We start from the raw sequence: 1,116,106 nt of genomic DNA on the forward strand, positions 1-1,116,106 counted from the left end.
AAGTATCTTGAAATATCAACACTCTCGCGAATACTATCCTTAACGTGGCAATACAGGTCAATGTTGTTTGAAATATTCCGCTAATTATTCTATTACAGGTTAAAACCTTTTTATGAGTGTCAAGACTAAATTTTCAGATTGTTCATTTGTGTGATATTTATTCAGATATGATTAATAAGTTAATAAAGGTTTAGGGGACTACGTCTTCTCGACAAATTTAATATAGGATTCGTCATTTGAACTAGATTAATTTTTATTCGATATACTCGAATTATTGAAAAATTTTCAGTAAATTCTTTGAACATTTCCATATGTCGACCTCAAATTCTTTTCAAACTCTTCTGTGTGTGTGCTTTATTCTCCTGTATATTATTTATTTTTCAGCGCTCTTTTCATGGTTAAAGGGGACGGAGCTATTGCAAGTTTTGTCTCTTCAGATTTCTCGCAGTAGAGTAGAAGGTACTCTTAACTAGTTAGAGAGTTTGACGCTACTCATGAGAGTAAGACTGAAACATGTGCTTTGCGTACTTCCCGCGCAATTCGCGACTCTATCGCAAAGACAACCAACTTGACAGGCTACAAACTTCAATGAGCTCATTACAAAACATGTCTGATGTAGAAATTTATTGTCAGCTTTGATTCTATATGATCCTGAACACGAGTTAAATTCTCTCTGCGAACTTCATACATCATAAATAAGCCTTAACGAAAATAAGCCGACAGTTTCTGAGAATTCTATCAAGGTTCGTTTTAGAAGAGGTTATAGAATCAATAAAGCTATGTTCAGAAACTAGGCAGAGAAAGTTCGAGATTTAAATTTAGTTATTGTTTACGAGTGAAAAATAAAATTGGTATATCAACAATGTATTAGCACGTATAATCGTAGAGAGATGTTAAAGTTGACTATTTTACTTGAGAATGGAAATTAGTCGAAGATGATGCAGGTATTTGTCGATGGACGTTTGTACGAATTGCACGTAAACCTGTGCAAAGCTAGTACTGCCTTCCAAAAGTATATACCATCCCTTACCTCCTTCTGCACCCATCGACTCTCTCTATCCCCCTACCACTTTCTACCATATTGATCACTGTGCTCACTGTGCTCAGTCCCAAAACCACAGCATCCAACTAAACTTATATAGGCTGTCAAACGTTTCTATAAATCTTTCGTGAAATACCTTTTCTAAAGAAACAACAACTGCCTCGAAAATCTCTTTGCTAAATAATAAAGATTTTCTTCTATTTTTTATACCAGACAAACAAGAAATTACAAAATAAAAGCACAGGTGTCTTATGACACGATTAAATTTTTAATTGAAAATCTATTTTGATCATTGCACAGTGTAATTTTTAGATGCAAGCCGTTAACATAAAATCCGTTTAGTTGATAATCCTGGAAAATTAATATAGTCGTTAAACTGTTGTTCAACAGGTTACTTGCTCTTTAAATATTTCATGAGATATTACTCAACGGTAAAGACGTTTTAGCCCATTAGGTAGGGCAAAATATTTGTTTATGAAAAAATACGTGCATGTTTCAAAAAGTATATTAAAAATTTAAATGAAAATAGCACTTTAGTGGCGAGGATTGTGGTGAGAGGAGGAGTGTGCTAAAGATGAAGCATGAAAGCAAAAGGGGAGAGTGAAATGGTTTGCGAATAGAGGAGAGGAAAAAAGGAGAATTTGAGACTACTCGAGGAACTGGAAACTCGGTAAAAGGGGCGCGCCCTTTCATACCGAAGGACCGCTCTGCCAGCGAATAACCGTTGTTTCAACCCCATGCTGCTCCCTTTCTGCATTGTTATCTCGTAAAGCGCTGATACAAAGTCTCTAAACGCTGGGGAATACAATGAAAGGTGAGGAAACTTTGACCTATGAAAAGCATACTGACTAAGAAAATTATTCCAGAGTAGTTTATTTTTTTTATTACACACATATATACATATATATATATATATATATTGTAACGTTGCGTTCCCGCAGAGTTACAATAGCTGCCATCTAGCGCTTTGCTAATCTCAAGCGCTAGATAGGCGGGTCGCGTGCGAATTAGGGAGTTATCAACCGATAAATATTGATCTAGGATCGATAACTTGTCGGCTCCCTGGTATCGGGCGATGGGTGTAGCGGGGCAGCGGCGAGACAGGCGCAGGGCCTTACCTGCTCCCGCGAACTGCCCCGACACAAGTAGTTTGGAGGTCCTAAGTGACGTTAGTGCCTGGAACCTTACCCGCCGCCGACAGTAATCCGCAGCAGAGCAGCAGCCGCCGCATATGAGCAATAAAAAGTGACAAAGTGAGGTGCGACGACTGCCACCCTGCCGCGAACCCATACCGGACAGCAGAGTATACCAGCCCTTTGGGCCTGCATCCAGGGCGAAAGGAAACAGAGAGAGAGAGAGAGAGAGAAGAAAGCCAGCCCTACATCAGATGAAGTAAGGTTGAATATTCGTTTCGTGGAAAAGTCCTGTGACGTGCCGGGGTGTTAGGGCTTTAGGGCTCGTAGCACCGATCGGTTTTATAGGGAACCGCTGGCCCTGCTCACCTGTCACGGGTAAGCGGGCAATCTAGCGGAGTGGTCATTCCATCGGACACCTATAACGAAAATCATAGTGTGTAAAGGCGCAAATTAAAAATAGTGTTCGCGATTACATAATTTCGTTGTGAGTTTGACAGTTGACGGGAACGTTCCCTTGAGTCGGTTCAAGGCTGCGGACTTAGTACAATTTTCGTGAGGACTCGCGACCTTAGACTCCAAACCGAAATAATTCGGGCCATTGTTGTGGTTGAGTACGCGGGAAATAACCGTCGAGTAATGCGCACGCGCAGGAATAGGGACCTATCCGCGTAGCGTCGCGTAGTAGTTGGCTCAGGAATCCACTGGTGGCGCGCGGAGTACCGCGCGACTCAATGGAAACCGTCGCGAACGCCGACTAGTGAGTGACTCAAGAGAGTCGAGAGCGAGGCTAGTTACTACGTCATCGGAGCTTCAACCGCGTTCGCACGACTTAGGCCGCGCCCACATTCAGGACTTCTCGTTAGTAAAAGGTACGATTTCACTTGTCGCTCGTCGCTAGCGACAAATGGTCACGTGGGACTGTCGCTAGCGACATTGAAATAAAGTTGGATTTATCCAACTTTTCAGCGACATCGCTAGTATCGCCCGTAACGCCTGTATCGCTGCTCGTATGTATTCAACGGAACGGAACAGGCGGATCGTGTGAATTTTAAATTTGAAAAATGGATGGAAATTCAAATTGAAAATACATTTGTCACATTTATAGCAAGCCGATACATATGAAGCTAAAAAATAATATAATGAATAATTATTGTAATTAATATATAAAAAAACGTTGAATATAATTAACCCAAAAAACAGGCTTTGCTTGTAAAATAATACGGCATATATACAGAGTGAGGCTGTTATACCGCCCTAGAATATAGATGCAGAAAGACGAGTATCTCTTTAATTATAAAAGATATTCAATTTGTGCATAGAACCTTCTTGAATTCTCTTGTTATTTGCTTTCGCAAAGGTCATATAAAAATTGAATATCTCTTATATAGTTAAAAAGATATGCATCTTTTTCTACTAATGTTTTGGGGCGGTTTAAGTTCCTCACCCTGTATAGATTTCATACTTAAAACAGAATCTTAAATTGTAACATTTTTATTACAAAATAAATTCAATTAAGTTTTATTATGAGTAACATGTAGCAACAATTAATTTTACTAATAAAATTATCAAACTAGGGATAATCATAACTTTACTAATGTAAATTATTATTTTCTGATATATGAACTATATAATTTTCATCCTCTCATGCTATATAGGAAAATGAAGGAAATATTTTCATAACAAGGATTTAAGAAAACATTCATTTCAAATATATATGAAACCTTTATTAACTCCTCATTCAATATATGTGCATACCTCATAACTTTTGATTATTATTTTAATATTCACAATTTTTTTATACATATGCAAATTAAATTCAAATGTCATACACCATAACACGACACCACAGTCACTACACCTAAGAAACCGATTGCTGCTAGCGATTACCCGTTTCCTTCGTTCCTACATTCAGAACCCGCCTCAGAATATGTCGCTGCTAGCGACGAGCGACAAGCGACAAGTGAAAACATAGGAGAGATAAACTGCATATTCTGTCGCTAGTGTCCATCTTGGATTGCATATATACTATATCATCTTATATTTATCGCTAGCGACGAGCGACAAGTGAAATCGTACATTAACGAAACCGTGTAAAGAGAATAGTGTATTGTCACTGATTAGAGAGTTATAATAAACAGAGTTGAACTGGAATCAAATACTTATCTTTATTAGCACCTCTTCCCCTAACTTCGCGTACGAGGGTTAGAACCCCCTCTGTACAAATAAATATTCGGGTGTAATTAATATTACATTGAAGGCGCCCGGGTCTTATAGGAAGTCGCCTATTGGGACGCGAACGCGATCGGTGAGGGATCACTCCTCCCTCCCCTTCTACTCTATCTTCCGGGATAGACAGTAGCGTTGCAATATATATTTTTATACATCTCCATGCAGGAAATCAAATAATCTTCGTTGGAAAGTGTTTGATTCAAATGTACTTGAATCACAATGGACTATATAGAAAATATTGTGCTTGTGTGTCAATATGTAAATATAAGCTTTTCACGGTGGTATTTAAATATAATTTGACTAATCACTCATGGTCCTTTTTATATAAGATTGTTAATATTTATTTATCTAAGCTTCCTCCTACACACTGTACGTATAAAAAATAATAGTAGAGAGAGAGAGAGAGAGAGAGATATTATTAGCGTCGTCCATTTATCAATTCATTCATTTTGGCGCTACCATGCTTTCAGAATCCACCTGGTTTGCCGCCCTCTATGAACGCATCTGTACAAGCAACAAGTCGTCTGCAATATTCGACGTACCAGTAGGTAAACCGGAAAGACTTAGCAGCCTGTTACCACCCAGGAGTCACCTGCTGTGTTACCCTAATTATACTGAAATTTCCTGTTACGCAGCGGGGTGCACTATAATGTAGCTATATAATATGTAGTACCTGATTTTGCAAATGATTCTTCGATATTAATCCAAATGATAGGTCAATGAGGTTTCCTCCATGTTTTTATTAGATGTTCTTGATAAAAAAAAACATAAAGGTGAGTATCATTGCATTGCACGATTTAACATTTGAATGTGAATGTGCTGAGGAATTCCTCATACTACACTGCTTTTATTCCACTTATTTCTTTAATCAACATTATTTTAATTTCGGTAGGGATGACTTTAATAATTACCTTGCGGACATAGCACTATAGGCATACTAGTTTATTTATGGTTTATTTATATTTATGTATTGCAATAAATGTAAAATAAATGAAATAAATATTTCTTGATAAGAATGCTATTGAGAACCATCAGATTAACATGGCTGACTGCATGGAAACACTACGTATAGAGCTGACTTCAAGTCTAGTCCTTTTCATTACTAGCTATAGTATATCATACTTCGATATGGTTACACTGACTTCTGTTATATAAAAACCATACAAAACACGATGAAATTAAAAGGTAAAGATCATGAAGCATAAAAATAAGAATGATAAATTACGTGAAGATAATATATTAGATAGAACTGGTAAGAGAAATAATATTCGTGATGATCCAAAATTTAGGGGAGAGTCCAAGTTTTTTCCCTTGTTAAAATAGTGTAAAATGCTGGATAGAATCTATCTTTTTTTGGTAGGACGAGATAGAAATCATATCATTTTCAATGTCAATGTTGCATTCGAATGTAAAATCGACATTGAAAAAGGTAAGCTTTCTATCTGGTCCTATCCAAAACAGATAGATTCTATCCAGCATTTTACACTATTTTAACAAGGGCTACCAAAGAAATAGGTTATGTGAGATGTATCTATATGGGATCACAAATGATGGAAAAAGGCACTTGAGAAGTCCAGCCTAAGGAACAAGTATCTTTTGGCACTGACCAAGAGATTAATAAACAAACAAACAAGTAAAATAGAAACCATTCCTAACGCTTGAGGAAAATGGAAATGGACAGGATAAAGAGGAGCTATTTGCTCATCTATATGAGATTGTATACATAGCATAGATTTAGAGAAAACGTATTAGTCGTAGGAAATTTTTTTCAAAAATAAAGTTAGTTAAGTATATTAATAATTAATACGTGAAAAATAAAACTAAAGTAATAAAAACCTTACCTTCTCTCATAGAAATCAAATAATGCATTATACAGATAGCCCCGTTAAAAAGTATTGATCGAAACAATGCTCAAAATATAGTCATACAAATTTAAATAAACAAGATACTATTGTTCTGCTATATATACGACTGCTAAAATTCTAGATAGCTGGTACAGTAATATATAGGAGTACCAGTTAGCATGAAATGTTAAAAAAAATATCACTGAGTAATATAAGGAAGTATTTCTACTTTATTTGATGATCGGTAAATAAAAGTACCACGCAGGATACTATATACACTTGAGGTATCATGAAATTTACCTTCTAAGCTAACGTTTACTCGTTTCACCCTCCTCGCAATAAGTTAGTACTTATAAGCCATTTTATTAGTCGTCGGTAAAAGCAAACACTGCTAGGATCAAAGCTTTCAGTAATTTTAATGTTTGAAAGTAAAAATATGGAAAAAGAGATACAATCAGAAGAGGATCAAGTTTCACAAAAGAGACTTATATATATAATAAAAATATTAATATATTCATAAACTAATAAATCTCACTTATTTTTTTTTTTAACAAAAATAACGTAAATGAAAAAGCATGGAGAATAATTTGTCTAAGCTCTACTGACATGCTGAAGAGATTCAATTTGAAAACAATTGAGTTTATAATTATAATATTTTAATAAAAAATATAAGATCATTAATAAGAAATTTACTTTTAGTGATTATATAGTTTGTCGATTATTATTAATGTCTCTGCCATATACTTAATTTACTAAATGATTTAACATTTAGAGAAAGAAACTGATTTATTAAAATGATTGAAAGGGTATTGCAAATACATTATTTATAGATTAGTTTGCTAATGGCACGAATTTATCAAAAAAGGTAACCACATAAAGAGGAATATATGTGGTATAACTGACTTTTTTTCAGTCTCTGAAAGAAACAAGTCTCAGTAGGTGGCAGAGTGGTACGAGGAAAACCTTTACAGGCAATTTTGAGATGCCATTATCTCACTCCACGCTACATCTACCTACTGATTGACTTCCAATGTTACGCAATCGACTACGATGTGACTACTTCGAAAATACTCGCTTCTGAAAATCGGCCCAGCATATGATATGTTATCAATCTCATTTCTTTAATAAACTCTCTATATTTTTCTCTACATTGCTATCCCCCAAATAATGTAAATAGCATGTTTCTCAAATTTTTCATCTAATTCCACATGTGCAAAAATTACCAAGTATAGCCTGTTTTTATAAGAATTTGTTAAATTTTTATAGTACTCTATAATCATGTCTAATTATGTTAGATAAAAGGAGGGAAAGAAAAACAGACAAATTTACGGTAAAGGAGCGATATTAGTTTCTTTATTTTATTATTGTTTTTTCAAATTTTACGGCTGCTCTTTAATAAATATCATTTTCGTTATCATTAGTTAGATAGTGTAAAATTGTTGTAAGAGGTTTTTTTTTGTTAAATAAATACATTTATAAATAACGATTAAACTTCTAACTATAATATCATATACTAAGACACACATGTCTCATGTTTTTAACACACGTATACAAATGTATAAATGTGCATTTATAATAAACGAAACATTTTTAATTGAAAATGGTTCTGACTCTAATCAACTGCGGAAACATGTAGCGACACCTACAATGCTCTTCCTACCTCTTGAATACACTTTTCAGAATTGGTAGTAGATCTAAACTAAACTAGAACTTGTTGCTTTATCTGACAAGAATATATATATATATTACACGTATTCATTCCACCGTTACACGAATCGTTCGAGACAATGCTGGAAATAGAGAGAAATAGGGGAAAAGGAGTACGAGATGGCACAGAGTCGTATAGCGAAACCATATGAACTCGACGATATAAATATCCGGTTATGACAGAACCCGGAAGCTTTTGGCTTCAATTGTGAGACGTTGCCATAACGGAGAGATCGCTATATAATATCGTATAAGACTGGAATCTCGATATAATTGTTTGCTACTCCAATACCTATTGCGAATTTTCTATACCCACGCACATCTCTGGCTTGAAATAAAATTCATTGCAGATACATTATTCCTTTCCTGATATTTTAACGATTGCAACCATAAATGATTCAAGAGTTTTACGAGGTGCACGCGTTTCGATATAGTCAATATTTTAATTATAAAGATTTCTTGAATATAATAATAATGTAATAATAATAAGTAAAAAACACTACAATTCTCTCCTCCTTCCTATAATGTTTATTCCGTTTGTCTCGTCGTTTGCCTCGTTCACTAGAAAGTAGTATATATTTTAAAAAGGTTGAGCAAAGGGGAAAAAATAGTTATATATAAACTTTTTTATTCATTAATTAATATTACATGAATTTAATATTAATATAATATTGACTATCGAAACGCAAACAGCTCGTATTAATTATATGTCCGATAAAGATACAGGATAGATTTATATAGTTACAAACTCTCTCTCTCTCTTTAGTATCTGTATAGTACTTTCAAGGTTTATCTCAAAATGTAGCTCTGTTTAACGAAGCGCTGTATAACTTTCTTTAGGCGTTCCTATATTGTCTCACAAGTTGCAACAAATAGCTGGTGAAAAATCTTACTCATATTGGATTCGAGTCCCGCAACAGTTCTAATTACTACAGCAACAACTAATTATAATCAGTCAACGCCGGGTCTTTTTCTATATGCCTTCCTTCCGACAAGAGGATCTTAGACCCGCGACTTGAAACATTCGAGGCGTCGGTTAGTTTACATCACTTTTTTAATTCTGGTCCTGTTGCCTTCTGCCAACGTCAGAATCAATGAATAATGCTATTGCGCGCAAAAAGTATATATCTTTATACATACATCAACTCGATGTAAATTTTTCGTGTACACACACACACACATTAAGGTAGATAATAGTTTTATTCACAGATAAATCACACATTGAATAGTCTAATTGGAAAATTCTATTGGATATTAATGAATTTTAATTTAAACGGATTAAACTTGGTATGAATTAATTAATTTTTCTTTTAATTTGGTCAGCTATTTATTTAAATGAAGAAATTTATTTTACTGGAAATATTCATGCAAAATTTATTTGAATCGAGTAATTTCTTTACCTGCCTAATCGCACTAAGAGATTGTTTATTATCAACTTGCAGTTAAACATGCATTTTTTGCATGATTAATCATATGTTTGTATCTATGTAGATTCGTAAATTATTATATATTAAAATGTAGGTAAGAGAGTATTTATACGGGTGAATGCGTTGATAATTAGATAATATCATAATGTGTGTACTCATGTGCATATATGTATATATTTTATGTGCAGAAACAGTGCCATACACACATACCCACGTAGGGGAACAGAAGGTAAATAATTAAATTCTACCTTTTTAAAGATATTGTGTGTGTGTGTGTGTGTGTGTGTGTGTTCAAAATTGATACGTATTAGTGGAAAAGGATATTTCATTGCATCATAAATATATTTTATTAATTCATAAACATTTAAATTAATTCGTAAATCAATGCCTGATTTACTTCAACTAAACAATTGAATTGCTGTTTTAAGCTAATGTAGATATCAGCAAATTAAAGATGTTTTATTAATTTCAGTAATTTTCTCGTTATAAGGTCTCGTACAAAGCACCCTTAAAATCAATACCCAATTTACTGCAACCAGTCAATCGAATTGATTTATAAGTAAATATATCATCGAGTTACACAAATATTTAATTACTTAAGTAATTGTCGTCTTATGAGACCGACTAAGAATACTCTGAAATCAGTATTCGGTTAATTTTAATTGAACAATTGAAATCTTTTAAGCTATTCGAGTTGAGCAAAAATTTTCTTTATCATCTCAACTCTTATATATTAATTTAAAACTGTACAGATCTTTTAAATGGTTAAAAGAATTCCTTGTTTTAAGTATTATATATAGGTACCTACTTGAATCTTTAAAGAAAATGTATTCAAGTTGAGTAATATTTCATTGTTTCAACTAATCTTTTGTTCTGTGTGTGTGTGTGTGTGTGTGTGTATGTGATAAAAAATACTCTTTGTCGTAATTAATGATTGGCCACTCCGGCCAGCCGTAATACGAAACACTGATCCTCTTATGTAATTTCATCTTGAATTTTACACGCGTCCAGATTAAGCTAATTAACTAATAAATAATGCTAATTAAGAGTAATTACGTCACCCTGCGTGAATCTTTTATCACAACTTTTTCTAGCGATTATCCATTGTTTCTTAAAATTTCGCTGGGTATAAATTTAGCCTTGTGACTAGTCTTGCCGAAAATCATAATCAAAAGAAAATAAAGCGTATGAAGAGATAATAGTCCGACGAAATAATTCGTCGCTTGTATCTTTAAATTAATTTTCACGATTGGAATTCCGCGTGCTACCTCGTAGAGAACTTACACAAATTACGCTAACCCGTGTGTATATATACAAAAGAGGTCGTCAGCTAGTAAAAAGATACGTTTAATTTGTGCTCGCAGGCCCTCTATTTTTATGTTTACAGATATTATGCTAAAGTTAAAATGAACATTTCAACTGTTGAACGGAGCAGAGTAATTATTCGATCAATGAAGCTCATTTTATTCAAGTGAATTCTTTCTATTTTTCTTCAATATTCCAGTAGTCTTTAAATCTTAAAGTTTGCACAAGACTTTTAAGGTGTATATATACTCTATTTTCTTAAGCAGCGAGAGAAAGAGAGTGTAACCTTAGCTACGACTAATTCAGACTTGATGAACCAAGATAATTCGTTCAAGCTGCTAATTAATTCCTAAAATTTTCCAGTCCCTCGATCCCCCTGTTCATATAAAACTGTCTTAAAGCAAGAGTCAATTGATATTTTCTGTCAGACTTCTGAATTTACGTAAGAATTACCCGATAAGCATGTTTGTAAACCGCGTCTATTATGTTTCAACCAACTAATTTCTTTCTCTCATCCTTAACATTAACGACTCTTATTAAATATTCTTATAATTATTGTTAAAATTATTTTTTATTTATATTTTAAATACTAATTTCACCGCGTCTCTTTTATATACACATAAAATCATGTAGACAAACCGTTATATATATATATCTATATGTATCTATCAACGTTCTAGCATCATCCATATACTATACATGTTTTCAAAGCTTAAAACGTTCTCGTCTAGTTTGATAAGAATAAACGTGCTAAAGCAAACATTGAAAAAAAAAAAAAAAAAAAAAAAAAATAGAACAAAGTCAAAATTGCATTGAGTCCAGCTGTATATGATATCCAGGATTCAGGACGACAAGGTGTCACCGACTGCTCGTCATCGATAAGCTTACTCGTTGAAAAATTATTGCGCGTGTAATACCCACACATGTAACTGATTATTATTAAATTATTCAACGGATTGCATGCTTCTTTGAAAATACGGCAATACAAAAATTCAAATTGGATCGTAGCCTGACATAAACAAACTGACGCATGTTAATATACAGAGAAAACGTGACGTAAGGGAGCTACGACCAATAGCGTGCGTTAATGTTCAGTATAAAAAAAGAAGGTATAAATATTTAAAAGATATGGAAAAGGATTTTAGAGAGCGCGTTACGGTAAAGACACGGGATGAAATAATCGAGAGAGAAAAAAGTGATGAATTTTCAGAAGAAAGAGAAGAAAATGACGAGGGTAGTTTCTTAATGATTAAGATTTAAGATTGATTGGAGTCGGGATGAATGTTTTCAGTGGCGAACGGTGCGACGTGTATTATCGGCGCTTGCGTCGGATTGGCATGCGTACGCGGTACACAGTGCTAAGTACCAGTATATAGGAAGGCAGCCAGGCTACCGGTCCGTCACATCTCGCGCCTTTCCGATCCTGCAGACTGCGTTCTTCCTTGCTCCCTCACGAAACGAACATCATTCTTTCGGTGTGTGCTCCGCAAGCTGTCCAACCCTCTCAACATCTTTAACTGCATATAGCTTTCAGTAAGAGACTCGTCGAATCATTTCCATGCACGACCAACGAAAATACCTACTTTCTAATGCGTATAATCTCCTTAGAAATAATTTGTGTACTATATATATACATATATATATATATATATATGTATGTTGTCGATTGTTCCTCAGGGAGCAGCAGTGAACATTTTCATTGGATCGGCCGTCTGCGAAAATTGTTTGAAATTAAAGAAGAATGGTCATCAGGATGGGCAGTCCTCTACTACTCGTGGCTATGTTGGTTTTGCTCCCGGTAATCCTAGCTAACCCCGTCTTGCATAATATCGCCAAGAGAAATGCACTGGATAACGACGCCGATTACATCAACAGGAATGACGAGGATCAGGCAAGTGGAATTTTCTATGTTATTTCGATCTATCGTTTATTTCCTTTGGTATTTTCTCCCTATATACATGCATATATGTCCTGCAGCTTTGCTCAATCACGTAATTAATTTATTATCGCAAATATAAAGAGACAATTTTCATTGTGCGTTATATGTTTGCTTTCAATAATAATGTAATACAATTATTTCTTGGAACGAACGGTCGTTGTGTACACATTTAAAAAAACCAAGCACATATGTATCAGTATTTTTTTAAAATATGCCATTGTTATTACGGGCGTAGATATACATATATCCATTCGCGAAACACTCTTCTGAAATAGAGTAAACCATTTTCTCGTACCTGCTTTAATTGCAAAGAGTGAAATAAAAATAGTATGGCTGAATACAAGTTGAGAGTCCGTAATTACACATTTCAAGACTATATAGTCTCTTGATATAGCGAGCATTCCGAAATCGTTAAATGTCCGATAAAAGTTGTTAATTAAATTAGATGATTCTACGAACGATTCGTTTAGCAGAGAAAATCTTTAATTACACGCTCAATCGCCGAGCTGATTCAAGGACATATTAAACTTATTTCAAGCAGAAAAAATCAATCGAGTTATTTAGTATTAGGAGATAATAAAATTAATATTCCATCGAGCACAGTAGCTCGGTCGAACGATTAATCGACACTACCTTATGATTATCAGTATACAAATTACTCGAGCAAAGCATGGCTCTTATCATTGTTCGTGAATCTGTTGCGAAACTTTGAAAATTTAACTTGACTAATCTAAGATGTAAGATGTGGGGGTGAGAGAGAGAGAGAGAGAGAGCATGGATCCAGTAGAGTTCTAGATACACGTATATAACAAGCAAATACAGAAGTGTCAGCTCTCTGCTGACACTTTCTATTTCAATAACGTTATCTCAATTCTGTTGGTTGGTGCGACAAGCGTTGAAATCTCTAAAAGGAAACGTCACTGGAAACGGCGTACTTCACCAAACCCAGCAAATTCTATAAAGCAACAGTTTTGCCAACGAAAAGCTCGAAGAAGCGCTCATAAAGACGCAATATCCGCTCCTTCTTATACGCTTAAATTTCCTGAACTAGCCAAAAAAAAAAAGAAACATTTACCATCACATTATAGATATAGCAAATAAGAATAATAGATCTCGATTGAATGAGGATTAAATGGATCGATCGAACATGGGGCTAAGAAGATTTGAAGCATTTTATCGAGGCAGTCGCGCGATTACCCTTCCGTAACTTTGATGGAACGCGTCTATTGTTATAATCGAATAGAATGGAAATTTGAAAATGCGCGTGTGTCGTCGAAGGGTCGTGGAAGCCAGCGTTACGGCCTGGGCTATTTGTCGGTCGTTCAATAATTGGAGAAGAAATAAACGATGGAATAGTTTCACCTTCTCTCCTGATTGGTATCGGTAGTCTCGTTTGTTTCTTTTCTTTCCGTCCCCTCGTCGTTCTATTTCCATCGAGACCACTGAAATCGCTTTTGCGGATGATTGTACGTCGCGACAAAGTAATAGTTTAGTAACGCGTCGTTGGCGTCCGACTCTCGCTCGACCGTGACTACTACTTGTTGCGCGTATATATCCAGGTTTCTCTTCCTTGATCATAGCCAGGGCAGCAGTATTAATAATTGTCGCAGCAACAGCAATAACAATGCGTATCAAGCACAATTGCCATGACAACGCGTTATGCAGTGTATGTGTATACAATGCATACATACTCCAGCCATTTATTCAGTTTACACAGGACGATTAACACGCACGCACCCTCTTGCCCATTCGCTCCTACTTTCCCTCGAAACTTTCATTTCAGCCATAATTTGATAGACCCCCCTGTCATCCAGGGTACGTGACTCGATCGTGTCACGAGCATTGGTCGAATATATATAGTATTCCGAAAAGAGGCATGCAGCCACGTTTGCTCGCTCGCTATATATTTATTCGAATTTTTAAGGAGGATCCAGCATCGCACGTGCAATGGAAAAATTCCAATTTCACTCGATCGCTTCCTCTCCTCGGGACTATAGCTGTGTGTGCCCACTAACAATTTACAGCTCGGCTAATCGAGTGTCTCGTTGCTGAAGAAAAAATAGAGATGGAATATCGCGGGCGCGTTGTTGATAAGAATTGGCTTTTCCGTGCTCTAGATCGTTGATTGTAGTTTGTTACTGCAGGTTACTACGCAACGTTTCAGTGAAACTGGCGTTGATCGAACAAATTGATGTAATGGCCGGGAGGAGAAGAGATGAACCGTGTGCTAAAACGATACAAACGAACGTGCTCGCGTAAATGTGAGTGAAATAATAAAGAATATGCCAAGTAGGCTAGCTCCGTCTCTTCCAATGAACCCCATGACGCCTTCTTTTCTGTAATTGGAACGGTTCTCTCATGAATTTCACGCGCACGCTTCATCATCCCTTCGACGAAAGATATCTTCGTATATACAAAATAGACATTTATATACCTTGATATTTTATCGTCGCGTTAATATATATGCCCATATAGCTTTTCTATACAGATTTTGTTACACACACACGCACATTTGTGTGAATATTTGCACGAATTCAAATGGACCGCTGAAAAAAAAAATTATATCAAGGGAAGAGAGGGAGGGAGAGAGAGAGAGAGAGAGGGGGGAGGGTGATAAATGTTGGGAGTCACGTAGGTGCGTTCGTAGGCAGATGAGATTTGCGTATAAATCCACATACTAATATAAATGGATTATTCGTCAACACGTAAATCCTTGGGCCGACCCATTATAAATATATATGTCTATATATATGTATATATACCCATCGCGTTTAACGCTCATCCTACACGATTTAATTTTGACGCGTTCTATTGGCTTCTTCGTGCCTATAGACGCAGAAAAAACGTCAATCTATCCATTGCAGACATAAATTAAAAAAAGGTTCATTGTAAAAATATGAATAATGAGGAGTTTGGATTATCCCGGACGCGTTCGAAGAATCTACGAAGATGCGTACTGCTGTCGATGATGATCAATTTATGTGTTGATGACACTAATGACAATGACAGACCTGCAGGGGGCTGAATCGTTTAATTAGGTTACTGCTGTGTGATATACAAAGCACGGTAATTAACGACGGTTGCGTTAAACGCAGTGCCTCCAAGTCATCCCCATACGTATATGTAGATATATATATATATATATATATATATATTTACAATGCTCTTTCAATTATAACTCGACTCTTTGGACTTTTCGTCGATCGCATCTTCGGTAATTGATATTATCGAAGAGAAATAATATTTTATCGTAACGCATGCACACATTTGAAGGATTCGTACCTGTATTATTATGCGGTATCTCATCTATAATTCTGCCAGGAAATTCTTGTCACCGTCAGATCTCTGAATTTTAATGAATTTCTTGAAAATAGTTGCTTTAATTTGAAGATAGTAAATGAGCTTGGATGCGATTAATTGACACGCATTTCTCCCGCTCGCTATAATTAAGCGGGGGCGGGGACTCTCTTTGCGAACAGGAAGCAAAGTAGAAAACGAGCTTGACGTAGAATAAAGTGTCTTTGGAAACTAGAAACTATCGAAGCAATTGGTACGAGCCGTCCTTCCTTCTGGTATTAGCTTACGCGCTATTACTGCGTCAAGCTGGATGCTTAATCAGACTAATCGAAAAAGGACAAGAAATAAACGTGCAAATTTCGCAGTTTTCCATTGCACACTGGACGCGCGCGCGGACTTTTGGAAAATCGCTCGAGGGCAATTTGCTCGAGCACGCCGGTGCAAACACTCTGCAAGTTTTTCCTTCGGTATACCGAAAACCTGTTATGGCGAATCCAGTTGAAAGCGATTACTTTGGAAAGTGGAAAATGAAGTATTTGATAGGCTTTCGGCTGAGTAATCATGACCAGCGCGTGCTGGTGTGTTGATGGTGTGCTGCGCCAACCCAACCATACAATTCCGCAATTCGCGAGAGTAATTTATTTTGCCCCTTGATAAATACTCGGTTCTCGACCTCCTACAATATATATATATATATATATATATACAACTTTTAAAACCTCGTTAAATATACGCTCGCTTAAACGAAAGCTCTAGCCAAGTTTAAGAGCACCGCGCGAGACTCGATCGACGATCCGCAACGTCTAACAATAAACACAGTTATATATTATATACCTCAAGTGGCAACCTTGTCCCAGCAATATCTCAAGACTTGCGAGAAAATTCATTTCGTCAGCTGCTTGGCTTCATAATCGACAGGAAGCTCTCTCTCTCTCTCTCTCTCTCTCTCTACGCAATAGTAAAACGGAAACCAAGCAGTAATTACATCCTAATGTACCGAAATAACTAGCAATATTTCACGAACGTTATAACGATCGAACACAGAACGCAGAGGGAAAACAGTTTTCCGGAATATTGTGTTAATTCTAGCGTGAAAATCGTAAGAAAGAATTTATCGAAACACGAGTGAATTGACCTCGTTTCAAAGCGCTCCATTAATATATACAAGCTGCTTCCGGAATGCTTCTTTCCTTCCACACATATGTATATTATCATTTATTCAGCAGCAGTGTTAAGCAATTTGAGCAATTAGTGCGTAGATTAGACCGAGAAGAAGGGGATTTTTTGTTGCCAATAAGAGTGTCTGCACGCTCTATATATATATATAGGAATAAATGCGAAATCGTGCTTCGAAATTAACGAGCTGCCTCTTATATTTATCTTCTTTTCAACTTTGCATTTAAACTTGACGCTAGTGTTCTTCTACGAGAGATGGGGGACTATCTCTAAGGATACTTCCCACGCACCCAGTTGAAAAATTCACAAGCTCCTGCGAGAAAGAAGCGTGCAATAAACGCGTCCAGCTACGCCAAAGCTCTTTTGTGTCAAAGCTCTATTAACCGAGCTGTAAGACTGGTTTTGTCTTTATACATATATATAGACTCGTGTTTTTCTCGTTTCTGCCCTCAGCTATGTATATATATATATATATATATATAGCCACGCATATTCGCTTATAATGCTCTCGATATTACAATTTCAACTGCTGCTATGCACGCTACGTATTTTCATCCTAATTTTCTCAATTCTTTATTCCTTCCTGCATGCCAGCAATCTTGCCTCTCCAATCATCGGTCAATTCTCCTTTCTTCCCTTTATCTTTCAACTCGACGTAATTCTTTTGAGATTGGAAGAAAAGGCTCTGCTATAGATTCCAAATGCATGGTTATTCCTTAAATTATTAACCATGATATATTAGCGATTTTCACAAATATTTAACAATCATAATATTACACCGTTATTATTATTGTTTATTCAAATAAATTTGGTATACAATTGATACTGAAGAGATGACTCATGGGTTACTCGATGAAATTGCACAAGAGTTTTCTCAACCATTGATTTTCTCTGGAAATGAATATATATATATATATATATATATATATATATATATATAAGAGAAAAGGTGTAGTTATATATATACTTGTGGAATATAAAGGTGGAATAATAGTTGTTGTTTCGCGTTAAAGCGGACGCCCTGGCGAAACATTGTGAATCGAGCGAAATATCGAGGGAAAATTGAGCGTCAGTTTTAAAACAATGAGGGTAATTCGTGAGAAACGTTGAATATCGCAATTAAACCGGAGCTCGGCACTGTCGTTTGAAATTTCGCGCCAACGCTTTCTGTACGTCCTCTCTACCCGGCTCTCCCCCACCCCCTACACCAACGCACTTTTCTACTCCTCTAGAAATATGTATGTACATGTCTACGTGTCAGAAATTTCTCAAATCCCACTGGGGAAAAAGCTCTGCGCGCTTTAATCCAGCCCCGATAGTGGCGTTCAAACATTCGTCCGTCCAGAGAATCAATTCATTCTTCAATAGCGTTTTTAAATGTTTATTCCCAATACGCCACCTTTATAAGCTTTGAAATTTTAAACGGTCTCCAATAGCAAACACTCGCATACCGCACTTTTATTACTCGCGTACTGATGCATTTACGAAAAATCACTTTTCTTTTATTTATTGCGTAATAAATTTTCGCTTTTTCATGACAGATTAAAAACGACTCGATTTATATATATATATATATATATATATATATATAGGATTTCGTCTTGCGGGACGTGAAATGTGATTTACTCTCGAGAAGGAGCACTGCAGCATTTTTGTCGGATTTATGCTCGAGCGTTACCACATAACGGGAAATTGATTCGTGTGCGGTCCGGCCCCAACTCGCCTCTCTATACTTTCTCTACAGCTAAATGTATATGTATATATACGCTCGCGTTGTAGCCAAACTACACTAAACACGAATCAAATTCCCGCAGTTTACCATTGGAAGCTGATGCAGGACGCGCTTAAAAAACCTATATTAAAATAAATATTAAACGTCAGAGAGTTGGAAGAATAAGGCGAAAATAAAAGTGGCGAAAAAGGCTGCTTCGCTTATTCGTCAAGAACTCAATAATAAGGGAAGCCTGCATGCTTTTCCTCTACTTTTCGTCCATCCGATTTGACTAAATGGACCATTTAGAAGTGCATGCATCTCTCTCGCGTCAGGAAAGATTTACTCGCGATAAGTCGATCAAAGCGAAAGAGAATAAAATTGCAGGATTAATTAAGGCGCGATTCAAAATTCTATAGAATATATGTATATAGGTTTTGAGCTATATATTTCCCTGTGAATCCTATATACGCGTTCGGTATATGCGATAAGAGAAGAGAATATCTGCACAAGCAAGGGATTTGGCGGTCTATAATACTTATACGCGTCCATTTCTGCACCGAGATATAACGTTACATTGATTTCTCGCTTCTCTTTGAACGGAGCTTAATTAAATTTGGATTTCGGCTAAAAGGGCCAATCCCCCACGCGCGGGCCGACGTGCTTTCGCCGCCATTAGAAATCGCGCTGCCTCACTCGTCTTTCGTTCTCGCATGGTATACATCACCGTCACTTAAATCCCTACAGCTCCTGGATCAATCAGACATTTCACCTTTCTCCAACCGAAAAATCGCGACCGAAGCAATTTATCGTGCACGCTCTCTGCAGATTCATAGGATTTTGCGCGCGGCGGGCGGCGGGCGGCCAAAGTTTATTTAGCTTCGTTCGCTCGTCATTTCTTTTTCACGATTTTTCAATTATCTCGGCCAGCTATAGAGTCAACAGCAAAGTCCATGTTTATTATGTGCCTTTACGCACAGCCGAGCAGTAATTGCAACGGTATATATACTATAAAAATTATTCTTCCTTCCGTTGGGAAATTTCTCTCGGTTTTTTTTTTTTTTTTTTCGTTCTTTCCAAACAAGCACTTGGACATTGATGGATATTCATGAATTTTTCATCCTGAGACAACGAGTATAACATTGTTGCAAAAAAGCCAATGCTGGGGGCATGCGTGTATGTATTATATATATATTTATAGAGACAGAGGGTCTCTCGAAAACGTTTCGAGTTGGAAAGATTTGCTTGGAAAGTAGACTCTCTCTTCTGCTAGCTCCTTCCTCTTTGAAACACCAATACAAGGAAACTGTCTTATTACCCAGCGAAGATGTTGTAAAATCGCTAAACTTATGCTCCAAGGGAAGCTATATATACCTCTGCCAATTTACTCGCGAGGTTTGATCGACTGGCTAAATTGGTTTATAGCGCGAACAATTTATCATCTTCCTCTATTCATTATTTATAAGACTATACACACACACGCACACACAAATATATATATAAAGGTAATTTGAAAAAGTGACCGATTCATTTCGTCAGAGTCATCGAACTCGATCAATTTGGAAATACGTCGACGGAAAACTCCCTTATCAGCCGCTTTAGCCTCTGTAATAAACGATGCTTCCCCAAACACGGATACGACAGAATCCTCATCGAATCCCCAATCTTATCAGGCTAAAAGTAAGATCGTTGAGGAAGAAAAACGTGGTAGATTCTATCTCTCTCTCTCTCTCTCTCTCGAGAGAGAGAGAGAGAGAGAGAGATATACAGGGTGTATAACCGAAGACGCAACAGAAATCGAAAATAAAAATTCATTTATCTCTGTAAATATAAGAGGGATTAATTTTTTGTATATAACATGTTTAGAGTTCCTTTACATTTACTATAAAAACTGTTCTATACAAAAAATTAATACCTCTTATATTTACAGAGATAAATGAATTTTTATGTTGGACCTCGGGTGCACCTTCGGTGATACACCCTGTATATAGCATAAATCTTACTATTGCAGCGCTTGGAACAAGACGCGATAAGCCTCGCGGACTAATCGATTCCGATCTTAATTACAGCTGTTAATTATAAAATCAATTTAAAATTATTGAAAAGCTGTCATTATTCTTCTCTGCATGCAATTGTTTCGCGCTGTTTTCAATATTTCCCAAATTGTACCTATACCTCGATTTATCTGTTAATTAAATCTCGGGGAATGGCACCTGTGGTTACCACTTGAGCTTCGTTCAATGTTTAAATAGCTCTTTAATACGATTATTCCGCTTTTAGCTCGCATTAATTCAACCTGATAAAACCTATATTATTGTTTTTATCTCACAATATGCGCGCATTTTTCAGAAATTCCCGCGTTATTGTTGCACATTTGCCAGTTACTATATATATAGTTACACGGTGCCCTCGTTTTGCTAAGGAGAAACGCGGGCAACGCGACGGAATAATAAAAGGCACGTATCTATACTATATCGCTACAATAAGATGGTAAAATGAGATTTTCTCCCGACTTGTCATTATTTTTATCGCTGGCATATCGCACCTTGTGCTATCGCATGCAGCAAAGATGCTTTATATCCTATATATACATATAGCACATTCTCGCGAAATTATTCCAATGAGTTTATCGTTAAATACAAAGAGGCTTTTATCCGTGTATTTCTTGCAGCAGGGCGAATCATCAACGCACAATCTTCTCTGCACCACATTATTCTCTCTTAAACTCTGTGCAGACTATTTTTAAATATCAAGTATTTACTCTAACACGCTGTAAGCTCGATATTTCAAAAGTTTTATTAATGAAACGAGAGAGGCGAGTAAACATTGGAATGACAATCCTCCGTAAAGTTGATCTCATTTCAACAACGAGATATATATATATATATATATATAGTTTGCTGCATACTAGATGTATTCTACGTTTTGCTTCATCATTCGTTTATCTCTGCTTCGAACAGTTTACTCGAAATTAATACTGTTTCTGCAACATAGTCGAGATATAACTTTTCCGCGTTAGAGAAACTGCTCTTGTTATAATTAAAAATATATATGTATAATAATTGAAGATTTTCAGGTCGCGCGCTGTCATCAAGTATATATATATATATATGCATGGGAATAAAATGAAAATTTGCCTCTTCAGATTTTCATGGAAAACTCCCAGACTAGCAAGGACAAGAGGGCAGCTTTGTTGTTGGACAGACTGATGGTGGAGCTTCAGAAAGCCGTGGATGGAAACGACAAAAATCTTAATAGCAGAAGACCAAGTACGCTATCGCTGGGATCGAACGAAGCATCGTTCGTAAGTGAATGTTTTCATTACTTTTATTCAATCTTACAATTAGTTCCGATCAATGGTTATACAAATTTAAATACCATATACATATATAGGTATAGCTCTCTGATCGAATCAGTTTGTGTGTTCCATTGATTAAAATTCAACTACTCGTTCGTTATGACGCAGGAAGATTGTAGATTTTGTTGGATTAAATTAGATTACGTACTCCACTTATAGTTGGAGCTGCGTAAAGGGAAAGGGAAACTTTTAGTACATGTGAACTTTTTAATTAGCTTATGTTGATGATAGGAGAGGATAAAATTCATCGGAGGTCAAATGTCATTTTTCAGCCAAAGGATCTTCAACGACGTGGCCAACCAAAGAACAAAAATTACTGGCGTTGCTACTTCAACGCTGTCTCGTGCTTCAAAAGGAAGTGATAACGATTCTGGACACTCTCACCCCTTCCCATTTCGCACAGTTATAATATCACACACTATATATAATTATATCGGCAATAGTGAATTCATCACACACACATCCCTAATTCGATCTTGAGAAAACCTCCTATAAAAAAGAATCAAATACCGATCTACTGGCACTTTCCAGCGACAACTCTATTTCAGGCATTGACACCCCGAGTCTTCTCGCAAACATCTTCTCCTTTATCTGGATTATTATAAATTTTAAACCCAATACCTGATCAATTTGTTTCTCTCTTCTTGTGTTTTCTGTTTCTTTTCTTTTAATAAGACAAAAATCACTTATTAAGGCAATATAACTTATTATTACTAAATAAGTCGGTACATGAATAATCCATCATTTTTTACTACTATGTATCATATATTTCTGTATTTTATGCAATGGGAATGGCCATTATTTGAAAAAGAAAAAAAATTATCAATATATGCATTAAAAATGCGTTTATATTAAATTCAGTATTATTATCCCCTGCATGTAATTAAATAAAATTATTCTTCCCCGGAGCATTGTACGATCAAAACATAACAGGACAAAATCATAATGCTACAAGAAAATATATATATATTTCATATTTCTCAAAATTTAACTTTTCAATCGTAGACGACATTCGTCAAAATTTCTATTATTTTACATCTCGTTTACTAAAAAACCATTGTTAAGTATCGTTGCATATAAAAAAAAGCATTTTTTTTTAACACGCTCTAATATCACCTATTTTTGTATTTCGGTATTCCAACAATTACGTATATAGCTTCTGTTTTGACTAGCATTCCTGAAGAAAAGGTTAAAACGGTTTAAAAAGCTTTGTTTGCTATTCCAATTGCAAGTATTTACAACGCTACAATCCGCGCTGCAACCATTTCAACCATTAAATTAACTGATTACAACGCAAGCTCGTTGATGAATATCTCTTGTAGATCGGTTCTGTAGTTTCTTTGGTTTCTTTAATAAACTTTACCATTGAATAAATCAAGTAAAATAATAACGTTTAGTAAAAATGGATAATGAGGATATTACTCCAGGTGATGAGCAATTTAGTGTTTTATTGGAAAGCTGCTTGCTAGCAGAAATTCAACGCATGGAAGAGGAGAAAGCAGGTGATATTCATAACAACATTAATAATTTTAGTTGTATTTAATTGAATATTTAACTGTTTTAATAAATTGTCAGAGGAAAATCGGGAACTAGCAGAACTGAGGGAAAAATCACAGGAAGAATTAAACGAACGAAAGAAATTAAGAGAAATGAAACACGATGAAATTAATTCATTACAAGTTTTAACGACTACTCTTTCACGGTAATTACGGAAAATCATGTATTGTGAGAAATATTAATTTAATTATCGCTATTATTGTTACAATTAAAGACTACACAGAGATATTAACCGAATTAACCATCAGATAGAATTAGTGAGGAATAAAACCGACCCTGAAACTCAACTGGAAATGCTAAGAATAACTAGGTTTCATGAAATGGGTGACAAATTTGACAAAGTGTGGGAGAGTTACAAGGTAGGTGCCATAATAGCAAAGATCTTAAATCATTTTTAATTTGAATACTTTATCTCTTATGTTTATTATCCTTTGTTAACTGGGTAGAAAAGATATGAGGAAATACCAGAATTTGTAATGATGAAAGAATCTGAAATAGAGTTGACAAAAATTCGTATTCAATATCAAATTCTAAAGTATAAATGGGAGGAAGAACAGAAAAGAAAAAGACTGAAGAATCAAATCGATTGGAAGAGAACTTGTATAGCGATTGTAGAGTTTGCTCAATCAATGTTAAAGCGAGAACATGATCAAAAAGAGTACGAAGAAGTAAAGAAGCAATACTATGAGGCTGAAATCGAACTACAACAGATTATTAAAAAAGTTTGTTGCATTCTTGTTTGTTTTCTGTATTATAAATATAATAAGAATTTTTATTAAATAATTTACATTTATATGTGTATATGAAATTATAAAGAAACACTTTGCGCTTCCAGGCTGAATCCATGAAAAAATTGCTTATACAAGAGGAAGAAGCAAAAAATGAAGAAGCCATATTTAAGAAACCATTACCATCAGTGAGCTTGAGCCAATTTAAGAAACGACGCGTTAGTGTTGATCAAGCCACTAAATTTGAAGGTATTTAATAATAAATATACTATGAACCAAAATGTTTTTACTATTAATAATTCTTTCACTTTAGACGTGATATCATTAAACTCCACGCTCCTTCAACAAATGTGCTCGAAAGAGACAGATTCAGTAATATCATCCTCTACGATAGAAAAGATTAAAGAGTCTGAGATGGCTATAGATGTTGAAGGCTCTAGTAGCCCACAGTCTACTATTGTGCTAGAAAAGACTGTTGCTACAACTGAAACCATCAATAACGTTGAAACAAATGTAGATGCGAATATTGGTGTCAAGAATAATGATGAAAGGGAAAAAACTGTCCCACTGATTAAAAGCAATTTTGCAGTTGAAGATAATAATTTAATTACTAATATAATACTTAATCAAAGTGATACAAATATAGCAAAGATTAATAATAAGACTGCTTATGTTTCAAATTTTGCTGATAGATCTGTCAGTGAAAATATCACATTTATTAGTCAAGAAGCACTTGGCACAAAGAATAGTGATTCTGTAATAATAAATGAAAGAAATGACTTTCACGATAGTTGCAGCGAGAGCTCAGAATTTTCTTTGAATATGAATGTAAAAGCTAAGAAACAGCAATCCAGCAGTCAAGAGCAACTATCGCAAACTTACAGCAACAAAGAAAATGAAAATACTGTAGAAGTTTTGCATTTACCTAAAGTTAAAGAAATTAAAAGTGTTAAAATCAATGTGTTCCCTGTACAGTGTAACTTCGATAATAGTAGTCTCTTCAGTGGCTGCTTTTCAAGTAACTATGAATTTTGTGAAAGCGAAATTTCCATGGATTTAGAAGATAATCAATTAATGTTAAAAGGTAAAAATTACATTTTCAATTTCTATCAAGTTCTATAAATTTCTGTTTTATTATATATTACATAATTGCATCAATGCAAAAATAACGATTACTGTAGATGAAGAAACATCAAAGTGCCCATCAAATATATCCTCCATTGATGATATCTCTGATAATGTTCAACACAATTTTAAGAATATTAGCAAAGCTATGGACACAAATAACAGTGATATAAGTGTTTCAAATTTGTCAGGTAATTCTTAGTTTTCAAATTTATTTTACACTCTCACCAAAAAGTTATTCAATAATATTTTTACTGTTACCATTTTCAGAAAAGTTTAACAAACATAATTTGTTTTAAGTTACAAAAGAAATAATTTTTGTTTATATGTATTTACTACTCAATAGTTGTTTCTTAAACAATATTTTATAATACAGTATATGGTTTTAACAATATAAAATATAATTCAATATAGTTACAAAGATGTTTCTTTTATTCTATCAATAAAAACTCTAGTCGCCATTAGTAGAATCGTTTAACGGTTCCATGGCTTTGGAACACCTGTCAAGGCATATTATCAGCTCGCAATGATTCGTGTGTGGAAACATATCAATTGCTACTGCTTTTACAGGTACAAAAGGTTCTCCAATGTATTGTTTTGAGGCTGGCCTTGCAAAGTCTACCAAATTTCTCATCGCCGCACGAGGGTTACAAGAAATATAGACAATTCTGTTTACTTTTTTCATATTTCGTAGTGTTGATAAAGCTTTTTGATCTACAATTGAGAACATGTTCTCTAATTAAAAAATAATAAGAAATTTAAAAACTAAAGGAATTTTCAACATACGCAAGCCAGCTCTCGGAGGATCTACGACTGCAATAATAGAAGACTTGGTAGCTCTGTGAATAACTGCTGATAAAATATCTTCTGCTTTACCAAGAAGGAATTCGCAATTTTCTATCTGATTTTCAATCGCATTTTGTCTGGCATCTTGGATAGCATCTGATACCACTTCGAGACCCAGAACTTCTCCACAGTACTAACAAAAATTATTCCAGGGTCACTATATAACATCTATAATCAATAAATCTTACAGTTTATTAGCGAACAAACTTTTGAAAAGCTGAGGCCAATTGTTCCTGTGCCACAGCAAATATCCAAGACTGTTGTGTCCATGGTTGGTTCTGCTAACTCAATGGCTGCTTTATACAAAACTTCAGCACCTAATGTATTGATTTGAAAAAATGCCAGGGGAGATATACGAAATTTCATTCCTAAAAGCACCTCTTCAATAAATTTTGCTCCACTTATATGTTCTATATTACTTTCACTTGACCCATTAGTACTTCTGTATTGAAAAGAAAAAATATATTGAATTGTGCATAATACATTCTCAACTGTGCATTGTAAGAAGTTTTTAACAGAATTACTTTTTATCTAAAGTATGAAGATACAGAGAAGTAACTTTTGCTTCAATACCCTTTCCATTTTCAAAAAAATGTTGAAGGTCAAATTTTAGCTTGTTCAAAACCTCGCTATTTAAATTTTGAGCGGATATACCTAATATTAACATTAGATGACCTCCACGTGTAGACCTTGCAGTAATCTGGCGCCAATGTCCGCTATGGTCTACTGGATTATAAGCTTTTAATTCATAATTTTGTACAAATCCTTCAAAAATCTATTAAAAAACATCTGATTTCAATTATCATAAAAAAATTTTAAATGAAATGTTACTCATATGGCAAAAAACTTTACTTTTACTGCTTCCTTCATACATTTTGGAATATGACAAAGATGATCTATTGGACCCACAGCTGTACATCCAGCTGCGTAACTAGATAAACGAAAACCAATTATAATTTTATCACCTTTCACATTATACCCTGCATTGAAAATATATCCATGATAAAATTGATTAAAAATAATTAATATAAGACATTTAAAATTCAAAATTACCAATTGTAAATTCACATTTATTTCTGTATTCTTGTGTGGCATCTGAGTGAAGTATAGGTTTTAACTCGCAAGGTAGGCCGTCATATTCCTTTGTTTGAGTTTCTAACCATTTTGATAAATCTTTATTTTCATTAAAAATTTGTAGACCAATCTTTCTTAGAATTAACTTCATTTCATTTTGTTTTTGCTCTAACTGTAATTCAGGAAATATTTATTCAAGTAATTAAAATAGTGTTTTAATAATAAACAATCTTACTTGATTTATATATGATACATTGCACAAAGGAATAGTAGAAATTTGAACTCTTTCTGATGGAGACAATCCTTCCTCATTTGTATCAGTCTTTTGACGCTTATTTGCAGTCTCTTCCTCTATTTTTCTTTTTAGGAATGGATCAGCTGCTGGCTTAGCTGGCTATAAAATTTGGATTATCAAAAACAAGTTATATAAATATTAATAAAAAAAAACCCAGTAATAAGACACTGGCAAGTACAGAAAAAAAACTTAAACCATTCCAAAGATAATACTGCATATACTGGAAACAACCTAAATTAAAAAAGATACAAAAGAATTAAGATTTACCTGCGCTCTAAGTGTTTTACTTTTCCATTGAATTCCATTAAGTACGGATATCGCTCGCAGTTTATTTTCTTCATTTCGAAAACACAAGTACAAAATATTGCAACCTTTCTTTAGAGGTTTTATTTTACAAGATTTCAGATCTAATTTTTCATTTATAAACCTCTTTAATTCTCCAACTCCATAATACTTAGGTAGACCTCTTACTTCTATTTTATACTTTTCTGATGTAAAGTCATCTCTATCCAGATATGCATAAGGATCATCATTCTTTTTAACTGTTTCATCACTTGACACTGGTTCGGGCTCTACCTTATTCATTTTTATTAAATACAATAAGGATAAGTATTCGGATGTTTAAAAACTTTTCTAGTACGTCCGGTACTGAGTATAAAACCACACGTTAACCTGTAACTCTTGTTCCTACCTCCTACTTCCCAGACTTCCCACTTCCCAGCAGTGATGCCAGAACTCAGAAGGTAGACCGTCGGTCTGGCATCACTGCTTCCCAGAGTTCCCAGTTCCCACACTTCCCACTGCTTCCCACCCACGTGTGCGCTGCGTTTTTTATCATTCAGATTACTTCAGATTCGCGATCTCAAGTAAATTCAGATGGCAGCACAGCGATGTAATACTAACATGGCGGAATCAATAGGGATAATAAAAAATTTAAAAAGATCTTTCATAGAAAGACAAGCAATATTAAATGCTAAGCATATTATTTCTTGTGGATTATTATCATATTGTGAAAAATGTGTTATAATACAAGCACAAATACGAAAACTGTCCATATGTCACTATACAATCTATAGAAGTATATGTATATCAGTAGAGGGAGAATTTTCTCGGAAAAATCCCTAGGCCAAAATTTGCTCGTTTGACATTTCTGTTTGAATAAACGTATATGTCAGTTAATTCGTAATTTGTATGCAAATAGCAAACATTAGTAAAGATATTGCCGAATAAGATTGTAGTCTGCATTCTGGTTTTAAAATTTTCTATGTATCACAAAGTAAAGAATTTAAATTGTTTTTTGCTTGTTGTGTATGATTAATTACCCAAGAGCATCATATAGTATATTCAATCCATCTAAAAATAAGTTTTTTTTTATTTTGTAGTTTTAAATGGTACATTTTGAACAAATTGAATTTTTGTTTTGGGTATTTCCTACCTGTTTATATCTAATTAAGGGGATCTACCACTGACGAAAAATTTAATTCAAGTTTATCTCCGAAAATAGTAAAAATATGAAATTTTTAGTATAGGTTGCATTTACTCGTTTAACAGTACTTAAGAGCGCTACAGGCTCAGAAACTCATTAAAAGCATTTTTTTTATGAAAATTATAAACAATAATATTTTGGAAAATATTAATAATATTGAAAAAAGGGCGCTGTAGCGCCCTCAAGAAGAGTTCTATGAGTAATTTAAAACCAAACAGAAGTAAATACGTCCAAAAATGTCAAAGGCTCTTTTGAAAAACTAATGCAGCTATTCGAATATAAAAATTGCCTGTTTTACCGACCGAGAAGAGTCGTCACGCGTTAGACAAAGACACGTATTATAAGTTCTCCCGCTTTAGTAGGGCTATAATTGCTCTGAAGTACTGTTAAACGAGTAAATGCAACCTATACTAAAAATTTCATATTTTTATTATTTTCGGAGATAAAGTTGAATTAAATTTTTCGTCGGTCGTGGATCCCCTTAAGTTTAAATGTGTCCTTTGTACTATCTACAGATCCCTTGTGAACAATTTTGTACGCGGCTTGTTTCCTATAAGAACGAGGTTTTTTTATGCCAAGTAGGTAATCCGAGTTCGTTAAATACTGTGTTTTATTTGTAAATTGCCCTCGCCAATACATGTTTCATATTAATTTCTGTCCAACCGATCCATACTTTCCTTATACAATTCTATGTACACAGTAGGAAATTTAATCGTGTGTGTGGTTCGGCTAGCACCACTCCACACTTTAACGTATAAACTGATATACTACACTATAGCTGAACTACACCCGAAACAATTTCTTGTTGGGTACTATGAATTTATTGCTGAAGGGAAGAAGAATAAATGCACGAAATATTTTCATTTAAACAATGTCCATTATATTATATATATATTTAATCCCACATACACACGGCACGTTGTGAACCTTCTCTTAAATATTAATGTAGCAATTAATAGCTAATAATAATAGTAGTAGTAATAATAATAATAATAATAATAATAATGGTAATGGTAATAATAATCATGATAGCTGTTTGGCTTTCATCGTAATAATTTTAATTAATTATCACGATGTTTATGATAATGATGATGATGGAGATGATAATAATAATAATAATAGTAATAATATTAGTAAAAGTAGTAGCAGTAATAGTAGTAGTAGTAGCAGTAATATAAAATAATAATCATATATATATATATATATATATGATAATAAGTAAACAATAATAAACATAATAACGTGAACTTATAAATTATATGTATATTTATGTATATATATATACTCATTATAATTATATGTAATATATGAATATGATATATATATATATATATATATATATGTATATATATAATAAATCATATAGTAATAATCATTGTTTTATAATATATATTTTATATGTACAGAGGGGTACAATATTATTATTTTTTATCAGCGTAATATTTATAATCGCAATGTTATATTTATTTTTGTCTGTATACATTCACAGTTAATTATAGATTACCGGCTCTTACTTGCACCAATTACAGTTAATAATTTCTCGTATCCCAAATTTCTGTAAGAACTAAACAGAGATTATCCCTTTTACATGATAAAACATCCCCGTTATCGTGCTCAGTTTTCGTACAGAAAAGAGCCAAGCTGATCGATTATTCGAGAAAAGCGTCGTTAAAACAATTCGAACTAATTGGAATAATCGACTGCAGTTTTTCTCGAAAATCACCCTAATACTCTGGTAGTCGTTTTGCTTTATTTTACAAAACATCCATTATAGTCTGGCCTCATTTGGAAAGAGAGTCGTGCGTTCTCCAAAAATTTCAATAAGCTTTCCATTTTTAGTTTGAATTAACCAATCTCAATTTGAAAATTATTTCTTCTCGTTCTTCTCCGGTAATATTGTAAGATTCTCAGCTTCAGACTCGCACGGCTCTTTCACCAGCAGTAAGCGTATCATAAATATTCTGTACAACATTATAATTACTTTAAATCATTATGCATCTTAAATATCCTTATCGTTACTGTTATTATCGGTAGTGTAAAATTGAAACTTTTACGTACTCTTATGTAGATTAGATTATTGCCTGCCCACTTGCGCGCATGCAGACCTTTTTATATTTATTTATCATTTTTTTTTGTTCCTTTAATCGATACATGTTCGTATAATTTAGTATGTCGCTATACGTATTCAGTTATGATTAGTAAGAATATGTAAAATTGGTATTTCATCTTATTTTTCTGTTTGCTTGTTTAATTCAATTAATCTCATTAAGCATCCACATAATTATTTAATATACATGGAATTGAAAGTGACTTATTTATTGCTTGTTATATTGCAAATTTTTTATCGCAAGCTGCGCCAAACCGTTGAATGTTCAGCTACTCCCTCGCGCGTCCCATTTTCTCGTATGTATCCCAATACTTCCATACGTTAAATTATAGAAATTTCGTATTTTTCGCTTTCCTGACTTTAGGTAGTTTATTATTTTCGTTTATATGTACGTGTGTGTGTGTGTGTGTGTGTGTGCCAATGCAAATGTCAAGTCATAAACTCCTATACGCTATTATAGAGTAATGGGTTCTTCAAGTATTTGGCGGATTTATGACGCGTTATTCGAACTGTAGTGTGTGTGTGTGTGTAGCGGACAACAAAACTGCTTTATTTCTACTAACGATGTCTCTTGTAAATGACGCGTATCATAAAATAGAAAGTCATATTAACGACAAAATTTAATACAGATTTCTGCGCTAATAATAATTGTCTGCATCTCTCTCGAGCTAAATTACTATCTCTATTATTTTTTTTTTTTCTTTATTTCTAGCATCACTCAGAACTCTTACTTATAACAATTTTAAATTGACTCGTGTATTATCACCTTTCATTGAATGATATCTTTTCTCGTTTTAAATCGTAAGAAAAGAAGATTAGTTGCTTCTACAAAAATAAGCTCATTATTATTGCAGCTTATATCTTTTAACATAAATTACAAGTATATTAATGTGTACTATACCAAAGAAAGTATAATAGTTTTTGAGCCGCCAAGTAAAATCCATTTTCAATCAGCGTATTAAGAAACTAAGATCTTATATAGATCAAGCTGATATGTCAATTTAAAAATCTATGATAATTGAGTAATTTAGCTCTCGAGAAACTGCACAAGGAAAGCTTTTAAACGAGTCAAAGAATCCTAAGAGATTTGTACACACAGTCTTATTAAAATATGTATCTAGATTCTTCTCTACATCGACGGTATAAGATTATTAGAGCCGTGATCGTGGCTTAAAGCTTATAAGCGAGTTAAAGAAAAATCTCAAGTTTTATTTGTATTTATACGAAAAGAGAACATTTTACACGTTAGCATTCTGATGCGACTCAGCTTTTGATTGATTTAGTAATACTTGTAATATGCAATTTTTAAATATTTGCTGCAGCATGGACCTTTTAAATAGAGTAACTTTTTTCTTTTTAATTAGCGTAATCGTTATCTAATAACTTATGTTATATAAAAACTTACTGAAGAGTAGGGACATGAATTTTACTAAATTATTATAATATAATAGAATGTGTAGTAATCCTTTGGTTTAAAAGAACGACCGCTGAACAGTTGATTTCATAGTCGTGAGATGTTGTATAGGTAACAGAAAAATAACATATGTAAACTGTTGAATAGAAATTCCTTAAACCATCAGTATTTTATCGCTTTTATAAAATAAATGTAACACACATTAAAGGAGTGACACCTTGAGAGGCGATATTTTCACTATCAATTATACTTTTATAAAACGCGGGGAGTTTCTCTCCTACAAAATATGTACAAAATCGAATTAATGATAAAATTTGAGTGAAAATATAGAAAGAAAATATTTGAATTGCTGGAAAGAAATTTAGTAGTGTCACTTGATATAAGCTTGCAGGACGTGATTAGTTAACAAAATGCTATTAGATACTTTATGCATTATTTGTTCCTCTCGGGAAGAATTAACAATTGTTAATTATACGTGTACCTGCGTATCTGAACGTGTGCATGTGTGTAAATTACATTATTATATAGCTACAATAGTTATACATATTCATTTTGTGTGTGTGTGTGTGTGTGTGTGTGTGTGAGAGAGCGCATCTGCGATCGCGCGCCTGCCTGTAAATGTCTGCATGTGCATATAATATAGATCTATATGTACATCCATATCGCACGGAGTAAGTTTTTCCTTATACGCATATCTAATCCCCGTAAAATCGTTAGGTTCTGCCTATGGTTTCGATTAGAAGATTGTGATTATGTTTCGCTACATCTGCTGTTCTTTTAGAGAAACACTTTGTTTCTCCGAAATAAATGATTGAAAAATTGTCCAATTTAGCAAGACCTCTCCTAATATTGGCAGTTAATTTTATAAGTAAACACTGGCATTAACGAAACGAGCCTAACGACTTTGTCGGGTCTCTTCACGATCAAAAAACTTAATAATATATATACCGAGATTATCTATTATCCTTCTTAAATCAGATCGATCAAACAATAACATACGCTTTTTCTTTTAGACCGTGTAATGAACGACTGCGATTAGTATCAATATGAATAATATGTATAATTAGCATGAATAACTGATATTGAATTGATGAAAAATTAAAGACTTTTACATGTCGTTTTCAATTTTACATTCTTGCATGCGTACAAAGCACGTTTCTATATCTTTGCTCATTGTTTGCTTTCCTTTGTACAATAGTTTAAGGAAGCCTGCAATTCAATTGGTTTTACATCCTACGATGTAATAAAGATGCCAATTAAATAAATATGACTAATGCATTCATTTGTATAACCGTCGGATTTTAACAACATTCCGAATTTGTTGTTTGTAACGTGCGGTTTAAAATGAAATTTTAATAATTGTGTCTATCTAACCAGCAATTACTCTTGCTCGCGCGCATCATACCATTTATATATCGCGAAGAAGCAACGGGGGCTTCGTGTCTCTTTAAACATTTTACTTATTCATTTCAATCGTCATTTTATCCATATAAACTCGTAGGATGAACAGAATTATGCCTTTTCTTATCAGAAGCGGTACAATATTGAAATTAAAGAAACTAGTTTTACGTGAAATGTCTGTGTGTATATAGCAGTTAGGTCAATGCTTTCCCGAGTAAGTTTCATGGATATTTACGTTTATTTCGTTACTCGTAAAATTATAATAAAGACTATTGTTTTGAAAAAATGTTCTCGCGTGTATAACAATATTCATTTGTGCGTACGTAACTCCATTTTTAATCGTGTAAATAGCGAGTAAGTATGACCGTAAAATAATTTTATTCGTCGAAACAATGGAAAAGCTTTTTGCGAAAAGTAATGCTTGCTTTATGACAATAGATACGAATCGCAAACAACTTTAACAATATTTTATCCCGTACAGAGGGAGGCACCCGAAAGATTTATATTAAATGCCTCGTTAAAAGCAGTTTTTCTTCTTTTTTTTTCACAAGAATGACTAAACGCATCCGAAGCTTGGTAATGTCAATAAATTTGCAGACGTTCGAACAATCGTTCAAACTCCAATTGCATAAGCTGTTTCTTCAATCTTCTCTAGTCCAGGGAAATTGCATTTTTAATTCGGCATTACATATACTCGTATAGTGCTGTTAGATTTGCGTAGTGAGGTATTTAATGAGAGATTTATTAGATATCAATAATATACTTAATTTTAGTTAAGTAGAAGCTGCTGCTGCATAACTGACTGACTGACTGGCATACGTTCAATTTAGTAATAACGCTTCGTCTTAGACTAATATTCGATATTGCTTGCTTTTTTTTAATGTTATGTCAAATGATTGAACGATGTAGGAATTTTCAACATTATATCGCGGTGAAAATGTGGAAGTACATGATCAGAGTTGCAAAATCCCGTTATAGTATAATAACTCGAATAAGTATTATCGGACCCTTTCGCATACTGATTTATTTATACGTCTACTAATTATATGTATATGAGAGAAAAGTACACGTGTATACATATTCCGTCAAGTCTTACTCAATTGCCTTTAATATTGCCAATGCACTTAATTTTATTGAATTTTAATAAGGTGTAATTACATTATTATTATGAGACAATTGATTCGTGTTTTTAAAAAATGGACATGGTGAGATAAAATATTAGGCATAATCGTTCGAATTTATCCATGTGTATGTGCGATGCTGTTGTTACGTCTGAAAATTTCTATATTTCTTAGTAAATTCTGATCGTCGTATAACGCTTCCATGTGTGGAATAATAATGTAAAATAATTAATATCCCCCGTAGACTCTTTATAACACGAAATATCTCTCATTTTACTACTCTCTCTCTCTCTCTCTCTCTCTCTCTCTCTCTCTCTCTCTAATCCTTCCCTTCTTCGACAAACAAGCACACACACGCACAAATACGCATGCAGCACGCACACACGAGCACGCACACACATATCTTTCTTTCTCCCTTATCTGTGTTATACGTTTCAATTTCAAATATTGTATTTATTATTTATTTATACGTGTGTGTTTAGTATATTTATATATTTATAATAGCGCGTGAAGCGGTCGAACTCGACAATGAGCGATCGTTTCGTACCTCCTTTTGCTTTTCTCTTATTGAAATAATTAACTCATTCTTCTCCGCGTGAATTCATATTTCACGTTTAATGTTTTTTTTCTTGAGTTTTGTAAAAAAAGTAGAGTAAACGCAGAGAGCTTGAAAGCTCCATTCATGGCAAGCTCGTTCCAACCACGCCTCGCGCATCCTGCTTCTCTCACGATCGGTCTTGATCCAAAAATTACAATACAATAGTAGTATATTAGCTTTAAAACATCAATCATTATATATATATACAAATGCATAAAACAATGTCTTAATATCTCTGTTATCTCTTCATAATCCTTGTATTTCGTCTTAATTGCTATGTATAGCCATAATATATTTCTTGTTTTCTTACTCATTCAATATGTATATTTATATATATATATAATTTATATATATATATATATATATTTTTTTTATATGCTAGTTGTAGATATAGACGTAATATTTCAATTTTTATTTATTTTTTATATTTATAAATATAAACGCGTGGACTGTACTCATATATTTTTGTTTCCTTCCGTTTTCTCTCTCTCCCTCCCTCCCTCCCTCTCTCTCTCTGTCTGTCTGTCTCCTTCTCTTCCTCTCTTCACTCGCTCTACCTCTATACGTCTCTTGCATCTTACGTCGGCGTTTTCCTAAACTTTAATCTTCATCTCACTTTATTATTATTCTGCCAATATTTAACTATGGTTTCTTTGTATTTAATAATAATTGATCGAATTACTTCCTCAATATATATGTACATTTACATATAGCTAATCTCATCGGAGGATGTGTGTGTGTGTGTGTGTATATATTCCGGAGAACCATTGGCAAGATGGTAAAAGTCAAATGGTTTTCCAGTGCTCGTTACAATTCACGCAGTATCAAACGTAAGCTAACTACTACTGAACGGCAATGTTTTGCATCTCGCTGGCCTGAGAATCGTCTGATTCGACAAGGAGCAACGCTCCGTCTCGGATCGAGCGTATTGCCTTTCCAAAAGATTGTTCTCTTTTTTACGCGAGGAAATGTTTATAACATAGGTAATCCCGTTGGAGTGCGCGGGAGGGATTGCCTAAGGATCGAGTATGGAGCGATGAATGTCGATTATGGAGAGGGACAAGCATGTCCCGTTCTTGTAGCGCCCGCGAGTTTGCTTCCCGATCATCCGCATCCACGGTGGGCCGAAAAATTTCCTCGGATCGCGCTTCTTTTCCCCCATAGATGTATACGTTGGAGCCACACCGAGCGTTATTATCATGCTAAGAGCGCGTGATCGCCTCTCTCTTACTTTTCCTCCATTGCCCCATACCTTGCCTTTTCCAGTCTTAACTTAAATCTATATGATGAATCGCGTTATATTTTACATTCTTTTGAGCTGGTGTTATATCCTTAGTGTAATGTTCACTTTTGTAAAGATCATCACCGGTGCGCGTTATTCGATCCATCTCTTTTCTTTCCTCTTATTTATTATATGTACCGCGATTGATACGTGTCGCTCCTTAATTTCGTGCTGTAACTGGTTACTTTAATTCAGCTGGTGCAGGCTATTTAGCTTTCTCAGCTATGTTGATGCACCGATCGTGTGTAATTCTTATCGAAATATAACGAAATAAAAGCGAGAACATCAGGATGGTGAAAACTTTTGAAACGGTATACAGAACTATAATTGCCAATTTTTTTCTTGTTGCTATATAATTAATGTACTCGCGCGCGAGTACTCTTTCACAAGACTGCTCTACCTAGCAAATGTCACGCGACATTTTCTTTCTTTTGCAATTGCCAGGGTTTTCTGGTAACCACGATTGGTCCGGTGCAGGGAATTTTTGTCTTGTCTTTCAAAGTGGAGCGAAACAGTTGCTACTTGTTCAGTTCCAAAGAAGGGAGAGAGAGAGAGAGAGAGAGAGAGATTGCATAAACACAAGCCTATATGTATACCTTTTACCCAGCTCTTATATCTCATCTCCAAGATTTTCTTCTTTCCCTCCCTCTCTCTCTCTCTCTTTCACGTATATATTATATTGTAGAATAAAATAATCTCGCATCCTTTATACGCACCAACCTAAGGAGACAAGGTGTATCGATTAGCTACGCTGTTTTACGTGCTTGTAATTTTTCTTATTACTCGCCGTTACATTTTTGTGGTCGTGTTAAAATATTGCTAACCTTCGTAAGAATTGACTCATTTTCCAACGTGCACGTCCACGCACGCATTAAAAAACAAAACGGCCGCTGTTCGACACAACACGCGTCCCAAATTTAAACACATCTTTTTTATTTACCCTGTGTTGTTGAATACAATAATAACCGTACTATAATTGTCGTACATATATCCGTTCTTTATAGTAATAATTTATCGCACGATGATATTCATTAGCAAATTTAATATTAATAATAGTTTAATAACGAACAGTTTAATTAGCGTAATAACAAAAGGCGAATATCTGGTCGAACGAGTCGTGTAGATTAACAAATGGATTTGCTTTTCTTGTGGAAGCAGATACGGCGAAGAACAGTTAGACACAGATTGCGAAGCACTGCGTAAGATTAGTACCTCTCGTGACCGGTATTACACGGAAAATTATTGAAAATTCAGCAAGAAGACATCTGTACTTTAATCGGATTGCTCGATTATGCGTAGGAGTGATTAACTTGACCCTTCCAATAAAATGTTTCCGATGAAAATATAATGTTATACTACACGAGGTCGATTTTCTCTTTATCGCTCCATCTGCCGTTTTTATCTCGGCACGAACTTATCCTAAAACAATTGGAGAAATCATCGCGTTAGAAGAGTATGTATCTATACGCGTCCCATTCTTTTTCTTCCTTTGATTCTCAAACTTGACATTTTTTCTTGAAGAAAACAAGGTAATTATATATACTGTACTGTACTGTACCGACTTCCTCCTCCTCCTCCTCCTCCTCTGTAAAAATTACATTTAACAGTTGGTTCTCACGTTTGCGTCTTTCCTTTCTGGGTCTTGTGAGATTTTAAAAAGAGTGTACAATGCTAACGTAGCCGTGTGCGTATGGCTAAGAAGTGTAACTCTTCCCTATTTACTTATCCCTCTCGACACGAATTGTATTCCTCTCCCTCATTCGTATATATAGCATTCACACACGCAGGCACTCGCACAGGCAAATTCACATCCCCTTCGATCCTACTCAAGAAAAATTCTTTCCGCACATCCAAACCTCTCCGCCACTTCCTCATGACACATCCAATTATATACCATGTCATTATACGAGTTTCCAGTTTTCTTCAAATATCGGCGCAAAACCAGCATTTCACTGGTCACCCACCAATCAACTCTGTCATTGACTAATGCTCCTAGTGTAAACTGCGGACGAACGATGTATATATATATATATATATTTATTTCTTTATATATATATTTATTTATGCACGTACGTTTCTTGTATGTATAATTAATTAATAGTTTAGTGTGTACATTATTTCTCCGTGTATGATTTCGAATCACGTGGTTCATCTGCGGTGTTTATTACACACACAAACACACACACGCACGCACAAATATATATATATATAAATATGTATAAATGTGCGTGTGCGTGAGCGTATGTATGTATACATATACGTACGAATTTCGCTCGATGCAATATGTGTGTCGATGTGTTTGTTTGCGTGTGGCTTTAAAGAATCAATACACGTACAACGTACGTGAACCTTGTCAAGATTTTTTCATTGGTTCTATATACGCATTGTAATAATTGAATCGATAATTTATTAGCGTGTAAGATGTATGGTATGGTGGGTTAATGTAAATAGTTGATCGAGAAGCTATAGGTTGCCGACTATTCGACGGACATCTTTCGGCGTAAGTCGGGCCATAATTTCAACGGTATTTTCGATCAGACGCGAAAACGAGCAAATCGGCTTATTAGATCGGAGACTGTTTCAGCCACACACACAAGGAAGAATTTACACGCGCTCCACTAGCGCTGCGACCTCCCACTCGATGATCTCCACTGATTTGAAAAAGCTCCTTCTTCTCCTTGCTATTTCGCACACATTCTCTTCTATCTACTGTTTAAGGCCAGCCCTTCGGCTCTATCCCCCCCCCTCCCTCCCCCCAACCAACCTTCTTTACCCTCGGCCACTCGTATAGCTTCTATCAAAACTCTTACTTATGCGGATTTAGCAAAGTTTGCGTGGCTGACTCTCCTTTCCTCGCTTCGCTATCTTTCTTGTAGGCTCGCAAACATCGCGCAGTGCAAAAGAAGAATAGAAATGGTGTTCTTTTTGGGCCCGCTATGTACGGCGCAGCGGTGGAACAAGAGGAAAGGTACTTTGCCAGTTTCTAGCTTAACTTATTGCCATTCAAACCCGAGGAGCACTGTGTCCTTCCGCATACGTTGTAGCCTTCGCGAAACAAAGAAAAGCCGAATCCTTTCAGCTAACGCCTAAACTGCCTCTAAACTCTCTTCTCGAGCGATCCCTTCAATCTCCCGCTCTTTTTTTTCTTGTTTTTTTTTGTTTTTAATCAACCGCTCCTTTGTTTTCCCCTTCCCCCGACTAAATTATATTGCTTTTTTGCTAGTCTATCCTCATAAAAATCTCTCCGCCATCTTTTCTCTTCTCTTCTCGCGCCTGATCTCGAAAGCCGAGGAAAAAAGGCTCTACCCTAATATAAGTGCATTATGCGCTTGTATCGGTGAACAATGCACCGTCATTGAATTAGTTAATTATAATTGCCATAATAATCGTATAATAATAATATTCGTATCTGAATTGGTATCTTTCCTGCTTCCATTTTTATCTTAGATCCTATGGTCATACATTATTGTTTGTTCAGTGTTTGTGTGTGACTATGTTTGTGTGTGAGCGCGCGGTCGCGCGTATGTAAATATCTGTTATAATTGTTCGATTTTTGTCTGTGTTTTTATATATTTATATACATGTATATATTCATACACGTACATATATTTATCTTTTCTATATGGAATATATAATACGTACCTATGTATTTATTCATATATGTACGCATGTATCATATATATATATATATATATATATATATATATATAAATAAATAAATAAATAAATATATATATATATATATATATATATATACGTGAGAGCGCGCGTGTGTGTGTGTGTGTGTGTTCATATATACATGTATATTTATATATATATTATATCTAGATATATTTATGCTCATTTATTTATTTATTCTTTTATTATTTGTATAGCCTAGACTTAACCGCTTAATTATTTAGCAAATCATAATATTAAGTTAATTCATTATTATATTATTATTCTTTTATTAATATCGGAGAACGGGCTGGCGTCAATACGCAGTTTCGGTCGCAGCTAGTCTAAAGTGCGCAGCTTGTATATTTTATTCATCTTTTTTCTTCTATCTAGCCTTCTTCTCCATGCATTTTCAACTTTTTACGAACTTTGTCTCGTATGCAGCTCTTTTCTAAGACCAGGCATACTCCGTTAAAGCTGGCTTCCTGCGCCCCCACTTCCAACTCCCCACCTTCTCTAACCGTATATCGCATCAGTGTTACCTTTATCGAGCCTCTATTTACTTATATTCTATCATTCGTGTCATTTCGTCGTTTGAACGCTCCGCTGATTCTGCCTGGTACTCGAAAAATCGATCAACCTTTCTCCAGCATTTCACCCCTAACTCTTATTAGCCCGTTCTCTTGCGCCTTTAGAATTCTCTCGTGCCCACAACTTTAGTACGGAGAGTATCCTACGTGATCGGTTCCTGCAAGGCTGCCACAATGCTCGTTGTAACGTCAGTTGACCGTGCTGCGCTCTGCCCTCTCGTCCATCCTACATATAGACAGAAAACGGAAGAGATATACTATATGCGCACACGTGACCATTCCATCTGGATAAATCGTTCGTCTCGCTCTTGGCGTATTATATGTGAAAGAGACGCGTGTGACTAACATGAAATAATATTTATAAAAAAGACTCACCTGTTATTAGGTCTTAACAAGGCTCAATGGTAGCCGTTGGTGAACGCCGCTGGTATCAGAGGACCCTGCGAACAGTCGATACCAGTTATTAAAATGAATTTGTCAATTAATATTTAACAATGTCCATATTAAAGAAAAATAATACACGTACGCGTATCGATTGAACGACGATTAACATTCGATCATATGGCGTATAGTAGATCATAAATCAACATATATGATTAATAATGCAAAAGAGAATACCGCAATAGCAATGGACCAGTTGTTACACATGCACCTTTATGTGATACGCCATGTTCGATAATTAAATTCAATGTGTCGAGTAAAACTCTTACAAAGGTTATATGTATAGGTATATGTGAAAGGTTCTCGTAGGACGATGGGATAGACTTACGGGACTATAGTTGAGCGGGGCGCGAGAAACGGCGATTGCGGGGAAAGGAGTGGTTGGGGGTTGTGGGCTGGCTGCAGCCTGGACGTAGCTAGCGACTGCTGACGATTCCGCGGCGGCGGCTGCTGCTGCGGCTGCTGCACTCGAACTGTACATATCGATAGGCCCTGGCGAATTGGCAGCGGGGAAAGAACGACCCTGCGGCCCACCGTGACCTCCTGCTGCATGCGGCGACGCTGGTGGAAATCCGGCCTGGGCTGCTTGATAGTTGTTCATCACTGCAAACAAGTCCACTCTGAGCGTCGACCTTCTCAATCTCCATGCATTAATCAATTTTCACACAAACAGTCCAAAAATATCTCCAATCCAAATCAATTAAATATTTCTGCATCCTGTCGCAACAAATATTCCGTAGAATATTAAACGCAACATTTATTGCTTCAATTATACATTTCTGAGAGTGAGAAATGTATAATCGAGCCGACAAATTTTCCGTGCAATATATTCTACGGAATATTTGTTTGCGACGGAATAGAGAAATACTCGATTTATTCCAAGATAGTTTTTTCTCAATGTCCTATATATGCATGTGTACGTTACTCTAAATGAGATATCGATAAACTGCGCACAATAATATATACATTTTTCGAGTACGTAAAATGAATGAAAATTTTGCTTCTGCTTTACCTCTACTTGTACCAAATATCGTATAAATATCGATCTCTGGAGCCGCACCGTAATAATTATGCGGGACTACGAGTCTCATGACGATCCCTCCCGATTTCAAAGAATTTCTACATCGATGCTACGATTATTCCATGTATATATAAATATAATCGCTTAAGAGCGCCGCAGCAGATAGGTGCGATTTACCGATGACTAAATGCAGTATAGGTATATAATACTTTTATCTGACAAAGCACGAAAAGAAAGGGGTATTGTTGTATTTGAAGGAAGTACATTTTTGACGTGTTATATTACATTTGAAAGAAAGTCAGCGCTCGGATTTATGGTTAGCACGATAGGGGTAGAATAAGAAGAGAGTGGGGTATAAGAGCTAGCGAGCGAGGGCAGTGAGAGAAGACGAAGGAGTAGTTGCGGGGTGCTATAGCTATAGGATAGGGTCGGAGGTAGGGCCTTCCGTGCACGGGAGGAGGAAGCGAGGTACGCTAAGAATTCGAAACTCGCTCGGCGAAGAGAAGAAAAGGAGGCGAGGAAGTATGACAAACCGAAAGTGCTCGGCGCACAATCTAAAAACCCATTCAGCTTTTAAACTCTTGACAATGGCGGCCGGCTACAAAGTTTTCTGCCGTTCCTGCAGGAGGAGGAGAGTGAAGGTCGTATAGGTGGGGATGGGGTAGGTGGATGTTGGATGGTTCAGAGGGGGCGGCACGATTCAAAAGTTTGATTTATTTGAGAGGAGATTGCGAACGGCACGGGGCGCGTTGTGTGCGCCAAGAGGATCCGAGCAGATTGTGGATGGGGAAAGGGAGTAAAAAATAAAAGAGAAGAGTTGCCCGTCTCTCCACCACCACCAGTGCCGCCGCCACCCCCCGTCGTATTTCGCTGCCGGCATCTCGGCGCCCCACATGTGTGACACTTTCCAGTCCCCCCTCCTCCTTTTTCCTACCTTCCATACCGAACCCCCGTCTCCTTTCTTCCTTCGCTACCCCCCTCCCTCCCCCACTTCCCGCACACACTATCTCGATCACCAAGCTTCATATAGGGTTGCAGCATGGTTCCTCTCTTCCCGCTCGAGCGATGCATCTCGATCTCGACTCTCAAGCTTCTCAACGTGTCTTCCAGAAATTAGACGACGCGCGTTCTGGCTCGAAGCTATGCAAGAAGCTGCGCGGCGACCGACGTCGCGACGATATATCGACGAAAGTTCGAGAGAGAGAGTTTCCTCGTCCAAAGCTGCGTACCCCAAACCGAAATTCTCGAGGAGAGAAGGAAATAAGAAAAGCGGTACTCGCGCGCGCGTCTTATCGGAGGAGAGAAAATAAATGAGCGCGAGTCCGACAACTTAATTGTGCTTTTTCAAACTTTCAGCGCCGTGGCATCTATTGTACCTTCGAACCTAACTTAAATATATTAATTATTAGGAGAAATGTACCAAGAAACACAGTATTTATAAACCCACACGATTCTCTCTACTCCGAAGAACCTGTATAATATGATTGAAGAGAGAATGGGGGAGAGTTTATGCAACGAGTATTATTATAGTTCAGAAGGCGTGAAAGTTGAAGAGACATACCAGAGAGGGCTTGCGTAAGCAAGGGCGTGTTGTTGTTAGGCGTAAGCTGTCCGTTGGTAAGGTCCACTGAAACATAAAAATCTCATCACAACTAATTCGCACTGAGACAAACGAGCAAGATTACTTTTCATCGTTAAATTCTTGTTATTCGTTATTATTCTCGCTGTTAATGAAAATGATAACGGAAATATTCAAAAGCAACATAAATATAAACTTATGATAACCCGTGACTTTTCCAATGTGTTGCTCCAAGCTTTATCGACAGATTTGACCATTTTTAGCTGCTCGCTATCGAAAGCTTCTAAGATTTAGCCGAGGCAGCTAAAGTGGTTTACCGGAAATGGGGCTGATTGCCAATATCGACCTGTCCAAATCTGAATAAATATTAATAACAATATACTTGCCGATCATTCGGACAGGATCGTTTCGTTGGTAAATTATATCAATTGCTCGCGCAGTTTTCCGACCTTTTTATTGCATTATCTCGACGAAGCGTCTATATTGGCTATTTTTATCGGTAACTCGAAAATGACGTTAGACTTTAAGGATATATAATATGTGTGTCGGCTATTCGAGCATGGAACAAACGATCGATGACTGCTGGAGTGGTAGTCGAGAGCGTAGCACTTGTAGCATCGAAATGCAATTCGCCCTAATATCCATTTCCAAACGTGGGGACCAGCAAAGCAGGAACGTATATGAATCGAGGTAAATTATGAGGAATGAGCACGTATGGGTAAAGGACAAATAAAGTGTGTGTTGTCAAGTGCATATATATATATATATATAGAGAGAGAGAGAGAGAGAGAGAGATAAAAGAGCCCTGAATAGATGATGGAAAGTGGAAAAAGACAGAGAGAAAGTGAGAATGCCATACTTGGACGATTATCCAGTTAATATATATAATTATCGACCTTTTACGTTTTTCTTGTAAAGCAGTTTGCTGGATTTGTTGGACTGGAGTGTCGGTATTCTCACGCCCGGAGCCACGATATAGTTTACCAGCGGGATCCCTGGCATCAATAATAAATAGGAGCAGAGCTTAAAACTGCATTATAGAGCAAGGGGAGACTGATTTCGAGTCGCGATCGAGGCTTAACGTTTATTCGAAATAATGCAATGCACTATTGAAAATATATGCGATCCAGCGGATATATGCAGCTGCGCTAATACTTGTTGTTGTAAATGCTCTAATTTCCAATGAACACAAAACTCGGCACCAAGTTTTTATACCCTGTGCGTATATACTTGAAGAAATTGTGTAAACCAGTTCCAAAAGCATATGAGATATTTCTTACTCAGGGTAATGTGAAATCATTGATTTTTCCATTAATTCAATTACATGAAAAAAGCTATTGGTTTAAATAAAAAGACATTGATACTTGTTTGATTGCTCATCAAAAATATAAATAGAAGGAAGGTGTATGCGTGTGTATATAAATGGAATAGATTTATTAGTGCTTATAAGCGATGAGAAATAAATAAACGATTCGGAAAATTCGTTTATTCCAGGAGTGGAGTTTTAGCAGTGGCAACGAAGCTAACGATAGCGGTGCTTGAACGAAAATGAAAGGTAGCTAGATGAAGATCTCATAAAAAGTTTAACGCTGCCCGCCAGCCTTTTCGCATGACAGTCTCTCATTCTGCGGGAAATTCTCACGTGGGGAACATCATACAAAAGGTTTTCAAAGGAAGGGCGAAGAGGGGGATGTACACGGGGATACTGCAGCCGTCAGGAGTAAAAGCGGATTATACTCGGTAACTTTTACTGCAGGACCGACAAAGCCGCTGCACAATGCGCGTCAAATGGCAAAATTGCTTTCGTTTCGTAAAATCGTAAAGGAATGCTCGCGCCCGAAACCGAATGGATGGAGGAATCTCCGTGATCTGGAAATGTAAACTCGCGCAGGGAGACAAACCAAGGGCAACTATATAAATTATATCCAAGGATCTTGCTTGAGAATTATGTGCAGGATTATCGGAATGAGTTGAACCAATAAAATTGGAGAAAAGTCGCAAATGGACCCGTATATATGTATGTGCATGTATAATTAATAAATTTAGGATAATATTTTGGCCAAGAGAGCTGCTTTACTGTAAAAGAAGCAAGAGAGTGAGAGTGAGAGAGAGAGAGAGAGAGAGAGAGAGAGAGAGAGAGAGAATATAAAGCCTATTTTCTATACATATACTGCATATATAGTTTGGAGGGATTTTATTTTAAAGCAAAGTTCCTATTTCACAGATATTTCGGAGATTAAACGAATAGAGGTAGGTTATACATGTGAAACGGATTATCCAGGAGATTTATCTTTAGAAATTCGCGTATATATGACGGACAACCAGTTGGGGAAATGGAACGTGTTTCTGATATGTCGTTAACGCGAGTGCGAAGGATAAAGCATCGACTCAGTTGAAACGGATTCGATGCGTTTTCACGTAGGAATCTCGTTTCGGCTGCATAACCACGCCGCTGATAACACGGATACTGCGTGGATAGGGAAGAGGCTTCGATGAACCATAAATCTTCTATCTACGTGATTTGTATGGGGCATCACGGCGTTTAATGGTGTGGTTTGTCTCTACCGTCCTTCGATCATACCGGAACTTCGGACCAACGACTGCGTTCGGCTACAATGCTTTTGCGCGACTGCTGCTCGACTTTTACAACTTTCTCCTTAAAAACGACAAACATGGATACTACGTCTCCTTTATATCCGAAAAAGGGCCAAGATATAAAACTAATCGTACAAACAGCTTTACCACCCATAAAATCATATCGAAAAGCTTCGATCCCTGTGCGATCTTCTCGTTAATTGTCATTTCTATTAGATAAATCCATGCATTCGGCAAATTATTGCACGTTGAGATGTGCTCGTAAACGGCGATCACTTCCGGCTTGTGGGTGTGTGTGTGTGTGTGTACACCGCATTGGTACACTGCACTGATAGTCCTTCAACTTGTATACCCCTTGTACGATTTGCGCATTTCCATGTGCATGGATAATAGATAAGCGTTCTCACATATATGCATGTATATATATATATATATAATACTCATATTGGGGTTTATATACAAGTACAGACACACACTCGCACGCACACACATGATAGAAGAGAAAGATCCTTGCTACTAAGATTCGCCCTCTACCGAAACAGCGGACGCATAGGGATCTAGGCCAAGAGTTCATCTATTTTGAGTGTATCGCAAGCTGACGTAAACGCGATCGAAACCTGGGATAAAGGATTCTGAAGTACAGTTGTAGATTCAAACGCGAACGAGTCAAAATAACGCAAGATAGAGAGAGGTTTTGCCTCCTATCATATCCATAATATGTAATTTGCTTTTCACGAATATCACCCCCGATATAGTCGTATTGCCACTTTGAATTATAGCGATCGTTAGTATAAAAAAGAGAATTAGATCGAGGATCGCCTGAAAATCAAAAAATAGTAGCATTCTGCATCCGCAAAATTGATCAAAATTTATCGCTATTACCGATGCTAGTAAAACCGTTTTATTGCTTCTTGAAACATTAGTATATTCAACTGCTATATCTAGAAATACCTATATTGATCCTGAGTTTACATTATTAACGGATTCTAGAAAATATACTGTTTAAATAAAATGTCTAAAATATACCAAGCGTAGGATATACTTCTTATTTTTAAACTATCTCCAAACTAGATACAGGGCTTTAACGAGGTTTAAGGAAAAAGTTTTATAAGCCTTATTATTTCAAACCTATTATTAGGTTTTCAAATCATACCAATTCCCTCGAAAAATTAGGGATACGCGATTGAAAATTAGAAAGTTTTGCAAAACTTATGCTGTTTTGTCATCGTTAAAATAATTGTGTGAAAAATTGAAGCAACACATTGGACGAATCACGCTACAGAATGGTAAAGATGGTGGTTCTATGGTGAACTGTTCAATAGTTAATAAATTAATGTAGCTTTGGATATTAGAAATAGTTATAAAAAGCTATTAGTGATCACACATGTCCTAGACTACCAACATGATATTAAATATACAATATGTATAATATACAGGTACATATATATATATATATATAGGAATTTTTGGAAATTATAGGTAGATCCGAGCGTATCAGTACTTGTATAATCGATACCATCTATTCTACGTACGCGAAAATCTCTTAATTTGCTATTCTAAACAGCGCTCTAATACTATACGTAGCTTCACTGGCACACATGTACGTGTTGTAATTGAGATAATTAGATTAGAAGTAAGTTCGATAAAATTTAAAGTGCTAATCGCAGGTACAATAGATATTCATCAACGTGAAACAAACATTGGCAGAAAATCAGATAATAAATCTGCATTAAACACACAAACGGGCGGGCGCAACGCCCAAAAAAGGGTACCACTCTCATACTAACTACGATACTAAACTACTGTTCTATTCTCTGTACATACTATTACCTATGCTTGCTACGTTGAAGTTACGAATGACAGACCACGTCTGGTCGCAACTTCTACGAGCGTTTTCGTACACTACAGATTTCTATGACCATGAAAATTAACTAAAACAGTATTTAAACAATGTTAATTGTATATACCTAAAATAAATACTCTCTTTACGTTTCCTCGAAAATTTCTATTTCAATTTCAACAGCCAATCAAGACTGTCATCTCTCATTAAGAACTTTGGGTCATTGGGTTAATCACAACGTTAATAAAACGGAGAAGTGTGATTGTGCAATAATTATACTAATTGAACATTCTCTCAATCTTGATAGCTGTTAAATCAATTTCTAAAAACATTAAATATTACGGTTATTTCAATAACTTATCTTTCACTACTCATTTTTTTAATCACATATACGTACTATTCTCATATTTTTAGTACGACTTGACTAAACTAACTAAATTCTTTACCAAAATGAAACGATAACTTACACAGTTTTAACTTTAAACAACAATTTCAATGTTTTTACTTTGTCTTTTTTTTTTCTTCAATCTTTACTATAGATATGCTTAATACTTGCAAACAATCGTTTAATCATGCAACTGATCAATTGCCTGGATCGTTTCATCACGGAAAACTACGCAGTAACTATGGCTAATTTAACGATAAAACCATTTTATGACGATGTTCTAAAAAACAGTAGGTTAGGTAGATGGTAGATTACTCGCCCCTATGTAACTGCATCTTCGGCTCTTCGTCATTGGTCTCGCCAATAGTCTCGTTCTGGATGTTTCTCTTCCTCATGTGTAATACTCGATTCGAACAATATATTTGTAACTAAAGACCCATAACCGTATGCAGCATACATGTAAATCTACTAATATTCAATTATGAGTGTATCAGATTTTTTTCAAAAAATTAATATTAATGATGTAAACATGTGCGTGTGTGTTTGGGTGACAGGCTTAATCTATTCAATGATAAATAAATTGATTATTTTCATAAGTAATAATATTATTATATGGAAGAGAGTTTACCTGTATGTAAGCAGGCTATAGGTCAATCGCGATTAAAGATGTTTATACGAAATCAGAATAAATTTTCACTAGAATACAGCACAACCATTAAGCTTTTATCATTAGTATCTATACTACTTTTAAACACGTTGATGAACTCGGTAAAGTTATAGGAATATTTCCGAGCAGAATTAATCCAAGTTAATTCTAGTGAAAATTAATGTTAGGTTCGAGTACTCACACGAATAATAAAGTGGAAGTTTTGGATATTGCTATTTACTATGAGCTAGGCAGTCATTCAACACCAGTACGAGATACGGGGAATAGATATGTAGTATTTATAAAGTGTATACAGCGTTTAGTCTCTTGTTAAATTACTTGTAAACTATTCTAATAACTATGAAGGAAATACATATGAGATATAAATAGAGTATGAAAAACTAAACGAAATATCTGCATTACCATATGAGAGACACAAAATTTAATAATTAAATGTTTAGAAAACATGATGAAACGGTATAATAGAGAATACTTGTCTCTATTGCGTACTCTTTAGAGCAGTGTGCCTGCAATAACAAGTTTTCTACTACTTTCATTTCCTCAAAAACCTAGCACGACGATGAAGATGCTGCAAATTTAACATATCCGCGATGATTCGCTCAGTAACACAATTATTAAAAGCAAATACCTAGCTGCGACGCAATAATATGCCAGAGGTTAGGGGCCGGGTATATAGTGCGTTAATGAACTAACGTTTAGAGCAAGATTTACAAATGGAGGAAAACATTAAACACAGTAGTCTGCACTTAAGAGAAGAAATTGCAAAATTTTTATTTTAATATAAATATATTTATCAAATTGAATTAGGTAAATACATGTTTCACTTGTTTTATATCCATGTCTTATGAAGTTTGCATTACTGAGTTTATACGCTGTTATATTTAAATTTATGCGTGTAGTCCCAGTTGAAAAAATTTTATTTACGTATGAATTATTAAACATGCATATAAGCTTTCAATTGTTTATTCGCTAATGAATTTAATGGATAAAAGCGTATTGGATGGTGGTATTCTTCTGTAACGAATAACTATATTGCCCAATAATTGATCAAATATGATAAACGAATGCCAAAACTTTACAAATAATAATCTGATTAACTGATGAACGATTTTGTTGCGAAAGAACAATGAGGGCGCCTAGCTAATAATTTAATATTCGTAGAAAATCGTACCCCTAAGCATTCCATAAGAATATAATGTGTCTGTTTTAAATATTAAACAAACCAATAAATATATAATATATATATATATATACTATTTTAACATTAACAATTGCACTATATAAGTATAGGTATATATGGCTAAACGTCTAATTTCAAACAATTGCAAAGTGATTGATTTGAATGACAGGATCGAAATGAGAGTGTATCGTTATTTGTTGAAAGTTAAAAGGGAGAAGCGTTATGTTATTTGGAAAAACATGTAATGAAAAGTAAATTAAAAAAGAAAGCTACAGGGCACGTTGTAAGTTATTGCTGCAGCAGTTGGATCAACGTGTGCGAGACTAATGTTTGTTTGTCAAGGTAAAATTGAATGAAAAGGAAAAAAAGTGAATTTAATAATAAGCTAGACTTTAGTTTAATTTGAATCGAAAAGAAATATCCACGCGAATGTTCTGTAGTTTGCGTGATACGTATGCGCGCACGTGTGAGTGATGGCAGGCAATCTCGATGCGGTTAGGAATTCACGTGACTGTATGTATGGAGCTGGGTATGTACTACGTACTACGGATTACGGTTACCATCAACACGAGCGAGAACACGAGAACTTGGTGGAACAACCTGGCACTTTGGGGTTGAAGCTTACCGGTGCAACCCCCGCTGGGGCTCACAGACACTCGGCCCACCCTTGGCCCCATTGCGCGGTACACGACCGCTCCTACCCAACAAGAGACATCACCGATCTTATTGTATATAGGCTGAATTTCCAATAATCTTAACAAAGTATTATTATTTGCTTATTTATGCATCTATATTCTCGGTGCTAAATTAATTAAACTTGATCAACGTTGCACGAAAGCTTGGCAACAAAATTTTAACGAATATTCGTTGAAATTTAACGCGGTATACAAAAGTTTGAATTAACCGAGCACTGTAATATCACTTGTGATTATATATATATATATATATATATTTATAGAATATTTATCGTGTACTGATTGTGTTGAGCGACATCCAGCTCATAGTATCCATTTGTCTCTCCCTTTTTCATGATTATTTATTAATTGTTAAGTGACGGTTAACGCGAAGCCTCGAAGGAGTTGAGCAAATGCAGACCTAGCCATAAGTATAGGCTGGTCTTTTTTAGATGCATACATTGATATAGCCATTATCAGCCACTCTTAAACTCAGCACGATATATATATTTGAAGAAAATTGCAGCTCCTTTTAAACGAATCTTTTGAGTGGTATCATTTATTTATTACAGACATTTATATTATTTATAATTCTTATTCATTATAATAATAGAACTTCAGCAAATTGTTACATTATATCAGTAAATATGTACGCACGTGTAAATAAACTTTTTCTGTCATTTTGTTCGAGAGTGATCTCTAATGGACATTAAGTATCATTACATTTTCGAGTAGCCATGAAATCGTTTACACAACTCTCATGCCTGCAGCATTTCTTTATTCACTTTTTATCTCATCGTCTCTCGTTGACATCCTAATTATCGGTCCAGACCCTTTACCGATCGCTCTGCACTTTCAAATAGCCTTTGTATAATTATTTATAAGAGGCATAAAGCAGATATACAAGTTTAGGAGTAAAACAAATCAATGAAGCTTTCGAATATAATTATTACACTTATTGACTTATTTCACTAAAAACATCTGCGTGTAGCGCACCCCTTTAATAGAAAAACTTAATGGGTATTATTTTTTATCCTCTTAAACCGTTTTGAATTATCAATAAAATTGACATATTCCACGTGGATTCTTAATAATCACGTAAATTGAGAGTGAAGCACAAAAAACTGTCCTCCATTCCGCGCAATGTTACATCATGGACGGTATAATTGCTATTTTTATAGTTTTATCCAAATCTTTTTGTTGCTCAATTTTTTCCCGACAATAATAATCATTTCACTCGTTTTCAATAATGCTTGCAAATTGTAACTTTTTAATAGCAAAAGTATATAGTCTGCAGCGTATGCATATAAATGCAGAGCCGATCAGTAAACCTCTATTTCGTGTCGGGCAACATATATTATTTAAACATACGTGCAATCACAGCGATGTAACAACAATCTTACCAATAGTAACATTACAACTATAGTTCGATAACGTTAGCTTTACCGTTAACACGTTGCAAATTAATTTGGCATTGAAAAGTTTTTATTCCTATCTGTTATATTTGATAAAGTCTCAACGGTGAAAATACTAAAATGCTCAAAGGCGTGCAGCTTGTGCTTTTCTCGAAAATGCCTGCATCGCGTATTTATTATGGAACCCGGTAATACTAACGTGAACGAACTGTAATCAGGCATCAAATTATTATTAATATCATTCAAGCACTGTTTCGCATCGGCTTTCGCTTCCCGCGGTTTAATAGTTCAATCCGCATTTCGGTATTCGTGAAACTTACTTATTATACGAGCTCGTAATTGTTTCTCTAACAAATTAATATATTATGCAAACGAGTAACCCATGATTTGTTCTCGTGTGTATGTGTGTGTGTGTGTGTGTCGTGAATCTTTCTCTCTTCGCACAACTATATACCATAGATGAAAGACTATTCAACATTTGCTGTTCGTTTATTCGTAAATTATCTCATGGCCTGTTAATCGACAGGGGTTACATTGCATTGCCTAACTATTTTTTTCTCTCCTTTTTTTTTTCTTCCAAGAGCAGCAATGTCATCAGCGTTTAGAGAGAGCGTACACAATAACAATTGATAACGTTAGCGCAGCCACGTACATACTATCTATAAGTACTTGGGCAAATTGGGGAAAAGCAAGGATAATCTTTCGTGTATGAATCGTATTAGTTATATAGAAAAAAACAGACGAAGAAACAAAAGGGAACAAGTTTTCTTATTTGAGAATTAGCTATTAATCACTGGAGAAGGAAAACCGTGATTTAGATTTAATTGACGAGAAAAAGGCTTAAACATTTCGAAATAAGAGGCATGGTAGTGTAGCTGGGAGTTATGGAAGATTAAAAATAAGAAAGGTTTTAATTACCTTTGCTTTTTACAGGCTGATATTTTGTCGACGATGAAAAAATTGTGAGTATGGGTATATATGGATGGGGGCTAGGTAATAGGGATAGTGGGTAAGGATAGGTGGATAATGTAGAGGTGTGACGGGTAGAACGAGACAAAAAGCACAATTTTTTCGAATAGCCTCCAGGCGCTTTGTTTCAATGTGGTAATCTCAAGCTCTACAAGGATCGGTACTCTCTTATTCTTGTTTTAGTTTCGCCTAAACTGGCATATGCCTTACTCTCTACGCTTAGCAGTATTTAATTTGCTCTGGATAAGAGACAATGGAGCGATGACGTCAGCAACCTGCCTATACCTTTTTTGGCTGGCTTGTGTCTCGATATTAAACTGACCTTTTTTTGATTAACGTACATTTATGGAAAGGCAGAGAATAGTAGTAGGAAGAAGACGAAGGAATTCATTTTTAGCAGAAAATTCTCTCGGCTTCCTTAAATGATCTTTAATGAAACAGCAGTCGCCAAACTATGCACTTTATGACTTTATTACGTTTGCTTGTCAGTTTATAATCTACCGACCTGTCTTTTTCACAGTGATAAACGACAGAATACGACGTAAAGTCTCAAAATTCTTTCTCAGAATAATTTCAAGTGAGTTTATCTACGTGATATCAAGTAACTTTTAAATTTGCTCATTATTTCATACTTTTCAATTTAGTATGCTACATATAGGTATAGTATTCCTTCGTCTCTCTTGTAGCAAGAAAAATATTTCCAACGTCCCAGTTTTCACTGATGCTGCTCTATCGTATAATGAAACGTTAAATACATTTCTTTAATTATGAGGTAATGGCAGGATGCTTTAGTTCGAACACCCAGAAACGCCTATCGTTATGTCTATACGATCTACACTAAGTGTTTTCGATTAAGGTGTTTAGCTTAGAGTTTACATAGAACATGACTACAGTTTAAACACTACAAAGAACAATTTCTACTTGAGAGAGAGAGAGAGAGAGAGGGAGAGAGATAGGGCGGGCGGTTTGAGGGTGGGAAGATAAGGAAAGACAGAAATAGAAAATAAAGGAAAGAGAATAAAGAGAGGATAGCTTATGGTAAATCATTAGGAAGATAAAAGATTCGAGGAGTTTTAATGTTTCTTATAAAGAAGGTAACGCGCGAAGTAGTTTACGACTAGAATCAAATAATTGATATTCGCTTCTCTTTACATAAATCCATCCTTGAATTACTTCCATGTAATGAATGCTCTTGAATTACTTTTGACTTTAAATTTTATATACCCTATATATATATTTTTTATTAACTATACATATAGTCACTTGCTCTTTACCTATTTCCTTGCTTCCCAATATATTTGCATTGAAGTAGTAATACGAACAATCTAGCAATTGCTTTTTCTTACTTCACTACTATGGAAGAAACACATACCATTGCTTGTTGACAAAGGCTTCCGTTGATTCATCAAGAAAGTCTTATTCGGTGCATTTTTTGAAAACCAATTCCAAACTTTTGAAATTTCATAAAGGGCATTGTTTTATATAAATTTTTTGCACACTGACATTTTTTAATTGAACAAAAGGTACGAAAAACTGTTTGCTTTATTAATCATAAAAATTTCTTGATAAGTTCTTCTCTAACTTGTACTTGGGCATCCTAGACTTGGACACGCATTTCCCTCTAATTCTATCTGATGTCTTTGAAAAATAATTGTGCAGCCACATAAACTGTAGCGCGCGCGTAGGTTTTTCGATAAGAAAAGATGAAGGACAAAATTGGAAGAAGAGAAAAAGATAGAATCTTACATGGAAGTTATTCGCGAGTTTTTTCGAGTATGCTTTGCGCGTGAAAAAAAAGTCAATATGTGATATATGTACCTATTTCGCTAATTTCTCTCTTCTTCAAGAATTTTCCTCTATGCATTTTACAGCTATTTTAAATTATCCTTTATATTCACTTATTTTCACAAAATTTGAAATGACTTAGATGGCTTATCATCGTATGCATAATGTCTTTTTTTCTGCGGTTTTTTGTTAGTGCATTGTGTGGTTGTGTGGAAGATTCTTGCCTTCGCGTTCAATTGTATTTTTCTGGTATTTGGCAGTATCTAATGGAAGGGGGGTAGAGGCAGGCGGCGCTTTGCTTGACGAAGAACCACAGAGTTTGCCAGCCATGCGTCTGTGAACATTTTTGCAACTTCCGATAAGGAGGTTCACGTGAAAAATAAAAGCAATTATTTTCATCAGAGCGCTCTCCTATATCATGTTTGCGAAAACAATGAATTTCATTTGCATTCGTTTCATCATTGTTGAAATAAGAGTGATATCTCCCGCTCTTTTAATGGAAAAGAAAGGTTAAACAGTAATAATAAGAATTTTAAATAAATATGTATGTATATATAATTCATAATGTTAATATATTAGAAAGAATAAGTAATTTAATTGTTTCAGTTCTGGATTCCTAATATCGTATACGTTACATGGTGAGAAAAAAACCATTTAAATCTAAGGATAATAATAATAATGAAAATAAATTTTACTTTTAAAAATATGGTAGATCTTAATAAGGAATATACAGAACTCAAGCTTGTGTTCACTGCCTTAATTAATATTTGGTGTTTTCTTTGACTTGCTTTTCCTCCTAATTATACGAAGGATATGCACATATGTACGTACTATAACGTCTTTACCAATGTCTCTATTTTTTGTGGTTATATCCTTTAACATACAACATCAGCTTTAAAAATATGTTGCGTGATAAAGTATCGTTTTATGAATTTTATTATTTTAATAAAAGTATTTGTGTGTATGTATATCACATGTATAATAGTTATTTGTATATATTTCTTTGATGATTACAGGATGACATGCTTTTATTTATTCACAAAAACGATAAACCCTCGGAAAATTTGTTGTGATTATCGTTGAGACACATAATACACACAATACATACGCTCCTAGTAGTAATAAAAACAGATTCACTGATAGATTTATACTGGAAGAATGTAAAATTGAATTTTTGTTGTTGTTTAAATCTGACAGTAGTTCTGCTCCATTGGCTTCTAGGGTCGTAAAAAGTCACTTTAGGTACAAACGCGCATATGTACAAGATGTTTCGAATGTACATTTTCATTTAGATAAATTGCAGGATGTAGTGTATTGAGCTTGACATGCAAATATTTTCAGAACTTCTGCTTCAATCAATTCCGACTATATTTTAAAGAAACTCCGTGAGTGAATGAGTTTATATTTTCTCTAAAAAATTAACAGGCGCAACCGTCGTATGTTGTACTTTTTTGTTATAAAACGAAGGGCCGACGCCCCATATATTTAGCCCTTTCATAAAAGACATATGTATATTGAAACAAGTGTTGAGAAAAAAAGAATTGCGCAAAATAGTACGAAAAATATAAGTATAAATAATATATACATATATATATATATATATATATATGTATATATTACAAGTACAAAATTACAAAATGAAAATTTAAATTATTTCCAATGAAAATTGAATCGATACATTTCATGCCTTCATAATTAATAAGTATTAATGCAAGCGTTGTAGGCTACGTGTAATTAGTTAATTTTGTAGCAGAGATCTCATTGGTCGAACATTAATGTAGAAATGAAAAATCTGTCACGTTTCAAATTGATGTAGTATGATAGAATTTATAGAATTAATCCGATGCTCGCTAAAGAATTGCTCTTGTGGAAAAATGGTTCATCGTAATTTCAGAACTACGTTCCGGAATAAATGAAATTCAAATTGTTTCCTCGTTGCGCTTTATTTCGAACGACATTTGTGCTGCGCCAGGGGGAATGCGGGAGAGGAACAAAGAGAAAGAGAATGAAAAAAAAGAAGGTCGTGAGGAGTGGGGGAGATGGACTAGGCGGAGGAATCGAATGCGACGCGTGAAACAAAAGCTAAATAAAAAAAAAAAAAAAAAAAAAAGAGAGAGTCAACAGCGAGCCGAACCCCATGGTCAAATGCGTCGACAGGTAATGATGCATGTGCATCGGGAGAGCGTGCTGAGGTCCCTGGAAAAAGCGAATGGATTGAGTGGAACGTCAAATGGTCACATCTTTCCAATGCTAAAAGAATAATGTCAGTGCTTACACGGATCCGAGCTTCGCTAAAAAGATTAGGCACCATTTTCATCAGCGCCGCTGAATCTAATAATAAATTTATCGAGGTATGTGGCAGGAAGGGGAGAAGGGGTGGGGGAAGAAAGGATAGAACTGAAATCTGATATCGGAATAAGGATCGTTCGAGTCTAATTACGTTTGTACTTAAGGATAATAAGCGTACTAATGGAATCGTTTGTGAAATGGATTTTCTATGCAGAGCCGGATTAAACCAAATTGGTGCTTACGCGTCTCTCAAAGCGCGTAAGAAAATTCGAGTTGCCTGGAAAAAATATAGAGGGGGGTGTGCTCGCGCGCGCGCTCTTGTGTATATGTGTACGAGTGTGTGTGAGAGAGAGAAAGAGAGAGAGAGAGAGAGAATTTGAGTAGAGAAGCCGCGGTGTACAGTTGGCTTGGCTGGTGAACTAGCGGCGGCTGGATTGGGGTGGAGGAAGCTCTACAATAAAGCCACCGCGCGCTCCTTCCATGGTAACAGTAACCGACGATTTATTGCATGGAGCAACGAGCGCGCACGGTAACACGTTACGGTAATGACTGTGAAATACGACGGTGCCTGCCGTGCAACTGCCTCCCCCCCCCCCCCCCTCTCACCCCGTCTCTTCCATCAACCCCCCTTCGAACGCGCGTATCCCGCTCTGTAAAATAATCCTCCACGGAAAGATGCTACTTCCATTCACTGCTTACACGTTAATTAGCTCTACGCAATCCCGTTAATCGCCTCAGCATTTCTTACAGGAACGCTGCGCACATTTTTTTAATATATATCTTACATTACGTTATTTTAGGCATATCCCAAAATTGGGTTACGCTGTGAGAATAAAAGAACCCTGGATCCCTGATGAGATCTCGGCCAGACTGCATACTTACATGAGAAAGCAAATTTTCCGCAAACATGATAATGAGAGAAGTGGAAATTTTGCAGAATAGTTCCATCAGGACAAGATCAAATCCGTATGCTCGTTTTCCAGGACAATCACTCGTGGAGGGTAAAATAAATCAAAAGAGACGAACGTTTGAAAGAACAATTGTGTATTCGTAATATTCACGTAAAACAGACAATAAATAGATAACAAAAGTTTATATTTAAATGTACAATTTCTGTTCTTGTTTCATTCCAGCAATCTGGAACGTTCATGCCGGTCCACCCACTCGTAACTTACCACAGAGCCAAGAATCATATTGCACGGTGTGACATATCATGATAACTTAATTAACAAGTACGGTTCTTTGAAATTTTGCACGCGGTCGCACGCTTTTTAATCCCTTCGCGAACACTCGAGCCCGATTTAACGTTTCGTCAAGACAGCTAGAATAGCGAAACGGACCTTTCATTTCAGATAACGATGAAATTTCGCGCCAATAACGTTACAGTAGCAATCGAAATTTGTCAATCTTCTCAATTACGATTGTGTTGCTCGCTATTATATATTTTTGTCAATGGATATATAGGAGGTTTGATTCGAGTGTGGTGTAATCACGGGAGGAAGAGAGTAAATGTGAGGGGGTGGGGGGCTGTAAGAAATACACTGCCAATAAAATTGATTGTCAATTAATATAAGCAAAGGTAGAGGATCTAGTGAAAATTAGGACGGATCGATATGATAGAAGAAAAAGAAAAAAAAAAGAGGGGGGCGGGAAAGGGGAGGGTGTAGCGTGGACAGTCGTCTCGAAATTCTCACCGAATTCAATAATGAAGCTAGAGGCAAAAAATAACCTATCTTACTTGTATACTTTAAAAGAACGAGGACTCGTTATCACGATTATTATTGTTCAACGAGTTTTCGTCGTTACGTAGTCTACTCAAGCGATATTATACTGATATAAGGGGTATATAGTATATTTTATAGATGTAGGTAAAAACGGCGCTTCTCGTTATTTGTCGCAAAAAGACGCAAACGAAAAGGATATGACCAGGAGTGCACTACGCAATTGCAATTTCTTTTCTCGCGAATGAATTTATTTAAGCAGTTTGATTTTCCCTCGCATTACGAATAACGAGAACCGCGAAGCACGAGAGATACGTGCCAAGTCTCATTGGCGATTCGATTCTGTAGTAAAATCCTGCTAGAAATAAACTGATTATCCGAAAAGATAACGCACTTTTGATTTCCGCTCTTCAAGATTAGCGCACAGTATAGCGAAATATTTGGAATCGTGCCCCGTCGACGACTATTTATACCGAGAGTCTACTTGAATATAATCTCTATTAGTCGCTATATGCCAGGTAATTTGTTAGATTCGCGATTACCGATAGGAAGAAGAAGAAGAAGAAGGACTCGCGGTGACTCGGCTGTATACCATCGCATCTTTTCGACACACCCGATCTTTCTTTTTTGCCTTAATGACGTACATATAGTATATATCCGCACGATTCTTTTTCGGATTCTTTTGGCTTTTCTGGGGCTCATTGCTCGGGAATGATTCTGTACTCTGTGGAGTAGCTGTGTAGCGATGAATCTCCGGCAGATAAGGGCGGTAGTCCCAAGGCACCTGAAAGTACCACCAACCCCCTAAGTCCCTAGTCTTAATATATACTCTCTCGTTGTTGTTTCTTTCTCATCGAGCGTAATTGTGTTAAATGATTTAACACAATTATACGATTCGAGAAAAGTCTTGTCAAAAGTTACACTCGAGCACTACGTGTCATGTCATCACACTACTATGCCAAACTATAGTCAACTAGTGCAAGGTGAAGCCGGTGTTTTATACCAAACAAACTGCATGCCCGGTGCCCCGTTTGCCCAGCCTTCATTCTCTTATGCCGTTTCGCCAATAGTGCTTTATTAGTCTTTAAAATAATATTAAATAAATAACGGTGCCAACAGAAGCGCTTCAAGGATATTTTCGTTTTGCACCTGAGAAAATATCGTAGTATAGAAATAATTGATAGGAAAAGTAATTATCGTTCCTATATAGTGCGAGATATTTAATTACCGCGAATGTGCAATTTAATAAGTAAGTAGTAGAGAATTTGGAAATAATAAATTTAACTTTGGACGCTGCTCTAGATGTATTGTCAATAATCCGCAGTACCGTTGAAAGGAGAAAAAATATTTTTATTCGATAAGCGATACGTTAAATCGCGCATAAATATGGTATACCCTCTTATGATATCGAGGGTATTGCCAAGAAATGTTTTTCGGACATTGGGAATATGGACGTTTCGCAGGGTTTCGTCTACGGCTATCCATCATTATGGCGGTGCCTTCCTTTTCTTACGACCATGCCTCGTGAACCATTTGTAATAAGAGACGCAGTAAAGCGGAGTATAATTGCTAATATAATGAATGGGTTTAATTCAAACACGTTAAGTAGCAGGTCACAGGAGGGTATGGGGGAGTGATTTGGGATGTGTCACTTTACGTTTCTCCAAATCGTCGTAGGAAAGCTGCACACAAGCGATCGATGCAGGAATAAGATAAAAGCAATATTTTCAGGAATAAATCAACGTCCGAAAAACATTATTCATTGTTCATATAAGCATACCCCACCCCAAATAATCGAACGTTCTTCCAAGTGGCAAATGGTTCGCGAAAAAACACTGCGTAATAGTTCACGGAAAACAAACTCTTCTTCTTAAATTTATTCGCTCATCTACATTCCTATTGCTGGGCTTTTAGGGCACCGGGTGTATAGTTTGTGCGGTGTTAAGTTGGTATTAGAAGATTTGTTAAAAATATAAATGACATGCTTGGAGGAGTTTTTGTCACATTTCTACCGTTGATGTTATTGCTCGTGCAAGCTTACGAGGTAAAGAAATATTTTAAAAAAAGGTATATTAGCAGAGCAGCAATGGCAAAAGAACAGTAAACTCATAATCTAATGTTACTTTCTGTACGATATGGAAGTAAAGACAAATGGAAAACTAACAGCAAGAGCGCCAAAGCAACTATACGTGTAAGGTTATTATCGTTCGGGAATTTTTAATAAATGAAGATAATGTAAATTTTCTTTAATGTCGATTCTTAACGATCTCATAATTGCATTTCATCTATCGTCAACAGTTATTTCGTGCTTGAAATGTACCAAACATAAATACGAAATGAGGAAGGTAAAAAAACTGAGATTATACAAAAATAAAGTACAGACGTGAATGTTATTCAGTTGGGATCTAGGGCACGCCATTTTCTCCAAGTGCTTTATGTGTATGTATTATTTTTTCTTATATATATATATATATGTGTGTGTGTGTAGGAAGACTGACGGAACGGTCCATCGTAAAATTCGGTTGGAGGCTTGCCAAATAAGAGCTTTCAGACTTTTGCTCGTAGCCACTTGTGGCCTATCGATGATTTGCGATTTTCATTTCGAGTTGAAATCGAATATGAAGAACGCTTGAATCGGCCAAAAGAAAGAAAATAAAAACGGACCTGCCTATGGGTAATTAGCCGTTTCTACCATGATTTTGCAGTAGTGCCCTCCCGAGCTTGCGTGATTGTAAACATTTTGTATTAACGGTTTAATAGCGACCCGGACAATGAGCTTCTCTCACATTGCTGCCAATCAATATTTCCCTCCGTTATCCCTACCTCGTACGAGCACTCTGATAATTATTTATCCTACTCCGCATCCACGCAATGGCACAAGGCCCTTTAAATTGCACGGTCCCGATCTTCGCGTTAACTAAATTTTATTTTACTAGTCCTCCCCCTCCCTCTCCCTACCAAACTTCAACCCCACTTATTATCATTCTAATAGTATTCGAAACTTGGTTAATGCATTTTATTAATGAATATGTATATATAATCGAATAAAAGTATGTAGAAAAATGATATAGAATTTTTCATAACAATAAGTGTTTGTTTTGTTACGAAACCATTATTGCCTGTTTGTCGTATGGATAAGGAGTGGGTTAAGGCGTTAAATTGCACAAAAACATTATAGTTCTTTTTCTGTACTTAAACCTTAAATTGAGAGACGAGATTAAAACTTGGTTTCTTTACATACGCTCTAAAATTTGTTTGCATTTCCATAGGTACTGATGCGAACGACTCCCGAATTTACAGCAATACAAATCTTTAACCTTTCCCTACTCCACAAGGCAACGATGCTTTTATAAAACTCGCTGTTCAGTAGAATCTCATTATGAATGACTCTTATTATATCGCTATTATTTTTTTTTTTTATCATTTTAAGTAATGCTTCCGCATAGGGTTAAACGTGATCAGTTTAAATAGTTGGCTAGACGAGACTCTCGTAAATACGTTTGGGAACAGAGCATCGAATGATAATAACTATACAAGTGTAGTTTTCTCGAGGTGCGCATTTCAATCCCTCCCCCCCCCCCCTCTCTCTCTTTCTCTCTCACTATCTCTCTCGGTTGGTATATATTTAGGCGAGAAAAACATTCTCGCGCAAATATCGAACCGAAAAGTTGGAGGGAGGAAGATTTTGAAGAGAATCGGTAGACATAGGGGGCAGGTGCATGGGTATAGAGACGAAGATCAACCCGAAGCGTAAGAGCGGAACGTGTATAATTGGCCACCGATAGGAGAGGAGGAGAGTGTTTCACGCTCGTTTCTTTATGCAGAAAAAGTGTTTCTAGCAGGTATTCGATATTGGCTTTTGCGCCAGGATCGATTCTGTGAGGTTTCGGGTTTTTAAACGCACCATATATACTATATATAGAATTTTCATTAGACCGTATATATACTATATAGCGTTGCGCACACGAAAAGTATCCCCGTGTCTCCTGCATGGTGGCATCGGAGTTTCGTCATGATTAGAGACGGATGCGACAGCAGAGCAGCAGCACGGTTAGTGAGCAGCGATGGGTTAAAGTGTGCGCACAATTCGAATGATCATCAATCGAGTTAGTTCACAGAGGCATGGCGTTGTAAAGGTCTAAATTGGGATGGTAAAAGAGAGGCGTCGGAGTGGGCGGATTGTGATGGGGCGTGTGCTGCGCCTGTATTAGGTTTAAGTTCAGGTTCAAGGGCGCGATGTGGGCCGCATTATGGTGGTTAAGGTGGTTAAGGCTAAGGTGGTTACCTGTCGGATAGGGTAGTCCAAAACTAGGATACCCAGAATAGCCGCGGTTTGCCGCGTAAGCTGCGTACGCTGCTGGGAAACCTGCGAACAAATCATTCACGCAACATTAATCAAACGTTACTTCCCTCTAGGAGCAATACGCTGCCTAAACCATTCTAGGCTCTAGACCAATCTTAATTTATTTTATACATCTATCTATTATACTTGATAAGTAATAGTTGTCTGCTTTTCTTACATTGTATACAGCTATTAGGTGTCAGCGTGCAGTTTTTGTACTCACCATCTGGTAATGCTCCCAGTGACCACATAAAATCTACAAGGAAAAATAAATTCGTTAATTACTTCTCTCCGCTTATCAGCGAGGTCTTAATTATTCATTAACTATGACGTTGATTCTTCTCCCATTTCTCAATTTCAAGAGTATATTGGTTTTCATCGAAATCTCTGCAACTACGTAAGCACGAAGAAAAGTATTGGTCGCGCGTGAGACATTATATCGGTTTGGACTTGAAGTTTCCTCCAAAAACCAATAGCCTTTTAATCTTCGCTTATTTCACTCGTCTATTTATGCTCTAAATAAAGCTATTGTTTCCAATATCTTTCCTCGGGCAGGCAAAGGATTGCATAGACATTGAATATATTTACATGGAGGTAAGTTAAAAATGAAGCGAAGCGTTGCAGAAATTCGATGGATTGTGCGAGTTGATCATATCGGACGACTAGGTTCAAACGATAAATGGGATAAATTAAGAGGAATAGAAGCTTCCTAGGTTAGACAGAAATAGACAGAAAGATAGAGAGTGAGATAGAGAGAAAAATGAAGATTGAAGAAGAAAGAAAGTAATTAACAAATAAAAGAGGCATCCATGAAATTTCATAATTCGTTACTAATTCAAAAGACCACACAACTAAGACTCTGACTATGTATGTGTTTATACCGTATCGACTATATAGCGCACCGACTAAACTGTGTAATAAAGATACTAGTAACTACGCGCTGCCGAGGTGTTTTCAATCTACGACAAAATAAACCCTCCTATGATCTATGGTTATTGTAGCCTTAAAGGTACTGGTTAATTAGAGTTACAATTCAATAGTATTTGCTAGGCTGGCTATGTAGCTTATTATAAGTGACTAAATACCAGCAATGTGCCAACCAAATATATATATATATATATATATATATACTATACTATGGCGTATAGTGAATAACTTTTTCTCAAAGCTCTATCGGAGCTTGCCCGAGGAATCACCTAGGGGACTCGACATATTTTCCAGAATCGACAATCTTTCCAGTCGACTCTTTATCTCAAGCTTATAGTATATTGGAAATTACGTACACAAGGCATTCACTACAATGAATGGCACAGAGCTGATACTACTACCACATTTAAATCGACGATACAATATTTAAAGAAAACACTGACCACAATACTACACTACTGTCTGACTATTCTAGAGTCCATATCGACGTTGCTCTCACAATATACGCAGATGGAAAAAGTATGAGCATTTATTCTAGCCATTAATATACACTGATACATAATATGGATTAATATTTTTGATTTTCGTACCTAATGTCTCTCTACACAGGGCTGGTTATTGCTAAGTAAATTCAGAGAACTTTCGATCTTGTTGTTCTCTCTTTCTCTCACACTTTCTCTATTATTCGCTCTCAATTTAAAGATAGATTAAGAAGAGCATGGTTCTTCGAACATTACATGCAATTTATTGAATCATCGTTAAAACCAATTAATTAATATTTCACTGATAAGTGTATCGATGCGCATTAACTTTGAACAATCAATTATAGTATACATTTGCAAATCTATAGATTTGCATGTGTGTAGATATACGTTTGGAAATGGGTGCGTTTTTTTGGCACTGTAGCTTCATTCGTTATAATAGATAGACATTGTGTGTGTGTGTGTGTGTACATTATTGTTGTGTCTATTAATATATGCTATAAATGTGCATGTACTTTCTCAGATGCAACAAATCGATTTCATGTAGTAGAGCAGACATTTACGTACGACATTAACATTAATTGTCTTTTACAGCTCGAGGCGAACGTGATGTTCACCTCGGTCGAGTTTACGATCGCTGTCGGTCGATTAACATTTACGTCTCATCAAGAACTTGTCAGCATAGTGTGGAGAAAATATTTCTTTTTAAAATGCTTAATATGTGCTTGCTTTCTCTACTTTCTCATTTGATATTTAAGAAATTAAAAAAACACAGGAAGAAAAATCACGAGGATTTGTGTGATCGGTTAGAGACTTTGGAATTGGCGGAAGAGAGCAATCGACTAAAATGATTTGCTAGGAATAAATGCTTTTTTGTCAAGGCTAATTATACATTTTGCTCATCGACGCCTAATCAAACTCTGGTCTAAAAAAGCATTAAGGCATCGACAAAAGGAAACCTCGTGTGTTAAGATCTGGTCTACTTACGAAACTGACAGTGTTGAGCCTCTCGGGCACAGTACGTACTTTCTAGGACACACGTCTCACGCATTAATATTAAGGTATATAACCACTATGTAGCTTAAAAGTGTTGAATACTATGTACCGAATATAAGTAAGGTACAGAATTGGTATAAGGTATAGGTAAAGATAGGTATGCGCATATAGAGTTAGTATACATATACCCTATAGATATAATAATTATATACGGGACTATTTAGTAATGTAACATAACTATATATAACGTAGCTTGTTAAAAAGTAGGTACAATGTAATAGGTTTCAGATTAAAAGCCGTTGAAAATGCGACTACTTCGTGAAATATGCTTTTTAAAGTTGTGTATCTAATGTTCATTTGGAAAATACATTTGAAAAATACGAGCACGGTAAACTAATGGAGATTTAATAGAAAATACGCGATGGACGCAAGAACATTTGAGCCTTATCATTTTTATAGATACTAGAGGCTCCGATCATTTTCCACGAAGCAGCGCCTAGAGTATATTCTAAGCTAACGTTATTATATAATAACTTCTCCAAAAATTCTAAAATCCACTAGAGATATCAGCATTAGGAACGTACCTATATGGTAATATAAGTTTGTCAAAATTAGTCACTCTAACTAATCGAACCTAGATCTCCTAAATCTTAATAGTTTCTAAGGTCTTTAACAACACAAATATTTACCTAATAGTTACCTAGATATAAATAGATATAAATATAATATGTAAATATAAATATATGTTTCGATATGTATATAATTTATAAGTCTATCACAAAAAACTATAAGGTGTAATAATGCGGCTTTCATAAAATAACAATTTCAACATATATATCAAATACTATGGAGTTACCAAATACGCAGATCAATTTACTGGTGATACGTATAAACCAAAAGATGATTCACGTATACTATTTTCATATATATATATATATAGACATATATGTATATACGAATAGTAACCCTTCAGGGATTAAGTAAATTGAAACTATGATGTATTATAGTTGTATTTCTTGACAATGCTTACGAATATCATTATTTTCTAAGAGTGATTATTAACGTCATTGTTATCAACGTTGCTGTGGAGATGGACACTCTTCCGTTATTATTCTTTACGAATTTTATCAACGTAATTGTTGTCACTTTGATTATTATGAAATTTCATGAAGTTATGTGCGAAAAATATGTTGAAAGGCGCGACGTATGAGAGAGGTAGCAGTATGTACCAGGCAAATAATACCAATTTGCTGCAAAACTCTCGACGCGCTCCCTAAATTACCACACCACCGCTTGCTGCTCTTCGCCTGTACCTACACCTACGCCTTCGTCCGGCGTATCAATTTCTCATTGGAAACACAAAACGTGCCGCTACCTTGGAAGCGATTTTCACTCAATTTTCCTACTCCCATTGAAAAAGGAGAGAGCGATCCATTTGGGTTTGCCAAAGGAAATAGTGATGTTTGCGATGACCTTCCGAGGGAAACTATGGGAGCATGTATGCATATAACTCCCCTGGGATTATAAAGTTTGGTCGGTCGTCGTGTATCGTTATAGCCCGATGAATGTGCAATTTCGTTGAGAGCGTTCACTACTACTTTTCTATCTAAAATCATCGCTAAGATCTACCAAGAATTGACAGAGTTCTCACCCGCACGAGAGGCTACAACTACAAAGAGGAATTATCCTTTTCTTTCGGCCGTGAAAGACTCGTGACGGCATGACCGACCATCGGCCTCTGGCTTGACAGGCAAGCCCTGGCACTCTCTTGCCGGAAGCCTCACGGTATTAAGTTCCATAGGATTTTAATTGAAGTGCTTTTAGCGGTAATTGTGATAGACGCTGCGTTTAATTATCGGATATATTAGTCGGTCGACTGACATCGTAAAACTGAATTAGACCTTTACTTTCCGAATTGGCATCTCTTTTCTCAAGTCCTTTCTTCCATTTGTCTTCTCTTTCTTTCTTTCTTTCTTTATTTATTTATTTATTTTTTTTCGGCCGTCTTGTTTTGCCCTGATTTACGCGATAATTCCTCGTTACAAAAACCTATATTATTCTCGTGCAAGACGTAACTTTCCGATGAGCATTTTCGGTTCGATTCCTCTGAGAAATTTGAACACATCATTATTGTCCTAGACAGATTTGCAAAACTACTACCCAGTCTTTATAGCAATAATTGTCCAATTTATCACTACGTGAATTTTCGCTAGAGAAATATGAGGTCCCGTTGGGTCTAGTAAATTTCTTTCGAAATCGCTAATATTTCCATGAATTCTACAATACTTTCCGTTGTAACTATAATCACAGTTGTTCCGAACCGCCCTAACAATGCAACGGGTCAATCGATAATTGCTATCCGCGAGTTGACATTTCTTTTTACAATGCTCCTCGCGATATTTGCATCACAATCTCGAATACCAATGTTTTTGCTTCGGCTTTTCTCGCAATTAAAACACTTGGATAGAATATAAATGAAGGGAACGAATGCTGGAATGTAACGAATTAATTTAGCGATATGCGCGATTATAATGAAATTGGAGATAATTGCTCGCGCAATGAACGGAATTTTATAACGAAGAGATAATATCTTGCCTATACACATTTGTATTAGAATAGTATATAAGGATTTTCCTTTTAGTAACGCTACCATTGGTAAAAAGATAAATATATCTATATGTGTGTTGGAGAGAAAATCGTAAACATCTCCGTGTATATATATATATATATATAAGAGGAACTCTGCAGGTCAGACTGATAGGGAGTATAGCAGTGCTATAGTTGTGAAAATCGATAAAACGAGTACATTCCCAAAAGAATATTTCAGCCATGGTAAGTATGTAGCTTCGAAGAGGGATGGGTTCCGAGAGTTCTCTTATCGATATAGATATCTAATAGAAATTGGTAGAAATAAAAGAGAGAAGAGAATAGAGAAACGGATAGAGAGAGATATGCTACGACTTGACGATGACGATGACGATGACGATGATGAGGAAAAGGAGAAGGAGGATGATTTTACTGGGGCCTTGAGAGAGGAGCGAGTATCGTTGGTCATAGACCGATGGCAGGTATGGGGTGATAAACGGTGCTCATGTCCAATCCTTGAACACCGAGGAGATCGCTCATGGAGTAGGTGAGGCTAGCGGCACGGGAGGCAGCCGCAGCGGCGATCGGATGGGGCCTGTAGGAGGCAGCAGCTGCGGCCGCGGCTGCGGCTGCTATGGCCCGCTTCACGTCGTAGACGGCCGCTGTGGTGGCGGCCGCAGCGGCGGCCGGTGCAGCCGCACCCGCGGCAGCGGCGAACTGATAGCTGGCGGCCGCGCCTGGAGCTCCGCTCGCGGTGGCCACTATCGGCGCGAGCAAGTGGTGGTGGTGGTGGTGGTGGTGAGGGTTCCCGGCGTTTACCGCTGCGGCTGCATGTGCTGCCGCAGCTGCGGCCGAGGGGAGGGGGTATGGCGCGTAACGGTACGTAGTGGGGCTAGGTGTCGCGACCATCACCAACTCACCATATGCGCCTCTGTTGGCCGCTCGCGTCTTTGCCAAGTTCGCTGGGAGCATCACTTCCTTTGGCTGTGCCTTCTTGCACTCCACCTTGAACACCCAACAAATCACATGTGTCAAAAATATCATTCCTTCATCTGCTTGGCTTCTGCATGCAAATCCCGCTTCGTTTATCTCCTAATATCTACAACTCATGTGTAACCTTATAAATTTTATTTTATATAATTGGAGAAACGGGAATTTTCCAGAGAGTGCTTCCCAATTGAAATGCATAACTTACTGCATCTGTGCAAGTGATTTTTTATGGATCATACAGCATTACGTGACTTAAAGCGACTTCTTTTGGACGTACTTTAGTCAATTGGATGACTAAAAGATGTCTACGAGACAACTTTCAGTGGAGTGTGTTGTATGGGTAGCAAATAGGTATCGAGGTTTGGCAAGGTGGCATCTTAAGCATTTATCGATCAAAATCTAGCTGTAATGATGGAATTATCGAGGCCTGGTGCAGAATGACGAGCTGCGGTTGCACAAGAGAGGCATATTTCTAATATAGTACCTGCCTTTTTCTACAGGAGCGAGCATCATTCGTCTCTGGCTGTGTGTTCACGTGCTCTAGCGCGTGCGTGTCAAATGCAAATAACGGTAGCAGCCCTTCTCAATTATCCGGAAAATTAATTCCGCTCGACGCCGTGTTCACGACGAAAAGCGGAAAGCAAATACAGTTTGATGCCACCTTTGCGGGTACGTAGGTAAGGGGGTACACACTTTACTTAGGAACGGCCGCTTTGTTGGCCAACCAACAACTCACCATTTTGTTGTTGATCTCGTGGAAATGAATCTCGCAGACTTTGTCCACCACGTCCTCGCTCTGAAACGTGACAAAGCCAAAGCCTGAAACAGAAAGGAAAATCGTTGCTTAAAGATCGGATTCTGCAAATTAGATAGTACCTAGTACGTGACTATTACTCGTAAAATTTCCTTCGAATCTACCATCTAGCGGGATTTAATTTCAATCGTTAATTAAGCCGATCGAGGGAGCATTCCTCTTCGCCTTTATTAAATTAATCAATGTAAAGTGTATTGTTAAGCTATCGGGTATATACCATTAAAAAGTTTTCATTTGGCTAGCCGATTGTAATCTCTCTCTCGTTTCTCTCTTTCCTTCTTTCCTGTTTTTTTTTTTTTTTTTTTTTTTTTTACATTGTTCAGCTTGAATGCGTGGCCTAAGAGCATCGCTTAATAAAATCAATTTCTATCGCAGATGGAAAAAGCACGGAGGAAAAACGGCGGAGAGATGAAGAAAGAGAGGAGCCGTAACTTAATCAAGCATCAAGAGTTATTAAAAACTTTGCATTGTTCTCCAAGCGATTTTAATCTCGTCCTCTGCTCGCTGGGTTTCTCCGACGCCACTAATTCAAGCTCGAATTATCCAGCGAGCGGGAGTTATGCGACGAATCCGCGTGCGATGTCGTTTAAGATAACGAGGAGTAAGTGCTTCCGTGCTAAAGCAGCTTCACTCTAAAACTGCGATAGGTGGCTCATAATTAAGCTCGTATAATGGTAACTGGGATATCGCAGGGTAAGCGCAATTCTTTTTGCTACACCTGCCTCTTCTGCCACCCGTCATCTTCTTCTACTTGATTCGTCAAAATTATTACTTTGTATATATTACAAGCTTAGCTTTTGAATTTAATAGATATAAGTGTTTTGTTTCTCTTCCACGGTTAGTATATATATATATATATATAATCTTTAAGCTTCTTAATAGTTGGACGGCTCTTGCAGTTGCAGGTTTCACCAGTAGGATTCTTTGCATTCATTGCACTTGTCTCGACCCTGCCATAAAAAGTTTTCTCTCTACATAGTCTCTTGGTGGCATTCTTTTATTTTATTATTAAACTTGACCAACTTTATACTATAGAAAGCGTGTTTTATTTGCAATTTTACAGATAAGTAAAAAAGAAGCAAACACCTATATATTTCCTTGGTGATAGCGAAATGCTTCATTGGCCATGCGGGGTTAAGGGATTTAGTCTTTTTATCATTTTTTTATGGTGTCAAAAGCGAGAAAGAATGGCCTAGAGATATGGCCAGTATAGGTGGCGTGGTCAGCATTCTTCTGAGATATCGATAAATTTCAAAAGACCAAGTGACCAAGCTAGCTCGCATTTTCATAAGGAAATTTATTCCCCTTGTGGGATCATGGGGAGCTGAAAAGCCCTATTTTCGCGCAGTGGCCAGAGTAAAAGTGGATAAATGCCCTGTTATCGCGGCTGCGTGGGTCAACCAAGGAGGAAGCAGGGAAAAAGTGCGTCATCAGCTGTCCCTTGAACACCGGATGCGCTTCTTTCTAGAAAAATCGCATCGAAATTTTCCATTTTCTTTCTTCCCTAAAAATTCTTTCCTTTTCCCCAAAAAATCCGAGTCGAGTTGTTTGAAAGTGCGATAAAGCCCAACTGCGTATATGACGCACACAGTATATATATATATATATATATATATACAGATGTGTACCTGAATTTTAGGGAAACTCTATGCAGATATCTGCATGAATTCCGTTTACAATAATAATAACATAGGATTATGATGTTATATAGTTCTGAAATGTAGAAAGAACCGCGAGAGGGCAGCTTCGCTGGAATTATTGTTTTTATTTAGTTGAACGTGATAAGCAGCTGCTTCTTCTTATACTGTTTTATATATATATATATATATTATCATCCAGCTACCCGCCCCCGTTCCCTACAAAGCTCACACTTGCACGCTCTCTCCTCGGTGCTCGAGAGTATAATGCGACCCCGCCATTGTACCAGCGAGCATGTTAACGTTTAAAAGCCACGCTGCTCGTAAGCGCGTTTCAGAATTTTCCTCTGCATAGAGAGTGGTAAAAGGTTTCTTTCAAAAGGCATGCCAGCAGAACGATTTGAAACTTGTAAATGGATACGGCTTAGACCTCTGCACCCCTCTTGTCTTCCTTTTTCATTTCTGCTCATTTTTCTTAAAATGCGCCGCCGCCGCCGGCTCGGCTTGGCTCGGCTCGGCTTGACTCGACTCGGTTGGGCTAAAATATGCTGTATCTATATATGGTTCCTCAACTTCTCCAACTATATATATGTATATAGGGATGAATGAGGGAGACTGTAAAAAAGACTGTATGGAATTATAATAATTGCAGTACTAATCGAGACGAATGGCCTGGATATTATTATATTAGGCTGGGCTATTTCGATTAATTGGAGAGGAAAACAAGCATCGATTACAGTCCCCAGTATCAGCATCACGATCAGCTACACGCAAGCCAGTTTGTACCCCATTTCTCTCCTCGCCTTACTATCACTCGAAACTACCTAAGCCCTGAGAAACGCAAATGATGCTCCAAGTTTCCCCATCAGCGATTCAAGCGTCTCGATAACAATACTTGCTGCCGACCCTGCACGCACTTTACTCGGAGCCGTGAAGCGAGACACGCCCGTGATTCTCTACTCTGATTATATTAGATATCAATGTAGGTTACGCTGATAGAAGACGAGCCTGCCGAGTATCTGATTCATAATTAGTTTAACCTTTTATATTTTATTAACGCGTCCATAGGAATCCATTTATCACCCTATAATATTATGTAATATTTGACACACTTGTTATTTCTCGATACGATATGTATATATTCATTTCAAATGTATATAATATAAATTTTTGAATTTCATCTTTAATATTGTGTATATAAATATATATGTATATATATCGGGAGTTTCGTATTTTAGTCTCTAGTCTTTGGCTTGATCTAGCGGATTGCGTGTCCACGTAGATTATTCCATGTTGCATATCTTTTAAGTTGGTATTCATTGCTAAATTATTATGTGCATAAACTTTCTGATTTTAAAGCCTGTAAAATTATGAAACTTTGAGATACCGAGGCTGAGATTTCGTTGAAACGAGTATATTTAAATTTATATGTTTAAAGGATTATATTTTGCAATTATTGCAATAAAGTATTTGTAATTCAAGCTGCGAGCATCCTACGAAGACGGTTAATCGATTGTCGCCTGTGTTAGTGATATTAGCCTCGGCGGTCGTTAATAGCCTAATCGCATGATCACCAAGTTCTGGCACATTCTCTCCTTCTCTCTCTCTCTCTCTCTCTCTCTCTCTCTGCCTTTCCTCGCCATACTCTCGCTACTTCGCTAGTCGCACCGGATTGCCGGAACGGATGGTCTAACTCCAGTTCTGCTTCCACGGAGATTAATGTTAAGAAACTTTACGATAATTTCCCATTAAACATCCCAGGAAAGCAATATTCCAAATACTCTCTACCAGCAAATAATATTTTCCTCTATTGTTCGAGTTGTTCAACGTTAATTACCAAAGGATAGCGTATTTCATTGCAGTTTCCCTGGAATTATTAATGATTCGACTGTAACCTATAGCTTTTTTGCGTACCAAGGTATTTCAATATAAACATCGTAATCGATTGATCGCGCGGAACAATTGTAATAATGTTGACTCGGAGTGTTATATAGGGTTTATTGATATACACACACGCCGACAAAGTTATTCCCTGACAATGTTACTCGATTGCACTTGCCCCGGAGTTTTCGTACAAGTTCAAATGACATGTTATTGGTGTAAGACTCCTTTAAAAAAAATACGTATTATCTGTGGGAAAGAAAGAAATTTTGCAGAGAGGAGGAGGAGGCGGCACGCTAAGCTCGGTGCTTCGTTCATACGTCAGTTTGATGATACAAGCATCGCTGATTAAATGCACTGATCGCACTATCAGGTACTTTCGGTACACTCACTTCCTTGCCAACGGTTCAGCCAGGATTACCGGAACGAGCAAACAGACTATGCTACTGCGCTAAATTTCCACGATGATTAATGCGAAGAAGGCTGGCGTTAACTTCTCATTAAGCAGCAGTGTGCAAGTACCTTGGTATCAATTTCGTAAACGACCTATTAAAGTATTTGGATCGATACAGGGGGATAAAGCCCATGACGAAAGTCTTCCCGTCAATATTCTAATGCACCAAATTCATCCAATTTATCTTCATGGCACACTTTGTTTAAGCCACACCTTGAAATTTACGTGCAATTCATGGCACTGAACCGTCGAGTAAGCTCATAGGTTTACTGCAGGCTACGAACAATAAAAGCGACACGCGTTATACTTGTGCGGATTAGGCCACATATACATAAATGTACATATATTTTCCCCAATTACTTTTAGCCTTAACTGTAACAAGGAAAAGCAGAATGGTTTTTCATTCTTTCGAAATGTTAATCCTGTTATATAAGCGCGCGCGTTGAAAACTGTTAATGTAAACTTAATAAAGTTACGCCTAATAACATTGGATGGAATCAATTTGCTATTATCGCAATATGTAATGCTGATGCATTTTCCATTATTTCATTGGAATTTCATTAAGTCTGATCAAGCGATATTTGACAAAATAAAAGTGATTTTCTTTAATACAATTACCGTAATGCAGAACAGATCTATCAAATGTATTTACATTTATTACTGGAATTATAGTGACAGAGCCCAGTGCAAAGATCGTCGAGACACTTTTGGCTTTTAGCTGCTCGCAATTCGACCTTTCAGCATGACATCGATCAGCGAATTCGGAATACTAGGAATAAAACCTCTAAGGACTCTCCGTGCCACCGCGATACCTGAATAATTTATCCGCAAGAACCATCAGAGACGTACCCACTCGACCTTCTATATCTACATACTGAAATGTAACGTCGTCAGCTGATATTTCTATACTGTCGCGGGTTGACAGAGCTTCTGCCTGCTTTTATTGATCACTTTCCTCGGCTTTAACTCTTAAATTATATTTTCCCTCGACTCCACCCATATCTATATACTCTATGCTACACATACCGAAATAACATCGCGATGAATCTAAAAGTTATTGGCAAACTTTACAATCTTCCTTTTATTTTATTCCATTAAGTATCACTCGATAAGAAAATTATATTTCCACTTTTGTAACAGAATTTACCCTCATCGAGATTTTAATACTTCAGTTTCCTTATCGCAATGCAGCGGAGGTATATGAGTATGATTACTATCGACATTGAATAAAAATCCTTCCATCTTGATAAAGACTGTATAAGTGTATAGAGAGTATGTAAGTATAACTTTGGTGGTTAGAACGAATTAGATTAGATAGAACTGCTGCAGCTGTATAAGCTTCTTCGCTTTATGAATCCATCCAAGTGACACTGAAAATCCAATCTTCCCCTCTAACGATCGTGCGAAGCATGAAAAAGAATTCGCGAGTAGGTTGTAATCTCCATCGTTAAAACTGACTTTCGTTAACATCTTGAAATCTTCGAGAATTTATTGAATAAATTAAAATAGATTTTCTCATCTCTACACTCCCTTTACCATACTTAAAATACATCAGATTAAAAATTGCAACAATTGCTCTGACAAATTTATTATATGAAGTAAATTGATAGCTTAAGGGTTTAATTAACTTTTTTTATCCTCTCGATTCCTTCCTCTCGTTTTTTTTTCGGTAGAATGAGTTATTAGCGTCGTAAATCAAATGATTTGTCAAGCGAATCGGCTTTACACTGCTGGATAATATCTTTTAAAACTGATATCTGCGAAGCGCTCATAATTAACTTTTCTGCCCGAATAGCCACTCGGTGAGCCACGTTGGTAGAGACGATTAATTATAAGTTCCCGACGGCTGACACTTCGAAGAGTCGAGCTTTCTTCGAAGCGTTATAAAGGATGCCACACCTATCTATAACAGAGGCCTCCAACTTTCTTGAAAATATGATTTCCTTATTACAGTTTTGCTTGTTATTTGCTTTAAAGTTACTTGATTAATGGCCCATAAAATTCATTCTGATACTAACTTTCCTATTAGATATTTAACGTCAAAGTTTAAAATCACAATATGATTTCTTATTTGCTCAAGTATTAAATTAATTGTTCCGATATGAAAGATCGAAATACAGTGATTTCTCCGGAAGAAGCGAGCAGTCTAGCCTTAAACAGCGAGCTCGTTCGAGTTCAGATTTTGAGTAAATAACATAGTAGGGGTATATGTGTCGATAGTACAATAAATACCGGAGAATCACCGTGACAATTTTTGTATAAAGACAGCTTGTGTAAATCTCTCTTTTACCAGAAATGCAGGGAAATAATAATCGGGAAGCTTGAAGGAAGAGAGATAAGCGCGATAGGAGGATTTTGAAAATGATGGTGAAAAAATGAGAAGAAAGAGAGATCGCAAGGAAGGGAAAAAGTAGGTAGCAGAGCGGAAATAAATTTTCATTTCTGTACTTTGAAGCATTGGTCGTTTGGCCTTAGCGCGGGCGCGTTGAAGGCTCGAAAAGCTTGGCAGACCGATGGCGTTTTTTCGTTGAAAATCGCAAGTGGGATACAACGGACGAACTATTACTGGGCATAACGGCGCCATAAGATATAATTGAACGGATCCCCTCTCTATCACACACAGGTATATAGTCACCATTTGGAGAGGAGTACGGGCCAAAGCGTTCAACTCTCATTTCGGGGGATGAAGCTACCATTCCTAGTCTGATAGATCATGCTCGACAACCGTAGGCTCACTCTCTCTCTCTCTCTCTCTCTCTCTCTCTCTCTCTACTAGCTACTATCCAGCCTGGATCGCCAACATCCAAAAATGCTACGGTGTATCGCATTTGTCAGATGGAGTCTGCTGGGAAGGGCTCCATTTCGTATGTAAGCCGTGCCTCTACTCGCTTCTGCCCAAGAAAATGTGGCAATTTATTATCGCCCCAAAAAACTGGCTTTGCTCTTCAGGAAAGCTTAAGCACCATGCCAAGAGCTTGAAAAAAATCTCTCAGTTTCTTTCTCTGAAATATTTGAGGCTCGCGAATAGATTTTTCCTGGAGTACATAAATATTGGCATAAACGGTTTGGCCTTCTCAAAGTCAACCGTTTTATCTCTGACCCATTTTCTTATATTATATTATAGGGCGCGGAGAAGAATAAGACGATTAATCATACTAGTACTATACGCGCGCGTAACGTGTATACCATCGTATATATACATATTATATATTCGGAACAATTAAGAAATCCGAAAGAAAAAGAAAGCAGTATGAAAAACAAGTGAAAATATATTCAGTTTTGATTACGCTATTAATCTCCCCTCGTTTAAACAGGAGGTTTCGAAAACAATGGAATTCATCTAGCCAAACTAATTTAAAAAGTGCGTTTTCGTGTTCGTTGGAATTGATTATCTTTCGCGCTTTGAAAATAGTTGGTTTTGCTGAAAAGCTCTACCTCGCGAGAGAGGAAGCGGTGGTAAAGTGAAAGAAGCGGAGAGAGGAGGAAGAGGAGGTACGGGAGAGCTAGGGTGGGGGTGTTGAGAGGCGAGCTTGAAAATTTGGAAGGAGCTTCGGGGAGCATGCAAAAGAGGTCGGAGACGTCTCTAGGGTCGAGGGAATTTTCAGGAATGCTTCCTTGTTCGTTGTCCTTTTCCATTGTAGCTCCTTGATTATGAGCAATAATGAGAGAGCCTCCCTTAATCAAGGCAGAGGACACCGACGATTTCGACTCTTGAGCGCGCGCGGCTTCTCAATTCGCAGGCTTGCCGAAATAATGAGTCTCGCAATCAGCGTCTGGGGAAATGTTTACGCTGCAATTACTACCGCCCAGTTCCCTCTCCCTCTCCCTCTCTTGCCAATGAATGAGCTCTGCCTCTTGTTCAAAACACTCGATAAGTACTCTCTTACTTACACAACATGCGGTACCTTATTGCACAATTTGAACATTCTTTCGATTAGTCCAACGCAAACGCTTACTTTAATTAATGCTCTCGTACGTCTTATATTACCACAGCGGTTTATAAAGTGCAAAAACTCGAATAATACCCTTGATGAGACTCTGAGGACGAAACTATTATCATTATCATTTAAACATTGCGAAATTTTATATCCAATTAAATCAAAACACGGTATAGTCTAAAAGTAAATTTTCACAACTGCACTTTTAGACCATTATGTTTACCTAAAATAAGTGGTTTAATCGTATTATGAACGGTGCCAGCACTCAAAAGTTTCTATAAATTAACGTACTGTATTAATAGTTTTAACAATGAAGCTTCGATCGAAAGACGAGAAGCAGTTTGTTATAGGTCACCATAACCAGTATTAGAATACAAATGGTCGTTCAAACTTATCTATAAAGAACAAAAGAAATAGAAATAGACCTTTAAGTCCTTGTTGGAAAACTTTTAAAAGGGTCACAGGGTGATTTATTCAACGTCAGGTATGAGATATTTCATCACTAGCTCCTGGACTATTTTGCTTGCGAGAAATATATCGGCCCCCCTTACGTTATGCGCACATTACGTATGACCTTTGTAAAGAAAGCTTTCTAGCCTTCGCACGATAATTTATTTAAATATGTACACTATCATTTTGCCACTGTTAGCCAATATTTTCCGTGACTTATGTTGCGTGGATAAAAGTGTAAGAATGCGAAAACTCTCAAATATTTTCCTTCTATCCCTATATTGCTCGGTATAGTACTACTTGTACAGATCAGATTTGTGTCCCATTTGCAGGATATCTTGGTACTGTGTGCAATATGCACGTTCTTGTGGCATCTCAAGATTGGTGTTTCGGCTCGCCAACCCCTTCATCTCTCACCCTTTACCACCTCGCTCTGCTCTTAGTTTCATTTTGCCTTTCGCTCGAGCTACAGGGGTTTTATCACCAAAGCATATTACACGAATCTCATGAAGTAAAAAACTTGGGAGTTTTCACGAACGAATCGCTAGTCGAACGTTGTACCGCATAACTCGATTACAACCGTAAGGGAAGGGGTGTAGATATGTGGTACAGGATGTGAACAAGTGTGCGCGTGCCTAGATATAAAAGTTCCGTTTGTGCAAAAGCTGAAGGCAGGAGAGAAATAAACGAAATAAGAGACGAAACGAGGGAAAAGAGAGATGGGCACTCGGTTCAATTATCGGTTTGCGGTACAGAGGATTTCCTTTGCCCTCATCCCCCCTCTTGCCTTCTTACTTTCTCTCATCCTTCGTTGATTTGACAAGAAATAAAGTGGACCTCGTATAACTTTACGAAAAATACCTTTTACACTATTTTGTGTAATCGGTTCGATAAAAGATCAGACGGGATGTAGGCATATATACTATACACTTTACAACAGGTATTTCAACTAGCTGTAAAAAAGTTGCATCGCACAGAAATATAAAATTTAAGTCGAAAACTACCGTAGATTCGAAAGACAATGTAAAAGGATGAATTAAACCGAAATGGAGGATTAATAAGAAAATGAAAGTTGGAGGCTGTCATTTGGCAGCGATGTAGGACGCGAAACGTCAATTATTTCAAACTGGAATGCGCAAAGAGTTAGGTATATATATATATATATATATAGATAAGCTCTGTGAGTTATTCGGGGAACAAAGAGTCGGTTGGAAGATTGGAAGATAGGTGGTGTGAGATAAGAGGAAAAATTGGTAATGACTTTGAGAAAGGAGACGGGAAAGATACGTCATACGCGCGAGAAATCACAAGGAGAGGCGATTGCTACGTCTATGGAAGGATTTCGAACGTAATAGAGGCGGATACTCCAGCGGTACCCATTACTCTCGTTACGGGGCTGAGGCTGAGGTTTATGGTGCAGATGGTTATAGTCCGTGATAACGGTTTATGCCCCACATTGTTGCTCGCAGAGCTTTCCTGAACCGACTGGTGTTGCAAGATCAATCCCCTCCTCCCACTAGCATGCTTTTAAACCTCCGCACCTTGACGTCTCACCCAGGCCCTGGCTGCTTCACCCCCCCCCCCCCCCCCCTTTCTCGACACTCTCATTTCTCACTGAACAGCGAAGCCCCCACCCCACATCTGGATACTCATCGTCATTTTTCTACGGTCGAGGTCTTGCTTCAGCTACGATACTTCTGCGAGCGTCCTGTTTTTATTGGTTACAATAAAACTGAAAGTTACCACCGTTGTTTGCTATAAGCCAAGTATCATGCGTTCTCTACCTCTCATGCAATTACACAGATACCATTTCCTTAGTTTATTACTTGCAGACCATCTGCAAGTTATTGTCAAGGAGTTGGGATGTATGTGCGTGAATGAAATAGTAGCTAGCTACGTATCTCGTTATTTTTATAAATACTGCAGCTCTGCCTCTCAAAAGTTACAAACAGCTCTTCCTACACATATATAGCGGTGCGAAGAAGAGTCATGCATCTGTGTACCTACGAGGAATAAATCAATATTTCCCTTTAATTATCGCTCAATAGAATTCCACAATAGGGATCTATAGCATATATATTACTAGGTAATATAATGTTATATGCTATAGTACAGCGGCACATATCGTACATGGTAAATAGAACAAAGAGCAGGGGTTGGGGATATTTGTGGAAACAACGTTTCGGGCGCCACTGATTATTAATTACGCCGCGGTAATCCCACAGAACAGATTAGAGCGCATAAATCGTAGTTGACGCGACACTCCCGTGCCCGTACCGTGCTGCTCCTTTTTTGTCCCCCATGAAGGGATTAGAAAGACTGTACTACCGTTTGCCCAAATAAACTGGTCACGTACCTTAGGCGCTTGTCGAGATTTCTTAGTTCGATAATACTCCATCGTAAAGATTTCAATTAACGAAGAGATCTTCTCGCTTATCGACCTTTAAATCCGACGTTTTAAGAACGTCAAACACGTTCGCAATTAAGCAGATACAGGGGATTCATCAAAGTGTTTTATTACCAAGTACTTAGCAATGTTTATTCTATGAAAAAAAAATTTCAAACTATTTCTTAAATAGTCTCGCAGAGCATTAACGATAAATCGATCATCATAGCAAAATCATATATTCACACATGTCACAAATGTCAATTGATGAACTTCATCCCCGATTGAATTGAATAAAGTTTGCCAAAGAGAAACCTTATAATGTTGCTACTCCGTAACTGCAGTATTATAAAGCATGACAAGTTATACATAAATTTTCATAAATTTTGCTATTATAGACCAATAGCGCTTCTTGGGAACATCTTCATAGTGACATTGCGGTACGGGGGTGTAAGGCGACATTACATTAGGCTATAGTAGCCACAGTAATCTCAGCTATGTGTATCCATTTAGCCGCGGGCATATAGTACGGCCTATCCAGAGTAATCCAAGCTTAATTGCCAGCCGAATCAATGCCGTACCCCTCTGTAGCAGTACCACCTATTCACTACCCTTAGGGCTCGTACTTATTACGCATTGTACGTCCGCGTTGTACATATCGATTAAATCCACGACTGACCGATTTGAACCGGGATTTAACCATCTGCCACATAACCATTATACCAGGAGCACCTGCAGCAGCAGCTATACCCACACCCCATACTATTGCCTTCACCACTATCACCGGACACCGCTATCACCTCTCGATATATTCGCATAATACTTTTTTTCCTTACCGCAATTAACATGTACTCTACTTTTTTCTTTCAACTTGCATCATTTTCGAATCATACGATCAGCAGCTTGTAACACGCTCTCTTTTTATTCAGGGGGAAATAGACAAATTTAATTAGCCAACTTATTCGTTTACACTATTTCCATATATATTTACAAATTTATCTACAATACAGTTAAACTTCGCCTTTCCCCTTCTACCCGCCTACTTAGGGACACAAAAGGCTAGATTTCGAGAGCTGCTACTTAAAACTCAATTTTCTTTTACCTTACCACGACAGGTAATGCTCGCATTAAAAATCTTTACTGGCCAGGGGGAATTTCTATCTATACACGCCCCTGGAGCGTGTTAGGCGCCAGGCCCCACTAGGGCCGCCCCTGACTGGACTTAATCGTTCGAAATACAATAACTAGGTTACTATTTTTCCGTGTTACCTGTCCATCGTTCTCAACCCGGCGAGAATCTTCAGGCTCAGGATCGTCTGAGCTGACAAATTTGGCAGTACAATATCAACTCTGAGACTTAATTTACGTATTTCTCTTTTGCCTACTAAGTTACGAGATGCTACAATACGTCATGCTCCCGAGTAGGCTAATCCTTTTCTTTATATTTTTCGGCCTCGTTTACTTACTCGCAACAAAGAAACGTTGACCCGACCGCGCACTGCTTATTTTCTACGACTCCCCCGGCCGGTTACACATGGCTGGGTGGAGTATACGCGCGCGAAAAATAACCTAAACAGATACCTGTAGTGTGACGCTCAAATCCGCAGCTAATTCCAATCCGCAATGTTACCGTCGGCTTGCCGGGTAGGCTTCCAGGCGTCCCTTTTGCCTTCCTTTTCGTTCTCTTACCGTATTCCCTGGCAATCACTTTCTTTGCCTTGCTCTACGTCTTTTTTGGTATGCACTCGTCAAGCCGTTTTCTAGGAGTGTCTCCCGCTATACGAGCTTTACGAGGAATCCGCAGGCGGCGTTACTAGGCTATCGCCGCGGCGCTGCTCGCCTCTCAACACGGCGGGTTATTTAAATACAACTTATTAACGTGTGGACTCCCGTAGAATCCACAAGGTTACAAGCTATAAACTGCAATCCCCGTCACTCTTCTTAACATAATTTATACGTCAGACTAGCATCAATTGTAACATACCTATTAACTGTAACATTCAAATTTGTAACTCGGTCCGTTAATGAAATTTAAAACCGTTAGTAACTTTCTTTAATACAACGAGACGCTGTAGTTGCAATAGTTTAAAGCTGCCAATGCTATGTTACTGTTTGCAGAAATGGGAAAATAAGTTTTCTTCACTCATTTATAAATATCTTGCTTGTTCTTTAATCTCGAATTACTCGCTTACTATAGTGTAAACGTCAAAATTCGAAACATGACTGAAATGGTCATTTATTTGAGTAAATTTTGCAATATCGATCGATTTTTAAATAAAAAATTAAACTGGCGAAATTTTACTACGTATAGTATTGTCAAATTTTTAGGCTCAAATAGAAACTTGTTCGAAAGCATTTTAAGAAATGCTTTACCTAAATTGTGGGAATGAATCATTTGCAGAGATAAATCGGTTTGAAAATTGGGACGGCCAAACTTGCCGCAAAAAAGAATAGGGCCTCGACGGCTGTATAGACATGTCTTTATCTACTTTTATATGTGTACTTGCCGTTGAGACATTACCGTGTTTCTTGATAGGTTATTTCATTTGTAACAAGTAAATTGGTATCGTTTGTAACGTGTTGGTTGATCAGGAAAATGGTAAATGCTTCTATTACTCCAAAAATAACTCGTTGTATATTGCAAAAAGTACTGTTCTGAGAAATTAAATATTCAAATATTACAAGAAATAAGAATATTTTGCATAAAAAGAGTACTATTTTTATAAAGAAGTTAATCGATGTTATTTTGTAAATTTACAAATAAATTTCATTTCATAATATATGGTATACGCCTTTACATAACATACTCGGTTTACCGAAGCACCTTTCACCTATTTTTGTATCCATATACTTTAGGAATTACGGGTACGTTACAATTGCGCAAATCGGTGTAGTGTCACAATTGAAACCTACTTGGTTTCGAATGTAACAAATTACACATGGTACTATATTGGTCATTTGCGTATTTCGAGTCTTTAAAATATAATTTAAATAAAAATGACTTGCGTTGTAGATATATGTCGTAAGTATCACCATCTTATTTTTGAGATTTTTAACATGAGTAGGATTCACTGAGAAAGATAAACCTTTATTCCGTTGTAATTGATTCCGGTCTTTTCTACATGTAAGCTAAAGAATTTACATTGTGTTCGTATTTGAGTCGCTAATATGTTCAAAATTACTCTCAATTAATTGGTTTGAATTATTGCATTCCTGCAATATATCGTATTTAACGAAAACGAGCATAATTGTTGAGTGAATATTTGTGACTTTGCCACTAAATATCGAAAAATATTTTATTTCTTCAAAGAACATTTTAACGATTTCGAGTTGGGATAATAAAGTTGACAGTTATTCATTATAATACTGAAGGCAGCAAAGACTGTCGTGCAGCAAATATGTATAATAAAGAACTGATGAAAAAAAGGACGGACGAGTGAAAAGAAAGAAAGGGTCAGGCTTTTAGAATTTAATCTTAGATGCTACGTCTTTCACAGCAAGTCGACAATGTTCGCACGCTATGGGATACGCGGTTTTACCGCTCGTAAAGCGCGAAGAATGAATGAAGAAAAGTGTTGGTACAGTGAAACTCTGTGCATTTATGGGCTTCACGTATCCAGCTCTTTATCGTTCCAGCTTTGTCGCTTTTCGTGGCTACTAATTTACGGTAAAACTTGCGGAATGAAGAACTGCCTATAAAAGCAAACCAAGCATCGTTTCATTTACTAAATTAAAGAAGTAAAAAGAAATAAACTGCAAACTTTGCATATTTTTCTAGTGCTTCGTATATAAAGCCAAAAGCGTTTGTACGTAAATAGTTTTATCACTAAGGATCTTATATATATATATATATTATAGGAACGCGTTGAATAGAGAATAAATCGAAGGTGAAGAATTGACCGTATCGCGATTGAAAATAAGTTTGAATTGCGATGGAGGTGAGAGAGGAGGGGGTGTATATTTTTACTGGCGGTCTCTGCACTGTGCAGGGAGTTTGGTGGGGATGAAGTCTATTGGCGTCAATCGATCTGGCATTGGTAGCGCAAAAGGTGGGTGTAGCAGGGCTCGGAGTCATTGGGAGGCACTTTCAATTAACCCTCTACGGCTAGTGACGAACGAAACGAAATTCCACCCGTTTCTTGCCGCACCTTGACAAATGGCTCTCCACTAATCAGCGGGATGGGGTAAAACGCTGCTGCGTTCGTTACGAATACCACGCAATATTGCCCGCATAGCTCGCATTCGGAATCAGTTCGATTTCCAGTGCGCTCCATCGCTATCGCATCACGCTTGAATTACATCGATATGGTGACGATATCCTGTACCTACTATCAGTAGTGCACCCAACACTTTTACACGAATTACCAACAGTACTCCATTGATAATTAGCGACATTTCTCCCGTGCAACGCGTCGCGTCAAGTGATTGAGTGTTTGTTGTTTACGAAGCATCAAAACTAAAATGAATATACCTATGTATAAATATACATATATTTACTTTAGTAAATAATACCTTTTCCCAAATCAAACCTATGGTAAATTACTTGGCGCTAATCCGGTGATTACATGCAGTGTTTCTCTTTCTCGGATTTTAAATGGATCATCAAAATGTGATTGGATTGTACGAGTTACGGGATCTTTTCTTCTTCCCTTTTTTATATAATTCTGTATTCACCAGAGAGAGAGAGAGAGTTTTATTGTATACCTATATGTATATATACAAATAATCTCTTACAACATAATGTTTATCGTCAAATCTTTGACTCTTTGGCTCACGTATACGTAACTAAAAAGAAATGTCAATTCACACTAAACCAGTCATAACAATCATCAATTTGACTGATTTTCTGCGGTTTATATTCCAATTACCGTTCTTCATAAAAGTTTCGTTATTAAATGTTATTAAATTATTGTATAATTACATTTTAGCGGCTGTTCGACAATATTTCCCGAATGCAGGAAGAACGAAAATCGGTAAATGTCAGTTTTAATCAATTGTGAGCTTTTTTAAATACTACTAAATAACAAAGTTATTTTTTTAAAAAGAATGATTTAATCTTTATCAGAGATAACTCTGTTCATTTATAAGTCAATGATTGCATTTATAACCAAAAATTGGGCTTTTGTTTTGCTTGAATATTTATTTTTAGTGTCATTTCATAAAGGTGATAAGTAGGTCGAGTCGGTTATATAGTTTCATACTTCGGTGCTCTAGAAATGGGAAGTATATGTAATGTAAACGTGTATAGTGTATATTGTATCACGGTAGATTGTGTCGAGATTCTCATTTAGCGCACAACGAAATGTCAGAGATTAAATGTCAGCCACGTCTATTGCGGCTAAGCTATTCCTCGCTTTGGGAATATTTGTCTCTTTGGACCGGAACCAGGTTCAGGAATGGATGAGCTGAAAACCTGAAGAGTCCTCTCTCTCTCTCTCTCTCTCTCTCTCTCTACTCCTATATATACCCTTAAAATAAGTATTAACGGTAACACGAACCAAATTTATATTACACATTTCTCATATAAGAAAGAGCCTCTACTTCCCCTTATAAACCAAGTTTAAACATTCTTTATTTAGACAGTGGAAATAAGATTACATTTTAAAGTGCAAAAATCATTTTACATCAAGCCTTTTATATAATTCAAAAGAAAGATATTTTGATCATATAAACCTTTGTGGTTAAGTAATTGACAGAAATACACCTTCCACTATATTATCTTTGAAAAAGACAATATATTATATAAAATGCAAATGTATAATTAATTAGGAAGCAGCAAGAGGTTTGAGCAGCGAGCTGTCATGTCTCGGATATATGCAGGAAAGTGAATAAAAGTTTAAGCAGCACGTCAGCATAAAGAGGAATGAGTATGTATATAGATGTAAGTATATCTGAACGAACACGAGAATCAGAATGTAGTTGAAGATAGAAATTAGGTGATATTTGGACTTGAGTCTGATGGTATTTCTGTTTTAGCGCAGTAGAATGGACGATGAAGGTGGTAGTATAAGGTCCGATCGTGTTTCCTGACCATGGCATCTCCAGATCCTGGGATTATGCGGGGCTGACACGAGAAATGACTATAGCTAGGACTCGCCGGAACGTGAACCGACACGAGAGACACTTAAACCAATGGTACACGGCACTAAATCCTACGGGATCCCAGCTCTACTCCCAAAAACCCCAAAATCCTTGCCGAGGACTATGGAAGTTTCCTATATACGTAACGTACCAAACTGTTGTTTAAGTGGCTTAAAATAAGTACTGTCGAAAGTCCAGTCCAGCTCTGAGTTAATTACACTGTTTGTTCTCCTCCATTGGGGTATAAAATCCTTGAGTGCACCCTGAATAGTAACGGTCCATGTTGAGATAACTAACAAGAGAGCGCAATGCTTTAAATCAAATGTTTTACATAAATGAAGAAACGTTTATGATGGTAAACATTTTACAGTTTCGCGTGAATAACCGATAGGAAACAATTGTAATATAGATCGTAAAAAATACGATTGCTAGTATAAAAATAAATGTAGGGCCCTCTATGAATCCAATCAAATTATTAAGATATAAATATAATAGTTGGATAAAAAATGTAGATTCCCCAGGTTGTAAATAAATCAACGAGTTATTATAACTTTAGAATTTATCTTGGGGAAAAATTCGGAATATTTTAGAGGGAATTGATGGAGGAGTGAATTCTTTTGTTTGAAGTTGGATTTCAGGAAGAGTAGCAACTGTTGCAGAGCGAGGAAAGAACATAAACTCTCTGCGTTATTCGATGAATGCAGCAGTATATGGGCGTCTAAAGTCTAATAGAAACTCGGTGTATCCTTCGGTAGCCACAGAGAAGTTCACAGCGCATCTGGTACTCTCTATCAGGAAAGCAGGAAAGCAGGAAAGCATAGTTGTACACTCTTACTCGAGCGATGTAGCCCCTCGCACCAACAAGTACGACTGTGCTATACTATGGACGAGCTACATTTCTGACGCGTTCCAACCTATCGCCTCCGAACTATCGCAACTCTGCAGCGCGAGTTTTGAATTCCCCGCAGACGCCTCTACCTTTCACGAAAATCTCAGATCCGCTTCAGCGTAAATCCCAGCCTGGGAAGAAGAACGGGTGACACTTGAAATTTCTGAAGGATTCGTTGCCGAGGCACGAGGAAAATGGGTTAAGGGCGCTTCACCGAGTCGCCACGAGATAGTTCTTGTTACGTCACCAGCCCAGCACTAACGATATATCTATATAGCGTCATAGGTGCTGCCTCCTTCAGCTTTCCAATTATACAAACTATATTGCTTTCAAAACCCACAAGTTTTATTATTTTCCCAAAAATTAACTAAACCCACGATTCGTGCTCTCGTCGAGCCTCATAATCTAGCAAACTTATGCGCTACCGTTTTCGGACTTGACACTTCAACAAAATACCAGGGATTAAAATATATTTGTTTTAATTCTACGTTTCAATGTTTTCACAAGCCTTGTACAACATTTATTTTCACAATTAGCCATCGTTAAGGCGTGCAACTAGCATTGACTGGAATTTACTCAAGCCCTCGATGCGTGAGCGTGAGTGCCTTTATGCAAATCACTCGATGTGTTGTGATATACACAGGGCGATACTGTCGGGGATTCGTGCAACATGTACGTATGTATCTGTTGTTCCTTTGCGCTCCCTAACTCACGTGACCATGAACACACGTCGCACCGCAAATTCCTCTCTTTATCGAGACAGACCGGCTGCAATTCTCTAATCGTAAACTCTTACTCGCGCTTTCCATGCTAAAATTATTTTCCATTACATTATAGTATTCTTATAGATTAGGATTGAAATATTACACCAATTCTCCCGCAGCTTTCTTCACCCAGGATAGATAAACATTTCCTACATACATACATATATATATCACTGAAAAGGCATTTCCAATCATCGTTTAAGCATTTGCAAAGCCCCCTCCCCCCTCCCCCAGTTTTATCGAACATCGGTCAATTTGCAAAATTGATTCTCGTCGATTCTTCATTATTTTCAGTTTGATAAAGTATTTTAGAACTCATATATATATGCTATATGGCTAGTTTACTTTTAATTAATAGACAGTTTGACAGCTCAGTGCGTTGCTCGGCTAGGAAGCGAAGTGGGTTAAGCAAGTTATTACTAGATGATTGTGGAGCTGGATGAATTAACACCCCGCTGCCAAGGAATGACGTGCACTAATCAGAAACGTTCTCTCAAATTGTACAATGGAGTGGCACAGATTCGCCTATTTAGTGTCCCTAAAGTCCGTCAAATGAAACGATGTCTGCATCGTGCGAGAGAGGGTTGGTAATCAGAGCTTGTATCAAAGGCCAATCTCGCGCCATTTAATATGTTTGCGGCGCGAAGGATAAACGCGAGCAACTTACAGCCATGTTTAATACATAAATTAGAAGCGAGGAATATACCACGTACATGCAGTCATCCGTTGTAGTACGTCAAGCACATTCTTAGTTTATGTCACGCTGGAGGAAATCAAGAAAATGCTGAAATGGATGAACGACGATTAAGCGACATTACTGATACAAGTCGGTCGAGACTCGAGGCTGAAAAATGGTGAAAATTGAAAAAGTTGTTTTTTACACTTTACTATAGACATTATACACGTGAGATTGACGGAGCATACCATTTGAGCGAGACGCGTATAAATGTATATCTAACGCGTGAGAAATTGCCATTGTGTGTCAGGCGTGTGATCGCTAATCCGGACATATACGAGGATAAGACGGTACTGTTAGTAGTTGCTGTAATCCCTGAAATACTCCGTCGCGCCTGCCAAAAAGGATGAAGGACCAATAAAATAGGAGACCATGCAGTAACGTGTCTGTAACTTCACCAAATCTGTACTACGCGTATATAATATATATATATAACGTATGACTGTCGTAAATCTCCACATAGATTTATACATATATCTAGCCAATAGCCAGAAGGCTGATAATAAATCGAAATCTTGACACGATCGATTCCGGTATGGTATATGTCAAGGTCTTGAAGATGGTAGTGACAAGCCATGATGCCGGAGGTTTCGTTAGAGAGATAGATATTTTTCCGAAGGATAAACAGGGATGGAGGTCACTTCCGTATCACGTCAAGAATGAAAGAAAAAAGTGTGAAAATGGAGGGTGAGCTGGGAGAAGCCGAGGAAGCCCGAGGGGGTGGAGGCGGTAGAAAAGCTTTGGTCGACTCTCTCGCATCAACGAGCGAAAAAAAAAAAAAGAACGGCTAGAAAGGGAAACTGCTGAGCTGAGAATTCTCCCAAGCGAAACGCGCGAGATAACCATGTAACACTGCCGTGGCTGCCTCCTTTTTTCTTCTTCGGCAGGAAGTGACGAGGGTAAAGAGGAAGAGCGAGACCTTCGGGGAACACCAACACCTTGTGCGTAGCTCCTTTCCTCACTGTTTTCGGAAATTGGACCAGTCTTGAGGAAAAACGTCCCCCCCCCCCCCCTCCTCTCCTCGCGCACCGCTATCATCTCTCTGCGAGAGTCGGCTGCCATTCGCTAACGACAAGAAATGGAAGATTTTCCACGAGGCTTTTTCTAAATCTCTAGAGCTTCTTATCGGATCAAAGGTGATTTTCTTAAATATACAAAAAAAAACTAGGTGAAATATATCACGCGAGCTATAGGCCATGTATACGTTCGAAAGAAATCTTACTCTATTAACGAATTTCTCCTCCTCGTTATAGGAGGCGAAAAAAACTATCTAAAAAATTACGCGTAATCTATTACCTTATTTTTTCGCATAAGGCTGCTATTACAGTATGACTGATGGTTTCACCATGGAGCGTAACGAGTAAATATATATATATATATATATATTATTAGCTTAATTAGAATTCTTAGGACATTCATCGGAATGTTGTTTATGTTAATCGATAAGTTCCTATATAAGAAGCAACGTGTTATGAATATTACAAAAGGCGTTGCCTTAAGATTTTACCAGGGAAGAGTAGATTCTAAAACCTTAAATACGCTTGCAATCTCGGTGCATCTTTGAGCCACCGCGTCTCGTAACAAAGTTTATGTCGCTATGCTCCAACGTGATATCATATTTAGCCTCGACGTATAGCAGATGGTCACAAATCATGTAGCCAGTGTAAAACTTACGAGCTGCTGCAGGGAGACTTTCAGCGTGATGTGATACGACTCGCACATCCATCCTACTAGCTAGAAGCAATTTTCCTTTTGCTTGAATAATGCATCATTTATCATTGCTTTAATTTCCCTCTCAGAAAGGCTTCTCCTCTAAGGAAATACCTTTACAAATGAGCATTTCTGCGAAATCATCGAATCGATAGTTATAAATTTTTTAAACCTGACTGGGACATTTGCTTTCTGACGTTCAGCACGAAACGGAATAACAAATAAATCCTACAGTAGCACAATTCTTCTTGGCCGCGCCTTTACCTATCAAGATATACCTCTATACATAGCACGCAACTGAGCACCGGTGATATGCTATATCAGTGTAAAGGAACAACGCGCGAAGGCGTGCTGCCCAAGATTAAAAACGATTTTACGATAGTAGACTATCAACTATCAATGTAGCCAATGAATAAGAACATTTCTACAAAATTAATTCATCTATCTAAGAAATTTTTTCTATTTAAACGGATGTCGTAACTTACAGTACTATGGATTCGAATGACTCTCGGAGCATTGATAAAATATTTACCTGCAAATAAAAATGGAATTAGTTTGTTAATTTTCGATAGCAATACGTACTTAGCAATTATTTAACAATATTTAAAAGAAAATGACGAAAGGAAACTATATATATCTTTAATCTAGCGATTATTTTCAACTTTGAAAAGTATCAATCAAAGAAGAATATAATAAATTAAGCAAGTTGTATAAGAATGATCAAACAGCTGTGTTTGTACAGTTTCTGCGTGCATTAAAACTGCAAAACTATATGTTCAATTATTTATTTTATACTATATTGACTGGCAATCGGATCTTCAACTTTTCACTCAATAATAATTAAGTTCTAACAAAGCACAGTAGATTTTTAAAAATAATCTTATCACATCAGTATGCGTTTCAGCTTTGAAGGAGATGATCATAATCCGATAACGCTAAAGGGCTATCTCCGTCATTTAGTATGATTAAACTCGACAGATTAGTCTGGATACGCCATCTATATGGCTCTCCCGTTTGCTTTGCGACCCGTTTCTGTTCTTCAATGAGATTTCAGCCGCACCTGCTTTCCTGCTTTTTGTTTATTGTCCTCAAATGATCATCCTTATAACCTTAAAAATATCCCCCCCCCCCTTAAAGCCTACTGCTATCTATCAGCCCTTATAAATTTGTTTCATCGATATAAAGCTTGGAGACGAATGACATTTAATCTTCTAAAACTCTGTTGATAACGCATTAAAAAGAAACTCGACGTACTTTGTGAGAAAGGATGAATTTGACGAAATGGAATATATGTTACGAGAATCCAGCCTCGATATTCGGAGACAGACTCTAGATTCATCAAAACTCCTAAGCTATGCTGGTAGTCTCGATTAACCTACCTTTACGCGTGAGTAAAGTTCGAGGGCTAAGCATTAACTCGAGAAAAAACGAAACTGTTGCATTTTTTATATGGTAAACTTTTAAAATATTACATTAATCCTGTGATATTTGATCATTGTTGTTATTCAAGCAGATAAAGGTATACGTGAAGTAAAAGAAAGAAGCTCGCGCTCCAACAGCAGAATTAATTTAATAGCACACATTTTCAAATTAAATTCTAATTACGCGAGGAAAGTAATCAATCGAGATTTGATTAAAAACTAACAAACGGGATTTTTATTTATTTGCAGTCTTATTTACGTGCATAAAATATGTATAGAGAAAATCTGCATCTATGTGAGATTACGCCTCCAGCTATATGAGCTTCGGGCGACAATTTAAAGCTTTAATCGAGAATGAAGACGGATGAGCCGTAACGATTACTGTGCCACTGGAGAATTAGAGATAACGAAACTGCCGTGGTGTTTGATATATCTATTATATCCTTCAACTATTGTCTCCGTAATAATTTTGTCCCTACGTTATTATAATTGATCAATTATAGCGTTATAGAATACGCGAAAACTAAACTTTAGCAGGTACTGTTACAGCATGCAAAAAAAGGGCGTTGTTTGCGAAGGATTACGTTGAGTCTGAAAATATATAATAGATCTCATTGTGGAAATAATTCATATGTTAGCTGAAACGATTTAAACTTTTAACATACACGTAAGTTCGTATATTGTGCCAAGAAATAAGGGGGCCTAAAAGTATTTTGGATTAATATTTGACTATTACAGTACCTTCGAGCTAGTCTCGGTGTGTGAATTTTAAGTATTGTGCGAGGACGAGATACACAATGAGTAGGGCACGAATTAAGATATCTGTTGGTAATTGTATCTAAGCATTATGCAATATTAGCTTAGCCGGCTTAGAGAAGGAACTCTATGGGCTAACTCCATTATTGGCGTTACGTCGTCTTTAATCTTTACCACCGAAGCACTGTGTAGGAATTTCGAGAAATTCTGAACGAGCAGGGAAGCCTCGTGGACGTCTCAATCCTTTTGGCCCATAGTATCGGCAAGAGAATTTTTAAGGAACCGTGGATCAATCGAAAGGAAATTATTTTTCTCTCAGAAGATTGCCTCGATCAAATAAGTTAATTGAAAATTTCCCAGAATCAAGGAATTCGTGAATCTTTCCTCATCACTGTTTAATTCCCAATTTGCTTTATTTATTCACAAGAAAATTGTAACCCACTGCTCAAATAGAACGATACCGTTACATCCTATAATTCAGGACTTGCAATTACCGTGGAAATTAATCGAGAAATAATCGCTAATTGATTAAGCTTTAAGCCGTGGCTCTCTATTGTGGACGACCAAATGCTCTTTTCGTGTAACTGTAATTTTCATCATTGATTTTAATTCTAACTCGCCAATCCACGGTCTATAGATTCGGACCCGTTGATAATATTGATTTCCATAGAAGTCTTTCAATGCATCACCGTAATAAATCTTTAATAGCCTTTGTAGAGCTACTGGGGCTGGAATTTTCGAATACCTCCTAAACTTTTATTTCTCTCGATTTAAACCCTGTTTTATGACTTTAATGCAAAGTCAAGAAATGATTTGCAGTGAGGAGCTACTGAAATTCAGCCCGTGTGAACCTATCGTGGAGATATATATATATATATATATATATATATTGTTTTAGAATAAGGGGGGCCTACTGGTTTTTCTAACAGTCACACAATGTTATATAAACACCGAAATAATAAATTACGCGAATTATGTAACGCACGGTGAGAGCAGAAACTTTATTCGGAATACCAGAAAAGTCATCGTTTTCAATTCGTATAGGCATTTTATTGATATGCGGTGATTTTACAGAATCGATAGAAATATTTTTTGTTTAAAATCGGCAAGATTAATAAGACATGCAGTGATGATAAAAAAAAGGAAGGATCCGAATGGATTTTTTAAAAAAATCACCCTTTTTTGTTACTTCCGTTGATTCCTGAAGATATTAGCGGCAATTTATAATGATTAGGCAGTGTAAGGCTAATGAATGATGACGCTTGGCACAAGAATTGATACAGTGCCGCCAGGGTATTACGGATGTGTATGAGTATGGCCACAGAATGGCGAGGATGATTAAACTTGACTAATGCGCTATTGATAATAAAGATAACCTAGATAAGCATCTGAGAGCATCATCGTATTAATCGCCAGGTGGCACGTGATGGATGCGATAGCGCTCCAGAAGGTTCAAGTACATAGCCAGCATACGGGCACTAATTACAATGCCGATAGGGTACGTCTTACATATACCTATATCAGGAAACGTGTTATTAATCGCCAATTACTCATCCTGGCCCAATCTAATCCAACGATGAAACTCGAAAGTCATTGGCGAAAGTTTGGGCGTGGTGATAGGATAACGGCCATGCGCGATAACTTTAGACTTCCATTAGGAGGTCGGCCAGTTAGAAATTGAATCGCATTCAATTCCTCGAAATACAGGAAGCTCTATGAGCCATCAGACCTGATTACATGCAAGAACCTTCATAAACCTTTCTACTTTCTACACACATATATGTAATTGCATAATTTATCACTTGTATCCCATAAGCTGATTATTTCATTAGATATAAATCATACGCGAATTTTTTAATTCCATATATTAACCTAACGGGTTATTATCTTGATAATTTTAATGAAACTGCAGTACGGTGGAATGATATTGGAGGTTCTCTCCTGTTCTATATATATATATATATACGTTCATTTGTCGATAGCCAATTTTGTATGCTGAAAAAATCAATTGCGTGTATATTTGGACGTTCGGTGAATGCGAGTAATAGAGTAACTGGGTGTAGGTGTATGAGAGGGGGAGGGGCTTCGTTGATTGGTAGTGGTAATTAACGTCCTTAGTTGATCCACTGGTTCGATGCGTTGCACCAACACGGCTATCGTCGAGCAACATAGATCACTGCTGAAAGCTACACCGTAGATGCAGAGCAGTCCGACAGAAACAGCGAGCACAAGGAAACTGTGATGTGATCTGACGACCAAGTAGAGGACAAGATTAGCATACTGTTGTGGCCCTGATCATACGGGAAACTAGGCTGTATTTTCGATACATCTTGCGCGTACACTAGGAATCTATCGAATCTTATGTTTAAATGAAGAAAAGACTTGCTTGCGTAACCTGCAGCACATTGATCAGGATATTTCTTTTCCGTTCGACTCAGACGCTGCTATAATTTTTTCAAAACCGAAGCACTTGATATAACAGTTTATAGCACGCAGAAACTGGTGTTTGTTTTTGTTAATGACTTTGTTATAAATGATACTGAGCAATCTGGTTTAATGCCAGCTTTCTGGCATATTAATGATGTACCTAAGAGTCGATACGAGCTATTTCGAAGGCCGTAAAAGGGATACAGAAGCCTCGTAATGTCCATGGTAGTTACGAGCATAGCTTAAGCTAGTAACCATATATGGGCGAATCAGCGATACTTTAACGAGCGTCCCTACGAAAGTAGCTAAGCTTAAGATAACCCAAACTGTGACTGATAAAAACGACGGAAGTGTGATTTTCAAGTTATTCCAACAGTCGAGTCCCTTGTATAAAATTTTCATACACTACATATATACAGTTAATCGAATCTCTATCTCGTATCATTTTTCACGAGGAAATATTGGAGAAGAAGTATTTGCATGTAGTTTATATTGTTTAAAAATAAATATAAAAATTGCAATATAGAATCTTCGATAGAACTTCCCATTGATGCATTGTTGATTTCGCAGCACGCTTTATACAAGATTCCAGCGTTATTCCTGCAATGCTTCGGCTTTTCTTGCATCGATAAGAATTTTAAATTGTGCTGTATAAATCCCTCGTTAAACGCCGTTATTTGAATTCTGCGGCTTGAGTAAAAAAATTACAGCAGACAGAAAGGTTATCATTGTTCGTTGCTTCTACAGATTGTTCGTTCAATACACATGATGAATTCTGAATAACAAACAGTTGTTGTTATAGGGCATACTTCATACATTCCGCACAGCGAACAAGATATTTCTTAAAAATCAGCTATGAGAAGTACAGAAAGTATTGACTTCTTCCACCAAATTACTGCAATTTAGAAAACTTTTACTGTATTCGTAATATGCTTGTTTTCTCTTTACTTCTCACAGCATAATAGTTTCTTGACGGATGAATAAGTAAAATGTATTTGGACAGCAGAATCCGTCATCGTTATGGGCAAGTGATTAAGGTCAATGTTTTCTGAACCCAAGCGAAGAAACAGGAGCTAACAAATTTTTAAATATATATGTGTGCGTGCACGTGTACTGTGTAAACTGTACCATATTTAAAACTATAAATTAAAAGTTATTAAGACAGTTGTCGCGCTAAAATCTCTCGTCGTTAATATTCCAGGTGTAAAACTTTTTTCCAGAGCCCGTGGCCTGCTGATAACGCAAGAAACTTTGATCACATGCACGTAACCATTAAAAGAGGCTCGTGTAAATATTATTTTCACCCAGAAATACAAATTAATGTTTTTAAAATAATGAATGATGCAAACTATTAACCTGTAAAAAGTTGAAAGATTTGTGCAGTATTTCGATGGGGAAGGATTGGGTTTTGCATGAAAATCTATGGATATGAACCGAATACTGTGTGCACATATACAAGGGGAAAGATGAATCGCACGTTTATGACGACATTGGTGTAATCCTTGGACCGGTGGCTCGCTGATGATCTGAACGAGGTCTATGGTGCGCTTGTGTAGAGCTTGTAAACAAGTGAAACAGCAACCACATTGTTGCATCTATACATCAGCAACAATTGCGTATGGGCATTGGCATCAGCACCGTTCGTCACAATGAATGTAATAGCACGGACAAATACTGTTCGACGCAGCAGCAACAAAACCCTTGTAATTTTTACACCTGCATCACACAGTTAGGTTACAATAATCCCCGCATTGAGATCATCCCTGGCAAAGGTAGATACGCTAGTTCATCCTTTGGGGTAGGACTCACCCTAACCAGTATTTAACCAGCAACGTTAAATCGTGCGAAAAGATAGGGACTATATCGACCTAGCCCCAAGACAGTAACGCCTTTACTCCCCATTAACTAATAATTTCCCATTAAGCTGTCAATTTTAGTTTCCTGATTTATCATGCGTTATATTTCTGCCTCGAGCCTTTGGCACAATATCGCTTTTCTTTGGATTCGTCAATATTTTATATCGCCAGTTTTTTATAAGATAAAATTTGAAAGTTAATCAGATATATCCGTAGGGGAGAAACGCATTAACGGTGCCCTCGTCAAATCTGCTATCAGCTTGTACGATGAAGCACGAAATTCTGAAGTTGTCCAATGTGTCGGCATGCCTAATGTTACGTTCCAGCCGTATACGAGTCAATGACGCCAGATCGATCGATCACGTTTAACTGACCGGCAAAGTAGCTGAATTCACTGGCCAAATCCCTTCGGGATTGAGCAGCCATCGTCACATCGACTCCCTGACATCCGTTATACATTACATACGCACATCGACTACTTTACCCTTTAACAATTTCTCTTTCCTTCTTGCAAGAGCTTATTTATTCTTCGTTTATTACTTTTGCTGCTGGAAAAAAAGTTTTCTCTTTCCTATCGAATAACCCTAATAGTAATTTAATTAGAATTTCGATATTTTGAGGGAATGCTAAATTTAATTGCTATAAATAGTGATAATACACGCTAAGAGGTGATAAACGTATTATTTTAATCAATATAAATCTCTCTGGCATTAATAAATAATTGATTTAAACTTGACTACGGATCAAAGCTGCAATTAGGTTTATTAACAATTATTGCTATTGAATATCTGTAATTACGAAATGCATATGATTAGTCGCTCGCAATCTGCGTTATTTCTGTAGTGATTACTATTCGCCACAATCGATACACCACTTTATTATTCTCTACGCTTCCTACTTAAATTCTCTATCAATCACTCAATCTATGCATATGCTTGTTCATTTCATTTTCACCTAATATTGGTATAACGATAAGCTTCGATCGTATTAAAAATTAATAAAAATGTTTCATCTTGAATGAAGTGGACAAGTAAAGAAAACCAATGCCAAGAGCCCGCAAGGACTTTTAGTTTAAGCGATTCATGCATAATGCACTCTGCATATCAATGGTCACATATAGATACAGAGAGGAGCATATTATATCGATAATTTTATGATGCGACAGTCTTTTCCGATTAATATATATATACAGTTGGAACGCTTCTTTATTTAGCGGAGTTTGAGATATAAATTTAAATATAGTTTCTGGCAATTTAATAGCGTCGATTAACAGGAAGTAATTTTGGCGGATGAACGTAACATATACTGGTACTAGCTACGTACATGCAAGCAGAAAAGGCGTATGAGATATCAAGACGCGCGAGGCGAAGAGAGACGCAGTTTAAGTTTAACGTTATTTACGAACGTGCGTGCGATAACAGGTGCATGTAATTTGAAGCTGCATGTGCAACACGTTGCTAACGCAACACGTACACGCTCCGCAATTGACTGCGCTAGATGCAAGAAATATAAGCGGCAGATGTGCTATATAGTAAACATCCACTGCTAATAAGAAAATCTATGCAGAAAATAAGACGAAGCTTTCGCCGGAACATGAAAAATTTAATGAATCAACATTATTGTATGGATTTTATTGCAGAGTCTTAAGCACCGAGCATTTAGACTTTATTGTATCGCTGTAATTATCTTCCCATAAATTAAGTAAGAAGATTAAAAACGTCTTTTAAATGACTATCATGTATTTTGCGCAAACTTTTACGTAGTTTGCGTAGCTGACGGGAGTTTTGGAACGATGTAATCTATTATGTTGTAATTTAAGCCGTTCCAACCTTTGATTAAGAAATTCTTTCCATTCCCCTAATGAGTTCGGCTAGCCACGCAACGAGAAGAAAACTAAACGTTCACATTAATTGTACCAAAGAGAAGAGCATCCCTCTACCGTTCCCCATTATTCTTTGCTCCTTTTCTTGTCTTCTAGCGCTGTTATGATTTTCCAAAGCTGCGCAAATTATATAAATATGCATAAAAGATGCTAGGTTTCAACGTTGACGTGAAAAATGACTAAAATATCGTGGTTCAAGAATAATGTGCGAGTAACGCGGAGAGGGAGGGGGTCCGTGAAATAAAAGGATAAAACCGATTCTACTATTGGTAGCACGTAAGTCGATAAGTCTTCCCTCTTTCGGAAGAGAATGTATATAGATAAGCTTAAAGGCAGAACTATCAATTATTGAAGAATTTCCTATTGAAATATTAATTACGAAGGTAAGATTGAAAGCATACGAGCCGATTCCGTAAGGAATTTACGATAGCTGCGCAATAAGCCTTCTTGGTATCGTCAATACTACCTATTATCATGCGAGCGTCTAATTCAATTTGGCCAAACATTAAATCATCGATTACTTTTCCTGAATTCTACTTCTTTGCCTATTCGAATAATATATAAAATGCTGTTTGAAGAATCCTCGTCCATATCGCGGCTTCCAACGTGATCGCCTTATGATTCGGCAAGGGCGTATGTACGGGACTCGAGAGGTATATACTATATACATATGCTGCATGCGCGTATATGTGTACAGGCGCAATGGTAATAAGAAAACACGAAAAGGAAAAGCTAAATGAAGGAGTTTCGCTTCATGGAGAATCCATGCTCGAGCTTGGTTGGTGGGTTGGGTGGGGTCGGTGGGGATCGGCGAATTGTTTTAATAATGCGGCTGTGGAGCGAAGAACGGTGGCTGAATCCGGTAATTGACTTGGAAACTCGCGCTGGTACAGTAGACTGAAAAAGAAGAGGGGACAGGACGAAGGAAGGGGAGTGGGAGGGTAAAAGGAGCGGAAGAGATGAGGGGAGTGGGAAGAAAAGGTTGAGGGAAAGAAAAAGGAAAAGGAGTTGTTAGCTGAGCGACGATCGAGGAAGAAGCGGGGGGGGGGGGGGAGGGGGAGGGGGGGGGGGGTGGAGGCCGATACAGCGTTGGTGTTAGGGCGAGAGAAATATTTAAATTCCTTCATTATTCGTCCAAAGAATCGCTAATGCTAGATGGAGCTCCGGTCAGAGCATTATTATTATTATTATTTTACTATTTCAGCGAGAGAGAGAGAGAGAGAGAACCCGCGCGCGCGTTCAGCCCTTGAGAAGCACATAATCTGGCGAGATGACTACGTTCAGGGAGAATAGATTGGAATCAGCGAAGCGTTTTCCGTAGCGGGGAAAATGGCGTGGGTCCTCCTCTGGTTCCACTATAGCGCTTGCATTAGGCTACATCTGTCTAGCTCGGTGCTCGAGAAAACCAGGTTACGACAAGAGTAGTTGGCTCACTCTGCGCAAAGGCATGGCAAATTGTTGCCGTTAATTGAACGAATCTTGGCTCCTTATCTCTCAGACACATCTGTTGCAGCCTCTTCTCCCATTTTCAACGCTTCTGTCCTACCGCGATCCGAGCGCAGGTATATATTTATATACGCAGATATATCGCCATAAGTATAGCACAATAACATTCTAATGCGTCATTTAATAGCGTTATTAGATCCTTAAATGAGTGACATTTGTAGTGGCCGAGCGAGCTTTGTAGACAATTTCTGCTTGCGTTACTTACCGGATGGTTGAATCGCTGCTGGACGTTAGTAAACGAGCTTTGTCACATTAGCACGGATGTGCTTCCGTTTCAGATACTCCCGCCATTACTACCTATATATACCGCCCCTTTGGTGTAAAGCCTCGTGTAAATTGATAGCGCAAAAGTCAAAGCGTGGATAAGCTGCATGGCGGTTCGATTTTCACACATATCCACTGTGGATTCCTATACATCGTCTTACGCTTTATGGATGTTACATACATCGATCCTCTTATTTATTATTACAGAGATGGCAAACTTTGAAATTATTTCAGAGTAACTAACTCATCGTCGGACAAATATAAGCACGAGACATAATGCACCCCATAAATATATTTTTGGAAATTTTTTAATCAATAAGCGTTTGGTTCGTTGGACACTGTTTTAAAAATCAGTCGAAAAGTAGTAGTAAGATTGGTAAAAACGTGGAAGAAATCTGTACTTGAACTTTTGGTTAAGTAGAGGGAAAAATTGGATTACAATTCTCAGCGTTGAAATTATAGCAATTACTGGAGTTTCGAGTTTAGAAAGGAGGAAGTTTTTGATTTTACATTATACCTAACTTTGGAACATTAAGTTGGCAAAGTGATGCGGGTAGTACAAAGTAACGGGAGCATCAAGCATTTGCGAACAGGTCTACATATTAGAGAAAACAATCGGTATATAGAGGCAGACAAAGATATTCAACGTGTAACACCGCATACGGGTAATCAGAGACTATCGCGGGTAGTTCGGGGACGTCAGGAGTTGTTGGCGGGGAGGGGGGGGGGGTTGATTGAAAAATAATAGTAGCAGCTACTACCTACATACTAACCGAATAGAATTAGAAGGGAAAGAAGAGAAGAGTATATATATATATATGTCTTGATTGCGATCGATGAAAACCTATTACCGACGAAATCCAACGTGAACGCGACAAATTAAAGAATTAATTGTATAAATCCGTTGACCCACGTGTGGTGGAGGCTAAAAGGGTGAGGGGAGAGCAGCTCCATAGAGAAGCGATAGTCGTGAGCATCCAGAGGCCGGATCTAGGGGAAGTAATCCCTTTTCGAATTTCCACGGACGCTCTGGTCCGCAAATTGCCGTACAAACCGTCGGAAATCGTTCACGAAGCGTTAATAATGCAATTTAATTTTAATAACGGGAGCGACAGTGAAGCATCGTCCTGAATAGGTTGGAAGATGGGCCACGAACACGTTTCGAATATGGCTAAAAAAATAATCTACTGGAAATATGACGAGCCACGAAGAGGAATCCGGTGAGAACGCTCATTGGAGGAAACGATATATCGATAATCGATCCAATCATGTTCATGCAATGTATTATATTTCCAAAACTATGTTATGTACGAAATATATCGCTGATGTAATTGCCATAATATATTTATCCAATGGAATTATTTTTGTACAAGCACGATATTTCTTTGTCGAGATATACTTGTGTAGCTCCATCGACTTCTCGTCAACGATGCTATATATATATGTATATATTTGCTTCGTGTCGAGATTGATACTCTTCCAAGGACAATAAAAATTATAATAAAGAAATACATGATTGCGGCAAATTGAATTTGAGTATAAGGATTGTGTTGGTCGGTGGAAGATGGAGCTTCGCCATCTGGCACGAGTATTAATTAATTTAAACGCGAATGTGACGCGGCAGTGCCGCGCCGTCCGAAGGACTATATATATATATATATATATATATATATGTTTAGGAGGGTTCGCGCGCGACAAGAGCGAAAATTAATGTGAGCCAAGCTCAAAGCTAGGCTTTCCGAATGGTTTGTGGCGAAGTATATGAGAGAAGGAGTGAGAGCCGCGGATGAGCATGCATGCAGAGTCGAGCACTAAGCAGTATTGTGCCGTGTGCGAGCTAAAAGCATAGGCAGGCAGGGTGGCAGGAGGAGTCCGCCGATCGTCGGTAATCAAACAGCATGATGCGGGAGTTACGAGGGGGCTCGGAAGATGCGCGCAGGTCAAACGGCTAAGGGGTTAATTTGAGTTAATTTGCCTAATTAGTCGGGATAATTAAGGCCGTGAATTTCAATGGAGAAAAGCCAGTCCTCTTGTGGCAGACTTTCGGGAATATAGCCGCAACCTTCTATACGTCAACGTGTAAACGTGGTTTCCGTGGCTGTATTTGAAATACGAATGGAAACCGCTGTACTTGGAGTAGCAATGCTTCAGAATGTTAATTTGCTCAACGTTTAATTTAGATTCTACAAAATGTTCAATGCTTATTGTCTTAATGAAGCTTTATTTTCTTTGTAAGCGGTTCTCCACTGTAGGGGCAAAATATCTTCTTGACCTCATTCGAGACGTTTCCTTGGCTGCAATATTGTATCAGGGATTGCTGGACGAACCGATGTTGAAGAGAGGGAATAATTATCAAAAGAATCGTTACGCGTTCCCTCGTCCACCCGTTCAATTTTCCTTTCAACTTGAATGATAAATATTAAAAATGTAGAACAAACGGAGTAAATTTATGCTATTGGCAAAACACCCGTTTACAGAAATATTGGATTTTTGGGGAAATTTTGAATGCGCGTGTATGTTTAACGATGAGCCTAGTAGGAGGAAGGCAGAATATGTATTTAATATGCAAATTGGAGAAATGGGATTGTACCGCGTGGAACGTGGCGTGTGATATTTTGAAGCCGACCACTATGAGGATTATATCCTTGCAGCTTACCTATATCAGTTTTATGCAAATCAACGTACGTGCGTGAGGGCATCGAGTGTGTTTAATGTCCTTTGTTTTTGACAATTCGATATAGGTGACATTACCATTATTCTCTTTACACTGTGTATGTATAGGTATATGGGTATACCTTCTATTTTTGCATTGGCAAATTGCTTGATTTTTGCGATTAAGCATTCATTGTCGATTCGTTAATACGTACGATTGGCAGATCTGCATGAAAGGCCAGTTAGACAGTCGGTGATTAATTTGGTGAATTGGCAAACGTAAGCCGAGGATCTCGAGGGATAAGATTTAGCTGGGGCAACATCTCTCGTGTGCGCACCATGTCGTTACGAAGCTCAATGTGATTTTCTTAGTAATAAAAGGTTTTTATTTAGCAGTATGAGAAATCCTATAACGTTCGTTAAAGATCGTAAAGCCGATATGCGTGGAGCTCGTTCACTCGTTGAATTATGCACTTGGAATTTACGACCCCAGTAACCGTAGCGAAAGTTCTTTCTGGAGTAGTCAAGTTTTACTCTTAACCGACGCGACCATGCTTCATTCGCTTAGCAAGAATAGTTCCCTTTGCGCAAACAATGTCGCTTTTTACGGGAGAGAGAGAGAGAGAGAGAGAGAGAATGTATGAAATTCAGCTTCCTGAATTCAAACTCATTGCGTGTCATTGACTCTCGTACTACCCACTCCATCCCTTCTTTTCTCCTTCGATAAAACAATTTTTTCATTGGCCCCCAAAGACAAAGATCTATTGACGTACCAAAGTGCTTCAATGATACTCGCAAAGCAAATTATTATGCACGAGTCAAAGACTATAAATATTTTTCTTTTTGTAAAACAACGTTAACGTATAATTATCCTAAAATACAAAAAAGAATTACAAAGTTTTGTATTAACACATAATTGTAATTCGATTTATTATTAGATTTATATTTATACTATTTTTTATAGAAGAAACTCATTTCATCTCATTTCCTCTGCTATATTATCCGGTTGTCTTTAAAAGCATATCTTCAAGTAGTATAAACTGAAATTCGTAGAGAAACACTTTTTCAACATATCCCAAGTTTATTTTCGACGCTTCGTACAAATTTGAGTTCGTGTAAAGGATGTGGAAGATGTTATAATAAATCTTGCAAATATTTATTGACAAGTTCCCTGTGCTACGAATATAGCTTCTGCATTAATTTATCGAAACAACAAACAATTATGCAAAGCTTTATGCATGTTTTCTCGGTACTTCGAAACTATCAAATCTATTCGTATTTCTCATGGCAACACGAGATTTAAGAGCAAAGAAAAACAATGATCACGGACTAGTCTGAAACTTCAAGTGCGATAAAAGAAAAGTTAGAAGCAAAAGGGCAAGCTCGTATGCATAAAATATACCGTATGCACAAGATAAATAAACTTGTTTATACTCTGCTTTCGTTTAAATATGTATGGTTGAAAACTTTTTGCGAAAATCTACATTTATTTATAAATCATAAACGTTATCTAAATGTTTCCTTAAAGTGGGCAACACGTATTGCCATGCAAAAATACCATGGTAATTATTTCTTTAACAATGGGTATATATCGGTATAATCCCATTATAATATTACAAATTCATGCCCTGATATCATTGACTTATGTCGGAAAGTATAGGAACCAAATCGTATGAAAGATCAAGTTGTGTGAAAATGTCGAATCTTCGCCGAGAAACAGGATATTTGTTTAAGAAGGATCATTCATCTATGTCGTGAAATGGACAATTTATTTCGGAATACACGCAATAGCCTATTGTACCAGTCACGCACACACAAAAACGACATCAACGACCCTTTTCAGTGTGAATGGTAATAATCGACAGACGCGCCGCTGTATACCGATTAAAGAATTTCATGTCGACCAACCCAGGCTAAAACGAATAATTATGTCTCGACAAAAGGGAAATGTGTAATTATAATGACGTGAAGATGTACTCTGTATATCAATATAATTTATGATAAACTAATGTAGCTAGAAAGATTAAATAATAATAAATCATTCTCTCATGGATTACAGAGTCTAAATGGTTAATTTTCCATTGATTCTAAAGAGATAGATAGAGCAAAAGTAAAGGTATTTTCATGTGGAAGTATGCAAGAATAAAATTTGTTATGAAATCTTATTGTCATTAAACTCTAACATGGACAAGCAGAGTGAAAAGAAAGATGCTAATACATTGGCATTGGTTAGGGAATAGCAAGGGAACGCTGTTGGATTTTAGAGCTGTTCCTGTGGGACCTAGGTTGAAATTAACTTCATTTGCCAGGTGCACGCACGTACTTCTATGGATTTAATATCTGGCCCTTCGAGACCAATTCGTTCGAATCTCGTAGGCTTCTGGTATTTAATGAGTGCAGTGAAACGTCGACAAATTACCTATTTTCACAGATGTTACGTTCATCCAGCGACGCTCGTAATTCCAGAACGTCTACTCCCGTCCGTCTGTTCCTTGTATTATGCTTCCAGCAAGACCCATAAAGTAGAATCGAGTGTAATTAAAGTGTTTCGTTAATTTCAAGAACCGCACAATTGGCTGTACTTAAAATGCGTGTCAATTAATTGTATAGGGCTACATAACTTTTGCTTAAAATAAAATTAAGTTTTACGTGCCTAAAGCTTTTTTCTTTCTTTCCTTACTTTCCTCAAATATCAATTACCTTAACTGATCTCTGCATATCCTTTAAAGTTATATCTCTTTCATTAAATTTTTCATAAAACATCGGAAAATAGTATATACGACAATTTGCATGCTAAAATTTTCATCTTGTATACCTACATATTCTACTTATACGTAAATTAATTGTACAGAGTAAACAAAGATTTTAGCCTAGAAGCAGCTGAGAGTTGGATTTTTCCAATAAGAGACGCTGCTCTTACGTTGACTACATGCACTAAATTGTATTTTTTCTTGTCCCCATTGTTGCTTCCTCCACCCTGTTATTGCGCATCAGTCTAGTAATCCAGGAATAATGAACAGTCAGCTGTCACTCCCAATACCCTCTTTTATACAGCAAATATTATTCCAAACGAGTTTGCCCGACTTCTGTTTCATCTTACTAAAGATGAATGAAAATTAAAATGTAGCTGATAAAAATCATTATACGAGGTACTACAGCTAACAGTACTTTAATAAAGTTCATCTTAATAAATCGTAGAAAGGAGAAAGTTCTTCCTATTACAGATTAAATGGTTTTCTTCGCTAGCTCTTTGATTACATTGAAAAATTTAACGTCTACCCCATTTGTAATAAAAACCACCGGCTATTAAATTATATTATAGGTATACATACATTGTATATACATATATTTATAATATTGAAATTTTTGAAGCGGCTTTAAACAACCTGGGCGTACAATGTACAAGTTTACTGATAATAAGCTTCAAACGATTTTCAGTACGGTTTTGAAAATAACAGTTCGACAGTAACAAAGAGGATTAACTTCATTAAATAGCTTAAATTCACCTGTAATACACGAGGTGAATTCCGTTTGAAAATAGCAGAGAGCGGCTATAAATATAAAAACTATGGTAAAGTCCGGATCGAGTGCAGGCATAGCACAATTACACCATAAAGCAGGGAGTATTGGAAAATCCGCTTCCGCAGGATGGAGTATTCTAAGCGAGGAATGATTGAACAGCTATCGCATATTGCTCTCGTCGATCGAGGCGAAGCCTCGTCAGAACCTGTTAGGCACTACTCGAGACTACTCAGGAGGTTGTCATCGCGCTGAAACGAGGTGAACGAGTGATCGATCTACTTCCTGTCTCGGGAATGCATCCCATCTTCGAGCAGCGGTGCTGCTTTAGCAGCTATTTTCTAAGCTAGCAGTTCCGCAATCGAAAATCTAATCCAAGCCGCCTTCGATTAATGGGATAAGCGTGCAACTTTTAATGAAGCTATCTTCTTGCTTTAATCACTCTTAAAAAGTTTATCCAATAAGAGCACATATATTATACATATATATATCTCTTATAGAAAGCGAGCATTTGTTACATTTTTTAATGCGGTAAGCTGATCGTCTAAATAAATGCAGTACTATATATATATTCGTTGATATTGTATAGAAATTGAAAAATCGTCATATAAATGAATTATAAAGTAATATGTAGCTATGTCTGAGGTTTTTAATTGTTACTTTATGCAGAGATCTACAGGTTGGACATTTCGCGAATCATGCAGAGTAGAGATTTAGCAGGGATATCGTATATATATAGTGGATGGATGTGGTTTCTGCTAATAATTCCTCTCGCTAACTCGTATGGTCGGGTTAAAAATCGGGATACCGATAGGGATGCGAATACGAATGCGAAAAGAATAACGTTGGAAGGAAAGATGAGTGCGCGGGTGAGTATCGCGTGTTGCTCTCTTTCTATTCGCTGCGGTATAGCCTCGGTCTCAACAAATGGCAACCTGTCCCTCTTGTTACTTGACACAAATATGAATTCAGCACACTTTTTAATTCTGTTTTAATCTCCGAGTTATTGCTACTACAGATCCCGTGCTGCACTTTCCCCCATTCATTTCGCATTACAAATTCTCCATCTACATGACCTGGTAGCTCGAGTCAATGTGAATAATATGGCTCCTCCGTAGTTCCGTACTGCAGGCCATGAGGTCAACGAATAATAATACAGTTTTTTTTCCACAAATACAACTGGGCTACCGTATATACATATATGTATAAAAACCCGCATCATGCTATATCCATGTTTATTGCGCTATTGAATTTAAAGAATGTATAGAGCGAAACCTCTAATCTTACTTGATACTTTCTTCAAAACTTTAACTGGAATCATTCGATTTTTAAGATATCTCCTATATTTTCTTGACCTATTTCTCATTAAATTTGAAACAGTTCTCTTCCGAGTAATGTCTTATAAACTCTCTATCTCATAAAGGGGATATAACGTGCGTAAAGAGACACGATAAGGAGGTATCAGTGGAAAATGACGGTTTCGCGACAGACAATTCATAATTGGAAGATTTGGCATCAGCTGGTGAATACATCGGATAGATAAGATTGATTAATTATCTTAATCGTCAGAAGAATATTTCACAAGTCTAACAAAGTTTATTTTTATGCCGAGAAACTACGTAAATTATAGTGATAAACCAAATATAAGATCATTTCTAAAGTCGTTAAGGAGTTATGGTGAGACTTTACGCGCGTAGCCAACCAATCAATGCTTTATCTAATGAACCTTGGAATAGGTGAAAATTTTGAGTTTCTTGTCGCATTTCCGACTTTTGCTAGTGAACACAAAAGCTATTTTAACATAACATAATATTTAGAGTTTTTCCTAAAGCAGTGTCATCCCTTTGAGGTTACGCTTATGCAGTTTGTCGTGCTTTAGAAGAACAAACTGAAATTCTGACTCATGTCTTTTGATTGATTATCCGTCATCGATGTGAGATGTTTACATCTTTAAAGTTTCAGCCTTATCATGAATAATGCACATGCCATATCCCCTCAAAAATCGTATTTTTAACGGAATTATTTAGCAACTGTTTATTTTTAAACGTAAGTTTTATCAATAGAGAATTTAGAAACCTACTGTTTATGATTTATTTTCTTAAACAATAATATGTATATTATTAATCTTTGGTTTTTAGCCAAATCTCATCAAGTTTGCTTCATATCCAATTTATTTATCCTAATAATTGACATACTCGGATGAGATATTTGGGCTTTGCAAAGTGGATTTTAGGAAAACGATCTGGTACGTGAACTTAATGATAGCACTTATGTTTATTATAAGTGCTTAGCTGTTAAGTTTACGTTTGCCCATCATGGTGTAGTATATGCTGGCGAAATATTTGTCGGTCAATATTTTAGTATCTTCGCCGTGAATGATGTGCACCATTTGCTTCGCGGTTATACCTCGTGGTCGATTCAGCGAATTGCTTCAGGTGAAGCAAAGAAGCTCGATAGAGAACTGCCGTAGGACCTTCTTCCGGTGGATCGATTCATTGGATATCTGGAAAGCTCGATTCAAAGCTTGCAAGTGCAGACTATTGAAGATTGTAGAGGGTTGAATGGTAGACTAAAATGTCTAGAGTCAAGGTTGCCAATTCTGTTCAACTGTACCTTTCACTAATGAAAGCCTCAGTGATTCTGGTCTATATTTATACACGTATAGAAAGGAACCACCAGAGAGATTCGTATTGTAACTAAATTTTGAAATTTCTCCTTTTCTTTGAACAATTCTTTATGGTCTAATAATTGAAATAAAATTTCTTGGCAAAGCTATAGCTTTTAATCAATATTACTATAACAATTACTATACGAATTGCTAAAGAGTTGCAAATATTTTTCTCAAGGATTCTTATAAATAATTTATATAAATATCTAGTAATACTTTGATATAAATATTTTGTTATCTAAATAACTTGCAAGCAGTTTTTTACCTTTGTACGAATTTTTGCTCAGAGTTTTTATACGCGGCACGTATAATGGGGTGGCGATGTCGATCCCCCCTCTCGCAGGGTGAAAGGGTTTTTCCCCTTGGCCGTTACTCGCCAAAGTCCAGGCATGAACGAAAGGTTATCGCCTAGCACATAGCGATAAATCGAACACGGGGCGACATAATTTAAAAAAAACGATATTTGTATAACCGTATACAAATGGAAAAGTGTGTTTCTGGGATGACCGTGCCTGGGAGGTTATACACAGTATAATAAAGCGTACTTGTACAACAGAGAAAAGTGTAAGAAGGAAAGGAAATACGTCGAAAGGCGCAAGCACGAAGGGTGCAACGGAAGTAAAGAAGTTAGTGATAGAAGAGTGTATAAAAGGCTTGTGCAGAGGGAGATGGAGAGAAAGAAAGAAGCTCACACACACACTAAAGAGCTGTGACGTCTAAAGTCGACGTCGATGACAGTCGAAGAGGAGCACTTGGCAAATGACGGTAGAGCGAGAAGGACATCCCGACGAGGAATTAAGCCCGTTGCAGCACCAGCATTAAAAAGATAAGGTTACATTTACTAAAATAACATTAACCAGTGTATGGATGAGTCATTGCAAATAGCCAGTGTGCTATAAAGAAAATTACGGTAATAGCAGTAACGACGCATACAGACACCTAGAAGAATAAACCAATCACTTAAATATATTTAAATAAAGTTGAAAACGCTAAACTAAGCTATATACACATATACAAATATGTCGTCGTCTAACTTTTCTGCATTCTTTTTCGCATTATCTCGTGCAACCCCCTTTTTCTCTTTCATCATTCTCTCGTCGAAATTCATTCGTCGCACCAAATCTCTTTTTTCTTCGAGTTCTGCAGCTTTGATAAGGGAAGCTGCACTGCACGCAGTTATACTATAAAAAAGATTCGTGAGACAGGTTCGCCATTGGGTTGTAGCATATAGGCAACCGAATTCAATCGCGCGAAAAACTTTCTTCCTCTTCCTCCTCTTTTCTTTCCTCTCCGACGATGAAACCTACTCAGGCTGGCAAGAGGCCTGGAATTACGGGAAACTCGTTTACGTCTACGAAATCGTGGATTATTCGATAAACGGAACAGATTCCAGAATAAAATTGCGATACAGCAATTATGTGTACGTGTGTGCGCGGTCGTCACGGAAGGATCGAGAGCGTGGTGAGTGTACGGAAAGCTTGGGGGAGAAAGCCCGCGCGCGCGCGGGAGAGACAGAGAGAGAGAGAGAGAGGGAGCTGAGAAGGGGAGGAGTAAAGGGCGGAAAAGTGGAAGAGATTATATTGCTACATTCGTGTACGACGAGGCGGAACAAAGCAAAGCCGCAGTAGAAAAACACTAGTCCGGAAACGTCTAGAAAGAGGATTGGGTAGATTTTTAGGGAAGCATGTCTTTCAAGAAGATTAAAAGATTCTGACAAATAGATATTGTAGCCTCGAAAATCTCCTCCTTTCACCGATTATCTTGCTTACATTTACTCATTTTTCTTTAAAAGTACCAGCCGAAAGAAATTTAATTTATGCCCGGTTATTATTAGTACGAGCACTCAGGGAGAAGAGAAGGCGCGCGCACACACACACGTATACAGAGGCTTCTTAAAAATGTAGGATGTATTAAAAGAAAAAGGAGAGAATTTTCATCGAGCGCAATGAAGGAGAATCGTGAAAATCTTGAAAGTACGTGGAGGTGCTGTACTGGAGAGATTCAATCGAGCGCCAAATGTAGGTAGGTACGTTGCAGTTTGTAAAATAGTCAGTGGAATGATTCCAAGTATATATATATATATATATACGTATATATAGGTGTAGCGTTGAGAGAGTATAATAAGAGAGAGGGGGTTGAAGGGACGAGGCGTGACGTTCGCGTTTCAATATTTCAAAATCTCTGCATGGCTCTTATTCGAGGAGGAAAACCGAGAGCGCGGCGAGCTTCTCATAGTTTGGAGTATCCAGTGCAGAGACGGCTCGTCAAGCACATGTGACAATTGGAGCGTGTCGATGCCCCATAATGGTATGGAAAGAACGTATTTCCTTATACAACTTATACTCGTGTCAGCATTCCTTTTTACCGAGACCAACAACAGCGACAACAATGACAAGGACGTCGAGATTACATTTTGCATGGGAGGATTCGTAAAAGTTTTGCTAGTGGTAGCGGTGCATCGCGCTTTATCAATGATAAAGGCTCCATGATTCACCGGTAGATCCGGATTTAAAGGAAATTGCAGATACGAGTAGCTATATATATACCTCCACTGAGAATCGTAGATATTGGATCGGCAAAACTTAACTCCTTCTCCATTGGATACGCCATGGACAAGTTTACCATAGCGTGTGGGGAAATTAGAATAAGGTTAGAATATTTTAGCAGTTACATTAGAATATCTTGCGTTTGGAAACAAGCATGGGATAGCGCGGGGGCAAAACTTATGGGAGGGCCGGACTGTAATTTAAATATATAGGTTCACGCGAGTCGAATATGCGCGCTATTTCGAATACCTTCTCGTTCTCGCTCTCGCATCCAAGCGCAAATTGAAACGTCGTTTTTGCGGCTATAGTAAAATAACATTCATATATATACAAAAGTTTTAGCGCGCCTCTGGATATGAGAGTAGGATCGAGTTAGAAGGTAAATTGAACGTTTTATGGGTCTAGATGTACATAATAATAATATACGATTGGTCGTGTCCGTTTGAAATTTCGATGGGAGAGGGTTAAAATGTCCGAAGGGTGCTTCGACCGAAGGATAAAATCTATGGAATATAAAGAGTATAACGCGCGCGCGATTACGGGAGAAAAGATGGAACGGAAAGTTTTTGGAGGAGGGGAGGGTCGCGCGCGCTTGTGTGTGTGTGTGTGTGTGTAGGTGGATGAAGCATCGCAAGGGTCCACTGCGATTGGAAGAATAAATCGAGCAATTCCGGTAATCCTGGATGAGAGAGTCCAAGGGTAGAGAAGCGACTTGCGAGTTGAATCCGCGACTGATGGCACACGTTCGGTAAAATTCGATGGAGGTTTCGCTCCTGCGAGTACGTACAGTTGTGCATGTGATCCCTTACGTAACATCCTTTACCCGGAAGCATTTATCGTTGAGAAGTTTCCAGGCCATACCTCGACGAGTTCCTCGAAGGAGTTTACAAAAGTTGCAGTAACGGGCGAAAGGCGCGGCGCGGCGCGGCACGGTGGCCACCCCCCGCTTCCTCCTTGCCCAACTCTCCCCATACCCATATACACAGGATACTCGTACGCGCGCGCTTACCGCCCTTACCGGCTGCAGCTCCTCTCCTCGCTTGGCATTGCTACACCCTTCCCGAAAAAAGCGAAGCTTCGAGTTTTCCTGCTCGACTAGAGCCCGTCCGAGAGGAAACAACTTCCCTCCTATAAAGAATTTTTCATAAAAGACACGATATTTTTACGAGGGCTCCTATCCAGATCGCGCGCACGCTACGCGCCTAACTTTTTCATACGTTACTACCGACTGAAAAATTTAACGTTACACCGAAACGCCCTGTCGGTCGAGACAGGTGCTTCGCAAACTTTCTAATACTAACTTTATACCCTACATATACTACCTTCTAAGTAAACTCTCTATCGACTATGGTATATGCCTTTGGAAAATCCTACAAACAGCTAGCAGCAGAACCATTTCATATACGAGCCTCTGAAATTTATGCATGCGCGCCTAAACTATAAATGTTAATGTTATTGGCAGTTTCAATGCTAACCTCAACATTTTCCATTTGAGAGATAAGAACTCTTCGTATATCAAAGATTCAATCGACTCGAGCGTGTATCGTCGTGAATCAAGGTAGAAAAATTTTTAACTTTTGAATGTAAGAGTTATGGCCAGGGAGAGAGAGAGAGAGAGAGAGAGAGAGAGAGAGGAGAGAGAGGACCAAGAAAGTTTTGGCCTGAAGGTATAATTGTATGGGGGGGTCCGAGAGGTGGAGTGAGACACAAGGCATATGAGAGAGAAGCGATTGGTATGGGGTCGTTAGAAATAAAAGAGGATCAATCTGGAGCTTTCACTCGACTGCTGTGCCCATTGACTCGCGGAGCGTAGCGGTAAGGCAGCATGATCTTGGAAGTTGGCTTATGTAGAGGCGTATGGCGCACGTAGAAAGGAAACGGAGCAGCAGACAGAGTGCGCCAACTATTTGGGTTTCAGTCCTGAAACTTTATAGGCGGGAACTATTCTCAAGCCGCATCGCGCAATGGCCCGAGCCCTCTGCATACGTACCGAAGTTGAACATTACGGTTTACCGACCGGCAGCGACTTGTCCAGGCAGCAAAGGCCGCGAAGACGATCCCATCGGGATTACGTCAAACTAGCATAACACTTCCGTCCCCAGGGACCAAACTTTCCCTCGGGACTTTGTCAACTTCTCTTCTCTCCCCCGGCTGGAGGAAAACTACCTTACCAAGTAATTATATCTTACCTACAAAGGGTAGAATTCGACCGTTTTACATCATCGCCCCACGCTGCAGATATTTTCCAAGAACCTGCATTTACATTAATTATACATAACACGTACTATACAATAGTCTCGCGTCGTCCTTTTTCTGATAGAAATACGTTATAAAAGTAACACAATGAGCGTATCGATAGATATATAAATATATATATATATATATATATATATGTATATTAAATTTATATGGACGGGTAAAAAGTATCGAAACGAGTGGTGATATATTTTTACCGTTGTCAGTTTCCAGGCAGCGTAATCCGTTGTGAAAGCAGGCGAGCGCGTACAGGATTCAATAACTGATCGAAATCAGTCTCTTTGACGCGTGTCCGTATACGCTCCATCATGGAATTTGTCTTTATTGAAAAATCAGCAGGTTGACGAATATCAAGTTCTCTTTTCACTCTCTTCGGTAAAGGTAAAATGTATACGGATATATAAATGTTCGTGTATATTGCGTATATGTAGAGGTGTAATAAGGAACGATTGAAGAAATAAGTCTTATAGCATGTACGCTATCTATATATCGTATAAGTATTATAGGTACATAATATTAAATGTCTGGTACTAGTACGATGGTATATTTGATTCGGAAGATGTGCTTAAGCGCTTAGAATGCGGGTGGTGCACGTGTGGGTGTGGACGAGAGGAGAATCCACCAAGCGTTTCTTACTTCCGTTGTACATGGTCTCCATCCCTGCCTTACGGGGTCTCACGAAAGGGAAAATCCTTTGGGCAGCGAAGCTTGGATAATCGCACTGCAAGCTATATTCGCGCGCTTCCACTACCACATAGAGCCTAGACTCGCTTTGCTGCAGCTGCAGTTGCCCATCCACGTGGAAATCATAGCTCGCTACGGGAGCCATCGAGACTCGAAATTGTCCGGAAATGCCAAGCGTAGTGTCCTCCACGGACTCTTTTTTCCTCCACTGCACCATCAAGCTCCCCCAGGAATTTTAAACTACCAAAAACTCTTTCAATGATCGATTGAATTCTCTCTCTCTCTCTCTCTCTCTCTCTCTCTCTCTCTAATTCGCTATCCGCACTTGTTCTCGCGTCTTTTAACCGCTCTGCAGATTCAACCTAATTTCGTGCCACTTTCTAAGAAAAACACAGACAGAAGATAATTTACTGCTTTTTTAGAAAAGATACAACAAAATTATGCAGGAAACTCGTTGAAATTTATATATATATATATTGTTTCGCTTTCTCTCTGCTTTTTTTACTATAATAATCTCAATTAACACGTATCGTTAAACGAAGGGTCTGATGTTTCGACGATAACATAAGTACGTTTGCTGAAAGTCTAGCTACACGTATAACCTTACGAAGTCGGATACTGTAAGAGAAGTTCCATGTTGTGGAGTCTGATGGGGAGAGAGGAGAATTCAAGTTTTGAACTCCGTTGACTAGTTGGCTAGAGATTGTATTGAATGTCAGTGTGTGAGAGATTACGCGCGGCTTAGAAATTTCTCCTCCTTCCCCATCCACCGTTTCGTTAAACTACATCCTTCCGAATCAATAATTGAGAGTTTCTTTCCCTTTCCCTCTTTATTATATCCTTTTTTGTATATATATATATATATATATATATATATATGTATTGTAGCACTCTTTAAAATTACTTTTAATGTAATTTAAAGGGTTATAAGTATGATTTAAAAAATGATTGACTTGTGTTTCGTTAAAAAGATTCTTTTATTTTACTTAAATCGTAAAATGTTATATTTTCAATCAAACATAAGAATGAATCAAATTTCAGACTTAGTCTATTCTTTTACATTCAATGTCTATACTTATCTAACTTTTCCACTCTGGTCTGTTCTGAAATAGCTTTTTTACGTTGCAACATATACATATAGTGTATATATATATATATATAAAATTTGATAAATATATAGGCACAACATTTGCATATTGCAATTAGCCTTTGCTATCTGTGCGTTTTAGTTGCGCACTAGCGTCATCTTCTCTTCCATTCTGTCAGATGGCCGAAACGAGAATCCGAGGGGATAGGTAAACCTCTATGGCATTGAAGAGAGCCAGCTTTCATATCCCATTTGGCCCTATTTTTCATAAGCGATATTAGAATCTATCACCGAGACCTGGCAGTCATCGCGAAGGGACGAGATAGGAGGTTTGAGGGAGACGTTAGAAAGAGATGTCGAATGCCGATAAAAAAGATAGAAAGACTTCCGATTATCGGTCGGGCAGGGACCCGGATCGCGAACGATTATCGACCCTATTCAAGCACTGACGTGAATGGATACGGGCTTGAACAGTCCCCTTGCCCCTCACCGTCTCGCGTCCTTGTCATCCTCTTGCCGAGCGAGATACTAAGAGGATGAGTGGCGAGGGGGAAGAGGGAGAGCCGCGAGGGAGAGAAAATCGACTTGCTCCATATATTACGCGGTCGAGCTGATATTTCATTCATCGCGTATCTCCATCTACCTTCTTGTTTGTCTCTAATCCCGCTCACCCTTTTTCCAGATACCTATCAAGAAATAGTGTCTGATTACTTCGATATACCATGCACGTACGTCTAGTCTATAAAATTTCTATAAAAAAAAAATCCTTCTTTACGCTCAGTGAGTTTCCCTACAATAAGTAACGTTCAACATAAACATTGTTTCGCAGAAAGGAAAAATAAATAAGAGGAAAATAACATTATTTTCATAATTATCAGTGTGTGCATTTAAATCTGCGATGGTCCATTATATTTTCTCAGAAAATAAATTCGGCTTTAATCAAAGTATCGGATGTAATTAGATAGAATATTTATGTAAGACGGACTGGAAGATAACTTAATTATTAAGATTTAATGTGTGCATGTGAGTAATTACGGCTTCAAGATCGAGTACGACTTTTCTTTATTTTCATATTTGTGAAAAAAAGAATACGTCATATTGTGACGCTATAAAGCATTGTTATGCGTGGGGCATGATTGACTAAAGCCCAAAGATGTTACAAATTTATGGGTAACCACAGGCAGAATCATCGTCTGATAAGAAGAGTACTAAAATTCTCGTTTCGCATAGGGTGTATTTTATATCTACTCCCAAAATGACTCGGCTGACCGAATACGCGTTCTCAGTTTTTTTACCGTCAATGTGTATTTTTCTGTCATACTCGATTGATGTTTTTCAACAGTCACTGAGAGCATATAGCTTTCAAACAGAAATCCTACTACTTGTGCTTAATTAATCGGAGGGCGCCTGTTGGAATATTCTTCAACCCTTTAAAAAACTATAAATCAGTATAAAGTAATGAGAATTCATTATATATCCCTGACAGCACGCGATATTCAAGGGTCTTCTTCGGCATGTTTATTGAACTTGTGGATATCCTCGGAGCGTTCTAAGGATGTCCCGAGGATATTTGTGCTATTGGGGATACCGTTCTTCTAATATTCTACATATTACTCCTTTCGAGTAAATGCTTTTCATAGCAATGTGTAGTGTTCTTCCGTACCCTGACAGTTCAATAGTTATACCCTTGCTATAAGGTAAACAAATAACTTAAATCGTAAAGAGATAACTCTTGTTCACGAAATGTAGCTATAATATTTAGTACAATTTAAGCCGGTACAATTCAAATGAATTTCTTTATTAATTTTTGGCATGTTTCCAGTTTCGTTTGCCTTATTGAAATTAATTAGGGTATGGATTTCTAGAAATATTTCACTATGACGTCATCCATGACACAAATTACCGTAATTACTAATTACAGTTTCAACTAGCTCGTCAATTACCTCGGCTACGTACAATCAGGAAAATGTGTCTATTATTGACTCGTCAAACACGGTACAGTATCGTCTATATTTTCAACTGTATTGCCAATATGGGTTAATTGCGCAAAGTTATAATGTTCAAAATACGTCCTGCATTATGATTTATACGTATGATACAGTTCCGCGCTGATTTCTACTATTTAGAATTAATTGTACGCGTTGCAAGTAATAGTTCTATTTAGCACATATAAAGAAAATTATAAAATGATAATAAGACTTACCTCTGTGCCTGTTGGTCTGTTTGTCAAACATCAGCATTGCATCCTCAATCTGAAATAAAATAGAATCTCATTTTAGATTAAATAATGATAAATGATCTGATAAACTTTTCAAATATATTTACTGCTCTTACTAAATTTATTCTATCAGATTTATACCAAGACCTATATAAAATACCGTGAAGAAATTTAAATGAGATCTTGCGTTTGGTTAAAGTCGTATATTAAAGTATTCTGTTGCAATGCTGAATGGAATATTACGGGAACTGCTACGAATTCAAAATAATCTACTCTATTTCGTGATATTAAAAAAAAAAGGTAAAAAGTGACGGAATACAATAATATGATCAAAATTATATTATAACGATAAGCTTTACTAGGGTACAACAAAATTTTTCCATAAAAAAACACACGATACGTATAATGATAAATCATTACATTTCAAGTTGTATCTGACGATGAGTATTGTATCCACTATGATAGATACATTTAAATTTGACGTGTATTGGGAAAACTCCTGTTTATATATAATTATAGTATTAAATTTTGCGTAAAAACTATATATGAATATACATCTTAATTAAATAGGAATTTAAACGAGAAAAATAATATATTGTTGCAAAAATCTGTTCGAAGCTTTATAATTAACTGCGCCGTGCAAAAAACTTGGATCGGCATTTAATAAACTACAAACATAACGAATAGGGTGAAAGATAGATTATTGTAACTTAATCTAAAATTTAACGAGAGTAATTTAAAATAAAACAGAATGTCATTACGTATAAGGTAATTAGAGAAAGCATCGAGTGATTTGCTTAATTTTACCTTCGATTATAAGTTTCATCATTTAATCTTATAAATCGACGGTTTATCCCTTGAATAAGCGTTTTTATCAAATATTATAGCAGTACTGTCGGCCTCTATTTATATTGTTGTAAAATTTTATTTCGTGGGGGGTGGTGGATCATAACAAATTCACTTATTTGCTGATAAATTTTATTTTACTCCGCTATGCTTTCCTTACAAAAAGATCCGCTTAAAACTAAACTGCTACCTACAAATTTGGATTGATTCGCATAGTCTATCCAAAACTTGTTAACATTTTCTTCTAGTGTACACTGCAATCATAATAATTCATATTATTGTCTACTGACTAAGACACCTCCGTGCTTAGGATTTGTGGTGCCCTGCGCCTTCAACCAATACGGCCACAAATGTGTAACAGAATTGTGCTCGAGATTACCACTCAGGTCATTACCTGTCTCTCCATATAACCACTACCTTCAATTACCAAGGTATATACAGTGCAGCCTCAGGAAGAATCCCTAGCCGTAAGTTGTCAATGTTCGGCTCTCAGTCACCATTGATTGGCTTATGGCACACCATAAACCTAACACGAACCTTCAAATAACCAAATCTTAACGTAACGCAATGATTTATTTCCTTCTTAACATGTTCTCACACATTCGCAAGCCGCCTTTGCATTATAAACTTAAATCTTTTCTAAACTTAAATTAATTTTAACTTAATTAACGATTTTTAACGTACAATTGTCTTTCTTAAGAAAGTAAAATCGATCGTGGTAAGCTCGTTTATAAGAATAAGGGCGGTGGTGCGATAATGGTTTTCAAAGGTCGAGGCTAGAGTCGTCAGCGGGAAAAGTCAGTAGTTGACTTTTGCAGGAGCATGAATCGGGCGAAATGACGAAGAGATTCGGGCGTGTATCCTTGCGGATACTACGTATGTGTCGTAAAGCACAGCTGGCCTCCGAGATTTACGCGAAGCATGCTGCCGCGGAAGGCGATGCTTTGTCGGAATTGTAGGGCGTTGCGAGGGTAGTCGGAAGGCCAAAGTGCGACCGAGATTGTGAAAGAGGAGCACAGAGCCGTCAGCAAGAGAAAGCTGGATGGGCAAACGGGATTTATAGGACATTGGAAACAATAGGGATTTACCTTTACCCCTTTGCTTTTTGAATCTCATATAGCGACATTAAAGTATACCGCGAGTTTTCAACGATAAACCTATATTAATTCCTCCATCTCGATAATTTCCCATATGTCAAATTTTCCTCCCACTCTTTAACCATAAAAGAACCGAGTCCGTTACGTCGTTACCTACATTCAGGGTGTATTAATATTATTGAAAAGTTTGAACACGTTATTGACATTGCATAGACACCATTGGCGCTCTGATAATTTATAGTAACTGAAAGCTATTGAAGAATATATGCACTCTATGCGAGACATCAATTATTTAATACAAGTCGCGAGATTGTGCAGCATCTATATAACGTATCCTTTTCATTGAGAAGTAGATGAAGATCGATAAGTAGGACGTATAAAGAGGGAAACGACGCTCTGCCAAGTAGCAAAAGGCACTGCAATCTCAACGATAATAATAGGTATCAGCTGCAATAAAAGAAACGGTTTGGAGTTATTGCTGGTTGGGGGTGCGGTGAACGATATTTGAGAGGGGTGTGCGTCAATCTAGGATCGTTTAACGCTTTCATACCCCATGGACAATGCATTATCCAATGCGGGGATCACTTTACGATACAGCGTCAAATCTGTTCTGGTCACGGTGATAACCAAACTTTCGTCCTCTGGCCGGACTATGGATGGAAATGGCCCAAAATATAATATCAATAACCCCCCAAGCACCTTGGGCTCAGCTATTTTACTCACTCGCCTCTACAGCTATATTTACGACACTGCCATTATATGCATGTAAACGTAATCCGAGATAACAATTAAACCTTCCCCTTGAAAATTAAATCGATTGAATTTAAAGGAAAAAATCGTTTCATTTTATACCTATAACTATTGCTCCTTACTTGCCTCTTTGCGCGTACCAGCTTGCAAAGGCTTGTTTGAATTTCGTTATACGACGCTGAATGGAAGCTCCAATTATAAATTTAAAAGCTTTTGTACTACTTAACTTTTAATCATTCGAAATGAAAAATTGTCTGTTTTTATAACTACAAAATTTCCTGTTATCTAACTAGGGTATCGGGCATAGGTTTTGGAGAAACTATTTAATTGCATACATGAATGAGTCGTGAAAAATTAAAGTTAACAAAGTTTTCCTCAGTTATGGTAAATCCAATTTATTCCTCTTCTTAACGGACTGTTTCCTATACGTTGACTCTCTTTATATCCTATTGGGCTTTTATACTTGGTTAAAGGCCTATTACTGCAGTGATTCCATTGGAGTAGCCCCAGGCGATCATCCGTCTGTTTATCCTCTTTATGTTCTGCAATATCGTATTCTCGCCCAAAACACGATAAATATTTGGGTCAAAACTTTTGTAATAAAGGCTATTTATCCGATTATGTCCAATACTTTGAAACTATACGAATGGGGACTCATAATTGGTAAAAAAGATGTTTTGTTTGATCGAATGATTTTACCAAAAGTACAACGATGATTTTTACGTTGTGAGGCCAATCCATGTAGGTATATACACAGCTTATGGAGGGATAGATTGCACATTGGATATCCGCGTGACGCGAAATGCGTTAATCCACATTTTCTGGTTGGACAATTTTAACGCTTCCGGTGATGAAAGTTTTTAAAAGTACGAGAGGGCCGAGTGGCTGAGGATTTAAAGTTTGCGAGAGAGAGAGAGAGAGATAAGGATTGAGAGCGGTCAAATGCGAGAAAGAGCTTTTATAGAAGCGAGTAGAAGGGGTAGGTTGTAATTTTTGATTTTTTTGTAGTACAAGAGAGAGTTGTTGGTGGAAGACTCCCCCGTGAGAAGATTCTCTCGGGGCGAAGGTAGGAGTGACAATCCCTGCGGAGCAATCGGGTACCGGTGAGTGGGCGAGATGTACCTTATATTACAAGTTCGATTCCAGTTGCGTTACAGCTCTCGGTGGACCCGACTAAAGTAGATTGCTGTCTTGTCTCTCTTGCTTTTATACGCGGTGACAATTTTCTTTCTGAAGAACTACCGGGTCCTCATTTATCCCCTATACAAGGCTTTAGCCTTATCCATAGACAGCTAAGGGTACCGTTGTCCCTGCTATCTCGCCTCGCTCGCTCACTTTATTCGCTGAACTAATTTAAAAAGGCAGTCGAATCTGGGTCAACCGGCCAATTTCCCGCTAGGGAAGTATTTTCCTCTCCCCACTAAGCTTTCGTGGTGAAATTTTCTCGAAGGATTTGAATGAGTCTAACGCAATCAACGAATTCATGGTACTTGACACTTGGAACGAGGAAAACACACTCGCTAAAAACTTTACAAATGAAAGATATTTTCTAAACTTAATCAATTACTAGGGGATAATTAAACTTCAAGATTGTCTCTGGGATAGAGAGCAAGGATTACCGCGTTAATAAAACAAAAACTGAGAGATAATAGGGACTGCATTTTATTCCATCGCTTATATTAATTGTTAAATTAATACAACGCTGCTCGCATAGCTCTATTTTAATTAAAAATTGCAAGTTAAAATCGGTGGGATTGCAAATGTATATGTACATATATATATATAGACTGAGGTAAAATTTGTATATAAATGCCACCGCACGTAGAGTTAAAATAGCTATTCGCATCTTTGCAATTAAAACGCACAGCACGAAGTGCTTTTGGATTTAAGTAAGATTCTCCTGGGTAAAAGGCGGCGGCGAAAAATATGGCCATGAGATAACCTAATGCGATAATCGATTCCCGCAGGAAGCCCGTAATTGCATTTAGAGGCAAAAGAATTATCCTGAAATAAACACTTCTACCATTGGAATCGGATCCGCGCTTGAATCCTTAGCAAGTTTGGCCGTTTTTGCCTTAACGCCAGCTCGTAAAACGACGCGGGTTTAGCAGAAGCTGGATTTTCCATTCTCCCTATCCCTCTCGCACGCCCTCCGACTCTTCCACCATCCCTTTCCTGCCAGCATCAACAGAAGGACGACTGTTTCAGAATTTTCAAAGAACAGGGCATCCTCCTTTTTCCGCTTATCTTGCCCGTTTTTCCACTCGCACTTACCGCAGATTCCTCTCCAACAATCCTCCTCCTCCCATTCCTTTTTCCTCCCCATCTCCATACTACGTTTCCTCCTTCAGCTCGACTCTGTGTCACACACCCTTATGCTACCCTATATACCCTCCCACGACGTATACGTACTCTTCGATATCTCTATATCCTCCACCTATACGCTTTGATTTTTATTCTCTCCTCTACTTTGCTTTCGGTTATAAAAGCGCGGGGCGTGGCCTTGCGATTTTTTCCCTTGGCCCCATCCGTATCGCACGCTGTGCACTAAAGCCCTTGTATCACGCGAATTTAGTATGCAGCGGAGTGTATTAAATCTTCAACGTTCCCCGAATTCCAACTCCCTGTTTAGTTTAGCTTCTGATTCCAGTGTGCTCTTGCTGCACTCGTTACTATCCCTTCCATGCACCGGCCACCCTTTTCTTCTCGCGGCTATACCGTTTAGCTGGCGAATCACTTTAAACGTTTCAATGCTATATCGCAACTATTAGCTACACTCGATCAAATAATATATTTAACTTTGACATATTGGCTAAAATATACTTTTCCATTGAAGAGCGCGCTATTTTCTGTATTTATTTCCCGCTAATAAATGATTTGACATAATATTTGCTCTCATTGATAATCGGATATAATTTTATTAGATAAAGTAACCCAGCTTATTGGCTGAAATATGGCATAATACAAGTTCCCTGCGACTGTCACTCTGAAATATCTCGTGCCCAATTACTAGCAATAAAACACCAATCGAGATACAGCAGCAAATACATTTTACCAGTATCGCTCTGCTCCTCTCTATGCGGCATTGATGATAATTAGAAAAACAATAATTATCGCTGGATCGATGTTGTTGTCTCACGGGGGACAGCTGGAAAATACTTTTTACGATCTATATACCATGGCCTATGCTAATTTAATTGATGCGACTGCAATATTGTAATATAAAACAGAAAAGTTGTTTTTGTTGTGTAATAATTAATCAAGCAAAGTGTACACGTCATAAGATATATAATTTGACCGACGCAGCAAATTTGAAAAAAGTTTAAAAGTTTTGTGGTAAACATTTTATTGATAATTAAAAAAGTGAAACGAGCGCAAACAAATATTTGTGGAAAGAGTTGTTTATAAATGTTACTTGACTCATTTTTTGTGTACAGAGAGATGGATAGAATTTTTTTCATCCTCTTCCTTGTCCTGCTTTTAACATGTCTTTTTGCTTTGGCCGTTTCAACCCTAAAATTGGCTCATGCGCACGTTTGGGCTAACATTCGCAAAAATGTCTGCGCGCACACACACACACACGCGCGCGCGCGCGCGCGCTTTATAGAGCTGTACGCGTCGGAACACTGATTCTCCTTTACTTGGCTTCAATTCAAGCTTGGAAAACAGGTCTCTCTTCCCTATCGCAACAAAACTGTATTGAAATTCAGGATCAGTTGCCATAGCTCGGGAATAATAATGGAAATTAAACTGGCACGCTGATTGCAAAACTACACACCCTTTCTTTGCCCGGCCTTCATTTTATAGTATCAACTGTGTTTTAAGGGCGGTGAATTTTTAACAACTATAGTCCGTCGTTATAGCCGTACTCTCGTGAAAAACTATTCAATTACCTGTTCCGTCGATTCTGAAATTCAGTAAACATAAATCTAACGCTGTAAAATGTTATGGAAAGCTTTCGCTCATCGATTCGAGGGATAGGGCCGTTATATTTGTGCGTGCAACTTTTTTTAGCGTGACTCGAGCAATTTAGTTGCTTGAATATTGGGGGTGAATAATGATACGGAAAGATTAGAGAGAAGGAGAAACGGGAAAAGAGAAGAAGAATTGAAGTTGTTGGCGAAGAGATAGGCGGTGAGTTGATCCGTTTATTCAGCGACACGTAAGCCACCCACATCTTTCCGGCAATTCCAGCGGGAAGGGCATGCAGTAAACTTTATGGGAAATTCGGTGTTTCGAGCAAACAAGCACATGCCGCCAGTACGACTATCAATACACGTCGGATGTTCGATGTGGATCGATACCATTCCCGTTGCTAGTAAAGGACGCTACTGGAGATTGGGTTTGCTCTTGCAGAACGCCAACGGTTTTACCGCGTACTCCACTCTTGCGTTGAAAAAATTACTCCAAAACTTTTTCTCCTTTTCCCCTTTTGCATCCCTTTCTCTCTCGCTTCTTTTTCCCTCTTCCAATGCTATTCATTTGCCTCTGCATCATGGTAGTTACGTACCTACCTATTTCTTGTTCTTTATAAATACGTCGAATAACCATTCTCTTTTCTCTTTTGAATCATCCCACTGGTCTTTAAATAATTCTTCAAACGTATAATACGCCATTCTCTTTTAAATGCTGAAAGTTTACTTAAGCTCGACTATCGAAATAAGTTCAACAAAGAAAGAGAGAAAGAGACCCAGTTGTACCTAAGTTCTTCCAAGCACAATATGAACTTAATGCAACTTCTATCTCTATTTTCGACAGTCTTCGCGAGCTCAAATAGCTGCAATCGGATTTGTAAAGAAGTATACTCGAGAAGTATTACTATTTTTAGTTTGGCATCGCGATTAGCAATTTGCTTAATTTCAAGAGATGCCCCAGTATTTTTAATTAAGCTTTGAATAATGACGAAGAAGCAAGTGTTTTGGTAGAGCTAGGAGAGACTTTTCAGATTGATCGATTAGCTGTTTAAAGTGCATTAAAAGTTTACACGGATAATAGAGGAGAAGGATTAGGTAACTAAAGTGCTCTCTCTCTCTCTCTCGCTTTGTTTGTTACCACCGATCGGCCATCCATTTGTCGAGCACGTAATATCCTCGCCTCATCGTTTTCCCAAACTGTTCTGCCCGAGTTAGTGCCATATAATGTACCAGGTACGATTGGATCCATCGCCAATACGAAAATCACTGCTCATCTCTTCTTACTTATTTATCATATATCGACTGCGAAATATAATACTCCAGTGGAATACGTATATAATCAATAAATCATACGACTATTACCTTCTAATTCCATTTCATTATTGAAATATTATCGATTACATGCACGATAGGCTTCTAATAGTATCTTTGTGTTGCTTCGTAAATCCATTATTGAATATTTAAGCCGCCAATCGAATATGCAATATAAATGAAGCGAGTGCTCAGTAAACAGGAATGCGCAAGCTGCGCAATAACCTAAAGGGACAAAAAAATCTTATCCAATCTATATGGAAAGTTTTATCTTGGAAAACATTTCTCTCCCCTTTTCCTCCCGCAGTGGACTAATGAGCAGTATAGTAACGATTCTCCGGTGATTTTTCATTTATACATGGTCCAGACTCGTATAATTGAAGGCTGCGAGAGTAAATTTGCGTGTGTTTCCCAAAGAGTGTCAGGACAAATAAATTAAGGCGCCTACACGTGGCACCAAAGCGAAAATTTAAGATATCGAATATCGTTTTTCGATTGGCACTCGGCTAAACTCCAAATGCAAAGGTAATGGGAGTTTGTCAGGTGGACGTGTCATGATCGGCCAATCATTTTCGATCTTACCATCCCTCTCATTAGTTTTTCGTGCCTCATTCGCCAAATTATACCGTATTTTGCGGACCATCTATATCACTTAGCTGCACCAACGGAACATACACTTGCAGCGCAGCTTCGCTAGAAATTTACATTACGTTACATTGCTTATATAAAGCTCTGCCGTTTAATTGCATACATTCAAATGTTACTTAATTTATCATTTCCACTACGCTAATTTGTAACGTGCAGATTTGCTACAAAAGGTGAGTTTTATTCATGGATTTAATTGAATTATGGCTGCCATTGCTAACAGTATGAATATGGAATTAAATAATGCATCGGTTGATTTTCCACTTTAGCTGTGCGAGCAGAGAGAAGCAGGTGGAAAATACTATACGGGATACTATTGTGTCAAATAGGTTATATTAAACGTTAAGCAACATGACGAATAATTTGTTAGTCGAATGGTCTCGCACGCTTGGATTAGTTATGGGTTTCGTAAAGTGGACTGGTCAGCTGGCGGTTCAACACGTCTCTGCTTCCAAACTTTGGTAAACAGTTTAGCCAATGTATATTAAGACGCTAACTTTACCACCAATTTACACAAAGTGGTCGTAAACCGAACCGGTGGTCTACGTTGTGCTACACCCTTGCGGATCGAAACTACCGCGGTTGATTTCATCTTAGAGTTCTGACATACAACGCCGGCATTGAACCGAACAAATTTTAGACCAGACTTTGTCGTTGTAGGGTTCCAGTCTCTGCAACACGCATACGCAAAGATCTCTCTCTCTCTCCCTCTCTCTCTCTCTCTCTCTTATCTTTGGTGGTTCCCTGTGTTTCACAGCAACTTCTTCTCATAAACACAGATACTTTAGTTACATCATCCTGCTACTATACCTCCGTGTTAAAAATAAAAGTCGTAAATGACACAGTTGTGATAATTCCAGATAATTAAACGTTTAAAAATGAAAATACTTCTCTATGCATGATTCGAAAACATTCTTTAGGATCATATATGAATTAATGAAATATACCAGATGCAATGTAGGAATTTCATGACGTAAAAATTGCATGTATCATCACTGAGCTCGATAACACACGAAATACTGAAGAGTTTTGTGAAAAATGATGATGGAATCATGCGAGCTGAAGCATTTTACAGTCGGAAAGTCAGATCTGGTTATAGCAAAGCCTACAATGGCTGACAGCAACCCGTTACCGTTCCTGACGTCGCGTCGTCGGGTTGGTTTACTGATCGTTGCTTTTCTAGGGTCGAGAAAAAAAAAAAAAAAAAAAAAAAAAGAAAGAGGTAACAGTTAGGGGGCTGCAGTCTCCGTTCTCCAGGGGCTTCTTAATGCCATTACTTCTGGTTTTACTCGAGTACACCCTTTCTGCTTTAGACTCGCAACGTCAATTACTAGAATCTGACGTCTTATATAGTTGTCGCGATTCTTGGCTCGTCTTTCAAAAGAACATGTATTGCAATTTTTTCAAGATAATCCTACCAATTTCTATGCATCAGCGTGGTCGTGAAACTAACGATTCTCTTTTTTATATAAAAAGAAAAAACAAAGAAATAAAAGTAGCGATTACGTGTCCCATCGACGGTATAACCTAGCAGGAGAAATAGTCAGCAATGTGGAACTGTATGTGGTGAATCGATCAATCCGAAAGTCAAGAAGACTATGCTTGCCCGTTCTTTCCGCGATTTCATTTCCTTTCCTTCTGTTTGAAATGGTTTATTCAGCATACGTCAACCTCGTTTCCTGTTGCAGTAAAAGGATAATCGTGTCCTTCCAGACTATGCCGGGCACGCGCACCGGTTTCTGGGAGTAGGCACCATAAAGTATTCAACGTGCGACAGTACCGTATGTCGATTGGAGTATCGGTTAAGTCAAGAGTATTACGAGCACGAAGATTCAACCCCTTTCGCGAACTCCCTCTCCCTCTCCTGTCTGTTGAGAAGTATATATACGTTCTCTACTACGATCTTCTGTACACTGCTGCTATCAGTTCGATTGTCACATCAATAAAAGCGCTAACTTTAGTCCGCTTTAATCGTTTGTAAAGCTGGAAACTGCAGTCATCATGGATCGATCATTAATCTGCCGATTCGGTGGGTGGACATGCCGAAACAAACTGTCGCCCTAATCTAGTGACGTATCGTGCGTTATTACGACTTTCGAATGAATAATGGTACAAATAAGTGGTCACTGCAAATGTAGCTATACGTTGTCTTCCTATATTATCTTTTGGTACGAAGCATCATCGTATATATTATAAATTCTCTGGAAAACATGCACTTAAAATATGTGCTATAGAATATACTAAATTTAGGATTGATTCAAGAGTTTTCATTATGGATAGTTTTAATTCAAATCATATTTGGTCAAGCTCAATAGTCATATTTTGGTATTACAGCAGCCAATTTTTATGCTCGTTTGCATCAACCATGTAAATTCAATAGCATTCCTTTTCAGTGTGTATAAATAATAACATTGTACATGTTGAAAATCGGTAAAATAGAATCGAAGCAAAGTAATTTAAAGAAAAATCTGCTAATTTCACTCACCGAGCTTAACGAGTATTGCAAGTTGGAAGGTTTCGATTCATGCAAGCTACGGTAAATCGCTGGTAGGAGGGTGTATACTTAACTCTTACGCTTAGACACGCGCGTGTGCATTCCGTGACTTTGCATTGAACGTTATAACCTCGAACCAGCCGAACGAAAGCCAAGCCATGCTAATAGCAAAAACCCGAATATTAGCTGCAGTTATGTTATATAGATACCACATGAATATACCTGCAGTAATTGGTAAAACTTTCCTTTTCAATCACGTGAACGCAGACCTACATACTTTTTAACCCTCCATTGACAGCAGCCAAGCTAGGTGTATGTAATGACCTAACCAATTAAATTTATTCCCTTGCGGAATATTTTCGAGAACTTGTGTGAAATAAACGAATTTCTCGCTCTAACAAGTTATCTATAATAAAACCGTTAGTGTTGTTGCTAGGTTAACTAAAAACATATAAATATACGAGAAAAAGTGATAAGCCCGAACAGAGAGACTTTCTGTGTTAGAATACGAAGAGGCGCATAGTGTGTACACGCATACGCGCCCTTATTTGTATAGCTGTGATTGCACCCACAAGTTAAGATAGTAGTATGCGGAGACTCGTTGAAAAGCTGAGTGTATCGGATATACATATATAAAGTTATACCGGAGATCGCAGTTAACGAATTCGTTTCATAGCTATGCTTTACTTTCAATTTATGATAAGAATATGCTGATATATGCTTTGGCGTAAAGGGAATTAGTTATAAGACGTGCATTACTGTTGAATGTCCTCGGTAAATTTCGAAAGTAAAAATTCGTTTTTCTTGCGCTTCAAACGGATTCTATTATAAGATATTAAGATTGCCGCACTTTGTACATAGTTTTGTTTAATTTAAAAAATATTAGCAGGATTTTTGTTTAGCGTTATATTCCTAAAAGAGAGTCAATTTTATTATTATCGAAGTATTCGATCAGAATAAGCGTTTATCTGTGCACTATTGCGGTCGTAGCTAGGGAAGCGAATTGTTCGCGAATACGACGAAGCGTAAGTGGACTCCTGGGGGATAATACAACCGGGAATTTGGCCAGGCTCTGCACTTCGTAAATTTGAGTTATTTGCCGATCCTTCCTTTTCCCTCGCGCACCCTCTTTTGCTCTTATTCGCTTGCTTCCTTAAGGATTCTCCAGGAAGTGAGTTATGGTCGTAGACCCAAGCTCTTTTACCCTCCAAAGCTTGGAAACGAGTGAGACTTTTCGAGACAAAAATATTAGCAATGATATGCTCGATATTTTATTCCACACTATCCTTTAAAGAGACGTGAATTTAAACTTATAACCGTATATATAATGCATACAAAGTAAGAAAAAAATCTTTACAAGAATTTTTCGACGAACGTCTTCATTGATTATCCAAGTTTTTCAGCGAAGAATCGATATTTCAGCTGTGCAACGCACCGACAGCGTTGTTAATAGAACTGACAGATCTAAAAATTATTAGAATAATTATAATATAGACTAAAATGAAGAAATCGAAATAGAAGAAATTCGGATCTCTTGTACTTTTAGGAGCCAGCTGCTATAATTGGCTTGGATTACACGAAGAATTATTTAAAGTATTTTCAGGGGTCGATGAGGCAGTAGAAAGTTAAGAAGATGCCTTTGATGAATTATTATTCGTTGGCGAAAGTTTTAATATACTGTGAAAGAAAGAAAAAAATGCTGGAGCGTCATCGCGCGCACACCTTCGAATATATACGGACACAAGTTTTATGGAAGGGGAGCTGCTTTAGGGAAGTGAGATTCGGTAACATCACTGTGAAATAAGTCACACGAGAGCGAATAAGCAAGAGTCTTATGTACATTAAGTCGCAGTTTCATTCTGAAATATGTCGCGACTGCCAAGTGTTACGGGTTCGAGGAGGACTGGAGGCGTGAATTTAAATATGAAAAAGTACCTCTTCAAAATTTAGAGGCCATTCCCAGGAGCCGTGTGGCGCGAGCGTAGCTGGCAAAAATATATTGACCAAGCCGGCAACGCTTGGCGCGTTAGCACCGATGGACAATATTTTCCACTGTCTTACAATCAGCCACTTCGAGTCTACTAACTGGAACGCTCGTCACTTTAGCGACGTAAATAAGTTGTTGCGTATTGGGAATGTCGCTCTCATACGGGGGGAATACTTTGAAAAAGCAATCTTTCCTCCAGAGACGTTATAAAGAAGCTCTTTGACAAATAAATCTGAAACGTTTATCGACATTCGCGATCGCGCTACCTACTTTCCCGCAATCTTCGTAGATTTAGATATTCTCCGATAGAGCGAGGCTCGTTATTAATATTGTGTTATCAGAGGCAAAAAATTAATTATAATTGACGAAATTCAATTTCTTCATAATCAGCTTCTGCTACTTTGTGAAATAGTGTGGAAAATGGAATGATACATAAATAAAATTATTTTTAAGTAGAAGAAAATGGAATTTGGGTTTGAGTTAAGAATAAAAATTTAATCAGGCTTTTGGTGCGAGTAATGAAAGGACCAGCGTGCAAAGTTTTCTCTGGGTCTGACTCGGTCAACTCGAAGCGGATTACAAGGCTACGAGCATTAGGAGACACTTGGCAGAAAAGTCCTCTTGGTCCGCGAGAATTCACGCGTCTTGTTCACCGATTGGAAGGCAAACAGTATCTTGCAATAAGGTGGGTAGACTACGTCGCGTGGTGCAGCTAACTTGACGCGAATAAAACCAGCGAACCGCTGCTCGTACTCTCTCCTTTCGGAGGGTTGTATCCACCTCGTCCCCTTCGACTCTCTTCGGCCTCCACAACTCCTTCAACCTCTTCAACCACCCCTCACTGAGCAAACTTTCGCAATCTTTTTAATTGTATTGCCCTGAAAGCTGGTGATAGAAAAGTTCTTCTTCCATTCCTTCGTTTTCTAGAACACTCGCTTCATCGTACCTCTTCGTCTTCTTCTTCATCATCATCTACTTCTTCTTCTTCTTTCTTAAGTTCACTGATGTAGTACCAAGCTCTTTTCTCCACACTTCCATCTTTACTCAGTTCGGGCAAATACAGATACAGAAAAATGCTCTGCTAATTTTCTGAGTGCAAACAGCCATTTTCGATTTACGCGACTGGTTATACAGCTTAAAAAATATGGCCTTCGGCTCTCTCCCTTCTTCTTAATAAACTTAAAACATATGTTAGTTTGTAAACTAAATCATTCTCTTTCTTTTATTATAATTGAACGAACCATCTTTTTCTCTTAATTATATACAAGCTACGGTCTCTACATATTTCGCACTTTAGCAAACTCTGCTATCGCCACTGATATTCTGTTGCGCATAATAGAAAACTAAGCGAAAGCAAATGTACAAAGTTGTTAAAAAACGTTTGAAAATACTGCAAGCGATACATCACAAAACAATTACAGCTTTATCTCCGCGGAACACTTTTGTTTCGCATTCCTTACGGCGCTAAATCCAGCTTCTTTGTCAGTCTCCTTGCCTAATTCGCTTATTTCAAGAGACTCTCCCCTCTCTCATCCTCCCCGTCCCTTTTCCTTTCAACGCTCACTTATCCCTCTGCTTCCATACAAGTTTTTCGAAACTTATTCCTTTTCACAAATTTACTGCAAATAACTCGTGTTAACGTTTATTTTTATGCATGTATTTTGTATTGAAAAAAACATGTCTCACTTATTTCCATGTATTTGTATAAAGTATATAGTTCAATTTACTTAACACGTTGGTGAGTGAAACTTTGTTGTTAAATTAAATTTGGATTTTACCAATTACGGCTATACGCTACTGACTTTAATAAAGAGATCCGAGTAATCAATAGTTTAAAGCAAAGCCGTTCCGTTTCAATCTCGCATTACCATCGGCAGCCCTTAACTATTCTCTAAGCCATGCAAACTTTGAAAGTTTCAATCGTGTGTTTTGGGATTCGACCCTGTAGCGCCGGAGTTAGGAAAACTGTTTGGGATATACTATAGAAAGGGCGAGAGAGCTGAGAATGGATACAAGAGAGATGGTAGAGGCATATCTTATTTGCTCCAGCATCCCTCTGGCAACGCCTGTATCCCGTAAACACCTGTAGCATCCTGATGCTTCCTTCCTTGCCGCTAGAAATACGCAGGAGCGATAAAAGAATAGTAGGAAACGGAAGAACAAACGTTGCTCTTATACGAAAATGCTAAAGGCTAACCGACAACGAGGGAAACATATCGAGAGGAGAAAAGATGAAGCGAACAATCGAGATACTCTGTATAAGTGTGTGTTGGTGTGAGATACAGGGAAATACGGAGAGAGAGAGAGAGACAGAGAGAGAGAAACATGAGGTTTTATATGGCAAACCTAGTAAATAGTGACCATATACAGAGAGAAACAATAACAGAATAATGGTTCAATCGGATGATTACATATATATGTATATATATATATATATATATATATATCCCGATGAAGTACACCATAGTCATATTTTCGTAGCTTTTTCGATATCATATTATGTATAGAAACTATAGAATCGATCCGTTTCTGCCTGTCTGCCAGGAAAACACCTGTATCATTCTGCTAGAGTCTACCCTGTTACGCGCGAGTCTCGAGTCCCCGCTCTCGGAATATTATTATCTTTGTTTAAGCTTCGACTAGTCACGTAGAACAGCGCGCATGGTGCGAGCATCAAAATGCCTACTGGCGATGGATCAGACTCTGCATTATTTATGTTAATCGTAATATCAGCGTAAAACTGCAATATCCTGAATTTCCGGTTTCATCCTATTTTCAATATAACCTAGCTAATAATATCCTTGCATTGTAGTTTACATGTAAATTTCAACTAAGGCAGCACACAGGCTATCATAAATTTCCATTATGTCATTAGGCTTATCGAACTGTGAATTAATTGATATCGACACGTGAACCTATTTTGCTCTGACAGCTATTGCAAGATTAAAATACTTTAATATTAATTTATCTTTCAAATATAAATTCCAAGTCAACCGTGAGTTGTCGAGTTGTATACTTTTAAGATTTATCGACACAATATTTACGTGTAACTAAAACTGTGTAATATATAAACCCTGCACATGTGAATGCTACATTTAATCGAAATAAAATTATTCAACACCGATGGCGATCAATGAAATTAATATAAATATTACTAAAGCATCCTGATAAGGCAAATGCGAGTTGCCTCTAAAGGTGTATTGTGGTCGTGCTATGGAAAAGGCTAAACTATATTATTGGCAGCGATCAGCGAAGAATAACTCAAATATGGAGGATGGATTTTGACAGAATGGTTGTGGAGTTTGTGAGTTGAAAATATAGGGGATGTGCGTACGCGAGTGGCAGAGAAGAGGATGAGGAAGGGGCGGAGGGGAGGGGGTGGAGTTTATAGAGAGAGAGAGAGAGAAAGAGTAAAGGGGGTCTATCCGTGGTTGCAACATATGTCGAAAACAGGGCAACAAATCATAGCCGCTATACACCGGTGCCAGTGACCATTGGCCGCAACGAATAATGGAGGGTAGCGATGCCCAGTATCGATACATCGAACAATCGAAGCGAAGCGTAGCGCGAACCGTGAAACCGAACGAATTTCGTGGTAGTCAACGAATGGACAGTGGTGGTAGCAGGCCAGAACTGCCCAGAACTTGCCGTCCCGTGCACCGCGCCAGCAGACCTGCTCCCTAACAACGCGTACGGACAACGATTCGATTATAAAACGGCGCTCGCTTGGCAGTCTTCGTCATCGTCACGCATTACGCTCTGTCTCTCTTTAATTTTCTATATCCCTTTCCTACTCTCTCCCTCTCCCTCTTCATTTCCCTCATCCTCTTGTACCCTTATACTCCACCATTTGGTTCTACCTCGCCTTTTTATCAGCGTTCCAGTCTCTCCTTTGTCTCATTTTCGGTTCCAAACCGCCTTTGCTCTTTAATCTAGCTGCGTTTGTCGTTAGAATCGACGCGTCGTTATCTATGATTTCACATCCCGACCGAGTATCACCAATTTTCTCCATCCGACTGGTCCCGTTGCTTTGTGTCATTTCGATCAGCTCGATGATGGTGCTTTTCACGAATTTCCAAGGAAATCGATAGCGTGTAAGAGTCTTTTGTTACTTTGCCATCACTATTTACATGAAACGTATTCTTACTTACGTATCGAAAAAGTCGAGTGTTTAAAATTGTCTCAATTAGAATAAAGTGCTTACCTGTAACAGAGAAAAAGATTTCTTTCATTAGAATAATAATGATACACTATAATCGAGTGTAATATTAAAATCACTAGTATTCACCTATACAGTACACTTGACTGAACGTTGTCTTATAGACATGTTTCGGTCATTCAATTGATTGAAAGATTTCCTAAATATGTCTTTAAGTCACTGTATGCTGTATAGGATGCAGTGAGATCAGGGAAACAAGAGTACATCGATTGATCGTAATATCTTTAAGATGTAACGCTCGCTTTATCGGATTCCACACGTAATTTGTAAATTAGTTATCGAGCCGGAGCAGATTGCACGAGCAATTCAAGTTATGGGTGGTTTTTACACTTGATAAAAAATGACTAGGCAATGGCTGCTGGCAGGAGGTCTTGCACATGCAGAATTTCAACCAAATGTGCATACGCTAAATGCATCAAGCGCAGGTCTGACATCAACGCATATAACCCCGGTGGTGGCTGGAGGCCCCTGGCCTGACGGGAGCGATTCTCCTGAACCGACTAGATACGTGTCATTCGTTGCATGATTAATCGTTTAATTAGCGGCAGTGTTATGGTAGGATGGTTTCAGTTTCACGAGCTCTCCCATTCCCCTCTACACCTCCTACCTTCTATCTCTCCTTTGAGCCTGCAGTCTAGCAAACTACCGCAACGTATCGCTCCCTCGACTCTCCCTTCCTATACCTTTTTCAATACTTTCCAAAAACCGTGCGACAGATTTAACAATTTCGACACTCTCTTCGATGCTTCAATATAAATATATGTTTATATCGAAATTATTATATTTCGTCTTGTTTGATAGATCCATCTTGTTCACCGCGAATATTGTATAACTCTACTCGAAGGTTGTATGTATATATATATATGTTTAAATTCAAGTAATAGGTTGTAGCAGATTTATTTAAGATTTTTGAAATTACTCAAGTTTGTATAGTTTGGATAAAACAACAAGAACAACAACAAAGAAGGGCAGACTCGCTAGATTCTTGATCCACGCTGTAGCTAATCGCAACATTGCCATAGTCACCTCCAAAGAGGAAGTTTCTCGAGAGAGCGTAAGCTCGCGCGCCTAAAGTTCGGGGGAAGGAAAGCTCTGCGGAAGAGGATAGGAAGTAAGAGCTAGTGCAATCCGGCGAAGGTCGCGGAATTTCTACGAAAACTGCTCGGTGTATCGTGATGAAACTCCAGCGATATACCTTGAAATTGCTGGCAGTTTGGTGCAGGAGTGTGTTGCATTGCGAGAAGATGCGAAGCTCCGAGCAGATGCTAGTGCGATTAAATTCAAACTTCGGACGAGTCAACATCTTGCGGCGAAGAATCATTCTCGAAGTATAATAATGAACTGGTGAGAATGCTTGGAAGATTTGTAGAAAAGCTATGTAAGATGATTCGTGCAATTGCGAGGATCGTAACTCCGAAACGAGTGACCTAGGTGAGTGGATTGTCCGAGCAGACTTTAAGACATGGGATCTGAGGTGGTGTCAGCTATAGGGTATGTATGTCCCGCGTTAAAAAAGAAAAGTCTCATACCGCATGCACGTACACATCATCAACCTCACGCTCCCTCGGGCCTACTGCTTGGACAATCTACTCAGGTGAACATTTTCATACTCGCTTTATCAATCCGAACATTAAAATATTAACAGTTTCTGAAGTTTCTTACACTAGAATTGAATCCCAATTTCGTCCTTTTTTCTTATGAAATATCCGTGGAATGGGTGTAACAGGAATATGCGGATTGAAATATCTCACGCCATTCGCATTCAGGGAAAACGCTGTGAAAATTGTCCAAATTGTTTATATCATTTTGAAAGGATAAGTAAGTTTACCAATAACCAGTATATGAATAATATCTCTGTGACAAGAGAGAATAATTTAAATTTTTAACTTTGTTACCTAAAGCCACCAAATTGTTTGGTTTATTTATCGGTATTGACTGGCTTATAGGTATATACATATACGCTGCTGATTGACATTTCGTTAACTGTTATCCCATATTGCGGCTTCCCACAGCATTCGCCGTTTCGACTTTCTCTAATTGTCCGCGCTTTAATTAATATGTATCAATTCGTGCTGTGTGTATATCTGACTTTAGTTGGCAGAGTGATGAATTTACACTTTTTATTGGCCGAATTGGCAGCCGACGCGTCGACTGCTTCGAAGGCCGTTTTGCTTTAATTTATCGCCACTTTCAGAGTTACGAAACAAATCGATAGCATATTTTTCCCACTTGCTAAACCGGCATGGAGGATAGTCACGTAGATACCCAGAATGTATGTATATATATATATATATGAAAACTCTGGAATTTTTTAATTAATATATTTTTTGTCAAACCCACGTGTAACTACAGTATAAGCAAATACAGTTTTAATAGCGCGTGATTAAATCGTTTGATCGTCGACTCTCTTTAAAATCTAATTTGATGGAAAATTTTTTCTCCCCTATCCCGTCATCCCTCAAACCATAAATCACGTTAAATTTCTGTAATATGAAAATTTTTGAATACCTCTAGTTATACTTTATTGAGTTTAGAAGATGCTTTTAGGAATTCGTTAAAATAATTGCTGAAGGATATTTAATATAGCTTGAAAGTGTAACGTATAAACTTTGAAGATTGGCAAATGTAATCCTTGAAATTTATTCATGAGATGATGTTAATTATCCAAGCTTATAAAAAAAGAAGAGGGAATAATAAAAACTGTTGGTATAGCGAGAAGAAAGCTCTTCGTGAAATGGAAAGGCAGGAGGTTCCCTACGACCGTGCATGCTTGCGTGGAATGGATCGGTGTGGACACTGGAAAAATGCGTGCACCACTTTCCAAAGTACAGCGATTATTCGTTAACAATGAAAGGACCAAAGATAATGGTACAATAGTGATTACGGCTACATTATCCATTGTGCCTTGCCTTTTGCACTCTCATGCCACATTCTCCATTTTGCGTTTTTTGCATATATCATTGAATATTAAATATTAAGCAACAATCGTTCTGTGAAGCAGTAATTTATTTGAAATGAGACTAAACCTGGCATTATGTGTAGCAACATATTTACTCGATAGGTTTTTCATTGAAAAATCGATGGGAACGATTAAAAGACGAGTAAGTAGCTTATGGCTTTATTGGAATAAGCCCTGCTGATAAGTTCACTCGCGATACATAAGTAATTGGTCAACTGACGGTAGATTGAGTAATTTAACAATTATAATGGGGATAATTAGAGACTCTTGAGTTGGAAATTCAAAGCTGAGACTAATCTTTTGTACCCGTGATGATCGGCTTAATGGAAGTACGGTATCGTCGTTAAAGACGAATTGCGAATGAACTTATAATAGTATAGACAAGACGACGAAAATGCGGATCAAAGGAAATAAAAAGTAGGAATAAGCACTTGACGCGCTCGGCCCGTGTATGTTTGAGTAAAATTTGTGAATTAGACTTTGTTCGTGCATGCATATACGCAGCAGCATGTGTATAGGTTTGCGTGTGTGCAGAGACAAATTCGTGCATCGATAGGGGGATAATCATAGATGGGCAAATAGAATTGCGCAGCTCCGCTGGTTCTCTCTGTCGCGTATGGACTCGTATGCAGCTGCGAGCGTTACCGCCAATTTATGTCAGCAGTACAAGCCGAACTAATTTCGGTAACAACCACGGGGAAACGAATCGAATGAACGGGCGTCGCCCATTGGGACCTCTGACAACGTCCTCCCCCGTTGCAACCGGAAGCAAAACGCTTCCAGCCATCTCCCTCTTTTTAACCGTTCCAGCCACAACCGCGTCCAGACGAACATGCACCTACGAACACACGTTTCCAATTTTCATGTTTTATTCGATTTTATCGCTTGTAACATCTACCTTTAATTATTCGTCATCCTCCAAGGACAGCCGAACGAGAAAACTTGAAATTATAGCGTATTTTATGCAAAATGTCCGATAGCCAGTTGCGTTAATGGTCTGTACTGTAGTTAATACGTTGTGCATTTTTGTTTTACTTGCGAATTTCTAACAATAAAAATTCCATGACTGTGCAAATTTTGTCGTAAAAAGAACTTTCAATTACGCGTGGAAATTTAATTTCAACTACGGAGTTTAGTAAAGAGAGCCACGGATGTCTCCGAAATGATTAATGCAGAAGTATCTAAGATAACTTAACGAAGGATTTTATACGTACATCATTCCTTTTATAATGCACAGTTTCATTCGTGCATTTTAATAATACACTGGTAAAGAGTGCCTTGCTTTAAATTTAATTACAAGGTTCCAGAGACAAGCGAGTTGTAATGGTAAAAACAGTTAATAAGAACACATGCATATATGAAAGCTGTTGGTAGCATGCTAATGCAGGGCAGCCTCTCGCAAAAAGGAACGATGACGAATAAATAAAAACACATACAGCGAATATCATTCGCTAGAAAATAAATTAGTGAGTATACCTCCTCCAATAGAAAGAAATTAATGTACATTTATACATAAGCAGCTCGGCTAAACTTTTTACATTCAAATTAAGAAATATCCCAGACAAAGTTCATTCCTGCCAACTTTATCTTCCCTCGAGTACTATATTCCCCTGTTCTTTTATCAATGGCTTTATTCCTCCATTTTTCAACTGGTTTCACTAAAATTATATCAAAGCTTCTTACAACTATGAGTTTTACGGAACGTCTGTTTAATATAAACAGATTGTTGGCAAAATTCTCACCAGGCAAGAAGAAACATTCGCGTTTGTCCCTGCCAACAATGTTCGGCCTATTCACATGTACAGGAAACAACAGCGAATAGTATTCGTTTCGTGCATTTTAACACAAACACAATAAAGTATGTGAATATGCAATTGTATACGTACGCGAAAAGGTCCAGCCAAAATGACGAAATATAAAGTTATGCGTATAGATATAGTTTATGCAGATTTGCCACTATACATTCTCACTTGATTGTACTTTCATTGAAACGCATATACGGAGCGAATAGATATATGGTATAGTTTAATATAATAAAAGAAATGAAAATGCCTGTTAACCGATTATCCAAGAATTTGTCGCATACTTTGTTTCGAAGGACTCGAAGGTACCTACTCCAAAGTGTTATAAAATATTTCGGCCAAGGCACTTGGGGAGAGCGAATAGGCAGAGGTCGAGAATTAATAGCAGGCGACATAAATTGGACGGGGGGCCTCCAGCACCGCGGAACGACTACGTGATTACGGGTTAATCAGAATTAATTAAGTACCATAGCATGCGCGTCACTACTTCGTTACTGTGACGTGTCAAGTACTGCGTTGCACGGCTAAGCCCTGGGGGCATCTCTGTTGGCCAAGTGTGTGTGATCCTAATGAATGATATGCGCGTACATGTTTCCCCCAATGCATGGTATCATGTAGGAAAAACTACAATTTTCCTGGTAAAAAAATACGAGAGTTCACGCCCTTCGGCAAACATATTTCGAGTGGCAAATATCAGCAAAGGCTGTACCTACTTTCGTCAAATTGTTTATCATTTATTACGTAGTTAAGCAACTATAATTAGAAAGGGTTTGTTTTTACTATGCATAATATAATGTACACTTTTTCATATTAATGTTTGCTTTGGTATACCTATAGAGGAGTTAAAAAACTGCTACGCTTGGCAGTCCTGTGCAGGATATAACATATGAGTTTTAAAAGTGACACGCTAACGCACGTATATTTTCCTGTGCACGAACCACTTTTGTCTTAGGGGTTGATTCCCGACGGGACTTTTGCGTGGGGGGTATTAGCCACGTGGGATCTATAATCAACTCTAACAAGTGGATGGCTCATGGGACGGGCCGTGTGGCTTGTTTTAACCACCACTACTCTCTCTCTCTCTCTCTCTCTCTCTCTCACTATCTCATCGCACTTCCCTTGCCTTCAATTCCGCACTTGTCATTGCTCCCTTTCTTTCACTTCCATTTACTGCGCGCCTAAACTGTCATTATATCAGAGCACCCTACTAATATATATCACACGTCATACGACAATCATTCAAAAACCATAAATATGGCGCGATTGCCTTTCAAAAACGTCGTTAATTTATCATTACGCAAAAGATATTGATGATCGTAAGCATAGTTCCAAAGTCTTCGAGACATTTCCACCAATAATAATTATATTTAATATCGCAAACGTGTCCTTATCTCTATTTTCATTTATTTTCCAAGATGCTTGAGAATAAACGACAGTAATTAGATTGGACAACAGTCTCTCCTTTTATAAAACGAGCGTTTTATTCTTTTACATCTATGCTTCGGAGGCAAGTGTTTCCTGGACGTTGCAAAATTGTATTACACTGACAGGGAAGGTGACTTTTACTCGAAGAGAGTAAGCGGTGTGATGTAACAAGTGAGAGACTCGTTATTTAAAACTGTGTAAAAGAATTATATAAATATATATATAGTGTATAATAGAAAAGGGTCTGCGAGAGATAAGTAGGTGGTAGTGAGGAATAAAATAGCGCCTGGCAGATCGGTGGAAAAAGGAGAAATATATAATTGGAGGAAAAGGGGGATAGGGAAAGGACGGGAAAAATAAGAGGGGCGAAAAACGCAATGAAGGAGAAGTGGAAGAGAAAGGGAAGAAAAAAGTTTGAGAAAGAAGCGTAATTTGAAGTTTCTCATTGGCCGAAGGCCAACTTAAACACGTAGAAGCATTGCAGCTATGGTAGGAGAGGTAGAGGCGGGGGGTGTGGAGAGCACCCTGGCCGGAATGAGGACCGAACGAGTTGGCTCGGCAGTGCCTAACAATGCCGTCAAAAGACGCTTAATTAAATAAGACGTACGGGGGACACGCGTATCTCACGGGGTAGCGACTAACAAGCCGTCGTCGGAGCCTAGGGTCTACGCGGTTTTCTTCACCGTTGCTCCTCTCGTCTCCACCGTCATTGTCAGTCTCGTCGCGACTCGCGCTTCTGTCGTCGAGTCAACTAAGCAGAGGCTCCTACAGAGGCGGAGAGCCATCAGCCATCCACTATGGCCGCTCTAGCTGGCAACCTCGTGCCTTTAATTGCAGTGTCATGCCTACGGCCCGCAGACCTTCCTCAACCCTCAAGAACCTATCACGCGTTTTATCACTGCCTTTCGAGCCTTCCTTCCCCTTCCGCTTCTCAACTTGAAACCATGAATATCGTACAATATTTTTCAGCAACATGACTTTTCTACAGAAACTTTTTCTTCCCTGCACCACTGAATGGACCTTCATCCTAGATATTTGAGAAATATTTTATTAGCTATTGATAAACATGATTTTTCATCGATCGTTTCTACGAAATTGACATGATTTATTGTTGACAGATATGTATGTTTATAGAGTGGTAAATTCAGATCGATAGATCGTTAATTTTATATAGCTTTAAACACACAGGTACTGTAATAGAAAAGACCACGGCTAAAAGTAATAGGGGTCGGTTATTCTAACAGTGCTTATAACTTAAAATGGAAATAAATTTGGAAGACGTTACACAAGTCTTAATTTACTCACAGAGACATGTATATACGCGCGAATCGAACGCTTACTTGATATTAATATTACTTGAACAGATGCGTGGAGCGGCCGTTCGATTCGAGAAACGAAACTATTTCATAAGTTATTCAAAAAATTACGATTTTTACTTTTTAGTATATTTTTAAACAGATCGAAATTTCTAACAGTTTCAAACTTTATTCTAATTATAAGTAATTAGTCTTTCATACAGATAATGAATTAAAATTATATGAAAGCACAGTGCCTTTTTTTTATTTTGTAATGAATATTAAAATGTCAAAAAGGAACAGAAATAACACTTTCAAAGGGTAAGTTGTAACATTGATATTCACCAGATAGAAATACCTCAGCGTTTCAACAACAGCAGCGAGTCTTTAGTAGTGAAATTAAGAGGACAAAGATAAATAAAAAAGAAAATAAACTTTTAAAGCAAACAAATGGAGGGATGAAGATGCTTATCAAGAAGAAATCAAAAAGACTAATATTGCAGAAAAAATGAAGGCAACGATACTACTGTAAACCATTCTCCTAACATGAACCCGACGAGATATGAGCATAGTGTCCAAGTTGAAATAAAAATCACATGGAAACTATACTAAAAACAATACGATCAAATTTATATATAAGAATTAGTATTTTCAATCATCAGCTGATTATTTAAATACGATTTATAACGTTTAAAGCTAATAAAATATTTGACTTATTTCTTATACCATGTTATCAATATGTAAGATTAATTTCTTATATAATATGCTCCTTTGTGTAATTTTTCATGTTATCTTTTAAAAAGACATCTTTAATTATGGTGGTATATAATGAAAAAGAGAAGACGGAAGGAAGAAACAACGATTTTCCTCTCATATTTAAATTGTTTTGGCATGTGACTCGTTTTGCTCCAATCCTAATACTTATTTCCCCCATACAGGGTGAAAGGTAACAATTGCACATTTTTTGGATAAACATTTCCAAACTCTTCACAATGAACGACTCTTCCTCAATGCTTTCACTCGTTGCTCATAATACAATAATTACTTGTTCAAATTCAATGGTAATATTATGGAAATTGTCTCATTCTCTCTCTCTCTATGTATATATATATATATATATATAGTATATACTTTTTATATTAAACATTTTATGTTTAAAATAGCCTCAGTGTTTCCACTGAATATATTTTAATAATATTTGCTACGCTTGATTGTATTTGTATTTTCATTGGTGCGAGTTTGAATATATATTCAAAGGCCCCCTAGCCATTTGTAATTTTGGCAACATTTCTTTCCATTTTGAAACTTCAAAGTCCATATAACTTTGTGGTATAACCTTTGAATTTGACTTGGAAATGTAGAGCAAATGATATTTAGGCAAGTGGAAAAAGATTTATCTGGATCTTGATAAAGTAAAGGAGTGCTAATGCGAATTTCAAAGTGCTATACTACACAAGTTTGGAAAAGCGGCGAAGCTCTAACTCTAAAACCTGGCAGGACTGCTGAAAGGAAAGGAATAGTACGGGCACTTCGGAGTATCTAATTCCGCAAAGTGACGCCTAAGCCTGCTATATGCAGGACGAAAGCCGTAACTCGATACCAGCTGAGTAACGTGGTTAAAATAGACGCGAGGATGAAAAAGTTGAAAAAGCCATCGAAGAAAAGCAGCAGCCAGTCATTCAGTCCCTTTAAATAGTCGATCGACTGAAATCGATCGGAAGCTATAGCTGCCACTATATCCTTTTGAAAGAAGACTCGAATTAGCGAGAAGTCTCTGAAAAGAAGGAGCATGCATTCTTATAGAAATTCCTTGATCGATCGCGGCTCCAAGCTAGCTATCCTATCGTTGTTTTAAGAGCGAGCGAAGGAAGGAGCTCCGAGAAGCGAGCGAAGTTTGTTATCGCAACGTCAACAAGCGTACAGGGACAAATTATGGTAATGTGTCTAAAGCGTCGCGCGCTGATGGAATCGGAAAGTGACGATGGCCGGTATCAAGGAAATCAGGTAAACAAGCGAGCAAAGCGTCGCGTAGCGTCTCGCTCGGCGTGTAGACATCGAGGCACACAGGGGTTATATACACCTATACTATACACTATATATGTGTGTGTGTGTGTGTGTGTGTAAGAGGTGGGAAGGTACGCGCGGGATGCGGAAGGAAATGGAGGAGCTATAGGGTTCTATAGGTGTGTAGCAGTCGAGTCTCGACATGGCCTTGCTTCGATTAATCAATGGAAATGGCATTTCAGAGAGGTGCTAGTCAGAGGTGATGGCGGAGAAGGCAGGTTGTGCGTTGGGGGATGCCAGGAGAGCGACTATACCACTGTTAGACGAATCGAGTCGCATAGATGAAAGGAGGGGGGGGGGGAGGGGGGGGTGGACACGTTTGATGAATGATGCCTACGATGGACCCCGTAGGCTTCCGGTCTTGCTAACTCTCTTCCCTGTATTCATAGCCAAGTGGCGAAACCGCTGAGACATCGAGGAGCTAAGAAGCCACGACGTGAATTATCGTCGTGTCCGTACAAGCTGCCAGCTGCTATATTCGAGAAACGTACACGCTTCGAACCTTGGAAGAAGAAAGCTCGCCGACAGACGCAAGGATTCCTCCTCCTCCATCCTTCTTTTGTTTATATATCTCTGGCAAACCAATTTTACATTTTTATAATACGAGTCCTCGCGTTTTTTTCCTTCTTCTTCTTCTTTTTTTTTTTGCTTTTTTTTCGTGCAAAGAGAAAATAAAGAGCTTCATGAATAATAATAAAATTCGAGATCACGTCGCGCTAGGAACATATAGCAGGTTTTATTAACTCGGCGAGAATTAAGGAAAATGCATAAAGTTGAGGAAGCGCGTTTAGAATTTAGGGACGTGCGTTGCTCAACACGTAGCCGCGTTACATAGTCAGAAGCGGAATGTGAGTTACAGCACCCTCCTACCTCGGTTACATGTAGTATTACGAAGAGCTTTAATTTTAGACTTCTCATATCGCGCGCCTCGTGTCCAACTCAGTTCAAATGTAAAATAGCGCTACGTGACTTTATTGTCTCATTAAAACGATAAAACCTTACCTTTCGCTAAATTCCACCGGTAGCTTTTTATCACTTTTACGGTATTTCGCAAACTCATCCCATTATTCGAAATAATTCAAAGTTGGGTGTGTATAGAGTATATATATTCCAATTAAAGTGGATAGCTGCCGATCGTACGATGCGGCGTATGGTGGAAAACTTTCACTCGTGCTAGACAGTGCGGGCAGCACGGCCCGGCGTAGCGATTTCTTTTTCTCATTTTATTGCTTTAGCGAAGAACGGAAACGACTCTAATTCTTCGTTAATTAATGGAACGACATCAGATGCCAGCGTCCAAAAGCAAGCAAGAAAGGAGAAGGGCACTCCGCTTCGAGAGTTCGCTGAGAGGTGGCCTTCATTTATCACTGTCCAAGACAGAAGTAGACGGCAGGAAAATCGATCCCTTACGTGTCATCCTGTTCTCCTTCTTCCTTCGCGAACTCTCACGTTCAAACTACCAGACCAATCAATGCATCACTCCTATATTCTTCTATATATATTCTCCCCAACTTTATTTTTCATCATTTATAATAATAGCACTCGAAAGGTACATTAAAATTATATCAGTATCAATACACTTATATTCCACTACCACAAGAACAATGGTAAGAGAGATGATAGGTGCCTTTGGAACATTGATATAAGATGAGAATGATAGGGGAATATATAATTGTATGTAGTACGGAAGAGACATTCGATAAAGACACGAAAGTAACTTTTTCACCAAAGCCTGCATGCACGTAGACATCTGAACTTTTAGATACACACAGAGATCTCACTCGCACTGGGCAACGCTCTCTTCTTGCGCATTTCTATACTATATATATACCTATGTCATTCTAACCTTGTCCCTCTGCTTCTTTATAAATACGGGAGAAACTTTGAGGAAGCGAGCGAATCAGTGAGTTAGGTAGCGAACGAACCAAGTCCCGAAGCCCATTTACCCTCGAATACAACTTGCGGTTAGGAACTCTCTGGCGGTTAGCTGACTCGAAGCCTGCCAAAAGGAATAGAGGAAACTGATAAAGTGATGGAGAAAGAGTGCAAACTGATACGAAGAATCGAAGAGAGATAATAGAGGAAAAGAGGTGGGTGAAGTGGAGGGGAAGAAGTGTGTGTGTGTGTGTGTGTGTGTATATATATAGTATATATCGAGTCTGAGGCACCGAGGGCAAGATACAGTGACTATTCAGTGCTATCATGAGTTTTCCGAGTTTTCCAAGAGATAGTCGAGTGGGGGTGTTAATTACCAGACCGTTCTTAGTGGGAGAGAGTGAGAGATACCTTTCAACCAAAGGGTATACGAGAGGATGGGATAAAGTTAGGTATAGGAAAGGATGGATGTACTCGGGTGCGAGATAACGTTTTCAATTACCTACAGGATGTGACGTAGTTATGAGTTAGCTACCTAGAGAGTGGAGCGTTGAAGAACCATCACCACTACCACCACCATCCACTACCCATCCAACCTCTTCTAGAAAATGATGAGTCAAGATGGTCCGAGCGAGCGAGCCAGAGAGAGAGAGAGAGAGAGGGGGGGAGAATGATAAAGTGAAGCTAAATAGGAGGATTGAAAGATAGGAAGGAAAAGAGATGGAATTACCTACCTGTGTTGCGCGTGTCTCCACGAGATAAACTAAGCCCGATTAGAGTTCCACAGTGAAAGACTGTAGAAACCTCCCTCTCTCCTCATAGACAATCGCGCTCTTCATCATTCTTTCTCTCTATTCGCATCTCGCATCCCTTAGATTTTCCGGATCTATTCTTCCCCCCCCCCCCCCGTCCCATTACCTCCTTATCCGTATTACTCTTTCTTCCCTCCGCGAACACACTTATACATGGATCAAACTTATATCCTCTCCATTTATCGACTTGAACTGAAAAAATAGTTGTAAAAAAGAGATGCTCTTTAAGCTGTGTCGATGGAAATGTCTATATATGTATATGTGTGTGTGTGTGTGTGTGTGTGTGTGTGGAGGGGAGAGTAAGGGAGAAAAGAAATGCGAACCGATCCAATTAGTGTGCGACTTTAATGTAGGTAGGACGAAAAGAGGAAAGCAGCCATGATAATCCTCTGAGCTTTCTCTTAAAGCTTCAGCCGGTCGACTATACGCGGATCTTTCAAGTTTTCAGAAGGTTACGAGTACATCAAGAGCATCTCCACGAACAGCAATTTCGCAGCGTCTATCTCAGAAATTTTTCACTTCAAAAGAAATACACGATAAAAATAATCGCTTATCGTTCATTGATAAACTATACATTTCAGTCCAGTGATGAAAAATATTTTTTGTCGAACGGGAGATAATATTTCTGGAAAATTAGAAAAGAAATCCTGATAATAGGAGGAGAGAAAGGAGAGAAGAAAGCTTTGAGGTAAAATGGTTCGCAGCGTAAAATGAAAGTGGTATTTTAAAATACTTTGAATTTTCTTTCATCCGTATTCGACATTGGGAGGTTGTTAATGGAGTTCCAGAAGGCTGGCTAAGGGAAAAGAGACACTTTTTCTTAACGTGGACCACATCGTTGGCTTCTGCTGTTGACGTCGTATTTATCTCCCTAACTGCACGATTATAGCGTAAAAACTGGCAGGAGAAGAATGCCAAATGTCCCTGCAGCTTTTACGCGTATATAATGTATTATAATCTATGCGATGGGAAGTTAAAACCATTTATAATAACAACCATGACGTAAAGACAATAATACTTTTTTAATATCTCGCGATCAATTTAATTACATATTTATAGAATTTACGTAAATATTTATGAGTCGGCTTGCTTAAATATCGTACTTGAGGGCGTATCAACGATTAATCGAAGCTTGTTGAGTTGTTTGAATAATAAGGAAAGCGAGAGGCGAATGCGGAATGGTCGGATTACGTGAGGTTGATCGTTATGGTGTTAGGGTGTTGGCTAGAGAGAGAGAGAGAGAGAGAGAGAGAGACAGAGGTTTGTATTATAAGAATGATGCAGGTTTAGAAAAGTATGTTGAGATGAAGCGGCTATACTCTATACATGTACATACACGTCTATATATGTGTATAGCGTTAGAATATAAAAGTCACGACGTGACTTTTTGGTAGGTAAACGCGGCTACTTCATTGAGTTCCGGGTAAAGGAAAGTTTTGCAAGGGAATCGAGGTCGACGTGGCGGTGCTTGGCGCGTTTCGTGCATCACCTTAATCAGGGAAAAAGCGATGGAGGAAGGACGGACAGCGCGCACTGATGGCGCGGTGGTGGATGGTTTTAAAGGGAAGGGTAAGGGCGCAGGCTGATGTACGAGGGTGCTCTTTTCCGTTTTCCGGCTGCACGAGTTTCGAGTTACGTGAGCATCACCAGCAGAAAACTTTTTCTCGTCTTTGCCCGAGGGACTTGGACTCGCGGGCTTTTGCAATTTATAACCCCTCTAACAGAATCCAACGTCGCACAGTCCCTTCTTCATTCCACCTTTTCCATTGGTACTTTTAATGGATTCCAGCCTATAAGTGTCTATTAATATATCGCGAGAGCACGTAATTAGATTTCCTATCGCACTTACGCTATCGAAACACCTTAAACCAATTTTCCTATCATCAGCCTTCGATCGTTATTTCAAGGGCTCCACGAATATAGTATTAATATATATATATATATATATATGTACATGTACACTCTGCATAAATCTTTTGTGGGCATGCAAAGAGTTTGATGAGAGCGAGGGATATGGACCGAGATTCAAATCTAACAAGTATATACAGGATATGGTTGTGATAAAGGGAAGATCGAGTTGAATTAATCAAGGTAAATATGAACGAATTAGTGTTGAAAGGTTTTTGGCCAAGTGATTGATCGATGAGATAGAGAGAACGAAGAGGAGCAAGTGGAACAATAAGGCAGAGGCTTCGGAGAGAATTTTCAGGTTTCGTCGGGAGTCACCTTTGTTCGATGGTACAAATTACAATGACCCTCTTGGTTACGCCCAGCACCACCCTTATGTAGGGTTCTGCCAATGAAATGGAACCGTCCGTCCGTCGCGTCTTGTCGCCGCGACCACCAGCACCAAATCGACCCTCGCTCTCGAGACTTCCGCTCGTTCCCTCGTGTCGTATTTCCTCAACACTATTTTACAGAAGCCGCTTGCGTTCCACGTAAATGCACTTCCGGCCTGGGTTGATGCGGATGGGCGGACGAGCGGGCGGCCGTGCATTGAGACGATATAGAGTAACGAGGGAAGAAGGACCTCGCGAAAAACTGATACTAACGAAAGAAAGAAAAAAAAAAAAAGAAAAATCACCCCTTGCGGACGAGAAGAGAGGAATATATATATATATATAAGGTATATAATATAAAGGAGCTAGGGCTTTTGCGAGGTAGTAGCTATACGTATATATAGGTAGCGCAGCGCGTGCTGGTGCGAAAGAGGGAGAAAGCTGAAAGGAGAGGCATATATATATATATATATAGGTTGAGCGAAAGGAGGATTCGCGGACTCCGAATCTGCATATTTGGCTAAGGGCCGCTACCGCGCCAATTGGAATTGCAAAATCGCAAATTGGACTTGTTCGCGGGCAGCCATCCCTTCAGCCCCACCATCTAGTCCACGACACGAATGCACGTCAAAGTTTTCGAATTAACTCGGTGCCGAGCTCTCTGCAGCCCGATGTACATCATATATACTATATCTATTTACATATATCTATATGTACCATATATACGCGGTGCCATACATAGTCCAGTTGTTCTCCCTTTTCAAACCTGGCAGAGAGCTGTTATTATTTTATAATTCAAGCATGACCGCGTAATTGAATCCCGCCTCGAGAGAAAAGGGAAAGATTTATATTTCTAAAAGTGGCCTCGCTTTAACACTGTCTACAAAATCAATGACTACTGTCATCCCTTATTCCACTTTTTAGTTTAGCCTCTCTGCGGACTATTTTATTGGAGAGGAAAGGAAAGCAGCGGCAGTCGGGACTCGTGTAAAAGTAACCGTGGAACATTTAAGCTATTGATTTTATCATGGGGGCAAAAGTAGCATCATTTTTCCTTGAACGGCCAGAGGGATGGGGTCGAGGGTGGAGAGTTTTACGCTGTTGGTTTCTTCGACTGGCCTGGCAGTGACGTGAATGGAAAGAAGAAGCGAGCTCGAGCGAGACGAATGACAGGCTGCGTCAATTTGCACCCGGAAAGAAATAGCGGAGATCATTTATAGGAAGGAAGGGATCTTTGTCGTGTGGCGGATGGTTGGCTGGCTGGCTGGTGGAAAAGGAAACGGTAGAAGGGAGCACGCCGATTTGTCAGGCTGACGGATGCACTGATTATCCCGTTAATGCGCCTTACAAAAACCACCCTACGCCGAATCCTCCGTCGGCAACCAACTTATCATCGGTGTGTATCGCCGCGGCGACTCGAATCAGCCACTGCGCGCTTATCACTCATCGCTCGATCGTCGCATCAGCCTATCGCCGGCCGGCCGCGCCTCCTTTCGCCGAGAGCCTCCATTAATTATTATATCGGCATGTATTACAATTTGGGCGCGCGTGCAACGAGATACGGCCTTCGGTGCACTGGCGCTCTCAAACTTTCCAATAATATAATATTACGCAGCTTGGAGTTATCGGCCATGAAGATATAACCCGAACAGCATTAATATGCCTGACATTATCGTTCCAGTATAATATTTTACTTGGAAAGTTTTAGCTCTTAAATTACTATTTGATACGTGCAGCGTAGCTGTGTGCCACACGTGTTACCTATCCCAGCGCCAAGTTTTCGACTTATTACGTAATTCGTCTCTTAACGAATAGCTAATGCTTCCTGTCGACATTTAGGGATAAAGTTGTGCTACAATTTATTGAGAACTTTCTACTTTAAATCGCGCGCGCGCTGACGTCTGTATATATAGTGAACTCATGGCCAAGATTTCGTACTCGGTAAAGGCGAAGTACGCGAGCTTCTGAAGGAAGCTGAAATTATGGTCCCACTTGGACAAAAAGTTCCGTGTCCTACCAACTTAGCCCCTGTATAATATCCTACGTGCTTCTTTCATCCTGTCTTTTCACTCTTTTCTTGCATTTTCTCGCCCCTTTCCTCCCCCTTTTCCTCGCTTTTTCTCACTGTCACGCACACACCTTCCCAAAGTAGATAACGCCGAGCTATTTCTCAATTTTCACACACACATATGTATATACCTACAAGAGAATTTCCGCCAAACGCTGTGATTAATCGTACAAAGTTTCTTTAATATCGAAAAGGTATTAGACTACTCCGGCACCGATGAAATTTAGTCTTCTTGGATGTGTCAGTTGATACGCGCTCGCAACAATATCTCGGAATATTCGAGATTAAGGAGCCAGTATAATATATATATATATAGAGAGAGAGAGAGAGAGAGGGAGAGGGAGGAGGTATAGCGCATCTCGAAGGAAGAATGAAGATATTTCAATATCATACGGCGCTTGTGTTGACATCCTAGCAAGCTTAAAAAGCCAGAACCGAGGCTGCTTATAGGAATAGGGAGTTGGATCGGGGGGGATGCTATGATCGAACGAAAGATGGAAAATGGTGAAGCTGGAAGAAATGAGGAAGGGCATCCGAGGGAAAAGAACAGAGTGGGGAGAATGCAAATGGAAAGTTATGCCGCAGAAAAACGAATATTGAATCAGCAGCCGGTTCGGTGGGATAAGGTAGGTCGATGCTTGCTTTTCAACCCTGGTACGATGTCGATGCAAGGAACGGATCGTCCCGTCGAATATACGCGCGGATACTTTCGTGGTTACACTCCTCGCTCCCTTGTACACCCTCTCTCTCTCTCTCTCTCGAACTGTTCTAGCCTCCATTCGCTGCAGGCATAATCTATACAGAAAGTCGAAGCACTCGTGTCCCACTCTGCTCCTTATTCCAGATATAAATAAGAAGGCGACGGCCTCTCACGAGGAAAACCCTCTTGTTGTCCCTATATAATAGATATATGTATATATATCCAATACTCGATCAAACGATGCAGCAAAATCCTTTGAAATTAAAACCTATTATACTGGCAACAAATAAAATCATTTGATCTGCTAATGAATCTTTTCTTGCAAAAGAGATTCGGTAGTAAATATTGAAATAGAGATATATAGCTACAGGTTTGCGGTAGGTATATACATTGCGATTAATCCGAGATAATATTCCAGTTGAAGGTATTATATGGTGCAACGTCCAAGGAATCTTTTAACAATCGTCCGATCGTTCGATTTGCATATTTCAGTTGAGATTCTGGAGTAATGGGATGAGTTTCAGCCTTGGGGAAAGTAGTTTCTTTTGAAGAGTACGTTCGAGCAGAGTGGGGAGCAATAAGGTATGAGAGAAAAATGTAGGAGCAAGCTACGGAGTAGCGGTACGTAGCGTGGAAAGTGAGTGAGTGAACGAGGAGAAATTCGCGATAAAAAGGAGTGAGAGAGCACAGGGGTCTAGTTATTCTTTGAAAAACAATAGAAATGGCACGATCGGCGCAGAGCCGAGCTTGATCGATCGATGGGGAGCACGAGCCAACGGACAGATAGCCATTGTAAAGCGGAGGGAGTTTCACAAACGCGTGAATAATGGACACCCGTTTGATAAGAGAGGGGCTCGCGTGAGCTCGCTCGATTCGCCTATATAAGAGCTACACACAGAGCTAACGTTGCCGCGTGGAAGAACCTGCTAGTTCGTAGTGGAGGAACTGTACGAAGGAAGAAGAGCCGCGGCTCTCGCTCTCTTGTTGCGAGGAGTGGGGGGAGAATAACGAAAGAGATACAGAGCAACGAATTATTTATCGACGAAAAGGTCGAAGCTAAATAAACGTCGGGATACCGGCGCCGATTTCCACGGAGCTTATCCATGGCAGAACCGATGCACTTGCACCATCCTCCGATCTATAAATCACCATTATCGCTCTTACGACGGCTTCTTCAAGACATTATGGCTCCAAGTGGTTTTCTCCGATGCAGGGAATCGACGCTGGCAAAGCGCTAGCCCCCCTCCCCCCTCCTCCTCTTTATATTTTACTCCATTCGATAGATTTCACGGCACTTACCCTCCGGAAGAAAAGCAGATATTATTTATTTAAGCAAACGAAGCTACATAATACAAATAAAGAGAGAGAGAGAGAGAGACAAAAAGAAACGCATGGATATTTCGACATAGTAGTTGGTTTTAAAGATTGAGGAAGGAACGCGCGGGCAAACACATATCGAAGGGACATCTTTTTGCGGAATAAAGAAAACGTTCAAATATTAAAAACCAGTTGGCTAGGAAATATTCCGAGAGAGTTGAAATTGAAAAGTGATGGAACGTGAACTGAACGGGAACGTACAATGGATTAAATGATGAAATATATCTCCCAATTGTGGTGCTATATATATATGCGTATAGCGTCAAGGTTTTATATGGTTTATGAAGTGCATGCGTGTTTTTCTATTGTGCTGCTTTTATGTTAATTACGAAACGACTCGTATATATATATATATATACATAGAAGAACCGCGCGTGCTCCATTTGTTCTTGTTCAACCAACTGTATATATAGGTGTATACATATATATATATTATAGCGATATTTCGGCCATATAGGCGTTCTCACGTACGTCTGCCTCGCGGTAGATAAAAATTGCATCGTTTTCTCCCGTATGTTCCGTTGGGTAAAATAAGAGTCAACGACACAAATATACAGTTCCGGAATGTCCGAATGTGGCCGCTGATATCTTTGCAAGCAGCACGAGGAATAGTCACAGTAAGACTGCAAAGTGTATCACGCGTAGGTTGGAAGATTTTCCAGAATTTCCCGAGGGCCCTCTGCTTCCCCGCCTTTTCCGCTAATATTTCAACGCAACCCACATTGGCGTAGCGCTGACGGCCATCTTGCTTCCGGCACGGACGCACCGGAAGCGGCCGGATGCGTCACGACAAAGCGTCGTTGCGGAAAAATCACGTGACTATGAAGCATGGATAAAGAAAAAAGAAATAGTCCAGTTGGCGCGATTCGTGCACGAGCGAAAATAAACAACGGTTTATCCAAGGAATCGATTTTTAGGTATATATAAAAAAAGAATCGTGTGAAAAAGTGTTCGACTATACATATAGTGTAACTATTTTGCAAAATGTATCAATAAAAATGCGAATAATACGTTTGTGGTAGGGGAACAAACGTTGAGTTGGCCTACGAAAGGATTATTAATTTTGAAATAGTCTAATTTGATGCATCGTGTGATTCTATAATACAATGCACATGAATGTACGTAGATATACATATACGGTGGATGCTTTGCACGGTAGATGAAATATAATTCAGGCAGCACAAATACACGAGTTGCAGTTATTACTGCCAACAACTCAAGCATTTGTAGCACTGATGGGTACGCGAGTTGCTTTGTCTGTTGGCAGAAACTTAACCCGTGAGGCAACTAATCTTAAGAATATCCAGCCACAGGTTGCCTTCTCTCAAAGGAATCCGTAATCAGAAGCCGCAAGATGCTCCGGGACAAAATTGCATGATATATTATGATTTAAATTTTAGTCATTTTGATATCTCATTATCCTCGGTCTATACTTTTTCCCGCAACCATAAAATGTACTACGCGAATTTCTCGCATGCCAGCCTCACACCACGCGCTACATGCTTATAATGTATTATGGTATTTATATACGTATTTTTCATCAAGAATCGCGGGAGCTTCGTTTCTCGAGCGAAGGGAACATTTTAAATTAAATAAAAGAACGAATGAAAGAGGCGGAGGGTCGCAATTCGAGCAAGAAAATCAAAATTTTGTCATCTCTTCGAGTTGCAGGCGGGGAATAAGGGTAGGGGAGAGAATCACACCCTCGTTAACCTCCAGGGCTATTGGATTTTAACCTTCCTACACACGTTTATAAAGATATGTATATGTATGTACTGCGTAAGCTGTCATCGTTGATTTCCGAGCGTTGCAGAATTCGACCGATTCCTCATGTAATATATGATGTATATACATACGTATGAAAAGAAAGTGAAAGTGCTTGTAAGAATAACGGAGGAAAAACTTGTGAAATTTCGAGATTGGTTTTTATCTGATTCCGCCGATCTGTTCGATTCGGAAGAAATAATAAAGGTGTGTCTCGAGTGAGAATGAAGGTATTAGAGTAAAAAGTCTTTTTCGAATGGCATGCATATATAAAGTATATCGTATAGGTTCTTCTGATTGCGAGTGGAAAGCGGATTGCCGCGGGGCGAAGCGTAGAGACGTATAGATGAGGGCCGAGAGAGGGTGAGACGGAATCTCTTCTAGCTCCAAGCTTTATCCCGGGGACACAATTTTCCCTGTCATGAAACCATAAACATCTCGGAGGATCTCGCGCACCCTCCGATGGCACACTGCTCTGGCGCTGCGGCGCACCCCATAATCTGGCCGCCACTCTAGCGCAACTCCCGCGCGCGCCTTTCTAGTCCCATTTAGATAAACTCGTAATCTAGGCGCCGTTTCCTACGGTGAAATATTCCCCGTGGGCGCTACGCTTCGGTCCTGCTTCCCCCCCCCCCCCCTTCTACCCCCTACCACGCTATTTTCTCCGCAAGCGTCGACGAGGGCTGCGAGCTTTTCTCCCGTGACCTTGCCGCGTCGAGTTTAAAATCGATCTTAACCAAGCGACGATAAACTTCGGAAATATACGTATATATATATATATATGTATATATAGCCCACCTCCGAGAAGAAGACTCATCGAGAGACGAACGCGCGCAGCTTAAAGCTAAATGCATTTTATGCTTATATTCTCGCAGGCCCTCGGAAATTTTTATCCAAAACTCGTTAAGCTGCAAAATTGCTTGGCTATGATTTCGCTTAAAACCTGAGGAGCGACGTTTTAAATGAAATTAATGTATTCTCGATTATGGCGCATTCTCTAACGTCAAACGATGACGAGATGTGGATATATAAAAATGAAATGCAAATGGATTAATTCTTTTGGCATAATTTCACGATTTTAATTAAACTAAAAATGTATATACGCCCTAGTTGTTCATGCATATTTTTCGACGGAATGCAAAGTCTAAAACGTCAACGCTGATGCAATAATAAGCTCTACTCTCTTGATGGCTCGAGAGATATCCTAATTTCGTAAACGCGACATGAAAAGCATGTAAGAGATGAAGTAGAGAGAATGATTATGGAATAACGGAATATTTGAATTACGAGAGGGTGCGACGCGGCAGATACGAAAGAGAAGATGGGGTAGTTCAGCTAGAGCCACCTATCATCTCGCTAAATTATTTGCATAAACAAATTTCTCTCGTAGCGCACAAGCCCTACCTTCTACGAGTGTCTCCTCTCCCAAATATGCATAGCAGTATCATTCAACCCTTTTGCGGCTAACCTGCACCATAATTTTACACAGAGTTCCATAAGAAACTCTAACTACTATGCTCCCCCTCCCCCCACCCGCACTCCCTGTGAAATATATATTTATTTCTATTAATTCAAACAAACTTGACTCTCTATCGCAGATACAACTCACGACTGCACAGTGCACGCGCTGCTTACCCCGTCTATTCCAGACATGCAACTATACCATGCTGCGCCTTGCGTTATTCTCACTCGAAAAAATTAAATCATCAAAATGTAAGTTTCAAACCACCACCTTTAATAAAAATGCAGAAATTTATGAAATGTTTGGTCATCATGCATTTATATATGAAAGTTGATTAAAGTGGAAAAAAGTTTTTTATACGCTAGGTAAGGTTTTTCTAAGCTGCGGGCAGCATCAAGCACCGTAATTGAATCTGTTTGGATAATTTGTTTTACGTGCTATGGAGAAAGAAAGGATGAGATAATGCAAGGTCGTAAAATAATAATTTCACCGCGGTATAAATGAAATGACTTACACACATATATCTCACATTAATGTATAGATATAGGAAAGGAATTATTTACGAATAGGTCAGGCGTAATGAATATTTGGAGCAGACATCCGAATGGGCAATCAACGTTCGAATGCCTTATGCGAATGGACTATTATTCGCGCCGCGTCCAATCGACATTGCAACGTGAAACGCCGGCGATTGCCCGATACATTCATTATAAGCCTCATTACTTGTCAGTTAAAATCGCTCGTTGTCTCTGTTTTCATTTGCAGTCGAACGAACTGATTGCAATTCCATTGTCATTATTACGTTTTTTTTTCATTCATTACCTAAAATTAACATATTTTGATACGAAGAGGTAACCGAACGAATCACGTATACAAAATGCAAAGGGAAATGAGAAAAACTATATATTCTATTAAAATGTTAAAGTTGAAATTGATGAACCATTGGGCAATAACGATGGGTTTTATGAGAATAGACTATTAATTACGTGTAAAATCCCTGTGAATTGTGTGCAGCTGCGCGCGCGCGCGCGCATGAGGAACAGTTGTCGAATATAATGGGGCCAAATAGTTAAAGCAATCGGCAGAATAGATTTTCATCGGATGCTGATTGGCAGCTGAGAGAATGTAGAAATTTGGACCTAACGATAAAGCAAAGGCCGTGATGATGGTCGTCGAGACGATAGCTGGAGGTGTTTTGAGAGTCGATAAAGCGCGGGTTAATTGCCAAATGAAATTAAACAGCAGTTAAACCCTTGAGTCTTGAGTAATTATAAGAAGTTATAAGGTGCCTCTTGTAGTTTGGCTTCACTTTTCATTCGCTTCTCCTCCGATCTTCTGCCTCACCTTCTCAGCTACGCGACTCTCTACCTCCTTCATCAACCTACTCTACCCGTCTGATCCCACCGCTCCTCCCCTTTTAAAGGCAGTATACCCAGGGGCCGTTAGCTGCAATCAAAGTTAACTCGGAGTTATGGAGGAAAACTGCAGAGCGGCAGTTAATGTTTAACGGGACTGTTAAATGCAGACCCTCACCCCTTCTTTCGGTCTGGCCTTTAAGGCCATTTCCACTCGAGCTTCGAGAGCCAGTCCACAACTTCCTAATGTATCGCTGCTTTCGATTTGCCTACCCCAAATCCCACTCTTTCCCCCATTCAACTGCAATCCTTCAATTCGACCAATTGCCACCGTACGTTATTTCATTCGCAAATTCTATTTGTTATTAAAAAGGAACCTTTTTCATTGCTCCTTTTATAGCCTGTACGTGTATGTATTGTCATTTATTCATATTTATGTGACAAATGACTCTGAAGATACAAGGGATGGTGTGTTCCTTCTGGAAGATTGAATTGTTTTTCGAGCAATACGTACATCTATATTTCACACGTGCTTCTCCCAAAAACCACCAGATTTTTTGCACTTTACAGAAAACTGCTCTGCATACATTTACATGCGCAAGTTTCGTATATATTTGTAGCATCCTTTCTTGGTAGCTGTTCCTCGCTCTCCACCCCTCGCTATATCCATGACTTTCTTTCCTAAAGTTGCGTCGTCGAGGCTTTTCCAGCCAGCAGTTATTTTTCTGGTGCTCCAGCGGAGGACATGGTCCTTTGGTGATTAGTGCGCTCATTATACGTGCGACGCTTATGATGTTTGCACCGAGAGACAAAAGCTGCGAACAGGAAAGCATGTGAGCAAACGCTACAAACGTGTACCTAACTCGCGAAAATATAGCCTCTGCGCATACTCGTGCTAAGATTTATTCGGAATGAGAAACACAATTCTTGCGAAGCTTGAAGACTCGGTATAAATGTAGGTATGTACCTATACGGACAGGTGATAGTGACCCACCCGAGGCTCTAGGTTAAGTTATACTTGACCCTTGGCGCCTCGAAGCTTTTTATAGCTCGGATTGTGGTCGGACCGTGAGAATTTACAGATTTTGCAAGAGAGAAAATAGTGGGTGAGCCAAGAGAGATGTTTTTTAAGGAGTGTTACATACGTATTCGCGCATGTACATATCGACGATGCCAATGGTGTCATCAGCGGTGAGTAAATATATAGTATACACACCGTTGGAGAGCGCGAGTGGATAGGATACGTTAAATCTGTAGGATTGAGAATTTAAATGAGAAGGACGGAGGAAAGGAGAGGGGTGAGTTGGGAGGGGAGAGGAGAAGAGAAGAAGAGGAAAATGGGGCTAGTCCCGATCTTTTTCCTCCGTGGATGGAACAAGGCGCGTCGCCACGGCCGAGCCGAAACACGAGGAAATTAATAAATTGCTCAAACTTAAGTCAGCCCCTAAGTGCTGGAATAAAGGACCCTCATAAATTTCATTCCACGCGCCGAGCACCCTTGCTCGAGCGGTTCCCTTCATCCTCGAAGAAGGAATGCTCTCGTTGCCGTTGAGCTGCTGCCTTCCACCCCTCGTGCTATTCGAGCTTGAGAAATTTCAAAAAAGGAAAGGCGTAATGTGTCTCAAGCCTCGTCAGAGGTAAATACTGAGAAAAACGATTCACGACGCTGAGTCGAGGCATAATCGCGTAACACCGAGCCATATCTTGGATGAAAAATCCTTAAAAGCTCCCTACGAGCATTTAACTATTACCCTTTTTGCAAATTTTATGCAACGAATTCTTATAAATTATCCCTTATTTAACACTGACGTTGTGGAAAAGACAAGATCTAGTTTCGTGCTATAAAGGTGCAATTTTACAAGAACTGGCACAAATATATATGCAGTAGGAGAAACCATGAATGTGCGTGTATCCTTTCTGTATGAAAGGATGCATGAGAGAAAAAAGAAAAGGATGAGCGATTGTGTCAAGGGTTGCGAACGAAACGTCTAGTTTTAGGAAGCGAAGGCTATTGCGCAGAATGTTCCAATTGTTTCCAGCTGGCCGTTGAATTGTAGATACGAGGCTTGAAGAGGCGTACAATGGGTAGCATGCATCGTTTTCGCCTTATCAAAGAGGCCTAATTGCATTTGGGCAGGTGGATGGATGGTGGGGGTATAAAAAATGAAGCATGAATTGGACAAGGGCTGTCAGGATCGTCGATGGTGTTGGTTGTTGGGCCGCAGCAGAGAGCTAGGGTCGCAGATTTGTTGGACGATGCTGATGGTTGCGAATAGGTGGCGGTATAGGTAGAGAGAACTGCGCTGCTGGTGCTGATGGTATTAGTAGGCGAGGAGGGGTGTCGGAATGAATAGCAACGTGAAACAAAAGCGCAGGGTTACAAATGGCGTGTATTCGCGACGGCATTGTTTTAAATGGCTGTCAGGCGCCCGGAATTTATCCCGTTTTCCTACGTGACAAGCGCCATTAAATTTATTCATTCACCTACACCGCTACATTTTGAATTACAAGAATCCTGCAAGATTTAGTAATATACACCCTATCGACACCACTGATCCAACGAATTTTTCACCGAAGAAAAGGTAAAAACCTGTTGTAGCTCGGCTTTTTTTATCCTGGAATGAAGAAGTATATGGGAGGAGCTGGATGAAGATGGAGAATATCGGGAGCTGGTACGATGAAAGGGGAGCTATAGGGCCGAGGGGAAAGAGATAGCTGCTGGGAGAAAGGGCCGAGTTTGAAAAGGAGCCGCGACCGGTTTCGAGTCGCGTTAATTCTTAATTCCTTAATTTCAAGTCGACCGTTTAGTGCTGCAGCAAAGAGTTGTTAGCTTCCCACTGCTCTAGCCACCTCGACACTTACCTTTACCATCGTTTCAGGCTCCAACAGTTATCAAAGAAGGAGACGCGGGGGGGGGGGGGGGAGGGGAGTGCGGTGATTGTGAAACAGGAGGTTGAAAGGGAGCGTAATTAAGCTCTCGTTCCTCGGGGATCCATTCATTTTTCACAAGCCATGTTGTCGGATATCTTCGTCTAAAATGTAAATCGCCTACGCTTTCAAATTACGGCCTACGCTCGTGTCCGGTCTAAGATGTTCCAGATGCTTATTGACCGCGCCCCGGGCTGTATAATATCTATCATCCTCTCTCTCTTTAAACTTATATCATATCCCATTTTGCACATAGTCATTTCCCAAAAACACATTTCCCTCCGTACAGCTTCGATCGAGAGATAAGCGCATTATTTCAATAATATACAAGCAGAAGACTCGGATCAGCATGATTGCAAATAACCCTTCGTTTATTATCGGTTATCGAGAAATGATCGCTGCAAACGCAATTAATTAAAATCAGAAAACTGTGTCAATACGATTGGTGGTTTTTTAATCATCTCTGATTATTTCAGCGTTACTCGCCCAACTCTATATCGGGGACTAGTGATTAACCTGTAATATTTAATCGCTCTTTTGAATTTTCTTCAAGTACGCGCCTCGCGCGTGTTGCACAAAATTACGTACAAGTTGCGATGGACAAACTTTCTTCCCATGCATGCATATAGATACGAAGCCGAAACGATGCTCTTTCGCATGCTGGATTGGTTGCAAAATGGCTGAAACGATAATAGTATACAAATGCAGTTATCCAATCAGCAGTCATCATTCCAAATTCACCGAGGAATATTGAGAAAGTGAGAAAGCACCGTCCAGATTCCGGTTTAAGAGAAGACATATATAGCAGACGTAATCTTTCTATCATTATTCCCTAGGTAGTTGGCTTGGAGACACTATCTCTAGATACGAAGGCATGCGCAGTTAGCTATATAGTTATGTGAAATACTTGTTTACTCCACGAGAAAATGGGTGGATTTGTAAGGGAAGGTAATGCATGATCTAGGAAATGAAATGAAATCTGTTGGAGAGGTTGAGCGCGCGCGTGAGTATCCGTTGCGATATTATCGGTGTAAGTAGGTCAGATAGAGGACGCATGTAGTTCAAAGGAGCTACAACATAGGAGGGAGGGAGCGAGCGGTTCAGCGAAGCCCTGCACCACGAAACTCTGTACTCTGGCCAAGCGATATACTTTCTGGTCGGCTTAAGAAGGCTCGCCGCTCGGCTCGATGGGTAAGGCTAGTAGTGGATCAGGCGAGCTCCTGGCTCCTGGCCCCTGCAGCTAGTACGCTCCGATATCTAAAATACGTTTCTGAATGGCGCGCCATGATCCGCGAACAAACGTCCTTCGCTCCCAGTTGGCTCGATTCCTGCTTCAACGAATCACCTCCTGTTTCCTCAGAATCGACACGAACACCGAAAATCCGGCTTCCCCCATTTTCCCTGGTAAATTCCCCGATCCCGTCTACTTATGTTTCTCGAGAAAAACGAGGATCTCTTCCGAAACATCGGCAAAAACTCCGGAGCCTCCTCACCGACACTCTCCCTACCTGTTTTCTTATTTCATCTCGAAGAGCCTCTTTTATCAAAGATAAGAGGAAGCGAAGATGCTTCCCAGGATCCATCTGCTCGACTAAACTATATTTCGATTGATCCACGGACCCCATAAGAATTTATGACTAATACAGATTTTTCCTCGAAACGAGTATTAGCGAGGTACATGCACGATATATATGTTTATTTCGTAGAAGGGTCAATGCGCAACTCAGCTCATGTTCCAAGCGCAGTTTAAGCTCGAATGAAATATTTTGCTTATCCGCAATTTACATTTCGTACAAACGTTAATTTACTGTAATTTTAGCTGCTGCGTAAAATCAATAATGAGTCCAATTATAGCTGTAATCGTATTGCAATAGCAGCTCGGGGGCAATTCGAACAAACTAATGTCGTGCGAAGTAATGAGTGTGTCAGGGAAGTACTAGCTATAATCCCAGGCTGTCAATTAATACACCAATAGAATCTCAAAAGTCTGACACAATAGCACTTTTAACACATGGAACGTTTCCCACTTATTAGCAACGTCGCTTATCTCCGTTTCTTTATCAGCATATAGATAGACCATCTAATCGCAATGATCAATTGTTTCGGCAGAAACATACTGCAAATTGAAAGAATATAATTTCCATTGTACTTACCGGTCCGAATTGTTCGAAATAATTTTTCACATCTTCCAGCGTCGTCGGCGCTGATAACCCACCGACGAATATTTTCTTTGTCCTCGTCACCATCTGTAAAATAAAGAGAAATTTCTTTTTCAGTAGATGGACAAAATTGTAAGGGGTGCGTCTTATACAATGATATTCTCTTTATTTATTTAATTCTTGAAAACTTCCTTTTACCTAATATTCAAATTATGATTTATATATATATATATATATATATATATATAGAGAGAGAGAGAGAGAGAGAGAGGGAGATAAGGGAATGGGAATAATTTTTCAACAGCTTTATACACCTTATCTTTCATCCAATCCACTCTTCAGTTCTACAGAAATGTACGGCTGCGAGGATACTACGGATAAATGAGCAAAGGAACTTACTCAGTGATCAACGTAATTAATAAGATCTTCAGGGTATTGGTGTAAGATAGCGCGGCAATTACAGGGATGTTTCCGCAAAGCGAAAAGGATCTCCGGTTTCTGTAAGAAAGTGAAGTGAAGCAGACTCGATTTACCTTTCCTTGTTGTATCGACTAACGGTAAATGAAGTTGTGGAAAAATTTATAATGAAGCTCTGAGATATATTGAGGCTAAGGTTTAACAAAAGGAATTCAGTCTAGATTTGATTAATTCTGTAGAGTTCGTGTCTTACGTTATAAAAACTTTTTTTACCCTGCTCATTAGCATTAACGAATGCATTTATTTTGCACGAACTTTAGAAATTTATAAGATTAACGCAATCATCGTGGTCGCAATCGACGGCGCTTTGCGGTAAAAACAAATAACAGATTAAAAGTCACTCGAGGATATCTTTGGTAAATGCAAAATGTGATACGCTTAAAAAGAAGGTTTCTTTCCCGACAGATGGTATTACGTTCAACCAAAGGTTAAAGGTTGAGCGTAAAAGGAATCAGAAGAATATCTCGATTCTAAATGGAAAACGCTACGAGTTTTGTGCTACGGCTTTTCATTGTATTTCTGTGTGATACTATTTTAGCATAAGCGTCTATCATCGATCGACCGATTGTTTTAAACCGAGGAGCAAGAATTTTTCAATTTATAAGATTTATAGCCAGATAGTCGTTGGCAATTGATAGATATAGACATTGATAGTCTAATATCTAAAAGCTTATTGCGCAATCCTTTCTTACAAATTAATAAATCCATTAAGAATCAGAGTTTCATTTTAATATAGGCAAAGGTTATCAAATTCAAGATGAGAGTAAAAGTTTTCTCTGAAAAGATGAGAAAAGTATGGTTGGGAAGTTTTCGAATACCGTAAACTCTGACAATTTTAGTGATGACTGGATTTAAAACTCTCTCTGCATTCAGCTAGTATGAGGCAAACCGTGATACAAGTCGTTCCACCTAGCGCTGCCAAATTCAACTCTGCAGCTGCATCTTCCTTCAATCGGTCTCTCTTTCTCTCTCTCGCTCGGCATTTATGGATTGGAGGTTAGTCGTGAACTCGCCCGCCGAAAGACCGACTAATCAGCGAAGTGTATAAGCCTTGAGTATAAAAAGAAAATGGCACAGGATTTTGAAAATTAAATAAATCACTCATCGTGATTTTCCTTTGGAGAGAGAGAGAGAGAGAGAGAGAGGGGGGGGGGGAAGAAGAGCAAAGGCAGTGGAAGGTTGAAAAAGGGAAGAAAAGAAAATTACAAAATACCGTGGAACCGAGTGGAAGGGAGTAGCAATGGAGGTGGTGAGAGTGAGGTGGAGGAGGAGGGGAGTGGGGGGGGGGGGGGATGATAGCAAAAGAGGTGAAAGTAGGGGTAGGAAAGGACGATGTGACGAAGATTGGCCTGAAAGATGAAAAGAAGAAAGAGAAGCTAGGTAAAAGAGGCCACTTATACGAATGAAACTACTGCAGCTATTTTCGCTCTGCTTCGCGTCCGGAAGTGCCGAAGGAGGGAATTAAAGTTTCCTGATATTTTCCATGCTCCAGGACGATTTCTGCCTAAGACCCGGGAACAGTTGAGCTGTTGAAATTTTATTACGTTCCGTTTCTTCGGGCTCGTCTGGTAATGAGCGCATTGTCGTGCAAATGAGATACTCGAGATACTTCAGCGATGTGTCTCGAGGAGGACGTTGTCGTGGACTCTGGTCTCTAGCCAGCCTTCGCGTTATTGTTCCGTTGGAAAGCGATATCCTTTCATCTCCGATGATTATTTAAAGCTACGAATTTCGACTACTGCAGCAATATAGGATCGTACGTTTTAACTATTTCTATCGGTATATATTTTCCTCGTGTCATTTTCCAATTTCAATCTTCATTCTCAACTTATTAAACTTTGCAATATTTCAGATGCGTGACATAAATGGCGCAATTTACGTTGGCGTATAATAGCAGTAAAGAGTTATTAATTCCATTGATAATTATTGAAAGATCTTGTGGAAAACTTTGGCTTGTGTGTGCTCCGGACTGCCACTGCGCTATAAACGTCACACCGTGTGTAAGAGCATGACGTCATACTAATCATTTTACGTCACACATCTGGTAATGAAAAAACAATAGAAATGTCACGGAATACAACCTTGTACTCAAAACGTACAAAATTTGTATAATACTCTCTCTCTCTCTCTCTTTCTCTTTCTCCCTCTATTGTAGTCATTTACCAATCACTGATTGTCATTTTGAAAACTTCTCCAACATATGACGGTGACCTAAAAAATGATCGCTTTCCTGTACGCGAGAAACTTTAAAAGCACGCTCTTATGCGAAACTTATAGGGTCCATATATGTTATGAATTTATGCAGGTTGTGAAATATTATACCTTAAAACCTACAAAACTTTATGATGTAATTACATTTTTAAATATGATACTAGGCTATAAATGTAAATTGTCTTCGTATGCTATACATATATGACTGTGAAACCCGGGTCCATGTTTAATTGTCGAGTACCTAACCTCTTTGAAATAATTTTACAAAGTGCAATGAGAGAAAGTATCGTAAGGGCATTGATACCATGGTGCCTTGACGTACAAGTTTATTTCAGAAGCAAATATAATTAATCCCTATTTCGACATCTTAAAGTCTCTCTTTGTATGGGGGAGCCGTCAAATTTTCTGATAACATGCACAGTTCGCGCAAGACATTACAAAGCGCCATTGCTAGTTTACGATAGTTTTATGTTTTATATACATCCGTGTATGCACGGCTTTTTGACATGGTTATAAGTCTGAATTGTTGCGCTTGCTTTCTCGTAACTGCGGTGGATAAAATTCGGATGATCCGCGAGCGCCAATCGATTAAAAAGATACACGGCATGATTTTAATCCGATCCTACTTCATTATCACTCATTGTGAGAAATGTATGTAAAATTTTTCTAAGATTAAACGTGAGCGACGGATGTACCGTCTAGCTATGGCTATTGCGAGGAAAAATGTGGAAAAATATAAGTAATAGCGGGGGGTCTCCGGTCGTTAACAGAGATAAGAGCGGATAGCTGTGGAATGGTAATGGAAACTCAGGGAGTTCCACTTATTATGCTGTAGCATTATGTAAATACCGGAAGGCTATTACAATTTTACAACTTACTAGTAGTAGCTTTATAGTTTCATCGCTTGGGGTCACATTCACCTTTATCCGCATACCCCTCTTTTTACCTTTTCGTTTTCCACAACCCCACCTACCACATCCTCCGCCAAACTTTTTTCACCCTACCCCCCTCGTCGTTCCCTGCCTCACCCTCGACTTCTCTCATATCCTGTAATCATTGACACTGCTTATTATAATCTCGATTCCCCTCTGTCGTTTATTCTCACTGTTTTAAATAATATTTGCACATAAAGAATTACGTCGCAAGAGATTTATTATCAAGTCTGTATATATTTCTAAAGCTGCGTAAACACAGCCTTTTCGAAATTGATTTTTAGAAAGGGGTTATATATTACTCGGCATCCAATTCATATTGCATCTCAGCGAAGGAGAAATGTTAAGCTAATTTAAAGGGAACTTTTATAGGTGTGTGTTGTATGAAAGAAAAAAGTACATCATTTTGCGGTAAAATAAGTAATTCGGGGTTAATGGAATAGCTCAACTATTACTTTACGTTTGGAGGAGGTACTGCTTTTAAAGTAGGAATAAAATTCATTGAGTTTTTCTTTCTATTCATTAAAAGCTATCTTTTATTAAAAAGGAAAACGAGAAATGGCAAGTTTAAAAGCGTAGAAAGAAAAAATAGCAGTGCAGGAGTATAGCGAACTCTTCTTGGGTGGTTTGGCAAAGTTTTAATATCCATTGATTTTAAATGATTATCGGCCGCTTCGATATGGTGGGCGATGAGGGGAATAAATATTGCATTAAACGTTGGTAGTTCGCCAAGCTCACGCTTTAACATTTAGAGCCGTTAAATCCAACCCTCAAGCGCGGATATTGTCGCCCAGAATGACAAGAAGGTCGCACCGCTCGTTTGCAATTATTGTGAAAGTTTAATTGAGCGTTTCTGCGCACGCGCTTATTAAATTGCCAGTTAGCTCATTATTTCACCAAAGTTTAATCTCTTCGTCATTTCTATTCATGTTACATGCTAGAAGAATATTCATGCTATTGAATTAAAACGCTAAATACTGTAACCCTTAAACCATTGCGTGGTCTGTCAATCAAATTAAGCGATGTTTGTGCATAAATCTAATATTCAACATACACGTTTGAAACGAGAGAATCGTCAGTTGTAAATTTTATTATTGGATGTCGTAGATGTAGCAAGCAAAATGGAACACGCGCATTTTATTTAAAATTTACTCGACAAGAGGGTTAACTCGAAGGTAACATTATTCCAGAAATAGCAGATGGATTGAAGATAACTGAGAAGGAAAATGCGGTAAAAAAATCAGGAAGAATTGCGAAGGGCGGATATTATCGCAGAGTGGGATAACAGGAAAGAGCAATTTCGTCCTGAATTGTATACATTCCTTCGCGCACAGTCCCTATATACCTCGCAGAACTTTTTATGATAACGCAAGCAACGCATAAAAAGTAAATGGAATAAGAAACATATGATTGGAAAGTTTTGCCGTATCAGCTACCGATCAAAGCCACATTTTATCATCGACTATGAATATTTTCTGACATTTTGCATCGTACCGCTGATGATTTAGGTCCGTGATCAGCTTTGTTAGCAAATTTCTATATTGGATTATATATAAATTGAAAGTGAATGGATAACGAGAGAGAGAGATAAGGGGGGGGGGGGGAGCAATGTATACGCATCTGCGAGGATTGACATAACTTTGGCTAGGGATATCAGATTAAGTGAGCAACAGATAATTATATTCAGCACTTGACGCAATTAAGCTTTCCCGATGGCTGAGCCAAGTGCGCGCGCTGGATCATCCGAGCTTTGAGGGAAACGTTCCACCAGCGATGAGAGCTGAATCACGAAGAACTCGGAGAGAAAATAGTAGTGCAGAGGGGTGAAACGCAAGGGCGACTAAAACGGTTATAATCAAGAGGGTTACGAATTTCCTCCTGGATGTACGCGTACCCTCCCTGGCCGCCTCATCTACCCACCCTCTACTTTTTTTTTCTCCACTCTTATACTCCCACCGTCCTTGATCCTTCCACGAATTCATTCGACCTCCATTTGTGACGGTGCAAAGTTACTGTTCCCCCCCCCCCCCCCCCCCCCCGATAGGAATAATATATTAATTATAACCGAGTGCAACTCTTCGTTGGAGAAAGGTGTGTTCGCGCGAGGAAGCCATGCAGGATTAAGCTGCATTATGCATATAGCATATATGGACAGTCTGGCCCATTTCGATCTCGCTCCTCGTTCTATACTGCAATGTGACTCGGTAGTCATAAATAACTGAGGATATTCGTAAAGTTTACCGGGGAAGGTACGAGTTATCAGCAATCGAACGCTAAGGCGCTCAACGTTGATCAGTGGCTGCGGTCGTCCCGCTATCGCACTGTCCAGTCCTAACCCTCTCTCGTACTACTTGCTTTTCCGCGACCTAGCCCTCTCAATACTTCTCTCTCACCTCTTGCTCTTTTCCGCTCGCCACCACTGTTCTTACGTCCTATATATATTACACGCTACATTTTTTCTACCCTGTGCGCTTAAACACACACATAGAGATTATTTACGTCGGTATTCCAGAAATAGTCAACATTTTCATTTCCAAAGAGAAACCGATTCCTGCGCTTATCCTAAATTATTATTATCGTTTAAAACATTTGAAACGTTAATGTTCAAGAGCAATATAAAATTATACAGATTTAATTAAAACGTAGCTTCTGATTTTGACTGAAACGCGGAGTAAATAAATCAAATATGAACTTTGCAATATAGATTCGCAATTTTGGTTTCTTATAAACGAAATGCTGCGATGATCTTGATTAAAATTTGCTCGTACAACTTGCATATTAATTAGTCCTAGAAGAAACGTTTCGTGTTCCACGTAAACATAAATATTGTGATATAAAGAATATTTAATTCTTTGGTACAGTAGAGAGCACAACCGAGTATAACTTAAGGAATAGAAATTTACTTTCTTCTTTCACAGTCTCTAAATATTATACTATGGAACTTTCGGATAAAGGAATCAATAATCAAAAGTTTCATTGACCATTATCCACAGTCCTATAAATCTGTCTGTCGTATTAAACCCTCCGAGTGGCCACAAGCAGCACCCCTAACCACTATCTTGACTTAAACTGTTTGAGTTGCGACTTTACCCGGATTATCAGAGAATCCGCCCACTCGCTAGAAAAGCTCCTGCGTTTCAACCACTGTGCGATTATTTTAGGATTATAGATACCTTATTATGTGCTCGGATTGTAAATGGAAATTTAAAATCAAACTTCTCCTAGTATTATGGATACAATATGTCATCATACACAAGTATGAATATAGGTATTGTGGAGGGAGCTCGCTTGACAAGATTAAAGTTCTTAAAGTTATTACTTTCACTGTTCAGGTAAATTATATTATGTATCAATTTTACATATCGTTCAAGTAAATAATAAACATGTCTTCAAATTCCTCTGTAATCGGCTCGTCTATTAAGATACTTCTTATAAATGAAGAAAGAAACATTATCCCTAAAACTTTTAATTAATTCCTTCATTTTGCATTAGAATCAATGTTGATGCGAGTTGGCTTTCAACTTGAACGTGATTCATTTATCGACCCTCATATATCAAGCGTTTACGTGTCGCTCTTTGAGCACGAAGATGAAAGCATCGGCGGCCAACAAGTGCACGCGTGGCTTAAGCTCGATTCTCTATTTTTATACCTTGCCTCTTTGATGAATATTATCTGGATTATATACAAAGACTGAAACAACAAAACATATTTCACTGCTTTTACCATGTATCATGTCAAGACAAGAGTAATTATAACGGAAGGTTTTTCATCTTCCTCCAAAGTCATGGCAAAATGTGAGAAATCATTTGAAATCGATTAAACCTCGTCTGGTATGAAGAAAATCACGGGAGAGTGCTCGCGCTCGGTTTAAAGTTCGTCGTGGAAAGGTGTCGCTTTACATGGACGGATGATGGAAAGTTGATTGCACGGAAGATATAGCATAAAGGCAGCTAACCAAATAATAAGCTAGTGACTGGAATGGGCCAAAGTTGCGGTATTATTCGGAGCAATCGGAAAGAGAATAGAAGCATCATAAGCCATAAATCACGTATTATATTCGCGCAATTCGATGGTCAAATGAGGTTAGCTCTCTTAGTCGGGATCTTGGGTGTACCGCATGCGCGGTAACGAGGGATTAATTAACGAATCGTGTACCGAACGCTCGGTGCGTGCCGAGTAATGCCTGTGTTCGACGAGGTAGAAACCTCAATTCTCCGCTGGCCTCGTGTTCAACGACCCTATATATACCTGCTCGCCTCTGCTCGCCCGAGAAATCTCCCGATCTCGAGCCGAGGCGAGGGTGAAATATTCTCTTCGCGTATGTTTCCCCCCTCTGCGAAGCTCGCATTAATGCGTACAATCATTATTGCGCGAGCGAGCGAGCCAGCCGACTCTCTTAATCTCTCGTCCCCACGAATGATAAGAATTAACGCGGTGTACCTCTTTTTTCAGACAAACCATACACGCATACGACACGTAACTTATTAATCCCAATAATACTTCTTCGGCTACTTTTTAGACCACTTCCCATGATTATTCTCTCATGATAATCCTTGATAAATATCACGCCGAGTGAATTCAATACTCATGCCAGAGCGGAATAGGTCATATACAATGAACGCTGTTAATTAATTTGATAATTTAACAATTTGACTTTATAAAGACACTAATATAATTGCAACGTTATAGTGAATGTCACGTTCCACATAAGTTGATAATAAATTAATGATGGATTCAAGCGTCATTATTATTTTGCATTTCAGATGCTTATCAATTCTATTTGATATGTTTCTGCATATTTGTTGATTTCTAATACTCGATTAAGTCAAAAAATGAGTAAGGTGATCATTGTCATCGTAGCAACATTCGTTTTTAACAAACGGTAGGGGATATAACGATCCAATTCAACCAGCAGTAAATTTATTGATAAATGTCGCAAATTTTATAGGGAATAGCTATATCGCGCTATCAATAATTTTACAGTGAGCAATAGAGAGTATAGAGCATAATAGGATTGATGCCAGGTAAAATCTTCATCCGTATGTGATATGCAGTTCTTTTTTTTTTCAACTATATAGGACTCTTCGTCATTTGAGAATCAACAGGCGAACAATGTTTGCTAAATGGCTATAAGCAGTGGTTACTTGGGATTTTGCTTACTTATCAATCTTAGGAAGTGGCTCGACGCCGTTTTACCACGAATTCTCATCCGAACACTCTCTCACTATTCTAAAGCTCCAAAAATAGAATAGGCCGATTGTCAGGATTTAAAAGCATTTCGATGTAAACCGTCGTGTCTCTCTCGTGGAGTCAGCTGTCTGATTCCTTCAATCGACAACGCGTGTTTCCTCGATTTTATATTCTCCGCAATATTCCACCTTCAAACTTCTTTTCCCAAACTCCATTTTGACCAAATATCCTACTTCGATGATTCCTCATTTCGATCCAACATAAATCTTTTATACTAAAAGTTCTCATTTTACAAAATGTTTATCCAAAGCTCCATTTTATATTTCCCATTAAACAGAAATTGAAATAAATTTTCGAATTGAACGAAATGAAACTATTTTACAGTTCAAGCAAACATTAGAGCTTTAAAGAATTCGAAACGTTTTGGCACTAATAAGAATGAAGTATCGTAGAGACCTATAGGTATTGCTCTTTTGCCTACACTTTCCCGCCCCCTTTCTCTTTTTCACACCTCCTTCTTTAATATTGATCCATTACAAGTGGTGTCTGCTCGAGGAACGTTAGGTTTGAATATTGCGGCGGATAGATTAGGTATACATGCATAATATTTCGACGGACACATGAATAATATAGCGTACGCTTGAGAATCACTAATTTAATTTTATTCTACTATTGCAGTGTAATAAATTGAATTGCATAATGATACACGCGCGTATTATTAGCAAAATCTATTGGATATTTTAGAGCTACTGCATTCAATTAACGGGGAAGGGAGATTGGCGTTATTTCGAAATGTTTTACGAGACTTATACGAGTGAGCGAAACAAATCAATGTCGAAGAATCTTGAAGGTCTCTTTGTTGTCGCGAGGCTAAAAAAATGATTCCCACGTAGCAACTCGTAAATTTCAGTTTCCATATGGCTGCCAGACATTCCAGCTTTTATCTTTGTGTAATATACGAGCACATCCAACTTTTCTTCCAAGCTGGCAAAACGAAATGATCGCGCAGGCGTAGAGGGAGAAATGTTTAAGAGAGGTAGGTCAATGGGTACATTGCCGCGCAGGTGTTGCATGAATTATCTTGCCGAATGTCGAATTTTAATACATATATAGTTATTATGGAGAGATATATGGCAGAGAAAATCTTTTCAAGAAGTATTTACGAGAATGACAAAAAGGAGGGCGTATTACGCATCGCTTGAATGGCGGTAATCGTGTCAAATGGGAAACCGGTCTTGGCTTAAAAGCTAAACTGCTACGACACTTGAAATTAGCTTGGAACGAGTTTGAAAGAATGGCACTTTTTGAAAATAGATTGGACCATTCTTAAAATTGTAGAAAAAATTTCACCGTTTATGTGAAATATTTTCGAGCAATCTTAAATCTGTTGGAATAAACTGCTATTTTTTATTGCTATACTTGCTGTTGGTGGTAGATAAAGTATATACGTGAGAAGAAATACCGAAAGTCTAGTAAACACAGCAAGAACGACAGATAAGAGTTAAAGAGAAAGAGAGAGAGAGAGAGAGAGAGAGAGAGAGAGAGAGAGAGAGAGTATAGGTGTTCTGGGAGTGCAGAATGCGTCGCTGACCTTTTATGAGAGTGTTCTCATAACTTTTAAGGACTTGGCAAAGTCGTAAAAACTCTAATCTACCCACCTATCCGGCTGACCCAATGAAAAGGGAAAATAATAATTATCAAACGGCCTCTTCGCAAACGAGCTCTTCGAAAAGAACTATCTTGTTACTGCTCCGTGCGCCAGGAGGTGGGCAGCCGAAGATAATAAGTTTGCAAGGAAGTCTATCGCCGGAGATCGTAACGGGAAACTCGAAGGAACGTTTCCTGGGGAGAAAATCGTGCTTTTTCTCCTTGCCTCATACTCTCGAGCGAAGCACTCAACTTATGAATGTTCTCAATAATACATTCTTTCAATCAAACGTTACTACTTTCCTAACGGTCACATTTATGGCCGAGCATAAAAGTTACGTACTACTAGCAACCTACAATAATCACTATAGGTTACAAGAGATTTCAACGAGTCTGGATTGCGCTTCGCAATCGATTCATTCATCTTTGATTATTTCTCGGGTAAAGGACGAAGCTTTAAATGTTTATCCACTGGAATTAAATTTTAATGACACGCGAATGCTCGAAAGAGGAAGGAACCACATCGACGAGTATATAACGTTAGCTGACACTCTTCGGTCAAGGCACAAATTGCGTTGCTAGAGAGAAAAAGGCGTTAAAGATTTTGATAGAAGGATAAACCGAAGCACTGTTTCGGAACTCTTATGTGGAAGAAGAGAAATGTTTCCTATATGAACGAAGAACGTAGGACCGTAATCACGGTTTAGTGCACACACCCACTCGCGCAAAGACACACGCGTTCACTAGCTGGCAGGACAAAGGAAGGAACGTGTAAGGAAGCGCACAGTTTGGCAAACATGTTGACTGGAGGATATGCACGAGGAGAGGAGGGTAGAGAGGAGGTGGTTTACCTTCTCGGGGGTGATGAGCGGCGTGATGTACGTAGTGACCGCCGTGGTGCACACTTTTCGATAACTGATGGGGCCGGCAGGTCACTTAGGACCGCCGTTAGTAATCTGTGCCGTGTAAACAGCACGTGCCTTCCTGCCCTCGACGGATATTTGACCGTCGACTGATAGCGGCCTTCGGTAAGGCCGCTCTCTTACGGGCCGTCACAATTCACACGCGTAAGGTAAGAAACTCGAGGCTTCGAAGCTGAGACAGAACCGAGACTCGGCGAGATAACTCTCGGCTCTATCCCTTTGCACACTCTGCTCCGATATATATATATATGCTTCCTCTCGTTTTTTTTAACGGTTCGCACACTGAACCAAAAACGCCTGCTCGAGCAGACGCGCGCACACCTTGATATATATATATATATTAGATCTCACGTTCACAGAAAAAAACACCAGGCCCTCTAAAGAAGGAGGAGCATGCTCGTAATCCACGCGTAGAACGTAACTGAGGAGAGTTTGGTTGGCAGGCCACCTCGGAATCCTTATTGTCGCGTGTTTCTTTCACTCGCACCCTCCGCGCAGACCACCTCCCAGGCTACTGGGTGCTGGGAGCGAGCCGCGAGACAGCGGGGCGACACGACGAGCGCGAAAAAATAGTCGCGCGCGCGAGCTCGCTCTACACGGTGCAAAGTGCCAGTGAATGAAGCGACCAGTCAGCGACAGACAGGTATACGGAGTACGAGAATCACTAACGGAGACAAACTAAGGATAGAAAGAGAAAGGATAATTAAAGTCTCATGTGTGTTTGTTTTTATAAAAGTGAGAAGAGGGAGGAGAAGTTGAGGAGGATGAGAGAGCGAGACCCCATAGAGTTTGCGCGTGTTATGTATTTGTATTATGAGGGGAGTGAGAGAGAGAGAGAGAGAGAGGGGGGGTAAGGTGGGGGCGAGATAGTGAATGAGAAAGAAAGAGGGGGAGGGTATGAGTAGGGAGAGACGCGTCCGTGTGTCTGTGTGTATCTGTGTTTTGTGCGTTTCTGTGCGCGCACGCGTGTGTGGAAGAGAGACAGAGAGAGAGAGAGAGAGAGAGAGAGAGAGAGAAGGGGGGAGGGGAAGAGAGGTAGAAAGACAAGCGGACTGGTGGCAGAGAGGCAGGTGGTCGTCGTCGCGCTGCTCGTCGTTGTCGTCGGTTTAATGCTGCACGTTGTGTTGCCGAGAACGGAATGGGGCAACCGTGGAAGCCCGGGCAGTGGAGCCGTAGCGAAGGGAGGCAGAGGGAGGAAGAGTGAGTGAGAGAGAGAGAGAGAGAGAGAGAGTGGTGGGATCTCGGTTTGCGTGGGGGTTCCTAGGGCTTCCCCGCTTCACCGAGAGATCGAGTGCTTGCTCTATTCCCACCCTGTGGCGCAGGCGCTTTTCGCTAGAAAGCTCGAGCCGCCGCCAATACCGCCAGCGCCACCAGTGCCTCACTCCGGAGGGGTAGCTCTGTGCTGCTTGCTGCTGGCGCTTGGCTAGGCGCGCATTCGCAGGAGAAACGAAGACTCGTCGTTCTCCCCGGAGAGAAAGATGGACCAGAGGGTGAGGGAGGGGAGTGCAAAGCGAATAGTGGATAGCACTCTCTCGGTGGAGGAGAGAAAGTTTTGGGAGTGGGAAGGGCGTGGGAGGGGTGAGAGAGGAGCCCCCCCCCCCTCATCCCTCACTCACTGGTAGCAGTGCTCTGTTGCCGCCGACGCCGCCGCGACGCCGTCGCCGTCGCCTCCGCGCGAGCGCCCGCTCTCTGTGCTTCCTTCCTTCCTTCCTTCCTTCCTTCCTTCCTTCGCCAACTTCTACCATCGACCGACGCGACGCTAGTACGCTACGCGTCGAGCCAATCCAACGGGAATACTTAATGCCAGAAGAGCCGACTGCTTCGCTGCTTCTTCTGCCTCTCCTCTCTACCTGTGTGCCGAACCACGCTCGCTTGACGCCGGAGGCTCTGCACTCTCCCTCTTGCTTTCAACTTCTATCTAAATCTTAGTCCCTCTCCTACATCCTCTTCCTTTATTATTCGACGATCCTTCCACCAACCCTTCCATCTATGTACTTCCTATGTGTATATATATATATATAGCAGTGCTCGATGCTCATCCAACTTGAATTTTTCCTCCATGCCTACTTGTTACGTATCCGTTGGCCCAACCTCTCTGACGTCGGCAAGATCCGACTGGAGGATTTTCTCTCAATCCTCTCGTTCTTTGAGCCGAAAACGTTATGTATATCCCCATCCAACCTATTTTCCATTCCTTCCTGCATGTGGCTTGAATGGAGGTCGCAAATCAAGCGTCAATTCCTATCACGAATTTGAAATTGAATTTTTCCAATGTGGTAAACCTAATTGAATTTGTTATACTTGATTTCTAGCTAAGGAAATTTCTATGCATTTAAAATGTACATTTTAAATGCATAGGCTGAATATTCTTAATGTATTGGAATTATTGTCGGAACTTTGCTCGAGCAGAAGAACCGATGACAGTTAAAAACTGCTCTACCCCGATTCATAAACTATCATGCACAAGGTCGCCATTGATAACTCTGAACACATTATATATATTGAAAGAAAGGCTAATATTATTGAAAATAATAGTTCGATAGAAATAATGTAATTTATTATATATTTAATAAAATTGTAAGCCCGACCTATGAAATTTCATCAGAATTCGCATGAATGAAGGTGTCATCCGGGAAAGGAAGGGCGGGATGGCAAGCTCATATAACCTATCATAATTTGATATGTAACTTTTGAAATTTTTTTGTTTCCACTGTTACGACCAGTAGTAGATATATGAATACTCAAAGATAGCGAACGGTGTGCGTAATATCGCCCTGGCGCGTCCAATATTGACCAACGCTACTTCGTACGGATCCCAAAATCAGCTGTTTTATCGAGTTCTCTTTGGCCAAAGGCCAGGTTCATCTCGTCTAGCGGATCGGTGTGAATGTATTCTACGTTTAGCAGGAAAGGAAGGACCCAACCTAACCTAGAAAAATTTCATTGAGCTGCAGCTTGAGTTGGCCTGTGGCCAGTAATGTAGACTTCTTTATATCAGAATCTGCTGCGTATATGTATGTGCAGGTTTTTTCTAGCCAAGCCTCTGAAAAAATAAAATATAGTCTACTCTTGGAGCTAAATGAATTTGTCAGCGAAGGATGGATCGGTGTTTTCTTCGAAATAAATTTTATGCCCGAATAAGCGTAGAAAAGAGCGTTATAATAACCTATTGCCTTGTCCTTCGCAAAGCTATTGTTGTTTCGTCGGATACGGATGATTTGCGTTTTCCCCGTTCTCTGTTCCGTTACTGTGAAAAAGTTTTGCATCGATATTAGCACCGTTTCATTCGCGAGAAATGTGGCAGAAAAGCGAGAGGAAATTCACTACGAATAATGTGGTTAATAACTCCTGGCGGATTTAGCCTGTCACATTTATTTCCGCTAACGTCACGCACAATTGGCCGAGAAATATTGCCAAGTGGAAAGACGACGATGCCTTATTAGAGGGGGAGAGAGAGAGAGAGAGAGAGAGAGAGAGAGAGAGAGGGGGGGGGGGCACGTATTATCTTTTCTCGAAAAAAGTTCCAATAGAAATCCTGGCAATGTGTACATCAACTGGCGAATGACGCTTGCTGAAAGTGAAAATGAGCAAGAAGACTGTCAATGTATTCTCTTGGTGAGTTTTTGGCCTGCATCCAGGAAACAAGAGACTGAATGAAGTTGGCGGGAAAACTGCAATGCCACGTCTTTATTTTTCTCTCACAGTGTAAACACAGAACTTGCTACGGAATAACACTATCGCCTTGATCGCCAAAGCAGATTGTTCTACCAACAATATTATCCTTCCTACACACATTTTGCAACTACTTCTTCCATCGTTCACCGAAACATCTCGCGAGATACATCAAACTTTCCAAAAAGAAATATTGATTTATGCGTAAATTTTCAACAAACGTCCTCCTGTCGAAGCTCCATCTTAGACTCGAAATTCTGTTTATCGCAATTTTTTATCACAGGACATGGGAAAGTATACTGCACGTGAATTATGTTAAGCTACACAGTGGAATTTGCCTCGAGACACGCACGGCTATTCAATTTCAAACTTGTGTGGCATTATTACAGTATACACTGTCCATGTAAACTTTCGTGAATAATTATTGCAAAGAAGAAATTGGTGATAGAGGGGGGAAAGGGAGATACAGTAGAAGTGGTCATAAAAACAATTGTTGAAAATGACGAGAATCCTATAAGTGATTCAAGTGGGTATAACGCGATGGGTGGGGGTGATGGATGACAGATCAGAGTCTGGCTTGAGAATTTGAATGGTCAATAGAATCGCGTAACCGCCGAACGATATCCTGCGATAGTCATTACTCTAGGGGTTGTCGAGTGCCAAGGATGACATGTAATCATGATATTGGCACGTAACTAAATTATCGCATTGCTGAGGGGCTGCCCTTTCCTCCAGGGTCCCTGCCTGTCAGTGTACGTTCTTGCCCAATACACTATAGCACGCTTAACGCAGTTTCACTTCCTCTTCCATATTTCCTCCTCCTCCTACTCCTCCTCCTTCTCCTTCTCCTCATCCTCCCTCGGGATGACATTAAACAGTATAATATGATCGGGAATCAACTATCCGCCTCGAAGTTATGCGAGAAATAGCAACAAACAACAGCTGCTCGTGATATTGCAATTTGCGTCAAGTCAAAGCCAGCATTGAAATTCATAGTTTGATAAACTTTAAGTACTATAATGATATGAATTTTTAAGATTCTAATAAGCTATTCATTGTTCCTATAGTGCATTCGGAGATGTACATTGAAATAACTGATAGCTCTTATCGATAGGAAAGATATAAAGCGTTAGATAAGTTTTACATTATTTAACGATGCTGCTCGCAATTATAGAGGTATACTACTAGGAAAAATGTAAAAGTGAAAATTGAGCAGATTAAGGGAGTGATTTGGCGCGTTGAAAGTATCATTGGTTATAGAGAGTGATTGCTTTGAAAATATTTCGTTATCGTTGGCAGTCTCGCTCAAGTTTGTAAAGCGAGTGACAGTGGGAAAAATCTAGGAACCACCGTCGTTATAAATGTAGAATAGGAAACAGAGTCGGAGGCCAAAATGTTTGGTAAAAGAAGGCGGAAAAAGATCGTTTGACGAAGTATTGAAAAACAGGGAATGGGTCTCTGGAGACATGGGAAACTCTCTCTCTCTCTCTCTCTCTTGAATGTTGCGAAGGAAGGTTGGAAAGCTCTCGATCGCTCTTATTCTTCCTGGCTATGGCTTGCGTGGTGTTTGTTTCGTCAATGCGAAAACGGTGCAAGGGCAACGTGTTTTCGCTGAGACGGACAAAACATTCACGACGAGTCTTGTATTCCGCATATATATAGAAACGAGATTGAAGGAGTTCAGGGTTGAAGAGGAGAGTTTGATCGTTTTTTTTCGCCCAGCCCCACCCAATTCTTGGATTCCGAAAACTTTGACTGTGTTCCAGTTTTTCACATTTCCCCTCTGCTCTCAGCCCCCTTTTCCATCCAGCCTATTTCTTATTCTTTTCTCATTATGCATAAGATGTTGCTAATGTAACAAAATGCAGAATTATTATAATAATATTTACCACATAACAATATTAAAAATTTGTTTGCACATGTATTGGCCAAATTTAATCTGAATATAGTTGAAGAAGATATGCAGTCATTCGTTTTAATTAATGAAGTTTATACTTTTACTTTCTCGATTAACGAAAATTTCTAGTTTTCCTTTTTCTTTCAAAAATAAGTTACGTTCAAAGTGGTAAATGCATAAATATAGTTCGAACCAAACTCGTAAACACAACTAACAACAAAATTACTTTGAAATTCGTTAGAAAATAGGAGTGTAATCAATATTTAGTTCGATGTTGAAGCTGCAACTATATGATATACCTTTTGGTAAGAAGCTGTGAGAAAAAGTATTCTTCGATGGTATCCTATAAGCTTTGGAGAAACTGTCAAATAAGATTTAATGAGAAATAGGCGATAGTGTAGAGTCTTTAATTCTATGGACATAGTTCAAACAACGTCGGCAAAATGTTGCTTTAACTGGGTCATCCTCGATAAAGAGAACTCGATTGAAATGCGGGGAAACTGATACAGTCTAGATAAAAGTTTTGACAAACGGTTGGGCAGAAAAATAATTGATTTTTCGCACCACTAGAAGCTCTTATATTTTATTTACATTATCGATAACAAATACCTGCACACTATCGTATAATACTTTTTGTCGAAATTCACGTAAAAATGCATGGGCTCGAAGAGAATGCAACGAATTAATAGATTTTGTATTCTAAAACGATGTAATCAATTATTAAAAGATATAGTACCACTTTCAAGAACGTAGCACGCTGCATTCGTACGAAATCTCATATTATTGCGCATACACATGTATACACAATACATAAAGTATCCTCTCTAAGAGCAGCGAGCTAAAAAATCTAGATAGAAGGAAGGATTAATATTAATAAAAAAACTTTTATAAAATTTTTAGATTCAATCTCTTCCTATTAAAAAGAGTTATTAAGAATGAAAAATTCATTAATTCGAGACTTTAAATGAATGGAACAATCTGGTAAATCTGCTCTATTTGCCAGGTATCGGCTAGGGTTATTAAAGAATGGCGTAAAAATGTTATAAGGAGTTTTTTCTGAAAATTGCATCCCTTATCTAGATTTTTCGGGTTGGTACCCTAGTAGACCGGAAAGATTGTACAGTATACACGAAAAGGTCACGATTAAGGTGAAAATTTAGTGGCTATAGCTTTAAGTGCTGGAGCAATTGTGAAAATTCTGGGTTTCAGGAAAGCTTATTGCAAAATTACTCGTTCATCACAGTCGTTCTTCGAAGGAATTTATATCCGGTCGTAAGTACGGGGCGCAGTTTCGCAGCGGCTCTCTGGTCGCCTCATGGGAAGACTAAGTAAAGCGGCAAAGAGAGAGAGAGACCAAAAAGAACGGAGCTGCCCGTGCGCTTGGAGTAAATCAAAGGAAGGAAATGAATTTTTATCGAGTAAAGGGGCGCCCATTTCTCGGAGCCGGAGCCGGAGCCACCGAGTCAGGTTTTACCGACTGAGAAAACTAAATGAAATCTATGAAAAGCTACGTGAAAAACAATACGTCGAGCTCTTCCTATTTTTTGCTTCTTTCGACCTCGCCGCGGAGCCCGCATGCTCTCTTGAAAATTATCCCTAAGAGTGTGCAGGTGGATTTTTCTTAAATCCTCTCCGCAGCTCTCATTTTAAGACTCTTTGTGTCGGCTCTACCACTCAACTTCAGCATCGATTCGCTTCGCCCGGTGATTAATGACGTTAATAGAAGGAGTTTGACGTAGCCATATATATATATATATATATATATATAAACATATATAAGTACTTTCTTAACCCGACCGAGAACCCCTGGAAAATATGTTTTTTTCAATTAAACTAGTTATAATAGTTTTTCATACCGTTATTTCCACCTCGTGGGTTATCCCTTATATATTTTCTCACGACGAGAGAGAATAATTTAATGTACGCGATAAAAGAGTATTTTCTATATATATATATATATATATATATATATATAGATTTCCATAACACTTGCACGTATTATAAATGCAATAATTTTATAGCTGAGCAGTGAAGATATCTACTCGTATATCATTCGTTGACAATTCGCGTTAAAGTTATTTCGTGATATCATCAGTGGATAAATCCTAGTTCGAAAAGTGTATACTGGTACCGGTTTTCAGATATCCGTCGTAAGAGGATCACAGTCGGATTTATGGTGCCTCCGGGAAAAAGCCAAGAAATGAAATTGCCGTTACTAAGACAGGAATAAAATCTCCGCGCGAAATCTAATTTTGATTATCATTCTTCCACCCTGCACCCCCGGCCCTCCTCCATGCACCCTCGCTCTTCTTTCCTCTATTTTTCATCAACCTTGCAGCTCTCGTACAAAAGTAAGAAAGGAATTTCTACGAGCGATATTCGATCGTCCGAAAGAATACTTTTAAGAATACGTAAAAAGTTGACAAATATCCCGTTTGATCTATCATCGCTGCGGCGTATCGAAGGAAGAAAGCTAGACGTTATTGAAGGAAGGACAATCGTTTGTATATAGAAATAGATGTATAAATGATGCAGGTTCACTCTTGTCGCGGAAAAAAGTGTTACCCTCGTCAAGTCCTATTGAATTCCTTCCATCGTACCATTCTTATATATATAGAGGGGGGGGGGGGGGGAAGAGAGAGCTATACAGGTTGGATGAAACAAAGTCTTTGGCAAAGCTGGAAAGAAAGGTAGTAGTTGATGTTGGTTGCTTTCTTGGGAATGGTTTTGGCCGGGGTTATGACGAGACCCGTTAACCCAACCTCCATAAAAGCTTGCAGAGCGGGACACAAAGGGAAAAGGAAAGGTGAGAATGAGTTGTGGGAGGGGGAGAAAGTGGGGAGCGGAAAGGATGAGCAAAGAAGAGTGAGAGATGAGAAACAGTGTGGTTTTCCGCGAGCATAATGAAACTGCCCCTGGTAATCTTAGAAGGCGTCTGTATAACCGTCTCACCTAGTCGCAACAGGCAGTCGAGTTAAATGTCTTGAAATGGATATTCCTGCAAGCAGCCAGTGGTAGATGGTAGGCGGTAGATTCGAGCCTGCACCGACGACATGTAGGAGTTACCGCTTCAGATATTACCAGAACTCGTATCCAAACCTGCCGGCTGCCACGAATTTCAACCTCGCCAGAAGCCGACCACACTCTGACTGAGGTACGAGCCGCTATTTTGCTACAAAACCCCTAATACTCGGGGAGCCAGTATTACCTCCCTCCCCCGCCCCGCGAGTCAGAAGAAACTCTTCGCTCGCACATTTCCTACTACGAGTTAATCTAGTCCATGTTAATGCTCATTTTATACCAGCTCCAAGCCATCCTTGTCATAAGAACCAAATTTTATTATACCTATACATATAGCTCCACATGCAGATTTTCAAACGAAACCTGAAAAAACGCACAACCGGTTGGTCTCATTCCATTTCCATTTGCTTTTATGCCAAGCGTTCTACTTCTTCGATTAATCCCCGTGGAATAAAAATCACTATAAAAAAAAAAGAGTGAAATTGGAAAGTACACAGATTTTATTTTTACGGGTGGCAATAAAGTGCAATTGAAGACGATAGTTTGCGACCGCTGCTTTACGCATGCATGCATATATATACCTATATAGTAGTAGGAGACTATACGTGTGTAATATTTGAAGAGATAACCATGAGAATAAAGCGTAGGCCATCTACGTCGACGGAAATATATATGTGTATGTGTAAGCGCGCCTCCTATTTCCCTTATTAAGAATTTGACTGACGTTAGTACATACGTATATATATAGTATATTTGTGCCGCGGCGCGTCCGAGTTTATCGGGAATGTGGCAGTGGGCGCAAAGATGGGGCTGGGCACAAGGGTAGAGAAGAGGAATGCGGAGGAGGAATCGAGAGGCAAAAGAAAGTGGAAAGTAGAGATCGAAGCAAAGAGGGAGGAAGAAAGAAAGAAAAAAGAGCGGATAAAAGTTGCCGAGCGAAATTCACGAAATATTATTTCTAGATTCAACGTCACGTGGCTTGTCGGCGTTAGATCGATAAAAAGAAACGTCGGCTCTTCCGTTTGCTACGTCGGGCTGCCGTCATGCAGAGCTAGAATTTAAATATAGAAAATGTCTGGCCCAGTGACATTTGGCAGCTTGTATCAACCCCTTCCACCGAAGGTCGAGGAGTCCTACTTCAACGTTGTCGAAAGCGATATCTATCGAGAAATCTTGCCTGCCGGTCTCCGTCCGACTATCTTGCGGACTCTTTTTGCTTCCTCTTCGATAAATTTCTCCCTCCCTCCATCCTACCCAACTTCGAAAGATAGATAGATAGAGAGAGAGAGAGAGAGAGCAATCGCGATGGCCTATCCTAAGAATCGCATAATTAAGATTCTGTCGCCTTTTATACCGATGAAAACAGACTTGTGACGCAGCCACTTGCCAGATAAATACGCCAAAGGTATATATATATATACACTTTAATTTATAGTTTCATCCAAAGACTTACCCCGACCCGCTAATAGCATTTGTATATTCATTATCTGCTTACCTGCAACAGCGAATGAAAGAATTGATTTAAATTAGCTGTCAGGAGGAACAAGTCTTAAAAATAAAGCATTGAATGAAATATAAAGAGCGACTGCGCTCTATATAGAAATATATCGGTATACAGGGAAACAGTTATTGTTATCTATAATTTAATCAACGGCTGCTCCTAATGTTTGACTCGATAAAAAATGAAGAGGGTATCGCTAAATAATTGACTATATTAATTAATTTCAATAATCGAATTGATTTAGTAAAATCATAACAAAGTTGAAAGCTGATCGAGGCACGCTGCACACGGCTTTCGATCGATTTATTAATTTGAAATTGCAATCGGCAAAGTAGCCCTCGCCTAATTAAACATGCATAAATGTAGGGGAGTGTACTATTTGCTCTTTACAGCACTGACGAATAATCAGGATTTAATCACCAATGTAAGAGATAAATTTACCAACGAGATATGCCGAAGAACTTATTTAAAGTCTATATATGTCGTTTAAGAACTGTGTGTGTCAGTCTTGTCTAGATATATATATATGTAACAGCACGTGGACGACTTTATCCTGGGAGAGAGAGAATACGTGATTAAATCTGCGTACATTGCTAATTCTCATGAGAGCATTAGCGCTTAGAGGAAGATAAAACTATATCTATAGAGCAACAGCTTTGATGCTTATGCAGCGCAATGACAAATGGGCGCAGACAGATGAAGGTGTCTGAATTTCTCCATAGAGTTCCGATCGACTAATAAATCTGGGAGTCTGTCTAAGAGAAGGAACACGCGTAGTCCTTAGACAGTGGTAAGGAGAGTCTACTTTGTCGTTGAATAATCCCAGCTGCATTATCTTGATGAGCTTCGAACTCAAGCTCTTCTCCAAGCTGGAGCAGGTATCTGCCTTCATTTCCCGGTGTACCAGTAGTTGCGGTTTGCCAGCTCGAGATTGCACGAGTATGTGTTGCGAAGCCTATACATATATATACATATACACATATAGATCATATGTACATAGCCCTGAACGCACTGTACTATATATGTATATGTACTCCGCTACATAAAGGAAGACATAAGATACTGTGGAGTGAGGACGGAGGTTACGATGTATAGTGAGTCAGGTAGCAGAGTATCCCATGAGATTTTACCAGACTGCCAGGGGTAGAGCAGAAGACAATGGTGAAGGAGAGGAGAACACCGAGTACAAGAGGAACAAAAGAGAAGGTGAGAGAGATGGGCAAGGTCGGCCTCTAAGCTCTGACGGAACTAATTTATCCTATATCGCTACTTAGCTAACCTCACCAGATTCCAGTACTTGATTCAAGAGACGAAATCGACCGATTCACGGTGAAACTAAGACTCCTGAGGATAACCCTCCCGATTGCTCTTATGCTACGAGATAACACACGGTTAATCCATTTTATAAACTCATAGTTTCTCTTCCCAAAGTTATCGTAAAAAGTCCCCCTCCTATTTATATTTCTATACATGTGTAGCGACTAGTTTAATTGTTTTAAACTTTGCAACACGATTAGTGGTCATTATACAATGTAAATTTATAGGATTGCCCGTATAATTAATCGTCCGGCTGCTATATGATTCCTATGGGATGCCTATTTCTTCGGTAATCTCTTTTATAAAGGCCAATTTCAACCTTATGTTCTGTCTTCATTCTTACATTTACCAGCAGGTAACGACAATTTCTAACAACTATTATCCAAGCGGCATTCATATCATTTAGCACGAATTAGCAGCAAACCTCATAAACCAGGTCCAGGGACCGTGTTAACGAGTTATATTGCTCAATGTGTTCTTGGCAACAAGAATCGCCACGCTAATTTACAGGAAATGATACAGTTTAGCAATAGCTACATCGTTAATCAATAGCGCTCATTAAATTAGAATTAGCGGACAGTCGTGGCACGTGAAAGATAACACATGACTTGATATTTAACTCCAAGGAGATAATCGTTGGATATTACCGTGCTTGTGCTGCTCGCGAATAACTTTATTATGACCTACGAGTAAATAACATAATAAAAATTATTTTAATGCGTTATAAATTACGTTGGCAGATAAAATATCAAAAGGTTGCTAATAAGATATCATAGTGACTGCAGCATTCCAACGGCACACAGTACACACAAGACACGTCCATGATGACATATTATGTTATTATCCGAGTCAACGAGCGTAAAGTGTTCAAAAGCGGTCAGAGAGCGCTTCGAGAGCTCACCCTCGAATCCCAGCTACTGACCAAGAGAGTTGGAACCTCGTTAACGAATAAGTAGGATGCGGAACTCCAGGAGCAAACTGACTAAGTTAAACGAATAATGTCAAACGACTTTTCACGCATTCGACGTCATTTCATCAGCTACGCCCCTTGACAATATCCATCTTCTCTGCAGACCACTTTTATACTTGTTATTTCTTTATATACCTGTAAATGATCCATGAAAAGCAATTTCTCTTTTTAGATCAATTCAGGGTGTATCCATACCTCGTTGATATTAAAACTTTAATTGCGGCATCGTTGATAACGTGCGTAGTTATAATTAAGTTTCTTTTCTTTCCCCCCAGTCCTAAGAACTTTAAGATTATCACGTTTCGTAAGAAAAGTGTGATTGTACATGGATATAAATTGCAATTCTTAGCAGGCTTTTGTTGTCATTTCTTGGCTGACGCAGTCTCCTTCGGTTCTTCCTCCTCTTAACAATCTATGCCTACTACCCTGCTCGCATCCTCTAACCACACAAAAGCAACCCCTTCGCCAATTCTCGGAGGAATAGCGAGTAATGCCAAGATTATGTAAACGTCATTTCAGTGAGACGCACATCTGTTGGACTTGGCTCGAATTGTTCGCCTGACGAGATTTCCAGTTGAGCCGCTTTTGGCTTTAGTAAATCATACGATTTTACTCATATTTACATATAATACATACCACTTGCTTTCGGAAGAGAGCAAGTAGTATAAATCGACGATTTCACTGTCCAACGATACATTTTCCTTCGAATATATGTAAACGCTCTTACACCGATGAATAGAAATTTATCGAAGAATGACATTCGATTATCAAAATAGAAATACATTCGCTTTTGCAGTCCTAATTGTACAAAAAAAAAATGACTGTGCGTTGTCAGATAACACTTATTGTTCATTTGTCAGAAATAAAGATTATTGGAAGTTACATAGGCTGACATTATAATAATTGTCTGTCTTCCTGAATATAGACAGAGATATGTGTAGGAAGCCAAAATTCACATGTACATATAATACACATTTCGTAATGTGTATGTAACTTTTGCGGTAATATCATCAGGACCCTAGGATCAATATGAATTCATAGAAGAACAGACCGTACGTTCCCTATCTCTGGTAAGTATATAGGAAACAGGAGGAGAGAAGGCAAAGTCTCTACCCAAGTCCTTGTAATTGGTTGACGTCTTCTCAAGGTTGTACAGTTGGTGATTCAATTTCATATAACTTATGCATATTCAATAGTGCCTCATCTTTGGTATCGAAGCCGGTGACGTATCAGATACGACGCACGGTTGAGCCATATCCGAAGGACAGAAGGTTTTCTCCAACTTCTCTATATTCTTTAGTATAAAATATCTATACTGCTGTGCTATGAAATGAGAAGGTGTTACAAATATAGCTTTAACGACATGTTTAAATTTCATTATTCTTTTAGAGTTAGAAGATGAAAGGAAATAGTGGCTTGACTCGTCAAGTGTCAACTAAGCTAAAGTCGACAATGAATGGGTGTCAAGTACGCAACAATTAATTCAGCCCCAGGAGGAACAAGAGCGTAAGAATTTTGTCGGCCAGCTTGTACTCGGTAGAAGTTTTACCTCGAGAGACAGCCGATGTAGCCAGATGGAAGCGAGAAAAGCAGTAAGGATGGATGAGATAACTGGCAGTGAGGTAACAGCGAACGGGAAGGTACAATACTCGGATCACCCAACTTTACTTTGCTTATTGTAATTCAATTTCACGGGGGTGTCTGACAGTTTCCCAGTCTGCACGTGTCTTCCTCCCCTATACCTTCTTCCGCGAGGAGATCTCTCTCCAACTCCTACCGCGAAACATTTCTCAAGCCAAAAACCCAAAGGGATGGACTTGACAACTGTTTAACATGTTCGCTTACAATTCCGATTTTGTGGCGGAGGGAAGCCCAAAGTCGCGAGGATCCAAGTGGCTCCTTTCGAAATGCTGAAATTGCTCAAACTTGACGCATTCAGCGTTTTTTAATATCCATCGGACGTGGACTGTGCGGGTTAAGGTGGTGGGGAGACACGTTTGAAGTTTAGCAAAGAGAAATATGCGTTTCGGCATGGCTGGAATCAAATGGATTATCTCGAGACGCCCTCTGAGCTTGGTCCATCCAGTTATTTATGGATATTGCAAGAAATGAGAAGCTATCTATCACCTATGACCTATTAAATATAAATCGAATCGACGACATCTTCATATTATCCCTTCCCCGTCGCGCCGCGCCGGTAATACTAGAAATAATTGACATACGATCCGTTGAACGTGTTCATTCGCTGGCCATTACACCAGGAGATATGTATTTGTACTATAATAAATACCGATAATTCCGTTGATATTAGAGGAGCTGTAGTTGAAAATGGGAGCGTAGACAGTTGAGGGTATGATTGAGCGTGCATGGCAAACATCGGTAAGTGGCGGGGTGGCGAAGAGGAAGGGTATGATGCATTCCCAAGCAATATCTTGCTGGAAATTGTACGCAGTGCGAGGCAAACCTCTGTCGGTTCGTCGGTTGGGCCTGCTCGGATGACTTCGTAGCAATGCCACGGCAAATAAGCGAATGTTGACTCAGTCAGCTATCAGACTCTGTACCGGTGCACCTTATCCGAGCTGACTAAACATGCCAACTTAGATTGCCATAACACTGCACGAAAGCGTTCCTCTTTCCTGCAGTTAAGCTGCTCTCTCTATGTTTCCCTCTACTAATTCTAATACATTTTTATGAGCAAATCGTCCACACCCCAAAACCGAATATATCCTGCACATATCTACCTTTACCTCACTTTCTCAGAATGCGAAAAACAATGCACTTTCGGCACATATGTTCTACATTATCCGAGACATTGATAAGTTGATTTTTTAACTACCCAAAAACGTAAGATCAATGAGTGTTTTGGATGAAATTAGTTAAAGTGGCGAAGCGCTGCAGAGTCAAGCAATAATCTCCTTAGATAGATTGACAGAGTTCACGAGTAACTCTCGTCAACAGAGCGTGCTGATCCTTTTTGAATTTCCACAGCTATGCTCTATCGCCTGCTAATCCATCTGTCCGAGCAAGTGCACTTGGCTACCCATGTCTCCAGTTATCTTTGTCACACTTCAATCAACACTGAGACCATCCTGTGCATTTAAGCACGAGCCGTTCCGTTGATGAGATATATTAGCTTTACCATCCTTATTAAACAATGCAACCTTCCATTGAGCTTATTTCCTCTCGGCACGAATGCGCTACTTTCGGGAGAATACCGAGAAACAAATATCCCACTGTTCTCGATACTCTACCTTTATCAAAATCCTATCAGCCACATTTCAATTTAACATATTGTACTGCAAATAGTTGAAAGTATTATCTAACCTTTTCGGTTATTTCATAATATATATAGGTACTATATATTTACAAACGAGTTATAGAAATAGCAGAAAATTACGCTCGAAAGAAATAAGGGAAAATTAGAGTATTAATCAAATTTGTTTCAGATAAATCAATGTCATTTGTGCAGAGATATTCGGATTCTCACAGTTTTTAACACGTTGGAAAACGTATATTCATTTATCGTCGTCGTCAGGTGTTACCGACGCGGTTCTGTATTCAGCGATACCCTGCCGTATTTAAACATACGTATTTTCGCATCGTGCCACCATATTCAGAAAAAATACACGCATTTACTCCTTCAATTTTTCCCTGCACATTCGCTATTTTTATGTCGGTATCAATTATATCCCATTATACGTATATTCTTCTCTTCTAAAAGTTGTGCGAGGCATTTCAAGAAAGTTCCGAACCAATTTTAAAAGTAATAACCCGACAATTCTCGATATGATATATATACACATGGTGATTTTGTTGAATGGATGGTAACCTTTTGAAAACTTTCCATATATTTGCAATAAATCTTTGCTTACCTCTGTTAGGCTTACTCCCACATGAGTCTTTAGAACGGCTGCTGACATCATAATCCTCGCTCTTCCCGTTTTCGAATTGCCTCTACATCGCTGGTTCCCCTTTCTTTACAAGCGTAATTCGACCTTCCCTTCAGACAACGCGCGATAACCGCTTCAACATATATATTCCCAACTTTCCATTCTCAGATATATACGTATATAAGTGTTACGTTCTTCATTTCCATTAAATAACGTACTTGAATTAAATTTTCTTCACAAATGTAGGTGAGTTTCAAAAGCTTGATTCGATAAGAGGCAGTAAACGAGTATTAAACTTGATGCACCATTAACACCATTATGAGTTATTTCTAATGGGTTTTGAGCCCAAAACCAATGTGAATCTGTTTACATATATTAGTTTGAGAGATCATTTCACAAAGTAACATTTCTTCTATCATCTTTACATCATTATAATTATTTTGCGTATATATACTCCAATGTCCCTTACCCTTTCCATGCCTACAAAATTACTCTATGAACAAAAAACAGTATTTTTTATCGACTGTTACATTCGCATTTAATTATACACTTTCTCATCCCTTAATTATAACGTTTATTCGTATAGGTATAGATGTTATTCTATGGAGCATATAGAGATCCCTTTCTGCAAATCTTTTCATTTATATACAGTGCTACTTTCTATCCTCCTATGAACTCTAACAAATTAAGCTTTTATACAATTTGGACAGTTATATAACTCCGTTTATTGCACGAGGGAATTCACAAACCAGGTCAATTAAGGCATCTATCATGAATTGTGTTTTTTTATTGCATGAACTGAAAAATGGAACATTGATCAAACGTTTACATTTATCCGCGCGCAAATGTTTCCCGTCTCGTGTTTAGAAAGAATAGTGAAACTCAACCGTGGTACACATATGTTGTGGACAGTGGCACCACATCCGGTATTACGTGAGTAAAGTATACATCATTGTAAGTACAATATTTGCAATACGTTAGACATCTGTTTAAGCCCTTTACTTCCTTAAACATCACCACTGATTCTCGTTTTGCATTTACTGTCTCTTTTAGAAACAACGAAGCTTCCGCTCATATATTTGCTGTTTTCCGTTTCCATATACTGCCTGCTTAACCATAATAAAACCTTTTTCTCTCTCCCTCTCCCTCTCTCTCTCTCTCTTCTGAATTCTTTTACATTTTTATACAGCAAGAGTTTAATTCGCCAACGGGTGAAATGATTCTTCATTCGGTAAAGGAGCTGAGCTATAAGCACTGTGCACGAAACCCTATATGAATTAGAAATAAAAGGCTAACCAGCTCTCTCTTCTACACTGCTGAAAAAGTATGCACGCGCGTACAATATTCTCTAATATACATGCACGCATGAAGAGAATCGATCGCTCGCAGACGCATAGCAAAACCGCAAGAGACATGCACTTATTTTGCAAAAAGAATTAAGATAAATTTTTCATGAGCCGAGAAAAGAGTCCGATTTATAATTTAAATATAATTAGAAGGAGATTATTTATTAAATTTTACAATTGATATTAATTAAGGGCCATAATTTTCTGTTAAATTTTTAATCTTTAAAAAAAAGCTGGTGAATTTTTGGTGAACCATTATTCATTTGGTCAATTTGCTAGAGTATAAAAGATTATCAAAAATTACTGGAGTAGAGAGCAGAGATGATTTTAGGATCCAGTCCTACATCCGTGGTTGGAGGTCTGTGAAATGCTGTAATGTTGCAGGAAGAGGAGGGGGAGGGAGAGAACGGAGAGCGGAAGGCAAGCGCGCAACGGGGTGGCATTCAGCGAGCAAAGCGCGCGAATGTAGGAATGATAAATCGCGGCCAGTTAGGTACGTTAGCTACATACGGTGGTGCGAGGAGAGAATTATTATTAGAGAATTTATTTCTCAGCGAAGAAATTATTGCTGCCATTATGCCGGCGAGCGAACACGTGTTTTAACTGGCCTCTCGTAGCTTAGGCGTTCGTCCACGCGACCTGCCAAGCAGAAAGAGCCGCATGGATAATGGTCATTCCACGGAAGCCACTGCCCTTCGTGAACTACTAATGAATAGTAGTTTCACCTCGATGTTTTCGAGTATCCCACCACCGGAAAAATAATTCTGCAAGCTCATTCTGTTAAATTATATGCTATGCTGTGCTACTGTTGGAATATCCTTCCTCTCAGCGCGTCTAATCTCTCGACGCTCTTAACGGATTTTTATTACAGTAAAAATCTACTGATATTGCATAAGAAGCCGGAGCAAAGTTGCAGATTACTCAATTTAAGAGAGGGAAATGTGGAATAAAGAGGAAACTTTACCAATACAATCCTACAACGTGTGTGATCCCGATTAACAAAGCAAACTAATTTTAGCGACATCCACTGACACTATAAACCTTATTTTTATTATGAAACATTTGAAAGATACCCTCTCATACCGTACTAAACGCTTATACAATTAATATATTCTAATGAAATTGAATAATAAAAGAATAATAAAGTAGGTGGCTGATATGAATTGTTGACGATATGTAAAATAAGTGCAGGAGAAGAGGAAGAGGCCATGGCATACGATTACTGCGGGTGCTGCATGGCTACCTATATATGGAATCGTTGTTGCTGGAGGGCCGAACGAAGTGAATGCGAAGAGTGCGGAAAAGCGAGTGAGCGGGCCGCCGAGCGGACGGCATCTTTGTGCATCATCGGATGAGATACAAAGCATCGCGAACTGCGTATATTTTCAGCTTAACTGAATTCACATACGCCAAAGTGTATTCGACGCGGCTTTAAAGGGCTTTCTGGCACATCGGTAACGGCGGAGGGCTCTGTTCTTGGGAGTTGGTTTGGTTCGGCAGTGGTGGTTTTTGAAAGCCCTGGCACAAAACAGACGCGAGCGTCGAGGCTGCACGAGGCTGTGGGGTATCCGCAACCGACAGCGTAGTAGAGACTGCGGTTACCAGACCGCAAGCTACTACCACCTACGCGAGGGATCCGGGGGCTTCGGCGATGCTCTAAACCCTCTAACGAGCTTACTTCCCCCTAATATCTGAGCGTTTTAGTTTAACCTGGAGCGTCGGGGATAAATTCGTTTGCGATTAATTCGCTCTAGCCGCGACACGAGGAATTTTCCTGGCCTTCCATGCACAGGAGGACCATTACGAGCCAGCAAAGGCGTCGCGCTTCGCCATTCCATTTTAAACACCAAAAAAATCAACATCCTTCCTCAAAATATTCCCAATATTCATCCCCAGCCTCTACTCGCCATGCACTCCAATGTAATTCTACTTTTCTTGCACTCGCACTTATACCTATAATAATTCGCTATAAGGATTTCATTGAAAAGTATTTCTTCGGCAAATTCAATATCAGCGGTGTGGCAGGATGCGAGAGAAAAGAAGATACTGTTCCGCCTTGAAAGTGGAAAATGTTTCGGCTCGACTATGGTATATGGATTTTCGTGGCTTTCGATTCGTCTGAGACGCGTGGCTTTATTCACGAACAATGGGAAATTGGCCGTAGAATATTTACGAGGTGGTCGCATCGATGACTGTGGAGAGTATGAAGCGCAGCGGAAGCAGAGAGAGAGAGAGAGAGAGAGCCTTCAGCCTGGCGAGGCTGGAGCCCGAGTCACAGCGTAGCCATCAGCACACCATGCGCGATCGCGAGAGCATGCGTGCGCGCCTCTCTCGTACACAAACACACACACGCGCGGACTTTCAATCCTGCACAAATACGCCATCCCCGTTTATTCGCTATGGATGCCGCCCGAACAAAAGAAAGCCTCTTCTCTTTTATACACACAATCACTCCCTGCTCCATATACAGGAGACTCCTATATATATGTATATACACCTGGCTGCATCAACAGACGTACACTATACTCGAATGCTTATCCAGTGTTGCATGCGAGAGGCGACGTACACCCCAGCAACGCATGCAGAGCTTTCTCCTTCTCATGCATCGTTACTTGGATAAGAGGGAAAATGTGTCTAGCGCGGGAGAGCAGGGATAAAGTACAAGATGGCAAATGGCCGAAGTTACTGGGTAAGGAAGGCAATCGAGTGGGATTAAACCTTCTCCATCGGTTCCAACTTCACACGACTTTCACCCCTCATCCCTTCCCCTCTTTCCGTCTCTCTCTCTCTCTCTCTCTCTCTCTCTCTCTCTTTCATTTCTACCCGGTTGCTGCTCCTTTTTTTTTCTTTTTTTTATACCTTTTCAAGCCCTGGGCTGGGACGCGGAGAGACGCGCCTTGAAATGGTACGGACTCGAGTCGATTTCACTCGATTCGATCCAAGAAGAAGCACCCCGGGGTTAATTGGACATTTTTTATTGTCAATTTGTGATTGAGATCGCCAGACCCTTTGTCGCGGAAGCCAGGGACAAAGAAAAAGCCGAAACGACGGGGTTCGCATTAGGCCACCCTTTGTCCTTTATCGGTTAACTCGGTCCCTCCTTCTCTCTTTCTTTTTCTCTCTTTTCACGTATAGGAAAGCCATTTTACTTTCGATCGCTACGTACCGTGTGTACGTACATACGACGGAATACAGGAGTTTGGTTGTACTCGTGAATGCCATCTTCGGAACATGCATTTGTGCAGTTCAACTACTGCAATGCGAGTATAATTATTTTTAACGACGAAGAAACATTGATAGAGCTTTCGTCTAACGTGGAGAGGCTGGAAATGATGTTTACCGATCTATGAATTTCACCGAAAGTGCATGGTCGTTGAAGAGAATATATATCTCAAGGACCTTGGATCGGTGAGCAAGGTCATTATTGAGGATAACGGATACAGCAGCATTGAAGCTCGAGAGAAAAGTAGCGTAGGGTGGTCGGACAAGGTAGCCAGTTGGGATGAGAAGAGGGATGAGTACTCACTTTGCTACTTTCGTCAGCGCGCGTTGCAGAAAGGGCGGACACAGAAGAAAAGGTGAGACGGGGTAAAGCGGCAGAGAGTTTCTCTCTTCAGAAGGCTAAATCGTGGACTTTTTACAAGCATACATGGAAAAAGCTCTGAAATATTAAACGTGCAATTACCAGACCCATTCACCGTGATGCACCGCTGAGACACGCGTTAGGGATTGCACGGGGAGAAAGAAAGAAAGAAGGAAAGAGAGAATGGTGGGATTGGAGCGGTGGAAGTGAGAGATGAAGAGTGCGGGAGAGGAGGAGGGGGAGGGGGGAGGGAAAAGGGAAAAATAAAAGAGAAGGGGGCGGAGGGAACGAGAGGGAATGAAGTCACGTGTATGCAGCAGCGCGTGCATTCTCTCTATCTCTCCCACTTTCCATTTCTATCCCTTGTCGATGCACCGTGTGTACCATCTCTCTCTCTCTCTCTCTCTCTCGTACTCGTGCTCGTGCTCGTTCCGCGCGTCGATTGAATGCGATGATAAAAAGCACCCTAAGCAAAAAGTGAAAAGCTTTTGAGAGGTGACGTCGCGTCACGGCTAAGAGGAAAGCAAGACGGAACATAAACCTCTATGCCGTCACATTGTTATTTTCAACTCTGTTTCACTATGCATTACCGTCCATCACGTGCACTACAGCGCGCACAGAGTTATTATTAAAATTAAAGCCTTTAAATGTATTAGCCTACACCATCAGCCGTTCTAGGTACTCTTAGCCTTTTGCGAAAAATCAATCCTTACTGCGATATTTCAAAGTCGCTCGGCCATCCTAATCTATATAGGTATGTATTATATAAAGCTACGAGTGATTTAGCACAGTAGTATTAGGGGAGAGGGGTTGAGCCGTGCTATGTAACGAATAATTGCTGTTTGATACTTTGGTCGAAAATTCGGTAAACATTGCAAAGCTAGAAAATCTGACGACCATGCGACGTGTCTGGCATTATTCTCCATACGCGCAGTAATGGATTCTGGGAGAAAACGTGATTCTGAGAATAGCCTGTGGAGCCTTTTTTAGCAAAGCAAAAAAAAAGTGAATAGCTCGCATGCAGGCGAAGATTGTTAGGGGATGAAGTTGCAGGAGGGGTAGAAGTATGGGAGAGGGGATAGTGCGTGGGTGCAGCGGCATATACATGAGTGAAAGGGTGTGTGTGTGATGTCGACAGGGAGATTCCAGCTGCGTATATATATACATGTGTATTATATCTAGGAGCCATTTTGGTAGTATGATGGTATGGCTGGCGAGTTTACGGGGCTGCTCCATCATACGAGAGCTTAGCTTATCTCAATGAGACGCAACATATCCGAGGCTTCCGTTTCTCAGTTGCCGAGAAACTACTGTCAGCTGCGACAGGTGGCATTGCCAGACTAATTCGCGGTCAAGCTAAGTGCTCCGTCCAACCCATTGCCCAGTTTAGAAAGTCCTGTCGAAGATTAAGCTACGATTTATCGTGCTTAAGAGGGACAATAAATTCACCGCTGGCGATACAACTACAGTGGCACAACTACTGACCTTCCCCGGCGTTGCCGTTCCACTGGAAATATCGAGGCCAACGGTTAATCGAGTGAGTCAGAGATAACGTTAATGGTAAATGTGAATTAGATGCGATTTTTTAACAGTAAGTGTTTACTGCAAATCGATAATTGGATTATTATCAGAAAATCACTAAGAAATCTGGGGATCCGGGAGACTGTATCCAGGCCAAAGACGCTCTGGCCAATCTATATATATATATATATATATACATGTTGGAACGCGGTGACTATCTTGATATCAAGAATAGCCGATAAAACCCATTGGTTTTATTCGAACGGAAAAATCGCGTACGAGTAAAGTACAGTGGATTGGTAATATTTTAGAGCATGTATTTTTTATTGACTCGCGGACTGAGGCGAGCTGTGCAGTAATGTGTATATATATATATATAGATACCGAAGGGAAATTCTGGACTTAAATCGCGAAGGCACTGGCGTTATACGAGTTTGAAATTCAAAACAAGTTCTTCAGGGTTGCAGAGTCTAACTCTGCGTTGTCCACTTTCCGGCAATCATAGGACTAGTCGAGCAAGCGATTTCGAAAAAATTCATCCGACATTGGCCGGCTGCTCTCCAAGAGCACGGAGAGAAAGAGAGTAGAGAGACGATATCCGATCTAGCCGTGGCGGGTTTGAAACGAAAGATTTCCGTAGATCCCTAGGGAATGCCAAGCATACTGTAACGATAAGGGACACGATCTCTGTGCTGTCGGTGAGCAAACACTGCTCGGACGCCCTTCTCCTCTCGCTCCCCCCACCCCTCCTAACCACTACTACGGCTGCTTGCGAGGAGGACCCTGATATTTTTACGCTCTCTGGCCTTGCGCAGGCATTATATCTCGAAACGCTAGAGAGTCGCCTTTCCGCCAAGCACCCTGACCATAAAATGCTCCAGAACTTTCGGCTTCTGTTTCCGAATGGTGTGTATGATCCCCGACTCTATCCGCTCGAGTCTTTATGAGCAAGGGTCGATATTGTACAGAAGACACTGGACACACCACTTACGTCGAGCAAACATATTCCCCACCCTTTGGGGCTGCCCAACTTCTCAACTATATATGGCAAGAAGGCTTGCGACTGAAGACTGAAAAGTGAGTAGTTTCCCGGGAGGGGGAGAGAGGAAAGGCCAGAGAGAGAGAGAGAGAGAGGGAAAGAGAATCGTTGTGGAAAAGGTGGATCTTGCATCGGCCTTAGCTAGGGTTTTCAAGGACCAACATGGGGCTGCGGAACCGCGGAATGTAGTAATGTACATAGCAAGTCCGTACTGGCAACTAAGCAGCGCAACGCCTTCAATGACCACGGCACGTATATAAAATGCATAGAATTTCCCTGTAACACCGAACAGGGAGTTTACCCGCGTCAGCGTATTTAACCTCGAAATATGAATGTAACGGGTCTTTTGACACGCCCACCACCTTTCAGCGAAATAGGGCTGCAGGAGTATAACGGTGAGCAACGCGAGCAATGAGCAATCTTAGTTTTAAGCTGCGAAATGATGCAAAGGCGAACATTCGAGAGAGACAAGTGCAAATTATATCTGATATTTCTATTATATTCCTATCATTGTTCCACTAATTAATTGCTGAGCCTCCAATTTTTGAGTCCGCTGGAAATTTATCGAGGACGGAGAAACGTTTTTTTTTTAAGTCATATATATGGTGCTCCAGCGAAAGCCGAGGTCAACTTTTATGCAATAAAAGGTGGTGGTGCATAAAGACAAATATGCGATAAAAAATTTAAACTTTTCCGAGTCAGAAGAAATTATGTTAGAAATATTACTCGCATATCAATTATACATACCGACTGTTATAAAAGTGGTATGCTTGCAGTATCTTAGTAATTTAATTAATTCGTCGATTAGGTAGCTTTATTGTTTCGCTGCGCAATGTAAAATATACTAGATTTTTACGACGGTTTAGCTGCTTGGGAAAGTTTTGTAAAATAAGAGTGTAAATGCATGTGCAGCTCGAATATTAAATTTTTAGTTCTGCCAGCATGTTGGAAAGCGATACGAAGAATATAGCTACTAACTGTGACTGGACGAGTGAGAGGATTTGCCTGAAGCGCGGAAAGAAACCAAAGAGTTGTGTGAGTGGGACTACAGTTTTACAGCAAGGTCTGGTAGTCTGCTGGCTGGTAAGAGGGAAGAGTAACATAGGTAGGTGGGTAGGTAGCTGCAAGGAGAAGCACAGAGCATAAGAAGATGGAGAGAAAAAGAGCTGTATATATACTCAAGGGAGCCAGCAGCTCGTTATCTGAAACGTGGTTCCACTCTTCTCCTTTGCTTCATCTCACATCTATTCATATCTCTCTCTCTCTCTCTCTCTCTCTCTCTCCTTTTTTCAACCTTCTACTTCTTTACATCGTTGCAGCTTATACATCTCCACCTTGCATTTCGATTATTATTCTACATAGGGAACAGAACAGAGTCATCGATATATAAATGTAATTCCATGCTCTTACATTAGTAGTCATTTCACGAGAGTATTTCGTTCCTGTATGGATTGTAAAAAAGAAAAAAAAAGAAAATTTTGAATTAAATGAAATTTGCACTCTTGCCAAATTATTTTTAATAAAAATTTGGTTCCACAAAACAATTAGGGTTTGCCTCATTAAGAGTGTGTACTGAAAAAGTACTTTGCAATTGAAAGGGAGAAAGGAGGGATGAGGGAAAGGTGTGTTAAGGAGAGAGAGAGAGAGAGAGAAGGGGGGGGGGCACTAGAATGGGGAAGATGAGCGATGTGCTCGTGAAGGACTCGGTAATGACTGCCGCTACTTTTCCGTCGCGTCGGAAGCGCATTGCACAGTTTCCGCCAGAACGGAAGTGCGGTAACAAAGCAGTTCCGGAATGCGGGCCCGTGGAGATTGTTGGAACGGACGCAGCACAGGGACACGCCGTGACATTTCAATGAACTTTGCGGTGGAGCCATTTTGCTCCAAAGTTCACCGGATCTAATGCGTGTTTCGGGACTTGATGATTTTACTTGGCACATTTGCTTTTATAGGCTCGACGACAATGCTTCGATATAACGTCCAACTTGAGGTCAAACAAGAGTGACGTATAAGAAATCTATTCCAAGACGAATGTAGTTAAAAAGATGATTTATCAAACTATTTTGAACGTTTTTTTATAAACTATATTTTAAAATAAAAAGACTGGCGAAAAATAGTATACGAGTGAGTAATTCATCATATGCCCAATGTTTATTTATTGTATATATATTTATATATTCTAGCCGATTTCCGAAAAAGGTTTTTGGCAGAACACTGGACCAGCTCTTTCCGTGCGTTCACATTACTTTTTCGAACGAGTCTGCATTCCGGGGCGGTAGCACTAATATAAGAGAGCTACCGGTAGCAGCGATGCCACATTATGATAATTGCAGCACTCGTTCCAGCTGTCCGAAGCGCTCGGACGAAATATGTTAGCCACATTTCGCAATTAATGGTCGTTACTTTATTTTTAGCATTTGCTGTTGCATGTATTTGTTAACCTCCACCCCCCTCCCCACCCACCAACCAACCCCCCTCTCTTCGCGTCTCTTTCTTCTTATTTAACTCTTTACATTCGTCATGCATTCTATACATCTCTCTTTCGAGAACAGCTAACAGATGCTCTGTCGCAAAGATCCCTCAACGATGTACGGAATTCTCAAGTTTCCCTGACACGAGCTCCTTTCTTTCACAAAGGACACATGTATCTACCAGCTACTCAGACTCAGACAGCTACGATTTAAATTCGCATGTTCCTATAATGGAACAAGCTCGGCAAATGCCCATTCAAAAAGATCTGTTTACCATAGTCGATGAAACGAAAAACGTTGAGAATATATACGGAAAGGATATCACACACACATTTTTAAACTTGGGTCTTTGGGATTTTATCGCTACAATCGAATTTCAAGAGTTCGAGCTCTTTTAAAGACGCAAACAATTATTAGCTCTATAAACATAAAGATGAGTTTACGATAGTGAATTTAAATAAATAAAAAGCATGAAATTATAGGAAGAAAGATGCTGGTTCATGGAAAGGCCCCCTTAATGAATCAAATAATGGAATTCTAACCCTCTGTAATTTAAAAACTTTTATAGGGTGAAACCCATAGCTCCAACTATTTTTCATTTCCCTAGCGATTCAACTTATCAAAGTTTGACTGTAAGGTACAAAAAAAGCTGTGCATTGGAGTGAAATCAGTGATTTTACAATATAAAAAGTTTATACTCCCTGCAAAGTTTATAGTCACAGCAAATTCTATAAGATGCGTCATGAGTCTAAAATGAGAGCCAGGGGTGGAGATGGGAAAAAGAAAAATGTGTGAGTTTGAGTGTGTGTGTTATATAATGAAAATTATCCTATGGAAAGCTTTAACGCTCTCTTTCAATTTCTCGTCTCATTGTTATTCAAGTTTTCGGGCTATAGCGTGCGCACCAATCTGCAGTCACACGCCCGTCACGACTTTAACAATTTTTTGTACAGCTAGATTTCCACGTCATATGGATAGCGGCAGAAATGACATAAAACGCTCGGCTACGTTCGTTTTTATTAGAGTCTATGAATAATATATCAGTAAAAATTAATGGCTAAAAATTGATAGTGAGATTTATCTTACCTTTGGGTGTGTTCTCCTAGGAAATGCTACCTTTGGGTCTATCTGAAACAGAAAGAAGAAAAATTGTTTTATAGAGAAAAATTAACAATGCAAAAAGACCCTCCTTATTAATTTAAAAATTACACCCTGGAATACTTGACGAAGGCTTCTGTAAATAGGTAAATATTACGTGTAATCGTAAACAACGTAGGAGAAAGAAGTAAAAATAAAAAGCAGAAAGGAGGGGCGAGCGGGCGAGCGAGCGAAATATAAAATGGCAACGGAAGAAGAATGCAACAAAATGTAGCGCTGTGTTTTTTCCAAATGAAACCTCAATTACAATTCATTACGAAGTAATAAAAAGTCGGTGCTTGAATACTTTTAAATGTGGAAGCGCGTAGGAGCTTGGAACATTATAATAGTGTGGTATTGCAATGGTACAGGTTGGCTAACCAAAACACTTCTCTCTCTCTTGCTCTCATTCCCCTCTCACACACGCGCACAAATACAGGTCTTTTGTACCAACTCCCCCACTCTTTCTCTCTCTCTCTCTCTCTCTCTCTCTCTCTCTGGCTCTCGAGGCCCTTGAGGGACGAACAACCAGCCAGGTTTCTAGATGTAACCGCACCTTACGTTCTACGTGGCTAAAAAGCAAAAACTATCCCCGGAAGCAGCACCGCGAAGCCGTGGAAATTCCCAACGCAGCCGCGACGTAAATTTTCGGCGCGATGTCGACCTCCCTGGCTCATTCCCATCCCCAGTGACTTTACTTCGAGCTTACGTCCAATAGTATTAAATTTATCTCTTTTATATGAAAATTACGTTTATCTTAAATATCGTCGGAATTCTCTCAACTACCTCCGTTTATCCATCATTTATTCTTTTTGACAAATCAATGATCAGCTGATTGCTATATATATATAGAGAACAGCAACTTTAATTAACATATCTGTTCGTAAAGACACGTCTGTTTTCAACATATCCAGCACCGTTAAATCATCAATGTCCAATATCAATATTCGATTTGGTTCCGTAATCCGAGCTCCCCTATTGCTCCGCTGCTTCCCCTCCTCGTAGCAAACCGTTTACTTATTCCAGCTCCCCTCCCTTAAATTTCTCTGTCTCCCTATCAACACAGTTTGCCTCAGCTTTATATAGCTACCCTCGTGACTATGCTCACATACCTCGAGATCCACTCATTTTTCCAAAGATTAATCTCGTGTATAACAGAGGAGACAAAATACGTTATTGTACGGTCGAATCCTTATAACAACGTGCAAACAAGAAGTTTGGTTTAGCATATCATCTTTCTTCGATGAATCGGAGAAAGTTTGCGGTATAAGCAATAATAATAAGGTGGTCCCAAGGGGATACAATAATGTTTTTCGAAAAATTCGTTTCATCGCGTGTCATATACATAGACACGTGTGTGCGAGGTGTAGGAGAGGCGTGAGAAGCGCGCGAGAGATTGAAATTAGTTTGCCGGATTCTTGCAGGAGGTTGAGACGACGCGTAGCAGGGTAGCTGGATGTTGAGAGTGGAGGCCACGAACGTGGTAATGACAAGCAAAAAGAGAAGACTAGTCCTGCTTTCCGACGCTTCCCGACGCCCGCGCCAGTGGCGTCCCTGCTCTTCTGGCTCATGCGAGCCTGCACCTCTGTTTGCATAATCCCCTACGGCAAAATTCACACTGGTCGCCCAAGCTCCGGACACGCCAAGCTCCAGGAAAAAGCACGTTCAAGCTTCGCAGGAGAAACAAGACTGTCAGCTGAATCCGCTCCCTTATCTCTTCTCCGCAACGTAAACCCGCCGTTGCTTTCCTTTCTCAACCTTCCGCCCTCCGCGAAAAAGAGGAAAAATGTTTTTCCAACTTAGTTACCACCCCCTCGGGACAACAACCTACCATCGAACTACTTTACCAAAATACCCTGCACATCTCAGATTGCATCTGGGTTTTAATGTAAATTGCACCCCAAGTTTTTTACACATATTATACTATATATATAGTATTCACGAAACATATGCACCTACGGTATAGTATGCTTACTTCTATCCCCTACCCCCCACCCCTGTCCGAGAGGTATACCATTCATTAATATAATGGCAGGATATCAAAACAATAATTTATCTTACGACGTTATATATCAACGTAAAGCGTTGGTCTGCTCGTTTTTTAAGGACATAAAATATTACGTAGTAATGGGCTTTCTAATAATAAAGATAGTGCGCAACGAGGGTGATAGAATGGAGAGAAAGCGTCGATAAGGGATTCATTAAAGCGAAAAAAGGAAAGAAAAAGGGAGACATTATAGAGAAAAATCGAGAGACTCCAGAACCATTTTCGCAAACATAACCCAGTTAGTTATATCTAGCGGAATCATCGGCCACCAAGATCGACGTTGAAGAAGAGAAGGACGATAGAAATTCAATCTGGTTGGCACGCCTGGAAATTGGACGAGCCGAGCCAAGCCGAGCCGAGCCATCTACCCCTAGGGTGATTCGAGAAGAGGGCGCAGAAAGGAGAAAGAACCGTGACTTCAATCGAAAGCATTTGAGAAAGTAATTCACATTGCCATTCTTCGCATCTCGATCCTGCAGGTGCTTTTAGAAGTAAGCGCGGTTTCGTCTTAAAACCAGCTCGGAGAAGTGCATCCACGAATAATGCCGAGGAGAATTTCACACGCGAGCTCCTGCTAACTCCCTTGGAATTCAAATGCGATGGCTGCTTTTGCTTCGTCTACTACACCGAGCGAGCACGCTGCACGCTTTCTCGCACGAGAACCTCCAGATATACAAGCAAGCTGGGATGTAAAAGCGAATTCAACCTGTTTTAACGTTAATCATTGCCAAGATACGCTTAAATTAAACGTAATATGCCGCCACCAATATAACCCTGCAACCTCATTAAAATACTTGTTTAAACCTAATTTATTAAGCAGACTTGTCTCATCGTTCTCTCCCCTAGCCTCTGTATACCTTGGCTATATTAAATCTTAACCTATGCACACATACACATGTATCGCTATATACGTACCTATATACATATATACGCTGGTTCGTCAATGAAATTAAAATATAAAAGACTGTATACACTATATATATATAACTAATCGAACGATATAATAATCCTTGGAAACATTAATAAATACTTGGCTAAGAGTCAAAAGACTGATATCCGTCCGATATAAGGGAAATCCAGCTCCACTTTAAGGATAATCCTCATAAATATGAATCGTGCGACACTTTTCCCTGACTTTTTCACTTTGCGAGTATTTTGCGGATTTGATCGGAGCAAACGAATTCTAGTCCATTTCCTGTCCTGCATTGTTGGCAGAGAAAGTCTAAGCGAGAAGAAACTTTATTTTATTCTTCAACGTCTCTCTCTCTCTCTCCCTCTCTCTTCTCCGACTCTTAAAGATCTGTATGATAAACTTTCTACTTGCACTAAAAATAAGAGCGAGCTGAATTTCTGGTCAGAGAGGTGTGCATTTAAAAGCACGATCTGAAGAATTTATTACAAGTTCCAAGTGGCTTTGTTCTTTTTTGAAAAGATAAAGCTTACCGTACCCTCATCCCCCCCCCCCCCCACCCCTCTCTCCCTTCCCCCACAAATGGAATTATCAAAGCTTATAGCATTTTCAAAGACCGTTCACTTATTTTCACCAAACAAATAATTTAAGGGAGGAAGTTTAATTATTTTTGTCAGTTTTTCAATCTTCCTTTCTGATCGGGTAAAAGTTGAATTTGATCAAGCGTCGAATCTGCTGGTTGAAATATCCAACGATGTGGAGTTTCCGCATCGAATTTCTTTCAATATTTTGTGCTGGAGGGAAGCAAGTTCTGAAAAACGTGACTGGAAGGGGTATATGCGTCACTCAAGATTTAACTCTGGACTCGATAAGATCGGAGTAAATATCTCTGTGAGCTACAAGTGGGAGATTTTCCCACTCTCGGCAAACCTCAAACCCTCCTCTCAACCCCTTCGCTCGAAGCCCTCCGTTACTACTGCTGCTTATCTTCCTCCTTTTCTCTCCTCCCCTCGCCACCTCCCTCTAATTCTCTCTCTCTCTCTCTCTGTCCCCTTTGCGCGCACATGGCTTGCGAGCTCGGAAAATATCGAATAGCGTTACCGCCTGCACAATGGAAGCTGAAAGGTTTTCAGTGGCGAAGAAACTTTTGATTGACATATCTTCAGCCTCGTCTGTTCCCTTCGATTCCTTTGCTTTCGATCCATATTTTCTTACGTCATTTTTGCTCTTCCTGTCCCACCTTTGCCTCTCTAACCGTATCGTTTCTTGATAAACACCAACGTCTGCATGTCGAAACTGAAAATCATTCGACTTTTCCTCGCAAATATACATTTTCCCTGATTTTTGTTTCCTCGAACCCAGTGCAAATTTAAATATATATAGGAATGCTGTAGATATGTACATGTGTATATGTTAAGAGATATCGCGTAAGGGGGTAATCTTCTCTAGGGTAGAATTCTCTTATGCACATTGCTATAGGCTCAACTATTAAAATCTAATTTTGAATATTGCCGGTGATATAGCGTCGTAGTAGATCTTTTCGTGTTTTGTGTATACCTTCGCCGAAGAAAATAAAACGGTGAAATTAGACTTTGGCCGGTTGGAGTTGAATGCAAGTGTCGCGTGCTACTCAAATCGAATATTTTATCGTTCCTAACATAGAGCAGAATTTACGTCAACTATGCAGACCTGTCGTTTCAAGCAACTGACAAAAACAAGTCGAGTCTTTTTCTCGGCCGATTCCATTATATATCAAGGGAAAAGAGACTGGGTAGAAATTTGAACCGCTGGCTCGCCATTAACGATCCACGGGCCAGTAATCTGTCATTAGTAGCACTTGAAGCAAAAGTCAGAAACATCGCGTTCCAATTTCGCAAATTGCAAAACCACAATGGAAATTGCTATTTTCAACGCATTCAAACGGAATTCGAAAGGACTAGTTTCAACAATCATGTTATAATTATTCCGAGAGCGAAAGCAAACAGTTATTCGAATTTGTATTCCGACCAAATCACCGCTTCGCGACCAGGTATTGGAAGATGGCGGACAATACTGAAATTCTGCTGATTTAGCTGTTCTCCCGTTTCTATTTTCCGTTGGCTGTCACTCGTTAGCTATTTAAACAGAGCGCTTATCATTTATTTCCATTTCAGCCAACCCTTTTGGTCATCGCGCTTGGTTGCGACGCTCGCTCGAACAAAGAGGAGGGGGATGAGGGGGAGGAGGGGGGGGGGTGAAAAAGGATGGAAGGAAGCTAGGTGGCAGGTGGTACGCGAGGGAACCCGATGAAGAATGGACACGGACGGAAATAGAAAGTGCGGTCGTACCAATGTAAAAGATAGCGAGGAATGGGGGGGGGGGGGGGGGGAGCTCATAAGTCCTCCCCCCACTCTCTCTCTCTCTCTCTCTCTCTCGATATTCTCACATTTGGAACCGTTCACCGTCCATGTATATGTATATATATATATATATATATATATACGTAAAACTACCGCGCAGAATTATTATTAAATTTTAGAGACGGTTAATTCGTTTTCCGAGTAGCTGCAGCGATGACGACTGTGCATGGTAACGTTGCCATTTGCCTCTTTCTATTCCCTGGCACATCTCCCCCTCTTTCAACTGTCTAGCACCCGCCGTCAAATAACCTGTTAATTCGTTCGGCAAATTAAACGCAAATACGGGACGGTGATTCGGCAAGTGATAATTTCCTCTTTGCTGTGTAACATCGCTCCCTCCTCTCATCTTGCTTTTTATCATTTTTCCTTCAGTGTTCGTTGCACGCGCCCGCGCAGCTTTCGACGATGCTGAAGAACCGCCGCTGTCCGGTGTTATTACCGAGTACTATACCACTAGTGACGTCACCAAACCGGTACTGCCACTGTCCGTCACTACTTGCCAAGTTGGCACCGCCGTCGAGTCCCACTACTGCAGCCTTCCACTGAATCAGACGTAGGTAGGGGAGACCGGGGACAATTGTAACACGGGACAATTGTAACATTTAAGTTTGTGGCTCCATCTTTAGATGGAAATTAAAGCTATTTAGTACCTTTTTCCGCCACTACAAGGCGCTTTAGTTGCAAATATTTAAACCTGCCGTTACTAAGTAAACCTTCGTAAATTTAAGAAATTACGTTTTTCGCACACATTTGTAAGTTTTTTACTTATTTTTAAATCGATAACTATTCAATTACCATTGTTTAAATCTTACAATTGAAAACAGGGTTGAAATCAGCGTTTATTTGAACAAATTTCATGATGTCAACCGATTTTTAAATATGTTGTTACACTGATGAAATTTTACTATGCAGTATTTTGGAGCTAAATGGGTCAATTGTAACATATTATGCTGGGTCAATTGTAACATGTTACAATCGATACCTACTTATCGAACTGAACCAAAACAATTAAACAAAAAATTCTATTATTTTGCAGTTGCAATAATGGTTAGACAACGGCAAAGGAAAACGAAAAGAGGTACAATACCTCGATCTATAATTGAAGCAGCTGCCAAAGAAGTAATCGAAGATAAAAAATCCATAAGGGGAACTGCAAAAAAATATGAAATATGTCATTTGACCCTATACAGATTTGTAGGATCTTTAAAACGAAAAGAATCGCCTAAATTTGGTTACAATTCATACAATAAAGTATTTAATAATGAACAAGAAATACAACTTTGCGAATATTGTGAAGATTCTGCAAAACTTTATTTTGGTTTGTCACCCAAAGAATTACGAAAGTTGGCATTTCAGTTCGCAAATCATTTGAAGATTAAATATCCAGAAGGATGGAAAAAAACAAATATGGCTACCGCAGACTGGCTAAGTGGTTTTCTACATCGAAATTCAAATTTATCTATTCGAAAAGCTGAACCTACAAGTCTTGCTCGCTCGATGAACTTTAATCAAGAAACGGTTAATCAATTTTTTAATAACCTGTCTATTTTGATGGACAGACATAAATTTACTCCAAATAATATTTATAACCTTGATGAAACTGGATGTACAACTGTACAGAGTGCTACTAAAGTTCTTGCAACGAAAGGAGTAAAACAGGTTGGAGGAATAGTCTCTCAAGAACGAGGATTGTTAGTAACAGTTTGTATAGCGATAAATGCTATAGGACAATATATTCCTCCTATGTTTATATTCCCTTTAAAAAGATTTAAAGATCTTTTTATTCGTGAAGGCCCTACAGGTAGCATTGGGGGCGGAAACAAATCTGGATGGATGCATGAAGAGAATTTTCTAACATTTATCAAACATTTCGCCAAATATGCTAAACCTAGTGAACAAAATAAAGTTTTGTTAATTTTAGATAACCACTCTTCCCATCTATTTATACCTGTGATAGAATATTGTAGGTCAAATCATATAAGCCTTTTATCATTTCCACCCCACACATCGCACAAATTACAACCATTGGATAGAACAGTTTTTGGCCCATTCAAAAAATTTTATAACTGTGGATGTGATCAATGGATACGCAATAATCCTGGAAAAAGGCTAACAATATATAACATTCCTTTGCTAGTAAAAGAAGCAGTATTGAATGCCATAACTCCAAAGAATATAACTGCAGGTTTTCAATGCACAGGAATTTGGCCGTTTAATAGAAATATATTCACAGACGATGAGTTTCTACCATCTAGTGTTACAGACAGACCTCTTCTTAACACAGAAAGTACACAAAATGATAACACCGAAGCTGAGTTGGATTTTTCATCAGTAAATGATCCTCAACCTAGTACTTCTAGATTAACACTCCCTTTAACAAATAAGCTGCCTCAAGAAACTCTTTGCACTCCAGCCATGATTCGACCGCTACCCAAAGCTAATTTTGATATTAAATCAAGTTCAAAACGGAGACGAAAAGGTAAAACAGCAATATTAACGGATTCCCCTGAGATGGCATTATTAGCAGCAAAAAAGAAGACAAATTCAGTGTGTTGCGCTAAGATGCAGAAATGTGTAAATAAAAGAAAACAGGAATCTATCGATACTGTTTCCAAAAGAACAAGACGACATACAAACAAGAATGCCATGACTAATAGTAATACAGTTTTCGAGGAACAGTCAATATGTCTGATGTGCAGTGGCTCTTATAAAAAAAGTAAAGAAGATTGGCTTCAGTGCCGAAAATGTCTCAAATGGGCACATGCTTCTTGTGCTAACAATGATCCACTTTACATTTGTAACAAGTGTCATTCTAATTAATTCAAATGAACTCAAATTTTACAAAACTTAACAATATTTTGCCAAAAGAAAATTATTTTGTTTGTATTTTTATAAAATGTTTATATAAATACTGTTATTTTTTCTATCCACAAATAAATTTCATTTCGTGACATCTACTTAATTATAAAGAACATATTCTATTTACCAAAAAATATTGAAATGCTTCTGTATTCATCAAATATAGCAATAGCCGGTATGTTACAATTGACACCACTAGTGTTACAATTGACACCTATATGGGGTCGAAAGTAACAAATTGCACGTGCTCCTACTTTTATTTTTGGCGCATTGAGTAATTAAAATATCATATTAATAAAAATATATTTGTATTCTAGATATATGTAGTAAGTATTACAATTTTTTTTAGATTTTTAACACTACTAGAATCTTCGGAAAAAAATGAGATTCACTTTTTGTTACAATTGTCCCCGGTCTCCCCTATATGTACATATACGTTCGTACTATAGTGCATGCCACATGCATATATATATATATATATATACGCATACATCATATCTGCTGCCACTCTCGACACTCCACTCTTTGTAACGCGAATGGCTTTGTTGTCAAGGCGTTTTTTCTGTCTGCATGCAGTCGGAGTTGTAATATACTTCCACTTCTTTTCCCTTTCCAACTTTTCACAATTCCTTCACTTTGCTCGTAGATTCTGCTCCCTTTTTATTCAAATTTTACATATATCGCTCTGTTTTTCCAACGCGCACTCTACTACACCAAAACCACGCTTCTCCTCGCAGTTGTTAATGCACAGTATAGAGGTGTTTCCCTCGGTATTTCTACAATATTCAAAAATGAACAATAGAAGGAAGAAACTACAACTTGTTGCTATTTAGTGGTGATGTCTCCAGTAGCTATATACGTCTAAATATATATAAACGAAGCTGCGAGCTAATGGAAAATCAAATGTTTCCCTCGTACAAAAGTCTTAATGGTTTTTCGAGGAAATTATTTAACAGCAGTGTAGAAGTAGGTAGATATACTTTACAAGTATCTCGATCCAGTCTTCAGCTATTCCAATATTGCATAGTCGACTTATTGGACTTGTCGATAACCAGGTTAACCCTGTATATCTCCGGGCAGAGGGAAACTATAGATTTTGCAAACTAACCACGAGAAAGCTGAGTTGGATGTTCTTGTTCAGCTATAAACTTGGCTATTTCAGAAATTCAGCGTAATGGACGTCGCAGCTGTCATTTCGTTAGGCACGACCACTACAAATGCTGATAGTATTTTAAACTTTCTCGAGCGATCAAGGCGATCATGCATCAACTTGCTGGATAAGTTGATAATCCCAGCTGTGCAGCGTATACCTCGACCACTACTTATTTATTGAATCGTCGTGCATTCATTCACTGCTGCGCGGGCTAGCCACACCAATACCGTTTCATGCGTGACACGCTTCTGTGGAATTTTTCTATATGGATAATAACGATATCTTTTACCGTCCCTTGGATTCTTAGAGGCAGCCACTTACGGCCAAACACATCGATCGATAACTGGCTTATGAAACGATATACACCTGTTACCTACGCGAACCACAAATAAGGTCGTAGATTACAAAAGAAGGAAAATACAGATTTATTATATCCACAGGCAGATCGGTTGGTCAGTTATTACGCGAGACTGAGCGATTGCTTTTAATATTAGCACCAGATGTGCTCTTATCGACTCCTTCTTCTTCTTCTTCTTCTTCTTCTTCTTCCCTTCCCTTCCCTTCCCTTCCTCTATTCACTTTCACATTCGATTCACTTTTCATTCTCCTTTCTCATGCACGACCGCTCGAAAATATACAAGCTGATCAAAATCAACTCTACATAGCTTCTCTGTCTAACCTATAAACCTATTATTTGGTAAAGCTTCTCATTATGTGCGAAAACTTGTAAAATCTCATACCGACTGCTCGCAATAAAACCACTTTGCTTGAGAGGATCGGCGAAAAATTTGCTGTTTAATCTTCTTCGAGCACGCATCAAACTAACCCAACTTTCTCCTCTTAGACGCATAAGCAGGCTACGACTTTTAATAAAAAGTTTTATCTCGTCAAAAATTAATTTTTTTTCACGTACGAATTTGTTCTACCTATAGAGATAATTAATTTGCTGCAATCAGAGATGAATGCTCTGATCGGATAAATTAATATAATTGTCAAATTTTACTTGTTTCATTTCTAAATATATTTCCATGTCACTAAAGTATAGGTTGGAAGAATAATACTGATGTGAACAGAAGATTTACTGTATTAAATAATTAAATGTGTCGAAAAGTCGTTTTTCCGAGTAAATTGATTTTATTAGTGGTCGGTGATGTTTGTTTATGTCTGAAAATATAGACGACAGTACGTATTCTTTAATAATAACGCACGTCAAGATTCTTTTCGACAACGTCACCAGCATTCGGTGCCAGCCAATATCGCAGTAGCATGGACGCTTTAGCAGCTGGCAACTGCTGGCACTGTGAACTCTTTTACGAAGAGAGTGAGTCAAACGAGAGAGAAGCGGAGATCTAAAAAGGAAGTATAAAAAACGGGAATCTAGCTAATTCGATTTTATTAAAGCTTCTCGATTTTATTAAAGCTTCCCGATTTTATTTCCAAGAAACGAATAAGCGTGCGCTATATATACTTTACTCCTTTTTTATTAATTCTCTTCAAGTACCTCTTTTAATTATTCAAATTTACATATGTTAAAAAGCTTTGATCTAATTTGTTCTATTATATCCTTGATATATGCGCCTGCAGAATCATTTTTTCAGACAAATTATAATGAATAAAGGAGGGATTTTGTGTTTCTTCAACATTACTAGAAAGTGATTTTTTTAAATGATGAGAACTTTTATAGAATCTTGCATATTCCAATAATATTTTCTCTCTCTCTCTCTCTCATTTCTCTCCATTTCTAATCGTGGTGCAAAGCATTTAACTATACACGAAGGATGTCGTACAACTATAAAGCTATTGGTACCAAAACAAGCAGCATAAATTATTAATTAATGTTATGCTCGTTTTTCTTTCACAAGCTTGCACCTTCTTATTCCATTTTTCTTTCAGCATCGTAAAACGCTGCGTCAATACTGTAGGAACGAAATAGAGCGACGACGAAATGCATTAAATATAAACTTTATATTATAATAAAAAATACACTTTTATTTCCTTTGTCAGTTTTTACGCTTCGACAAAATCGCGCAATGCAATAAACATAGTGAAATAATCGAGTCGCTTGTTCAATTTATTTTAAACATCTGATTTCCACGAGATAATGCCGGTATAATTGAACGAATTATTTTTGTACACGAGAGAATTTCTAGTTTAACTGAAAATTCTCAATAAAGCTTTGCCTCTGCTGCAGCTGTATAGCGAGCGTACGTATTTCTCTTGGAATATCGTGTAATGCATTCATACATATTGGAAACTTGGAGGCAACGTCAATCGGGGAAGTAATTTAAGGTAGGACTGTACCTAATCTTTCATCGAGTTTCTTTGTGCGGGAACAATGGAGCGAAGTATCGATTTTACTAGCGCTTGACTATTGCAGATAATCTGTCAAGGGGTCCACCGTACTACTCCGGAAACGATTTCGATTATTCGAGCGACTCCGTAGGTCAACTGCGAAAACGTAACAACTGCGAACACTGGTGGCGACTCTGGCAATGCGCGACGGTTAGGAGAACAATTAAGCAACTCATAACTGCCTGGCACAGCAAAGCTCTGGACACCGTTCTCGGCGTCCCCTTCGAGATGCGTCCAAGTGTCACCGCCAACCAGCCCAACCAGCCCAACCAGCTTCACCAGACCGAAGCCAACTCAAATTACAACTCATAGCTCGTGCACCAGGCATAATGTTCCCTCTAATTCTGCTATGGATATTGCTCTACTCCACAAGAAAAAAAAAAAAAAAAAAACAACAACAAAAAAGGTCATTTTCTCCAAACTCCAACACTTTATGAACGGCTTCCTAATGATTCTTTCGACCAACGGACGATAAATAATAATTTTGTAAATTCAGAGGGATGAAAAACTGGTGCAGTGAATAATTGAATAACCCTATATGTACGTTTATGGAGGAAAAAGTGTCAGGATTTGAGATTCCAGTATCGAAGTGGCTGGGAAAAAAGGTAAAGCTGGTGGAGGAGAGGGAGGGGGGGAGGGGGGGGGGGCGCGTTGGGGAGTCTCGAAGAGATTACGAAAAGCGTTTCACGCTAGCTCTCTCATGCACCACGTCGTTTCCCCAGCACGTCGACGCTTTCAGGCGATAAAGCGCTTTTCTTTACGAAGCTACCATCCGTCGCACAAGCGTGGCCAATCAGACGACAATGGCTCGTAAATTCAAGCCAATCAGGAAGGACGCGGAGACGTGACCACGGCTCCAGGACGATATTGCTTATGAATTATTTAAACGGCCGGAATAACAACGTCATAGCTATCTGCCTGTTTTTGATTCTACCCCTACACCCTGCCCTCCTCTCCCTTTCTCTCTCATCGCGTTACACTTACTTGGCGCGTGTTTCATCTCAACTCGCAATTCTATTCTCCAATTATTCACTTTTCAAAACTAAGAAAACAACTTTTCATCGAATATCTCGTACAGTCCTTTAAAATTCCTTTTTTCCCCAATTGGATTATATGTGCAATTACAATTAATATACAGGGAGTGGAAAACATTCCTATACTCTTTCTGATTTTTCTACGCTTTAGGTCCTCATGCAAATAAGTATAGTCCAATTTTCGCAATAATAAGTCGCAACTAATTATTAATTATATATTTGGAAATTCTACCAGTCCTTTAAAGATTTGGATTGCACGAACCTTTTATTAATTAAAATAATCTTAATCGCAAAAATATAAAAATCCTTTTAAAAAACAAATATATACTAATTTTTATGATTTTATAAGTTAAAAAGATGTAATCAAAAGGGTTAAAAGAAAATCTCCTATATATTTCTATTCAATATTCTCTTAGCTTATTCCAAAAGCTTTCCAAAATACTGGACGAATTAATTGAGACATTTAAAAGGTATACTGACATGAAATTATTAATAGGTGAATGGACTCGAACGTGTAGGTATGTATATCGATCACGCACAGGTACCATTTCAATCAAATCTATACATCTATGTACAATTTCAGATTTGAATATCTCGTGTAAACGCCTGAATGAAATGATACATTAATTATTATAGCGTTATGATTTAAATGCCCTCGATGTCGACATAAAACAAAATGAAATGAAGCATAGGGTCCCTTTAACCTTAAAAAAATAAGGTTTCCTTTTTAATGCAATATAATGTCCAACTGATGGGAGTATCAGGTGTTTTTATTTTTAATTTTAGTGGTCCAAGATGAACGTTAAAATATATTTTAAAGAATTGATGCTATATTGAGGAATTAATTATAACGCTTCGACGATAATATAGCTAAATTCATTAATTCATTAACGTTAAAGGAGAGATTATGCGAAGTATGCAAAGTGTAACGCTGTAGGAAGTTTTGAGCGTTACGGGAAAGAAGAGTGAGCGATGTCTGATGCGAATACCTTGGTCTAATCGATTGGTGGGTTTCCAATAATTTAGACATTTATAGGTAGATCCACGAACTATGCAATTAGCTGACGAGCTTCGACTTGGATAATCGGCAACACCCTTCTAGGTTCCCAGTATGGTACCAGCGCGCGCTCCGTCTGATGCCAAAGTCTCTAACCACTTCTTTCGTGGGAAAATATACACGCTGTTCAGTTCCTGCTGCTATTATTCTATTCCGCTTATACTGTAAAGCCGTTTGAAAGTACATAGGTGCGTTAAATTTATCGGAAAACCATTCTTAATAAGAGAGAATTAATTAACCAATTCTCCATCCCGCCAGTTTCTAAAAATGATTAACGCTGTTTTAAATACATTGAACAATAAATCAAACGGAGGAAAATTGAGAACATTTTTTAATTAGCTTAATTATTAGGTAAAATTGCGATAAAAGAAGTTTGGCAAATCTGTATCAAAGAGATATAGGCATATACATACATACATATATATTCTACATTTAACAATAAAGAATCATACGTCGATGTCCCTCGAAAAGTTTGCTAGGAAGAGCTGTCAGAATAAGTTTGAAAATTGCCAAAATAGCTGGCGAGTCTGAAAGTTTTTCGCTGTAAATTTTTTAAATGAAATAAGCTGCTCCCATAACTTTTCTTACAAAGGTCTTCCGTACAACTTTTCAGCCGAGATGAAAGAAAACACGATTACGTACAATCACCCCGGTGATTAGTATCACAGTTATGACGTGTACTAATATATATTCTGCGCATCAGCCCTCTCTTAATATTATTCAATCTCTATCCTTCAGCTTATATTCTGCCCTCGTATACATCTCAAGCTTTTAGCTCGGATAACATTCGCCTTATTTCTCTGTTTAGCTCATATAAATCATCGAGAGAAACACGTTGAACTTTCTTGCTTCATATCGACACATTTCTCATGTATATTTCTCAAAGGCACCGCATATCGATAATATATAATTATAATTTAAAAAGGGAGCCTCGCTCTCGAATTAATTTCATTCTAATGTAAATGCACGAAATTATACACTTTATGCCATATTAATATGGTGCAATAACACACATCTGTGCGTGGGATCGTGATAAACCTTGGAAGGTAATATCTCTGAGAAATACACGCGAGTCGCAGATGCTTATTTCAACGGGACGCTAACATTCTGACGCGCCTTACTTTTATAAAGATTAAAACGGCGATTCGCTTTCCTATAGTCGCAGCAACTGTTTCCACATTTCTTGCGATATAATAGTTTGCTCTCCTATCTATTCCGGAGATAATTGACGGCCTCTGCATGGTACTATTTTAATATGTCTTGTGGCGTTTGGTCGAACTGACTGGATCAATAATAAAAATATCTTAATGCACATTTTATCGAACTGCTGATAAGTGGGTTACCTTATGGGATATATGAATATAAAATCTCTCAGAGTGTGTAAAATTAGGCATGGAAATAAAATTCGTTTCAACGCTCCATAATATATGCACTGCACCTGTATAGTGCAAATAATTTTCTACTTAAATAAAATCTATGTGGTTTAAATTTACTTCGCCTCTACTTATCATTCGAAATATCTTTTACATAGGAAAGTTAAGCTTCAATGCAGCAAACTGTGATTACTATTTTTGTTTCTTTTACGGCTTTAAAGAAAGAGATCTTGGGTAACAGATTTACCTCAAAGAGTTTTCGAAACAAGTCGTAAAAGCCTGAAAACAGTCTTTGTCATCCCTTGACACTCATACGCAAAACACAAGATGAGCTTCTATATATATATATATATATATATGTGGCAAATAAGGAGAGTGAAATGAGCGAGAGATATATAGGAAGAAAGGAAGTGTGAGAGGTTGGCTGGGGGGAGAGGGAGATAGGAGGGTAAGAACTGCGAATCAAAAAGGAGGATGAAAAACTAGCGAGTGAGGAAACTGGAGAGACAAGGAGCGTTTTTCTATGTAACGTACGAAAGTGGAGTTTTACGCGTGTTTAATCTAGAAATGGATCGGCAGAGAATGTACTTTCATATGAGGTGAGCCGAAGGGCGAATGGGATGTTGGATGCATAGCTGCTTTGCAAAAAAGGTCTCGCTATCTCGATTCCGTGCTGAAAACCAACCACCAAATTTCCGTGATTATTATCAAACTGTTGCTATAAACACACGGTGTATATGTATAGAAATACGTTTGATAAATGTATCAAGAACAGTACCTACTGTGCACGAACGCAACAAATATATAATACACCAACATTATTGTATATATACACATTTCAATTAATCATGGTACAATATGACCGATTGCAATTACAATATCTCAAGAATAAATGATAAATATATATATAGTTATCAGCAGCTGCATGCGTGTCGAAAAGAAAATGAATTAAGTTATCGAGTGCCCCGTAAGTAATTTGTTGAATAATTGATTTCTTTGGCAAATATATTCTATACATAGTTGAATGATTGAATAATAGCTAGAACATGATACGTATAAATTTAAATAAGTCGGCCGAAGAAAACGTGTTAATGGTTGGAAAAACTTGTAGGAACTTTCCTATTTCAAAAGTAGATCAGACTGAAGATGCTTTCAGGGTACGTTTATGCTGAAACGTGACACTCTTTTCAGAGCTGTAGCGCGGACTGAATTCTTTCTTTCTCGCGCTGGTAAAGTTGGGCTTTTCCCGTAAACCTAGCGGCCCTGCCATGAGTATTACACTCGTATGCATTTAATGCACATACAAGAAGTGAACTATTGCTTCGGGTTGTCAAAAGAACACTCGCTTTTCGTAGTGCGCGCGCGTGCGCGTACGCGTGCGATATTTCAAGGTCTCTTCCTCTTGAGATACTGAACAAAATTCATAAGTTGAAAGTGGAGAAATGGAGGTAAAAGCTGCAGAGGTAACAATCGATACGAGCCGATATTTTTCACACTGTTGCAAACTGATCTATTTGGGTAGCAATTTTCTCCAATCGGATGATATAAATCGCAAACGAGAAAGTTAATTTAGTGGGTAAAATGTGGCTACTACCGAAATAAAGCTGTGGGTCACGTCGATATATCGCGCATTGGCCATAGCCAGCAACCAGAGGCCGCTTATAATACATCGTACTAATTATTTATATTTCATGTGCCAGAGTAAAGCTGTATCTACCCTACACAGCATGTTATACATGGTATTTTGTACTCGTGATTTGCCACTGTGTAATTCTACGGTAAGCCTGCCGTTGCTTTGCTTCGCTCGCCCCGACCGAAATACCATGCAAAACCTCAGAATGAATACACTCTACCTGCCATTCATTTTTATAAATAGTTTTTAATTTATCTGAAACGTTTTCCTTCCTTCCGCGCGCTGCGCGGTAAAAACTTGTTTCTTTTATTCCCTACTCCGTAACCTTTAAATAGCACACTCTTAAATCAGTATCTGGGGGAATACAGCGGAACAATTGCTGCCTTCAATCGTACAACGTCCATGTATTAATTCTATCGAGACTTTTTCAAAAATAGAGTTTATTCATTTTCCGATGGCGCGCGAGTTGAAAGTAGCGTGTTGAATGCACGGGTCGGGCCCCTTCACCTCTCCCCTATATATCCCTACTACATTATCCTAAAATCTATACAGACTCCTCATTGATACGTATAATGAAAGCAGCAATAAGTACCCTGCAAAATAATATATTTTCTCTACGCAGTTACCAACCCATATCGTGCCAAGTGTTTTGCTCCCGTGTCACGTTACACGTTTGGCAAGATTGATTTACGACTCTGCACTCTCTACCAACATTTGCACTTTAGCATCAGTATTCGATTATCGGAAATTGTATTTCGCTGCATGATCTGTTTCGTCCAAAGTATAATAGATCAAACTGTACGTTATCGGATAAAATTGATTAATATCAACAAATTTCAGATTTTTAAATTTTTATACAGTTCGTAACAAGAAAGTTCGTCCTAGTTTTGAGATAACGATATTTTCCTCCTTACTTGAATTATATAAAACGAGATTAATTTTCTAAATTACTACAGCCACCTTTTTATATTCATCTAAACGTTTAATTTTATAAATTGCACATCTTATTATTCTTTATATACAAATTTAGACATTTTTCACCGTATTAATAATATTTGTGATTATTAATAATATTTTTTGTTTAGCTTTGTGAAATTTCAATAACGCTTAATCGTTCTACAACAGGCGCATGAGTTTGACTGATGTGTAATAATTACAGCAACATGATTCAGAATGATATTGCATTTTTTCACGAAATTCATCTAGTAAACGAATACACGGAATAACTTTGAAATAAATGAGGGATGATAGATAACAAATTGTGTTATGCACCATTAACGGTGACCTTAAAGGTTTTTTTTTCTAAAAGTCAGATATCGAGATACAAAATATAAAGGTACGAAAGAGAGTTGTGCTTTCAAAATAACTATAAAACATGGAAAAAATTACATTCAAATTTATTCCCACTTCCCTCTTTATGATAGGCAACAATAGCATATTGTAACAATAAAAAGAACAGAGGGATACATATTTTCTGGAGAGTATCAAACATTGAAATTTGCTGGCGAATAAATTATTTTAAAAGACTATATACGTTCCATATTATCAATATTGCTGACTAAATTGTTGCGAGGCTTCAACTGTCACATATATGATTTAAATAATTTCAATATAGTAAACGTATAGAAAAAAGACACAAAGGAAACACTGGAATATCATAAAGATCCATGTATTCATCCTACGATACATGATAATTAGTGATCCGTAGCGTATGCTCTAATTTGGTAAAACGTAATTAGCATTCACTTAATATGCTTATGACGCTTTATGTAAGAGGTAAGCGTATATAGTTTAGCGCAATTACCACAACTCTTTTTTTGATGTGTATAAGGCTTTATAAAACAATATTTCACGTCTTATAATTGCATGAAAAATGTAAATAATTTACAGAATTTTAATTAAAATTCTACATTATTATATAGTATAGATTCTGCGATCGTTATTATTAAGCTTATATACATACGAAATGATTGAAACGCGCGTGAAGTGGTGAAAAAGTAAAAAATAAATTTAATTGGAATGCGATGGCAGGGAAAATTGTACGAAAGAGCTAATGCGAAGTAAGGAAATAGATGGGTAATGCAAATTTTCAATGGTCTACGTGTCGATTCTCGTAGCCATAAAATCATGTTTTCTTTTCTAGGTATAGCGAGAATACGCTGATATATGTATACCACAGGCCTGGAAAAGTCGAGGAAATTGAAAAGCACACCTGTTCCGCAGGCAGGCAAAACGAATCAACAACATTTGTACATTTACGCATGGCGTGGCTTGGTGGAGCTTTGGGTTACTGCTGATAGGAAAAAAATGCATGATTGCAAAGAGGAAGCCCAGGGAAAGAGACGGATAGACAGACGGAGGATGAGGGAGGAGGGTATAGAAGAGGAAAAAAATTGAAGACATAAAGATTGATACAGAGCGCAACGGTATATAGGTATACATATATGTATATGTATGTTGGAGAGAGAAAAACTAAGAAGGAAAAAAAATGATAAATGAAATAATATAGACAGGATATGTTATATATATTAGCTCGGCTAATGCGCATCATCAGGCGCGTATATTCATTGTAATTTTCAATTGTGAGTTGTACAACAGCTGCAGGCAAATATAATTCTTTCGTTTATGGCTAAAATACGTCCTTGCGAAGCGTGCTGGCAAGGCATAGCAGGATATTTGCGATTTACATAATATTTCTAGCTTTTCTATTTGCGAGAAAATATTTCCACGATATTTTGTTCATATTCAGCGATAAAAGTACGGAAACGGATCGGAACGAATTGAATTCAATTTTCGTGTGCAGTTTCGCCTACGTGAAAAGAAACAAAAATCGCTGGAAGAATTGATAACTGGGAAATACAAATCAGTCTCTTGGATATTTAGTTCACGGATCGGAAAGAAAATCATCGCAAGAGCGGATTAGATTTTCGCTGTCAGCATTTTGAAAAACTGAACAAGTCACTTTCCAAGATTTCCGACACACTTCATCCTTAAGCATTTATTCACGTTTCAGTTTTTCTAAGCGATTCAACAGTACAACTTTTCTTATCAAAGATCAACGTGACTCGAATGTATAAACGCTTGAAAAGGAGAGGAGTCGCGAGAAATCGCTCTCTCGGTGAAGCGCAAACCTACCGAAAAACTGATTTTACACATTATCATACCGGAAATCTCCTTCTCTCATCGTTACCATCTTATAATTTCTGATAAGTCCAGCAAGCTGTCTCCCTCGCTCTAACCCTCTGGAGGAAATCGATATTGCAACTTATCAAAGTGTCCTTCTTCGCGCAATGCTTTATTTTTGAATTTCAAACGTGAAGAATGAGATGGATCAAGTCTACCAGAAGGACATAATTTCCTATAGGTATATAGTATATACCCACCAGTTGATTTTACGTCGCTTATTATACACGAGCTTATGCAGTATTTAATTTTTTTCAGGTGTTCGAAAACTCTTCCAAAGTATTCAGACGATGCGAGCTATATAAGACACAGCAATAATTAGCGTGCGCTAATTAAGCAAGAAAATTAATATCGCTAATGAGTGCGAGAGATAAAATTAATCTGAAGATTTTTACCTATATTTACCTGTTCCGTATACCTATAGGTAATTCCTGAACTATGGTTGCTCGCTTGCTTTTATCTGACTTCAGTTATAGACAATCATTGTTAAATTTGTCAATAGTTTTTGCTGACTTGAAAAGGATACGATTTCAACTTATTCTCAAAATAACTCGATGCCAAACCCAACTCGTACTTAAAGTAGCAAACTTCGCAGAAAATGACTTTTATCTTGAAATTTCTTTGTTGCTAAACTTTTGAATTTTATCCAGCTCTATGCTTTTTTACTCATCCTACACTTTAATATAGTTTCTTAAATGACGCAAAGTATATTTAAAGTCATAAAACTTGCAAAGTAAAATATTTAAATGGATTAGAGTTATTAAAAGAGTGCTTTGATTGGAATAAGTGGGTTAATAATTTGATATTATAAAGTAAATCGATGAATTTATAAGCGATTAAATTTAGAATTCACGGTATAAAATTTTTTTTTGAGATATTTAATGATTTTATCCATATAGAGCATAATTGGATGCTTCAGTCGGATAAAAATATTACTCTTAAATTTGATGCGTAGATTTTACTATGCTATTTTTATACGCGAAATATATGCCCAACTTCTCGCGATTTAGTCATTTTCGGTAAAATTGTAGAGATTAAACGGGAACGAAATGAGGGTGCAGAGGCATGGCACGTGCGAGCCGTGCATTTTTTAATCAGGACTGAGCCCGATTAAGCGCAATCTGACGGCCATTCTGACCGCCCATCAGCATTGCACTGCTGTGCGCGCTTACGTGCTTACGTTGCACGTTGCAAAATCATTGTTCCGACTAAATAGAGAGAAACCTGTTACGTCGATTCTCAAAATCACTCTATTGCACGCTGCACTGCTGATTTTCCCAAATCCAACACCTTTTTACCGTAACACCTCTAATCTATTAACCTTCGTCGTTTATTCATTTCAAATAAGTTCATTTATATGTATATAGGTATAATCAGTGAAAGAGTCAGATCGCTCCAGAGTCAAATGTCATTTAATATTTATACATTTTTTTTCTTTTTTTTTTTTTTTTACTTATAATACTCGTGCAATTTCCATCGATAATACGACTATAGAAAGAACAAATTTAGACACTCAATATCTTGATGAAATATACGTTTAATTATCTCTGATCTCGACTACTGGATTTTGAAATTCATCGATATTAACGTTAGAGTGCACGAGTCTAATAGTAAAGGGAATATTTTTGCATTGCTTTAAACAGTACTTTCGAAGTTCGTTTATAAGCCGAGTTTTTTGCTAGAAAGGTTGTAGCTTGACCACAAACGGTTTCCCTCCTCTTTTGTTTGTCGCACAACACGGACCACTGAAGACCACTTCAGAATCGTGTACGAGAGTGTTCATTAACGCGAGTAGAACAAGCGATCCACTAATTAATGCGATGAAACTTGCAAGTAGAAGAGACTGGTTCACACTGCTCGCAGTATAAAACTTTGCCTGGATTTCTCTTAAAGAGATGCATAGGAAATGGTTGATACATTCACCGACCTTTCCGCGTCCATTCATTACCTTCATTTCTAATGCTACAAAATAGTAATAATATCTCGTTAAATAAATCTAATCCGAAATAGTGTGAACACCAGCTTGTAAAAAAAAAAAGAAAAAGAAACATAATGAAGAAGCATAATACGTTACCGATTATTATTACGTATTTATATAAAATAAAAGGACTAATTATAGCGACGTAGAAAAATATGCTTTAAAATAAGTAACCGCAGGGTATAAATGATTTTTCTAAAAATGTGATATGAGAAAATTGAGGAGAAGACATTTTTTTCAGCTTATGTGCAATCTACGCTGGAGCTTTCGGTGTTTTTGGCGACAGAAAAGCCAAGAAAATGGAGAAAAGGGTATAGGTGGTGAGAGGAAGAAAAAGAGAATAAGAGAAACTGTGTGGAGGAAAAGCTTAATAGGACACACGATATTCGGCTATGCACGCTATTCTCGTACTATCGGAGTCGTTCAGCTCGGTAGCAAGCTCGCAATTTGCATTAGGCGAGCGAATTATGGGAAATTTATGTGGGCTTGGATATACCGGGAGTCTCGTAGCCCGGGACCCTTGGTTAATACGTATTCGGGGTACCTGCAGAAGCTCTAGACTCGGTACTTATGGAACTGTGGACAGCTAATGTCCGTAGCTATCTCTCTCGGCTCTCAACGCCCATCCTACTTTCCTCCGCTTTCCTCCGCTTTCTCTCCTCTCTCCACTCTTCCCCCTCTCTCCTATCCTATCCTATCCTATCTAATATGTCCTGCCTGTCCGCCTGCCTCCACTGCCTAGCTTTCCACACTGCCATACGGTATTATTCCTCGGTATTGTCTTCCCGTTACGAGAAGAACGTTTACGCCAAATGATGTCATGCTCTCTCCAAAGTAATTAATCGCCGTCCCAAAGATCGTCCAAGCTTAATACGAATAATATCACGTTGAATTATCATATTACCATTCATCCTCATTGTGTCTGGAATTCTGCACTGCCCACTGACTATGGTAATCGGTCAAAACCGAAATCTGTCAGTTTCTGGGATTCATTATTTACCGAGGAATGACTGCAACGATTGATGACGAAGGATATCAGTCAAGCATCTGTTCAAATTGTTTTGCAATGTCCGAACGTAATACTACACGTTGTATACTGATACTTTGACAATGGAACATTTCCGATCATTATTTGCTAATTACAATTAAATCAGTTCTTCATCTGTCAAAGTAGGAGAGATCGGGTATAATTGTAACGCGGAACAATTGTAGCATGACTAATAAATATCTACATAGAAATATGGCAACTTAGCTTACATGTGCTTAAATATGCCCTTCGCAATCTGTGGAAAGCTGACGATTAGAATTCAAGTCTAACTATAGGTTTATGGTTGTCTTTGTGTTTTTCAAGCCTGTAAGTATATTTTCTTCTTTTCGTATTCAGTTTTCTATAATATTCGCACGCGTTGATTTAGATTAATCAGTTGTGTACTTAATGCGTAGCTTGAATAGTTTTCTCTGACTATCGTTAAGCGGTTTGAGGTTGAAACGTGTTGTATTATGCAGAAAATTGCAAGCGCTAAGTGGGAGACCATGGGTGCAAATGTAACAAAACGAAGAAGGACGATTGTAACATGTTATAGAATTGTCTCTTCTTTTCCATTCAAAGAGTTGTACCAATTATTCCTATTCCTACAGAAAGATATTCCAATATTGCTACGCTACAGAGTACGAAGAACAATTAACAGAGGACCTTCGTAGAAAATATTTTGAAAAGGGCTGCGCAGTTAGTTTTAGAAATGATACTGTCCCAGAGAGAGAGAGAGAGATAGCTCGCGTGATCTCAAGATTTGTAATGCAACTGTAAATTGTTATGTAGAAAAAAAAAAAAAAAAATGAAATCCGGCGAAAGACCGGTGGTTGAATACAAACCACATCCTTCTTTCCTATTACAACTGTACCGATGATGAGTACGATTGTAACAAGTTACAGCTACAATTGGGGATCTTATATTATTAGTCTTTATAGCGGCGTTCGCTGCGATTGAGTAACATACTATTCTTGCCAAAATTTTGATTTATCCCTAGCCTTTTTTTCGTACAAATATTGCATATCATAATTCAGCAAAATATATCTCGATTGAAAATAGTTACAATTGTACCCGATCCCCCCTACATTATTGGCACAGCTATTGTACATCTATATCATACTTTTGGCAGAACTCGAATATTCCACAATTTTTGTCTATATTAAGTTAATTTTTTTTTTCATTATTATATAGTTGTTCTGCAGCAAGAAGGGATTCGATTTGGATACGTGAAGCATAAGACAATATGCAGCGAAACTTGCGAGGAGGTTTGCAAGCTCCTTTGAAAACGAATGCGGCAAATGGTCGTTAGCTGCAGCAAGCTAATGATTCTCTAATTAGTGCGTAAAGAGAATGCGAGAGTGGGTGGTGGTTGGGAGAATAGTGTTTTTCATCGGCCTAACGACCTCTCGGTGTTTTCGATAGTTATCTTTGTGTTTCCGCAGCCATTGGTACGCCTGTACTCCGGTTATTACAGCGCCTTGCTGAAAGAAGCCTCGACTTTCCAGCGTTCTAGCCCATAAAACCTCAGTAGATAAAGAAAGATATGCCTATACCGCCGGAAGCTTTCTGACGGAGGTACACCATCTCCCAGAGCTATGAGGACGTACTTCTCCGTTTAGTAACCCCGATATTTCATCGGAGCGTCCTACATTATTAAACTCTTTGCCCCTGTGCTGCTGCCTGCTTCTTTTCTGCCCTCTCTCTCTCTCTCTCTCTCTCTCTCTCTCTTTCTCTCCCCAACACTATACCAGTTTCACATTGATTATTCTTTCAGCATTCCGACATGTACTACTTGCCTCATAAAACTTGCATAAAATCTAAAGTTTGCATTAAAAATCTTACGTAAATAAATAAACCGATGCACTTTGGTCTTCCAACTATTTCTATGTGCCTATACATATACACAAGCGTACCTTTAAACTAATAACTAAATCACGCACTGCGTTATACATTTGGTTGCCCTCGTTGGATCTTCCAAAATAATGACAACTTTTAGTAGTTTTGACCTATTAGTATTTGGGGTATATATATTACACTTTCCTCTCAAATAAAATTACTGATATGGATTCGCGAATATAATGTTGTTTGTATCTAGCTACAAGGATCATCTAAGTTTTTACAAAGATCGATAAGTCTTTGTAGGACATTTATAGGCCAGGTTAGCCCTGGAATTCTTAGTTTAATTAGAAATTTTAAGGTGTACTTACTTTCTTGCCGTCTAACTCGTGGTTTCCCTGTGCCAGTACTTTATCTACACTCGCGGGATCTGCGAAAGTGATGAATCCAAAGCCCCTGTAACATAGAGAACATAACGTTTACGCGAAGCCATTTTGGTTGATTCCACTTTACGTATAGCGAGTGGAACGATTTGCATAACTCTAGGCATCGTAAGGTCTCGAGTGGACCGTAACTTAAGATTTAGTCTAACGTCAAGCTATACCAGCGGTCAGTGAAAACAGTTGTCGGCTACGTCAATCGTAACTCCTCATCAACTTTATTTTAATTTATTTTTTTTTATTTTTCTCTTCTTTTCAGCAAAGATAAGTTTAGATTTATACGCTCGAGAAATTCTCATTCACTTCCTTATTATATTTTATAACACGATCTACCTTCATTTAATTAAACAATTCGTGCAGTTTTATGCAAGAACTTGGCTCGTTCAATTAGAAAATAATATCTAGGAAATTTGTAACGCGTTTCCATAAGAGAGTAAGGACTAAAATTTTAGTTGGACGAAATCGAGTTAAAGCCTCGGGGGGTGGAGTTGAGTTGCACCAAGGAAGATGGGAAGGAGGGAAGGAGGAGGGGGGGGGGGAGGGTAGGGAGGAAAGTGGAAAGGAGAGAAGGAAGGAGGGTAGAGTGAGAGAGGGAAAGCTGGCAGCGAAGGTCGTATATGCTACGGACCAGCTAGGTATGTTTCTGCGGTAAGCGAGCTGAAGTCAGGCGCTTAAGTGAAACAAATATCAGTCGGCGAGCGTGCTATAAATTTAACGTGAGACACCGTGTATTCAGATATATTAAAAGGCAGTTTGGCACGGGTGGGCTCGATGCAGGCTAGTGGTGCGGCGCTCGTTGGCTGATTCGCAGAATCCAAAGGGCTCTGGCTGGGTCGAGGGGGTGAGTGGATGGGGTGGAGGGGGTGTACAGGGTGAACCAGCGGCGATACACTGGCGGTATGGCGAGGACCGGACGTAAAGCGGTTTGCATTTTTCATGCCGAGGCTGCCTCGGCAGTTATTGAAAATATTTACATGTTATTTATGGGGCACACATGCTTCTAGAACCAAATGTGCCAATCCTATGTTACTCGCTTTTAGTCGTCTTCCCTCTTCCTATACTTCCGTGTAAAACCCTTCGATCTACTAAACCCCTTCCACCCCATCCTCCCTTGCCCTTCGTTTTCTCCACCCTTTTATTTATTTCTCCGTATATGGAATTTTTATTGCGTTGGCCGATATGTGCATTTCTCGCGTCTAAGAACCGTCGCAGCACATTCTTACTCTCGTTATTATTTTGGATCTCTAACTCTTCGACAATATAATCAAGTGTCTTTAACTTGCTCTCACAGCTTTATATAATCACCCATAGTTATTTTAATCTAGTACATACTATATTATGCCTTTATTTAAATGTGCAATCTGTATAAATCTAAAGTCATGCAAATTGAATTCAGCTATATAAAGTAATAACTTTTTAACAAATGCGTTGGAAATACAAGAAATTGGAGTAAATTTTAATTTCTAAAATTGATTATCGCTAAAATACGTGTGTTAGAGAATGAGAAGTAACAGATTTGTGTAGGTATATGCATGTTAAGGTTCGAACAAAGCTACCACATTCTACGGGACTTCTAATTTGCAGGATGCTTTCGTTAATTGCATAAGCCTCTGACATTATCACGCTTAAACAGTTGATCTACGAGAAGTTTTGCTTCAGAAATTATTAATTACGAACACAAATAGTCTGCATATTCCGTGTAGATAAATCTTGACCTCTTCCTTCGCGTCGAGACTCAATTGCATTTATGTAAAATTAAATCTTACGATTCCAGAAAATCTCAGCATTCGCATTTAGCATAACGTACCTTATATAACTCGTGTTACCACGACAGATTTTGCTTCATTTTACAAATTATTTTTATTTTAATGAACGGAGTGTCCCGATAGCAAATCTGGTTTCAATAGAGAATGATTTACCGTTACGAATATCCTACACGCAGCAATTTCGCATGCACTGCAAGGTTTGCATTCGCGCGTTATTTACCTATACTCCTGGATGCCGGGAGCTTTAAGAATTATTTAAACGCCTATCAGGTACTGTCTAGTTAATTCTAAGCTACAGGCATCGATTTTAAAAAATCACTGATTATCAAGGGTATTTCTGTCAGAGATTCAACTTGAAGAATTTTACTTAAAAATAATATTAATTAGTGAGAGAAGAAGTATCTTTCGATAGGAAGATCGTTGGTGATGCTATCATATTAAAAAGTTTCTTGTACTTGGACCAAGCCTCATTTTCCGTCGTGTAAAACATATTTTGCCTTTGTTAATGTTTAGAGCTTCTTGTGACACTCGTTCTTACGGATGACCAGAATTCACCGTTATTAACCGATAGATAGGACACCAACGCTCTTACCCATCTTATAATATAAGGATGATAATGCGTCGTTCACGTACCTTGGCGTGAACATGCGGCCAGCACCGTCAACCACATACGAAGTGGGCTCACCGCTGCTGAAATTAACACACAGCTATGTTCACTTTCACACTATATCGCCACGGAATGCCACCCCTGCACCACCTCACTGTCACTATATGTATGTGTACGTAGTCTCTATCGCATAACAAGTTCGTACTCTATCCTCTTCATACAGCTTTAGAGCATGCACATGTATACTTTCAACCACGCGCACGCGCTCCCACACACACATACACACGCGCTCATACATACATCTACGCGATATCAGTACATCAGATCTATTCGTGGTAACAGGGTAAGGGCGGTTTTGGACAACGGCCGATTCGATGAAATTTTGTCATTGTCTTTGCTTCCATCGAGAGCCACGACTGCAATTAGATATGCTGGAGAGATATGGGTCATCCTGCAATTTCCAAAATTACACCCCAATCCAAGCCCTAAAAAGTCAAATTTATTCGCGTTAATCTCGAACCGTTCAATTTCTTTTCTCATGGCGACCGGCAGAATGTACAAAGGTTTTCTTCAAACTCTTATTGCGAGTAATAATAATTTTGCAGCAAAGTTTATATTCGAGTTTTATATTCATTGCCAGATATTAGCGAAGCTTCTTTTTAAATTTTGTTGTTACGCTAATTAGCATTATTGCAGCTACGTAAACGGAGGAATGAAAATATATCAGGTTTTTGTTATTTTAAAATTGCAATTTTTCGCTAATTTACTATTTCAGCTATTTTCAGCTGATGTAAAACCGTCGGCCAATCTCCAACGAACGAATTTTCTTTTTTTTGCTATTTTATAACGCGTTGCTTCATAAATTCTTACGTGCTTTAGACGTTTCTTTTAAACGAGAAACGTACGTTTTAATTAGCGGGCCCTATTTTTCAATCTTTTTTATACCGTGCATGAGAAGGAAATAATTATAATTCTATAATTTTATATATGTTTATGCTCTTTACAGGAGAAGCAATAGCGGAACTCTCTCGTGATTTATGACCGTACGTTTTTACGTCGATGTAGTTGGAAGTCGAAAAATTAAAAAAAAATTCGCTGAACTGCACTCGGGCTGAAATAACAATTAAGGCAAACGAACACCCGCTGAATCGGCAGTCGTCCAATCAACATTAAAACACCAAACACTAGAACGACATCAAACACTCGCAAAAATACAGCAATCTCGCTCACAATACACCTTTACATAAGGCAAACGATAACTAGGCAAGCTTTCTCATGCATTTTTTACAGCCATGCGCATACATTAAAATTATATCGAACTAACGTACGATCGGCTTAAAATTGCCTGTATATTACTGATAATACTTAAATAATACTACGTAACGATTGTCATACAGTTTAACTAAACTCGGACTAACTGTCAAACTGTTGGAAGAAGCAAAAACTGTACACCCATAATTAACCTCTCAAAAAGGTTTTAATGCTTTTGGATAACGTAAAACTTGAAATAGCATTAAAATGAAGTTTGCTCGTTACCAAGTTTCCATCGTATTCCAATAACAGTTTCAATAAACGTGATATAATGCTATCTGTAACGACGACGTAAGTATTAATCACAGGTTTCACTCCCAGTAGTTAGTCTTCAAGTTGTATAGAAAAAGAATACACTTTCAAAGCTAGCCTAATCAAGCTCTTTTCCCAAACTCGTTAATCATGATATTTTTTAAGATTATCCTTATAGCTGCTGTGCTGCGTTTCAATTAAAAGTAGACATTTGGACAAACATAGAAGCTTTTCTCGGAGGGAGAGAGAGAGAGAGAGAGAGAGAGTTCGACAAATAAGCGATATCATTCAATAAAGAGATTGTGACAACCTTTGGAATTTTTAGGGCAGGAGAGGGGGGGGGGGGGGAGGATGGAGAAAACCAGGTTTATTGAAATGGATTATAATGGCCTTATGGAAAAGAAACATTGAGATTTCTTGAGTGGTTTTCTTTGGATAAAAAGGAAAATGAGAAGAGGAGGGAGAGACGTAGGAGGTTGGAGGGGGTGAATGTGGGTGAGGAGGAGGAGGAGGAGAAGTGGAAGAAGCCACCGTTCTATCAAGTTTTGTACCGCACCACTTGTCACCCGGCCATTGTACGTGAATAATCTATAAAAGGCTGAGTAGAAGGATGGCGGCTGACGTGTCCCTTGTCTACTTGAGCACGGCTTCTACGATCCTCTACTTTTCATCCCCGGTCCGCCCCTTAACCACCCTCCGCAACTTTCATCCCTTGCACCAAGCCGTCCCAGTCACGAAAGGGTGTCACACCGGGCTGACGCGTGCATTTGTTTGTCACGACCTCTTCACTACGAAGAAAAAAGTCCTTTCGGTACACACGAGCATCCAACTTTGCGGCCGAAGAAGAATCTATTCTAGTGCTAATAAAGACACCTATAACATATCTCAGTTCTTCACTGCGCATCTATATTCACCTTGGCCGATTCTGAAAAAATTCCAACTCTATACGCTTAATTACCATATATACTATATATATCTTTCTCCTCTACATGCGGAATACATTTACGCGATATTCGAATGAACGAAGCGCATCGAATCACGAAGAAGCACACTGCTTTCTATTTTCTTTAAAATATACACCACACGTGGCAACTTTAATTTTCATATAGTTTTGGATGATTCGGAAGAGAGTTTCGCGAGATTTTAGGAGGGGAAATGGATGGGAGGGGTATGAAGGTTCGAAGAGAAATAAAGAAATTAAGGTTTTAGCGCGAATAGCCGTTTAATGGCGTATCGCTATCGTTGCTATAAAGGTGATTCACCGCAAGAAGGAATATAGCTGGTACAGGATGGTGGTAGACATTGGTAACGTAGACTACTTTGTATGGGCTGGGGCAAAGGGTAAAGGGAATGAGAGGAGTTAAAGGAGACGCGTAAAGGAGTGTATTAGGTGTATTTATGTAGGCGGTCTCATTGCGCGCCAACTTACTGTAAATACCGGCAGTTACTTAACTCGACAGTTTCTGCTATTGCAGCAGCAGCAGTAGCAACATTGCTGGCGCCAACTTGGAATCCAGCACAGCGTCTCTCTCTCTCTCTCTCTCTCTCTCTCGTTCTCTGGGTTTCCTTGAAACTCAACTGGCTAGTTATGAGCTACGCGGAGGGGGTGGAAGAAAAGGGGTAAAGAGGACTGGCTCTCTCATACCGTAGCTTTTACATTCTATCCCAATCCTTCATCCCTTTCGCGAGGTGGCTTGGAAAAGCTTTTGTTATAACATCCTCTCCTCTTTTATCCCCCATTAATCGCCCTCGATTTCTCGTTCTTCGGTTTCCCTCTTTCAACCACATCCTCTCCTTCCTACCTCCCCCCCCCCCCCTCCTCCCCTAATTTCTTCAATGTACCTGTCTCAAACTTTCATCCACTTCCGCGTCTAGCTACATTGCCAAATTATATGGTAACTACTCTTTAAGCAACCGCTTTAATCCGCTTTTAGCTCCAAGGTGAAGACAATTGTGCTGGTTGCAAAACCTTGGTAGGGAGTTTTCGATTTTCCAATGCTCAACGCGCTTCTCCATTCTTCCTCGAAACTTTCATAATATATATAGCGGATAACGAATAGCTTAACTCTTGGTTATTTATCTTCACAGTTTAACATATTCATTGCTCCTTTATTGTTTTCTTAATTTTCATCAGACTTATGTATAATCCTTGGCTGTATCTATATCGATTCTTTTATATAGGTTGAAGTAGAATAGAAGAAACTAAATGTATATTTGGTTATGTTTTAAATTGACTTACTGCTTTATAGCCTGTTTTATTGATGAGTGAAACTTATCTCGGTAGAAGTACCATCAGAAAGCTATTATTTAAAAGCAAGGAATAAGTCAGAAGATTTCGTCTCTCATTTATCTTATCCAAATTAAGCGTCCTTTTCATTCGTTTGATAGGACGCGAGCTTAGCAAACGCGATGGCGGGGGAAGACTAGGTGACTTAGAGAGATTGCGATTTGCATAATGAAATTCGGCTGGATCCCGTTTCAAGGAAAAGTCAAGAAGAACAGGGCAATTACAATGAAATTCCATGACTCGCACGTTGGCTTTCACGGTCTTCCTATTGGCCACCAAGACGATGTCTGCTTTATAAATATTCAACTGAACATTATAGGGTGAGAGAATAGGGAGAGTAAAAAGTAGATGAAAGAGGGAGAGGGAGAGGGAGAGGGGGGGGGGAGGCAGATGAAGGTACGAGAAGTCAACTTGTAAAAGTCGAGCAATTGCACGTGAAGTAACCATAGTTATGGCCTCTCGCGAGCTTTTGTAATTCGATTTGGAATACTGGACTGAATAGTGCCAGGACAATCTTACCCGTAGCAGTCTCGCTACTTCCATAAGGCTACGGTACCACGTGTACAGAATTGTATTGTTCAGACTATTCTACGGGAATTTGCTGCTTGCAGGTCATAACAGCTCTTCTAAAAATTGCACTTTCAAATGAAACTCTCTACGGACGTATGCATGACGTTTAATTGTGCAAAGCAATTCCTTATAAGGTAAATAATACATGCAACTGATCCCATTCCCAATTTAATCTAAGAAAATGTCTGTGTCTAGTTATTAAAAACCTTATGCTCGGAATAGACATATGTATAGACATGATACTTAGTTCCTGCCACCTCTTTATATACTTTTTAGTAAAACAATGATAGGAGCGTTTTTTTTTCTTTCTTTTTTACTATTTCTATTTTTTTCACCAGACTATAAAGATATAGATATATAATCTGTTAGATGTTTTTGCCAACTTTATAAATTAACGGTATTCCCATAGACGCTTAATGGATACGGTCAGTGCAAAACGATAACTCGTTTGTTGCATTTACGCGCTAGGGGGAATGATTGATGAACTTCGCACGTACATCCTGCAACTGTTAGATCGAGTTGTGTGCATTAAATGGAAAGCTTCGGTACATGAGAAGCTTGTTACGCGAACGTACACCACATTTCGTACAAGAAACTACTGGGAGAAATGCGAATAGATAAGCATGCAAAACTTGCATTCATCGGGAGTACTTTCATAAATGTTAATTTATCAAAAAGATGATACGAGATAAGTAAAAGACTAACTTTTTATAAAAGCTTTTTAAGAAAAATTTCCAATTCATGAGAGTCATAAGGGAAAAGTCAAAGTTAACAATCGGGAAAAAAGAGAAGATGTTCGATAATTCGCATCGTATTCCGTGAATGTGATGAGAGAGCGTAATCTTATAATTTTATTAGGTTTTTAACTCGCGACAACTTTTTCATCCCGACGAAAACGATGGAGGGTGCAGGCGCCAGGATATGAATATTCATTGAGCATTTAGGCTGCGACGTAACTCAATTAGCGATGGAATAATTATCCGCTGTCCGAAGCAAGGAGAGGGACAAGCGACAACGGGACGCGCGTTCCCGGTTCATTCTATTGAATTTCCAGACAAACTTCTTGAGGCAGAGAAACTACGAATAAGCGATTTGCCAAAATACAACTAAAGAGAATTCCCATCGTGTTTTCCATTTCAAATCACATATGATCTTTTCTTTTTATATACCAACAATTATTTATTTATGAAATAAGATTGTATTGTTCCATGGCAACTCTTCCAACCTGTATACCGTGAGATATTCGATTCTTAATTGGTCAAACAGTAAGTCTACAATATACAAAAGTGAATAAATAATCTATTACTGCAATGATTTTATAATTTATCTATTACTTGATGCTTATATAGAGCTACTCGTTTTATACTATACGTATACAGTGATCGAAAATTAATTTCACTCTCGAATTGCGACGTACACGCTGCAGACCAATCGAAGCTTTTACAGTTCTTAACCGTTTTACCACGCTAGAATCGTTAATATTCATGGCTCTGCTGGATGGCTGGCCAGGATAACGCTTATCTCGCCACTGAAATAACTCGATAGTCGCGCAAACCTGACTAGACGCTTTCTCACATTTACCACCATGATATTTACCTCTCGGAAATATACGCTATAGAGTAAAGATCACTTAGCCTCTACGTAATTTGCTCACATTTATTTTATATTGTTTATCGGAAAACAAAAAAAGTTCCTCGTATTTGTTATAACGTTAAAAATAAAAGTGTTTTATTATGTAATTTAATTAGATAAGACAACAAATAAATATTTGAAAATATCCAGGTTTCTTGAAACTGTTGTAATATTATAGAAAGTTATTATAAATTATTGATAAAAAATAATTTTTTCGATTAATGAAAATAATCGTGTGAAAGCTCTCAAGTACAGGAAGATCGTGTGTGACCAAAGAGATTTCAAAGATTCTCTCCGGCTAATGGAATTCCAAAGGACGCCGAAAGAGAGGTTAAAAAGATAGGTGACCACCTGTTGATACACCCCTGGATATTCACTGTAAGTCCGACAGAGAGATAATTAGACAGTTTTGGCTAGCCTCTTTTACAAGAGGTCAAGGTATTTTTTAAATTATCTCTTTAATAAACTTAATTAAGCCGAAAGCAAAATATATAATAATGCTATCTGATAAAATATGACCTAATACTAACGTTCGATACGCGTCCAGCTTTCTAATAAATTAATTTAGCCTTTATATTTTTTTATTTGATAACTAAAACTAAATTTTCATTTCATTTTTCTGCGTTGTTAAAATTGGATGCAAAGGAGATAAAAAAACGAGAGCTCTGAAATTAGCCGTATTCACTGTGAAAATAAGCGAAATTATGAGGAAATTAAGACTGTGAAATATGAGCAAATAATTCAAAGAGAAGATAAATAATGCAAATTATAAGAAAAACTTGTTCGTTAAGAAGAAAGAATTATTTAAAATAAGAAGAGAGTGAATCATCGCTCGAAGATGAAAGATTTGCTTCTTGCTTTTCAATCTCAGTAATATCCGGAGTCGAGCTTTCTCCTTATTCCGGTATAATTGCAAAAAGTTGCACCACGAATTTTCCTATCGAATTCAATTTCATTCCGATTTGCGAATTCTATTACAAAAGGAGTTAAAATGCTTTATATTCTTTATTCTTGGAAAATACAGGTAAGAACTATAATGAAACATTATGCTTGTTTTCTCGATTGCAGCTTCGTTCTTCGAGTATATGGAGAGGAGGAGAATGGCACGGAGAAGGATGAAACGTGTGCAATGCGTGAATGTACGCAGGTACACGTGATACTAAAGATATTGGATGAAAGAGTTGGGTGAAGATGAAACGTTGAGGATGACGACGATGATGATGAGAGAGAGAGGGAGGGGAGAAGGAAGAAAATATTGGAGAAGGGTACAAGAGAAACACTTGATGCAAGAGAGCGAGACATCGGGTGCTTGCATCCGGTAGAATGGAAGGGTAGGATCTGGCTTCCGCCTGTCTGTTGCCATAGCGACCTACCATGACGTCCTTTGCCGAAGCAAAGGGCTACAGGCGGTAAATCTCTTGTACGCACAATAATCTTGCGTCCCACGGGTTGCCATTTAGCAATCCGATTTTAAATCGACTTTTTCTATTTTGATATTATAACGCGATCGCAATCTCGATTTCCTGCTCCAGTTTATATCTCCCTCTTTAATAAAGGCTCGAATAATTTCAATTTCGATTCCATCAACAGTGGTTATCCAGCCTGTCAAATTATGGCCAATTTCTATACACTTGCATACAAACAATTTCATAATGGATTATTAGTACTTGTAATTTAATCGAGTGCAATAAAGTTTCTTTTAATAAGAAGTTGTCGGCGTTGTGCGAGTCCTTTATTTGAAATAATTGGAACTCTCGCATCGATGTACCTAGGTAGAATGTGCGGAATAAGCTGCTTATATAGCGTAACGTCATTACAGAGTTTGTCATTACGTCTATTATAATATATCTCCTTTCAAATTGACTAAATTCATTTCTGACGGTTAAAGTTTCGAAGCGCATAGCTGCGATTTGAAAACGAAACTACGCGTTTCTATGAAGCAACCTAATTCGGTAAGTTTGCCTCCTTTCATTGCTTCCGGCAAAGCACCGGACAGGAATCGTTCTCACGGCTACGTATGCATGCATGTATATAGGGCCACGAGTATAACGCAGGAATGCAATTTTCGGATTCTCAAATGCGGGAAACCTTCGCTCGCGACCGTTATACATGTATACAAGCGCTCGCATAGATTTGGATAAGGTTGCGCATTCCAAGTGTCGCACCAATGGGCCGAATGCGCCACCGCAAATTCTACCGGATACTATACGTTCATACGAGCTACATTTGTATTTCGTATTTTACCTTTCCAAGTATCCTAGACCCAGATCAGCGGGCTACTGCATCCCGAAACCGTAAACACTGCGTCCCTCGATCGGTTTACTGCAAATTTTCAATATAAAATTTCCTGCCTAGGAAGCTCAATGGTATAGCTTGTATAGATTGCAAGTGCATCGTAGTTGACGTAGCCTGAAATTTCTTTTAATTCCAGTCATTCGGTATAAAAGGATTGAAATAAATCACGTGACGTATTTCCTTGGTCTTCGGGAGAGGATCGAAAAAGGAAGGAATGCGCGTGCTTCTTTTCGGGGGAGGAAGCACTCTCATTTTAAGACACGTGACGATAACGTGACATGACTGTTAGCAAGTCACGTTTGCGTTTCTATTTTCTTAGCCGGATCGTACTACGTGGATTCTTTCCACGCGAGGGTTTTGCGGTTTAAAGACCATTCGGTTTGCGTGTACCAAACGCATTTATAACGATGTACTTTATGTCTCGCTGCCTTTTTCTCAAACGCAGCTAGCAGTAACGACCCTGGCCCCGATTGTCCTTCCTTCCTTCCTTCCTTCCTTCCTTCCTTCCTCCTTTTCTTTCTTTTTTTATTTAACTTTCAGTAGCAGGAAATGCTACAATTTATTCCTCCCTGAAATCGCTTACGTTTTATTTATCGCTAGGTGAAACCCCTTTACTATCCACAGAATAAACTTGCAATGTAATTGCACAGCGGTTGTGTTTTTAACGGCAGAATGACTGAATATGCCCAGAAGGTCGAACAAGAAGAACTGCTTTAAATTACAATTATTCGTTGCCTAGGATTCGTTGCTTAAAACGCAAAATAGATTAACTCCTCAAAGCAAACGGAGTTTGGTCGAAAGAAGCTGCAGGATACGAAAACAAATCTATCGATACTTTGATCGATATCTTTTCTTGTCTTATTACTGTACGAATCCCGAGAGAAAAATATCTAATAGTCTGAATGAATGTAAATACGTCTCATGGAAAGTTTTAATTGCAACCACCTTGTAGGAGAATTTGTTGCTTGATTCATCGAGTTATACAATTTCTAAAGGAAAATTCAATACCGTGATGCGGGGAAAGATGTATTTGCGCATGTTGACAAATATACTGAAGTCATCTGAATTTGAAGAGACTCGCAGACCGCTCACTGTGGCCACGATATAAAGCGTTCTATTTGCATTTTATTGTTTAATATAAGTTTATGCTACCCTCAGCCAGCCCAGCCGTTACGTTATCCATTGGTGAGCTGGCAGGACAGAACTTTGCAGCAATGTGTCTCTTATCTGGCCGTCGCTGTCGCCTCTCCCTCGTAAATGCTGAAATGCTGAATTCTAATTTCGACAAATAAGAATGAATTGCTCGCAGCAACCAACTATTCAAGGATTATGACGTACACAGTCGGCAAAAAAGTAGATATTTTACCAACTATATAAAACTCGTCGAATATTTAACGCGAAACTTTTTTCTGTATTTCTTATATTAAACCGTAGAAAAGTATCCATAACAAATAACGTTTCTTTGAAAAATACTATTGGAATATTGGGGGATATAACTTTTGCTCACAATTATTCTTAACTTTGTCTTTGTTCTTATTTCACACACTGTACAAAACGGCTAATTAGCCAAAACTGCATGGCAGTTAAATGATTATTTTTTTAGTCTATATGAATCCGTATTAACATATCATTGTAGCATGCACAAATACATTCTACTTGCTAATTGGATCATTTACCTTCGTGGAAGATCGATGGAATAAAATATATTTGAACTCGTTATTTATTTTCTGTTTGTAGCAGTAGATTGCAATGATATTACTATAGCGACAAATTTGTTCGCTTTGCCGATTGGCCAAGATCGAGAAAGCAATGATGTTCGAAAGAGCGGAAAGAGGGATAGAAATTTGGCATAGTAGGGAAGGCAAGAGAGGACGAAAGCGGATTCGTATTTTTATCAAGCGTCCGCGACGAAGACACCTGCGGGATGAAAAATCTCTTCTTTGAGCGAGGGGGTGGAGAGGTTTATTGAGTCCTGAGACACGTAGTCTCCCGAGGACATTCCTGAAAGTGCGAGTGAAATCTTCGAGCTTTCCGCCCTCCGCTTATCCTGCCTTACGAGAAGAGAAAAGACAACGCGTATTTACTGCTCGTTGTCGAGAGCGTATGTTTGAAGGGCGTGAACAGAACGTACTTCTTCGACCCTAGGAAAATAAAATTGCTTGCTTGATTATATGTGATTTCAGGATAAGGGACTGTAGGGAATATTATACAAGAAGATTGCAGTATTTTCGTTCGTGTCATTTTAGTTATATAGTGGATAGGAATATTATTTTAAACGAAGAATATTATACGTTTCTGGATCTTCTTTATTAGAATTGTATAGTATACATATTGTTAAATTTATTCTGATTCCTTGCCCTGAAATATACGAAGAATTGTTCAATCATTATTAGTGAGTTGTCATGCTATCTGTAAATGCTTCCCTTTCCAAATCAGGATTATTAGTTCTCCTTCGTATGAGATTCTAAGTAGTCGCTGACCAACTAGTAAATAAACAAGACGAATAAATAATCTACACACAAGGTGCGTTGAGTAATTATTTTGCGACGGAAGAAATCCAGCGAAGCTAATAGCCAATGAAGGAATTAAATAAAAATACCTAACTTATATAATTCAATAATAATGCTTTTGCTAGTTTCTGTAAATATATTGCTCTCGCGTCTATACATATCAAGGATGCTGCTGTGACACTGAAGGGTGCAAAGGCGTAATGCTATACAATGTCTATATTCTTGATGGCACAGGACATTCGAGGGACATCCTTAGCATATGTCCACTGCAAGTGTGGATATCCTCGGAGCGTCCTAAGTATGTACTTAGGACGTTTGTGTGCTAGATTGGAAATGTATTCAACATTTGTATCGAAATGTTTTATACACACTAGCATCGTTGAGAAAATTGGAAAGATTTTATTTCTCTTCAATAGATATCTCAAGAATAAAATTTAAAAATCACATTGTTACAGCTAACCAAACTGCTATAACGACATTGCAGAAATATGACTGCTCTCCTCGTCGTGTGCCATGATAGTTTTGATCCTTACCAAAGATTATTTCGTGTCCCTTCAGAGACGACATTATAGTTTTTCATTAGCGTTCACCAGATTGAAATGTCGTGCCCTGCAATCACGGCGTGAAAGAAAGAAAAGGTCTCGCGACTGAGTATAACGCACTTCCATGCACGGTTTACTTATTTCTACCGTGAATGTTGGCATTTTCGGCATCTAAAAGGCTCTTCAAGGCTATTCGCAATACAATTATAAGAAATAAAGAAATCTAAAAAATAAATTTATATAATAACGTAACTTAATTATATATGATGCAGGAAGGCTCGTTGAAAATAAGCGGATCAAGATTTTGTTAAAAAATATGGACAGTTTGGTCGAAAGGATCTATGGAGGGATGAAAGGATGACGAAGAAGAGATCGAGAGCTAGATAAAGTGCGGATGAATACTGGGGAAAAGAGCAGGGTGAAAGTTGTCGGAAGAAATGGCCGCTTGGCAAACTGTCGGAACCTAATTAGATATAATTTTTGTGGAGCGACTAACCGAATTAGGCGTGGTGTGTTTGCGTTACTGCAGCCACTAGAATCCTCATTGCCGCGGGAGAAATGGTAAAGGAAAAATATAGAAGGGCTGTAGAGGATGAAAAGCCCGTGGGCAACAAGCACCGCGAATTATTAACAGAACCAACGGCGCCTCCAAACGCACCCTTCCAGTCATACCACCGACAAAATAAATCAGCCTCTGGCTATATCGGCGCGGCAAGAGTCAGAATTGTTCCCCCATAAATCGAGATATCGCGCAGAATTACCCCTATCGAGTGCGTCGCTCCACGATTGAATCTCTGTGCCGATAATCCAATTACACACCGAGCAAATTTATCGACTATTATCAGCTTTGCGTAAACGCTTCATTGCACATTCTCCAAGATTATCTTCTTTCGCCAATTCCCTATACATTTTTATTAAACAGCTTAAACGTTTCTTTCTAAATCGATATTTATATCGCACGAGTAATAATGTATGCGTTTTAAGATATCTGTACACTCTGGGAAATCGAATCGTTCCAAAATGTAAACACAATTTAAAGGTGCATTAGTTAGCTGGTGGACAAGACTTTTCCACATTGTTCAGCCTACCAGGCTTAGCACCGAGTCCCAAGCAATAAAAAGAGAGGCAATAAACCGACCGAGAATGACTAACCCTTATATACCTGTACTCGAATGATCAATCAAAAATTCTAATTTTAATATTATTAATTAAACATTTTTAAAACTGTTATCAATACATTGCTTTTATTTTTAAGATGAGAATGAGTCCAAACACGAAGCTAATCGGACGATTATTTCTGTATTAAATTTATCATGCAGTTATCAAATTATTTAATTTTAATAAAACTTTTCTTTTGAATCATTTAGATAGGAATTTAAAGTATTTACACATATCTTTAATTACATATATATTTAAATGAAATAAATATTTATTCATCATTTAATAATATTTTTATACATAATTTATTTTTCGCCCTTTCTTAAAGGTTGCAAAAATTCCTATTTTCTTAGACATCGTATTAACTCCGATAACTGTTAATCGATCCTTTCTGCTATATTGTTTTATATATATATATATATATTTAAATTTATCAAATTACAGATATACAAAATAAAACATAGTTTCATTAGAATTTAATAAAATATGAACTACAGGATACACATAATACAGAAATAATCGTCCGATTAACCTCGTGTTTGAGCTCATTCTCATCTTAAAAATAAAAGCAATGTATTGATAACAGTTTTAAGAATGTTTAATTAATAATATTAAAATTAGAATTTTTGATTGATCATTCGAGTACAGGTATATAAGGGTTAGTCATTCTCGGTCGGTTTATTGCCTCTCTTTTTATTGCTTGGGACTCGGTGCTAAGCCTGGTAGGCTGAACAATGTGGAAAAGTCTTGTCCACCAGCTAACTAATGCACCTTTAAATTGTGTTTACATTTTGGAACGATTCGATTTCCCAGAGTGTACGTACAATTTATACCTCCATATACTGTCTTTTTATCCTTTGATTTTTACCACTTTGTTGACTCGCTTAATTTTATACTTTCTAGCAAGCTTAACTGAGGAACAATAGAAGGGTTGGGAGAATGGAGTCTGAGATTTCACGGTACCAACTTTGCACAAAGATTGTTATTATTATCATTATACTACTATGACTATCACAACCAAGATTTAGGTGGCATAGTAGCTTACTGACATTAAATTGCTTTGCAACTTTGGTCTAAATCCTGAAGTTAGAGAAATTATCATTGCAAAATTTAATAGCTTCCGGATATGTGTAAAAGGATAGCACAGGGTGAAACTAATTATTTTAGTTGCGGAGCCTAATTATACGAGCAACGCTCTGTTAAGCCTTTTGTATCGTTATATCGATACGTTGTTTGAAGATTCTCTCGTCCAATTTCCTTTGTATTTCAGGTTTATTAAATGCAGTGTGCGACGAGTTTAATGCAACTTATATACTTATAGCGAGTAGTGGTATAGTATATAGAAGCAACTAGTGTTAAATCTTTTACAGTGTCATCAGCCTCGTGACTTTAATTGGGGAGCAACAATATTATTTATTCATGTAGCTTTTTAGAGACACTTAATATAATGGTAGAACAGATATTACCACATGCATTTTAAGTACTCTGCTCCTTTTTTCTACGTATTAAACGAATTTCAGCTTACTTTGTGCTTTATTTGCTTCATTCCTCCAGTGTATCCTCAAAGCAAAAACACAACGATACGGCAAGTTTGCACTTGCCTGACCCGTACCTTTTCAGTACCTGCTATATCTGTGTATTATCAGGCATTTACTTTTTTCATTATGAAATTGAAAGTCCACTGCCACTTTTCTAGTTATTTGTGTTTAATCAAGAAACTGGTGTTTTTGCGAGTAAAGTAACAGCTTTGTAGGTGTGAACAGGATATGAGAGAGTCACGCGTGTGGAAGCTGCTTCAATGAGATGATTACCGGAGCTACTGATATGTTAACAGGAAAATGTGATACAGCCAATGGTAGAAGCTGGGAAGGTCGAGCTTTATGCAACCGACATTTTATACTGTTATAAACGATCCTCCCTTGTTTCTCAGCTACGTCTAAATAAGCTTTAGAACGCATCGAAACCACCTGCCATATTTGATTAAGCCCTGATGCTCCAGGTCTATCTACCAAATATCTCCATAATAAATAACTTGATACAAACACCCACATACTCATTATATTCGTTATAAAATATCCCTTTGACATTTTAATGGAAAAAGCCTTTGTTTTACCAACACTGGATATATAAATGCTCGTAAAACAGTAACTCCATTGCTATATATACAAATATATAGCATCAAATTCTCATTTCGTCGTTTCACCCTGCATATTTCCATAAATGACTTGAGGCGAGAAGGAGGAAAAAGAAACTTTTTAATGGCCCGTAATCTGTTAAATGAATTTTAGTAAGTATATAATATAATCGAATAACGCTCCGAGTTTTCTCAATTACAATTTTGCGTGACAGCAAGTAATAAGTTGATATATATAAATATAGGAGGTGAGAGCATTAGCTAGAAGAAAGGTTGATCTGTGTTGGTACATCTCTATTGTATGTATAAGAGTGTCGGTTCTTAGAAAAAGTACTCTTGGTCAGCAGAAATTTAATTAAGGAGCACGCACGTTGTACCACGCGCTCGCGCAAGCGTCTCTTTAACCTTCGCTCCCTCTCTTTTTCTCCTGTTTCCTTTTTTCATTTGTCAGAACTCCGACTCCTGAGGGTGCGATCCGTTGATTAGGAGCACCGGCAGAGCGCCATCCACTCCCTCCCGAGATAATACGACACGCCACTTTCCCACTACCATCGAAGCATTAGTTCCCCACCTTAGCCACCATCCAACGTCCTCCACTCTCCCGGCTGCTGTATATCCGTCATCATTAATCATTCTGGCTAATTAACGGCAGACAACCTTCTAATTAGAAAGTTATCGTTGTCAATGTGTGAAGATCGTTTAGAGAACCGTCTGTACATTATTCTAAAGGGACACTATACCATATATGTGCATATGTCTCCCGCCAATGTCACTGTCCAATTGATCGCAAGGCTAGGTCTTATTGTAGAATCACCTCAGTTTAACTACTAGTTTTTCTCTCATCAACTTTAATATAATACGAACAAATAATCAAATAGTATTTGAACTAATCGATTTTAGTCGTGTGACGAGCGTCTATCACGTCGGGTTAAAGTTCATGATATACTGACAGAGAAATACTAGGAGAGTCTATATATATATACTATTGTAAGTGAAACAAGAACGGCCATTCGAAGTAATTAGCGAAGCAGCTAAATCACTGGAGTAGCATTGGTCCGAGCGAATGGTAGTAGCGGAGTTTGAGTAGGTAAAAGGTAAAATAGAATGTGTGTGCGTGAGAGGAAGGGAGGGGATTGAAGAGCGAGAGAGGAGCAAGTATAGCTACTATCCTACACTTGCTACTTCTGTTTCAACCTTCGTTCAATGTGCTTTGATTGGATATTGCTCAACATTGATCAGAACTGTACTGCTTCTCTGCTTCAACTGATTTACCTCCCAACTCGCTCTCCTACCTCCGTTAGGTAGTACTAATGTCCGTAATCCGCTTCACCAAATTACTTCGCTACGTTACTTTGGTATCAAGACTGTTCAAGCCATCCGTTACTAATGAATAATATTTGAGCCGGGTCGAGATATATAGCTATCTTCTTCAAATTCACACTTTTCTTAACTGTAGGGGAGATCTTTGTACCTCTGGGTAGGCTAATATTATTTATACAATAACATAAAATTTATTAATCGACCAAAATTTATTGTCAAAATACGCAAGCCTATTATATTTTTAGTTGGCTATTAGCCATCTCGCTTTAAAGTGTCTTTTTTTAACAACAGTGCTCGATTTCGCATGAAAAGTGAAACTCTATGAGTAAATATATATTTAGTTGTAATTTTTGTATATACGGCAAGATCAATTTTTTTTCTATTTAGTTTTTATTAGTATTTTTAATTGGCTGAAGCTGGTTTTTATTGTAAATTTTAATCTTAACAAGTGCAATTTCTATGATTATTTATATTGTAATATGCCTTGGCTTGTACCTTCGGACATGTCTACATATGTACCTTTGAACATCTATTAATTTTGTTTAATTCAATTAAATCTTTCAATGAATTTAACAGATCTAAATGTTGATAATACAATTTCAAAGGTAAATGTCAATGTATATGCAAGAAAAAAGTAACATAGTCCAAATCAGTATTTTACACTGAATTATAGCAAATTGAAAAAAACTATCCAGAGGGATAAGAGAGTTTCCCCTATGCTTCTCTCTCTCTCTCTCTCTCTCTCTCAAACACTTGAAAATGCAAAACATCCACAATTCGATCATAATAGAAGAGAGAGACCTGTTTCTAAAGTTACAGGTGTCAAATGTTACAAAACATTTTTTAGCTATATCTATAATTGAAACCTAAATCAAATAAACTAGGTAGTAAATATCATCATTGTTTATGAAGTATGCTTATATAGCTTGTAGGTGGCGATAAAATTAAATTATGACATTCAAGTTGCTTCAGAATACTTTTCTTTATATTCGGTATTGTGTAGCCTCCTTCAATTTTTTCAAATTAATATCGTAACAGCAATTTCTTAAACTATCATTTGATAAAAATAATTGTTGTAACTATGCTTTTACTAATTGTAAAAACTTAAAATCTCTAAATAGTAATGAAAGAGGTAATTGTAATATCTTTTGAGATATCGATTGTAGGATGTTAGAATCGATACCGCACTCTATATCATCTATATTTACTTTTCTAAAGCATTAATAATAAAATCTAGTTGATTTTCATATAAGATAGCCTCTCGTACTGTTATTTAAAATAACGTATCTATTACAATCGATATTTACCTTATTACAATTGACACTGCCCTGGTGTCAATTGCAGCAGCTCGAATTGTGTGTGAGATATAAATACGTTGCAACTTAGTGTTTCCCTTTAAAAAACGAAAAAAATCAGATACGAATGTATATACTAGAAAATAATAAAATTGGAACAAAAATAAGTTCTAATTGCTAGACATTTATTATAAGAAATTTAAGATTTTCCTAATTTGACAACAATTGACACCAATCTCCCCTACTTTGCTTATATATATGTACATGAATGTTGTTTTTATGGTCACAAAGCCATAAGGTATAAGATTTAATTCAGTAGTGTACTTTACTGTAATAATTGATTGAGCAAGAGAAACGAAAGGAATACGGAAAGTATCGAATAAAGATATAAGGGTTCGAGTGGATGGAAGAAAAGGAATAATAGAATACGCTGGAAAGGAAATATTCATGGTGGATGGTTGTTTGTTAGTTGGTTGGTAGAAAAGATCGATAAGTCCGGCAGGCCTTGCTGATCGAGCGACGGCTTCCAAGAGGTAACATCCATCGTATGAACAATATATAAATTTGTAAGAGCGGTATATCAGGTTTTATGGCCACATAGTTATTTACGCAACGGATAAAAATGCACGTAGAAAACGACAGTAAAGGCGCGGCAAGGGGGACGCTGTGGTGTATAGCTATAGGATGCAGGGTGGTGGTGTAGGTGTGGTGGGGGTGTTGGGAGGAAAGGAGATTGAGAACGGAAAGAGATAAAACAGTGTTGGAAAATATAGAGGTGTACAGGGGTAAAGTCGAGGTGGAAATAGAGAGGGAAGCTTGCCCTATATGGGAGAGAGCGTCTATGCACGATTTTGCGGGTAACAAATTTATACGAGTTGGTCTGATTTATTGGCTGCAAGTTTAACAACGGCAAAGCGAAGCATGCACCGAGTCTCATCCTTAGCAGCTCGAATCTGAGAGAGGACCCGCAGTCTTCTTCAGATATTTACGATGCATTTGTATAAATTTCTACATCTTCAACGATCAAACTTTAATGGCGTCAAGCTTATTCTTCCCAAATTCCCCCAGTAAACACGAAGACCTTCCATTTGACTTTTCTCTATTGGCTTGTTTTTCAATTTATCACGCAGCTACGCTTCTCGTCATAAGGATCGATCCATGTATCTCTCTCTCTCTCTCTCTCTCTCTCTCTCTCTCTCTCTCGTTCCATAGACATATATTGGGAGGAATTACTAGAAAATCTCAAAGCTGTATAATGATATAGAGCTTTGAAAATATTGGCAATGGCAGGTAGCACATATTAGACGTAATGTCGATAATGGCTATGATGGGTAGTATAACGGTGTAAGAGAGAGAGAGAGAGAGAGAGAGAGAGTATAAATTGTCTTCATCAGATTGGTTTGAAAAGTATCCCGAAAACAAACGGAAAAGTTGAGGAACGAAATTGGCAGTAGTTGGAAGTGGATAGAAAGAGGGAAAAAAGGAATCCGTTGGTTTGAGCACTCCCGACATAATACATAGATAAGACCAAGCGAGGCCAGAGTTGCCAGTTGTTATTTCAGGCTCCAAGACGACGCCGAGGTTTCTAGTTAAGAATTAGCAAAGTAATTAAGAGTCGGGAAATGGAGCAAAATAAGGCGGGAGCTTATATCCAGAACTTATAGCAAACTTGTCGGAGAAAGAGTCGAACTTGCAGGCTTGGCCAAGCTAGGGAGAGAACGCGCGCGCGGTACGGCTCTTTTCACCCTTGCAGACAAGACTTCTCCCTTCTTCCTCCCCCCCCCACCCCCCTCCCTATCCTTTACCCCATCCCGAGTCAACCACCTTCTCATCCCTCTCATCCACCCCATCATCCCCTATCCCACACCGCGCGCGCGTCCCCGTTTTTTCCCTTTCCCTCATCCTGCTTAAACCTTCAACTGGAAATGTCGGAACTTCCTTTCAAAAACTCCAGCTTCTGCAGACGTCGACGAAATGAGCGAATAACTGACCAACAAAATTAACTACTGCGCTTCTCCCTTAATCAACCTCACTCGACTCGGTCAGAATCAGCGACTCAACGTTCCTTTCATTTCTCAGCTGAAAGCATCAGCAACACAGCGATACACCGAGAAAAAAATATCTTCAAGCTCTGCACTCGCGCTGCTTAAAAGGATATCTTCTAACAAGATTTTAAACCAAGGGATGCTTAAATAATGCTGATTGAAATCACGTAATTCGGAGGGAAATCATTCCTAAAGTAACTTGATGAAAATCTCGATAAGCTGCGGTCTACCTGTAGAGATAGGACTTATGATAATATATAGCTTATGGGCACATGCGTCCGTACATACTATATAGTGTATATGGTATATATGTATAGATTGGTGACGAAGCGAGAACGACATCGCAGGGTCGGAAAGTTAATGCGGGGGAGAGAGAGAGAGAGAGAGAGAGAGCGCGCGGGGAGGAAAAGATGTAAGGGATAATCGCGTGGAGGAAGAGAAAGAGAATGGGGACTCCTGCTCCCGTACCGTCACAGACATCTGGTGGCTTTGTCTCTTGGCCAAAACACGCCTCCTTTACGAGTTGGCTTTGCTCTATATACGCTTTTCTTAGAGGCAATTGGGCCCTCTGTAACGATTTACCGGCCACTCGAGTGGTTTTGCTCTCGACAACCGGACGGATATCACCACTAAAGTAGCCATCTAGTAATATCTTTGAACATGCGCGATATTCCCCTTTGAAATCAGCATAGGAAACTCATTACGTTTACCAATGAAAATGACGAGTGTTATAGCTGCTTATTTTCGTATGTGGCCGCCGGTTAAGCCAAATAATATTCAAAATGATGAGTGTAAAACAATTTGCATAAACTGGGGAAAATGTCGAAAAGCACTTTACTCGAGCTGTGGAATGTTTAAGGTAAACTTACTGATGAGATGTTTACGTCGATAGAAAAATATTCGCAAGGTTTTGCCTCGAATGGCAAATACTATAAAACAGTTGGCTCCTTCTTAAGCATTCACCAGTGAGCTACGTATAAATCTTAAACTTTCCGGAAAGACCGGTAATATATTAAACAGTTCGCCCAAGAGCGAGAAGTGTCTTGGTTTAACGTCAGTTACCATTTTGATTCTTCCTGCTGCAGCTCGCGTTCTGCTGGACCCGGATCGAAATTCGGCCAAATTTTATCCAGATTTGGCAGTGCAGCGATGCAATGCAAAATGAAAAATCGTCTCGTAAAGAGGATTGGTATTTGGAGCGTAAAAAATTCTCAGGATATAACACATTTAAATTTGCAACGATTTTCGATCTTCGTGTTCGTCAAATTGGGTTGAAGAAGCTATTGTGTCATGGTGGAAGATTCAAAAGGATGACACAGGATTTATATAAATATAAGAAGTATATAGGTATGTATGTACGATAAAATAACACGCGCGTGTTTCGAGTCGATCAGCAAGAGTCATTTAAAGTCATGCAAGTTATATTGGAAATGATCGTTATGGCAAGTACAACTTTGGAGATTTGTAAACGAGCTTCTGAAAAATTTAATTACTCGCGAGAAGTCGAGGGGTCCCGAGCGGAAATGAAAGCGCGTCTTCTGATTGGTCGAGCCGAGAGGAAATCGCCTCGAGATTGGTTATTATTACCTCGTTAACGCAGTTACCGGTGCCACCAATCGAGCTTCCAATCATCCTCGTTATCGAACCCTTCGTCGCTGCCAACGAAATCGACCATCTACCATCCCTTATCTGTATCTTTTTCCCACTCGGCTGCAGCCCTATCATCAGACCGTCGACGTCGCTCTCTATCGTCTCGCCGCGGATTCACTCCCGGCCCCGGCTCTATACAGCTAAGACTACGCCTTCATGTAAATAGCTAAAATATACGTATACCGAATCTCAAATCCATTTGATCTTCCAGGAAAATACCCTATACACCGTAAAACGAAATAACTTGGTTATTTGAATCAATCTAGAATTTAGTGCAATAAAAAGGAAGGAAGAAGCCCTTGGGAGACTTTGACGATATTGGAATAAGTGAAAATTTTAAATTGTTTCTTTTCATGTGGCATTTTAACGTAACGATGATGGATAAAATCTATATATATATATATATATGGGGATATACGCTAGGAGGAGAGGAGCACAGGAATATATGGGGAGAGGAAGGAAACAAAGTAAAGCAGAGCAATGTTGTGGTGTACCGCTATGAGCTGGGAAACGTAGATAAGCAGCCACATTGTAATCCCTGGACACAATGCGTAAGTTTGGGGAACATTTGACGATGCGCATTAAATTAACATTTGGATGGAAAGCTTTCAAATTCTCGGTGAAGCTTGAGCGAGTGGACCAAAACTCGGGCTCTTGCTCCCTCTCTTCCCCTTTCTTCCTCGTGGGCAAAGGGTTAGCAGCCGCTTAAAAGCGGCTAGTGCGGTTACGAAACGCGTCGTTTAAAGGCGCAAATAGCTCTTGGCTTAAAACGTCCCACTGACTTTATATACGAACGCCAACAACATCACGATCATTCTCTAAAAACATGTACACCTGCGCGTGATAATAAAGTTAGGCAACGTCCAAAGTTGAACAGCGGAAGCAAATGGAGGGATAGCTGCGAGCTATCTTGAAATGGAAAGTGTTTCTACAGTTAAGGGCGTCGTTACTTTGCAATAAACCGAAGGATGTAGCTTTAACGAATTCTCGCCTGCTGCTCTCTTTTATAGCTAATTTTACTTTTCCATTAATTCCACTTTTCACCAACAGCACGCACTTTGTGCCGTCATTAATCTTTTATTATAAATTAATTATCATTACGCTACTGATGCACCAAATCGACCGAATATTTTACCATTTTGATTTGTTCTAATGATATATATATATATATAGAGAGAGAGAGAGAGAAATCAAAGGGAGATCCTCCGTTCACTCGGTTTCAATGTCTGCTATTACCCTCCAGTTGTTTTTTAAGTACTGTTCAGTACTACGTTGCGAACCTCGAATTTTTACTGATTGAGAAAAAAAGCAAACACGGCAAATTTTGCTTGCCACGCGGTTGAAACTCGTTATTCCGCAATCCAATACACTGGATATGCTGCGAAAGGTCATCGATATAATGGACGGACAAACCGTTAACTTTTAGAGGAAAATTTGACATTTTAAAAAAGATATTTTATTTTCAATGTTTCATCCTGGGGAAGGTCGAATCGATATCCTTTACGATTGCACGCTTTTCTAAGGGCGATGTCGTCGCAAGAAAGATCCGGATAAGAAGCTATTAATCAGGCGACTATACTACGATCGCGATAGAGCCATGATAATAAATGTGTGATGGCCAGAGTCTAAGTGCGTGTGGCAAGGGGAAACTGGCTCTAACATTTCCGGAAAGGGTGGCAATCAGAATGACGCTGCATATCCTTTGTAGACGGTAATTAGTTTCCTGCTCTCGGTATCTGCGCGCTCCACCTAGATACCTATATAGTCGATGGAAAATCACGTAATGCTTGCTGATAAACTGCCTGTCTATATCTCGTCGGATATCAGTTTTACTCCCGGTTATATCGACTCCCTAGCTTCGCATTCCCCTAATCAGTAATAATTAAAAACGTGTCTATATAGATGAAAAATTCATAGGACACAAGTGGCAAGTATCATGTATTATGCAGAAGACGAATAGAAAATGCAAATATGAAGCGTGCAATGTCGGATATTTAATTGCCACAATTACACAAGAGTATATAGAGGTGGAAAGTATATACAGGAAGAATTAAGATGGATATAATGCGTGTAATTTTCGAAAATTTGGTCAACGCGACGTAAAGTCCGATATCAATATAGTTAAAGTTAAGATTGCGTTATGGGCGAGGTGTATCCCGCGATCCAAGTTGAAAAGAAGAAGAGCTACCTATATACCTATAGTCCCTTTCACGTTTTATCGTCGAGTTATACGATCGATCTAAATTTAAGTTCAAAGGAAGAAAAATTATCCAGTTCTTCCACGTTTTATCGAGTCATCCATTTTGCGAAGCGTCGGACAGTCGATTTATTTCGTTGTCTAAAATATCATCTCCCGTAGGTCTCTCAGAGATTTTAGTCGGCAGGTTTAGGTGAGAGCATGGCGCAAAGAATTCGTTTATAACCCTTACGGGAATAAAAAATCAGAATGGTTTGTATGTTTCATCGAAGACGGCGTTCGTTACTGGAAATAGATTGGAAATACTATCCTAATCGGGGCTCTCATAAACCCCACGGGAGACGCAATAATCGGAAACGGTCCCGTACGCCCGTGAATTAATTTCGTGCGGATAATTCGCCATTATTCAGAATGCGCGAAACGATATTTCGATTGCAATGGGTCTCGTGGCCCGGTGCGGGCGTGGATCGCTTCGCGCAATTAGAAGGCTCGCGCATCGGTTTCTGACCGCTAAATGGCTTGCCAGTATGTGTGTGCTCTGCAACGATATCAATAACCTATTCCTCCTATTCCAATTTTAAAATCAATGCACGAATAGTGCATCTTCGAGATTCTATACATTCACATTTGTACGATGAATTTACGCGCGTCATTACAAAATGCTTTGAACGTTGAGGCAACGCTGACGTAAATAATATATAAGAAAATTGTTATATAAACATAAAACCGATGAAATAATATTTTCGAGACGCCAGAGAATAATTGTACATTTGGAGAACGCGTGTGTACTACAATATAAAGTATATCCATGTCTATATGCACTGTATACACAGGTTATAGAGTAAAGTCAATTAACAATTGCTACGATGAAAATGACGAAGGAAGGCTTGTAATCGCGCAGCTGAATTTGGTAGGCTAAACATGGAGAGTGGCAGAGGGTGAGATAAATCTGAGAATTTAATATCCTTCAAGGAGGTATGTAATATCCTCTAAAAGCCCTCGTAGAGTGCTCCCACTTCGCAAGCGCTGAGAATCGCTCGCATCCGCTTACTGGCGTGTAGGAATGTGTTTTTGCCTCAAACCACACAAGTATCGAGAGCAGTAGGTAAGCTCTAACGTTTGAAGCAGTAATCTTAACTCGGAGGCGCGCGCATATATATATATATATATATATATAAAGTCGACCAACGCGCACACACAAAGAATGAGAGAAACTTAGCCATTGGAGCAGTGTGTGCAATGCGCTTTTCGCCAAAGTAGAGAAGACGCGGAAAGGTTATTGATGGAGGTCTCGATAGATAAGATGCTCGGCGGCGAATCACTGCCGATGTAATTACGAAATGGCTGTTGGATACGGACGCGCCGCCGTTATTTCAGAGCTGCGAACCAATCCATCATCGTACGTCACTGAGCTGCCTGTTATGCTTCTTTTGTCGGCTGATTTCATTCGGGCTTTAACCGGCCATCGCCCAAGCAATTATCGTCAACTTGCTGCATCGCCCCAATCATTTCTTTCCCTCTCTTATTTTTCCATACAATTTGCTACGCACAATGAACAAGCGCCACGCCGGTGCAACCATGAAAAATCGTTCCAAACTTCCTCCTCCCTCTCTTTCTCCCGCATTCTATAATTTATATCCTTGTACGCTTTATTAAAAGTATGATATCGAGCTAAATTTGGCTTATAAATTTGTGGAAATCAGAGTACGCGTTTGTATATTTAATTGTACGATCCATTAGAGAAAGAGAGAGAGAGGATATAAACAACAAGTAAATGGAGTTTTTTGGTCAAGATGTACACCTTATAATATATATATATATATATATATATATGTATAGAGTAACGTGAATTGAAAATTCCAAGCAGAGGATAATATCGTGTAACACAGCGGTAGGTGCATGGGTGGTTGCGTGACATATACCGTGTACATCATACCGTATTTTACGTGTGGGTATCGAACAAGGATTTAATTAAACTCCGATCCTTGGTTGGCTTCGCGTCAGTTTCCTCAGTCTCTCCCCGGCAGGGTTTCCTTTTCTCTTGCGTGAGCGACGAAGGGGCGTTAGGACATCGAAGCATCCAGCGCCGAAAACCCGTAACGCCGTCCCGTCGATAGCAGTGCAAACTAAGCGGAACGCCAACTTGACGTGTTATTTACTGCTCCGCTGCAATCTCAGCTCGACGCGCTTCTTGTTTTCACCCTTAGCAACTCGCTGCGCGTTTCCTTTTCTCACGATCTTTCTCACTTTTACACCATTTACCTCTTTCTACCAAGACACAACTTTTTCCCCTAAATTAATATAATTTTTTTTTCCATATATCAATCGTTAGTAATGGTATTCTTATATATATTGGTAAAACATTTTCTGACCGATTGGTCAGAAATTATATCGATCGTTGGAAAGTTGCTTCCCTTTCTACTATTTGGAAACTATAGGGGGAGTCTGGGAGACTTGGCCGGGTAAGAGACATAAGCCATTTGAAATAATTTTTTAATATTTAACACTGAACCTCCCAAGGATTTTTTATACACGCGTGTTTATACATTGAAAAAGGTCGATTTGACCGGCAAATTGTAAGCATATACTTGCAGGGCAGCGCCTACTGTAGCGCCTGACAAAAAAACGCTATGCAGAACCACATAGTTACTATTAAGGGAAACCTAGTTTGGACCTCATTTCTATATCAAATTTTCTTTCTAATCTTTACATTTCCGACTTGTATTGGCATGGCAAAGTCTCCCACCTCTCGGGGAGACTCGAACCATTTTAGTTTTTATAAGAATAAATGCCATACTTTTCTTCATAAATGATTATAAAGCTACAAGTTTCTTGTATCTGTCAATAAGCCAAACTATCTTTATCTCCACCCGTTTCCTCTCTCAAAATTGCTTTGTTAAGGAAATATATTAATTTTGGTGAAAACTGGCTCGACTCTCCCGGACTCCACCTATATAATAATTGTAAGATATATGTATATTTGTGTGGAGGAACGAACAATAGCAGCTTGTTACTTTTGCCTTCTCTATCGTTCGAAAGCTGTCACGTATTCGACTATAGCGAAAAAATAAAATGGAGGAAGAGAGGTTTAAAGTTGAAATTAGGCGTTTGTAATTACCTCTGGAACGATTTTTTAGCGTAGACAGCACTATGGTAGATTAATTGTCGATTTCACATCGAGGAGGAAGTTCCCTAGAGTTTTCAAAGATAGCAGCGGCGCACTAACGCAAGAGGCAATTATCCTGGTATCGAGCGTAGTCCTTCCGCGGACGATTGCACGCGTGCCTGTAGAAAGATTTACAGCCTCTAAATCACTGCCCAACAAGAAGGACGTACCGCTTTTCTTCCCAGCAATTTCCCGCCTATCCTCCCAACTTTATCCAGGAATACCGATCCACCCAATCGATTCTTCCTTTCGAAGCCAAGCTTTATCGTTACCAATAAAACCTATCCGATAAATATATTGTATTTGCTATTGTACATCGATACTGTAAAACTGTAAAAGTCATAATTCCTTCTTTTTCCATCCTTATGATTAATCGTTTCGTGTATATATATAGTGGCTGTTGAGAAAATTTCTAGTAGACTGAAAAACCAAGCTTGGAAACATTAATATGCTGGCCCAACGTTCGCAGCTGGGATGAATATAGGATGAAAGCACATGACATTATCACTCGTAAGTCAAAATGATTAACACAGATAAAGTAAGAGTAAGCCGGTGTTATCCCAATGAATTTTCTCACTAGACCGTAATATCTAAGGGAATAAACCGTCTCCCTTTTGATAAATTTAACAAAGTTATATATATGTATACTTCAACTATAATAACTAAAAACGATAAACTCTCTCCAAGTAAAACAATGAAAACGACCTACAAAGAATCATTTATACTTTATAGTGTATTGTGTTGTTAACGTATCCACTGCTGCGCAAGAATGGAAGTGATTTAAATTTGAGAAATGATAAAGTGATTTACGATTTGTTCGAGAAACGGTATACAAGAGAATTGCTAAAGCTCCATTAGTAATTAATCAATTCACAATAAATGGCTTCTGCCAGATCTTTATCAAAGTGTGTTAATTTAAACGATCGAGTTAAATAGAAGCGCCGCCGCCAAGAGATATTAATAAGGTGTTTGAGAAGAAATGCAAATAGCGCGAGGGTACATCGCGCCCCAGCACAATTATATATCACCATTGGAATTGTTTCGGACGATACCCCGACCGACCGTCCTAACCGCATTGCCGCGTACAAGCACATAATTTCGAATGATTAACACGCAAAGCATGCGTGACTGCTCCTGAGTGACTCGAATTTATTCACTTTTCCTCCGCCCTCGACTTTGCAGCTCGCATTGCCCCCGCACCACCTTACGTCCACCACCACACCCCCCCCCCCCCCCCTCAAACTCGATCCTACTGGCGCAGTTAAGGTCGTGAAGTTTAAATTGCCACGTGCTCACCGCCCCAACGGGCAATTAAGGCCTTTCCACCGCGACCACCCCTAGCTGCCTCACCCTGCACGGACACGGACAACTGCCCCCCTCTGTCCCTTATCCTGCCTGCTAGACACATCCAACTCTCTACCCTCCACCAAAAACCTTTTTCCCATCGATTCCATGATATCTAAATCGCGGTTCGGCAGCTCGTGCACCTCTAACATTTGCCAATATCTGTATCTATATATATATGAATACTTTATATGTTACTTAAGCTTATAACGTTACCGTAAAGCCAATAACAACAGATTTCTCCCTTATTTTTTCTCGTTTTGCTTTAATACACTTTGCGCTTTATAGGTTTCTGCAACGATTCACCTTCTTTACACTCTCGTTAAAAACTTGTATTCATAACGCGCATTCTGTTTAATTTATTTTATTAATAGCAATTTGGCAGTAATGGAAAATTTTACCTCCCATCTGCTGATTATAAAAGCTTTCAAATCTTATCACACGAATCTCTTGCTTGAATGTTTAAATATACCTATTAAACTATTTTCTTTACACGCAGGCATATCAAAATTATGTTTGGAATAGAAGTGTATTAGCTTTATAATTCTCTTTGCATAGGCAATGTTATTGGTAGCAAAAATTCTGTCGATGAGTGTAAAAGAGGTAAATATATTTTATTATCAATTAAACAAAATGAAAATAATACTGTTGAGCTTTTAATATATTATATATAGCGTGGCAGATAAATGTCTCTAGTACTATTAGGTCTATTACAGTGGGCTCGAGATGCGCTCTCCCGCGAAATAAACTTTTGTTCGTAAAGTTGCCGCTAGTAATACTAACGGGGAATTTTTTTCAATAGCTTTTTTCATGATCATTAATAACTTTGTTACACCGTTCGTTGTAGGCGCGCGCGTGTTTCGCGGATCACTCACGCGTAATATATTTCTTACGTATCGGTGATTATTTGGCGAAACGCATTTAGGTATAAAGTAGTGTTGACTAGTGACCTAGAAGAACGAAATAGGTCAATCGGTGCGAGCTTAAATCGTTGCTACAGGTCCGTAGAGCAACGAGAAAAAATCATTTGATTTGTACAATTTGTTTAGTGAGAAACGTTTGAAAAGAGATATTTTATTTGATATCATCTTAATACTTGTTCCAATTTCCGTAATTATATTCTCCGAAGGAAAGAAGCATTAGGGCAAATTTTATAAAGCAGCTCTGGAATATTTAATCTTTCAGCCAAGTTCCATCTCTCACACGCACAAACAGCAATTTAGGACGGTTATGTATTTTGCAGGATATTCTCGAAGCTACAATATTTACAAGTCTATGTTTAACACGGCATGCCTTTTCAGTATATACGCCACTATTGATATCACGAATCTATCGGCTCCCCATACCACAGAATATCTGACTGGTATTTGCTTAATGCATCAGCAATTTCCGCATCGGAGGTGCCGCAGACAGTTTCCTATAATAACCCACTTTAGCCGAGGCAATATGATGAACTATTGTCGCGACTCGGCACGCGGTAAGCTCGGCATAAAGGTTACTTTTCAGGCGGAAAGGCCTAACTAAGAGGCGAGGAAAACCATACGAATGCCAACAGGCTACGGTGAGAATAAAAAATGCTTACTGCTATCAGGCTTCCCCCAGCTACAAGCATTACCATCCCGGGGGGATGCTCGGGTCAGTACTTATCCAACCAGTGCCAAAGGGTATACCGGAAGTGATAGATATTAGGCTGCATGCCATTGATAAGAGGGACGGCAGAAACTTGATTAGCCCTGGTCTATGATTTGATCAATAAGACCGTGTAAAACTTTCGATATTGCTCTGATCTCATTTTGCTAAATACCTTTATATATATATTTGAAATAAACGTGACCTGCTTCTTCTCGTATATAAATTAGTATGGTACAACTATCAAACGTTCGAGGACTATATATGTATTAATGATAAAAAAAAAGCAGAAGGATCAGAGCCAGGATTAATGAAAATTTTTATAAAATAGTTATTATATTCTTATGCAGCTCGTACAATACGGGTGTAATATGGTAATCGAGTGCGGCGCGAGTCGGTGGTGCAACATTTTTTTCACTTGGCTGATCATGATCAATGATTATGGTAAAATACCGTTGAATGCAATTTATTAACGAAATACCCGTTGGCAAATTCTGTTCTCGGGTGGTTGCAGTCATATAGCGTATCGTATCCAGGATCGCTTTTACGTGTCGTTGCATTTCATAAATTGGCCGTCGGTTTCATTACTGCCACTCTCAGCTTCCTCATGACTGGCTGCTGCTACACTCGGGCCCAAGGGACCAAAGGTTTTCAACATTTTTAAACAGAAAGATACGTATACGAATCCATATATAGTGCATAACTGAAACCGCGAAATCACGATAAGCCGTCGTAATAACCAGCACTCTTTACATATCAACCCTCTTCATGTTCGTAACGCATGGCTAACTCATCAGGTAAATGCACGATCGATATAACGCGATGCGGGGAATTGCCACTGCTATCTAATAACTCTGCAAATATCATAACTTCCTCTGCCCCTAACAGATCCCGATTTCAACGCTGTCTTTTACCCCCCCACCATCTTCTACCCTCTGCTAACGAACATGCTTGCTCAGTTAACGTGACTAATACATAAAGACTTTAACGACCTCTCCGCGTAACTTTGACTTTAATCGATATAGTTCCTGTATTAGACACATTGCTATACACACACAGGAGTCGTCCAATCTTTAGATTTATTCCCATACAGTTGAAATTATACCATATATTCGCTCGAGATAATATGTTTGTATGGCTTAGCCATGACTCTCGAATCTATCGCCTCGATAAAAGCTTTAAAGCACCGTGTTGTACTATAGATGACGTGTAACCTCTCAGCTTTGCTGGATAAAATTATCGACTTTGTCATCGATTTGGTTATCGATATAATGCGTGATGCGTGTATCAACGCAGAAGCAACTAATCGTCTGTCGCGTGAGATGAAAGCAGATGGTGTAAATAGCATTAATCGCTCATCGTAATAACAACCATGTCATTCTGCTACATTCACGTTGGATATTATCCTGTATAATAATCAGAGTGGTGTTTACGCCTATAAGATCCATTTATTTATATAATTGCTCTCTGTACGGACCGTTTGTTCATCGTGCGCTTTAAACTTAAAAAAAATCATTGGGTAAATTTGCAATAATCACAAATATTATCAATTTCAACCAGAGTTTTCCATTAGTGTAATGTTAGAACGATCGAAGGAAAATATTTGTCGTATAAAAAGTTGAAATGATTTATCTAAAGCTAGGGCGATGAATTATAGATTTAGTTTTGGAGTCAAATTACCGGTGTTATTACAGTAGAGAAGCTTTAAACCACTGCGCGGAATATGCTTTAACGTCGACAGAATCGACTCCCGAGGGAGGTTGGATGATGGTAGCTTCACGATTTCTGCTGCCAGCGCATTCCCTCGTGCACATGTTATGATATTGCTATATTATGCTAATTATGCAGTGTCCGCCCATGGTCAATGGTGCATACTAATGACCGTAGTCGCGCAGCAAGGTGTCGTTACGATTGATCAAAGCTGATTTGATTATGCTAATGTTGTTCAATCTGCTTTTGTTCAAACACGAAGACGGACTGCGGAAAGTAATTTCGAAGTAGACGCCAAAACGCAAATCAAGCGGGAGATGTCCGACGAAATTTTCACTGCAATATACACGCTGGGACTGCTTTGTGTAATCGTACATTCATGAGGGCACTGCAAAATCACGCAAAGGAAATAACTATGTTGCTAATTATCTCTCATATTTCCTTCAAATACTTTCTTGCCAATTATTTTATTGCCAAACTGAGCTTCTATCGTCATTAATAGATTTTACGACGCGCATCAACCGCTCCTATAAGCTAGATAATTGTTACAAGTTGAAAAAGGCATAGCAGTGTAGTTTTTTGCTGAATCTGCAAAAAGCAGAATCAATCCTTCCCACAGAGTTAAAAGTTTTAATTTCAGCATAGGACGAATATTGGTCGACATTGATATAGCTTCTAGTTTACGAATTTTAAATATTAAACTTCTTCATTTTCACTTCGTTGTTTATATTTGAAAATGGAGGCTGCGCTTGGTGTTGGCCTATCAGACATCGTTAGTGGGATATGACGATGCCCGACGCGCGTATGCAAGGGAATTTTGGTCCCGAATTTCTATTTTTTGAGGTTTATTGGTCTGCTTTAGCTCCGTCTGGCATAGCGCGGTGAAAGTCTGATTACTTTGATGGTTAGGAATAAAAATAGACGAAAATTTGTGTGCTGCAATAGTGAGAAATTGCTTTGATTAAATATTAAAAATAAATATACATTTTGCGGTGATCTAAATCATCATTTCCTATAAATTCACTTTCTCTTTTACTGCACTTATTCGAAAATTCTTTGCCCCCTACATATACACGCTTATATATATATCTACCCCCTCTTTCAATAAGACACAGCTTTTTGTACCACTTTAGTCCCAATCAAACGTGTGATACGGGAATAATAATACCTACTGGCAATTAAGTAGAGAATGACTATAGGCACACTAAAAGAATACGCGAAATGGAATATGACGTATAACGTACGCGAGTGCACGAAAAGTAGTTTGCCAGCAGTTTGTGCAGTTGGAGCAAGATGAAAGAGGAGATACGTGGAGAACAATTCAGTATCTCGACGCACACTGAAGAGCGGGTACTTTGTTCTTCGTTATTTGAATTTTTAATTAACGTAATACAAGGAGAAGCTTAATAATTAATAAGTCACTCGACAGTATCAAGCAGGAGCGAGACCGCGCTACGAGCACCTAGTCATTACAGGCTAATTGAAAATGATGATGGCAGCGGAGTAGAGCCACTCAAGTTGAAACAATGTGAAGCACCGGTGCCACGTTTCTCCCCTAACCCCTTATACCCAGTCTCGTTTCCTCACCTCCTTTGCCCCATCGTCGACGTCTACGTCGACGTAGCCATCGTCGTCGCAGTGACACGGCGAACCCCCTTTGCATCGTTCTCTGCATTTTTTCTAAAAGCAATCGTCCCTTATTCCTTCTCCGATACGCTTCCGCACAGCCCAATATCACATCCGTGCTTCAAAGTAAAGAAAACTGAAGATATTGCACTTTATATACGTATAGAGTAGGTATATATATATATATATATATGTATATTACGGGTAGACTCATCTATATATATCGTGCTGCTTCATCGTATAACGTGACGTCGTTGCAGGGCAGATTAAGGCTTATTTACCTAGCGTAAGGATTTAACATGGTTAAAGTCTTTTAATAATTCAATATAAGCAGAATATTCTATTTCTGAATAGTCCAGTAAAGCGGGACATTGGAGTAATTTGAATAAATCCATGGAACGGCTTGGATCGATGGTGGCTCTTATACGGGTTCCTTTTCAGAATGGGTGTACCGTATAGGCACCTGGGTCGGACGTAATCGCGTTTACGGCCCTTGCTGGAGGTTCACGGAATCGTGCGGTAAATATTTGAAACGACCCGTCATTAGGCATTAGCTTAACTGTACTGGTGAGCCGCTTATAAGCTTCCGGCCAGGAGCTAGGAGGAAACGCCAGACCAGCGTACGAGTGCCCATACATCCTGGTATACATTACGTATACCGATAGGACCTACCGTCCTAATGGTACAGCGCGCTCATTCAGAGGGCTTGACCGACAAAAGAGGAACGACCCCGGACGCCAATGACTTTCGAATAATCTGCTGCTCCCATAGCAAATCACTTTTTCTTATGCATATACTCCCTCCAAACGAGCAATTGATCCTCAAACGCTATATGTATGGCCCGAAGAATTTCTACGTATAGAACTTGTCTGAATTATTATACTAAATCATTTGCTGTTATATTAAGAGTAATGCAAGTACAGGAAAAGAATATCAAATATCGATCAAGCTTATATTATTATTTCAAAGTATTGTACGCATACAAGTACAGAGTTTCTAGGTAGAGATATCGTGCAAGCTCGATCTATAAGTGTAGGAATCAGGCGAAGAACAATAGTCGAAGAGATAGAGACTGGAAAGCGGCAGAGCTTTGAGTATCTCAGTTATAGGGGAGAGGGCACGCGAGTTGAAGAAGGAGCGAGAGTCGAGGGTGAAGGCGGAAGTAAAGAGGACGCGAGGGAAAATGGGAAAGGGGGTGGACGAGGTGGACGAGGTGGGGAGAGAGAGGGGTGGGGGAGGGGGCTAGAGCTAGACAGTTCTTGCACTGTCAATAACACTCCCTTAAGGCGTGATAGATTGGCCCACCCTTACCATCCAACCGCCATTTATCTACTTTTTGTCCCACGATTTCGTTCCGTGACCACCGCGTCGGCTCGCTGAGAAAGTGTTTACTACCCTTAAAAGAGAGAAGAACCTCCAGCAGTAACTTGGCCAGTTTCCTCTGACGTTCAAGCATCCACGAAATCTCTTGACTGAGCCTCCTTAGTCCATCACGATTGTACGAGGATCAAGGGCTCTGCGGTCAAAAAGTATAGCCAAACAAGCTTTTTGATGATGTCATTGGAGAATTTAACCCACTTACGAATATACGGGGAAAAGCTCATTTCTTCGTATTTTCACGCCACACCTTTGACTTCGTTCTATAATTTTCTCTCGAAAATTTTCAACTAACTTTTCAAAATTCGAGAACCGCTCCTCGCTCCTCTCCCTCCTTTCTCGCGTTGGATTAATAAAAGTTAATGAACCGGTTCCAGGAAGGCATTGCCAGCCAATTACGTTATTCTCGTTTGAGCACACACCACTTTCTGTTTCTCTTGTGATCTCTTTCTACTTGGAATCTTCTACACTCCACCTAACTTGGCTGCTATAGCTACCTCGTCCTTACCTGCAGGGGCCTGCGTCTCGATGAAATTGGAAAGGATCATACGCGAGAATTGACACACAGTCGTGAAAACACACCGAAGCTAATCAGCTAGCACACGAACCGCAGAATGGAAAGCTATTCTCTCTATAGAAAAGATGACATTAGGATCCGTCTATGGTTGAATTATACTGCAATCACCGAAACTGAAAAAATCACGTATTATATAATCTGATAATTCATTCAGAATTCACGAGCGTTTTTATTAACATTTGATGCATATTAAAAGGCTATATGCATATTTGTAAATGTATGCAATTTACGTATAGCTATATTGGAAAACTTATATTGAAGAGGAGGAAATGTTCTATGAGAGAAATAAACTGAATGGCAAATATTAAACTAGGACGTTATTTCAAGGTTGGATCAACGAATTGATTAATTTCCTTCGTACGAGGCCAATTCCGCAGAAGGAGAAGGTGGAATCATGGTATGGACGATGGCTGGGAACGTGAGGTCGTTGTCGGTAGAGCGCCAGGCTAAGTTGATAATTGGAAATTCATGGGATTCTCAAACTAAGTTGTTCTAATCTGCTCTGCAGCAACTGCGGAGCCACCCGATTTCTATAAATCATTTTGTAGGTAGAAAAGATGATGTTAAAAAATCATGGCAATATTATTGGATTTTAAGAATCTTGGACCACACTACGCTATGATCCGAGGAAAGAGGATTATTACTTAATTCGGTAGGAGATAGAAAGAACGAGAGTAAAATGAGTCGGTAATAAAATCTTGAGTTATATACATTTGAAAACTGCGGATCGTGCATTGGGATTTCGATGGATTGTGGCTCGAAAGAGATAGCAAATCTGCAATTAAGAGTTTAATCTTGAAAGTTCTTAGTTAGTCCTGAGACTGGCTAGTCCAAGCTTGAGCTTTTGAACCAATTACACCGAGGTTATCGTCGCAGAGCTTCGACAGAAGGATCCATGAGTCAGGAACTCAGAGTCCTTCCTGCCGAGCGGATTTTACGGATAGGGACGGTCCATTGTGCAGAAACTTCTGAAATGAAACTGGACAGTGGATGAGCGTATACCGGGGATTTAATCCAAGTACCAGACGTTGACCCAATTCCCAGCCTAAAATCACCAGTCGGACAACGCACTTTAAGAATCTGTGTTTGACGTTAATTAGGCTATATTGTATTTGCCTCGCTAACACATCCTACCCTACTGAATATTACATCGAACATATATATATATATATATGTATGGTATACAACATTCCAGCCCAGTTACCTACTATATAATCGTTGGAATTAATCAACCGGAGATCCACTATAGTGATTGAAATAGATTAATCGTGAACAACTATCGGTTAATGTATCGCTGGACAGTCCAATCTCTGACTGCGCTATATATAAGATTAATATGCAGGTCGCGCGCGACGTTAAAATTAAAGTTTCGATTTAGGTACTTTTTGATGATGGACGATTATTGTTGTTTTTTATTCATTATTTTTTTCAAAATTGCAGTATGCTAAAAATAAAGGAAATCATGATACTGCTGAAATCTTTCAATTGTTTTGCTGGAAGAGGAGAGGTATAGGAAAAGGAAGCGAAAAATTGAAAAAGGCGGAATTGCTCGTCGCTTCGGTAACGGCGCTCGGAATCGCCCTCTTATTGGTTCATCGAAATCGCTGAGCGAGTTACGTTAGCTCGCGTGTTATAACATCGATTCAGGTTGAATAGAAGGAGGTCTCGGTGCCAGCCGGTGTCTCTAGAAACGTCGGATTCCTCTCGGGCCATTAGGTATTCATGAAGACCTATAGAGACTCAGCCGAAATTGAGAAACACAACGAAACGTTATCGCAACGGTTGACCTATTGATTGTACAGCTATTATTTTCCTGCAGCATTTACTCATGCACGTATTCCTCTAGTTAGCTTTAAATATAAATTCCCATTTTCAACTATAAAACCAATGTAATTTATCACATGCATGTTTACGTTTTTCCACAGCTCGTTCTAATGCTTCCACAATTCGACTGCACTTTTAAAAAAGTCTTCCGAGCCAGAGTCCTCACCAAAATCAATTATCATTCTCCTAAATTTATTATAATTAACAAGCCATTACAACCTTTATTCACTGCTCAATAGACGTTTAAACGAGGGATGCGAAGAAGAGTTTTCTTTTTTTCAATATAACCTTCTCATTTTGCCTCTACCATTAATTATATCTTCCAATCTATATAGTGTGCGATTTTTGCTTCCAAACATTTATCGTAAGTACATACGTCACTCATTACGAAACTATCCTGACAATTTGTAGCATTCTATCTCTACTATATCTACCTTATTACGAATGACTCGACGATAAAAGTGCACAGCTCAAAGCTCACTGGTACGTACCTGGAACAGAAAGAGAAGAAACAAAATCAATAAGATTTATGGTAATAATTTATGTAAACTGTAGTTTAAGTTGAAAATTGAATAACATGTTGAGATGCGTAAATGAGCATTACGTTAATTTCCACACGCCCATTTATTGAATTTAATCAAATGAATATACACGTATGCTGTTAATATAGCAGAAATATCACTAAATTAGAGTTACATTAATATTGAATAATTGGGAAAACGATTTGCTGCGCAAAGTGGATATAATGTTTGGAAAAAGTGTCAAGCTTTTTCGTAAGTCACTTGATTATCAGTATAATTAGTCTTTTGGCTCCATACAGATGAGAATAATATTGCGATTAATAATTTTTCCAAATTAATTAGCGCCATGATTCATTCTCCACGGTCGCCCTACCCTGTATAACGGTTGGTGTGATTGATGGGACTCCACTGCGAATCACGCTCTGAAATTAATCGCTTTCCCCGCATACTGCTGCAATGCAAACCCTTGACCATACCACGGTTACGAATGGACCGACGATGAATACGTAATTTCTAGGTTTGCGCACAGTGCGCTTTGCATACATTCGTTTTTCTTCACTTCCTATTTGAATCGTGCAAATCTGCAATTTTTAATTATCTTGGAAATCTTTTTTTACCAACTGCAGGGTATTCCATAAAATGAAGAATAATTCGGATTGGAAGGAAAAGCTTGACGTAAGGTGAAAGCTTTGGAATAAGTATATATATATATATAAACATCGACCTATTAGATGACATGGCGAGAATAGACTCGTGGATGTAGGATAGAGCGACGGTTTTATTTCGGGTAGCAATTTATTTAATAGAAAATAAACGCTAAAGGACGAAAGAATAGTGACACCTGGATTTATCGAACGTACCGTAGTAAACAAAGCCAAGCGATTTTCCTTCTTTCGGCTCTGAAATCAAAATGGGACGTGATCGCAATAACCAATGGAATCACACTGCGTTCCAAAGGTGGTTTGGAAGGCCTTGGGCATTGCGCTTCGAACGCAATCAGTCGTTTCGTGTCCTATTAACGTAGTAGACGGCTGCTGCTGCTACTGCCGGCACAAGTTTCATTGGTGTACCAGCACACGTATACTCTCTGTGTACGTGTATGTGTGTAGCTAGGTGAACGATATCGCGATATTCCGTGGCCGCTGTTGCTGATACTGGTGCAGCTGGTATCTCGTTGCAGAGCATTCTGTGAAGGCCCTTGGGGGGTGGCTGTCCGTTGTGTCACGGCACCGAGCGTGGACTGACTGTGGGAGTAGTGGAGGCGCTTGTGAATTTCGGGTGGACGCGCGAGCAACTAGGGGTCACGGGACTTTGGGGGACGCGAGAGCATTTAAGCGTAAATGGTTTTTGTAACTGGGAGAGCGTAAAATTGCCTAACGGCCCTGCACACCTCCGAGCGCTTTTACCTCTACCCTGTCGAACCCCTATCCTCCTCCTCCTCCTCCTCCGCCTATACCTAACTCCTTCCAACATGCTCTTTGTCCACCCTCTCTCTCTCTCTCTTTTAAACACAGACACACACACATACCCTTCCACCCCGATTCTCATCCATCGTCTCCGTTCGGCCCATAGCCAACGTCCCATAACCGATTTCTATCGAGCTATTTTCCTGCTGTGGTCGCTCACTGGACAGATTGGCTAGTATTTTGTTGCTCGTAAAACAACGACAAGCTCCCGCGAATGAAATTAAAAGAAGCACAATGCCAATACACTCTCTCCATATACTATGTATTTGTGTATATATATATATATATATACGTACTGCAGTGTTTAAAAACGAGCAAAATCCCATCTTAACGATTCCTCCATTTCTTGCAATCCAATGAAGAGTTTCATTTATATCTATATACACTTTTGTGTCAACTTGTCGCATTTTCAAAATTTATCAATATGTGCACTCGAAGGTGAAAATTACACACAACCTGCCAGAATCACGAAGCTCTTTGCTCGGTGCAATTGGCAGGAGGAGAGTAAAGTTACTCATGAAAATCACATGGACAGAATGGAATAGATTGCGAAAACGAACGTGCTCCTCTACACGAGGCTACATTTATTCAAACAGTGACAAAAATATTCGTCGAGATAACACGTATATCCTATCGATTGAAAAGATAAAATATATTCATACTTTTCTTTTAGCAAGGTGGCTAGGTAATACGTGCAAAAGAGGAGAGGGGGAGCCCTGGGTATTAGGGAAATTTCGATCCTAATCGTGAAACGCCCGAGGTAAGGATTACGCGAGGTGCGATTTGGAGCAACGTGGAAGAAGAACATCATCGGTATGAATGTGTTACGAGTGGCGCGCTTTTACGTCCTCTTGTCCCACCTCCAAAATTCTCTTCCCCTCTGCTCAACGTCGCTTTTCCTTTTCTCTCCTCCTTTTTCTTCCATCGCTGCGTTGGCGCGCGCACACGCTCGCAGGTTAATCCAGCCGATTACGTTATGCTTAAATATTTATCGGGCTGCATTAGGGAAACATGAGCCTTCTCTATGCATGGGAGCGTAGCACGTGGAATCGCCATCCCTTCGTACACTCTACCTTTAACCATGAGTAGTACTACCGCGGTTCTCTCTACTCACCCCCTCCACTATCCAACTTTACCCCCTCACAAATACTAAGCCCACGATCCGCTCTAACCCATCTATGGTCACCACTGGAACGTCGCTCGCCTCTTTCGCCCTATCCCGGTCCTTCCTTCGAGTACACGCGCGACCCTGCCCCATGCACGTATCCTCCCCCCTCCCCTCCTCCTCGTATGACGTAGCAATGCGCGCATACACATATTCACCACCGAGCCGGAAACTAAATTCTCAGCAACGATCCCACCGAGCATGTTCCCAATTACGCGGTGCTCGCGGTACGAAATTGAACGACCGCGGCATTTTCGGCCCTCTGCGGTAGTGGCGACATAACATCGAGGAAAAAATGGAAGCCGACAAAAACTATGCGGAAATGCTTCTACGACCTTTTTCACGCCCCACCGCACCAATGTCATACTCTTTTTTTTTTTTTTTTTTTCACTTTTCTTTCAGACTCCATTACAATTTAATCCACAATTTCACTATGCAATATATATGTATATATATACACAATTTCATCCGCTTGATTCTTGTGTACTATATAACCTCAAAAAAAAAACGATTCCTGGAATTATTTATTTAGCAGTGCTACATATGTATATACATAAATCAATTTGAACGCTAGCTGTGCGAAAATTAAATTAATTTAAAATATGACTCAGTGTGCATTAGTCCAGCAGCGGGAAACAATAAGTCTGCGAAAAATGCTATGTAACCACAAAATCAAGGAAACAGAGAAACGAGAAAGAGTTTTATGTTGGTGAGAAGGAAGCATAAGAAGCGTCAGTAACGTATCGTCCCTCGTAAAGGGGACACGCAAAACGGCGAGGCATAAATTTGGAGCACAAAGCGCCTCAATTTCTCCTAGAGTTTTCTTGCTACTTCTGGTGTATCTCGTTGCTAAAATGTCATGCAGAACAAAAATGTTTAAGGTGGACTTATTTTACACAAGGTTTTCATATGTCAGGAGAAACCGATCGTAGAAATAAACAATGCAGAGTGGTGGTATCGCGATGTACCATGTACATGGCTATCGCGTTGAATTAGAGACAGGCGTAAAACTATAGGATATAGCTGCAGACGATATATACACACTCCGAAGGGGGTGAAGCAGCAAAAAAAGTAACCAGAAGACAGGGGTGGATAGACATGTTAGTGCAAAATAGAGAAAGGGGGTGAGAAACTAAAAGGAGAATGTTTCATTGAGCAAAAGGGGAGGAAATGACAGAATCGAGGACAACGAAGAACAGACGAGAAGGTATTAAAGCTCGCGGAGGAATAGAGAAAGAAACTGTAAAGTCGAGGTGTGCTTTGACCGTAGGTATTCATGAACGCAGTCTGCCTGTTGGATTAGCATGTGAAAGAACGCTTTGCTCGTCGCTTTTCACCCATGATATCGCCCCCTCCCTCCCTCCTCCGGCCGCTACCATCTCATTCCACCATTTGCAAAACGGCTGAACTCCCTCACAATTTCATTTTTTTCCACCGGGGCTCCCAACTGCACGCGCAGTGACGTTCGCTGACCTATGTTCAAATTATTACATTTTTTAATGACCTCTGCTACATGATTTTCAATTTAAGAATAATAGTCTTACAAGCAAAATGCATTAAGTTCCATTAAATTTTTTTATTCCTCTATATCATCAATTTGCATAGCTGAGGTAAATTATGAGGTGTGTCCAAAAAGTAATGAGGCTGAGAGCGTAGTTTAAATATTAGCAGTGCTATCACGCTGTTAATGTGTACGAAATAATTATGCTTGATGAAATTTTCCTTTCACGGAATTATACTATATCTTTTTGCTAATCTTTAAACTTTTATTTCGTGCCACAAGTACATAAATCACTGAACGTAAGGAATGAAGTAGACTTTGGTAAAGGCTTCCTACTATTGCAATAGATGGAGTTAAAGGGCGGGATGTGAAACGTTACAATGAATATAGGAATTTAATCGCCTGGAATATACTGTATATAGTATATGAGAGACACTTATCCGGAGATTGAGCTCCGTTGCTTCAATGAGATCCGTATCGGAATTTTAGCAATATTACTGGATTTTTGGGAGGGAATAACGTGTCTTTGAGCTTCTGCTTCGTACCGCGTCATTTACTCGCATAACGAGTGATCGAGGTCTGCTCACTGTCGTCCCTCTTATTGTCAATCCCTTCGATCACTTAAGCAGACGTATATATATATATATATATATATATATATCTACGCATTTATGTCTATGCATTTCTCTTCTTTAAAAGTATTCATGAGCAGATTAGCATGTGAAATGCCTAGCTAAACTTCTTTCTTCTTTACTGTGTGCTGCTACCTGCTTTATCTACTTTATCATTTACTGCCTCCCCCACCCTCGCTCCTTCTTTCTTCTGATCTATTACTTTTCTCTTAAAACGCAGAATTTACACTTCTCAAGTACACTTATCTCCAACTTGCAAGAAAACTAATTCGGTACTCTTCCCTACGTTCTTGATATAAAGTAAAATTTCAAAACTTGGTAATATCATCTGAATTTTGAAACAAATCCGTTTGATCTGTCGGAATAATATTGGCATCTTTAATTTGCCACTGCAATGTATTTGGCGTCTCGAAAAGGCCTTTCCCACAATTATCTCCGAAGCTACGAGAACTATGCTCGCGACTAGACAAATGTAATTGCATTCGTTTTGGTAACAAATCACAGCAGCATTACCGTTACGTATAAAACGCTTTTATCGTGCTCATTATTTTCTCGTAACGTGACTAGAAGCAGTGAAGGATACAAGTGGGAACTCTTCAGGTACTCCGTTGCTTTTATCTGGATGGGTATGACGTACGAGAAGTTCCGAGCGAGCCTTATCAATATGCATTAGGCAAGTCTGCCCGACTTACCCACTACTTGCGAGCTTTTCGCCGGGACCCACGAATCACGGCCTTTTGCCCTCTTTCCCAGAAAATTCCTTCATACGATCCTTCCGACGTCTCACCCTAAAAACTCTCCCAAAGCCATGTCTCTCCCTACATTTAAATTTATTTCCACTTTGCTAAACCACCGTTTTGTAAAGTTAGACCCGTAAAGGTTTTACACGTGGCAAGATTGTGTATAACCTTGCTCCGCTATATCTATTAACAAACTCCCATGTCTTATTACTCTCCACTCTATTCTTTAAAGCGTTGCATAAATACTTTTGAAAATACCAAGTTTAACTTGATACCTATTGTTAGCCATATAATAATATGTATATACCGAATTAAAATTAAATAAATTAAAGTTTATGCATTAATTATTATTCGCGCGCTTATCTACAGACTGCTTTACAATGGGGTTTCAAATTTCAAGAAATGAAATGCAGCTGTGGCGTATTTCAAGTGCTATACGAGCTCAAAACGGACGAGAAGGACTTACGCGAGAAATGTTTCGGTGCAACGTGATATCACGTCCCAACAGGATGCAATTCCTTACACGTGCGAATATACAGATAAATGTAATATACATATGTGTGTGTACATATATACTATAAGGCAAATATCGTTCCTTTGACCTAATTCTTTTCGGCGTTGCTGAAATATCCTATCTCAAATACGAGTCCTCAGTTATTAGCCTTACATGTTTTTACAAATTAAGCAAAATGTTGAGTTGCATGGGGATTCGATGTTTATTGTTCCCCAAAAGTCATTTTTCCAAAGAAGAAAAAAAAAGTGATATTTAAATGTTGAATTATTTAGATTTAACCTACTATATTATTAAGTGAATGTCATCAATGAAACAGAGTAATAGTTGTATACATGTATGAAGCACGGATACGAAGGGTGGGCATTTTCAATCAGATTTATGTGATTGGATAGAAACTAATAGGTAGATTTAACGCTTTAAAGTTGCCTATTGCTCATTGCATTTGTCCAATGAGTTAAATTGTTTGGAAAATGTTTAGGTAATTACGAAATAGTTTAATCTGTCGGATAGCTATAGGAAAAATACTCTTAAACTGTTGATTTGCTCCGAAATCCGTTTCCCCATTTTCAATCGAGGTACGTTTGAAAAATGTGCTGGATAAATGGATATTTTTACATTCATTATGACTCTTTGAAGAGTGTCAAAAGTCAATATCAGGATCGAAGTAGAGTTTGCAACTGGATTGGTCTTTATTAATATGCATTAGGCTACTCGAGCAGATTTACCATCACATTGTCCGCACGTTTTGCAGCTTGATCGAACCCCTTCAGAAATTCGATTCAGCCCTTATTACTCAGCTAGCCTATAGCCTATTACTTCTACTACCCAGACCCATCAATGCCCTTCTTTTAACCTCTCGTATTTCTGTCCTTTCTGCATGGCTCGGAAAGACCCAGAATCACTGCGGCAATTTGCCAGAAGAAAAAAAGTTTGATTACTTCGCTGACTACGCACAAAAGTAGGCTAGTGTTACATCAAAGAGGGACAGATTGAAAAAGAGCGATAGAAATGGTGAGACAGTCAATGATGGAACTTTGCTCGCTCATTTGGAATCCCTGTAAATTCGACTTTTTACAAACTGTACATACTTCTCTTCCATTGGATTCGCCAGGACTTTGAATACTCTCGATGTTTGCGCGGATCAAATGAAAAAATGTGCGGATAAAAGGAAAACTGATTGTAACGTCGTCAATTAAATTGGTAACAATGCGGCCAAATATTTCCTATATACATGCAGTGCTATATAAACTTGGAAAGGTAGAAATTTATTCAACGGCAATAACGACAGTGGGCGGAGTATCGACAACGAGTACATCAGTAATGGAGGATTTTCGAAGAGTATACGAAGGCCAGAGGCAAGATAGCTTTGGAACTCGGTGCACACTCTACAGGAATAACCTAGGTCGGTCTTCGCTCGCAGAGCAGCGATCGGTAACAGTTTCGTTCTAAGCAGAGCGGTGAGCTAACGATCAAATTCCTTTTGTTGGTTAAAGCTAGTACGCTGTAACCACATTCCATCGCTCTGCTCCACGACCATACCAGTAAAAAGATCCCAATCCTCAGAACAGCAGTTTCCACTAACGAATTCCTTTTCCTATCGCTCTCTCTCTCTCTCTCTCTCTTTTCTTCATCCCGAAACTCTTTCCATTCTCGCCCACATGCTCTGCACCCTCCCATCCTCTCGGACCAACGAGAATTTCCACTGACCTTCTTGTCTCCTAATACCACCAACACCATCCGGTCTACACCTTCCTTCGTCGACTCGAGCTTTGACTTTAGTCGGAAAAACTTCACAGATTAGACCATCCGGGAATACCGTGACAGTTACTAACTGACTTCTCGTTGTACATGCACCATCCACTTTTCCTCCCTTTTCTATATCTCACCCCATCCCTCCCTTTTCCGTATTTTCTTACTCACACGAGCTTAGATTTCCTCGCCACACTCATCCTTCTTTTTTCCCTCGTATCTATTCTCCTACCACTTCACTTTGTCCCCGGGGGAAAAGTTAGAATAGATCTTTGAGAGGCTATCGCTTTATTTGTCCGTCTAGCTAGCGGAAAGGGGGAATAGAAAGGCTTCGCCTCTACCTGGTTTGGTTAGTGAGGAAAAGAGAGAAAAGGGGGAGAAGACGCCACTGGAAGAACGTAATACGAAGACCAATAGATTGTTTTTCTTTGAGTACGAAATGAGAGAGAGAGAGAGAGGGAGAGAATTTGCGAATATTTTTATATATATATCTTACTCAGCTATCCTCATCGAAAGCTCCAACAATCCGACAAAGCCTAGCTAACATGTCCAGATAAGAAAGTTGAAACTATAAAAATAAAGTCATGTATCGAGTGTACCGTGGAAAAAAATTTTGGGTGATTTTATCAAACTCCTACTGTAGGTCATCAGTGTGTAGTACACCCTTACATTATACCCTTTCGACGATTAGCCAACTCGTTCCATTTTCGGTGCAATGGACTTCGTGTCTGGCGACGACTTTTCTTAAAACACACTTGGACATAGATTATGACAGTGAACGTAAGGAGAGAAGTTTCTACGTTTGCCACTGCTGGGGTTCCATCTTCAACTTCGAGACGATTTTAGCTCAAAGATTTATGAAGCAACGGGAATCTCAACAGTGGTCAGAGTTTTCAAACAGTTCGAATTTGTAATGCGAATGTTACGAGGGAAGAAAGAAAGAAATAATGGACCAACGTGAGAAGCAAGGATCTTAGTGGTCAATAATTTGGCCAATACTATATTTTAAAGTATTATATATTAGCTAAATAAGAGCATACTATTTTGCTATTTACAATAATAAGTGATTTCATACGAGCACAGTCGATATCATGAATAGCACGATTATATTTGTTCCATTTATACTAGATTCGAGAGTATATTGCGAATGAAATTTAAGTAAAGCGAAGAGGATAAACTTTATACGAATATATAAGCAAATGATGCTACTTGGTTGGAATAAGTAGTAAGAGTCGGTTGTCGAGTCAGGCAAGTAGATAGGAAGGCCAATCGGCAGGGCAACAAGGTAGATACATACAAGGCGAAATTCCAAGTGAATGGGAGGAATAGAAAGAGGGGAGAGAGAGAGAGAGGGAGAGAGAGAGAACAGTCCAATTTCGCAGAGACGGTGAATAGAACGCGTCGAGAGTTGCTGTCAATCGCCAGGAAAGGAGTACAGTCTGGGTAATTTAGCAAGAGCGGGAAATCAGGACGCGATAGTAGTGAGTCGGTAAATTCTGCCTAGAAGTGGAAGTAGGAGTAAAACGAGGCAGGGAGGGTAGAAAACATAGGTGGGCATAACCTGAGCAAAGTGAAAATTGCTCTAGCCATTCGCCGGAATTGACCTTACGTTCCTTACTATATCTTTCGAACCATTTACCACCTGGCCCTTCCTATTCTCTCTCTCTCCCTCTCTCTTAACACATATATGTTGTCTGGACACGTGCACCTGACTGCATAAATTAATTTCAGTTTAACCTCTTCCTACACAAGATGTTAACGGTGTATCGCCGTTGCTTCTAATTTCTGCCAGGATTGTCAGGAATTTCGCAAGTTTGTTTCGATAAGCTTATTTTCTTATAGCGAACCGACTTGGAGCTACTTATTTTAATATACAAGCAACCCACCAGTTTTGCGCGTTAATCGGGCCTGATGATTAATGAGTTAATAATAATTTACCATGATTTATGATCCGTTAGAACTCGTAGAAAAACAAATTATTTAAAAAACGATTGCACATCTATATGTATATATGCGTATATATGGTGTACGGTGAAAAAGGGTCCCCAACTAACGCTCACAGCCATAAGACTTGGATGAGATTGTAACACGTCGCAATGGGAATGGAATTTTTTTATACTAATATGACATTATCGTAGAATAAATTGAGTCGGTCTATATGGGTATCCACGCCAATTTTGCAAATGTTCCAATGAATGATATTGCAAAGTTCTGGAATAACTTGGATGGAAACTTAAAACAAATAGCCCGAGGAAGATATGAGTTTTGAACGTGAGTTGAAAGCTATCTGGTGGCAGTACCCTGGTCGAAAGCATTCAATCCTTAACACATGTGAAACGTTTATAAAGTTAGATTGTAATAAATCTGAGATACGTATGTAAAGGTTGACCGTTGCAGTGGACGCGTATAAGTTTCTATTATTGCAATAGACATATACATATGTAGGTTGTTTCGGCAGAAATTAATTCCTGGATAAATAGAAATGGGCAAAGTGATATTCTCGTGAGATTATCCCGTAGTGTATTAGTGATTCTTGGAAAGTTGGGAGATACGCAAAAGTTGTTGCGATATATATAGACAGTAGTTTGAAGATAATAGCGAGGGGCGCGCGTGGGTGCACCGCGAAGCTCCGATAGACTTGGTAACATACGTGTATCGAATTTTGTGAATTTTCATCGGGATCGAGTCGGCAAGGAGTAGGTACATCGACGCTACGTTGTTCCAAGTACCTTTTGAATTTTAAACGACGGCCAATTTGCGGCTTCCGTATTGAAGATCGGTCTCGTTCTATTGGATTTGTAATGCTAAAACTTGGCCCCGATTGCACGAAAGACTTTCGACGATACTTCTCTGTCTCTTTTAAACTATTCCCCCTATAGCCCGTATCGTCGCAGATTTTACTTGGAATTTCAAGTATCAAAGTTTTATGGTGAATCCATACCAAAACTACCACAGTCTCCTTCCTTTCTTCGAGTAACGATATATATATATATATATATATATATATACATATACCTACATGTATACTGCAATTTTAATACTAGTATTTAATTTAGTATATATAGGAACGCAATGGAGGATTGGAGAAAATGGTGAAAAATTAGGTTTCATAAAGGATATATACGTACCTTGGCGAATTTGTATAGGATAAATAGTGAAAGGTTGATTGATGGTTGCTGCATGATAGGGATTTTGAAAATTTGTGAAACGGCTTGCTTTAAGCGATTCGCGTCAATGTTAGAGCAGTTGAGTCAAACATTATGTGCGTATAGCGTTTGCGTAACGCGCGTTACGCGCCACAAATTATCGGCAAAGAGAGAGAGATTGAGAGAGAGAGAGAACTCGGGGGTCGAGCTACCTCCATCCAAACTCGCTAACTCACTCGCTCATTCTCTCGCGATTCGCGTTCGCCCCTCGCGCCGAGGTAAACCACATCGTTGCAGCTTCCATTAGCATAAATTTATACTCCTCTACGTATATAATTCCAAACTGTGCGCCTCTACACTCCACACTGCTGTTGTCTTCATGAAAATTAATATTCCACCATTACTATATGCATACCTCTGTATTGTTTCGATGATCGAATAAATAATAGACGCCTGCAATTAGCTTTTAAATGATCAGAGATCGAGAATTCGATTTAAGTGTCGGAAATATATAGTCGTTAATCTACATTTTTGTTGTAATCGATGAAGAGGGTGTACAGATACAGTTGCGGTACGCTTCACAAATTATTTCCAATCCCTCATCTTTTCCATCATTCCCTTTGAAACTCCACACACAGACAGATATTATTATATATATATATATATACAAGAAATATGGATGCAATCCGTTTCAATATATTTAAAATTAATGTTAATTAACGAATTAATTATTTGGTGGCTGAATAAAACTTTCGTGTGTTCGTCTATGTAGGTGAAAATAATACGTAAACGATTTATTCCTCTTTTTACATTTACACGCACGTTTCAAAACATTTGCAAAGCGGAAATAACCAAAAATATAATAGACAAGTTATTTATGGTTTATGGTAGACGGTATAGCAGATCGATGTACAAAGAAAAATGAAACGCACGAATATACCGTAGTGGAGGTGTGCATTGACTAAAATGTGTGCAAGTAGTAGATATATAGGCACATATAAGGAAAGTCGGTGATTCGTTTGGTGGGAAAGGCTGAAAAAGAATTTTTTCTGGTCGTGGTGGTTTTCGAAGAGTTGTTTCGGTAGGATGGGTCTGGGAAAAGGCTCGTAACGATGCCAGTCTGCTGGCTGACCAAGGTGGACTGTGTGTGCGAGGTGAATGGTGGTTGGCGATGAGGGAGAAGAGGTTGGGGGAGAAAGGAGATAGAAATAGGTTACGGAGAAAAAAGAAAGCGTATTACCAAGTGGACGTCGACGACCCCAGCGAGTCTCTCGGGATGACCAGATCGGCAGGGATACACGGTAATGGTGTCGGTAGTGTGCGTCGTTGGACGCGCTAAGAGTCTGGCATGCTGCCCGGACATGCAGAGCCCTTCCTTCGTGACGAGCTTGTTAAATTTATCGAAAGCGTCAAATTAGGAGGGAACCAGACGACTCAGTGTTGTCGTATTCTTGCACCCCCACCCCAACCTCACTCTATCTCTCTTTTCTCCCATTTCCTCTTTTTCTCTCCCGTGCTCTTTAACCCACCTCCCTCCCTCCTCAACGAAAGTTTCACTCCTTTTATGCTGCAATTCTACTCAGCCCTTTCAATTTTATCCGCTAGCATCGTCCCTCTGCCATCACCCCTGCCACCCACTCTCTTAGCATTTTGTGGTAAAGTACCTTGAACGGTCGATCGATTCACTAACGATTACCAAAGCTGGACTTATGAACTCTGCACAAATTTCTTCCTTTCCTTCTTTATTTTGTATGCTTTGCCTATTCGATTTTCAAACGATTCTTAAAACTGAACCATAAGATCAATATGAAAATACTCCACGGGGCTCTTTAAGAATAGGGGAAAATCATTAATTAAATTGCCATATTATCAATATCGTAGCATATCATTGACTTGATAATTAATTTGTTAATGCAATATGTACGGACCTTTTCATGATCTACAGTAATTAATTAGCGCCATATTTTTCAATATGCTTAAATAAGCAATTCAGTTAGTAAATTTTTAATTGAAAAACTTTGGTTTCACGGTTTAATTAAAATCCGTTTTAATTAGATTGGCATATTGAATTAGTCGGATAAATAACTTTACAAAGTAATTTATTCTACTCATGAGCAATAAGATTGTAATGTACAATCATTTATAAAGTATCATTATTATGGGACAATGTCGTGTTAATTTGTAGTTATATAATATGTATATCTTTCTATAGTGTAATTTACGTATTCGCACAAACATTTCTTTGATTGTGCAGTCCATCACCTCCACATATAAATAATGTGACGACTTTCGCAAAAGCGATGAATTTTTCATAAAATGTAAAAATACAAATATACGTATACAAGAAGCATAGATTCGACTTATTGCCAAAAGTATATTTGTCGTCACACGCACACATTCTATTCCAAATCTAAAAGTTAGCTGAGTTGGGATATTAAACAAAGCACATGTCTTGAAAGTTTCTTGAAGATACCAAAGAAAAGCTATTGCCTTGTTCTATCACATGGATTATTATTTCATCAACTGCCTCTCTCTCTCTCTCTCAAGATACCCTCTTCTTCATATATACGTTAGAGAACTTTTTTTTTTTATTAACCACACAATCTGTTTTTATATGTTAACCAATTAGGTATACTATAGGTTCAAAACTATTTACTATAGAGCTCCGACACGTGCGAGTACAATTGACAATAAATAAAAGAAAATGAATACCGGAAATAGAGTCGAACATTCTGTTCCGCATAAGCTTCGGAATCTTTGTACAATAAAATATTAGTTTGCGAGTGGAGTAGTGTTAATGAAATTTTAATAATAATTGGCTTATAAATGATGCACCGTAAGCGTTGAATCGTGCGTAGAATGCAAATTGTGCTTACTGTCCCTGGTGATTTATAATAATAATTACAAGTATCGCTCGTCTATCAATTTTAGCGTCAACGTGTATTTTTAATGTGGATGACCCCGTTCCGCGAAGCTGCGCGGGCTCATATATCACTGGCAGTTTTGTGCAAGCTGTTACGGACGGTACCGTAAAATAAAATTTTCTCTCCACGGAATCATAGCGTCGTAACCCGTCTGGCTAGCACCGCATTCTTTTTGTACTTCCGCGGACACGCTGCATATTTAACACTATCCTGAAAAAATGCCCTGCCACCAAGCCGTGAACTGCCGACCGTGAAAATATCATATTGGTGCAAATTTCGCATAACACCCAGCAGCAAGAGAGAGAGAGAAGGTAATTATAATTCTAGAAATTAATCAACTGATTTGTTTTTCTTCCTTATTTCTGGCTAATTGCAGGTAATATTATTTATGCTTTAAAAACAAATGAAATAATACCTGGATTTTAATAAACGAGTAGAAACATTTCAGTAAATTTCTTCATACACGGTTTATTGTTAAATATTTACCCTCTTAAAAAGGGATTAATCTTGAGAAAAACCGCTGTGAAATTGTTTTTTCAAATTTTTTATTTCCCTAATAAACAACAGGCTATCACGATTTAAAAGATTAACCTTCAAAATAATCTCCATTTAAAAGGTGCATAATTAATGCGCGTATTAAATAATACCGCAATTGAAGATATCGAGGGATGTTTTTTCCTATTAAAATATCGTATTATCAAATCAATATTACTTTCCAAAGTAATCCGGGCACCGTTTAAACGGTTCGGACAAAAAATAAACAAATACGTGATCGAAAGCATCGAAAGAGAATAAAAAATATCAACAAATCGAGAATTATCCCGCCACCATGCAATAACGCGAAAGATCCGCTGGAAACTTAATCGTATACCCGGATGAATTAAATTTAGTAACATTTTAATGCGAGCACGTAACTTCCAAAAGCAGATTTCAGTCCATAAAACCAGCTTTACGTATTACGTGCCTGGCCCGCTAGATTGTCGACCTCTATGATTTTCTCGTCGAAATCGCAACACGTGGTGCACATTAATTACACACGATTATCTGACAGGCTAATCCCTGAGGAATCGTGTAACTGAAACGGCTGTAACGAGTGGCGCATAAGCGAAAGGAGGATGAATCGTAAGAATAAGAAGAAAATATAGTAAGAGCGCGGGCTATAGTGGAGAGAGGTGGAGCTGCAGATAAAAAGGGCGACAAAGAGAGTGGGGGATGGTGAAAAATGCGTATGCGGGAGCTGCAATCTCGATCGGAGGATTCTAATGAAATTTACTGCATCGTAGAAGCACAAGCATCGATAAATGACCGAACGGCCTGGAATTGCCTAATAAGCGTTATTCGTGACAAATAGCCTGATCCTGATGCTATGGTATTTTGAGGTCACCGCGGTTCGAGCTGACTGACTGCCTACCCCCCCATCTTCCCTAACCCTCCAGTTAACGGATTGTTGTGTTACTGGCGCGAAGTAACATACATCACGGAGGCAGCCGTCAGGATCGCGACTAGGAACTGGAATGACAATAATTGATTCCTCCCTCCACCCCCTCCTTCTTCCTTCACCATCCTCTTCAGCAAACAAAATATGCACGTTCGCTCCAGTTCATCCCCCCTCTCTCTCATACGCAGCTTTGCTCCTATGTAGGTACGTGTTTGGTTATTTCTTGCAACACACACTCCCCTCGCTCCCTCGATTCTTCTTAAATCAACGTCGAACCTCGCTCCCAATCAGCTCAATCCGTCTCCTATAGATTCGCGTAGCAAAACACCTTCGCCCCGACTGCATCTTTCGTCTTCGTCCGAAGCAATCTCAACGTACGTACACGACTCTCCCGCTTCCTCTTTCGGCGCACGCGCTTTAACAACTTGGTAATTTCATGCTCGAGCTGACAGGGTCGATGGAAACCACTAGTCAGAAAGATTTTCACCCAAGACGACGAGAAGTCATCTTTCATCATCCTCACTTGGCACAGCACCTGCTACCAAGGATCCGTACTTGTTCTTCCTTCCTCTCCGTGACCTTCTCTCACTCTCTCACCCCCCCCCCCCCCCCCACCACTCCCTCACGTTTTCTTTTCCCAAGAAACGAAGGGCCCGATTTTGACGATAATTTCTTTTCGTTCTCAACGACATTGCGGAGTGGAGCTTCATTTTATTATAATAGAGATCTCGTCAGATTGACTTTGCTATTCTCTCTCTCTCTCTCTCTCACCCACTTCCGTAACTCCAAACAAAATTATAACAGACGTGTAATCGCCATCTACGAGAACCATCTAGATTATTGGGAAAGGAATGATCTTATTATATTATTGCAATGCGAAGACGTAAATGATAATTTTGCCAAAGCTTTCGAGTAATGACATTGACGTGAGAGCCATCGAGTCAAGACGCGTTTTCAATTGAGCTCGTTACTCGATCGTGTAATTATGTCACCAACAGTTTCAAGCCCCCCAAATCGGTAGTGCACATGCCAATCGTTTGACCGTATGATGAAATGCTTGGAAGATCAAAGATGGAGGCTATGGGACACTCCAAGCGCCAAAGATCAATCATCTCGACTAATCTATTACGCACTTAACACCGATGAATCTTGCTCCTCGCTATACGCTGCAGCAATTAGTAAATTCATTGATTAGTCCTCCTTCGCGCAAAGCTTTCATCGTACGAATAAGCTGTTAGTATTCAATGAGATAAGCTCGTACAACTTACAACACACAAAATTTAGCCTTCCTTTTATATACATTATATATACGTACCGTGCCTATATGGCTCTTTTATTATTAATATAAATTTTTATTAAAAATATGACAAAAAAGGAAATATTCTTTTTGAGAATCTACGTTTTTAAATTTGTATATTCTTATGATTATATATATATATATATATATATAGATGTACCGCGCGTTTAAAATGAGAATAGGTAATTGAGGTTTTGTGTAAGAAAAGTTGCAGTATTCAAATGGTCTTTATATACGAAGGAAAAATTATGAACATGGCTATCTGTTGATTTAAAAGCTCCCCCGAATAAACCTGCACTATCCAGATTCTAAAAAAGACCCCTGACGCAGAATAATCCTTCTCTTACATCTGGCGCGAAGCACTTCTCGCTTTCCGTCTGCGTCTTTCCATCTTCGTTGCGTCGTTGAAGAGGAAGTAGTCCAAGTGGTGAGTTCGTCGCCAAGTGTGAATCGAGGGTTTTCGCTATCAAGCCCGGCTTATTCGCTAGGGGTTGATCCAACCCTCCACAGACGTGTATCACACAATTTTTCCGCTCGCCCTCTCACCTTCTTCAGGCCCGATCGCTTCTCGATGTCTACCCCTCTTCCCTCAAATTCCGAATCTCTCGAGATATTGCCGCGGAACGAAGGCCGAGTTTTTCTTCTTCGAATACGTCCGTTGGATGTTCAATCATACGAAAAGAGAAATGTTATCAATTTCTATATTTACTTCCTCTTATTGCAGTTAAGGTTTCTTTTGTATTTTTCAACTCAAAATATACCGATAACAAATTACTCCTTTTTTCCCCTTCATATCTGTATACTATCACTATGATTTTTATCATCTCAGAATAAACTCTGTTGTTACAATGTAGCTTTATCTATTATTAATTTAGAATCACTGGACTTTGGTGGTACAATAATCCTTCTGGAAATACAGCTTATCGAAAGCTCATCTGTCTAACTGAAAATAAAGAATATTTGCTTCTCGTCGCTTCTCGCCTGTTCTTCCATTGGTAGAAAATAAGTATCCGTAAATAAATCAGCAACTGCAGGAAAGTGAGAAAAGTGGTATCCTATATCTACTAGTCGTTCAGAATTTTAAAAGCATTTTAAAAATTCAATATTTTATCGATTAGGAGAAATCAAGGGAAAAATAGATAAGGATATCTCACAACTGTAATAAATATTGTCAACAAAAAGTGATTTATTCAAAATTTTATACTCATCAAATATTCATATTAGTGATGTATATAAGCATCATCACGAATTTTAATTTTTATATGAACATTATCTTTAATATACATTATAACTTTCGTTTTGTTCTAATGATTTATTTCTCTTTTTTATTACGAGAATGTTCTTGCACGACAAATACACAGATCTCCTTCTAACCCAAGAACTATTTATATCAAGAAACCAACGAAAATGTCACGAATGATAAATTATTTGAAATTCCGTCTAATGTTCGCAGCTCTATGGAGCCACGGGCGTTACGTAGTTTTCAATAAGGTATACGTTCCGCTCTTTGCAAAGCATTGAGAAAAACAGTACAGACAATTTTTCACCGTTAGCAGCACCTGCGCTGAAGGGATGCGAATTGATTTAAAGCTGAGTTTTACCTTCTCTTGCCTTTTAGATACTATATTACGTTCCATTGATATTATTGAATTAGCATGAAACTAAAAAAAATACATTACTTGTTGAATCCAAACCAAACTACCAGTGTAAAGTTAGCAGCCCAAATTTTAAAAATGGAAAAAAACCAAAGAGTTCTGGTAGCACCCGGACAAGTTCTACAGTTCCTTGCTATTTTTCAAAAACGTTCTACAGATTGAACCCGAAAAAGTAAGAAAAAATCATTTGGGGTGCCAAGTTCACATTCTCTAATATTCAAACGCTAATATCCTTTAAACCAAAAGTCCTATCCATAAAATCTATTAGACATGGTTATAAAACGTTTTGGGGCACCATCAGAACTCTAGTTAAATATCAAAAATTAAAAAAAGAAAAATTTTTTAATCATATTTTTAAATTGAGACCAGTAGTCATACGTTCGAATAACATCGCAATATGAGAAATATAATAATTCGAATAGTAATGTTCAGAAAATAAACAGTCGTGGTCGCATACATATAGAAATATGTAAGAATACCGAAGGTTTTCATCATCATGTTATAGGAAGGATATACTAGTGAGCGAATGAATCCATCAATCTGGATCGGTATACTAGAAATCCGGTTGTCGTATGAGGGTAAAGATGACTGATGGGCATCGGCCAAAGACGCTAATGACACCGACTCGTTGCTTCCCAACTAGCAAAACATCTTTCGTAATGGATCAGCCTTACCAGAGTAAAGCATCCTCTTCTTGTGAAAAAAGACATGTGCGGAAGATCGACAGGTTGCTGAATTGATCCAGGAATATACGAAGATGGTTGCTATGACTACGAAATGGATATAGTATAATACAGTAGATATGAGGAATTCGTATGCCTCTTTATTTCTATTAAATAATGTATAGAATTAGTTATAAAAAATAAGGTATTTTTAGGTCAAAGAATATACTAACTCGCTTGAGAATTTATTACTCTATAATATATTTAAATTGGAAAAAATTAAAGGCAAGAGAAATACTCCGAAGTCTCTGCGCGTTTTCGTGTGGAATGACTCGTAAATCTTTCAAGTAAATTTTCACAAGTAATATTAATACCCGTAAAGTATATAGTAACGCGAACATTTTAGCAGAACTATATATGTATATGTTCTTATTATTGACTCAGCACATTACTTATACATATGATCAGTGGAAATAAAGGGATATTCCTGATTAGTTGCCAACTATATATTTGAACTAATACGCATAGGTGGACCAAACTATCTGCATTACGTTACAAAGCAAGCCCTATACATTTAACAACATTTATTACGTACAGTTAAAGGCAAACCACCTCGAGCAGGGGGAAATCTCTGGTGGGATATTTAGATAAGCTGCGCTTCATACTTTTGAATCAGATGAGGCGACAGGAAATATTCACTCGAATGCACAGAATTTGGTTAAAGGGGATTGTTTATGCTCCAGTAGCCTTTCAATGACTATCGGTATCAGCACAAATTTTAACGTTATTCGAGTGTATTAAACAAGTGTAGAGCCAACGTCAAAGGAAAATGAATTCAAGGTACAGTACAGGGACATGCGCGATAAAGCTATCAGAAGCTGTTCGCTAATGTCTGAAATGTCTATGAAGTTTTAGTGAATAGCTAATACTACACCATGGATGGCACTTTCGACAAAAGTCTTTTAAGATGGCAGTATTTCGATAAAGTTGGCACATCATCAAAAGCTTACCTAAGGGAAACATTTGTAGAGTGTGATATAAGGCGTAATCTGAACTACATAATAAAATGCAGACTCATACTAGTCCTGCGAAGGAAGCGCTTAGGCATTGGCGTACAGGATATACTACACGTGTAGGTACTGATTTACAAAACTTGGTTGATAGATAAATTTTTAAGGTGTGGCCTTGGGAAACATATCAAGTACAAACGTATGATTAGTACATATGTTATATATAAGAAAAATATCGTGAAAATTCGTGAAAGATAAGTAAAAACGAATTATTGCCTCTCTTCGGGTAAGAAAAAGATTATTGCGATGCTAAGATCAAAGCAAGGAGATGCTACACAAAATATTGGTATTGTTTCTAATGAGGCGACTAAAGACTGCGGTCCAAGGTCTGCCGATGAATCAGGAAACTAACATATCCCAGGACCACTGACTTACCTTCACGTGGAATCCAGGAGTCCCGGCCATCCAGTTTACACATTCATGAAGCGGTATCAAAGGCCGTCAAGATCACTTCGTCTGGATCCCGAGGGAACCGAAGCAGGTCGTATCCCGTGTATTTGTGGTAACCTTAAAACGATCGATCAACGTTGGCTCACGAGGTTGTGACCCGAGGATCGTCGTCGTTTACGGCAATGCTGTTCCAGGGCATACCAATATCATACAAATGTACATACACCGCCAGAATCTTGCTCAGCCTTTTCATTAATAACGCCTCGATGAACGTGTTTGTCTTTGAAATTCTCATCGCCTAACTAGTTTTATAGTTTACTAGCCAATATCCCTCAACGTATTTCATCTAGTAAAATTCATAGCTGAGGCTAATAACCGACAATTATACAGATCGCACAGATTGTTTACCAAATAGTCTCTTGGTCGCTCTATCAGTATCGTCGATGCTCGCGAAGGGCCAGGTTTTCCGTAAGAAAGTGTCGAAAAGGGAAAAATCAAGTACTGCTTTAAAAGAAGAGAATTGAATAATTTAGCGGAGCGAGTAGTAAATTATATAATAATGCATTTATTTCAATAAAAAAGTTTAGATCTGATGTGCTTCCAAATCTACTTTGGATTCCATTTACTTTTATTAGGTGGTAGCTATATACGAGTGAAACTAAGATAAAGAACCGAAAGGAGCAAGAGCAACTAAAGTGGGTGTCACGAAACATTTTTTCGACTTCTCGAGGGAGTAATGGAAACCGATGAAAAGTGGGAAAGTATTACGACAAGTTATTTTAAAAGGGCAACACAAAATAATGGTGACTGCTTCTTTTTAAAGAAAAATGTTATGGTCAATGAAGCCAAACAAGCTTTCTCCCACCAGTCCAGTACGGAGCACTTTGATAGATATGAAACAAGAACTACCTCACAGTTGGTCCTTTTCGTACCAGGAAATTCCGTAAATTTGTTACCAGTTTAACTGAGGGACGCATACTTTTTTCAAACTCACCGTAGATGTGCACTTAAAACTTTGTTACTGCTGAATCTAGCTCGCTATATATTTAAAAGTCCTTTACAGCTTAAAAATAACGAGTCTTTTAAACAACAAAACCTTCAAATTTCAAACATTCATAGCCATAAATTACCTACTTACTTAGACGAAAGAAAGTTGAGTGAAAGTCTTTATAAATGCTCTGTCGTAAAATGGGGTAAAATGGGTTGCTGCTAGCAAAAAGTATGTATCAAAATGCTGGGATTTGGTAAAGCTGTAATTGTTCTGGATCTATCAATTACTCCAAAGGAGAAAGGGTTAGAGAAGGAGAGAATAAGTTTAATTTAAGAGAAACTCGTGATGAATTTAAGAGTGAAATGGTATGATCGGTTGATATATATATAATATATATATAGAGCCAAGTAGGTTTCTAGCAGGGACGCGATTGGAGGGCGGATGTACAGATAAATGGACGCAAAAATTTGGACAAAGCAAACCAGATACCGCACGTCGCGAATGACAGAAGCGCTTCCGTTCTTTTTCGACAGACTGCAACCACCACTGGCTTTGACAATGAAGCCGCGGTAACGTACAGTAGCGAAAGAAATTCAGCAAAGATTTGTTGAAATAAACGGCGCCATATATACGTATGTAGTATATGCGCGTATATATATATGTATAGTATAGAGGCGCACATGCACCGTGCACCCTCGTAGCATCAACTCTCGACTGTCATCTTTTCTTCCATCGTTATTGCGATAACTTAGTGCACACATTTCGCAAGGACGAAAACTATTTGTCAACTGTGTAGCTTCGACTGTAAATTCTTACTGTTGTCGGTAAGCTACGAGACGAATACAACTTGGCTCGCTTTATTTCCAATAGAAATAACGCTTCGGAAAAAAATCGCTTAACGCAATGTTTATCGGAGCGGGTACAAGATTTGTGCCAGTATTCGCGCGTCATATTTCCTTTTCGCTAACTCTTTTTTTATAATTGTCGAAAGTTCGCTGGATGGTCGGCAATCCCTTTCGGATTTAAAAAGTATCCAGTGGCATGAAAACCTATAAATTCAGCAAAACGCGTGAAATCTCGCTTCGATAAATCGCAAATTTCACGCTTACATTCGAGAGAAACGTAAACTTGGACGTCGCGCCAAAGTTTCACGGTAAACACATTCGTATGGAATCGTTTAGCGCTCGCACCTTCGTTCGTAAACCAAATACGCCACGCAGAGGCGAAACCAATCTTTTCCAGTTGAATTGTTGTCTTTTGAACATGGACGAATTGCGCCTTCAATTCCGTATTCCTATGTAAAACCAAATAACTCGCACTCTTATGATTCCTACAATTTTTCCATTATTGCATGCACTTTCACCAATATTCCTCAATATTTCTTAATCCCTATATTCATGCACTTTCAACGCTCTTTCCTTATATCTATAGTCGTGAGATAGGTTCAATTTCTACAAGTAACGAGAGAGAAAAAGTTTAATTAAGACGTACAATGTGTAACAGTCATTTAAAATGGCACAACTAAATTAAAAAGAATGGAATACAAGCCATAGATAATTAACGATGGGGATAGATGTGATTCGCCAGTTAAATTATTTAGAAAATCTCAGTGGTCAGGACTTTGGATACGTAGAATCGATATTGTTGCCGAAGGAGAGCTAAAATAGATAGTGGAGTTACGGTGTAAGGGTATTTACATAGTTAAAAGCGTCTGGAAGAGTCCAACAAAGGAGGGGACTATACATTCGTATGGAATTGTAATCCAATGCAAATCTCCTCGAAGCATTAACGAAAGCATTTAACGCATTCGTGAATGCCACTCTTACTCGATTCCAACTAAAGGAGTAATTTATTTATCCAGCAAATTAGACAAACAAAATACTCTCGAAATATCACTATTCGTACCGTAGGTATATATCCATATAAATGGAAGAATAACGATTACTCAATTACAAATAATAATCGCACTCTGAAAAAGAGATTTGTATTTAAATAGTTGACTCTTACCACTGGCGCGAGGATATAAGTTGAGAGAGAATTGGTTAAATAGATTGTAGCTAATTGGCCAAGTTTCGGAAGTTGACTGGTATTGGAGGAAATTAGAAGTTTCGAGCAAAAGCATGCAGACTCGTTTTGAAAAGTTTCGTCGCTGTTTATCCGGATAGTTATCGACGTGATGCGAAGACGACGAGGACGACAATGTCAGAAACGACGGGAACGTGGCGAAGCTATGGCTGAGCTGATAGGACGTCGTTTACGCTATCTGCGCACTTAAGATCTTGCGGCTGTCGTGAGAGAGGCGTTCGCAGCGGAGCGGCATCAGCTTTCTCAAGGACGATAGATCTGGTACGCGGACGATGAGTAAAGGGATTGGGAGCTCTGCTAAAGATAGGGTAGTAAGGTATAGAGTCTCGTGGATTGGAGAGTGAACAAGAGGATACCGGCGATGGCCGGGGCAGGGTAGCCGTAGTGGGGTTGAATATTCATTCGCGTTACATATGGATCAGCCTTGAGCGGCGTGCCAGCTAGGAAAGCCAACGAGTTAAGAGGAAGAGAGAGAGAGAGAGAGAGAGAGGCAACCCGGCCCCTTCAACACGGATCCCACGGGTAAGGCTTGAATATTGCTCGTCTACACGAGGCTCCCCACAAATGCTCTACGCCACTGGGACAAAACGCAAAAACGTAAAAGACCTAAGGTGTATACTATATATACGTCCCACTGAGATATGCAAAGACTTCTTTGATGACACAACAATCCTTTCTCCCTCGTGTATATACCAGCAACCAGATGCGCAATGACCACTATACCGTTTCAGTTTCGACGAAATCCTCGCCCAAACGGTCCTCTGAGATTTAATCAAAAAACACTTGAATTCTGTTCTTGAGAAAACTCTCTACATGCATCCCCGTGAAAACTTGTCTGGCATCAGGGTTTAACTGAAATTATATCACTCTTCTGGCACCATTTTCGCTTCAATGCTACAGCAATGAATCCAAGATAAACCAAATTTTACTAATTTAATACTCTCATTAAACATTGCTTACATTAATTATCCACGGAATCAGCTAAATACATTGTTTGCTATGAGCATGAACCAAGCATTTACCTATTCATAAGCTGTATAAATGTCTACGTTTTGGCAGAGTGAAGTATTTTGTATACGCACTGCATAATACCTATTTACGAGCAGTCTCTGTAACTCAATTGAGTAGAGAGGGAGAGGGATGAATATATGTATATATATATAATATAGATTTTTTTAGCGAATAACGTGAAGAAATTTAAAGGGTGAGGATTATACTGAACGCGAGAATAATATCTATAATATATATATATATATATAGTATCAGTATATAATAAAGCTACCATCCCAAACATAAAAGTTTGACCCGTTTCCGTCATGGTTGGTCCTTCGGTAATAAACCTTTTGCAACTAACATCTTATGGACGCAAGGAATGCTTAGCGTCATCCGTGGCAAAGATATCCGAGCGCTGCGAGGTGTAACTTTATTGCTTATGACCAGCTCGACGTGACGTCTTTCCTGCAGTCTCTCTAATAACCAAAGTACTTTCCCATAGACTTCATCCCATCTTTTCCACAAATTTACAATTTTCATCTGCAAATCATAAATTCCACAAAAAGAAATCTCACGCTTCCAAGTTGACCAAAGCTTTTATACCATTATTAAAGAATAAATATTAATGAATCTCCCTTTTCATAACCGTGAAGTAAATTTACCGTTGGCACTTGGCAGTTGACTGGATTGCTCCGGTAACATTATCTGCGAATCTGCAATATTTCAATAGACTTTCGAATGACGTTTAATAATTTATGCAACGTGCGCACATTTCAAGTGTGACGTGTGTACCTATATGTAGAAAATATACGTCAATGAAGGAGATAAAGATAAGGTGAACGAGGAAAAGGAAAAAGCAAAAGCATGAACGATGTAGGCTAGGTTTGAAGGCTTTACTGTTGACGGTTATCCGAGAGTCATCATCCAGGCCTTGAGACGCTCGATCAAAGAAGAGAAGCCTCTTCGCTTAGCGGCCATTTCGTTCATTTCCGCTCTTAGGGTGCAGGGGAGATCCATTTGCCACCTACTCCTACAGCAACCCCGTTACACTTCCTCCCCCTTCAATCTCGCTTCTTCGAAACATCGAAACCCATTGTCCGCCCCAACCTCACCCTGGCCTGGCACAGCCCAGTCCTGCCCACCTTCGTCCGTCAGTCAGCTTACATTATTACTATTTGCCAATTGCCATCAAGGCCCTCGGACCAGTGAAGAAATAGAAAGAGACGGGGGTAGGTGGATGAGAGGGTCGGGTGGGGGTGGTGGTGGTGAAGCCCCCGCTCGTATTCAAAGCGGCCATTATGAGTCCGTAATTATCGCTTTTCGATTCCAATTTGATTCATAAGAACGAGCCAACGACATCCTCTAGCCGAGTCAGATCTAGGAAGAACTTTGCGCTAAGTAGGACTCGCTGGAAAGTCTTTTCTTAAGAGCTTCAGACACGTCGTTTAAAAATTTCGAAGCATCCCGTTTTCATGCCATGAAGATGAAAAACCCTACAATGGGAAGAATGGGATCAGGTAAATGAAGAAGCTTTTACATAAAGTCTCGTCTAATTAAGATTGCACGAATACAGATTTTGGTAGTGGAGCTTCAATACTCGTAGCAGAAAAATTCGCCCCAACTAAAAGTTCATCCTAACCGATAATAACGATCTCATAAAGAAGCACGTTTTTGGCGAACGAGCTGACATTATTTATTCGTGACAATAATCTTTGCAGATTACTGTAAACCCAATACTATATCATTTTACCAGAGCAGAGAATTAACGGCTGAGTTTGCGCTCATAATCCACTGTAATAAATTTATATAATTGCTCGTGACCCACAATATGAAAGATATCCCAATGACAGTTTAAGAAAACCATAACATCTGATATACTTTAAAAACTTTTAATTTTTCTATTCATAATATGATTGAGAAAAAGAAACAGTAGTTTTTTTTTTATTCATTCTCGAGTCGAATAACAGCGAACGATTAATAAATTCGCTTGGACAATGAGAGGATATAAAGAATAATCAATTAAGAGTGGTCAGCTATAGCGCTGGAAAAGGGGTTACTAAATTGAAAGGCAATATTTACGACTCGTAGGTGAGTGGCATAAAAAGAAATGAAATGAAAATGTAAATAAGTAGATAGGCTAGGATGGTTCTATGACCGCGTGGCGAGGGGGTCGGGGTCCCGCGGGGACAAGGGAAGTAGGGGAATTGCCCCCTCTCCTCGTGCGCGGTTGTGCGCATGCGCATCGTCCTCCCCCGACGTTAAACTCGTAGGGTACACACGTGACCTCCCCCCCTCTAATGTTAAGCAGTGGACGCCTGAGAGAGAGAGAGAGAGAGAGAGAGAGAGAGAGAGAGAGAGATTCCAGCAGAATAAACTCGTAGGGTACACACGTGGTCCCTCTTACGTTTATCCGTACAAGAGAGAGAGAGCCCCCCATCCCCCTTACGTTAAGCCATACAAGAGAGAGAGAGAGTAGTGCGATGATGCGACCTCCCCCCCCCCCCCTCTTACGTTAAGCAGTGTACGTCTAAGAGAGAGAGAGAGAATACTCGTAGAGAGCGATCAAGTGATCGCTCCCCCATATTTTTTTTTTTTTTTTTTTCGTAAGTTAGAAAAAAGGGAATCTTTTTTTTTTTAATTATAATTTATTGAAGTATTAAAAAGGTTTTATTTACAATGCTTTTTTTTTAGAAATTTTTTTTACATTCAATTGCATGATGTATATATTTATGACAAATGCTACACCACTCTGGTAGTGAACAATTGATGCGTAGGTGACCATATTTTGTACAATTTGTACACCAGTAATGTGGTGTGAGATCTATCTGAGGCTCCATTTGCGTAGCCTCAGTTCTTGTAGCAATGGACTCCGTTTGTGTGGCCATATTTTTCACCTGGGACATATTTGAGAAACATTTTGTTATTTTTTTTTTTTTTTGATATTGTAATAACTATTTTAACAAAGCAAATATACTTACAAAAATCACAAACTCTTCTTCTTCTTCTTCTTCTTCCTCTTCTTCCACCATCTCCTCTTCTTCCACCATCTCCTCTTCTTCCTCCCTCTCCTCTAAAGCAATGGCTGGTAAAAAATAAAAGAAAAAAATTTTTTTTTCGTAATTCTTCGTTTTGAATAATAATAAAAAAAAAAAAATTGGTCAAATAGTGGGATTGTTAACAGTTTTCAAATATATGTGTCGTAAAATTCTTTTATGATTCTATTTATTGAAATAAACAATCTGTATGGATGGGTAGGGTTTTTTTTCTTTAAAAGAAATTAAAATAAGTACTTACAGTTCATGTGCATATTATGATGAAGCATTGCTTCATATTCTTCAAAATAACGATTATGAGAATCGTTAATTCTTTTGATGTAATCAGACATCGATTCTGCTTGATTTTTATCCTCCTCCTCCTCTACTAGATTTATTGTCACTAAACAACGTTCACTTTCCATTTCTTTAATTTTCTACTTTACTATCCGCACTGATGAACGTTCGAGGACTGAATGCAGCCTCTGAAGAAATCCCGTCGAGAGAGAGAGAGAGAGAGTCTTTATCGTTTGTTTTCAATATGAAATTACATTAGAAGTCCATTCTTTCTTTCTTAAAGGATACACTATACCCTCCCCGTATATAGAGATATCCATAGATATTTTTCCCTATTGTGTTATACTGTGATAAACCTACAGGTCAATCACAATGGAAATTTATCGCAAATAAAAAAAAAAATTACCCCTTCCATTATTTCTTTCTTAATTAAGAAGGATACACTATACCCTCTGAATAATCCCCGTATAGTGATATCCATAGATATTTTTTCCTATTGTGTTATACTGTGATAAACCTATAGATCAATCACAATGGAAATTCATCGCAAGTAAAAAAGAAAAAAAATAAACAAAAATTACCCCTTCCAAACATTGCATACGCTTAATATATGACAATATCGTTCATATAAAAAGTCAGTCTGTTAAACGAGAGCTGCATAGTCGTACCACGCGTGCTTAAACTATTAAGAAAAAATAAGTTTGTGTGTGTGTTTGAACGCATTAAAAAGAAACTTGTTTGTTACATAAAAAAGGTAAGGATATTTTTTTTTTTCATTCGATTAGTACATGCATTATTTAATTGAGTTTTTAACTTTAATGAGACTAATCATTTTTTTTTTTTTTTTTTTTTTTTTTTTTTCATAGAGATAAAAATGAATTTCAATAAAATCAATGAATTGGGAAGCGTCATTCCAAAAAATTTTGTGAAATTAAATAGCTTGACGGAAAATCAAGAGTACGATATTTCCGAAGTGGACAAAATTATGACAAAATATGGAATGAAAATCATTGTAAAGCTGTCAACAACCGATTGGGTATTCTTGCCAGGGAGAATGGCAAAATTGGCGGAAGATACGGAGCAGTTGCAGCACCTACAAAAGGCTGCAACATCCAATAATTTAATAATGTTATATAAAGGAGGAAAATATCACAACGTGGAATTTAAGTCTAAAGTTTGATAGGTATTTTGTATCAAAAAATAATGAATAAATTTGTTGTTTATTATATATTTATTTAATAAAAATTGTTTTCTTATTTTTTTTTAACTTACATTTCTAACAATATTCGTAAGAGGATTATATTGTACAATTTTATCGTGTATGATTAAACAATAGGCTGTAGTATTATCCGGAATGATTTCCATACACTCGATCTCGAGTTTAACGTCGACCGTGCCGGTTTTTATGGACTCGTTCTGATGCGAGCAGTCGATGACGAAGAGCGGCCCGTACGTCAAAAAGTCCGTATAGTCGAGCATGGGTCTCCCGAGTTTCTCACCAGCGTAATAGGAGGTGAAAAACTTTACATACATGTCGTAGAGGACGGAGTAGCGGGATTTCGTGAAATCAGTGTCGAGACGATCGTACGGATAGGATTCGGAATTCAGATAGAGTTTGACATCGAGGACTTTGCAATGATTAAATCTCAGCACATCCTCGTGCTGATTACTCTTCTTGTTCGTTCTGAACGCCAGAATGACGTATCGCGGCTTCTCCAATTGCGTGGACGCTTTCACGGACCACGTGTGTCGCTGCGACTTGGGCAGAAGGGGATACTCGTAAAGTTCCCAGGCGCGAAAAGCGAGTGACAGACTCTTGTCCTGCTCGACGATACCGAGAAATTGGAGTTTCGTAATTTCGTTCAGAGTCACATGGGGTATTCTCCATTGCACTCGTAGCAGCTTGATCGACGAATCGGTGATTTTCACCGCCGAGTAAATGGCGTTTGTATCGTCGCGCGCGCGAATGAGAACGAGCTCGTGACGCGCGTTAACGACGACTCGCCGATAATCCTCGCAGAATCCCAGCAGCATTTTCAGGGGCACGCAAAAGCTGAAATTCTTAACAGCCGCCTCCTTTTTGAGCCGGTCTCTGGCCGTAGCGACGAACCATCCGGAATGACGTAGACTGGCGCTCTCCTCGGTGCTCAGGGAAACGAGATTCTTCAGAGTGCTGGTAATACCGACGTTTCTGCATCGGTCGATCTCGATACCGTTCAATTCATAACGAATCTCGTCGAAGAGGAAAGCCGCGGAATTGCAGTCGAGCGTAACTGTATCATCGTTGGTGGCGCTCGCGTCACGCGTACCCTCCACCAGCTGGCCCTCGACGTAGAGATAACTCTCGCACGGCAGGAGTATCAAATCTTGCTGCTGTATGGGAATGCGAATCTCGTCGCTGTTCGCCAACGAGGCGTTCGCATACGGATTATAGGCATGCATCTCCATTTTCGTGATGCGATTGTCGTAGGTCAGCGGTGCGGTGACGTTCAAGGGATCTGCCATTGTTCCACTATGTACTACCTTCGCCCAATCTCTTCACGGTGAATCCCAATGATTGTAAAAATTCGATATTTCTTCTCGTTAGCAGGAAGCTCCTCTTGTCGCGATTTTCACTCCGAGCCGGTGTATTCGACTCCACGTAGGACGAACGACTAGCGAACGTTTCATCCAGTTTCACCGCTTTATAATCCTCGCTACTACTTTTGTAAATTAACATTTCTTAATGTGTAATCTTATGGTAATTTCTTCACGTCCAAAGTCTACGAGACGATCGTCCTGATCGAGGATACGTAACGTGAGACGGTCGATTACTCTGACGATGACCGGTAGATAAATGACGGTTTTCGGTGCCTCCGAGATTTTATAGCCCGGTGGTACGCTGGGAAAGAACTCGTGAATAATGTGTCGTGGTCTACCGTTGGTGTACGCACCACCCGCAATGTTGCACTCGATGCGTAGAATATTTGTTTTCACAATGTCCACGGTATCGTCGGATTCAGCCTGGACGTTCGGCTCGATCACGCGATTCGACGAGAAGCCCAGTAGCGAGCCAATGTTATTCGGTTTTCCAAAGTCAATCGAATATTTACAGAATATTTCACTCTTCAGTGTATTGTTATTCGCTCGTAGAAGAATGACGCTGTCAATGTTGTCTTTAATTTCATGTCTCGCAGAAATTTCAGACTGGAAAAATTCATTTATGGCACTCAACTCGTAACAGCCTCTGGGTATCGTCAGTACCTTATCGTTATCGTAGTAAAACTTATTATTCGTCTCGTCCACATTGGCTATCGAGTTGAACGTTTGCATGTCCACGAGACCGATCTCGTAGCGATCGTCTTGCAGATTGATGGGGGGGAAGAAATCTGAAGTTAATACTGATTTACGATCCGATAATGTCACGGTGAAAGACATTTTTGTTTCAAAGTATCTGTTCTCGCAGGAATTTCACGCACAACTGACCGCAATTGCTTTTATCGTACGATTGATATCGATCATGATTGTAGTAGATTGTAACATTAGGGCCAAAGTAACGCACACATTCTTTCGGCGGTTTCAAATTTCCGAAGGAATCAAAGTATAGGACGATGTCGTTACGCTTGACGTAGGCTACCCAGTGGGTACCAGGACCGCATTGATCGTCGAGATTCACGATCGCGCACTCGTTGCACCGCGGTCCGTCTAGCGGCAGAGATGTGCGCATAAAGACTCCACGGAAGTATGGTATGCGTCGGCAGATGAGTGCCAATTGTACGTTACTAGTAGGACCTGAATCCGGGAGAGCATCGCGACGACGACGAAATTTTCCCTCATTCATTTTCTTCCTCGACCGTTTTTTTGTTGTTTTTTTTTTTTTTTTTTCCACGGATACCCGCTCCGACGACTCGCTTGTACGGTTTCAGATAAAGACCTCGGCCTCTCTCGCGCGACGCTTCCATCGCGCGATTGTGACGTTGCATTTCCCGCAATCGTTCTCTCTCAGCTTTTGCACGGTTTACAGCACTCGCTATACCCGATGCTCCACCTGCCAATGCTCCGACTGCACCTAGTAGTGGAAGTATAGGTATTATACCACCCCGTTTCCTCGGCATTCGAATTCTTCTCTTCCTCGTAATACCAATTTTTTTCTTGTTGTTGTTCTTTTTTTTAGCCGCTACTGCTTTCTTCATCGCAACAATATTATGTAATCCCAAGCCAAGTTTACGCTTAGCATTCATCGATGCCCATACGGCTGCGGCGACCGCGCGTTCACCCAAGGTCGCGTCTCTTGCGTTAATACGTTCACGCGCTCTCCTCGCTAGCACTTTATCGGCCTGATGACGCTCCGGTAGATCCTCGTTGTGCCAATATGCTAAGTCGTGATCGAGGCAGGCCTCGTCCAGCGGATTTATACCACGATCGCCGCGCTCCAATCTTTCGCGAAGTCGAGTGCCGGGTCCGCAATAATTGTAACCGGGCACGTGCAGCTCAAATGGCAATTTTTTCAAGACTTTATTGAAGAACGATCCAGACATTTAGAGCAACTGCTTCTCTTGCTGACAAACGTAACAGTCTTTTATCCGTCTCGGTGGTCCGTCGTGGTGAGTGGTATCAGGTAGATTGTAGTGTTGCAAACAATATTGATATTGCTGCACATCCGAGTCCGCGCGAATGTGCCGAGGTAATCTTTCCCACACACTCGCGATACTGTCTGGAAAGTACTCGAGCAATACGATCTTCGGTATGTGTTCGAGCTGATGATTCGTCAAGTTATGCAGGGAATCGACGACGACTAGCATGAACGCCATCGTAATGGCAACTGACCGAATAGTTCCGTGAATCGCGAAATATAAATGAACGATACGGCTGTTGCCGAAGGTCAATAGCGAGGATGCATTTCGTGAAGCACGTGCCGACTATTCGCGTGACAAATTTGGATGCTCACAATGCTACCGCGCAAATAAAAAAAAAACGTCACGGATCGCTATTACCATCTACGATACGCTGCATAGTTTGCGGTCCGTCGAATTGCGGTAAGACAAACGTGCTGCTGAGCCTCATAGAGAGTCCGCACGGTGTGAGATTCGAGAACCTGTACGTCTACTCGAAATCGCTGCAGCAACCGAAGTATCGATATCTGGAGCAGCTTCTGCAGGAAACGGAGGAAATCGGTTACTTTCAATTTTCCAACAATTGCGAGGTTGTGAACGTCGCGGATGCAAAGCCGAATTCCATTTTCATATTCGACGATGTGGCCAACGACAAGCAGGACAATATAAGGGACTACTTTTGCATGGGTAGACATGCCAACATCGATTGTTTCTACCTCTGTCAGACTTATGCGAAAATACCGAAGCATCTGATACGAGATAACGCAAACTTGCTAATAATATTTAAGCAGGATGGAACTAATCTGAAGCATATTTTCAACGATCACGTCAACAGTGATATGTCGTATGAGAAATTTCTCACATTGTGTTCGACCTGTTGGAGTCGCGATTACGGTTTCCTAGTAATAGACAAGGATAGCTCTCTGAGGAACGGTCGTTATCGCAAAGGTTTCAACGAGTACGCCACGATCGAGTGAACGGTCTTGTCAGGCCGGTAAGGTTTCGACCTTGCCGGTAAGGTTTCGGCCTTGTGAATGTCGATAATCATGCCGGTAAGGTTTCACGATCACGGCCTTGAGTGTCAGTTTGATACTGGAGCGCAGGCTGTTCGGATCACCGTGTCAGGTCGGTTAAAACCCGTGTCGGTTCGGGGAGAATACAGCATCGCAACAGGTCGGTTAAAAACCGTTCAATTCGGGGGAAAGCTGTTTTATACAGCATCGCGATGGATGAAAAATCGCTTCTGAAGAGGATCGCCAAGACGAGCGAGGTGATTCGCGACAAGCATCGTGCCTTGAAATCGGAGAAGGCGATAATGGAGAGCAGTTTGAACGAGACATTCAAGCCGATAGTCGAACCATTGAAGAAACTCGTTTCGCAAACGGAGGATAACACAAATAATAATAATAATAGTTCGTTTGTCAAATACAACGATAAATTGAAGAGGGGAGCCTACTTCACATCGATACCGCATAAACGAGCAAAGAATCTTAGTAGTAGTAATATTAGTGAAACTATTACGAATCCATTGGATTTCATGACCGACGACGACGACGACGACGAGTCTTCTATAACCGATCAACCGTCGCCCGATTCAAAAAAAAGTTTGCTAGAAAAATTAAATGTTGATGAAAAACAGGAACCAGGCTTGTTTCAACATGTCTTTCAACATATTAAATTACATCCGATCCCTGGCAAGTATATTAAATTACTTCTGACTGATAGGGAGAACTTGATTGATCATGCTTTTGGACCTCGTTATGAAGATGATCAACTGACGCTTGGTAAATGTAAATTTGAAATAAGTCATGAGGGAGATATTATTCTCGATAAGAAGTTATACACCGGTACAAGAGGTACTTATGAACTAATTTTCATGAGAGAACCCAATCGAGCCATTATAGAACCCGACGATTTGGAACGATACAAGAGTATTCTCAATCAAACTAAAGCGCATAAACTGTTAAACGATAGTCTAAAACAAATCAAAGGTAATAGAGGTGCAAAATATACAGAAATTATGAAACCATTGCTATTGGGAAAACCTATTTTACCACCTTATCGGTTACCATCAACATCACGCGCAAGAAAATCGTCAACTTCTGACGCGTCAACATCGGGCGCAAGTAAACCGTCTAGCGCAAGTAAACCGTCGGGCGCAAGTAAACCGTCAGGCGCAGCATCAACAGCATCGAAAAAAAGGGGTAAAGGACTAATGCGTGTCACCGAGGGACCAATCAACTACGTACATTGGAACGATCCGAATGAATTGATCGAACGTTTGAGACTTTTGATCGCGTCGGTGGCTGCCGGTAATACGAGTCATCACAACGAGATACAGTCGATAATCGAGGAGTTGCGCGAGGAGGATCTCATCGTATAAAGAAAGTTGCACGTTACACTCTTACCTCAGTGTAATATCAACGTCTTTCGGTAGTACGAGGTAAAAAAAAAAAAAAATTAAATGTCTGATTCCTGCTGTTGTGAAATTTGCATTTGTTTAACATACATCGTAGAATGTTTACTCTCGACATTACGAGCCATCAAAAAGAGGAATAATAGCGAGGAAAAAGAGACTGATTTTTGAAATACAAAGTAGTGCATTTGAAATGTCGATAAATAAATTTGGAATTGGACTGGATGGTGAGAGTAGGAAACACGAACCCAATTTAGAGCATTTACTGCTTGAATTCAAGCAATATCTGACAATGGCATTGAATACATATAATGAACAATTTGAGAAAAAGATGGACCAAATTTTTCAAACAATTTGCGAAAAATTGGATGATAAAGTGAGTAAAAGAGATCTGGAAAGAGCAATACTTAGCAACACTTTTCATTAGGAATTTCGAAAAAAAAAAAAAAAAAAAAAAAAAAAATGAGCAAAGAAAAGATACAGTTGGTGGAGGAGCTCCACGCACCGGCGAGGATAAATTTTCCACGCAGAAGAGTCATCGTGCGCGGCTTCGACGATCTCTGGCAGGCCGATCTTGTTGATATGCGCAATTACGTCGATGCGGGTCACCAGTACATTCTCACTGTAATCGATACCCTCTCAAAATACGCTTGGGCGGTGGCATTGAAGACCAAGAGCGGCGGAGAAGTGACGACGGCAATGACGAGAATCCTACTGAAGGACGGCAGATGTCCGAAAAATTTACAGACCGACAACGGCAAGGAGTTTTACAACAGTGACTTTCGGGCGTTGATGAGGAAACGCGGGATAAATCACTACTCGACCTACAGCGTGATGAAAGCGTCGATAGTCGAGCGCTGGAATCGTACGTTGAAGACGGAAATGTGGAAACGATTTACGTTGAACGGTAATTACAAGTGGCGCGCTATGCTGCAAGAGTTGGTGGACGCGTACAATGCGCGAAAGCATCGTACCACGGGAATGCGTCCCGTGGATGTGAAACCCGAGCATGCAGATAAGCTACTCAAGACAGTATACAGTAACATCAAGGTCGCAGGTCGTGCCAAGTTCAAAGTCGGCGATTTCGTACGAATCAGTAAATACAAGCAGATGTTCGCCAAAGGCTACACGCCAAATTGGACGACCGAAATATTCGAGGTGGCGAAAGTGCAGAGTACCAATCCCGCTACGTATCTCCTCAAGGATTCCAGGGGCACGCAACTGTTGGGTGGATTTTACGAATACGAGCTTTCGAAAACCATCAATCCCGATGTGTATCTGGTGGAGAGAGTATTGCGCAGAAAGGGCGAAAAAGTGTTCGTTAAGTGGCTGGGATTCGACAGTACGCACAATTCCTGGATAAATAAGAGCAATGTTTTATAAAAACTTTTATTAAGATGTATCAAAATATAGAATAAATACATAAATAACTAAATAAAGCGAATAAATAAAAACAATAAATAAATTATAATTTTAGACTATAATGTCCCCAGGGTAGAGTCGCCGCGGTGTCGGGTGTAACGAAACGCTTGTCGTCGTACGGACTGAGGGCGACCTTCCGCTGACTGATCGAGAAAACTCGGTGCAGCTTCGATCTTATTAAATTTTGACTGCGAGACTGTACGGTGAAATTGTTCAAACAATCCTTGTAGTCGTCAAATGTTATATTTCTATCGATAACGTAACCTTTGACACCTTTGGCTTTTTTGGTAATTCTCGCACAGTCCTGCACCTTGAAAGTATACATTTTTGCCCTCAGTCCTACGAACTCGGTCATGATACGACCATTGTTCTCGTCCTTCATCAGACCGGGTATCTTTTTGTTGACGCGTGGCAAGTCATACCGATTATCGTCAGGATAATCGCTGGTGTCAAATCGCGCGAGATCGCGTTTCATGACCGAGTAAACGTCGTCGCACTCGACACTGTATATCAGACTGTCCGTGTCGGTATACATCGCTCTACATTTACCGCCGAATGTAGGAAGCATATAGTCATAGTGAAATTCATACAAGCAAATTTTTGAAATATCTAAAATACTCATTCCCACGTAAATGGGTTTATCAAATTTCGCGGACAATTTCGATAATTGAATCGCGACCAAATTCTCCTTGAAAATCGCGAGACTGTGAAAATTCGGTTTGGAAATCAGGCTTTCCGCCCCGTATCTTCCCTCCCACTTGGTTGCGAGCCTCACGTCAACTCTATTCCTCACGTTCTCCATTGTTTTACCGAAAACCGCGTTGTTCATCAATTTGAAGAGATTCTTCTCAAATTCATTGGTGGACGCGGTGCGCAAACGCGTGTTCAGCTCGATGTAATCGCGTAGCCAGGTGGACTGTTGAAACTTTAAACCACGATGTATACGCTTCAGTACCAGTCCATTACGCATACATTGTTGCAGAGCGCGATAATGTATTACGTAACGGGTCTTATCGTTTAAAGTGGCCAGCAGCTTCTCCTGGCTAGCGCCCGGCGGTTTCTCGCGCACCATGCAGAACGGTAGGTCCGCGTGTTTGTCGTGAAGCTCGCGCGGATACTCCAAATCGACCTCCAAAATATAACCCTCGGGATGATCCGTGGGTATAGCGGAGACATCGAGATTGGCAGCGTCCTCGATCCATAGGAATCCATGGGTGGGCAGCGGCTGACACATTGCCCACCCATACAGATTGTTTACGTCGTAATACATGAGATATTTCGACGGTTCCGCCGGATCGTAGTCCCGCATGTACCGATTGTTGGCCCTCTCGTAACGATGGGAGCACTGACTCAAACCACCGCGTATACCGCGCTCTACGAACAGCAACATATCCACGTCCGTGAAAAGCTCCAGCCTGATTCCCGTATGCTTCAACATCGCGTCCCAGGTGAAGCCCGGTAGCGTATAATAATGGGCTGGATCCAACTCATAATTTAGCATGCAACTATCGCGAAAACTTTCGAAAACATCGGCCAACAATAGGACATCGGTCTTCAAGTACAGGTCACTGTACTCCCCAAGTGTGCGCATGTGGAATTTGGTCCATACCTCTACGGCATGATTGTATGCTTCCTCGCTGATATCGCTGTCGGTCAGTCTGTTGTGAAACGACTGGCGCGGTGGTAAAGCCGTCTCTTCCAATCTAGCCGCACTATCTACATAGTCGTAAGGAAAAATACCTTTCCTCGTAAGCAAGTCGAACTGCTCGACGCTCAATTCCGAAAATTGTGACCTCAAATTTGTCAGCTGAGATTCCGCCAAGTACGAGCTCAATTTGTCCAAACTGGAGGCCATAAATTTGAACGAATCGATAAATCTCAACTGTATATTATATTTTCGCAAATATTTGGTAAATGAAATGTATTTTTCCTTATGTACAGGCAGCAGATGTACCGATCCCTCGTACAAATTAGCGATCGTCTCGAAGATAAAATGCGAATCATAGCCGGATAAATTGTGAAAAATTACTGGAATGACATGCGAATCTTTGAAATTTAAATTACAATTATTGTGAGCCGGTCCTCTGTATCTGCCGGTCAGATGATCGTGATCGCGAATTCGTAGTTGATTCGGAAGAAACGGCTTTTTGCATATATGACAATTGGGGTCATTATAGTGACGCAATTGTTCGCTAAAACTAAGATTATGCATGGGCACGATAGTACTTAGCGTCTCGCTCGCGATGCGCGCAATGTTCTCGAGCTCGCGTACGAACCATTCGATGCAGTCGGCACCCCGACGAGCGTCGTACCTCGAGAGTGACGCATCGCGAGCACTTTTTAAATAATAGCCTACACTAATAGGTTCATGTCTCTGATAAATATCACTACTACTACTACTACTGTTCGATTGTTCAACTTTCAATAATATGCACTCGAGATCCGCGTATACGACGAATGGCGCTCGTTCCCCATTTTTGATGTTCTTGAAGGAAACCCAGCGATCCTCGGCTTTGCTCGGCAACATCAAGCGGAGATTATCGTTGAGCTGCGCGCAATCCTGCTCGTGCGACTCGAGCCTCTCCACTGTGCGGAAGTAGTGGAGACATCTAAAAAATTTAATATAAAACATATGCAGTTATATTTGTATTTTTTCAGTATTATTATTATTATTATTAATACATACCGATCGCATACATAATGAGCATTTTCTCTCTTGGTGAATTGGCTTCGCACCAGTCTCGAGAGATTCCTTATGCACATAAAATGTGCAGCTCCCTGTTCATCGTTGACGAGAAGAAGATTAGCATGCCTCGATCTCTTCTTCTTCGTCACCTGAAGAGGCACAATTCTGCTTTTTGCGTCGCTATTTTGCTCTTCATTCTCCAAGGTGAAGATGTTCACCGACACGTCGTTATCCACCTCGAATTTCGGAATCTGTTTTAGCGTAGTCGGAAAGGTTAGGCTACCGACGTCTAAAACCGTCCGAAAATGTGGATAAGAGGACGTGCGCTTTGGATTAGCCGTAGGTTTTGCCGGATAGAGTGCCGCCGTCACGGACCACGCGAAACATGCATTATCACTGGTTTCTAAATTTATCAGAGCTTTCCTACTCGTGATAGCGGATGGCAGATTAATTTTACAACCCGCGTGCAACGGGTTAAAACGATTAATGTTAACTAGTAAATAATGAATTTTGTGCAAAGTCCATCCACTATCACGCTCTTGAAATTCACTTAATTTTTGTATAATAACGTCTAAAATGTTTTTCCTATACCAATCACTAAAATTATCAGTCTTATACAATGTAGCATTAGTCGTACTAATGTTTTTATCATCACTCTGGTCCTTAGAGATGAATTGTCCGTTAAATACACAATTAACCTTAACACTATTTGCACTAACAAATACCTTATCTATACGCGTACGCACTAATACTTCCGCGTCTACTAAAAAATCCTTAGGCTCTATATAATTACTATTAACTACCATGCCGCTGCATATTCGACTTCGAAACGCTGAATCAAGCTCCTCCCAGGTAAGTCCTTGTACGTCATTGCTACAACCAGCCCCTGATTTAATATAATTCAATTCTCTCTGCGCTCGTAGCAACAGACACTTTATACACGCGATTTCGGCGAAATTCTTCTGACGCGTTCCAACGGGTAAAGCTTGATCCGCGCTGCTCAATCGTCGAATATGCTCGCGACATTCCAGTACCCACGCGTCGTACTCATTCGCACTATTAATTGTAAAAAATTTTCTTCGCAATTCCGTCGACATTTTGTGTGTTTCTTAAAGAAATGACTATGTCATACGGTGAACAACAACAACAATAAATTAATAATTGCGAATGCGTCTCTCGCGAAGAGTAACGCTTATATATATCGAATAGAGAATGGAAGTAGGGGTATCTACACATCCCATTGTTTCGTCTGAGATGCATACTGACATTGATATACATTGTTTTTTTTTTTTTCAGAAGTCTTTTATTCCTTTATATATTGATCATATACAGATTTCATAAAGTAAACATTTTGCAGTGAACATATACCATAATGATTCATACACTTGGGTAACGGTGGTTCGAAATTTTTACTCCATCCAAGACTAAATTTACCCCACTCACACTCCTTCGCATTGTATATATTTTCTAAGTTGCAAATTTTTCTCAACCAATCATATTTCTCCCGTCCTTTCACGAAAATCCAATCCTCTCCCTCGTACGACGTTACATACTTTCTTATTACATCTTTATGCTTGTAATAAGGTGAATGACCGTCGGTCCAATTGAATCCATGTCGATTAAAATAAAGCCAACTTTAAAAAAAAAAAAATTATATACAAAACATTACATTTTTAAAAAAAAATACTTACTCGTTCTGTTCTCTCTCGAGATCGCTCAACCAAGCTTCTTGAAATGGTGGTGAAAATACATTGTGATACACTTCATTATCACGCAACACCGCAAATTCTTTAACTATAAAACTCTTGTCGGTCAATACAAAACCTTGAAAATCAACGAATGTCGGTGTCATTATCGTCGTCGTCGTCGTCGTCGTCAATCGCTCGATGCAAGAATGAACGATCTTTTTTTTGTCGCATTTAAGAAAATTTTTTTCCCCCTCCAACAGGGGAACAAATAACGTATTAAAATTTAATGTTTTTAAAAGGAGGGGATAATTTCTAAGAAAATTTTTTCCCCATTGTTACCTATAGTTTCTTCACAGTATAATACAATAGGAAAAAAAATATCTTCTAGAGATTAAGAAAGAAAGGACTTCTTATCAAATGTAACTTTATATTTTAAAGAAACGATAAAATCTTTCTCTCTACGGAGATATTTCTTCGAATGTTTCATTTCAGTTTTTTTCTTCATCGAGAATAGCACGAGCGCAACAATGTATAGAATAACTCACATAATGGATGTAGAAGGTTTCTTAGTTTATAAAAAAGAACTTAAATATAAAGATATAGCTATAATTGATTTAAAAAGTAACCAAATTTCTTACGCATCGTTTCGTTTGCGTGACAGTATGAAAAATCTTAGTGAGAAAGACAAAAAAACTGTGTGGTATTTGCTCAATATGGTTCATGGTATAAAATATAGTGATACGGGATTCGAGAAATACGAGCAGGAGGATGTGGAAGATTTTATTAGAGGTTGCCTAACGTGCGAGAATCCCGTAGTAGCCTACAAGGGAGGGAACATTGAAAAAAATCTATTGAATAGGATGAATGTGGATAATATTAATTTAGAAGTGTATGGTTGTCCTAAGTTTAAGGATTTAATTAAATTATATGATTTTGAAAAAACTCCGTGCAATTTACACGTTCGAGAGAAGAACTTGGACAATGAACGTATCCACTGTCCTTACGAGGAGGTGTCAGTTTTTGCCAAGTGGATAAAAGCAAATATGTGATTCTTTAAAAACTATTTAGAGAAATAAAGAGGAGAACACAAGTCCTCAATTCTTCATTCAATCTTATACCGTTGTCGGTGCTGCACACAGGAAAAAAAAAATGAGCTGCGAAAAGTGTAAATTAATCATGATTCAAGAGGATATTGTTCCTCTTTCACCCACTCTTCCCAGAGAATTGACAGAGGAATACGTCAATCGAATTAACGATTTTTTCAATCGTTACTTCGAAGAGTATGAACGGAAACTGCATCTTTATTTGCATAAAAACTGTAAGTATTTATTTTTACATTTTTTTCATAATTATTGTTTGTTTCTTTGTTTTTTTTTTTTTTAAATAAAGTGAAGAAAGACGAAGAAAAACAGGCTGAGGAAAAAGATATTGAGTTAAAGGAGACGAAGAAGGAAGAGGAGGAGGAAAAAGATATTGAGTCAAAGCAGACGAAGAAGGAAGAGGAGAAAAAAGTAGAGGAGGAAGAATGTAAGTATTTATTTTATCTTTTTTTTACCTTTTCATAATTATTATTATTATTACCTGTTTGTATTTTTAAAATAAAGTGAAGAAAGACGAAGAGAAAGAGACTAGGGAAGATATTGAGTCAAAGGATATGAAGAAGGAAGAAGAAGAGGAGAAAAAAATGGAGGAGGAGGAGGAGAAAGATATTGAGTCAAAGCAAACGAAGAAGGAAGAGGAGAAAAAAGTAGTGGAGAAGGAGGAGGAGGAAAAAGATATTGCTTCAAAGCAGACTAAGAGAGAAGAAGAAGAGGAACCACCACATTTCTTTTTCTTTTACTATTAAATTATTTTATCTAACAAATTGAAAAAATATCATTGTAAATTAACCTCTACTATTTCTTTTATCAAATAAATTGAAAAATATTATTGTAAATATACCTTTTACTAATTCATCTGGAGTTAACGGAAAGAAACCTAATACGTATTGAGAAATGGATATAAACTTCTCTCCGCATTGATAATGAGATGTAAACTTCATCCGAAGTGGAGAGAGAAAGCTAATATGTATTGATAAAGATATGTAAACTTCATCTGGAATACGTAGAGGAGAGCACTCTTCACTTCAGTCTTCAGTGAGACATCATGAGTTCCACACGACCAATAAGCTTACCTGACAAGAAACTAACATTAAAGGATTTAGAAAAAAAATATTGCAAACCAGTTGCAATAGTAAGGCCATTTCGGCATAATGAAGAACAGCAGCAGCAGCCGCAGCAGCAGCAGCAGCAGCAATCAGTTCTAAGAGGGTATCGCTTGATACTTGAACAGCAGCAGCACCAGCAGCCACTGCGGCGACCACATTCGCTGCCCGTAGCCCTGCAGATGCCGCCCGCAGCGGTGCAACCTGCAGCGGACCAACCTGCAGCGGACCAACCTGCAGCGGAGCAACCTGCAGGGGAGCAACCTGCAGTCTCGCGTAGGAGGCAATTGTTATTACGGTTACGTAATATGCAGCCTATGTGAGCTTGTGGGTTGTATGACAGACAGTCACCACCACCAAATCGGTAAGAGTTAATAAAAGTCAAAGACTAATAAAATATAAAAAAAAAAAAAAAAAAAATGGCTTAATAGCGAAGGAATCTCGCATTCACTTTTTCTCTCGCAGCGATTTATTAAATCGTAGTACTACTTTTGTTCGACAAAGAGTGCTTTTAATGTAGTATAGAAGCTACTTAAATAATTTTTTTTAATTATAGATGCTGTTGCTGTTGCTGTTGCTGTTTTTATTGGAATTCTACAGGACGTACAATTCCTGGTTTATTTATATATTTTTATAAGTAAATTTGTATTTCAATAAAGAGGGTTTTTTATGCCGAAAGGCTTTTTCCCTTACATTGGTGTTTCTTCAATTACCTCTCCACCAATCCACTGTACCCTGTAATATATAAGTATTGCAAATAAAAAAGAAAAAAAAAAAAATGTAAATCATAACATAAAACCCTTGAAGATTTCCATTCAACCGACATCGGACGATGCTTCGACTGAAATATTCCAGGGGGATCTACAGCTTGAAAACTGTTCTGAATGTTGTCGTGTTTTTCACATACGTCCCAACCACTTTTCTGAAGTTAAGGTCACGTAGGCTCCGCTCTTATTACAGAGCGGATGGTAAGTATCTGCGACGATAGATATACAAATGAATATGACGATCGTCAAAGATACTGTAACATAAATAAGGGGGAGCGATCACTGCATCGCTCTCTACGAATGTTCTTTCTCTCTTTCTCTTTCCAGTACGAGTCCATTTCGCATACATTGTTGCAGAGCGCGATAATGTATTAAGTAACGCGTCTTATCGTTTAAAGTAACCAACTGCTTCTCTTGGCTCGCACATGGCAGTTTCTCTCCTTCTCTCTCTAAGGCGTTCACTGCTTACCGTAAGAGGGGGGAGGCCACTTGTGTACCCTACGAGTTTAACGTCGGGGGAACGCGATAATGCGCACAACCGCATGCGCACAACCACACGAGGAGAGGGGGCAATTCCCCTACTTCCCTTGTCCCCGCGGGACCCCGACCCCCTCGCCACGCGGTCATAGAACCATCCTAGCCTATCTACTTAAATAGCAGTGCGATATAAATTAAAAGGTTATTTTGCGGGTGAGAAAAGTCAGAATGGTAGTAAGTTGTAAAGGAAGCTTGAGTTACTGAGAGTAAAAAAGTTACGTAAGCTCGCAGATGGCCGGTGCAGGTTACTCGGGCGATCCGTAGGATGGCAGCACTTACACGTGTTATCTCTAAGCTAACTTTATTTATACTTTGCCTCTCTCTTCTAGCAGTTGCAACAAAGTCTTTTCAACTCTGTATGGTTAACCATCGTCAACTCCTTTACCAAATAAGCGTTTTTTCAAAAACTACTTATTTTTTATTTTCCTCCATCGGCAGCGAAATGCCTGGCCCGTTGTGCACTCTCTCTACTATATTTTGTACATGTAGTAGAAAACGAAGCCTACGAGGGCGAAAACAGCTGCTCGAGCAGTTTGCTATATTTAAGGGCGATAATGGGCTATTTAAATGCCCTTGAATTAAGGTACGTACACACTTACCAGCAATCAAACCGCGTTAACCAGACGTTTCGGGAGACAAAAGGAGATCTGAATTTATTTTGTTCACTTTTTATATAGAGAAAACGCTCAAGCTGATTCCAATTGTCATCTGCCATGAAGTAGCCCCTTCTACCTTATTCTCTCTCTCTCTCTCTCTCTCTCTCTCTAGAGCAGAAAATGAACAAGCTTAAATTACAATTGCGGCTGATATTTGCTTCGCGTACTTTTAATTTTCAATTAGAATTTTCTACAGCACAGAAAGTTAGTAAATACATAGAGTGCTCTGCGTACTTCCCAAATGACCGGGGGAATTCACTGAACTTAATTTTAATTTCGAATAAAACATACAAATTGCAAGTGCAGCATTTTTGGATGTGTGTCACTTTCAGAATGAGTCTGACTGAAGATAAAACGAAGCGGAAAAGCGTTTTCGCATTTCCGTGCGTCCTCCATTTGATTTTTACACATTTTTTGCCCTCATACTTTCCTGCGGATTATGCGCATTTACGGAAAAGAGAGAAGAGAATACGGCGAATGACGGTTTTATGGAGCGAGCTCTCCGTAAAAGGAGGTACGGTCAACATATTTTCTTAAAAGCAAGCTCTGCTTGAAAGGTGAGAGGATCGGCCTGAATTTTATTGTCGGCTACGCTGCAGATTCCACCCGAATGCCAATTATTATATGATCCAAAGAATAATACCAGCCATGCGAATAAGAATCCTCACAGTGATTTATCAGCCTATTACTAGCTATAGTATAGAAACTTGAAAAAAAATTTTATCGTAGATATTAGCATTCGTTCTTATTATTCCCCCTTTCGGTTATGCGTTTCTAACATATATATATATATATATATATATATATATAGACGCCTCTTTCATAATTATTTTATCTTATCTGCAAAAAAGCTTGTAAATATTTTTCGTATTGCTTATATATTTTTAAAGCTATATTATTATTTATGCTGACTCACAGTTTTAACAAACTGTTGTGTAACTCTGAAAATGTTAAGAATATTAAAAAATTGTATCAGAGACTTTTATCACTCATTTCGATATTTAAATGGTGCCTTTTCATTAACACGTAATAATCGACCACCCTGTATAATATTAATCAATAAACTTTTACAATAATACTCAACGAGAGTAAACTTATGACTCCCTCCAAATTTAGATATGCGTTTTTCAGATTTGTCTTTGCGGTTGTGCGTGAATTCTTCCTATAATTTATCGTTTTTTTTTTAGCAATATTTATCTGGCGATATTCGATGCTGGAATGGAATTCTTATTTGTCAAGAAACGAATAACTATTTTCACAGTTAAAGGGGATCCAAATACATTATCCGCAGTCATAAATTGCGGAGACAGTCGTAGATCAATAATTCCATATACCCCCTGAACCAGTGCTTCGCTGCTTGGTTGAACGCTTATGTACCATACCGCATATCGCTTACCCCCATCACTGTGATTTTTTTTCCTCTAGAAAACTACCGGTCTGCACATTCCCTTCCGTGATTTATTACTGTTGCTAAAATAGCTTGATTTGAATAATAGGCTTTGTTTCCGGCAGTGAAAATTCGATATTAAGCTGCAGACACCAACCAAAATATTAGTACGTATACTTGTAACAGTAAAGCAAAGCTTCGCGTGTTGTTACTAATAAAAATAGTCAATCGCTGTGTAAAAGTGATACATTGCAAAATAAAAAGATTTTCGGGGTTCAAACACCGATCCTATACGAGAATCTATAATATAGTTTATTCGAAGCTTTTCAGCCATTACATATAGTTTACACTCTTACTGAAAGCTTTATTTTTACTTTTACTATAATAGAAATCTGAGAAAAATGTTATTTTATTAATTACGTTTAGAATCGAGTACATTTCGTCAGTTTTATTACATCTTCGTAAAAACTTTTCTCATCTTCCATATTACAGCTATAACTTTTATCTGGTCTCTTGCGTTACTTTTATTTGTTCCATTCCTGCTTTCACATGCCATTTGTTAACTTTATTAATTCTATTTTAAGATAAAACAAACCTACAAAACTTGCTATTTTCTATAATTGACCTACATTCTACGATAAATCTCTTATAAGTTAAATACGAGTTTGACATTGGTGATCGTGACATATAGCAAAGATTAGTACTGACTATTGTACATTTAGTTATTCATTAAGTTAAACACGATTTCCGTTTGCCGATCCGAATGAAAGCATGACCGTAGACACCGGAACAATACATTTGCCGATTATTATTTCGGATAATTATTTAACGTGTGCACCAAAGTGTTCGACAGCGGACAAAAGATGTGTAGCTATATATGCGAAAGCTTGCGAGCTCGACGAAATTACGCCAATAATCTGAAAAATTGTTCAGTGTGAATATTGCCATCGTCTGGATAATTATAAGCTACGCTTCATTAGAACGCCAGACACATGCCTACATTACCTACAATCGCGTAGAGCGCTCGAGGAATTATTTGAATAAGAATATTGGAAAAATATATTACACGAAAGGTAAATCGACAAATGCAATTCGACTAAATGAACGTAATTTAATTGATTTTAACATTGTCCTCTTATAAAAAAAGCAGAATATTTTGCAAATCGAATCTTGCGAATTACATGACTTTCTCTATTAATGACAAATACAATAGAAATTGAAAATAAAAATATTGCACCAATGGATATTAATAACTCTGCTACAAACGAGTGAACCGGAATGACAATAAAATAGGACAGTATAGATAGTGTCTATATGCAGTGCGATCGAAAGAAAGAAATAATTTATACTGTGCATCTGCAACTCGATATAGTATTGAAAGTCAGAATAGTGTTTTTAATGCGTAACTATAGCAGATATGGCACTAATAAGAACAGACTATCGGGTTGTATTCCATCGAATTGGAGCAAACATGTCAATTTATTTATTGAAGCCTTTTCACGAAAGGATATTCCTTTGAAATACTATGTAAGAAAAACCAACTTATACGCATATATAATATTAAAAATTGTGATATATTTCTCTAATGTATCTTATTAACCACCGATTATGAAAATAACGATAAGAATAACATTTTTACGGACTGCATATTATTGTTTAAATTTAAAAGAAATATCCCTGATTATATATATTTAAATGTTATAATTACAGCGATTTAATTAATTACCCCGTAAAGTTAATCAAACGTATCATTATGACCGTATGTGTTGATCCCCAAAGTTTTAGATAATGGGATTTAAACACGTTACGCGAAATGAAGCACGTTGGGCTGAGATACGGCCTGTAAACAAATCATAATATTAGATGGCATTCACTATTCCACCATAACTCCGTAACATCGTATGCATACGTGTGATTCGATGACTATAAGGGGTAAAATGCTTGCTTGTGCTGATACGCGTACGTGTGTGTATAATAGTGTGGCCATATATCGGCGTGGGATAGGATAGAAGCAGTGTACGATGCGTAACAACGCACTATCATACACGATTCACGACTGCATAGCTCGGCTTGCAAGGGCCAGTCATCGCTAGATTTGCTCTGTTGCCGTTGCGGAGTTTCATATGCTTTTCGAGGCTTTGTCAATGACATTACGTTGCAACACCACTAAACAGATTATCTCGCTTAATGAAAACGCATCACGCCCAAACGATATTTACGATAGCGTATACGTGTAACACTCGTCTTTTCATCATACGTTGATTCTCTGGGAACGCTAATTTATATATTTCCCAATTAAAATCTTTAAATTATATTTAACTTTTTACGAAAGGTATCGTTTTCAAAGATAAAACTTTGCTACGTCCTCTATGAAATAACGTTAATTATTGTTTAAGCTTCAGCTGAAAGTAAAAAGTAACTTATTAATTAAGAGCATTAATACAAGTTATAGCATGATTGTGTCTCTTGCAGTTTGAAAATTTCTGCAGTTGAGTCGGAAAACTTTCTTACAAATTAATATATTCATAGCAGCAATTGACAGAAAGCAGAAAAAAATCGTTTAAGTGTGTGTTAGTGATGTCGAGAGAAAAGAATGAATGACAGCATTTTGATGTATTATTTAAAGTCGATCGTCAAAATCCTTGGAAAGAGACTTAATTATTTTTGAGAAAACAGTATTCTGGAATTTTTTAGGGACGTCCAAGTGGCGAATAAGAAAAATGAAACTGATATGTGAAATAGGAAAGGAGGAAAGTAAGCTGTCGGCATGCATGAGTACTGTGACAAAGGCGTTGGCTGGCTTAGTATTTCACAAGTGTATTATCTACTGTGTTGCGAACCTTGGTGGATAAGAATCGTTTTGTAGATTTTGTGCTTGTCGCGCATGAAACAGAACGAAGGGAGTGGAAGAGCGTAATGAGATACTGGCATGGAAGACTCGAGTGAAAAGTCGAAGGAACGCAGGAAAAAATATTCGCGCTGATTCGAAGAAAGAATTAGGGATAATAAAAGATTTTGCAAGGAAGACTGTGCAAAGAGAAAAGAAGGTAAACATTGGAAAAATGATGGGAGGTGGTGGAGTGGAGTAGAGCAGAGTCGAGAGTCCATGAGAAACGAAAAGGGACAAGCTGACGCGACTGAATTGTAGAGCCAATCGGATAAGTACATTCCTATAGAGCCAGCAAACGTCTCGTCCAATCAGATATCTCATACTCTCTGACGTTTCTCATGCCTTATCGCGAATCTTGTTCTTTTCTCTGCTGCTTCATCTTTCTCCATTTGGTCTCCTGCCTTTCTCGGTGGTGTCAGGTAATCGCGAGACTTTGTATACAAATCTTCGCGTAAAGTAAAAAGTAAAATCGCGAGAAATGAATCAAATGTCCCAAAGGTTGTAAAGTATCAATATTTCGCATAACGCTATTTTGGATTTAAATGGAAAGAGTTTCAAAAAGATCCCACGCAAAAAATTAATACCTCTCTGATAGTTACGAAGAGATAAATGAATTTTTACGTTCGCGATCCGGAGCGAATTAAAGCATGTATACCCTCTATAGAGAGGAACTCAATTTCTCCGTATTAGTTTGAAAAATGATGACCCAAATTGTACAGATCGATATGCAATATACGGTTTGGGCTTAAAAAAGTGGGTACAAGAGTATTTTGAAATGGAATTGTAGGTAACGAGAGGAGTAAGCAGCAGTCGGTCATAAAATGGACAGTTCAGCATTCAATAAGTGGATCGGATAATTAAGTTTCGCGAAATTGAAGGCTACGGGTGGATTCAAGTATCGGAGGCCAAAAGCTCTCAACCGCACAGCGCATCATCGCTATTCCCTAATTCAGCCGGTAGTCAGAAACGGGAGGATAACATGATTATTCGGTCGGGCCAGTTCGATTCTGACGTGTACGCCTACTACCTGCTCTACTGACTATATTCGATCCGCTGCAACCGATTACGTCATCAAACAAGTGTGTAGCGGATCGATTCGTTGATCATTATTGCAAATGCTCTCCATGCATCCATGAACACTTTGCTATAATTGTATTTTCGTATCTTTCTTACATGCCCGGTCCAGTGAGCGAAAACCAATCACGAGCGTGCATGTGTATACCATATCATTAGTTATTCCCATAGATAGCTGATCAATAGCATGACTTGAATTATTAACGCGCTGAACCTACAGAGGAGTTTTTTATAGACCTGTGTTTACATTAAAGAAAAGGGTCATTTGATCGACAAATAGTAGATTTATCGTTAAAGGTTCGTTAATTCTCGACTATACGAATAAAATGCTATAGGTCAAAAAACAGTAGGGAAAATCATTCCTTTAAATCATTCGCTCTATTTCAAAGTTTGTAATCGTCGTTGTAATCGAGTGCCCAAGGTGTACAGTGTGATTTTACAAGTCCTCGGTACGTCGTGCTATTTCACCTCGCTAAGTTATCTTTCCGTCTCTATAGACCCTATAGCGCTTTATCTTTTATTTCTTCGCCGCTTATACCTCTTACACCGGATCGAATGAATTGTACGAAACATGATGTAAACAAGTGTTTGCATAATCGTGGATTTTTATCTTTCAGAGTTTCATAAGCTATATAAGCTTGGTGGAACAAAAAATAGAAAGCTTTTGCCTAGAGACTGCTTTATTTGATAAGCTAGTGTTTCTTCAAAAGAAAGCATCAAGATAAAAAAGATATTATAAATAGTGACAGCTGTGGAGTAGGAAAGCGCTGGGTGTTGGTCCGCAATTTTTTTTAAACGTCGTTTAACAATTTTGTCGTAAATTTGAGCGGTCGGTAGCAGCTCTTTGGGCAAGCGCGCAGGGGAGAGGAGATAGGTGGATTTGATGAAAAAGGGGAAAAAAGTGGAGGACTGAAACCGAGGCGAGTCTGGTCTGGCCGGGCGTTTGCTTGCTCACGGATTGTTTGTCCAGCGTTGACACACGATGCATCGACCGCCCCTGGCCATCATATAGTGCTGTAGAAAAAGTTTGGAGCCGTTTCAACGGCTTTCCCCTTTCCCCTACCTTCCTCTCTCCCTTTTTGCAGTATTAGTAGCCGGATATAATTAGTCTGTTTTCTTTGTCACCATTTTGGAATTTTCCCTGATCAGCCATAAAGCAAATAGGTTCCTATTGCGCGACAGAAAACTCTATCACTCAAATTCATATATTATCTTTTACACTTGGATCAAATCAATAAATATGATCTGCTCCAAATAATATCAATGTGATGAAATTAATATACAAGTTCGAAGAAGGAGACTTTGGAAATGGAAATAAACCACACAAACTGCAGCTTGCTTTCCTTTCGAAGCCCCAATGATTTATATAATTATGACTTCGTTAAAGTTAAACAAAAAAAAAACTCGTGAAAACTGCATTTAAATTTAGTATCATTTTAATATCGAGTATTATAGACCAATGTGGCAAGTAGGTACAAAACTAAAGTAGTTCACGAGTATCTGTATATCTTTGTTATAGATTTTTAATGGAAAAGAAAAAAGAGAGTAAAGAGAAGAGAAAATATGAAATGGAGAGCTTGATTAAAAATTGTGATAAAAAGGAAAAATAAAAGAAACATGATAGATAGTAGTGTAGGAACAATATTTTAAATCGATCGATAAATATAATGAATCCATAGGGGTGCAACAAATCTAGGAAGCTATAAAAATGATATAGTGTGTAGTGCAGACGGCTGCGACTGTTATGAAATAACGTTCGGCACAACAAATTGTACTTTTGTCCGCAGACTATATCAGTGTTTTGGGTGCGCGCAGGAAACTGTCGGAGGCTCGCACGTTTACGACGGCAGCGCGAGCGCACACAGCTTCCCTACTTCTTCGTTGTCACATGGTCCAACAGTTACCAAACGCATCGGGTAACGCGCCGAGAATGAGTAAAGGATCAAGGTTGACCCGGCTTGGCAAGCATGTTACAACATATTACTCTATGTTCCTACTACGTAAACAATGCGATTAGTTACCGTAATTGTCCGCAACGCGATTTCATGCAAACTCCCTACCAGCTACTTCGAAAAACCCCTTCTACCCCTCAATTTACTATTTTTAACCTCCTTTATTCCACTTTTCAACGTATTTTACCTTCCGACTTCGTTTTAAATAACGTGCTGCATTCATTCATCGAGTTATGAAAACAATCTTGATGAGATCTTTCGGCACACACACAAATAGCCACTAATTATTTGAATTAAAGCTGATGGAAGGTAAGATAGCATGCTGGAATTTCTTTCAATTATATTCCAAGAATAAGCAATTTAAGAAATTTATTATCAAATTATGTAAAGTAAATAAATGAAATGAAACTGTGAATATTTGAAAGGTAGAGCTAAACGTCCATACTGTGGAATTTATCATTTTAAGACGGGGCTGCTATATTCCTTCTTAATTACAAATTGTTTTGTGCGAAACGAGATTTATAGTTTGGACTACACTATAATATATTTCTAAACAATGAACAATTAGAAACAAAGGTTTAATTTGAAAGTGACAAATCACTGTACAAGCTTAATCAGACGCAAACAAACGAAAAATACAGAGTTACAAAAAAAAAAAAAAATGCACTGCAATATTTTAATGCTGTGTCTTATCGACACAGTCGAGAATAAACTACACATCACACATTTGGACATAAAACCATCTTCTATTTAGCATGTACTTGCATTGACAGGAGATATAAAGATGACATTTCATAGGGCTCGGTCGATATAATAATAGACGTGGCGTAATCTAGGAACGTTAATTGTTTTATAGCTATTTAAAGATAAGCGCATGCATACGGTCTCTTATTGGCTGCGTATTATTAACGACGCTACTTCCTGCCCTATGTAAGGAGGAGGAGAAGCACGCGAGACTGCGCATAAAGCTGACTAAGATGGAGAGAATAGTTTATGCAGCATGCTTCGTGCACTGTATAGAATAGGTGGCACCAAAAGACCTAAAATACTAGCACGATGTTAGTACCTGGCACACGTAATTAAGCACGACACCGTATACAATGAGACTGCTTCGTGAGAATAAACAATGGCCCGACGACGAGGAACGGTGTAAAAGGGAACGAGTAGAAGGACTTGCGAGTCTCTTGATCGCAACTTTATTTATAGTCCAGCTAAATAAGCTTTAAAGCTGAAACAAATTAATGTACTTAACTTTATCTTATCGGTTTTATCTACTTTCGATCATTTTTCTCCCTATATTAATAAACTTATATCAAAACAATTAGCTTCAATGCGTAAGCTTTGCATTTACTCGCAGATCACCAAAATTCTTACTAACGCAAGCGTTGACTGTGACAATAAATTAAAAATTGTGAAACAAGTGACAATATTTGTTTTATCGAATTTGTGTAAAAAATGTGCAACCCTATATATATATATATATATATATATATATATAAGTAAATATCAGCAATGCGATCAAACTTTAACACAATAAAGTTGAACTATTTTTGCGAGGATGGATGAACATGTCTCCCTGTACTTGGACAATTTATTTTGATATACGGTTGCGTCAGAGTTTCTCCCAGCGCATCACTGAAATTATTCGCAGAAACTGTTCAGCTTTCCCGTGACCTATACCATGGTGGAAGTAGCGGGTGGGAGAAACCGAAATCCCCTTTTTTCATTCGTCCTTCGCTCCGGCAATTTAATTAGCAGAACTACTACTCTTCCGACAGCAGTTCGCGCGCAGAACATAGAGAACTAGCTTAAAAGCTGGGTCGGCTGCAATCTATTTCTCATACGAGTCAACGAGTCAACTTACCAATATTCGCGCGCGCGCGTCTACGTTGTACGCGTAGATTTGCAGTCCGTTAAACGAATTAGTTGGCAAATGCCAATCCGGAGAATAGTTCTAAACTGCGTAGCACGGTCGCATGCCTATATATGTATACACACACGTACCAGGAACAACCTGTATACGAGCAATCTTTCTTATACATAGCCAAATAACGCCCATGCAATTAAATTGTTCCAACTCTAACCGTGTATTGTGAGAAGAAATTTTCTATATAAATACCTGCTTCCTGCAGGTCAGATGGACACTAAAAATCCAAATGGTATTACTTTGTATTCTATAGAGAAAGCGATCTTGTCCTCGTGTTATACAGAATGACTAACCGTATGGACTTTAACAGTGCACAGGTGTTGAAACAAGACAATAGAAGTTAGCTTTACATAAGATATTCACCTCAAAGTCTATATTCTACACGTCTGGCCTTAGACGCCTCTTATCCCTTGGAACAATCCTTCCAGAAAACACTGTGACGCAAACCTTGCATATTAAGAATCTTACTTGTAAATTTCACGTGGTTTATTTACCTTGTAATTCAATTTCTTAGAATTTATTTGACAGTTATTTAATTTTGTAAAAAGAAAAAATTGAATATTCTAAACTTTTTCTCGCGTGCTACTAAAATCCGATTTTGGCCCATAATAAATAGATTACAGGATGATAGCGAAATAGACTGTAGAGAAGTTTGCGACAATCTAAAGAATTGCGAGGATAAAAAACGGTATCGCTTTATATTTCAGCGGCATCGCGTTCTGTTTCTCGCTTGAATGCATCCAGCAGCTTCGACCGTGCCGTTTTGCAGGAACGCGCGCATCCGAAGCGAAGCGGAAATTATCGGCACGTCTCATTTGGTATACGCGTTACGGGCATAGCCAGAAATTTCTTAGACGCGTCGTTTACACGCATAAAAAGCGAAGAAAGAAGAGAGAAATGACGAAGTGGTAACGGCAAGGTAAAGGTGTTGGAACGGGCTGCGAATTGGATGGAGAGAGCTGGCATGTTCGAGCAGTCGATCGAACAACCATTAAATTTCAAGCAGACCAGCATGCTTGATTTCTTTAATGACGCTGCCTGCGCACAGTCTGCATCATTCATGCCAAACAAGAAAGCTAAAATACATCCATCTTACCTCTCTAACGAACCCACATGATTTTTCAAATACTCTGATCCAATAACCAAAAGTACTCAAATTATCGTTTTTAAATATTTCTTTGTGAAGATCCCTCCATTGTTCCACCCTTTCTAATATCATTCTTCCTTTCTTCCACTATTGATCAAATTATTATTGCTTTAATTATAGTACATTTCAATTTCAATATTCTGTCAGATGATTGACATAGCTGTGCAAATACTAACAATTTTTATATCGTAACATTAAATTTCGCACTGCTGATTTCTATTCTACTAAAAATTGACCATGTCATGATGATACATCAACACACTTTCAGTATAAATAACATAAAGAGCAAATATGACTTTTCGAACTTCTCATTGTTCAACCAATCCTTTTTTAAAAATATAAAAAGAATAATAAAAATTAATAACTTTTACAAAAAAAAAAAAAAAAAACACTTGGTAAGAAAGAAAAGGAAACTACTTAACATACGTTTTGGCTCTCTTGAATCTAGAGTACTCAACTGCACAGTGAAAGTGCTAGAGGAACGATAAAAGACTCGGCAAATATATTTCAATCTGTCCTTTTTTTAATATCAAAGAAGAAGTATTCAATTGAAAAAATAAGCGTGGGTATATATATATATATATATATATAAACAGCAAGAAAGGTATTCTCGTCCGTGGTTGCCAGTTTTCTTTACATGAGCTGGATCTAGGAAAAGGGACATGCATGGTTACACCTTTACGATAGTCGTGAAGTAGGAGTACGGAGACGGGGGAAAGTGCGAAGTGGTAGTGGTACATATAGTAGCCGTCGTTATTACTTGGATTCTCGAAAGCTGTCATTCCGGAAACAAATCACCGGGTCGTTGTCATCTAGGCTGGTAAAAAGGGAGAGAAGAAGGGGATAGGGAGGAGGAGGAGGAGGTTAGAGAAAGGCGAAAAAAAGAAGAGGGTATATACGAGGGAAGGGAAGATCGAGTCTTCGTTTGGCGTATAAGAGCTTACAGTGGTGTAACGTATTCCCTTGTGCACTGCTCCGTGTAATGTCGGCATTACAAAACCGTATCGTAAAAGCGTGCCGTTAAACAGTCGGTAGCTCGAAACGACATAACGGGTGTCCATAAAATCTCGTGTACCCAACCCACGTACCTCGTAAGAACGGGGACTCTAGCTGAAAATATCGCAGCGATCATTGCTGCTAGAGCCAAAGTCGATGTAATGCAGACTGACAGGGAGACATTACCCACGTAACGCGCATTTTACACTAGCGGACTCTCGAACTCTTCCACAAAACCTTTTGAGTACAGCAATGGGATTCGAGTCGTGTAATTAACTTTCCTCGTTAAATGAACTTTTTATATGGTCATTTTAGACGTTTCTCATCTCACGTATCTATTGTTCGGCTCAAATTCTCTCGATATAATATGCAAGAGCTAGTCAAATGAATTAATTTCTCCTTCCCTTTTGCCACCTATGAGTTTGTCAAGGAAAGATTTAGCAAGATTTACCATTTATTGTGTATAATACATACAAAATTGTATGTGCATTCTTCTTCTAATATACACTATACATAATGGATAATATAATAATTAAAATTAATATGAAATTGCTGCTCCTATTTTAAGATATAGTATCGCAGAAATTGCTAGTAATCTTTCGGTAATCAAATCATCGATTAAACACTATCGGAGTCTCATTATATTTTGCATGAACCTCTAATCATACAGCGCTTTACAGCAACATTTAATGATTCCAGTACACTATCCAATGACTGGTCCGTCGGCCTCTCTTTATCACAGAAAACAATTTATGCTTTATAAGGACGCCTAATAATTTGCCAGTCATAGTAGAATTTTAAGCACAATGTGATGTAGATTAAACAGGCAAAGCAGATAAATTGATATTGATGATTTAAGCGTTGCGAGTCCAATCATTTTACAGATCAAATTAAGCTATCGCGATCTATCGCTAATTATTAAACAAACTTATATACGCACGGAATCTGAAGCCAAATCAGCTCTAAAATATAATGTTTAATTGTGTATCTCGTCTTAAGATTACACAAAAAATCAATATTTAACATTAGTTTCCATTGGAAAACTCACAATTTCTATTTGAGATTTAACAGCTAGTATATAAAAGCAGTATGTATATTATGTTGATTCTGTCGTGCAAGTGGATTATTACTATGAATTTGTATGATGACACCCGTTATGCCCCGCGCGAGTTAGGACAGGAATCGCGTGTTACCGCTATAAAACGCGGACTACTGCCGAACTGAATGGTAGAAAAAGAGAGAAGCTTAAGGTAAATGAGAAGCTGTTATGCATGTGTGAATAGTGTATGTGGATTTTTCGTGATTTCAGTTTTACTCCAGATACCCTACGATGAGCCTCCATCGAACGAATATCGCAAACTACTCACGTTTATTATCAAATGCATCTTGTTATTAAATTCGATCTCCATCCAGTGACTTTTGTTATTTCTGACAAAATGAATGGTTGATTAGAAGTTGAGGACTTTACTTGAAGTATGCATGAAAAGTAAGATAACGAAGTGAGTAATCTCGTTTGTTGCAGGTTGTAGGTCAAGAATCCTGGGGTTACGTATGCTTCGCTAGGTGCGTCAGTTGGGAACTATTGTTGGGAATATACGGGAGGCACGAGCACGAGCAGCCCTAAGACCACCTACGAAGCTGATAAGGCTTCACACTATGAGATTGGTCACGGGACTTGGCACACGTTCTCTGACGAATCCAGACGCACCGTTTCCACCCACATCTTTCGAAAACCCTGATAAATTACTTAACCTTCTCGCATCTACCCCTCGGTATCGTACCTTCAACCTCGTGTTTATGGCTATCAGCTAAAGTACCATATAACTATAGCTATCTACTGCGCGTGACTGCACTACCTTTGACCTCATTACCTCGGACTAACCCTTAGAAAACACGAAAGCACAAAGGTACCGGCAGGCCTATGGAAGTCTAAGGGCTCTCTTCATCGTCCTATCGATCCTGCTGCATTCTTCTCATATTCAAATGTGCGACGATTGCTAATGTCCCTAATGCTCGCTACTCAAACGATCTAATCTCTGGCTATTTACTGTTTTGATTATTATCATGAAATGTATCACTAATGCCCTGACTTAGAGTCCAATTAGTCTGTTATTAATTTATCGAGCGCGCGTTAACTCATCATCACTGGTACTTTCATAAAAATTATATTACTACCTTCGATCAATATTTTTCTACCATATACTCTAAACGTTACGTTTGGCTGTATATCTAATGTATTTTGCCCAATTCTTCTGAATATTATTACTTATTATAAAAGTAATTGGTGAGATCGTTAATAAGAGAAAATCACGAAAGTTTGAAGAATTGAGAGTGAAATCGAAAAACAGTCTGTTTTATGCGAGAATTCTTAAAATTCCCAGCAGGTGCTTGTATTGTATGAAAAAGTAAAGAAAGGAGCGATTGAATCGATAAACGAGTAAAGTAGTTTAAAGTGTTGAAGGGAGGCCTTATACTACCTCCCCGAGGTGTACGAAGATTGAGAGTCGGGGGTTCGCGACGACGTCGTTTTCATCGACCATCAACGGAACGGGGAGGCGGTAAGAGAAAGATCAATGATTTAAGGAGAACCTTAATAATCCCGATTCATACAGCCAGTATCCAGGCCTCGAAATGCCATGCCGTGGTAGTGTCAGGCTAGGAGTGCTCTGATAAAGAATGACTATACCTTGAGGGAAGAAAGTTGCAGGGGTGCTTATCGCGTAATAAATCAAATTCACCCACTATTTTTTGCTCTTTCTATTGGCCATGCTCTTTTGTCTCCACTATTAGCCTTTCCCTGCATTTTTTTACATATTACCTATAAGCCTGATAATAATTACTTTCCACTCGTTCAATTAATACTCAAACTGTTGCAATCATCATGCAGTTCAATTCTCCGTCAATAACGATTTGGAATCAAATTAAAGATTTTCTTGGGACTGGATATTCAAACGGCCTCTCAATTTGCCTCTCTTGCGACATATCCAATTTCCTTTATATCAGCAATTCTTTATTTTCCTTCCATCTCGTTCTGTTTTATTCCCTCTCGTCTTCTTGACCTTACGAATAAATTCAAGGAGGCACGAATATCCCAGATTCAGTAGTGCCTTTGAGCAAATTTGCAGCATTCGTTCAATTGTGTAATAAACCGAGACGTTACCTGAATCAATTTATTCTTCGTCAATGTATTATAAATGGCCATGTGCAAGCAGAGCAAATTTTACTCTTCTAAAATTATTATATAATTTTGCTGTATCATATAGGTAAACCCTCGTAAAGTATGAATAACAATGACGAAAGGAGATGAAAGTGGTATACGAGGGTAAAGAAGTGAAATGATGAGAGAAGAGGAGGATATTTCTCACGCCTATCAACGATTAGTGGTAGCATTCCGCGCGGAAACGATATCTTACAGTGCGAAATTAAGATTTGTTATTGTATACTTTCGAGACTCTCTCGCTGCGAAATGTGTATTTCGGTTGGTTTCAAATCGGATAGTTTGTTCATTAGCGGTGTTATTCCGCGCCATGTTAGCAGCAGAATAGGAGAAAGTGTGTATTTGTCTTAATAAGTTCGAAACAGGAAATAGAACTTTCTCTTTTTATTTCCTTTTACATCGAAGATACAATTCTCCCTCTCGAATAGATTTTACAAATAATGGGGCTTACCGTAATCACCGATGGACTTGCGGTGCCATCTAAGAAACTAGAGTGAACTATCTTCATTCGTGTTCTCTCTTCTTTATACATTATCATGGAGAAATTTATCTCAACCACGAAAACAAATATAAAAGTGAGTACGTGGATATAATACCGATCGATTTATTTGATTGGCCAAAGACATTATTTCAAGTTAAAGGCTTAATATTTATGAATATTTAACGGGTGATAAGGTTGTAAAAAATGTAAAGTACTTAAATGATTGCGTAAGTTATGATAGAAGGGGTTGAAAGGGGATATCGATGAGGGAGGAGAATAAATTTCAAAGGTGATATAAAGGAGAAGTGGGGATAAAGAGGGGGTGGGATGGGATGGGCCGGAGATAGAGACGAAGAGAGAAAAGAGAAAGGGAGAGAGGGATGAAGAGGAGAGAGGTGAGTTTTCACGAGGTAGCAAAGTATGAGTGGGCGAGCTCCGTTTGACCTGGCACACACGCCGCTCGTAGATCAAGCAGAACCCTTAGGCCGAACCCCATGCCACGGGCTAACCATTAATTTACAACCCGCAGAGTAACCCCATAAGTCACCTCTACATACAGGATCCACGTCCGTTTGCGGCAGATATGAGCTACGACGTGGCGCTGAGGGATTCAACCACCCTTGTTCTCGAACCCCATAGTCGACGTACCTCCATGTGCAATCCCCTGTTTACCTCATTCACTCTCTGACTGCCCTTTAAGCGGTTTCCTCTCACCAGAAGATAGTCCACGATTTAGAATAAATGAAATTGAAATCTATGAAACTATCTGCAGCTCCTGAATCGAAAACTTCCTCTTGGAAAACCTCGCTCGCTCCACTTCCCATTTCGTATCGTATTTCATCCTAAACTATTTGCATGGTTCAAGAGGTGACAAACTTTGCCGTAATATATTATAATGATAGATCGACCATTTTTTTCTTTAAAATATCTGCGCGAATCTACGTCCTCAAATTTGCTGTCTAAGCTATGATTATACGACTGTTTCCCCCTCTGGTAGTTTTTCAATCACTGCATGTTTTTACGCCTCATTCTCGTTAGAAACGCATGTAATAAACTACGAATTTTTTCAAGTAATTAATTAGGTGTAGTGCAAATGGAGGAGGAAACCTAACCAAGTATTAGATAGAACGATTGATCTAACGATCTCTTCTGAAGTAGTCGCTTCAATAACATTGCAACAATGAATAATGCTAACAAATTCTAGCTGAAAGTGGCATCTGATGTATGATCAGAAGTACATATTACGATGGCACATTTCACATGGCGTAATAATTTAATTGGCCAAGCGAGGCTGGTCAAATTAAATTGTATGTTTCAATGCAGTACACCAAAATGAAATTAATAATAATACAATGACACATTTATTAAAGACATTCCACGTAGATTACTTCCACTAAAGCGAATATAATGCAGGCTGCTCGAATTAATGTAAATGCGAAGCACTGTGGAATCAACGAATTAAAATGTAGCGCGATAAATGTGGAATGTAAAAATATGTCGGAATGCAAATAATTGTAACAAAAATGTTGTTAAGCTATACGGCTTTGCCCACACTGCAACGTTATTCCAGTACAGTGTCAAAGTGTCCGAACTTACTTCTCGCGCAACATATCAGGCTAACGCTAGTCGATAAATTCCAAATATCGACATTCGAATGTCTTATGCTCGCACGGCCAGCACTTAGATATAGTGCTCCATTTAAAAATAAAAAAAAAATAACAGAAAAATTACTTTACTATAGGATATAATTAAGCTTTTCAGGTTCAATTATTGCTAACATCATATAACATAACTCATTAGCAAATATTTTTCAATCTTATTACAAATTTCTATGATGCTTTTAAAAAAGTATCACACAGAGAAATATCAGTAAATATATCAAAATTATCAAAGGAACGTTTGGAAATCAAAAGTGAAAGTTGAAAAGAGTAAAAATCAGATGGAACTGAAATGAAAAAGAAAGCAGTTTTTATGTTTATCTGTGCGGATGATTCCTGTACGGTTGGAGCAACCCCTTCATTGATTGTTTCTTTCTTTGTCCCGCCCCCATAGTCGCTCTCTCGTTTACTCTACTTAAAAACAGATAATTACTTTGATGCTAGCATTCATCCTCTATCCTCCTTTTTGTTTTCTATTTGCCAATACCACTTCAGGCTGACTGCTCGTTTTTATATAGAAAAAAGAGGACCAGCACCGTTGTACACGCATAAGATAAAATGCAAGATTCTTCAAACAATTTAGCCGAGAACACCGCTAATAGCGATGATCACATATTAGCTTACAAAGTTTTCGTAATTAAGAGGTTTACTGCAAAATGTAAAACAATTAATATCCTTATAATGTGACTATATAATGAGTAAAGAAATCAATTCTGTGTAGACCTGTATTTCACTAAAAGAGTAAGAATAATCATAAGAATGAATTTTATTTACGAGCATTTGCGCTACGACTTAAGTGGGAAATAAGAAATGCACGGTTGACTTTCGAGCCACGCAAATCCGCAAACTATGGTATATATACCATCTTTGAAAAAAGAAGGCTGGCCATAAGAATAAAGTAGTAGAAAAGTTATTGTTACTGATGATATACTTATTTATAATACCGTAAACAATTTCTCCAAGTCGTTTTTTATCACATCACGCAGGGTCGATTTATAACCAAGTATCTTTTGGTACGAAGTATATGCCAAAGGTATCCCTCATCGATTTCTACAGAAATTCCATCAAACTTTACTTTTGCACGCTTTACTCGGAAAAATTTATCTTGATCAATATACTGAAAATTTTGCACTTTACTATTTCACTTAATTTTCATTTTTCGCTCTCGGTAAATGCTAAAGATTATAAAATTATCATTTATGCTGAAAATTTCGAATCCATATAAATTATTTAATGTATTTGAAAATAGTAAAGAACAAAAATGCTGAAAGCTTGCAGATAAACTCATCTGACAGAGAAATTTAATAAGAAACAGAGAGAGAGAGAGAGAGAGAGAGCACAGTTTTACCACAGATACGTTCACCGATTTCAAGCGGTCATTATTTCGTTTTGCTATCTGCATCGCAGGAGTGCAGATGTTCCGCATTAGCCGTTCTGCAAGCCAATTCAGACACAGTCATATCTGTACTGCAGATACGCTTTTGAAACTCACGAAACTCTGGAGTAAGCGCCAAGTTGAAATTCCCAAATAGAATAAACCTTATTCCTCTGCCATTGATTTTTCGCAACAGAATTTTTTTTAATTGGACTATTTGCATTACAAATCTTTTAATACCGGGCTTGACCTTTAAAAAGAGTCTCAATCAACTTAATATTATGCACCCAATGCAGTATATTGGTCACATCATTTTAGATTTTTTATATTTATATTAGGAAAAATAAAAACAAGAGAAGACTTGTAAAATCCAGAATTTCATCAAGGCTAATCAAACAAAGAATTCGTGTTAGAATTATGCAATTAAGGAATGCAACAAAAGTGATATATATTGTACATTCTTGACATTTTTCCTCTTATACAGCGAAACTTTGAATGAAAAGTCATCACGTTTGTGATTAAGAATTACCTTTTTAATAATAATGCATGCAAATAATACCTCTTATATGTTTTGACCTTTAGATGGCCAGGATTTGAGGGGACAGATGACCCTTAGATATAATGGGTTGATAAAATACTTAATACCATGTATTGATATTACATAGAAAGGCCAATTAAAGGTTGAGTCAAAATATTATTTTTTGGACTTTTTACAGCTTAACGTATATATAAAATTCATGTTTCTTACCTTGATCGTCGTGTGGTAGGATCTTTCATAACCATTACTTCTGTGATATCCCCATACTTGGTGAAGTATTCCCTTAGGCTCTCTATAATCATAATAATAAAAACATTAGTTTTCCCCCATTTGAATTTTTCCACAAAAATGAATTAAAATAAAACTGTTATGCATTAGGAAGCAAAAGATTAAATCACTTATGCGAAAATTAAACAACATTTATTGCTACGACGTAAACATAATGACGGGAGCTTTATCTGAATAAGCTTGATAAAATTTTATTACTGAACCAATATTTTTTGGTTAATCGTATAAATTTAATTTGAAGAAAACTACATCTCAAAATGCAGAAGTTACAAATGAGCATTTACGGTTGGTTATCAACTGAATTACGCTCGTTAGTTTCTGTCTGGGAAATATTTCCAAGAAATCAGACACTGGAAGGCGTTGGAATGTTTTTGTTCATCAACACGATTTCCGCTTTGCTAAACGCAAACAGAGGCAACTTAATCTTTAGAGTGAGCATTGGTCGTAGTAGTATTCTTATTCTTCCATCGTTCGACTCTTTACCCTACAAGATACTTTCTCTCTCCTCGCAGCTCCCCCTTCTCCCCCACCCTCTCTCTTCAACATCCTTTATTTTCTTGTTTCAATTTCGTTTTCTCTTTTTATAGGTGAAAAGAATGAACAAATTAGTGCAACCCTGGAGTATAGATAGAAGAACGGGAGTTGTGCTGCACGCGAACCATTTCTGAAGTGTTGGCATACATATATCGACACTTGTAAAAGGTCTTTCTTCCAACCCGGAAACTCCATTCAGTGATTGCGACCTCATTCAGCCAATTACCGAAACTTTCGTAATTGCTGTAGTCTGAGCTTCGTTTAAAACTGAATTAAAACTTTAATTTTCTCAGCGCACATGCCTTAAGAAGCCAGTTTCTACTTGATGAGCGCTCCGTTCCTCTATTTTTTTCAATACTGTCTTTATATGTGCAATCAGTGAAGCAAATGCTGCCGAAAAGTCCTATTTGTAGTCTCAATCGAACAGCTAAACGTCGTAGTACGACTTGGAATAAAATTGGCAAAATTTTTTACTCTCTCGTCTACTGAAAACTCAAATGATGTAATTAATTCTGTAAATTATAAATGATGCTGATTAAATTATCTCAAACAAACTAAACACTATATGTATATACACCTATAGTTAATAGGAAAATGAAAACTCTAATGATTTAAAATATTTCCAAGTAATCGTGGCACTAGGATGGTTTAGTCCAAAGGTGACGAAGAGGATCGCTGACAGTAATTGGAATTAGTAAATAGCATACAAGTATTGCGACTGGAGCGTAGTGATTAATCCTCATAGTTTGATAAACGTGCTGCGCGCACCCACGAGGATGCTTTAGCTTAGTTTAGTCTCACTCAAGCTTGATTTTGCATACTTGATGCTAATAGTATTTATAGAGAATTACCAACTATTAGGTTGGTAACAAAATAACGTCGGTTTATAATTTTTAACTTTAAACTTATGTAACTTGTCACAAACTTAGCTATTTTAACCGAAATAAAGCCACTTAAGTCAATATGCTTTTACTGACGTTTAACTAGCTTATTTAATCCAGCAGAATAAAACCCTGCAGTTTTTGAACGGTCAAACTCTTCAAAATCCCCTTGGGTCTCTGCGAAAATTTTAAAGATTTTAACTCGAAGAAAATTTTCAAGATATTTAAAAAGATTTGGTAAACTGTCCCTTATTTCGATTAAAACATTTAAGCTTGTGACAAAACTATGTGAGTTTAAAGTTATCAACTTAAAATAGAGAATATTTTTTAATGAGTCTAAAGTATATTTATATTATCTCCCCTTTCACTCAATTCTTAAAATCTTACGAATCAATGACAAAATTTTTGTTGTCAGATCGCAGTAACATATTATAGGTATTCTTTTTAGCAGGTGCGTCGTATTAATTAACAGCCTTAAGAAAGTATGCATAGGCAGCCCTTTATTATATCCAGACTATTTCACGCGTCGATTTAACTCTTAAATAAGTATAAAAAAAGGGTGCACATGGAGGGGTATGTATACGACCTGATATTTTATCGACTACAATTTCCAGCTGTATCGTCACTCTCTCACTTAATTCCTTATTCGCACTACGTACTACCTACAAACCTTCAAAGAAAATGTACACATTTTCAGCATAAAAGTCGCAATAGCGTCCCCTTGTAAGAATGGAAATATTACAAATAATCTGTTTAGTGTACGCTAGCACCATATTTTCTTATTATATAGCGTAGACTGTCGTAAAGCGTGCATTTTTAACCATAAAAATGCGTGGAAATACGGTGTGCAAGGAAGCCTAGTAGTTGCTATCAAGTAAGATAAAACTGCAGTGATTTTACAATTTTATATAGCATAATAAATAAACTTTATTGGTTCACTATCAGTGTCTCGTTGTAGCTGCACGTTGGGTACATAGAGAAAAATAGTTATAACCTAAAGAATTAATTTACTATAAACATATATTTTAAAAAGGAGGGACCTCCACGCTTCCTAAGTAATACGAAAGCTGTCTTCGGCATACTTATAGTTATATTTCGCGACACCCGCGAGGTCAGTATAAGGAACGATAAAGGACAAAGCTTGGCTCTGAGCCAAACATGGCTTTATTCTAAGTATAACTTGGACCCTATCCTATCTAATTATACTCTATTTTATCCAGACCCCTCCAAAGACCTTGCAATACTCAATAGTCGTTAAATTCCTTCGCTGTGCATTCGATAAAGTCAGATATTATACCACAATGGCACACTTTCCTCAGTACTTATTAATTCGCGTATGCAATTTGCAAAAATTAAGAACAATAAAGATTAACATTAGATGGAAATATACTTGGGTAAACTGATTTAAAATTAATTTACTGTAAATCGAAATTTCTATAAAACGTTAGAGCCCTGCAGGCTTGGCTATATTCTTGAGAAAGTAGAAAATCCCAAATCAAAGAAATCCAGAGTAAAAGGAACAGAAGATGGTAAAACGATCGGCAATTTTCAAGGACTGCAAAGGAAGTGCAAATCGATGAAGCCAAATCGTCGTGACTCGAGTTTTAAGTTATCCTTCACATTGCCCTTTGGAGATCATTGGGATTTCGGTACGCAGGACGCAGGGATGGAGGCTTTTTGACACGAGCTATGAAAACGTCGTTAAATCGAGGAGTGAGAGAGTGAGAATGAGAGGGGGTAGAGGTTTGAATAGGGGTATATAAACGGAGAGAACGCACTCTAGCCGATAGTCTTTTAATATTTGTCCCACCGGGGATTGATGGAAGCAATTTCGTTGCTGGTAGGAACTCTAAAATGTCTCTCGGAGCTACGAAAATTTACGGTTGTCATTTCTTTAATTGCCCCACCCCCCCCCCCCTTCTCTCTCTCTCGCTCTCCAACCCACCCACGGCTTATTTTTCACGCGCCGAAACTGCCACCATGATGCCACGCTGGTCCCTCGCTTGCTGCTGGCTGCCTAGCTGGTTCGCTCTTTCGCTGACTGACTGGTCGACTTGCATTCTCCTCCGTCGCTTCGTGCAACGTGTGGAATTCCATGTCTTTTGGCTCCTTGCCGTCTGCTACGTGCTCCAACTCATACCAGACTTTCCCACCCAACTAACCTCTCCTCCCTATACCCATCCCCCTTCTCACTATCTCTCTCCCTCTCTCTCTCTCTCTCTCTCTCATTTTCATAAAGCTAGACTGTAAAATGCATAATGATGACTTTCATCAAAAACGGAAGGATGGAGCAATCTCTGAAAGAGGCGAAAACATGGATTATTCGAAAATGCTGTCTTTTCTTCTATTACAACTCTCCTATACATATTTATTGTTACATTCAAGCGTATTTTGCATGTGATATTTGTTGCATGATATTGCTTGCACCACTTTTTATCCATGTGTACCTATATACATTTATATCTTAATGGTTATATAACTGCATGAAGTTTAACATTACTTCTATACGTATATGTATATGGTAATAGGTTTATTATTAAAGAGCCGGTTCTTTCGAAATCTGTTTTGGAGTCTTTTCATCTCTGTGGTTGGTTAATCCTCATGACTATCGTATAATAATTCAGGAAGTCTTGTCCTAGTCCTTACCCTTGCTTCGTACTTCCCTGGCCATGACCTCTTCATCAAAACCACGGAAGGAGGCTTCGTAGCATTATCAAATATTTAGATGCACCATTTAGTATGCTATAGGCTCATACTACGAAATGATCCAAGCTTGTGTTATATTCACTCTCTATCTCTCTCCCTCTTTCCCCTCATTCACTACTGCTCTCTTTTTACTCTTTTCAAGGGATCTCCTTATAAAAGATCAACCTGGCTTTGGATATGAAGCGTTTCTTCTTTATTAAAGAGTAGACCGTATTATTTATTAAAGAGGAAAAGGTTGGAGAGGAAAATTACGCCATCCTTCGGTCACTGTCACAGTATCAAGAAAATTCATTATTTTCATTTGACGTTATCTGTATTAAACTTGATTAATACATCTAAAAATTAATGCATCTAACAAAAATGATAAATACGAATAAATTAATTTCACTCATTTTCTTTGCTATATGATTGCTAACATATGATTACTACCTTGCCCAACTGTAAGCAGCAAAGGCTCTTCGTAAGCTTGACTATAGCGTGCCAAAATCATGTCTAGCTTTTCTTTAAATCGAAAAAGAACCCCGTTCTTTCATTTATTGCATTTCCTATATCTGAATCAAACTTCTCGCAACTAAGAAAGTTTACCAAGCGGAATTTTCACTTTTCCAAATATATTGGTTACTATCACGAGAAACGGTCCAGCCAGAGTTATAGTAAATAAGATCAAAAGAAATGCAGATCCGTGGAGTTTTATTCAAATGAGATCCTGTTAGAAGAACAGCACGAGACTTCTAGTTGAAAACGAGAAAGAGAAGGACTAGCGAATCCGATCTCATCCATCTGTACAGATTCAAGAAAAAGGGATATAGCGTGAGCACAAGGGTACGGCGCGGCGTGGCGACGGCGGCGTGGTGAAAAACGTATACACAGGAGAAGAGAGAGAGAGAGAGAGAGAGAGAGAGGTGTTGGTCCGCGCGCTCGACTGTTTCTCTATTCAGAGAGGGCTCACGTAAAGTTCTATGTACGAAATTCTATCGCAAACTATTCGACAGCGAGCGAGGAAGAGAGACTGCTCTTCCATTCTTAGGGACTGTTCATTGAAACGAATGGCCCTGTCTCTTCTTTTTTCCCGCTTCCTCCTTTCGCTTCGTCGCGTCATAGCGACATTCCCATCTCTATTTCTCTCTCCTCTGCCTGCTCCTATCTAAAAAAAACTTTCACCAACTCTGCTTACTCTCTCACTCCCTATCCGGCCCTTCTCCTCAATCTTCTGCAAGGTCCCTCTCTCTCTCAGACGCACATATCGCTATCGCGAAGGATCCGCCGCCAGGCGGATTACTTATCCTTCGTCAAAGGACCTTCAACGCTCAACCTAAAGCATCGTTTGAATAAACGTGGAGAGAGTGACTGCTTTGGTCCTTAGCAAAGGAAAGCTCGGTGCTTACAGCTATATTAATGGCTGCACGACACACCTCCCGGTAAAAAAAGAGACATCCCTCTCAGCATCTCACTAATAAGACCTCCATCTATGCTGACATTGCACTCCAGTCAGTGAGACCTTCGTATAGTTCACCACAATGATAAAATGTTATGCAAGAGACTCCAATCGATCCTACAATTATGTTTACCTTTCTCTTTAAAGCCCAATTAATTATAAATTAGATATACGTAGAAGTCTATAAGAAATTTTGACAGATTTTGGAGCTTAGCAATTGAGATTTTTATGAAAGAAATGCAATTTGCTATTTAAACCTGAAAACTATATTATTAAAATAGCCAAGAGAGCTTAAGTTATATAAATAATAATTAATTGACATCCATATTATATAATAAAAGTAGAGAGTGACAAAATTTAACAACCCCAAATATGCAAAGTTTTGAAAGCAGCAATTAACCGACGACGGCTCTGTCCCATTTATTCTACATAAATAAATAAACATTGGTTGGATGATTGGCACATGCTCACACACGCAGCTCTTTATATTCCTTCCCAGCATGTTGTATCTTCTCCCATATATTTCTGTGACCTCTCCTACCTCCTCCCTCCTCGCTCACCCCATCTCTACAAAACTACCATTCAACGCGTACTTTCTCTCCCTTTCTCACTTCCTTCGCCTTATGCTTCGCGCCTAAAATAAGATAAAAGAAAACAAAATTCTTCATCGCATTGCTTTTTCTCACGCGCCTCGCTATTTTGATGATTGAACAATCCATTCAAAAACCACATTTCAGTTGCTATTGATAAAAGCTTATAATTGGAAAAAATACTCATTGTCACGTCAATAAGATATTATATATATGTATGACAGCATAATTGTAAAAATTAAAAACGATGGTAAATACTAAAGCAAATCTTTTCAAAAAGTATATAACCTTGCTAGTCGGATCAAGAAGCTCACTTAGGCCTTAATCTAATAGGAAAGTTAACCCGAGAGTTTCTTGAACTGCTAAAGATATACGTTTATGTGTGTAGAAATAGAAATATAAGTACAGCGAGGATGACAGAATCTGGAGCCTACCTGGCTGCAAGCCAAACTCACTCTTAGGATAGTCGGTGTATGGTAAGTACATAGTAGTGCATATACGTTATAGGGTAAACGGAGGGTACCCTACCCCCTCCACTCGGCTGCATAGCAGCCCGCATTGCAGCTATGGCCCACCATCGTAATGATGGCAAAACTACACAGGTACATACAAATCTATATCCAGAAATTCAATATTTCCCTATCAACAGCATCAATATTCACCTCTAAAGACTTTTCATACCACCCTCTTCTTTTGAACACATTCAAGCGTTTTCTATTGTATTCATCTTGCGCACAAATATTTCCCTCTCTAATAATAATCTAGTCTAAACAAATAATTATGATTTACTCTCGATGCAATATAAACAATTAGAGAATCCTACTCGACGTTAAATGTTTGATGAAATTTAGTGTGGGGAATAAATTTCTGATTAATCAATATTGGCCGCATGGGATGAAACAAATGAAGAGCCCTGAAGCTTATTAGAAGAGACAAAAGTTAATCCCGCTCATAATAAGAAAAGAAAAATCGAGGCAATCGGACGGATTGGAAAGGTGATAGTAGCCGTATAGCTTGGAAGGGTATATGAGACGAGAGAAAGAGAAAGAGAGAGAGAGAGAGAGAGAGAGTGGGGTTTAGACAGGGAAGTCTGTGTAAAAGGGAAGGGTGCCGGTCTTACAGTTGGAGAGATATATCCATTCTTGTTACTCCTGAGGACATCTTTAATTCATCGAATGCGGATTGCGGACTGAATCCTTGATGAGCTTTATTCCACATCCGCGCGCTCAAACTATTGGATCCGATGAGAGATTCTCATACGATAATACCTCTGGCTAAGTCACTGCTCCGTGTCTCAGTCAGTTACTACCCTTAACCACTTCTCTCATCTTTCTCTTTAGCTCTTTCTCCTTTCTCTTTACTTTTCCTCCGTCGCTTCACCCTACTTTACCTTTAGGGCTCCAGCCTCCTTCTCGTCATGCCTTCTTTTTTTAGCCGACCTCACACTACCCACTTAAGAAAGTCGCTAGATCTTTTCATTTCGTCTTTCTTAGACCGTCCCCAACCTCCTTTCCCTTTCTTTCTCTCTGTGCGTCTCCTTTACGAGCTTCTCTTTCCTGAGCTTCTATACTCTCGCAGTTGCAGTCTCTTCTTACTCCAATCTCGAATCCCCAATCCTTCCTCGATTTCTCGCGGGAAATCGCGTGGAAAACTAGCCAGTAAAGATCTCCCTTTCGCACTCTTCTTCTTCTTCTTCTTCTTCTTCTGCTACCCTCTCCTATTTTGACTTCCCTTCGATATCTACGGATTCTACTGGCATTTCCCAAATTCATCCAGACCACATTTACTTCCTATAGGAAACAGCTGACAGTTATTCTCATTCTACCTTTGACCTTCAATTCAATTCTTATTTAAATTTTCTCAATCGGTAGAGTGTAAGTATACATAAGTATATGTAAATATATACTTATGTTTTCTTTTTCATTTCATTGCAATTTCCTTGGTGAATTGGTAAATATTTCATGTAGCGGACCATGTCACCTTCAGTCACTATATTATAAACAAGAAAATCTGACCTAGCAATTGGCTAGTTTTACTAACGAGTTTTTTTAGATAAGCACTATGCAAAAAGTACTAGGCAAATACTACGGATAATCTACAGCATAAAGAAAAAATTATTCTTAATTTTTTAGCTTGTACTTTCGAAGAATGTATAGAAAGGCTTTATTCTTAAAGGGATCCTTCAAGCATCGCATATGTCAAAATTTCTGCGCAAGATTAAGGTGTTATTTTAGAACCGATTTTCAAATCATTTTGCTTTTTTAATAACTTAGCAATGTGCTCTATGCAATAAAACAGTAAAATTGTTAGAAAGCGAAAAAAGAGTTGTCTTAAAATTTATTTTTTTTGTATAATAATTCTTTTATGATCACATTATTGGATAGAGCAATTCATATACTACGCGTAACTGAAAAGTTAATACGACTTTAAAATTATTCTACAAATAACGCCATGTTGTTGTCCATAATGTTCAGTTTAATAGGCGCTTCTGTGAGAATCCTCTTAAAAATAAGCAGAAAATAGATCTTATACAGTGCCAGGATCAAAAAAGTAAGACGTCAGGAGGCAATATTTACAATCGGTACAGTTTGACAAATGTGTGCGTGTGGTGGCGCACACAAACGGTGAGAAATACGAGCCCCATTTGTTTATTGATAAAGAGAATTATCAATAAAAGTGAAAAGAAAGTTGTAATTCTGTTGAATTCGAGTCCTGATTCCTTCATTTCAAAATGATTTATCTCGCTCATTCAAACACGCGCAATGATTTTGCGAAAAACATGTTACAGGACTTTTCGGCTCGGTTTATCTTTAAAAATACTTGGTTCAAAGTATGTGTATCATCGCTGATAAAATCTGTATATATAAAGTTATTAGTATACAGAGAAAGAAAAATTGAAACGCTCATTTCTCTACAGTTTGTTTCGCGGTAGTAAATGTAGTACTATTACACATGCTTGATTACACAAATTGTTGAAAACTGAAGTAGTGTATTAATAAAGCCTATAAAATTAGATTGCAGTAATATGTGCCAAGTTCTTAAAAGTTAAAAATAGTTATAGGTCGAGAGGCCGTTTCAATCTTACGCATATCGACAGAGAACACCCTTTTAAAAAAATATATAGGGATTCTATGCCTCCTATTGATAAGACTTCGATTTCATTGAAAAGATACGAAATTACGTATGCAGCCGAGAAAAGAGCGTATGGCTAGACAGTCGAGCGTAGTGAAAAAAGAAAAAACTAGCCACGATTGCAAACAGTCTCCGGGCAAAGCTGGCTTAATAATTCAAATCTCTCAGTACTCGAAAAATTGAATTTAATAATTCAATCCAATAGGAAGGCTTGGACGGTTACGAGCCGCGGAGGCCGGTAGATTCCGATCAAAAATGCAATATCCAGCTCGATTTCTTAATCCGATTTCACCGACGCGGAGTACGCTTCGCTTTCATTCGTTTCTATCGTTTCCTTCTTCTTCGTTTCGTTCTTTCTTCTTTTATACATTAGCTCCACAAAAATCACTTCTGCTCTATCCACGTATCTTCTCAATTTAGTATAAAAAATATCGATGCTATTGGAATGTTACCAGGTCATATACTAATTACACAAGGGAAAATTTGTATTTACCAAAGTTTACTAACGAATCGCCCCAACCATACGTGGGGAAAGAGTGATGCAATTTAATAAACAAAAAACATGTTGAATATTTGATCAAATTTATACAATTTGGTATATCCCTTGCTTCTGGACCAAATCGAAGCATTCTTATACGTTTTTATAATATCTGCGATCTCATGCAACATAGTTGAATCCGATAAATCGGTAATGTCGAAATTCTATCGAAGCTCCGGTATAATTGAACGTTGCAAAGCATAGATGTTTCATTTGAACGTGTTCGCTGAGTTTAGTAAATGTCAACAGGAGCAGCAAGCTAAAGTTTTGGACATAACACAGTAATAGGATAATAAATAATTGATTTGATAAATGAAGCTCCGTTAGAGAGTTATGCCCTCGAAGCTAATCGAAGAGCATAGAAGTCGTATTGTCAATGCCAGAAAGTATCGGCAGCAACCAAACATAGATCACGGTATAATTAGAGGCTTAGGGGCGTTCTTAGCCGAATACGTCAGAGGCAGGAGGTCCGCAGAGCACACGTACATGGATGGGACACCGATACAGACGAAACCATGCCAAGCACACTTGTGTAATAAGATTGGAGCTTAGCACTAGTCGTAGTGACGGGCAAAATACATTACACGCTGCTTCGCGACCACTAAATCCTTACATGCCATTTCATATGCAATCAAATTTTGTTCAAACGTAAGCCATGAAAGCAACCTCCGATAAATTTCCTCGTAATATATCACACGAATAAACCTAAACTGTTGCTACCTTAAATATGGTAAGTGGAAGATATAAATGTACTCTCTAATGAATAAAATTGGCACCGATATGAAAGAAAAAAAAAAGAAAAGAAAATGAAAATTATGTGCTTCTCTTCAGCATTGAATATTATATTTGATGATGGTCGAAATGTAGGACGTTCTGTGTGGCAGCTGGGCTACTGCAATCTTTATATATAGAAACCAGAATCAGTTGATTAAGAATCGTGATTAGTATTTATTTCGGTCGTGTTTGAGCCGGATTCCATGTTGCTAAACTTGGCTTAACTTAATACCCTGCTGCAACATGCTCTATTGCCCCCGCTAGTTCGTCTTCGATGCTTTAAGTAAAGGTTAGAGGCAATAAGTAAATTTAATGCTAGGTCATTGATGTTTCATTTACATCTTTTATGTAAATTTAACACGTCATATAACCACTAAATCGTTCTTCAATTTATTTAACTTTCTATTAAAAGTCCAGCTTTTTTCTTCTAGATATCATGCCGCCAAGAAACCATTTGTACTTTTTTGAAAAAGAAACTTAATTAACTCTAAATATCTATGACTATATTTTGCAGTTCTAATCTTAAATTTAAAGTATTTATGAGATAGCGCAGATTGGCTCAGTAAAAAAAAGAAGGACACTATCTTGCAATTAACGTTCGTTTAGTCGATTATTCGCTCGTTGCATTTAGAACGCCGTTTGGAACAAAAAAGAAAATTATCGGATATAGAACACGATTGCATGGGTAAATAGGAGTAGCACTGTAATCGTTGGATAAGAGTAAAAAAAAATATTCATACAAATTGCAAACGTCATACTATATTATTTAAAACTTTCCTAAACATACAGGCACCAATTATTCATTCATACATTATTAACTAAGTGCATACCGTACAAATTCTTCTTGGTATAATATATCATTAAATTTTGGCTCACATTTGCAGTTTTAATTTGACATTAATACAGAAACTGGGTTATTAGAGGTCTTACTAAATAATAACTTTTGAAATTTAAGAATCGAACTAGAATGCAGAGGAAAGATAGAGAAGTGCCAAAGGTTAAACTGCCGGAGGACATTATGACACTCAATCTGCTACTTCGATTCTAGCGCTCCAATTTCAAACTTTATAATGTAGAAGGAAAATTAAATATAAATACCAATCTATCTATCCGACATAAAATTATTTTTTCATTTGGCAGGATACTGCATATTCGAGTTCTAGAGTGTTTGACACTGCTTTTTTAGTACTTTCTATTTCAAATAATTTCTTTTTTATCTAGTTTATTTTGAACTAAATATACACGTATGGTATACCTAAGCTCCTTAACTCCTTCGTTTTTTTTTGCATGTTATCCGCTTTTCTGCTTTTCTTATATAACTCCCTTTCCCTACTATTCGCCATTTCTTCCATTCTAGCCCTTCCTCGAGTCAAATCGATCCATCTTTGCTATTTTCGTTCCACTAGTGATATAGTCAATTTAACTGGGTAACGGGCAAGACACAATTTCTTCTGTATAGAAGAGAAAACGTCGTCCTACAAACGGAAATGAAATGCCGAGATACGTCAACCTCTGGTGTAAATGTTACTTCCTGTATTTCTTTTCTGTATTAGAGCTTAGCTATTGCTTTCTTCCAGACCTCTCATATGGTCCATCGATTTATTTGTACGTGCATTATTATAGCTATTGATTTAATTTATAATGCAACATTGCATAAAATATATCAAATGGGCCTCCCTTTAAAACTTGTAACTGATATGTACGAGCCAGTATCAAACAGATAATTGAACGACTCTAATAAAAGACTTCAAAGTTAAACTTAAGGACGGACGATTAAAAACCAGCTGAAAACCAGCTTCCTTCGAGCCGATTAATTCTTTTGTGGTAGGATGATAAAACGAAATCGTCGCCAGCCGAGCCGCAAGTTCGAAAGCTGCGAGTTTCGAATAATGCAACAATCGTGTTCAAGAGAGAAAATCCTCGAGTCTCCGGGTTAACCGCCGATCCTAGTATAGATATCGTGGAAACATACGAATGAATTCAGGACGCGCAACCTGACGCCATCAGCGAAGCATCAGCTTTTCCTCGATCCTCTAACAAAACGCCCTCTCCGCTTCAAATGTTTACCCCCCTCCCAACACTCCCTTTCAAATTATAATTTATAACTTTAGCCGGCTAATCAGTGACGTTAATTGTTTAGTGCAAATATGATTTTTTTTTACAAGTTTTTACGCGTGTTTGCACGAGTAAAATAGAAATTTGAGGGGCAACAGTGCTGAACTCTATGAGGTAACAAGCGCAGTGGCTGAAAACACGTGGAATTCGTAATGGTCGAAAGGAAGAGAAAAGCTACTTGAGCGAGTCCAAGCTGCAATGCTGGCAATAGTTTTTACTAGCCACGAAATCTCAAATGGACAAAGGCGGTGGTAGAGAGCAGGGTCTGCACAGGGTAGGATCCGAGAGGCCGCGCGCCGCGCGAATGGCTTTGAGTCCGCTATGCGGGTAGAAACTCCAGAAGCAGCAGGCAGACAGCCCTTTCGACCACCCGATTCGCCCTCTCCTTCACCCTCAACTATATAGCCCTCCCAAGCTTCCGATTCTGCAGGCAACTCCTATTCCAACGATTTCGGCCGGTAGCCGCTCTCGGTCGAAAAGTTTTCTCAAAACTTTTGTACAATCCGCGCGTATACTGTTCAACCTCGCTGGCAATGCGGAAAAACATCGAGGTTTGCCCGACCTCTCCAATCATGGCTCGCTACACTCACTCTCCGCACTGGTGCACCGCCATCATCGCCATCAGTAGCCTGTATCGGTCATTTCAATTATTAAGATGCCCCTTGGAAAAAATAGCTATATCGCATTGCGCTAATTGGCCAATTTAACTCGGGACGAATTACGCGAATAAACTCCTGCGGGATAATCTCTTTCGGTCGATGATGAATGATTGTTTTTAGGAAATGGCCAAATAGCAGGTTGAAATGGAAGCGAAAGAGCCAACATCAGCATTTCATCATCGTCTAAAATCGTAGGTAGATAGTGACAGAAACACGCAATCTTTTGTGCATTTTGCTGATGATTGAAGAGCATTCAGAGTCGTGGTGTACCTGCAAGGCAGCTTATACGCATCATCAAGACTCCCACAACGTTTGCAGATTGCGTGCTACGTAAAGCTACAATGCTTTTTCCGTGCACGCTAACATAAGCGAGATACGCCGGGGAAGGTACAATGCTGGCTACACGCGCCAACCACTTCCATCAACGTGCTGCAATCGCTGAATATTCTCTCACAGTACACACGACTCTCCTTTTTTTTTAGCGCGTAACGCTCTTTTTCCACTGGTATTTACACAACATACACGGCACACGTTCGCTACTCGATATTGCAACAATGAATGCGCCATAATCGAAGCGTGCAGCGTCAACGCGGACGATTAAATAAACGCGACCCAATAAGAATGCGCAGGGGTCTATGTGTGTGTGTGTGGGGCTTTATGGGCGTAAAAGGATTAAACAATCTCTACGGTTCCTTTCTGCCTTTCCCTCCCAGTTAGGGAAATCTGCAAATTTTAGCACTCACTTTTTGTCCTCCAATAATGTATCAAAAAGTAACCTGCAAATTAGGTAGGTGATATTTGTATGACAGAGCGGATGAAAAATCTCTTTATTGTGTGAAAAGAGTTGTTTAGATTAAATGTTTATTACGTTATAAAAATGGAAATAGGAAAAGGACCAGAGAGATGTACTACAGAGGCAAATCCAGAGTATTCCATAAAGAGTAGCTATGTATCATTGTTATCGTACAAATTGTACCGAGGGTTGTGCGAACATTCTACTTTTGTTCGCCTGTCCTGTATCGCTCCGCAGATATTATTGTTGGATAGCACAGAAACTGCGCTTGATTTGATTAAAGCTACATTTCATCCATTTTTTCGTACTCTCCGTTGATCAAATCGTTTTTGTCTTTTTTTTTTAAGATAATGAAAATATTACAAATGTCACCCCATTTGTTCTATTCATTTTTCCGTTTTTTTTTTATGTTTCTTTCCTGAAATGTAGAGAACACTTTAGTATCGATTTGGCAATTGGAAAATGCATGAAGTGGACGCGAAAGTACAGATTTGATAATTACGGTTGTTACGGTAATCAGCGATTAACGATACGAGTGTCAAATGACCATAGCATTCCAAAGCAGGAACAGAGGTAGCAATAAAAACTGAAATTCGTGCCATTAAAAGTTCATTCAGCGGCTTTGCGAAAAGGGTAGAATTTCGCTATGGATTCCATGTGTATGCGCAGGGCATTAATTGCGACCATTGTATAGCAGCAACGTAACACGTTCTAATAAAGTTTTAACTGACCAATTCGCATAACGCAATAGTCCCTAAAAGTCTTACAAAGGTGAGCAATACTGGTATAATACCATCAGTAATCACAGGCCTGAACATATCTGATTTACCACCTGCCACAGAGCTATAAAAATAAAGCGGTTTAAGAAACGGTTCAGTAGGTATAGCTCGTTTCTTTACCCATGTGAAGCTGCAAGAGAAATTTGTTGTAAAATATGATTTACGAGTTCGTCGCTCGTACATTGCTTTGACTACCGCTGAAAATGTCGATTTCGAGCGGCTAACAATATGGCAGAGACCGAGGTAGCAGGGATAATAAAATATTGCTCTAACAAGTAGGTATTATACCTGCAGTACACCTAAGGCCATCTGCCTTGTCTTGCATGCAGTGATATCTTATCATTAGATCATTTAACATTCATACACGTGTCTCGTAAATATCGAAAACATACTTAAGCCGAACATTTTACATATCCATATTTTTACGTTCAAAATTGCAAAATAAAAACTTATTTATGTCTTCCCTTGAAATAACGATTGAAACCCCGTGCTAAAAGATGCGAAAATCTGTTAGTTCCAGTTATTTCTAGAGGAGACCTGAGTACTTCTGGTAACCTACTTTTTTTGATTGGCTCGTCATTCATTCTTAAGAAATTGGATAGGACCGACCAAAAGGGAAGGTTTTTCGGTTGCAAGTGAGAAAAGGCGAAATGTTTGGGAAGACAGATTGACCGAGAGCCAGTTGTCGGTAGCACAGATATAATAGGGAAAAGTAGCTGTCCCTGGCCGTAACGACGCGTTTTTCGACTTAACGTATCGTCGTTACGAATCTAATCTGGCAGAACACCCTCTTCAACGTGACTTAAGGACCTACTTGAAAGACACCCCAAAAATTGCCTTTCTCCAGAGAACGATTCGAATTAATCAGTACACGTCTAATCTTATAATTATTGATAAAAATAGAGACGGCAACCGTAAATTGGCTTCATTCTCTTCAAGTTAATCGGAGATACTTAAATATTAAGATACCTCTGCGGATAATCGCATTATTGGTTTTGCAGTGTTAACTTGCTGTGTTTTGCAAAGTTGTAAGAAAAGTAAGTCGATACTAATTAATGTATTTTCACCTTTTTCCGAATCAACTGTTGCTCTGCCTCGAAACTCAATGGTATTCTTTATTTACGTGATGGAATTAATTATCGGAAACGAAGGAGCTATGCTAATGCAAGAGCCCGATAATTAATATTATCCGAAGAGTCAGCAGCAGCTACCATGACTGCTGACGCGTGACTTGTTGAAAGGCTTGGAGGATACGTATATAACCCTCCATGATCCCTCAAAAATTATCATTACATGCTCTTATAGCCAATCTGACTTGCATTCAATTATTAATGAAGCTTCAACTTAATACTGTCCTTTGCAAACAGTTTCCCCAAAATGGTTATACAAGAGCCTTATATATTTTTAGTTAGAATCTTTACAAGTGGGGGTATCTAATTATTTTTAACATTTAATCACCTAGCTTCTAGCTAGAAAGTGCTATAACGAAAAATGAGTCCGTTTACAGAAAGAATATCTGATGAAAGTCAAAGTTCGAGCAAGGGAGTACAAAAAGAATTAAACGATTTAGTTAGTTACGCATTACTGCAGTTACGCACGCGTCCTACAGAGTAGCCACTGATATTTCTCGTTTTGTGTTGTCCCTTTCCCTCCCACACAATCGCTCCCTCATCCCACCCTAATAACGATTGTTCTGGGCAAGCTTAATGCATGTTATAAATCTTCGGTTCTTCTTCATGTAAATAGGAGCTGGAGACTTAGCAAGCCTGGAACTCGTCCTTCCTTCTCTCTTCAAACCTGATAAACCGTCCTCGAGCATCCCTCTTCTCTTCTTTCACCTTACCTATCCATCTCGTTCTCCTTCCCTCTCAATCTCTCCGCATTTTCCTCTCACTCTTACCAGTCACAATTACGTAATTTAACCAAGCATTAAAATGATCCTCAATCCCCCAATCTACTTAACTCCAGTCGCCCACCAACCACCAAACCCCTTGGAGCTTAGTATTCCTCCTTTTCTCAGCACGCTTGGTAAATTCTCCCTTTTATTGTCCCATGGCCAAGTGTGAGATGAATGTAGTTGGAGAGATGGTAAGAGACGCCAGAGGAGCAGAGAAATGGAATAGATGAAGAGAAGAAGAAGGAGTGGGGGAAGAGCAAGCCTGCATAAAATGGATCTGTCTGACGCAATCCCAACGGTGTTGATTATGCTAAGAGATACAGCATAAAAAGTGGAATTATTTATCTTTAGTTTTGGACAACATCCGTAGTAAGCATTTTCTGGTACTTGTATAGTAGTACTATAATGGAAACATAATTTTTAAAATAATTAAAGGAAAACTAAAAGACATGCCGTATAGCAAAAGGTGTTAATGTTATTACAAAGTGTTCAGAAGGAGATGCGAAGAAGGAATTCATTGAATTGAGAATGTAACGAAAAAGGTTCTGCTCTTCCGGTAGCCGTAAGATTTTCTAGACAAAGTAGAACGTTTTCTTGCTTTTAGTGAAATTGAACTTGCCCTTTATCAAAAAAGGAATACATCATATGAAAACTGAATAATTGCATGAAAACTTTGTACTTAAGAAGTTTGGTATATGTCTGTTAGGTCAGTAAAATTTATCAGATTTAAAATTAACATTAATATCTTAGGTATATTCTAAACATTTTGTTCTCTTTGCTTACTCTCACGTCTATGTGTATTCGGTGCAATAGAATATTGTTAGTCGTCTTCAAACTATTGCAAACAATATTTACTTTTATTATCTAACTTAAGATTGCAAAATGCGGATTAGAAAAAATATAGTTTATTCTGTTCAAGAGAAAATAGCATTTATAATTAATTTATAACGACGAATATTTTGTTAAATTTTTATTTTAATATTAAAATTATACGAGATTCAGGAGAGAAAACGTGAAAAGTGATGCAAAGAGCTTATCTTTTGATACTTACAACGATGCAATAAAAATGTCAAAATGTACTTGAAGATGCGATATGGAGACTGTCAAACGGAAATGTAAGGCCACAGAGAAAGTAAAACTAGCCATATCGGCATTGACGAGGTAGGACGTGTTCTTTGTTTTCTGTGTCTTGGAGCGTGACAGTTTCCGCTCATACCTTTCTTCTTTTATACCTTTTCTGCATATACATCTCTTTGGTAGCGACCACTTGGAATAGAGTAAGCAATGCATGTTCTTCAATATTTTTGCCTGCTAAAAAACATCTACTTGCATCAGTAACAATTGTTTTGAGAATTCACCTAATACATTTTAAAACCAAATGAATCTGTGAATAGTTTTTGGATTTAAACAAACGCTGAATTAAAATTGAGTTTATAAATGAAAGCTATGGACCGAAAAAAATTAGCAAATGCAATTTTTTATTGTGGTAATTTAAGATACTTTAATATTATCACAGCTTTTGCATTTTAAGTATCAATTCATCAACTAAGTTAAGATAAGCAACAGTTTTCTTGGAAACTTTCCATGGTTACCAGAGTTACTCCTGGCATTTCCATGTAGTCTAGAAATTATCGTTGGACCGAAAATTAATTGAATAGAAAGAATAACTCAGATGAGAACATAATTTACCTACTTGAAAATAATTATCTGATTGAATTGAAAGATCAATTATCATTATTATTAATCGAATAGAGCGAAAGCGTAGAGAACTCCACGTAACTCGCTTATCGAAACTGAATGATGACCAAGACTTTTAAGGCATCCTAAGAAAAATTTCTCAAAACAGAGAGATATCACTTACTTGTGTTTATTTAATATATAATCTCTGCTATTTATCAAGCGTGCTTCTAATTGATGTTGCACTTGCATTGCAATTTAGTAAGAGTCATTAATTATCGTTGCTTGTATCGCGGGTCCAGTTATCTTGTGACTGAATCTCATCAATTTATTGATGCTTAGAGCCGTGAATGATACGTATACTTACAACTTTTTACGATATCGACCCTTCTTAAATTCAAACTGACTAATTGTAATCTATATGTCAAGAATAAATAACCCGATTTCGCAAAGACGTTGATGAAAATTTGAAGTACCTTATGAAATTGCAAAGCCGTTACTTAATATCAGTATATACTATACACAGAGATATATATTTCATAACGTGCCTTTGTGTTGTTAAAGTACAAATGATAGAGGAGTATTTTATTTCGTTTGAATTTTTAATAGAGGCTAATTATTTGCTGCTATACTTGTGTGAAGGGATAAATTCTGGAAATTTCAGTGGCTAGTGAGATTTACCAAAGCTTCGATCAAAGTACTTATTATGCGCTCCTTATCGCGCGAAAACAGACACGCCGCCGAACGTATTCGTTCCGGGTTAAAAGACATGGTGCGAAAAACTAAAATATCCCTGGAAGCCATGGAGGTTGAGACGAGAAGAAAATTCCTCGCCATTGGCTAGCCTCCAAATCAATTTTATAAAACTTGGTAAATGCTCTTTCCGAGCTGGTCTAGACGAATAAAATATGATGGCTTTCGAAATCCATCTGCAAACTGTGCATTCGAATTACGATTGATAGAAATCTAGTAAAAGGTATTTCACGTTTATAATGCTTGAAAAAGAGAAATTTCAAGATCGATCGATAAAGCAATACCAAGTCTATCAAAGTTTTTCCGTCAATTTATATTATTTTCACAAATATTTTTACGATCTATTTTTAAAAATCTGGATTACCAACATCTTGTTGCATTGCTATTGGCCATCAACATCAATCTTTGAGCGACTATACATCTTTAGAGATCGAGCAGTCATCCATAAATTGAACTGATATAATGAGAATAAAAAGAGTGTGCAGAGCTGGCTAGGCAGGCTTGTTATGACGCGCGTCGAGCGTCCCTGGAACAATCAGGCACACTTTATGATTTCTCTGAAACTTAGCTCTCACTTAATGAGAAATGTGCATTCACTGTAATGAATCGATCTGAGGAATTTCTGGATAACGTACCTCGTATTTAGTAGAATACCGTTAAATCATAAAATGTGCAAGGACCAAGAAACGATGAATATTCAAAACTAATCCAATTTTAATTTCATTTCCAAGTGCATGTTTCCTCGAAATAATGCTTGTGAGTGTATTGATACAGAAGCTAAGTAGCTGAATATTATAACATTTATTTAATACGATTATAGTTGGTATATTGTAATATAGTCGAAGTACTTCAAACATTGAATTTGAGTCAGTCCTTTTTTTATAACTAAAATAAAATAGTGACTAAAATTGAATGACTTATTCACAAATTACGCTTGACCAAAAGTTGTCTTGCAGACGTCTCTTTTGGTCATTCAATTAACTAAAAGTGGTCAAGAAGAGATGTCTTTATGTTACTTGGTACTGCATGAGATGTAATTTAAATGCCATATATTGATACGTTGCATGTAGAATAGAAGTAGATTATAGTAATCGAAATAATATTAAGCGAATTAATCGAATGTAGCACTCTTCCGCGGTGTAAAAAACTTCTGTATTTTATCTATATTATATCATTTTGATTTGATAAGTTTTATAGATTAAGGGAAATTTGATTTATCAGCAACTTAATTAATCCGAATAATATTAATGTTTCTATAAAGCCCATAATGAAAGGTTAATAGTGGCAAACAAAGCTGTTTGAAGTTTATAACGAAGTCTTACGATACTCGAACCATTCACTACGATTACTCCTTGCGTGCATTGTTACCCAAGCTCAATCACCCTTTTGCAAGCTTACTTTACTTTAGTCCCGAAGGAAGATTTAGCCTGGCTCTCCTAAAATTTCCGTCATCGATCAACTCCACGCTAGGAAAAGTTTTCGCTTGAAGTTTTAAGTAGTTGTTATACTGGACGCTATTGCAATTCCCGACGTAAATGCTATGCCGAAAATCAAGCAAATCACGAGAATATATTATTCTTCAAGCAGAGTAATTGGTCAAATCTGTTTTCTGCGTTGGGCCTTTCTCTTTTTATAATGAGCATGCTTTCATTTGGTAGCAACTATATTGAAAGAAATCACGTATGAAGGGACTTAAAAAAATGAAACTGGTTATATTTAAAGATAAATTTTAAGTAGCAGAGCTAAAACAACGAAACTGTCGTCCGCCAAGCCGGCAAACTAGCCAGGCAACCACCTAGCAAGCTAGCTTGCTAACGATGCAGCTATGCTACCACGCAGGATGCTAAGTTTACTTTGTCAAACTTTCCTATGTATTTATAGCGAGGAGCTTGCCAGAGTTGCTTGTCTGCTTCGACCTTCGTTTGAGAAGCCAACTATGTATTATCAGTGACTCTTGACGGCGATTTCCCATTCAAAAACACTACTTTGCAATTGCAGCAAACCGAAGACTAAATTTTCAACAGCACTTTTTTATTCAATATTTTTCTTCATTTTAAATGCTACTTCAACGATATACCTTGGTAGCAAAAAATATCTGAATGCAATGGAAATGTACTAACCATACAAATATTGAACAAATAACAAATTTCTGTTGTAATAAAAGCTAAGTTTCACATTTGAATTTCAAGATTAAGTATTAAAAAATATTCAAATGTTGTTTTATGATAGTATGGTATGTGTCCAAATATTCCAATAAGACTAGGCATGCACAAAGCAAACATAAGCCACCCAGTAACAATACTCAAGATCTAATAAGAAACTGAGTTGGCTATACTTGGAAGTTAAGTAGCCTTACTTCACTCGTGTGCTTCGATGAGGCACGCAAAGCCGCGTGTCTCGCAGCAATCCCACTATCATCTTCCCTACGATTCTCCACTTCACTTTCTCTCGTATTTTCCCTTAACATTGCACTCACAGAACACAGTCCTCGTTATCGGGTTACAACGTCAACGCGATAGCCCTCCACATTTCCAAGAAGAGGAAACTCGTGACGAAGCACAGATTGTTCTTCCAGCTCCAGAATCTTGTCTGTTCAATGAGAACTCTAATCTATCATTCGCCGGCGATCCGTGTGCGTGCGAGAAACTTTAAAGGCACCCGATACCTCACGTGCCTCCAACCAGGTCAAATACGTAAGTTTTAGCATAATACTTTTCATTATTCAATGTAATAACGAAATAATTATAAATCACACAAATATATCGAATAAAATAAATATTGCCTAACCTGGAATTTTCCAATTGTCAGTATAGCACCCATACTAATGATAAAGTCACGATATCAGTAGGAATAAAATTTTTCCGACAAGTGTAGGTTAAAATTCAATGGTTGTGTCTCAAAAGGTTAGGTGAGAAGGTTGAAGAAGTGTGCGAAGGAAAGATGGAGTAAGGGATGAGGGTAAAGGTGTGTGTACTATGTGTAGGTACTACGTCGAGGCATAATAGAATAGATAGGGGATAGGCGGGAAGCCAGGCCCGGCGGTGCTTCGGGAATACTTTACCGAGCATATAAACGCTATTTATGGCTGCATAAACCAACGATAGAGGATATATAATACAGTCACACATCCACGACCTCCTTTTGCATCGACGATGTATCTACGTGTATCTGCTGAAAACGATCGACAACGCACACTCTCTTCTAGCTGCCTTCCCCTATACCTTTTACCCCTCCCTTTACTGGCAGCCTTAGCGGGCTGCATTGATTTGCATGAGATTTCAACTTGAGTTCCGTCTTATAAATTTATCTCCTCCGCCCTCATCGGATCTAGCTAAGGAATCGTCTCTCTCTCTCTCTCTCTCTCTCTTTTCCTCTACCTCACATTACTTTGCAGCGCACCTTTTGTGTGCATCAAAACTTCGTTTCGTTATCTCGAAGAATTAGCCCACCCAGCCCTTTCTCTACATCTATCCCCCTCCTTTTCTCTTATCGCTACTATTTCGATCGATCGTTTATTTTTTCCCCTATAATTCTGTAAGTAATCGATTGCGTTATATGACTGACCGGTTTCGATCAGTTGCTCTCCAAACACAAATTTCAACGAGAGTTCGCACAGAGTCCTCTTTTTCTTCTAACCTTCAATCGAAAGCTATTATGCTCTTGAGGAAAGAAAAATGGGAAAGATGCAAATACGGGAAAAATAAATTTCAATCCTGGCCTCTTATTCTAGTTTTCACGGTTAAGACGCAGATCTGCTTTCGTTATTAGAATTATCAGTGAGTCATTAATCTTCATCCACCTTTAAAGGTTGATTTTATGAATGAGGCTTGCTATAAATCAAAGTGATCGTTACCGTTAATAAGGTCTTGCTTACACCAGGAGTCAATACATTAAACAAACTGAGACACTCCTTAAAGTTAAAATAAGATTAATGTATTAACCAGTGTACATGTAATAAGCGTATATTCTCTTTTACCCTAAAAAAATAATATTATTATTAAACTGAGTTGAAAATTTACTGTGAGACTGTATATTTATTTGAATGTGCATATTTTATTGTGAAATGTTAAACAGGAGGTAGAGGACTGTGTGTGTTTTAATAGAGAATACATATATTTGGCAATATACAGAGTCGGTCAGATAATATGTATCAGGAGAAAAAGCTCCCAACTTGAAGCCCGGTAGTAGGGGCTAAGCGCGTGATTCGCCATGAAGCGAGAGAGAGAGAGAGAGAGAGAGAGAGAACATCGCTATTCACACGTCGCTTCTCTGTCACTCCTAGTGAGTCTCTTTTCTTGAAACGCATATTGACAAAATTTATTGACTGATCTTTGCCTCTCGCTCGCTTCTGGTAGCCTCTCTCTCTCCAGCAGCCAATGAATTTTGTCACTCTGCGTTGTAAAAACAGACACTAACTAGGGGTGACAGAGAAACGACTTGAGAACCGTTGCTCTTTTTCACCGCTCTGTCATTCTTTGGCTCTCTCTCTTTATGGCCATCCGCGTGATTAACCCTCACTACGAGACTTGAAATGAGAAACTCCACCTCTTGATACAATTTATCTGGCTGACCCTGTATAATTGTTGAATGTATAAGAATGTGCTCAACTGAGTGTCTATAAGTGTAATAATTATGTAGATGAAAGTATTTATTGCTCTGTCATAGGAATGCAAATAAAATCAGCTAACACAATTCTGTCTTGATTTAACTTTAATCGTTTCAGTAGTATGTATGTCTGCCAATAATTGCACACTCTTTCATGCTAATTAAATTTTGATAACATGCAAAACCATAGTTTAAAATTCTCTCAACAATAGAAACAAGCAGTGCAAATGGCTTTAAGCAAGTTCAATTTGAATAAAAAATGAAAAAACTTCATTGGCACCTACCCTTCACTCGTCGCAGAAGAGGTTAAGTAAGTTCATAGTAACGTGAAATTATTCAGAATCGCTATCCTAAATGGTTTAGCGGTGGGCTTTAGCGCTTTGTCTAGAAACTCAATACCAATTCAGCGTCATTATAATACCTAATTACCTAGTCGTGAGACTCTCCAAGCATTATTCGCCAATTCAGAGACTAGTTTCCCTTCGGCAAACTCCGTCGGGGAACCAGGTCGTTCGCAAATTAATTATTTCGCGTCACGCCTCGCAGTGTTCGATGTTTATAGACACTTAGCTACCATTCTACCGGGCAAAGCACCAATGGCAAATCATTCTTTAATTACCCTATTTATAGAACACGTCAGCCTAAAGGGAGTTTATTAATTTTTCAACTTCCTAATTTTTCAATATGATTCATTCCCACTGTTTTTACAAAGACTTAACGTCAGCATTTAGCTATTATCTTTAAGTAATTCAAATTTTTAACAAAGACAAATAAATAAATCATTAATTGATCAAAAAAAATTTACAAGTATAAATTAATATGACTTATAAGACAGCAGTTAACTTACGTGTAGAAATTAACGTTTCCTATCAACACCAAATAGTGTCTGATCGTGATAGCCATGCTTACCTAAAACAGACAAAATACATTATATCTAACACATTCTTATTCAATATAAGCAATTATGGTATAATTATGCATAGTTTATATCACTGAAACCAGAAGTGATGGAGAATTTTTAGAAAGAAATCTATATTATCTTTAATATTGGAAGGTAATCGAAGGGGACGTTGATTAAAGTGAAAGAGTCTTACTCGTCATGTTTGTATTAGGGGACATTATTGTCAGTATACGCATTACAGGATAAATACAAAGCAACTTCTCTAACGCAAAGAATGTAAATTGAAAGATAGACGAATAGAGGGCTGGTTAGAGCTGGCTAGCTTTTAATCTCGCTTAGTTTGGTTGCGCTAGATGGAGGGGAGGAGTAGGGAAAGGGGACGGGAATGATAGTAGTGTTGGTTGGCGTGTGGGCGTCTCGCGGCTTTGGAATATGCGCAAAGCGAGACGTTTTAATCTCGAAGCCACTTAAAAACTCCTCGCATAGATCCTTATGCTATCTCGACAGCTAGATCGGCGGCTTCGGGAAGTGGAATGAAACTTGTATGAAATTTAATAAGTTCCTTTGGGGAAGATCGTAAGTTCTCTTGGCGGGGAAACAAGCAGAAGTGGCTATGCTATAGGATTGCAAGGCGACTCGCGCGCACTCGCGCAAACGCTCATGGGCACCTAGGGTAAGCCGCTAAATTTAGGAGAGCTCCTTATACCTCGGGGTAGACTCCAATTTAACCAGTTTGTAGCAGCTATTAAATCGTGACCACCGAGCTTCCACTCTACGCTTTCCTTGTACTTGTGGCCGTTTCGTCATTCCATTCCTACTGTTAGAGACGCGAATACAAGCGATCAACTTACTTCCTGAATTAAACATATTCTCCTATCGCGTTTTATCGTTGTGTTTAAAAGTCAATAAATAAAGTTGTCTTCATTTTTATAAATATATCTTTACAAATAGATGAACCTGCTATGTCAATAAATAAAATAATGGGTACAGAGTGACTCCAAGAAAGGTATATGTATACTATATATATGAATAGAGTACCCCACACCACTCGTGTACTTATTTGAAATGCCAAAACTTGAGTTCTTTTAAATATATCCAAAAATGTATTGCGGTTATTTAAAATATCTACTTTCATTGTGTAGTATTTTCGAATTTCACCTGAGATCGGAGAAGTACTACATTCATGCCAGAAGTCTGTTTTGCAAATGGAGCACCCTATATATTTTTGAATATTCTTGTAGCTTATCTCAAGAGCTTTCCTAAGCACTTTATGAATGTATCATTTAACCAAGCATGTCAGAGATATAGGGCTTTGAAATAAAACGTATGTGAGGGAATACCCGCAATAGACGAAACGGTCTTACATACTACATCTTAGTACAATGCATACCTATGTACAATTTCAAAACCTTATATCTCCTAAATGCTTGAGATAAATGATACATTCATATTGTATTTTTGGGGACGCTATTGAGATAAGGTACTGGAATATGCAAAGTCATATAGGATATTCTATATTTAAAAAACAGACTTCCGATCTGATTACTGTATTTTCGATCTCAGTCACAATAAGCTTAAAATATCAGCCAACTAAAACAAAAAATGTTCGAAGGAAATTTAATAGCGGTTTTTAGATTTCGAAAAATATCAATTTTGTGGAATTTTAAAGGATTAAACGGGTGGCCTCAGACAATTTGTATTAAAATTATAAAGTAGAACGGAGCGTTCGAAGGGATAAGTAAACGACCATCCACCAGAAACAGAACCTAATCCTTTGGAGACACGTGACCAGAATCGATCGTCATTCTAGGCTGAACTGAAGAGGCCTATATAGCGGACTATATTTGTCTCACTCACTCACTCTCTCTCTCTCTCTCTCTCTCTCTCTCTCTCTCTCTTTCTCTCTCTCCCTCTTCCTCCATCGTTCTACCTATCTCTCATCTCATCCTTTCGTCTTCCTTATAGTACGTTTTTTGTCGAGACATTGCGATCAGCCCTTTTCACGTTCTCTACGCGTATTCCCACCAAACGACCGCTAGGTCTTCATCGTTATTAATCGCCCGGTGCGATTACGCTCAGTGACACGAAGACGACGACATTTGTATTCCGGAAAGGAATGGCTTAGACAAGAAGAAGAGCAGGATGTGAAAGGGAAAAGAAAAAGTCAAAAGGGGCTGAATCCCTCGTCTCTTTACCCCCATGACAACTCTACAACCCCTTTTTGGGCTTTACCTAAATATTTCACCATAATATATTGTATAAATCTTACAATCTTTTTTTCAAAGCAGAATACCAAATTTCACCTCAGCCAATTTTCCCGATAATAGAATATCCGTTTGATTCTATTATACAACAGTGTTGACACTGACATTTCGAAACTTTGTAAAATAAAATTAATCAACTAATATTTAGGAATAAATAAATATTAAACGTAGTGTTAAGGAATTTTAATAATTATTGAGAAACCCGAAAGTGATTATAAACTCTTGATATTATGGAAGTTTTCAGACTCATTTGAGATGAGTATCTTTGATGAGTAAACTACATAGCTTCTTGTATAATCAACCGCAGTTAGTGTTATTATACAGAATAATGATATGTAATTATACTGTTTACAAATAAATTATATATTTGAACTTGTAAGAGTTATTTTTTTTTATTGAATTACGTTAATCATCTGTAATATTACTCCCATTGAGATAGATTTTACAAAATATAAAAAATTAAATACATAAAGCTTCTTTACAGTCTCTACTTTGATACTGAGACAGCTAATATCTCTTATCACAACTTCATACATACTCGAGATATACACACTTTTCCAAATTATAACGCCGGTAAATCCATTGAAATTGTTAAGATTTGTAACATTAAGGTTTTGTTAATTTTTCAATTAAATAGCGGTGAGTATTATTTGTTGAGATATATTTTCTACCAAGGATGAAAATTTGAAACATTTTGTTTAATTAAAAATTCGACATTGTGCAATAACGTGGTCCAATGTTTTTACTTTTGTGGTATATTCAATCGGTATATTCAGCTTTCTATTCTGCTGAGAATTGAGATTGCACTCGTTTCGATAGAAGTGACGTTCACCGATTGCAACGTGAATTTGCATTTTGTTCTGACGATGATATAGTGAAGTCGTACGTTTTATCGTAAAATGTTATTACACACGAACATTTTAGTCAATCAGCAATCCCCATACACATAGCAACTATAAGCATATCGCTGTTGCAATCCAAAATTCAGTGATCTAAAAGTATCTTTGTGATATACATATTATCGGCAGACAGCAGTCCCCTCTTTGTTCCTTTGTTTATCATTAATCCTCTTTAGTACGCGGACAACGATATTTTCATGTTTCAATAATATATATCATTTAACGCATATACCTTTATATTACAGAAAACATTGAATTGATTGTATTTTTGTTATTTAAAATTTCATTATTATCGCGTATCTCGCAACATTAAGCTGAGACAAAGGAAAATGTTGAAACGACTTTCACGAATTGGGAAAAGCCAAGCATTTTAGCCAAAACTGCTTTGCCATTTCCACTTTCATTATCAGATTATCAGCATTTATGATACTCGTATACGCATCCAAATTTGGTGCTTTTGGCTCGATCCCAACGTTCACAGTTGTCATAGTCATCCAGATAGCGATAAGATCTCGGTTGATGACTGGTCGTATTTACTGTGATCGTTCAGTAAGTCTTTTTGGTCATCGCTTCTGATAGTTAAGTGTCAGCTGTCATTTAAGACTCTACCATTTATTAGCCCCGATATTAGAAGAGCGGGCGCGCGCGCAAAAAGGATCGAAACAGTTATGGTTTCTGCAAAGAAATAAAATACTTATTGCGATTGGCTATAGCGGAGAATAATAATTTTGAAGGAATTAGAAGAAGAAGATTGCATTTAATTTGATTGAATATTTCGCATTAAAAAGAACTTTTAAAGATAATCCGAGAAAATCGAGTCGCTTAATTTTTTCCTTTTCATAATGGACCTATCGAAAGGCGACAAACGGTTTCACAGGGGCCAATGGGAGTTTCAATTAATAAAAGGAAGCTTCTCTAATCCCGTAACAATCGCTCCTTGGGTGCCGATTAGGGGTGGAAATCGGCAGCTCGAAGTTGGAATTAATTAAATCTCCGTAATTTCATATCTGCTTTCCGCACACATGGCTCAGGGGCCATGGAAACTTTGATCCTCGGCAATATCAGCGGAGCAGTCAACGGCTACCGTAAAATGCGAGAAGCGGGGAAACGAAAATTATCGGTCTTTCCGCGAATCGGACCGAAATAGTGAAATTTCCAAGCGTACTACTTTTCCCGACTGAATTTAGCCAGTTTTTTATGTGACAAATAGTGGAAAGCTGTTGGATTTAAATTATTTCTCTCCGTTTTATTATTAAATGATAAAGTTAACGAAGGTAATCGGCTGATGCCGTTTACATTGAATCCACTTTTTATGCATGAGTTTTTAGCCGTATACAAAGTACGATCTAAGAGTGAAAAAGTATGAAATTGCTTTGCCTGACTAGACCAGTCCCCAGTGTGAATAATTTATTCGGTATTATTCTTCCATGAGTCTGAGTTTTATTACCTCCGCAGAATTACACAATTGCCAGACCTACAACCCGGCCCCACTTTCTTTCAGCAAAAATCCCTCCTCCCCCCCTGAGCCAGCTTAAGATTTTGCTGCATGCGGTTTTTTCTTCGCATCGTTCATTACTAATTGATATCGCGTGACTCTTTCTCCTTTCAAACGCTGACCCCCGATACCCATGCATATATAACCTAACTGTATAGATCGAGGTGTGTGTATGGACGACAGTCTGCTGCATAATCCATTTAGCATCAACGCTTCCGATTATATCCTTGAAATTTCTCCACATTTATGAAACTCTATAAGCCGAACTGTCGGACGATTGATCCGTCTCGCGCGTTGTACCGACTGAAATTAGGGAGGGGGGGGGGGGGGGGGGGGGCAGGAATATTGGAAAAATATTTGGCCGGATGGAACAAATATCTTGGCATACACTTTACTGCTTCGTATTGTCGTCAATCTCGCTGCGGCAAAAAAGCTTCGGTAAATTTATCAATGACAAAAGCTCATTTGTCAAGCAAGAAACTGGTGAGAGAACTGCAGTCGACGGAGCTTGGAAAATGAAGAGGTAATTAAACTGAATGGTCTGAAAAATGGAGCCCTGCCAATCGACTCATTCACAAACACTCCAACAAAGTAAAGCAATAGGCGTTTTCTCCTATTATTCCGGCGTTCTCGATTCATTATTCGACGATAATATTTTTCCTTCTATCCAAACAAATTTCTTCATTTCCTAACCGAATTTCCATCAATGAATTAGGTTATAGTATATAAAGCTATTTATATAAACTCGAGAAAATTTGATTATTGACGAGTACACAGCACCAGCGAAACTTGGCCATTTGACAAAGCGTCGGAATTAATTAAAGCGTGCTTTGGAATAATTAATGCTTCCAGCCTCGAAATAGAATCGATTCATGACTCGCCAAAGCAAAAATGAGGGCTGTGAGATTATTCTCCCTTGCTAATTTTATATATTCAGCCCTGTAACTTATTGTCACGTGGAATGCCCTAATGTGCGATTGAGAATAGCGCAGGAGTAAATCTTGATTCGTAAGAAGATCGAGAAACAATTGTCGAAATTTAGTGGCGGTTCGGGAGATGTCCATAGAGTCGTTCTATATCGAAAGTGCTCGAAGAGGATAAAAGTCAAAATAAGCTCCATTAAGCAATGCTGATAGCGCGTACGTTGTACAGCAGAAATGGTATGTTAGTGGTTGTATGAAAGTGACCAAACGTATAGAAATACCGTTCATCTTTTATTTTTCGTCCGCACCATTCTAAAGTTATAAATATACATGGAACGCGCGCGCGAGGAGTTGGTACTGCAGAGAGATAGAAGGGTATACCGTATAGTAACGCGCCTGGGGAAAAGCCGAGTGCAGCAGGGATAATTGAGTAACAAGTAGGAAAGAAGGGAAGTGGGGGGGGGGGGGGTATACCGGAGAGAATGGAAGAGTTGAAAGAAGCGCACCTGCTAGCGTCGCTCATCTCATTGAGATCCTTAAAACAGCTGCACCGGTCAATGGATGGAGATTGTAGCGCAGATTGACCAATTGTGCCGCGTGCTTAAATTAGTCGAGCCAATGGCGAGAATTCACCGCGCCGGGAACGAATTAGCCGGTTGACCCGACAAAATCGTTATGAGCAACTTCTTTGCGTGCTTCCATCGCTTCCACGCACCCGGACGTGCATCGCAAAACTGATTGGCCGGAATCACGTTGCCAACCAACTATAGCCTCTAACCTGCTGCCCAATTTTGTCTCTTCCACTGCTCCAACTAAAGCTATTAATGCGCTTACCGTGTTTCTCTGCGCATTTCCCAGCATAAACCCTATCTTTGGACAGTCGGTAACACTAACAGCCACTACAACAATCTATAACTCATTAAATTTCATCATTAGCAAAACAGATGTCATTAGTACGTACGTGCATGGACATTTCGGTATCTCGATCGATCACTCGCGATAAGAAACAACGGTCGAACGCCACTGTTAGAATTTTCTAATAATCTTTATTAATTAGGCCCCCTATCGTAAATAATCCAACCAGCTTATTATTCTATATATATATATATATATTGTTAATGCAATATATGGATTCATCTCTCGACTAAAACCACTTGATTCGTATAAGGAACGGACGGCCTCTAGGGAATCTGACATTTTTGGGATTCCATAGGATTACATTTTAGCCAAAATGGGTCATGTGCCATTTCATACGAGACTAAATTTCAACGAGTTAGTAGCGTTTCGCAAAATTTAACGTTCTGAAACAATGAGTTTTACGCGAGCTCCTACAAGATTTGCAAACTTTAAAATGATGGTAATTTACTTGGCGGGAATAGTTTAAAGGGTTATAGCTGAGAATTTTACTGGTACCGGCTGCTTATTATAGGGCTGCTCTTATTTGTCTGATAAAAATATGAGAAGATAGCTTAAATAAAGGAGTAGTGTGCGCAACGAATCGAGACAAGAATGCAACTAAGGGTCAACGGAGCACGACTATATAAAAATAGCGTTGATCATGTTAAGAAGTAATTACTAGTAATTAGAGACGAATAGCGTAATCGCTATCTTTAGCGTCTTACTTCAAAATCATTAAACTTATCAATTCATTTGAATGCTTTATTAGTATAAAATTTTACATTTGTTGTTTTTCGAAAAAGATCCCCTCAATCGTAGACTATTCAAAGAGTATTCATGTTTATATACACATATAGTTTTTTATTACAAAATTTCGTGCATTTTTAGTATAGACACGTACTATTAAAAAAATCTTTCACGATAATATAATAATAGAGCAATCAAGGATATAATATAGAGGCGCAACTACGTTTCTTACCCGCCTAACTCATATTCTTGCATTTGCTCGACATACTCTTCTGATTAATCTTGTCCATGGTTATAATGACCGCTTCGTCTTAATTTGCTATTCCACGCCCATGCTTCCATTGTGATTATTTCTATCAGCTTCTTGCGTGTCTTCTCATGGAAACAATTAACAAAGACCTATCTGTATCTATCAAGTACGTTTTGCCAACTCTTTTTCCATCCTTTTAAAATCTTACCACTAACTTGCGAAAATGCTCCCTTGATAGAATTTAGCAATCAGAATCCACGAACGTTTATAATCATTTTTTTAAACAACACACTTTCTATATAATATTTTTGAATACTTTAGAAATATTGTGATAATCAACAACTTTAATTTAACATCTGGGAGTAGAGGCTTTTACGAGTTTTGTTTTCCATTTATACTTTTATAGATTATCAGGATAGTTCCTATAGTTTTTGCAAATCATGTGTCGATATAAATTCCAGCAATAGAGTATTACAATAAGAAATATGATATTGAAAATGTGTGCACATTCCATCTTGTGGCTAAGAGACGATTATCGAAAAATAGAATATTTGACGTGGGGAAACAATGTAGGTATTTGTATGACCATTATCTTAATATATAGAATCGAGGTAGGAAATATTGGCAACATAGCGCTTTATTGTGCCAAACTACGGTAAATAAATGGAGAATATCGTTGGCATCGTTAAAATAATTGCCACTATAGTCGCGCACCGATTATTGCCCCCACAGCAATTAGCTGCTGCGGCTTGATGCGCTACAGCGTGTAACGTTTTATTGCCTTTTTCTGCAGATTTTTATATCAACGGATAACGCGCTATTGCATGTATTTCGTGATAATACTCTCGAACGATCTTTGCTTGTTATGCTTGGGTTAACAGCATGCGTGAAATGACTTAAAGCTCTATATATATATATATATATACATCCAACATCCAGTGAGAGCAAAAATGCAAAAAAGATATGGTAGCACTATTATGGTAGTTACACTATGAAAACTATGCGAATTCCTTTTTTACTGCTATCATCTTTTGCAATTGCGATTGAACTAAGAATTTAAAGAAGATAGTTGAGATTTTTCCGACGTATATGAGTTAATTTGCAGTGGTATACCTATTGGTACGGTGTGAAAGTGGAAAAAGAAGCAGAGACGCGAGCGAGTGCTGGTATTAGGTATAGACTGATTGGAGAAGGGGTGCAGGCAGAGGAAGCAGCAGTGTTGAATTGATTGCTCAGACTATTTCATTAACCGCCTTCCCGGACAATGATCGCTGTATCGGCAAAATGATATTGACCGTGTCGTGGCAGGATCAAACAGTACCGCAGGGTCTTGAAGCAAACGGTATGGTAGCGATCGGAGCGTAGCGGAGCAGGCACCTGAGTTCGTCTGCTAAGGTCAACGTTGACGAGGGACAAAGGATAGAGGGTAATGGACAATGGTTACCGGAGTTTACTCGAGCAGTGCCTAAACTCGTGCGTTCAGCGTTAAGCTCGCTGCAATTCACCTCTGAGCGAGGTGATATCCAACTACATCCATCATTCCATCCTTTACCCATGGCAAATAAAAGCACCCCTATCAAATCCTGATGTGTGCGAGGATCGACTGCACCCTATCAACTTCCAGACGTATACCCTAACCCTTTGGTCTTCGCCTCTTGCAATCCCATTAACTTCTTAATACAATGACATATTTGTACAAATTGCATCAGATACGTACGTTCCGAACGGTCAACTCTGATTCCTCTTGCGTAGCTCGTGAGTTTTGCTTGAAATTCTTATGTGCAAGAAAGGAACTAACAATGTAGGAAAGTTTGCAGGGTAGGGAGGGGAAGGAATAGGAATATAATGGGTTAAGTTTCGTCGTCGTGCTTCGCCAAATTTCCGGGTCGAGCCCACACTCGTGCGTTTCCAAGAGAGAACCAGGGACTCTTCTTGGCTAACCAAGTTAGGCTGTTAATTTCTACGTACACGCTCCACGGTCGGCTTGATTTTAAGATACCTCATGCGAAAGGATCTTTACACTCTCTCGTGAAAACGGAATATATATTTTTATGAATTTTCAATCTGCTCTAACCGAATTGGCTCGTCTATCACATACTTGAATCTTGTGTCATCTTCTTTTATCGCATTTTACTGCATAAAGGCTTTTTAAGTATTATTATACTTGCCTTGGATTTTATTTTTTGTTATCGCTATTCCGTATTTACGCCACAAAATGCATTTAACAAAATTGGTGTGTCATCCTTAAATTTGCATTTCTTGGAAACTTCGTATACCTTATTTTCTCGGCGAATGTTTCACTTTGAAATACACGTACATCTCAAGCATGTTGCATCGTCATGCACAAGACTATTAAACATTGTAAACTTACAAGCATGCTTGCGTCGATACTCGTGACGAGTTATGTTTCATCAAAGTGACAGTGGCAGAGTAATCACGGAGTATAAGTTAGTGGAATGCCATTGCAAAATTGGAGATGCCTCTGTTTGCATTCAATGGGAGTACTATCAGATTGAGAAAGACTCTTGTGCAACGATATATTTTAGAGTTAGACATTAATCGTAAATCAACTAGCGCCTACCATATATATATATATACATATACTTTGCTTTCTCCAATTAAATGTATTTCTTCAAAAATTCACTAGGGCTGATAATAATTATTAATATTGTGATGATAAAACTGACGGGCGTTAAATTTTATGAGTTGTCAATAAAATTATCCTTTATACGTACTAAACACATCATTGAAACATCTGGCTACTTTTTTATTTATTTTTCTGCATACAACAGTATTTAACGACATCATGAAGCGGGTGTTTAAAGATACGTCCCTACATGCTGAGTGACGCGCCGCGCCATGCACGCCGCTTCGTCCCACCGTACCTACTGGCGTTAAACCTAACACCTGACCTACACGGAACAGGTTTCACTTTTTCGCATTCCTTTCACCCCACGTCCTTCCCACCTCCTCACAGCTCTTTCTCCTTCCTTCTATCCCTCCCTCGATCTCCTCATCTTCTTCTCATGTTCTCGCTCATCTACTCTTACCACTGGTACTATAACCCCGGCACCAGTAGTCAGCGTGGTGGGTGGCTTTAACTCTGACGTTATGGGCAATATTTGTCACGCGTAATCGTCTCCACGCATCTTAAGCACCGGGAATTAAAGCTGTAATCGTCCAGTTATTACCTTGTTAACACGAGACACAACGTAAGAATTTCGTTGCCTACATTTTGGGTATTCGTCACCTATCGATCATTCCTCACCATCCTAGCTAGCTTCGTAAAGTACTTTCAGTTTTATTTCTCTCTTAATTTTCTTCAAATAATGAGCTTTATTATACAGGTGATATATGCTTGCTGCATTTATTTTAAAATATTAATAAGCGGCGTTAAGCGAGCGGAAACGTGATTGAAAAACTAAACGATTGCCATGCAATGACACAGGGAATATATGGATAGCATCGATTGATTATGAGACAAGGCAAGCGTTGTTAATGGCTGACGATGACATTCATCGCATCGGTGAACAACAGGCTATTGTCATGTGACACTCGCCATTACTCGCTATGAATGTAGGGATAGTTCTCCTGTATCACGAAAATAACTTTATTCGTCGGATGCTATAGTTGAGAAATTGTCTGTATATAGTCATTATTTCGCAAATGCTATATGTGTAGCGTGTGAAGCATTAATATTCACAAAACAAAATGTATATTCTTATTGGTTATTAATGTATTCCCTTTTTTGAAAGTTTCGTGCGTACCAACGCCAAAATAATATACTTGTCTGTATCTATGTTTCGCTATATATAGAAACGATTAATTGGATTTAATATATTACATTTTAATCGATCAATGCAAAAATGACGAAACTTTTCGTCTTTAAAAATAAATGCATGGTTTTTGGAGAGCAGTCTGGGGGATCTGATTAACCAGTGGCGTAGGTAGGCCTTGTTCGTGTCATTGGATATGGAGAGGAGATTAGGAAGCTCGAGATACCTGGACGCGTCGTAAACCAGTCCCAGTGCAATCTGCAGCTACGTTATGTCCTAGTCAAGAGCTGAGTACGTACGAGCGCAAACGTATATATATATATATATATATATGCATACTTTATTACTCTATGCACGTCAAACATTTTTAACAAAATGTCCGTCGAATTGCGACATAACAATAATGTATAGCAAACGTAATTTTTCTACTTCCCACAATTTTTTGCAGTTTCTTTACTTTCTTGGATACAGAAACCAATTTTCATTTATTCTCTTCTCTCTTATTCTGTGATTTTCATTTATTATACACATTCAAACGCTCTTTATTATTTCTCATTTCCTCGTTAAACATCGATCACCGTATCACTCTTTTTTCTGCAAATTGCAATGAAACATATTGAAAACTTATAAAAATTGTATTTTTGTTTCGTTCGGGGAAAATTACTTTGCTCTCGCGAAGCGGTCATTAAAATGATAAAAGTACATCGTGAAATTAATAACAATAAAACTGACAGAGTACAATCCGCGGGTATTTTATGTGATAGTCAAAAATTGAGTATGCACAGGCAAACGTGCAAGTATATTCGAGCACTACGTGCACCAAAGTTCTCGGCTTGCTGACCAACACGAAGCAACGTGTTACAAAGTAGTTTCTACATCCGCCATGCAACTCTGTGTAATATCTCATCCCACTGTGACGCAATAAATGTGATGTTATCTCCCTACTCATCCCCAGCTTGCATTGTGAATCTTAAAGTACCTAAATATCTTACACACATCCCCTGAACCCCACACGGTTAATCTCATCTTGCGTTGCTCCTGAACTCTTTTTCGGTCAAACATTTGAATACATATATATATACATTAATTAAATGAAAGATACGTGGCTGTAGCACAAATCGAATGCGTTGAATTAGTGTACTCATCGTCCAACTCTCAAGAAAGTTTCAACATTTTTAGCATTCATCGGCGTTCGTATTTTAAAGCTATTTTTCTGTAATTTGTTTGAAATCATTAAGGGCTACCGGGGGAAAGAAATTCCTGTAATTAAGGCGCGCAATTAAAATGTAGGCAAATGGGGATGAAATTGTACATAAAACGTTGACGACGTGTAATTCCATTGGAGGAGTTTCTTCGCCTTACTTCTTGGTCTTATGAAGTTGCTCGTATTATAGGCGGACAGTAGCAGCTGTCGTTGGAATTTTTCAAACACGGTCTTACTGTAACGGACCATGCGTAACGATGCCACAGTAATTAAAACCAACCCTTCCGTCCTCTTTCAGGCTCTGCTGGACGGAACGAGCGGACGACTTTTAATTGAAAAAATTTCCAAGCCAACTTTTTACGGATGCGTGGGTGGCAACCTCCTGCAGCATTCAGACAAGAATCGAGTTTGTAGCGCGCGTATGCATTGCTTCAATTAAAATACAATAACTATCGTAGTAGGTATCCATCGATGGATATCACTGTCCACCGTGCAAACAGTTCAGTTTACAAGAGAAAATTTTTCAACGTGTAATTATAATTACTCTCTGATACCTTTATATTATTATTTAATTTTAATAATCAAACATTTGATTCACGACTGTCCGATAAGGTAATAACTCTGGTTAACTTATTAATTAAGTGCTTAAGATATTCAAATTTATATAATGCACACGCATCGTTGGATCATGCCAAATATATTACGATGGTACGACGTACAAATACAACTTTCGCACACTAAACGTGTTCATTAATATTTTCTTTCTTACCTTATGTCCATTCTCAGATATAATTAACATTCATTGACTGTTATTTGTATTATATAGAGCGTCAACTTGTGCAAGGGCATAAAAGTGGAATTACACACACTGTAATTAAAACCTCTTTAATATAATTTAATCTTTCCATCTTCAATTGATTTATATTAATGTAGTTCTGATATTTCTAATTTAATAAACATTTAGGGAATTTTTAAAAATGGTTCTCACAAATATATGACAATGTTCACACAATTAATTTTATTCACTTTGATTTTTTCAGCTACAAATGATTTCACGTTTTTAATAAATCTAACTTTAAAATCAAGTCAATTTCATACTGTATTTTAAATCTGATGTTTTCATTTTTTAGTGTACATATATATTAAATTTTCAAGGGATAATGAAAATTCCACTGATGTATATTGATGGTACACTTCCAATCTCACGAAGAAAATTTCTGCTGTATACCAAAGAATTCAAATGGTATGTTTGAAAAACGAAAATGATCGATGCATTGGGCACATCTGATATATCAATGTCATAGATACAACATTGTGCCTTGTGCATTGTTATATGCTTGCATGAGCTCCGCCATTACGATATTAAAACACGTGGAAAAAAGATCGCACTGAGAACATCTGAAGCTGCATTTTATTGAAGCTATAACCCCAGTCATAACTTTTTTATTTTCGTCCGAAGTTATTACGGTGGACGCCTCTCTTTCTCTCTTTCTCCCTTTCTCTCTCTCTTCCTTCTTCCCCATCCGTTTTCTTTAGTCAAACGAATTAAACCAAAGCGTTTTATACTAAATATAATTTACCTTATTGAAATATTAAAATTTATATGAAAACCAGTCTCTTCTAGAGAAAAAAAAAACAATATGAGTTTCCATTTATAAAAACTATAATACTACAGTTACTACTCCTATAATCCATAGCTAGTGATGAATTTATCTTAAACATATCGTTTGAAATATAACATTAACCTACAGAATAAGATGAGCCTTGACATATCTTTGAAAAAGAAACGATAAACATCCAGGACTCTGAAGATTAACTGAAAATAATTTCAATTAATTGAATCGGATTGTTGATAAATCAAATTTAACTGTCATCTTGCGTATCGATCACTAAGGAAACAATACAGTGGGACGCCAAGTTACTCGTATTTCAGTGAAGAAACGAACCGCACTTGCGGCACGACGAGCACGATAAAATCACTGCTAACGGCGGGAGCGACCCGAGCCTTCTATATCAATCCCACAAAACGAATAACCAGAGCGAGCAATACGAGGTTCCGTAAAACACCCACCGACAATTGATGTTGACACTCCTGGACTTGGTTTTTTAATGGTCATCAAATGCAACGACTTCATTCCCCAAGGAGAAAAGAAGTTCTCGCTCTTGCTGCCAGTTTAGCTAATAAAATACTTGTTATAATTGTTATTTTAATTGATCGATGTACACAGTCATTCTTCAGTAATAATAAATCTTATTAATCAATTGCGAGGTTATCATTATTTATATAAAATATGTATTTATTTTACATTTAATTAATTATTTTAAGACGAAATAAAATTGCTTAAAGTTTATGATTGTTAATTTTAAAAAGTATGTGTATATGAGTGTACCCCGTGTATTTTACGGATAAGGTTGCTTTAACGTGGAAAAGGAACGAAACTTGTACAGTCGAATGAAAAAGAAGAAATAAAAGAAAGCAAACCATTGCCTGATAATCTGGTGCGTTATTTTCGATGATTATAGCTTACGGATTAGAGACTGAAACCAAAAGAGCTTAGAACGGTGGTTTCAAGAGAGAGCGAGAGGGGTGGGAAGGGAGATTGAGATAGAATAGAAAAACACGACACCGCACCTGGGATAACAAACTCGCCCAACGATTTTCTAGCAGTTTAGCGATAAATTTATGCCGATCTCTTAAAACTATTTTTCGTAACGGCAAAACCAAACATCTATATATTCAATTACGCTAAATCGTTTCTTTGTTATTGTAAGATACAAAATATCTAAGCATTACTATATAAGTAACTTATTGTTGGACTATTCGATTTTAGGTTGCAAAAGGTAATTGTCAGGATGAGGCACAAGACTGGAAAATAAAATCAATTTATACTGCAGTTTTAATCAGTGCTCGTGCTCGTTATTGTTAGTGAATTACGCCAGTTAACACACGACTTGTCGATAGTGAGTGATGAGCAAGCGTGATACAAACAGGGGGTAAAACATGATTCCGTTACAGTCCGCACGTAGTAGGTAGGTATACCGATCGGAAGGCTAGGTGAAAAGCAGAAAAAATTGGCCATTTGACGCGATTTGGAGGATTTGACCTTCCACTTCCTTTTTTTTCGTTAAGCGTCGCCTGCTAACCGTCATAGATCGATTGCTGCAACAAAATCTGGATCGTCTCGCGTCAATCGAAAGCTAAACCGTCGCACAAATTTCGAAGGCCGCAAATTTATCGCGTTCCCGAGGACAAACTTGTATCCCACATGAGCCGTGCTATTCCTCCCCGCTAAAAGACTTTTCTAAATCCTTTACCTCTAAACCTTGTTAAGCCCTTCAAATATTATTCATATCGATTTACGTGGTCACTGAACGACTCAACTATTAAGCAGAAGAATATTTATATTTTTCGGAATCGACGAGAATCAATTGAACACTAATTTAAAAGGTGTAATGTTGGAGCAATTTAGATAATATACATATAGTAAAAGTGATCGAGGTGAAAAAAAAGGAATAATCGATAGAGGTCTCTTGTGGATTGAAAGTATCGAATAGCTGGCGTATCTACAAATAGATATAAGAAGTCGAGACTCTCTCTAGCCAGTAACGATCGTCGCTGAGATCGAGGAAAGAAAATAGTAGTAAAAGAGAAGGAGAAGATGTTGAAAAGGAGTAGGTAGCCACTACGGAACGGAACGGAACGGATATAGAGGCTAGTTTTCAAGATAGCCGAAGAAAGAAAGTGGATGAATTGTGAGGAGGAGCGGGTAGAGTTTCGAGGTCGAGTGAATGCGGGATACTGCAGTGGGGCAAGTTCGATTTTGGTCCAATAACGAGTGCACCAAAGCACGATCCACAGATAGCGATTTACGTTTCTGGATGTACAGATTAATCTGGAGGCTAAGTCTGAACCGCGGTGCACTGCACGGTATAGGGAAAAGTGGATGAGGCTTACCAGCTGAGGGGTCGAGGGAGGATCGATGGAGTGAACGAGGGAGAGGGGGGGGCTGAAAGTAGAGAAGGACGCGGACTGGAAGCGAGTAGTAGATTTGGCAAGAACGGAAAGGGTCAAATTAAGCCGAGCGAGTTCCGGACTCGACCCATAACCAAACCCACAGAGTGTGTACCGGTGCACTAGGCTAACTCCACTTAAATTAAAGCAATCTATCCTGCAGAACTCTTGCGCTAAGCCGGCAGGTTAAGCGAGTGACTGCTTGCCTCTCACCAGCTCGCCTCCCCAGCCACCTGAATCGACCGTCTTACTCACTTTTAGCAAGAATAAGTCTGGTCCTAGTCCCCGACCATTTCAAGCTTTACTTAAATTTCACCCGGTCCTATATACTACTTATCTGTTGCGCGGTCACAACGACGTCACTTGCTTACCACATGTATGTTGTATATATAACAAACGCGATTTTGCAAACTCCACTAAAAAGATCCTCGATCTTCTCTCTTTTGCACCTCCTCGATCCCATTATTCTATATACCTTTACATCGTTAAAACTTTGGCGAATATGAGAAACGCTGAAGCGTAATATGGCGCATGTTGATTAATGATATGCATGAATGGAGCCGGCGAAACGTCCAACTAAAAATGCGACGGATTGGAAGTATCGGGATGTGTGACTAATTCGCAACAGCAGTGAGCGCGACGTTGAGGCGATTAAATCGCAGGCAAATGCCGATCTGAAATTACACACGGTGCCTCGACATTACCGGATTGTGTCGTATAGGATTACAGCTGCATTTCTCCCTTTACTTGTTTTATTACTCGTAGCGTGAACGTAATGCAGGAATAGAATACATGGCCAATGAGGATCTTAGAAAGGGTATATATATATATATATATATATTCTTTCTCGACTCTCATTCTCTCATGTTTCATTCTTCAGTTGTATCACACGTCGATTAAAATATTAAACTTTTCAAACCCTTATATTCCAATCGAATTAAATTAATTCATAATTAATTCTGAAAAACACACAAAAACTCTTTATGGAAACGTTCTTCCTTTGGCTTCTTGCATTATTTTTTGCCAGTCTTGGAAATTACTGTAAGACCAATTAATTATAACCCTTAATGTTGGCATAATTCTTTTGTGATTTGTCGTTGTAATGGTTTCAGCTTAACGGCGTAATAATTGTTAATACTTTAACGAGACATAAGCCAAATTAGTGGCTAGTACAATCATGTCTTGATTATGCGGCTAGATAGCGGCAGTACGTATCTGCATATTTCCTCGGTCTCCCAAGAAACTAAATTAAAGCCTCGATCCTTTAAGCAAACTCAATTTTGGAAGTTGCTTTTAGTACTTGAAAACTTATTTCCATAGAGATTAAAGTACAACTGCGGTAACTAAGAAATACTTGAAGATAAAAACAGCGTGCCTAATGAAAAATTATATGTATATCGAATTGATTTTTGTATCGGATAAATCTTACGCTCTACTGCACAGTTTTAAATCTCTATAATAGTCGTATTATAATATATGTAGAATCTATAACAATAGCAAAAATGTAATTTGCTGAATTTTCTGTAATCGATACAGGCAATAAATGAAATCCGTCAATTTGACGCCACGCAACCGATTGTTTAAAAGAAGGCGAAACAAAATTTAAACCAACTAATTATTGCACGTTGTTAATTGGCAAAACCGTCCGTTAAAGCACACCAGCATTAGGTCGTGTTCGACAACGAGCAAACTAAAGTTGTGTAATATGTGTAAAACGGCGAATTTCAATTACCACCGGCAACACTGGTGACTGAAAGTAGCGTTGAAAATAAATCATAATTACAATTTTGAATTCATGTGAAGAGAGATACTGTTAATACAATCGATAGCAGGCAAAAGGAATACAAAACACTGGCACGTATTGAACCATAGATAGCCTTTTAATTACAGTCCTATTATGGGCGTCAAGCACGATATTGATTTAGCAAATACGGAATAACGCGTTAAATTTTGATTAATCTCCTAAAATACCCTTAAATTTACATTTTACACTCGCTCTTCGTATAGTCCTAATACAGACTAGTAGGGATTCATGCGTACATATATATATATATATACATGTATAAAAGAGAATTTTTATCGAACGAAGCAATGACGTCCGAGAATGACATGTCCTCAATACCGACCTAATTGTGGCATTGTGCATGGTGACCAATTTCGGCTCGATCAATCGAAATGTACCATTCTTTTATATATGTATTTTTGCAGAGCTATTGAAAAAACGAGGGAAAAAATAAATGGAGAATAATACGTTCCTATATTTGATAAGCGCCAATCGTCATTTTTTAGATGAAGCAGTCTGATCGAGTTTGCAAAATGATTAATCGAATAGCATTACAGAAATGTTGTAAAACCCATCAAGCTTTTGGTTAAATTCGATAATGCTAATGATGAAGTTGCACCGATACAATGATTTGTAGAAAATTATCAGCCAATGAATAACAGATAAAGATAAGTTTGTAAAAGAGGTTTGGTCTTTAGCGAAAGAGGAGAAAATATTGTGAATCACGTGGAGAATTGAGTTAATTAGTTTGGTATCTTAATGGGATATTTATCGATTGGTGGAAAATATAGGATCGCGATAGTAATGCAATTTGCGTCGATCAAAATTATTTCGCAATAGATGCAACTGCTGTTGGGGTATAGGCCACCGTAAATCACAAGGAGACTCGATCGTAACGAAGAAGGCGTTATCCGTTTCTGGCAAAGTAGAAACTGCAAACCATCGTGGAATCTGCCGACGCTGGGCAACTTCCGGTCGTTATTTACTGCGCGCCGAGTAGCGCAGAAACTTGGAGCAAGCTTTGGTGCTAGGCGTGAGCTCCAAATCGCAAATTGATCTCAACTGGCGAGCAGAAAACGTCTATTATCGCACAGCGTGCACCACCCTGCTTCCGTTCCAGGCCCAAAGTAATTGGTTATAGCCTATTATAACCATTAACTTTTAAAGCACTACTTTTTTCCATTGCGATACGTACCTCTTGCTTTTTCAGCTGAACAAACAAATATTCTTAATCCTCAATTATGAATATATCATTGATTTGCTATGTGCTAAAATCATTGTACCATTATAGTTACCACCACTTTAACGAACAATTATTGGAATTAAAATTATACTCGTAAGTTTTATAACAGAGCTTGTTACATCTTATTCCACAAAGAAATGTACATAATTTAAGAAATAAATTACTAAAAGTTGGATATATTATTGCAAAAATGAAGGGAAACCGATGACCGATACGGTACATACGCAGCATAAACATACAAGTCATAGACGAAAGCAAAACTTTGCAGAAATATAAAATTTTTATTGGACCGAGAAGAAGGGTCGTATATCTCGACTGGCTGCTTCTAGAAGTAAACATGAAAAAGGGAAAGTGAAGGTTCGAGGTAAAGCGATCTACGCTAGAAAGTAGAATCTACGGAAATGATGGAATCGGTAAAATGTGAGAGAAAAACGATCGAAAATAAGAGGAATTGGTAAAGGTTTGGTGAAGAAAATTGAAAATATATATAATAAAATGGGAGAAGCGAAAAACAGAATTGTAGAAGAGGTAAAGAGGAAGAAAGATGCGAGGAAAAGAGAGAGTATAAAGCGCAAAAGATGGGCTGGAAGGAAATAATGAGGTAGAGAGGTACATTAAATGGGCTGAAGACCAGGTATGAATTCTTGATATTCGCAGATCCAACTCAACCGCAGACAGTGGGTCTCCGAAGCGCGCAGTGATGCCAACCTCGAGATCCCTCTGACAATCCCGCGGTATGTTAACGTCACCCGGTCAGCTCTTACTAATTCTCGTGGTTGAATATGTTCTACACACTCGACGGAGTGCTGCATGATGGCCTAACACCTACGAAATAGTCAGAGTCACGGTGTGTGCAATGATAGTAAACGTGAATCTTTCATAGTAATATTCGCCAACCTCTTGCTAGACACAATATACGTATATAGCTTGATATATAATATAATAGCTGGTACACACGAGTACTTTAATAGCAGAGCGTGAGATAGAGGGGGGGGGGGGGGGGAGCAACAATCCCTAAGCCAATTCACGTCAGTTCTATTACAGCTAAAATATTATTCCCTCTGACATCCATTCCTCCCTCGCGTTCCCCAAGTAACCTCTACAAATTGCATTATTTGGTGGAATAAGAATCACATCGCGTTGTAAACCGCTCGGAAAATAGAAATGGCTGCGTGTCTTTTAATTGATCATTACCAAAACACGGATCGTGAGAAAGTGGGATTAGGGAAAGTAGGGTGAAGTGAAATAACGATCCAGCTGAAGCACAGACTCTATACAGCTAATCAATTAACGGATTTCATTTGATTAACAGTGAATGGAACGGCTATCTATTATGGTTAACAGTTTAATCGCACAACGGGACAGGCTCATTTGGCATGCACGTGCGATTGGATTTGCGAGCATAGATTTTGAGGGAAATTTAGATGGGGAATCGACGATGCGCGAGAACCTATATAGATATGTTGGTACAGAGTAGGAGAAATGGTGAAAGGGAGTGGGGGAAGGGGTATGTAGGAAGGAAGCAAGGAAGGAAGCAAGGAAGGAAGGAAGGAAGGAAGGAAGGAAGGGTAGGGCCATTCGTTGGCCGTATATAGGTGGTTAGGATTCGAATTATCCTAGAGACTGGAAGATCAGTCCCCAATAATCCATGGCATGCGCATTTACATTGGGAACGAGGTAATAAATACGGCGTTTACACGGAGACAATCGTTTCAGGGCGGTCCACCTGCAGAGGAGGTGGTTGGATAAATTCCTGGCCGCGGTCCAGCATTTCGAGTTCCCGAAGCCATTTTCCCGATACAAATGGACGTTGTGCTGCCGAGCGCGCGCACACACACACACAAACGCATATACACAGAGCTACCCTAACCCCGAGAAATTGCGAAACTACGAAACTACCCTAGCAAATGGCTGCCGTACTCTCTTTGCCACCCGTCGTTACCTACTGAGGAGAATAAAACAGAGAGCGAAAGAAGAAACGCAACGCATTGTACCACTCCACACCGGTTGCACAAAAAGCCAGTAAATTGATGAAGCTCCATTCATGCTATATATATCTTCCTCATAACTTTCTTCTGCTTATCCATCGGTCCGATAACAATTTGTTCGCTTTGGATTTATCCGCTATATCTTCCCTTTCGATTGTTTGTAGATTATAGATGTGTGTGTGCTCCTCTCTGTGTTCAACACAACCCTTTCCCATTAAAAATTCAATTTTAATGACGATAACGAACGTCACCCTTTTCCAATACCCCTCGTTCACCCTCTTCCACTGCAATCTATGTCTGTCAAACATGTAAAATTTACTATCGGATAATTTGGGTGGCTATTGAACACTGACGGTTGATTAGTAGAATTATTTTCAATCTGGGAAACAAATTATTTAACAGCAGATTTAATTGATGAATAGTTTAATAACGATAAAGGATTCTCTTAATTCGGCTTGGTAAATTTCATTACTATATTTTCTCTGATAATGTTATAATGTTTACGCGTGCCATAAGATTAATTCAGCTGTGCAGCAAGCTGCTAAGCTGTTTATAACTTATATAATTGAAGTTTGTGGAGCTCCTCGTTCAATTACTCAACGATGATAACAAAACGTTGGTATAGATTCTACAGGATTCGTGGTATCTTCGGTTATGATCAGCAACTCCGTCGGCTGAAATCGATCAGTACTATCGCACTAACACCGGCTGTCAGCAAGCCTGGTTAGTAATAAGGATAATAGCGCTAATGATATCAGGTGGTTTGCAGTGTACCTCAATCGGGAATTGGAATACGGATACCCACTGATTACGAGTATTAGCAATGCGACCCGTTTAGAAATATCGATTATATGGAATCGATAGACCGAGTTTGGTTATGTCGAATTATTTGCTACTAGACTTATCGAAATATTCAACGCTATCCATAAGTAGAAAATTTACGTACATTCAACATTCTTCATTTTCGTACGAATCAAATGAGCTTATGATAAGAGACATCAAAAAAATACATCAGTTTAAACTCAAAGAAGTATAATATTTTATATTGCTTTTTTACAGATCCACGTATTCATAAGCATACGTATGTTTTATATCAAGTGTGCATGGTTGATGCGCTGCATATTAGCATTACTCGAGGAATATCTTTCCAAAGAGATAAGGGAGTCGCGGTTTTCGAAATTCAAAGGAACAGGAAGCAAACGCATGAATTAATATATCGCAAATGTGAATTATCAACGTGAAAAGGAAGTTTCTATTTGGATAGAAAAAATTTATATACCTTCGAATTGTCCCTTTTATCGTCGCTTTCGTTTCATCAACATTATTAAGGGGTTGCGTGTAAAGTACACCATCTCTTTCACCACGTGCGTGACGAGCTGACAAGATCGCTCTGTGAATTAACCATGAGAGTATGCCACACCTCGAAACGTTCCTTGCTTTAAACTGAATATAGATTGTACTCTTTTAAAATTTTTCTACTTGATACGTATAATTTCCTTATACCGGAGCATACAATTAATCCTTATAATTGTGTGCGATAAACCCTCTAGGCTTGCGTAACTGCCTCTGATCTATATCAATGACCATAAATCTTTAGACTTACGACGTTTTTGATACAGCATTGTTTCCTATCAAATTAATACATTTAAATAGCCAGTCACTTGTTGTTAAATGATAAAATTTGAGCTGGTTTCATTAACCTTCATAACCTTTTGTTGAACCACAGTGCTCAAAGTTATGAATTTTTCTGTCAGATTCATCATAATAATTAAATAATAAGATACGAATCGATATTTTATCAAATAATTCCTGCACAATGCAAGTACTTCATTTTTGTTGCATCACCAATATAAATAAAACTATAAACGCGTGAAAATGATGCCCCCCGAGTGTATCGTATTCTGTTTGTACATTGAAATGTGAAAAGTTGTTTCGATACATTTGAGTCGATATTTAAGGCGTTGATCGAACAAGACGAAATAAAAGAGACAAAAACGTGTGGAAATTAGTGGTAGGAACACACACGTCGAAAGAAACGATTTAACTGACTGAAAGCAGAAAATAACACGGAGGAACAATTTGAGAGATTACAGAGACTCGGCCCGGTTTCCAATCGGTTTAGCCCGCATTTTGCATCAACCTATATACACCCGCAGAGTCCCCTCCTCTTCCCCCTTCCCTCTGCCCAACTCCAACAATCCTCCCCCTAAAAGTCCACCACCACTGCAGCTTTCTCTGGCTACAGCCGATTCTGCCATTTTGCATTTTGTATTCTGCACTTTGCATTTTGCCACGCGCATGCCTTGTCGAGCTAATTTAGCGTGAATAATGCGAGCATTCGCGTTTTGCACGGTTGCCATCGCAGACAGACCACGCTAGACGAGCCTTCGCATGTATCTATATACAGGTTCAGTCGTGACATGAATACAACATAGCCCTGTAGTATACATGACGGGCTCTCCTCTACAGAACGACGGTTAGCTCGTTTTTAGCACGAGTCTCGAAAAAATATTCTTTAGCTATGCATTCCTATAGAAACAATTTTATTCGTTGCATTCGTAATCCTAGAACAGATGTTTCGGCTGTCATTAAGAATACATTGGACTTTGTTGCACTTGGAATATATTTGTTATAACAAGAAGAAAGAATAAGTTGATTATACTATTATAGTATGGTAAAAATTCCGAAGAATTTGAAAACCGGTAGAACATGCGAGGAATTCGCACGGTACACGTTCGATAAGATTCTAGTTGAATCTCTTTCTTTCTTTTTTTTAAGTAGTGGGGGGGGGGGGGGAAGAATAAGGGAGAAACGTGAATCCGTTTTGAAGACTGCTGGCAGAGCAGGTCGTTGGCGCTTACTATTTTTCATCCGACTGCATTAATCGGGCCAGAAGGAAGAGTCGTCGTCGTCGTCGTCGACAACAACAACGGTGGTTATAAGGAAAGAGCGTTCGACGTTGAAGCAGTGTAGTCTCTTAAGCAAAGTGAAATGTCTTATTCGTCGCCGGAGATGCTCGTTGACATGGCTGGTGCGGCGGTAGAGGAAAGCGGAGAAGGTGGTGCGGAAGAGTGGAAGAAAAAGCGAGAAAACCGATAAGGGAAAGATGAAAATGGCGTAGGCCCCATGAGAAAAAGCCGTCGGCCGTGGCGCAGTTTATTTGGACACTGATTTGATGCGAACGCTCGGAAATTTGACATTTCCGCTAGGTGTCAGTGCGCAGCCAGCTTACCTAGTACTTAGCGAACACTCCAGCCGCAGCAGCACTTCCTCGGGGAGCGAGCGTTGAACAACCCTGCCGACTTGCATGCCCTGCCTGCTCCGCCTCGATATTTCGCGAGATGGAGTGACGCGTGGAGCGAACCAGGAATAGCTATCCAACACTGAACGATTTGTTGCCTCCGATCTCTATTCATAAATCACCTTTCTCCCTCGCCTCGTAATCAAGCACAATTTCCAATATTAAACTTGAGCGATCGATATATATATATATATATACCAAACGAGAATAATGCTAAAAAGTGATCGAAATAAAGTTAGTTTTATCTCTCTCTCTCTCTCTCTCTATATATATATATAAAGAGAGAGAGAGAGGAAAAGATTTAAATGACGTAATTGTTTGATAGATAGCAGTTTGAAAATGCGTATATATATATATATAGGTATATATATTTTTGCAGCAGTGCAGGACGCTGTCATTGGAGATTGTCGGGAAAACTGGGAAAACGTTATCACAGAGATTCGAAACGTGGTAGTAGCAATGATTAACTTTAGTAGTGGTGCGGCTCATTACCAAGCGATGCACACGGTTCTGCCCCGATAACGGTATTATCGACATTCACCTGCTCCATATATATATATATATATCTACGTACATATAGGAATGCTGGTCCAGCGTTCTCCGCTTTAACTCGTAGAGTATATTTTTTCATACGGCCTAAGGGCCGCCATCAACGTTGACATACTCGCGATGAGATAAAAATAGCGACAATTGCTGCTCATTCTGATATCGTACAAACGCAAATTTTCAATATACGACCAAGCGTGAAAAGGTAATATTTGTCGATAATATTCCCCATTATACCAGTTTTTATAATGTAAATACTATTATTACTTGAAGCGAAAATCCGCGACAACGCGATAGCTCGTGAAATTAACGCTTTCGACCGAAAGAATTTAATATCGTTTTATTTCCTACCGGTTTTCGTATTCGATATATGCATAATATACATAATAAATCATCCAATTGATTTTCCTCGCTCGCATAAATAAACTTAGAATTAGCGAATTTTGTTTATACGATTTATCAAGCATATATATATAAACGCGACTACCTTTACATAGCGACGTGTAAATAAGTGCACTTATATAACAAATAAAATAATAAAACTTTTTTTCGTAATATCGATACTGATAATTTTAAAGTATGCGCTATCTATTATTCGAATATAACAGGATTTACCTGGTTAAATATAAAAAGCTTGTAAAAGAATTGCTTGGAGGAATTGTTATATACTGATTTGGTTGAGAGTGTTGCATATGTATAGTAGGTATAACATATACATACATAGAATGGACCAAGGTTCTTGAATTAAAGAGGGAATAACGTTAATTTGCCATAAAAAATATTTTTGCAGAAATTGGAGGAGTATAAGTGGAGGAAAGGTTTGAAATTCCAAGTGTGGGGGTAAGTCTCGTACGAAGCGAGGCTGTCGGTATCGAATTGCAGTTGGTGGTGTATATCGCCAAGTTTCGCACTAAAATCTCTCGAGGGGAAGTTCGTATCGCAGATTGTACGCTACGGCAACGGCATTGGAAACGACTTTAACGATTTAAAGGTAGCGCTACAAAGACTACAACAACGACGAGAAAAGTCTCTTAAGAATTCACGAAGCGAAGAAAGAGAAGAGTGTGGGGTGTGGGGACTCGAGAGAGGGGAAAGAGCTGTAGGTGGGAAGGGTTTTTGCAGAAAAGTGGGAGGTCCGATCTATATATAACTATACTGGCGGAAGTTGCTCAGCCAGTGTCCAGGATGCTTGAGGAATTGTGTGCAAACGATAAAGTAGACTCACCGACAACAGTCTTGAAAAACAATCAATTATCAGGAAAAGTTGGGAGAGCGGACTCGCGTGGGAACACGCGAGAGATCAAGTCGACTTTTTATGGATTGAGGAGGGACCGATTCTTACGGATCAGTTTCTTAAGAAACTGCATGAAGGTGGGAGAAGTGGTGGTGGGGGGGGGGGGGGGGGGGGTGAGAGGGAGAAGAGGGAGGTATTACTTTAGCTCGAGTCTCGTCTCGGCAAAAGTTTTGCCATGGCAAGAGCTTCCTTGTCCAAACCGGTCGGTCCCATCCATATCTCGATATTCGAGCTATATGTGTAACGGAGTTGGAGCGCAATTGATTCCACCTCTACCGACACACACACACACACACACATATATATATACAGATAGTTTTCCAATCGACGACACGGCACGAGCCTCGACTCATCCACCATGCAGAGAACGCAGCTAAGGGATCATTAAGAAACGTAATAGCTTTGGCGAAACCTTAAAGTCTTTCGAACGCAACGCTCTCCTATCTAATCTCATTAACAGCTTCGGAGCTCCGTTATAATATATTCATGGAGGTGTAGTTTCTCGCGGATGTGTCTGCAAACATCGTTAACGCCCGCAGAGCCAAAGTAGCGCAAATTAGCACTTATCCCAGTTTGGCGCGATGCGGAGTAACAAGGAGACAAAAATGCGTTAACGAGCGCCCAAACACCCAAGTCTCGAGCAATTCGCGCTAAGCACTCTAAAGAGGAAGTTTCCGTATATTGGAATTAGTGGTGGATCTCCCTTGAGCAGGAACGCGTGAAAACGGCTGCAGACCTGTTTGTTCCCAAAACTTATCGTGCAGGTTACGTATTGCTTTGCTAACATCTCCGCTAAACGTTTCGTCTACGGCCACTACAACTACCTTCATTTACCTCATACCGTACGTAGTATCGTGCGATTCACATTGACGTTATAGGAATCAACATTAGGGCGATGACCTGTTACGCCAGTATAGTACATTTTTTAATTCTTCCTGTAGAGTTATATTGGGTTGTTGCAGCCTCTTGTAGTATTTCGTGCAATCGTCATGCACGTTTATGAGACTATAGCACTCTTTGCGTGGGGGAGACACGCGGAAAAAATGTAGCTTATCCACTCGCTCGGGAACAAATCATCTTTCAGCTTATTCGCAATAAAGCCTGGGAAATCAGAGATAAGTAGTGGCGACAACGGAATTCAGGAATACCAAGAGGCGAGCAGCATGCAGAGACCCAGAAGGCGTGGGTGGGAACGACCCGGTCGAAGAGCCCCCAAATTCAACTGGTAATTTATGCGATTGTGGCTGCCACGTTTGGCACTATTGTTCTCGCACAATAAGTCGGATGCTCGAGGGTTACTTCCTTCGTACCTGCTCCGATCTATGAAAGCATCTGCTAGAATGGACATAATTGACAGACAATTTTAAATTGTTCCCTATGTTGAGTTTCCCTCGAATACACGAGTGGACAATTCTGATACAAATTCAGAAATGATTATGTAGATAGACAGTAGCTGCAATGGTACAAAGATATTACATATCTAAAAGGATCAAATGGAAAGTCTGATATCAAGCAAATGTAACATGGATTAAATTCAATTTACCGGTGTTAATTAAAATTGCGCTTTACCGAAAATTAATAAAGTTGAAGAGAGGAAGAGATGTGGTAACAGGTTTCAAGGTGTGAGAAGCAAGTTCTGGCGGAAAATCCGAAAAGTTTGATGCTGAATGAACGGATAGTTGGAAGAAGGTCGAACTTAGGGAGAAGAGAGATTTCGCAGTGAAGTAATCGCGCCTTGTTACGAGAATACGTACCGGAGAAAGAGGATGTCCCAGCTTGCGCGGAAGGGATGGCTGCAACTGCCCATCCGGCGATCTTTCAAACTGAGGACTCGCATCAATTAACGCCAAAACTGTGAAGAGGCCTTCAAAGGAGATGGTTAGTCCATTATTCGACCATCGCAGTGCACGCTCCTTTCCTCTACTCCAAGCTCGGCTTTATCTATTAGAAGGGAATTTCTCCAACTCGGAAATTCCTCAAGACAATAACCTGAATTCACCTTAGTCTCTCGCATTAACAGTACTTCAAGATAATTTCGCTGCATCAACAACAAATAAACGAATAGACTTCAACAGGGAACAAGTGTCATAGAATCAAAGGCCTTCTCCAAAATTAATCTACACGGAATAAAAGAATTGTATTAAAAATTATTGTACCAGTGACAGAGTAAGAGGGCTAAATGCCAGGAATTGCAAGAAAAATTCGTGTTTTCATGAATTTTTAATACTCCAATGTAATAACAATCTTCAATATTGCGCACATTCATTTTCAGCAATAAGTTCGTTAAAAATTAGTGATCATAAATTTTTATTATGAAAATGTTTTTAAAAACATTGCTAGTATTGTAATTTTACTGTGCGCCGACTTTGCAAAATTTAATATATATTTTGCCCAATGAAATCATGTTAATGTAAAAAGCACAGTAATTATTCGTATAATTTTTATGCAGAAAAAATCCTGAATTTTTCTCTCGGTGTAATATCGAAATTATCACTGGATCGAAGCTTATATACAACTGCAGAGTTTTCAAGCAGACTCATTTTTGTAGAGCTTGTAAACATTTGTGTCGTATGGTTTTATTACGATAAGTACGTGTTAATTGTTATCAAATTCTTTATTGCCAGCAATGAGTTATAAAAAGATAAGCACATCAGTTATCTTAATACGAGCTATAGGATAAATAAATAATTGAGTAAAAAGAACAATCGTTGAGCTTCGTAAAATGGACGCTTCTTTGTGTCCATGTATTAGCGTATATATACATGTATATAGAGGGATAAAGGCGTTTTCATAAAGTAATAAACAAAGCATCAGAGATAAAATCGATAAGCGGAGAAAGATGAAAGGGCTTTATCCGCAAAAATGCACTGGGCTTTTTTGCATGCAATAAATTTTCACGGCGTGCATTCCGCTATCTAAAATATATCCGGTATTTACCAGAAACACGGAAAGAATGCGATCTGATTGAAGAAATTGGTTCGACGCGATCTTTTAACCGGCAGCTTCCTATAGGGCATCGTCCTCCAATCTTCCCCAATCGCTTTTGCCTCGAGTTCCCTTTATATATCCCCTTTGGATTATATTTTCGCGTGGCTCCGCGGTACATATCTATGATTAGCATTCGTGGAAACCGACTCGAAAAGGAGCAGGGCGAAAGGAGTTTTCACGAGAGGAAAACCCTGTAGAATAATGAAAGCAAAAGGAAGAAGAGAATGGCTGTGCGCGAAATGACAATGACGTATAGAGGTAGTGCTTTTTAGGGAAAAAGATAAGGTTCGAAAGAAAAGAATAAATATGTATTTAAGTAGAAAAAGTGGCTGTGTCAAGCGAAAAAGATTCAAATGGAAGGGATTGGAAGGTGAAAAATTAACAAAGAAGAAAGGAGCGGGGTAAATATAGAGGATAAAAATGCTGCTTAAAAAAGGAAATGGAAGATTGCAGTTGGAAAAGTTGGGTAAGGGTTGCGAGACCTGAATGGAAGACGAATGGAAGATAGATATAACCTATACTATATTATATTGTATATGGTATGCACTGGCAGTGGAATCATGTCGGTGAAAATAAGCTTAATCTCGGAGAGTGAAATCGCTGCCAAATGTAATGCGTCTGCTGTCGGTGCATGCAGGCTCAGGCAGAGCGAACGAAACGTCGGGGTTGCAGAGATTCCACTCGAACCGGCTCGGATTTACCGAATCGCCGCGGCACGCCACGCCACGGACCTCTTCTGTATCGGCGAATTAGCCAGATCACCTCGAAAAAAGTACGAAAAAGGGGCTTCGGGTCCAATGGGTACATATCTGTGGCTCTCTCCCTCTCTCTCTCTCTCTCTCTGAACCATCTCTTCAATTTTCTCTCATCGCATATTCCCGATAAAATTTAGACTACACGAAGAAGAGCTACCACACACGTCGCGCGCGTCCATTTTTGATCGGCTAAAACGTTGTTGAAACACGCCAACTCCAATGGCCTTCATTTGTAACGCGTCTATTTCATTTCAGATAGGAATACTTTAATGGAGTGTGCGGTGAAATGGGAATTTTGGTGGGCCTGCTACTCTAACTATTCCTGCGAATTGTGGCCAAGCCACCGAAATTTTATCGGGTTAACTTTTTAATGATTACCTCCGAAAGTGGAACGCTCGTTTAAATTGTTTCCATGAGTTGTGTAAATAACGGGCTTTAGTATATTGAATTTATTGCAGCAACGTAACAAGTGCGTGTACTCAATAGGATATGTACTACACCGAGAAAATATTAAAGCAAATTTTATTGTGTGTCCTCAGTTGTACTATCATATCTTTTCATATCCAGGAAATATATGATTGAAATTATAGATTTCAAATTAATGTGTCATCATTAAAATGCATCAGAAAATCAATCATTTTTTCTAAGAAAGAAAAAATATAACAGTGCAACTGAGGGCAAATAATAAAATTTACCTTAATAGTTTATCCATGTATCGAGGATGCAGTAATAAGGAAAATAATTTTAACGAATACTGTACTATCATTGTTCATTAAGATATGTCACTGCGAAACTAAAATTGACATTGAATTGGAAAATTCTTTTGGTAATTGTATTAACAATTTGTTTGATAAGAAATTGATAATAAATATTGGATTAAAACCTAGCTTTTTCAATATATAATTTATCAAAAAATCAAATATTTTTAAACATCTTCGATTTGATTGACTTTTGATTGTATTTTAAATTCAAAAATATACAAAAGTGACATCTCCTTAAATTGGACACAATCTTGGGAGTAAAATCAATAAGCCAACTTTCATAGGTAAGAGGACAAAGGGTATTTATATGGACTACACAACTATCGAGGATTTGCCATGCAGCTTTGTACGATCTCAGCAATGAAAGTCGATCAATATGTTTTAAATGCAATAATACAACGTAGAGTACCACAAATCTCATACGACCAATGTTTCACCTCGTTTCATTCACAGAATTACCAAGTAAATATCAAATAGGTAATGACAATTCGCATGAAGCTAGGTCAGCAGCTCATCATCGAGAAAGTTTGTTGCAGTTTAGTCTATTGCAATCTATCAAAATTTACCATCAAGTTGAAATAGGATTAAACAAGAGCCTAAGTATATAATTGCTTAAATTCTTCCTTGTGCACGGTCTGTATATTGTTTCTAGGAGCTTCTGGTAGTGTTATGATTATTATTTAGAGTGAAAAGACAGTTTAAAACGTACAGCATATATAAGCCGACGAGCAAGCTTTCACATATATTCTTATTAATTAAACCCATAGATAAAAACAAATCCAGTGGAAAATAATTTTGATGTATTCCACAGTAAATTTATCGTGAAATTGAAATTAGCTTGTAATTATAATTTTCATAGCTTAGTTAATTATATTATTTACTTAGGTTTGAACGCATCATATTATTGAAGAGCATCGAAATAAACTTTTACATAAAATAACTGATGAACCATACTATTAATAAAATAAATTTCAAGCATGATGTGTCGCTATTGAAAATTCAACATATTCTTCATATCGCTGAGTATAATAGGGATATAAATATTTCATCCTAAAGAATAATGTTTCTTTAAAAAAAAGAAAATACGAAATCTCAACATTAACCATTACTATAGAGCATTCATAATAGAGAAACAGTTGAAATTGTTAATTCTTAGTAATGCAGATTAAAATTCAATTATCTAAAGTCAGCATGGTACAAAGTTTCATCCATAATTTACCCTTGAAAAGATATTTAAGTCATGTCATCGGATGATATAAAGTTTGCCCTAGGAGTAAGAATAATGAATTCAAGCCTTTGTTTCTCTTGCATACTTATGTATATAGCTTTTCGTTTTTACGGCCAATAATTATATCAAAAGTCAAGTTAAAGAATGAGTAGGGGAAGGAGTAATAGTGGACCGACCATCGAGGCAGTCTAACGTCAAGACGGATTAATTATTAACGCGTAAGATCGAATCACATTTCCTATGCAAACCGCAAAGTAGGTAGCTAACCAAAACTTTCCGCCGTTATTCAACTCCGATACATTTCTTCTTTTGCACTGCTATAAGTATAAACGCTTGTCAACTCTTTTCCTGCTCATACCATTGCTGCAAGCACTGCAATGCTGCCTGCGGTCATTCTACTAACACAATTTTATTCTTTACTCGAAAAATTCATTGACCGATACCAAAAAATGCCAATCAAACAGGTTTCAAAGCGCGAAGGGATAGAGTGCAAATTAATGTCAAATTTTACATCGTATAACACGCCTGTGAATTTATAATATCGTTGCACAAAATAAAAAGGAATGCTATAACATTTAATATGGATGTTGATTTGTGGCTGTTAACGTGTCTAAAGCTCGTAAAGTTGTTTAATATACGATATAGATAATATAAAATTTGAAACTGCTTTACATCAGAATTCCAATTATCGCATTCACGATCATTTTTATATTTTATATTATTAATGAAAATAATCTGACAAATATAACATATGTATGTATATATAAATATTATTACTGCTACAAAATGGTTAATGTACATTTAAAAAAATATCATAATTACGATGTAACAAGTGGTATGAAATTTGTATAGCAATAAATATTGATCGTGTATGGTAAATGGGCTACTCCGAAGGCAAAAAGACATTCGGGTAATCCATGGAGGTCGTTCCCCTGAGGGATATGATATCGAAGCTCGATATAGGCCCGCGCCTTCCTAATAATTCGCTCCACCGACCGATCGCAATGCCGTGTAATTATGGATCTACCAATAGGTCGATGCTTTCCTGTCAGTCAATGCCGCCGAGAATATTCCGATCTATGCGGAGCGAAGCAGCAGCAGAACTGAGATCTCTCAGAATCAACGTGCCACTTCCTGAAATCTCAAGAGTCCCGCACTTGTACGGACGCAAACTAACACTCATATACCTATTCTCCCGTGAAACTCTCGAGTCTCGTGTACAAACAAACACGCACGCACACGAGCAAGCCCAAAACCCAAAAACACACTTGGTACGCCTACAGCCACAAGCCAGATGGCAGCTTGGCACACACACACCCAAGCAAAGCATATTTGGTTTAGTTAAGATATAGATAGGTAACTCCCCCCAAATAAGAGTAGCGAAATCAGAGAAAACCTAAGAATATGTCTTCAAAATAAAGTTCTATAACTAATAAGCCTCCGGGTGCTCTTTAAACTGACTAAAAAGTCGGGTGTCTCTCGAGAAAAATATAGTCGGTGTCTCGCTCGTGTACATCTCACTTTTACTACTTATTGGCGCGAGGCTGCGCCGAGTGATCGCCTGTATGCGTGAATAGGAGAAACACAAAAGCAAAAATAGGTGAACCGTAATGGGAATTATTACTATAAAGTCTGTGGTATACCTATATAGGAGAATCGACATTATTAAGTAGAAAGATAAGAGGGTATAGATATAATGCATCGATTACAAAGAGGCGCATTGGATGTAATCGTTGGGGAGGAACATTACGGTTAATCGTGTTACATCGATCAGGAGTTGGAGGTGGGGATGAAGGGGAGATGGTTGAAAATAGCGGTGCACCAATTTGTGCTTGGCGTGTACGGATGTTAAAGGGATGGAGGATATGGAAGCCCGCGGACGTTCAAATCAGTTGCAGTCGGTGGATAGAACCGGGTAGAACGGGGTGTTAGTACGCCTGTAGCAGGGGTAGTACTGGATTGGAATGGATAGGAGTGTTGCACACATAGCGTAGTAAAAGGGGGAGGGGACTGGGAGAACGCGGAATGCGCACTCGTGCGTGCATCGGCCACGCCGTTCGTTGAATCGAGCCGAATACGTCGAGTAACTAGAGGGAGCTAGAGAGTGCGTTGCATCGGAAAGAGGACTTCTTGCTCGGATGAGAACTCTGCCAAAACGGGAACAACAATACCGCTAAATGAACCATGCTAACAGTTTGCTACTGAAATTACGCCCTCAGCCCTTTACCATCTTATTTTCCACACTACACAGGTCTTACTTTCTACTATTTCTACAATTTTCCCTTTAATTTCAGCAGTATATATGTTTACTGCCACGGTTTCAAGCAACAAATAAACTGGTCGGTTATTCTTTCTTGTACATTATTAATGTAAATTATTGGGCAAATGTCGTTTAAGGATCGACACGAACCTTTGGAACGCTAAACTTTTTCTTTTTAATTGCATTTGAAAAATTATATATATTATATATATATATATTAGGATGGTCGTTAAAAAAAATTTTTGACGGATCCCCAAAAACCACTAGTATTTGATGAGAAACTACAGTGATTGAAACCTGTGGCCTGACAGATGATAGAAACACGTGCCTCATTGCGATCAAATATAATTTTCGAAGAATTTTACAGTTTTTCGCAGATAACTCATTAAATATTCGATTCTATGAAAAGATGCATATAACCTTTTCTCTGAAGAATTAAATTCTACATAATAAAGGTTCTATACATTTTTCTTCTAGAATGCATACTAATCGAGATATAACCGAAAAATCGATCCTCTTTTTCGTTTATACACATTATATTCATATGTTTATATGAATAATTATTTTTAGTTTACTGTACAATTAACATATTTTATTAAATTAAGAGAAATAAAATGTGTAACTACAGCGAAATAAGAATAACTACTCATACGAGCATATGTCAATATAATGTGTATAAACGAAAAAGAGGATCGATTTTTCAGGAATATCTCGATTTGTATGCATTCTAGAAGAAAAATGTATAGAACCTTTATTATGTAGAATTTAATTCTTCAGAGAAAAGGTTATATGCATCTTTTCATAGAATCGAATATTTAATGAGTTATCAGCGAAAAACTGTAAAATTCTTCGAAAATTATATTTGATCGCATTGAGGCACGTGTTTCCATCATTTATTAGGCCACAGGTTTCAACCACTGTAGTTTCTCATCAAATACTAGTGGTTTTTGGGGATCCGTAAAAAAAAAATTTTTAACGACCACCCTAATATATATATATATATATATATATTTAAGAGCCTTAATCCTTAATGATTATTAAAAATGCTTCGAAAGATTGCGCATTCATGAAAAAAGGTAATTATGGTGTATTATTTATCACACATAAGCCACATTTACCATGAATGAAACTTAGCAAATGCCAACGTGATTTATATATTCGCTGCTCCAAATTTTTTAAATCATACAAAAATATTTTTCCACGAATGAAAAACATTGAAACAATTTATAAATCTTGAGCATAAAGCATCGGATGAAATATGGTATTCATACGAGTTTGAAAAGTACATCAAACAATGCAACTCTATTCGTTGAAAGTAGACCAACGAAAAACTGACCAGCGAACTGGAAATTCAAGTTACAGAATGGGAAGCGAGACATAATGCGAGGCAAGCTCATCCCAAGCTTAATTCTTAATTATTTCAGTCAAATTATCTATGGAAAATATACTAAAAAGATGTAAAAAAACGCATTATAGAAGGGACTCATTTGATTATGACTAATTGAGTTTTCAATAAATAATGAGAAACTAAACGAATTAGAGCAAACACCTCAGCTTACGAAGCAAAAAAGAGAAAGATCATTATCCTTCTTGATCGATAGGTAATGCTGTTGATATATTAAAAATTAAATATAAAAAAAGTTAATAAATAATTGTTGACCCGAAATGAGTTATGCCTTGATAAATAAATCAAACGAAAAGTAAAATTCGAAAATCTATAAAACAAATATAAATTTAAGAAAAGCAACGCAGGGTTAAATATAAACTTGCTGGACGAAAGTTGATGGTGGCGAGAATAGAAAAATGGATAAGGATAAAAGATTTAATTAACAGTGTGTCCCACAGCTATACTAATAAGACCTCTGTAATTCTACGTTATACCATAGCTGGAAATACATTGTGAATTTAATTCTAGCGTAATTTGTCGCAAAACTATTTCGTTGCATCTCTCTCATTTTAAAAAATATTATAAACAAATTAAAACAAAAATGTGCTTTAGAATAAGTTAGAAATTAATAACAAAGGTCATTAGTTAAAGACGCTGTGAATAGATGACAAGTTAAAAAAAAGTAGCCACTTGATGCTTATTGTTTCGTATATAGCAGTAAAAGCGCAAAAGAAAAGACGAAAGGGGGAGATAGGAGCGTTGATGGAGGGGGAAAAGAGAGCAAAAGCGGATAATCCGGTTCTGGTAAAGAAAAATGCGATACGTGAGTCGACAACGATAGGAACGAAATTATTAGATGCAACTTCGTAGATATCTGGCATGCTGCAGATTTCATTGAACGGCTTCACGAGCCCGTTTATACGGCCAAAAAGGGGTCTAGGAAATACCCTTTGGCTTGGAAGTGCGAGAAAGGCTCCGCTTACTGCTAGTGAATCGGAAATAAGGGAAAAGCGAATTATGGGATGCCACTTCGTAGAATATCCGCGATATTTCGAATTCCATCGAGTGACTCGGGTGCATCCATTTGTGTGCGTGAAACTCGTCCTAGACGAGCATTTTTATCGGGATTTTATTCTGAAGAGGACGATGAATCTACAGCGATGCCGCGTATTCACTTATATTTCAAACGAACTTTTTCATTCTTGCAATATGTATATGGCTTCTCCAATGTTGTTACGAACATCCTCCATCGTTACTATTTTAATACATTCAATTTTCACGATTAGCTCTTTACCGATAGCTCCAGCATTTCAAGTCAAATAAATTATCAAGTGGGCGTTCGAAAATAATGTATGAATGGCACAATACGGGCTATAATACTATAATAAAGCGGTTTTCTAATCGAAATATATTCTGTGGCATTTATACACAGTTTTTTGTTGAAACATTAATTTATTCTCTTAAACGTACTTGGCTTTTTTTTATAGTCTGTAGACATTTTGACTTAAAGTCCTTCTTTACAGTTTCTGCAGTTTTCTCAATCTTCTTGCATGCAACACTAAGGTTTCCTTATAGTAAATCTACCGTACAAATGCGTGTTATCCGTCGAGAATATCCGACATGGTACATGTGGAACGCGCAAATAACACTTTATTAGCTTATAAATGTCAGATGCAATTTGTGACGAGATCCTTCAGACAATGTAGGCATGAGACAGTGTCGTAGAAAGATAGAAGGCTCTTAAAATTTGATTTATATTAGAATAGTAATTGTCTGTTTCAAAGCTACCAGTTAACATGATCATCCACAGCAACCCACAGCTCTAGTTTCATATACATATTATTTATTATAGTATCTTTAATATTTTCAAACATTAATTTTCTAGGGCATATACCTTAATAGTTTCTTGTTCAGAATTATTTTTCGTATTATATATATATATATATATATAGAAACTGAAAATGAGTTAAGTGTTTATAGTTACTAGACCAAGAATAGAAATCTACAGTTTAAAATAAACTTGAAGAGCAGACGACTGGAAGAAAGTAAGAAATAAAAATTAACAAAGACGCAGAGGCAAGAGAGGGCTTGAGGATTATGGTATTAAGTAGGATGAAAATAAGGGAAGTTTCGAGTGGCTTGAAGCTTCTGGTAGGAACTCGAAGGATAACGGAAAGGTGAGACATTGTGGTGAATGGCGTAGGTGGACTGAAGTTGCAAAGATGGAGAGTCTACGTCATAGTATGTGAAACCAGCCAATTCCTTCTCTATGGTAACTCGATGCAGCGAAACTTGGCAGGTTTTGCCACTGATTAGAAGCGCTCCACTGAAATTCTTGACACTAGGCACTGGGGATTAGACAAAGACGGGCGGATATACGCCAGGAGTTGGTAACGAAAGAGAAGCCACTACCGACGAGACTTGTCAACCAAAATTAAAGTTTACGGAACAAACACTATAAAATTAAATACGTCGCTTAACTCGAAGCTATAAGATGAAATTTAATCTTAATCTTAATTTTAATCATTGCTTGTTAACTGAAATCATATATTAGGAAACTTAAAGAATTCGTACTTTTTGTAATTGCATAAGTAGCTTAGCGTAATGTTAATTCATTTTAAACATGGATAAGTTCTGAATTTAGCTGAATTTAATCCTTCAGTAATCGTGTGAAATCATGATAATGCATCATTCAAGGAAGAAATCGGTTTGAAAATTGGGACGGTCAAATTTGCTGTATAAGTTACACGTTAACGCTCAGCGGTAATAATGTACTTGCCGTCGAGGCGCTACTGTTTCTCTTTAGACGTTGGTTTTGGATCATATTTTATATTTATTTTAATCTGAAAAATATTATTTAAAACAATAATTGTTCCAGAAGAATGGAATGAATAAACTACCTGTTTAAATTTTTATTTGCTTGCCGTGAGTAAGCGTAACTTGGCACTGAGTACAACGTATATATTTATTACTACAAATTCCATTGCACTAAATTCCTGAGCGATAAAAGTAATAGAGTTTTATCTACTGCATATTTGCAGCTGAGGTCAAACTTTTTATTTGCAGTAGTTAGATTGTTAATAAACCTATATTATAGCTATCGACATGTAGGAATCGACACTGTTGGTACCGGCTTAATCTTAATTTTACTACCGCCACTTCTTTACTCTTTACACGCATAATACATTACAGTTAAGATTACTTATTATTGCCAGTATATATATTCCGTAATTCTACCGTAACGTTTCACATTTTATTTGTATACTGTGAAGGAAACCTTATCAAAGTACTTTTCCTCTTAATCGATGTCAGTATTTTTTATGTGCCTGTACCTGCCAACCATTTAACTGTTAGCTATTAAAACTTTTTGTTTTCTTAAATCGAATCTAAACTGATTAACTGTATTAGCTTGACTAACTCCAGCATATTTCATTATTTTCAATAGTAATCTGTCTTGTTCGCTTCTCATATACCTATCTTTTGATCTTTCGCTATTTCAGACAGCCGTGTGTAAAATTTGTTCAACCAGACATTTTAGGAGAGAAATCGTTTTGATAACGTGTTACTCGATAGGTTTGCCCCATACTCTTCCAAATGCCAGCTCATAGGTCGTTATTTGATGAGGTTCTGAAGAACACAGAGGGATCCAGCAAAGCGAGAGAGGAATAGGGAAATCGAAGAGAGAGAGAGAGAGAGAGAGAGAGAATTAAAAGGAATTTTAGATTCAGTTTAAACAACGTAAATGACACCAATGCTGAAGTATTCTACATGACTTTGTAGAAACCCTTATAATTTAATCAAAAGCTATGTTAACAATTTGCCTATTTATTGTTATACTTACCAGAATCACTGTTCTTTTCGACTCCCTCTCTCTTTCTCTTTCTTTTTCTTTACCGATCCTTTCGATACATATTGAAAATATTATTTCTTCTTACCTGTAACAGAAATATTTATATTTTTGATGGAATATAAAAATTATTATAATAAATATACGTATAAATTTTTAAACAAATTTTAAAAGTTGTATAAGGTTTTCGCATTTCAACAGTCAACATTTAAACCGTAGATACGTAGAATATATTATAATAAGAAAAAAAGCCAATTAATTATTTTCAATATCCTTCATTTATGAAATATAGTATTTTTAGCGAACCTATCACAGACGATGAGGCAAGCAGAAGATATTGAGAGTTGAGGCAGGTAATGGTAACCTATACTCTGTACCATGCCCCCTTTTTCTCTCAGCTCGCCGCGCTTTTTTCGTTATCTGATTGGTTGACTGAAAACTAGTATATTTTGAAAACAAAGGACCACAGGAAAAAATGTACTTAGATTTTTTTACTCATTACTATTCAACGAATGTACAGATAAAATATTGACTATCAAAATGCAAACACCTCATATAGGTAATTCCTGTTAATGGAAAAGTCTTTGGTGAGCTCAGTCAATCCTCTAATGAAATTAACGTCAGAAAGCGTATAATCGCTGAAGACAGGTTTAATCAACAACTAGGATCTAAAGTGACAGCATCCTTAATCATGGTCACCCCTGTTTGATGAAGCATGATGGTATACTCAAAGCAAAAAAATAGTATGATCCTAATTTCGCTACTCCATTGAACAAATGGAATAGCGAATTATGCTCGAAGGACCTAAGGATTTAGAAACGATGGATTCAACAGTTCCGTTTCGATCCTCAATACTATTTGCTTTCTTTTACAAATCAAACCTTCGAATGGGTCTCACTGAAACTGTCCCTTTGTCCAACAAAATGGAATTCCGTATATATAGAACGATAGAAAATGGAATAGTGTGCAAACGATAGAATCGGCTCCGATAAAGGTAAGGGGTTACAGGAATTGAAAACTAAACTAATATTATATTTCACGAGATAAAAAATATTACAACCTTTGTTTGAGTTTAATACATTGTAAATTATTTTCAAGGAAATTATGATCTACCGTTGGCAGCTTTAAAAAAATTGATTTTACAAGTCTCGATTATTTAGATAGGGAAAGATTTGTAATCTAAGAGGTTGAAAGTGTAAACCAACAGGATCAGTGAGTGGAAAGGCAATAGAGTAAGAGAAGCGAGCTGATCAGCGAGAGAGGAGGAAAAGAAGAGACGTATCCGGGATCGGCCTGGAAGCGTATCGAGGTCTCAATTTCGTTTCAATTTCAAATAAAAGCAGGGCTAAACGCCGACACGCTTCACGATTGAGAGTGGATATCTCGGCGTGGAAAATTACGATGGGCCAAGAGGGCCTTTAAAAGATCTGGCAAGAGGATGAGAAAAAGCAGGATAGAATGGGGAAAAAGAGGCAGGCTAAAAAAGGTGAAAGCGGCTTCAAGGAACTTAACAGTGACAGAAAAAGACAAAGCGAATCTTGCATGATCCCCTTCCTCTCTATTTTTCTCCCTACCCGTAGATCTTGGCGAACCTTATACGCTCATTCTTCGCGCTCTTAGCAATCATCTTTTCTCTTTTCTTCTTCTTCTCTTTCTGCTTCAACCCCCACCCCTCCCCCTCTCTTACCCTTTAGAGACGGTCCACGTCTATCACTACATGTCGAGTTCGAAATACGTACAGATATCTGTATATCGATAAGCATATGATTACTGTTACACTACCATTTTTTCGTTGTGCAAAATTTCTATATTCATAAAAATATTGTGTTTTCCCCAAAATATTTGCATATGCATATAGTGTATGCCCTAACGTCTCTCTTATCCGTCTCTAAATAGAAAAAATATATTCAACCTTTGAACGTCATTCCTGGCATAATGAATGATCAAAATGAAAATTCGATGCAATTATAACGTACACGAATCAAGGTACAAAAGAAGAATGATAATTTCTTAAGTTTTGTCGCCAGGGGATCAACAGGTAATCCAGCCATTAACACATCTTCACGATCAGTTTCAGGCGAGTTGGTCAAATTCCCTCTGGATTTTCAATGCAAAAAACGGTATCTCAGGGAACGGCCGTGCAGAGCTTGTCCACGTAAAATATTCAACGTAGCGCAGCTAAGTATACTATTTACATAAATGGTTGTCGCACATGGAGAAACATGATTGTTGATAAACCGGGAGAAAAAAGTAAAGAGGGGTATAATACGTAGGAGGTTTCTGGAGAAGCGAAATAATACAGGTAAGGGAGACAAAAGGATAATATGAACGAAAGTGAATAGCAGATAGGATAAGATATATGTTAGGGCGAATAGCAACGAGAGCTACTCGCGCGTGCGTAATGTACTCTCTCATTACGATAAAATCGCGATGCGAGCGGCTATGCGCAAAAACGTGACCAGCGCGCTAATCATCCGTTATGCGCATACTTCCCCTCCCCATTCCTTACTGCTCGCTCGATCTTCACTGTCCAATGAACGTATCATTCTATTTTTCCACTAACGAAACAAGTAAATTTTCTGCAATGAGATGGCGAATTGTTCAACGACAACGGTTAGCCGGTATCATTTTCGAGTTACAAAGCAAATGATTTTTCGAGCTATTTAAATTATTTGAAATCTTTTAGTTTGTATATTAATTATGAAGTACATATATGTATAAATGTACAATGCGATTCTATCAATATCATAACCTACAACAGTATAATATTTAATTGAAAATAATGAGAGGCGTGTTTAATGTGATTGAAAATATAATCCATGACAAATCCACACACGCTTGCAAGCAATCATCAGCGGTGACGATAATTGGACCTAACGAGGCAATAATTATTATAGACGCCATTCATCGCCGTTCCAGATTCTGGAACCACGCACGTATGCGCACGCATGACATAGCTCGTGTGTATCTCTCGTCTAACGCAATTTGCCAGCCGAGTAGTCGTCGTCAGACTGAGTTTAACTAAGTTTCAATATGAGTGACGCGTAATTCAAGTTGAGCAAGCCGCGATGCCTCCTTCGTGAGACTCGACATTGCGGTGCCTGAAATTGAATTAGGTAACGTTCGATTGAAGTGCTGTAAGCAGCCGGTTATCGTTCGTTATCTCTCGCATAATCAGCAAAATTTTGAAGCTCGATCGATGCCTCTAGTAACTTTTATTGTTCATCGTCATTATCCCAGAAGTTCATCAATTGTCTTGCGATACAGTAAAGTTTATTAGACTTTTTTATCGTTATTATCATATCCATAAAAAATTCTTATCAATCTTGTAATATTATTAATATTTGCCAAGCTGCTTGATGATTTATGCAATTAACTCGTGGCTAAAAACATTTTTATGTAACGCCGAAATTACTGAGAAAAAACATTTTTTTTTTCCTATAAATTTCCTTCTCAGAACCGTTTCTGCTATAGATATAGTGTTTCTGACTTGATCTCGACTTTTCGGATAGCCTGTATAAAACAATTCAATGACTATTTTGTGAGTTGACACACATGTAAAGGACCTTTATTTATACCTTCGATACAAAATCGCCGAGAAATTCAACGAAAACTGTCAGTCAGCAAAACCTTTCTTGTCAACGTATACATGATTGCAGGGAAGCAAGAAGGCTTGATGTTGATAAATCATCGCTAATGATTCGACCTCTGACAGAATCTCATCTTTGGTGTAAGTATTAATGTCAGAGGAGATATTACTCTATTAAACTACGATGTAATTTATTGCGACCCTTGCTTATTTCCTAGAAACTAATAAGCGACATTCATTCATCTGTCCTTGTCCCTCCCCCTTCTCTTCTTCGCGTCGCTGATAATTTTAACCATTTTCAAATATTAAAAGCAAAAATATAACAGTAGAAAATCTATTGACAAAAAAATATAAAAAACTCAATAGTACTATATACTACTTTAAATATTTATGATATTAGTTCTTTTCGCTTTTTAATGCTAGGTATAATATTCAATAAAATTGATCAACAGGTATATCTGCTGTACCGAATCACAAGTAGCTGTTTTACAATTTTTAATCAGATCTATATGACGGGGAATAGAATACAATATAGTTACCATTTGCACGTGAATCTGAAATCACGATTGGATTCTTAAGCACACTATAGAGCGTGCCTTGGATTGTTACTTTTATTTATGCATTCACCCATTACGCTTGTATAAGGACTATTTGAATTCTAAGGTCCTCCGGAATATTCCATAGAGCAACTCTAAAATAGGTGTAAACTGTCTCGCGTAGTATTTACATAAGAATTTTCCACAGTCGAATCACCCTTTATGTGAAATCCGATTTCATTATCAGAAAATCTACAATGTATAGTACCTTAGTGATTGATGATAAGGAAACCCAACGAAAATGCACATACAAATTTATCAAATTATAGAGTCAATGACGAAGAACAGCAATTTGTTTACTCGAAGTGGGAAGTGATCATGCGACTTTTTTTTAATCGAAATTGGAGAAGGGAGTTTGTAATTCCGGAAAACAGCATGAAATGAAAGTGCACCGTAGCTTCTCGCAGTCTGAAGGAATCATCAGCCAGATTGCTCGGAGGCAGCGTGGGATACTTTTCTTTGGAAAGCTCACGGGATTACCAAGGTCGACGATTTCCCAGTCTGCTGGAGGAATAAATCGTCCTAACCGCCTTCCCCCAGCTAGCTCGTCTCAAGGATCTCGAGTAGGACGATTATCGTCGTGAAAATCTCTGGAGGGAGTCGAGGTTTTGGTCCTCATCGACAGATCCTATCTAGTCGGTAGCCTCTACCTTCTTAGTCTCCCCCCCCCCCTCCCCACCGCCCCCTCCCTCCTTCTTTCTCCCTTTCTCTCTATGCAACTTTACTCCTTTAGCGTCTACCTATCCTTAGCTTTTTACGAGTCGCTTCTTCGCGAAAACCGGTAAAACTTGTTCAAATTAAAACTGAGAGTGCCCAGTAGCCAGAAGACAGGAGGAAAGAGCGGGGAATACTGACAGTGGACAAACGCGGTAAAACTGCGAGGAATAGAGAGCAAAATGCATTCCGCATAAACTTTAAAGTGGAATAAAGAAGCGTAGAGTTAGGGGGTGGGGGAGGAGGAGCGGGCGAGAAGCGAAATACCGAGAGGGCCAAATGAGTAAAAGAAGTCCGAGAGAGAGAGAGAGAGAAAGAGAGAATGAAAGAAAGACAAAAGGGACGGTAGAGCGTACCTTATATTATGCAAAGCATGTGTTCTCCTTTGGATTTATGTCGGCCATTTCGCTACCAACCTCATCCCATACATGCACGCTTCGGAACTGTTTTTGTCCACACCCTCTCCTCCACCCAACTTCAAAAACTGGATAATCCCAGATTCTCGCCTACACCTGCATTTTCTGAACATGAAAGATTAATCGGAACGCTAATAGCGTATTAGATATGGGAATTCTATCAGACCCACCCTTCGTAGTACTTTCTTTTTATAAGCTCTTTTCTTAATCCAAGAAAATCAAGAGATGATACGATTCTTGAATCTGACTACATCGTAAGAAATATTTTATTCTATAGAGGAGATCGAAATCAATTGTAACAAAAGTAATCTGGAGTCGTTTGTAACGCGCTAATTCAATAGAAGTGCATCATATTCACAACATGTTCCTATTGCGCCAACAATAATTCATTGCAAATATGCAATAAGTAGTTCTAATAAATTAAATAATAAACTGTTATAAGAAATAAAATCAATGAGTATAAAAAGAATATTAGTTTTATATAAAAACAGTTAATTTTTTATGTTTTTTATAATAGAAGATTTATTTAATTTCTCGATATATGCATATCTGTAGAAAACATACTCTAATTACCAAAACATTTTCAACTGCTTTCACATTTATACACTATAGGAAATCCGGTTATATTATACAATTGAAAATCACTTTGTTCGATTGAAATCTACATAGTGCCGAATGCAACAAATTGTACGTGATCCTATATTAGAATTTTGCATATTGAGTAATTGAAATATCACCTCGATAAATATAAATTTGTATTCTAGATATATACAGTATGACCATTTTCTTTGAATGTTGTAGATTAATAGTATCCTAGAAGAAAAAGAAACCTTCACTACGTTACAATTGTTTTCGCTCTTCTGTATACAATATTTATAATAGTAGCTTTATAAAACTTTGATAATGCGCTCGAGAAAATAATTAAATAAGTTTCTAGTAATAAGTTATTTAAACATATCTGTATAATAATTTTATACTGTTATTTGAAGATGATCATTATTTACAATAAGTCATTATACAAAGTAAATAGAACTTCTGGTTTCAACTGAATTTTCTTGAAACAGAGCACTTTAGGAAACAATTCTGTTGTAAAAGTATTTTTAAGAATCTGAATATATTTAAAAAGCTTTTACGACAGATTTTACCGTATAATCGAATCTTCCGTCCACCTCCTTAATATTTCAGATAGTATACTTTGTTTGTACATTGGAGCATGATAATAATATACACTTCATTTTTAGAGCACTATTTATAATTGTAAATGCCATGATTCGATATAACGAGAGATGTCGCACAAATTCAGCAGTAAGTGGCCAACTTAGAACGTATAACGAATTTAGAAAATCGATAGACACTAGCGTGTCGAAAGAACGATCGGTCTACCTAAATTAAATATTGTGTAAACGCGTTGCTTCGTATTTGGATGCATCTATAGTGAATTCGTAACAGATTTATGTATATTTATTCGACTAGCCTGTACTCTTGCTTGATTAACCAACCGTTCAATTCGATTATTCCGAATCTCGATTGACAGGTGATTCATTCGAATGGTTCAGAAGCGTTTGTCCCATTGATTGTTTTAATGGCAATCGTTAAATATTTTTTAACATATGGCCAAACTGTGCAAAGTTCATCACTGCGTATTATTCCTTTCTAAAAGTTACGCATAGCTGGCGAATTTTGCTCAGAGCTGACCTATGCGCCATGAAAAAAAAAAAAAAAAAACAGTGCATAGCGCAACAAAGTTTTTGCAAATATTCACTGCTGCATCAGCGATATTATCCATTTTGCAGTGGTAAAGCTGCTTTCATTTGTTTTCGCGGTTCGCATACCGATTACTCTTCGGCTGAAAGATCTTTACGTTAGTCGAATAATTAATTTCGTACAAGGTCGTACGTCAACAGCTCTTTTTTTGAAACGCAACTAATTCGTTTGCCTGTTATAAAACAAATGCACCTACTACAATTATAATTATGGAATGAATTACATCCAAAGTAGAAATCACTAGTTTACTCATGATTCGCAGTTAGTTGAAAATGCTCATGTGCTGTGACTAGTTCAATTATATTATGTTAATTCAAAGCTTGGAATTAATCGTCATAGATGTTTACATTATTTCATTTTGAGTAACTAAAAGTCAGATTGGTGCAGTGCACGGACGCAGACTTTGCGCGAGGTCTCTCTACATATTTAAAATCAAATTATAGTATACGCCGTCACTACAACGATATTGCATATGTGCAGTAATAGTTATACTGTTGCGACCTGCAAATGTCCACAGACTGAATTAAAATGCCTAAAACTGTCACACTGTTCCACATTTAATTTTATAATAATCGTAAATATTATTAGAGTTGATGCGACTTTTTAAAATAGCCGAAAGAAGTTGTGTGCTACGCGAGATATTAATATTAGGCCAGTCGACGTGACGAAATCACCGATCCGTTCAGACCGTAAGTCATCTGTAAGGTATGCGAATGGAAATATTTAGACTACTCGGTCGTTGAAGTAGCGAGAAGAGAACGGAAAAGCAAAAAGAATAACAAAGGGACGGGAGTTGCGAAATAGGCAGGAAGTTGCAAAAGTCATAATAAAGATGTCATTCCCTATCCAATGTTAAGTTTATTTTGCAGGGTGCGTGAGCAGACTTCTTTTTATTCCCTCCTGTTGATATCGGACCACTAGCTTCTACCCCTCGTACATCGCAAGGCAAATAATTGATAGGCGAAAGCGATGTTTCTATTCCGTCGGCAGCGCTTGTAAAAGAGGCCGCGATTTATTTCAGCTCACCGCCTCGCTGTCTGCCTTCGCTATAAATGGCTCGGTCCAAGAAGTTCTGCCTGGACGTAAAGAAAAAATGGCTTAAGAGGGAGCAGCGCCGCTTTATGTCCGCAGGATCCCAGAAATAATACAAATTCGTTGATGATCAGCTAACTCGCTAATGTAACGCAAATAGATATGCTGGTCTTACAATTTCCAAGTTATAAATTTTTATATTGGATTTGAAAGTTGTGATTCCAAATACCCCTTGCAATTATTGAATTACATCATTATTTTAATACGTTCAGTATCCTCTATAAACTTCAACAAGTCTTTTTTTCGAACTACCGTGTCACATGTAAATCCATATTAGCGATATTTAAAAATGTATTGCATGGTTCTCTGTTAATTATCTCTTTATAATAATATACATTGAATTGATCAAATCGATTGCATTTTAATATACATCATATGCTAAATAGAATGTAAAATAAATGAAATAATCTTCTTCGATTAATGTGTACTAAAAATTTTGCAGTGTATAATCAATATAATAATTCTTTGTTAATACTAGAAAAGTCCTTTTAAATATCAAAAGATAAGAGAATATCAATTTAGTTTAAATCTTCGAAGAAATGATATAGATATATTAAGAAAATGAAAGTGGAATTTGACTCCTGAAAACTATTAGGCAAATCAATGTATACAAATGTACACGATACTTTAGGATGGTTCTTCCATTTGTCCTTTTACAAATATGTTTATATGATTAATTGCTTGATAAAAGTAACGCTTGAGAGGCGACAAAAATTTCGAGATTCAGAAAATTGTACGCAATGCGACTAGATGTTAAGAATGCATTTTCTCCAGAGTAATTCCGCAGTGTGTGTGTGTGTGTGTGTGTGTGGACAGCTCGTCAAAAAGAACGAGATCATTAAAATTCCTTTCTGTCGACATCCCATCTGAGAGGGCGGAAGTCCTCCTGAACGATTCACTTCGCGGCAAAAGTCTACAATGCAACCGGGATTGCGAAGAACTTCCGGCTGCATTCTCAGTCGCGTGAGTGACTGCGCGCCCTCTCTCATTCGCCGAGCGCTGATTCCCGCCGTGAAATCACAAAAAAACTTCAGTGATCCGGATGATGTTCGACTGATGCGCGAAGACCGGAAGAGGCCAATTGAGGTCAATCGATAATTCTGACAGAATCTCGATAAAAAAAATTCTGCTGAATACCTAACGATAATGGTAGTAATTGCAATTAACAACAATAGCCAGCCATAAAAGCTATAAAAGCATGCGAATATAGTATGTACGTGTGCACTTATTTTCGCTAGAATAGTTTACACGTACGTACAGTATAACCCTATCTGAGAACAGTAGAAGCCCTCAGCTATTCAATCGATGTACGATGAAAAGCATAAATTCCAGATTTTTCTCTCATTAACCAAATCCAATCGATTTTTTCAAATGCTTTCTTAAGACACGCCAGCTATACCACCACTCTACCACTCGATATGTTTTAATACAAATTTCGTTGAATGCAAAAGTACCTATTGCATTTTCTTGTCATAAGTGAGTCTGAAGGAAGAAAGAAACCGTTGTGAGAATAGGAAATGACGTTAAAAGGACCAAGAAAGTTTTATCGATAAGAAGATTAAAAAAAGCAATATCCATAATGCGTACTGCGGGGTCACAAAGCGTATCGGTACTAATAGCCATCATTGCACCGCCAGGCGTATTATACGAGGAAGTATAAGCGAGATAACTTTGCATTAGATCTGCAAATATATAAGTGTCCGTCGAATGCTAATGGGTATAAGTATATGGATGGACACAAAAAAACCATACGGACCATGACGTAATATAAACGAAAACAAATACTATAATATAGCGAGAAGGGGCGAGCATAAAGACTCGCTAGAGTAAGAAAATAGAGTTAGGAGGGGGGAAGGGGGGGGGGGTAGAGCCCACAAAGCCACGTGCTCCGTACAAGCACGTGTCAGTGTTCGTGCGCGGCGATCCGTGCGCGTCAGATCACGTTATAATTGCACGCAAAATCAATGAAAACATGCACAAATGGAAGCAGCAGCGGATGTTTTCCCAGAAAACTATCCCCACCATTTTCCTAATCATCCCACACTCTATACCACGCTTTATTCCTCTCCTGCATCGTTACAAGTGATTGAATTAGCTTTATCATTTATAATAATTAATGATAATGATAATAATCTTATTAAAACATAAAGCAGACTTCATAGAATATACAAGAGTGGTGGAAAAATGGTGGATTTATTTACCTGTGCTGCACTCGCTAATCTCCATTTTACAATTTGCCAACTCTTTTTCTCTTCTCTCCTCTTACACGTTTTTCCCTCTGTTTTACTATCCGATCTTCCGAAAAACATTTACATTTCTCAGGCAATATTATGCTCTTCAGCGGTTACTACTAAAACCTTTGCAAACATTCTCTTCTTTCTGCAAAACATCACTTTAACGCTGGATTTACGAACGTTATCTCTGTACGCATATACATATATCCGGGGGATTTTATATTAATTAACTCAATTTATATATAAAAAAAATGTGTTTAAATTTACGCTATTAAGTAAATTCTCAATGACACGTAGGGAATCGAAATTAAAATTCGTTAAACCGACGAGTACCGTAAATAAAGTATTAAAGCTTGCTTAATGCTTATAGGTGCATGGGATAAATAGAGGGGGGTATTAGCCATTTATATTGCATTTTAAAATTAATGACTTTGCAAAGAGTTCGCGTTATAAAATTTCCATGATAAGCAAGTGAGACAAGTGTTTCACTTTGGTCCCGAAATTAATTTAAGAACATCGCATTAACCTTGTTAAATTTATAATCGTCCCAGGGGAAAGTTGTCGAGGAGGGTGGAAAAGGACGATGAGAAGAAAGAGGGGAGAGTGGTAGGAGGTAGTTTTGGAGCTGGGACATGGATATGAGAATACGTAGAGGAAATAGTGTAGGTGGGAGGACGTGACCGTGTCCTGAAACACAAAGTGCTATCGAGACTGGCGCCCGGGGCAACGGGGTGTCGTCCGCAAGGGGTAAGAACCCATAGCTGGCTAGATTTATGTACACGTCGGTGCGGTTACCTCGAAAACACGGGTCCACTAAATAAACGTCTGGATAACGCCGTGGATACGACGGACTAGGCTAGCAATGAAATAGGTGTGTCTTATAGCTATACGTATACTACATGTACTGTACATGTATAGAGGTATATATACCATAGTACATACCTACATGGAAAAGAAACTGGACGAAGATGCGCTACGACGACTCGATGGAAAAAAGAGTAAGAGCGATGAACAAGAATAGGACTATAGATTTTCCAAAAGATGGAAAATGGCTTGACTATATACTAAAAGGTAGGGTGAATGGAGAGTGGAACGGTGGGGGATAGGAAGGGAGGGGAGGGGGGGGTGGGAGGGTGTGGCAGTCGGAGATGATAAAACTGGAAGTAGAACGCAGTCAGGAAGAAAAGATAAAAGGTGACGGAGATAACTGGCGAGTAAGAAGGAAAAGTAAAGGCTGGGAGCAAAAAGAAGCGTAAGATAAAAGGCAAGGTAGACCGGAACGGCAGAAAGGGAGAGTGCTTCCCCAGGAAAGAATTGTTCAACTCGTAATCGAGCGGAAGAGACTTGCTCGTTGGTGGTTTTAAATTAAGCCAGCAGCTCCTACCTAGCTGACTGGTTGGTTAGTTGGCTGGCCTGTTCGTTAGCTACCACGACACCATCGTCGTCTGCAATGCTTCGAAACCATAAATTTGCCTGGAAACGAATGGCCAACTGGGCAACGTTTGCGCACGATTGCCAAACTACCGCGGCTTCTCCACTTTACACTAGCCGATATTTTTCACGCCTTCGTTTTTAACAGCCTACGTCCCCATTCCCACGTGAATTTAGTCCGCTCTGGTCCGATAACCGCGCGACCAAATCCGAGATTCCCTCCCCTCGCTCTTGTTTATAACACGTTTGTAAATCGAGCCAAGTAATTTGCCAAATTCTCTTTCCTCGATCGATAAGGACAATAATATATTAAAACGCTGTTGTCGACTTTTCTGAATAAGACACGAAAAACAATTTACTAGTACTAAACTTTGTGCTGCAGGATGATTGCATTGGAATGAGAAAAAGCGAGGGGGAGGGGGATGAGGATATATATAGGCAAAGTTCTAGAAATATGCAGCAATCTGAGAAACTTAAAGGAGAGAGACGTAGTACATTCATGGGTGTAAAAAGAAAATGTAGACGGGGGTGTCTACGTTGTTGAAAAGTTTATTATAATAAAAAGAGTAGAAATTTAGAGTCGTTGAAAAAAGTTGATTAAGGTAAACGCGAGGGGAAACTAAGAAATAAGGTAAATGATGTACACACAGAGAGGTTCGACAAAAAAGGAGGAGAAGGTGTGAGTGTATTCGGTAAATATCTAAGAGTGCGGAGTACGTGAGTAGGTAGGGATATCCATGCGTGTTTCCAAAGGTAAGGCTAGCCAGTAGTAGTTTTAACGGAGTTTATTACCCGGTATCAATGGTAATCATCTGGCGAATTCACATGCGCTCCACACCCCCGCACAGAGTACCGGCCGTCGGAGTCGGCGGTAGAATATAAAATAACGAAACGTAAAATCCAATTCCACGTACCAACTTGCTCTAATTAACTGCTCGTTTAAGCCCGTAACTATCTCTCTTTACGAAAGGGCCTTCTCCCTGCCTTCCTGAATTATACACAGATATATATTATAGTATAGTATAGAAATACTCTATAATACGACGTGCAACGTTAACCTACAAACGTCACATTAAAATAATGTATAGATAATTTTAAGGTGTAACAGGTTTTGAGGTTACAACTCGTTATAAAATAATCAATGAAAATAAAAGTAAAAAATGAGATTTCAGGTGAAGAATGATAATAAAATTGTGAGAGATGTATTCGTCGTTCATGCAGACCGAGAGTTTTTGTAGAATAAACTAATAAATAGTGCGAATATAACAAGAGGCGCCGCGAGCGAAGAAATAATACGTAATATTACTGACAGAAGGAAAAAGTGTCAGCTATGCGAAATGCAAATGGAAGGAAAATAAGTAACGCATTACGGGCTGATTATATTGGAAAATCGTGTTCCGAAGGAATAACTGGTTAAAATTAATATTTGCTTGAAAATAGACGGTGTAACCAGAATGATAATAGCCTAGCTAGCAGAGAGTGGGATTAAATATCTATAGTTGTAGAAAGGCGGTATTGCGTCATAAAACGTGTTAACGAAATTTTACCGGATCATACGATGGAATGAAGATAGAAAACCTAAACGCTCCGAGCTATTTTTCAGCCGTATAGATAACGGTTTGTGGTGACAAATATAGATTTATAGGTAAATAATCGATATCTTTATTCTTGCTTGTTTAAATCTCTAATTATTTGAAAAAAATAGCGTAAGAAACAAAATTCCTAAAGAAGTTGTTTGAAAAAGTAGGTAAACATTGAAAGAAAGAAGAAGGACGGAATAAATATATATAATTTGCAGAGAGCATTTTCTTCTGTTTATCATATGTCGATATTCCTGGCAAGAAAAGCAGTAGTAGATCGTTGTACGCATGAAAGCGAAAAATTCAAATTGGCTCGGTGGAAATGCAAGGATTTTTCTATAGGTTGTCCACATCTGCGAAGACCGATGGGCTGCTGGATCAGCTCCAACCACGCCTCCATCTAAACCATAAAGTTTCGAAAAAGATTTCGCGGACGATCTGGGCAAGCGAAAAGGACGCGTTCAATTTAATAAAGGTAATAACATTAAAGGTATTTGCGTCTTTCCTATCCGGCTATGCATAAATTCTACGGTATCGTTGATGCACATGGAAGTGAAGGAGGCAGCAGGAGGAAAAGTTGGAAGAAGATAGGTAAGTGTAGAACGTAGCAACGATTGGGCAACCATCCAAAGCCCATTGAGAGAAGAAGAACTAATAGGATATCCATCCTTTCACTAGGATAAAGGGGCGTAGGTCGAGTGGATTCAGTCTACTAATAATCAGACAGCTGTAAGTCCGTTTACCTTCTTTCAGACATACGCCATTGCGATTATCATATCCCTCGCTCTGCATATGTATAACAATTAATCTTACTTGATAGACCAGCCGAATCTCTATTAAAATACCGTATAAAGATGACGATCAATTGATTCTTACGTTCAATGAAAGACCATAAGAGTAAATAGTTGATAAAAGTAGAGAAAGTCTTGCGATGATCTGGCCAATTTTCAAACATTATTTAGGTGCGTTCGTACACGATGCAATTTTCACATCTCGTGCCATTATAATTGGATGAAAAGTAGTTGTTCCGTTCATTTACTAGTACTGAAGAAAACATTAGAGATAATATTACATAGCATAAAATAAGAAGAGATTCGGGAGTTTCTATAAATATTAGTTTTTAATTATACAAGTTAAAATGAAAGGATCGATATATAGTTTAAGGGCGATCCTCGTGCAAAGTTTAATTCCTTTGCTCGATAGTACGAAAGTGCTGTGTAATAGGAAACAGCAAGGAGAGGCAGCGTCTATATGTAGAGACTAGCATGGGATAGTTGCAGAGCCCGAAGGAAAAGTAAAAGGAAACATAAAAGTAAGTAAGTGGATCAAGTAGGTAGGCGATAGGGGAGAAAGTCTTGCGGAAAATGAGAATTCGTGGTGGTACGGAAGAAGATAATGTACCGATAGGAATATGTGGCGACGATTGGGCGACCATCCAAAAGTCATCGCCGGAACTGATCGCGCGTGAGCCGAGATTCAGTCTTGGTGCAAGATGAAACGATGAAAGAAGACCGAGGGAGAGGGATGATTTGTGAGAGATGCATTTGAGAAGTGAGGTGGATGGCACGAGCCAATCGACGAATGTTTTTTTGCCAACTGGTTTAACGAAGCGTTTCTCAATTTTGCTGGTTCCGATCGATCGGCAAATACCCAAAGACTGAGTCCCATATCGAGGACGATCCGTAAATCGTCCCTTGGCTGGCCTCGCTGCAATGCGGGCAGAACTTAGAGCAACGCTTTCTCCCATTGGACGGCGTATACTGCTTCGTGATCAGACACTTAATGCATTCTTACACGCCCCCTGAATACCTTCAAATGTTTTACTTAATCCCCATCTTCCAAACTCATTCTCTCCATCCCCGCCCTCCCTTTCCATACCTTCTTACACTCCGTTTGCTGCATAATAAAATCTATGTCGACAATGCTCCAATTTAGGAAGAGCGCGTTATTACTTGGAAAAAAGGAATCCAACTTTCCACACGGTATCTGCCTAGCCAAGCTGCTCCTACCTCTCTCCAATACTTCCAAAACTGCTTCTTCCATCTTTATGCTAATTTTTCTAATATTAACTATAATGTATAATACACGCATTACGAAATACAATAGGCTTTACTACTTTTAATAGGTCTATATTATAAAAGAGTTATTTTTGCTTTCTTTTAATTACTAATTATAACCAATTCAAGAAAGGACAGCAGTCTTGTCACCATTCCATGATATTAATATCATCTGTATTAAATATGCAGAGTGCCCAAATCCACCAAAGGAGCACGAAAAATCTAAATTGCATAGCAATAAATTAATAAGCCGTCAGCTGTCGTAGCTAACTGTTGCATAATAATTTCAAAGTAGTCTAAAATTTGTAATGCATGCCCGTAAAGAAATAATTATCCAAACAGTCAAACTACAAATGGGAGAGATCAACAAGTTATACGAATTTATATTTGTGTCCCTTGTATATAGTTTTTCGCTCATCATCGTACGTTGATAAGTTCAATGAATTCTTGAAGTTTAAAGCTCTGAAATTTTATTATCAATAACTAATATTTACTGGGGTAAGCAGTTACCAGAAATGACCTAAATCTATTTTTTTAATTTCATTCCAACACTTGTTAATAATATTCTTAATAGTTTTATGGTCAAATGTTTTTCATACTCTCGTGTAACAGAAATAAGATGCTTCAAAATTTCCCCAAATTTTATCTCTAATTCAATTTTATTTAGGAAAAATAGACTTAGCTTGTGGGCATGTTTTCTGAAATACCTCTCTAATTTGCAAAATAAATATTTTATAATAGTCAAGACTAAACAGAGAGAAACTGTAATGTTATGACAAGTTATTTTTGATTAAAAATCTAAATTTGCATTCATATTAAATAATCTTGTATAAATGAAAAAACTTCTGTAGGTACCGTCTCATTCGTAATATATAGTAAGGATGAGCTGACATACATATTAAATTACATTTTACATGTCTCGCAAACAACATTTTTTTTATCAGCAGTTGTTACGTATATTACACCTGACACCATAGTGACCACACTTTGGTCATCGGACCCGTATTTCTTTAGATCGAGATCGTGAAAGGAAGTCGATCCGATATTCTACACAGTCGCTGCCATTGTTTACATTAACTGGATTCACTGCTTTGCGACGCGAATTAAATTTTCACTGCGCACAAGAGAGTAAGATTGCACACCTGCGCTCTCTCTCTCTCTCTCTCTCTCATCAACACATTGCAGGTGTAATATCGCAGCCGAAAAAATGAGATTGTAAATTTTTCCTCTTATCACAGAAACAGAAACTAACACGAAAATAATAGAGAATAGAGAATAGAGAATTTTATCGATTGGTTTATAATTGTTTGTAGATTCATGAAATTGTTTTAGAAAAATAAATCTATATTCCTGACTGAGAATTTAACCTGCAGGTATTCTGGAGTTATCAAATGGAACTTCGATAGATAGCTTATTATTATATACGTTTCTCATTTCACTCAGTACCACTATTAATGGTGCTAAATTTTAATTATGTATCGAGGAATACACACGAATATATTTAGTATACTATGTCTTAGACAAACCTCCCCTGTTAAACCTTCTATCTATATATATAGATATTATGCTAGGTTCTTCAAAATACTTTTACGCTACATAGGAGAATTTCTTGAAAAATTTTCTCGACGCTTCCGCGATATTGATACTCGGTTCTGAAGTAGGTATATGGATAACTATATTTTATGCATAACGATGCTATTGATAAGGTGTTAAATCGGCCATGGAATAGAATCTACTGCTAGGAAAATTACTTTTATCGATCTTCCAAGATCTTTTCCTATGTGAAAGAGAATTTTGAATCAATAGCAATGCATCTAGATACGTAAGCCATAAAAATTGATTTATGGCAATCGATAAGACTATTATCTGGGACAATTGAGTTCTTGAGTCTTTTTAGTATATGTTTCCTTATAATTTCTAATGAACGCTAGCCGTTAATTGCTCCGTTAGTCAGCAATTTTGTTGAATTATGAGAAATTCTGCAGTGAAAACAATAGGGAGCTGAGAGCTATCGCGCGATGTAACTGCAGAAATGGATGGTTGGGAAGAACGGTGGTGCGGAACGGTGTAATGAATTTGAATCACGCAAGTGAATTTACAACTTCGCGACGTTTGTAGCTTCTCGCGTCGAGCAGGTCGCACCTACTTCGCTCTCTGTATCTATATGTATATATATATATATATATATAGGAGAGCGAAAATCTACACGATAAAGCAAGATTGAAGAAACTAAGAATGAGGATGATTCGATGGAATTCGCAAGAATGCGGAAAGTCAACACTAGTGTTTCAAGGCAGCTTTACGTTTATGAAGCGGCCCTCGGTATACAGCAAGGATGGATGGAGCCAAGTGAAAATGAGGGAAGGAAAGTATGAGCAATTCGGAAGAAGAATGATACGCGACGCTTTGTTCTATCGAGAGGGAGAGGGAGAGAGAGAGAGAAACTTTCTAATAAAAAGATTAAGGAAAAACGGAGCGCGGTATTCGGTATACCTGCGCTCGGATGAATAATTGAACCCATGCGTGTATGTGCGCGCAGAGTGGCCGTTTACCAAAAGACAAATTCCCATTACTCCCTTAAAATAGTTGGAAAGTGGTTTTAATGTCTAAATTGATAACTCTCGAAGCTTCTGAAAAACTATGAGAAACTTCGATGCAGAGTCAGATAGGATAGTTTATTTACATTGTCCTTACTCTACCTCTTTTTAGTTCAATTAAGAATAAAATACTTGGCAGCCAATTCCACGAAGAAGATTCCAACCAATCTGGAACTAGATCAACAACGTTAAATGTTCTTCAAAATAAATAGACTTAAAGTTTTAAACGAATTTCTCCATCTCACTTTCTAATATATTGCCAGCCATTAGTTTTCTGGACGCTAATAAAATATAATATGTTTGCTATTAAAATTACGCGTAATAGTCGTAGCGTCAGATTCTATCTCTTTTTGAATATATGCACTGTATATGAATGGGGATTTTTGACGATTCTATAAATTTTCGGGAAAACACGACCGTTCCATGCTAGCGAGCAACAAATCATGTTTCCTATTTTACGTGGCCACACGACAACATTATATGCGATCTTAGGATGCTTTTTCTATTTGGAAAAGGTGCTGGGTTAAGATAACGACCACAATATTCATCATATTTCACTTAGGTGAAAGCTTTAGCTAGTCTATTTTTATCTAATTTAGAGTATTAAATCATTAACACCCACATCTCATGAGCGTAAATTATACGCGCTAATATCCTTGCCAGAAATTTACATGCACACAACTTGAATCTACCATTCATCTTTTAACTATTATAATAAATAATAGGAGTTTCGCGCAAATTGAAAAACAATGATTATTTCTCTTTTGTAGGTAAAGTCTATTCATGATAAGTATTGATTTCAGGTGGCTCTCTGCACAGGACGACAGCTAGTGTGTATATACGAACGAAGCTAGAATGATATATTAAACGAAAGTATATATATATACTTTTCCCATTTGGAATTTTTTGATAATATACCAATAGAAGTTTCCTGGAATTGTCAAAAGCAACTTTATAATTCTTTAAAATGGAGCTATAATTCCGATGAAGATATGATTTTCCGAATTTAATATTCCAGTTTGTTACACCCCCGAAAATAGCTTTAGCACGTGTAGTTGAGCAACATGGAACGAAGCAGCCGACGAAAGATGAAGGATGTATATACATGCACAGACGTGATACATAGCGCCTTAAATGAAATTTTATGAAAAGGTTTGTTAAATTTGAAGTATAATAAGGTATTCGTAAGTGGGGAATGTCTATATATATATATGCTGGTATATATATACCTGTGACAGTAATATACCTGCACGTGTTTTTGGACATGGACGACGACTCTGTAAGTGCAGCAAAAGTATAGAAGGAAGAGCGAGTAATATGAAAAGGGAATAGAGAAAATAGTGGGATAGAGGCGAGAGAAGGAAGGATTGGTCTGAGAAAAAGAGGGTTGAGGCCGACTTTCCCTTCGGGGTGAATACTTTTCATCCTCCGGCACGCTCACGACACGGCGCGGCGCAGCGCGGCGCGGGAAGTACAACTGGACCGAAGCCAGTTCCGCCCACTTGTCCGTTTGAATTCTGGATTATTTGGGACACATTTCTCATAGACGCACACTGACACGGCCTCACGGGCTAACACCCATACCAATATAAAACGCCCAACCCCGAGGGAATAACCTAAGGTGCTGGATGGGGCGAAGGAAGAAAATGGAGGAGGAGAAGCCGCTTACTTCCGAATTCCCAAGATATTTTCGCAAACGTCAGGTCTGGAATGATTTAAGGTGACGCTGGAACACGCAGCTTCTTTGCTACCGGACTTATGAATCGCACGAGTTGCGAGAATTTTAAAAAGAATACTCGAGATAGCTGTTATGTACACCCAACTGGGATCCAATTTCAACATATTGTACACCACCAGTGCAATTTCTTTTACGTACTTCACAAAACTTTATAATCCTACAGTTTTTCTTACTATAGATGTCTATATATATATAAGTAAAGAAGGGAGAATATATGTAAGCTCTGCAGAGCAGTGTTGAAAAGCCAATTTGTTTGATAAAATGTTATTTAATGTCTCATATATATATATATATATAAAGCTACGGAAAAATACAGTCCCTATAAAGATGGATTTTCCAGAACCTCTTAAAAGGATATAATTCTGAGGAGAACCCATGTCCTTTCTGGTCGATGCTTTCAGGAAATTGCGTGACGCTTTTCCGCACTGTTTTTGGCCACTTTTAATCCAAGATTTATATTAGCCCTTTCTCGAGTGCGGGACGTTTCATCTTAGGATCTTTTTCCTCTTTGCTTACTCGTCTGGCTCCTCGAGCGGTTTAGAACCGCGCTCATAACCGCGACCTTATAGCGCTCGTAATCCTTGAGACAACTAAGGACGGCTGAGAAACTCTGCAAAGAGCCCTTATTTGAGCTTGCTCTCCCCTCGGTTTCTCCTTCTTTTTCTCCCTTCCTCGCAGCTCTTTCTCATCTCAGTATACGTTAGTAGTATAACCGTTATACTGCCTTTAAATTGAGAAAATAGTAATAATTCGAAACTAACCTTTAAAAAATACGCAAAAATACCCGTGTATACGATGAACCACCCCAAAACCCACCGAGCGAAAAGTGCTTACACAAAGAGAAGTGAAAACAATTTATTTGAAAATCAAGCTTTCTGCGCCCACGAGCTATATCAATTCGCAATAAACAACTTTTCACTTGGGTAAAACATCAGCCGTATTGAAATATGTTTTAAAAGGAGGTACTTTTGAAAGTAAAGCAGGAAAACCTTTGACGGGATATCGATAAGTGGAAAACGTTTTGAACGACACCACGTGCAAAGCTAAAGGATGCCGACGAAATTGCGGTTTCGATGGAAATGGTGTAAAGACCTGTCTGTATGAAAATGACTAATGCGCTATCTTTCTTTTTGCTAGGGGATTCCCGTGTTTAGAATATTACTGCATGAGAATATGTAAGGATGATATATTTGTAACTTTACAATATGGAGACTCGTCATTTTGGAGTATAATGAAAAAGATACGTATCTGTATATAGGTACATACGCACACGTGTATGCGCGATATTCGCCTATTTCATGGTTTTGAATAGCTCTCCGCATATCCGTGTAGTACTAAAATGTCTGAATATAACTGTAGTCTCTATTAATAGATACTAGAGGGACTTGGCTGCCGTGCCTAATTATGTGAAAACAATGTCAACGATGCGTCATTATTTGACGCTCATTTTCGATCACTTCACGTTTTATGCGATAAACGAAGATAATCGACTATCTCCTCGTGCTTTACCTCGGCGAAGAAGCATGAATAAGAGATGAGGCCAAGTAAAAAAGTGCAATTAAAAGATGGCGGAAAGCTTTGGAAGCATAAGCTTTCGTATATACTATATAGGTTCAGGTATAGTAAAACAAAATGTAGAAAAACCACCAAGAAACCCTTTTTCAAAAGCTTATAATATTATTAAAAGTTATGAATATAAAATCGAACAATTTCTACTTTATTGCTATATGGAATGCTGTATCACGGATGGCTTAACCGCATCAAACGCCACTAAATCCGTGCCTTCGCTTTGAGACATCTGCTCATTCGCAACGCAACAATATATGCGCATACTGTGTTTATTGGCATCGAAATTCGTCCAAAGTTATTGGTTGCATGAACAACAATTTTTGCTGAACCATCTCTCTGATAGAAAAAAGTAAATCTACCATCATATAAATAACTGGTTAATTAAATAATACATTACGCTTATCATACCATCTCCAGCTGTTATTGTGGGATTCATGCATATAACATTAATCATTATAATTGCTATCCTTACCGAGGCGTTCCATTAGTATCTGCTTTAAATCAGAGATAATTTTGAAGTAGGATTCAAACTGATATGTGAAAAGTTAGTATATACTAAGCTCGATTATAAAACTATAGCGACCGATGTAAAGTCTGCATCACTCGCTTTCCACACCTCGTAAAAACAATAGATACTTATCAGGAATAATTTAAAGTCGTAAGTTATTTTACAAAAAATAACCAAAGACACTGATTGGCTTTATGGGAAGTTGTATTGATTAGAGAGGGTCGCTCCACTGCAACTATTAAAATTATATTACGGATCGATGCGACTCACGATAGAGCTCCTAAATGGATATATAGATGGGGTACTTGAAGTGGGAAGCTATCTGCTTTACTATGTATTATTATAATAATACAGTTGTTAACGCGTTGGAGATATACTCGCGATAGAATCTACAAACGGAAATCGCATATAAATCATTCTTTATTAAATAGGCCAAGAAAGTTTTGCCCAAGGTGGAAATGAGGAGACGAAGAAAGTTGGTGCTTTTGACAGAAAGCATGGAGCTTCTTGGACTGGAGTTGGAGGCCCATCACGAGTCCGTGATCGTCGTAAATGCGAAAGGAACAGCCGAGTTTATGTGCCATAAATTCAAGCAGTCTTCGTTGGCCAAGCTCTCTGCGTGCCCAAGAGGAGCCATGAGCGACTACATTTAAGCTCACTCCCATTCAGCCTGCTAGAAGTTAAAGAGCTCTGCAGCCGTATGCGATAGTATATGCAGATTCATCGGTAACGTTAGCTTAGCCCTGTGCTTCCTTCCTTCGCTCGTTCTTTGCTAACGCAAGCAAAATAGCTCAGCAAAACCTGCATTACTCTGATCTATGCCGCTGAAACATCTTTTTTATACGCCTCAACTTATTCTCGAATATTTGCCACGCAACCTTGAATCGTCCATTAAATTATTAATTAATTTCACAGCTAGCTATAGCTGATTTATATCGAACAATTAGAATTTTTAATATTCCACAGAGTTCTTACAAATGGAAAGAATTTCGAGACCAGAAAGTGTTCAGTATAATACATAGCACAAACGTATATTTAGCAAAGTCTATACCAATAAAAATTAAACCATCTTGACTGGTTGGCATAGATAAAAAAAAGTCCATGTACAGCTGCTTCCAAAAGCTGCTGCAAAAAATCCCACTTTTATTGTACAAATCGTTTAATTAACTTTTTGCATCAGGGTCGGATTCAAACATAAGTGGGAGTAGAAAAGCTCGTTCCTCCCTAATTAAAAGAAGTATTAGCAGAATTTAGCAGAGTTCATATGACCGGCAAAAATATTTAATCTTAATCGTATAATTAAATGTTAAGCCAAATTGTATTAACGAATTTGAATGAATATCCAATCAAACGAATAATCATTTTAATCCTATATAAATATGTATAACTGAGCGTGACGCAGATGATCGATTATAGACTTCATGGTGGTGGGAGAGGTATAGGACGTGGCAGAAGTGTTTCAAAAAAATACGAGCGAGCTAACGTACGTAAATAAAGATGGAGAGATTGAACGTGTGTGTTTGCACGTATATATGGGCAAGTGTGCAGGGTGAGCAAAGAAATAGAAAGGTATAAGAGGAGAGTAAAAAAAGGTGTGATTGGGGGAAGTAAGAGGGACGCGATGCTCTGCATTCCGGACAAACAAATTAATAACATCGGCAGCCGGAAGGGGTGGGACATGCTCGGCAAGCCCACGTTTCCGAGTTCCGGCGCATTACGGATAATTAGATTGGATCCCGTTTGTTTTCACCCCCCCCCCCCTCTCCCTCCCCCTCCACCTCCTCCTCCGTCGCCTCGCCTCGCCTCGCCTCGCCTCGCGTCGCCTCCTTCACGAATCCCTACCCTCCTACTTTAGTTTTCACTTTGCACGACTCGATCCAGAACGATTTTATTCCCCCCCTTCGAGCTCGTCTACGTATTGCCTGGAATCCTTTTTAAGGGGCTCTTTATCAACTGTAACTCTTCGATCAGACTCCAAAGCATCTTACGGAAGTGTAGATTTTACAACCTCCACGTTCCGAGAATAATAACTCAGCCAACCAAGTCTGGAATTTTGAATGGACCTAAATCTCTTTACCTTTTTTTTTTCCCTATTATACCATAGAATGGCTATGTCAAATGGCAAATTATTGAATAGCTATATACCATTGCATTGGCTTTGATCTCAATTTGTGGAAGCCGATCAGTCCCTCCAGCAACACGCGTAACTCTTGCATAGCGAATTCAGTAACGGCCGTTGTAAATCTCACCGGTTCGTTTCCCCATCGTCCGTCAATATTAGCTATGCATAACGTGTTGTTTTGTCGATAAATTTAGTCGCACATATAGATCCCAATCAATTAGAATGCACGTGAAATTAGAAAACTCGAATAATGATTGAAATAATATTGAATAGACGGATATATAAATATAAATATTTTAGCGAGAGCTGCGATGCTGGTCGTTGCAAGAGTTTTAATTTGGAAAAACCATAATAAAGATTGGATCGATTATATTGCGGTATAATATGGTAATATATAGATTTCAGTGAATGCAGAGGGCCGCGTTGGATATCGTTAAAAGCATTCGAAAGTGCTTCCACTTGACGCTAAATTATCCAATGACTAATGCTCGACTTAGTTAGCAAAGTGTAATAAATGTCAGTTGAATAATCGGAAGAAGGCAGAAAACATCTTTGCGCTTTTGTAATAGAATTGCCAAGTCTGGAAAGTGTGAATTTTTTCGAATCAACATTTTCCGTATAGCTTTGTCAATTATCCTGTTCCGTGTTTATATTTATAGCTTCGTGTTTGATCGGGCAAGGTGAGAATGCTCCGTAATACGATGAATTGGTCGATATAAATCCCTATGCTCGACTGTAACGACCTCCACTGATGGGCGGTAAAGAGATTTATTGATGATACTTCCGTAGAATCTAAGAGGCAAGAAATTTCGCACATTTATTTCTACCAATTTCCCGCAAAAAAAGACGCAATATAATTCGTGTGTATATCATTGTTGTATCATTCATACGTATATAGATATATACACAGTGGCTGCATTAAAATTATTCCAGATACACTAAGCGCGAATGAATTAATTTCATACACAAATGAGATTTAAACATCAAATAGATATATTTGAAAAGGAAAAAAATACGACGGAATTTACTGAATATGTTATTATTCCGATGGTTTTCTACCAGATTCGTTGAACGGAATTTATTAATCCATTAGCGCGGAATTTATTTTCCATTTTATTCGTTTGTTCCGAAGTAAAAATTTTAATTGCTGAGGAATGACTGTTACGAAGAATTTCATTTTACTCTTACATTAGATAGTCAAGATGAGGGAATAAATTACATTTTTATTGAAATTTGCATCAACGTGCAGCGAGGACCGTGATGGAATAAGGTAGCATTTTGCTATTGTAAGTGAGGCTCCTGACTTTTATGAAACGACCCAGAGCCGTAAAGTTATATGCGACGCTCCTGCAGGTGGTGTCACCTTTATCATCCGGACGGAGCGTGTTGCAGATTTAATAGCCTCGAGAGCGCTAGTCGGTAAAGTCGATTTCATCGTTTGCAAAATACCTCCTGTAATTGAGATGTAGCTTCGAACGCAAGCTGGCTATCATTAAATTTTTATTTACCTACTTGCACGTTGGTCTAAGCTCAAATTATCAGAGCATCAACATTTCCTCGACATTAAACTTTTAATGAAATATTTTCTTTTGCTTTATCTAGTCGTAATTTATCCGAAAACTCTCTTATATAACATTTTAATAAAATAGAGATTCTCATTTCATCAGAATTTTATGATTTCGTGTTCCTATACTCGATTAAATAGATTCACCGGGTAATCTCAGCTATCGATTTTCCTATTGAATTGGTGCGATTGCACCGCGTCGAATTATCTCTCTCTCTCTCTCTCTCTCTCTCTCTCTCTCTCTCTCTCTCTCTCTCTCACTCTATATATATATATGTATATAGTTTAAAGCTTAAAGGGTGAAACGAACGAGAGCGTACAGGAAAAAAATGTAAAGCGTTGCGACGATGCTTCGGAGCCAGTGGAGAATTTCCAGAGATTTGTTATGCACGCACATTATTGGCCACGTTACATCGATAGCATAGAAGCAGAGAAGGAGATATTTCGCGTTGGATCGAGTTGGTTGTAACGATCGTATCATGATCCGCTATTGTTATTGGAGCATGACGCTGAGATTACTGGCAACATGGAGATTGCCAGAGGCTGAAGGGTTGCACGGGGTGTGTGGGTGGCCCAGAAGGGCTAGAGGGGTGGGACGATCATAATCGGAGGGCACACCGTGAGATTTCGTGCTGGTCCGACGTGGAATCGGCTAGGAATGCAATTAAGACGTCTCTCTACAACGATAATGATAGTGGGTAATGACCCTCCGACCAGATCGAACATTCAAAGTATTCCCTCGTACTCGACCACATCGCGTGGTGCGCTTAAAGAATCTAGCAACATAACGAAATGTTATTGTGCGACGAATGCCTTGATAACCCTATATCGTATGAGTATGTGTAGGGTGAAACTCGTAGAGCAATCGTCATGTACGTACAACGTTCTTCGCGTTTCGATTAGTCCAAGTTTGCCAGTCATAATCTTCTTGCGCTAACGCAATCTCATTATCGGTTTGATATTGAAAGATTCAATCGGATTAAAGAGCAGCTTTGAAATATCGGTTGCTGCCTCCGCCCCGCGTCATCATTACAAATGAACCGCCCTTTTCGTTGCAAAAAATGAGGAAGAAGGAAAAGAAAAACTCTCTTTAACATAGGGTAGCTAACTCGTAGATCAGGTCTAAGTATCCTTCGGGAATGCTCCGGGCGAGATTAATCACCGCGAACGGTGGGCGTGCGTGGGGTAGCGAAGGAGAAGGAGAGCCTAATGGAAAGCGAGAGAGAGAGAGAGAGAGAGAGAGAAAGAGTGGAGGAGGAGGAAGATAGAAACGAAGGCGCCCTGGGAATCCGCGTAGCTAGGGCCTGGCTTCGTGCACCGGCGCATAATTCAGGACGATAGAACGTGGCTGAAAACACGAAAGCCCCATCTCAACCGTTTCTAGACTAGACCAGCCAAACCTGACTAGAGCCCTCTCGTCTGGATCCGATCCACTCTTCCTACAGCCATGCCTCGGTTTCCGTTTAAAAGCTATATAGCCAGCAAAGAAAAGTGACTAACTAGACGTAGACACGCGTGCGCAACCACGACCAGCCTCAAGCACGGCACCGCTGGAATGGCAAGCTCCATCCATGCAGTTGGAGAGTCGAATGAGCTGTCGCCAGCGCCAGCGCCAGCTCCAACGTCGCAGCTTTGTCGTTCAACTCTGCACTGTGAACGTGGCCAATGTGGGCCGCGAGTCGCCACACCACCCAAGGGGTCCGAGGGGACTTTGGGGAAGGGGAAAAGAGGATAGAAAAGGGTGCGCAGCTCCACTGCATTCCGCAAACCAAAATACCACTCGTGCATACATATTTATGTCGCATCCCCGAGCGATAATTCAACGATCATGCGACGCGCTCGTGCACGTCCAACCTGAATCCTTCTAAATTTCGTTTCTCCCCAACCCCTCCCAACTCTCTCACTCCCTCGCGCTCTCTTACCCCATTTTACTTGTACAGTTATACCCATCGCCTCTCTTATTTCACACGGAAGTAGGAAATAAACAGATTTGTCGTTAGGTTTCATGACCGAGTATTAACCACTGACACGTGTCACGTGCTAACGTCTCTGATACTTCCAACAGTCATCGTTACCTTGGGGACAGTCGTCAGTGTCCTGCAGTCAAAACAAGCAAAGTAATTAAGAAATTCATTATACAATTTAAATTATTCGTTATCGCGTACGATTGTTTAAGATAAAAGCTTTAGTGTTGCAATTATACAATATTCATGCGTGTTTGCTGCGGCCATACATTTTACTTCTCGTGTCGCCATTTGCATTAAAATCGCTTTATTGCTTGTTTTTAGCTTGTAATACTGGCGAACGTATATAACAAAGAATCGCGCGCGAGGTTTCCATTTGACGTTATATATTTACCTGGTGGTATGTATATGTTTATTGTATACATATACCTACGTACATTAAGTAATGTTTCTATCACTAAATAATAGAAGCTGCGTGGTGGTGCTGTTGGCGTAACGCGAAATTGGGACCAGTCAGATGGGTACTGATGCTGCAGAGTGTCGTAACAGTTACGTGAGAAAGCAGCCGATGCCCCGTTTCTCAGGTCAGAGGCCACTCAATGCCTACCTCCCGTGGAGGAAGATCCCAGACTGGTTCTCTGCTTCTCTGTTTTCAGTTCTCAATTCTCGGTTCTACGTTCACGTTCTCCTCGAGCCTTGCTTCGGTACTACCCCTATGGTACTCGATACCAAACATTCAATCTCGATCGTGACCAGAGATACGTTCTGTATTATTTTAGTCTTTTAAAGAATTTCAAACAACATGCAAGCGCATGTTATATCACAATGTACTACATTGCAAAAATATCGTTACATGTCGCTGAATCATCAAGTCCATTTCGAACCTCGCAACCAGATCCATATTTAATCATTTTATTTCAAACATTCTGTCCGATTAATTATAAAATAATTGATTTTCATCGTAAACTTATGCAAATTCAATTAATCACTGTTAAAGACTTTTAGCTAGACCCGATAAATCCGAAAAGATAAAACGTGTTATCGGATTGCGATTATCTTTGGGTTGATGGGAAAACGGGTGAGAATAAGGCACACATTTATAATGAAATAAATTAGTAGATTGAAGAAGACGAATTTTATGGATGAAAGGAGCGATAGAGACGGTAGATGTACACGGAAGAAGGTAGATGGTGAGTAAGCGGAAAAGCTTCGGGTGGCTTGTACTAATAAAATCTTAATAGAGGCGCTAATGAGAGGACATTCGATGCCGTAGTTGATGTCGAGATCTCAATGGGAGAAAAAGGACTGTGGCGCTCGCGCGCGCGCTCGCACACCTCGAATTAACCTTTGCGGTTTTGTGGTTCTGCTTTCCCTCGGACATTCGTCTCACGTTTTACCCAGCGAAACAACAATTATTATTATTCGCCACCATGACTTTTACAATTTTATCTTCTAGCTACTTCTTTTGTCCTTTTTGCAGTTTATCTCCTGCTGCAGCATTACATAGGCGTCTTGCAACATCTCCATCAGCTGCACGCTCTTGAAATATTAAGACTTAACTCATAATTAAGAGCACGTGACTCGTTTAATTTCCTAACCGGAATCACCGTGGCACCTAGGCTGCCAGGACCAACCATCAATGTCCTTCCTCGCCAATCGCGCGCCAATGCTTTCCCTCCCTCGCCTTGCCAATGTTATTCTTTTCTCTCTCTCTCTCTCTCTCTCTCTCTCTGCTGCCCTACCCTGTAACCATCCATTTTTCCCTCCCTTCATCAAGCCGGTCCATCCACCCCGTCTTTTTTCACTTCAACCAGATCGAAAAGATTCCTTCGACGTGGCGACGGCGTGACAATTATTTTCTTGCTACTTCTTCCTTGATTGCGAAAACACTCCCTGCATACTTGATCGTGACTTTCATTCTGCCCGCTAATGAAACTCACATTGATAACGATATTTATTACTACATCTTCCTTAGTAATCAGTGGAAACGGCTCTTTTCGCTAATACTGTACTATATAGTAAAATATGTAACAATCCTACCTGAAACCTGGTAACGTTTAAAAATTTAAATGAAATTTATGATATGTTATGGTGGAGTAGAGCTCATCTTCCAAAGATTCGTAAATATTAACACTGTCGTTTGATCATTAGACGTACGTACGCGTTATATCTATTTTAATGAGTCGATGATTTATTTTAATTCCGTTTTTTCTACACTCTTTCTCAAAATAAATGCGAGAAGGAGGAAGATGTAACGGAATATCCACTTCGTTTAGAATGTTAAATAATACAAGAAACGCTACGCTAGGGCAGATCGAGTTGGCGTCGTTTTACTGCTTAGGGAAATTTCAACCTCTTCCCGTACCCGTAAACTCTTCAAACTCCTTTATACGTCTTGGGCACAGACTATCGCATGGCCTGGAATAAAGAATGCGAATTTCACGAAGAGTCCAAGAGCTCCTTTTTACGATATAGTCTCTTGCAGGCACAACAACAGGAACGAATTGTCCTCGTCTACGGACAGGTAAAAATCGACTTTACGATTCTTCGTCACGGAGCAACGAATGTAACTATAGATTTTATCACCATGCCAAACTTTCTTAACACTCGTTTGCAAAATATTTCCTTCGGCTCTACCGTTAAGTGTACTCGAGACTATAATTAAAATTAGCTCTGCGTATAGCCGCCCCTAAACAGAAAAGTAGTTCTCTCGTAGCAACAAAGTGTAGAAATCACTGGGGCCAAAGCTAAATGAGCTTATTGATCTCGCAGTATAACTATAGACAAATTGATCCGTCAAAATGCTATTATTTCTTAGTGCAATTTAATCAACATTAAAATTATCTATCCTATCGATTTCTTTATACTAGAGTGGAAGTTTACAACTTCGCGTCTATCACAATTGTATTATACTCACATGAATATGTGAGTATATTGTAAAATCTTAAACGGCATTTAAACGCTGACCATAAGCAATAATATTAGAGTGGGTTTTTGACAGTTGATATAAAATTTTTGAATTGGTTAAAAAAAAGAAGAAAAATGAGTAACTCTGGTGTAGTATAAAAATTTCTATTGCTTCGTTGCTCGGGTGCCTTTTTTATTCTTTATATATTCCTGCGTTTAAAGCTAACAAGCCACGTAGTGACCAGTCGGACAACGACGTTTATTGGTAGAAACAGAATCGAACGCAATGAAAAGGCTATTCACATGGAGATAGCATCGGTCATCTTCTCTGTGATTTGTTATCTGGCCCGAACGATTCCGATCTCTCCTACTCGATTTTTTCCGGCTTTTTCTCCTTTCGCTTTCTCTCTCGCAGACTGATTCACCAAGGAGGAAGTTACTCTTCTAGACAAGCGGAAACGCAGAGACCACCTGAATGACCATGTAGGCAGCATCAAAACTCGTTCGATCCATAAGCCCACAGCTTGGATTTATACCGCAATGCGGTGGTTTCAACCCACAAGTATTTCCTACGCAATATCGGATTGAGGCCATTTTTTAGTTTACCTTTTTTAATCTTTTTAACTTTCCATCAAAAAGTTCCTCTTATAAGCCTTTTGTTGCTACAGTTCACTCTCGTAAATTTCCGCACTTATAACAAATAGGTTTACCCCGATGTTATTTCATCTGCCTCTATTCCATCCGTTGAAAGAAGGAAACTAATGCTATCGCTCATTTCAAAATTGTTCAGCTTGTTTGATTCGTGAAAATTTGGTCATAAATCTACATAAATATATGTATATATATATATATATATGTGTGTGTTAACAATGAAATGCAGCGATAATAAGTTCGAAATTTCGATACGCGTAATAATCTATGAAGGTTTGGTATATGCAATGCGACAGATGTTACAACTTTCATGCCACCCCCCCCCCCCCTCTCCACGCTCCCTCACCATTCTATTTCCTCTTTTTCTATTCCCTTTCGATGCCCTTTCTCGCTCCCAGTACGATGAATCCTCTTCGTATCACTGCCAGAAATGTCACTTGGTTCTCTTCGTCTCTCTGTCAGCACATCAGTTGCGTTGCCTTTTCTACTATACACAGTCGTCTTCTTGATTTATACACTGCCACTAGCAGCGCTCAAACAAAGCGAACCATAAAGGAAAACCAGAGGATGAACCCGAGTGGTTCTATTATTTAACCAAATTCAACAATGTCCCATTGAAAGCTCCAGTTAAAGAACCCCTCCCTCTACCTATCCCTCCCTCACTCACCCACATATGAAAAATCATTATTAACCTGTCTATTGCGTTTAAAACTTTTTCTAAAGCGAAGCGTGAGAAAAATTTATTACGATTAATATTTTATTAATATTATTATAAATTAATATAAAAACCTCAGCTCTTACATAAGATATTATACTATGAAACGAAGACAAGTTGTTTTAATTATTATATAGAAATTAATATGATATGAAGATGAATTTTAAATGGTGGAACCCATTTACAATTGAGTACATTCGACTTGAAATTGATTGATGTAATTCAATTGAAGCTTAATATAAAAATTTTCAAATGAAATTTTAAGTTGGGATTAAGGTAATGAAATATGATAGATGTGAGTTATTAAGTTATCTGGGACTTTGTTATTAAGGGCACAGAGAGAAGATTAGTCAGCATATAAAGATAGTTAAAAAACTTAGGAGTACAATTTGCAATAGCAACACGCGTTCCTGCACGTTGGATAACCAAAATATTAAGCAAACAGGAGGCACAGAAACGAATGTTAGAAACACAGCTTGTTCTCAAAATGTTAAAAATGGTGCATTTACCTAAATTGCATTACGAGCACTTTCCTTAACCTCTTTTCGTAATGCAAATTGGAAATTCAAAGCGTTAAATACACACCTGTATTCCTTTGTGTGTATGATAATATGCTATAATACATTCGAGGAAATGTTACGTGAATATGCAGATATCTCAAGTCTTGGAGCATTTTTTCTTGAGGTTCGTTAAGCGTGTATAAAAAGTGATGAGGTTATATTTGATATTAGTGCGTGATCTAATATGCAGATATGGTGATTGATACAGGTAATGCCCATGATCACATCCAACCAAATTTCCATCCATTCTCCTTTCCTGTTAACAGATGCATCCTCAATTTACATTTATGGGAAATAAGAGTGGTATTATTGCTCGTACAAAACAATTTTTCTTCTGTGCATGAATTATAGGACCATTGGCAAAGTCGTTTCAATCGCATCACAGCCAGTATAACTGGTGGCCCGACATACAAAGGCAGTGGGATTTATAATGCGAGTCCGTGTAACACCCTCCAAGACCCGACAACAATTCTTTTTAACTACAGCGGAATGTGGCATACCATATAATCTGAAACCTTGAGTCGTATTCCAACCCGTTGCCGCGGTTTGGCACAAATTTCCCTCATACCGACTTGAACAATGTTCGATCATAGTAATCTGATTTCCTTCATTTTCGTCTTTCATTATTTTATAATCATTCAATGTAATCAATATTAATTGCTGCACTGAGAGTAGACAGTTTTACACTCGAAACTAAAGTTTGCAAAAATAGCCAACCGGCTGTCCCGCATGCATGCTCATATTTATCTGATAAAGTTGGACAAAGTATTTTATATCCTTTAAAATGAAAATAATCCATCTTACAATTGTACGAGTTACATAGACCATATACTGTATAGCATACCTATCATTGTGATATATTTTACGCCGTAGCGTAAGTCTTGCTGGCCACCATTGCCACTTGGCAGACATTTCCTCCGTAATTTTGGAAAATCTTCGGGTTCGCACGCGTGATGTATAACAAACAGCAAAGACCCGCAAAGGTGGCTATTTACTTCCTGTGTGACATTAATGCCTCGAATAACGTACGGTGTATCTATAAAGTAGCCGAATACCTACCATGAATTATGAGTACGACTTTATCCATAAACAAACTTTATCATCAGATAACAAGCTCTGTTATTGTACCAATACTGCTAATTCTGTGCAACAATGTAATCCTCTAATCGACAATATTGTAAATTAGTTATTATCCATCGTATACTGTTATGCTATAATCTTAATGCTATTATATCCTTTAGCTTTATTAATATTTCCTACACCTCTAGTCTTATACTCGCTATTAAAATAATAACAGAGAGTGTTAGAATTTTAAACTATATACAAACTTAGCCTCCTTTATTATTTTCAATAATTCTCGAGAAACTTTTCCGGTATTTCGATCGATGTGATCGTAATTAGGAGGAGGATTCGTATATACGACTGAAACAACAAAGGTTTTATCGATTGTCTTGGAGAGTACCTACAGTGAGAGCTCATCGTCCTTGCGTTAATGTCAGGCTTTTGAGCGAGGAACAAGAGATTTCGTCGTTTTGTGAAAACAAGCAAAGAGAAACATTTTCTTTCATTTGAGGCCCCTGTCTCTCCCTCATCACCTACCTACCATAGCTCCTCTATCGTTGGCATGGCGGCCAAGGAGGGGGGGGGGGGGGGTCAAGGGAGAACCGCGACGGACCTGTTGCAGAGAGCAAATCGTAACTCTTGTGGTAGAAACATATACATGCTGAAACACCAATCCGTATACAGTCCTCTATTTACACAAATACATATACAGCCTAGGAATAAATTCTTAAGGTCCGAATATCAAGGCCATTAAATGAAAAGAGACAGCGGGAACGAGGCTGTTGAAAAGTCTGTGTTGAAATGGACTGACCAGAGTCCCGATACCTCTGCATGCTTTATAAAAAAAAGCAATATTGTATTCGTGTACAAAGAGTCGAAGCTCTCTGATTATATTGGTTAGGCGGAGCGGATATACACAATGCACAATGTTTCAAGTAAGTAATAGTAGCAACCGTTTAGCTCGGTAATTACTAAAGCTAAATATATGACAGTGGAAGAAATACGGGAGCCAATGAGACTTTCTGAGTCTGACAGATTAATAATTAAAGGTCTGACATCTGTACACTTCAAGTCTTCCAATCTCTTTTTCTCGAAAAAGCAAACGATTATCATAGAAATTAACCGGGAAAAAGCATTGTGTAAGCGGTTATTGCACATCTTGAGGTTTTGCGCCAAACTAGAACTCAGTGCTGGAAACGTTTTACCGTGGATTGCGTTAATGCTGTGTTGATAAGCGTGCTCAAGAGGTTTTAACATTACAGTCAAGTACAAACTCGCTATTTCTGTCTTAGTTACTTTTTAATGTTTCATAGAAAGCGACGATTCTCAATTTCTCACAATCAATCACTTATCCTTAAATGGTGCAAATTCTGAAATTACTTTAACACAATTTCCTTTAGACTTTGCCAAACTAAAAGGAGAAAAGGCGTAATAATTAAATGGATCATTTCAGCATCGCTTTCTTTTCGATGTAATTGTATACCTGTGCTCATTATTGAGAATTTGAACATATTTGGCTGAAATATGGGAAAGTCAAAGTATTATTTTGACTTGCTGTGCACGTGTGTGTGAGGTAAACACATTCATACATCTCTCTCTCTCTCTCTCTCTCTCTCTCTCTCTCTCTAAGAAAATTGATTTTACTAGCATTAATTTTTCAAATATGTCTTTTAAAAGTATCTTTCTTGCGAAACATGTATACCTAGCTTTTGTGGCATTATAGTTGGATGGGTATAGCTATTTGTATGGTACTATGGGGTAGCTCTTCGTCGCGCACGGAGTTACGGCGATGTTTGACATACTTTCGTCGCTTCTATTACGTCAGGTTATCTACGACCTTCCAGGTCGATTCTTCATGAATTACTAGTTATATTTGAAAGATTCCTCAGGGTGCCTCGTGTACTTATTATTTCAATGTATAGGCACAATAGCGCGCGAGGAGCAACAAAATTTCATGATATTCTGCGGGCAGAAACTCTTAAAAATACATTAATTAACCGCCTGCTTGTTGCAATATTCCTACCTAACAGTTTCAACATTGAATAATAATGGAACATGCGGCATAAAATAATCCTATTGCAGCTCCTCGCCGAGTGCAAATGACGTGATTTTCACGTCCAAATTTACGCTGTGCTGCACCATTCGTGCATGACATTTTTACACGACGCGATGATGCGACAATGAAACCTACAACCTGATCATTATGCGTGAATTTGTTACGAGGCGGCATATATACGAGCGACAATGACAGTTACAGTAATTATAACGCCTTTTCCATTTATACAAACAAGCGTGGCCTGAATTTTTTTATATACGGTTACCGCAATAAAATATCTCTTTTTCAATATGGCCGCCGCGACCTTCCGTCTTTCGATAATATTAATTGTCAAGCAAAAATGGAACAACGTACAATTTTTTGCCTCGCTTCTTATTATATTTTATGCATTTATGCTGTATTGCTCTTGTTACTCGTAACCCTTTTTTACGGGGAGCCTGTGCATTCCACAATCTTCTCAGATTTCCTTTCGTCGTGCATCAATTCTCCGCGATTTACCGTGAAAAAGCACGATACCACTGATAAACTGTATATAACATAGTAAGCCCGGCGCAACTTGCTACACGTGTGTGTAAACTAAATGTTAATTATCTCCCATAATTACCGGCACTTACTCATCCAATTTCCTGTACGATTGCAACGTCTTTATGATGCAAGGAAATATACATCCGTTTGCTACAAAACAGAAAATAGTAACAAAATTCTATTTAACTTAAATCAATTTAAGAATCTCTCTAGTTTTATTCCAATTTTCGATTATACATTACGATTTTATTAAATAAGTTAATGAAATTAAAAGCTCATGCGAATATTCTCCAAAGATTTTAAGCTATGACATAAGACGAAATTTAATTATATTCTTTTTAGCAGTATAAAGAGCAATAAACATTAAATTATGAACTTTTTCTTAATTATCCAGATATTTCTATGTCCATAAACATGAAATATTTTAATAAATTGATATATTGTATACTTTCTTGTCAAAACTATAATAACGATTGGGTCTACCAGCTATGAACAGATCCAGCAGCTTGCAACGCCAAACACTGGATGTCGCCTCCTTGACTATTTAAAACAGTTTTCTTTATATTTCAAAACCAGGAAACTAATAATTGATAAAAGAGAAATAAAATGTGATATCTGTCACAGAATTAAGTTAAATTAGTTTATCGATAGAGTATAATTAATAAAAAGCAGTTGAGATTTACTTATCATCTGTATGATTAACAATAATATACATTCACGTACACTTTTAGTAATCCTATGAAATTTTAGTATTATAGCTATCTCGGCGAGCAAAGATATAAAATTATTGCAGACGTAAGATGTTTGTAATTCTATAGGATAATATGATTAAATCAATGCCTCGATTCTAACGTTTATACTGATTAACATATGAAGCACATAGCTTGTTTCGGTTAACTGAAATATGTAATAAATGATGTTATTATCTCCCTAGTATAGGTATATCGTAATATTGAAAGACGTTTTTTTTTTCTTGATTCAGTACTGTACGATAATTACTCGCTTGATCATTCTACATGGTTTGACAGAAATGCGTAGACTGACTGGTAATAATTATTACAGGTCAAAAATTTTGCTACATTGTCCATCAACGTTATAAATTACAGTAATGTTTCCATTCCACGCATCTTGTCAACAACTGTGCAAACCAGAAAGCTGTAGCTATGAATAGAGAAGCTCACTGTCCGCAACAAAAATACGACTCCTCTCATATTATTCTCTTAGTTCTCTTCAGAGAGAATGCTGCACATCATCGAATATATAAACATATTTCAATCCGTAGAACTAATTCATAAATTATCTTTTTTAAAGTCAGCTTAGAATATTCCATTGAGATAAACGTTTTTTCCTCGAAAAAATGTGCAGCGCATTAAAAACGCGGTGAAAATAATAAAAGATGTTAGCAGAGTTAAGAAATTCATGAGATTCCAATGGCGAAATTCCCGCAGCACTTAATAAGGGAAAAATCATACGAGTTCCGCGTTCGGCTGTCGTCGGTCCATTATTATAACTGCAGGCAAAGATGTAGGGTAAATGTACATTTGAGTCAATTGACCATTAGAGAGCGGTCATGTGTGTGCAATTTATCAGGATGTGCATGCATACTCGTATTTGCGTGTTGTACATTACAAAGGCATATACGTAGCGGGGGGTAGAGGAGTAAAGAAAAGAGAAGAGCGCGCGCGGAGAGAAAAGGAGAGAGACAGCGTAGGCCAGTGTGATCATCGTTGCGCAACCTTGTAACCAAGGTTACCTTTAATTCCTGTGTGCGTAAATCGTCGTGCACTCTCGTACATATATATATATATACACGCGTGAGCACAGGCCCTCTCACATGCGCATGAACGAACGCCTCCTCCTCCGCTGTATAGACGCACACAGCGAGAGAGCGAGCTTAATGCCAATTTATTGCTCTGACGTTTCGAGCCGCAGGAAAACCGACTGTTTGGCGAACGGATGGATCGCTGTGGAAATTTTTTGAATGAAGACTGCCGGACAGAGACGTGTTATAAAGCGCCCCTCATCAATATGCCTGGATATCCTCCTTTTCGCAGAATGCTTCTCAACACTACACTATACCTATATAGATATTCGTCAAATAGTATATCGAAGCCGTACCCCAAGCAATATAAAGCGCTCGACAAAGAGATATTTATTACTACCGACCATTTCAATTTCACGAAAATATTGCTGCTTTATTTATTATAAATATACAAGGAACAGTAATTACTTTTGACGAATTTTCATTGACAAGAAATAAAACTTTCACCCTCCCCCTCCCCCCTCCCACCTTTCGATTAGACTCATTAGTCTTTTAAAACTCGAGAGCATAAATTTCTCTATTTTTATTTGAAATTCAGCTAATTTGTGAGAAAAGGAAGAAAAGAGTGGCCTCCAGACCAGTCCTGACTGATATAAGTCAATTCACCCTCATTGGATGCTCCTCGTTCCCTCCCTTTCCTTTTTATTTCTTCAAAACTTAATCACTTTATCGAGCGTCCTTCGTGAAAAGTTTCTGCTAGAAAGGAGCATTCTTCGTCGAGGGCCAATCCACCCTTGCGAGCCCTAGCATTATTTCATCTAGGTACTTTCCTCTGTCATAACCGGCTGCCTTATCCTCATCCTGCCTGTATACAAAGTAGACCAGAATTTTTCAATGATATAAAAACGCGAAAAATGCTTATAAGTCAATGATCAAGTACCCCAGGCTCTACAAGTTATAATATACCATGCACAACATGTTGTTATCCTTCTTCGAAAATATCGCAAAATTGCAAGGCAAAAAATGTCACTCTAATCTTATTGAAAAGCTTCGCGTTGTGTAAAAAATTGTTCAAGTATGAAAGAAAAATTCGGTCAAGGACTGAGGAGTATTTAATGACTTAATGAAGAAACAAGCGTATAAGAAACGTTGCAAGAGTTGGCAAGAGGAGCAAAGCTGAGCATATGCATGATGCACACGGCAATATTGAACATTAACCATAGTTCAGCACACAGCAGCACTTATTATACTTCAATTTCCTTTGGAGAATAATTTCAGCAGAGTAGCTCAACACACACACACACACAGAAATCCGGCCAGAAATTTACATTATATTAATAATTCTCTTAACGCACGAATAATCTAGGCTGAATATTATCACTTGGTAGGTCTTATTAGTTATCCTATAAACACGTTACGATTTGACATTTTCACCAAAATATGTATTCAATCTCAATTTATTGCTGATGCATTTTGTAAGGGTTTACCAGTGATACCATTCATGCTTATTAATTAATTCATAAATTAGGATGTGTGTATTTATGCCCATTATTCAGCATTAATAGAGCACGATTGTTTAATGGTAATAGAACGCTTTTAATATCATTTTTAATTGAAGCTACTTTGACTACGTATAGTAATACGATTTCTGAATAAACCATTGCTTTTGGCTAAAGCGTGTAACACAATGTTGAATATTCATTAAAATCACTATTGGTTATCTAATTTTCTACGAGATAATACTACGAATCTGTTTTAAAAAGTATTTATTAATTATTAGAGGTGATTATTGATTCATTTACACAGATCCAATTAATTTTTACATCAAGAATAATTATTATTTTGAACATAAATAAAACACTAACATAATTTCACTAATTAGCGTACAAATAAATAAGAGGAAATATATATTACAAAATTTGCAAAATAGATTTCGCGTTTGTTCCGAATGAGAGAGTGAGCTATGCTAGCGCTAGAATATACGAAAGAATGATATTTTTAAAAAAAACGAATCCGGACATTTGAGAGCGTAATATTATAAGTAGATATGGAGCGAATAAGCGACTTCGATTTAGACATACGATTTTGTAGGCTATTCGGAAGCTCCCTTGTCGAGGTGCGGCTGGTTGGGACATACTTTATTAACCGTCATATCTGTCGCTGGCAGGGACAGGGTTTCGAACGATTAATTATAAACAACCGGCCGCAACAATGGCTCTGCGTAATTAAAGCGAGCGTTTGCTTCCTTCCTCGTTTCCCTCCTCCCTCTCTCCCTCTCTCTACCGATGCACAAGCGAGTTCCCCCAGCTCTTCATCACAGTACTTGTAGCATCCAAGCGAATCACGGTACGATATTGGAATCAGGCAGAATTCAATCGCTTCGACCTTTTATTCAATTCAGTCGTTAACGCTTACTACTTTAAGCATTTCTTATAATTATTGTGTACTACACAATTTTGACCAAACTGCTATTGACACTTGTGTTATGTTGGACGTTAAAAAATTCCGGAACCAGTGTGTGCAAATTAACTTAAAATTAAAGCTTTTTTATAACAATATGCATTAAAACATACAGTATGATATAGTTTTAAAATGTCAAGGTCTGACCATTATAACGTAATGAAACTAATATTACCGCGGTGAATCAAATGAAAACTTTTCTCATACATTTTTTATTTTAAACTTATTTAAAAGGTTTAAATTTTTTTGAATATCATACGTAACTGTGAAAATGCATTATTTTAGGTTAAAAATAAACCTATGTATAATATAAATTTGAATATAAAACCAAGTTAAAATGATAAAAATAGATGCTCCTAGTAATTTAATTTATTTGTAATACTAGATTAGATGAGAGAATGAATGATATATCACACAAGGATAAGATTATATTGCTATATAACCACGTGTCTCTCGATTATATCAGACAAACGTAGTATTCGATATTCCTTATTAGACGTGGCAAAAGGATGTACGATACCAATTATTATCTGCGTGAAATGAAATGAAGAACGAGCTGCAGTATAGCTGAAGATAAGGAATGGAAGATATATATATATATATATATATTCATGTCCAAGTCTCACGAGGGATGTTATAAGCAAAAATCACCTCTCCAGGGCAGCATCTTACCTGAAACAGAAATAACGAGGTTCTCGTTACTTTACGTCAGTCGTTACGAACGGCTCGGAAGCTAATAAAGTGTATAAGTGCAAGGCATGGGGTAACGAGGGTTGCGCCACAAATCCGCTGAAAGTCGTTCGAGCTACGTTCAACTAAAAAACGTACGTTTTCCTTGCTTATTAGACCTTGTAACGGTGGTCTCGTTGCTCTTGCTATTGCTGGTAAGTCCCTTCGAAGAACTCTACTGAATCGTTAAACATATTCTTCCACAGTAAGTGGCATAAATAACGTCCCTAGATACTCGTAAACCATTTAACAGTATATTAGAATTCATTAAAGCGGACCAATAGCTCAGAGGTAACCAGCAAACGCCGATACCATTTATACTGGAATGCTTCTGCTGACTTCACCTCGCGGAAATCAAATAAACTTCCAATCGAATATTCTTCATTATATTTAAATCTCAGCCAGATGATCGTAAAAAGCTGACGGACGTGCCAAAATCTATTAATGAGAGCTCGTTAATCAATTTATCTTAAATCTATAATGATTTATTTAAATCGAACCTTATCCCGCCACGGTACTATACATACACGTATCTGTATAATTTAATTCACTGTTGAATTTGATACGTATATAGTGTATCTTCATTTTAAAATAAGTGTAAATTTAGTATTGTACTAATATATATATATATAATACTCACGTTTAATTGTTATAATTAACATTCTTAATTCCATCAATGTGTGTAGCAGAATTGTACAAAAATGTCGGTGAGCTTTTTACTGTAAAATGCGTGTTAAGCGAGTAGACAAAAAACTCTTAATGTTTGGCGATTAAGAGAATCTTAATGGACGATACTTAGTATGTAACTAATTACTCCTATAAAGAAATACATTCTCTTAGCAACTTGACCTTATTCTTCTATTAAGGTTAGATCATTTCCAGCTTCATAAGACATGTGGATAATATTCCTTCTATTTGATTGTTATAATTGAGACGCGGAGAAGATTTTTTCTTTACAGCGTGTTATATTTAGTTAATTGTCTGGAGTATACTCGCAATTTGTCTCTGAATGCGCAGTGGATTAAACCGCTCTAATTCTCAATACCTCAAAAAAATGTACCATCAACTCTTTTATAGCTATAAGTGCAAAACTATCAAACGATTGCACGAAGAAAAGATTATCAAATGTATCACTACAATATGCTATTTATATATTATTATATAGAACTAAAAATAGCTCTATTCATCATCTTCCCTATAAATTTACTTTGCCTTCACTCAAAAACAGGTGTAATAATTTAATTAATAATAACTAGGAATAAAGACGTTAAGCGATTCATATCAATTACAAAGTGGTAATTTTAATAAATATTTTTAATTTAATATATTTGAATAAATTTTACTTAATTACATTGATGCTCTAACTTAAGTGTCTTACTTTCAGCAGTAAAGCACTTGGTAATAGACTTTCATACTTTGAAAATTTTATGCCATATAAAATACTCAAGTCAAACACATGTATATAATGTACTTTACGAGGACACCATTTCTCCGGGGGTAGTAAAACGTTATTTACTGCAATATAAAAGCGAATATATAGCTAAGAAGATAAGAATGAACAAAGTTCGTTTTAGCGTTTTTGAACGCGAGTTCGGTTTTTAAGTAAAGAACTTGATATTGCTATTATGCTAGTTAACGTCAGAACGCATGAGCATTCAATAAAGCCGTGCGTGTTTCATTTAAGTAGATTATAGACACTTCTGGCTGTGCACTTTGTACATAGTGTCAACGCATTCTCTCAGTACGGCCTGTACCAACTTTATTGTACTACCAAACCGTCCCTAAAACTTAACAATTCAAACTCTACCTCTGCTCGAGTCATACGTACTCTAACAACACTTGATACTGTGTTAAATTAAAAAATACCTCTTCTCGATCCTAAATTATTGTTGAAAATCCAGCAATTAAGAATGAATTGGAAAGCAGCACTTGCGTTCGTCAAAATGACTAGCCTGATTCCTAATTAAAATTACGTACGCTATAAGCGATAAGAAGAAAAGTGACGAGATAGGATTAATAAATTGAATTTGCGAAGCCTTGGAGAATATCGAAGAGCAATAATAAGTGCGAATACATAAGGCGAGCAGTGAAAGCGAAGGATCGATGCGAGTCGATCCAAGTTTTAGGAATACAACGGAGGAGGCACCTGCGGTAGGCACGTACTACGTACGTCGTACATATGCAAATTAGTATCAGGTAGGTGTGTATCCGTGCGCTTGGCGAATCAGACACTAATCTCACTCCTCGACCACGGTCCCATGTGCATACACGCGCAAATACTCACGCGGCACATATACATATTGAGAATCGGGTAGAATGTAGCACGAGCTATCTGACAAATTGCAACGTCATTACTGCCAATTTGTTTACATGCCACCGGATAGCCGGCAATACCAGGTAGTATAATGCACCTTGTTCGAGCGTCCCTCTCTCCTCGAGGAATCCATGTATTTATTAAGTTCATAAGTCAAGTCAGCTACCCGCGGCAAACTAACGGATGAAGATAATTCTTCAGACTAATCCGTACCTAATGCATGCGTAACCTTAACATATCGCGATCTCGATAATGGCCGATCTTTCAGCCTTGGATTTACTGCTAATCACACTCCTCCGCAACCTTAACAGATAAATCGGTAATCTTCCTCCAGTGATAAAGTATCACAATACATTAATTTTACGTCGCGTCGCTTCCACGTGCACATACACCATCATCCCCTGCTGCTGCCTTCCTCGATACTTTCACCTGTGCAAGCAACTTAACATCGATGAGTCACAAACGTCACAGCTCTCTTAAAATATCCTAAGATTAATCGCGCGTATCCACTGGATATATTGGTGTAGTTTGTAAAAGAGCCTTCTTAAATTAACACTCTTGGCCAGGGGAAAATGTAAAATTATATATTTTAATTAACGATGAGATTGAACGCTCGCGTTTCAAATCTTTTCTCTTATAGTATAATTTAGCGATAGTATATAGATGTTTGAAAATAAGATTGTGCTTGACGATACTTGGAGGTTGAAAAGAGTAGAGTGGGGATGCAACTATAGGAATGGATAAGTTGCAACATTGATATGGCAATTCTGCAGAGATATCGTAAAAAAGTTGAAACTTAAGCGTGGAAGAAGCGAGTTGGTGTATGCAGGGCTGCGAATAGCAATGTGTAGAGACGCGTAAGATCCGAAGGGTAAAAGGGAATTACGAGAGTCGAAGTTTTCCATCTGGAGTCGTTAACCGTACCGAAGCGAGGGGATGAACCTTGATTACTTTATAATTGAATGCAAGGAGGATGGGTGGGAGTGCTATCTTTCTTTTTCGTCGCTTAAATTCCGATTTGACGTCTCTGCTTGTCCTTCCCACCCCTTGTCCCAACTTTCGTTCAAGCCCCGGCCGCCACGCCATATCTCCTGCCCCTCCATCCATCAGCTTCCACCAATTGCACCTTGCTGCTTACGTCAAAACGTTTGCATTCACATTTTTTCCTCTACTGGTGCATGCATTCGTCGCTAATGCATATATCTATATAGCATCCCTCTGTTACACACGACATTAACGATTAAGCCGGCTATATCAAACTCCGAGCCCTACGCGACGATGATTAATTTAATACATGACCTTTGCACCACCGCAACCTTTCGTTCTTTTCACTCGTAACCGGAGAGAGAGAGAGAGAGAGAGAGAGAGAGAGAGAGAATGTGAGAACGAGCGTGGGTGCTAGCATTGGAGTTGGAACCGTAATGAAAATAGAAAACAAAACATACGGTTGAGAATTTGTTCGCAGGTAATGCAGAAAAGAGGAAGGGAGATAGGCGATATAAGCAATGTGGAGGAAGAAGAAGAAAAGGCCCGATCGGGAAGGGTGACTTTTGCGACTTTCCGGCTGACAAACTGCAAATAGCTAGGCTTGCGGTTGCAAGATGACGTTAATTAATATTGCTGGTGGTACTGAATGAGAGAGTAGTGGTGAAGGGATAGGTCTGGTGAAAGAGGGGTGGGGGTACGGGAACGTTGGTCGGCTCAAGATGCCTCGAAGGGGGTGAAAGTCTGACATGAGTTTTTATCATCTCTCCCACTCTCTCGGCTGGATTCAGTTAAACTTGGAAATAACCCCTTAATGAGCCTGCCCTGTCGACTGTACCAACCAAACTTGCAGATTTCCTCTTCCTCTCCACCTGTTCTTCTCACTTCTTCCCCATCTCTTATCACATTATCCTCTACTTTATTACTTTATTTATTCCTTCCTTTACGGTACTTCGAATCTGCTTTATTCGGTAAACCTCGAAGATTGCCATTATAACTAAACTGTCACATAGTTTGAAAAGTTTCCAGAAACCATTTCTTACGCTCCTTTCGCAAATATGTACTTCCGGTTATTCACAGTTTGCATAGATAGCATTGATAACAAAACTGTTATACATGTATATAGTTACAAGTCCATAAATATCAGCAGGAATAATAAAACGATGGCATTTTTTAGCTAAACTTCCGGGTAAGACCGAGCAAAATGGGAAATAAATGCCTCAGATAGTTGTTGATTCGAGAAGGATAGGAAAAATAGTAGGAAACGGGAGGATCTCGCTTCGCCACGCGTCAAACACAGAAACCCCATTAAGTAAGAGCTTGCATGTCCAAAGTACAATGTGACACTCTTGCAGAACCAACAAACGCTCTCAATATCTTTCTCTCTACTGTTTACGTGATTACTCTTCATCTTCTACCCTATTACTACCCCCCTCCTCTTCTCTACCCTTCCACTCTCCACCACCTAACGATTTTATCCACAGTCCACCATCTCATAAAATCTTTGTTAGCAACTCCCCTTATACCTATCTCATCGACAAAGCATTTTACCAGCTTAAACTCAGGCTTTGTCATTGGATACGAAATGACCTTCTGTGTTCAAGTTGCCCAACTATACGACTTTACGACGAATTCCAAATGAAGCTAGTATTTTAACCCGCACGCTTAAACCCAACGCGATGGTGGTACACTCGTGCTATTGTTGCAGGGGATGGAGGACAATCTTGGAGAATAAATGATAAAACTCGATAGTTCGTCGTATCTAAACCAGTAAATGAAGGAAGATGGGTGAAATAATGTATAGAAAAGTCAGGCAAAGTTGCACTCCTTCTTAGCTCTGTCCTAGTTTTCTTGCTCTTCTTCGATAAGAAATACATTTACTATTCGATGGTACGCGATTGACTTGTGTACTCGTAACGGCCGTCATGCGCAACGATTCTTCATTTTGATGTAGGCTAATTTTGGTACAGCTATATGGTTCAGTCTTTGGGTTTTTTTTCTTATTTAACGACTGTTAGTCCGTTTAGTTGGGTCCCATCTGTAGTAGGCATTGAGCAACGACATTGCTCTGCATTAATTGGACGGAATACGTGACGTTGTGGATCCGATAGGTTCTGCTAATGGACCACTGATTTAATTACCCAGAGAGAGAGAGAGAGAGAGAGAGAGAGAGAGAGAGTGTCCTTTAACCCATCGGTTACGCAAAGCGGCAAAGACATCAAACTGCTCGACTATAAGTAATGACTTTGTCAGTTGCGGGGAGGAAACGCGTAGGAACGGTGGGTGGCAGAAAGAATGAAATATATTGATTAACGTTCTTTATAACTCCTCGGACTAAGTAGGTATCGCGCGTGTATATCTACTCTTTCACCAAATTTAATTAAGTGTTACGTGCTATTCTCTTCCCTGAGATAAACTACGGACACTGCGGTAGGTATAACAAAGACAACGAAAACCGGGCGAAAGTTTATAGTATATAGAGAGGAGCGGGCGAGTGAAATTGCGAGCAAGTACGTACGCGTTAATCATCGAAATTTAATAGAATCTTTAATGGCCAATTAATCATTGTATATGAAAAAAAAAAATTAAATTAGTTCCTCGTTAAATTGTACGATAATGCGATAATATCTGCTACCCGCGAGTACAATGGGTACCAGCTTTGGAGAACAAAATTGGAATCGTACATCGCGTGCGAAAAATGTACGTTCCATTAGAAAACGTAGCGAGAGTTTATAGCTCTAAGAATTAATATATATGTATTTATAAAAAGTCAACATACACATTATTTTATTTTGTATTTAATAATGAGAAAAGTTATTAAAGTTGTTAAAACCTTGTTTAGTTTCGGAATACTCGAAACTGCAGGCAGAAAGTTGATATTTACGGAGGAAAATCCGTTGTACCAATTTGAACTTGCATAATCTAGTAAAATCATATACATATAAGAGTAGGTCTTAAAAGATATTTAATGAAGACTTTCGATGAGAAAAAAGGCTAAATGGATAAATTAACATAGCACAGAGAAAAGTTTATACGGAAGGAGCTAATTGCATCCATTTGGCATAAAAGATATAACAAATGAAAATAGCCTTGAATAAAAAGTGGTGGAGAGTCGAGTGGAGAGAGCTAATTGTGTTGCTGGTCTCTAATTCAGACAGACTTTTTCCATAAAGTCCGTAGTTATTGGCACGCGGTCAGGTGGCACTGCTACGCAGTTATGAATGGTTATGTTTATGTTATGCCGAGAGTATTCGACAGAGGGTAAGAGAGGTGGAGAGAGAGAGAGAGAGAGAGAGAGAGAGAGAGGGGGGGGGGGTCTGTGTGCTTCATATTTCGCTCGTTTATTCGAGTCTCCATTTTCGTTCTCCGAATCGTTAATCGCGTGGCCCGCTTTCTTCTACCCTCAATGCGGTTTATTGTGCATTTGTAATGAAAGAGAAAAAGAGGAGAAGGAAAAACACGCGGGAGCAACGGGCAAAGGAGGTCTGGCAAAGCGGCCCAGTCCAGCAGCAGTTTTATTCGACTCGGAGTCCTGTTTCGTCTATTCACAGCTTTGCCTGCATTGGTAGAAGCGAGAGTCGCCATCGCCGTCGCCGTCAACGATCCTTCTCTAGACCACCGGCGAATGCGGCAACCCTGCCTGGCAATCGTCACCATTTTCGTTATCCCTGCAAAAGCTCGTTTCATTTCGGTTTTTGGCAAAGGGTACCGCTTTTTTCCCTCGCATCTTTTTCCATCCCTCGCTTGCGTCGGTGTCCTATACACACGTACTGTATGCGAAACTCTCGCGGAAGTCCAGGAAAAAAGGCTCGATCCGCAAAGATTTCAGGATACGTGCCAACGACACCCAACGACTCGATCTAACGAGGTGCTCCACGAGCGGAAACGGAATTGGAAGCGGAAACGCTAAGTATCGTGGAGGGTGTGTCGTTCACGCGCGTGCGCTTCAATTGCTGCCATCGTTCCTTCTCTCCGCACCACTCGTCATTTTTTTTAATCCCACACACGCCAAATCCCCAATCTCCGCGACGTCCCGCTGAAAATGCCGCATGAGCATTTTTCAAGGAGCCACTGAAAAAATCTCATTCAAAGCGTTGACAGAAATTTTGAATTAACTCTGAAATAAATCCACGCAGCGTATAGTGCGCTGCTCTGAAAAATATCGCAAGCCTCGCCGTTATTTCGATTAAACGCGCCAGCACACGTTCCGATGATTATTATTAATACTAAGTGATATTTGTGAAAATGGGATTCGCTTGATTTTTCTTTATACTAAAATACTGTTTCGTGTGGGATAAATTATACATGCAGTATGTACAAGTATCTCAGACTCGAAGGCGATACATGGATCAATTTCACGAATGATTTGGGCAGAGCGTTGACACGGATCAACGACTTTGGCAGTCGAAATGTTCGCGGTCCTTGTGAGACCGATGAAGGGGGAGGGGAGGGGGCTAAGAGGCTACGACGTTGGGTCAGTAAGGATGGAAGGAAGGATGAGCGAGAGACGCGGAGGGTGCAGGTTGCGGAGGTGATGAGGGAGTGTAGGAGTAACAGAGGCACCTGACGTGAAAGGGGTGACGAGAAAGTTGTAGTGAAGGGAGTCGAAATTGGCGGTAGAACAAGAAGGAGAGGGAACTGCCGCGGCGTATAATCAGACTCAAGGGCGTCTGGACCAAAAGCTGGAGAGACGCGAGAGAGGAAAATGCATCAGAGCCAGACCAACCGCGCCGTGATTCCGTTCCATGCCAGTGGCTCTCAAACCAGTTCCCACGAGTACGCGTGCAAACGTGATCAGAAATGCAGTAGTGAAACAGCAGCAGCGCCTCCTGCTCACTTTTGCATATTCCATGGCTTACCCTTCTGTAATTTAACTCTTAAGGTAACGTAGTTGGTAAATTTCTTTCTCTCCATACTCATGGAAATTGCTAATAAAAACTCTGGACTGCTCGCTTGACAAATTACCTAAAATTCTAAAGGCATTATATCAATTTTAAAAGGCAACCTTTTTCATAATCAATTTTCACAGTGTGCAAAATTGGAAGATGCGAGTAATCGAATGAAAAATTTACGACCTATTCATGGCGAATAATACAGCCGGTGTGTCGTTGTCTGTGCTTAAATTACTATAACCGAATTGAACGTTATGATAATAGTGTCTGATATTGGGACTAATTGGTTCCACTCTAAGCCATTGGGCGATTGATAATTAGCGGTGAGTTCAGTAATTTGTATATTAATCGAGGTCGAACGAAGCGTGTCAATGAGAATCCAATGGTACGTACGTTTAGATATTAAACGTGACATGGCCAGCTAAATGCGCCAAGTATTTCTTAGAAACACGTGCTTTCAAAATTTTCATGCTAATGTCGCTGATTAATATTCCTAGATGGCCAATAATAAGCACAAAGAACGAATTACAGAGCTAGGGAAGCAGCGAGAAGCCGATAGACAACCTAAAATTCATGGCGCAATGATAACCAGCAATGTTAATTTTATTTTAATAGACCATAACACATTTCTTTAATCTACACTGACTTTCGAGAACTTTGCGCTAAAGTCCTCACGAAGGAAATAAAGCCAATGTCGCAATTAACACTATAGTTAATGTAATTTCGTCTTAATGATCCATAGCATGCTCCATTAATTTACGAACTTATAGAAATCTCATGGTATAAGCTGCTGTAATTTAGTTTTTACGGGGTGCCATTGAGCGACTCTATCAATTTAAGTTTCAAAATAGTTTTTTCCAAGTAGAGTTTCTACATCATATTAGTTTTAATTACTTCAAGGTTGACTATACACTTTGACGTATAATGCGGAATAGTATCGCAATTCGATCGAAAAAAAAAGAATGTTGGTAATTAAAGCAGTGAGAAAACTATTCTATTACATAGTAACATGAAAAACATTTTTCGGATGATATACAGAATTATTAAATAAGAGAAAACGAAGAAACAATTGAACAGTTACACCGAGTTTGATGTCATTGCGGGTTATAAAAGTGTTTATATAGACGGTGTAGAATATATCGAAAGAAAAAAATTCTTCTGGAAAAAGAAGTGGAGTGAATGTAATCTGTTGACAGTGGGAAAGAATGAGCGAGGGATATGATCGATTGTCACTTGGGCGATGACTAATAGCATACATAATGTGGTAATGAAGTGGATAGAAACGAGGTAGTTTTGGTATACCCTCTCGCTTATTTGTGAAGAAAGAAAGGAACGACGTAGTCGACGCAGTCTCGTCGACGACGAGACTGGCGTCGGGGGATAAAAACGAGAGACGCGGAGGTGAAGTAGACAAGAAGAGACGCGCGCGTATATATGTATAAGAGAAAAGGAAGAAAGTGAAGAGAGAGAGAGAGAGAGTGGGGGGGGGGGGGGGGGATAGGAAGCTCAGGGTGGCCGTTATGGATGCAAATCCGCGTACGAAACGCATAAAAGATTTGCAAGAACAAATACACAGGGCCGAGAGTTTGGCGGGAGAGTTTTGTTGAACGGCCACGGCCACGGCGAGGTACGTCGAGGCTCTCCGGTCCCTCGGGATTCAAATGAGGATAAATATTTATAAAAGAGTGCGCCGATAGAGTTCCTCCTATGGTCCCAAGAGTCTCTCTTTCCGTCTCTTCCCTTTCCGATGTGCTCCTCCACGCGTTTCTCACTGTACCTTCCTATATATATATATATATATATATATATATATAGCTAACATAGTGTATGTGCGCGTAGCGAGAAAATATTGGCTCTCGCACGAATTGTCGAGGGGACACGAGAAAAACGAATATATAGTTTCGGCAAACACCTCGCGAATACCGTTATGCCGAACAATCTTGCTTCTATTCTCGCCGTACATGGATTACATTCATCGTATACGTATTATTCCGGATTATGCAATGCTCTGATACGTGCGCGCGATTTCTTATTCGCGAGAGAGAAACAATAAACAAACTAACCGTGGAATTATTTCCTCGCCGCTGTTTTACCGTGTATCTACGCTTTATGGAGATAAAGGACGACGATAAAAATGAATGACAAGGGAAATTAAATTTTCACCAGAGAGAAATTCGCAGATTCGGTGCGGGACTGGCGCGCGTCGCGAAGATTCTCGAGCGTCGAAGAAAAAAGCCAACGACTAATAACTAAATATATAAGCAGCAGCGAGACTTCGCGAGGCTTCCTCCCGGCAATTGCGAATGTAGCCAGCACACGCCGATCAGCCGCACGAGGAGATAACGACAAAACCTACTTAAACGAACAACATTCCAACGACGACGGCGGCACGATAAAAACTGCATTAAGCCAAGTGGTCGCTGCTGCGATATCGGATAACCAAAGCCTCGCAGCACAACGGTGGCACTGACATTCCAACGACCAAATTGTAGAAAAGTACAGGAGATAAAGCAATTTAAATCCACCTACGCCTAATTGCAGCTATTACAAATTCTTATACTAAGATAAAACCTTTCTTGGACGCACGTGCAGGTGCAATGCCTCTTCTCAATTCCCATCGTTAAGGATATATATATATATATATACTCCTTCCTCGATTCTCCTAATATTATATTTATTGCCTCGCATCATTGTGCTCCTAAGTATATATATATATATATGTATATATAAATTATTGGATCTGCAGGCCAGACGTAATGCAGGAGCTACTCGAGAGAGGAATGAAATCAAATCCAGCGAAGCTCTGCAGGTCAGGTTGAAAAAGCAGCAGCGGAGGTCGAAGGAGAGATCGCGAGATCTTTAAGGAGGCACGCGGAGAGAATAGGAGTAGGTAGCCCGCGCGCTGGGGGAGTCGACGAGCAAATGCGAGTGACGTTAATAGGGGCTAAATAATTTCCTTTATCGTCTCTTATATAGAGACTCGCGCAACGCCCGATCATAAGTCTTGTAAGAATTTGTCCCTGCGAGCGATCTCTGCTCCGATTTCTTTTCTGATTAAGTACTCTCCTCTCCGATCTAGGATGAATTCCTCCCGCTGTTCACCTTCCCGGTGAATATTAAAAAAGTTATGCAGGACGTGAGCATCCGGCAACTTTCTAATAATATCATTTCTTTTCCGCGAAACGAAAAGACCAAATGGTGCTCTCCATACTCCGAGCTATCACGGGACTCTTTCCACTCCTGGAAAGTGAATTACACGGTAGAAAATAGTTCTGTCGTATAACCGTCTATTAGAAAAATTTCCATCTACTGGAAATAAGAAAAGGTGGGAAATGACACGCGCGTTTAGTATAAACCCAGTTCTTTTTTTTTTTTTTTCAAATATAAGACTAAAAATACGTATAAAAGACAACAGGATAGGTGCGCATTATAACCACAGAGTTATACCGCTATATATCGGGCGAATGAAGAAGAGCGTACGAGCGTAGTACGAAAGTACGGTGAGTAAAAGAGCAGGCAAAGGTTCAGGCTGAATAATAGAAGCATTATGACATAATTCTTTTCCACGTGCTATATATATATATATACATATATAACCTCCTTTAAAACCAGTATGCAATTAAATAGCAAGGACGCGTTCCAGCCTCGCGTGTCCTTGCGATCAATCCACCGAGTGACGGTGAAAAAAGTCGGCCTACCTGATCAGTGTGGGGCCTTTCTTTATTCCTGTCCCAACCGATATAAATGGAGAAAAAGAAAGGATTACTCTCTGCAGGCAGAAACGGCACTGGCACGGGCACGGGAGAGGAGAGACCGGGACAAAAAGTCGAAAAGCAAAGGTGCATGGTTGCTCGATACCAAGCGAGAAGACAAGGCTCTTGCACGTTTCTGTAAAAATAACGGCCGGTATAATTCCCAATTCCGTGTATCTGCCGTTCGATTCTCGCCAACTCAAGAATCCCACAGGCCATTGATACGAATGCCTCCTAAAACGGTGAAACCGGGACCTACGCTGAAGTGATTAAGTATCCTGCTGGTCAATGAACGCGGGAATGCCGCTCGGCCAAGCACTGCACGGCACGGCACGGCACGGCACGGCACAGCAGCACAACACAGCTCAGTGGCAACAAACGCCAACTTCAGCAAAACCCCGATACTCCCTTAGTCTCGAGAGTGCGCGCATACCCAAAACAAACCGCACCAGATTTCATCCATTCGCTTCACATTTTTCGATTCTTCAAATTTCTCTCCATTCCTATATCTATTTATATATATATATATATATATAGAGCGAGTATAATCGTTTTATAAATCCTTCTTTCTTACCCCAGCTATCAATAAAAAATCCACGCTATACTATAAAACAAACTGATTGAAAAAACAATACAAATTGTCTTTTAGTACAAAAAAAGTTATTAATTATATATCTCCATTGTATTCGTATATATGTAGAGAGAGAGAGAGAGAGAGAGAGAGTTCGTTGGTCGGTCGAGGGAGAGACGACGAAAATACTGCCACAGAGCTGAATAGAGCTATCAAGTGTTGAGCTGAATTAGTTGACTCGAAGAATGGGCAGGCACAAGCGGCCGTAAGTTAAGGTAGAATTTTTTACTGGTGTCGTGCTGTTCCAATATCTTTTTCATCATGCCCTGCGAGCAGGCAGTATAGGGATTGGGAATAGGATAAAGAGGAGCGAGCGAGGGTATGAAGGAGAAAGGGGAAGGGAAAGGTAGGGGAGGAGAGGCAGAGGCAATTCTTGAGGAACGCTGAACGCATCGATCGACAGTTCGCTCGCGTTGACTCTTTCTCGCTTGGCTAGCGAGAGCTGCGATTCCCATCGAACGAGTGGATGAAACGAACGGTGAGAGGGTTAAAGGAAATAAAGAAGTTGCGGGGTCAAAAGGTGTGGGCGCGATGCATGGAGAGAGACTGGGGGGTGAGGTTTGCGGAGGTCGTTGAATCTCTGCATGAACGTGAGAGGGTGTAAGCCCGCGTATTTGCGCGATCCATCTGTACATACGAGGGAACCTCGGAGCTGTGTCTCTCGACATTGTCAGGAGTATTACGGTAATTGCTATGACCTAAAAACCGATGATGGCGTGTAACAGGATTCGAGTGATCAGCGCGTTCGCGAGACTGGAACGTAAAGCGAAGAAAAAGAAAAGGCGGAACAGTAAAACTATTGCCGCTTGATTGACCCATTATCCAAACGTCTAACGATAATTCCATATCATAATATTGAATATTTAAAGCCCTCCAAGAGAGTTGGTTAAATATCCTGTATAGATATAAAGCTATTCGATCTTAATGATATTATGCATGTGTGTATATAATTGATAGATCAATCGTTTAAACGAGTCTGATTGAAATAGTATTTAGCAAAGGTAAGACGAAGCCATAACGCGTTACAGAGTTAATTTGGATTTTCCACTTGATGCATTTCTTCATGTATGGTGAATGAAGAAAAAGTATTCATTGGTAATAATTATTGCGCATTGTTAAGTATAGTATACATAGATATAGAGTTTGTTTGCAGGATTGGCAGAGCGGGCGAGCGAGCGAGCATTCCAGGAACGCCGCGCGCCGAGTGGAAGCTTTGACGAAGGGCGATTCGTTTGCAAAGGTTCGCGCGCGAGGTCTTCTTGAAGAGGCGGACGTAGATGGCGAGGTCACGTCTTCGAAAATTGCATAGCGGAGACCTCCGTATCGCGACTTCTTCCCTGGCCTCTGTAATTTTCCTCCGTGCCGTGCCGTACACTATCTTCACTCTCCTTTTCTCTCGCGCGACCCTCCGCCACTCTTAATCCTGCTCCCACGAAACGACCTTGGCAATTTTTCTCCTTCGCGCATCATCTAACAATCCCTTAAGATCCCATTATCATTAGAATTAGCATCTATACCGATATAAAGAGGAACAGAGCAATCGTTCCTCAATCATCGACGATTTATCAATAATTCCATATCTTTCAGCTAAATTCTCGTTCACTCGTATATAAATATATGCAGTACACACTTTAAATCTTAATAAATCGTATAGGTAGGTGATAGATGCTACGTTTCTTCGTAATTTTATTATACCCACGTTGTAGTATGGCAACGTGCTTGTTATGGATACATATATTCAATTACTTTGTCATAAAAAGGAGACACGGTGTAAAAATCTTAACCGGTTTCAACGTGTTTTATCTAGCAGTTGAAAGACCAACAGACGGCTGATTCACGAGCTCACTTTTGCTCATTCATAACGTGCTAATTCCCACAGAGACATCTTTAATGCCGTTACACTCTTCGTTATTGTGTTTCTCAGTGGAAGCTAGATGCTGCTCTCTGCTGTTGTTGTTGATCCCGTTTCTAACAACTGCTAGGAGGATGGCTACACGGCGTATTTTCGAATATTTATATACACACACTCAAGAGAGAGAGAGAGAGAGAGAGAGAGAGAGCTCGCGTTGATTTAGGGATGGGAAATTTTTGGCGATGACCCCAAAAAAAAAAAGCGTGAGTCATTTCTTGATGTTAATTCGACAGTCAGGTGAAAAGGAATGGGGTAGGAGGGAGAGGGAGAGGGAGAGAGAGAGAGAGTGAGAGTGGTGGGTAGGCGAGGGGGCGAGAAGTTGGCGGAATAACAAGATCATTTGTCACGAGGCCTTTGCATACGTCGCTCGGTGTTTCATGTTGGCGTGCAAGGATGAATTGAATGAACCGCTGTTGAATATTGGATGAAAAGTAACGAGCGTGCCATTCCTGTTCTTCCGCATCGTTTTACCTTTCCTTTCCACCGTACCATCCTTCCTCGGTTCCCCTTTCCTTCTCTCTACAGACCTTTCCTTCGGCATTCACTATCCACTCTTCCTTTATTCCGCAGTCCATATCGCGTGCGCGACTGCATACAGGGAGAAAAGCTCGATTTTCAATTACTACCTGTCACCGATCACTGCATAGAAAACAATAAAACATTTGCAATAGGCCTGACTCGAGGTCGATTATAATAAAATGCACTGCGAATTTTAAATTGATCGCCTCCCCTTTTTTCTTACACACTCTCTGTGCTCTCTCATAAAATCAATTTACTCCGCTACTCAATTTATCATTAAAAATAAAAAAAGCCCAACAGCTCGGTATAAAATATTCGAAATAATTTATTTTTATCGACGCTATTCGATTGAAAGAGTTAAGTGGATATCTAGCAAATAGGTATACATAATACTGTAAATGAGTAATTGTAAGCATCTTATAATTGCATTTATAAGTAGGTTACCTATCACATTATCTGCTAATATCATCAACGATTCATTTCACTTTAGCCGTTCTTTTGATACGCGAAAGCTGCGCTACGCTTTGAGACTAATAAGCTTAACAATCCCCCTGGTGGCCATGGAGGATAATAACTGAAGCTATAGTCTACTACCAACGCATCGTGCACGGAGAATAAAGGACTACTGCGGTTAGCAACATGTTCCTTGAATAGCTTGTACCGACAACAAATCCACTCAGAATTATAATTATCGTCTAAACAAAAGATAGAGCGAATCGAAACCTATCTCAATCTGATTGCAACTTTAAATTGCCTGCTTAAACCACTTTTATTACAATAACCCTCGTCAAAATTCTGATATAATTCACAGCTTCTCTTTATCGACTAATTAAATGCACCAATTAAACCTAACAGACCGTTAAAAAATTATCTTTACTTTGCTCAAGAAAGTTTTCGCTTCATAAATCAGATTAAAAAACAACTTATGGCAATTATTATATACAAAGTCTTGCACTATTATCAAATTGGTTAAAGATAAGGCGTTAAACCTAGACGCACGTGTGTTAAAGTACGTGGATTTAGACGTTTTTTCGAAAGGTCGTTGAAAAACTCGTGGTATAAGATAATGGAAATAAAGACGTCGTGGCAAGTTTTCAAAAGTAACGATACTGGGTTTAAAATTGGTGGAGAGTGATGCAAAGGGTGAATAGTGACTTGAACAATAGTACGCTGCTGTTAGTGACACCTGGAGTGCCGACAGATCGGTCCGAGCGGGTTCTCCGACAATGTGCATCGACACACAGATATCTATATATATATATATGTATATAATTAATACGAAATATATCCACCGCGCCAACTGAATACAGGTGCACGTTGGAATATTGGCGTATAAATATATATACGATATACCAACGCGAAAGCGTCACCTGCAAATTTGCACCCGCGTTATATGTATACATATACATATACAACGACGTATCGCGCGTTAATCGCGTTCTTTCTTTCAAAGAGCCTGCGAATAAACTAACCACAGGCATTGCAACGATATCTCTCTGATTCATAAATAGCAATAATTTATATATATATATATATATATATATCACACGGTATACACCCTCTCTTCTCCCCTACTTTTCTCACCCTTCCAAAAGCCCGCCGCTATGGCCGTTACAGTGTTATCCATCTCCACGCGCCATTTACCGTATCTCGCTCCACTTTCAAAAGCCAGTCGTACACATTAACGGCAACGTCAAATAATTACTGATTAAGTTCTGAAATTACAGCATGACATTAAATAGGCAGAGGCAAGCGTTTACTGTGTACACAGTCTATCGTGTGGCATTATCCGTTCTCCCTACGTATTCTGTCGCGATCATCTAGATCACACCACGATAGTATAGATACAATGTGTATAGTATAACATACGCGACCGTCTATGTGTGTACGCGTGTTCGCGCGCGCGAACCGTGCGCAAGCAGAAATTTCATCAATTTAACTTGATAAATCAAGCCGAGCGTAGAGCGTACGACAAATATTTAGTTAATGAAATAGAATGCTCAGTAGCGTGAATTATCTCGAGTTAAAACTTGAATCGAATGATGAATCAGTCGATAGAAGCTATTTAGCCTGTGTTCGCGGTCATCGTACGTATACTAGCGCTTAATCGTAACATACCACGACAGGTAGATCGCTCGTATAAAACGATTACCGAGATTTCTAACCAAGTTTCCAAGTAACAAGTGGGAAAAAGAGCCCGTGTGGCGAGCCATTACCGAAGAACGTGTCATCGTGTGGAGGAGATCGAAGTTGCGCCAAAGCAAACTCATAGGACAGGGTAAATGTAGGTACCTAATATATATAGGGTGATTGATAAAAAATGACATTCGTAATGCACGCGACTATTGAATAGGCGAGAGATTGATGGGTTTCGTCGAAGAAGAAGAAGAAGTAGATAAAGAGCGAGAAGGACGAAGAGGGAATAAAGAAAGAGGTAGGTACATATATACAGTTCTCCACAAACGGTCGCCACGCGATTCGAATGGCTTACTTCGGATTACTCGTTCTCGCCGAAAAAGAAACGAGAATGGAAAGAGAAACCGAACGAGTGGAAACTCTGGCTATCGCCGGACCAAGAAACACACTAAGATATTTTCTACCCTGGCTTGAATAAATTTTCTATAGATCCTGCTGCGTGGCAGATTTTTCTACCGAAATAGAAATTCCACCACCACCCAATCGACATTCTGCAGACCAACTTCCCGGATTGAAATTTCACCGATGTGCAGGTAAAATTACCACCATAAAGCCGACAGCTGCAATCTCGCTATTTTTTTTTTGTCTTCACCATTCGCGTTTTCCTGAGTCGGAAGCAAGACGAAAGATTCATTGCATCTATACCAGCCTGTTCGACATCAAGTTAAAACGAATTCTTTTCAAACGCTGCGTGCTCTCCTTTCGTGACGAGTTTCTATCCTTCAACACACACCTTGCTTTGCACTTGTCTATTCCACAATTAAACACGACTTCCGCTCAATATACTCCGATGCTTATGCATATACCTTCGATACTATTTATTCGTTAATATTTTATAACGTATATAAAAACTCGGTTTTACTATATTTCTGTTGTTAGTCCATATAATGCAGTGACAATATAGAATTAGATATAGGAAATCTTTCATCAACTACACAAGTATTTTAATAATAATGAGGTCAAGAAACACAGGACCAAAAAATGTGAAATTTATTCAATCATATGATACGTCGAAACACGATAAAGAGCCATTTGTTAAAAAGTCTATTACATAGGGAAAAGAAACGCATGAAATCAATTGAGTATTTATTTGCTCTCTCGCAAACAAATATTCAGTAAAATTAAAAACAAAAATGGTTAGTACAATTATGTATTTATTGCAACAAGAGATGCGCAACTGAACTAAATTTTTGTTTGTTTAATTCCTCTGAATATTTGTTAGCGAGAGAGCGAATAACCAATATTTAATTGTTTTTAAGGAATTTGTTTCCCAGGGCAAACAAGAATGCAAAATCCAATTAAATAAATCGCTTGTTATTGGTGAAAATAAGGCATAATGTATTCATTGGTGCATTATACTAACGACATTATAAAATTTAATTGACGTATCTAAATGCGAAGCTATGTCTTTGTGACGTTAAGAGTTAAGTAAGAGAGAGAGAGAGAGAGAGAGAGGCCCATTCATAAAGTAGTCCTTTATAATACATATAAAAGAGAGGAGGGAAGCGCGCGTCTCTCACTTTCCTATTGTACAGAGGCCGATTATTATCGCTGAGACATATATCCGTGCCAACGAGGTTGCCCGTAGATACTGCTAGATTCGATATCTTAATAAGGAATCGAGGGTTCTGAACTCGCCTCGCAACAGCTATAGTATATCGCGCTACTTCAGAAACAAAGAACAACAATTTCTTAGAAATATATTGCAACAAAATTGCTATCACTGTTAACAGCTACTGTAAAATTTTCTTCAGCGTGAAAAACCATCTTTGAAACTCTAGTAAAACACAAACTTCATTTTCTTTATGTGACATAAAAACGAAATCTTTTAAATAGCTGTTTGGTTTGGTAGCTTTCTTGGGTGAAATTGCATGATGAAAATTCCATGCTACAAAATAAATTGAAAAATGTTTTATAATTGTATTATTTCTTTCGGTAAATTTTTTCGATGATAAATAGATGAAAAATATCCGTTCTATGAAACTCGTAGGAGCTTAAATCCGGTTAATGGTCGTTAGAAAAGGTCGTCATGGGAGGATCGAGTAGTTATGATTACGCATAAATGATTGCATCATAAATGAAGAGATGAAAGTTGAAGTAATTGAGAAGAGGCGGCAAAGTTTTCACGTTCAAACCTGATAACCTAATGATATCTAGTTCGGACGGAAGTCTTTCGTACAAGTTTCCAGACTACAGAGACTGACCTCTTGATTAGCAATTTCACATGGTATTAGTGCTAGATAATACAAGATCTGGTAACTATACTACCCCTTCATAAATACCAGCTAGCCAATAAATTAATGTCGCACTAAAGCGTGTTTATCTTTTGATTAACGGTTTTCCAGAATATAAACCTCCTGCACCATAAATCCAGTAGAATTATTCGTTTCGTATAGACACACATGCCCCACCTCGAAAAATCTATTGAAATCCATTAATTAATCATTAATTGTTTTTAGGGAAATAAGAAATAACTTGTAAAACGTTTTATTCGATTTGTTTATGGTTTATCACGTGTTGTTAATATACACATAGAGTACACGTAATAAGGATGTATTATTGCTGATAGAGAAACATACGAGAACATTTTGATTTGTGATGATTTTTCATCGATCTTTTAGTCTCTTTCTTTCCGCCCTAGTATACCACGTGTCAACGTTTTTGTACGAGGCTATTTTCACGTTGGCTGGACGGTCAACCCCGCCCATTCGCAAATCTCCAAATCCCTTTCTTTCACGATTTATTAAGCCTTTAAATCGAAGCACGGGCAGGGAAACAGGCAGTCTGGCAGTAGAGGATCTTTCCGCCCCTTGTTGACTTGGACTGCGCGGCGAAACTCGCTTGTTCGCCGACTCGTAAACACCGTGCAGCCACCGACGAAATTTCCCGCCACGGTAGCTCCTCGCGCATCGTTCCACTTGCGATCTTCTCTCGCAACAATTCTACCATCCAATCGGATAATTCATTTGCGAAACGCGCGCGTATCTCTGAAAATCCGCATTCAGCCTACACGGTCGAAAAAGCTGCAAGTAAACATCCAATGGAATTTTTGTTTTCCAACCAAAAAAAAAGAAAGAGTCTAAGAATTCGTTAATTAGCAAATTAGACAAACGTTATTTCTACAATACAAATAATTAACTTTACAAATTTAAGTGGAAGCTGTAAATTGACTACGTTGCAATTTCCAAGCGTACAGCTTCCTCGTTCTGTAAAAAAAGAGGAATAATACAATTTCTCTCAATTTCCACCGGTGAATCCATCCTCGTCCCTGGTGTGTTGGCCTGCTCTCTCTCTCTCTCTCTCTCTCTCTCTCCCCCTCCCTCCCTCTCTCGTTCTCGTTTCACCACCACTACCCCCTCCCCCACCCTCTCTTCAACTCCTCTATCCCACTTTCTCTATCCTCGTGCTACTCTATAACGATTTATCCAGCACGAAAAAGCGTGGATATAACGGACAAAGAAGCAGCTATCGAGTATGTCTCCGAAAGTGCGACCTGTACCGGAAGTAGATGCCATTAAAATTCTTTTAACGGCTGACTCTCATTATTCCCAGTGGCTCGAGCGAAATTGAAATTCAAGCGATTCGATTTACATCGGGCGAAGCCGAATTGAACTGGTGGCGCGGACGGAAAGAAGAGTTTTCCAGCTGGCAGGGCTCGAACGGGATCCTCTCGAGGTGCTTGGAACTTGGATTTCCGGCTAGCCGAGGCGGGCTAGTGACTTTTCAGTTAAGGCCGCAAAGTGCGCGCGGAGCACCTAAGGAAGAGGAAGGCACTCCTCGGTTAATCGCGAGTTTTCTTTTTTTCCTTCGGATATGTGCTCGCATATATATATATACATATATAGCTACGGGATGGAGGAGGATGGACTGCAAGGGTAGGGGATATGGAATTGATGAATATTCAAAAGGCCAGCGAGCTATCGCAAAAGCTTCAGCTGGAAATGGAGTTGGACGTGCTATGTTAATTCGCTCTTATATGGTGCTCAAAGGTCCATAGGCTAATTCTGCGGCAGCCTGATGTAAAACCAAGCGCCACTATACCGACTCTCTTCATAGTCACTCAGCCTCCAAATCGCCATTGACATTATACGCTATATATATACATATATAGTCTTGCGTCTGCTACTGCTAATCCTTTTGAACCTGCCAAATCTCACCTAATGGCTACTTCCAAATTCACACACTCACCTTTGATTTCTCACTCTCCCAAGACAACTAAACCGAAATTCTAGCGCCAATCTCTGCTATAATTCCTCTCTATTCAATAATTATACAAGTGTCAAATCATTTTCCATGTAAATATATATAGGTTCCCAGTCAAGAATCAATGTACATGCACGTGTGTACTGAGTATATTCATATATATATAAGATGCCAATTATGTATATACTGCAAGGACTTGAATATATTAATCAAAATCAATCGAACGAGCAACACTCGTATTAAAGCTGTTTTTCAAACAAAGTACATAGTTTAACAGCATAGAAATCTCTATTATAACAATCAAATAATTAATTTTAAACTCAGACTAGCGCAATGAGATCTAATTTTACAATATATGTAGATGGAAACCATTCGCGTAAACGCCCTTGGAATCATATATTTAATCAATGTTACATACCGTTTTTAAAAATGTCACGACTAAATCCAAAGAAGTTTTATATACCAAAGAAGTGATAAATGAATCGAGGGAATTAAATAATAAACGTGTATACTGTGTACTATAGAGTACATTGATAATTCTTGAATGTCAAGGTAGGGTAGTCTGTGTATAATCTGTAGTAAATGGAATATATATGGAAGGGTCATGGGAAGCCATGTCTAGGTCAACATACACCAATGTACTGGAGAGGGTGACCTCGGTTCAAGGGTGCAGTACTTGTAGATCTTAAGCCACCCTTCCCCCATGGCGAATGGTTGCCATGGTGTCGTCCCTTGCGCCGTTATTTACCACATCCCCATCAGAGCCATGCACAGACAGCTTTGCTCCACCAGATCGTCGTCGTCGTCGTCATCGTCATCGTCATCGTCGTCGTCGTCGTCGACAACATCACGAGGGACTCGGTGGAAATAACGGTCGGGAATTGAAAATCATATCGAGACCCGGAATCTCTTTGCGGCGCAAAGCCAACAATCAAGCCGCCAGCGTTTCTAGACGTCTACACTATGGCCACATTCCTATTCATTATTTCCAGACAACTCTGAAAATCAATCCACGCATAAAGCTCCCTGACGTATATCCACGTATAGTAATTATAACTATATAATGATACACGAGCTCCTCTTTTTAACGAACGAAGCTTTCAACGTTATTTTAATAATCCAAAATCATATTTAATTGCGTGGTTCTGAGAAAACATAAATATCTCAGAGATGGAAGGTTTTAATTTTATGGTCGAAATATCAAACAAAATAATTAATAAGTCGAGACGAGTCGTTAGTGTTCTAATTGTCGAAGAATATATACGGTATAGGACAAATACACAGGGCAAAGCAAAATATAGAATAATAGGTTAGTCTCTCTTAAATAATTACTTGAAAGCTCAGCGTTAAGGTAACCGTCTATGAAGTTTCAGCCAGTAATACGGAAACATTACTGATTTGTTGGTTAATTAGTTGACGCATCTGCAGACCACAGCGTCCAATCCCGTTTCGTTCGCACGCTTCGTCGAATCAATTGCAAGCTAGTAAGAGAAACTCTCCACGACCACTGAGCTCAAAACTAGATGCGAAGCTTCGATCCAAACGAGAAATGCCTTCGAGTGATTTTAGTACTTTGCTTTAGCTATTAGTGTGTTGAAAATTCAATATAGAAATCGTCCAATTCATCGTTATTCGCATATTACTGGCAACGTTATATTAAGATATAGCAGATGGAACAAATTGAAATTGAAAAGTTTACCGCTTATCAATTCAATTATGCATCAGTATATTAAACGAATAATTAGAACACAATCGAGAAGTCGAATTAAGAAAACAAACTGGAGCTTGACGATAAATGTACCCTCCACGCAATTGTGCACATTGCAGCAAAAAGAAGAATAGAGACACTGTTGTTTTTTTTTTTTTTTTTTTTTTTCGAGAAAATCCAGTAGGTATTATTTTAAAGTGGTATGATGCAAGAGTCTTAATCGAGGTAAATAAAAATATAGTAAGGTAAAATCTCTCTGTAAACTGAAGTGGTAGTAAAAAAAATTAGTTTCATTAACGGATAAGAAAATGAAAGCTGTACTTTCTCCAGGGAACAAAGGGTTTTAATTAAATGGTATCAAGGACGAATAGAAAAGGAGTTTGCTGCGGGAAGGATAGAAATAGTAATTTAGTGCAGCGGAAACCGCAGATTTTTGCGTTTCTTCGAATGGACAAAGAATTTAAGAGGCGAGATGTAACAAGATCCTTTGAAGAAGAATACCTTGTCTTATTTCGCGCTTGTTATTAATTCATTTTAATTACACGGACGGCCGGTTTACCGGTAATCATCAATTATTGCGTGGTGACTACAGCCCCTTGCCAGTCGCTACCGCAGCGGGCGCGCGCGCTAGCGTTCCGCTTTATCCGCCAATTACTGCTTCGCTAAGCCGCAATCTCTTTATACACCCGAGAAAAATAAGGGACTATCCGGAAACAGGACGAGCACTCTGATCGAATTCGATGCGTATAGCCACGACACTGCTTTGCACTTGCTGCCATCACCACCGATTGTCAATCAATAAGCATTCACTGAAATCCAGCTTTGCTTCCAATTATATCATTTAGTAACGCTATTGAACAATCGTTAGGTTAATCGTTGCATCGCAAAGCACAGTTGCCTCTTGAATCTCTCGCTAAATTATCGCGCCTGCAAAATTATTTCTTTTCAAGCTACGAGCTAGCAAAATTCTTGTTTTTCAATATTTAATATTCCTGATGTGAAATTGAGACAGTAACGGATACGCCAAGTGAAGGAATAAAAATTCTGGCAATATAAACTTCTTTTATAAATATTTGACGCTTGATACTTGGCTGGCAAACAAATCGTTGAGACCAAGAGTAATGGCCTCTGTTCCTAGTATGAGTGGTCACTGTACGCGTCGCGTTTAGCTTGACGTTCTGTCTGTGCTGGTAAGAAGAGTTGGAGAACAGTATATATATATATATATATATATATATTCCTCGAGGACCACAAAATCTCAAAGAAGAACCGCAAGTGCTTTCCGAGTTTGTGGACTAAACGAAAGAAAAAAAGGCGAGTTTTCATGCATTTCTTCTCACGCGAGAAAATCTACCGAACTGTCAAGACTCTTCCAATAAACTGTATCACTTATAAAGCGTAAGAGAATAAAGAAATTCATAACGAGTTGTACATATATATATACTAGCTGCAGTAGGCAGATAATAGTTTTTCGAAAGTATAAATGATTTTTAAAAGAGATTGTGTGATGGGAGTGACAAAGTCACCAAGTGTAATTCTATAGTTATATTTCTGATAATTATCATTGTCCAGGTGTTCGTCGATTAAGCTCGATTATGGCCTGTGCGCTATGTTGCATAGAATTTAGCTTATTCAATCCGTATTCTCTTTGCGAATGGTTCAGAAGCGATCTACTGTCGCCGGTTTTCAATCTAGCATTGGATTTCACTAACGCACAGCGGTAGCCGTTAATCGCGCGAATTTACGAGAAGCGGGGATGGTAGACAAGGTTCACAAAGCCGAAGTAATTCGATTAAACCTGCTATAGACGAAGCATGCACAACTCTCCGCTCCAATGTAACCCGACCCCGTTCAATAATTTCTTGTGATCTATCGATTATATATTTTTCATCCGTTAATAATTCACTTTCAACTATGAAATTTATATTATACAGCCTCCATATGTACATCATACACGCTTTGCAATAAATTGGCTTGGGAAAAATGATTAAATTCCCTCTCTCTCTCTCTCTCTTATCAAACTTTGTCATCTTGCAAAATGCTTGTAACGCTTGTTTTCCGGACCACCAACGATACACTTTTAGAGAAATAAATAAGGGAACGAAGAAAATTGGCCAGGTAGGTTATATAGCGAGAGTGCTATATATTTAGCAACCTCGAGACTTACATCGAGGTATGTCAATAGAATAACGAAGGTATATAGCTCTCGTTAAATTTGAGAGCGAATCTTACTAGCTTAATATTTTCCATCCCTCTCCCATAATGTTCATCCAGAGCCTGCAGATGAGATCCAACAGATCCCCTGGTTGGTGGCAAGCAGGCACCGGGGCCAGGCCAGGAGCAGGAGCAGTAGCAGCAGCAGCAGCAGCCTAGCACTGGGCGCATAACGGGGTGCCATTAATCGTTGAATTTTATGAGGGCGCCCGTGGGGGAGAAGGTGCACAAAAGGCGAATTAATTCAGGGAAATTTATCGCGCGCATTGAAAGTAGCGGCACTATAGGACTACCATAAAGATAAAGGGACTTTCGCGACCTTGTCCAATCGACCTCTATAGCCATGCATGCAACTTCGGCTGACTTCGGCCAGCTCCGGCTACCACCGCCAGAGTCTCCGTCTTGTGACGGACCAGAAAACTGATTTATGATAATTACGCGCTGATGCGATGCGCCAACTGTTTGAAGGGTGTCCACGCTCGCAACAAACCGCTCATAATTCCCAGCGTTGGCTTATACTTGTATACCTTCATATGCATGTGTATATACATACATATACGCATCTCCCTTTCAACGATTCGAAGAATTGCCGGACGTATCTTCTCGTGCATGCCTCGCTCTACAGAAGAAGCTTCTCCCTCCCTCCTTGGCTGCCCCCTTTTTTCTCCCCTCGCTCTTTATCCCTCTCCATATACTCCATCTTCCTTCAAACTCTTGATACCTTCATTCTCCGCTTTCATCGTCGATCATACATCTTTCCACGAGAAAAAAAAGAGTCTGTCGCAATTAAAGTGATTAATTAAACAATCAAAGAAACCCTCGAAGCTTCTACCAAATAGTTAGCTTCCCTCTTAATTGCTCAGCAATAATGTATTCTTTCGTTTCTTCTTTCTTTCTTCTACATTATTAACTTGTTTAACGTTTGAAAGAATGCTATGTAGAATTATCGATTTTTAATCAGAAACATAAAAATAATACTCCGTAGACGAACGCTACGAGCTCAAATCATACCTTAATAATAGACTTATTTAATAAATTTTACCGGATTTAATTTTCTTTCTCCTGATCTAACAAAAGCTCTCTCGAAATCTTTTCAGCAAAATTTTTCCGAGAATACTCGAAATTTATTTAACTGATTTCATTCCAGCAAATTGAAATTTTATGTAAGATATTCTCATCTCTTTCTAAAGTTCTCATCATTTTTAAAGCAGTGAATAGTTCGAGCTGAGAATGGCGTTAGGAGAATTAACGAGAGGACGCGACCCCCTCTCACCGTTCAATGCGAAAGCAATTGTCCGACATATAAGGTTCGCCAAAGAGACACATTTATCGATGCCGTAATTTTCAGTCAGAGATATGAAACATTTACTATATAAATTACGTATATTAAGAAAAAACTATTGTTCTTTCGTCAAACTTTTATTTCAGCTTTTAGCACGAGTACAATAGCACGTTCAATTTTTATCACATCACACATGTTCAAATTCGTTTAATACTGGTATTATTTTTGTCAGAGTAAGACATTTCTCGCTGACGTTAATGATGTAAACAAGGTATGACGTAAAAATTGTAGAATTATACCGGTACCGAGTCAATAATTTGCTTTAATTAATGCACAAGTGAGGCAAATTGATCATTTCTAAATAATTGTATAAAATGAAACAGAGAGGCATTGAGAAGCTCAAGTGGAGCGTGTAATTATTGTAAAGAAAAACTGTAGTACACATACAGAAAAGATTGGACGTTGCTTAAGATGTTTGGGGTTTAGTTTTGTCCGGACGGGGGGCCTGGTTAGAATAACGGAAGTAGCTAAGTGACCTTCGAGTGTGTCAGTGTCCCCGAGGAAGAAGAAGACAAAGAAGAAAGAAGAATGGGCATTAGCATTAAAAGGCCGACTACGCGGGATAGTATGGTGAGTGGTAATAGCAGGAGAAAGCTCATCTTCTAACAAGCGTAGAGGCCGCGTCCTCGAACAAGAGGATGGACGAGTTTTTGCCACGATCACTCATGGTATTCTTGTCGCAAAAAGCAGTTTTACCGCTTCTTCTCGGTAGATTACGTATGAACCATCGAAATAAAGGCAGTGAGACGGTGTACGTATGTAGGCCCACCGAGTCTCTCGACCTCAAGGCAAAACAAAAACACCTAAGAGGCACCCAGCTCTCTCGACCTTTTCCCAAATATTGTTAGAAACAATAAAACTACGCTGCGTGATCAAACAACCACTCTACTTAAGACATGTACGATGCAAATGAAATTCAAAGCAACAAATACTTTAATCAACGCTTTACCTTTAACCATCTCGATTTTTCAACTACTCGGAATAGTTGACGCTTACAGAGATATTACAGCGGTACGTCCGATCAAAGTAATCAGCATTCTTACCTGCAAACAAATAAGAAACAAACATTAATTAATGGCCCTCGTTATTCGAATCGTGACTTGGCGCTAGAAATTATATTGATCTCTTCATACAGCCCTGGATTTGCTATATATATATATATATACGGATGAAATATAGTTACGGGAGTATACAGGTCTTACACGTAAAAGTTGGCTAGCACGAGTGCAGCTCGAGCATTTCTACGTTTAATCTCATTATTCGAGAGTAAAGGCAAGTCCATAAATATTGCATTGGGAAAAATGGCGAATTAGAGATCGAGTCGTGACGGCGCGGCACGGCACGGAATCAGCTAAAGCGGAAGAGGAATCGTTCAAGACAAAGAAAGGGCAGAGCCTGCAAAGGAAGCAGAAGAAGCGGAGAAGCAAGAGCAAGAACAAGAAGGTGGTCCCGAGTCCTCACCTCGCTCTGCATCCCGGAGGTTATACGCGAGTATTCCGGAGGTTCTTAGAGGTGGAGGATGGAGGCTGTTGGTGGGTTTATCTCGATGGTGGACGAGGGTCGTAGGGAGTGAACCGTTGGCAAGGGTAAGGACGGCGGCGAAGGGGGCCTTGGAGTCTGCAGATCGGCTCTGACGATACGGGCGGCGAGTACACGGCGATACCAGTTACACAATGAAGCCCGAACACCAATTACTGTCGTGGAAAAATGTTTCGCGCCGCGAGTGGTCCCGCAGCTCCGCTTACTCTCGTATGCGCCTGTCTTTGTCTTCGTGGCATCCTGTCTCCCTTCCAGCCGCAAATAATATGGCCAGCAATACCGGAGTACCAACCACGTACCGCCAGCCAAGGAGGCCGTCAAAGCCAATGACCTTGGTAGCATCGCTGCGGATACCATGAAATACTCGCCTTGGGCCCCCGAACGGAGGCCCTCCAGCTTTTCCTCTTTTTTTCTCCCTCAATTCCTTCCGCGCCTCCTCTCTTTCCTACTTTTCTTTCGTTCTCTTCCGTTCCCTGTGTGCACCAATACCCGCACCACCTACTCTCTCAATGTTCGTCCGTGACACATGAGTATACACATATATCTATATATATGCCTATGCACAACTACTACCCCTCCCAATGTCATCGACAAGAAACATTTTAATATTGGTCGTACGCGTGGTATGAGGTCGATCGGTGCACTTTAGATAGCGCAGTCAATCCCATATCGTATATACGTATAGCCTGCCTCTCTCATCTATATAATCTTACCGATATAACGCAAACGAGAACGATCTAATCATTATGATGCGCTTACGTCTGAACGCTGACCTCATTTCCTACTACTCGCTCTCTTCGCTGACTCAACCTGCTTAATTTAGAATGTTAATAGTGCATTTGGCAGGTTTGCGAGCAACTTTGACTTTACCCAACTTTGCTCGGTGCACCGCAAAATGTAAGGTAATATCCGATTGTCATATCGGAATCAGGCCGATAATACCTGGCCTTTTCTTTGATCTCGTAAAACGTTTACCGTCGGAAATGTTATTCTTGCGCGCTTTTCACGATAATTTCTCCACCCAATGGCATTGCTCGTTGTAATGGTGCAGCAAAAGGTTTAGTTGAAAATGCAAAATGCAAATGCAAATCGTATTTCGACTGTTATATGGAGCTTAATTGGATGGAGATTGTACGTTGCAATCAGCGATGGATAAGCTTGTGAAATAATTGTGGTTTTTGGTGGGTTAAAGCGAAGTTTGATTTTCCGATCGCTAATACATTCTGGCCTTTTCATTTACGGTATTGAAAATACATGCGAGCTAACAACGTAGCTGTTGCGCATCCGCAAACTGCCATGTTCTAGCTGCGTAGAGCCCCTGCAGCTCCCCGCGCGTGCAACCAGGACATTTCTGCCACTTTCTCTGTCCATCGTCCATCTGCGTTTTCTGGTTTCACAAATTTCCGTGATTTGTTTTGCCGCACAGCGCGTCGGCCTCGTCCACGGATTATCGTAGCCAATAACCGGGATTCGCTGGCCAATCTACTCTCATTCCAAATTTATCCAAGCGTCATAGTCAAGTACAATAACCGTCAAACCTGATATCTATAAATTCCAATAAATATTCATGAAGCATTAGCATACTATGATTAATTGAAATAACTCGAAAGAAAGGAGCAATATTGAATTGAAAATACTTTTCTCCTGCCACTTTTTTCATTTTCTTTTCTTCTTTTTTTTTTTCAATTGGTCTAGAAAACTTTTTGACCGAATTCTCCAACACTGCAGGGTGTGAGAAAGCTATATATGTAGCGTTCATACATTTCTATACAATATATAGTATAAGCATATATGTATATAGTATAGAAAGTGAAAGCGCTATCGAGTATAGTAGAGAAGCTATAATATCTGATTGAATCGGGAAACAGTATTAGTAGAGGTATATACATAGCGTCTCGAATAGGAGTTGAATGGGGACGTAGGTGAGGCTTTATAGTGAATAAGGCACAAAACTGTTAAATATCATGGCTTTTGCCAGGGGCCGGAAATTGTGTTATCGATTATTCTATTTGACCGACTGCTAATTCGTATTGCGAAACGCTGATGTGTTTGACCATCGTCAATTTAAGTCGACTAGGAATTCACAATGGAAGGGTGCTTCAGTGCCGGAAGCTGTCGCGCAACCCACTACAATCCGCAGCCATCCACGAATATATGCCGTAGCTGCGAAACAAAATTGCCGATACGCGTGCTACTGGCTACCGCGAATCAACCCGACAGTCTGCAATGAATGCCGTTGTGGCTAAAACAAGGCGTTTGGACCATTGGATTTCTATCCTACATCCCTTACCCCCCACAACCCTCGCAATAATCCACAGACTCTCATCCTCTACCCGTCCTGCACACACAAACCTCGTCGGTTCATCTTTTATGCACCATCATTAACCAGAAGTCGCCTATATAGCAGCACACATTTCTACCATACTGCACAGCACCAAGTGACACTACCCTAAATTTATTCTTCTTTCTCTACAAGTTGAACAACCATGAATAAAACGCCTGCACAATGGTAAATGTTTATCGAGTTATATATATATATACACACACGGATGACCTTGCAGAGGCGTATCTTGACGAACAATGGCATGTAGATCCACAGCTTGAATTAATGAATTATTATGGACGACTGAAGTGGGTAACCCATTGCATGATATTAGTGCTAATGATAAATCATCTGCTTCGATTTACGTTTCATCACACACACGCGCACGCGCACATACACAAATGACTGATCCGCGAATGTTTGTAGCTCGATGCATGACAATTCTCAATGATCAGGTTGCATTTTCGATTATAGTGCACTGACTTTGCGCACAATATTCGGATAATTCGAAATAACGTTACTGCTGTTATCATATGTTTCTCACGAATCATCAAATAAATCCCTGATACTGGTTGCACGCCCTGTTATCAATTTATGCTGCATTAAATCGCTAACTTTTGTCCGCAGACTCTAACAGTAAAATTGAAACCGTTAATAATAATAGTTTGTTTTCAACAGGCTCGAACGTTGAAATAATTAACTGGATGTGATGCTGGTATGTTATCGTATAAACGTTCCACTTGATAATTTTCGGCAACGATATACCGCTGTGTGTGAATTTTAATTTCAAGCAAACTCATTGATGCATTACTCCAAACTTACTAAATTATTGATCGTATACTGAATGATATATAAACGTTGTTAAAAATATTGTTTCGAGCTTTACAATCCTTCCCAATCGCATATTGTTAAATCGCCGACAACTATTATCGCATAATACAATGTGTTATAAAATTCAAGAAGCTGAGGAAATAATCGTATTTCTGAGCCTCTCTATCTTAACAATAATTTTTTCCACATTACTTTGCAGACTGCACCTTAGTTTTCAAGCTATTGGCATTCTTTGTTTCGTAAAAGCGTGACGTCGTACGAGGCGGATGACGTCACGCTTCAGCAGTAACGCCGACTGCGCACAGTACTGTAACAGGTTGACTGCCAGAGGACGATCCTTTGCGCCCACCAATGACAATTTTTCATACATCACGGAGGTCATCGCGTACGAGCATTGTCAAGTCACGTGAAAATATTTATTGTTCTTGCCAAAAAACAAAAATTGGGCTGCTTTCATTGCTGAATTCAATTATTGTGGCATGTATATTAAACACGCAGTATCGAATCGAGAATCACATAGATTTCTCTTACATTTTTATGGCAGTCAACCTATTATGCAAAGTTCAGCAGAAGAAATTGAAAAATACCTTCTTGATCACTCTGTATAATTAGAACTATATGATCGTCATCTGTTACACTGAGAAAAAAATTACATAATATTTCAATAAATTATCAGTTACTCATAATACCATCAATCAATAAACAACATTTATTGATATTATGAAAAATAACTCACCAACTAATGAATTATTCATAATATTAATAAACTTAAATCATTAATATCACAAACAACTACAACTGTTGGTAGGTTGAAAAGTTATGTAGAATTTTATCTCGGTATATGAGTAAAATGTTGCAGTTTGTTTAAAATACCGATGGAAAATACGCAGAGAGGAGTTGTATAATATAGGGTAAGAGTAATTCCCGTGCGAAACTAATATGGAGTTCGAAACCAGCCGCAGATCAGTTAAATCAATGTGGAATAATAGCGCAGTGTGTTTAGAGATGCGGATCTCAAATCGCAAATACGCAAATAATTAATGTTGAATTTGCAACACAGCTAAGTAGGGTGTATCGAGCATTTAAGGATTGACTCGGGATAACAACAAATATATAATTCTGCAGTAGGTATGAATGTGGCAAGAACTGTCGCGAGTCAAAGCACGAGTGGTAGATTTCTAACGATTCTCGAGTACATATATCAAGGATCGATCCATAAATTGCTGCTGCGGTAAGAAAGCATTGGGACTCTCCGGTAGTCAGGAGAGAGTGGTATATTTGTGCTGATTTTACGGACAAGTAAACGAACGGTGGGTATAGTACACACGCGGCATTTTAATTGCTAATTTAATTAAACGGCCCTTGGACGGGTGAGGCGCCCAGTGCTACCCGGGAAGACTCGGCAATTAAGACGTTATCGGCCCCAGTATTATTAATTAATTTATCCCAAGGAACGATCGATTCGCCGACATCGATACACGCCCTCTCCTCTACCCTCCGACCATCTCTTATTACATCTCAGGATCCCTAAAGATATATATACTCTCTCTCCTTTCTACACTTACTTTGCATTCTTCTTTCCGAGTCGTATAAAATACCAAGGCTAAGTTGGTTCCTTTAATTAAATCGGAAGATTCGATCGAATTGATTTACGTTATTTTATACAAATGATTTTTGATGATTTGCACTTGGCGTTGTAATACCTTGGGGATTATTTTGTAAATGAGTCGAATGCTTAAATAACGTGCCGATGAAGTAAACTATACGGTCGGACGATCAGCTGAGTTATGGAAAATGCTATTGGAAATGGAAATGGGAGTGTTGAGTGAGAAAGCGAGCGAGCCAGGAGAGAGGAAGGGAGGGAGGGAGAGAGAGATATTTATGCATCTACACGACGGTTCCCGTATTCGTTGTACCGTGAATCGAATAAATGGTTTCGGCCCTCCTCTCATACAGCAACGTCTCCTCTTCGACTTACCGCAATAGCAATAGGCGATTAACCTTGAGGACTTCCTTCCCATTCCTCCAGTAGCTCTTCACCTTCTCATCCTTCCTACTCTAAGAAATGTTCGACTTATGTGCGGATTACCTTCTCCAATTCTTTCCTACTATCATACTTCGCGACGAGATTTCAGGTGCTCCACTATAGCTCTCCTTCTTCTTCAACTTCTTTTCTTCAACAGCATGTTACACATTACAAGTATTTCCCATTTCTCATTCCTTTCTCATTTCTTATACTTATGAGATAGCTATATTAATAAAATTCACTCTTTATGGTTTCCTTCAAAAGATATTCCATCCAATACTTTCAACTGTATACGTACAAATCGCATCAATTTAAAATTTGATACTAGCAAAATATTAGAATTCCATTTTGGTACATGGTTCCTTGATAATAATAGGTTGCTTCGACAGCTGACTGCATTCCGTTAGAGAAGAGTACATTCTACCTATCCGCTTGGCTTCCATTCGGAAATCATTAAAATCCACTAGAATGGTCCCTGTCTCTGCTTCATTTCAGTACTTTTATTGAAACTGATATCATTACTATAACCTTTCCTTACTGTCCTGTATAAATAAATATCTTCCTATAAAATTTTTACAACAAAATATTGAGTATCAACCGAGATTTTCTACGCCGTGATGTAAATATAAACAGAGGAGATATATTTCTCCATCAAGGACCAAGAAGCTTCTCCAACTTATTGGAATCTGAATTATACGTCAAGATATATCACTACTATAGTCTCCTCTCTCTCTCTCTCTCTCTCTCTCTCTCTCTCTCTTCCCCTCGTTCGTTTAACCTCTTTCCTCTTCCTCCTCCTTTATTTTCTAAAAAATAGTATTATAAGAAAATTTTAACCTGTAGAGACTTGTGAATAAATATTCAAGTATTTTTCTGCAATAAACCCTCATTATTCATCTCATATTTTCTTTGGTTTTAAGGTAATCTAAGAAACAATATCACTGTCACGAAAGAATGCATATTAACTAACGTTACATGAGAATTTTACACAAGCGTTGGACATATCTTGATTTCTTATCAAAATCAACGTCATGGAACGCGACATTTTTGACAAATGTTTCAACCATAAATAAAATGGTTGATTTTCAGTGATAGTCAGCCCACTTAACGTCCAAAGCTTGAAAGCTTGAAAAGACTAAAATAAGAGCAAGTGAAATCAACGTGATAGGTTAGATGATGATAATTTTATACGAATAATGAAAAATAATAGCTTAAAACTTAGCATATATACGAATAGCCTTGCGATATATGTACACCCGAAACACAAAGTTTTAGTATAGTAATTAAAGTGAATTAAGAAAAAGGTAGGCTAGTACGATTAATTTGTTTTTAAGGAATTGTTGTAAAGAATCGTAAAGGTGCAGGATATTGCAGGAAATGTTGTACAATGGTCGATGGTTGGCTCGCATAAATGCAATAGCATAGCGTGGAGTGGAATAGCGGCATTGGCAAGTCGAAAAGTTTGAGCGCAGTTTAGAGACGTCGTGCCGACTAATTTACAGCTATTTTTGTCCAAGCGAGCGCTGAGAGACATGCGTCACCAAGCTGGAGCTACGTTGCGCCGTTGTAAATCAGAGAGCCATGATTCTCGTAATCGCCACTCGCGGTTGTCTCGCGTCGATATTAACACTGCGAGATGGCCAGTTTTCTCCTCGACCCTAATATGCAAGCGTGTAAGTTATATCCTAGGTCCCTCGTATCCTTGACAAAATTCATTTTATCCTAAATCCTTGTAATACAATATATACCTGTGTGGTATATTACATAGATACGTATGTATACATATCACTGAAATGAAATAAATGTTTGAAGCTTTATATCGATTAACAGATTATAAAGTCAGATCGAAGCTTAATGGAGTAATATCTTAATGAACCGTCAATCGCAGCTATACTAATAAAGCTTTGCGTGCAGATCGCGCAATTTATTCAAGCGAAATTTACAAGGCGAGTCGAAAGGCGCGGTACACGCAATGAATCAGTAGCATCAATCGCATTCCACCAACGTTCGAATGTTTAATAGGTTATTGCGTGTAATTCGGTAAGGTCGTAAGAATCTCGAGTCGCGCGATGCAGTCGACCAATGCAAATATGCAAATAAAACTCTGCTTGGGAAAAATTTGGACAGGCCTTCTAGTGTAACCGTAAACGCGCCGGTTGAATATCCGAGAAGAGGAGGAGGAGGAGGAGGAGGAGGAGGGGAATCACGATTGGATCTGGTGGGTGATTCTCGCAAAGTTGCGTGCACTTGGCACGCAGTCCAATGCGTATGCGTAGCTGTATCTGCCCGTAAAACCCATGTACGGACGTAACTCGAATGCCCACGCGTTTTACGAGAACCACTGTGTCTTGCCTTTTACCGATTCCGCCGATAACAGCTCCGCAAGACTTTAGATGTAAAAATACAAAACACGCTGTCCACCGGATATTCATCAAGGATTTCGCAAAATCTTGCGAAAGCACCTTGCTATATAATTCAACCAATCAACTACCGTTTTAAATATTAATTCCTCCTTGTTTCTTCATTCGACGCGAGTCAAACGCGCGCACTTCTATTCGCCATAATTGGACTAGACGAAATGGACAATTTCTGGTCATAAGGGATTATATGTACTGACCGAGCCGTGGCAGTAGCTTTGCTTTAATGGTTCGCTGTGAACGGGCCGACATTATATCCATCAAGTGTTCTTCTCTGGCTTCGAGACAGAAACACTGACTGACCGAGACACGGGAAACGGAAAGGGAACTGCTGCAGGGACTGGATTAGAACGAGTATTGTACGGGAAAGTGGGCAGATGCGAGTGTTATGGAGAGAGATGCAAAGGGGTGTTTGGGTAGGAAGAAGAGGGAGAGAGAGAGAGAGAGAGAAATTACCACTGAAAAGGCAGCTAGTGCAGCTTCACTTTGATGAAAGGCATTTTGTTGTCGGAGGCACTTCTCTCGTGTGACAGACGGAAAAGGGAAGAGCGCGAGCACAATGCAATTACCGAGAGACGTGCATCGTCCTCCGACAGAACGCCATGACCGTCCAATTCCTGATCCTCAAATGCTACCGCTTATCCTGCTAGCTCTGTTGCTGCCTGCCGTTCGCTCCTTCCTCACCACCTCTCACCTATTCCCAACTCCCTTTTCTACTTCCCCTAACCCCTTCTATATCCTTTCTCCAATCTACCCTTCACCCGCCATTAACCTGCATTTTTACTCTTCTTATTTACCCCTCCAAATCAAGCATTCCCAACTATATTTATTCCGATTGCCCCTCTCGCTTTTTCCTTTTCTAACCCATCGAAGATGAGGTGTGCACGACTTTTTTCTTTTAACAAATGTTGCATCTACCATGCAAGTACGTTATATAGTTTCGGTAACGCACCGAATTCTAATGATCGTGCGAGAATAGCCTCATTACCAATAGTCGGATGAAGACAGGACAAACGCGAACTTCGAATCTTGTCAATTCCTCGATTGTAAACGCATGTCATATCGGATGCGGAAGAGTGTATTTTCTGCGTTAAGGTTTAGAATAAAATTTTTAAAAAATTCAACTTCATTGTCACGCGTGGGATGCAGCAACGCGAGAAAAGCTTGGTGGGTACTCGCATTACCTTGAATCGCCTACGTCTTCCAACAAGTATAGTACTAAAATGCATGGGCAAAATACTTAACCGAGCATCTCTCATCATCATTCCTATTAGGTTTTCTTATTCGCAAAAGCAATAATTAGAGGTATAAAATGGTGACAATTTAAAAATAAACATTAGATTAATCCTGAAAGAAATACAAGAAAATATACTCCAATCGGTAAAGTTTTACGCAATTAGTTGCAATAGGATACAAACAATAAATCAAACTGACTTTTTTTTCTCTCTTCAGCATCTCTTTTCCCATCTATACTACAGCTTTTACGAAACGTGCTTATAGTTTTTCGTCAAGAGCTATCTAAAGCATAAATATGTACTCGCAAAATGCACGGAAAAATGGTCGAATTTACGAGAAGCAGAATAATTTCTGATTAGAAAGTAAGCTATAGACTTGAGCTAATTGGCTATACATTTAATGACAATGACGGCAAAATATTTTTCTCACAGAATGAACTTAATAAAGGGTTTGACGTGATGCGAATAAAGAGTGGGTGACGATCTGGGAAGAAAGAAACGTTATGTCAGTGGGTTATCGGAATGGGAGCATCGTGGGATCGGCCAACTCGACCGTGTAGGACGTGGGCATCTCACTTGGGTCGCTTCTGCTTTTTTCTCTGCGCAAAAAAAGCAACGGTGAGCGCGAAAGCTCACGGCGGCACGTGTTCTCCAAACTTGGCCAACCAGACGCGAGTGATCACGCGCGGAACAAGGAGTGATGCCTTCCCTTGATATGGATGCGTCCCTCGGATGCTGCAACCTTGATTGACGCATATGCCTACACCACTCCACATGCCACGCTACTCCACGCCGGATCACGTCGCACCACTTTATAAACTGATTAGTAAACAATTACAATAATCCTTCTTTTTACCCCTCGCTCAATACCATCACTCGAAGGATAACATAATCCTGTACCTTCTCATTGTTTATCATCACTGTTTGCTCATTTTAATCTAAACATCAGTGTAGCTTAATTATTACGTAATTCATCTACTACAATTTTCATGAATCACTAAATTATTTCAATAATGTAGATAGAAGACAGAAAATCTTTATTTTTCCTTCGAAAAATAAAAATAATTTTTTTTCTTAAAAGTCTGCAGTTTTAGAATAAGCAGTTATGTTCTTGTTGATGCACTGACTCCGTTGGTATGTATAAGGTATATTTAGAGAGTTGCTGCAAGTCAAATAAAAAATTAGCGATATAAGACTAATTTGGTTGAATTAGCGCTAAATGCAACGGGCAGTCAGCAAGTTAATCGCGCTTCTGTTGAAGGAAGGGACTTCCGCGTGTTCGGTTTGTGGGAAAATGGTGAGCGCACGCTCTGGGTTCATCACACTGAAATCCCCAGTTACCCACGGCACAAGGCTTGCTGCAGTTTTCTCGCGTGTACTACTCTCGAGCGCAATACTGCTGCATTATCTGCTTTGCGCATCCCACGTGTGCACTTGCACGTAGTAGCTTCGCACACAAAAGCATTCTAGTAGCTTCGAGTCTCGCGAGACTTTTCGTTTCTATACGCTACACAAACCGTTCATCCTTCCTCGGCAAATATTCCTATAGCATTCCTAGCAACGGGATCAAGGACATTTTCTCCAAAATTCCCAAATACTTCGATAACTCTTCTCTTTGTACGCTATCATCTGTTCAGATGAAATAATCGACATAATTAGTTCATTAAAATTGAATAACTTCAGAAATAAATTTGAAAATAGTTCCGACAACTTTCACAAAAGTTGTATATATAGTTTTCCACAATTTCACGGTAATACCTGAATAAAGGCAATCGTAAATACTTATAAATACAGCTCTTTGAAGAAATATAGATTATTAAATAAATTGTTGCGAGCTTTACTAAAAGAATGAGAGATTATTCAAAGATATATGTAGGAGATATCAGGATCAGTTGTAAAACATGTAAATTGTAACATTTAACTTTATGACTCCATTCGTTAATGAAATTTAAAATCGTTCAGTACCATATTCTACAATATTACGAGACGCTACAATTACAATAGTTTAAAGCCGCCAATGCTAAACTACTGTTTGTAGAAATAAGAAAATAAATTTTCTGCGCTCATTTTTAAGTATTTCACTTGTCCTTTAAACTCTAATTACTCAGTTACTATTGTGTAAATTTTAAAATTAAAAATATGACTGCAATTGTCATTTATTTGAGTAAATTTTTCAATGTCTTCCAGTTTTCAAATATGAAATTATGCATGTTGATGAAACTTTACTACGCACTGTTTTGGAACGGATGGTTTAAATTCTTACAAGCAAACTGGTGTCGTTTGTGATGTGCTAATTGAATAGGAAAATAGTAGATGTGTCTACTGCGCCAGCAATGACTCATTACATATTGCAATAAGTATCGATTTGATAAATTATATATCCAAATGTTATAAGAAATACAATTATTTTGTGCAATAAATATTATTTTTATAAAAAAGTTAATCGTTGTTAGCTTGTAAATTTTCTAGTAAATTTCATTTCTTAATGTATGTGTTAACTTTTAGACAACTTACTCGGTTTACGGAAGCATCTTCAAGTACTTTTATATCTATGCACTGTGGCAATTCCGGGTATGTTACAGTTGCAAATCAGTGTGTTACAATTAAAATTTACTTGATGTAAAATATGTAATCAATTGCACGTGATACATTATTGATCGTTTGCGTAGGGGTTAATTAAAATATCACTTCAATAAAAATAAATTTGTACTCTAGGCATGTACAGTAAGTATCACCATTTTTTTAGATTTTTAACATAAGTAGGATCCTCCATTGGACCAAATAAGATTTTCATTTTGTTACAATTGATTCCGGCCTCCTTTATAATATTAATGTAGCGGTTAGATGGCCTGTATTTTTAATTCAAATAAGATTTTATTATTAAGGGTTCAAAGATAAGACTGGGATCGATTCTCGAAGTACAGAAAAGTCGATATTGCGTTATTAGAGCACTTGATCACTTTCGATTAGATGATCTTGTTCAGAGACTAGAGCTTCGATGGCTTTTGGTTATTAAACTGGGAAATTACAAAGAAACGTGTAAGAGGCTGTGTCAAAGCAAATGCTAAAAAAAAACCTTAGACGTACACAAGGATAAGAAAAGCATGAAGTGAGCAGAAAGAAGTAATTCGAGCTTAAAGGTAGATGGAACCGAAATTACAACGCGTTAAATTTTCATAATCTGTTGGAGAATAATGTCTTAATGCTTGCTAATAAAAGTCTCTTTGCATAGCCCCACCCCCCCCCCCCCCCTCCCACTGCTACGCAACATTCTGTGGCTTCCGCACAGCTACCAAGCTGCTTACAAACTTTATACCACTGCAATTCCTACTTTCAGAAGTGTATTCAAAGCAATATCATATTTTATGAAATCGTTATGATAATTTTATAATATAGCTAAACGTATTAAGGAGGATTTGATCAAATTAAATGATCGCGGATGAATGCCTCATCAAAAAAGTTTTAAGTCTGCTTATCTTTCATTTACAAGTATTTAAAGCGAGAAGAAGAAATTTATGTGTGTGCGAGTTAAACGGGGTTTTCTGAGAAGTTGTAAGTAAAACTGTCTTGCTGCGTGTACTAAGTTTGCTATTAGAAAATGCACGAGAAAGTGAGAGGGGGAGAAGGTGGTGTGAGACTCGGTGTCAAGTACAGCTGCCAGATTTTCATCTGACGAGTTGAATGTTAAGTGCGACAGAAACGTGATCGCGAACGGCTATAATAAAGAAAGTCGGTAAGAACTCACAGTAGCAGTCCTTGAGGGTAAGAGGAATCTATCTAGTATGCTTCAAGCGATGCTATCGTCTCTCCGAAGAAATAATTACTGCAGTATAGCGTGCCTCGAGTGCTTACCACGAACTTGGGTAATTCTGCTATTCTGCGATTCTCCGAACTGATCTTCCAAACTAAAATCATTTGTCTTAAGCCATATTTGATTTTATCTCCCATAATGATGATGCTAATACAATTCAACTATCCGTATCGTGCCAAGTAGAGTAGCTTATAATTCGACAACTCCGGCAAATAATGAAGAAACTTTGAGGATAATTCATAATACAGCAAATGTTCTTTCCCCATTTATGAAACAGTAATACTACAGTATATACAGTTAAATGCAATAACTAGACTGTAGCAATAAACATGAAGAATATGGTACAGTATATTATACCCATACACAGTGAGAAATCTTCGTTGAAAATCATTCTCCTTTTAGCTTATATGAAACTGTGGAGCAATGTTGGTTTGATCCATAAATACATTGTACGAGGGAATGAAGTGGTCCTTAAGGAATGAGCAAGGATCGTAAAATGTTAATACCGATACAAAGTAAAGCGATAAAGTTGTTTCATTTGAAGTACGGGGCTCGATGGGGGGAGTGCGGTGAAAGCACTGCTAGTGATAATGTCGGCTTACTTACTTAAGTTCAGCCGCGAGTTTAACGCAGGTGACTTTGCTTTTGACGTCATCAAACAGTGAGATCCGCCATGCTGCACATACTACCTCGCGAGGTCTTATGAAGGTTTTGCGGGGGAGGTAAGTAAGGATTCGAGCGAAGCACACCGGAGGCTGCGGGAGATGAAGATGAAGATTGAAAGCTAACAGCGAACATAACGGGACCTTCTCCTCCGCGTATGGTGCACGTGAACGAGAGCAACGGCACTCGTGAAATGCCCAAAGTCCCGGCGTGTATAATACAGTCGTCGCTGGTTTCTAATCTCGTCCCACGGCAAGTTTTACGGACCGTTTTATTTGCTCGTTCTATCTGCCACCTAATAAATTCCCCACGTCCCGTACAATACTGCCCTTCTTCTTCTGCTTCTGCTTCTTCTTACGCTTCTCTTCAGCACCAATCCTGCTCTCTACGGAGAAACGAATAGAATTCTGCAGCAACTCGACTCTGATGCTGCGGAACGCTTCAATTTCCAAAGCGAAAGCCAGCGGCTCTTTAAATCAATGCAAATGTGAAATTAATACAGCAAACAGATGGGAGGTACGATCAAAAGAAAAATTTTCAGGCTAAAATTACTTAAATAAAAAAGAAACCAACGTTACTTGAATAAAAGCGAAGCGAATAAATGGAGACTACGTCCTGAAAAGATGTAGAAAATAAGCGTAGCGGTGTAAAGAAATAGGATAATAAAAAATGGCGAGAAATAGTAAATGAAGAAAGAATAATAGCTAGGTCAGTCGGTATATATATATATATATATATATAAGGGAGAAGCATAAATACGGGTAGGCAGCAGAGGAAGGTTTTGCACGAGATCGAGTGTTTTAAGACTGTAGGATTGGAATACGGAGCGAACGAAAGAAAAAAAGGAGAGGAAAAGGACGAGTTGGTGAGAGCTCCTAACTGGTTCCTCCCCCGTTGTCTTGATCCCCCCCCCCTCCTTCCCCTCTTTCCCTTTCTACAGTAAAAGAGATCCGGCAAACGAGAACGGACCTTCGATGACGTACAGTCAAACAGCCTACCGGGTGGTCCAGGATCCTCCTCCTGGTAACACCGCAAATCCATGCATGGACAAGTCTCGATCTTCCTGCTTGGATAAGCTCGTCATTTTCTCCTAATTGACTCGTGTGCTCTTATTTGCGACCGGTTATAATCATGTACCTCGATTAAACCCCTCACCGTATATTTTACTTACCATTTATCACGCTATTAACTCACGTATTAGTACACGCACTAATATTCACCCTACGCTATATATATGCGTATATTAACGATGTACACAAGTAAAGTCATGCATATCAATGTTGCGGATATTTAAATACGTGTTAACTTAATTTATTCTTTGTTGGCATAATTAAATAATTTATAGCTAGGCGCGACGTCTAGGTTAACGGACAGTTAATTTCACCGAAGCTGTTATTACGGAAAGTCTAACAGTTTGGAAGGAAGAACTATTTGGCGAATACGTAAAAAAAAAAAAAGCTCGTTCATCAAACTAATAAAGCGCGTTATATGCAACTAGCAAAAATATTCTATATTTAATAAATAAATTCTCGCTTTATTCAAAGAGAGCAAAACTTAATTTAATAGTCTGAAACGAATGAATAGAGTGCACGAATCCTGAAAGAGCTTAAGCGAGAACACAGTAAACTTTATTAATTATCTCTAGGAGATTACCTCGTGAAAAGTATATACAGCGTATTATTCGTCCATTACCAGTTGGTGAAATATTTCACCGCGCGTGATGAAAAAAATTGCAGCTATAGCTTTAATTTCGAAATATTCGTTGCTTCAGGTGTCACTGATAAAAAACCCAGCTCCCCGGATAGACGAGTAAAAAAGTTTCGTACGCGTATTGCAAATCAAGCCCATTTAAAATTTGACGACATTTATATACCTGCATGAAAATCCAATTAGTCTGGATTTTATATTACAGCTTAGTAAATATAGCGGGGCACGCTTTTAAGATTTCATGTCAAGTATAATACGGTTAAAAAGTATGAATGCTTCGGTAGACATTATTACCAGAGGCATAGCCGGTAGGCCGAATGCAAAATGGGGATAGATGAACGAACGTAGGCAAGATTTGGATAATTGGTGGAATGACAACGAACGCGATCGGTGAGTAGCACAGTTGCATCGATTTAATCGGCGCGGAACCGCCCGAAGGGCGTGTCGGTAAGCACCGCCGGACATCGTTATTAAGCGCATATAAATTAGCATATAAATTGTCCCGCGCTCGATGCAGGACAATCGCTCTCTCTCTCTCTCTCTCTCTCTCTCCCCCCTCCTGCTTCCCCTCATTCATAGAGCCGCTAATTCGCAGCCCCCCCCCTTCTTCAGTATAGGGGAAATCCCCCATCCATCTTCCTTCCCCTCTAATTCGCTCTTTTCCACCGCGTCACCGCATCGCACACGCACCTCTTCCTCTTACTGCAACGCATACCTCTCTCTTCTTCCCCATCCACTCTCCTCACACCTATACCTCCATACGTATCAGAATATAGTATATATATACACGTCACGCCGCATCCTTCCTCCTTGTGGCCCACGTAGCCCCGTGGCCCGGCGTCTAACCCTCATGCGCAAACATGAACGAGCATTCTCAGTCCCTAGCCAACCCCTTCTACAGAATCCGTCAGCTACCTAACATTCTGAACCGACACACACTCCCACAAACACACGTACGTACACACATAATGCAGTGATTACGCATACTGCCATATGATTCGCAAATATGTACTGTTACTGGCATAAATGCTGGACCTACATACCCCACGGAGCACCACCTGACGGAATATTAAATTGCGTATACACTGATGTATTGTATGACAATGCGTACATATGATAAACATGTTGATTAATTAACCAGTAACTATATATATATATATATATATATATATATCTGAAATTTAATAATCGTGTTTATAGTGATTAAAAGTAATTGTGAACATAAATTGATTTATGTACCGCGCAAATAGTGATTAATGATTATGTTCGCACTGTTTCGAGTACTTGTTGACATATTTTGGATGAAAAAAATTAATCTTTCAATGATAATATTCTACGAGTACACGAGAGATAGTGAACTCCTCTATACGTATAAGGATACACACGTATTGTTGGTGCTCGTGATTATGGTCGTACCATCACCAGTAACATTCGTACAAAGATTTTTATATAGACAAGAAAATGAACATTAATGACAATAACATAGCATCTATACATGTACATATACATGTATAGGATACAGAGTATATAGATGTAAGCATAGCATCGAGGGTCAGAGTTGCCGAAATTCGCTGTCGCATTCAAAGCATGCTTCGCTTTCGAGGCTTTATGGCCACTATGAAGCTTCGTGACCAGAGATCTGAACTCTGAATGGCTAGCCGTGCGAATTTCGGACCCCGAGAGGTCGACGCGCTTCCTTCTTGGTCACGCAGTTCACCTTTAAAGTAACACGTGCACTGAGATGCAGGTCGCTTCCTGCGCCAGACTGCAATTTTTCAACGATTATATTACAACCTCCACTTTGTCGTAGCTTCGTATTACGACGAACTAAGGCAGTGCGATACCGTAATTTTACACGAGCCACGGCCCGTTTCTCCTTTTAACCACATTCTTCAGCTCTTCCAATTTTCAACATTATGTGATGAGGTAATTACGTAAGATCTTCTAAGAAAAGTCCGAGCTAATGATCTCATTATGCGCCAATCCTCTGAAAACTATTACACTTTGCTAACGTATTTTCTTACTTTTATCAGCGGATAACTTGTTCAAATAACGTTCCTTTGCAAATAACAACAATTCTGGCTTTGCGACTCCGATTAAACTTGGCATTCGACGTTTATTTTTAGATTTACAAATCACTCGCTCTTTCGCGTTATTTATTGACTCGTTGTCAAATATTTTATAGGAATATATAAGCGGGGAGGACGAGAATTATTAAAGCGAGTATTTCAAGGTTGCAGGGTGAAAAGAAACAGGAGGTAGGGAATTCATAAAAATGTTCTACATACCGATGCGAACGAGCAGCAATCTAAATGAATTGTATATTAAATGCTACAATCGCAAGTTTAAGTAAATATAATGAGGATGCTCTTACAGCAAAGGCGTAGCAAGAGGAAATCCTTTGATGGAGCAATTAAGGTAGTGACCCGAGCATTACGATACGCAATTCGACGATTGGACACAAATTCGATCGGTACTGTTTATCTTTAAGATCCCCCTAATACCATTATCCACATCTCCCAAACAGATGAAAATCTATAATGCCATACAACGATAAAACAATTTGCAACGACAAACTATTATCATTGTTATCAGTTCTCATATATGCATTGCTCGAGGAAAAACACTGTTGTCGACAGAGATGGCTCTAAGTAAGCGGATAAAGGTATAAAGAACAGTGGAGAATAATAGTAAACGTTATACTGATAATCGTAACAAACACTAACGGCTTCCGGAAACTTCTTAATTATAATATGCTCCGTCGAGTTATCTAAGAAAATATTAAATAATAATATCGCAAACATGATTTCTAGTGTTTTACGAATATAAGCCTCTAATTGACTTTTGTTGGAAATATAACGAATGAAAAATGTTTCATCTAATATGGTTGATTGCTGGGATAAAGTAGGTGATTCAGGAAAAGTGGAAGGTGTTAGGGATGGCAAATTAGAAAGATTAGAGAGCTGCTACTGCGAGGAGTTATTGTCTGACTGTAAAGAGTAAGAGTAAGAGAGAGAGAGAGAGAGAGAGAGAGAGAGAGAGAGAGAGAGAGAGAGAATATATTTGTTACTGATTCTCTAGGGGATGTCGAGTATATAACTACTATATACATATAAGCGTAGTTGCCCAGGGGGTCCTCGACTCGTTTTGGTTCGTCTGCGAGTCGCGAGAACAATGAGCGAAGGAGCGGAGCAGCGCCTTAAGGCAAGGATGGTCGCATTGACGGAGCTTGCCCAAAGGGGGAAAATCGTTGCATCGGTAATGGCCGCCATTGTGGCTTGACGAGTCGTCTTTGTGCACAAACACACACTGCTACGCACCTCTAATATACATACCACATGCGTGTGTTTGTTTATTCCTGCATACCTTCCACTGTTCTCTTCGCACAACGCACTCGCTTATTCCCCTCTTTTCGCATTTTTACCATAATCTTATAAAAATACTCCTCTATAGTAGTATTATAGTGTAATAACTTTATTGCGAGCAACAATTGCAATATTTAAATGAGGAAATATTGTCGAGTCTCTGATATATGAAAATCATAAAGAATTGTTTAACTCTTGCCATGGATATAATGCCGAGAAACATCTCTCACTGAATTTCTATACTCTCAATATCAGTCACGTCAGTATAAAGTGTACGTATGTACATAAATCGATCTCAAAATCCATAGAAAATGCACGTAGGATCTTGAAAGCTTTCGCTTACAAAGAAGTTTTTATAAAGGAATAAAACTGGAAGAAAAATATTAGGTAAAACTTGGAAAATCACTGCTCTCTAATACCGAAAGCTAGAATCGCGAGGATTTTTTAATAGTTTCATTCTCTCTATCTCTATAAACAACGCACAATAAGTCTTTCGAGATTCAACAGATTGCGCACTAACTTATTGATTATACTCAAACCGGAAAATACAATTTACAGAAGTAAAGTTGTTTTGCTGCATCCTACCGTTCGTAATCGCAATGGCTAAAGTAACGGAAGATCCAAAGTTCAAAGGGTACACAGATCGGTACGAAAAAATAGAAAGAAACAATCGATAAGGAGAGAAGAAAATGAGACGAAGAAAGGTGCAAATGTGAAAAAAGGAAGGATATGTTGCGGAAAGAAGAAAAAGTGAGAGGGAGAAGTGAAGAAAAGTACGTTGGAAAAGAGGAAAAAACGTATAGACATCTAAGGGAGGAGGGTGAAAGAGTGTGGAGGGAGTGGGAGTGAGTAGGGGGGGGGGGGCAAGCGAAAACTGCGGCGTAACTCAAAAGTTAGCGAGGTTCGCGTTCGACTCGCGGATAATTATTTATCGCCTTATCAAACTTTTATAATCCCGATGCCGAGAATAAGGGTTCCGTGGATGGCGTTGGCAAAAAGAAGGGAAGCAACGTCTCGGGATAGAGGCAGGCCTGGTACGGTTTGGTTGAAGATCCGGGGGAGGGGTGAGGTGGAGGGCTGGAGGGATCTATGCTCGTTGGCATCGGTAAAGTTTTTAACGAGTTTTTAAACGTCATAAATGATCTCGGTGCAAGAGATCACGGCATGGACTAAGAGGCAAGAAAAAGACCTACTTAGCCCGAGATGAATTTTTATCGTGTCATTTCCTTGCCCATTTACGAGCTAGCCGCGAGCTATCGATAAGTCACGAAGCCATTCCAGTTTGTTTTAAACGTGCAAAATCGCTCGTTCGACTAATTACTAAATTTACGAAATATACTTATTACCACAATATTTATAGCCGCGTTAAATCTCGCTTTACCAACGTGTATAACCGTCGACATCGTCAACCAGCTCTGTATTAACTCGTGATTTTCTTTGGGCATTTCTAATTAGACGACCTTTTAGCAATAGCAGAAAAACAAATATAAGAATATCGTACATCGATCCATGAAGCACAGTATTTGTACACGGTTTATTATAGCTTTAACGAATTTATATTCATCAACGGTTCTAATTAAAGTCCAACAGAAGCTATTTGATCGACGAAATAAACATTTGGCAAAATCTGGTAACAAGAATTTCCTGTTGACCTATTTGCTGTAAACAACGAGCCACTGAAATATTTCAATGGTATAAGAACTAGCTGCTGTATAATGCTAGAGGTTTAATTTTTAGGTGAATCATTAGCGTTGCGGGATGTCGGTGTTACCAGCGTGTATCCGGGCAAATAATCAATTTCGATTGAAGATAACGCGAAATTGGGGAAAGGTACTATAAATGTTTAAACGCGCAAATACTAGTCGAGTCTTTTTTCCCTCAACAGAATGATTCAATTAAAAACATACCAAAGAGTAACGAATATGGTATAAAAAATGAGGGCCTTTATTAAAGCTCGCTTTGATTGCCGTTAAACCATTTTCCTATCGTGGCAACGCAGCTAAATGAATACGAGGACAAGCGAGCAGTCCACAGCTTTATTTCTTTTGTTCCTGAAACGCTGCTCTAATCCGCGGTTCGCTGATTGTGGCCTCCCATATAATCTCGCGTGCCTTTACTACACTTTTGTTGAAGGTACAGAAAAATCCATAATATAAATGATATTTCTAACTGCTCCTAAGAATTTTTATCAGTATATATTGCAGTCTAATAAATTTTTCACTCGCTGACCAGAATGCTACACAAGTGTACGATTAACAGGAAGTCATATTACTGTACACTGTTTTTAATAATATGTGGGACACAGGCATAGTTGGAAAAGAAAACCTCAGGTCGTTTGAGAAGTGTGGAACATTTTCTTATCGTAATGTAATCAACGTAAATGCATTAAATCGAATTAAAGGATTTAATTAAAATGGAATAATAAGTAGATTTCAAGCTTCGACGGATCAAAGGTTATGAGATTTTCCACCGTCATTGTGAACTATTAAGGGACATCAGTAACGATTTAAAGCAGAGAGGTACTAACGTTTCAGCCACGGTGTAACCTTCAAATTTAATGTCTATTCAATGAACTTTGAGAGAATAATTATGTTAATAAATGATGAACCAAATTGAAACTTGATTAATAGGAATTCGATTACCCATAAAGGGCCGGATCCGTATAGTTATCGATACTTTTATAAATTCCATACATACATGCACATAAGCAACGACGAAAACTTTAAAAATAAATCTTTCTTTCAAAATTCCACCACATACGTCGCTTTTGAGTATCTTTCGATGGAAAATAATGATATTCAGGAGTAAGTAGTAGGATCCAGTAAAGCTTTCCTGTATATATTTTCCGATTCCTTTCAATTTTCGTAGTATTTATTGCTAGTTGAACAGCAGACAAGTCGCTTTACTTGACAATTGGTGAAAATATTCGAAAGAGTAAGGCGGTTTCTCAGTAGAAACAAGTCGACTGGTGCTTGGATCAATACGAGCTGGAGCGAGAAACGATCGCGTCGTAACGCGTTTCGCACCCATGAACCTTCATTCACCCCCATCGAACCCCAGTTGCCGCATTCTACCGGCCAATCACTGCTCGAAATCATTAAAGCAACACTGGCCCCGAATTACCTGTATAGATCTCACGATCGCGTGGATCGTTATGAATAAGTAGCCAGTTCCCCCCCGGCAGGAATATTGCATAAACTGACAAATAAATCTACTGGTAAATTTAACCCAGAACCTTCCTCTTTATTCACCAATAGACCTGCGACATCATTAACTTTCCAACTCTCTTAATTTATGCTAATATTGACTTGACTCTTGATTGTAACGAGTTTCGGAACGATCATTTAACGGACCATTTGTTATTTAGTTATATACGATATTGCTGCCCAATGGAAGAATACAATTTTCGAGCACTGAATTAATGATAAAATATTTACATTGAGAGAGCCGAATGATTTTCTCATGGCGCTTTGTCGATTCAGCAAGGCTCATCAACGATGGTAGCTGATTTGTAGAAAATATACAGCTTACGAGAGAATCCCTTTTGTAAATGGTGCTTTTTCCCAAACAAATGCATTGAAAAAGCACGTGAAGCGCCTGGAAAACAGTGACGCAATAATGTAATAAAATTCAAATACGATTAAACGCAGATTTTGCACCTTTTTCATCGACGCTTTAAACATACAGAACATTCCACTTTGGATTTGCCAATATATTATCTGCCGTAACAATTCTTGCACACTTTAGTCCATTTGGAAAAGTTGGTAAAAAATTGTCATCTCTATATCTACCAAAAGAGAGCGTTATTTCAAATTTCAAGAAGCTCGTATCTTTAAATTGTCCTCTGGGAATTTCTGGAAAATTGATTGTACGAAAAAAAAATCGAGTTAGGTATCTTGAGCAGAAGTTTACAATGACAATTGTTCTATATGGCTCAATTGTTTTCGCTCGATCGTCCATCGAGTCGAGGACAAACGTAAAAGAATTCGGAGAAGAATCTTGTACGCCACCAGCTATAATTAACACGTTCACGGAGATGGAGGGAGAGAGAGAGAGAGAGAGAGAGTAGCGTCGCGGAGCCATTTATAGCCAGCATTATAAAGAGCTTTAGTCTCGTTCTAAGGTGCATAATTAAATTTTAACTGTGCGTACGTTTGTCTTCGCTCCGAGCAAGAGCGATGCTTTAACACTTTTCTCGATCGAAGATTTCAGTCTGAGCACGGTTGGCTGCTTCCCATCCCCGCAATATAATCCGTAAACTCCTCGATCCTCGCGCGAACCCTGCACCTAAAGAACCATAACTTTGTACCGCCAGCTTTTCGCTCACCATTTCTCCGGAAATAACTTTCTGCCCTAACCGAGCACGAGATCGTTACAAGCTCAGATTCAGATTATCACTCTATCACGCTCCGTGTTCTTTTATTAAATATTATTGACGCCATAGAAATACATCCTATTTATCATATCATCTCGGCTTCCTCTAAATATTTTATGAACCTTTTCATCAATTATTCATCGGATGAATGATTCTCTCGATTTTCAAATATTTCTAAGAGACAGGCTCAAATAATTCTTTGATCAAACTTTATATATCCACGACATACAACTATGTTGCTAAAACTTCAACCGCACAGTTACGATATTAATTGAATCGGAGAATTAACAGTGGTATAGAGATAAATTGCATGTAGCAATATTTAAATATCATCATCCTGCAAAGTCCCCTGAAGAATGTGGGTTAATCGTTACTTGCGTAACTGGAGCTATTAAGTTAATTTATCGATCAATCTTGGCGGAACCGATGCTCCTCGCGCGCGTACGTAATTTACTTTCAATCTTCTCTCGATTATTTGTTGAATGATCTAAATTGAGAAGTACAAACGCTTCGCTTTCCATCCATTAATTTTTTCAAGTTATTAACCCGCTCTCTTTCAATCACAACATTTTCAAATTCTGAAGCGTTCAGCAATCTGGCAAAATTCATTCGCGTCACGTACAAAGATCGAGTCTGCGATATTCGAACATTGCAATACTATTTTCCAAAATCATACACGCACGCACACACGTCTTACGCTATTTCACACGAGGAAAAATAACGTTACCCTGTACAAGAAAACTGCAATGCTTGAAATGATGATATATATATATATGCCATTTCTAATTTGAAACGTAATTGATTTTCCGAGGGAAAGAAAAGTGAATGGAAAAACTAGGGGGAAAATACTTAATGAGCGCAATCGATATAATAGGAATGGAGGATGAAAAATGAGGAAGAGGTGATTGGGGCCGGGGAGAGTTGGGGGGGGGGGGGGGTGGATGGAGATATAGTAGAGATATAAGCGATGAAGAGGGCATGTAGACGCAAACATCGATTATTCGAGCGGGATGATCGCGTTTCCTCGTCAGCGGTTTTTACCTCTATATCCTGGTGCACGGCTAACCTACGCTTTCGCGGTCGAGAGGATTTGCGTAGGAGATAGAAACAAACGTGGGCAGTGGCTCGGGCGGCATCAGGCTATCCGTTGATTGCATCACTGAATACGCCGAGCCCGAGTACGATATAACCAAGTCGCCGCCTAGCACCAGCCTAGCCAGCCTAGCCAAGCTAGCTAGCCGTGGAATCATGGGACCAGCATCATTGCCACTGCCATCTCCATCTCCATCTACACCACCCTCGATCTCTCACCCTCTTCCTATCGTCCGATTTGATTGACAGCGCTTTATCGCATCTCATCCTGCATTGTATTACCCGACCTTTAACGAGCTAATTATCTTCACCGCATAGAATTCTAACTAACTACCTGCCTCGATCTCCCCTAATCAAACCTCTCGAGTACCTATATATATATGTGTGTGTATGTAGTGTGCATACATAGATTGTGCCTGCCCAGTCATCGCATTCCAAATCTTCGAGACAACTTATTCTCGAAGAAATTCTATTATTTAGGTCGTATCAAAGCCATAATTAATCTATTATTATTGCAAAATCATTTGCTTTGGAAGAAATTTTGTTTATCTTTCCGGTATATATGTATATTCATCTACCATCGAGTGGAATATCAGCTGCTGTCTGGTTCAAATCCCCAGCTATAGAGTTGTTTCAGCATAGCCTTCGTGACCCATGAATCATCCAATGAAACGCTTTTATAATCAGCCATTATGCAAATCAAGCACGTAACTCACTTTAAACGATTTTGAACGAATTTCAACCATAAACACTATAAAGATTAAGCGATGGACGTTAATATATGTATATGTAAGTAATAAATATCCGTAAATCAAATCATTCATGTAGTTTTTATTTGGTTTTCAAGCAGATTTTGCAAAGTTTCGACTGAAATTTTATAAATTCTTCCAGACCAATAACATAGGAATTGACTGTTATTGCGAGAGAATAAGAAATATGGTAAAACATGGAGTTTATCGTTCGTAAGCGCGTAAGGGCATAGATGAAAATAGAGAAAAGCCTTGTTATTACTGTAGTGCCTATACTGTATAGATAAGGTATAAGCCAGCTCAGCAGTAGCACTGGAACAGCAGTGCGAAAAAAGCGTGAGAAAAATAGGAACGAAACGAATAAGACTTATGACCTGTGTACGTGTTTACTGATATTTTATATAATATACATATAGACGCGCGAGTGCACGAGCTTGCCTCGGGCTTCGAATACATGCGGTATTATTTTCTTGCTTTTATAACAGATTCCTATTTACAATAGATTTCTTCAAATGTGATTTATGAATTATTTTTCCGAATCTACCCTAAAATCTTGCTGAATAAAAAGTCGAGGGAGATTTTTAAGCCTCTCAAGATTTTACACGAAAAATGTTTGAAAGGATTAAGCTTGGTGGTAAGTAAAATTTCAGTGTTGCCCCTCTCGCTAATAGCATTGTGAATGGCGTAATGAAGCAATTTGCAGGTGCATGTTATTAGAATCTTGTCAGATAATGATTTTAAAGCAACCGTAAACGTCTTCCTCCCAAGTCTATTAAGCCAAACTAAAAGTACTACGCATACCCCATATACAAGAGAAAATACATACATATAGATCATAAAAAGACACTTAATCAAATATGCAGCTTGAATAAAAGCCTTCCATGAAAAACTTGCTAATCAAATTTTCAAATCTTCTCTGTTGATTTAGTAGCACGAATCTGAGCCTCTATTCGCGTTGGCTCATTTAAATTTTAATTTTATATCAATTGTTTTCCATATATTTGCCCTATATTTTCATACCACTATATACCCTGCACAGATTAACTGTTTAAAGAAAATTGCTTGATCTCATAGCACACATTGGGTCAGTATTTTCCTAATGATTATAAACATGTATAATCAGCAAATTAAAGGACGGTTTTAATATTCACGCGAGGACAGCATTGCTGGCGAAACTGCAGTAGCATTAAATTTATACACGCGACAGAGAGTAATGATTAAAGCAACATACGTGGACACTTGGAGACACGCTGATAATTTAGAAGCACTGACTAACTATTGTGGATTCCAGGATTATATCCTTTTCACGAAAGTTTCATCGAAATATAAAATCAGGCGAGCAATTAAAACGTATGAAATGGTGAAATCAGATTTCCCAGGAACACCTAAACACGGATGAACCCCGCGAGTGTGTGTGGAAACAATATTATGCAGTATACACATAGGCATAATAATGTGTCCAATCGTCTTTTCAATTGATCAATACCAAGTGTTGTTCGACGATTTTACAAACTCGCACCCCATCCGTACTACATACATCTTTCATTCTCTAATAAACATTCGATAAAATATGTTGATATAATATGGTATTTTATAATCAGTATAATTGAGACTTTATAATGTATAATGTAATTACAATTGAATGTTGACGGTATATAATTACGATTGAGTTTGAAATTACAGGTTGTTCGCGTAACATCTTTCTCCATTGAAACATAGGCGTATACGTATATGATAATGTAATCCTCGGGGAAAGAGAGAAACGGAAAGAGAGACAAAGGAAAAGAAGAGGAACGAGGAAAATACGCGGTACGCGGCAAGGATGCATTAGCCTGGGGACAAAAAAGGCACATTTGGATGCATGACTGGCGGAGCTAGGATGTTATAAGTGATCTGTAGATAATACGCGCGGCACACACATTTTCAATTCAGCATTATATACTCCAAGTTCCCTGCGAAGAAGCAGCCGGCTTCATTCACGGTAAAATCTCGCACTTTACGTGGGAAAGGACTCTGTGCGATTCACAGGTCTTCTCATATCTTTGACCTGGCAATTCTCTCACTCGAAGGAAATATAAATGAGAGAGACAGTTGTGCCGTATACTCGATCCGACGTTAGTTCGACTCGGACTTTCCATAAATAAGTTGGCCCTGTCGCGCGCAAAAACTTTCCTGGCAAATAGCACGAGAGATAGAAGCTGAGGGCTCGGGCTGTAAGATCTTCTAGCCCGAGGTATAATTGAATAAATTAAACATACGAGAGGGTCTAGGAGGATTTTATCACGAGGCTTTGCGAATAATGAAAAGATAATTGAGAAAGTTGTATGAAGAGGTAAAGTAAAGGCTTAATCTTGGCAGCGAAGCCCGTGGTATACGCAAGGTTCTGGCCTACGGTATAATCAGCGTTAAATGGTGCAAAAATCCTAGGTAGAAGTGCGATAAAAGCTCGCCGCCGTGATTCGCGGTCGGATATACTTGTTTGCGGTCGTAAGAGGTGAGATTTCGCCCGAGAGTATAGCCGAAGCAGTCAAGGATGGAGGATAACAAGAAGAGCGAATAAAAAGAGCATGAACTCTCGCTGTTCCTCTGATCCTCTCGGGCGAAAGAACCAAGATCTCTCGAGAGCCTACGCCGAAGGACTTGGCTAGCTTCCTCCTTCTCCTCTTTCGAATCACACTTGAATCATTCAACGAGAGCAACGGCCCCTTCTTCAATTTTTCGGATAAAGAATTAATATATAACTGATGGCCGGATCAAGATCCACGCATGCCCTCCTACAGCTCATCCACCTGCCCTCGCGCCGATTATACCCGAAGAACCTTTGGTGTGGAAAGTGGAAAAAGACGCGGGAAAATTGTTCGGTGCACGCGCTCCAATATGGCGTAGATGCGTAAGTTGGTTGCAGCTGCAGTTTCTCGTTTGGGAAATGGCAGAAACTTGCCATTAGTGCGATAAAATCTTGGAGAAAAAATGTTAGGGCTAGATGTGCATTGAAAAAGCACGTATGGGAATCTTGCATACGGTATAGAGTTGGCCGGCATCCAAGTGATAGTAAACGTCTTGACATCTATATTTGCGCCGGGTTAAATTGCGTTTCGTGCACCCCATCTTCAGCCTTGGCTAGGAAGATTGAGGTGGAGGCGAGGGCTGCTTCGCTCGGTCCTGAATGAAATTGGGATTTCCATTTGATTCCTTCCTCGAGGCCGACCCCTAAGTACATAATCGCAACCCACCGTCGTCGTCCCCTCGAGCATCTCTCGATTTCCCTGGTGCGTCTCACTTCACTCTCCTCGTCTCGTCTTAAGCTTCGCGACATAATATGTACTCCTTCCTCCCCAACCTACCCTCTCCCTCTCCCTTTTAAATCCACCACGAAACCATCGGGATATAGTGGAAAAGAAACCAACCAGGAGACTTACCGACTACATCCTTCAACGTTCCATTTCTCTTCTCTTCTCTCTCTCTCTCTCTCTCTCTCTCTTATGATCAAGCTAATTTACGAAAGGATTGCTCACCTGAAACAAAAAAACATTGACTCGTTAGTGGAGCCGAGATCGATTCTTTTCGCTAATAATTGTACGAATGCTTTCAGCCAAGGAAAAAGCAATCACTTTAATCCTCTTGTTAAATGGAATTAATAAAGAGGATGTTATCGTTAAATCAAAGCCGCCATATAATTTTAAAGCAGATAATAGCGGTAAGGTCATTTTATGCACCGGAACATAAATCGAGTAATTTCACGAGGGTTAAGGTGAAAAGTTTTATTATTCTATCATATCTTTTCACTTATTTTCTAACTCAATAATATTCGGATTAAGAGAAAAATTGTGGAAAAATTGATTTATTCGCTCCTGCCGAATTCTCAATCCGCAGCAATTGGCTCTTCCTATTGAATTGGGAATATTTCGCATAAATTTCAGATATCGGCGTTACACTTTAGGGTGTGTTATTTATGTGAAATAGTGTTCAGCAGTAATAAGCACTATTTGTCCAATGCTTTTACATAAGATGTGTTTACGGATGGTAAGAGGCAGGCATCGTTTGCAACGCATTAACTATGCTTTTATCTTCATTTGCGTTACATAACGCAATCTAATAAAAGTGAGGCAGCCAACTGAAGAAAACTGCCATGGAAAAATATCATGGCGCGATGTGCAATCGCTGTATAGCAGCGTGCCACTTGCAACAAATAATATATATATATATTATTACCGGATCGACTCGATAGAACAACAGAGTACTCGCTGAATCCGCCGGTTATAAGTGTAAGAGAGCGCAAAAGTGCGCAAATGAGCATGTAATGAGAAATTCCTCGCCCTTCATTTTCATCATTATCCCCGTAAGGGGTAATCAAGTTTTTGCTACCAGCCAGTGTCTTTAATAACACGTTTTCTCGCACCAATTTACTGGCAATCTGAAAAAGAAATTTCGAGAAGAAGCAAATCCTTGATTTGTGCATGAGAAAACAATTTGAGAAATGGGGGAATAAGTGTAATTTCCACGAAGGAAATCTTGGCGTTAAACTTCGTGGGTGGGCTATATCTTTCAACGCAGTTGAGTACCACTGACAGCGAACAAATGAATGAGCGTGGGCGAACACGTGACTCGGGAACTAAAGCGCAGCGCAGCCCCTTCCTATCTCTCTCCCACTCTCCGGCCTTCTCTCCCCCTCCCACTCTTTATCCCACCACCACTTCATGTACGATCAACAGTTCAACATAAACGGCTTCTAGCGTTCTAGCCAACTCTAGCGTTCTAACTCTCTACTTATCTAGCTCTCTAGCTCTCTGGCTGGCTCTCCTCGTCGGCAGCATTATGACCTAGGCATAACGTAACACGTTTCATAGCTGTTAGGGTAAGGCTAGACCGAGTCCTGGGTTCACTCGGGTTAAATTGACTTAGGTTAGGCTACAGTGTTTCAGCTACTAGTTTCCCTATTCCCTATTTCGTTCACCCACGCGTGTAAAATCTCCAATATTTACCACCAATTGCATCATAATTGCTAGTCCTCCTTCCGCTCCTCACACCAGCTCTCTGACGCGATGCTCTCCATATTTCTCTCTCACCAAGAATTTCTTTACGATATATTCTATAAAATTACTCGATATTTTAAAAACTATATTCTTTAAAATAGAATATTTCTGATGGAAAAACAGGGGAAAAAGTAGTATTGTTTCTTTGAAATGCTCTACGCGGGTATTAACCACTGAATATGCGCGTAATACGAGGATTTGTACATTAATGTAAATTACAATTCCACAAATATTAATTATTAAAGCGATGGAATACCGTTCTGCCAAATAATGAATATGAGAAAACGGAAGATTCAATATTCAACGGGTATATTCCATTTTCAGGCAATTATCGGTTTATTTAATCGAACTGTTAATTGGACTAGACCGTAACGCATACCTATGCTTACAAACTAAATTGAATAAACGTCCAATAGGTTGTGGACTATTTGGCAAATTGTCGGCACTCGCACCGGGTTTATGCTATCAAAAATATGGTCATACGTAACAGCGCCAATTGACTATGCAAAATCGCGCGAAAGAAGCTTCCTAATAACTAAACGATAATACTGTGAATCTCTATATAGCTATTTCTTTACATTTATGTCCAGACAAGTTTCAGGACTCTCCCACAGGATGAAAAGCTGAATGCTTTACATTTGAAATACATGCAAATGGAAGTACCACCAAATTGTATAATCCATTATACAGATTGAATAGTAGAGGGGGGGAGGGGCACTGTATACATTTGAATTTTGCAACTGAAATAAAACACGAAACTAATGACATTAGTTAAGCTTATAAAATAAAACATTACAAATATATTTGGCAATTTCTTCTCTGTCTTTGTTACAGAGAAAATCACAATATTTAAACAAGTAGAAAATATAATTAACACTCCTTCCTCCCCCCCCCCTCTCTCTCTCAAAGTCACGCTTTAAACACTATTTGTTGTCGGTAAGGTCGACTGATGAAAAAAAAAAGTATTAATCGATATTATTTAATTCGAAGAACAGTTGTTACAGCATTAAACTATAAAAGCCCTGCTTTTGAATTTTATTAAAATTTAGCACTAGTTTAACTTTGCCAAGAGACTCTCGTAGGACGAAAAGTTGAATGCTAATGCATATATAATTTGCCACAAACTCCATTTACCTGAGAGATAAACGATATGTCACGCGATTCATAAATATTTAGACAGCTCTTTATCAGATGGATTAATTACTCTTCCCTCCAATTTTCTCTGTTAAGGCATCGTGTACCTTATCAAACTTACTCTTAATAATAATTCAGAAATAAATAGTAAATATGACGAGTGTGCGACACAGTTTCTTTCAAGAAAACATATCGATACGTTACAAAACTATAATTAGACGTTATTTAGCAATTAAGTAATACAGCTATAACGTACGTGTGACTTTGGACAATATTTTCTAACGATTTATAGTAATTTTTAGCATAAATATCCAGAGTTTTTTGAATTTTGGCCAAAAGAGACTCATTGAAGTAGCTTTACACGTGAAACATAGGAAAGATTTCTGAAAAATAAGGCAATCTCGTGAAAGTTGGAAGGAAATACTTGAGAGAAATTATATCTCAAAGTTTCCATCTGCCTAGAGACTGATATACAACGGTCGTTGGAGCTTGCAGCTTGTAACTTGGTCTGGAAATACAGCTGAGCACAGTACGTGCATTAAAAGCACACGCACGTCAAGAAAACAGGACACGCCGCTCGTAAAAACTCGGGGAGCACTTGCGAAAAAGGCATCAAGTTCGGCATTTAACTTTTACATGGCCACCGGCTTCTCACCACTCTTTAATACGAAGCCGGTTGTAACTCTGGCCTGCGCGCCTTTAGTCTGTCAAACATTACTTGTCAAAATGCGAAATTTTATAATTAAAGAAGAAAACCCAGCACAAGGATTCCAGCTTCTCCAACGATTACTATTTTTACACGCGAATATCGTACAACTCGTATATATATGTACCTACCTATACATTTACGCATGAAAAGTTACGACGATACAGCTAAATAATGTGACAAAACCTCGACGAAAGGACGAATAACGCGATATCTCATAAAGATGCCAGGCTTCAAACTACTCGGGGGCGTCAGTTTTTTATAGGCATTTTTGAAGTGTTTTCCCGGAAATGAGCTATATAAAAAGCCTCGTAAGCTTTTAAAAATTTTTTGTCGAAACAGAAAGAAACGTGACGTAATGAATTATTTGATTCTTTTTACGGATATAGTCGAATTCGGTGTAACTTATATTACACGTGAGAACACACGTAAAATCGTGGACAAATACACTGCTCATCTCTCACTTCTCGTTTTTCATCGATGAGTTATGAACGATAATTAGAGGTTCTTCGAATTTTACCAAGGGATCGTTGACTTCTTTCAGACTACTCCGCGAGTTGTATATGAAACTTAATGTGCACATTACGTTGCACGAGCGTAAGTATACGAGTGACCAAACAAAAGACGAGGTAAAATGAGAAGGTTGACAGAAAAAACTCATGCATATCTTTGCCAATTCGTACAATCACCCAAATACTTGGTAATGTTTATCCTCACCTCCAAGTTTCATCTAACTGATAGCTCATATGTATATGTACATGGGTCAGGGCGAGAGATTAGATGGGAAAATAAAATTTCTTTCCCTTCCAGTTTGAATTTTTCTCTCGAATCTCCCTTCAAAATGAATCAACTCTGACAAATCCTTAACCGGACATGCACGTACATAAAGGATTTTTTTCCAACCGATAAGTACTCGATCGATAACACACAGTCGCACTCCAGAAGGAGACGCTAATTTCTAATGCATGAATCGCAACTAAGATCAGCACGAGACTTAAGGTTCGCCACACGCAAGCTTCACTCCAAAGACAATGGATATTCTCGGAAGTTGCTTCTTAATATACCTCATAGGAAAGCACCAACTGTGCTTCTATATGTATATGCATATAGTTTCATACCAAGCTCTACTCAGACACACCCCTTATACCAATTAGAGAACTGTTCAACCAAATGACTCATGGTTAAAAATTTTAGACTCGTTCAATTCTAGCTTCTCTCCTAAAAGCAGATATTCTCCATCCATTCGCATATATTATTGCTATAGGAGACAATGCAATATTATCTTTCAATTAGAAGTATACTAAAAAAGTTCTCTTTAAATCTCTCTTGACCAAATTATAATAATTGGCAAAAGTTTAAACCGAGAATTAACTACGAAATTAAAAAGCATTCAAAGCACATTATTATATTAAAATTTTTCAATTTATGCAAATATAACTTTTCTGCAGTTTTTCACACATTTAGAGAAAGAAGCGTACACTCGTACAGAATCTAGGACTAATAATCTTATCGCGACTCCTGTTGACTATTGGAAAGTTTTAGGTGCAGAGCTCTCTGCAGGTAGATGAAAATATAATATATATATAGGTATATATGTAGATCACATAGGAGGTCGCGGATTTAAAAAGGAAAGGAGATGATAAACGGAAGGAGATAGAAGGTAAGGGGAGGTAATAAGAGCCACGAGAGGCGTTGAAAACCGTAGATTCAAGGAGGCAACTCGTAAAGCCGACGCAATATATTCCGGTTACGGTTCTATCGGGCTTCCCAAGCATTCAATGGATGTGGAAGCGAGGCGAGGCGAGGCGAGGCGAGGACTATACCTACCTCTACGTGTGGCTACGTGTGTTGGCCTGCAGCAGCAGCAGGAAGGAGACGCTGCTGCTGCTCTCCTATATGCCTGCTGCACCCATCGTACTCTCCTTCCTCGCTTTTACGACTATCTCGTTTCCGGAGTTAGCGTTCAAACCTATTTCCAAAACTCAACCCTGCATTTAATTAAGCTCGTCCTTACCGGTCTCGCGGCTCGGATTAGCCGGACGTTTTATAAACTTAGCACTGGAGCTTCCATCCGAGGCGCGACCAGACTGACACGATTAGCTAATTCCTAGCAAGAAATCAAGGCTGTTTTCCTCATTGGAGAACGGAAATGAAACGAGCGAGGCTTAATGACCCAGGATTGAAAGTTTTTAAACTGCCAAGCTCCAGCAACGGATACCTTTCCTACCCTTTATGTACCTTTATCTTGCTTCCCTATTATTATCGAGAACTTCACATCCAATTCGAAAACTTTTCCTAGCTTTCATTTAATTATCCAAAAGTAAGCTTCGCTGTCGTCATTTTATTGCGGCTCTGCGCAAACCTTCGTAGCTTCTTCGACCGATAGCTTTCGATAAGTTTTGAGATTGAAAAAACTTGTCCTTTTCTCCCACCCACCCCTCTCTCCAAGCCAAGCAAAACAGTTTAAGAAAATATAACTGCGTTGCTTCATTCTCCTCTTCTTCGGCAATTAGCTATTTACTCAGAGAGAAGATAGTGTCACGGATAGATGAAATAACAAACAATGCTGACCTATGTATCATTGTAAAAATATGATTATTTCTATTCCAACTTTTGCCTCTCTCTATCTTTTATTCAAAAAATCTCTGCTTTTTATTTTTCTACTTTTAGAGACAGACCATCTAGATTAGTAGGTGCGTGCGAAAATTGCAATAAAAAATCCACACTCCGCTTTTTTTTTATGTTCCCATGGTGAACGTGAGATACCGTCTGATTTATGTTGCTGCAAACGATCCCTGATCGTTAAGCTAAATTCTTTTAAAATACTTGCCCCGTACGAACTACGCCATTAAAGCGAATTAAATTTTATACGAAACCATAGTATATACAGCAAATTGCCGTATCATCAGATATTAAGCGTTAATTTTATTAACGGCTTCTATTATTATCCTTCCCTTACCGCGGAATCTCAACCAAGAGAATACCTTTGATATCATTGGATAAAATATTTCACGACAAACCGATTGAGCAGCACCACCAATGTAATAACATACTTCAACTTATATTTGACAGTCTGTAGGAATCCTAAATAGATTCTGTCATATGCGATAGCATAGGATAATAATATAAAAGTTTTTGACATTAGCTCAAGATTTCGGACAGTATTCTTGTGTAATTTTCCTCGCTGAATTCGAATTCAGACCGAAAATGACTTGTCAAGTCTACTTTTCAAGATATTTAAGGTTTTAGATACAAAAGCCTGTGTTTTGGCGTTTTCAACGATCTTCAATAATGCTAGTATTAACTATGCTGCACAACTCTATGTTTTGCCAAATAGTACCTGAATAGAGGTTTAAAATATATTTTTTTCATGATGATACTTCTTCCGTACTGTCGAGATACGTCAATTTTAATTTTGAACATTCAAAAACACCTAGATGATACTAAAAATGTAAATTAAAAATCGAATATTTTCTCCGGGAGGCTTTTAATTAATATTACAGTGCAGCCAAAAAATGAAAAATTTTTGTAACACCTGAAATCATGTCTGGGTAACGTATCATTTAAAAGTTAACAGTAGAAGATTTAATCTGTTAAGTATTTCCAAAATCAACGACTTTCAATTAGTAAACAGACGATAAAATATTTTATAAAATAGAAAAAGTTTTAATTTTGTTTTATGCTGGCATTAATTAAATGCTTTCCAGAGATAGTGTTCGGTTCTTAATTTCTAGCTTTGGAATCATCTTGCTGGTTTTGAATAATCAAAATTCAAAGTGACGATCTCAATACGGAAAATAGGTACCGCCCCTGAACAAAATGTTTTTTTAAACCTCTAATCTGATACTACTTGGTGAAATATACAGTTTTATAGCATAATTATTACTGGCAACATTGTGGATCGTTGAAAACACCCAAAAACAGGTTTTTACAACTAAACGTTTAAAGATCTTGAAAAGTAGAGCTGATTGAGCAATTTTCGATCTGATTTCAAATTCAACGGGGAAAATGATATAAGAATAAGCTCCGAAATCTCAAGCAACAAATTTGTTGTTACTCTGTGATAGTTATTACACACCACGTATAACGGTGGATTACAATTGCTTGCTTCAACGCGCCTAGTTTCTGTATGGTATGGTAAATGCATAAAGTTTTCTTCTTTAAGTAGAATATCGATCAAAACCAGCATTTATTATCGAAAAACTATGTCGAAGTAGAATGTTACATCGCGTATAGTCGAACAAGCGATAACAGCCGATGAGTGATGTATAAAAGGGATTTTAAACTCTCAGCAATATTTTACAAGATATAAGTAAAATTCACAGGAAATCGCACATATACCGCAAAGAATTTATACATATTATAAAAGAAGGGGATCATAATCTCTACCCACTTAAAATTCGCACCATACATGATATATTTAACGATATAAAATATATTTAAAAGAAATATAAAAGATAAAACAGAGTTGAAACAATCGCTTCAGAGTCATAAGTGAATAAAGAGTGGAAGGTTGGCCCAGAGGGGCATATAATTCCATTTTATAGATGTTACAAAATGATACGAAAAATTACTGAGTTTTACATTAGCATATTTCCATTGGAAAAATTCAAATTTTACAAAGTCAGCGCAGTAAAATTATCTATTCCTTATGTCTATACAGTGTAATGAAGTAAAACTTTGATAGACGTAAATGAAAGTCGAACAATGCGCTGCAAATGCTGACTGAGTGTATGTTTGTGTAAAGCTCCGTCTTTTTTTTCACACTAAGTCGATATTTCGATCGACATAGTCGAACAATTTTTTAGATATGGCGATTGCTGTATGTAAAAAGTTGGCCGAGTCAATCGAAAATATGGACTCAGCGAAGACACTGATTCATGATAACAACAAAAACTTATCCATCCTATTTACCTATGAACCAGAAACCCCACGCTTATTAGTCTAATGTTGTAGCCATTGGGCTATAATGCTCCTTATCAAATTTGGACTTGAATTTTGTAGTTAAAGCAGCTGTTTTACCACTCGTTCGAGTGAAAATTTATTTCTATTCTCAGATATTTCCTACGTGGGCTATAACACAACACGTATTTTCCTCCGTGCATACCGCACAACGCAGCAACATCGAGGTGACAATATAAATAAACGAGCACTCTCTATCGGTATAAGTCATGTAATTTTGGGTAGACGTTTCTTAACGAGTGAAGTTACGACATTTATACATTTCTATTTAAAATTTTCACTATAATATGCAGTTTATTTACAATAGTAGTTGCCAATTTATGTTTATTTTCATCATTAATATAATTTATTATTACTGTGCGCGATGTTAAAGATTATTATTATTCGAATATTAAGAAATCACAAAAATATTAGATTTTCTTTCAAGTCTTACATGTGTGCAAACTTCTTACTGCGATTAGCACAGTAATTTTTAATATATTTTTATCTCCACATAGTAATTAATTTTAATTACACACATTCATTTCCATTCATTTAGAAAAGTTTTGTTTACTTATATCTACTGCAGTGTTTCCGTGGGATTCCTGAGAAATTGTTGCTAGACATACGGGTCATGGATATGCGGAAATTTGTGTGCGCGTGCGGGAGGCGTATACTATAAAATTAGTGTTTAAATATGTGTTAGCGTATATATATATATGTGTAAGAGAGCACAATAGGGTGAGGCAACCTGTCACTCGAGTTCCACGATAACAGAGTGACGGAGTAAACCCTGCAAGCTCTCTTAGAAGAAGGCCAAGGAAGTCGATAAACGGTCTAGACTCATTACGATTAACCAGTGAGCAGGTCGAAGGTGATAAACTCTCGATAAGGCCATCACAGACGGACCGCAAAAATTTAATCATTTGCAAGGTTTTATCCGCTTTTGCTTTTCTTTTGTAAATCGATGCAAATATTTTTCAGCTCGTCCAGTTGCCTATTGAACTGATGAGACCCCGTTCAAAATTCTAGAACAATTTCAATCAATTAATCAATTCTTAATCTTTTAATCTGATACGGTGTACTAAATATCGCTTTTTCATTTAAAACGCTAAAAATATCCTTATACTTCTAGACGAGTACCTATACATAATTTAGCATCGTTAATCGACTAGTAAACTTGCAAATATTCTCTTTTGCATATTGATTAAAAGAGTGGACTATTTTTGGAATTAAAATAATAGGCGAAATTTTTTCTAGCTGGTTATAATAATTGAATATAAAGCAGCTTCCGAATTTTAATTTTTCTTTTATTTCTAGCAGTAGCCTATACAATCTGATTTATTTTTCGCTCGTAAATAGCAACAATTTTGCAGTTTCCAATTCTCAATTGTGCTTTCGCACAACAATTGCTTCAATTAAGAATGGTAAATTAATCGCTCACTCAGCAACTTCCTCGAAGTATCATCACAAAATTATATTTTAATGCATATAAGAAATAATCAGTACTAATAATAATGCTATTTAATTGTGAATGAATGAAATTAGAACGAGATAATGTTCAAATAGATAAAACGAAGAACCTCCTTATCAGTGGTGCTGGTATTAGCGATTAGCATAATTACTTGTTCGACATTACAGCATAAGAGATTCAGGGAAGGGGATGGGGTGAAGAGTAAGATATAAGAGAAACGAGACGGCCGGGGTGAAAGAGGAAGTGATAGACGTAGAGGGAGGCAAGGGATGGGTGAATTTAAAAGGGGTATGATCTATATCTGGTAGGTTCGTATGCTGCAGGAATCGGCATCGTCAGCCACTCGTCAACTCTTCATCATAAGCATGACACACTGACATATGCCCTCTCCAATCTGTGCGCGCGGACCAATATACCCATCCACATACACATACACACAAATATACATCCATAATTCGCGTACACCTCCTCGACCACAGCAACCTTCGGAACGAAATAAAGTTGGATAGAAAAGGAGCAAACTATTTCTAGGTAAAGTTAGGAGAGACGTCTCGGGAAAAAATGTTGAGAGGGGGAGGGAGAAGAACATGCTAGCGAAAGAGATAGTTGGCAAGAGGCGAGAGATGGGGAGTGCGAGGGAGGATGCAGAAATAGAGGAAGCAGAGAGAGAGAGAGAGAGAGAGAGAGAGAAGACAGAGTGAAAAGCTGACGCGAAAGGAAGAAGCCATGAGTCTGGCGGGAAAAATCAATAGCCGTGAGCTGGCGAACCCAACCCGTCCACCCCCTTCCCCCTTTCCAGCCCTCCCTCCCTCTCTCTCTCTCTCCAACAGACACACAAACTCACACATAAACACCAATCTCCACATTCATACGAGCGCAAGCGCACCCACACGCACACAGAATCTCTCACGTTTCCTCTTCACTACACATCCAGCTTTCTCCCTCTGATACTGCTTCCCTCCACGTGCACTCCTCCCTCGCTTCTTCTCATCCATCCGACTCTCATCACTTTCTCTCTTACTCCCGCGATCAAACTGAAACCCAAGCGGCCTCCACAATTTTCCTGGCCTAAGCGGCTGATCCTAAACCTACCCTTCCTCTTCCTCCTCCTATATTCTCTACTCCACCTCCCTCTCTCTCTCTCTCTCTCTCTCTCTCTCTACTACTACTACTGCTGCTGCTGTTGCTGTAGTGCTACTCAGTCCAAACTACCCCAACCTGCATGACTTCCCTCCCCGAAACTTTCGCAAAATCATATGCCATGTTCTACACGATAAAATCGCAGATTTATTCTTTCAACTTGACGAATCTTTTCTTCAGACGTTTCTCAAATTATATACTGAACATTCTCTTACCATTGGTCTCTTTTTCTTCTTGCATCATATAATCTTCACACTCGAGAAATTTTCTATGCTGATTTAGCCTGCTAAGCGCAACTAGGTATCTTTAATAATAATAATGCTAAAGATTGGCTTTGATTAACTTTTTTGATATAACGATAGGTATGACCGCCAATGTAGTAGCATAGCAATAAGATAGGGGTGCATAGTAGAGTAGTTGGTATAATGACGATTCTTGTGTATGCGTGTGTACGTATTTATGTTGTTAGAAGAAGAACCGAGAAGGGTAAAACGAGTCACGTAAGGTAATTTCTTTTTCTTTATCTTTAAACTACCGATGCTAATACATCTTATGCACAACATATGTATAACTAGAAATAACCATCTGAAGAAATTGTGTAGCAAAAATGCTACTGCGCAGATACACCTTCAAAATGGCGACAGTACGTATAACGTGGCATATATATGTAGATTGCTATTTCTTCTAGCAATATATGTAGTTGGGGTTTTCAAAAACGTACCAACTTAAAGGTATTTCGGAATTTTAAATATAATATTACTCTGCTACATTTACGTGCTCTTAATTATAATTTTAATTATTTCACTGTCGCCTTTAAACCCCTCTATTTAACATTTAAGTACTCCTATAAAAATATATAAATACTATATTCATGTAAAATAGCACATGATTTCGTATCAAATTTTATTCAAAAATGAAATTTCTCAGTGGTTCCATATATATCAGAAAGATGTAATTATTGGACACATGTATAGAGTCTGTATTTGAACCCTGTACTTTCCGCTTCGAGCATTGATTTTCAAGAAATACTCGTAGTTAACTGAACAAGTGAATAATATAACGGTCATAATAGTAACATCAAAAATAAAACTATACAAACTTTTAAAATCTTATTGAAATTACTGATATCTTGCAAAATATAAATGTTTAAATATAATGAATTAAATAATATCAAAGAGTATAGCAACAAAAATTATAGAATTTTAGCAAACTGAAGTATATCGTTGAAGATTAGCTGCAGCGCGCAGGACTGGAAGCCAATTAATGTAAGTAAATATTCAAGAGAAATGAGGTAATCTTGTATATTAAACACAAAGTCATAAAACAAGAAAGAATCTCATCCATCATTCGAAGAATAAATTATTGACTTAAATACTTGTAAACCTAAAGTGTTTGTACTAAAAAAAGGAATTGCAACACGCAATCAAGTTTTTCCTTACACTGATTGACTTCTGAGCCCTCAAGCTGTATGGTGAAACTTGTAGGATTATCGATTTAGGATATTGTGTATAGGAGTTGATCGGATTGCGAAAAAAAGAAAAGAGGAAAAGAGGAAAATGTCGAGCAGTCAGTTAAATGAATAGTGACTACAGCAGGGTAAGACTGGAGCGAAGAAAAGAGAAGAGACCTTGGGAGTAGCAAAGGGGAAGAGAAAACGAGAGTCAGGCTGGTCCATGACTGAATTCTCGATCGCGTCTGCACGCTTGTTCTACAAGTGTTCAGAGAGGGTCTCGGGCCCAGCACAACTAGGAAATTTGAATACAATGAGCTGCTTTAAATTTTTATCGACGAACGATTGCACTGGCGAACGACGGCACCGGCTCTAATGCAAATTCCTTTGCCAATTAAACGCTAGTCACACTACCGGACGATGAATACGATCACCGTACCATATTGTACCGAGAAAGCTACTCGTTTCAACTCTATAAACGCTCGCAAGATCGTCGAAAACTCATTAATTGAGTAGGTATATACATAAATTTAAAACACACAAATCTAACGATTCACTAAATATAATTATTTATTTCGCTATTTGTAAGATTCTCTCAGTTGAATCATAACACAGCTTTTCTTGTATTGGTTATGCTTGCAGATTCGTCGTGTTATCAGCGGCTAATCTTTAATCGGTACGAGCAGTTGATATCTTATTTTTGCAAAATCATTCCCCTTCCAAACAGCAAAATTTTTATTTTCCTGATATTTTTGCTGTTTTATTATGCGAATAACAAATTGGGCTTATCTTCGAGAAGATATGCTAATAATGAAAACCCTGAGAGATAAAACTCATAAATGAGTTAAAATGTAGCATGATTAAGAAGCTAGAGAATTACTTAACCATGTTTAACCCAGTTTTCAGTATAAAAATTTAATTATTTACATGCTATCGAAGTTTATACCGGATGCTGCTGTACACACACACACACATACACACATATGTACATATATATATATATATATATTTTTTTTTTTTTTTTGAATTAATACAAATATTTACGTTTTAATATATTGGTTCTCCTCTCACCTTAGCATTTGCTGGCAACCAGCCATTTTCAAAATGCCCTCGATTTATCGCTATCCTTATTGCATGAAACATTTAATTCTTAATATAACGTCCTAATTAGCACAGTCCACTAAAGCTACGGAACCGAGAAAACGTACAATTACGTTACATTCCGTGAATTCACCAAAAGGACAAATTAGTCTTTGTTATATATTAGTAGTATTTAAGTATAGCTTAAAAGAATTTATTGTTATTATAAGGTGTATTACAGGCTTACGCAAATTAACAAAAATAGTTTAACGTTATAATTTTACACGTTTGATTGAAATAACTAAATATATTGTGTGCGTATAAGTTAAACCTTTGCATTGTGTGACGTATTAATTTTACTCAATTAGCCTCCATCTAAAAAACTAGCAAGTCATTCTACCAATTGCTTTGCGGCATCGTTTGGCATTTGGATGCTACTACAGCTACTTAGGTCGGGATGAAATAGTATCCATCTAATACTGACGGATTAAGTACTTTGTCCAATTTAAAGTTTCGCTCTGCTAAGCTTTATTCAGCAATATACAAGCAATTTTTTCATTTTTACGAAAATAAGCAAATCTTTGCTGAACTCAATGAAACTCCTCACACTCTGCCAATGGTATAAAATGTTATTTTAACGTGTTCGGGATCATTTTTATACGTGGCAATTGGCGGCGACAGGTGCTTTTCCTTGCATGACCAGACTCATCAATTATGCAGCTTTCAATTTCCTGCCTGTGCAGAGCTAGCGGTCATCTTCTTGCACGGATCAAAGGTGAACTAAAAAGTAGACATCATGAGGCCTACACCCTTATTTTCAAAAGATCTTACACAAATCTACCTAAGCCTAGAAATAAAAGTTATTTTTCTTTGAAATCATAATAATTAGCAACTTTACTCGCGTAAAGAAGCTAGTATGTATTGATTTTAAAGATAAATTCATCTTGATTGATTAATTGAGCAATTTCACACAGTCAAAGTCTGGTGAACGGTGAACCTAGTAACCCCTTAATCCAGCCAGAGTTACGCCTATGCAGCTTTATAGGCCAGATGTGCTTGTTGCCGGTTTTGCAGCATATTATGTAATAAGTCATGGAAATGGCGACGACACGTGCATGTGCGTGTGTGCATACGAGAGAGTTGGCGAACGCCTATGTACATACGTGTGTACATACCAATGGCAAAGAGATGCAGCGATAGGCGTCGACGACTCGCTCGGTGCAAGTATAATGCGGCTTACGGTCACAAGCCGTTGATAATGGAAAGGTAATTTATGTCACTGACTCTCTTGCTCTCTTGCTCTCTTGCTCTCTTTATCTCCAGCTCCTCGGCTCTTATCTTTTACCAGTGCCTACCATCCTTTTCTTATTACACAAGTAATGCATTCGCATTTTGCTTTACTTTATCGCTATTAATCGAATTCATGGCTTTGATATTGCAACTGATTGAATGAATCATACGTACATTTCAGATTACCGATTTAAATTCATCACATCTTCCATTTGTCATTCAAGATATTTCATAATATTACATATTTTCCAATCATATCGGATGTAGAGTCCGTTTCCTTCAATTCGATAAAAATGAACTATATATTTTTAGGAATTTAAATACTACACATTTTATTGACACCTTGACCGTCGATCTATTGTTCTTTTTCTACATCTATAGCTTTTCTTAATTCGATCGGCAAAACACTAGGAATATATCGCTCGTTTCATTAAATTTATAACTCCAATTTCAATTTTTATGTGATTTTAAGTACTTCCACCGTTAGGGACACTAATAGTAATCGCATATCTTTATGTTCTTATATATTTCTCCATCATTTTTTACATATACAGTACACTTATTTTCAGTCGGTTATGCAGTGTCCTTAGGCTGCTCGTTTCATAACTGAATAATGCAGCAATCAACGCTTCTATTTCTGCCACATTCTTGACTTATTAGCTGACCCTTATTTAGTAGATTCCAGAAACAAAATGATCGGAAACTGTAATTTTTGTGTATCCCAGTTCGTAAGGATTTTAGCAATAATAAATGTGAATATTAGGGATACCTATATTATTTATAATATACGTTTTTAGTCAAATTGAGATTAGATATATAGAGACTAGTTCGTTGTGCAAGCAAAATCAAGAAATTGCAGTGAAAGCGGACGCATGTTCGGCATTATCCGTTACCATATCTTAGCTAAACAGATATTAATTTTGAGATCGGTGGTAAATGCAGAGTTGAGAATGACGTCATTCGGTGCGTCGTGCGATAAGGTGCAATCAGCAGCATGTAAAGGCACTTGTGTGTTTCTGCACACGGTTACGTATTCGCACATCGTCAAATCTTCTAATAGATTCATGTGCCGGATTCACAACACCAGGTCTCCACCTGGCAAGGCCCCCATGTGCAAATACCACAAACGTGTCAGGATCCACACTGTCACAGAAATGTTCTACACCATTACATACCGGAATTTATGCACCGTCTCTTCGCGTAGATACTTCCTGAAAGCATCCATGCACGTTTCGAGAACCTAATAAAAAAAGCTGCTAACAATATTTTGCTCATACCCGAAAGTGTAAGACGCTATCAAAGTGCTCGATAAAAACAATTTGTAACTCAAAATTCAATTGTTGGGGTTTCGCCGGAAACCTTGTAAAAATCATTAAACTATTAATCTTAATTTTTTTTACTCAAACAGTTTTTCGTACAATTTTCGATTAACAAAGTTTCGGTAAAACTTAAATATATTAGAAGAGTATAACCCGGTATGCGCGTGGGAAACGAAACTTTTTCCTACACATATTTTATATCAAGAGCAAATGGATTTGGAGACGTAGTTAATCGCGAACAGGTCAAAAAAACCACATGAATAATAGAAAAAGTTTCAAACACGAGTCTTCGTTCCAGGGACGCACGCACACTGCGAGGCAGATTGAGTGACGTTAGATTGATGCCAATTTGGAGTGTGAATACTATATCCAGTTCAAGCTACGTACTTCTGCAGTTGTTGATATTAATTTGCTTTAATTTTTCTTTGAAACATTTACGTAATATTCAATATTATTTCGTCAAATAAAAAGTTAAAGTACATATAGAAATAGGAAAACGAAGAAGCCTCGACTTGTGAAAAGAGTTAATAGCTAGACTTTGTAGGCGATTCTGAAAATTTTCTTTTTGCTGTAAATGACCGTAAAATTTCCATTTAGGTAAATAAAATATGAAATACGAAAACGGTAGGAAAAAGCACGTGGATATAATAATAGAGCAATTATGTGGATAAGCTTGCTGGGAACTTTTTCCTAGCCGAATTCAAAGCGGGACCATATATCATTTTTAATTGATCTCCGATAATTTCATAAAGAAATAGAGGATGGAGTGAAATGAACGCTGCTGCAAATAACTGTAATTATAAACAAAACTTTAGGACTGCAGTAATATAAAATGAAAAGTTTTTCACGAATCGAGCGCCAATAGCTCGTTAATTTTATTGTGGGAACGTGAAACTCTTTTTCGATAGAAAAAAAAGGGCAAAAGAAAAGTAGGTATGTATAGCTATATTATCGTTCCATTGGAGGAGGGAAGGAGGCGATTCGAAAATATACGCTCAGCTCAATTTTATCGGTCGGACAGCCGCGCATGTAGCTCCAGGTTACTGATTTATTTTAGCTTTATGCGAGTTACGAAATTAAGCCGAAAGAGACCATAAATAAGTAAAAAAGGTATCCTTGCAATATAGCCAAGAAAAAAACCCATAAAATCATGGACAGAAACTAAATTTTCCGTGAACACGCGAAATTAGCAAATTTTCCTACATACGTATATGTATACATATGTATAGGTATATCACACCTTCTCTAATACTACAATTTAAACGATTTAAAAGTTTTGACGCGCAGAGTATTCAATTTCAATTTGTATAAATCGATGGCTGTAAATTTTACGATTCCTCGACTGTACAAACAAATCAACGAAAAATGGAAATCGTGTGCGAAATGAAGCAAAAATGAGGTTGATTGAAAATTAATGACGGGTCGATAATTGCTGAAATGGAATTTACGTGAATATAATTATGGCAACGGTGTCGGAGTGTGGAGAAGAAGGTGAATCGGTTTGTGCTTGTATAGCAGAAATCGGGAAGCGTAACTGCCGACAGCGACTACGAAATCGTCCACGAGATGGATCGTTGTGAAAGCGTTAACGAAAAGTGACACTATGGCTAGTCGCCCAGTAGAATCGCCGCCCGGTACACGTCTTTCGGACAGAAGAGGGTCATATATTTAGCCGGCAGGAAACTCGTTCCCTCCAGCAACGGGAAACGCCAAGTTTTAAGGTATATTCCGAACGACGAGAATCAACCTGACACCGCAACCACAAAGTGCCCCTGTACGATCTATTTCTTTATAGAGATCTTACACAACTCTCCCTACAGTATAAACACACTACACACCTCTTCTCTCTCTCTCTCTTTCTCTCTCTCTCTCTCTCTCTCTCTCTCTCGACGTTTGACCCTAAACGACACTGCTTTACGCCTGAAATATTCTCAAATTATTTTCTACAACCTCAACGTATATAACATGTATTTACTGCAGAGACTTCATTCGAGAAAATAATTAACGAGAATATAGCCAACAGAGCTCGCTTCTACGCGCGACTTTTTGTTCAAAAATAATGTTGAATTTTCGTCGAGACTGCCCGTTAGCTTTGCTTCCTGGTTTTACGTTAATATCGAGGAAATTACTGGCAGAACTTCAAAATTCGTCGATTGACGGAGGATAAGCGTGTCTGCCTGCCTCTAAGAGATCTGACAGAAGAGGATCATGGATATATATTTAGATAGCAGGAAGCGGTACTGAAACGGTGCACGCTTGCCTAAAAGATATGTGACTAAACAAGAGCCACAAATCGACCACGTGGAAGTTGTGGAAAATCAAAATTTACACCTGACTAATATCTATAACTCTACAGGAAAATACGAATATTATTTGGAACAGTGTACGATTTTAGTCTAATAAAAGAGAATTTCTTCCAATCTATTCTTTATCAACATTATCGAATCACACTCGTTTAAGCAGCGATAGCCTTTAGGATGAATTTAATTCATCAACTGTTATACGACTGGTTAACGTTGTACTCAAGGATAGTATTATAGCCGGGCGCAATCAACCCTCGGCGATAGTTGCACTGTATTCGAGTTACGACTATACTGCACAAGGGTTAGCCTAACACAGAATTTTCAGTTGCACGATATGTCTCCTCGTATAATGCATCAATGTTGACTTATTTTCATTTGTACGTCAGGTGATACAAAAAAAATGAATTAAGTGAAAATACTCTAATTATAATGAGTCCATACCTTAGGTAATTTAATAAGTAATTAAAAACCAAAAATTGCAAACTTTAAACTCTATAAACATGCTGGATTACTTTAACTCAGTGCTGTAACTGACCCATAGAGCACACTTGACTAAAAGTTGTCCTATAGACATCTTTTAGTAATTCAATTCACTAAAAGACCTCTAAAATATGTTTATAAGTCACTTGGTGCTGTATGGGTGAGGGTTAAATTTGATGAGAGAGTCTGGAGAGACAAGTTGTTTGGCAATCTCGCGCTCTCTCGAGTATTCTACGTTAAAATGCATCGAACGATCTTCGCTTATAACGTTTGACAATATACACATTGAAATGGGAAATCTTGCAGAAAAATAATAAAACTCAAAGCTCTGAATTAACGAGCGATAAATGAATAAATAATAAGATAGGATTTTATGGGTTTCCTTCAGGAAAGTCAACAGATATGCTATTGATTTGAAATAGCGAGCAATGAAATGAGTAGCTTGTCGTAGTTTGCAAAGGGAAATACCGCCACTTGGCGGAATCAATATTTCAAAAGGTCTTATTGTTATTCCGCCGTAAAGTCTGGTAGCCAGTTCCTGACAAATGTTACTACTCGAATAAATTGCGAATGAAATCCTACTAATTCCACAATAATGTATTGATTTTTATTCCACATCAACGCCTTCCTCAATTGTCTATTGATCGAGAGTGTCCATACAACTGAAAAGCAGGATTATAAACAATATTGAATAATGTGGCGCCTAACTTTTAACTATATCATATATATTTCTGACGCACGGTTACCCTCGCATCGAGCTAATGCCGCAGTCCATAGACATATCGAGGTACCTACGTATACACGCATCGCATCACTAATCTATTATATATAGCTAATAATAACCTATCGCTATTTACATCAGACACTAGTGACGTTTATTAAATTTATTCAGATTGCTCAATAAACCGTCAAAGGCAATTTCATCGAGCTAACGAATTTCGTGCAATTTACACTAAAAGTCCGGACTGCAGATTCAGGTCACAAGCAAAATATTCAATTGAACTCATTGAAACGAAGCTCCTGCACAATCTGTCTATTGCATTATCGCGGAGTGGGATGATCTCTCCACGAGGAAATAATATCTGTAAAAAAAACTAGAGGAATAAGCAGTAGGGGAGGGGAGAGGGAGAGGGGGAGAGGCAGTGGCAGAAACCAGTTGGAAATCGATATACGGCATGAGAAAAAAAGGAGTAAGAGAAAGAGAAAGAGAGAGAGAGAGAGAGAGAAAGAGTGCAGAAGCTTGAACAATTTTGCAAAATTGCTTAGCAGATCGTAATGCGTTCGGTCCGTTCGTTTTGGAATTGAATCGAGCCGTACATTATCGTCCATTACTGAAAGTGCTAATAGAGGCACAATGGTCCATGCTTCGTAAGATGGCTGGAATATGGTGGCTCTATCCTCACTCCCATCTCGACGCTACATGGGAAATCTATTTGCAATCTGGCCAAGCCTCGCTCGTAAAGATTATCCAGCTTTCGATTACAACTATTAGCAGGCAGCAGGTGCCGCTCACGGGGCTCAAACCTTTTCAGCCCTCAACTACCTTACTTATACTAGAATGTAGTGTTATACCTTCCTTATGGTGTTCGAGCCTCGTGCTAACCGATCAACATCGAACACATCGTGCTATACATAAACTTTTATGGTGCTGCGAGCAACTTGCAGAAATTCCCAACTGTCGTCGTTTACACGGACCCTCGGAGGACCACCCCGTGCTCCGCTGCTTCCATGTGCTTTAAATTTTCTCCAACCTCACTCTATGTAGTATGTACCACTTTCCACTATTGTGTCCCCCTCGTAATCGTTTCTACACACAGTCGCTTAGCTATAACGCCCTACCATCAGCCTTGGTCACTTTGCACCAAAATAAATTACTAATGCGTTGCATGATAACTCGCATAATCCGACCTTGCTTCAATAATAGTACAACATATTTATCTTACGAAATACCATTTAAATATACTACTTGAACTTGCAAACGCAAAGAGAATCCTATCGAAATTCGAATGTCTCGTACATTTTTTAATCGTTATTTATTAAGCAAGTATAAGTAATGTTAAGATTGAAATATCATAGCGTCATCTTTTTCCGTACGGCTCTCGATCTTTCCTCGGTTCCATTATCATAAGCTATAAATAAGTATATTTTTGTAACTGCATGGAGTTATCTTCCTTGCTTTTACCAATCATCATTTTCCGAAATGTGACAGTAGCGTCCGATTCAATAGTCGAGTTTCCTCGAAACAGCATGGGATTTATGCGAATTGCATAACCCACACATATACTTTTCTTGTGTATTCATATTCCTTCTGGTACTCCATTTATTTTCAAGCGTTCGCCGAAAATTTACATTGGCGCTATTATGGCTGACGTGAGTACAAAAGACACTTTTCAACAATTTCGCTCTGCTAGTAAAAAATATCTGCCATAATACATATAATATAGTGCATTTATCACGGCGCGGTACTAGAGGCTTGAATCGAGAATAGGTGGGTAGGTAGCACACGGGTTATTTCACTATGCAAAGTCGAGCTAATCATAATAGAGGGCCGGCTCACCTGGGAATTTCTTTTTCGCCAGGCTTAAACAGATTAAATTTCGCTCGAGGGATGCTACCGAAGCAGAGTCCAAACGAATCTTTGCTGGTAGAAAAACGTCTCTCCTATTGCATATATAGATTAACATTGTCAATCGGCTGCTCTAATATCCTCTCTCCTCCTCTCTATATACATATAAAGGTTTATATATATAGAAACGTATATTGACGAATTTGATGTCGGATTTACGCAACCCGATAAAGTTTATTACTCTCTCCGCTGTGCATGTGGGAGAGAAACAGCAAGGTAATTACGCCCCTGTACTGCAGTTCAAGGACAAATGAGAAGGCTGAAAAGTGGGTGGGGATGGGGGAGCGCATGGAAGCTCTCTACTCTCTTTAAAATATCGATCGAGAGACTCGGCTACCTCCTTCTATGCCCATTTCTCTCTTTCTCCGGTGCACAAAGCACACGGACGGACAGACACACAGCCACGCCTATGCTTCCTCAATGACTGACGTCGATCCAGTTATTCTGAATCTGTGTGTGCATCAGCCGCGCTATATAAGGGTGAATATAAAAGCAACCCCTTTCCAGATTCGGCCGTCGCGAAAGAAACGTCAACATTCGTGAAAATCGGAATAAAGCCGCGCACCCGTCGCTGGTTATTACTGCACCGCGAGCTACAATCTCAAACAAAGCCAGTCGAAATGGTTCTCTGAATCTGGAGAAGAGGAAAAAAAACCCTGAAATTAATTCAAAGTACAGCGATAAGATCTGCGAGGACAAAATTCTTCGAGACTGTGAAATATAGACTCTGCTGACACATATACACCTATAGGTATATAATATGTATATGCCCCTCCCCCCTGTGGGAACGACGACGTACCGGCAAGAAACATATACATATATTGTATAAAACATGAAATCGTACGAAAATGAGGAATTGTTGAAATGATAAAAGATGGAAAATGAACGATCGACGAAATAAGGAAGGATATTCGATTTTACGAGCGATACTCGGTGATCTGAACGGATTACCTATTCTTTTATGGGAAAGAGAGGAAGGTAAAATCGTACGTGCATAAAATTTGAGCGGATTTCAATCGTAAATGTGATCGTAATATAGTTAGGAGTGGGGACAGACGTCACGGGTCGGATAGATATGGCGTTCAATTGACAATGGGGTGGTCCTATTGGGAGGCTATCGATGTTAATCGATTGTCCAGCGATATATCCAGCCTGACATAACTCGGAAATTTATCGGCGCCACCCCAGACGGTGGCAGAGCTCAATATGCTAATAAAGCACAACTCTACCGTGCAGCCTACGCACACACTAACCAGTTTACTTGTATTCCTCTGCAGCTATATCTATATACATGTACAAACGTATCCTATAGATATACACCATGCATGTCGCTTCGCACGAGAGCAGCACGCAGCTCCATATCTTACCAATTTTCTCACAAGAAACAATCATTCGCAAATTGTTACGCGTCGTTAAATTAACAATTAAGTTTGGCCAGCAAGCATGGCATCTTCATTAATCAATAATAATTAACGGGACAAGATTAATGATGTAGAAATCAGCAGCAAACTTGACTCGGTAAGCAGAGCTAATCAGAGGGTTCCGCTGCTACAGTTTCTATAATAATTTTGCTGCGATAGCTGCATTTGGAAAGCTCGTAGCTCCCGCGGAGAACGTTTAATCGATATTCAATTTTGCGCCGTGTGCCGTCTAGCATAACGGCCGTCGTCGTTCCGATGGCATCAATTATCCTAGGCATCGCTATTTTGATGGATGATATAATATAATTCCACGCTAGATAGATATATAATGTTTCATCTATATAATATATATATATATAGCTGTATAAAACGCCTCGAAGAAAGTAAAGTGTCCATGGTAAGTCTCGATTATACATCCACGCCACCCTATATATATATATAATACTACTCTCCCGCAAAGTCAAACGGATCTCGCGCTTAAACGGAAAATGGCTCTTTCTCAAATTGTCCCCCCTCCCCCCCCCCCCCCATAAACTGACATCGCCCATTATCCAGATTGTTCCTAGAAACGCGTTCTTCTCGCTACGCACTCCTTACTTTCTCACTGTCAGCGTTTACGTACTTCGCTTTTAATGAAAACAATGACACGATAGAATTTAATGGGATATAGTGGACGAATTTTAGAGTAACGTTTAAAGGAAGAAGAATCGTCGAGAGGAATTCCGATGCGTCAAGAATAAATGATACTAATAATCTGACTGTGCGGGTGATGACGCATGAGCGTTAAATCCCACGCGCGCGTTCACCACGCATGAAACTTATTTCTTTAGAAATGTTGGAGAGAGTCTGGGTAAGTGAGTTAGGGATGGCTTTGAAATGGGGGTGGGGGAGGGTAGGGCAATGGTATATTCGAGCAACGTCTGGTAAAACACCGAATAGCGAACGACGAGGCATGGCGCGGCGCAGCGTGGCGTGGCGTGGCGCAGCAGCTACTTTACGCTCTAACGATAATCGCGGTGACAAGGTTTTAGCGCGTAATAGGTTTCGGATAATTATCCGTAATCGGTCTTCGAAGGGGGATGCGGATGAGGCGAATAACAACGGGCTTTTCCACATTCTTCTTTCCTCCTCCCCCCTCCCTTCCACCTAGCCACGAAATCCCAGAGGTTTACCCTTTCAGAGAAATGGCTCAACCCTGTCCTCTCTCGTCCTTTTTACTTTGAACGCTTCCAGCTTCTATTTTATTCACCAGGTTTTAGAAATAAAATAATTGATGCTTCTTCCCATATATATATATATATATATATATATATATATATAGTCCCGCGGTAAACCTCACGGATTCACCAATTAAACCGTAATTTGCCGAACCTTCAACCCTTACACCGTCGCTCCCCCATACCTCATTTCCATTGTCAATTATATACTGCTTCAAAGCAATTACCTTTACTTACACGCTTTCAATTATTTCTCAATAATGTTACTTCTACACGGACAGTAAGAGTATAGCTGCAGTTATTAATATTAACGCTGAAATAATAAACATTGATCGCACATACAATTAGCGATTATTGTTTATCGTTTGGAATTTAATTAAATATGTGAGTTTCGAGTTGACCGTTGAAACAAAAGAGCAGAAGAAGAAAAGATAAATTACAGCTGATCCAATGAGATTGTTCATGCATCAATTACGTGTATTCCGCAGCTTTTCTGAAATGTTTCACTGCAATATATTTAGCAGCTGTGTGTGTGTGCGGTGTATATATGTATGGCAGGTTCCGCGGGAAAGCTCGAGGGCATTAAATATATGCTTGCGGTATATAGTCTGGATTGTGTGGAATACAACCTGTTACATTGACGATTGACCGAATGGTCGAGCTACATGAATGTATATATATGTATAACGGGGACATCGTTCCCAGAGACAAATCGATGCGGATCTCGTCTTCCCTCTTGGTGGCCTCCAGACCCTCCCTCTCTTCTCAATCCTCATCAGCATCCCCTTGTCCTCTTACGGTCTTCGCGTCTACCGCGCCTCGACGTCACGGTATTAATGACACTGTGCCGTAATTACTGGGCATCCAACTCGAACAAGATCAAACTATCGATGAGAAAGTTTGGCATTAAAGAAACTTCATACTTGACAAAGTAAAAACAAAGATTAAAACAACAGGCGATGAGGCTGCAGTAAAACAGAGTTTCGGAAGAAAAAGGTAGGCAAAGAAAAACCTCGTGGTAATACAATATCTTTTAGTCACAATCAGATCTATGATCACAGGGAGGGAGAGCCGTTGCTCGATAAAAAGCGAGTCTAAAATATGAGGAAAAGGAGTAAAAGTGTATTGTGGCGCGTGCTTATAAAACGTACATAGGCTTAAATCATGTGGATTATTGCTCTTTCCGAGAAAAAGAGAATATTATTATATAAACATATACACACACAACAGTGCTGGAAAGCACACGAGTGAAATTGGCCCTATCGCATCGCTCTGCGTTCAACTGATAAACTTCACGTCGCGCAACTTTTATTTGCAGCGTGCGTGTAGCCGAAGTAGTTCAGCTTGTAATATCGAGCACGTGCTCGATGTTCTACTTTTTTTGCGAGCGCAACAGTTTCACAGATGAAGTGTAAAGAAAGCTAGTTGCTCGTTCCTTTGTAATCAATAAAATGAATTGGCAAAAAAAGTGCCACGAAATTCACCATTGCCATTTCAGACTTCATTGTTACTGGACTATTAATCACCCAACTCCTTACAGCTCATCAAAACTCATTAAAGCCTTCAACAGCGTGTCTCGGAGGGATGAGGGGAGGAGGGGGGGGGGGGTGGTGGTGGGCAATTTCTCGGAAGACTTTTAATTAGTTGAGTAAGTACAAATAGGATAGTTAGTATTGGATAGTTATAAGAAGAATTTATAATGAGAAGAAAAAGTGGGTCGAGTATAATATCCCTGAGGGGTATGAAAGGCAAGCCTCAAAGACATACGACAGGACGTTATGAGCGTCTAATTAGAGATGGCGCTCCATTCATTAAGGCACACACAGTGGCACAAAGTCCTTTAAATCCACGATGCAGTTTAGTCTGATTTACGAGGAGCCGTTGTCACGAGAGTACAAGCCGATAACGTAGTACTTGCACGTCGTAACTCTGTATGCTAGCTACTACGACAGAAAGCCTGAAATGACCCTATATACAGAGTACGTACGCCTCTATCCAGAGACAAGCCGCGCGCGCGCGAGCGCCCGCGTCAACTTGACGCAGTAAAGAAAATCACTTTCTGCGGCGTAGCAAAGCAATCGCCGCACACAACTCGACTGGACTCATCCGATTGCAACTCTTCTTCCTTCCTCTTCCATTTCTTTCAAGAGCCTAATTCTCTTTCCAGGAACGCTCCAACGCGCTCCATTAGATATATATCTTTATGCCTTATAAATTATACACTGGAAAACTTATACATTCGTTTTTATTTATCCGATAACGGTGTATCTGATCGAACGCTATACATCCTACTTATTTAGGCCTCCTTATGTATTTCCAAGCTATTTTTCCACAAGCTTGCGTTCTATGCTGGTTAAATTGAATCAAATTCTTCCTTGGCAATTAATTTAATTAGTTTAACGTTAACTGCTAGAACCTTTAGAATTCTTTGCAGCAGACGCACAATGATCCGTCCTTGGTTATTTAAGACCATCGGCGTTTGGAGTCGGCTAAAGTAGGGTTAGATATAGGGAAGGGGAGGCGAGAAACGAGAGAGAATAGGGGAATAGTAGGTGAGAGTAGCAGTCGAGGGAATGCGTTACGCCGCTTCTTACGACGCACTGCGAAAATCTATTAAGCGTTTTATTACATTCCGTTACCCCTTTTTAACACCTCCGTGGAAGTATTTCCAAGACTCTGCGAGATACATGTAAAACCTTCATGACCCACTGGTATAAACGTGCTTTCTACCATTGCATGGTTGCAGTAGTGCAGCGGAGCGCCCCGCCGCTGCCGCGCGCGCACGCGTCACGAACCAAAACGAACAGACCGTACACCGTCGAATCTTCCAAATTAGCAAACCAATTCGACATGACGCTGCGCGTTATTCGAGTTTCCTGGTAAAGAAACGGATTCCTCGCCAAAATGCATTTCTCCAGCTATATTATTCGGTATAAACTTTATACCGCCTTTCTTCTTAGCGATAAATGTCATTTTTTCCCTCTTTAACACTGTAAACACATTTTTTACACGAACAGAAAACAAAGTTTTACTCAAGAGGTAATGAAAAGAGCAGAATATTTATTATTTTTTTTTTTATCATTTATGCAATACACAATTATCTTAGGAAGCTAGTAAATATATTCGCAATATGTATAACGCGAGATTAAAAATTGCTCACTTTCATAATACATCTATATCATAAAATCTTCGCCAAGTTTTGCAGCCTGAAGAATATTTCCATCGAAATATCGATCTTGCGTAATAGTTGTTACTATACCATACACGTCTAGTATCTAGGCTTATAATTGAACTAGCTACGCTATATAGGCAGAATTGAAAAAGTAAACCAGTAACCGTGGAACATCGATACTTTTACAACGTACATTATAAGACGCATAGACATGCCAATACTTGAATAATAAATTCCCTGCTATAACTTTTCACGAATTCCGGATACTTCGCCAGTTGAGGGATTATGTAGGATAAGCTCTATAACCGATGGATTTTTGCATTTACTCTTCCATGGAAGCGCGTGCAACAATGCAGCGACTATGCAACAATTATTATCGCGAACGCCAAATGTAAGCCATACGCAACATGATAATCATAAAAAGCCGTAGAAGAAGAAAAAGTATAGTCGTAAAAGAGCGAGAAGCGCGTAGCGTATGTATACGTAGCGCAGTTATACGGACTTTGTCAGTTAATTTGTACATCGACTAAATTGAACTCGGCCAGAGAGATAAAAATTGTATAGGGGAAATATATTTTTAAACTTATCTGAAACTTTAGGAGGAGCTTAAATCGATTGATGGAAAAAGGGAAGCTAGAAGAAGCATTTGGGGCTTTCTCAAATATGCGGCATGGATGGATGATAAAAAAGTGCCAGAGGGTAACGTAAAGAGAAGAATTTAAGGGCCGAGTAGCAATATTTCGCTATGATATAAGCAACTCAGTGTCTTCGAAGGTGACTCGCCTTTAGTCGCGAGACATCGGAAGTGGAGCGTGTGCTCTGAGGGAATATTTGCACAACTATTACGTATAGCTTCGTTCCTCGCTGACTCTCTCTCTCTCTCTCTCTCTCTCTCTCTCCCTCTCCCTCTCCTGTTAGCCTCGTCTCACACTGCAAGAAAAAGAAGCAGAAGTGGAGAGTTTAGCAGAAGGCTAGAAAGGGGTGGGGGGAGATGGGGTTAAAGGGAAAACTTGGAAGACGAGAGAGAGAGAGAGAGGGAGAGAGAATAAGGGGTCTCTTATGAGGGCTGCCTGCATGGGATGACGGGGAAGGGAAGGGGTGTCCGGTTACCTATGACGTCTAAGAAGCATTCGCCCTATCTCGCTGGAGTGGCACGACTCCCGGCAAAATGGACTGGGCTCATATTTTGTCCCTCTAGCCAATAAACGACGGCAAATCGTGCGCAAGGAAAAACGAAAACAGAAAGGAACAGAGAGCCTTGCTGAAAGAATTCCAGCAAACAGTTCCGTTTTGTCCAAAACTTCTTTGTAGTTGGATTGGATATACTCCGTTGAGAATACGCAAGACTCGAGGACCACTTTGGCCCTTTCCAAAACAGATTTCAACACCCGTCCTGCATTTTACCCTCTGCTACGTGTATGCATATATATATATATATATATATATATATGGTAGCACATGCGCGTATTATAGCAGACTCTTTCGAAACGTAAACTCCCCACCATTGCCTCTGGCACATAGAGCACATTTCGCATGTTCCATTATCGCATTTTCTTCAAAATATTTCATCTGACAAACAAATCATGCATAATTCTATGCTTAATTTCCATTTGTATACCTACGCAACGGCGTCTACCACCGTTTCTATTCAATGTTTCCAATTACCTCACGGCATTTCTTTATGCTCTTTAATGGAAAAATAACCAAGCAGATTCCGCCAAGAAATTTTATAACTTTAATGGAAGTTTTAATTAAGAGTCGCAAAATTGCACAATTATAAAGGGCTGTAATGAACGGAAAACTGTAAACAGAAGTGGAAGAAGAGCAAAGACAGCGAGAAACAGCCAACACGATACTTGAAAGTTTCTCGTGACGTAGATGGTTTACGTTGCTGCATGGGTGGGCAGGGAGAGATTGGAGGAGGTGGAACGCGTTGTTCGCGTTACGTCGCGGCGCGACACGTCACGCCACGTGAAAATCTATATGCGACGCAATGCAAGCAAGCCAAATGCAATGCAACGCACACTGCAGCTCGACGCAATGATGACAGAGCTGTAACACGCGACGATCGATTACTTACACATGTGACATTCTTCCTCCTCGATGCTGCACATGGTGTGCGCTCGCACACCACTCTATAAACCGATATATTCACCCTCCCCCCACTCCCACTCGTCGTTCATTACACGCACAAATTAAACAATATTTTACCCCAATATCACGATGAATAAAATATTACAAAATAAAGAGCAAACGTCACTTTTATAAAGCCTAACGATAATGCTGCAGGAATTTGTTGAGAAAAGCTCGAATTAATAGAGCTTGGCATATTGCGGAAAGTAAAAAATAGTTGAGGTGTCAGGTTCGAAGCGAAGTAAGATTGCGTGAACTTTTATGCTGATTTTTGGAGCAACGTTGTTTCATCAATTTGCAATTACCAAAGTATATAGCGCACTGCGCGCTCTTTGGCCATTCTCGGGAGATCGCAAAGGGGATGAGGACCGAGGCGAGGCGAGGCGAGGCAGGATAAAAAGGGAAGAAGGGAGCGAAGAGAGGAAAGAGGAACTTCTTAACGATTAGAAAATCGCTCTTTGCGTTTCTTTGGCAGCGCCATATGGCATGACAGCGCGCGTTCCGTTACACGTGAGTTCATGCCACTTTACGACAGCTCTCGACTAGCTAGCTCTGATCCCGAGCAACGCACACCTATACATACAAAATAGCGCCAAGTGCAAGGTTCCTCATCGTCACGCTCCAAACGCTATAGTACAATCAATCAAGCGATATACTTTGCTGCAGATTTTATTCTCCCTATGTAATTAAAGAATGTATATAAAATACTCGGTTTAGCGCCTACTCAAAAGTTGATTCAATATTCTGTCGCTTATCGTTCGATTTTCCATAAGCTTTTCGAGCACTTAATGAAAGGCGTATAAATGAAAGCGGAGAATCGCGAAATCTATATGTTTCGAGACAGATTTGATTGGAAATATGAAAAGGGAATGAACGAAAAGAGCTTAAAGCGGGAAATTCACGAAAATCCTGCAAAAACATAATGCAACCGGTCTCTTTCCAGATATACTGCAACAACTATTCTATACCAAGAGTAGTTTATTTTTTGCCCTCTTGCGTTTCGCAGCAACAGGAATAGCAATAGCTGCTGAAAATCTGAACACGCGCACACACACACACACAGTGTTTCCCCTATCGATTAGTTTGCTCAGTATTACGTAATGATATTAACACGTCGCTTACACATGCGCTCAACCACCCTTTCCCTCCCCCCTATCAAAACGAATGCATCTTCTCTCCTAATCAGATCCTTATAATTTTCATTTACATTCCCCCTTCACTATTCTACCGATCCTGTGACCTAAATATAGAGCACATCTTCCATACTGATTCGATTACTTAATATTACATAATGTAATTAACACGTCCAAACATACACTCATTCACCCTTCTATACAGCACCCCAGGCCAATCCTTTTAATTTTCTTTTACACTCCCTTCAGTTTACTCACCAACCAATCTTATCTCTGTTCACACATCCCGCGTGATGCTGATGTTCATCCCACAGGAAAGGAAATAACCTAAATTTTTGTAAAAATTAAGTAGCAATTTTTTGGCCATGCTGATAAAAGTTGCAAAAATTATTTTCTTATCCTATTTAAGGAGAGCTGAAATATATAGTTTATTCGGTAGATTTCATAGTAATGGAATTGCTTCTTGTTAGAGGGAGAATCAGTGATAGCAAAAGGGTTGAAAGTTGAGGAATTATTGAGGTCTGGAGGTGGCACAAGCACGCGTGCGGTAAATGCGCGGGCCGATGAATAAAGCTTTGCGAAATATAATGCATTTGACGAGAATGAAAGAGAGAGAGAGAGAGAGAGAGAGAGAGAGAGTGCACGAATGCGTGAGTAATGTAGTATGTGCACGGGTGGAACAGGCATCGCACGTCCGATTAACTCGACGCGTAAAAACTCTAATTCGATCATGTAAATTTACCTGAGATTTTTTATTAAAAATTATTCCTAAACGTTTCTTCCCTTTGCTATACATCGAGTATTTGTTAATGTTAGCACAGATCCGAGCATATTGAAAAATAAAATCTTAAATTGTTACGTTCGGCAAGAATGAGAGAAATCCTGTTTAAAGTAATAAGGATAGAGTTAATTATTAATTAAAGAATTGCTGTGAAAAAGACAAATGACTACGACTGAGAGTAGTAGTAAAAATCAAATTCTTGAATGAACCGTGATAATGAATTTTAACTGGAAATTGTAAAAATTAACTATATAGTTTGTGTAATTATACGATTTATATCTGGTTTTGTCCATGACATGTACGTAGGTAAAGATCTTCCTTACATTTGTCCCGAGTGGTATAAACAAGTCGTTAACTTTTTTAACCGCTGTGTGACGTTGGATACGCTGCATTGCGTCATGTAGCATTTTTTTGACACTGCTTCTCCAACGATTCGACACGTTTCTAATGTTAGATGCATCGAGTAAAAATAGATTTCGAAAATAGAAACACTATAATTTATCCGTAACGTCAATTACCCTTTCCTACAGCGAATTTCGGTCTTAGAAATTGATAGCTTCTGATCTAATATTAAATATTCAAAGTTATATAGAGACGGTAGGAAATTCCTTCAAATTACGCTAATAGTTTTGTAACAGCCAGAAATATTTACAGATATTGACGTTTTTATATCTAATAAATAAATGAAATTTGATATAAAACAGAGAAATGTCCATTTTGCACTAGAGATGATATTGTTGAAAAGCTGCGCAGACCGATTTTAACAAAAATCGGGAGAAAAAAAATTTAATTTGTATTCTAGTAAATTGCACGGCATTCTTTGTTAATTAGTTTTAGCCATTGTTTAAAAAAGCGATTCAGCATTTCAGTGTATATGTATAGATGTCTCGTTCGTCACTGTACGTGAATACTTTTAATTGGAAAAAGAGCAAAATGGTAGTTAGAGTTATTGCGTCTCTGTAAAAATTTAATTCACGAAAATAGAAAAATCTCTCCGTATCTCTGTGTGCGAGTTAGCTTTTCGTGCATTCTTTATTATTATATATATTGTTCAGAGATTTGCTTTTAATCTGCAGCTTTCATAAATCATTGCATAATTGGGTCAGACATACGGTTCACGGGAAACGATAAACGTGCAGAATTCCGATTAATTTTATAACACTTGCAGTTTTTCGCACTAAAATAGTTAAATTGCATTCTTGTGATTTGTGGAATCTACATAACTAATATCTAACAGACAGTCCACATTTATCTTGCACTGCTAGAATTTCTTCTAAATTAGATACAGTCGTAAATCATATTAAAGGATTTCTTATTGTATTTTCTCCAGTAAGAGGCTTATACTGTTGACGTCAAGCTGATTAATACTAACTGAAATTTGGTTCTCATCTCCTGATTAAACGCTGCGATTTTAAAGCTGAAACTCGGCGTTAAAGTCGAATCGATGATTCCAGAGTAAATTGCTAAAAATTTAACTAACAACTTAAACATATATTCACACGATACGACACGCGACGATTGCAGAAACTGCAGAACATTTCGTTTTATTAGTCAATCTGGATAGAGAACTGTATATCAATTTCTAGTGCAATATTTCATGAATTTACTTGAGAGACTTTCCAATATCGCATTTATATACGATATACATATATTTTGTTAAATAAATGTATAAGTGGTAAAAAGCGATCGATTGTCCCAAAGATGCATTTCAGCACAAGTAGTTGGAAAAAAATAGGGAAACTCAATGAGCTCGTATAGGAGGTCTTTCGTGTGAAGTTTGGGGTGAAATTGTGGCTCTGTTTCTCATTGGAATTTCGCCTACTCTCGATCTTATTTCCTTATTTTCAATTGAAAGTATATAGAGAATCGCGCAGGCTCTTATTGGCGGTGCATGGAAAACGTGGCCCATTTTTCCAAATAACAGAGCGCCTCGCATACATGCACACCAGAGAGCGAGTAGCGTATTTTGTAGAGATGGAGGCTTGCGCGGACGCCATTGAATAGCGCGACGCATTGATCGGCTTCTGGCCCATATGCACCTGCCTTTTTCTGGGTAGCTTCTTCCCTATAGCTTCCTTTTCCCAGAGATCCAGACAGTCCCTGCTCCCACAAGCCCCGCTACGTATACACTCTTCTCATGAAAAATCCACCAAACTCCATGGAATATTTACTATAATCGCTTAAAGTAAAGCCTATCGTCGATACCACCTGTACAGCCTCTAAACGTATATATATACGTAACTATAAACGCGCCGCGCGCGTCGATCTAGACGCATAAAATGTCGTAGTAAAGTCACACGCCACTTTCAATATAATCAACAAAATTCTATACCCTGCAGCGTACCGCCATAACTGTATCCCGTCCCGTACGTATTACGACCACCAACTTTTCGTGAAAATTAAAAACTAATCCATGTAACGTTACCACTGTACATACATATTTAAATGCAGAAATTTGGTCATTTTCTGCTCGACGTAAACATCGGTTGCGCGAGTGGGTGAGAAATGAGGTAGGATTAGTGTAGCTGCACCAAACACAATACATGCATATATATACAGCATATGATAGCTGAAAGAGGATAGGATAATTTCGGAGCATGAGCAGCACGTTTGTTTGCTCCCCATTTCGGTACTTTAGCGCACGCTTCATTCACTCTTAACGGCCCAATGGAGCAGTACATTGAAAAATTTCAACCTGGCGAGGAACTTGAAATTTTTAATCGAGCTTTTTACCCTCACCCTCGCCGCGCGCGCGCGGCGACTCTACTTTTCATGCTTTTTCGAATTTTCAACTTTGTTTTCCACCGAGGAGACACTTGTACGTAATTACACGCGAGCCGTACGGGGAGGAACGTGTGTCAAGCGCGGATGTTCGTACACCAAAATAGCACAGAGTATGCTTTATTTTTAAACGTTGCCCAGTAAATAGATTCCAGCAACATACTAAATGCCACGGAACGATATGTGCTACACGTCAGTTTACACGCAATTTCAGAAGCTTCTCTTCAAATTCTGACAAGACTGACAAAGAAAACCCGGTATATATAGCAATGGTAATCACGAAAAATTGTCAAAACTACAATGAAAACTTTTCTGCTGCAGTTGATACATGTATATTTTAGTGATAGTTGTGAAAGAAAAAATCATAAGCTAGGTTGTACAAAAGGAATGATATAAAAAATTGATTATCGATTATCACTGTAAAGAAAATAAAGAAACCCATGCAACGAGTGCATTGTAACGTCCTTTAAGACTTTCCGTAAGTTGCACGGACAAGAAAGAAGCGCAGTTATGTATTGCTGCAGCTTTGCGAAAGAAAGAAGGAAATTTTCTAACGTTTTCTTTGGACAGCATGGAATTTCGATTAAGCACAGCGGCCGCTGCAAAGCCGCAAATTTGTATACACGGGGGATTCGTCACAGCGCTTTTGCAAAGTTGCGCCTGACAACGTGGACTGCGATAATTTTAGATGCTTTTATGAACCGCAGAGCTAAAATTTATGTAGGCGCCCTGCAATACTTCGTTAGAGTAGTGAGAGTGTGAGAATGACAGAGTCAAGAGGCACGAGAGAGGGGGAAAAGAAGAAACGAAGGTGGATGCGAATAATGAAATAAAGCAGTTGCAAAGGAGTATAATGTAGAATATATATATAAGAGATTCTTCTATTTTTATCCAATTATTTCCCCGAGGCCCAAATCCTATCACTATCGCCACAAATGGTGCTGCCTCTCGCTTGCCTCTCTCTCTCTCTCTCTCTCTCCTCCCTTCCCCTTTCATTTATTTCTCACCCCACCCAACCCCCTTCTCCCCACTACTCTCACAGCGCGCATTTCTGCTTTTCTCCAAATTGCATCTTATACTCTCTTCTGGCTTTTCGTCTGACGAACTAAGTAGATTACTCAACAAGTGGCAGTCAAATCCTCTACGGGTGCAGGCCGTTACAGCTTTAGCACTGATATCGATCGACTACTTTATACCACTATTGAAAAACTGGTACAAAAAGTTCCTTGCCCGAGCAATCTCTCATTTTATATACGCATACGCGCAAGATAACTTTTATTTTATCTTGCGATCTCGTTGAAAATCAAATTTATCTATATATTCAAATCCAAATGGCTATGATAAGTTATGGTATAGAGATTCTCCTTGGTAAAGGAATAAGGCGCGCGTGCGTTCTTTATTCATTTGTGTATATTTTGAAAAGAGAAAATCTTTCGCTACAGCTAGTACTTAGGTACGAGAGGCGAAAAGGGAAGAAAAAAGAAAGAGAAGAATTTTTTCTGCTCCACGGCTACGCTCATTTTTCTGTTTCTTTTCAGGAAGGCTCCAGTCGGTTTCCCCGCAGGTTCTTCAGTCACAGCTATCTCTCGCTGCAGCTTAGGCCCGTCTTTTCCTCTCTCATTGTCTTCTTTTTTGCTTCCTCTCTCTCTCTCTCTCTCTCTCTCTCTCTCTGTGGACCCACTCCTTCCACGGACCTTCATCTTATTTCCCTTTGTCTCTCCGGCTTGCTAACACCCCTTGGCCCTACGACAGAGAGAGCGCCACTTTTTGCACAAAACTTCTTCCGGTACAGTCATCTTCAAGGGAATTCTCTAATATGCTAGCTTGAGAATGCTGCTTTGCGTTTCAGGTAGACATTTTGCTGAAACAGCGACTTTAACGATCCTTTGTTCCTATTCTCTCTTTGACAATCTTTCCCTTCCTTCCTCGCCCTCAAATTTGTTGTCTTTTCTTTCTATATACTGCGGTATATATACAAGCCCTATCACCAAAACAAATATTTTTCCACGTACTATACTCTACCTTCTGTCTTAAGCCTACGTCAAACATTATTCTTCAATTGGTATTAGTTACGGATAACGATACCTTTCGATCAAAATCTTTCCGAAGAATCCTGCACTTTTTTCCCAAACAACGTGTCTCTAACGTTCGATTGAACGATAGAGGCAAACTGCAACACACTACAAATCTATACATTATTCGAACTGGATACTATTAGAACCACGCAATGATGCACGAATGTGTGCTGTGGTGACCCTTAAACATAAATGATTCCCAAGACTCGTCGTTCACACATACACTGCAAAAATCTGACAAATGCAAGATGAAGAAACGTTTTAATCAGTGGAAAGTATTATAAGCATGTGCAATTTGGAGAAAATTGAGAAACTTTGCAATGATTAGATATAGAGAAAGGAAGGAGGGTGTTGGCTGTTTGGGGTGAACGAACTCCCAGGTTGCACAGGGTGGTTGGGTCGATGCATCACTGCGCTAAGTTAAAGCTTGCAGCTTTATAACGCGAGAAACGCTTATCCATGGCAAGTCGCGATAACGATTGATAGGTGCACAGCCTAGAGCTCCCGCTTTGGTCGACCGAGAGATCTCTTCTTCATAGGAGATAAGTGATTCTCTCATAGGGTAGAGCTAGGTAATTCTCTCCTCTGATACAGATAATGCTGTTCTGGAGATAGCAGTAATTCTCTAGCGAGCAGCCCCGTCCTTCTCTACTCTCCACTTTATTATGTCTCATGCGTGTAAGTATATGTACTACACGAAGAAAAATTTCCTCTTATCCCCCCCCCTCCCACCCTTCCTCTCTCTCCAACCCTATACCTCTGGATTCCTCCTGCATACACGCGAGCCTTCGGTGTAAAATTTTTTACTACTCTACCTCGATCCCCTCTACCCCTTGCTTACTTCCCCCTCATCCCTTATTTTCTATATCAACTCGAGCAGCACCGAGAAACAGATATACTTATAATTATACTGCCGAGGAAGAAATATTTATTCTCCTTTCACGTTTCTCTTTCAACGGAGATAAAACGGAAAAGCGAGTCGTCCAAGAGAAAAGTTGAATTTTTGAATAGCGTACTCCTCCTGCCTCAACTTATTTTCGCGTCTCTATATTCAGCGTTGACTTTATATTCGTACATTTTATCACCGGTCAATAGAGGCAATATTGGAAGATACGAGAGAAAATAAACCAGCGCTGGATGCAAGATTAAAGCCGACTGCCAATGCGAGCTGTGTGCCATACATACGGCGTACACGTACATATACATCATACGTATACCGACGTAAGCGCGCACCTACGGAAACACACACCTGCGAACTTTTGATCACCTTTTAATTTCAACTGTAAGTCCTTTTAAGCGATAAAAATCGTATATCTGCACGCGTGCATTAGGTACAACGACCAATTTGCCATTTCCCTCCCGTTCGAAAACAATTTCGTGACGTACATTCATTAAAAGCCTTTCCATGCTTACGTGAAATTTACTATTTCACGAGAGAAGCACCGTGCTTAAAAAAGGTGTGTCCAATTGTAAGTGCCAAGTAAAATCCAGCCTAGCGAACCCTTTTTTTTTTTTTTTTTTTTTTTTTTAGTATACAGAAAGTTCAACTTAACCTAATGAAATTATATGTACAATATGGTTATTTTGTCGCGACGTAAGGAATCAGTTTACGTTACGAGAAAAGAATATGTGCCAAAGTCGGAGAGAATTATGTGCTAGTGATGTTTCTCTCGGCGTAACAACTATAAGTATCCTTCGCGCACACACAGAGTAGTGTGTACTGTATAGCATTCTTACATTGCAGCTTAAAAGCTTGGAAAGGAAATGCGTTAGTAATGGCAGTGCTTGGACGTGGTTATAGCACGTGCCAGTGACGTCAGAATTGCGTGCATTAATGTCCATTCGTTATGAATAACGTTTTGTGTCAACATAGCGCCTGACATGACCTATATGTAATTATCGGTATAATGTATAGATGCAACTAATTTACCAATACTACACCAAACACTGTTATTTCTCTACTACCGAACACGAGAGACTCTATTCAGTTGCGAAAGAATATATGCTGCTTGTGTGAATCCACGAGTCTGTTTTTGCAAGCCAGAGAACCCAGAGGTACCTTTACTCGCGTTTCAAGTATATAGTCCATCTGTCATAGGTATATATACCTTGCACCGATAGCCTACATTCGGTGCCTTCGGTATACATTACTGTAACAGGTGCCCTTTAGTGATTTCTTTAAAGGTCAGTAAATACGAACGAAGCATTTGCATCGATGCTTAGCCTGCTGCCTCTCTCTCTCTCTCTCTCTCTCTCTCTCTACCGAGTTACATAAATACTATGTACATATATAGAGCTATTTGCGTAAATGTATTCTGGTACATCGAAGGGATTTATCCTTCGATGTTTCGTCAGGACAAAGTCGCGAGCGCCGTGAAACAATGAAAAAGCAAAATTGTACGATGGCACGGCGAACGTGGAAAGTTTGAAAATGACAAGAAAAATTATCTGGAAAACAGGATCTGAAGCATCCTAACAAGAGCAACGTTGATATAGCCGTAGAACGCAAGGATTTCCTGTACGAAATTGAAGTGCTATAGTTTCCAACAATGGCACTCGTATCGTTTTGCCCCCTTCTCTTCTGCTCTCATCTTCCGTTTGTCTCTTTCTCTCCGTCGCATACGCGGGCGCACGCATACGCGCAGAGACTCACGCGTATGTATATAATAGGAACAAGCTCTGACACACACACACACACACACACACAGAAACGCGCGGGTCTCTCTCCGGAATGAGCTTCCTCTTTCCTTTCCAACAATTCTCTCTCCATAGCCGCGTCTTTCTCTCCCTGCGCTGAAATTCATTCAACGTTTCCAATTAAGGGGTTAGCCCACTTTGCGTTCGCAGTGACGTGTGACTGGCTTGCGGATGCGCCGCACACTGGCGCTCGCGCGTTCTAGAACTTTGCTCGACCGGAACGCTTATTATTAAAGCAATGCTCGTACGTATATTAGCCTCCGCTTATTTACACGAGCTCGTATTTACAGCTTTTCCATTTTAGCATCGGCCACTTTCGATCAGGAGCTTTGCATCTTTAACGATTATTGATTTTATCTAGCGTGCTCTTTGAAATTCAGGCAAATATCACTCTGGTAGTTTCTGAAAGCTCTCTGCGGCTACCGTAAAATCGAAATGAGTCTAGTTTTATCTACCCTGCGAATATATAAGAATGAGTATAAGCATCGAGATGAGTCATACGCTTGAATGATATAGTCGAGGGATGGGTGCAAATTGATATTGATAAGACGAGGTTGTGGTAGTGGGGGTGGGGAGGAGGTTTGGAGGCTGATAGAGGTGGAGGGGAGGGGTGGCAGAGGGATTTATGAGAATTCGAAAATCTTGATGGCATGATAAAAAGTGGATGACGGTCGTAAAAAAAATAAAGCAGTGTCTACGAAGCTCCGTCGTTTGAGCGATGGCTCCGCGCGCGTTTGCCTTCGCAAGAGTTTCGTGGCTGCAGAATCGTCTCGCAGATAACTGCTTGTAACACCCTCGACGATGGCCCACCTTCTTCCACGCGCGTATCTCTCTCTCTCTCTCTCTCCTTTCATCCACGCAGCAGTCACCGTGACTGCGGTCTGTATATATATATATATATATATATATCTTTATGTACACATACGTATAGCATCGGTGCCTGCGTCCCTTCCAGCGTTTCCTTTTACTCGCGACTGTAACTCAACCTTCCTCAGCAACCAGTCAGCGTAAAAACCTATCATCTTACTCCCCCCTCCCACTAACCCCCTATCTGCACTCGAGTACCACTTCTTTTTTTTATCTCACTACGCCCGCGGAAAGTGCTCGTCCCATTGATGCTCCCGATATATGCAGGATATGGATTTTCCCGTGGAACCAATGCATCAACTTTGCCAAGTGCATCGCGCCATAAAAGCGTCCGGTCGCCCGTAAAAGTTCCTCGCCTCGCGCTAATTAGAGAGCTCGATGCGCAACGCGCGACGATACGCTATATATATATATATATATATATAGGTAGTACGTATACGATGAAAATACAAAGGTGTATCGTCACCGTGCAAATTGTAATCTAGATAGTCACGGCTGAAAACACGCGCGTTGACAATACACCAAGGTCGAACTCGTCCCAACCTATATATGTAGCTCTTCTCCTATTTCGAATATATATCTTTAGATTTTTATCGAAAGTTAAACGAACCCGTCTCGGAGAAATGTAACGCGCGTCATTATTCCGCTGCATGTGACTCGCGACGCGATTGCCGGCGCGGGCGTGGGACACCAGTGTGTATTCCGACTGTACAGGATACATATATATATATGTATGACAGTTGGCGGATGTGTTTAAAATTAAATATCCAGCAAGGCCAAGCGACATAAATAAACCGAGACGATCGAGTATCGGCAATTTGGTCAATGATTTACGATCGAGCGTGAATTTTTCAGCAGCACGAGAAGAAGAAACGTGCGTTTGGTAGAATAGGAGCGACACATCTGGCGCGAACGACGAGCACACCGGAGAAAAAGAGCCGCAACGAGCATGCGAGAGCAAGAGGTTTCGCGATGCACTCTCTCGCAGCTCCGAGCTCGCTGCTGTGGCCGCCTCGGTCGCTCCGTTTGCTTCTGCTCGGCTAAAAGAAGGGAAAACCGTGGCAAACGCCGGGCAGAAACAAAGCGAGAAAAAGAACGCTGCGCGAGAGGAGCAAGACTCTGTGGCAAAGACCGTAACTACTTACAACTGCCACGCTCGCTTCCAGCCAGATTAGCTATCGTCGATCGTGACACGGGTCAGCCTCGAGCCTCCTATGATTTTCCTCTCATTTCTTATACCTTTATATAAACCAAAGAGTCGAGCTACGGCAGAAAATAATCCCGCTGAAAAAGCAATATCGTAATACCTCCGACAACCAGTTTTATCGCCAAAAGCCCTTTCTTATAATTTCAAGCAAATAATTCTAATATCTTATGTATAAACAAGAGCGACTCGTATAACTTTATTTATCAGCCGCAATTTGCTCCTTTCGATTAAACTCATTTCCGATATGCACATTTCTTATCTCTCGTATTTAACATGGTTTTAGCGATAGGATTATATATTCCTATATAATTATGCAATTTTTACGTTTTTTTCACCCGATGACTAACGTGGCTAGAGTTTCTCGTGCATAGCCGGAAGTTATCATAGGCATCGAGACGAAAACGTTTGAATAAAGAATACGAATGAGCTGGCTGGAAACTGGTACGAAGACAAGTTTGATTTAATAAACGACGGGCGATGAAAGTAACGAGACCCTGCGTGTGCACGTACGCGTCAGCTGTATTGATATGTGGCAAATCAACTCCTAATTTATCGGTGCGCAAATTTTACGTACCACTGAACGCTTCATCTTCGAAAGTCCTGATTAATAAAATGCATCAACCTTATTATAAATATACTCGCACACTCTCTGCGACTTTCTCTGACGGATTACTCGATCCTCCAAGTAAATTGTATTACGCACCTCCACATTACGTATATTAAATTGACACTAACGCGCTAAGCATATCGCTGATACACATTTACCATATATATTCTCTCATCATTTACCCGATTCTTAAATAATAAAGGAGAGTATCGTATTGCAGGATTTTCTACATGTTAAAAGTTTGTCGAACAGCATACAAATGTATATATGCGTGCAGTGCTTGCATCAGAATATTTTCTTTCCATTCTTTGGAAATAATTTGTTTGATTTATCATCTCGATATACAAGGTATATGAAGCGTGCGTTGGCTAAACAAACATTAGGAAAACCATTGATAAAAGAAAATAGAAACATTATGCATATTGCAACAGTTGCCGGCTGCAACGTCCATTCAATGTTGGGATAGCCTGTGTGTATATGTATATACATACATATGGTTCATGCGTGGCAAGTGATATCGCATACAGTGATACTGCTCGTGCACAGATGGTAGCCATTTACGAGTTAACGGCTGCTTTGATAGAAAATTTTCATGCTACAATGCTGATAAGTTAGCACATTGGGATGCTTCTAGGAGCTAGACTATCTTAGCAGCTATCTTTGGTGAGTTTATCAGGCAACTTATATTTCAATCCAAAGTGTTGCTGCTGCCTGCTGCTTTTGAATATGCATGCGGCAATCGTTCGCACGGCCTACGAACATTCTTATCCCTCCAACATCTCGTTTCGCCCGAACAACACGCGTCTTGTGTTTATCCTTCGCTCCGTGGAACCGGCCACTTCCTTGCAAAAACCGATCCCACTCTGATGCCATTCCAATATTACACTGGTGACTCGCTATGGAAAACATCGCAAAAGTCGCACTAAAGTTTGACACGTGACCAAGAATAAGCTGCGCCACATCCTTCGAGTGGTTGTAAACCTTCGACGTGTCTCTCTCTCTCTCTCTCTCTCTCTCTCTCTCTCCATCTGGTATATACAAATATAGTAGTCGCGTATTAAAGAAATCAGTGTAAATAATAAATTGCACACAGGGATATGCGTGCACGCCAGAGGTTTTTACCTGCGTGAAGTAACGGTTATAATCGTCGTCCTATGTAAATAACACCTGTGCACACGTGTTTACGCTAGGCTGTACCTGCAAGATTCTCCCATGCAGCTGTCGTCACGCCTCTTGTCTTATCAGCCGACCGTTGTCGCAACATCGAACCAGTCGTTCCGTTCTTTTTTTCGCTCGATATATGCTAAACAATCCTCGCTTCAATCCACGTGTGTATAGCGCGACTCGAAACGAAATTATTGACTTTCAATAGAGGCATTTTTCCGCTTCGAGCTATCCAATTGGCCAAATGAAATGCACAAATTGTTATCCTTTTATGAAAATATCACTCTTCTCTTTGCCCTGCGAGCAGATAAAAACTAATAAATATTTGTTTCAGTGGAAAAGTCATGCAGTTGCTCCTACGCTTTTGCCATCGAAAGTCGCGTCATAAATAAACAACGCCAAATATGATTTTCTATTGACGTAACAACTTGTTCTCCACCGATCACTCGTCTGCAGTCGCACTTTTCCAACTGCCGGCATCGACGAAATATATACATGCACGTATAAGCATCCCTCGTCTTCGGAAATGAGTCTTGTTCATACGTGCATGTAGGATTAAGAAAAATGTACAAAATTATAAAATTGATGTAAAAGATTTGAAGTGGAAAGAAAGAGGAGGGGTAACAACGCGACTGGTTGGCGATTCTGGGTTTCTCTCGAGTGTTTTAAAAAGGATTGTCGCGTTGATTCGATTTGCTGTGTAGAAGTGCGGGATGCGGTAAAAAACGTGACGGTTCTTCGCACACGTAGAGTAGTGGCGAACGGTGTCACTGGAGAAAGAGAGAAAAACACGGAAAGAGGGGAGTGGTGGGGGAGCGGGGGGGGGGGGGGGAGTGACGTTGACCCCGCGTGTTAACAAATATCAGCGAGCTAACAAGCAAGTAGTCGACGGTGGATGCACGAGTATAGGAGGTATATAGCTGTCCGATTGGCTGGTTGGCTGAATGAAAATGTGCAGCGAGTTAGAGGAGAGTGCCGTAGGCAGAATTCACCGATCCATCGCGGTTGCCACTGCAAATAAATTAGGTGCCCCTTTCGACCTAGTTGCGTAATTAGAACCTTCTTTCCAAGGGGGATCGCCAGCTCACTCTGCTACGTTCCTACAACAGCTCCATACGTTATTAAAGTTGACATAGATTCACTTTTCCCTGCGATCGTTCCTCATCGCGAGCTCGGCTGGAGCACTGGACCAACTTCTCTCAAGCTTATCCCCCCCCCCTCACCCACTCTTTCATGGATACTTCCGCTGCTCCATCCCCGCCTTCTTTCTTATCCGCCTTCTCATGCCCCGTCTACCTGGTCAACCACATAATCGAGACCAAGGGTTACGACACACGGTAGGATTCTTGTAACCGTACCACCGAAGGTTATCGCTCTTCAATAACGCTACTCTATATGCACACGCAACACAGATATATATATATACTATATGTATGCTGCTCCGTCATTCGGACCAGCGCAAAATAACAAGCTGTATTTTGATTTCATTCGGATTCTCTCAACAGAATCACCGCTATGCACCGTGGAATGCATAAAAATGTCTTTTCGTTGTGTTTACGAGAGTCAACTGAATATTATTTGTTACCGACATTGCGAGATACCGATCGTTTGCTGCACTTTTCTATAAATCTCGCGCAAGGATTTATGGTCGTCGATAATTTACACGTTCTGCATGAGGGGGAGGGGAATCCTATCGAATGCATTGTTAATCGTATCAAAGCTGGGAGAAATAAAAAAGATGTTGCATGATTAAATTTTGCTGTTGTTGTGACATGGCACAAGTAGTTGCAATGATTCATTGCAAGTTAAGTGTATATACTTAAGTGCATGAATTTTCCGTTTAATTATTCGTACCTCCTATTAAATGTAATAAGGACATAACTTTGTTAACGCGCAAAGCGCAAGGTATCGTATAGTTAGGTGTAATTATCACGTGTTACGCTCGACATGTAACACAAGTCAGATGGTTATTCAATAACGAAGATAATGGGAGAGGTAATTTATACGATAGGAGCGCTATGGTACTTTGTATTTCCAGTATTGAACACTTTCAACGAGATCCTATAATTCCCTGAAAGAAAATTACAAAAGAAAATGTGAAGCGAGACACGGCGGGCTGCACATTGCGAGCACTAGGTGCTTCGTTAGTTTTACGTTAATATGCCACTTAACGTGGACCAAATTCGAGGCAGACCTACCTAACGTTCTATTTAAAAGGCACCAGAGCTTCTAAACACACCGCTAATTAATGTTGTTTAAGAACCACCGATGACGCATGCACCGCTGCCTGCAATTTCATACATTGCACGTTTTTCTTAATCTCGTCTACCACCCACATTGCCCCTAGCAACGAGACTATATCTCAAATATTTAAACAATTTTTATGCTATAGGGTGGAAAATAAGAAAGAAGTATAAATAAATCATTATAGGTTGATTGGAAAAATACCGTAGTAGCTGGGAATATTTTCCAAGAAATTTTCTTGGTAAAAAGGGCTCCCAATCAGAATCGCTCGTTAACGCTGCTTTCCCAAAAGACTCGTCAGCAAATTTTCACCGCCCACCCTCCACGTCCTCCCCTCTACCACTCGTACACACACGCGTGTACACGGGCACACCGACAGTTAGCATCTCTTTCTCGTTTCATCTTTCTATCCCTGCTTGTATTCCCGTTGGCCCATTAAAACGGTCGGTTGCAATTACGTTTAAAAATAGCGGGAGAATCGAGTAGGAGAGAGAGAGAGAGAGAGAGAGAGAGTGTTGCGCTCTACTATTGCATCAGACACGACGACGACGACGACCAAGCTGACGAAGATAAAATCAGGTAAAGACTCTCGACCTTCTGCAATTCATAATATCTTACGTTCGACTATTGGACCACCAAAACCGATAAGACTCCGCCTCGCTGGAGTGCACGACGCCAAATTTAAAATCGGCTTGATAAAATAATGACGGAGATTAGGCTTTCGGTGTCTCTCCATCTCCTGCTCCAAGTCCAATCGTGTTTCTCCAGATACACTTCTTTAATTGCAATTAAAATTTATGCAAAAATCGAGAGATACTTGTTCCATAGAAACCTCGTCTTTTTCACGAAGATGCAATAATTTATTATTGGACTTTATGCTTTTGGCCAATAGAGTGCTAGAGAGTCGAACGGAAATTGTCCATAAAAGGTGAAAGTAAAAAATGTTAGTTTTTACATTGCAGTGAGGAGGGAGATAGGAAGCAGTTCTTTTTCATTGACTTCTTGCGAACGTTAAGGCACGCCAGTTTATACCCTCAGGCGTTTCACACGATGCTGAACAACAATGGCCAATTGTTGAATCTATGTTCGTGAAGTGCAAAACAGTTTTCCAAGGCGCATCTAATGATGCTTGAATCCCCCTTGGCGCCTTTTTCGCTTCCTGCACAATTTCTCATCATATCAAGGATGAAAATACGGTTACTATTATCTTCGTTCCAAAGCCTTAAATAAAATATGTCAATTTTATATTATATGGAGATAATTGCGAATAAAATTATATAATTTTTATTCAAACATTTATGTGTATCTGCAATGCCCGACACGTACACATGCATAAATGGGCAACGAAATGGCAATGGTGATCGGGAGACAATGCAAATTATTAAAAGTCTATTGATTTATCAGAGTTCGCTTTGTTAAATGATGGTTAACCTATTGTAGAGCAGAATCACGTGTTTCTAGCGTAGTTGACATTTTAAGTTGCTTAAATGACATGGCTTGGGACGGCTCCAAACATACTCTAAATATTGTATCAGAGGGGTCAACGATGTGGAACCATGTGTTTCTTCGCACCATGTACTCTGGAGTCTGTGTAGTCACGCCTCAGCATAGGTTACGCTATAATTAATCCAGTATAAAGGTACAAAAAACATCAAACATTGAAGAACGAGACCAATAAAACGAACAATGCACTTTAAATCTATTCCGATCCATTTCGAGAATTCCTGAGATCCTTGAATAAATTGCTAAATTGTTTTATTTCTTTTTCCACTTTTTTGTTTCTTTGCTATCCTTTGCTCTTATTTCTTTCGATCAGACTGTATTACTGTAGCTAAGGTAAGCATGTACGTACGTATGCATGTGTGAACACATTTAGTTTTAATTCATTGATGAGTGAGCTGCTTAAGAGAGAGGATGGGCTCGCATTCCTTGATCATCTTATATCAATGTCAATGACAGATGTTGTGTAAAGAAATATATATCCCTACGTTGTGCGCTCTTTTCCAGTTTTATTTGTGATTACTTTTAATTGATATATAATAAAAGTGTATTTTAAAGAAAAAAAAGGGGAGGTGATATGAAAGTGGGACAAGGATGAGAGGGGGCATCCAATATCAAGAATAGCGTTCTACAGGCGAAGCGAAATAGCTCGTTTTAATTCCCAAACCATGATAGCGACAATCCAATTTATTTCCTGACTTGCACAGCAAAAAGAAGCGTACTGCGAAATAACGCAGCTGTGGTCTAAACCGCGAATATGATTTTTCAATACCGACAAAACTGCAATCGTGAAAACCGACAACGCCGAATCTCCAAACACAGCCTCATCTCGCCAAGCTATTTTCACGAATCGATAACTATCAAGAAAACTGTTATTCCACGTGCACGCTACTCCTCCCATGCAGCTGCATTAGCAGCACGTCATGGACGGATATGCAATTGAAAATAAAACCTATACTATAAAACTGTCCTCTTTGCACCAACCTGCAATGATTCTCCTCCTACCGCCCCCCCCCCCACCCTCCCACCTACACGCTATTCACTTCCACGACCTCTGTAAATAAATGCTTTATCGTGAACATTTTGCATCGATTAAAACTTAAAGTACACATTATAAATATAGAAAAACAACTAAATATTTTTGGGCATTTTTTGAAGAATTTTTTCTGCACACATTATCAATGTTAAGCTTAGGCATATTTATTGGAAAATATTTAACATAGATGCAGCAAAGCAAGTATTTAATTCTTGACGTTGAGGCGAATAAGATGTAATTAAAAGGCGTATTATGTTCTTCTCAAAGGTTATAATTTAGCTCAGAAGGTAAATAAAACTGTACTTTAAGTACAACTGACTGACACAAGCAACCAAGTGAAACGTGAAATAGAGTGCTGACTCAGTCAAAAGTGTTTCCATTTTAAGGAAGGAAATTAATAATTCCCTTAAGTTTCGCATAATAGGAGGAGTTAACAAGAAAAAAGATCCAGCGCTTATAGCTCTAGCATAATTCAAAATCTAGCAATTTGTTCCTTTATAATGCATGAAATATTAACCGTACTAACTTTTTCATAATAAACATTGTTATATTCAAGTTTGCTAAGTAAGGTAAGAATTAATGAGTTGTGATGCTTGGCTAACTATAGTCGGCTGAAGCTAAAGCTTCCTGAACATTAGACTTTTAGCTGTTCAAATAATTTTAATTCTATTTCAAGTTTTAGAGCCAATTGTCAATGATTTCGTGAATTCGAGAAATTGAAATGGGCAGTCTTTCAATTGCACGATTCAGTAAACAATGAATTAGGCGTATCGGAAATTTTATTATGGGTTTCACATAATATTGACAGTGCGGAAACGCGCGATATTACGTTCCGGACCACCTAATAGTTACATTAAACGTAATTGAGAGAAATGAAAGATTTTAGGTGTAAAGTCATCAGCGTTTTCCGAATTGGGGTCAGCATTCCAGCACTGATACGAACAAATGTATTAATAAATTTAACGAAGTTTAATTGGAATAAGTAATCGAATTTTTTAGTAACTGCTTTATTCAAAATCAAGGTTACAGCTTTTAATCATACGATGTATGTTGTTTCTATATTATTAGAGAAGAGAGACGCGTAAAATATTGATATGTGGTTATATTCATGGAAAAACTATTAAATGTTCGGAAGAATAATGGAAAATGAGACTAGTTTTAGAGTCCTTTGGAGGCCTGTGACAAAAATGGATTTATCACTATAGTACAACATGCTGAAAGAAAAATCGTTGCCACTGTTGAAAATTAAGAAAAACTAGGCCAATGAAATGTCGAGGAGTATCTTTTTATACTCAACTCCCTCTTTTAACTTGGTTCTCATTAAACATAATAAAAATGAACAAAGATAACATGTAGAACTGAAAAAATAAAAAGTCCTTGTGCTGTTTTAGCTTGGATCGAGCACGAAGAATTAATTGAGAGAAAATGAGAGTAAGAGGGATTTATGGATAAAGACAGAGTGAGAGGCAGAGAGAGAGAGAGAGAGAGAGAGAGAACGAATAAAGGGTATACAGAAAAGGTGTAAGTAGTAACAAAATAGGAGAGAGGAGGACAGAAATGCAAGGAATGGCGAATGACTTACGTAACGACGGCAAATAACGCTAATGAGCCTCTCCGCCTTTGCTCCCCTTTATTCTTTTCCAAGATACGCCCCATCGTCCTTCTCTTAAACTCACCTCACCTTATCTCCCTCGACCCCTGATCCGTTCTCCCCCCCTCCCCTCTCTCTCTCTCTCTCTCTCTCTCTCTCTGCCAGCTCTTTTTCCTTTTACTATATACTTTATTTGCACGTTAAACCTCTCTCATACTTTTCCAATCTCCAATATCCTCTGTTCTGCTTATCAATTAGGAGAACTGGCCAACGACACGTAAACGAAAGCTTATTTAGCAGCGATAAATAAAGCTGTCAGCTTTCTGTACAATCAACTAACTGCACATTCTTATCATGGCACTTGTTTAATCGATCTTTACGTAAACCACAATGAAATTCTATATAAAAGAGGGAGGGGAGAATAAAGAGATACGTAGCGATAAAAAGAGAGAGGGTGGGAGGGAGGAGTTACGAGCGAATAGCTGATATGCAAAGCCACAACGAAGGATTATCGATGGAGGAAAATTTGCGTTTTTCTGAAACCGGACGGTGCGACACGGCGCAACGAGGCCTTCGTCAAATAATCTTTTTCCTCGACTCGCTTCGATGCTCCGCGAGAATCATGACGAGTGCTCTTTCGTGACGAATGTTACGGAGCGAGGTTACGTGAATTCGCACGCACCTCTTACTCAGTCATTCTCTCTCTCTCTCTCTCTCTCTCTCTCCCTCCCTCTCGCCACCGTTTTACCACTGGAAGGGGCAAGGATTAGGAGCGCCACGTCCGTTCCTGCTACTTCCTCTCACTGCTCTCTACTCTGAAATATATATGAAAACTGTATAGATTTTACAAGTAAATAAAATAAAAAAATCTATTATGTATAGGTCGTTCAAAAATTATTTCCATTCGTTCCATCTCGAAAACTTTCTTGATCGGTCAAAAATTGACATTTTTCCAGCGAATAACACACAGGCTAATCATATACATAGATAAATCAGATACAAGTTGTGCTGCATTCTAAAAAAGCGCTGCAAAGTTTTTGGAAAAGTCTAGGGAGCAAAGAATGCTGGGCGGAATGAACAGCTGTGGAGCGGTAGAGGCGGAGGAAACGGTTCACGAATGGCGTGTCCATCGGTGCTGCGCGCGAGTATCATCAACGTACCGTCCTACCACGGAGTCACGATTAGATATCGCGAAAGACCCTCGCGGCACGATTCCTCGAAAGTAACCGCGCTGCTCGTTTCCGCGTAGCTTTCCACCGACTGATGCGATTATTGCAATTCGACTCACGCAACTCCAACTCCTTGCCGCCCACCTCCCCCTCCCCCCCCCCCCTCTTTCCTCCACCTACCTCCAACTCGCGATCGCTACTGACTCATCAAACTTATGAAAAAAAAGAACGCCAAGAAACATGAAAATTTAATCATCGAACGGTCCAATTATCGTCGCTTGCAATCAAATCCCTAATGAACGAGTAAAACATCGTTAATTTCTTATGATGTATGATCCTTCTACTCGTGCATATATACGTACCACCTAACACGAGTTTATCGTAGTCAGACCTCGACTTAAGTAATAGTGTCAACAAGTTTATCTATTACTCAATATCTCAAAGCGAGTCTTTTATTCTTTTACCGTAAATTTTTCTCAAGTTTTAAGTATAAGCGATTAAGCTGACGAGAGAACTCGGAGATGAGGATGAAGATTTTGGGCTTTTGATAAGCGATATCAAGACGATACGTTGTCGTCGTACGATAGACCAGCAACCTTCGCGGGCTTCGATTCAACAACGCTTTCCGACGAACCCTCGAGGAATCTCCGAGCTTTCTTTTCCACTAGGTCAGAGATAGCGTGTGTTGGTACGTCAACTCATGCTAATTTCTCTTCTTCCTCCTCTTCTTCGTGTCTTTATTCTCATCAGCTTCCTTTGACTGGCCAGTTCAACCATCAGCGAAGCCAGTATACGACGATTCGCGTGTTGCGGCATTATTTTCTTGTCCTCCAGTGTTCAATACATAGTTAGACATCTCTGTTTCCTACACTCGATATATATATACCATACATATACCCACCGCTAAATGTATTAGTTCCAGCTATCTAGTTCACAGTAATCGATACCGCGCTGCGTGTATATCTCAGAAAAATGCCACTAAATATTGGCAACCTCGTTTCAAAATAAGTATATTAACAGTTTATCAATCTGAATAAAAGATATATTTTAAGTTTATTCTAATTTATCTCTGAGCCATCCTGCGATTAAGCATGTAAGCGGCGTACGCTGCGCTCACCACTTTCCCCCCCCCCTTTTTTTTGGCTACAGAATTTCACCACTTGCACGCGTTGCATCAATTATAATCATTAATCTTATCGTCTTATCTCTCCAAATCCATGCAACCATTAACTGTGAGCTCATTCATTTTCAATTGCGAAAGAAGTATTGTCTGACACAATCAATTATCCATTTTACTGGCTTTTGCGCTTGTACAAGCACACACTGACATTATACGATTGATTAATTTATTTGAAGAAAGAACTCGAATCGATTTAGTAGTCGAGAAATGAACAGAGTTCTATTTATTTCCTCGCCACTGGATTCAGACATTTTAAGATTATGGAGAAACAACGTGGGTTTATATACACAATAAGTTTCATGTATATATATATATATATATATATATATACTATATTTATATGAAAACATTCGCTATACCAGTATACAAGGTCGAATTGCGAAATAAGCGAGACATTTGATAAGCAAAAGACACTGGATCCGCCGGTGGTAGCACTATTTGGAGCGAAAAATTCGTAATTCTAATACGCTGAATAAATATAGTATACATGTATATATATGTATATAGATTAGAGGCGCGAAGAGATAGATCGTCGTTACAGATCGGTAATCGCCAGAAGTTACGTACTTTCAGGCAGTGAAAGCGTAGCGAGTAAATGGAGAAACGTTTTGAAATAAAAGAGTCTAGTTGCACACACACAAGTGTATATATATATATAAAATAAAAAGAAAAAAGATAAATTGATAGTGTTGGGTTGTACTCGTTTCTTACCTGGACTGGTCTGCCAAGATAAACCACCGATGAACATTTTCCTAGAAAAGAAAGATGATTCCATCAGCATCGGCATAAGGTGTTGTCGCAGGCAGTAGTTGCGGGGCTGGAGAAGGCCGGGGGTGGGGGAGACTGCCGGCAGAGGGTAACTTCCGGTATTTTCACCACCCCCTGCACAATCTCCGTACTCGACGGCAGGTGTCACCACACATCAACCAACAACTGAACAACTCCCGCCAGATTTCTCTATAAACTCTTTCTCGGACTCTCGCTTTATTTCTTTCTCTATTTCTTATTTCACGAGGAAACCTTCGGCACGAGAGGAGCAACCTTCGTGACCTCGTTTCCCAGAAATAAAAAACAGAGAACGATCGCGGCAGATCGCACGCCCCTCGAGATATCGGCATCCTTCTTTCATCCTTGCTAGCACGATCGATCCTCCACTACATTGTGAGAGATCCTGATATACCCCACCCTCGCCCTCCATCCCACCGTATAATGAACCAGTCCGAGCTGTACGAAGCTCGCTGCTTGCTCGCTCGCTTGCTTGCTTGCTTGCTCGCACCATAATTTCCTTCGCTCTTCTTTCCAACGGAATAAAATTTACGCGGCTCTTTCAACCTGCACTATTATATAGCACGAGGGTACTCTGACTCGATACCTTTTCGCGCATTCCCAAAACATTCCACGCATCGCCAATTTTTCTTATCATCGCTCCAATCACACTCCCTAACTTATCGAATCAAATCTTTGTACACGAATACTTTATGCGCGGTTAAAATATCATCGAAATGTCGTGTCTTACGTAACACGGTGGATTAGCCTCACGATTCAATCGATCTTCGTAGATACGACCAACGTAATACCGATTACGCCAAATTTTCGTCTAAAATTTTCTTTCAGCCAAGTGTAATCGCGCGGTTCGCGGGAAGAAGAATACTAAAAAAAAAAAGATAAAAAGACTATGTTGATTATACGTAATTCGAGCGAATTCTTTAGCAATTATTTTCAAACGTTATTTTTGCTATATGCTGGGAAGTCGACCCTTTTTCCATATATCGTTGGTGCACTACTACGGTAATGCTCTCGCGTAATGAACGTAATCACGCGGTGTTGCGTTTAAGCATCGATTTTCCAAAGCACGACATAGCTATCTCCCTCCGAGCCACACTTTCCCACCATCCTGGAGAAACCAACAGGTCACTCCATTTTATGCCTATAGTCCCAATTTGCCTAATTCGCGGAATCGATGGTAAAACATAATCGACCGAGGCTCGCGAATCGAGCTAATCGCATCGTCGTCTTTCGCGGTGGAGAATCAGCTGATCGTCGAGACGCTGCGTCGTAAACTTGAAAATCAGTGTTTATTATTGTTTTACGCATGGGAATGAAGGTAGCCGTGAATCCAGCGAGCATCCGAAAAGAAGCGATTCAACGATTCGGTGCAGTAAATTATTATCCTCGGTCTTACATACGCGTACAAGGCGAGACGCTATTCGCTCGCCGGCGCGTGGACCGTAAATCACTTGGCCGTTTTTGCTGTGGTCACGTGGTCGCTACCGTCAACCGCCGCGCCGCGCGCCGTCCACATCCACGTAATTTCGACCGAAAGAATCTCACCACACCACGTGACACTCGCGCCTCGCTCGCGTACATTCGCGCTATTTTTGCACCCTTCTCCCTTCCGCAAACGTCACACCACACATTTTAACTTATTATTATTCCTCCCGGCCATTGAGCTAATAGACAAATCCTCCCCACCCTGCGCGCACCTCGCTCGCACAACCGACCATTTCCCTCGACCTAACCTATCAATCCACGTTTTTGGCCTAGCTACCGCCGAGAATCGTTCTGATCACCGGTCAACCTTTTTTTTATCTCTCGTCTCTCTCTCTCTCTCCTGGCGTTCGAAGAAACGATAGACGCGCAAATGTGAGAAGAAAAACAAAGTTAAAGTTAATTCGCGGGAAAATTGATGGTGCGAGCAACAACAACACAGCAGCAGTAGCACTCCCCCTCCCTTCCAGAAGAGGAAGGGGTTAGAGGGGGGGGGGGGAGGTCTATCGCGTCCCCCATTCCGGCCAGGGCCGACCGCCCTGGCAGCAGTGGGTGAAGGCTCCGGGGTGGCTGACGCGTCGAAAGCATAGTTGAAAGAAGGCGCCACTGGTGGCCGAGGGGCGCAGCACCCAATACGAACATTCACGCGCCCGGCAAAACATAAGCACCACGCGCAATTTTCGCGCCTTTAAACACGCGCACGTAGGAACCAAGCAAACTTTCGATGCAAAACCATGAAAAAACCATTGAAAAATCATGAAAAACTAAACCGCAACCCATTTCACTCTCTATCGCTCTGTTTTCCTTTTTCTTTTTTCATTTGGCAAGAGCGTAACACATTTGCGCAATGTATTTGTATATATATATATATATATATATATATATATATACATAGACATATATGTATATACAAATACATATATTAAGAAAACAGCAGCACGCGGTAGAAATGGCGCGCGATAACAACATGGGCACACTAAGAATATCCCTCCTTGATATGTATATATCCCGGGGGCTGTTGATGGGTGGTGCGCGCGGTGTGTGCATCGAAGAGCGGTGGTGGTGAAGGTGTGCGGTAATGGTAGTGGTAGCTGTACCCTGGATCGTTGGGCACCTCCGCGGGCGAGCCGCTGGCGACGATTTCTTGATTCTGGGATTCCATGCCGATGATGATTGGAGGTTTCCTCGAGGGATGCGTTTAACGCGAGGCGTTTTTAGATGGCAGCGCGTCTCGAGTTGTCTCCTCCCCCTCCCCCTGACGGTGGTTAGGGGCCCTTGGGCCGCGCTGGATGCTCCTCGAGAGGCTGGCCGGTCGAGCGCTCTCAGCTGCTGGCTATGATGATAGCCCTCTTCCACACTCCCCCTAAGGATCCCGGGGAAATCCTTTAAGCTGCCGGTGTTGCAGCCGCGCGACACCAGCGGCGTGAACTCGGCCAGGTACGATTATCGACGAAAGATGTACGTTCGTGCGAGAGAGAGAGGGGGGGGGGGGGGGGGAGAGAGGGAGAGAGAGAAGGAAGGAAAGGCCGGCGGCGCTTGGCGTTTCGTGGTTGCGGCACGCGCGCACGCTGACACCGAGCGCAAACAACCTCTTTTTCCACTTGCCTTTCTTCTTTCCTTCCTTCCTTCCTTTTCTACTTCCTTTATTGCCTCCTTGCTTCCCCTCCACCCTCTTCTTCTTCCTCCTCCTTTTCTACTCGGTTATTCTTCCTCTTCCTCGTCGTCCTCCGCCGCTTCTTCCTCCTCCACTGCTGCTCTCCTTTCTTTACCTCTCGCTATCTCCTCCCCCTTTTTCTACTCTCACTTTCGCTCCCGCAACTTTTGCAGAAACTCTCCTGCACCTACCAAAATTAGACGAAGCAGCAGGGATGCAGCAACGCTTCAACGTCGCACGTTCTGTACTCTCTCTCTCTCTCTCTCTCTCTCCCTCCAACCCTCCCTCTCCCTCTCTCTATTGCTCCCTGTCCCTCCCTCTCTCACCCTCTTCCCCTCCCCCTCTCACGCTCTCTATCTATCTCTATCCTTCTCTCCCTCTCGTTCCCTCTCTCCGTCAGTGTGAGTGTTCGCTTTAATCTCCGCAGTGATGTCCGAACGTAGAAATGGGATTAGGCGAGAGGGTAACCTCGCCGTGTTTGTCGTTTCTTAATTTCCGAGCTCTTCGGCGTATCCGAAGCGGGGCTGACACTGGCACTTGTTTCTCCCTCGTCTCCTCTCCTCTCTCTCTCTTGCTCTCTCTCTTTTTTCCGCGTATGTACGTTGAGATGAGGCTCGCTACTCGTACCCTCTCTCTCCCCTACTACTGACTACTAAAAACTAAGGAGAAGGTGAGAGGTTACGTGGCTGCGCGGTACGGCGACTACTGATGACGGGCGGCGGCCGGTACTCGGACGTACGACGCGCTCTGCGAGAGGTTCGACGCGACACTGCGCTCCTTCGCGAGGGGCGGGGGGGCGGGTGACGCGGGTCGAGGGGGGTGGCCAGATCAGCCGCCGCCGCAGCCGCCGACGCCGCCACCGCCGCAATTCCCTGCCGCTTCATCCGCTAGTGGGGGAATTTACGCGCAAGCGCAAACCTTCCTCTCCTCTCTCTCTCCTTCTCCCTCTCTCTCGCCTTATCTCGCTTCACTCCACTTGCTCGCGCTCGCCTCGTGTGGTGCTAGTGCTCTGCTCTGCTGCCAGCACATAGCCAAGCGCTCGCTCCTTCCTTTCCGCTACCTCTCTCTCTCTCTCTCTCTCTTTGCTGCTGTGCTCACGGGTGGGGACTCTCTTCCCTCTCTCTCTCTCTCTCATGCCTTCTCCACTGCAACTCACCTATACCACCTACTTCCCCCTTACTTTCCTTTCCTTTCCTTTCCGTTCCGTTCCTTTCCTACTTTCCTTTCCTCGACTTCTTATTTTTCTTCTTACTTCCCGCTTTCCCTTTTTTCACTTTTAATTACTGCTACTAATCTTTACTTTTCATTCCCTTTCATTCCTCTTTTTACTCGGCTTCTTATTGTCCTTATCTCAGCTTTACTTTTTTATTCTCTTCTCGTCTCTGGGTTGCCTCCTTTCTGTCAAGCCTTCTCTGATCATTTTTCAACTTTTTTTTTTTTTTTTTTTTTTTTTTAGCATTGTATTTGAGGTAGGAAACAATCAGGAGCGTCTTTTGTAGCCCTGCTAGATTTCCGTCAATGGCGGGAGACGCACGTGCTTCCCTCCCCAATGGCCGGACCACCCGCTTACTTGCACTACTCGCTTCATTCGACCCTTAGACTTCTCGCAACAGTTTCACTAGCTCTGAGAACATCCGAACTATTCGTTTGAGAATTTGTCCGTTACGTGCAATAATAGACGGTAAAATTCCAGTGGCTTTCGACCTCTTCCTTCTTTCCACTATCACGCATATAATACCTTTCGGTTATTCCACGGTCATTCTCCAAATGAAACCTTTTATTAAACACGCTTCGAAATGACTCTTTGCGATTAACGGTTTACACACCTGTACATTATATGGTATAGTGCAGACTATATTAATTTCATTTTAATAAACGATGAATAGTAGTAGTAGTTGTAGTAATGAAAGTGTAGTATTGAAAATGATGGGTTGCAGTAGCAGAACTTCTGATCTAGTTAGATGTTTGTTGTGCAATTGTATCTGCAGTGAGAACTTTTCCAGTGCAACGGATGATCTTTGCTTATTTATTAAAAAACAAACGTACCGTTGGAGTCAAACATATTTCAATTATAGAGAGTCCAAATTCTTTTGCGTACGAAACAAAAAGGTAAAGGACAAAATTAGTGAAAAAATTGTTATGAATTTCACTTGTTGAAAACACGGATATCGTTTAAAATTGATAGAGTAAGACTTGTAGAAAAAAATATGTGGAATTTGCGACAAAGGCTCGCGCTGTAAGAGAGACCATGACCCTAGAAGATCGGTAGAGCCTTGCAGAGTCTGCAGAAGCATTTAGAGCCGTGTATATATATTAGGGTGGTCGTTAAAAAAAAATTTTTTGACGGATCCTTAAAAAACACTAGTATTTGATGAGAAATTACAGTGGTTGAAACCTGTGGCCTGACAAATGATGGAAACACGTGCCTCATTGCGATCAAATATAATTTTCGAAGAATTTTACAGTTTTTCGCTGATAACTCATGAAATATTCGATTCTATGAAAAGATGCATATAACCTTTTCTCTGCAGAATTAAATTCTACATAATAAAGGTTCTATACATTTTTCTTCTAGAATGCACACTAATCGAGATATTTCTGAAAAATCGATCCTCTTGTTCGTTTATACACATTATATTGATATGTTTATATGAAGAATTATTTTTAGTTTACCGTACAATTAACATATTTTATTAAATTAAGAGAAATAAAATGTGTAACTACAGCGAAATAAGAATAACTACTCATATGAGCATATGTCAATATAATGTGTATAAACGAAAAAGAGGATCGATTTTTCAGCAATATCTCGATTAGTGTGCATTCTAGAAGAAAAATGTATAGAACCTTTATTATGTAGAATTTAATTCTGCAGAGAAAAGGTTATATGCTTCTTTTCATAGAATCGAATATTTAATGAGTTATCAGCGAAAAACTGTAAAATTCTTCGAAAATTATATTTGATCGCAATGAGGCACGTGTTTCCATCATTTGTCAGGCCACAGGTTTCAACCACTGTAGTTTCTCATCAAATACTAGTGGTTTTTGGGGATCCGTCAAAAAATTTTTTTTTAACGACCACCCTAATATATATATATATATATAGTTATCGTCAGAGAGTTACCGAGCGATTCTTTGTGAAATAATGCCACGTCACGAAGTGCCGCAACGAGACTGAATTATTGGCTTCGCTGCTCGCAATAATCGTCGATTATTTACATTTGGAATTATTGAGGAAGGAAAGGGGCTGCAAGGTGGAAAGGTGTTGGTCGAGGCAGCAATCGTGCAATGTGATTCGCGTGCATGCGCATGCCTGCAGGCCTGCAGGCCTGCTCTCGTGATACTTATGTGCTAGTTAGATGATCAAGCGCCTTCCACGCGAAACAATATGCATGCACGAAAACTCATACCACGCATTGACGGAATACCACGCATATCCGTGCACCAACAGCGCAATGTCACGAGAGTCTTCAAACGTGTTTATACGAAACTCGTGAACTTGATTTTCTTCTAATGACTGTAATTAAAATAACTACGTCCTTTGGTCTAGCTTTCGGTAAACTCCGCTGGATAAAGTGTATTTATCATTAAGAGACCAACTATTATGCACCCAACCATCGGCTGGGTAATATCCTACACTAAATATAACTTTACAACTGTCGCTATACTATTAGCAATCGCTCTAGAAGGTATATGAGTATCTATACATACGTATATACAGCTTACTGTAATTGAAGATAAACGATCGCTTGTAAAAAAAAATCCAACTTAAATGCAATGTACCACAGTCGTGCTAATTGCAGCGAAAATCTCCATATTGGCTTGATCCTGTCTCACCTTTAACAATAACACCTTGCAAACCAAGCGTATATTCCATTTGTTGCACCAGTTTGCTTGCGCAATTTTTGAAAATATTCCTTCAAATCCCCTGCAGGAACTTTGCAATACGATTGAACGATATCAATTGTTACAGCTGTCAATCGTTGCATTTAACTTTATGACATATCCATGGATGAAAATAAAAATAGCACGTATAGGGAGTCGATCATCGCACAAAAAAACTGCAAATTCCTATACATTTGCAATAATTTCGAAAGATTTTGGCGATCAGTAACGACGAGGCTGTGGAAATAATTAAATATTAGGGATTTCCAGAAGGAATCGTTGGATTGACATAATTTGCAGTAGGTGATGATCCCTATACGCACAGCTATTCCGGAGAGCTGACACCTACCTTTGTTCGTCGGAATAACGGCTCGTGTGTAATACAGGGGTTTAAATAGAGCGAGGGAGAGAGAAAAGCACCGGTGAGGGGAGGGGTAGTAACGAGAAATGCTCTCAATCAGATGTCGAGCAGGAGTCGTGCGAACAAAATCCAACGATCAACTCAATTAACTAATTGCTCTTACCCCCATTCTAAATTATCCGGTCGTAGAATATTCAGCCTAACCGGCGAAACAGCACAAACACCATGCAGCACATGGATTTCCACAGGATGGAGCATCGAGCAGGTGGCACGCATGCACACATGCACGCGGGAGGGCGTCTTTCTCTTTTATATTTTCCGCCTACGTATGTACAGCAGTCCCGATCCCTGCGGCTATAGGTACCCAACTTCAGAGGATCCTCCAAAACCGTCCACTCCAACGGAATGCACGTGTTTATTGGTCACAGCTTATCGAGCACTCTCCTCTCCTACACTGCAGCCTCTCTACGCCTTTCAAACACACTATCTATACTCCACTCTTCCCATTTCTCTTTCGCTCTCGCGAAATACCGAGTCCAAAACGTCCCACTGCAACTGATGTAAATAATGTCCAGGGGACGTACACACTATACTGTATCCAAGCACCAAAATGGATCGACCACAGCTGTTTTATAAATTTTACAGAAATAATATTTTTGCGGATCGCCTCGTGTTTATTCGTAAACGACGGGAAGAATTATGTACATATTTCGCCAAAGAGTTTCTTCCTTTTAAATCTAAAATGAAGTAGCTAACGAGAAATGTAAACAATGCTAAAAGCATAAGGGCCAGGTTCATTCGGACAGCAGCAGTTGCCAGCTTAAGTTTGACCATGAAATTATGAAAATCCCTGCGCAGAAATGTCCTTCTCGGATGGCAAAGCCAGTATGTATGGTTAATCCAGTTTTAAAATGCGTTGTAGACACACTAATAAGTTGGAACTAGTCAATTAGTACGAGCACGGCTCGTCCTAAGCAAACATTCACAGGTGTTTGGACGACGTGGCTGTCTGTGGAAGGTGAGCTCCAAGTGCAGGGAGCAAAAGCCTTTCTCGATTGGGGTATGGCAAAAAAATGAAAGGTCTCGACGTATATGCGGATGTCGAGGTCGCTAAATTGAAAATAGACATTTTCATGTACCTTCGCTCCATACCTTCCTCCTCTACTCCTTTTACTTAATTATTTCCTTTCGTTTCAGGACTGAGCGGGGTGGCAGCCAGTCCGAAGCTATAGTTATATATGTATGTATACGGAAAAACGATAATAATGTTGATGCACGGCTGATATAGAAAAAGCAAACCTTGCAGAAAAACAGAGTCAGGGTATATAGCGGAGAAACCGTTTTATAGCTCTCTCTCTCTCTCTCTCTCTCTCTCTCTCTCTCTCTCTCTCTCTCTCTCAATACGATTTCAAAGTCTCCTAAATGATATTTTCAAATATTTACGTTATGCAACGCGACGTATGTGCTCTTTTTCCTTCTTACCGCAATTATACAATGTCTTATTGGTCATTTTGAATTAATTACTAAATTGGCGTGTTTAATAAAGTATATATTTACACAGATTAAACAGATTAATTAAAGTAATAACTTTTTAATTAAAAGCTTGACCTAAAAATTTTATAAGATATTTTTTCGTGAAATCCCTTTCCTTTACTAGAATTTTCGGGTTAGCAGGAGTTAATCTCAAGTCCGGTATAATATAATGCGCTCACTATGAATACATAGGTGCATGGTATAAATGTAAATTGAAGATTATTGTATGTACAAAAACTATATTCTGCACTTGACTATCGCGTTAACTATCTGTTTACACTTTTCCTCTAATTAATCAGTGGTAATAAAAAACATGAAATGAATAATAATTGCAAAAAATGGGTCGTATATAGAAGATATTACAAGAGTCCTGCTATTTCTCTTTCTCTCTCTCTCTCTCTCTCTCTCTCTTCTCGACGATGAGACTTCTTGAAATGAAACTACGAGGATCAAAGAGGCTTAAAAACAGTTCAGAGTAGGCACGCTCGACTTTGTAGCTTGACCTCTAACGCAAGTGTATCAATTAGTATTCTCGTTAGAGCAAGCTTAACTAGCGCGCGCGTTCACTAATTAATATAAGTTTTCCAAAAATAGCGGGAAGAAAGAGGGAGAGGAAGAGAGAGGCCCTTTTCTTTGTAACGTCACTATGAAACTTTTTCCACCTTGGCAAAAGAAGTAAAAGTAGATTAGATTTTCTTATCTTTCTTTGAATAGGCCAGTAATTTTCAAGAATACCGTAGTACACAAGCAAGCTGTGCACTTTGGCAAGCATTTCTCGAGATAAACCATTCGAGAAAATCCTTTGATAGAGAATGAAAAATATAGTACGATTGAATCTAGGAGGTAAAGAGTAAAAATTCGTAACAGTGATATAAAAATGAAGATGCTGCTCTGTGGATGTTTCTTCGGACTAGATAGGTCGCGTTGTGCCGAAAAGGGGCAGGGGGTAACGCGAGCGACTATATAGAGCTACGAGAATGACGTCACTCGTCGCTAGGGTACAAAGTCATTAATTAATGCTAGCCTCTCTCTCGTGTCCATCACTGTCACAGTCCCTTTGGGGCTCGAACCACGTGCAAGCGACTATTAAGAAGCTTAAAGAGGAGTGAACGCCAACGAAAGGCAAGGCAAGCCAAGGCAAGGCAACGAGGTGCCTCGTTAGGAAAGCTGCCGCGCTGAAACCTTCCAGGAAGGAATCTTTAACGCTCCAGCTTTCCCCCCCCCCCCTCTCTCTCTCTCTCTCTCTCTCTCTCAATCCTTCCCGGATCCTCTTCTTCCTTTTTTCCACTCCTTTCTCTAATTCTATTGATTATCAATCTAGCTTTTCTTAGGGGCAATCCTGAAATTATCGATCGAGGCAGCATCTGCCTACAGTTGCAGAACAAACCAGCTTAAGCTTCGAACGGTGGATTTGATTAAGTGCTATTTAAATAGCTCGTGCCTTTGAATAATGGCCTGCTTACTCGCGAAGCCCTTCAATCTCAGCTAGACGACTGCTGATCGTTCAGTTTATTCGCACTCAATTGTACGCCGCTCTCATGTTACACTTCTCTCTCTCTCTCTCTCTCTCTCTCTCTATATATATATATATATATATATATACCACGCCACTCTTCCAAGGAAATTAACAAATTTTTACCTAAGCATCTCCCTCTTATTAGTATCTCTATACATATAATTATTATATATAATAAATTCATGCAATTATTGCCAAATCCTCCAATCGTTAATCCGTATAACTCATCACATGCAGATATAATCTCTAAATCTATTTATTATTTGTTTTATTATGTAAAACTTTACAACGCGCTATGAAACTTGTATTTAAAACAAATCTCATCAAGCGTACGACAGTAATTAAAGGTAAATAACTACCACTGTACTATACGTAAGGTGAAGAAACAAACATTTTTGTAATTTATAATATAAATAATAGTACGTTGCACAAGTTTAATTATTTTGTATCGTATTCGGTCGAATTCTTGCCATCGATATGATATCTGACCTGATATTTTAATTAGCAAGAGAAAATGTAGTATAGGATAGAGGCAAATTGACTCTGTTACGTAAACACTTGTCCCTCAACTACTATTCTCGACGTGCAACTGGCACCATCTATGTGTGCAAGAGCAAACTCGACACTTTCTCAGCAATATTACGTCGGCAACAGAAAACATGCAAATTTTATATACATACATATATATATATACTATGTATACACGGAAGAGTAATTTCAAACGAAGTTTAAATTGCTCAAACTTTAACAGAGACTAGAATTAACGAAGAAATAATGCTGAATTGGTGAAATATTATGGAAAGGACGAGTGTTGGACGGTTTGAGCGCAAATTGAAGAATAATGTAATATGCAGGCTTCTCTCTCTCTCTCTCTCTCTCTCTCTCTTCTCTATATATGTAATAGCAAAGATCGAATTGGTCGTGACGAATTTGGGGTTTGTATCGAACGAGTGGCGCGCGGCATTGGCGAGCCTCTTAGAGTCTACTGGCGTTGAAATTTGTGCGACGGGGGTGAAAAAGAGCTGACGATATTCATATCCGACGTCGAACGAAGGGAGAACTGGTTGCTGGCGGGTGTATAGACGGAGGAATGCTGCAAAAGGGTACACGTTCAAGTTTTCTCCAGAAATGTCAACGGTAGAACTGTGTGGAAAGGGAAAAAATGGTGTGCGTTTGTGTGTGTGGTGAGGAAATGTAGGGAGGGGGGGGGGGGGGGGAGGGGCTGGGGCTCTCCTGTACTTCACGCCACTACAAATTCTGCAAAGTGACTGCTACGTCAGATATTTCAGTGACTATGAAAGTACACGGGCCATCGACGAAAGACATAAGATCCCTTAGCCAATTACCCCGGACTATATCTATGTATTTCAAGCCTCTTATATTTATATGTATATATAACGCGTTGTGCCATATAAACTAACATCTCATTAAATAAAAGATATTTAATCAATAATTCCTGTTGTGGAACGCCATGAAATTACAACAGCCGTGAATATATAATTGCAAATGCTGCAACACGAATGAACTTCCTCACTTCTTTAATAAGACCGACACAGGATTTGTAACATTTATTACAGCTGCATATATAGACGATTTTCACGAAAGTTTGTGCATTTTATTAAAAGAATCAGCGGGACTGTTCAGTTAGCAGCGGCTCATTCTGACAGGCATATTAAATCGAAAAAAAAGTCGAGGTAGTAACGATGCCACGATAAAAGCTGCAAGAATACGTCCGGCTACAATGGAGAACACAGCCTTATCACGTCGAGAATATCGATTGACCCACCACCGGCAAATTCCGCGTCCTTTTTTCGACTCGAGCCACCACGATAAAATCAAAATAAAAAACCAAAAGATTGCATGCACTAATTTATTCCCAGCGTATGAAACATATTTCATGGCATTTAATAGATAGCCTACCTGCTAATAAATATTTATCAACCATTCGCATTTACTAATCCATTATCTTTGAAAACATTTTATTATTTCACCTATCGCTAGCGTGTGTGTAGCATTTTCCGCGTGAAGCGGAAAACAGCAGGTATATATATAACAGCCAAGTACTGCTGATATTTTCCATAAGGAATAAAATTCAATCGAGGCTTTCACGATTCGTTTGGACATAAGATCGATGCCACCCACGTGTCCACAATATTATCCGGATAAGGTATCCCCACCCCAAGTTTCTTGATCGGTAGAGAGTGGTAGACCGTCTTATCTTAATGTTTCCGGTCCAACGAACCGGAAGTGCGTATAATAGAGAGAGAGAGGCTACAAGGAGAAAGAATAGAAAGTCAAAACGCATAACCAAGGTCGGCTGCTGTGCCTGTGCTCTGCAGCTTATATATATATTCTTACTTGTACGCAGATGAGTCTTTTATATCGAATTAACCGTTAAATCATGTGTATCCGTGTTAATTCTTTTGGGAGACGCTGAAATCTATTAATGAAAGTTGGTAACAAAGTTTAACTCATTTCGGTCCATAACGTAGCACAAATTTTATCTACTTTTTACTTTACTAGAAATGATCGAAAAAATAGACGGATATTTTTGTCGCATAGGTTTTTATGGTTTTGGAGTGTACTTTTTCAGAATCTGTCGTTATTTTTTATATATCTCGACGTGTTTTTTCGATATGAGCGTTTAAATCTTAAAAAGATTTCCATATTATTTTTAAAAAATTGAGACGGCCAAACTTGCTGTATAAGAGAGTATGGTGCCTCGACGGCGGTATATATAGACACGTCTATACCTACTTTTGTGTACTTGGCGTCGAGACACTACCGTGTCCCTTGATCCATCAATGTTTCCTATCATTTCCAGTAACGCAAATAAAAGATAAAATTTGTAGAACTTTGGGCGAAAACAAATGAAGAGAATGAAAGTGTGTGCGTGTAAGAGAGAATCGGGCCAGGTGAAATAGAGTGGGGAGTGAGGTAGGTGGGAAGAGTGAATGAAGACGAGGATGAAGTGGAGGTAGAGCGAGTCACGAGGTAGGGGGGTGAATAAATAAGATAGGGTATAAGCTAAAGTCGGGCATGAAAGGAAGTGCCTAGCCAGCGTTATGATATTCTCACCTAGAGAAGAAGACATGCACAGGGCACAGGCACGGCTAGATCTCTCTTGTAGGGTGGCGATAGAGGGGAAAATGGGGATTCTCTCAGCCATGCACCCACCTCCTCCCATTACGTACCCGGCCTTTCCCTCTCCCTCGCTGCGGCTGCTGCCGCTGCTACGCAATTGGCAAAGCCCGCAGAATTTACTAGCCATTGTCTCATAACGTGCTTGATCGCGTCCCGAATACATCGCGCAGCTGCCAAAAGCTGACTAATGCTTCCGTGACTCGAATTTCATTTGCACCTGACTCGTTTCATCCCCTCATCATCCAGCCCTTATCCTGCTCCCACGGGAACCACCTATCGTACTCAAACCCCACGATACTCTTTCATTTCGCAACTCTTTCGCTCCTTTTCATTAAACTCGCTTCTCCCAACCATTCATTCGCCTCATTTTCCTATATATCGTATGTTTCTTCGATCGTATTTGGTTGGCAATGAGAGAGACGGTCGAGGAGAAGAGCGACGTTGGTCGGTGTTAAGGCACCAATGAGAAGGGACGATCGATATGTGTATATAAAAATGATTGAGTCTGGGTCGGGGCAAATTTTGGCTGAGGAAGGATAATTCGAGTATGCTGCATAAGCTTATTAGAGAGGGAGCGAGGGGTGGTATTAGATATATGGCGGGGGGTAACCGAGTCTGGCCGTGACGTTGCGCTGTATGTCGGGCAACCAATAACAACCAACAACCACCAGGCAGCAATCAGCAAGCGGCAAGCAGCAGCGACCCTTCGTGTCAACGAGAGCCACAACTTTGAGGAGACAGCTTGGTGAACAAAGTAAGAAGCCGCTCCGGAGAACAAAGAGAGAACGAAACTACGCCAAGAAGTAAATCAACGAGTTAACTCAACAGCAGAAGTTGAGAATTTTCTCGATCAAGCCGCGTTTCGAAAAACTTTTCAAGCACACCGCTATTAATCATTTGCTTTTTACTCCTTCTCAGCTCGAACCTACCATCTTTTTTACCGGGGAAACTATTGATATTGTTCCAAAGCAAACAGCTTTTAACAACGCTCTTAATAAATCTCTCTCTCTCTCTCTCTCTCTCTCTCTCCTTTCTCCCGGATATGGAACCTGATAGTTATGTATATATAAGGTATGCATACAGAAGCATGAATGCGTGGACATATAGGTATATCTGTGCGGAGAAAAAAATTGGTTGGCAGTGGCGACGCTTCCGGTATGATTCTCGCGGGAGCGGGATTGAGAGAATGGCCGACCGGGGGGAGGGAGGGCGGGCTGCAGCAGGAAGGAGGTGAAAGGGGAGCAAAGGGAGCAGGGACGTGGAGTGGAGGATGCTGGAGGAGCGCGCAGCCTCTTGAGAGACAATGAGGCCGCTCACGAGTGTCGCAACGAGTGGATCCTCTCCACTATTGCCAACTCAGACCCTTCAGGGCTTGGAGACCTGTGCGCCACTCTCCCCTCCCTCTCTCGCCCTTTCGACACCGCAACGCTGCTGCCAGCAGCCTACGCTCGTCGTCGTTCGTGCTTGATACGTACCTACGTTGACAGCGGCAAAGACAGCGACAGCGACAACGACAACGACACCGGAGCGTTCCAATCACCAACACCAGCAGCCGACCAGCCCACCGGAACGCACAACTGATCGCGCACACGGATGGTCCAACTGCAGCCAGTCAACGATAAACCCTCGAGAGTTCATCCAAAACTCCCCTCTGCACGCTGCGCCCCTCTCGCCCTGTAATATCCCTATTGCACTACCAATCTAACCTGTGTGTGCCGTCAACCCAACCCCACCCCCACCCCCTCTCCCTCTCCCTCCTGTCCCCTTAATTTTGCCAATCTCGCTGCTTCGAATACCAGCTCTTTCATCGATTCTAACCTACCAAACCACTCCACTCCCATTTATATTCCTACTGTTATTTCATAAACGTGGCAATAAAGCCATTTCGTATATATATGTACATGTGCATATCATGCAAGATCCGCGCGAACTCCTTGCATGGTTTTGGATAATATATAAATCTCACTCTTCACCCAATTATACCCGACAATATCAGCATTTCTCCGGCACTATCGACGAATCATCCCTCTAGGAAGAAAAAGAAAATGGAACGCGGAGTGGACGGATTAAAATTGTCGAGTTTTAAAGAATGGAGAAAAAGCGATGTCCCGAATTGACGAATTTCCAGGGGCTTCGAGATATCTGTCGTACAGTACGAGTCTCCGTTTATTTCAGTCGCATTTAATTTATATAAAAGTTTGTTGTCGAGTTTCGAAGAAGGAAGAGAGAAGAAATGCGCGCGCGACACGGCAGCGACTATCTGCCAAATTTTGTCGCGTCACTCTGCCATTTTTATCCCTTCCCGGCGCGGCGGGATAGGGCTTCTGCTTGGGTCTGCATGGGTTCGAGTCTGGGGGGATCGAGGATGTCGCGCGGGGCGAGGGGAAAAAAGTCTTGGTGGATGGACGAAAAGCCGAGAGATCCGATATGAAGCAACTTCGATACACAATCGCGCGTGGAGACTTCCATGAGAAAAGTTGACTCTCGTAGCGGAAGTGTCGCGAGTGGAAAACGTAAAGCAAAGTCGGTCCGCTCGTCGTTCCACGTACAAACTTTATTGGGGAGGAGGGAAACCGGAAACGCGTTTATTTTTGCGCAGCCGAAAAATAAACAAGCGTGCAAAATAAATCGCATGCCACTCGATATATACCATTAAAAGAATGTTTCGGTTCAACCGTGAGATGGCAGTACCTCGCGAGCTAATGGAGCAATTTCAACAGTTTAAAGCAGCGTATAATATGTATAGGATAATCAAAGAAGGAGCAGAGGCAATTATATGTATATCGACAGGATTTACATTGTGCTTTTTATTGTTAAGCTTCCACTGGCATGGTATTCTGCGATTTTTCATATAAAGTATTTACCAATGGCCATGGTAATTCTTTCGATTATTTTCCTTCTCTTCGATTATTCGCCCCCCTTCCTTATTTGCTTCTGCTTCCTGAAAACCCTTCATGCACATGGAACACCAACGACGAGTGCTGCGACAAATGCAGAACACACACATACACGCATAGTGTACGGTATTTCAAGGCATTCAGCTTGAAGTTCGCTTTCAAACAAACACGCTCGACCGCGTCAACCTAGCAGCGCCGGCAAACTTGGTAGAATCGTTTGAAACTTTTAAACGCAAATTTGAAGCTTGCTGCTTCACAATAAGACGGCCATACCCGGAATCGTAGGTACCGACGCATATCTTTCGCCATCTCCCCTTGTCTTTTCAAATTACCTATAGATCCATGAAAATTCCTACGACTCATCTGCTATACTAGTTTATATAGAATGTATCAGCAATGATGTTTTTATTTTTAACCATACATATATTCTTGAGGACAAACAAAGTGGGAAAGCTCTATAATATAACATCCGCGTAAACGCATCATTGGTGAGATAAATCAATTTGAAAGCGATAAATCAGGGCTTTGATTCAATGGAAAAATTACTTCACTCTCACTTTCATTGACAGCTCTCTTTGAAAAAACAAAACAAGCGCTCGTACTTCTTCACTGTTCCGTATTGCCGTATGTTTGCGCGCGTACGGCAATACGGAACGGTGAAGAAGTACGAGCGCTTGTTTTGTTTTTTCAAAGAGAGCTGTCAATGAAAGTGAGAGTGAAGTAATTTTTCCATTGAATCAAAGCCCTGATTTATCGCTTTCAAATTGATTTATCTCACCAATGATGCTTTTACGCGGATGTTATATTATAGAGCTTTCCCACTTTGTTCATCCTCAAGAATATTTAGTTAAAATTAAGAACATCATTGCCGATACATCCTGTATACATATACGTATATATAGGGTAAGTGAGAAGAGACGGAAAGATACGGGAGATAAAAGTTATTAGAGTAATTGTCCGTATTTAATAAGAGTGATAAATTCGGAGAATAAGGATGGTCATTCGGTACAAGCCGAAGTGTAAAGGCCGAGTTTGCACAAACAACAAGATGGCTGCCGACAGGCGGCTGCAACCCCTCTGTGACGCCAGCCACCTCACGAAGGAAAGATTGTTTTGCTGGAACGCGTACCTCGTCAATTCTTTCCGAACGTCTAGCCGTTTGAAATATCGGCCACCGAAAACCTAAAAAGCACCAACAGTTTTATCCACGCTCCTACCACTCACACGAATGTTAAAAACGGAGTAGATACGCCCACGTTCATGAATTCTTCTCTCTGCTATCTGCAAAGTTGGCACTCGAGTGGTTGATCAAATTATTAAAGCGTCGAAAATAACTCTCGCATGGAATGGCAAGTGTCGCTTTTAATCAAACTAATGGCCCAACGCTCTCTACAAAAGCGAACCACCAACGTTTTCCATATCTAAAGCTTGCGTTAATAACAATAATTTATTGCGCTACCATCTTACCTACCTACGTTATTATAGCTCATGGTGGCCAGTCTTTACGCCAGATTCTCCTTAAAGACGCGCACGCATACTTTGACTTTACGCACCACTTGCTCTCTCTCTCTCTCTCTCTCTCTCTCTCCCCCTCTCACTCGAACAGAATAATTAAAAATAATCATCGCTGCGGTGCGAAGCTGACTTGTAAAAGGCCTCGTGTGCAGGAGCTTAAGCGCATTGATTATTTGCGATATTTATCAGCAGCGTGGCAAACGCGTGCCTTATCTCGTATCCTGCTTCGCTCGCCTAATTGGAGAAATCTTTTTACCAGCCATCCGACCGAGCTTTAAAATTAATTCGCCAATTTCCGATGCTTCGATAAGAGACTCGGACGAAATCCTCTTAGGCCCTCTAATTCCTACATTATATAGTTTTATGGATCGAGCTTTGCTCTTTTCATATATCCTATGAATGCGAGAAAAGCTCGGAGGAAGCTCCAGACTCCAACAATTAATTTCCCTCAAATTTCCCAAATTTTCCATTTAAAATCCTTTCCTCTACACGTAAACCTACATTTTTTATAGCTCTGAGTCAATGTGTAACTTATTTCCATTTTTGTTAAATAATTAAAATTCATTGAAAGTGGGAGAAACTTTTGAGATTTCAATAAAATCTTATATTAATTTCCATTGCGAAACTCGATCGTCAGGCGAAGTTTTAGTAAACAGCGGTGTTTTTGCTGACTTCTTTTTCTTCGTTTCTTTGATTCACAGCACATCGCTCTTCGTACACATTATATGTATTACAATATATATTTATATATGTAGATGTATGTCCATGTACATCTCTGCGATCAAGTACGTGGGACCCTTCGTGGCCTCGAGTTTATTGTGTCTCGGTTGACGCGATTTTCTCTGCTGTATATACAAGACCTAGTATAACATAGGCCATCTAATGGTATGTATCGATAGATGTCACTCGATTTGCTCCGCGTGAATTTTGGGCGTGCGTGGCGTGACTGTTTCTGTGTAGAAACTCTTACACATTAATCTTATCCGTTACAAAGTACATCGGATAGGTACTAATTGGAGGTGTTTGTAAGATTTGCAGGGAAATTTAAGGAAGGCTTTGCAGTGATTATAAGCGTCGTTTTCTTGCTGCAATTTCTTCATCCATTCTCTGGCGACTCGTAGATTAATTAAGAAATCGCTAAAGAGCGTTCTCTCCTAGGAGGGAGTAAGCGAGAAAGAAGGAGGGGTGGTGGTGTTGCGCAATGTTCAGCTGACTGCGAAAGGGGCCGGCAAGACGGTAGATCCAGCCAGACGTCGATATAACTCGATTATTCGACGAGGAGTGTCACTTTGCGCGACCCTGTATCCAAGTGTGAGTGAAATTTCGTTAAGGTACCAAGCTATCCTGCACCCATCCTCCCTGCCAGTTTCCATCTTCGCTCCTATCCACCCCCCTCTTCCTCTCGCGTCTCTCCATTTTTCACCAAGTCGCTTACATTCCCCGCCATTAATTAGAAAATTATCCTCTAGCTTTCATCAGCATCGATTATATCACTCTTAACAATATTATCAAATTTTCCCTCCCGTCATTCCAGATCCTCGCAATCTTACCTGGAAATAAAAGCAACTCTTGTATGACATATTTTAGGTCGTGCACAAGCATCGATAAGATAGTATACATATTAAATTTATATGCTACGAGCGTCACGCGAGAGCACGGGAATGTAACGTATAGGGATAGGTGTGTAGAGTCATCTGTTTGCTCGAATACCAGATTAGAACGGGTGACCCAATTAAATGTTGTGTCGCCGCGTTAGTTGGTAAGACATTTGAGAAACTGGGAAGGATGCAAGCGCGAATGGAGCCAAAAGGACGGCGAGGCGGTGGAGTGTAAGAGCCACTGTTTTCTGCAACACACTGCTAGAGAATTGCGGTCTTGGAAATTGCGAGCACGCGGGGCTCGCTCGCGAGTCTCGCAGCTCTCTCTCTCTCTCTCTCTCTATATATATATATATATATATATATATATGCATGTATACCTTTTGCATCGAGTCACGAAAGTACGCATAAAAAATTTTTACGAGTCTCGACTAGCCTGATTGCCTTGCGCACCGTCACCCTTGCAAGAAAATTCTCTGCGCCGGCACAATGGCTCTGAAATACGCCTTCTTACAACCAACCAAACACCCCCTTCCCTTCTCATTCTTCATCCTCGATCAGCTCTCCTTCTTTCCATTAAACTTTCAATATAGATACGCACTTGAAAGGATTAGGATTATTAAATCACAGCTTTTTGTTTCTCAACAGAGCTTCCAATCACTTTTATGAAAGTTTTATTCGACCATTTGGAGTATTCAGCATCGAAGCATCCGCGAGAAACAAACAAATTTGCTTAGTCGTGGCGTATATAGATAAGATATCTCGGGTTGAAATAGGATTCGAAATTCCACTCATTTTTTCCAACTTTCAGGGGAGTATAGTCCTGAAAGATATTATCGGAACAGAGAGGGTGAAGAAGCTACAGTGTAAGAAATGCTATATGGAGGTATTAGACTACAGTGCTGAGTAGTATCCATGTGAGGAATGTGGTTCGTGCTGCAAAGAGTCGTTTGGACAATTGGGTTAAGTAAGTCAAATAGCCATGGGAATTCGGCAGCTTTAGCAAAATACGCTCGAGCAGGGTTGGATGGAGGCAGACTTGTTTCGCTCTCGTTCACTTTCGAAAGTCATTGCGAATAGAAACGCGCGCGGTATCATCGGTTCTTGCTAACCGTGCGAAATTAAGCTTTCCACATACACGGAGTCGAGAGTGTGCCCGAGGCTCATTTGTCAATGGCACGGGACATTAGCTTTTTCAAAATTAACTCTATTAGGCACTAATTTATCATTTTCAATTCGCCTATATCGACCATTTAGCTGTACAGAAATAAGGATTGTTTATCTGTATATATAACAAAATAATAATAGCTTGAAAAAAAAAAATATATATATATATAGTGTATCAATGGCAGGCCTTTATCGCGGAAAAATCGTTTTGTAATTTATGTTGTATCCGCAATATCGAGAATGCCGGAGGTCCTTGCTAAAACAGCAAACGTAGCAATCGCTAGCTACTCCAATCAGATACCACCTAGCTCGGCTGGCATCGACAGCCAATCGCATTTACTCGATTGCCACTCGCGTCTTTCGTCGATTGAACTTGCACTTATTTCCTTCATGTTTTGCAATCGAAAACCAAACGAAAGCCTTTCCAATAAATCCTACCTTTCGTTCAATCGCATATTATTTATTACATTTATTACCGCGAAAGGTCATATCTGATATAAAAAATGCCTCGAATAACAATAATTTTATCAACTTGAAATATGGGATCGCGATAATAAAAGTTACTGTTTATGCAATATCTTCTACCGAACGATAAATAATTGAAGATTCGTAAAGCGGTTTTTGAGGGTGGAGATGACATAATTGATGAAGCCGAAGAGATAATACAGCAATAAAATTAATAGGGGGTTTTGCTGTCAGGAACCGTGACGGTCGCTCCATCTGTCCCATAGGGAAAGGAAGTACAAAGACAGCGCGCGCAAAAGAAGCGCGCGCGGGCGGAGCAGCAACGGGAATCGATAAATAACGTTGCTGAGTCGGTAAAGCAGAGTTGCCTTGCATAACGGGTGGTGGCAGGGGGTGGGATAGGTAGAAAAAGAACTGGAATACGAAAAGGAGGATAAGATGGAAGGGAAGGAGAGGAGAGATATGGTTACGCACGGACGAATTTGCCTTTTCCGTGAGGTTCGTGCAATACTAATGCGTTTCATGGCGAATTGCTTTTTCAGAGATCTGTCCAATGTGCACATCGTATGACGAAGCGCGGTACGAAACGAAACGAGACGAAACGGCATGAACTTGTTCGCTTTTGCTCTTTGCTCTTTCCAGATTCGCGGGCCAAAGCTCGTTGGACCCACGCCATGCAGCTTGCTCGCTATCAACCAATTTCCCGCAATATGAAATGCCTTTCTTGCTCTCTAGCCGGTCTAACTTACCGGAAGCGAGCCTGCTCAAAGATTCCCCAATGAATTAATTCTCCTGGAACTGAAAACCTTATTGCACCGTCCAATATTGGATTCTGCAAGACCGTTTCGATATTGCAATGGGCCATTGTTATCTGATAAACTCGAGTGCTTCGGACGACCATAAACTTTGCTATAGGCGCGCGCGTTGTTCGCTGTATATATACACATATATAGGTATATGCACATCTCGTAATGTATACGCGAATGAGTGTGTCTTGTTGTTGGTTCAACGAAAAAACTATATATATAATAATTCTTCGTTTAATCGTTCCCTTTTAATGAGCTACACATTTGTACGTGGAATGGGAAATGATATTAAGAGATGATTCGCGAGGCAGATTGGAGGGCAGAATCAGAAAATGACGGCTGGGAGAATGGTTGAATCGTCGGTAATTCGCGCGTACTAGTCCCCGGAGCGAGAACCAATAAAGCGGCATAATTAAAATTTCATTCAGCGCTCTGGCAAATCGGAATCGGCGACGACCCGGATGAGAGCCGTAATTGAGGCATTATTTTTCGATTAAACGCAACAGAATAGGTAGGAATGTCGAGCAGGTGGAGATGAAGAGGGGAGATGGGATTTAAATTAGCGACGCGGCGTTCTTCGACATCTGTCGTCGGCTTCTATTAAATGTCGCTCGCGCGCGGTGGTCACAAATCGAATCTCCAAGGAGAGGAGAGAGAGAGAGAGAGACTGCAAGCGTTGTTGTGCGTCGACTCATTATTGCGATACAACTCGCGCTGTAGCCATAACCATGATGGGGGAAAACAAGCGATACATCCGAAGAGCGAACGTCTCTTAAAAACAGCTGAGCCTTCGGCCATATATATATATATATAGTGCAGAGAGAGGTAATATTATTTAGGTACAATTTTCATACATAAATCTTCAATTTCGCATGGGAAAGCTAGTGATATGTTATAGAGAGAAGGGCAAAAGTGAGAGATTCGAAACTGTGAAATAAAATAGATGAAAGCTCCCACGCACAGCCCTAATAAAAGTTATCGACTAGCGGGAAATAGGTGAGTGCATGGTCGCCGATGATATCGCATGAAAAATAATATGTTAATTTGGATTGTGGAGATATTTGGCGGGAAATCGGCGAAACGGAGGAAAGAAATTTTGGCACACACACACACCACAACGGATTGCAACTGGAGGAGATCGTATAGGGTTGCATCGTCGATCGTGCTTATTGCTCACGAGGATGGGAACTATTATTAAATTGGATTCCTCCTCTTGGGGAGGAGAAGGGGGAGGAGGGAAGCAAGAGAATCGGGTTCGCTGACTACGTTCTCTTTGTGCCGAGAAAATTGTACCGAGAGAAACGTAACCGAGCGAGAGAAATGTACTTTTTGAACCGACCAGCATGAGGCCACCTTGGCCTCCCCCCCCCCCCCCCTCCCCACTCTACCCCTTTTTACGCGGCTCACCAATTCCTTACGAGCGGTCCTCTTCCATCTCCATCCAGCATCCGCTCCATCCTCGATCTCGTCAAGAGGTAATCTCCGCCCCTGCTTTTTTCAGCTTCTCCAACTTGCTTCTCCAAATCTTTCCAACTTTCATTCGCCCTTTTCTTTTCTTTTCTTTTCTTTTCTTTCCGTCCCTTCTCTCAAGCCTTTTAAATTTTCAATTCGCTCGAAATCCTTTTCCTCCCCATTTATCATTCTGCTTAAATACTCGCTGTGCCACCACACCCCTCGAATACCTATATAGAAATATGCACAAGTCTTATTTAGCGATACACTCCACGCTTCATTGTGACTTTAATTCAGGAAAGGACGCTAAAAGTGATTTCAAGAGTAAGGATGGAACAGCGAGTGCGCACTTTCTGCCAAATGCTAGCTTCCTGCGTTTACTTTTATTGTCCGGTTACCTTTTCACTCTCGACTGCAGGCCACCTCGATGAAACAATGTTGCCTTGCGAGACGCCTTTACGTATTATAGTATATATATATATATATATATAAACCAAAGGCAAACCGATATCCTGCTTCCATTCTTTCCTGCAGAAATCGTATCGCGTTATTAAATTTTACCCACGCGTACTGCAACGAACGAATTTGTGAAACGGCCGTCCCTCGTCGCGCGGAGCTTCGAATAGTTGGACGGGAATTCGTGATTTTTTTCCCCGGTGAAAAAAGCCTGTAGGCACTGAAAGGGCGCGGGATTTATTGGATAAAGAGAGGAATAAATGGAAAGAAAAAAAGGATTGGTCGGGGCATGGGAAAAAACAGCATGGGAGGCGCGCTCGTTGATTTAGCGAAAATTTGAGACGCACGGTGACGATGAAAAATGTGACAGTTCAGGTTGAAAGTGGAGTTTGCGCGAGTGAGCGCCTCGGGAACAAATGTTGGTCTTGCCCGAATCCCGGTGTGATTCGTTAATTATCGCTCGTGTCCCGCTCGCTCGATTCGATTTAAACGAGACCGTATATATATATAGTACAGAGCCGACGCGCGCGTATATATATATATATATACTCCCCTCTCGCTCTCTCTCTCTCGCTTATTCGCGAATGAGAAATTCATTTTAGCTTCGTTTGTCGCGTCGTCAGCTTTTTCGAATAATTAAAATCATTCGCTTGGCTTGATGCCTTCAAAGTCCAATGACTGATCGTCGCGTCATCGTGCCGAATTTAAACGTTTCAAACTCCATGTGCACCCATATATATATATTATACCTATATATAACTTATTCTCTTTTCTATTCTTATTTGTCACGCTGAGAGGAATCCACTTACGCACTGAGTTTGCAACGTTAAACTCAAACCCATCTGCTCAGAAGCATACGAGTTATCTATCGGTATCACACCCCTCCCCCTCCTTATGGTATTCCTCCAAAATCTCCTCGTATTTTCTAATCACTGAAACTTGATCAAAAACTCCTTCGATTTAATGCGAATGCACGCTAAACAACGTAGGACCGAATTCCTCTACATCAAATGAGTCGTTTACTTCGGAATTGAGCCAACTTACAAATTCCATATATTCCATCTACTTTAAGTTCTAATGGGTGTAATAAGAGTCGATGTAGAAAGATTAAATATATCTGGTTATAGATACTTTCGTATTTTTGGAAAAGTTTGCTATAAATGCACGAGACAGAAGGAAAGCATGGAACGCGATTTTCTAGAAAATCCCTTATAGCTCGGTGAATTTATTATCGGTATTTATCAAGCAGTGCGTCATACGTCCAAACACCGCTCATGTCCAGCGAACCGTAACGATGTATCGTATTATCAGTAACTGGAGTCGGTATCGCCGTTCTGTTGCACCTGCTGCACACTACTCAAAAATAGAGTATGCACTACATCTACAATCGCCTCGATTTATCTGCCATTCGTTACGCTTCCCTTTCCTACTAAATTTATCTCTTCAGCCGGAAAACTCAATTAACATCCACTTTCCTTTACTTATTGATATTATCAGTTTCATAAATCTCGAGCAAAGCTGCATGATGTAGATCAAATTGGATTATACATGTTAATATATTTTAAAGGCGTATAGGAGACTGGCTAGAATGTTAAATTGTAATGTACGAATCGCTGGAAATTCTTTTTTCATAAATTTGCCGGGGCTAAGGGATCGAAGAAAGGAAAGGATCGAGGTATGCATTTCCAGTAGAGATGGGATCAAAGCTACGATTTCCTTTTCGCGCAGAGATTTTCATCGGTATAGGCACTATGGAACATTAAGCATGCTTTCCTAATCTAACAAATGTTACCCGTGATATTTCTTAAAGATCGCCGCATTGGCATATTCCTATTGGTATTCGCATATAAGAAAAGTTGTGCGCATTCTTGGCCGGTTTTTCCACTTGTTCGTTTTCGCTTCCTGCACATGCCGGTTTATGCAGCGCAGGAAGCAATGCGAATTCAGGGAGCAACGCGGGAGAAAAAGGGACAAGAAAAAGGGAGAAGAATATCGACTGGGCAAACACATTCGGTATTCCGTTTTCCCGTTTCTCTCTCGTTCGCCCCCCCCCCCCCTTCCCGCCCTCAACCTCTCGAAGCGACCGCTCGCCCGCTCGCTCGCTCGCTCGCTCGCACGGTCGTTCGTTGCTCGAGAAAAATATGCTGGAATCGACGATAAATCATAATGCATTTTGGCGCCCGCGCGGCGTTATTTATGTCTTCCCCAAAGATGGGCAAATGCCGTGAGTCCCTTGAACTTTCCAGCTCGGTCAAGCATAACCACGCGACGGCTAACCATAAAAATCCTCCCTGCTGCAATTATCCTCCTGACCCATTCCGCAGCGCCAACTATCAATCCTACGAAACCGACAAGGCCTGTATATATATATACCTGTACTAAATATTGAATTAGCCCGCGAGCCACACGGACAAATAATGCCCGTGTGTTATATACTTCTGCTGACAAAACGGCGCGGCTTACAGTCGAGGATTTGCTCGATCCATCGGGCAAGCGACGTACCGCCAATATAGCGGTGGGTGTAACGCCACATACACCCTTTATTATCTTTTATTCGACTTGGACCTATTCGAACAGAGAAATAACCATTTCACGATAGCCACGTGACTTCCGCAACCCCCTCCATTTATATATACAAGTTTCACTTTCTTCGCAAAAGAGATAAACCTAGCTCCTGCCTGTATACACGTACAAACGCGTCTCCCCCACATTACTATAGTCTTCTTTGACAAGTGAAACCCTATGCGTATAGATATGGTACAGTATTTCCATATATTGTTCAGCAATTTAAGCAGAATCGAACTTTAAACGAGGATTTCTGCTTTTATCAGAATGAATAACTTGCGAAAATACATAGCCGCGCGCAGACATAATGTTGTCTCGAAAGAAAATTTCGTTGGTGAAATGAAGCAAGAGTTCATTAGCGACTGCGAGCTCTGCAGTCTTTTATGGAATGTAGCGCGCTGAGATTCTTGAAGCGCAGGTACTTTGCATTTGGCATTGAAGAGGAAGCTTTTTTCGCCGCGCTTTAGAGGCACCGTAACGAATAACGAATGCACGACTGCGACATATTTCACGCGATAAGAAAAGTCTCGTGTTCTTGGTCGACCGCGTAACTCTTCTCGCCATCGCGCTAAGCTTTTTTCCACCATTCTCAGTTTATCGCAGGGATAAAGCAGTTTTCAGCTACGCTTCCCGTCGCACGTCGGTCCAGCAAAGGACCATAACGCTTTATATCTCGTATAGCGTGGCGTGGCCTGGCTGCAGTAGTTTTCCCCCTCATCCTTTTACCAACCTTTCACCTTTGTCCTTTTCCTGTTATTTGTTATTACAGTGGAACTCGGTCTGTAATGAAATATAGAAAAAAGCCAGGGAAACGCGAGGAATCTGCTACGAGAACCGGCCCGACACAGCCTTCCTCCGGATGATTCATATAGTACGAACCTATCCAAAGACAAAATATTGCGCTTCCACGAACCAACGGCAACATAAAGACGCGTAACATTTTTCCAAACAGCGTAACATCGAGACGTGCGATGATCCGAACATGTTCGCGCAACATTCATGTGTAGCATCCCTTTAAAACGACGTCTCAATGCCGACCAGCCAAAAATTGTGGCGGGCATGCTCGCAAACATGCATGTGAATGATACGCGAGAACGTCACTCGACGACGTTATGCACGGGGAAACGTTGCAAGTGGAAACGCGCCTTAACAATATACCCCTTCCCTCCGTTGAACCTTTCCCTTATCACTATACTCACCCTTGTATTTGCAAAGCATTCGAACAAAAATACCACTCGTATAATGGTTCTGCAACAAAAACTACCTCCTTCGATATCTCTTGTCTTTTTATTTACATTATTTTACATACCGGGAAGCACTGTAGTCTCACGCCAAGTGATCAAAGTTAAGCTACTACCACGTTATATTGTGTCTGCCTCAAAAATTCTCCAAGCCGATGATAAACGGTTAACTGCCTATTCTCTGACCTCCCTAATAAAGCGATGCAGTATAATAAAACGAAATAACTTGATTAATATCCTTATGTTCCTGGTACAACAAGTCTCTCAAAAGCGTCTATACACACATTATCCCTTATTAATCTTGTGCAATCGCAAATTCGTTAAATTTTTTAAAGAATTCTGTCTAGAAAGTCAAAAATAGGAGGTAACGATGGACATTCTATGTGACGACAGATCACTCTGTCCAATTTTTTCCAACTTTACTTTGACATTGAACATCAATTAAAGATACTCGCATTATAACACTCAATAATTTCTAATACCAAAATTTAATGAGCAGCTACTTCATCGTTTGATTTAATCAGTGCAAGTATCCCTACTATGCCCTAAAAAGCAGTATTTACATAGATTAATTTGGAAAATTAATCGATTTGTTGTATCATTTTCGATGGTGATACCGTCTAACGGACAAGCATGGAACTCAAACCAAACCTTCAAAATACTTAGTGTACTAGATAGCGTTACCGTCGAATGTAATCTGTTACACATAATTTAAAATAAAAAAGTACGTACTATTTTCTTCAACGACTTTACCATTAAGGGAATATAAAACCGACAAAGAATTTCAACCAAGAACATCTTTAACACTAAAGCTACCATATGCCGGTCAAATGACCCTTTTTAAATGTAAACACGTGCATGTATAAAAAATCCTCGGTACGTTCAGTGTTAAAAATATTAGGGAATATGAAGATTTTTAAGAAAAGTTAACTTACTTGTTTTACCACCCTATAACCTAATACAGCCCGATTTTTGCAAAATTATAAAAGAATTAATAAAACTTATAAACAATTATATTTTTTTCCTGCCATTAATTTGAAAGAGATCGATGCTCGAGTTAAAACAGATTTTAAAGATACGCCTATCTTGGTTTAACGCATAACCAGACTTCTACGTAAGTGAAATAATGTAGAATTTTGTTTTCATATAGGGCTAAATTGTTTATCAAGAAAATCTACTATATATTTTTAAATGTATTAGCATGATTTTGCTTTCAGAATACTCACTGAAATTTTCTTTAGTCTAATGCGACATTAGTGTCTTCAACATTAATGTCAAGAAAAAAGTAGGATTTTCATTTTAAAAATTTATTTTATTTTACAAAGAAAAACGGATCATATTAGGCTAAAACACTTTAAAAGGAGCGTGCTCGGGATTTGAGGCGTTTTGTTGCGAGCGGTTCGAGAATCGAGACTCGGGCCAGTCGGGCTACCCGGACTACCTCGCTTAATTCAAGATGGCGACAGGCGAATGGCAAGTGGCAACTGGCAATGCTGGCAGTGTAAGTTAAAAAAATGACACGATTTGCACGAGCAAAGGGATCTAAAGCATCGAACGAAAGGGTAGCTAATGATCCAACCCCATGGTATGTAATGAAACAACAATTGACAGAAAATACCCAAAATACAAATTCGAAAGAAAAACCAAAAACAGTAAAAGAACTAATTCAAGAAAAAGATGAGCATTATTACCATAATTCATTAGGAAATATTAAATACGATTGGGCAGAATTTGAAGATACTAGTAATACTAACCCTGAGAAATCTAGTAAACGAGTGGAAAATAAAGTAAAGTCAAAATCTAAAAGAATTCAAGCTGACGAAATCAACTTAAATAAAAGGCAACCAGCACTTTCCTTGAAAGAAAAGAAGAAACAACAGTTACCAAAAGAAAGAACCATAAAAGATAAACAACCTCTAGATGAAAATAATGATCAGAGAAACAATTCAGAGCATAAACAAAAAAAGTTAAGTAAACGCCAAAAACGTAATTTGAAAAATCAGATAAATAATAGTAGCAAGATTAATAAAAACGAAAATGTCTTAAAATCAAATTCTGAAGATTTGTTTAGTAAGGTTCAAAAGTCATATACAAATTCGAACAAAATTACTTTTAAATCTATGAAACAATTAAATCATGATCCTGATAATCAACTAAATAGAGGGCCTAGTAATGATTGGAACAAAGGTAATAATTATAATAAACCACGAACGCATGTCCAAACTATTAGAAAAAGGAAAGCACCTAAAATAAGGGATAATGAGCAGCATAAACGAAGAAAACCTTGCGCTCCTCCTCAAAAACTAACTATTAATGGCGTGGAAGTTGAGATTGTTCAATATGATGGATTTCCTGTAAGAAAAGAAGATGCAGAAAGATTGACAGATTTAAAGCAACAAATGATAATGAGAAGTATTTACTATATCTTAAAACTTAAAGAATATTAAGTTACATATGTTGGACTTTTTACAATACTATTTTCTTTTAGGTATTCCAAAATCTGAAATTGATGCTGCAATGAAATTAGAAAGGCGAAAAGCAGAAAAAGCATTAACCCGCATCAAAAAATGCGTTTGTTTTCACTGTAGAAAGTCTGGTCATAATCTTTCAGATTGCCCAGAACTTGACAGCCATCAAGCTGCTACTGGAATATGTTTCAAATGTGGCTCTACCGAGCATACGCATTTTGAATGTAAAGTTTCTAAAGCAGGAGAATTCAGATATGCAACATGCTTTATTTGTCGTGAGCAAGGACACATTGCTAAGCAGTGCCCCGATAATCCTAAAGGTGTTTACCCTCAAGGTGGAGCATGTAAAGTATGTGGAGATGTCACACATTTAAAGAAAGATTGTCCAGATCTTCAGAAAGAGAAAGAAGAGACAGCCATCACCTTATCCACAATTACAGATAATCAACTAGAATCATTAGAAGAGGATAAATCAAATAGAAATAAATTTACTAAAAATAATTCTAATAAAAAAATTGTTAAATTTTAAGTTTAGATTATGTAAACATTAAAATATTCCATTTGACCAGAAACTTCCTTGCACATAAATTTTATTAAAGATACATTCATTTAAAGAAGTTGGGCTATCTGTAAGGACTCCGTAATATACCTTGCTGTTCTTTTAGTAAATAAATAATTTAAAAATCAAAGTACTTTATCAAAGACTAAATATTATGATTTGTTTCTTGGTATCATATGAATAGCAGAAGACAGTGTATTTACACAGTTTATTGTTGGTGCACAGATTGGTGTAAAATAATTCATACACGAACATACTTTGAATCAAAAGAAACTACAAATTTCTTTTTAAGTGTACCCTAAAAAAGTTTATAATAGTTTGATCTGATAGATTTTATTACAAAAAGTTATATCTTTTTTAATATATAAGTATACAATTTTTAAATAAAAATTTTGTTTCTTTGTGCACTTTTAAAAAGTTTTCATATTGCGTTAAGAAAATGTCATTACACCAGGAAAAGTTTGATTTCACTTTTCTAAACCTCAAGAACCTTCAAGATGACCTTACCCTCTCAATATGTTTTATACACAGCATATCTAATCTAAAAATGTTCTAAATAACCAAGTTTTTCTATAGTTTTTAATTTTAACCTGATATCAGTTTTAATAAATTTGTTAATTCAACTTTGTTGCTACTTATTTACATATGAGCTACAATTAGTAAAAAGTTATTTTTACCATTTTCGATATAAATTATGAAAAGTGATATAAAATTTTAGTTCAGCACATGTAACATGTTTCACATATTCAATAACCAACCTTTACTGATATCAAGCTTTCTACTACGTCACAATACTGGTGAATCTGTTTATAAATAGTGCAGCGCTAATAAATTTTAATACATATTTTGCATATTAATTTAAAAAGTTATTACTCATTAAGAATGATATACATATGAAATTCTAAAATAGTGTTATTATTTATATCAAACTGTAGCTGCTTTTTTAATCATCAATATTCAATATTTCAAATTATAATAATATGCTTTTACACAAAAGTAAAAATTAAATAATATATTGTTGTTTCAACTTATTATTGAAATTCATATGTTAATACAGTATTTAAATCTATATTTGTAACTGTTATATTACAAGTTTCCTGAATTAACGTTACATATAATAAATCAACTTTATTTATATCTAATTTACATTTATGCTTTGTAATGTATGTAATTATAATTATGTAATTAACAACTCTAATATGTTATTGTAATAGGCATTTGTTGTGGTGAAAACACATTATCCTTTTTCCCATTTAACAATGTATTGGATACCCAAGTTGTCAATCTGAAGTGTGCAATAAATGATGTCACTCTTAAAAGGATTTAAAAAATTTCGTCGGAATTCCACAAAAAACGTTTTCCAAAATTTTTTAACTCCTAAATATTTTGAATTCGAATTAAAATTTTAAAAGTAGAAAATTATTATGTAGAATACCATTAAGAACTTAAAATTGTTTGAATTTTGATACCCTTAGGTTTTTAGATAACTAAATTAATATTCTAGTTTTTAAACACTCTGCAATCTAAGTACTTCAGAATTTATTTTTGTAATAATAAACCAAATTTGGTTAACATAAAAACACAACATTACTGTACTCCCCTACATAGAAATTACAAAAAAAGTAAATAATAAGAACTTTCTGACGATATTCCTCGATTCTAATATACGAACCAATTCGATAGCGTTTAGCAGATTTGTTTGCATTACACGTATACTCTTTCTGAACTTTTCATAAAAAATGTTCAATTCGTGTAACAATAATTTTTGTGAAAACCGCAAAAAGTACAAAAACAAAAGCGAGCCTTTCATGTTGATGTAATTTTAATCCAAAAGGTACTATTATACCTTTGACAGCCAAGAAATTAATACTGTAAATATATGCACAGTTGTATATTTTTTACTTAGAAAATGAATGATCAAATATGCCATATTATTTAACAAACACTTGTTATAAAAAAATCAATCATTAAAATATATTAACTAAATATATGCAAATTGATTTATAATAAATGGGAAAAAGACTAAGCAACCTAATCACCTATTACAATCAGCAATATATAAAATAGATGCAAAATTACACGTGTCAATTGCCTAATGTTTCTGAAATACACAATTACCCTTAGAAATATACATTAAAATAATAAAACAAATTTTTAATTAATTTAACTATCACTAGATTCATCTTATTCAATGATACATCTTGTACGATCAAAGTTTATTATTTGCAATTTCTATTATTAAATAAATGTTTAATTTTCAAATCAGTCATTGATTTTAATAAATAATTTCATAGTAGAAAGTTCTTTAATTACTTGGTTTTTCTAAGAAGTTAATCCTCCTTATATTTTTAAACGATATATCAAATTTTAGATAGGTTAAAATTAACTCAAAAATAAAGAAGCAAGTAGGTATTATTTATAATATTAACAGGTACCATTGATACCACCATTAACAATTTCTTCCGAAGAGTAAAGTGATGTTTATATAATAATTGTACTCTTTGGTAAGTAAAATTTTTCTTTAAATGTGTTTGCTTCATTTCTGGCATTTATCTTCTCAGGTGATGCAAATTTCTATCATTTTGTAATAATGGAATACAAGTTATCCACTCAAAATGCACCTGCTAGGTTGCCTTATGAGCGGACTCTATAATTTCTTGCAGACATCGACCAAATTCTTCAATTATGAGTCTTTGAGAGGTTTCTTCATCAAACATATTTCTTTCAGCTTCATCAGCTTGTGCCATTAAACATTGACAAGTGATTTCTACTACTTTATCAGTCAGTAAATTAAACGGTTGTCTGTAAAAGACAAACAATAATTAATATTAAGACAAATATATATATATATATATATATATATATATTGTATTTTACTTTGCTATTACTAACCTAGCGCCACTATTTGATGCTGCCGGTGGTCTAAAAGCCATTTCAGGTACCTGAAGTTTAGCTTTATTCAAAGTAAGCTGTGCTGTTCTAACTTCAGCAGCATCTGCCAAATCTTTTAAGGACTTTTTCTCTAAATTTGGCTCTTCAACATTTCGACAGCCTATGCATTTGCAATTTGCAGAACACGGAATTTTTGCCTAAAAATTAACATTACGGATTATCTTCAAAATTTAAAGTAGTTGTGTTTTAACTACGATAAAAAACAACTATACATACCTCATAACATTCGCAATAATTTTTTAAACATCCGCTACGTTTACAATTACAGCCTTTATTATGTCTTCGAATATCATCCCCCATTTCACGCCCTTTTCCAATCTTAGGACGGAATGCATTAGGGTTTCGTTCCAAGCAAGATTTAATAGCTCTTTGTCTCTCTTCCTCATTCCCCAAATTATTAGAACAGTTGTTACAGTTGCACATGTGGCAGAACTCCCCATTGGCGAAACAATCGCAATATCTACGGGTATTCATTTTCAATTAACCATTAGCTTTGTTAAAAAGATAAAACTGTATATATTAACGAACAAAAAACGCCAAGAAACTGCACTAAACTTTGTACTTTCTACTAATTCGTCAAAATAGAATTAACAAAAGAATAACGACCATGGCCTACTAAAGGAATGTAGAAATGCCATTGATGATACAATTTGGAACTGTTTTCTTTTTTTTCAGCACTTATAAATATTAGGTAATCATATAATACGGATTATATACTACGTATCTACATATTAAACGAGTAAATCATCTTTCCATTATACTTACAGCTTTAAGCATTGAGACTTTGTACAATTGCATGGTTTTCGAGGTCTAATACCATTAGGCTCGATATTAGCATATGGCCTTTGAGACGTCTTATTTTCTATAACTGTTGCTGCTGGCAAGACATTAGTGGAGCTTTGCAAACTTTGTGAAGTTCCTAGTAAGCTTGATGTTACTTGTGGCGACTTCAATTTTACGTCATCTGTATGTTGCTGTTGAATATACTGTGCAGGAAGGACTACAATATTACCTACATTTGAGTTAGTTGAAAGAACTGCTTGTCCGGATGCAAGCTGACTTAATGCCGATGCAGGAATTGCAACTGCATTTTTTGATTGATTATTCATAGTGGCGGTAGCTGGAATTAATAATCTCTGACTGGTTCCTGATAATGTTGCCTTTGGGGCAACAGTACGTAAAGACTGAGTACCAGTATTTAATGGTACAACTTTAACAATCTGCTGTTGGTTACCAATTTTTTGGTTTACCCCTACAGTTTGAAGTGCATTTTGCATCTTTGATTTTCCCACAGTTACAACATTAGTAGTACCTGATGAAGGAGTACTTACTAATCTCACATATTGCACCTAATTGAATAAAAGTTTGTAATAGATATATAATTAATATACCAGAAAAATAAACAAATAGGAAACTGTATGCTTATATTTACTTGTCTTCCAGGCATTTGTATCTGGTGAACTTGATTAGATCCAGTAACAATACTTTGGTTAGCAGGTATTCTAATAACTTGTCCACTACCAAGTACAGTTCCAGGTTTTAGAGAGCTCTAACAAGTAATGAACAATATTATTTATTAGTATATTAGTAAGTACTGTAGAAATTATTTTATTGCTTGAAAGTAACTGATTACAAACCTGCCTTATGATTACTTTCTGGGGATTTTGTTGACTGGATGGTTTACTCGAAGATGCAAAATTTGTTTGCTGATTTGAAATTACAGATGATTTCATTTGTGAGTTAATTGTAGGTGCAGGCAATATTTTTGTTGGTGATTTTACAGGAGTACTTGAAACAATTGTCATTTTTGATGGTTGAGAAGTTGTTGATTGAATCAACTTATTAACAATGATACCCTAATAGGGTTTCAAGAATAGACATTTAATAGCGTCCTAAATCACTTTTAAAGTATTAACTTTAAAAATATACCTGTTTTTGAGGTGAAGATGGTAAAATATGTTGCATCTTATTGGTTGAAAGAAGTCCCATTTGCTGTGCTTGAGCCAATGTTATGGTTTTTGTTGGACTTGTTATGTTCTGACTGGAAACACTACTACTTAAAAATTTGATAGCCTGTGCAGGCTGATTTTCACTTTGAGGACTTGATATTAATACCTGCTGTCCAGGCTGTGTTTGATTTCCAGTTAATATCATTTTTGTATATACCTATAAAATAAATTTCTATATATTCATATATGCAAAAACTATGATACCTACATGTGAGTGTAAATTAGCCTTACATTTTTGTTTTGCTGCATACTCTGAGCTGGACGCTTAATTGCTGACTGAACATTTTTTAAATTTTGAACATTGCTTACTGTAATATTCCCTGAATGACTAGTAGACATGACAGGTTTATTTGATTGAGCCGATCTTAATTGCACTATATTTCCATCAGCAGACTTTGCTGTTATAAGGGTTTGTGCTAATGACTGCAGCTGTACAGCTGATGCTGATGAAGGATGAGAAATTTTTAAAATCTGGCTCGCACCTTGTCCTCCTGCAGGTGAAACTATCATAATTGACTGGCTTTGCGTTGATTGATTAATATTTGGATTCATCTGAAAAATAAACAGAAAAGACATGGATATATAATTTATTATTAATTTATAAGATTTAATAGTCTAGGATTTACCTGTACAGCTGACACTGGTATTCTCTGCAGTGTTGGTTTTGTTTGAAATATAATATTTTGATTATTTTGTTGATTTGCTGATGTATATACAATCTGTTCATTCTGAACCTGTAAAGGAACATCAGCCATTTCTACATCAGGTATTATTGTTTCAGTCTCATTATTTTGCTCAATTATGATTTGTTCCTCAGTTGCTATAACTTCCTCAGCATTCATGCACTCTAATTCTGCCTGGATATTAGCAAAAGCTTCAAAATCATTAGATGTATATTGTTCATTGCTATGTGAAAGACTTAATGCACTGAGGTCTCCATCCCCAAGGGTACGAGGGTCAAGGGCCAATGGCTCAACCAATGCCCTTGCATTTTGCCCTTTATTTATAGACATATCTGTTACTTATTTGCTATATCAACCTACAACAGAAAAATAACGTACAATTACAATTTACATCTCACTACTATTAACGGATAAAAATATTTGTGGAAATAGGTAAGGCATGCATAAACTATTACATAGTAATTGTATAAATTTTCATGCGCTAAGTTTCAAAAAACAATTTTACACAAAATTATTGTTATATTTAAGAATATATCCTTGTTAAAAGGTTAAATAAAAGCAATATTTTGTTCAAGTATGTTTAGCATAAAAAGGTTAGATTAATGTCTGATATTAGTAATAATTCCTGCATCACCAAAGAAATAATATTAATGCAGTGAATAATCTATGTTTAAAAAATTACACAGTGATTATTTAATAATTTCTATCATAATAAATAAATTCAATTATTAAGATTTAAAAATTCAAAATTTCAAATCAACAAATTATATACATGGACCAATTATAAGTGTAATAATACAGTAGTGTAAAATTGTATATCGAATACTTTCAAAAGCGGATAGAATGTTTACTTTTAATAAATAGAACAGCAAAATTTGAATAATGGTAGAGAATTCGAAGGATAAACTATCGAAGAACATTAGCGCCATTTATTGCACTAACGCGCCATTTCCCAGACATTAAATTTATACACGGTTTTTAGTTACATCGAGAAATGCACTCTAAAGTTTTACTTCAAACATTTAAAAATTAACAAATTTATTTACATAATTTGAGAATAGAACTCTGATTCGGATAAAAAGTTTTTCCAAATTCGAAAGAAATTATACTTAACCTAAAAATGATTATTTTGTATTGGGTGCGTACAGTAGTGGGTGGGGGCGTGTCATATAAACATACAATGCTTATGAAACAAAATAAGCACAATTTGTTTTTATTACTAAACAACTATAAAAGCTCCTTTCGGATGATTTCTTAAAAGGTTTACCTATAAAATATAGATACTTACGCGAGCTTTTAATTCCTCGATTTTGTTCAAAATCACGCGCCCACCATTGCTGTCCCACAGTGCACCACGCACCGCTGTGTACAAACAAGCCCAAAGGTCGATTTCCCTTAAAAAACACCAATTCATTTAACAGTATAACAACTAATTCTCTAAACTTTTACGCAAATGATTTTTTATTTATAAAACTCGCTAATAAGTAGCAAACGTTTCATGAATTATATTCTAACTGTTTTTAGAATAGAAATTTCGCGCACTTTGCAGAGTTCGTTTTCGCCATTTTTGCTGTTCCGCGGTTAAAATTCTAATAATTCTACACACATGCACGCACGCACACGTCAGCTTCTTAGCGCCCTCTGGGCTCTGGAGTGGTCTTATGGTCTACCTGAATTTCTTCAGGAAAAAATTTATCACATTTTACACATATGCTATCTGCCATTACAGCTTACAGAGCACATTAGAGAATTAAAAGTATTCAATTGATTCAATTTTATATAATTTTGTTCGGCTTTACTTAGTTTGCGTGATTCGCTCTTTCACTCGGAAATCACTTAAGTATGTTTCAAAACACGGTATCTTTTTAAAGTGATAACGTTTTATGTACGTTCAGAAGGCTCCATACTTAAATCGTGTGATACAATTTCAAGAAAATGTAGAAATGTATCTTTCTCTTAAAAATTGTACATTTCTTTAATTAATAAATTAATTTATTGAGAGCTTTTCGTATGTCTATGATTTTTATACATACATCACGGATATTTGCTTACCTTTCGTATGTTTTGTTTGAACGCTAAATTATTTGTTTTAAAAGAGATGAATATTTTAGAATTGTATAGTGGCATAGGAGGAATGCATTTTGCATTGCGAGGTAATGCTACAATTAAAATTTAGTTTAAATTAATATTAATTTCAATGTGCAAATAATATAATTTTTGTACTTAAGAGATTTTAAACATATTTCCTAAATTTTGGTTATATTTTAGAGAGCAGAGTTAAAGGCAACATTTGCACAGCAATTGATATAAACACTGTTGCTGGTGAAGTTTATAAATATAATTTTCCTGATGTTCCTATGTGGAATCGAAACATCCAATCTATGAATATAAATGATCTTAGAAAATTAAATATTAACTGTATATTAATGAGCCCACCATGTCAGCCTTTTACAAGAACAGGACTTCTGAAGGATCAAGAGGATGAAAGAACAGCGTCTTTATTTCATATTTTAAAACTAATTCCACAACTTGAAACTTTGCAGTACGTTCTACTTGAAAATGTTAAAGGGTTTGAAAATTCCAATTCAAGACATGAAGTAGTTAAATGTTTGAAAAGCTCTGAGTTTAATTACACAGAATTAATTTTAAGTCCATGTCAATTTGGTATACCTAACTCTAGGCACAGGTATTACTTGGTTGCTAAGAAAAAAAGTCTTAAATTTGTCTTAACTTCTTCTGTTTTATTAACAAGCTTACCAGAAAATATTATGAAACTTATACCAAAGAGCACACATTACCAGCTATTGGATAAAGATAAATTAAGAAATACAAATGGTGGTAAGAAATGTTTCAAAATAAAGCATATTTTGGAATTAAACGATGATCAGCCTTCATATTTGATTCCACAAAAAATTCTCCAAAAACATATAAATGTTTTGGATATTAGAAACAGTGAAGATGATGGATCTTGCTGTTTTACAAAAGCATACAGACATTATAATGAAGGAACTGGCTCTGTATATTGTCCTTTACCTAAAGATATCTATGCAACAAAGATAGAAGAATCAAAAAAAGTTGATAAAAGTTCATACGAATGTTTGAAAATACTAGAAAGCCTGAAGCTAAGATATTTCACTCCTACAGAAATATCTAGGTTAATGTGTTTTCCAGAAGATTTTACATTTCCAAATAACATAACTGTTAAGCAAAGATATAGACTTCTAGGAAATTCTATAAATGTATATGTAGTAAGTGTATTAATATTTTTATTAAATATTGACAAAGCAGATAAACAATGTATAAATTAATTTAAAAAAAAACTTAAAATATTTCAATTAATATATTTTAGTAATAATCTAGTTGAGAAACTGTTAAATCATTATTTTCCAAAATTTAAAAGTTAAGCTTATAAGTATCATTACTTATTAAAAGAATGTGACCATTCTCATTTAATTTTTCAATAAACAATCTGAAATTGCCAATAATTAAATTTTTTCTTTCACAAATGTTTTTTAACTCAGCAAAAGAAAACATAGTTTTTTTTAACAATTTAGCTTCTACCTCTAATAGTTGAAAAAATCTATCCACCTGTTAAGAAAAGTTTCTGTAATTTTTCAATTTCCAGATGATGTTTTTTTAATTTACTCACATTTTTTTGGGTCATTTTACCATTATTAGGTATATTTGGAGTAGAACAATCTACTATACTTATTTTTGTATATTCTAATACTTCAATAGCATCTAATACATCCGAGTCAGTGGCTTCTTTTCTCAATTCTACCTTTGCCCTTGCCTAAGAATACACTAAGATACATCAATTTGCTTACATTGACTAAAATATGTCTAACCAGAAAGTACAAACCTGTGTTAATTTAATTAAAGTTTTAAAAATACTTGTAATTGAATATGAGGCATTCTTTTCTAATTCTGTTTTTAAATAAGACTTTAGTTTCATCATAGCTTTGTCTGATAGTTTAGGTTTAATATGCTTTCTTGCATACTCAATATATATTTTAAGGAAAGAAGGTGGTAATACTTCAATAGCCTCTGCACTTAAGTTCACTAAACTTTTTCTAAAAATTTTTGTTATTTCAATGTAGCTCTATTTATACTTAGGAAGTAAAAGAAACTTACTTAAGCGTAATGTTTCTAGAATTGTTATTGCAATTAGAATGGAAAGTGTGACTTGGTGTAAAAGATGGAAAAAATTGTTTTCTTTGTAAATCCATTGTATAATCATATAATTTTTTATCATGTTCCTAGGAAATAGAGATATTATTTTTAATTTATTAACATTAGCACATTTGTTTGTACCTTATCTGGTTGATCAGAGAGAACGAATACAAGTTGAAAAAGTGAAAGCAATGTTCCACTGATGTTTAAATTTTCGCTGAGGGATTTTGATTTGTTGTATCGAAAAGCATTAGGTTGAATAGATGCCAATAAAGATAGCTTAATGGGTATTTGTTTTATATGTTTGGAATCCACAATGGATATTTTTTTATCCAACATAGCATTTGTTAAAACCTATTAAATTTTAAATAGATTACATTTGGTTTGTACATAAATTAAAATGTTCAATATTGTATCTTACACGCCATTGGGATTGCAATTTATGTAAATCATCAATACAACAAAATCCATTATTAGCTAATGGTAATGCTCCTGCTACAGCTATAAAATATTCTGATGATGCTTTTTCTTTAAAATGAGATACTGTTAGATTACAGGCTGAGCTTCCATCAACATAGACACCTAAAGAGTGTATTAATCCATTTAGACAATATGTAACTATTATAAAGCATTTAATGTAAAACCATTATTTTTAAAACACCTTTTGGCGCTCTTAATGCACAACTTTTTAACACTTGATATTTTTTAAAGCCAGGATTTAACACAATTAGCATATTTATATTGTCATCAGTATAACTGTTATGTTTACTACCGCCAAATAAACTTAATACAAGTGCAGCTTTAACAATTTCTTGTCCATGTAATTCAGGACATAAAGAAAGTATTAATAATTTGAAAACATTGGGATGATCTTTTATTTTATTTATGATATCTGATGTTTTACTAAGGCTTTCTATGTGTAAGTTCTCAATCTCATTTATTTTAGTAGTAGCCGCTACAGCTTTGATGATGAAAGCGTTTTCTCTTGTTTTATCTTTCATTACAGTATCTTTATATTGCTGAACCTTTTCAATAGTTAAGAATAAATATAATAAAAACTTTATGAATCAATATTTGAATAATATTTTTTATTGTATTATAATAATGATAGAAAATAAAATACTTTTACAATTCCAGTCACAGTCAGAACATCGCCTAAAGAAAACATATTAACTAATTTATTTGTCAACTCCACCTCTACAGCAACTGGCTCTTCAGACTCATTAGCCACCTTTAATATTACATAAAAAGTAAAACTTATTTCTGAGTTTTTCTACTATAATTCTAATTTTAAAGCATCATATTGCTCTTACTGTTTCTTGTATTTTTATAATTTGTGACAAAATATTTGTGGTATATGGAGAATATTCATCAAATACTAATTTTTTGCATCCGCAAATACTACACATTTTTGCTTTGAAAAATTGCCCATTAATTTGTTTTACGACTTTTTGTAACTTGCATTTACAACATACAAAAACTTTATAATCTGGTAAAAGATGACTGCTGTACATTTTTGTTAGACAGCCCCTTATAGATACCATTGTACCTAAGATATAGCAAAAGGTATTACAAAATAATCTATTAAATTATAATAACTCAATTCTCTTTGTAATAACCTTGCAAATTTTCTCTTATATTTATTAATGGTAAAAGTGGATAGTAATTCTGTATGCTTATACTAATCCTAGGGGAACGATGTTTATAAAAACGTGTATTTTGTTCTCTGTTTATAATATCTAATATAATCTAAAAGAGATAGTTCTTCATTTTAAATGATTTTATATGATGCATAGTTCTTGAACTTTTTTTTTTCAGTACCTGATTTGCTGCAAATTGAAGACAGGCTAATGTATGCTGCGGATTAAATTGAACATCTAATTCAAAAGTTGGCCATTGATATAAAAATATGTCATCTGCTAAAAGTGGCAGCATGTCATAAGTTACTCCATCGCTTTCGAATTTACTAAATTGAAACATTTCTTGGTGTCTTTCAAAGAAATCTTTTACAGCACAGATTTTTTTCAATGTTAAAGAATCTTCTCTATATTCTAGAGCGTTAAATATGAATGATATATTAAAAGTTTAGGCGATGTATTAGAAATTTAACACAAACCTTCAAGAAAAAAGTAAGACCTCCAAATATTCTCGAAGGAATCTACATTTCTATCTAAATCAAAATATTCTTCCACAAAAATTGAACTGCTTGAGCTTATTACAGACATGGTACACTTTTTGTAGTAGCCCGCAATCCGCATTCGGAAAAATGTTAAATAAGTTTAAATAACCTTCCAAGAGTCATGATTGGTCGACTACCCTTATAGCTGACCAATAGGAAATCGTTTATCCTACAGGAATAAAATGTAAAGAATACGGTCAATACTACTCAATACGGTTAGTATACATACACATTGCAACATCGCTGACTGGCTGCAATAACGGCAAAATTTAAAAAAATATATAAATTTGAATTAAAACTCTAACAATTTTGTTTTATATGTTCTACTATTAAATAAAATTAGCCTAAGGATACCTCTTCTAAATTTCGCTTAGCGCGATAAATGTGCTATTTTTTAGTAAAATACGTAGATGGATAAAAAAAATATCAATCATTTGTTGATGTTATGTCGTTTTCGTACTATGAGATTACATAACACTGGTACAAATATTGTTGCAATAAACTGAACAATATTAATTATTTGTACAATTTAATCCAGTTGTATAAAATGAATAATTTCGAAATCAATTTAATATATAAAAACTCTGAAATTTTCGTTGTGCCGTTGTTACTACCAGTGAGCAATATTATGCACTTTTTTTATTTTCCAACGTCAAATTTAAAGTTATACGTTAATAATAAACGCACCTTTTTTAATAAAAGTTTCCTAGTTTTATTCTGCATAAAAGCTACATGAGAGCCTTTCCTAAGTTTGGTATTGACAATTTTAACTTATATATGTAGCGTTCGCCATTTAGAGTGGTATAAAGCGTGCACGTCAGAAAGCGTTTATCATCATATCTATCTGTTGGAGATAGCAAAGTTAAATTTTGATAAAATCTCACCAAATTAATATAATGTGATATTTCAAAAAGGCTGTATATGCACAAATTTAATATTTCTTATGGTTACAAAGCTAAATGTCTTTTAGCATCTATATTCTGAATTGTTTTAAGTGGCAAATACTGTATATTTTAAACGATACTTAAAAGGCAAATAATAAATGTCAAATTTCATGCTTTTAGAGAAAGCATTACGCTACCTTCAGACATGATTAATTTAATATTAAGATTGGTGTCCACAAAATATTCTTATCTTAAGTTCTTTCAAGATTGAAAAAGGCAAGAGCATAATATTAAAAAAACTTAAAGTTAGAAGATTTTGTGTGTCAATATTTTGATTAAGATTATATCAATCTTAATGTAACAAAATTGTTTATGACAAACATGCACAGAAGTCAAAAATACTTGAATAAACTTAAATTTCTAACAAGAATAATAAAGAGTAATATATAAATATTACATAGTTTCTAATTCAGGTGGAATGTGAATTTTTTTCTCAGCAGCAAATTTCTTCAATGCCATGTACTTTGAGTGCCAAGATTCAATCTCTTCTCTCATATGATTATTTTCTTCTTGCATCGTTTCCATATCTCTATACTCTTGAGTCTTCTCAGATTCAAGTTCATCCTTTTGTTCAATGCGTTTAATACGACAACTTGCTGCATAGCCTCTGTTTTTTAAAGTTCTTCTACGCTGTTTCATGCGAACAATTTCTTCTCTGGATAGGCCACGTAGCTTCAGTTGCCTATTCAGGTCACGCACAGAAATAGTGACAAGCTCATCGTCACTTATATCCAGGCAAGGTCCAGGTGAAAGAGGATCCTGTTAAGAGCATCAAGTAATTAAAACTAATTTATTCAGGTTTTGAATATTAAATTAGGATGTGCTGTAAATAGAAAGTAATATTCCAGAGTAAATTTTAAATTATACTTCTTTGTTAGCATTTTATAAATATTTATATGCTAACGAATGTTTCAGTTTCAAGATAAGCAAATATTATTGTCGTATACTGCGTGTAATAATGCTCCGTTTAGATAGAAGTGAAACAGTCTTGTTTACGAAACGGATCCCATCATCTGAAGGTCTAACCCTCTTGTACTTAAAAAATGAATACTTACCATTTTCATAGAACGTTTACCATCCATGGACATATTTCTTTGAGTGAAAACTCAAGTGCCAGCTCCGAGAACAGACAAAATCCTTCGTTTTTCCTCGCCTTTTGCGCTTTCCCAATAAATTTGCTTAGTCATTGTAATATTCCAGGCAGTCACGTTCATGATCGCCATCCTTCCAATGTAAACCGTTAAAACCCAAGTTAAAAACATTGACCCTAAATCTTTATTTACAGATAGCACATGACACTCATTGACAGACACGTACACACATTAAATTCATTAAAATAATTAAATAATAGCTATATAATTTGTGAAATGAAAATAAAATTTGTTAATCAGATTAGAAAATATAGTGATTTATACGTGTGTGGTTAATATATATAATTATCTAACACTTATTATATTTTAAAATACATATATGTATTGTCGTGTATACCAGTTTTGTCACGTTTTTTATTCTACTACATTTAAAGACGCTTAATACGTAACTTTTTTATTATATTAGATTTCATTAACAAAAAAAATTATTTCAACTGGCACCTGAATGTTATGAAGAAAAAAGAATACTTATATTTAAAAAAATTAATTTTACGATGGTAAAACGTAAGTATTTTGGCTGAAAAAGAGAGGTCAAGACGAGTGAAAGTATATGAGAAGCTGGGGGGGGGGGGGGGGGAGTCGAAAAAGAAAAGGAAACGGTAAGACTGTGTCGAATGTCGATATCGAAATAATATTGACCAACTTGTTTATCCACCTAGAACCTGACAACGGCCATTATCCTCTCCTAGTAACTCAATATAGCTAAGGGTGCCGACAAGAATAGAAAGAGGTTTCACCAAAGCAAGTCAATGGATGAATGGAAGGAAAAGTGGTTTAAGTACTTGTTTCTTCTTATCTTTTAGTCAAACGAGAGTTTATAATTTATCCAAAGTATGGTGTAACAACTAAGCTACATACATCATTTATAGAGTGTATAAAAGAACATTTTCAATGCTTTAATTATTGTAGATTTACGTCCTTAAGGATTCTATTACTGAAAAATTATTTTTATCGAGAGAAAGCCAGAAGGGATGAAGTTTAATTCGATGCCAAGAATAGAACTTTGAACGAAATACATACACCCACACACATAAATATATCATTAGTATATGTATACATATGGCAATGCATCTTTTGGATTCTTTAAAGAAAAAAATTAAATCGTAGGACAGTGATAACAGGATATAATACTACAAATAAGTTCAAAACTGTACAACAATTCTCTCATTTACTGTAAAAGTAAAAACAAATTATCGAATGAGCCCTCTACTATAATTGTAGTAATTTTTTAATTTTTAATGTTTTTCGTATAAGGGTCATTGAATAATTAATTTAAATTTTCTTCATAATTAATTGGTAATAATAGTTGCTAAAAAATAAATGATCGTTTCTGCTATATTGAAAATTTTTAGCAAAATATATAAATGAAGTCTCGTAACAATGGAATCATCTCGATTTGGCTTTTTTTCTTACTCAAAAATCAGATGTCCTAAGCTGTCTTGTTCTAAATTACTTTCAAAATATATTCTAATCTATTCATGTTTTTTCTTTGATTATTATTTGTCCTATCCGTCATCCTATTTTCCACTCGAAGAAATTACAGGCTGACAGGCTTTCAAATTCAATTTATACCTACGCGTTTTCCAACATTCATTAATCTTCATATTGCCATCTTTTATTTTCCAACAAAATTTGTAAAAATATTTAAACGAATTTGAGAATTTGAGTTTGTAAACGTGTTATTGCTTATTGAATCTATTTTCATTTGGTATGGAAATGATATCACGAGTACAAAATTGGTGTTACGAATAAAATCTAATAAAGCAGAAAACATTAAAGTAGATTTAATCTTGTGCCACTTTTTTTAGTAAACTTGGCCAACCTTTATTTTCCTCCTAATGGCCATCGCTATCCTAATATAAAGCATATTTTATATTTGCCAAACTACGTATAGGGGAGACCGGGGACAATTGTAACACGTCACGATTGTATAACATTCAAATTTGTGGCTTCGTTCATTAATGAAATTTAAAATCGTTTAATACCATTCTAGAATGCTACAAGACGCTGTAGTTGCAATAGTTTAGAGCCGCCAATGCGAAACCATTGTTTGTAGAAATGAGAAAATCAGTTTTCTGCACTCTTTTGTAAATATTTTACTTGCTCTTTAACTTTGAATTGCTCAGTTACTAATACTGTGTAATTATTAAAATTCGATACATGACTGAAATCGTCATTTCTTCGAGTAAATTTTTCAATGTCGAAGGATTTTTAAACATGCAATCATTTGGCGAAATTTTACTGCACAATAATTTAGAACGTGTAGGGTCAATTGTACCATGCTAGTCGAATAGGAAAATCATACATGTTTCTATCGCACCATCAATAACTCATTGCATATTGCAATAATCATCGTTCTGATCAAGTAAATGTTCATATGTTACAAGAAACAAAAATATTTTTCGTAAAAAGAATTTTATTTTTATAAAACAGTCAATGGTTGTTATTTTGATTATTTACAAGTAAATGTCGTTGTTTTCATGCATGTTAACCTTTAGATAACACACTCCGTTTATTGAAGTATTTTCAACTACTTTTTTATCCATGCACTATGGGAATTACGCTGCACATTTTACAATTAACCCCTGTGAGGTATCAATTGTAACAAATTGCACGTGGTACAATATTAATTGTTTACGTATGGATTAATTAAAGTAACACTTCAATAAAAATATATTTGCATTCTAGATACATGTAGGAAATATCATATTTTTTTTGAGATTTTTAACACTAATAGGATCTTCGGAAAAAAATGAGACTCTCTGTTACAATTGTCTCCGGTCTCCCCTATATAGTATATATATTAGACATATATAGTATATTTTAGTGTTCTCAAGCAATTCAGGACGCATTGCAGTATTTCAAGTATCTTGGTGCTCGAGAAATCACTTAGTGCCGCTATTGTCCTCTCTGCCCTTCCCATTCTCTCTAGAGATACAAGCGTCGATCGGTCCGTAATCAAGTCTATACAGTGCCCTCTTTAAATCCCAAATTCAATTAGGTTTCAATCGTAGAAAAATTTATCTTTTACTTTTCTGTATGCAAAGTAGTCATTAGCAAAGATTTGTAAATTGTACTTCTGATTATGAAGAAAGTTTTCAAAAACAATGAACGAAAGAAAACAAATTCGGTATAGCATTGGTTTGCGCAAGTCAATATTCCAAATGTTGTAAATGTTTCAATTTTTTGTACAATAATGTCTACACGACAGAAAAATTGATCCACGATTGGGATAATTTACTTGATAATTAATAATAATTTTGAAACTCGTCAACTTGAGTAAGTATAAAAAGTTTTAGAAGCAAAGTAGGACACGGAATGCTCTATTTATAACAATACTCTCTATACGTATACTAATAATTTCATTACTGATGCCACTCTTATGTTCCTTTCTTAAAGTTTAGTGCAATTTTATAGCATAAGATGCGTTTGTTCTATAAGCATTGTGTACGGTAGGACCAATACCGTTCTTTTCTACTGCAGAGACCGCCGGACTAATGTGTACTTTTCCACTTATATATAGCAATTCATCGCGAACGCCTTCATTCAATTATTTGCTCCAGTATATCTAAAAGTGATTGATGTACATTATCGCTCGTTATATGATAATTCATTCTTTTCCTCTCCGTCCAATTATTATCAATTAAATATACTAAAAAATTTAAAGACAGCATCTTGTTAATAAAGTATAGATAGTACCGGGGCTAAATTAATTCAACAAATCCTCATTTTACAGCAACATGCACACATGCAACATTTAAACCCGCATTTATCTAATTTCCTAAACTATTTTTCAAAGCGATCCTAGAGTAATTTGGAAAATAGCTCCATGCATCGCGCTCGACCATTCGTTTGAATTGTTCCTGGTTTAGCGCCGTGGCTATCCAGAAATAAGTGATATAGAATGGTACAATACTGTAACAGCAGAAAAGTAACAGCTTGAAATTTAATTGAAGCGAACTTAAGAAAAAGAGGGGAAAAGTAAAGTGTACATAAAGAGATAAAAGTAAACGAGGAAACTCGTAGTTTTAAACAGAGTATTAAGAACATAGGGGAGATTGCAATAAAAGCTAACAATAGCCAGAGAACGAGTTGCAAAGTTTATATTTATTTCTTACGGTTGTACATTGTCTCAATGACGCGGCGTATCAATTTGAAAAATGATTTACGATTCGAAAGTTCCAAGACTAGAGACAGAGAGAGCGAAGGCGATAACTTGCTAGGGGTGAATTTGGTGAATTTTGCGAGAAAGTATGTGATAATGGGGGATGCACAGATCTAGACAGAAGGTGTACGAATAAAAGGGCTCGTATAGAGAGGGAGAGAGAGAGAGAGAGAGAGAGAGAGAGAGAGAGAGAGAGAGGAGACGAAGAGCAGGGGAATAGGAAGGAGGATATAGGATAAAAGTAGTGGGAGAGAGAGTGTAGAGAGGAGGGGTTGAGGATTTGGCGCGATTTTTGCGACAAGGGCGTCGCGGACGCGTCGTCGGGTATCCTCGGGCGTCTTCGGGCCGTATTTCAACGTAGCGGCTAGTTGCGGACGTCGCGGGCGGCGGATCGCGGTTGTTGGCGGCGCGGCGTGACGGCAGACGGCGGCGACGGGCGCGACGCGACTGCGACTGTCTGCGACGGCGACGGCTGACGGGACGGCACGGCACGGCAGTCAGTCGGTGGCTGAACGTCGCGACGCGCTAATCGCACGTGGCCCTCTGCGCGCGTGCCACTCGAGATCTATCGGCGACGGCGTACCCTTCCTTCCTCTCGGCCCCACCCCCACCCCCACCCCGACTCCCCGTCCCCCGCCTTTGCCATTCAAACCTTCTCGCGCCAGCGAAAAAACTTTTCTTCCTCGTTCGCGCCAAATGAAATTTCTCCAAATTGCCAGGACGGATCGAGAGGCGAGGCCGCTCCAAGTAGACTAAACAAAACAAACAAGAGCAGCTGCGGAATGCACGCCTAGCCACGCTGACGACCCCGATGATCTCTACCCTTTGGATATTTATCGAATCGAGACCCGCACAGCACAATTTTCTTCTTCTTCTTTTTTTTTTTTATTCTTTCTTGTTGTTTTGTTTCATTCAAGAGAGAAAGGAGAACAATCGAGAGTGCATGGTTAGCGAGTAATACAAAGGAAGAGAAAAAAGGGATGAGACTCGTATTAACGAGGGAGAAAATGGTAAACGGGGTTAATAAGGGCTAAATTGGTGCATTCTCGAGCTGGACGAGAGAAATGGGTCACTAAGGGCTGAGTCGTGCTCTTCTCTCCCCCCTCTCTATCTCCCTTCCTTCCTCTCCCGAATATTCTCTCTCCCATCTCTGTGATTCAAGAACGAACGGTACGAGCGATCACTGTCGAAAAGGCGCGCGAGTGCTATGCTGCGGATGAAAAATCGCAGAGGAATAGAGAAAAATACTGAAAATCGGCTCTACCAGCGAATCTTCGCCGAGTGTGAAGGGGCTTGGCAAGGGGAGGGAGGGTAATTTGTGGAGGAATGTGAGAGAGAGAGAGAGAGAGAGAGAAAGGAGATGAGAAAAGTGCGAATAAATGGATGAAGGTTGTAATTAATAAGTAACGCAAAGAGATCGGGAAATAGAGGCTCGTCCGGAGCTTCGGCCAGTGGACACCGGTGGCGTATTGGAATTCTGATAGTTGGAAGAAAGAAGCAGTGAACGTGAAGCGTGAAAGTGAAGAGATGAAGAAGCATTATTTGCAAAATTTCAGATGAATAGTGCTACTCGTGCAATTGGAGATCTTCCTCCATCCATGCTCCAGTTGTTTCAACGGTAATTGTACAAGATCACTGATCGATTATCGATGGCATCTCGACTTTCGGGTAGAAATAAGTCCATTTTCACAGTGCAATTTTTGTCTCTCTCTCTCTCTCTCTCTCTCTCTCTTTTATTCCCGCTGAGTTATTATTCCAACGAAAGAGAGGGCTTTTCGTCAATCGGATATGATTGGCCATAAAGTTGATAGTGTCGCTAGGATTGAAAATGCTTCTTTTTTTTTCTCGGCGACGATGAGTGGAGAAATAGTCTTCTGGTTGGCCACGAATCGAACGTTTGAAAATGAAACTGCGCAAAAGAGAAGCGGAAGAGCAATCTTTGGCTAGATCGTTCGTGTTTCCAAACACGCCAACGGCGTTCTGCACGAACCTCTTCTACAGTTTGCTTTTTTATGGCGAATGTTGCGACCAATACGGATTTACGTGTCGTCGTGGCTAAACATAAATCGCTGCTAGCTCGATACCTACTCACTGACTGACACGACAGTCGTCGAGCTTCGCTTCCGCTGAAAACTCTTATATGTTTTATCGAACCACGTCGCGTCCACCGCCATGCACTCCGTTCTAGTACCCACTGTCGCTATATACTATAAATTTTCGATCAATCTCAAACTAGCCAAAGGTCGATCAACAGTTTCATGTAATTTCGACACAAGGAAATCAGCCCTACCTCGCCATGGATATTCGTGAGTGCAATTTCTGCTTGGACGGTTGGATGGACGCGCGCTGCACCAAGACTTAAGCTTTCGCTGCATTTCAAGCGGATTCTTCGATTTCTAGCTCCGTTGACTGCAATAATACAAAAGCCAGCCAACCCGTGACTTGGACATTCTTCACTTACGCGTCCGAAAATCTCAGACGGTGGCAGGATGAATTATTCAAAAGTCGGCTGACAGGCACACGTATCTGTCGTTTGTCTCTTGGGATAAAATGATGATAAAAAGGGGAACTCTATAGCGTTTATCATTTGACTCGGACCATGAATTAGGATCGTGTGAACACAGCTTTAGCGTGCTATATACCTTTGCCTTTTTGTCTCTCGCCGCGTCTCTCGTGCCGTGATTCATCTTTATTTATGCTTATACCGAGTACCGTATATACGTATAGTCTCTTGGTCGAAATTTTATCGTCCTGGTTATCAAATCCTCGTAAGGCAACGCATAAATTCACCTCTATATTGTTTCTCGTCGTCGTCGTTGCGGCACGATCCCCAGCAACCAATCGTTAATTGGTGCTTTTCTTTCCTCGCAGAAACCTACGCTGCAGGAGGCAGCGCACGAGCCTGTAAAAATAACGATGAAAAGTAGTATGTTTTTCACGTCGGACGATTTGTCGAGAAAGCCTCCCATGGTTTTATGCACCTGGCGACAGGCTGTACTATACACCGCAGTGCGTTAAATTATTGTATATAGATTTACTCGCTTTGCTCGCGCGCACTTTTGATGAAAAGCACTGAAAGTGCCTGGCAACGAGCACGAACAAACCTTTTTACCCCCCCCCCCCCCCCCCCCGATACTTGGGTGTTTCCTTTTAACGCGAGTCTCTTGATCCTTCGATTACCACTCTGCCTTCCCGCAATTCCTCGGACGCTCGACGATTCTATACTTAATATTTTCTTTCATTTTCTCACTTCCCTTCGCGCAGCTTCTCGTTTTTTCGCTCGATCGAGTGCGCCGGCTGTTCCTTCTAGCAATTTCTTCTTTCTTTCTTTCTCTCCGTGAAACGAGAAATTAAGCGTGAAAGCATCAGCAGTTTTCATCATGCCGCTGCGTTATTTATTTATTTTCCAAACATCGTCAAGTGTTTGCCGCTCACTCGCTTAATGATCCATTCAGTTTTTCATCGAATTTTTCCATTTTTCGAGCTAGACTCGTCTCTATGAAAAGGCTCCCAGTGGAATTGTAAAAATGCCATAGCTACGTTTCATGTTTCACCGAGCTTCGTCGTTGAGAAATTTCCCGAGTATTTTCAACTCGCATCTCAAATCGTTTCCTTGTTTTCAATCAATCGACCGATTGTTCCTTGAGCACTGTCCAATAACGATTGCTCAAAAATAAACCTCTTAAGGGACTATAATTTTTATCCCTCCAGTGTCTTGTGTCATTCGGTAGTAATAATAATATATGCAAATAGTTGATTCTATCTCTTGGATATTTGAATCGGGCTTAATGGAATTGGTGAAATTGGACCTCTGCGAGTTTGGACATTTAATCGCAAACTTTTTCAACGAAAATCTTTTTCCCGATAATAGATACCCATTCGCAGGATTGAGTTATGATAAAGGTGACTGGGGGAGGACCCAACCCACGCTCTGCGAAAGCAAAAATTAAATATTTTGCACGAATAACTTTAGTTTTCTGGCAAAAAAGAATAAGCAGTTTCCATTTGAAAAATTCGGTAATTAAATTCATTCTTCGCGTATATAGCGGTTAAAATTTATTAGCCCAATTGTAACGTGTCGGCATAAAAGAGAGAGAGAGAGAGAGAGAGAGAGAGAGAGAGAGGGCGAGCTCATTTAGAAAATATTCATGATATGATTGGATCTCCGATAGTCCATTCGCAGGCTTCTAATGAGAAGCCCCCAATCTCCACTCCAAGCTATAATTAAGTCATTTTAAACGACTGTGGGAGCTAGTCTACTCAATTTGCAAGGCCTACAACCCTTCAACCCTTTTCAATCGATAAACCGGGCTTTGAGTTTTATTGCTAATTAATGCAATAATAATAACATGGCTCAGGTTCCCTCTTATATAATACCATTTTGAAGCCCCTTTTCTTAAAATTTCAGTAAATATAAAATAGATAACGATCCGCAAGTTAATTTAAACTTTTTCATCGACTCGAGCTTTAAGTGGAATTTTTGCTGAAACTCATCGATCGACGAGATTCGCGTATTATGAATCGCATACATTATGCAAAGGTACGTTTCAATTGCAGCAAGTAATAAATGAGACGATGCAGCTCACAGTTTGATACAGTTAGTTAACGTTAATTAATTAGAAATTGCTTCACACATAATTTACAAATACGATTACAGTACGACAATAATGAAATTTTGTGATTACCAGGGCTACTAACTTTGATTGCTCTCTCATCGCGAGTACACCAATATGCGTAGTCCTAAAAAGGAAAATATTCGTTATTCGTCCAAAGGTCTGACCAATTATACGAGTTTTCACTCGTTGATACCACAGAGAGATGATTTTCTTCGACGATCGCATTGTAAATAAATGATCGCAGGCTCTATAATCCAAAGGCCATGCAGGCATGATTTATTTATCGAATTCCAAATGGACCGATGTAAAATTAATGAATAAGTGACGCGCGGAAGTAATTGATTTCTAATGATGCGATTATTCGTCGGTCGTTTCGCTTGGCGGAGTCGAGTCAATAAGTTCCTCCAAGAGTTTCCATGCTGCACCTATCGAATCCAAAGCGCTCTAGAGTTTAACGTGGAAACTATTCGAAATATCCTTCGCTTTGTGCTTGAATCTCTTTTTTCTTTAAGAAAGCCGCGCGAGCTAGTAAATTAAAGGCGCGGAGTATACATATATAAATTATATTGAAACAGGAGGTCGGCCGTTCTTCCGTGGTCTCTTTCCATCGGAGTAATTACTTTGAAAATGAGTTTTCGAATAGCAAACGTCGCCCACCTCGGGCACTTCGCGCGAACGAACAGAAGGTGCCCCAGCACCAGCATTTACGACTTAATAAGCGACATTTATGCACATACTGACAGTTCTACTGCATCGTTCCTTGCAGGACCGTAAAACTTTCACCTTTCGCGCCTAAGTATAGAACTTGGAATGACCTTGCACTGCAGCATACGATGGATATAAGAAAAAGTCATTCTACGTCCACGACAGATGACACGAAAACCAGTGGTTCCTCTATACACGTGTGTGTAAGAAAATTTCTCCAAAGAGCGCAGCATGCTGTATTTTCGATTTGCCAGCGATCGCGGAAAAGGGGTTGAATGAAAAAGCTTTCACATCGGGTATAGGAACCTAGCCATTTAAGAAAATTACGTGAATCGAGATTTGCCAGCAGCTTATTGCCGTTCCCTTGCAAATTTCACTGCAATTCTTTTTATGCTTTTATTTTCCAGCGATCTCTCAGCCTTCTCCCGTGCAGAAGAATCAATCGAATGACCAAAAGAATAGCACTGAATTACGAGCATTCTGCTCCCCTCTGATAAGCTTGCCGTCGTACGTATTTGCTGAAAAATAAAAGGAAATTGGCCAAGTGCGATATCGTTGAACAATAATTCGATAAAAAATGCATCTTGCCGAGGGAAAAGTGTACACTTTGCAATATATTCTACTCTCTCCTTCGTTTATGCTTCTTTACTCGACATTCTCTATTTTGTACCGTGAAAACGGAGAGCATATTGCTTTTTGGATTAAATAAGCGCAGCGATAAAGTATGAGTGTATATATACATATATATATATAGTCGAGTAAATTCCCCATCGAATATGTTGATGTGGAAAATGGATAGTTAAGATTGTGCTTTCACAAAATTTCGCTTCTTACTTTTAAAAGGTAACGCGATTACTTCACACTAATTGTATTCCTCTGTGAATTTTTCCAGCTCGCGCAGAAAAGTTGGTTAAAGGATCGGGGAGTCGTGCAGGGAACGATGCCATGCCGCGGAATTTTCTTAAAATTCACTGGATTTATTCTTCTCCTCGCATTCGTTTATTCCATAGTACGAAGCGTACCATTTCGTTGAAACTGTGCGGGCCATTTTACCTTGGCGAATCTTAAAGCTTTTGACTCTGCCTGCGAGACATATTCTGCAATGTTGCACAATTCAATCTCGAGGAACATCTTTTCCATGCAGCAGGTTCCAGAGATTACGCGTTGTTCGCTCTAGACGACAACAGCATGCAGTAAAAACCAAAAGTTTCGCCTTATGTCCCACATATCGGTGATAGCAAAGAGGGTACGACGCAATAACGAATTAACCATTTTTCCTATATAGCGTGCTGCAATCGTGCACACGCACACACACATGTATACTTGAGCCAATACCACGGACAAATTGGGTTAGCTAGTTCTCGATCGAAGAATAGTTTTGTGAAATCGTTCTGCCACAGTTGAATAGTCAGTTCAGGTTCATTGAATAACGTAAATTCAATGCTTTGGAACGATCGACGTTATTCATCCTTGATTGCCCGTTTATATGTACAAAGTTTTTGTACAAACACTCGATAGGGCCAAAGGGTCCAGCTATTAAAGCTCCAAGTTTCATCCAACATTAATCCACAGCTTTGGCAAGCTCCTACGAGTCTTGGTCGAATCGCCTCTCGTATAATATATATATATATATATAGGAAAGGATCGAACCTTGTAAGTCTGATGGATGACCTAATCATTTATTTTATTACATATAAGGTGAAGAGAGCTGGGTAATCTTGTCTAATCTCTACTCGTTGCAGGATTCGTGCGAAGAGTGAAAAAGTGCTTGATCGTGCCAGTGTGGAACGATTCGATCGGTGAGCGAGCGAGATGCACTTGGCTGGATTTCCTCTGCGGATATAACATTGGCTAAGAGACGCGACGACGACGAAGACGGAGACGAAGACGACGACGACGACGACGATAGCTTCTTAAATGGAGACAAAGAGAAAGAAGATTTTTAGAGCTGGTCCAATCACGGAGTTGAAAGGTCGATTAAGAATAGGGCAAAGAAGGACGTACGTGCGAGAAATGGAATCAGCGAGATTACTTGGCAGTTTTCTCTCGCACACGTAGCCGATTTCTCGTGGAGGAGGCAAACACGGTGGGCGCACGTGTACACAGAATGAATTCGAGCTGAACAAGAGACGATAGAGGGTGGTGTGCCGAACCAGGAAGAAACTCTAGCTCCTCCGACCATTTCCGGCCTGCAGCTTCTTCCATTATATTGCGCCAAGCCAAGTCACGTGACACGAGGCAAAACTCGATTATTCCTCCATTTTTATTCAAATTTATATATATATATATATATATATATGTATGTGTGTCTATCTCGAGAATTCAATTAGCTCGAGTTACAGTTTTTATCAGAGCAAACTGTACACTTGTTTCTCATTTCCGTTAATCCGACCGACTCTCACCCCCCGACGGAGAAACTTTCTTTATTGTCTGGATGATCAAGGCGATTTGCAAATTAGCACTGATACCGCCATGCATTTTTCATCGTAGACGCTGCTATTTCATTGGAGTTCTTTTTCAGAACGAGCAGCGAATAATTAATGATTCGTCAAAGTGAGAAAGATTTTATTGCCAAGAGAAGCCAAACAACTTCAACTTTGGCCAACTAATAATGAATGAATGAAGATTCCTCGACAAAGTTTTCCACTTGAAGTCGAGCGAAGCATTAATCGGACAAAAATAATAGACTAGGAGTAGCAAAATTGGCCAAAGTCTTAAGTGGAGGATGGAGATGGAGTATATGGAAATATGATGCAATGCAGGATATTGGTCGGTGGTTTTTATAAAAGGGTCAACAAGATTCCGCAAAGTCCGAGGTGACAATCATTGATCCGTGGAGTGAGAGAAAATTCGAAAAATGCCAAGTAATTGGATATTGAAGAAATAATTCAGCTTTATTTCTTAATTGCCGAGCAATTTGTCCATTTAATTAATTTCAATGCGAACCTTTGTTGGTCACACGTGCATTTGACGGAATTTATTATACTTGCTTCGGCTACATATCTGTATTACGCATACATGTATAATATATTTTTACATATAGATGCATCAGCTGCAATTCGTTCACTTTGGCATACGTTTCTTGCATTTGCCAAATAAAATTTTGCCGATTAAAGCGAACAGACGTATAGTAGTTTCAGCCAAAGCGACATAACCCCGCGCGCCGCGCGTATAAGGACGAGCGTAACCTAGATATTCCAAGCAACTATTGATTCATAGAAATCGCTATTAGCTTGTCTCGTCGCTAACTATTTCATGATTTCTACATACATATACATACTCGCACCAAAGTTCACCCAATTTATCGAATTCGAAACTTAATTAATCCTACGAATATTGCTCGTTGAAAATCACTATTTGTTCCACGCATAATTAATGAGGCAGGTAACTCCAACTAAATATTTGTAATTCCCGCAGATTACATAATATTTGTAAATTCGTGGACAAGGGGTTGTAATTAAATGGAAAGTCTTCGAGGTGCTAAATAGAGAGAGATAAAGCTGGACACGCATGGCGCGACTGCGCAGGGCTTTCGTTCGTTGCCCGTTTGAAAAGTTTTGCCATTCAGTGACGCGTATATCGAGCCGGTTATTTGTTTTTCGAAAGATCCAGTAGAGGCGTGTGCTGTGCACAGAAACGCAATGTATACGAGTGGAGGATTCACGATTTCGGAATTATTCGCATCGCTGGCTGATTCGTTATTAATTTCACAATTTCCGGTATGAAGGCCACCTGTAATTCCTTTCACGTAGCTAAGAGAACACGCGTGGCTAGCGTAATACGCGCAACTACCAACATTCCTTACATAGTAATAGTAAAGCTCTATTATATCGCATAGTGGTGATATATATATATATATATAGCGAGCGACAATAACGCGCTGCACACTTTCCTTTCCTCTTGTTTCTCACACACACTTAATATTACACCCATTCACACCCCATTTTCGCACTTAACGCGCAACTATAACACTCGGTGCACGATCGAAAACGCCGTGCATTTCTCATTCGAGCTGTAACGAGCTTTGGGTGATCGGTGAATGTACAGTACTGCTGCGATAATAATAATAATAATAGGAAAGATCCCTCGTAAAAAATGACACGCACGATTTTCCACGTCGATCCGCGCGACCTAGCATTATGCCAAAGGGTAAAAAGTTGGAGGAGCTAGTAGAACATGCGTAAAATAACAAAAACCTACCTCGTAAAAGGGAAACTAGTCGACGCTACAGCCAGCCACGGTTCGCGGCGCAAATTTTCTTGTGTCAATCAACACATTTTCTTTCTTTCTTTCTTTTTCTAGAAGAGACTCCTTTATGCCACCTATAATAATTAGTCCGTTCGTAAGAAAATATTTGTTTAAATTAGCGCGCAGCTCCATCGTCGTAAAAAATTATTTGGACCATTATTTTCCATGTCTTTGTTTTATACAAGCTAGTATGCAAATAGTTTTTTTCTCCACTTTCCTGCTCCTTTCACGTTGAGCACAGCGCGAGTATTTTTCTTTTCGGTGCGCCATTGTACCAGGGCACGATGGCTCCACCGAGCGAAAAATTATTGTGCCGTTGAATGAAAGCAAGCCAACGATTTTTTTGGTCAAATATCGGCAAATCTGCTCTTTGAATTTTTAATTAAATAACCGAAACTCTATTTTCATTCCTATATATCCGAACCAAATAGTTGGAATTGTTTTACCGAGATGAGATAACCAGACTTTTTATTCCTTTTATTATTTTCTCCATGAAGCTCGAAAAAAGGATAAAAAATATTTCAACGATGGAGGATTATTAGGGATGTCGGGGGCGAGTTGAGATTTGGGTCGATGTAGGTTTTCTCGAAGGAGAAAATTTAGTGTTTGATGAAGCTGCAATAAAGCGAAGGACAAACTACTTATTCCATTAAAAATATTTGCTGAAACAGTTGCTTGGTGTAATATTGACCGTACGGCGCTCTCTCGATAGTCAACAATCCCTATTATATACCGGTAAAAAATGGGAACATGATAATTTATTAAGGTTTGTTAAGACATTTAGCGAAAATGCAATAAAGATTTGTTTAAGTCATATAAAAACCTTGGGGAGCGTTCTGGCAGGGAGGGGGAGGGGGGAGAGCTCTTCGAGTTACGTAGTCGTCGCTGTTGATTTTCTTCTCCAGTGGACAGCGATAATTAAATTTAAAGTTTTGACAAGCTACATCCGACTACATCTATATTCAGAATAAGGAGCGACACACTAGTGCAACTGCTCGATATCCACAACAAACTATTATCCAGTGTAACGGTTTGCGGTGAGTGCAGGCCAAACTGCCACCCCGAATAGCTCCCATCGTCCATAGAGTCCACATGGCGAACCCTGTACTCCCCCTCCAATTTTTCTTCTACGAGAAAATCAAAACAATTTCTAGCACCCCGACCAGAATTATCTCAGTCCTCGCTCCAACGATCCTGCACCCACACGCTTCTCCAAATTCTTCGATAAAAACCGACCAACTTTTATGCTCGCGGTCTCTGTCGTTAACGAACCAAAAGTATTTTTGACAATTTCTATACATTGGCCACTATTAATAAACGTCGAGCAATAATTAGACTGTAAAATTGCTTTGAGGGGTTAAGGTCAATGGTCCGTAAATAGGTTAAGTAAATGAATGGATAATGAGTTTAAAGCCCATTGATGAAAGATTTCAATAAAATGGGATATAGAGGCTTCTTGGGGTTTTAAAGGAAACTAATTTTCAGCAGATTTCCTGGTTCACTATATATATATATATATATAGTATACATGTTCGTTGGCATGAAATAATTCGACGAGTTGGTGGAAAGAAATTTAAAGTTGGCTCGGAAAACGTTTAAGAGCTCATTATTGTGTTCCGTGTATTGTTGGTAGCGCTTTTCCTCCGTTTTCTTTATAGCGCATATATATCGTAGCTGGTAATCGCAAATCCTTCTTATACGCGACTCTACCTCCAACAAAAACTCAACCGAGAGTGAAACTTTGACATTTCCTTGATAATGTCCTTGACTGTTCTAACAAAAACCCAAAGATATTAAAGTATAATAGGATCCAATAACGTAATTTAACGATTGTTTAAATAACTTTTAAATGGATGGAATTTTTATTTCATCGTGTAAACTCGTCGATATAGGATTTTCATCAGCAACTTGTACGTACTATATATATATATATAATATTAATTGGTAGAATTTTATATTTATTGCTCTTCTCTTACAAGGAGGATTAAAAAATTTATTCGCGAAGCAGCTATCAATGGATCGTAGCTCGCTTCATATTTATACAGTTAAGGAAACTCCTAGAATGTTTAAGATGCGCGGTATATTTTTCCATATATCAAGTTACGAGAGGTATTGTTTCCTTTATTCTCCCTTTCTACAGCCTGGCTTCTGTCTTCGTGAGAATACTTAGTTAAGCTTCATCTCGCTGCTTCATCTTATATCTTTGCACACGGAGTCTGCTCTTAAAAGATATTTAAAAACTCGGTAGGTTGTGTAATTCCACCGCTGCACGAAACTCTTACTATACACTTCCGCGAATCTCTCTCCTTCTCTTCAAACAATCCCGCTCTTTCTTCTCTTGTCAAATTAACTTCAATCGAGCAATCTCTCTCTTTTCGCATTCTCTTTTTACGACAATCACGAGTTAAGAGATATTATAGCGAGGAAAAGTGTAGGGAAATACACGCAGTTTAAAACACATAATGAGAGGACGCGAATAATGCAATAGAATATAACATTTAGGCGAGGATATATTCTATCCGCCTTTGTTTCTTTCTTTTTTTCCCTTTTTTTCAAGTAAATTATACCGAGAAACGTTATAGGGTGGGACGAGACCATGAAGGAAATCTATAAGAAGGAGCGTTCCCGCGAGGGCTGATGGAAAAAAAGAGTGGAAATATGACGAACGCGTGGAAACGTGATTCTGATAAGTAAACACCAGAGTGATGGGAAAAAAGGGTGAGGCAAGAGGAGGGTGGGGGGGGGGGGGAGGGGTGGGAAGGCTCGAAACGGACTGGCCTGGCTACCGGCTAGTCATTCGAAGACTTTTCCAGCTAACTGCTGCATGGCCTTCGCAAGACGTAGCATCTTTATTCCCCATGACCTTCTACTCGAGAGATCAGTTTCCCGTAACCGTTCGTCATCATGGCTGCTTCGGTACAATGTATTAGCTGCTGAACCGAGAGCGCGACTGTTGATCAAAAGATTAGCTCGTGTGCGAAGCTCGTAAATCTTGATAACTCTCCAAAAGATTCCTCCGCAAATATTGCTGGAGATCGCATCGATCGCGAGAGGCTCCAAGGGCCCACCCCCTGTACCGCCTATACATATATATAGTTCACTCCGCAACGCGCGACCATTACTTTCTCCCGACTCCCAGGCAGCCCAGTTGCTCGCCCAGTAAACCAGCACTGCTCGACATCCGCCAGCTTAACGAGCCAACCAGAGCTTATAAAAAAATTATTTCACGCTTGAAAATCTCCACTAGGGCTTGATCAAAACTATAACGACCTCCTCTCTCGGCTATAATCAATGGAAGGCTAACTGCGAAGACGCTTTAAAGCCGGGTATTAGATGGATAATACCAAGCTGCTGCTGCTGCTGCTTCATTACCAATGAAAAATTGTGTTTCATCCTTAATCGATCCTCGATTAGACAGCAATTATAATACTACCCCTATAACGAGTTTTCGCCTGGCTTTGATAAACATTGAACGTGAAAAGAGAATGCTTCATTAGATTGTATTCACGAACCTAGTACAATTACTGCAGCACAGCCTGACGTTTGAAACTTTTTTCAAAGCTGCGAGAGCTGTCGAGCAAAGTTTTCTTCGGCGAAGCTGCTTAAGCAGCTTACCGTTCGGTTTGTCAAGCACTCCCTTTCAAAAAATTCCTACATTTTTACGTTTTTTCATGGAAATCAGCTTTGTATAAATTAATTTTGGATTAATAGTCTGGAGACAAGGTTACAGAAAATTTCTCTTGACACGGTGGATCGTAAAAATAATAACGAACCTGTAGCTATATGTATATGCGTACGGTGTAATTGTGTGGGGCGAGACAACTCGGTACTTGGAGGTTTGTTTGGGCAATCAAGTAATATGAATATATGCATTTAACCATAGTACAGTTTCTAGTAGTAGACTCTATAAATATTCAGTAGTTTAGCAAAGTGTCTCTATCAATAATTCGCACGAGGCTTACGTTCCTAGAGAATATATATTGTTATTTGAACATTGGACAACGACAGTGGTTCGTATTGGGGTAACGGGAAGGTGCTTTGAGCCTCGAGGCGAAATTGATACGCCACGTACTACCAGTATTCCTTTGTATAATCTTCCTCGATTCCCCGAAATGGAACTTGTTTACACGGGAAAACTGTCCAGAATACCGTCGTCGTCCAATGAAGAGTGATGTTTTTATGACCTCGATACGACGCTCCACACACATCGAACCTCGACCTTTTCCAGTTAATTTGTCGCAGGCTCTCTCTAGTGTTAATCTCTGTAATTATTCTACCTAGTGAGATTCCATGGAAATTATTGAGAGCAATATTTTATTCATATACTGTAATATATAATGCACACACACACACGCACACAACTTTTACCTAATAAGCATAATAATAAAGCTGTGTATATAATAAAAATAGTACAATATGCTGTTGTAGAAAAGAAGGGTCTGGATACATATTTCCTGGAACTCGGATCAACCAGAGTGATCGAAACGATAGCAACGGTACTCGGAATGTTATATTAATAAATCGCAAAGACGAAATATTTGCCTCGCATTCATCATCCGGACGTGCACGAGTCAACCTGACTAAACTTGAAGAAACTTTGAGATTTTATTAGAAAATATATATGAAGAAAATCAATGTGTCTGCAATTTAAATTTCATATATGTAACTGGCCTAGAAATATTTCGTCCTTATGAATAGAGTGTTTATTTGGGACTAGCCGATGAGAGTTGCGTGACAGGTATGATTGGATTAACCGTTAGGAAAATTAGAGAGCGCAGCTGTATTATTGTAATTCAGAGAAACGTTTACATTGAATTAAGTTTCAATGAAAGGGATTTCAGACTGGAGATGGTTTAAGAGGATTTATTGTTAGCATTGGGAAATAATTGATCGGTGAAATGACGTAGCTCTGACGTTGACTGGACGCGCGAGCTATATCGCTTTTGCAAGTACAGCGATTCGGGCAGTTACAGAGAGAGAGAGAGAGAGAGAGAGAGAGAGCTTGGCTTGGCTTGGAGCATTGTGCAATTGTGCATATCGACGACTTCCCGTACAAATCAATGCTATTATCCCAGAGCTTGATCATGGAAGATTCTGAGTGAACGTGACTCGTACACGTTCATCGCAAATAGCGATCTCATCGATTCCTTCCTTTGCGACTTCATTACCCTGTGTGTGTGTGTGTGTGTGTGTGTGTGTATCGAACGCCTATACTCTTTAGAGCAATACGCTTATCTCGAGACAGCTGCGACTGCAAGTACTTCCCGATGCAGAAAATAGCTTTGATCTCGTGGAAAATCGTGGAGGAACTGGAGGAAGACTCCTCGCCCAACGACCAAATATTGAAAATTCAATCGGAAACTAGTATTTCCTTTTCTCACCCTTTGCCATCTTTTACAAATCTCCCTCGAAACGTGCTTCCTGCTTATTAATTTTCTCCAACACCTCTCACTCCTCTCCGGATTAAACACATGGATCGCTCGATCGGACCCCAGCTTCCTCATAAACCTGTATGCATTGAGATTTTACAGTTATTCTTGGTAGGCTGACAACTCTCGCGAGTAGTAAAAGTATACCTTTAGACCGGCACAGTCTCGTATATATACTATTTACTATTAATTACGGATACGTTTGAAACTATACAAAATTTTCTTAAAACAGATGTACCGATATATATGGTACCATCTTAAAATTGACTTGACTTAAGGTGGCTCCGTCCAACTACAAATAAATTTATAGATATTTATGAAATTTTAGGAAAAGAATATTTGAACTGTAACTTTTTGAAGTCTGTTCTGAAACTTTAAGGTCATCGACCAAATAACTAAGAAGAAAAAGTTTGAAAATTATTACTTTTAACGTGTAGTTTTATTGGAGAAATTATGAAATTATACATTCCATTCGAAAATAAAAATATAAAATTTTACGACAAAGAAGGCACTTGTAACTCGTTTAACGTAGATACGATTAGTTTAATAAAAATAGCAAGTTATTGAATAAATTACAAAGATATCGAAAGTAGAAGTATGAAGAACCCGAATTAATGCCCTATTCACCAACTTATTTATCATTTATTTATAACCACCAACTCCTTTCTTATAAGAAATAATAGGTTTAAAAATATTTTAATCCATTCAAATAGATTTTTAATCAAATAAACTGCAAGTACCTCCAGCAGGGCCTCCACTTTATACGGCACCGTTGCATCGGAGGCACTTTAACGTAAGGAAAACTCTCACTGCTATGGATATACTATTTGACGATTATGAAAGAAAATAGACTTGCTGAGAATTTCTATAATTTTGGCAGTAGTAAAGCATTATGTTTATTACTATAGTGAAAAGTATAGGTATATCTCGAAGGAATTGGATACTTTTGATCAGGTATCCTACATCATTAAAGTTTACTTCGGTTCAAGGATCAATAGGTACCACTCCTACATGGACTGTTTTACACGGCAGTATCGTTAAAAAAAGGTCATGGTTTCTTTGTAACATCAATGATTAATGAGATAAAGCATTGGCATATTTGCAGACATCTTGTTACCTGCAGAAATGAAATGTTCAATTGCAATTAATTAGAGAAGAAAAATCTAATTTCTCTTATTGTGCATAGGTGCTTCATTTCAGTCTTTCACATTATACTATTTGACATTCGCGTTTTTGAATGATAAAAGTGCAACGTTGCTGCGGGGCACTTTACGCTCTTGCGATCTTTCGCGAAATGACCTGAAATGGTAGAAACAGAGTGGAAGCTTTTTGTTGAATAGAGAGAACATCGGACCTTTCTTCTCTCCACGGTTTTCCCATCTCTCAAACAACCCGCGCCAGCGGTATAATATTCCTTTAACGCGAATATGTGAGCTTTTCGTGGAAAAGGAAGCTACGGATCGAGACTAGTCGATGGAGCAAGAACGAAGGAGCTTGCGGTTTTGTTAAAGTGGAAAAGTATATACACCTTGCTAAGGAAAATGACTTGCCGTTGTAAAAGGACAATGTCCATTCATTAGATGATGCTCCGACCAGCGTTACGGACTTTTTCCACTATAGAATATAAAAGGTTAAAGGTGTGTCGCTGCTGTGTGACGATTTTTAAACGTCGTCGACGAGTTAAGAGAGAAAATAAGGCCAGATTCTGTTGAAAGACGCCGCTGTAGCCTATACGAGATTCGTTAGCTGCGCTAAAAAAGCAGCAGCGAGCGATTGGTGTGACAACACTGCATGTGTCTCTCATGGCTCTGGCAAGTTCTACGATAAAACTTATTGGTTGGATAATGACGTGTCTCGTCCCATTGCAATTTCTCCTTTAAGCAACACTAACACGCTCGGCTCACTTATCACATACTAAAACCTTAACACACCAGCTGTGAAGAATATTATTCCCTCCCAGTACTATAAACTTGCTCCTTTTTATACTCCAGCTTTTATTTTCACGACGTAGGTACTGCTTGTGTTGTAGTGCTCCAAATCTAAAACTGTAATACGACTACCTTATCGATAAAACTATACTGCCCGAACCCTTTTATTGATAAATTCGGATTTTTAACAACTTTTTCATTCTATATACCGTGTGGCTTTAAATCTACGTTGGCAGTATTTTTGCGGGATATGTGTGATTTTGGGAAACCTCTGTTGCGAATAACGTAAAGAGGGGAAGGATTCTTTCTTGACCCGCGCAGAGTTCAAAGCAACGCGCAAGTGAGAGATTCACGCGAGCACTCTGACTACTGTGAGTAAAATTACTCGGAAAATTGATTCGATTTTTCTCGGTCAAAGCAAACATTCAACAATCGAACGGAATAAAAAGTTTTTCGATCGAGCCAGCTGATTCAACGATTCGTCCAGGCGAATTGGCTGATAGTACTTTCCTCCTCCATGCGCCACCAGTACCGAAATCATCGAGTATTTCAATGGAAATAGTTAGCTATTGCACAATGGCACGCGTGAAAGCGTATAAATTCACCTAAACTCTTTCGTTTCTCAATTTGTCGCTCGATGATTAACAACCTACACGTATATTTACCGCGTTGATTTATTTCTAATCGTAGCAATAGTATAGGAATTTTCCATCGAAACCAAATTTACAGAGTGGTAAAATTTGCTTTTTTTTCGCAGCAGGAAAAGCACAATAGAGGCGGTTTCTATTTCCATTTTGATGATTAATGCCAAAGCGATGAATGCAAATGATTTAAATATTTATGAACCCCTCGCTATCGTCAACGCCCTGTTTGAGTGACAACGCATAGCGCAGTAAATGACATAAATGGCGTTAAAAATAATAGCCGAAAAATGATTACAAAATTGTTGCACCATATAGGTCCGTTACAAAATTTATTTTCTCCCTAATGGTGCTTACAATAGAAACGACATCGTTTTGCCCATAGTCTGCACTGTCATTCACACCTGTTTCCAAGCGCTACGAGCATTAATTACTAATCGCATTCTAAACATACAGATTCAAATCACTTACAGCGCATGTTAATAATTTTGACACGTGTCACCGTTGTCCGTAAATCCCTTCTCAATATGGAGGTACACATGTCATTATGTAAATTCTGATCTAGACACGTCCAATCGCAACAAATAGGGGTGAAAAGTTCAATTCACTTGAAAAGAGACATCAAGGGTGCGATATACTATAACTCGTTTTTTTTTTCGATAAAAATAAAAAACGTGAAAATATAATTCAGAGTCAAGTGAGGTGATGAATGTGGAAAAAATGCTAATAAGAATTATTGCTGGTATAGCGGGAGAATTCAAAAGGATTTGAATCTGTCGGCAATAAAGGGAAGGGTTTAATATGATTGGAGCGAGCGTGGTGTGAATTTGGATATATTCCGTTTATTTATTTAGTTTTTTCCTTGCGGCGGACTACTGCCTAAGAGTAGTTTTACGGACAAGCAAGATATTTAAGATGCGGAGCATCGATCATCCCTGCGCACCTCTCAACGTCGATGACACACACGTCTATAAAGCATATACCTATATACATATATAGCTGCAGCTGATTTATTCGTGTTCGCAGCATAGTTACGGTACTTTAGCCTGAATCTAGATGCATCTCATTATCGGACGCTCGTAAGTACAAGACTCATTGAATTGTCAATGAAGACCTTGACGAATTTGCTAAAATTAAAATAAGAACTCGAAGGTTTCCTTAACGTACATATACCGGGTCTGCCAGCTAAAACGCCCCAGAGCATAATTACAAGAAGACGCGTACGTATCTCCGTAACTATATTGAAGATATCAATTTTTTTACAGGATTTTTTTCAAACGTCTTACTATTTACATTCGAAAAGGTCTTATATCTTTAACAGTTATGATGATACGCGTCTTTTTGTATTGATGCTCCGAGGTGTTTTTTAAATGACAGGCCCTGTATATATGTAGGTCGCACTAAAAAGCCTTGTTCATCTGCGTGAAACGTTTGGAAATTTCTTTCTGTCGTTGCCAATCGAATTCCCAACATTTCTCTCGGATGGAATAAATTTATTCGATAAACATTCTAGTCTCGATTCCAGTTAAACGAAATTTACTCTCGATACTCTCCTCTTCATTTCCTCGATCCTTCTCGCCCTCTCTCTTTCCTTGAATTAGTTTTCTCTCTTCGTTTCTGAAAAAAAAAAAAAAAAAAAAAAAAAAAAATACCAAGTTTCTCTAAGGTATTTAATTTATTTGACAACGTAGGGAATGCGTTATAAGTTGTCGAGGAATAGTAATATAATCTCAAATTCTAAATTAAAAGTATAAATTGTGTGTTTCATTTTAACCATGCAATTCTAATGAGTTATTAAGTGGATTTTTTTTTATATAAAGAAATGAGCAAATGTGCATGTATAGATATATTCCTGCAATAAAATTTGCTTTAAAATCTGCGAAATGTGGTAACATTAGTGTTATAAGATCATTGTCCAAAAAGAGTAAGAGAATTGAAGTTTATGCAGAGGATGAGGAATGGGCGCGTAGATTTGGGGTTGAATGGTGGATAAACGAAGAATCACTAGGCCCCAGCGTCGAGCATTAATAGAATTAGGTCCTCAGGGTCGAAGCTGCGCGCGTTGATGCCGACAAATAGATGGATTATGAAGATAATTCTGCTTGCAAGTTGCGAGTAGCTCGATCGATCAAGGAGATCAAGGATCGATAATCTATCCGATACCAACTACATATCACGCGTCATTACTGCCACAAATAGTTTCGGGAGATTACCGCAAAAGCTTCATTGAGTTAAATAAGCTATAATTCCAAATCGAAAGTTTATTAACAGGGTTTAACGCGCAGTTCCTTTCAAATAATCCACTGAATTAGAATTTCCAAGAAAATTCCCTTGGAAAATTTCAATACGAGAGGATTTTAATATAGCTGTTAGATCAGACCCAAGTTTCAGTTTTACGAGAGTATATATATAGCGAATGGAAATTGAGTAAAACATTAATTTGTCCGAAGGGAGAAAATAAATTTGTCTTTCTCGGATGTTACTGGCAAATGTATAATTAGGTGGTTAGGAGAGCGTAAAGCGTGAAGCGGATTAAAGTAGAGGACACCTTGACATCGATTTCCACAAAAGCAGCGTGGAACGGCGAAGCTGTGGTCACTTTGAAAAACTTAAAAGTACAAGATTCGAGAATGATAATAATTATATATATATATATATATATATAGGTGGTAGCACCATTAATTATAAATTTTTAGTTTCAAAATACTCTTAAGACTTAAGCCAGTATTCGCATGCAAAAGTTACATGAAAGTCTAATAGGATGAGTTTTAAATTATAAACAAATAATAAGCTTGTAATACGATTTACGTTGAATCATTAATTGCGTGTTGGTAATTCAGCGTTTATTAATTATGTTGTAGGTGTTAGGAAGATTGGGACGCAGGATGTCGAGCGGCGACAAGGCTACGCCAAGCCTGACCATTGATCGCGCCGCATTTCTACTTTTGAGGGTCAAAAGAGCTTTTAAGAAAAGGAAGCAGCAACGAAAAGAAAAAAGGTTAGTCGCTCTAATCAGCTTTTCTCCTCTCTCTCTCTCTCTCTCTCTCTGTAAGTATGCATCGCGCATAAGCTACTCCTTTATCACAGATACAATTACATAATTCTACAAAATTCAAGGTCAAAGGAATACTCTCTTTGAAATTCTAGCGAGTAGGTACAGAGCGCAGTTTTTTTTCTTCCACTCTTTCGCAGACTACACACAATCACTTCCCATCATTATAAAATAATTTTCAGCGTAATGTAATTTGCAACATTGAACGTTGAACGTGTTTAAAGAGATGAGAATTAAAGGGAATGCACGCAGTTGAAGGTAGGGAAGTATTTAACTCGTGGAGCATTGGTAAACCGTGTCTCCTCTGCGGTGAATATTCATCGAGCATGCGAGAGAGAGAGAGAGAGAGAAATTCACTTCCCCCTGCGCTTTAATATACAAAAGGTAGACGAGCTAGCTTCTCCCACACCCCACTTACGCCAACCAACCATCAAACTAAGTAGCTTTGTTCGCTTTGAGCTACAGCAGCAGCACCAGCAATTCTTCCCAAATAAAAGTCCATCAGATTTATTACATTTTCTCGCGTTAAACACTTTTACCAAAATTATTCAACTTTGAACAGTCGCGACGTGCCGTATATAGTAAAATCACGAGGGAAGCGAGCAGCAATTATTTATTTCCACCCCTTATAAAAACGCAACTACATATAGACGTAACGAAAGGAATTTTTTCCGGGGGATTTTGTACGACAAACAGGAAGTTGGGAATATATATTGCCAATTAAATTGCAAAATTGCCGATTAAAGGGGTGGCAAAAATATATCGTAGGCTCGGTTTTAGCGAAGGAAGCCAATGAGAGATGCGAGAGAGTCAGGGAGGAAGACTTTTTTACCTGACACGTTTACATTTGGATTTTATTGGTAGTTGCAGAGGTATATAGGTCGTAAAGACAATAGCGGGAACGATATGGAACGTGTATCAGAGGCTAAATGGCTCCTTATACCCGGATCCAATCAGGCATAGCATCGAATAGATAGCTAGCGGAGCTGCAGAGCTATATGTGTGTACGTGTAGCTCGTTCGCTCGCTCGCAGCACCGCGAGCTTGCCCAGAGATAACTGTGTGGAAACTCGATAGCACACTATATTCGTCTCTCTACAGAGTTACACCAGCGAATTATCGCGATAACTATAATCATTTTCATTCGCTGCTACGTGCTACCATATTTGCTCATTGACGTCAATTATCATCCTACTCGTGGCACAATCCCCTTTCAAAGGAATATACCTACTACGACATGCATGGACCATCGGAGAGTACTTACAATATAGATTTTCAAATCGCTCGTTCAGTCTCGAGGCAAACCCTCTCGAGATCCTCTTTAATACCAATGCAGTCGTGCATGGTACTAGAAAAGTTATTCATAAACAAATCCAAGACACTCGTATTTCTCTCTTTCCCTCCTGCATTCACCAACAAATTCATTTCCATGCCCCAATGACGGATTTCCTCTCTTAACGTGCAGGGCGGAATGAAAGTTTTCCCATTTAGCTTGGCTACGTTGAAATTAGACGGTAGCTTTGAAACTGACCACAACGATTTGCCGCCCACGCGGTAAACTGCAGTCATTTGGTGCTGCTGAAGAATATATATAGAAGAAATAAAGTAGAGAGGAAGAGAGGAGATTGTGGTTCGATTGATCGACTGCCTCTGAAACTTGCTAATGGATGGATTATTGCATCGGAAGATAAGAGCTTATATAGGACGATCGAAAAGTGCGCATTATTGTTTAGACAAATGGCAAGCAGCAGTGGGAGAATCTCGTTGATTGATCGCGGGGGAAAGAGGGGCGGGGGGGGGGGGGGAGGAGAGTAGTGTCGTCTGACTAGTCTGATGGCGGCTGCTTGGACGAGACGTACAGTGGTGGATGCGACGCAACGGTATGTTCCACTAGAAATTTTTCCCTGCATCGCACGTTAGGCAGTTGGGCCAGATCCAAGAGCGACCCTCGTCACTCCTCGGACAGTGATAAAGGAGCGTGCCAAGTTCAGTTTGATCCTCCTTCTTTTCGCATGTCATCGTACACTCCTCCTCTTCCTATATATATATATGCTCTATACTCGCAAACCACCAGCGATATCACACGACAAACTTTACACATGCTTTACAAGGGACTATTACCCATTCCTCTATCTTCTCGTGTCAAGATGGATCTACACAAATATAGTCCTCGTTATAATCATCTCGCTGTATGTACATTCTAACACCGTTAATCCGATTTATCACTCGATCGACCAAACTCTCTCGCGACAAAGATTTTCTTGCTAAATCAGCTTCTCCATTTTTGATGTTGCTATTAAATCGAGGAGCGAGGTGTATACGTATACCGAGCGTTTGTAATTATACAGGCAAAGCTGAAAATTCGACGTTAAGGAGGTAAAGCGACGTATCTGGTGCAGAAAGAGTTCTCTTGCAGCGTTTGCTCTCTACCTGCTGATCATATCCATTGTTTCAAAAATGTTATTTCTGCTTTCTCGCTCTTCCTATAAAATGACACAAATTTTCGTTCGAAACACATTTGAGAGAGACTCTACTCATCCACTCGAACTTGTAACTAGCTTTTACAATGCCCTCGAGTAATATGACTATTTTTCTGGAGCCCACGTTTCCTTTGTCCTGCTGCTCTCCAGTATATGCAGTATCAACGTTTTCTCCCACAGCCACTCTTATATTCTCTAATATTTTACGTATATGCGCGAATATACGGACGAGCGCATTTATAATCCCTTCCGATACCAACTGCTGTGATATTTATCGATTAATTATTTAAACGTAGTACAACAGGCTTTCTAATATATAGATGTGACGTATGAGGAAGGCCAATAACGAAACGAAAGGTAATCGAATAATTCACCAGAGAAATGGCTCGCCCACATCGGAGCGAGTTAATGAACTTGTGTAAAATTCGCTGAGAGAGACTTATTGAAAAAAATCTTGTTGTTTTCACCGAAAAAAGTTGGTCGTGTTCCTTCCAAATGCAATTGGCCTCCACAACTTTTCTCATTACCATTTCTCTCCACTTTCAAAGCTCTATATAATTCTCAATTTTTATTAGCGAACGTCATTCCAGTGCTTCGGAATTTGAAAGAATTCTTCGATTTCTTCTTCATACATGTTTCCACGATTCGCACAAATGGATCGATATAAACTGGAGCTTAAAAATAGAGTGAAGCCACTCGCACGGGATATTACGCAATAATAAGGAAGTTTACGTGTATACAGAAGAGGGACAACGATCTGTCAAGTAACTAATGGTTTAAATAAGAACGGGGAAGCAATTTAGCAGCATCAATTTACCGAAATACAGGGATTGAGTGGGAAGGGTAAAGCTGGCTATTCTTAATGCCGGAGAGGGCGAACGTTGGAAGGAAGCATCGTTCTGGAATGAGATTAGTATATATATATATATATATAGGTGAGCGAGTGGGAGTTTTCGTAGGGTGAAAAGGAGCAAGGGGGTAAAAGAAAGAAGAGAAGATTTGGTAGAAGAGTGTAGGAGAGGGGGGAGGAGGGCAGGATTCGAATGGAGATAGAGGTAAATGCAGAATATCTGAGAATTTGATGATGTGTACGAGTGTGTTTGTGTGTGTGTGTGTGTGTGCGGGTGGGTGTATCTCTAGGTTAAGAGGGAGGGGACGAAGAGGTATATCGTGAAGGAGGCGCTCTTACTCCAAGGACGAAAGTTTCGAAACCCTTCGGGCCCGAAACGCTCGAAGCCGGAAACGAAGTTAGTTGAGCAAGCAAACGTATAATAATGTGACCGTGTCTGTGTATTCGTGCTATATGTACTACCACTTTTTCCCTCCTACATATTCGCGTCATCTATCCTTCACCGTTCTGCTGCTGCACTTATACGTGCATTATACCACTAGCAAAGGTCTCCATTTCTTTTCCACAACCGCACCATACCTATATGCCACACAATTCGATTGCTCCGAATCGAGGCAGGGCTCTGTTCTTTTAGTCTTTTAATACTCTCAACCCCCTCGCATCGCACTGTTGCAGGCAGAGTCGAGTTACGTAACGTTAATAAGTAGTAGCACGTATCAATAATGTCACGTACAAAAGTTGCTGCACGTTGCAAAACAATTTTCGTTCATCTCACTTTTCTTTCCTTCTTCGAGACTGGAACGACATTTTGTGTAAAGTTCACATTGTATATCAAAGAATATTCAGATAATGCTTGATATGTGCGTGTATAGCATATACGTATATGTATGAATTCTCAACGATCTTCTAGAGTTTGCTGTGTGTTTCCTAATGGGCCAATGTGTGTATAATAAGCGCAAGTGTTTGTTAGTGTGTACGTGTCTGTGATTTGTCAGACAGTTTAAACGTCTATGTCTATACGAAAGGGGAATCTAAGCAATAAATGTCTAATCGACTTTGCGTCCCGCTCAAGGGAAGTCGGAAGATGAACGGATGTTCTGAAATTAACATGAACTGTGAAGTTCCAAACCATTGCTTGGTAACTGATTGATTCAATTATATTGTGTAGCTGTGTGTCGAATTGCCCTCTTTCTCTCTCTCTCTCTCTCTCTCTCTCTCTGTCCAACTGCCCCTCTCTGCATGCCTTGATGATTACAGAATAATCTATCCAATTCGTTAATTACACCCTACCAAATGTTTGGCGCAATATTTTAACGTTGCTATTCCGTCAGGGGCAGACTCTGCTCTACCAAATGAGTCACTTTTCGTTGGCACCACGCCAATAATTTCACATGGCGTGACGTTGCTCCGATACACACGAAAAAGCCCATGAACGAGAGCTCGTTGCGATGATAATTATACCTACCGAATATTAATCATTTTTTTCTATATCTATGCCTTGCTGCACTCCATATCCCACATTCGATTGTTAAAAGCCTACAACGTCAGAAAAAATTAGACCCCCTAGACTAATTGAATTATGAGAAACCTGGAGAATTCATTGAAATTTCTCGCGCAGCTATACCTTTTTTATCTTTTTACTCTTCCATGAAAAAGTAATAATATGAAATCACATTCATGGAGAGTCTGATGGATGCAAATTTATTTCAAGAGAAATATCTGTTTGAATTTCAATGCGAAACTCTTCGGCACAGTGCTATCCTTTCTATCTCACAATTATGCTATAGATCCTTCCGCGTGGATCTTTTCTTTGCCAAATATGTGGGAATTAGTGCAAATGAATATCCAGGAGAATCGTTGCTATCCATTCAACAAAATCCTTGGTACCAGAGTAGAAATTTCGTTTCTGCGTTAAACCTATGTACGAAACACTTTTACCACGTATCTCGAATCGTTGGACGCGTTGCTTTAAGAAATGTCATTCTTATAGCCGACAACTGAATTCGTATAACGTTTCATGAGATTTATATTTTAAGCGTATATGCATTGAGATCAGTGAATTATGTCGAGTTTTATCCATTTTGTGATATTTAGTGTGCAAATTACCAGTGCATGCACATATACGTAATACTGAGAGAACAATTAACACGCTTCGTTATACGCGTGGTGAGTTTGGAAATTTGCAGGGATGTCGATGCTTTATCTACATTGTTCTTTCTTTAATGACTCGATGGCTTTCTGTTGCATCGTAAATTAATATAAGATAATTTTAGCGGATTATCTCGTCGACTGCTTGGCTTAAATTTATTATTGCTTCGAATTACTGGCCGGATATTCCATTAAAGTATGATCGCTGGAAACCCATTACCGTTTCATGTAAATGTCATTTAGTTAAAGTATCCGCCTCCTCTTAAGCACTCGCCCGAACCCCTCGTCTCCTCGGGTTTTACTTCGTAGTTATTAAATTCATTCACGAGTACGAAACGCGTTTGGTACCTAACGCTCTCGTCTATATATACCCAAGTACTGACTGTATTAGACGAATGCCAGGAAGGAATTGAAGCGTCGCGTCGCATCGGGGTAATAATTCGCTCCTCGATAAAGTTTCGCGCTAATAATAAAGATAGCAAGCGCTTTGTAAATGGCTCTGTAAAATATGGTAATACTTTCTAATGGCACATAATTAGTTATCCTATACGTACACGGTGTCGGAGTTTCAAAGTTTCCGCGCATTAAAAGCTTTTTGGTAACCCGAAGGTGTATAGGTATATATATATATGTACGATGGACAAAAAAGTCACTGTAAAGAAAATCGAGTTTTTAAAAGTTTGTCGGTATAAGGCCAAATTTACAGATAAGGAGTGGCGAAGAGGGGAGGAGGGTTTTAGGAAAAAAATTAATTTTCTAGAAGCTTCGTGGTTCACGTAGTATTGGTAAAGGTATACTTATAGCCGCCAATACTCCTTGATAAAAGCGTCAGGTTCGATAAAGAGGATATTTTCAATAACAGAGATTTCTTCGCGATTTTTCGTTCGCTTTATCACCATTTATACTGTATAGCAGGAATAGGGTGAAGTGGTACGAAAATGTTGCAGGTGACTTTATAAGAGTAACACGGTTTGATTCTATACGAGACTTGTACATGAGGATAGCACTGTACAAAAGCGATATGTGGGGTAGGAGAAGTAGGTCAGTTGGCAGATCTATATGCTATAACACACACATGTGCTATACTTTCAACTAAGTACACACATGGCGTGTAAACCGCCGAAAATGCATTTGCAAAAAAGAATCGCGCGATTGCGGAAAGCGCGTGAAAGAAAAATCTTCTTCTAATTAACGTAGCTTAATTTGAACGATGCATTTTCTACTGGTGGAAAACCGAGTCGTCAGTAATTTAACTTTTTTCTGTTACGATATGAAAATTGAGCAACGTGAAATCCGCAACAAATGGATTTTTTTTTACTCTTTGCACTATCTCGCGTGTAGACGGAATGATTAATTTGTTCGAGAAGCTCTCCACTAAACTTTTGCAAAAGTAAATAAACCTTTTAAAACAACACAGCGTCCGAGAGAAAATTCAACGTTCTAGCAGTTAAAAGCTAAGTATGCTCTTAATAGTGATGCTATTGCAATTAGCCCTCATCTTCAGTTACTACAAAGTTCTTCTACTAGACAACCCGACTTCGTACCAACCATCCATGTCATAATCCTCTTCAGAATTTCAACTTACCTTCGTCAGCTTCAAGATCATGTAGATTCCACACCAAAGCTTTTCCTAAAACATTATTATATTATAGTATACCAGTTGATATTGTATTAATGATTCATAAGCTTATCCTTAGCTCGACTGACGAATAAATCTACAAAAGATTTTAATAATTTAAGATTTTGCCATCAAAGTAAAATCCAATTAAACTATATTTTCGTCGAATGAATTTTTATGACTTTATGCCTTAGGTTTTAGAGTTATTAGGTATACCTGTCGTATTACCTCGGACCAACCATATTGCCCTTTTTAGCCAAGAATCTATCAGTAATGAATTCTATATTATATTATCAACGACGTGTAATTATTTAGAAGGCACAATGTGTAGCGTTTTAAGGTAAATTGTCGATAAACTCGAATGTAGTTCCTGAATTTGTAATCCTTTTTAAATTTTTACAGGAAAAGATTGCTTACTCTTCCAGTCTCTTTACCTCAAATACTTTGTTTTCAACGTAATGTGTAAAATGCTCTATGAAAGCCTTGCTAAGCTACCAACAAAATTGTTCCATCTTATGCATTAGAACTGATGTATCGGTTTTCTCTCTCTCTCTCTCTCTCTCTCTCTCTCTCTCTCTTATTTTTTTTAAAACAGCAAGGTTCTTTACAAGCCAGTGCGACGTATTCGTAAAGCCTTCACGTATCACGCTAACAACTGGGTTCTAGCGATTCGACTTCTCTTCCGTTTTCTAGTATAATTTTTTTGCCAAAGGCTTCGAGTCCTACTTGAGAAACTCCTCTCGCAACTATAAACTTCGTGCAAACAAAGTTCAACTTTTGCAACAGTCTGCGTAGAATTAAATAACTACCCACTTCTCATTTGAAGCTTCACCCTTGATACACAAAAAAAAGAAAGTTAAACGGAAACTTTTCCAGTAAAGTGTTAGCAATTACAACTATTAAGCAAGGGCATCAGCAAGATTTTTTTTTAGAGAGTCGTGCTTGATACAATTTTAACTTGGTCAAATATCGGTGAAATTGATTAATTCTTCTTTCAAGGGAGGAGCTTGACCTCCGTAATGGACGCCCACGTTGTTAAAAATATATATCATGGAGAGATCGCAATCTTCCATGCAATCGATTTACTTAAAATACTATAGGTATATTGGCTTATTTAATACGATGAATTATAACTCTTTTTAATTTATTGAAAAAATCAGTAAAACAGCTGTCATATTTTTTGTGTAGTATTTATTAATACTATAATGACGGTAAATAATTTGCTTATATTATTAGCACAAAGACTTTTCTAAGAAACTTTAAAAACTTATATTTTGTTTAATCGTTGATGAAATAAAAATAAATAAATCAACATGCAACGTTTCATTGGATTAAATGTCAAAGTGGAGTCAATTGGAAAACTTGGGATTGCTGAAGTATCAGTTGTTCGAATAATCAATGATCCTTTTGGCTTATTCTAGCTCCTACATTCCTGTACACCGAGAATTATTCACTCGATTATTATTCTCATTGGCAACTATATACCAATTTCCTTGATCCGTTTCTCTATAAAATTAGTCAAATTTTCAACTTTAAATTATTTATAATTTAAATATATATATATATATATATATATATTCATTCGAAGATTTCATTTTCTTAACCAAAAATATTTACCTACGTTAAGGAATATTTTTAAAGCTACCTCTTTCCCCATGATACAGTTGCAGTAAGATTACAGAGAGCTTTCAGAGACCCGAGCAATTTATGCCAACTAAACGGAATAGCAGATAACTTTAAGAGTGTTGACATGTGAACTTTAACATGCGTTTGAAAATACGCAAGTGCTTTCAAACAGAATGAAAACTAAATAAAATGAACTAGTTTGAATTAAAGCGTTTTAATCTAACATTTTGAAAATTACGCGCTGAGAGTTAAAAAGAAAACTATTAAAGACACGATTGGCTCATGTGAATTATACAGTAGAAAGCTAAAAAAAGAAGTGGCAAGCTTTCAGAATACTTTGAATCTTGGAGAATCGCGAAAGCTTGTAGCCCGCGAGCGCGGAGATCCAGTAGAAACATGGTCTTATATATTATACATTTGTAAGTGGTGATTTAAGTACAGATTTACTCTATCCAACAACCTCTAGATGCAGAGTGTCCTTTTATAACGGAGAAAATAATCCAATAACATGCTTTTAAGAGAGTTTATCAGTGGAAAGCTAATACTGCATTATTGATGATTCTTTCGAAACTGTTCAATACTTTATACAGAGATTATAATTATGTTCATTTTTCTATTAAGCATAAGTCTCACTCTCTTTCTCTTTCTTAGTTTTTTTATGACCGCAAATGTGACCTTGAGTATAATTCGATACGACTAATTTTGTGCGTCATAAACTGTAAGCAACCTATGTAAATTGTTAAGTTAATATTTTATAATCAAATTCTTATTGTTTCGCAAGTACCATTTTATAGAAATATAAAAGGACACCTCGTTTCCATGATACTCAATTTTAACACGAATTATAAATGCAAAACTGATATTTTAAGTATTCCTAAGACGTTGTTTTAGGTTTTACGAGGAGGAAAAGGAATTAATATAAGATTGTAATTAATTTTCGCAAATATTTCCGCCAGCTAATTATACACGATGAACGACGCGACTCTTAACCCTTTACTGCTCAGTGATACACACACACACACACACACACATATATATGCAACACCTTTTCTTCAATAACTTTTTAATATTCCAGCTTTAATCTCACGAATTATTATTTAAATTTCACTTTTATATGGTCTTGACATATTGAGTAAGTAAATTGAAAACAAATAAGTCTTGAAAGCAAAGGGGGAATATAAAGAAACTACTGAGAAAACGTTATTGCACATATGCAATAAAATGCAGTAAAGGGTTAAATTAATTATCAATGCTATTTATAAAGTACCGCGCGTTATAATAAATTATGCGTTGCACCAGGAATGTGTGAGCTAGAAAGATTTTATTACATGGTCAAAAGTAAAAATATCACTTTAGAACGAAATTAAAGTGAGCTTTTATACACGAGCAAATATCATGGAGTTACGTTAAGTAAATTTTTGCAGTGAATATATAAAAGAACGTGAAGATTGGAATGAGTTTGACGGGAGCTTCGGAGCTTCATTATCGCTCGTGCACCCTTGCACCTTAAGCTGTCTTATCGGTGCTAATTTACGACGCTCTTATCCTTAACCTTGACTTTTACTCTTGAAAATAAAGATGTAGACTCTGGATAAGATCTATCTACTGCGAGAAAGTGTTGTCGGGCGCTTTTTCTCGATTAAGCTCCTCGGTGCAAGCTACTTTATAAGAAAACCGGCCAAACTTATCTCCATAAGCCACGAACAATATTAAATTTCAGGTCGGACGATCAGCAATTCCATAAATTCGAGCTTCTTTCTTCCCTTTATTTTCTTCCTTAATTACAAAAGAAAACATATTTATTTATATACAAATATATATACACAACGACAAAGTGCGTGAGAATTGAACATTTGACTTTAGAATGGAACAAAGCTGTAGAATGTTTTTAACATGAACTTTGCATGTAGATATTTCATTGGATAGAATTTCTTAAGGAGGCACCTCTAGTCTATCGCGAAAAGACATCGCTCGTCGCTCATCCAAATATTTTTTCCACGTATCATCAACAATTCGGTGTATTTACATGTATATGTATTTATTACACACGCACGATAGCGCTCGGAATATCGAGAAAGGTTGATGCGAGATTCAAGCGATATTCCTTCGCATGGTTTGCCAAAGCCTTTTACGCTAGACGTGATAAAATAGTTTTTATACCGACGTATACTACTACACACGCCTTGAGTAATGGTCAAGTCGAATACGATGGATAAAAGTGATCATAATGCTTGGAAAATGTCTTTTACCCTTTTTCATTACAACATACACATATATATATATATATATATATATATATATATTTTAACTCCTCTGAATAAAAAAAAAACTAAATTTTGCACAACGAATCACAGTTTTTGCTTTCTCTGCACAATTTATGATATTATTCAAAAGCAGAGGAACGCGTATCATTTAAGATGGAGGGAAAACATTTAAAGGACGCATTTTGTAGAAACGCGCGCGGATTCTCGAAGTAAGCTTTTACATGTAGCGACGTATGTACGAGCGAAGGACGCGTAAATACGAAAACAATTGTCACCAATCACGTATAGCTACGTTGGGTCACGCATGTATACATATATGTAGCTGAAACAATCCGTGGGCGAATGACCAGTAAAGCAAGCTTGGCTGACTCGAGTAAACAGTGTAGGAAATCAAACATTCCAGGCACACAATCAGTCTTAATGGATAGCTTAGATAAATGGGCAAAAAATGCTAAACAAAAGAAAAGTGCGAGGAATGAAAAAAAATATCGTTCGGCAGAGGTAAATCGATCGATTTTCGACTATTCGTTCATCGACATCGGGCTTGTTAGAGAGACTTGGGTTGGGAATAGTTTAATTAATACCGCTCTCTATAGAACTATAATATTCTATAGGGATTCGTGATACGCATATATTGTTTACGCGAACGAAATTGCGTCAACCACAATTAAATGTCAGTAGTTTTTAAGCAAATGTCGACGTGCTCTCGTATTTATATATATATATATATATATATATGTTTATAAGTCGTTATTTTCTAGGACCATTTCAGGGAAATTTTGATTAATGCCGGGACCTTTGGCACATTTGAGGACGGTCCTCTCAATTATTTATATACAAAGTAATATTTGAAGACCAGACCTATTAATTCCAATGTTATATTATGTTACATACTGGCACAAAAATTGATGCATATTAGCTGTATAGTAATAAGACCGGTCCTAACAATCGTTTATATAGAATGTGTCAATTTAGGACCTTAGGGAGTTATTTATTTCAGAAACAAATATCTTAATACTTTTCTTCGTGGCTTAAATGGAGTAATTAATGGTAGTATTGGCTTGACTTTGGGTATAACGCTGAAGTTCAGATAATATGAAGTTTTTATTTTAATAGCAAGCCACATTTTTATTACATATTCTTCAAACTGATATCGACACCTTACCAAAGCACTACATGAATGCACCATATCATCTATCAAATCATTAAATGATTCCAATTGAAATTGCATGTAAGTTTACCTAAAATATTATACGTGACCACAACGCTTCTTCCTGTTTAGTCACTCACCTACAAACAATTTCAACTCAAAACATCTAGTGAACTACTACATGAAAGGGTACTTTCATATAGTATTTTGGAAAATTCCTGATGTCAGCTTGTAAAATATGTAATAAAAGTAGGGATTACTGTTTATAAAGAAAAGTTGATATTCATGTGAACTTCAGTTTTATGCTGAAGGTCAAGCCAATGCTACCATTAAATACTATATTTTAAGTTATAAAGAAAAGTATTTCAAATTTATTTTCGAAAAGAAATAGTTCTCGAGAGATTTAGTTAGCTCGGGGTTTTTGGAAAGCCCTATTGATAACTACGGGTACCGCTAAAAACGAGGTTCCCATATATAACGTTATACATTATTAGGAGTATTTGGAGTATCGGTGATTTCGGGTTCCATTCATTATGTATAATGATAAATGTAGGAACCAATTTTAGATGGTCCTGATAATTACCATTAATTGAGGTGTGCGGTACTGAAAAATACCGATACCTTCACTAAATAGCACGCAGTTATTCAAAGTACTATCAGAATTGAATAATAATATATAAACAGAGTAAAAACCTCTTCAGTAAAAATAGTTCAAAAAATTAAGTAAATCGTCTACCATAAGATGCAGTTTTCCTATCTGGTTTAATTCTTTGCAGCATGATTCAAATTAATATTTGCTTTGCTCTTTTTACGTCGCCTAAGTTAATATAAGCCTTAAAAAATTTTCGCTAAACTTAAGCGCAATTTCTATCTAGATTTTTGTAAATGCAGATTTAGCATTTGGTACTTGAGTTTCCTATAAGCATTGACAAGAATTCCTTCATCTACATAGTTATGAAAAATATTCTTCTTTTGTGGAAGCACAGTAGGAAATCTTTTGATTTGTATCCAACGGAGGATCTATGTGTCTATTACTTTGATATCTCTTATCGTTACAAATATGATTATAAATTAATATAAATGAATTTTTATGTCTTCTTACCATAGTAAAGCAAGTGCCAAAGCAGAAATAATTTGCTAAATTTCCAACGAGCTACTGTTTACCGATTTTTCTTATAGTTTACTCAGCGTGCTTAATAAATGAATGTATCAATATATTTGAGCACCAAAAATCTTATTTAATGGTATTTATCAGGACCACCTTAAACTGGTTCCTATATTCATCATTATACATAATGAATGGTACCAGAAATAATCAATACTTCTATATACTACTAATAATGTACATATAATGTTAAATATGGGAATCTAGCTTACTCAGTGGTCCTTATAATAAGCATTATTTTAGGTTTACGGTCCTAAAATGTATCAATACGTACAACGAATCTTCTAATATCCATAGCTTGTTGCCATATATATGGGAATGTACATTTTTTAGCAGTATAGTCTTCACTTGTATTTTGGTTTTTTCTTATATGAGCTACCTTAAAGGTCGGTTTATTTGAGAATAGGAGACTGTAAAACAATAATATATTCACACTTATATCAACTCGAAGCGCTTGTACTTATGTTTTACATAGCAGCTATTCGAATATATATATGCTTTGTTTAATTAAAAATGTTTGCATTGGTTTTATTTTCTGACGGTATCTATTATATATGTAAAAATGCAGATGTTTCTTATGGGAAAAACAGCACAAGTGTAAAATATTCGGATGGGAATAGATATCTTGGAGAAGTGATTAATATCAAAGGTACGTACATGTTGAAATTAAAAATGCTTAAATTTATTAAAAAAATAAAATGCATATAGTTTTTTTAATTGAAATAATATATATATGCATATATAGTTATAATTATAAGAGATGTGATTGAATTTAAGTTTATTTTGCTACGAATAGTTTAATCTTATACTACCTACAGATAAACTTATTACGTAGTAAAAATATGCAATATATATTAAACAGGTTACAGTAAATTTAAGTTAAAAACATAAGTTCTTGTATTGGTTTTTTATTTAATGAATGCAAAATTGATCAATAATGCTACGATAAGATACAGCTTCAGATATATTGAATGTATTATACGCAGACAAGTCTCACATCTTTCCAAATCATACTTTATTTCTATTAAGTTTCGTTATTCCTTTCAGAAAAATATGAAGACCTATTGAAACTAAAAAATAAATTAGAAAAAAAAAAAACAAAATTAAAAAAAAATGTGCAAGATGGCACAAACAATGAGAATATTGGAAGCTCTAAAATAATAAAACATGCAGTAAATAATTCTAATAGTAGTAAGTAATAATTCACAATATAAGATTGATTGTTTTTATGTATTCGATTATTCAAACTAACAATTATTATTTTAGGAAAGCGAACAAAAAAAGTTGAAAAAGACCATGATGCACCTGTTAAAATGTGTAAAAGGAACAAAGGTATAAAAATTAAATCAATTATCACTATTAGACCTAGTGAAGCTATCACAAATAAAGTGGAAGCTGTCATAAATTCTGCTGCGAATGAAATGTTACTTGAGTCTACGCAAGGTTTGTTTGTTTTTATTGTTTTAAAATGTTTGATTATTATAAAGATTTTGTAAAACTTTATTTATATTATTATGTAGGTTCAGAAGAGAAGATAATTGAATTGGATAGAATAAAAAATGATTTGTCACAAATAGTAGTCAACAGTAACATTAATGGCCAAGCTACAGCGGAAAGATTGGGGGAATTTTCTGCAAATAAAATATCAATTGACGCTATGCCAGGTTTCATATTATCCCTTATTTTGATATAGTTTATTATTATTATTATTAAATTGATTTCCTTTAATCTTATTTGTATTATTAATATTTTAGTTATGATTGAAAGTAGAAATGGAATTAATACTGCTGAAGAAAATTTTGTGACTTTATGCTCGATTACTGCGGATAGTGATACAGCTTCTACTACAGTGCAAGCGTCAAAAGAAATATTCGTTGATTCACTTACATGTAAAAATTTATTTGAATCTATACAGGGTTAGCACGTCACTTCAAGTTTTTATATATTTTGTACCATATTTCAAATACTCTATTATAAGTTAATTTATATATTTTTATTGTAGATTCAAAACAGAGCACAAATGAGTTGGATATTAGTAAAATTAAATTACTGGAGGATTTGCCCTGCAGTAGTAAAGATGGCACTATTATGGATGAAGCTGTTGGCATATTGGAAAATATTTCTGTTAATAAACAATCGTTTGAGCCTGCCCTAATTATTGCAGAAAATAATTCAGTTAAAAGTAAAAAATCATTTGAATCTATACAGAGTTAGCACGTCACTTCAAGTTTCTATATATTTTGTACTATATTTCAAATACTCTATTATAAGTTAATTTATATATTTTTATTGTAGATTCAAAACAGAGCACAAATGAGTTGGATATTAGTAAAATTAAATTACTGGAGGATTTGCCCTGCAGTAGTAAAGATGGCACTATTATGGATGAAGCTGTTGGCATATTGGAAAATATTTCTGTTAATAAACAATCGTTTGAGCCTGTCCTAATTATTGCAGAAAATAATTCAGTTAAAAGTAAAAAATCATTTGAATCTATACAGAGTTAGCACGTCACTTCAAGTTTCTATATATTTTGTACTATATTTCAAATACTCTATTATAAGTTAATTTATATATTTTTATTGTAGATTCAAAACAGAGCTCAAATGAGTTTGATATTAATAAAAATAAATTACCGGAGGATTTGCCCTGCAGTAGTAAAGATGGCACTTTCATAGATGAAGCTGATGGAAAAATGGGAAATATTTCTGCTAATAATCAATCATGTGATCCTATACTAATTATTGCAGAAAATGATTCACTTTTTAATATGGCTGATGGTACTTGGTAGGTCTAGTGCATTTATAACTTTTTTGAAATTTTATAGTTGAATGTAGTTTCCATTACCTTTAAACAATAAAAAGTTGCATGTAAAAATTACTGTTCCATTAAGGGTGGATGTATGAAATGACTTGTTTTTGACGAATGTTCTGAACATCGAGTAGAACAAACCCGTAGTTCATTAGTTCTATGCGTTCATTCAGTATTCATATATCTACATAATATAAACTAAGTTCTAATATTGTTTTTTAAAACTATGTTATAATTCAATTTTAGGAACGATTTATCGGTTGGACTATTTGCAGATCTTTCAAATATAAATGATAATTTAATAATAAATAATAAGAAAACAGAGGAATATAAAAACGAAAACCTTAAAAATAATTTCAATTCTTCAGAATTTAATACGGAAAACCTAAGAAATGAAGGTAAATAATGAAATATTTTATTATAGTCTTTTAAAGATAAATATTTGTTAATATAAGAAAATATTGCAGTAAAATATATTCATCCATAGTTGTAGGTGGCAATGTTTTCATTTCGCAAAAATTAATTATACATATGGTTAAACACATTACTATTGTAATTTTTAATTATTTAAATAATTATCCTAGTAACACTTTATTTATAGTGACTACTATTATTAACAATCACAATATTTTTATTATTATAATAAAATTTTGACTTTTCATATGCACAAATAATATTAGAATCGAACTGTACAATTTTTTCCTTTTTAGAATGTTATTCTAAGAAAAGCAATAGTATATCAGACAAGGTGGATAGTGATTCTTCATATAAGCCCGAATCAGACAGTGAATCAGATGATACAGAATCTCAAAAAGATGTTAAACATGATACATCTAAGAGATACAATTTATCAAACAATTCTTGCAACAGTTTATTGGATGATTCAATCATCAATAAGGTGCCAACTAATGCACCCAATGACGAAAATATGTTCGTTAAAACGGCTGAATCTGGGACCAAGAAAGATTATTGCCATTATTGCAATACGGAACAAGCTAAATTAAGTCGACACCTTTATAGAAAACATTCAAATGTTGAAAAAGTCAAAGAGTTTCTTCTCATACCAAAAAATCATCCGGAGCGTAAGAGATTGATAAACCAAATTCGTAAAGATGGTCAATATTACTTCAATACAAATACCAACGTTAATACGTCTGAACTGAAAACAATGAGACGCCCAAATGCTAAATATAATAAAATAGCTAATGATTTTGTTGTATGCCCTAACTGTAAAGGCTCATATGCGAAATCATCTCTGCGTCATCATTTCAGAAGATGTGCGAAAAGAAATTCTGCCAAAAGCAGAAGTATAATGACTAGTTCTAGACGTATTGCAGGTAGAGTCCACGTTAAAGCATGTGCAGTCCTTAGAAATCGTATATTGCCTACTATGAGAGATGACATGGTTACGAGAACAATACGGTTTGATGATATGGCTATCGAATTTGCAAATAAGCTTTGCGACAAATATCAAGACCCACACTTCTATGACATGATACGTCAAAAATTACGTCAATTGGGTCGATTTCTTATAGAGCTTAAAAGTAGAAGCCGAGAGATTGATGATTTGTTTTCGGTTTTTTATCCCAGTAATTACGACTTATGTAAATCCACGATTCAAGCCTTAGCCGGTTTAAATGAGTCGGGGACTGGATTTAAAACCCCCTCATTGGCTACCTCACTTGGTACGCTTCTAAAACAAGTATGCAAACGTTGCATAACTATTTATATAAAAAAAGAGGACGATAAAAAGAGGAAACATGCTGAGAGGTTCTTGCAATTGATGACCGAAGATTACTCTTCCTCTATAGCTCGAACCGCAATAGAGACACAATATAAGAAAAAACGACAGACCACTAAGAGATTACCCACTCCCACTGACATAAAAATGTTAGAAAATTATTTAACAAATAATCTTATAAAAGCTCATGATAGCTTGAAGCAAGAGTTTTCTTATAGTGCATGGTTGTCGCTAGTTGAAACCTGTCTTATAATGATTCAGGTATTTAATGGCCGTAGATCAGGTGAAACAGAAAGAGCACTTCTCGAAGATTTTTTAAATTACCAAAAGGTAGATGAGTCTTCTGTAGGCGAATCTTATGCAACATTAAGTGAGGATGAGAAAAAGGCTGCAGAAACTTATGTTCGATTCACAATTAGAGGGAAATTAGGTCGAACTGTGGCTATTTTAGTCCACAAACAAATTATGGAAAACTTACAGCTTGTTTTAAAATATCGAAAATTAGCTAAAGTAAGCGAAAAAAATCCTTACCTGTTCGGTATACCTGGTAAATTAAAAGGGGATTATCGATATTTAAGGGCTTGCGAGCTACTTAGAAAATTTTCAGAAAAATGTGGAGCACCAAACCCCTTAACTCTACGTGGTACTAACCTAAGAAAACACATCGCTACTATGTGTGTTAATTTAGAACTGAAAGAAAATGAAGTTTCGGAATTAGCAAACTTCATGGGCCACGCTGAGAGTATCCACAAAAGTCATTATCGCCAACCCATTTTAAGGAGAGAAATCTTTAAGATATCCAAATTATTAGAAATAGTACACGGAAAACTGGACGGAATTGATGGAAGTGATGTAGATGATCCTGGAGAGAAAGCAGTTCCAATGCGTAAGTGTTTTAATGGTTTCATTACAAACATGTGTTTAAACATTTTAATTCAAAGTGTTCAATTTTTATCTTGCAGGTAATATATCAAACACAAATAACAGTGCAAACGATTCAACATTATTAGGTAATAATAACTGCAACTGTCGTAAATTCCATTGTCTTTTCATAATATAGATTAAAAATGTTAATTTTTCTATTCTTTTCCGGTTGCTAGAAGAATCAATTTCAGGTATTAGGACGGATAGTTTCTGCGGATCTGATTCCTGCTCAATACAATCAAAAAATCATAAAAAGAAACGTTCAAGTCAGTATATAAAATTCTGTTCAGTTACAATTAATTTCTAGGTTTCCTGAATTTTTAACCAAACAATTTTTTATCCTGCAGCATCTCCATTTGGCAAATGCACAAGACAAAGGTGGACAGAAAACGAAAAAGAAATAGCATACAATGCATTTAAAGAAAATATATCAAATAAAACATTACCTTCGTTTTCTGATATACAAAATTTGAAAGATAAGAACCCCGGCATTTTTAATAGAAATGCAGCAACGATTAAAACTTGGATAAATAATCAAATAAAAAAGAAAAGAAACTAAAATTTTTTATATTTTATTACGTTTTTACTAAATACAAGATTTTAGCATTTAGAAAACTTATTAAATTATAGATTAAGTGTGGGTATATTGGAGACCAAGAAAAAGTCAATGTAACATACCTATTATAGTTATAGGATATAAATAAATAAACAATTAAAAGTGTTTTAATATACATAATATGCAACATGCAGTAAATAACACAGATAAATAAACAACATATTGAGAAATATAAAAAACAATAAAGTTTATTTATTTTAAACAAATTAAACAAAAATAATATTAATTTTATACGAAGCACTAAAGGTGACCATTATGTATTTATTGCACTCTATCTAAGGTTGAACTTATATCACCAAGCAATAGATTTTTAAATGCCTTAAGATTAGGTGCTTAAAAGATTTTTTCCAATACGATCAACTTTTAAGGTATTATTTTTATCGCTTCGAAATATATAACTCAGCTTTGAATTATTTGCTAAACAAACACACAAAGTCCTAGTATATTACAATTCATTAAATTGTTTATAATTTTTACAGATTTTCCTTTTTTTTATATACGTTTATATAAAAAGTGAATGGTACCATAGAATGTATTATACTAATGCTTTGTATACTTGAAATAATATAATGTATATTAAAAACAATCATAATTTGGAAATTTTAATAATGGTCCTATGTATAAGCAATGCATATCAAATTATTTTTTTTTGATATATCTTTATATATGTTTTATACATTAAAAAAAAAAAATGGTAATTTTAATGTATACAGAAATGTAGATCTATGTATACTCTGATATACAACAATTATAATCGGTCCTAGAAAATTACATTCCATAAACATATATATATATATATATATATATATATATATATGCACGAAGAGTTTATAAGAGGAAAATCGCGTTTCTCTGTACTCTCTGTGGATGATTATTATAATTAGAGAGATATAGTATTGGAGTGTGTGCCCGAGCGTTTTGCATCGAAGAGACGAGCTGCGCGTGACACACGGGATGTCGGGATACACAGACACTGCCTAGAGGAACTAGCGATTATCCATAGTTACGCTTTGAAGTAACAAGGAAATTTATCTGTCGCTGTGTTGGTAATTCAATCCATAAAACTTAAATACATGTTTCGCAACGCCCCGAGCTTCGAAATAACCTCTTTCCAGTTTTATATATACAATTTTCATATTTTTCCATATGATCGATAAACGTTTTTTTTAACGTCCTTATATTTGCCTGATATTTTCACCAATATCCCTGAATGCGCACCGAGGTGAAATTATTTTGAAGCGGCGGGTGTCGGTATCCTCTGGGCAGCATATATATATATATATATGCAGGGACCGCATGCACGCGTGTCCCTCGCGTGTAATTACGGCTGATTTTTAAAGGAGACCCACATGGACGCAGAAACATTAAAAATAGGATTTTTTTCATGAAACGAAGCCCTTAAGTATATGGCGTGCCGTGAAAGAGGGAGTGGTATATGTGTTTTCAAGTATATACTCTTGAGGGTCGGCTCCGAGATGAATAGCGAGCAATCCTCGGCGTGTGTTACTGCTGATGAAAGCCAAATAAAATTCCCCGTATTAGCCTTCGCGCAGCCAGACACGCAAACCCGGAATTTCCGACAGTCTGCTGATGATAGTGCACAAATATCATCAAATTACATCGCACGCTGCGTACGTCGGGCTTATTTCAACCTACAATATATATGTATATAGCGCTCCTACAACTAATTCCTCTCCATAATTCTGCCTAATTAAAATACCAAGTCACACGAATCAACATGTAAATATACCGTTGGTTCACATAATTCTCTAATTTATACCAATTAAGCTTCTCAAACTATAATCGATTTTCAGACTTTTTACTTAAGCGGATTCATCATTGATTTTTTACACTAAAAAAAAGCATTGTATTACCGAACGTGTATAGAGAAAAACAGGTTTTGAAGTAACAGAAGTCTGCTAGAATCAACCTAATAAACGAGTCGATACGATTGTAGAACCGTTAAATCAGCTTGACGTGGTCCTATTTTTATCCGAAAGCACGAGACAAATCATAGCTATTAAAAAAGGTTCTCTATATACGTGTAAAGTTTTGCGGATAAAATTCGATATCAGCTGTACCTGACACCAGCTTTGGTTCGTTTCGAGCGAAAGCTATATTTAAAAACGATCATTTTTAACTTTTCACTCATTAATAAACTGTTTGTTTTTTCAGTCCTTTATTGCTATTAAGTTGTAATAAAAAAGAAAAAGTGCAGCGAATAAATGGAAAATTTACATTTCTATCAACTGTGCAGTGAGAATATAACTTATATAATTGGTAAATCTGCATGGAGTTAATGATAATGGAGATTTATAGGGATAGGGCTTATTTCTGTTGGTAGTTGCATGGACTGTGGAATATTTTTGTTGCGCGAGGAGGGATTCGTCTTGCGAATAGAATCACAGCGCGTAATCCTCGTGTTAAAACGTGCGCCGTAATAAATGCGAGTGTGTATATACATAGGAGTACGTTGCTGAAAATAATGCACGTATTATCATACAAAGTAGGGAAAATTCTTAAAAAGGAATTAGTGCGATAAATTGTTTTTGAAAATGCCAAGTCTCACCCATTCGCATAGTTGGCACGCATTAATTTGTGCTGCCATCGACAGTGATTCGAGCGCATCTATGACAGCTGACCATAATTCCGAAAAGCCATTTCACGCGGAGTGCTGTCTCTGCCGGCCTTGACCTTGAACAATGCACTTAACAAATGACTCTGGCTGAATCAAGACGATGATAAAGCAGCTCGCAATAATCCAATATCACGCCCGCCGTGCAGCTCAAACCCTTCCATCTCTCTTGCTTCCGTTCTTGTATTACTCCCCCTCCCCCCCAAAGACCAATTTTAAGCCGGGAGAAAACTCGAACTCTGGCTATGCAGGGAATCACTACGAGGATTCGACAAACCAGCTGCAGAGGAGGATTTGCAAAGTTAGCTTTGTATGTGTATATATATATATATATATATATACTATATATGTTGCGTCCTTCGATAAGAAGCGACAATCTGCAGGATGGTCGACATTGACGAATGTGCACCGGATGCCTATAGACAAGCGTGTACTGTGAAATGCAGTTTCTCTCACCCAACATCATTCAGTCGAATTTTAAGCGAGCCTTGACACACAAACTTCCAGCTAATCCTCCACTACCACCCAGCCATAATCTATTGTCATTTTTGGCAAAAACTTTCTCGTCCCTTTGAAAACTACATTCTTTTCCTTGTTTTTTTTTTTTTTTAATCATTTATAATCTACTATTTTTTATTTACAGTCGTTATACTAAAAAAAACTTTTCTAACATAACGTAATCGTACAGGTTGAAATATCTTGTGTTGAGGGGACTTATAGTTAACGTTATTAGTATTTATTACAAATAATTTTGTCAGTCCAAGGGAAGGAACCAGAATTTTGTCCCCCGGGTCAATTAATTAGTTTGGCAAAAGTAAATAAAGTCACTGACTAATGGGCATTTTCCTGAATGTCATACAAGTCATGGAGATACAGTGTTGAATGTACCATATACGTGTGCGTATACGGTTGATATTTAAATCGATAGGTCTATTTGTACTTCGTTTAGCTCGTCTTCTTAATTGTCAGCAGGTGATTATTGCGCAATTCGATAGCTAGGGATAATAAATCGTTTTAAGAATGGAAAGAAACTACCCTGAATATTCATGAGACGTATACGTTTAACGTCGTAATTCAAGCCGTTAATTGAAATCCCTCCTAGACGAAATTCAGGAAACCATTTATATAACGATTGCAAGAAATGATCAAATTTAGATAATTTAGTAATTAACGGGATGTCGAGTAATTTCTCGCGAATGGTTAATTTTATTATATAGATAAGAGAGAGAGAAAGAGAGAGCGGGCAAAGATATGCGAGCGCATCATCGCATGCAGGAAAAGTCATCCGTCGAGTGCCTAATTGTTTGTTTCTCCGAGTTAACTTTCAGCTGTTGATAATTATATACGAAGGTTCACCACACGATTTTCCATGGCATCATACGCGTGTATCGTATATCTCTATAATACCGCTTGAAGCTGCACAGACTATCCTATAGATTATACACACAATATTGTTGTATGGGAAAGTTTGCAACGAACGCGCGCGCGACGGAAGCTTCTCTACGAAGGCGAAACAAAAGAAAATGAGGGAGGTTGATTAGCCGGCTCAGCATGGCTGGAACTTGCAACAAGCCTGTAGATTCGAGTTAGACTGTTAAAATCCAATTCCATGCTTGGCGAAAATAATTAGTGGAAAGGAAGGGGGTTAATTTCATTTCTTTGGAGAACAATGAAATGTCGAAAGAATTTATGATAATGTCAAGAGGCATAAAATTGAGAGGGGAAGAAGCGGCGCTGATATAAGTCCGTTATACGTTATTTTTTGCAGAAAAAGGTGCTTGCAGGAATAAATAATTATGTTGCCAACGCGCAATTCTACTGGAAGATGTTGTTTGTTTTCTCGTGAGTAAAATAAAGCTTTTTTTTATACGACGCAAGCTCAGCTTTCGCGAGGATTAGCGAGGATTTTCCTACCTACCTACGCTTGCTGAAATTTGATGACTATATTGTGAGAGAGAAGAAAAAGGGAGAGGGGGGGGGGATTGGCGTTGGCTGATTTTGAGCGAAATTACCGAGAGGGAAGGGAATTTATCGAGGTCTCGTCGCGCACGCAGCAGCGAAGGTGATGGTGATGGTGCTGGCGCGACTTGTTCCCCCCCCTCTCTCTCTCTCTCTCTCTCTCTGTATATAGGCTGAGCCGAGAGAGCGAGTCGTCTTTGGAAAAACGAGGGGGCGGACGGAATATTCGCCAGGGGCAGAACCAACAAAGTCCTTGTAAAGTTTATCGCCTCGTTTCCTTGCGTATCGCCTTGCGTTTCGTGCCAACGGCCCTCGGAAACCCTCGAGAAATCGCGCAAAACACTCAAGAAATCCTCCCCCCCCCCCCCTCCCTCTCATGCTGCGCCAAATAACGACCAATACTTTCGCCACTCTTCTTATAACCTTCGATCGTTTACGTGTATTTCGTAGGTTTGACCCCCCACCTGCGTAAAATTTACTTGTGCATCAGGAAAGGTACCAAAAATATTCTCGTACTTTCAAAGTCACCAGAATATCTTTTACGAGATGCACTATGCCACTTTTCTTCATTAAGATACAGGCACGTAACTCGGTAGACGTAGGTTGATTTTTTATTTTACGACTCGGTACGTAACTTTTGATTTCACTGGTAAAAGAGGCCGATAATTAGGTTAGTAACTCTTTTTTAACGAGTGAATATAACATTTATTGGACTAAAGTTTGAAAGAAATTTATGTGGAAGGAGCAATCGTACCCGGGGAAATGGGTAACGTGATATCGGACGTGCAAAGTCAAGAATAATAGATGGACCAATCGCCTTTGGAAAGTTGCCCAGAAAGTGACGTTGCAACCTAGTTTATGGTATATATAACTGGGCCCCCCGTGGATAATATACGAATAATACGAATATCTTTGAGAATTGAGACGTGCAGTTTTCGTAGTAGCTGAAGCGTGCTGCTAGTACATCATATCGGAAAAAAGGAAACTCGCGAATCCTTCTGTATACCTATCCGTTGAATCTTCAATTCTGTATTCATTAATCTAGTTTTTATGACTGCCTCGATACCGAGCTGTCTCGCTTTATTTACAACTGAGCTTAACCGTTATTGAGAGGAGACTAGTACTGTTTTAGCAATAAAATATTGTTACCGCGCAGATATAGGGACTATCCTATATATATATAACTTATTTTTATACTGACCTAAAGTCTCCTATAAATCATTTCTTTTTTTTTTCAAACCTTTTACTCCTCGCGTCTAGTTTCCATCCCCCCCCCCCCCCCCTATCTTCAGCCATTAGGTTGCACTGTAATTTTCAAATGAGTGAAATATGCGGGGCTTGTATGAAAAGGCAAAGAAGATATAAGTAGTGAAATTACGAGTGCTCGAAACCGCGAATCGATATACGGCCTTTAGATCTGATTTGATTGTAATCGTTTTTCGCGCACTGCCTATATATATATATATATGTAGGTATACATTTTGTTGATCTCATTTCTCAGCGATACCAGACCTTACCGAAATCCAATAATTTTCTCATTCGCGGATACGCGCGGGATTCTGTATTCGTCATTTTTTAAAAAATTCAAAATATATCAAATCTTTTTTTTTTGTCAAAAAACCTGTCGATACGTCGAAAGCTGCATTTATATACATTTATATTACACTGTGGGAGTAAGAATGGCTTTTACAACTTTGAAAAATATGCTAGAAAACTATTTTCAAAGGTGCATGTAGCAAACGAATGTTTCTCTGTAAAATTTCCTAAACTCGTGAGAATCTTTTACTGCTCTTTTACTGCTCCTATTGTTTATTTTCTCATTTCTATTCGTTTTACGTTCCAAAGATTATACTTTATCGACTTTTATTAAAGGTACAAAAGCCAGAGAGTCTCAGGTGAGAAACCTTTTTAGAGCTTTCATAAGTTACCTCGGGAGGAGGATAATGCAATTGGGTTTTAGATTTGTCGCCGGGGAAAAACTGAAAGTTAACTATGAAAATTCTTGGCGTAGAAAAAAGTTAATATACTTTCTCATTAAAAGGCCTTGCTGCGCTAGCTATCAAAGCAGCATTCTTATCGGATAATCTAACTCGAACGAGTACTTACGCAGTATCGATTCCGCGGAGCTGACGAGGATCCGGAAATAATCCTCAAAGTCGAAGCAAATAGGAAAGTAAATCCTTCTTGAGAAATTGCTAAGGATTATTCTTTAACTCTATAAACTGCCAGATTTCTTATATATTAATTTCTAACAAAATTTCTTATAATTATTCGATCCATTCTGAAGCTCTCGTTATTCATTCCATTCACTTATGCATTGGTTAAGATTACGAGTAAACCGTACAGTTCGAAAGAGAACTTGAATTAAATCAAATGAAACCAAGCTATATCTTAATTAACTTTTAATTATAATAATTTTGTCGCGTTAGTGGAGTAATTGATTCATTGTAAATGGAACTCGTTTCATTAATATAATTGCGATTAAAGTGATATTACATAAAGATATAATATGATGTCGAAATTTTCATAAAATTTCACATGTTTTTGATTAGAGTAAAAATAAATAGGCTTCCCCTAATGTATTCCTTTGATCACACTCTGGCTTTTATCATTCCATCGTTAATTTTCAAGCAGCCGATCAGCTGCAAACGATCAATATTCCAATAAGCTTATTGATTAGTAGACCATACGAAAAAAAAAGAAAAAAAAAATACAGAAAAACTGATATAACATTTTTTAATGCTTTTCCGCTTGCCTGACACATAACAATACTTTTAATTAAAAACACTATAATTATAGAGCTTGCCGCTGAACGTAGTTTTCATGGAGCTAATACATATATAGAATTTATCGGAAATAAGAAAAGCTTTCGATCCGTAGTGGAACAAACGAGGATCAGAGAGCAAAGAAAATTGTATTATGTCGAATGGTTGAACGAGCGAATTCTAAGCTCGTTGTTATTAACGGTCTATCAATAGGTTGTTTTAGAAAGAGAATTTTTCATCGAGCCATCCATCAGAAATTCATTTTTTCTTTCAAATTTTCAGCCGGACAAACTGCAATTTGTGAAGCTTTTAATTAATTAATCTTGCAATACGTATATAGAATAGCCTCGCTATGATACAGAGGTTTTCAGCACGACAGCGTTTTTGCGACTGCTTTTAATCAACCTTATGCAATTTTATGGACAGAAGCGTGTTTTTACAAATATCTCCAGTAATGGGTCCCTAGGTAATAGAAGCTGTAAAATAAACGCACCGCTAATGAAGGAGCTTGTAATGTTTCAGAGCACAGCGATAAGTTAAATATAATATTTCGCAAAGGTATAAAATTACTGGGTACATCGAATCCCTAATTACGCTCGGACCGAAAACATTGCCAATTACGATAAAGCACGTGTTAAAGTTTGTTCACAGCAATAAACAAAGTTTCAATTTTCGTAAGGCGACGCGCATTTTTGTCCACGCGACGTATCGAACCGATTTACAATGAATTTCCCTCTAATTGGAAAGCTCGTGTCTGCTGCCTGAAATTGAGTAATTAAACGAGTTATTGAATTTCAATTGCGTTGTTATAATAAAAGGAGGAATGGAATTCCTGATATTTCAATCGCTTTTCTTTCTCTCTACAGCTTTAATCCTCGTATATATATATACACGTTGTGTACAATATACGGCTGATACGAACACTCTACGATAAATGCATTATTAATTTTCATCCGCATCAAAATTATTATAAACTTAGGTAAGAGTATCTTTTGTAGCTAGGTCGTGTACGTGCATTATTAATTGGAGTTGGGGGGGGGGGGGGGGGATTAATTATCGCTAAATACACAAGTGGTGGTTGCACTGGAAAATCAAAGGGGGAGCCGAATGAAATTTGGCGAACCGTGCGGAGAAAAGGCGATGGGGTTGATGCGCGAGGGTAGACAAATCATTTCCAGCGAGACGTCTGCAGGCTTGAGGTAAAGGGCCGACCGCGTTGCAGGGTTTAACGACACGCGGATCTCAAGCCTAATACCAGGTGCTCCTCGATCGCGCGCGCACGCTACAAACTTATTTTTAATCTTATATATTCCATTTATGCGGTTCTTTCGCGAGGAGAGTTAAAAGCTTTGCGGATCAGTGCTGCAAGTGGAAAAGAAAATGGGGAAAAGAGTTCAACCTCACGGGGGTTCGCATTGAAATATTGAAAGCCGGACAGGAGACACCGAAAGAACACACCACGTTACACGCTGGAAAATCAATAGTCGCTATTTATACAAGCGGAAAGATTATTGATCGCGCTTGAAAGACAACCAGACAATTCTACTTTTATTTTTGATCTTTTTCCCCTCATCAGTATCGTGTCTCGACTGCTGCTACCTCTCCTCGATCTCCCATGCACGTAACCAAAACTTCCCATCCACCACCTGCTTGCTATTTTCCGCTATCATCAATAACATTATCCACACCATCACCACTCATCGCGTCTGTCTCCATATTCGCTTCGATCAATCCCCCCCCCCCCCTCCCCCTCCACCAATTCGGACTCCTTTACGAAAAACATCGTCAGACTTCTAATCATCGAAACGCACTCACGCACATTTTCACACTTTTCATTTATCGTAGCTTATTTTTTATTCAAATTATAGTCGTAGTGTTACATGTAATTAGAAAAATTGCTGGTCGGTCGTGTAAAGCGTGTTCCACCAACGGTTGGACGTGTTTTCTCGATTTTATCTCAGGTTGCGCAAGAGACACGGGACACGGGCAGTCGCGACCACACAGCAGTCGGCCGCCCAAACTCGTGCTTCGACTACTTAGGATATCCGAGTAGCCTCCTCCCGGCCGAGTCCGATCGAGCTATATACATATACACGTATACAGCTCGCCTCTAATCCGTCGGTTTCCCCTTCGAACAATGATAACATCTATCACCTAGCTTCCCACGAACCTTCTTCTTTTCGCCTCGTGAACACAGGACTGATACAGCATCTGCAAAAACCCAAACAAATATATACGAAATAAATTCTTTTATCGTGTAACAGCTGTTTTATGGAAGTAATCACTGGTGTGTGTGTGTGTGTTTTTCTACACTTCTCTTTTTCAGAGATGTTAAATCTGTTCGTTAAAGTAGCGTAGATAAAATCAGAGTGGACGAAATGATGGGAAAAAAGTAGTTTTGTAAAATGGTCGTGAGGGAATTGGACAAATTTCTGACGCTAAACTCGTTGAATTTTGCATGAAAGCTGCTGAGAGGACAGAATATTAGTGAACGATTTGGTGCTTTCAAGCTTCGACAATTTCCAATGGAATATACGCGTAGCGTCCATTATGAAAGAGTCACATGTCAATTGAAAGCAATGCACGCGTTACACTTGGCCTGCATGACAATACTAGCTAAAGACGAATTTTTCCATTCCGGAAATGCCCCCTCGGCTTTCAAACGTCAGGCTTCGTTTACAAACTCCAACTGCAAGCCACACACACACTTTCTTTTTTTTTGGTTTTTTCTTTCATTCGCCCCAGCACGTCAAATCTAATCAAACGGGAAATCGTTTATCGGTCCTTTAAATTAAACGATTTGCACAATGTTTCTCGTTTGACGAAACGGAGAGAATGCAAATGCGCGTCGATTGTGATTGATGCGCGATACATACACCGGCTTGAGTGAATATTACACGGATGCAAGCATAAATTTTCCGAAAGTCTGCTGCTCTAACAAAATTTATTACGCGGCACGCCGTAAGGCATATTAAACATACTTCCTGTTTGTTTCATTTCGAATAGACGACCAGTGAAATTTATGTTTACATCTGACAAGAGTAATGAATGCGAAAAGTTTAATGCTTGCTCGCTGCATCATAGCAAACAACTGGTTTTAACCCAAGAAACGCCATAGCTGCAGCACAAATACTCATACGTTTAACTTCCTTACGTCATGACGTTTTAACACAATGCTGCTTTGCAGGTACCCACGTTAATTAAACCTTCTTATCAGAGTCACTCCTCACCCAGAACAGATCTGCCATAACCTTCCTTGCATCATAATTATAATTCCTACGAATCTCCACATTGAATTGAGGCAACGTTCCTCAAAATTAAAGTTTCCTCCAATTTTTATTAAAAACAGAAGAGATTGAATCAAAGAATAATAACTGATTACATAAAACAATTATATATATATATATTCTTGAACGAACAGTAGCGTTAGAAGTTGGAAGGTTAATTTTTATAACGAGCAGCGAGGAAGCTTCGTGAGAATGGTGCATCGTTTATTCGAGTAAATAAATATTCGCCTACTATATTTTCATGGGGATATTTATTTATGGTGATGAAGGAACAGCGCGTGGAAGATATTCAATGTCCAAGGTATCGATATATTCCGTACCTCGATCTGTTTTTTTATTAAAAATGAATATTAATTTTTCTGTGACTCACTGATTGAGAACAAGCTAATTGTTCGAAATGGAACTCTGGTGTATGATAGACCTATAAATATTCATGCTTCTCTACAACCGCAATCGTTAATTTTTCAGCTTTCCGCGCAATAAAAACCGAAACATGACTATCAACTTTTGGATAAGTTGCTTATAAACGACAACACGTTTCGTAATAATAATAGTATCCGTGTCGATGCAGTGCTATGTATATTTTTCTATATCTATTTTCGTGCAAATAATTGATTAAAATTATGTTTGCGGATGTGAAATAAAATGAAGAGACCGGTAAAGAAGTAAAATTTCACGAATCCTTTAAGTACGTTTATGAATTCATTAAAAGTTGCGCCAGCTCTTGAGCTATTTTAATCTAGTTAAATTAAAAGGGGCTTAAAGTAACTGTCAATGAGTTTTCTCAAAGGTCCAACGAAATTCCAAGAGCGTTATTAGCCTAGGTCATGTTCATTGTCATGGCTACTCGCATCAGCTTTTATTCTCCTTCGCACCCATTAGCGAGCATTGTCGCTCGTTCTCTTGGCGGTTCGCAGAAAATTATCAAAAGAAATCAATAAATTATGAAAGTTTAATCAAGTTTTTTGAGATTTTCCAAATCGTTTGATATTTATGGCAGTACTGAAAATTCAAATGAAAATGTGATGGAAAATTAAATGGAGCCGCCTCGTAACTTCGTTATTAGCAATGATCGAAGCGAAACTCGATAGAAATTTGCCAGTTCCAGTGGGAAGATGAGAAAAGTATAGCAATTATAGGGTCGATGGGAAAAAAGGAAATTCAATTCGTCCGCGTGACGTCGAAAAGGTTAAAAGGGAGAAAAAAGGACTCTATCTAGAGGATTCTTGTTAAATCGTCCTTAATCCCAGTCTAAAAACCTGATTTTTTCAAGTTCAGAAATAATCTAATAGCACACCTAAACCGGCTTGGGGAGGAGGGAATTTTCGGAGCTGAAACTGTGAATCAGGATGTAGAATATAGGTATATAACACGTTGTGACTGAAAATATTTGTGAAATGTACAAGATAAAAAATACAACACGCTCCATGTACCTCGTTGAACGTATCGTTTAATCATCGAAGTTACGGACAATTTTCAAAAAGTTATCAATACTCCATGGTCTACTCTACTGTGTGCAAGATATACCGCCTAAAATGACTCGGACCATGGAGATAAAATTCTTCTTATCTTCGTAATTATAAGAGTTACCAATTTTATATATATATATATATATAGATGTAAAACCTTTCTAAATGCAAATTGAAAAATGCTTGAAAAACTTTCCAAGAGAATATTGATATCTCGTATATTAACGATACAGGTGGTCCGGGCCATTGAAAGTGGTATTATACATGATCCTGTGCATATATTCCTTATACCAAAGATGTGCTGGCAGTTTTGAGGCAGGTTTCTTAGAGCCACGAAAACTTTGCCACGCACTATGTCTATATAGCTTATCTCACGTTATAAACTAGAATGCTTGACGAACCTAACACCGTTATCGTTTCTGACCCTTTTTACTTTGTGAGAAAATTGTGTAGCGGAGTGAGGTGTGGAGCGTTCGCGCTATGTGTGCATGTGTGGGTGTGAGGAGTGCGATCGAACGAGTCTCTTGTGACTCCTGGATAAGGATGGGTGAATTGGTGCGAACTGGCTCAGTTTCTACAGTGTTCAAGCTGAAGCAATCACTCGAATCCGCCGACGATTGCGCGATGCCTCGTAAACTCCTGGCTGCAATTGATAGCGATGATCGTCGACGTCTGCTTTTGACATTTCCGCTCTCCGCAAACTGCGTTGGACTATTCGGTTCCTATATATAGATCCACCACCATCCATACCCCCGACACATTTCTCAGAGATTCTCTAGCAATTTTTCTTTCTCATATATATATATATATATATATATGTATGTGCCCACAAGTTGGTTCTAGGGATGAGATCTAGATGGGATGTATTGTTAACAACTCTATAGCTCCTCATCTGTTCCTGCTCGAGCATTCAGAATCTCTGAAATCCTCGATATCCTATAGTTCCTCCTGTACACTCGTTCCTCTTGTATATACGTACACTGTCCAACGTATATCTTCTCAACATTATATCTTTCGAATTTGATCGCGTCTCTCTATTCCAATGATCGCCTTAAATCCGTTTTTCGAAAAGCCTGAAGAGATTTCGCGTGAAATGTAGATTTGGCTGATAAAATGGCAAGATTGTCGAGGGTGCGATGCTGGTAAGATGGCGAATTTATCAGTATACTTGCATGCGCAGACTTTTAACGCGTGGCATGTAAGGAACCGATCGTAAAGGGTAGCTATGCCAATAACATCGCGGTTGACCATGCACCGATAGAATCCTCCTGCGCGCGCTCGAGAATTCCTTGGCCGCATTTTCCGAGGATCTTGGCAATATAGCGGTGGAAAAGGGCTGTAGCCTGTAGCAGAGAGGTAAAGTCTCGCAGTCTACGTCCTCCAACCTTCCAGCCTCCGGTCGTATCAACGTCACACCGGAATCTCCACGCGAAAGGATTCTTTTTCGCAGCTTGATCATTCCACCAGCTGCAATGGTGGGGGTAATTTGAGAAAGAGATCTTCCACCAGAGAAATTTCACCCCCGAAAAATCCTTTTCGATGAAATCGACGTGCACGATAGAGCCTTTTGTGACTCGAATATACTCGACCGCGAAATATCGAGAAATCAAAGGATGAGGAGAGAAACAATAAATTTTCTTCTGCCACGATCGCTAATCTCCGCTGCGCTTGCTCGTCAACCATCTTTGTGGAAAAACTATAGCTTCGCTGTCCCTTTCCATCGCTCATTTTCTCATGTCGATAAAAGGAATTGCCATTTGCTCGTATAGATATTTTTTATCCCATTCCCAATGAATAACAGCGGATAAAATGATTTATAACAGTGCAGGAAATGTCACTCCGCTACTGTATAGACACCCCTTGGTTATTAAAGTTTATATAGCTTTTCTTAAATAACCAAGCGCGTCAAAAAGAAATACAGAATTATTAAACTTCCAATATTATCAGAAGGTTGAATTTTCCAACTTTCTCCCCTCATCGCAAAGTGGATTAAAAAATGTTACCGCTGGCCTCTGGAAGTTTTGTGCGTCGCACTATATAGGTACGGCTTGCTATTTAAAAAGGCTAGCGGAGCATATTTTTACGTGACAGGCTGAAACCTGTCTACTCGGGTAACTCAGTAGCAAGTTCAGGGGGTCAGCCGAGACTTTTAAAAGTACCGAAACTCATAGAGGATCGTGGAATTACACTCGTTTAATTATTCCACCTCTAATTTTTCCTTCTCTCCTTCGGTTCGATAAAAAAGAAGAGAAAAAAAAAACATTTTTGTATTTATATGCGCTCTTCGCTTTCATTTCAATGTACCTAAGAATGACGTTATTGATTGCAGCAGCGAAACTGTGGAAGGCCATTGAAGCACGCGAGATTCAAATTGACTAATTAGTCTACTCTTTGATCTGACCTCTACATCTTTGGATAGAAACTGCATATACATGCTCTTGCATCGGCCATTGTAATTAACACGAGTTTAACGTATCCATCGATCCTCGTTATACACACCACGCATCCCAGCAATCTCGACTATAAAACCCTGCATTACGTCGGTTTCCTGCATGCAGTTTTATTTTTTATTGTTATAAGAAAAGCAGTGTCACAACCAACGATTGATATTTCTATATAATAACACTTCATGTTTGACAAAAGCTGCATTGGTCGCACCCAATGTTTAGACACTCGTAGAAGCAATTCGCTAATTTAATCATTGTCCAATGGCAGGAAGAACTTGTGAATTTGTGGCGTGGCCCGCATGAAATTTGCTATTTAATGAAAGCCATGCACCCACCGTTTGGAATCTTTTAATTAGATACCACGACACGATACAGTCTCATCCACGGAATATTCATTCCTTTAATCCTCGCTTCCCTACCGCTCCACCTACGTTATTATGCTAATTTATCTACTACCGTAAATTTCTCTAATTTTCCTCTCTACTCTGTACATATACTATTATCAAACGTTACTTCTTTTGGAACGAATGATTAATTTCGAAGAAACGACATTTTAAATTACCGAGAAGAAAGCGAGCTCTATAGTATTTACCGAAAATCGATTGTTATTCTGCAGAGATCATCTGGAAGATTACCGTACATGTTTCTCGAAAAATCATCGTATAAGCGTTGTATAAAGAAGGCATTAGCTTATCGAGGGTCGATTGGGATTATGCAAATTTGCAAACGATTCGCAGCATAATACCCACATATACAGATCTAGTATATAGACTATTGAAAGACAGAAGGGTCCCTTTCTATATATCTGCAAAATAAAGATGTAAATGAGGCAAGGGATAGAAGCATGGTAAGATTTTGCAGGAAATCGACGTTTCAAACGCCTTCGGGGCAACCTTGATGATATTCGTCATTGGTGCATGGTTGCTGAATAATTCAGACCATCTGTAAAGAGATAGCATGGACGCCGTAAAAACTCTCAAGTGACCGCGAAGATTACGCATTCAATGCGACAAAGTGCACTTCCTTGTACTTTCCCGGAAGATTTCACAAAAGATATGCGAGATTTCAGCCCTCCCCTAACTTCCCCACTCTGTTGCCAGGCGACTATAACACGCCGATCGCTCAACTTTATTTGACTCTCGCTCTTTTAAAATCTCATCTGAAGCCCCTTCCACCTTTCCCAACGACCTGCTAAACTTTTTCACTATATTATATCTTCTCTCAAATGTTACCAGTTTCTCGTCTGTTGTGCCTCTAATCCGTCTTGGATAAAAAAGGCAAAGCTCTTTCGAAATAACCATCTGCCTTATCGCATGCTCGTTTCGTGGGAATTTGTCAATGGGACTGAAATTGAATCGACTTACCAGTGACAATCTGACAAGAATCAGTGGTTTTTGAAAATCTCAGGACATACCTGTTTAAAGTACAGTGCAAGCAACTGGCCCCAAGACAGGTACGATTTTCAGGTACCAAGGCCAATCGCCAGCCAGGGAGCTGTTTTAATCCGAAAGAACTTTTACCCGAGGTCACAGCCCCCTAGACGATCGTACGTTCTATAAAACTGGACTCTTTCGTAGGCAGCAACTCTGTGGCAAAGACGACTTAACCTTCTCCTAGACGCATTTTCCAAATTTAAGAGGATTCGAGGCTGTACGTGGACCAGACTTGTTCTCTTCGTCACCTTTACCACCGTCATTAGCATTATCGTTATTTTCACTCAATCTCTTCCACCACACTCGAATCTAGAGTGGGAAATGCAGCTTTAATGTATAAAGAGCTTTCATTACGAATAAATGGGATTTTTAAATTGGCTGCAACGATACTAACCGGGATTAGATTCTTCGAGAAAATCTTGGATTTATCAGGATTTCTCTTTACTCGAAAATCGTTTTGACTGTGCGAAGCCTTGCGAAAACATATCATTTGCAAAGTTCATCGCGCAAAAGAAGTCCATGTCAATATGCAAGCGACTCGAAGAATATCGTCGCGTTTCTCCACTTCTCACAGCATATTTTCACCAAGAGATTTCCTTCTACCCGCAAAACTTTTCAAAAAATTGCTGAAATCCTTGGCTCAGGGTCTGCAAAAAAATGCAATGAAATGTATAGAGGTATAGGGAACAAATGAAAATGGATAAGGATTATTGGTTTGGCTTATATAGGGAAAACGTTGAATGAAATTGTATCGGAGGCGAGCAGTTAAATTTAATCGACGATGGAGAAAGCGTATAGTGGGAGTTAAGTTAGGGAGGAGGGGATATCGAACGATACTATTGCTCCATTTTTATCGTGGCATCTTGAGAGGACAGAGTATACTCGACAGGAAGTAGTTGAGGAAGAAATTTCCTACACAGTGAATCCCCCATTGAATGGGTCACGTGACAATGGACTGGCTTCACGCTCGCCTAAGAATTCTTAAGGTCATTGCTCTAAAAGGTGAAGCATATAAAAGTGAACTCTCCCTTATGTGTACCCCGACCGAAATAAAATATACACCAGCTCCGGTTACCGCAACGATTTCTTCGACAGACTACACGTATACATTTTTGAGTGGTGACAGCTCCGAGAAAAGTTGATGAAAAATTCACAATCGAAATTTGTCTTGTTAGTCCTTAAATATCAATCGGTCATCGCGAAGGCTGATAAATGACAAAAGGGAAACAAATTTCCCTATTTAACTCGACACTTTCATCGGTTTTACGGAAGGAAACTTTCAAAAGTACCATCATCGATCAATCCCTCATTTTTGCAATTTTTTCGAAAACTTTCGACAAACTTTTTTCAAGTATATTTCTCCGAGACTTTTGAAAGCTTGCTTCTATAGTAGCACGTGCGTCCGTTAAAATTACTCCTACATTACCCCTTGGATAATATAATAAATCAGATTGAGAGACGTAGCTTCTTTCCTAGCTTGTATGAAACGATGAATTGACCAAAATTGCCAGTTATTTCTAGAAACTCGATAAAATTGCCGCCGAGGTTCAAGAGTGAATTTATCCGTTACGCATAAAATTGGTTAAAATGATTTTTCAATGTTGGAATATTTTATGTTTCAGTGTACCAGCAACGGTCGTAGAATGCAATCAGAGCGAATCAAGACCAGCGCGAGGGGCCGGGGGAAAACCGGCGCCTCTTTTGCGCTCCAACACATTGCCCGCCATGGTCGGGCCGGGTTTGAGTATTCTCCAAGCCCAAATCAACGCCCGCTGCAACGGTAATTATCCTTGTAAATTCCACAAACTCCTCCTCCTCCTCCCTCCCTTCCCTTAAACTTTCTAGCAAAACTCTTAGCTGACAGGACCATATCAACTTGCCTCACCTGCTTTTGTTATATACTGAATCTTGATCAATTTCACGTGAATGCCTTTGATATTCACTAAAGTCCTTCCTACCTTTTTCTATTTTTATCACTCTTTCTCTCTCTCTCTCTCTCTCTAACGTAAATTTATTATACATATAAATATAGTTGACTTCTTATCTTCATTCTCAGAGTTCACTCTTTTCACCACGACTAACTATCATTCTCCAAAGTTTTATATCGTTCTACTTATGTGTATATAAGTAATTTGAGTAATTTTTTGTAATAATGTGTAGATAGATTTTGATAAAGTATTAACTATAAATTTGCACTGAGAAAAATATTTCGACCAATTTTTCGTTATAATAGTGAACAAAATTCATTGCATTGACGAATTTTGTTGAGAGTTATAATGAAAAATGATTAATTGGTTGAAAGATTGTTCTCAGTGTTCAGAGTATATATCTAATTATATATTAATGGAGTCGTAGTGAGAAAAGTTAAGGCTCGTTGCATGCGAAGAGGGGTTTTGTTATATAAGAGTGCAACACCGTTTTAAGGAGCTATAGACAAATGTTCATTGAGAAAAGTTGTTGAGCATGGCTGGCTTTTATTAAAATTTCAGCGGCTGCGACTGGTGGTATATCGGTCTTTCCACCTTATGGCGATGGCACGATTTCCGCGAAGCGCGGAAGTACCGCTTCCCATTTTGCCAAACCTCATACGCCAAGAATATACTTTACGGACGAAACGATAGGTGATATATCAAAGGATTACATTACATTTATTATTATGTATTTAATAATTTATATATCAATATTTCTCGACATTATTTCTTCCATTTTAAAAGTTTGTTTCTGCGGTTAATCTGTGCACACAAACCTACATATATATTGAATTGATATATAATAATATAGTAAAGATCCAAGTTACACTACGTAGACTCTTCAGATATGAATTATTGCACTCGCGCGGATTAACCTCGGGAGCACTCGTTTTTAAGAGGATGCCAATTTAATGTGTCACTTTCTATTCTGAGAGTAATTTCTTATGCATTTCATCGTGCAGTTTGATTTTTCAAAAATCGCTATCGAGCATGAGAGACCCCACTTGAAGCTGAACAATGTCTTATGGGAATGTGAGCCAAGACACAAAAAATAAACACGTTAATGACTCGAGTTAATTCTAGGAAAATTGAATAACTTTCCACGAAGCGTGCAATATTTTACGGAATGAGGAGGAGGAGGAGGAGGAAGAGGGGGAGGAGGAGGAAATTTCATTAAAGTTTCGGATTGACTAGATAATGGATAAATATGGGGTGTCCTTATCTTAGCCCGCATTTCCATATGGATGTAAGGTAGAATAACGTAATGAGTAGCGTTGTTTATCTTCGCGTTTTGTTATGCGCAGATTGGTAATTTCGTGTAAGGATATAGAGCTCCAAATTAAGCTATACAATAGATGTAGTGATTCTGGCAAGAGTGTTTGATATGCGTTTCTTGTTGAAACAGAGCGACGCGTATCGGACACAGGTCCAGCTGGTCGAGAATCGTCCAAGGATCACTCGACGAGGAGCGGCAGGTTGAGCACCTCCAGCATCGGTGGTTCTCAACCGCTGACCATGCTGACCAGGCTTTGGAACCAGAGACCGAGCTCTACACCGAACGATGAAATTCCACGGCGGCTCTCCTGGGACAGGTATGTCGTCCTATTCGACCTCTATCTCAACCCCACATCCATGCAGCAGCCCACACTACCCAATTTACCACCATACGCGTAGTCCCTCGGACATTCTCAATTTCCAACTTCTCTCCCAATTTTTGCGAAATCCCTTCATTTGCCTCCAAATGTATCACTCGTTATATATATATATATACATAAAAATATTTTAATTTTCTCCAATCCAATCGATTATTCGCTCGCTAATTTTCTACATGTCAAATTTACAGTGTATAAAAACGTTAAACAAGTGGGAAGTTGATGTCGAGAAAAATGAAGTATGGAATAAGAATAAGGGAATTATTCCATAGGAGCATTAATCAGAGCATACTGCACGAATGGAGCAGTGTAGGTACTATATTGATTTAGTAAGATGTATGTGGGTTATTAGCGTGAAACTGGATATAGTAGGTACTGAGTATATAGGAAGGTTCAATTTGCAAATGGACGAGGAACTAACAGCTCTCTGCATATCAGTTGCTAGTCGTAGAGTTGAGGTAACGAGACAAACAGTGGGGGTCAGGAAAAAGTTTGGAACGCAAATCTGTTTGGAGTGTACCCCACTTAAGGCTGTTTTTGTCCTGGGACAATAATGGATGGAGAAGCCCATATTGGAAATCCTGACCATCGGTTCAATTTCCTGGCAAAACATTTTAAACTGCGAGCTGACAAACGCTACTCCTGCAACAATGATAAATCGTGCAAAGCTGTCAGCATTTTTACAATATTTTCATTATCCCCTTTTGTTCATGCACCCACAACCTTTTTTTACACTATGACGCAGTCAATTAATTGCTAGGAAAAATTGCTAGATTTTTTTGTTACAGCTAGAGCTCGAGCTTTTTATGCGTTTTAGCAAAGAAAACATCAAGATCCGAGTTTTCTTCGATCGACGTAAATCGAGTTTAAGGAAAGAGTATAAGATTGGAAGAAAAAGTGAATGAGTGAGTGAGAAGGAGAGGGACAGTTTTTTTTCAAACCCTTTTATCGATACTCCTGAAATGCCCCATCAAAAGGGAAACTGAGCTATGGATGATCCCACACAGACTTTTACCACTGACTACTTCTTGCTTAAGAAAAGTGTAGACGCTTCGATGTTAGATATGTTTCATTCGTGCTTAATGACCCATAAAATGATAAGAAATCAATCTAAATACCCAAGTTTGTTTGAAATGTCCCTAATATAACGAAGGAAGATTTATCCTTGCTTTGTTTATGAAACGAGATAAGGAGCCAGACGAGCATTCAGAAATGATTACATCCAGGGAAATATAGTATATATAGAAGCTAGAGGAGGGAGAAGGAATTTTTTTTTTATCAAACGCTAATTTAATATGATTTAGCTATAGCTCGACTTTATTCCTAAGAGAATCGCCTGTTTACCCTGTGCACTCGACAAAACACTTTAAAAAATATTCTTCCTCGCTCTGCCTCTCCACAACCCCCACCCCCACCCCCTCTTCTTTCCACTTGTATTCTTTCATCCCTGTATCCTACATGAACGATGTACTTTCAGAATCTATTTTCCCTCCTATTAATATTTTCCTCTAACATTATACATACAATTACCACGAATGAATAAAACATTGTTCCTTACGAGAGTGCAAAAGTTCACAGTAGAATACTGAAGAATTTATAATTTCGTAAATTTTATACGGAGAAAAAGCTGAGCAATCAGTCGTAGCTGGCTCCCTGCATACGAATGACCTATTTTAAACTTCTTCCTCATCGGATAGTTCCACACCAGTAAAATACTCTAGTCAAGATAAATATAGAATGTTTCCTATAGTATAGCAAATTATCCATTCGCTTCTTACATATACTCGAGAGGTTAATAATCCACCGACCCATGATGATTTCATAAGTGAGAAATAACGAAAATCAGAATTTTATCTTTCTTTATTATCCTCATATGTGTAATCTTACAGCTTCGATGGAGTCACCAAGCTTTATTATATTATTACCGACAGCTCTCATCAAATGTCCGTCCATTCATCGATCGTTACTCCTAGGGAAAAAGAGAAACTACTCGCAGTTTGCCCGAAGCTTTTCCGCTTCGATTACTTTACACTCCGCAGTATGAAAACTCAATCTACTCCAAGTTTACCAGTTTTTATTGTCTTTTTGAAAATAGAATAAATGAACGTACAGCTTAACGAGGTTTACCTTCCAAAGGCAAAGAAAATTCTGCAATTGTTGATACGAAGAAACACAGACGAGGATATTTGATAAACAATGGAGATCTGCAGAGAGGGAGAGAAAAGCCAAGACGGAAAATGAAAAAAGAAAACACAAGAGTATTCAGGATCTTGTGGAATACTTAAAAATCACTTGTAAATCTGAGAAAAGAACTTTACTATGCAATATGCTGTGGCTGCGAAATGGAAGGAACAAAAAGCAAGTGACATCTCTGATCTACATCAAAGAAAGCACCGCCCTGCTAAAAGCGTCTAGGAGCAAAACGAAACTGACTGGCCAATTTTCAGAAGAAGAAGAAGAAGAAGGACAAATGTGGCTGGTGAAGCATTTTACTCTCGTGTCCTTGACAAAGAGTAAATTGAATTTTCTGAATGGATAAAAAAGGGAAAACTAACTGGAGGACTCATTCGTGTACGTTTCACTAGATTTTATTCCCATGCCTAATGGCGGCGCAAAAACTACACTCTTTATATGCTGCCTCTTTCTGTCGTATAATACAGGCTGAGTCATTTTAATGTCCCGTATACAACTACTTTCTTACTTTTGAATTTAGAGAAAAATGTTCCAAACAAATGTTTTATGACTCGGAGGGGGATGAAAGATTGTGCTGTTGGTTTGACCTTGGAAGCTCATTCGAAGGATTACCACAACGCTAACTTGACTTTTCTGTGAATGGAGCACTCTATATATTATACCTATTCTTGTAGCTGATCTCAAGAGCTTCCCAAAAACACTATTTTATCGTTCACTCGATATTTCAATGTGAAATTGTATATATACATACAGTGTAAAAAATTTAATTGTAAACTTACAATGGAATGTAAATTTCAAAATAGTAAATTTAAATTTTATTAAACATTATTACTGAAAGTAATTAGTAAACTTATTAAAGTGAAAATATATACTTAAAATTTCGTAAGAAAATATATATCTGCATGGTGATTAAAAGAATAAAAGAACGAATGAATTGGTATTTTGGAAAGCTCTCGAGATCAACTCCATAAGAATATATGTATAGAGTATTTCATTTAAAAGAAATAACTCTGCATGGTTGTCCCTGATAGAATCTTCAATGAATCTACCAAGGTCAGAACAAGAAAAAAAATTGTTTTCCTCACTGGAGGTCATAGAACTTTGTTTACCAAACATTCTTTGCTAAGATAAAAATTACCCAATTATATTGGGTCGGGGCATTAAAATGGTCCCCTGTACACGCGTGTGGTCCGATCTAGTCGCTTGATCATAAAAAAACAACACAAGCCCTAGAGATAATGTACATGATTAACGAATATCATTGGAATCTTTATTATATCGAATAAGGTATAGGAAACGTACTGCGAGAGATACGCGCGTATTATTTTTTCTGAGAGGGTGAAATTTTTCGGGAGGGAAAATAAATGGCGAAGGCTTCATTTCTTGCGAGAATGTTGGACGAATATGGAAAGAGGAATTGCGCTATCGTGTTAAGCGTGGCTGACCTAGGCAGTATTTTATTACTGGCTCGACTCTGCGCCAGCGTAGATAATACTCGTGCAAGGTTGACTTTTCCTTGACCATCACCCTCTTAACGCGAACCTTATCTCCCGGACAATGAAACATCGCGGCAAGTAATGTACGAGCGCTCATCAAACTCTCCTTCTTTTCCATCTCTTCCATAAATTTCTCCAATAACAACCTCAGACACAATTAGCGTGTCTTTCCACGAGAGACCTAGCTCCAGCTCAACTCCAACTCCATTAATTTTGACAGGCATTTATTATTTCGTCGAAATCACAGGACGAAGCGAAGTCATTGCATATATAGGTATTACGAGAAGCTCTTAATCTGACAAAGAGGAAATATTTTATAAAAGAAACTATATGTATATTATTGCATGGGCAGATAAGGAATATCGGAAATATGACAAATTCAAAGATGGATAAGGCTTGCACAAAGAGCTTACTACAAATACTCCTGACAGGTGAATAGCTTTCCGTACTGGAAAAATGTTTTCAGACAGTAAAAACTACCGAGCGAGTTGAGTACATTTTGTAGTACTATATTTACATTTCCTGTTATGACTAATCATAATCAAGCGTGCTCCCTCCTCTTCTCTCATAATAAGATAAAGAATGGCCTCACAAGAGCGAGTCGAGCTGCAACTTCTCTATAGAGGTGTAAAAGACGAGTTTAAATGACGAAATTATTATTAAACGCGAAATAAAACCAACGAATGTTATCTCCGATAATAATAACATTAGTATATATATTTTTAATTTCATCCAATTTTATTCGTAATCCTTAATGAAAAGGTTGATTTTCTTGCCAGGAAAAATATTTTCTCACTGAAAGCCGACTATGTGTATATATTTGTAGCGAAAAGCCATAAACTCACGCGTCAATCAGCCAAGTCTTCCAAGTAACTAATCGAACAAGCTGGTGTACGAACGTGTAAGATCAAAGCCCTTTTACTCCACTATCGATCTGTCCCTAATATAGAAACTTCATAATGAACTCATACCTCAATATATATTAGATTTGTGAGAAAATTCTCCTCTCCGACTCTTATGTCATTAACTCTCATAAGTTGGCTTTTAAGGAGAAGCTTAAATTAGGAGTGAAAAGCTATATATGCAACATAAAATGTTCATTTGTTAAATCGTAGGTTTACGTCCCGGATGAAATTGAAATTTTTATTCAAAAAGAAAAGCACTGAAGCGAAATGATGAAATCCACTGAAAGTGGCTGCATGGCTGGCTGCTTGTGCCGACGTGGTAAAGGAAAACCATATTATTTATCATTTAGTATTCAACCGCTTGCGCGTGTGGCCAGATTGTGAAAGAAACCATAGGGAACTTTCGTATTATCATTTTTGTATATGTAAAATAAAAAAAGCGGAGGAGAGGAAAATTTCACGAATAATAATATATCATGCTGTACTCGCTTGATTCGCAGGCCGAATTACCAATTTGATTAAAACTGGCGGAAAGCATGCATGTTCGAAAATATATATATATATATACATATATATCATTATATTATTAAAGCATATTGAAAAATTGACGGGACACTTTGAATCGGTTGGGTAGAGCTGGGTACGAATCAATCCGCTTGCCGATGATGCTCAAATGGAATTGAAAATTGTGTACTCGCAATGGTATGAGGAGAGTACAGTGATATCAAAAATTTAAATACATGTAAAAAAAAAGGAAAATGTAGATGATGAAACGAGCGAAGGAATAATCGATTGACTTTTAAGACAAATGAATGGGTCTGATATTGAATATTATTTGGCAGGCGCAATTGTAGCAGTACGAGTTCCTGCTTACGTAGGAGCAGCTCGATTGACAGTATGGCAGAGCGTGGAATGACAGGAGGAGGCGTCGGTGTGATAAGCTCGAGTCAGGGTGTTAACGCTGGCAGCAGCTATGGTCTCTTCATCGACCCAGTTCCATCCAGGAGGAGTCCAAGTCCATTGGTATCACCGAGCATAGGAAGAAGGGTCAAAGGCCAAAAGGCGATCTCAGGTAAAATCTATTCATTCTCTAGTCATAATTACTTTCCTCCCACGCGTCTCTCATTTCGCCTCTGATTACTCAACGGTGATAATGCCCAAAGTCATCCTCTCTCCTAGTTTCATCTAATTTTCTCATTATCGCCTTAATTCCTGATCCCTGTGTGACGCTACAACTAGATTAAACACTGAGAGAAAGACCTGCATGGATCCTACAACTATAAAAATATTCTTCATTTTCCCCTCAACTATAATTGTTTATAGTAACGGTAACTATTTACCTGTAATTATTATAAGCATAGTTCAGTTTGCTAATGTGTGTAGCGCATGGCAAAAGCTACCACGAAGGTCTAGTTGAATCTATATCGTTAATGTTTAACGAATCCAATGGAATTTTCACTAATATGGTTTTCATAATTTGAAGAAAATAAAACTTTGCAGTCCGCGCGTACGTATATAAATTTTCATCACAAAACATTTGCAGCTTATTCGTGCCACCTCCTTTATAACGAAAATTATTTTTGGAACGAGTATGTTTACGGACACGGTAGAGAGTTCCTTTTACTCTCTGGAATACTTAAATAATAATAATATTAATATAATCCTTTGTGTGTGTGTGTGTGTGTGTGAAGCCCAAAGTGTTATATTTCTTTAAAAAGCAAATGAAACAGAATTATTTTCGTATTCCACATACAACTAGCAATTATTTTTAACTTTTATAAAGGTACTTTGAAAATGTTTAATTGTTGTATAAATATAGATTGCATTTCATGACTGCTAATAATTTATGCACGCGACTCTTCTCTCTTTCAAATTCAAGCACATTTTACAATGAGTTTGTAAATTTATAGGACAGATTAAATCAAGATTTCGTCTTATCATTCGGTATTTGCAAGTGTACATGTCAGATAAATTAGTTCCCTTTGACTCTTGTAGGAAAGCCTGATGAAAACTTACTTTCGATTTACAGTCGAATCTGTTAATTAATTATATAGAGAATTCTGCCCTGCTCCGTATCTAATCTATCACTGTTCGATCACACCGAACCTCGATACTCGCCTCTATCCCCATCAGCAATGCCTACAACGGTACTTTCAATTACCAAAAGAAAGTAATTATTTCTATACACAAGTAATATCGTGACGAATATGTAACACTGACTATGCGATAATGGAAAATTTTCTTAGCATATGCTAATTATGCTTACAATAATTTTCAGTGTAATATTATCTTCTAAGAATCAACAATATTTGTCTACATTTTGGGATACCAACAACGTATATAACTACATAAGTGCTTTGTTAAACTGGCTAAATATGATAACAACTTTCAATATAGTTCCTAGCCGATATAACAATTTAATTGTTAGCCGTACTAAATGTATATAGTATAGTGTGAACTATAGTAGAAACTTTCCTAATATGTACAATATTTTCTATCTTATAATCAAGACTATAGTTCTGGTTACACCATGCCGATGTCTCTCGGTATAATAATTACTAAATAATATGGAGGGGAGTGGGGGGAATGACGATCGTACGGTAATTACTCGAGCGAGTGCAGCCGTTTAGGTAGGACATGGAGGTTATACCTCCTGTCGCACTTATTTCAATGACAGCACTCGCACAATACCGGACAAACGTTACAAGTGAGATCACGTGTGAATCCTTCTAAATAAATATACTTTTATGATATCACTATTTTTTAATGACTTTATGTAATTGTGTCTTACTTTCCATAATTATTGCATTACAAACAATACAAACTTAGGGTTTCTACAAACTAAATAACAATTGGAAATATTTATATTTTTCGCTTTGATTTTATAACACGAACAGTGATATGAAATATTGTATAACTTTGCTGTGTGGGCTAATAACTAACGTCTTGAGAAGGTTAATTAATGTTTGCATTTACTCCATGGAACATTTGTCGTGTGTGCCACGAAATTACGAACATAAGTCAGAAGCAAAATATATAAAATTGGAAAATTTAGAGAAGGCAGTAGATAATGTAAGGAGGAAAAAACTAATTTAAGTAAAGCAGCAGATAAACCCTCCAATTGAAGATTGGATTATTCGCTATAGTTGCAGCTCGTGCGTGCACGAAAACTGTAGCAGCAACGAGAGCTCATTTAGAGGCTAAATTCGTGATTCTTCTACTAATAAATGTTCATTCTTGTACGTTGCTCGTATTTTACTCGCATCTGTCGCGAAATTACAAACAGCAAGGGTTTGTAATTTTTATAATAATTTATGTTTGTGCTCACGTACTGCTCAAGTTTATTTATTGTTTTACAGTATAGACTAACTGGTGTATATCATTTAAGAAATCAATAATAATTGCATACATTTTTTGTTGTTGTATATTCATTGAATTACTTATCTTCTCGATTGCAGCATATTCAAAGTTCTTCGCTCTCCCCTATATATGATCTTACAAGAATAAAATAGGAAAGCTGTGTGTAATCTTTTTGCATATTTACTTGCATTTCAGTTACATTTTCTATTTTAGCAGCAAGGTAAACCCTTAACCGATAGGATAAAATCTGCTTGTTTACTTATCTTAATCGATTGCCTTGTTTCCCAACGCATGTAACGCAAAGCCTCGGGAACTTTCTGTAAAATCAGATTATCATATTATCTTGCAAAAATAACGTTCGATGGATTAGTAAATTAAGACTGTACTTTTTATTGATAGAATTTATCAGTTGCCAACACTTGTTTTTCTTTGGAAGACAGACGTAGTTGGCGTTAGTGAATTATTGGATTCTTCGCAATAGTGTGTGCATGATCTGCTTTGTCCGAGACTAATTTAATCCGGCAGGAAACCAGACGAAATCGCAGAACATGGGTACGAGACGAGTTTCTGCTCGAGCTCAACTTTAACTCGACCTAAAATACGAATTTTCAATCGGATTAGAAGTTACTGGGGATTCTTTCGTAAAACTATTAAAATCTTAAGATGCGCGAAACGAACCGTATTGTTACTTGTTAGAGCTTAAACCAAATGATTCCAACGCTGCTCCAGGTCGATTCCATAAGTTACATCTAAAATCGTGTTAAAGAACGTTTCTCCTTGGAATTCTTATAGTCGCGCGCAATTAACGTTTCCTATAATTTAACTGACATCTGGCGGAAGTTATTTAGAAAGCTGCAGCGATCGTCGACTCTCGTCGTGATTTTATTATACAAGTTGAAAAAATATTTTGTTCCTTAACAAACTTATAGTATATATATATATATATATATTACTTGTCAGCGGAGCCTCCTAAATTTCAGAGGGCTCAACATTCGTTTTGTTATCATTACCCCGTAAGTATCCTTGAGGAATAATCCTGTCGTACAGCAACAAAGTTTTTAACCTTTGGGAGAGATGCCGGTAGTTTAAAGTTAAATTGAACAAACAGTTAGTTATAGCCAAGCTCTGAGCGTAGTATAAACATCTCGCGTGCAGGACATGCAACCTATTTACACTTATCTCAATAGTTTTAATGCCACCTCTAATTTGACCCTATCCTTGAGGCAAACGTAATTCTTACTGCACGTTTGCCCATTACGTAGGAACGTTTCAATTTTCCTCGTCTAAAAATAAAGGAGTTTTAAGGGGGAAAAATCTACTATTACCTGCTTTGTGCATTCGAAAAAAAAAAAACAAAAGAAAAAAAACAATTAGAGAATCCGAAGGGTTCCATTGTTAGGTGGATACAGTACTGAAAGAGTTACGCTGTCTCGACCAATCCCGTAGCTCGAAGAGAAACGTCTTGAGACGGTCGAGCTGAAACCGGTCGTCCCCCCACCCAAACTTGGAAAAGAGCAACGCACGCGCCGCGGAGGAATCTTGAATCGTCGTCATACACACGGGGCCTTTCGCGTGGCTGTCCGGCATTGGGACCGAGACGCAATATGAGAGTCAGCTACACACGATACGATACGTTTACGCGAGGATTCTCCCGAAGCCATTATAACCTCAAACTATTGGATCACCTCTTGCGCAAAAACGAGCTATAAATCACGTTTGTTAGTCTACGATCTCTCCCCAAAGTCTCGTTTTAAACACAAGAAGCTATAATACTTGGCTCCAAGTGCATTCAAAGTTTGAAATCGAAAGGCAAACTATTGCTGTGTTGTGCGTTTATTCTTCGTGGGTCAGCGGTGCTGCGTAAACAATGGAGTGAAAGTGCGATGGAACAAGTGTATTCTGAGAAACCGATGACTGTTTATCGTAACTTTAAGTACGTACAATCAAACTTTTGTTTTTGTTTATTCCTTTACGAATGCTAATCTTCCTCACCCCCCCGAAGCAGAAGCGTGTAATAACACGCTTCGAGTATATCGTGAATCATGCATCAATATATATATATATATATATATCTCTGCGTGCATGCTCGATATTTAAACGAAACATCTGCGTAAATATTAATCTATTTTGTCGCGCGTTGACAGATGATTTTAGCAATAATCTCTGTGTGGATTAAAATGACTTTGAAAGCGTATCTTTGAATGTGGAGACTCGGCCGTGTACGAAGTTAAGGAGGAGTGGGACGTATTTCAACGAAATAGCCAGACGCGGTATAACCAATTTCTCGACCAACCGTCTGTCCACTCTTTTTTTCCTCATCTGGAAAAAACTCAAGCGTACGCGAGTTGCACGTTTAATGGAAAGTTGCGCTAGAATAAATCTCGGTCGAATCATCGGAAAATATCAACGGCGTTTCCGGTCTGGAAAGTAGATCGGCTTTCGGCTGCGAGCGTATACCTATCGATCCGATAAAAGCAACTGCACGTGTCCATACAAGCCTTGCGTCGCGTTCAGGCTTTCCACGTGATTTCCAAGCCGTGCACTTGTAAAAAAAAGCTTAAATAAATAAAGAAAAAACCATGCGCGCATCATGAACCAAACGAAATTGGACCCTTGCAGACACGCGGGAAATCCGATCTCTCGGAACGATCGAGAGTTCCTTCAATCGTGAGATGACAAACTAATTTCGATGCAAAATTTAGGGAGGAAAATGTGCGCTCGCGCGATACAAATTTAGACTGCAGTGATTTAGCGTACTATATTGGTCTCGAGTGGGAAATTATCGCATTAATATTGCGGCAACGAGTTCTCGAGAGCGGAGTTTGAAAATTGGCGAATGGAATTGGGCGTTGTAGGTGCGCGCAGAGTGATGAGAGAAGAGCCGAGCTCGGGGAGGATGAGGTGGCGAATCTTGTAGGAGGAGACGGAGCTGCACACCCTCCTGTGCTCCGTGCACCGGAATCGTCGCAAAACCGGTTTCTGCATTTGGCGTGCGAGAGCAACTACGGCGAGCGGACCCGTCAGCAGACGCTTTTAACGGCCTTCCCTCTGCACGTCCAATTGTCATTCTCACGCGTTCGCCAACTCCTCGGCTAATTCCGCCAACTCCTACGAGTCTTTTATATATCTATATATATATTTTAATCGTACCCTACCCATGCAACTTTTTTCTTACAACTGTATATATATGAATACGATTTGAAAGCGATCAGCCGTCGCCCCTACTTTCCGCTCTGATTGTGCGTCGTTGACTTGTGAAACTCGACGCGACTCTCCAATGAAGGAAAGCAACATATATATATATATATATATATACGTGCACGCGAAAGGATTTTTTCGTCACGTTGCAATTAATACCGCTGGCATGGATCGGGCGAGAGTGCAACGATTCTCCGATCGATGATCCAAATATGGTATATAGGCGCTGCTGCTGCATGTTGCTGCGGCGCACGCGGCGAACATTTCCGGTGCATCGCAGCGACGCAACGCGCAGATTAACGACGTAACCGACGAAAACTTGGCAAATTCAATATTATGCGTGGATTACGCACCCCAAGGCTGTACAATCAGATTATGGAAATTTTATGGAGCCAGACATCGTCTGCTCGTAAATGAAGACGACGAGCAAGATTGGATTTTTCTCATGCAAAATTTTCTCGCCAAACCTGACAGATGCGTCTGCATGGATATCTCGCGTGCTCCCCCCAACCTCTTTCATAAAAATTACAATTTTGACAGATCCATCGGATTCGTCGATTCCATTTTCCATACACACAAAAAACTCACCCACATTTTTTCCTCTTTTTCTCTCTTTTTATTCTCCTCCGTCTTATCAACCCTGAGAATTTTCCAGGTCGAGTCGTTGATAAAAACTCGCATCTACCCAAAAATTTCCGAGGGCGGATATAGCTCCATTCATTCGACGCAACGTTCGAGTTTTTATAGAACGAGACGCGCGTCGTCGAAAGTTATATAGAGTTGGAGCAGTGGCTAGCGTACATTTTTCATTCGCAGGGATTTAATTCCCGAATGCACGTACATTTTTTCACCTGGATCTCCTTTCGTTATACGACCGGAAGTTAACGTTTTATTTCTCGAAAGGCGAGCAACCATCGGGTATATCTCAGCGCTGTGGAAAGTGGAAACACTCGCATGATCGAGACGTGGGAGAATCATAAAAGAAATGCTAGCGGAGAAAAGTTCAAGGTCACCACCCTGTAGCTTGGACAGCGAGGGAGGGAGAGAGAGAGAGAGAGAGCGACAAGAGGAAAACGCAAAAGGCATGATAGAAAAGTAGATTGGCGTAGTAAAGCAAACGCTAGTCGCAGTTTCTGCGAGTTATACCCCTGACTTTTCTCTCGAAGCATATGCAAACTTTGCCCTCCTCTCCTCTCGCCTCTCGCCTTTATTCAACTTGCTATCCTCGCTGCATGGATCGCCAAATATATTCTTTTGCGTACGTCCAAAACTGCAGATATATATATATATATATATATATATATAAAGGTGATGTATTGAACATTCGTTGGGTTCCCTCGGCCGAAGAATTTATTCGCCGGATCTCGGCCAATTCTGATATAGGTGTCTGCGGTTAAAATCAAGATTTATGATTTTCCGGAGGACCTCGCGCGCAAGCATCGGTCTGCGGACCGAGCGGAAGATCCAGCTACATCACTTCCGCTTAAAAATAATTTTCATGAGGAACGTTTACTCCTCGACATATACTGATATTGCATTTCAGCAGCACAGGTCCGCGTTCTTTGGCATCCTTCTTTTCCTTCGGTCCTCCGCAGAGGCTCTCCCTCGATCGATCCTTGTCCTTTCTTTGCTCGGTGCTGCCTATTGCCTTCTCTTAGCCCGGATTACCTGGAATACGGAAATGACTTTTATGCATGAAACATTCCTTTTATTGCACCCGCGCGCTCGCGGCCAACTATAACGCCATGTTTTTCCAACCACTTTGTATTCTCCTTCTTATATATATATATTAAGGTGGTCGTTAAAAAAAAATTTTGGCGGATCCCCAAAAACCACTAGTATTTGATGAGAATTAAACTACAGTGGTTGAAACCTGTGGCATGACAAATGATGGAAACACGTGCCTCGTTGCGATCAAATATAATTTTCGAAGAATTTTACAGTTTTTCGCTGATAACTCGTTAAATATTCGATTCTATGAAAAGATACATATAACCTTTTCTCTGAAGAATTAAATTCTACATAATAAAGGTTCTATACATTTTTCTTCTAGAATGCATACTAATCGAGATATTGCTGAAAAATCGATCCTCTTTTTCGTTTATACACATTATATTCATATGTTTATATGAATTATTATTTTTAGTTTACCGTACAATTAACATATTTTATTAAATTAAGAGAAATAAAATGTGTAACTACAGCGAAATAAGAATAACTACTCATATGAGCATATGTCGATATAATGTGTATAAACGAAAAAGAGGATCGATTTTTCAGCAATATCTCGATTAGTATGCATTCTAGAAGAAAAATGTATAGAACCTTTATTATGTAGAATTTAATTCTTCAGAGAAAAGGTTATATGCATCTTTTCATAGAATCGAATATTTAACGAGTTATCAGCGAAAAACTGTAAAATTCTTCGAAAATTATATTTGATCGCAACGAGGCACGTGTTTCCATCATTTATCAGGCCACAGGTTTCAACCACTGTAGTTTCTCATCAAATACTAGTGGTTTTTGGGGATCCGTCAATAATTTTTTTTTTAACGACCACCAAAATATATATATATACTTAATCTCGCTCTTGCCTTCTTTTATCTTCTACGCAATTAAACTGACACTTTACACCGATCCAATGACTCTGAGTCGTCATGACGCGAATCATCTCGACTTTGCTCTCAAAGCAGACCGTAGCATGCATCTTGCATTTTTTCTGAAAGTAACAATTATCATTATTAAGATATTTTTTGTGATAGTATATATTATATTAAAGAGTATTTATAGTATCGTATGTTGTCCATTCTACTTATAAAATGGGGATTTCTTAACCTCGGTGTCTTTATATAGGGTTTTCTTTGACGGCTCGTTAAGTCGATACGAATCTCTCATTAGGTATGTGTAAAAATCCTGATGGCCGTTTCTGTATTGCAGCAATCTGTCGTCCAGCGTTTGATATTTAGCATTAAATTACCAGAGTAGTCGGAGCATCGCAAGTTTTCCGTTACATGCTTCACAGTCTACCCTCTTCCTGTCATGGTCTACGAGAAAACACTCCGGAAAAGGGCGGCACCTGCAATACAGGTACAAGTATATAGGGTGTCCCGAAACTTTTCGCTCCGAGTATTTTTACCAGAAAATCCTCGCGCCTCTACCCAAAGCTCCTAGAATCCTTGCTCAATTTGAGAATCTAACGACACTTGGATCAACGACTAAACAATTTCTCTCCTTTGTCAGATGAAAATTGTACCTGAAACAAAAACTTGTCTTTTTTTATCCCGAGTGAGATTGTTAACGCGTTAAATATGTTACGAGTCAATTGATTCGTTTAAACTGTATTACGCGCAGGTTGATAAGAAATAAAAATTCGAATCACAGATGGGAATTTGAAGAAAGAAACAATGAGAGCAACCCTCGACGCAATGTGTCTCCCTATATACATAGGGTAAGGTTGGAGTTTAACGAAATTCAAACTCACCTGCCCTGATGTCATGGCCCGATGGCCAGCAGCTCTCCACATCTGTTCCATTTGCAAGCCTTATCCTCCTCTTTTCAGTCCATGTCCTTCCTTCCGATCGTAAGGACACTGCTCGTGCTCGGATTAAGAATACCAGCCAACCACAGTGATTTTCGCGTTCGCCGGCAAATCCGCGAAAGAATCCAAAGTATACACGGTGCGGTTGCAGCAGTGTTTGCTTCGAATCGGAACTCGCGAGGTCCAGAGAGCCATCGATCTAATTCTTTCCAACGAACGCGCACGCAGCTGCTAATGATCGTACATACGAGGAAACCAGAAGGAGCGACTGATTTCAATATATATATGTAGTATATAGTGACTCGCTACCACCACTGTGCTTTACCATTACTAAAGTGTCCGTGCGTAATTGCGAGGTATATCGACGATCGAGGCATGCACATGCACATGCATCGTTACGCTTACGCAAGTTTTTTTGCTCTTCCTCGGAGAGACAGCAACGTACGTCATCGAGAGCAAGTGTCTAGGCAGAGCGACTGGTCGCTTAAAAAGAGTCGCTCGCAGGAAGTGGAACCGCCGTCGTCGTCTTGTCGCTCGGTGCAGTGCGCAATAATCACTGCGCAATTATACGTGGACGTGACATCCGATCGCGTGACACAGTAGTGCACTGGGACGCGTCCTTCCAAAAGTTTCGCGCTCTTTCGGTGCTTTCCACGCAACGTATCGCACATTAGCTGCAGGATCGAAAGCGTCGAGAGAGTTGGTCGAGGGGCGTGCACCAGCGGCGCAACGACGACGCTTCATGACATTCGTCCAGCTAAGGCCCATCGACTGGATCACCGCCAAGTTCAAAGCTCACCATAAAGGTATTATATATATACCCCACTCTACGTGCTTCCTCGTGTTATACCAACTTTTGCCCATTGCAACTTTGAACATTAATGACGGCGCGTGTAAGAATTACAAGTTTAATCGCTTTATAGCTGTACTTTCTACACTCTGACTTTCTTCATTTTTTATACACTTTTACAGCCGTTGTACTTGCAAAGTGTAAAGCGGAAGCGCGGTAAAAAGCAGCAGCTTCTTAGGATAACACGTTTTATCGGGTTAGCTGGTGCACGCAGCTCATGAGGAAGCGAATGCGAATGGGAATCCGAAACTCGTTAGAAATTTATTAGTTGTTGCTGCGCGATCGCCAGATTGGCCGGGCGGATTTTGCAGCTACTGTGTTGTAGCAATTAAAAAACTTGCCATCGGATATATATATATATATATATACACAGTGGCAGTTATTGACATTCGTTGAGCTCGATTGAACGAAATTAGAGGAGGGAGGACGTTCGTTGTTCGATCAAAGCCAATCGTTTTACTGCGTATCACGGATTCTCCCAAAGTTGCCATTAACGATCGCCCATTTTTATATACGGATTTGCCAGATTTCTATCCGCGCCAAGATTAATTCAAGGATGATTCGATCGCGATGGGGATTTCCTCGCGATATTGGAGAAATTCCTAATGGATATTTACCGAGGGATGAGCGATAAACGATGGCCGGAGAAATTATATATATATATATATATATATATGGATGGAAATGAGGTAGGGGAGTGGCAGTGGCATGAAGAAGCCTGGAGTGTTGTTGCATAATCTAGCACGTGTCGTTCTGCGAGGGTGCACCCACGTTTAACGTCCGTGCGATCGCGTCGTTAATGCAACGCGAGCTTGAAAATCGTTAAACGATACGAAGCCGGGACCAAATTCCGTTTATGACGCGCAATTATCGCGTAAAGCCGATTCAACGTGAATATAAATGAACGCCGCGCGCGTATATAGAGAGAGCGTTCAAAGCGATAAGAAATTTCACGCGTTGCTCGATATCGCATCTATGCTTCCCTCTCTCTCTCTCTCTCTCTCTCTCTCTCACTGGAGAGAGGTCCAATTCGAATCAAGAGTAAGTTTGTTGTTATATTGATACGAATACAAGGAAAAAATAAAAGTTTATTATCATATCAAAGGAAGAAAAGCGCAGCAAGATAAATTTTCATCTCGATCGTTCAACCTATATCCTATATAGATCGATCTTTCTTGGATTACCCATTGTGACATTTTGTTCCTTATGCACGAAACGACGCTTCTTTCTTTTCTCAATCTCACCATGCGTCGAGTAAAATGTGCAGTTGACGGATCAAAGTCTTTGACACCACATACCCCGAGGTTTGTCCCTTCTGCATAAAAATTTGTATATGTATATAAAGGCCATAGTAAGTACAGTACGAAATTCGCAGGCAATGACACCTGTGCACCACATTTTTCCAGCGTATACTCTCTTCATCAACACTGATATCCCTAGGCGCCAGCTTGGCATATAGCTATATATATGCATGCATATTGCAGAGTGCATTTGCAAAACAAGAGAATTCCTTTATAAAAGATATCGAATATTATTTGAAAAATCCGAGGAGAAACATTCGAGTGTAAATTGTGGATCTTTGGAATGTTGCAGAGCGGTCGGAAGCAAATAGAGTGAGTGTGTAATGAAATTTTACGGATTGGATCCTCCGCGCGTTGTCCGATTGGGATGTAAATGTCCTTTCGGTGAAATAAACGATTTAAAAAATAACCATTTGGCTCGCACAAGCAGATTCGAGTCTGAAGATAAATTTGCCCGGTGCATGCATGGCGATAGAAAATCGAGTGATCGAAAATACGGAATATCCTATACACGCGTAAAAATATAGAAACTCGATGGAACTTATTTGTTCCGGTTATTGATGCCTATCAGGATCCTGGGACAGATGTCACTGATTCGATATTGATCGGACTATGCAGTTTACTCATAAAGAAAAGGCCGCTTGTCAATTTATTAGAACATCGCTCAATCCCGTCGCCTGACGCGTAAAATCAGCTGTGATGGATCGAAATTATATACCTATATACATGTATGTCAACGTTAAATCTCGTATAAACTTACCATTTGATGCTATCTTGACAGCGAGTAATAAATCTATCTACATGTGGAATCACTTTTGTAATTGTAACGAGTAAATGGACCCGTCTCGCGTATATATATATATATATGTATATATCTATAGTTGAAGATAATGTTTAGGTTGCAACGCGTGTCTTCCGGTTGCCAACCAAACGGAAACCAACTTTCTTTCTTCGGTGAAAATTATTAAAATATGCCATAACGCCGCAGAACCACTGCAAATTTTCTACAATAGTAATCTAATCTATCGAGCGAAGCCAGATGATTGGTTCCTTGTTCTAATAGTTTCCATTATCTTTCCTCATCGATATATTATGGAAAATCCCCATATGTGCACGTATATACACTATCGGTGCTTGATTTTTCTACTTGAAATTTTCCATTTCTTGCATAATAATGATATTATTATTAAATAAAGAAAACAAGTTAAAATGCTGAAGGGTATAATTGGAGGCGGTACTTTCATATGGCATAAATGAAATTGAGGGTCGTAGATTGAGAGGGACGATAAAAAAGGAAAAAACAGTTACGATATATCTACCTACATAAAATATGCAAATGTGTGGCTTTTGAAAGTAAAAAATGCGTTGTGTTTTAGTTTATCTTCTACAAAGGTATGTGTACCTGAAGTATTTATAAAAAGCAATTTTTCATTGCTCGAGCCTTTATTATTGGCAGAGACTAGTCTCCAGTCGCCGCATTGAGCAAGACTCCCCCTTGTTGATCAGAAAAATATTGTACCTCTTCTCCCAACCATTCCCGCGCTCCAATTACTTACAACCAATTGAAAATTTATTAACTGACTTGGCTGAAAATGTTCTCAGGGGAATGAATTTCATTAGTCGAAATAGAGCTGGCAGTGGCCTTAAATCTTTCACGCTCTTCAAGATTTATAATATTGCATCATTAATACATTTTAATTACGATAAAAGTAGAGAAAATAAATAAACTTAATGAATTATTGTGCGATCAAAAGTGAATTATTCGTTTAATGGCTCAGTGGTCTTGGTGGTACGGTAGAGGTAGAGAGGGAGAGGGAGAGGGAGAGAGAGAGAGAGAGAGAGAGAGAGAGAGAGAGAGAAAGTTAATTAAAATCCGGAAGAAATGCAAGGGGATAAAAATATCTTGGCTTTGCCCTTACGCTAATGCTCGGCGTTATTTCTAGCTGGAGAATTTTGCGTCACGAGTACACGCTTGGGAACAGTTACTGGAATTCAAATATCGCCCAACTCTTCCAAGAATCTCCAACTTTGTTTTCGTTCTCGATTATACCAAGCTTGAATTCGTTGTGAAAAAACTGAGAAATAGAGACTTCTTGGAAAGCAAAATTCCTAAAATGACATAATTCGTCGAAAAAGCAATAAATCTCACAATTTTAATTAATATATAACAGTATATAACGTACCAGCATTACCGAAAGTTTCCAATTAGGAAAACATAAACTGTGCGAGGGATTGGATTATATGGATCGCTTAGTTGAACAAAATTTTCAAAAATACAGCATATTCTGTAATTGGCACAGTTTTATCAATTCCCTCGTATATTTTGCGTTGTCTGTGATATTCATTATTAAACTGCAAATAAATAAAAGCGCGTTAAAAAAATGTTTACGGAGAAAAATCAGGAAAAATAAAAGAGCATTAATCCATACGTACTCTATACATATAATACAGGGTGTCCCACGAACGATGGTCATGCCAATACCATGGGATACGGGACAAAAATCTAAGTAAAAATGTTGTAAAAATTTTTTTCCTAGCACCCTTAGTTAAAAAGTTATTTGCGATTAAAGATTCTCGATTACAGTGTAGCCTTCTTTAGAGCTAGGAAGATTGTTTTGGTCGTGCATTATAAGGCCAAAAATGCTAAGATTCTGTGAATTAAAATACTAAGAAAAACACAAAGCCAAACATCTACTATTGAGCCTATTGAAGTGGTTCAAGGCCGATCGGCAGTTTCGAGTGCGAGCGCCATAAAAACAATCAAAACATAAACATACCATTTCACAGGCGCTCAAGTGGATGTTTGGCTTTGTGTTTTTCTTAGTATTTTACTTCACAGAATCTTAGCATTTTTGGCCTTATAATGCGCGACCAAAACAATCTTCCTAGCTTTAAGAAAGGCTACACTGTAATCGAGAATCTTTAATCGCAAATATATCTTTTTAACTAAGGGTGCTAGCAAAAAAGTTTTTATAACTTTTTTACTTAGATTTTTGTCCCCTAGCCGATGGTATTGGCACGGCCATCATTCGTGGTACGTATATGTAGAACGACATGATCCTTGTGATCGCGAAAAGACAGTCATGGATAAAATTTCATGTTACGGCTACTTTGCAATTAGCTTCGTGTAATAATTGGAGGGGGGAAGGGGGATGAGGAAGGTTCGAGGAAGGAAATAAGGACAAGTGGCGGAAGGTGTAGAGAACGTGGAAGCGCATAGCAGGGCAGGATTGAACCGGGGTCTGGTCAGGTCAGGACTCAGAGGAGGGGAGTCTATAGCGATTGGACGCTTCTGATCTTTGATTGTGGTGAGAGGTCAGTCGTATTATCCGTCCATTGTGGTCGTTTCCAATTACGGCAATTAATGAAGCTGGCCGATTAATGCAACAAATCACCGCAAATGGGAATTTAACGCGTGAGATTGGTCACAGGCGTCTCATAGTCACCGTAAACCAGTCGAGTTAAACAAATTACTCGGACGTTCGACTTTTTTTTCTTCTCCAAAAACCCAATGCAATTCTAATGGAGAACTTCATTACAAATCCGACTACCGAATTCTCCACAATCATACTTGATTCACATATGCACACACACTGTAATTGCATTTTAATCCGTAATTTCCTCAATCGAGCCTTATTGGTCGGTCACGTCATCATTGACGAAGACCAGTTTTTCCATCAGCACCGATATTGCACCGTTAACGACACACTATAGTCTGGGAAAAGGACATTAATTTTCAGTCGTTGAGGAATTTTAAAAGCGAAGATTTTTTTTTTCTTAAGAAAAATTTGGATTCCTTGCTCGACGTAATCTTTTTAGGATTCTCGCTCGGTTCTAGACTGGCGTGTCCGTGCATTTCCAATTGACTGTCAACGCCATATATATCTAAAAGTCGTCGTGGGAAAATGGATTCGACGGAGATGCATCCGTTCCGCACATCATCACTTATTGCGCTACAATTCCCAAGTGGCATATTCTCACTCGTTCCCTCGGCTGTCCCCCCCCCCCCCCCCTCTCTCTCTCTCTCCTTAGAATCCATATGTATATACATGCACGTATCATTATAAGAGTTACAGAAAAATCATCGATAGAGATCGTTTCTCGTCCCTTGGAAAGCGCCACTTGCACCAACACCTAGACAAAACTCAATTGAAGCAACAATTATAACCAAGCTGGCCTCCTCTTTTCCACTTTCTTAAATTCTCTGTATGGCAGAGGCTGCTGCATTGGTAAATAAAATCACGTCTGCGCGAAATTTCGCGAATTGGAGCAAATTTTAGTTGGAAATAAATGACCGAAAGTTTTAATCGTCAGCCGAAAAGATATTCTATGATGTTAGTGCAAAACAACATATTATTTAGCCCGCAATTATATTATACAGTCTGGATGGTAAAGTAAAAGTTTTAAATGCAGGTCAGTGGTCAGTAGAGTATTCGTGATACCTTTGGGAAATTAAATGTCCCTTATATGTTTGCCCGTCGAAAGTTTTCGTATGCTCGTAAAATATTGAAATAGAATGTTTTAAGAAGGAATGGTGAACGAAATTAAGTTTCATGCTAGATTACTACTTGAAAGAGATGAGAATAAAATGGAGAAAGTCTTTCGCGCGTTTGCATTCTACGCATATGTATATATGGTATATGCAGAATCCAAGCAATTGTGACTTATTTCGTGCGAGCGAGTCAGCTTAAAGTCAAGCTATTGTCCGACTAGAGAGTAGAAATTAAATTCTCACCCAACAATGGGTAGTCTGCGCGCTGGAAAAGTTTTTTCAGCAATCTCTGCCGGCTGTAACATTTCACGTCTTTCCCTCTCCTCCCCACTGTTAAAAGTATAAGTATACAAGTGTAAGGGAAAAGGAAAGGCTTGATTCGCCGCAAGACAATTATTTCTTACTTGCATCATTTTCACAGTTTTTGCTGAATTAATGACGAAGCATGTCAAATCCAGATCCGTTACCTTCGCCTCACATGGCAGTTATTTTAGGAGAAGAAAATTACTTCATTTACATTTTCACGCAAGACTGATTTCTACACTCCCTAGCGTATCCTCATTAGAAGCGGAATATAGAGCTATAACGCGTGAAGTGGCTTCGTTAAGGAGAGCTAAAAAGTCACGTCGAACGATCGCTATGCTAGTGTGGAACTCGTCGGAAGCACCGGAAGCAGTCTCTTCGCCGGCAACCGTTCGTTTCATCGCCCAGCTTGGCCAGTTTTTCTCGAATTAAATATGTGAAAAAAGGAAGGAAAAGGGTTATTTCTAAAAGCTGCAACGACTAAACGCTACGGTGGATGTCTTATTGCACATCAGGGAGTAAGAGAGTAGTACACACGCTTGTGCAAAGTGTTTTAGTCGTGCACAGCTGGACTGGCAGAGTGTTGTTGACTGCCGAGAGAAGGAAAAAACACAGTGAAAATTTGTAGGAGGGGAGAGAGGGTCGGCAATAGGATGGATGGATGGTTGGTTGTGGGGGGGCGTCGATTGGTGGGGTATACTGTGGTCGGGGTCGGGGGCCCGGACCGGGGCAACAGCAGAGCTCTTGCTGTTGGTGTTACTACTAGTGCTGCTACTCTCTCTCTCTCTCTCTCTCTCTCAGTAGGCAGCTGTTGGCTCGAGTTTGCGAGGGGCGCCCGTTCCATGTGCAACGCGCAACCTATAGCCGTCCGTCCGTAGTCCGTACCCGCCTAACCCACCAACGACACGAGTCAAGAAACCAGCAATGCCAGCCAAAGCCACAGTCATCGTTTCAGTTGCATTCCTCCGACGAGTCGAACCACCGCTCTCTTCTCCGATCGCTTCTCTCTACCCGAAAATCACTGGAAAAATGTCATCGATGCTGCGAACGATCGTCTCCTTCCGAGACGGCAATTGGAGTCGAACGAAGCGCGACGGTGAGATTGGCGACGGATCCTGCGATTGAAGGAAGACTGCTTCTGCGGGAGGGAGGGTTCGAACGTAAGAATCGACAGTCGACAACTCGGACGCGCAACGAGCGATGGGGAGACGAGCGGAGGATGATAGTGATGGGATGGAAGTTTTAGTGAAAAGTGCAGTGACGGTTCGATGACAGGCTTGATTTTTGAATAGAAGAGACGCTTGCTTGGGTTGGAAGCGGCCAAAATTGCCTCGGTCGGTAAGGAAGGGAGATTCGATCCGAGGGACACCCAATTGTCGCGTGTTTACTCTCAACCTCTGAAAACTTGCAAAGCGCGGCCTTTGCCTCGTTCCCGTGTTTCTGCGATTTGTCATGCAAAATTCTCCGTGCGAATCACGATTGGGGCAAGTGTACGTTGGTGAGAAGAATTTTCTGTGATAATAGGTACGAGCAGTATTTTCTTTGCCGTCTCTTCTAGAGCAATGTTTTTTTCTTCTCGAAGAAGATGGCGTTTAATTGTCAGGATTGCTGACTGTTGGTGAAGAAGTGAATGGACGCACGTGCGTCCTTGCGAGGTTAACCTCGCTGCAGGGGCCGTTACATAAGACGGTGTATGTGTGCGGTAGGTGTGTTTTTCTCTGCTCGTGCGTGTATGCGCCTACGGATCCTCAGGGACTACCGACTCTACCAAGCTCCTCGTGGTATTGTCCCGCGTCAATTTCTTTCTTTACTCTTCGAATGAAATATTCTTAAAGGCGTATTATATAAGATGTCCAGTTGAGAAGGTTCCTACCTTGCCAAGGATATTTTCAACAGTTCCTCGAAATGACAGTTTATATTTGCCTACCAGGCTGTTGCTGCTACTACCACAACGAGTCTAGATTACTTTTTATCGCCGTCGCAAAGAGATAACAAAGAAAACCATTCATAAGGGCTGCGGGTCGTTGCAAAAGAATGCTTAATAAAAATATCCACCCATTGAAAGAACGTTCTATTTATAGCTGCACAAAAATCTTTTCTTCGTTTCTTTTTCCTCTCTCTCTCTCTCTCTCTCTCTCTCTGGAAAATGACAAATTTTCGTAGTTGTGTTCGTCGGGAATCATAACGATGCTACTTGGAACTAAGTAACTAACGGGCAGTGCGATTTTTCTTCTTAACAAGAGTGAAAAGAAAAGAGATAAAGCAGAGGGGCACAGCAACGTCAGCAGTGATTAACGCAATAAGCGTCAAAGCAGGAAGCATCAGCAGCAGCCGATGTTGTCCCACTATGCGCGTGTGTGCCTTTCCTTTCTTCCTTCTCCTTCACTTTTTCTCCTCCACATTTCTTTCCATATATCGTACATACGGTGAAACACGAATGGTCTCTCCGTTAATCTAGATTTCGACTTTCAATAAAAAGAGCTCCGGGTCCTCGTATTTGCCTTCTCGCTTTTCTCCACGAGACACGAATACAAATGGGTGGATAGTTTGCCGCGTTCTCTCGCGAATCCAACTCCTAAACGATTTACTCTCTCCCGTTATTTATCGTGCCAATAGTTTCCAATTTCTCTCCAATTTTCAACGAGGCGTAAAAATATTCTCCATTCTTCTTTTCATCGACGTTGGCTCTCCGATGAATTTATTGGACTTGTAGCTCGTAGCTCCGATCCGTTGCGGCACAAGTGCACGCCGAGTCCATCTTTTCATTGATTCGGACACACTTCACGATCGTTGATATTCTAACGACCCGAAGCGGACGCCGGTAATAAAATTTATTGACGCAACAAATGGTCACTCGTCTCGAGAAGTATCCTCTCGGTCGAACCCCTTTTCTTCCTAATAGCCAATTGTCGTCTACAAAATTGTTCAGCTACGTAGTACTCTAAATATTTCCTTTCCGAGCCGACTAATATTTTCCAAGAAGAAAAAAACATTGCTCTCTCTCTCTCTCTCTCGCAACACTCGAATCAATCGATGCGAGGAATCTCTTCTAAAAATCTCTCTTCTTTCTGTTGCATAATTTTAGCTTTAACGAACCAAAGAGAAGGACGCGAATATCGAGGAATCGAATGTGGCAGAAGGAGGCATTATCCTGTTCAATGGAAACGATAGAAAATTTATTAGAGTAACCGTTTATCAAGGTAGAAGAAGAAGAAGAAGAAGAAGAAGAGAATATTTATTGTACATAGGGACGAGAAGAGTTTGACACTGAAATTGATCTATTTAAAGGTTTATTTTCAACGAAAAAGAAAGGACACGATAGAGAGAGAAGTATATATATATATATATATACATATAGGATTTATTTATCGAAAAGGAGACAGAAGAGAATAATCCAGATGAAATTTCGAAAATCGTCGTCGTCTTCCAGTCCAAAGATGGAGCTGCTATCGAGACGTTCCTCGTCGAGTAGCAATAAAGTGTCGAATTTTAAGAGGTCGAGGTCCTTCCGAGCTTCGGTGAAGCTCATGTCGAAGATAAAGAGTCGGGCGACCATGAAACTGGGCGCGAGTTTCGATTTGTCACCGACGTCCGCGAAGGACGAGGGGTGTCGGAGAATCAAGCAGGACCTCTCGCTGATCATCGAAGGTCAGGGCACCGCGCAAGTATCTCTGAGTCCGTTGAAGGACCCGGACATCGGGGGTAGGGAAGCGTCGGATGGGGATAAGGCGAAGTTGAAGGAGAAAGATATTCGGAGATCCTTGAGTGCCGTTGCTGCTGGCAAGGATTCCGATAAGCGAGACGCTCGCGGGAGATGGCCCGACGACGTTGAGCGGAACGACAGCGAGTCTCGAAAGATAACGAGGGACCTTCGAAGCAAGTTGTCCTTGACCGAGAAAATAATGACTGGAAGGACTCGGAAGGAGGAAGTCGAGAGGAGGCCATCATCGTCCAAGGACAACGACGCTTCCAAGTCCCCGAGAGTCGCTAAGATATTTCAGAGAAGATCCGTCGAGCGGGAGCCACGCGAAAACTGGTCGAGGCTCGAGGACATTGGTCTTTTTACTCGCTTACCCAGCGAACACATGTCCTACGAGAATCCCACATTTTGCCTGGACAGCTCCACGGATTCCTCTGTTTCCGGCTTCCTGTTCGAGACCGCCGACGCCGGCAACGAGAGCCTCTCTCGAGAGGAACCGAGTGAAGAGGAGCGCGCGTCCAGCACCGTTCTCCCCTCGAGATCGGAAGAAGACAGCGATATCCTTACGATCCTCGTCGATTCGGATCAGGTTCACCGACAAAGCAGCGGTAGCACCAGCTTTGCGCTTCGTCGCGATCTGCAGATGCTGACGAAGAGGGATTCGACCGAGTGCAACGGCAGAAGCTTCTCGAGATTCCAGCGTGGCTCGATGGTGAAGGAGAGGCTTCGATTCGGTGCCAAGAATAATCAAGCTCTTCCGAAATCCGAGGAATTTTCCAACGATCAACCGGCCGATTTCTCCGCGTCCAGAAAGGATTCCTGTGCTTCGAGGTCCTACCGAGTGCGTACCGTCGACAACCTGACGAATTTCTGGTCGGGCGGACGGGGTAGCAGTTTCCGCAGCAAAATCGCAACGGGCAAGAAGAAACCGTCGTCGAGGGAACTCGAGTCCATCGGACAGGATCGTGTTCTCGTTACGACATCTTCAGGATCAAGTAGGACGAACGACGATTTAGCTCTTAATTAATGCGAGCCAGGGTTGTCCCCCTCTCTTTATTCTCGGAAAAACCTTCTTTCCCTCAGCCCCGCTTGTTCTCCCCTCTCGATCCTATTATCAAGGCATCTAATTAATTGCGACAAGGTCCCCCCCCCCCCCCCCCTATGTTGAGATACCACCCCACGAGAACGGAGAATCAGCTATCGGTTATTCCCGAAAGCCAATAATCAATCTCTCTCTCTCTCTCTCGATATTCATACGCGTCGACTCGTCACAGTGTGCGATAACTTTTCTTCCAATAAAATCTTGTCGATATTCCGTCTAATATTCCGGTTGATATTTGCGCGGCTCTATAATATCTATATAGATTCGCATCGTTCTCTGTTCGGGCGAGAAAAGAAGAAAGAAGGACCGAATGAAATCGAGAGGTTGATGAGGATGAAAGCTTTAAATGTCGGGGGCAATGAGAAACTTTTAAGAAAGAACACTGTGAGAGAGCCGCGCAGCGATGTAAACCAGGCCAAGATAAACACGTGTATTTTTTGTATACGCGCCGAAGGATACACACTTGCTTTCAAGCGATAATTACAGAGATTCCCTACGGATCAAGAGATAGAGTACCTGATTAGGCATAGAAAAATCCATAATACGGCTCGACTCTTCCGGCAGAATCTTGACCTCGTTCGTTCTTGGCATATCCGCCAACTGCGCGAGCGCACGTGCTACGTATTCAACGGGATAGAACCATTTTAAGCTCTCTTTCCTCATTTCCTTAACCATTTATCATTGAAATAGATGGAGCTTGCGTAATAAAAAAGGGGAAACGCTCGATTATTATTATAAATCGTCCCCGAAGCAACGTCTCAACACAGAACCTTTTCATCAATTATTTTTCTTGATTCGTGTCAGGCCAAAATGATTAACGTTGCGCTTTAATCTTGCAAACTCCGTGCTCTCGAATTTCCCATTTTTTACGAGTGTATTTCATGTCGAGAATCACTGCATATTTACTGTTTTCTTTGTTTTGCTTCTTTCATCGCTCCGACAGACTCAACGTCAATTTTATCACATTTGGCAGTAGTTTTATCAATGAAACTTTAACGCTCTTTCCAATATGAATCGTATCGCGATGCAGTTTTTTAATAATCAATAGAATATTTTCTCATAATTCACGACCCGTCTTATCATTTATTGTTTTATACGTTTCGGTTTTTTTTTTGTATTCTGATTTATTTCTATATTTTTTTATTTATTGTTCATTATTGGTTTAGAGCTGCACTCGCTGCAAGGGATGGAGTTCCTGGAAGGTTTTGGGAAGAAGAAACAACAGCCGCAACAGCACTTGAATAATTTCTCATCAATTCACATCAATCCTCTGTCGACACAATCCCTCAACATACATTTGCATGGTATTTTTTTAATAATTTTTTATTTTATGATTTAACTGCTCTCAATGTCACAATTATCCAGCATTATTTTTGCTCGAACAAGACGAAATAGTATTTCTGAAGGAAGAAACTTTAGCGTGCAACAATTATCATTTGATAATAACGTCCGGCTAATTTGCTCTCTGTTTAGCTCTCTTCGCAGCGGTGGAGCATGGCCACTTGGACAAAGCTAGGACCATTTTGGAGTCGACAAACGTCGACGTTAATAGGTGAGCAGAGAGCACGCTATACGTATACATACATAATCTTAAAAATTTTAATTATACTCTCAACACTATAGTAAAATAAGAATCACATCGCGTCATATTTATGAAGAGAAGCGTTTTTAAGATAAGCATCGGATTGTTCGACACTGAGAAACACGGTCACGAGCTAAAGTTGCCTGCTTTAATTTGGAAGCATAAACTTCTTATTAAGATGCAACCCCTTGTGTCGTGGATGACTGCATAAATTAGCAGCGATACGATAGTAGCAGAAACATATATATGTATATGTACGATAAGAAAGAATTTTATGCATATTCCTCACGTGTGGCTCTCGCGTTTATCAAAGGACATCCGAAACGAAGCGAGGGTGGGATTTCAGATAGGAAAGATATTGGGCGAAAGCACGCTTGAATCTGCAGGTGCATAAATCCTCCATTCTTGCGGTCATTCTGGATTATAAGCTTATCGCGAAGCCAGTTGACTTTTAACAACGTATACGTATTATATACATCAGCTCTCTGCAGCTATCCGGCGCGGCGGCGAATATCTTATATCAATTCGTCGGGGATTTCTTTCGTTGAACCTTGGATGGATAGAAAGTCGATGCGAGAGAGTGAAAGAAAAAGATTCTATGCGTATATATATATATATATGTATATAGGAAAATGGCAGAGAATGTGCACCGACCAAGCTCCAGATCTCAATTGTAGTATAAATTCTTCATTTCGGGTATCATCGTCCCAGATTACATCAGAGTTCTATCGAGGCCATCCCATAGATTTCTTCAAGATCCTTCTCACGCAAATACCGTGAAAGGTCCAAGCCGCAATAAACGCCAATCTCATTTCCATCGAAAGCAAGTTAATTTTGCAATTTCATGGCTAAGATGCTTCGTCGAAGGATAAAAAGGACGAAAACAAATAAATAATTCGGGAATCGTTGCGGGAAGGACCCTTCGATCAAGGATTATGTGCGCGCGAAGGATTATAAACCGCTCGTACGTGAATGTGAAAGTGGCCTTGGAAATCCTTCGATAAATCTGCGATGAATCGTTTGTTTGTCCTATCGAAACTTTCGAGGGAACGCAACGCTTAAAGTTTCGGCCGTGAAGAACTTTCGTACAAGCAATTCTGGCATCGTAATCGAAAGCAGCGGGATTTCCGAGAATAAAATATGATTCGTGGGGGAAAAGAGTCGTGTTAAAATCGCCATGGAGGTTATAGCTTGAAAATAGCGAGGAGATTGTTGCCCGAAATTGCTCGAAATACAGCGAAGACTCGTTCTCCGCTGCAGAAACTTAACAGGGTGAAGCAGCGCGCAGCTTTACATTGTGTCATATTTTTCTCGTCGAAAAGCTGCTTAATTCGGATGCCCTCGTCGTAACACGCTCGGCAAGATCGAATGTGTAGATCATTTTCACCGAGCATTTTTCCATTGGCTCGAATTTGAAAAATGTGGTAAACGTCGTGTTTTGCACGCGGAGCTAATTGTCGCGAGGCATCGCTCGGACAATGGATCAATTGATTCGTCACGATGGAAATTGCAATGATGTACGAACGATGAGAGCCTCATCCTTGATAAATAACGCTTCGAGTACCTTTCATCAAAGCGTACGTAACGCGCGTTGGAATTCATTGAAAAGCTTAAAAAGGAGCATCCTCGGCTGATAGGGCAGCTACAGAGCTGCGATACATTGTTCCAGGTGAAAATTCGTTGGTTCATTTCCGGTGAGCAATTTCCATCAATTTTGCCGTTCGATGAGAAGGGCTCTGTGCTTTTGTGAACCGCGCGCGAAAGCCACGGGCGAAGAGAGGCGAGCGCATAAACGAATTATAACTCCATTCTCCCCTCCACCTCTCTTATCATTCCTTTTGCTATATCCAATTCGCTTTTCACCATTTCCACACTCATCCCTACATCTCTACTAGCTCGCCTCGTTATTCTTTATATCCAAAGACCGCAGAATCCACTGTGGAATATCTTTACTCGCGCTCCCAATATCGATCGCAAATTATCAAACGTACACCACTCGTTAGCACCTTCCGGCGTAAATGAATAAACTTTTACGAGATCCGCTGATGGATACAAGTGCAGAATTTCGGCTGGAAATCAGCCGGTCGATCCTCGAGCGCTCGCAGTCTCATTCCCTCGAAGCGTCTCTGTGATTTTCCATCAGAATTTCTATCATATTTTTAAGCCAACCACACGTGCATAATTTGTACCATCGATATCTTTTATTGGTGTCTCTCGCGTCCGCGTCCACGATATTACCGCCTCTGCGTGCCATCGTGCCTATTCATTTTTCCTCGCCTTTCGATCTACGTTTATCACAGCGATAACAATTATCTATATCAACAAACGTTTGCCAAATGTTTTATTAAAATATCGTTCAAAGGCGAAGAGAAGTTTATCGATCGTGAAGGGAGAAACCCTGGACGTTTCTACCGTAATGTGGCTATTTCGATGAAAACTTTGAAAAGCGAGATTTCCGGTAGGCGACACAGATTTGGAGAACGAAGGTTCTGGTGGGTGGTCGTAAAAAAGCTACATCGTACCGAGAGAACAACTCCGCTGAGAAGGTATTAGGGCATCCTATATTTTTTGTCCACGAGCACCCAGGCTACACGTGCGGCATTTATAAATTAATGTTCTTAGAAAAAATGGCCTATATATAAAGGTTTTGTCTGTCCTGGAAATTCTTGCAAATCGTTATCGCCTCTTCTTTCAATGTGCCATATATATATTACATTGAAACATTTAGCCTCGGACTTTTCCATAATTTAGCCATAAAGTCAGGGATAACAGGAAAATAAAATAAAAAAAATATACATCTAGCTTTTGATGATTTGTTAATTAAACTGAATTTGCAGTCTGAACGACGATGGTCTATCACCGCTGGATGTCGCAGTGCTGAGCAATAACAGGTCATTGGGAAAGATGCTGGTAGCCTTTGGAGCACAGGAAGGCAATCAATGTAAGTAGATCTCAGACGCAGACTGAATTTTGCAAGTCTCTATATATATATATATACATATGTACCAATAACCGTGCTTCTCTACCAAATTACATATACTGTCATTCGTTTAATCAACATTAAATCTTGATGTTAGAAATGCGATTAAGGAAAGGATGAAAGGTCAATTCTTTTCGGTTATTTCAATTTACTGCAGGAATACAATTTTTTTCGGTGTGCGTTGCCCGGATTACTTACTTTTTTATTTATTTATTTTTTTTCTTGTCTGTAGATTTACGACACTTGTACCGCTCCCACCGACGCGGTTACTCGCTACGAAAGTAACCACAAGCTGGTGTACGAAAAAGGTGTAATAAAAATAAGCGCGGGAAACGAGATTCCAATTAGGATTCTGGGAAACGCAATAAAAATAGCAGGGAGCTTTATTACGTTTCGAGGACTCTGCGAGGGAAAAAGAGCACTAAAAGCGAAAGCCACTTGCAAATAGGAGAGGTTCCAACTTTTCAAGTCTGTTTTTCCTCCCTTCAACTCCGAAACTGATTGCCAATCGCGTCCGAGTGTCCCCGAGCCTTTTCTTCCAACTGTCCCTCTGCGCTCTACTCCAATTCCAAACTCTTATCGAGCCACGAATGGTCAGTTTTTTTTTCTCAATTTATCGCCACGGATTAATGTGATCAGTTTTTTTTTTAAATCGTGCCTGCCTAATCCATGCGGCCACGTCGCGCTACGTTGCTTCGTCGCAAGCATCTCAAAAAGCAGCTGCGAGAGAGATCTCGGTCAAATTAATAGAAAACTCTCTGGAGAGACTCGAGTGCCGCCATAACTATTCGACGCGACGTATCAAAGAAAAACACATTTTATGTTAATGATAATAAACATACGTACAGATAAAATATTATTTAGCTATTAGTCATGCGCCATTCGTTTTATAGGAAATATTTTCATAAAGCAGTGTAATAAACTTACTCAATTTTATCACACCTATATTTAGCACTCGTGCGATATTTAACAAATCTTTTCAATTACAATGTATGTCCCGTTCGAAATGATTGGCCAAACTGGTGCAGTTATTTAGGTCAAATTCAATTACCTTTTAGAGCAGTATTTTAAATTCAGGGGGTCCAATAACGAAGGTATCGTGAGAGTTTAATAATTAGCTGTGCTCTACGTACCGACTATTTGCTCGTCAGTAGCCCAATGCAATTGTATAACAACGGAAAGGCTAGAATTAACCATTGGCACATAATCACACATGCCCCCCCCCCCCCCCTATGCGTTTTAAAGCTCTACGAGGTTTTACTCGACAGATTTTCCCAACCGGAGTATGTATCTTTAAAAGTTTTTCACTTTCCGAATAAAAATTATGAAGATAAATATGTTTCTACGCAAGATCATTAAACTCTGGCTATAGCCTTTTAATAAAACATAACGCCCATAATATCGAGTCTAAAATAATAATATTGATTTGGGAATAGACGTTTCAGTCATTGATCGAAATAGGCTGGTGTCGTGCCGATCCTCGCACTGCTACCAATCGTAATCGTGAAGCAACGTAGAAACTATTCAAGCAATGCCATAATGATGTTATGAATTCATGTTGAATGCGCGTGGTCTCCCGAAGCAACCACATCGTAGCTGGATGACGCGCATTAGAATCCTTTATTCCCACTCACCACCAATCAAAACAACTTATGCTTGCAATTCGAGCCGGTGATCTAGGATTGTTAATATATATGGTACATGTATATGTATATGCACACAACTACTACGTCATCAACCTTTTACCAGACTCTAATCTAGAATTCATACATGCATAATTCGCAATAATACTCGCAGTACAAACTAACTTTAATTTTTACTAATTGACGGAACGTCTTTCGATGAAAATAAATTGACGGAATTATCCAAGTGAAGATTGTCACACATGTGTAATTTTACGGTGATGCAGGGGGAGAGTTCGCATAGAAGAATACAAATATGTGATTTGGGAAATTCGTGCAATGCTCTCGTGGCTGAAATCAATGATAAAACGAGTGTTCGGGGGACAAACAAATTATCGATGAGCAATACAGATTGATTAGATCGTTTGTGCATAAATTCTGTCCGACGATTGTAAGTATAGTCGCGAGTGGTCGATAAGAATCGATGGTGCAACGATGAACCACTCGGAGAAAGCTATACGATAAATAAAAACACGTCGGCTGTCCGTGTTGTATTAAAATCAAATTAATTTTAATGGTATTCCTATATAGGTATAGGTGCAAACAGGTCACACAAGCAATTATAACGGCATAAATGTGTTATTGTATTAAAAAAGAATGATAAGCGAGAATGACAGTATTATTTAATGACGCAGCAATCAAGAAATAATAACAATCAGTAACTCCTTATCAGCGCGGCAAGCTGGGTTAACCGTTGCTCCAGACTTAAAAAGAACACGATAATATATAAATATCGATGATTACACGGATTAAACGTTGCAGAATTTCTATGGTGCGTGAGTTTTCCACGCTCCGATAGCCAGCACGGCCACGCAACATTCCAAATAAAGCTTCGAGCACGCTCGATGAACTACTTATAATCTCTTCTAAACGGTACAGCTGCAACAAAACCAATAAAACTCTCCAAACGATCGTTGAAATCGTAAAGACGAGCTCTCCGTGCTGTGTGCTCCTTTTAATTCTGTTAATGTCTACATTTCTATAATTACCAAGCGTTTGACACGCCATTTCCGAACAGGTTTTATATCACTCCCATTTCCTTCGAAGAAACAGTTAACAGCTGATAATTGCTGGAAACTTTCGATGTCCGATAAGTGATCGCGTGGAAAATAAATTGCGGCACACGCTGTTTTTCTCTGGAAAGTGCAATGGAGATATATCTTTTAAAGTCCGTTAATTTTGATTTCAGTCAAGTCTCCCGAATCATTGGGAAGCCATTTGGCGTCCCTGCTGTCGGAAGCGGAACACACGGTTCAAGAATTGGGCGGTACTACTTCCGGTAGCGGTGGAACCACTCTGCTAGAACCACCGAGCACGCACAGAGCCAGCTTTTCGGCTCAGCACAATAACTTGACTGGATGCGGTGGCAGCGCGGATGACAAGGAATTGGCACTGTGGGAGAGGAGGACGAGGGCTCTTAAGAAAATGCTCTTAGGATTCGACCAAGCTAGTACGTGCGAGCTTTGCTCGCTTTTCATATACATCCGATCGATTCTCCTGCGGCCATGACGTATATGCATGCGCTTTCCTCTCATTTTTCTCTCACCCGGTGCATCCACTATCCGTTGACCTTGAGAATCTGATGAGTCTTTGTTTACAGGACCACCGGACATGCCGTTCATAATCTCGGTCGACGTGACCGGAGTGACCTCGGTCTCTGTACGATTCCAGGAGACGGATTCCCACGATTCGTCCATCTGCACCAAGTTTAAAGTACAGTGGAGCACGAAGGAGGATTTTTCAGTGATTTGCGGAGAAATCGAGGTTTCAGAGATGAAGAAGCGAGAGTGTCGCATAGATGGACTCGTTCAAGGTCAAAGATATCATTTTCGCGCCGCTGCTGGCAATCTGAAAGGCTACAGCCGATTCAGAAACTCAACGCCGTGTTACGTTACACCTAGCAGTAAGTCATCATTGCGTTTTCCTTCGAGACTCTCCTTATTCGTTAGAGATTGTAACCGATGTAAAGGGAAGAAATTTAATATGATCTATCGATTGTCAACGTGATAATTTTAGGTTGGAGAGACATAGACGGCAGAGAACCGAGATTCGCCGGACGTTTGGAGCAATTGGACACGTTGTTCACTGGCATTAGACGACCCGAGTACACCCAAGAAACACCAGCGGTGCAAAGGAGAAATCATAAAAAGAAGCCGACGATAAAGCAACTTTTTACGGCCACGGCGAACAAGTTCCAAAAGAATTTAAGGCGGGGTGGAGTCTTTCTGGCCTGTCTTCTCTATCACGAGGATAAAGTGCTCGTGACCAATGAAGACTTTCTGCCTGTAATCGAGGTGGACGAGACGTATCCGAGCTGCATTCACAATGACTTTTATTGGCTGATGAAAGTCGCCTGCACCTGGGACGACGTAAAGTCCCTTCGTCAAGACATGGACAAGAGTCACACCAGCTCAACCAATCACTTCAGGATAAAAATACTCCAGGCCGCCGCTCAAATGCAGGACTCTCTCTGCACTCAAGATCTCGGTCAATTATACCATAAACCAATTAGAGACGTTCAAGGCACTTTAGTCTTTTCTACGGTGAATTACGTAAAGTCCCCTAAACTAGTATCAGTATTAAATAGCAGGTGGCTGCCATTGGCAAAAGTCACGAAGAAGGTTACGACTCATGAGAACAGCAATGTCGCCGACATCCTGATGGCCAGTATCCAGGAACAAATGACCTATCATCAAGTCAGTAGTATTAAACTCTCCAAGGGGCTCTACCTCGGTTATTTGAAGATGCAGAGCAGCGTTGATCTCATACAAGTGGTGGTACCCACCAAAGCTCCTAATGTTTTACCTCACTGTAAGATACGTGACAATCCACATGTTTCTGCGTGAGTATAAACAATGTCGAAGGTCGGGAAGAGCTCGAGTGTCATTGCAATTTATCGTTTATCGTTGATTTTAGGGAGGAGTGGGATTACTTGAAAAGAGTAACCAGGATACACGCCTCGGACGCCTCGGTAAAGGACAATTCGGAGGAGAAGGAGAATTTGTCGAACGAGGCACAGGGTACCGAGCAACAGAAATTATTCGTCGACCTGGTATCGGCTACCGCAAGGCGATTGTTTAATTACATGGAGATCAGTCCCACGGATTCCTTGATACACAGGCTTTACGACGCCGAGGTGATTGATCTCACGCACGACGTGTCGTTCTTGATCGCCGTGCCACCACCGGAAACCGCTTGCTGCGTGCCGGGCGCGAGAGAAATTCTCTTGCAACGCGGCGATCTTCTCTCTCTGCCCATTCAGATTTTCGAGATGGTTCATCTGAACACTTATCAGAAGGACGTGATCAGTAGGTACTCGAGGCTAAGCTGCATACTGGAATTGGACACGGCTCAGGCGCAGCACAGCCACCGAGAGGCCTTCAGCTCGTCCGAATTGAGCGTCGCTAAAGACAAACTTGCTAGGCTGCAGGATATTCAATCCCAAGTCAATACTGTGTGGAAAGGCGCTAGGTGGCTCATCGACGTTATCACGTTTGCGCGCGATCGTGGGATGTCGCCAAGCGTGAGTATTCAATCAATACCTATTCCTATAACGCGATTAACTTTAGTGAAACACGCATCAAATCGCAATATGATTTTATAATAAATTCTGCCTTCTCCCATTCAGGGTATCTGTATGAAGCATCTGCTCAGTCTGGATAGAAATAAGAACGGTAGCAACAGCTTGAAACGGAGCTTGTTGCAACTACCACCGAGGGACCCTAAGCTGGTGAAATCTAGTCCTGGGAGGGGAAGCTGGCCCGGACCAAACGTAACGAATTCGTCGTCGAACCTTTTAACAACCGAGTTCAGCAAGAGCGAGCAACAACTGCCAAGTGGCCAATACACGAGGAAAGGAAGCAACACCTCCAATGTATCCAACGTGTCCAGCTTATCCGGTGGTTCGGAGCCACTAAAAGCGTCAGTGCCAATGAGCAGTGGTAGCAATATTAGCAATATTACTAATGTCAGTGGTAGCAATCACTTGATACCTCTGCAAAACACCAGGCTTCCACCTTCAAAGTCCGAAGACACTTTATTGCTGACCAAGTACAAGCAGAGCCCGAGGAATCGTTCCGCGACCATCACTTCGGTATCTGCCAGTACCAGCCCATTGTTGAGCATAAAACCAATCATGTACGGTGGTTCGTTCTTGAGCGTATCCGCCGCAATGACCAACACAACTAGTCAGCTGAGCGTCAGCAACACAAACTCCGACAGTCTTCATTCCTTGAGCAGCGATGAGTTTGCGACGCCGGCAGGCGTATACCTGAAACCTGGCATGAAAATCAAATCGTCCAAACCTACCGCCAGTGTGGCAGCGATGGCCAGTTCGGTTATGGCAAGTCAACTGGATGAAGAAAAAGAGGAGGCAACGATGATGCCACCACCTCAATCAGGAATTCTTCAGGTACATTTTATTCAAATTCTCCGTAATTTACCAAGTCTATGTTTCCCCCCCCCCTTTTTTTTTCTTTTACACAATCGTTTTTAATCTGTAAAGTACTTTCATTTTATACCGCCTTCGATCATTTGCATAAAATTTCTAATTTCTCATTATCTCCCGTTGTTTACTTTTAGGGGACACAAGTTTAATACACTTATATTTAATGACTGCTCGGTAAATCCCCCACAATCGGCTGTGCAACGATCAAAAGTAAATTATTCTATTGTACAAAGCTGCGTTGTGAAAGTGCTTTCGGTTACCTTGTCACTTGTTAGTCAATCTGTGCGGCATGAATGTTTCTTCGTGCTTTTTTATTTGAATGAGCCTAATGAATATATACAGAAAGAAAACTGTGCATTGCTTAAGATATGAAAATCAATGTTGTCAAGTATCTTTCGTCGATCGATGAAATGTAAATGCGTGATCCGGTAAAGAGGGTATCCATTCGAATTTGTCAGATTATACCCTTTATTCTGGCGTTCGATAAAATATAGGCGAATTTCCTTGCAGGTTTTTGCGGCCTATGAAACTGGACTGGCATCTGGTACGAGTTTAAAGCTACGCGTGACACCACGGACCACCGCTCGGGAAGTGGTTGATCTAGTTGTGAACCAACTTAATATGGCAGTGCGTTTGAAGGAGCAGGACGGACCTATATATCGGCCGGACGAGTTACCAAATTTTTGCTTAGTAGCTGTAATCGGTGCCAGGGAGCGATGTCTCAGGGACGACTTCAAGCCACTTCAATTGCAGAATCCATGGAAGAAGGGACGTTTGTACGTTAGGCAAAAACAAGACGTTCTTGCCGCTCTCGAACACAGCAGCAAGCACACTGCATACTTATAACAAAAGGGGCATGTTTAAAGTAGCTGTAAAAATGCTAACACACACACCGCGTATTAAGAGCATTATCCTAATACACTATTTATCAAACAAAATTTTAATTAATCAACATCTGAAACGTACAGAGGTAAAAATTGATTAAAATACGTTTGAAAGATAATGCCAGAGACGTTTCGTACGACTGTGGAGAAGTTAGCAGTACCTCGGGAAATATATTGAAATCGTTTCTTGCTGCTCCCTTAGGCACACTCGTGACGAGCACCATTACGCGGTAATGATACTTGTTACCTACAAGCATAAATTAAGTACGTTAATGAGAATATAGTACGTCTCTTTGAATGTAGCTGGAGACATATTAGATGCAATCTTAGCGTGGCTAGAGAAAAATTTCTATGCTTCTTCCCATCTGGAAGATGATTTTAGCTGGACAGAGGGGGGATATGCCTGGATCTCAAATGATGAAATTATATAAATACGACAAGGATGTGCATTGTCTCAAATGATTTTGTGCTTCAAGACTAGCACGTTGGAGACGTGATACGAATGTTATGCTGAAAGAATGAGAAGACGCTCGCAATCTGGATAATGCGTATAAATACATTCCATGTTTGAAGCTCGTGGTTACATCAAGTACGGCCTGTAATACTTTCCAAATGTTAGCTTATGAGAGAAAACAAGTAATACTCAATGAAAACATCTATACTATGCACATAAATATAAACAATAGTATATATTTTAGGTACCGATCTCAATGTTGTAATTAATATATGCGCGAACAATGACACACAGATATGTCGAATTCTGAAAACATTTCATTGTTCCTCGTGATGCAATCGATGTGTCCAAGTATCTGTACATTAATTTCTTTTTAATGAAACGAACCACTGTTTTAGAGTATATACATATTTATACATTATAGATATATATTTCTCTAGCTTCCATTACAAATTTTATTACGTGTAAAAAAAGTTAATACAATTTTTAATGTGTGTAAATAATTTTTATTATTAATTTAAAATATAGACATAGTCGTATACATGGTTGTTTGCTCCAAACTATCGTTTTATCGAATTGTATGACGAAATATTATAATTATACGATACCAACGCTTGGATATGTCGAATTTATAATATATAAGGGATATGAAAATTTATCAAGAGTTTTATATTTATATCATTAAATTGATGACACGACTAGAATAAATTTTATTTTCAGTATTCACCGTGTATAAACTAGCTTTTTTTATTACGTTCACTAATACCATCCGATAGAAATACTAAATTTTACAGAGGAATGTAATTTTATTGAATTAATTGTGTAAATTCGTTTAAACTCTCATCTCTCGTATCTCCAAGAATTGTCCGTTAAAGTTTAAAAGCATGTTTAAAAATATGTAAAATAAATTTTCAAAAATAATAAAATTATACTAAAATTTGATGTCCATTGACAAATTTGGCTGGTGGAGTTTACAGAAGCAGCTACTTGAAATAATGAGGTTTCTTGTATAAACCGTTATGAGTTATGCTAATTTCTACTTATTAGTCGAGCTTCTTAACAATAAATGAAAAACACTTTAATTAAGGGATAAAGGTGATTAATATAATAGCATTTGACGAAGAGGCTTATAGACTGCTCTATAAAGATTAAAATAAACAAAGTAATATTATTTCGATGGTTAATACGTTTTGATTAGATCACGCAACAATGTATTCCTTCGTATTGTCTAACGGCCATGTATAGTACAATTGTTTATTTTTGTTTTCTAGAAAATGATTACAAAATGAAAACCAGCCCACCACGTTTTGTAGTAGATTTCGTTCACTGGAAAATCACCAATTGTGCGACGATTGAATTGGTCTTTATTGAAAGGGCTCGCGTAGTCTATATAGTAGCGTTAAAATAAAAAGCGGTATACTATTATTTATGAATATATGTGTTGGAGGAACAAGCGATAATATGAAACTTGGCATGCCATGGCTGTAACTGTCGGGGGAACTCGAAACGCGCAATATTACTGCACAATATACGTTGAGAAGATTTTGCAAATCTCCAAAATCTTTAGTGCCAAAATGATTTACAAACGTGCGACATACATACATACTATATATATATATATATATATGTAGAACGAATATTAATTTTAACAAAAATTAGAGTAGAAAGAAATGAAAAGGAAAGGATTTAATTTTCAAAATGAAAAATAAAAAAAAAGAAACAATGCTTTCCTCGTGTTAAGAAACGATTATTCGACAGTTATTCAACTGCTACAGACGGATCTGTAGCAGCGTCAAATCCGTCCTTAGTAAATTGGTTGCGCGTTAAACGCCACGCTAAAGTCTATTGCAAATAACAGCTTGAAAGCATTAATTGTTGGGCAGTAGTATCGTGCAAGTCGTTCGTGGACTGTTGAAGGGTGTAAGAAAAAAATGTTGCACATATTTTTTTATCAGAGGGAGAATTGTTACTACTGTATTGTAAGCGAGTACTCGACCCTTCGAAAAACGCAAAATGTACAGCAGCCGATTGAATTGGTGCGCCTGAATAATCATAAGATACATATCAATATATACGCTTCGCTCTGTCGAAAGGGAAGAATCGACCAGAATCACACGAATATGTCCTTGACTTCTTTTTAGACCATGAAAGTAAATCATCCGTTGGTTTATGGATATTTGGTAGCATCACAGCATCCGAATCTTTCGATTGGCTGCTCTACAAATTGCGCTCTCTGTCCTGCGTGTGTATATTCTGTGTAAAAGATGATGAAAGAAGAGTGAACGCGTATAATGCTGAGGAATGACAACGAAACAGTTAGCGACGGACGAAATACTTCGAGGGGAGAACAAGTTTCATTAGTTTAACTTGAATGTTTATCGATGTTGGGTGTTCAAACTAATTGCTATTAATTAAGTATTATCGATGGAACGACCAAAATAGCCTTGAGGATAACATTATCTCGTGTGAGAGTTACGGATGGGCTTACGCGAATCGAAGAAGACGAGTGATTTGTAAATAAAGGAAGGGAAGAATAATGGGGTGATGTGCGTGCGCGCGCGCGTTGAAATTATTTTGAACGAGGCTCGCCTCGCTTTTAGGGTCTATTTATTACCACGTAACTATATAGTTGTGCCTATACAGCGATGATTTCCGGAAAGCTGTAGTTTATTCAAAAGATCAATCGTTATGATATCCTCTGGCAGCGATAATCGATGCGACGAAGAAGCATGCACAGTATGGTGAATACACTCGCTACGACGCGAGGATACTTGTGAATATGAGATAACTATGTAAAATAGAAAATTGATGGTTGTATAAATAAAAGTGGCTTTGTTTCCGTTCCGGTCTATTTTTCCCTTTTCTTATATATATAAATGCTCTGTACAAAAGAATCTACACACGAAATAAAGTGTAATGTTGTATTTAAGATTTATCGACTGGCTTGTATACTCCGTAGGCTAAATCTCGCTAGAGCGCAACGATCAGAAGGATGAATTATTTTAAAAGAACACTAGATTTGATTCTCGAGGACGTCACACTCATCTTAGGATGGCACGGAGAATTTCTGTAGGAAGGAGCGAACGTTCAATGGGAAAGGAAGCCGGAGCCTCGGCGACTCTCACGACCGAGAGTCCTGCTGACCCAGTTCCGTCTCTTCTTTCTCGCGTCTCATCTTTTTCCTCTATACCGCCCACTCTTTTCCTTTCCTTACTTACACCTCTTGCCTTACCTTATTTATGCTCTCAACCCCCCCCCCCCTCCCTCCTCCCATCCCCTCCACCAATTTACGCGCTACAATAGCGCGCGAACGTCGCCATCGCTGGTCTTCCGGTGAGCACCGAGCGAGCCTCCCGAGAACATCGGCTTTTCTCTTTATATTAGAGGGAATAATGAAACATTTCACAAGCGCTCCCAGAGGCCAGCTATATGCTGCCGGGGTTTCAGGAGGGGCGCGTTAATTAAGCGCAATTACCAACGCGTGATGTCATCAAACGCAACAAGACGAGCGAAGCCGCGCTGAAGAAAAGTACGCAAAACGCGCGCGCCGTACGCTTCTGCCAAGCCAGAGAAAGTTTTTGGTAAGTAACGGATCATTCTTGTTACGTGACTTTAGTAATAGGGGTAATCGCTATCCCAGACACGTTTTTCAAATTGGACGAGATGCATGAATGAATTTTGCATGACTCCTCCTCTCTCTCTCTCTCTCACGCTTCATCCAATGCCACTGATAAATATTTGCCAGCTATTGCCCCGATCAGCGTATTACAATGCGTTATTACGTTGATGAAAATGGCGCATTCTTAGGGACGATTTGCATTCAGCGTGCAAACGCTCTTAAGATGGACAGAGCGAAGATAGATTGCACGTTAATAGTCGAACACTGGTGCACGACTACCGGGAGCCGCTATAGCTATATACGCGACAGAGGCAGAGGCTGTAAGAAGGTCACTGACGTGCGTACGGCTTGTTATTGCGCAATTACCTCTATAATATAATAATGATAAATCTACAGCGCGATCAATCTTCTCTCCGCGAGAGAATAATATTTCGAATTTCGACTTTGGAGAATTGAATATTTTTTTATGGATTTAAAGTTTTCTTTGCGTGGCTGTGTGACGTGTATACGGCACTAGTACAGTTAAAGCTCATTGTCACGAGCGTTCAACTGGAAGGATCAACGCGATTGGTTGACCCGCGCGCGCTTCGGAGTCGCCCCGTGTTGTTTGTGACCCCGTTGTTGACTGACCCACTGCTTCGCCTCGTATACTGCATCGTATATGTGCATGTGTATATGGTATAAACGCGCAAGAAACCACACCTGCACTCTCTCTCTCTCTCTCTCTATATATATATATATATATATATATCAAAATGCATATAGCTGTAAAAAATGAAAAAGAAATAAATGTCCCACTATTTCTTAATTATTGCATCGATCGAAAATTTTGTTAAATATAGTCGTCGCACGGATTAAGTAATTTGACGATGCAACGTGTGCAAGATCCTCGAGTATCATATATATATATATATATATCGTGTACCGGATCCGCCCGGAGCGTATAACCCTATTACCGAATTGACCTACTGACAACACCAGCTCGCGTTAACGTCGATAGCACTAAAATCATTCGATCGCTTTGCTTTTCTTTCTTTTTCTTTATATATATCCATGCAAACAACGGCTCGCAACAAATGTGCAAATGTATTATTGGCGCACAGTCGCGCTGTGCTTTCTACGAGGAAAAATCGTTTGCACGATTATCGGTGGGATTAGTATGGCAATTTGACACGTGTATGCACACATGCAAAGTGGATCAGTATCCGCTGCACGGGCTCGAGTCAACCACTGAAACTTATTCAACGCGAAATGTCCCGGCTAATTCTCTCGGGGCAAAAATCAATTGAAATTAACAATCGTCGGATTTCACCCAACACATGCATATATGTATATACATTTCCATTCTGTATATAGAAACTTATTTACGTGGATAATCGTGTAGTGTGGAAAACGCTCGGAGAAACGTTTTCAACAGATTGCACTTTGTTAACATATGTATATACGGTTGTATTTCTGTTTAATTATGGGAGGAGGGGGGATTAACTTTATCCGTTTCAATATGGAATCTGAATGAGACGAGCGCTCGATGTCGCGTGTATCCAGTGGTCGAGCAAAGAGGTGGAGGAGTAAGAGGCAAAAGTGCGGTTGGAAATTGGGTCCTCGGTGTTCCCAGTGACCAGCGTCGATGGCTTCTCGGCTATCCAAGGATATGTATTTTATTCTCGCTATTGCACGTATGTGTGCATTGCGAAAGAATTATGCGGGGCACAAGGTCCGACCGCTCGCCAGACGAATTTTTACGAATCGAAGGTTGTGTTTTGCAGTTAGGTTAGTCTTTACCTCTGCTAACCGCATAGTCCCCCACTCTTTGTCCCTCTCTCTCTCTCTCTCTCTCTCTCTCTTTATCTCTTTACTTTCCGCGTATCGTTTATTTACCAAGCTGTTTTTATTTAGAGTATATACACTAGTACACGGAGTAAGAAGAACCGTGTGTCCGTAGGTATCTGTTGTGCGTTACGGTTCGAAGAATAGGGCTAAACGTATCAAAAATAAACCACTGCTGCTCTCTTTCTCTCTCTTTCTTTGCCCCCCTTCCTTACGAGTAGAAACTCTATACCTTTTTCCCAGACTACATTTGAAAGAGTTTAGAAGACTATAAGAAAGAAGGTGATTCGTGCAAATCTGAAAGAGTTTGCTCCCCCTGCGTCTGTATATACGAACGGGAGGTGAACGAAGGGAGGAGAAGAGGAGACGAAGAAGACGAAGCGAAGAGGAAGCGGAGGAGGAAGAAAGGAAGAAAAGAGAGACGAGTTGGCTTGAGCGGGCTATTTGGAACACAGCCGATCAGTTCCTTCGACGCTTACAGCGAACACGGACACGAAACAGAAACGTTCGAGCCGGGACCCGGCCCCCTTTTCTTTTTCACCATTATTCGTCAAATCTACGGACAAACGCGTCTAACAGCAGCTTTCCAGAAGCCAATAGCTCTTTTACGAATCTCCTCTTTACCGATTCTCCCCTGCGAATCCTCCAAATTATCCAAAATTCAATCGAAACTCGAGTCAACTGTCAACTCATCGTCAACCACTTCGAATCTTTAGTCTCTTTCACAACGTAAGTTTTTAACACTATCCACTCTGCACCTTTTGTTCAACGCATCAAACTCACGCATCTTCCTTATTATCCGCCCTTAAAATTCACAAAGCAGTTTTATATTTTTAACGAGAAAGAATTTCTGTGTGGCGTATTAGCTGTGCTAGGGCGTTTAACAGTGAGTTGTCGCGATGTCATAACAGTGGCACGAAAAGCCAGATCCGTGGAACGGTTGACCTACCCATGCACCGCGTTCGTTTCATTCTCAGCTAAATTATCTCACATTTTTCATACCGCAACGTCTTCTTCGTTATTACGATTTTTTCTTTCTTTCATTTTCCTCTGAAGAAATATTATAGTATATATTGTTTACTGTGATAATATGTTACTGTTAACGTAAGAAACATTAAATGGTTTTTTGGCGATGTGATATTTTGGAAAAAGAGCGAGAGAAAAAAGTTGCCGATGTAGAAAATTAGACTCACATTGCCATTTGGATAATTAACCTAGATTTTTGCGAATTTATGGTGAACGGCACACGGGTCATAGCAGCACTTGGTACATTATAACCGACTGCGGGCAGCAGGCAGGCAAGGCAGGCAAGGAAGGTCAGCCAGTGTTTCGCGTACCTGCCGAGCAAACCACGAGACCAAGCATCGATTGTTCCAGCGAATTAAATTCACGCATATATATATATATATATATGTACTTAACCCGACCACCGACGATTCTTCGTAGCGTAAAAAAAGCACACTGCTAAAATCATAAAGCAACAGTTGGGATAGCAACGATAAACTTAACAATTTTTCGAGCATTTATTGAAAAACTTTTAATCTTTTTCAGGAAGAAAAGGGAAAAAAATGTCGGAAGGCTGCACGAGTTGTAGAGGGGCCAACTACACGGGCAACAGCTTGCAATTGGGCTCTACTTCCGGTAGTGGTACCGGAAGTACACCCTCTGCCACTGGAGCAGTCGGAGCTACCAGAAGAGTACAGGTGCGGGCGAAGGTGCTCTACGGCTCTGGCAAAGCTATCGCGAGCTTGCAAGCTCAAGAGAAAGCCGCTAAAAATTGACGATACCCTACGACAAGGTAATTTCCGCCATCATTTCTATAGCTTCGACTCTAACAAATTTGATGGAAAATACAAACCTGTCGGAGGACGATGATGATGAACACGGTATATCTATATATACAATGGAATGATTATTAAACACGTAATTGCAGTCTAGCGTATATACATATCTGTATATACAGGATATATAGGGAAAGGGGGAGGGGGAAGAGAAAGAAAGAAAGCAGGGTCGTTAACGAGTTATGATTGTGGCAGAAGACCGAAATCAGGTGCGGAGTAGCTTGACGCGGGAAGAGCCGGTACATAGCTAACAGTAAAAATCGGCAAAAAGGATGAGGAACGTAAAAAGCGCAAAAGTAGCCGCGGGGTGGCACGGCATGTGATTCACGGATAAGACCAGTCGATCGACTTGCTTCTGCTTGCCGCTTGGTTAGTACTTGCTTAACCGTCCCGGAGAAGACCGCGTAGTAGGAAATTTACTCGAGCATCGCGACAACGCAACATCTCCATCCCATTTCGACTCTTTCGATACATCAAGGGAGAATCTCGCTTCGGATCCTCCTCCACTCCACCCCACGATTTTTCCACCAAGGTTCCTCAAGGATGCTGCTTATCTTCGAGTGTCGTTACTTCTCTTGAATCCGATAATTCGCCACACAGGATGCACTCCTTAGCACTGTGAGTCTATATTACACAACATAGTTAATTCATTCCTTGTCCGATCTCGACCTTGAAGCATCCTGTAAACAAATAATATTCTTCAAAGATCTCTACGGGATACGTTTCTCACGCGTTTATCCAATTTTCTAACAACGTAATATGCAGCGTGAAAAAAGGAATAAACTTCAATTTACGGGATTAGATTGATTTGTAAGCATCAACTAACCGGCTCACGTGCTTCGCATGAAATTTTATCTTGATCTTTATCTCTGTACGTATCCTCTTTGCTAGTCAAAGTGCGAGCGAGAACCTAGAAAAGTATATAAAGTTTTTTTCCTCGTTGGACTTGTTTCACCCTTAGACGAGGTGTCAATGTTCCCAATACCATAGCTTTATTTCCAACTTAAACTAAATACTACCGAGCAATTACAGGATTTCTACTTTTCTTGCTACTCCGCGCCTCGAGAATCTCTCCTATAGAAGAGTCTTTGTACTATTTTGATGAAATTTACTATGGAGGTTAATTCGGCCTTTGGTGTTCTACAATCCACAGTCCCGTTACTCTCCCTCTTTTCATAATTCCTTTTCAAACTTTTTTTTCAATCGATCTTGTCATAATTCGTCGTCCGTCACTCACTCCGAGCCGCGCTTCCACATGTAATGTCATTTCTTACACATATCGCCACTTTCAACGTGCGTAGCTTTATTGACTCATCGACAGATTCTTTTCACTCCAACTCTCAGCTCCTCGAATCACGATGGAAATATAACGGAACCTTCGATAAATTATGGACCCGAGTGTAATAATTTACATATGCGTAGTGTGTATATCGTATATATATACAACGATCCGTGGGTACGATTAAAAAAGGGAGGGGAGGAACAACATTCGTCGGATCGATAACGTTAGAAAATAGATCATTCCCGTGTTTTATTCTTCTTCTTCAATAACAACTAAATTGTCTTTAGAATTGACGAATAATTGAATTTTTCAGCAGCATCATCTCCGTCGCCTCCCTGTCCTCCGCCCTGACGCCAGTAGCCAAGGTCAATATCAACATGCCGGATATATTCGAATTTGACCCGTACCTTGGGACATCGAATCTGTCAGTGGACCGAGGAAGAATTTTCGCGGAGGCGGCTGCAAGATGGAACAACTCGTATCCCGACTGGTCGAGACTGCAGGCAAACGAGCGAGGCGACCGGCGAGATGCACAGACGGACAGCCGGGAGCCTTTGATGGATCAATCGAAAAACGCGTTCTTCAAACAGACACCGAGAACCGAGGATGTTGTTGATCAAGTGCGAAAAGTGCTGAGAAACGGGGCCGCTGGACCCAACATACTTGCCAATTATTCATCCACACCGAATACCTTGGAAAATCATGTTTCGTTCAGCGAGAATACAACGTACCAGATGCAGAGTATCCCGGAGAAAACGTTGTTGATCGAGAAGAAAAACACGAGTTTAGGAAACATCTCGGAGGACGAGGATCCTCGGTCGGAGGGGACATCGAGGGACGAGTTTCAAACCTCGGGCTCTCCGAATCAGAATCGAACCAACGGTGATTATCAGTCCAGCTACCAGAGTGACGCGACAGGAGCGTGGGACAGTTACATGCAAGAAGCTGCAAATTTTGGACTGCGAGCCATGAACGACCTTTACTACATCAAGGAACCCCAGCTGTACTCCATGGGTACATAGACAAAAACTTGAATTTTTCCTTACTCTATATTATAATTACTGGTATAAGTGAGGCAGGATCAAAAAAATTGTAGGACTCTATCTCAGCGAGGATAACCCTGCGAGGTACGTGGCTGCCTTCAATGGACAAACGGAGGAAGCGAGAAATTTGGCAAGATATGGTTACGCTATTCTTCAGGGAACCACCATGTTCGCTAAGAAGTAAATATATAATGCTTATATATCAGAACGAGTTGACAAACTCTTCTTCGACTATAATGTCAAATCGCGTCTCTTATAGATTTCCGGATATTACGAGGAACCTGTCTCTCTTTCGAAATTCTGCAATGAGTACGTTGCAGAGACAATGTCCCAGTAGAGGCAAACCTCGTTGTCCACCGGCCAGTTTAAAGTACAGGACCTCCGATGGTAGCTGCAACAATTTGGAGCATCTCTGGTGGGGATCAGCAATGTCCAGCATGCAAAGGTTCGTCCGAGAGTAACAAAACTGCCAAGGCAGAATATGTTGCATTCCTCTTTTCCCGCAATTTAGGTATTATAAGAATGTGCAAATTTGCAGGTTTCTACCGGCGGCATACCAGGATGGTATACAAAGCGTGAGAAGGGCCAAAAATGGTCGGCCACTGCCGAGTGCACGTGAAGTAACCAACTTGATCCATCAGCATCGTGACGTACCACTGGCCAGTATCACGCACATGCTCATGCAGTGGGGTCAGTTCGTCGATCACGATATAACGGGTATGTAGGACATGTAACCGGATACGATCGGACCCTTGAACTTTAACATATCCTACTGCATTATTATCCCCACCTCTCCTACTGCGATCCATCCAATTTGTACTTCTGACCGAGCGATTCCTCGTTTTTCATTTTTTCATGAATGTTTTTCAGCCACCGCTCAGAGCAGAGGGTTCAACGGTACGGTACCCCAATGTTGCTTGAATGGAGGTGCTGGTTTCCAGCCACCCGAGTTTATGGTAAACACTCTTATAAATTACATTTCTATCTGAAAAATGTTAGAGACCCTAGAGGTCATCGAGGTCGTTGATCGAAGATTGCCTATGGGACTGTGATCCGTGTAACGCCACGAAAGGTCATTGACCTCTGCCAAATGTCTCGATTCCTCACGAGTTATATCTCTTCAGCATCCTCACTGTCTACCGATAGCCGTGAGCTCGCAAGACAATTTCTTCGGTTCCTTGGGCGTAAGATGTTTGGAATTTGTAAGAAGCGGCCCAGCACCTCGGGAGAATTGTGGCTTCGGACCCAGGGAGCAATTGACCCAAGTGACCAGCTTCCTCGACGCTTCTACCGTTTACAGCAGCAACGCCTTGCAGAGCGATAGTTTACGGATCTTTCGCAGCGGTAAAAACACCTGAAAATATTTGGTTCGCAACGCTTAATTCGAATGTGAGAAAAGAACCGTTTTACGCTACCAGGTCTTCTTCAGTACGGGAGACTTCAGTCCAGAACTTCAGCTTCGCCGCGTCAAGATAACGATCTCTGTCGTCGTGGGTCTCTCTCCTCGAGCTGCTTCAGGGCCGGTGATGGAAGACTGACGGAACAACCAGCACTCACTTCCCTTCACGTGGCGTTCCTCAGATTGCACAACAGATTCGCTACAGAGCTCAGCGTTGTCAATCCTCACTGGAGCGACGAGAAACTTTTCCAAGAAACGAGGAAAATCGTGGCCGCTATCGTCCAACACATCACTTATCGTGAATTTCTTCCTATCGTGCTTGGCAAGTGAAGCTATATAACTTTATTCACCTTCGTAATGTATATACATATGCATGAAAAGTCAGAAAAGTCTCAAGGCAAATGCTTTGACAGGTCCCGAAGTCATGAAAATATTCGACCTCGAGGTGCTGAAGAAAGGATATTACGAGGGATACGATCCTGAGGTGAATCCCACAATTGCCAATGGGTTCTCCTCGGCGGCTTATAGGTTTGGTCACTCGATGGTTCAACAGAGTTTCGTTAGGTACACTGGGGAACATCAGCCAATGCTAAACAGTGAGTTTAATTAATCCGTTTTGAGTTACAGATAGAGTATATATTTATAGCTTATAGAAATATTACGCTTATTTCCAGACGTAACGATTCACGAGGAGTTTAGCAACCCTGCGAATCTGGAGACGGTAGGTTCCGTGGATCGTATTTTGTTGGGTCTGGTGAATCAACCCTCGCAGAAGCGAGATGAGTTTATAGCAGAGGAATTAACGAATCATCTATTCCAAACGCCTCACTTCCGTTTCGGAATGGACTTGGCGTCCTTGAATATACAACGAGGAAGGGATCATGGAATTCCTGCTTACGTCTCGTGGCGAGAGCCTTGTGGTCTGTCGCCCATCGAGACTTTCGAAGATCTGGAAAGAGTGATGCCGTTAGAAACCGTGGAGAAATTCAAGTTGCTTTATTCCTCGGCCAGCGACATAGATCTCTTCTCGGCTGGTCTCGCTGAAAACTCGCTTTCCGGTGGTTTGGTGGGTCCAACGTTCGCTTGCATAATCGCCCAACAATTCGGCAACCTCAGACGAGGCGACAGATTTTGGTACGAGAATTTTGACAATAGAAGCAGCTTTACTCCTGGTCAGCTTCAGCAAATAAGACGCGTCACGCTGGCCCAGGTTCTCTGCAAGACCATGGACAGCATCGAGACGATTCAACCATTCGTATTTTTGCTACCGGACAACCTGAAGAATCGTCGAGTCCCCTGCCAAGACGAGACCATCGGCCAGATGAATCTGGAACCTTGGACCGAAAAGTCCAACGAGGTTAGAACCAACTGGGGAAGTCTCTTCGGAGGAGCCGAGGAGGAATTCGAACCTGACGCTGCTGCTGCTGCCAGACCCGAAGTCTCGAGTACCAGCGCTAAACCTTCGACCCGAGAGACCGAATTACAATCTCGGCGAAAAGTGGCCGTCAACAGGGATCAGACGAAACAGGTGACGTCGCAAGCGCACAAACCGGTCAGAGCGAGCATCCAGCAGAACAACAGGATCATAGTTAGGAAACCTTGGGGACATCCGGACAATTTCACTATATCGGTGCAAAACAACGCGGTGAACGCACCGGTCTTTGTAAACGACGCCATTTACGGCTCTCAGTTCTTCGTAAACCAGCCAAGCACGAAACCATCCTACTCGGTCCTTCCGCCGCCGAATTATATCCACGCACAACAGCGGCCACCCCATCAGAATTACGATCCTCCGCACCTCAACGTAGAGTTCGTCCCTCCTGATAATTTTCCACCGGCCAAACCAATACCAATGGTCGTTCCCTCCTTTACGAGCAATCCGCACAACCCTGACGCGTACTATCCACATCGTTACGACGACCCCAGTAATCCAAATCCACCCAGTACTGGTTTCCGGCCACCAACTTACACCACCAACAATATTATTTACGAGACGTACTCCGTATCGAGTCCCAGGCCCACTTTGTACACTTACTACACGAACCCTGAACAGAGACCCACGCCACAACCGATGGACAATTACGAGGATCATTCGGCAAATTACATCAGACCATCCGTTAACATCGAGTACAATGTACCCAATGGACAACATCTGAATGCGCATTACCATCCGGATCCATGGCAGAATCCTCCATCGAGTTACGGTAGCATTCACGGCGAAGATCATTCGTACGATCAGAGACCATCCTCCTACGAAACCAATGCTCAACCTCAATCTCACTATTCGCACACGAACGAGCATTACGGAGGAAGTTCCGACTGGGGCAGACCACCTGCATCTTATCAACCGGGACCAGCGGTTATAAGCGTTCCTGAAAACTGGAATGGCTTGATAATCCATGAAAAACCCAGTAGACCAGTGTTCCAAGACAATGTTTATTATCAGGGACCAACCGAAGAGTCACCGACTCACTACGACCACCACGTGAGCTTGGGTGGTGGTAGTGGAGGTGCTTACGTAAGCAGACCAACCCAATTGCCAAAAACTTCTTATCATCTGGGCAATTTGGGGAGCAAACCTGTAAGTCTGACAGCGACGACTCTCGCTTATCAGCCCTCCTCACCCTCCAAGCCGAGCAGAAGACCCAGTAAGAGACCAGTGACGCATCACGGTGAACAGACCACTCACGCGCATCCACCGAATAGATACAAACCAACAAAGAGGCCGCCGGGACATCATTCGTCCGGCACGAAAATTCCGACCAAGAGACCGCAAGTGACGGTGAGTTTTTCTGACGAATGGGTCGGCACGCAGCACGCTAAACATTCGGGTAAACCGAACGATAAATATTACACCTTGAAACCGAATTCCGTCAGCTATCCCGAGACTTGGAGGGACGATGCTTCCCAGCAAGCTTATAGATCGACGCCATCATCCCATAAAGAGAACCGATCAACCATTGGCTCTTATCAGCAAGTAACCAGAGAATCGACCACTTCGAAACCGCCGAAGGCTCAAAGTGTTGCCGCAGTTACGGTGGATGACGAGCAGTCGACTCGCCCGGTACTTCCGGAACGGAAATTCGATAAGGTTAAAACCGAGGTTCCCAGGCCTCTGAAGATTCAGCCGAAGAACGGTGATGGTCCCGGAAGAGTCGGAAGGCCTGGACAGTTTTATTACATGAACAATGTTCTCCATCGATACCAGGACACACCCGACGATCAGCCGAATGAAAATTCGCAAGGACACGAGGGAAACCAAGGGAATCGATCGAAGCTGCCCGAAAACTTGACTCTTGCTGCTTCTGCCAGCGATGATTACCCTCGAGTGGATTTCATGGATTCTCAGGCCGGAGCCCACGTGATCAGGGACGATAAAATTAAACTTACCACCACTGCGACCATCGTGGTGAACAATGAGGAGGAGAAGAGGGATAAGGAGAGCGAGGTGGAGAGAATTTATGTGAAAATTAGCAGTGGGACGATGGATGACTCTTTGGATGATATTAATGACAGGATGAAAGAATCTATTTCGAAGAATATGGAAAGGCTGCCGGTGTCTCAAATGGCTGATGGGTATGTTTACTCGTACCATTTTCGAAGAATAGTGTATTAAGTCGATTTTACGCCATTCTTCAATGCGTGTTGCATTTATTTTTGTACAGACTCACCGCGTGGGTGAATCCAGAAGAGGACGCCAGTTTACCATCCCTCATGGATATGCCCAAGTTTAAAATGGAAAACACCACGAAACACGAGGAATTACCCAGACCAATGAAACTCCAAAATTACACTTCTTGATAATTGTCATTCGTTAATTTGTCTGTCTCGTTACAGAAATTCCAAGGCTGCTTCTGTCAGCTTTAACATTCTATTTTTAACTCAGTATCATTTCATCGTCGACACATCCTACTTCATAAACATTCATTAATTAGAACCTTTGCTTTGGAAGATGTAAAGCTTTCATACCAGTTATAGGCGTTATTATAATAAAGCGTTACATCTTATTTAGGCGGTACATATGTTAAAAAGCTCGTCGATTTTTTCTAGAGTAAATATTTTAGTATTTCTAAAAGAGTATTGTGAAATGTAGCCTAGTTTTATGCCTCGTTCAAACCAAGGCACTATTTTCTCATACAGTTTCTACATGGCTGCTTCATCCAAATAAATATCAATGATTGAATTACTATCCCACACACTATACATAGAATACGCACTTAGATACTTAGAATTGTACCGGTACGTTACTAAAGATAGACCACTCATCGATTACATAAATGTATACCGTTATATTTAATTGTATCGCGATTTCCATCAGATGTATTTCATAAGATTTTATTGAATGATAAAAAACAAGATGGAAAATTTCGTGCCACACGCTTTTATTTCAAGAGTCGTAAAACTGTACCGTCGTCGATTTTATAAGTAATAAAATCTTGTTAGATGTTTCCGTGCAACCTACGCAGTGCTTTGAAATTTGTCGTTCGATTACGGCGGTATAGTATATATGTATATCGCTGTGTTATTTTATTTCGCTGAATTCAATGTGTAAAATCGATTCTGGTTATCCAATTAATGTTGGGGTAGGAAAGCTGATTTAAATACTCTTTTCAGTTTGAATTCCCATTTTTATGAGATTTTTAGGTTAACGCAAAAACAATTAGGCATCGGTCTAAAAACGATGTAATAGAATGTTTAACGACCTAACCCAATTTTCTATACACCATCTATATTTCTCTCGCTCTCCAATTCAAGTTTTTTTATTCGTGCAAATAATTCGATTGAATTTTAAACGTTAACAAAATTCGAAGGTACCCTTTTCTAACGACCTTAATAGTATATAGATGTACCATGTAATTACAGCTCCGTACCTACAAAGACTCTAATTTACTTTCCAATTGTAAAACATCTTTTCCCTCGTACCTCCGAATCTATTATTTCCTGTAAGACATCTTTTTCCTCATTGATTAAACCCGCTCGTAACGTGAAACCCTTTTGTGAAAGTTTTCATCGAGCAAAAAATTCAGTCTGGAAGAAATCTGTAACTTTCGTAGGAAGCAACGCATAAAATATCGATACCGTTTACAGGACAAAAGAGAAAATTAAACTGCACTCGGGCGATTTTCAATTAGCATGACAACAAAACAAAAGAGGTAAATGAGAGATAATAGGTAAAGTGAGAAAATCTGATTACACCTTGCGTTTATCCTATTGACAATTATCGCGTTAATGAGAGTCTGAAACTTTGAAAATGTACAAAAATATTGTAGGAGTAAGGTAATAAAAGCATTAACATAAAATTTATGGAATTTTTAATGAGGTAAAGTAACATTTTATATTGTTTACTATAGCACAATTGCAATTAGCCCGAAGCTGTAAGGGTATTTGCAGTGGACTCTCACGATGATCATCGTAGTGTTGAGAAGTAGCTCATTAAAATTACTTTCCTTTGCTGTAAGCGGACAATTCTTTTCCTACTATGTTATGTGAGAAAAACGTAACATGCTAGCACGAGATGCCATTGACACAATTATGACACTGGATGCCTGTAACAATAGCGTTCCGTTGGAATAGATCAACGTCTTGTTTAAACAATAACAATATACAATACCCAGTACACACGACTGAACGAAATCTAGTTCTCCTCATTAATAAGGGTAATACCGATTCATTAATATCATTTCGTAATACATTTTTGTACTATATAGACAATTGCCATTCGAGATGAATCGATGAAAACCGCACATTGTTCGTACTAGAGCTAGAATGCAGGTAGAAGCGTCGTTGCCACTTGGCAATCTGGCATGGCTTGGCCTGGCGGCAAGTCCACGCGATCCACATTCCACACTCCAGACGTGCTCGAACGCGTCTCTAAACTCCAAACACTAAGCCAATAAGAAGCAATCTTTCGAACACACGGATGTTCACAGACTTCATCTGACGTCTGACGAAATGTAAGAATTAGGTTGTCGTCGAAGCGTGTCTCTTGGACTTTTGCACAAATGGTTAACGTAAAACAGTCAAGGGAGAAACGAAGGTAAACGGGAATTATGAAAAATGAATAAAGTATCTTTGGCTGGAGATGAATAAGAGCGATTGGAGCGGGATCGAGGAACGCGGTTAGCAGCGGTAGTCGAACGAGTGAAACGAGTGGAAGGGAACTGTGAATGCCTGGGAGTGGGGGAGTAGCGGTTCGATTTCAATGTTCCAAATGGCCGAATGGCGCTGGTTGGAAAAGGACGAGCACTACGGGCAGTCGGTAGCGACGCGTCTCGGGCGCAGGTCGCTACGATGTCTCTTAGTCGCAATGTTTGTGCAAAGATGTGTTCACCTATGCGGACATTCTCTCAAAATTGGTTTGTGATTGGAATTCTCGTGTTGCTCGTGCCGTGTTGGGTGAGCTGTCAGGATGAGGATGATCTGGCTCATCGGATGCGAGACATCAGCAAAGATCTGGACCGGCAGCTGAACGATATCATGGCCTCGCAGGCTGTGAACTACACGCAAGTCAACACCACAGGACTACCCTACAATGCCACGACGAAATTTTATCCAAAAGGCATGGGCCAATTGTACAACGTTACCAACCTCTTCATCGATTTTATCCAAAGCAAGCAGGCTTATCCAGAAGGTAGGATCATAATAACTCTGATGAAACGCGGAGAGTCGAAGATTGTGTCTGAAAAATGTACGTTTGAGGGTTAGGGCAGTACATCACTGCGCGGTTACGCCCTGCACATAGAGGGCTGCACTCCCGAAAATGGCCGGCTGTCTCTGTTGGTAAACACGCGGCTGTCAAATCACACTGAAAATAATCTTTCTATCGAAATTATATAGTAATAATGCTCCAAACCGCCAACCACACATATTTACTCTTCTAGCATTGATCGATCCTTTCACTCACAAATGTCACGCAAACTCGTCGGATTTTCCAATTTGGTAAAGTTCATTCCACCGTCGCAATTTATGCTCCTTTTAGGTAAAGTTCATTCTTCCATTTTATGTTTTCTTTCCCTTCGTTCTTCATTATTGCTAGCCGCTATATTCTTACGGAACGTGTATCAAAATGGAATTATTTACTATAAGCTGCAATCGTGTGTTCAACGGTCATTCCTAGAAAATCCAGGTATTTTTATTTCGTCCTTGTACCTTGCAAACGTGCAAACGGTCCGGATGCTCTTCCTCTCCAAGATTTTATCGCTCTTGGCATTGAATAATTTTTTCAGCCAAATGCACGAAGCATGCGATGGTTCTAGCGTGTGAGTGCGGGTCTTAAGAGAGAAGAAAATGAAGTTTGGGAAGAGTTTTATCGGAATTTCTTGAAAACATTGGACCGATGATTATTTTGCCCTCGTGTACTCCGTGTACTTACAAAGAGTCTCGTGCATCGTGTTGTTTCCTTCGGTCCAATGACCTGTTTATGCACGCGTCCATTATTGCTATCAAAGAGATATCCTATGAGTAATGTGTTAATAACACACACTTGTGGAGCATACAGAAAACTGACGGGATGTCAGTGAGCGACTGTCGCGATAGTTCCTCGTGTAGCCAGACTGTCTGCTTTAACGTTATACAACCGAGCATTTCCTACATTTCCGATTTAACCGTTAATCACGTCTGGTTTTGAACTCTCGGTAAAGACCCGATGATACATTAATATCCCTTCAGTATTGTGTATAATTATATTGTTAATTTTTCAAAAGTCATTATTGTTCCGTCTTGAATAATAAGATAAGCTTTAGAGAGATAATTTAAGTTTAGTTTTCCAGAGAAATCGGAACTGTTCGCTTGGAGTTTTCTTTGAGAGATCCTTGGAAATAAAATGGAACGGTTGATCTTTGCAACACAGAACTAGCAGAAGTAGTGGTGGTAGAGTGGAAATTCATTCACTCGACACGCGTTTCCAGTTGCTTTTCGAGTATTTATTTGCTCGAGCTGAAAAATGATTCGCATTGGTTACTCGATAAGGTGAACTCGCTGCAAAGAGCTTCGTATCCATTGACAGCTAATCGTTCTCGAGATCAATACAGATGTATTCATTGAAACCTAAAAAGTCGAGCTTTGTCATTTCCTGCCTGCCGGCAATTCTTCGGTCGGATAAAAGAAGAGAAAAAAACTCGAGTTTTTCAATCTCCGCCAGTAAGCTAATTGTTTTGTTAACATTTACCCAATTAATTCTAAATCTCAATGAGTTAATGTAAATTAAAAAAAAAAAATAATAATTATCACGGTTTTAAGAAAATGAGATAAAAAATGACAATATGCGGCTGGAATTTGAGACGCCAAGAATTTTCCTCTTAGTTCTGGTAAGTTTTGCTAGTGACGAGGCGAGACGACGACGACAAGCTGTTGAAATAAAAACATAACTCGATTAGTGATTCATTTGGGGTGCAGGCGGAAAGTGGTCTGCTCTTATCCGTTTTCGTCTTGTCAGCAAAAATGTTACTCGTGCTCGTCCACGGATGTCGTACGAAATGTTCCCCCCTTGTGTACTTATCATCCAAATATACAAGCAACGGATTGGGACTCTGCGTGTAATTTGTCAATTAGCACCCATAGAATAAAGCATCGCTGATCAAATGAATATTAACTTTTCCTTCAAAAACTGCAGCTGTAACTTATTTTTAAACGATGAAGAAACTCTGTTTTATTTAGCAAATTTTTAATACAATTCTAACCACTTGAGTGGACTCGTGCAACTTTTAAGGGTATTGATTAATTAAATACGATTATTTTAAATACCTGCGAGTGATAGATAGCCTATTGGACGGTATGAAATTTCACCTCTTGTTCGTTGAACAAAAAAATCAATAATTCTCTTGTGATTGCTGTGTGCTGGACATGCCTATGGCATATGTGCGTGTCGTATTGCTTGATAGAGGGAGAGGGGGGGGGGTGGCACGGGGTATGCAATATTGCAATTTACAAAAGCGCTAGGACTATCAGCTATCGATTCATCAGCTGCTTTATACATTTAAACCTAGAAAATATTACATACATTAATTTTGCAAGCTACGCGATAAAGCCATAACTAAAAAATCCGATAATAAAAAAAGGTCGGCTTTTGTCATATCTCGAGAATGAAGTGTCTAGTTAAACGAACAACCGAATAGTGTTCCAAAGGAATAGAGAACGAATATATGCGTGAAATGTTGCACCATTAAGTTTAGCACGTCATTTGAACTTGGTACGAGATATCGTGAGACTAAGCAAAATATTCACGTAACATATTTTTTTCAGGCGTCGTCATTTGTGACATTACGAAGCCTAGGTTCGACGATACGATATTGCTTCTTGTTTATATTTTGTCCGAAGCCGCGGAATCGCATGGCGCGTGGAGCGACGCGTTTGGACTGTATCAGTCGCTTCGTCGTGTTCCTCGCACTTGCGGCCGCGCCGCGCACGCGTGTCCGACGTGCCATTCCACGCGCGCCATGCAATGCCGGCCTAAAATGGACCTATGTAATCCTCTCTGTAATCTATACACATCCACCGCTAAAAACCTCTTATAAACTTAACATTACATTATTGTTTATTTTGTTGTTATTTCTCACATTACGAGCCCTAAGTTTGTTTATACTAATTCTCCTTCTTTTAGCATCAATATTTACCCAAAAGCGTTGAGCATTGTTTTTCGTTTACAAATGGCCTTTTATAAAATACACTTGATGAGTTAGTCCTCACCCAACCACCCTACAACCTACACACGCATATGGTAATTTTTTAAAATTCAACAACTCGTCATTATTTATACGTTACACCCATGGAAAGTTTTCACGTGCTTCTTCTGGATTTATACTTTACATGAAAATGAAAGAGAACAGCTTGAGATGGAGAAGAATTGTCCGATCCCTATGACACGCTTGGTCTTTCATATATACTTTGCAAGACGATTTAATTTTGTCTCTGCGAATCGCGTTACAAGTGAGGAAAACGAAGATTGCGCTTGATGGATGAAAGGCGAGTAAAGCGTGGCTCAAAGGTTCATCGCGTTCTTTCTTTTCTACCTTCTGGTTGATGAGCAAAGCCAGTCAGGTATTGCCGACCAATAATTCACACGGGCGACCGCTCATTTACGGGAAAACGCAACCGCAAAAGCGGAAACTCCAGTAAAACGCACCGTTACATTTTTCTAGACGTTTGAACATTCTTTTCACTGTGAAAAATACCGAAAAATACACTCTACCTTTATATATAGCTCTACAGCTTAGGTACTATTTAGTATTTACCGTATTACACCCTATAATCCAGCCAAATTAATGGCTACACCACGGGAAATTGATTGGTCCGCACTGTAGAGCACAGCGAGCAGAGCTGTGTTAGTATGATTCAAAGCGAAGTTAGGCAACGCACACGAAACAACCGCTATCCTCTATTATTGCCCTCTGCTGTACCAGACTAATTACAATTTCTATCATAATTAACGCGCTTTGCCCAATAAAGCTCAAAAGCATTTCTTACATTGCATTTTGAGCACACCTCTCGGGGGTTTTTAGTTCTATTTTTTTCTCTCAGCTCTTTTCCAGCAAAAATTAATAAACAAGCACTTGTTAAAATTATGTTTCATTCAATAGAGCTACCATGATCTTACGAGGCAAACTAACAAAGGAGTTAATGAGCCGTTAGCCAACCTAGCGGTTCGACTCAATGGAAGGAAAATGCAAAATCCACTCTCGATGATCATTGCTTCCCGGAGAACTTGTAAACGTCGCGTGTGGGTATATCTATAATGAATATCTTCTTGAATAGCGTTAGTTAGTTAACGACTTTATTGCAAAATTATATCTATAATGGTATACATAATATATTCGGCAAGCAATTATTTAGAGTGAATGAACGATGCTCTATGGTTAGGTAATTAAACTAATTATTCGTATCTGACAAAATTTCTTATTGTTTCGTCATTATGCGGGGAGTTTAAATATTTTCTCGTTGAACTTCCAAGTAATGGATTCGAGAGTTTGGATGATGCGAAGGCTCCAAGGTTCGTTCGGTGGCAGTGACCGCCGCGCCGGTTGGAACGGGAGTTTTTGACCTACGGGTTCCGCGAACCTACCATATATATACCACGCGATTAATGAATCCTTCAAAGAGCATTGTCTCTTTTAGCTATTATCCCCACCCCTCCTATGAGATGAGCGATTCAATTTTCGTTAAATTAATCCAAGTGGCAATTGAAGTTTTCCCGTCTGTAATCGGGCAAATAATCCATTTCTTATTTGTCACTATAGAGATAACTTTTGCAGAAGAGATAAAGAGCATGGTTATCCGTGATAGTGCAGTTTATAAACTCTACGTAGAATCAAGCGGATAAAGAATTCCGCTACTATCATTCGTTGTTCTTTTCATTTGGACCATCAACTTCAATCGTGTTGTTACTAAAAAATTTTTTCAATTAAGGAGAAAAGTTTATTGTATAGGAAACTTTGTGGAAATAAAGATGAAATACTTATCAATAAAAACTTTATGAAATGAGGAAAATACGGTTTAAAGACGAGTTACAACGAAGAAAGAAAAATATTTAGTTATATCGATACACAGGCGTATGCGTGATGGAATGGGACGGCAGTGAAGCGCTTGTTTATACCGTTATACTAATCTTGAAATTACATTCGTGCATGGAATATCAATTGGAGCTAAGCAAACTGTGAAGGACGAGCACGTATTTCTTTCGATGCGAAGCCAAAAGTTTCCAATCGATGATCGAGCAAAGATATGTTAATTTGGAGAATGACGCACGAGTAAATAGTAGTTGTGGTAGTTTCAATGGAATCCATTGAAGATAAATCATAAATAATTGTTTTGGCAGCTGCTGAAGAGTTATATAGATATAGGTAAAGATGTGGATAACGATTGCAGCCGATTTTTGTAAACATTGGAATGGTGGGGTGGCGATATAAACAAGAGAGAAATTTGAGAAGGGTTAGGAGGTGGGGGTAAGGAAAAGAAAACAGAGACGAAAAGTAACAATGGATATGCTCTAAAAGTGCACCACCACCATTACTGTTCTTCCTGCGCGCGCGCGAGAGAGAATAGAAAAGATGGATGAGCTTTCTTCTGCAAGAAAGACGCACCAGCCTCCGAAGCTTTTAAACTTCTTGTGTACATATATATATATATGTATCAATTTGTGCGGATGCTCAAAGCTTTTGTCTTAATCTATATATCTGTCTCTTCCTTCCTTTATTACCCCCTCCATTCGAATCGTTTCAAAAACCTCTAGCTTTACATTCTATATTCTCCATACACTATTCAACACTCATTCTTATCAACATTTTTAATTCATAATGATTGATACTGAATGAGATCGATCATTAACAGACAAATTGTCATCGATCAATGAAAAGCTTCGAAGCACGATCGATCTTTCTCGGTAATTCCATGCTGGAAGTACGCGCAGAACGAATTCCTTTGTTTTCGACCGAGCCGAGTGTGAACTAGACGTTTTTCGACACATCCAACACACAAAGCAGCAACACTGCGATGACGTAAAGTGCTTCGTGGTTAATGACGGCTTCCTTCCTTCTACCAACCGACACGTGTCTCCGTTGATTTTAACTTTGACCTCCGATGTTCGCTCTCTCGTTTCACCATGCACTATCAATATCAACGATTGGTCAACGCTACAATTTCTTCCAGCAATTTTTTCCTGTTAAAGTAAAAAACTATGCTATACATTGAACAAAGAACAGAAATCATGGATAATACCAACCACTCCGACATAACAAAAAGTTTTTAATTCATATATATATATATATATATATATATGTATGGATACAACAAAGATTATAATTTCGAATAAAAAAGTTTGGTTTGCGAAAAATTGTTGGAATTTTTAGAAGATGTCCGTGTGAGATGCAGGGTCGGTCTGGTGAACGGTGTAAACGGCAAGTGTGCCATTATCGAGCAGCAGCATTCCGGGAAGCACATGTGGTAACCCACATGGCTCGACGCTGGATCAGCAGCACGTATACACTGGAAGAGGACTTGCGGTATTTTATGGCAATTATTTTACATACGTGCCTAATCGCCGCGACTCGGAGCTAGACGGATATTGCAGAGTATCGATATGTAAGGTTTCCGTGTAATGGTGCAACAGTGAATGTAACGATGAGCAAAGATGGCCTCTTGGACTAATTAAGCGCGGCGTTGAACTCTGCTGCCGCCTTAACAGTTACAGCGTAGAGATCTCAAACTCACTCGTGGTTCACGTGTGTGCACCTGCGTGACACGTGTCTCCATGACCGTCGCCATGGTCGCCATGCCCGATGCTCCGGCTCGTCGCGAGACGCTCTTCTTTTGCCATACTCCCCCCCACCACCGTTCAGTCTCAAACAAAAGCACGCACGCGCAAAGCCTCCTCACACGAGAAAATCGTTAACAGCACTCACACCGACTAATCTCCTCACCAAATACAATCCAATTATAAACGACGATACTCGCCGCGATAAAAAATAAACGCTTTGCAGAAATAAATCGTCCAGCTTATAACATTTTCCCTTCTACGTTATTCTTGGTAGCAGGAAAAGCTTGAAAAAATACGTTATTTATTCGATTCATCGATCGATTCGTGTACATCAGTGTCAATTTGTACGAATGATGAAATAAATTAGGTTTTAAACTTATGCAATATTGCCGCCGGGTATCGGTCCTGAATTAATGTTGCCTTTATTCGTTGATAAAACGAATCTCGCGTGATTCATCGACGAATTAAAGCTTCTGACGGGACTGACTTTTAGCAATTGTTTGTCAGTCTAGTTGTAATTTATAAGAGTGGCGTAAATTGCACTATAAATGCTGCGACGGAAAGTGTATACATGTATACGGCCAGATAGCGGGGGGACTGAATCTATTTTATTTGTTTGTAAGACACAGAGTCAAGGATATTTACGTTGTACAGTGTGTACACACGTACCATACCGTTACTGTTTACTTTTGAAGCAATTTATCGCGCAGACCGTTCACTTCGGGGAGGACGACGTTTCCCGGAGGCTGCTCGACCCAGTGTTGATATTGTGCCTTTCTCTCCTATATAAGTACGATAAAAAATGTAAAAACTTTAACGCGCTCCTAGCCTGCACGTATTAAATTGTACAAAATATATTTACATTTGTTCCGTTTCCCTCCGCCAATTTATACAATATAGGAAGATGTTTACGTATCGTTATACACAATTTTCTTGGAATGTTTCACTCGATTAGAGTTTTCCCTTTGTTGATTTACGTATAAGCAAAAGAGATTGGAGTATTCGGAGCAGATTTAATTATTCTCGGAGAGCGTTTTAGTCGCTCCGCCGAGCTGGGCAATTCCCTCGAGAATCGTAACGTCGCACTATAAACCTCTTATCAGCCGCCAAGCGCGCGGCTATACGATAAACCGAACGATAAACTTATTTCGACTGTAACAAATCTCAGCTTCCACGAGATAAGAGGCTGAAAATTGGTAACGAATCGAAGGATCGAGTATCGCCCCGTATCAAACCACGATTGTTCCCCAAGTACCGAGTCGATAAACTCTTGCATGGAGGATTTATGCGTTGGAAGAATTATAAATGATTTATCGGAATTTTTGTAGACGCCTATCATCGTGTAACGCACAGTGTCATCGTTGTGCGTGCATGCGTAAGCGCGACACATTCTCAGAAGAAATATATTGGCATAAAAGCGCGCATTGACAAACCGGGCCTCTCGTGAGTCACGAGCAAGAGATCCTTGGGCCGTTCTCTGATTGGCTGCAGGATAAAAAGCAATTTTCAAGCCCGCCACTCCAGCCTTAGAAATTCGAGCCCCTATGTTTCTTTTGTACTTTTCAATCCCCTTTCTTCGTATTTACTCACACATTAAAGACACCGGTCCAAACGCCCAATGTGCTACGCGTGACTCATCGCTAAGATAATCACGAATATATATATATATATATATATATATATACAAATACAATAAGTAAACACCCGTATATATCTTTTATAAAACGGAAGCGAAAGGTTTGTAGTAAAAAATATTTACAGAATGAATATATAGTAATATGGTAAACATAAAATCAGTCTGGATCGCGCTGGTAATTGTAGCAGGTCCAATTTACAGGTTCCATTGATGTTTCGCTTGCCAGTTTATTACGCTGCGACGTTGCAAGATGGTTGAAGAGAGAGAGAGAGAGAGAGAGAGAGAAAGAGGTTTGGATTTGTTGGAGGAGCATGAGGAAAATAATGTCCGTTCGAGCGATTCATCTGGAAAAAATGACACGTCGGATTTTCCTTGTAACGCCGAGTGACACGTATCCTAACATGGGTGCATACAAATGGGGACATTGGGGACTCGTTTGATCCGTCCAGTTACTCTAACCAACCTCTGTGCGTATAATAACGTTTCACTCCTCTTTCCATCTCGACTCGACTCTCAACTCAACGCTCGACAGCTGCACAACGTTACGGACAGAATCACTCGGTCGGGTTAACGCTCATAATCATAACAATACTACTGCTGACTGAATCTTAACACTTTAGATACGTACTGTGGTTTACGCTAGAGAATGAAACGATCGAAAAACCTTATCTTATTAGACACAACGGTGCGTTATCCGTAGCAGAGCTGGAAATAGCTCGAGAAGAGATATAGAAAATCGAGAGAAAGTTTCATTCTCTCCCTGACTCGCTTATTTTACTATATATATATATATGTGTGTGTGTGTATATATATATATACTTTGAATTGTGTACCAAAGTAAGAATATATAATCACAGAGTTATCTTCGGAAGAATTATTTAAACTTGATTATCGAAACCTCTTTGCTGAAGTACAGCCACTCGAAAAATCTAATCTTCTCGAAATGTATCGTGTTCACGAATAAAGTGAAAAGTTGACTCATCACTCGTCAGGTACGCACCTGCTAATTTGGATATTTTCGAATAGAGATATAGTAGAATTTTCTCGTTAAAAAGGAATTCTCGCGTTACAATGGATTTCTAAAAAACGATAATTAACGAGCGCTCGTTACCAGTGGAAGAAGAGTTGCCGTTGACTGAAAGTCGAGGAACTTGTGCAGTTTGCTTCGTTTATCGAGAGACGTCCCGTCGTTGTCGTCGTCGTCGTCGTCGTCGCAGGGATTTGGAGGCTGAACTTGGAAAATAATCTCTCTGCGTGTACATGTATATGTATGTATATAGAGATAGAAAGGTATAAATAAGAAAGAGCTAAGGAGGGTAGGTATGTCTCGTTGTTGGGATCCGGTTTTTGAATGTTGTATGAAAGAGCTGGTATTACTAGTTTTTATGTTTACGGGGCCACCTTGCATCGCACACGTACTGCTATATGCGTATACGCGTATAGGACGACGTACGACGGTGCTTCTGGTCCTCCCCTTTCAGCAAGATTATCCACGTTTTTCCCGAGGACTCGGTGCCTCGCATCGCACGTCACACATGTACGCGTCTTTCCTTCCGCATCAACGACCATGCAGCAACGTATCGAGTTTTGTCGAAGCAGCAACGCCAGATATCGACTCCCTCCCTTTGCCATTCTTGCCACTCAATCGTAAACGCGTCGTAACGTAATCCGAGATGGAAACGCCAAATGAAAATCAACACTTAAAACCAGAGAACGACATGGATTCGCATGCACGAGTTTACCCTATACATGGATTAATCTCGTATATTTGTGTATATACTTGTGTATTATACTCATCTTCTTTCTCGACTCGCGATCCTTTTTATACCCTTTGCGAGGACCACGTTCCATTCGTTCAACTATGATTTTAATTAACGAGTCTCGAAGAAGAGGAAAGTCGAAATTATTCAAATAAGTGAAACAAAGAATCGAGAATTGATAATCTTCCTATTGGATGATAAAAAGCCTTTGTTTACACGCAGTAGAACGGAACGCCAACTGTTAGCGCGATGAAAACATGTAGAGTTTTCTCTTATTTTGCACAGTAAAACGCAAAATTCTACCAGAGATTTATTATAATAGCAAGCATGCAGCAATGAATGAACGCGAAAGCGTGGAAATTTGATAAATTTGCTAGAATTTTGAAGGAAGAGTAGAGGAGAGACAGACGCTTTTGTTCGCTGCTTGGAGAGAATCGCGTGAAAAATGACGGCAGATGCGAATGGCGGGCATAAGAGCTGAGCATAGGCAGGAATTAAGCTTCTAGCAGCAGTGTTCGCACGGCTGCATAAATATGCATTATACTACCTGAACTCAATTGCCGTGTTAAGAACTGACCTGACCTAAGCTCTACTAGAACAGCAGCAGCAGAAATAATACCGTTCAGCGATCTCTCACAGTTAATAAAACCGAGCGTTAATCGGGTTAGCAGGAGGAAGAGTGGGAGGGGGGAGGGTGGAGCTACTTCAAATATCATCGAAGAAGTTTACACTGACTGCCTGCTTCCATCTTCTTATCCTTTTTATCAGTCGGATTAATTTCATCTCCAACCGTCATTGACTCCTCTCTCTCTCTCTCTCTCTCTCTCTAGCCAATTGATAATTTCACGTCTCGTCTCGTGGCCCGAGACCCCTTTGTTCAGCTACGACGACCACTGTGGATTTTATTCGTCTCCATTTATTATTCTTTCATAGATTCTCCGTTAATTCATACACGCGTGTTGAATTTTCTTCCTATACAGTCTAACCCTTTTCTCTTTTTTTATTGTAATTTTATTTTTCTCGATCAAACGGTGGGGAAAAAGTGAGAGGAGGAGGGATTGAGATTATTGAGTACTGCTTTGAAGGATATACTCGAAGCGTTTTGCAAAGAGGTATTGTATGCGCAGTGGTGTGCATTCCTGTGTAGTGCATTGTATGCAGAATAAGAGGATGTAGCAGGATTGACGAGAAGCGAATATGAAATACCACGAAAAGGATTCGAGTAATATTTCCTGGAATCAAATTTTCCTTTTTACGCACTTTCATTCTATTTTGTATCCGTTACAATGTTTCTCCTAGCCGGACAGTTTTCTATTTTTCCGATTTTTTTTTTATAATTTTCTAAGAAAAACACCTTGGATGAACTAAGCAGCGAAGGACTCGATGAGGTCAGTTTTCTCTTTCTCAATCAAGTTGTGTTATCTCTTCCATTTCTGTCTTACATCTGTATTTATTTTTCAAATGTATATCATTTTCCTGTATTAAATGTATTTTTAATAAAAATTGTTACGTTTCAATTTTATTTATTTTTTTCTTAAAAACTACTTGATTTATAACTATAGTTGCTTGAACCAATTAATCGATAACCATCGTCACTGATATCGTGTCTATTTATATTTATTTCTTATTTCATAAAATGGTTTTATTCGGTTTTTTCTCCAATGTTCCTCAAGTGCTAGCTTCTATATATTTCTTTCTATTTCAAAGCTACGCGATAAAGATTGCAAGGTCGGTGAAAGAAAGAGAGAATCAAAGCCAAGGTAATCACCAACTGTTCTCGTAACGACATTCCTGCTCATATTGGTAAAATGTAAACTTTGTTATCTGCATGGTTATCATCTCACAGATAAATTCTTCGCGATGCAAATCACGAGGTCGGCTGCAAAACCTAATTAAGCCGAACTAATGCATCTTAATTGTTTCTCCGTAGAAACTATATACGATTGGCCATCAGCAAGCAAGTATCCTTTAATGGTGCAACGTTTCCTTTCCAACTGGTGGCGTGTGGCACCAGCCTCAACTCGAGAACTGCACGATCACTGCACTTGACAAGTTAAAAGCGCACAATTGACAGATTTTCTTGAAAAATATTTCGATGCCTTCGATCGCGTTTTTCCCCTAGCTGCGACGCTTTGTCACTTTCAAGAAATGATATACAACAAGTTTGGAGCATCAAAGAACAGCGGAGACCATTCAAAGCAAATTGCACGACAATTTGACCTCGATTCTCTTCTCTTTCACCCCTCCCATTAAATTTGTTTTTTCCCTCATATTTTTGCAATGCGGTTGCCAAAAATTCGCATGAACCAGCCACTCAGAGTTCCCAAGTATCTGAAGAATCATTTTCTTGAGAAATCAAATTGAATTTTGGCCATTGGAAAGTTATGGATTTATTTTCACATGTGAAATCTAACGATTCGCACTCTTGCTATTATTAATAAATGTGTTATTAATCTTTAAAGATAACGTATAACTCCTTTACCAGCATTGCGTAGACGACGGAATCACTAGCAAGCAAGCAGCCTTCTAGTAACTTGTTCAAACAAGACATTTTTCCTCTCTGTATTGATGATACGCTTATCACACGAGGAAGTCGTGTATACCGTATCGCGTCAGCCTTTAAAGTTTTACGAGCATCAACAATGGCCCGATAATTGATTTTTCTTTTTCTTGCAATGATATTGAAAAGATACCAAGGAGGATTTTTCAAGTGTCAAACGCGCCGTTTACTCATACACGGTTAATTATTTCGTGACACAGTTTAATCGGGCACGGTGATTCGCGCGATTAAGCAGATTCCGATCTGGGCAGTCACGATAATTTGCGAAAGTTTACAATAAACCATGTACAAAGCATTGTTTCACGTTTTCTTGTTCCCAGAATCTCAAATTCCCTTGTCAAGTTTTGATAAATAAGAAGAGGAGACTCGACACTGTTTTTTTGATCGTTGCAGCAATTTGTACGAGAGAAATGAAGGAATGGTATTTTTTGGAAGTGCTATAGTTAAAAATTTCAGGGCGAGAGGTTCAGTGACCCCGAATTGTGGCCGGGTCGTATCTGACGGTTGGGCCAGGGCCAAAACATCGCGAGGGAAATAAAAGAGCTTGTGCCTCTGCAGCAGCCAATTGAACGGCCCACATATTTTCTAATTCGCGCCAAAACACTTTTCACCAATGACATCTTAATCCCAGCCTAACTAGAATATATCCACTTCTAAATTTTCAACATTAAACATTGCCTCCAATATTTTCTGTATATACGCTTTTTCTCATTGTGGATCGAAGAAAAGGCCAAAGCTCTTGGTAGGTTTGTATATGTGTGTATTTATTTTACATGGTGAAAAAAATAAAACCTTCCTATGATACGTACTATTAAACAGTCCAGAAATATTTTCTAATCGTCGATAAGACACTTTTCAACAATGGCATATGATAATCACAGCTGGAGCCTAGAAAATTGATTGGAACAATTTTAATTTCAATCTCCAACATTTTCTCTTCTTTCGTATGGATCGGAAAGAGAACTGAAATATATTTATTTTACAACACGAGAGGAATACGAAATTTGTCTCTACATCCAATCGAACGGTCCACGTATCTTCTGATTGACGACAAAACACTTTTCAACAATTCAATATCGATCCGAGTCTAGGCATAAAAAATGACCTCGATATTTTCAATTGTCAAACTACCAACATCTCCATGGATTGTCAAAGGACTGCAGCTTCGTGGGTATATGTATTTTTTATGTTGCTGATGTTTAGGACACGTAGATATTTGACGTTTTCCACGAAGAGCAGCGTTGATGCTATTTTGCGAATTGACAAAGTCGGTACGTCGACCTTAGGCCAAGAATACCCGTAGAAAATGTCAGAGCATGTCCAAGCTGTTTTTATACGCCCCCTGCATTGTGTTCTCTCTCGCACACGCAATGTCGCGTCTCACGCTCTTACCCTTCGCTCTATACTTGTGTTTTTCAATTTCATCCCCTTACAAATCACCCTCTTCCTTTCTTTCCATAATTCCCTTCCACCGTGCACTCGTCTCCCTGATGCACCGACCACCTTCTACAATTTTCACCTCTAGATTCATCTTGACCGTTCAAGAAGAGGAAAAAAGAATTGGACTTTTTAAGAAGAAAAAGAAGAAGAAGAAGAAGCGTCGAATAATTGGATTTTTATATAAACGTGGCTAATGACGACGCGTCGGATTAAAGCAGCGAGGCAAACTTGTTGGATCCTGTGGAAGGAGGAGGAGGAGGAGGGAAGAGGGACACTCGAGAAAGAATTGGACTGGTCAATTAGAGCTTAAATGCCAATTAGACGGTTGGTCGTTCCTCCAAGAGTGTTTCGTGCGCGAGGAAACGACTTGGTCCAGCACAATTGGTTGAAACGCAAAATAAAAGCTAATTTCGCACAGCAGGAAGTTCAATAAAAACATATATCATTATTAGCTTTTCCTCCAGTGCCTAACTGTTTGCGTAAAACCTTTTTTCATTTGTATATTACCTCCATTACTGTAATATGTACGAGCGAGTGCTCTACTAAATTTCTACACTAAAAGATTACCAACCTCGAAATTCGTCGCCCAGAAATTTTCCAACTGTTTATGCGCAGGCCTCCCCCTGCATAGTGAGTTTTTAACTACGCCCATGCGAGCAAGCGTGGTAAACATTAAATCAAGATAATGAACACTTTTTCTATTTTTAGCCCGGAGGAGAAAAATCATACTATTCATTTCATTTTTAATAAACGGAAAGTGTTTTCTACCGTTGTTTTCTAACTCGCAACACACCGAACGAACGCATGAGAAACGCGATCACTTTGTAATTATAATTGAAATTTATGTTTCTTTTGTCCTCTGCATATAAAACACACAAATATGAATATTTCTACTTTTATTTATATTTTTATACGTATATAACGTATAAACACGAATCTCTGTACTTATTTTTTTTTTAACAAAACGTGTAAACAAAGAGATCGAAGTTTATTGTTGGAACGAGCGATGCACCAAATGTTAACCGATGCGCGGTAGCCGATTCTCTACACGTATATATATATATATAGGAAAGCTGCTAATATGCGTAACGCGTTAAGTAATTCTCATTAAAACTTTCTTTCCATATAATATCTCCATATTACTACAGTGCAACTATTGGTTTATTGACCGCAAAATAATAATACAACGAGGTGAGGTAATATCGTTGTTCGAGCACCTTTGATAATAAATCGCAGAATCAGGAACAGATCATTTTCTTGCTGAGTTGAAAGAAGGCGAAACAAAATTATTCTTACAGGAATTTATTATAAATGCATATAAGCGCGGCGCGTATGTTCGTCTCGACGCGAGAAAAAGGAGACTTTTTTATGCTTTGCTAGAATCTTTACGGAACATATTGAATATTGGCGAATGTTTGATTTGTCCGAATAAAGAAGAGAAAAGAGAAAGAAGAAGACGATGAGAGAGAATACTGGCTGATATTGCCTTATCACTCTTTATCCTTTTTACGTCCCCGAAGCTGCAACGTTGCAGGTAGTAGACGACAGCTACATTACACATTCACCGTGCAATACTACTTTTTGCGTCGACCTCTTTTCTCCCTTCGTCTCCCTTCGTCCCCCTTCGTCCCCCCCCCTACTTCGTGTCTCTTTCCCCCTCATTTTTCGTCCATTTTTCTTTTCCCTCCCATTTCTCTCTCAGCTGCTCCACTTCACGTGTGCCTCCTCGTAAACCTCGTCTCTCTTTTTTTCCCCCTTTCTCTTTCCCTTTTTATACGCGCGTGCATCGCTGTGGCCCTTCTCCAAATTTATGCTCGCCAACTGCATCCAAATGCATGCACGGGAAATCTCCTTACCAACGAATTCTACTCTTCGAACAATTTAACATTGATTTCCATATGAATTTTTAACAATCCAACACACGACGAGACGCTACTTTTCCCAAACGTGCCATAAAATCTTGTCCGTTTATGTTTTATATTCAAACTATAAATTCGAGGATTGCATTGTCTGTCGGAGTTGGATAGCAGCTAGAGATATTTTTTCAAATAGAGAGCGCAAGTCGAACGAGTACGGAGCACCAAGTATAGTAGTGTACGAAAAGTTGTAAAGCCGACATAAAAGTTTCTCATTTTCCTGTAAGCGAGCGATGATTATTTTCAAAGCTCGAAGAAAACATGGCTCGAGCGATTTATTTTTCGAATGCTCCTTAGACTCTACCTCTGGAAAAATTGTCTTCTTGGAATAGTATAGACTTTGGCCGAGACGAGTGGATATAAAAAAATCCTCGGTTCTGAGTATAGGTTGCAGCAATTGACCGGGCTGAAATATGAATAATTGGATAAAAACGCGCATATAAAATCGCTGGTGCGTTTAGCTATAGGGATAAGTCACGCGCTAACAGTTTAACACACTAGACTCGAGACTCGAATTCCAGTTAGCTGAGTCACTTTTTACCTTCAACCTGTAAACCGTCGTTCACGCTTTATTGGGAGGAAGGAGGGGTAGAAAGGCAAAAATAAAAAACAAGCCGTATATAGTCTGAGATCGAAAAACGTTTATATACAGTGGAAAAATATATGATGGGAATAAGATTTTTGGTTGGATCGGTTCTGCCAATTTTCAAGGGAAATTTAAGCGAAGCTTTCCAGGCTCTGTTATCTTTTCATCCGAGACTCCCAGCGTCTCCAGCTGCGATCGAGAGGGACAAGCCTGTTCGTTGCTCGCACAAGTACCGTTAGGATCCAGTTAAGACTCCATCTCCATTCCACCTCGAGTCGCGCCGCGCGCGGCTCCTCTGATTCATTCGCGACTATACATGCATTCACCACACGAGACGCTAATCTTACCTTATCGGCTGATCCGCTCCGTGTCCGTCTCCTCTCTGACCCCGTGCAACCACTATTTTTCCAACTTGCAACAATTCCTTCGTCGTCCCCGTTGAAGAAAATATTTTTAACAAGCTCCTTATTGGTCTGCGTTATAAAATTTACAAGTATAGATTCTTATTGGTCGAGGGGGAATCTTTCACTCGAGCACAGAGCTAGGACAATTATCGTCACAATCCAACTTGCTCGAAGCATTACTCCACTTATCCAATTGAGAGATCGTGCCTCCTGTGTAGCAGCAGTAGCGTATACAGAAAGCAATAATCGGTAATAGTGGAATATATATAATCCATAATAACAATAATACTCTGCCGCATTACTATATATATCGTTGGAGGAACGTTAACGTTCGGTGCATGGGAAAATTGGAACAAGGTGGATCGATATAGGATTTAATCGGTAGTATAATATTTGATATGCGGTAATAAAGGGCATTTGGACAACGGAAGGCTCGATATGCGCATAACGAGCTGTGCGCGTCTGTGATTGGCTTGGGACGTTGCGTAACAACACCATGCAGCAAAACGACGCACGTGGGAAGAGCTAATGACTTTCCAAGAGCTTCCAGAAAGCTTATAATTCCTTCCAACAGCCTCCAAACTTGCAAATCAGTTCAGCCGAAGGACTCGACGTCGCCGTCGAATAAACCTTCGATCGATCGAGTTAACGTTACAACCTATATATATATATATATATAGGCCGATATCTCAAATGTAGAAAACTCTATGTAAAATCCAGTAGCGAAAAGATTCGACGCAAGAAACTCTTTGGTATATATATATATATATATATGGGTAGGCAGCTCGGAGCAGTGGATGATTATATTGGACACGACTGTTGCGTAAAACGCTTTAACGCTATACTCTATGCAACAGCCTATTTTATTACTCTCTGCTCTGCAGGATCGCTTAGAATCATCGGCCTACTGACAATTCTAAACTGGATCAAGCGTGCGCTACTTGTACTTATAAATAGATCAATTTTATTTTCCAAGAGCTCGGGAGAGAGAGAGAGAGAGAGAGAGAGAGAGAGAGAGAGAGAGAGAGAGAGAGAGAGCATTATATGCAAAGGTATATACCGACGACGCTTACGTGCACCTATCACTCTATACATTTGCTCCTCAAACAATTCAATTGGTATATGTGTATAGAGAAGGCAAGGATAGGAAGAAAGTTTGGCGTACTTAGCGGAAGAAATGATTGATGATGTGGAAAGAGTTGAATGGCTGGGATATCCGATCTCTTTGTTGTTGTGCTCTCCACTACACTGCGATACATTATATAAGAATAAAGACAATTTTTGGCCTATCGCCTTTTTCAACGATGAATAAAAGTATATATATATATATATGAGGAAGATGTAGTAGAATTACGGGCCTGTATTTAATATAATCGGTAACATGCTGTAACCGAGGAGCGTTTGGTTTTGGACAATGCAGCGGAAGTTTAGGATACTCAGCGGCTGAGCAGCGTCGACGGATGTGGACGTGGCCCTCCTCCAGGCGTCATATTCGCATTATTCCACGTGCACTTTTAACCCACCGCGAAATTCTACACCCTGTAGAGCGCTAATCTCATGCACGCTCTACATACACGAGATTCGAGCCAAGCTCCTATTCAATATTTTATCCCGAGTAATAAAGCGTGCGTGTATTTAATTGAAAATTTGCAAACAGTATAAATTTCCACCCTAACGGACATTTATATTCTTTTCTTAAATAAATGGGCCTACTCTTTTCATGGCGGAAATTGGGTGCCTTGAGCTACATAGCGTTTATGTGCTGCGTATTATAAGGTGCAAGCTATGCAGTAAGACCAAAATTACCAGGTGCATCGAAGGGTTAAATGAACTTTTACTTGCGCATTTGCAGATGCTAATTATAGGCCTACGATTATCTCGTTGCGTCATGTTCCTGCTACGGTGGAATTTTATTGATTTTTTTCGAGGCAACTTGACAACGTAAGCGCACCGCGAGCTGGGCAAAAAAAAAAATATATATATATATATAGATGAGAAGAATAATTAAAAACGGGAAAAATATGAAATTGCGAGTAAACGTGACAAGGATATCGTACAGAGAGCAAAATTCTCCCTCTCCTCGCTAAATTATTAATGAATCTATGCTTCATTTCGGGTTTTACACAGTTTTATAAACTTAACCAGAAGAATAAAACTTATCGTTTTATTTTTTGCGCTTGTTTGAACCACAATAATTTGAAATAAACTTGACTGTTTCTCTGAATTGTAAACTGAGCTGTCTATAGACATCCAGCTGAAAAGTGCAGTCTGCTTGACGACGGAGCTGAAGCCTACGTCGTGTCGCGTCGTATCGAAACGTGTCTTTACCATACTTTGCTAAACTCGTTGAAACTTTGGAAATGTTTTATATGCCAGGGGGAAGAGGGTAACGTTAATCGGAATATTGATCAATTTTCTCATACAATAATGGAAAATGACTAGTGACAAGAATTTTTCAATAAAGAAAAGTGTTGACGAACCTGCAACAGTAACTCGAACTTATCAGATCGATTAGAGTGGCCTTCTTAATTTCTTCCTCTGCAATCTTTTCATTTCAATTACCCGTTATCTCATAGTTTGTTTATCGATCTTTAATGCAATAACAAAAATAAAATTAATGCTCAACGGTCGAGCCTTTTCCGATTCTTCATTCTTTATACACTCTTTCAGTTGCTTTATTCATTATTTTATTATCGATCAATAAGTTAACTGCTGGTGCTTGAAAGAAAAATACGATAATCTTGCATCTAATCGAATGCTTCGGCGGTATTTCAATTCTGTCGATAATTGAAAATTTGTCATTCGCTGTAAACGCGTACGTATACTATTTTCCTGATTTTAAAAAACCACTGCATAAATTAATGAGCGTGTCGCTCCAACTTTTTCGCAGTGAGGAAAATTTAGTGGAAGATTAGATTACGGACGTGAGAATGGTTAAAAAAGAAGGCTGCTCGAGTCGTGGAAGGCGACGATATATTAACATAAGCATGGAGGTCAATGACTTTTAAGAATCGATCGAGACACAACACGCAGAGCCTTCCGCTGCACCGGCTAAACCCAGCGATATATACGATTCGCTAGACCATAATATAATACACTATAGCGAACATTTTTTAACTCGTCTTATTTTGAGAAAGCAAAGAAACATTGCGTAGAGAAGAGTGGCTGCATTTATTTTTCACGCTGAAACCTTGCTCGATGCAGTTGAAAAAAGTAAAGAAACGCATTGCGCGATATTTTAGTCGAGCTAAACAGGAGATACGGCTGACATCGTCCTTTCTTGTGTCTAGAATGATATATACACACACATATATATATACACTGTCGTGATGTTTTTCTCACGAAACTGCAATGATCCGATTGGTGGAAGCTCGCAGAAGCTTCTTCTTCGAATCTTCCCATTTGCAATTTCAATCCTTTTCTATTTCACACACAATAGGGGATGTGTCTCCTTACGTATATATATATCTCTCTCTCTCTCTCTATATATATATGTAATTACTGCATTGCAACCGGCTGAAATTGAGATTTCCATCCAAATACACCGACGAGTAATAAAATGTTGGAAGAAAGAAAGGAAAAGTCTCGTCCTACCATTCGACTGTTTTTCTCGTGTACGCGTAAAGTGGACGGACGGGGGATTAGGTATATATGTATATACATATATATAGACATATAAGGGATGGCAACGAGCATTTTCCTGCGTATCGCGAACCCTCGTTTTATTTATAAACATACACCGTGTAAGACCGCGCGTATATATATGTAGATGTGGAACGGTGCTGCTGGATACGCTTGGCAGGAAAATTTAGCTCGATAAAATAGCGCAAACTGTATCACCCCCCACTCTATCAGTATTATCGCTCTCGCTATGCTCAACTAGATATGCCCTCGAAAACCCTAACGCGCTATGCCACAGTTCATGGAACTTGATTGGCACTGGCCTCCACCACTTTAGCTCAACAATTTCCAACAGAGCCTTCCGTTTCATTTCAACACAATATACTTTACCAATCTGCAGTATATATACAGTTTAACTTTTTTTCTTCTTTTCTGTATATCGTACCAGAATCAGTGCAAGCAGTTCCTCCTTGTATTACTCATCCAACTAATCAACGCAATAAAAATAATTATCATCATCTCGCGAGAACGATGATAGTGATTCTATTTTCATATATGATATTATAGTATAGATAAATTAAAGTTTCTGATTCACATTTCCTACCAATAACTCATCACGCGTGTACTGGATGTTATTTCGTAGGAAAAATGTTTGTAACGAGCGAAGCACGAAAGTGCAATATTTTCGTGTAGGTAACGCAGAGAGAGAGAGAGAGAGAGAGGAGCTGCAGCAGATTTTCAGCTTTTTTGGCAAGTGAAATTTTGGAAAATGCGAGATTTTAAGAGGATTACAGTGGGTGAGATTGCGAGCTACTTGGCTTCGTTTAAGCTTTCGCTCTATGGCTGCAATAAATCCCAAGCTGCACACGGATTCGCGTGATTTCTCTTCGTGCCCTACAACTCACTGCTCTCAACCTTCCAATTAACTGCATGCCAATTTACAAAGTCACTCTGGCTGCCACTGATGAATCTTCTCCTTACGACCGCTCGCATAAGCTTTCCACTCGAATATATTCCATAAATTACATTTTTTCAGGTTTTTTCTCTGAAAATACTCACATATTTCTGCGAAAAATCGATGGAAAACTTAGGGAGCCCTCGGGACAGCGGAATATATATTATCTAACCGAACGTGTTTGGAAATGAGTTATTTATCGTCAAATTATAGCCTCTATTCATTAAAGGACTACAAGAATTTGCGGTTGAGCAATCTAATTAGCTCTGGAGAACCTTTGCTGCAGAAGAATAATCGGGAGTAATATCGGACAATTTATCACGGATGAAGCGAGATAAAAAAAAAGGCAATTTTCAGCATGTATAGGTAATCGAGTGAGAAAGATTCGAGGGAGGAGGAAAAATGCTTCAGCTCGCTATTATTCGTGATTGAGTCGAGCCAGAGGATGATTCGTTGGAGCAGAATGACGCGTGATGTTTCTCGGATAACGGCGGTGGTGGAAAATGCGGCATCGAGTTCCCAAGTTTTCGCGTGTCAAACGTGCGCACCAGCAGCAGTTGCTCCACAACAATGAAAGCAATTATTTTCTCCGAATGAAACAACAAGAGGAAGAAAAAGCATCGTGGAAATTAAAGCGATCCGAGCGAGTGTACGCGAGAGATGGCACGTTGCTTTGCCACTTATTCCCTCTGAAATCTCGTTTCTATCGGGTCAAGAGAGAGAGTTCCAAGAAAGTATCACGATTAGTCGTTAAAACCTTATCGATGACCTTTTATCCATCAGAGCCATAATCACCACCACCACCCAGTTTTGTCCGCTTATCATTATATATGGTCCATTATATTCATCACCATCTCCTCCTCTCGTTACATTGGTATAATTCCAGTAAAGAGGAAAAATCTAGTTTTCTTGAAAAAAATTCTAGAAGGAATAAAGAAAATTGATTTTTTCAATAGGTTGGATCCTAAATCAATTTTATCATCAATGGGCGTTGGAAAAAATCGTATAAACTTTCTTTGTTCGGCGCATCGCGCTGATGTAATCAGTTTGTTTATTCGTTTCCCGCCATTCAGAATTCCCCCTTTCAATCACGCGCACTAATAATTCAAGCAAAAGCGGATTTGACGCTCCGATTCATCTACTAAAATTATGCTTTCGTCGTTGCAAATGTTTGAAAGCTGCGCAAAAGATTATCCCCCCTTCTTTTTCCATATAAATATGGAGCAGAATCGATGGCTTTTAAAAGCAATGGAGAGAGTAGAAAAATCTTTCAATTTACTTTCCGTGTGAAATATGGTTTAGCGATTGCGCCAGGTTGCATGTGCACGAGTATTGAGTAGCAGCTACAGTGGCGGGCGAGCGAACGGGCAGCAGTCAGCCAGCCAGAGCCAACATATATATCCTCCAATGGAAATGGACTGCTTTAACTTTGTCTTCGATTCAGCATCGTTTGTCCGAGACAGTCGCGACCCATTTTTCCAGCTTGCGGCCTTTCAGCGGGAGATAAATTTTCCTCGCTCTCCCTCCCAATGTCTTTCGTCTCAAATTATACTCTTTTCCTTACCAACTCGTCGCTTTACGATCCTGCGCCAACCCATTGACCCCTTTTCTTCTTCCCCCTTATCATTCCTCATTTTCCTCCTGTAAATCTCCAAGATTTACCAGACCTCTTTGATTCAGCATCCGGAAAACAAAATTTCAAAGAATTAGATTTATCCAAGCTTATTTATGTTCTTCGGTCTTCTTACGAAACACTGTCTCGCTATATGCTCTCTCTCTCTCTCTCTCTCTCTCTCTCTCTCGCTCTCGCTCTCGCTCTCGCTCTCTTCCTACGACGCGTTTAGTACGGTCCCAATGATATATTTTTAATGGAAATGTTGCTGCAATTTACCCTTTGATTCACGGAAATTGGAGACTTTATTTTCTATGCTATGTATAACTCTACAACATATAGATATACATAATTTTTAGAGCGAACGAGCAATCGAGGATATACAATACTATTTGAATATAATTGTTATTATTATGAAAGGGGCTTGATGGAAATATATAAGCACAGTAAGAGACTATAAGGTTCAATGGACTTTTCATCGACGATTGTTGTGTGTTTCAGGCTTGATATCCTTTCGAGAAGGAGGAATAATCGACGTGGACGACGATCTTCTGAAACATTGGAAAATCCTGGTTGGCCATTACGGTGGCTTAGCTGGGATTGCCCTGATCGGTCTTCTCTTGGCAGCAGCTCTCCCCTGCGTCGGCCTCTTCTTCTGCTGCTGCAGGTGCGCCGGACGTTGCGGTGCAAGAACTCAACCCTTTGACAAGAAACACGATCACTGCCGAAAAATTATGCTCAGCATTTTCCTCATTGGAACGGCCACTGTCATTCTGTGAGTTTTCTCTCCTGCAAAGAGTAAACTATATAAATAATTATATATACTCACGCAGAAAGTTTCTAACATGAGATATAAACAATTCGTATACATGTATAGAGAGAGAGAGAGAGAGAAAGAAGAGTAGAGTTGACAAAAGTTGAAATTTTACAGATTTGGAGTGGTTTGTGCCTTTGTGACGAACGAGTACATGCAAGACGGGACCAAAGAGCTACCAGCCAATGCCAACACGAGTTTGAAGGACATCAAACTGTATTTGAGGACTACCAAACAGGAAATCAATAACGTCCTCAAGACTAATTACGACGAGCTTGAGATCACTTTGAATAACATACTGCAAGCTAGTGGTAGGATAGTGACGGAGCAGCTGGCCGAATATTCTCATGCAGTATCGTTAACGAGCTTGAACGACATTGTCTCCGGCTTGGAATCTATCAAGACGGACCTTTTAATGATGCACAAGATCACCCAGAATTTACGTACCAATGCTTCGGAATTGGACATTGGTTTGTACTTGCTGCTTCAGTTTCTGTTTCTCTCTTATTTTCACGGTGCAATTAAAAATCTCATCTGGTTATTTCATTGTCTATTTAAAGTGGTACGCGGGGTGAAGAGGGATTTGCTGAAAGCCCTGTCGTCCTGCACGACGCCCAATTGCAAGCAGGTCCTGCACGATTATCGAGTTAGCGAGATGTCGGTTAAAATAGACTTTGACAAGGTAAGGCAATATTTCTCTCTCTCTCTCTCTCCCTCTCGTTGCAATCATCATCGATTGCATTCACCGAAACATACCACACCACTCTTCATTAACATTCTTCTTTCACGCAGTACTTGGACCGATACTTTCCCAAGGTAATAAACCTATTGAATGACGAATGCATTTTATAATGATATGTAATTGGTTAGGCAATTAATGAGTAAAGACGTATCCATTGTATTCTCTCGAGCATTGAATTTTTTTAACGCTTATAAGTTTTTCTTTCCATTAGCTAAATTCGACGAGAGACACTCGTTCCTACTATTTAGTTTAAGTAAACTTGTATTATATAAAAAATAAATTAAAAAAGCTTTATAGAGTCGCGCCTTGATCAAGAACTCATCTGTGTAAATCGCTTGTGTTTTCCTCTTCTCTCTGGACAATTTTTCTTTCAAAATACTTATAAAAGGAAGCATCGATGATGTTAAGAGTAACATTGATGAGTCTCGTAAGCCAATGGGATTGTTTAGCTATGTTTTTCTTGATATTTAAAGACATAGCAACATTGCTAAGCTACGAATTTCAAATATAAAGTGCCATTGGTATACGATATAAAGAATTGTGTGAACTTGTTTGATTCCATGCTCGCCACAATAGCTTGATTCTGTAAGTTGTAAGCAACAGCATGTAGCTACCCTACCCATTTCTTCTCTACTCTCTCCTCTCATTTATAATGGTGTTTTAATATAGAACTTTTTAGTCTTGACCCCTTAGAAAAATAGGTTTCTCAAAGAGGTATTAATATCCTGTTTTTTTCTTAACCAGACTAAGTGTCTCTTATTTTCGTATTTTCTTCTTCTTCTTCTTCTTCTTCTTCTTCTTCTTCTTCTTCTTCTTTAATTGTAATTATAGATTTGAATTTACAAGCAAAAAACCTTAAATGTTGTTCCATCTCCATCCACCAAACTATTTTATAATTCACGTATTTCGTCTTTCACTTGTATCATACGAGCATCGACGTTGTTCATCATCACCATCACTCTCGTCTCATCAAACAAAATCTCTTTCTCCCTCCCTTTATCATGTGTAATTCATATTTTGGCATTATACTATAGATATTCGATATTTAAGGATTCACCACAAAGTTCGCATTTTCCCAAAGCCACTTCATTTTCATCGATTCATATTTTCATGTGAAACGTTATTTTCCCAGGAAGGAATGTCCTAATGTCAATTCTTGCAATTTTCCAGCTGCCGGATGTGACATTCGCACTGCGCAATATCACGATATTAATGGACGGTAATATAGTTTCGGAGGTCAGCCAAGGAAGGGAGTCCTTTTTAAAGATTCAAAAGGACATTCAACATGCCGTAAACCAGACGATACCTGTAGTAAGCGCGAGTATCAGAAGGGCAGGTGACTACCTTGCTAGCATTGCCAACAACATGACATCGCTTATCGACAGAATAAACAACGACATTGATAAAGTTTATATTCGCCATTTAGAAGTGGCTCGAACGCACATTGATCAATACTCGCCGTACAGGTAAATTGTTATTGATAAATCATTCTTGTCCCCGTATTAATTTCACAAATTCATCATTGGCTTCCAGGTATTATCTAGGACTCGGCATTTCCGGAGTTTTACTCACCGTTCTCATGTGCCTGACGTTCGGTCTCTTTTGTGGAATTTGCGGAAAACGACCCGATGGCTATGGAGACGATTGCTGCAACAAAGGATCCGGAGCTAGATTCCTCATGATGTTTGTATTCCCTATCAAAACCCATTGTTTTATTCAGTTTCTTTTTCTTAATAATTATTACGTTAACGAGGCAAACCCTTTAATCTTTCAACTTGACAGGGCTGTGTGGTTGATATTCCTTCTGACCAGTGTTTTAATGATCATAAACGTGGCTTATATGGTTACTGGCGTCATGGCGCAAAGAGGAGTTTGCGAACCACTTAAAAATCCCAAGGACAACCGTATGTTCGAACTCGTTGATCATGTAGTACCAATCAAAGATATACTATATCCGAAACGACCAGACGCAAGTATCAATATGAGCTACATCATCACGTATGTATATTTTATAAAAGAATATTTAATTTTAATGACAGTGGTAGTAAATTTTCATAGTCAAGGGCGGTTTTGCATTGACAATAACATGTATATCATTTTGCAGACAATGCCACGCGAACGAAGCAGCGTACAAAGTCTTGAAATTGAAGTACCTATTCGACGTTGATACCCTAAGAAGTTACGCTGGCCGTTACGATATAAATAATACGATTCAACAACTGCGGCGTAAAATTAACCTTTCACCCGGAGTGGTAATCCTGAAGGAGAGCGCTAGACAGAAATTAATGGATTTAGCGCAGAGTGGCTTGAGCGACATAAAATTTTATCAGTATGCCGAGTACCTAGCTGACAACATTACAAATATTAACTTTGAGCATCTAGCGAGTAAGCTTCGCGAGGTTTCCGCCAAGTTACCTCCTGGACAGCAAGAAATCAAAGATAGTCTAGATAAAAACGCTCATGATTTGGATCACTATCACAGAGACTTGGTAATACCCATGATAACGCTCAGTGCACAGCTGAGCGAAAGTGCACTCATGCTACAGGAGAACATTAAATTCAATCACAACTCTATGACCGAAGCCATTCATGATCTCGTCGCTGAGGTGACCAAAGCTCAGGAATTCTTGAATACCGGTGGTCCGGAATTTGTGCAAAACGTAATCCTTATGTACAATGATATGACAAACGAATAGGAATTAATCAACTAGTATAACTAACAATAATTGTATATATTCTACAGCTTGCCACGCGATTCGGTAATGCCTTCTTGCATCAAGTTGATGACTTCTTGGAACATGTTATTGAAAGTGCAATGAGCAAGGTAGGAAAATGTGCTCCAGTTTCCAATGCTTACAACGCCACATTGGTTGCCGGATGTAATAAAATCTTGGATCCATTCGTAAGTTTTCTTTTCACGGTTAACATAAAACAATGTTACTGGAGGTTATTCACCTTTGTTAGTTTTTTCTTGCAGAATGGTTTTTGGGCAAGCGTCGGCTGGTGCTTGATACTTTTCATACCGACGATTATACTGTGCGTGAAGCTCAGCGCTCTCTACCAGAAATCAGATCCATACCCAGGTCCCCTTGTCGAAGCGTAAGTGTTTCATTTTTACGTCTTCTTTTCGTTAAGTTTATTCAGCCTTTATACATTAATTGGCGCATGCAATCGTATTATCTTCTCTATTAGGAAATCTTTCATAAAAAAAAGGCTATATGTTTTATTTTTGGGCTGTTTTGTCCCAACAAAAGGATCTCTGTTTTTATTGTAATTGGTTTGACAATTTACTTGTCTTACTCGGGCTCTTAAGTTTCTTAGCATGAAACTATTAGCGCTTCATTTTTCGTAGAAGTTTCTTTTACATCAGCTATCAACTCAGATGTTTCCAATATCCAATTATTTTTACTGTCGAAGACGACGCGATATCGAAGCTTTCAATTCTCTTCATTTACATAATTTGTTCCTTTTTCTGCTTTCACCTACTTGCTCATCGTAATTGTTTAATATAATACTTTTTATAAATTAACAATGCATAGGAGAAAGAAGTTAAATCGAAAAAAAATGCGTGAAATTTCAACAGATTCGAATATTAAATTAAAATAGTTGAATACAATAGTTGAAAGAATAGAATGGTTGTTGGAATCTAACCGCTAACACGCTCCGTTCCAGTGAATATTTGTATGATGCATACGCAGACAGGGATAACGTACCCCTTGCCCAGTAAGTACACATCGATATGAATTAACCAAGAGTACCAAGCATGCCAAATAATATATTTATATTCTCATGCTGTTCACGAGAAAAGCAACGTTTATTTTTTTTTTTTTTATTTTAACGTCACAAGCTATATGATCCGAGCTACGGAATACATTCGATACGAGATGTCATTAGAATAATGGTCATAATAGATCAATGAATCTGTGTCGAGTAAACCGCCATATGCCTATACATCAAGAAGAAATTTTGTTCGAAAGATTAAACAACGTAAACATATTTTTATTCAGCTTGCAGTCTCTTATCTAAATATGCTTCTCGTCTGGACCGTATCTCGAATGACACTCCACATATATACGCCAGCTTCTTTTGCTTGTTTTTATTTAAGTATGATCAGATTGATTCGCGCATGAACCAGGATTAGTCTGATTAGCAAGCAAGACACATTTGCAAGGAAAATTAATGAGAAAACCTAGTACTCTGGTAAGAGCTCACTGAATAATACACTCTGATAAAAGGATGTGTTTATATTTTATTTGCAATTCACGCTTTGACATAGTGGCAATACTGTCAAAGGATCATATATAACAAAGATAGTGTATAATTAGTTGCCACTTAGAACTGTAACAATTAGTTATACACGGCAAGTTCGCTAGAGGCACGAGCTGAAATTTCTAACTCGCATGATGAGTAAGTGAATTTATAACTAAACAGTATCGGTTATCAATTGTTATTTATTTACAGCGTTCACGATAAGAAGCATACATCCCATAGCAGACATCCTGCCACTTACGTCGAAAGCTACGATGGACCAGCTGTAGCTTACAGCGATCGTGAAAGAATTTCAGACGCACACCAAAGCACATCTCATCACGATTCGAGATATTCAGATTTAGCACCCAAGTAAGTCTCCTCCAATTGAAACCTATGACCTTTCGACCATTGATAAAAGATTAAATAATTTCTTAGGGCGAAGCCTCTTGATTGATATAGAGTTCTTAGATCTTTCGCGTGTGTACAAATTTTCCCTCTTTTCAGTTTAGACGCACTTTAACTTTTCTGAGCTTTTGTGTATTTAAAGAAAAAATAACTTTACTGTAATACAGCTACTACCGATTGCTCGATTAGATCAATAGCATCAGTGTGTAGCAGCTACGAGCGAGATTTGTTAGTATTGAAGAATTGTAAAAAGTACGGAATACGCCTGAAAAAAATCTCCCAGTGTTCTCTTTCTCTTTCTCCATTACTTCATACTGGCCACTTCTACTCTGTTTTGCAGTCCCAGTGTATCGGGGCGAAGCCATAATAATTCTGCCCCTTCCAATACTGAAAATCACAATAGAATCTTTAGTGTTTCACTAGAGTCGTCGCAGTAAGTTTCTATAATGAAAAGCAGCGAATTTATCAGCTTCCAGTATTATTATAAACCATAAACGCACACTTACTTATAATTCATCGGTGAAAGAACAGAACTGCAAGGTCCCACGTTCTTCTCCTATCTTTGTTCCTTCATTGAAGAAAAAAGAGCGGGGGTTCCCACTCATCGGGCAGTGATTCTTCATATTGACAGTGTTATTGGTGTTTCACAGAGAAACGTTCGTACAGACAGACAATAGTAAACGTGTTGCGTTTATAATTTGTTGTTTTATGAATGTCCTGTGTTTTATTTTCAATGCCGTATGATTCTAGCATTGTTGGTCACAGTTTTTCTCTTCCGGTTATTTCCAGGTGAGTGGGAACCTTGCGGGGGGGCAACTTCTCGCGTCTCTCGAAACACCTCTGCACGTAAGTCGCAAAGGCCATTCTTAAGAAGCAGCTCTTTCTTCGTTATCCCTTATAGAAACCATGCACCCACCCCACCTTGCTTCCCATCCTCTCTTTCACCCATCCTGCTCAAACGGTAGCTTTAATCAAAACGATATTATACATTATTTTCAGAAACAATCCTTTACCAGTATAGTATTTGTGTGTAAACATACCGAGAACATTCCACATTAAAGACAAACTTGTACAATATTATCGTTTTGGCATTTCATACCAGGTCATATTGTTTCACGAAAGCATGCCAACGACTTATAATTTTATTCTACGCTGTTTCCCTGTTCATTTCCTATATTCTTTTTTTTTTTTTTTTTTTTTTTTTAATATTTTTTGTGTATCCATTTCTCTCGATATACAATTAAGAGCTTAATGGTATTTGGAGCCTTTACTTGTTTCGCTTGCAAATGTTCTTTTATATGTTTGCTGAGATCTTGCGTGAAAAATCCATATTACAAAGTTTTCTGTTATTAGCGCAATATCATTTGTAAATACAATAGCTTGACTACCAGTGTGGAAAATGATATTTTTCACTTTGATCGTACATAGGCATAATAAGATTCATTCGTTGCTTTACAGGAATTGGGAATTTCCTAATGGTGGACCACCAAGATACCAACCAGCTGCTGGAGCTCCTCCTTTAAGCACAGAATACGAACGTCCACCGCCTTATTATTATCCTGGACCAGGGTAAGCTAGATGGTCGTAAGACTATTTTTGCCAATACCTTTGCAAAAGCATATTTTCGCATTTGCGCATTTTCCCTTTTCCCCCTATTTGATTTGAAATGTTTGGAACGTTTTCAGGGACAGAAATTAGGAAACAAGTGCCGTGGCATGCACGAAAGCAGCGCTCTACAGTGTGGCAACCCATAGTCTTACAAAAAGCTACAAACGAAGGCTGAAGAAACAGGAGAAGCTCGGATGTAAGCGGGAATACGTTTGACTTCTGCCAAACCAACTTCAATTGCTCCTGAGCATGTCACGGACTCGGATTAGATATCCGAATAAGAACCAACATCAACATTCTTATTACAGACTGAACAATCAGAATGACGATCCGTACTCGGCGTCTTCCCTTGATACGAATAGTGCAATCCATACGTGTGTTTATTATCGTTAGTAGTTTTATTACCATTGTCTTTATTATTATTCATGAATACGTTTCACGTATGGCTCACGAAGGAGAGGCGTTGTTGCGGATTGGGATGATACGAATTTATGATTAAGAATCTCTGAACGATGTTTTAAAGAAACATCCGTAGAAGAAAGAGATAGACGGAAGCGATAACAGATACAGAAACATCTATAATCGTTAAAGCGTTTTTGACTTTATGTCCAATAATTTAGTCTAGCCGATTATCAATAATTTCTCATTATTTATGACTGCCCGATTAATTTACTGTATTACTTTTAAGTCAGAAATAATTTGACTGTTGATTATCAATGTATAGTGCTTTAAATCCTAAACTGTATAAGCATCGATTGTAGTATGTTTTAAAATGACTTTGCAGTAACGACAGATTTCAACTTTGCATTGTCTTGCTTATTTCATGAATATGCACGCCAGTCTATTACCTTTAACGGCGTCTATCCAAATACACAAATTGAATTCTTTTGAGAGGAGATTTCAGGGGTATTGGGAAAGAAGATAATGTTGTCGTTTTTGTGATATATGTAAGATTTGATACTCATAAGTTTGGTAAGTGATTTCGATAAAAATGTTTAAAGTATAAAGAAGGAAGCATTCCGAGGTATGGGAATGTCTCGAATCGAACAAAAAGTAAAAAAATAATAAATTTTCGCTATTAAAATCCATTGGATATTTAATCAATCTTTCCTTTGTCCACATACAATTATTTCAAGCAATTTTAATTAAATCTGTTTATACAAAAGAATTTTTGTACAGTAATCATTTGGAAGCGAATATTTCTAGTGGAGAATGAAAAATACAGACAATTATAATTTTATGGTGCCAATCAAAGAAAATAATTGAGTAACGCGTTATAATCTACGAAAGAGTTTTTAGCGATGTATCTCGCCATATTAAAATGCCAAACAACATTTTCGTAGGAAAATCGAAGCTTGAAGATTTAAAAGTAAATTCTAAGGATCTCACGTTGTTTTTTTTTTTTTTTTTTTTTCAAGGAACAAATTATTAGTTTCTTTTCCTCCTAATAGTTTTTCAATGCAAGCAACTCTATAGAAGGCAGGATAAAAGAAAACATGAAATTTCAATTAGTAGGGTCTTATTTAATATATAAATACTCTGGTGTAAACGGTTCTCTATAACCATTTTACTATTATAAACTTACGATGTAGCGTATCGATGTATATTGAGCTCATTTATACGTTGCGTAGAACTTTACCGCAAATCTATACAATGCATAAATGACTTGCTTTTAACAGCAGCAGCATTTATCAAGTTTATTAGAGTACGGTATTAGTTATAAGGAAAAGTAATACGTTCTTTCGATTCGTAAGACTTTTACATCCTTCGGTACAATAAGCTGCATAAAATTAAAGGTTGCACGAGCATTTGAAAGCACTTAAATAGATTGGAGATTAGAGTTTAAGGTCATTTAGAATCTCTATCAGGAGCTCTAATTTAACACTTTATTTTTATATGTTCAAAGAATATATTTAGAGTCGAAGACGCGGACGCTACTTGTGATACCGTAAACACAAATGTGCTCTTTTTAAAACAGATGCTGCTCCTGGTAAGAGTAAGATTTGCCATCAGCAGTAGTAATTTTTCATGGTATATGTACAGAGTTTTTAAATCAATCCTGTAACGGTAGAATACGCCGCCCATGCTACGAAGCCGAAATCGTTTTCGGCTAATAGCAAATTGCCAAAAACATTCTTTCTTCACGTAGCGCTCGATATTATATATGAAAGCGTGAACACACAAAGTAAATAGACACTTGTACGAAAGCAATGCGTTGCCGTGTGTACGTTTGACGAGACGTATTAGAATTTTATGAGAGTAAGAAAGAATAATGTAGATACATATAAACTTTTAAGAAATTCTCTTATAACTTCGTGTTTACATCAATAGATTAGTCGAGTTTAACTTCGTTTTATTGTAGTGATAATGTTAAAAACAAATGTATATGTACGAAATATATTGAGAGACATTGGACTCGGTGATCAGTGATGTATCGTTATGAGCTTCAAAGTGTACATCTAACGTGAAAACGAAAGGATTCGCCAAATATCCAAAGAAGATGCTCCGATTGCTCTATTCGATTATTTGTAAAAAAAAAGGAATGGGATGGTTCGTCAATACTTTGAAACTTCACCTTACGCAGACGCTAAAACACAAAACAATTATTACTGCCAGAGAACGAGTGCCGAGAATGATTAAGTATCTCTAAAGGGAATATCGATGTAAAGTAAAAAGAAAAACAAAATACAAAATTAGTGATGACGAACATACGCGTCGCTAATCATTTTGGTGCTATTTTTATATACCATAGAATAGATATAATTGGTATTAGGCATTCCTTCTCTATATTTAAAATATAGCGTCGTATATACATAAGGTGAGGAGCTTATGAGTCAAAACAAAAAATAGTTTATCCATGTCTGCAATTATAGATAAAGGACGACTTTCAACTCCACAGCCAAATCTATATTCTTTCATAATCATGAATAATAATGTGTATCGGATATTCAAAGAGTAAGAGTCATAAATTATACTTTTCTCTGCTCAATCTCTTAAGAATATATAAAACATTAAAGTTTGTAATTTGGTTTTCTTTTTCATGTATAATAATTCTTAGCAATTTTTTTATTATTTAGTCAAACGAGATCCATATTACGAATTCCAACTTTTTTCATGGATCGTTAAACCAATTTGATTTAATATCTTATATAAAATGACAAATGTAAAATCATAGCTCATTTTTAGCTGTGCTCTTACTCATTATCGATTATGCTTGTTAAAATTCATTACCGTAATATTATTAAGATTATTTGAGTGTAACACAGTTTAAATATATCTATTTTATATTAAATGAGAAGATAAATCTGAGTCAATTTCATCTAAGATTTTGTTTATTTAAATTTTATAATGTTGAAGTAAATATATATATATACATATAAATATTATTTTAGTATATAAATATATTTCGTTAAAAATTGAAGTCTCTTCATGGACGGGCTAGTTAAAAATTATATAAATCAATAATTAAGTTACGCATTTAACAACTAATTCTATTCTCCTTGTCCCATTTTCTTATCACACGTATTAATTATTTGTTCCACTTGTGAATTTGATGTGTTTCTCAAGACTTGGATAACCTCTGGAAGAAACTCCCTGTAAAGAACCATTACATTATAATCCTTAGGTATCTGCAGTTTTATAAATTTTTAAAAACAATAGAAATTCACTTGGGCTCTTTTTCTGCAGTGATATATTGAAATGTACATACCACAGCAACCCCCCCCCCCCCCTTTATCTCTCAACATTCCGTTCCGACATCTATTCGTTCTAACATATCGAAAGCTTTGGCTGAATACCAAAATACACCGACTTTGTAGCAGGAGTTAGCAATTAATTGTAAAACATTAAAAGACTCTGTAGTTGTATCCATTTTTAAATACAGCTTTCAAGCCAGTCGTGCTTTTTTGTTCATAATTTAATATTCATTTTATATGCTAGTAATTTGACCGGCTTTGCTTTCTCAGCAATTACCCTATCATAAACCCACCTCCGATCGCTAACAGCTTTAAATAGGTTCTTTTTGACATCAGTCAGACAGAAAATCCGTTTCCATTACATCTTTGCCAATATCTTTTACTTTAAAAAAATAGCTACGATTATGAGATTTTCATTTTTAACTTAATTATTTAGTTTTTGACACAAATAAAAGAGTTTTATTAAATATTACAATATAGCTATATTTTCTTGAAATAAATAATAAAATTTAAGAATTAATTAAAATGTTTTTCCTATACAGTGGGAAATTGAATCGTGTGTGATTCCAATAAGCTTCATTCTGTACTTTAACGTGAAAATGACATACTACTATACTGGAATGATGGGAATGATTTCCAAATCTTATCATCGGGTTTAAAATTACGTACCAATATCTATAGGGACTAGGGACCGTGCAGCAAATACAAAGATAGAGAAGCGACAATGTGTAACTTTATACGTATAAATAAATTACTCCCAAAAACTGCGAAAATTGACCGATTGTTTGTGCTAATAGTATGCATATACACAAATACACATTCTCATCTCACTATCATTGTGTTGATGTGCACGGTCCCTATTCAGAAAATTACTTCTTTCGAGTTTCGACCATTAGTGACTTCGTGAACGCGCCCTATAATGGCGTAAAATAACAATAATCGCCTCAGAAACTTTGATTGAAGGAGGAAGCCGAGGAACTCTGAGGAAGAGCAAGAACAAAATTGTATTGTAAGTATTGCAACGTGTGCGTGTGTCTGCATAGATTTTTACAAAAATAAAGTAATTAAAAGTCAGTTCAAGTTTTATTAAATATAATAGTAAATGTATGGGAATATCTTTCCAAGCTGCAGCCAACAAAAGAATAAGAATTCACGTGTCGCGTAACATACAACTCTTAAAATTGTGTAAACTATCTTATATTTTTCATATTGTTATCCAAAGACTGTGCATTAATATACAATGGAGCAGGAACTAAAGGAATTAGCCGTGGAACTTTTTAATGTAAATGCATTGAAATTCGGTGAATTTGTAACGAAGGTTGGCCTCAAAACACCGGTTTACTTCGACTTGAGAGTAATTATAGCACAACCTAAATTAATGGTATAATATTTATCTATTAACATATTAGTATATATTTTATGTATTTAAAGTTTGCTTCTTCTTTTCATTGAATAATAAAGAGTAAATTTTATTTATTCATATCTGATTTCAGCATCGCGTCTCTAAAGCCTTGTGGACGTTTTCTGAACAATCATTAAATACCTCTCAAATTTGTGGTGTTCCTTATACTGCTCTACCGATCGCAACTTTGATATCAATAGATTCTGGCATACCTTTATTAATTAAACGAAAAGAAGCTAAAGAATATGGTACAAAGAAAATGATTGAAGGCAAATATAAAGTAGGCGACCACTGTATTATCATTGAAGATGTAATTACAAGTGGAAGCAGTATTTTAGAAACGGCACAAGCTTTAAGAAAAGAAGGATTAAAAGTAACTGAAGCTTTTGTAGTAATTGATAGAGAACAAGGTGCAAGAAAAAATCTTGAAAATAATGGAATTCAAGTAAAAAGCTTATATACAGTTACAAAGTTGATGCAATATCTTTTAGAAGCTAAAAAGGTAACAGCTAAAACTGTCGATGATGTGGCAGATTATATAAAATCTTATCAAACTTCAGTTATTCAAGGTAAATAAATATATTTATTGGAGTATATGTAATTTTCTATATTATTTCTATATATTATTTCGATATATTATTTTAGAAGTATTAGAACAAAGACTAAGAATAAGCTTCGATAAGAGGGCAAAACTGGCTAAAAATCCAATCTCAGTCAAAATTTTTAATATCATGGAAGCAAAACAATCTACCCTATGCTTAGCAGCTGATTTAACTAAATCAATTGATATACTAGAATTAGCTGAACTAGCAGGGCCACATATAATTATTTTAAAAACTCATATTGATATAATAGAAGACTTTACTGACAACTTTATAAAAAATCTTAAAATACTAGCAAAGAAACATAATTTTCTTTTGATGGAAGATAGGAAGTTTGGTGACATAGGAAATACAGTTTCCTTACAATACAGTAAAGGAATATATAGAATTGCTGAATGGGCCGATCTCATTACTGTTCATGCTGTTGCTGGACCAGGTGTTATCAATAGCTTGAAAAACGGTGTTAATATTATCTCCGAGTTGTGTGGTATATTTGTAGTAGTACAGATGTCTTCAAAAGGTGCCCTGACTACCGGAGATTACTTAGAAAGTGCCTTAAATATTGTAAAGTCTTCAGAAGCAGTTATTGGTGTTGTTTGTCAAGAAAACGTGACTTCCGAACCTGGTTTAATTCAACTTACACCTGGTGTAAAACTAGAAAAAAGTTTGGACAATTTAGATCAACAATATAATACTCCTGAATATATTGTGAGTGCTGGGGCTGATTTAGCTGTTGTAGGCAGAGGTATCACAGAAGCTGCAGATAAATTAGCTGCTATTCTGAATTATAAAAAGGAGTTATGGAATGCTTACAAAAAAAGATTAAGTAATGAGTAAATACTAAATAGTACAGATTTACAGTACTGATTGTAATAATTGTACAAATTTTGATACTTGTACAAATCATTTTATGGAATAGATAATTCTTAATTCCATACACAGAAATAAATAATGATAACACCAAATTTTGTGCTCTAAATCATAACAAAATACGATTATTTTAATTGTTGTATATAAAATGTATAATACATATGTACAAATAAACATTTTTTTTAACTTATAATTCATGTAATATGAAAATGGAATTCTTAGAAAATATTGCATAGTTTTCATACACCTCTCTTATATATTGATTAAGATCGCAAAAATAGATTGCAATTTACTTTTTATAATATGCTTTACAAACATACATGGTTTAAAGGGAACTTTAAGCTTCTTTACTTTGCGTAAGTTCATCGACTAGCTTTCTAAACACTTGCGCGATTTGACTGTCAGGTAGGGCTTTCAAAACGCTTTGGCCTCTGTCAGCTGACTTTCCAACTTCTGGATCAATAGGCACTTTTGCTAGAAAAGGTACTTTAACCATCTCCGATAAAGCTATTCCACCACCAGATGAGAATATATTTGTACATTCCTGTAATATAGAACCAATATGTAACATCGTTTCTAAATATAAATAAATGTTATTTTAAGATTTATTTACCGTACAAGTGGGGCACACAAAACCACTCATATTTTCAATAATACCAATGATTGGAATTCCCGTTTTACGACAGAATGTTACCTCACGCAAAACATCATCAATGGCTACAGCTTGAGGAGTAGTGACAATGATTGCACCATCACATTTGTTCACTGCTCTAAAAGGAAAGAGAAAACGAAAAAATAATTGTCAAATAAAATTAAATACTAGATAGATGAATTAGCTTTATACACATCATTAAGAGCATTTATGCAGTTATATGGCAGCAAATATGCTAATAAATAACACAATGTGTGTCACAAAATTATGAGTCCCATGACTATTTGTGATCTTATATATATTATGTATATCATATGATTCAAATAATCAGTCACATGTAGCTGATAATATGTCACATGTAGCCAGCACTTTCTTTTATCAATGTAAACTTCTTCTTTATAATTTATGTACAAAATTTTCTTGAAAATAATTAAAATAATTCACCTTAAATGTTCCATAACAGTTATGTGCTCATCAGAAGTGCCAGGTGGTGTATCAATAATTAAATAATCTATATCCTGCCAAACAACACCTGTCAAAAAGTGCCTAATCATTCCATTTTTTCTTGGTCCACGCCAAATAACACTGTCATTTTGATTTTTAAGTAGAAACCCGATTGACATAACAGCTAATTGTTGTTCCGAATCAGCATAAACAGGGATCCAACTGTAAATTTAAAATTTTAAACGTCCTCTTTCTTTACAAGTTACCTCTTCTCTCTTCGTCTCTCCCTCTCTCTCTTACACTCATTCTTTCACGGTCTCTCTTCCACTATGAATCATTGCGCAAAATACATTTAAAAAAATAATTAATAAGTAAAAATACCCGTTAGAAGACTGATGGACATCACGATTCTGGAGATTCAACAAATATGGAACGCTAGGTCCGCAAAGATCTACATCGAGAAGACCTACCTGTAGGAGACGGAAATAAGTTTTTAGAACCATAACCTAGCCATGATCAAAAAGTAGCCCCAGAAGCGACTTACTTTAAATCCCGAATCTTTTAGTGCAAGAGCTAATTGAGTGCTAATCGTTGATTTACCAACACCACCTTTTCCAGAGAGAACGAGTAGCACATGTTTCACTCCTTCCAGCATTGTGAAGAACTTAAAACAAACGAGTGTTTGACCATTGAGCAACTCAGGCCTCAGGCTTGAGTTTACGATAAATCTTAAGCCCCTCTCTTGTTGCTTGCCAATCGCACGATTCCGTTATAGTTCCTAAGACTTCAATAATCTTTGATTCCTTTTTACACTTATTTCCTTCGATAATTTAAGACTATTATGAAATTTAACGATTCCATTCGATTTATTTTCAACCGTTTTAAGCATTAATAAAATTGCATCAATAACGTAGAGGTATACATACATATATTGGTATACATTCAGCTATATAATATGTACAAATTGTTATTTATAATCTACATAAATATTATTGATGACTTTTAACTTCTTCTTCTTTTTTTATAAGTAGAGCAATTAGATATTGAATTAGATATTGAAAAGTACACAGTGGAAAATTGAATCGTGTGTGGTTACTGTGGTTCGGCTAGCTTCACTCTGCTTGACTCTGCCCACCCCTACCCACTGATCACGCACTATAGTATGTATATTATGTATGTATGTATGTATACAGTAATCGCCAGGTATGGCTTTCCCATAATTTTTCGATGCTTTTAGGAATCGCATTAAAAAGACCAGCGCTTTTACTTCGCGCACCTAACTCACTCGCTTGCTTCGTTCGTATGTATATACTACAACTATAAATTGAATCGTGTGTGCTTTCAGCTATAGTGTATAGTAATCATTTTCCATGTTAAATTACAGAGTGAAGCTAGCTGAACCACACACGATTCAATTTTCCACTGATTTCCCACTGTGCACTACATACACCATAGGAAATTGATTCGGCGACCTTTCAGTTAACTTCACTTCGTACTTTCTCTACGAATTTCAAATACGGCGATCAATTTTCCACAGTGTCTATACACTATTAAAAAAACTTATAAAAAACTTCGTCTGAGCTCGGTAAATTTCGTTATACACGTCGATGTAAGCGGGAACTATAAATAGTATAAATGCAGACATTTGATAACAGAACATCATTTATTATAACATGCAGATGTTTTAAAATATTTATTAACTACATTTTTTATTGTAAATTAATTGCAAAACAGCATATATAATGACGATATTCACTTACAAAAGAATTATTTTTAAACGGCACTACGCGACACGAATTTTTTAAATGTCACTACACGGCGTGGAATTTTTAAACGCGCATTCATTTTAGAATAAGATCGTCTAATGTATAACAAATATTATCTTATTAAACTGTAGTGAGTTCATTTTATAGTTCATTTAACTTCAAAATAAAATGATGAGAATTATGGGTTAAGAGAGTCCTTGAGTCTTCTACTTTTAATCGTGCAAGCACTAAACACGCACACGCGTGTGCTGCACGCTGACCATTTTTACGAGTTTTCTAATTATTACACTTCTTTTACAAATGAAAGTTTTATTTTCATCACATACAGTATTCCATTAAATTATTGTATTATATAAAATCAATAATAATGAATGAAAATTTACTTAAAATTAATTAAACTGTAACAAAATAATTTATTTTAATTAAATTTACATAGATTTATTAAAGAGCGGTAAAATTTTATTAACATAATAATAAAATAGCATGTATTTGATGAAAATAAAACACTACATTATTTTTAATCGCGACTAATGCGAAATAAATGTCAGTGATTATAAAAAAAACAGCGCGATTTACTGACAACTCATACGCGGAAATTTGATAGATAAACTGAAACTCGCGCTTCAAAAAAATACCATCCGGGACAGGTACTACTCGTTAAGATTCTTTTTCACTGGCTTTTAAAACGCTAAATTTGCCATATGATATAAAATTGTTAACATTGCAATGTATTAGCATAAGTATTTTCGAAAAAATGGTCAATCCGTACTTGGCAAAATAATCATTTTAAAAGTTGGTGAAAGAGATCCTACTCATACCGATAGCAGTCGCAACTGATTTGCGGAATATCTCAAATTGCAACCAATCAGGTGCGATTGCTAATTAACCCGCCCACAATAAGCGATACCTGTTCCGCATAGCCCTCTCGCGTAGCGGGTACAACATCAACTCAGTTATCAATTATCCGCGTACCGATCGTCAGTGGATCCCGCGTTGTGGTTTTTCGTAACCACTGAGTACTGACATTTAGTTTAAATTAGTCGCGATTAAAAATAATTTAATATTTAATTTTCATCACATATGAGCTATTTATTTTATAATATTAATAAAATTGTGCCGCGTTTTATAAAATTTAAATAAATTTAATTAGCTTTTATTATTTTTATACAAACAATTTAAATTTATTTAAGATTTTATTAATTATTATTAATTTCTAAATAAATTTAAAATTCTGGTTAAAATTTTTTAATAGTGTTGTGCAATTATAAGTATTCGGCATTGGTGACAATAAATTGTTTAAAAATTAAGCTTAACTTTTCTATATAATTTCCGCATATTTAATTATGTCAAGAGGGAAATTTAAGTAATGCAGTTGGGATATTTTAATAGAATATATAGTAATGAATGCAGTGTGTGATGAAAATAAAAGCTTTTATCTGTTTGTAATTCGCGTAATAAATAGAAAATTTGTGACTACAGTCAGTGCGGAGCGTATCTATTGTGTATGTGTGTGTGAGTGCTGCAGCGAATAAAGACAGAAGCCTCAAAGACTGTTAAAACCTGCCAGTTTTACTTTAATTATATTAAAGTTAAATAAATTAAAATTAACTCTGTAAAATTACATGCAATAATTTATTTCTGTTACGGTTAGCGACTTCACTAAAGAGTGAGAGAGCGCGTTTAAAAATGTCACGTCGAGGAGTGTCGTTTGAAAAATCCGAGTCTCGTAGTGTCAGTCGATAAGTGCTCGTCGTGGAGTGCGGTTTTCCAGAGTAGTATACCTTAAAATAAAACTCGCGTTACGAAATGCCGTTTGAAAAATCCGAGTTTCGAAGTGTCAATCGATAAGTGTTCGTCGCGCAGTGCGGTTGTCCCGCGTAGTATACGTTGAAATAAAATTCGCGTCGCGCGCAGTGCCGTTTGAAAAATCCGAGTTTCGAAGTGTCAGTCGATAAGTGTTCGTCGCGGAATGCGGTTGTCCCGCGTATTTTACGTTGAAATAAAATTCGCGTCGCGCAGTGCCGTTTGAAAAATCCGAGTTTCGAAGTGTCAATCGATAAGTGTTCGTCGTGGAGTGCGGTTTTCCAGAGTAGTATACTTTAAAATAAAACTCGCGCCACGAAATGCCGTTTGAAAAATCTGAGTTTCGTAGTGTCAGTCGATAAGTGTTCGTCGCGGAGTGCGGTGGTCCCGCGTAGTATACGTTAAAAAAAATCGCGTCGCGCACTGCTGATTTAAAAATCAGAATCTGTAGTGACAGTCGTGAACTGCTCGTCGCGTAGTGCGGTTCTCCCGCGTAGTGTACGTTTAAAAGAAATCGCGTAGCGCACTGCTGATTTAAAAATCAGAATTTGTAGTGACAGTCATGAACTGCTCGTCGCGTAGTGCGGTTGTCCCGGTAGTGTAAGTTAAAAAGGAATCGCGTAGCGCACTGCTGATTTAAAAATCAGAATTTGTAGTGACAGTCGTGAACTGCTCGTCGCGTAGTGCGGTTTTCCTGCGTAGTGTACGTTAAAAAGAAATCGCGTAGCGCACAGCTGCTTTAAAAATCCGAGTCTGTAGTGTCAGTCGTGAACTGTTCGTCGCGTAGTGCGGTTCTCTCCCGAAGTGTACGTTTAAAAGAAATCGCGTAGCGCACTGCTACTTTAAAAATCCGAGTCTGTAGTGTCAGTCGTGAAGTGCTCGTCGCGTAGTGCGGTTGTCCCGGTAGTGTACGTTAAAAAGGAATCGCGTAGCGCACTGCTGATTTAAAAATCAGAATTTGTAGTGACAGTCGTGAACTGTTCGTCGCGTAGTGCGGTTCTCCTGCGTAGTGTACGTTTGAAAGAAATCGCGTAGCGCACAGCTGCTTTAAAAATCCGAGTCTGTAGTGTCAGTCGTGAACTGCTCGTCGCGTAGTGCGGTTCTCCCGCGTAGTGTATGTTAAAAAGAAATCGCGTAGCGAACAGCTGCTTTAAAAATCCGAGTCTGTAGTGTCAGTCGTGAACTGCTCGTCGCGTAGTGCGGTTCTCCTGCGTAGTGTACGTTAAAAAGAAATCGCGTAACGCACTGCTGATTTAAAAATTAGAATTTGTAGTGACAGTCATGAACTGCTCGTCGCGTAGTGCGGTTGTCCCGGTAGTGTACGTTAAAAAGGAATCGCGTAGCGCACTGCTGATTTAAAAATCAGAATTTGTAGTGACTGTCGTGAACTGCTCGTCGCGTAGTGCGGTTCTCCTGCGTAGTGTACGTTAAAAAGAAATCGCGTAGCGCACAGCTGCTTTAAAAATCCGAGTCTGTAGTGTCAGTCGTGAACTGTTCGTCGCGTAGTGCGGTTCTCTCCCGTAGTGTACGTTTAAAAGAAATCGCGTAGCGCACTGCTACTTTAAAAATCCGAGTCTGTAGTGTCAGTCGTGAAGTGCTCGTCGCGTAGTGCGGTTGTCCCGGTAGTGTACGTTAAAAAGGAATCGCGTAGTGCACTGCTGATTTAAAAATCAGAATTTGTAGTGACAGTCGTGAACTGTTCGTCGCGTAGTGCGGTTCTCCTGCGTAGTGTACGTTAAAAAGAAATCGCGTAGCGCACAGCTGCTTTAAAAATCCGAGTCTGTAGTGTCAGTCGTGAACTGCTCGTCGCGTAGTGCGGTTCTCCTGCGTAGTGTACGTTAAAAAGAAATCGCGTAACGCACTGCTGATTTAAAAATTAGAATTTGTAGTGACAGTCATGAACTGCTCGTCGCGTAGTGCGGTTGTCCCGGTAGTGTACGTTAAAAAGGAATCGCGTAGCGCACTGCTGATTTAAAAATCAGAATTTGTAGTGACTGTCGTGAACTGCTCGTCGCGTAGTGCGGTTCTCCTGCGTAGTGTACGTTAAAAAGAAATCGCGTAGCGCACAGCTGCTTTAAAAATCCGAGTCTGTAGTGTCAGTCGTGAACTGTTCGTCGCGTAGTGCGGTTCTCTCCCGTAGTGTACGTTTAAAAGAAATCGCGTAGCGCACTGCTACTTTAAAAATCCGAGTCTGTAGTGTCAGTCGTGAAGTGCTCGTCGCGTAGTGCGGTTGTCCCGGTAGTGTACGTTAAAAAGGAATCGCGTAGTACACTGCTGATTTAAAAATCAGAATTTGTAGTGACAGTCGTGAACTGTTCGTCGCGTAGTGCGGTTCTCCTGCGTAGTGCACGTTAAAAAGAAATCGCGTAGCGCACAGCTGCTTTAAAAATCCGAGTCTGTAGTGTCAGTCGTGAACTGTTCGTCGCGTAGTGCGGTTCTCTCCCGTAGTGTACGTTTAAAAGAAATCGCGTAGCGCACTGCTACTTTAAAAATCCGAGTCTGTAGTGTCAGTCGTGAAGTGCTCGTCGCGTAGTGCGGTTGTCCCGGTAGTGTACGTTAAAAAGGAATCGCGTAGTGCACTGCTGATTTAAAAATCAGAATTTGTAGTGACAGTCGTGAACTGTTCGTCGCGTAGTGCGGTTCTCCTGCGTAGTGTACGTTAAAAAGAAATCGCGTAGCGCACAGCTGCTTTAAAAATCCGAGTCTGTAGTGTCAGTCGTGAACTGCTCGTCGCGTAGTGCGGTTCTCCCGCGTAGTGTACGTTAAAAAGAAATCGCGTAGCGCACAGCTGCTTTAAAAATCCGAGTCTGTAGTGACAGTCGTGAACTGCTCGTCGCGTAGTGCGGTTCTCCCGCGTAGTGTATGTTTAAAAGAAATCGCGTAGCGCACTGCTACTTTAAAAATCCGAGTCTGTAGTGTCAGTCGTGAACTGCTCGTCGCGTAGTGCGGTTGTCCCGGTAGTGTACGCTAAAAAGAAATCGCGTCGCGTAGTGCCTTTTGAATAATCCGAGTCTCGTAGTGTCAGTCGTGAACTGTTCGTCGCGTAGTGCGGTTCTCCCGCGTAGTGTACGTTTGAAAGAAATCGCGTAGCGCACTGCTGATTTACAAATCCGAGTCTGTAGTGACAGTCGTGAACTGTTCGTCGCGTAGTGCGGTTCTCCCGCGTAGTATACGTTTAAAAAAAATCGCGTAGCGCACTGCTACTTTAAAAATCCGAGTCTGTAGTGACAGTCGTGAACTGCTCGTCGCGTAGTGCGGTTGTCCCGGTAGTGTACGTTAAAAAGGAATCGCGTAGCGCACTGCTGATTTAAAAATCAGAATTTGTAGTGACAGTCGTGAACTGTTCGTCGCGTAGTGCGGTTCTCCTGCGTAGTGTACGTTAAAAAGAAATCGCGTAGCGTACAGCTGCTTTAAAAATCCGAGTCTGTAGTGTCAGTCGTGAACTGCCCGTCGCGTAGTGCGGTTCTCCCGCGTAGTGTATGTTAAAAAGAAATCGCGTAGCGCACAGCTGCTTTAAAAATCCGAGTCTGTAGTGTCAGTCGTGAACTGCCCGTCGCGTAGTGCGGTTCTCCCGCGTAGTGTATGTTAAAAAGAAATCGCGTAGCGAACAGCTGCTTTAAAAATCCGAGTCTGTAGTGTCAGTCTTGAACTGCTCGTCGCGTAGTGCGGTTCTCCTGCGTAGTGTACGTTAAAAAGAAATCGCGTAGCGCACAGCTGCTTTAAAAATCCGAGTCTGTAGTGTCAGTCGTGAACTGCTCGTCGCGTAGTGCGGTTCTCCTGCGTAGTGTACGTTAAAAAGAAATCGCGTAGCGCACTGCTGATTTAAAAATTAGAATTTGTAGTGACAGTCGTGAACTGCTCGTCGCGTAGTGCGGTTGTCCCGGTAGTGTACGTTAAAAAGAAATCGCGTCTCGTAGTGCCTTTTGAATAATCCGAGTCTCGTAGTGTCAGTCGTGAAGTGCTCGTCGCGTAGTGCGGTTGTTCGCGAGAAGTGTACCTTAAAAAGAATTCGCGCAGTGCCGTTTAAAAATCATATTTTCGCGAGTGCATAACGTCAGCGTCCTCATCTCCATCGTCATCATAAACGCCCATGATCATCGCCATCAACATCACCATTCCCATCTTCGGTATTGTCGCAGAATATGTATGAATTATGGCTGGGAATTCGCTGAATGAGTGAGTCCCACGGGTAAAACCGTGGAAATTTTTTTTATTAACTAAAGAGTGACCAAAAACCTATCAGTAGGTTACAGTTGGCCATTCTTCGGTTAAAATCATTTCTTGTTTTGTTTTTAATGTTTTTCAGATCCTCCGTATCGTCTATTTCTATTTTGCGCGTATTTTCTGTTTTTCATTAGGTTTAGATTGGCGTTATATGTAGGTTCTTTAGCTTTGTGAATTAGATAATCATTATAGTTTTCGGTATTAGGTAGGGTATCATTTTCAGGTTTCTTAATTCCTTTTAAAATAAAGGGAATCACCTCATCTTCATTTTCCACGGAGATTCTATCTTCCCACATATCCAGTTTAACTAATAAAGGCACATCTTAATTGAATTAACGTTCACTCTCTCGAGAGAAAGATGCATCTCAATTAATAACTAGAATCAAATACCATTTTCCCCCTTTTTTTTATAATCGTATGTTTTTGGTAGAATCTTCGTATTAAATACCATTTTTGCCAGTTCTTGAAATTCCAAATTATAAAATGAAATATGGAAATATTTTTTTTGAAAAACCTTCCATATTTCAGGTTAAATACACGTGTTTTCAAATTTTATTAACATTTCTTATTTTCAGGTGGAGAGGAAGAGGACTATTCCTAGTGGCAAAACTGTCCAATATCGATATATATTCGATATGGAATTCATACCAACCCTGTACCCTTTTCTCCATCAGTTGGAGAAAGACAAACCATTATTTGGAGTCAAACCGTCATCAGAGGAGGACGTACTGACAAATATCCTAATTATTTTTCTACTTTTCATACTTGCTTAATATTTTTAAGTTTTAAGAGGGACAAGTATAGGGCAAGGCTGTCAACGAGTAAGGCTTAATTACCTGTCCGTTTACTTAAGTCCACATTTATTTAAATAATTTCAAGGATAGGCAAATTTACTTTTATTACTTTCATTCATTGTTAATTCAAGTACAGGTGTTTATTGAGAAGTGGACTCTCGAGTGTCAACTGGCTCGGGCTGATCCTCCTTCAGCGACTATCAACCCTTACTTACTTTGTCCTTGTGGACTCTCGACGTTGGCTCATTAAGTTCACCTAATAGGGGTCCATCTTTATTGATGTGTAAATCGTTTCCTCGACGTAGTAGTTCTTCGTGTGACAACTCGGATCCACACTAAGGGACAAAGAAAGTAAGGGTAATTAGTCACTGAGGAGAGTATCAGTCATGATCTGGTTGACCTTTGTGTGAATTAACATTCACGCTCGAGAGGAGGAAGCTTTTCAATTAACCGCTGGAAAGAAGTAACAATTTCGTTAGCTTCTGTTTTCATTCACTTTCTGTAGCATGCTTTATTAATTTATATTTTTGTCTGTCCTTGAAATTCCTAATTAGAATCTGAAATGTGGGAATATTTTCCTTGAAAATCCTTCCACATTTCGGGTTAAATTCTCGTTTTTTTTCCAAATTTATTCTAATTTTTTTGTTTGTTTCAGGTCGAGCGCTAGAGGACCATGGTTAGTGACCCCGAATCCAATAACGATATAAACCCTATAACGAATCGACACCTTTCATGCGGTCATTTCCACCCTAGGTTGGAGTGATTCAAACCATCATTCGAAATCGAGCCGTCGTTGGAGGAAGACGTACAGGCAAATACATTCTTTTCTTATTTCTCATACTTGTTTAATATAATTTATGTTTTAGGAAGGACGCTTATAGGACAAGGCTACCAAGGAGTAGGAAGTAAACACTCTCCGTTTACTTAAGTCCACATTTATTTAAATAATTTCAAGGATAGGCAAATTTACTTTTATTACTTTCATTCATTGTTAATTCAAGTACAGGTGTTTATTGAGAAGTGGACTCTCGAGTGTCAACTGGCTCGGGCTGATCCTCCTTCAGCGACTATCAACCCTTACTTACTTTGTCCTTGTGGACTCTCGACGTTGGCTCATTAAGTTCACCTAATAGGGGTCCATCTTTATTGATGTGTAAATCGTTTCCTCGACGTAGTAGTTCTTCGTGTGACAACTCGGATCCACACCAAGGGACAAAGAAAGTAAGGGTAATTAGTCACTGAGGAGAGTATCAGTCATGATCTGGTTGACCTTTGTGTGAATTAACATTCACGCTCGAGAGGAGGAAGCTTTTCAATTAACCGCTGGAAAGAAGTAACAATTTCGTTAGCTTCTGTTTTCATTCACTTTCTGTAGCATGCTTTATTAATTTATATTTTTGTCTGTCCTTGAAATTCCTAATTAGAATCTGAAATGTGGGAATATTTTCCTTGAAAATCCTTCCACATTTCGGGTTAAATTCTCGTTTTTTTTCCAAATTTATTCTAATTTTTTTGTTTGTTTCAGGTCGAGAGCTAGAGGACCATGGTTAGTGACCCCGAATCCAATAACGATATAAACCCTATAACGAATCGACACCTTTCATGCGGTCATTTCCACCCTAGGTTGGAGTGATTCAAACCATCATTCGAAATCGAGCCGTCGTTGGAGGAAGACGTACAGGCAAATACATTCTTTTCTTATTTTTCATACTTGTTTAATATAATTTATGTTTTAGGAAGGACGCTTATAGGACAAGGCTACCAAGGAGTAGGAAGTAAACACTCTCCGTTTACTTAAGTCCACATTTATTTAAATAATTTCAAGGATAGGCAAATTTACTTTTATTACTTTCATTCATTGTTAATTCAAGTACAGGTGTTTATTGAGAAGTGGACTCTCGAGTGTCAACTGGCTCGGGCTGATCCTCCTTCAGCGACTATCAACCCTTACTTACTTTGTCCTTGTGGACTCTCGACGTTGGCTCATTAAGTTCACCTAATAGGGGTCCATCTTTATTGATGTGTAAATCGTTTCCTCGACGTAGTAGTTCTTCGTGTGACAACTCAGATCCACACCAAGGGACAAAGAATGTAAGGGTAATTAGTCACTGAGGAGAGTATCAGTCATGATCTGGTTGACCTTTGTGTGAATTAACATTCACGCTCGAGAGGAGGAAGCTTTTCAATTAACAGCTAGAAAGAAGTAACAATTTAGTTAGTTTCTCTATTCATTCACTTTTTGTAGCATGCTTTATTAATTTATATCTTTGTCTGTCTTTGAAACTCCTAATTAGAATCTGAAATGTGGAAATATTTTCTTTGAAAATCCTTCCACATTTCGGGTTGAATACTCGTTTTTTCAAGTATATTTTTGTTTTCTTTCTGTTTCAGTTGGATCGGGAGAGGACCATGGGTAGTGACCACATTGTCGATTGTCGGCATAAATCCAACACGAACAGACACCAATCATGCGCCATTGCCACCCTGGGTTGGAGTGAGTCAAACCATCATTCGGAATCGAGCCGTCGTTGGAGGAAGACGTACAGGCAAATACATTCTTTTCTTATTTCTCATACTTTTTTAATTTAATTTATGTTTTAGGAAGGACGCTTATAGGACAAGGCTACCAAGGAGTAGGAAGTAAACACTCTCCGTTTACTTAAGTCCACATTTATTTAAATAATTTCAAGGATAGGCAAATTTACTTTTATTACTTTCATTCATTGTTAATTCAAGTACAGGTGTTTATTGAGAAGTGGACTCTCGAGTGTCAACTGGCTCGGGCTGATCCTCCTTCAGCGACTATCAACCCTTACTTACTTTGTCCTTGTGGACTCTCGACGTTGGCTCATTAAGTTCACCTAATAGGGGTCCATCTTTATTGATGTGTAAATCGTTTCCTCGACGTAGTAGTTCTTCGTGTGACAACTCGGATCCACTCCAAGGGATAAAGAATGTAAGGGTAATTAGTCACTGAGGAGAGTATCAGTCATGATCTGGTTGACCTTTGTGTGAATTAACATTCACGCTCGAGAGGAGGAAGCTTTTCAATTAACAGCTAGAAAGAAGTAACAATTTAGTTAGTTTCTCTATCCATTCACTTTTTATAGCATGCTTTATTAATTAATTTATATCTTTGTCTGTCTTTGAAATTCCTAATTAGAATCTGAAATGTGGAAATATTTTCTTTGAAAATCCTTCCACATTTCGGGTTGAATACTCGTTTTTTCAAGTATATTTTTGTTTTCTTTCTGTTTCAGTTGGATCGGGAGAGGACCATGGGTAGTGACCACATTGTCGATTGTCGGCATAAATCCAACACGAACAGACACCAATCATGCGCCATTGCCACCCTGGGTTGGAGTGAGTCAAACCATCATTCGGAATCGAGCCGTCGTTGGAGGAAGACGTACAGGCAAATACATTCTTTTCTTATTTCTCATACTTTTTTAATTTAATTTATGTTTTAGGAAGGACGCTTATAGGACAAGGCTACCAAGGAGTAGGAAGTAAACACTCTCCGTTTACTTAAGTCCACATTTATTTAAATAATTTCAAGGATAGGCAAATTTACTTTTATTACTTTCATTCATTGTTAATTCAAGTACAGGTGTTTATTGAGAAGTGGACTCTCGAGTGTCAACTGGCTCGGGCTGATCCTCCTTCAGCGACTATCAACCCTTACTTACTTTGTCCTTGTGGACTCTCGACGTTGGCTCATTAAGTTCACCTAATAGGGGTCCATCTTTATTGATGTGTAAATCGTTTCCTCGACGTAGTAGTTCTTCGTGTGACAACTCAGATCCACACCAAGGGACAAAGAATGTAAGGGTAATTAGTCACTGAGGAGAGTATCAGTCATGATCTGGTTGACCTTTGTGTGAATTAACATTCACGCTCGAGAGGAGGAAGCTTTTCAATTAACAGCTAGAAAGAAGTAACAATTTAGTTAGTTTCTCTATTCATTCACTTTTTGTAGCATGCTTTATTAATTTATATCTTTGTCTGTCTTTGAAACTCCTAATTAGAATCTGAAATGTGGAAATATTTTCTTTGAAAATCCTTCCACATTTCGGGTTGAATACTCGTTTTTTCAAGTATATTTTTGTTTTCTTTTTGTTTCAGGTGAGGCGGCGCCGCCTCCCTCCCCGACGGTGTGCCACCTTGTCGTGGTGGGGGGGCTCACTTCTACAAGATCCCTTCCGATTAGTAAATGATTCGAATTAATTTTCTGATCTTTGGGAATCTTGTAGAAGTGCCAAGAGCACACCACACCTTAACGGGAATCCGTATACCAACATTACAGGGCGAAAACTATTTCGCATGCAGCGTCGTCATTTGTTGACGGATTGTAAAGTTATTATAGGTTTTTGGAAATGCCAGAAGCTTATCTACTAAGTTACGTTAGGAAAATTAACAAAAAATGAAAAAAAATTTTTGTTTAAATAAATATATTAACATTATTGAGAAACAACAATTAAATCGCAAAATTTCCCAACGTACTTTACTAGATAATGTTCATACGTTTCCAAAAAGTCCACAAAAATGCAAATCTGTCAAGAAATGACGATGCTGCATGCAAAATAAATAATGGAAGAATTTCGTGTTCGGGAAGTCGCCAACATGAAAATCCTTCCATTATTTATTTTGCATGCAGCATCGTCCTTTCTTGACAGGTTTGCATTTTTGTGGACTTTTTGGAAACGTATGAACATTATCTAGTAAAGTACGTTGGGGGATTTTGCGATTTAATTGTTGTTTCTCAATAATGTTAATATATTTATTTAAACAAAAATTTTTTTTCATTTTTTGTTAATTTTCCTAACGTAACTTAGTAGATAAGCTTCTGGCATTTCCAAAAACTTGAAATAACTTTACAATCCGTCAACAAATGACGACGTTGCATGCGAAATAGTTTTTGCTATGTAATGTCGGTATACGGATTCCCGTTAATTATACTATAGTTTTCTTTCTCGGGTTGAATTATACTATTTAATTCATTACTACACTATCTGATGCCTGAGCTACATATGATTTAATTTCCCATTGTGTATATACGAGATAAGCGAGGATGAGTTATACATAGGCGCGCGTATTAGCATAGCACTACATAGTAAGAGCGCTGGTGTCTTTTTAAAGCAGTTCCTAAATGCATCGAAACATTAGAAAAAGCCATACCTGGCATTGGTTGTATAGTACGCCACACACAGCACAGAAAGGTAGCAGTAGTGCTAGCTATCAGTTCCTAGATGGTGCTACAAACATTGCCCCACTTCATGACACGCCAGACGCCAGTGCCCTGTGCTCCTCATTCCTCCCCCACTTCATGCTATTGCTTTGCTAAACCCAGCTAAACCTAAACCACGTTTCCAGTCGCCATCTTTACAGCTACATCGTTTATACAAGTAATTACAATTAGAAGCGTTACAGCAAGTGAAGAGTATTTTAAAAATGTTATTAATTTTATCTGTTTTTAATATTTAATAATGGTTAAAATTATTGTTTCGCTATAAAAGAATCCTCGCAAGCAAGTGCATTGAATCCAATTGTACGTAGGAAGAGTCACGATTCTACAAGGCATCAAGAACTAAAAGCATCAAATTCATAAACGTTACACGCTTCGTACTACAATTTACGATTGAAATAATTACTATACTGTTTATGCTTTAAATAGAAGGTATTAACTTTTAAATATTTTTTAAGAATAAATCATGAAGCATAGTTAAGCTTCGTTACTTAAAATATACAGCAGTTATTTCTCTAATGGGCCATTCCACGTCAAAACAGACAGATTTCAGAGTACAACACCGATTTTTTCTAATATATATTAATATATAAGAAAATACAAGAGTTTTGACACTAGTTAGAGTCAAAAATCTTTTTTCGTTCCGGAGATACGAGCTGTCAGTTTCCACTTTTGCTGTTTTTGGTAAAACCACGTAGTTTTTTAAAATTCACATCGCCTAAACGAATATAGATAGATAACTCTGGCTAAAACGAGTAACTCTGGAAGAATCATATTTTATTAGAAAAACATAAAAAAAATAGTTTGTTATAAGTGGTTAAAACTATTACAATTAAAATAAACATTTGAATTAAAAAATGTGTTGCCATGCTCTGACAATTATAAAAAATATCAGAAATGTTCCTTGGAATGTCCTCTATAAGGAAAAAAAAATAAAACGCGTATACTCTCTTGGTGTTCATAGTGAACAAAAAAATTTTATCACAACGCGCACGACCAGAAGCGTCGTCCGAGCGGCGTAAACCGGTGAGGAGCATGCGTAACTGAGCGCGGCTAGCGTCTACATGTCGGATTCCATCAATCTTCGAATAATGCCAGTTAACAACATATTTTAATTGTTTGTTTATGTTTTTATAACTATTATAAATTAGCAATATATTTATTATTATTCTGCTTTATAAGCAGTCATCATTTATTTACAAAATAATAAGAAATAATAAGGCATTTCTACATGGCATTGAATATACAAATTATATACTAATTTATATTTACATATTTTATTAAATTATGGCAGAAGAAAATATTATGAATATGAAACTGCTATACTAATAATATTTAACAAACTTTTACAATTGTATAATTATCTGATTGAGAAAAAGCTTTAGTTTGTAATTGTGTTGTTGAATCTATCGTTAAAAATGCACGATAAATTCTAGTTCCTTTAACTATTTTCGCCTTTTCAAAAAGATCGGTCAAATTGTTTTAACGCTGTTCATGTTCTTCATTACTACCAAATAAAAATTTCATATTTCTAATATTTGCTTCGGCCCATTGAAATAATAACGAAGCGTTTATAATTTGATTAGTTAGGGCCATTTCAACCAGACATAGTTAAGCTAACCACGAGTTGAAGTGGTGTAGCTTGTGTCACGGACACTATTTGTTAACTTGAGTTCAGCAAATTAAACCTCCGTTAAAGGTTTGGTTGAAACGGGCCTTAATGGTCTTTGCAAACTGGCTTTAGCGGCAAGCCGTTTTACAGTCTCTCCAATACCATCGCATGCATGTTTACCATAAATAATACAGAGCAAAAATCTTATGCTATTATATTATCTACATCTTAGTATAATTTTTTAGTTTCTACTGAGAAGCTTTACAAAACTGTTCATTTATTTAGGCACGTTAGATATGTGTCTAAGAAGTAAGTTATAAAATTAAATTTTATAAATACAGTTTTAAATTAAATGGTTTAATTAACTTTGAAAAAATAATTCAGATCTAAACAGTGTCTTGAATGCAATAATTTTTAGTCACGAACATATTTGTAATATCTAAAAATGCGTGTTAGTGCAAAGCTTCAAATAAAAAAATATATATGTGATTGCTATAGCAGTTTCACTAATAATAAAATTAATGTTAAATCTTATAAATTTCAATACGAAGATTAAGAGATGAAATCTATCCTTTATCAGATTTGTTCAGCAAGAAATGAAACCAAGCAGCTCAAAAACTAGTTATAAAAGGGAACGAAGGACATATTCTGAAGAGTACGATAGATCTTCAGATAAAGAATATCGGGCTTATTTGGCTCGTAGAAGAAAAGAATGGCTGCGACAGCAAGAACTACTCAAACAACATGAAGAATTAAAGAAAAAAAAAATAATGGAGTTTGAAGCAAAACTAGCAAAACAATCAAAATCACCAACAGCTGTGATGTCAAATCGGTATTTTTATTTCCATTTCTAATTTATTTACATTATTGTCACAAAATTTTATTTCACATTAAAAAATCTTAATTACTTTAGGTTAGAATCCATAGGCAGCACTATATCAGTTTTTAAAGGTCCAGAAGGCTCGAAAATAGATTATGCTAAACTTAGTGAAATAAAGGTTGATATCCACAGAAAAGTTCCTAATCCAAGATACACTGAAGATATTGTTAGAGATATTGTAAAACCGGAGGATATTATCATCAAAAGAAGGAATGGTAAATTGGCTGAAAAATTAAATTCTAATGTTCTTCACAGAAGTCTGTCAACTCTTTTGAAGATTTTCAAGATTATCTCTATTTCCCAAAATCTAAAAGTAATACTATTATACTAAATTCAAAATGAAGATCACCGACCGAAAATCGAAAATACGTTATTTAACAATAACAAATATCAAGAGTTAGAAGTACTATTGATATTGCACCGTTTAGTAATAACAGAGAAAATAGTTACCCTGGAAAATCTCACAGAAGAATTGGAAATTATTTCGTCATTGAAGATATCCTATCACGGAGAAAAATGAATTGCACTTTCTCACTATATTTTATGGTAACTTTGGGACACATTAAGAATTCTTATAAGACTAATATAGTACATTTTACTAAATATTTGTAATTTTTTATATAATTATTGTGCACGGTACTATACTGTATACCAATTATTATATACCAGAATCTCTAATGTGTATTAAAATTACTATAAAATATAGTGGAAAGTGCTATTTTATTTTTCTCTGTAAGGCAACACAGTTGATCCCGATGATGTGAAAATGGCTAGATTTCTGGTCATAATTATATAAAAATGATTGTGTTATCGGAGATACGGATGACATGCCTATGGAACATTCCTAGAAGGTAGAATTAATATAAAAGTTAAAAAGAAAATATTTTACTTTTAATATTAATAATTATTAACATTTTTAGATATTGGTTAAATGGTTCTACTTGCAAAATGGGAGGATATGAACTCTGGAACAACTTGAAGATCATAAGAACGTTTCCACTGCTCAAAATGTATGGCATAGCACTGAGAAGCTTGAAATGAACATCACCTAATGAAGAAACCTTACTTAGGCCCGGTGTCACAAGCCTTATTTAAGTTAAATCAAGCTAATTATACTATATTATATGTTACGTAGAATATAGTATAAATAGCTCGATTTAACTTAAATAAGGCTTGTTACACCGAGCCTTAGGATCGATGGGAGATGGAAAAATTCAGGACTAGAAACCTCAGAATTTTATGACAAAAAATCAGTTTTTATGCTCGGGAGCTCGAAATGAAGACACTCTGAAGTAAAACTAGATAAATTATATGATAATTTATCACCTTATCACATAGAATTGGCGTCTACCTGGGATGCTTTCTGACTTTTTTTGTCTTCAAATTCTGAGGGTTCTAGCCCCCTGAACTTTTCCTTCTCACACCGGCCCTTGCTATTTCTAACGCCAGCATACAAAAAAAAAGTTTCTAGCCTCGATGTCCCAATCGTTTTCCATATATTTTCAATCACATAAAAAATTTGATATTAGATTTGCATCACCATATTTAAATTTTTGATCAAAACTTCAAATAATAATCAAGAAAAGTTTTTTAATTTATGTTAGCTCTGATACTAGACCTCTTTTCTAGTTTATTCCAACCAAGCATGATTCATTTCAGGTACGTCTTTTTATAATGATTTAAAACTGCACCAACAAATACAGAGACAATTAATAAGACTTCTTTTCAACGACTTAACTAAAAGTATAGATAATAAAATATTTAAATATAATTCCCTGATTTTCATTTAATGATTAAAAACAACAAGTTGAGAAAATGCGTTATAATATTGAAAGTAGTAGTCGTAAACGACCTAAGAGTGCAGTTTTACCGTTAACTAGTGGACGTAAAGAGCCAAGAAAAACTTGTAATTTCATTCGAATCGAATTTTTATTATATTTTTCGATTAATTACACCGAATTATGATTTCAGTTGTATAGTATAAACGATCATTTACATCAAAATGATGGTAAATTAAAACAATAGCTTTGTTACGTAACAGATAAGTATCAATAAATAATTATATAAGATACGGGCTATTTTGCGTCATAACGCATAGATTTTTTAGCATTTTTGTTGTTCTTATTTTTTTGCAAGTTTAATCAGTTGTAGAAGATAACTAGTCTATTATCTATTGATGACGCATATTTGCCCATCTTCTGCAAAAATTGTAGTCATTACACTAAATTCACACCGATCTTGTGATTAATAGCTTACAAATATATGGCAAATATGAATTGGGAATTCTATATCAGAAACTATTTTTTTTTTTGTTGGCCGGTGTAATCCTATCTAATGAAGACAGCTAGAAGAAACGGTTACCCTACAACATGTCGGAAAAGCCAGGAATTATTTACTTCATGGAAGACAAGGCACTGTGCACAGAAATATGACGAAATCTGAGGTAAGAATGTGCTACTGCATACGTGTACGAAAAGTTCACTTGTAAAGTTAGAAAAATTGACCATAAACAGCACTGATGGTATGCATAAGCACTACTACACATTCTTACCTTATTGTCGGAATTTTTATGTGCATTTTGTCTTTGGGAAACGTATCTATTCAAAATCATAGAAGGTAAAATCAAAATGAAAGTTTTCTAAAAAAATACTTGTTACTTTTAATATTTATAAGTGCTAACATTTACAGAACCTGGCGGAGATATTATTGCCGAGAAATCGAAGAGAATGATTACTGACTATAAAATCTCTTTAAAAATATTGAGCTAGTGATGATTGTCAAATAATACACAGGTAAAATCCATACCTCTACATTGGGAAATTGTATCAACATGAAAATTGTTTAAGAAATAGAGATAGTTTTAATAGATATATTCGAGAATTATCAAAAATATTTCTACCTGAAAAATAACAATAATATATATAAACCTATCTGAGCATATTAATTGTTATTAAATGTTTGTATATTGCTTGATTATTTTAATGTTACATTTATAAGATTATTAAATTGAAAGGATGAAGTATTTTCAATGTTAAAATAGTGCACTTTTCAAAATATTGCTTTCTTAATTACTTTAATATCAAGCATAGTACATTTTATTAGCTTAAGTAAATATTAATACTGACTTTATTTAGCATCAAAAGACTTATCTTTTGTATAAGAAACATGTCTTTATGAGTATTGTGTTTTCGGAAAAACAGATATGCTGATTTATTCAAATTATGCTACTTGGGATAATTTAGCGTTATTCCTATAGTTAGTTGGTGCTGCGCAATAATGAGTCAAGTTACAAGTATATCGTTTTGAGATAATTAAATGAATAGTTATTCAGTCTATAAAAATAAAATAAAAACTTTTGTAAATAAAAACTAGCTGATGCTGCTGCGGCCTAAATAGAGTTTGAAATATTTTTGTTTTTTATTGCATGAGAATAATTCCGAGGATATAAAGCTGCATAAGTAATTTATACAAATTTGGATTAACTCATTATTGCTCATCATGGCTGAATTATAATAACCAGCGTAGGGTTGTAACGGAGCTCCCGCAACGCCTCAAAATTATAGAGAAGTAAATAATTTGAACCGGTCAAAACACACGCTTCATCGAGTGATTGAAATTTACACTTTAAATTCAAACCGAAAATGTTATTTTTTATATAGAAGCTGAACGTTTAAATTAAACACAATATTCTCCAATAGCATTTTGAATTCCATATAAACAATATGATAAACTTCTGTCTGGAGCGTGTTTGTATGAGAAATTTTAATTTTGACCACCAACTGGCCTCAGCATTAAAATGCATCTAAAAAATATGAAAGTTGATAATTTGCAGCAGTTGAAGATAAGTCCATAGGAAGTGTCACGGACCTCCGAAACACCACTCCATATTCATCTTTATTGCCTTGCTGTTTATCAATTAGCTATTTCCCTAACGTGAAATTTAGAAGCATTGTAGCTTTAGATAGTTCTCCCACCAAACAACAACTGTATTAGTCAGATATGTTTTAAATATTGAATGAACAAAATCCTACTTTATAATTGAATAAATAATGCTGAAATACCCCAAATAATAGTTCAAACACAATGTAAAAAAATATGTTAATTATATAATTATTTTAGATACCTATTTTAATACCTGTGTTTTTTCAACTACTATTTAAAGCTAACCTTTATTTTTCACTCGATTTTATTTTTTGAAGAAACACTAACCGTACAAATATACTCTAAAATTTTACTAACTCCTTTTTTTTCAAATAACGATTAACGTTCTTCCAAATCTATTTTATTTAATCAAAAAATGATTAATTATATAAGAAACAGTGATGTTATTTTTGTTCCTGTAAATAAATTGTACAATTAATTCGGTGAGCCTGTAGTGTATATTTTTACGGCTAAAATGACTCCTTAGAAAATAAAATTGATTGAAAAATAAACATTATATAAGAAAGAAATTAAGTTGAGAAGGCAGGTGAAAAAATGCAGACGATAAAATGGCATCCAAAGTAAATATAACATTGATATTTTCTTTACATTGTGTTTAGAACTGTTATTTGGTATTTCAGTATTAATTATTTAATTAAAAAGTGGGATTTTGTTCATTTGATATTGGAAACATGTCAGCTAGTATATTAGATATCTGGTGAGAAAACTACCTTAAAATAAGCCTTTTCGAATAGTATAATTATTTTGAAAAAAGAATTATATACTATGAGATAAAGCTTTGTAAATGTTAAAGTTAGTTTTTTTAAAATATAAATTATGGCTTAAATTCAAAATAAATCCTACAATTCAAATGTACAAAAAAGAATCGGGCGAAAGGCTATTTTCGTTTAAGTTCTTCAGTACATGAAGTCAGAAATGAACAGAATACCGTTCAATAGAAAATTACAACGCGGGTGCTGTGTAATTGATTTTTTAAGGTCCTACCTTTATTCACTTTCATTATTATAAAAGGTATCAATTTCTTTATAGGACCTTTCTAAAAGTACTTTTCTGCAAAAATCCAACACAATTTTATGAATAAAAGTGCTTTATGGTTGCAAATATAACTGACTTTTTACATCCATGCACTAAGATAAATTAAATGACCCCTACTGTACACAGAAATATCGACTTCCTGGAATCATCCATTTCTCTATTTTTTAAAAGGTAATGCAGGAGATATGTTACACCCTGCATATTGTTACAGCTTCAATATAAGTCTAAATAAATAATTTAGGCTGTTTAGGAGAAAATAATACAGTCAAATTATCATTTTAACAATAAAAATTATATTAAAAAATTGTTTAAATATTTAATAGATGAAGGGTCGAAACCGATATTTGATAGAGAGGAGTTAAAAAGTAAGGAAAAGCCCGAAGAGATAGAAGCTACTACAAACCGTAGCTCTTCAGGTACTCATAAAAATTCGATATTATATAAGTCTATATATTTTATTTATTTCATTTAATTTCTATTAAGTTGAGAGAATACATGTAAGGAGAAGATCGGTAGGTTCTCATGGACCCACAAGAAGCCGTCAAACAATTGATGCCAGGTACGCGCGCCAGGTTTATGTTTTTAATATTAATTATATATTAATTTTCTTTAGTTAGACGTTTTACACTAAAAATGCTATAATATACGATACTTAAAATGCAGAATTATAGAATAAAATGTAAGCTGAATTGCAATATTTTTACACCTATTGAGTAAGAGGAGTAAAACAGATGAAAAACAAAGGAAAAATTTAAGGAAATAGTTTTTCAGTTTGCACTTGATTTTAGAATTCTACATTATATATAACGTGAATTATACTACGTTAAATGTAAAAAGTATAATTAAAACGAATAAAAATTTGTATGATACAATTATCAATGTTTCTAAATTATATCTTAAATATCACATACAGGAAAAGAGAAGAAGGAAAATCAGAAAAAAGATATCAGTCACATAATAGCTTGACTGCGAACCATCATAGAAAAGCAGATCGTAGCTCGTCTAATCATTATCACCGACCACCTTATTCTAGATCTAGGTCCCTATCTAGAGATCATGAACGAAAGAATGTATCATACAAAAGAATTGAAAGGTATATTTATTCACAGGTAGTTATTTATGTAACAAGTGGGTAAAGAATTCATGTTACTTTGTCAACTTTAAACAATCGATTTTTTTACGAATTTTGAATCTCTTTACTATTTTAAACATTGACCAAATATTTCATAAAAATCGGAGTAATTTAAGTATATAACTAAAATAGATGTCTTTAAGACAAATTTAATCAAGTGTGCTGCATGGGTCTCTTGCACGTTGTTTAATCATCAAATAATAATACATTTGAAACACGTAAATTGATGAAAACATTACACCTTTTTACGGAAAGTAGAAAAAATGTGTTGATAACTTGATTTATCTTCACAGGTCGAGAAGGAATCATAGGTCACGAAGCAGATCTAGAGAGAGATCTCGGTCACTTGATAGCTATAAAAAGAAAACTGACAAAAGAAATAAAAGGGACAGATCGCCGAGAGAGAGGGGTCCACCACTTATCCAACAAATACCTGTACCTGTTTTTTATGGCGTCTGTACATCTTATAAATTACTGTAGATATGATGGAAAATATTTTATTTTAAATTCTGTTTTTCTCTAAAACATTTTCTAGGGTTATACTCCAGCCCCTATGATGTCTTATGAAGGCCTAATGCCTATTCGTGCACCCCCACCATTGACTAATAGTCGAAATCCACGATTTATGAGACCAGCTAGACCGTTTCCCCCACGTTTTATACCCCCTAATCCATATGGGATGGGGTTGCCACCAAATCCTAGTAAGTATTTATGTTTTTGGTAAATAAATATCCCATACAACACCAAGAGATATAAAGTTATATTTTAGTCATCTTTTAGTTAATTGAGTGACTAAAAGATGTCTATAAAATAACTTTTAGTCAAGTCTGTGTTGTATAGGACGGAGCACACTAATTTCAAGTCTCCTCTATAATTATCAATTATAATGTTTCAGGATTTCGCCCAATGTTTCCACCTCATTCTTGGCGATAAATCTTTATAAGTAAATAATAAGCTTAGTATAATGAGAATAATCGGGTATAAACCATGTGACAGTTTTATTATTGTAATGAGATACTTCTTATTTTTCATAGTTACTATCTGAAGTGCATGAATTTTTATAGATTTCAAATTATTGTAGTTATTTAGACGAGAAAAATGTCTAATGTGGTTGTTTTTTCTAAAAGTAGAAAATTTTAATGGATGAGACGAGGGCTAGCATTGCTATTTCTATCAATGAGAAAATGCTGCGTTTCGTATGATTGTAAAAAAAAATTGTTCGTTACAGTTTTATTAATTTATACAATCATTTTAATTGATTTAATTGACTTCTTCCATATTTACAATGTTTTAATTTTCATTGAAAACTTATTTTTTGAACTACTTAATGTAAATACTTTATATAAAATTTGCATGTAGATATATAATATGTATTATTATAAATGTTAAGAAATATAATAATAGTAAAATTAAGGAAAAACATGCGAAAAACACCTTTTTTTTACGCCGTTCTACGGTTTAGAATTAATATGCATTTGGTGCACCAAATGAAGTGGAAATAGTGTTATATACTTCTAACAATAGGCACCTTGCGCGAAATACAATGTTAATGATGTGAAAATGTATCGTTGTTTATGTGTATGAAAAGCACAGTGCAAAACTTGCCATCAGCCCTGCCTATCGTTAAATTTTTGCAGTTTTTCACTGTTCATTCCATATACATATTAAGCAACACGTTTTCACTTCTCTGTCGTTGTATTTCGAGCACGGTATTTACCTATAGTGTAGTATATCGTTTTCACGTTAAAGTACAGAATGAAGCTTGTGGAACCATAGGGACCGTGCACATCAACACAATGATAGAGAAGTGTCAATGTTTAACTATATACGTATAAATAAATTACACTCAAAAACTGCGAAAATTGACCGATAGTTTGCGCTGATAGTATGCATATACACCAATACACATTCTCATCTCACTGTCATTGTGTTGATGTGCACGGTCCTCAATTTCCCACTGTGTAGGAGAAACATTTTAATGATCGCGCCGATCGCGGTGTTAACACCATTATTAACAAAACAACACCAACCCTAGGGATAAATTCTTTTTGAAAAATTGTTACTAACGTTCAACCCTGGATATATCCAATTCCAAATAATTTCCAATCTCCATAACAACGCGAATTGACGTAAAGCAAAACATTAGAAAATAACCAATATTTCTACATTGTATGCGTTTACATACGAAATCTGCTATGAAATATGGTAAATGCTTTCCTAATTAATTTAGTTTTTAAAAAGGATATTTTGTAGAAGTTTTTTATGCCATAATATTTATTTTAGATTTTATCAAGAGCCAAACCAGCATCGTCGGAAGGTCCACGAAAATATGAGTCCCGTAAAGAAATTCCTAAATTAGAGGAATTTTTAGAGAAGCGGGATTACACTGGTGCATTAACGTTATTAGAATTTAATGTTAGTGCTGCTAATGGTATTAATTCGGAACTTTGGATTGGATATTGTGCATTCCATCTTGGCGATTATAAAAAAGCAGCTGGCATTTATGAAAATTTAAATAAAAGAGATGATTGTCCTACGGGTGTACCAACTAATCTAGCTTGCTGCTACTTTTTTCTTGGAATGTATCCAGAAGCAGAAAACATCTTAAAAGATGCTCCAGAGTGCAAACTAAAAACTAGACTTTTGTTCCATCTAGCTCATAAAATAGGTAATGAGACTAAGTTGGCAGAATATCGTCAAAATTTGGTAGACGATGTAGAAGATCAGCTTTGTTTGGCTTCTATACATTATTTAAGAGCACATTATCAAGAAGCTATTGACATTTATAAAAAGATTCTATTGGATAACAGGTAGTTTTGATTGAAAAATTCTGATATCTTCTTTATCTTTCATGCTTAAAATTTTATTTGTGAAATAAAAGAAGATTACACTGCACACATTATTTACTAGAATATTTATTATCTTCTTGCACAAATATAGCACATATAATCAAAACAAACATAAAGATTCCATGAATGAGGTAGATTCAGAAATACACTTTATAAATCAATTGTGTAAGCAGAGGTATATTATCTTTAAACTTTTTTTTGTCCTTCATAAATCTAAAAGTGATGTTTTTATTTAAATAACTATAATATTATTGTTGCAGAGATTATCTAGCATTAAATGTATATGTAGCATTATGCTATTATAAATTGGACTACTATGATGTAGCCCAAGAGGTTCTGCAGGTATACTTGCAAAAGTATCCAGACAGTGCTATAGCAATAAACTTGAAAGCCTGTAATCATTTTCGATTGTACAATGGCAATGCTGCGCAAGCAGAGATGAAGCATTTACTGGAAAAAATTTCCAGCTCTTTCAGTTTTGGACATGATTTGATACGTCATAATCTTGTGGTAAACAAGTATGAACTTTTTAATCCAATAAATTTTTTATTTTGATTAACTAAGCAGAAATATGTTTGTCAGGTATTTAAAGGAGGGGAAGGAGCATTACAAGTTTTACCAAATTTGGTAGATGTAATTCCAGAAGCAAGATTAAATTTGGTAATATATTACTTAAAACAGGATGAAATCCAAGAAGCATTTGAGCTTATTAAAGATTTAGAGCCTGCTGTTCCCCAAGAATATATTTTAAAAGGAATAGTGAATGCTGTGCTAGGCCAAGAAAAAAATTTGGTAAAACGTCATTTTATAAAGCTTAAGAATATGAAATATAATAATTTGTTGTAAAATTAATTTCAGAGAGAGAATATTAAAACTGCAGAGCAATACTTCCATTTGGTTGGATCCTCGGCATCCGAATGCGATACAATACCTGGAAGACAATGCATGGCTTCTTGTTTTTTTCTTTATCGTCAATTTGAAGAAGTTCTTGTGTATCTTAATTCGATAAAAACCTACTTTTCTACCGAAGATAGTTTCAATTATAACTATGGTCAAGCACAGACAGCAGCGGGTTATTTTAAGGAAGCAGAGGAAGCATTTTTAAATATTCGTAGCGAAAAGTACAAAAATGATTATATTTACATCAGTTTGTTAGCATATTGCTGTAAGGATGTAGTATTACAGTTTTTATTTCAACAGATTCTATATTTTACTAACATATAAAATGAATTTTAGATATAATGAACAAAAAAGCACGACTGGCTTGGGAGCTGTATTTAAAAATGGATACAACTACAGAGTCTTTTAACGTTTTACAATTAATTGCTAACTCCTGCTACAAAGTTGGTGAATTTTGGTATTCAGCCAAAGCTTTCGATATGTTAGAGCGAATGGATGCCGGACCGGAATATTGGGAAGGTAAAAGAGGTGCTTGCTGTGGTACATTTCAATATATCATTGCAGAAAAAGAGCCCAAGTGAGTTTCTATTGCTTTTAAAAATTTATAAAACTACAGATACCTAAGGATTACAATGTAATGATTCTATACAGGGAGCTTCTTCCAGAGATTATCCAAGTCTTGAGAAACACATCAAATTCACAAGTGGAACAAATAATACGTGTGATGAGAAAATGGGGCAAGGAGAATAGAATTAGTTGTTAAATGTGTAACTTATTGATTTATATAATTTTTAACTAGTCCGTCCATGAAGAGACTTCAATTTTTAACACAATATATTTATATACTAAAATAATATTTATTTACTTCTACATTATAAAATTTGAATAAACCAAGTCTTAGATGAAATTGACTCAGGTTTATATATATATATATATATATATCTTCTCATTTAATATAAAATAGATATGTTTAAATTGTGTTATACTTAAGTAATCTTAATAATATTACGGTAATGAATTTTAACAAACATAATTGATAATGAGTAAGAGCACAGTTAAAAATGAGCTATGATTTTACATTTGTCATTTTATATAAGATATTAAATCAAATCGGTTTAACGATCCATGAAAAAAGTTGGAATTCGTAATATGGATCTCGTTTGACTAAATAAAAAAAAATTGCTAAGAATTGTTATACATGAAAAAATAAACCAAATTACAAACTTTAGTGTTTTATATATTATTAAGAGATTGAGCAGAGAAAGTGTGATTTATGGCTCTTACTCTTTGAATATTCAGTACATACATACATATCAGGCAATTTTCTATACGCAATAGCGACAAATAGAGCTTCGCATAGTTCAATTGCCTTAGCGTAAAACGTACCCATAGCGTATGTTGCAAGATTATCTAATAATATTAATGTGACTCAATAAAAAAAGAATCCTTCGAAGTTCATTTTATGAGAAAAAGAATAATTTCTTTTATTGGTCTCATATTGTACTGGAAAAAAACTTTGGAATTCTTAACAAATTTTGGGAAAAATAGGTCTTTTATTTCATGATAAGAGCTCCGCAACTGTTGTAAAATAATTTTTCTTACTAGCTGAAGTCCTAATGGGTAGCGTCAAATAACTTAAAATTAAAGCGTTTCTGATAATAATGTTTTAAAGAAAGGTTTTAGGCTTAAAAAATCCTGCTTCTCGACCTATATTAGCACGAACTTCGATTTCTTTGGAGACCGGGTCTAGGTCACACTAGTTTCTTTAAATAAATGAATGATATATCTATCTTTCATTTCATTTACAAAAACACCATTCAATTCATGTGTTTACAAGAGCCGACCCGCTTCCCAAATCCGACATATCTACTGAGCAAAGTAAAAAGTAAAAACTTTTAAGTTTGAATGATCGCTGTTGATTAACGAAACCCGATTTCGTTGAGCTTATAACAAAATTATGTTAACGAAATATTGAAAAGAAAAAGAAGAGTTCAAATATCAATGAGAATTATTTTTTATTCTTATCAGAAAATCTAATTCTGGTACAAATATTGATAATATTTTTTATGAATACACTAACTTCAATAATATTGTAATATAATACAAAAATTGTACTATAAATTGCGGTAAGGCTAATAATGCAGCAAGTATGTAAGGTATGTATTCAAGTTTTTACTTATTTCCCCATCCCCACAATCCTTTAACAAAGCCAGTAAGACCAGCTTGTCCAGCTTTCTTTGCTGGATACCCGAGTTTATCACTAAGATCAGGAAATTCAACCATGTTGAACGCTAGATCAAAAAATAATGGCTTGCAAGGAATACTTTGCATCGAGGGTGGTAGCTTATAAACATTTGGTTGCTTTGTAAGTAAAGCTGGATCTTCTCTGTACTCATGTAAACGTTCGTATAAGGGTTTCTTACTCTTAGTGTATTTATTAATGCCAGAGTCTTCTTCCTGGCCTTCTTCCAAAACACTACGAGCATGTGCCGCACACTGAGCTCCCTCGATAGAAGTGTGCAAATTTTTTAGAGTTTCTATCAAATCTGCAGGAAGAACTTTTGTATAATGCAATGCATCTTTTATATGCTCCAAAGAGCGGTGATATAAAGCCATAACCTCGTGCCAACGATGAACATTCGCTAATGACTGAGCCATATAAAAACATCTAAATGCTCTATAAGCTTTAGTTTTAGCCTCATGCTCTTGCAAGAAATCTTTGTCGTCCTGTAATTGCGATATTTCTACGAGATTGTGCAATGCAGCTTCATACAGTCTTACAAAATCCTCAGGTTTAGCCTTTCCAGATTCTTCAGCAGCTTTCACAAGCGCTAAATTTCGTTCAAAAGTTCGTGAAAGTTTGATGTATTGAAGATAAGTAAGAAGATGTTGAGGGGGACTAGTTTTCTCGCTATCCTTCTTTAATTCGTTCTTAAAATGATCTCGAACCGTAGCAATTGCATCTTTGCAATCTATCAAATGTGCTTCTAACAAATCTATTACAGCTTGATTACTAGTAGCTTTCTCAAGTGTTTGATTTAACCTAGAATCAGCGATTAGTAAGCCTGCTGCTCTCGATGGCACGTTACCACAAGATTTACCACGCCACATGACTTCAGAGCTTGCATGCTTTTCTCGAGTTTGTGCTATTAACGAATCTAAGCTGGCAAGTAGTTCTCCACTTAATTGTCCTCTCATCTGCATTAAATCATCAATGGCAGTGGTATCACCAATGTTGTAGGCACAGTATCTTAAACTAGGGGAAAGCTCTTCTACCCTAGCATTATACATAATCTTTTCAGATTCTGGTAAAGCAGCAGCTAGATTTCCATAAACAACTTGAGCTTTCTTGAAATTTTCCATTGCCTTCTTCCATAGCTGAAGTTCAAAATGTAGAGAGCCATGCATCCAGGCTACATAGGCTTGAGCTTCTAATTTTGTTCTTGCATCACAATTTACATTCTAAACAAAAGACATAATTGTTAAAAAATATTGAGCACATTGTTTATAAAAATATCAGTATGTTTTGTACCTCAATAAGCTCCTGTAGTTGTAGGGAATATGTAGCAGCTTTTCTTAATCGTGAAATTAGATGAAATTTTTTTCGTCTCTCGGTATTTGATTCTTGACGTAACTGCATGGCATAGCTCCAAGCACGCTCTGCCATTATTAAAAGAACTTGTAAAAACTTGTCATCGCTTACCATTAAGGGTGATACATCTTTCTTTTTGAAATGCCGCTTTTCTCCTTGAATTATTTTGAGTACTTTTCTTAGACGCCTTAAACGTCTTGAACAATATCCACGGTATCTTTGATAATCACCATGACGAAGACCATGCTGCTGTTGAGCTTCCTTGATTATTTTTAATACTATTTATACAATGTTCAAGGGACAAATATTATGTTAATACACTAATACAGTTTAATCATTGCCAAGGAAAACTTTAGACTAGCATTGTTTAATGTAATAAAAATATTGCAAGAAATATGCAACTTAATTCAGCTATAAAGATATTTGTAGAATAATAAACATAAGAGAAATTTATAGAAGTATCTATTGAAAATGACACACACATATGGTATTACTACTATTTAGAAATTAATATTATAATCATATTATCATCATTAAAGGATACTTTCTAAAGTATAAATTTTTTGTTCTTTTGGCGTAGCTTCATCGATAATTTGATTATCATCCACATCCATTGCTTTTTCCTCCACAACCATTCTGCCTTTCTTACAAGCGTGACAATAAAATTAAAATACACCTGAAACAGACTGACCACGTCTCATGGAAAGATTTATATTTTATACCCGTATATACATATATATATACAATGTATAGCTCTTACCAGTTATCCGTCCCCAATCGGCCCACTCTCCCCTCACCCCTGTCCCACCGCCCACGTCCTAACGACCGAATCCGACCGATCGGCGATCACCCTCTCGGCCCTCGCCCCCACCCACCATCGTGGCGGCATGACGCATGCGCAATAATGAATAGTTTTTTTAAGGGAAGCCATTTTATTGTTACAAAATGCGCGCGTATTTTGAAAGAACAGTGGAAAACTGAAATTCTTAAAGTAGAATGTGAAAACAATTCTGAGATGTAAATAAAATAATAATGATATAAAGTCGCTTAAATTAAATTAATGATACTTTTAGATATTGATAGTCCTGAGTTATTACAAAAAGCATTACGATAAAACCTCGTAATACTTTTCTCAGAACCATTAGAATATTTCTATGAAAAACATTTGGCGTATAATTAAAGAAATTTGAATGAAAGAGGAAAATATAGTGGAAGGGAAGGAGGGCAGGAGAAGAAAAATGAAATTAAGATATTGGCTCTAGCGCAGGAAGTAGAAGTTAGGATTAGGGATAGGGAAATAATTAAGGATTAATAAGGAATCAGACAGGAATGTATTGCCGTACCGACTACCGGTGTCGTGTTGGTGTCCGGTGTGCGCGCGCTTCTTAGGATCTACGTAAAAGGTTGCATGCAAGCACGAACGACGCCACGACGATGAGGAGGCGAAGATGGTCGAGAAATACCGATTGGAGCCGATGGGTAGTGAAGTGGGGATTTTACATCATGCGGCTGGCCGCTGCCGCTAACGGAGTGTTCTCTTCTCCTCGCTTGGATCAGTCGTGACACCGATTCAGCGATAGTTGTTCGCGCTGGCGATAGGAGTGTTTCCTTCCGCCGCGAATAATCCAAACGAGATTCAAAGTATCGATAAAGGTCGTGTCACGCTAATACTTGTTTACGAACGATACTATCCGAAACACTTGGAGCCGCAAACTTGTCGATGTCAATTTGAAAATTGAATTTCGAGCCTCGCTGTCACGTGGTAGTGGTGAAGCACACATTCCGCGTGCGATTTGTGGCAAAAAGAGTAAAAGCGCAAGAGGTTACGGGGAATCGCATATACGGTGCAGAATAGAGAGCGAGCCGGTGCCATGATTTACAAGCTGTAGAGCAAGATTTTGCCAAACGAATATCAGTGAGTTGTAAAAGTGTTTGGGAGCGCATCTCGCAGGGGGGAGAAAAAAAAATTGTTGCCAAGTTTTGATAGGATAACGTGAAAATGTATTCAGACGGGTATGAGGTGGACGGTAGCTGGGTGCTACGGGTTTTTGTGACGGATCTACAAGTGGAAAGGAGTCTACGTGTCAAAGGAGAGCTGCACATTGGCGGTGTCATGCTACGCCTTGTCGAGGATCTTGGTGAGTACCTATAGATATTACTACCATCTTTTCTCTCCTTCGTTTGCACTTTTCATCTCACTCTCTGTTCGACACGACCTAAAAGCCCCCGTTGAAACTGCTGTTGAGCAATCCACTCCAAAGTCGCTTAAAATTCGCGTAAACAGGCGTAACGTCATAATTGAGACAATTTTCGAGGGAGACGCTATTCCATCTTGGGAGAATTCATCAAAAAGCAATAGTTTATTGGCTGAATTGTGGTGAATTGGTAAAAAAAGTAGTGTTGTACACATGTCGTAGAGGTCGGGGATTGATTAATCGAACGTCTTTGGCTATTGCTCGGTTGATTCCCGAGCGTACACACACTTGTCCAGAGAGTGTGCAGTAGCAACAAGTTGCAGTAATACTTGCGTGCTTGCTTTGCGAAGAGAACGCGGCTGCTGCTGCTGCTGTAGGTGAAATGCTGTCTCCCACCACGAAGGAAACTCGAGCAAAGCGTGCATGGGAATAGAAAAACTGGATGATCCAACTAGTTTTGCCAAGACGTTGGACGCACCGTGTGTATATACGTGCCAAAGGGATTCCACGTTATGCTAAAATTATTTAACTAAATTTATCTCAGGACGATCTTTTCCAAGCTAATTTCTGCATGGCACGAGTCTTTCCGTCTCGGTCTAATATGCAAAATATACTCCAATTATCGCTGAGCCATTACTTAAAAAGTGACCGAGCTTATCGAAACTTTTTCACGCGACCTTCGCACGTCATATTCCTATACAAGTCCAATTTTACGCTTGTCCGACTGGCCGAATTTTATGTAATACATTTGGCAAGGTCGTCCAGTTGGAAAAAGGTGAAATTGCTTCGCTACGGGAACGCTCCAAGTAAGATCGATCAGGTGCTGTGTAATCTATGTACAAACGATACACAACGCTTCTTTCTCTTTAAGGATCTTGATTCTGGATATATATATAAATAATCGATAATGTCTAAAGAATAGCAGTCATCTCAATGCTCGTGTTTACATTTTCAGCAATTGCCAAAAGAAAATTGTAATTGTCAAACGATAAATTATCATGGTCTCGCAGGCAGGGATTGCATAATTTGATGTATTCTAACTCGTGACGCGCTTCTATTTACAGTTTCGCTTGAAAAGCGAGTATAGATATCTGCCTGTTACGGGAACATCGAGGAAGACTTCCAATAGCGGCTTCACCCACGATGATAAATCAGCCAATTTTCATCAATTAATCGTGACTATCGACTTGCGATTATACCATAGTGGCTTCGTGCAGGATAACAGCCATTATTTACTCTAGACACTTTTTTTTTTTTTTTTTTTTTTCATCAATACTAGATAGATATAGCGAGTAACTTAGATAAAAAGCTGCAACTCGCATTGAAAGTTTAAAGATTTTCTAATAAAAACAACAATTATCAATTGGCGTGGTATAGAGATGCACCAATGCACGGGACTATTTCGCATTATTTCCATGCACGTAGTACATGCCAAGTATCTTTAACAATATTGAGAGACGAAAGTCGTTGGCGAGCTCCATTGTTACTACCGGTGTATTATTTACGAGGATCGGTCAATCAGCGAAGCTCGCTTGGCGAATTACTCAATTTTCATCAATTGGCAGAAATTACGAGTTGGATTAATCGAACGGAATGCTGTATAACATAATCGGTGAAACGCCCGCGAAATTCTCGTTACACGGCAAATTGACAAGGTTATTTTGAAAAATTGATCGGTCTAACATGGCGTTGTAGCAAGACACAGATGTCGAGTGCCTCGATCTAGCAAATTGAAATCAATTAAGCAGAGATGTAATTTTCCAGTTTATTCTCGGAGCATCCAGAGTAAATTTAGACATTTTACACAGCAGCGAGCTCTTCTCGAAATGCCGAAAAGCAGAATAAACTCGTTAGGCCGCGTTTTCAATTTACGACTGTATATGTCAATATTCGTTTAACTTGCATGGCTGCTTCTTTATTTTTCTCCAGGATTCGGTCGGCTCGCTCTCAGCGAGCGAGTGAGAGAGAGAGAGAGAGAGAGAGAGAGGGAGAGGGAGGGAGGTCGCGCACGCATTGGTTCGCTTACAGTATCGTTTTTTCTTTCTTTCATCGAAGCGGCACGAGGCTTGTTTGTACTAGCACACGCACCTTGTAATATAAACATACACTAAGAATATCTATGCCGGTTTCCCGCTGGCCATTAGTTTATTTTCGTGAATGCGCTTGCGAAAGTGTGGTCGCCACCGCGCCGTCCGCCACTCGTCGCGCGGCCAAGCGTCTCTCTCTCTCTCTCTCTCTCTCTCTCTCTCTCTCCCTCCCTCCCACTCCTTCCACCACTGTAGAGACGACGCTGCGCTACGCTACAACCTCTCGGCTCTCGCGTGCGTCAGATTTATTTTGGCTCGACTTCCTCCAACATTTTTCCTTCTTCCACTTGTTCTCCCCACCACACGACACACCATCTCCCTCCCCCCTCCCATTCCATATACCTCCATCATTCTGTCCAGCGCCTCTTCTCCCTTTCAAACTTGCAGCTATAGCCGGTTTCCTGCACCTGAAAAGCCCTCTTATATTTCAGTATACATATTATACATATGCATTCCATATAGGAGTACCTTCTCGAAAAGACAAACGCTTGTCTTTTTTCCAAGACGCGATATGCGGTAAGGTTATCGAGCTAATAAGTATATATATAGATTTTGGTAAGAGGAGGAAAGAAGAGAAAAGAGAAGCTTGATTCGCGCGTTATTAGAAAGTTATCAAGCAACGCGATAAGGTTAAGGCTGGATCTGCAGAAATGGAGATATATATACGGTTTCTAAGATTGAACGCGTTAAGGAGTGAAAGAAGGTGTAGTGGTTTGGTACACGGTGTATGGATTTACAGCGATCAAGAGAGATCTCGAGGTTTAAGAGGAGCCGAAAATAAACGCGCGATAAATCAAGTGTATTTTCCGTGAATAAAATCTGGAGCACAGCCCCTCTCTCTCTCTCTCTCTTTCTCGGGGTGGAGGCTCGCGGGAGCAGCATAATGGGCTTTCGCTTTTGAAAACGGAGTTAAATAAGAACGGTGCGCAAATAGAGTAGGTCGGTTGTTATGGGTACGGCACGCGTGTCCAATGGAACTTGGCCGGGAATTTTTCTTTCTCCCATCCTCCTTTTCACGCGCACACGCATCCACTGGATTATGCCTCTTACACGCCCCTTTGCCCACCTATACAATACAAAATCTTCCATTTTTCTCTTTATCGTGGAGGAACATGCGTGTAACGCGATATAAACCGCTCCTTTACGATTTTCTTCCGCCACAACACCGAATAGCGCACACGCGTTGCACGCTAAATATTTATAGCTCGCGTTAGCCATATAGCGAAATATCCGAGCATTGGTGCACGGACCCCTGGCTCTCTATGGATATTGCGCAGGATACAAGCCACTCTTCTCTTGCTGCAACTTTCGAGAGCTTCTTCTCGCTTGCCAAACCTTTTATCTTCAAGATTTATTCTCTGCTCACCTCTGGGGCTACCTTCTCTCTCTCTCTCTCTCTCTCTCTCTCTCTGGCAAATCAGAACTCTGCATGCATTGCAGACGCCAGTAAATATCGCAGCGTGAAGAATCACGTAAATTTGTTTGGATCGTTCATCCAATCCCTGGACGACAATAAAGGGGGGAGGGGGTTAATATTTGCCGACTAATGAGAGTAACGGCCAGCTGCACTAAATATTGGAGCGCGAAGAATCGCTATCGGATCGTTGATCCAATCGCGGTGGACAACGATCGTCGAGCGTAAATAAGGCTCGTATTAATGGCTCGTGTGGTTAATATTTGCATACTAATTAGAGCTAAAGAGACTAACGGCCGATAAGAATCGTTGGTGTTTGCATCGCCTTGACTATAGAAACACGCAAAAGAGTGCATGCGGCGTGCTGCAGGTAGAGTTGTGGAGGCAAACAATAAGAGGCAAAGGTACGCGGGGAACGGGGACTACGGGGATGAGGCACTGGCGATGAATGGTGGAAAAGATTGAGAAAATCCGGTGGGCAGGTGCGTATTCGGCGGTGCGACGCGACGCGACGCGACGCGATGGCTTCGCTCAGATGGGCCTTTTTTGTGTCTTTCTCACACGACTGCAGGTTACCCTGGCGGAGACAGGTATTCGCTTCCTTTTCACTCTACTTCGCTCCACTCGATCTCTGAAGCTACTCGCCAACGGAGAATGCCCTGCTCTTTATACTGCCCTTTCCTGCCCCCCCCCCCTCCCCCTCCCCCTCCTCCCCTCAACCACAACCAAGCTTCAGCCAAAGCGAGTGCTGTGCAAACATACCGGGTGTCCCACAATCTATTCCACTCGAAAGAACGAAAATCTCTGTTGAAGAAATCGACAATAACAGAGGAAAGTTCTCCCAAAGGTCAAACAGTCCTACTATAGCTAGAGTTTTTTTTTTTTGTGAAACAAAAAAGGTATTTTCTCTCGTACCTTTTCTCAACTCTCGAAGAGTTCTAAAGTAATTTTTCGATGCACTACGAAAGTCCAGGAAAAGAACTGAATCTTCGTTTCGCCAAGATAATTCTCCTCGTCAATTGGCATTTTAAAATCTTAAATTCCATTAGATTTTTGGGCAAAGTCTGAGCGAACGTAAGAGTATATTATGTAAACGCGTACACAGATGAGTATCCTCTGAAATTTATTCCACGCACTGGCAACGCGCAAGAAAGTCTCTAGTGGAAAAATCAACAATAACAAAGTAACCTTCCTGAAAGTCCATCATCGGTCCTTAGTGGCTCTCTGTAAACCAACAAAGTGACATTACGGTGAGAGTGTGTACTAGCTAGTGCACGCACACGCATATCATACAAGTGCTTCACTTTCGTCGCTTTGCAAAAGCTTTTCCCTCGCGTATACACATGTGCGCAAACACACATTGTTGCTTGGTTGTATTTGTACCGGTATGCGCGCGAACGGAGGGAACAAAACGATCGCTCCAACTTTTACCGGATTTCTGCAGCAGTTGCGTCAATTGGCTTTAGCAACGGCAATGTCTACAATGCAGATAATTCGTCATGCAATCTAGTGGAATCATTCAATTTGCGGCTGCGTTTCTTTTCTCGAAGCTTCGCGTACACGCTCGATTATGAGGGGGAAGGTGTAAGGTGGTATATAGGAGGGAATTTCGTCGAGAGGAATTTACGGTTGCCTCAAAGTCCTCGCTCCTGCGGTAGAATTTTAAGAAGGAGGGGTGGGAATAATTAACGCCAGGCTGGATCTTGGTGATTGCAGGTGGAGACATTGGCAGACGCGGAGCGGAGTCGGTGAAAAAAGGCTGGGAGTTGGATAGTACCGTAAAGCAACAACTCGATGACATAGACTGCATTCTTCTCGCGTACTCGCTTATTCTCTGAAGCACTCGACAGTCGACACTCCAAAGGCCGGACAAACTCCTCTCCCCCTCTCCTTTCCAGTCGATCTTAACCTAACCTAACCTAACCTACACTTTATCCCTCACATTTTCATCAAACCCGCTGCTGCTTCGCCTCTTTCTTGCAAACACTTCCATCTCCCTCTCTCTCCTCTCGTCTCTCCGTCCAGCTAAATTCTTGCCGATCGATCGAAAATCTCCTCTCGTAATTTTACGCAGGACTGTATATATATATATATACGTCAGTCCTGCGAGAAACGTAAAAAAGAAACGTTCAAAGCTCATTTTTACTCAAATTCAGTCCTGATCTGACGGTTTAGCTCGCAATTTTTCCCGCGCTCTCCTCTCTTTCGACAGATTTCTATATATAATCTCGCGAAAAAGGTGTAAAAAAAGCTTCAAAGTTCATTTTTATTCACGTCGATTGCTCATCTTTTGAGAGTGGGAATTTTTGCCACCTGATGCGTTCTTCTCCAATTGAATTTGTATACTCATCTCTGCATGTATACGAGAGCTAGCTAATTCTCTCTCGCGAATATAATTCTTCTTCCAATCGGAGGCTTTCACTCGCGTCTGTTTTTTCTTACCACGTAATTAAGAATTTTTTCAATCGCCACTCTCGCATGCCAATTGAAACATCGGAGCACAAAGCTGCACGATTTTAGCACCGAATTAAACGAAGAGTGAAAGTGGCAAATGTGAAAACGTATAAGGATGCTTTAAGAGGGATTGGAAGATATTTTTGGTTATCCAGGTCGATCTAAAGGCTCGAATTACGGGGTCAAACCACTTAGCTCGTATTATCTGTGACTTATAGTATAGACCATAGTGCGAGTGTCCGATTTCTATACATCCCGCACGAACCTTTAATTGATTCAACGGGGTCGCGTAAATCGATCGTATCGATTCTTATTCGCAGAGCAATTAAAAGCTGCTGCATGTAAACAAGAAATTGGAGTAATTTATTCCTAATCTCGTATTAAGATTTATTTGCTTTATACTTTTACTATACTTGTGACGTCTTGAGACTCCATCGAGTCTCCCGATATCCGTACTCGAAGCTGTGTAAACTTGGTTTCCGGTTTCCACTCCTAACCCCCCCCCCCCCCCCACTTATTTATTATAGTGTCGCGGAAATCAATTATATCGATGCTTATCCACAGCAATTAGGAGCTGTTGCAAGCACGAGAAATTGGAGTAATTTCGTGTATAATCGTATCAAGATTCGTGCGGCGGTTAAACTTTAATAGACATATACATATATATACATATGTAACGAGAGCGCAGAGTCCCCCCCCCCCCCCGAATAACCGGCCCTGATATCTATACGCAGGAGTAGCGTAAACTTAGTTTCCGATTTCTACACCGAACCACCCTCCACTTGATTGCATCATGGGGTCGCGTAAATCGATTACATCGATGCATGTTCCCAGCAATTAAGAGCTCTTGTAAGCAACAAATTATTGCAGTAATTTAATTGGTAACAACTGCAGAGGCCGACTTGTGTATGTATATACATATATAGGTAGCGCATAATGTAGTCTCATAATTCTATATCTGCATACCTGCGCACCCTTGGGTTTTATCCGGGTTCGCACAAATTGATTTTATCAAAATTTTTGTAAGAACGAAAAGCTGCTGTGTAAACAAGAAATTATAATAATTGGATTATTTTTCTTATAGCGTATGAGACGTGCTAGATGTAGCACACAGTTGACTTTTAGTTGGTGAAAATTCTCACGCACCAGAGTGAACAGAATAGAATTGTGCTTAGAGGCGTTTTGCGCCAAGGTCGTTCTTACGGTACTTTCTGCGACGAGCATCGTTTATTCGTTCCTCGTTGTTCGTCCTGTACCAAATTTACCAGCTAACGAGCGTCGTTAATCGATCCTTTCTTTTGTTATTATTATATGAAAATCGAACCTTCCAAAATGATAATTTAATCAACGATGTAATAAACTGGGTTAATTGGTATAAATATTTTGAGATATAATTAGAGATAAAAATGTTGGTTTATATTAATATGTATACAATGTACACAACATATAACTTTTAATCAGTGAAGGAATCATTTGGCATTGAGTAAATATACATGATTGTGAATTAAATTTTAATGAATGAATTTAATCGAAAGTAAATGAATTAAAACTACAATTTATGATTAAATTATGCAATTACTTATTGTTTCGCAAAGCTAAGCAATAAATTGTATATTTGAAACATTGAGAAAATTATTATATTCTTTTCAATAATCACTTATAGATTTTTTCTACGAGAGAAAATATTAATAGAGAGGTGATTAGAAAACGTTGCTTCGAACAATTACTGGGTAATTGTAAAGTTGCATGAGTTTTCTGCTAAAAAAGATGGAAATATGGAGAAGAGAAAATGTTAATATCCTGGTGATTACGGAAAACGATGCTTGCGGTGATTACTGGTTATAACTATGCATATATGAAATGCGTTGGAAGAAAAACTAATTTATCAATGTTCGTTGCAGCTTGGCCGTATCGCGTTTCAGAATGACGAATCAGCGCTATCTTATTAATATGCGACAGTTTTTTGTTCCTCGCCGTGAGTCACGATGGCTATAGAGAAAGAAGCCGCGCGCTTAGGATTTTACGTATAGCTTGTTTCACCCCAGGTGCAGTTTATTAATCGCGAGGCGATTGCGATGCTCGAAATTATTGCGGGAGAAAGAGGCGTGTGGAAATTTTTCGCTTGGAGTTGTAGGGAGGATGAAAAAACAATTGGTGGATGCGTAGAATAGAAACATCGTTGCGTCAGGCTATAATAGTTGGAACGTTGACGACGACGAGAGTCGTAAAAAGCAAGCGAGGTGAAAGAGAAAAAAATAAACAAAAAAAAAAAAGAAAGAAATTGGGCTGCCGATGAGAAAAAATAGCAAGTGGGCTAGGAAGCCTATTTATAGAATTATGGCCTCTGCGCGCGTTGGCTGTGTTCCAGAAAGGCGAAAGGCGAGAAAAAAATGGAATTGCATCTGACTCATCGGACAGCTGTTGATTCACGAATGCCGCTACCACCGGAACATTCGGGCTAACCGTGTGCTTGCAATATTCTCCTTCCTTCCTTCCTGCAGCGCGCAGGAAGGAAGAGGAAGAAGCAGGAAAAGACACCTCGATAATCCTCCTTTCACTTATTTTATATCGCAATTAATTATAGTATAAACTTGAAAGCAATCGTCGCAAATCTCTCACAGCTTCAAGTTTATTCTTCGCGTTGATTCAACAATATCCCCGTCGCGCTCCAAGTGCAAATTTATTACTCTTTTTCCGGTGAATCGATAGAAAAAATGGCGCGATTGGTGTAGCGATGACAAATGGTATAATTGAAACGTAGGAAAAAAACAAACAGTTGGCATCCGGTTGTTATATAGAAAAATAATTGAAGGGTAAATTAAGCTGCGGAGTATTGTGATGCATCGCGTGTTACGATACTAGCGCGCGGCTTACTGTACTCCACATTAGCATACAACGTATAACGTATGAGAGATTCTAGGAGCGTCTACGACCTACTGGTCAATAATTCTGTAGAAGCACTTGTGATTAATATGAACGGTCGGTTAGCGAAAAATTCTCTTGCCTGCCTAACCTACATTTCAACTTTAATTACCGCTCCCTATATTTCATGCCATTTCCATGAATTATTACCGTGAAATATTTCATTAGCCGAAACGTGTTACGCGATAGATGGGAGAAAATTAGTCGGTAGCTATTATTGGAGCTGAAACGGGAAAAGGAGAGAAGACAAATATTGTTAATGCGATCGAGCCAAGGCAATTTTGTCTCATCGATTCTGCTATCGCATTTCTACTTTTGCACCCGACCTTTTCGTTTGTTATCCTATAGCTAAATGTAATAGGGGCAAACCCTAAACGAGTTACGCAATAAATCTAACGGTATTAGCAGAGATCTATTTAAAACTTTAAACTAGAAGAAAGTATACAAGATGAATATTGTTAAATATCCAGGAAAAATAATGATTAATCACCGCATTGCTTTTACATCTGCGTGTTTATATATTCTGAATAGTGAAAGAGAATAAATCCGGAAGGACTTTGTCGGTAGATTCCCAAAAAATTAACACAAGGACTTGTTTCAAATTTTAAATAAAGCTGACAAATACTAATTTAATAATTTATCGAAGGAAGAGAATGATGCACATATCCTGTTGCTTTTTTATTACCTTGTAGAAGGGAGAAATCCTAAATGGCCTCCTCGTACAGCAGATTTAAAGAAGTAGCAGGAAGCTATTAAAAAATTAAACCTTAAAAAAGGAAGGAAGGAAGGAAGAGGAAAATTGTTAAAACGGTCAAAGGGTAAGGAAGGAAATTAGAGATATCACGTAGCTTTTCCACGAGTCCTTTAGGTTTATTTTCTCTCATAGCGAGAGGGACGATTCGTATGTAAATCCTTAGAATTTTAACGCTGCAGAGGCGCGTTGAATAGCAAGGTCTGCTCTTGGGTCATTCGGTCTGAAGATTTCGGCTTTATGCTCCATGAGAATCCAGTTAGCAAGACAAATTTAGCTTCCACGTGCTTCCACAAAGTATACATTAATGCGAGACCTTCCTACGAAATTCTAAATCAAATTATAAAGCTACATAAATAAACGAAGAAAAGAAGAATGAAGAAATCTGACGCGTCGATCGAGCTCGAAGAAGGAAGGAACGTGTTTAAGAGAAACGAAAGCAACATCTTAAATATATTCCATGGAATGTTTTCATGAAAATATTATCGAGCTACAATGGACCAATGGTAACATAAATATGCCGCATGATTGGTGATAGGAGCAACAATATACATATATAACGACGTCATCGGTTGTAATACAAGACTGTGGACGGGTCAACCGAGTCAATTCGTAATCGTCACGAATTCGCTGAGCCACTTACATATATATATACATATATATATATATATGACTCGTCCTTCGTGATGTTAAGCCACAATAATCGAGTCACTCAGTCAAGGTCTCTTTTTTAGATTCTCCGCGTGCACAACCAACTTTAACTCTCATCATCCTCTTTGAAATATCCAAACAAAGTATTTCTTTTTTCCACCGAGAAACTTTTAAATACTATAATAATCGACTATATATACGGGAAATATCTTTCGTTCGTTTCATTGCCAATTAATTTAACGTCCTCTTCCTCCTCCTCCTCCCTCCTCTTCCGAGGCTGTTCCAAACGTTGAATATTTATGAAAAAGCTCGAAGGATATCTTAATTACTTTTCTCGTTTGCATGCTGCATATAGAGGAAAGAAAAAAATTAAAGTATAACGTCCGTAAGATCGAATCTGCTCCGAGTGGCAGTTTATGCTCGAAGGTATTTTTCCGGTTCTTCAGACTCGCCGCGCTATATTTTCTTCATTAATAAACTATATTATATAAGCTATATATATATATATATATATACGACCGTTATAAACGAGATATTTGATCGGTATTGACGAATGGCAGAGGATCGGTTCAGCTGTGGTGGCATATGTAGTAAATATTATATATATAGTGCAGAGGGGGAAGATTGCAACGGGGAGGATTTTATTCGTATAGTGGCTGCGCAGGGGCGAGACAGCAAAGGGGTAAGAATCCCGCACCTGAGCTCGGATTAATCGAGAGAACGATCGAATAAATTTTCTCAACTCGATGTCTATAAACGGAGAGCTTTGGAGACGTTCGCGATTTGCATTCTATGAGAAACGAGAGTGGCATACCGTAATTTTCCAATCTCTCAACGGCATCCTTCGCTGCGCTGATCGGCCCCTGATCCCCTCGCGCTTATTATTATACCCCAAGCGCGCTTCCTGCGATTCTCCAGCCTAATAAAGACAGATAAATAGATATATAGGGCCGAGCGGAATAATCCAGACGCAACGATGCAAAAGTGACCGTTTAATTCGGCCAAATTGCATCTCGCGTTCGGAACGTAACGCGACTACGCACGAATACGAATCGTTCAAGCGCCTCATTGCAGGTATATCTATATATGTACTTAATACGAACCTGCAGGCCTCCACTCGTTGAGCGCGCGGGAATCCGGATAATCCAAGTCGATCGCTCTCTAACCTCGCGCCCGCTATTTTCATTATTCTTCGTGCGCGAATCTCCTATATATATCGACATATACAACTGCAGGCTCCTCCAGTCAATATGCCCCGTTTTATTAGAGCAGAGAGATGGAGGCAGTGAGACGCGTACCTTTCCGTAAGAATAATAGGAGATATACTCATGTACATTAAAATTTTGCATACGACCTTTTCGAAACCTATTTTATCGAGTATTTGCATTGGAAAAGGTCTTATGCAAAAATTGGATAGTTGCAACAGTTACGAAGCTGCGTGTCTTCCTGTATCTTTATGTATATACACTCCGCAAGTATTTTAAACGTCGAACCGATGCATAATGTAATTCGTGGATATAATGGATTATTATACATATAGATATGGCTCGAGGGAAGAAATTGCATGAAAAACTGTCGGTGCGTCGCTTCGATAATCGAGGTATTTCGTTTAAATAGAGATAGAGGAATATATTATTGAGATATGGAACACGTGGCATTTACGCCAATTGGCGGCTGTCAATGCCATGCACGCACGTTTATCCATAACGTCCATGCGCATATTCGATTGATCCATATCTATACGGCTCTCCATTTAAAAGCAGCAAAGTCCATTTTTTGTTTGCTCAACAGAAGCGTATATATATATATATATATATATATATATATATATACACACATGCAGCAGTTGCATTATCGAGCGATCATGTCGAATCTAACGATAAGTGTATCACGAATTCTCCTATAAAACATGCTATGTATACATACGTAGTCCCGCGGGCTTCCGATCCTATCAACGCGAGCCGTATAATTAGAAAATTTTAATCTTTTATCGCTGTAGTAACGAAACTCAATCTACCAACTACCTATGAATTTTTACTTATGTATTTTACTATATTTATATAAAGAAAGTCAGAGAGAAACGATAAAATGGAGAATTGATATAACGAAATTAAAGAGTATAGGCGGTTGCGAAAAGTCTTTGAAAGCGGGGCAAGGATCCTCATGAATATTCTATTTATATCCGTGAATATTGTCGTTTATCGCGATGATTATTTCTTTAATATCCATCCACACACCATATATGTACGTATAGTAGAGTCGCGCGGGAGTTTCGGTAGAAATTTCGGACCGGCTTGACCGCGCGAGCAACGCTAATAATATTCTTGGAGCGTCCAACCTCTTTCTCTGGAATCACGATTCACGTATAGTTGTAGGTATAGGTATAGCACATATAAGATATAGTATGTGTATTCTCTCCTTGTACGGAGTCCACGGGGCGGACAGCAGCGTAATGGGGACACAGAGAAGAAATTGTTTGCAGAAGCATCCTTATACCGCCTACGTAGCTCTCTTGACCACCTTGTCAATATACATATATGCTAGCTCGCACAAAGTACACACACAGGACGTTGGAGAAAAACTTGCCACGATTAGCACTCGTCATAAAGGTAAACGCTTCGTAATTTCTGCATATATATATATATATATATATACACACATGTTTCGCGTTAGTTTTAAAGCAGTGGCTCATATCGAGAAAGAGAAACTAGCGCGGCGGCAAAAAGGATGCAGATTATTATAACGACGATGGATCTGGACGAGATGAAAGTTATGAATAATGCTTGACCAGGTTGAAGAAAAAAAGCCCTCTGGCCGTGGGTTAATAATGGCTGGAGGAATATAAGGGGATGATGATTCACGTGCGTGCATGCAGAGGAGGCTCTCTCTCGCGCGCGGCTAGCTAACTCCGTTTCTCGCAGACGTATTTTGCCAATGACTCGGGGGCAGAGCCCGTACAACGCACGACTATGGCCAGAGCCAGGCACCCACGCGTGTCGGATGCTTTCGCGCAAAACTCCCCAGTCCCCATCCAGCTCGTAACATCGCGTGTGAGATGCATTCGTCATTATCCAAATTACATCTTTCGTTGAACGCTCAACGCCGAACGATCGACAATGACGTGCTGCTTGCCTCGCCAATCTATTCCTATTCTCTCTCTCTCTCTCTCTCTCTCTCTCTCTCTCTCTCTATGTATAGAACATATATAATACCGTACTATGCCCAATTATATGTCCACGCTTCATTCAACCATCCTATATACCAAAACCAATATCATTTTACCACTCTCCATCAGCTTTCAGCATTATCCACCCTGCAATTTCTAAAAACACAACGTATTATTAATAGCTGCTTTGTGACAATGGAGCTGTAATTTTGATCAAAATCCACTTTACTGAATTAATTTACCATTACTATTATTGTTATTACTTTATATATATATATATATATATATATATATATACAGAATTTATATCCCCTTCAGCTTCCTGAAACGATATAATTACCTTCTCCTTTCAATTTTAAGCATCTTTAACGCACGTGTGTGTGGGTGTTGCGATACATTTTCTAGAAATTAATTAATTTTTGTTGAAACGAGTCCTTGAATTAGTCTTAATTAGACGTATACCCTTTTTGATCAATGTCAGTTGATATTTGCGTAGGTGCAGGATATACACGTGTAAATTTGTACCTGAGAGCTAGATTGTTCTGCTTCTCGAAAGGACAATAAGAAGAAAATGGTGAACTGGAGGAGGAGGAGGAGGAGGAGGAAAAGAGTGGTCCGAATGGGTGTAAACTCTTTTGTTTCACATGCAACGCGACGAGTTGTTTAGCAATTGAACCTAGAGTTCAAACTTGACGGTTCATAAAGCATCGAGTATTGCATTGCAATGGTGTATAATATATATGGCATCGATAATGACGATTGGTCGTTTCAATGATCGCCAGTTTGCGTGCTCAACTGTGTCCACGAGAGTCGAGAGGTTATTGGAGGGCGTCGTCGTCGTCGTTGTATCTCATTGGATCGCGTAGAGAGGCTGTTTCTGAGCGAATATTGGAACGAGGCCTGTAGCTTCCAACATACACATATACACACGTGTGTGTGTGTGTGTGTGAGTGAAAAGCGCGAGGATTCGGCAAGGCTCGTGCTCGTGTTTGGAGAGACGCGGCGACAACGGTGAACAAGTCGAAACTCCAGACAGGAACGGACGGATGGACGGAGAGGCCATAGGGCCGCCGCCGCCGCGCACGGTCGTCTTGACGTCACACTCCAAGTTTAAACCCGACGAGAGAGAGAGAGAGAGAGACGGCGCCCGATACACCCATACATGCATACAGACGCATCTCTACAGAGTAACATGTGCGTGAGATTAGAAACGGATGCGGTTCGGTTCGGCGTGAATGCACGTGGCGGTGTTGCCAACTTGAGCACACACGGTTTATCGCTCACACATTTTCGTAATAGCGCGCCTGCAAACTCGCGTCAACTTTCCGCTTACCGAAATGTCTCGCAATCTTGACCGCGCGATAATCGAAGGAAAGCAATATATGCCTCGCTGCTGTATATATACAAGGAAGTGTAAGAGCCGAGGAGGAGGAGGACTGTGCATCAGGGTGCAGCAGCAGCAGCGTTGTACCTTGTGTTTCTACCGTTGGAGGCTGACGCACAATGTGCCATTGTCTTTCGCATCGCATCCCCCCTCCCGAACGTTGTGACCCCATCCGCACAACCTCCCTCCCCTCCCCCTAACTTTTATGTCCTCCACACCACCGTCCTACACCCCATCCTCCCTTTCTTCTCGCCTCTTCCGTTCCAAAGCCTTTTATTCCGCTTTGTCTCCTCGCCGGATGTGCGAATCGCACGACCACTCTCTCTCTCTCTCTCTCTCTCTCTCTCTCTCTCTCTACATCCGAAACCTATTACCTTTTGACCCCGCGCAACTCGCACAACGCTCCATTACACGGCCGAGCAATCCAAAACCAATACGGGTAGGAAGGAGCTCCGAGAGGAAAACCTTTAAAAGTTTCGTAATAATTAAAGAAAGCCGTGCAGAGGTGTGCCACGTGCACGATTCATCGATAAACTTCAAAATGGAGCCATAAAAAAAGTTTATGGAACTCGTTGAAAGTTTCAGTATCAGCCACTCCTTTATTCGTTCTCCTCGTCGCTTATCCCTCCCCTCCCCACCCCTACCCCATTCCCTTTTTTAAGCCTTTTTTTGCCACGCGATATATCGAGAACCAGTGCAACCTTGCTTTCGTTGGTTCGATTATAATCGATGCTCCCCATTATATTTCTGTATACTATATATATTTATAGACACCCCTCCCTCCTGCATAGTTTCTGCCAAATTGAATTGCTACGGAGTAATCGATGAATCGTTACAACGCTCTAATTTAATTAGAGTTTGCTACTCTATATTTCTCCCCCCCCCCCCTCTCTATCATATATTTATTTGCCATAGATTTTTACAAAGCTATAGCTGTGCCAAGTAACGCGACACTCGCCTCATCTACGCGTTTCTTCTCAGTTTTCACGGATTATCTTGCTCGGGTCATTTTCGTATTTTGTATTCTAAGCAAGCTAATATCCCTTTTAATCATTACAGCTGCTGTAATACGATACGATTCGGCGTGCTAATGAAATTTTGCCTTTCGGCTAACGGTCTGAAAGTCGAGGAACGCGAGAGGGACTCGTTCCTTGAAAATCCTTCGAGATGTTTATTGCGTGGGTTGGGGGTACTTGTGTTAACCGTTACATGTATTAGTTTCAAGTGGCTGTTTTTTTTTTTTTTTTTTGACGAATTCCGACGTATTTAGCTGTTGACCAAAGGAGGAACCGTAAATTGAAATGTTGAAGGAATTAAGTGGGTGAGTTTGTATTTCGAGACGGACAAGTTTTGTATAAGGTTACACCGTGGTTAACTGACCTTTGGTAGGGAAGGACTAGTTAGGGCCTACTGTGCTCTCTGCAACCCTGCAGGCCGCAGCTTGAGCGAGCGGCTCGAATCAAACAGCTTGTGCCCGGCTGTCCCTCTAATGGAATTGCTTCGTGACAATGAAAGCCATTACAAGCATAACCTCTGAAAGTACTGCTACTGCCTACTGCTGCTGCTGCTGCTGCTCTCGTTTCAGTACTCGCCGTGCTTGCTTTCAGAGACGGCCAGAAAACTCTCTGACAAGATCTTTATGATTTCTCTACACCCCTCCATATTAGCAGGCGTAGACTATTCAACGCCAATCTTTATCACATACACAAATATGTGACGTTCGTGACGGGCGTCTGATAGAATTAACTCGAACAGTTTGTGTACAAACAAATATTTTTTTTTATTATCCCAAGTCTCAAATGTATTATTTGTTTCATTAACGCTAAACGTGTACGGATGAATTTTTTGTACACGTGTATTTATATTTAAAGAAAGACATTTAACCATTATGTGCCAGCTTTAGTGTTGATATACGAGACGTACACGTGATAGTTAAAAACGCGTGTAAAGGAAAAAATCTCATCAGTTTCGACGAATGACAAATGATTAGTCGAGTTGTTTTACACAAATGGTAATATCATTCGTACACACACACAGAAGGAAAATTGTAGTCGGATTGTATTTCGTGGTAACAAAAGCAATTACAACTGTATACATAAGCTCTCGATGCGTTTCTCTCGTTGCAACTTTCTCAGAGAAAATCCAAAAGTGTTATTTCAACAGAAAAACCCGCAGCTACTTTGTATACACATTTATGAGAGATGCGTTGTGTTTCCATGATAAATTTCTGTAATTATAACTCATTGCAAAGTGTGCTCAGACCGTAGCTCTCGAATAATAACACGTGTGTTATTATTACACGAGTTTAAAATGGAGAAACACATGAAATAATTGATAGAAAGTATAACTATAGAGATTTTTGTGTGGAAATAAAACTTTTGGATTCGCGCAGTGTTGTTGCCATTTGCTTTGAGACGCGAGCAGAGAGCTCTTTGACAAGATCTTTTTTCTTTCTCCCCCCTCCTCCTCTATATTACAAACGCAAAGCACTCAACGTCAATCTTTATTATACACACAAGTAGAAAATCTCCACGACAAGTGTCCTGCAGAATAAACTCCAGGTAACAGTTTGTAAACATGCAAGCAAAGATTTCTTTTTCAGTTATTATGCTCTCGAGGGTTTTTCTCAATTAATATACCAGTCGTGTACATATACGAGAGTTGGAAACGCGCGTGAAATAAGAAATTTGATCGGTCTTGACGAATGCCAAACGATTGGCTCAGCTGTGTTACAAGTAGTAATATTATTATTGGTAAACGGGAGAAAAATTTTATTGCAATCGGATTGTGTTTCGCGGTAATAAAAGCCATTATACAAGTGTAAGCTCTCAAAGTGCTGCTGCTGCTACAGCTGCTCCCGTTGTTCTCGAGGCTGCGGTTATGCTTGGAGACGCTATAGCTAGCGCAGAAAGCTCTCTCGCAACATCTTTTTTCTTTCTTGCTTTCTTCTCTCCTCTTCATCGCCCTCCTTTATAACAGACGCAAAGGATTCAACACCATGCAATCTCGTGGTATCTTTCTGCCTTGCATTCCCTCGCCCGCGGCTCCTCTATTCCTTAATTAACTTTGCGAAAATAAGCGTAACACCGCGAAACGATCTTAATACGAAGCAATTCCCTCCTTTTTCTTTTTTTATTATACATTTGCCAAAACTCTCTTCCAGCTTGGACTTTGTTCGATTCGTCGAATATTATTTCTTTCGGTTTGCACAACCAGCACCGAGAATGCACTTTATTTCTTTCTTTGTGAAATGTAACGTTAAGCTCGCGTACAATGTCAAAAGTTTCACAAGAAATGTTTAAAAGGGAACCGCAGAATAATTATTGCAACGAGCAATTTCCTCTTTTTTATGGCTTTCGAGCCTCTCCCGTTCGCGCATGCCGGAAAATGCACGTCGCGTTTACATCATTAACTTGAATAATTATCCGAGCGAAGCGTCGAAAGTTTAGCGCCTAGCTGCAATTTAATCGAACAATTTAAACGGAAATTTATCGCCTATCGTTAAATTAACTAAATGAAGATAAAAGAGACGCGTTTATAGAATTTTTCTGGAAAATCTATAAAATTCAATTGTTTGCCAAGCCATTTTCCTTGGTGTGTTGCAATAAAGTAAACGGTTTTACGACGCACTTTTCCCGAGAGAGAACTGACATAACAGTTGATAGAAATATGTTTTAATCGCTCTCTCTCTCTCTCTCTCTCTCTCTCTCTCTCTAATAGTCGCAGTGATTCTACGAATGGTTATTGGCAAATTGAGCAAAACTACTCCCTCTTATCTCTGCCATTTGAAACGAGGCTCAATTATATAAGTCTCGCGTTTCACAAACTTAGCAAAACATCCGCGGTATTCGCTTTGTGGTCAATTTCATTAAAACTTGCTACTTTCGATACGAAGGAGGAGGAAAATTCCAAACGGGTCATTAGTAAAAGTACTGCGTAATTTTTTATTTTCAATTGCTAATGCTAGAGAAAATATCCAACAAGAGAGTTTGCTTTGGGAGAGGGGACGAGATGAGAGGGGAAAATTATATTGTCGCGAGTTGCGCGTGGATGGACAAAAAAAGGAACGACCTTGGATTTGGCTGGTTCGTACGTGTTTGTTTGTTTATCGCTTCTGCACGTATACATATAACGATGATCGCAGCACCTGTGCTCGATCCATCGGAATCTGAATCGGAATCGAAACGAAGTAGAAACAGCCGCGGGAGCTGTTGTGACTCTCGCTGATTGTCATTATGATTATGACGTCACTGTGGAGAAATTCTCATTGGCTCTCTTATGTAAACACGCATTCCTCGACAATCGCGTATGTGTATGCGTATATACAAATTTCTGTCTCGCGAAGCTATACTCTCAGCTGCACAAATAGTTTAATAAATACTACTGCCTTTCTCTCTCTCTCTCTCTCTCTCTCTCTCTCTCTCTCTCTCGATAATTCATTAATTAAACTCTTATTATTGTTATTCCTTGCGATAAGAAACGATCGAAATACTTAGTCGACGCTTTATCAGCTTGTACCAATATTGGCCTCCAGAATTATTGCGCGTAGACCCAGCCGCAATAATATACAATACTACATATATATATATATATATGTATGTATGTATACGAAGTTTTATCTTATCGAACGTTTTCATGCACTGTTACATTGCTACTTGTCGCTTTTTAAACCTTCGTAGATCCACCTTTTGTGTCCAACGACAAAATTCTCAGCTTCTAAAAAGCCAAACTCTTTCCTCTTTATCTTTTATACATGTGTACATATACATATATACAAAGTTGTTACATAATTCTTGCTATGAAAATCTCTGCTCCGCAGCAGTCACTCTCGGTATCAACGCGCGAGCAACATTTTTTTTTCTTTATCTCTGAGAAAATAGCTCATTTTTGCACTGCGAAAATCTAAGCTTCGCCATTTTTTCACCTTGTACGACAAAAATTCTTCTCTTTATCTCCTATGACTATATAGCTATAATAATAAAATTGTTGCTGCGAAAATGTGCAAGCTTCGCAACAGTTTCTCGCTCGTGTACGAGCAAAGTCTTTCCTTTCGTTTATCTCCTCCGAGCGAGGTAGCCAATTGTTGCGGCGAAAAACTAAGCTTTGCCGCGAGATGAAACCCACGCGCTAACACCTTTCGATCTTACCTACCTATATAGCTCTATTAGTATAATAGTACACACACACACGTATAAACACCAACACCGCGATGGAGATTGGAGCGTAGGCAAAAGCCGTCGGGTGATTTCCATTCACTCGTACGTCTCTCTTGCCATTCATGGTATTCCTATTTACTATATATTTGTATATAGATATATATATATATATGTACACACACACATTCAACGTTGCCCTCTCGTCACTCGTCCAATTCTCAATACATCTCGACGTTTCTGCGATAAAACGCAACCTCTCCGATCGTTTATGCCAGCAACATAATCGTCATCAACATTGTCACTCTCGTAATTTATTATTTACTCTGATTTTTGCTCCCGAACTCGTTCGTTTATGTTTTTCGTCGAACGAACGTTCCACTATACATCTTTGTTGATCTTGCATATTCAATGTTGCAGTTGGAAGTTTACTCCGAGAGTTAAAGTTGTTCTTTTAATAAATTTACCCTGTCTTTCCTCATCTTCGCGAAATTCATCGCGTTCTTCTCATTCAGTATTTATGTATTTAATGTTGCTGTCTCACCACTCGCCAAGCTCGCGATATATCTCGAGACCTGTGTGACATAACGCAACCTCTGAAGCAGTGTGAAGTTAGCAGCCCAAATTTTCAAAATGGAGAAGAAGCAAAGAGTTCTGGTAGCACCCGGACAAGTTCTGCAGTTGTTTGCTATTTTTCAAAAAAGTTGTACAGATTGAACTCGAAAAAGTAGAAAAAGATGATGTGCGGTGCCAAGTTCACATTCTCTAATATTCAAACGCTAATATCGGCACAGTGAATGCTGCTCTTTTCCTAGGCGCGAAGCTCTCGAGGATTTTGCGACGACACAACTCAACCTCTATATACTATACCTATAACATATCGATTATGGCAGCGAATAATCATGGCCATGCAACTGCAGTCGCTGCAATGTAATTCTCCAACTTGGTAGTAGATCCGCTCGTTCTATCTTTTCTTCCCCTTCGCATTGGATATTTTATTATCGATAGATGAGGTAATGGGTATAACAGTTTCGGATGATGACGTATATATATGTGTGTTACGGTGTCTATATTTGTGTGTGCTTATCCTGATAAGCCGGGATGGGGATCTACGGACAATGTCGATCTCTCGGTCGATCTCGATCGTGTCGCGCGAGATATTTTATAAATCACTGGGCCTTTGATATTTTGCCGCTGACCAACATCGTATACAGTTAATATTTTCTTGGGCGATTTCTCCAACGACGCGCTACAATTGCCAATGGAATGCACGATGACGTAGATAACTCTTCGATGAGTTTCAATTATAAAGATATAAGAGACGCATTTTAGATTTCTTTCTCTCTTGCGAGTATAACAAGAGTGAAATAAAAACGCGAGACTCGATTTTTTATAGAGACTTGGTGACACAATTTTATTGCAAATAGCAGTGTGCACTGAGCGAAAAAATCGTTTGGATTTAATAAATGCGTTTGTTTAGATTTTCATTTATTTGAATCTAATAATTTTCATTATAATCAAGCGAATAATAAATTTAAATAAATAAATTTGTTTATGTCAAATATACGATACAATTGAATTAAAGAAATATGCAAATTTAATAAATTCAAAAAAATATTTAATTCAAATGAAAACTTTTTTTATTTGATTGAAATAAAGTGATTCATTTAGAAGGCAATTTTCACGGCGAAAAAATAATATTTTCATTTAAATATTTATTTATTTGCTTCAAACAACAAAATTATTAGTATTATGAATATATTTAAGTGATAAATATTTGAACTAGATAAATCAATATTTCTTTGTGTGAAATCATTGTGTTATTGAATGAATTAAATATGTTTTCTCTTCAACTAAATATATGATCACAAGGCAAAAGTAACTTTTTATTTAATTTCAAATTAATATTCATTTAATAGAAAAGAAAAATTATTTGGCTGAAAATTAATTTTGTTAAAATTAGGAAACAATATATTTCTTACTTCTAAATATATATTTGCTTCGATTAATGAAACTTAATACTCGTATGAAATAACTGGAAAACATTGTCATAAATTTCTGTATTCAATAACACATATTTTTGAAACAAAAAATTTTATTATTTACATCAAGCGAACAATTGTGGAATGTAAATATTTTTGGTTTACATCAAATGAACTTTGAACTCAATGTAAGACAACAGTTATACTTAATCAAAAACATATATATATTGAATTAAAACATATTGCATTTGTTTGCAACTACTATATGTTTAATTCAAACGAAAGGAACAATTGCTTTAAAATATTACATTTACTGCATATAAACTTATATTCGTTTAGTGAGAATTAATATTTGTTTAAACCAAAATCTTTTTAAATTTGTTTCAAATGAAATCAGTTTATTTCCACAAAATAAACGCGAAGTTTATATTTCAAACGAATAGTTTTAATTTTAATTGATTATTTATTTTCGTTACGAGTAAATTCAAATATTTCTTAATTATAAATATATTTAATATTTCCCTGAAATATTTTTTTTAATTTAGAGATAATATTTGTTTGATTTTCATTTAAAAGCTATTTGAATCAAACAAACTGAAATGTAAATGAATGATTTCACATTAATTCCGAACAATTCTTATATGAAAGTTACCTCCAAACGATCACTTTCCGAACCTACGGAAATTTCCCCTCCCTAACCCCTCAATCGAGCTTGCAAGACTCGCTAGTTACTATTGTTGCTAGCCGCGACTCGTCGGTTTATTTGAGAGGAGTGGGGAAGTCCCGAAAAACTCCATACTGTATAAGCACATGATGAGTCGCCGGCCTACCATTTTCTGTACGAAATATTAATTAATAAAATGAAAAGTGAATAAAAATTGCGACGCAGTATCTTGTGAGTTAGAGTAAAGAAATGAGAGAGAGAAAAAGAGAGAAGTTTTACAGTGAACAAAGAACTCTACATTTTTTACTAGCTACTTCAACTACGCAGTTAATAAACAGCTCTTGCTTTGGAAAAGCACTCTTGGTACCAATTGGGAAGTATTTATTGTTTTCAATAGTGGGATAACCCTCAATATTCCCTCGTTAGTACTATTTGCTAAAAGATTGAAGTTAAAGGAGGAGAAGGCAACAAGTTATTGGCGACAACAGTTAAAATCGTAAGTAATTAATATATTCGTAGCAACGTTTGTGCGTTTCGGCCGGCATTATCGTAATAGCAGTAAACGGTTATTTCAAATGTGGTAAACCGCAATCTTTTAAAAAAAAATAGCTTCCCAATAACTTCTTGATCATTATGTTATATCTAATAACCTAATATTTCAGATTCTTTCCAATTAAATAGTTTTTCTGGGAAGAAAGTGACTTAAAGAGTGAGCTACATAATATTCCAGCCTCAGTGTAACAATAAAGGGAGAAGAACGATTCTGTACATATTCACTAGCTGGAATAACCACAAACACTTATTATTGCATTTAGCATTGGAAAGGTATTTGTTCTAACCTGGGAAGTATTTATTATAATTAATAGTGGGATAGCCCTAAATACTTCCAACGTTGGTATAATTACTATAAAATTCCAAGCCAAGTTAAAAGGGAAGAGGATAGTAATTATTACTTGGTATATAACAATTGGAATTAGTGATTTCATCATTTCTATTAAATATATATAAATAGTGAGTCTTCGATATAATACTTTTATTGTGCTATTGCTGGGTTACGCATGACCAATGCTGTCAAATTGTTTAGAAGAGAGTTCGCTATTTAAAAGTTTATAGTTTTTGTATGACATTGTTCTTGTTCCAAGTCTTATAAACAGTTTCAGTTATGCATGAGTTTGCCAGTCAAAAAAACCATAAAGTATATTATAATTTAAATAAATAAATACATACACAGTATGCATATGTGTGGATACGAATAACAAAATATATTTCAGGAAATAAATTTATAATCAGCGCAAGAAGGATAAAGTGTTGAAGTAAATGAATAAAATTTATTTCATTATCAATTATTGAGCTGCGCAGTTTATTAATGACATAAAGGTAATATTAGTTTTTTGCTACAATTAATTCATTTACAATTATACCCAACATTACTTGATAATTTGTATAAAAACATGTATTTTTGTATAAATAGAAACCAAAACTCTAATATTTTTGGTATTTCCTAGAAACGTCTGAGTTTAAATCTTTACTGCTAATGGAAGTATGAATATAGATAAAGAAAGTAGCACTATTATTAAGAAGGATATACTTGCACTGAACAAACGTCATGTTTTTAAAATACATTTTTGCTGATATTACACACCGTGAACATTGTTATTTAGTGTTAGATATATTATTTGCATTTTGTTACATTTCAATGGAATAAAATTGTTGTGGCTATTTATTCACATAAAAGATTTATTTCAATTGAATTAATTTTTTCAAGCGTGTATTTGTCAAAAAAATACAAACACAACATGGCTTTTGTAATAATCATCGTTTTAACAATTTATTATAATTTCGGTAAATTCGATAGTAGCTTTCTGATGCTTCAGTGTAACTATATATTGATATTCAATAGATAAAACTTATTACAGATTGTGGATCTTTGAATGTTATCACCTTAGTAAGGAAGTGACTAACGGCATATTTGCATTAACGTGCAGTGCAATTGGATAAATAGCTACATGGAGATAGCAGGACAATGTTCTGGAGAGGGCCCGGAATCAAGGAGGCTGTATGTAACCCGTCTGAATCCGAAAACGAAAAAGCTGCATCTCCTTAAACTCTTCAGTCAGTACGGAGCAATTCATGTCGTGGTTCTAAGGAAAGCAACCGGTAATACAGCATTTATCACATTTCGGACACCAGAAGAGACATCGGCAGCATTGAAAGCTGTACAAGATGTGCCACTGATAGTACACAATCGAAAAATACGTGTCTTACGGGCTGATCTGTGGCACGACCTAAATTTGATCGTACCACAAAAGATATTGGGCTCTTCTCCCGGTACTTTTGAACGTTGCAATTTACCGGAAGAACGAAAGTTGCCGGAGGATATTATTGCAATAATAGGTACCTATCTACCATTTGCAGATCGGTCACGGATGGAAATTGTATGTCGTAGCTGGCGAGAAGGTATGAGAAAATCTATGAGGGAAATAACTGAGCTAAAGCTAAATGACTCTCGTTGGGAAGACAAGAAAGTGACGAAGGAGGCATTCTATTGGTTAGTTCAACGCTGTGGGCCCTATTTACGCAAAGTAAACGTAGATTCGTCATTGTGTACTAATTTCCAACCTCAGTTAATATCTATATTGGTGAAGACAGCCAAGGTATTAGAAGAGCTGTGCCTAACTTCTGTTACTATACGGTCCAATGCTATACGAGAGTTAGCCGGCGGAATAAGATCTTTGAAGATCTTAAAATTGGGAGCTTGTGAAGGTCAAATAGATATGGATCTGCGCATAGCTTTTACAAATTGTGAATTGACACATTTTGCTTCTCTTGGTAAAAATATTACAGGATTTTGCCTGTTGGGTCTGATATATAGTCTTGAGGAGTTGCGTCTGGAAGAATCCCATGTGAGAAGCCATCATCTTACCATTGCTATTACATCATTTTCTAAACTTAGAGCCCTGTATATAGTACGGCCAAAACAATTTGAGAACTCTATTATACATGCCCTGGTCAATAATGAAATACTGGGTGACACTATGAAGATCTTACATTTAAATTATTGTAACCCAAAACTTGAAGCAATAGACGATATGAATATCGAAGATGATGATGACGATGGAAATATATTGGATTACTTTGAGATACCGCTCAATAATTTGAATGCCAAGATTTCAATACCAAGGAGATTTGTAAATATAACTGATTTGTCCCTTCAGTTTTGTGGATGGGTTGACAATATGTTCATATGGGAGATTGGTCAATTTATGCCTAAACTGGAACATTTAGATATAGCAGGTTGTACAAATATTAGAGAACAATTCGCTCTAGACCCTTTGGGAAGACTCAAACGACTCGAAACATTAAACATGTCTCTACTTCACATAAGTGTTGGTGGCTACTTTCTCGTGCGTTTGCCTAAATTAAAAATGTTAATATGCCGTGAAAACATAGGGATTACAAATGAAGATACGTGTGGTGTAATACAGGACTGTTTATGTCTTCAAACTTTGGATGTTGAGGGATGTCCTAATGTCGGAAGACCAACAGTCGATTTCATCAAACGAGTACTCGGAAATGCTCCTGAGCGTAAAGTACGTGTGTACCTCGGAGGTACAGCTGCAAGGCCTTATCGAAAGGATCGTCGTCTTATGAATGTCGAAATCATTTACAACCAAGGGTTTCTTGGTTCCTTTGTTCCCCTTAGACGGCGATAATATTAACGGAAAAGTAAATTTTAAGTTCCATGTATATATTTCTAATAAAGTTTTCATATAAATAAAATCGAAGCACATCAATGCTAATAGCTTGCTATTATGGGATATCCCTAAGCATTTATGTTCTATGATTATAGTGTTTAATTCGAATAAGTTATTATAAAGAGAGAAGCAAAAATTAATTTTTTTTTCAAGCAAATACTTACTTATCTTATATTTAACTCGTATTAATTTAATACATTCTTTATGCCAAACGTAAAATTTAAACAAGTTTACAAGTTATCCATTACATTTTCATTCTGTGCGTCTGCAATAAAACAAAGTATAACCAGCAATACACATTTGAAAAGTTAGCGCCATCTAGTTGTTGGGAAAGTAATTGTTTCGACGAAACTCGGCTTTCTTCGGATCCTTTCGGGAGCATTGTAGAAGAGTACAACGAAAAGAGACAAGCACAACAGAAGGAAGGGCAGTGTGGAACATCTACCACTTGTGTGTAATGTTGCAGCGTATTTGAATCCTGTAATTGTGTTTGGATATTAGGACTCAGTGAAAGTTAGAGGATCATCTAATCAGCGCATATAGAGAAATCCGTAAGTGTTTCATCATTTAATCCATTATTGATACCTTTTAATAATTTACTGTTTTCTAATAATAGTTAAGTATGTAAGGTCAAGTTATACTTTTCACTTTCTTGCATAAACTTTCTTATGCATGTTAATTTGCTCAAAAGTAGAGACCAAAAAGATAATTATGAAGAAAAATAAATTCAATAGTTTATTTATAGAAATTATTTTTCTTAATGCTATTGTGTTGAAACAGTTGATCAAAATGTATATACTAAGAAATATTAATACTGCTTCATGGCATCTCTCAGAGCTTACTTTTTATTTGAATTTTCTTCATTTGTTTACTTTACAAAAAGCAGTATGCGTTACTATTATGCAAATATGACTAGTCCGTTGGACGGCCTATACAAATAATACTACGAAATATTGAAAACAATATATAATGGCGATCGTAAATAAGGGGCCACATTTTTTTAATGTTTTTCGAAACATCCACTAATAATGCGTGAAAATATATTTACATTGCAGATAAATATATTATTATAAATATTAAAAATTTAATTGCAAAGTAAGAGCAATGGACGACTTTACAAAAGAATTGCTAAGGAATTGGGGGCTGCAAGATCTCATACAGACGTTTGCAGGTACTTAATAACAAAGCTTTAGTATTTATACTGTTCTATAATTACCATTTTTTCCAATACAATGTTATCAGTAATAGATTTCAAACATAGTAATATTTGATGTCAAATAATAGATGCAGTAATGCAGGAGGTATTCCCTCAGACTTTATAAAGGCTAACAAAATCCTTATGCATTACTGGGTATGTTATTTTTCTTTAAATACTCACTATGTGCATTTACAGAAAATACAATCTAGTTAAAAATTACACTTGTATGTACTAGTAAAATTAATATTTCCAAAAGAGGTCTAACAATATACGTTAGACGGTAATTTGCAAATTATTTAATTGCAGATAATGAGATAACTGAGAAATCGTTACAAAATTTAAATGATGATTTAATTAAAGAACTTATACCTAAAATTGGTGTACGAATTATTTTCGTGGAAAAGTGGAAAGAGGCATACAAGAATAATGTAGTACTGAAAGAAACTTCTCACTCTCAGGTATCCTATTAAATTATTAATCATTTTGCATAGAAAAACACTCAATGTACTACATATTCAATTTTTACATATAAAATAGGAAAGAATTGAAACATATAGTAAAAGCTCGTGCGAAACTACAAATTCTACTGATTCGGATATTGAAAAAGATGATTTTCCAAGACAAAACACCTTCATAGGCGATTTTAATATTAATAAAGAAAATAAAGTTCATTCTATATTGAACAAATCTCTGAAGGGACGCGCTATTTTAAAATCTTATAAAACAAAAAAGGTTTTAACAAGTAAAAACAGGAATGTAATTGTCGATTTGATTATTCCGGAAATTCTTAAAACTTCAAACAGGTAACCAATTAATAAATTTATTTTTCCTTTAACTTTTTTTCTTTTTTCCTTTAAGTGTAGTGATTATCAATTAATGCTTATTCCTTTCATGTAAGTAAATTGAGTTCTACTGATTTATCCAATGTAAGCGACAGTATTGTTGAAATTTTTCCTAATGAAGAAAAGGAAGTTTATTTCGTACCGGCTATAAAAAAAAAATGTTCAGGTTTTAAAAAATCCATTCCCTGTCGTGGTAAGCTGGTAAATAAGTACCGAAATTGTCTCCATCAATTTAAGATGTTAACTAATGTTGACGACAGCACAAAAGACGTTGTTACAGAAGTTGAAGGTATTTCGTAGTAAAAATAATTTGTTGGACAAGTAAAATTAATAAAAAAAAATTATACTATCAAAATGTGAATCCCTACCAATACTAAACGAAATTATTACAAGTTTAGATTTAGCAGATGAGCATAAAAGCAAGGAATGGCTAAAGAGAAATTTGGCACCTTGGAATATGGTGGAATTCAATTGGGAATGTTCTTACATGTTAAGACGAAATGAATTTTTACATGATGATGCTACAATTGAGAAAATGATTGAGGATTGGCCTATTCTAAAACATCCCCATGCATATAAATTAATCAAATTTGATTTTAATAAGCTACAAATAACAGATTCATTTTTATCTCTGACTGCATGGAAAACTTTTGTTTCGTTGTTACAATTGATTCGGTCAATGGATAAGAAGGATACTGAAACCCAACAATTAAATAATTTATTAAAATTCAATAATTTGAATGACGGTGAGATTAATGTAGCCCTTCATAATTAGTTTTTCTTCGAAAATGCAATTCTTCTTTTAATTTAATTTTTAATCTATTGTTTTCCAACTTTCTAATGTAATGACATGTTGCAGCCCCCATTCTTTAAGTAGATCGTGAAATAGTCTATATTATGAAAGGCATTATGAAATTTTAATTTTCAGATTCTATGGTTATCATTACATTATTTTTATTACCTCACGTTTTACCACCTCGTGGAAGGGTACGTTGCGCGAAAAAAAATTGGAAACCATCCATTGACGAGTGCAGGAAAAGTATCATAAATCATGTAACGGTAAGGACATTTGCAAAATACAAATATTAACATCTTTTAACATTCGTAATAGGAATAAAAATTGTGAAATGCTGAAAAAAAAAGTATTTTTTTGTTTAATTCAATTTTAATTATTTTCAGATTGCAGGTGATATTAACTTATTGATAGAAAAAAGACGAGATGCAATGAAAGAATATAAAATACCGTTGCAGCCATCGATAATTGTATTAGGTTCAACATTGACAAAAGTTGAGAAAATTTATATAACTCTTGATGACATTTTGTACGAAGTATCATCTGCACTTGATGCTGTTAACATCTGCTTCCAATTATTTTTTGTACTGAATATCAAGTATCCTCCAGAGAGTCAACACATTTGGGAATTGATACAATACTACTTTTTCCAAATTAAGACTAAATTCGATAAGTATATTCCCTTCGTAACTGAATTAATGAACGATATGAAGAATATATCTGAGTAAATGTCCTAAAAATTGATATTTTAATTTGAATGGTTTCGTACATGTAAGCATTAGAAAGATAGTTATTTTGCTATAACAAATTGAATAAAGTTAGTAGTAATACTACACAAAAATTACTATTTTAAATAGCGTAGCTATTTGTGGGATGTTCCCTGTAAAAATATATATAGTAATTTTCGTGACATCATAAATTGCGTCCAAGAAGGTGATACGAATTAATGAAAAATCGTATTATAAATGTGATAAATATAAATTTAAGTTTTACCAATTTTAGATAAATTGCACGCTACCATTAATAGCCTTGGCGTACTATAAACAATTCACATTTAATGCTATAAAATTATTTCTTTATCCATTTTATAACGAGCAACTTTAAAACAGCTTAAATTGTAGGAGTGTAGAAAATACGTTATTTCTAATGTTGCTATTATTATAAAATTAAATAGGGTGGTGTATGAAAATTACTATTGTAAATAGCCTTGCTATTTGTGGGATCTTCCCTATAACAGTATAGAAATTATTCTGACATTAACAAATTGCGTCCACTAACGAAATATGAATTTATAATGAAACATTAAAAGTTGATAAATATAATGTCAAATTTTACTACAGATTCTACTTTTCCGCGTAACCATTTATTTACCTCGTGAGCTTTTAATGATTAATCTGTAATAATATAAAATGTTTCTTTGTCCATTTTGTAACGAGGAGCTTCAAAATAACTTAAGATTCAGGCAACATGTGAAGCTGTTTCATAATAGTTTGCGCTACGAAGCTTGTAATTGCAAAATTGAGAATTGCAGTCGAACTTTCCATTCTATTTATTCGTATGAAAAGCATTTTCAAAATAAACATCAACGTTATAGAACAATAGATTCAGCGAGTGAAATGGTTACACCTTGCCTTCAACATAATTCTGTAGACATCAATAATGAAATAGAAGCTGAATTTAATGAGATTGATTCGTCACATATCATTGATGTTGTCCGAAATATTTCTGTTAACACTAATAAAAATTCTGTTTCTGACCAAATTTCAAAAAATATATATTTGTTTGTTGCAAAATTTTATAGTTTCTGTAAAATGTCGAGAAGCATTACTACGGAAGTTATTGAAAGTTTGTTTGATTTATATAAGGGCACATTTAGTAATTTATTACAAGAGATATCTTTATATGGCAATGTATCTTATCAAATTAAAATTTCAGAATTGACGAATATCGTACAGACAATTTTTAATTCTTTAAAGTCTGAATACCTTATTTTCAAATATTTTAAGGAATATGGTACTTATATAGCACCAGTGTCACATAAAGTTGACAGCTACATGAAATCTGTCAGAATGAAGGGAAAGAATAATGTAATTTTTAAAGATATAACCATAGAAGCAATTCCAATGAAACCTGTATTAATACAATTTTTAGAATTGCCTAACGTTTTTGATACAATATCTTCTGAATATCGAAAACGAGGTAAACGTAATAATTATTATTCAATTTTAGATGGAGAAGTTTGGAAAAATATTGAGAAAAAATTTTTTGGAAAAATTGTCTTTCCTTTAACTTTATACTTTGATGATTTCGAGATAAATAACCCCTTAGGGTCACATGCTGGTGCAAACAAAATTGGTGGTATATACTATTGTATATCTTGCATTCCACATAAATATAGTAGTTCATTGAAGAATATTTTCGTTGTCCAACTCCATAATACATTTCATTACAAGAAATTAGGTAATAGAGTAATGTTGAGAAACTTAATAGATCAATTATTCCAATTGGAAAAGGACGGCATAACTATCAATGTTTCCGGAAAAGAGATAAAGATTTATTTTGCTGTGGCATGCGTTATAGGGGACAATTTAGCAGCAAACGAAATACTTGGATTTGTGACTAGTTTCAACTCTTCGTATTGTTGCCGTGTATGCTTAGCAGATAAATCAACTCGTGATACACAATTAAAAGAAGATATCACACTATTACGCACAAAAGATAATTACAGATTGGATTTGATGAATCATACCAGAGGGATCGTGAATAAATGTGTTTTTAATTCCTTAAATAGTTTCGATGTAACAGAAAATATTACTCTTGACATTATGCATGATATTTTAGAGGGAATATGCAGATACGAAATGAGAGATATTTTAAACGAATTAATAAATGTACAAAAGTTTTTTACTTTAGAAAATTTGAATAGCAGAATTGCCTTTTTTGATTTTGGATGTAAAAACAGTGTAAATAAACCACCTTCTATTTGTAATAGCTCTCTTAAAAAGTCTTCTTTAATACTCTCGGCGTCAGAAATGTTGTGTTTAGTACGTGGTTTCGGTTTAATTATTGGCGATTTAGTGCCGGTGCATAACAAGGCGTGGAAATTATGGTTACTATTACGAGAAATAATTTCCATTACTTTTTCTCCAGTAATTAGTGATGGAGCATGTAAATTGCTTTCTAATTTAATTTTTGAACACAATGAATTATATTTGCAATTGTTCTCCACAACTCTAAAACCAAAGCATCATTTTTTATTGCACTATTCTCTTGTTATTAAGAAGTATGGACCTATTAAACATATTTCTTCATTGCGATATGAGGCAAAACATAAAGATTTAAAAAATATCTCTTCAGCTATCACATCACGTTTAAATGCTTCACATAGTATTGCCATAAAGCATCAAATGCAACTGAATTATCGTTTCTTAAAATGTGAGGGATTTTGTGATGGTTTTGATGTAGGGTGTGTGTTTGAGAAAGAATTGTGTTGTATTTTAAATTATAGTACTTTCAAACATAAAATTCCAGAAAATATAAATCAAAAGAACTGCTTAGTGAATTGGGCAACCATTTATGGTACAAAATATCAACCGGATATGGCACTTATTGTAGACACCAATGACATTTTATTAACATTTGCAAAAATAAAATACGTTCTTGTTACTGAGGATAGAGAAATTTATTTTATAGTATTAAATATGTCTACTATTTCATTTAATAATCACTTACACGCATATGAAGTAGTAGAATCTACTTCTTGGGAAGTTATCAAACAAAAAGATTTAATTGACTACTCTCCTTATAATTTTCACAACATAACAGGTGGCAAGGTGTATGTACATTGTACATAAATTATCAATATAATTTGATTTACTTAAATTGATTCAAATTGAAAGTTAATGTTATGATGTTGTATTTCTACAAATTTTTATGATAATGATTTAACGTTACTTCATTTGGTAACTACAATTATTCAGTTTTGTGATTCATTTGTCAAGCATAATTGTATTAATATTACTGTTGTAGTACTTCATGTTTCTATGAATAAATCATTTTTTCAATAAATGTTATTTAATTATTCATTAAGATCAAACCTTCAATATTAAGATACATTGAACATTTTATTAATTTTGTTACAAGGAAGACGGACAGACTAATTTTTACAGAATAACATTTTCCAAACAGCTTACTATTTACTTCATTTAATCATTTATCTACATAGCTTTTCGATATAAATTTTTCAATCAAATATATATATATATATATATTTACATTGGTTAAAAAAGATATAAAAATTGTCTTCTTTCCAACAAATAATGATTAATATGAAGAAATTTGTATTTATTTCAAACAATTTTAAAATTCATCCGAATCAAATAATATTTAAAGCAACATAAGTTTTCCGTCGTAGTATTGAACATAAAATTGCGTTGATTCAAAATAATATTTATTTAAGATTTAGTTTAATGTTTCACATCTAGATGGCAGATTTAGAGAGTCTTTCTCACAAGTGATTCATATTCATGGTGCTTTGTATATAAGCTGACTTCGAACAACACTAAAATGTAAGTTTTCTGCATAAATACATATGTTACATATACACAGCTAGGCATTTCTTTCACATTTTATCCAGGATGATATTAGATAAAATAACCGACTACAATTTCTTCATTCAAATCAACAGAAGTATAGAACGTAAGTACTTTAACCATTTGAAATTAATAACAGATTTATTTCAGCCGATTGTGTTAGGTTTACCTAGTTAATAAAGATTCTCCATAATATAAGAAGCTGTTACTATAATTGAAAGAGCAGATAATCAAGCACAGTGTATAATATTAATTAATTTACTGTATAAGTTAGAGGCAAGATATGTGTAGTATTTGCAATATAATAAATACAATGTACTTAATGTGTAATAAACGAAATATCAGAAATAATTTTTTTTTCAAATGAGTACATTATTACTGTAAATTAATATTTATTTCAACGGAAATAATATTCGTTTGTGTATAATAAATATTTATCTGTAGCATATAAATATTTATTGGAAACAACCGAATACTCGTTTGTTTCAAAGAATTATCTGTTACAGTCATATAGTATTTTATTCCTTGAAAAAAATATTTATTCTGTGTTAACGAATATTCGTGTACATTTTAATACTTTTGCATATTTGCCAATGAATATTCATTTCATTGAAAAATATATAAGATGACTGTAACAAATACAGCTTTGAACTAAAAGAATAATCGTTTGTGTATAATAAATATTTAGCTATAGCATAAAAATACTTATTGTACTTTACCAAATATTCAATTAGTTAAATGAAATTTTAATTTGATTCATCTAATATGTTATTCCGTGAGAGAAATATTTATTATATGTTAACGAATATTCATTTCATTAAAAAATATATTACATGACTGACAAATATAGATTTCAACTAAATGAATATTCATTTCTTTACAATTAAAAAAAAACTACTGTAGTCAAATAATTTTTAGGCTTGAACGAATATTCATTTAGTCGTAAATAATATTTATTATAGTCATCCAATATGTTTTTAAACCAAATAAATATTAAATGGTAGACATGCAATTATCGTTTAACCTACATGACTATTCGTTAACATGGAATAAATATTTCTTTCAAGGAATAAACTATTATATGACTGTAATATAGAGTTCTTTGAAATAAACGAATATTCAGTTGTTTCCAATAAATATTTATATGCTACAAGTAAATAATTATTATGAATGATCGCATATTCGTTTGCTTCAAAGAACTATCTGTTATAGTCATATAATATTTTATTCCTTTAAAGAAATATTTATTCCACGTTAACGAACATTCATGTAGGTTTAACATTTTTTGCATATTTGCCAATAAATATATATTTAGTTCAAAAACATATTGGATGACTGTATCAAATATTTGTTCTAACTGAATAAATTTAGTTGAATCCAATAAAATATTTCGTGAATTCTACTAAATATTTTCTTCTTCGTAATAAATATTACTTGTACCAAATAAATTTTTCTTCCAATCAATTAAATATTTCAAAAACATGGTTTATTTCATCCAAATAATTTCATTAAAATCAAATAAATTAGCTCAATGGCGGTATTCACTGCAGATATTTATTTCATTTTAATGTATATTCATTAAATCCAAACGATTTTTTCGCTCAGTGTGCATGATGATGTATAGAAAAACCCCATCGATGGGCTTATTACGTTGTAAGAATATGAAAATTCTACTTTAAAAATATTCTTCGGCAATGAGCAAGGGATTGTTGTAGTATAGAAGTCGATGGATATAAAATAAGAAACGTGACTGGATTGAATAGACAGAAATTTATTGATGTTGCGAAGATAAGCTCGAGTCCTTGGAGAAATTTTGAATTACCTACACTGAGAATCACAATTTTCATGAGAACATTTTATTGCAAATGGTATGTACGATGATGTAGAAATCTCATCCATGGGCTTTATTACACCAAGAATATGACAATTCCTGCATTTTAAAAATATTCTTCGGTAATGAACAAGAGCGATTGAGCTGTGGTAGAAGTCGATGGACAAAATAAGAAACGTGACTCGATTGAATAGAATCGAATTCGATGTTGTGCAAAAAATAAGCTTTAATGCTCGGAGCAGATTTGTATCCGTAAATGTTATACTTTATAGATTTCTATTTTACGATTCACCAAAGCTTTAATATATTTTATTTATTATTTATCTCGCAACATGGTCGTTCAAAATTTCGTTGAACGATCTCTCAAACTCCTCGTCTCGCAATATTAATAATACGCACATATACAAATGTACATATAAGGCGCATCGATAAGCTTATTATTAGATTACAAAGATGGGAATCGGATTGAAAAAATGTTCTTCCGCGTAATCATAGGTAAGACTGTGTTGCAGAAGTCGATGAATAGAATAAGGGACGTGACTGGATTGAATAGAAACGAATTCGATGCTATATGCAAATAGCGCCGATAAGCTCGAATGCTTGGAGCAAATTTGTGCCTACGCCGTAAAACGCAATTTTCTCGAGCAATGGAGTTGATCGATAAAGCCCACTGGTGCTATCAAGGTCCGATGATTTTCTCTCTCCTCTACTGGATTCGCTGCATAAATTCGAGAACGGTTATCAGCCAGTAGAAAGCTTTTCTTCTCTTCTATAATAGCGACAAAAAATAATCCTAATCTATTCGAAAAGAGCATCTCGTTGGAACGACTCGAGGAAAAGTTTGATTGAATCGAGAGAGTAGGAGGGGAGGGGGAGGATTTTCCTTTCCCGCTGAGAATAGGCGTCACCTGTTGCAAATTCACCATTCGAGCAACTCGCATCGACGCGACGTACACTCTCGTTCCATTTCCATTTATGCAGGTATTACATGCTTCTGGACACGTGACGCGTCGTTTCAAGGTCAGAGCTTAGTTCTGATCACGAATGCGTGGCCTTCGCTCGGACATGAATCGTCCGCGCGCCACTGGCAAAGTAGCACAAAATAACAGAAGCGCGCGAGGCTCGACTCGAGAGCCACGAAAGGTAACGCGCGCCAAGAAGGCACGCCTATTTTATCATCGCCATTCTAGCTCGCTGCTCGCTATATTGCAGCCTGTGCAGACACCCAAACAACATTTCTTCCTTTCTCTTCGTTTTATTCCAGAGGACAAAATTATACGACATTACGCACTACCGGATATACGAAGCTGGACAATTTTGCATATATACATTCTGCTATATCTATTTCTATGCATATACTTGTTATTCCAGTGGATCAATCAACTATGTACTGTTATGCGCGAATTATGCGTATTATATATGTATATATATATAATACGCTTTGATCGGAGTACGAGACGTGCATGTACATTGAAAGAGCATAAGCATCGGGGAGTTATGAAAGGACTCCATTCACGTCGATCCAACTTTCGGTTATAAAGAATGCCAGGAAGAGAGAGATTGTTTAATTGATCCTAACAACCTATCAGCGTGTCACTGCACAAGCAGGATTTTCCCTCCATATGGACCCTTCCCTTCTCAAATTCGTCACGAGCTTTCTCTCATTCTCTTTTCAACCTTCCCCCCACCCTCTTTCGATCAGAAAAACACGTTCGCGTCGATTATCTCACATAAGGCAACGAGTGACGATGAATCTTCGTCCAAGGTCAATTCTTTTATTTCATCTTCCATTTCTCTCTAATCGCTATACAATTCAGTTTTGAGTATCAATCAAGTTGTAGGAAAATAAAAATTTTCATCTATATAGTTTAAAAAAGGAAAGACAATATTTTTACTGTTATAACTCGAGTAGAAGAAATTGGCTACTTATTTGTGCACTGGTATATAGCTGCTACAAGTGTTTCAAGCCGTTAAGTGTTTTACGAGCAACTAGGAGTTTTAAGCTGCTTACTATACAAACGTGTGTACATATAATATATATACAGTTCCATGGGTTATCACCACTTCCGGAAAAAGACTCGACATGATTTATGAGCTAACCGGTGCAATCTATACGCTTCGATACAGTTACTTCATTCATACCCTCTCTCTCTCCCTCTCTCTCTAGTATACTATATACATGTATGGACTGCTTCAATTATCAGAATCTTCCCTCTGAATAATGCCTTATTATTCGTGTGACCGCCTCCGTTTACCATTGATCTTCCGCTCTGCCTACAAACGGATTGTTTCCACAGAAAGTGTGTTTTCTTACTCTCGCATCGCTATGACTCCTCCAATTAATTTAATTCTATAATTATATACCGTCTCCTTAAGAATTTTTCAATTCAACGAAAATTTATCTCTCTTTCATTCCGTTCGCTTGTCATTGCCACTTTAGCGATCGTGTTCTTTCCCCTTTACTGATGTATAGGTCAGAATAATACTTGTGAAAATGGAAAGGAACGCTTGTATTTTCGAGCGATCGAGAGTCACCGAAACTTTTTCCTACTCAAGGAGGAAAATGCTGAAGCAATAGTTGTGTTTCTGATCTAAGAGAGTGACTCACGAGAATATTTGTGTGTAGAAATTGTCGGTTTACGAATCTATGAACTCACTAGCTGCTTTTTCAAAGGAAAGATTTTATTATGGAAAAGAGGAGGTATGACATCATAGGAAGCAGATGATACATTGGCAAACAAACTTTGCAAGGATGTGCAGCAACGATAAAGCGCCTCTGGAATCCTTGCGCAGCTATCCCCCACTTTTCGCTCCATATCGTGTATACCCCACTTACCGTATTTCATATTTTTCTCTATGTTATCGTATAGGAATGTTCTACTTTAACATTTTCCACAACGACGCATTATATTTCCTCTTTTTCGCTCATCCCTATTTATATAGTAACAATCGCATTATTCTTTTGTTCGATCTTTGCAAGAAGGAAAAAAGGTCATTATACCCATGTATGTTCTCGTTAATGACAAAGCTAGATTCATATAGGAGGGAAGGGGGTGCCATTGTTTTTGCATGCTCCATCTTTATCGAATCGACACGGTAAATTATATGCACGAAATACAAAGGATCGTAGGAGATAGGATCAAAGCTAACTGTACACTACCGGCCGAAGCACGTATATTAAGCGGATTTCGATGGATATGCAAATAACCATTCGTCCTTTGTTGAATTTTAGAAATGGATAACGAATGCCGAAGCGAGTGGCCGAGTAAATAATAGGCGACGCGGAAGTGGCGTCTGACAAAGCGAGTGCCTGCTGCAAGATTAAAAAACTTGAAGGCGTATACATATATAAAGTATATATAATTTCAGGGTGCTTTAATAATAAAGTGTTGTGGAAAGTGTAGGGTGTATCGCGGAGGTGGAGGAGATTTCGCGCGAGGATCGTAAATAAGTGCTTTTTTCTCTCTTTTCGTGGAAAGCGAGTTGGAAGGAAAGAGCTGCGATGGTGTGCGAGGGTGCGAGGGTGTAGGCAGGCGCAAACGGTTCTTTCGTGCTCCCCGGAAGTGTGAGACTCGCTCGTGCCTCGTTACCGCATCGACGACGACGACGACGACGTTCCTGCAATGCGCTTTTGCTCTTTCCCTTTGCATCCGAATCTACCCCCCCCCCCCCCTCCCATCCTGTCCCCAAAGCAAACCACCATCCGCCGAGCACCTCTCTCTCCCTCTCGTGCAACATGGCATTCGTTACTCCCGCGGCGCGGTCGACCTCCATCTGCCGTTTCTTCATCCTCCTTCAACCTCCCCCGGCTCACCTTACATACCTTCCATCACCCTTCTATATACCGTCTGCAAAACGACTGAAAATGAAGGCATTAACGTCGGCCAAACTGCGAGGCTCCACGCCCGATTGCACACGTGCGCATTATTGCTCCAACGTTTTCTCATAGACGCCCTTCGTGCAGTTGTACGTTTTTTCTCTCATGCACACATGCACACACACTTCTTTCTTATTTTCTAGTTTTCTCCCTTGCCACTTGCCCATCACTCTCTCTCTCTCTCTCTCTCTCTCTCTCTCTCCTAACCTGAAAAAACCTCTTCGTTCAGCTCTTAATTTCTTATTCCTGTATAAACGTATCGAAGCGCTTCGCAGTAATTTTAGCGTGATCAACAGGTGTTGCTGGATGAACGTAATAACAGTTGCAAAGTTTTTTCAGCTCCTCGGTTGATACTCGCTCCAATTATATTCCGAGCGTCTGTTATATATATAGTAAAATTCTATGTAGTTATTTACACCGTTGCTATTCTTCGAATATCAGATATCGGTGAGTGATCCAATAATAATCTTGGAGGCAACGTATTCCTGGCTGCTCATGTCCCCAATTCTCCCAACCGATGTCCTTTTTCGGGAACTATAAATATATGTGCAATGATATTGCGACCTAGTTTTCTTAACGGATAGATGACGAAGTTTGCTATACGACAGAATTATCCGATTACGTCAGATTCTCTACTCTTCCACGAAAATCTTTTACACTCTATTGCCTCTGTTTTGCTAGCGAGCCAAACAGCTATTTCTTTCTCTGCAACTCGCACAAATTTCACTTATATTCTTCGCGTTTTTCTGCTCCAATAGATAAGCTATATAAGAGTTGAATCTATTATTCTTAACAATTACACGAGGTCGACTGAAATAATAGGGATTTTGTTGATTGGTATGTTGATTCGGTGGCTGATAAATGAATGATAACTCTGTCGTTTGACGGATAATAGGAGACACTGTCCCTCGAAGGAAAGGATAATCGTACAGCGGAACTAGATCAATACTCCTTTGTCTGAATATTTCGCTATCCTCGCAAATAACTTGAGACCAAAGAGACTCTTCTTCTTCAAAGTTTTAATATGCGAAAACAATCAAGAAGAAATAGAATTATAGAACGGTTCCCTATATCAGCTACACCTTATCATTATAAATTCTTTTATCGATACTCTATGTACATTGATAGTAATCGAATATACATATACATGATGCACATATATGTGTAGAAAAATGAATGAAAAGTAAAAGAGATGTGAGAGGGCATGGCTATATGCATAAGCATATATCGAGGCAGACTTGACCTTTCGGCTGGAATAAAGACTGTAGGATATAAATCCTGCTCCTCCAAGCTTCGTGAATAATTAAAACAGAATCTTACCATATTGTTTACATCCAATGCCCTCCAAATGGTAAAAGCCTATTTTCAACCATTATAACTGAAATTACAAAATATCCAACCACCTTGTTGCTTACAACTGAAAAACTTACAAAAAATAAACTTTTAAAGATTTATGAAAATAATAAATGTTGCTCCTTTTGTTACAGGTAAGCCCCTCTCTTTCGATCGATTTATGGATAAAGTTTGGAGTTTCAAATTCATTGCAACGGTTGTAAGTAAAATAAAGCGACGAAACTTTATAGAAAATTCTATATAATTAACGAGAAGTAGAGTTAATTGTAAATGGTAGATGGGTAATATGTAAAAGAATGGCGTATGAAAGATTGGAAAAAATAAAATTGTACGGGCAGAAGAAAGAATATTGCAATGGAGAAGGGTCGAGAGGGAGTTTGAAGAACGATTTGGCTGGTGGGAAGAGAAGCCACTGGAGGTCGTTGTGCCGGCATTTATTGTATTCCATCGCGGATCGGGGCCCTTCCTTCCTCTTCCCTTTCGATCCTCCCTCTCGCTATAGCCTCTTCTTCGCTCTCCTCGTCTCGCTTCCTTGTGTTCTCCCTTGTTTTGCGGTTAGCTTCCATGCCCCCCCCCCCCTTCTCCCTCCCCTCTCTTCCTTTCACATCCTTTGTTTTTCTTCCGCGCGTCTTATATCCGTACCTGACGACATTTTGGAACAGAGAGAGAGAGAGAGAGAGAGAGAGAGAGAGTTTGTGTTTGTCCGCGCGCGTAAGAGTCGACCCTTTGCGTACAACAGCAGAATTTAATTGCACGCAACGCGCGGACCGCATAAATATGCATGCGCGAAGATTAACGAGAAGACGCCTCGCTGCAGTCGTGTAGCTTTTCTTTTGCAGCGCAATTTTATTTTACGCGAGGCGGTCGACGAAGCGCATGAATGGAGCCGATTCATCATTTCGTGCCGTCCCTCCTGTGACAACTGCGATATTACCGAGATCAATTTTTACACCCGTTTTACGGCCTATCTGGCCAATGAACTTTTTACGACACCCCTCCCCCTCCCTCCATCTACACTCTATACACAGAGAACCTCTCATATATTGCTTTTTAAACCGTGTTAAAAGTACTCTCGGCACTCTGCTTCTATCACGGCTTTTTTTACTCTCTGCAGTGCAATTAAAACCCTTGTACCTTATTTTTACGAATATAATTTCTACCCAACCCACGCTCTTTAATGCGCGCGAATAACGAAAATCCGATATATGCCGCACGATAAAACCTCTATTTTATACTATTGAAATATTGCCCGCGAGACGCATTGGATTATTAAATCTCCCGGTTAATCGGTAATTGAAATTTTGACTGGTGATTCGGAGAAGCTCATCTTTGGGAGAGATTTGCGAGAGGGGAGCTCTTTTCAGCTCGGTTTAAGTACCGATAGCAAAGTGTGGGAGTATGGGATATAGAATCGAAGGGTGATTACGCAAAGACACTTTCCGCAGGCTTTCATCTCCGATATTCTATAGCTATATGTATGCGTGGGCGCGCGAGGATATTCCTCGTGCCGCGCGCTCTCTCACTCTGACAAATCCACGCAGCAGCAGGCATCAGCCTAACCTCTTAAAATCGGACCCCGCCTGCTCTCGAAGGCAACCATTCAAACCGATTCGAGCCTTGCGCAGCATTCGCTCGCTCGTTAATCTCTCGCTACGCGCGTTCAATCGATTCGACACTCTCCCCAACGCAACTACCACCCCCTCGTCACATCACTTTCCAATTACACTTTTCACATTACGATCATTATTGTCTCTCGCTCTCCAACTCACATTCCAATAGGTAATAACAATAAAAAGCAGCATGAGTCAACAATTAATTTAACGACCTATTACGAAACACTCGGTATATTAATTCCTAAAGCATTCTCCGACCGCTCATTAGAACAATTAAGGCTTCGTTGTATCGCTGCAGCAATTTTTCTCCCAATTTCACATGGATTCTTATCGCCGCTCGCTCGCGACAATCGTAATTGCAAATAGACACGTTTTACTTCTTAACGAAGGATCGAGAAATATTACCAACGAAGATTTTGTCCACTCTCCTGCAGCTAATTAAAGTCGAAGCACGTTTTTTCGTTAAGAAGCGTCGTCCTCGTCGCAGCTCTATAATATACTTTACGTATATATATTTTCCTGAAATATCGCACAACGCGTGACTCTACTTGCTTTTCCACGAGGGAATAAAATTTTCTTATCTCTCGCTCGGTAAAGTCTAACACGAGATAAGTGTTCTTCTATTCTTCGAGCTGCAGTTTTTTCCTCGAAACCGAAAAAAAGCTCTTACCTCGTATATATGTATGTGTAAGAGAAGTAATTATTTGTACCGGTGTGGCGTCTGCGAAATATTTTTCGCAGAATCCATTTTTTATTCGCTGCGTATATATACGAAAAGTGTGTTTAATTCGTACAAATTCGCGCAATAGCTGCATGATTCGAACGTTCTCGTTTTCCAATAATACTCGCTCTTCCTCTCTCGCGGAGCAAAACATGCCTTCGTCCTACATCCGACCGTGAAGAAGAGTAAACATCGTCGAGTCAACTGGGAAGAGTCGAGAGCTTATTGGCCGATGGTTCTTCCGAATTCTCCTCGAAGAGAGACGCGCGGTACATGTAATATGATAGATGAGATTTTTGCGAGTGCTCAGCCATGCACACAGCTATGTATATACGTATATAGTATAAATCCGAGTGCAATTATACGTGGGGGGGGGGGGGGGGGGGTCGATGAATTAATGTCTATGATCGGAGTGGTCGACCGAGAAACCCGTATGAACGTGTCGAGTTAAAAAAGTGGCTTAATTCGATAGACACGCCCGCATATATCTGCCCACGACCCACGTTCGCGTAAGAGGAGCTAGGCTAACCAAATCGATATACGCCCTTGCGCCGCGCGCGCGAGCGAGCACCGCCGATATCTCGCCTGGCGTTTTCCTGCCTTGCCTGCCCGCTGCCCTCGTCTCATTTTACCTTCCCACATTCACCCATTCTTCCCTCTACAACTCCGACACGTCTCTCCTCCTCTCCCATGACATCACTTCATTTCGCAGCGTCCCACGACTCCTTCGCCATTTTTTCCACCAATATTTAACTACCTCCATAAATTATTATAGCTCTTCGATAAACACGAGCACGATCCATTATGCATAATGGATCCTCCTTATATATATATATATATACCGAGGCTCTCCGAACTCGTCGCTATATATGCGCAGCATGCTTCTAATTATTATATGTATATATATATATATAAATTTATCGAACAAACTTTCTCATCGTGGATTATTTTGCATTGTTCGACGGAATAAAGTGCTTTGAGCGTGAAAAGCGAGCAATCAGTAGAGCAGATTGGCAGTTGCGCTAGACAAGATATCTTATCGGACTACAACTGCTGGCTCTCTACGCTATATTAGTTTTTAGGGCGGAGCGCGTAATCCGAGATCTGCATATAAAGCAAACCTCTCTTATCGACGGTTTACACTTTTCTGCGCATTATTTCATATTATTTGAGATTTTCAATAGAACATATATCTTTTTTCCTCGTTAAATTTCCTCACACCGTGTACCAGGGTGTGCTTTCAAAGTGCCATGAAAAACGTGCTTTACCGATGAGGCTCGATATATCGCACGACCTCGTCCGACCTTTTCAAATATATATTTACTGGCCAACTTTTCGAAAGCAATATTCCTTCGAGGAAAAGCGCAATAATCTCAACAGTTGGGTCGTTATACTTTTACCGGCCTCATATTTATGTCGTTATCGCTCTTCCGCAGCTGCGTGTACGACCAAGACATTGACCTTTAGGAGTGGATTGGTGCAACCAATCGAGTTGATCTCTCGAGTGATCCGTGCTTATTGTTAATTTAACAATTTGCGGTTGGAGCACGTCCGCTTTGTTCAACGGTTCATCGCAAAGAGCTCGAATAAAGGCTGTTAATAAAGACTGGACGTGGAGATGTCCAAGGGTACGAGAAAATAGGGAGGAGAAAGGGGCCAATTATGACAAACGATACGCACGCGCATGCAATTCTACAGTCTGCCTGCTGGCTCTCTCAAACCGACATTCGGATACAAATGCCTATATGTACACCGACCGAGCGAAATTGCTTCAATTTATCGGACGTGTCCCGATGTGTCCAAATAGTCATTCCTCGCTTCAATTATTCAATTGGCTCGCGTTACTTTCGTACCATCGCTCGGTTTAAATTCGATCGCTCGATATATATATAAAGACACGTAACTCGCAAACATCCTGCAGATAATGTACATTGCAATGGAAACCCGATGATTTTAATCTCGCTTATTATCTCCCTTCAAGAATATATGAGAGAGGGGGGGGGGGAGGGGAGGGGGAGACTGGCCTGGACGGGTTTTCACATGGGCAGCGATCGAAGCAACGGACGAGAGCACGGCGGCGCATTTTTAAAAATAGCGAGGCGCTATGATAATGTCGACCTTGCCGGTAATCCGAAGGTCGAAGATCTGCAAGCTGGAGAAAGTTTCCTCCGCGCGTCGTGATTTCAGGCGAATCGCATCTTGTAAATATTTGACTTTCCTCGAAAAGCAAATATTTCTTATATTAGTCATTACCTGGAAACCGACTGGCCGTTTTAACCGCTCGATATCGGAGAGCCCTCTACACGGGACCAAATCAAACAATCCAGTGTAAACATGAATAAAACTCGAATATTTTACATTCGAGCGTGCGCGTCAAGCTTTCTCCATGTACTTTTCTCGGTAAATTCGCGCGAGTGGGATTTTCCGTTGGGAAAACGGTGGAAATGTTTGAGACGATACGCTCGCTGTTTGTTTTTCGCGGTTAATGAGCAAATGGGTTGAGAAAAGGTCTGGAGACAGGATGTGGGACAGGAGTGACGTAAATGACCGGAGATTGAAATAATCGTGACGATTGATTGGAGAGCGAGACTCGTGATAACGATCGTGAAAAATGCCTTGGAGTCGCGGCGGCATTGCAGCGGAGCGCCGTTGGAAACTGTGCGTTTTTGTCGTTGTTGAGGGTGGCGTAACGGGCAACGCGCGCGCGAATGATTGGCATTTGGTCAATTGGACGGATAGACTCGAGACGACGAGAGAGAGCCACGTGGTTATCTCTAGTTTGTCTACAGCAAAGAGTCCAATCGGTGTTGCTGGATCGCGGGTTTTTTGGCCTCCCACCTGCACGACTCGCCTATGCCTACCGGTATAGGGATCGAGGGGCATAGTGGGAGGACTAAAAACCCACGATCTGGCAGCAGTGACTCGGTCGAATGAGAATCGGGAACAATCGTGATTCCCTGTAAGCCAGAGCAATCGTAGCTTTTAACTGGAACGACCACGGTTGCCTTTGGCCTCGGCTTACGGCCTCTCTACGAGCGTATACTTTGCTCCCTCTTCAATTACGGAACACGGACGGACTCCTCCTTTGACTTTTGTCACAACACACAAGCTGCCTTGGCACGACACACGTCCTGCTGCTGCCGCGACACGACTCCGACCTTTTCACTCCTATGCATATTATCCCTCCGATCTTAATTTACAGCATTCTTTCCGGCTATCGCTAATTTCTCCTTTCTCTTATCCAATTCGATCTCCTTGTTTTTTCACACACCGTGGAAAATCCTGTTTGGAAACTTTATTATACGCGTGTATATACAATTGGTTCAAAGACTTTTCTCACTGGCGAAATCTCTCTCTCTCTCTCTCTCTCCATTCAACGTTGAATTTACTCGCTAGGATAGAAAAGTTTTACGCTCGACTAGTCGCTTTATCTTAACCGTCGGTCGAATCGTTGCAAAATCGGAGCTAGGTGATTGGAAAAGAAAATACAGGGCGATGTAATTAGCTTGATTCAAAGTATGATAATTCTCAGTGTAACGAACCAAGCTAGACAGGATATAACAAATGTGACTGGGGATCAACACCTACGTTGTAATTGTGCAACAGGTATATTATCAATTTGCATATCTAATCTAATCCAGCCACGGTATGACATATCTGAGATTACTCAAATGTTTAAAGGCATTTCGTGATTTCCAATCAACTCGATACACTCGACCAATCGAGTGGTCAGACTTTGCACATATTTGGTTTCTGTATTTTTTTTTGTTTACGACTCACAACTACGCGTATATACATATATATATATATATATATATAAATAATGATTTTGCAACTGTTTCGTGGCTCAGCCTTCGGAGAATTCTGACATAATTCGAGCCATTGGAGGACGCATATAACACACATATACGTCGTATAAAACATTGGATCAACGAACTGTACTGACGTAACTATCTGCCAGACATGGATGAGTCTGGCTACTTTTAGGTCTCTCCCCCATACAACCGTGCTTTCAAAACAGCACCAGCCTCTGCCCGATGCTTATTTAAACTTTATTCGCCCTCTTCGCTCATTCTAAATATATATATACACACATTGCGAGATTCTATAGCTATTCGTCATCTTCTCGATTCGCTTCTGCAAACACAAATAAACATTGACGTACAATAGAACTTGTGCAAAGTATTATTGACTTGATCGAAATATCTCTTGCAATGTGCGTGTTTATATTTGTAAGAGGGATTAGTGGTTTCTCTGGAATTGTACCAATACAATTAAAGGTTTGATGTTTTATATATATATATATATATATATATAGGGCTTTCGTTCGGTGAATTTCGAGACATTCCATTGGAATTGCGGTTAGCCGAAGCTCGGCAAGCATTGGGGTAAGGACGAGGTAAGGATTTAATTGGGCAAGTTGAGACGAGTGTTTAGCAGGAACTATAGGAAAATTCGAGTCTTTGAGAGGTTTTAGCGGTGTATCCTTGCGTTGTGCGGCGTACGTTGCGTAATGGACTGAGAAATCAAAGGGTCGCTTTCTTGTAGTTTGCGTGGCTTCTTTGTGCGCAGGATGGGGACATCCAGCCAGAGGGTGCACCAGAGCGCTTAACCGAGGGAGCTTCCCCCCTCCCCCCTCCACCCTTCCCAACCTCTTGCTCGCTCGCTCTTCCGTTGTCGCGTAGTACAAGTTTCAGTAAACAAGTCCTCGACCATCACGCTCGCTTCACTCGAGTCAATCCGAAACTTGTAGGAACGACCAGTAGCAAATCTGTACACCTTACACACACAAACTCGAATAAAGAGGATATGTATATATATATATATATACATAACTGTTTCTCGATTTAAACGATATACGAGACAACTGAAAGTCTCCGATAAGAGAAGTAAGAAAAAACTATGAGAATGCGTGTTTGGAACGTGCTCGAGAGGAAGAAACAAATTGCGCGGGAATTAATGGTGATGTAAAGCAAAATGAGTATACTGCACGTATACATATAGGTATACGGAGAGTGCAGAACGATTTGCTTATAAATTATGCCGAGGCCGCGGCTCATTAGGCGCTAAAGGATCGCGTGTCCCTCGGCGCTCACATTTCTAGTGGTTCGTCCCGGACGACAGTAATGAGAAACAGTGCCAACAGCTGATCAGCCAATGTGCACTGACCTAGTAACCAATAACTCGTTTGCATTGCCGCTGTAGCACGCAAACACGTGCCTCTTGCCTTTTGTCTTTCGCCCATGATCGCGCTGCAGCTTTCGATTCGATCGCCATCGGCACTTTAATATAACGCACAGCCCAACTTTTCTATCGATGCTAATTCCGCGCTGTGGTCTTCAAGTTCAATCGCGTATAAGAATCGATGATCGAGGACAATTCAGACACGTTGCATCGCGAATCAATGACGACGGCAATTGCGATCCATTGTGGACGATTGAAAGTGTCATTTGGGCTGCGGAGTAGTGCGGAATCCGAAGCTTCATTGTGTTCTCGCAATAAGGAGGAGACTCCTGCTAGCGGCTATTTTGGTTTTACGGTCGTTTATACGATCGGCAGCTTCGTTCTCCCCTCTGAACGTTACGCAATGTTGGTAAAAGACGACTGTGTTCCCGTTCCGAGGGTCGCTTCGGCTACTCGCGCATCATTCTGGCGCCATACATTTTATAACTCTCCCACAAGCAGCCCGAACGCCGCGAACCTAGATTCCTCGACCAACTCCTCGTGTAACCCAATTGTCGAATCATTCATTCTTTCGATTCTCGGCCTTATGACACGAAGACTTTTTATGTTTTCTTTTTTGCAAAATCGTAAGGCGCGTGGACCAACTGTTTTAACATCAGGAATCGCTGTGTGTGTTTATATATAGGTTCTTGTGGTCGACTCAGCGAGGAGACAGTTTTCAAGGAATCTCGATAAAAGAAGGTTCTTCCAGTTCTGGGAATCTCCTTGTCTGTACACGCAATATTCTGGCATTGTACAGGGTCCGTCGGTTAAAATGGACCAGAGCATAAATGCACGAAGACGCGTATCTCCGCGACTATCAGAGGTGTCAACATGTTTTTTGTAACATATCTTTTCGAAGCGTATTTTAGTAATTGCGTTCAGTAAGGTCTTCTACAAAATTTTGATATCTCTAATAGTTATGGAGATACGTATTTTTGTAATTACGCTTTGAGGTGTTTCAAGCGACGAATCCTGTATACATTCTGCAACTCTCCCAGGCGAGCTAATCCCACACTGGGACAAGAATCTCTTTACTGCATATAAAATGCATCACACTTTAATAGTTGATACGCGAAATTAACAAATTGTTATATATTTCAATTACCAACTTTACGGTTGTGTTTAAATTTACAGTAAAGAAAAAACTTCTCTCGATGTATCAGAAGCGAAAAATTCACGGAAAAATCTATTCCGTAGCCGAATGATGGATGCCTCGCTTCTATATTATTATTTGCATGCTCGCGAAAAGACAAAGTATAGCATTTCTGTTTGTTTTCTAATTATTCCGGCAGAAAAATAAATCGCAGGGAGAAGCGCGAGCTGCTGGAGTTTCAGTTGCAACTTGCAGCACAACGTGACGTGCTCAAGAGAGTGTCATACACACGAGGAGAAAACGTGGCAGCAACGCGGTCACGGCTCTTTTTGGTCAAGCTGCACCGGCCATTCCGGCTGCCCCCGAGCGGCCGTCGCGCAAACACGTCGATAAATTTTCGGCTAAAAAGCCGCCAGAGCTCTAAACGAGCCTCTTTGGCCACACGTGAACACGCCTTAAATGCGATTGGCCGATATCGCTCGCTTTCTCTCTGCACCGTGCCAAATTGCACAAAGCCCAATAATCCTCCATTGATTCTTTGAGAAATACTTGCCCCGCAAAGGCGGCATACTCCACGTAATTATACTCATATTCACCAGTCATTCTTCCCCCTTTAGTCACGGATAATTTTATAACACTTGTATACATTACGTTCGTTACTATTTTTGCGCCTTTCCAACCTCGTGATTTATCGCATCTTGCGGGGAATAAGATGACAAAAATTATTAACGTTTCCCGTAGAATCACATTGATATTCCGTTTGCAAAGTTTGTATTATCCTATATATATACGCGCAGGAGGCACACAGGCACCAGGCGGTACAACGACCGGGAAAATGCGCGGCTTGCTTCTCTCAATAGGCCAGACGCGAAAGTACCAAAATAGGCTGGGTCTATAATAGTATACAGCTTTTATGAGCAGCGCAGCACGGAAGCTGCAGATTCCGTCGTCGGATGTGCTAAGCTCATCCGTGACGGTCGGAGATCAACTACAAAAATTCCAACTTTACTCCTGCACATTACGCATGTAAGATCTACGACCTCTCAACGATGCCGTATAATAAGAACAACAGCACAATTAAAAATGTCTGTATATAAAAAATATAAAGTATTGTTAAAAGGTCGCAATACACTGTGCATGGTCTTTCAAATTTCTCACTGCAGACTTTTACGCGTAAACACGAGCACGAGTGTCATCTCCAAAAGTAATGCAATTTTATAGGCTCCATATAAGTCTATGGTGCGACGAGTCTGAGCTATGGAGGAAAACGTGTTCAATGGCTCGTGTCATTTTTCGTAATAGAGATATATATGTTGATCTGCGGTGTCATTGAGTGCATGGCATTGGGCTATTAGAACTGCTTTCCGATAATAGATACGTCGGGTGATTGTTGAGCCAATTGGAATGGTGGGTCGGTTCCATTGTTTCTTTTATTCGAGGCACGCTCGTGCGTTTTCGGCATCTGTTTCCTTTTTCCCCGCAACGAAGCAGCGTCGACTGCCTGTGTGCATATATATATATGTATACTTGGAAAGTCATGGTGGAGTCGTAAGGTCTGCTGAAAAGTAATTTTCACAGCTGCTCGCGCCGTTTCCGTCGCGGTCAATTTAACGACTCCATCCGAAAAATTTGTATAGCCTGCTGTGTTCCTGTTGGCTGCTGCAAACCTTCTCCGGTAGTATTTGGACCGTAGCGCCATTATAGAAGGCACATGTTCTTGGAAAAACCGATAAACACCTATTGAATCCGATGAAAAGTCACCGAATGCTCCAAGAATACACCTTATAAACGGCGCACGAGTATAATAAATTAGAATTTCAAATCTCAGCTGAAGCGTCAACACTGGTCTATTGTTTACGTTTGGTTGACTTTCGAGGAACGGCTAGTGCTCGATGCTGCGGAAAAATGTAATAATAAAGCAGAGACCGTACAGTAGGGTTTATCTACGCGCGCATATTTTTCGTGTTGGATTTCGTGGCGTGTAGCTCCTCTCTTCCAAGAACCCTCGGTTGTATACGACGATGTCCCTTGGACAACGACAATGACAGCGACAACGAGCACAACGTTGACGACGGCTCTACAACCATACGACGCCCAACGTCGACAAGGGTGTCGGATAACTCAAGGGTTTCGCCGCACTCCTCTCTTGAAACGGGGCTGAGGAAGAATCCACCCCCTATACTCTTCACCAGCCGGAAAGTCAAGATCTCCCCCCACCCTCCTACAAACACAAAACGAACTCTCCGAGGAATCTCAAGCAGCGCATTTTCACCGCTGCTTTTAACCATAACAAACCTATCTCCACCTGCGAGTCTTCTTCAGCAATCTCTGCCCCTTTGTCAATTTCACGAGCAACACTAAGTGTTTTCCTATAGCTGCCGTTAATAAACAAATCAGCTCTCTCTTTCGAGGTAGGGGATTTTCCGCGAAACTTACGTCAATCCCACTACGCTTCTTCTTCGCTATGCTGTTTACGTTTTTTGTCGTGCAGTTTTTGTATTTCCCGAGAACAATCGAAAACGGAAATCTTTATGCCGATACAAAAACCCACGTACTTGAACCAAGATGAGACTCTACTACCCCTCCTGAACGCCACCTTTTTTTCTCCATTTTGCTTCCACTACCACCCCCCCCCCCCCCTCCCTTCAGTCCCAAAGCCAAAGCTTTACAAAAGCCTGCTCTACCTCTATAAGGCTTGAAGCATCTCGAGCGTACTTTCGACGACACTTTTCTACCTCGCTCTGCATTCCCATCTGGAATTTTCAAATATTCCAGAAGAACCCACTCATGAAGGAATAATTAGAATTCTTCCTTCCTTCTTACTTTTTCATCCTGATGCTTCTTCGCACAACAGTCACTCTCGTAGGTTAGCACTCGGCATAATTTCTACTTTATTTATTCCATGTTTCAACGAGAAACGTGATTAGTGTTCATATCCCTCGGTAATCCTTTGTATCCGAGTGGAGGACTGAAAACGGAAGTAATGGACCGTGTGGTATAATAATATAAGAGTTGGGGCTTCGGGATGTAAGGTTAAAAACGAGGCGTAGACGCGTCGATGGTTTACTTGCGGTTATTGCTCGGAGAAAAAGAGGTGACTGCTGTTTGTTGGGTGTCAGGAGAAAATAGGAAGCACGTGGTCTTTACGACACGCGCGTGAAACATCCGGCGGAACACGTGTGCATGACCGTGAGTACGGTCTGGATAAAGTCCTGAAAACCCGGGCCTCCTCGGCACATGTCCCAGATCCCAATGACGAGGACGGAAAAAAGAAACACTCGGGCATAACTTGCTCCTGGCTCCTGCTGCTTCTTATCGAAATTCCATAAAAACTTGCGATTTCGGTTGTTTAATAAATCGATCGTGTTTGTTTGCAACAGATATCGCGATGGACTGGTCGGATCACGCATTGTGGTGGCCTGCACGAAATCACTGGCTCACCAGAACTAGAAGTACGTTGGATCAGTACGGCGTGGCTGCCGATGCACTGCTGCATTTCACACCGATGCACAAAACGCTGAGGGTGCAGCTACCGGATATGCGATGCCTCGATTGCCGAGTCGATTTCTCCGTAAAAACCTTCAACGCCGTTATCAACCTTTGTAAAGAATTAGGTAAGCCCTGAAGAGATAAATATGTACTCTCTGTTAAACGTATACCTTATATATATATATAGGTATATATAATATATGAGATAAGCGACTGAAAAAGTTTATTGCAAATTAATAGACTTTATCTTACAAAATTACATATAGGTTATTTACTCCTTCGAAAAGCTTGGAAGAATTTTTATTTGATTTGTAGTTATCACATAGTTTTATTATATATATAGATGTAGGTTTATTAAGTTTTATTGGGTTCTTGCAGGTATAAGACACCCCGAAGAATTATCGTTTTGCAAGCCACTGGAGCCTAATCATCTCAAGTACAACCTGAAGGATCTGCCGGCGAAGAAGAAGATCGAGAATCAAAAGAACGGCCACTGGCACATACCAGCCGACACGAATACCTTCATCCCTGTGAGCCAGAGTCCCAGGGGATCAACGGGAAGTTTGGATCAAAGCAGCCCTTTCATGTGCGCACCAGTCACGCCCACAAACAGAAATCACAGCACACCGATCAGCTCTCCCGTCTCTGTAATGCCTCGCGTCCATTTCAATAATCATCGTTCTATATATGGGAAACCGCGGGGTGTGTGCGTCCGTATGCATGGATTGTGATTAGAGTTTGATTTATGGTTTTTAGCAATCCGGAACGTGGAAGAGGAACAATAACTCGTCCGGCTTCGGTAGTACCGGATCGTTCAATGCGAACAATAGCACGATGAGTCTGGAGGCTTTGAACGGTGGTTTGACCGAGTCCTTGGCGCAGAGTCCGAGCTCCGTGTCGCCGGAAGTCCGTGGCAAGCTGGTCCGACCGAAAAGCCTCGTCGAACGTGCCAGGATGAACGTCGCCTGGCTCGATTCATCATTATCGATCATGGAGCAAGGAATACGCGAGTTTGACACTCTCAGACTAAAATTCAAGTTCTACTCCTTCTACGACCTCAATCCGAAAACCGACGCCGTTAGGATCAACATGATATACGAGCAGGCCAAGTGGCAATTGCTCTCGGAAGAGATCGATTGCACCGAGGAGGAGATGCTCATGTTTGCCGCTCTTCAGGTAAAACCCCTTCTCCCCCCTCTAAATTCCTCGCCAAGAAACTTTTCAACCTTATCATCTACCGCATCCCAAATATTTATCTCCGAAGATTCCACCAAGGTATTTCTTACAACGTGCTTGCTACTCCCCCCCCCCCCCCCTCTCCGAGATAAAACTCCTCTCCCACCTCTGATTTCCTTGGTACTATAAGAATCTCTTTATTGTCCCTTCACGAAACTCACTTGACGGGAGTAAAGCTCGAACGACGCTAAATAATCCTGCGTTCCGGCTCGTGACGCTACAGCTCGTAGTACAGTGTCAAAGAAAGGTACACGTGCGCTTCCGCTCGGCTGCGTCACGTGCCCCGCTAATGAAAGAGAATCGAACCTACAGTCCAGATGGGTCTTATTAAATCTCGCGCAAATTACGTTTCTTGTAATCTCTTTTTCGATCACTGTTCAAGCGACGATGAAAAGAACATGTTCCACTTGTTCCGAATAGCATCCATGTAAACTGTTTGTATCAAGGGTCATTAACAAGGATTTGCTCTTAAATGTAACTTATTTTAAAAAGAACGTATTGAGTAACTCGCGTTGAGATTCGGTAATCGTTATATAATTGTATTGCAATTAAAGTATTCAAGTTTTTGTGCAAATTTCAATGATGAAATGGACGGACGGGGGGGGGGGGGGGTGGCACACACGTGCGTTAGGTTCAGCTGGAAGGCGTCGCGTCGCAGGAACGTGCGTAACGAGGGCTGGAAAATCAGCCATGAGATAATCGACTTAAGCTGGTCCGATTTGCATGCGGGAGTGCAACTTGTAAACATCGGAGTAGACACGCGCAATATCCTCTCCCTCTCCCTCTCCCTCTCTTCACTCTCATCCAACATGGAGCCGCCAGTCAGGCAGCCAGCAAGCGAGCAAGGCACAGAAGGGACGGCAACCATCCGGAAAGTTAATACGTATTTTGTATGCTTAATCCCTGGTATGTGTCTGGGCAAAGTAGAATAGACATCCTATATAGAATACATATATACTGCTGTAGTACAATAATACAACACCGAGGTGGATTAGCCACGGCTGATTACTCCCTATTTATCGGCCAGCGATTTTCATTAGAATCAAAATTCACGCGTGCTTTCGTCTGCCTATTTTTCAATTAAACCTACTGCAGATAGATTACATTCCAAACGAATTTTCCACAGGTCCAAGTGAATCTTCAGGCGAGCGTGCCACAGCCGAATTACGACGGGAACGGAACTGTGTTACCGGCAGAGGATGACATTGACGCTGCCCTGACGGATCTTCAAGTTACCTTGGAGGGTAGCAACATAAGCAACGGCCCGAGCGACATTACCCAAGTACCGGAATTATGCGACTATTTGCGATTCTTCAAGCCAAAACGCTTCACCTTGAAGGCGTACAAGCGATATTGGTTCACCTGTAGGGATCTGCAATTGAGACTCTACAAAACGCAGGAGGAAACTAACAACTCCGAGGCACCCGCCTACGTCATCAATCTGCGCGGCTGCGAGGTCACTCCGGACGTTCATCTCTCCCAAGGTCGTTACGGCATTCGCCTTGAAGTACCGAGCGCCGAAGGAATGACTGAAATGTGGATCAGATGTGACAACGTTAGTTTCTCTTTCAACATTGTATTTTAATCCATTCGGCCGATTGCAAAGGATTTACGTAATTGCATGGTTCATTTGCACCATTTCCTTTTAGGAGCAACAATACGCAAAGTGGATGGCTGCATGCAGATTGGCAGCGAAAGGACGCACATTGGCCGACGCGTCTTACGAGTCCGAAGTTAATAGCATCATTGCTTTCCTGCAATTACAAAGGCCCGCGCCTGCACCAGCCATTAATCCCAATTCCTTGGACATAATGCCTGAAGATTACGTGGCGCCAAGATTCGCCAAGAAATTCAGAGGAAAGGTAAGGCTCTCCTACCTCCCATTCATTATATTATTATTCTTCAGGTAAATTAATCGCTTCGTTAGTAATAAATTTTTCTTACTTGCAGCTGGTCCAAAGGATCCTCGAGGCTCACGCAAACGTCAAAGATTTACCTCTAGTGGAGGCTAAATTGAATTATATTAAAGCATGGCAATCACTGCCGGAATATGGAATTTCCTTATTCGTTGTACGATTTACGGGTAAGAGTAAAGATGAGCTGCTGGGTATCGCCAACAACAGGTTGATGCGAATGGAGCTTCACAATGGCGATCATCTCAAAACTTGGAGGTATAATACAATGAAGGTACGTTAATACTTTAATTGGTGTTCCTAAATTATTCTTATTTGCCCATTGTAAATGTCAGTCAGATTGGGAGTATCAGCGTTTAAAGTTTTATTGTTGGAAACTCAAGAGAATTATGTTTTGCAGGCGTGGAATGTTAATTGGGAGGTGAAGCACATGATGGTTCAGTTTGAAGAAGAGAATATTATTTTTGAGTGCCAATCGGCGGATTGCAAAGTTGTTCATGAATTCATAGGTGGCTACATCTTCTTGTCAATGCGTTCGAAAGAAGTCAATCAAACACTCAACGAAGAAATGTTCCACAAATTAACCGGTGGATGGGTCTAGAGATATATTTTCATTCCGATATCTCGTTATTTAGTACGTGATCAGAAATTTCTATGATAGAATAATATCAGCCTTTTAGGCTATCGTAGGCTACATTGCCTCTTCTGTCAAAAGTACCGTGAATAACTATATTTTAAAAGAACGTAAAATATCGACTTCAGTACTTGACAGAAAGAACGAATCATAGTTTTAACCGACAATTTTATTTTTTTAATATACACATATGTGTCGGCTGTTCTTTGTACTATTAACAAATACTGCAAGATACGGCTCCTCGTAATATCTTTAATTGTAAATAGAATATTATACAGATCGAATCTAGTAAGGGTTCCCAAGATAACTCCTTACTTACTATTGCAATATAAAGCTTTGCGATAAATATTAACTATAATGACATACGCGTGCGAATCTTTGCACCAAAGTTCTTTTTTTATTTACAATTTTAAAAAGTCGCTTACGATCAAATACTTCTACTTTCAAAATGATTTTAAGAAATCATGCAAGTCGAGAAGTGTGTAGTATATTTATTTTTCAGAATCAGTTTACACATGACGAAAATATCAAACATATGCCTTACTCTGTAGAATATGTAATAAAAGAGAAATTTAGGCATGTGCAGAATCAGATTTTAGTAACAACGAAATCTCTTATACAGTTCTTATGGTCTGACAAAGATATAAGATGACAAAAAATATCTTTTATGCAAGAAAAAAGTTTATAATATTTTTTCAACTAATTTATAACTGTTTGTTGTCATTCGGTACTGTTTACTACTTGTACATCAATTAATTAAGATTTTATGCATTAATTGCATTTTTTCTTTTTGATGAAGTCAGCCTTCCTCGGGTCGACAATTTTACTTTATCACCGGGTGCTACTGAGGGAGACTAGCTTTAAATTTTATCAACTTATAAAATTGTTTAAATTATTTGTTGTTTCCAATGTATATTGTAATTACGGAGTAAGGTACAAAGCAAGATTGACTAAATATTTCTGTTATTCTACATTTACAAAATCTAATCTTGGTACCTTACTTCGTATGCATTAAAAATATATACTTGTATTGTTATACTACAGCCAATATTACGTTATATGTATGTAACCAAAAAAAATATAATTTTGTATATTAATAGATAATAGCTGTACAATAAATCTAATTCTTATTAATATATATATATATATATATATATACATATATATATATAAATACTACAAATTATTTATTATTAGTTTTTATACTAAAGAAATCCCGCCATCATTGTTATTATAAATTTGATAAAGGGAGGTTTGAAAATTACTTGTAGAAGTTATAACGTTAGTAAGGGAAACTATTTAATGGAAATTTGTTATTTTTCTTTAAAGTAACATGATATAATCTGAGTAATCTTTAACAAAACCGAATAACTAAACTTTATTTAACTTATTTTCTCACATTTTAACTCTGTGTCAGGGTGTTTGTTGCATTTCGACTATCAACAAATTCAAAACATAGCTTTTATTCAAATAAAATCACTATACTATATACAATAGGTACTCACAAATGCTATAATGAACGTTCTATTTAATAGAAAAAGGTGGGTTAAGTTTAATTATGGAACTATCGATAATATCGGAGGTATTTACATATACAGAGAATAATTGACTTCTTAAATTTTGTGTGATCATCCGTAACATATTTCTCGAGTGTTATTCTACAGTACTGCACCTTTGTCAATGTAATCGGTAATTGACCCGATTGACCGTTTCGTAAGGAGGCAAACTTATGATAGTGTCACTAGTGGCGCAATACAAGAGTTGTTCTTATTACACGAAAGCTAGTCGAAGACACCTCACTAAATATGGCTTTTAATCAAGAACCAAGCAACAAATGTCAAATTAATTCGTTAGAGAACAATGTTTACCGCATCAAAGATGAAGCCATTTTAATGGATGCAATTAAAGATTTAGCACTTAAGGGTTACATCGTGCAATGGGCGATATGGTGTCTCCGATCAACATAAGATTTGCATTTAGAATATCAAAGAGAAGAATTTGTATGTACCTATAGCATAGCAAATAAGGATCTCGCGGAAAATTTAGTAAATAATAATGTACATCTAAAGATTGGTCGCCACGATATTGGTATTAGTTCTTTAATTTCTATATATATATATATATATATATATATGGAAAATCATGCGCTATGCTTTTTAGGATTAAGCCACAAGTATTTGTTATGTTATACGTGGCCGCGGTCAAGTCTACAATAGAAATACTAGCACCATTTTTTTTCGGTAGATCCATCGTGGTGTGGTCATATATACATGAAGGTAAAAGTATATTATAAGGGTTTTGAGGAATGATGATATTAAAAAAAAGAAAGAAAAAGGAAAGCCAATAGCACGCGGTGTTCCCAAGCGGTCACCCATCCAAGTACTAACCGCGCCCAACGATGCTTAACTTCGGTGATCGGACGAGAACCGGTGGACCCATCGTGGTATGGCCATTGGCTGAGAGCATTGGTACTTGTAAGGGTTTTGAGGAATGATGAAATTAAAAAAAAAGAAAGAAAAAGGAAAGCCAATAGCACGCGGTGTTCCCAAGCGGTCACCCATCCAAGTACTAACCGCGCCCAACGATGCTTAACTTCGGTGATCGGACGAGAACCGGTGGACCCATCGTGGTATGGCCATTGGCTGAGAGCATTGGTACTTGTAAGGGTTTTGAGGAATGATGAAATTAAAAAAAAAGAAAGAAAAAGGAAAGCCAATAGCACGCGGTGTTCCCAAGCGGTCACCCATCCAAGTACTAACCGCGCCCAACGATGCTTAACTTCGGTGATCGGACGAGAACCGGTGGACCCATCGTGGTATGGCCATTGGCTGAGAGCATTGGTACTTGTAAGGGTTTTGAGGAATGATGAAATTAAAAAAAAAGAAAGAAAAAGGAAAGCCAATAGCACGCGGTGTTCCCAAGCGGTCACCCATCCAAGTACTAACCGCGCCCAACGATGCTTAACTTCGGTGATCGGACGAGAACCGGTGGACCCATCGTGGTATGGCCATTGGCTGAGAGCATTGGTACTTGTAAGGGTTTTGAGGAATGATGAAATTAAAAAAAAAGAGAGAAAAAGGAAGCCAATAGCACGCGGTGTTCCCAAGCGGTCACCCATCCAAGTACTAACCGCGCCCAACGATGCTTAACTTCGGTGATCGGACGAGAACCGGTGGACCCATCGTGGTATGGCCATTGGCTGAGAGCATTGGTACTTGTAAGGGTTTTGAGGAATGATGAAATTAAAAAAAAAGAGAGAAAAAGGAAAGCCAATAGCACGCGGTGTTCCCAAGCGGTCACCCATCCAAGTACTAACCGCGCCCAACGATGCTTAACTTCGGTGATCGGACGAGAACCGGTGGACCCATCGTGGTATGGCCATTGGCTGAGAGCATTGGTACTTGTAAGGGTTTTGAGGAATGATGAAATTAAAAAAAAAGAGAGAAAAAGGAAGCCAATAGCACGCGGTGTTCCCAAGCGGTCACCCATCCAAGTACTAACCGCGCCCAACGATGCTTAACTTCGGTGATCGGACGAGAACCGGTGGACCCATCGTGGTATGGCCATTGGCTGAGAGCATTGGTACTTGTAAGGGTTTTGAGGAATGATGAAATTAAAAAAAAAGAGAGAAAAAGGAAAGCCAATAGCACGCGGTGTTCCCAAGCGGTCACCCATCCAAGTACTAACCGCGCCCAACGATGCTTAACTTCGGTGATCGGACGAGAACCGGTGGACCCATCGTGGTATGGTCATTGGCTGAGAGCATCGGTACTTGTAAGGGTTTTGAGGAATGATGAAATTAAAAAAAAAGAGAGAAAAAGGAAAGCCAATAGCACGCGGTGTTCCCAAGCGGTCACCCATCCAAGTACTAACCGCGCCCAACGATGCTTAACTTCGGTGATCGGACGAGAACCGGTGGACCCATCGTGGTATGGCCATTGGCTGAGGGTATTAATACTTGTAAGGGTTTTGAGCAGGGATATTATTAAAACCGCTTGCTATAAGCTTTCCTTTTTCTTTCTTTTTTTTAATATCATCATTCCTCAAAACCCTTACAAGTACCAATACTCTCAGCCACTGGCCATACCACGATGGGTCCACCGGTTCTCGTCTTTAGAACCATTTTACCTAAAGTGTGCTAAGAAACATATAACCAATGAATATAAACGAATGTTAACCGCGCCATATGACAGCTACGGACAAACTTCCTAGATATCCCCTCGCCCCTCTGATTTCTGCACCCTTTTGCTTGGTGCAAGAGTATAGAGCCGAACTGGGGTTTTGCCCCTCTAGCGCTACTATTAGGAGAAAATTTATTGTTCCCTTCATGAAGTTAACATTAAATATATTGTAATCATGATTAACTAATTGATATTATTACACCTAAGTGCTGCGACACTATTATCATTTATCTCACCTAGCCTATTATGACAAATGTTCTTCTTTTAATGTTCTTTCTAGCATGGGTAAGAAATTCAACGTGTTTTGTTTTGCAAGCACCAATTAATTTTGTTTAAACCTTATAGTTGTTGAAATATATATTTGGGCCTTTTATCTTTATTATATATACTTAATAACGAACTTATCTTTTACATTTTGCTTTATTAAATTAACAAAATTCTCGTAATTTATGGCGCTATCATGCAGTACTATTGTTCAATAATTTTGTTACATTCGTTCCTCCTGTTTCGCTCTCTTTCCTTGCACTATTTTACTCTTCTCATACTCGCTATCTTCTATTACGTTATTGCCATCTACTTTTCCTGCTAACGCTTGATATTTAATTTTATAAGATATATAATCATTTCTGGTATTTTAGTTAATTTTGTAGGCCTATAATTATGGACTCTTGGCCCCTGAATCCCTGATTGATGCTACTAATAATTGCTGCCTGATAGCTTCCAACTTCTCAAGGGGTACTTTGACTACTTCCTCCATCATCAATCAGTTCAGCTATAGGTTAAAAAATTACTATTTCAGTTGGTAAAAAAATGTTATTTCACTTTAGTTTAACAAGAGTAAATATCGTAGGTGTAACAAATTAAAGTATGCTTACAAGAGGATTTTTCTATTTGTAATCATTCAAAATTTATGCTTAAAAAAACAGCAATTGGGCATAATAATTCATTAATCCATAATGAAATTTTTAAAAGCAGTAATAGATAATAACATATACCAAGAATATATTGGTTATGAAGGTATTTTTAACTTCTATACTGTTCATTTATCCTTTTTAATCTTCGTTTTTCTTACTTAGAATGTTCTACCTTTGCCTTGATTTCCATTGTAGAATAGTTTTTATTATTGTTAAAATGTAGTCTACTATTTCACTGAATTAAAATTGTTAATATAATTACAGACCTGGAAATAAATATTAACATGTTATTTTTAATTAAGATTTGTCGCGAAGGATAGATTATAAAGTATATTTAAGTTATTGTTAACAAATTAATTTAGTAGAGATTTATAGTGTATTTTTTAATAATTATAAAATGAATGTCTAAAAATTGAAATCAAGACAAAGATAGAAAATTTCTAAGTATAAAATGGAAATGAAAAAGAAAAATGAAGAATATTGGACTCATAACTATCATAATCATTGCAACAATCTACATTCTTTATATATATATATATATATATATATATATATTATTTCACCTTGCTGCCTAGCTATTTTCAATATTTCATTACGAATTACTTTAATATAATATCAAATAATTGTTTTTTTTTAGCTTAAACTTATACGACTACAATAGAAAAATCCCCTTGTATAAAATCTTTATTTTCGTGTTTCCAAAAAACCGATAACCAATTAAATTCGGAATAAAAAGTACAAAAGTTCATGCAAGAATGGAGTAAGAGAGACGGTAGAGCTATTGTGATATGCTCATTGGCTAAGAGTAAATGCACTTGTAGCGACTTTAAAGAAAGACAATATTCAAAAAAAAGCCAATAGCACGCGGTGTTCCCAAGCGGTCACCCATCCAAGTACTAACCGCGCCCAACGATGCTTAACTTCGGTGATCGGACGAGAACCGGTGGACCCATCGTGGTATGGCCATTGGCTGAGAGCATTGGTACTTGTAAGGGTTTTGAGGAATGATGAAATTAAAAAAAAAGAAAGAAAAAGGAAAGCCAATAGCACGCGGTGTTCCCAAGCGGTCACCCATCCAAGTACTAACCGCGCCCAACGATGCTTAACTTCGGTGATCGGACGAGAACCGGTGGACCCATCGTGGTATGGCCATTGGCTGATGGTTCAAAGCACTTTTAACGATTTTGAGGAATGATAATTAAATTGAAGCTAAAAAGCAAAGGTAAATAATACGTGGGGTTTTTTCAAGTGGTTACCCTTCCAAGTACTAAGGTGATAATAACGTGAATGACTTAGGACCAATTTCACGAAACCAAGTTAACTTAAATTGTTGTTAAAATAGCAAATAGTTTAGGTAACAGGAACTATTGTTAGCTAGTGCTTAACGACTAAAACCTTCGCGAAATAGTTGGTGTAACTGACCCTTAGTGGTACATATATGACTATTACCTGATCGATTTATAAATTCCCTGAATCTCAGTAACCTCAATATAGCGTAAAATATTTTACGAATATTAATAAACGAGACAATGTCCTATAAATATTCTTACAATATTTTTATAATATGTATAAATATTTTTGTTTGCTGAGTAAATCCATGCTATAATAGTCGGACAATTTTTTAATTTAAAAATAATAGAAAAAAATTTTCTCTTAGCGAGAATTTAATTAATAATGAATAATGAAATATTTAAAATCAATTAAAGTACAATAAAAAAAACTGATTTTATTGAATATTATCCGTACGGGCGCAATTTTATAAATAATATTATATGTTTTCTTTGTTTATTTAATTGTATTGTTTTCTAATTTTAGTTTGATTTTCGTTTTGCAGAAGTGATTGTGTGTATAAGTGAATTCGGTTTTTATGTAAATTTGTGTATTGTCTGACCAGGATGGTATGAATCTAGCGTGAGTGCTATGTTATCACAATCATATCGTTATTTAAGATGGAGTTTGTTAAAAATACCGAGAAAAATATATTTATAGCCACTACTACGCGGAGCTAATACCTTTCCTTAAAAAATGATCGTGATGTATCTATTTGTTTGATAAGGTGATATATCCATTTTGGAATGAAACCCTTAACTGTTTAAAGATGTGGATTATAATATGGATAAAAAACTACATTTGATATAAATGGTTATAAACCTGTTGATGAAAAGGTGGTGCCGAATGAACAAGCCGTCCAACGTGGGTAGATGATTTATCCTTTTTAGCCCGTACCCATTCATGAGCAAGAACTCTTTCAAGTGTAAATCTAAGAGTAATATCCGGCTCTAAAATGTGCTTAACAATATTTTTTGCCGTTACGGAAAGAGTATCGCGTACGCGTGAACGAAAGAACCAATTTCGTGACATTTGGTCCTTGAGTAACCGCCTATGATTGGCATCATCAAATGGCATTGAGCCATTTAAAATAATGAAAAGAATGATTCCTAGCGACCATACGTCCGCCAATTTTGGATTATAGGGGGTCCCTGACACAACTTCCGGTGCCGCATAAGCCGCTGAACCGCAATAAGTCTGAAAGTGTAATTTCATTGATATCATTCATTTTAAAATACGTACAATTTTGATTATCCTGGTGCGTTTCAAAGTATACCTGGCTAAGTACTCGTCTCCCATCGGAATCAACACAGAATCTCGCAAAACCGAAATCGGCCAGTTTAACATTGAATCTCCTTGAGAGTAGGATATTTTCGCACTTCAGATCCCGGTGAGCTATATTTTTACTATGGAGATAATGTAATCCAGATGCCATTTGACGGAACCAAAGCTTCGATTGTTGCTCCGGTACGGCGCCATTTCTTTTTACGAAATCCAGAAGATCGCCGTTATCGGCAAATCGCATGAATATAAAAACACGTGGTCCACGCTGCAAAATACTATGCACCTAGAAATAACGTACGCCAAAATGTAGAAAAGCTACTTCATATCAATTTCAATAACTTTTAAAAACAGCTATTTAATTTTCTCCTCGTATTCCCGCAGTTCTTACTTGAATAATATGAGGATTTTCAATTTTCGTTAAGATTTCGAGTTCGCGAGGAAAAAACTTTTCAAGGAAATCGCTCGGGGCTTCTTTTTTATCGAAAATTTTACACGCAAGGCGCATTTTCTTTCGACTCGTTCCATCCACATATTCAGCCAAATGAACGGTTGCATACGATCCCTAAAAATGCATCTTATATGTTTAATGATTACTTTACTTGCAAAGCAAATTATACGATATATCTAATGTGGATGTGAAGAAATAAATGTACCTGTCCGATTTTTTTTCCAATGATGTAGCCCCGCTGCTCCAGTGCATTTACTTCAGAGTTTCGGGGGCTTAATCGCTTAGATGCACTTAATGGCATGGCCATGCCCGCTGCAGTCTCTTCATTGGAAGACCAGCGGCTTTTGTGGCGGTTAACTGGCTTCTTGCACTATTCTGATGCATAATTATCTGAATTATAATGCAGAAACTAACTAAATCCGACTTTTAACTTGTTTCATAAATGAGAAATTTGAAGATTATAACCCTCATAATTATTAATTTGCTGAATAGTTTACATTAACCAGGAAAAAACTTGTAAATTAAAATAAACTCATTTATGAACTAATGAAGTATTGCATACTTTAAATTCTTGATTACGTTTTTAGCCTTGAAAGTTTAGTTCATTAGCAATTATGTTTTGCCAGTGATGATTATAGACTAGAATTTCAACTTTGCTCGGCTACACTAAAGATTTCTTGGCACGTTTTTTCATTTGAATGATTGTTTCTACTAGAATTTTGGATTTCGAGCCCAGCTTGTACCTGGTATGAAACCGGGCAGAAAAAAAAAATTCGTAACTCATTTGAAATCAGCTATTAACGCGGATAAACAAAAAGACGGCGTATTGCTAAACAATCGATTAAATATCATCGAGTATTTCGAACGTACTTAACTCCGTAATTATCATAATTAAAAAATCAATTTAGCCATAAAGGTATTCGTTCATTAATAAGAGTTCTGTTTGTCTATTTATATTTTTTATTAAACATATACATTGCGCACAGATAAATTATGCAGCTGGATCATCGCCCTTAGTGGTACGCGTATAAATAAGCTGTGCATGATGTTGTACAACTTGCTTTACAAGACCTTTCTGTTGCAATTCGATAAGAGCTCGCCTTGCAAGGGATCCACGGATTTTCAATCTCTCACTCACAATGGATGGTGTGATTAATTTGTACAATGGGATATCTTTAATAAGCTTCTCATATGTATTTTTGTCAAAAAGCACCTGGTTGTTTAGCTTATCCCGTACTTTTCCTTTGGACCACTTCTACAATATTAGAAAAATATTAATCACTTAGTATTATATTGAAGAAATTATAAGATAATATTTAATATCATAAAATATAATCAGACTCATTAAATCAGCTTTTTGCTTTCAGGATGCATCAAGCAACTTGCAAATGTCATCACGCAAAATACTTATTTCTCATTTTGTTTTCAATACATGCATACCTTCTTCTTAGCTTTTCCTCCAGATCCACCTTCCTTCTTCTTTTGTGTCTTCTGAGGTTGTTTTGACGATCCCTTTGTATCTTTCTTAGGAGCCTTTAAAACAGAGGTAAACATAAGTTTTTATGTTCTGTGCATAGTTATACTTAAAAATATTTACATGAAATACATAATCAGACTCATTAAATCAGTTAAACCTCCATTATTAGGTCAAGAAAATCTCATTCGTCATATTTATTTCAATATTATAGTTGTACTAAAAAACCATAATAGTTAACCATATTTAGAGAATAATTATAGTACCAAAGAAATTTTGAAATCATTTCAGAACATTGATAGCTTTATTTTTTACCATGTTCATACCAGAAAATTAAATGAAAATGTTAGGTTATGTTTTACTTCATTATTTGCTGCAATGATTATGATATCCAATTAAAGAAAAAACAGTAAATATATTATATATACCTTAAGCTACTATAACTGTACTAAAACTCGTACTTATGAAAAATTTAATGTTAACACAAAAACAAGTTATTCATAAGCCATGTGAACATCTTCGAAACTTTAAGAATGTCTATTTTTTACAAAATTTACATATTTAGATACCTAGTAAATATTGTTCAAATACTAAGTAACTCTAAAAATATCATTTTATTATATGGAAACTGATATATTTGATGGTTTTTTTATTAATGTATAAAGTATGAAAATACATACCATGTTGGTTGGCGTTTAACAAGAAAAAGGAAGCGTATGCTCCACCATCTTTACTTTCATTAGGTCACGAACTTTACCGGAAGCTAATGGGTAAATCAATTTAATATCCGATAGTATTGTTTAAAATATGGAAAAATTAAAACTATTTTACTAACATAAAAAGTTATTTAATTATCGTCTTCATTTAGCAAATTTTAAAAATACCCTTTAACAAAAAACATTATATGATTTTAATTGATTTGAGTCACTTTGGTATTTTTTATTATGACACTAAAAAATTAAAGATAGTGTTCTTTATATAATATTAATTTTGCTCACTCTACTTTTTTAAAAGAATAATTATGGCTACTTTAAAAAATATTCCATATTGAATAGCTTCATTTAGGACTGATTCCACAAGCCTTGTTTAAACTGGATTAAGTTAATTATGCTATATTCTATGTGACATAATATATAGCAAAATTAACTTAATCCAGATCAAAAAAGGCTTGTGGAACCGGGCCTTAGTGTTACAATTTTTACAAAACTGTATTACTTATTTGAATGAATTATAATATTTGAAATATTATTGCATATTAATTATAATAAGTACTTTAAAATTATTTATACACACACATAACGCCTTACAATTTGTTGGCAATAAACAACCAATGTGTTATGGATTATATTATATTTTAATTATAAAGAATATAAATATTGATAAAAAATTGACAATACCTGATAATTGCGTTTTGGCTTTTACATGATCACAATTTAAAATGTGTTACAGATAGAGTAAATTTTTATTAAAATTGGAATGTTAACATTATAGTTTAATAAATGTGATCTGAGCATTTTAGAACACTATCTAAATTGAATGAAGATCATTCTTTATAAAACATATAATAAATGCTTTTAATAGGATATCTTACGATTACATAACTTGTATTGTTTGTTGGTAAATTTTTGATACAAAGAAATGAGATTTGATAATGTTTTGTACAAAATGAAGCGCCATACAAAGCAATTTTCACAAAAATTATTGTAGGCATCTAAATAAATAAAAGACTATATTTACCCATAGCATCAACCATAATTAAAATTATCTACGAGAAAATATATTCTCTTGCATGAAACAAAATGTTTCAAATTTTTCCAATTAAAATATAAATACTTTGTTACATTTTCATTCCTTACTTTAGCACAGCTAAGTGTTCTTTATAAATAATTTATTAATACTTAAAATTTAGGATTAAATTTTATAATATAAGTTTTAAATGCTTTTCATGATACTTTATAACAAAACTCTTTTTCTACTTTTACACTTTAATAAATAAAAAGTGTATTAGCACATTTTTAACTTTATATACTAATAATATTTTTCATGAGATGCTTTCTGCTACTACATTACTTGGCATTTTATGCAACATAAACCTAATGCAATGTTTTTTTAAGTAAAATTGAATAGGTATTATGTGATCTGTAACATTACAGAATCACACTGGAAACAATTTACTATTACAGAAAAGGATTTTAAAGAAGGTTAACTGAATATAAATTATTATCTCTGCCAGTTATAAAACAATATATCCTCCTCAAAACTCCAAATATTTTGTATAACATTTGTGAGAATACACAAGGCTTTAACAATAGTTACCAAAGAGATTTTAAAGATAAAAATTAATTAGCCATAAATATAAGTAGTTATACACACACATTGGAACTGAATATTGTTTTAAATATATTTGATAATAAATTCATTACCTACTTAACAATACCTACTTTCCTTTCTTAAATGCAACTTATAATTTAAACAAAGTACAGATACAGCAGAACCTGTTGCAGTTTATAGAAATAATGTTGCAGTTCCTGTTTCTATTTTTGGATATAATTATAAAAGCAAATTGTTGATTTTATAAATAAATCTTTACTGCAAGAGGTCAAAAGTTTACAAAATGTAAGGGTTTAATATTTACACAATATCATATGATAAGAATAAAATATCTTACTTCCCTATGTTAGAAAACAACAATATTCAAATGAGCTATAATTTATATCCCAATTAATATTTGTGGTGTATATACTGAATTAAAATTTAAATTACCTGGAAGGCTACTGATATAGCACCTCTGCTGATTTACTAAATAAATATTTTTTAAACAATTTGTAGTCTTAAACTATATTTACCATTGTTTACAAAGTTACAACCACATTGTTTTAAAATGGCAAATATATTCTGCAGTAAAGCAGTATTCCTAGCTTCTCTTTGACAAACTCCACATATTGTTGCTGCGTTAAAGGAATCTTCTTTGCAAAGATATTTTGTGAGGTATATGTTATTTGTGGATCACATGGGTGCATAATCCAACTGAACAGTGAGATGTCTTACACCAGCTGCTTGAAAAATCATTTGTGTATGGGCTACAACATATTTGGCATCAACTGTTCTAGCTACTTCAAGTTTCATGCATCCTACATACACATCAGAACACAAAGTCCAAAAATGTTGTTCTTGCACACTATAAACCCCTGCTAATTGTTTTACTTTATTATAGCATTGTGGTAAAATATGATCAAGTGCCATAGGCTGTCTCTGCATAAGAATCTCCCAAGATTCTTTCATCAGAGAGAGTACACTTAATACTATCAGTACTGCTATAAGCATAGAACATATAGGGTCAGCTATCATCCATCCAAACATTTGCATTAAAACAGCTGATATAATTACACCAACTGATCCAAGTGTATCAGCTAGAATATGCAGAAAAACACCTTTCATAATTTGTGAATTACCACCCGTAAAAGATGGATCTATTTCAATATCATGATGATCATGGCTGTGATTATGATTTGTATGAGAATGGCCATGGCCTCCATGTGAATGTGAATGGGAATGACCATGACTACCACCTCCATGGCCATGTCCATGTCCATGTTGAAAAGCATATATTCCTACTAAATTCACTATAAGTCCAAGCACAGATACGACAAAAAGTCTTTCATGTTTTATTTCTGGTGGTTCGATTGCTCTTTCAACAGCTTCGGACATAATAAATAGAGCAATAAATAATAATAATAGCCCATTCACAAAACCACCAAGTACTTCTGCTCGTACATAGCCATAAGAATATCTTTCATTTGCTCTCCATTTTGTAATAACTGAAGCTACCAAGCCAGCTAATAGACCAGTGCAATCAAAAAACATATGAAAACTATCTGAAATTAGGCCTAAACTGTTTGTCCACATTCCATACGATAGCTCAACAAAGGCAAATGATAAGTTTAGAATTAGAAAAAGGAATAAATTCCTTGTATTTTTGTCTGAGAAGATTAAACGCTTCCATCCTAACAGCTTCTCCTTAATGTGACTGCCAATATTACGTGAATCTTTGTGCGAAAGAGGAAGCATATTGAGTTAAATCCAAACTTATTTTCAATCATAAAAGTATGCCTAAAAAAGAAAAACTATTATTAGCTTCTTTTATACAATTATTCAAATACCATATAATAAATTACACAATAATTTAATTAATGATTTAACACAATAATTTCATACATATGTTATATTTGTACAATAAATATTTTGTAGAAAAACACACAATTTTTACATTCAGGATGCATTTTCTTCCTCATTTATAGAAACTTAATAAAGGAAAATTAACACTAGATTTGTTTTAACTCTGTTGAAAATATGTCATAAAATTAGTAATAGTTAAGTTAAAATTTATTATTTCCAAAAAGCAAAAAGTCAATTCAATTTTAAATAATGTATAAAAAAATTCTAAGAAATATTGTATTTGCATTATTAAATCAGTAATTAATAAAAAAAACACTATTTTTTTTCGAAAAAATAAGCAAATGTCATTAGATTGCTAAGAAATGAATTGACACGTCTACATTATGCGGGTTGTTAACCTGAAAATTTAGACGTGTATATCTTACCACTTCACATAAAGTTTAAAATAAACAGCTGGGTTGAGTACTAAGCGTCAATCATTAGGCGGTTTTTTAGTTATAGTTATCTAAAAGAGCACTTTCATTTTTATGATATTAATATTTTCTTAATTCCAACAGTAATAATATTCTGAACGGTGCCATGCTTAACAAAATACTTTACTAGACTGCAGCGGGCAGCCTGCAATCTGTATCAAACTGTACATTTGTACATACACCACCCACATGACAACCTCAAAAACTACAGCCAACTACAGCTTTGTGTTTATGGGTCTATTTATATCGTATAATTACATTCTAATTATCAAAGCTATAATTTTTATATTAGTGTTAAAAAAATATTAAGAAGGAAACATATTTTTCTACTTCCGTAAATATTGGAAAAACCCTATAGGATTATCATGTTATTGCTTCACTAATAGAATGGCTTTTATTAAAGTTCTCAGTCTAATCATTCTAGTTTATGTAATACATTCCTTTCGATATTAATAGGGTTGGTAGTGTCTAGCTGAAGAAAATTTCAATTTCTTACCCGGCAAACCAAAATTAAAATCAAAATCAATAGAATTTATTACAAAAGCTAAAAGTAAAATTTAAAATTTAAATAATTGAAATAAAGTGGCTATTGCTCAATAAAATTGAGCATATATAATTTCTAAAAAAATGCTTTTTATTTTCCTCGAAATTTTATAAACATCAACCATCATTTTAAACTACATTGAATCAACGTCTACGCAAAAGCATATGCTAAATATATATATATATATATATATATATAGATTAAATATTCAATGATGATATTATAAATAATAATAATCATCGAGACAAGCGTACAGTAATAATAATAATATAATAATAATAAATCACATTTTAAACTGCTTTGTATTTTTTTCAATAGATAATTTGAAATAACATAAATGAATGTATTAATTTTTAAGATATTACAAATACATTTGTCTAAATTGCATAAATTCATTATACATGTTATACTTTTCTTTTATAAAGGCTAATGAATTAACCATTTAAGTTTTTAATACAGGGTCGCTTATATAGAAAAAGTGTATCGAGATGAGCTATTATTATCACTTTGTATTATTGCTGTATATATCTCTGTGCAATATAATTATAATTACATACATACACATATATACATATATATATATATATATGTTTTAAAGGATATATTATGTATCGAATGCGGCTCTTCATATGATCTGGTATTAAAAATGTTTCATAAAGATTTATATTTTTGCGAGAAATACATACTACATTATAGTTATAGAGAAATGCTATTAGAAAAATTTAAATAGGGCTCGATTGAAAAAGGGCCTTGTTTCCAGGTTTTCTCCGCAGAATTGTAAGTATTCCTAGGAGTCTTAATATACGGTACTACTGCAGTATATTAAGAAAATCACCGGTACGAAAAGAATTCGAGTTTCAGCCCCTGAGATCAAAATTTGTACTTTCACTTTGCACTTTCTTTAATTTATCTTCGCATTTTTCACGCACATATTACACGTTAATACCAATTGGATTCTCATCTTTTATTAATTCAATCATTTTATCTCTCAATAGTTAATCAATTAATAAAATCAAATAAAGAATTATGATATACATATATAGAGTTCGCTATAGATGAAACCATTGAAACTATACACACAAAATTTTGTTCAAATTTCGTAACCATAAAGAGATATAAATTTTTTTTATAAGATCTTTTTCAAGTTTTTTTCGATTTGCACTAAGAAATTTCTTATACAATAAACTTATATCCCTTTTAAATACAAATAAACAAAATTTTCTAAGCATGGTCTGAATCGTTTTATTTGGCTAACCCTGTATATATAATACAACATACAACTTAAGAAAATAAACTATTGCCCACATCTTGCTTCGTTAATTTATTTTACTCTTCTACATTATATCTAATCGAAAATGTTCATATGCCGGTTTTTAAAAGAAGTAAAATATGTAGAATTCGAATAACTTTTAATATATCACCCATAAGTCATTTGTAATACATCCTAATTATAATTACTTACGTTAGTTATATAGAGCACATGCGTTGTTGAATAAATTATACACGAACAAAATTAATCTTAGTATTACATATGCAGTACCTAATAATGACAATGACGTGTAGTAACGTCTTCAAGTATTTTGGTGACGAATTTAATAATGTAGAGAATAATGTATACACATTCTGCTATCGCGCTCGTGCTATATTATTCATAAAAATGTATATCCTATTTAAATTATATGTGGAAGCAATAAATATTATGAAAACAAATGAATATTATAGCTTTCATACACGTTCATAAATTTCATTAATTTTTCCATCAAATTGTTTTGTAAAATGTGGTCTCTTCAAATTAGCTATCTCCAATACAATAGTTTATTTTCTTTAACAGTATATGTATATCTATGTATAAATTATGTTGCAACTGATATAACGCTTGTTATATTTTTTACATGATTTTCTTATTTTATACAGAATAAGAAAGATCACATGATTTTGCCAGATTCTCCTTGTTCCGATCCAGAGTGCATACTGATATCACGTTAACAAGTTCAGCATAATAAATAATCATTTGTTTAAAATTAAACTCGTGCAGAAAAGTATATATATATACATATAAATTTAGTTATACAGGGTTTTTACTTTAACTCTACTCAGAGCGTGTAAATGTAAAAATCCACATTTATCTCTATAACTATATAAAAGACATCAATTTCTTGAATAATCCTTTTTTGGATTTTAACACAAATGACTTTCAAGGTCTCATGCGAGAAATTAATATCTTTTATAATTACACAAATGACTGAATTGTTATATCCACATTCTGAAGTGAGTAAGGTAAACACCCAATATACATATAAATATATATAATTTATGAACTATACAATGTCCAAGTGTTATAGATATTGCATTTATTTATTACATATATCTTCGTTTGAAATGAAAATACATTTGCAAGTCTTGGCAGTTTAACGATTCTGATGATGAACTATTCATACGCAGGTTTCAAATATGCTTAGATCGCGCTGTATAGGTAAGATACAAGTTATTTATTGTTTAATTCACGTACTTAGCTCATATACAAATATATACAATATACATATATATTTATATACATACTAAGTACATACGAAAAACATAGATTATATTATGTAGTTTACTTTAGGTGGGATTCTTCTAATATTATAATGTTATGTATGCTGTACACGCGTTGATAATTATAATGCTGACTATATCATAGGATGAGTTTCTTCTATTTCCTCACAATATCGAAAATTATGTTCAAGTTTTTGCTGGAATGCTTTGAAAAACCTATCATTCCCTTATTTTCTTTCTTTTTTGTCTTTTTTTTATTTTACACACATCTGCGTGTTTTGCACTGAAGTCTTAAATACGAAAATTCTATTAGAAATATTTCAAGATATACTTTATTCTTTAATCTTTCGTGGTATTATTATTCATACACTTTAGCTAAAACACGTATTATAATAATTAATTTCCCTGATTTCATGCACAATTTTGTTTTGAAAGACTTCTACAAATGAATGATTAATTATTCAAAATGAAAGATTTCCTAAGCAATCCTTATTATAACATTTTGGTAAAAATATTCCGAATATACAAATGTTTCGTCTTCTGACCCTTTTCCCTTAATAGACAATGCAAATATGAATACATGTGATTTATGAAATTTAATAGTATAGTACAACTGTAAATATTATTAATATTTGCCGTAGAGTCTACGGAATAGCACGGCTTGACTTGATACAAGAGAAATGATTTCTGTAAAAACATTATGGTCAGATCGAAAGTGTCGAATCAGCAAGATTTGAGCATCGATTATAATAAAGTAATTGAATTTATTACAATTTTATATTTATGTAGCTTAAGCTTGACAGTAAAAATCTCACTGCAAATAAATCCAGTTAATATTGTCGAATTCTTTAGAAGGCATTTAAAAAATAATGTAAATAATGGTTATATTCTCAAATAATAGAAATATTTTTTAGGCTCGTAGATATGATTCAGAAACAATGTAAATTCTAATCGCGATTCTTGAAATTACTCATATGCCATCATTTAATTTATCGTTCTGTGTGTATGTGTGTGTGTGTGTCGTTTTATCTTAAGAGTTGTGTACATATTTATAATTACTATTTAAACATGATTATGATGAGCAATTGATGGTTCCCTTTAATGTAGTGTGATTGAAGAATAAAAATATATTGTATGTATATAGAAACTTGGGCGTTGTACTTGTAATATTATTGGACCGAAATTTCCTATTACGAATTCACTACTTTTTCGTCATCTTGCTAAACAAATATTAAGGTAAATGATTAGCTTAATAACTTTGTTTAGAAAACCAAATATTACAACGCACATTTTCCAAATAATCAGTTTGCAATTGATTATCGTTTCAAATTGAAATATTAACAAACATATTAAAAATGGATTTAGCCAATCTGTGCTTTAAATTATAAAATAAATAAAATATATGAATAAAATTTAAATAACAAGAGTTGAACAATTACTCCATCGACGTATCAGTACGAATCTTTTTTAATAAAACGCAAGTATATGCATTATGCAGTTTCCTATTTAAACGTGGTTGTGCAAATTATTACCCACTTGTTTAAATATTAATCGTAATTATTAGGGAAGCCTGTCCTTATTTTTAGATAATTATCTGAACTTAGCACTATCACTCAAAGTAAAAGCACAAGTTTAACTGTATTCAGTAATAATATTAATAATAGTAATAATTAAAAAATAATAATAATTATAACAACACAACGATTTTGAGTAAAATATACTCAATGCTTTCAGTAGTACGACGTATCACGATCTGCTGGAACACACCTAGGTTTATGCTTTCAGCATACCTAGCATAACAATATAGCACCTAGGCTCTTTGTACTTTTGCAATAATTCGCATATTATCGATATATATATATATATATATTACCATATATATTTATATACTATATATAATATATATCTATCAGTAAAGAATGTATTTACATTATGCTTTTGTGATTATACAGGTGATTAATGCAAAGCAATCTAATCTCCGTTACATTCGTCTCATCGAGTACATGCAAGTTTGTATGTATAATCGCGAAGAATATCTGTCCGGCCATTCAGGTGTATTTAATACACAAGAAATTTATCTAATAATTAATTAAGACCTAATCATTATTGACGCAATGAGTTTTCTCCGATCTAATCAAATTTCGTTTTGTACAATATTTACAATCGATTTGAAATGAAACCGATAATAAAATGAGCTTAAAATCCTAAAAATGATAAATATCATAATAATAAAAATAAAAATAAAAGTAATGATAAAGACAATGGCTTTTTGCTTTATGCGTATCACAAAAAATCCGTAAGTTTTTTGAAATTTCTTAGAAAACGATGATATCCTATTACTATACATTGTCGAGCATTGCTTTTTTCGTGCGGATGTGAACAATTCAGCATCACGCTTAATAATTCAGTGCGCGTTCGTCTCAACTAAAGACAAATGCCAGAAATAATTTCTTAAAGTGCAAGAAAACGAAAAAGAGTAAAGAAAAAAAAGAAACGAATTAAGAAAGAAAAAAGAATGATTGTTCTTAATCGTTGTTGATCACTGCTGCCGATTCTGATTGAAGAGACTCCTTATTGTCTGAAGATAATTTTAGTTTTTCTTCTTCTTGGTTGTCAGTACTATCCGCTATACTTGCTTTCGCCATTGACTTTGTGTCATCCTCTTCCTTAGCAGACTGCAACTTCTGCATTTGAAGCTGGCTACGTAGTCTCGAAATTTCACGAGCATCCGATCGTCGATGACGCCTCAATTGCGAATTTTCTGTGGTAATTCGACGAACTAGCTCAAGAAGATCCTGCGGGACATCTAAAGCAATCAGTCTCTCTTCCAAATCTGTAACTGCTGAGTCGTCGGTATCGGAGCAGTCACTCTCCGCTGACGAAACAGTGGTTTCTGTAGTTGGAGGATCCATGTTCAACGTTGACGAAGTAACAGCAGCATTACCTTCTTCTTCTTCGTTTCCTTTAACAATTTTATTCTCATTTTTTATTGCCTCAATTTGATCATTCTCTGGCGAACATGGGAGATAATGATGGTACGACCCACTAATACCAGGTCCAGTGGTCACTGGACCAGGGGAAGTTTTCTCCAGCTTAACATTAACTGGAAAAGATTGTTCTTGCTTTTCACTGGGACTTGGCGAATGATGATTGTATCGACGATGTTCATGATAATGACGTCGTGAGTGGTGAATGGAAGGAGGTGGTGGAACTGGAGTCATAGCAGGCGATGGTATGGGCGCCAAAGCAACATTAGGCTGGAAGTGTGGTTCGAAACGTTCACACTCGGATAAAGGTACCACTCGTTCTGGATGCTGCAGTACTGGTGGACCGCGACTTAAATAAGGAGGCACCAATGGTGAACTATGCATAGTAAAGTACAAGTAATCAAAAAAATATTGTTACAGTAACAATGTAAAAACAAAAGGCTTGTTTTGTCAATGCTTACTTATCCCTATGTTTACAGGAGCCTGCTGCACTCCAAGGCCTAAAAGCTGATGCTCCTCTAGTAGCCAGTTCAAAAACTGCCCACTGCATCTGCAAATATGGATCACTTGCTGGTGGTGGCTGAGAAGCTGGATGATAGATCAACCTACTACCATTGTTATATATACTAGGACAATCGTCTCGTCCTATCTCTTTTTTCGCACGTTTCACCAATTTTTCTGGATCATGTTGCAGCTAAAAGTGATTTATAGAAGGCAATGGTCAATATCAAAACACAATAAATTCATATTTTAATAAAGTGAATAAATGAATGTACAAAGAAAACACTTACCTGTAGTTTTCTTTTGCTATTAGGTACAAGATGCCTTTCCTTAATTTCTCTATAAACGAGTAATGCTTTATTATAATGCTGCTGATCTCGAGAGAGTTGCAAATAAGATCTCCAGTTAGAAGAATCAAAACCCCAGTGGCAAGTACGATTTTCCAAAGACCTATGAGCATGTCTTACAAAACGCTGTGGAGAAAATTGACAGCCACACTCCAAACATTCGATACAAACAGAATCTTCCGAATCAAAGAGATCAGCATCAAAGATTCCTTTGCACTTGCCAAAGCACTCATGATACACTTTAAATTGAGCAATAGTATCTCCCTCGATGTCATTTTTGCCACTGATTTTCTTGTCCAGCCCATCCTGACTTTGATCTGTCCCAAGCAGATCGCAGGACTCTGTCCTTGACAACAAAGCACTCACAAGTCTCTCAGCATCAGTCTGAGTGATGAGGCCACAGGAAGGTGCATTTCTTGGAAGGATACCAGAGAGTTTTAATTCTTCCAATTGGTCGCGAGTACATCGCGAACAGTAGATTTGTAATTCGTCGCAGACCTGATTAATCTGCTGAAGCGAAAAATCTTGAAGAACCGTGTTCAAGATCTGGGGTAGACATAACCTTCTTTCACCGCCAACAACAAAGCAGGATATCCTTTCACCCTCGAGGATCGTTTCACACCTCTCGGAGCAGCTTTGGTCCGGGGTGGTGAGAATGGGAATTTGAAACTCCAGTTCCTTTTTTTCGCGTACACTTTTTAGTCTCAGTCTCTCCGGTGGTTGGGGGTCGTCATCGGAATCCTCAAGAACCGGTGGAGGTGGGTCCAGCCTTCGTTCCCTACACGGTGTCACGGTTAAGACGGTGCCCACAGAACCCACGACGGAACCAATTACAGTTCCTACGACATCCCTTTCTTTCTCGATGTCCTTCAACGGAAGATGCTGCTGCTCCGTGGCGACGTCACTGGCACAGCAATTGTTACCTGGACGACTCGGTGGAGAAAACCGAAAGGACGCCTGTTCCTGCTGCAATAAACCCTTGCAGTCCATGCCCAGCAGGGCTGAGCTTGGTCCCTGAAGGCTCTTTACAGCCGAGAGCTGATATGTCTTTAGGACCGTAGATAACTGCGGACTGTAGCTCTGATTGCTAGTATTCCCGGGCAATAGTGTCTCCATTCTTAATCCTTAATAGATAGCTTTGACTTTGTCAAATTCTCAATGTAAAACACAACAATCACTCATTCGTTCACTTGATCGGCAAACACTACGCGTGCTACTCCCTGTATATAGTATAGACAACGCGCAATCCTTCCTTCCTTCCTTCATTCCCTCTCACCCCACCTCACCAAACCTATTACACCTATCTCGTTCTCTTACTGACACTGACTCTCTCTCTCTCTCTCTCTCTCTTTTCTCTCCGTTTCTCACGTGTGCTAACTCAACGTTTTATTAAATTCGTTCAAGGGTACTGTGTCTATCACATTATCAACGGCGATGCCTTGAAAATTCGTCCAGGAATCTCTACTATCATCATTATTAGCATCATCTTCATCATTATCACTATTATAAACATCATCTCTGTCTTTTCGTTCCATTCATTTAGCCGATCGACACTCTTGTCTCGCGATATTTGGCCTCCTTGTGTGTGAATTTGGCAATGAGAGAGTGAAGAAGGGGAAAATAAGAGAGGCAGGGAGGGGGGTATCTAGAGAGAAGGGGAGTGGGAGTGAAAATGCCAGTGGCCAGACTCTAAGACGATAAGGACAAGGACGAAAATGGATCGTGGAACGGGAATAGGAACAGCAATAGCAGCTGTAACGAGTGTTGAATAAAGGGGGATATTTGCGCATCGTCAGCGGGAAACAGTTTTATCGCAAAGCCTGTTCTCCCTTGCTCACTTATTGAATTTCTAATCGTAATAGAACTTGACGCACTTCCCCCCGCGTTTCTCTCTAAACGTTTCTTTAATCATATTACACCCGAGAGCAAATACGTACACAGTTCTGCTTGCCTCAGCATGGTCCACGGTCCACTACGACGCTGTTTGTCTCTGTGCCGCAGCCGTAACCGCGCGTTACACACATGATACTGAACTAACTAGTAGCTAGTGCTAGCGTACTAGTACAGTAGGCTATACGGGCTATACCAAGCCAGCCAGCTTCGCGTATGTGTGTGCGTAAATATGCAGCACACTGGTAGACGGCCTACAGACCGATCACAGTCGAAACAAACAAGTCATCCGTGTTGACGAGAAAAGGAAAGACAGGGAGTGGGGATGGCTGCATGAGGACTGGATAAGAATGAGGAGAGGGGCAGAGAGGACACACTTTTTCATACGAAGCGGCGTAAACACTTGGCAGAGTAAAAAACTAAAAAATGCGAGTCTCTTCGGCGTGAAAAAGAGCGTCGAAGAAGAGAGACTAGTTTGGCCGGGAGAAGGTTATTGCGCATACACCGAGACCAGAGAAGAGAAGGAGAATAAATAGATGAAGAAGAGAAGAAGACGACTCTGTTGGCATACACGCGAGTCCCTCTCGCTTGCTCGCTTACTCGTTGGCTTATTCGCTTGCTCGGTCACGGGTATGGGTCGGTGGCCTGGTGGACGGTTGGCTGTTGGCTCGTGCCTTCTTTACGCACAATCCAACTGAGAACTAAAAAAACAACAGCACATTTTCATCCACGATCACGAAACTTTTGCCATGGTATCGTTGCTGTTGCGTTGTCGCGCGTCTCTAATTTCAACTACGCAGCGGTGTAGCCACTCTTTCTTCTTTCTCTTTTTCTCCTCGCGTCATCCTCGCAGCCGTGACTATGCGCGTCTTCATATCTCCACGATCAAAGTTGAATTTTGCACGAAACAGACACTCGAGTCTAGTTCTTTTAGTTACAAAGACACGCGGGCACGCCGACAGACATACACCGTTATCAGCAGCCTACCGCTGCCGTCGTCGCCGTCGCTGCTCGCGCCACCACCTCCTCTACCTCCCTCGCTGTCTTCTTTACCACCACTACTACCACTACCGCCACCACCAACAACGCGAAGAATGACCTTCCTTTCCTTCCACTCCACTCAGTCCACTCTCCAATCTCGTTCCGACGATCAAATCGAGCTCCTCTTTGTCGGTCGATTCGAGAGTCACGCCAACCAACAGCCGAACTCTAACACTACTCTACTACGCCTGTTACCACTACTACACTGTTATTACTACTAGTTACTACTACTACTAATACGATGATCTTTCGTTGACAGATATCGAGCAGCAGCAGTCTCTCCAATCAGTAGCCGAGCGACGTCAAACACGACTGATTTATTTGACACGCTGCTCCACAATGGCGTATTGATCGAGTACCGAAATAATGTCATTACGCTTTGTTTTCTCCTTGTTATTGTTATTGTCGTCGTTGTCGACGAACCATGTCGCTTCTTTCTCTCGTTCTCTGGCGGCGAGTGCGATTAACAATCGCCAATGGCTAGTAGTAGAAGAAGCAAGGCTGTAAGTCAGTAGACGAGCATATAGGACGCGGTAGTATCACACCAAGCCAAACGTAACCACGATACTGGAATACTGATCACAAAAGAGAATAAATTGAATGCATAAATCCGTCAATACGCGCACATGCGACATTTCTTGCACTTGCTTCGCCAAACCCACCAAACCTCGAAGATGATGACAGCGGTTCTACTATGTGTGTCTTTTTCTTTTTACACTCCCCACTTCTTCCTTCTCTCCTTCCTCTGCCACCACTACCCCGCTTCTTCGTCGTCACCGTCTTCGCCTTTTCGTTTCTCTCCGCGCGCGCACTCACACCAACACTCTCACCAATCGCAATATTCTTAATCCCCCCATCCTTCTCTCATTCTCTTCTCGCTCTTCCCAACCATCTTCTTTGCGTCTTTGGCGTGTATTTAAGAAATGATGAGAAACAAGACTACGATTAAACGTCGAAATCTGAGAGCGATAATCGTGATATCTGTATGTGTAACTGTCAATGTTTTTGGTTTCTTCGTCGAGTGCTGCGGCGAAGCCACGCGCTTGCGCTTTCTCGTGCAAGTGTATTTTACGACCTGCTGTCCTTCTTTGTCTACCGCCTCTTCGTTTTTTCTCCTCTCTTTCTACCGTGTCTAGCATACAGCTAGCATATTCGCTCACTCGCATCACAAAGTCACCTACCTTCCCTTCTCTTTTCAAGTTCCCCTTTTAGCGCCCTCCTCTTTCCCACTCTTCTTTCCGTCTCACTCTTTTAGTGAGGTTAGGACACACGACGTATACGACATTACAACCTAGTGTTGCAAGAACGCGGGAATTCGGGACCCCCACTCTGACTCCCTTGCGCTACCAGCATCGAGAATATAAGGGTCATGGTGGGAGTCTCAAATTCCCGTTTTCTTGCAATACTAATACGACTCATATTATATTAGGTTTGTGAGTGTGAGAGCAATGGGTACGCGCGCGCTGTTGGTCTGCTTGTCTGGTCTTCTAGCAAGTAGAGAGGAGGAATCTGCATAAACTCTCAGCTTGTCAGTCTCTTTTTCAGTGACTCGTAACTGAGGAGGCGGTGCCATCGCCACGGCCGTCGACATATCACCATTCGCCTTCGTAAGGCCGAGTATCCGTAGAACCTCCCGATAATAATTATAATAGCAGTAGCAGTAACCGCGTGGCTAAAGCTACACGAGCTTTGTGGTGTTTCTGTTAAAGACAATTCAGCGGCCATTCTGCCTTCTCTGCGGTCGCTTTCTCTCTCCATCTAGTATACTCATATATCGACCCTCTCTCAAACTATTCTCTATTGCCGTCTGCCATGTCTCGTGTACACTACACTCGAAAGGCCAACCATACTAAGTTGTGCCTACATTTTCTTATGAAAGTCTAGCCAGCGTGCTGTCTCAAGGGACAAATAGCGAGACGAAGGTCGGCTGGCTAACTACAGGAAGACATACCTTCGACACCCAATTTAACCAATAGCACTAGTAGTACTAAATATACTATACCATACTATAGCATAACACGTACAATATATCTAATCACTTGCAAAGTTCCAATATATCAAATACGACCTCTAAATAGGAATTCTTTCATTCGTCTATATGATGAAAATTCAAATTATAGACAGTACGTTAGGAGAGAGAAGGAGAATACGCGATGTAGCTCATTTCTACCTAATCCTATTAATTCCTCCGTTTCGCGGAATAGCGAGATTTATTCAAAGCTCCTCGTGTCGCACGTGTTTCGGTTCCGCTGAAATCTCTAATGGTGTACCACGGAACGACAGGGCGAGCAGGGCGTGCTCTTCACATAGATGGCGCGCATTCGTCTGTATGCATTATTACGATCCGTACATACGATCATATGCAAATTGATTAGCGAAAAAAGCAGGCCTACTACCTACTCCGTACTAGGTCGGTTGCACGACTTGCACGTTGCACCTTGTAAACCGTTTTGCGCCGATTGCATAGGCCTATATGTACATAGTCTAGCGAGTGTCATTGGTATGTCGTGCCACGTAACGACAGTTGCATACTTCGTCAAACTTGCGTAGCATTGTTTATAAAGGGTTAATTAGGATGAAAGACGCGATTCTATAGAATTGTGCATGTGCACGTTTTTATTAAACGATAATATGCGTTCGAATGTGTTTGGTCTTGGAACTGGCGTGTTTACTGAACAAGTGTATAGTGGGGATAAAAAATGTAAACCCTATGCGTTTGACTGTGACCTGACGCGTGTGTGCGTGTTGACGATCGGCTGAGTGTCTAGCCATGTGACCTCGTGAAAATAGCTTGCTTGTTTGTAGTAGCCCGTAGATTACTCCGCACCGCACGCGATCTTACATCATGGTAGTGCGGGTACTACGAACTGGCAGGCAATACTTTTATTTAGTCACAAACTTCTCACACTTGCATCCTATCATCATACCACAGTCAAGTGCATTCATGCAAAGGGGAAGCGTTCGTGTAGCATATATCCTTTGCGTATATGCTCAACATTTTCTCTCCTCTAATATTTTATTAGTCATGTTAGTGTCATTAAGAGTTCATCTGCTACTTCGGTCCAATCCTCTCCTTTCCAATGATAACTGCTCTAGTCAAAACAAAATAGTGTATATATTTACTTTCCATTCGCGCCTTTTTTCATTCCTTACTCTTCTTCATTCATATTATTTCTCTATTCCTAAACATTGTCTTTATACTATTATTGTACATTGCTCTGCTCTGTTTAGATTTTCTCTTCGCATATCTTTTCGCTAGAATGTATTTGTCAAGAAATAGCTTCAATTAGATGACGGTATTCGCTATATAGCTGAATTCCTCAGCATAGCAATTCAAGGAAGTACTTTAATATGCGATAGTGTGCTTGTAACTGCTGTACATCCGTATATGCATGTTGAGCGCATAGTGTGTCACTTTATCTTTATTTACACGAACACCGAGAAAAGAACAAAATATCTCGCTGCTATTCGGATGAATCTCTAAACGGAGCCAGGAATGCGCATAACCGATAGTATATATATATATGTGTTGCGAAAATAACGATTAAGATATTTATAGTTTAATAGAAATCGCAAAATTCTCCAAATCGTGATATAAAGCTACAAAAATTCAATGATTTTAATGTAGTTTCTAATCGAAATGCGTCAATTTTGAAATTTTTTGTTTTCTTCTTGTCCATGTCGTTTGAATTGTATAATTCCACACACACGCAATTGGTGTGCTCTACTTATTCTTAATCAATATAGCTTTATTATTTATTATTATGGGCATGGTATCAGTATAGTGCGATTTAAAAAATTATAGGAACGTTTGAAGCGCGACTTACTATTTTGCATGTAATAGTATTACAATCGCAGTACAGCAACTATGGTAGTATTTTGTGAACTTTGATTCAAGTATGTCCTTGGTATTGAGTCGGTAAACAGTTTTCATTAAACGATAACTGATCAATGACCTTAGTATAATAACGTCATAAGTGCATTTCTATCGAAAGAATACTTCTATTTAAGCTCGAATGGAAGAATTTGTTCTAAATACGTAAAATAACAGCAAATTTAAATCGTATATACTAAATTATTCAGTCTAAATAAATTTAAAAAGAAACTTATGCATTTGTAGAGATTTAACTTTTATCACGAGGTTTGATTATTAAAACTTTATAATTATACAAAATTATACAGACTTCAATAAAAGTAAAATTTTATAGTTACTACGAAAATTGAGATACACAGATAAATATAATTGTGCACGATGCGAAAAGCTAACTATATAGGGATTTTCACTATATATAACCAGTCTAATAAAATGGGGTTGACGGTCATCATTTCGCAATAGTAATTTATCATTTATGCCAATGTAAGGCTGCATATTTATTTTGGTACAATATAATTGAATGTAGTTTTAAGTTCATTAAGAAAAATGTGAATATTACAGATTTCATAAACACAATAAACGTCTGAAAGTTATGGATATATCTTTTAAAAAAATAAATAATATAGATCGTAATCGTATTATATGTATACATATTTGTATATATATACGGAGCAGGTTGCACACACACACACACACACACACTTTTGAAGCCTAAAAGTGCCTGTAGAAATTCATTTATCTATGTGTGCACTTAACTACAAGATACATCAGTGTTTTGCTTAGGATCTCTTAGAATGCAGATAGAAAGGAGATTCAAAATGGTTCTATGCAAAAAGTTAAGATCTTATAGTTAGCGAAACAAAATTCGTCTACGTATGTGTCTATGTTTTCAGGGACATGTGTTGATTGCCTTACTCTATAGCATTGACTCTGAATAGTGTTCCACACACTGGCACTTTTAATTTCCTTTACACGAATGTCTCTATGACTTTAAATCTTTATATCATACATATTCAGTCTCATATGTTTCAAGAAAAAATAATTCTACTACAAAACTTGCTATTTTAAAAGAGTTGAAATTCTAATATTACATCATACTAAGGAAAAAGAGGCAAATTTTGTATTACGTTTAGTTACAGTAAAAACGAAGCTGATCTCGAATCACATTAGTATACAAAATAAAGTTATACATTTTTGTTATATCGTACTGTATTATAGGGTGAAGCACTTATTAAGATGTCTCAAAGGTAGAACGTAAAAATTAATTTATCTTCGTATCTCTCCCTGATAGATATTAATTTTTTGCATAATATCTCTTTGTGAATGCAAATAGAAAGAAATTTCAGAAAGGTCGAATGTAAAAATATGACATCTGTTGTAGTTATTGAGATAAACATTATCTTATGTTTATACTTCCCTTGAATGCTCTGGGGCGTGTCAAGTATACCTATATACCCTGTATACACGGCGGGAAATTAATTCGTGTGCGATTCTTAGCTAAATTCAGTCTGTATTTTTTCGGTAAAATTTATAGACACTATTCAATAGCACGAAGAAAACGATTAAATTTCCTACAGTATAGAAAACTATAGTGACTGTCAGAATTTGTTTCCTGGATTTTTTGATCCTTTTAGGAGCAATGTCTCACCACGCGTTTTTCTGGCTCGCCTGGGGTCCCTGCAGAGTTGAAGCAACTAAAGCAGACGCTTTGTTTCGCGCCACTTTGTACTCCTGCCAAGTATTTTTCTGGTCACTTTTAATTTTAAATTCTTTAACAAGGTATACGTAATGTTAGTAACTCCTGTACGCATTAAGAGCCACCCTGTACTACATAAATGAATTATCTATAGCCAATGATTATTTTTCTCTATTTAAGTGAAAAATGCGCGTGATGGTACCGTCCCTAAATGCATCAATAAATTGGAGAACGCTGAATATCTTTCCGTGGTGTTAGGATATTTTATGTTTTCACGCAAGGAACAGCAATACTCTACCCTAGTAAAACCAAATTAAAGACGGAGCAACATGTTTGAAGTCAGTTGCTGATCGCAAATTCCGTGAGGAAACTGAACTGAGGAAGAACTCTTATGTAACACTCTTATACACACATAGTATGTAGTACACGGGTTTGTATTTAACGTAATCATGGAAAATTTGTCGAGTGTCGACTTATATTTTACTGAGAAAGTACAGAGTGAAGTTAGCTGAATCAAAAACGCGAATCAATTTTCTTCTGCACACTCCTGCAGTCACTGCACTACTCTGCAGGTAAATTTTATATATACCTTATGGCCCTTATGAATTATGATGCTTTGGTAAGCAGTAAGCATAGCACAACTTGATTTACGTTTGCTGACAATTTTTTCATATATTTAATTAAAATTTTAATTTAACAAATAAATTTAGATTTTTTTACTAAAATTACAAAGTTGTGTTTATTATATTTTTATATAAACTTTATTTTAGCATGGTTTAAATTCTATTGTTTTTAACCTAGAAATGAAAATGCAGTTTTTTACAAATAAATTTTCTCCAAAAAAAACTCCAACAAGAAAAGCGTCAGTTTTTTTAGCAAATAAGGATTTAAGCCCAAAAAGAATAGAAAAGGAGTTAGGACTAGAAATTGGTCCAATTCGTCTTCGACTTGGCGACCAGGAATCTGTGTTTGAAGCAGGCTTATGGATACCGGGTAAATATTTAATATAAAAATAAATAACGCAAATAATTTGCTGTATTGTAATTGTTTCATTTTTTACAGAAACCGGTAAAATTAGTGGTACCTTCAAAGAAAATGAAAAACTGAAAAACGAGATAAGAAGATTAGAAGATGAAAATAATTTATTGAAAATAAAATTTCAAGTACTGTTGGATATGGTAATAATTAATTTTTTAAATTTACTTTATATAGAGAAAATAATGGCCCTCTGTAAATTAATGTTGTAATATCTTTGGAACGCAAATTTTTTAATGTATTGCATATTTCAGTTGACTGAAACAACAGCTGAAACACAGATGCAAAGAAATGAGCTGGATAGTCTTAAAATCAAACTATTGAAAAATAAACAAGACACATGATCTCTTGTTTAAAAATAAATCTCTTTGCCTTGTTTTATTATAACAGACTTATTTTCCAGAAATATGTTTAATTTCACTTAATGACATTATAATTGTACCATTAGAAAAATGAAAAAGGTATATTTATGTAAAGTGAAAAACATTGTCAATTAATAGTATTAAGTTATTATTACTTTATCACGTTTCTAAAATTCATATTATTTATATTTCATTGGATTCTACTATGTAGGTATGCACTATTTCAGTTTCTAATTTACATTTTTCAATGTTGAAAAAAATCTGAAAATATGAGGAGTTAAATAAATTAGTTATTTTCTAATATGAAGGATTTTTTTTATAAAAAATTCATTATATACATTTTTTAAACCAGGTAATTAATTAACTATTTTCTAAAAAATGCAATTAAAATCGGTTTTTTATCTTAGAATATATAGCACTCCTGAGTTGTACAAAAATAATTAATTTTATGTAATTTTACAAAAATCCTTGAAAATCTGTTTTTATGTAGATTTGAATTGCTATATCTTCTAAAGTACACAATATTGATATAGAGTTTTTGGAATATATTAATTTATTTACCCTCCACACAAAATTTGTATCTTGATATTTTTTTTCAATTTTATTTATTTTGAAAAATGGCCATTTTAATTTAGTCCTCATAATTTTACAATTTCTTTTTCTTCGAGAAACACTATTAATAAACTTATATCATGTTAAAATCAATTCTTTTTTCACTCATTTTTAATGATTATTTTTGTATATTTTGATGAAAAGAACGGCCTGCAATTTTTATGATCACCATTGTATGTTTATTTTGTAAAATGGTACATTTGGCTTTTTTTAATAAAAAAAAAAATTAATAACAACCTATTTTTTACTTATTCCAATGATATCTTTCCATCTGAGGTAGATGTGTTTTCTTTTTTACCATCTGAGCTAATTTTTTGAAAAAAATTGCGCACATAAACTACTTATTTTTAAAAATTACAAAATACAATATGACTATCTTTGCAGGTTTTCTACAGATTCTGTGCATATCTGAAAATCAGATTTGCCGATAGCCCGTAGACACTGCAGACATCACAGGTAATTTATCGAAAGTTCTTGGTACTGCAAATTACATGCACCAAATTCCGCTACATGTTGGAAATAGATTGGCCGGGATCTACAAGTAGATTTAAAGAAAACCAAATATATCTGCCTGCAAAGTACCTTCAGTTTTCAGCCAGAATACTATTACGGATTGGTTGGATTAATTACAGCCAGTTTTAACGTAGAGCTTTGCAAAGATATCCCCGTGTCAAGTACACTCAAGACAAATTTACTTATAACAAGATAGTCATTGATCTACCCGTAAATCGAAATATACCGATGAAAATGATGAATCTATTTGCTAGAAATAAAATTCAGCCTTCGAATTTATTGTAACAAGAGATATAAAAAGTGTTTTATTAATTTTTATCATATTTTTATGTCAATCCATTAAATTTACAGTACAAGTTTTTCGCGTATGACCTAAAAATAATAAGAAATCAACTTATATTTGCATATAAAAACTAAAATAAGAGTACAAATTATTTTATTTCTTTACCTTCAATACCACAAATACCGCATTTTCGTTTTGCTCTTGTTGCTCCAGGCGGTATGGAATTAGAGTTCCCTTGAGGCCTACTATTTCGCCCTCTCCCTGCTGATGTCCCACTCCAATTTTGAGTAGTTTGAGTAGCATCGCTATCAGCCCACTGAAAAAAGTTACAACCAATCTCTCTACTCTTAGAGCAACCATAAAATTTTCGTCCTTTATTTGGACCTTCTTTCAAAACTGTCAATCTGAAAAATGATTGAAAGCAATATAGTCATAAGATAAATTAAAATGTTTATTTGATAAATGTAAATAATATTTACTGTTTAGCAGATTCTCCACAATTGCATTTAATATCTGTTAATGTTGATGTTGATGTTGATGTTGATGTATTTACATTATTTATGTAAGAAAAATTATGACTGGAATTTATTTGATTATTTGGTCTGGCTTGATAAGAATTCGTATTATTAGTTGCATTTCTTAATGAGGTATTTGAAGCAGTAGAATTTTCATTTTGACTCTCCCACAAGAAAAAATTACAGCCACTACCTTGTGGTTTTGCACATTTAAAAAACTGTCTTCCTAAAATTTGATTAAAATCATATTTATCACAAACTCACATTCCTTCATGTAATACTTATTTGTTTTTGTAATATTATACCTTGATTCACGCCTTCTTTGCGTACTGTCAATCTTATTGCCGTTTCCCCACAGTTGCACATGATAACAGCTTCTGCATCTATCGTTCCCCAAACATGATTTGTATCTTGTGCCGTATATGTAGCAGATGGTGCCATACTTCTATTCTCTGATGTTCTAGATGAAACACTCATTCCTGAATGTGCACTTCTGTCTTGAATGTTATTATTTGCCTGTGCATTTTGCTGATTTCGCTCACTGATTGTATTTGAGGGCCTACTGAAATTTTCTTGCTGCTGTCTTCTGGATGTACTATTAATACTATAAGTTTGGCTATAATTTGGAACACCTATGTTACTATTGTAGCCAGAATCATTTGTTCTTACAGATTTTTTAATACTTTCATTTTTTATGTTAAATGCTTCATTTAGTGTCTGATCGCAACCTCCTATACAAGATTCATAAATAAGCCCAAATAAAGGAAACGCATTACGCTTTAACTTAAATTTAAGTTTCAACTTTTTATCTGTACACTGTAATAAAGTACGTTACAGATTTAGCTATCTACAAATGATTAATAATAAAGATTTATATAATTTAAACACTTACAGTATTACAGTTCTCATTCAAAACTTCAACATCTTCAACAGTAGAAGGAAACCATATAGAATTATTACACGATGGATAGGCTACACAAGTGACATATTTTTCGGTATTTTGCTGTTTCTTTCTTAATATCATGTTGGATCCACATTTTGGGCAGCTCAAAATAGTTTTATCTTCATAGGTTAAATTTACCTCGGTTTCTTGAATAGGTGTTGGCTGTTCTTCAATATAATTTGCTAATGAGGCATCAATTAGATGGGCACGCTCCATTGCCACCTTAAATACTTCACGATACTTTTCTATTTGAGTTTGTAGAACGACTTTAGGGTCCTTTTTAGCCTCGCATACCCTTCAATAATCAAAGGTTAATCAATTTATTTTAAAAAAGATTCAGTTTTTGAGAAAATACCATGTATTTTATAGCTTACAACTGCAAATCTTTCTCCAAGTCTGATCGCAAGTGTGGTTTAGACATTGGGAAGCCCATCTCATCATATCCCATTACTAATCCAATTCCTAGTTTTCCTGGCAAAAAATGTTGATTGTTTGTTAGGCCTACGTACTGCCTTGCCTTTATTGTATCTATATGCTCAGCATGTGTAGCATCAGTACCAATGCCATGTTTATCCATTAGAGCTATTAGATCTGCTTCTTTCAATAAATTTGGCGCTGATGTTTCTTCTTGAACCATACTTATGTCGGTAGGTCTAAAAACTTGACCTTCTTGATAACGATGAATTTCTTTGTCATTCCATTTCTCATAAATATATACTTCCAAATAATTTTTTGCTACTATTTCAAGCCCATTGGCTATAAATTTTTCACCTGATATGTTAATTTCAATAATAGTTTCAAAGCCTTCTGCATTCTTTGACAAACATGCTAAGAAGTGACGTACTATAAATTCGTACACTTTAGCATCTAAACCTGTTCAAATGAGGCAAATAATTAATATAAAATGCTGCTAATTTAAAAATAACTTACAAACCTGTTAGGCTATTTGTATATTTTGTTGGATGTATTGGAGGATGAGCTTGATCACTTTTTTTGCCTGCTCTTGGAGTTAAACCTTCTTCCAATAAACGTGCTGCAAAATTACCCCATGTTGGATTCTCTGTTTGCTGACTAACTAATGATGATAAATTAAAATTGCTAGGAAATATATTGGTTTCTGTACGTGGATAGCTAATAAAACCTTGTGTGTAAAGTTTTTCTGCAATTTTCATTGTTTCCTTTGCAGTCATATGTAATTTACGAGAGCCTTGCTTTTCTAATTCCTATACAGATATAGTTTATTTTTCTTAATAATTAAGATTTTAAAACATAAATTTTACTTACAATCGTATCCAAGGGTAAAGGTCTCCATTTGCTTTTTGGTTTTTTGGTTACTTTTTGAACAGTAGCATTAGGGCTCTCAAGACATATATCTAAAAAAACTTGGCATGGCAATTCTTCAAACAGTCTTCCTCTAGACCACCTAAATTCTACAAAAATATTGTCATGGTCATCCTTTACTTTTAATTTCCAATATGGCTCTGGCTGAAAGCGCTGTATTGCTAAGTATCTTTCAACAACAAATCCTAATGTTGGAAACTGGCAGCTTCCATAGCTTATAAGACAATCTTTCAATGTTCTAGGAAATACTTTTTGCAATCGTAATGTTTGAAATCTTGTAAATGCAGCACCTAAAGTTATTAGATTTTTAAAGTTAATTATAACTCAAATTATATTATAAAAATTAATTAATCATACCTATTCTTAAGTCTAATTCACTCCTAACATCTACTGCATCACTAATTGGTTTATTTGGTTCAGTTAGATTGTGAAGAGCTTGATTAATCGCCGCATGTGTAATTTCTGAAAATTTGGCTCTATGTGCATAAGATAATGAATTAAATATTTTCCAAAAAATGAATCTTCATTATAAACTTATGTTTTTAAATTAATTATGTACCTATGTATACGAATTCTTGGCTTGATAGCTTGGCAAACTTGTATTATTTCAAAGCCTATGTTTTCTCCTTCTCTATCACAATCAGTCCATATAATTAAGGCTTCACAGCCTCGTACTTCTTTCTCTAATGTTTTTTTTATGTTTATTAAATTTTCATTGGTACAACTCTTAAATACAGGTGCATCAAACAAACTTAGAGGATTACAGCTTTGCCACTTTCGATATATACCTTGAAAATCATATCCTAGTAGGTGACCTGACACCGAAGTCATGATCATTTCACAGTTTTTATTCCATAACTGAGTGTTAAATTCATAAATTTTGTTATATTTACTAAGCCCCTCTCTCTGTAAAAATAAAACATTTCTATTATAAACTATGTTACTCGAGATAGAAGATATTATTCCTCATATTTGTTATTTCATAGATCTAAGTTATAAACTATTGAATTGAATATCAATTACAATAAAACGATATGCTTAAATAATTACCTTTCTTGAACCTCCACGAGAGATAATATTTGCGATATTTTTAGCAGCATCGTTCTTTTCAGCAACATTAAGAACTTTCATGATTTTTTTAGAAGTAAACTGTCTATTTGTAACATTAATCACATATTTTGTATCATATAAAAGTAAGCTCTTATATATGCTGTGAATCCACATTTGGCATAAAAGTAAGCGCATAAATTTTCATCTTCGTTCTATTAAATTAAGTCTAGTATAGAACAAAGTAATATTTTTTACCTTTACCTGTTTTGAAATCTTTTATTAGTTTCATAAATTTATATAAATCATTTAAATATTTTAAATACACAGAACTAATATTATCAAAACAGATATAACCTATTACTTAGATTAGTCCAAAAAAATTCTTGACACACTTCACTCCCAGCTAAACTATTCGTTTCTAGCAGTTTCTAGTAACTTTGGTTTTGTCAAATAATTTTCATACATTTCTGTGACCGTGTGTGGCGTGTGTGTATGGCGTATATGCATGGGATATGTATGTATGTATGTAACATACTATTGTTGTGCGTTTCAAATCCTTAGCGCTCATGTATGTAGCAGCGGTAGCGCTGTGCAAAGAACGTGTCATGATTGGTCAAATTAACTGAATCGACCAATTATGATACAGCGCTACCTTAGCGCTATAAGGATTAGAAACGTAAACATCATGTTTGTTCTGAGTACTTTCTGATAATATATACAATAAATATATATTAATTATTATTATTTTATTTATATAGAATATAGAAATAATAAAGAAGGATAAAATGGGTGCTACAATGTACAGCAAAAATGTATAGTTCATGTGACATGCCTTATGTATTTTTAATAAAGTAGCGGAAGTTGAAATCTGAACGCAGCCAACAGCAGCCTGCAGCCAGTGGCTGTTGGGTGCTGGACTGCTGGGTCTGTTGTAATTTGTAATAGCAAGTACTATATATTTTTGTGATTATAAGCAAGAATGAAAAATGGTTGTTTTCACACAATTCAGTAATATTTTAACATATGAATTGATTCGGTTTAACACTTTTTGTTAACTATGAATCTATCATCTATCTACGATATGTGTTTTTATTATTGCAAATGACAGTGGCACTTGGTCGTGAAAGAATTCGACCGGGGAGTCTTGTTAAAGAAATGTTTGAAGACGTTAGAATCACTACATTGTGTATTGAATTTGAGTAATTAATACTCAGTGAATACTTATGAATGTTTTCTATAAAGCAAAATACTATTTTTTGGCGGGTCCTACAACTAAGATTGTCATTATCAAAATAGACCAAGAAGTTCCCTTAACAATAAGGTAAATAATTATTCATCTTGTTTTTAAGTCACATATTACCTTTTTTATTTACATAAGTTTTTAAAATAATTTGTACTATATTCAGAGAATTTCGCTAAAATTTATATATTTAAATTTTACTTCAATTATAATTTTTACATTTTTCAGTATTTTAAAATAATAGCTGCTCAAAAAATAATTACATAGTCATTGTTTTGTATGTAGAAAAAAAAAACCAATGGCAATATGTATTAAGAACATTAATCCTTTATAGAGAGAACATCAGCTTTTCTTAATAAAGAATCTGTAACAAATTTCTTTTCAGTTTTTCTTTAAGACTGTCAATTTAAGACTGAACTACTGATGCACGGGGTAATTATAATTGATATTACCAACGGGCAGCATCAATGGGAAACTGTTTTTCTTGCTCTAAGGTGCCCCATCCACCAGTCACCACGAATCAAACCAATTCTTTAGAAAACAAAGACGGTAAATATTATGCTAGATTTATGAAATAAACAGGATTTTCATATAAATAATTAAATTTGTGCACGATCATTGTTATTTAGAATTGTTTATTTATCACAGCAATTCCTGATTTGATTTTTAAATTATTTTAAATTTCATTAATTGAATAAAAATTAATGTTTAAAGAATAACACTACAATCATTATAGAAGCAATGGAGCTTAGAGGACTGTTCCCAAATTCTTGGCCGCAGACTGGATCTTATGTGCCTACAGAATCACCTGTAAATGGGAACAAAATATCATTGAACACATTATCTATGCTTACAAAAGTTGGTTCTGATAATTGTGGGTCTGTACCTGGTATACAGAATAATTCACGATCATCCAGAAGCTTTTATGTGAGATTGCCACCTCTAGGTAGATCTGGGTTATCATCAGGTTTGAATAGTGGTTCTGAGTTAAAGTCACAAAAAGATCCTTCAGAAAGTAAAATGAATGCTCTATTTGAGCAATATAAGGTATAAATAATATTGTGTGAAAGAATACCTATTGACTATGTAATCTATTATCTTAAATTAATGACATTGAACTTCATAGGATCCACAAGAAGATGTTATACTTGCTGATGGCATAGAAAGATTATGTGCCGATTTACAACTATCACCGGATGAATTTAAAGTTCTTGTTCTTGCATGGAAATTAAATGCTGAACAAATGTGCCAATTCACACGGCAGGAGTTCATAACAGGATTGAAGACTATGAGAGTAGACAGTGTACATGGTATTCAAAGTAGGTTGCCTGAAATAGTGCAAGAACTGAATGCCAATAATGATCTTTTTAAAGATCTTTATCGATTCACATTCCGTTTTGGCCTGGATGTAAGCTCAGGTCAGAGAATACTGCCAGTGGATATGGCTACTGTATTATGGAGACTTGTTTTTACCATACGTGAACCACCTTTATTGACAAGATGGCTTAAGTTTTTAGAATGCCATCATATCCGAGGAATACCTAGAGATACTTGGAATATGTTTCTGAATTTTGTAGAAAGCATAGGAGATGATCTTAGTGCTTATGATGATGCAGAAGCATGGCCAAGTTTATTTGATGATTTTGTAGAGTACGAAAATGATCAGATGAACCAAAATATCAGTAAAGATGACATATTAAAAAATGTTTCAATTGATAAAGCTTAATATCAATGTTTTCAAGGAATTATTATTTGATCTAAGGTATCGATGTCTTAAATTTTACCTTTCAACAAGAGACCGTCTTCAGTATCCTGTTAGTGTATGTGTCAGTTATTGAAAATAAGACTCCAGTCAAATAAGAAATAATATTTATGTACGATATGCATTCTAATTTATTTGATACACTGAATATTTTTAAACTATAGGAAAATTTGTTATTAAATTCAGGAGTACAATACAAGAAAAATTTCTTTTACATGACATCCTTCAACAATTCAAGGAACTTTTAAATCAAATTTAAAATTCAATCATTTATAACTCTAATGAGATTTTACAATCGACTAACGATAATATTATACATATGCACTGAGAAAACGCATAGGAAAGCTAAAGATATTGTAATTTATGTAAGTTTTGGTTTATTACATATTTATATACACAGCAATCCATGAGCGGAAAATAGTAGTGTATTCTTCTATACGGCTCTAATTAAACTAATTCAACATTTAAGGTTTTATTTAAAGGCTTCTACATTAGTCAATGCTAAATTGAAGCCTTTATATGTGGGTATTGCAATAAAATTCGGAATTACATTTATTGGAGGATATTAAACATAAATTACTTTTTGAGTTAAATTGTATTTTTTTGTAATTACATTTAATTATGTAAATAGCAAAAAGGTAAGACGCAGGAATGTTGCATTATATGAAATTGTCCAAAGTACTCTCCCAAAATTCATGCAATATTTTTGACAAATTGCTCTACCTATAATATTTGAAGACTAAATAGTAACATTTTCATGAAATATTTTATTCAATTCTGACAATCTTAAGGCTACTAATTAACTAAATGATAACATAGTTAATTGCTCTTGAATACAATAAATATCAAGATGCAAAGGAGAAGACGTTTTCTGCAAGATCATTTTAAATTTTGTGAAATGTGTCGTATCAATAGCTGAAGTACTTCATTAATATTTTTAAAATCCTATATGTGTGTCTAACAAAGGGGCAGTTTGAGAAATGATTAATGTAAACGTAAATAGACATTAAAATTTTCATCTGCAGTATGGTAATTTACGTTATAAATGTTGTTGGTTAATATATTTCTGCACGAGACTTAATCTTTGAATTATGGATATTGTAAGTTTCAATAATTCAGAAGGTGTCACTAATTTAAAAGGGTTCTTGTATATTGATGTATCAAATAGATCTCCTAAAAATAGGATTTATCCTACAATGATATTTTGTAATTTTTATATGCGTATATACAGAGTCCGACACACACTTAAAACGCTCCATAACAAATATGCAAGAAAACATAACTCTATGATTACAAGGGGTATTGAAATTTTACATAAGACTTTCTCGAAATTTCTTACTATTTGCATTCAGAGGTATCGAGGAAGATTTTGATATCTTCAATATTTATGGAGAGATAAATATGAATGTTTTCTTATCTTCATGCATTGGAGCGTTTTATAAGTGGTGGACCTGATATGTTATATATAATATGTACAAACATATGTATTATATATAATATATAACTAATAATAATCAGGGAACCTTCAAGGCGATGACGAACTTATTTCCCTCCCTTAAGAGAGTGAAGTCTAAAATCTTATTGTGGACCTCCAGATATAAGTAATAATGAGCGTTATTTTAAACGAGTTGTCCTGTAAATGGATTTAGCTGTAAAATCGATATGAAATATATTCAAGAACTTAAAAATTGTAGATATAACTACAACTTTTTAGTTGTACTTTATGTGATGAAGTATGAGCTGTTTTCAGCCGTTGTGTAATCTACCAGACCACTGAATAAATATTTTAGAAATATGCCGTCATTTATTTATGACATAGTTTTCTTATACGAGTATAATAATATTCAGTTGCTGAAATCTAAATCGTCGTCAATTTACTATTCGCTTATAATCTATCGAAATAAGGGAAATCACCTCGTTAAAAGATTTATACTGCAGGGTTAATAAAAATATTTAATAGATTTTATGCGCGGTATCATTTTTTACAAGGCTTATTTTATCGGTTGTTATATGTATATATCAATTTTTTTAATATATCGATTCTTGTTGTATGTAGGAAAATTATGCCTAAATGACACAGATAAAACGACATGAGAGATTTTCAAACATAACAGTAATCGCGTAAAAATACTCGGTGACGTTTCTCGTGTTACGTGACAATCGCGTGTCGGGTCATAGCATACTTTTACTTGCTTTTGTCTCTACCTTAGGCATAATTTCCCTATGGAATCTTGTTGCAGCCTCTTTGATCATAATTCTTAATTCAGAATCCTGTTAATAAATATAAAAACACTTTTTAAAATTGTATATACATCGAGTAATTGAAATATCGTTATGTTAGTTAATCTAAAACTGAATTCTATCTCTATGTTTAAAAATGGAAAAAGTTTCGAGTTTTTATATTCCAGTGTGTGTAGGATAAATTAATTATTGCCGCGCGTTGTGTCTTTGGATTCTTTTTCGAAATTATAATGCACAGCCAAGTTTAAATGCGGTACAATTTGTAATGAAGAAATCATTGATAATATTTATGAATAATTCATTTGAAGAATGTAAAAAGTATTCTACCTTACTGATCGAAACTCTTTCAAAAACAGAAATTTACATTCTTTGGATTAGCTTAGCTTAAAAGGTTTATAATTTAACAGGTGTCTTAATATACGGAAAATGTTTAGAAGCAAAAATTAATTTTATCGTTCTTATATTTCAAATAATGTGTAACAATCGGGATAGAAATAAAGAATTTCTACCGTGAGAACTATTAGTTAAAAAGTCTTATTGTAAGATTAGACGATGATATTATTGCAAATAAATTTGAAAGACGACAGAATTTTGTTGGGAAAAATGTCATCTGTAATGATATTATAATTGTGAAAGTATATACTTTCCTTTGAGAATTGGCCCTTTTGTTTAAGATGTCTGATAAAGCCAACCATTTTGGATCATCCTGTATATCGCGCAACTTGAATCTAACACGTCTACGAGATTTGTAAATAGATCTAGGTACAATAAAAGGAGTACTGCGAGTAAATCTATTTTATTCTCTCTAAAAAATGTATATTTCTTGAATAATTGAATAAATTCAATATATTGCAAATTGTTTTCCTGATGAAATGGATTTCTTTCGCAAGTATACACAGTAATTCTTAATTTAATCGAATTTTGACCTTTAAATTGAGCTTGCCGATAGAAACTGATTATATTAAGATTGAAATTCCAGTAAAGCCTGATTATAAAATACAAAGTTATAGAGAAAGTTGCGTAAAATGAAGTTTTTATTTTGGTAAAAGGATGTTCGATATAGTTGAAATGGAATATGTTAGATGAAGATAGGTTTCGCTGAGAGGAAATTTCGTTAGCTAGTAGTTCAAGCAAGGTTGCATCGGAAGAGAATTTGCCAGTGGTATAAAAAGGGCAGTGGTGGATGGGGTAGGGGGTTGGACAGATTTCGCGCTTTGTGGGGGAAATCCTTAAAGCCCTAAGCTCCGTAGTGACGCCGGATCTCACGTAGCTGTAGAAAGGCGCGGCAGAATAAGCGTTGAACGATGGATGAATAGGAGCTTAACTCTGCGGCCTTGCGGTTCGTATCCGCGTTCGTTAATACTGATTTGAATGGTTAGTTCACCGGTTATCGTCAGCTATCTATGTTTTACCTTCCATCCTGCAGTCACTGTGCCTTGTAAAGTTCAACTTTCACAATTACACCGCAAAATTAAAGCTTTATTCACCACACAAATCTACCTACTTTCTTCCTTCTTATTGGATAATTTTCAAGTTTTACGGTAACACATGCATGTGTGTGTGTGTGTATATATATATATATATATATATCCATCTTATCTTATCTCGCACTACTCTCCCTCGATTGAATATTCAATCGTGATTCGTAGCTCCTCGAGATTGCCCTAAGCATAAAAGCTGAGGCGGTTTGACTAGAAACAGGAAATCGAATGTGGGAGAGGCATGATAGGAGTGCCTATAATATTAATTTGGAGAGTGGTTGCAATCGACGTTTTCTCTGCTTACGCATATAGCTACCCTTTATTTACAAATTATTCCATTACTTTATTGATTTTGTTTGCCATCAATCACTTTGCCATGCGAGTATGTGCACACGTATAAGCTGTGCAATTTTCAGATGAGGCGTATAAAGAGTACATTCGAGGAATTGGTTATTGGGAGTTTCGGGAGCGCTAAGGACTCGCAGCTTTCAACTCTTTTGGCGAAAATACATTCGAATAATATTATATTGTGCGAATGGTAGGCGCAAAACGTGTTGCGGAAGAAGAGTGGAAACAAAGAAGGAAGAGGAGTGAGTATGGCAAGAGCAGTAGTAATAATTAAGCTATGGGTAGACAATGGTAAATATAGCGGATTGCCGGGAGCCAGGCTCAAGGTAAGACAGGTTCATCGGTGCCTCGCTAATTTCGCACGAGCGGGGGTGCGCGTTCAATTTAACATTTGCAGCTTTCAATCCTTGTGGAAAAAGTGCCAAAAGTCCATGGCACACTGGAATAATATATATTATTGCGTAAAGTGAAAGCGTGGAACGAGTGGGGCGGAAGGAGAGAAGAAAAGGAGAACGAAAGTATAGAGCAAGGGCAGTGGTATTAGTAAAGGTATGAGTAGGCAAGGGCAAACAGTAGGCTGTCGGTACTCGGCAGGTTTAATGTAAGATAGGTTCGGTGCCTTTGCAATTCCTGTGCGTTATACTAATTTGGCGGGTGCGCGCTAACGACCTCTTTGAGGTCATAACTTTAGCCGCAAGCTCGTAGCGCGAGCGCGTGTTAGTAGCTACGTTTCTCACACGATACAGCATACAGCCAACGGCACAAATATCCTCTTCCCGTAGTGGGAGGGGTTTGTTCTGGCGCCCTCGTGGCTGGCACATCTCTCGTTCCTCATTCCTATACCCATTTCGCGTCTCTCTCTCTCTCTCTCTCTCTCTCTCTCTCCCTCTTTTCCCCACTTGGCATTCTCGGTAGTACTTTCCTCGTTGCATGGTGAAAACCGAGACGAGGAGCGAGGGGGGGGGGGGGGGGTGCAGGACGCGAGGCGCCGTGGCGCCAATTCCACTCTTCCCGTAGTCGACGCTGACTGTTCCTCCTTACCGCTTTCCAGAGCTTGGTTCAACTGCGAACTCTGTATAGGTGCCATGCCGTGCACGGCCCATGCGCAGCACTCTTCCCCGTCTCGTTCCCTTTCCCGCAAAATAGCGCGCGCGTAACACACGAAATCACTCTTGGTGGGGAGAGAAACGTGCTCCGCAAAATTCAGTCCCGCGAACCAACTGCCACCAACGAGTTGAGAGAGAGCCGGCAAACGGCCGAAGCTCAGTAAGCGGCGTGAGCCTAGTTCGGCAGGACGCGCGACTGTCGAACCATACGTAGCCAATGTTTTCCGGTGCATCCTTTTGATCGCGCGAATAACAACACACGACTACGGATTGACCGAGACGAATGCTATAGTTTGGTCACGACGCTTTGTCTTGGTTACACTGTTGGAGGAGAAATTTGTCATTTCCTCGAGAGAGAGAGAGAGAGAGAGACGACAAGCACATACCGATTGCACAGAGATTCGTTTTTGGACGATAAGCGTCCTTTACTGTTCGAGGGAGAAAGCATCGAAATTGTCGTCCGCCTCTTACTCGTCAGCCCGCGGCTCAGCTATCGTTCGACGACGACAGTTGAAAGAATCGAAAGAGTCGGCTAGACGAATCGGATATTCCTCCTGCTAGCTGACGTCATCAAGAACAAACAAGCAGGGATCAGGAGTATTATATCCCGAGGGTCAAACGGAAAAGCAGGGAGAGAGGGAGCTAGACTCTAGGGGGAGGTTAGAAGCTCTAAAAAGCCTAGGAGAATCCCCTCCCACAGTGCTCTTGACTGAGGGGAGAAAGTCTGGATCCGAGATCGGTTGGCGTTCCATCGTTCCTCTCCTCTCGATAATGCCCTTAATTCAATCAACGGTTCGTTAAAAGAAGAGGGAGGGGGTGGGGGTGGGGAGAGAGAGAAAGGAGAAAACATGCTAGGTAATTTGAAATTTTCCTCGGGCATCTGACCGGTTGTCAGGTTACTTGTTTTCCGGTATGATTGATGAACTGATGAGAGAGGAGGATTGGTAGCGTTGGTAGCATTGAACCTGAAGGAGGACGTGTACATGTGCGTGCGTGCGCGCGTGCATGTTTACTTTATCCAGTCCGCTCATCCAGAAGACAAGGAGGAGAAGCATCCATGATGACGTGCGTGCGTTCGCTGCTATTCTGCGTGCTTGCCGTCGTTCTGGCTGCTAATCGTGAGTATCCTGCGGAGTTTCTCCTTTTACTCGGCGAGCTTAAAGTCCCATTTCGTCCCGCAGATTTGTATTACTTTGAAAAAAAAGGAGCACGTCCGTAACGAGATGGCGCTATACAAGTTGGTATAGGGATCGCGTGATCCAAGCCATAGAGAAATTCAGAAAAGAAAAGTGCACATTGTGCTGCAATAATAATTAGTTGGTCGAGAAAGTGATATATTATTACGTGATTTATGTGTTGCTTTAATGTAAGCTACAATTTTCAGAATAAACTCTCTTCGCATACAAACTTTTCTATCAAATTACTCCTTCCACAACAGGCGGGGCTTATTTTTATCATTATTTGTTTTTTGAATGTACCAGGAGTATCCTACCTGTCTTATCGTGGAACCCCTGAATAAATTACGTTCGAATCTGTCGTTATCTCTCAAGATTATTTAATTATTAATATATCTTCTAGTTGGACGTATACGAGAGGTGTGCGGTTAGCGCGTACATATGCGACGCACGTATTTCGGTGCCATCTACGTTGCGCGAATCATAAAACCATGTATACTATATAATATATTATTATGTATAGAGAGGCAATGCACACACACACGCACACACACACATTTTGCGTTTGGCACATGCACATAGGTATAGGTAGAGTATAATTTTTCATAAGGGAAAGTTTGTCGTAACGAGGAGAGCTGAAATCCAGCGATCCCTCGATTGGTCGACGAGAGCGCACGCAGGCTTCGTTAAAAAGCTGGACGAAAGTTTAATCAGCGGTGAGCTAATTATTTTGGGATATTAAGAGACAGAGAGAAATGGGAAGGCGTGGAAGTTGAGCTCGATTATGGCAGTTACATGGTTCGTAGCGTTAGTGCATTAATAAGAAGTTAGAGGTTGGTCGAATGCAAAAACGAGACAGCCCCAGGATTAGTCTGATTCTTGCTCCGCTCGGAATGGCCGTATAACTCATGTCCAAACGTGCTTGATGAGCCACGATTTGGAACTGTATAGCCACTATTCGTCATCGTTCGCCATTCTAGCAAAATTATCCTGGCGAATGGCGATTCATTAACGATATCGTCGACTGCAACTTCCATAATTACGCCCTGTCCATATTTCTACACTCTCTGCATGCGTATATAAACAATTTCATTATTATCAATATTCGTCATTGGAAGGCCATCGTAGTCGTAGGGATATATGCGCGCGTGTAATTATCTAAAAATATGTACCCCCGAGCTGCTATATATGTAAACACTAGAGCCTAGTGGCGATTGCATGGTTGTTGTAAACATTTCTGGAAAATAAGCGGGGCACAAGCAGAATATCGTATGAAGCGCGTGTACAGGTGACGTATTATACAGTGGAATGAAAGCGCGCAACGTCAAAGTCTGGGAAACAGTGAAAATTGAGTTTGTTGATAAAACATTTATTTTAGGTAGTCGGGCCGATGACAGTGGCATGCAGGTTTCCAAGCCAGATGCCGGCATATTTTCGAGTTTCCTGCGAGCGAGTGAGCGATGAAACGTGCTCTAGCTCTGTCGAAAAGTAAACATCCTCGCCGCAATTCCCTATGGAAAGCTGCCCTAATGTCTCAAGTCCTGCCATTTCCTCCTTATTTTCGAAACAACCGATCGGAAATTTCGGAAAAATCCGCTGGCTTGCTCGAACGTGCCATATACCTATATACATGTACGTATATAGAAGCTGGACGCGTATTTGCCTATTGTGCCAGCCAATGATTTCATATCGATCTTTCTACTACAATTTCTTCGGATGAGAATCTAATTTAGTTTATGCGCGAGAATCGAGCGGTAATTTCCATATACCGTCTACACAATTTTCACGCTTATGACTTTGTCAAGTTCGCCTCAGCATGCACTCAAATTTTCCAAGTTCCATTTACTTAACAGCTCTATGCATTAGCGTCTCGATACTTGAATCTGCACGGCACACAAACCAATATAGGCGCCGGCATGTTTATGAAATCACGCTAGCTTCGACATCCTGTCGATAAACTATTACTACCATCCAATGTCTTTCCCTCTCGAGAAGCACTTATTCTTTCATAATTTGACAAATATTACGGTACACTGTAATTTATATATATATATATATATATATAATGTTCAACTCGAAATCTACTCGGTAAAATGCAATGTAACAGTTATATGCTTCGTCAATCGTAAAAAAAGACTAATAAAATGTTAACGAAGTTGACGCGTATCAAATTAATTGCTGAAACAAACAAGAGAGCACTTTAGAAGCGCACCGGCATTTTCCTTTGCTGCAAAAAGTGTGGAAATTAAGCTCTTGGAAAAAGGCTCTATATGTATATATTTCTTTATTATTCGCTACGTAATATCCTGAGCAGAAAAATCTTAGGGAACACTCTACGTTTTATAGCCATCTAATTTCGCTAAAAAATATAGGGCTTTCCTTGCCATAATTTTGCAAATCGTGGGCAGATCAGTCGAATAAATTAATTTTGTATAAATATTTTGACTGTAAATTAATCTAGTACGCCATGTACGTACGGAGAGAAATAAGTTTTAATTTATAGCAAAAATTACTATTTGTTTGTTAATTTTTCCTACACGTATAATAAAATGTGCTAATTTGTCTTGTAATAATTATTATTTTCAAAAACTCTTATATCTAAATATAGTGCTATTCATAAATGTATAGTAAATTTTCGCATAAATATAGTAAAATTTTCATTACTTTGAATAGTAACTGATACCATATTAAACTTTTACATATATATTCTCCTATTTTTACAGAATAAATACTATTACATTTTCATAATAATTTTTATAGCATTATAGTATAAAAAGCTATAATATAGCAAATACTACTATATCGTATATGATTTTCTACTCAGTTATTAATTGTGCATATAATAGTACTATACTAGTATATGAATATTTACTATAATCCTTTGTGTCCGAAAATGACTACATAAATATAGTATTTATTAATCTATATTATAGAGCAATCACAGTACTCTGTTTATTTTACTCCATGCATTATACTCGAGTGTCATTTATAGGTTAAAGTGAAAAATTATAGGATTATATTGATTTGCACATAAGGCACAGACGAGGTTTTATCTTCAGGCTCGTATGAAGCGCTTCGTATCGCGTTCTAGGAGAGGACCACATCGATTCTCTCCTCGCGTATATCGAGGACATCCTTATCAGGCCCTTAAAACAGAAATATCAAGTAAATTTCTACTCGGTACTGTTATTACGGTCCGACTTCCTTTCTTAACCGGATGTAAGTGCTCCGTACACGTGCAATACGATATGTATTTGCTCTCAGGAAGAATTAGCGAGAAGCTGCAGCAGAAGGAACGATTCAGGAAAAAAGTAAAAACTGAACAAAACACAAAAAGAAAAAAAAAAAAAAGAAAGAAGTTGATTAATTTTCAAATTTCAAGTGCGCGGCTAAGCCAAGCCCATAAAACCTTTATTAATTATGGAGAGCTCGGTGTACCTACATGTACAAGGAGGTTTATCATAATTGACCTGCGGTATTTGATAGACGAGCTATTACACCTTGTGGGTGTGGTCGAGAATAAAACTCTCCGATTGATGAAAAATCTGCACAAGTTTACTTTACAGTCTTATCCGATCAGTGACAATATATATATATATATATATATATATATATATATATAGACTTGATAAAATTTGACTCACCGGTCTCTCTCGCATTGTTATTAATTTGTCAAGCGTGTAATTCGATCGGTGAATCGAGGAAAACTACAGTGCTACGATTATACCATTGGCGAGCGTGAAATTACGGTTTGACAGGAATTTCTCTAGTGTGAATTCATCGCGGCATAATGATGTTTATATTCAGAATCGGTGGAGAACATTTAACGACTAATTAAATTTGTCGAGTGGCGATTAGTTTCTTGCGGTCCGCTATTAAATGCAGCTCGAAGGTAATCAAGGCCAGTGGCACTTGTTTAATTTAATGCTCATTAGTTGTTCATTAGTCCCGTTGGTACGGCAGCTCTGCGGCATAATAGGAATCAAGCGAAAGCGACGTTGGACTTTAATGACGTCCCATGGGGTGTGTGGGGGTGGTAGGAGGTTGTTGGCGGGACGTGCCCGGACAAACGCGCGAGGGAACGGCGCGAAGGGACGAGTATAACTGAAAAATTTGCAAGATGATCATGGGAAGCGCGAGCGTGCAAATGGGATAAATGCGAAAGTCGAGTAAAATGCGTGCACGAGTGTTTTAACGGCACGCGTGACTCGTGCGACACGTCGCCAATCAGCGTGATTGAAAGTTTGGTCTGCCGCCGAATAACAATTTACTCGAAATGACTGACAGCCATACTCGACGCCAGCGATAATGAGTCGGGACAAACGGACAAATCTCTCCTGTTTGCTCTAGTGCTCTCTCACCTACACACACCCACACATACCGACACACTGGCACCCACCACTCTACTTAACACCACAGAACTGTGCGGAAATTCATTTCGCTTTCGATATTCCCGCCAAATGTTATGCCAACGGCTCTGACAGCCGTCACTTTTTGCACCCCTGTGTTAAAATAGTACCCGGCGTATATAATTAATAGTATAAACGCTAGTGTTTTTCCCCGCACTCGTAAGCACACGGTGTCAGAAACGTTCCTAAAACCTTCCTCTGTAACGTTCCAACGTGTCAAATTGATTCCGGCAACGTTTCAGCGCCGCCCAGCACACTAGGCTACAGAGTCATGTGTGCCAGTGTCCGTGTTCTATACACACACACACACACACATATATATATATAGGTGAGTCCGTTCGCGCGCTATACGAACGTCACGGTTCGAATGGTTCCAATGTTTTCGTCTCGTCTCGAGGAATTTGACGAGTTCGCGGAAGTTGGCCGTTTCTTGAGCAGCGTCTCTGCGAAACGAGTCTCAGGCATTCGCTTGTAAACGGTGCGAGCGAGGGAGTCTTGAGGCGTTCCGATGAGACGCAACATAAGGGGCGTCTCTCCGAGGCGCTTAAAAGAGCTTGTTGCGTACGCGAGACACACGCTATAGATTATTTTCATCCGTTTCTCGTATTACCGCACAGGCTTCCTCGCGAATTATCATATTGAGCCGACTTGGGATAGCGCGGCGCGCGGCGGTAGACGTATATACATATATATATACAGCATAGTGGAGTAGAGCGAAGTAGAGTCAGCCGCGTACGCGCGCTGTCACCGTAGCGAATCATCGCGGAAATCGCGTGAATATTGCACGAAACGTGGCGTAAGACGTTTGAGAAACGATGACAAACCACGGATGAGGGGAGGGGGTGGATGCATTTGGTGACTGCGTACGTACGTTTCCCTGGTGAATGGCGCGGTGCGGTGCTGTATGGGCTTTATGCGAGAGAGAGAGCCAGCCGAGGGGGAGCTAACTAAGGCTGGAGAGGGTCTCGCTCGTGCCATCTCTCTCCCTGGGGCCTGAAATTTCGTCTGGCGGTCCTCCGACGTGGAAATCCAGCTGAGATTTACACTGAGCTGCGAGCGCGGTTAATAAAGTTTCGGCAGAAGCGCCGGTGAAAAAGTGTGCAGCAGCCTTAACTTTCCAGAGGCGCCCTCGAAACTCGCTCGGGCAAAATGATTCCTTCCCCATCTCAGCAGCGCGTTGCACCGAGTATCGCGTCCCGTTTCCTATAGCCTCTTCCTTCGCTCTCTCCTCCTCCTCCTCCTCCTTTCTTCTCTCACTCGCCAGAGCTTAGCTTTTTCCGCTGGCAATTTTAGCCTTCCGATCTTACCACAATCCCGTGTACTCGCGCCAAATCCCTCGAGGTATACCCAATGGAAGAAATTAAATCGACTGTTTACTTCTCTATTGTAGCCTGCAACTTCTCCAGAGTGCTCCTCTTGCAACTTGCGTATTCTTTCGCGAGAGCATGCCGATCGAATAACACTGCAACACTTTCCGTGTAACGAGGCCTCTGGCTATATCTTATAATCCTTTTATATATCTCACTCTATATATATATATGAAACTTGTGCGCCTCATAACTCTCCAATCACGATAGTTGCGATCAGCCTGGCGACCACATTTACTAAAGAGACCACGCGTTCAAAGCAATCTTCAGCCCCATCCTCCTCCCCTCACCTCCCGAACCAACTAACCACCGCAGTTTTTGCCGATTCTTACCACGCATCTCGCGTGTGCTTCGTTTAATATATATATATATATATATATATATATATATATATTAAAATACACCCTTTTGCCGCACAGTCAAATGGAAAGTACGATTGGAAAAATTGCGACACGCCTTTACACGGAGTATTATCCAAGGTTTTCCTGCTGGAAGCGAAAAGTTCAATTATTATATTGCGCTTTGCGCTACGGCTATCGCGATTCATGCATAGCACAGTGCCTCTGGATGTTTTCTCGTGGAGAATACAGTGTGCACGAGTGTAGAATCGCTGGGGGAGATAATGTCTTTTGTTTCCCGTGTCTCGAACAGTTGCAACAATTTCGTGGCACCGTGTCAGAAGTTATGACCTCGCTGAAGATGGTTTGTTTCGCAGCTTGAAAGCTCGAGACATGGCTGCGAGTACTTATATATATCGATGGAAGCCGATAAAAAGTGTCGATAGATGGACTGATCGACGCGGAGCAATTAAATCATTTCCGATGGTTAACGATCGATAATATCGCGTAGTATGGCCTGGGAAGCATTTTTCCCTTGGAATTTTCCAGTTTGGTTTGGCTTGGTTGGGAAAGTTGATCGTCGAGTTGGTTTGACAGGAAGCGGTCTCGGTAAAGAGTTGGAGAGAGAGAGAGAGAGAGAGAGAGAGAGAGAGGGTGGCGAAGGCGAGAAATCGGCCGAGAAGTCATCATCGGGTGGTTTCAGCCTGGAAGAAGGAAAGAAGAAAATTTCAAACTATCGCGAATGTAGACTTGCTATCGGTGGCAAGCAGACGGAAGTAGGTAGAGAGGCATCTAGACATTGGGCAAGTTGGCGCGATAGGAGATGGACCGGGGGGTTGAGGACGACAGGGAACGCGACACCTCCCATTGTTTTACCAACTTTTCGGCGGGAAAACTTCTTCAACGTCGTCGTCGTCGTCGTCGTCGTCGTAGTCGTCGTCGATCGGTATAGAATGCCAACGACAATACCTTTTAAGACTTACACATATATACATATATATATATCTCGCAGTGGCACTATTCCTATATCCCATCACACTTGCCAGCATCTTATTCTCACCTCACGCCCCGACCACTCCTCTATTGCTTTCCCATCACCTTCACCCCATATTTTCCATCAGTTTTCTTTCAACCGGAAAAATTATAGCGATGCTCCTGTAAATCATCGCGAGATTCAACCCGGTTGCTAACAAACCTTCGCGTATATTATCCTTGTAAAATTAACGGCACTTTCCAAGGAGTATAAACTCTAGTTAGTTTATACCTACTCTCGGCTAAAGTATAATCGTAGATTTTCAGTGAAAGTAGCGTAAGAAATATTGTGCCAGACGGGACGGTGCTAGAATTATACAAAACGGGGGCTTTATTTCTATATTCACTTATTTGCTTTGACCCAAATAAAAGGGAGAATCGTGAATAATGTAGCTTTACATCGGATATATTGTGATTTGAGAAATTTCCTTGGTCCATGTAGAATATAGTTGTGATAGAGGAGATTTGGTCGCCGTAAAAGAATTAATATCGGGAATGTTGGATGAGAGCGCGATGAGGCATGCATTGGAGCGTGCGAATACGTGCGTGCGTGCGTGTGTATGTGTGGGTGCGTTGGTAGGTGCGGGGGAATCGTCTTTGGGGCGCGGAGCTTAAACAGAAAGTAATAGAGGGGCTTGGATTGGAGCGGCAGTAAATCTCTGGCTGATCGCAGTCGAAGAGATTGGTGGTGGTTACTGGTCAGCAGCAGCCCTGGGGAGTGTGAGTGCAAAACTTGCGACTCTCCCTCTTTCGCTCTCTCGCTCTCCGGTCTCTCGTAGCGATATCCCGCATAGGAAGAGAAAAGCCGTGTGACAATAACAGCAAAAGACCATAACGCCGTAACGGCAATAAAAGATAAAGCCGCCCGGCCGGTACGCGTCTCTCAGCTGCCAACATGAAATGAGCTGGTAATAAAGCTGCTGCTGGGGAATTTGCAATGCCCTATGATGCATATAACTTGCCATTTGTTTCAATTTGCGCTGCTCGTGCTCGCTCCCTCAACTTTCCTTCACCGATTTCCTTCCGTTCAAATCTAGTCCTCGCTATTTTCCTTCTTATTCTTAGCCTCTCTCTCTTTCTCTCTCTCTCTCTCTTCTTACTTGTCACAACTTCGGAGCACACGCTGATATCGCATAACGTCTTCCCTAGCTACTACATATATATATATATATACGTACGTATGTATGCTCTCAGCCGCTTAACATCATGCGAATCGTCCCCTTTGACTCGCTTCCGCTCTTATTTCTCTTCCGACGCTCCTCCGTCTTATATATATTTGTATATATACCAAATACAGCAATTTCCATTTGGCATAGCAATAACAGCCAGAAATTCCCCCTCCCCCACTTTTCTCTACGCACAATCATCGCGAATCAACTCTAATGAAAAAATTTCTTCTCTCTGCAGCACACACAGCGAGTAATATATCAAAGTATTTTTCCTGTTTCTCAATCTTGCCAAATTCTTAAAAAATACATCCATCAGCGATTGCGCATACCGCGGCCTAAGTAATTAGCGATCATTCACTTTCCGAATATTAATTACACCGTAATAGGGGAGGGGGCTCTGTTTTGTACCATTAACTTTTAATTAAAAGTAAAAATTACCGTTGTGCTCGTCCGAGGTGCGAACAACGAGATTCGATGTGAAGTATATGAAAAGGAAATTAAATTACGTCCTACGTATGCTGATTCTTAATAAGAGGAATAACTAGCGCTCAACTAACGAGAAGCGGGGAGACATTAAGTTTTAGCCAAGATAATTATACACGATATTAGTATAGAGTAAGGCGAAAAGCACCTTTGTAATAATTAACTTTTGAGAGAAATGTGATTCCCTGTGAGAAGGTAAATTGAAGCGCGTTAAATCCATTGAAAATATATGTTAAACTATCGACTCTGGTCGATAGAATGGTGCATGGAAGACGGTGCCGCGGCGGCCCGAGATCGGTCGAAATAAATAGAGACTTGGATGGAGCTAGTTTATACTCGGGACGTGCGGGCGGCTGAGACAAAGTTAAGATTTTCTGTATTTTCAGGGGTCAAAGGCGAAGAATCGCAGTGTTAAATAACGATGCCCCAATCAGCGGTGTGATTGAATGAACCGCGAGTATCGAATATCGTCCGGATTGGTGAGGTTCGCGGTGGACCACGTTTGCTCGACGCATCCATTCCTCCCAGGCCATCCCACCCCCCGTCCATCCCAGTCCACCACCTCATCCTCGTTCCTCGTTCGATCTTTTCGGGGGATTTTATTTTGCCCCATTACCTCCATATCCGCGAACGAGCCGCTGCTGACGTCACGAGTTCCATCGAGTTGCACATTTTGCACTTTTCTCTACCCCTCGTCAACCGCCGACCCACTCCCTCCCCTCCCCCACCCTATCTCTCTCTCCCTCACCACTACTTCGCTCTTACTCACCCTCTCTTACACACCAAAGCTCCACGGTCCATTTGTACCAGCCTCCCTCACACCCTTGCAAAATAGCATTTATTTTCTACCTATTTCTCTGCTGGTTGTCCCATCTCGCCCTACAAATATCGCTGCTTTACACCACAGTTACTTTAATTTTGTAGTTTATTTTTTAATCCTTTGCCTCTTTGTCATTCCTTCCTTCCTTCCTTCCTTCCTTCCTTCGCTTATATAGCTGGAAATTTTCTTTCAACCAATTATACTTGACTCGATATAATACCCCTATTTATTATTCTCTCACCCACTTGCATACATATGTATGCAGTCTTTACCCTTCGAAGAACTTTGTAATTTTATTTCTGTCTCGCGTTGCATCACAAGTACTGCTTAACGCGATTGACGTCACAAAGAGCGAATAAAAATTTGTCCCCTAATATTCCATCTGAGAATCTTTTACTTGACAATTTACAATTGTTCTTGCTGCGCTACTGTAAAATCTTTCCCATTTTTTCACCCTAGCTGCATGATGTAACGTACAAGATTTACGAGGTAAAATTGAAAATTGTTCGGGATTTACGAAGTATAGAGAATCCGGATTTTGTAAAAGTTTTCACTTAATAAGTTGTATTTTTAGCAAAAAGTTAAAAGCAATTGGAGAATCATGAAAGCAGGTATTACTCTCCGTTTCGACGTGTTATCCATACGCATTGAAATTTCAGCAAATACATTGGAAATGTTTGGTTTAAAATATCGTGTCATCGCTGCAATGGCGAGCAAAACTTCTAATTCGTATTGCGGACCATCGAATGGCGAATCGCAGGTTTTCTTGCCAGTTTCGCTCCGCAGGCGAAAAAATTCCCAATGATTTATTTCGCGAGCAATGTATTTCTGTGAATATGCAAAAATACTATAAAGTTCAGTTTTAAACGTCTTCCTCTCTGCTGATCCTTGTCTCCAGTAGTATGAAAGTTGCAGGCTGTACTTAGGAATGCATTACTATCGGAGCTTTGTATATTCGTTAAGTTGCACAGCTAGGACAATTCCCCAAGATCTGTATTTACATCGCTTGCATTTAATTTGCATTTCAATCGTCCAATCATAAGTCTCTAGTGGCAAGTCGCAACTCTGACGTAATTTTCCTCTGATCGAGCTGCTTGCCAGGGATATTCCAGGGGAAAGACCAGTATTATCGAGCACTGCTCCTCTATTTTCTTCCCCACACCCTCTCTATCAATCGGAATAAAAAAAAAAAAAAAAAAAAAAAAAAAATGCAATTACTGCACAATACAGGAGAAAATCATTTTTTAAGTGGACGCATAAATTCTATCGAAAGGCTAATATTATCACCAATTGGATTAAATAAGGGAAAAGGAGAGAAGATCGAGGAATAACGTTGAATAGGGATTTTAAAATTGAGCGTAGTGCAGCAGTTATTTGTGACGTTTCCTATTGAGGGATAAGCAGAAAATAGTGACAGGTAGGAAAAAAAGGATCGGGTCGTTTGGTCACGTATAGAGCAGGCGAGAGTTGGTCGTTCAGCTTCAATCTAGTGGGGCGACTCTGCAGGGGGGAGGTACGAAGCGCACAGTGACGGTCAAAAATTTTTAGTGACAATGAGTAGGGGATTTTGTTGTGTGTGTGGGTAAGCAGCGAGAGAGAGAGAGAGAGAGATAGGAGGGGGAGGGGGTGCAGGGGAGACAGGAGGCAAGTAGGAGGAGAGGTCGACATCGCAAGCAAGCAAGGCGCAACGAGACAAAAAGTAAACGGACGAGAGAGAAGAGCGGGTAAACCGGCAAACAGATAACGTGGGTAAAATGTGCATGGACATTATTTTTCCCAGTAAATGTGGCGTAATGGAAAAAAAAGAAGGCCGAGGAAACTGCAGGTATCAGAGCGCAGTTATCCGTAGCGCATGTTTTGAAAAATAAAAGAAGAAAATAAAAAAGAAGAAGGAGGAAGCATAATAGATGCATGGACAAGCACAAACGAAAAATTCTCTAATACAAATACCAGTGGGGCTTGACATTCTTTTATCCCGTTCAACTCCTGACAATCTTGCCAACGGAAGTGAAACGTTTGATATTTCTATTCCCCGGATGATTGCCACCACTCGAAACTCGCAATACCTTGGAACACGCCGTTGTCAGCCGCGACGTTTTTACATTCTAATTCTGCCAACGATTTTTCACCAACGTTCCACAAACCTCTTTTCATTCACGGTAAACGTATTAAGAGTGCTTCTTACCATCACTTGGCAGCGTTATTTATCGCGTGAAAAAATAAGTAAGACCGCACTTTATTCTTACTCTACGTAATTACTTTTAAAGACTGCATACAGAGAGAGAGAGAGAGAGAGAGAGAGAGAGAGAGAGAGAGAGAGAGAGAGAGAGAGAGAGAGAGAGAAGAATATGGTGACCCTAATTGATAAAGTCAGACTTGGAAACTCGATATACCTAACGCCATGTCATCGAATATCTTATATATCTTGCACGAGTTACTCTCTCTCAGTCTCAGTGCTCTTTCTCTTTCTCATTATACATGCCATTTGTACGGGATTTAATGAACCGGTAATCAGAGCTTTTTTGCTCCTGGCCATTACAGTTATCGACTAGAGAATATTTTATCCTCTATTATACGACACTTTGATTAACCATTGAATACTAATTATTCTTATAAATCCCCACGTGCTTAAAATCCACGTTAAGAGACATTAGACCGAGAGTATAACGTATTATTTTTATAAACGCGTTAATTGCGTTTATCGATATCCATATGGGGCTTCATATTGCCACATTAAAGCGATAAATTTATAATCGTGCTTCTTGCTGGTATAGTACGTACTATATCAAATTATAGCGATAAAATATATAAGAGCTTCAGATTGGATGAACCATTTTTGATGTTAATGGTTTTATTTCAAGGTTTTTTCAAATAAAACTATATAGTTAAATCATGAAAACATTTAATTATTGAGATAAATTGATTTAAAAATCAGGGCGATCAAACTTTTTGCTATATAAAAGATAGAGTAGTGCTCGATGGCGGTATGTATATAGAGGAAGATGGCCTAAAGGGTATCATTTAAGGTTTACAGTTCAAGAAAACTGTAACTTTGATTGATAATGGTAATATTTATGGTATAATTAATTAGGGTAATTAAACAACTTTAAAGCAATAAAACATTCAGAGTATCATTTGATATCATTAATTCTTTTTATTCAAAAAATAAAAAGAAGTGTTGTTGACCCGCTTTACCCCGTTGGTAAGCCTAAAGGGAGTCAGCCTTTTGGGCAAATTAAACTGACGTTATAATAAACTATAAAACTTATTTGTGGACTGTACAAATGTTATAAACTATACGTATAGAGGGAAATAAATAAATAAGACATTTGACAATTTGATCGTATATTTGAAATTAACTGATGATTTGCATTAACGTTAATTATATCAATCAATGAAATTTCCAAGCTAAATTTCATTTTGGATAAAAATCACAAATAGAAGATCCTCTACCATCGTAGCTATTACAAACTTCGTTAACTCCATCTTTACATTCCCTACATTGTATCCAATCTGTTTCTGGGAGTCAACCACAAACAATACAAAAACATTGTTTTACTGACTTTGCAGTCTTTTGGTTTTCATTTATTACCTTTTGCAGTATTTCTTGGCACCAAGATGCCCCTTGTTAGTTTTCTTTACATATTTATTCACCATTTGCAAATTATTCAATCACAACTGTTCTACTTTACTCAAGAGTACACTTTTCAGTTAAACAATTGGAATGATTAAGAAAACTATGCAAAATAATTCTTTCAGGTATCATTTTAAAATTAAATAACACTAGTTTAAAATGGTACTAAGAATAGAGCAGTAGTTATAATACTTTTTGTACGATTAAGATAAACTTACCTTCGAAATTTGTATCGGCGTCGACAAAAATAATTTGATTAATAAAGCTTTTTTATTAGAATTCGTTTTCCCCAACGAAATATAACTAATTTAGACTCGTAAATATTGGAAGAATATATTCGCAAAGGAAAATATTGACAATAATTGTCAAAAGTAACAGTGTAAGAGCAATGTGTGACCTTTTTTTATGTTAGGCAGCCACTTTAAGCCTGCTTCCCTTGCGTCTTTATCTACTTGTATAAGCATACTTGTGCCGTGAAGACACTGCAGTGCTTTTTGATTATTAAAGAACGGATAATACTTGAGTTTAAATACACATATAGATGTATACGGATTCAAGTTGTTTGTATTGTTCGGTGAGCGCTCGGACCGCAATCTATTTGCCGTAAGCTTCGATATATTCTTGTGCTTATAAAAAAGTGTAGCCTAGCTTGATTGATTGGCCATAGGTAAGGCTTGCGTTGTTTGGGCAATAACGCTAAGTGGACTTTTTTTTAGCATTCTGAAATCTTCCCTCAGCTGCAGCTTATATTGTTATCTATATCATAGAAAAAGGATTTTCAGGAGAAAAAAGTTGCAGCCATCTGCAGGAAAAAGGCGCTGCTTGATAAAATGCCGCTTAAGGACGATAGGATCTTTTTATGGCAATTATCCAGATTTTCTTATTAAATCCAAGCGGGCCGATTTATCATTAAGAATAAGGGATAATTAGGAAAAATAATAGCTTTTTTTTCTATACTCTGAGCCGAATTTGAGCAGTTTTTGGTCGCGAGCTCATCATTATTGGCGAGGTCCTCCAAAGGTTAGTACATATTTTAAAAATAAGATTTGGATAAAACCAAATAAATAGAAAACTGATAGAATTTATTGGCAGGTATAATTGCATTTAGAAAATCGGTCGGACGTTTATCATTTGTTATATACTTATTTATTCTACGCGAGATTTCAGTTACTGTCAAATTTTCTAGCAATAAAATCTCGTTCGAATCTGCTTCGATCTGTTCAGCATTCTCCCGGCACTTAGCTCCTTCATTTAGTCACTATACACACGTACAAACGTAAAACGTGCACAGATTTATTTATGAAGCGAATGCGCCGAAAAAAGCGACCCACCGAGAAAGACGACGAGGAGCAACTGAGAAAATCGAGACACCTGGATGAACCGGGGCTGGGACTTGAGAGAAATTTCTGAAATATTTTCGTGAAGAAAATTTTGGAGAATTTACTGCAGTAGAATACCACAAATTCTCCAAAGAAATTTATAAATTCTCAAGCAAGTTCTAACGGAGCTTCGTCAAGACGAGTTGTAGTTCCGACGACTGGAAATGAGTGAGGTTAGAGGAGGGGGTAAAAAGAAAGGGGTTGGCTTAGAGTAGAAAAGCTTCAATATTGAACGCGAAATAATGTAGGTAGAGGTATGTATAAGAGTTACGGGGGAGTGGAGCAAGAAGAGAGAAAGAGGGAGAGAGAGAGAGAGAGAGAGAGAGTTAACAGTGCGCTTTTAAACAAACTTACATAACTTAATACGTACTTTCTCTCTATTTGTCTTACCTTATATACCTCTCGAAAAAGTTTACATTCTTTTGACTAGTGGATTCGCTAAGTATATATGTATATATTAGGGTGGTCATTAAAAAAAAAAAATTTTGGCGGATCCTTAAAAAACACTAGTATTTGATGAGAAACTACAGTGGTTGAAATCTGTGGCCTGACAAATGATGGAAACACGTGCCTCATTGCGATCAAATATAATTTTCGAAGAATTTTACAGTTTTTCGCTGATAACTCGTTAAATATTCGATTCTATGAAAAGATGCATATAACCTTTTCTCTGAAGAATTAAATTCTACATAATAAAGGTTCTATACATTTTTCTTCTAGAATGCATACTAATCGAGATATTCCTGAAAATCGATCCTCTTTTTCGTTTATACACATTATATTGACATATGATCATATGAGTAGTTATTCTTCTTTCGCTGTAGTTACACATTTTATTTCTCTTAATTTAATAAAATATGTTAATTGTACGGTAAACTAAAAATAATTATTCATATAAACATATCAATATAATGTGTATAAACGAACAAGAGGATCGATTTTTCAGCAATATCTCGATTAGTATGCATTCTAGAAGAAAAATGTATAGAACCTTTATTATGTAGAATTTAATTCTTCAGAGAAAAGGTTATATGCATCTTTTCATAGAATCGAATATTTAACGAGTTATCAGCGAAAAACTGTAAAATTCTTCGAAAATTATATTTTATCGCAATGAGGTACGTGTTTCCATCATTTGTCAGGCCACAGGTTTCAACCACTGTAGTTTCTCATCAAATACTAGTGGTTTTTGGGGATCCGTCAAAAAAATTTTTTTTAACGACCACCCTAATATATATATATATATATATATATAAAATATTAAATAAACAACGCTCGAGCTTCTTTATTTCAATGATGCATCGCGTTCGCACCGTGCGTCGTCACGGTCGTGTCGCAGATTCTCACCGATAGTTTTAACAAAAGCAGATTTAACATGAATTATGTGGCAAAGCGGTGTAACGACACGGATTATTTTGACCAGTGGCCATGCAGTATATCTGTATTTTTGTTCAGAGGGAAGAATATAGTCGTTACCTTCGGACAATACGACGATAACGCGTTTTACTACCATTTTTACGTTTTGTCCAGTGCGGAGCGTACTTTTCAAGCGAGAAAAGTCTTAAAAATCCCTAAAACGTAAGCAGCAGCATGATACGGTTGGTCACTGCTCGTGTTTTAGAGCTTACTATTAGAGAGGAGAAATGGAAATGAACTGGCAAACTGCCTTTCAACGGGACAATAAAAACACCCCTAGTAGTAGTATAAGACAAGGATAGATCCGCCGAGCAACCATAAAGCGCCTAGCCGTTGTCCCTGTTCGAGACACCTATATTCGACGTACGCGCCTTGTCTCGCCCTTTGCGCTATTTAAAAGTTGGATATATCGCGAGACAGGTGAGATACGTGCAGTCGATGAACCCACGATCCGACGTGTATTTTTCTCGAGCAGCGGTCCCCTCCGATTGGACCCGAGAATCCGACGGCCGCGCACCACTGGCTGCCGCGCTAGCTTACTCGAATCGCCAGTAGTCCGAGCAAATAAACGAGCCGGCGCGCCATCGGAGACACCGAGAGACGTCTAAAACTCGGCCTTATCTACCGCGGCGAAGGGTCGATAGCTGGACGAATCAATGCTTTTCGCTCTTTCGTCGCGCGTTTCAAAGTGGAAAAATAGGGGAGTTCCGGATGCAGCTGTAGGAGAAGCGGCCAGGTGGGCTTTTCCGTACGTAAGCCGAAATCGGAAGCGAATCGAAATGCTCGTGTGCGAATGGTGGTCGATAGGTGGTGGTATTGGCGGGGATGCGGATAGGGTGGTGCATGGAACGGGGGTCAAGGCGGGCTGCAAAAAAAGCCCATGGAAATGGAGAAAAGCAATTCATGCGCGCTATGGGGGTAACGGAAGGAGGGAGGGGTTAAAACCGACGCGAACCAACATACCGCAGGGACACCAGCGAAAACGGGCTGAATCGAATGGAGCGTGGGGCCGGCCAGGATGTATCGCCACTAATATACGGCGTACTGCTGGAAAAAACCAGCAACGTTGCGCCCCGGTGAGAACTGGCTGTTAAACCTAGCGGGACGGCTAGAAATGCGAAAATTAAAATAAACGAATGAATAAACGAAAAAGAGAAGCTGCGAGATGATAGTGTGTGCATACGTATATATATGTATGTATATAGCCGCGGAGACACTGGTTTGCGCGATACGAGAGGGAACGCGTGCGTAGAGTTTGCGTGTGTGGATGGAATAGTGCGCAACCGTACGCGGCTGATGTGGAAAGAGAAATGGTGAGGAGGGAGGGAGGGCTGGAGTAAGAGAATGAGATGGATGCACGCACGACGGACGCCCAGGCCCGGGGGAACCTGTTTGAGTCGGCTCGCAAATTGAAACCGTGCTGGCGTGTCTGGCGCTCGACCCGGAAGCTCTCATCGAACGTATTAATTCCCGTGAAAAAAAAGAAAACAAACTAAACATTTTTTAAAAAAAGGAACGAACGCGCCGCTGCAAATATATATATATATATATATATATAATTATATGTGTACGCGCGCGGAGCAAAGGCGAAAGAGCGGAAAATATCGAACTTGGCGAGGAAATTGTTCCATCGAAAGGAACATCAATTCTCCCCTCTATCCCCCTCCACCCCTCTTAACCTCGCACTTTTCTCCACGAGTTGACGCTCTGATACGGCTTATTTCTCATTCCGAAGTTGATTAAGATCGTAGCGCGGTTTTCGTTCGGCTTGCTCTCGTTTCGTTTGCTACTGAAAGTCCCCGTGGCTTTGGAATAGCCTGTTATTCCGTTGCAGGACCATTGAAACGAACTTATTCAGTGGAAAGGTGGCGTTATTGTTCGACGAGGCTCACCCGCCAAACCCGGCTGCCTGGCTAACGCGCAATCTTGCTTCTTCAATATTTCACGGGGAATCTGCTAGGGTAAACTTGAATTAACGAGATACAATTCTGCAATGTATTGCTTTTGTTTAGTCGGAATCGTTGGGGCAGAGTCGCGCAGAGAGCCGCCTCTCTCAATTGCATATCTGTTCGCTCGAAGAAAAGCGCGCGCGCGGTACGTTTCTTTCAAGAAAATGCCAAAGTAATTGTACCCTCGCCTTTATCCCACTTTTCCGCTACAGTGTACTGCACTGTACAATGATATCTCTAATGGATAAAAGAAAAAACAGTTGAATGATAAAGCTCGATCGTGGAGTATTCGATGGGAGGGGGGGGGGGGGGGGGGTGGACGATCAACGATGGCAGAGGGTGCGCGCGTTTGGAATCTCATTATCGTATTTCGCCAGGAGTAACGATTATCGATGTCGATTGGGTTAATGCATCCGGTAAAAATACTTGGATCGTCATGATGATTTTATCGATAGAGGCGTGCGGTGAGAAGTGTGCTGTAAGTTGTATTATCTTTGCTTTACGTCCGGCGCCATTTATGATAATGGACGTTCGGGTCGTTATATGGAAAGTTGGTACCGAGAATACAGGTAAATATATATGTATGTATGTATGTATGTATGTATGTGTGTGTGTGTGTGTGCGGAAGTGCTTGGATCGTTCTGTTATTCTATACATAGTCTAATGCAAAGTATCGATTTGAAGAGGAGCGAGTGTGGGGGGAGGTGGCACGGCAAGATAATGGAGCGACTAATCAGACGTCTTGGTGGAGAAAGAGAGGATCGTAAATCGGAGGGGCGTTGCAACGCTGAGGCTGAGAGGGACGCTTAATAGAAAGATGCAATCGTTGTTTTTGATAAAGAGGGGAGCTGACAGTAAATTTTCAGTTGGCAGTGTCTACGATACTGCGCTAAGAGTGAGATAAGAGGAAAGGTATGTCCATCAGTGGCGGAGCATCCACTCGGCAAGCGGTATCGCGACTGCCAAGCGGTATCGTCTATCGGCACCATATTATCTCGGCCAGCTCCTGCGCAAATGGCGCACACATCCGCGAGGCGTCTTCCTAACTTATCGTCCTAGGAAGTGGCCCACTCATCCTCCTTACCGACCGTGTCTTCCCTTTTGCCTTCTTATCCCCCCTCCCATCACTCCTCTCTCTCTCTCTCTCTCTCTCTCTCTCCCTCACTCCATCCGCCCCCCTCTGTCCTTCCTTCCTATATAACTATATATACTATACACCCTTTTCCTCACTTCGACTGCCAGCTTGCATCGTCTGTCTGCCTTCCTGCTTGCCTTCCACCACCACCACCATCACCAATACTACCACTACCACTACGAGCCATCCTAGCCGATCTCTCACACCCTCTCACCCTTTGCACCCTTCCGCTTATCCGGTCTAGTGCGAGCTAAAAGACGCCTTAGGAGCTTCGAAAGCTACTTTCGAAAGCTTCTCTGCCTAAGATACTTCAACTCTTATTCTCCAACTGTAAAAAATGGTCGCCACGGTCGCTGAGGACGTCGTATATATAAAATTGAAATTGAAATTACTTCAAGTAGAGCTTCTCTAACTTTTCACCTTTCCACGTCGAGATATAGCGAGCTAAGCGTTGCACTTTTTTCAATCTATATCTTGCAGTGTAATAGCCGTTGTGCTGTTTATGTCGTATTTATTACGGCTTCTTTTTTTCCACTTTCTTACTCTCGCTTTTTCCCCTCGCCGCGCCGTTAGCCAATAGCGAGCTCCATGAGTTATTGAACGATACATCAGAGATATTTTCTATTAAGAGAGGACACGCGTAAAGCTATCCCAACTCGCTCTCTTCCTATAGTTTTGTACTTTTTATTCTTATATATATATATATACATATATATAAATATATCTATCAACATAATTAACCCGATGACCACACTGATAGCTTTATCTTTACATTTATGGTTGTATTTTTGTTTATTTTTTACTTTGTTTTCGTTAGAAAGTAGAGAGGATTATCGAACACCAGTCGCAGTCGCAATGTAGTATATAGAGTACGTCGAATCCTGCTGTGTAAATAAGTAACGCTTTGAAAATCCAGCAGTATCTAGGGCTTTAAATGCTCTTAGATTCTCGTTAAAAAGAGTCCAGACTTAATCACGAAGATGATTCTCCGACCGTGGCATTCCTGCTAATTTCATACTTGGGCGAAGATAAATACTGGCATAAAACCTAGATCAATTTAAACTTCTAGATCTGATACAAGTTTTAAAAGTTTCGCGGGACCTGCGGTCACGAGGATCCTAATGTATATATAGGTTAATCAGCAAAATGGAATCAAAGTTTTTACATGAATATCGGAAATAAAAAACATTTCACGTGTCAGGGATTCATGCAACGCTAAATTATAAATAAAAGAAACTTTTGTATGACAATACTCTTCATTTGTGAACAATTATATTCCAATACACAGAGAAAATTTTATACAGCAGTATACTTTTACGATTTCGGGTTTTGTAATTTCTGGTAAAAAAAATTATTATTAATGCATAACTCGGGCATACGTGTGACCTGCGCCCAATATAAATCAAATTACATGTATATTATTATACACGTTCGCGATATTTAAAAGGGTAACCTGGACTTCTTTATCCTAGCATAAAGCCGAGGCTCAAGTATTTTTATGACCTGGAAGATATACGTGTGACCCATGGATATGATTTTTCAAGATTGAATTTAAATGTTGAACGTTGCAGCTTCGCGAAAAGGAGCAAGCGACGTTTGACCTAATCCCAATGAAAAGCTGCTAAAGAATTAAAAGTTATTTTAAAAACGGCTCGGTATCCCTATAGGACTCGAATAGGAGAACTTAACGTACAGGAGGAAATATGATATTAGTGGTTTTTGAAGAACTTTTCGCCTCGGAGGTACAGCTTCTCTCCAATATCACAATATTCCCACGAAACTTAATCTTTGGCTTGCATGGATATTCCGAGTTACGCACAGATATCTAAAATTGAATCTGCTTAAAATATATTATGCGGTCCGATTTTCAGCAACAATGTCGAATAACAGCGTGTTTCGCCGAATAGACGGCAAAGAATTTGACGGACGATAATTGGAGTATTTATACATGTGCACGCAGAGATGTAGTTATATGCAGCACATCGATTTAGACAGTAGAGAGAAGCTGATTCTTCGCAAGAGATGAATCTCGACAAATTACACAAGATTTTTCTAGAGATATATCGCCCGCATATATATTACACAGGCAGGGTGAAAAGGATCGGTGTAACTTTGTGGTAACGCGCGAAAAGTCAGGGCGCCGTTTTTCCAAAAGAGTATCGTTTGTGCAGCGAGGGAAAATCCACTCCTCGATAGAATCTGATCCAGCTGATTCCGGAGGAGGTCACGACACGAAACGATCGAAACGAAACGATTTTAAAACCTTGGGCTAATCCGTTTAGAGGGTTTTTGATGCACGCGCATATGAATCCGATTCTCTCCATATAGCTATATCCCTTCCCAGATTTTCCGATCGCTCGGTTTACAGCAGGCAGATTCGACAATCTCTTGCACCCCCTCTCACCCTCCCCACGCTCCCTCTCTCCCTCACCCTTTATACCCCTTGCTCCAAGGTTGACTCTCTTTACCCTCCGTGTCCCTACAAATAGTCGTCAGTGAGGTGAGACCCCGGGGTTTAGCATCCAAATGGCGGCAATTTGCAGCAGGTGATAAAGGTGATAAAGGTGACACAGTGGTTGCAAGCCTGGTACCAGCTACTACTACCACGTACGTTTTCACCTCGAAGCATGCAGCTACCACCACTACCGACGACGCCTCCGTCCACATCCCACCTAACCGTTCACCGAGGTGCTAAGCCCCTAAATAGCTACCTCTTCTCCGGGTTGAGCTAGGGAACCGGAGAGTGAGAGGGGGAGGAGGAGGGTGGAGACTGGTTGGCTACAAGCTTGGCTGAACAGCAGCGACGGCTACGAGTCACTAATGAGAACAAGCATCCACTCCACTGAATCGACGCCATTTACAGAGTACATCCTGCAAGAAGCTATACCTCTGATCCAATATTTTTCATCCAGGCAACAGATATGAATTGTTCGATCCCATCGAAGAGTTTTCAGCCGATATAACTCTCTAATCTTCTTTGAAACGAAACTTTCCAGTAGAGCAACATTATTAAATTGGTAATTTTTGGACGATCAATTATGAGATAGGAATGAAAAAGTTGGGTCATAAGGAGAGAGAAACAAATAAGGGGTGGGGGGGGGGGGGGTGGGTAGATAATATCGAGCGATTAGTGCGAATTGGAGTGGAAAACTTTCGACAAGGATAATTTGTTCGTACTCGAGAAATTCTTGATGCCAGCATTTCGGATCTGAGGGAGTTGGTTGGGGTGTGGGAGGACGTGAAAGGGTGGCTGAGTGAAACGGTTGAGGTCTGGAAAGCGGAGAGGGAGAATCCTTGCTGTATCGGAAAACAATTAGAATTTTCGCACCTGCGAGCGAGTATGTGCGAATTAGGCTATCGCGCGCGCGGTCCGGCCCTTATCCTTGTTTGCGCGCCGTATAGGTCGACGTATCGGGCCAAAGGGGACGGTATCTATATACCTACGGTATAGCCGGGTGGCCTGTTCGGAGATTCGTGGCATCCTTGACACAACGTGCAAACCTAATATCTGGTGCTTACCTGACTAATTAAGGGCCGAGCCTAATGACCCCGGAACGACGCTCGGGCCATAATCTGCCTCTTAATTGAAAATTAGCCCGTTCCTAGACGGATGAGTGTCGGAGGATTCGCGTCGAGGTTTCTCAAGATATTGCAATTTGCCCCTTCAACTGCAGCTGCACTAGATGAACGTAACTAGCCGCAAACTCGCGCACTATCCGCCCTATTGGCCTCTTTCCCCGAATCTCTGATATTGCCTACTAATTACGCCGTCTTTGATCGTCTGCAAGATTACGCTAATTACGTTAAAACTATCACTTGATTTATAGTCGAAAAGCCTCGTGTGCTCGTGCTCGCGGCACGACGCCGCGCGGCGCGGCTCTTCTCCCTCGACGATACGTGACCTTTTTTTAACTACGCTCCGCTTTTTTCTTCCCCCGGCCATCCGCAATGTGTTGTCGACTAATTTCGCCTAATGAAATTTTCTCATACGCTTGAGTAATACGACTTTTTTTCCTCTACGTTTATTAATTTTACGAGCTTCGTTCAGGCTAATACAATCACGTGTAAAAATACTCGTCGAGCGAACCACTTTTGCCTTGAATGAAATTTCACCGTTTCTGTGTTTTTAATTGTGAATAAGGGCTCTCTTTCCCTTCCTTTTTCCCTCCTTTTTTTTTATATAATATAGAGGGAGAGAGAGGAGACAGGGATTTGGCTGAATGGTTCGCGCGGCGTATCCGTGCACGTATTTGGCTGATTGGTCGGGTATAACGATATATACATACCTATATGCCTGTGGATAGCGCTGTACGTAAGAGCTCTTTTCTTGCCGTGTGCAACTTGAATCTTTTATATGATAAAAATTGAACGTAAAACTGCCGGGCAAACGAAATGTTTTTTACCGATCAGGAACATCGATGATGAAGTTCGTTGGGTATATGAGAGGAGGGGGTGGCGGGGGTGGGGGTATAGGTTACTTCCGGAGCGCAAAACGAGGTCGGAATACGAAACGTCGAGGGTGTTACGAAAGTACTGTGGGAGTTCTCGACGTTTCGTGCGTTTCACGGTAGATTCCCGTGGGACAGAAAGTTCGCGAAGCATCCATTCCCTATGGGGCCGGAAAAGCAAAATGTTTTTGAGAGCGAGATAAGGTCGGCTGGATAAGTGTAGCTACTACGAAAAATAAAAGCTCCGAGAGCTAGGTGGACCCTGAAAGCTCCGAAACAGCCAGTTTTGGTCTATGTATGTTAATTCAACTTTCTTCCGCAGCTATTCTCTTTTGTCCATATCTCCCACCCCTTCTCGCACCCCCTTAATTTTCGTTTCATCCTACCCTGTTGCCGCTCTGGTATTCCTTATTGCCTCTCCGCGCTTGAGAAACTAATCTTTTCATTCACAGTCCAATAGGTAAGAATTTTTACTCGTCCAGCAAAAAGTTTTCGAACGCTTAATCAAAGTTCTTAATATCATCTACTTAGAACTTGGTTATGATTACTTCGATTGCAGAATTCTAACGAGTTTTATCAAGATCCACTTTATCTCTTGATAAAACCAGCGCTTTTTGAATTTCAGGTAATGCATTCAACTGCTGTAGCTATCAATATTAATACAGAATCCAAGCGTATCTGGAAATATCGCTTTTCCAATATTTTTTTATTCCTACCTTTCATTGGTAGCAATGCTACAAGGTGGAAGGAGAAACAGAGAGAAAAATAGTGGAAAGTGCGGGGGGGGGGGGGGGGGGGGAGAGGAGAAGGGTAGCACTTCCGGCCAAAGTTACATCAGCTTGTAATTTGTCCAAGAGATCGTAAAGACGGATAACAGCAATATTCGCAAATCCGTGTGACCGGTGAGCAAGTTCGGTAAAGACCTTGCTCGAACTCTGGCCGATGCTGTTTGTGTTCTTCGTTTGTAGAGGATTCAAATAGAGCGTTATTAGTATTGGTCTAGGAGCCACTAGAACAGATGTCGAGGATAGTTGATCTGGCCCCGCATGGTCTTTGCGAACTAACACGTGCTGCTAATCTCTTAACAGAGTCTTGCCTATTCACAACCACAATAATACGCGCGCCAGGTCCTTCGTCGTCCTTTCCTGCACTACATATATATACTATAGGTCTATATATATATATATCCTATACAGATATCCTTTATCGTACCGTGCTTCCTTCCGTTGGCTCGCCAACCAGACGCCCCTCAGTCTCCTCTCTAATGAAATCTTTACCTAATCTATATACTACACTCTATGTATATACATGTACATATATAGTACAGCCCCGTATATTACACCAGAACATTTTCCGAATCCTGTGGAAATTTTTATCCGCGTCAGACTCTGCAGAAAACTTTCCTTGAAACGCGTCGTTAATTTCAGAGCACTTGCTCCGAAAGAATGTGGATGAACAAAAAAATGAACTTCCTTAATAGCTCACCTTTTTTAACTACTCTTCCAAAAGTATTCTTTCGCTGGACAATGTTGTAAACTCATTTGAAAAAATTCCAGTGATACCGAACAATTTCTACTCGACTGCTCCTCTACATTGCGGAATGGTTTCAACTTCGACAAATATTCAGGGATAACTTTTTAAATTCTTCCGGACAGCTCTGTGTGTGTATATATATATATAGACTTTCATTTCTGAATGGGCCAAATTAGTCGATTATATTTATATATTGTGTACACGCGTATACTCGTGTTTGCATTACCCGGGGTGCATGGTCTCAGTAAAGTTATACTGCGCTCGCGCGCATCCTTCGATACATATTTTAATCATATGAATTACTAATTTTAGAAATGAACGGGTACCTTTTTCCGTACTGTAATCATTTAATCTCATAATGAAAATGAGAAATTCCCATTCCGAGTCTTTCCTATATAATGCCACAGAAGTATAAAAATGTATTTTGCATGTTATCGTTGGAGGCAAAAAGATTGTTGCTTTTTGTGTTTTAAACGAGACTAGCCGAATGGTTAAAACTTCATTTGGAATATAGAAAAATGGATATAATTCGTCCATTCTTCGCGCATCCTCTTTGGTCAAGCTACTTGTTAGAATAGTTGAAAAAATATTCAGTGTTCTGGTTGACGTTTCATCAACTATCTTGAAATATTAGCATTTTGGCGATATCTGCATAGAAAAAAGATTGGAGAAACGAGAAGGGAGGCTTTTTCTGGTTGGCGCCAGCTGGTTATATCGAATGGCTCGGCTGAGTAACAGTATAGGTGGGAAACTTTTCGCCAAGCAAACTTTGACAAAGGGCAAAAGGGGTTGGATGACACGCGAGAACAATGAAATCCTCCATTTAATAGAATGGACGAAGTACGGTCTTTTTCTTATACTCCCCCTCCCCCTCACTCTTCCTCCTTTCCCTCTTTCTCGAACCAATGGAAATTTATCATTCGGTATTGCAATCAATGGCACGCGTTGTCGCGTGGCAATGATTCGTTAATGCAACGTCGATTGTTTGTTCTGCAGGCAACTGTTGAGAGCCGAGGAAAAATTGTAGTGTAAATGTAGGGGAGTAGAGGAAATGTATGACTATAGTAAAGAGTAAAGAAAGGAAGGAGGTGGAACCGTCGATGAAAATAAGAAGAAGAAAGGAAGAAAGGTAGGGTGTACGTAGTCCAGTTGAGCCAGATAGGCTTGATAGACTGATTGACGATGGTGTTTGTGTTGTTTGCACGTAGTACGCGTGTAGCGAGAGAAGCTTGTCGAGGGAGGCAAACAAGCATACACACACACACACACACACACACACACACACACACATATATATATATATATATATATATATAGAGAGAGAGAGAGAGAGAGTGAATCGGGCAAAGCGCATCGCTGTATTACATGGACTAAGTGAGAAAGCGTGAGCGTGAGCGCGAGCGCGCGTGCATCTACCGTGATGTAAATTTGAATATAAATTCGCACCCTAACGAACTTTGCGATCCCAGCGGGACAGGTGAAGGGGTCTGATCAACTCCTCTGTAATGCACATCCTAAGCCGTGTAAGACGATAAACTCCGATGACTTCGGAGTCTCCCAAAGAAACCGACAATGAAGGTTTGCCCAAAGAGCTCAGGCTGGGTAATGCAAATGGGAAAATCTGCATGAATGCAATTTCCGCTCATTTAGCAGTTCTCACAAAAGGCACAAAGGTATTTGCAATGAGATACGTGCAAATATATCTAGAAGTAAATTCAAAGGCCTCGGTGGAAAGGTCCGCGCGCGAGCGGAGTAGCTACGTTTACTTTCGGAGCTGGCGCCCCGATAATGCGCAAAACGGAATTGAGAAGCTTCAAAAAGCGCTCGCCGTCAATTATTAATCCTGCACATAAAGTGTGTTAATGCAGCCTCTCTCCTATATCTATATAGGTAGGTACATACTCGTTCTTTAACAGCAAACGCGCGCGGCCCTTTTGTATTTTCTGCGAAAAGCGTCCGTCTCCTATATATAGGCTCTCTTTCTTCGAGAGATGTTATTCCATAACGATAAACATCTCGAGAGCAACAAGTTTTTAATCCCTTGTCAAATTGCGTCGGACAACATTGAACGTTATAAATGTATATGTCTGCGCAGTGTGTGTGTGTGTATATATTGCAGGGGCCTGCACTATAAAGCGTATCGCGCTGCATGTACATGGGCTATATAGAGCTGGCTATATTATCCTTTCATAAAAGTGGATAAGCAGCTTCGGATAATCATTCATGTCGAGGAAAAAGCATACCAAAGAACCGGTTCGCCTCTCGAACAATACTTTTTCACAAATCGGTGGCTGTCCGTCGAACGGAACGAAATCACGCTGTTCAATTTCACGGGCCAAGGATCTTCTCGTACGCGAAATTTTCGAGAGGTGTGGCTCCGCATTTTTAAAGGCTAAGATATCGCTATCGAATTATTAGATAATATACACGATAAACAATCGATTATATCTTATATTATTGGTTATTATCGCAGCAGCTCTCGAAAATGGAATCTGTGTTACTACGATTTATTATCCTCGAGGGAATAACTGTGGAATATTAAAAAATAGCATGTAGAACCTGCCGGTAAACATTTAAGATTGTTCATCGTAAGGTATAATAAGTTATTAGTTTATTGGCGAGATAGGAGCTTCTGGAATTTAATGGAATTTCACTTGATTTCGCGAAGCACGCAGAGCTTTTGCTTATACATATTATATATAGTATATAGAGAGTGAGAGAGAGAGTGCATGTAATACTCTTTCCAGCGCACATATTAAGTACCTACCGAATACTATATATATATTGCTATCTTGGCACCAAGCTGTTGACCCACTTGAACCAGTAGATTATCGACTTGATATTGATCCATTAATCACGACACTGGCTGGCATACACTGTGTTGTAGTACATTCTCCGCAAGAACTCCCGGTGCAAACTTCGAAGGACATACACGCCTCTACATTATTTAGATACTTTCCTACGCGGAATGAATTATGCCTCAAGTTAATTACATTATACCGTGTATTCTACAAACTTTTTGATGATTTTCAACCTTAACGTTTCTTGACTGGTAATTTTTCAGTGCGCCAGTAATTTCCGTCTGATATCTCTGCGTGGCCAGGAAGCGTAATTTTCTAGGAGCAGACTCGATTCTGCATAATATTTACTAAGATATCACAGCACAACTTTGGGCCTTAGCAGAGACGCGCACGCGGTTTAATTATTATCCATGTCTCGAGCACAAATAGGCCTCGGGGCTTCAACATTTCCCTGATAGTCCTATGTTAAGAGCAAAATTACACTACAAATGAGGACTTAAAATCCGGGGGCGTTCGAACAAGGGAGATGCGCGCGCCATCTCGCTGGATCCTACAGACAGAAATTTAATTAAGCCTCTATATTTACACGTTGCACAGAGAAATGTTTCTACTAAAAACAACATATATGTACGTAGAAAGCTTGGTGAAGAGACACGAAGGACCCCCCCCCCCCCCCTCCTTCTTATATAGTAGTGTGTTCCAGTCTACACAATAAGGTCATTCAGTCATAGCTCGATCCAACCTTTTTACAAGCTATACGCGTTATGCGTATATACTATATATATATATTTCGAAGGAAGAATAAATTCTCACGTCCTGAGAGATACCGCAAGTGCTGCATGCTTCAAAGTTTCCCGGTTAGATCTCTCCCTCTCGTCATTTCGCTGCTCTCACCGAGTGTCTGGCTTTATGATAATCGATCGATCCTGTTAATTTATTTTAAGTACGCTATAGAAAATTTGTCCATTAATTAACACGCGAGATTTTCGTAATAAGGTTTCGAAAGCGCTTTTAATTAACAGGATTATTATGTTAAAAAATGGAGAGCTATTATGTCGTAGCTATATAGTAATATAATTTATAATGATAGGATTAAATCGGCTAATGCACCGTCTATTTGAATAATAGATTAATAGAGTTTAAAGCTTATTGTTTGTTTCGCATAGATTTACCACCGACGGTCGTTGCTGTTTCTGAAATATCTCTATATAGATACAATTATATCGCTAGCTCCGTTAGCTGTCGTACTTGTGACCAGATGCCATGTGATACTTTTTACAAAACTAGACCGTAACAATTATTCCGCCGGTTTTAATAATACAAAGTGCAATGGCATCTATATTTTCGCATTGTTTTCACGCACAATGCTGCAAGCTAACCCCACGAACTCTATTTGTTTATTCTTTTATACCTTTTAGCTAATTTCTTTTTCGTTCGGGAAGCTCCAGTTTATATCATTAGCAGGGGGAGGGGGGAGGGGGACTTAAAAAGTAACACCAACTTACCAACACTTGACCGAGCAGCTCGAGATAAGTTCGATTTTCCTGAGAGACCAGTTCAGCAGCGACGTTCGATCAGGTCAGATTGAGGCTTAGGGGGCAGGTAGAAGGAAATGGCAGGGAGTGGTAAAGTTTTATTCCTTGAGTAGGTAAATACTTTTCGGGATAAACTAACTTAATGCGAGAAACGTACAGTCGATCTTGAAAGAAAGAATTCTCGATGACCTTTGCTCAGGAAGGGAGAAGGAGGGAAGGAGAGGGAAAGAGGGAATGAGAGGGAAAGAGAGAACTTTCCATTGAAAATTGATCTTCCTGTAAGTTTTCTTGACTCGGACGATAAGTTTTCAATACTCTCTTTTTAAGCAAAACTTTCCACTGCCAATATTTGACAAAGATATATTCCTACGAATCTTATTTATACAAAATAATGGCTTGTATTGTAAAACAGTAGTGAAACAACGTTATTGTTTGAACTGGCTTTGTTCAACGTCTTAATGGATATTGGTTTGTCATTTTCCGTCTATCAATCGTCCGCGCGCTGTTCCAGTCGAATAGGAGACGGACCGTGTTGACTGTGCTGGTGTAGAAATCAAATCAGACCATCTGTCAGACACTGTGTTATTGGATCAAGCAGCAGCATCATCGAAAAATGGCGTTTATGTAATTACTATTTAAATACCTCTCCGAGACCCGTCGTGATTAATGCTGTAGCATACTTTATAGCTATTTTCCCATGAACGATCTGGCACACTTTTAACGAAATTATTCAACTTTCAATCTGGGATCATCCAATTGCAATCGCACATTGGTGCACAATCGTATATACATATACATGTAACGATTGGTAATTTTTTAAAGTAACGATTGCTCGCTCTGGGTTAACTCGATGAGTCTCCGATAGCCATTATCGTGTTTACATGTTAATGGGCATTCATCGATATTATCTTGGCAGATATCCGTCGTGGAGACACAATTGGCGCTATCAATCTCGTGGGGCATAACGCTGCACACTAGTTGCAATTGACGCCCCAGTGGTGTAGGTCTTAAAGCTATCAGACGAGAGGGAGAGATACGAGGCGTTTTCCATTTTAACAGATTCCAGCCAATTGATTGGTTTTGTTTGTGATTTCAGTAGTCGACCACAATTAGTTCGGTTAGCCTGATTAGAGCGAGTTCGAGTTAAGACAATCTACCATCGTGGCTTTAGTCAACACATAAATCAGTTCACGCGCCGTTAAACCACCAACGCGTAATCCCTAATTATTTCCACGACCATCTGCAAGCTAGGCTCGATGCTGTAGCAATATAGACATATCGCGTTCGTTCCGTCAAATAAAAGTGGTGTATAATAATAATTGCAAGTTTATTGTTATTATATAAAAATAACCCACACACACACACACAGCGTGTAAATCTCTCGATCCTCGTTGAAAGAAACGTACGGATCGGGAGTGGGAGCATTGGAGCAAAGCGAAATTTTTAATGCAACGTGGTTGAATTTGCAATTTGAAGATTGGTTGAAAAGAATCATGGGTTTACAGACTTGTTTTTCCCCAACAATAAAGTTTAAGTCTAGGAGCGTTAATTGGAAAGAGGGTAAGAAATAACTTCTCTTTCAGTTGCCGGGCGTCTCTCCTCTTTCAACCCCTGTAGTTTTACTCGTCTATCAGGCTGCTAACCCTCTGCACAGTATCTGTCGAGGAAGTATTTGCAGGCGACTATACAGAAACCCAATTTAGTCTGCGGTCGACTAATCCTATCCTCCTACATACCATCAGTCGATAGCTCGCGGCTCACCCTTTCTCACATTCTCTATCTCGTCCTCGTTTCCTCATTCACTCTGCTCAATTACAAAAATCCCGAAGAATTGCCTAGAACTATATCGCTTGTAGCAAAACAAAGCGAGAGTGAGAGAGGGAGCGAGTGAGAGCTCTCAGCTCTTTTCGCTCCTTCCAGCAAATCTGTTTTTCTTCGCTCACGAATCTTTTATTTAAATAAACTATACTATCCTCGCCTCTCTTTTTAACCTAAAATCTTTCTTTTACGTTATTGCGCGCTTTAATTCTCCTAAAGCCGCGTGCTACGGCAAAATGAAAAATAATCCAATTATTTTTTCCCCTTACAATTGCAAAGGGAACCAAAACGAGGAGGCAGATTTTTACTCTAATTAATAAAAAACTTCTGGGCCTGTGCAAATTTACAATTGTCGATATGAAAATATTGCATTAACGAGGATTTCCCTAGAATCGTATTTACGTCGGATAAATTTTTTATTTACAAATAAACTTGGCTTATTTTTTGTTGGTAATACAACCACACTCCAACAATAACGAAACCTCCACCGTTATTTGACAAAAATACGCTTTACCATGGTTGTAACATTTTTTTTTTACAATTAAACATTAACGCCGATTAAGCGAAGCCCCGTTATTATTTCTCTCTCAATATATACATATATATTTTTTAAAGGAGACCTCTTTTTTTCATCCCAATAGGATCGATATGTTTTTGACGTGCTCAGTGCTTCCTCGGGTACGGACGAAACGTTCATAAAACGTACTCACGTAGATCTTATGTGCTCTTATCGACGTAAGAACTGCAACAGATGGGTAGCAGGTATTCAATAACACTGTATATACGGTAGAGTTCAGTGAGTCGATTGTGCAACTTCCCGTGAAATCTTTTACCCGAAATCGATTCGTACGATTGGCGCAAAATTTTAAAGAAGACGTCCGTTTATCAGCAGGTTTTTACATTAAAAATACGAACATTTCCAGGGCTCCGATGCACGTTTACATTTAATATATAGAATACTGATACGTACGTGTCTTGATGGATCTTCAAAAAATTAAATTCTCTTTTCTCTTCTCTTTTTTTAAGACCTATACCTGCAGCACGCGTATGCAGGAAATTGCATCGATACAAAAACTGGCAAATATCTGTCTGCTGTTACAGCCTTCCGCATTTCGCGTGATTTTCATCGTAAAATATCGTCAAATTTTGGACTGTTTAATGTAACGAAACATGCCTGACGCGTACGTGTCACGTTATTGGAAAGTGCCAGCGACCCGAGAATCATTGATCATAACACATTGGGATTGAAAAAAAGGAACAAAGTAGATAGAAATTCTTCATTTCGAATGCGAATTTATCATGAACAGTCAGTGCTTATGCTCAGAGGGATTTCGATGCAATCGTATCGATGTGCGGGAACACGATCGATCCATGCTTCAAAAACAGTAGCGTAATCTGAACGAATAAACACGAGGTTGCTGCAGAGCGGGCTCATGCTTTCAGTCGGCTTTACATAATGCAATATAATGGAAAAATAGCAATTACATGATTTCCCTTGTAAAATGTAGAATAATCAGTCCTGGGGACATGGTAGTCCTGTTAAATCTCTGCATTTGGATGGTTCCTCTACATGTTTATATGGTATACACACACATATATACACATATGTAGGCCTAATGGGATTCGGCCAAACGAGGGGATAATTGAGAGGACGAGCAGTGATTCGTATATAAGAATTTGGAGCGTTGAGATTGGCCCATTTCAGGTTGAATTTTATGTTCGAATTGAGAACGTGATCGGAGCTGTCACTATAGTAAAGGTTGAATGTCGCAGTGGCACGGCATCGGTTCACGATTCACTTAGCAGATTAAAAGCGAGCCAGACTTGCGGTCGAGAAGTCGCTCTGCGAGTTGTGCAAGTGTAACCTTTCGCGATTCAAAGATGTTTTATTTTCATTCGGTCTCTGCGAAACCCATTGAAAAAATGCGTCTCCTGCATTGCTTCGACAATACTATATATATATAGAGTCTGCATTCTGAATATTTGAGTGCTCGCTTCATCGTATAGTTAAATACAATGAAGTTTTGGATTTGCGCGATTACTTGAAAGCTGAGGGTTGAAAGCCGGTATTTTTAGCGTAGGTTAGCATGTGTATGTGTGTAGGGGAATGCGCGGAATGTCGAAGGGCTCTGGGAATGCGATGTACCTAGCAGTGTTACCCGACCCAAAACATCAATAATACCTTCTGCGTATATAGTCTTGATATATGTGTATAATATATAGTATATATGCATAGACTCAGCCTCCGAAAGTAAACGCGCAACTGGCTCGCGAGACTAGATTGTATACTCGCAGCTCTGTCATAGGTTTGCATTAAAAGATCGTTCCAATATTTTTTCACCTGCTTCCACCAATACGTTCCATCGGAACACGTCCCTTTCACCAAAGTCAATTATTTTACGGTACCATGGGAGAAGTTGTGTAGAGTCGATTTGGCCATGCATGCAGCTACTAAAAAATCTTATTCGCGATATATATTATATAATTATACCATATATATAGTTAGAGTTTGTATAATGTTATTTTGTCAGAATAGCAATTTTACTTTCAGCCAAAATTCAACGAGATAAAATATCTTTGGGATGAGCTTTAACAAGCTTATTCGAGCTTTTCTACGAAGGAGCATTGAACAGTTAATTGTAAGGATTAGTGTGGGATTACTTGCGTGAGTTGCTCGTACAAATGTGAAGCTTACCACGCTGTGGAGAGATATGAATTTACAGCAATCTAAAATGCAAGAGAATATACGCGTGGAGTATGGTATGTGTGCTGTATGCAGTCTTCATATCTATTCTTGAATCGAGCGTCGAACTGAAGAAGCAATACAAGAAAATAGTGCGGTACGTCTCACGAAACACATCGCCATTCGTCTCCTCCGCAGTAGTACAGGCTCTCCGGCTGTAGTAGGAGAATAACTCTGTTGCACATTTTCTTCATTTTGTTTTCTTCCTTGCCACTTTTTCCACTGCATTCCCCCCTCCCCTCTCCCATAGACCCTTGCCACTTCTTCCAGCTACCATTCGGCTCTCGTTTCCAAGTTTCGACACAATGTCCTTTGAATTCGTACCGTCCGACAAAGAAGCTACGCGAAAGGAGAGTGTAATCTAAAGTTCGAACTCTCGATTAAGTAGAAGAGGTGGGATGGGGCAGGGAAGGGGAAGGATGAGCAAGGTGTGGACTGAGAAATGAAGAGGAGGGTGGTGGGAGCGGTGTAGGAGTAGGAACGGAAGAAAGGTATAAGAGAGGATTGTGGAAGGGGGGACGCGCAGGCATAGCAGCAGTTCACAGATGCGAGTGAAATAATATTTCCTTCTCCCCGTTGACAGTCTGAGGCGAAAATATTTCGTCTCGTCGAATGGCTTCTGTCAATATATTTGCTTTTGCCTATATCGGATTTTTATACATTTTTCCTTAACATCTCTTGAGAAATTTCAAAAGCTACTGCCCCATTATTATATCCTTGCTAAGTAGACCTTTCAAGACACTGCTTGGGTATTTTGTAAGAATTTATCGACAAACGTAAAGAATAGCAAAAGCTAAATGAGCGGGTTTCTGCGCTCTTTGTGAAGAACAACCAAAAAATAAGCGGAAAGGTAAAGCTACTGAGTGTTGTGTGTCTTGCTTCGAAAAGGTATATCCAAGACTTCCTAAGTATTCTCGCCAACGCGATCAAGCAGTTATTTGGCAAGACTATTTAGCACCAACTAAAAATTACTGACCCACTACTGTCATATATATTTATAAAATTTCGTTTATAAAAATCCGTCTACTAAAACCGTAGACAATATCGTTTTAAAATTGTAATTTGTCTAGACTTAAATTTATACGGCAAAAAATTAGACATGTCAGGATGTTCATTCAATCTCGCGTACATATTTAAAATTTATACAAGGATGTAGTATATATATAGAGTAACGTCGTTAAATGAAGGATAATAAAAAAAAAATAATTAACCTTTGAAGAATTAAGTAGCTTTTATCAGCTTTCTATAGAGATAGTGAAAACGATTGTTTGACTCATCTTATTCTATTATAAGAAGTATTGGATAGAAAGTCGTTTTAATATCCCCGCGTAGCACTTGGAAATACCTTTAGGTACAGATTTGCTTTATTCGCTTTTAATCTCTTCCAATACCTGATAACGAGCTAGGAGCCGTAAAAACTGTAAAACTTTTGTTATTGCTTTCAAATGAAGTAATCAAATTCCTCAAGTATTCCTTTTGTTAAATTTATTCCTGGCCAATGCTTATATAGAGCTTCGTTTTATTAATTTTGCTTCCGTATTTGGATAAACTTGTAGAAGATAATGTTTTATCCTAACGGCGCGTCCTGATCCGAGGAAACTTACTTAAAGCACAAACTTCCCACAAAATCTGTTTCTCCGTCTCGTAGATCGATGAATTTAAGAAAATCTCGATCGTGCGGGCAGCATAAACAGAAACACCAATGTAATTCAGCTATAGATAAACCCATGCATATATGGTAGATTCTCGCTGACCAAGGTTAGAAATGAAAAAGGATTGTTTTAACGCTATAGCTTATTTTTTTTTAACAGTTATTTCTAACATTTTCAAGGTTATACTCGCACCAGTTTTGAACGTGGAGGAGAAGCGCGAATACTGAGCTGCTATAAAGATATAGGAGAATTCAGCAGAATGATTATTTGCATTTTAGCATTAATGTTTGCGGGAAGTGCGGGTTATTCGGTTGGGTTAGCGATTGTTTGTATATCCATTGGCCAACAGAAGGTTCTAGGTTGAGATTTCCCAGGAATGTTAGGGTGTACAGGGTGTTCAGAGAGAAAGCGACGGAGAGAGAGAGAGAGAGAGAGAGAGAGAGAGAGAGAGAGAGAGAGAGAGAGAGAGAGAGAGAGAGAGAGAGAGAGAGAGAGAGAGAGAGAGAGAGAGAGAGGTGGAGAGGGGGTGGGGGAGGTAGGGAGGCCATCTTACAGAGACAGGTAATTCGGTTGAGAATAGAGGGCGTATTTGGGTCGCGTGATAACCGTAATCCGAGACTTCGAAATGCCGAATAATTTCACCCGGATCTTATGCAACTTTGCACATGGTTACAGTCGATTCCGCGCCCGCAGCCTCTCCGGCTCCGATTCCAATTGGAGGAGAATGCGCGTAAGCTTGCCAGTTAGCGAGCAACTTTGCAGCCAGTTACCGGCTCTTCCGGAATAAAGCCACATTCTGATATCACTAACATAAGTAATCTGGTACCTTCCCCCCTCCCACCGAGCACCTGGAAAGTATCCTCGCCACGCTTTTGGATTAAAATGAAAAAATGCTGCGGCTTGAATTACGAGCAATTTAAATAACTTCCATTGGAGTACGTATATAATACTTGTTACGTGTAATGTTCTAATATTAGGCCGTTTATCGTTGCCAGAGATCTCTATTTGATTTAACGTTAGGAAGATTAGGCATCCACTTAACCGGTGTACCGATGGTACCGATAAAACCGATCGTTAAGGAAAATATTTTCCCCTTTGTCGGAAGTATCAAACTGTTTCGCTATTAGATGATTATCTCGCAGGACTTATCTCGGAATAGCAACTGATTCTACTGATTGTAGTATTTATCGATCGTTCAAGACTAAAGTGCGAAAAGAGTCGGTGGACGAATGGTCGATCAAGGTGAATCGTGGCAACGATCGCCAAGTGAAAGATGAATGGTTCAGAGTGATGCTGGACAGAGCAATATTTGCGCAAAGTGAAACGAAATCAGGAGTGGTGAAAGAGAGTCGAGGGGAATTAAAAAGCAATGGGACAGCGTTTGAGAGCGTTTCACCGTGTGCGTGTGCGTGCAATGTGTGTAGGAGGAATACAGAGAAAGCTTAGTTAGCCTGTGAATATCTAAGCACGAGTTGGTATTGGAAGCGTCAGTGGCTCTGAGGGCGATTACTCGATTAAACACATTCAGCTAATCGGCTATACCGTGGAGAATCGCTGCCCGTTAAAATTGGGTTTGTCATTGGTATATGTATATTTGCGTGCTTTGCTGGCCCGATGAGGTCATTTCGTTAACGCTTATAATTAATTGGCGAACGAGTGTCAAATGACAAGTGACAATAGCTGAATAATGTCGGTGGCCAGCGAGCATTTTTCGTTTCACGTTTTATCAGACATTCCGGACAGTCACGTGTATCATGCGCAAAAATGTTCAATGGTTTTGATACATCGTGGATGTTGTTCTTTGACATTTTACATTATTATCTTGCATTGATTTTAATTGATCGATCGATAGTCCCTTATGTATATATTATGGTTTACAATAATTTGCTATTTTATTATACGGATAACGGTTCAACTAAGAAGGAAACTGTAGATTTTTTTGGTAAAAGTCACACAGTGATCTTCGAATAAGTTGCCCATTCGACAGAGTTTTATGTGTAAAACAAATAACATAGTTTACCGAAGGTACTTTGGTTGGCTTTTGGAAATTTTTGTATACTGTCAGTCCGAGCTCGATACTTTCAAGTGTTAGTGGTAATAACAAGTATTACTTGAAATTCTTAAGTAATGTAAAATTTAATATTAACCTAATTTCCCTCAGGAAACCATTAACAGCAAAAGCTCTATACATGATAAACGAGTATGGAGACCAAGGGTACACTAGGTCAATCTCATCATGTCTCGCCACACAAGTTTTGAACTAAATTTACAAAGAGCCTTAAACCTTCCTGCAAGTATCAGCAGTGCAAAAGCTCGGCATAAACCTGTTTATCAAAAACGTGTAATACCTGGTATATTATGATCGAAAGGAAGAGGGGAAAAATAAACTGATCGAATTTTGTAAGTTAAAAAATGAGATGTCGAGGGAACGCTTAACCAGTCGAGGGTGAAGTTTTGCCAATGATCACCCATCGACACACTGAAAAGCTTTAATTACAGATCATCAGTTATCTATCAATCACAGCCTCTATACCGCGGTTATCACAGCCTACAATCATATATCATTTTCATCCACGCGTACGTACATAATTAAATACAATAATTGCCATTCAATGTGTAGTGTACATATACATATACATGTATATAAAGTTTTATTTAATACAAAATGATTTCCCATTCATTTTTTAATGAGTCACGTATTTGTATATGCAGACCAATCCATTCAGATAACTTTTGTTTGTTCAAGTAGAGAGCCATGTATATATACTGAATAGAATAGACAGAAATTATTGTTACTTATACATGCATATATTCAAAAAAAAAAAAAAAAAAGAAAAAAATTGTATTAAAAGAGCGAGAAGAGGCGAAAGCCTGGATTAAATCAAATTCGCGGATAAAACCTGATTTTGATTTACGATTCAATCGCTGCACGGAATCATATATAGAGCTATGCTAATGGATATTAATGTCTCATTGTAATTAAAGTAATAAAGCTGAATATGTAGCATAATCATAATAATGGAATGAAGAAGAGGTAGCGAGGAGGAACGGTAATCAACGATGGGAATAAACGGCGAAACGTTGAAAGCTGGTTTGGTCTTCCACAAGAATTGCGCGTGTACGTGTGATGCTTATCGATTGCGGACAATTAGTAACCATTTAATTACCGCATTTTCAGAACGCGGTAACTGCGAATGATTTCGCGCAATTTCTCAAAGGATTTAATGGCCCTTGCTTTTCTGCAGGATTCGCCTTGTCAGTATAGGGATATTTTTCTCTGGTCGCGAATTATCCAATGGTACACATACACATATATAAATTTGGCGAGGGTAGAGAATCCAAATAGGAAATTGCGATAATATTGCATGGGTGTTTGCCGAGTGAAAGACAGTTTGGAAGAAGCGTCCTAAGTGGTGTGTTACCGATGCACGTGGCACTCTTGGGATATAGCAGCTAGAGCGTAGACGAGGTGGGAGCTAGAAAAGGTGGAGGAGGAGAAAGTGAGAAAAAGTTTAGAGCCACGCGACCACCCATTGGTGGGCGTGATGTACATGCGTCGGCAGACGTGCACGTTAAAACGCGGTCGCATATACGTTGAATTATGTGTGTAGGTGTGTGTATGTGTGTGTGTGTACGGTACTAAAGTGGATTACATATTGCTGTCCTAGCTCGCACAGCTTGTATACACATGGCCTTACTGGCCTTCCAAGTAAATCGAATCAGCGCTAACCTGAACGAAATTACCCCCTCGTCTTCGCCAATCTCTGCACGTGAGTGCACAACGCACACCCCCATAGTGACACGTATGAGGAAAATGGATGAGACGCTTTCATGCTTTTCCACTCTTCTCTCCTCGTACGATAAATTCACGCAGATTCTTTCGTCAATATCCATCCCCTTCCCCTCCCCGCCCCCCCTCTCAATATTTGCATTATTTCGCCAATCGACGAAAACTCCAAAAATTCAATTTTCCCATGCATCTCGGCAAGAGACGAGTTTGCTTCCTATAGCAATTCTCTATCTCTATCTATCTATCTATGTACGTATGTGTATATATGTACGTATACCGATCATGACTGTTTCATTAAGCCCGGAAATGTTGATATTTTTCGTATCAATTCTCGCCAACTTGTTCCAATGTTACGGGCTTTGCGTTGAATGAAAGCTTTTAAATTGAGCATGACGTTATCCATAATAAGTACACAGGATGGTTGTCTAACACGACAGCACGATGCTGCTTAAAATTTCAAATATCAACGGATAGACGTAAAGCAACATAGGATCGCGTATATTCCAGAAGAGCCCGTATGTGCTTGCGTACTATACTACTTTCGCAGACTTTCTTCGAGCCAACCTATAAGACGTATTTTAGTCGAGTTGTTTTCTTCCTCCTTGCAGAATGCACGTGTGATAAAAAGTACAGTTTATCTTGATTTTTCAACGGTTCTTCGCGAATCAAGCGACGAAATTTTTTGACTCATATATATATATATATACGTTTTTTTCTCTCTACAAAGACTGCAAAATCTTATATATATATCTAGAAATTCTCCCAGCTGTTTTTCGACAATAATTGAAGTTTGCAGGGAGCTTTTGAAAATTTAGCCAAGCTTGCCTCTGTGTGCGAGAGAGAGAGGGAGAGAGAAAGAGGAAGAGACAGCGATCGATAGGAACATAGTTTACTACTAAAATAGATTGCACGATCTTGTCGTGGCATGCGCCGGATATACTTGGTACTCGCTGACCTTCCAGGTAAATGGAATTACCAGCGACCATCTGAACGAAGTTAAGCCATCGTCTGGACCAATCGCCGTTGCGTGCACGCGTTACTGCAGAATTACAAGAGCAGCAGGGCACACGTGAAGCATGCAAATGAGAATATAAACTGTAGACTAGGAACGTTTGCCTGGTACAATTCGATGAGGCCAGTATTCAGCAGAGTAACGTTCAATGCGGCCAATATTCCGCTCGGCAGTACTTAACAGCTTAACACAGTCGTATTCAATTTAGATAGTAATTGGCCTCCGCGCTAATATCGAGCACGAGTCTCTCTCTTTCTCTCTCTCTCTCTCTCTTTCACTCATAGCGTTGCGTGTCGTATCGTAACGTTGGATTAAATCACACTTGGCAACACACGAAACAATTCGCTCCATACCCATCGATTTAAAAAGAGAAAATCTCTATAATCGACCAAATTTACTCCAGCGAAATTATACATTTTAAACTTGCGCATATTAAGACTGCACATAAGGAGAGATAGTAATAGCCATAAAGGTTTAGTGTCCCGACACGGAGGCATCCTAGATAGTTAAAACTTAACGAGCACACGACTTCCCAGGTAGACTCTCCAATCGTTAAATTGAAAATTAAAAAAAAAACTGTAAGACAATCCAATTAATGTTACAGGTGGTGAGGGGGGGGGGTGGCGAATGCAAAATTCATATATCAATCTCTGTTTGATGGACCAATAATAGCTGCAGCTGCCACGTTCATATATTTTATTGACTGTTCTTTCGATTTTAGCCAGATATATTTAATTTGTATTTTGATGTACCAGTGTACTATACATTCATATATAAATATAGCGAAGGGATTATATGCTAAGAATGAAATCACTGGCAGTAGCCACGGCCATTTAGAGAAAGCTATGCTAAAAACAAAGAGTCTTTAGTAGAATGTGGTAGATATCTTATTCAAAAGGATTCGGCGTGAGCGAGATGCTGCTCGCAACGAAGCTCGTAAATTCTAAGCAGCTTAGACGCGCTGTGTGCAATTCAATCCCGAGTTTCCCACTATTCCCACGGGTTCTCGCGATGCAGTTACGCGCCGTTGTCTATGCGATCCTCGCGCGCCAAAACTTAGTGATACACGTACCTGAAATGCTTATTTTCTCACTATACACTATATTATGATGCAATATATATATATATATATATATATGTGTGTGCGTCATTCTGCAAAAGGATAAAAGTTACTATGGATTTATATGCGAATAATCGAGGATTGTGTATTTGCTGAAGAGTTTTCCCCATTGGATTTTTAACATTTTTCTACGAATTTTGAGATAGTGCAAGAATACCGAACACCTTTATTAAGGCTGAATTAAAATTGGAGCAATGGCTTCCGAGTTATAAAGGTTTGAAAAATGGCATTTTCGGACATTTTTCACTGCCCGAGGTGGTGGTTGAAGCTGGCGCTGGGCCGCCGTGACTCTGTGACGTCACGCAAGTGTCGTATATAACCAGGCTCGATCAGCTGGCCAACGCAAGGAAACCCCCTAGAATTCTCGTTATTATTGCAGACTTATTGCTATTACTGACTGAGAGTCTCTCTTCAGCTTGTAAGCTTTTAGAATCTTAGAGTATACTTATTCCAATAAAAAAATTGATCGAGGAAAGCACAGATTTTATGACAAATTTTAAGATGCGAATGAAAAAAATAGCATTTCGACAATTAGTGAATTATTACTGAATTCTTGTTAAGAAGAGTATTTATTCCCAGTATTTCAATGTTTTTTCTTTCGCGTGAAAAATTCTACAAACGCTCAAATCTACGCAGAACGATCGCATTATCGTGAAGTGTTTTCTGACACTTTAATAACCACTTTACTGTGCACTGTTGAATAATCAAATCATTTTTGATATAATTCATTTAATTGTACGTTGAACAACATTCAACGCTTGAAAACAAAGGGCGCGTCAACTTGAAACGTCCTTCTCTTTTGAGCAACTAGCCACCAACTAACCTCCACCTTTCTCCCTGTTTGAAGGATGCGGAAGTAAGAGCTGAACGCATGTAAACATAGCGTTTTCATTTGTGTAGTTCAATCACGCGGAGAGAGAGAGAGAGAGAGGATCACTGCCAATTACCCGCGGAACAGTAAAAACCCTTTCAGGTTGCACGTGTTCTCCTCGTGCGTAAACTCAGTCAGTGTAGCAGGAGCAATGATTGAATTAAATGAAAAATTATTTAAGTTACGGGGATAGTAAAAAATATTATTATACTTGTGGTAAATATCAAGGTCTGTGGCATTTTTCACGCAGAAGAAAGGCAATTGGAAAACTCAGAATAAATGTAGCACTGCTTGGTAAGATTTCTGTTCTTAATGAATTACTAATTGTTAGATTCTACTAATTACATCTGTATTAATTTTCTTAGGGAATAAGATGATTTTATTTAGAGTGTAAGAGAAAATATTTACTTTACTCGATTTAATTTATTAATGTAAGAGTTGTTGCATAGGCATTGATATTCTAAATATGCGTAAACTAAAAATAGTTTCTCGGTAGCAGTTTACCATGTAAACGGCTGAAATAATAAAATGGAAAGTTGTGTTACAGCTGCGTAAGGCCGTAGAGGTGTGACGGTGGTCCAGCCTAGGCATGGGAAAGAAAGAAAAATGGGGGAAAAGCGTTAATTTTCAAAACTTTTATAATTGTGAAAGGACTGGTTGGATTTTAATCGGCCTTGAAGGGTTTTTCATCGGGAAATTCTGAGGAATGACAAGCATCTCTCTCTCTCTCTCTCTCTCTTGAAGAGAGTCGGTGACACAGTTACACCCTGTATAATTATAGCTTAAAGCTGAGCAAAAAGATACATATTTCACGTAAAATTTGCTTTAACGCGCAACAACTTTGGAGTTGTCGTTTGACTATCGTGCTTAGGAAATATTGCGAAATTATCGTGGTTAGTTCGTGCCTCTCTGACTCATTATGCGGCTGTAATTAGGACGGGCGCCCAGAAAGCACTCGGTGAGCATGAAGTGGAAAGAGGATGAGATGGAACACGATATTAGTTCATTTTCGTATCTTAATGTCGCTATACAAGTATGTGTTTACGAGCATATATTTACGAGGCCATGCTATGCCCGACATTCCGTCTACATTAATTTTGCAGTTCATATTAACGCATTAGACATTCAAACATTGAAAAGCTCACGCTATTTAACATGCAATGGGCAATGCTTAGATTTAATGGCGCAATAACCTAGTTTATCATGTATTTATTTAAAGATTGATCATAAATGCAATGCTAATGAATAAATAATGCATTTTACTAAAATTGTATCACATTACAAATGAAACCTCTAATGGAGATATGCATATCGTAACAGCGAGGCGTCGCGTCATATTAAAATCTTTATTTTTTGCCATGCAGGCGAGAGTGAAATTAATTGCATATTATTAATATTGCGAAATGGCAATGAAGATTTTAATGTGGTTCAGCGAGAACATTGGCCAATTTTTTCGTCGTAAAGTGTTGCAAGTTGTTTTTAATAGTGAACTTATTAGCCACTCATCTTATTTATTAAAAAAGAACTTTGGAAAGAAGTTGTAATAATATTAAAGAAAGTTTGCTGTGTAACGCTAAATGTTTGTTGTGCATACTATACTCGTGTGTAATATAATTGCGATAAATTGCAAAATAAACTGGATAAATATGAACTCTCATAACTGGCACGATAAAAAATGTTGTTTTTGCCCGCGCGCGCGCATTAAGTAGTATTAACGAAGTTTTCGAAACTATCTGATTTATAGCAGTAGGAACATTTCCGATTGGTAGGAAAGTGATGATCCTTTTTACCCAAGTTCCGGTCGTCGAATTCTGTTTTTCAGCGGAGCAAAAACCGCAGTCTCGATTTGAAATCGAACGGTCTTATACCAATCGCCGCCAACTTGCGACTTTTAATTGGATTACAATTCCATTTTCACCAAAGTCAGCTTAACACGATAGGACTCTCACACTTTCTAACCTTCCATAGTCTCGTGCGTCCCGCCTCTATTGGAACACTGATCCTCCAGACTTTAGTTAGTAATTGTAATTAGAATTTCGTGAATTTTCGGTCGACTAGGACTTCTCGCTTGGCAGTCGCATAAATGCAAAATTTCCGTATTATTGTTTTAGAAACTACGTTTAACTTCTCCGAGAAAGACGTTAAATTCAATAGAATATTCTCCGAATACTTTTTCGTCCTTTTCCCCATGCTCGTGAGCTCATTTTATTGAAAAGCCATAAAAGGCTCAAAGATTTAATGCTTTTTATCTCTTGCCAACTTTTACGTTCCGTCTCTCGCAGCATTTTATTTGTTTTTATTTCATATACTAGCTTATCGCAGTCCCGTGTATTAGCTTCGTTTATGCTTATGTAAATCTTAATTAAGAATTTTATAGTTTCTGTGGTTTTCAAAGACTAAGGTATAGGTATAGCCTCCTACCAATGAATTTCATCGTCAAGATCGTTTGCAATGTTTTCCCTTACATCGGTCAAATTTTACTGCAATCGCGAGCTTGATGATTCCCCGGCTTATTGCGTCAGCAAAGAGAGAGAGAGAGAGAGAGAGAAAGAGAGGAAAATTCGTCAAAGTTTTTCACAAATATATACTCTTGGAAAAATAGATCAACGCACAAATATTCTGTTAAAACCGTGCCTAACAAAAGCTCTCTCGTCATTAGGTGAAAGTTTGAATAATAATATTACTCTTATGTGCTACAGGTATCTTGCTGAAAGTTTTCTGCAAATTATAACGAAGAAGCTAGTCGGGAAAATTGGTAGTTTCGGTGTAATTAAAATGGAACGCCTATGGCTGTTTCACTTTAGTCTTTTTGCGGGATCTAGTTATACGATAAATTGGAAGTTTCGCGAGAGAAGAGAAAACAGAGAGTAGAGCGTGGAGGTGTGGGTGGGATTGGTGAGATAGAGGTGGAAGATGGAAATAGAAGTGGGAGAGAGAGAGAGAGAGAGAGAGAGAAGGGGTTGTAGGATGAGTGGCAGTGGAGGGGAGTAGAAGTGGTGCGTTTGAAGGTCTCGGCCGCATTTGAAACATTGCCAGAGGTTCGAGTCAAGTTGGGAGCTGGATGTGAATTCTTCCAGAGGCTCTATCGTTCCCTAATCTCGTCGGTTGAGCTACGGGTTGAGTAGAGCTTGAAGGGTGAGCGAGAGAGCCACGCCACGCGCTTGCGAGAGGAGAGAGCTGTCGAGGATGGTTGACTCGGTTGCCTGCAATACCCCTGGGGATATACTATATATATATAGAGAGAGAGAGGTTTTACTCGAGCAAAGAAAGGACCGTAGGTAAGGCAGGCGAGGGGAGGTTCGAGTTAGAGGGTAGTGAGAGAGACAGTCGGTCAAGGGGAAGTTGGTATAAGAGTGGAAGCGGGGGGGGGGGGGAGGGGGGAGTCTGTCGGTGCGATGGGGTGGGATAAAACCGTCAAGTAAACAAAAGAGGAAATGGGGTAAATAAAAGCAACCGCGGCGTCCGTGCCCCCGCCAAGGAGGACGAGATTGTGATTAGTAGAAGTGTGCAGTGCGCTGTACGTTTAGGTAGACGCACACGTATGCGTAAAATACGTGGATAGATTTAGAGGGGAAGTAGCAGTCGTATACGCGCAGGCCGGGACGGAGTGGTATACGCGTCAAGTAGCTAGAACGCGGAAGGGAAGAGAAGCAGAGAGAGAGAGAGAGAGAGAGAGAGAGAAGGAAGAGAAGAGAAAAGAGCTAAGAAGAAATGGTGGAAAAGTGGGCGGGGTCTTGGCTACCGGAGAAAAGTTGCGGGAAAGTAATCCGAGCCGCGAGCTTTATAGTTTTGTTTATTCCCTCGCATACAATTACGCTGATGACGCGAAGTAAACCGGGCTCAGACCATCTTACACTTTTCTCTCTTCGTCTTTTGCTTATTCCGTTTTAGTTTTTCTCTTCTGTCTCTCTCCCTCTCTGCTTTCAGCTATCTTTCCTCCCCGGAGCCATTGCCATCAACCGGCTCTACCCCCCTACTCGACACTGACACCAACGCGGCTAAAGTGTTTATGCCGAAATGGCGCGCGGACTGATATAAGATGAGGATTTTGAAACGAGGCCTCGCCTCGGTGCGATGCGAGGGCCAACAAGGCAGCCTCCATCGCCGCCGCCGCCAGCGCTTCGGCTCTCCAGCTCCTGCTTCGGCTGTAAATTTTAGGATGAGTGCGCGCCCGGCTTGGATTAACGGAACCCGGACCTGCTATTTATGGCCGTTACTCTACAGACATTCCTCCAGAAATTTCATACTCTATACGTAATTTCTAGCGCATGGCCACTCCGATGCATTTTCTCCATTCAAATACGACGATTCCCTTCGACGACCAAACCATAACCGACACACACGTTTCGTTATTATTAATCACTGCGAATAGATTCGTGTGCGCGCGCGCGCACGCGAGATTCACCACGAAATCGTCGATCCTGAAGAAGAATCTGGTGAAACGGGGGGAGAGAGAGAGAGAGAGAGAGAGAATTCGTGAATCGCGGGAGTGTGTGTGCGAAGGATTCGTATCTAGCAGCTGATCCCATAAAGTGTAAAATAGCCGGGGGTGATAAAGTAGTCGGCCACACTAGTCGATAAGCGTGCAGACACTTATCTGGTAGGTAGTACAGTGATATTTATGGATGACAGTAGTGCGGAGGCCTGAGATGGTTCAGGCGGATGCTACGATACTGGCGAATGGAAAATTCAGTAGGATCAATGACGAGGGGGGTGGTTCTCGCGCGTTGTGATAAAGTCGGCTTGGAAAAGATGTAATTTTCAGGGATCGAAGTCTCATTGTAGGTGTGTAAAGGGGCAGGTGTGGGGGAAGATAGTGGTGGAGGAGTGGAGGAGGGGGTGGGGAGACGAGGGTATACGCGTGTATTTGAAGGTGCAGGGTGCACGGGCTCGAATAGACGCGTACCACCTAAGCCAAGGAAGTCAAATAGGACTGGAAGTGGAGGTGGAGTAGAGTGGAGCAGTGCAAGGTGTGGGAATGGTTGGTATAGCGTGGGTGAAGGAGGGTCGGTCGGTTGGTTCTATGCGGACTGAATTGTAAACCGGACTGAACTTTCCGCCTTCTTTTCTGGTCGTTGCCGGGGATGGGATGAAGTGGGTCGAAGTAAGGGGATGAAGTTCGTTCCTTCTTTAAATTACATTTGGCCACTCGTTTGGCCACCCTTCGCTCCCTCTTTTCTCTCTTTCTCTCTCTCTCACACACACACACACTTACCAACGATATTCTCAAGCTTGGAGAGTACGGAAGGAAATTCGTTTACCTGCACCTTCCTATCCATCTTTTTCGGTTAATGGTAACGTTTTGCCCGCGAAGATCTCTGCCTTGCAATGAGAATTCAAAGAGACCGATCGTTGACCAAATGTCCATATATATATATATATATATATATACCCACTCCCCTATAACGATCCTCTTGTAGAGCTCGATCTTCTGTTAAATCAAAGCTACAATTTTCTCCACTTTTTTTTCTACAATCCACAGGGAAACTTTTTAACGGAGCAGAGCTCGATCCACACGTAGGAATAAAATTTGCCAATAAAAATGCCAGTCGATTGCCAGTCTTACGTACACACATATTTAAGATTCGGCGCGTGAATTTGCTTTTTCACCGTGTGCCGAGCCGGTATAGCTACGAGAGGAGAGAAATGTGTCGAGCTGAGCGAGTCGAGTCGAGTCGAGGCTAGATTGAAGATGGTAGCCAAAGTGTCCCCATCTCCAATATATTCCAAGATTCACGGAGAGCTATCAAAATGCGTAGTGCGTCACTTTGTACGTAGTTATACTCTCTCTCTCTCTCTCTCTCTCTGCTGGTCGTCTATCGTCTCTTTATTCACCTATACTATATATATATATACGTGCAAATCACTTTCTTCATAGGTTTTGCGAAGCTATACAAGAACCATGCCATAAGGAGATTATCTACAATGTATCTTGAATGACACTAAGCCACGATAGCTTTCGGTCTAAAGTATCCTGCGACATAAACGATTCATTTTATTTTTCCATTTCCAGCTGGATTTTCGCGAGAGCTAATCTCTGTTAACTTATTCATTGGCCGTTATTTGGATAAATATCTAAGCCACACGATGCCTACCATCGAGACACAAGATCGATGAGGAAAATAGTGCATCTGGGTCACGTACGCAGGCATCGGAAAAAATTTCACCAAACTAGCGTGTTCCCCTTTTTCTCGATTGTAAGTCTCGTGGAAGATTTGCCAATCACCCCAGCTACATCCAATTCGATATTGCATAGTGACATTTTATATATATATATATATATATATATATATATATATAGAGATAGAATACCTCATAGTCATCTAGTAGATTTAACTGTAGCTCACTCTATTCGCACGATTAGATACGTGACGGAAACTACAGATGGATTTTCACGAATTATTATACATCTCGTTTGTATATATATATAGACTGGTCAAACCCTGTAGGAGATTCACGTGGCAAGATCATGCCTCGAATTTCTCTCATTGTTGCAGGCTATATTTGACATTCTCTCTATTTGCTCCGCACTCGAGAAGAAATATTTCACTTGGCAGCAGTACAAATTTGTAATTGGTATGTATTCGATTTTAATCAAGGCAGTCTTGAGCTTTAATTAATACCGTGAAGGCATTTCGTGCTCTATGCTCGGCGGAATCGCGGAATAGAACGTTCGTGATAAGGTCTACATGGTTAGTTATAGACTTATTTGATATGCCCCGTGATAAAAGAAAGGGAGGACCGATAGTATCTACACCATTATTTGCCAGTCTTATCTCTCATAGCGTTACTGCCATTGTAGACTGTAATTTCGTTTGTTTCCTTGATCAATTTTAATCTTTAATTCGTATATACTAAATTCGCGAATCTATCATCTTTCCGTAATACGCCGTGTGATGTTTACTTGAATTATTCGAGAACTGCTGCTCTCTTTACTTCCTTGCTCCTCTCTGTATATATTTATATACATATATACCGTTGCTTATACCTATACGTATTCTGGTACCATCCCTCGCTATATACTTTACGCGGCCGGTGTACACTACTTATTGCTCGCACTCTGCCAGCCGGTATTATAGGATTTCATCATTGTGGGATTAATTCGCTTCCCGTAAATAAACATTCTCCGGTGATCAATGCGATGTGCTTGGCGCCGTTTTGCGAAATAACCGGTTAAATTAATGTACTGTGTTGTAATTGATATTTATCAGCCTGATACATTCATTAGATCGTAGTAAATATTGCTAACAATAGTGCATTCGTTCCGCGCAAAGGCGTTCTATGTGAAATCAGCCATAAACTAAATTAGCAATTACCATTCGATGATCGAGCTATTGCTTTTTGGCTATTTCGATCCTTTGCTAGAGATTCAAGTTTGTAATTCATTGACTTTAATTAATAAACTCACTTTGCTCGGTATAGACCATTTAACGCAAGCTTCGTGCATTGGCACTGAAGAGCCGTTATACTCTGTGTGTATATAGTTCGGATATAGCCACGGTGCGTTGCTTCTTCGTCGGTTTATGCCCATTAAAATTGTTATATATCATTGGAAGATCATCCAATCTTTGCCATAGCTTTGTAAATTTTAAACTGCCGTATGCATATACATACATTTAAGTATATGTATATACGGTTGTGTGCGAATTTCGTACAACTAATTGTTGGCGTTAAATTTTTTTTTCTCACTATAGTAATTCGACGTCCTTACCAGTAAGGTAGCGCGTGGCATGAATTATTGAAAACTTCGTAGAAAATTATTCCAGCGAGCTTAGGACAGCTCTACGCCGCTCTGCAAGGGAAGAAAGGGAGAAGAGTTTTTTTTTTCTCCAGGGAAAAGGCTCGAGAAAGCAGGATAATGGCCATGAGGTGGAATACGTTTGTATCGATTCGTGCATAACAAGAGTAACAATTTGCCGAAGCGAAGCTCTACGACTTGACTTTAATGCAGTATGCACTCACACCTCGACAGCTCCTGCTGAGAGATTTTTCTCAACGAAATTAGTATTGGCCACTATGCCGAAAAAGCTCTCGTTCGAGTCTTCAAGGTCTGTGCCTGATTTTTTCCTCCCTCTCATTCTTTCTGCCTCTCTCATTCGGTCTCCTCTGCAATTCCACTCTTTATATACCATTCTATTCAAATAACGTCTGAACGCTGTAGGGTAAGACACCAGAAGGAACACATCGAATTTCAACCTCGTCTCATTTACTTTTGCTGATAAATCACTGGTGACTCGTTTAACACTTTTCTTTGCTAAGCAATAATTTAAATTAAACATAATAATGTAATATTGTGTAGCCTAGCTTGCGCAAAAGGGTGATGCGAGAGTTGGGGAAAAGTTATGTAATGTACATGCTGGTAATTGTGCATGATATAGGTCTATACGGTTGCCATAATTCTAGAGATTTTTGCAAGATACACTGTGACTTGATATTTTCAGCCTTTAACTTTGATAAATGCATAGATTTAAATCTGATGATAAATCTGGCGCAATCGAGATTTCGTGATGTTGGAAAAAGTGGTGGAGAAGAGGGGAAGGGAAAGGAGAGAGGGGGAGAGAGGATCTTTAGCATTAGCAAGAGAGTGTAGATAAATTTGCGGAGGAGCAGCAAGTTTTCTGCAGAAAAGCAGAGCTGGTGCGGACCGTCTCGAGCGTAAACGCGCCGAGCGTGGCTTGTCAACAGGGACGACGTGGTTCGTTTCACGCAGACTTTTATCCAAGTCATTGTTGGCTTCGACAAATAAACTCTATTCGGTTAAAATGTAAAAACAAATTGGACACGGTGCATAATTAAAAGACAAGCGACAATTGTAAGAATTGTGCAGCAGAATAAAGTATAGTATACAACAGGATTCTCTTTGTTTCGTGTATTATGAATAGCAGCAGAGTGACGTACCTACTATTCGAGCCAAAGGGGCGTCTCGGCTCTGGATATCTTTATAGTATTTTTCTCGTGTAATACTGAGACGTATATAGGCTGTATAGCTCTGTTGAGATTCCAAGTGCTTAATGATAAAAACGTGTTTATTTGTCAAAGATGGCGCTAATTCTGAAAAAGAAATACGTAGTCTGGACGGTCGCATCCACCCCTTCTCGAGTCATGGTCCTAAATGCGAATGGTGCTACTGCTGCAATCGGTGCGAGACTCGAGAACGAAAGGCTGTTTGGCAATAAAACCGAGAGCAACTGCTGGATACAAGGAACGAGGAAGACAAAAAGTATGAAAGAAAAAGCTGAGCAAGTAAATACAGAGATAAAGGACTGATATCGACTTTACCGAGTGCACCGAAAGCTTTTAATGGTTTTAGCTGGCAATTTGGTGATTTAAAATTTCCAATGTGCGATTGATGGTGTCGAATAAATAATTGTTTAAAATGAGACATCGATCCGAGCTTAAGAGCGCGAGGGGAAATTATTGGAATTAAATAGAATCTTAGAGAACAGATTTCTACCGGAGAGAGAGAGAGAGAGAGAGAGAGAGAGAGTTTCGAAGCTCGTAAGAAAAGCATTTGTATGCCACGTGGTGCCGGTGCATTACATAACCTGGCTGCGCCCGGAGCTTATAAAAGAAGAAATTCAATGCTTTCGTTCGGCTGGAAGGAGCTGTGAAGTCATTGGTCTGGGTCCGAGTCAAGCGGCTGCTTTAAAGAAATTGTTCAAAAAAGAAGCAGTGATATTCTGAATTATAAGAAAAGCTTCTGAAAGCTTCCAAGTTATAATATTGTTAAGAATAGAGTGGGTGGGGGGAGGAGGAGGTGGGCGGGTGAGAATGGGCTAACTACATATAGTAATCTTAGGTTTTCATGTAATAGCGGGTGATGTAACTTTGGGATAATCTGAAGGAAGAGGGATTAGATGGGCTCCTCGTGAGATTGGAAAAAGAGAAAAAGGTGGGGCTGAAAAGAAATAAGATTTAGCATGTAGGAAGGAAGCAAGGAAGGAAAGAAGGAATTGAGGGAGAGGAGGTAAGATCATACTGGATTCGTGCAAGATATGCTCTCACAGCAGTTCTCTTTTGCTCTGCTACTCAATGTAAGTACTTCGTCAAAAACAGGTCAGCCACAGCTGCATACTCTTGCAGGGCACGTGCACATTTCCATGCATTTCCACCGCGGGCTCGTAACACGATTACTCGGAGCCTCTCTGATCCTACAAAGCCCGGAGAAACGTCGATCAGGAGCATACAGAAGTTCGACGCTCTTATAAACAGGTACCTGTTCACTAGTGTCATTATGCTACTTTGAAACTATATATAAATGTCTTCCATGCATATACCCTCGTAGAGTCTGATGAAAGGTTTTAACCTTGAAAAATTCGCCAGAAGCTTCTGCATCATTATTATATTTATATTATCATATACGTACAGTGTAATATATATATATATATATATGAATATATTATTATTATAATTCCTTCAATAGAGCACACACTTATAGGATTAAAACAGGGTAGAGACGAGAACTTTCTCTTCTCACGCTATCAAGCTAAATCGTATTAATGCCCTTCAAACACTGGCCTGCATTACTCGACGAAAAGGCGAGGAATAAGCGGGGGGAGGGGGGGGGGGTGGAGGTGGAGGGGCTTTCCATTTGCAACGAAGTGTAGCACTCGGATGGACGGTATAAATGCGCTTAAGTTTACCTTGTTATTTGTCCTCTTCTTTCTTTTAGACGATTTATTATGGTCGTCTCTCAGCTAAACTGATTTTGGATTTTGGCTCGTTAAGAATTTCAGGGCTATTTCTTAACCAGCTCTTCGTCATTACGAAACTTACTAACATTGGGATTTTCTAACTTTGTTTAAAAGTTAAAATCGTCTTTACGGGGAAGATGCCAAAAGTATATATGTACCTATGCACGGATAACTATCGAATAATTTTCTCTTACAAAAAAGGGGGATAATTGATTTTTCTCTTGGATCTTTCGCGTGCAATTTGATTGCTCGATTGCTGCACAACCTCATTGTGGAGAAATGTTCATCACAGCCTTGCGTCAATATAATGGACCGAGCAGAGCGTGACGATTATCGCAGGGCTGATAAGCCTCTGTAGCAGTTAGAAACCATAAGAAATTGATTCTATACTATATATATATATATATATATATATATATATATATATATGTAGATATGGATTCGTCAGTAAGATTTAGCGACGCTGCAATTAGCGTGCTTAGGTTTCTGCGGCGATGGCATAGCCTAATACGTATTTCTCACACGAAGCGATTATTCTCGACGCAAATCGTGCTGAAATTCTTGTTTCAAGTGCAATTTGCAGCTCGAGACTCATAATGAGTTATGCTTTTAGCATATCAACGCCTAATGGAGTAGTGGTAGCGCATACAAAAATTCATCTTTGCGCGCTATTTCGCGGGGTCAAGGAATTCAACGAGTATACGTCTTGCTGTGGAATTAATACCGTTGAGAAAAGGCCACTTATTATTATGCGCAAACATTATCGTAATAATACCGACGCAACTATCTCCGACTCCCTGGAACGCTCTCGGCATGGGGTAGTATATGCCAATGCGAACTCGACGGTTCGACCCCCTCTGGGATCTAAAAACTTTCCCTTTCTTCGCTGCAAAGAATATACCCACCTTTACTCGTGCTTAGTTAAGTAGGCCACTTGTTCTATTTACTGCCACGCTATCTGATTCGTGCCATTCACAGTCAGATAAACATGTCTGTTTCAACTCTTCACTCTCCATCTTATCTCTTATCACATATGTTCGCACAATATTGTGCTTTTGTAGCAGGACTAGTTTAGCGTGATTCTATCTCCCTATCAGCAATTCTCCCTCAGAAGCAGGAACAAATGTAAAGTGGAGCAGATATATTATATTTATATATATATGTGTGTGTGTGTGTGTCTCTTGTTTTTCGATATGGATGATATACGTAATCGGAGATTTATCATACGATTATATCCGACGAAACTTACTTTCCAACTGACAGACAACTCTGATTCTACTGAAATATTTATGTGCGAAAAGTTTTGATAACGCATGAACGGTTTTCAGCGTAATTTTGACTGACGCGCACTGTCACCGCAACGAAAGAATAAACTAACCAGGTTTTTCTTAGGGACGATTAAAAACCAGCCGTAAATTAGATTTCGTTGAATTACCCTGCAATTCTGTCTACTATGAACAGCGTAAGAAAGTAAGTATACTCTGCTATATGTGTGTGATAAACCGTACAATTTATTCCGCGCAAGGATTCAAGAAGTTATGAATATCTTCGAGAAAACTTAGCAGTATGGCCTATAAATTTATATATACGCGTTTCATTAAAACGTCTAAGTAGCATCATAAATCTGTGCGTAAGACTGTATCCCTTGAAAATCGCTGCGTCTGCGAGAGTTTAGCATTGAAATTAATATAAGAGTAAAAATGTAATTCGTAAATCATTTTTTCTGAATAGCGAGGGAAATTTGTAGAAGATAATACCTATATACCTACACACGTATGTGTGCATACAGCTATACACACATGTAGGAATCGAATGTAGGTACCGGGAGATAAATATTTGGGGACAAAACAGCAGTTCGCTTGAATGAAAGCAGGTAGATAGATATAGGTAGAGAGTTTTTGTTATCCAGAGAGCGAGCCCCCTTTAATCGAAGCATACACTCACCGGTATTAGTCGCTTAGCGAGAGGGGTGATGTAGCAGCATTCCGGTCTCTCGGCCGACCCTGATCCTTCGTCTTGATTCCCTGAAATGCGTAGATGTTTTTTGAGGTTCCCTGGATAACGGAATAAGCTTCCGAAGTAAGCTTTTGCTTTAAGCACTTAATCTTACAGCAAGATTTCACAGTAAAAGCTTTTACTACATCTTATCCGTACGTCTCATTATACTCAGCTTCCTTCCACGATGACACAGATCTCGAGTGAAACAACAAGAAAATGCGACAGAATCTTTTAAGATACTTTGAATTATTTGCATTAATTATAGTCTTGAAAGAAAGATAGTAGCTTTTTAGACAAAAAATGGCCTAATATCGCAGTCTGTTTGAAAGAATGCGCATTTGGCTTAAACGGATTTAAGCCGTTCGCGCTACATAGCGACATTTTTGGCGGAAATAGAATTCCACCGAGGCAATTAATATTTAACCGGATTTATAGTAGTAACATTAACTCTTTTTTTCGATCGAAGCATTTGGACGAGTGGATTGAATTAATTATTTGTTCGTTGAATGGACTGCCATTTCCATTGGGCGATACATGAAATAAAGTGGCCGGTGAGGCTGCGCTGATGGATTAACGGAAGGCAGAAATAGCTGATGGTCTTTAACTGGAAAAGCGGAGATAAGAGGCGAAGCTATATTCCGAGGTGGTGTGCGGCGCATTGGTTTTTTAAATAGTCCACGGCTTGTGAGCATAGTTGAGCGGATCGAATATAAATATCGTATCGCGGCAAGGTGGCGCCAGTTTTGTGATAGTGGATTAGTTGAAGGGGACATGGGATTGACAATGAAGAGGGCTCATGGGGGTGCAGCCTGCGACGTGGGCGACGAGGGCGACGTGGGGTAGCAGAATTCAAGCGGAGAGAGTGAGAGCACCAGAAAGTTTTCCAATTTGAGGCAATTAGTTTGCAATACTGTGCTGGATGGTATGCATCCGGATAATCGAATATGGGTCAGCTTTGCAAGTGGAATGGGTCTCGCTTTGGTCTGCCAGTATGGTTATCTATTGGTGAGAATGTGATGGGGGGAGAACGAAAAGGAACGAAGGAAGGAAGGACGGGAGGGAGGGGGAAAGGAGGAAAGGAAGAAAGGATTGAATGAATGAATGAAGAAAAAAAAAGAGGAAGGTGCGAGTTGTAGGTGGAAGAAAAGGGACAGTTTGCGATAGTGTATAGGGAAGTTGAGGAAATTGAAAAAGAATAAGGATCTTGCACGGAGGGGGAGTTTCAGAGAGGGGTGTGGGGAAGGGAGCGAGGCTGAAACATGCCTTTCGAAGTTTGAGGTTTGTGCGTACGAGGGCACATACTATATATATATATATATATATATATGCATACATGTGTGCGCGAGATTTGTCGTGCGTCCGTGAGGGTCAACCTCGTCTCCATTGGAATGTCGGACGTGCATGAAACCGTGTGGTATAACCCAAGTCCATCCTTAGGATTCCGTTTGAGTTGGTGCGCGGTAATCGATTGATCGATCGACCAGCCGATACCACCTTCGATTGATCGATGTTCAGCCGCCTGGCCGCACAGCATCGACCATTCCACCATGATGGAGCTTTAAACTTTCCTCCTGGAAGGTTGCTCGGACCGTGCGAGTATCTCTGGGAAAAAGAATCGCTACCCTAAATTTCCTGATACATAATATAAGACCTTTACCGTTTCTCAAAAGATATTATTATCAATCGAACTTTTCCGACGCTGCCATCGACCAGCTCACTCGATAGGGAACGATAGGCAACTTCGATATATGATTCAAACATCTCTCTCTAACCTCCTCTTACTCCTCCTATCCCCTCCACCCCCCTCTACCTCTTCGCAAAACACCCACTACTACCACCACCACCACCCCCCTCCTCCCACTCACCCTTCTTTATTTCAACTTCCTTTATATTTTACGGGTAATATCACGTTTCTCAATAATTCAATTACACTTTGTATTCGCTACACTCAAATATCCATTGTTCAAATTGGTTTCATAATATACGCTCCTTCTGTAATACTTTTTAATTGACGTTGTACCAAGGTTATGTATTATAGTCGTTTTATTGTTTGTTGCAGATGCAGAGGCAAGCTGGGAGGAATGGTGGACCTACGATGGAATTTCAGGTAAAATTCTTATATTCGTATAGGTATATACATCTCTGTATATCTCATCAATCTGTACTTACTGGTTTTATAAATAATGCTGCGGTACGTGTGTGTGCGTGTGTTTATAAGAAAAGTATTATAAGCTTTCTTCGCTAATAGATGTTTCAATCGACTTGGCACATTGATGAAAAATTCCGATGTAAAATTAAAAAGAAGAAACCGGAGAGCACAACGGAGAATAGGTTTATTGATAAATATTAATATCAAAGCGCAATATAAAATTATGATAAAATTCTGGTGTGTTGGTAAATCGTTGGCAGCGTGGGTAGCAGCAGACTTGCCATCCAAGCTTCTTAATTTTCTTAATTTTAAGTTACGGGGCCATCGAGTGCCTGAAGGCACAGACGAAATTTTTAATCTTGCCGCTTTTCTGCCCCCCTGTACTTTTTATTAAAAATAAGGCGAGCTCCGATAAGACCAAGAGCTCGGGTCTGGAGTTTACTGTTCTTCGGCCATGTGAGCCAGCTGCCACATGGGGAACAATGCCGTATACTTGTTTAACAGGCATCCATATAAAACCTCAAGCGTATTTTATTTCCGGTTCACTACATTCCATTCACTTTTTTGTCTCAAGTTCACCACCAGACAGCATTCCTCCTCGCTCACTAATTAATCTCTTCGTACATCTCGTTCGATGCTAATGAAGCCCCTTTTCATAGATATATATATATATATACACACGGGCTAATTTTACCGAAGCGGGCGATAAGAATAAAATTCTACATCCTTTTTTCTTGAAATAGTTCAATTTGTATCGGTGAATAATGTCTGTTCTATATGCTTTCGATATATCCGAAATATTTTTTAACGCTTCAAAGATTACCGTGAAATATCGTCCTTCGATAGAGCCTGAAAAATATTTGATCGACCAACGGTAGAATATCTATAGTAGTAGATTTAACTCTTGATAAGATATTTAGGGGATACGCATGAGATATTAGTGCTAGCTAGGACCCTGATTTCATATCTCTTCCGATTTAACTAATTTATATGACCTTAATGGTCCCTATGGTAGGTTCACTGATCGGTTTCTTACGTTGCCTCAGCCTAATGCAGTCCATCTTGTAGATAACGCAGATATGCTAAGTTTCTTCTCTCCCTCTCTCCGTCTGTTTGTATATGTATATATATATATATATATGTAGCTCGGCAAAATCATCCGAATAAATTTCATCCTGCAATTTCAACTTTCACAAATATCTAACCACTTTGCTTCATTACTAATGATAACTGCATATATATACACATGCGTACAAAAACATAAGCTATTTAAAGAATTTTTTCCCTTTTTATGCAAACATTGGATCACTGTTTGGGTGTTTTCTCCTCCCGTTTTTTACCTTTGAACAATTATAGCCTTTGAGTAATAATTTATACAAATTAGAACATTCATGTTACTAATTGAATACGGATATGTACACACGTATTACTCGTTAGTGGAATGAATTGCGAAGCAAGTGGAGTAATACTGGGGATAAAACATTTACCTCCCCTACCAACTTTTAACACGCTTAAAAAGCTTTAAGCTGGTTCTTATGTATATACTCTCGAATCAATTGGTAATAATTTTTTAGGTATTCTATTTTAAGCAAAAGTTTCAATACTGCTAAATCAAAACTGTAATTGTGTAAAAGTGTAAATATACTCTTTCTTTTATTCAGAGTCACACACACACACACACACACACACACACACACAAATAGCTTCGGCATTAGCATACAAGACATTACAAAGATAAAAGAGTATTTTACGTTTGAAAAGCGCATCAGCTTAGGATGTCTGCAGTGTCTGCACATATGTAACAAGCTTTACATTACGAAATTGGAAAAATGCTATTAACCATGAAATTTCGTGTTTGAGGAATTTCTAATTGCGCGGTAAAAATGAATTGCATTTTAATTGGATTCTTTAAATTGCCACGGTTACTTATAACGCTATTCTTAAGGCTCGAGAGAAGCTTCGTATCTCTCTTAAATTTTCCTCGAGATTCGTAATTATGAAGGTGCCAGATTAGCTTTTTTCTAAACATTTCATTACAAGCGAAAAGCTTTAACTGCTCATATTTTAGCCAGGCCGGCCTGCAGCTACTAGGCCGATTTACAGCCTCTTAAGATATTATAACGGGTTAGATAGCCTATTGCCTTACTTAACCTCTATTTGCGTGTAGCACGAATTATGCTAGGGATAATGAATTCAAGATCTTTTAGCTTAACTATGATTGTAAATCAAATGGGACTGGAGAAATTACGTCTCATTTGATACGCTCTTATTTTTCACACTAAAAGAATGGAGAGAGAGAGAGAGAGAGAGAAGATATTCTCACTCCCCGTTTAGTATTTTAATCCAAGCGACGCGCTTCTTATCGATGCATGCCAATTTATACCTTGGCAAATTTAGAATTTTTAGTCGCGATTAGTTATTTTATTAAAATAGGGAAAGCCATAAAAGTTTCGACATTAAGTATTATTCGTACAAGTGCGGCCGTTGTTTTGTTGTTTCAGCGTGTGTGCAATTTTAGAGATCACGCCACTCACGCCAGTTGAAAAACAACACGCACACGGAGCAACTAGCAATTATATTCTGAACTTTTTTTTGATATGCAAAAGGTAGTTGGAAACATGCAGCTTGCTAAACAGCAGGTGTGAGATGTTTATGCTGGAGAAACGCACCGGCGGGCTTTATTACTATTTCTACATATTTTACCAATTGTGCTATCTACAGCTTCTGAGATTTCATTTTCATGTGAAAATTTTATGTTTCGTGTAATTAGGGTAGATTAGAGCTGGCGTGTCCAATATCGTGAAGCACTTTGTCTGAAATACTACTATGTTACAGCGTATGCCTCTCTGACCTAAACCATACAGGGCTAGATCGTACGCTTATTGGTTGTAAAATGGTTGAACCATCTGTCCCGGATATGAAACTGGCTGCACCCTAAAAATCCTTTTCTTGTTTGCCATGGCACGATTTCGAAGGGTATATCAGCCACGTCAAGCTTTTCGTGTGCTTAAGGAATACATATTATACCCCCGATAAAGCTCAATTTTTTCAAACGTTCGTCTTATCTGTTTTCTCCCACAGCATCTGCAATAGATTACTCGCTGCTTCATCTCGAAATAATTAACGGTACAATTTTTCCATACGCATCTGCATTTAACACGACCACCTTAAATGGAACATTACCCTGGTTGAATAATATTTTACACGTAACAACTAGCATGTGTGTGATAGTGCGATATTTGGTACAAACATTATTATTCCACATGGGAAACACGTTACACCACAGTCTGCTATTTACAGTCTTCTATAAATTCAAATGTTTCTATTTATATATATATATATATATATATACACACATATATTGTGTGTTTGGAACAGTAAGAATTTTAATGGTGTCATCCCCAGGTAATTTCAGCAGTTTGATAAACGAATTAATTCTATATACGCTTGGTTGAGAAGAAAAACAAGAGTTGAATTTTGTGATAAATAGCTTCGAGGCTTTGGTTGTTTGGCCAAGTGTCTTGTTTGTATAGTTTAGAGGCGACACAGCACTTGCGTGTCTTTTATAGGCGTGTGCGTGAAGAAATGGCCAAGAGTCGACTCGTACACGCAGCCCACCTACTATGTACACACTAACAGTCAGTGGCAGAATTAAAGAAGTTGAATAAACATGCAAATGCCAAGACACTTTCAATCTTTATCACCAGCGTTGAAACGTAGCTATAGATATGCAGAAGGGGGCTCAAGACAGCTTATAAGAATTGCTGGAGAATGAAGAGGGGAGAAAAGGAACAATGGAAGAGAAAAGAGATGCGGCACGGATAATGATGTAAAGATTTGGAAAACTGTATAGATCGTCTTCAGACAATTCCTCTGCGAATACTTGAGAATCAAGATTAAGAGGCGTTTTATCGTTTTCTCAAAAGCGCTCCGATCTTTCGTGGGGGGATAGAGATATTATCTATAAATACAATTGAATTGAAATCCTCTTAATCGAATTCACTTTTCGATAGATTAGTGCACTTGTGTGAGAATCTATGAAGGGTCAATTATTTCATAAGTGCATCGTATCATCGAATAACGAACATTCGTCTTGATGATCGAACAGATCTACTTACTGGAAATCGAGTTTGATCGATGATTTATCATTCGCGATCTTATACGTTAATTATATCGATTCAATTTCATATAGGAGAAGAATTAAGAATTTATTGCTTAAATTCCTAATAGAATTGTTTGAAAAAAAAGATATAAGTAAGAGCGGCAGTGTCTTGTCGCACACGCTAAAGTAGAGATCTATAGAAATTTTAGGGAAACTTGCTATCAAGAAATGCTGTTAAGAGATTAGTATTTTTACTTAAGTAAACTGAGCACTTAAAGTTGCGAATATTACGGTGGAGGTGTTAATTGTACTTCAGTGTAGCTCTTGCGAAACGGCGCAACTTTCATATGCCCGTGTTTGCGTCACTGTTCTTGCATTCGTTGTCTTGTTTCATATTCTCGGAAGGTGGCGGAATAAGAATTTATTGCAATTATCCCGTTCGCTGTGACAATCATAAAAGTAAATGTGTCTTATCACTGAAAACTTTAGGAGCTATTAAAACTGGCGCATATTGCATCCTCAAGATCTAGATAGAATCTCCGATAAAATGTTACTGTTTATTCAATTATGTATAATTGCATTTCACCTTAGAAGTTTAATGAACTAATAAATATTTTCTCGTTTCTTTTTTATTGTTTAGTTTGAGTCTCCTCTCTCTCTCTCTCTCTCTCTCTCTCTCTCGACTTTCCGCTCCTTTTTAGTGAAATAGGTACGTGTTTCTCGCCAAGTGTAACTTTCCAATCAGTTTATGGAAATATTTGCGACTATTAAAGTATCTGTTGAATTCTTTTAGCATTAAGCTCGGCTCACTTGCAAGTAAAAGTAGGACGAATTGAGTTTTCAACATGATTATTCATACAGTTTTTATTCAGAAAGCGTACACACGAGCAATTGCATGCCATTCAAGGCTGATATTTCTCATAAGCCTTCGAGCAATACTTCCTCGCTTTGACTCGATTTAATCGACGACGACGACGACGACGACGACGACGACGACGACGACGACGAAATCTTCATTTAAAGCAAAAATTAGCTCTCATACTCGCATTTACGAATTCTTCAAAGAGCCGTTCAACATTATTTTATAACGCGTAATGCCAAACTTACGGATCGTCCCTATACGTGTATCGTATGTAGAATTGAACACAGAAACAATGTTGCAAATATCCACGCTTTCCTCGAGAAGACAGTACAGTTCATGCATAAAATTCAGTATACGCTTTTATTTCATTCTACGAGTACTACGAATGTCCGTTCGTTCGATACGACATTGATCCGAATATTTCGCTAGAAGAGCACACAATTTGCTTGAATTAAATTGCACGAATAAATTTCAACGAAATCTTTGTTGGGCAATTTTTTAATAATTCATTTCATCTGCGTTTTACTTGTCAAGCTTTACCAGAAGCAATTTTATTTCCCTACAAACTAAATAATCCTACGGTAGAAACACGTGCAATAAAATAATACCACTTTTCATTTCGATTTGATATCATTAAACTGATTACTCAGCGTGCGTGGTGCGAGGTGCACAAACGTTTGTTCTTGTATTTGGAACACGCGTGTGCGCCGCATCGAATTGCTTTAAATCGCAGGAAGAATGAACGAGAGAAAAATGCAGGTATCGCGTGTCATTATTGCAGGGATGAAATTGGCTGATTGCGTATATGTTATATATATATATATATACATAAACGTACGTTACGAAAAATATGCATGGCGCGGTCATCGAGAGGATTTGAAAGGGAAGCAGAGTGAGCGAAGAGTATAAAGAAGGTATATGCAGATACGCGCGCGGGTTGTGTGACGCGAGTATCGTGGAAATTTCGTAGGAAAATATTCGCCTCGCTTTAGAGAGAATGCTTATGCTACTCTGCGTTAGCGGAGAGTTGAGGAAATTTTAGGTGGACCGGTAGTGCGAGTAGCGAGTAGCGAGGGTGACGACGAGGCTGAAGAGGAGGGCGAGAATGAGGATGGACCGGAGGAGTCGAGGGAGAGAGAGAGAGAGTCGAAAGGAGAAAAAGGAGACGGTGCAGAATCAGGGGTAGGAGGATAAAACGTGGCGGGGGCTCGTGGAAGGGGAAGTTGAGCAGAGATTAAATGAAATTATTTAAATGCCGTAATTTAACATCCTGGTGTACCGGTGGCCGGACGATGGTCGGTGTTTCGCAGGTGTTGAACATGCATGTATGCATAGAATATGTTTCCGGAAAACCAACCCTCTGTACGGTCCATCCTCCGGCTAGTGGATTGCGTGCATACATTACCGAAAAGGGAAGTATTGGAGAGTGCAAACTGCAAATACACTGAGCTAACTCTAAACATGCTTCGAGGACCCTTCGATTTCAAGCAGGAAAGCGTTAAAATACACTATATTCTCCAATCGACTCTCTTCTCTACCTCTCTTTAATTCTGTATTTTCTCCTTTAAGTACTTCGCTTTACAATGAAAAACTTGCATCTTGTTGAATCTTAATTTAATCTTTATCCTTATTTTTCCACACTCCTCTTTTTTCTCTTATGATTCGTAAACTTTTTTATACCGCACTCGTACGGAAAGAATGCAACTTTTTTAACTTTTCTTTACTTTACATTGGATTCTGCTTAACTATTAAAGCAACTACGGTATATAGAGAGGGAGGAGTATTTATCTTTGAAACCATTAACTTTAATCTGTAAACACACAACTATTACTATAATATATATTATATATGTATATACATAGTTTACAGGGATAATATATACACGTGTACGATATATAAAACTTTGTATTAGCATCAATCAATAATGAATTAGAGATAAACTTGATTAAACCGAGTTACGTATAGGTAAAAGCCCTTTTTGTTTGAAAATTGTTGGAGAGAGACTCTTTCTCGTACCTCTTCCTATATTTTTACCTTCTTTTTAGTATCCTCTTGGTGGATAAGTGCACCGGATGTGCGATGTGTTTACATCCCTACTACATAGCCCTATAGCATCTAAATAAATAAAGATTTGAAAAGTGAGTAGAGCGTATATGTATTACGTTGACAAAGTCGTATTCGAGTAAAACCTGTGTGTATGCTTATAATATATATATATATATATTTATTTGAAATCATTAGTCCTTAAACTAATTCGTCAGTAATTTCCTGTTCAATTACGCGGAAGCTTTTTCACTCTTTACGTGTCGTAAAGATAGAAATGCTGTCTGGCGTAGCATCGTCTGGTATTCGGCAATATTGACTCTCGTATTGTCGAGTCTCGAAATTGCCTATAAATTTCATGGGTTAGCTAACGTTCAATCGATCTACAACGGTAAGCAGGGTCCAAGACCGAAGTCTTACGTGTTGTTGCCCTGTTAAGATATTTATGAAATGGCCTCGTAATGCGTAAAAATGAATATAGTCAAATTCTCTTTTCCTTCGGTAGCGAGCGACTAACTATTGACTTTTTAGTACGCCCATGTAAAACTGCTATATGAAAAAATCGACGTAAGGGCTCTTTACGAGGCCATAGCATGGCCAGTGTATCAATTGATGGCTAAGAAAGGTAATCGTAAACTCTCGAAAAATAGTAATTGACAGTGTAAAGCAACAATGCGAAACAACGAAGCAAATATTAACTTCGACAAATAACTTTTAATATATATAATATCTGTATTCAAACGAGGTACAATAAGAATTATTAAATTCAATTAGTACGGAGATTTCAGCCATAATTGAAATATGAAATTGAGAGGAATATCGATTGCTATTGTAATTTCATCATAACTAAGAAGAGTAGTGCATAAAGAATTCAGAATAACGTCAAAATGTCAAACTCGTGTAGAAATGTTTGCCTGGCACTTGGATTCAAAGTAGTACGAGTCAGGGTTTAAAGACTTTATCTGTTAGGGACAAGAGTGGTAAGAAAATTTTGATGTATCGTATTCCTTACAGAAAAATTTCTACCCAGGATATTTCATAATTCAGCAGGCTCGAAGTAGGTTAAGGTGGAAAAATGTGTAGGATGCTAATAGAAGAAGCAGAGGTCAGGAAGGAAATTAAAATAATAGCGAGAAATAGAGTATAGGCCATTGCCAGGTGAAAAAAGTTTCGTAAGATAGAGCTGAGCTTTTCTCGAGAGAATACATTAGCACGTACATAGCTTGCACGTCCACTTGCACCGGATGTGACGTTCGTAGTGTTCCTGCAATCAGCTGCGCGCGTACTAAGAAGCTAGCCAAGTTTTCGTCCGACCCGACCTCCGCGAAGCTGTATGGGATTATTATACTTACCTAGAGGGGTCACGTAGAATTGCGCGGCAAGGTAGTCGATGAGTCTTATTCCCTTAACATTCTGACTCTTTTCCTCCAAAATTATAGTATCAAACCTGCATACAAATTATACTTATAGTAACACATATTTTTCAAAAGACAAATTACGCTAATTCCTCCAAAACTTTTGTGTGTTTCTCTCAGCTTTCCTAAGGCGAAGCTTATATATAATTTAATCTGTTTTCTTGTATTCTGATTTAATATTTTTCCCACAAAAACCGCTCTCGGCTGAGCGTCTCCGATAACGCATTCTACCACATTAGGTGAACCGGAAAGCAATGTCGTCTCTGCGTTGTCAATATCATGTAAAGATAAACGACATTATTTTTCGGTCTACCTAATATTTTATAATGTTTTTCTTGAAATTTACTTATGTCATAAATGCGTGATCATTTTTACGCGGATAAAATTAAGGAGATATTATCAAGAAAATTTTGTGTCTTTATTATAAAAAACTGAATTTCTCCTTTATTTTCTCAAAACGATCACTATCTTCTTCAACCATTCATAGACGTTCCTAGTTAAAATCGATTATGATTATAATCTAATCAATATTCAATACTTTCAGTCAGATATGTACTTAATGCCAAAATATTCCTAAATTTACTTAATTAACATTTCTGTAGATTAATATTAGCTATAACATTTCTCTCCATTAAAGAAATTAATTTTTCATTAACCATCACTTTGTAAATTATTAGAATAACGAATATCGAAGTAGTTTGTACAATAGCAAGATGAATTATTTTAATTATTGTTTTATCAAATTATTATAGAGCACAAGAAGCAACATTTTCTTTCGGAATCGTAACGGTAAATGCTTGAAAATAATTCGCGTTTACAGAGGAATATCTCGGTTATATATACACAATTACTAGATAAATTTGACAAGTGAAATTGGGAATGAGAAAGATGTGGCAAAATTATAAAAATTGAATCGATTAGGGGTTTAATTAAAATTTATGAGTGATTTGTCATTTTTAGAATTGAATCGGACAGATCTCGCGGATATGGAACATTCGCTAAACTGTATTTTGCTGTCGGGGCTGACGAAAATTTAGTTGGCACATTCATCTCGGTGAATTCGGTTGTATTCGTCGACGGCTCTCATAGTTATCCCTACCTTGGTGCCATATGATGCGCTTTGGCTCTGTCCAGAATCGAGTGCATTACTGAACTACCGAAGCAATTACCTTAGTCAATTAACGAATTTACAACTGGCACAACAGTGTCGGGGGTGGCGTGCCATTTCGTATATATAACTGTACAGAGCGAATGTGAATTGAGCGATATCGTTATCGTGTTGGCGATGCGCGTGTGTCGATAACAAGGCGACAACCAGATTGTTACATCGCCCAGCCCTACTACATAAGCTCGGAAAACTCACAGGGTTCGAATCGTTCGGCTGGGGGGCCATGCCATGCCACGGTGTGTGCCCCCACTGTGCTTTTCCCGCTCTTCCCACTTTTCCTGGCTCCCGTTCCACTCTCTATCCCTACCATCGCCACTATATCTATAGAACTATTATTCTCTTTCCACCAATATAATTCTCTCGCTTTCTCTCCACTATCCTCTTTCCCTATCCGCGTGCCCTCTCACCTCTCTCCCTATCGAGTAAAACCTATTATTGTCGTTCTCTCTCCCATCCCTTCCCCTTCCCCTCCCATATTTATGCGATTTTATTCACTGCTTTCCCAGCACCTACCCCCCCCCCCCCATCCCCCCCCTCTTGCACCGTTACTGAAATACCCCGATTATAAAATGCAAATCAAAAAATATGCGGCATTATATTTAAATCAGTCTACCGTCCTTTGCAAATTAAAATGTATCAACACTACTTACAGATTAAGGTTTATCCAATCTGCATATTGTGAGACATCATGAAAAAAATTCAATTATATTGTACCAAAACCTACCTCGTGGAATAAAATTTCTAATGTATACCTCGCTCTCAATTATTTTCAATTTTATTCCGCGTTCGGCTCCTTCGTCAGAACGATTGTTTGTCTTTTTATGCAAAATTCATGAAATTTTTTTGCAACACAAACTTACGCCAATTTTAATTGCATAACCGACGAGTATTTTATTTTAACTTTTTGTTTGTGTGCTATTGAAAGTTAATATTAACTTTGCACTTTTGTATGCGAAATTTATGAAAATTTTATTGAAGTTTTTGCTAAACGCTTTAACGAAACAGACTCTTTTACATCTCTCCATTCAAATTTTTCATTAAGAAAACTATTTCTTGATCTCGATGAACCCCTATATAATTACATGTTCACAAGATTTATGTATGATTTATGCAAGTCAAGAGATGCGAAATCTGACAACTGATCTAAAGGCGATGCTAAAGTTTTGATTTAAGCATGAAATTAGCATTAACACTAGTGTGGGATTTATAACGCGGGCCTGTCAATTTCGTGTGTTTAATGCAATAACACACATGGTAAGATTTAATTAGAAGTCAGAGTGATAAAAATAGTAACTTCTTCTTTTCTACGAATCACCATTTAAAGTTTAGAAGTTCTTCTGTGAATTGCAGATTGGAAAAGTTTTTGTTGATTTTTATGTTAGGATACTTTTCCATATGTTCTGAAATAAAGAAAGGAAAAATCTCATTTCACATTTACCCACGTGAGTATCCCTTTACCTTTCTTTTCATGCTCTCTCTGTCTCTCTCTCCGTAATTTAATCACATATAGCTATTTTGTTTTTTTTTTTTTTTTGTTAATTTGGGTAAAATCGTATCGAAGATTATCGATTATTGATCAATTTAATAGATTGTTAATAATAAAATAGACAAGTCGGGTATACATTTATCTCTGTTTTATCACGGAAATATTATAGCATAATTAACCAGCTTCTGGGCTTGGCATGTTGCCCAAGCTAATAGTCTGAATTCGTAGTTAGAGCGATTTGCAGCAGGAAATTAAAAACAGGTAGTTAAACCACACGATACACAGCTCATAATTGCATCTAAAGTTTTTACGATAGCCTCTACCGTAAGTCAAAATGTTGTCTTGGCGAGAATTGAAAATATACAATGTATGGCGGACTCTCTAACGAAATGAGGTATTCATAAAAGCGCTTCGAAGCGGATGTACATATTTCCTTATTTTAAGATGAAATTTGTATAAATACTGTCTACTTACTTTTTTTTTGTTTTGTTTCTTATGAAAAACCTGGATTTAGCAAGTATATATTAGGCAAAAGGTTTGGCTTAAGCTTTGGTTTAAAATTTAAGCTACTTATGCATTCCTTCCGGAAAAAAATAATGGCTGCTTTTAAAGCTTATTTTTAGAAAAAAAAAAAAAATAAGAAACGCATTAAGATTGAAAAAATCGTAAAGCGTTTTATATCTATATCTTATGATGATATTTCATTTGAAGATGGCCATTATAAAAATTTCTGTATGAATTTATTTGAATGGCTAACCGCTGGATTGAACGAGAGAAGGGGTTGGGGGAGAAATAAGAGGGAGAGGGAGAGAGAGAGAGAGAGAGAGAGCTTTTACGCAATCTTGGGGGAATAAAGCAGTGGAAAAAGTAAAAGACGCGCGCGAGTGTGAAACAAAGGAAGACTGAATTGTTGTACGGCTCAGTAAAGTTCCACTCCCACCACTGTTGCCAATTCAAACGGTCTTCTTTCTCACTAACACTGTTGTACCTTACGATCAGGTTACCGGTTGGTCGCCTGCGACACTTTTCATGTTTTCACCAGGTCGATAAATCTTTTTCTACTTTCCTCTCCTTCTCCCTCTTTCACTCTGGACTTACAGCGCAAACGAGACTTTTTCGAATCGTCATTCGTGCAACCAGAGGTCACGATATATTTTTTATCACCGCCAAGAAAGATCTCTTATCTTTTTTACCTTAGCTCGCATCTTTATAGTGCCGAAATCGAAAACTCATGTCCGTCCACACAACAAAGCTGAAATTTTTTATTTCGGCTTCCAACTACTTATTACCACTCGAATTCGCTTTATCTCTTGGTAATTTAATTCCTTACGCGTAATATAAGCGTAAACAATGAGTATTTCTTTCCCTCGCTTTTTTACTCCTGACAAAACAATATATTAAAGTTTTTGTTAAGAAACTATCGACAGGTAGCTGTAATATAGTAAACAGAATTATTATAGATGTAGTGGAGCACCGATGGAATCTGATAGAGAGGCGGATAATTTCTAAACGTATAAGGTTATTGATAGACGCGCGTGCACGGATTGTTTTTCTTACCGTAAGAGTATATATATATATATATATATATATATATATAGTATCAATGTTTACAATCTTCACTTTGGATAGGCAAATATTTACAAGTGCTTTGGATGGACAGCGTCATTTATTGGTGTATTAAGCTGTGTAGGAGAGCCTATCTTTATGAGTTGTTTGCACCGCTTACAGTATATGTATAGTGTAGTGTAGGTACTACTACAGCACAGTACAGCGTTGTGTTCATAATCAAGCTTCTCCGATTTCATTTTGCGAGAAGCTGACGTGGGAAAGCGGCCATCTCAGTACCTGGCACAACAGGCTCCGTGGCATACTGCATTACTTTCAAAGTAATGGTATTATTTAGGATACGCGCGCGCGGAAGTCTGTGCTTCTCTCTCTTTCTCTCTCTCTCTCTCTCTCGCTCTGCCCAACGACCTTAATTCATACACCTCGTCGAGTGGGAATAACACTTTGATTTACTGGAAAGATTTAATTTGATCGGATAGGGAGATTAAAATACTGGCAAATAGTCCTAATCTATGCACCGGTAAAGCAAATGTTATTAAATTTTCATTGCGCAATGTCACGAGTGATACGAGAGGGCAAGTGCGTGTTATGAATTACCATACAAGGGAGGTATTAATGAACAAGATTGCATGCACCGGTCGAGGATACCCTATAAATCTTAATACACACTTTAGCGAGTGATCTATGTACGATGCTCTATAAATTTCCTGCCCTCCCCTCCAACTCTCGCTCGTCTCCATAATGGGAAATATTTGTGGCTTCGGAAAGAAAAAGCCACATTTTCATTTTCGAGTTGTGGTCCCTTCTGGAATTTGTGTCAGGAAGCCGTTAATGATTTAGGAAAGGTTATATGTATAGGTATAGAGTATAGCAAATTAATCGGTGTAGCGTGGCTGTGTACGCAGGACGCGAAATAAGGCAAAGTCGAAGCGATATAAAATCTATAATTTCAATAAATCGATGAATCTGACCTAATGGGGATAAACGTTCGGCTATAAAATCTGTCGTGGCCTGTCGATAAGTCCTTTCTCCATTGTGTTTATGAATTTTGACAGAATATGGTTGTTCGACACTGCCTTACACATTAAATTCCCATTTAACACAATAGACCCTAGCGTAAAGGAGATTAAATTATTATCCCACACCTATGGTGTTAACGGCGGAAAAAATACAAGTTTTTCTTTTATTACATCCTATAGCCTGCAGAAGCATTGGTCAAATCTTGACTTTGATATACTCGTCGTGCAGCGCTACGATGATTTTATATCGCATTAGCTTCGGCAACAAATAACACTGCTGACAGCACAAATAGATGAAGAAAAAGTCAAATCGCATTATCGATTATGCAAATCGGCTTGTCGATAATAATAAAACTATCTTATAACCTAATAGCTTTTGTACGCACAACCTTTTAACATTCTCTCCTCCTCGCGTTCTTTCCCCACTCACTCACTGCCACACTCAAACCTTTTATGCATATTCTTCTTATGCATAATAGTCTTGTGAATATGTAGCGTACTCTACATTCACGCAGATACGCGCTAAACTTTCTTTAGATATGCGAGACTGTACAAAGAATGTCATTATTTTATTTTATTCTTTTTTTTCTTCCTTTTAATATTTCCTCAATGTTTTTGTTCCATACGCATGCTGCACATATTCAGCGCGTTTATTCATGAGAGAGTTACACGCGTGTACTATACGCTCGTTACTCGTCGGTATTTTTGTATAACGTATCGGTTAAATCTGCCATTGGATATTAATAAGAGTCGCTTGACGCATTTAATTACGTTTTTTTTCCTTCCAAGACAGGATGTGTACACACATCCTATATACACATATTAAATATATATAGTTATAAAAGTAAAGTCAAGCGATGGTTTTGCGATAACGTTGTTAGACGATAGAATTAGAGTTGAAAAGAAGGTGGGTAGAGTGGAGAAAAATAAATAACATGAGAGAGAAGAGCCGCGAGTGTTAATATGGTAGAAACATGCTTGGTTGCGAGGGGGAGTGGGAGCGGCAGCTTCATTAATGTGAGCATTTTCCGCGACCCAAAAAATATCCGGTATTCTCGGTTACGGACAAAAGATCTACAGCGGGGATGAGTCGGGATAGTTGATTGGGGAACAGTAAAATGTATTCATGTATGCATATGAATTCAGACTTGGTAGGCCGGGGAGCCGTGACGCCTAGATACGCCGATGTCTGCGGGCTAAAGCTCGCCGCGCCGTTGAAAAACATCTTAATTGGACTTCGCACCCACCCCCAGCTATTCCAGCCATTCCAGGACTACTCTCCCCTTCCCCCTCTTCCCATCCTTATCCTCCTCTGTATACCCTTGTCTCTGTCTTCCTTGGTAACTCGGCTGACATTGCGCATGTGCCATACTATCAGACACCTAAAGCATATACTATGTATACACATATAGAATACATATCAAAAGATATTTTTTTCTCCCCTTCACCCTCTTTCTGGCCCCATTGACTGGGTACTGCATATATTTACTTATTTTCTTATTTATTTCGTACATCAGAGGACCTCCCATGACCATCGATGAATCATTGATTTTAATGAATATTTTTTATTAACGAGCAAAACAATCGAGAGGCCCTGTAGTGTCTCGAGTACAAGAACATTGTACAAGTAGAAAAATACATGCATATACCGCCGTCGAGCACTACTACCCTCTCTTATACAGCAAGTTTGTCCCGATTTTTAAATCGAATCATCTCAGCTGTGACTATATATTTTCATGATTTAACTCTAGTTTTCTTTTTTTAATCTCATAAAACAGAAACAATCCACGAGTCGTTTTATGAACGGTTACGACAATAAACGACGGGTTATAATTTCTAAAATACACTTTTCATGGTAGCCCTGTATAATACTCATTTTATTCCCAAGACATCTCCTTGATTAGTTGTTTAGAATGAATAGATAGAGCTTGGCTTTGTCTGAAGGCTGCTTAAACGTAGCTGAAGCTTCAATCTATATTTGTCACTGTTACGCTGACAGACAGAAGTGGTAGGTATTAACCTCAAAGAGGCAGTAGACTATATGACGTGGTTTATAAAATGAGATACAAAGATTCTGTTTTTTATTCTTTAACTTAATAGCGCATCAGAAAAATTGAATTATATTCAACGACGAGTCCTATTGAATTACATGGTAAGAAGTATTTCGGTCAAAGAAGATTAGCAATATAATTTTGCTTATTTCCGTGTTGTTTCTATCGGATTGATATTAGTGGCTGAGTGTAATTCCATAGATCTATATACATTGGTCGATAAATGAGTTTTAGGAATGATTTAATTCTAATGAATTGAAAGATAATGTCAGCGGGCGGGTGTTTCAGGAGGTAGGAGGGTATGTGATGGATAGAATGGAAAGTTCGTGTTGTATGGTGGCACGTATTCGTGCGACTATGCTAATAACACGAGTCGAATTGCATCGATATTACGGTAATTAAATGGCTTCGTGTTATTAGTGATATAGAGAGATATAGAGTGGGGGTGGGGGAGGAGGGGGGGGGGGCAGTGGGGAATAAACGCTTTTATCAGCAGCGTAATTTTTAATTATGTTCGCGTGTCGAGAAGCGGTCAGAGCAGCAGAGAGTGCATTGTTAAATAAGTAGAGGTAAGGGAAGGGGACGTGTGTACATATAGCTATATAACGCTCCGTCACATGCAATAGCAAGAGCAACATATGTCTCACGGTAACCTCCACGTGAATGGAGACCCCGTGAAGGGTTGACACGAAGGCATAATCTGCAACTGTGTGTGCTACTTGCTCGAGTTAGTGTGGGGATGCTCCGTGCGCACGTGCCTGCCTCCTTCCTAGTGCTTACGTGTACGACGTCGCATGCCGTCACGCTGCCAGATTCCAGCAGTGACGTGTCTAGCATGTAGCCCTGTATAACTTGTTTATAGAAGCAATAATTTATTACGTATTCTCGTAATCCACGAAATATTACCTCGAGAATAGCATAACGAAAAGAGTAACTGCGCTATGCCTTGAGATAAAATGCAACGTTAAACGTGTCGCGACATATAACTCGTCTCTTAACGTTTAAAAGCTAAATTGGTCAATCAACAAACTATTTTGAAATTGCTTAATGATGCTACTTTTTCATTTTTCCCAATTGAATTTTTGTCTATGGGAAATCTCCTTTTTAACAAAGTTGTAATTTTATTAATTGCTCTTTTTTTTTTTATAAGAATTCTTGTGGTTTTATATATATCGACCCTCATTGTTTCATTAAACATTTAGCTACGGGTAGCTGCAGTGAAAAGAAGTCGTACAACATTTTCGAGACAAGCGCATATACGAGTCCACTTGAGAGCGTTAAAGAGTAGTAAGTAGTACAGTCGGATAAAAGTAGTGGAGAGGAGTGTAGTACTCGGATGTGGGGTAGTTTCAGCAAGAATTGAATAAAGGAAAGAAAGAAATATTGTGGAAAGATATTTCTGTAATAATAAGCGATAATAACTATAAAAGTAAATTAACCTAGATTACTGAAATAGAGTTTTTGAAGTTGGGTAGATTTTGTTATTTTTTTAAATCAGATGTCTCACTTTCTGATACTTGAGATATTTTCGATATGGTTTCTTAACAACATTGAATAAAAAGTTAAATTTCTCAGAGGAGTCAGAGAAAATGTGACTGGGGAGGGTTCAAACGGATATAAACAGTCCCCAGCTCTCTAACGCTAAAGCGAGTTCAAAATTCTTGTTCCGAATAAAAGTTGACATCAGTAAGGAATAAGTTGCGATACAGATGGAAGGATGAAATGAGGTCGGCGCAAGCTGCGAAAGTTAGAATTATATACATTTTAACTTCTCGGATGGGTTATATTCATAAAACCTTCTACTAAAAAGTACAATTTAAAATAAATTCGTAAAAACGACACTTACTCTATGATTGCCCCCATGTGAGATCCTAGATAAACGCATTAATTTTAGAGCCTTCCTCCAGAAGGTCTGATAATTACATTGCTTTAAATGGGATTTCCTTTGTGACATCTTTGATTTAATTTTCACAAGCGAATCTTACGTTGGGAATATATACGAGCTATACTAGTAAGGAGAGCTAATGTCAACTTTATTGCTATGATATCGTATATCTCCTCTCAATTTGAGGCAGATTAAGAGAGAAAGAGATGAAAACGTGATTGCGAGCTTGAAAGGAAATTAAGATAAGAGTGAGAGTGATTGATGATTGAAAATCAATTATAAAAGAGCGTAACGAATCGTCGAGCCGTCAATCAGCGAAGGAAAGTAATTCGAAAGGTAAAAGGAGCATATGATCGATAAAAAGCAAATAAGAACTTTATGCTATAATAGTACTTTTTAATAAAGACTCTGTCAAGAAATCACTGTCATCAATCATAATCGGTATCTGTTGGTTCTTCGACTGAATTTTTCTGGCAAATTAATAATTCAGTAGTAGCTAGGTATATATATATATATATATATATATACTAGAGAGAGATGTGTGGTAGCTCATCCAAAGGAATATATATATTGTTTGAAGAAAATTGGATCAAGTCGAGTTAATCGAATGACATTATTACGTTGCTTTCATCGTAATGATATACTTATTGTAGCTATAGGAGAGTAGAGGAAACGACCGTAAATACGTGCGTTTAAAACATGAGAAATGCCCCATCAATAATCATATAGTGGTCGTAAACAAGGTTGACGTGGAATGCCCATTCTATGCACGTATGTTCAGCAATATTCACATAATGGATAAAGATGATGCTGAATAGACGTCGGGGTATTAGAATCACGAGTACCTAACGAACGTAATGATGACGCCTATAAAACGTCCGTGGTGAGATGGGTAGTTAGTATAGTTACCGAGATTGAATCACATTCTCGTAGGGACGCTTATGTAATTAGGGTATGATTAAAGTGACTGTCGAAGAGGTTAGCAGGTTTTACAGAATTAGCAATATAACGTAAGTAGGTAGAAAATGACACCCGGAGCTATGTAAGTTGGTGCATGCGGATGGTGGTAGCAGCAGCGGTGTAGGCAGCAGCCTTGGTTTCTACAGTTAATCACTTTTGCTAATTGCAGAATGATTGCTCCGTGCTTGAAGTTTCAATAGTGGAGCTGTTACATACCTAGACTCTCTTCGCCTGCACTCGAAAGCTAGTTATAAGCTAGGTGAGGTTTCACTCCTTTACGCTTCCCAACTCTTCCCCTTTTCCTGTCCGTCTCTCTCTCTCTCTCTCTCTCTCTCTCTCGTGCACGACGACGACGACGACGACTCATATCCCATTCATCCATTGTACGAGGTGTACCGCGCGCACACCTTTGCCTCCTCCTCTTGGTTCTCTCATCATCGTCATCGTCGCACGAGTGTAACGCGATCAATCCCATAATGGATTTCACCCGATAAGAAAGTAATCGTTCCATCTGCCTACTATAATTCCATTACCCGTTGCTGCTTCCTCTCATTTTCCCTGCCGATCGACCCCTAATTATACAATTATCCTTCCGACCGTTCACCATAATCTCACTGCAAAAAAATTCCCTGTGGAAATCTTTTAAATCAGAGGATCCTGTGCGATCGACACAGAGTAGTAGGTACTTAATATTTTTTACTTTTCTATCTCGATAGATGAATAGCTGTAGCATGACAAAAAATACATCCCACAAAATAGATGGATCGCCAAAGTTCGCGTCATCAAGTTTTAGCCAGGAAGAACAAAATTGCGGGAAGCCATCAGCAAACTTACGGAGGAGGATCGTTTAAGGAGAGAACTGGATTATGTTGGCCAGTTTTACTATATATATATATATATATATATGTACAGGGTGGGTGATACTATATAAGGTATATATAGTCGGTGGCTGGCGTGCACGTGAAGGGGCGTGAAACGGACTGGTCTGATGTGTCCGGTAATGTGCTGCAGTTGAGAAAAAACAGCGGCACGCGTAAGACTGGTAAGTCTTTGACAAGTCATTAGCAGGGATTGTAGCAGACGTGCTAAGTCAAGGTGAAAAGAAGACGAATGAGCTCTAACGCGCAGCCGGTGGATTTGCGCCAAGAGTTAACTTAAACCCTTAAATCTCACCGTGGCGTTAACCTTTAGCTTCGAGGATCACATCGTATAACCAATGACAAGTGCGCTCGTCGCTCCTCCAACTATCAACAGTAAAATCCCCCTTACACACTCTCCATTCTCATTAAATGATTGATTCTGCAAATGGGACTGGGGAATGCCTTGATATCTTTGGAGTATAGGTACATGTATAGAGTACAAGCGAGAATGCGATCGTAACGAGCTTTTTATTCCAGAGTCCCCGAGGAATTGTAAGCGAACGAGCCGACATGGAGAGCGTGGGTCGAGAAAACTCTGCTATCCTATGTGGATGAGTGGACTGTGACAAAAGTATATATGTACACATGTGGGGACCGAGAGCTGCTCGAAACTCCCACGTCTCTCCGTCGTTGTTGCGCAAACAAAAACTCATTTTCAATTAATATTCCAGCAAGGAGCTACCAGCTCAAATAAAACTATAGATTCCCTACTATAGTATCTATTAACACAATTATCCCTAATAGCTCTAAATGACTGATTATTCTGCTTTATCCTTCAACTGTTGCATTATTCATGGTATTAGAAAATAACACGAGTGTGTGTATACAGTGGTGATATATGTATGCGTAGCACGAACAAATATATGTGTACCCAACGCTGCAATCTGTCTTTCGTTAAGTTAACAATAAAGCATTTGGGATTCGGAATGCAAAGTATAAAAGGATAGATGATTCTCGCAGTGCTTGCAAACTGAATAATAGAGACGTTGATTAATTATGGAATAATGAATTGCTTTTGCTGGCTGGAAATCCTGAAGTGGTAATTTAAGAAGAACTTTTTTTTGTCTGTCGCAGGGCCTTCGTTTTGGGGTCTAATCAATCCTCAGTGGTCTCTCTGCAGTAAGGGAAGGCGGCAAAGCCCCATCAACATCGAGCCGGACAAGTTGCTCTTCGACCCCCACTTGAGAACGGTGCACGTGGACAAGCACAGGGTAATCTATCAATTCCTTCTTCTACAGAATCACTTCGTAACTAGAGTGTGTGTCCTCGTGTCTCCCCTTCTCTACCCTCCCTCTCCCCCTCCCTCACCCCGTGGGACACATTTCCGCTACGGCGATACCGAGTATGACCTCAAAAAGGAAACAAAAAGCAATTTCGAGGGCCTCCCATGGCCCATCTAACTTTTACGTCTATTTCAAATGAAGATGAAAGAGTCGATCCATGTAATTGTCTTAGTATCAATTACTATACGAAAAATTTACTTTTTTTTTAACTACGTTATTCCAAGCTGTAATCATATAAGTAGGGGTATTTACTTTTCTCTTTAAACCATTCCATCAATGTAAAATAGTAACATATCTTTTTGTTTGTTTGTTTTTTTTTACAAATCACATACTTTCTTTTGGAATTTTCAGCGTAAATGCGTTGCATAGTTTACCTGGCTACCGCAATGAATTTTGTGTCCAGCAAGAAGCACTTTCTCCCTGTCTATTTTTCACCAACCAGCCGAGTTCGTTAATTCAATAATAAATCCATTAATTACGAGCGCCATTATTTAACACTCCCTTTCCCTCCCCCCCCCCCCTCCTTCTGGAAATGCCAGCAAGACTCACGGAACACTAATTTTCCATTACGTAAACATTTATTCAGTTAGTCTCATTTTACTTCATCACCCACTGAATTTCTCCGACAATCTTTGTTGATATAAATTTTTTAACGATAGGAAAATTGAGAGTTTACCAAACAAGTTTTACTCTTTAATATTTTAAACAAGTATTAACTTCAACATACCAGGTAAATATTCAATTTTCTAGTTTTCGTCAATATGGCAATCGATAATCTTTTACGCTATTAGAAATCGGGTTGCGCATATATTCCGAAGTGGATTAAAAACCTATATTTCGGTGGCATTCAAAACGGATTTCTACGGAAATTTTTATTTTGCAATTTCAGTCTCACGTGCAAATTTGGATCGTAAAGGTGTAACACCCATAAAACTCGTTTAAACCCTCGATTCTTCGTAAATTTTTGTTTTTCTTTTTCAATTTATTTTCGATAAATTTACTTGGGCTTAAAAACACATTGGACACGCGTGTGTTATTACCGCGTTTATAATATTGAGTTGGTCGATCCGAAACGGTTGTAGTTATAATTTTAATGTCTGATTCGCTCATCGTCTATTTGAACAGTTTATACCAAGATTGTTCCAAATGGTGCCAGTCTCTCACACCATCAACCAAGAAAGCCAACCTCGTGAATTTATACGGCGTTTAACCCGGTTAAAACTTTCGCACTTAAATTAAACAATAGAACGAACCGCACCGGGAGTCGAACGTACGTTGTCGGCTCAGCGAGTTTCAACGCCTTTTGTTTCTTTCCCTTTCCCTTACTTTTGTATCTGTCCCCGATCCCTTACTACTCTTCCCTTCCAAACTCTTCGAACAAGTACCTGCGTCATCCCTCAATACTCGAGAGCAGTCACAATTAAGTCAAGTATTTGCTATTTGTACACTAATTTTCAATCCAAATATTGATCCTCGAGAAACTTTCTAATTCAACTCGCGATTTCCGTATGGAATAAGTTTCGAGTCTTAGGAAAATGATCTTTCGTTCAATATTCCCAATCGTTTACCTGCCACATAAATTGAAGATTATTTCAAAATAGTCTTCCATCCCATAAAACTTGGGTTTTTCTGATCAATTTTGTGCCTTTTAGAAAAAAAAAAACACATGTACACACATTGGTATACAGATATGTTTCAAAAGATTATTATTATAAATTAAGGTAACGATAATGACATACCTTTATATCCCCACGCATTTTTTAAATTATGCGTTTGCTCGAAATTTGTCGCATAACTGAGCTGAAACTAAAACGACGAGCTGTAGATATGGTATATACAGCTCACGTTGAAAAAAGCGTGGAGTTCTATAGACGAGCGTAGCGAGGTAATAGCGATCGTTGAGAACTGTGAAAGATTTTAGAAATGTCGATTAAGGGTATAATTACGGATTCTGAAAAGAGATGGTAGACTTTGGATACGTTCAAATTGAGTTCAGGCAGACCGAGCTTGAACTTAATCTACGTTCGCGTAAACTCAAGTTTAAATCGAGTTAGTAGCAACGGGCTTAGAGTGACTGGTTGTATCATGGCATCTTGTGGCTGCGAAGGCACATTTGCTATTCTACAAAAGTCTGCGTTATACCCTACATGCATGTAGTATTAGAAAGAAGAAATTACAAGGTACACAAATATATGGGAAAAAATGTAATTTAATCTATATACATATACGTATGAATACATTGGTCATGCATATGCACAGTGGATATACTAACTCCCATCAATGAGTAATATGTGAAGGTGCTTTATTGAATAGAAGACTATTCATCAATCCGTATAAGCAGTACAAGGCGGATGCGGATATTATCGACTTTTCTACTTGGAGATTATTCAGCAAAGCTGAATTCGTTCGAATCTGGAAAATCTTATGGAAGCTTCGTTCTCGCTACGAGCCGTTAATCTCGCAGCTCACATAAGGGGAAAATAAAAAGTGCAGTTTCCGAGCGGTGCAGCCTCCATCCAGTATTCGAAATGACGATTGTTCGCCACGAGCCACAAATGCGAACGCGAACGACTTCCCGAAACGACTGGCACTGGGAAGGCGGACGTTCCAGCGTGAGGCCAACTTTGAGTTTCGAAGAAAGAAGGATGCCCTTTGTACGCCTTACAGTACGGAACTACCAGCCAGAAGTCTTCTTCCGGTATAGTCCCATTGATCCAAGTTCACAGTCGTCGGCGACGCGCTCTTAAAAAAGGAACCGTTCTGAAGGAAGAGAAAAAAGAGAGAGAGAGAGAGAGAGAGAGAGAGAGAGAGAGAGACGCTCTTTCCCATTTCGGGGTGGGAACCTATCACGAAATAATGAGCTACGCGCCATTTCTCGCAGGAAAATCGACTGCCATCTTCATTTGGCCTTTTCTCCCTCTTTTTCCACCCCCGCTTTTACCCTTTTTTCTTCCACGAAAAATATAACTTTGCCCTTTTACCCGGCCACCAACGCATTATTACCGCGATAAACTGCTCTTCAACTCTTAGCGGCAAAATTGCTTGCTTCGTAATTCCGTGTCTTGTGCCTCGAAGCACACCCCACCTTAGAAATCACTCGCCGCTTTTCTTCTGTCCGTATTACTCTCTATTCCATACAAACCTGTATATATATATATATATATATATATATATAAAGCTACTCGGTTCGGTGTAACGTAAACGCAACCTCGCGGGCTTCGCTCCCAAAAGTATCATTCAACTATTTAGCATAAGCTCTTCTACTGTAGTGTATTATTAATGATTTAAGTTAATTAGATCGTGCTGCATGCTGCTGATCAATTAATTGTTTATGAAACGTAGAATTTCGCGAATAGCTGTTTCTATCGCTTCAGCAATCATGGTGTAAGCCGCAATAATCTGCATGAATCCAGCTCCGACTGTCTTAGGTAGCTGCTCTATTCCACTTAAACGATACTGAGCTATTGAATTGCTCGAAGATTGCAACTTAGTAATTGGATTTGTCCCATCACGAGCAACTTACATATACATATGGCGAATGCATATCCCAAGCACGCGACCAGATAATCCTGTTAGTATTACATGTACATATATGCGGTACCAACTGAATTCTCATATTCCTCGATTACATAACGACCGACCGCGCGCTACCTTTAAATCTCTGTAATTTCCCTTAAACATTATCATAACGGCGTTATATACCATCACCTTCGATCGACCATATATAAGGATATATTTTTTTCTTCAATTTTCCTGCCAGTATATATACATCTACCATCTACTCATGCATGTATTATCTGATAAATTGATTGTTATTAATAGCTGTAAGTGTTCGGTTGGTCGCCCGCCTAATCTTTTTTTTTTCCCTTCCAGTCTCCTTATTATCTTGTGTATTAAATCAGTGTTCATTGAGAGAGGTCGTGCACAGATCACTGCACGATTTGCACTGAGCATTGGAGCAAGATTTTGCCGCAAGACCAGCCATCAGATACGGAAACGGTTGCGCATGTGCCTGACGGAATTTCATGGAATTTCGCGTTGAATCATCGTCCTGCATAGGCGTCACATTGATACCGAAGTAATAGCGTCTGTTTCCTGTAAATTGAAGTCAAGTGCCTATTATTTGACGAATCGTCGAGCAATGGGGCGAAGAGTTGCAGGCAGGAGGTAGGTGAATTGCTCTTCGCGGAAGCTCCAGGAAGAGGGAGGGTGATTAGCGCGCGATCGAGGTACGTGCGAGAAAAGGGTAAGAGGGTGCACACACGTATGGAGGGTTATTGCCACGTACGTACGCGACGAGACACAAGAGGTGCTGATCGCAGCAGGTGTGACGTAGAGGCATTATGAGATTCGGAGGAGGAGGGGGGAGGGGAATCTATTGCGAAATAATAAGTTATCGCCAGGTTGGCGACTTTTGCTAACGTGTCTTCCGTGGCTGGTTCTCCCTGAGGTTACCTCGTTATTTCTAACTTAGTGACGCTATAATTCAGGTTCTCGCGACGTACAAGAAAATGGACTCTCCATGCCAAGCTCGTCCCGTAGTTTGCTTCCGTCCAGAGGAGCCGTACTCCGGGCGACACGGCATTCGCCTTCCTTTGCTATTCCGTCCAATTAAATACCTAATCAATTATCCGACGGCCTGGTTACGTGCTCTTTCTTGCTTCGAACCTCGAAACGTGCGCTTAGGCAAGCCTCGACAAGAAAGGAAACGGAAAACGATTGGCTGGAACAGCGATCGATCGCCAGCTCGAAGAATAACGCCAACGATCTCTCTTATTCAAAACGACTGACGCGACTTGCTGAGACCATTGCCATTCTCACTCAACTATATATATTGTTTATATTATTATACAATCGGAGAATCATCTATACTATAGGTATATACTCATCACTACATACTGTGCTCGATCCAATTTTAAATCGCTCGCAATTTCTCTCCTAACGTTCAATTATTTTACGTATCCACTGAGAGCTGGTAAAATATTTACTTTTTCAAACCTTTTTTAATTGACCCATGGTTACCCGACAAGATTATTCTTAATATATAGTAATGTAATTTGAGAGCGGTATTGGAAAAAAATTGAATCAGCAGAGTTCGTTTAACCGTGATTAGTAATTTTTAAAATTGTATGGAAATTATATCAATATTTATGTAATTCTGAATATATATCTGTGGAAATAGAACTAGCGTCGGCTATCCTTCAATCGGTTTACTCTTTTCGGCGTAATCAAATAATGACTGTTCCCAGATGAATGGACAGGTGTATAGGCTATAGGCTAATGAACGAATAGACAGACAGGTAGACCGATGGTTTATTGCCAAAAGCTTTCATGTTTCAAAAACTCCTAAAATACTATTTTTTAAAAATAAGATACTTTCAAATGCATGTGCGCTTAGATTTTACGGGGCTATACCTTCGGTGAATTATAATTAAAGCTTTTCAATCAGTTTTATAAATTTTTTTGTCTTTACATAAGAAAGCTTGATCATGAAGCTGCGATTTTTATTATAGGTTATAAATTAAATGACAAATTTGTTCTCTTAGGTTTCAGGTCATTTACACAATACTGGCCAGTTCCTCGTATTTAGAACAGATCGGGAGGCAAAAACACGCGTCAATATAACGGGTGGTCCACTTGCCTACCACTATCAATTCGAGGAGATTTATATACATTATGGATTGGATGATTCTCATGGCTCGGAACATCGCGTAAATAATTATGCTTTTCCTGCCGAGGTGAGTACGTCTAAGTATTAATTTTCAAACAATATACATATCAATTAAATTTCTAATGAATGGTGAAATTGTTAACATATAAGTATATTTTCACTTTTAGCACAAAAGTGTTTGATAATATACAAATTTATCGATGGAGTAAAGTGTTATCTATGATAATTTGGTATACTTGGGTAAAACTAATCTCTTTGGGATTTTGGTCCGAGGATGATCCTGTAGGGTCATTATAGTTTTTTACGTGTATCAGCACGAAGCCTAAGAATGCAGTTGTATTTGCGAGGTCACTGAGGTTTTGGAATGAGAATTCGTAATAAATACGAATGGTTAGGAAGTAACGTTGAGTATTGCAGTTCATAATCGGATCAACGAAGGTAGCAGTAGTGAGAAGAGAGGGTGTCACTTTCAGATTACCCGTTGGTTAGCTGGATCATGGATTCTACCGCCGCGAATTTCAAGTGCTTGAATTTTTCATCGGCTCGAAATTGTATTCGTGGTTGGACCAACGGCAGCCATCATTCCGACGTTAATTACGAATTACCGAGCAGTTTCAATTTCACGACTATTTACCTTTTAAGAGGATCGGTAAACAAAATTTGAGAAATATTACTTCTTTGCATTTCCACGATAAAAAATTCTAATCCTGCTAAAACTCATTTTAATTTTTATCTTTTCAATTGTAAGGCAACGTTAGTTTCATGGTTGTGCGGATCGATCGGTATATAAGAGATATATCAGAGGTAAATGTGGGAAGAATTGCAAGGATGGAGAAAATCTTTTGTTGGTCAGGTTGCATGGGGATGATTTTTCGAAGCACGCGATGATGATCGCACGATTGCGAGGATCCTCGGTAAAACCATTCTGGATGGACGTTGTCAGAGCTGAGAGGCGAGATCGCTCGCGGATCTGAAGCGGGCGTGGTCCTGGCGGGAATGAAGAAGTCCCACGGTTGCCAATGAGTAAGGGGCGTTCCAGATGGAGAGTTAGACAATCTCAGCTGGATGACAAGCTACGAAAAGCGAACACTGCAGCTTTTTTTCTAAGCTTCATAGTGCTACATTGACCGGCTTAGTTTTATAATTATTGTTATAAGAAAGTACCGCGCCTAAGGAATTCATCTTTTATTTGATCGCTAAGTGTATTTCTCCTCCTGACAATTATTTTAATGGAAAGACACAGCGAGGTTTTAGATTTAAAGGAAACAACAGAAGAGGGAAATTTTTGTGAGGTTTGGTGTGGCCGCTTTTATAATTAGTCTTACCAAGTCTCTCTTTCACTACTGCCATGCTTCATAAGATTCATCCTCTGTTTCTTACTTACTTTATTCATCTTTACGAATGCAATATCACTTAGGAGTAATTACGTTTTTATTAAGAAAAGATACCACGGACATAACTACGACAGTGTGTATAATTGAAAATATAAAAATTTTTCTATTAATACTTATATATGTATATACGCGCGTCAAGACTTGCATTCGTAATTGTTTAAGATAAAAGCAGGGATATTTAAAGAAAAAAATATATATACAAGCTCGGAGATGCAGAAAAATAAACTTTTTATCACGGATATTATTTTTTTAAAGTATTCATTCAAGAAAACTCTACACATTTTTTTAATTAACGGTACAACGGATTCCATTACTCGCCGATTTTTGCGATAGAATATTGTTTACGTATATACATACATATATAATAACATTGCGGATGTTTTTATTTACAAGTGCTCTTCAATTTATTATTCCACTACTAGTTTGCCGTGAAACATTTATTCGCTGTCAAAAGAAATTACAGCAAATAATGACTAATGAACGTTGGATGAAGAAATGGTCAATTACAGCGAAACTATATAGAAAAAAAGATTGCTTTGATAGTTTGATTGATACTAGACGTGATTTATATCAATCTGAATCATGTTTACAATTGCTCGTTTTATTTATTGCCTTTTCTATTTGCGATTAATTGAACAAAAATAAAAAAAAAAAAAAATCTTTAAAATCAGTCGAGTCATGATTGGGGAGATATTTCGGTTCTGTATGATATAGAAATAGATGAGTACGTATACCGAATATCGAATACACCGATAGTCGAATGTGAGATGAAACGGGGAGTATGTAATCTAGCGCACCGCACGGGCTTTAAGGAAGGTCGTTATTTTTAAATTGACAGTTCATCGTTGAGCTTGAAATTGATTTGGAGCTAATCGACCACATATTTCAGCCTCGGCACGCGCTCGCTGGTTTTGTGAAGCCGACAAAATCTATGGATACACGCGAACTAAAAGAGAGTATAGGTGTAAGCTTGGTATAGTCGCAATCAGGGCAGCCCACTACTTGCAGCACAGTACCAGCATCAAAACTTTATCCCTATAGCCCTAAAACTTTGAAAACCCCCCTTTTTTCACTCACGCCCTCCTCAAACTCAAAGTCAATAGCGATCAATTTACCACTAACTCGATCGTAGCACTATGAGTTTACCAATAATAAATGTTTTCTGTACATACAATGCTTCGATTAATTACCAATCGGTTCTGGTAAAGCAATATTCTCGGCCGAAATATTTGCGGTAATCCGCATGTAACAAACGTTGCATGGAAAAAAGCCGAGGTGGTTGATATGATAAAATAATTGGTATTTATTTCAGTAGACGAAGACCCTATATTATTATTAGTTTCCGCGTTTAACAAGTGTTTTCCCTTTTGAGTTTCCAAGAAGCCTTTCAGCTGCACGAGGAGAGTTAGGCGAGTAGGAAGTTTGTGCCTTGTGTAGCTCGCCGAGTCAGCAAGCAGCTGAGCGTCGAGCGTGTCCAACCGTGTTTTTTTATCCAGTCGCACAACAATTTTTCCAGCCTGTCGACCGCCAAGCCCCGCTCTCTTCATATTTTTTCTTCTCTTTATTTCGCGCTCCCTTCATCATCGTAACAAGAGAAAGCCACACCTTCGCCTATCATAGAAGCCGCATAAAGCAATAAAAAGCCACGAGTGCGTCCAGCAATTATAGGTGTGCATCTACGATGAGCATCGGGGCTTTCGATGCGCCATGAATCAAGGCCAGTCACTGCCAACTACCTACCTATCTACCCCCTTCCCCTTCCCCTCCCATTCAGCCATTCCACACCAGCACATCTACATACCATGCGGTACATATATACGCAGCGAGCAAACCAGCCAACCAAATAGCTTCTAATCCCCTGCACCTCTATCTTTATAGTGTGATCGCTTCATCAAACTATATAGTATACCCTAGCTCTCTCATTTCCCTTTTCTTACCTGAAACTATATAGCCCCCTCTGTCGTATTCTCTCTCTCTCTCTCTTTACCGTCCCTCATTGCACAGTGTCTCTTCTCCATCCAAACATATACATTATCTTACCACGACTACGCAGAGTCTCGTTAAAAAATTAAATTAGCCTTAGAATTCATCAAAGATTGTTTCAGGGTTTTTTTTCGTAATATTATAATTCAGCAGCTGTTTTGATTCTGCGAAGCGTGAGTTGGTGCAATTAAAAGTTTAACCGCGCGAAGGGGAGGAGAAAATAGCATCTACAATGAACGGAGGAACAATCGAACAAACACAGCCAAGTGTACATGTGCACATAGGTGCGTTTTATCGATCGGACGTTACGCTTCGCACCCGCCGAAGAGAGTTTCCGTTTGCAAAATTTAATCTTATTTGTCCCTGGCAAATAATATAGCGTAGTGGGAAGGTGATAGGATGCGTGACCTTGGTGGAGATGGGGCGGATTGCACTTGGTATCTGCATACGCAATAATAACACATGTACGGTGGTTATCGATATTAAACCAGTTGCGTGATGGTTTTGAGCTAACGACGGGTTTAACTGACCGGAAGAGGAGGAGGGGGGGGGGGGGGAGGGGGTGCCGGATTTTAACTATGCCGCTACTAGCACTACTATCAATTATCCAAGCTACCGCTAAGCTTTGAACTCCGTTTACACCTTCGGAGCGGGTTGAGCTCGCGTCTAATTTATCGGCACTTGAATTCGTTTCACTCGCACTTGACTTATCCGCAACCGTTCCCGACGGCGTAAATGCCCTTTTTCACTTTGCCGCCATCAAGTACTTTCACACAAATGGTCCGCTTCGCTCGCACCTGTAATCTTGAAATTCGCTAACGTTTCACATGCATCAAGCAAAAAATAATAAATCGTCGAATCCCTCCTCTCATTTAATCCCACCCACTCGGAATTTACCGTTTTATAATCGTATAATAATAACAATAGGAGTAGTGTATAATAATTGTGAAAGTATACATATATATATATATATATATATATAGTGGTATAAAGATAACAAACAATCGATCGTACGCTGGTGTTCGAAACGAGTCGCACTGTGTTTGTTTTCCTATTAATAAAAATGTAATGGAATTTCAGTTTTTTACGAAAGCCATTCCATATTATTTCCCTTTTTAGATGTCGCTAAACTCGACTATCGCGGTGATTTTCCATTGTTAGTAAAATAGAAGCTGGGTACTTTTAGTGATTCTGAAAGAAAAGAAATGTTATTCTTGGAGGAAAAAGTGGAAATCTGAAGTAGCCGGGTCTGGAGTATATGGTGGGTATACCATCAAGCAGCTGCGTCTTACAGCCAAGCGGCGGTATAAAGATGCCAATTGCCCGTAATACTAACATACAAATCGCATAAATTGATTCATTAAATATTGAGCCTGGTAGCAAATATCTAAAGTGCTAAAAAGCAGAGAAATAAAAATTATATTACTTTAATTCAACAAAACTGTTAAACTTTGGTAACTGTTCATTAAAAACTGCTTATTTAAGCGAAGCAGTATTTTGTATAAAAAAATTTTAACTTTAAAAAACAAATCTTCTGGATCATTTATCAATTACGCAACCACTTTGCGTTTCATTTTCGTATTAGACTGGCGTTTGTGTGTGTGTGTGTGTGTGCAGGAGCTCCTTTAAAAATATAACAGTAAATTTTCTAATGCAGGTCCGCAGCGGACTGAAATAAAGAATTTTAAACAATAATAACTATTTGTATATGTTCATATCAATTATCTAGCTCCTCTTCTATTCGCTTAATTCCCATTTCATTATACTATTGAAAGCTATGACATGTTTCCGAGTCTCTTAAATTGCATTTTATTGCTTGGATAAAGGCGATGATTCCTGTGGGTACGTAGATCCCATCGCTAATACGGGCTTTGGGTTGCGTAGCTAATTAAATTTAAATCACGGTATTTGCGCTGGAGCCGATATATATATATATATATGTATGTATATATATCACATGATTAACAGAGAATTTAACGAGAGAGTCCATTTGCGGATATGAGAAGTTAGGTAGAGAGATAAGCGAATTTCTGTCGAAGGTTCTCGTGTGGGTAACTTAAAAGAGGGAAAAGCCGGATATAGTGACAGGTGGAAGGGACGAATCTAATCGAAGCGACTTCATAGAATAATGGTACCGACATGGGACACACAGGGAACCTAATTCAATCGGGTATGCACTAAATTTGGACGCGCGGCTTTTGCAGTTTGGGCTTGTGTGTGCATGGAGATGATCGCACGCGTGTATTTGTGTAAGAACGGCCGTTAGGCGCAGAGCAGAGACAAGGATGGGCTATTGGAGGGATACTCGAGCCACTCCATCAGCTGGTTGTCGAGCAGGCTTTTGGCATCAAAGCGGCCCGTCGCTCAAACACGCCAGTAATGGGTCAGACTCGCTCGAGTGCCATAGCCCTTGGAATCCCCTTGTCCTCGACTGGAGCTTTCAAACCGACCCTACTCCACTTCATCCAGGCCCTTTCCGCCTCCTCTTCCACCCCCTCCTTTCCGCTCTTGCTTCCTCCTTCTCATCCCCCCTACAATTCCCACCTCTTCGAGTCATTTCCACTCATGGCGTGTCTACACCTACATCCAGTATACCATACCCAGGTAATGCGGATTCGAGTTACGCTTCATCAACAACAGCCCAACGCTTGGAATCCCGAACAAACTTTGTCAAACTTATTCATCGTGATAAGACCTTCGCTAGTTTGCGGGACGCCACCCTGCAAATTGTACGTGCACATGCAAGATCTTTGTACACACGCATCTATATATATATATATATATACATGCGAACCACAGAGGGCCCAGTCGAGTATCCTTTCCTGGCAGCTGAATGTATCCTTTACATTTTTCCATAACAATGTGGATGGCTGTTCATACTCATCGTACGATTGCAGAGAGATGTGTATATAAATATTTGTATCCCTATACGTAAGGTATGTTTTTGAACGTGGTAGGTACCACTCCCTTCGAGGCTATAGGTGTTTTAGGGGAGCTGAAAAGCATTATGGAGAAAAGAACCACTTTGTAGAGGAAAAAGTGCTTTAGGAGAAACTCGGCTTATATACGCGTAAAGCAAAATACACTGTGTTGAAGTATGAACTACAAATATTTCTTCGAAAAATAATTGTTTACCTTCTCTCGAAGGAGTCATTCACGTTGATTCGTTAATTTGTTCTGTTATCATTGAACAGCGATATATATTTATTTTTAACTCAGACTTTACTAGAAAAGTTTATCGCGCTGGTTCTTGGAGCAAGTGGAGAAAGCCGTCTGTGTGTGCTTATATGGGCGCGAGGGTCAAACAGCGGGTAATGTTCGTAGCGCGCGGTTTCCAAGTCTGTCGATGTTTGTCCAATCGAAATTTTTTTAATGTTTATTTTCTCGAGGGATGATATATATATATATATAATAAGCTATAGGAAGAACTGATTTAGCCTCGACTGTGGCAGTGGCGTTAGCTGGACGTTTCACGAGCCTTGCCATTCATTTCGTAAGGAATACTTCAACGACACCAAGGCAGAGTTCCTCAATCCTTCCAAAGCCAAGGAATCTTCAGGTCTGATCGAATTTTCTTGGGAATGGTTACCGGTAGCTTTCTATTCGCGTCCTCCTATAAAGCCAGCATTTCACGTAAAGTTTCCTGACCTACTTGTCTACTCCAAAGAACCGATAGTGCTTTCAAAGTTTGCCTTCGAATGTATGACCGTTTCCCCTATTGTCCTTGCCACATTCGATATTTACGCCTTATTACTCATAAACAGCATTAAACACGTCCTTAAACATACACACGTATATATACATAACAATATCATAAGAAGCTGAGTTTTTTGCACAAAGAATGCTGGATTCAGCAATCTAGCATTCTTGACCAAGTTTGATGCAAGTTTAATGGGTAAGACAAGACAAGGGTACGTTGTTGTTTATACCACTTCTCTCTCTCGATATTAGCACAAGTCTTGCGGTCAACGTCTCAACTGCAGAATCTCAGAGTTTACCGGAACCGTTGGTATAGAGCCTTTGCCCATTCTACAAAGGAATTCCATAATTGAATAACAAAGATTACGATTCATACTTGGATCATGCCTTTGTATCACAAAGTTGCGTGAAACTCTAAATCAACAAAGAATCTCACCCATACCTATACCTGATAAAAACTATCGATTCAAACAACATTCGCGCGAATCTGCTGAAATCGATTTAACCTGGTATATACGCACCTAAAAGGGTAAGAGAAAAGTGGGGTGGAGTAGAGAGAAAGAGAGAGAGAGAGAGAGAGGGGGGGGGGGGGAAGAAAAAAATGAAATCATCTCATACAAATTTGCTTAATTATTCTAGTCAGAGGTTTAACCACTCGAGAAACCTGAGTGCACGTTCCCGTAATTGTAGTGGTCGTTTGTAGTTGAATGACCCTTGTCGCATTGCGATTGTCTGCTGCTACAAGTACCTCTTACTTCCGGTTGGTGTTAAAAGGTCCGCAAGGTACACGAGTTTTTACCTTTTAAATACCTACGACTGCGTGACACGTGTTGAAACTCGCGCTATGAGAACAATTTGCTAAACTCTGACGTTACAATGTTCCAATATTGCTAAAACCCGTACGAATTTATGCACGTGTGGATGATGCTTATGTAACAGCATTATTAATAACTTGTTGCCTGATTAAAATTTCACTGCTTTTCGGAATATGTAATACATCGAAAAATATTATTGCACAAGGACGTAAGCTTCTCTTTTCGTGGAATTTTATCCATAAAAACGATCATGTACAGTTTTACTCAATAAAACTTTCTCCTTCGTGTAACGCGTCGAACGTGCCTAGCGTCCGAATGTTTTATTGCCGTAAGTAATTTAGTTCGACCCCGGTGCATGTGTGACACTTGGAAAAATCAGCCCTTGCGGGTAGTAAAATCAACCACTGACGCAGGAAAGTGCTCGATCTTCTGGGGCCAATATGTTTAAAATTTTTATTCGAAACAGTGCTTTAAAGTTTTTCCTTTGGCAGAAGGTATGTAATAGCACGAGAATTTGACGCAATAATATTTAACAATATTAAGCCGTATCCTGATGGGCGATATATCGCCGTTAAAAAGGCAGAATTATATTCATATATTAAGTGCAGGTTCCGAGGATAAAGTTTGCATGTCAAGTCGAAAGAATCATTCTTGGCCGCGGCGGGCGCGGCGCGACGCGGCGCGTCTCGTCGCTAGATATTGTAACTTCTGTTATACAAAGTAAGTTCATCGTCGGAAGTTAGAAACGCAGTGGTTGAAGAGGAAAAAGCTCGGTTTTCCGAGTGAGTTGCTGAAGTTGGAGCTTTACCCGATGCGAAACGTTTCCCACTTTTTCACGCGACTGCTTTAACACTTTCATGATCCAGTCGGTGTATTGTTATGCTGCTGCAATTCAAAGACTTCAAAGCTGCGATCATTAACTGTATATAATTTCAGACTCTCGCAAGTCTTCTCGTATTTTTTCGAGGCATTATGGTAAATAGTGGCAAGCAAGGCATAGGTGTATGCGCGCCCCCTCCCCGTACGGCGTGAAGCATTCTGAACGCACCTTAAGCATAATTAGCAGGATAGAAGCCATGCTCCCATAGTGTTCATGTGGTCTATGGGCATGCCGTTACGATTTCCGGCACAATGCACTATTCTACAGCGATAGATATATGACTTTAATTCCACTCCCTCTAGCTGGATCTGTCAACTATATTAACCCATGAGGGCTGTAAGCACTAGTATAGTATACACGCGTACATTCACTAGCGTGCACTTACCTACAGAGCTATTAAAGCACTATAGCAAAAGTTGCATAACTACTACTACGAATGTATTAATGCACGGGCAACTCGTGTATATCGTGGCATTTGATCTTTACTTTGTGGAAATCATAGAATCATCTTAAGTTAAGTAAGCGTACTTCGCCTCTGCGTATCCCAGTTTACGGTATCCGCGCGCGTATATTTAAAACAAAAATACCCCCCATCGCTATGCAACAATCTCTAAATCACATTCCATGCGTTGCTCCGGTTAAGGCAATTTACTTGCAACTTGTATCTAAATTTCATTATAATGCATAGATTTTATACTCTATATACAGGCCGTGTCTTATATCGTGTTCTTATTACATTGTAGTTATTGTAAAATTATAGGAATAGCAAAGGGGGGGGGTGACGTTGTATAGGTATATATATATATATATATATATATAGGATAGACTAAATATTCTACACTCCGTTACCAAGGACGCTTGAAATCAGTCGAATATTTTCTGCGGCTATATGCAACGGTGTTTGCGAGACTTCAGCAGTCTTTCAAGAGTGATTATGCTCTAGTGACAGCAAAGTGGCGGGTAAAGCACGAGGGGTAGTCCTGGAAGAGGCTTTGAGGGTGGGCGAGAGAATGTGTACTGTATGAGAGGGAAAGGTTGTACATGGAAGAAGATACTTACAAGAGAGGCTAGCTCTGCACTTCGCGTACCCAAGGTGAATTTCGAATTTCCAGGACGCGGCAAATTTCAGGAAGCACTTTAACTTATGATAGGTAATCAGAAGAATCATTCAACGAACAGTTAATTTTTCTAATAATAATTATCCCACAGTGTTCGATTGATTCTAATTATTTAATAATGAGTAAATTATACATCTTGTATAATTGGTATCACACGAATAATTAAATTTTAATTAATTCTTGGCTTATTTTTCCATTATTTAAAACTGCACCGAAGCAAAGAATTTCAGAAAAATTTCACGAATATTTGTTCAAGCTCTCTTTTGTCCAATTTAAATCACAGAATTTGTAAAGCGTCCTAAAGAAATTTACGAAAATCTTGCGAGTATAATACCGCTGACTCAAGTAAAGCTGACAATTTCTTGCGGGGTGGTGAGATTATTAAAGGAAATTTAAAATTCTAGGACCCTCTGTGTTTGCTGGGGACCTTGTAGTTATTTTTCTTATCTATTTCATACACACAGTAATATTCGAGCTAAGCTAAGAAGAAAATAAATGCATTTGACAAAATTTATTTGCCAGTCTGCTTTCCAATAATCGAAATATATTCGATTTTCGAGTTTCATCACAAGATTGTAGACTCAATCTCGACATTTGGCGTCTTATTTCCTTCCTTCTTCCCCTTACGTCAGACTTCTTATTGTCTGACAACGCGCTCTGCTTTCTGCTGTTCGTTCCAATCTGCTCGACTGCTTCCTGGCCTCTTCTTAATAGACACTGCTTCTTCCAGCTGCTTGTCGAGTAGCATTTAACCTAACGTGCAGTCACTCTCTGGTATTCTATTTATATATACCCAATCCAATCAATAAGTAAGAGATTAAAAAGTTTAACAACATTGCATTTATAACATAAATCTTATAATGAGGTAACAGGGTTTAATACTGACATTCGTTATTATAAAAGATGGCCATATAATTGGTAATTTTGTTATGATCGAAAACGAATAAATTTCTCTTGGGCAAAAATGTAGAAATATGATTGAAATGTTTCGGCTAACAAAATTCAATGGAATTTTATATTTTGGATTCATTCGACTGATCATGCAAAGTTTGAGCCGTATTGCAAGATAATGTTTCGTGGTTAAATAATAATACCAAATGAGTTTATTCAGAAACATATCACGCAACAGCGTAGTTTCATTGTCTTAAAAAACAGGTATAATTATTATAAGTTTAGAACAACGGATCCTCCAATGTTGGCTTCTAGAATAAATACAAGAATCGTATTTGCACTCGGGATCAAAACTAACCTTCGTAATAGCAGATTAAAAGTTATATGCTTCATATACCTGTAAACAATCTAAACATTTAAAGGTTTATTATAATGAACTTATTGTAATTGGTATTAAATAATCAATGTTTTTAATTTTAGGTAAAGTAGAACAAACTCGTTATTTTAACTCTATTGTCCACGATTGGATAAGAATGATGTTAAAAATTTTTCCGAACGATTGGGAATTGTATTGGTATTTCAATTATGTCGTATATCGATGGCTATCTAGCAATTTTATATGTCGCTGGTTCTGCCGTTTCTCTCAAATAGTCGTATCAAAACATCGTAATTAAAATATGAGAATGACTATTCCAGAATGTTGGAATGCGATAGTGAAAGTTTGATCCTCCGAATACAATAAACAACAGAGGCACGCGCAGCAAGAAAAGACTATAAATTTATTGTACGTGAGGAGAAGAATGAATTTTTTCTTTCATTAAACGAGCAAAAACTTGAACTTTGTTTGAACAGTTTTAGCCAGGGGCAACGCTCCTTTATTGCAGGCTTTAGACAACAATGTGACCAGACTTCTCTGAAAATAAAATTTATTTCATGATCGATTAATTATAAAGCAATTTGTATACGAATCATTTCTATTAGATGTCGGCGAAAAATGCTGATTAATCTTTCATTCTCATCGTTTAACAATCTGCATTTTTTAAATGCATGTTATTTGGCTCACTTTTAAACAAATGTTATATTATGGCGTATGTTAGAGATAATTAACCATTTGGCATTGTATTTGCTGGCGTTTGTTAAATTATGCTAAACTATGGTAAAGTACATATGCAAATTCGAATGTACATACTTGAACAGTTTTAGACGTGTGTAAATCAACATACGCACATAGCGATACAATAACCACGATTGAAACGTATTCAAACTCATTATAGTGATTGTGATCGTGATTATATGGTTATACGTGAAGCAAAGAGAAGCCACGATCCACTGATTGTTACTATTTATATAATTTGTGATTGCTGTCCCTTGGAAACTTGAACTGCATTCCGAGCCGCGCGTTCACGTAAACTCTATATATGTATATATATATATATATATATATATATATATATAAATATACATAAGGGGCAGGCTGCAGTCTTGTCAAAAAGAGATATAAATTGACAAAAGGGCAAATGAAGGTTTTTACTAGAAAATTTGAGGAATGCTATAACAAGAAAATTTCGTGTAGATTCTAAAAAAAGGAATGGATGAGTAATTGGTTAATGAAGTGGGTAGAAAGATAGCGCATCCGCTTTGACTAATTTAAAATCTACTTTCTATATTCTTCTGTCTCTTCCGGGCTCTTTGTAGATACCAGCATACCGGATAGTTAAATACTTTCACATCTATATACGTATATTCCAATTCAGCACAAGCGATGTAGTGTGTGTCCTGTGCAGCATTTATAATACAAATGGCTGAATAATTGTAGCTTTGTACGCCAAAATTATATTGTTACATTATGAAATACGTGAAAGAGATAGGATGATTCTGACGAAACATTTTCTCTAAAAGACATGCATGTAATTTCTTGTGACAAGATTAATTTCACCAAATTAATGATAATCCTCACAGATTGCTATTTGTAACGTTACGTTACCATCTGTTAGAATTTCAATTAAATATTTAAGACTATCTCTTCTTGCGATAGATAATATATATATATATATATAGGTATAAGGGATTTAAAAAGGGAATTCCTAGTTTTGTGTAATGCATGATAACGCGGCAGATGCGCACAGATGTGTATCAACGGAAAGCCCAGATTCAGCCGGGAATCCCGATGTGTCAGATTTGGATTTAGATCCGATGATTTCATCCTTAACTTGCTATCTCCGAGCCGGATCCTGCGTCTTATTGGCCGATTATCTTTCCTACTGGAAATGTTCTTGGAATGTAATGGTATGAATACCATCATTAAGGGGAGTTCGGTATTGTGTTTGGGCCACTCGAATTGCTCGAATGGGAATAGAAAGACAGCTGCGTAGAAGAATCGGTTAAAGCGAGTAAGACAAATTTGAGGAAGGACTCAAAGGATTTGGAAAGGTCTGAAAAGATCTAGAAAGCTCCTTTATTAGTTTCAGTCTCTCATTTAAGTAGCTCTTTAAGCCTAAGTCTTACTCTCCAATCCAACTAGCTCAATAATATTGCCAATATAGATGATAAACGCAAATAATTCTAAAGCTCTCTTCGGAACTTTAGGATAAACTTAATTATTAGTTACTTCGCCAAAGCTGTAGCTTCTTTTTCAGATATTATTTTCTTTCCAGTTGCGATTAAAAAAACTTACCTCATCACCTTTCTTACTTAAACAAGAGCATAGAGAAACGAAAGCGTATAGTTCATATACTTTTATAATGTTGAATTAATGTTTTTATTTATGTTTTATTACAGATTCAAGTTTATGGATTTAACGCAGAGCTTTATCACAATATGAGCGAAGCCCAGCACAAGAGTCAAGGATTGGTAGCCATCTCTATTATGGTTCAGGTTGGTTATAAATATACACATTTTTCTATGAAAATATAATTCTTGAATATTATTTACGAGGTAAAATGATATATTTAATTCATAAGAGAGTTATATCCTTGTAATTGTTACAAGTAATCTGGGGTGGAATAAATTTCAAGCGAACGTCATTAGATCTCTTTTACGAGCAGTGCGGTTCAATCAAGGTAGGAGCTAAAATCGAATCCAATCTCACGTACTTCCACGTACAGGCGACTAGTGACTTAAGGCTTAATCAGTTCCGCGAAGCGCGTAAATTGACAATTATGTCGGCAGTTAAAACCCTCACCACCTGCTGTACTTAGATCTAGACCACGCCTTCCCGACGTTTTAGCTCTGTGTGAAAGGATAAGACCAATGATCAAATTTCAGCCAGCTAATGAAAGAAATCTCGCAAGTCGTATCATACTCACCCAGTTTCGATAATCAATTTAATTCACTTGAGAATTTGCTTTCAAAACTTTCTCGTAAAAATTTAATCTTTCAATTTTATTTATATATAATATTCGTGTCTTATATCCTATTTCGAGTAAAGTCAAACGTATATGTACTCTAAATAGTGCATTTTATATTCTTCAAATTTTGTAATTGGCATTAGTATTGATTTATTAATTGGATCTCCCCATCATTCGGATCAATCCTTATATAAAAAGGGTATTATCTTTGACAAATAATTTTAGCTCTTTTCAAATCTATATTTCATTCAAAATCATTAACGCTCGCTAGAGAACACAGTCCGTATTACAGGTTGTAAGGGCAAATGTGAGTATCCTCGGAACGTTCTTGGTAAATGCTTCCTATAACAGATACAAAAATTAATTTTACCTTAGAACGTAAGAGATCATTATCGTGTTTTAAAGGTGTATCAAGCAATCTTTTTAGTGCGAATTAATTCTATTTTTGCACAAATTTGATGTAAATTACTAAAATATATTTATATAAAATTTCTTATGATTTGATAAATAATTGAAATATATAACTTTAAAAATCTATATAACCTATGATCTCATAATTAGTCTATCGTAAAATTACTTTATTTTTTTTTTTAATATTTAGGTTATTTGATAATAAATTATATCATTTTTGCTCTCCCCTGTATATTTAACGCGAGCTTTAGATATTAATACACTTGTTTTATTTATTATTATTTAATTTTTATAATCTATGATTGCTTCGAATCCTCATTTATTATAAGCGTTTATAAACGCAATCAGAAATAATAGGTATAAAAAGTTTAATTTGATCCAAATCCGATTAATTACTTTAGTCACACAGTAAGCGTTGCGATATTAGTTTTTAATCGATCTCGCGTTAATGATCGTTGTGCAAACTAATGTTTAATTGGTTAATTGAGAGTAGCTGATGATATGGGAACAGAGCCCAACAGACGGTTCTTAAATAATAAAAGCAGTTTAAAGTTGCTCGGCTTATATAGCCGTTACACGTACACGGTGTTTGATTAACATGGGTGTTAATTAGTAGGTATCAGCGTGAAACATTGACAGTAATTTTGATATGATGGATCAATAACTTATTGCCCTATTAATTATGAAAATATTCGTATTATCTCGAGTACCTTCGCTAAGATGTTCATTGCAACAAAATACGAGGAATTTTATTTTAAAAGTATTAATAATTTTTGATGAAAAAAAAAGTGCCAAAGCTTTTTTATTTAGTATATGTGATCTCATCTCTTGGACTATGATGCTACGACGAAATGGCAATAACCAATAAGTGTCACAAATATTTACTTGCAACCTTGTATCTTCAAGCCGGATGATCTGTCCATGATTTTTTAACTGACTATTATTCAAATAGTTCCCATTACTAATGACAAAAAATGCAAAATTATATCGAAGAATTGTAAATAATCCCAAGGTGGTGCAAGGTGGCCGTTACAGGATAAAGTTTTAACAGGTGCTCCATCTTCCAATGAGCAGATCGTAAAGGTGTGTTGAAAAGGTGCAAGTTGACGAGTGTAACTTAAACGGATCGTACCCCTGGGCACAAGGGATGGTATCTAAATTATATAAAATCAGGAAACCACGCTGAGGAATGTAAAATCTGGGTTGTCACAACGTTTATTTTGGTCTCGTCGCGATTTGTATTATAATGTCCTAAGATGGCTGAGCATTTTTGGTATATTCCACTTATATTATAAACTCGCTCAAACTTGTTAGTATTTAACTAGCTTTTGTGTTAATAAAAGTATGTAATAAGAAAACGATATTGTACAAAGACATCGAAGACTTATGCGACAAAACTTTCCATCGGCTTTATTGACGGATGAACTTTGGGGATATTTATCGTTACTTCTGAATCGCGGTTATGTTAGGCTAGGTGGCTTTTATAGCTACCTTTAATGGCGCCCAGTGTAGAACTTTCGAAACGACTCTTTGCCTTCACCTCTTTATGCGCTGCACTTAGCAGCACCGAACAACCTCTTTCATGGGAAATCGATGGAAAACGAATTAGGGCCGAGTAGAATGAGAAAAAGAGAGAAAGAGCTAAAGAAAGAGTGGTGAATGATGGCTGAAAATCAGCTTGGAGGAACTTGGCCGAAGGGCATGGATTATATCTAAGTATAAAAATAAGAATGTTTCTGTTTCAGCTTGGCGAGACTCCGAACCCAGAGTTGCGGATCATAACCAGTGTGTTCAACAGGGTGATACATCGAGGTGGGTGCACCATCGTTTTTAACAAGTTCCTCTTAAGCAATAAACAATAGGTACCCAACTAAGCTCATTTGTATAGCTATAGAGTTGTGGCTATATTACTAAAAAAAAACTAAATATATCATTTACATTAAGGAAAATTTAATTGAATACTCCAAGTGAGAAAAATTGCAGAGACTCTGAATAGAATTTGTATCAAAAATTACTGGTACAGAAGTGACTAGTGTTAAGCTGCTGTCACTATTATGTGCATATTTTATGAGTAGATGACAATAAAAGAATGGCGAGCATAGAAGGGAAGCGACAGTGTTTTTAGCCGTTAGCCGCGTATATTTGAAAAGCCTCGACCGCAATTAATAGGAAGTTCCAAAAGGTCTTGGGGCTGTGCAATGTGCATGGGAGAGTCTCGGACGAAGAAAGCATGGTGGGAAAAGTAATTCCTAACTAAAGGGAAGGCAGTGCATTTGGGTGAATGTGCACTTTACGCACCAAATACGTCGACTCGAGGTTCTTCAGCAACTGACAGTAGAAAGTACCCGTCTCGTGGATAACCTTGGATAATAAATAAAATGTTGGGCAAAAGAAAGAGCGAGGTGAGCTTGAGTCGAGTGGAGGGTAGGAGAGTGTGAGAGAGAGAGACACGGGTTTGGGAAGAAAGAAGAGAGGATGGAAAGTGGGGATGGCACACGACTCGCTGAGTCGAGATGTTGAAAAGTCGAGGTGGTTGCTGGTGGTGGTGGTAGTGGTGGTGGTTCTGGAGGAAAAAAAAAATATAGTAGAGGCAGATGAGCGTGGGCCGCTCACGGTTGGGGTGATGCAAGCAGCTGAGGTAGCTTGCTGCTGGCTGGGTAGAAAAGGTAGTAGAGGAGGTTAGTGGGAAGACGACTAGGAGGGATGGAAGGGAGGGGGTGCGAAATGTCTCTCTTAAGATAACGAGTCATTTCGCCACAGCAAATATCCGTGCCAGCGCGGCCTTGTGGAAAAGCCGACTATCTCCACCCCTGTGTGACTCGATATTATTCACCCTTTTATTTTGCACAATCGCTCCCGAGCCGCCTGCCTCCTTCCTGCTTGTCCTTTACCCCTCTACACCCCCCTCTCCCCTCCCCCTTCCATCGCCACCTACCTTCTTTCCTTCCTCGCGCTACCTCACCAATCCCGCTCATATTTCTTGCCCGCTTTCTCGATAATTCGCACTTAATAAAAAAACAGATTTTTAAACTCTACATTATTAAATTAAGTAAAGAGCTTTATCGCGCCGGAGACCTTAACTCTCGCTCCTTTCCCACGGCGAATAAAAATTAGATATTTCCATTAGTACGTAAATGAGGAAAAATTTTAATGGAAAATCATTTATACTACTCGTCACGGTTGAGGGTTCAGCTTCTGTCATATTTAACGAAAATCTGTTTTAGCAAAGCACGAATGCGATGAGAGTAAAAATATGCGTTTTCAGCCGTTTAATCGATCGGCATGTGAGTTTGAGTCACTCCGGTTCAGTGATCTTCGTCACTCGCTCGACTAATTTCTATTATGGCTCTTTAAACTGCATCGATATGTGTATATAAACAGATGTCTATGTATCATTTATATCATCGAACTTCTCGTGTTTATTGAAGAAGAAATATAGAATTGCTTGTCCATATAAATCAAGAGGTATATTTTATTGTTAGCGATCGCGTTCGGGAAGAGATTAGTTGGTTTGTTGATGAATGAACAGTGGAAGAATGTTGCGCGTGAAAAATCATCGGTCAGATACGCTTATGTTCCGGAAGAATTGCTGGTAGCGCGTCGGCCGCAAATTCGTTTCAAGTTAAACGATTCGACCTGCATCCGTGCCCGGAGCTTTTTATATGGTTAATACGATCGGTGTCGGAGGGTGGAACGAGGGTGGTCGATTTACATGGCATGATGGTGTCACAAATCAGGGGTCCACGCGTATAGGTGTGCCCCGTGGCGTCAGTGTAGGCGTATTTGTATTTGTATGCTTGTATTTCAATCAATACCCTGTTGACACGGCGCCGGCGACCAGAGCACATAAATCATAAGACAATAGAGAATGGTGCGAGGGAGGTGCGACACTGAGAATCTAAGTATTCCATTGTCGTATGCGCTCCATCGTTGCTGCTTGTATACAAGGTGGGATAATAATTATTATTATCCTGTCATCTAATACATATAAATATAATAAAGGGAGATTAGAACCATTTTATTTCGCATTTTTCAAAAACAAACTGGGCTCCTCTCCTATATATCATATTTATTTCTAAAAAAGTGCAACTGTAAGATTCGACACGATAGACCAACCGTCGAATAAATAAATGTACTCGATGAGGAAGATACGTTATTTCTCGTTTTCGTAAATATTGTTAAAAGCGCGATTGCTGAATACATTATTATATTTTTCTATGGGCGTTTGATATGTATTATGCGTAGTAAAAAAGCAGAGGTGTATGAAAATTTTACGGATTTTTGAATGATATCACTGGCGCATTGAATGAAACGTTTCAGTAAAAGCAGCTGGGAACGGGTAGGTGTGTATGAGAAAGAGAATTTCAGGGAGGTAAAAAGGGCGAAAAGAGACAGTAAATGAGGGAATATTCACTAGTACATATAAATGTCCGTGCCATCATCCTTATACTCGTTGCACACCCGTTATATAAGCGCGTGGAAGCAGCTAGGCGAATGCCTACGTACCTACGAAATGTAGATAATAGATGAAATATTCGTGAGGTATGCGTGGTATTAAACCGACACCCTGAAATTGTATTTTATAGCTCCTCATACCCGATTACAAAACGCTCCTCGCCCACTCCTCTCCCGATTGCAACCCTTTAGTCAAGACTAAACCTGCAGACACATCCTTTCGTCATATTCCACCTAGTTGTAAATTTCTCTTTTTCCTTTTATACTCGAAATATTCTCATTCTCATTCCCACCTATCTGCATTTACGACTTGCTGCTCGAATCGTTCAGAAAACATTTACTGCGCTATACATATATATATATAACTTTTCTACACACACTTTTTAATCTCAATTGATAATTATACGAAGAAAAAAAAACAAGATTGTGTGTGTAATCGATATTACTTTAATGTAAAAGAAACTTGAGTGAGAGTAATCTGGTTTAGAGAAGAAGAAAAAAAAATGCTCTTTATTCTGTGTATGAAGTGTCCGCCGCAGCACAACTATGGACAACTCACTTGCAGTAGTAGAAGTCTGTTTTCCGTACGAGCAGCCAACGTGTTTGCCAAGACGCAATGTTCTCCCTGGAGAGCCGGTGTCTTGGAGGAAACTGTTCACTAAAGCTTTTGCAGTATAGACTAAATGTAAATGTTTACTCTTGAACCTTCGAGGAATTAACGGTGTGTTCTAATATTCCACATTATATATATATATATATACATATATATTATTATTATACTTTAAATACTTGACGGAAAAAGTGAAAACAGCCAAATAGTACTGGCGATCAAAGATATATTTACGGACCTCTCAGATTTGATTTCCTTAAATTCTCATAAATCTTTAGTACTTTCTACAATAATGTTGGTTTAAAGTCCTTTCTTTAAGCTGAGCGATTTACAGTTTCTACTTTCGTGGATTGCTACCGTCTTTGTTTCCGCCATATTTAAAAGTCAGGTGAAGTCGCGCCCTGGTTCCGCCAAGATTAACCGTCTTCTGACTTCCAGTTTCTCCCGGCTGGAAGAGCGAAAGAGGGAGAGGGAGAGGGAGAGAGAGAGACAGCAAGTATATTAAATTAAGCCTTCGCAGAAATTTTCTAAAAATTTCGATCGCTTTCAACAAGTTAATTTAATCATTTAACTTAGATATTTGATTAAATTTTATCCATATATAACGTTCGATCATTGCAAAAATACCTTTTTACAAATGTACGTAGATATATAAAGATTATTTACAATTTTGTTAAACATGCTCTCTCTATAGTATCGTCATAGACCCCTACAGGTTATAGAATATCCTCTCTAGGAGTACAGTTTCTTTACACTTGTAAAAAAATTGCTGTTCTTTATCCTGTCCACGATAGTATTACGGGCGTTTCATGTAGACATTGAAAAAATTACGATCGTAAGAGAAGACATTGCACGCGTAATGAAAAAGTATTTGTAAACAAGATTGAATGCACACGGAGCACTACTTTAGATTTAAACATTCCCTCACAAGGGAATGTATGCGTCAATTTATCTGTGTTTACTTTAATTATAGTTGTCATTAGCCTCCCTTTTGCGAGCTATTAGACGATATTTGTGAAAGAAATTATATATAAGTAAATGAAGGATCTAGGTTGGGGGGAGTTGGACTTTGCGCGTAATAATTTGGCTTTAGTATTCCTATATAATGTTAAAATAAGGTATGTGTATAGGTAACGTATATTATATAGGCATAGAGAAAATAACATACACGAGTTAGCTCCAGTATATGAATAAGCAACACTCGAAATAGCTCTTACCATATATATATATATATACGTATAGGAGTACTATATTATTTCTCGTATTGAGTTCGTGACATTAAAGGCGGGAAGAGAAGAAGGTGTTTGCAAATGGTGCGTCGACATAAGGGTGAGCATAACACTATAACTCCCACTTTCATATCTACTTTCCTGCCCAGTATCGTCCCCTGAAGGTGCCCTTCCTCCTGTGAATTTTCTCACGCCATCTTCTTTCAGTAGAAAGAAAGATGCCATTCATACCGAAGAGGAGGAGCTATTTTTCTAGCTTTTTTATTCTACCCTAATACTTCTCTGTACACTGCTACCTCATCTTTTCACTCATATCTAACTTTCTCCTTTCCCAATTCGTTATACATATCTCTCCTTGTCTAGTTGACAACTCGCACGCACTTTACCGGCATAACACCCCCCGGCCAAGTGTATACTTTATTTTTATTTATCGCGTGTCCTGATTTCTTCGGAGAAAGATGCGCCTATATAGGGTATATAGCCCGAAGGATCGGGATATTGTTTGGATAAAGGAAGCATTAAAATTACGGGGTGAGCAGATAATAATGGAATGGCGTGGACAGAAAAATATCATCAACTGGCGGATATTGCCGGGAACAAAGTTGGGAGAAATGGAAAGCGAAAGGATGACGAGGAAGAAATGCCTGATGCTTCCGTAATTAATGAAATGCATTAACTTTTTCATGGAGAAGGAGCAAACGTGAAACAATGGCGGGAGGAGGGGGGAGGGGAGAGATGTATGGGAAGAGACAAAGGAGCACGCCACTCATCCTTCGTCTCTCTCGCTCCCTCTTGCAGCATTTCCCAATAAACCCTTACATCACCTCTCCTTTTAACATTTTATTCTCCAATGTGTCTTTTTTCTATTTGCTTATACATCAATGTATTTAGCACGTTACAACAGTCGCAAAGAAGTTCTCACGCGAGTTCACTGTCAAATAATTCCCATTTATTTCGAATATTAATTATTAACGCGACTGTCGTCGTAACAGCCATTCATTCGATTTTGCAAGTATTTTCAGCTTTGGTATTTTTACGTCCAGTCCTTCAAAGGACTTTCCTCAGAATATGGATATTGAAATTGCTAAATCTTTGCGTATAAGAGCAAATTTAAGCTCTTTTTCCATGTAGCGTCAACAAAAATCCACCAGCGCACGAATGTGAATGTGGGTAAACATAAAATGTAGTAGAAAATATAGACACACTCCAGCGTCTCCGACCCGACGTAGCTTTCGAGCGCAATGGGCAAAGACTGAAAGATGTTCGTGTCCTTATAACCACATTCATAAATTGGCCAAGTTTGTATGGGTTACGTTACACACGAAGTCTGTGCGCTTGCAGCCCTTGCAGGCAGAGGCTCTGCGAACGGTATGTGTCCCTTAGGCGTGTGTATATGTACGTGTTACATATATTTGTACAGTGCCAATCATTGCCATATGCCGTGCGGCGTCTTCTTTTTCTCGCCCTCCTTCCTCCTCAGGAATTGACGTCGTTTTTCCCGCCGCCGGTTTTTCCGTGGACGCTAAAAGTTCAAAGGCACCTTCTGAGACGAATCTTCAGTAATTCTGTCACGTGCGCCTCAACGCAACTTATGTGCAAAAAAATTACTTCTCAAAAGGCAAAACGACCGATGTTTGATAAAAAAAAAAAAAAAAAAAACGCCCTCGGAAAGTATTTTGTCAAATTTGAAATGAAAATTTCACCCCTTTACATCGTGCGAAATAAATTGTATTATCCCACAACGTTTTATCTATAATTATATAGATTTTAAGCGAGATAATTATGCTATTATATTAATTAATTAATTGATAAGAATTTGGAACGATCGTTTGTGCAGGGGATACCGCGCCTGTAAAGCATCTATCATTAAAGACACTCCTCCCTGACACTAATGGCTACATGACTTACGAGGGGAGCACCACGCATCCAGGTTGTTGGGAGACCGCAGTTTGGTTGATTCTCAACAAACCTATTTACATTACTGCACAAGAGGTAAGATCCACTTTTGCCAAAATACCACTCTCCTGGTTAAAAAATATCTATAATTACTCTTCGGATGCGAGTACAGTGCAATATAATACATTCGAGCTGTTTATATCTTCTCTTGTTTTTGGTAGTTTCATCGAGCCATTCCTATTTTTGCCATTTACTTTAGTCCTTTGTTTGATGAAATAATTTTGAAATTTTTTAGTCGATTAATTTGTCGAATTGCCCTGGCTTTCAGACTTTAATACCCCGTTCTCACTCTCTCCATCTCTTTGTGTATTTCAGCTTTACGCTTTGAGAAAATTAATGCAGGGCCCGGTCAGCACTCCGAAAGCGCCACTCGGGAATAATTCTAGGCCTTTGCAGGCTCTTCACCATAGGACTATAAGGACGAACATCGATTTTCGAAAGGTACATTATTCTGCCAGATATATGTAGATATTGCACAGGCCTTGACGCATATTGGAATTTTCGCGAATGACAGGCTTGTACTCGCAATGAGTTTTCACAATATGAATGCAATATTCGATACCTTCGCATGCGGCCATTGCGCATGTTCTTTTCGCAATTAAAAATAATACTTTCTTCATCCTACATTTTTTCTTATAAAAACGATCAAACCTATTTGATTATTTCGCGTTAGCGCGCGTTTGCGTTATCTAACTAATTAAACCAAAAAATCAATAAATAACCAGAGATTGTTTGTTCGTGTAGCGGGACGATGCTAAATGTCCATCGATGGCACAGGACATGCATTACAGAGGTAACACAAAATATAACCCAGGATTTTCTATCCCTAAAACTTCTCAACTCGTCGCGAGGGAATGCTCTCGATGAGAATTTAAAAAGATGACTTTTTCTTTCCAGCCAACACGTGGCGGGACGACGGATCTCTATCGCACAACGTTGTATGAAGATGACTTGTAAATCCACCACACAAATCAAGCACACCGCGAGTGTTACGTTAGAAAAATTATATTCTAAAGCAAACAAAGGGGAGGACTGTAAAAAAAAATACAATACATATTACAGGGAGCTCGAGTCATCTTTGACTATAACTGTCAATACGATTGCGGAGACATCGCTGACTGATGCAATACTATTTGTTAGGCTTCTTACCATCTTTCCTTTTCGCGAATGACAAATTTCGTCAAATCTATTTTCTATTTTTAGCATTGACAAAATGCAGTACTGAGAAGGGGTTTCTAAAAATGTTTTCTACCAGAATATTCCCGCGACTGTGTATAAATTTTTAGAAATGCTCCGAGGATAAGGACAAATAATATATTATAAATACTATATAAATACTATGCTGAGTAGATAACTACGCTCATTTTCCACCAATTAATTCAGCTTACTCACTTTATCCGACCTATTAAAAATAACCTTTGTCAATTTTTTAAACACACATTGACTACGCAGTGTTTGATACAAATGAATTAATTTCCTTAAGTTTTAGTCTTCTATAGATGAGATTTAATTTAACGCATATTCAGTTCGAAACATTCGAGTTTTCCAGAATTTCAAATCTCACTCGAGTCTTCCCACGTTGAGCGGCAGCCACGCCTGGAGGTATTTGACATTTGGCTGAACTGTATTTCGTATGTGGTATTGTCTCCTTTTCCTATCATAATTTTGATATTCACTTGCCCTTTGCGATGCCATAGAATATTTAAACTCGTTTATAAAATATTTAAAAGATGAAACTGCAATGAGCAGGATTGTATAATAAAGGAAATAATAATATGTGAAAAAATAATCTCAAGTTTGAATTTAGCTAAAGTCAATTTATGTTTCGTAAACTCATTTTTATCTCGGGAATATTCTTGGACTATAGTGTGTACCAATAGAATGAGTTTGCTAAGCATATACATGGGATGAGCGATTCGTCCCAAAAAGAAACTAGATTTCAATGAAAGAGACTATTAAAACAATAATAAACATTAACTATTAACAGAGCTTTACGTGTGTCGATGTATAAAATATTTTAGTTAACTTAGTAAATATGAATGTTAATCAGGAATTAATAGGCACAGTTTTTGCCAATGCCCGTATTAGAGTCAAACGAGCCGATATCAAAATTTTTCATAACAAAAGGGCGACAAAAGAAGTCAACAAGCTTAATATTAATATTTAAGCGAGTACGTACTTTTTAAAATTAATTGTGCCTATAACTGTTGCAATATTTTTGTCTCTTATTTTATTACCAACTCGAGTAAGTTTATACTATAAGTTATACATAATAGACGATACAAAATTTGTTCGTATGTTTGGACGTAAAATGCTAAGAGCATCAAGAAAAGTTCACAGCTAATTCTCATCGACCACGTTAATAACTTTTTGTCAATTATTTTGTAGCCAAGTGATATACGTAAATCATGTTAACAAAAATTGTAAAAATGAAGAATAGTTGAATAAGTGAGTATTAACTAAAAGAAAACGATCAAAGGAAGAGAAGGAAACAAGTTTCCATGAAAAGAAAGTTTGTCAGCAATTATGTAATTATATTAAGTCGGAGTTAGAGAAGTAGTGAAAAGAAAGCGACGGTGACGGAAAATATGAGCCATAAAAAAGTCCAACTGTAATTCAGTTGGACTAATAGTAGTTTATTCAATGGACAAATAACCTCTGCTTTTGTATATATAACATCAAACAAAAATGTACGCTACACATATATGAATAAGTAACGGAATGATGAATAGAAATGGGCGAATGTATAGAAGATAAAACTGTATTATACAAAATAAACGTTTGAAGATTGTGGTTAACGAATTATGTAATAATAATAACAACAATAATAATAATTATAATATTAATAATTAACAACAACAATAATAATAAACGCAACGTTATATTGTACAAAAGTGGTATACATTATTGATCATTCTGCTAAATATTTTATTTTGCGAAAAAAATTATTCCAGCTTTTCCGTATTATTTGTCTTGCAATTTTGATACACGGTAAATAACCAGAAGTTTAACTAACTAAGACCTCAGAAACTTTAAGTGGAAATCTTGTTATAATCTGTCTGATCTGAAATTGAAAGAGGACGGGAGCAAATCCAATAGAGCTAGAATATTTTTGATTATTTAGATTGAAACCCGCAACAAACTAAGCCGCCCGGGAGCCTGCGATGCTTTATTTTGTCCCACTGAAACGGAATATACTCTCTTTAATACGATTATGCAAACGACGATCCATCGGATGTGTTCAGCAATGGCTGCAAACGTTCTTTAAAGTTGAACAGTTGTTCAGCAAAAATGCCGTCTTTAAAACTTGAGATTTTTAAGAAAAACTTTTTGTACGATTTTTGTTCTCATTGTCTCTCGGATTTTAATTGTCGTATAACTAATAATATCTAACTGACACAAGGACCCAAAAAAAAAAAAAAAAAAAAAAGAAAAGGGAAAAACTATGTAGTAATGTAAAAGCAGTACATCAGACCATGAAGGCAATATACTAAAGATAAAGTTTATGGTATCGATTTATCACTATTAGAGGAATATCTATTAAAATTTAATAAAGATAAATATAAGAGGGTGAGTGCTCGTAAAACTGAGGTATTAATAAAAAGAAGAACTAATATCCCGTCTTCAATGAACGAATATAAGAAGTTTGGTGAGGTGTCTACAATTCTGCAATTAATTCTTTGGATCAAGGTGTACGTTGATCGCATGTGTGTCGGGATGAGTACGAGCGCGTATTTGTGAAATGGGGTAATAAAAATATTACGAGGATCTCTAATCTTTCTCGTATAATGGTATCCATAATTCCTTGGCACGTTGTGGAGTCATGATCGGCTTCTCATACCAGTTTGCTCGGTGCACCCACGGACTCATCCTCTCGATTCTTCCGTCTCTATATTATATACCCTTCCTCGTCTCTTAATCTTTGACCCCTTTCCACGCTATTCCCGAATCCTCTATACGGAAGCAAAAAACTGCCAAAGGTACCAAGAAGGCAATGATAACTTTTAACGTCCTTCGTCCTATCCTTGCTGACTCTTCATCTATCCTTCTTATATTTTCTCCGTTTCGAAAAATTAAAACTTCCTTTACGACCAATGGATCAACCGATTTTGCTGAATTTTCAACAAATGCCAATTTTATCGCACGACCGTGCCTGATTAATCGCTCTATAGCTTAAAATTTTCCCTTCATCCACTTCTCTCACTGTGGCAAAAGAATTTTTACTCTCTCTCTATACGGAATATAAATCGATCTGTGTAAACTAATATATGTACTACAGCACTTTCCGGAACAGAACAAAGGTCCGGGCATTTTTTTTCAGGGAACGCAGTTTTCGCTCGGCTTCGATAAGATGATATTCGCAAATGATATTCAAAGACTGGAATAGAATCAGTCACGTGGAGGAGCGTGTATATAGGGGTGAGTATCAGAGAGAGAGAGAGAGAGAGAGAGAGAAAGGGTTGGAAGAGAAGAGCTAGGAGGAACGAGAGACGGGTTCCGAGCTCCCACTTACCAACTGAAGGGGCGCCAAGGTAAGGGTAAGTATTCTTGGTGTTTAGTATTCCGGCGCCATTTGATTCCTCGGCTCCGGTACGTGGGCCGCATTGTTTTCGAGTCTGACGTCTCACTACGTCGAATAGAGGGCGAGTTTCGCGAGAATTCGCCCATGGAATATTATCATAGCGTGCGGCAACCACTACTTCCACCAGCACCCCCGCTCCCCTATCCCCTTCCCCTTTTCACTTCCATCCCATACTCCACTTCCACCTTAGCCCTTCGTCGTACCCCCATTCTTGCAACACTCACCTCCTCCAACGGCTCCTATACCTCTTAGTCCTTGTTTACCCTTCTAACCGCTGCTGACATACATTATACTAATTCTCACCTCTTACTTTGCCAAAGACATTAGTACGAACCAACCACCGTCGCCGCGACGCGATCCTCGTAGTAATACGAGCGATGAGCGATGCGTACATTCATATATCTCTCCTAGTCTGCATTTTATTCGCACATACCTTCCATGCACCCATGATGCTTCTCTCTCTCTCTCTCATTATTTCGAGGAGTTGCATGGAAAATCTCGCGATACAGTCGATACTCGTTGAATCAACTCTCTACTATATTTCAATAGCAAAAAAAAAAATAGTGTATAACAGCGCATATACTCCCTTACCTATCACCGTACAAATCTCGTTCGCGTGCTAGAATAAGGCGTGCTTCATTCAATTTATATACGAGCAACATGATCACGCTACATACAGTATACCTGTTCTCCAGGGATCATCCCCATAATCAGTTCTATTGATACTAACTTGAAATATTGCACTTTGTACAAAAAGGCTGAGCAGATAAATGTGTTACGAGAAAATTCTGCAGCAATCTTAACTTCACAGGTACTTATTCAGTAATTTGATGAATTACCTTTCTATCCAACACTCTTTAGTATCTATATACATCATTTATCATAAATTATAATTAGTAAGCAGTTTCTAATTAATGAGCCAATTAGAGGAAAGTGCAACAAAAGGCGTAATTAATTTGTCCACATTATTGTCATAAAGCCTCTTCCAGTAATCCTGCGTGTGAATTCTGCACAGACATAACTTTGGTTGATTTACACCGATTGTGTTTTGCTCAGGAATAAAAAGGATCGATTTGAAAGTGTAAATCTTGAGAGTCTGCAAATAATTATGTAATAAGAAAGAAAGCTATCGAGAGTTTCTCTTAGCGTTAACGATGTCCACGGTGAAAGAGGGATCAGTGTCTCTTTGTCACTATTGGACGAAGGTATTTTACGAATGCCCATTTTCTCAGTCCTTTGCCTACTAGCGAATATAATTGCAGTCCTATAAACGCCTTCTGCCGAGGCACCGAGGGAGATACGCCAGCAGCATTACTTACACCAATACCGAGGCAAGTTTTATCGAAGCTATCGGCATACCGATATTTCAAAGCATTGATAAAAAAGGTCGTATTGAGCCCAGCAGCGATGGGCGTTCTCAACTGAAGAGACGATCGCGGCTCTCTACGAATGGGGATCTGTCGTTGACGGGACACAAAGAACCGCAAGGATACCTGGGAAGTTTCTAATGATGACAGTACGCCCCCGGCAAATATCTTTAACGATATCGAGAAAGGTGGCATCCACCTTTCTTACGCTCACTTTCTCCTTGTACCATTTTATGGCGACTGTACGCTTGCACCCCGCAATCCCTAAAGCCCTCACCCTTACCCTCGTGTTATCTTCAAAAGAATTTGGCGCGAGCAAGAAAACCGCTGAGTAATATGGATTTTATAAGCACAAGCATTCCTCTCAATTCTCTCATTCGACGTCGATAGTTTTTTCATTCTTTTCATTTTTTCCTTTCTTTTTTTTCATCCCTCCACCATCCATAGCAAACGAGTGAAATTAGCAATAATATTTCACTTATATATCAAACAGTTTTTCACAATTGTTTACGATATCGTTGAACAAAAACCATATGAAACATACGCGACATTCGCGATGCAACAAGTTCTCTCAGCTTTCTGTCAACGGTTAAAGAAAATAAATTCTACAATTCTCTGGAAAAATGTAACAATACATCTCGCATTTGGTATTAGAGGCTGATTGTTATTTAAAGAACGGATACGCGAATAACAGCGACTCGCTATACACGTATATATATATATATATATATATATAGACGTTGCTCCTTACGGATTTACTTGTCGAAAACGTGGTACAGACTAGATCAGGGTTTGCGCGTCCCTTGTTCGCGGAGAGAATCAACATGGATGCATGGTAGAAGCATTGTAGTCACCATTGAAATTCTAGTAAACAGATTCTTCGGTCGGAATTTGCGATTGATAGCTTTATCGTGAGGGTAAAATCGAATTGGTCCAAGGTGCGAGGTATGTGCATGCTATACATACCATATATGTACTTTACTCTAGGGGACAGTGAAGGCGAGTGCCTATATAGGTCCGAGATGTGGCCAACCCCGTGTTGTGATAAAGAGCAGAGCTGGCTTGTATGGATCATAGTTCCAAGTTTGAGATTTTGTTTTGGTAGGAATGACGGCAATGGCTGTTGAATGTGTTTGGATAGCAGAGCGGAGTCGTGGCGTAATCGAAGAGGCAGTATGGGGGTACGATAGAGAAGTGGATATCTCCTAGAGAAAATAGCAGGTTGGGGTATGGAGGATGGAAAATGGAAGATAGCAGCGGCGTGACAGAGACTGGACGTAGAACGGTGACCTGCAGAGGGGAAAAGGGAGTAGCTGAAGGGGTCAGGGTAAGACCAGAGGGTGGAAGCTGGAACTAGACTGGCACTCTGTTCCAAGGAAAGTGGGAGAAAAGGAGGGAGAGGGGAAAGGAGGAAGAGAGGCAGAGCAAGGGTAAAGGCTGGGGTACGATCCTGCTGGCTTGGAATGCTAGGGAATGGACCGATCTCATCCCCATTCCCCTATCTTCTATATCCATCCCCCATCTCCTCCCGTTTCTGTTCTACTGGAAGCCCGGTTGGCGCCAGAGCTACAGTGAGATGCAGACTGAGAGACGCCGCGACGCGCATCGTTACTGTGGCGCCTGAGATAATATATATAACTTTATGTATTGTATATATGGTACACGCTATATACACTTATATCCCTTCCTTTTACTTGGTTTTCTACAAATCTCGATACCTCTTTGTCTTTCCAAAGTCCGTACGTCCTTTGCATCTTTACAAAAGCCTTGAACCTTATCCTATATACCCCCTAACTATACGCAGATTCGCATCTTTCCCCTTCGGGGCATTTATTTGCTCCTCCTCCCCATTATAGCGTTGATAAATTATAATAGAAAAAGAATTCGTACGAACCTCTCTTATCTGCTTGTTATAGAGCGTTTAGCTGCTCATCATGTTTTTTAATTATGCTAATGGAACAGTAGGAGTAACGAGGATCAACTAAATAATATTTTCACGAAGCCACCAGTTTGTAAAATATATATATTAGGTGGAGCGGTTGGGCATTGTTCATTCGGCGTGACAGAAGGAAATGAAATACGTGTGTATTTATGACACGCCTAAACCTGAAGAATTCGTAAAAGAGATAGTGTTATATATAGTTTTACGTATGGAGTCGTATATAATAGGAAATGCGTCGAGAGTTTAACGAAACAAGAAGAGTGTATAGTTTGTGTATGAAAGCTAGGGGATGTTGTTATTTAGACGTCGGTGATCAATATCCAAACGATAAGTAGAGAGTCGATGACGAATGAGGTTGGTTAATAGATTATAGGGAAGATAGCGAATACAGGAGGCGTAGACCGGTATTAGGTGGAGAACAGCGGAAGACCGCCCGAGTTCATATTGTCGATCGCTACGCGGTCTTCTCCAAACGACGAACTAAGATAACTCGAATAAATATAAAAGCGAACGCCTTCTCTTCTCTAAGTGAAAATCGATGGAGTTTTATTATGTGCCGAGTCGTCCTCCCTCTCCCGATGTAGTCGCCTTACGCCGTTGCGCTTAGTCATTTGACCTTACGCTTAAAGTGATCGAAATTCAATAATATGAATACGTTGGCTGTAAGTGCATTGTCATATATTCCTTTTTTTTTCTCTCTTCCATTTAAAGAACATTAGATTTAGAGCGAGTAACGTACAACAGCCGATATTTTTGCTTAGCTGAATTCTATTGCGACGTCTTTACATGTATAAGGTACGGAATAGGTTATATGGCATTCGGATACTATATCGCCGTTTATTTCTAGTAGTTTCACTTCCTTCGATAAAATACGATCTTTCTAACAATATCATAATTAATAGGGAACGGAAATGATAGTATAAAGCAGATTTGTCTGATTGGAAATGTGATATAAATAGAGGTATTAAATGAACTATTAATCACAATCGGAGAGAGTACTATAACGCACCTGCAAAATCTGATGAATAGGAAGATGCGAATTGCTGCACCACAGAATTAGATATTGAAAGTCTCCCAAGTATTGCAATCGAGATTCGGTTAATTGCATCTTTTGATTTACACGCAGCTGAGAGCAAAGTTGTATAAAGTTACTTGGACGATATCAGGGAACAAGCCAAGAGAAACGGAGCTGGTCACGGCGTGGTAGTATCTTTTATTCCGTGGGGAAAAGTGGATGGACGAGGCTTTTTAGGTTTTTTTGTTTTTAGAGCCTCAAAAAGTTTTTCTTTTCAAGAATTGAACATCGATGGAATATCGCGCTGCTCTCGCAAAACAAGTTAAGGAGTAATGTTTGCTGAGGGAGCACAGCGAAGATCTTTTCTAATTTTTAGCACCAATCCAGAATTATTTTATTATCCAGAGCGGAAGAATAATATTAGTCGGTGGCTGAGTCGACTTCTTAATTTGCATTAATGGATTAATTGTTGAAATTGTTTTCAAGAGAGATCTGTATAATAATTATAAGTATGCTTCTTGTGATTGAAATGTACGTCAGATTGTATTATTACAATGCTCGTCATGCACATCCCAAATAACATTTTGAAACGTGAGTGCAAGTCAACATAGAGGCTAAGTCCATATGTATCGCAGTATGAATTCAACATATGAAATATTGTATACAGTTACTCATCTCGTACACGTATGAAGTCTTTACTACCACAGTATATTATAACCTGTAGTATACAAGTTTTTATCCTAAAAATGTCATTCTGATTACTTTTTATCAGCTACATTCTGCAATATCAAAGGTAAAATTGTAACATCCGGTCTTCTAGTATATACTTTTTATTTCTTTAATGAAGGAAGAGTTTCTGTAGTATAAAATTGTACGATTACTTTGATCCAAAAACCTTAGAACTGATTCACGCAAATTATTGAAATATTGATTTTCCTTTGGATAAAAAACGACCGACCGCGATGTGAGATTCTCAGATAAAATATCCAATTTAAAGTTTCATCGTAATTTTAGAATTCTTGAAAGTAAATTAATAGTATTATCTACTGACACCTCTAACCACATTCAGATCCTTTTATCGTAATCCCATTGCACAGAGACTTCTAACTCACTTGACCTTCTTTATGAGGAACTTTGTGAATTTCTGCTATTTGCTGTGTTTTGTATTTACAAATTATTTAGCTGTTTTTTTTTTTTTTTTTTGTTAATTCATTTGACTTGATTACAGTGGTAACTAGTAATTCACAAAGGCATAAGTATCACGGACGGTGGAACAAAGTTTCTAGTTTAAAATCAATAACTACATGATAACTATAAGAAACTTGACAATAACATTATTTAATATGCCATAGTTAATATCAAACATCCGCAGAATTTTGAAGGAGAAAATGTAATAATTTTGACATATGAAAAACCAAAGTATTAATAAATCTGGATTAAAGGAATTGTTTTTGATGTTCATGAATTTATTAGAGAGCTCTTTCAAAACGTTAAAAAGAACTACGATTAAATCACGAAAATATGTAGACATTGTAAGATTAATCGATTTGAACATCGAGACAGTCAAAGTTGGTGTACAAGAGAGTATAGTGCTTGATGCCTGTATAGCCATGTCTTTATCTACTTATACAAGTACTTGCCGTTGAGACACCAGACCGTGTCTCTGGATTTTAATTTTCAACTATCGCGTGTTGCTTAAACGTAATAAAAGAAATTATTTTACTCTTGTTCCGACCGCAATTAAATGAGAAGATATTCAATAGACAATAGCTCATTAAGACTGAATACAGGATTGACTGTGACATATTCAAGATTTTTTTAAAACGTCCAGTAAGAAAGAAGGAAATAAAAAAATATCATCTTGAAGATGGAGTCCTTGGAAATAAGAAATGTCATTAAAGTTTTCCTCCTCCCGTGTGTAGATTCCTTTTTCCCATCGCAGCTGCCGATTAAACTCCGCTTTTACATAGCTTGCCTCTCTTTCTCTGATTATTCCTCATTCCTTCCATCGAATCTGGCGATTGGTGGTTATCTACATTGGAGATTCAGGGGCAGCGAGCATAAAGGATGAAAAAAGGCATGGGCTATGCGAGAGGTACGAAGATCCCTCTCTCACTTTTTCTTTAATTTTTCTACTTTTCACCACCGACCAAGAACTTTCTAATTGCCAATTCTGATTGGTTATTCCAGGTGGAGCTCTCGCGTGGCGCGATACTACTTTTGTTAGGGATGGGACAAAGTGCACTTGAATTCCATCTCTCACTGCACAAATTCCTTGGAATTACACGAGCATCGAATTAAAATTATTCAATGCGAAATCCCAAAGATTATTTCGTATTTTAAGAAAGCGAGTTATCAACTATATATATATATACTATGAACGTACTGGTGCATTATTGGCCTCTGCTATGATTAATATGAAAAGCTGAGCAACCAATAAGTAATAAGTTATTTCGAATTTAGCTATGCTTAACCGTAAAATATAACATTTTAGTAAATGATTTGCATATCTACGACTGAAACATAAATTTTAGCCAAAGTAGATTATTCGATCAGGTACAATTTTAAACGATAGTACTTACAGTAAAGTTCTGAAAGTTTGGCGGCCGTAACTCACTTAGCGAAATGCCACATGGCACAAAGTGCATGGCTCAGTAGCCAAACTATCCTGTACGCTTATCTTAAGTCTAACAAATCCCTTCAATTGCGCACGTGACTAGGTACTTCAGTCTGTCCTTCTAATCTTAACTTGAGTCACATTGCGCTACCAATCATTCTTTCTCGTGCGCGCGGTTATTTGTTTTTAATATATAATCAAAAAATACTTCTCGCTACAAATCAAACTGTTATAGATGTTATTCGCAAGACTATATCGGGGTGTCGTATATATATATATATATAGTTGCAATTGAATTTACAGACCATTTGAAGAAATTTTGCTATTATTGTTAAGCTAGAAAATTGATAGAACGCACAAATATTTGGTACAATCTTGAATTCGAATATTTCCTATCTGTGCATAGTTTGCCTTGCACGGTACAAATTTCAATTTTGGAGCCGTACGCGTAAGTATGCACAGGGAATGGCGAGCATTTCACGATTTCTCACCGGACAGTATTCTCCGCTCAAAATTCAATATCGCAGAAACACATCGCCAATATTATGATATTTCTAGACTCATAATACCCACTGGATAACATGGCGTGTCGTTGGGGTGAAGCAGTAGAAGAAGACCGAGCGAAAAGGAAGGGTTGGAATTGATAAGAGCTCCATTGGTCCCATATTGGAAAATATCTAATACGAAATCTTTACACTTTAATCTTCCCGGATCTCAAGGTCGCTCGAATATTCGTCTTGCTTCTGGAATTTTTAATAGAAATCGATATGTCAAATTATGCAATTTTCAAACTCTCGTGATTCTCCTAACAATTCAATTATCTCGAAATGATTTATCATGACGTTGCCGAGACAAAAATTATTATTACAGTATTCAATGAAGATTTCAATTGCACATCTTCCACCTAATTCACACTGGCACACGGCCAAGCTGGCATAAATCGTCAGGACGTTTCACGTGCGAAGGTTAAATGTCGTGATTATACTAATAGCCTTTTTTCGCAGAAGCCACATGGAGAGGAAAGAGCATATAAATTAGCATTTTATATATTGGAAAACAAAGAAACGTTGCTCGTTGCAATTGCATTTCAATTTTTACGAAGAAAATCATCGATCCGGAGTCTGCAGGTTACCGACTAATCGCTCGCTTCAACTTAAAACGTACGAATGGGAATGAGACAGACGTTTGTACGAAATATATGTTTCTTCAGCTTATTGCGAAAGGTCGCACAATGGCTCGGAACGTTTAATCATAATGGCGGACAATAATGCTGGTAAAGCTGGCAATGATTATCTGTAGCGAGAGACTGCGTTTGTAATTTGTAGTTGTTAGTCCCGGTTCATTGCTGAGATATCTGTATGTAAGTACGTATGAATCATTGCGCGCAACACATGTTGCCTTCATCACGTGTTAGAGCAATTTATGGAAGGATGATAGCCTGCATGGCTGCGTGTATATATCTTTTGGAAAGATCTTAATATCCGCTTATAGAAGGCTCTAATTGGTTTATTTTGGAGCTGCCACGAGGGCTTGAATTATGGACTTTTAATGCAGCCGGTTATTCTTCGGCATGGTCAACGATTTTCCAAGCCTTGCACACCATGCCACTCTCGCTATCTTTCCTAGCTTCTTATTCGAACGTAGTACCATAGCTCTCGCTCTCTATATGGCCAACTTGTCCCGATCCCAGTCGATTTTGCCGCAGATAGGTATTCGTTGCACAGTAGCTAGCCGTCGTTTATGGTGAGTTGCCGTGCAGACCCTTAATATCCGTCACAACCTGTAATTAAGCCTCTATACTTCCCATCACGTTAGATCAGCTAGCATTATATATTCATCGGATGTAAATCACTTATGGCAATTTTCCAAATTTTTATTACCCATAAAAATTTGTATAATGGTGCATGCCCCCATGCATGCATCCATTCGATCCATGCACGCTGGATGAATCTCTCGTACTTGATATAGATGTGAGTCGATCGTCGAGTGATTGCGCCATCGTGAAAAATCTCCAGGTGATTTTGCGAGGGAAGCGTGTTTTATAGTGTATCTATAAGTACACACACACACACACATATATATATATATATATCTATAAAGTTTTGGAAAGCTGGATTCTCCCTCGGCATATATCAGAGTGTATGAAATAATAGGAAACTTAAGAATCTATTATTTCCATGAGGGTTGTTCGGGATCTTTCGAGAGGCGACATAACGGATTTCAAAGTCGATCGGGTGGAAGAGGAAAAATCAAACACCGCATTGCCAGAGCGTATTCCCCGAAAATTGGCACATGCCACGATGCATTTGCAATCGTCGACGGAGACATCCCTCCTTTTCATCTCTTGGCCTTTTTCAAGCAGCCGCTACCGTCCCTGCCACTGTAGATCCGCAGACAGACAGCTTTTTTTTTACTTACCCTTTATTTGACGGCTGACACGTAGTGCAGGTAATGGAATAACGGCTTTTCTGACTCCGAGCTCAGAAGTGGCACGACGATCTTTCACGGGGAAAGATAAACTTCAATCAAAGCCGTTGGCGTCATAGACAAAAGGCTTTACACGTTCTAGCAGCCAAAGCTAAACTGCACCTTTCATTTCATCTCCTTGCTCCCTTCCATCAACACTTTTCCAAAGCTCTTGCCTCTTTCTTCGCACTGTCTCTCTTATTCTGCTATTTGTTTGCTTATTAAAGCATACAATATATATACATATATACGTATGTATGTATACCCTCTCAATGATTCTCACCTTACAAAGGAAAAGTCGCTTCTTCAAAACGTTGTTTTATATATACATACATGCACATGAAAAACGATAAAATGCTCTCAAATAAACGGAAGCTGACTGCACGCGAGCCAAGTTAGTTTTGCATATAAACAACAAAAGTATTTTCTGTCTCAAACATAATTTTCACTAAACTTACTTTTCGAAAGGTCCTTTAACTTTTAAAAAGATGTCTCAGGTATCCTAGGTTAACTTTCGTAGATGTAGCACGGATGGTTGAGAGGGCGCGGGCTAGAATAACTTGGAGACAGATGTTGAACAAAATTTTCAAAGCTCTCCTTTCTTCTCCAGCTTTCTTCCCGGGCACCAGTCTCATTATCATATACCTGCTATTATAAAATATCCTATACTAAGTATATGTTTAGCAAATTTTTCCCTCAAGGCCATACGCGTTTATCAACAGAAAAGTGACACAAATTTCATTCGTCGAACAGGATTTCCTGAATATATATTTACCTAAATCGGATTATTGCAACAGAAAGGTTTGTGGTATTATACAATATTTGTTTAAATCGCACTCCGGATAATTACAATAAAGGAGAAATTGCAAATTTATTATCATATCGCTTTAGAAAAGATTGTTTTTGCGCCAGGAATGAGTGTGAAAAAAAATACTAGTATAAGTTTAAAGTGAACGAACAAACAAGCAAGCAGTTCTTTCACAAGTTCTTGGATCCTTGCGGCGCATTAGCCTTAACGACCTTTTAGCGATTTTTTTTCCTCGCTGGGTTGATATTTTCCTGACAGTCCATGAGATTGTCGTGTCGCTTGCTCAGCGCCTCTTAATGTTGGCTTTTTCCGGTCCCATATCCGGCCCGCTTTTCCGCTCTTCTTTCCGCAATGATCTCCCATACCCACACTCGAGTTTTGATGCACTATTAACGTTTTTGTCCGCGACTACGCTCACTCCCCCGCTTACTCACACATTTAAGATCTCGAGAGCATACCTCTTTAAGCTTCTTTTAAAATTCAAACTACAATACCATAAAAAGCGTAAAACGTTTCTTAATGGACTCGAAACACTGGAAGTCAAAGCTCGCGTCTAACATACTAGTTGGCTAAACAATTTATGAGCAAAGAGAACGTTCAGAGTTGAGATTTCTTAATTTTGCGCAGCATCTCCATTATATTTGTTTATATAATATTAAAGAGTCGCACATGGCGAGCTTGCAAAGCTGGTTTGTTGGAGAAAAGAGAGAGAGAGAAAGAGAGAGAGATATACGAGGGAGTATATACTATACACACGACGCCGGGTCCCTTGGGCAGCGAGGTGCGCGCAGGGTTCTCTGTGTCTATATGTATTTTACTATCCTGTATACACTATACGTCTATATATGTATATAGCAACGCACGGTCGAGAATCTATATGCGAGTAAAAAGCACCATGTGAAATATTGTCATTTAATTTCATAAAATTCGAGTGTATCGAGATGAATGTTGACGCGTTATTATTGGGGCGAAGAAACATCGAGGCAAATTTGGTCTCGACACGTAATAGATGCTGGACGAGCTCGGGACAAACGGTCGCAAATTTTGGTAGCATGCGATGCGACGACGGCACAACTCGACTTTTAATCCCAGGGTAAAGCATAATTTAGAAACTTCTGGCTAGATAAAAATCAGATGAGACGATCTTATGCAAATTGGAAGAAGCGCTTATCTCGTAATAAATTGCTCCGTAGAACATTCGCTTGTTATAAAATTTGCTGCATTAACTCGGGCGAAATACTTTTGCTCGGAGGAAGTAGGCGCTGCTGTAGGAATAAGAACTTTGCATTATTTTCCATGAAATTTCGAGTGAAGGAAATAGCGGAGTAGCGTTCGATTGTTAGGAAAAATCGATGGGGAGAGACGAAAAGCTATAGGATTTTTTCTTCGAATGATGAGGTGTGTAAGGCGTTTGCGGCAGGGTATAGCGACAATTGGCGTGCTTGTGGCGAGGCCGAGGGCGAGGGCGAGGCAGAATAAACATAAACGTAAGCAGGGCTGAATGCGGAAGAGTGAAGTGCTGAGAGTAGAGCGTGTTGTATATAGGAGGTTTTGGGGTAGAGGGCAAAGGCAGTGAGAAGGAGAGAGAGAGAGAGAGAGAGCGGAGGAGAGCGCGCTGTGGCTTGAGCGTTTTAAAGGGTGGGAAGGATACAATATTTCAGAGTGGCGACAAGGAGCCAAGCCTGCTTGCCACTGGCAAATTAATTAAATTCCTACAGCCTGTCTAGGGAGGCCAGGTGAGAGAGTGTGAGATCTGTGTAGGCGTTATAGGTACGTGCACGGGCACAGCCGGTATAGCAAGAGTCCTGTGTTCAGCCCGTGGGAATATTGTAATTAAGATATGCACTTCCAGCCTCCATTTTCCTTGTGCTTCAGCAATCCTTAGCTCACTGCGCGTGCTATGATTTACGCTTCGAAGGACGCACTATTGTCCGTTTCGACTCACGCTTAAATTGTATATCCTATTATTCATTAAACATCCTTCCTCCTATCGTATCGAATGTCCTTACATGCTTTATAATTCCCTCCACTCTATATAGCCTACCTTATCATCTGCTTTCAATTACATGATTTCATAACCCAGCCAGTCGTTCGATAACCAGCGAGCTTTTGCTTTGTTTAACGTTAAATCAAATATTATTTGAAAGCAAGGGCGATTCTACCTCTATTACTTTAATTAATCTAGATATTTCAACCGATTCTCGGATACCCCATCATAATTTTTTTATTTTTTTTTATTGTAATTTCTCTTTTTATTTTCTTACCATCATTGTAACAAATTGATCGAGACAGTTGGATTGCACGCGGATCCAGGGATGACGACGTAGCGAAAATAATATCGACAAAGAAGTTTCCTGCTACTCTGCATTCTAGAATGGATCAGAACCACATTATCTTTCTGAAGATATACACGCTTACTCTCTCCCCGTATAGACTGTAAGCTGGCGCTATCTATGACTTCCCGGCTGAAACACCGTGAAATCTATATAGAGGTATTGGTTCCTCTACAAGATTCGCAACTATACTAGCGATTATTTTTATATTTTATCACTATACGATTAAGAAACACGCAAAATTATTTGGAAATAAAAACTAACGAATCATCCCATGAAAGCAACTATTGAATTCGCGACGCTAAAAGAATCCTGTGTATAACGATTCTGAATTATACAAGGTGTGTTTACGCGGTGTAACATTACAGTTTATGTATGAAGTTGTATGTTTGAAGTAAGGCTTACAGACCGTAACTAGATCACGCAGTACATTTATCCGGGTATAAAGATCGAGTTGAAATGTAAAGAGCAAAAGTTAAAAATGCTCGGCAGGGTTGGAAAGCAGGGCAGTGAATGGCTGCACGGGGAGACTCGATTGTAAGATTTGGTAGAGACGCGCGTATAAAGGTGGTAATCAGACTTTTTGCCCCAGTCAATTACCAGCTGATAGAACATCCGAATTAGTAGGACAACAGTAATCGTAACTTCTTCAAACAAGTGGAGTTCCTTTGAGTAATCCGAGTGAGCGGAGTTCGGGAGAAAGACGATTAAGCTGACGCTGGATCGGAAAACTGATTAGCACGGCGAGCGGGCGTGCGTCATTCAGGTGGAAAAGAAGAAGAGGAGGAAAGGATAGGGGAGGGGGGGGGAGGAGGAGGTGAAATAGAAAAAGCAAGAGGAGCGGGGCGAAAAGTGAGAAAGAAGGGAAGATGCGATCGTATGCGAAAGGGGTTTACAGCTCGATCACACTCGAATCCCTCTTTCCTTTTTCCGGAGAGCTCTTTCGTCTCTTCATCCTCATCCTCATCCTCATCCCCATCCCCATCTTCATTCGGGTCCTCATCTTCTCTTATGGCTAACCGTGCGGCGTACGAGCAGAGAACTCGACACATAATCGATATTCAATCACGTATATACGTAGAACATCTTCCGGAGTTGTCCCAGTTTCGAGAGCGACGGTAACGGTGGCGGAGTTTTCAGGCTGAACTGCGGCCTGGAAAAATCTCCAGTAAATTCTCCAACTTCAATATGTCTTTCAGCCATCCGTCGGCGGCGGCGTCGTCTCAATTTGCCCGCTCGGTTCCAAGCTCCTAGCGCGCACCGCCCCGAGGAACGGCCTCCTCCGTCTATCGTCCTCCAAGAAAACCCCAATGGAAAGCCAGATTGATCTCCCTTCCCTGAAAGACGCGCCGTTTCGATATAATAACTAGCGACTTTTAACAAAGCTTCGCGTAATACACTCGCGCGTACGCGAGCCTATATACATACCTGTCTCTCTCTCTCTCTCTCTCTCTAATACACCATCCCTTGCCGATGCATGCTGGATAATTCTATTCGGCTTTTCCCATTCCCGCTGTATTAACTCCTATCCTCCATGTGTCGTCATATACGTACGAAACGCTGAAGAAAATGCCTCGATCGGTCAAAGTTCATCGACGAGAATCCTATTAAATCAGTAATTATCACCAAAAGTATATAGAGTGTGTTTCTTATATCGATTCCATATGCTTTGTAAATTTTTAACAAAATTATAACGAACCGTCGATTACATTTGCACGGTTGCGCGTGTTTCAATTATCGGCTTTAGCTACAGTCATACGATAATTCAAATTGCATTACACTGCACTAATTAATACAATTATCCAATGGACCCTTATTTAACCGCATTTAGACCGTTTGATAAAAAGCTTATATCGCAATGTCGCAAAGGATAATGCATAGAGGGAAAGACACAAAGAACGGTAAATGGAGAAAATCTTATAAAAATCTGGAATCAGTGCCTTACAAGCCGACAAACATGATTTTGATCCTTTGATCCTGCCAGGTATGCTACATATATATATACTACATAAAATACAGTGTATATATTGTATGCATACAAAGTAGGAGGGGGTGAAAAGTTCTGGCAGAAATAGTAGAGGGAGATACGGAATACGGGTGGGTAAATGGAGCAGTTGATTGAAATTAGCGAGAATGGTTTTTCGAGTGAGAGTACGTGGTGGGGGGGAAAGATTACCACTGGAGTTTCTCCGAACGTGGGAGCAGCTCGAGGAGAGAAACCGCATGCATATAGAAAAGGAGGCTAGAGGGTGGAGGGTGGAAGGGCTAGGGGGACATTAGCGGTAGCCGCGGAGTTGGCGGCGACGGTGGTGATGATAGCGCGCGCGGTGCTGGAAGGACGTGGCTCGGTTCGTGAACCAGGCACCAGCGGACGCAGAAACCAACGTAAACGTAATCGTAAATGTAAACACGTATATATATATATATATGGCAGCAGAGTCGATTGGGATGGCTCATATTTATATTCTTCTATGTATATAATCCATGTATGTAAACGTATCTCAAGTTAGGCTACGACGACGTCCGAGCGCGAGGCGTTCGAGAGTTTAGTGTATAAGGAGACTCGGAGAAATAAACACATATTGATCGCCGAATTGTCGTGACTTTTTCATCGCCTATACCAAACATACCTTTCGATCCTCCTATATATATAAATATAAATAAGATAAAACTATATAGCGCAATTGCGTGGTCTCTCGATCTGTTGGAAGGAGAGCGCGAGCCGGTACGCTGCAGTTGGCGCACTCGGCAAATCGGCAGCCTAGCGCCGATAAGTAAGCGGCGAATGAGTGAATAAGTAAGTAAATTTTAGCTGCTGAGCCTGTATATACATGTATATATAGCATATACAGCATGGCGAGGTCCGCTTACATGTGTCGAGTTGGAACGCTCGCGTTGCACACTGTACGCTGCAAGTTTGCAACGGTTGCGGGGGAGGAGTCGGCGGTAGGATACCGTAAAAAGAGAGAAGGAGGAGAGAGAGAGGGAGAGAGAAGCAAAGAGAAAGAGGAAAACGGAGGGGGTCCATGGCACTTTGGAAGGAATAAGAAGGAAGGAGCAAAGGCTCTCGCTCGAGAAGAGCTACGCGAAAGGATGAAAAGCCGTGTGCCCGTGGCAGGGAAGGGGCTGAAGGAGTGGGAAAGGTAAGGAAGGGGAACCAGCCTCTGCCAGTATCCACGTGTTCAGTGTGGTAGCGCGTTATGACCCGGATGTTAGATCGTAGCTGCAGTTTCGCGAGAACCTGCCGACCCGGATGTCCTGCTCGACGTCTTCCAGTGATTGGCCACTAATGTCCTCCTGGATAACGAAATATGTTCAATCGGTATGTACCCCATCTCATCTGGCTTCCTTCCATTTTTCCGCAAATTCTACCATTCTCGCGCCTTTTTCTCTCGTCTCCATACGCGCTTTCTCAGACCTACCGCAGGAAAAATGTACCGTAGGTCAGAGTTCCTGCGCTGTACGATGGCTTCTTCTTCTTCTTCGGCTTCTACTTCTTCTGCCTCTTCTTCTTCTTCTTCTTCTTTCTCGTTTGTTCTGCTACGCTGAATATCCATAATGGCACATATTACGGCTTCTAGGTAGTTTTTTTGTACCTGTAGCTAGTCATTTGCTTGATATAAAGGATTATTATAGAAATTTTACTTGATTTCTGCACGTGAACAATTAACTGTTGCTACTGGGTGGAAGGGCAATTTTTTTGTATCCATTGGATGATCTCTTAAGTCTTTTACTCTATACTTTAAGGATAGACGCGAGCAAATCGACGAAAGGAGCCAGCAAATTACGAAGAGACTTGATAAACGCAGAGATTGCAAATTTACGTGATCTACTGCCTTTGCCACCCTCGACGCGACAGAGACTCTCTCAGCTGCAACTTATGGCCTTGGTCTGTGTTTTTCTACGAAAAGCGAATTACTTTCAGCAAGGTTAGTTTGGTAAATCTATGAATCACACACTATTAGAGACTTTTCTTTATCAGCAAGCTATAAACTTCTTCTTCTAACCATTTTAGAAATACTATTTACACGCGCCTCCCATAAATATGATAAATGCAGCTTTGTATGCACAAATAACAAATACTAACACTTTTTACGATTTAGCTTGAAGTTATTAAAACATCTAACATCTCTTCCAACTGTATATTAAAAGGTCGTAAATAGGAAATAACTTTGTAACGCAGGTATTATCTCACTTTTTAATTTTAAGTCAAGAATAATGTTGGAGTGGCATGGATATTTATACGAAAATTCTAGAAACAAAAAAAAGATAATGTGAAAAAATATTTTTTCTTTTTCACACATGATTATGCAAAATAGAATCGTACATTCGAGACTGTAGAATAATCATGAAATACGAATAAGCATTTTGCTTGAGTATTTCATCGCTGCAATAAAAAAAAAAATCACAACGTGTTTAGATATTTGGGGATGCATTTATGCGTAATCAGTTTAGACTTTGAAAGATGGCACATTGAAACTTATTTATAATGGATTATAGCAGTTGCGTGTGTATTTTTAAAGGCTTATATGATCGACTTGCTTATTTATACGTATGTACAAGATGGTACAAGTAAGAGATACAATGTTGTTATAAATTTGACTACCAATAAATTTTATTATAAACGTATAACCATCACGTGTTCCCTTCATACCAATTGTTTCTTCTGTAAATATCAGCTTACCATTAAACAATTGTCATTACGTAACAAGTTTGTTATACTTTCATCTTGCTTTCCTTACATTGTCATACTCTAATATACTACAGTACCATTGACATTTTACATCTGCTGCGATTAACATATTGCTATATGAATGCTGCAATATAATATATTTAAATCATCATAATGAAGAAACTACCTTTTCGTAAATTATAAATATATTAATCTAAAATATTACAAAGTTGCAATTCCACGTTTAAAAGCTTGATGAAATTAATTAGCGAATTATTTCTTGTTAGTTTGATAAAAAAGGGCTTCTTAATTTCTCTGTTACACGCTGCGCTTATCCGAAAGAGGCTTGCGAGGTAAGATAAAGCGGAAAAGAGATGGGATGGTGGGCAGCAAGGTAAGAAGGCAAGATCAGCGCGCGTTCAGACTCTGCAGAGCCTAAGCGCGAGTTCCGGGTGATCCGCTGACCTCTCGGCCTTTGCAACAACACTCTCACGCTGCTGTAACCCACACCCCCCTATATCGAATGATCTCCTTCTCTTTCTCTCCATCTCACAACCGCCCTCATCTCCCACTATTCCTCCGCTCTTCTTTCCTTCTCTCTCCCTCTCTCTCTCTCTCCCTCCCTCGCTCTTTCTCCCTATCATCCTTTCCCTCCCATCCCAACTATCTCTCCTTCTCGCGTTCGTTTAATCTTTCTTCTTTACCTCTTTTCATCTCCTTTTCTCCTTCTGCTACTTGGACTCACAACCTATTAAATACCCGGCTTCTCTATCAAAATTAAAACTATTGCTTTGCTCAACAATTTTTCTCATCTTCAGTAATATAATACATTATCACTCGTATCGCATTTTATTTAGACCAATTAAGATAAAATTGATTACATAATTTACTTACAGCATTAAAAAATTGTCCGTCAGATTCATCTAATATTCCTACACCCAACATAGGATTTTCTAAGGTAAATATTGCCATTTTAAAATTTCACTTCAACTCTTTTATAGTTTCTTTACTTGCATACTCTTTATACATTTTAGGCAATGTCTGGTTTTATTATGATGATGACACAGCAAGGAAAGCTATTGTATATATCAGAAAATGCAGCTGAATATCTCGGCCACTCAATGGTAATAGCAGTTTGTTGGAAAAGTTATTATTTTTCTGCGATAAACGAAATCAAAGGTAGAAAGTGAATTAAAGTGTAGATCAATTTTTTGCAGGAGGACTTATTGATCCACGGAGATAGCGTTTATGATGTGATAGATAAGCAGGATCACGCGTTAGTACAAAATCAATTATCTAGAAACAATCCAGCCCCAAACGATAGAAGATTATTTCTATGTAGAATTAATGTTTCACGGAATTCACGCCGACAGCTTAGATTTGGTGATCAAAAGGTAAAGATTCTCTTGAAATTAGAATTTTAAATAATTTAGCATTATATGGTTTGCATATTTCAATGTATTTCTGGTGCATCTGTTTTTCTGAATATCAACTGTACATCGGTATAAATAATTCATTGGGTTTTACCACTATGTGGTCAAAGGGTCTTTTACGCGTCTAAGTAGACAATACCTTCATACATATTTGCGCATATTTTGTTTCGCAATACAATGTTTCTTCTAAGCTAATATAATAAATTCATTAAATAAACATATAAGTTTGTTCGCGAGCATTTAAAGTCTTTGTGGATATAAAGCGTTAGAATTCAGAAAAATATAGTCATCGATTGGAAACATTGCGCTATTCTTATACCGACAGTCGATATCCACGTTTTGAACCTATTGCAGGTAAAACCCTCGTACAAACATTCCATTATAGAAAATTGACAAAACGTTCAACAAATCATGTTTAAAGTAAGAACAGATACTGATAATATGATTTCTTCTAATTTATGTCAATCACAAAATGCATAGCTCGTTTAGGGGAGCTTAAAATTTTTTGCATTTTTATTTGATAATAAAATATTCGATAAACATTATTTCTATTAAAAATTTCGCTTATTTCAGATTGGGTATTAAATAAATTGATCAATCATTCTTTATAGCTATTTGGAATAAGAAGAATAAAATGTATATACATAGATACAAATATTCGTCTCGATTTGGCAGATTTAAAAATTTATACTTATATACAAATTTTGATTTTTGTACATTTTATACAATTTTACACATTACGCAAGATATACCGCAAGATACCAGCATCTGATGATGGATTGTGTCACGTGATAAAAGGTAAATATAATATCTGTTTCAGATCCAGTTCTTTGTACCACCAGCCCCTGCTATTTTTACCACAGGCTGATAAAAGAACTTTGCCACCCTATCAAATGGATATTTATACTCTCATCGAATCAGAGTGTGAAAATGAATATACGGCAAAAAATGTTGTGTTAGGTGCTGACGGTCACTGAAATTTATTATTTTTACGTTATCAACACTGTAAAAATTATTAGCAGAACTTGGATCTGACAGATTAAAATTCAAAACCGATAATAATCTCTATTATTCGATAAGAACTAAATATTAAATCTGACAAATCGAGGCTTATTTGTTAATGAAATATTACATACCCTTACATATATTGTTGTTTACATTTAGAGATATTTTGTAAGTATCTCTTAATTAATGTATTTTTGCTTTTTCATTCGCAGGTTGTTTTGGTCGAAGGTCATTTCTTACCTTTTGTCGCAGTATGCAGTCGGAATGAATTTGTGTTCTTAGCTTCCTGTACACCTGTAGTTCTCCCGGAAACCAGAGAGAGTATCGTTCAAGGAGCTACCAATATTTTCACTACTATACATTCCATGGATATGAAGTTTCTTCACATTGATAAAACGTAAGAATTTTTCTAAAATCATGAAAACACTAATTATGAATCGAGATAAAGGTGAAAATGTGTAATCACAGTGCAGAAAGTCATATGGAGTACTCTCGGTCCGAACTGGTAGGAGTATCGTGGTACAACTTACTTCATTGGGACTCGATACGAACGGCGTATTATAAGCACCAAACAGGTATATCCTTATAGGATCAATTAAAACACGATTATTGTTATTACACGAATAATAACAGGAACGTGGCCTTTTCAGTGATTCAGTCGGATCAGGAGCGTTCCAGCATGGCTTTATTGAGGCTGCAAAGTCGTTCCGGCAGATGGTTTTGGGTTCATTGTGTTCTACAAGTAAAAGACACTTCGGAAGAATGTCAACATCCTATTATAGTATGCACCAATCAAGTATTAAGGTAATTTCAGTGCATTTCATATCTTTCTCGTAAATTAAGGTTGGAAGAAGAATTAATTTATTTTCGAATATCATCATCTTATAGCGATAAAGAGGCTGAGGTTATGAGAGCAAGTTCCTGGCTATACCAATACTCCTCCCAAGCAAAATTCACTTATGGAATTTGCCATGGAAGCCATTCTAGAAATATGCCATATATAATAGATACTCAGAATAAGCAGCAGCAGCAGCAGCAGCAACAGCAGCAGCAACAACAGCAGCAACAACAGCAGCAGCAGCAGCAGCAGCAGCAACAACAACAACAACAAGATTCAATACGTTCCACTTCCGTAGAGCAATCCTTAACTTCGTCATTTTCCAATATGAAACAGGAATCTCATCGACATAACAAAACAGAGCCAGGGGAGTATCCTCTACGGGTACCGAGAGAAGATGCAGAGCCAGTTGACATGTCGATGAGTAGTAACGACCATGAAAACAGAACCAACGTACATATGAACGTGCATCAGGTAAGTCCATATAATGACACCTGCAATGTTATCATTTAGGACGAACGTACCGTGTTCGGCCTAAGCTATATATTGCAGTTCCTAATAAAAGAAAGTTTTTGTGATGAGCAGCAAGCTCATCACAGTTTGGGTCAGTTTTTCAGATACCAAAAAGCTCATCACAAAAGTTCCGTCCAGCTGACCGGCTACCGCGCCAAATTCGTCCAATATCACAGCCACGGTCAATTCATTCCCGATGAGTATCCTGAAACAAATAAATACTATATTACTGACCTAGATAAGGAATACGGATTTGTGGACAGAAGCACGATAGGACAGAAGCGATTACCTTCAAAAATTATACCACTGAGCGCAATCGCCACTGTCACGGCAACCGTGGATTCTTCCGAGCCAAGCACACCATCCGCTACGGGACCAATGTCCATCGAGAACTGGAACTCCAGTCCAATATGGTCCGACAATGTGCAAAGAGTACCTGACGTGGTGCACGAAGACTTGAGTCCTTACATCACCACACCAACGACGCCCATTGACACACCTGATTCCGAGCTCCATTCCGAGGCACCTATTTTTAATTTCGACTGGGCTGCCGAACAACACGTGCCTAATCTGAAGATTACGCTTCGTAGCGTCAATCAGGAGCACAGAAAACTTCAAAACGTTCAACCTATCACTCTCCAATTACCACGCAGGAGAGGCCGCTCTGCGGAGGAACACACGCATGGGCAGTCTGATACGGATGACTCGAAAGATTTTTCAAAATGAACAATTTTCTCCTGCTGCATCGAAAATTTAATGAATGCTGCGAATGATTCGTGCTATGACTGCACCCTCCTATTTTTTCAAACGTGCCAGGAAACTACTTAGTGGTAACTTGAAAAAGATTTACAGTTTAAATAAGTCACTTCTTTAAAACGGCGTTAGCTACGATTTACGCGACAACGTTTATTTTTTTATTCTTTATCGTTATACTTACATTTTTGTTCTACGTGCTAGCAAGCCCGTACTTACACTTACTATAAATTATCTATCGTAGCGAATACCAGCGAATAAAAGTACAAATTACACACATTTCTGTGCTTTAGATTTTTTAATGTTATTAGAGCTAAGATAGTCTATTGTTAGCATGTACAATGTATGGATAGAGCGTATCGAAGTATGATTTATGAAAGCGCGTATTATATGAAACGTAAAACAGTCCACAATCAGTACTGTTAAATCTCGAATAAAAAAATGGAAAATAAGAACTTTTGGATTTTTTACTCTTTTCTCGAACAAAATAACGTTATAAAACACTCAACGCACATTGCCATCTGGCAGTAAGCAATGTCGATGATAGACTGCACAGTTATGTTTCAGAAATAAAGGGAGCTTTTCTTCCCTTTTGGAAGAAAATTATTTCTCGTTGATTGCATACTGAAATATCGCGCAAATGCAAGAGAAATCAGCAAGTGTATACAGTTTAATATTTCAAGTGTAATTTGCATTGAGTATAAAATGCTTATAGCACTAACATATTATTAAGAAAAGCCAAAGCGCTTATTATTGCTAAGATAATAGAGACATTTTAAAGTGTGTGGTGGATTCAAGAGCGTTTAATGACTCAGACAATTCAGCGCTCATTATACGAATCAATATGTGCTTACTTTATTCACCCTATGATAGTCATAGACATACGAGGGAGACTGAGTAATATTTAATTCAGACACGAAAGGATCGTCGAAGATATTACGGAAATTATTACACAGTCAGTCATCAACGTTCCGGCAGTATACTTTATCATAATATTTTCTACCGACTCAACCCTTGCGAGAAATTAATTTAATATTTTAATTCCGAGTATTTTAACAAGTATCAATGTCCATATTGTCCTTAAATATCTTTTTATTTACCATCTTTGGTGTGTGGAAACCAGCTCACTGGAAATCGACGCCAACTATTTGGATTTATAATGCATATACTGTTATTATAACGCTGATGCTGCACTTTCTAACTTTTACTCAATGCATGGACGTTCTATTATTGGTAAACGATATCGACGAGTTTACGGCAAATTGTTTCATGCTGATATCAATATTAGGCGTTTGTTGGAAAGCGGTAATCGTTCTTATCAAACGTCAAGAAATTATTAGGCTAATGGATTCGCTACTCGAGGAGCCATGCAAGCCCCGTGATGATCATGAGGCGGCAATTTTCGCACAGTTTGAAACGTTTATCAGGTTGTCTCGTTTTTACCAGTCTATACATATAAGACTGGAGAAGGAATTTTTAAAACATAACACTTTAATTGCAGAACGTACACGAAACGTTACTCATTTTTAACAACAATGTCGGTCACTGGTGTGACTATAAGGTCGATTTTATCAGTAGCGGATGGAAGTTTACCCTTCAGGGTCTGGTTACCATACAGTACTCCACCTCACTCCTTCGTTTTCTGGCTAACCGCGTTTCAGCAGATAATAGCAACTGTCTATGCAGCGTATATTAGTGTTGGAACGGAAACGCTCATTTTTGGTCTGATTTTGCATACATGCTCGCAAATAGAGATTTTAAAACATCGCCTTCAACAATTAACAGTAGCATTTGAAAAGTATCATAACAACGTTGAGCTTTTACCTTACGAGCTCCAAATGAAAGTAAAAGATGGCTTATCAAGATGTGTTGATTATCATATCGTAATATTCGAGTTAGTAGTTTAATTATCAAATGGATAAGATAAAAGTAGTAAATTGATTGTTGTTATGTGTAAAATTATGTAGATATTACAAATAAATTCACGGGTGTTTGTGGTCCGAGAAAATCTCTATTATCAAATGGTAGTGCTACTGAGTGCAAACTAACGGTAACAGAGGGCACAGCCTGTACTATATACTATAATGCTTTATCATAAATTGTTCATCTTTTTCAATGTAAAATCAATGCAATCAATAGCGTATCCTGTCGATAAGATAAAATTAAGAACATATGCTCATTTATCGTAACTAAAGTTTATTGTTAAAGCTTTTTTATTTATTTTTATATATTGTTGTACCTATGGAATATTTGAATGAAACAGGGTAATAATTTCAATGCAGATATGCCGAAGATCTCAACAGTGTATTCAGCCCAGTGCTTTTTGTCCAATTTTCTGGGAGTGTAATAATACTCTGCTGTAGTATTTTTCAAATTTCGGCACTGAAACCGGCAAGTATGGAATTCTTGGGATTGTTGGTTTATACCATTTGCATGTTAGCACAGATATTTCTATATTGCTGGTCTGGAAATGAAGTCATGCTTAAGGTATATACAAATATTATAAATGGTAATGTAATTAAAATGGATAATTAAGACTTTTAATAACTTTCTGCTGCAAATAATAGTTTTGTTGAACGGAAATTTCATCGAATTATTAATTAATATTGGATGCTATTTATTGTCTGTTTCAAGTAACTTTTAGGTTTTGTTTTAGTGTGGAGAAGTTAGCGATGCAGTCTATGCTATCGATTGGACGATATTGGGTGTCAGTGAAAGAAGGATGCTTCTTGTTATAATGAAGCGCAGTATGACTCCTATAAAGTTTACTAGCAGCTTTTTAGTATCTTTGACAATCAATTCTTATACAAGTGTAAGCTATCAATAATATTTCTATATTAATTTAAGCATAATTATAATTTCTTAATATTAATTGATATTGCAGATTTTGAAAGCAACGTACTCGGCATTTAACGTTTTGCAACAATCGATGAATAAATAATTTCCCACTCTTTTATAAGAAAAATACCAAAAATTTCGCAATAAATCTCATAATTTCAGCGAGAAACAAAATATGATAAGATTAATATGGTTTGCCGCACAAAAGGTTTAAGAATTAAGAGACTATTAAAAGTCACTATTATATTTATTAAGAGAGTATATACAATTTTAATATTGCTCGTAATGAAGAATATACAAAGTAAAAATTTTCTCGTAGCCTTTATAAATAGATTTGTAGAACTTTAAATAAATCATAGTTGTGCCCTCAGCCTTCGCAAAGCTCACAATTGTTCTTATCAACATAAGCTGCGTAGAGAAGTTTGATACATCATTAAAGTTTCTTTGCAGTTGTACGTACGAAATAGTAATCTCTCTTCCATTAGCTCTTCGTACTTTTGACGAACGTGTAAAAATATGTACATTAAACGAAACTTATCGCGTATTCGGTTATCATTTTGCAAATTTTTTTCACTTTATCTGTCATATCGATGCATTAGTACTTCTGCTATTTTTAACAATTTTCCTACGTTCGAACAATAATTTGAAAAACGTCGTTCTTGAATCGCTACATCTTGTCATTCGATCTCTGACGCACGCATCAGACTCAAAGTAATCTGTTCTTGTTGAATCGATATCTCTTATGTTATTAAAGTCTGAGAAGAATCTTTTTCCGTATGAATTGTCATGTATTAAATTTATGTGGCAGCACGAGGAATGTCTTCTGTGTATATCGGGATTATTGATGCGAGTAAAACTGCATCGATTGTCATTACTAAAAGTACAAATGTCTAATAGATTGCACCGACAGGGTATATGGCGTGCCGTAAAATCAATCGTTTTCACGCCATTTTTTATAAAGTTTAAATTTGCCTTGAGCTTTAAGTTTTCTCGCATCAAATGGTATTCCCTTCTATTTCTAAGAAAGTTTATGTTATTCGCCCTTCTCGTGAAACGATTGAAATTGAAGCATTTAACATTATGGATTTGACGAGGGCTATTACAATTATGTCCATTATCCAAATATTCGTTTCTGCATTGTAGAAATTGCTTTGTTCGATGTTCGCAGCTTTGTCTATTTTTTAGATAGCTCATACGATCTATCGGTAATTCTATATTGGAAACTTGAAAGACCTTCGCATCGCGTGTTAGGGTAATTCCAGTCTTTCGAGCCATCAAGGACTCTTCCTTTCGCCACGGATAATAAGAACCGAATTTAGCATTAGAAGGCTCGTTGTAAGTTTTATATTTCTTACAGTTACATTTGCTATATTTACAGTTAATTTGGTCAATACGATTCTCTAAGTTTCTTATTGCCTTCAGACAGTGTAAATAAGATTCTATTGGAATGATAATGTCGTCCGTTTTCCTAAAATCTTTAGACGGATAATCTTCCTCTTCGCCACTAACTTTAGGCAAATGACATTTCTCCACAAACCTCTCCTCTTTTACGTCCAGAGCAAACTTATCCGCGATACTGATCTTCCCTTCGCCTCTCTTCACATTGCATATATAGCTCACAATATCGTCTATGTATGTCTGAATATCGTCGTTCAATGAATCAGTTGATATGCTATCTTTATCCGAAGTTTTTGATTTTGCTTCAACAATTATCTTCTTACAACGCATATTCTTATTTTCTAAAGTGGTATCGCTCAAAGTATTTTGAGATTCTTGTCTCTCCGTATTGTTTAGGCCTAATGACGCAGCGTTACTTTGTTCCTTCTTTATAAATATCTTCGAATTAACGTTAACAGAATTTTCATTATAAAAATATGGTTCGTCTCGCGTAGACTTGGATTTTGAAAAAAAATCTGACGAACATTTAAAAGAGTCTAAATCGTTGCAGTACGCAGATCCATTAACATCGTGGATTTTAGGTACTCTATAACGTAAACTCGAATATTTTAAATCGTTAATACTTGTTTGCGATTCTTTCATCGATGTTACATGACCCGTATCGTTTATCCTAACGTCGCAACAGTCCAAGCTGTCATCGGAAAAATTATATTCAGCATCCAAAGTATTCTTAGATTCTAAGTTATAATGAAACTTTTGACCAACCAATGCCGGCGCATCATAATTTATTCGTTTAGTCTTATTATTGTAAATTGGTGCATTATCAATGCCAAGCTCGTCCGTTCCTATTTCATTGTTACGAACTTTGCGTCGCGCTTTTACGATAGTCCAATTTTTCCAAAAATCGTTATATATCACAGTTTCTGGAGAATATTCTAAACTATTGGAGCTCCTGGTTATCTCTTTTCCCTCATCGCCATCCTCGGCGTCAATTTTACGTCCGTTAAATAATTTGAAAGATAAACCATCATCGTTAGGTTTTTCACTGCACACTTCTGTGGCAATATCCCTCGTATCAGGAATGAACAAAGTTCCTAATGATTTCGTGAAAGTAATCGACTTTTCAGTTTTAGCGTTTGGTGCAAAGTTCCAAACACACGATTCAGCCTCAGAGCAAATTGCAGCAGAGCTCATCTGTTTTTGAATAATATTCTCGAACTTTAATAACTTATGATCTATTTGAGCTTTACTTGGCTTGTTATTAATAAAATTTGTCCAATAGCAGGTATTCTCCGGTTCTCGTGAAGAGATCTCTCTTTCATCAGTCTGCGCTGCATTATCCCTCAAATAGCGGGTCTCCCGTAGCTCCTCTACGGATTCAGAGTCATCATCGACGAACGAGATATTGGATTGAAGAATACTCGAGCCATCGATGGTTAAACTAATGATATCATTCAGAGATATAGACACAATTGAATTTTCATCGCTGGGCTGAGCAGCTTTATTCCCGCATCGTCGACATTCCCTAGCGATGGCGGTGCAACAGGGTTTATTGCAGAACGCCAAATACTCGTTACCGTCGGGATCGCGAAGCTGCGTCTGAACGCCAAAACTGTGGAGGGAGCTGGTGAGGATGGTGTTGGTCGAGCTCTCGGTGCTGGCGATTTTTCGAGGTGACGCGAGATCCTCGGATTTCACCCTCGAGCATATTTCCCCGCAACTGTAAGCGTCGTCCGACAAGACTCCCGAGTCGGTGCAGGGCGAATAAGCGTCGAAACCGTACTCGTTGAAATCGTTGGTCAAGCTGGCCATGTCCCTTCGTCGAATTATGGGAATTTTCGGTTTATCCGTGCTTACGGCGATCTCCTTGACTCTTCGAGTAGGGAGCGAGTACCTCTCGCTTCGATCCTCCCACATTTCCGTGAAATCCTTATCCGTCCAAACGGACGCGTCCTGACTGACCACCTCCGTGATCGTGGCTATGTCCTTCACACGCATGGTCTGCAGGTTCTCCGTCTGAGTGTCGACGCTGACTCGCCGGCGTTTCGCCAGCATTTTTCGCGAGATTTCCTGCAGCTTCATTCTCGCAGCGGACGCGGCCAATGACAGCTTGAAATCCGCGTTGGATTCCGGCGGCGATCGAACGTTCGAGAGCGGCGTGGTCGTGGTGGTCGTGCTCGACGAGTCCTCGCTGTGCTTCTTGTTCGTGTACAGACGCTGAGTGACCGCCGCAATAATTTCTGTACGACGATTGCCCCTCTGGATTGGCGTGTGAAATCTCGAAGGGCTATTGATTTCCTGATCGGTCGAGCTTTTTCTACGCTGCAGGGATTTGTTGTGCACGAGATTCGATATGGCGATTTGCTCCTCTTTCGAGCTGCTCGAACTGCTGTCCTTGCTGGTTTTGCGCTTAAGCTCGTCGAGGCTGGTCCTCGCGAAATTTCTTCCCTTCGCCGTAGCTAAATTACTCGAGCTGGAAATAACCTTATCCGATTCGTTGCTGTCTTTCCTCTCGAATCCATTCTTATTACTCGATCCTCTTAGAGCTTTCCAGATAGCGTCGTGTTTACCGGCGTATATCGCAGTAAACTGTTTATTGCTGCTCCTCGAGTCATCGATCTCTTTGATATTATTCAATTTTTTGCCTCTGCTCGAGGCCAGGGGACGCTTCTCCAAATTAGTCTGAGACCTTTCCAACGGTAATGGATGATAATCCCTCTGTATGCCGAAATCCTCGACAGAGCCGAACTTTTGCGATGCGCGTAAGCTCGTCGATTTCGGCAGCGTAATAACGTCTATCGAATCTTGTTTGCGAAATTTCGGTTTTGGCCTGACGGTGCTGCTGCTTCTTGCCGACGGAGGACCCGCAGACTTTCTTACATTTTCGTACGATCCTCGACTCTCCGACGGTACTTTGGCTATATCATCGGAATTAGACCGTTCCTCATGATCGATGCTATCGGGAAGCCTTTTTACCGGGTTTGCCAAGGCTTCTGGATAATTCAACTTTTCCTCATGTTTGGTATCGATCGGAACCTCAGCGTTACTGCCAATCTCTTCAATTTTCGTCTCACGATTCTCCGAGTTATCCTCTGGTTTTATTAATACCGTTACTAACGTAGGAGCAGCGTTAACGAGGACCAGATCGTTAATGATATCGGTGATCTCGTTTTCCTCGATGTTGTTATTCAGCTCGACCAGCTTAGCGTGCTTGAAGCATCGATGAATAGCATTCGAGTCCAAACTCTCGTACGATCTGGATTTTCGAAAGGACGACTCGTCGAGTTTCTTTCTCAACAGATTTTCGCACGAATTAATTCTGCCACTTTGTCCCACCGATTTCTTTGCCAATTCTGCATTCTGCAAAAAATCAAACGTTATTGGGATAAAATCCATTTGCATGTTAAATTATGGAAAGGGATAATAATGCCTCTGCGAGTACATACAATAGTACTCTTAATAAGTTACGTGACATCGAATAAATTTTACCGATCGCCCGAAGTCAACAGTATAGAAAAAATTGCATTAAGGAACTCTGGGGCTTTAGCCCTGGGGAAAACACTGTCGAATAAAATTAAATTTTCGTAGCTATATATATATATATATATATCCATATCTCTCACTCTCACCGTATAACGATTCAGTTTCATGCTCACGTAACGGGCTCGTTTGATTAAAAAGTGAGTAATTATGTACTCGAGCAGTGGAAACTGTGTTTTATTTCATATTCAGGATGCATGTCCTCTATTAAATCTCGAGAAGTGCAAATGATGGCGTGACAAACAGCCATAACTCGGTTATCTCATTAATCGTAACGGCTTGCGGATAGATCTCACGAAGATGGCACCATTCCCAGAATTTCTGGCACTGAGAAATCTGGGACAAATCCCTTAGTGGACATTTGGCTCGGATCGCTTCTTCCCAAATGACAAAAGTGTGACTAACAATGCAATCAATAGTTGGACTAGTGTTCGCGGGTACGAGAAATAAATTTTACAAGCTCTAAACGACAATTGCCTAAGCAAAGCCTATAATTTGAAATGCAGTACCGGTATCGATACACATTTCTAGTGTTAAGCTTGTATGCATGCAACGAGTGTGAGTTGGAAAAGTACAAAAGGTTCGGTGCATTACTAAACATTTGAAATTGCATTGGGCATGCGAAGCTATATACCAGTTTCGTCTGTCTCGTTGAACAAAGCGAAAAGTATCGAGCAATTTGTGCTAATGCGAGTGATTTTGTAATTTTCTTACACTGTAAACATTAGCTTTATCGTCGGCCGAATGCTTTATTTCTACAATTTAATTTACAAGATTTTTTCTATTCCACAAAGATAATAAGTTGCTTATAGTACAGTCAAGGGTGAACTGGCGGCTAGCTCTACTATAGTGAAAAGATTCACGCGACTTTTATCGTAGTACCGTCACTACCAGCCTATCGGAAATAAACAGTTTCTCCCACCCTCCCTACTCGTGAGAAACATGGCCAACCAAAGTCCCTCATCCGATTTAAGCCCGTGCCTAAAGTGTCCTTGCAATCTTTCCAATCTCTATATCACAAGTTTTTTTCATTCACCTACCTTATTATTTCCAACACACAATTTCACCTCTCTTCTTTAACATTTCTTCCTCGAGCAAACCAATAAAAGGTGATTATTATCTAGAAGATCGTAATTAGAATCTTAAGCAAGTTATATTTACGCGTTGCGTGTGTAACCTTTCGAGTCCCCGTGAAAATTAGTGTACGCACGCAAATTTAGCGTTTATCGTATGAATTCACGAGACCTGGATATATAGCATCCATCATTAACACCTATAAATTATCATGCTTCATCGTACGTTCTTATACCGATGCACACTGCAAGAATTTCTTTCGGATTAATCGATATTTCTATAGCTCTTTAATAATTTCACCACCTTTAAATTATCTTGCCTGATGTATATACAGCGCTCGGCAAATTATCAAAGTATTTATATCGAGAAATAAATAAGAGCTTGCGATAAATTCTCTTCTATCGGTGTGGACCACCCATCGATGCAGTTCACGTATTAGTAAATTAACTCTGTCATATAGAACACACGTGGATAAAATATCACCGCAAAACGACCTATTAAGAAAGTGATTGGTGAATCTAATTAAACCTCGAGAGGGCGATATTGACTTACGCGTATAAAAACTACGCAAAAGCATATATAAATCTTACTGCATTGCTGCGCTTAATACAAACAGAACTTGGTTCTATGTCTTAATTAGCAAGTATCTATCTGTACAATACTCTTATACACTATTAATTCTATAATCGAAAGGAGAGTTGCTTTAATATTCTATAGGTCAAATTCTCTCACCTTTTTGCACCTTTTCACCCTTCGTTCCTCATGAACAAAACAAGTCAATTTATTACGAGCACTTTTTCTCTCTGGTTTTATTCAATTAAAAGTCAATAATCGTATATTCATTGCTCATCCACTGCTTCTACTTTCCCTCTTAGCATTAGAGATTATTCATTGATTCGGGAACGGAAGTGCTATTGTAGAGACTCGGAAAAGCTGCGAAAAGCTTTGCAAGTACATTGAGAAACAGTGATGAATATTCTCGTATAGAATATAATAGTAGAAAGGGGTGCATCGAGAGGATCTCGTATATGAAACATTTTACTTACATCTCGTTTAGATCTAATTGACGGAGAAATTGGTGCTGTTAAATTCAACCTATCCATTGTACAGTTTGTATAATAATTTGGAAAAATCCAATAAGTAGTTAGGCGTACGTGTGGGATCTCAAGAGTGAAATAAGTTGTTGCTGGTTAAGAAAGGTGCTGGATGCAATGCGATTTAACCGAGGCGAGACTGATGGCTCGAAGGATGGAAAAGAAATCACAGTTACTTTTAATCATGTTAACGGCTAGATTATATACATGTATACGATCACGTAGGTATAAAAGAGATGATTAGTCGTGCAATCGAAATTTCACTTTAGCTGCAACGACTATGCGTCCGCGTGGGGTTGCGAGTCACGGAATACTAAGCTTGCAAGACATATCGAGGCCAACCGTTCGCGCCTTTAAGCCAACGACTCACAATCTCTATACTTCCGTGCTCACACACAGGCACAGCAGAGCACCCAGCCCTTATTCTTGCCCTTTATATTAGTCGGTTCATTCGTCTTATATCCTAGCTCGCTCTCTGTATATGCATGTACTATATGGCAGCCATGTGCAATTTTTCTTCGTACATATAGATAATCCTTGAAATGGTCGACTATATAAAAATTGTTAAAAAGTAATTAACAATTTTTTCTGTTTTTTTTTTTTTTTTTTTTTTTTTCTGTAATCTTTGGCAAGGAAGGCGGATATTGAGAAGAAACCAAGTGAATGGCTGTCAGAATCGCAGGCGTCGTCAGGATTCTCGGATTTAGTTTAAGCTCTCGAGAAAACTTGTAGTCATTTCGTTGGCTCGAGGGAGGAGCGCGAGGAAAGCGGAAGAAGATGAGCAAAAGGAAATGTGATGGTGGAGATGAGTTGCGAAGACGAAGGGTTGCCATTGTCGCGTGGATTTCCAATTAAAGGAGGTTGAAGGGTAGCGCAGCCATAGATTGTTGAAGGTAACGGGTCAGAAATTTGTTTCACTCCTCTGCGAGACTCTCAGCTAGGATACTCTTTTCTTCCCGAAACGAATCTCTCCGTGAGGGCGGCTGCGTTATCAGTTCGCTTGTCTCTTCGTATCGCTTCTTTTCCAATCAGGCTCAAATTCTATCCCGAATGGGTTGAACCGTTCGTGCCGTACCAGCACTGCCAGAGCACTCTGGCTGGCTGGCACTAGTAGTGTACTGGCTTGGTGGCACTGGCACTCCCCCTTGGGGCTACGCGCGGCCCACGCGGACTTTACCCGACGACGCAGGGGGACAGAGAGAGAAAGAGAGAGAGAGAGAGAGAGCTCGGCGCACTTCGTTTCATAATTGAATCCAGTTGTTACCATTGATGGGCAATGGATTGCTTTCGTTTGGTAAACACTAACTTTTAATTATTTTCCTCCTGGTGCGGTGGTCCAGCAACGCTCTACGTGCGGTCGAGATTGATTCGGCTAAACAGTCCATAACAATAGAATAAACAACGCTCGGTGTAGTCAGCGCAGAGACAGAACAGGAGAAAAAGTAACAACGCGCGCAGACTGTTGCTGAATCTACTGTGCAAATATTGCTGCTGGTGATTGCTTCGATTTCGCCAAGTTTGCATTTAAAATACTGCGAATGATTGTGCAGTGAAAATTGTTTGTCAGGTGCGATTAATTTTCATCCAACTTTTGCAAAATGCCCTTTCGGGGAGAGAACGAACAAATTTTCGAATTTGCATTTTATTCACCGAACGATCAGAGTAGACCATTCCTATATATATATATATAGGTCCTTCTACCTTTTCTACCCCCGCGCACGGACAATCCTCGAAAAGCCCCACTGATTTTTCCCGCTAATAATATTCGAAAGCAAGAGTGACGCGAAATGCGTTATGTTTCGTTGGATGAAAAATTAAATTTGTCATAAATGTGGTGTGAAATGAAGCAAAAATCTTCTCATTTGGAGCCCAATTCCCGTGAGCCGTCGATAAATCGACAGAGAGTTTCCAACGGGTAGCAATTATCGGCAGCGGTCATGCGTTCACTTAGTGACCCCAGTCTCGGCGCGGTCCATTACTTTCGAATGATCGGCTAATATGTACCCACTTACTCCGACGTATTGTCAACGACGCTGTGGTCTATAATTCAATCTTGCCAAATCCATTAACGCCAACGGCACCGTTCGATCCGATTCCACCGAGGACCGCACCACCAACCAGCTCACGGTACAGACACGCCATTTTTATACCTACCACGAGCTCTCCTCCGTCATTTTATTACTCTCCACCTTCGATATATATATATATATATATATATATATATATATTATCTTCTCCAAAATAAAACATTTTTTCTTTTTATTTATTTCTTCCACGATTCCTCGTTATATTATTGCTGCAATTTCTATATCGGGTTATTTAGCGAAAGGAATGAGTGAGCGAGTGGATAATGATGCCATTGGTCAGTCCGAAGAGTGGTCTTGTGATTTTTTTCTTCGCGCTCTCTTCGATGGATATTAGATGTATTGGTATAGAGCCCTTTTGTTGGGCGAGGTACGACGACAATTGAAAGAGACACATGCGCGCCGCGTGGACAAAGCCATCATCGACTCTACAATGAACTTGACGAAACTCGATACAGACCAACCGATAAATGTTGGTTCTCCTCGCTAGTCTAAAAGCCCATAATCGCAGCAGCCCTTTGATGGACGCCAAGGGTAGCAAAAAGGCACATTAGAGTCCCAAGTAAAATCGCAATGAGAAATACGGGGCGACAATGGCTTTGTTAACGCACCTACTAATTGCACTAGGCCTTAATGGAGCCTTGCCAAAATTAAATCAGTCTATCCTCATTAGCACCCTCTCCATCTCCGCGTTAGTTTTCACCTATCTTGATCTCCCACATTTTCATATTAGCACGAACCTTTTGAATTAGTGCCACAAAAATTAAATTCTTCTCTATAGTTTTTAGGATATTTTTTTTTCTCTTATTAACTAAATTATCATACTGAATATTTTTAACGAATTTTTACCATCATTTTCTACTGATCTGTGATATCCAAAGTAGACTAAGTTTGTCAAGTTTTAAACACTGGCACCGGCAGCAGTCTTCGGTAATTTGTTGACGAATAAAATATTCAATTATCAATAGTTAAGACGCAGCAGTAAATTGTAGAAATGACAACGCATTACATTCGATTTTTTGTCAGTAGTAAAATCCAAAGGAAAATTTTCCTATATATGTATTTTAAAAATACATTTATACTGAACTGGGCTTACGTTCAATTTGAAAGCTTTAACAAAAAATGCGCAACAATTTATCATTATGTTTACAGTATGTTAAAATGCAATATGCATTATGATTTATATTTTTTTTTTTTTCTGAAATTTTCTATTGTATTATGGAGTAGCAAATATTTTTAAAGTAATCTCTAATGTTACATGAAACTACAGAAAAGAATAAAAATGCTAAATTTGTGAAAGTGATTCTTCTGATATAAACATTATTACTTATATTAGGATTAATAACGTTCCTTCATGGTACTTGTAGGGATCCTTAATACCTACAGTAGAAACCTCTTTTCCGACTACTGTAGTGGCCATAATTGGCCACTAGATGTCAGTGCTACTTACTGTTGTCGTCTACTAATGTGAGCTAACAAAGCTTCTGTGAACTTTAAAAGTAAATTTTCGTCATATGTGTACTACACTACCTACGGCTTGATGACTTTTATTGCAAAAGCTCAATGCTTCAATAATATTATAGACAATTTTATTTCCAGAAAGAAATGTACGATAAAGTTTGTTACACTTTGATGGGTTAATAAAAGTTCAATTTACTGAATGATTCAATAAAAAAGAGATTTTTGTAAGCAGATAAAGACTAACGGGAGACAAGTAGTTTCATCGTTTCACGTTCAACAGTTGGGAAAGGGAAAATAAGTGGAGATTAAGCAACCCTTTGAGCAGCGAGATTGGAAACGTCCTTTTCACGACAGTGTAAAGACAAATAGAAGATAAGAGAGTTTTCGTCTAACAAGAACAATGCCAGGCGCTGATTTTATTCGTGGCTTAATGAAATACAGTCAAATAATACAATATGCGCAGCATATTAAATTGCTTTCCCCCTTTGCTCGCGTATAACGCATCTCTGCAAAAACATAGAAATCACCATTATATACATATAGGTATATTTATTGCATCGTGTCATTCACACACACACACAAAAGAACAATTTATACATTTTATAAGAGTTTAGCCTGACAATTGACAAAGAAATTATTCAGACTTAATCTCTCGAAAAATACAAGAATATACTCGGCAAGATTAATTTGTTGAAAGTTTACACTGAGCTACGTTGAGAGCTTTTCAGATTTCTGCTTAATTTATTAAAATTAATGAAGGAGCGACCGAGTTAGATGAAGTTGAGCCACCTGGTACCCGTTTTGCTAGACGACGAGAGAGCGTAGCTTCCTGGGAGATTTTCGTGTCGATGGGAATACTAAAGGGGGCTTGCCGAAAACTGTCATGATCGCAATGTCTGTGAGAGTTGGTTAGAGAGCTAGGGCTTGCAAAATATGAGACTAGAGATATAGGCGGTAAGAGAGGGTGTTACCGAGCATGTCTCCCTCTGTATACAGCTATCCCCTGTATATCTCCTATGAATGATAAATCTCCCATGCACTGGCGGCGTAGGTCGAACCTCTATCGTATCGCTCTCTACAGCTATTTTAATATTTTAAACTTGTATCCTAAATGCACAGTATTTCAAGCCGTCTCTTATAAATCACAGCATAGGTTACTGTTTTACCACTTCTTTCTCATTTTCTTTATCTTTCCCTTTTCACCGAGAATTGGCACTCTGCCATATTTTATGCCCGTTTGCCCGAAAAATAAAGCCTCGCCTGCAGCTTGCACATTTTTGCTAAATCAAAACGTTGATTTAGTATCATAATAAAAATATATATATATATATATATGGTATATATAAAGTAACTGTTGAGCCAAATTGTTAAACTATGGACGAGTTATACGGGTGAAGAGTCTTGTATGGCGTGACGGAAAAATTTCGTCTTGTATTCAAAAGCATTCCCAGCGCAGTCATAAATCATAGCAATCGTTTCGCGCAGATTTCAAGCAAAAGTTGCGCAGGCCATTTCGGAACACGGAATCGATAATCTTCGGCGATATGTCACGAATCACGGAGCGAATGGCAGAATGCACTCGGTGCAGTCGATAAAGTATATACATAAAAAACAAATGAAAGGGAGAGGGAGGAGAATAAGAAAGGGAGTGGAAAAAAAGGGCCCGTTCGAAAGGCCGTGCCCCATGAAATCGAGTTGTCCGGGATGGGGTGGAGAGAGCAGGGTTGAACCCTAGGAAGTACAGGGTCGTCGCATCGGTCGGGGTGAATCGCGTATGCCTCACGGAATATATACGGCACGCGCAACATTTGGAACGGCATATGGCGCGTGGCTTCCTATTGTTGAGGCTGCGGCTTAATAAAGTGACTTTAAAGGTCGATCGTAGCTCAGGACCGATCCGGGGAACGTCCTCTCGAATTCGTTCGACGTACTTTATGGCTGCAAGGTGTCCTAATGCCATTAATCGCTGATAACCAACGTGGAATTCAATTCGCTACACCCATTTATTACTAATATATATAATACCGCACGAGCTCACCCTGATTTACCGTATTCGCACAAATCCAATCCTATTCGTGGAATACCAACTGGATTAGGTCGCCGAACAGCTACCACATTGCAATTGCTTCTATTTTTTTCATCCTCCATTAATCCGGTTTTTTTCTTTCGTGCGAAGGATCGAGCTAGAGATGTCAAATTGAACTTTTTTTTATCATAATGGAAAGAGTGTAAGGTCGCAGAAAGATTGTGGTAGATAGGTTGTGTACCCCCGGCATTCTCACTCGCATTCATCTTTCATCACTGTATAGTGGTAGAGTATAGTGTAACAAACGTTGCAGGAGTGCAAAGTGATAATAATGCTGGGAAATTCCTTTATAGCTTGGGTTGACTTTGCAAAACCATTCTATACAATCAAATTAATTGAATCCAAGTATTATTATAATCTATTGTCATTAATTAATTTGTGGTCTACGATTATACGTTTCTATTATTATTGGATATCTCAAATTTGTAATATCAGTAATGTAACAAAAGAAGCTTTGTGTTTGGCTTTGGCGAAGCGCTGTAAAATCGGTCTGAAGATAATTAGCTATTAATTGTAATTGTCATTCTCGTTCAATTTGTTCTATCCGCGAGTTCACGCGTCAGCTTGTCATCGTCGGCGACATACCGTGAACACGTGGAACGCGACAATTTCAAAATACACTGACGTGCCTTTGTCATATTCCGTCGGTGAATGAATAATTTTTTATTCGAATCTGTTTCCGACGGTTGCACGACATTTTCTCCGGCGACACGCGCGCGTTTGAAAGGACGAGCGAAATAATCCCCGTCAAGTTCATCAGCCCCGTCCATTCGGGCAAATCGGAAGAAGGCGAAGAACATGATAATGTATTTCCGATTTATTTGCGGAGCAGGTCCGGAAAGATTTACTTTTCAATTTGAAAATCATTTCCGGTCCCGGAGAGCGAAGCCCTTACATATGGATAGGGTCGTACGTTAGAACTGTCCGTAGGTCTGCGAAAATGCATCTAGATCAAGATGATAGGGAATAGCGGGGCGGTGAACCATTATACGGCTTGAATGATCGAGTAAGACGATTGCTCGACGGCTTGTTTCTAACGAATAGTTGGCAAGAAATTGCGGGCAAAACTCGTGTCGCGGTAAGCCGAGATCGACGGTTAAATGGAGTTGCATAATTTATCGAGTGCCGGATATCCACCCCCACTACAAATTCACTCGCGAGCTTATGTGCGTCAGAGTCCCAAACACGCGTATGCCACGTATGTATATATATGTACCCCTGTGAATTTCTATTAGTTTTCCCGACACTTGTATATAAATGTCGCGCGCAGATCAATCGTGAAATTGGAATGAACAATTTTTTGTTCGCGACCCTTTGACGCAAAGCGATGAAACGAGAAGGTATAGGAGGGCGAGAGCACATTCGCTTTTCAAAAGCAACCAAACAATCGAGAGAATCGCGGCTGCAAAACGCAAAGCAGCTTTGCAAGCAGCGCGATGGAGAAGTCCTGGTGTATACTATATATATATATATATATATATAGAGTCCTGGTTATTCGTATTAATCGGAAATTGATTAGTCTGATTTAATTGCGGCTCAATATTCTACCCGGATCTTCTACTTGTTAGTCGTAACTGAATTTTGTTTTATAAATGAGATTTTGCTAGCTGATTTTGATGATTTAGCCAGCTTAGTTATACAGAAGGTAGACTACCATAATGCAAACTGAATATATGCATAATTCGGTTATCATTACACGAGCATGAAGGCTACATCGCTCTTTAACTTTAAACCGCTATCGCAAACGGCCAGATATTCACCGGATGAAATACTATCTCGTTTCAGGATCACGATTATGGATTCGTTTTGGCCGTTCTGATGCGCGACAACGCCTCCAGCCGTCAGCCCGTGGGCGTCATGGACACGGAAGCTTAATGCGTATTGAATAGTAACTATTATAGTAGGTCTCGCTCCCCGACAAAAAGTGCGCGGTACACGCGTGCGCCTCCGCAACGAGTGCATCGCGCGCATTCGTTTTCTGTGTGCTCTCCTCATATAACTATATGTATGTCGCACTGACCATTTCTCACCACGCTCGCTGCACAATCGCAGCACCGCGCGATCCAGACTTAAATCATAACTCAAACGAAATATCGTATAACTCGATTTGAGCTTAGATCCCTGCAGCAAGTTCTGTTTGATCATAATTATATCCAATGGAAACCACAAGGCTCGTGCATGCCAAAGCCAAATTCATACTTTCCAGCCATTAGCGCAAAAGTATTATAGTAGAATATATTAGTCCATTTAAATGACTCCCTGATGATGTATTCCACGTTCGAATGGAATCAAATTGACACAGCCTGTCATTTGACCTTTATAATTAAACCAATGAAATTCTTTCGGCGTCAGTTTACAAATGAAATTCACCTCGTTCACCTGCTTGCGTGTAATTGCAATCAACGCATTTCGTTCGTCGGTATTATGCTATATATACACGTGCTGGTGTTGAATTTAGTTTTACATGTATAGCGGAGTGAATATTTCAGAAAAAAGAGGGAATTTTCAATTAGAATTGGTGCATGTGTGAGAGATGGGACGTGTAGGAGGATTTTGTAAGCGGCATGCACGAGTGCATTGGGAAAAGTCGTAGGAAGAATTAAGGAGACTGGGGGTGGGGGCTGAATAAGGAAGAAGGTGAGGTTGACCTGGCGAGTTTCTGTCGTAAGGTTAGTGTGGTAGTTGGTCCAGGGATCGTATATATACATATATAGATAGAATGGACCGCAATGGAACGGCGGTGGCGTCAGCTACGGATTTGACAGGCATCGCAGGGTTCAGAGACGACTGGGACGTCTGGCTAGGTCCTGCTGGATCGTACGTAGTGTGTGTGTGTGTGTGTGTCACGTGCACGGGCACAGGGCTGAAGGCACCACGTAGCTGAATTGTCAGAGCTGCACTTGACAGGGCACACGTGGTGCTTTCCCACGTATGTCAGGCCGCGTGTCCTGCTGCTTAGCGAACAAGAACGACTGTTGCAATTACGTAGAAACTTGTCCCGTAGCTGTTGCACCGCGTTATGCTTAACGCGGCTCATTCATTTCGAGCTGCCTCCTATAGCTTCCCTGGCATGCAGCAGTCCCTCCTATCGTTGACAATTTTCGAAGCATGCGATTAAATAACTGATCGATGAAACAAGTACCAAATGTATCAATTGAATCACGCGTTCGAAAATAAATGATACCGAGTGCAAACTCATCAAGTATGGAATATATGTATAGGTATTATACAGCCTTTCGTAAGTAGCATTATTGCCACTGTGTACCCATTGTTCGGGTAAAGAAATATTACAGGATTTGTAGCAAGGACTAAACGCAATCTTTCTCTCTCTCTATATATATATATATATGTGTGTGTGTGTATACTGTATATAGATATGTATATAAGCTCCGAGCGCCACTACTCGACCAACAAGAAATTTGACTTTTAAGATGAAATCAGAGATGCCATAAACATGAACTGTACGTACCCAAGATTCATGGAGTTTATTGCATTATTCCATTTTATATCTCCTCAATATTTTACGACGCTGCATATAAAAGCGTCGAAGCGTATTCGACGTCTTCGAGGAGAGAGCAACGATGTTTTCTTACCGGTGCTCACCGAGATTGGAATGAGAGTAATGAACGGACCCTAAAGCCCCTCGCGAGAACGGTGCAAAACTGCGAAGATAGAGATTGCGTAGATTTTGTAAAGGTTCGCGCAGAGATTTCGCTTTTGGACGCGTTGAGCTGGCGGTATTTTCCGGCGGCTAGCTGCTTCGTGGATCGGGATAAGGGTTTTGATTCTTTGCCAAAAGTCGGCCTCGAGATCCCGTTCCCTTTTCCTGGCGAGATGGTGCTTTACGCACCGGGATTAGCGGGAGATCCAGGCCCAGACCAGGACGGGATTTATGATTGAAACTCTCTGCTCTCGGCCTTGCAGGGAAGTGGAGATAAAAAAAAAGGAAAAGTTAAAGAGGTGAGGGGATGTTGGAGGGAAAACAGAAGATGGCCGAATCTCCCGAATAGGAGCTAGGATAGGATGGAGGTTGATGGCGAAGAGAGTGAAAAGAAAGAAGAGAGGAAGAAGGAGGAGAGGAGGGGGGGGGGGGGGGGGGAGGAGGTTTGCAAGAGAGCTATAGGAGCAGCGAGTATACGTACTACGTGTGTATATGTACGTACTCTATCTATACCCCGGTACGCGGCAGTGGCAGTGGTATATAAGGTGGTGCGGCAGAGTAGCTGCTGGGGAAGGAATTGAAAGGGCTGGATGGAGAATCGAGCTCGTAAAATTTGGCATCTGCCTGGCCGCAGCCGCAGCGTGCCACCGCTTTTTCCTCGGCTTTTGCCTCTGCTGCTTCTGTCGCGCACTGCTACTTCTTACGCTTCGCTAGGCTCGGAATAGATTCCCTCGAAATAGGTTGCTCGCTTTGCCTCACCGCAGCTATACCACGCTTTTACGAGGAGGAATCGCAGATCCACAGTTCCGCACTGTCTAACGTCAAGTGGCTCCGCAGTAACGTCTTTATAGGCAGCTCTTATTCATTTCCCCCTTCGCTTCCTACTCTCTCGGCCTCTTTTTTCGTGTTTTCAAACATAGCGCCTTCGTCCCCTTTGTCCACGCAGCCACTCCTCGATTCAAACATCAGTAATATTACGAAACCTTCCGATTCAATCACCGCGGTGCTGTATATACGTGTAAATTATGCTATATATATATATATATATATATATATATATATATATACAAGTATGCTCGAGAAGAAATCTGTCGATGGATTTTTTGGAACTTTTACTGCGTATTTTTATAATTTATATAATATTTCTAGGAGATTGAGTTTACCTATACTATATATATATAGTCAATATCTCAATTTTTGATTCGAATATCTCTCCGTACCATGCATAATTTAAGTCCACGCTAGAGAAGGGTAAGCGCCCTTTCACCTTCAAAGTGGTGGCGGGTTTTGCCCCTTCGAACCAATTTTCCGCTGGAACAGAAAACAACATTTTTCATGTTTTCAACTTGACTGCTCTCTCGCGAAAACTGATCAAAGAGAGATGGGGTGCGCGCCTCGCCAGAAGCTTTTTAAATTTAATACTAATATATACACCGGGGGAATTAAGAAATTTCAATGGGACGAATTAAATTGCGTAAGACATATATAGGTATGTATGTGTTTATATAAGAGGAAATTTCGTGATTGAAGTTGGAGCGATGGACTGTACACGTATAGGGACACACGTGCGGGAAGTCTGTAAATGCTGCAATCAAGTATAATATTTGTATATGTATCGGGTTACGAGGCATTAAACAAAAATTGAATTAAACCGATTGTGGTCACGCTCGAGCGTCGGAGCTTTAGGATTGGATTGTTCCAGCGGAGTGGCTCCAATTATTGCGCGCGCTCACCGCAATAGAGATCGTCGTTATTAACGAGACGTCCTGGTACTCATCGTCGCCATCGTCATTCCATACTGCGGAATGTGTGGATGGCCCGACGATCTCACTAACGTTCAAATTACTGATGTATATCCTGATACCCATGAAATCCCATTGTTTCGAGAATCAACATTTGCTAAAATTGTGCACTCGACTCGCGTACGTACAATCATTTTTCGCGCAAACATTCGCAAAGGCACTGTACAAAGGTTGGAAGAATATTTTGCAAAAGTTTGCAACGCTTGCTTTTATAGTCGTATTGAAAATTATAAATTTAAAAGCTCGATGCGTGTGTACCTCAAGCGAGCTAATTGTAAACATCCTGGACACCTCTATGCGCTGCCAGCGTACCGAGAGCAGCTCATGTATAGGGAAAGTGATTTTCCAGAGTGGCGTATATATGTATAACCGCCCATCCCCTCAATCCACGCGTACGTATTATTTTATATGCACTTTCCAGGTCCGGATTCAAGGTACGAGCAAATTGCACATTCATCCTGGTTTATATGCGCATAACTACGTATATAGCGGTATATACTCGCAGAGAAACTCACCGACATTAGTAACTATGCAAATTAATTTGGTTATATATGGTAAGCGCTAAGTAATAATTTTCTCTTGGACTTTTTAAGCATCCCCTTTTTTTCCTTCTCTGCATGTTTCTGTAAACATTTAGCATCTAACTTATGTGAAAGTTCATTAATATTTCCGCGAGAAAAAAAGCTTAAAAGCTTCAAAAAGAGTAACTTTATATCATTATTTTTGTCTTAATTTAAAAAATGAATATTTCAGCCAATTCGTTTCGACCGGGGGGCGAGAGCAAGTCCGAGAGTAATGCTCCCACCTCGCTCTCTTTATTAAACCAAACGAGTGGAGTTTTATACAGTTCCAATTCGATCCACCGTGTATATATACCTCTAGGGTTAAGAAAATTCAAGCAGGGAGTTTCCCGGTAGATACACAGATGGCGCGAGCATTTCCATGTAAAGATGAACTTTGCGCCTAAGCTTCGAAATATCATTAACCCTGTGTATATAGGACGCACACACAGTTTCGTCGATATTCACCGTATGCAGTCGTTATTCATCCTAATTGCGATGCCGAAAAAATTCGTTAGCAAAAACCACGAAAGAATCGTTGGTATTTGCATGCAAATTAGCTGGCCGAGAAGGTTAGATCGGAAATTTGTTGGAATATGAGCAAATCAGATTAGATTTTGGGAAATCCAACGGATATGGTGATTACGAGGTTTTGCCTCCAAGGGTGGTAGCGTAGAAAGGATCAGTGAATATCTTTCTGTGATAAATTTTCCGCTGGCCAGCATTGTGCTTCCCTGAACTAGCTATACGTACTGGTCATGCATGATTCAAATCGATTGCTCGTCCGTTGTGCTGGACGAGAAAATCTGGATAACGCTAGTCTCTACCGTGAGCAATTTACTCGTGAAACCGTCCGCATATCAAAAGTATTTCCTACGTCCGTCGAGTCTGTCGAGTCCGTCGAGCCACCATGCCAGCATTGCCATACCGCGTTCAACGATTCTCTCACTGCTCCGCAATCCTTCGCAATAGTCATCCTTTAGTCTCTCACCCTATATCTATCCATACATCTTCCATCTGCCAAAGTTCGCCCCCGGTTGATCCGTAAAAAAACCCCTAAGCACAGTACATTAAATATCTATAGTGTATATAACATTTATTCGTACGATGCTTTGTATACATAAATGTATCATAGATTTGCACGTGACATCCTCGACTTTCTATAGCTTTGATTCAATGGACAATTTGATTTAGCGTGATTCAATGTTAAACTGTGTACCTATTTTGTAGCGATTGCCGCGGGTAAATTAAATTGATTAATTTCTATCTGTTTTTACATCAGCTTCAGAGATGTCAATATCGACGATTGAATGGAGTGGGACTGCATTGTCGGATTATATGATTCAATTGGATTTTATAAAAATTCTGTGGCTATTTTTTGAATTTTGTACACAATTCAATTTGATAAAATCAATTAATTGGTAGATTTCTCGTTTCATTGTGTACCGCTGCATTCTCTCGAGTCTAATTACAAAAACCTATGAATAATTACTCGAATAGACAAGGATCGAAGATTAAAATGAAACCTATCCTATTAAACGGTAATAACACAATTAACGCATCCGGCATATCTAAATGCAAATCCTGTAACGCACATGCAATAACCAAATCAATCAGAATTTCAATTAGCAGGAAAGACCTAAATTAGAGATGAAAGCTAATCTGCCAAACCGCATTATAACTTCGCGCCTGGCTATGATTTACCGATCCAACCTACAAGCTAATCAACGAGTAATCCCTCTGAAATAGATCGTCATCTTTAGGTAAAGGGTACGTGCGCGACAGAAAAGAAGTATGTATATAGGCATATAAGTATAGCGAGGGAATAAAATATCGAGAAGCAAACATATATATATATACTCGTATATATATATACCTACACATATACGGGAGACAGATGTGTCGACATTTTTCGCAATTCTCTTTAAATATCTACCTAATGCGAAGAGAGAAAGAGGGGCGAGTGTAGGAAGAGTCTCTAAGAAATTTGTGTTTCGAGCTGGAAAATCGTACTGGAAAAGTAGAGTATGGTAAGAGAGCAGCAATGTAAATGTTATAGTAATATTTGACGTTTCTGCAAGAATTTTCTCTGCAAGTGTATAGGCTTTGGACCTTGAAAAAAGCTTGGTAGAAGGGAGCTGAAGGGCAATAGCCACTATCAGGCTACTTCCCCTTTGGTATCACAACCCCCTTAATTTAATAACGCCCTACGGTGCGACAGCCTTTCACCCCTCATACTCCTTCGTCCTTGGATCCTTCATTCTCCACCATCTACCTTTTTCCTACGAAAGCCCCTTTTCTCCCAGCTCTACCTTGACTCCGATATTTCTCTTTTTCCGACGTTCCTCATCTTTCTGGCTGGCCGCGGAGAAAGAGCGTCACATCCGAACGCCCAGATATTTTGGTGCCATTATGGTGGCTGTTTCGCAGGACGAAAATTTAGCGAAGCTCCTTTCCCGTTCAAAGGACACATAAGCAAGCGCGTGAGGAAGATGTGAAGGAAAGCGAAGGGTACGTAGGTACGCCATAAAAGCCTATAAGAGCCCCTCAATCGATATTCCGTACGTGCCGGTGTTCGCTCTTACAACTACTCTATACGTGTACACGTACATATAGTATAGATGTGGTGGCAATGTCGTCGTTGCAGGATGTTGGATCGCGTGGGACTGCAAAGCTCCCGTTCGCTTAATTTTATATTCCAACTTATACACGAGAGAGGCCAATTTTGCCAAACATTTTTAACTAGTTGCAAACACCGAAACTGTCAATATAGTAATAAGAGCACGAAAGTTCGTTAGAGTTAATAAAGGATGATAAATGACGCTGAAAAGCTTAGTAAACTACCTTTCCACGATAACTTTACCTACGAGCTATTGTGCAAAACTGTAGCCATATTATGCAGGGAAGCTGCTGCTCGTTAATGACTCTTTTACTTTTTGTCACTGCTTTTTATATCTCTAATAAAAATATTATCTTATTCCTGCAGTAGCAACGCGTTTCTATTGTACCGACCTGGCAAGTATTAGTAACATCTTAACGATAGCTATTTTCTAGGGCGTAGGCACATCGACCTGTACGATTTGCATGTTTTAAACTCGAGATTCTATTGTTCAGCACGTATTTTCATATATATGTATATGTCGCTGAGTAGTTTTCATGCGGTATATATAGCGTATATGTACTAGCTGTGCCTCAGCTGCGAAATGCTGAGGCCGCCCAATGGCTTCTTCAAGGAAGATGAGCATTGCTTTCACGATATGCTGACGACTTTCCTCGCCACTATGAGTTTTACCAACGATGCACAATATTTTATCCTACCTACCTGCACTTAAACACACGTATATTTTTTCAAACTTTTACTGCCATTTAAAATTTAATTATCACTAGATGCACAGTATCTTGAGCTATTTAAAAAATACTCCTTTGTACGAAACATTTTTTATTCCTATAAAAAATATATGTTATCCGATAAACAAAAGGCTATATAGATACACACACACACAAACACTCACCAATAGTAATAGGAGAAAGTAATTCAGTTTACCTTAGTGCGGAATGAAGTCTTAGGAATTCCAACAGACTAACAATTAATGTTGAGAGTTTTAGCCTCTGTGAGAGCAAGGCACGTTACAATTAAATCTGCATCCGTTTGGAGATACACAATAAGGCAGACTGTGCGAAAACTCCTGCCTTTGTGGGAAAACTTGAAGAATCGAGTAGAAAAAAGTGCTTAATCAATTTTAATTGGGAAAATAACCGTAACCCGTTCCAGAGTTTTCATTACAGACTGATATATTCGATCGCCTCCTTGTTTGGTGAAATGAAAAAAGAAAAACTTATCGTGTTGAACGAATTCCCTGTTTGAATTGTTGCCAGTAGCCATGAGAGAAGTCTGTACGCAAGTAGGAAAAAATATCCATGGTGGCGCGTGGCATGAAATAGGAAACAAAAGACTTTTGGTAACTCGCTGGAAAAGAGGTAGTAAAAAAGTTGCCAAAAAAATATCAAACGATTCAGCGTTACCTTGGCGAAACTTTGCTATACTATAAAGAGAGAGAGAGAGGGAGAGAGAGAGAGGGGAATTTTATTTAGAGCGTTTCCCGGAAACGGAAACAGCTATGGCAAATTGAGATCCGTGGACGTTGTAGCGGTGGGGATTTGTACCAAAGTGACAAAGGCACAGTTAAAATCGCCGGCATACGAGGGTAAAGTGTATCCGTAATTGACGGAATGTTCTATATAAATGTACGGTCGTTACACTTGACGGCCTATTTGATCCTTTAGAGCGTATTTAGAGGGAGGATTTACCTGGATTCTTGCGAGAGATCCTTTGCGTTTGTGTGTCGCAACCAGTGATGAGCTCGGCCAAAAGTGACTGTGTAACATAAGTGAAAGAGGAGAGGGGAGGGGGAGGGGGAGGGGGGGGTGGATAAAAGAAATAGAGCCCTATGATGTCCCGCAGACTGTGTATGCTGGCAGGTATATCGCAGCGCGGTGTCCTCAACGCGGCAGGGGACAAACACCGAGGAGCAGCGAGCACGCATGTTCGTCGGCATTACTGAGGCGAAAATCTATTGGCCGGCACTTGGCTCGATGACTTTGAGCTTGAAAAAGCCGACAGCAGTACGGCCATTGTGTCCTCGATTTGTCCTACACTGCGGACGTCTGTCATCGTAACTATATAGCGCCGGGTCTGCGGTAGCTTCAGAGGTGCAAAGTGTGAGAAAACATACGAAACAGAAGCGACACTGTGGACCAAACAGAGCAGAACCTTTTTCACATCGAGCCGTTACCATTAACCTTTCAAACTCGCCGACAAACCACCTGTACCCTCCTTCAATGGCTTATAAATGGCCATATTGCGAGTGCTTCAATTTCACGTAAAAGGCCAGATTAAAAACGGAATCTATTTAGCTCTATAAATGGCAATGTATCTGTGTAATTACGAGGAACGATTTTTCTTGTATATTAAAAAAGAAATGTTCATGTTGAAACGGCCGAATGTTTAAATTTTAATATATGACTGCATGGTTATTCCGCGCGAGCTAATTGTAGTATAATGCAATAAATTTCTCGATGGGATGAGAGAAACGACGTTAAAAAATGAATGGAGAGAATCGAGTGCGTAGTGTGCGTAAAGGGAAGAAAGGAAAGGATAAGGGGGGTCTGGAAATAAAGGAGAGGAGGGAGACGGCATTCCGCTTTTTTCCTCCTGGGGGAAATCACATGCTTCCCAGTTTTATGAGTACTCCCACTTCGTCCACGACCCGCGGGAGAAAGTTTTCCCTATCTCACCCCTCAAACTGGCAGAACCACATTGCTGCCTTCTTATATCTTTCCTTCTGGCCCCTTTCTTTGCTCCATCTACGCGTCTCTTTCAGACGTCCCTTCTGCTTTTCGCGCCTACGCGCAACGCAACCAGACTCTCCTCCCTTTCCTCCTCCGACTCCCAGATTCAGCCCCGTCGATCCTTTGGACGCTCCCTCTATCCCCCCGAGAGTCCGAGCCGAACACTCGATTCTTTTGTCTCGCCGGATTACACAGGCGATATGCCTCGATCTTTAAGGCGATTGCATTGCCAGACCTCTCCCCTCAACTTTTAAAAAAATAGTCCCACCACCTATACACGGAGCCATCATCATCCCCGTGCTGTTCTCGAGCCTATATAGCCAGGACTCTGAAACTATTATTCCTTGCACGGAAAAATATCCATAACTTTGTAATATAGTACACTGGATCTCCATATTATTCACATACATGTGGCTGAAGGAAAAACTGATATCATACGAAAGTAATCAGCAATCCATATTTTTATCTTGATACACTTATGCTGATCATCGGTAAGAGTCTATACATAGCAATCGAGTAAACTGTATATATATTTCATTTGATCTTCTATCTTTATTCGGAGAAGCTGAATGGAATACCAGTTATGAGTTAAATCAGCATATCCGCCGGATATCGAAAACCGAATTAAGCAAACGAAAGCTATAATTTGGCTTTTCAAACTGACTCCCCGATGTCTCCATCATTAAGATAGATTATGGTTTTTACAGTTATTATCGCGAATACGTCACGAAACTCTTAACTTTGAGACGGAAGATCTTCGATGAGTCATTGGAGTTTGCCAAGTAAGTGAAGTTAAGCGATAATATATACGTTGAAAAGTACGAACATGCTGAGTTAACTTGAAATAATTAAGAAGGCAATTAATCATTTGATATTTCAGCTTTTGGCATCATCAGTCTTTTACCGCACAGATTTTGCTAAACGACTCATTGAAAGGTAAAATGGATCGATTAAGGATAAGGGACCGAAACAAATATACTGCAGAATTTTTGACAGCTCTGAAGGAAATGGGGAAATGTACGACATATATATACACATACAATATAAGCAGGAAAAAGTAGAGAGTTGACTGATTCGAAGAGAATGGATGTACGTTAAACTGAAAAGAAAAGGGCCCGTAGGTTTTTATCTCGCGTCACAGAGAAATAGCGGAAAATGTGCGGTGACTACATATATATATATATATATATATATATATATAGACACACATATCTTGAGATCTCCCCTAGACGGTTGGCCAGTCCATCAGTTGGTGTCAAACGAATTTCCCTTTGGCGAATAATCTTATCGGGGTGAATGCGATATTTATCGGTGTCGAAGCCGTCCCGTCGGTTGGTCTAGCGGCCAGCAGCAGTATCCAGGCACGCAGACAAAGAGGGTGGATGCAAAGAATGAGCAAAGAATGTATAGGTATAGGACTGGAGGCCAGAAAGGTGGCATACCTACGTGTACCTACTCCAACTCCACCGAGCCGTAGCGATCGACGGGTAGAATATCGATTGACTGCCATATCCTGCTGAATTCCGGGTTCCGGTTCCAGACGCCCCACATTCAAGATTTTTCGCTCGCTCATGCATGTTAGTCACCCCCTACCCCCACCCCCTCCTTCTCCATTGCCTCACATTTACCATTCCTACACACCTCTTCCCCTTTCTCCGACTCTCTTCCTCCTACCCCAACTCCTTCCCACTCCACCAAAAGCCGACATCGCATCCACCCTCCTACCCCATTCTGTGGCTATTATCACCCTCCGCTCTTCTCCCGCTCTGTGTTCTCGCATATCTCTTTTCTTCTCGCACCCGCTCACGTGCAAAGCCTTTTCCTCCATTCGAATCGTCTGATATACAACGGTGCTCCGCGTAAAGGGTGCGCCGTGAAGATGGGAAAGGGGGAGAGGTGGAGGTAAAAGACGCTGGGAAGTTAACTGGGGGAGGAGAGCACTTCGGCCGAAAATTTCAAGGGTTCTACGAAACTTTTCGAGATAGCATCGAGCGGAAATTTTTACTAAAGCAAAGTACCGCGTTTTTTATATATTTATATACATAGTTGCTATTATTCTTCGTCAGGTGTATCCATTTTGCAATACTGCTGCATTGATGAAGGATGCTTGAAAAATTGATATTTATTTCGCGAATGCTATATATGTACGTACGATGTACAATTCTTCTCGTGGATGCTGTCGTCGTTCATGTGTGTTGATATTTCCTTTGCTCGTATTGATATCCATCCCCGCGCCCGTATGCGTCATGCTGCGATAACCGACTGTAATTTATTCACAAAGGAGAGGGGAAACTGTAGAAACGATTGGCCTGATATGGCACAACGGGAAATTTCTCGCTATTTGAATGGAGCGGATCTTTCGCCACGTGGCGTAGGAAATCAGTGATATAGACCAACGAAATTGATTAAGTCTGTAGCACGTATAGCGTATATATATGAATAAAAATTACATATATCAAAATATACACGTTGTTATAATTTCTTGCGTCCTCTTCATTTTCTTAGGATAGAGTGATAATTTTGGTTACTTTTATAGAATTCGGTAATTTATTCATATCAATTTTATTATAGTATTTTGGCAATGCTCCAACGAGTACGTAGGTAAGCTGGTATATACCTATGGGGGTTAGATCGTACGAATTATATTTGGCGACGATCACGCGAAGACGATAATTCCTACCGTCTGAGAAGTTTAATCGAAATGTAGCTCGCTCGACAATTCCGTCTTCACGGCATATGGAGCACGTGGAAATACCCATAGTTCTAAAGGTGAGAGTGTTACTGGCCTTGCTACCAGCTAAGTCAGTCTTGCTTTCTGCTCTCAACGTATGTACGTGCTGTTTCTAACTAGTTTTCTTCGTTGTACCAGTATTTCTATATAATAAGGCTAGGATGATATAAAAGTTATAGCCTCTCTGTGCAGTTAGATCTATTAAAAATATCCAAAAGTGAGGAATTTACTCTTGAGAAACTGAAAGTTTCATAAAATTAGGAGAGTCGAAATGCAATTCTATTCGAACGACGTTCATCGGAACAATTATATTTATAATTATAAAAAGGAAAGAAAGTGAAAGAAAATTCTGGAAAATGAAAGAAAAATTGAATGGTAAGAACAGAGTTTTGCGAATTTTAATACAAAAACGTAAAAAGTTAATAAAATTTAAAATGACTTTGGTGCATCAGCTGGCAAATCAATAAAGTGGGAACTTGTGAGTTTTCCACGAAATACTGCAAGCGTATAAGTTTAGTAGCTATAAATTCTTCCATGTCACGCAGTAAGCTTTGTTATTCTTATACGGATGTCTCTATTAAGACAAAGTAATGTTTTCCTGCTTAAGCTCTATCCTAGAGCTAGAAAAAAGGGTACGTCTGAGTTTTCGTGTTTCTCCATACGTGAAATTAAATTGTGTTATGCCAGCGATGACAAATGGTATCTGCATTTCATTACACTCGTAGCTAAGAAACGATCATCCTCGGATCGTGCCAATGCGGAAGGACTCTCGAAAGATCGAGCGGAACAATAAAGGAGGGAAGTAAAAAAGGGAAATATTTATGCTGTGGAGTTATATTCATAATTGTTATAATTATCAGCACATAACTTTCGCAATTAATAAAGCTCAACAAAGACCACTATTATAAGATATTTTACAATTATAATTAAAATGTTTGTTTAAAGCTTCCCAATTTACGATGAGGTTTACCGTAACAATGTAAAGTTTTCGTTTTAATAACTTCAAATATTGTGTGCAGAGCTTTAGTAGAGTATAACAATTAGAAGGCTCAGGCAGTTGGATGATTAAAATAATTTACCCGGTTTGTTTTAACCTAATGGATAAACGTAGGAAAGAAGAAAAGAATTTGATAAGAAGATAGTGGCAGTTGAGACGTCGACTAGATCTTTGTGGGATTCGAGTGAAATGATTTGAAGGACATTATAGATAAGGATCCTTTCAGGAGAGAAACGAGCATCGAGGTGGCTGGTAGAACAATGTAAGGAACATCGACGGGGAGTGATAATCGGGAAGAGGGACTTTGCATTTTATATTTTCCAATTTGCAGAAAGTTGTCGGGTCGTTGGTGAAGGCCGTAAGTGTGCGCACGGTAAAGCAAAGGAGGGTTCTGCTCTCTCAGTCGCGTGAAACTGCGACGCCAGTTAGTCCGAGACGTCGGAACAGAGAGTTTGTTAGCAAGTTTTATAGACAATCGGCTGACTCGTTAACCGGTAACTGGAAGACCCCTTTTCCTACTGCATACTGCCACGTTATTTTCATTCGCCCCAATCCTCGAACCACCCCCCTGCCATCCCACGCCGCGTTGCCGTCCATTGTCGACCTATTCAAGTTTCTCTCATCCGCAGCCCGCCAACCAGCCAGCCAGAAACAGCCCGCACACCCTCCCTCCTCCTTCCCCTCATTCTCTCCTCCAATAATCTTGCGCGTACAAGCATTACGCTCTACACCGGTATGCTAATACGACATTACCATACCATCCAAACTATGTGAGACGATGTGAAACAACAACTGCAAAATCTCTTTTTTTATTGCAAAATTGCCCCCCGCCCCTCCCACCTCTCTTTAAAATCAAGCTGCAACACACTGCAATCAATTATTTAATTCTGCTAATAAGACACGTACCCCTCAAGATTGCATTTTTCTCAATATCGAAGCAAAGAAAGAAAGACATTTGAAACTATATACCTGCAGTAAAATAAAAAGATAATAAGAAAACGTGTGCCAGATAAAGTGGACGGATTGGAAACAGTAGAGGAGAGTACGAGTTTGCGTGGAAAGATACGAGAGGAGTTTGGTGAAAAAAAGCCACACCGATAGATTGTTGTGGTCCACAAATGTACAACAAAGTGTAGCTCTTCGATTTTGATTAAATAATACAGTATAGTATACCGAGTTTCTGCACATTTGGATCGTTATGGTCTTTTTGCCAGAGCCTGGGTGAATCAGGCATCCTCTGATTTCGTATATAAGAATAAGTAATATATAGACGAAACGCGAAGAACAATATTCGCAGCAAATGGATACAAACGAGGTGATTGGCCCAAACCAATCCATCACGACGCTGCACCTCATACCCCATAAAAGTTTTTTTTCTCCTTTCCATCTTGGCTTATCCATTTTCTCGGGAGGATGGAAAAGGTCCTAGCCCTCGAAATAAAGCACATCCATCACGATCCGTATGCAGTGTCTGTCTGTAAACAAGTCTTGAATAACGTTATGAAGCATCCCTTTGTTCTATCGCACGCCTCGGTATATCACGCACACCGATTTAAATAAAAGTTGAAGTCGCGTAAGTATCTATAGCTCGAACGTGTCGTAATATTGCTGCGTTCGTGTCTCACGCGACAAAAATCCAATAACATTATTAGCACGTTGGTTAGCCGCTAGAATAAGCAAACAAGTTCATAATGTTCAACGTGTAAATACGAAATTGCATTGCAACGATTATTTGCAATAGATATTTTTTAACCCCATTTGTTTTTTTAAAATAACACAAAGCACGAATGAAATATATAGATGGTATAGCGTGTATAGTAGTGGTAATGCTATATATAAAATAAAGATATATGTATACGAACAAACGGATATATACTCGTGTTAATACAAGTAGCAGCAAGCTACGCTTACATAATACTCTAACATTCATGAAGTCAATTCATAAAAGATATTTATCACGTACATTGATTGAGTATTGCGACTGATTGATTGGTTTTCATCCTGTGGGAGATTCCCGGGGTTTCCCCTTTGCTAAGCGCTGGGACGTGCGATGTGCAGTCCTGCACTTCATCATTAATGCATTCGTAAATACAGAAGTAACTCTGCTTGATCCATTTCTCTGTTTATTCCCAATACATGATACTTTCAGTAAATTATAAAATGAGCTAATACGCGTAAACGCAATAAAATTCATATTCCACCTGAAAATGAAACAATGAAAAATTTAAATGCCCGGACTGGAGAGAATATTGCGAAATATGTTATCACGGTATACATTTCTAACGGGTGTTTAAGATGTCATAATGTTTAGTCCAGCAGTACTTTACTATAGCACAGCTGCACACATATAGTATATACATATACCTATATAGTTGCTGAAGAAAGAGAATGCGCGCTGCGTCGTAACGCTATTATGCACCTCTTCTGTCAGCACAGCGTTATTACGGCTCAGGGACGAATAAATTTTCACCTTGGATGTGTCTTTGCACTCAGACTGTGCAGAAGGCACAGTCATTGCTGGACCACCATTACCTATGTATTTCCTTATAATGACCCACGTGAACCTGAAATATTTTATGACTTTAAAATATACGTTCGTTTTTATTTTTGCATCACCTACCACATCTCGTTCGTCGAGAACATATTTCCACCTCTGAAAGTGTAATATATTTTTCCACGATCGAGCTTATAAGACTTTATGCCGGTTTGTCGCTAAGCAAGATTTGTTATAGCAAAGTGGAACGAAAGGCTGCGAAGTGACGAAATTATTGAAAAGAGGGGGTTGCCGGTGGAAGCTCGGCGAGATATTACTCACTCCATTGGAAACCGGATTTTATCAAATGGATTTTTCAAAGCGCAGAGGAAAGTTTGGCAATGGAAAATGGAGAAAAATGGAGAAATGGAGAAGGACGCGGAATGGGTGCGTGGGTATGTGCGTAAGTGTGTATGCGAGAGAGAGAGAGAGAGAGGGGGTGGGGGTGGGGGTGGGGGAGATTTTAAGAAGAGGGGAAAAGACAGAGTCCAGTATATTGTAGGCATGAAACTGCTACGTGCTCTACATACGAACGAGGAAAACATAGGGCTTCTTCGATTTCTAGCAGCTAGCTGATATTCCTCGCATATACCTGGCTACCTCGGGATACTCAGAAATTGTTTACTTGTCTCGGCCCGAAAGCCAGTAAGTCAAGAGAGCGGTGGAAACGTAATCGTTCACGTACAGATACTTTATTTCAGATATGTATAAACGAAACGGGGCTCGAATGGAAGAACGAAGGAAGAAAGAGGAAATATTGATAGAGAAAGTAGAAAATTTTTTTTCTTTCTTTTTTTGGTGAATCGCGTTGGAAGGTGACGTGTAACGGAATGGCCTGAAACGCAAACCCTTCGTCGTCTCGGATAGCCGACAGACGAACTACAAAAGAGAGCCTTGTGTCGGGAAAATTGACCGGTGCAAAAAGAAGCGAACGTTGCTAAAAAAACCATGAGATTCTAAAGAGATACGAGCCTCAAAGGCTTAACGTAGCGTTGCACTTTGCATGGTAATTCTTTATACCGCGTGTCAAAAATAACCTGCTCCGCTCTCTCCGTCTCACGAGTGCCTTATGCCGAGCCGTTGACGATGACGTCATGGAAAATTGGCCGAGTTTATGGATAGGCACCGAGGAAGAACTGCGAAGCGCAATAAAAAAGCTGAAACATCAGAGGATCTCCATCCCATCTCCGAGACACAGACTAGCTCTACTTTCCTACGTAGTTTGGCTGCAATTTTGCAAAACTTTGATTCCAGTTTCGCGCTGCTGTAACTTATACGAGTGTTGCGTTTAGAAGCGAATGACACCCGGAGGAAAAAAGCTATGCAGCGAGCAAAGAGGAAGGAAATAAGCATGCCGTGCTCGCCGAGCAATGAATGGAAGAGAGATGTCGCGAGGTGTGTGTCTTTCTTTGGATAAATTTACTTTCTAATTTGAATGTACTATGTAGTAATGGTATAGAGAATAGCAGGGGTATAGATTTAATGAAAATCAGTCAGCTCGGGAGTGGTACATTAAAGGATAGCATTGCGGAAGTGTGAGAGGGGGTCGGGGGTTGAGGGTTGGAGGGTGAAAAGGTATAGCCTCGATGTCTAATGGAAGTTGAATCTTTTGTGAAAACAAGCTTCCGCCGTTGGACGGAGCAGGGAGGTACTGCGGCGGAAGCGAAGGAGGGCATGTTAATTCCCCATGATATTGTGCAGGAGTGCAAAGTTGGTGGTTACTCATCAAGTATGCACCATCTCACGCGGCTGACACCTCATCCGCGCGATAGAACGGCTTTGGATGAACGCAAGGGAGCCAAAACTGGGGTCGTCAGGGAGTAGAACGGGGGTCCAAAGACTCTACGTTGGAAAGCTAGGGGATGAAACGGGCGGGAATCAGGAGTGGCAGGGATTGGGGCTAGTGTAGCAGCAGAGTAGGTGGGCCAGGGGAGGAAGCGCGCGCGCGGGCCACGAGACTATGTTCTACAGACAGGGCAAACGATGCACTGCTTGATTAGTTCGGCAGCGTGCATTCTCTTCGAGCTCCCTACACAGTAAGCAGTAGACGCGCCAACATGAGTGCTCGATCGACAACTTTGGAGCAGCATGCATTAAAACGACAAAGTTCGCCCGCTACTCTCCTGGGAGCCAAACGCAAAAGCCGTATAGCTTAATCCGAGAAACCTTTATAAATAATTCCTCATCGCAACGTCAATCTCTTCGCTAGCCGCCATACGTCAAGATTCATTTTCTACTCTGCCCTTTTACCAATCGCTCAATGTTCCACTCTTTGTTTCGCTCACTTTATCGCTCCATTCTCCATCACCATATCCGTCAAACTCCTGCCAATCACTCATGTTCAGTCCCAGCCACGATCAGGATATATATATATATATATAGGCACAACGATCCTAAAACACCTTATTATTATCTCCATTTTCGGAATCGTCATGAATTTTTTCGCGGAAAAATAAACTCGTGACTCCGCAGAGTGTTTATGCTGTGTGTGTGTGTGTGTATATATAAGAAAGGCGTAAGTCGACGTGTATTCCAAGCTCGTTTACATGGAACGATTAATGGGGGCGTTGGCGAGGCTGGCTTGTTCCATCGAAAGTTACTTAACCAAAGTAGGGACTGATTAGGTTTTCGTAAAACGTAGCAACGTTTATTTTCATCAAGGCTTGCGCCAAGGGGTTGAAGCAGCGAAACTATTGACGCGAGTCATTGTCTCTAAAAGCGTGAATATCGATTTAAACAAGCTGAGAAATTTCCTCGTTGTATATACACTATAAAAACCTCGCGCGAGCTAAGGTTTTCACTGGGACACGTGCGATATCCGTATTGCGATCGAGCCAAGATCGACCTCGTGCAGTTAACACTTCGTTTTTTATGCCTCCCCAGCACTTCTGCACCCCTTATCTCGGAGATGTTAGCACAACGCTGAATTTATCACGGATAACCAAACTAGGATACTGTACACATTCGATGCTCCGCAAAATCTCGATATTGTATACTTGGACACGATGGGGATTCGATTTTATCGTAAGAAATCTCAGCTAACAATTTGTCCAAAAAAAGCTTGTTGAAAGCTCGAATTGAGCGGAAGCAGCTGTCGTGGGAGATGATAACAAGTTCATCTACTTTGGCCAGAGATCTCTTATCCCGCCAAGAGTATCTAATCGATTTATGTAAAAATTGGGTTGAAAATGGAGAAGAGAAGCTGGAGGAATGAGACATGCGTCAAGATTAGTTTTACCGCATGAAGAATGCTACGCCCAATCGCTCGAAGGGTTGCGTTTCTGGCATTCGAGGACACGAGCCAAGTGAGTGGTTTCCCTTGTGCTTGACTTCCTGCCTTCGGGCGACATTGATTATTCGATAAGACAAAAAGTGGAGCTACGGTTATAAGATAATCCTGTCAAGCAAGGATGTGGGGTTGGAAGCAGCTAGTACGAGGAGAGTTAAATAGGATGGACCTGGTGACTGGCGTAGGAGAGAGAGAGAGAGAGAGAGAGAGAGAGATGGGTGATTAAAGAGAGGAAGGAAAAACATAAAGGGGTGTGGAGCATGGCGTAATAAGCGATTCAAGGCACGACGTACTGGGTCGTCTCGGTCCCTCGGTTCGTGACTTACCTCGCGGCAGCAGCCCAGCTTCCTCTACATACGTCACACGCGCGCCAGTGTATAGTCCTCGTTTCTTTCTGACCTTTTTAATTCTTCGAATGCTCGTCCATCATATTTTATCCATCGCTGACGTATTCTCCCCCCCCCCCCCATCCCTTGAAACTCCTCCGTTAGATCGGGGATAACCTAGCTACCTTGGAAAATAAGAATCGAACTTGTGCAGATCGACCTTATTCCGTCCCTCGAACGGATTGAAAGACAAAATCCTTATACGCGGAGATGTGGAATAAGAAACGGGGTTACGACTCGAGTCAGACCAATAGCTGAGCGACTGCCTGCCTGCCCCTGCCTATCCAAACTCTACTATATCCCCTTTACTATAATTCCATTTACAGATTGAGGCGGTAGTTGAGATGAGAGCTGCGATTTAGAGAAGCAAGGCGCTCGAGGGTGAATAATTTCAGAGTTTCAGCTCTTGATTACATTCATACTAAGCGGTTTGTAAACGAAGCGCAAAGAGATAGGTCCATGAAAATTTTGCGATCCTTGGTCAAACTCTAAATAAATATGCCTCATCGCTTTGACCCCAAAATCCTATTATAAATCTACATAACTTACATATTTCAGCTATCCAAACCGCGCTAATTTCTCGTAAAAACTCTTTCATTCAGGGAGCTTTTAAAAAGGATTCGCTTAAACCTACGAGTATCTCTTAAAATGTCCAGGATTAAGTTGTTTCGGAGCGAGGAAAAATATTCTACGACAATGTTATTAATTCCTTTTGACGTTAAAGTGCTATTGCTAAGTAAATGTTGAATGAGATATTATAGAGTATGCGCGTATGTATACACGAAAGAGAGAGAGAGAGTCCACTCATTTTAGTGAAGTAAACGGACTGCTAATCTTGCAATTAAGAAATGCCAAACAAGTCGTAATGCCATTATGAAAGAGAACCCAAAAAAAAAAAATATAAAAAAAAAGTTAACCTCTTTTCACCGCGATTTTCTTCTTATTGTGAAAATGTGCTAACGCGGAAAATCTTTGGGATATAGTGTTTTTGTCATTTAACTATGGGGAGCAGAACAATACCAGTTGAACGCATATAGGTACTAAAATGTTTATCCGAGCGACTTGAAATTCGTATGTGGCGAAATGCGCATATAAAATTTATTTCTACCATAACCACGAAAAGCCACCCGTTTACTCTAGTTAGTTTTCTTTTGCCTCCTGGCCTTCTTCTCACTGCTTCATCTATTACGATTGCCTCTATTGTCGCGGAGCAGCCCTACAACTGCTTTACCTTCTAATATTGTCGCCTCGTAACCACCGCAAATGCTTTTGCGCATTTGAACTTCCATGTTTACAAAAGCTGAAAACTCGCTACATTTAACTCTCACGACTTTCTCGAGTACATGGAAAATGAAAATCTCTTGGTTTTATTTGCAAATTTACTTTATACGCCTCGCATTCTTTCGCAGACCTAGCAATTTACATTTGTTTATGTTCACATGCTTTAAATAACTAAATACGCAAATTCTCTTTTAGTGAAATGAATAAATTAGTGGGGTAAGATACGACTCAGGAAACAGTGGCTTAATAATAAGTATACCCCTAGTACGAGTCAGATTGCAGATCGGATTAAATAGCATAGTTCTGTCCCTTTTAAGGAAATTATCTCTCTCGTTGCTCACTTCTGAGCTATCGCTGATTTTATAATATGCTTTTAAATACCGAGGTCTACGTGTATTCGAGAGAAGAATCTTCTCTCTAAGAATTGTGGTATATATGCTAATATATATGAGCTTTGAGCTTTGAGCTTTGTGATTATGCATATCATTTTATTCTTTTTACTCGGTCAGCTTTGACGTTTGTTCGTCACGTTCATCGTCTCTCGCTAGTCTTTTAATTACCAGCTTTTTTTTTAAATATAAAACACGCGATAGTTCTTTAGAAAGTAACTAAATGGCAAATGGTTTTTATTGAAAATTTTTTATAATAGGATTATTACAAGTGCACAAATGAAGATTCGAAGTGAAATGGATTCATCAATTCCTTTGATGAAAATCTTATCGGAGGCGTACTTAACGAAAAGAGCCCATAACTCAGAGATCTTGAAAGAGTTAAAGACGGCTTATCACTCAGAATCCTGGTATTCTTGAGTCACAACTTCGTTTATGTACATTGCATTGCTACTCACTGGAGAACTTACACTCTCACGCAATTTTCAGAGAATACTAAAGCTATATTATGCTACTTTCGTTTAATCAACTTTCATTGGTCCATTTCTCGAATGAAATGTGACGAATGCTATCTCCATATAAATATTTCGCTACTTTTGATTCATTGACTTCATAAATTCAACTTGGACGTTTAAAAGTGCAATTGCTGTCAAAATTTGTTAAGGTTCTATACAAAGTTAATAATAATAGAGTAGTACAGCATTGATTATCCGTGAAAAAATGTGTTACAGTGCAGTAGCAATAATTTTAAAAGACTCCGATATTATTGGCTTTAAACCAGCAGTATAATCGGGGAACCATTTGTCATTGCTCAATACAAACACGAACAAAGCTCTACGACACGCGAATTATAATAAACAGTTGTATGTGTACGTGCAGCAATATTGGATGAGTTTTTTGAGATATTAATTTCCTTCGTAGCCAAGAAACATTTAGTAAATCCTCTAAAGTAAGAATATTGAATACACAGCACAACCGATGTTATCAGGATATACCGGAAAACTAGCAATGCTTTTTGCATCAGGGAATTGCAATTATTCAATTAGGAAACTTTGGAAAATGTTAATTTGCAACTTTTGATGAAATAAACATCATGCAGCTTCGTGTAGGGTAAAGTAACATAATTTTACAAATAGTAACAATACAACTGAATAAACTTGTTATGCATAGCTATTTGTAAATGATAAAATTTCAAACTATTATTGTTTCTATATACTCATGGATTCAGGGTATATATTATTTCATTATAAATAGTTTTTTCAAGCAAGTTCTTTACGAGCTTCTCCCGCAGAATAGAAAAAATACTTGCAAGTAGCTCGAAGGTATGAGCAGCACGTTTTTAAAACTGAAAATAAAAACTCATTCGGAGAGCTTACGAAACTTTGTAGAGTTTCTTCAAATATAACCGACTAAAAGAGAATAATTTTTTAAGGGCAGAAAGAAAGTATGTAAATAAAATGTTTTAACTGAGAGCATATGCTAAGCCTCTCGAAAGGCCAGCTAAAACGTCAGAGGGACTTTCATTCGTGATTGCCCACGTTATTTCCGGTCTATTTCGCAAAAAATAGATGCCCGGCTCTGCTAAAAAGGAGTTCGTTTAAAAAAAAATGATGCCGGGAATAATAAACATAGTCGTTTAGTCGTTTCATATTTTACAGAAAGACTTGAGTGCATCAGCCGTTCCTTTTACCCTGTCGATTCGGTCAATATTCGCCGAATTTGTTAAAGTTTCAGTCGTTTAGATCTGCAATCTGCTGCAACGGTATAACTCGAACGAGATCTTTGACCCATTTTTCTGACTCGAGCACGTTAAAGAAGAAAATAGTTACACCCTTCCTGCCCCGGTTCAATTATGATATCTATCTTTTTACGCCTCTTTATATAAGAGCTCGATATAAATTAAGGCCTTATAATGATAAAATTGTGCAATCTTAATGAGCGCATTGCATTTGTATCAAATAACGCTATTGTATTTGCAGGGAAAAAAAGCATTACAAAGAGACTCATCGTTATACTTTTTTAAATGACCAATTTTTATTATTTCAACTTTTCATATAAATAAACCCCTACATATTTCAGCAAGCGATACTCCTAAGTTAGATTTGGAAAATGCACTTTTCTCGACTCTCCATTTTTAATAATAAATGATATAGAATCCAATGGGGAAATCATAAATTAAACTTTTTATACCACATGTGAGTCTCCTAACTATAATAATATAAAATTTCTATAAATTATATTCAAGAGTTCGCAGTTGATATATAATACACTCGTATATGGTAGGAGAACTCAAGAAATGCATTTGTATTTCCTTTACCACGTGTAATCCATTTTTGTCAAACATTTTTCTCGTCGCAGCATTTTCAATTGCAGTAACTTGGGGATAGAGCAGAGTGCAGAAAGTTCCTAGCTATTGCGAGTTTCCTTTTGGTCCGAGAAGCTAGTGCGCGCATTGTCCATTTGTCCGTCCACGGATGGAGAATTGCCACTGTGTATCGATATATATATTAATATATATATATAAGGTCAGCGCGCGTCTAGTCGAATTTCATTGTCTTTTGTCACTAAACTTTTTCGCGATTGTTGCGGAGCACACCAATTCCGATTCCAGCTCAATTTGCGTTTACGTTTAGGGCCAGTCGCTCGGAAACTTTGAAAAACTTGATACAGCTCGCGTTCATAACTTTCCTTCTTGGACGACATCCAAAAGTCAACTTGCTGCATTATCGCAACTGCCGTAAAATTTTATTCTTAATACGAAAAAACTCTAGCCGAGCGTAGCTTAAACGTCAATTTGTACTACTTACATTCGTTAGGACGGAGTATGTTACCCAGAAAATGTTCCACGGATAGATCTGACAAGGAATGAGTGACTACAGTTAATCTTTATTATAGGGACAAGCACATTCCGTGGCTTTGCATAAATGTCAGTTAAGATTCTCCGGTGCAGCAAAATACCCCGAGCCATGTAGCAGCGTCCACGACTCGATAAGTTATGCACATAGCAAAGTAAGCGACCCTTGCAGCAACTTTTCTGCCTTTTCGCTCTGAATCACGTGTTTAGCCCAATGAGAGACTTGAAATTTAAAGGGAAATGCATGGATTTAAAAAATCACGAAGCAAAACACAGCGCTACTCTCTTTACCTCAAAAACTCTTATTCTCATGAATACTTGCAAACTTCCCATCTTTAAAGCTTCAATTAATTAAATCACTCCTATGGAATAAAGGTAGTACAAGACACAAGTGATTTCAAAATTCATTAATAACTATACCATAAGCATTCCTTTAAGCATTTAAATAAGTTGTCATTGCGACTTTAAGCTTGGTTGTGCAAGGTGATATACACTGAATGTCAATATGTATCCACAAATCCACACAATCTGCATGTCTATCAGACGCGCTACGACGGGACCAATGAATATTCATAGGAAGCAAAGGCCTCGATACATACATTGACGCAATATAACGTACAATACCAAAGTTATGCGCTTAAAACCTCTTGTCTCCAGTACTTACCATTATTAATTATCCCATCGTCAAGCGTATCCTATCGGTAAGCTTGATTATCCTTTGTAACATTGGCAATAAGAATCCTACAACGGTTAATCACTGATACATCCGACTTTTTAACAATATAACGCAGTAATGTGCCGCAGGAGCAGACGTGTGTGCTTTATCAAGCCTCGTTTTGCTACAGCCAGACATCTATGTTGAAATAGTTCAAATGAGCAAACATGATAAGCAAATTCTACAGTTTGGGTGGGCATTATACTAATCAATTTCAGGTCGTCGCTAAGCAGCCCCTAATATATAACCTATATATATATATATATATACACGTGGTGTAGGGTGAAAATCTAGGTGGATTGTGGTAGGTAATATCAATTTTACTGCAGCCCTCATTCGTATTGTTTTTGGCATATCAGCCAAGCTGCCGGTCCTCGTTAGACTTTGAGATTGAATGAGGCTCTCTTGCTCGTTTTAAGGAAATTGAATTTCGCTCGATAAGAGTGAAGCGGCAGCGTGAGATGCGAGGGAGTGGCTGTTCAGCTGATTCCAAGAAAGGAGAAATCGACGAATAGCGTCGCGTGTTAAATCGTAGCGAGCCGCAGGTGAATTCGAGCCGCAGGCGTTCCTGCGCCATCTTTGAATGTGTAGGCGGGTATAACTGTGGAGTCAAGCTTCCTCTTTAAATAACCAATATAGGCCAGAGGGTGCAGTCTTTCTTAATACGCTATAATAAATTGATGTATCCGCATTTGTCGGTTTCATCGAAGCTAAAAGTGTTTGTCGAAAATAGACAAATCCGCCATTAGCAAATCCTCTTCTTTCTTCAAATTAATTAATATATCATATCGCTTGAAGCTTTCGAGCTCTTACACTCTGAAATTCTTCTCGCTTCGCTTCGAGCAAATTTTATGGATATATATACTCCGTTTTTAATGAAAAACTCGATACTAAAGATTTTTCGATATTAAACAACACGATATAGGGTCATACTTTGAGAATCGCAGCATGGAAAAAAGTGGCTTTAGCAATTAAAGAAAAAATTACTTGAGCATGAAAGCAATTTATCGAGTATTACGTAGTACCAGATCCCATATTGATCCTGAAAAGATAATAATTACAGTAAATTTGAAACATTGTCATCTTGAAATCAAGAGAATTGGTTCCACGCGATCATGAAAATTCTTACAGTTTGATTTTATCCGTACGGATTATATTTTTAAGCCTGCGTGAATAGAGCTTAATTCGATTTATGATGGTTAGCCAGATGGACGAATTTGTCGGGAATATAACGAGCAATTCTCGCGATGCAGTTTGCTTCACGAGTCTTTCTTTCGTCGCTGGCACCTTCGAGTTTACCTCGTCGTAGCTAACTCGATCCATCCATCTATCTATTTATCTATCTGTACACTTCTATATCTCGCTGATTCTGACTCTCCGAGTATCCCGCTACCAAACCCTCGTGGGGTTCAAGTGGAATTGAGTGTAGTAGAGTTTCCCAATTACTCCATGCCCTATCTTATCCACTCGGGGACTAGATATCCACGTGTGCGCACCATGGCTGCAGTGCTTCTACTTCCACTTCCGTTCAGCACTACTCAACTCCCGACCGAATCACACAACTCTAGTCGATCGAGCATCATGATGATCAACGCGGTGAAAAGCTCACAATCAGCGTCTATTAAAAGATAAACTTAACCGATACAAAATACGATTGACGTTTGAGCAGAAAATAATACGAGAGGTGCATGCAGTTTACTGTATACATTATGTTTGAATAAATTAATCAATTGTTTATCAAAGATGGCTCGTATCATCGTGGCTAAATTTAGCCAATTGTGCGCGATTCGCTTGTTCAATGACTAATGAAGAGTAATAAAATTAAATGTCTGTCGCTAACGTCTTGACCATTAAGCTACCCTCGGGGCATGTCCTAAGATGTGCTCTGCGCACCGGAGCAACAGCCACTGCTGGCGTGTAATATGATCTCAGTCCGTCCACTAATACAGTTAAGTAAGTAGGGCCAATTCTCCCTAAGGCCGACAAGTAGTATCATTTATAATTACAATTAATCATTAGATACAGCTAGACTACTGCAGTGTGGCCCCTCCCAATCTATACACGTAAAACTTATATATATTTACTGCTGATAACTATACGTGTGGAAAAACTAATATTTATATTAATTGGAAGATACCGTCTCCATATCTCTGTGCTGTACCTATCGAAAATAAGAAAATATAGCAAGGTATATGTATAAAATAAAATTAATCTATCAAATACGCATAGGACTTTTGTTTATTTATTATTACAAGTAGCAAATAGTTTATTAAGGCTCGTGCGGTGAAAATGGTGTCAAAGTTTCACATAGCCGATAGTAAAGCGTCGTGGTTAGCTATGAAACACCAACACACCGTGCCGAGTTGGCAAGTATGCGTGTATACATGCATTTATATGTTTAAGCTTTAAGTGTACGTACGAAATAGGGTACTAAACGGCGGCCATGTACTACGATAGGAAAATTTATACGTACACACGCGTATATATACAACCGGACACAATTTAAGTTTATTGTAGGGAAATACGCACCCTAATGGCGTCCATACGTATATTCACCTCTCCCGAAGAAGGTTGGCTATGGTCATCGAGCGTCGACCTTCCATGCGATAGCTCCGAGATACACTTAAGGCTTAATTGAATTCCAACCACCAGAAACTTCAGGCTCTACCCTCTCTACCTCCTTAGACTCTCCATCTTCTCGTTTACCTAAATCACATCGCCATTTACTAGGAGAAACCCGACGAGAAGCCTGTTCTCGATTGGTAAATCAAACAGTTGCAATTCCTTCGGCAAACTTTTATTATACTGAAAAAATCAGGGATTAATTACTTTGGAATCGGACTTCCGACTTCTTTATCCCTAGTATACTGTTTCTTGGGTCATATCAATAAACTACGTTAAGCTTTTGCAAAGACTTCTTTACTCCAATGCTTGAACTTTGTCGCGCAACTTTCCTTCGTGCCCATCGTAAATCTTGCTTTACTTGATTTAAATTTTAAATAAACTTCTACTTAGGGCTATTATTATGTAATTTTCATTTATTATAGATCCTATCAGGCTGTTTTCGCAGTGTGTACAACGAGTTAGGCGTTGCTTTATTATTACGCTTTTATATATATATATATATATAAGTGTGAAAAACTCTAACATTCAGGGCTGATTAACTTTATTCTCGCTTAATGTTACTTGGGTAAACGAGTTACAAGAATAGACCGAGTAAACAAAGGGCCTAAAATATAACCCTGCATAATTTCAGTCACTCTAGTGGCTTCTTTATCATATCTAACTTTAAAGATTCTGTAACTGATAGTTCAAATTATACTGGATATTACACTGGATATATTCATAAAAATATTCCAGATTGCATAAAATAAAACATCAAATACTTTACTGCACAATCTTTCCGTCAGTATTTCTATCCTTTTCTTAAGGATCTTAAAAAGTATAATGCAAACTTCAAGAGATACTTCGCGCTTACGATCTACCTTATTGCACTTTCCGTCATTCCTCTTTCGCGTTCTCATGTTTTTCTTTTTCACCCACTAGTCACGTATTCTTTTCAATTAAATTGCGAATTATTCGATAGTTATCATACAATCGCGATATTCTTTACAAAATAAACTCATCCAGCAATAAATTTCCACTAATTTCATTATCGTACAACTCGAAGCTACATCGAGTTAAGGGAAAGAAAGTTTTATAGAAAAAAAAGAAGAATTATATTGCTAGACTATTTCGGGTAAGAAAATAAAAGGTATAAAAGTTGCGCCACTGTAAATTGCAATCCTCATAATGCAGCCGTGAAAAGATTGTCGTAAGCTGTAAAGCTGGCAAGGACGACGCGAAAATGACATATTTTCAGAAATAGCTCTGTGTGAGGCTAGTAAACACAGCTAATCTTGACGCGGCTAGACCTGCAGCTGTGCTGTAAGAAATACAGGTATCCAGGATACAGAAGCTAGCGCAAACTAGTACTCACAGAAGGATCATTCTGCTATATCATCCTCGCAATACGGAAAGCCTATCAAAGGTTTTACGAGAGTTCTACGAGTTACGAGAACACTGCAAGAGGTAATTATCATCGCCCTTCCCTCTTGCAAGGTGCTTGGTTAGTACGGGCTATATACGGTCCAGTAAGCATCTTATATTGGCTTACAAAAGTCACTTTACTCGCTTGAATTATACCTTGAAATAAGAGTTCAGAATTCGTAGCTGCAATTCAGACTTCGACTCTGCACTCTCGCGCCATCATATTTAATAGTTGTACAATTTTACACTTTTAATGAGACTCTATCGGAGCACGTATGGTAGTTCGATAACTGGATCAGTATCGTCCAGAAGAACAAAAAGACGTAATAAGTCAAAGTCCTAAGAAAACAGAGATAGGATCTCGCAGTGACAGAAGAGAATACCAATGTCAATTCGTTTTCATTTGCAGAACGATTTGTCACAATTTATTTTCACCGCAATATATGTCTAGTAGTGGTAAATAGTTTTCGTTAGTTAATCGATGGGGTCGAGCCATATACCCATATATGGGCACCAAGCTCTTACTTTCTCTCGAGATACATTTTCGTCTGTTAAATCATACGACAATGTCAGCTTGGTTGCGAATCACGAATACTGTCAGATCAGAGAGGTGAAAGCGGACAGGTGATCCGGAGTGCATGGTTGCTTGAAAATTCACCATAAGACGAGTAAGGTTACAGAGTATTCGGTATCTTCGGAGGAAAATCCGATACTGGTCCGATAAGTGAGAGATGCTTAGTAGAAGCAGAACGAGGATTATCCATAGAGTCCTGCTTCGAATCCCTAGGGAGTCCAGCTCCAGATCCCCATTCACTCCTTGATGCACCCACACGGAGAAGAAACGAGGTAGATTGATGGAGAAAAAAGGAGAGAGAAGTTTCTTGCATAGGAACGGGGTAAGATTGAAAAGCGAGCGAAAGAGAAATAAATAGATGTGTGTATGTATATACATGGTGCAACAAGAACGTACTGGCGAGCGACTGTGCAGCTTGAGAAAGCTACCTGGTTTCGAATAGCGAGTCCGATGCAACTGCGTCAATATCCAAATCCAATACGTAGCTCCTTGATAGGAACTTTGAACGACGCTTCGACTAATGCACGACGTCTATATCGGTCGTCTTGGTGCATCAACGTGTTACACGAAACGTTTACCATATAAAACTAGTGGCTAGCACGAGTATAGTATGCAAAGAAAGACAAATAATAAAGTAGAATATGCTATAACCAAGTTATATTAATGCTGTACATTATATATGCACACATTCGCTCCTTAAACTTTGACTAATATCCCCTTACTCCGCAGGATATGTACGTTGGACTCTGAAATCGTCCGCAGTAAAATCTACTACGACAAAAACGCGGAGCTTGCTCCACTTGATATTCCTCGAACGTTTTATGCATTCGAAGCACAGTTATACATAATATAACTATACTATATACGTAGACACGTATGCGAGAGTATAATCCTCCATCTGGTAATGAACCTAATTTTAAGCCAAGTTTGTGCAACGATCGCTGCGAGAGTAATAAGTTCCCCAGAGTGCACACGGTGTGCTGCATTGACATATAATACGTACGCTTCTGTATGGATGAATCCTGCCTGCCACGTTTTGTTCTTCGATTCTTTGTTTCGTCGCTTCATCTTCCGCTAGCCTGATATTTATTTTACCTTCGAACCTAACCTGTGTTCGCCTAGCGGCTTTTCATGCTTCGAGTTTAAGGTATTTCGTGCCTCGAATTTATGTAAAATGCAATCACTTGTGAATGCATGAGAAGAAGAGAGGGCGGTTCTTAAAATCGGGACGTTTTAAGCACGAGCTTTATATCACTCAGACAGGAATGGCGGGAGCCAACATTTGTCTTGGGTTTCCACGATGTATATATATATATATATATATATATATAAAGAGCCTCTTCTTATCGTCCGCGCATCCCCTCCAGCTTATATACATTAGCTCTTTTTGCGAGTTGCGACTGTCTAAACCTGAAACAGCAAGCTGCTAAGAGGCGGTGTGTGACTCTGCAGCAGCTTCCAATGAGGTACAAACTATCGAGCTGCCAGCCGAGAGGTCAGAAGAGTCGAGTCGAGTCGAGTCGAGCTTCCTGCTGAGACAGCACCTGCAGCATCGACGCCTTCTCGCTATACCAGAACCCAATTTCAACTCACCACCTTGCAGATCTTCGAGTGCAACCTCGAGATATCGCACAAGAAGAATATCTTAACGTCGTAAAGATAGTATACACCCCACCCTATTTTCTTTACTCTACACCAAACTATTTTATCACTCGATTCCTAAACTTTTCACCCTAAAGTTCAAATGTTATTCTCGATTCTCCCTTCACTGATATTTATGAACATCATATCCAATGCTCTTTTTTTGTCTCCTTTAAATGTTTCAATTGACGCGCGTCAATCTTCTCGTATGCGCGTTTGTCGAAACATGCAAATATTTAAAATACAGGAGAGCTAATGGTATAGTTAATGGTGCGATATCTAGCGGTCTACCCGATGGACTACTGCACAAAAAATCAAATGGATTAGTCGAAACCGCTATATCGACCGATCTACATAACTTTAAATGCTACTGGTAAAATTGTGGCTCAAAATTCAAAACTCATTAATATTCATTTATTCAGCACTCATGATTCAGTGTAGGATAGCTATTCTAAAATAGTCCCATTTTCGAAGCTAATGCATTTTATCGCATTCTTTCTGTATAAAATATGAACACGCGAAGCTATAGTTTTGTTGACCATGATAAGTGATGTTATTATACGATACTTTTTCATGGTGCTTTATCGAGTTGTTTGCTAAAATTGAATTTGGCTTCGTTAAGTTGGTAAAAGCTATATCTCGATGTTTGAGCAGGCTTCATCCGTAATCGGAAACGTTAGAGTTTGACGCGTTAGACATTTCTATCCGGACCTTGCTCTCTGATTGAGGTCCGGAAATAAGGTGATCTAAGTTTCGCAGGAAAAACGTGATGGGTATTGCAACACTACTATCACTGACGATCGGTCTCTTTTCTCGATGATGAGAAAGAAACTGAAGACAAAGGCAAACACGAGACAATCAGTTTGTCTGTCTGGCGACGACTATTGTCCATGTTCTGCACCCTCTGTCTTATCGCTTTTTCTATTCCTTCAGTAGCCGTCACCACTCGGAACATAGCAATTACTTATCAAATATATCAACTTCTCCATTATACTAAATATACCGATGAATTTATAAGAGCCGGAAGAAAATATAAGAAAGAGACTGTGTGTATATATACATGGGAAGCCACGAGAAGCGTTCATTAAGGGGTGTTTGAGGTTCGTGGCATGTCCAGCCTGATTGCCTCTTGGCAGAATGATTAAAGGGACGTTTCACCGAGAATTTTGCAGTCTGGAGGAACATTTCAGGGTTTACGTGAAGAGTTCAGAGTCCTATTTGCGGCTCAATGGCGTAAGAAGATGGCCTGTGCTAAAGTTGTGTTTCATGGAGAGAAAGAGAGAGAGAGTTGGCTCTCGGAAAGACATCGAAGGGCAGGTTCTTCAATGGTCGTCGTTATTAAGACATCGCAGGAGCTCTAGGGGCGTCCTAGCTCACGTTATACTTTTCCCGGGCCATTAGGTAGGCGCGTCTCGATTTCAAGTTTGGCTGGTCCGACATTTCCCAAAGTTCAGCTGCGTCTAACTTCCCACTTTCTCTTTCTATTCTATTCTGCTTCGCTCTCGTCGTTCGTAATGTACCTCTCCCGTCTCTCCCATACCCTTCCTTTTTCCCTCCATTTCCTCCCTCCCCCTTCCAGCATTTCTGTCAACCCCTTAAATGTTATTATAAAAAAAGTAGCGACAGCGAGAAAGCCTGAAGCTTAGCAAAGAAAACCACGTAAATTGGTCCGCTCGTTTGGCTCGTTTACCAGACGAACGCAAAAATACTCAAGCTCCCATTAGCCCTCGAAGCTTCTCCCGTTAGTTTCACTCACAGCTGTGTAGTCGGAGCGTCTTCTTTCTTGTAATACGAGACGATTCGAGAACTCAATTTGGACTCTCGTATGCAAATTGTCCGAGCGAATTTTTCTCCTCTTCGTTCCGGATAATATTTCTCTAGTATTTTTGCTCTTTTTAAGCTTCTACTGCCAAAACTTTTATGCCCCAATCGTATAATAATAATCCAGAGAAAATTCATTGCACAATACACCAAATTTTCAATCAACTCAAGTCGGTCCACGTTAATCAAACGGTTAAACTAAATATGGTTGAAAAAAAATGTTCTCGGTTACTATATATGTAGAGGTTTGTATATTGATATAAATTGATTGTAATGGAGCAGTTGCAAAGAGAAAGAGAGAGAGAGAAAGTTGAGAGCGGACTACCAATAATCTAGCAATTTCAACTGGAAAGCCACTCCAATCAAGCGATAACGTATAGCAACGAGTAGCAAGTTGTCATGAAACTATGCAATGGTAAACTATTCGAGAGGTCTGCTCTATGGAGCGCAATGATAAAAACGATATATCGAGGGTAGGCATACGTTGAAATTGACCTGGGGTTGCAAGACCAGCCTCCTATTCTATTATATGGGACGATGGCTACTCTCCAGGGAAACTATTTATGCAGAGAAGTTTCCGAATTAGAATGTGCAGTTTTAGCTGCAGTATGTCGATATTGAATTCTCAGCGAAGCTGCAACCGATTCGATCCGATTCGTAGTGGAGTGTTACAACAGCCGGCACTGCAATTTGCACTTGACCGTTATCTTTCATGCATCCTCACGAGCTACTCGAAAACGCGAGATGTCAGTCAATTGTCGTGAAAAGTACCGGACTCTCTCACATACGCAAAGATTATAAAGAGTATTATGTGTTCTGAATCTCATATTTTTAATTCAATTCGAATCTTCCCCATTCGAGTCTAGCGTTCATTTTCTCTTAAAATACTTTCTTTGATTTACTTGTGTGTAGAGAAATATGGCCTCTAAAACAGGTACCATATGCCTAAAGAAGTTTATTATTCTTACACTGTTATTTAAACAATTAGTTTTCATATTTTCAGTCGGCTATATTAGTCCAATGTGTACGAGTATAAATTAGTCCAATTTCGTTGAAAAGGACGGATTATATAAAAGTTTCAGCAATCAAATTATTTTTACCAGCGCCAATAAAAATTTAGATGATAAGTTTATTCTGATCATTCAAAAACTGTTACAATTATTTCTTTATTCTTAGTACCATTTCGAGCCAGTATTATGTTTAACTTTAAAACGATACACGAAAGAATTGCTTTGAACAATTTTCTTACAAGTTCCAATTATTTAAGAAAAAAGTGTATTCTCAGGCAAAGTGGGCAAATTAACATAGTTGTGACTGAATAATTTGCAAATGGTGAATAAATATGTAACGAAAACTAACCAAGCGTCTTGAAGGCAAAAAATAATATAAAAGGTAATAGACGAAAACCAAGAAACTGAGTCAGGAGAACAATATTTTGGTATTATTTGTGGTGACGAGTACATTGACCCTCTGGAAAAAGACTGGATTCAATGTGGGGAATGTAAAAATGAGCTAACGGAGATTGTACTAGTTACACCAGTAGATCTTATTTCTGTGATTTTTACCAGAAATGAGATTTATCTTAGAAACCTCATTCATTAAAATAATTAACATTAATGCTAATGATATATATTAATTTAAGATGTAACACATACAAAATTATAATATAAAACAAAATTGTCAAATTTCTTAATTATTTTTCTTCTTCTGTCGTTCATATATAACTTTTGTATAATGCAGATGAGAGTTTTATGGTTTATTGTAGCGTTGATTCACTTTGTCGAAAACGGTAACCCGCTTTAGGTTTATCTATGGGACAAAGCGGATCGAAAACAATTTTATTCATTTTTTGCATAAAAAGAAATTATGAAATTAAATGATACTGAATATTTCATTACTTTGTAGTTGTATAATTACGTTATAAGTAATTGTATCATAAATATTACAATTATCAATTAAAGTCACTGCTTTCTTTATCTGTAAACCTGAAGTGATCCACTTTGAACCACCTTTTCTCCTATACAGGATTCTATTAAATATTATTTTTATCGAGGCCAGCTAAGCTCGTTCAGGTACGTCGTATAGGACGATGGGTGGTAGCCTTAAATTTATATAGTGGTAAACAAGTTCAGCCACTGTTCCATAGTCGATTCAAGAAGCTGAGAGAGTCGGGGTTTGGAGTTATCTTTGAGATTAGCTATCCACATGACAGATAGAAGATGAAGAAAGATGTGAAAAAAGTAGGAGATTTTGGTGCATCGCGTCTGAGTTGTTATTTGCGAAATGTATGGGAAGTACAAAATGAGTGTCATGCGTAGCTAGAATTTTATGAGGTAAAGGATCTTTTTGTGCTCCTGGATGCTGAGATATAAAGTTTATTATTGGCACGTAAGTTATATGTCTCGAGAACGAGATTTCCAATAATTTCCCGTGATTCCGTGGCAATGTAGGTAATAATATTGGTACGTCTCATGTGAACAGGGATAAGCCAAGTGAAGTCAAGCCAAGGCTAGACAAGGTAAGTTGTACGCGAGCATTGTTACCGTGCACCGACCGGTTATAGCGTCGTAAAGCACCAATGCGGATCCGACGATGAGACCGGAACCTGCTGTTTTCAATATAAGCTTGCGAGAGGAAGCGTAACAGCAAACTGGGTCAAACGCATCAGCAAAAGTACAAGCTTTGCTCTCTTGGTAAACGACGATAAAATGTAAATTCTTCGAGCTGATGTTTGTAAAGTTATACGGCCATTATATTTGATGAAACCTTATAAAGCGATAAACGCCAAAGTACAGACAATTAGGATTACTCTATAAAATCAATTTCTGCGCGTTGAACTCGGACGTTCCGAATACGATTCCGATAAAACTCTTGAGATTATATCTCCGTATATCTTCTACGAAATGTCACCTTCCGTTCTGCTATTCGTTATTATATCGATGGGATCGTTATGAACGAGAGAATGTTTAAAGCCACTATATCATTATGCGTATATTATAATATCTCTTTATGTGCAAAATGTATATGCAATTATAATCCCCTGGCAAGTTACCATAACTATTTGTCAATTAGGCTTCAATAAACGTCATTCGCTGGTTAGAATATCCATTAATAGGTGTATCATTCACAGCTAAAACGTTAATTTGCTTGATGCAACTGTAACTAGTCAAATGATAATTGTAAAATAATTAGCAGTATATATAGATACTGTTGACAGAGAGGATTATGGAATTGTTTAAGAATATGCTTGGGACAGACAGGGATGATTTTTGTATCAATGTATAGGGAATGGAAATAATGTGATATATCGAGAGACAGTTACACAAGCAAGTTACATTTATCCTACGAAAGACACACAACTATTTGATTATAACCTGGTAAATCAATGAAGATTCCCGAAGGAGCATCAGACTTTGGAAAAAGTGCTCTTCGTGGACTTGCGTTAATGCATGATTAGCTTCAAAACTTTCTACGTAAATGGAACACCTGGCAGGTTGGTGTAACGCGTCTTGATAGACATTGACTAGCGGGATGCTCAGAATCCTGCACGAGTAGGTATGTTTAGGATCACTTTGTTAAATGGTGCATTCAGCGATGCGGATCCTAACTTAAGTTAGATTCTGAACTAGCTCCTGAATATTTATACGACTGACATGTTTGCATTTCTAGCGTGGTCAATCTCGGGTACAACATCGAACCTTGAACTTACGTCAATTATGCAACTTCCCTTTATCCGAGCTTCAAAGTTCGATCAAATGCAAATAAAACTATTTTGCGATTTAACAAGGTTTGCGTGGGGCTCGTAAACACGTAATAGAAAATGGATATTCAATTATGTACTTTTCTGCATGGCATTATTTATACGCACGTACAGCTCAATCCTAAAATGCCGAATTTCGAATGATATTGTTATTACGGTAATACGGAATGCTAATCCATCGATTATCATTAGTGCGTTAATAACATTACAGGCCTGACAATAATTTGATATATCACCATTCTCCTATCCTCACGAGGACCGAAGGGAGCTTCGGGGCTTAACCGCCCTCCATTTAACTACCAACAGACGGTCGACTCGATTATCCGATATCGATTGTTACCACGCCTAATACTGCTACCTCCAGTATGACAGAGAGCCGCCGCTGCATGTTATTTTTAATCGACCAAATAACACGTTAAACGGTCAGATCATTTTTCATTGGTGCACGATCTCTCCGTAGAGGCTGCATGTATATACATGCATGTGCGCGCACACACACACACCCACATATACATATATATAATAAAACGCGAGGAGTATCGCAAAAACCGAATGGTTTCTGCACGATCGATTTTCATTCGTTGGACAATTCGAGTGCATATCTCAGTCGTGATAGCGGAGGAAAAGCTTGGAATCCCAGCGGGCAAGGTCGAAGGTCGGGGAAAAAGGTAAGCAATGACGTCGGGGCGTTTTCTTAGACGGTTACTTTCACAAGTATATCGAATCGGCAGTCTTTCGGCTTGAAATCTCGACAGATTGAGTTTCACGATCTGCAGCGTCGAGTCGAATCCCACCTCGCTGTTCCAAGGCTACGCTTCGGCGAGTCGACAGATCCGACTCGACGTCTGACGGATAGTACATCCATCATGGATAATATCATTCCGTCCTTCCTCCAGTGGGAGTGAGTGTGTGTGTGAGAGAGAGAGAGAGAGAGAGAGAGAGAGAGAGGATTGAGCTTGCGTCGAGTATACGATAGAAGGCTGTGCTGTGCGAGGTGTATGCATGGTCTGGCACGCACACGCCTGAAGAAACGAGGAATCGCGAGAAATATCGTTAGGGGTGTGCGGTATACGTTTGATACGTGCGCATTTCGATGGGAGGGCACATACACATAGGCACAGGTGCTTTCGTGTTTCCCTTAATGTTTCACGCACATGGGCCGTATACAGTATATACAGCAAAGTGTATGCACGCATACCAATTGAAATGGAGCCTAGGAGCAGCAGCGTTGGGGCAACCAGTCGGTGTATTCGCATAAAGTGCACACGCCACTAGCAGGAGACAGCCATCAATAGTGGCCACGTGATGCATCGTTCCCATAGGCCCGTGATTTGTTTGTGCCCGTCTCCCGTTCCGTTTCACTCCGTACCGACTCTCATCTCACCACCACAGTGAGACCTCTCGCGTCCTTTGTGTACGATACCGACTCTGCCTATACCTTTTTTATACTCTGGCTCGCTCTTCTTTCCATCCGAATCGACCTATCTCTTGCACCCTTTTTTTTTCTATCTCTCTCTCACCCACCCTCTTGCACCCCCCCCCCCCTCCCTCCCCCGACCATATACTCACTCGCTCGCGCACCTTCTCCCTTTTCTATGGCCGCTTTTGGCGCAGCACTAAATATCACTAAAATCGATGCACCTCGCTGAACCCTGCTATATTTCTGTAGCAACGACTAGCCTCTGCAACTTCGGGCCGCAGCACTTGGAGGCGAAAAACTCTCGTTGATTTTAAATAGCACGCAAGAAGCTTTTGAAGTAGCTGAAATATTTTAAGGATGCATGAAAATGTAAGCCAAAGAATGCATTTAACCCGGTAAACGAAGATCTGGAATGGAGCTTTAATGAAAACATAGGTAGCAATTTTGTTGATAATAGCCGCCTAATTAGCCAGTTTAATATTTACCTTTGATACCCTGCTACAGAAAATTTATGAGTTTTAGACTTCAATTTTAAACGTCCCTTTTTATGTACACGATTTAGCCAGTTTATAATAATTTTAATTAGAAGGGAAATGAGAATATTAGTAGCTTTGGGTACCGGTTATTTAACGTTTATTAGCGGTAGTATCGTTAAAGCATGATCTGCATCTTGAGATACGAGCTTTCAGTTATCACCCTGATATATATAGTATATCACAAAGGCGAGTAGGGTTTTCTTGCTTTACGGTTGTTTTTATTCGTTTTGCATACATTAAATAATACACTTTAATTAACGACAGTGCGCGTATATAGATACAGTAAAATACCTTTTACTATATTCCGCTGTATAAAAAGGATTATCGTTTTTGTGATTTAGTGGGAGAAAATAAGTAACTTAAAGTATACTACTTGCTCCCGCAGTAGTTTCTTTTGTAAAAGTGTATAAAGTGAAAAAGTATAAAGGTGATTTTTAGTATATACTTTTACAATCAAACTTTGGAAACCGAGCGACTACAAGATTGCAAGGGAAACTTCAATCTTCTATCATATATAGAAATCGACAGGAGATGCAGGCTGGTGCGCGCGGCTCGAAAGAATTTCGTCTCTCTGGTTAATCCAGTGCATTAGCCAGCCACCGTGCATCCACTTTTAAAGCGTACAAAAATGATGTTTCTATGTAAAAATATTGAAAGGATTTAAAAATATTATCCGCGCAGGTGTAAGATGAAACTCTTTAGGGGAAGTTTAGTGGAAAGTTGCTGCTCGAGTCAGTGGATGAAGGGAGAAAGGAAAACGAGGGGTGACTGCTTGAAATACCGAGGAGGTCTTGTTGATTCGAGGAGAAGCAAAGTTGCAGGGTGGCTACTAGGGAGAAATTTGATGAAATTCTTACAGCTGCATCGTTTCGGAAATAGCGCTGCTGCTGCATCGATAACGTTCTCTCTCGTAATGAAATACGTGGCCTCTCTTAAAGAGCAATCCCGCAACGCGCGGGGCTAGAAGCTGAAAATCAATAATTGGCAAGAGAACGGAAGAGAATGGAAGGAAGGACGGATGGTCGTGGAAAACAATGCTGACCGTATAACGTTGTGATACGCGCGTATTTCGCGCCAAAGGCGATATCTGCCTCGGTGATTCGAATAAGAAAACCGATGGAAAAGTGAGAAATAAGAATTTATGTGCAGGGGGGGACAGGTGTATACACACGCTCTCGCTACTTCACTTGGTTAGCATCCAACGAATTCTCGGCCCGACAAAGCATCGCTGAAATTCGGTATACGAGATGAAACAATACGATTCGATGGGACTCGCATCAGAACTTGCTCGAATTTTATATATATCGCTGTATATATATATATATATATAAAGACCTATACACGTATGTACACACACACACACACACGCGCGCGCGCAGTGTATGCATCCAAGCGAGGAGTCTTCGTCGTCGCCGTCGTCGGCTTTGTGGTCGTCGTTACCACTAAGGAAAAACCCAATGCGCCAGTGTATCGCGAATAATACATCGATTTCGTGAATAAGTGCGATTGCAGAAGCTGTCGAAACACGAACAGGGATTCTCAAACGCGTACATGGAAAAATTCTTGCACGCCCATTATCATAGAGATAGCGCGAAAACTCTTCCGGGAAATAATAAAAAAGAATTAGAATAGCCTGCCAAGTGCATTTCCATAATTCGGCGACGACTCTCTCCTCTGCTGCGTTTCGCTTCCTGAATCCATGCACCCCCACCGTCGTCTGACCAAAAGGACGCATCGTTTTTTTCTCTCCTTGCAAAAGTTATGACGTCACCAATGAGCCTCGACAAAAAGCAGGAAGTACGTTTCACGTTTTATCGATAATTCTAATTTATTCCTCATCCGCAGCTTCCTTTCGATAAAATCTCTTTTTTTCTTTTCAAAAAACTACCCTCTCAAATAATAAGTACCTTTCGAAGCAGTTCCTACTACTCCCCGCCTCCATTGCACTACCAGCACTGCAAAGTGTATCGAAAACTAGCAGTATCGGTATTTTTGGAAACAGACTTGAAGCATGTAGCAACGCTTCTCGTAAGAAGCAATACACGTCATTCACATTTTATGAGACAATACGGCGATATGCAGTTCAGGAAAAGCTACATTTTTCAGCACTCTTTTCTGAAACCCAGCGTATATACCTCTCCCATGCATATACAGATAGACCGTAATAAAAGATGTATGAACGAATAAACTTAAAAATGTCTTCATTAGCATTTAATAGAAATAACAAAAGTCCAAAAATACGATAGAATTTTTACGTTTTAATTATGCAGACTATATTCTGCGCAGGATAAGTGACGAAAAAAGGGATGTGCTGTGTTGCGTTACAATTAAAGGGAAATTAAAGGGAACGCCACTTTGCTCTCGAGTCTTTGAATAAACGCAAGTTTGGTGGATTCCTGAAACGCCTGTTCAGCGAAGCAGGTCGATATGAAAATTCTGGCTTGACCAGGAGGCGGTGGTTGTAAGAGGAACGAGAAAATTACCAAAGGTCGATCGTGCCGGAGGCTTCGAGGCTCATATTGCGTTTCGAGAGAAACCACATCGACGAGATAGCAAAAGCTACCAGCTACCATAAGAAGAGAGCAATCTGAACGACGATCAATGCCTAACATCTCTATATATACACTGCTGGCAAAATAATTAAGAGGACACCGCTTTTTTCCAAACAATATGTCCATAGACAACACGTAAAAATAATGAGAAAAAGGATGGTTTATGAATGGACAATTTACTAGTTTTTACCTGTTCAGCGATTGTTGAAATTATAATTTTTTTTCGTGAAAATATAACGACTTAAAAAAGTGGTTATGTTCCCAGCACACCATAGGTTTATTTTTATAACAAAATCAAAATATTAATTTTATAGAGATAAATTAAATAAATATTTTAGAAAAAGACCTACTAAAAGAGGTAACATATTTTAGATAATACATCAACTTAAAGTTGCTAAAAAGACAGTGATTTCCATGAAAATCCATAAAAATTAATATTTTCTAGTGAAGTTGAACTGCGTTCTCTTCTAAAATATATAACCGATTTTAATGGGTCCTTTTGCATAATACTCAGTAAATTATTCTTTTTAAAATGTATATCTTGATTTTTTATAAAAAAAATATATAATTTCAACAAGCGCCGAAACAGGTGTATTAGTAAATTATCCATTCTTAACTCTCTTTTTTCCTCATTATTATTTTTACGTATTTCTATGGAGACGTCGTATGGAAAAAAGTGATATTTTGTATAATTATTTGGACACTAGTGCACACTGCACACATATATGTATAAAAGATCTCTACAAAACTTTGCCGAATCGGAGTTCATGACAAATGTACTGCTACTAGAAAAATTGACATAACAGTCACATATATTTCACTTGCAGCACTGGAAACAATATTAACAGATCGGTATATGAGTACTGTTTGACTCTGTCTAACTTTTCTTCGCAGAAGCTCACGTTCCTTCCACGCTAATTCTGATAATGCCTTTCGTATCTGCTTGGCGCAACGTTGTTATAGGTATAGTCGTTTGCACAGCGATAAAGAACTCGAAAATAACAATAAAACGCTGATTAAGTGCTAAGTGGTCAATACAATACGCTATATCCTTTCAAGAATGACGACATCTCAATGGAACGAAATGATTTCTCTCTTCCAGAAAGTGCACACGACCCTCTCCCATACCCAGCATAAAGTGATTTCTAATACAAAGCTTCGGTCAGCTTACGACGATTAAACATTGACTCATTGTCTCGACAGAGCTAAAACGGTCGAGCGAGATAAATTTCAATTTTAGCAGCCTGACGAATGCGCAAATTGATAGTAGTTGGATGAGAAAATCATGCGGCCGCACGTTCACTTTCGGCAAGTGCACAGGTGGGGAAAAGTCATGGTGGAAAATAAGGTACATTTGGGAATAGTGAAGAGAGAGAGAGAGAGGGAAGCGAGAAGGAAGAGGATCGATGCCGAAGTGGAGTCCTCGGCGCAGTTCCAGGGAATTGCACGAGGACAAACGACGCGTGTACTTATACGTACCGCACAAGCTTGCTGCTGTTTGCTGCTAAAACGAGGTGTCGGGGACTCGGGGGTACAAAAGTGATCGCGCGCGTACCCGTAGAAATGAAATTCCAGCAGAAAGCAGAAAGTGGTCGAATGAAGCGTCGGTTTCCTGCCACTGTGCACTGCTGCCTTTCCCTTCCACTTACCTTCTTAGTGAGCCGCAGTACTCTCGATTACACGGATCCTCGACTCTTCGCAATTTCCCACTTCCCATCCCCCTGATTCCCCCTACGGTATATGTATACACTCGCACAGTGTCTCGATCTTGCACATGCATTCGCACGTTGGCTCGTGGCTTCGTAATATTATCGGACAATAGCTTCCGGTGTGTCCGAACGATAACCTAGCTTCTTATCGATGAATCAGAAGAGACTACCTACGTTCTCTTATTCAATTACATTAACGATATCTTGTTTCTCCCATTAGAGCTGCTCCAAAAAGGAAAATAAAATCTCTCGCTGATTACGACTCTTACCTAATGGATTTCACCAATCTAAAATTTCCAACTACAATCGCCCTCTTGGCAATTTAATACGATTTAATCTAGTAACGGGAGGACTTGTAAATTTTTTTCCAACGAAACACTTTTCCGGCTAGGAGCCGCGCGAAATATACGTACGAAATAGCGATGTACACGCGCTACGCGTTACTCTCGGTAATTTTTTAATGCCGCGCGGCTAAGCGATATAACAGCTAGTGTGCGGAGAGACCGAACTCTGCGCGTGCTATATACATACATGTAGGTATGTGCATGTATACGGTATACAGCGACGCATTTTTACTTTCAGAAATGCGGAGGTCGAGGCGCGACGCGACACGGTACCCTGTGACCGGGCTAAAAAATAATTAGAGCTCGACCTTTAATGTGTAATTTCGCGTCGTACAGTTGGAAAATTTTCACATCTTACGTCACCCACGCTGGACAAAACCCTTTTTCACCTGGCTCATTATTTACCTCGTTCGTTACACGATTAAAGTTTATCGTCGAACACGCATGGCGAATTTTGCTATAGTGCGAACTGGGATCTGCTTGATAAACGACAATGTACCACTGGATAAGGAACAAAACCACTTTGTCCTCTAAAGAGCTCGTTAACTGGGCTGGTGAGCGAGCATACGTGAGTTAAATATTTTTCAGGTGCACGAAGGGATTCGAGTGAATTTTCGGATCGAGTATAATCGGCACGTTCGACGAATGGGAGATGTTCGGGCAGGCTGCCGATAGCATCGAACAAGCAAAACGTACTTAAAATTCGACAATGCTTCCTCTACGAATGATGTTTGGATATGGGGAAGGAGGAGGGGTGCAGGATAGTAAAAAAAAAAAAAAAAGAAGAAACGCGTGTAGAGAAGCACTGTAAGGAAGGGAAAACTATTCTTCATGCTTTTGTGGATATCTATCTCAAGCGGAGTACGGCTTTGCGCGACCTACTATACTTATGCGTCCCTGAAGAGAATACCCTTACCGTAGAGAGCTATCGTGCTATGGTTTTAAGATCGTATATAGCCACTTACTTAAGATACGAAAGTACACGTACATACATACAGCATAGCTGGTAAGTCTCGCAGCATGGTTTCCTCTCCTTCAAAATCCACGATTTACTTCATACCAGAGAACATTCCATTTCTTCCTATGGAATACAGATGCATGCAATAAAATAAATCTTACGTAATTGCGTGAAATTGCATCGTACGTTACTATCGTTTACCCAAATCATTTGCTCGAATTTGTCTCGCACCTATCATATTAGATTTATATTTATGAAATGCAGGTGTAGAGAGTTTCTTGAGGTATGAATAATTAGGATGGGGGCAGAGGTGAAGGGAGGCATGAGATATAAGGGGGAGGGGGTGGGATTGTGGTGAAAAAGTTATAGAAGGAGGTGAAAATCGGTTCCAGACATTTGTAGGGCATATTCGTCCCCCGAAGACTGTGTGCCAGCTTGTTTCTAGCCAGTCTGAAGAATTCCCTCAGGGATATCATAGAGTTTTCTTTTACTGAGCAACCGTGTGGCATGCCTATCGCATAACTAGTCATTTAATAGCTACCACACGCGGAAGCATATTATAGCGTCTTGTTGTACATATATTGTGCTGAAACTTCGTGTGGCTATATGAAATAATAGCTCATGGCTATAACTATATGGCATTAAGAATGCTTACATGCCTCCTAGGTACGTATATATACACGCGCAGCTGCACCCTCGTTGGACCGACATGGTCTATGACACGAAGGAAAGAAGGAAAAGGTTCGAGAGACGAAGGAAAGCTTACAGGAAGTACATATAAGTGCGCCAAGCTTATTTTAGCTAACGAAAGTCGCATAACCTTCCTTTCTGAATATTTCAGCATAAAACCGCCGCAGCAGCAACGAGTACATTATACGTATCTGAATAAAACTATAAGGCTCTCAAAATCAGTTACCTACTTATATGCACCAAACATAAAAGAATATTTTTTAAAACAATGGATGAAAAATTTTTTATTTTTAAACATACATTATATAAATGTCGAAACATTTCTGGCATTCTGCACGTTTCTGGAAATAACATTTTACTGTTAATAATACCACGTGGGTATACTATTAAGTTAATATGGTGGAAATAGTTTTATTATGGTGGCATATGTTACCAGCATATGTTGATGCTAATAGCTTAAGCTCTATAGTATCAATACAATAATAAGTACGTCGTTGGGCATACAGAGGGTATAGGGAGTAAAGGGCAGCAAAATTTATGACCACTCGCCACTGCACTATTATATAGAACTAATAGCAAGAGAAATTATCGCTAAGAAAATAGTTAAATCTAAAAAGGACCCGGTATAAACTCTTAAATCACGGAAACCCATTAAATGTTCCCTACTGTAATAAATCAATGCTCATTTTCCATTTGAAGTAATTTTCTCATATACAAGTTATAAATTCTCTATCACGTGTCAGATTTTCATCATACTAATGTAAATATAATCTATGAATCATAGGAGTTACTGTAATTTTATTCCTAAGTTCTGCGGCGTTCCATCAATTAGTTCTCTTGTAATGCCTGTTTGAAGTTTCAAACTGAATATCTCGGTTACGTCAAAATATAACTGATTGCTGTCCCCTCGGACCCTTTCGGTACAGCTGTACGACATTTTGATCACATGCATATAAGATTTGCGAATTCATCGCACGTATTCCTATCACGCAATACAAATTAGAGTATTTTTCAGGAAACAATAAAGATTCGAAAGAAAATGGAAAATTCACTAAACATCGGTGCCTATCTATATACATGCACCCATGCAGCAATCTTCCCAACAAAGTGATCGGTAGTAAACGAGAAAGCGACGTGTGTCTTTCAGCTGTTAAACATCCGGCACGACCCGTTCGCGTCCTTTGATGTATCGTCGCGAGATGATAATTAAAAGTTTACGAGACGGCCCCTCCGAATCCGTCACCGCACGTGTCTTCAAAGCCATAAAATTAATTTTCGAGACAACCACTTTAAATATATTGGTCCGTGGAAGAATCGAGGGGCTTTAATTTTTCTGATAAATCTTCAATTTGAATGGAAGGAATGATGAAGTTCTTAGGTGGGCTTTGTCGGATTAGCGTCGAATTTCCGGGAGTGATATCGATCGAGTAAAATTAAAGAAGCTTCGTCGGAGAGAAGAAGTAGAACGGATAAAAGCTGGGAGTGTAAGTAAAGAATGGGGTTGGCTGTGATTGCGAGTGCAGAGGAATAGCGAGGAAGCATGGTCGCGATTGGTATGGGTGATTTGTTCGATGCGAGATTCGATTAGATATTGACAATGAGCACTGATGATGGGGCGCGTCTTGACGCGAGTTGTTGGAATACAATGGACATGCGTTGGCGCCGCAGCAGTGGTCCTGGCTTCCCTCGTGGCATATACGGATGTTAGTCGAGAGATCGAGAGACTGAAGCTGCACACGAGGGAGGGTCGCATAAAAATCCGTGGCATATGTGCCTAGGCTTTCAGGACACCGCGCCCGTACCCGTGCCCGCCCCGCACACTGATGCACCAACCCATTGTGGATCTACCTGATCCCCTATATGGACCACCGTGCACGTCCCGTGTTACGCGCTCGTTGCACATAATGCTTTCTGCACTTGCTTCCTGCTCACGCTACGTACACCTCACGCATACTACTTTCCACGACCCCTCTCTTCTACTCTACCCTCTATCGTTTTTTATCCAATGAAAAGTACTTCTTACAATTATTATCATTATACATAATAACAAGCATTGAGAAGAAATTTTTAATTCTCTTAATGATAAATATCCGAGAACCACTGGGAGAATATATTTTGTTCGAGTTGAAATGATAATGGCTGGTGTCCAGGCATTGGTGAATAAAGATCAAGTGCGCGCGCTCACTGACGAGTCAACGCACCGTATTTTATTCTATAATAAACTTGAACGTGATATGCTTTTATCTCTTTACCATATCCGTTATCACAATATCTGTGTGCCACGTTTGATTATATAGTCCCTGTGTCGAATAATGGAAACGTAAGATGTATAAATAAAAGGAGACTTTCGTCAAACACGACCTTCACCTTTGCGAAAAGTTCGAAGGGCTGGAGCAGCTTGCTCAGTCTCCGTTTGCAGTATATCGGATGCCGAAGACGCTGCCTCAGTTTACCGCGCATTGATTATCGATGAATTGGGTTAGTGGTTCTAACGTGGCATGAACGGAGCGTGGGTTCCTTTAGTAGCGTCTGTCGATCAAAGCTTCACAAAGGTGACATTAGCTTTGATAATCGGAAACTATGAATCTACTCATATTTCGCATTAACGGCCACCACGCTGGCTCAAATATAATATTCGCAAACAAGAGCTTTCAGTTTTATCAGATTATAGACTCGAGACATTGTAAATTCAAACGTTCGATAATAAATAAGTTTTCTTTCAAAATTGCCTGTGCATTATTTTGGGCAACGATTATATCGCTTACCGACAGCTAACGATCGACACAACTCAAACAAGTATAAATTTAGTTAAACCTCTGTAGCAATACCTATGTGGTAAAAATCACAGAAATAAGATCCTTTACTGGTGTAACTAGTACTAATTCTCCATTAGCTCAATTTTTTTACATTGCCTACCGTAAATCTATTCTTTTTCCGGAGAGTCGGCGCGCGCGCGCGCATACTCATCACCACAAATAATACAAAAAAATTATTCTACTGACTCTGCTTTTTGGTTTTCATTTATTACTTTTTGCATCATTTCTTGTCTCCAAAATGCTTAATTACTTTTCCTTACATATTTATCCACTGCAAATTATCCAATCACCACTGTTAATTTGCCCGACTTACTTTATCTAAGAGTATTCTGTTTAGTTAAACAATTGAAACTTGTAAGAAGCTTGTTCAAAAAAATTATTTTACGTATCAATTTAAAGTTAAATAGTACTAATTCGAAATGGTAATAAAAATAAAGAAATAGTTATAATAGCTTTTGAACGTGATACAAATATAATACGTTCTAAATTTTTATTGGAGTTGGCCAAAATAATTTGATTGCTGAAGCTTTTACATAATTCGTCCTCTCTTCCCAACGAAATTCAACTAATTTACACTCATACACATTGGACTAATATAACCAAATGAAAATATTGACACTAATTAATTGTTTAAATAACAGTGTAAGAGCAATAACGTTCTTTAGTTGAGATAGCCGCTTTAGGTCATATATTTACCTAATACTAATTATTTGTATAATCAACCTCTCTCGGTTATGTAAAATTAATAATTTTTAATTTAATTAAAATGTGAAAACCCTGAAATGCTTATTGCGCCGTTATTGCAGCCAGTGAATGCTAGTTTTGTTGTTCGATTACAAAAGTGGCCGAGGGCTTTTCGAATATTTGAAATGAACTTGTACGTCAAAACTGGTCTTTGGGTGTACGTAAAAGCTTGACAAGATTCGGTAATCGAAACTGGACATGTTCGCACGTGCGTGGGACATGTCGAGGTACGTGAAACGAGCATTGGGACAGAGAGAGAGAGAGAGAGGGAGAGAGAGAGAGGAACAGATGTTCTTTCGCGCATTAACATGCATGGCTGTGCAGACCGATACCACTCGATCAATTGGCATAATTAATTGCAAAGCCTAGGGCAAGGGTCAGATCGGACGCTGAGCGACCGATGCTTGTTCGAGTGAAAATGTAGATAACCCACTTATGTCCCGACGAGTGATCGAACTTGTGCACGACTGATTTCGAACGATACACGGATAGGTAGTACTGGCACCGTGAAACTTCCTATTATCATGTGAACTTTCACACCTGTCACACTCCTCCCTTAAATCCGTCTACTTATCTCCCCCCCCCCCCCCCCCACCCAAAAAAATAAATCAATAAAAGTAAAATTTAATCCGACACTTTTGAAAAATCTCTCACGCGACACCAAAATACTTGAATTACTAGCTAAATACCGTTGACTTTGAGCTGAATGTTTCTGAATTACTCACGCGAACTTTGCTACGTTTACCAAGAGGGAAAGCAAGGGAAAGTTTCAGTGAAATGCAAAATAAGAAATGGTAAAGTTATTTAGCAGGAAATGCCAAAAGTTGTGTTTATTATAGAGAATAAAGCAAGTTTTATTTTGCCTTTGCAACTTTACTGCACGAGAGTTTTCTATATAACAAGGAATGAATTTTATTGCGCAGCGATAAAGGGACACGGATAAATTGAAAATGTAACTAGCGTAACCCGATTTCGCAAACGTGATATTTTTCACGTCACGTTACTAGCGGTTTCTTGGTTTATTGTTTGCTCATCTTCCGGTTTACGTTTAATGTTTATAGGTTATTTTATCCAATAAAATTGATTGCGTCGATCCTACTATTGCGCGTGCCCGGAGAGCATAAGTGCTTGCACCAGTGTTTCTCAGCCTCAACGTCCAGACTGATAATTTTTTGACTGCTAAAGTTGCGCGAATTAAGGACATTATAAAATGAATTACAACAATAACAAAACTGTTCCACAATAATATTAAATATAACGATGTATAAAATCTAAGAATAAAACAAAATTTCCATCCGTCGCCAATTGTATACAATTATTCTTGTTGACAATTTGATGAAACGGTAAGTCGATAAGTAGAATAAAGGTGAAAAATAATGGTTAATAGTACGATCGGGTTATCAGGCGTAAGAACGAAGTATCATAAGCCAATATTGAGCAGTTAACAATTTCCATGTGTGCATGGTCGAGGCATACAGCTCAGAGACGAAAGCGCTATACACGCACGTTGAATGTTCGTTTTATTGATGCAGCATTGTCAATGATAGACTGCGGCTGCTATTCAATTGAGCAAGTATCCGAGCTGTCCATCCAGGACAGAGCACTACACTGCATTTTACGCCATGTCGGAGCTTAGCAATGATCGGTGCGCAGAAGCAAACGGATCTCGACATGCATTACGTCCAGACACTGTCAGCTCTTATTAGGCGAGGAGCGCTAATAACCACGACCAAACGGTATTCGTCATAAATCGTTATCGTATTAAGAGAACGAACAGCTATTCAGTTTGAGTCTTCGCGACAGAGCGATCGCAATTTGGTTAATGCTCCGATTGTACCGCTCGACCATTGCTAATGCAAATATCACATTTATATAAGCGCAGAGAGCAATGATTTCACAAATCTCTCGCATACTCCTTCCTCAATTGTTTAATCAATTACCTCACATTCAATCCACTTTTTTGTAGCTTCCAACAGACCAGCATTGATTCTTTCAGTTGAGAAGGCTATAGAATTACACTTAAGGGGGGTCTCGGAGTGTCCGATGAAATTGCACAATCCATTCATACCACAATCGCACAGTCACGACTCGTCAGACTATTCATAATTACGCATTCCTCACGATTCAATTTATGCATTATGATTATTCTCCACTACCATCGAATAAACCTCCTCTTAATTCCCCACAGCGATACCTTTTTTATCGCAGCTCCTTCGCGAAAGTAGCTGGAGACAAAATTTCATGAATATTTTGTGAATTTCGGTAACGGTACAGACGAAAAGAGTGTACTTACACTTTATACGTATAAATTTTCTAATACATATCCTCTTGTATAGCGTTAGTTCTGCATCTACTACTGGCGAATCATTTATTTAGAGAATTTTTGATATATGTTAACAGAATCAGAATATGTGAATCGTGGTACAAAATTCAGAGGATACTAAATATGAAAGGAACAAAGATTTAAGTATGCGCAGTGGTGTATACATAAGTATACAATTCAGATTTGAAATATCGCGCATCCGTTACAAAAGAATCAGGGAGTGGCCCTATAGATCCTACAATGTCTCATCATAAAAATTTTAATATTGTTTCCACAGCTGGCTCGTCTTCAAAACGAATGACTTGAGAACATAAGATATCCTCTAATATCTGCTATTTGTTGCACCTGCCGCTCCTGCTCAACATATATCATGTTTGCAGCGATCATTTGGACTATCACTTGTATACCGCTCGTAAAATGGTCGAATCAATGACTCCCATTAATGTTCTAATGCAGCCGATATATTTACCTTTAGATTTATGCAAGGTATAAACTTTTCTTTGCGAAACAGTAGTTAAGAGGCAATCGATTACATCCTCCCCAATGTTCAAATTAACTTTGCAAGCATCGCACACATCCAATGCAATAAATTAATAAGAGATAAAACTTTTCTAATGATGATTTATATATACAATCTTTTGTGTGTGATTCTTAAAATAATATACTTTAAAGTCAATAATAAATGCAATGTAGATACAATTGAGTTGCCATTACGTGTATTGATTTATTGAATTGGCAAAATTATTGAAATTCTCTTAAGCGCATCTACATTCGTTTCCCAATCGCACAAAACTTCTTCGTAGTCACTTCAGCCTTGTTTAATTACATCTTGTTATCATCTTGTTAGCAGTTTGCTCTCAAGAAATTTGCTCTCGAGTATTGCTAGTCCAAGAAGTATTATTTGTATATTTAAACTCTGATACGTAATAATATTGTACTTGTACTTATAAACATTGTAAATTGTTGTTAACATTCCTACTCTATGGTGTACTGGCAAAATATTGAGATAAATTAACTTTTACTGTACACATACTATTTAAATCTTATATTGCTGCAGGATGATACAATATCTCCAAAATATTGGGAACAAACATAAAACAAGAGAGTGAGGCTTAACCAAAAAAGATTTAGCTGTAACATGAGACTATACAGTATTCATGATCCAGAATGAATAGCCAAAATAAGAAGCGTTTAAATATGTATAAGCTGTGTAGGGTTTGATTCGAGATAAGCCTTTTTCATGTTACCATAATCTTACCATAAATTCAACGAATCGCTAATATAAATACGTTCTGTCATACTTAAACAAAGAGTAAGCTGCACGAAGAAAAGCTAAATATGAACGATAACGTAGATCGAGTGAAAATCTTGAGACGCAGAAAAATAAAGAGTTATATTATAAATAGAAAAATATAGCAATAATATTATTTATTTACAAATGGAATAAATCGCTATTTGGTAAAAAAAAAAGGGAGTAAGCAGTTCGAAGCTTTTGAAAGGAATAAAAAGGAGAGGAAAAAGGAAGAGATGGAAAATAAACGCGGTATGGTTTATTTACAAAGGGAAGTGTAGGTTGCGAGGAAAGCGGCGATTGATAAGGAGTTCTTGGTAGGATGCGAGAGAGCAGGTTCAGCTTAACGCAATAGAGAAAACTCGTTTGGTGGATCTAAAGGGTACGTGGGGGTCTGTACTTGTCTCTTCGGAAGAGCAAAGCTCGTTCTTTGGAAAAGTTAGTCCGTTTGGTCGTTTGGTCGGTGAAGCGGCTCGTAAATGCGCGACAATTTTCACGGCCCCGTCGAGCGAATCGAGACATCTCTGTTCAACAAAGCTGGAGGCAAGAGGCAAGAGGCTGGCCTTATGGCGCGGCCGGTTTGTTCCTACCCGCTGTTTGTCTGACTAACTCGTTTTCAACGAAGAACACACCGAGGGCGCTTCTACGCTTGTTTCCTGCACTTGCAAGACCGTCGCGACGCGTAACGTCGCGTCGGCAGCGTGACGAGGAAGAAGAAGAAGAAGAGGAAGATGACGATGATGAAGACCATGACGACAATACGAGATGTCTGTGTTTCCGACGAGTTCCCGGAACGAGATTACCGCAAGACGCGTCCCCACGACAGTTGACACACGTCTGCGCCTGCGTACCTCCTACCTACACTAAAATCAACTGACATATCCGTACGGCCGACGGCCTACACCTAACCTATCTCTCTATACAAGCCAACAACCACAAACCACAATCGTTTCTGTCTCGTCTCATCCGCGCCAGCCTCAAACTAAATTTATGATCGAAAAGACGAGTGCTCGCTCTCGGTACGCGTAATTTTGCAACTTACGGCAAACTCGTTTAAAACCTCGGATCCCATAGGTTATATCCTACAGGAAGATCCAGCCAGCCGCGCGCAGCTACTCGGGAATAGAAGTTAAAAGTTTCAAGTGAGATTAAATCATGTTCCTTTGGGTAGTTTAGATCTTTAAAGAGTCATAATTTTTTATCAACCTTCGAGAGCAAGAAGCATTGCCTATATATCGTTCCACTGCCCATTTATTCCACTGCAGTTTTATTTATTTTCCACTTGCCGCGAGGCAGCTTTTTCGCAAATCCCGCTCCAACTTTCCCCGCGTCCGATATGTATGTAAACCAACTTAGGCATACCTGCACGTCCATTCCGCGAATGTTCAATTTTCGAAAAAATGTCTAAAAATTTCACGTATAGCTCCGCGCAGGCATGCAGAAGTATGAAAGAGTGCAGAATCGCTGAGTAAGAGTGGCTATATTGGATGAGCTTGGGGCGGAGTAAAATTACTTTGAATGAAAAGTGAGAGGTTGGCGGGAATAAAGGGGAAGAGAGGGGTAAGAGACGACGATGTAACCGGTGTGGATTAATAGCAGGCGCGCGGAACGTTTTGATGACACGCGGGGAAAATAACCTCGGTGAAAAGGCTCGTGCGGAGCTGAGAGTCAGTGATATAGCGATGGAAATAAGATTAAGGCAGAACGGTTGCGCTCGTGAACGACCGTGCTCGACACTCGGCTACTCGGTAGTGCGTAAATCACCGCGACGGCTCGGACAGTTACGAGTTCACCGATATAAACGATTGTGTTTAGCTGCTCTCCCCGCTTGATACTATCAAAAACTCGTGACTGCCCGTTTCGTTTTGAGATTTTCCAGTGGTCCGCATTAATCCCTACTTATGCTCCGGTGATATACGTATACATATGTATTATTTGTTCTCTCTCTCTCTCTCTCTCTCTCTCTCTCTCTCTCTCTCTCTCTCTCTCGTTGCGTAGAATGAAAGGTCGTTAAGAGAATTAACAAAAATCCAAGCCTGCCTCGATATCGCTAATTTGGTCGAGGATTCTCGTTTTCTTTTTTTTTTTTTTATTATTTCGAAATGTGCAAAAAGTTGTAACATATAGATATAGGTATGAGCTGGTAAGATGGCAGACGAGTATGTTCATTGCTCGTTCAGCTCATCCCAGCTGTCGTGGCTGCATCAGAGCCGAGACTGAAAGTTGAAACATAGCGATGCTTTGGGTAGCCCGTCGTCCCACAGTCCCACTTGGTGCAATTTAAATGTCTCCGCTTGTCTTCGTACAAACTGCTGGGCTATATGTCCCAGAAGCCCTGTCCCTTTGCCAGTTACCATTTCTTCGCACGCGTCTTCTTATTTTTCATCCTTCTCCTTCTAAACGATCTCGTTCTCGGCAGACAAGCCATATGTTTCTCTCAAGTCTTTTCATTATTTCACTTTCTATCTTTCTACCTTGTTCTTTCTTCAAGCGTAACATTAATATACTGCTACTGTCCGCTTTGCATTCTCCTCTATTTCTGCTCGTTACCTCTTATCCCCCTGCGCGACTATCGTCAATTGTTGTTTTCCCGCTGCTCCCTCATTCCCTATTTTTGGCAAGTTGGTAAAGGAAATTGCCATTGGGCGACTACATCTACGCGCGAGAACCGTGTAGTATCATGTGCGTATATATATATTTGTGCATCATTTAATAATGTGGATTCTAATGTTTGACCTCCTTTCTTCCCCAGGTACTTTTCATGCTGCTAAGTGTGGAGTTTGCGTGGAAAGCGCTCATAAGAAAACCAGTGGGACACGTACATCGAGCCAATTACTGCATTATCTACGTTTCGGTATGCAAAGCCTCGCTCGACTACGATGTAAGAGAAAAGAACTCCTTCATGCCCCAGTACCTACTGCTCCTCTATAGATATATAAACTTTCCGCTGCTTTACGTCAATTTTAAACCTTTGGCATAGGAATATAACTTGGAGAACTAGTATATTTATAGTTTGCTCGGATGGAGCAAAAGCTGCAAATTTAATTGATGGAACTGGGACAATTTTAAATGCTTAATTTATGTCCAATCTTGTCGCCGCGAAGTAAATTTTTGACTCGCCATTTACCATTTCCATTTCGCCCCTGATGAAATTGCGGGAAGTCAGTTTCCAGCCGAAGAATGGCTGGGTATAATGTATAAAAGTTCGATTTTCGGTCGATCATTTTTTCCCGGGAATAGGAGGGAAGTCGTGCGTTTAGGGGAAAGAAAGAGTTTGCATTAGCGAGGGTGCGAACCATTGAACGAGTCTTCGGTTACTGAAAAAGTAACGTAATGTCGCTCCGTTTCTATGATGATTACTTTTTTGCATAAATTCAATGCGCGGACCGATCGTAAAATTCTCTAAGTATGAACTTATTACGGAAATCTATTTCTTCAAATAGTCAAATTATGTAGGTCAACCGGAATTCGCACTCTCGCAATTCGTACAAAGTTCTGGATTTTAATCGATGGAACGCTAGATGATAAATGGCACGCCAGATGGAAAGTGAGAAAAAATAAATGGGAGAAACGTTATTTACTTTTTAAGGGGCAACGTAAAATAATCTCACATCTGTTGGATGGCGAAACTAAATGTTTTTGGTACTTGAAAATATTCAGGAACGGTTTGAAGTAGTGATCTTGAAAAATTGGGAATGACTCGCGAAAAACGAGTAAAGAGAGAAAAAGGGAAAAGCTTCTTAGCAGGAAATTTCTGCACGTATATATACATAAAACACGCTTATTCTCGGTTATTCGGTACCTATATACATATATATATATATACCACTGCGCTACTTAATTTCAATTTATTCCGATTAGATTTTTATTGTCGCGAATATGCTTCCCATTGATGCATAACCAGCCATGTACTGCCAGAAAATAAATCCCGATAACTTTCTTTTTTAGCTCTGTGAAGGGTAAATGATAAATTACCACGTTTCGCCGAAGCAATCCGTCAATTCGATAACCGAAAACATTTCGAAACTTGTTTTTAGACGAGGCTAATAAGAATAAAAGAAAACGTGCTATCTCACTGACAGCATTTCCATCCGCTCCTCATTACGAGGAGGGTATGCGAAGGCGTCTACTTTTTACTAAACCATTTAGTATTTACAAAGCCTCATCATTATATTAAATGTTAACAACCAACATTTAAGCCTCGTGTAAATTTTAAACAAAAGAGCGAATAGTAAACTTGCGTTTTGAATTTGGTTGATTATTTGAATATAACGTATTACGAATTTACGAGGGAAAATACGATTCTCGTATATAGCAGTATGTATAATAGCTTTATGAAAGCAATAAATTATTCGGTAGTTTTGAGTTGTAAAGCCCGACTGTTTCGCAAAGTCCTTAATCGCAGAGGGGTCCAGGTACAACATTGGGTACTTTGCTTGCTCCCCGCCTAAGAAGACTGGAAAATGTATATAAGACGATCAACGACAGGAGAAAAAGAGGGTGAAAGTAGCTCGGAGGGTAGCTTTCCTATACACGGGCGCTTGTCAACGGTATAAGCCAGTGTGTGTATTAGCGAATTAATAATATATAATTTTAATGCTGCACGCGCGCGTCTACCCTAGCGATTGGTTTCAGATTCACGAAGAGCCGAGTAATAAGGTGGTGGGGTCGCATGGCTGTGCAGAAAATGGAAGTTATATTGATAGTTGGTGACACGAGGCAGGGAGGGAAGAAGAGAGAGGATGCTGCTGGGAGAGGGATCGAGCTATAGGATAGGATATAAAGAGAAAGGGTAAGAAGGAGGACGGGGGAGGGGGAGAAGCACGGTATGTACGCTTGCAAGTCTCGTAGTATTCCAAAGCGGGACCGAGCTAAGGAAGATACATCAAGCACAAGCGAGCAAAGCACACCGTGCCACGCAGCGCAGCCACCAGCCACGCTGTTTGCCAGTGACACTGTTGGCTAAATATACACTTGGCGGTACCGCGGAATACTGTAGGGGGAGGCGGAAATCCTGCCTTCTCTCCACTCTCCCTCTCCCTCCTCTCTCTCTCTCTCCCACTCATTCACCAAGACACACGTACACATAACAAGCATCCAACTCGATCACCCCCCCCTCTCTCTCTCTCTCTCTCTCTCTCTCTCTCTTCTCCATCCCCAGTCTCGCGCTCTCGCTGCTTTTCTCAATTCCCTCATACGCGTGTCGGTCTCTGATTCTCGTTCAATCCCAGATGTGTGCGCGGGCATTGCGACTGCATGGCGTGTAAAATGTAATATAGTATACATATACATACACACATTTATACTATACTGTTTGTAGAACTAACTTCTGTGGCTTCTTGCGGGTAAATCGAGCGACTGCCACTTGGAGATATCGTGCTCCCAAGGAGCCATTCGGTCTCTCTCCTCGCTCTCGCTCCCTCTTCATCCAACCATCCTATGCTTCCTCCCGAAGCCGCTCTCATTTTCTACGGGCAACTCCTCTTTCAAAAGCAACTGAAAGATGCTCCCTCCTATACTAAACACAGTCCAATCCTCTAATTAATTTAATTTTCAGAAGGATCCCAAAGACCATTAACCGAAGAAACATTAAAGAGTTCTTATCAATAAGCTTCCTACCCATTCGCCATGCTGTATCAATGTCACCTTTCTCTCGTCATTCGTCTCGTGAAAATGTTATTTAATACCCGGCAGCTGATACTCGTCATGTTTAATTCAGCATTTATTTATTCCAACACATTTTGCATAGAAAAGCATTTGCACTCCTACGAAGCTTATGGCGCTTAAGCGTTTTAATTGAAAAGAGTATGCACCATACTCCGGTGCAAGTGCCAACGTAATTACACGTGTCCACTGAACTCGTACGTAATTAAACAAAGTTTCGCTATGAACAAACTCCTGAACAATAGGGATACTACTGATGAAGGCCTGCGGTAAGTCTACCCTCTTGTTAAGCAAGCCTGCTTCTCGACACGATGCGTTGCGTACAATTTTCGACGAAGCAGCCTTTATACGCGCGTTCCGCACATAAACTTGCCATGGTCGCGTATAGTTTTATGCGCAACATTCTAATTACGAATTAAAATTTCACTGTAATTGCAACTACCGGGCCTAAAACAATTATTGTAATCGAATAATATGAAACGATGGATCGAATCAACGAAATAGCCAAACAAATGAGATTCGGCTTACAATATTTGTGATAATGAATTTTGCACGTATCGTGTACAAACGCGTATATAGAGGTCGGTAAATTTACCGAGGTAATAAGGAGCTTTGCCACTATTCATGCAATAACAATCGATCGTGAGCCTAAATTTACTCCCAGCTGTGCAGTAACCGGAAGAAGACGGCGATATTTGCGAATTATCGAAAATCATAATCGATATATGTGCATGTCCATGAAGTATAGCTACCTTTCGTTCGTTATACTATATCTATAGTACAGACTATGATAAGATTAAAGGCAGTTAAGCCTTATTACAGCGTATCCTTTTAGGTAATATCGTGCAAATATTTTATTATTATTGGCAAAACAGATTAAACAACTCGCTCCCCAAAGCTTCTTACAGGTGCATGGATGGTGATTTACAACTTCTTAATCTCTTGTTTTTCAGACGCAAGCTCTAATTAACACATTGATATTTGGTTAGACCGCGCGGGATATAGTGTCAAATACTTTGTGCACAGTATCGAACGTAGAAAGCTTGAGGTGGCTGCGGGCGAATGGGTGCAGCGATGCAAGAAAAACAAACACGCGGTAAATACTACTTGGCAATTTTCACGATCGGATGCTGCGTGAATAAAAGATGGATATCGGGCTGTTCTTAAGCTTCGTAGGAAAAAAAATCGGGCGTCCTTTGAATCGTCCTTCGAATCAAATCAAGCGAAACGTTGCTTACCTGCTTTGCACGCCTCGGGATTGCAGATGTATAGAATTTGGAAAAATTATCGGCGTACCGTGACGTGGTCACGGTGACATGGTTACGGTGACGTAGTCACGGTACCTCGTTCGGTCGTTCCGCTAAAAGGACCAAAAGGGGATTAGAAAAGCAAGAGAATGACCTGGAAGGACCAAGCCAGCAGATGTTCCAAGAACGCCGCGCGACCAAGGAGCAATATAGCTCTGGCCCAACAGGGGACACTTGCGGCTCCGCCTCGCTGCAATTTCTATTCACGAACCGTTTAGTTGACATTTATACGTTCGAACGAATCCACAAGACCGCAGCTTGCGCTTATACATGGATTCCAGTTTGTCCGCGATACAACCGTGCTCCTCCATCTGCGGCCAAAGAATCACTTTTGATACCCATATCTACTCGAGAAATCTTCCTTCTTTTATGCTACTACTACCCCCCCCCCCCCCTCCCTCTCTTTCCTTCCTAACTCACTTAGTCTCTTCGTTCCTCTTTCCCCCCGCTCCTATCTCACCACAACACTCACCGAATCTATATGGCATCCCTGAGCTTCCCGGTATGATCGCTTCAATGTCGTTCTCCAAAGGAATTACAGCTTACGTTGTATTATAGTATATGTAACTATAACGCCCTCATTATGCAATATTTTTAATTTCACATTGAATTTGTTTAACTGGTTGACGATAAATGCAACACTCTCTTAATTAAATTAGATAATTTTTATTGTAACGGTACTTTAACACGTGGCTGAGAAAAAAATTGTAAGAACAGCAGAGTCACACTTTTGCAAGGTGCCCGCTGGATTTTGGAGTTTCCAACACTCGAGCGAGAAAAAATTACGCGTCCAAAAAGAAGGGAGATACGTTTAATGGCAGAAATGGCTGGGGTATAGCGTCGTTACTGCTCCACCCATGTATAGGCAGATAATGGATCTCAGATTACAAAGTCCCGTGCGCGCGCGAGCGTATAGAGAGTGTTACAATAATTTCTGATAGAGCTAGGCATTGGACGAAAAGGGGCGGTGAATAGTGGGGCAAGAAAAGAGCAGGGAAATAAAGGAAAATGGGTGGTGCCTTGTCCTTTTGCTAGCTGGGGGAAAGAATGCGAGAACTGGAACAATTACCGTGGTGGTGGTGGTGGTGTTGGCGGTCGGCGGCTTCATGTGAAATGACGAGAAGGAGGAAAGGATTGGAAAAGGGTGGTGGGCGAGAGAAAGAGGGAAACGATGAATGTCCAGGATATAGCGGTCAGAAAGGAAAGTGGTTGTATGAAAAGCGTCGGGTATGGTGGGATATTTTTCAAAGGCTTGCGCGCACCACGACCAAATGGCTTGCTTTAACGAGTGAAATTTTGGCGCGGGCACTCCGCGCGCGCGAAATCTCTATTGTCGAAATGCGGAAGTGCGCGAAGAGAAAGGCAAAGCGTAAAAGAGCCAGTCGCGATTTCGTTGATGTCCTGTAAAAGCTAAAGGTTTCGGAACTTAAGGGAGAGCCAAAGAAAATACCGAGAGAGAGAGAGAGAGAGAGAGAGAGAGAGAGAGAGAGAGAGAGAGAGAGAGAGAGGGAGAGAGAGAGAGAGACTGTGGGTTCTTTGGCAAGTACGAGGAGCGACTAACTTTTCCGCGCGGTTTTCAATTGTTTTTCCGCATAGAACGGAGCTGTTAAGCCAATAAAACACATAGCAGCTGAAAGGAGAATGGAGGAGGGGAGTATAAAACTGTGAGGAGGCCAGCTAATCTCCGCCCACTGCGATGCTGGACAATGTCTTTTGGCTTTCTTGGCACGCGGACGACATAAGAGAGGAGCGGAGGGGGGAGAGGAAGAGGAAAGGCCGGTCGAAACGAGCAAAGCGAGATCCTTTGGAAATAAAACGACCTGGAAAGACGAACGTTCTTTCTCTCACCCTGTCTCCATGTCATATCCTCTCCCCACCCCTCCCTCCTTTTAACATTCTTTTCCGCTCCTCCCCCCGAACCCACATACCTATGATCACCCTTAATGGCTCAACCCTGAAACCGGATGGCTTTTACCCTATACGGGATTTGCCCTTTCATCCTATTTAGCTACAAGTCTACCCTCCATATATCGCGATTACTTACTTTTCTTACCAGCTAATCTTATTCTTTTCAACCCGAACTCAAATGCAAATCGATAAAACGGATTGTAAAACTTCTTGCCAGTTGCATTATTCACGATGATTGCGATGCTGGTCGACTTTGATATACCCATTTTGCTCCTTCGATCGACTGTTTCGAAAGCCATTATATATACATACATATATATAGGACGATATTAATGATCCAAATGTTTTTCTCAAGAAACAAGTGGAGTAATGTTATTTATGAAAAGAAAGTAGCATAATTGAATTTCTGGAAACGTGCAATAGTTTGAACGCGGTAGAAAAATAGATTTGACAAATAGCGTGCGTTGCAGGGTACATATTAGGTATATTTGCATAAGGGTACAAACAGAGAATTGGTAGATGGAAAAAGTAGACTGCTTGCAAACTGCCGATTATTCAGCCTTAGGTTGAATCCAGTTTGCGTTTGGAAGAGAACCGGGGTCGATGTGGAAAAAAAAGAAGCAGAGTGCGATAAATGTCGATTCCGCCGAGATAGGCAGTTCGAGGAAAGAAATCGCGTGCGGATAACGAGTCTAGCTGGCTTGTCTCGCGGTCGCCTGCCCTGCCTACCCTGCCTGCCTGCCTGCTTGCCTACCGACTAAGCGTACCAGTTTTCCCTTCGAACCAGAGTTGATCGCAAAATAAGCCAACTCTGTTGCTTACTTTCTCCCCTGCATTTTTCTTTCTCTATATACACATCCGCGCCTTCCACCGCCTCCAAATTGCAACAAAAAATTAAGCCACTCAACAGTCTTGAATTACTGCCCTTCGCGTCGTCAAATTGATCCAAGCATTCTCGATTCTCGGTATCTCCTTGCGAGTGCTCCTGAAACTACTACCACTCTCTCTCTCTCTCTCTCTCTCTCTCTCCCCCCCCCCCTTATTTTCATGTTCTTTCCTAAGATGGTTAGTGCCTGATTCCCTATAGCTCTTTTCTACCTTTATTATACTTCATTGCGAATTATTACTCGAGAAACGTGAAATTCTATAACTACCTGCTAGTGCATTTACCTCTCTTGAACAAATATTTAATATTTATTTATCCCACAACTGTGTTGGGACAGAGTCTCTGATTAAAGTACAATAGGAAATTGCCCTCATTAATTACACACATATAATAATGCACTGGCAATTGATATGCCAATTAATAGTAAGCTGTCATTTCAAATTCAAACCACATCCATTCATAGAATTTAGTTAAAGAACACAGGTTTAAACTTGTATAATATTAGTAAAATTTTATTTTATTATTTGAATCTATATGTATATAGTTTATTTAGACTTTAGTCAAATTTTTACTCCTCGAACCTTTAAATGCCAGAAGTTTCTTCTATTTGTCTATCCATATCCCATAATAGTACACTTATATTCATAGAGTTTAGAATTAAGTTTGAGGAAGAGACAAGTAAGGAAAATATCTAGAAAAGTAAAGTATGGTCGATAGATGAAGAGCACGCATCGTTGTTAAATGCCATAAATAACTTTATGTATTCAGTGAAAGAATAGACGTCATATTGTGGCTAGGTAGCATACTTGCTAATATGTAAAGAGACTCGTAGCCTCGGTGACCTTTCATATACTTCTACAGTTTTTAATCGCGTCAATATAATTTCAATTTCCCAGGTAGTAAGTACTGTCACTCTTTTGCACAATATTTATCTTTGACAAAAGTACTGATATAGAGTATAAATGGTGAGTTTAAATAATTTTACAATTTCAACATAGATTTTTCCTACATTTTACTAAGATTTAGTTTCTCGCCTACGTCACAAATAAAGATATTTTAAACTTTAAAACTTTCTAAATACAAGTCTGTCCCATTATCGATGGGAGAGGTGGCTATCAATGTAGACACAGACAACAAGATTCTTATTTGTTTATTTACTTTTCTCTTATTCGATACTACACCATATATACAGAACAAGACATCGTCCATACTCATTTTACAAAGTTATCAGAAAAGAAAGTTTTCATGTTTTCATTCTTCTCTCCACAAGCAAGAGACATCCCTGCTTCTTTTCTTCTCCCTCAAAAATTGTTGTACGCTCAACGTGGAAAGTTAATGTACGCGTGAACGGTAACATAGGCACATTTTGGGAGACCGCAATATTCTGATATCTCTCTATGGAGCAAACTTTAATATTCATCTATACAAGCGATCAGTTAAGAATAAAATGAAACTTTTACTTTGTATTGATGAGAGGGGAGAATATTGAAATTATTTTCAAGTCCCAAACTTTATCCCACTAACTTTTTTCAGTTTTACTTCATAAAGAAGTTTTAAATACCGAAATGTTGAGGCAGCTTCTAGTGCATTGTCGTAAGGATTAATATTACAGCCAAGAGATTCATTTCTGGGCTATTCTTGAGAATGCAGCAGCTTCTTTCACGTTTTTAATAAAGCTTCACCGTGACTATTCTATTTAAAAAAACTAATAAATCAAACGTTTAAGCTTTTTAATATTGATAAAATTTAATTATTCGAGGAAGTCAAACTTGTACAGGGTGTCCTGTGCAAAATACACGTACTGGTACTTTACATACGGGGTCGATTAATCAATTAAGAAATCAATCAATAATCACGAGTTTGGTGGTTTCGACGATTTCAAACAAACACTCGCGGGATAGTAATTCAATTCCAGAGTGGGAAGCTCTTAAACGTTAGTAGTAAGCGCCCTACACCTTGCAAAGCAAATACCAAAGCATGGAGTGCTACTTCGAAAGGTTAGTTACCACACGATTGACGATAGTGTTATACGAGCCAAAGGTTTGAAATACAGTGGCTTTTATGTACATGGGTATACGCATACCTGTACATAAAGTGTATATAAGTTTGAGGAGCGGTGACTTTAAGAGAAACTTCAATATTTAAAAATCCAGCCAATACTCAGCCACTGTAGGGTATAAAGTGTTACCATCTGCATGAATAACGGTCAAGCCAGAAACGAAGGATCCACAAAACTGTAATGCTGAGTAAGCAAGTCCACGCGGTATCTGGCTTACCCGTTATTCAAACTACACCCTGTATTCTCACCCAGATCCATGAAAAACCCACCATTTAATAACTCGGCAAGTATTGTATAAATTTCATGCAGTTGAGGGAGTTTGAAGCGAGTGAAGGCTTCGATAACAGATGCTGAAATAAAACAAAATTCTCTATACCGTGCATTGTACGTAGGTGTATCATGGTAGTGGATGGTGACGTCATTATGCACATGTAGAAATTTGATCGGTACAATTAGATTAGCGTTACCATGCGAGCCTGACAATAAGTTATGATTGACGTTAAAGTAATCGGCAAATGCGCGCCCAGATCAGACATGGGAATGTGTCACGCTCAGTTTAAACGTACTGCGAAAGAGGAAAAATAAAGGGGGGTAATGGTTGTGCTGAAATTATATTACATCAGCAACGCGATGTGGAATTACTATAAGATCTCTCTGTCTGCAATTCAGTCGAGTAGCTCGCAGAAAAAAAGTAAGATTTTTTAGAAATTTCCACGAAGAACCATCCAAGTTATAAATTCTTCCTTTTGGGAACCACGAGCGAAAGTGAAAAAATAAGATTTCACTCTCGAGGAAGTTTGTCCGTTCTTGGCAAGAAAATGATAAGCGAATGCTCTTAAAATGGATTTCGTTCTATTATGCGTGTTCTAAGCTACAAGAATCTCTAACTGGGCGATAACGTCGAGCTTAACGTAGAAACATCACTGGCATCCTGGTAAACTTACCTCGAGAACGGAATTCCAAAGCATCGGAGCGATCCGAAACGGCTATTAGTTACTGCGTGTACTTCGGCCGATGTTGTAGAGTACTGGAAATGCAATAAGTGCTCTTCCATACGGCTCCGGTATAGGTTTCCTAAAGCACTGGAATCGGGATTTTCTACAAAATTGCTTATAATAGAATATCCCATATGACAAACCAGCTTTTTAAATCTAGACGACGTACCAAAAGGTCGTTCGCTGGTAGAATCGTTATCGTCAAATGTCAAAGCTCCTTCTCAAATCGCCAACAATAATAATAAGCAAAGAAAAAAAGGAGAGAACCCTGAAAAAAGTTTAAATTTCTGATAAAGATGAGCTTCGCAGAAAGAAACGAATTGAAAATAAAAGTATGAGCAAAATCGTGACGTATATTAGCTGCATTTTATTGGTAGACTGTCAGAAAAAGAGAAGTGTACGGTAAATAACGAGACTACCAGGAAGAAATTTAATAAAGTTAAGTATGAAAAAAATGGAAAATCTGTGAGAAAAAGAGAGACAAGCAGTGTAGTAAGGTCGTTGTATAAGAGAAGGTGCATGGCATAATTGTGAAATAGAGAAGAGGAGGGTCGGTTATAAATCATAGTTATTATTTGAACGCGTGTGGAACGACAGGTCAGGAATAAAAAGCTCTCGATGCTGGGGGATAAACTTAGAGCTGGAGAACCGAACAGTGAAACGTCGAGCACTATCTCAAACGGCTATTGGTTACTGCACGAGCACTCGAGGTGGAAATTCAGTGAGCAGCCTTCTTTTTACACCAGTTACACATTTCGCCTATCCACAGCACACTACGCGGACTGCGCTATGTTTTATGCTTTAGGTTAAACTTTATAGCCAAGTGTCAAGCGACAAGCTCTCAGTGGGATTCGACAAGAACTTATTGCTTCACCTGTGATAATTTACTTAACCTTTGACGAATTGCGTCCCTCCAGTGAGTTTGGATAACGCGTGTAATTTTAAGCGAACATCGGGAAGTAGTTGTATTCGAGAGTTTGCATTTGAGTGTGATGCTTATGCTAGTTGAATATGGTATAGTGGTATAGTGCAGCGAGCGTGTCGGTCAAAACGAATGCAAACTGTGCTGGGCGCGTATACAGCTAGACCGGAAACTTTGGGAGATAGGCAGACAGAGGCACAGAACAAACATTAATTCCATTGTCTTGAACCCCGTCAGCTAGTCAAGCTGCAGGTTGACTGCAACTCTCGCGTCTCATTAAACAACGACTTTGCTCGTCCGTGCAACTTCTCTTCCTCCTCTTGCTTCTCCGTCTCCTTCTCCTTCACCTTCTCTTCGTCCTCCTAGCTCCTCTTCTTCTTCTTCTTCTTCTACTGTACGTCTCATTTCCATACAAGCGAATATACTTCATGCGATATTAGATTATCCAATATACATTCAGAGAATAGTATCGTTGAAGATGTCACGATTTAAAAGTTTCTGAAGCATCTTTAACTTAGTGAAATATTGATAAAAATATAAACAAACGTCCTTTGCTTTTTCCTTCGAAACCACCATCACCTTTCTCCATAGTAAGAAATTGTTACCAATGTGAACTTGCGCAAAAACATTCTATATGCACTCTCACACTTTAACACGCATTATTTTAATAACAATTATGCATTTTCCATGTCGATGATTCTTGTAGTATCGATCATTACAGCCAGAGCAATTTTGCATAGGAATATATATTTTGTTATTGATATATAAACAAATTTTATGCCGTCGCATGCCACAATGGCTTTATGCCCTTATTATTTTAATACGAACATAATGCTAGAGGTTGCAATGAAATTTCGACAGTTGAACTGACACCATTAATATTGTAATGAAAGATGCTGACATAGAAATCTATGTTCCACAAAGTTATGAAGCATTCTGACATATCTGTATCAGAAGTCGAGCAGCGATGTTTTAGAGCGGAAGTTACGGAACTGATGTCCAATACCAATCAAAATCGTATTAATATAACATGATCCGCTATATGGCAGGATTAAGGAGATCGATAAGAATCGTCTCTTGAGCGTATATAGAAAAAGTAACGAGGCAAAGAACGAAATCCGAGGGTGATCCTTTGTTTTGTAAAATCTTTCATATTTTCACGAGCAGAAACGGTGGCGCCAAGCAACCCTCAAAGTCGGAGTGTCTGGCGTCTTCCGCAGAAAATACTGCAGTGCAAAGTGAAACTCTCCCAGAGATCCCACGAAACGGCCTGTCCTGCTTATTTATGTATGAGAGCGTAGTAGAGTGTAGACTACCTTTGTGCACCCTAGCCCCTCCCCTCCCCCTCCCACCACCGAGGCTCCGTGCCACACAACGCACCACCACCCCATCAAGCCTCTCTCTCTTCTTCCTCTTCCTACCCCCAATCCCGCTACCCTCTGGAATTGCAGACTTTCACAACTGCGCATATGAGCAGCTTTCTACGTTATTCATACTTTGCGGTTGAACGATGAGCATCTGTCCGCGGTGTCGTTCTGTGGATGAATCCTCCACAGCCCAAGGTAGAATAAAAAACGAGAAAGGTCTCACTATATACATATATATATATATATATATTAAGCTTTATTCCACCCCACGTAATGCCATTTAACCTCATACCATTCGTAATCCTTCCCTTTTCAATTAACATACGACACTTTTTGTTACCCACCTGCAGTCTAGACGTATTATTCCAAAACAATACTTTTTTGTTCAAAATTCCCTTCGTTTCTTCCGGAAACGACGTGTCGGTTAACGATTATACACTGATGGTGTCTGCTCTTCTACTGTAGAAATATAATCAGTGTTATGCAGGATATAATGGAAACAAATTTACAATAAAGTCCTATGTTGAAACAGTGTCTTACAACAATCATCAAGTCCAAAATGAGTACCATCATTATTGACATCTCTGAGCTAGAACTGCAGTTATCTTGTACTCGAATAGCTAGACAGCGTAGCAATCGTGTCTTCTATCTCGCTCTAGCTGTCACAATTTTACTATACCGAGGTGGTTTTTAATATATATATACAACATATTCGAATTTTGCTAAAAAAAATATTTAAAGAAACATAGTTAAACACGCTGCGTTTAAATACGGTCTATAGAGATACATTAGTAGCGGAGGAAAAAGTTTGAAAAGACACGATGAAGATGAGATAACGATATACCACGCGAGGTGCTTGATAGCCAAGGGAGAATAAGAAAAGAAGGAAGTGGCGCCCGTGTACGCGCGAGAATGGGAAGGATAAAGGATGAAAGGAAGAAGAAGCGCTTGTGGATAAGCAGAGAGCAGCGTTACTGCTGGACAGAGTGAATTATGGGACAATTAGTTCCGGTAGATATATAAGCCTTGGTCTCAGAAGCAGGCGCTTATCCCCTCCCCTCTTCGTCTCTCTCTCTCTCTCTCTCTCTCTCTTACCACATATCCCTCCGCCTCACTCCACCTACCCCTTTCCCGTTTTTCTCTCTCCCCCTTTCGCTCATCACTTCCATCCGTACTCTTACGCCTTGGCCCTCCAATTCCACCCACGCTCTCTATGCACTTCCTCGCAACATTTCCTCTCCGCGTCTATGCCCAGAAGGCTTTCCTCTTCTTCGAGGACGAACAGAGAGCTGCTGTGTTTCGTACTTTTCGTTCTCGTTGCCCACGCTGGAAGGAGAGCTAAGAAAAAGGACTGGACGACTCATTAACTAACAACGCTCTCATCTTCTTTCTGTCTAGTCTAGTTTCAGCAATATCCCTCCGTCCCTCGCACTCCCTCGCCCTTATTCCACTTAATTATTCTTCTGCTTCAACTTCTATTCAGTCTGCATTTATGTATTTATACGTAAATGTCGTATAACACGAGCCACACTCTCGCTTCAATCTCGTTGCTCACGTGAAAATTCGCGTTAACTTGCCTGTATTGGGAATAACGGGCATGAAAATCTGGCAAATTGTAGAAGCGTGAGTCCCATTAGGTTGACGCTACGACAGGATGAAGCTGAACTAGAGTGGCTGGCTCGGTGAGCGTCTTGTTCAATTATGTATCAACCCCAAATGTCTTTACGCCCTCGGCAACCGCCTCGCTGAATCTGAATCCGCTTCGCGAGGACGAAGTTCCACTACGCGATTCGAGAGTATATTTTTATCTGAATTTTTTCTGCATGCATTATTATATTATACGAGGTTCCACTTGTATTTTCATTTTAAATAAATTATAAATTGAGAGATGTACATCTGGTGTGACGCTCCAGGATTTATATAAATTCTATATTATTCGAAGGACAACACTTTAATTGTACAATTTTCAGACAGTAACAAGAATATTGGTTTCCCAGGGTCTGCCAGACACGATCCATACGTCTGTTAATTTTTTGTTATATATTCACCAGCACAAACCGATGTTAAGAGGACAATTGAGAAATTTGCAAAAGACGTTTGTCACAGTTATTAGTTATTTGGAGAAAGTTTAAAAAGAGGCAACTACACGTGGTTCGGTTAGGTTATTGAAAGGGAGAAATTCTTGGCTGTTATATAGCGAGGTATACTAGTGAGACCATTGGTAAAATCCATAACAGCTGTTTTGCGGATCCGAAGCTATAGATTGGTGAAAAGCTTTACATTTGTCGACTGCGGTTGGACACTTGATGGCTGTTGTTGCTGCAAGTAATTTCAGAGTATCAGTATTGTGGTGCGTTTGGTATTTTCCAATTCTCACCCTTCGCGTGTAGGGCCGGTCACCCCTTCTGGCGCTCGCAGACGAAAAATTTCAGCGTATTGCACGAGTCTACACAAATACAGGTTTAAACGAGCCGGAAGACCCTGCTGTCGACGTGAATGCAGTGCGGTCAGCCAATCTCGCGGCTGCTATATAAAACTAGGTCGTGTAAATATAAAACGTTCTTTATTTATCACAATTCTGTAAAACTTTATTTATTAACGGGACTTTACACTCGTGTAAGCAAGGAGGAACACGTATGAGCCTATTTGCATCAGAATTTCCTACACGGACGTCAAGTTAATTGACTGCATTGAGTTATATCAATCAGTTTTAATGATCGCCCCAAACTTGTTGCGAGAAGAGGATTAAAAGGAAATTCCCTTGATTTAAATTGGACCATTCACCACGGAGATTCAACTATTTCGACCAAATAAGCATGTTTTAATTAAACTAAGCTTTTAAAAAAACAATGCGAGTCTGAAAGAATGTGAGTTAAATTAGTTTTTTGTTTAGCTTTTTTGTGCATAAGGAATTAGGTTAGTGCCGTAAGCGAGAAAAAATAGCGTAGAAATAATGAAGCTCGGTATTTATAGCATGAAAGCGAAGGGATACTGTAGATAATATAGGTATAGACTTAACGATATTGCTATGTAAGCAGACTACACAACTACATTATAACTAGAATGCAACGTAGCGTTCAAATACGAGGTCTTTGTAAAGTTGATACGAAACGTTTCGATAGTAACTTCAGTCGGACAAATATAACCATTCGGGCAATGCTTGCATGAAATCTAATCTCAATGTTACGTATTTCACTGTAATGCTGCACTTGTGTTACTTCGAAAATGATGCAGCCTATCGAAAAATTCATCGTTTAAAATTTCTTAAACTTGCGCACTTTGAAAAATAAAAATTACTTTACTGTGTATATGAATGCTATAAAATACAGTTTAAGCTAATTGCAATTACGAACGATAAAAACTGTTATCTCGATCGGATTAAGGATAATCGAAGAAATACGATAAGCTATAAATAGAATAAGCAAGAGAAAAGTGTGATGGTATTTGTATAATGGCATATATATATATTATCTATATAAAATCTCATCCGTTGTATCGTGAAAAAAAGGGAGAAGATTAGATTTTCGTGGCAGAATAATCCCGGTGGGATAAAAGGAAAGTGACAGTAGGGGTACATTCTGACACCCTAAAAGCCTAATCCGGAGAAGAGAGCGCGTTCATCTTCATTTCTCCGATCGACTGGCGCACCACGAACAAATGAGAGGAGGCAAACTGTAGACTATATATGACGCACGTCGCTATCCTCCTCTTCGTCGTCGTCGTCGTCGTCGTCGTCGTCGTCGTCGGGGTGGGTCGGAAGCTTTCTGATTAATGGCTCTGCTAATCAAATAAACAATCGTACATCTGCCGACCGAATGTGTTAGCAAAGCACTCGCGCACTGACTTTCCTTCCTGTCCTTCGTGCCTGCCTGCCTGCCCTCTCTTTCCTCATTTTACCGCTGCACTCGTGCTTTTTAAATCACGAGACACGCTTTATCCTCCACGTACTCTCCCTCTCTCTCTCTCTCGTTTCTCCTATATAGCAAACATCGATCCTTCCGGCCATCACGCTTCAACTCGCGCGCGACCAACCAAGAAACGCTTCTCGAAGCTTCAAGATCCGAGTCTTTTCAGTACCAGATGCGCAACGCTCTAAACATTATCAGATTTCGAGCGGTGCACGTTACTTACACTTGTACGGCATGATTTCCGCCATCAATTTCCGGCTGCTTAAAGTTTTAACCCTCGTCTGTATGAGAGCGTGCATGCGTATTTCACCGTGGATAGATTGAAGCGTGGAGCGATAAAGTGCCAAATTCGTTAACCGAAAAACAGTTTTGTGTGATGAAACGAAGGTTTTATTGCTGGAGCTGGTGTGGAAGCAATAAAGATTCCAGCTAGAAGGGAATTTCTGTATTTACCCAAAGTATGTACGTGCTGTCGGTGACAAATATGACGAAAGTGGAGAACGATCGAAATGTAAAGATTTGAGAGCCGAGTCTCGTAAAAAGTGCCGACACTGCCGGCCGTCTACTAATTAGTAGAATTAATGACGAGGCATCTCTAGCGAGGCGTATGACGAGAGAGAGAGAGAGAGAGAGAGAGAGTCGGTGTGGAGAAGCGCTACCGGAAACCCTATCGTAAAAGAGAATTTGTCGTTTAAATTCATTGAACCGGGCTCCAATTCTTAAGCAATTTTAACGTTTACGTTAATTTAACGCAGCTTTCACTTGGCCGCCTATTAGCGCGCTAGTAAACTTACCAAAAGAGGTGGAGGGGGGTAGGAGGGCGCGGAGCAAGGGATATGAATTGAAATAACGAATCGCAGTTATGCCGCATAAATTTCGTGCATGAACTGTACGGAAGAAACAAGATTCCAGACCGTGGCAGGTCTGACAGTGAGAGTCGAGTTTGCCGAGGAGACGCGTAAAAACAAAGACGACCGAAGTGCGACTTCCAAGTGGCAATTAGAAGGATTAATGATTACATCTCCGGAGTACGGTACTTGCCAGTTCAGCCTTCATCCTCCTCGAATTTCTTGCCAACGCACCTATAACGCGCGAATGCACCAATTGCACCGAGCTCAACGTTTTATATATATATATATATATATACATATATAGCAAACGTTCGTTCGGGGTCTATGACTTTGGTACAGCGGAGGGCTGCAGTAGCAATATACTGATTTATTCGTTGACTGACCCACTAATGATTCCAAAGGGAAAATCTCGTAACTATGTTCATCTCTATATATATATATATATATACGAATGTCGATCGAGACTATATATATATACGGTGGTTCCGAGAGGGTGACTCTGGAATGGTGTTTAAAGGCGAATCCACTATAGGATCATCATCATAAATCAGCGTTCAATCTATTTCAACGGATTTCGAAGGCGCTGCCCGAGATTTTCAATCGCGCGAGACGATGCTGGGACGAGCTGCAACGCGCCTATTGCATGCTTAATGTATCACGACGCAAACCGTGAAACCCCAGAGTGACTCACCCCCTTGACAAGAAAGACCTGTTTTGCCTATTTCGTGCTTGCGAGAGCTTAGGGTGGCATCGTTGCTGGGAGATTAGTGTGCACAAGGATAATTAATCTTTCTGCCGATAACCAAACGATCCGTCAGCTACGTCAGTTCGGTCGAATTGTTGCTAATCGTATTTCCGATATGGGTGATTTGTCGTGCTGCTTCTCTAATAAATATATGTTACAGGACTTATTGCCAGGGCAAATAATTTGTCCGTTTCCGGAATTTGCATTTATAGTAGTTTCCTGTGCTTTATGACTTCAACTTTAAATTTTCCCGACCATATATCGATATTGTATTAATAAGTTGTACCGATATCTTATTGTGTCTGTTGAAATTGTATCCCTGCAGGTACGAAGAGTTTCGCGATGAATGTAATGCAACACTGCATGCTGCTGTATTGTTAATATTCTTTGAGAGAAAAAAAAAATGTAAAATCATGACTCCTTCGTTATCTCAACCCGATACCTGATGCACTCCATCTCCAAGCCGAGAGGTATAGCTCGATAAACATCGATAAAAAGAGTATCCTACATCTTGTTATCTATTTTCTTCTGTAGATTTGTGCTTTACATAATTTTCTATGAAATTTCTCCAATACGTTTTCTCGCAGTTCAAAGAATAAAATATGTCTAAATATATTTATTTGCATCAGGATCATGTGCATATTATTGTCAAATATAATTGCAATAACTTGATCAACGGATAGATTATTATTTTACTTGCTATATATATTTTTTTAATCAGTTTTCTGAAAAAAAAAATGATAAAAACTTTTACAACTTTATGAAGTCGGGCTTCCAATTGAGTGCAAGTTTTAGTCCAGTTGATCGAAAAGACTGCAATTTCCGGACTTTTCTCCAAGTTTTCTGTTGCAGCATTACAGTTCAAAGATTTTATTGGAGCAATATTTAGCTCTACAAACTAGGACTGGTGTATTAGAGGAAACCAAATAAAGCAACAAAATTATATCTTTGAATGTTGAACGGGGATATTTCTTCACTCGAAGCATTCGATATAAAGTAGGAGAGAACGTGTGAAAAAACGTATTCTTTGGTCATTCGCTGGACTCGAGCGTCGAGAAGTTCGAAATAAAGGAGCTTTTATATAACTTTTCTAAACTATATACACACTTGAATTTGTTATGAAAATAATAATTCTTATATAATAATAGGAAAAGATAAGGACCATATCGAAGAAAGCGCGCTTTTGAATTTCGCGAGGTCGCGCATCAGTATTATTAATAAGAATAGAATGAGAAAATCCCTGCAGCCGAATAAAATAGTGACCACAGGTTGGTGGTGATTGTGACTGCATAGAGCTACAGCAGAGCTTTGGTTGCAGCACAGTGGTAAGATTCCCAAAGAAGTCGGCTGCGGAAGATTAGAGTTGCAAAGTTATCGAGGCAGAAATAAGTTCACCGTTCTCTCCTCGATATAAGAAGCTTCCTCCAATGGGCTCGGTGTTCGTCGTCTCTCCTGTTTTTCCTTTTTCCCTCTTTTCCTTTCTTCCTCCCATTTTTTCCCCTCTTTTTTTCATCTCACTGGTTCCACGTCGCGGAATTGGATCGAATAATGCCGTGCGGAGCATGCCGCGCAGCAATCTGGTGCTTTCGAGCATAGCAGCGCGGCGTCTGTGCTTTCCTCAAATCCTCCATTTCGTTCACTGAAAATCACTAAGTAAGTAATTCGACTAATCGCAATTTTACTCGAGATTTTCGCTCCACCGAACTTCCGTGCGTTATTATTAAACGAGATGTTTGTGAAAAAACATCCTTCCTAAGCGATCACACTTTTTCGTAGCAAGCTCCGTGCGTTTGATCGTATTTTTGCACTGGGGAGTTTTTGTCGGAGTGCTTTTTCTTTTATCCGCAAGCACGTCTCTCTCTCCGAGAGGTTTTATACCGTGAAAATATCTAATAGAGAAATCTCACGTAAGCACACGGCGCTTCGATGCGTGTTATTCCTGAGCTTTCATATTTAACTAACTAACAAGCGTACCTATGAATATCACGTTTTTAATTAAAACCATCGCATCCACACATCTAATTTGCCTACGCGATGATTCCACCTAAATTGAAAACTGTAAGCTACTCGTAATTGCACATGTATACCCTATCATTGAATATTGTTGCCAAGTAAGTAGAAGAATAAATGCTCTGTAAAATATTGTTTTCCGATGTACAAAATTTAAAGTCCCTTTCCGTGAATTGGCTGAAACTTACCGTTTACAGCAGACTGCCTCGGTTTAGCAACTGCGAAAAGATCTCTCATTGGAAAGACCACTTTGGTTAAGTACAGCTAAAAACATTTCGTACTTTTTAAATGAAAATGTTGCCTTTCAAATGCAGTTCTTATGATCCGTTTAGTCTCGTATAAAACTGGCAGTAGATGATTTAAATACTCGTAAGACTTTTTCAATAAATACATGCATTGAAACAATACAGAAAAAGTGTATGTTTAGCATCTCATTTAAATATAAGAGATGAATGTACTTTCTGTTCAGCTCTATAACGGTATCATAAACATATCATACATTTCATCACTTTTACTAAGCATAAATGCCAAAGTAGACCAAGAAATCAATGGTCTCTTACACGGCAGCCTTAAGCAGCTAATATTGATATGGACAATATTTGTGCTTACTCATGAAGATGATACTCTTATCCCCACGAATTATATTCATGCAGCCAGGCTTCGATCCCATAACGTTGGCTTATACCATAACTGTAAAGACTTGTACAGAGTGTTCAGTGTAAGGTAGACACGAATTTTCAGACATTCTCTGGTAATGCTAGAAAAAATACTTGAGATAAAAAATGGTCATCGTCCCTTGTTAATTAACACGCGAAATTTTAAAAAAGAAATAATTTTAACTAAAAATTATATGGTAGCCTTCAGATTTTAAATAGAACCTACTATATTACATTGCTTATCATTAAAGCATATTTTAAAATCTTGCCAAAACATTATAAGTATTTATTATACCACCCAGCTGTTCGGTAGATATTCCTAATTGATATTGCATGTAGGTGTAGACCTGATAAAATAGTATACGCGACCGCTATTCGCGTACACAAGCATAGTCGCTTACATGCTTATAAATTAAAATCGTGATATCTAGTGAGCAACTGGATGAAATAATAAATTCATATATTATTTTAAAAAACACTTGTAAAATATAACTTACAAGAATATAGCAAAAACAAGTCGTGTTTTTTCTTATAAAATCAAAAGGGACAGTATTTTTCATTAAAACAAAAGATTGCTTTTTTTTTTTTAATTATCGAATTTTATTCAGGAGAAAACGTAGACTGCTTTTTAACAGTAGCATTTTCTCTAAAATTACCAGATGTGGCGGCAAATTGTGGCCAACTTTAAAGGAACACACCTTGTGTATGAATCATTCATTTAAGGTGTTCGAAAGCACGGATGTAAGAAAACGTTTAAGTTTACTCTCAATCTTAGTAACTATTAAACATACAAAAATGTTACGCAAAACGTCTATATGTACACAATTTAAGTGGTAAAAGGTTTCGAAAAAATCGTATGCAAAGACTGGATGTCTCTTATATACACTTAGAAAGATACACATTTTCTTTCATCTATACTCCAGGGTGTTTTAAGTGGGCGATCCAGTATATCTATAGTGAGAACTAGTACGAGTGAGGATTTCTGACGCAGTACATTTTTCCGGTAAGTTTTTTGGTATGTTTAAAGTTCGTAGCGATATATCGCTTAAAGCGATTCTCGTAAGAAGAAAATATGAAGAGGAAAAAGAGGAGGAGAAGGTGGTGGATGAGAAGATGATAGGATATAGGAGAAGAGAAAGAGAGAAGAAAGGAAGAGAGACACGGGACAAGGGATTCGGGTAAGTGAGGTCACTGACTGAAAGATAGACGTCGCCTGGAGCCACGCGACAACCATAGCCCGCTCGTGCTCACTATGTCGTCGTCATCGTCGTTGATTCTCGGTGATTCTCGCTATGCGAACTAACATGCATGAGAGAATGGTTGGTTGGCTGGATCGTGCATCGCAAACACACTACGTTCAACTACCTAACGTATCTAGGTATCTTTAATATTCGATCGCGTATAGCCCCTGGGAGCCCTCGAACAAGCCACGCTTATCGACGATTCGACTATTGCTAACATCGACCAGCGTAATCAGTACTGCTCTTTTTCATCAATTTATTAATAGCTATAAGCATTATATTAGTGTACGAACATTACGGAACATCTCATCCTCCGGAACGCCCGTAGTCTTCCATCAGATTCAACTCAAAAGACTTAATTTGCCTGACGAAAGATAAATACATTATTGAGCAAAAATGATAAGACTATAAATTGGAAGATGGCGGTCCATATTTCTTTTCCGCTAGCTCCGCTAGAGCTTTATTTATCTTGGGTTGAAAGATATATCCACAATTACCAGCCGACACTGATTAATGGCCTATCGTTAAAAGATATTACTAAATGATTTTATTAAATGTATCTGCTGCTTAATGGTAGGTAAGATCAGTTAGATCCAAAGTGGTACGATATGCCCGTATATATACATTCATTATAATTGCGCATTGTGCGTTTATTGAGATGTATTGCGTTATCTTTGTTAATAATGAGGGGCACCCCCGCTCTTGGCATGCAAAGAAATTATATCCGGTATCAATTTTCCTGGAACTCGAACCGTGACGTAATTAAGGTTATACACATGGTAGCAATTTAAGCATGTAATTATTCTGATCGCTAATCATGAAAGGGCGTAGAAACATTCATAATATCAACACAGCAACTGTACTCTGTGGTGTATCAAGAACGTGGTTGTAAGTAGTAGCCTTTGGAAAGTGGCCCATATGTTGGCCCGCTCGTTCAATCACACGCGCTTGCTTAATAAAGACATTAGCACGCGAACCCGGTCATTACGACCTGCCAGAAAATCGAAAAAATTACCCACGCACGTTCCGGACTTTGAGTTTGGATGTTCTTGCATTACCGAGGCAACGATTGCCTCGCTTAAATTGATTAACTCGATGTTTACCGGATGCTCTTAGGTGTATATATTTCCGTGCAACGATCGAGCAAACGGAATTTTTTTTACGTGCTCTATCGTTACTAAAATAATAATACATATAACATGAGTGTTTTAAGTGAGAAATTATCAAACAAATATGTACCTTTATTCTTTGCCGAGGGTGAGGGACACTTATTCGACCATTCGGTCTCATTACGTGATTTGCTAGACGCGGTGGTCGCGCAGCGAGGCGAAAAATTTCAGCCAAGTAAAACTTTTCTCCGGGCTTCGCCTTAAGCTCCAAAGAAACTGCCCTGCTAGGTAGAAAACTGTTGGTAGTGTAGAAAGTTTTGTATGTCCAAAAAGTTTGGCCACTGGGAAATATCGTTTAAGAGTCAAAATTAAGCTAAAATCGTTCAAGAACTTGACTTTCCATTTCGAGCACGCCTCTCCCACTTGACATTAATCCTTCAACAGTTATTGAAAAAGTTATCAAGCATTCGCTTTTTCTTTGCTGTATCAAAATTTTTCTTCGGGATATAATAAAAAAATGTATTTGTTACTTTCAATAAAAGAAGGATGACGTTTGGGAAGGATGAGCTGCGAGTGGGGCGTTAAATTTGATGGGAGTTTGCGTGAAAGATTGGAGTTGTGATAAAAGAAAAGAATTAAACGTCTGTGATAGCACGGAGCGTATCGGTTGAAAATAAAGTTTTTCTCAGGAAAGAGCCAGGGAGCAATCAGCTGAGGGGTAAGCCTATTTAGCTCGGCTCTTGGCTAATAAACGTTTCCACCACTGTTAATATTTTCTTATCTCGGATAGATCTGACGCGGGCGGTCCCTGTATAAGCTCTCCGAGTCGCAATCGTTGCGGTATTAACGGTCACAATGTCTCACACCTATATAGCTGCGCGCTTAGTGTATAACTTCTTATATATCAGAGCGCACGCAATGCGTATTCATTAAGTCCGGCTCGCACAGCCAATACCCCAACCCCGAACGTTTTCCAACAAAACGTGCACTCCCCGATGGTAGCTGATGGATATGAGGAACAACCTTTTTCGTATATACGACCAATACCAAGGTCCGAGTTAGGGGCCCGGCTCGATATACTCATTTTACGAGTTGGACGGTGCGGACGGCCTCACCTTTTATTAGTTTGGTGGATCGCGTGCCGAACGACTTTGGCGTCCGAGTAATTAAATGATTATCTCGCACCCACAACGCGGATCCACCATCGTTCCTTCTGGGACCGTATAATAACAAACTGCTGCGTTTTTCGCTAAACCCACGTTTTTCTATAGAATTGCCATGCGACTAAAAAAGATCCACGCCTACCATATTCATATATTCTCCCCATATTCCTTTGTCCATTTTTATTTAGCGTAGCCTAATCCTTTGAAATTTCCCAGATCCTGTTCCGATTCCCCAGCCCTTTACGCAACGTTGGAAATGCAAATGTCCTTAATAAACATAATATCTACTCCTATATTCAAACTTCTACGAATCCCCAAAACATATGTAGCGTAATAAACTTTGCCGTACGGCTCCTTCGTTTACGTATATATATATATATATATATATATATATAGCTTTAGGAAGCCACATTCTCGTGAAAAAAGTGAAATTATAGTCATAACGCGTTACAGTAGCATTATCGTTTATCTGCAAAATAAAAAAATAAACTTGGTAAAATCAGATATGCATAATGACCGATTATATATTGTATACACCTCTATAGATTTGTACAGTGGTTCGATCGAAACTCGAATGACACATTGGTGGAAGCTGGTGCATCATCGAGCAAATGCTTCGGAGAATATTTAACTGGCAAATGCTAATGCACATTTTTATTTTATCACCGACTGTTTAATTAAATCAAAGAATCTAATTTTAAACGCGATCCTCGTATTTTCGTTGAACTAATGATAATATACGATTCCGGCGATAGAATAAATTACGGTACTCGCCAAACTTATCACCGGGGAAAAATCTGGAAACTCTCCAATCGCCGGGTATTTTAATTTCGCTAGTTTTAAACCAGATCTATCTCTCGCGCACTGTTCTTTCGCTGCTTTCTTTTCAGAAGCTTTAATCACTTTGACTTTATCGCAAACAATTAATTCATGTCGCGATACGGTGAAATAAACTTTTCTTGATTTAAAGTAGCCGCGCAATCTGAATTGTTACACGAAAAGTTTATAGGCTAATTCCGCACGGTAGATTTCTCTCTATCCTGGCCAACGTCATATACACCAAAATAAGTGCAGTGAATATAAAATGATAAGCCAACTTTTCTTCTTCTTCTTCCCTTTTTTTTTTTAGATAAAACTTGTCTCCGCGCGGAGGAGCAAATTCCATGAGAGGATAAACTTAAAATTACTTAAAAACTGTTTAGCATACATAAAGGTGGGTATGCAAATCCAGCAGGGTAGGCTTATAATCAAAAGTCGTATTTTAGACACGTTATGCTTATTGGTTTTCATGTTTATGTTAGCTTTTTATCGGAAGCAGCGAATCTGTAGGCTCGATTTAAGTTAATCACTGGTCGGAGCTGACCGTTCTCCAAAGTAGAAATAAGTACGGCGAAATGTAACACGGCATTCGAGCAGCGCCAGTTGATGATGATGACTCCATTTCCACATAATTGCCACATGTCAAAATTCAGCTGCGAGAGCAGCAGGCAGGTGTTCTGGAAGGGAACCGACGAATTATACGTTGCTTCGTTACCCGCAGTTTTGTCGGCCCGGTCTGTTCTTAGTCAGAGCTATTTCGTCTTCACTCCCCCCCCCCTCCTCCCCCCTCTCACCCCTCTCTCCTTTCATCCTTCATCCTTCCCTTCCGTACCCCCTCCCCCTCTCCACCCAAGGACCGAGCGAGGCGTACAGCTCCGTGCCTCCGAGAAACACAGCGCGCGGCACGCGCTCAAAGCAGATTTTAATGACGAGACCATTCCAAGGTAAGGCACACGGAAACATCTTAAATTAACCGAATGGAAATCCATGGAAAGCTCTTCTTTGACGTCTCGAGCTTACGCACGCTCGATTTTTTAAACCCTGCAACACCATATCCCGCACATTTGCATTATCTTGAAACATTTCCCTCAATTTCACCCATACATCCAATGCGATTAAATCGCTTCAACGAGCGAACGTTAAAGAACATATGAAGGGCTTTGAGAGGTAGGTAGTATATATAGCTACTCATCCTAAAACTGCATTTAAACCAATAAAAGAGATAACTAGATTCGTATCTCAGACTGTTCGAAATGCTTGCCGGCTTTTATCAGAATTGTCGGTTCTCCGCTTCTCTCTATCTGCTAAGCTGAATGCGTAATGAGAGTAGTAAGTTTCGCCACTATCCGATGTAAAGTTGAGAATTTCATTGAAAGTTGTCCGAGCATCGATATATCGTTCCATGAAAATTTATTAATTTTCATCGTACCGCAGGATAGTTTAACCTATATTGCTGATCTTCTGCAAGGATAAAGTAGCGTAATCATATTGGTTTGTCATTGGCTCGCCAGGTGGAACGTAATCGGCCGACGCATTAAGCGACGAAGCGTGATCTCATTCAGAGGGATCCCGTACTCTCTGATGAGGAAATCCTTCCTGCGCGGCGAAGGATTCATGCTCAGCTCGCCCGAACTTCCTTCCGATCTCACTGGGCCAACGACGACACGACGCGACGGCCGGCCTCTATATACCTTTTGGATCTCGTACGCTAGCTCTTTATACCGGTTCGCGTATCCTTGGATGCGTAACTAGCAAAAATCAACGAGTGTGCATGAATGAGAGAATGGACCATGGCAATATATATAGATATAGATATCAACCTGAGTCGAGTGGAAGAAATGGAAAATGAGGCTGAGACGGAAAGGGGAGAGTGCAAAACTCGTACGCTGGCCATATGTCACAGAGAGCGACCTTACGTAGGTATCCCCGATGTATCTTATCTTCCGCTTATGGCCAC

At 38.7% G+C, this 1,116,106-nt stretch overlaps 32 protein-coding genes, 2 long non-coding RNA genes and 11 other non-coding genes across 82 annotated transcripts; 17 read left to right on the plus strand and 28 right to left on the minus strand.

Moving 5' to 3' along the window:
- Nucleotides 1-12,080: 12,080 nt before the first annotated feature.
- On the plus strand, nt 12,081-23,018 carry LOC136780520 (uncharacterized). The gene is made up of 4 exons (XM_066738935.1): nt 12,081-12,223; nt 12,368-12,581; nt 21,959-22,117; nt 22,444-23,018. Exons 2-4 carry the CDS (start codon nt 12,432-12,434, stop codon nt 22,531-22,533), a joined length of 399 nt encoding a protein of 132 aa, XP_066595032.1. The 5' UTR covers nt 12,081-12,223; nt 12,368-12,431; the 3' UTR covers nt 22,534-23,018.
- A 179-nt stretch (nt 23,019-23,197) lies between these two features.
- On the plus strand, nt 23,198-25,965 carry LOC136780418 (putative leucine-rich repeat-containing protein DDB_G0290503). Of its 3 annotated transcripts, XM_066738754.1 has the most exons (8): nt 23,198-23,673; nt 23,747-23,873; nt 23,943-24,087; nt 24,175-24,450; nt 24,564-24,705; nt 24,770-25,540; nt 25,638-25,772; nt 25,852-25,965. In XM_066738754.1, exons 1-8 carry the CDS (start codon nt 23,574-23,576, stop codon nt 25,878-25,880), a joined length of 1,725 nt encoding a protein of 574 aa, XP_066594851.1. In that variant the 5' UTR covers nt 23,198-23,573; the 3' UTR covers nt 25,881-25,965. The 3 variants fall into 3 exon arrangements, with proteins under 3 accessions (XP_066594851.1, XP_066594852.1, XP_066594853.1); XM_066738755.1 differs by lacking the exon at nt 23,198-23,673 and having other exon boundaries at nt 23,746-23,873; nt 23,977-24,087; XM_066738756.1 differs by lacking the exon at nt 23,198-23,673 and having other exon boundaries at nt 23,748-23,873; nt 24,180-24,450.
- Nucleotides 25,779-28,554, minus strand: LOC136780417 (tRNA (uracil-5-)-methyltransferase homolog A-like). Its single transcript, XM_066738753.1, has 8 exons — nt 28,064-28,554; nt 27,737-27,895; nt 27,481-27,673; nt 27,280-27,407; nt 26,952-27,202; nt 26,635-26,869; nt 26,368-26,560; nt 25,779-26,295 (listed from the first exon to the last, which is right to left on the minus strand). Exons 1-8 carry the CDS (start codon nt 28,379-28,381, stop codon nt 26,033-26,035), a joined length of 1,740 nt encoding a protein of 579 aa, XP_066594850.1. The 5' UTR covers nt 28,382-28,554; the 3' UTR covers nt 25,779-26,032.
- A 12,391-nt stretch (nt 28,555-40,945) lies between these two features.
- On the minus strand, nt 40,946-550,465 carry Rbp6 (RNA-binding protein 6). Of its 3 annotated transcripts, none has more exons than XM_066739196.1 (16): nt 549,120-550,465; nt 546,466-546,506; nt 332,347-332,428; nt 231,835-231,891; nt 229,367-229,451; nt 204,101-204,142; nt 165,400-165,492; nt 119,804-119,852; nt 71,073-71,155; nt 70,267-70,351; nt 64,534-64,611; nt 64,299-64,379; nt 44,476-44,541; nt 42,222-42,496; nt 41,828-41,892; nt 40,946-41,678 (listed from the first exon to the last, which is right to left on the minus strand). In XM_066739196.1, the coding sequence occupies exons 1-15, from the start codon at nt 549,182-549,184 to the stop codon at nt 41,851-41,853; spliced, it is 1,224 nt and encodes a 407-aa protein (XP_066595293.1). In that variant the 5' UTR covers nt 549,185-550,465; the 3' UTR covers nt 40,946-41,678; nt 41,828-41,850. The 3 variants fall into 3 exon arrangements, with proteins under 3 accessions (XP_066595293.1, XP_066595294.1, XP_066595296.1); XM_066739197.1 differs by having other exon boundaries at nt 64,579-64,611; nt 549,120-550,462; XM_066739199.1 differs by lacking the exon at nt 231,835-231,891 and having other exon boundaries at nt 40,947-41,678; nt 64,579-64,611; nt 549,120-550,461.
- Nucleotides 69,785-70,255, minus strand: LOC136780669 (transcription factor Maf-like). The gene has a single exon (XM_066739200.1). The coding sequence runs from the start codon at nt 70,253-70,255 to the stop codon at nt 69,812-69,814; it is 444 nt and encodes a 147-aa protein (XP_066595297.1). The 3' UTR covers nt 69,785-69,811.
- LOC136780670 (uncharacterized) lies at nt 436,564-465,716 on the minus strand. Its single transcript, XR_010823784.1, has 2 exons — nt 465,620-465,716; nt 436,564-437,946 (listed from the first exon to the last, which is right to left on the minus strand). It is a non-coding gene; the product is annotated as an uncharacterized lncRNA (long non-coding RNA).
- Nucleotides 550,466-575,715: 25,250 nt separating the features above from the next.
- On the plus strand, nt 575,716-577,276 carry LOC136780342 (transcriptional regulator ATRX homolog). Its single transcript, XM_066738636.1, has 2 exons — nt 575,716-576,689; nt 576,766-577,276. Exons 1-2 carry the CDS (start codon nt 575,792-575,794, stop codon nt 577,272-577,274), a joined length of 1,407 nt encoding a protein of 468 aa, XP_066594733.1. The 5' UTR covers nt 575,716-575,791; the 3' UTR covers nt 577,275-577,276.
- A 2,641-nt stretch (nt 577,277-579,917) lies between these two features.
- On the minus strand, nt 579,918-584,560 carry LOC136780340 (protein lin-54 homolog). The gene is made up of 10 exons (XM_066738635.1): nt 584,237-584,560; nt 582,892-583,304; nt 582,497-582,817; nt 582,186-582,422; nt 581,894-582,112; nt 581,689-581,805; nt 581,022-581,605; nt 580,473-580,716; nt 580,197-580,393; nt 579,918-580,106 (listed from the first exon to the last, which is right to left on the minus strand). The coding sequence occupies exons 2-10, from the start codon at nt 583,276-583,278 to the stop codon at nt 579,929-579,931; spliced, it is 2,484 nt and encodes an 827-aa protein (XP_066594732.1). The 5' UTR covers nt 583,279-583,304; nt 584,237-584,560; the 3' UTR covers nt 579,918-579,928.
- A 90-nt stretch (nt 584,561-584,650) lies between these two features.
- On the plus strand, nt 584,651-586,373 carry Mt2 (methyltransferase 2). Its single transcript, XM_066738638.1, has 2 exons — nt 584,651-585,101; nt 585,217-586,373. The coding sequence occupies exons 1-2, from the start codon at nt 585,008-585,010 to the stop codon at nt 586,254-586,256; spliced, it is 1,134 nt and encodes a 377-aa protein (XP_066594735.1). The 5' UTR covers nt 584,651-585,007; the 3' UTR covers nt 586,257-586,373.
- Nucleotides 586,342-588,128, minus strand: LOC136780343 (DNA helicase MCM8-like). The gene is made up of 7 exons (XM_066738637.1): nt 587,783-588,128; nt 587,543-587,703; nt 587,263-587,475; nt 587,083-587,207; nt 586,811-587,021; nt 586,598-586,741; nt 586,342-586,536 (listed from the first exon to the last, which is right to left on the minus strand). Exons 1-7 carry the CDS (start codon nt 588,120-588,122, stop codon nt 586,342-586,344), a joined length of 1,389 nt encoding a protein of 462 aa, XP_066594734.1. The 5' UTR covers nt 588,123-588,128.
- Nucleotides 588,129-588,192: 64 nt separating this feature from the next.
- Nucleotides 588,193-589,379, minus strand: LOC136780346 (DNA helicase MCM8-like). The gene is made up of 2 exons (XM_066738642.1): nt 589,238-589,379; nt 588,193-589,172 (listed from the first exon to the last, which is right to left on the minus strand). The coding sequence occupies exons 1-2, from the start codon at nt 589,377-589,379 to the stop codon at nt 588,871-588,873; spliced, it is 444 nt and encodes a 147-aa protein (XP_066594739.1). The 3' UTR covers nt 588,193-588,870.
- Nucleotides 588,193-591,468, minus strand: maf-S (MAF bZIP transcription factor K). Of its 2 annotated transcripts, none has more exons than XM_066738640.1 (3): nt 591,300-591,468; nt 590,642-591,003; nt 588,193-589,469 (listed from the first exon to the last, which is right to left on the minus strand). In XM_066738640.1, the coding sequence occupies exons 1-3, from the start codon at nt 591,330-591,332 to the stop codon at nt 589,391-589,393; spliced, it is 474 nt and encodes a 157-aa protein (XP_066594737.1). In that variant the 5' UTR covers nt 591,333-591,468; the 3' UTR covers nt 588,193-589,390. The 2 variants fall into 2 exon arrangements, with proteins under 2 accessions (XP_066594737.1, XP_066594738.1); XM_066738641.1 differs by having other exon boundaries at nt 588,193-590,144.
- Nucleotides 591,469-596,921: 5,453 nt separating this feature from the next.
- Nucleotides 596,922-696,506, plus strand: wake (wide awake). 6 transcript variants are annotated; one of them, XM_066738812.1, is made up of 14 exons: nt 596,922-597,178; nt 615,989-616,125; nt 653,189-653,346; nt 654,056-654,187; nt 654,942-655,128; nt 660,625-660,854; nt 683,100-683,178; nt 686,046-686,149; nt 689,060-689,320; nt 689,471-689,773; nt 689,887-690,712; nt 690,787-691,393; nt 691,499-692,281; nt 692,828-696,506. In XM_066738812.1, the coding sequence occupies exons 2-14, from the start codon at nt 616,013-616,015 to the stop codon at nt 693,161-693,163; spliced, it is 4,119 nt and encodes a 1,372-aa protein (XP_066594909.1). In that variant the 5' UTR covers nt 596,922-597,178; nt 615,989-616,012; the 3' UTR covers nt 693,164-696,506. The 6 variants fall into 6 exon arrangements, with proteins under 6 accessions (XP_066594909.1, XP_066594911.1, XP_066594910.1 ...); XM_066738809.1 differs by lacking the exons at nt 596,922-597,178; nt 615,989-616,125; nt 653,189-653,346; ... (1 more) ...; nt 654,942-655,128; nt 660,625-660,854 and adding exons at nt 677,657-678,348; nt 679,910-681,519; nt 682,793-682,930 and having other exon boundaries at nt 691,499-691,791; nt 691,879-692,281; XM_066738813.1 differs by lacking the exons at nt 596,922-597,178; nt 615,989-616,125; nt 653,189-653,346; ... (2 more) ...; nt 660,625-660,854; nt 692,828-696,506 and adding exons at nt 677,654-678,348; nt 679,910-681,519; nt 682,793-682,930 and having other exon boundaries at nt 691,499-691,811; nt 691,879-692,067.
- LOC136780448 (uncharacterized) lies at nt 669,297-670,150 on the minus strand. The gene is made up of 3 exons (XR_010823760.1): nt 669,822-670,150; nt 669,477-669,593; nt 669,297-669,416 (listed from the first exon to the last, which is right to left on the minus strand). It is a non-coding gene; the product is annotated as an uncharacterized lncRNA (long non-coding RNA).
- A 605-nt stretch (nt 696,507-697,111) lies between the features above and the next one.
- LOC136780545 (uncharacterized) lies at nt 697,112-709,947 on the plus strand. Of its 5 annotated transcripts, none has more exons than XM_066738981.1 (12): nt 697,112-697,236; nt 700,657-700,899; nt 702,538-703,238; nt 703,321-703,447; nt 703,527-703,712; nt 703,806-703,984; nt 704,138-704,223; nt 704,392-704,611; nt 704,686-704,988; nt 705,080-705,262; nt 705,341-708,242; nt 708,332-709,947. In XM_066738981.1, the coding sequence occupies exons 3-12, from the start codon at nt 702,602-702,604 to the stop codon at nt 708,465-708,467; spliced, it is 4,959 nt and encodes a 1,652-aa protein (XP_066595078.1). In that variant the 5' UTR covers nt 697,112-697,236; nt 700,657-700,899; nt 702,538-702,601; the 3' UTR covers nt 708,468-709,947. The 5 variants fall into 5 exon arrangements, with proteins under 5 accessions (XP_066595078.1, XP_066595076.1, XP_066595079.1 ...); XM_066738979.1 differs by having other exon boundaries at nt 697,121-697,236; nt 700,653-700,899; XM_066738982.1 differs by having other exon boundaries at nt 697,121-697,236; nt 700,653-700,899; nt 702,541-703,238.
- Nucleotides 709,948-710,909: 962 nt separating this feature from the next.
- Nucleotides 710,910-743,306, plus strand: LOC136780525 (prominin-like protein). 8 transcript variants are annotated; one of them, XR_010823768.1, is made up of 16 exons: nt 710,910-711,297; nt 734,904-735,177; nt 735,334-735,686; nt 735,777-735,898; nt 736,009-736,032; nt 737,129-737,424; nt 737,492-737,641; nt 737,741-737,956; nt 738,063-738,618; nt 738,702-738,860; nt 738,936-739,057; nt 739,631-739,681; nt 740,420-740,578; nt 740,955-741,047; nt 741,404-741,460; nt 742,073-742,181. XR_010823768.1 is itself a non-coding variant. In XM_066738944.1 (16 exons), the coding sequence occupies exons 1-16, from the start codon at nt 710,958-710,960 to the stop codon at nt 742,310-742,312; spliced, it is 3,039 nt and encodes a 1,012-aa protein (XP_066595041.1). In that variant the 5' UTR covers nt 710,910-710,957; the 3' UTR covers nt 742,313-743,306. The 8 variants fall into 8 exon arrangements, 6 of the variants coding, with proteins under 6 accessions (XP_066595041.1, XP_066595043.1, XP_066595039.1 ...); XM_066738944.1 differs by lacking the exon at nt 741,404-741,460 and adding an exon at nt 742,300-743,306 and having other exon boundaries at nt 742,073-742,183; XR_010823769.1 differs by lacking the exon at nt 740,955-741,047.
- Nucleotides 743,307-746,801: 3,495 nt separating this feature from the next.
- LOC136780379 (uridine 5'-monophosphate synthase-like) lies at nt 746,802-748,758 on the plus strand. 2 transcript variants are annotated; one of them, XM_066738691.1, is made up of 4 exons: nt 746,802-746,926; nt 747,140-747,298; nt 747,411-747,888; nt 747,965-748,758. In XM_066738691.1, exons 2-4 carry the CDS (start codon nt 747,158-747,160, stop codon nt 748,756-748,758), a joined length of 1,413 nt encoding a protein of 470 aa, XP_066594788.1. In that variant the 5' UTR covers nt 746,802-746,926; nt 747,140-747,157. The 2 variants fall into 2 exon arrangements, with proteins under 2 accessions (XP_066594788.1, XP_066594789.1); XM_066738692.1 differs by lacking the exon at nt 746,802-746,926 and having other exon boundaries at nt 746,935-747,298.
- Nucleotides 748,759-748,886: 128 nt separating this feature from the next.
- Nucleotides 748,887-750,987, minus strand: Nubp2 (NUBP iron-sulfur cluster assembly factor 2). Its single transcript, XM_066738693.1, has 5 exons — nt 750,432-750,987; nt 750,269-750,357; nt 749,888-750,109; nt 749,405-749,561; nt 748,887-749,335 (listed from the first exon to the last, which is right to left on the minus strand). Exons 1-5 carry the CDS (start codon nt 750,540-750,542, stop codon nt 749,129-749,131), a joined length of 786 nt encoding a protein of 261 aa, XP_066594790.1. The 5' UTR covers nt 750,543-750,987; the 3' UTR covers nt 748,887-749,128.
- A 12,819-nt stretch (nt 750,988-763,806) lies between these two features.
- LOC136780697 (luc7-like protein 3) lies at nt 763,807-773,751 on the plus strand. Its single transcript, XM_066739258.1, has 9 exons — nt 763,807-764,151; nt 765,912-766,163; nt 766,245-766,426; nt 771,512-771,604; nt 771,672-771,747; nt 772,102-772,281; nt 772,614-772,773; nt 772,856-773,021; nt 773,216-773,751. The coding sequence occupies exons 2-9, from the start codon at nt 765,928-765,930 to the stop codon at nt 773,251-773,253; spliced, it is 1,131 nt and encodes a 376-aa protein (XP_066595355.1). The 5' UTR covers nt 763,807-764,151; nt 765,912-765,927; the 3' UTR covers nt 773,254-773,751.
- Nucleotides 773,752-774,298: 547 nt separating this feature from the next.
- On the plus strand, nt 774,299-777,920 carry Ttc26 (tetratricopeptide repeat domain 26). Of its 2 annotated transcripts, none has more exons than XM_066738651.1 (7): nt 774,299-774,525; nt 774,604-775,130; nt 775,430-775,679; nt 775,752-775,961; nt 776,028-776,334; nt 776,406-776,646; nt 776,721-777,920. In XM_066738651.1, the coding sequence occupies exons 1-7, from the start codon at nt 774,523-774,525 to the stop codon at nt 776,830-776,832; spliced, it is 1,650 nt and encodes a 549-aa protein (XP_066594748.1). In that variant the 5' UTR covers nt 774,299-774,522; the 3' UTR covers nt 776,833-777,920. The 2 variants fall into 2 exon arrangements, with proteins under 2 accessions (XP_066594748.1, XP_066594750.1); XM_066738653.1 differs by having other exon boundaries at nt 776,735-777,920.
- A 145-nt stretch (nt 777,921-778,065) lies between these two features.
- Srp68 (signal recognition particle 68) lies at nt 778,066-780,500 on the minus strand. Of its 3 annotated transcripts, none has more exons than XM_066738648.1 (4): nt 780,422-780,500; nt 780,206-780,347; nt 779,602-779,939; nt 778,066-779,531 (listed from the first exon to the last, which is right to left on the minus strand). In XM_066738648.1, exons 2-4 carry the CDS (start codon nt 780,294-780,296, stop codon nt 778,242-778,244), a joined length of 1,719 nt encoding a protein of 572 aa, XP_066594745.1. In that variant the 5' UTR covers nt 780,297-780,347; nt 780,422-780,500; the 3' UTR covers nt 778,066-778,241. The 3 variants fall into 3 exon arrangements, with proteins under 3 accessions (XP_066594745.1, XP_066594746.1, XP_066594747.1); XM_066738649.1 differs by having other exon boundaries at nt 780,206-780,337; nt 780,422-780,488; XM_066738650.1 differs by lacking the exon at nt 780,422-780,500 and having other exon boundaries at nt 779,602-780,018; nt 780,206-780,328.
- Nucleotides 780,501-781,175: 675 nt separating this feature from the next.
- Fit1 (Fermitin 1) lies at nt 781,176-839,788 on the plus strand. The gene is made up of 8 exons (XM_066738671.1): nt 781,176-781,799; nt 834,759-834,992; nt 835,246-835,514; nt 835,624-836,043; nt 837,230-837,658; nt 837,753-837,965; nt 838,054-838,290; nt 838,417-839,788. Exons 1-8 carry the CDS (start codon nt 781,661-781,663, stop codon nt 838,615-838,617), a joined length of 2,142 nt encoding a protein of 713 aa, XP_066594768.1. The 5' UTR covers nt 781,176-781,660; the 3' UTR covers nt 838,618-839,788.
- Nucleotides 804,349-811,801, plus strand: LOC136780570 (uncharacterized). Of its 4 annotated transcripts, XM_066739025.1 has the most exons (8): nt 808,195-808,790; nt 809,295-809,410; nt 809,744-809,895; nt 809,975-810,240; nt 810,336-810,568; nt 810,678-811,025; nt 811,208-811,338; nt 811,459-811,801. In XM_066739025.1, exons 2-8 carry the CDS (start codon nt 809,344-809,346, stop codon nt 811,798-811,800), a joined length of 1,539 nt encoding a protein of 512 aa, XP_066595122.1. In that variant the 5' UTR covers nt 808,195-808,790; nt 809,295-809,343; the 3' UTR covers nt 811,801. The 4 variants fall into 4 exon arrangements, 1 of the variants encoding a protein (XP_066595122.1); XR_010823772.1 differs by lacking the exons at nt 809,295-809,410; nt 809,744-809,895; nt 809,975-810,240; ... (2 more) ...; nt 811,208-811,338; nt 811,459-811,801 and adding exons at nt 804,349-804,980; nt 805,147-805,861; nt 806,401-806,812; nt 809,126-809,209 and having other exon boundaries at nt 806,879-808,790; XR_010823771.1 differs by lacking the exons at nt 809,295-809,410; nt 809,744-809,895; nt 809,975-810,240; ... (2 more) ...; nt 811,208-811,338; nt 811,459-811,801 and adding exons at nt 804,349-804,980; nt 805,147-805,495; nt 805,756-805,861; nt 809,126-809,209 and having other exon boundaries at nt 806,401-808,790.
- A 1,200-nt stretch (nt 839,789-840,988) lies between the features above and the next one.
- LOC136780698 (5S ribosomal RNA) lies at nt 840,989-841,107 on the minus strand. The gene has a single exon (XR_010823794.1). It is a non-coding gene; the product is annotated as a 5S ribosomal RNA (ribosomal RNA).
- Nucleotides 841,108-841,174: 67 nt separating this feature from the next.
- LOC136780705 (5S ribosomal RNA) lies at nt 841,175-841,293 on the minus strand. Its single transcript, XR_010823801.1, has one exon. It is a non-coding gene; the product is annotated as a 5S ribosomal RNA (ribosomal RNA).
- A 67-nt stretch (nt 841,294-841,360) lies between these two features.
- On the minus strand, nt 841,361-841,479 carry LOC136780706 (5S ribosomal RNA). Its single transcript, XR_010823802.1, has one exon. It is a non-coding gene; the product is annotated as a 5S ribosomal RNA (ribosomal RNA).
- Nucleotides 841,480-841,546: 67 nt separating this feature from the next.
- Nucleotides 841,547-841,665, minus strand: LOC136780707 (5S ribosomal RNA). Its single transcript, XR_010823803.1, has one exon. It is a non-coding gene; the product is annotated as a 5S ribosomal RNA (ribosomal RNA).
- Nucleotides 841,666-841,731: 66 nt separating this feature from the next.
- Nucleotides 841,732-841,850, minus strand: LOC136780708 (5S ribosomal RNA). The gene has a single exon (XR_010823804.1). It is a non-coding gene; the product is annotated as a 5S ribosomal RNA (ribosomal RNA).
- Nucleotides 841,851-841,917: 67 nt separating this feature from the next.
- Nucleotides 841,918-842,036, minus strand: LOC136780699 (5S ribosomal RNA). Its single transcript, XR_010823795.1, has one exon. It is a non-coding gene; the product is annotated as a 5S ribosomal RNA (ribosomal RNA).
- Nucleotides 842,037-842,102: 66 nt separating this feature from the next.
- Nucleotides 842,103-842,221, minus strand: LOC136780700 (5S ribosomal RNA). Its single transcript, XR_010823796.1, has one exon. It is a non-coding gene; the product is annotated as a 5S ribosomal RNA (ribosomal RNA).
- Nucleotides 842,222-842,288: 67 nt separating this feature from the next.
- LOC136780704 (5S ribosomal RNA) lies at nt 842,289-842,407 on the minus strand. The gene has a single exon (XR_010823800.1). It is a non-coding gene; the product is annotated as a 5S ribosomal RNA (ribosomal RNA).
- A 67-nt stretch (nt 842,408-842,474) lies between these two features.
- LOC136780701 (5S ribosomal RNA) lies at nt 842,475-842,593 on the minus strand. Its single transcript, XR_010823797.1, has one exon. It is a non-coding gene; the product is annotated as a 5S ribosomal RNA (ribosomal RNA).
- A 2,004-nt stretch (nt 842,594-844,597) lies between these two features.
- On the minus strand, nt 844,598-844,716 carry LOC136780702 (5S ribosomal RNA). The gene has a single exon (XR_010823798.1). It is a non-coding gene; the product is annotated as a 5S ribosomal RNA (ribosomal RNA).
- Nucleotides 844,717-844,783: 67 nt separating this feature from the next.
- On the minus strand, nt 844,784-844,902 carry LOC136780703 (5S ribosomal RNA). Its single transcript, XR_010823799.1, has one exon. It is a non-coding gene; the product is annotated as a 5S ribosomal RNA (ribosomal RNA).
- Nucleotides 844,903-845,530: 628 nt separating this feature from the next.
- Tssk (Testis-specific serine/threonine kinase) lies at nt 845,531-847,395 on the minus strand. Its single transcript, XM_066739174.1, has 6 exons — nt 847,012-847,395; nt 846,747-846,920; nt 846,351-846,641; nt 845,897-846,271; nt 845,758-845,828; nt 845,531-845,663 (listed from the first exon to the last, which is right to left on the minus strand). The coding sequence occupies exons 1-6, from the start codon at nt 847,111-847,113 to the stop codon at nt 845,531-845,533; spliced, it is 1,146 nt and encodes a 381-aa protein (XP_066595271.1). The 5' UTR covers nt 847,114-847,395.
- Nucleotides 847,396-847,743: 348 nt separating this feature from the next.
- On the minus strand, nt 847,744-849,020 carry RpS25 (ribosomal protein S25). Its single transcript, XM_066739075.1, has 3 exons — nt 848,961-849,020; nt 848,247-848,339; nt 847,744-848,061 (listed from the first exon to the last, which is right to left on the minus strand). The coding sequence occupies exons 1-3, from the start codon at nt 848,961-848,963 to the stop codon at nt 847,798-847,800; spliced, it is 360 nt and encodes a 119-aa protein (XP_066595172.1). The 5' UTR covers nt 848,964-849,020; the 3' UTR covers nt 847,744-847,797.
- Nucleotides 849,021-850,510: 1,490 nt separating this feature from the next.
- Nucleotides 850,511-853,574, minus strand: ZnT86D (zinc transporter 86D). The gene is made up of 2 exons (XM_066739070.1): nt 852,882-853,574; nt 850,511-852,390 (listed from the first exon to the last, which is right to left on the minus strand). The coding sequence occupies exon 2, from the start codon at nt 852,346-852,348 to the stop codon at nt 851,287-851,289; it is 1,062 nt and encodes a 353-aa protein (XP_066595167.1). The 5' UTR covers nt 852,349-852,390; nt 852,882-853,574; the 3' UTR covers nt 850,511-851,286.
- A 2,233-nt stretch (nt 853,575-855,807) lies between these two features.
- Snoo (Sno oncogene) lies at nt 855,808-863,885 on the minus strand. Its single transcript, XM_066739069.1, has 3 exons — nt 859,787-863,885; nt 859,457-859,689; nt 855,808-859,371 (listed from the first exon to the last, which is right to left on the minus strand). The coding sequence occupies exons 1-3, from the start codon at nt 860,957-860,959 to the stop codon at nt 858,534-858,536; spliced, it is 2,244 nt and encodes a 747-aa protein (XP_066595166.1). The 5' UTR covers nt 860,960-863,885; the 3' UTR covers nt 855,808-858,533.
- A 954-nt stretch (nt 863,886-864,839) lies between these two features.
- On the plus strand, nt 864,840-869,922 carry Cby (Chibby). 3 transcript variants are annotated; one of them, XM_066739074.1, is made up of 4 exons: nt 864,840-868,963; nt 869,146-869,337; nt 869,407-869,522; nt 869,634-869,922. In XM_066739074.1, the coding sequence occupies exons 2-4, from the start codon at nt 869,148-869,150 to the stop codon at nt 869,721-869,723; spliced, it is 396 nt and encodes a 131-aa protein (XP_066595171.1). In that variant the 5' UTR covers nt 864,840-868,963; nt 869,146-869,147; the 3' UTR covers nt 869,724-869,922. The 3 variants fall into 3 exon arrangements, with proteins under 3 accessions (XP_066595171.1, XP_066595170.1, XP_066595169.1); XM_066739073.1 differs by having other exon boundaries at nt 864,843-868,916; nt 869,634-869,920; XM_066739072.1 differs by having other exon boundaries at nt 864,845-869,337; nt 869,634-869,920.
- A 193-nt stretch (nt 869,923-870,115) lies between these two features.
- Top3alpha (topoisomerase 3-alpha) lies at nt 870,116-875,401 on the minus strand. 2 transcript variants are annotated; one of them, XM_066739068.1, is made up of 12 exons: nt 875,353-875,401; nt 874,999-875,259; nt 874,508-874,854; nt 874,306-874,424; nt 873,892-874,238; nt 873,542-873,830; nt 872,982-873,480; nt 872,557-872,902; nt 871,970-872,480; nt 871,629-871,890; nt 871,315-871,553; nt 870,116-871,238 (listed from the first exon to the last, which is right to left on the minus strand). In XM_066739068.1, the coding sequence occupies exons 2-12, from the start codon at nt 875,191-875,193 to the stop codon at nt 871,198-871,200; spliced, it is 3,195 nt and encodes a 1,064-aa protein (XP_066595165.1). In that variant the 5' UTR covers nt 875,194-875,259; nt 875,353-875,401; the 3' UTR covers nt 870,116-871,197. The 2 variants fall into 2 exon arrangements, with proteins under 2 accessions (XP_066595165.1, XP_066595164.1); XM_066739067.1 differs by having other exon boundaries at nt 874,999-875,394.
- A 515-nt stretch (nt 875,402-875,916) lies between these two features.
- SCCRO3 (defective in cullin neddylation 1 domain containing SCCRO3) lies at nt 875,917-881,026 on the plus strand. 2 transcript variants are annotated; one of them, XR_010823755.1, is made up of 5 exons: nt 875,917-876,319; nt 876,624-876,787; nt 876,975-877,285; nt 877,365-878,058; nt 878,165-881,026. XR_010823755.1 is itself a non-coding variant. In XM_066738704.1 (4 exons), the coding sequence occupies exons 2-4, from the start codon at nt 876,706-876,708 to the stop codon at nt 877,962-877,964; spliced, it is 993 nt and encodes a 330-aa protein (XP_066594801.1). In that variant the 5' UTR covers nt 875,917-876,319; nt 876,624-876,705; the 3' UTR covers nt 877,965-881,026. The 2 variants fall into 2 exon arrangements, 1 of the variants encoding a protein (XP_066594801.1); XM_066738704.1 differs by having other exon boundaries at nt 877,365-881,026.
- Nucleotides 881,027-884,025: 2,999 nt separating this feature from the next.
- CARPA (Carbonic anhydrase-related protein A) lies at nt 884,026-993,725 on the plus strand. 2 transcript variants are annotated; one of them, XM_066738729.1, is made up of 10 exons: nt 884,026-884,294; nt 941,557-941,604; nt 962,198-962,334; nt 967,953-968,144; nt 981,636-981,731; nt 984,361-984,427; nt 990,747-990,901; nt 991,181-991,306; nt 991,610-991,658; nt 991,745-993,725. In XM_066738729.1, the coding sequence occupies exons 1-10, from the start codon at nt 884,234-884,236 to the stop codon at nt 991,807-991,809; spliced, it is 996 nt and encodes a 331-aa protein (XP_066594826.1). In that variant the 5' UTR covers nt 884,026-884,233; the 3' UTR covers nt 991,810-993,725. The 2 variants fall into 2 exon arrangements, with proteins under 2 accessions (XP_066594826.1, XP_066594827.1); XM_066738730.1 differs by having other exon boundaries at nt 991,763-993,725.
- A 17,027-nt stretch (nt 993,726-1,010,752) lies between these two features.
- Nucleotides 1,010,753-1,017,402, plus strand: LOC136780397 (PAS domain-containing protein cky-1-like). 4 transcript variants are annotated; one of them, XM_066738720.1, is made up of 10 exons: nt 1,010,753-1,010,792; nt 1,011,743-1,011,924; nt 1,013,564-1,013,625; nt 1,013,702-1,013,791; nt 1,013,885-1,014,061; nt 1,015,318-1,015,502; nt 1,015,574-1,015,680; nt 1,015,756-1,015,909; nt 1,015,994-1,016,417; nt 1,016,529-1,017,402. In XM_066738720.1, the coding sequence occupies exons 2-10, from the start codon at nt 1,011,876-1,011,878 to the stop codon at nt 1,017,180-1,017,182; spliced, it is 1,902 nt and encodes a 633-aa protein (XP_066594817.1). In that variant the 5' UTR covers nt 1,010,753-1,010,792; nt 1,011,743-1,011,875; the 3' UTR covers nt 1,017,183-1,017,402. The 4 variants fall into 4 exon arrangements, with proteins under 4 accessions (XP_066594817.1, XP_066594815.1, XP_066594816.1 ...); XM_066738718.1 differs by lacking the exon at nt 1,010,753-1,010,792 and adding an exon at nt 1,011,030-1,011,317; XM_066738719.1 differs by lacking the exon at nt 1,010,753-1,010,792 and adding an exon at nt 1,011,030-1,011,317 and having other exon boundaries at nt 1,016,553-1,017,402.
- Nucleotides 1,017,403-1,018,274: 872 nt separating this feature from the next.
- Nucleotides 1,018,275-1,020,220, plus strand: LOC136780530 (odorant receptor 10-like). Its single transcript, XM_066738954.1, has 5 exons — nt 1,018,275-1,018,636; nt 1,018,711-1,019,103; nt 1,019,492-1,019,696; nt 1,019,866-1,020,021; nt 1,020,094-1,020,220. The coding sequence occupies exons 1-5, from the start codon at nt 1,018,275-1,018,277 to the stop codon at nt 1,020,148-1,020,150; spliced, it is 1,173 nt and encodes a 390-aa protein (XP_066595051.1). The 3' UTR covers nt 1,020,151-1,020,220.
- LOC136780529 (uncharacterized) lies at nt 1,020,159-1,027,447 on the minus strand. Of its 2 annotated transcripts, XM_066738952.1 has the most exons (3): nt 1,027,106-1,027,447; nt 1,026,792-1,026,818; nt 1,020,159-1,024,805 (listed from the first exon to the last, which is right to left on the minus strand). In XM_066738952.1, the coding sequence occupies exons 1-3, from the start codon at nt 1,027,160-1,027,162 to the stop codon at nt 1,020,630-1,020,632; spliced, it is 4,260 nt and encodes a 1,419-aa protein (XP_066595049.1). In that variant the 5' UTR covers nt 1,027,163-1,027,447; the 3' UTR covers nt 1,020,159-1,020,629. The 2 variants fall into 2 exon arrangements, with proteins under 2 accessions (XP_066595049.1, XP_066595050.1); XM_066738953.1 differs by lacking the exon at nt 1,026,792-1,026,818.
- Between the last annotated feature and the right edge of the window lie 88,659 nt (nt 1,027,448-1,116,106).

This window comes from Prorops nasuta, unplaced genomic scaffold (genome assembly GCF_024137725.1).
Source record: "Prorops nasuta isolate Cenicafe-Biocafe unplaced genomic scaffold, Cenicafe_Pnas_1.2 PNAS00019, whole genome shotgun sequence".
Taxonomy (NCBI): Eukaryota; Metazoa; Arthropoda; class Insecta; order Hymenoptera; family Bethylidae; genus Prorops; species Prorops nasuta.

Excerpts from the sequence above, each read along its gene's own strand:
- LOC136780520 (XM_066738935.1), top strand. The coding sequence starts at position 12,432 with ATGGTCATCAGGATGGGCAGTCCTCTACTACTCGTGGCTATGTTGGTT. Across the intron at positions 12,582-21,958 it reads ACAGGAATGACGAGGATCAG|ATTTTCATGGAAAACTCCCA; the intron begins GCAAGTGGAATT and ends TTGCCTCTTCAG. Across the intron at positions 22,118-22,443 it reads GATCGAACGAAGCATCGTTC|CCAAAGGATCTTCAACGACG; the intron begins GTAAGTGAATGT and ends GTCATTTTTCAG.
- LOC136780418 (XM_066738754.1), top strand. The coding sequence starts at position 23,574 with ATGGATAATGAGGATATTACTCCAGGTGATGAGCAATTTAGTGTTTTA. Across the intron at positions 24,088-24,174 it reads AAGTGTGGGAGAGTTACAAG|AAAAGATATGAGGAAATACC; the intron begins GTAGGTGCCATA and ends TTAACTGGGTAG. Across the intron at positions 24,451-24,563 it reads TACAACAGATTATTAAAAAA|GCTGAATCCATGAAAAAATT; the intron begins GTTTGTTGCATT and ends TTGCGCTTCCAG.
- LOC136780417 (XM_066738753.1), bottom strand. The coding sequence starts at position 28,381 with ATGAATAAGGTAGAGCCCGAACCAGTGTCAAGTGATGAAACAGTTAAA. Across the intron at positions 27,896-28,063 it reads GTAAAACACTTAGAGCGCAG|CCAGCTAAGCCAGCAGCTGA; the intron begins GTAAATCTTAAT and ends CAAATTTTATAG. Across the intron at positions 27,203-27,279 it reads GTATGAAGGAAGCAGTAAAA|ATTTTTGAAGGATTTGTACA; the intron begins GTAAAGTTTTTT and ends GTTTTTTAATAG.
- LOC136780669 (XM_066739200.1), bottom strand. The coding sequence starts at position 70,255 with ATGGTCGCGACACCTAGCCCCACTACGTACCGTTACGCGCCATACCCC.
- Rbp6 (XM_066739196.1), bottom strand. The coding sequence starts at position 549,184 with ATGGAATCCCAGAATCAAGAAATCGTCGCCAGCGGCTCGCCCGCGGAG. Across the intron at positions 119,853-165,399 it reads ATTTCGAACAATTCGGACCG|ATTGAGGATGCAATGCTGAT; the intron begins GTAAGTACAATG and ends ATTTTATTTCAG. Across the intron at positions 70,352-71,072 it reads ACGAGATCAACAACAAAATG|GTGGAGTGCAAGAAGGCACA; the intron begins GTGAGTTGTTGG and ends TGGGTGTTCAAG.
- LOC136780342 (XM_066738636.1), top strand. The coding sequence starts at position 575,792 with ATGACACGATTTGCACGAGCAAAGGGATCTAAAGCATCGAACGAAAGG. Across the intron at positions 576,690-576,765 it reads GCAACAAATGATAATGAGAA|GTATTCCAAAATCTGAAATT; the intron begins GTATTTACTATA and ends ATTTTCTTTTAG.
- LOC136780340 (XM_066738635.1), bottom strand. The coding sequence starts at position 583,278 with ATGTCTATAAATAAAGGGCAAAATGCAAGGGCATTGGTTGAGCCATTG. Across the intron at positions 582,423-582,496 it reads GTATGCAGCAAAACAAAAAT|GTATATACAAAAATGATATT; the intron begins GTAAGGCTAATT and ends TTTATTTTATAG. Across the intron at positions 580,394-580,472 it reads ATTATTGCGAATGTTATGAG|GCAAAAATTCCGTGTTCTGC; the intron begins GTATGTATAGTT and ends GTTAATTTTTAG.
- Mt2 (XM_066738638.1), top strand. The coding sequence starts at position 585,008 with ATGTTTTGTTTGAACGCTAAATTATTTGTTTTAAAAGAGATGAATATT. Across the intron at positions 585,102-585,216 it reads AATGCATTTTGCATTGCGAG|AGAGCAGAGTTAAAGGCAAC; the intron begins GTAATGCTACAA and ends GTTATATTTTAG.
- LOC136780343 (XM_066738637.1), bottom strand. The coding sequence starts at position 588,122 with ATGAAAGATAAAACAAGAGAAAACGCTTTCATCATCAAAGCTGTAGCG. Across the intron at positions 587,704-587,782 it reads TGCATTAAGAGCGCCAAAAG|GTGTCTATGTTGATGGAAGC; the intron begins GTGTTTTAAAAA and ends TACACTCTTTAG. Across the intron at positions 587,476-587,542 it reads AATTGCAATCCCAATGGCGT|GTTTTAACAAATGCTATGTT; the intron begins GTAAGATACAAT and ends AAAATTTAATAG.
- LOC136780346 (XM_066738642.1), bottom strand. The coding sequence starts at position 589,379 with ATGCGGATTGCGGGCTACTACAAAAAGTGTACCATGTCTGTAATAAGC. Across the intron at positions 589,173-589,237 it reads GTCTTACTTTTTTCTTGAAG|AATATAGAGAAGATTCTTTA; the intron begins GTTTGTGTTAAA and ends TTAACGCTCTAG.
- maf-S (XM_066738640.1), bottom strand. The coding sequence starts at position 591,332 with ATGTCCATGGATGGTAAACGTTCTATGAAAATG. Across the intron at positions 591,004-591,299 it reads GTAAACGTTCTATGAAAATG|GATCCTCTTTCACCTGGACC; the intron begins GTAAGTATTCAT and ends TGCTCTTAACAG. Across the intron at positions 589,470-590,641 it reads CCACCTGAATTAGAAACTAT|GATAAACGATTTCCTATTGG; the intron begins GTAATATTTATA and ends TTATTCCTGTAG.
- wake (XM_066738808.1), top strand. The coding sequence starts at position 680,223 with ATGAAATTTCGAAAATCGTCGTCGTCTTCCAGTCCAAAGATGGAGCTG. Across the intron at positions 686,150-689,059 it reads AGCACAGGAAGGCAATCAAT|TCAAGTCTCCCGAATCATTG; the intron begins GTAAGTAGATCT and ends TTTTGATTTCAG. Across the intron at positions 689,321-689,470 it reads CTTAGGATTCGACCAAGCTA|GACCACCGGACATGCCGTTC; the intron begins GTACGTGCGAGC and ends CTTTGTTTACAG.
- LOC136780545 (XM_066738978.1), top strand. Across the intron at positions 703,985-704,137 it reads CGTCGATCACGATATAACGG|CCACCGCTCAGAGCAGAGGG; the intron begins GTATGTAGGACA and ends AATGTTTTTCAG. Across the intron at positions 704,612-704,685 it reads TTTACGGATCTTTCGCAGCG|GTCTTCTTCAGTACGGGAGA; the intron begins GTAAAAACACCT and ends TTACGCTACCAG.
- LOC136780525 (XM_066738942.1), top strand. The coding sequence starts at position 710,958 with ATGTCTCTTAGTCGCAATGTTTGTGCAAAGATGTGTTCACCTATGCGG. Across the intron at positions 737,425-737,491 it reads GATCAATACTCGCCGTACAG|GTATTATCTAGGACTCGGCA; the intron begins GTAAATTGTTAT and ends ATTGGCTTCCAG. Across the intron at positions 740,579-740,954 it reads TATTCAGATTTAGCACCCAA|TCCCAGTGTATCGGGGCGAA; the intron begins GTAAGTCTCCTC and ends TCTGTTTTGCAG.
- LOC136780379 (XM_066738691.1), top strand. The coding sequence starts at position 747,158 with ATGGAGCAGGAACTAAAGGAATTAGCCGTGGAACTTTTTAATGTAAAT. Across the intron at positions 747,299-747,410 it reads TAGCACAACCTAAATTAATG|CATCGCGTCTCTAAAGCCTT; the intron begins GTATAATATTTA and ends ATCTGATTTCAG. Across the intron at positions 747,889-747,964 it reads TCAAACTTCAGTTATTCAAG|AAGTATTAGAACAAAGACTA; the intron begins GTAAATAAATAT and ends ATATTATTTTAG.
- Nubp2 (XM_066738693.1), bottom strand. The coding sequence starts at position 750,542 with ATGCTGGAAGGAGTGAAACATGTGCTACTCGTTCTCTCTGGAAAAGGT. Across the intron at positions 749,562-749,887 it reads ACTGTTATGGAACATTTAAG|AGCAGTGAACAAATGTGATG; the intron begins GTGAATTATTTT and ends CTTTCCTTTTAG. Across the intron at positions 749,336-749,404 it reads TTGTGTGCCCCACTTGTACG|GAATGTACAAATATATTCTC; the intron begins GTAAATAAATCT and ends TCTATATTACAG.
- LOC136780697 (XM_066739258.1), top strand. The coding sequence starts at position 765,928 with ATGAAACCAAGCAGCTCAAAAACTAGTTATAAAAGGGAACGAAGGACA. Across the intron at positions 772,282-772,613 it reads TCATACAAAAGAATTGAAAG|GTCGAGAAGGAATCATAGGT; the intron begins GTATATTTATTC and ends TTATCTTCACAG. Across the intron at positions 772,774-772,855 it reads CTGTACCTGTTTTTTATGGC|GGTTATACTCCAGCCCCTAT; the intron begins GTCTGTACATCT and ends AACATTTTCTAG.
- Ttc26 (XM_066738651.1), top strand. Across the intron at positions 775,680-775,751 it reads TGATACGTCATAATCTTGTG|GTATTTAAAGGAGGGGAAGG; the intron begins GTAAACAAGTAT and ends TATGTTTGTCAG. Across the intron at positions 776,647-776,720 it reads ATTGCAGAAAAAGAGCCCAA|GGAGCTTCTTCCAGAGATTA; the intron begins GTGAGTTTCTAT and ends GATTCTATACAG.
- Srp68 (XM_066738648.1), bottom strand. The coding sequence starts at position 780,296 with ATGGTTGTGGAGGAAAAAGCAATGGATGTGGATGATAATCAAATTATC. Across the intron at positions 779,940-780,205 it reads AAAAATTTATACTTTAGAAA|TATTAAAAATAATCAAGGAA; the intron begins GTATCCTTTAAT and ends TTGTATAAATAG. Across the intron at positions 779,532-779,601 it reads AACTACAGGAGCTTATTGAG|AATGTAAATTGTGATGCAAG; the intron begins GTACAAAACATA and ends TCTTTTGTTTAG.
- Fit1 (XM_066738671.1), top strand. The coding sequence starts at position 781,661 with ATGTATTCAGACGGGTATGAGGTGGACGGTAGCTGGGTGCTACGGGTT. Across the intron at positions 781,800-834,758 it reads ACGCCTTGTCGAGGATCTTG|ATATCGCGATGGACTGGTCG; the intron begins GTGAGTACCTAT and ends TGTTTGCAACAG. Across the intron at positions 836,044-837,229 it reads TCATGTTTGCCGCTCTTCAG|GTCCAAGTGAATCTTCAGGC; the intron begins GTAAAACCCCTT and ends AATTTTCCACAG.
- LOC136780570 (XM_066739025.1), top strand. The coding sequence starts at position 809,344 with ATGGACGACTTTACAAAAGAATTGCTAAGGAATTGGGGGCTGCAAGAT. Across the intron at positions 809,896-809,974 it reads AAGAAACTTCTCACTCTCAG|GAAAGAATTGAAACATATAG; the intron begins GTATCCTATTAA and ends CATATAAAATAG. Across the intron at positions 810,241-810,335 it reads ATTCTTAAAACTTCAAACAG|TAAATTGAGTTCTACTGATT; the intron begins GTAACCAATTAA and ends CTTTCATGTAAG.
- Tssk (XM_066739174.1), bottom strand. The coding sequence starts at position 847,113 with ATGGCCATGCCATTAAGTGCATCTAAGCGATTAAGCCCCCGAAACTCT. Across the intron at positions 846,272-846,350 it reads GGAGACGAGTACTTAGCCAG|ACTTATTGCGGTTCAGCGGC; the intron begins GTATACTTTGAA and ends TTACACTTTCAG. Across the intron at positions 845,829-845,896 it reads CACCACCTTTTCATCAACAG|GGTTTCATTCCAAAATGGAT; the intron begins GTTTATAACCAT and ends TAAACAGTTAAG.
- RpS25 (XM_066739075.1), bottom strand. Across the intron at positions 848,062-848,246 it reads GAGGAAAAGCTAAGAAGAAG|AAGTGGTCCAAAGGAAAAGT; the intron begins GTATGCATGTAT and ends CTAATATTGTAG.
- ZnT86D (XM_066739070.1), bottom strand. The coding sequence starts at position 852,348 with ATGCTTCCTCTTTCGCACAAAGATTCACGTAATATTGGCAGTCACATT.
- Snoo (XM_066739069.1), bottom strand. The coding sequence starts at position 860,959 with ATGGAGACACTATTGCCCGGGAATACTAGCAATCAGAGCTACAGTCCG. Across the intron at positions 859,690-859,786 it reads ATAGCAAAAGAAAACTACAG|CTGCAACATGATCCAGAAAA; the intron begins GTAAGTGTTTTC and ends AATCACTTTTAG. Across the intron at positions 859,372-859,456 it reads TCCTGTAAACATAGGGATAA|TTCACCATTGGTGCCTCCTT; the intron begins GTAAGCATTGAC and ends TACTATGCATAG.
- Cby (XM_066739074.1), top strand. The coding sequence starts at position 869,148 with ATGAAAATGCAGTTTTTTACAAATAAATTTTCTCCAAAAAAAACTCCA. Across the intron at positions 869,338-869,406 it reads AGCAGGCTTATGGATACCGG|AAACCGGTAAAATTAGTGGT; the intron begins GTAAATATTTAA and ends CATTTTTTACAG. Across the intron at positions 869,523-869,633 it reads TTCAAGTACTGTTGGATATG|TTGACTGAAACAACAGCTGA; the intron begins GTAATAATTAAT and ends TGCATATTTCAG.
- Top3alpha (XM_066739068.1), bottom strand. The coding sequence starts at position 875,193 with ATGCGCTTACTTTTATGCCAAATGTGGATTCACAGCATATATAAGAGC. Across the intron at positions 874,425-874,507 it reads CCAAGAATTCGTATACATAG|AGCCAAATTTTCAGAAATTA; the intron begins GTACATAATTAA and ends TTATGCACATAG. Across the intron at positions 871,891-871,969 it reads CAAAGAAGGCGTGAATCAAG|GAAGACAGTTTTTTAAATGT; the intron begins GTATAATATTAC and ends ATCAAATTTTAG.
- SCCRO3 (XM_066738704.1), top strand. The coding sequence starts at position 876,706 with ATGGGAAACTGTTTTTCTTGCTCTAAGGTGCCCCATCCACCAGTCACC. Across the intron at positions 876,788-876,974 it reads TTCTTTAGAAAACAAAGACG|AAGCAATGGAGCTTAGAGGA; the intron begins GTAAATATTATG and ends CAATCATTATAG. Across the intron at positions 877,286-877,364 it reads CTCTATTTGAGCAATATAAG|GATCCACAAGAAGATGTTAT; the intron begins GTATAAATAATA and ends TGAACTTCATAG.
- CARPA (XM_066738729.1), top strand. The coding sequence starts at position 884,234 with ATGATGACGTGCGTGCGTTCGCTGCTATTCTGCGTGCTTGCCGTCGTT. Across the intron at positions 941,605-962,197 it reads GACCTACGATGGAATTTCAG|GGCCTTCGTTTTGGGGTCTA; the intron begins GTAAAATTCTTA and ends TGTCTGTCGCAG. Across the intron at positions 991,659-991,744 it reads ACAGGACATGCATTACAGAG|ATGACTTTTTCTTTCCAGCC; the intron begins GTAACACAAAAT and ends GAATTTAAAAAG.
- LOC136780397 (XM_066738718.1), top strand. Across the intron at positions 1,013,792-1,013,884 it reads AATATCTCGGCCACTCAATG|GAGGACTTATTGATCCACGG; the intron begins GTAATAGCAGTT and ends AATTTTTTGCAG. Across the intron at positions 1,016,418-1,016,528 it reads TACATATGAACGTGCATCAG|CAAGCTCATCACAGTTTGGG; the intron begins GTAAGTCCATAT and ends TGTGATGAGCAG.
- LOC136780530 (XM_066738954.1), top strand. The coding sequence starts at position 1,018,275 with ATGTCCATATTGTCCTTAAATATCTTTTTATTTACCATCTTTGGTGTG. Across the intron at positions 1,019,104-1,019,491 it reads TATCATATCGTAATATTCGA|ATATGCCGAAGATCTCAACA; the intron begins GTTAGTAGTTTA and ends ATTTCAATGCAG. Across the intron at positions 1,020,022-1,020,093 it reads CAATCAATTCTTATACAAGT|ATTTTGAAAGCAACGTACTC; the intron begins GTAAGCTATCAA and ends TTGATATTGCAG.
- LOC136780529 (XM_066738952.1), bottom strand. The coding sequence starts at position 1,027,162 with ATGGATAGGTTGAATTTAACAGCACCAATTTCTCCGTCAATTAGATCT. Across the intron at positions 1,026,819-1,027,105 it reads CAATTAGATCTAAACGAGAT|GAACGAAGGGTGAAAAGGTG; the intron begins GTAAGTAAAATG and ends TTTGTTCATGAG. Across the intron at positions 1,024,806-1,026,791 it reads GGGTGAAAAGGTGCAAAAAG|AATGCAGAATTGGCAAAGAA; the intron begins GTGAGAGAATTT and ends GATTTTTTGCAG.